The following is a 1,153,433-nucleotide window of genomic DNA, read 5'->3' as shown; positions in this document are numbered from 1 at the left end:
ATGGTCATATGAATATCGTCACCTGGAGGTAATCTACAGATCTTGAACTAAAAATTGGTTCAAACCACCATCACTCCCTTAATTCCACACTTTGTGGGCGTTCAAGCCCTCTTCCCACCCCAATCGTACTATTTGCAACTTTCTGTGACTACCTCAGATTCCAGCCTCTTCCTTTTGAAGTATATCCCATGTGCCACACCATACTGATTTAGGCAAGAAATGCAGCCCTTTCTTCAACTTACACTTACTTCTACAGAGTAGTCATGAAATTAGTGGGCTTTGTTGGCAATTTGGGGGAAAGATGCAAGAAAGGTTCACATCTGTGAAAACCATCTCCTGTGGTCAGTAGACCCAGCAATCTTTGAACTGTCATTTGACTCAATGCTGTCCTATGGAACTTTTCTGTGAAAACAGAAATGTCCTACTTCTGCACCAATGTATTAATGACAGGCTAAATGGGGCTTTTGAGTATTTGAAATGTGGCCAGTGTGACTGAGAAATTGAATTTTAGATTTATTTAATTCTAATACATTTAAATTTAAATAGCTGCATGTGACTAGTAGATACCATATTTATAACACAGCCCTAGTCCCTTCTCTCTAGCCCCATGGGCTTTTTGCCCCAGAGAGTCTCAGACTATCTTTCTCAATCTTCTCATCTTTTCAGACCTTCCCTTAATTCATGCTAAGCAGTTTGCCCTTCTATCATGATACCTTAGCACCAGCTGACAGCCATGTCTTTGGATCTCTACTTACCATGTGACTCTTGGCAAGTTACTTAACCTATTTGTGCCTCAGACTTGTTGCCTCTAAAATGGGGAAAATAATAGTAAGTATCTCATTGAGTTAAACTGGAAATTAAATAAGCTAAAGCTATAAAGTAGAATACACATCCCAAATGGGCTTAGCACAGGCCATCCCAAGGAAAGACATTTTTTCATAACTAAAAGGAATTCTGATGACAAATGTAAGAAATAAAGTTTTTACCTTATTACAAAATTGTAGGTTGCACGGTCCAATGCAATAGCCACTGGCCACATGTAGCTATTTAAATTTTAATTTTAATTAATTAAAATTAGCATTCTGTTCCTCGGTTGCACTAGTCACATTTCAAGGGCTCAAAAGCCACATGTGCCTAGTTACTATCATATTGGACATGGCAGATATACGAATGTTCTATTGGACACATAAACTCAGAGAGAAGAATTGCCATAGTAGGTCAGAAAACCAATTAAATTGGAGAAAACCAATCAATAGCAGATATGTCTCCTTTATCAATCTCACTCTCATTCTTACCAGCCAATCTGTAATCACACATTTCATTTTTTCCTCTTCCAATTTCCTCTCCCATCTCAACAGTACTAATGGAATGTATTTAATAAATATCTATAAAATATTATCGTCCTAATTTTCAGTGTTATCAAGAATACTTTCTTCAGAATTAATTTTCTTCTAATTTTCACAACAGAGAAGATTATGTCTTTCTTTTTATTAATACTATGTCATATCTGGCAAAATACCAGGAATAATCCTATTCATTTTCTGAAGCCATAGCCGAGCTAGACACAATAGACAACTTAATGAACATTTTTTTATTTAGTTATATTTGCTTATAGATTGATACGGCCTAACATGAGATGGTGAAGGGAAGAGAGGATTCAGTGTGTGTGTGAGTGTGTGTGTGTGTGTGTGTGTGTGTGTGCATGTGTGTGTTTATGGACAATGTTCTAATTCATGTGTGTCTTTTCTCATTAAGCCGACAGGAACTTGTCTGGGCAGTTAATGAAACTCTCCCATTAAGCTGCTATTCTCTTGGGCATCTGCTCCTAAGGGAAATGTTATCATTAGAACATGATGGAAACCTTCTTTCAACTTACAGAAGCTTATCCTAAGAGCACACAGTATTTCTCTGGATGTAGTTCTGAGTATTAACCGCCAGAATACTTCCATTTTAATCTTGGTGAGAGCACAAATAGAAGTATATTTGGTAGAGAAAAGGTTAATATGGTTCATCATTCTGAAGAGTATTTATTTAGTACTTGTTTTTATGTTTTGGAATAAAAACAAGTAAATAAAATAAAGTACTTTAATGTACTATTAAAATAAATAACAAAAGTAAAACAACTTACTACTGATCTCCAAAAATAAAATTTAGCCACATATTTTGGCGTTTTTATGTGCAAAGAGAAAAGGAGTCCACATTCAAACCCAGGTGGTTTCAGTCAGACTATCAACCTTTACAAGTTACGTGAGCTTGGGCAAGCCACTTCTTTAAGCCTTTGTTTACAGACATCTCTAAACATCAGAGTTCAGGTCTCCCTCCCTTCCCTCTCTGGGTTGAAGAATATCTTAGGTCAGTTCCCCCAGGAAACAGACTCTGGCTTTTGAACTCGCACATTGAACACCATGCCACAGGGCCTATCCTTTTCACTAATGGCAATTCACAGGGAAGAATGCGAGCTGCCAGGGCTCCAAAAGATGGAGAAGTGAGGGGCTAGGTCCTGAAGGAGAAATCTGGGTAGCATCCACTATGAAGAGGAAAGCCCATCTCATTTCCTGTTCCAAGTGTAGTTTCCCTTTCATTCGGATGTGTGGCTGATCTTCATGACCCAGGCAAGGCAATGGAAGGGTCCACAGTGAAACACTTGTCTTAGGAGGTTGTTCCCTAGAAACAGACCCTGAGCCGAGGACTCGTGTTAAAGTGATTTATTAGCAAATGTTCCCAGAACAAACCAGTAGAGAAATCTGACCAGGAAAGGAAGGAAACCAGCAAGGGTATCAAGCAAAGTCCTACAGCGAGTCATTTTGGCTCAATTCTACAGGGGAGCTATAGGGGCCGTATAGGTACTTCCTCAGAGTTGTCCCCATAAGGGGGCAAGGGAGCTGATGTATTTTTACTCCCACAGCCATCAACCGTTGGTTAGGGACTGCCTCTGGGAGAATTTACATTCTCAGGCACTCCCAACTCCGGAAGTGTAGGCAAAATGGATTCCAGCCACTTGGGACAACCCTTTAACACAGACATAGAGGCCGGCTTTACTGGGAATGAAGGTACACAGGTAGCCCATGTGCTTTAACATGATAAAGGGATTGGAGAGGGTATAAGTAAAGAACTCACAACTCAAAGTCTGGGCTCATCGTCTTTAACAAATCCACAGTGGTATTCCTCACACAGGAGCTGAGCCTAGTCATTCCAGTTTTTTATCACTGACTATGCCCCAAGGTGGGAAGAGGAGATAATCAAATTTGCTAATCACTCTTTTTTTTTTTAGCATGATAACACATTCTTTTATGAGTAAATGCTTATAAAAGAACATGCATATTTACACTTCTCCCAAAAACAAGCAATCATTTTTAAATCAGCACAATCTCAGCGTATGTTTGCAAAATAAAGCATCATTGCCATATCTAGAACTAATCTTGGATTCATCTACCAGTCTTTTAGAATACATCATCTTCTTATCAAGTAGATTTTTGAAATAGAGCACTTTTTTAATAGTTTTTTTTTTTTTAACTTTTATTTATTTTAAGTGTGTTTTTCTAGGACCCATCAGCGCACAGTGGCCCATGTGGGGAATCGAACCGGCAACCTTATTGTTATTGGCGCTCTAACCAACTGAGCTAACTGGCCGTCCCCTAAATAGAGCACTTTTTAAATCCATGTTTGAGGGTATTAGACAATGTATCCTAAATCAGATATGCCTGTTTGTATATTAGGAAAGTTTCTTTTTAGTTTATCCTGTAAGTGTATACTAGTGCACATAACTTTCTGAATTGCTTTAAAAGTGCTTTTAAATAGCTTTTTATAATGATACCCAATACAGGTATTTATGAGGTCATACTCCCAGTAATAATAATTCGAGCTGTGTTAAGTATCTTTGCCTCCTTTTGAAGAGTTTAACCTACTTCATCAGGTGACCTCTACCAGCCTCTAAGGCTCATGTTAAGAAGGGTCATTTCAGGCTAATACCTCGTTCCCAAACAGTACTTTGCTATTCAAAATTTAAGCATCAAGAGAGAGCCTGCTAATAGGAGAAACACTGTAAGGATTTGGATATTAGGCAACTTCCTTTTTTATGGGGGACAATTTAAGGGTACAACCTTTACTTTATAATGATGAAAAGACGGAAGAAAGAAAGGGAGCCAACGTTAACCACAGATAAGTGTGGGTGCCCGTGTGCAGGTGGGAAAAGGAGGCTATTAGGCAGGTGCACAAGCTTTATTAGATCTGCTTTAACTAGGTTTTTATTCCCCGCTTTTTTTAGGGTCTCCTATAGCATTATTGATCCTGTCTACAAGGATAATACTAAAGGCATTTCTACACAAAGGCTAGGGAAAAGTGTGTGTTCTCTTTTACCGTATGACCATTTTGAAGAAATGGTATGATATCAGCTAGCAACTTTGATGTCACACTGAAAGTTAAATATCCTGTTGATTATTTCACTTACTCCTTATAATAACTTACTTGAAAAATGTAGTATCTGTGTATGTAATAACCCTGCAATTTTCTAGTGTTTAGATGAGAGATCTATGTGCATTTTTTTTAAAAAAAACATAATTTATTTTAAAAAATCACAAACCATTTAAATTAATTAAAGGCAATTTGTAAAATAGTGTACAAAGATGGTTTTGTGAGGACATCAGGTTAGAAACTACTAATGAACTAGCTTTGTTTGTGTTGTCCAACAAATAAAGTGTGGAAAGTATAACTACGTTTATATTTGGTCAGGTACATAGAATGTAATAGAATTCAGGGATTTTAAAAGAAAGATTACAATCTAAATGGGAATTTTGTAATCAACAATTGGTAAATTGTAATTTGTGGAGAATTAAATTTTTTGTGCAATTTGCTTGACATTCTATTGTTGGAATATTTGTTTTGCTTCTAAATACCTATGATTAAGTTGATAAATTGCTATGAAACAAAAAAAACCCTCTGATCCCTACAAAAACTGAAGTGAGCTCAGACAATCCGGCCTTGTTATAACTCAAATTTCTTATCTGCAGAAAGGAGAGGCACAATGTCTTATCGCCTGTGTTTTATCTGATTTTGATTGGGAATTCAAGCTATGTTTCTTATTCTGTTGAAGACATACTGAAACCAGACAAAGGATCTCAAGGTAAAGAACAGGAAACGGGTATTGATTTCCTTTATCCACCCCAGTCTCTTCGTATCTTTTTGTATTGTGCTATGATGGATTAGGTGGACAGGCCAGCAAATGTTTCACATTTGCTACCGATTTGATGGACTTCGGGAAAAAAAGGATTTCAGGCATATGCTAGTAAAAAGAAGAATCCTTAAAACCAGGCCTGGCTCAGTGTAATAAGTAGTGAGGCATATGTTCCCTACATCAGGAGGCCCCAAACCTCCTGCCTAATATCTTATTTAGCTCTCTTACTACACACACACACACACACACACACACACACACACTCACTCACTCACTCACTCACTCACTTACTTTATTGAAATAACTACAAATGCTTTTCTTAATCTAATATTTCTTTTGGTCACTTTTATCTTTCCTTTCTCTGGAGTGAATATGGCCATCAAAATCATGCTTTCTCATTCTCCCCTATAATATTCTAGGTCAGTATTTCTCCAAGTGCATAGAGAGAGTGTATCCGAACCGGATACGATAAAATGCAGATGCCAAACCAATTGAAGCAGAGTCTTAGGGAGGAGACCTGCATTTAGCTACAAGAGCCTTGTTCATGTGGAAGTTGGAAAGTCATTGCTACGGTTTGTTATATAAGATTTAAATGCTAAATTAAATAAAGTACAGCTCTCAAGAGCTTTTTGACACCTGTAAAAAATAAACAGAAAATCACAAGATTAAATCAAAGGTGGTACACCCGCTTCTCTGGCCTCTGGAACAGCCAAGCCCCCTCCTCTTTGGTCCTTTACGGGCTTTCCCACTCTTCTTTTCTCAGCAGTAAATTATTTACAACATAATCAAGCAGTCATGGTCTGAATGTTTCCAGCCCCGGTCCTATCCCACTCCACCTTTCTATTTTCTCCTGACATTCTCCTTCTCACTCCCTTTGGCACAGTGAAGTTCAACAAATTGAAAAAATAAGACAAAATAATTAGAGTAGAAATATAACAATAGAATGAATGGCTGTCAACCAGATACCATCAGGGGCAGTTGTACAGCAGGCAGCCTGTTTTATCCTCCCTCCATTCCCACCTCCCCTTGTGTACTTGTTCCTCTCCCTGCAGCCATCAAGGCACCCAAAGGTTGTCCCCAAAATAGTCGGCCACGCAAACTTCCTTCCTGAACAATGCATCTCAAAACCATACTTTTTGTTGTTCTCTTCTTCCCATATAAACTTTTTGTTCTGGCTTCTAGGTGAACAAAACAAACAATGAATTAATCACTGAGAAAATGTTCTATTTTCTATTTCTATTTTGGTATTTTTCATTGTGAAGAAAGTTTTTAAATCAGCTTTTTGGAAATATATCCACACAATAAAATTCACCTGTCGTAAGTGCCAAGGATTTTGACAGTATACACCTGTGCAAATATCTTCACAATCAAGACACATAACATTACTCAACACCCCAAGAAGTTTCCTCCTGTCCCTTTGCCATTAATCTTGCCCCATACTTGACCTCCCAGCCCCAGGCAACCACTACTCTGCTTTTGGTCACTATAGATGAATTTCACCTGTTCTAGAGTTTCATATGATGGAATCATTTATGTGTCTGGCCTTTTCTTCTCTCCACATAATGTTTTTGACGTTCATTCATGTTGTTGCTTGTATTCTATACCGCGGTTAGTTTATCCATTCTCCTACAGATGAACGTTTATAAAAGATAAATGGGTTGTTTCCACTTTGAAACTATTGTGAACAAAGCTGTTATCACCATTATGTACAATTCTTTCTTAGACATATATTTTCATTTCTCTTGGGTAAACACTTTGGAGCAGAATTACTGTGTCGTATGGTACGTTTATAGTTAACTTTATAAGGAACTGCCAAACAGTTGTCCAAAGTGGTTGTATCATTTTACATCTCCACTAGTAACATGTGAGAGTTCCATTTGTTCCATATCTTCATTAACCCTAAGTATTGTCCACCTTTTCAGTTTTAGCCATTTGAATAATGTGTCACTGGCATCTCGTGATTTCAGTTTGCATTTCTCTGATGACTAATGATGATGAGAATCTTTTCATGTGCTTTTTATTCCCATTCACATATTTTTTTCTGAAGTACCTGTTAAAATATTTTGCCCATTTCAAATAGGTTATTTGTCTTATTACACACATAATACTTTAATACTGAACTCAAAGGATAGATTCCCATGAAAGGCAACAGACATAGTGGTAAAGTCTTTTTTGGTATATGGGAGATGGAACTTCGCTGCATATAAGCTGCAAAGTACTGGAACTTAGTATTAATAGTGCCCCAGCTTTGTTTTGGTACAACATAGTGACTATGTTGTCACTCGCAGACTGGAGTCACTCAGCCTGGGTTCCTATACTGACTCCACCACTTGTTAAATGCATGACATTAGGCAAGGCACCCAATCAGTGTCTCAGTTGCCTCTGCTGTAAAGTGGGGCAATACTTACCCCATAGGGCTGCCGTGATGTTTAATTGGGGTCATTTAAAATACCTTGGACAGTCCGAAGACAGAGTGAGCACTCAATAAATGTTTGCTGTTATCAGGATGAAGAATCTGAGTTTTGTTCATTAAAATGCTCACCCAACCACATTCTGTCCAGAATCCTTATCTATACAGCATCCTCTCTTTCCTCCAGTCCTCAATTCTATTTCTACAACTGTTTTCTAGATAAGCAATATATGAAGACTTACTTTCTTCTTGCTCTCAGGTGATTTGCAAAAGCAATGGTAGAGGTAGCATGAAGGTAGGTTTTGCATGATTAGCTTTAAATTTTGTATCAATTCAGTTGATACCCATTTGTTCCTTGGAAGTCTAATTCTTTTAAAACTATTTCAACAAAGTTCTGAGACAACTTAAAGATCTAGTGAGGGAAGAGAGACTAGACTCATCCCAGCAGGAGGCTGGGAGTAACATTTGACGATCAGATTATTTTATTTCTGCACATAAAATTAGTTGCCTCCAAGACAAACAAGAGGAAGTGGAACTTTAACAACTTTGGCTTTGAACTTCAGGAAGCCCTAAAAATTCCTGAAAGCACATATTAAATGAAAAAAGAAAGACAGTCTTAAGATGTATTCAGTTAATAGAATAAAAGAAAATCCATCTCACTAGACACAGAAAACATTTGAAAAAATCCAAACATTCATTCATAATAAAAACTCTCAAACTAAGAATAGAACTTCCTTAATCTGAAAACGGGCAGCTATAAAAAGACCACAGTTAACACCATACTTAATGCTAAAAGACTGAGTATTTTCCTTCTAAGATCAGGAACAAGGCAAGGGTGTCTGCTTTTGCCAATTTTATTCAACCTTACACTGGAGTTTCTATAGCTAGTGCAATAAATTTTTTTTCTTTTTAAATTACAGGCATCCAGATTGAAAAAAAAAAAAAAAGTAAAATTGTCTTTATTCGCAGATGACCTGATCCTATATGAAACTCCAAAGGAATCCACAAAAATTTTACCACGACTAATAAAGGACATTAGTAAGATTATAAGATCAATATACAAAAATTAGATGTATTTATGCTAGCATATGTGAAATATGCTAGCAATAGACAATCAGAAACTTAAATTAAGAAAACAATTCCTTCACAATAATAGCAAAGAGAATAAAATACTTAGGAATAAATTTAGCAGAAGGAATGTACGATTTGTACACTGAAAACTATAAACATCATTGAAAGCAATTAAAGAAGATCTAAATACACAGAAAGACATTCATGTTCATGAATTGGAAGATTAAATATTGTCAAGATGGCTATTCCTCATGTCGATCTATAAATTCAATGGAATCCCTATCAAAATCCCTCCAGAGAGGCTGGAAAAAATGAGTATCCCTGTTAGTTTTCCCTCTAACTATTGGGCATGAGGAAAAGAGTACAAATGGAAATTCCAGCCACAGCCTACTGTCTTCTCTTCGTACCCCATGGCTCTGTCTTATACCACGCAGGGGGACTCACAGTGGTGTGTGTGTGTGTGTGTGTGTGTGTGTCCCCCAGCCTCTGGGTATAACTTCCAACCTTTCCTCTGTTAGCCCCATCACAAATAACTCCCCCTTGGCCATCCCTTCAACCTAGGGCTATGCACACTAGAAAGATAGCTCACTTTCAGGAGCACAGACCAGGACAGAAGTTGAAGTAGTTGCTGAAACAAAGCTCTCTCAGAATCACCTGGGCAGGGAATTCTACAGCTCCGTTTACCAGAGGCATGGTCTAGAAGCAGAGGCATGTACTCCAGATGGGCACATCTCCTTAGCCCCACTAACCACTCATAAGGGAGGCAGAGGTGTCCTCTAAAGCAATACTTCTTGAACTTTAATATGCAGACAAATCACTGGGGATCTTGTTCCAATGTAGATTTAGTAGGTCTGAGGTAAGGCATTTCAAACAAGCTTCCAGGTGATGCTTTGCTGCTGGTCTATGGACCATACTTTGAGTAGTAAAGCTGTAAAGCAGTGGCCCAGATCAGAAGCCCCACTGAGCAGGCTCTAAGGGCTGAACTCATGTATGGAATGGGAGTGACATGTATGGGAGGGAAAGGTTGCTTTAGCACTCCCAAGCCTTCATCACCTAGGACTTAGCACATTGGTGATGGCTGATGGTGAGCCAACAGTGTGTGCTGTACTGGCTCTTGAGAAGCTTATAGTCTAATGGGCAAGTTAAACATAAACAAGTAATTGTACAACATTGTAGAAAGGGGAATAATAGATGAATGTATGAGGCACATAGGTGACACAGCAGAGGTGAGCAGTGTCTGAGCAGAGCATGGATGGATGAGCTGGGCTTCATAGAGAACAAAGAGGGAAAGGGGATTCAAGGCAAAGGGAATGACGTGTCTGTGGCAGATTGTATTTTCCAAAGATGGCCATAGCAATATCTGTAGACCCATAAAACTTTCTAGAAACTTTCCACTCTCCTACCAAATGATGAAGTCTAATTCCCCTCTCTTTGAATCTGGGTGGATTTATAATGGCTTCCATGGAGACAATGTGGAGAAGTGACACAATGTGACTGATGAAGCTAGATTAGAAAAGACTATGTAGTTTTTGTCTGGTTTTCTTGGGATGCTTGCTTCATGCTCAGAGGAAGCCAAGAAGCCCATGGAAAGTCCTGGGAGGGAGGAACTGAGGTCCCCACCCAGGAATTGCATTGAGCTCTTAGCCTACAGCCAACGCCAATTTGCCAGCCCTGTGAATAAACCATCATGAAAGCTGGTCTTCCAAACTTTAGTCAAACTGTTCCAGGTGACACTGTGTGAAGCAGAGGTAAGCCATTCCTGCCATGCCTTGACCAAATTGACCAAATTTCAGATTCATGAGGAAAGTAAATGATTACTGTTTTTTAAACTACCAACTTTTGGAGTTTTTTTGTCAGGTAGCAATAGATTCCAGGAATAAGATCTAAAGGTAAAAGGGTATGAACCAGGCTGGTGTTTTTAAATATCACACTAAGAAGGGCATGTTTATGGATAACTCATCTATTAGAAATAAAAACACAAAAATATGAAAAATGTTGGGAATGTTGAAATTGTGATGTGGAGGGAAAAAGTTTAGTAAACAAACCACTCATAGTATAAATGCAATGAAGCTGTACTATGTAGTCAACGTGCATGGATTAATTGTTATTCATGGCTCTGCCAGAAAACTTCCTAGATATCAATGTAAATGTATTTATGTAGTAACTTTTTCTTGCTGGAAAAAAGTAAATTCTTATTGAAAAGAAAATAATAATCTGCTATTGTATGTACTTTATAAATGAAGCCCAAGTTAACAGTCTCCAAAAAAAAAAAATCAATTTATAGTTTTTACCATCCAAATGGAAGCAAGATATAATTTCAAAAACAAATACAAAACTCATTTGAATTCTTCTATGGGGGATAATCCCCCAAATTCTTGAAATTAAATTACACAATTCTGACCTGCCATCATTACCTTTGTTTTTTCCCCTAGGCATATTTCTAAGAGAACAAACAAAGAATTTCTGAAAGAAGAAAAATTTATGACCATTCTTTAATGCTGACAACCTTATTTTTGGTAGGCCTGAGGAGTGGTGGGTGCATGCTAATTTGAGAGATACAGATTTAGAAGGTACTGAATTGATGTGCCAAGCCTGTTTCCTGGTCGGTGGGTCTCCTGGAAAAATGTTTTTAAAACTTCTTTTGACCCTAATCTAATGTTTAATTGAAAAAGCGGTATCCCATGCAGTATGAGAAATCATATTACATCTAGGAATTCAGAGTCAGAGATTCCTGGGATAGAGATAGTAGGTGACAAATAGCTGCCTTTTACTCTCAGGTAAGCCAACTCCTCCTGGAATATTGTGTTCCGTTCCTGACACCATATTTTAAGAGAAACAGACAACAGAGTGTGTGTGGAAGAGAGTGACTTGAATGGTGAGGGAATAAAAACACATGTCACATGAGGAACAAATGAAGGAAAGGGGAGTGTTTACTTCAGAGAGGAGACAACTCATGGGGCATGTTAGCTCTTTTTAAATAATGAAGCGCTTCCTTGTTGTAGAGCTGTTAGCATTATTCTGTGTCTCAAAAGCATAACGTGAAAAGAACTGAGAGGTAATTTAGGGATGAAATAAGTCAAAACTGTCCGAAGATAGAGTCAATTACCAGGGAAGGTAGGAGGCCCCATCACTGGAGACAGTCTAGCAAATTGTTTTGAAAGAATTCTAAATCAGAAAGTGGTTGGATTGGATATCCTGCAAAGTCCTTTCCACTACTGCCATGTGTTTTTAACTCTTTCAGATTCTCCTGTACCATCACCTATGAGAGTCACCGGTGTGTTCCTACATGTGCTCAGAATACGGCCCTCTCTTTCTGCTTCTGGCTCCTATAAGTGATGACATTTCCTGAAGCCTCTAAAGCCTATAAAATCCCAGCAGTAACTTGCTGTCTACCACTGACGGCCTCAAATAGCTCTATGCCAACGCCTGTGGAAGCAAGAGCTGCACCCCTGTGACAAGCCATTGTGCTGCTGGTCCCACTTCCACTGTCCTGTCAGCTCCATCAACACGGCAATGCCTGATTTCCTCCTTTTTGTGCGTTACACTGTACAATTGTTGTTAAGCCAGAACCCCATAATGTGAAACAGATTTTACGGGCGAATAGCTGTTAGTTCTTAGTCATAGACTTTCTTCCCCTAAGACTTAACTGAAAGTCTACAATGGCTGAGTTAGAATAATCAGGGACCAACAGATTTTATGTTTTGCTGAAAATTGCTTTTATCCAGAGTAATGTGATCATTGTCCTTAAGCAAATCTTCTAGGCCTTCCAATATCTCTTTTCCTTAGGGTCAGTTCTTCTCGGGACACTACTTGGTCCTCATTTAAATATCCCTGCTCCTCCCTAAGGGCTTGCTCTACTGCCCTCATGCATACTTGACATTCTCAATCCTAGGTTGAGACAGGTTAGATTCACCTGTGGCCCCGTCTTCCTTCCTTTCTTCTACCTGCCCCCACCCTGTATCATTGTATGACAGGGGTGAGAGCAAAGAATGACAAAGATCAAGATAACAGATGAAAAAAATGTTTCATGGAAGGGGAAGGGAAAATAACTAAGTGGTGCATAGGGCTTAATTCCAATTTTTAAGTGGAGTTTTAAAAATTCACTATGATGTTTATATGACTAAATAGTGTAACTAAAAGACGTATTCATGTCAATTAGCAGTGACAATATGACTGGTCATTCTCCATAAGATTTCACTGATGAAAATCTATTCTATATATCAGGGGAGAAAATATCCCCTGAGATGTATTCATGTCAATTAGCAGTGACAATGTGATTGGTCATTCTCCATAAGATCTCACTGATGAAAATCTATTCTATATATCAGGGGAGAAAATATACAGCAGTAACAATTTTTATTACTCACTTAATGCTACTTACAAGTTTTGAGAGCCAAATTAAGAATAAATTGTATATACGCTACATAAAGATATTTACACATTCACCATGTGTATCTATTGATACTCTCTAACTCATGAGTTAAAAAGCAGGTTTTTGTGAGTCTTTCTGGCAAATGCTGAGGATAGATGGGAGGGCGTATGTCTGCTCGCCCTCTGAACAAGCAGAGAGATAACTCGATTTAGTTCTTCCATCTAAATCTTCCTTAGAGGTGTAAGATTCTTTGGGATGTAGTTTTGGGACATGTTAGGGGATAAAGAAGCCAACTGTTTAAATTCTTATGTATTCTTCAGAGCATACTTCAGCCAGCCTCTTCTTTAAATTCCTTTAAAAGAGAAATTATAGGCATTAATAAGAAAGCTAATACTCTACTCACTCGAAGCCTCTGAAGGAGAACTCAGGCATTTATTTTGAGGCCAGTCTACTGAAAGCTAAGCACAGGCATGGGGTTGAACATTTTAACTATTAAGCACATGGAAGAATTAGGGGCAGGACACCAGGATCAAAAGCACAAAGCTTATAACCTAGGTTAAAGTGGGGGTGGTGAGCAACAGCATGAGTGAAGGGGGTCATCCAAGTCAGCAAGTCCAAGGCAGAAACAGAAGTCTAGTATCAAGCTATGTTCACGAATGTGGAATTCTGATGACAAAGGGTCAAGTGGAATGTGCAACTATGGAGACATGTGGCTTGGATCAAAGAGCTTGTCTATCAGATGTGAGGAGTTCCGTTAGCTGACAGCTTCCAACTGTAAGTGCCTTTAGGACCCATCTCAGCTTTTGAGCCACAGACATGGTCTTCCCAGGCAGTCTCAGCAAATAGCTCAGCATGATGGAAATACTGGGATTTGGGCCACTTCTGCCCAATACAAACCCCTTTGCAGGCAACCTTTGCACTGAAGCTTTTTTGTTAGGCTAGATGGGACTTCCTTAGATCTGCCTGCAGTCTGAGGCTCTGCCTACCTGGTCCTCCTTCCTTCCTCTCTACTTGCACAGGTATCAAACCTACACAATAGCCTGAAGGATTTCCCTGCCTACTCCTGCTCCCCTTTCCCTTTTTCTTTCATGGATAAATAGATAAATCTCTTGCACTTCTAACTTCATCTTGGTGTCTCCTTCCTGGAAGACTCAACTAATACAGGGGGATACCAGTGTTCCAGGATACAAGCTGAATAGGGCCAGGCTAGTAAGATAAATCACTAACTGGGGGCCTAGACACTTGGCTCCTCTGATAATGCTACCTTTTCATTGGACCTTGGTTTGCATATTAATCCCAGAGAGTCCAAACAAATTGTTTACCTACAGAGTTCTCAAAGTAAGCCTTGATCAATAGAAAATATAACAGAATAGGCAGTGAAAGAAAGCAGAAGAGTCTTTATTCTCCTCCATTCACAAAAAGTGTGCATTCCCGTGAATATGTGAATATACTAAAACCATTGAATTATACATTTTAAATTGGTGAACTGTGTGGCCTATGAATTATGTCTTGATAAAGCTGTTATTAAAAATGTGTGCATTTCCAAGTATAGAAGGGAGTACTGCGATGACTATAGAGAAAACTCGTAGCAATAAGATAAAGAAAGCAAATAGTATCTTGTTTCATTTGGGCCATATATAAAGAGATGTCACATTTTTTCTCCACGGACTCTGGCAACGGGGCCCGGGAGCTCACGAAGCATTAGAAAATATTCATTAATATACTTTCTGGATTTATAAGAAATGATAAAGAGCTTATCATTCTTTGAAATGGTTGTTGATATGAATTGACAATGTATTCTTTGAAATGGTTGTTGATATGAATTGACATGGAGCAATTACACCTACCTCCCAAAGTTCCATAATTTGAGGAAATGGCAGTTGAAAAAGCAGGTGTGTTCATTCATTCCTCCAGCCACTATGGGATGCCTGCCCTTTCTTCTAAAGGGTAGACACAGAGATAAAGAAGCATGGTCTTTGCCCTTGAGTATCTTACAGCGAAGTAGAAGACATAGGGTTTTAAACAGTAGAGGACACAGGGAGACAACCTGCTGTGACTGACCAGGGGACTATTTGCAAGAAAAGTGGCAAACTCAAGTGTGATAACAACACCCAGACTTGAGGGTGACATGACCTTCACTTATCAGGAAGACTCATAGCTCACACTTTTATGGTACTTGTTTTGTTTCAAGTTCTGCTTAAGTTGGATACATACATGAACTCATTGAATTTTCTCTCTTACCCTGTAAATGTATGAGCTATTAACGTAAGTCCTGTTTGTAGAAAAGGAATCTGAGTCAATAAGAAATTAAATAACTTGTCTATAATCACAGCAAGGAAGAAGTAGAGCCAGGATCATCAATCGAGATATCCTAGTTCTCAAGTATCTTCGTGCTACCTAAGAACGAGAGGGCAAGGCTTTTTCTCTTTCTGTTTTTACTTGTTTCTTTCTGAGCTTTCCCTAAGTTTAAGATATTATTTATTGTACTAATAACAATATAATAACCATCACAAAGAAAACCTTATCTATAATCTCATTGCTCAAATCTGACTCTTACAAGTCATTATTCTTCCTTTTATTCTGATAGTGTTTTTCAGGGCAGATTCTTCCTTTTTTACTCCTTTGGTGTCTAAAGATGGCCTCTCTGAACCACTTTTATTTTTTTCCATTCCTTGTCTGTGTTCTCTCTTCAGACCCTTCACCAGTATCTCAGCAGCTACTTAAGCCCCTTTGTTTATATTTCTGGGAAGCTGGATGCAAGAGCCCATTTCAGGAGCGAGGAGAACCCCTGGCTCCACAGGAACTACCACAGCAGGAGCGCCTTCCATGTGCAGAGGACTTGAGGAGGGAGCGTCATCATTAGAGAGCAGAGAGCACGGGTATTCATTATCTATTGCTGCATAACAAATTATCCTTCAAACTGAGTGGCTGAAAACAACAAACGTTGATTATCTCAAGGTTCACGAGTGGCTTAGCTGGGTGTTTCTGGCTCAGAGTCTTTCATGAGGTTGCACTGAAGAAGCTGAGCAGGTTTGCGTCATGGGAAGGCTTGGCTAAGGGGGAAGGATCTGTTTCCGAGGTCACTCATGTAGGTGTTGGTGGTAGACCTCTGTTCCTGGCCACATGAGCCTCTGCGTAGGGCTGCTTACAACATGGCAGCATATCTTTCTCCAGAGTGAGTGATGAGAGAGAGAGAGAGAGAGAGAGAGAGAGAGAGAGAGAGAGAGAGAGAGGAAAACCAAGATGGAATCCCTAATGTCTTTTATAAATTACACTTGGAAGTGAGGTAGTATCACTTCTCACCATTATATACCAGCCCTGGTATGACGCAGGAGGGGACTACACAAGGGTCTGAATACCAGGGGGGCAGGGAATCATTGGGGCCTTCCTAGAGACTGACTACCACACTTGGGCAAAGGCTAGGGATGGGAGAAGCAGTCAGACTTCTGTGTTTGCATCTTAATCTATGTGAATGGTGCCCCCTGATATTGTGCAGTGTGCAACACATACAATCATACATAGCAGCCCAGATAGCAGTCCATGACCAAGTGTTGGAGGTCAGGGGTACCTGTCCTCAGCATTCTTCCATTCCCTGTTAGGAATTCATTTATTCATTTATGCAACAAACATTTGTTAAGCACCTGGGGCATGCCTCCGTGTTGGTACTGTAGTAGGTAACGGGAGCCTAGGGTCTCAGCTTTAATGAAGCTTCAGTTTTTCCCACATGAATGTTGTCCTTAAGTAGCCAAGACATTCAAAGTAACCACAGGGTGCCTACAGCCCCTTTCAAGCCAGGCTGAAAGCAATTGATTATTGTCTTTCATCCCCTTCTCTCAGGGTCCTAATTTTTGGTAAACTTAAACTAATATGATATTTCCTTCAAGGGTACAATACAAATATTTAACAATCCCTGATCATTGGGTGTCCAACAAGAAAAGCTGCCTAAACAAGCAGTAGCTCTACAAGTATGAGGTGTTTTGCTGAAATCCAGCCTACTTACCCTCACAGAGGTCTTTTCTAGCACCTTTCCAGTCAAACTTGAAACCTGATTATGACTCTACCTACTCACGAAGTTGGCAGTAACAAAAGTTATAAGAAGGGCCCTACAAAAACACTGCCATCTGCCAATTCTAGGGGAAAAAGTGTAGGCTCTAAATCAAAGCTCAGAAATAAGTGCAGAAAAGGAGAGACTGAGTTCATGATGACGGATTGATGGACCAGAGCAGGAAATATAAGGATGGTGAGCTATTTGTTTTGGAGACCAAGTCTGGTCTCAGGGGAGAGGAACTGAGAAAATCAAGTCAAATGTATGTTTGCAACACCGGTCTCATGCTAACGTGTCCTGAAGTTCATAGAGTCCAGCCGTTCACAAACTGCTCTTTTCAAATCCCAGCGCTGCTATTCACTAGCAGTATGCCTGTGGACAAGAAACATAATCTCTGCCCTTCAGTGTTCTCATCTGTACAGTGGGGTTGATTGAATAAAACCAACCTTATCAGCTGTTTGTGAGCTAGTATAGACAAAGCACTAGAAAACCTGGCACAAATTAAGAACACAGTAAATGCTAATTATTATTATTGAAGAAATTAGAACAATGTCTATTATGCCATCAACTGAAAGAGGTCAATTTCATTCACTCAACAAGTAGGTATTGAATATATATGGCAATGAATGCCAGCCAAAAAAAATCCTTGTTCTCAAGGTGCTTATATGTGAAGAAGGGAAAGAGTGAGGAGTGGCAGAGAAGGGGAACAGTAAAATAAACAAGTAAAAAAATGTCAGATTTATTATGATGATCATGAATAAAAATAAATCGGAGGAGGGGGATAGGAAGTGCTGGGGGAGGGGTTGAAGGGAAAAATGTTCTGGAGATAGAAAATTGTAAGTTAGAAATCTTGAGGCAGAGAAATGTTTGGTGTGTTCCATAACAGCAAGAAGGCTAGTGTGGCTGGAGGGAGATGAGGACAGGTCGGCAGGGTCCTGGTTGGGGTGGCAGGCAAATCATATATGGCCCTGTAGCCACTGTAAGACGTTTGGGTCCTTTAGCTGTTGCTCTAGGGTGAGAAGATACCTATGTTTTAAAGGATCACACAGACTGTTCTGTGTGGGGAAGGAGGTGTGTGTGGATATGGGTGGGGAGTGGATAGGGAAAGGAGAAAAATCAGGTAGGGTGCTACTGAGAGATGACGGTGGCTTAGACCAGGGTATTAGCTGTGGGGGAGGGGGAAGGAAGTAGATACTTTTAGGATATATTTTTGAAGGTAGAGTCAACAGAATTTGCTGATGAGTTGGATGTCCTGTGTAAAACAGAGAGAAGGGTCAAAGATAGGAAAGCTCGGCAGGGAGAGATATTTTTCTCTTTTATTCAGCATCACATCTCAGCCACCTAGACAGTGCCTGGTGCTCAATAAGTATTCCTTGACTCAATGAAAAGGGTAACTCTGATTTGTAAACTCTGGAAATGGTATATAGCAGTTAAAACATCTACAGATAAATGAAGTTCTGTAGCAAGCACAGTTTCAGCATTTAAGCAGCGAAACCTTTTCCAATCCCTTCATAAAGTTGGAAGTTGACATTGCTGCATCCCTGGCCCCCAGCAGCCAATGACCAGGACTACAAAACAACTTTGATACTTTCTGTAACAGAAGAGTACTTCCTTATAAAATATTCATTGTAAACGAACAAAAACCAACAGGATATATACCTAAGAGTATATATAAGAGTAGTTTATTTGGAGAAAAGCATTGAGACCTAGGAGATGGGGATTCTGTCATCTATCCTCACCAAACAATTGCAAAACAAATTGAAACACAATCAGTAAAATTAAAATATTAATATACAAAGGTTTCATGAAATAAATTATGCATGAATTTAAGGCAATCTATGAAATGCTCTGTTGGTCATATCCAAAATATTAAAAAGCAAACTTGATGCATTACCCTACTTTCTTACTAATATATTGCACCATGTGAAAGGTATGGGGGCTATTTAATTGATGATCCCAGGATATACTAATTTCTAATCCTCCAATATATATTTTAGAGTTTACGTGTAAAGGAGCTTGTCAATATCCTTGAGTGACAACATAGTAGTGATACACAAGAATGCATCTTCTTTTTGCTCGTTGTTGATTTGTGGATGCTAGAAGCTGATATCTGTTTTTGGCAATTTTCAGGAATATTATAAAGTAATAGTCAATTCTTGAAGAAGGCATTTGATAAAAGAATTTTCAGTTCTAGACGTATGGATGGATCTTAACTTGCTCCTGTCCTCTGGGGTCTTATTGCACTGATTTCTTTAGGCTGCTTGTGTTGCAGTGAACTCTGTAGGGCTGTCTTTAGCCATCTGGGCAGTACATTTTTTTCCATAGTGTGACAGCTGCTTCTATATAGGAGAGGTTTAGTAGCATCCAAGAGCAAATCAGTTGGTAAAAAGTGCTGGGGAGGGGTAAATTTTGTGGAAGCTGAATTTGCATAGCTGGTATATAGCCAAAAAAAAATGTATGCACATTTTAAGAAAGAAAAAAACTATTAAAATTGTAATACTCAATATATACTGATAACAAAAGGTGAATACAAATCACATTTGACTTCTGCAATTACAAGAGATGCTCAAAGTGGTTACCATCAGTGTAATTTTAATAGTTTTTTCCTTTCTTAAAACGTATACTTTTTTTTTTTGGCTCTCTCTCTCTCTCTCTCTCTCTCTCTCTCTCTCTCTATATATATATATATATATATATCTCATATATAGTTAACGGTTACTTGGGGTGAACATTATAGGGAAAGCTAACGTTCCCTCGGGTCACCCACAGAACGGCTACTATTCCCATACCGTTCAACTGGGCATTAAGGCAGCTTTCCATTCTCTCTGATGGCGCTGCTCTGGCTGGCCTATCCTCACCTCTCTCCCCAACATCCCAGGTCTAAGTGGCCTGGAGCTCTGTCTGCTGTTATACATTCTGGGCCAGGGCGAGCCAAGAGGGACAAGCACTTTCGTGTTGCAGTGTAGGGCGAAGAGTCTGGCTTAGCCTGGGCGAACTTTCCAGGCCAAGGCGAAGTTTTCCCATTTTGGATGCATGTGGACACCAGGCGTCCAAGATTTGTTTAGTGTGTCAACAGGGTTAGTCTCTGCACCCACTTTGCGAACGCTCTGAGACAAGTGTGAGGCCAAGGGCTGCAATGGACTGGGGTAAAACGCCAGCCCCTGCTTCGTTTTAGGGCAACGGCCACCCCCAGCCAGCGTTTCCCTTTAATGCGCGTGCCCGTCAAGGTCCTCGTGTCCCCTCCCCTCAAACCGCCCCGTCAGCCTCTGTTTCCCTCACCTCACCGGGTCCCTGCCGTTCCTTTAACGTGGGACGCCCCTCGCCCACCCCCGCCGCCGCCCGCTCGCAGGACTCGGCTGTCACTTTACTTTTCCACGCCGCCTCCCCGCCCCCTCGCCCAGCCGGCGAGGCTGCCCGCCCGTGCGCGCGCCCGCCCCCGCCCCCTCGCGGTCGCGCGCCCGGAGGAGGAGGGACAGAGCGGGGGGGGGCGGGGGTGCAGGGAGGCGCGCGGCGCTACACAGCCAACGTGGGGCTCGCGCTCTCGCGGTCTCTCCCGGGCGGGCGCGCGGGCACGCGTACTCGCGGGCGCGCGCGCGGACGGCCGGGCGGCGGCAGCGGCTCACGGAGGCGGTGGCTTCACTTTCCAAGACCCCGGGGCGGCCACAGCAGCAGCCGCGGGCAACAGCCTCGGGAGCCGGAGCTGGAACGGCCGGGGGCGGCGGCAGCGGCAGCGCCGAGGGTGAGTCCGGGCGGGCGCGAGCGCGGCGGGGACAGGCGTGGCCGGGCGGTCCGGTGCGTGGTGCGTGGGTCCCGCTCTCGGTGACTAGACGGTCTGCGAGGACACCCGGACTTGGGGGCCTCTCCAGTCCCTCTCCTCCTCGCCTCCACAGCCCTCTCTCCCAGCGCTTGGATTCGATCCCGCGACCTGCGCGGACGCCCCTCCTTCAGGTATTCGCCCGGGCCGTGTCGGTGCCCCCCCGCACCCCCACCTCGGGCGTCCTCCCTCTCGCAGGCACCCCCCCACCTCCCCTCCACGTCGCAGGGCTCCGCTTACACCGCTTTCGCCCTAGTTCCCTCCCTCCTCGCTCCCCGGCGTGCCCCATTCCCAGCGCCCCCTCCCGCGAGCCTCCTGCCCCGGTTTCTCGCCCTTTCCACCCCTCCCCCTCTTTCCCATCCACCCCCTTCTGCCTCTTCCCTTCCTGCCCATCTTCTGCCCCCGTCTGTTCTCAGTTCCCCATCCTTCGCCACCCTCCCAGCCCCTTCTCTCTTCCAGCCGCATCCTGGAACTAAGTCTTTGCAAAAGTACAGGATAAATGTCACGGTGGAAAGTGCCCGGCTTGATCTTTTGCGATTTTCCCTAATTGCATAATTGCTGCACATGGTGTCTCTCTTGGCTAGTGCCGGCTCTGGCTCCCACGCCGCCGCCGCCGCACCCCCGTGGGCCGCCCGGGGAGGACCCTGTTCGGTGTGTTTGTGTGCATTGGTGTGGAGTGTGTGTTGTATTGGTCTTTTGTGAAGCCTAGCGCTTGTCACACTTTGGAGCCGAAGCCCATTTTTTTTCTCCGGTCTCTTCTCTGCAGCCCCCACTGGCCTGGATTGAAACTGGATCCCCCCCCTTCTCCCCCCTTCTCACATAATGTTTTTGATCCTTTTGCCCTTTACCATTTCTAATGAAGATAAAGCGTAGCTTCTTGTGGCTTCCCCCCCCCCTTACGACCAACCAGAAATGTCCAATCCATCTTCTCTTAAGGAAATTAAGGCTGCTTTAGAAAGACATCATCCCGTGCTCGATGGCTGTTAGACCTATTTGCATGTTTTCAAGATTCATCGTTTTGTATTGTGTATACTTGAGAGTCTCCTCAAATATTTTTATTTAAAAGTACAAAAGGAATTGCTAGGGTTTACCTTCAGATTAGCTTCGCGCTTCAGAAAGATTTAAAGCTCTTAGTTTTTTTAATCCCTGATTCTTTAAAAAGTATGTTTTTGAATATGTGATAATTCAGGCTGGACCTTGGAAACAAAAATATTTATGTTTACTCAGTTTGGATGCTCCTTCGTATAGGGTCTGATGCAGATCACGGAGGGTTTTCATATAATGTCATACCCCATTCCATCTCCCCCAGGACGTAGCACCTCTTCCTCAAAAATCAGGTGTTCCATTATTATTTCCTGCATAAATATCTTTACACATAAGTGAAAAGCTGGATATTGCTAGATGCTGTGCATATAATATAAATTATTTTACATTTTACAGGAGTTTAGAAACGTGAGTAGAAAGACAAATGGCAAGGTATCAAATGACAGAATTAAGCGTTTTCCTATTGTAAAAGCTCTAATGAACACTTGCTTGTGCAGTTTTATACTATGAGATACAGTTATAAGGCTTATCTGGACAGAAATCCGGATTTATGGAGTGCGTATAGTTTTTCTTTATGTTATCAGTAATATTTATAACCCAGTCATTTTATTTTTACGGAACATGTGAGTTTCATTCACTATATGTTGCTAATTTCCAGGACTGTAATTACAACATAGAATACATAGCTAATACAGGCTTAATTTGTGTGTTAAAGAAGGAAGAATATCTAAACTCTTAATATCACATGTTTGAAGAAAGTCTACCTTACTATTTCATGTATAGAAGCCAAGTTTTACTTTGAATACAAAGTAAAAATATAAATTGAAATATCTTTATATCTTTGAAACTATCATTAATGAGCAGCGCTGTTTATAACCCTGGGATTTAAATTTATCTTCCCTTCAGATTAGATGATTGAATCAAATTAGCTATTTAGGAATTAATCTTAAAGATAATTTTAAAATGCTGCTTTAGAAGATAACATTTAAAGAGTTTTAATTCAGAAGTTTTTATTCATTTGTACTTTAGAAAAATGAAACACCAACTTTATACTTATAACTAATTAAAATGCTTATGGACTATTTTTCTTTATAAAAATTAGTTGCCACCTGAGTGGCAATAATTTTTTCCCACACATTTTCCTGTAATTAGGCATTCAAAAAACAAAACCAGCAGAAATTTGCCTTACTCTTGATATTTAAAAATGATGTGAAAAGTTTGTTTCTAAAAGTTTCTGTGATGGTTATTAGTGTCCTCAGATGAATTTTATCATCCCTAGGTTAAGATTTGGATGAAATAAAATATTTTAGGTCAAACCTGGAAATAACTTTTTCTTTCTTGTGAAACTATAGAAATTATACATCTATTTGGGTATTTTAAATAGTATTTTTAATACTACTCGAGTGAGACTAATTTTAGTCCTATGATATTCTGGAGCAGTTTATGAAATTTGGGTTTCAATTTATATCTCAGATTACATCATTGAATAGTCTTTTAAGTAATTGTATACTCATGGCATTATTAGATAGTATGTAAATGCACAAATAAGAATATTAAGAATGTGTAGCTTTATGACTAATGAAATATATAACTGAAACGCTAGGCATAGTTTATTAAACTATGAAGCTCCACCTTTAATAACAAATAATTTTATTTCATTTAGGTTTCTATATATTTGTCATGTAATGGATTGCTTCTGGTTTAAGATGTATAAAATGATTTCTCACATTTCACATTTCTTAAAATATTGCTGGCAGCATTCTGCTATATCCTAGGGCTTTTTCCTTGAGAATTGTTCTTTCTCACTCCCGTGTACGTTTGGTCTATCTGAATGCTCTTATGTAGATACTTAGTAAGGTTTAAACTTCTGATGTATTTTAACTGAAAGAAATAAGCTGGAAAAAAAAATCAATGTTGAATCCAAGGATGAGAATTAAAATGAAATAAAAATTTTAAGAAAAGTAGTATGTCAGGACTGTTAGAGCTACATGTGAAATATACTGAGAAAATTTCAGTATTCTATTTATTAAGTGACTTTAGTGCTCATAAAAGGATGTCACAGCTGTGGAGTATGATGTTCTCCATTTACAGAATAGGTAGAAAAGCAGTCCGGTTTCCCTGTCAGTATGTTTCAGAGCTGCTTGGGCAGACCTCTTTTTGTTTGGCTTGGGGAAGGGGAGCTGCTGGGTTTGAGTGGGGTGGTGGGTATATTTGTGCCATACCTCATTGAAGGCGTTTGGTGTTTTCTATTGACTCTCACCTCCCTGTGCTTCCTGATTCTTCCATTTTCTTGCAGTGCTTTTTGGTTTGTCTTACCATAAAAATCTCAATCCATTGAAGGTCTGTATTATGAAATCACTTCGATTTAGAGCAAGCTACAAGTTAAATCTTTGATGATGATGAATTTTTATCATTGTCAACTACCTATACATTTGGACTAATTATAGTTATAAACAGTGCTTTATTTGAGATGTTTTTCTTTTGCGTATTATCCTTGATCATATCAAGTACAGTTTATTTCAAGTCCTAATTTAAGAGTAACACAGTATCTTTTTCAAAAGAATTTTTCCATTTATCTGTGATTTTTAAAGGTATATTTTGTTGTTAGTGTCACTTCTTAAAGGCATGTAGTTCTGTTTTTTAAAGAGGTGCCTGAGAAGATAGCTGTACTGTGCTCAAAGTGGTTATTAAGTAACAGTAACATGGTGAGCGCAAGGCCCTTCAGATTCTAGGCATCGGTTTTGTCATTTTGGTTTGGATTTGTAAGTACCCTCTAAGCTAGTTGGGCCATAAGACATGTATTCATAGTAATCAAACTCAGAAATTGATTATGATGGAATGACAGATAAAAGGGGATATCCCCTTTCACTTACTGCAATTTTTTGTGTCTGCTATCTAGGTTATAACAGCTACCTATGGTATCAAGATATTGAGGAAATTGAGTTGGTAATCAGAGCTGCTTGGGGAGCATGAACTCAGAGCAAAGGGAATTTGAAGGCCTTGAGGGATATTTCATTCGGACTGTGGGGGAAAAAAGAATCCTCAGTGTCTCAGTATAGTCTCCATCTCTTGTGAAACATGATTGCTTGGTATATTGCTGAATCAATGCTGACACCATCATTGAACCTTTTCACTTAGCATAAGGTTCAATTTTTATTTAGAATCATGTAGGCCTCTGTGTTCTTCTGTTATTTATCACAAATGTTACTGAAAACAATTGACTAGTTGGGAGGATTTTCACCTTAGCCCAGTCCTGAGGATGCGTTGTTCATTGGATTTGGATGGGAAAGTGTCCCTCATTTTTTGTTTCTGTGGCTGTTTTTAGTAACCTTTGTTATAGTATATAGCAAGTTGGCTTACCCACTATACCAAATTTCTCCTGTTTGCAGGACCAAAGGCCTAGCACAGTGCCTGGTGGAGAGCAGTCCCTCAATTTTTTTGTTTGTTTTTGGTAATAGCTTTATTGACAGGTAATTCACAAACTATAAAATTCACCCCTTTAAAATGTATAATTCAGTGGTAATTTAGAATACTTACAGTTTTGCAATATCACTATTACCTAATTTCAGAACATTTTTATCATACCAAAAGGAAACTTCGTACCTATTAGCAGTTGTTCCCCATTCTTTCCACTCTCTTAGTCCCTGGCAACCACTTACCGAGTTTCCTGTCTCTGACTCTGCCAATTCTGGACATTCATGTAAATGGAATCGTACAGTTTATGGTCCTTTGTGACTGGCATGTTTCAGTTAGCATAATGTTTTCCAAGTTCATCCATGCTGTAGTATGTAGATAGTATATTTCATTCCTTTATATGGCCTAATAATACTCATTTTGTGTACATACCACATTTGGTTTATCCATTTATCAGTTAGACATTTGAGTTATTTTCTCTTTTCGATTCTCTGAATAATGTTGCTGTGAACATTTTGTATGTATATTTTATGTGTTTGCATTTTTCTTTTCAGTACATTTTGAATGAATGAAAGAAAAGTTTTGGCAATTCCCAAAGCTGTTTTGTAAATGACCAATGTATTCATTTTGTATTATCTTTACTTGTTCCTCATTTTCTCTATTCTCCAGGTATCTTACTGTAGTCTTCCCACAACTAAATAAATGTTTTTTTCTTCTTTAATCTAGGATCTAAAATGTCCACCGAGGCACAAAGAGTTGATGACAGTCCAAGCACTAGTGGAGGAAGTTCTGATGGAGACCAACGTGAAAGTGTTCAGCAAGAACCAGAAAGAGAACAAGTTCAGCCCAAGAAAAAGGAGGGGAAAATATCCAGCAAAACAGCTGCTAAATTGTCAACTAGTGCTAAAAGGTACCTTAGTTACGGTAATCTTTTTATTTTTAGTATCAATTTATCATCTTAAATTTTGTCTTTCTGTTGCAGTTAATCGTTTTTCTATGATGAAGTTCATGGATTTTTCTCTTTGAAGATTGTTTATTTTACATGGTTTTAATTGTAGGCAACATGAACTTTTTGGTATTTAAAGTCAGTTAAACACCATGGCAAATTAATAAAGTACATATCCGTAGTATATTTGTGTATGTTTATGTATTGTCAGGTGAGCATATACAGGAAAATGCATGTAGAAGTATGATGCTTTGATTTATACTTATTTGACCATAAATATTTTATTCTGTTCAGTAACACAGAGTAGAGCGTAGGACTCTTATTCAAGTATTTACTGAATAGTGTATTTTCTACTGCTCCCTGTTAAGGAAGTGAGAAATGCTGGAGTTCACAACAAATGCATCTTGGTTTCATTATATTAGGCAGTGGGTCAGTCTGGATACAGATTTTCTTTTTCTCGATTCCCATTTTCTTTATCTCTAGAGAATAGATAGATGTGGAAGGTAGATATTTGAATGATTCTGTATGGCCCCATCAATTGCTTATGATCATTGGCATGTCAGTGGGCTCAGCAGAGGGAATCTACTTTAATATTGTTACATTATTGAATATCTGTTGGAAAATACTTTAAAGGAAAATTAAATTTAGTAGAGTCCTGATACTGTGATTTAATGTTCTTGTTTTGTTTTAATACTTTTTATATCAAGTAGGAAGTGTAAATAAAAGTGGTCTATAAATTTTAGGCATTGTGGATGTCTGAATGCTATCTAGTTTTGAGATGGTGTGTATTTGTGCCTGTTTGTCACTTAATAGAAATTGGTACTATTACATTGGTGAAAGTAAGTATCTTTTGAGTTGCTTCTTGACAGAAAGAATCCCTCCATTAGTAAATTCATTCTTGGGAATCTGTGATTTTCAAATTGTGATTCATGACCGTCCTCTAGAAAGTCTCCAGGTTGTTTATGGGTGACAGTGTCTGAAATGACTTAGTTATATACCATCTGTTTTAGATATAAAAATGCTGCTTCACTGTTAATTTTTAAATTAAAAACAGGCTTAATTCTTTCTCCTCCCCTTCCCCAAATTTAGTTGATAGTGATGTTATTATTGTTGTTATTATTTGCCTCTCTGCTTAAGTTCTAAGAACTGAGAAAATAATTGGGAATCATGAGGACAGGGACCTGCATCTTTCTGATTCACATTATGTCCACAGCGCCTAGTATAAAAGGATCACAAAATTTATTTACTGGTTGTCTTAGAATTTTGAGTTTATCGTAGGGATTGAATCGGCCATGAATATTAGTATCCAAGTACTTATGTTCAGAAGATTCAAAGTTAGAAGTAGTTTCAAAATAAAATTCTAATTTATACTTTATTGCTGATGATTGACTTTTATTCAGATGAGAAGTCTTTTCCAGGTAGTGTTATTTTATGAGAAATAGTTAATCAGAAACATGCAGAGCTTGAACTCTAGAGATAGGATCTGGGTTTGAGTCTAAGTTTTGGTATTTAGTAGCCCTGTGAGCTTAGATACGTAACTTAACATTTCTAAACCTCGGTTTCCTCTTCTGTAAAATGGACATAATAATGGTACCATTTTCACAGGGCTGTTGTGAAGAATGAATGTGATAAAGCATTTTTTGGCACATATAGTAAGTGCCCCACACTGATGCTGCCATTTACTCTTTGTGCCAGTTACGTATTTTTCAAGTCTATTTAGTAAACTTTAGGAAAATGAGGCATTTATTAACCTCTTAGGACTTAATGCTGTTGTTAAACAAGAAACACTCAGATGCTATAATTATATACATTTTATGGTAACTCAAGGAAAGTACTTTACTCCGAGGTACTCAATTTCATGAAATGTATTATAATTGTAAAACTAATAATTTGGTATAGAAATGTATTTTCTTGGGGAAAAAATCTCAGTTTTCAGGTATTACAGAAAAGTGATGTACGATATAGAAAACATTTAAGTGGATATTTTGTTTAAACAATGGTATAAATTAATTTCTGTGTTTTTTGGAGTTAAGAGGAAGATTATAGTTATATCCTTGATGCATTTTTGCTCTTTGGCAAGAATTTCTTTCTTAAAAAATTGGTATGCTTTTATCACAGTCTGTTCTCTTGATAATGTCTATGACACTCTTGTTTTATTTGTAAGTATGTAATTGGACCATGTCTGCAGTGACAAATTTTGATATTATTAAATTGACTAACCAATTCCATAAAACATCTGTTTTGAGCTCTTCATTGAGTTGCCTGTACTGCTCCTTTTATGTGTTGACACATCTGTAAATGTGAATTTTAAATTGCATTTATTCCAAATTATCTTTGTTCAGTGTAGACATTGTAATTCTATTAGACACAATATAATACTGTTGTAGGAATGGTATTTGGTTTTAGACTCTAAATTTTTGTTAAGTTGAAAGGTGGATGGATTCTAGTGTGTTCCAGTGTGAACTTTTATTATATGGGCTCATCTCAGTTTGGTTTCCACATGAGAATGAAGTAGTATTTTTTATAGATAATCTTTTGTAATTACTCTATATTCTGAAAACGTACATTTAAAAGCTTTAATGTTTCTGAAAAGGTACATCATACAATTGATGTTCACAATCATTTAATTGAGGGGGGTCTTAAAAATCAGTGCTCTCTTAGGATCACAGATACATAGTACAGTTGACCTTTGAACAGCATGGGTTTATACTGCGCGAGTCCACTTACATGCAAATTTTTTTTTTTTTTTTTTCAATAAATATCTGCAGTGTGTTTGTTCTGCAGATGGGAGTTGAGGACGTGGAAGGCCGACTGTATGCATCCACCTACGCCACTTAAATAGGAACTTGAGCAGCCACGGATTTTGATATGTGAGGGGTGGTCCTGGAACCAGTCCCCTGCAGATACCAAGGGTAGTTAAGTTTATAGGGAGTCAAAGTTATATGCACGCGGATTATTTACTGCGAGGTGGTCTGTGCCCCTCACCCCAGTGTTGTTCAAAGGTCAACTGTATATACAGTAGCTCCCCCTTATCTGCGTTTGCACTTTCCACGGTTTTAGTTACCTGCGGTCAACCTCAGCCCTCAAATGTTAAATGGAAAATTTCAGAACTAAACAATTCACAAGTTTTAAATTGTACACTGTTCCGAGTAGTATAATTAAATCTCGCTCCTGCCTGGGACGTTAATCATCCCTTTGTCCGGCATATCCATGTTGTATACGCTGCGTGCCCGTTAGCCCTCTCGGTTATCAGATGGACTGTCACTATCGCAGTGCCCGTGTTCATGTCACCCTTCCTTTATTTAATGATGCCCCCAAAGTGTAAGAGTGAAAACTTTCAACTTAAGAAAAAAAAGTCGTATGCTGAGGTTGTTAAGATCTATGGTAAGAACTAATATAACGGTGAAATTGCCTAGTTTATAAATTAAACTTTATCATAGGTATGCACGTATAGGAAAAACACTTACTGCACATGGGATTCGGAACTATCTGAGGTTTCATGCATCCACTGGGGATCTTAGACCGTATCCCCTGTGGATAAGGGGGAGTGGACCTACTGTATCACCATTCAGAATTAAATCCTAGGCTTATTATTTCCAATGGCTCTATATTATATAGGTTAAAGCAGAGACTACTATGAGATTTACAGATTTTTAATAATTAGTTGCATGGTATTTTCTCCTTGAGAATAAGTTCATTTTGTGAGGTTTGACCATTTGATTTAATTGTTAGAATAGGGGTTCTTTGGTGACTGAGGAATGCAGTCCATGGAATATAGAAGGTCATCTAGGTAGGATAAAGGGTTTTTCTTTTCTTTTTTTACGTAACTGCCAAGAAAACACTTTTGTAAATCCCCATGTCCATGTATTCATGTTCTGTTTGGCCCTGAGTGAGAGTTATTGAATTTTCTTGAACCTAAAATATATATGTGTTTTAAACATGTCACTATGTATATGCTGCTTCGTTTTTCTGAACTATTAATCCAATACGTTGATGTTAAAATGAGTGCTTCATATCATCTCCATTTTGTATAATTTTGGTACCATATTCTCCAATTAAGTCTGAATGAATAATGATTGTTGTTCCCTTGCCTCCCTTTCTTTTTGGCAAATGACAGTCACATGCTGTACTCTTACCATTTCTCAAATAGTTAAGGTATTAGTCTTAGATGCTGAAATTTAGTCTGTGTTTTGCTTCTGACTTGTTTCAGTAACTATGTGCAGTTGCCGAATTCTGTATCATAATAATCAAAGAAGTTGCACTGCCAAATGGAAATTGGAAATTTAGGCAATTGTCTAGTTGATTTACATCTAACGAAATAATTTTGTTTTAAAAGTTCTGATAAGAGAGAGATCTTTTGGCTTGTTTGATTTAGCAAGGTAATTTCCTGTCTCTCACCTTACCAGTTTATAATAACTAACCTTATTTTCTTTATCTTTGAAATGGAAACTGATAAACCAGTAATACTTAAGAGAATTCTGTGAGATTTATTTCACTTTTAATAGCCTAACATCATGTGAAAGGTACACTGTAAGTGTGAATTATTGATACTTTTTCATTTTTCCTCACCTTAAGGGACAGTGCCTGAAGTAGCTACATTCCTTACCCCACTTGTCAAGACTGAGAAACTTAATATATACCACGATCAGAACTTTTGAGACAGAATTGAATTGCTGTCATTGAAAACAGTAGGACATCTCGCAGTCGTTTAAGTAGCAGTTCTTAGTATAATCTTTTTTTTTTGTCAAGAGAGAAAAAACATTTTTAGGTAACAGTGGCTCAAAATATATTGACTCACTGCTCAGAGTTGTCAAGTTTATCAATAAATTGCTTTTTGTATTGAATAATTAGATTTGGAATTACAGACATCTGGAAGGGTTCAGGTTCCATTATAGAATTCTATGACAGAAAATTATGATATATCATTTTTTTAAAAAAAAACAAAAGGGAGAGTATAAGCACAAAGCAAGATGAGTTACTAGAAAAATCCCAAAGAGATCCTTTTATGATAAAAATAGTTTTCTTTGACAGTTTAAATATGCTCTTTTGAATGCGTATTCTTTTGGTCCTCTTAGTTTAAAAACACTTTGCAAAAGTTATTCATGCTTCTGGTGACAAACAGTACAGAGACATTTTTAATGGAAAGCCACAGTTTTCTGTCCAACACTCTCCCTATACCAATTTCAGTCCCTTGAAGCAAGCTCTTTTAGCTGTCTCTCGTTTTAGCGCTTTTATTGGTTTTCTACAGGACTCTAAATAATATGCATGTATCTATTTGTTGAATTGTTAACATAAATAATATCTTTGGATTTCGTGCTATGAAATTTGAGGATGTAGCTTGTTTACCTACTCTTCCTTCCTTTTCTTTCCTCCCAGTTGATAGTTACATTAAAAAAAAAGTTTTGTTTGTCTTTCTAAACTAAATAATATATTTAAGAAAATAATATATTTTCTTATTCCTTCAAATTTCAGCGGTATTTCTTGGTTCCCTACTTTGTAAAATAGGGATATTAATACTTTGTTCTTACTCCCATCTACTCACATGCATCCTTCATCCATTTTTAGCTGGTTAGCTACACATAACTTTACATCCTCAAGGATAGTAACATTTATATTGTGTAGTGCAACCCATATTCTCTGCTTTATTTATAAATAAAAGCAATAAATTGTGAGAACATTTACTATAATTAAATATGCAGTGCTAGACCAACCAGGATGTTAGGATTTGGTTTCCTACAAGTCCAATGTCGTGATCTCGAGGCTACCCAATGAGTCATAGCATTTAGGCAAAATATATCAAGTCTCTCCTTTTCCTCTTAATATCTGTTACTTGATTAAAATTATTTTACATTTTAGTTTCCCTCTTATTTGACCTATGATTTTCTTACTGAAGTGTTTTTCTTCTGGATTTCTGGTTGTCTTTTTCCCTCCCCCATCTTGAATAATGTCTTTATTATATCTTTATGCAATTGGCCATCTCAATCTGTTTAATTTCACCCATCCACTCTGTCTTCCAGAAATGTACTGAAATTTCTCATCCATTGGTGATATGCCCTTATCTTTGTTGGGTTATACTTTTTTGCACTTTCTGTGTCTTCTCCCACCAGGTGGGGTCCTGAATGAGTGGGAGGTGAATAGGTGTGTGTATGCTCAGTTTCCTGTCTTTAACCTGGACTTACCCACTGAGTTTTAAAGTGCCTGTTGTGTATGTTTGTGTGAAATCCATCAAGGGTGTTTTCCTATATCAGATCTTTGAGACTTCTTCATTTAATTGTGGGCCATATATACTTTATATGCATGTAAACACATCATAGAGTGCATATTAGAAGGAAATCATGTTTTAAAAATAAAAGAGATCATGGAATTTGTTCTAGTTAACCACTTCATTTTATAGGTCAGAAAACTGAGGCTGAGAGAGAAAGCAGGTTTGAGCAGTCTTCTTACCCAAGAACTCTCAATTAATGGCATAGCAGAATTAAAATGAAAGTTTTCTTGGCTTTGAATTTATTAGTCTTGCTTTACTTTATAATGCCTCCCTAACTTTGAATCACATGACTTAGAGAAGTGGAAATTATATTAGTAGCGTGTAATTCCTTTAGGAAGTTGGTGCCAGTCCTCTTGGAGGAGTCGCATCTATTCCAGTAGTTCCATTTGTTGCCTTGAAAAAGACATAGGATGAATTTGAGAGTAAATGTTTTTGTTCACATTTTTGCTTTTTAAGGTACTTTAGTCAGCTGTTGTCCATATACTATCACAGTAATTACCAGACAGCAGGCATCCAGCAGTCAGTGAATCTCACATTTAAAAACCAAGGCAAAGGAAATGAAATGCTTTTGAGAAATTTTTTTTTTGTATTTGGTTTAACAAAGCCTATGCTTAATAATGCATGAATGATAGTTAAGAGCTTGCTAAGTATTGTCTTACAAAACAGTGTAGCACTGGTAGCCTTCATTGTATGTATATAGGGCATTTGGTGCAGCTAAAAGTCCAAGGTGAAAATAACACATGAGGACAAAAGCAGGTTTTTTAAAAAAGTTCTCTTTTCTTTGCATGAAGTTCATTGCAATGACATTAAAGTGATTATTTACATATTGTTAGGATAGTTCTAGCAGAAAGAACAGTGTCAAACTTGAAGGCCTCAGTCTGCTCCAACCTGGAATCTTCAAGGAGGAATACCATACATATTTTGATAGCAGTATCACTATCCTGACAATCGTTTCTTTAATTGATTGGATCGATTAGGATGTTTGAATTCAGCTTCATATGATCATCTTTTCATCTTGTATGGGGATGTTCTAGTACAAATCAGAAGTTGGAATGATCCAGAGATAAGTGGCAAAAGTTCCCAATTTAAACTAGAAATTTTGGTTATTGTAATTAGTGGCTTAACGTTGTTTTAGTTGAAGTCACCTTGCAGCTTCCACAGGCTGCGTGCACTGACAGCGGCCAATCTTGTTATCCTTTGTAGTAGTAGGTGCATTGTCAGAATTGCAGTAGAAATTACTACTTTGTTGTTATTGTGAATGATGATGTACAAAAATAGTATTTTGTAGTATTTTGATGATTTACAGAATTAGTATTTCAAATTAAAAAACTTACAAATGGGAAATATTAGTGTAAAAGTATAACATTTTAAAGACATAAAAAGAGAGTGAAGACATTTTAACATAACTTTCTTTGTCTTTATTTTAAAGAATTCAGAAAGAACTTGCAGAAATTACATTGGACCCTCCTCCCAACTGTAGGTAAGTACTTGTGGATTTTTATTTATTTTTATCTTTTGCAGAAATTATAATTGAACTGTTGGCTTGATATGCAACTGTTGTCATACTCTGATTATTAGTAAACACATTGTTGTGATTTGGATTTAAATGACTGAAAGCCAGTGGTGGTGGTTTCTGTGCATAAAGGGAATGTTCACTGTGTAGAATGGAATTGCCAAAAACAGTAATGCAATTGTAGGGTAACATACAATTTTAGTAGAAGAGATGTTGGGGCCTTAAAGGATTTCTTTAATGATAGAATAATAGTGTGGCTGAAATATTTGCTATTTGATAATTATTCAATTGTTACCTTGTTGAAAATTGATTTTTAAAAGTGCTGGAACATTAAACTGTTCTTCCTGGTTTACATTATTTCTTCTAGTCATCAGTTGTGATTAAGTCGGAATAGGCGATTTGAGGCAATGATGTTAAATTGAAAATACTCTCTCCTTTATGACCACATGTCATCAATTTTCTGGTCAGTTTACTTGTAGGAAGTAAAAGTACTTGCCTGGAAGTGATTAATGATATGCAGGTACATAGAGGAAGAGGAGAAAAATAACCGTCAGCTTTATACTGTATGTTGGGTCTGGTGCAGAGGCTGGAAGATGGCTGTTTGGTTATTTTAAGACTTTTCTTTCTGTTTCGATCTGAGGTCACCGTTGGAACCAGGCCAATAGGGAGTTTTTATAGTTTAAATTGGTAGTTTTATGGATTGAAAGTGAGAGGGCACATTACAGGAAAATGTTTCCGGTATTGAATTCAGGTAGAATTTATTGTTTGGTATGATTTCTGATTTTGCTGATCTTATTTTTATGTGAAAGTAAAGATAGCAACTATAGATATTAATGAGAAATTTTTCAAATGGCTATATTGATAGTTGCGTAGTTGACAACTGTTTTGTGTAGGAAAAATTCTATAAGGTTTATTAGGTTGGTGGTGAATCTAATACCGTTCTTTACATGAGAGTCATACACAGTATTTAAACTTGCAATAATGTTCAAAGAATGTGTCAAATATTACACGTTTTGTTTGGTAAAACTGTTTAACAGTAAGACTTTTTGTTGCACTTAAGACTATATTACATCAAAGCTGTTTCAGATGGCCTATCATTGTTTAGACTTCGGGGGCTAATTCATGTAAGTGAATTGATATACCGAAAAACTCCAATTTGAATTAAACCTAAAATCCCTTGTTTCTTAGGATAGTATTTGCTTTAATTGTTTGAATCTTTTTTTTAATAAAGTGTGTTTTACCACATACATACTTTTGTAACCTTTTTACAAACAGTGGATTGGTGAACTTAATTTATATAGCCGCTTAACTTTTGACAACAGATTATTGGAAAAATAAACTAATTAATTTGTTTTCATTACCTTGTTTAAGGATCATTTTGGAGAAATGAAATCCATATAAAATATCATGTGATGGTTAGACTGCTGCTTTGCTATCAGATATATTCTTTTTTTTTTTGAAATTTGAAAAAATGTTTATAATATACTGTTGGATGAAAATAACAGATTGCCCAATACAGGGTGTACAGTTCGGTTTCATAGCTGTAAAAATGTGTACGTGCTCACATTTGTAGGATGTATTATTTTCTAACACATTAGTCTACTTTAACTTTGACTTATTACAGATAATTTAACTTTTGATTAAACCAATATATTGTAAACATGCATGAAAACTTAAGAGTAAGGAAAGAAATTACATAATAGTTATTTAAATAAATTAAAATAATTAAGCCATAGTTCTAGTTAAAGTAAAAAAGAAAAGTTTATGGTGTCATCTGAATTGTGGAGATTTCCTTTCACATTGAGCCTTAGTTAATGATATCATTACTGGATATGTAAGCTCTTTATGAATAAAGCATTCTAACGTGTGATGTCACACATAAAAAGCTCTTCAGACAGTTTCAGGAAAGATACCTACTTTGTTGTGTTTTCCCCCCTCCCAGTTTTACTGAGAGCTAATTGACATACAGCATTGTAGAAAGGTCCAGACATACCTTGAAGATACTGCGGGTTCAGGTCAGACCACCGTAATAAAGCAAGTGTGGCAATAAAGTGGGTGGTGATCTTTTTGCTGGTGGAGGGTCTTGCTTTCAATTTTTAAAAAACACCTCTGTGGAGCCCAGTAAAGTGAAGCACAATAAAATGAGGTGTGCCTGTTCCTATTTTGGTTAATTTGTTTGCTTATGGGAATTTGCAAGAAAATCCATTTAACGGTGTGGAGATTGGATAGCCAATGAGTTTGCTTTAAAAGTGAGGTTGCGGTCTATGGTGCAGTGGCTTTGGATCCTTTCATTGATCCCAGAGTAGTTGATTGGACTGGACCAGGCAGAGCTAAAGATGGTGTCCACCACCTTCCTGTATGTGGTGCTCGCTTTTGGCAAGCGAGGGTCCTCTGTGCTGTGGCTGATTGGAAGTGGTGATTAGTTCTGTATTCCCTGTGTGCTTGTTTGTGCTGCTTCATACACTTGTTCAGTGTGCTTGTTAGTGGATTATGTGGCTTTTGGATTGTTTGGTGTCAAATATTTGATTGTGGTTTATAGTAAATCTGCCTATCTATATATTTCAGTGAGAATGTGGTTACTATAACATCTTCGAAAAGAGAAGTTGGAGCTTAATTTTAGTTTGGCTTATTTTTGGCATGAAGTTTAATAGTGCTTTGGTGGTTGATTTTTTTTAAAGTTCTATGCTGCTTTCATGTGTGTCCTAATGGATATGGAATTAATTTATAAAAGTATAGTAAATTAAATCCATCAGCCTAATAGGAGGAGTAAAAATCCTATTCCCCTAGTACTCCCTTTATGTAGTACCTTTCCCAGTACACATGGCTCTCAAAACCCTGCCTTTTGGTGGTCTGGATAACTGTTAGCTCGCTTTCACAGGTCAAGATTATGTGGAAGGGAACTCCTGTGGGTTTACCTGTTCAGGCAATTGGTGTGGAGAAGGATTTTATCTGTTGTCTTGGTGGGATTGCGTGGGTGTTATGTTCCACTTAGACTGTGGTTTATCATTATTTTCTGGAACCTTAACGGACTCGTACAGCCCAGTTCTGTGTGTGTGTCAGGTTAGAGGTGGGACTAATGAATTTTGGTGCATCTCTTATGTGAAGTCAGCAATTCTTGCAATCATGTTGAAAGAACTAGCTTGTGTTAAAGTATTCTACAAGAGTGTCATTTGAGCTTGTTGGGAATATAAAGTCTCCCTGAATTATGTCACTTAGTGTAGCTAGATAAGTTTATGTAAGGCATTTTTAGAGGAAGCTACTGATAGTATTAATTTTTTTTTCGGGTTTTGAATGAGCCTGAATATTATTTTTAAAGAGTATCCACAATATACTTTGATAATAGGTTGAATTATTTTTTCTTATAGGAAACACATGCCTGTACATCTTTCAGTTTTCTTTTTACTTTAATTTTATCCTTGAGGTAAAAAATGCAACAATCCAGTTGGGTTAAATTAAGAGTTGTTTTAAAAAACAATTACAACATAAGAGTCAATGTTCAAAAACAAAATTATAATCCAGCTAAGAAACAATTTTCTGTTCATGAAATCATAAGTTCTGTACAGCTATAGGCATAGAGAATTATAGATAATTTGGGTGAAACTTGGTTATATACTTAAGAGTATAACCCTATAAATAGTAGACTATACTTTGCTTGGCCTCGTCTCTTATGGATAATGGATAACATAATTGACCCATAACATTTGCAAGGGCTCTATTGTGAGGTCTCTGAAGATTCATAAATGTTTTCTTACCTCCAGCTGAGTCGGACGTGCTGAGCTATTGGCTAGAATTGCTTTACTAAGTCAGTGCTTCGCACACCCGTTTAGCAGGAAGGAGTGGGTAAAACTCATGCTCTCACAGGTAGAATTCCTGCCCCTCGTAAATGACTATGTTGTAACCTGCAGGATTCTTCATAAATTGTCAAAAGCACATCTTAACTCTGTAAAGGTGCTAGTGTATTCATTTATGATTTCCTTGATGCTGGTGGAAAACTGGCAGCTTGCTAGAAAAATCTACAAATTAAAATTAAAAATTTTGTTGTCCAGAGGATAACTTGTTTTCTGTATTACGAAGCAGCTAAATTCAAATTCTAGTATGATATGATACTACCCAAGTTTGTATTAGCTTTATGAGCATGGAAATTGGACAGAGATCCTTATTGCTTTTTGAAAGTACGAGTAGCGACTACGGCAAAATGATTCATTTGGATTTTGATTTTTGATTTAGTAATTGAGAAAATAAAAGGAGGAGATACTAAAAAAAAGGATGTAGTTCAGTTATACTAGCAGTTTTCACTTTTTATTGCTGTTTCAGTAGCTCTACATTCATTGAACACTGTCTCTGCTTTACTTTAAAAAAAAAAATGTAACAGCTTTATCGAGATATAAAGCGTAAAATTCAGTGGCTTTTTATATATTCACAGGGTTGTATAACCATCACAATCAATTTTGCAACATTTATCACCCCCAGAAGATACACCGTACCTTTTAGCAGTCACCACTTCCTCATTTCCTCTCAACTTTCCCACCAACCAGCCCTCTAGGCAACCATCAGTCTACTTTCTGTCCCTATTGATGCCTATTCTGGACATTTTGTATAAATGGAATCGTACAATATGTGGTCTTTTGTGACTGGCTTCTTTCACAAAGCATGTTTTCAAGGTTCATTCATGTTGGAAGGTGCATCAGCATTTCATTTTCTTTTTGTCTCTAATATGTTATTGTATGGACATAATACATTTACTTATCTATTCATCAGTTCATGGACATTTGGGTTGTTTCCACTTTTTGGCTATTATGAATAATGCTGCTGTGAACATTTGTGTACAGGTTTTGTGTGGGCATTTGTTTTCATTTTTCCAGGAATGGAATTGCTTAGTCATATAGTTACTATGTTTAACTTTTTGGGGAACTGCCAGACTGTAATCCAAAGTAGCTGCACCATTTACCTTCCTCATAGCAATGTATGAGAGTTCCAATTTGCCACAGCCTTGGCAATTGTTATTATCTCTTTTTGATGATAGCCATCGTAGTGGGTGTGAAGCAGTATGTCACGGTGGTTTTGATTTGATTGCATGATGGATGATGATGATGATGACTACCATCTTTTCACATGCTTATTGACCATTTTTGTATTTTCTTTGGAGAAATGTCTATTTAAATCATTTGTTCATCTTTAAATTGAGTTGTGCTTTCATTGCGGAGTTGTAATTGTTCTTTATTTATTTTGGGTAAAATCCTGTATCAGATACAGGATTTGTAAATATTTTCTCCCATTCTGTGGATAGTTTTTTTTCTTTTTCTTGCTAGTGACTTTTGAAGTACAAATGTTTTAAATTTTGATGAAGCCCAGGTTATGTGTTTTTTCTTTTGTTGCTTGTGTGTTTGGTGTCATTTCTAAGAAATCATTGCCCAATCCAAGACTCTGAAGATTTCTACCTATGTTTTTCTTCTGAGAGTTTTTTAGTTTTAGCTTTTATACTTTGGTCTCTGATCCATTTTTATATTAGGTTGGTGCAAAAGTAATTGCGTTTTTTGCAATTTTTTTTTTGTTTCTTTTTTAACCTTTCAAACCGCAGTTACTATTTTGCACCAGCCTGATATGGTGTGAGGTAGAGGTCCAACTTCATGCTTTTCCTCATGGATACCCAATGATCTCAGCATCATTTGCTGAAAAGACCATTTTCCCCATTGAATTTTCTTGACATCCTTGTTGAAAAATGAATGGATCATAAATGTGATAGTTTATATCTTAACTCTTAATTATGTTCCGTTGATCTGTATGCCTCTCATTATGCCACTACCACACAGTCTTGCTTACTGGAGCTTTGTAGTAAGTTTTGAATCAGAAACTCCAAGTCCTCTGATTTACTTTTCATCGTCTTAACAAATTAGTTAAGGCATTCCCAGTACAGAGGAGGCCATGACTGGACGTATACCTACCCATTGTCTGACCTCACTCTTGATGAGAGCCATTTAATAGAGGAAAATATATTTTCCAGATTATAGTAATAGAAACAGTGTGTAGGGAAAATGTATGCATGGGTTAACATTTTTTAAAACTATATCATAGAACAGGAAGTCATTGAGATAGAAATTTGGGTGTAGTGTCTACATAGGTGTGATCTCTAGAAAGAGCCACAGTACAAAAATCTAATTATTGTCACTCATTGTTTTCCTTTTTTGGTGATTGTAGTAATATTTATGTAGAATTTTATAGCTTTTCAAGGAATTTCATACATGATGTTGTTCAGTCTTTTCAACCTCTTTGTGGGACTCCTGGAGTTCAGTGACTTGCTCAGGGTTGTACAAATAGAAATAGTTGATTTGGATTTAAACCCAGGTTTTCTGATCTTTCATTCTTTATTATGCCACATGTGTGACTAGATAGAGAAACACGTTCAGAATTACGTTTGTGGCTAACTATGTGATTCAATTAAGGGAAAAATGGGAAAAAAATCAACACGCAAGACAATCTAAAATACCATTTGTATGATGTTTGACTTGTATTTCTGAATTCCATGAGACAGTATTTAGCTGGAACCTTTTGAAAAGTTAATTTTTGAGTATAGTGATTTCTACCACACTCCCTCCTGTGTGTGTTGGTGTGCATCTATGTTAGTGTTCTTAGTACTGGCACTTGTCCACGTAAAGGATTTCTTTGCATGTGACAACTCCTGACTCACCATGGGCAGATGCTTGCCCTCTTATTGCCCAAGTGAGCCTGTTACTCACCCGATGATAGGTCACGTTCCCCTGCAGGTCCCTTTAGTCCTTATTGAGGGCTGAGTATTAGACCTTTGCTAGGACAGATGTAGGCGACAAGAAGATACCCGGGTGTAGCCCGTAATCCTTAAAGATCTGGTTATAACTAATTGAGATACAAGATATATAGATGCTTAGAGAACCAAGACTAGGAGAATGATGGTATTCATTGGTAGAAACTCCCAGTATCTATGGCCTCTGCGGATCTTAAAATTGATAATGCTTCCCCTTTTTACTTTAGTAGTCTTGAAGCTAATAGCCTTATTCACTTTATGTCTTTAGTAATTACCTGCATTTTGTGTAGAAACCTCAACTCTGGTTGTGTTTTATTTTCTTACTCAAACTCCCTTTTGTAGCCATATCTTCATTTTCTACTTTAATACTACAAAAAAATTTTAAGCTGCCTCAATGTCTTTTCGGAGCAAGGCAGATTATTAGTTAAATAAATAGTATGAATAACTGAACAGTGATGTAAATGTATGTTGGTTAGCAGAATGCTGGAATGCCTCTTCTGAGGAGTCACTAACATGATAAAATTTAAATAAATATTAAACGTCTATGATATGTAGGATCTGAATTACTCATATCCATCTCTCTTTAGTACAGATAAACTGAGGGATATTTTTTTATTCACTCCTATGAGTTTTTGACTTCACTGTTACAGTGTTGAGTGGTTTCGCATGGACTTAACAAAGACAAAAGTCTTTAAATAACATTCTAGAGGCACTGAGTGGTTAAAGCAGCTAAAGAATTGTTTGTTATATAACCTGCAGGTTGTATAGCTGAAGAGTTGGCGTATGTGTACAGTGTGACAGCAAGTGAGAAAGCATGGTCTTGCCTAATGTTCTGTTGACGTCAGTTTCAAGCTGGCTTATGTTCTCATTTTCATACCTTTCATAATGTTTAAGGCGCCCTCCTTTGCTGCTGCCAGGAATATGGCTGTTTTCTTTTTGCCTTTACCTTGAGGCTGCCTTTTCTCCTGGGGTACAACCAACATCGCGCCTTAAGGGGATATTGTGTTACATGGGGAACTTCAGGTGTAATTGTCTGCTGTCATGTACCTTTATTTCAGAACTGTATTTGGGGAAGACATAACTACCTCAATAAAATCACCAGAAAAATTCCTTGCTTTCTTATTTCAAAATGTAATTTTTTTCATCTGGCTTTAGGCACAGGTTTAAAAATGTTTATTTCATAATAAAAGAAAATGTTAAGTGATAAAGTGAGTTTAGTCCCCATTACTTGTGGTCTTTAATATGTTATTTCTTTTTTTCTATTCTTTGTTGCTTTAAAAACAGTACAAGAATGTGTCTGAAAAACATATATTAAATGATCACATTGGGATTATATTTTATAATAGCACAGAACATTTTATCACCTGTTTAAGTTTGCCTAGTTTTATAACTGGGTATTATTTCAGATTTATTACCTAAGCACTTTAGATAGAAAGTGTCATATTACTAACATGTAATATTTTAATTCCCATAGCTGTTTTATCTGTTAAGATGTCCTGAAAACTGTATTTTTTTAGCACACCCAAAGCATTTCTTTACAGTGATTATTATATTCATAGACTTAAATATCTTTTATCAACTAAACGTTATTGCAAATAAGAAGTAAAACTTTCATTAGTATGTTTATTTTGAGAACAATGCAAATTTAGATTTTTAAATTTCTGCTGTCAGTTTACTTTTTGACTCTGATTTTTGTAAATGTTTATTTAGAACTATTTATTTAGAATGTCTACATACTTTAGGGACTTACTGGGAACCTTTAAAGGCATATCTAAATCCATATTTGTGTAGAAGCAGCAAATCGTTCTAAAATGTATAATAGAATCAGGCAGAGCTATAAGCTAAAATTGATTTTCTGATGTAATGTAAAGCAGGTAGACTCTCCAATCTCACCTGTATGGAAGATGAAGCTTAGGAATAATTCAAAACGACGAAAAGCAGAGCCTTCATTCCAGAGCCAGGGTTTCTGCCTTGGCACCTACTGTTGCCTCCACCTAGAATCCGGTGCCCTCTTCTCCTATTCCCACTGTTGTCAGTTCTCCTGATGCTTCATGTGGTAACTGTTTCACCTACTGGGGGAGAACTTTTTCTTTAATCTTTATATTTCAAATCTTAGCAATCAGTTGGTTCAGTGCCCCTGTGAATGAGTACGTACGGGAGCTAATAGCTGTTGAAAGCTTCCGTGTTTGAGTCAGTGTGCTGAGTGCTTTTACCAGCATTATCTCCTTTTATCTTCATGACTATCCTTGAGGTAGATACTAACTAGTTTTAGACAGTACAGTACTTGCTAGGTGGGAAGACAGGCTTACAGAGATTAAGTAACTTGTCAAGGGCACACAGCAGGTAGGTGGCACAGCTAGGGTTTCAGCCTTGGTGTTGCAGATGTTGGAGACCAAATGCTTTGAGACGTTGCTGTGCCTTCTTCCATTTGCAAACGGGATGTGGGTGAATCAGTCTAGGACAGCCCTGGCCCCAGCAGAACTTTGTTACGATGAAAGCGTTCTGTATCTGTGTTGTCCAACACAGTAGCTCCTGCCATATGTGGTTATTCAGTGCTTGAAAGGAGGCTAGTCCAACTGAGTAAATGAATTTTTATTTCTACTTGGTTTTAATTTTAATTTAGAGAGCCATATGTGACTAGTGACTACTATGGCGCACAACAGAGACCTGGGAAAAGAATGACTTCTCAAGCTTAACTCTGTGCTTCATTTCAATTTTGGGTAAGAGTAAACTGCCTGGTCGTTTTGGCCTTTTTAAATGGTGTTTGTAGTGATGTAGATATACTACATAAGTACATACATACATACATGACTGCATACTTGTAGTTATATGTTTGTCTCCCTACTTCCTTCCCATCAACCACCATGGTAGTCTAAGAATCAGGGACTCGTAAATACTATTATTTTTTAGAGCATCACACACAGTGCCCTTAACTAAGTAAAAGACCATTATAAATATTAATATTATAAAGGTTGGTTAAATATTTATTTTTAACTTCTTAACAAAATGAAAGTGATAATTGCAAATCATTGTTTTTAGATAGACTTGAGATATTGAAACTGGAAAGCTTATGGTCGCACTCTCTCCAGCCCAGAGAAAAAAATGGTAGTTTCCCAAGACACACAGTTTAATGACAGAGCTAGGACTAGCGTTTAGTTCTGACAGTTCAGTGTGTTGCTTATTTAATTGATAGAATGGATGCATTTTATGCAGTTAGAAAATTTAGATACAATTAATGTAAACAAGGAAAATTGGGAATTGTTATTTGTGATCATGAAGTACATTTGAAAGGAATTGGAGTTACTTCGTCTGGAGAAGTGAGGGGGTCATAATAGCTGTGTTTAACTGTTTTCAGAGCCATAAAATGGAAGAAAGATTAATCTTATTCTGTGTGATTTCAGGGAGTGGAACTAGCACTGCTGTGTTAAATTAGAAGGAAACCATTTTCTTCTTGATGTAAAGGCTTCATCTTTAGTCAGAGCTGTCTGGAGAAATAATGGGGGTGACTTCAGGAGCTAATACATGTCCCATCTCTGGAGGAATTAAAAATGAACCTGTTTGCTTCTTTCAGAGGATTTTCAGATACCAGGTGTGAGGTAGTACTAGAATGGTTTTTCCCAGCTATTGGACCCTAGACAAATGATATTTTTATCAGCGTTTGTCCTCCTTACCCATAGATTGTGAAAGTTTTCCTCTCCTCTTTGCCCTTTTGGAGCCTATGGTACGTAATTTATATAGTTGATTTGGCCTATTTAAAGCATCCTGTTGTTATCAGTTCCCTATCTGATTAATACATGAGGCTTTTGTTTCCTTCTGTAGTCATAACTTAAATTTATAGGAAAAGGACAATATATGAACAACATGAGGAATAAAAGCCTGATGTGGGGTTTAGGTACATAAATAATATCCATCAATTTGATAGGTCCCAGATTATTGTTGTTTCATCAACCCCACTTATCTGACTTAGGAAATAGAAATATTACTGTTAATCAAATAACAACATGAAATTGAGTTAATAATTGAATGCGAATCCTTTGAATATTCATTTGGACAGCATTCATGCATACCTTCAAGTCTATTAAACTATGTAACAAACTGTTTGCAATACTCATGGTTTCCCTTTCCTCCCTTTGGTCCTGGAAAAAATATGATTTGCGTCCTTATGGTTTATTTGGGATGTGTTTCTTCCGACTTAAATGTTCCATGAGCCAAAAAAATCTTAGGGTTAAAAGAAAATTCAAAGTTTTGAAGAAACAACCACTGCTCTTTACACATAAGCGTACATGTGGACTGCTTATTTTATTTATGATCTTACTCATTAAGAGACAATTGTTTTAAAACTTTTCTCCAGTGTTATGAAAAGATAACTCATGTCTGTAGGCAAGGGCTAAATTCTGTGGCCTAATGCATCAGAGCAGAAAGATCGGAGGCCTACATGCCAATGGTGAACTAGAATCAGTGCAAGTACAGGAGGAAAACCCTTGCCTGAAGCTAGGGCAGTTTCTGAGGGCTGGCAAAACTGCTTACTGCTTTCAGCAGTTGCCATTTTGGTTTTAGGCTCAAGTCAGCAGGTGGATGAAGCCCAACATGTGCAGTGTTTGGATTCCAGGTGGCCTGGTAATGAGTAAGGGGGTCTGCAAGTGGCGGACTGGCACTAGCCCGAGCCTGCCAGGGCAGGGAAAGATGATCTAGAACGTGAGAAGGTAGGACTGTGTGGGTTGGGGAGTCAGACGCCCTTGACTGAGGTAGGGTGGGACTGGGTGGGAGTAGTCTCTCTCCATCCTTTCTGAGTTAACTATCATATTCTCCCTTAGCTAAGCCCTGTGCATCACCTCAGTAAATGCTCTGCAACAGCCTGGTTTATAAATGATACTTGAACTGTGTTATGACCCTACTTTGCGAACAACTGGGATTTGAGGTAGGGGAAAGGGGCAGACTAGTTTTAAGAAATGGCAAAAGAAATCACTTTTACTATCCTGTTATATTGGTGTCAAATCCTTTAGGAATTTTTAGAGTTTATATAATAGATACTTTGTCTTGGATAGTTTCTTAATACATTGAGACAAATCCTTTTGCATTATGCTCTAAATTTGAGTGGATAGACAGTACTTCTGGCACTATCCAAACGTCTTAGACTGTGTCCAAGTGGCTTTAGTTATTGAAGTACCAAAAGAACCTCATTATAACCTTTGCCTAAAAGGTTCAAATGGACCTGAAGACGACATTAGAGGGAGCCTCGAATATTTATGTAGCAGTTACTCGATTTTAATTATCTGTGTTAATGGGAAATTAATAATTCACTATATAGTGTAAGGTAAAAATACATGAAAGCCACAGCAATCTTGAGAAAGAAGAACAAAGTTGGAAGTGTCATGCTACCTGATATCAAACTATACTACAAGGCTATAGTGATCATACTGGCATAAAAACAGACACATAGACAGACCAATGGAACAGAATAGAAAGCCCAGAAATAAACCCATGGCCTACATGGTCATTTAATCTATTAGGAAGGAGGCAAGCATATACAGTGGGGTAAAGACAGTCTGGTCAATAAATGGTGTTGGGGAAAACTGGACAGATACACAAAAATGAAACTAGACCACCTTCTTATACCATATACAGAAATAAACTCAGAATGGATTAAAGACTTAAATGTAACCCCCGAAACGATAAAACTCCTGGAAGAAAACATAGACAGTAAACTCTCTGACACTGTTTTTAGTAATTTCCTTTTTTTTTTTTTTTTATATATCTCCTGGGGAAAGGGAAACAAAAGAAAAAATAAACAAATGGGACTACATTGAACTAAAAAGTTTTACACACCAAAGGAAACCCACAAAACTAAAAGACAGTTTACCCTATTGGGAGAATATATTTGCCAATGACACATCCTATAAGGGGTTAATATCCAAAGTTTATAAAGAACTTGTATAATTTAACATAAAAAAAACCAACCAATCCAATTTAAAAATGGGCAGAGGACCTGAATAGCCATTTCTCCAAAGAAGACATACAAATGGCCAATAAACATGAAAAAGTGCATCATGTCACTAATCAGCGAAACACAAATTAAAACCACAGTGATATATCACCTCACACTTGTCAGAATGGCTGTCATCAATAAATCAACAAACAAGTATTGGCGAGGATGTGGAGAAAAGGGAACCCTTGTGCATTGTTGGTGGGATTGTAAATTGGTATAGTCGCTATGGAAAATAGTATGGAGATTCTTCAAAAAATTAAAAATATTACTACGTATGACCCAGCAGTTTCATTTCTGGGTTTTTATCTGAAGAAACCAAAAGCACTAATTTGAAAAGATACATGCACCCGCTATTCACTGCAGCATTATTGACAATAGCCAAGATATGGAAGCAACCTAAGTGTCCATTGACAGACAATTGGATAACGAAGGGGTACATATATACAATGGGATATTACTCTGCCTTAAAAAAGAATGAGCTCTTACCATTTGTGACAAGATGGATGTACCTAGAGGCTATTATGCTAAGTGAAATAAGTCAGACTGAGAAAAACAAATACCATATAATTTCACATATGTGGAATCTAAACAACAATTATAAACAAACAAACAAAACAGAAATAGACTCATAGATGTAGAGAACAAACTGATGGATGCCAGATTGGAAGGTGAAAAAGGTGAAGGGAATAAGAAGTACAAATTGGTAGTTACAAAATAGTCACAGGGATGTAAATAAAGTACAGCATAGGGAATAAGTCAATAATATTGTAATAACTATGTATAGTGCTAGGTGGGTACTAGACTTAGCAGGGTGATCACTTCGTAAAATCTAGATGTCTAACCACTGTGGTGTTCACCTGAAACTAATATAAAATAATCTTGAATGTCAACTGGAACTGAAAAAAAACCCAGAAATCAGCTTTTTGAAAAACTCGTAATATTCTTAAAAAACAAACAAACCCGATGGAATAAGAATCATAGTATTCTGAATATATTATAACAAAGTAGTCTAAGTACTAAATTCAGGGTAGCCTCTTCAAATATGTAAATATAGGTGTTATAAAACATTTAATAATTATAAAATTACCATGTGGTAGTTTTCTAAAATTGATTCTCCTTCAAATTATGTATGGCTAGATGTGTCCAGTTTCAAGTGGAGAAAAGCTGTTAAACAGTTTCTCCGAATTTTGAGGTCACTAGAGATGTGGGTCAGTGGATGGCTGCTGACAGGATCTTCTTACAGAAAAAGAGTTGTGCATGATTTCTGATGTCATCAGTCTCCATACTTGAAATATTCTTTCATTCTCCTGCTTGCCATCATTTTAAGTTTAGGGGTTTGGACTGGGATATGACCAAATTGAGTGCAGCTTTGTAATCAGCCAGTTGGAGACTCCCGGCTGTGGATTTTGGAGATGGTAGCTTATGGTTGAACAGATTATCAGTATCTATTTGAAGGTAGTTAGAGATGACTGTTCAGTTCGACCCATACATGGAAATGCACCCAGTGACCTTCAGCTTCCATGGTCAGGCCTGTCATCTGGGAAGTTGTGACAAATCTATGAAGTAGAACGTGTATTTCAGTAAGCACAGTTTTCTAGGTAAGAGATTAGGCAGGCTTAAACATATTTATGTACTTAAAACGTTTAACTTTATAAGTTAGACATAGTCAGGGACTGTGGGATTGATGCTCCACAGTCTGCTGGAGGCTTGGGAAGGAGGGATCTACTGGCATACTGCCCATTAAGACTTAAGGTAAGTGTTTCCTTCTGAGTGCTTTTAGAATTAGGGTAGGATAGAGCAGAAATGCGTTTTGCCGCATTTTTAAGAGGTGGGAGTTTGTCTCAGGTATAAGATTAGCCTCCATGGTTGACAAAGCAGCTGGTCAGAGATGAATAGGGGAGTCTATGAATAGGCTCAAAATGGTACTGGGGCGTGGGACACAGCAAAATAAAATAACATTCTTGAATAAGGATGGTAAGGTGCTGGTGTCTTCAGGACATGCTTATTACAAGATTAAGTGAATAATAAAACTGGAGTGTGTTTTGAAATTAATATTCATTTAACATTAAACAAATGTTTTCCGAGGGCCTATTACATGATTAGTACTATGCGGGATACTGGGGATGCAATTATAAATAAGACAAAAGGGATATCCAGCCTTTGTGGAGCTAGCTTACATTTCAGCTGTGAAGGCAGATGGGGACTGGTATTGAAAAAATAAAACCCAAACTACCTTATGGGTCGGAGAAAGTAAACAGATATCATAATTGCTGTGAAGAAAACAAACACGGGATGAGTTTTAGGGTGGAAATAGACATTTACTTTGGATTTGAAAGGCGTTTCTAAAGGAGATGACATCTAAACTGAGAAGTAAATGAAGAAAAGGTGCTGGCTACGTAAGGTGTGGAGGGCTCGGCCTTCCAGGCTGCTTCTGCTGAGACTCCAAAGCACGTACCAGCTCTGGTGTCCAGGAGCTAGCAGACGTCTGGTGTAAATGAATTGAAGGGGAGGGTGCAGGGGACTCTGAAGGCACAAGATAAGACTGCAGAATGAGGCTGGGGCCAAATCCAGCAGAGTTTGGTGTTTATGCAGATTGCTGTGGCCGCTAGACTGGAGGTGGGGGTGTAAGACTGGAGGCTGCCCGTCATCCCGGGCAGAGAGGATGGTGGTGTGGATTAGGGTGTGGAGAAGAGGGTAATTAGAGGGGTAGGTTTTGAAAGAGAATTGGTAGGAGGCTGATGGATAGATGGCAGATTTGGGGGGAATATTAGAGAAAAGGGAGAAAACAGGTTGGATTTGAGTCTGTTGGGGAAGTGGTGGTGCCTATTATGAGGGAAAGTTTTGTGCAGGGAAGTGATTTGGTGAACAGGATGAAGAGTTTTGTTTTGGGTATGTTAATTGCAAAATGTCTGTGAAAAATCCAAATGGAAATGCCAGATAGTCAGTTGAGCATGAGTGGAGAGCTAGCAATATCAATTTGACGTTGTTATCATAAAGATATTTAAATACATAAGATTTGACGAATTTACCGTGTTTCCTCAAAAATAAGACCTAGCCGGCCCATCAGTTCTAATGTGTCTTTTGGAGCAAAAATTAATATAAGACCTGGTCTTATTTTAATATAATACAAAGCCGGGTCTAATATAATATAATATATAATATAATATAATATAATATAATATAATATAATATAATTAATATAATATAATATAAGGTATAATATAATACAGGGTATAATATAATATATTATATATTATATAAGACCAGGTCTTATATTAAGTTTTGCTCCAAAAGACGCATTAGAGCTGATGGTCCGGCTAGGTCTTATTTTCGGGGAAGCATGGTATGTATGGAAAGGGACTAGAAAAAGAAGAAACCCAAGACCGAGCCCTCTGCAACCATATATTTAGAGGTGGGAAAAGGAGGAGGAGTCGTGAAGGAGACAGAAGGAGTTGCCGTCTCCTGGAAGGGAGTGGGAGGCAGACCAGGAGTGAGGTTCCTATGAGGTCGAGAGAGGAGAGTACTCAGTCTTTGTGAGTACGTCTAAAGTTGATCATGAATGAACTTTTCAAGTGAATAAAAAAGTAGAATAAGATTGCAATTACTCACTGTCCTCAGTAATACGTGACTGAAGTAATAGTGAATAAAGACCATCAAGTTGCATTGAGATTCCAAGAGTAATTTTCCAAGATTACTCATGTCACCTATTTAACCAGACTCCATAATTGAGCTCAAGAGGGAAGGCTTTCCCCTTGGGAAGCAGGGTGCTTCCCATCTGCATGTTGGCCAACCTAATTAGGAACACATTTTAGAACTCACAGCCGGAGTGTGACTGTGGACTGAACACAGCCGGTTGTGCATGTGTCACCATTTATTGTCTTTCTGTTAATCCAGTGTATTTCTCACTAGAGAAGAAGCCGTGGTTGGTAGCATGTCAGTTTATGCCCGTCTAGCTCCCATCTCTTGCAACACACAATTAAGTGTGGTCAGCATACACTCTTCTTTCTTTTTGCCGCCGAGAATGAGCTGTCAGGATTGTTATACCTGAAGAACAGCAAAGGCTACTTGTAAAGCCAGAGTTGGCTTAAGTGTGCTGTCAAACATTTCCTGTGGATATGTGGACTGCCTGTCTCTGTCACCACTTTTGCTTATAACCTATGTGTGCCAAGGCCAAATAGAAGTTGCAGAGTTGGAAAGTCGTCCCCTACACATGTGCATGAGCATAGCCTTTGCTCCGTTTCTTCCATTTGGACTTCAAGCCTAGCTCAGATATCACCTCTGTTCTATAATTACTCAGTTCACCCACACAGCACCTGTTACTTTGCATTAGAGAGGCATTATTGCACAGTAGTTTCTTCTGGAGACTGCCCAGGTTACGTATATATAACCTCTTGGTCTAGTTATGTAACTTCTCTGTGTCTTAGTTTTCTCATTTGTAAAATTGCACAGATTTGTGAGGATTGTATGTGTTTACATATGGAAAGCATACAACAGGAGTAGTGCCTAGCACATAAGAGCTCAGTAACTGTTAGTCACTGATGCAGTTAGTATTAGTATTTATAAGGGTTGCATGCATTCTTCTTCATTTTTTTTTGAGGATGGTGAAGTCATATGACATACGAGTACAGTTCATTATTTTCTGAATGTGGTATACTGCATGTATAATAATACGGCACGCAAATATTTTTATGCAGTTAGTAAGACAGAATTTCTGAATGTTTTATTTTTCTCTAAGAAGCTAAGCATACAAGTAAGTATCTTGTGTGTGACCCTAGATTATTTGGTTGTTAATATCTCTTGGTAAAGGTTTTGCATTTTCATCTGTATGTGGAAGTCTCATCAGCTGGACTAATGTCAGTAAAAGGAAGATGATTAGAAAATTCATTAGGAGCTTGCATTGACTATTTTATCTCATTAGTTTTTCATGTTTACAAAACTCGTTAATTGGGGTAGTGTTTATTGTCAGCTAAAATATCGTTTATCCTTAAAATGTAATCTCTAGTTTTCTATATTAATTACACTCAGTATGAGGTACTCTGCTTCATTCTCACAGGTACTTGGATTGTCTTAGGTCTTATGTCTTGTAGCAGAGCCTACCACCATCAATTGTTTAGGAGAATAATTGTTTTTGAAAGGTATAAGCTCCTACTTAAGGTAAAAAATATTCTATACAATGCAATTATACACAGAATCTTAATGTATTTGTTATTTATTCAAATCATTGAGCTTAAGTTTGGTTTTAAACTCTCATATAAGTTCGGGGTATAGATTAAAATTTTATTTTTAGTGTTTTCCTGTTTAGTTTGTCTTTTCGGATGATACATCTCAACAACCGTGAATACATTCAGTGTTCATGGGTGGCTTTTCGTTTTAATCAACTCATCTAGATGTGTTCAGTGCTGTGGGGACGTGGAACAAGTGTAAGATACGGCCTCTACTTTAGGAGTTTATAATCTTAATTGTTGAAATAAGGCTGTTCCACTTGGAATAATTAGAGAAAAAATAGCACATGGTGTACAAAGGAAGCGTGGTGTAAGTGGTAAGATAATTCTTAACAGCCTTGTTCATTTATTCAAAACCTACGAGTGCCTTCTTCTCATTGGTCAAAATTCAGTCAGCATGTCTGAAGTTTAGTCCAGGATCTTCTCGAGAAATTGAACAAATTCCTTATATTTCCTGAATTTACTCCACTTACCTCATAGGATGATAAAAGGATCAAATATAATAATGTAAACGAAAGCTCCTAGAACACTAAAGCATTGTGCAAATATAAAGAGTTATATAATGTTGAATTGTTAGGAGCAGACCATCTGTATGGTAGCAGTTAAAAAAACAAAACAGACCAGTGACGGTCGGAATAGTCAGGGGATCTTGAACTGACCTTGAAGGGTGGACAGGATTTTCTCCCTGACAACATCAGGGGGAAAAGTTGTTTTTAAAAGCCAATACACAGGATTAATGAAGTAGTTGGGGAAAGAAGACGTTTTTCAGTAAGATGGAAAAATTGTCCAGTTGTGTGTTTTTGGAAAACGAAGTTTTGAGTAACTGAAATATGTCTCTTTAAGTTCCCAAATAGTTTGTATTTTATCATTTAAGATAAAATGAGTTTTGCATTTCATTCACCTCTGAAACAGAATATACTGAGTTTAACATTTTCTTGTTAGTTTAGGATCTCATTCTGAACTTCAGTTGTGATACTGTAATAGTGATTGATCGTGGAACTGCTGAGGTATTGAGTGAGGTGTGGGCTTTCACGCCCTATAAAGGACTTCAGGCTGCTTTTTAAAATGGAGATACAATTCAAATACCATAAAAATTCACCCTTTTAAACTCTGTAATTCAGTGGTTTTAGAGTATTCACAAAGTTGTGCAACTGTCACCACTATTACTTCCAGAACATCTTCATCACCCCCAAAAGAAGCCCCACACCTAGTGTTAGCAGTCACTTCCCATTCCTCCCCTACCACTGGCCCCTGGCAACCACTGATTGACTTTCTGTCTCTATGGAATTTCCTCTTCTGGACATTTCATATAAGTGGAATCATACAAGGTGTGGTCTTTGTGTCTGGATTCTTTCACTTAACATAGTGAAAACATTCAGCTGTATAATAAAAAAGCTAGTCAAATATGATATATTGAGTGGCGGTGGGGAGGTTTAAGAGATTCCATGAAAGAAGGAAGATGAAGTAAGAGGGAGAGGGATGCGATCAGAAGAAATTCAGATTTAGCAAACATTGCGTATCTATTATATAAGCCTGGCAGTGTGGAAAGTTACTGGGTGATCAAGCAAAAGAGGTTCTAAAAGGTATGCTGGTGTTCATAATCAACTTTTGACTAGAATGCTTTCAACTTTTATTCCTCTTTTAAAGTATAATTCCCATTTCTTCCCAGTTTCCGTAGGGCTTTTTCTCTTGGATGCCAGCCTTGTTCTTGGTTATAGTTTTTTATCATAGAGCAGCCTGCTGAATTTTGGAAATATTATTGACTTAGGAGAATAAGCATCTCAGTAATTTCCCTTCAGACCTTATTGGTTAATATCTAAGGTTAGGATAATTGGCCGAACATTCACATTTTATTCACAAATAATTCCCATTTTTCATTTATTCCATTGACTGTTTTACCTTCCCCCATTTCGATTGTTAGATATATTTAAGTTTTAATTATTTAGTGCAGTAGTTCTTACAGGACTTTATTAATGTTGCTTTGTTTTAAAGTTGTGTTAATGCACTAGCCCATTAAAATACTAAAAAAAAAAAAAAGATAAATAGCTAACTTGGGTAATACTTGATATATGGCAGTGTTTAGCTGTATAGCAGTGTGCTTATTACTACATTAACTATGAGTACTCGATTCCAGTTTTACCATGTTATCCTTAATAAATGGTAATGATCCAGTTGTTTTGCTCAGGGAGAAAACGTGTCATTAAATAGTTTTGTTTCTGCAGTACACAACAGCACTATTTATGATGTAATTATGAATCTATGGGGCTTACTATGTCTGCAGTAAAAGCTACAGATGAAATCTCACAGGACCTTTTGGCATTTTCATCTCTAATCATTATACATCTATTATACCGTGTTTCGCCGAAAATAAGACCTAGCCGGACCATCAGCTCTAATGCGTCTTTTGGAGCAAAAATTAATATAAGACCCGGTCTTATATTTCTTATGTTAGTTATATTAATTATATTATATATTATATGTATTATAGTAAAATAAGGCCCGGGTCTTATATTAATTTTTGCTCCAAAAGACGCTTCAGAGCTGATGGTCCAGCTAGGTCTTATTTTCGGGGAAACACCGTAGAAGCGAATTAAGCCATCTGTATCGTGGAGCTGTGAGCCCAAGTATTTAAGCCTAAATATTTTCTGTTTGCCCATAGTCACTTTTAACTGACTCTTGGATGAAATTGTAATTCTTAGAGTATCTTAGTATTCAGTGAGTTTTTGGTAGAGTTTTGTGACCTTTAATAATGGAGCATTACTAGATGTACGAAAGGAAGATTTATAATAGTGGAAATTTATATCAATTAGCTGGTCAAATAGATGTTAACAATTAAAGTTCAACTTTATTCTTTATATTTTATTTTTGTTCAGCTGCCTGTAAAATAAACCCATCATTTAAAATTTAACCTTTGTGTCTAGCTGCCTATTCAACACTCTGTGTGAATATTTAGTAGATACCTCAAAAGTAACAGGTTCAAAACTGAACTCCTGTTTCCCCTCCCAGGTCTGCTTCATCCGCAGTCTTTTTCATCTCACATAATAACAAATCCTTCTTTCCAGTTAGGCAAAAAATCTTCGCGTCGTCCTTGATGCCTGTCTTTCTCTCTATTCCAAATCCATTCTGTCAGCAAATCCTTTTTAGTTCTACCTTCAAAATATACCTAGAGTCTAACCCCTTCTCACTTCCTACATTGTTACTATTCTGGTCCAGGCCATCTTCATTTCTTACTTGAATTAATTGCTATAGCTTCCCAACAGGTCTCCCCACTTCTGTCCTTCCTTCTCTATAGTCTATTCCTAATGTGACGGATGATCCTTTTCAAATGAAAGTCAGATCGTATTACTCATTGGATTCCCATTACAATGGCCTATGAAACCCTAAGTGATCAAGTCTCTCTTTATCTCTCTGACCTCACCTCATATTTGTTGATTACAGACACACTTCATTTTATTGCGCTTCACTTATTGTACTTCACAGGTGTTGCATTTTTTTTTACAAATTGAAAGCAGGACCCTCCATCAGCAAAATGATTTAAGACTGGCTTTGTTACGACACTCGCTTTATTGCGGGGGTCTGGAACTGAACCCGCACATCTCTCAGATGTGCCTGTACTCTGCCCCTGCTACACTGGACTCTTTCCTATTCTTCAAACCTGTCAGACTTGCTTCCACCTCAGGGTCTCTGCACTAGCAGTTTCCTCTGCGTGGGTTGCTCTTCTTTTGAGTAGCTGCATGACTTATTACCTGACTTGCAGGCTTTCTTCAAATGTCACCTCAGTGAGCCAACTCTGACCACTCTACCTCAGCAAGGCCAATCTTTCTTACTCTGCTGCTTTCCAGGGGACGGAACACCTAGCATGTACTTCTGTCATTTACTTATGATTATGTGTATTGTCTATTCTCTTCCATTAGAATGTTAGTATCCTAAAGGCAAAGTATCCTTCATACAAATAAATGTCTATTGCAGAGTAGTAGTCAGTACATTGAACTTTGTTCTTCAGGTGAGGGTAGAGTAATGACATCGTTTTATTCTTCAGGTGATGTTAGAGTAATGACATCCTTTTACCTGTTTTTTCCAGTACAGTCATGAGCAGTCCACAAAGCCAGGATGTATATTGAAACAGAAAGACTATTTGTTGAGTTTATGGAAATGTGTTTTAAATCATTTCCACAATTTTCTGTGCTTCTTACAAATACAAATGTCACAGGGATGACAGCCTTCACCATTTTACTAGAATCTTTATGATTTAGATGATCATTTTATTCTGTTGACAGGATGGAGCGCTTTGCAGGTGAATATCAAGGTTAATTATCATATTGAAAAGGGAAGTAGTACATTGTAACTCTCAAGTCTTTCTGCTGAGAAAAACAGAATTATTACCGTTAAAGTGTATTAGGTTAATAAATTGGTTAATAAAAGCAATGAAAACTCCCAAATTTCTTATAATGTGCCACAGCTTCTTTGCTTGAAAATGGGTATCACTGAATAGAAAGATAAAGATAAATAACTGTTGACGTTTAAACAACGGGAACTGAAAAGAAAACCTTCAAATGACACTATGCCCGTTTGGTTTTTTGGTGAACAAAATTCTCCACCTGCACTACAGCCAGTGATATGGACAGTTTCAATAATAACATTATTACATGTTGAGCACTTACTACGTATCAGGTCTCATGCTGATTTTTAATTTTGTATTTGATATTCTGAATTTTCTCTAAAGAGCAACATATACTTTTGAAGTAATGGCTTTATTTAAGAAAATAATTTATTTAATGTTAAAGATTATACTGTTTCGTGGCTCAGCAAAAAAATTATTCTACCATAAATTCAGGCATAATCATTTTGGCAAGTTTACAGACATTTTTATAGCATTGGTTAAGCTAATTGAACTTCTGAATGTTTTTGTGGTATTTAAAATATTTTGAATCAGTTGTCTACAACTAGTATTTCTTTTTCTTGGTCTTAGGGCATTAATAATGAATTTTTAACCAACTAGTCCTCTTCTAAATATTTAAATATAAGATGCAGCAGACTTTGTTCCACCTAATGCTAATTTAGAGAATATTTTATCTTATATGAAAATTATGATGCTTCAGAATTTTTCTTTAGCCTACATACTTACTCATTTCCACTTGATATTTTAGCTGCCACTGATGATCAGTGGCACAACTTTGATGATTTTTCCCTTGTCCAACCATGGAGATGTTTGTTTTTTTTAAACCTGTACAGCCTTTAACCTCTTATTGTTATATCCACTAAGGGTGATTTTATAGATAGAAAAAGATACCCTGAATTTTCTATGGAAAAAAGGAGTAAATTATTAAATGGAAAAAATTTTAAACATGGTTTATGTTTTTTGTTTTTTTTGTAAAACATACTTAGGAGAAACTCAGAAGATCAATATGCCTTGTGCATAAATTTTAACCAAGAAAGACTAAATGATCTTTAGTAATTCTCACCATATTAACAAATTCATACTTGCATACATTATTTGTATGTAAAGATAGATTAGTGTCTAGCTTTGTGGGAATTTTATTATCTAATACACACTTTTTCCTTTTAACAAGTTACATGCCTCTTTGTGCAGTCGACTTTTCAGTATTAGTAGTCATTAGCCTCCTTAATGAAGATTTTTATAGTCAAAGGGGAAGAGAGCCAACTTTTTACTGTTAGTGCAGCAGCATAATTAACTATACAAGGTTTGTTTATTATAGCTGAATACTAGAACAATGCTTCAAAGAGGAAATCATGCACGGAAGATTAGTAAATAGCATAGCAGTGTGTGAAGCTGGGCAATTGTAATGCCTTCATTGGTGGCTCTTGAATTTGTAAGCATATGCTTACATTCTTAAGATAACAGGAACTAAAATTTGTAATTTTAATTGCCATTTCTATTGCACTGTTATAAGAAAATAATGGAAATTTTGCTTGGAGAAATGATTGTATTGGAGAAATATTGTGTGTGTACTTTGGTTCTGAAAGACTTTGAGCTCTTGTACAAATGAGTAATGTTCGAAAGGTAACAAAAATTCACTTTAAGTTACATATTTGTTTTTGACTTTGGTGCATTAGACTTAAAGAAAAAAAATGCTACATTCCAATAAATAGTAGAATTAAAAATTTGCAATAGGTTACTATACTGTGCAGAGAATTTAGGGCTTTGTTCAGCCCACATTTTCTGGGCAAGTTCTCATTTCAGATATTTTTTGTTTTCTTTTTATGTAAAGACATTTATAAATGAAAATACCCTTCGGGGCTATTTATTATGGTCTTTAGTGAATGTATTTAGCCAATTGTAGACATTGTGTGGTACATAAAAAAAGATGAGATGGTAGAAGGTATTGGGCTTACAGTCCATTTACATAAAAATGGTGGGTCATAAATGAAAAATAAAAAATAAAAACCACAGAGGATTTACTGTCTGGTAAAAGGGTATGTAAACTGAAAAATAGGTTACACATTATTTGAAAGAAGATAAAAAGGAAATAGAGTTCTCATGTGATAGACATTATGCTGAATATTGTCATATTCTCTTTTAATCTTCATAACATGTATTCTAGGTATGATCACCCTCGCTGTACAGTTGGGGAGACTTAATATCATAGACCTTACGTTGTTGAAGGCCATACAAAGCCAGAATTCAAATCCTAACTTGAAATCCAATTTTCTTTCTCCTAAATCATAAGAAATGACTAGGACCCTCCCCAGAGGATATCACTTTTTCAGACTTGACTGAATTGGCACAGAATGTTGGATATTTTTAAATAACTCTAACTGAACTTCTCAAAAATGATATTACAGGCCTTATTTGGTTTTTAAATATGCCAATTCAGTTTAGTAGGGGGACTCTTGATATTAATGTAATAGCATGAATAATTGAAGTCATCAGAATAATCAAGCAATTTTGTTTAGTAGTAATATATTACATTAGAATAGCATTTTACAGTTTTGAAGGGCACTTTCATGTCTGTTACCTGAACACCTTAAATCTTTTATTAGAGCTACCAAGTAATTGATTTTGTTCCCTCTTGACCTTTCTAAAATGAAGAAAAACCATGGCTATTGAAGTTTAGGAACTGTCTTTGCATATTTACATACATAGATTTTTTTGTTCCCTTTTCGCCCCCATTATACCAGCGGTTGGGTAATTATGGATACGTAGATGGATGAATGGATAAATAAAAGCACAGCTTTCAGAAGGAAGAGCAGGAAGCTTCAGGTGAATATCTACTGACAAGTTGCTGAAAATACGCAATAAAAATGTATTTTGAGCATAGACTACCTGGTTATAATCAATTAAAATGAATCATTTTATTAATGTTTTTCTTTTTAAACCATAGTGATGTTGTGTCTTCTCCAGTTATATATGAGAGTGCATAAGAAAGCACCTAAAGCATTGCCTGGGACTTGGTAGGCATTCAGTTACTAATTAACTGAATAAATAACCACAGTGGAGATTTTCTAGACTTTTAATTTCTTTTTTTTTTTCCCAAAAAGCCAGTTCTCAAGGAGTACAAAAAGATAATTTAGTTAAAAAAACTGGATCGGTTTTGTATTTTTATTCTGGTACTGTAGTATCTTGTTCTTGATCAGCTGAATTTTGAATCTGGAAATAACCTGGTTATGTTATATCAATGAGTATATAATTTGTTAAGCAGAGATATTTGGGCCTAAAGAAGAAGAAGAATTCCACAGAGAATTGAAAAGGCATTTCTTTTTTAGTGGGCTGAATTTAGAGGTTCATTTGCAAAGGCACTTCCCACTACACTTCTCACCCAGAAATTAGCTTATCAAATAATTCTGATGACATTTACTTCGTTCTCCCTTCCCCTGTTTACTAAAGAGAAAACAATAACTTGTAAAAAGTCACTTGCAAATTCATTTGTGCTTGTCCATCTTGTACCCAAATGGCAACTCTAAAGACTAAGTTGTACAAGTCTTAGTGTTGTGTTTTGAAAGAAGTATGTAAAAAATTGAGCTAACTTTAAAGCTTTAGAAGAATCCATTGCATACGCCAAGCAAGTGTGTTTTTGTCTCCATTTCCCAATTCTAATAAATTTTGTCCTCATTTCTCTCTACTGCAGAAGTATAGATCATGTTGCCCATTTTTCTGTTGAATACATTTTTCTTTCATCAAAAAAAATGCAGTTATTGATTGGCCTGATACACCCCAGCTTCACACATTTCTGTAGATGATTCTGTTAGGTGACTGTCTTAATGACATATGAGTATATGATTCCATTTTTGAATGTGGGAATATTCATTAGGCAACATGATCTGAATTACCCTACATCCTCAGTGGTGTTCTTCTGTTTTATAAATACAAATTTCTCTGGAATTTCCCAAAGACTGCAACTTAATTTCCCACTATAATTCCTGATTGAGGGAGGGGTTTAGGGGATCAGGTGAAATTGTTCCATAGAATCTGAGTTCTGCCAGCTAAGTGGAGTATTGAAAGTTCAGAGCATTTAGCACCAAAACATCTGACCAACTAGCATGTGGAAAACCTCAAAATATAATGTGCCACATTAGAGAATTAACATATAATATATAAACATTAAAGTTGCATGGCATCAGAACCACTTTTAGAGTTTTTAGTACAAACATTATTTCACATGCATTGCATCTTATTTAACTTATGTAAATTCAACTATGTACATGTATAATCTCCCTTACAGAAAGGAAGGAGCATGCTTGGGAGAAGCACAGTTTAAACAGTGCGGGGGAGTCATTCAGCCGTCCCTGTGTTTCTGATCAATGATTTTGTGTCTCTCAGTGAAAAATGGAAGATGTTCTTTCAGGTTTTGATTGTGTTTCTTAGTGTAAACAGCTCCCTTTCCTGAGTATGATTTCAGTCTTTCCTGAACAGGTCAGCTACTTCAGTGCTAGAGGAAAACTGGCTGTTTTGGCCTTTTTGAGGGATAATACTTTACAGGCTGATTTAAGAGGCTTTCAAAGGTAATTTTGACTGTGTGCAATTTTTGCCTTTTACAATGACTTTAGAACTTAATTCTGGAGTAAGATGTGACTTTGCCATAATTTTATATGAATTAAAGTTTAACTAGATCAATAGAGCTGAAGCCCAGTAGAAACAGTTGAGAACGGATGTGTTTGAAAAATACTGGACATTCAGTAAGATATGTATAGAGAAATAACTCTTTAATCAGTCAATTTTCCTTAAAGACCACTTAGTATATTTTCCAATTTCTTAAAATTTGGGCAAAGAGAACAAGTGGGAAGCAAGGGATTGATTCAGGATATATGTAGTTAAATTAGCCAAGATTAGGGATTCTATAGACCTTGAAAATAAATGTCTACATTAAGTAAAAATCTGGTCATTTTAATTTGATAAAGTAAAAGGCTTCTATAGTAACCGAAAGTTTTAAAAATATACATTCTTGAAGAATTTCATAATAGATGATGCTATGTATATGTCAGACCCTCTCTAATCCCATTTAATCTTCACAATTCTGTACACTGTTCTGGGAGCTTTATATAGATTAAGTCACTTAATTCTTAGCAACACTAAGGATGGTTGTTATCACAACTTTGCAGATGAGAAGCTGCAATACACAGCGGTTCCCTCTATCCACAGTTTCGCTTTCCGTGGTTTCAGTTACCTGCAGTCAACCACAGTCTGAAAATATTAAATGGAAAATTCCAGAAATAAACAATTTCTAAGTTTTAAATTATGAGCTGTTGTGGTTAGTGTGATGAAATCTCGTGCCGTCCCACTGTATCCTGCCCCGTGGGTGAAGCCTCCTTTTGTCCAGCATCTCCACACTGCATATGCTGTCCGCCTGTTAGTCACCTAGGAGCCGTCTCCGTTATCAGATGACTGTCACAGTGCCGCAGTGCTTGTGTTCAGGTCACCCTTATTTTACTTGACAATGGCCCCAAGGCCATCATGTAACTTTTATTACAGTATTTGTTATAATTGTTCTATTTTACTATCAGTTATTGATGCTAATTTCTTTCTGTGCCTAATTGATAAATTAAAGTTTATTGTAGGTTATATATGTATAGGAAGAAACATAGAATTATGTATGTAGGTTTTGGTACTATCTGCAGTTTCAAGTATCCACCAGGGACTTGGATTGTATCCCCTGCAGAGAAGGGGGGACTGTTGTAGGCACAGTGAGGTCACACAGCTATTCAGCAGATGAGCCAGGATTCAGATTCAGACTGTCTCCATTTTCTATACTCTTAACCTTTCTTCTATGCTGATTTTTGATTCTCTATTACGTTATTGTGTCATTTATAAAAGTTTCAACTGTTCACTTCAGTTTATGGAAAATGGCTGTTTAGAGGATTCTGAGATTAGGTCTGAACTCAGCGAAAATTTTATCATTTTTGTAACAGGCTGTTATGAGCATGAGAATGGAGAGCCGTGGCATAACCTCATTTCTAACCTTGTATCAAACTAGATCATCAAGAAAGCTAGTTAGTTCTATACTTAAATATCATGCCCTCGTATTTTATCAATCTTGATAAGATGCAGTTATATGAAAAATGTTTCTCATGTCCTGTAACTATATACATTTTCTCTTATGATGTTCAGTGAATTCATATGACAAATTCTTTATATGAATTCATATGCTTTATATGAATTCATATGACAAATTCTTCAAGGATTTGATTTCAGAGAAAAATTTCCTTATGATCTGGTACACTTCTATCAGTCATTGAGAATTATTTAGTCCATTGTGTTTTCTGTCTGCTTAGGTTGCACGGAAGCTTGGAGTTATATTTCATTTTAATTACAGTAACTTTATTAGCCTAGGCTTTTGATATGGATAATTTCTTCTCTCTTTCTCTATGGCAGGAGTTTTTAATCCATCCTCTGTGTATCAGCTTCAGGGAGTTCATGAACCGCTCTGAAATGATAGGTAAATCTGTTTGTGTGCATGTGAGATTCTGGGGGAGTGTCCTTTTATCAAATTTTCAGTGACCTCCACCTCCTCACCCCCTACTGAAGATAAAGAACCATTGTTCTCCGGGTTGGATGTTCATTTTATATTTCAATTGTCTAATTGTACAAAGTTTCTTACTATAAGATGCTGATGTCCTTTTTGGCACTAGTTGGGCTATAAATCATACTTCTACATTTAAATCGTCATCCTATGTCTTAGTTTTGTCAGAAAGATAAAAAGCACCTTCTCTGTAGTTTTAAACTGTCTTGGAAACATAAAGAGTAGTTGATGTTTTCATGCAAACCATGTACCTACTACATTTAATTCTATTAAAGGAATCTCTCTTAAATTTATTACCTTAAATAGGCAATAGTAAATTATTTTTAAAGTGATTATTAACTTACACTTAAAATTAACATATTCAAACCATAAAATAAATCTGTATATGAGAACAGTATTACTATGCCGCCTTCCTTTTTTTTTTTTTTTTTTTTGGTAGGTAAACAGTAAAGATTATAAAGTCCTAATCATCTCTCTGGACTATTTATGTATTAGGAGATATAGCTCTTCCAAAATGCAGGGATAGGGTTACTAGCAATTACTTGCCTTACAGATACATTTAGAGGGAAAAAGCTATAACCATCAGAGGAAAATAAAGTCTGTGCTGCCATCCTCACTACTCAGATTAATTTACACAGCTGTCATTTTAACAATGTTTTTATAGGTTTTCAAATACAAATTATATTGATAGGTACTCTATATAAATGTTGTATAATCCAAGGGGACACATGTTATGTTTTTTATAGTAGTAGGCTTTTTGACCTAATTGACTGTTCCTCTGCAACAAAATAAAATTACAGTTACTCAAACTAGAAAAGAGGAATAAAGCTGTCTGCCCTTTACTAGGTGATGTCTTGGTTATTTAAATCTATGCATTGCAGATACGTACATGTTTTTCTGTGAAAGAGTTGATAACTGACATAAAAAAACTACCAACTTGTCATTATAATAAAAGTGCTTGTGTCTGTGAATTATTATACAGCAGAAGTTATGATGTGAATTGTAATAAATTATTCAGCAGTTCTTCACTCCATAGTTATAGGACCCTGTGAGGAACAGAGATCTGAGAGCTGGGGAACTGTGATTTAGGAAGATGAATAACACACTATCATCCAGCTTGTACTCTGCAAGCTGTGTGTGTGTAAAAAGTGTATGTATGACTTAACCACAGATATTAAAATTTGCCAACAAAAACAAATTTTCTTAAACAATATGATTTATAGTCCCACAGTAGAAAGAAACGAAGCAAATCTGCAGCATTGTCTTGTCCTTCATTGTAGAGTGTATTTTACTTTTGTACCTATATTGGTTGAATAGCCTGCAAAGAGACGAGTAAGATTACAATAATGGATAGTGTTTTCTACATTTTATCTCTTAATAAAGAATATTTTAGAAACCTTAAGAATAATAAGAAATTTAAGAATATTCAAGAAGCATTATTGAATGCTTAGTATGTAAAAGGTACTGAAATACATTCTGTGGGAGCATGCAGAAATGACCTATTTCTTACCCATGGGTGAGAGGGTTAAATATAAAACAAAAATAAAACAGGAGCAAATTTGGGGGGGTGACTTCTAGAAGTCATAAAAGAAATTATAAAGAAAAAAACAACCAATTTGACTAGATAAAATTGTAAGCTACAGTGCTTAAAAAAAGTGTGTGTTAGTGGAAAAAAACTGCAAAAAGGACAAATAACCAACTGGAAAAAATATTCACAGTAAATGAGACAGGGAGAGGATAAAAAACCAGTAAGAAAACCATGGTGACTGTAATAGGTAAATGGGCATCATACACAAACAGGGTTCACAAAGGAAACATTGCTGGTAAACAGGCACGTGGAAAATGGCTAACCTTGCTAGGAATCTAGGAAATGTGATTTTAAGCAAGAGGAATCATACACAGTGCTGCTAAAACTACTGTTGCTAGAGAACCGTGAAAGATACAACTAATTGACAGCATGTTGGCACTGTGCTTCAGGAGCAATAAAAATGTTCATAACCTTTAAGTTCATAACCTAATAATTTAGCATAAGAGGCTCCAGCTTATGGGAATAATTAAAACAAAGACCATTACATGTAGCAGTGAGAATGTGAAAATAAACAATGTTATTCAAAGAGAAATAGCTAAATTATGGTTAATCCTTTCATTGGATGGTTATGTGTCCAATAAAAATAAATAGACAAGCTGTATAGTCATATGAAAAGATGTATATAAAAAGGAGTAGACTATATTAAATGTAATCTGTGATTATAAGTTTATAAAACCTAAATATAAAAATAATTTGAAAGGAAAAAAAGAAAATTTAATCTGTAATACTGCATTAGAGCAATGAGGTTATAGATAATCTTTCCTCTCTTTCGGCCTCTCTGAAATAGTGTTATACTCATTTTAAAGTTTCAGTGTAGATTTATATTTTTATGAAGATCTGGTTCTTGTTCTCAAGGAACTGCCAATCTAGTGAGGTAGAACTACAATAGAAAGAAATATGGTATTGATATGAGAGAGACATAAACAAACAATCTGGGAACGCTCTTGAAATTAAGTTTTTTACATACTGGATTCTTACAAAGTCAAGTAAACCTTAAAAGTCAATGTTTCTTAATAAAATAAACTAGATTTTTAAAGGCACTGAAAAACTGTCTCCATCTAAAAATGTCAATGAGTTGCTATTCCTTTTATTCAGTTTGACTATAGAACCATTAGTTTATACTATTATGCTACCAAATAGGCAGCTAAGTATTTATATTGAGTAAATGTATGGAGAGCTTGTAAGATCTTCCAGTGATGTACCTGGGGGTGGGAGTGAATGAAGATGAACAGCTTGCTCCTTGCACCGAGGGAGTTGGGCGTTCGTTGAGGAGACTCATTGTGGCCTATGATTAGATCCCGACACCAATCAGACTTTATGAATTAAATATTTCAACTGATGTTTACATCCAGAATGACTTTTAAATTGTGGAGAAGAGAGATAATTTTGACTGAGGGATTCTTAGAAGACTAGATAGAGGTTGTGACAGGTTTTTGAGCCTTGAAGGATGATAAAATAGAAGGTCATGAAATAAGCAGTGGTTTTTGTTTTGTTTTGTTTTGTTTCCAGTTGGGGGTTTTGAAGGCAGCAAAGGATCATGAAGTAAATAAAAGGAAGATGAAAGAAGATTCCAGATATAGAGAATAGTATGAATAAAGTCAATAGAGAGATTAATCCTGGGTTTAGGGAACATTTGGTTGCCCTGTGTTTCTGGAGATGTAAGTGGGTAGGTGTTCGGGGCAGTGATAGAGGCGTGGCCGGCGTTTGAGAAGCTGGTCAGTGCTCGTTTGTGCAAGTGACTAGGGATACAGAGACGAAAAGGCCTCTGTTTTCAAAGCTTGTGTGGGGCGGTATGGGACTAATATTTAACTAAAATTCAGTATAGTCGCAGAATTTGTATGCTAAGATTTATTTGGCTTTGTTAAAATTCCTGTTCACAAAATTCTGATTGAACTATTGTGTTTTTCTGAAGGAAACCATAGGATGTTATAGGATTACGTGGGGGTTGGGGGAGAGTGTTTGATTCTGTCTGGGAAGGAGATGGGAAGGACAGACCAAGGAGGACTTGCTGTAGGAGGTCTTATTGGAGCTGGATTTTGACGGTAAGTAGAAATTAGAAGAGAGGACGGGAGTGAGGAGAAGAGCAATCGGGAAAGGCAGGGTGTAGCGACTATTCTGAAGGTAGTTCTGCAGTCTTAAAGGGATTTAGAGACTCTGTTCATTTCTTTAAGTCAGTTTTTCCTTAAGCCTCATAAATCAGTAAGCATGACCATGTTAAAAGAAAATTGGTAATGAAAAGCATAAGCAGGCTTTCTGCTTTTTTCTGTTTTACGAAAGTATCAGCTTCTGAACATTTTGCTCTTTAGCACATACAGTGTGTTTGTCTTGATTTTCAGCAGATTTAGCTTTTTTTTAATCTAAACTATTTTACTGTTGGATAAATGTCCCAGTAGCTGGGAATGAAATACTCGAGCACAGCAGCTTCTGAGAGTATTTATTAGTAAACTTGCTTTCCCAAACCAGTCTTTGAAGTTAATTCAGGAAACCGCACTATGCTATAAAAGCCAACAGTGTTGTCCATCATCGGCCTGAGGCAGCTGTGGAGATCGTTCTGTTTGCAGGCGCTTTAGAAATAAGTTGGCATGTGAGTCACGGCCACCTGATTTTCTGTTGTTCTTATAAAGTTCTGATACAAAGTTCTTTTTTGGTATACACGTTTTCAGTGTGTATGGGAAATACTTTATTGAAATTAATAGGATTTATAGTCTCTTTATGATATTTCTAATGAAAATAATTTCTTATATTTGTAAGTAAAATGTCGATGCTGCCTTGTCATAGTGAATGTTTGGGAATTTAGGTTACTGTTTTTATTAGTCTTTTATTTTAAAGGATATTCCATAACAAGAGGTGTGTGTGTGTGTGTGTGTGTGTGTGTGTGGTTTTATTAGTAATATAAACTAAAGAAACTTTGTATTTTAATCTTTGACAAAAAACAGGTTAGTTCAAACTATATTCCTAAAGGATATGTTATTTAATTGAGAGCATTTTAATTCTAAGTTATAAATTTTAAAAATCGAGAAAAATGTGATTTGTTGAGGTTATGTCAATTTTTTTGAAAGCAATTAATAAAATCCCTACTAAATTAAAGTCAGTAATATGGCTATATTTTCTTGCTGAGTTTTTTCTACATTTCAATGCAGTGCATTAGATACTGCTTTGACATTTGCTTGTTTACCTAGAAGCTTTATCTATTTAGTTCTAAGGCCCATAGGTGTACATAGGCACACACACATACATACACACACTCTCACACACACAATCACTTTCACCTTATTGCTGTCCATTTCTATTTTATTCCCTCAGTGGTTGCTAGAGTGGCATGTGGTTTAGCTTGAGTAATGTGCAGTTTATTTCATTTCTTCCTACACTACCTGTATGTTTTGATAGAATATCAGGTACTTAAAGAGGAGTAGAAATCTATTTGGGTGTTGTGAATCAAGAAGGAAGCAGCACCAGCTTAGGAGGAGTGATCAAAAAGTACGATGAATGTTTAAATTAAAAATTTATTACAGCAAAAGACGCATTGCCATTAATCCCCCTTAAAATACTCCCCCTCACTTTGAACACATTCATCCCCTTGTTCTTGCCACTTTCTGAAGCAGTTCTGGAAGTCCTCTTTCGTGAGTGTCTTTAGTTGCGCTGTCATGGCTGCCTCGATGTCCTGAATCGATTCAAAGTGTTTACCTTTCACGGTCATTTTGACTTTGGGGAAGACCCAGAAGTCGCATGGAGCCAAATCTGGTGAATAAGGTGGGTGGGGACACACCATAATGTTTTTATTTGACAGAAATTGCCGTACCAGAAGCCATGTGTGACACAGAGCATCGTCATGATGGAGGATGATTTACAGTACACTTTAAAACACACCTTCTCTCAACTGTAGCTCACACCTGACTGACTGCACCAAACAAGTTGGAACTTGCCACACACTGTTCCTAAGGTTCGACGCGCAGCCTCCTGTATTGAAGATCCCTGCCTTTCCATTGGATGGCACTCGGAAGCAGCGTTTACCGTATTTTCCAATCAAACCTCGAAGTCATTTCTCCATTTTCCCACCTTAGGTCTTAGGAATACAGTGTTTTTATGGACCATGTATGCCTTTCCTCTAGATGGATGTGGCTTTTGGGAGAAACTGTGTTAATTCCTAAAGGAGGGCTCCTCCTTGTGGGTCTCCATCTTTGAGGTGTAGCCAAGCCAGAACTATAATAGTCTCAGCTTGTCATTTAAATGGAGTGGATATAATGACAACCACAGCACATGGCTAAGATCTTTCTTGGTGATCATCTCCCACCCAACTCTTCCCTCCATTGGTCCCGTGCGTCCGAGCCTGTTAAATCAAACCATGAGCTGAACTTTTATTCTTATATTTTTGTCTAAGTGCCGATCTCATGAATGACGATCTGCAACAGAATAATTCTTCTGGTTTAGCTTCATCTTGCTTAAGGGAAGAAAAGTTAACTATATTAAGACTTTTCTGGCTTTTTAACCTTTTTTCCCCATGGTACATTTGAAGCCAGAAAATACCCAATATGTTTTCCTACACATGTCATCCTCAATTCTCTCTCTCTCTCTCTCTTTCTCTCTCTCTCTCTTTCTTTATTTTTCATTTTGGAGAATATATCAGTATTTTGTGGAAAAATTTATAGTCTATAGACTGACATTTACCTTTCTTCATCTTCTAGGATTATAAAATTAATAAGAAATCTCCAATACTTGTTATAATTCCTTATGTTCTGTATTTTTCTTCATTTCGATCTGCCTCTTTCATCTGTTCAGCCACTGACATTAAAAAAAAAAAATCTCTTCCTAAGAGAAATCAGTGTTGGAAATGGATTTAAAAAGAACAGGTTAATGAGAAGAGATGACAGTACATATATATAACCATGCGATTGCTCTGTCAAGTATGAATTAATTATGCTGATAATTGAGGCTAAGCCCAGCACAGGGATGGGATCGGAATGCTAGCAGGATGGAATGGCAAGTGCACATCCAAGATTAGAGCATGTAATTGAACTTGCTGAAGATAAGACTAAGAATTTAACATTCGATTAGAAAGGTGAGAGGCAAAACAGTAGATACCTCACAGGGGATCAAAGATGGTGACTAGACGATGTGTTTATAGGACAGTAAGAGGGGAGACGTCACCAACAGCGTAGAGTAGAATCTGAGAAAGGGTGAGTCATGGAGTTGGAAATGATTTTGATGTAGGTGGGGGTAAGTAGTGATAGTTAAAAGTAGAAAAACAACTTAAACCTGTTTCTAGCAACTGATTCATGGGCCTATTGAAAATAGTCACAGTAATATACTGCTTTTTGAGTGAGCCGCTTTTAACCAGTTTGCCTTTCTGTATCAGTTTATTAATAACAACAGCAAAATGAACTACCAAAAATCAAATCATGATGTTGTTTATAACAAACGTATTTCTTTTGGTCGTGATCTTCTAAAAATCACTGCATCGAGAAAGTAGGAGGTATTTGTCATAATGTTTTGAGTTGAATAAAAAAAGGCTTTTCCTGAAACACAGTCCTTGGCAGTTTGTTTCTTTAAAGTGGCCATTTTTATATAAGTGAAATCTGTTTTTTATTTTTTTGTATCTGTGACTTTTTTTTTTTTTAATGCACCTGATTTTTTAGAGCATTTTTAGGTTTCAAGAAACATTGAGAAGACTTCCCATATACTCCTGGTCCCCACACATACATGGTCTCCCCATTATCGGTGTCCCCCACCAGAGGGGTACGTTTGTTACAACTGATGAACCTGCACATGCTTATTATTCAGAGTCCATACTTTACATGAGAGTTCATTCTTGGTGGTGTATATTCTGTGGGTTTGAACAAATTTATAATGACTTGTATCCACTGTTATAATAGCATAAGGAGTAATTTCAGTACCCTAAAAATCCTTTATGCTTTGCCTATTCATCTCTCCCTCTCCTTTAAATCCCTGATTTTTTTTTTAACTGTCTCCATAGTTTTGCCTTTCCCAGAATATAGACTTTTCAGACCAGCTTCTTTCACTTAGTAATATGTACTTAAAGTTCCTCCATGTCTTTCCATGGCTTGATAGCTCATTTCTTTTTAGCACTGAATACTATTCCATTGTCTGGATGTACTACAATTTGTCCATTCACCTACTGAAGGATATCTTGGTTGCTTCCATGTTTTGGAGTAAAGCTGCTATAAATACCTGTGTGCAGATTTTTATGTGCGCGTGAGCTTTCAGCTACTTTGGGTAAATGTCAAGGAGTGTGATTGCTAGATCCTATGGTAAGTGTATAGTTTTGTAAGAAACCCCCAAACTGTCTTCCATAGTGGCTGTACTGTTTTTGCATTCCTACCAGCAATGTACGAGTGTGCGAGTTCCTGTTGTTCCAAATCCTTGCCAGGATATGGTGTCTCAATTTTGGCCATTCTTATAGGGTATAGTGGTATTTCTTTGTTGTTCTCATTTACATTTCCCTGATGACATGAGATGTGGAGCATCCTTTCATGTGTTTATTTGCCATGTGTGTATCCACTTTAGTGAAGTATCTGGTCAGGTCTTTGGCTTATTTTTTAATCGAGTTGTTTATTTTCTTACTGTTGAGTTTAAAGTATTCTTTATATATTTTGGATAACAGTCCCTTATTAGATGTATCTTTTGCCAATATTCTAGCCCAGTCTGTGGCTTGTCTTTTCATTCTGTTGACTGTCTTTCGCAGAGCAGGGAGTTTTAATTGCTATGAAGTCCAGGTTATCAGTTCTTTTTTTTCATGTATCATGACTTTAGTTTTATATTTTAAAAAATTACCAAACCCAAGGTCATCTAGATTTTTTTCTATATTATCTTCTAGGAGTTTTATAGTTTTACATTTTGCATTTAGATCCATGGGTTGTTCCAGCACCATTTATTGAAAAACTATCTTTGCTTTATTTTATTGCCTGTGCTCCCTTGTCAAGGATTAGTTGACAGTATTAATGTGGGTCTGTTTCTGGGCTCTCCATTCTGTTCCATTGATCTATTTATTTTTTCACCAATATCACACTGTCTTGTTTACTGTAGCTTTATAGTAAGTCTTGAGGCTGGGTAGCTCTCCAAATTTTTTCTTGTCCTTAAGTATTATGTTAGCTAACCTGAGTCTTTTCCCTCTCCTTTTAGAGTCAGTTTGTCAATATCCACAAAATAACTTGCTGGGATTTTCATTGGGATTTTGCTGAATCTATAAAGCAAGTTGGGGAAGAATTGATATCTTGGCAACATTGAATTTTCCTGTCTATGAACATGGTATACATCTCCCTTTGTTTAGTTCTTCGATTGCTTTCATCTGATTTTTTTTAGTTTTCCTCATGTAGAGCTTGTACGTATTTTGGTAGATTTATACCTAAGTATTTCAGTTTTGGGGGTTGCTAATGTAAATGTAGTTGTTTTTCATTTCAGATTCCACTTGTTCATTACTGGTATGTAGGAAAGCAGTTAACTTTGTGTGTTAACCTTGTATTCAGCAGTCTTGCTGTAATTTCTTATTAGTTCTAGGAGTTTTTGTATTGATTCTGTTGCGTTTTCTACAAAATGATCATGGCATCTGAAATCTTTTTTTGTTTGTTTTTGAGGGAGCAAGTGAATTTTACTGAGAACAGCATAGGAGGGGCAGGGAAAAAAAAGCCTTCATTACATACTCCATGACAGTCAGTTCAGTGTCATTTCTTCCCAGTGAGGGTATCACCTCCTCCCCTCCCCACCTCTGCCAAGTGTTTTGGGCACCACGGATGGCCTGGATCTGCCCTTCTCACTTCCGCCTCCATACGGGGCTTAGGCTCCAGGTGCCTTTTCTCCGTAGCCTGCGATCTTCCAGTTCTACACACCTTTAATGCTCTCCTCTCTATGTTTATTTGTTTACTTATTTTGATTGGGGCATAATTGATATACAACATTAATTAGTTTCAGATATATAGCATAATGATTTGATAATGATATCTGTGCTTTTTAAATGAACATCACAGTGAAAAACAAATCACAAAAAAGTCACTTTAAGATTCTGGGAAATGTGTGGAACAGGGGCATGGATATTACCAACTAGGACCTCTGTGGGAGTTTTGGTGGCTGCAGAAGAGCCACTAAAGAGCCACCCACTCCTAAAAGAAACAAGGCACCCTCTGCACACCCTGGAAGCCCCCTAAATCACGGTCTACTTCCTTGCTGAGCCTTTTAAGTGTGTGTGCGCGCACGCATGTATACACGCACATGGGAGTTACCCCAAGGGGAACTCTGCTCGTTTTATAAAGTTATGTTTAAGTTATTTTGGGGCGTGGTTTTATAAGATACTAGCTTTTTTTCCTTTACATATTTGGGGGGGAAATGTTGCATTGTTTGTTATTGTATAATTTCTTCTTATGAAAAAACAGTTCAAAAAATCACTCAAATACTGTATTTTTTTCTTAGAGTAGAATTTATTGACCGAGCCTATATTCATGTGTATATGGAAAGTAAAATTACATCATATCTACCTTGTGGAATTGTTTAGATGGTTTAGCATATTTGAAGAGATTTATAGAGCTCCAGTTCCTTAAATGAAAGATTTCTGTGTAAGAATTCAGGGTAAAAGGGATCTAGAGAACTGTTCTAATTTAGAAACAGAAGCAAAATTCATGATTATGGATAGAAAATATATGGAATTAGATAAATAGTGCACAAAATTTAATTTAAGTTCCTTAAAATACTCCTTGCCTGGAATTGTTTCTCACAAATGTATATAGAGACTTCTCATTGTAGAAGCAAGTTGTAAAAAGGAGGCGAGAACCGGAACCTAGAGGACTAGAGTTGAAGGAGGATTTTCTTTAATTTCTGTATCAAAAGCAATATACATCCTCACAAAAGTAAATATCCTTAAAAAGAATTAAAATGTAATTCTTTCCTTTGTGTCATTTAAAATAGTATCTTAAAGTTAAATCTATCCTCCCTTTTTAATTAATCACAGTGGAGTCTTAGATACGTGTGTAGCATTGCTGGGTTAAAAATTACTGATCTGTGTCTTTGAAGGAATCAGACTTAGAAGAGATTCCTGATACGTTAGTCCTTTTTGTTTGTTTGATGACTCATACATATGGTAAGCATGACGGGTGTATTATACAATTTAAAAACACTGATATGTAATCCATTTATTGCATGTTTACAATGCTATTTTTATTTTTAGAATTGGAAATCAGTTGTAAATTATAATATAAGCCTGTACCAAATTGTACTTGGATTATTTTCAGTGCCAAGAATTTCATAGTATAGTATAAATTTTAAAAATATAAAAAATCAGAAAGCATCAAATATAGGATATGAAAATGATAGAGTTCTTTCATCCAATTATATATAAAAATGTACTAATGTACTTTTTTAAAAAAGTACGATAACTCACATGATAAATCCCTATAATTCAGTGAAACTAACTGGTGTTTAGTAAGCAATGTAAGAGTGTGGTAGAATCCATTAAAAACATTGAAATTATGTTTGAAAGTCCTTTTTTAAAGTATGATATTCTGTGTTAGAGATGTAAGATTGTTTAGAATCCATTGGCAATTGGAAAAGCTTTTATCTTCGTAGGGGAATTGAGGCACACCACCAGGATGGCCTTAATGTTTAAATCTTCCTATTGTCTTAAATTTTAGTATACAACGTCCCACAGCTGTTATGACTGGACCATGAATTTGACTCTGAATTTCCTATAGTAAGAGAAAAAAGGTGGGGAGGGCCAGTGGGGTATGGGAGAATACCATATAAAACTCTTTTCTTAGTATTTAATTCTCAAATATAGAATCCCCCCGTGGGAGCCTTAAAAGGAATATCACTGGGAGATGTTGGGAATGATTTCTTCAGTAACGTTTCCTATATCGTATCTGCTGATGGGTATAATAGGGCTGGTGCTTTTTGATCCCATGATGACACTTGAGGCCATAATGTCAAAGCATGATTTGGAAAGGAGAGTTCCATGAGATACCATGATGCTAGCAACTAAGCCTGCATGGGTGGTATGATCCAATATAAAATCCAAAATACTGAGAGAAATGGATGGTCTGCACATTTGCCAATCAGTCCTGGGCTTTGAATAGAGTAATTCAGAAATCAAAGGAGCAGATAGTAAACATCTTTGTTTTAAAAATTGAGAAGTATAAATAAGGAACATAGTGACAGTTGTTCATTTTATTAAGCTTACAATTGAATGAGTAAAAATCCCAGGCTATAGGAGTATCATGGAAGCTATGAAGGTAAATTTTCCGTAAAGATAGTTTTCAGTCCTGTGAAATGCAGCAGAGATGTGATGTGAGATAAAGGCTGAAACTGCATTTCACACAGGTCCTGGTGTATCTTAGCAGGAACAACATCAGTGGAGTGTTGCAGAGTAGAAACCCCATTATGTTGGGTTCAGGAGTGAATGCAAGGTGAGGAAGTCGGCCACTCTGCGTGTAGACCTCTGTCAATGCAGGTCGTAATAGGAAGGAAGAGAACTAGAAGCTCGGAGCCCCAGGGTTAAAGGAGGGTTTTTGTTTAAGGACTTGAAGAGTCTTGAGACTGTACATTACGAAGAGGAAAAAATGGCAGGTGAAAAGCAGAGTCATGATGGATATTGCAAGGTGCACGTGATTGGGCTTGGAGGGGATGGAATTCAGATCATTGAAGGTAGCAAATGGATCCGTTCTACTGAAAAGTAAGAATATCTCTCCCTCTCGACTCCTCCACCCACCCCAAGTCATACAGAGCAATCCAGACATGGATGAGGGGTTGCCTAGAAAATAGATGAAGTCAAGATGTAAATCAAGAGCGCATGACCCACCTGGAGAAGCCACTGGGACCAGCAGCCGTTCTCTCTTAAACCTTGCAGTGAGAGCAGCTGTGGGAGTTGTGAATACGGGAACTGAGGATGGACAGTGGAATAAGCTAGAGAGGGACAGAAACCAAGAATCGTAGTGAAAATAAACGTGTATTTCTTTTTGCCACTTCTTCCAGTGGACGATTTTTCTTTTGTATCTAGTAGCTCCGTCCGCCTCAGGGGTTTCCTCCTCCAGGAAGGCAGGGGGTGGAGGCGACTGGGAGCTGCTGGTACGGAAGCTGGATTTTCCCCTCAGGTAGGAAGTTGTTGTCAGTGGGTAATGCATGAGAAACCAACGTACCAGCTGGCATGTAGGTTAAAAGCTGAGACCAAAGGCCTTGGGGTCTGTGTTGCTGTTGGGGACAGATAGAAGTGAAGAAATGCAGCTGATGCTTAGAGGCTGAGGGGAAGGAGCACCGCTTGCCCAGGTCAGTTCTCACCATTCAGATGGAGAGGATTTCAGGGTGAGGGGCAGGGAGAGAGAGCAAAATGCTTTACTGTCATGCAAAGGGCTGGTTAAGAGAATATCACTTACCCTGGGCACCAAAGAACAGATTTTAGTTGATAATTCAGCAGGAGCAGCAGCTGCTGAAATAGATTGTGCAGGGACGAGATCGCACTCTACGAGGACAGAGCGCAGAAAGCCTATGGCAGTGCGAACGATAGTAGAGAGAAATAAAGGAAGGAAAATGTTGTGCAGCTTAATGCGGTGAAAGGCCTAGTCGAAAAGGGTGGTGGGCTTTTCTACCTTATTTTTAAGTGAACAACGTGTTTTCTCAGGCCCTAGCAGCCCCAAGGAGCCAAGCATCAAGAAATAAGGGTCATAGTAACACCAAGAACTAGGAATTCCTTGAAAGTCTTGATTTGGAGGCCCTCTGTGTATCTGGGGACTCCAGAAATGCCTCGTCCAGGCCAGGCCCTGAGTGCCTCATACATTTACTGTCTGCTTACGACCCTGGCAGCAGTGGGCCAGAGAGGTCCCTATGTCTGGGTCCTTGACGTTGTTTGTGTTCAAGACTCCGATCATTTGCCACTTCTCCAGCAGATGATTTTGCTCTTTGTATCTAAAGGACTTCCCCTGCCACCAGGTCTTCCTTGTCCAGGGTGAGGATCAGGAATCCTTTTCTCCGGAGGCCACCCTCAGTTCACGGTGATAGGATTGCCTTTGGGTGCAGGGCATGTGCTGGGATGGCGGATTTGTGCAGCTGCGGGTTGGCTGAGCTTGCCTGGTGCTCTCCTTGCACCCCTTTCTATAAGAGACCCGTTGGCCTGGGTCGCTCTGCACTTCAGGGAGGATCCTGGAACCAAGACTTAAGAGTCATGGGAACCACTCAGTGCGGTTTGCTCACAGACACAGTGGAGCTGAGGCTTAGCCCACCTTTCTGCAGGGCTGATTCTGCTTTCCGCCTAGCCAAGATTTTGTGTGGTTCCGGTATTCTGGCCCCTCAGGAACTGTGCAGTATATGTAGATATGCAGAGTTGATAGGCTCTGAAACAAGTACCAACCCAGTATTTATCTCTGAACTTTCCTGTCTCTATGTCTTGGCAAAAGAAATAAGGCAATGGTTTGAGTGAGTGGGTCATTACTGGCTTCTGATATCTTCAGCTCCCTCTGTCAGAAAGCTCCTTGTCATCGCTCATTTGTGAGGATATTTGTTTCTAGTTATAATGCTTAATAACATTTTCAGGAAATCATTTAATAGTTTCTCCTAGGTGTGCAATTGTTTTTCTCAAGCAAATTTGGTTTCCATTCACAAGTCCTAGGTTAAGAACAATAATTGTCTAACATTTATGAAATCATCCTGACAACTGAACTTCTACCCCACTTGCTAATGGACTGTTCCTGAATGGATCTACTTGAATTTTCTCTAACCTGAGAGCAACTTGGAGGGAACAGATTTTATCTTACTCATTTCTCTATTCCCTATTCTTAGCATGCAACAGGCACTCAGAAGTGAAGGTAATAGGAATAATGAAGAAAAACATGGGCCTTCAAAAGATACTGAATGTGAATTTGTTGGGGTGCATGTATGACAGAGGGAGAGTTTTGAAGTCGGGATATGGAATGGTGTATTTGGGTTCTCCAGGGTGTGTGTGTGTGTGTGTGTGTGTGTGTGTGTAGAGAGAGAGAGAGAGAAAGAGAGAGAGAGAGAAAGAGAGAGAGAGAGAGAGAGAGAGAGAGAGAGAGAGAGAGAGAGAGATTGATTTATTATAAGGAATTTATCACATGATTGTGGAGGCTGAGCAGTCCCAAGATCTGCAGTCAGCAAGCTGGAGACCCAGGAGAACCAGTGTATATAGTTCCAGTCTGATTTCAAAGGCCTGAGAATCAGGAGAGCTTATGACGTAAATTTCAGTCCAAAAGCTGGTAGGTTCAAGACCCAAGAAGAGCTGATGTTTCAGTTTGAGTCAAGGTAGGAAAAGACTGATGTAGTCTGTTTCAATCAAGCAATCAGACAGGAGTGCCCTCTTACTCCAGGGAGGGTCAGTCTTTTTCTTCCATTTAGGCCTTGAACTGTAAGGGTCACCCACATTAGAGAGAGCAATCTGCTTTGCTCAGACTGTGATGCAAATGTTCATCTCATCTAAAAACACCCTCCCAAGGCACACCCAGAATAATATTTGACCAAATGTTGGCCTAGTCAGTGTGACACATAAAATTAGCCATCACTGATGGTTTATACTTCTAAAACAATTTTATAGTAGAAAATGTAATATAATAATTTTAAAGCATCATGAAATAAGTGAATGAACTTCTAAAATCGTTGAATCAGGAATAATTCTCCCACTTTCACAGGCTTATTTTCATTTGAAGTTGATACAGTATGTGCTGTTAAAAAATGATTCAGATGTTAGCAAACTTGACTAGTGATTCAATCATTCTTATGTAGAAACCCTTTGATACAATGGTTAAAAAAAAGTGCTGTTGATAAGAGAAGTGGGGTTAAATATTGTACAGGGTTGCTGATATAACAAAATCTTTTTTTAAAGCACAGTAGCAACAAATTGCTGTACTACTGTATTTTTTCTCCCTCCATGTGGTGCTGATTTCTGGTCTTGGATCATGTTTGAAACCAAAGGCAGTCTCTAAATGCGCACGCGCGCGCACACACACGTATATACATATATTTTGTGATAGCCTTTTAAGTTACAAAAACTAATATTGTTGAAGGTATACCTGGATTCATTAAGAAAATGATTTTCAGGTTATCTGTTTGTTCTATAATTTATCCTTTATCATTAGAATTCTTTACTTTTTAAAATAATGATATATTGAACATTCTTGTTTATAAGTATTCTGCATAATTCTCATTATTTCTGTGCAATAAATGCTGTGGAGTTAAATAAATGGAGTGATGCTGTGTCAGAGTGTCCACTTTTGTATAGTTTTTAATAAATACTGCCTAATTGCCCTTATTTATTTACTCTTATGTAAAATAAATATTAAATAATAACATGTAATTTGTAGTGAGTGCTGGTCGACACCTGTGCTTTATATGGATTGTTTAATCCTCAGAATAACCCTTTGAGGGAAGTGTTGTTAATATAGTCTGTCCAGAAACCACGGAGTACTTACTGTGTGCAAAGCACTGTGCTAGGCTGCGTACTAGAGTAGTGAACAAAACAACCATTGTGGAGGCCCACCTTCTTACCATGTTTCCCCAAAAATAAAACCTAGTCGGACAGTCAGCTCTAATGCATCTTTTGGAGCAAAAATTAATATAAGACCCTATCTGATTTTATTGTAAGACCGGGTCTTATGTAATATAATATAATATACTTATAGTATAGTGTAATATAATATAGTATAATATAATATAATATTATATTATATTATGTAATATAATATAATAATGTAATATAATACTGGGTCTTGTATTAATTCTTGCTCCAAAAGAAGCATTAGAGCTGATTGTCCGGCTAGGTCTTATTTTCAGGGAAACATGGCATAAGAATTGGCTGAGGGTCAACAACTACTCTCCGTTTAATTGCCATTGTGAGAACGGCTATGAAAGAGAAATTTAGGCTACTTTGAAAGTATACCACGCAGGTCGTGGGGAGGGGAGGCAAGAAAGAAATTATCTTTGAAAAAACAACTTTACACCCTGAGTAGGCAAAGTGGGGGAAGGAAGTGTTTCAGGCTTAGGAGGTGTGTGAATGCTTTGAGAGGGGTGTAAAGTGGGCACGTTTTAGCACCTGAAATTAGACGAAGTGTTGGCTGGAATCCCAAGGTGTCTGGAGTAGAATGGCTCAAAAGGAGACTGGGGCTAGATCACACAGGGTCTTTTTGGCCAGGTTAAGCGTTTTATTCTTTTTTCTGAGAGCAGTGGGAAGCTTTTTAAATGTTTTTAAGTGGAGGAGTCCCAAGCAGATTTACTTTTTAAAAAGTGGGTTGGCTGCTGTGTGGACAGTGGGTTGTAATGTATGAAATTTTCTATTGCCCTATAATTTTTAGCAACCTTATTATCATCAGTTTGATAGGTAGAGGTGTTTAAATTTCTTAAAAACAAACCAAAAACCTAAAAAGAAATCCATAATAATGGGATTGGGGGGGTGGTATTGAATGGGTGCCTTGAGGGAGAAGGAAGGAATGATTCAAGGCGTAGAAGTCCGAGCACTGCCAGTCCCTTCTTTTCAGTGTCCAGAAGCCTAAGTTTGTACAGGCACACCTGAAAGGTATTGCAGATTCAGGTCCAGACCTCGGCAGCAAAGTGAATATCAGCAAATATTGCAGTAAAGCCAAGTCACACACAGTTTTTGGTTTTCTAGGGCATACAAAAGTTATGTTTACACAGTAGTATAAGTGTGCAGTAGCATTATATATTAAAAAACAATGTACATATTTTAATTAAAAATACTTTATTGTTAAACAGAAGCTAACAGTCATCTGAGCCTTCAGCGAGTCATAATCTTTTTGCTGGAGAGTCTTGTCTCCATATTGATGGCTGCTGACTGGGTGGTGGTTGCTGAATGTGCAGGAGGCTGTGGCAACTTCTTAAAATAGGACAGCAATGACGTTTGCTGCTTCACTTGACTCTTCCTTTCACAAGCGATTTCTCTGTAGCGTAAGATACTGTTTGATTGCATTTTACCCACAGTAGAACTTCCAAAATTGGAGTCAGTCCTGTCAAACCCTGCCACTGCTTTATCAACTAAGTTTATGTAAGAGTCTAAATCCTTTATTGTCATTTCAACAATTTCCCCAGCATCTTCACCAGGAGTAGAGTCTATCTCAAGAAACCACTTTCTTTGCTCATCCATAAGAAGCAGCTCCTCATCCGTTAAAGTTTTATCATGAGATTGAGGCAACTCAGTCACATCTTTAGGCTCCACCTTTAATTCTAGTTCTCATGCTCTTTCCACCACATCTGCAGTTACTTCCTCCACTGCATCTGAACCCCTCCAAGTCATCCGTGACATCTGTGAGGGTGGGAATCAGCTTCTTCTCAACGCCTGTTAATGTTGCTATTTTAACCTCTTTCCAAGAATTGCAGCTGTTCTTAATGGCATGTGGAATGGGTGAATCCTTCCCAAAAAGTTTTCAGTTTACTTTTCCAAGATCCCTATGGAATCACTATCGATGGCAGCTATCACTTTATGAAATGTCTTTCTTACATAATGAGACCTTGAAAGTTGAAGTCACTCCTGGATGCATGGGCCGCAGAACAGATGTTGTGTTAGCAGGCGTGAGGACAACATAAATCTTGTACATCTGCATCAGAGCTCTCAGGTGACGAGGTGCATTGTCAATGAACAGTAATGTATTGAAAGGACTTTTTTTTTCTGAGCAGTAGGTCTCAACAGTGAGCTTAAAATATTCACTAAAACATATTTTAAACAAATGTACTGTCATCCAGGCTTTGTTGTTCTATTTATATAGCACAGGCAGAGCAAATTTAAGAAAATTTATAAGAGCCATAGGATTTTTACAATGGTAAATGAGCATTGGTTTCAACCTAAAGTCACCAGCTGCATTAGCCCCTAACAAGAGAGTCATCCTGTCCACTGAAGCTTTGAAGCCAGACATTGACTTTTCCTGTCTAGCTATGAAGAGTCCTACGTGGCATCTTCTTCCAGTATGAGGCTGTTTTGTCTACACTGAAAATCTGTCGTTTAGTAGCCACCTTCATTAATTAGCTTAGCTGGATCTTCTGGATAACTTGCTGCAGCATCTACATCGGAACTTGCTGCTTCTCCTTGCACTTTTATGTTATGGAGACGGCTTCTCTCCTTAAACCGCATGAACCAACTTCTGCTAGCTTCAAACTTTTCTTCTGCAGCTTCCTCACCTTTCTCAGCCTTCATAGAATTAAAGAATTAGGGCCTTTCCCTGGATTAGGCTTTGGCTTAAGGGAATGTTGTGGCTTGTATGATCTTCTATCCAGACCTCTAAAACTTCCTGTCAGCAATAAGGGTTTTTGCTTTCTTATCATCTGTGTGTTCACTGGAGTAGCACTTTTAATCTCCTTCAAGAACTTTTTCTTTGCGTTCACAACTTGGTAACTGGCACAAGAAACCTAGCTTTCTGTGTACTCAGGTTTCCACCGGCCTTCCTCACTAAGCCTGATCATTTCTAGTTTTTGATCTAAAGTGAGAGACATGTGACTTTTCCTTTCACTTGAACACTTAAAGGCCATTGTAAGGTTATTAATACACCTAATTTCAGTATTGTGTCTCAGGGAATAGGGAGGCCTGAGGAGAGTGAAAGATGGTAAGGGCAAGTTGGTGGAGCAGTCAGAACACACGCAACATTTATCAAATAAGTTCGCTGTTTTATCTGGGCATGGTTTATAGTGCCCTAAAACAATTACAGTAGTAGCACCAAAGATCACAGATCACAGATCCACATAACAAATACAATAATAATGAAAAAGTTTAAAATATGGTGAGAATTACCAAAATGTGATACAGAGACATGAAGTGAGCAAATGCTGTTGGGAAAATGGCGTCGATACACTTGCTTGATGCAGGGTTGCCACAAAACCTTCAATTTGTAAAAAATGCAGTATCTGCGAAGCACAAATGATTGTATTTGAAGCAGAATATGTTGCCCAGCAGATCCAGATTCATTAAAAGTCTGAATTTGAGTTTCTTTCTGTTCGTAATAATGCTTGCCTCCATGCCATCTGACCTCCACAGACCACATCAGAGAGGAGGTCACTTAAGGGACTTACTGAAAGAAATTGAGGGCTTTGTAGATTGATAAGATACAGTGTGAGGGAGAAAAATAGAGATAAACTTCTTTTTATTTTATTCTATAATTTCTGTCCCTTTCTGCCTCATGATGCCACAGACAGCTATTTGACATGTGCCTGGGTTGGTTGTTAAAGAGGCTGCGTGCTTCTCAATTACTCATTTTGTTCCGACAGCTCCTTCAATAAGTTACCTACCTCCGACCTTTACCCCTAAGATATGGACAGTAACTTACAGTGCATGTCTTAGATTTGTAGTTCTGTGAAAGGTACACTTCATATCGTCTAAGTTTTGCTGTTAAATTTGTTTCAGTTTCAAGAAACAAACCTTTTAAAATTGAATACTAGGAAACTATTCCTCTTGAGTTAGTTAAATATAATTTTAAGTTAACATTTTAAATACAGAGGGTGCCAAAAAAACTTATACACATTTTAAGAAAGGAAAACTGTATTAAAATTATAATACTCAATATATACCGATAACAAAAGATGAATACAAGTCACATCTGACTTCTGCAATTACAAGAGGTGCTCAAAGTGGTTACCATCAGCGTCCAGACACTTCTGATTACAGTGAACTACTGCTTGAGCAACGTTGACCAAAGTGTGCACTTGTATACATTTTTTTTGGCACTCCCGGTATATAAACTGAGGAGAGATTAATTTCCATTAGCATTTTTTTCATTTACTTTTTTAAAAGGTAGGATGTTCGTAAAAAAAATAATATATTTCTGCCTTCTAAAATGTCTGAATCTTGCCTTATCGTGGTGGGATCATGACACAAACCTGTGTGTTCAAATGATCATGCTGCTTTTTCCTTTGATTGCTTTGAGGTGAGTGCAGCAAAGGTATAAAAATCACAAGTAGAGAGTCTGGATTGTGTTTTGAGGTCTTGAATTATTATGATTATGAACAAGGTAAAATAAAAATTTATCTCAAGATATTATTTTGGGATACTATTTTACATTGTGAGCATTTATACTTTTATTTGTTTTTACTTCTAATAATGATTGTAATTTTGAAATTATTATATAAACAAGGGTTGATAAAGAAAAATAGTTTATCATAGTATTAATATTTTAACAATGATTTTTAGGGGATACCTCCCTAATGAAGAGGTAAAGAGGTGTCTTTTCTTCTTTTATTCTTTAAAACAAAGCAAAATTTTGCTCCAATTTAAGCAATTGCAATTTTCTGGGAAAACAAAGGCTTTGGTGTACATGCTTTTGATAGTAGACATTGTGACCATATCATGCTTTCTTAATAATGTCTGACATTATCAGATTGATTAACTCAGCATGGGGCCTAATCAGATTTAACTGTGGTTGGCAGCTGTACTCTAGAAGAATAGTAATACAGACGAAGGATAAAATTAGTTTTTTAATAAGCTGCATTGAATACCAAACTAAAAAATATATCGAAAGTGTGCATTATTTCATGGTGACATGTAAAACTATTGTATTCCCACGGTAGCCTTCTCAAATCCATGTTGACTTATGTTTTCAGTTTGGCCACTGCCAGGAGCTAGATGTGCTGATAATAAGATTTACATTTTATAATTGATGGTGTGGCAGTCAGGCAGTTATAATTTCCTGCAGGCTTCAAAGATCAACATCTGTATCTATACATTGTGTTTACTGTGTAAACCTCATAAACCATCCAACCCATCTAAGAACTAGAACCAAAGCTACTACTTATTTTCCCTTAGATTATAACATAAATGTTTCTCTAAGAAATTAATCCTTGTAAAAGTAATTGTTTTCCTCCTTGCTTTTAAAAATGTGCGGTAACGTGCCGCTGAGTGCGCTCTGACTCTGGGCGACCCTGTGAATGCCCAGTGTGGTTTCTGCAGCAGCCCCGCCCCGCCCCTGCAGACTCCTGCCCAGGGCTGCTTCTGGAGTCAGTCCATGTCATGCTTGGTCTTCCTCTTCCTGCTGCCTTCTATTTTTCCCACCATTATTGTCTTTTCTAAAGAACCTGCTTTTTCATGATGTGCCCGAAGAAAGACAGCTTCAGTGTTGTCACTTTTGTCTCTAGTGATGTTTCAGGTTTACTTGGCTCTGGGACCCACTTGTTCATTTTTCTGGTGGTTCAGGGTACGCGTAGAGCTCTTCTGCAATACCATTTTTCAAAGGAATCCTTTTTTACCCTCGCTCAGCCTTCTCTACTGTCCAAGTTTTGCATCTGTACATAGTAATTGGGAATAGAAGGGTGTGGGTCATCTTCGCCTGGGTCTCTAAATCAGGCGGTTGTGATTGCTTCTGATTCTGCTGTTAACTATAGCTGGGCCCTAGAGATGAGTCAGATGAATTCACTGGGTGTTTAGTGAATGACTACTAACTATGGGCAGGTCGTTCAAGGCTCTGTGGTTTTGACCAAAACAGCAAAGACCTTGACCTCAATTAAAGTATGAGTATTTTGATGTGCTGAGACATTCTATTGCGGATAACAGTCATTAATTAAGCTTTGAGGACTAATTTTTGAGTTGAGAAATAGGCATGACAAAAGCAGTCTGAATTTGTAAATTGTGTTGTATAAAGTGTATGCACAGAATTTTCTGTTGCACTAGGTGTGGCACCCAGTTTTTAGTCAGTGTTCTAAAGCTACTGAGCTAATCAAACTGTAAGTGACTATTCAAATATTATCCAGTCAGATGTTGTCATTTGGAATTAAGGTAATACAGTAGCTGATAAGTGAGTGGAAAGGTATGCAAATTACATGGAGCAATTTTCACCTTCTGGGAAAAGAATAACTGCATTTCAGAGAGCAATTTTCCAAATAAACATGCATTAAAGTATGCTTAGATGCCTTGTATATTAACACATAATCATGTCATATGCATATATGCGACATATATTAAATTTCTAATGTTGTTTAAGATTTCTGAATTAGTACAGTGTCATGACTGCTTTGAATCCAGAAAATGAAATATATTTAATTTAGGAAAAAGAAGCAATTTTTGTCATTCTAAAGTAGCCCCTAATAGGTCTTCTTTGTAAGATAATATAATGTTTAAAGGTTTGATAAGTATTTGAATATATGAAATTAGATAATTTGTCCAATCTTAACTATAATCTTACAGCTGAGGATGAGAGTAAAAATATTCCAGATCCAAGAGGAGTTATTTTGAGGAATTTTAGTGCCAGTAAAAAGAAGCTTGTAATAAACATGTCTATTTAGCTGTCACTGTAGCTTTATTTTAATGTATTATATGTCTAGGACATGTTGTAGGTACACAGAAGCATTTGTTGAATTAAATGTATGCTTCCTAGATGTAGCTTTCAAAAGATATTGGGCAGTTGTTTAACAACACTAAATTATAAATAGTAATCAAATGATCAATATTAATTCATGAAATCTGAAACTAATTTAGAGTAAAAAATGTGTATCAGAATTCAGCAATATATTTTGTATAAATATACTGTTATAGCCAAAATTGCCAAACCCTAGCGGTATAGAACCAAAATTAGCAATGTTAGATATATATGATTTATCACATATTGATATTTTATTTAAACAGATAGTGACATGTTCATTTTGTGTTTTTTTTTTTTTTTTTTTTTTGGTGGGGGGTAAGATCATACAGTGGTAAACCATTCAGTATACAAAAATTGTTACTTTTGTTACTTTTTAATGTTATTAGAATGTAATGTAAGTTAGAATTTGCATACGCTTTACTGATCATACACTTGAGTCATTGTGTGAGTTTTCGGCTGTCATTTTTAATAATTGTACCATTCTTTAAATTTCTGGTAATAAATTGACAGATTTCATTTAGTCGTTGAGGTGTGAGTTCAGGAAATGCTTATTACCCTTCTCTCTTCAACACCTCTGTCACCATTCACTCACTGATGCTTGCAATCAATTAATAGTCGACAGTGCCTTTCATTCCCTTATTAGAAGAATGTAAATGCACATAAGCCTGGGACAGAAAACATGTTTGACACATGACCACATTAAGATTCAAATCACTGATACCAAATTCTTTTCTTAATAGGTTTTGGTAGAGAAGAGAACACAGTGGGATAGGATGGGGCTTGTAGCAAAGGTAGACTGTGGGTACCAAAAATAAACAACCTATCATAACCTGTTTTAAAATTTTGCCAAGGCCAATCCCTGTGATTAAGCCCCTGAAACAGTTTTAGATGTTTTTATTAGCCCTCTCATTTGCAGCTCTTTCTGGTATTCAGAATTGAACCCTTGTGTATAATTTGTTAATGGTGACAATTTTGATAGCACTAATATTTGAGAAATATAAATGTTATGCATATACCGTCGTCCCCCTTACCCCTACACTGAAGAGCTGCTATGGATCAGGATGACATTGGTGCCACTTTTAACTGGGAAGTCTCCAGGGATTATGAATGGAACTAGATATGGGCATACAGTCTCTTTGATCCTTATTTGTTTCACATTTTGCACTTTTTTTTCCCCATCTGTAGTTAGAAGTTGACAAGTGTTGAGGTTGCTGTTTGTTTGAGAAGCCTATTGACGTAACAGCAGCTCTGAAGACCCAGTTATCTGAATGGTGCCTTTTTTTTTAGTGGCACTTGCCATAATTGTCTTCATATACTACTTGATGTGTAACCCACTGGTTAGGCTCAGTAAATACTTACTGAGTAAAGGAATGAATACTGGAGGCTCAGCTTCTCTGTCTGCTTCTTACCTTCCTTTTCTGTTTTTACTGATTCTGCTTTTTTCCACTCATGTTACCTTCTCTCTTGTTTCACATTCACATTTCCCAGAGGGTCAGGTCAGTCAGTCACTGACCAATCTGGGATGCCCAGAAGGCAGAGTTCTCATACCAGCTATCACTGAGATCCCCAGTTTCTCCTGTATGTGACCTTCAGTGGGTTTCCTTTGGCTCGGGTGGAGAGGCCTATTCTAATGGACGGTGGTTTGGTTAAATGGCTTACCTGACCCAGAGCTTGAGGGACCAATCACCAATGAGTGGACAGGAATTACTGTGATTGGCTGTTAGTGGAGCTTAAATGCAAAAATGTTTTTTATCTTGCAAACATACCATTTATACATTAACTCAGAAACATTAGTTTTATGGGAGCTATATTGTATAGAATATACTTGTATCATGAAGGTTAAAATTAAAACTTCAATGAAAAAGTTGTATTTTTGTCTAAAGGAGGAATTTTTGAAGATTTCATATTTATTTAAGCTATATCTACTTACATCCACTAATATTTTAGGTATGCCTATACATCTATATTTAGGTATTCTATTTATAAGTATATATATCTACTTAATATAGTTATAAATATATTTGTTTATATCCATCATGAGATGTCTTTATGATACTAAAAAATGCAGTTGTGGTCCAATATTAATAAAGCTGAACACTTTATAAGGAAATAATATCTATTTTCTTAATTTTTCTCTAACTTATTTTTGACATTGAGAATAAATCACCAGAAAATCTTGTGAAAAGAAAACTCAGTTTCTGAAAATTCTATTAATAATAACATTGGAAATCTATTAAATCCCTAGAAACCTATGAAATACAAAATAGTTTGAATGATTTTTATTGAAGACGTAGATATAGGCCAGCTTTTCAAAAGTAGTTTTATTATTTATTAATGAAGTAAAATATCAGTTGCCATTTATTGAATACTTTGTGCCAAAATACTTTGGATGTTATTTTAATTCAGTCTTCAAAATGATCCTGAAAGATTAAGGGAATTATCTAAATTTTGCAGATGAAATTCAGGTTTTGGGATTTGGTCACTTGCTCTCTCAAAGCTTTATAACTAGCAAGGAGAAGTGCTGAGACTTGAACCTGTCTTCATATTATTCCAAAGTCCAGCCCTTTTATCTGTGCTGTGTTTAATTTCTACTGTCCTATACAAATGACTGAATTGCAGTAAATGAAATTTGAAAAATAGTACCACTGTTGGAACCTCCGAGAAATTTTTTATTGCATTGCAGTATGAGAGGGTTCATCCAGATCCTTCTGTCTTGGCAGTGGATGAATGTTTTTTGTAATGAATTAAGTATAACCATTATTACTCTAATGACACAGGCTTACTTTCTAATGTAATTTTGTTTCAGCTTCTGGCCTATTGTGAATAATTTTCTTTGCTGTTCTACCAGCTTATGATTTTAATATAAGCAACACACATACATAACATTCTCACGTGGCTAGCTGATATATTTATAGGGCCTGTTAGGAGATAATAACCCAAGTTTGAGTTCACTTTATCTAAGTTGTCAATAAAATTTGCTTTGTATGCTTTACAGTAATACTGTATTTGATTATCCCAAGCCTTGTATTTTGCAGTGTGAAATGTAGAGTTTTATCCTCCTTCAGGATAAAAATTCTATTTTTATATGCCAATAAAAATGATTTAAAAATTAAAGTGAAGTTAAAAAGTATAGTCAATATGTTGTCAAAAGTAGAAAATACACAGTTAATGGGGTTAAGCTTGTTATTCTAAACACATATTACATGATCATTTATAGAAGCCTTGATAAAAAAAAGTGACAGTGAATTAATTTGGTAATGAACTAGGTTAATGTGTAAAGAAAAGGCTCAGGTCAGGATGAGATTTGGAGCTGTAAAGTAGTGACATGAGTATATCAGAATAGGCAGAATTTGGAGAAAGCTAAAGTTCATGTTTTATCAGATTGGATGGTAGAGGCCAAGAGATTCCAGAGATAGACCTCAAACTGTTCAGGACAGTTAGAACAGGCTGATTTCTGTCATTAAAACTCTTATCCAAAGAGTAGTTAAATAAATGCCACCCTCCTACATCCACCCCTGAGTGCAGATTAATAGGTGATGTTCCAAAGTGCTCCCCAAGGCAACCAGTAAAGAGTTTGTTTGGGGTTTTTTTCTTCCTAGAAAAGTTGGAACTTAGTACCTTGCAGCTGAAAACTACGCAGGCTTTGAAAACTGGTCACTTGCTTTCAAAATTTATAACAGCAAGGGAGAACTGAAACCTGAACCCATCCCCATCTTATTCCAAAACCCATGCTCTTTCCTCTCTGTTGTGTGCGGCTTAAAGCAAATGCCAAATCATGCAAATTTGCAAGATTTTGAAAATTTAGATCAGTGGTTCTCAAGGTGTGGTCTCCAGAAGAGCGGCATTAAGTGTCACCTGAGAACATTATCAGGCCATACCCCATACCCACTGAAACAGAAACTCTGGGAGTGGGGCCAGCAGTCTGTTTTAACAGGTCCTCCTGGTGATTCGGACGCCTGCTGAAAGTTTGAGAGTCACTGCCTTAGGTATCTTTGCAATTTGAAACCTTGAACACACAGATAAGAGAGGCTCTGTACAGTGTAGGGCTTTTCCTACTTAGCGCTGTTAGGGATAAACCCATTTTGTGACTAGTTGGTTATAATTCTGGTACAGCCTGAATTAATGATACTTTACCCTAATTCCAGTAGGGAAAAAATTTAAAAAACAATCTAAATACTAAATTTTGTCAAAATTTAATTTCATCTGGTTTACTAGTTTTTAAAATAGCCATCAACTATGTCTATTCTAGACTTAGCCATGTTGACGGAATTAGAATTTGGGTAAAATCTACATAATATTTATATTATTCAAAGAAACAGACCTTTTTTTCATTAAAGAGAAGTTACAGTATTTAATTTTAATGAATTATATGTGATTTTAAAAATACAAATAGTCTCTTATTGGCCTTATTTGTGCTCATAAAATATTTGGACAGTTTATCAAGATTTTGCTAAAATAGTATAAGGGGATTTTATATTCTTTTCGAATATGTGTGTGTAGAAAAAAGGACAATACTTTGGGTATGTTTTATAGGGGGATTAGTCTTTATAATTTCATCTGTAAATATTTCAATATGTATGTGGGATTTGCTTTAAAATAATTGGAGTGGGAGTAATGAAAGTTAATTCATGAGGGTAGAATGGAAACATGCTTATTATTAAAGTTGAATGATGGGGTGCTATGAAGTTTTTGCCCCCACCCCCCAACTTCATATGTTGAAATCCTAATGCCTAATGTGAGGTATTAGGAGGGTGGGGCCCTCTTGAATGGGATTTAATGCTTCCAGGTAATAGACCCCACAGAGCTCCCTGTGCCCTGCCCTGTGTGACAGCACAGCAGCTGCCCTGTGAAGGTCTGGCTGGGAACCAAGAAGAGGGCTCTCACCAGAAGCCACCATCCTGTGGCCTTGATCTTGGACTTCCCAGCCTCCAGATCTGTTAGAAATAAATTTTATAAGCTACCCAGTCTTTGATACTTGTTACTGCAGGCTGAAGGGACTAAGATAAGGGCTATATATAAGGATACTGCTCTTCTCTAAAAGGTATGCTTTTAATCTTTTATAATGTAAAGTTGGAAAGAAAAAAAACACAATGATACCAGCTCTGCACTGTCCTCACACTATGAAGGTTTGTTACTTTGGCTGACATTCCTGGCATGCACTGTATTATGTTAAAAGAAAACTTTTCTGAACTAAAAGCAGTTTGACATATTGCCACTTCCAGGTATAATTTTTTGAATGTGAAGTATGAATAAGATTTAATAAACAAAAGCAAGTCAGGAGGAAAAAATTTTAAAATGTGACTTTAAAATATCATACTATGTTACCATAAATGATACAATAGGGTGCATTTCCAGACCTTATGTTTAAAATATCTTTTTGATTATTTTTGATTTTCCTTTGTACTTTTCAATATACCATTAGCTGTATACCAGTTAGATTGGTAGTATGAAAAGACATTTAAAATTATTATTATAGTGATAAAGTCAGCTGCTCAAATAGTACATAAGCAAAGCAAGAGATCTTCTCTCTTCATATGGTGTAATAATAGGACTTTTCTCTACAATTTTCATATACGTGCTTTTAAAAATTTATTATTGTTGCAGTTAACCTAGTAACTCAGTAGGTTAACGAAAATGCAGAGAGCATACATCAGCAACATACTGTTGACCATGTTGACTTAGAAAAGAGCCACACCGATAGACTAGCAGTCTAGGGAAGTGGCCCCAGTCCTGTGGTAGCAAGCAAAATGAGAGAAATGCAGCAATGTAGTAAGGATTTTATGTTTATAAGTCGATTCTGTTTAAGGTGCTGTTCATTATTATTTTAGGAGTAAAAGTGTTTTCTTTGTGAAACAAGATTGGTAATATATTAAAGGTGTATTTTTGTGTGTGTATGTGTTGTGTGAAGGGTGCATATCTATGCTACTTTCGTTCATGGCCGTACTTTTTACAAAAGGAAAATTAACTTCTCTCTCTGGTCTTTAAGAAAGAAGAAGAAGACCAAGGCTGAGCCTGGAAAATTTTGGAGGTAGATAAAATAGTAGCATTCTTTTACTTCTCTTCTCAGAGACCCTCTCACCTGTTTCCTGAGTGGTTCATAAATATAGTTACCAATAACTGTCTTTATTTCAATACTTCATGAAAATTCACCTCCTCCTGGGAGCAGTCCAGGCCTTCAGAATAACTTCCTGCTAGCTTGAAGAGCATGGAGTTAAGAGCTTGAACTAGGCTCTGCCACTTTAATGGCTGTGTAGCCATTCATAACCATGACAAAGCTGCATAACCTATTTGAGCCTCTTTTAAAATCCGAATAATAGTACAGTCTCTCTGCGGTGGTTGTGATTATTAAACATCTGGCAGCCTGCCAGCCACATAATAAGCAGTCGGCTGTGTTATCGTCTTCATTCTGATCTCAATAGTTGTGTGGAAAGCAACAGACTAAATTAAATAAAAATTCACACCCCTCCCACCCCAATTCTGTTTCAGTCCCTCTGTGTTTCATGAGCTTTCCAGATTCTTCTTATATTTAAGACGTTACCCTGTGTTATATTTAATAGATTATCCTAAAGATCCTCTCATAGTGAACTGCATTTCAGACCTGCCGTAGCCACTAAGGGTAGATTTATGTACTCGTGCATGTGAGAGGGCAGGGATCTTGTTCATTTTGTCTAATGAGAGCAAACACTCGTTTCAGATATGTTACCAGAAACCTTCATGGAGAATTCACTGAAGCATAAGAAATTATCCCATGGCTTATTAGAAAAAGATCGAATGAGCTATATAGAAATCATAATAGATGGCTTATCTCTAGAATAAGACTAATAACTGTCATGGCGGTCTTCTTTCCCTTTATTTTGGCTTTAGAATCATCTTTTTTATTCCTTCTATTAAGATGTTAAGTAGGAAAGGTAGTTTATTTTTCTTACCTTCCGGTATACATTTTCTTATTGAACTTTAGAAATCATACAGTATTGTTCCTTTTGAGTTAATAAACTTAGTTCTTAGGCAGTGAGGATGCTCCTAAGTGTAATCTATAAGTAGAAACACGTTTTGTTTGCCTTGAATAATTTATTAGAGCACTGAATTAAAAAGCTAAGAAACTAATAGTTTCAAAAGAATAATTGTGCAGTGATCTTATTTCTGAGTGAAGCACTTTCAACTAGGTGTTTTTAGAAGAAAAATTTAAATGTCGTTGGTAGAACTTACATTATTCACAGCATAAAGATAGATATAAAGCAGTTCTTGCTGAGCCAGAATGATAAATCAGTGTTTGGTTAAACTAGGAGAAACGCTAATATTTAGTATATGCTTTTTCCTAATGTAATTTGTGTCTGTGGTTAATTAGTTTTATAAGAGTAGATTATTTGACATAGGATTATTGATGGGAAATTCTGATTTCCGATTGGAGTGATGTTTTTCTCTACCTTCCTTGATTACCATCTTAGATTATTCTACCAGAAAATAAAAGATAATTGAGAAATGACTTACCTGATTTTTCAGTGTCTCGTTATCATCTGTGTATAAAGTTTAGAACTTAGGCGATTTGTTGCATTTTGTATTTCATTATTATTTGCTATAAAGATATTTTATTCAAATTTGTTACGACCCAAAACATAATGAGACGAGTAATGATTGTCTTAATCTAAAAAATTACTGTCTAAAGTCAGTCACTCAGCTGAATACAGAAATTTCATCGTTTCCATCTGCCTGAGACTGAGTTTAAAACCACTTCTCCCAACTTCCTCCTGTTACTCTTTTCCATTCAAACATATGTAAATATCTGCAGTAAAAAAAATCATCTTGGAAGTCTATTTACATATAATATCCATCTCTCTTGTTATTATCACTTTCCTTTCTCCAGCCCTTTTTAAATTCATCCACTGTGGAATGGATTCTGCAGATCAGCTGAATGTACTCAAAAACTGTCAGTAACAAGCCCTTGCTAAATTCTAGTGTCCTTCTTTCCTCACTGAAACTATCTTCTCCCTTGGTTTCTGCATACTGTACTTTTCTGATATTTCTTCCTTGGTCCCTTTTGCTAGTTTCATGTCTCAAAGAATTTTCTAGAGCTGAAGCCTTAATCCTCTGCTTGTATCTGTTTTAGGGTTTTAGATTCCCCTAAAGAGACTTGTAAGTGATATGAAGGAATGAATGGGCCAAGTAGGGACAAAAGTAATAAAGCAGATCCCTGTCCAAAGGGAACACCACTATTTGGCTCTAGCTTGCTTTCATGTAGGGGAAAAAAATGGTTTACTGTAATCAGATCTTTTAATTAATCAAGAGAAGTGGGAAAAGTCTAAATTTTTATGTGCAGTATTTCAGATTTTGAGTGTTGGCAGTCAACCAAAGCTTGGGAATACCCCAAATGAGAAGGGGTTGGCTTGTACTCTGGGTGGAACGGGGTTAATATAGTTTATGCATTGCATACAGTGCCTTTGGGTGTATAGTCTACGTTATTATACGCCCCACTTGTGCGACCGCCATCAGGAGTGGGCCTGGGATTGCCTTAAACCTGTAGTTTCATAGCAAGTACACATTTTGTAATTTGAGTATATACTGTTTGGGGTGCCATGGAGGAAAGGTTGATGGAAATGACTGGAGTAGATGTCCCCCAAGCGACTCTTCCTGCCAAAGCTGTTCGAAGCTGAATCTTTTTTTTAAAAAACTACAGTCCGAACAAACATGACTGTGGACCTCTAACTTGTGACCTCTGCTCTGAATCTTGGGGAGCTCATATATTCCCATAGCTTTACACATTTCTAAATAGAAGGTAGAAAACGAAATTCTGGATCCCTTTCAAGAAAGTTGTAGCTGGTATGGGAGTCACAGTTCTTGGGCTAATCTTTGAATTGGAGAAAGTACTTGTCTACCTCAAAGTGATAGTAAGGCCAGCTCAGCTCAGGGGCCTTTCCATTCTAAAATTTATGATTCTATTCTTCTAAATCTGGTGCTTGTCTGACCTCTCACACTAGTTCTCATGTTATATTTCCAATGACTTCTGGAACATTTCACTACTTTAATGTTTCTTTTCTTCACTAGCTTAAAATTAGCATGTCTCAAATCAAACTCATCTGTCTTTCCAATCTACTTCCTTACTTAGTTCCTGTGTCTTTAATCATTTTCCTGCCAATTCAGACTGGTGAAAAGTTGCTGACTCAGAAGTTGCAGGATGCCCTGAGGCCTGTCAGCCACATTTGCTCTCTGCTTATCTCCTTGATGACTCTGTGTCTCTGTGTCCTGTCCATGATATCCCGTCCAGCCATTTCCAATTTGCTGTAAACACAACTCTGACCACTCTACTGCTCTTTTTGAAAACACCCGTGGTTCTGATTAGGAACCTGCTAAATATGCTTCCTTTTCAGATTTTCTGAGACCGTACATAATCTTGCCTTTACCCTACCAACCATATTTCCTACTATGAAATAGTCATTATGCCAAATTGGGAAGACGCTTTATTATCAATTACTATGTCTCCTGTTTTTATTTCTTGCTATTTCCCACCACTGAAATATCTCTTATTCCTCTGTCAGAAACCCCACTCGTCCTTGACACGTCAGTTTCATGCCTTCCAGGCGTCTTCTCTGGTGACTCGAGCTCATACTGACTTCTTGCTTTGAATTCCTGTTATACCTAGTGAGTGCTTCATGGCTTATTATCAATTAAAATCTTCGATACTTTTAGTGTTAGGAAGTATTTTAGAGATCAGCTAATCGTCTGCGTTTTATAAATGATAGAAAATTTGTGCCTTGCCCTTGATCGTATTAGTTAATAGCAGAGCCCAAAACTAGACTTGTCACCTAACTTTCTATATAGCTCAGCAGAGGTAATGTGAAAGCAACCATAAAACAATACTTAAACTAATGAGTGTGGCTATATTCTAATAAAACTTTAACCAAAACAGACTGCAGGCTCAATTTGGCTTGTGAGCCATAGTCTGTCAACCTGTTCGTACAGTATTAACAAACAATTGTCCTAGCAAATTTTTCTTCTTTTGTGTTGGTTTTAGAATCAGAGCATCGAAACACACACACACACACACACACACACACACACATTAAAAAACTAACTTTTATTTAGAAACATCAGATAAAAAAAGGCAGTACAATTTATTTTTATTATCAGGTATAAATTTTCATGTTTAATTCAGCTTTAGAGATCATACAGGAATGTTTCTTTTCAATTATTTCTATTCAGTTGTTTGGGACTTAGGTAATAAGGAGGCTTTTAGGTATCATCCATGTATTAGGCACAAGTTTTCCATGAGCATGAGCCGATGCCTTTTTAGTGACTAGTGTAGCACTTTAAGTCTGCAGAATTATTCCTTTTCTCATACTCCAGGTACTTGGAATGAAACAAAGGTAAAGTTATTGAAGCAGGGTCACAACAAGTTGTAAGATCTAGAAGTGAACTGAGTAGCTTAACTCAAGTCTGTGGAGGTACAACAATCAGAGTCTGACCACTTGTGGCCGTTAAGATCCCCTTGGCTCTCCTCAGAGGAATTAGACTGTTAACCCTATTATCCTGGCCAGGTCCCCACCAATGTAATTATGTTTGTAGTCTTAACCTGAATTCCCTCCGTAGAATGTAATTATCTGAGCTGGATTCTAGCCACGGCACTGGGCTGAGCACACCTGCTCTGAAGGGGTCTTCTTATCTTCAGTCTTTGCCTATTGGATAATTTCATGTCTGTTATTCAGCAATTAACTACTATCCTCCATAGCAAAATTGGCATTTTATGTTCAGTGTAGTATGTGTTTCATTTCACTGTTTACTTTTATAAGAATAAAACTGACCTTGGCAGGTCAAAGATGTTAGTACGATGAAATTGTAGTAAAAGGGATAAATATTTTCAAATACAGATACTGGAATCAGCCTTAACATAGAGATCTTTTAATTTTGACAGTAAGATACCACTATTTAATGCTACAGTATTAAATCAGCAGTTCTCAAGTTTTTTGATCTTAGGACTTTCGCACTCTTAAAAATTATTGGATTATATCTATCCATATTTGATGTATTAGGAATTAAAACAAATTTAAATACATTATTAATTTGAAATAGCAACAGTAAACCCACTCTATGTTAACATAAATGTGAAAAATATATATTAGTTTAAATATATTCTGAAATACCCTTGACAAGTAGCTTCTTTTACATTTTTGCAAATCTCTTTAATATCTGACTTACTAGACCAGACCACAACTGAATCTGCTTCTGTAGTCTTTTGGGATAAATTGTTTTACTTGAAGTACGTGAAGAAAATCCTCACACATCTATGTAGTTGGGAAAAGGAAGAATAATTGTGGATATTTTTCTTTGATAATACACCAAAAGTTGACAAGTAGTACTCTTTATAGGTTAATTGCAATTTGAAATCTGAAACATTATCAGTGAACTTTTCATACTTGTTGCATTAAAATCTACTGTTTACACTTTGCGTGCATGCATCCATTCAGTTACTGATTGGGGATGTGCGCATGGGTGTGTGCACATTTAACTTCCGTTCTTTTTCCTTGTACTTTTAAATGAATCTTTTACCCATGCATGATTTTGTAACAAAGTATTGGTCATTTAGAAATTATTGGCTCTCTCAGTTGCGCAAACTTCTTCCCCACGTGAGCACCTCCACAGGTTGCTTGAGTGCCTTCAAGATACGGTGGTTGGCCTCCCCACCAAAATTAGAAGACTCTACCAAAGGGAAATACTGGGGAAAGTTCTCACTATGTTTCCAAAGTTGTTTTTTATAGGATTAAAAAATATAGTACTATAGGTAAAGAATTCTTTTAGACCTAAATGTAGCTAGATAAAAGAAATTACCAAGCTTATTGTGGAGAAGCTATTGGAGAGAAAATAGGCAACAGAGAGGCAACAGACAAGACATCTTTGGGCGAGGCAGAGGGGACGAGTAGGATTGACAGAATGAGTATGAAAGCACTTAGAAAAGTGTGGAAGAATTAGTAAGATTAAGATAGTGATGAGGCCGTTATTCAATAGACTGTAGCATGATTCTCAGCAGGAGAGTATTTCTCTGTGTGTAGCTAGGAAAGATGAAAAACAATTAGTGTAATCAGAAAGACTTGCGTTGTCATTGGCTGCTTGTGCACTCGTACTTAGTCAAGTTGCTTACATTCTCTGGACTTTGGTTTCTTAATCTGGAAAAAATAAATGAATTGGACTAGATCATTTCCCGTGCTAACATGCCTTTGGAAAGGAGCTTAGATATAATTGAAGAAATTAAATTTATCTATTTTTTTTTTTTAAAGTTTCCACTGTTTATTTTTTAATCCCATTATACATATAAAAAAAAAACTTCAGGAATATCTTGAGAATATTACTAACATCTCCCTTTGGTTGACTCTCCAATTTCCATTTATTAAATGGAAGCCAGTATCAAATCAGATGATACAATTATAACTGAATTTGCTGTTCAATTTATATATATATATATATATATATATATATATACACACACACACACACATACACACACACACACACACACACACACATATATATACTTTAAAAATACATTCTCAATGGGTTATATGTAACTTGAAAATGTTTGTTAGAGAAACACTTTCCAAAACTTACAGGAAAGAAAGAGTTAACATTGCCAGTATATCTGTATAAATAAGTAAATTAATTTTTCCTTATATAGTTTGAATATTATTTTAAGATTGCACATTTTCCAGTGTTCAGTGTTAAAAAATATTTTCATGACAAAGGAGAATGTGTGTTAATTCTAGGAAGTCAGTGAACATTAAGTGGAGAAAAATTGAGTCTTACTTTACACAGAGTAAAGGATTTACAAACCATGACTTATTTTAAACTGTAAACCAAATTTATGTTATAATTAATCTAATCTATATTGACCATGTTAACCAAAATTGATTAAAGCCTGGTTTTATAAACTTTTTAATTTTCCAAAGTAAACAGGAAGGGGTTGGGTTTATTGTTTTTTTGCTGTTTCCCTCCCTTAGCTCCGATGATCTCTTTGGTCTCAAATGGGCCTGTCTGTTCTACCAAAATTTAAGTTCTTGGTGAGAAGAGTTACAGGTGAGCTCAAGCTCTTTAAATGCTAAACTTGATCTTGCTGGAAAGGTTTATGTGTTGACCTTAGCAAATACACTGTAATTCTCTTCACTGTGTAACGAATGCTTCCATACTGCTTCCATGGGCCAGTCACTGTTCTGAGCTCTTGTGTTACTAACACATTTAATTCTCAAAACTGCCCTATGCCAAACAACTATCCTCCCTTTTTTACAGATTGTTCTTCTCCTTTGGTGGCAGGGCAGATAACTGGGTCGTAGAACATAGCTAAGGCCCCCAGGATCTGGCCAGCACTGGTGGTTTGTGCCCAGTGGTGGAATCAGAGAGCAGTCTTCTTTCAGGAAGCAGATTTGTCATATAGCCTTAGCAGCAGCCATATCTGAAAGCACCTTTCTCAGGGCAAAACCAGGTTTTAATTGGGTTGTCACAGTGCCTTAAACAAAGGTATCCAATGCAGAAAACAGAGTTGCCCTAGCCGTCCTCCCCCCTTACTTCTCACACCCAGCCCTACGTGCTCTTAGTTCTGTCAGCATAGCGCTTCCCTTTATGAGTCCTGTCTTCTCTGTGTCCGTTGCTGAGTGAAAACTGTCATTGCCTCCAGTCTGGCCTGCTTTCAGTGACAGCCCCACACTGCTCGTCATGCCTCTTCAGATATTACTCTGCTCTAATTCTTTGCAAGTTGTAGACTTTAGTAGCTTTGTTTGGTAACAGCTTTATTGAGACATAATTCACATACTGTACAATTCACCCATTTAAAGTTTACAATTCACTTAGTACTCACAGAGTTGTGCAACCATCACTCCAAAAAGAAACCCTGTACTCATTAGCAGTCACTCCCCATTCCCCCGTACCGCCAGCCCTCGCTATCTGCTAATCAGCTTTATGACTCTAGAGCTGTGTCTGTTCTGGACATTTCATACAAACGGGATCAAACAACATGTTTTTTGTGACTAACATCTTTCACTTAACATAATGTTCTCAGTTCATTGTTCAGAGAGGTTAAATGTTTGCCCCGCGTTCAGCCATGGACTTGGAGCACAGAACATGCCTCTGGTTGTTCCTCAGAAGGCACAGCCTTGGGGATGCGTATGTTGTTCAGTACCCCCAGGGATTCATGTGGTTTCAGCTCCGTTCTCTTTGACTGTCCCCCCACCCATCTCCTGTTAAGCTTCTGACTCTTCTGGGTCTACCAGTATCACACCCAGTTGTTAGCCTCCCCTAATTCATAGCTGTTCTAATTCATAGTGTTCGAAAGCTGCTGTAACAAATTACCACAAATTGGGTGGCTTACAGCACCAGAAATTTATTCTCCACAATTCTGAAGGCTAGAAGTCCACAATCAACAGTGCCATGCTCCCTCTGAAACCTGTAGGGATTAGTCTTTCCTTGCTTCTTCCTGCTTCTAGTATTTGCCAGCAATCCTTGACATTCCTTGACTTGTAGATGCATCACTCCCATCTCAGCCTCTTTCTAAACATGGCCATCTTTCCTCATGTGTCTGTGTCTTCGGATGGTAATGGTATTCTCCACTGTGTGTGTGTCCAAGTTTCTCTCTTATGAGGACACCAGTCATATTGGATGGGGCGCCACTCTGATGACCGTATCTTTAACTCGATGACATCTGCAAAGACCCTATTTCCAATTGAGGTCACATTCACAGATGGGAGTTGGTTAGGGCTTCAGCTTTTATAGGACACAATTCAACCCATAACACTAGCTGATTGCTGGTTTGTTTTCAGTAATGCTCTGGAGCATAAATTGCTCTGCATTCTGACCCATGGCTCCTTTGGTGGGTTAGGGCTGCCAGTCTTTGAGGAGCCAGTAGACCCGCTCCTAGGCTTAACTATTATCCTGTGAATCAGAAGCTAGAGGGTGATAAGAACCTTGTTCTTTACCAGGTGTCCACATGGATGAAGACCCATAGAGCAGGAGCTGTGTATTTGTGTGTGAAGAGGGCAGAAACTGATCTACCAGCTAGCATAGATCTTCCACAGCCCAGATGTAGTGGAGTCAGGAATGGCAAAATGGGTGCTGCCTGGCTGCTACCCACTCCTTGGTATAGGTCTTCTGCAGCAAAGAGCTGTGGGAAATCCCTGTCCCTGTTGATGTTCATCAGCTCTCAGATCCACTAGGAATAGCTCTTTCATTCCACGCGGGGGATCTGTGAGAGCTGGGAACTGCCTCTCTACTGATGAGCCTGCTGGAAGGGTTGTGACTGATGAGCCTGCTGGAAGGGTTGTGGGGGATGAGTGCAGGCCTTAACTGGGATGCCACAGCCTCCCACTGTTACTACCCAGTGTCTGTAGATTTTGTTGAATAAGTGAATTGCAGTTTGTTGCAAACCCTTTGATCAATCTCCAGAGACACTGAATCTTTGTGTTTGCTAGATCAGTAAATGTTGAGGGTGGTTCTCTGAGTTCCTAATACAGTCATTCTGGAATGTCTTACGCCTTGAATAGTTTTTAAAGCACCATCTTCAAGAGTTGGGTAGTCAGACAAACACAGGATTGGAATGACATATAACTTTTCAGGGAATTTAGGCCTTAGAAGAATGGTTTACATTAGTGCTGATGTTATTTTTCAACATAGTCAACTGTTGAAAAGTTTTACAACACCTTGTTAAAATGAAATTATTTCTTACTTGATTTAATAGTCTTCATTTTGCACTTACCCACAAAACACAGAACACGTTTAAAAATAAATGGTGAGAAAAGAATGTTAATAGTTCCATTTCAGTAAGTAAAGGTATTCTTGGAATATTCAATGGGCTAATTATGTAAGCTAAGTTTTCCTTTCATTGGAAGCTGGAATTTTTCATAATGAACTTACAGCACATCTCTTCGTGGGTCTTTATTTGCTGTAAATATCACCATCTGGCCTGCAAATTTTTCCTTTTATTCAGTTAGTTGAAAGAGCCAGCAAGATATCTTGAAAGCTTCTTAAAAACTCAAGATGTACTTACACAGGGTGAGCATTCTTACAGTGGTTAGTTTTAACTAGGCTGAGCTCCACCGTTAGAGAGTTCTGAAACTGGAAGCTGTTGTAAATCGGTTATTTCTCCCAAACGGAAGTGCTGCTTTTCAGATTGGGAAATCACCGTGCGACTTCTCAGTGAGGAATCATCACAGGTATTCTTTTTAGTGTTTTCTGTAAAGCTTTGTAGCCTGTGTATCTTATTTTATAGGACCGTAACTACCTTTCTCTATACGTTCATTTTTTACTGATGCTTTTTATTAGAATTTTAGAAATGGTTTGAACATCAGAGTCAATGAAGTCCTTAGAGATTATGTAACTTTCCAAACCTTAGAATTTAAGATAAAGGCAAAAACAAAACTATAACACTTCTAAAAATCCATGAAGCAATGTGTAGTCTTCTTTTTTCAGGAAGCTTTAGAAAATACCATGTCTTTTTTCCTATAATTTAGTAGTATTATGATTATTTTGTCTAGCATTAATTTGGCATCTACACCAAATAATTTGATTTGTAGGCTTAATTAAGCCACAGAGGCCTGAAAATTTTGTGTATTTTTTTATTGTAGAAAGCATTTCCTCGTCTCTGTTCTAAACATTTATGTTTCAATGAAACATAGCTGTCAATAGTATTAATATAAGTATATAAAATCTTACACACCTTAATTAAGAAAATTTTGAATCTATGAGTCAGAAATTAACATCAAAATTTATTAGGTCTTAACAAGTTATGATTTGTTGTATTTATTGATGTATAGTTGATAAAAGAAGTTTTCTTTATATGTAGTATATTCGATCTTCGTAGCCACTCTACGAAGGTAGGTTGGACAACTTTTATTATTTCCATTTTATAGATGGAGGAACTACGGTTTAGTGTGTAGGTAACTTGCCTACATTTTATGACCTTATAATTTACTCGTATAGTTACCCATTTCTTTGCGTGTCACTGGTCAGTCATGGTAGTATTTATTATCTTGTTTCTTCTAGGGAATGCAGAAGTCTTGGTGATTTTTATTCTAGAGAATTTAAGAGGAATAATTTGTGTCATTTGGCATGATCCCAAAGCTAGCCCAGGTGGAAGGAATGTAAGTTAAAAGTCCTCTAAATGCCAGGATTCCTTTCCTCTTCCTTTTAGCAAACTCCTGTCTGTCCCTCAGTTTTAGCTCAACTGTCACCGTCTCTGTAAAACCTGCCTTTTCCCACCCAGAAGAGACAAAAATCTCTTTTTTACCCTTATGTTCTCTTATAGAACTTTTATACCTGCCTCACTTGGCACAACTATTATTTTGATACTGTGATCGAGCTCTTTAAATGTAAAAATCGTGATATGCCTCTTCACTTCTCCAGGACCTTGAATGGACGATAATGGAGCCCAGTAAATGTTTAAAAAATAAATGGATGAATGAATGCTACATATTTGATAGTGTCTATAAGCTGCATGAGTCAAATAGTATGTACTCTGATTCTGGAATAACTGTGCACTATGAAATGTTTGACTACCTACTACATGATGTTTTGTTGATTTTTGCTGCATAAATATTTTGGAGTTGGTGCTGGGCCAATTTATTACTGCTTTACTTCATCACTTACAGTTGTTTGGGACCCAGATGAAACAGTTTCATTGTAATGTTGCATTAGTTGAATCTGTGATTTTATTAATATTAAAGACAAAAAGTGTTCAGGACATTTAATCTCTTACACAAATGAAGTTTTGTTGCTTGAGGCCTGTCATATTTGTCTAAATTTGTTTAACAATAAAAATGTTAGCTAAACTCTTGACTATTCCATAAGTGACTTTTAAGAAAGGCCGAATTTCCTTGTAAATTCTGAAGGGAGGTTAAAGGTGGGTACTTTCCCAAATGCCTGGTTAGGGTCTGATTAACCAGTTCCTGTGTTTCTGTGCTTTTCTCCTCTGCCTTCTGGCGGCTACCTTATTAGCTGCAATGCCAGAAAGTGGAATAGGAAATGAAGTCCACATCCTTCAGTTTTGTTGCTTGTTAGCAGATTCCTTCAATGTTAGGTATGAAGAGAATGAACATAGTTTGGTTATTTGTGCCTTATACCTATTATTTCTGTCTCCAGTTATCAGAGATGATACTTATTTATAATTGACTAAAATTGCTGGAAACTAAAGTAGTTATGAAATGCTTCCTGAAGATTTTTTTCCACACCTTGCTTTTGGAAAATGAATTAAAAAGAAAAAAGACCTAAATGGATTCTGATTGTTTTCTTTATGGTATTTTATTTTGTTAAATTGTGTGTTCTATAATGAATAATGGAGTCAAGTCCAGTTGTGAATTACAAAGTGGCACATATGATGAAGACTGTGGTTTTATGTCTGCTCAACAAACTAAGGTGGAACTGAAATGAAACTATAAATATTTTAACAACACCAATTGCTTCTGCCACTAACCAGGACTAGTCCTAATGAAAACTAGATCTGCTGATACAAAGTTAATGGGAAATATGGCAGGATAGGTCCTTATTTAGTGTCAGGCAAACTTCAGCAGTTTTGAATCTGCTAGGCACACATTCATTTTGTTCACTAAGAACAAATACTAGGATATTTTACTCCTTAAGAATTGAAGTAGCCCCCATAGAGGTATCTATGTTTTCTTTGGGACAAGGATGTACATTTGATAATAAAGTGTGTTTTACATAGAGTAAATAGTAAGAAATGAAACATGAAATTAAACAGTAATTTATTAAAAAGCAAATGAACATACTCAATTTGTATACTTTTTCTATAGTTTACATACCAATGTGATACTGTGCTGGAGGAGAGAGATAAATTCTCCTGATTATTCAGCTGCCAGGAGTATATCATACTTTAAGAAGTTTTTCTTTCAATATGTGCCTGTAGGCCCGCCTTTATCCACAGGGGATGTGTTCCAAGATCCTCAGTGGATGCCTGAAACCAAGAAAAATGCCAAACCCTATATATACTGTTTTTTCCTATACATGTATACCTATGATAAAGTTTAATTTGTAAATTAGGCACAGGAAGAGATTAACAAAAGTAATAATAAAATAGAACAATTATAACAATATACCTTAATAAAAGTTATGCAAATGTGGTTACTGGCTTCATGGAATCCCTTGCTGAAGTCTTCGTATAGATTCAATGGTTTCTGGTTCAACACATTGACATCATTCAAAACATGTTTTCCGTTCGTGTCTTTCGCCCACAAGTTTAATGCCTTTTCCACCTTAACTAAGCACTTATCATGCATTGTTGCCTTAACTTTTGTACCTTGAGGTGCGACAGCAAAAATAGCATGAATTTCTTTTTCCTTCACAATTTCATGGATAGCACATTTGTTCTTACTATAGATTTTGGCAACCTCAGCATGTGATTTTCTTCTTTCCTATTAGGTTCAGAACTTTAAGCTTTTCACTTAAGAGAAGCAAGGGCTTCTTTTAAGACAGGTTCTCTTTGGCATATCCTAATTGCCAGCATCACTACTGTTGCGCGTTGGGACCATTACATATTAAGTGAACTAAGGGCGACTTGAACACAAGCACTGCAGACAGCCGAGTGTTGATCTGATAACCTAGATGGCTACTAAGTGACTCGTATAATGGGACTGGCGTATATAGCTTGGATATGCTAGACAAAGGGAGGATTACCCGCCCTGGACAGGACAGCAGGAGATTCCAGCACACTGCTCGGAAGGGTGAGTTCCGATAAGTTTAAATTTAAAAGTTATGAATTGTTAGTTTTTTTTCTGGAATTTTCCATTGAATATTTTTGAACCACAGTTGACTGTGGATAACTGAAACTGTGGAAAGCAAAGCCGCAGATAAAGGGTGGGCTACTGTAGTGGTGACTACAGTATTAAGATTTTACTGTTAGGATTTGAACACATTTAGGTCTTTTAATATTATATAGAGAACATTAAATATATTTAATGTTATAGCCTAATTAATTTCCATTCCCTCCCCTTTTTTTTGATTTTTAAATCCAGAGCAGTAGATTTACAAATTTAGCTTTGTCCAAAGCAATCCAAATATTACACTTACTTACTTACACTTCCCTAAGAAGCTGTGGAGGTCCTCTTCAGTTTATTTGTTCGTTTACTTTTCAGCTAGTAAGACTTGAATGTTTAGTTTGTGCAAGGTAGTGTACTACTGTGAGAAATACAATGATGAATGTCCAGCTCTCCCATGTCATTGAGTTACAAGTCTAATATAGGAGAGGAATGATGAGAATAATTTAGGAGCCCTTATGTCCTATTTTGTGCCTCTCGTCCTGGCATAATTATTAATAATGTCTCCCCTTTCTCTTTAAGATGTCCTGGTTTGGACACGTTATATGATCACACTGAATAATTATATGAGACTGAATTTAATCATTAAGCTACTTCAAGTAAAGCATTATGGAAATTTAGTAAAGGGGGAAATTGGTTCCAATAGGGGTGGAAAAAGAACAGATACCTTAAATCTGATACTTTTTTTTAACTCATGTTAGGTGGCAACCACAGGGAGTGCCCTTTGGTTCTTGGGAACTCCCTAATGTGAAAGTAAGAATTTCTTGTCTCATTTCACTTCTCAGATATATGTTTTGTAAACTGTAATCTAAAAATGAAGAGAAGTATACCAATTCCAATTTTTTTGAGACTATCTCTTTGAGTAGCTGCTGATATTTTTATATTTTTAAGTTGGTTAGATTAAGAAAGAAACATTTAAGATATTTTCCTCAGATATATGTTTTGTAAACTGTAATCTAAAAATGAAGAGAGGTGTACCAATTCCAATTTTTTTTGAGACTATCTCTTTGAGTAGATGCTGATATTTTTATATTTTTAAATTAGTTAGATTAAAAAAGAAACATTTAAGATACTTTCATCCCTTGATTTTTAAAAAATACTTAATCTTACTACCCTGTTTCCCCCAAAATAAGACAAAGCTGGACAATCAGCTCTAATGTGTCTTTTGTAGCAAAAAATTAATATAAGACCCGGTATTATATCACATATCATAGCATATCATATATCATAAGACCCGTAAGACCGGGTCTTACATTAATTTTTGTTCCAAAAGACTCATTAGAGCTGATGATCCAGCTAGGTCTTATTTTCGGGGAAACACGGTAGGAATATTGATTATTAAGTGAGAGAAGTGTTACTGAAATATCATCTAAAAATCATTTGAGGTTATATATAGTTTTCTGGAAGTCTTATAAAGACACATAAAGCTTAATCTGCAATACAGAATCTAATCTACTACCCCTTTCCTCCCACCATTGTCGCGTTCATTTCACTAATGAGAAACTCTTTAAGTAGCCTTATCGTTAGGAGAAATGTTTGTGTAAGCCAATACAGATAAGATTGCTTATTGTACTTATAGCAGGTTTGTTTGTGGCTGTGATTAATGTTGAAGACTGTCAGGAAGCTGTTCTGGAATTGCTTTCTCTGTTCTTTCAGACAATGAAGGTATATGACTTCATTCTCTGTATTTTTTTCTTGTTGGCAAGGCAGTTATACGAGTGCGTATTAAAATGTTCATTGTCTTTTCTTGGCTATACAAACCAGGAAAACAACCAATACGGAATGCGTGGACCAGCAACATTTTATAGAATTCTTGGGTGGGCATCAGCTGGGAAGAATGAGTTGGGCACCGTGCTGCTGGTAGAGTCAGTCTTGCTGAAGTCATGAAAAGCCAGTGATGATCTGAAAGAAGAGGATGTACTCTGGTGAAATAAGCCAACGCTCTAGCTGTGTTTTATCTCATCAACCCTGGGAAGGCTGGACACAGTTTTATAGACTAGTGACACCTTACACAGATTTGAAAAAAAGCATCGTAAACCAGATAAAAGTTCTGTGTGCAAAATAGGAGTTGGTGTGGTCTAGGAGCTTGTGAAGATGAAGTTTTTCAGGTTCTGATTTCATGAGATGTCATTCCATATTTCTTTTAGTCTTAGTTGTAGGATCATAGGATATGTTGATTTCTTATTAACAATGATTATGCAATAATTGGCTCGTCTTATATTTATTACCATAAACATAGAACAGTGGTCATAATATAAATATTAAGATCAAATATTTTCTTTTTTTGTGATCTAATATGAAAGTTGTACAAAATTTCAGAATAATTTGGTACAATAAAAAAGAAGAAGATGAAGCATGCCAGTAATCTTGACAGGCTAATTTCCTAATTTGCAAAACAAAAGATTAGATTAGATCATCTCTAAAAGTACCTTTTACCTTTGGATCTTTGAGTCTATGAAATAGATTCCTGCCATTTCGCTAAAATGTCTTGGTCTCAGTAGCCTTTTCACACAAATGCTGTTTAAACTAAATAAGATATTCATACTTAATGCTCTGGCCCTCTTACCCCAGGATCTTATTTGCCATAGTAGATGTTGGTTTCTCTTGAGAATTTAGCAAAATAATTTTTGATGAACATTTTAATGTTTAATGATACGAAAATTAAAGTAGAAATTCATATACATATGAATATATTTGATAGTAGGAAATTGTAGTTGTTAAAAGTAAAAATTTTAGTGTTATATTGACAAATAGACAAATATTTATGGAACATCTAACATGTGCATGGCTTCACTCTCAGAATGGACATCAAGAAATACACAGTGGATCTGTTTTACCGGGGGGTTGGGGGGGTGACGTTGCATATTTTCTTTTCTTGAATGTCCTAAAAGCAATTAAAAGCAAATGCATTGCTTACATTTTGCCAATGTACAAGACAGAATAGTAGGCAGAAAATTGGTATGTAGGCGGGCAAAAGGGCAGATTTCTCTGCCAAATGGCTCTAAATGAGTTGATGGCAAGGAATTTAAATATTAGGCTTTGATGAGAGATTGTTGAATTTCCTCAATGTTGTTGTTTCTTTTGGTAGGCAAGCTAATTAGACAACAACAACTAACTGGAGCCAGTGGCTCAGACAGCTTGTCTCCATTGGCACAAATGCTGCGGGGTGGCACAGTTGGCTTTCTTGCCGGCCAGAGAGACTTCCTTCAGGCGTCGTTGTCATCACGCCTGCAGATGCCTCCCGTCCCTCTCTCGCAGAGCCTTGCCTTAAAAGGGCTGTGATAACAAGGGGGGTTCCAGGAGATCCCCACGGCTTTCACTCTTGGTGATACTGATGCAGTTTGTACTCCTCTTAATGTATTTTAGCAATCTCAGAGCTCTACCACTCTAGAAAAATGGAGAGATGTCCCCTATTGGACAAGAATCAGAATTATTACCGTGTTTCCCCGAAAATAAGACCTAGTCGGACCATCAGCTCTAATGCATGTTTTGGAGCAAAAATTAATATAAGACCCGGTCTTATTTTACTATAATATAAGACCTGGTATAATATAACATACTGTAATATATAATATAATATAATACTGGGTCTTACTTTAATTTTTGCTCCAAAAGACGCATTAGATCTGATGGTCCGGCTAAGTCTTGTTTTCGGGGAAACACGGTATGTCTTTCTGATGGAGTGATCCTTTTATCATTATGTAGTGTCTGTCCCTAACAACTTTTTTGCTTTGAAGTCTACTTTATCTGATACATATTAATATAGCTATTCTTTTTTTTAAAAAATTAATGTTTGCATGGTATATTCTTTTCCATCCTTACACTCTCAAACTATTTTTGTATTACATTGGTTTTAAAAGTAAGTTAAAGCCAAGTTTATGTTTTAAATGTTCGCATGAAGTTCTTTTGAATTATTTCAATATGGTCAGGGTAATATGTGGGTAAATGGTACAAATCACTTTTTTTTAAATTAAAGTTTATTGGGGTACAATGGTTAGTAAAGTTACATAGATTTCAGGTGTACAGTTCTGTATTACATCATCTATAAATCCCATTGTGTGTTCACCACCCAGAGTCAGTTCTCCTTTCATCACCATATATTTGCACAAATCACTTTTAAAAGCTAGAAAATGGAATATTGGTTCAAAGCAGAGTAAAGAGAGCTTTATTCATTAAGTCATTGTTTTGGTCATCAGACACATATGTGTTGAATACTTCATATGTGCCAAGAATTATTTAGATGCTGGAGACATAGTAATGAACAAAACAGAAGGAAACAGAACAAAACAAAAACACTCCTGGCCTGGAGTTTACATTCTAGCGGAGGAAGAAGAAAGTGAACAAATAAACTATATTGTATGTTAGAAGGTAGTAAATGCTTTGGAAGGGAGCAGAAAGATAAGTACTTCCAGTGGGTGGTGGTGGTTGGTGGTCGTGGTAAGGTTTTGATTTCAGATGGGAGGGGCAGAAATAAGGCCTCTAGGAAGTTGACATTTGAGCAAAAATGTGAAGCTGATGATGGAGTAAGCTGTGTTAATTTAATTTCTCTGGCAGAAAAGTATGTCAGGCAGAAAAGAGCATGCGTGGCATGATAGAGGAGCCAACAGAAGACCGATGTGACTGGAACAGAATGATTCAGGGGAGAGTGCGAGGAGGTGAGGTCAGAGCGGAAGCAGGGGTGAGGTGTGTGAATCCTGAGGCCGCTGGAAGGACTTCAGCTTGTGTGAGATGGGAAGTCACTGCAGAGTTGTCAACAGAGCAGTGATGTGATTTAGCTTTCTTTACAAAAGGAACATTTAATAATTTGCATATACTTGTTTGTTTTGTTTAATGAAAGACAGTAAAAAGGTAGGGATCAAAAGACAGTAAAAAGGTAGGAATTAAAAATATTCTTTTATAAAGAGGAAGTGGACTAGATAATTTCAAAGGATATTTTCTAAAACCTTTTTGTTTCTTTAACTTTAATGGATGAAAATATTTTTTGATTTAAAAGTGTGAGATTTGTTGTGGAATAATTCTGGTTGTGACCCTACTAGTAGCCTTAGGGAAAAGAAGTTTAATTTCTGTTGAGCAGTTTGACAGGCCTTTTTAAAGGTCTAAGGGAATTCACCAGAGTCACAGATGGTACCATATCAAGAATAACAAAGACTGGAACCTCTGCCAGAGCTGTAATTTATCTTGGTTTATTTTCAGTGGACTGTCAGGCACTTCATACCCACTACAACAGCTGAGTGCTTAAAACAATACACCTAACAGCAAGAGCAAACAAATAATTAGGAATGGTGAAGAAAGAAGAAGCATAAGCCATTGATCACAGAGACTAACTACACAATTTTCAGATTGCTAGGGCCTTGTCATAATTTTTCTGATAGGTCATTTCACGTAAAAGATTTTAGTGAAGATGAGGAAAAGAAAAACATGAGAAAATTCTCTCTTATGGATAAAGAAAGAAATAAATCACAGTATTAAAGGGTACAGGAAACGTACAAAGACTGTTTTTTTAAAACTCCATAAAAATGTAGATTTTGCAGAGGTTGAAAGTAGAAGGTTTGTCTGAAATATAATTAAAATCCAATCCAATTCACCTTTTGAAAAGAACTAAAGAATAAATCCAAAGAACGAAACAGTACCTTGTACTTTATGTGAAGATGATTTCACATCACAGCCTGTTACAATTTCTCACCTGCACCAGCGTAATCTATAACCACAATCTACTTAAACCATCATGAGTACTACATTTACATCTTCTCAGAATGAAGTCTTCTAGGGACATCTGCATATCATACACTTTGCTTCATTTTGAACCCCACCTCTACCCCAAAGCCAGAGTCTTTGCAGTCCTCGATAGGTGATTTTCACTTAGCAAGGATGCTACACATGCTTTCTGGTTCAACAACTTGTAGCTGATCAGAAGGTCAGGCAGCAGGACCATTAATAATAGGAACTGTAATTATATTTTCTGATGCATGTATCAAAATAATGGGGTCTGATAACAGTTTACAATCTTTGAAAATTGAGTGACCAGAATATCCAAGATACAAACTCTCTGTGTCTACGGAGGAAAATACTTTTATCTCAAATTTGAAATCCTACTTCCTAATATGAGTGTGTAAAATAAGTGACTAAAGTGTACTGATTAGCCTATTTCCTGAAGTATTCTATGTCAAAGCTAAATTTGACAGTGACTTTTAATATGTGAAAACTTACATAAATATGCCTGCCTCATATTAAAAATTCATAATACATTAAAATAAATTTATGAAATTAAATGTGGTAGCTGAATAGTTCTAGACTGATAAATACTTTTATTTACAGAGTAAACTTGTGCTTTTAAAGAATCAAACTATCTGTAACCATTTTTACTCCCTTATGGACAACTCTACAATTATCAAAGACAACTACTTGTACCAAATAATGTCATAGCGGTAGCTAGCTTGAACATTCATCCCTCACCCAGAGAAATAAATGTATTGGTAATTCTGTGTGATTTTAGTGAGCTAATTTTGCACCAAATGAGTGGAAAATATTTCATTTTTAAAAATTACATGCCAGACACACAAACTAATTTCCTTCTTAATTTATCCAATTCTGAAAGTAATAATTAAAAAAGTTAAATAAAAATGATGATAATGGGAGAACTACCACATATTAGTGCCAGGTTAAGCTGTTACTTGGAATGTCCTCCTTTGTCAGGAAACTTCCCAATCATCCAGTTTGTGGGTATTGGTGTAGCCAAGTGCCACAATCTTCAAGAAGTCCCCTTGGCATTGATAAGCTCAAGCTGATGATGTCTCTGAGTTACTAGGATCACTTTTACCTCTAGTACATCATCTAGCATTTCATGATGTGGGACGTAGGATGAAGTTCTCTGGCTACTTTCTGAATGTGAGTCTATTTGCCCCTAAAAATAAACTCCTTACGTGTCAATACCATGTTCTCCTTCCCATGCCTTCACTCATATAGCACAGCTCTGGAAAATATATACATTTAAAAAACAGCTACTGACTCCCCATTTTGTTATTAATGTTAATTAGGATTCTTGTTGCTTTAATTTATAAAAAATTTCCCGAATGATCATCCTCCTCATTCTTTTTTTTTTTTTTTTTTTTAATTAAATTTATTGGGGTGACAATTGTTAGTAAAATTACATAGATTTCAGGTGTACAATTCTGCATTACATCATGATCATCCTCATTCTTGATCTCAACACTTTATCAGTAAGTTCGTTAAAAAAAAAAAAAAAGCCTAGTTCAACAGACACAAAGTTGAGGCTGACCTTGAAGAAAGAACAATATCTTTAAGTGCTAATAATGCATGGTAATAAAATTCCTGATACAGTTTAACCAGGTTTTTTCAGTATAATTGTAACAAATTTTGTGTGACTTTTTAAGTAGTGAGCCTTCCTATTAGCTCCAGTAGCTCCATTACTTTGAAGGTCACGCTGACCAGAATGACACTTCTCTGAATCCAACCAGAGCTCCCAAGAGAAATCATCCTTTTATAGCCAGGAAAGATCTGGAAGAGAAACAATTTAATCCATTTTACAGATATGGTATCTAAGGTATAGAAACATTAAATGACACATAATGGGCTCTCAGTACATGTTTGATCTTGTTGTTCACCAAAGTGAAAGAAGGTTCTAGGTAAATTGATAAAAAGTCAAGATTAAAGATGGATCATCCTGACTTCTAGTTGAAAGCACCCTCATTTAAGGAAGGCTGAAATCAAACAAAACTGTGTACACCTACGTTATAAATCAAGAAAAGATGTGCTCTATTGCAGATTTTGGCACAAAAGATAGCAATCTTCTTTTAAAATTGCTTAATTCACTATTCAAGCCATTTCTTTAAAATTTAACTGTTTTGTGACTTCAGTAATAATTATGAAAATACATACCAAAACCTCATTAATAGGAAACCTAAATGATTTGGAAAAATTGGTTTGGATTGTCTACTATTAAAGAATAATTGCATATTTAACCACTGGAAAGGCAGTTTAATTTGTTTTGTTTTCCCCAAAGTAAACATTTGAGTAACAATTTTGGATTATGATTTTTAACCCAAATTCTGGAAGCAATTAATAAAATGACTGGCAGCATCTGGTAATGAGTTGCTCTAATGTATTAGACATTTACTAGTAAATGAGAAACACATAGAAACTGAATGGGTCAATTCAGCAATAGTGTTCGTGTTTACCTAAAGGTGGGAATCAAATATTTAAGGATTGAGAGTTGACTCTCAAATAGTCAGGCAAGCAGCTACAATTTGCAGATTATCAATGCCCTTGGTTTTCTCCTTATCCTCTTTGCTGACAGCCTGTGCTGTATAATCATTCATTCTGCCTCAACAAAGTACAGATAAGATGTAATAAAATTCAAATTGGATAAGTTTGCTTCAGATTAGGAGCACTTACAAAATGTTGTGTAGATTTCACTAAATAAGGCAAGACTTTTTTTGTTCAATATTTATAAGGCCAGTCCAAATATAATTGATAAGTATTGGCTAAATAGTAACCGGAATCAAGCCACAGTTCAACAGTTAAAACTATGATTGTGGTGTCTTATCTGTGTTATAGTTTGTAAATTGAAGTAACATTGATAACCCTATTTGCTTTCTTTTTAGCACTTTGAGATGTTTGCACCAGTTTCCTACAAGCAGGTCTTAATTAGCAAAGATTTTTAAGTCCTTATTCCTCTCATGACTGGTTAGGTGCCAGGCAGGATCCAGTATGAGTGACAGATAAATTGACTACAATGTTGGGAAGAATTTTTTTTAACTTTGAAAGGTCAGATCTATACATTTTTATATATAATAACAATATATGCTGATAGAACAGTTTGTGAATTAAATCATGTATCAGTTAAATTCAGTTTGTTTTGAGGGTACAGATATCACCCCAAATACAGATCAGTAAACGTATCTCAGGAATCAAAGGTATGAAAGAATGGACTGATAAATAGAAAAGATATATTAGACATTAAACAGTGATGCAGTTTTCTGATACAGTGTTAATATTTGCCCTGAAGTTGATCAAAACAGAATCTCATCCTACATATAAAAGTGAGATTTAGCTCTACTAAAGATCATACTATATGATTTCTTAAGCAGTTTCATCAGTGTCACCTGTGAGATACACTTAACATTAAATGGCAAGGCAGGATTACAGTGCAAGCCCTGGAGTCCAGCCAGTTTATCATCCTTGAAGCTATGTGGGATGCTATATAACACTGTTGAAAATAAATGACAGAAGGCTGTCCAGGCAGCTGCTACATGGTAATCTAAAATAGGGAGACCACAAACCAGGCCAACAGAAGAAATGCATTAAGGCCACACTGGATCATAGCCTCAAATGATAAAACACAGCTCAGGGTAGCCAGAGTTTTTGTGAATGCTGTAATCAGAAATGAAACGATTCTTTCACAGCAAAGCCAGTGAAAATGACACGATTCTAAAACATTTGCTTGCAAGCAGGGACAGAATGTACAAATAATAGTTTAATAGTTACAACTCAAATCAAAGGACAATTTAATACAAGCATCATGAAAAGGATTAACTAGATCCTTTCTTTAAAGCAATTCACAAACAATTAGAATTATCTCTCATCAATATGTCAACAACCATAACCATTTACCTAAAACAGAGTTTTAAATTGTTAGTTTGTTTAAAAATAATACCAAATATTAAAAGAGCTAATTTTCCAGGGTAGAAATCTTCTACTCTCCTGTCCTGTAAGACTTTTTTTTAAAATTAGTTTCAGGTGTACAAAGCAATGTAATAGTTAGACATACCCCTCACAAATGATAACCCCCCTCCCCAATCTACTATCCCTCTGACATTGTATGTAGCTGCTATAATACCATTGACTACCTTCACTGTGCTGTACTCCACATCCTGTGACTATATAATTAAGTTGACATTCACTATTATTCTCCTTCAGCTTCAGATGTATAGCGTGTTGGTCAGGAATCTACACAGTCTATTAAGTGATCCCCCTGATAAATCCAGTGCGCATCTGCCATTCTATATAATCTTTACAGCATTATTGATTATATTTCCCATACTGTATTTCATATCCCAGTGACTATATTATGACTACTAATTTACACTTTCTAATCCCTTCACTGTGTTCCCCATCCCCTCCCATCTAGCAATCATCAGTTTTTTCTCTGTATCTCGGAGTCTCTTTCTGTTTAGTTTGCTCGTTTATTCTGTTCTTTAGAGTCTGCATATAAATGAGATCATACGGTGTTTGTCTTTCTCAGTCTGACTTATTTCACTTAGCATAATATCCTCTAGGTCCATCCATGTTGTTGCAAATGGTAAGATTTCATTCTTCTTTATGGCTGAGTAATACTCCATTGTATGTATGTACCACATCTTCTTTATCCATTTGTCTGTTGATGGGCATTTCAGTTGTTTCCATATCTTGGCTACTGTAAATAGTGCTGCAGTGAACATAGGGCTGCATATATCTTTTTGAATTAGTGTTTCGGATTTCTTTGGATAAATACCCAGGAGTGGAATTGCTGGGTCATAAAGTAGTTCCATTTTCAATTTTTTGAGGTACCTCCGTACTGTTTTCCACAGTGGCTGCACCAATCTGCAATCCCACCAACAGTGCACGAGGGATTCCTTTTCTTCACATCCTCACCAACACTTGTTTGTTGATTTGTTGTTGATTGCCCTCCTGACAGGTGTGAAGGTGGTATCTCATTGTGATTTTTATTTGCATTTCTCTAATGATTAGTGATGTTGAGCATTTTTTTCATGTGTCTGTTGGCCATCTGTATGACATCATTTTGAGCACGTTAAATGTTTAGATAAACTGTGGAATTAATATATTAATAGTTTTCTATGACATGAATGAGAAATCTTTGTTTCATTAGAAATGATGTATTTTATTGATGGCAACACAGACTGTTTGCCTGTTCATTTGCCTATGAGTAAATCATATTGGTACAATGATATAGAATAATTTAAGTAATGTAACATAAGAGTATATCGTCAAACTTGAGGAAATGGGCCAAATAAGGATCCAGAGCAGAAATTTTCAGATACAGCCAAGCTTCTATTTAAAACAAGTTACAACCCCAAATTTCTTCAAAATAAGTAACAAACTCAGAATGCGCTTTCTCAAAGAAACAATAAATCACAGGTCACAGACTTGCTCAAGATGCCCCCTTAACACATGTTGTACCTAAGTATGACATATTTGCATTGAAAAAGGAAGATAGCCACTGCAAATACATACTGATAATTAAACAAAATGGAGAAAAATTGAAGAAAAAGGGGATGAAATAGTCAGAAATTAAGGGAAGGAAAGCCATCAAAAAGAATTTCGTTCTAAAACAGTAGTTTGCGAACAGGACCAGAGGGTACAAATAATGGCTACAATGAACATCAAAGGATAATTTGATAAAAACAAGAATAAGATTAGAAGAGCTAATTAGAGCAATTGAGGTATTGGTTGAAAACTTTAGAGTCTCTCTTGAAATCTACACCGGAACACGGCCGGTATTTTAGAAGTTGTGGTTAGTGTCCTTTGAAAATGCTTTTCTTTTCACTGATAAGGGAAAATTAGAAGTCCTCACTTCTTTCTCTGCTTCTCTCTCAAATCTAGCGGACTTCTCCTTCTGTATACTTGTTGGTGATTTCATCTGTTTCCATGTATTTATTCATCGGTTTGCTGGACTTCCAAACCTAAACCCCCTAGTCTAGGTCTTTCCTCTTACATTTGCTAACGTGTATGTTCAATTGTCTCTTGAACATTTCTACTTGGATGTCATCCCAAGGACACCTTAAATTCAGTATGTCCAAAGCTGAATTTATCACTGCATCTTCCTCAAAAAAACCCCGAGTGTGTGCACTGTCCACTCATGACATATGTCAAAAACTGAATCCCTAACGCCTCCCCTTTTTACGTGTATCTAATCAGTTCTCTCCCATATTAATGCAGTAACATCCTAACCGTTCTTCCTTCTTCATTCTTCAAATTCTGCCCACATTCTTCCTAAAACCCCAACCTGAAAATGTTACTGTACTTAAAACTCTTCAACTGCTCTTCTTTGCCTTCAGGTAAAGTGTAAACTCTTTAACTTGAATTACAGTGTCTTTCATGATTTATACCTGTTTATCCCAATTGCCTCTCTTCCTGGCAAAAATGGAGGGCTGACCTTCTAGCAATTCAGTGAACAACTTCATTCCTTCTCGTATCTGGTTCTTCCCACATGCTTTAAAACTGTATAAAGAAATAATGGAAAAAATACATAATAAACTTCTAACAGTTGTTTAAGTGTTATCAGTTCCTTGCATTCATAATCCTAAATGCTATACAAACCGTGGATTTCAGTTATTTGCATAAAGTGAAGTCCACAAGCAATACTGTGATTTAAAAAATATTTTAAGATGCATAATTTGGTTAGTAGTAAATGGAAAATAATAAATTATGTGTGGTAACTACAGTTCTCCTAAAATAAAAATTTAGAGTCATTTAAAAATATGAATATCACCTTCTCTCCCAGTTATACCATTGATACGCTCACAATAAAATCACTGGCTAAGATTTTTTAGGTATTAGTACTTATGAAGAATAGTGTAATTTAAATTATCTTGTTGACATTTTGTATACTATAGACAAAACTGGTAATCCTGGTGGATTACTAATAAGTAAAATTAATCTCTCAAGTTTCAACAGCAGTTTTATAAAATGGATTATGTTAGAGTAAGCTATCCTCAAGAAGGAAAAGCAGTGGGAAGGAGAAGGATCCTGGACCCTGGAACAGACCGACTAGTGTCCAGTGATGAGACCCCCGGGGGTCAGCAGCTGCCCCGCCCCCACCTCAGCCTGCATCTTCCTTCACTCTTCAGTCATAGTGGCCTGAAACACCAGGAAACTGGCATCTGAAAAATGCTAACATGGCCAACACCGTAACAAAGACAACTCCTTGATTTCCATCTATTAATAAAAGTAAATCACGTATATGAAACAGGACTGTGAAATCGTGCTCTTAAAGAGAATAAATTAACTGTGAACTTAATTCGCATTGATAGAAAAAAGTATCAGCAGGTAATTCTAAATGACACTTGTAAGGTAATATGTGGTTTCTTTTAATAAGTAATTTGTCCCTTCCTGACTGAGATTATGCTCTATCTACCAGAGTTTTGGCCAGCCTGGGTTTTGGCAGGAAGGGCCTGTGGAGCAGTCCAGGGCTCTGAAAGAATGACTGACACACACAGATCACCTTAGAGATTTTTGTCTGATTCTGTGCTTGAAAAAATACTCTTAGCATATCTTTTTTCTGAGACATTTGCATAAATAATGGTTTATAATCATTTGATGTTTTCTGTTCGTCAATAATATGATTTATAGGTTTATTGGGATATTGGATGGCTTTTCTCATTTTGCTAAAGGATATATTTCTGTACTTTTTACATTTGCCTAGAAAGAAATCATATCTGACCGTCCAATTTGAATCCTGTTCTAATTTGCACCGTACCTTACCCTGAACCTATAAAAGTACAATGAAAATACAATCTTAAGTTTGTTTTTAATGTGGGAAGATAAAAAGGAGACCAACAGGCAGATTTATGGGGATATTATCTAAGCGTTTTCATTAGAAAAGAAGAATTAAATGCTCTTTCCAGTCAGGAGAGCAGGAAACAGGAAGGCTACTCACTCACCACCAAAACAGCAGCGGTAACACTGTGGACTCTCAAAATGAGTCATAGAACGAGATTACTACGAAGGAAAATGCCGTTGAGTTCAAGCAGCTCCCAATTTCTAAACTACTTATATTTCAAAACTTGGTCTATCCACCTTAGTGCTTAGATCCTGGAATTGATTCACTTACCCAATTAAATTATTTTTAAAATCCCATGCGTGCTCATAAAAAGAGAATGCAAGCCACAATGTACCTGAAATACAGAATATCATTAGCAAATCCAATTCTGAATCAAGGAGAGGCACACTCAAAAGTGTAATAAAAGAACGATATCTACACCATTTGTATGGACTGAGAACCCCCAAATCAAAGTCATTGATAGTAGACGCCTAAGTACTCTATAACAGAGCTGAGCAGGAAACAAGCAGTGTGAAAATGCACCTGTGGAGGGTAAAGGTCAGGAAGATTTTACCTGACTATAGAGCCTGTGCATCAAATGCGGAGTGAAGGTGTAAGGCAGGGAGGCAGCCCTGTTAAAGAAGAAATGGGGGGCTCACATAGTCTCCTTCCTTTCCTTCTTCTTTATAGTGTCACCATCATGGGTCCTGTCACCACAGACTCAGTACTGTATTTCCTTCCTAGGTTCAAGGGGAAATGTGGGAGGTGTGGCACCGTGGCTCAGGCAGCAGCTGGCAAAACAGAAAAGAATTTCAGAAGCTGTGTTAAATACTGAAGGGAATTCCTGTGGTGCTTCCCAAGTGGCTATTTGCCTGTAGTATCGTCGGTGACTTCAGCAGTCAGAGAACCTGTTGACAGAAATTTCAACAAAATGATGTTTTGGTGGGGTTTTTTATTCCCAGTAGGGAATTTTAGCAATTTTATGGATTTTTTTTCATGGTCCTCAAATTCTCTTTAATATTTCTCCCTGTATATTCAAGATAATGTAACAACATTAGCTCTATTGTGGTTTCAGTCAATTTACTATAAAATGCCAGTACCTGGGCGAATCTGCAGGGACTCCTGCCTACCTTTCCCAGCTCTTGCCCTCCTTCACTAAGCTCCTGCTGCACAAGCTTCCTGTGAGTTTGTGTAATGGACCAAACTTCTCTCTGCCCCCAGGTCTCTGCGCATTTTCCTTCTGCTTGGACCTTACCGGCCCTACCTACCCTTCTGAGATTTTCAACATGTCACCTCCTCAGAGAGATGTATTTAATTGTCTAATGTCTGTCTGTCTCACTAGCTAGCTGACTGGTTCAGGAGGGGAGGAACCATGTCTGGGTTTTTTTACCAACCTGTACTCAAAGCTTAGCACCATGCCCAAGATATAATTAAAACTCAATAAGTTTACAACCTTAAGGAATGTGGGGGAATCTCTGTGGAACATTTCTTTAGGTAAGAAGAACTACTTTATGTATTTTAAAATTTCCTTTGCTTTTACTGATCCACAGACGTTCAGTCTCATAACAAGACTATCAATACACTTTTCCTCTCTCCTGAAGATGTATAAATACATAGCAGCGCAAATTTAAAAGAAAACACTTCAGTGCCTAAGAAGTATATGGACCACAGCATAGTTTGTGCAAATGTTAGCAAATCACTGCTACTAAAAATGTAATAGTTAAAGGGAGTAAGAGATTTGTCAAATAAATTTGATATTAACGCTATTCTTAAGTAAAATTTAAATCTGTCATAATAGTATTTTAAGTTAAAATAGCAACAGTTATCCACGTCTGTTTGTTTGGTTCAGTATCCACAATTTCAGTCAGTAGAGTGTAACATTTTTACTTTTTGCCCTGTCCCCATACTAGTTTTCAAATCAACACACTTTTTAAAAAAGCTAAATGTATTTCATTTACCAATTCTAAAACAAAATCCAATTCACTTGCAGTTCATAGAAGATCATGGAATTTACACATTAATTTAAAAAATTGAGAGCTACCCCCAACATTTCCCTTGAACAGCTCATGTACCAAGCTCTGAGAAACACAAGTGTGACTTGCTGACCCCTGCAGTGGATGGGGTTTGGTTACATCGCATGTGTGCTGCTGAGGTGTGGGAGGCCAGAACAGCACCTCATGTTCAGCTTTAGCTCAACGTATGTGTTGTAGAGCATAATCAATAAATACCACAGTAGAATTATTCAGGTGGGGCACACATAGCTGTGAAATTAAAAAAAACAAAACACATTTTACAATGAAATTCTTATATACACTAATGAAAGTAAGACGTGTGTAATTTTAAAATAAACTGTGGTGTTTTTTTTTTTACTCCTCATTTGTGGTTAGCTTTGAGTATACTGCATACTGACTATATTTCCTTTTTAGATAGGTATATAAACATCATGTATCTGAGCTCACTGTGTATTCTTATTTTAAGAAACTTGTGTGGTTTCCTGTTCTGCTTTTAATACACCTGTAGTTACATATCTCACATTACAGATTGAGAAAATATCATGGGAGGACACTGAAAATAGGTGTTGGGAGTGAGGAAGATTATGTGTGTCCTCATTAGCATATATGTAGTTATATATGTAGTTATATATATATAGTTGTTTCTAGGGAGAACAGTCAAATTAATTACTGGTCTTCATCTTACACAGGTGCACATATAAGAGCTGTACAAAAGTTGTTGAAAGCTTGAAATTACAGATATCATTAAGATTAAAAAACACATAATATTTATTGAGCTCTAATCGCATGCCAGGTATTGTGCTGAGCATTTTATCTGTTATTTCATTTAATTGTCTCAAAAACCCCAAAAGGAGATAAGGAACTGAGGCTTGAAAAGTTTAAAGTAACTTGCTAGAGGTCACCCAGCCAGTAAGTGGAACAGGTGGGATTCACACTCAGCTGTTGGATTCTAGAGCCTGAGCAATGTACACTTTCAACGCCAGATTCTAAAAACCATCTTTTACCAAGTCCTCCCACTATTCTGCAAAATGGTTATGATCAAATCAAGGGACGACTGTCTTATCTAGTAGATGGGGGAAACCATCATCCTTGCTCTGCCACTTGCTTTCAAATCAAGCAAGGCTTTTGCAAATCCTTCACACTCTGGTTTCTTAAAAGTATAAATAATGTTGATCTCATTGTGAAAATAAACAGGCAACAATTAGTACCATCAACAGTATTATTAATGATTACCTAAGATTATTGTTATAGTGAGCAAAGGCATTTAGTCACACATTGAGATGTAGGCTGAAACTTATGTACACAGCTATTCCTGCTTCACTGTGCTTGTAAAATAAAACTGTTTTATCATTCCAGGTCTGAGTACTGAGGCTCAGCTGATTGAGTACAGTACAAATAGCATCAAGTTCAGGTTTATGATTTTCTTGCAGGCTAGTTGCTATCCATGATAAGAGACAAGAACGTGGGCTCGATGCCAACCAGTTGCATGGACTGTTTGGGCGAATATAATAATTAGAGAACATCCAAATCTAGGAAAGAAGCCTGAGACTCAAGTTAATACCTAAGAAACCACATAAAATGTCTAAGATAAGCTGACTATAGGAAATCTCCTCAAAAGCAGCGCTGTCGATCTTGTGATTTAAAAGACAGGTGTCTCAGTATATATGGGTTACGTAGAGGCCTACCTAAAATCTCTTCAATGAAAGAAATCTATAAAATATGCATGATGCATATATTTAATTTGTATAAATTCTGTTATGTAAATACTCTTTAAAATACTTTAGTTAAAGTACTTTAAAATTGTGTTTGGATTATACATTCTTTTTTTGGATTATATACTCTTTATTATCACAGTTTACTAAACAGTATACATTTATATTGCTGAATATTGTTTTACAAAACCCCTATATACTCTAATATATAGGCTATTTATGGAATTTTTAGGGGTACTTTGACTATATATAATTTTTGCCTTTTGCATGTAACTTTTGAATCATCTTACAAATTAGCTGTGACTCTAGAGGACAGAAATAAAGATATTTATGTTTGTAATAACAATCACAGTAAGATTGAACTTTTCATGGATCTAGATACGCAGTTTGAAAAATTTTGTAGCGTGTTTAGATGTATCCTAAGAGCAGAGTTGTAATTACAGAAGCTGGTCTTGGTTCTTTATACAGAAACATGCAGAAAAAGGGAAAGATAATTTATTAACCAAGAGTCGCTTAGAAAAACATACCTTAAAATGCATCTACTGAAAATTCATCTGAAGTATGATCGGTTTCCTAACTAAGAGTCTGTCTAGGAGAAGGAAAGGGACCTCCTGTATATAATTTGACCACTACATATCACTCATCCATTTATTGTATAGTTTGACTTGTATTTTATTCAGTGTTGTCCAAGCCCTCTGACCAGATTTTGAGCTTATTGAGGATGGGGACGAGCTGTTTTCATCGTAGCATTCGTTGGAGTGCCTGCTGCACTGAACGCAGTGGAAACTCAAAGACATCAGATGAATTTTTCTGGCTCTTGGATCAGGTAGCATTCCCATGGTAAATTAAAAAGTGATTTTACTAGTTTATAAATCAATATCTTGTGAGTTTGGTTAGCACAAATTAATTTCCCAGAGTTTGAGTCCCATGGGCAAACTGATAAAATTGTATTTCAGTAGAATGGTACATATATCAGGAGGGTACAGGGGACAAAGTTTCCAATAAATTCCTGTAAATGAACTGCACATTTCTTCAGTGCTTATCAGTGGGATTTTATGATAAGCTATCTCTTATTGCACCACATTCTGTGATGTTTTGTTACATCTTATGTCCAAATAGGAATGAGTATAGATTTCTTTTTCTTTTTGTCTTTTATTATTGTAGAATAACATAACTCTACCTCTTGGACAGTTTTTAAGGTATATAAATATATTAAAGGAAGAAAATATAATATAGAGATTTAAAAATTGAATGATAAATGGACAAAAATAATTTTATTTAGCATTCCCTAAAGGCAAGAGGCAGCAAGTTTCATCTTGAAAGTCCCAGCAGATCTGTATACTGTGGGTGTAGTTAGCAGGTTGGTATTTTGAGTAGGAAGATAATGGTTTTTAATTGGCTCCTCACTGGAGTTTTATCCTGAAAGGAGAGAAATGAACTTAGAGCCAATATTAACAGGTGATAATTAAATTATAGGTTCTGCATGCTTAATGTCTTAGACTAAGGCAAGATGAAGCAACTGGAGACCATTAACTTTAATAATTGGAGTCAGTATCTCTCTTAAGTAGGATTTTATAGCACATTAGCAATGGTTGATTAGTATTAAATCAGAAAATAAACTGTTTTCTTACTGAAGCATGTTTTACTAATGCAACTTCGTACCTATCCATTTAAATGTGTAGGATAATTTACATGAATATGTCTTTTAGAAAGGTAAATGAAAAAAGAGATAAATGTAAAAAACATTTGTCAAATCCTAAATCAACCACTGTTTCTAAACATTATTTGTTTCTACATTTAACATGGGCTAAAAACAAATGTTCAAAATGAAGTTGAACGATGATTGGTTATAATATAATATTAGTTTAATTATAAAGAACTGAGAACAAGTAAAATTTAAACATTTCACTTTATTATTGAAGCTGAAAAATACATAATTGAAATGTTCAAGTATTCTGTTATAAAGCTTTTATAGTGTTATGTTTGATTTAACATTTTAAATATTAGGTGGTTATTTCACATTAATTGTATGTGGTACTATAAGCATTGTGTAGAAATTATGATAATCCTTTTCCAAAGGGTTTTTTGTTTTGTTCTGAAGAATATTTAATGAACATTTGCCTTTGTAATATTTTAAAACATCACTGCCACTACATTAACTTTGAAATACCTAATGTCTTATGTTACATTTTCGGCTTTTGTTAAATAATTTCCACCTCCCCAAGAGAAGTCTGTTTTTGTTTTGCCTAGAATGACCATATAATTTAACATCCAAACATTTGGGGAGTGAAAAGGATGCTGTTATTAAGTTAATACGCCAGGAAAACAAGTGCAAAGCAGGATGTAGAGCCCCCTAGTGTAATAATAGACTACTATATTATGTACAAAACCTGGGTGGTTGCACTCCCTAATCATCAAAGCAATGCACTTTTGGAGAAATGCTTTCAGAATCCCTGCTCCGGATAACAGGAATGTGTGTCCCCGCCCTGCTACATACATTGAGGTCTGGGTCTACCTTCACTCCAAGCCACTAGAGTTGTTTTTGTTGTTTAACCTTGGGTGTCTCTAGCACCTAGCAGGGTACCCAGCGCATGGAGATGAAGCTAGTGGAATCTTGGCCTCCAGCTAGAAGAGTGTTCTGGAGTTGTACAGACTGGTGGTCAGAAGTGAAGAGCATTGGGGGGCTGAGGAACAGGGAAACTGGGCTCTCCTTCCTGTTGAAGCTCCACAGAAGCCTGTCTAGTTATTCCTGTTCCTACAGGATTGCCAGAATTTGAGCCTGCCCTTGACCAATCTGCTGTTTTACTCTGTACCCTCTCAGAGAAAGACAAGGACTATTCATAAGAGTAGTGATTCTTTACATTTGACCAGGATTCGATGGGAATGGGGGAGGGGCAAGGGATGGATCTGGGTTCAGGCACCCCTCTTCAGTTCAACCGTCTTCCCTATCCTGCTGCTGAAGACTGTGCTTTGAAATAGAAGGTCTCAGCGTTTGTAAGACAGTAGGACCCAGAAGGGATGGGGGTAGTAGTAGTGGATGAGGTCTGGGCCATAATAGATTTTATCATTTTAATCTGGGAGAGAGCAAGAAAGTGCTTTTGTTGGCTAGCTGAAGGTGGAACAGTCACAGAGCTACCCCTCTATCTGGACATAAACCTATACCTATGTAATTAATATCTACCTATGTAACTCTTACATATTTTAAACAGGTCTATGATCTTCTCAGAAAAATAACCACATGAGTAGGTTTAGTCAGTTTTTCTCTTGTTCCAGTCGTTTTCACAGCAATGCTTCTGTGCTCCCGGAAAAAAAGATCCTTGTACCTTCACATTATCTTTAAATGTGCTTTTATTGTGTGCTTATCTGCACTACAGTCTTTCAATATACAGACCCCATGGTGCATGCATGATCTTTAAAATGGGGATTCCATGTAAGGAAGTTAAATGAGGGGAAAAAAATCAAAACAGTGCAAATAGCAAGGTTAAATCGAGCGCTGTTAACCCCCTGCTGACACCAACTAATAGCACAGAAGCAACAGCAGGAATCTGAAACAGAGGTTAGTGTTGGGAAGTTTCAGCTTGTGACAGTTACAAATGAAATATATTGGCTAGTTTTTCTTCCTAGCGTATTACTTTATAGAACATTTTAAAATGAACATCAAAGATGATACTAAGTGTGTATCTAGTAGAAATAATAAAAATTAAAGCTGTATCTTAGTCTGAAGCACCCATTAGAAGTCAAATTACTTTTTTCTTTTAAAAATTAAGATATCATTTACATACAGGAAAATGTGTAAATATTAAGTTTTATTGATACATTACACAGCTCAGTGACTTTTAATATAGGAATAAACCCACGTAATGAGCAATCTGATCAAAGTACTGAACATTATCACCACCCCAGAAAGTTCCCTCATCCTCTCAAAACCTTGTCTGTTATCATCCAGAAATTTTGGTTCTCCAGTTATCCCCAATTCACCTCCAATTCTATATGAACTACTGTTACCTGTTTCAAAATTACAGGATTGTTGAATGCTTTTCACTGCTTTCTCCTTTCAAAGAACAATTCTCCTATTTCCTCATGTCCTGTTAAGTGAAAAGCAGTTCTTATTTTATGGATAAGTAAATAAATAACAAGGACACAGTTGCAGAAAGCTTGCTTCTTTGGGGATATATATAATTGAGAAAATATAAGGAACCAATCACTGACATTGAATGAAAAATGTAAAATACCCATAATGCTGTCTGTAGGGTATAGGTATTTAACAACTCAAAAAAATCTATTAAAAATATGTTCACAACTGATTTTAGATTCCATTACGTATAAAAAAATGCTAGTCACTCACACTCTAATCACTAGTCCATCTTTAAAAACTTAAAATTTTATAAGCAACAGCCTTATTTGTTTTTTCTTTTTGCTTTCACTTCCACTCCCTTTCCTTTTTAAAAGGAAGCTGCCCTCAAGAACAGTTTTCGTTTGCCTGTTCATCTCCCTCTTGGTATCTTCCCCTGAGGTATTCTTTGATTGTCTTCATCTCCTTTTCTAGAACTTCCATCTTCCTATTTAAATGAATCCAGTAATCTACCTTCACCACTGGTGGAGCGTATGATTTCCTCCATTTACACCCAAGTCCTTAAATATTAAAATGCCATTCTCACACTTCACTGTTTTCTCACCATTTCACAGAACACATCTATCCATTCTTCCTTTCACACCATTCCTATGAAAATGTAGTAAAATTCATTTCGAAAGCCTTTGACTATCATGAATTTGATTGTACTTCCTGGAATGCTTTTATTTGGAAAGGCTATATGTGTAATACCAGGACATTCCCTTCCTGGATTCCTATTACTACAATGGTGCTTACTTTGTTTTAAGGTTAGTTAATGTTTCTTTAATTATTTAAGTTACCATTGTTATCTATAGTTAACCCATTTCAACACTTTGTTTGGACTCTAAGCTGGTAGGTAGCAGGGATCGGTGTCTACCGAACTCACGCTGAACAGTGTCTTACTAAAGTGCTACAGTAAAGTGCAGATGGTAATTCAAAACAGGGACAAATTGACGACAAGATAGAAAAGGAAATCTGATCGAAAAAGAATACAGAACTGAGAAAATACAAAAAGTCCGTAGACAGATTAAGAGAAAAAATAAAGAAACGGTCATTAGGACTACTAAAAGCAAAATTTTTAAAAACCCTGCTTTTGGTTTTTAAAAAAAGGGGGAGGGGGGACAAAACATGGAAAAGAGCGAAATGTGTTCTGGAGACTGAGCTGATAGAACTTTTGAGAAAATTTCACAGCTCATTGGGAAATTTTCCATTTCCCTCATGAGGATATTAGTATTTAAAGAGGCAACAGATATAAAATATCTAAGATTTGAGATTTTTTTTCTCATTAAACTTTGTTTTAATAGGTCTCAAAATTCTGTGACAGATTTTTGGTCAAGTCGTTTCCGTTAAAAAGTACTGATTCAAAAAACTAATAATTTAAAACACACACACACGTCCACAAAACATCACCTTTCCTTCTGAAGCTTTTATGATGTACCGTTATCATTAATCAGTCTTTTACTTTTAAACTTGGATGGCCAGTGGAGACAATTCTGAGACTGTCCTCCCACCACTGATTAAGACTGAGGTGGCAGGTATTTGGCATAATACTCGTTTGGCCTTCTGAGCTTCCTGTGCAGACACGGTGACCTTGCCAGCTCCAGCTGCCTTCTTGTCCACTGCTTTGATGACACCCACAGCAACTATCACATGTGACAAACAGCAAAATGACCCCTAGGAGGATACCCAGAGAAGCTCTCAACACACATAGGCTTGCCAGAAACCATTTAACCATGGAAGCATCACCGAATTTTAAGAATTTGGAGCCATCTTCCAGGTTATTCACCAAATAGCAGTCAGTCTTCTTCAGCTCAGCAAAACTGCAAGCAGTGTGAGCCATTTGACAGTCCAGCCCTGGTGCATCGCCAGCCCTGACTTGGCCTGGACGGCTCATGATAATCACCTGAGCCGTGGAACCAGCTGCTTCTATTGGTGGGTCATTTTTGCTCTCAGCCAGATTGTCGCGAAAACAGTTCGGACAGACTTGTTCTTGACATTGAAACCCCCATTGTCCCCAGGAAGAGCTTCACTCAAAGCTTCATGGTGCATTTCAACAGACTTTATTTCAGTTGTCACGTTGGCTGGAGCGACGGTGACTACCATACCGGGTGTGAGTACAGGGACAGTGCCAGTACCAACAATTTTGTATGCATCCTGGAGGGGGAGACACAAGGGCTTGTCGGTTAGATATGGTGGTGGTAGGATGTAAGCACCATGGCATTACCATCTTTATGGGTGACTTTTCATTCCTTGAACCCCAAGGCATGTTAGTACTTGGCTCCAGCATGGTGTCACCATTTCAACCAGGAATTGGCATAGGTGCTATGGTGTCAGGGTTGTAGCCAATTTTCTTAATGTAGGTGTTGACTTCCTTAACTGTTTCCTTGTATGTCTTCTAGCTGTAAGGTGGCTCAGCGTAATCCAGGTTGTTAACACTAATAATTAGTGGTTTCATGCTCAGTGTGTAAGCCAGAAGGGCATGCTCACTCACTGGTCTGCCCGTTCTTGGAGCTGCCTGCTTCAAATTCATCAATGCCAGCAGCAACAAGCAGGACAGCGTAGTCAGCCCGAGAGGTGCCTGCAGACATGTTTTTATAGTCTCTGTGTCCTGGGGGCTTCAACCATGGTCACGTAATACTTGCTAGACTTGAATTTCCACAGGGAGCTATCAGTGGTATTACCACACTCACATTTAGCTTTCAATTTATCCAAGACCCAGGCATGCTTGAAGGAACCCTTTCCCATCTGAGCAGCCTCCTTCTTAAATATTTCGATGCTTTGGTGGATTACATCACATTTGTAGATCAGATGGCCACGAGTGGTAGACTTGCCCAAATCTGCATGTCCAATGAAGATGCGTTGATACAAGTTTTTTCTTTTCCCATTTTGGCTTAAATTTAGTGGGGATTTTCATGACACCTGTGTTCTTCTGGCAGTAATGCTGTTGCAAAAAAGTGAGAGGATTTTTTTTTTTATAAAGATTATATAAAATTAACCTAAAATTGGTCTAAAATTCCCTGTGTAGAAGTTTTGGTTAGGGATTAGGGGCATATATAAATATGAATATACGTGCAGTTATTCTTAATAGGCTAGAAGTACAGAAGATGAGTTCTCATGCTTCGGGGCATAAAAAGATCATTTGACGCAATCAGAATGAAATTTCTCCCTCTGTACATGACTGCCCAGGTAGGCAATTCAAGGGACCTGCCCCTAATGCATGACAGCTGTGTTCAGAGCGGAAAACCAGATGTGATGGCTGGCTTCAATATGACAATTTCCATGTTCCTAACAGCATATCCAAAAAGCCTGCTTAATGCCTCAGCAGTTTGATAGTTTTGCGACATGCTGAGTCAGAAATAACAATACAGCAAGTTGCTAGGGACATGATGTACCTAAAATATGATGATACGTATGTGAAACAATAACTTGGGAGAAACTGGCAGTTTAAAGAATGTAATTCCATTATTTTTCTTAGGAGAGAATAAAAGAAGCTAAAAGATCTAAGCCTGAAAGACATCTCAGTAACACCTTGTGCTATACATAAGAAATGTATAATTATTTGATTATACATGCTAGAGGACAAGAGGGAAAAAACCCAAGGCAATAAAGGCATAACTTTGACGTTTCACTCATCTGAAGTGGCATTTTTCCAGGAAGGCCATTATTCTTGGGACCACAGAGTTCTGTTGCCTGACTAACAGGCTGCTTTTAGACTCCTTCCTCCTATGCTGTTTGATGTTGAAGAGATTTTTTTTTTAACAATAAAAACAGCGTTTTTGACCAAAGGCCATGATCAGAGCTGCTCTTTAAATGAGAAATAAAACTTTAAACAACAGAAAATTCACCATAGCATGAGTTGAGACTAGTATGTGAAATTCCAGACACTGAAATTATAAAAGACTGTAAAATACCTATATTTCTTCCATTCAACTCATGCATATATCAAAGCTGAATCCTGGTATTCTAGAAGAATGGGTTGTAGAAAAATATACATGGTAAAATAACTACAATTCCAATGGCAACCACAGTTTTCCATTAAATAGACATTAGAAAATGATGTACCATTCTCCAAAAATAGATGAATTTCATAATGTCAAGCAATTTTTAAAAACGTTAATATATTTTATGAAGTTTGTTTTTAAAATCCCATTTCATTAATTTTACGTCTTCCATTTCATTTTGACTCTTGAATCTGCTGAAACCAAGGGTATGTATATATTTGTGGAATATCCCTCAGTAACAAAAAAAGAGGAAGAAACATAATTTTTACAAGATTCTTAATACCCAATGTATAGAAAACCTAAAAATGTATTCTATTTCTAGAACAGTGGGCTAAGCAAATTTTTATGAATTTTGTATGCACAAAAAATATTTTAAATTACATGCACAAAACCCCCATATTTTAATTTATAAGGGAAAACTCTGAATGCTTCTTTACACCAAAGAAAGAAATAATGTGTCAAGAGCACAAACTTGAGAATTAGAATGGCTTGTCTTTCTTTACACATCACTTGTGTGAGTTTCCGCAGTTTCTTCATCCATGAACTCAGGATGATTAACATTGACTTGGCTAGGTTGTGGGAAGGACTACTAGATAAACTAACTTAGAGCAACTGGCACAGAGTAGGACCTTCACAAATGGCAGCCATCACCATCATCATCATCTTTATCATTTTAAAATTGGTTTCTACATTAGGATTATAATTTTTATAAAGCGAGTTCCATACATAATAATATATATAATTAAAAGAGATTAAATGAAATGTTCTGTTAATTATTAATCCATACAATTCCTACAGTTAAAAAACAATACATAGGGTAGCCATCACAAAATGAAAATATTAATGAAATGACGACTTACAAAATCAGTCTTAACTCAAATGTTATTTGTCTGTTTAATGCTAGTGTGTGTGTGCATGCACGTGTGAACACACACACGCACACACACCCTTCCTATCAAAGACATTGGTTTCTCAACAAATACAAGGTAACTAAAGTCAGTTATAAAGTGAAACTGGAGATCATTCAAAAGATTTCATGAAATGAGTTAAAGTAATGATGGAGAACCCTGAGATTACATTCCAAACCACTGATAAATGAGAAAACCAACAAGGATGATGACAGAGTAAGTTTTTTAAAATGACGTAACTATCAGAGGACTAAGAGAGGTCCTTAGAAAAACTGATGAAGCACCTAAACGTTTTTTGTAAAAATGATGTATTACCATACTGTAAGGCAGATATGCAGTGAAAAGCCTAATGTGCTATCAAGCATACAAAAATTGTGTTAATAAAGCACTCAGTTTTCACTGTCTTACTAATTAGAACACTTTCAGTTATATTACAAATTTCTTAATTGAATTAAAATTAATTCAGTTTTCTAAATTTTAGTTTAATTTTTCACAACTTATTCTGAATGTTTGGTCCTAGTTTTAAGTGATTTTACTTTAAGGAGCCTTTTTCATGGAATTATCCTCAGAGAATAAATTCCTACTGTATATGAAACAAAGTTTGTATACAAATTATTTAAAAATTTAAATTACATAAGGTGATGCAGATGGTACTCTATTATTTTCCTTAACAGTCAAATAGATGATTTTATATAAAGGGGTTCTATGGCTATATAATAAAGAATATCCAACAATATCTTGAACTTGCAAAAAATTTCTCTGAGGAGTTCAAATTACTTCATACAAAGTTTACAAATAGGCCTCTTCAGACTGAAATTAATTTTTAACGTTTTTCTCAAAGACTACTTTTCATTTGAAACAGGCTAAATTCCCAAAGGAATATACCATGGTAAATCCCAAGCTAGTAGTCTTTCCAAATATAACTATACCTCATTTACCTGATATCACTGGAAAATGAAGTATTAACTGGAAAACTCACCATGATTCTGAAGCGCTGGTGCTGGTAGGTCTTTCCCATACCTCCTCAGGAAGATTTCATTATCCTTTCCTCTTGGCTCTCAGTAGTATTTAGAACACAACCAAGAGAATACTATATTGAATTTGAATTATTTGCTTATATGTTTCTTTGAACCATTACATAGCAAAGACTTTGAGGACAAAGAACTTGTTTTATTCATCTTTGCATCCACAGCATTCAGTATAGGTCTGGCACACTGCAGAAATTCAATTAATCTTTGTCATGCGGAGGAAGGAAGGAGTTCCGGAGGAAGGACTCAGACTGTTTTTTAACATTGACAACTTTTTTTTTTTAAATCTTTCTAAAGTACGGTACTCTTTTTCTTACTGTGCAGAGTGTGTTAAGCATACTTGTTAAACTTTTGAGTAACTAAGGGTCAGACTGTGGAGCATTGATCATCACTCTGTGCTATAATATAACAAGGACGGCTTCCAGTGCTTTTCAAATGCGTAAGTTGCTCTTTCCAAGAATTCATGACTGTAGGCCTTTCCAGTTAAGGATACGTCTTCTAATCTGCAGAAAGAACTGAAGGTTGATACATACGGAAAACCAATTAAACACGCCTGTTAAACCAGCAAATACTAACACTGACGACCACCCTGGAGCCAAGTGAGGGGGCTGTTTGGCAGTTCAGAGGTCTTCTCCATATTCCTGAGCATTCAGGAATTTGTTCCTACATTCAGATTTTAGAAATCTAATTCATATTTAATTTCATTATTTATACATCATAAACTTGTAAGTGCGTTGGAATTCCAAATTTTCAAAGTGTCCTCAAGATGCAAGTATAATTTTTAAGTAATTAAAATGCTTAAATATATATATTATATATGTGTGTGTGTGTGTGTGTATATATATATATATATATATATATATATATATATATATATACAAATATATAAATAAGCATCTTAGTGCTCAGCTAAGAATTACACAAAGATAAAAACGTATCATTTTGCAATGTCCAGAGAAAGGCAAAAAGTAAATTTCTGTATCTTAAGTATTGGCTTTTAACATGCTACAAATGTTTATTTTGTAGATCAAGGTTCATTTCAAATATGCTGTCATCAAAGCTGTTTGCAGAGTCCACAGATACCAGTTTTAGAGGTCATGAGAAGTTATTCAGAAGTTACTTTTCATTTAATTCCAACGGGAGGAACAAGTAAATAGTGCCTTGTCTAGAAAAGAAACTTGCACAGTGAGCTAACACCAGCCCATTTATACATGACTCAGGCCTGAGAAACCGAGGTGATCTCTCCAGAACCTACTGCCTGGTACAAACCCGTCCATATCAGTCCACACTCTAAAATCTTGCCAGAATGATGTTTCTCGAAGTAGATGCTACGCTAGAGCTGACAGGACCACCACCCTTAGCAACACCACAATCCTAAAGGAGTGCACGAAACACGAGCAGAAACACAGAAGTAATCCTTTATATAGAGTCTGTGAAAAGCTGCAAAGAAAGATCTCTGAAAGAAATGTAAGGCCTGTGATGCTGGTTAGTTTAAAAGAGGGCTGACTGCAGAGTGGGCTCAGATCCTGGCTGCATCACAGTCAGTCCACTGGTCCTTGGCACGCCCACGCCAACCTGAAATCTCAGAAACAGCAGAGGATAGTGAAAAGGGTTTAACTTTTACTTCTAATACTTAGTGCCCTCAGCCAGTTAACTTACTGAATATGTCTGAGCCTCAGTTCTCATGGGGTTGCAATAGGAGCAAATGAAATACAATGTATTGTAAATAAGTTACCATGCCTTGACATCAGCAATACTTAATCCATGTTCATTTGCGGCACATTAATTTCAAGCATATGGTGTGCTGTTTGCTTTCTTTAGAAACAAATATTTAGGTATTTAAAGACTTTGTTTTCAGTTCCCTTGTGATATTCTGACCGCTACTTTTTAAATAAAAGAGATATAAGCAAAATGATTATCTTTAACCATACAATTTAATAACTTTGTAATTTTTTGTTTTAGAACAAATATATCCATTTGATTCTGAAGTCCTAAGATAAAAGTCTCTACTGTTAACGTCATTTTTTTTTTTTGCAGCGATACTATTGATATCTTTGATGGAACTATTCAAAACTCATTTTTCACCACTTCTTTTAAAGAGATTTGTTATGTAGAATATTTTATTGTGACAATATTAGGTGTTTCTACACCAATTTTTTTGCAGGACTTAATGAATTTTATGAGTCATCATATACAGAATATTTTTTAAAAACTTAGTTCACTGTATTTATTTTGCTCTGAGACATTTCAGCAATGCAGAGTAACTACAATATTGTATATTGTATGGGCATTTTAACAGACCTTCCCATATTGAGATATATTTCAATCGCTACTTCACTACCCTAACAGAACAACAAAAGGCTAACTGGAATAGATAAATATTTTTTTGAAGTGGTCCTGCCATCAGTTTTCTTCCTCTTTTTAAAATAGATTTCCTTTTGTCTTTGAAGATGCGAAATTTCTGCCAAAATGTAGATGATATACATTTAGGAAACATTAAGACATTAAGACAGTATCTCGAGAGTCAAATCCCCCCAAAAGGTACACCTACAATTTCTATAGTTCTTTTTAGTTATTTCTCCATTCAGTATATCTATTTTCTGAAAAAAGTATCTCCTGATTGAGAGTTCTCATGTAGAATTAATGGCTTTAATGGAAAGGTTATGCTTCCAGATTTATCAAATACTCTTCGGAATATAATTCCACGTACACAATTAAGACAGATTTTTAAAAAATCTTAAATCTGCCTGTTATATACTGGGTACTACTGGGAATTGGAAAGGAATCAGTTACTTATTAAGTATTTTCTATGAATATGCTTGAAATCTCATTTGTGTTTACATACATATACACACTCATACACATATACACTTCTCCAGGGACTGGCATTCTCAAGGCTTAGTAAGTAATAACTGGCCCTTTAGAAGAAGGACTTAAGTAAGTGATCAGATAACAAATAATAAAAAAATTAAAGTAACAGACATTACAATTTCTTGCTTTTCAGGAATCAGTAATCAGTGTGTAAACTTCATTGCCCAAGCAGGGTGTGTTGATGAATTAGTATTTCCTCCTTCTGGTTCTGTATTCCTACTGGCCCATGGAAGGATTATACTTCCATCCTCTTTACAGCTGAGCAAGACCAACAGACAATTTCTGGACAAGGGGAATTGGGCCTGTCAAAGCATTTAATTACCAATGTACAGCCCTCTATTTTCTTGTTCCCTGCTGTGACAATCATGACCATAAGATCAAAGCAGCCTGGATTACTGAACGACCCACGTGGACGTCTGTGACAATATTAGGTGTTTCGAATCACCCAGGCGAATCACCCAAGTGCACAGTGTATATGTGTAGTGAGAGACTTCCATTGTGTAAATAACTGGAATGTTGCTGTTGTTTGTTATACAGCGTGACTCCGACTACCCTGACTGACAACAGAGATGTAATGCGTGTTCTCCCACCAAGGGATAGTTCCCAACGCTCCCTGGCCTTTATATGAGGTTTTCTGAAAGGAGAACAATCCCAGGCAAAAATTTTACACACTACAGGATACTGATAAGGAGTAGAGGAAAACTTATTGGGGGCTATTTAAAACAAAGATGAAGTGAAGTCAAGGGATACACTTGGGTATGAGCAGAAATGAAATAATCAACAAAGGGAGGAATTTGTCTGTGGTTAGTGTCAGACTGTACCACCATCGGCTGATGTCAGGATGTAGCCTTGTTCTAACCTCACATCCTCTTTCACTTACCTAGCTGTGCTGAACTGCAGGTTTGGTCTGTGCAATTCTAGGATTTGTTTTTGAATGAGCATGAAAGATTTGTCTACTTTACAACCAAGTGACTCTTTTCGTGCTTTGTAGGTGCCTGTTTGGTGTGGACTCTTGATCATCTGATTACACTGGGTATAAACCATCCTGTTTCCTGATCTTCTTTCTAGTTTCTGACTCACTGCTTTCCCCTGGTCCTGAGGACAATCCAGAGCCTACCTCTGCTGCTCAGAACTGGCAGCTTCGTATGTAAAATAAATACTTTAAGAGATGGCAGAATATCTAACAATAAAATTCAGAAAATCTTAGAACATTTACATGAAAGCTAAATTTTTCTTAATGTAGTTATAGAGGGAATGTACACACTACATACGCTGTTTTATGTGGTCAGTCAACAGAGACACATGAATGATAGCATGGTAGTTTTTACCCTTTAAGGGTAATGCTGTACAAAAAGGAGGCGTTCACAGTATTATTCATGCAAAGCAGATTTTATAGATCAGGAATTTTAATTTCTATGGGGATTGTGACACTGTTACAATTTGATATTTTCTAGCATAAGAGGTATGAATTGACCCATCCCAATCGAGGGTGTGCAATAACAAAGTAACTGTTTTCTAAACTGATCTCTTGCTAGTTACAGGTTGCCATAGTATAAAATATTCATCCTTGTTTTTTAAAAAGGTATCTCACAGATCTTCCCATTTAAAACAATTTGTTTTGATTAATCACTCAGTATATGAAAATGTCTGTTCCTCTCTAGGGTCCTCCCCTCCCTTGTTAAGCAAGTTGGCAGTTGAGTGCAGGAGGAAGTACTGTTCCGCCTGCTGTCCTTCCGGCGAGGTGTTCAGGGGCTTGTCCTCAATACATGCACTTGGTCAGTAGGAAGGCTGCGTAAGGAATTGCAGAGGTGTGCAGTTCTCTCTGTTCATGAGAAATCTGCACTCAGCCGCCTGGGCCTTACTTGTGAAACCAAGTCAGTTTCAGTGCTGCAATCTCCTCAGCACTTCCAACCCCTTTGAGGCATCTGGAACTCTCGGTTGCTCCCTCTGCATCACCCTGGAGTGTGTGGAGCCCTATAAAAACTGCCCTCTGGCCTGTGAGCTGGGGAAAGCTCCCTCGTACTTCATGCATTTTTCCATTACTACTGTGCCATGGTGGACACAGCACTTTTTCCTAGACAGGAGTTGCTGAAAGTCTTCTGGTTTTTGCAGGCTCTTCCCCCAGAGATGTCAAGCAATAGCCTGTAAGATTAGGGATGAGCCTTTCGCTTTTCTGAGGGTTCTGTCACATGCCACCTCTGGTGTGAAGGCCAGGGAGAAGGAGGAAAAGGTGACCCAGCCTCAGGACCCAGGCGGCACCATCACTCTAGGCTCATCCACTCTGAATCTCTCTTAGTACCTCAGCCCTCCTGTATCCTGAAAGGAATGGAACTCCCTTTGCAAGGTTCCTGGAATTCTCATTATGATTATAATACAGTTAATCCTCTTCATTTGTTTTTCTCTTATGTAAAAACTCAGTTTTGGGAGTTCTCAGAAAACCTTTTAGCCACTTGAAAGCCTGGTTTACAAGCTTTGGACTTAAAAAAAAAAATCTGCTTTCCAACTTGAAGTGAGGCTTCCCTGTCCTGGGTCGCATCCCCAGCAACGATGTCCGCCTCATTCCTGAGTTAGGAATGGTCCTAATGGCAGGAGGGGTGCGGGGGTAGGTTGGAGTAAAGAGAGGGGAATTACATGGTTAAAAATGAAAAGGCACTGGGTAACATTTAAGGAGCTACTATACTATCCTAAGTGCTAACTGACCATCAGAGAATGGTACTCTGATTACAGCTCTCACTGCCCACACAGCACCCCGCCCTGGTCTCACGTAACTTAGTGTCCTGCTTCAGAAGGCAGGTGAATCAGAAGTTTTCAGGCATGAACCATGTTTGCCAGGATGCTAAAGGAAATAGTAGTATTTTTCTCTATAATTGTTCACGACTCTCTGATGAGTGAAAAAAAGAAACATGCTGAAAACATCAAAAAGTTCCATGTTTTTTTAGTGTTGTGAATAGAATTTTATTGATACTAAAGAAAAACACGACTAAATACAGTTTGGGGATAGTATTTACACAAGAGATCATCTTATTAATTAATACGTACTGCATTATAGTCTTTAGTGAAATAATGAATGCTTTTGTAAATGTGTATACTTGTATAGCTAAAACTTCACTAGTAATCTGACAAAATAACATCATGTCTCAACTAGTGGACAGCTTGCAGATCACTGACACCTAAATATATTTCGCTGGAAGTGTTGTGTCTTTATAGTTGGGAAAATGTCATTTTCAACCTGTATGTGATGCTGTGATGATTGTATCAAAGCTACATCTGGACCCAGTAGGTTAATTAGTGAAAGGTGAAAGGTGCTAATCTTTTACTGTGCTAGAATAGTAACTCAACTGAAGGTATTTAACAAATGTAGGACACATTTCCACATAGCTGACTATTTCATTTTAATCAAAAAATAATATTCATCTATGTCTAACAAAAGACTTCTGTTGAAACTCAACAAGCTGCCAGTTTTCTCTCACTATTAATTTTTAGCTGTAAAAGAAACAGCTTGTTAGAAACTACCTTTTAAGGAAAGGGAAACCAGGGTTAGTGAGGCTTAAAAACGACAGGCGAGTGGAATGTGTTCCAGTAGAACAGCAGGTGAGTCCTACAGAACTGCTTTCTGTCCCAGCACCATGATTGGTTAGATCAACGAGGACTGAAAACCCTTAGCTGCTTCTGGGTGCTCTTAGTGAGATGTTTTTCTTCCTCCCTGGTATTCTAATATCACTTTATTTACGACTTTCCTACCCAAACAATGCCTGAGGCTCTGCTAACTTTAAATACAGAATTGTAAAGAATGAAAGAAATTATGTTAGTAATCAAAATGGGAATATCTGTATCCTGTTTATATATTAATCAGATGTACAGCTGCAATTGCCCAAGAATGGATTGTGAAGATTATTTTATAAAGGTAATTTAAATGCTTAACCTGACAATAGGAAAACAATTGATCAATTTAGTGGTTTCTAATTTTTGAGGTTTGTATTTTAATTTTTAAAATTTCAGTGACTTATTCTTCCTATACCCATTTTCTGCCATGACAATTTTGTGAGTAGTCAATGGTATTAAGATGGAATTCAAGTTCATTTTTAGTTACACAATAACAAAATGTGTTGGTTTTATGATTACCGCAAATGTTTTACCATGTTATTTTTTAAACCACATGTTATTTTTTAAACCACATATAGTAAATGACATGTAACAAATGATAAGGACAAAAAAAATACTGTACTTACTGTGCTGAGAGCTGCTGAACTCTGTAAAATGTTGTGCTCATTTTAGTAAGCTAAATTTTAATAGCCACTAGGACTGTAATACACAAGGTATCCAGAAAATGAACAAGTCACAGTCGTCAAGAGTGAGCTGACCTAACGCTTCCCAATTATATAGCTTTAATATTCAATTTTCTGTTTGTTACAACCACACTTATATTCAGTTTACAAAGGTCAGTTCCACTTACAGGCATGTAGTTTCCAAGTTCAAATTAATCACAATTGGTTAATGTCTATTTAGAGGCAGAACTAGACCTGTGCAAACTGGTGCAGCCATACTGACAAACACCTACCTGTTCAAGGGCAAAATTTCTCTCCATTTCTTCCAGGATTTCATGAGAATGTTGTTTCCACATTCAAGATTGCAGACTTGGGCAAGGGTCTACGATTGAGTTCAGAACAATAATACCTTACATAAGCAATGTTTTTTTTTCTCCCCACAAACTGTGTTTAAAAAATTATGTTCTCATTTGATTAATTTATTCCCTAATTCATCATACATTTATTGATCACTTAAGTGCTAGATGCTAGATATACAAAATTTAATATTGTAATACCCACCCTCAAAGGAGCTTAGTCTAGAAAAAGAGACAGACAGACATGTTCAACAATTGCAGAACAATGTAAGTCTGCAAGACTGGAATAAAGATAAAACAGAAGTAGGTGTGTTTTTTAAAGAGCTATCTTTGACAAGTATTTATTTAATACACTTAAATCACATTTTAATAATTTGCTTAGGATCCTACTGTGAAGACTGTGTCCAATAAAGGGTGTATAAGCAGTCCTTACTTTGCATTTCTTGACACTTTATTACTTACCTCACCCCATGCTATCTCATTAACATCCATACTTTAATTCTCAATTCTTCATCCATTCACTCATTTCTTGCTGGGGGATCCTGCAGGAAAGCAACTCAGAGAGACAGTGGGAAATGATGATAGCTGTGGAGGTGATTATACTCACTTATATTAAGATAAACAAAAGCAGTTTTAAGGCATTAGCTTGCTTCATAAAATCTGCCCAAAATTACATTAATTACTAAGGTGCAAGGAGTTTTATGGCTCTGAGGCTTTTTATATGAGCTTTTGGTTTCTTTATTACAGACAGCAGGAGTTGCCCAATATGTGACCTCTGGGAAAGTTTTCCAGAATGTTTTTTGACAGGTTTGTAAGTGTCTCTGAGGTTGGAGAAAGGAGAGTGAGGGCTGCCTCTGTTGTGAAATGACAACCACCATGAGAGGGAGTGAATATCTCTGAACCAGATAAATCAAAGTACTTCTGTTTGAAGCAAAAGGGTTGTAAGTAAAAATAACATGGTTAGACATACCCAGATCTACAGATTCCTGATAAATCAGAACTGGGGTGAAGAAGTCGTAAGGAAGGAGAAAACTTGTGGAGAAATTAGCATAGTAAATCATTTGCTAATGTAAAGATTGTTCATTTGAAAACTAGATTTGGTTGGTATTTCTGGTTTTTAAATCCATTTTTAAGTATTACTTAAGAGTAATAAATGTTATAAGCCCAAAGTGGAAACTAGTCAAGTGCCCATAAATAGAATTGATAAAGCATCCTAACGCACTGGCATGTCTCAATCACAATTTATACTAAACACATTACTTCTTCAATGCCGGCTCTCCCCGCTGGGTTAGGAACTCCTTCAAGGAATGGATTTTGTCTGTACTGCTCATTGTTTTATTCCCAGTACCTGAAACAGTGTGTTGCATGCTAACAGGGCTCAGTTGTTCATGAATGAATGAATGCCTGAATCCTAAATCAGCAAATAAATGAACTAAAAAGTACTAGTACCAAAAAATGTTAGGTAGATGCTGGCACCGCATCATGGTAATTACCTGCAATTCTAGAAACTAACCTTTGTACCATTTTTTATGGATATGGAGCTTTCGGGTTCCTTTCTGCTGCATTATGTTTCCTTACAGTATTGAAAATACCACTACAAGATAGTAAGCAGCCCTATACTTGCCTAGAACATGGGGAAAGGTAAATATTGATTTGTACAATGAGTCTAGAGCCATAAAATAATTTTTTTAAAAAAGCCTAAAATCCAAACACGTAAAAAATCCTTGTCAACTCTTCATCTTCCAAAATTCTTGATCTAGCTGCTTCAAGATATTCAATATCAGGGTTAGCCTGCTGTGTACTTGCTGCAGTTTTACATTCAAGATAATTTATGTTGACTTAAACACTAATACAAAGACCAATCTGTTTAAATGAGGTGGTGATTGAAAATTTTGAGATGCTTTGTCACTGCCATTGATTTTGTATTCCCAGTTCAGTAGATTCTGACAGAAGTTTTATTGTGATTGAAGAAAGCTGTGACCAAGCATAAATGGGCCTTTAAATGTATTTTCCCATCAAAATAATTTAGTTTGTCTATAAGAATTTGGGAAAGATTGGCTATTATTCTTGTAGATACTTGTAAAAATCAGAATCGTATTTTATTTCCCAAGAAGTGACACGTGGGCTGTATGTAGTTCATTACGACTGCTTTTCCCCTCCATCCTTTTTTACTTTTTGATACAATTATTATTTCCCAGCACCTTGGAATGCCGAAAGCAACATATTAGCAAACTAGCGATTTCAAAAACATAATATAAGGGCTAAACAATATTAACTTTATAGAAATTTTAAAAATACAGTATTCCTTTTTCACTTTTAATAAGTGAAAATGAGACTGTCGTGCTCAAGAGCACAAGTTTCATAAGAAGATGAACCAGTCTTGCTTTAATCACTCACTGATAACTGGGAATGAGGAAGACAGTGTTTGGTATTTTGAGGCATCAAGGAGACTTACACAACCTGCTATGTCATCAATATTTTGAGCAAAGAAGAGCAAAGTCAAACTGTACCTTTTACCCTGTTCATAATAATGGGACTTTTGATAAAACAGGCGTTAAATTAATTTTACTAGATGGTAAGTGCACTTCATAAAATTAAAAATGCATTAATATATATTTTACTTTGTTAGAAGTAAACAAACTACGTGTTCACTTTTATTGCATCCAAATGTAAGACAAAGTAAAAATAATGAGCTTCAAGTGACAAAGTTTTACAATACTTGATATTATTATTGCAGATATTTACTGTGGATTAAATGTAAGTGTAAAATGTAAGTTGAAAGCAAGCCTAATGAACTGTATATATATTTTTTAAAACCTTGAAAGATTATTTTAAATGTATAAAATATATGTAAAATCACTAAAACAAGTAAAATTGAAATGAGAAGTCCAGGTACACCAAATTGTTCACATGGTTGTCTTTCTTGAGTTTTTAACTTCTAAATCTTCTATAATAAAAATTTACTTTTATAATCAGAGACTTTTAATTTGTGGTAAAATACAGAAACATAACATTTGTCATTTTAATGAATTTTAAGTATACCATTCAGTGGCATTGTGTACATTCACATTGTTGAGCAACTGTCACCACCATGCATCTCCAGAATCGGATGGGCATGATTTTCTAACATGTCTTTAGTTTTATTCAAAACTAGTTATGTTTCCTATGTAGCCTCAGAATACTTAGGGCAAACCCGACTTGACTTCTATTAATAAAATATCAAATTACAATAGTATTAAAAGTACTTAAAAAGGTCCATAAACAAAATCTAGCTTTAGTGTTTTATGAAGAACCTTTATTTCAAATATATGTGACTAGTGCATGTTTGCATTTGTTTAAAGAAAAAAATTAACTCTTCATTTCATTTAAAAGAATTCAACTCGCAAGCCAGTGTTTTGAACAGAATTATTAGCAAATCCACCTGGTTTAAAACAAAAATACTTCCTATACATTCAAAATTAAAATGATTTGTTAAATTTATAAAATTTTTCTACTTTTCCCCCACTTAAGGTATTTAATTCATTTAAAACCCAAAAACTATAAACTGAGGGGATGTTTTTCCATTTGTGCTTTTGATTAATTTTATTATAAGTCACGGACAGATGGATTAATGCATTTTTAATAAATACTAATTTTCACAAAGCATTGTATGAAATATACACACACACACACACACACACACACACAATGTTTGCTGTTTTATTTTGAGCCTCATTTTTAAACTTCATGTCAAACTTTTTTGTAATATTTAGGTACATTCTATCAATTTACCAATGAGCAGAGCTGCACTTTGGCATGTACAAACTGTTTTTTAATATACTCTTCAAAAGCAGAATTTATACATTTGAAGTTGACTCAATCAATGATTTATATTTCAAACAAATAGTTGGGATTTTATAGCATTATTGCTTTTTAAAATTGGCTTAAAAGGCAGCATTTTCCCAATCTGTGAGATGTTAATAGGTATTCCATAATAAAGGACTCCATGATGACGTGAATCTTTAAAAAATTCTTTATACCATATCCCTTTCAGTGGACGTTAGCGTATATCTTTCTAAAAAGTCCAGTAATGAAGACATCTGTTTCAATTGAACTCCTTGTATCTCAATTTTTTGAAGATGGAGCCATATTTGTGTATGACATCTGTTAACACTCCCATGAAGTGATGGTCTGTATCAGTCTACTGATCCAAGAAAGAATAGTGTAGATTATATTCAGAAATCTACTCCCCCTTCCCCCAAAAAAATACATTAACATTTCTGTGATTTGGTCAAAATAAATCTTTCTCTGTCTTGATTTAAATCAACAGAAAGAAAGGGCAGAAATAGACTAGAGAGACCACTGAAAGCCAGAGTCAGTCTCCCCCAATTTTTTTCTTTTTCTTTCTAATTGATGGCAAAATTCTTCTGTCTTCAAACTCCAAGGATTCACAAAACCTTTAAGGAAAAATATTTGAGAACCACAAAATGACCCATTCATTCAAAGCACACCAAAGGAGGAAGAACAATGCTTAGATAATTCATACAACTGGAAAACCAGTCCTTATATTTAGGAGTGATAGTCATTTATGTGCGTTATTTGCTAGAGCTTTTAAGGTCCCATAGCCTTGTTTCTCTGAAATTTTCATATAATAAAAGTCTTCATTGCATCGTATGTAGAGATCTCTGTAGAAAGTCAAAGGAGAAACTGACAAATTAGCTGACTTTTTAACAGCAGAGACAGCTAATCTGGATAATTCTTGTCTCAGCAGCAAATCTCTTGGTTTCATCATATAGCTAATTGCCTCATTCCAGAGCCTGTGGCTGAATGTGCTCCCATCCAGAAAAAGACATTACAAGGGCTACTCCAGTATGCTTTGAAAATCTGTCAGCAGAAAGAAAAACATAATATGTTTGATTTTTAATTAGCACACAAATATGCTAATGTAGCTTATTGACTGTTTGCCATTATTTTCTTGCTTGCATTCTTCTTTAAAATGTATTCCTGTTCAAAATTCATTATAGATTATTTAAGATAATTGAGAATTATAATTTCTTCAGTTACCATATTTTGTTTTGTTTTGAAATTTGGGGTCATCAGAAAAGGATGAAACAAATATTTCGGTCTGTTTTTGTACACTGAATTTTTTTCCTTTAAGTAGGTGCCACTGATACGCAAGTGGAGGATATTTATACCAGTGGCAATGCCCCACTGTGATGGAGAAAGGTGTTGAGGGCTCAAAAGACATGGCTGGATAAACACATTTCTCGAAAGTCTTCCTCGTAATCTCAAAAAACAAAAGCTATAAAAATAATCACTACATAAATACTAGCAAGTTTTACTAGAATAAAGATGAAGAAAACTTTTAAACCTATCTTTAAAAGAAAAATCACGTACTATTTTCTTACTAAAATGGCTTGTTACTAATGATTGATATTGCACACTTTAATTTAAACCTTGGATAAGGCGAGAACTTGTTTTTCCCCCCTAAATAATATGAAGAATCAAGTTAATGTTCTTTCTTAGTGGACAAAATGCACCAGCAACAGAAACTTTTAACAAATCATACAGTTGAAAGAACATGAGATTCGAAGTCATATGATCTGTGAATTTGAGTCTCAGATTCTAATATGTATATTATCTTAGGTTAGTTACTTAATCTCTATAAGCCTTGATTTATTCATCTATTAAACGGGGTGATGACAAATATATCTATATAGCTCAGTTATTTTAAGTATTAAATGGCATTATACACACACACAGTAAACTGTAAACTCTTTGTAGACTGCAAACTACTGCTAGATGCTACTGCTCCTGCCACTACTCATGACGATCACTAACAATAATAATACACAGGACTATATATAGTTCAAGTAATTTTAGTACCTGCAGTCACTACTCGTACTACTCTAATCAAGATGAATGAATGCAAGGGAAGCTTTATAGGGTCTCCTTAATTTTTTCTCTGTTAGGTGAAACAGTTAAGCAGGCAGGTAGGTGCAGTCATTTTATGCCAGAAAGCCTGTCCTAAGGTTTCCCCTCCTCATCACAGATCTGGAATTTCAGAATCTCTTTTTATTGTTTTAGCCCTAATAACTCAGTTCTCCAAGAAATGACAATATGCAATGCTGGTCATTCAGATGACCTATCACTTATTCTCTGAGGATTTTAGCCTTTTAGAGGCACAGAGATAAATACCATATTTCTTGAACATTACTAACTCAGAAAGGTAGTAAGCATGGGAGTTTTAAAATATTTAAACTGAAAAAGAACTTTCTTCAAAGCTCAAGACCTTCTGCATTTGGTATCCTTTTAAGGCCCCACCCCCACCCCCCACCCCTGGACCAGTTTGAAAACCACTAGTCTCAGAGAGTCTTCCAGGGCTGTTACCTACTTCAGAACAAGGCTGAAACCATGATCTATTCAATATTCAGAACCATCAATGCAGAAGTCGGACCTGCAGATGGAGGTGGGGAAAAATAGGAATAAATTACCAGCATCACACTTTTCCTGATTTTTTTTCCACAAACCTCTGCTTCAGAATAAATACTTTTGTCACCTGTATAACAAAATGCAGAGCTGTATTTTCCAGAGCTAACAGTATGTACACCTGTCATCACTTTTTAAAAGTGCCAAGGAGTCTTTATAAAGGATTGGTTTTCTCTAAAATTATCAGTTATTTGAGGCTTTAATTCAGTACATTTGTTTGGCACCTAGAAGTGGTCCCCTGGGTATCTAAATACTAATCCTGGACACCTAAATACTAATCCTATCTGCAAAATCTGCCAATAAAAACATTACCTGACGAGTTCTTGTGCAGAGATACCTGTTAATCTGCAAAAAACATTGGCTGCCAGAAAGCTCCAAGTTGAGTTTTGTGTCCAAATGCAACCATTTTCCTGAGCCCAGTTTTCTGTTGCAACTATTGTTCTTCCTTTCCTTACATAAGTCCTGTTTCCCGTTTTTTCTTAAAATGGTCTTATTACGTACAGTTTTTAGACTGTAATGGTCACATGATTTTTAACGTGTTTTTCATGCTTTATGTTAATGATTGTTATATATGCATTTGCTTTTCAGAAGTAACAAGATATAAATAATAAATTACAGAACAGACATTTGGACAAAAACAACCATATTTTTCCTTTAGAATAACAGCTACTGGGAGGAATAGTTAATAAAGAGGAAAAAGAATAGTTAAATTCCTGAAAAACTGAAACTGAGCTTCAAATGAATGGAATGTGACCTTATATACGCAATTATTCCAAACCACCTGGTTATCCTAAAAAATCTAAGAAAAAGTACCAGACATTTTTCAAAGCAATTAAGGCCGTACAAGTCTGTACTTTGTTATCATTCTTTGCAATCTTGACTCAATTATTTATGGAGTAAATACTGTAAAACTAAGAGTAAAAGAGACTGCTTACGCTGTTTAAACAATATTTCTCAATATTTGCCTGCTTCTGCATTTAGATTGTAATTATTTTTTATTGTTGACAGTAAAATATGTAGCATATTTTGCAGGTGGAATTCTCACTGCTGATCTATCTTAAAATATTGGTGTTTGGAGGATATTCTGTATAATAATCAACACTGTTCTCATATGTCTCTGGTCATAAGAGAGCCCTGTTAATTTTAGTACAATAGAGGAGAAAAGTACCTTACTTGCAAACCTTACGGAAGTATGAGGGTGTCTATTTACAAATGTATTTTTACTGAAATATGAGCTCATCTTTAAAGATAAATGAGGAATTTTAAAGCTTTTAATAGTACCTTAAAAATACATGTAGTACTTCTTAATTTTATTGAAAAGCTACATTTTAATACTCTAATGCTAATGGAATATTTCAGATTATTTTATATAGTAGAAAACACAGTACATTGACATTGTCAGCTCCCATTATCTTTATTTAAATACCAAGCTAGTATTTTTGAAAGAGGATGGAAATACACTAAGAATGCAAAATCGGAAGTGGTAGATTAGTTTCATCATTGGTTTTGATGTCTGTATGTTATTTTATTTCCCATTATTACATTGACTCATCATAAAACTTAAAACTTTTTAAAGATGTGTGAGGTTCCTTTGTACAGTCATTTTATTAGATTCTTGATGCCATTTAATAACACTAAACAGTTATCTTTATTAACCCAAAAAAACAAATCACTCTTTCAGGAAAGTTATTCAGGAGATAGATACCTATTGAGTTTATCTTAGTTCTTTGTTTATAAAGATATCCTTTGTAGTTAGCTTACTGTGAAAGTTTTTTGTATTTTAAACTGTGCGCCAGGGTTAGCAAAAGCAAATTTTGTTCCTTTGAGACACCTAAATATTTCTTGTTACAACTTGAGTTTTTAAATTGGAAATACACAATTTTTTAGTTACAGAACTGAAATTTTGGTATAAAATCCTTAAAAATACCGCTTGTAATTGAATTAGATGTCTAAACCGTGCTTATCACTTTCAAGTCCTCTCAAAACATTAAGATTTTTTTCCTTTTGCAACTTGAAAACAAAACTCTTAAGTTTTAGGCATGTTCCTTTGCCAGAACATGAACTGAAAAATGATTGGACATCTGAAAGAAAACAAACTCTTAGAAGCTTTTCCATGTGAAAATATGTCTGCTATTCCCCACATTCAACTAGCGATTCATTTGACTTCTCACATTACCTATTAAAATTCAGTTATTCCTAGGCAGTGATAATATTAGTATTGCAACTTCAGAATTTTTAAATGGGTAGATGGAAAAATAGATAAGCACGTTATTAGAATCTGAGACATTTAGTGTAAGAGAACTTTACAAATATAAAATGAAAGAAATTTGGGGGTAGGGAAGTACTGTAATGTCAAATTTGAATTGGTGCTATCAACATGAACTCATGATACTTTAAAAAATATATTTCCTGTTCTGTCCGTAGAAAAGGGCCGGAAGCAGTGATAGTGCCAAACCAGTGAGTATATACCTGGTGCCCAGATCCTGCTCTCTAATTACTATTCCCCATTAAAAGAAACCAGGATTCCTTGGAGAAACAACTGATTCCAGGTGTGGAGAGGGAAACTAGCAAGTGAGTCTAGGATAATCTTGTGCAAAACGCAAAGCAGCCCTGAAAGACCAACCTAACAGTGTGCTTAAAGGGCACGGGAGTCCCACCTTGTAAATCTGGGATAATTCGAAATTAAAAGGTACAATAATGATGGAATTAAAAGGGCCAATCAGATGTAATTAATTTAATATTGGGCAAACAAACAAAAATCCATGAGTTCTTTGTAATACTGAGACAGACTTGACCCAAAATTGACTTGCCAGCATTGCAGGTTACTATTAAACCAATTCCTTATTTTGAAAATTGGTATATAAAGGGGAAAAAAATTAATTTTAACCCTGCCTTTTAAGGTTGATGAGGGAAAACTACATAAGAATATCAGCTAATAAATGTGGATAGTATGATAGAGTAGAAAAACCACTGTTAAGCTAGTTCCATGCTCGTGTATGGTACATGTGTGGTGTTTTTATATCTCAGGGGTGATTTCTCCTTCTTTAGATTCCAAGCCATTCGGTGACATTTTCAAGTGCTCTCCTAAGGGACAGAGCAGCTCTTGGAGATTCTCAGCTTTCTGCAGGAGTCTCAGTTTCAGCCTCTCCACATCCTGCAGTCTGGGTGACACAATTGGATGTATATCAAGACCATTACAAGCCTCTGTCCAATAGCAGCAGTGGCGTGGGTTTGCCTTAGCTGGATCCTTTTGTGTCTTTTCCTAAGAATGTCTCTTCTTCCATTCCTTCTGCTGTGTTGACAGAAGTCCGTCTGGCAGGCAGTGCTGAGTTGTACTTTATACCATGAAGTCTGCAGGGGGCAGGTCTCTAGTGAAGTAAAACAGGTAGAAGTGATAGTAGGGAGTGGAAGGAAGTGTGGTTTCCCCGAAAATAAGACCTAGCTGGACAATCAGCCCTAATGCGTCTTTTGGAGCAAAAATTAAATATCCACTTGCTCCATACAAATACCACTGTGCCACTCAACCAGTTGTTGCTAAATAGGAACCCCGGTGTCATTTTTCCAGTCATTTTTGTTTTTTAAGAGAAGTTAGATATGCACATCTTTGTGAGAAGTCTTCTGATTTTTAACTTTTGGCCTCATACAATTGAAAAATTCCCCTGTACTGATTAGACAGACTAAGATAGTCTGTGAGCTGGATCTACCAAATTTTTACAGTTTTTATAAACCAAGACTTTTATTCATATTCCCAGTTTCTGGCACAGGATATATACAGTAAGGCCTTGATAGATGTTGAAAGAATTTATTGTGTATTATTGTATCTTTCATTTCTTTACAGACTTTTAACACATAATCAGTTCTGATGTTAGCTGCCCTTTCTAGCTTTTTAACATATGTAAATTTATTATTTTTGTTTTTTGTTGAAAATTACCTGATGAGTTTTCAAGGGAACTGGACATGGTTCAAGGGATACCATACCTTACAAGTTGGAAGTTGATCTCAACCCATTAATTGGCACTGTTTGGGTTTGAGCCTTCAATTAACTAAGAATCTATATATTTCTCTATCTTGAGTATCAAATGGCAGCTTAGCAAATGTCTTGTAAATTTTGCTATACCATGTCCTTAGAATTCCTTCAGGTGGCAGCCATAAATAAATAAATGAAATAAAAAAATTAGGATCTTTTAGTGTATATTAAAAAATATCTGGATTCTAGTCATTGATGCTTCTTAAGGGTAAGCAAAACCTATTTATTTGAAAACGGAAATATTTTGCTTAATTTGCTATTTATTGACACCCTGGTTTTTCCTACAGTTCTGTAAATAGCACATTGGTCCTCATGTAAATTTTTCAGTCTTGTGGGAATAATTTTAATTAGACTGTATCCTCAGCTACCATGCCAAAGTCAACTAACTGGCCAAGAATTGAAAATCTGTTAGCTAAAAGTAGTAGTTCTTAAACCAGTGATAGTTCAATGGGGGTGGCTTGCTTATGCATTCAGAGGCTTTGAGGACTAAGTGAGCTGTGTGAATGCCATGGGATCACTAGGAGACGTGAGAAAGTTGAATAATAGGACATGAAGTACAAGGTTCACCTGCTTTTAATTTTGATAAGAATGGCTTTGAGTGTGGGGAAATGTTTTACTAGTTTAAGTGATAGACATTTAGGCATCCTACCTGTTCCTTGAAGTAGAGTTGGGTTGGGCTGGGCAGAGCTCTAGGATCTTGAAGGCACAGTAGGCAAAGGTGAGAAACTTATCAAAAGCATCATGGAGTACATATCATGCATCAGAAATTACCTTGTTTTGAATCGTAGCAAATACTGTATCTGGCATAACAGTTTGTGGAAGCCCGCTAGGTTTTTAGCTGTGGGTGAATGGGTGCTATGGTTGGAATACTCTCAGTAATGTAGTAATCTATTTGTATCAGATAATATAGTCAGTAAGATAAATACGAGTTGTCAGAGCTCACTTAAGAGTAAGTAGAACAGTGTTAAGAGTAAGTAAAAAGGACAAATACTGTATTATTCCACTTATATGCGGAACCTAGAATAGGCAAATTCATAGACAGAAAGTATGATAAAGGTTACCAGGGACAGGGAGAGGGTGGATGGGGAGTTACAATTTAATGGGCACAGTTTCTTTTGGGGATGATTAAAAAGTTTTGGAAATATGTGGTGGTGATGGATGTACAACATTGTAAATATACTTAATGACACTGAATTGCACACTTAAAAATGGTTAAAATAATAAATTTTATGTTATGTATATTTTACCACAATAAAAAAAAAATGTAATGAATTACTCTCAATATGAAAACCAAACCAGGAAAAAAAAAAAGGAACTAGAATGCTAAGAAGGCCGTTGGCAAAGTGCCAAAACGTAGTTCACCCAGTGAGAGCAAAGCTGTTGTAGGGCCTTAGCCACATTGTAGCTGGAGTGTGCAGTCTGAAATCAGTAAGTGTTCACCCCGTGCAGGGTGAGAACTGAGCAAGCAAGAGCTGCCCAGGTCACAAAAACGTCATCTCAGGCACACCTGGAATGGCAGGCTGACATCTCCACACTTGGTGTCCAAAAGTGCCAGCTTATTGAAGCTAGGTAATGGAACTCAGAATTTCCCCAAATAATGAAGTGTGTGCACCATTACACATTTGAGTTTTTAGCTGACCCATTAAAATATATCCTTCTAAACACTTTAAAGTATTTCATAACAATTCTAAGCATAGAATTTTCCTTCTCTGAAATTGGTGAAAGCATTTAAATTATTTTCTCTAACTTTTCAGTTTTTGTTGCCGTATTGCCAACTGCTGTCAGTCCTGATACTCTCAGTCTAGAGGTTCTGTAAAATACCTCTTGTGGGAATAGCCTCCAGTGCTCTTTGTATTCATTATTGGAGAAATCATTTTTAGGAAAATGATTCAGTATTTCTTATTTTGTAAAGATAGTATTTCCTAAGAATATGGAGGGGTTTTTTTCACATGGATGTATTTTTATTTAGCTGACATAATAGTTTTGGGTTTTTTGTTTTGCTTTGTATTGTGCGATTTAGCAGACTCCCAACAAGATTATTTATTTTAAAAAAATGCTTTCAGGTGGGGGGTGGGAGATGAGGGGTAAGGGGGATCAAATATATGGTGATGGAAGGAGAACTGACTCTGGGTGGTGAACACACAATGGGATTTATAGATGATGTGATACAGAATTGTACACCTGAAATCTATGTAATTTTACTAACAGTTGTCACCCCAGTAAATTTTTTAAAAAATGCTTTCTGGTTTATCTTCGTAGATATTTTTTCTATTAGGAACAGCTACCCATTGAAAGGGTATGTAGAACTCAGATTTACTGTTATTATGGTTTTCCATTTGTTACGTATTAACAAACAACATCATTATATCTGTGCTTTTGGCATTCATGCTTTTTTATATCTAAATCACAATAGCTGTCATCCCGTTTTAATAAGTTTATAAATAATAATGTAGCTATATAAGTTTTTATATATGGCAATGGTTATATTGCAGCTAATACTTATTGGATGCTTATTTATTGTTTATGTATGGAATGCTATTTGCTTTACGTACATTGGAAGTGGTTATCGCAATAACCGTATGTGGTAAATACATTATCTCCATTTTGCAGGTGGGACATCTAAAGTGCTGGCATGTTACTTTGGGTTACTTGCCCAAAATCATAAAGCTGGCTAGTAGTTAGCTTTATCACATAGGCCGGGTTCTTAACTACCTTAACCTTAAGCTAACAAATAGGTAATTCCCAGAAATCAGCCTGAGTTGCCAGTTGTGCTGTTATTTAAGATACATATTTTTAAACCCTAGTTCCATAATACTGTTACTTAAGATATATATTTTTAAATCCTAGTTCCATAATAATAGTAAGTTTGAAATAAATTTAGAATGTCTGTGTAAACCATAGTTCAGGAATGAAGACACTGTATTGCCTATGTATTAACACGCTAAACATGAAAATTTTTATTGGATGTCTGTTATGTGCTAGGTACAAGTATGATGCAAAGATTTAGAAATATGATCACTGAACCCAGGAGGCTTAAAACCTAGTTAGATGTTTCTCACCATTTTTTTCAACCTGTTTCTCTCTTGGACAAACAAAACGCCATACACTCCTTAATTTAAAATCTCAAAGTGAATTGAATTCAGGTAGTCCTTACCATCTGATTCTGTTTGGTTCCTGAGTTTGTATAGTGAGGGATATCTCATTATCCAGACAGTTTTGGTTCCTAAGTTGTGGATAGTGAGTGGTCATGAAAGCTTGAATAGCACAGGAAAACAACTCCATCTCAAAACATTTGTCCATTCATTTCCTGAGTTTGGGTTGTGTGAATTCAGTTAGGGAGAGATTGGGTTGTGAGGGGCTATGTATATCATACCTTAAAGTAATTATAATAATAAATAGAATGAAATGGTGATTTAGGGATTGTTACCTCTCCATTATTGTTCTATTGTGTACCCTAAAATACAAAGATATTCCACAAGAATACCTAGTCTTCTAAAAATGATTTTCAAAGAAAATTAATAACTAGATTATGGTAATATTTACTGTTCTACTTGTGCTGGCTTACGTTTATATATAAGTAGATGAAATGGTTTAGATGCAGATAAAAGTATTGGGTATGAAAAGAATGAAAGAACTTGATCCACATAATAACAGTACAGTTGTTTAAAGATAGTCTGTTATGGATTATGCTAAGACTAGTAGCAGGGCTGAAAGCCCTTTTTTGAAATAGACCTTAATAATATGGCCTACTGAATAATATGTAATATTGTGCTAAGAATACTATACTCAGTCAATTCATTCCACAAATTGAGTACCTTATATGTGCCAGACTCTGCGTGAACTCTTATCTACATGGTGCTTGGCCACATGAAAATTAAAATCTAGTGAAATTCTCTACTATTCAAAAGGCAGCATTTATGGGTTGAAGGCAATGGCATGGATTTGCATTCTGGCTCTTTTGCTTACTAGCTGCTTGAACTTGGGTCAACTAATCTCTTTATGCTTCGGTTCCCTTGTGTAGTTAATAAAAGAATGAAAGAAGAGGAGGAGAAAGAATCCGAATAGCATCTACCTTATGGGGTTTTATGAAGATTAAATAAACAAATGTATGCAGGGCTTAGAACAGTACCTAGTATAATAAACGTTAGCTATTTTTATTATTTTAATGTGGAAACAGATGGTTAAAAAAAATTGTACATTAAGGGGATCTTGGCCTGGTCTGGGAAGGGATGTGTCAAGAATGACCTGACTGCGCATGTGATTTGGGCCTGAGAAGAGAAAGATGAATGGTACTGACTGACTGAAAAGGGAAAGGAATAGAGTAAGGGAATTCCAAGCAAGTCTGAAGGCCAGGACGAGCATGGCCAGGGCAGCTTCAGGACAGATAGAGGCCGGGAGAGCTGAATGAGGATGAGGCAGAAGCGAGGATAGGCAGCAAAGCTTGTAGGGTCCTGGAAAGCCTTAAAAGGGTGATTTTAAGCAAGAAAGTGAAACGATCAGATTTTCTTCTTACAGAGGTCACTCTGCATGCGTTCTGCAAAATGTTTTGAAATGAGGCAGAGTAATGGGGCAAGCAGAAGGCTGTTGAAAGGAAAAGATGATGGTAGTTTGGAGTAAAGTGGGAGATGGATAGAAGTGGATAGGTCAAAATACATTTAGGAGGTAAAGGAAACATGACTTCATTTTTTATTGGCTATGAAGGATGAGGGAGAGGAGATCTCTCTGAGGACTCCCAAGGTAGCAAATAGAAGACACCAGTACAGGGGTCAGGAGAGGGAGGGACTGTTCTGAGAGTGAGGACACACTGCACTTTGCTGATAATACTCAGGAAGTTCTAGAGCCGTGTGGTCCCTGGACCAGCAGCATCGCATCACCTGGCACTTGTTAGAAACGTAAACTATCAGCCCTCCACTACATGTACCGAGTGAGAAACCCTGCGTGCGAGGCCCTCCGATCTGTTGTGAACAAGCCCTGGGATGATTCTGATAAACATAAGATGATCCTGAGAACCACTGTCCTTACAGGCCCAGTGGGAAGAGTTTAGCAAGAGGGACAGATGAATGTAGAGTGAGAGCCGAGGACCTGAGTACTTCTGTGGAATGACAGTGCTTTCGAGCAGGGATCAGCAAAGCGCACTATAGCTGGGAGGCCAGGCCTGTCCACTGCCTGTTTTTGTAAAGCCAACAAGCAACATGGTTTTTATAAGTTCCTTAATGGTTAAAAAAATGAAAATGGTATTAAATTCAAATTTCAGTGTCCATAAATCAATTATTGTAACATAGTCACACATTCATTTGTTCTATTGTGTACCGTTCAAATATTAATACAAAGATATTCCACAAGAATATCTATTCCTCTCTAAAAATAATTTTCAAACAAAGCCAATAATTAGATTACGGTAATATCTAATGTTCTGTTTGTGCTGGCTTACATTTATATAGAAGTAGGTGAAACGGTTTAGTGGATTCTAGCAAGGTCATTACCTGACTGCATTCATTTACATAGTGTCTATGGATATACTGCAGTGCAAGAGTTGAGTAGTTGCGACAGAAACCATACAAAGCCAGAAATTCTTACTATCTGGCTCTTTACATAAAAATTTGCTGGCCCTGCCTTAGAGCATTAAAATGCACTGTATTTTGTGACTGATGAAAACAGAGAAGAGTAGGAAGGGGAGTTTACTACTCTGGCCTCCAGGCAGAGGATGGGCTCTGAGCCTAAGGGACAGAAATCTCAGATTCCTTGGTTTGGGAAGATGAGTGCAAACAACCTGGTCCTTGCTTTGTGCTTACAGGGGCCTGCAGTCCCAGCCGCAGTTTTGCCTGAGATAGTAACTTTCCTAGGCTCTTTATCATCATTTACGGAGAAATAGTTTTTATGAAAATGATTCAATGTTGTTTATTTGGTACAGTGATACATTATTTTGGTATTGAATGTACTGTGTAAAAATATTGTGTATTGTCACTTAAATGTGTAAACGGTCTTCTAAGGTCCTCAAGCCACATTCACCATGAGTATGCCTTTATGGTTTGTTTGCCTAAGATTCAGTCCTGTCACGGAAAAAATATTGAACTTTGGAAATGTTTGCTTTTGGTAATGGTGAATAAGCTTGTTGTACATCAGCAAGTTGTGTGCCTTCCTGCCAAGAACAACTAGAAAACTGGGCTAAACAAATTCTGTTTGAGGATCTTGAGGACTAATAAATCGGTAAGCACTTGAGGGGCCAGGAGCCCAGAGATTAGAAGTACAGAGAGGAGTTCTGCGTTTGCTTCTCCGACCTTCACCCTTGGTCATTTGCCTGATTCTCAGCAGTGGCTAAGAAGCTGAGCAGAACTTCTGGTCCTCTTCCGGGGCAGAGGTTAAAAACTGGAATCCAGAGATTCTAAGACGAAGTGGCCCGGGTACGTACCCCAGGCTTTCATCGGAGACGCCCAAGGGTAGAGCAGCACTCGGCAGGTCTGCAGCCCCGCCGCCAGTCACCCCAGTCCTTTACTGGGTTAAAGTGAGCCGCCACGGGATTGCTTCGCTTTTACTGTTGTCACAGTGGACTCTAAATCAGATACAGCCAATATTAGGCCCTCTGTGTGGACCCTGTGAATAATCAGAGCAGTGGGAAGGAAAGGCCCTCCACTTCTGAAATAACAGATGAGAGGAGGACCATTAAAGCGAGAAAATCTGCTGCTTCTGGTGACAGGAGGTTAAGGGTAGGAAGCCTGTAAGAAACTAAGACCTGGTCAGGAGGAAGGGCTGCTGCTTGTTTAGATGATGTATTGAGAACTACCTTGAGCCCTCAAAACTTTCTCCTTAAGGATAAACCGAACAACAGAAAATGGGGGCCCAGGTAGCAGCTAAATCTGGATTCTAGTGAGGTCATTTCGTGACAGCAGCCATATCCCTTTGAGCCAGAGTCTCAGCACCTGAAAATTTCCTGCCTTTGTTTAAGGGTAGGAAGAGAAACAGGTAATTGGTTTTATGTCTATTTTCCCCTTTTACTTCTAGCGTGGTAAAAAGTATTTGACTTGTTTAAAACATGCAAGTAGGTTATGGAACGTTAAAATAAGTTATCTCTAAAGTGTCCAAGCTATCCAAGAAGCATTTTACAAAAGTAGTCACTATGTATTCGGGTGAATAAGGGTAAAATAACTTCTCCAGCTGGTCTTATTTTCAGGGAAACGGTATGTACAGTGTCTCGTGGGTAGTAGACTTGATGGAGTTGTCACTTTGTGAGTTATGTAAATGTCTGACCACTATTGTTCTGTATGCCTGAAACTAAGAACAAAAACATACTTTAAAAAAAGCTATCTGTCGAGTGGAAGAAAAAGGGGGGTGGGGATTTTATTTGAGCCCCAATATAATGGGTTCCAAAACCTGTGCTCTCAACAACCATGCTGTAGGGAATTTATATTGTTCTTCACCTTCCTCTACTGTCCCATTTATCCCTCCAAGTAATTTCTTCTTTAGTAGTTATAGTAGTCCTAGGACATAGCCAGAGAAACCCCTTCCATTGGGACTGGCTTCCAATCGTCACATTTATTTTATTTCTCTCATTTGTCAGTCTAGGTCCCTTACTTAATTACACTATCTTTGTTTGCAAATAATATAAACTTATAACAAGACTAGGACATTATGAAATAACTTCCAAGTAATACCAGACCCTGGACAATGACTCTACCTGATAATCACTAGTACTTCAGGATAAGTTTGCCAAAAGAAGTACACCAACAAATTGCTTTAAAAATTAATTTTTATTTTTTTTTTTGTCTAGAGTCGTTTTTAAATTTTTAGTTCCACTGAAAATTAGTGGGCACTCCATGAAAAGCGAGCACTAGGTAAGTATCAGGGTTGATAATGTTTAGAAAATATTTTAAGAGCTTTAATCCAGGAACTGATATTTTGTATTTCAAAAATACATTCGTTTTTAAGCCACATTATCCTGAAAATTTTCAACCATCTTTAGGATATTGTTTGCAAACACCATATGTGACCGGCTTTCTTTAGATACAGAATAGGAGAAATAATTTTATCTGAAATTTGTGTCTAGGTATATATCTGCAGTGTCATTAGGATTACAACGAATGAAATAAAGTAAATATTATAGTGATGTGCTTTTAAATGGAGCTATATTAGCAAAGCCTCATTTTGATTTCAGTAACTATTCGAGATGTCTGCCATCCGATCCAGCATAAGATCCCTTAAGAGCTGTGACACTCAATTGAAGGTTCAGGAAGAGCCCATGGACTTAATCTGATGCATGTTTGGACACCAAACCATAGATGTGGTTGAGCTGCAACCAAAGTATAACCACAACTCCATCCACCACTAACATGTTTCAGGCTTGACGGGCTAAAGGCTACTTGAAAGAAAGGGTACCTGGTAACCTCAGGTGCAGATTAGATGCTTCTTTTAGAAAGTGAGTGGCAGACTGATTTGCCTGAAAGGTATCGGACCTTGTTATGTAAATGGTTTATACTTAAAATCAAATTAACAAAAATATATATGCTTCATAAAATTAGGCAAAGATTTTAAAAGCTTAATGAAAGTAAAATGAATTTAACTTCTTCAACAAATATAATTATTTTTGCACAATTATCACTTAATTTGTTCTTTGCAGTACTTGATCTAAGCATTCAGAGAAATACCCAAAGGCAGGATTTCATGATGTTGCACTGACTGTCAAAAACATATGAAAATTGTACACCTTTCAGACATCTTCAGTTTCACTTCTCTGGGCTCTAATAAAATGAGTCTTGTGCCATTAATTGTCAAGGCCTTATTCTTAAATCCAACCTTGTGTTTTGTTTAACTGTTCATAAATTGTCGCTTTCAAATGATACACCACTAAGAATATGTTCAGAAGTTCTTTGTGGGCTCTGAATATACATATTTGTCTATCCATGGAATAACTTTGTAGCCACGTAATAGAACTCTGTCATCAGCATATTAAACTCTCAGAGTGATTATATGTGATGAATGCCGTAGTAGGAGAGTCGACTTTTAAAATGAACAAAGAGAACAAACAAAAAGCACTTTCTACTTCCAATCAAGAGGAAGGATCAACCCTGTCAATAACAAAAAAGTGGACCATTGTTGCATCTTTCATTATTGCTTCTCTGCATCTCTTTCTCCCTGCCTTCTCTTATTGCCATGCTGTTTTCTCTGCATTCAAGAGCAGGAACTGCACTAATGACTGTACTGCAGAAATAGAATCCCCTGCCCCAATTTTCTTGATTCTGCTCCTTGACATTACTTTCTGAGAGAATCGTATTGGATCTCTCTCTCACACACACACAATAATATATTATATAGTTTATTTATAAACTCAGTAGTAATGAAATTCTGCATGTTGGAATGCACATAATGAGGAATATCTGTATTGGTATTTATCAAGCATTGGCTTTTTATATGACTGCAGTAAGGTGTGATGCCAGTATTTTGAACTATTCCTCCTGCCCTGCCCTTCCTGCTTAGCTCTGCAGCTTGACATCCATTCATCAAAAATAAATACCCAAATCAATGAAGTGTTTCTGTAACAGGTAGTAATTACCTTAGACTTATTACCCATAGCCCACAGACGCTTATCATCATTCTTTATCAGATAACCTAATTGTTCCTACATTAGTAGAGATTGAGCTGTGACTTCATTTTTCTTATTTGATGAATAGATCACTTGGGCGACTATTAGAAATACAGCATTTGGAATTGAACAAGAAATGGGTTAAGATTTTTATTGGTTTCCTTCTATTATTATTAGTAGTAGTAGTAGTAGTAGTATTTTATGAGCTTTTTTTATAGCAGCCCCAAATACCTTCTTTTGCATAGATTTTTGTTGAAATCAGCGTTTTTTGCAATTTAAAAATCATGATTTTCCTTCTTCATGTTTAAGACAGTCATGTATTAACGACAGAGATATGTGTTCTGAGAAATGCATCATGAGGTGATTTTGTCATGCGAACATCACACACAGTGCACTTACACAACCCTAGATGGTACAACATACTTACACAAGTAGGCGATCGCGTGTAGTCTATTGCTCCTAGGCTATAAATCTGTACAGCATGTTAACTGTACTGAATAACTGTAAGCAGTTTTAACACAATTGTAAATATTTGTGTTTCTACACATAGAAAATGTACAGTAGAAACGTGATACGAAAGATAAAACATGGTCCACCTGTATAGGGCACTTACCATGAATGGAGCCTGCAGGACTGGCAGTTGCTCTGGGAGAGTCAGTGAGTGAGAGGTGAGTGAGTGTGAAGGCCGAGGACGAGACTGTGCCCTACTGTGGGCTTCATACACACGGCACACTTAGGCTACACTAAATTTACCAAAAAAAAAAAAAAAGTGTTTTTCTTCAATAATGGATTAACCTTAGCGACTGCAACTTTTTTTACTTTATAATCTTTTTAGTTTTTTTAACTTTTCAATTCTTTTGTAATACCACTTAACACAACACATTGTACAGCTGTACAAAAATATTTTCTTTATATCCTTATTCTATAAGCTTTTTTCTATTTAAATTATTTTTCTTTTTTGCTTTCTAATTTTTTTGTTAAAAACTAAGGCAGAAACACACACATAAGCCTAGGCTTACACTGGGTCAGGATCATCAATGTTATGTCTTCCGCCTCTACCTCTTGTCCCACTGGAAAGTCTTCAAGGTCACTGACACACATATCACACATCTCCTGTGATAATGCCTTCTGGAACACCTTCTGAAGGACCTACCTGAGGCTCTTCTTGAGGAGGATTACTCTTTCCAGAAATATGTCCGTGGTGGTTTGCATGTTTATTTTGTTTTGTTTTGTACTTGTAAACAGATAATGCACAGTGAACATTCCTGTTTATTAATGAAAACCTTTCACTGTAGGGGTCCATGTTTTCACTTTTTTAAAATTAAATTTATTGGGGTGACAATGGTTAGTAAAATTACATAGGTCTCAAGTGTACAATTCTATAATACATCATCTATATATCACATTGTGTGCTCACCACCCAGAGCCAGTTCTCCTTCCATCATATATTTGACCCCATGTTTTCACACTTTGTAAGGAGCTTGTTGAGGTCTGTAAAAGTTTCTGCTAAGCCCTTCACTGTGAATCTCCTTGGGGGTGGTTCTTCTTATGGGATATGTATCATATACAGGGCTCGTCATTGGCTAAAACTTTCTTACGCAGCACATGACTGTAATTGCCAACTCTAGCATTCAAATATTTGCCAAACCTAATATGTCCGTTTGTGCTCAATACTGCTGTGGCAACAGGTAGAGAGAATTTGCCGAAAAATTTTCCTCACTTTTCTGCACTGCCAAATTATACTATGTAGTTATGGATATATTAAATACAGGAGAGTCTGAGATATGAGTAATTTACCACAACTTATTTCTCACTACTGTATTTATTTAGTTCAGCCACTTGTTAGTATTATGAAATCTGGTTTACATACTGTGACCCAGCTGTTTAGGTGCTGAAATAAAGTGGGGACAAAGCTGGCACTTAATCGACAGTTAATGCTGCTATAATCAGTGCATTTTTGAGACATATATTACAGCAACAGTTTCCTAAACAATATCATTGGGTATTTTTATAAAATAATTTTATAGATGGGAAGTCACACAAAACAGTATATATAACGTAGTAGACAAATTTAGGTTTGAATTCCAAATCTATCTCTTTGTGAACGTGGGCAAGACATGACATCTTAACCCTTTGAGCCTTTGTATCCTTTTTAAAAAAACTTGAATAATGTATCTGCCTTACTGACTTACAAGAGTGAAATGAAGTTATGTAAAACACTTAACACACTGTCTAGTGCCCTTCTTTATTTCTGAAGTCCCAGAGCTTGTTAGTAGAAGAGTAGCGATCAAAGGTCAGGTCTTCTGACACACACAACTGGTTTTCAGCCACACCACATTGTCTATTTTACTGGTTAGTAGGGATTCCGGGGACTGGCAAATGGTTATGAGGTCATTTATCGCCATAGAATTCCTCAAGAATTCTACAAAGTTAGTAAGAATTAGGGGAAAAGAAAATGGAGGAGTCTAGAGATGTCCAGGCTGTCAGCTGTGTGACAGGTGATAATGGGACCATCTCCTGAAATGGAAGCTGGAAGAAGAAAAGCAGGTCTGATGAGACTTAGGTGAGTTCGTTCATTGGATCTTTAACATGTTATTTAGTTTTAACCTTTAGTTAGAGACTGTTATAGTCCTTAACATTATTCATTTTAGGGCATTCATAAATTTGTGTAATTTGCATTTAGAGACACCCTTTTATTCCCAACACAAGGCCAGATTAGAATAACAAATTCCACGGCAGTGCTGTCTCTGATGTCAATCATTCAAAAGAACTGACTTTCCGACTGAGTTTTTCAAGTCAAAATTCAGCCTCTTTTAATGACACTTTTCTTCATAAAGATCATCTTAGTAAGGATCTTAGTAAAGTTTCTTTAAAAAAAGAAAAATCAAGACAGCTTGAGTATAAAACTATGTCAATTAAAAGTACTGGTTTTGTGTTGACTGCCTAGAAGGCAGAACCAAAAAGTAAAGGGCAGTGTTAGTCTTTCCAAGGTCATCCAGTTCACAAAGATTTGCTAACGTGTTTTCCATTTCCCTTCTTTCTTTCTTTTGCTACTTTCCTTTTTTGATTCCCTTTTTGTTTGTTTGTTTCTTTGTAGAAACGATGCAGCACACTGGAAAGGGCAGGACAGGCTGACCTAGGTTCAAATCCTGGCTCTGTCACTTACTAATTGTGTGACCTCAGAGTTATTTAACTCTGAGAAAACCTCCATTTCCCTCTCTGTAAAATAGTGAGGCTAATAGCTAGTTTATGAGGTTACTGGGGGGAAATGAGAAAACAGATTTAAAGAACTTGTTCAGCAAGTAGGAGTTTTTAATATTATTATTATGCAACCAGTTGAAACTACAGAGTAACAGGCTATAACAAAGTTTGAATGAATAAATTTGATGATTTATGGGTTGTTAGGTTGAAAGTTTTTGGTTAAGAAGGAGATTGAAACTAACAGTTAAAATGAGTTTTCTAAAAGTTATTCATGGGGTTATCCCTGCTAACCCTGTCTTCCGTGACCGTGATAATTGAGTTGACTGTAAGAACGATGGAATGAGGAAACAATTCTCCTGCCAACTTCAAGAAAATTTGTATGCTCAGAAGCGTCCATGTCCAGCCTTATTGGAGAAAGTGCTTTAAAATTCAGCCAGCAGTATTGAGACTTCCCTGATGATGAATTGCCTGCTAAGCTGTGCCACAGAGTATTCAATTTAATTCACTTATCTCTCTTGGCATAGCTTCTTTATAAAGTCAGTGCCCTCACAGAGGGGAAAAGGTCAGCAGGAAAGCCCATTCAAAATCTTCTAGCGACCATACTTAAGTGATATTTTGAATTTGTGGGCTCTTTTCTTCCCAAATTCTCCAACTGTTTTGGAGATTTTTTTTCTTCTTCAGTGCGAAAGACATTCTCCAAAGGATGTCATCAAGATGGTGTATTTTCTTTTCTGGGGAACCCTGCTTTCTAAAATGGCCTGAAAAAGAGACTTTGATCACTATGCAAGTGGCTGTCAAGCTTCATTCCCTCCCTCCCTCTGTCCCTCCCTCCCTTCCTCCTTTTCTCCCTTCCTCCTTCCCTTGCTTCCTACTACTTCCAAGAGCCCTTATCTAAAACAGGTCATTTTTTCCTGTTATCCTTTTGATAAGAAGTTAAAGACTCAGGTGAGAGCCAAGACAGCCTGGTCTAATGGAAATCACCCTTCCTGAGGCAGCTTCTTGTCTAGTCTGGTTCTGTGACCGTAGTCAGGGTCTCATTGTCCACAAACGCAAAACCATGTCTCCACATCTTGACATCTTGATTAGCTGTAAGGTTCTTTTTGAAAAATTTTAAACTTTTAACTGTGAAAATGTTCAAACATATACAAAAGTAGAGAGTTAAACCCCCAGGTACCCAGCAGCTTGCACTGCCATCAGCATTTGCCATATGGCGTCATCTTCTCTTCTGCTCTTTTTCTTCCACCTTTTATGGTTTTATGTTTTTGGTATAAAGTATTTTGAAGAAAATCCCAGTCTTCATGCCATTTCACTCCTAAAAGTTTCAAGCCTTTTACCTCCCCTTAACCCTCTTGGAAATAATTACAAATAATACAGAAACATTAAAAAATTCTGTTTTCCAGAGATTTCTGATTCTATAATAATCCTACCTCAGCAATACTTAATTTGAAGTTTATAGAACCTCTGGTGGGTATGGAAACATTCTGAAATTAGTGCAGATATTTGCATGCATGTGTTTTTGTGCTTTGGGGGGGGCGGGGTAGGGAGATCACATGATAATCATTAATTGAAGTTTCAAAGGAGTCCCTGGCTCAAACTGTCTGAGCCTAGGTAAAGAGTTTGTAAGGTCTTCACATGATTCTGGGCTCTGCATAAAGTAAAGGTACTGTATGTAGGAGATAATATAACCTTGATAAAAACAAAATCTAAACATATACTAGCACATCATGATAGTGTCTTTGTAGCATAACTAAGCTAATTATGCTCACAATTCTATATTTAGTGTGGTAATGCTATTTAGAAACAGACTATAAATAAATGTTTTACACACATTTGAAAAGGATTATTTAAAGCTAGATATGATATATATATGTGGCCTCACGATCAAGTTATCAGTCTATTCCAGTGTATGGAAAGAAATAAGGCTTTTTATTTTTTCTCTCTCTCTCCCCTCTCTCTTTTTTTTTTTTCCTAATAGAATGTTTTTAAAGGAAGGTCATTTAGTATTGATTTGAGTTAGATACTTTGTCAAAAAATGGATATAATTTATCTGGAAGATCATTAAATCTGGTCACCTTGGACCTCTAAATCTTTAAATTAAAACTCATGCTGCTACTTTGCTCCTGTGGGAGTTTTTCCTGAGTTAGATGTGAGTTTAAAGCTGGTAAGTGTGCCAACCCTGGGTAAGGCTTTAGATCTGTTTAACTATATATCTCTGTTGGCTGCCTCTTATAGATTATAAATCTTTATAGTAAGATATACAGGACCTGAATTAGAAATGAACTTTTTCCAATTTAACACCAAAGTTGGAAATTGGGAGCAGAGTTTTGACGACAGTGAAAGCTGCTCGCTAGAGCAGCACCCAGCTGGGCCCAATGGCCTATATCTGAGTCCCAGTTCACGAAAACTTACAGAGTTCTACCAATACTGTAGTTCGATTTTATTTTCCTTCAGGAGTACACTTGGTACTTGGAGTGTGCTTGTAAGTTTTTATTCTTTTGCTTTACCTGGATGTAATGTCATATACAGTGGTACTTCGGTTTTTTAACGTAATCTGTCCCGGAAGATCGTTTGAGTTCTGAAACGTTCGAAAATACCTGCCAGCTAGGCCTCAGGATCTTGCACTCAACGGAAGGCGTGTGACATGTTCGACTTCCGAGGCATGTTTGAAAACCAAAGCATTTACTTCTGGGTTTACAGTGTTTGTAAACTGAAATGTTCGTCAACGGAGACGTTCGAAAACCGAGATACTACTGTATTAGCAAATGCATAGTGTTGTATAATCCTCTCAGGGATTCCAAATAATGCTATCAGAAATCAGTGATGATTATTTTACTTGACTCAAAAAACATGATTTTGTATTTGGAGTAATGCGTCATTTCTACTTTTGTAGGAAGTTATTAGGTCTGAGTAGCCACAGTACCCACAGCAAATTAGTGATTATTACACCATAATGAGTGTGGTTCTCATCATACTTCATATTTAAAGAGGGTGATTCTGATGGGTTACACTTCCAACCATTGGCTTTCCTTTCTCAGGACTAATGGAAAGTAGATTGTGCTGTATCATTGCGTCTCTTTCAGCCACGTGCTGGAGGACAAGTATAGGCAGATGGCTGGGAAAGGCGCAGGTAGGTGCCCGTAACACCTCTAAACATTCAGTGCAGCATTAGTGATGACCCCATACGTAGCCAGCTTGTGTTCATGGAAGTGGCACCCCCCCCATAATGCAGAATTAATTACCAATTATTATAATCACATAATTAAATAGAATAACTTATTGTATGTAAATGTTGGCTTTAGTTGATAAAATGCATTGTAGTTGTTTGTAATTTCCATGTTCAATATCTTACATATTTACTGTGTTTTTAAGAAAAGATTGTTGTTCATGTTAAAAATCCTTTTGCCTTACAAAGGCGCTTATTTGTCCAATAGATCATTTTGGAAGGATACAGTAGTAGTGGCAGCAGCGAGACTAAATTGGTTTCAGAGAGCTTTCAAAGGCACAGCACTCTTCTCAGCTGATGTTTCTTGCTAGACTGTTTTGAAAAGCTAACACTATTTAACCACTCTGTGAAGGTAGAGGTAGGCTGTTAGAATTCCTCCTGGTTCTTAGAACAGTAAATTCAAACGGGGAGATTGGAATGTCAGTTCCTCAAGGTGTTTAGAAAATGCAGTTCAACTAAGATAAATGTGGACACCTGACCGTTATCACCACAGTTAAGAGTTCAGAGACCACTCCCCTTTTCTCAGACCTTTTATTTGAGCACATTTATCAAATGATACTCCAGGGCTGTGGTTCTCAAGGTGTGCACACTCTTGGGACCCCAGCGTCAGCATCTCTGAGAACTTGTTAGAAATAAAACTTTTCTGGCCCCACCCCACACTTAGAGAATCAGAAACTCTGGGCTGGGAGCTGAGAAATCTGTTTTAACAAGCCTTCCAGGTGATTCTTAATGCAGCTAAAGCTTGAATATCATTGGTTTTATCATATTGGCTCTTATCCAGTTTGATGGAAATTTTAAGGAAAAACTGACCAACTAGAGAAAGTATTGCATTATACGTTACTTAGGTAAAAAAATTCCCTTCAGCTTTGTACTAGAAACAAGTGTTTCAAGCTATTAATATAAAAGTTATATTGATTTCTGCACAGTATGGCTAATATCCCTTTGACCTTATCTTTTCTTAATGATATTTTAACTATAAACCTTCAGGGAAGATATTGACAGTATTAAATTGCAAATTCCAACTGTAGTCATTAAGATGAATCCAGCCACAGTCATTTCGTACTTACCCCTGGCTTGCACACCAAGACTCAGTCTAAATTACTTTATTTCCCTCAACGGCTAATACTCTTTCTTCACCTTTTGGTGAACGAGATTCCATTACTTCTGCTTGGAAATACCCCTTGACCCTGCTCATTCTTTAGGTTTTAGCATAGACATTTCTCATAGTAACCTTCCCTTACCTTCTGTGTTCCCACAGATCCGCATCCCACTAGAGAGCAATCGCTTGTGTAATGCTCTGTAGCCCCTAATACACTGTAAGCTCTCTAAGGTCAGAGATTCTCTCCAGCTACTACTAGCACAGTGCCTGGTTCACGTCAGCATTCACTATGTACCTAATGAATTGAACAAGTGAGTGATCATTCCATTTGTTAACAAGTAACTAAGCATTCAAGAAAGCAGTGTCACGCAGGGTTGCAGGTGGGGGTCCCTGGTCCCACTCCCCACATAAGAATGCAGGATATGGTGAGGCCAAAAAGGAACACCCACGGAGCCATAGATAGGGGAGTCATACCACTATAGTCTCGCTGGTAGCATCCACCTCTCTGCAATCCACACTTGTTAGCTCAGCCACCATCTTGCTAGCGCCCATTTGCTGCTGGCGTAGCCACAGCAGTTATATTAGTGGCCAGTGGCTCACTGGTTACAGCTGACGGCCAACTAGCCACAGCTGATGGCCATCCAATCACAGTTGATGGCCATTTACTACCTGAGCCAGCACCTGTCCACGTGAGGCCCAGAGCCTGGAAACTGCACTCCTGGTTCTGTCCCCACAGCAGTATGGATGCCTGCGTGCGTGCGTGCGTGCGTGTGTGTGTGTGTGTGTGTATCCTGTTATTAACCACATATTTGTGTAGATTGGTTTTTATATTTTTTCCTTATTTTATATGTTTTGAGAGTAAAAGCTTTTGTTACTCACCTTTGTATTGTAACTTCCTTGCTTAGGAACTCTTCTTACATGTGCTTCACCCCATTTATCCATGTGTTGAAAAAGAACAAACAGGACCCAAATGGTGGTTTGACCCTTTGTACAATTCAACAAGTGAAATTCCATGTTAATGAAATTTTATAGTATGAAAGAACCTTTTTAATCTGAGACTTGGTTGTATGAACTTTGTATGAACCTTGGAGAAAACCATACTGGCCCTTCTGGTTGTCAGGGGAGACCCCACTACCTAATCCCGTTTCTAGTGAATGAAAATCTCTTGCACCCGTCTGTATGAGACAGTGCACACTTGTAAAGCTCATGACAAAGTGCCTGGTCTACTACAAATGGTAAATAAACGTGAGTTGCTGCTTTTCCTTCTTTAGATCTTTCAGAAACAACATTTCTATGAAGGGGAGGCTATGGGAACATTGGAAAATGGGGTTGTGGGACAGAGCCAGGAGAGCAGTTTCCAGGCTCGTGACCTCACATGGGTAGTAGATGGGTAGTAGATGGCCATCAGCTGTGATTGGTTGGCCATCAGCTGTTACCGGTTAGCCATTAGCCACTGATATAACTGCCATGGCTACGTTGGTGGGTTGGTTGGCAGAGAAGCAGACGGCAGATTTCGGATCGTGTGGATCCTACTTCCTGAGTCTCACCCGGCTGCCAGCGAGACTGGGATGCAGGAAGACCCCTTGTTGGGGTACTGGCGGATGCTTGCTTTTGTGTCTCGATGAGTTGCCAGCGAGAATATAGTGGTATGACTCCCCTATCTATGGCTCCGTTATTGTTCCTTTTTGGCCTCACCATATCCTGCGTTCTTGTGCGGGGAGTGGGACCAGACACCCTGCATGACACGGGGTGAGGAGTCAGTATATTAACTGTCAAGGAAGGTGCTCAAGTACAACCTTATCTTCAACTTCTAAAGGTTATTAGTTAGACATTATTATTTTCCAAATTAAATTTCATAATAGGGATTTCTGTTTACCATGTTTGGCAAAAGAAAGTTACAGGCTTAGTGAATAAGTGTCAATAGCTCAAGAAATAATTCTGTCAACCATGTTTTTAAAAACCTACATCTAGGTACACTTCCCAAATTGACACGGTAATTCAGTCATTCACTTCATGTTATGGTTAAAGCTGATCTAAAGGTATCTATTCTAACAAATTATGATTATTTGATTTTGATTTTTGTAATAGCCCCTTAAGAATTTGGCATTCCGTTCTGGAAAGAGAATAATTAACCTCTGCTTCTGTTGTATCATAAACTTGGTTTCATTTGTGTTTTTCAAACCTGAAATGTTTTTAATTAACCAAAGCAAATAGTAAAACAACAGAACCAGAAAACCCAAGTGCCTGTATTTAGCCAGTCAAATTGGCAAAGATTAAAAAGATAAAATCCAGTTTGTCAAGGGTGAGGGGCTCTGGGCGGCGTCAGACACTGTGGATGAAGCTGTGAGTGGGCACAGTCTTTATCACGGGCAGTTAAGTGGTACGTATCCTGTGACCCCGAAATTAGGAGGAAAATAATTGGACAGGTGCTCAAAGGTCCATGGCTAGTCATGTAACATTTTGTGTAATAACAGCCTAAATTTCCAGCAGTGAGAACTTAGTGAGGTAAGCTATGATGTCTGTTTAACAGAATTAATAGGCAGCTGTATGTATGTATATGAACATGAAAAGATTTGCCTTATATGTTAAGAAACCGAAGGGAGGTAATAGAAATTATTTCTGGGTACCTTTACTCCCCTTCCTTTTATCTGTATTTTCTAAAGTTTCCTTTATAGATATGTATTATTAATTATTGTTATTTTATTACAATTTTTCCCAAGAAAATGAAGCCATATTAAAATAGCATCAAGTTCTGTCCAAATCTAGTAGGCAGAGAGAACTGAATTTAAAAAAGGTTTTCCACAAGAAGTTTATTGTAGCAGTATCTACAGAAGAATATTTTTGGGTATCTAGTTTAGCCATCTTGCTAATTTTACCTTTATAGTTTTGCTATATAATCCTGAATTTTCCAGAGAATAAAAGAATTTGTCTTAAGCCAAGGCTGCCCTTATGAATGCATGGAATAGGAACTCATTCATTAGGTATAATTTAAGGGATCCTGGGAGTCCGCCTCCCCACCAAATTCTTCTTACCCCCTTATCACCCATGGTACAAGAGTTGAGATGGAACCTTTAAAAGTCTATTCTTTAGGTTAAGCATTTTCTTCCTATGGTCTTTTGTGAATAGTGAGGGGTGATTCGTCAAATCACTGATTTTTGGTTGTTTTTTTTTTTTGAGGGGGCACTGAATTCGTTCATCAGCTTAATCTACTCCATGAGATGGGGTTTTTGAAGCAGAGAGCACCGCATGTGAGGGACCTAAGGGAATAGTCAGCTCACAGGGCAGCACACAGGGAAAGGTGGGGAAGAATGCAGTGTATAAGTATTTCTACTTTCTCTTCATTTCACTTTGCCTCATGTTAGGTGAAAGCCATTAACCAGATAATTAAGTGAAAGAAATAGGTAATTGTGATAGGTGATTTCCAAATGATCCGCAGAGGGAATGCCAGGTATACGTTGCTGCTTTGTTAGTTATATCCGTTGCCAGCTGATTTAGATAGGCTTCCACAAACTTGAAAACCAAATCTTTGAGATGAACTCTGTCACCTGCTTCAACATCTCAGGTCTTTCCCTCCCTCCTGGCTTTTAGTACACCTTGGAAAAATATTGTGTGATACTGCTGACCTCTGGTCACCCACAGACGTACAGTAACATTTTCAAAGCTCTTCTTCTCGTTGATCTTTCTGTGCATTTTGCACAATGGCAGACTCATTCTTTCTTTAAAGCTGTCTTTCCTTGGGTTCCATGGTGCAGTTCTTTCTTTGTCCTCCTCCTTACCAGCCACTTCCTCTTTGCCTCTTGAGTTGGTTCCTCTTTAATCTCCTAACTGGGCACTGAGCAGAGCTCAGCCTTTGGCCTTTTGCTCCTCGTTCATACGGCCTTCCCTTTCATAGTGGATGGGCTGGAATCTTTATCTCCATTTTTGTCTTTCCACCCCTGTCTCTCACAAGAACTTTCTTCTTGGGAAGAGCTCACATCTACATTGTCAGACGGAAAGTCCTATGAATTCTTCTGTCAAAGTTTATGTCCATTCACCCCTTTCTTTCCATACTCACTGGCACCAGGCTCCTTCCGGCCCCTGCACCTCACAGCCCGGTGACTGCTGACAGCGTCTTCCTTGGCCTCGCCAGCCGCTCTGTGTAAAATGTTGCCACTAACTCAGCCTTTTCTGAAACACCCTTTTCCCTGCCATTTCCAGTCTTACCTCTTACAAAACCAAAGCTTTTTACCAGTTGCTCACTTGATCTCTCCTTCTTGGCACTACTTCCTTAGGAACGATAGTATCATACATTTCATAGTATTTAGTCATACCCTGCCTTACATTTAACTATTTCAGGGATTTACTTCTATTCCCACTTAAATTTCAAGTACCTGTTTAATTGAATTGAACAACACATTGCATTTTTTTCCTTGTAAGTAACTGTGAAGTAGTGTAAAACTCAAATGTTTTGAATATGTGTGTGTGTGTTTTCCACAGACTTTAACTTAATGGTTCTCAAACTTTAGTAACTCAGTAACATCTCTTCTTTCTTGTTAAATACGTGAATTTCCAGGCCCAAACCCCAGGGAATCTAATTTAGTGTGAGTCTGAAAACCACACTTGGAGCAGTACTGCTGAGAAGTTCTTTTCCTAGTGTCTCCATTCCCATAGATAGTGTCTCCATCTATCTATATGTGGTACAACTAGAAATGTATTCTAATGGCGCTGTTGTTACATATGGTTGTGTGTGTATAACCGTTTTTAAAATTTTACACACATAAACACTATAGCAATGATATTTAAGCTTAGCCTCAGGAAATGCTAGGACTCCCTAGATGCTTTAGGAATACTACAATAAATGAACTGTTTCCTGCCAAACAGATTTAAACTGCTAGGAACTCAATCATGGTGTTTAGATTCCTTTGAATAAGGACTTCTATCCACAAAAAAAAAAAAAAAAAACGCCAAACATTTAAGCAAAAGGTAATGAGGAATGTATATTCTGTTTACATGAGAAAGTGAAACAGATTTTTAAAGTAATACCTCATTTTAATAATTTACATTTTAATGTTATAAAAAATTCATCTGTTTCATGTTACAGTACAAACATTAAACTCTGACTTGACGAATTGGAAGTTATTTAGGACTCAAATTTATTACATTTCCTATTGAGATTAGTTTTTTTCCCTTGGTAGGATGAAGCTTTTCCTGACTCTTTCAATATAATTTTCTCCCTTTCTCTTTTTTCCTCCTCTGTATGCCAAATTTTAGTTCAGTACAGCACTGGACCTCTGTAGTTTGAAAAACAAAATTTGTACTAAATTGTATTAGAATATAGTAAAATCATTCATTAAAAAGAAACAAATATTAGTTATTTGGGGACCTGAAAAAATTATTTGCTAATGATTTCTTTCTATAACTTAAAACATGTTTCAAAGAAGTTCAGTGTTTCATGAAATAATGCTGATTTGTGTATTACGTGAGAATTATATTCAGAACAAAGTAGACCTTTCTGTTGCAAATTTATCCAAGCCAACTTGGTTATTCATATTTTTCCAGATTCTTTTGTTAACTGTCACAGCCTTGCTTCAAGTGAAGTGAAATCTCAGACCAAATATTGCTCCACGTACAAACCTTTATTAGCAAACACAGAAAAATAATCATAGAACCCTATTTTATAGGCCAGTAAATTCCCTACTTTGTCCTTTTAAACATACTTGATTGGACAAGCACTAGGCAAACAAAGTAACATTTTGATAGTAGGACCAGCTAACTTTCTAGTTTGATTAGGCATCAAATTCTTCTAGTTTGGGAGAGGATGTTTTGTGCAGGAACAAGACCTGAAGGCTTTCATGATCTTGGATGCATCTCAGAAGGTGTTAGTCTGCTGGACGAGCCAGAGACTCCTGTTCCCCTCATGCGAGTGGGAAGGAGCTTATATGATCTTTCTGGCCAGTCATATATTTTGAACACTCTTTATCTTCCCAATAAAATTTATTGCTAACGTCTTTTATGCTCGTGTATGAACCCTCTGCTGGAGATGCAGGTAAAGACCCTGGATCAAGCTGCATCTGGAGTTAAAATCCTAACTAGAGTTTTTCACAAGCTAACCAGCACACTCTGAGTGGTAATTCCTGATTAGATTCTTCAAATACTGACTTGCATATAGAAATACAGCATACGGTCTGTACAGATATATTTTCACGTTTCAAATGTGATCAGTTAGTGGTTTGTGTAATCAGATCAGCAGGGCAAAATCTTCTGCTTACCGTAGTTTATGGTGGGATAGGCTAGGAGGGCAGTTGTTTGTGAAACTTTTCTTTCAGTTATATGTGTGTCTATCATTGGGTGTTTATGTAAAATGTGAGTCACTGACAAAAAGTGTTTGAAATCTGCAGCTAGTATTTTAAAGAAAATTACAGATGAGATACAACCATAAAATTCAATCAATCCTAGGTTTATAATGAAATAGAATTTACTGGCTTCTCCAGGGTCATTTTAGTACAGGCATACACCTCAGAGATGTTGTAAGTTCCATTCCAGATCTCTGTAATGAAGACAGTCTTAATTTTTCTGCTGGTGCAGGGTCTTGCCTTCCATTTGTAAAAACATACCACCTGTGAAGTGCAATAGAGTGAAGTACGAGAAATAAACAAAACCTAAGTCTTTCCTATATTTCTGAAGTTACATTATTCTTGTACAGAATTGTCATCTAAGATAGTAACTGAAAAAGAAAAAAGTGTTGTTTGTTGAAAAGCAGATCTTAAGCTAGGCATTCTGTCAACAACAGACTATTTTCTGGAGGTGTTAAAGATAACTGTTATGATAGATCTTTCATGTTAGCATGTGGCTAGACTCCCTGAATCTTCAGAACAACAGAAGAGGAAGAGGATGTGATGTGATGATTACAGCAGTAATGACTCTAAGTGCCAGATTTAGCTGTATTTAAGTTATGCTGTTACTTTGCAAATGATACTTTAATATGGTTAAAATTCCCTTGGCAGTAAGGATGTTAGATTAAAGGCCTTAGCACCTGTTCTGGTTTTCCCGATTTTCCCTTTCGCAAATGTTACTTTTCAAATGTGCCTGTCCTAACTCTTGAACTTTACTGTCTGTGGCTATGCAGATGCTTCAGATGTAGAGAAAGGGTACCACCCCTTCCCCTTCAGAATGTGCTGTTTCTGTTGTTCTACCTGTACAGCGATGCGTTGTCACCATGTGACACACTGTCTCTTATCAGATGTCCCTTAGGTCCAGTATGGCAGTGCCTAGAATGGAAGCCACTCACGACTTGAGATAACACAGGGAAGTGCCTCGCCAGAATCACCTGGGAGGTTGTGGATGTTGCTTGAGAATTTGTGTTTTGTTTTACAGTAGCTTTGAGGAGATTATCTCCATCCATCTGCTGTGCAGTCGTGAGACACATAAACTAGACTGAGCTCTGTGGTAGCAAAGACATGTCCTTTTCCTCAGCATTGTGGCCTCTGGGCTGAGTATAGCGTCTGACAGATATTTGGCACTGAATAAATAAATACTCGTTGAATGAATAAATCACTGGTTTCATTGACATTTGCTTCTCTCCAGGTACCTGCTGAGCTGATTTGAAGTGCATGGTGCCACATGCAATGCAGTGCAGGGGGTGTGGGGGGGGGAGACTCTCCCTCCCCTCCTTCTTGCTCAGGGCTGCAGAAGCTTGAGGACTTCTGCCTCACTCCTCTATTAAGAGGTTTCAAAACCACAGTCAGACTTGCGTGGGTGCTGACAAAATGCCTGACTGCTGGTAGGCTGCTAAGTCTCAGCATGTAAACACAAGAACAAATGAACAAAATACTTTTGATGCATTTAGAAGGAGGCAGATGCTTAGGAGGGAGTCCATGATGAAACATTAGAAGAAGTGGCCCTTGTCTACTATCGAACTTACAATTTTATAACCTGAATTATTATTTATGTTAGTTTCAATTTTCTGCAAAATACAGCTTTTTGAGGGCATGATCTATGTCTAGTCATATTTTTGTCATTCATTAATTTGATATTTTACTTATTGTTGAGCTATGACTGTCACAAGAATGTCAGTGACATTATAAGTAAAACTTTTACTTTGATTATAAAAATAAGTCTTATAGAGAATTTAGATATAAAAGTGCAAAAAGATGATGAAAACCACCTATAATCTCACCATGAAGAGGCAGTCAATATCATATATCTTTCCAGATTTTTATTCTTCCCATGTGTATAATTTTAATAAAAATTACATGTATTTTGCTTTCCTACCGAGCATTTTCCTATATCATTAAAAATATTTAAATATATAATTTTTAATGACTAGATATTATTCTGCTATATGAATATATTATAATTCATTTAACCATGTTTGTATTTTTAGGTATTTAAATTGTTTCTATTTAAAATACATAAATATAGATGTCTGTGTTGTAACCGCTATAGTATTTTACATAGTACATTGCACACAGTAGGAGCCCAGTAAATGTTTAATGAAGGTGTAAATGGGTCTGATTTCCCAGACAGAATTCTATAACTCCTTACTATGTTTCTTTTTTAATAAAATGAAGAAATTGGACTAGAAAGCTTATAAAAGAGGTCCTTTCTGTCTCTCAAGTTTTATTATGTGATTTGGAAAAATAATTTTAATTGAAATACCATAGTCAGAATGATATCATATTCTTAAGATTATGTATAATTTAAAGTTCTTATGAGGCTCTTTTATATGAATATTAGAAATGAAGCTTAAAGTAATTGGAAGCATTGGAGAATAATGCAAGAGATAGGTACTTCCAATGAGCAATACCATGTAATCTGCAGGTACTGCTCCTTGTGTCTGTAGTATAAGGACAAATAACGTTCGTAGTTGTAACTTCTAAGACATGTCTTTACAATATTCTTCACCATCACACCAGCCTCGTAAAGAGGCAAGAATATTCATCCACTAAGTGTTGTTGAATCATGATACATATATCTGTTGATACATATACTTGAAGTTGAGTTTAAATCCTGCTGCTTCTATGAAGTCTCCCCATACTTCCCTTCTCTCCAGAAAAGGAGTGGTCTTTACGTGTTCTTTTCTGCTTTTGTAATTAGGCCCACAAAATCCCAGACTAGATATTGTCAGGAACAGAATGAACTTGAGGAAGATAGTAAGACCTGTTTTCAGACATGTGAAAAGAGAGTCATGTGGATCATGTAGAAGAGGTAGCGTCCTTATTCCTTTTGCTTTCAAATGACTAGCAGTGAACATTATAGGAAGCACAATTTGAATTTAGTATTAGGAGGAACTTTTCTAAAAGTTAGAACTTTTCAAAGGGGCATCGTCAACCTTTTAGTGTGTGAACTAGTAGTGTTTAAACATTTCATAAGGATTGTTATGTAGGGTGTTTCTGTGTTAGCTCAGAGGTCAGGTAAATGACCTGCGACTCTGTAATTCTCACGTCATTTAGACAGAAATGCAGCAGAGAATATTTTAGTACATGTTTGCAGTAGAAACAAACTCTTATGTAATTAAGTAATGGCTGATACGTATTGGCGTCTAGTAGTACCTGGTTTAGGAAACGGTCTCATGCTTATCCAAAAGATAAAATTTTAACAGGCATAAATGGAAGACACCAATTTTGTCTTTCCCAAGTAATGGCACAGTTATTGAGTGAGAGAAATGTGGTGTATTGCTAGCAGGAAATTTGTTGACCAGTGTTGACTAAAGACCAGGATATTGGTTGGTCAGTGAGTCAAAACATTGGTGCTGCCAAAAATAAGTAATTAGATATTATGTGAAAGGAATGAATGAATGATCTTTTAAAGTTACACATATATTCCAAATCAGGGAGATAAGTAGAAGTTTGTGTTTGATGTTTGTCAGATCACACTAGAATGGTGGATTCTTTAAGAGATACTTTCTTAGTATATGTGCTGCCGAAGCGAGCACATGAGATACTTTTTTTTAAAAGAGATGATTTCCTTAGCTACATAAGGTGAACATTGACAACAGATACTGAAGAAGAGGAAGGGGGGATGAAATGGCTATTTTAGGTTGCAAGGGTAGATAGACTTTCTGCAAAATGACCCTTGGATGTGGGGAGACTGGTTTACTAGAGCAGAATGTGCCATCCTCTCTGCCACTACTCAGCAGCAGTTCACGGTCACCATCCAGTGTTGCCAGATGTACCATTTTTCAAGAGGAGACAAGATTTCATGCATCTTTATGAAATTTAAAAAATACTGAGCAGGTACACAAGCACGTCTGATGACTAGATAATTCTTCGGTTCTCTGTTTGACCCCTATAATGGGATCTACTAGGACCTCAGTTCGTTGTAGGAATAAAGAAAAAGTCTTTGAAGGAACTAGGACTGTTTGGCCTGGAGAAGGGGCGGAGAGCTACTTCAAATACTTGTTGGTTATCTGGTGTAAGAGAGATTTGGCTGCTTCTGTCTGTTTCCAGAAGGCAGAACGGGGACTGGTGAGTGAAAGCTGCAAGAAGGCAGATTTTTACTCAACAGACGGAAGCACTAACATTTAGAGCAAACTAGAAATTGTGTAAGCTGTTTGCTTGGAAAATCTTCTGTTTCTAGAAGGTGATGTTCAAGCCAGTGTTGAATGATGAGTTGTCAGGAGGTACAATGAAGATTTTAGGCAAGATGACATTTCAGGTTCCTTCCTAGCCGGAGATTCTTGAATCACTGAGTTCTGAGTCCCTGCTTAGCTGTTGTGCAAATGCTCTCCTTGATGTTCACAAGTGAGAGATTACCCTCTCGTACTGGGCAGGTCAGTACTTTATTCTTAAAGACTTGGGTTTCCTCTTTGTGTCTACTTACAATATCATGAAGATTATTTGCTTTGCAGTTCTTGTGTAAAAGGTCCCTTCTGTGTTAGAGAATCACAACATTCAAAGTCAAAGTAAAGAGTCTCTGAAGCTGTGATTGTTTTATTGTCCCAACTACATATAAAACAGTTTCATAGCCAGTTCTTTAAAGCCAATTTATTCAACTTCTAACACTACAGATATCTTGGAGGTATGGTTCATTGGCAATGAAATGTGAAAGGAACTGAAGATAATTTTTTTAAAAATCCTTACCTGGAATTGTTTATCTTAATAATAATGATATGAAAATAGAGCTCTGCTATTTCATTTTTTTCTTAATCTACATAACCTTTTCTCAAGATTTTAATATGGGAATCCAGTGGTACCTCGGTTTTCAAACATAATCTGTTCCAGAAGACCATTCGAGTCCTGAAACGTTCGAAAACCGAGGCATGGTTTCCCCATAGAAAGTAATGCAAAATGGATTAATCCATTCCAGATTTTAAAATTCAACCCCTAAAACTGCAAATTTAGCATGAATTTTACTATCTAGTGATACCTTAGATCCATAAAATTTATGGCATTCGTAAATCGAAATGTTCATCAACAGAGACATTCGAAAAACGAGGTACCACTGTCTATGTCATTTCTATCATAACTTGTTTTAATAGTTAACAATTGTTTACCTCTTATCAAGATGACATGTAATATATTGCCAGCCTAGATAAGCATTCTTGGTCTTCTTTTACTTATAACTGCTTTTAATTACTTTATAACCGGCTAAAGCTATAATCTGTATAATGCTTGCATGGCCAGTATATTTATTGATTTCTAAATCTGTTATTATAATAGGTATCAGGTACTTAAAACACCTATCTTAAACTGGAATATGGGCAATTACATTTTTGCAAAAAGTGTGAAGTCTTTATTAGTATACGCATGAATGCTGTCAGTGAGACTGTGGTCATAAACCCCACATTCCTTCTTGAATCTTAAGGTCATTAGCACACAGGACCCGGTGCTCCCTGTCTGTAAGAAGAGTGGAGACCATGCCTGAGCAGTGGGGTCCTGAAAACAGAAGCCCCACACACACTCCTTCAATTCATGATGCCCAGGGAGGCTCATTTTGCCTGGCTTAGTTACCGAGTCTGGTGGTGGACCTCTTGGAATAGTGGGATGGGACACTACTGAGAATTCTGAGTGCCGAGAGTGAGTGGGTATTTCAGGGTTTCCCTTCAAGCTTTTCTTGCCTGACTAATTTGGAAACATAAGTACTGTTTGATACTTTTACTTAATTCAGTAGCTATTTACTGTGCCAAACTCTACAGAAAATACCAAATTAAATAAGACAAATCTTTAAGGACCTCCTTTTCTATATTCAACTAGGTAACTCTGATGCAAAAAGTGAAGACTACGTAATTTGTAGCACGATATTAATGAAAAGATAGCAGAGGGTTGCAGTTACCGTATTCAGGTACAAATGATTTCCTAACAATTCATTTACCAACAATCAGGCACTGAAGAAGCAATCAGCTGAGATATCTCCTCTAATAGGGATTGGGTAGCCTTCCTCAATGGAGAGGCAATATTAACTGACTTGACTACCTTTGAATTTCCTGTATTTGCCTTAGTAAATACTGGCTTTGATGGCTTTTTCTTCTAGTTTATATGGGTAAAATAAAATTTAATCTTACTGTTTGGATTAATGAGTGTTCTTTTTATACTCTTGTGCAAATTGTACCATTAATGAAAGTTCCCCTGATGCAGGCAAAATATTTCATTTGAGAATGAAAAACCAAATTGAGTTAATATATTGTGTAAGAGGTTCATAGTCAGGTATGTTAAAATGGTGTCCGTTAGCCCTAAGCTGGAACTAAGATACTCTGATAACTATGGAATGTTAAAATAATGCAGCATTTTAGAGAAGAATGACTGTGAATTTTAAATAAATAAAGCAATTTGATTTATAATTGGTAGAGTTTTATTTTATTTTACTTCTGTGATTTGGTAGATGTACTAAGCCAGGTAACTTTTAAGTCGGTATCAACTTTCAATGCATGTTTACTTACAAGCCTTATAATAATAGCATCAATTCTTTCAGTTGTATGAATGGATAATTAAAGTCAAAATAAATACTTGTTTCATTTTTTTTCTACTTTGCCATGTTTTTACTACTTGGCTATGGAATATTTCCATCATAAACAAAGTAGGAGATTAGTATAATTAAGCCTATTTTCCTATCACTTTTATCAACACATGGCCAGTCATGTTTTAACTGTACCCCTTTCACCCCCCATCTCACTTCTGATTAGAAAGCAAATCCTAGGCATCACATCATATCATTGTTAGTATTCAGTTCAGTATGTGTCTCTGTAAGTAAGGACTTTTTTTCCCCTTTAAGCCAAATATAATACCATTAAAACAGATGTGCTTGCTAGTTGCGGGTTAGAAGTAGGGTATGCTGAGGTCTAAACAAGTTCTGATGACTTGAAGTAGTTCTGGGTACTTGAACAAGTCATTTAACTTTTCTCTCTCTAGACTTTCTTGTCTTTAAAAAAGAGATTCAACAAGATAGTCTCTAAAATGCTGTCTGTAAAATGAGACTTCCAGTTTCTGGTCCAGCGTGTAAGGAGCTTGCAAGTTATCACTCCATCCTAGCAAATAAAAAGCCGAAGAAACTGAAAAATCAACAAATCTCCTTAGGTCTGTGAGAGAGGTGCGGTCACAGGGCAAACCTCTAACGCCCACAATTGGAGAGACAGGCGAAGACAGAGAATCACAACTTACCAGAGCATAACTTCTGTAGGAACCAATACTGGTGTAGGAAAGTCTAAACTGTAATTGATGAATTGCTGGAGGTTCAGAGTGAACAAGTCTGAGAGTTAAATCCTCCAGGCGGGGGACCACTCACGGCGGGGGGCACACTTAGGTACTTTCTACCTCCAGGAGCTCAGCTAGGTTTTCATAGTGAACCCCTCGTACTTCCGGCAGGGACAAGGGAAAGGAACCATTTTGAAATACTCCAGAGCATTCTGTCCTTCATAACGAGGACTGCTCTTAAGAGAAACTATTTAACCAGAGCACACCATTCACCCAGCTCAAGCCAGAAGTCGAGAAATCAATTTTTACCTCTCATTCATTCCCCTGTGCTCTTCACCTTTGAGGCCTATCCATTATACCTACAGTCACCAGTTTGTTTTTTCTCATAGCATCTTGTTCTCCATGCTTACATTCTTGTTCCCTGCCCAGTCCAGTCTGTACTCTACGGAGTAGCCTAGGTGATCTTTATAAAATATAAGTAGGATTTTTATCTATTGATTTCTCACAATGCTTGATATTAAATCTGCCTGCTTCTTACCATGCCTTACATGACCCGGCCTCTCAACCCACTCTTCTTACTCAATTTGAAGGCCCTCTTTCTGGTCCTCAGAACAAGTCTTTCCCATCTTAGGGACCTTGCACATTCTGATTCCCTTCCTCTCTGCCTCCTACTCCTTACATGGTTCCTTCTCATTCTGTAGGTCTCACCTTAAATATCACTGTAAAGTGAGCATTTTCTTTACCACCATCTAGCTAAATAGTTCCCTCTCCAGACCCTATTTGTAACTCTTATTATAGCTTATCGGTGCTGCTCTCACTTGGTCTGCTTTTGTGATTTTTGTCTGCCATGCTAGAATGTAAGCTCCATGAGGGCAGAAACTGTGTCAGTATGCCTCGCCATGATGTCTCCAGGTCTCAGAGTGTCTGACTCATCCTTGATAGTCCAAACATGGATGGATGGATGGATGGATGGATGGATGGATGGATGGATGGATGGTAGACATGAGGTGAACAGTGAGGATCGGAAAATACAGCTAATTTCAGAGGAATGGAGACTATGGAAGAAAGAAATAGACAAGGGGAAATATTCTAGACAGGAATGTAGTATGAACAAATGTAGAAAAATGAGTGTAGTGGTCGCTCTGAAAAGGGTAGGTTTTGAGACTTAGGTCCTTGAATGACAGACTGACGCAGTCTGTATGGTGCTTAGGCACATAGTCTCTGTGCAAACTTCCCGAGTCTTCATCTTATTTCCACCACTTTCTAGCTGTGTGACCCAGGCAAGTTACTTAACCTTTCTCTGCCTTGTTCCGCATGTGTCAAGTGCTGATAGTAATAATACCTACCTCATGGGGTTGTCATGAGAATTAAATGAGTTTATCCATCTAAGGCTTGTAGAACAATGTTTAGCTCACATTAAACACTTAATATGTTGGCTACTATTATAATTAGTGGTAGGGATTTTATTTATTTTATAGTTAGTAGTTCAAAAGCTTCTGTGGACATAAGAAGCAAGTAGGAAGTTTGTGAAAGGCTGGATCCCATTGCCAGTGCGTTTTAACGGAGTGGGTATGGATTTGGCCAGTGCGTCTTGACAACTCTGAGGGTGGTTCTGCTGTAGGCAGCCCACAGACCTCACTTTGAGAAACTGCAGAAGGTAGTAAAGAGTCAGTGGTGGCTTTACAGCAGTGGAGTGAGATGGGACAAGTGGTCTGTTAGGAGAATTAATCTGTTTGGTGTCTTCTCGGGGATTTGGAGGTTTGAGAAGAGGAATGAAAAGGTTTTGAGGTGATTGCTTGAGATATGACATGAAATTTTGGCGGGCATTGGTATTAAAAAAAACACTTAGAGATTTTGAGCCTTGTTGACTCAAAGAATATTGGTACCATTGAAAGGATCAGAAACTGTCAGAAAGGTGAATCTGTTTGCTGAGAATTTGTGTAATATGATGGAGGTCCACGCAGGGGCATGCCCAGTGCGCTCTTACAAGATGCTGACCTTAAGTTTTCTCTGGAGGGTAGAGCCAGACAGGCAGCGGGCTGCCTGAGAGAACGGGTGCCACCAGCCAGCCTTCAGGTTTCTCAGCTAAACTACGAACACATCAAGAATCCTCCCTTTATGGTTTCTTAGATGTTTGAAATTTTCCATCCCTGTGGGTTTTTTCTTTAATGTTTTTATGTTTGCTGAAGTTGTGATAACTTTTCCATAGCTGTAAGTCTCTTGTTTTTCCTGCAATGTATTTATTGAAGAATCAGTTAACCAAAGACTTAATTGCATTACCTTTGCTAAGAACCTACTGCATGCACTGCAGTGGGTACTTGATACACATTATTTATAATCCTCAGTACAGCCTTGCAAGGTCAGCACATGTTTTGTATGTGAGAAAAAATAGGCTCAAAGAGGTTAAATTACTCACTTCCAAGTCATGGCTAAGCTAGAATTCAACCTGAGGTGTATCCTGGAAGTCTTTGTTCTTACTAGGTTTCCACTAAATATTCAATCATGTAACTAACACAGACTGAAATCTATGAAGGGACTTTTCATTAATGTGCTGTCATCATCTGCTTTCTCCATGTTGCATATAGCAGGTAGGTGTTATTGATGAGTAGCAAAGAACAAATAGATCCTGAGGTGCCTATTTTATCTTTCAGTGAAGAAAAGTTATTATTTGAATATTTTACTTTCCTGTTCATATATCATATCCTCACACACGAGACATTAAATTCATTTATTCTATTTTAGTAAATGACGTACTTTTTTCCTGCAGATTATGGCTATTTCGCCTTCCTCTCTCTGTCCTCAAATAAATTACCAGAGGAATAAACCTTTTCTTTGTGTCAGGATAGAAAAGGAAGATCTAGTTATTAAAACTAAAAAAATTGCCTGCCTCTCTGAAAAAAAATCTGATTTCTTGGGGGATGGCAAGAATAATCCCTGAATATACAGTTTCTGAATCATCCAGAAATTTTCTAGCTGACTCCAAGTATTTGAAAAATGTTTTAAAATGTTAGCCAACATATTTTTGTATCATTATAATAATTAAATGTATTGTCTAAACACTGTGGGGAAGGGTGTTTAATAGAGCCTTGTGCATTAATTGGAGTTTTACATGCTAATAGAGTTTTAATATATTTCCAGGAATTTGTGAGGCATTGGAAAAGCTATTTGAAAACACTGTCCACTTTTACTGCGTTAATGGAATTGGGTTTTCCTTAGTTTTTGAAAGAAAATAATTGATAAAGATGTGATACTCTCACAGCAACAATGGGTATGTGAACAGATAAGAACAGTGCCGTGCTTGGCTTTCTAGAAACCCTAGTGTCCTCACTGTCACTGTTACCACTCTGTTGATAAGCAGAGACAAAGAGTACGTGTGTTAGTGGAGCCTGGCAAGTATGGAGGTGACACTGATATTTACACGTTGCTCTTGAAAACAAGTTAATATAGAGTCATACCACTAAATCTACTCGTGCATTTCAGGGTCGGTGTAGATGCAACTTTGATAGGATGGTGACATTTCACATGAGTTTCACAGCAACTCTTTCCTCAACCCTTTCTCGCCTCCCAGCCGCAATTTTTCGTTTACTCTGTGTTGCTGTTAGGTGTCTGAAGTGGAGGGAACGCGTGTAATATCAGGGGCAATGGGTTGGGAAAAAAAAAAGAAGAAAGGAGAAAGTTTGCAAATTGCAGTGTTTTGGTTGTTTGTTTGTTTTTGTTTTTTAAAGTATGGAATCCTTTAAACAAAATTTGAACCTAAACTCCAGGTCATGTAAAACCTGGGCTGCTCTGTTTGGATTAGGAATACTCTGTTTGGAGTCCTCCTGACTGATATACCACCCCCCCTCTTCTTCCCAAAAAGGAGCAGGGGGAGTCTTAAGTAACTTACAGGAACGCTTTTTGAAAATCATGGCTCTGCGCTGAAGATGCATGCTTTGTTGTCTTTGTTGTAGTATACTGAGTCCAGTGTGGAGAAGATGGGTTTTTACTGTTTAAGAGGAAATAAGCAAATTTTGTTTGTAAACTCAATTTGTGCAAGGTATTAGATAGCATAACTTAATGTATTAAAAAATTTTAATAACTAGACTATTAGTTTACTTCTTATATTCTTGTTAAGATTGTCCCTTTTCTTAGTAAGAGATATAGTCTGCACTTTCTGTTACTCTTGGGAAATGGCATAAGTATAGTAAATAGTATTCTTAATTATGGGTAGATTCTAATCATTAAAAATTCTCTGATTTCTCTTGCACTGTGGTGTATATCAGCTGTTGATTTTCTTGTCCTTAGGTAATATATTTAATAGAGCTGTCTTATGAGTTGCATAATGGAGTTTACAGATTTATCATCACTTCTGACATATCTTTGGATCTCCTCTTAAATACAAAATAGAGCTTTGTGGTAAGAATTAAATAGTACAAACAGATTTTTAGTCTCTGAAAACCACTTTATTTGCATTAAACACTGTATATTAAAAAAGCCCCTTCCTCTTCTCTGGTAGTATCCTTTTGAATTACTAAGCCTTGCAAGCTGGAGGGTCAGGGCCTTAGTTTGGTCATTTTGTTATCATCAATGAGAATGTTACAGAAACACAGTTATGTGATACTTAGTGAAAATAAAGCCTTAGTTTCAATAAGATCGTGGCCAAGTTGGCCTGCATACTTGAGTGTAAACTGATAAATAGTAATTAGAGATTATGATATACAAATACTAATAAACTCTTGCAGAGAGTTCATAACTTGACTGGAAATGCATGTAGATAAACCCTACTAATTATGAACACATGATAATATACAACTTTTAATCAAGAAGATTTGGATAACTTTTTGCAGCTATACCCAGAAATCAGCTTTTCAGTAATTTCTGTAAAGTATTCCATATGTTTTATCAAATACAATAATTGTCACAAGCAGTTTCAAATTCCAAAATGGTATGTGTAGAGAGAAAAAAGCAATTCTGATGATCCTAATTTAGGATAAATAGTTTCTTCTTAATTAATTAATGAATGCTTTATGACTGTAGGCTGAAAAGTGCCATAAAGTGCAAATTACTGTTTATTTGAATGCACACTCTTCACGTTTAATAGTTAAAAGGCAGGGGAAAAAGCAAAAGCCAAATTGTAACTAATAGTATCAGCATTTAAAAGCAAATTTCTCAAAATGATTATTGCATTATACTTTAAACAGATTTTGTTTTACATCTGGTGAGATGATTTTTAATTTTTTTAATATATAGGAGATTTATATATATGCATATATCAATGTACAAGTAATGTCGTTTTGTTATTAAATTACTACTATAAATCTTTCCACAGCTCTAATATGTTCTCTTTTTCTCTTTACTTTCTTTTTCCAACAAGTTTAGTACTTGAGAATAAGGCTTATTATTATTTTGTCCTAATTTAGTTGTAGTTTTCACAATTTTGAATATTGTTTAATTAAAATTGACTTAAATACTTTTAAAAGTCTTCCCCCTCCTAACCTTATAGATATGCATTTACATATGGATTCGTTTCCAGATTACAGTAACATACAGACTTCTTTTCTATTTTTGCTTGCAGTTCACAATGAAATTAATTACCTTATTAATTAATTGTGATCCTATGAAAATATAGACATTGTTTGATATCATGATTTTAAAAAATTATTCATTATGCTGCGACTGAAAATATTAAGCACTACATTATTATCTTTTGATGCTTTTAACAGGGACTCTGTTCATATGTGTAATAAGATGTTAGTGGAAGCAAAAACTAAATGTACCTGTTGGCAAAGACTTGTACCCACATGCAACAGATCTTCATTGAATGGCATTTCCTATATGCCAGACACTGCTGCAGGCCCCTGGCATACTGCAGTGTACCAAACAAAAGTTTGTTCTCGTGAGTGTATCTTTCCAAACAAAATTGTTATTTTATTTACTTCTCTACAGAAAACTACTAGCTTTACGACAGTAAATAAAAACATCGTGAGTTTATAACCTTAAAAAAGAAAGAAAAACACTGTGAAAGTCAGCTGATTCAGTCATATTGTATGTGAAGCTGGAGTCCTGTTTGATGTTGGTTTTAGGTAAATGATAGTGTTTTTGAAATGTTTCAGTGCATTGAATGTTCTGAACTAATGTCAACAGTAAATGTATGATTTTTGAGCAATGTTGAGCACTATAAATTGGTTGTTTAAAAATAATTGATGCAGACTTAGTAGACTAGATTATGTCTTATCAGCTATAATTAACCAGAATATGTGATATCTGAGTGTTGAAAATACCATGCAATATCAAGGAAGCAAGAAAATGACTTGTATTTATGGCTTTTTTTTTTTTTAAGTTTTAAACACTGGCTAAGTTCTGAGGGTTTTTTTCTTCTCCTTTTTTTTTTCCTGCCTTTTTTTAAATACTCGCACACTATGCAGCTGAAGGGAAAGATAAACTTAACAAAATGAGAGTAAATGAAAAATCTGGCCCATCAGTGGTCTCCTTTTATAAATTTATATCCCTTAAGAAAAGTTAATTAGAGAAACACATCATGTCTTGCTTTTTCCCCCAAGATATAAAATATGGGAAAGATATAGAATAGAAATGGTAAATTTTTTAAGCTACCTTGTTTGTAAAGATAAAAGAAAGACTTCCTTTTTTCCTCAGTTGCACTTAAGATAAATTCTCAATGTTATATTTAGTTATAATATAGTGCAAATCGTTTTCTTTGAGCATGCAAACATAAAGATTTCCAATAGTCTGCGACTAATATGCACTGTCTGGAGCTAATAGACTGGACAGAATATTGCTGCTGTTTGAGTAAAAGTTAATGCTTTTGAGTCCAGCTAATACACTTAACAATAGTGTATAAGTAGTGGGTGCTTATTTTATTGCAAGCTTTATCACTGTGCAATTTTCTTACAGCATGTTAACAGTAATCCACTTTAAGCTCATACTTAAATATTTATTGAATGTGGTAGCCAAGGAGCTATGTTTAAAAGGTACATTAAAAAATATCTCATTATGGCATTCAGTTGCTTACTTGGTAACATAACCTGGATTATGGTTTATCTCAAACTTTGCAATAATAAGTAGTATTTTAACATCAAGCTAGACTTCTGAATAAAATAATGTTTGCATCACCAAAATGAGACAGTTCTGCCTTAGCTCTACTAAACCAACCTAAATCTAAAGTCAGAATATTCTTACTACAAAAAATGATACTCCAAAACGATTAACCCCTGTGTATCCAAAAGGATCTTCACTGTATTGTGTCTCATCCCTCTTCTTTTTTATAGTAAAATTTCATCTTAATATGAGTATATATGATATATATTTTATAATTTCTCTCCTTTCCAAACATATAACTATACAAATACATAAATTATGTAATTATGTAAAAATTGAAAGGCATAAGCATGTACAGCTGAATTCAGGAAATTCATGGGTGCATTGTGGTATGAGTTTAAACAAGTTGAGATTTGATAAAGAAGAAAAATCTGAAGAAAATTCTGCCAGAGTAAAGCTTTATGAACTTCATTTCCTCCCTTGTCTCTTATCTGGAGCAACCAGTTTATTTCATTTGTTTAAAAATAAAGCATTTGCACACAGAATGTTGGTTTATTAAAAGGCCTTCTGTCACTATAAATTACCACATTATTTGCATATCAAGATTCACACCATCAAAGTACAGTTGAGCCTATTCATTATCTTAAAAGTAGTCTTGATTTCATGTCTGCTTTCATTATTTGCCCAGAACTCTTGTAAATTCTCCTTGTATTTCTTTTTGTGGTAGCTGGAATTGAAGTGTTGTTATTTCTAATAAATAAGCCAGATTGCTTTTTAAGCCAAATCTGGGCAGTCTGTCATTTGTATCTCCACCTATTGTTTCAAACTCAATTATTATTTTAATTTCAACTTTTAGAGGTTTTAAATCAGTAGCAAGAGTCATGATGATCCAGAGGCGGTAACAGGATGTGGGTGGTATTAGACTCCACCGTGAGGCTAGCAGGCCCTGGTAGATGCATGCTCACTCTAGTAACTGCAAGACTCAGTGCTCACAATACCCTCACGGTAAATACCATTCATCCTGGTTTACAGAGTAAAAAGCTTGGAGAAGAAAGTTAAATGACTTCTCCTGAGTCACATATCCAGTGAGTGGCTCTTCACCCCTTTGATAAGGGAAAGATTCCCGCCATGGGGTGTGTAGATGGCTAAACACACAACACCCACCACTTCAGATGAGCTTGACAGCTGTTTATTAGTCTCATATACTCAGCTCCAGGGAGGAAGGCTCTGCACGCCATGCAGGGCCACTTGGGAACGGAGTGAACAACCAGAGGCTGTGGGAGGCAGACTTTGTAGTATTAAGAGGGTGAGGTAACCCCTGGTCCCCACGGAAGGATGTGATTGGCTTGTTTGAAGAATTCTGCAAGCTGGCAGGGCACTGAAGCCCGCTCCTCAGAAAGCAGGAAGCATACCTGAGCCCCTTGATTAGGAGTGTTCGGGGCCCTTATCCACGGGAGCAGAGTGGGAAGGGCAGCTTCCAGTGTGGCTGCTGGAGGCCTTCCTGCTTGTACTTGATATCAAGGTGTCACCTAATAGTGAACCTTTATTTTAGGCCTTACAGCCCAGTAGCTGAACTAGGACTCTAATTGTGGACTTTCTGACTCCAGTGCCCACATTTATTCCACGGTTCCATGGCATTTCTTGCCCTTGCTAGGTTCATATTTAACATTTTATTAGGAACAAAGTACTTTCCTTTCTCTGAGCATTTCTTAGTCTTGTTTTCTTATAAATTCATGCACTGTAGTATCACATATTATCATAAAAAAACTAATGCACTCTCATCTGGGAAGAACTTGAGCACTTTTAAAGGAAATCTGAGTGTAAATCCTAATTATATCTTGATTTGGAGTTTTTTCCCTCACAAAGAAATGTTTTTTCTTTCGACCATTCTCCCCTTCCTTCCCAAAACAAAATCTTGTGTCCCCATATTCCATGTTGTTGTTGTTGTTAGAACTTTTTAACTTTCCATCCACTGCCAAGGAAGGGGCATCCGGCTGTCTGGAAGGCCGCCTTTCTCCAATTGCATCTCCTCCATTAGACCTTTCCAAACGCATAGTGACAACCACCCTGTTCTTATCTCGATTAGGAAGTTCTTCACAGGGCACTTTGCATAATGTCATGGGCTGGGTGCTGCAAATTACGTTTAACACCATCAGAAGTGGCTTCTCCCATTGTCACACTTACTGTGGAGAACCAGAAGGAAGAGTGGCACGATGTCTCAGTGAATCAGTACACACAGAACTCCTTCCTCAGGCCCACAAGCCATCCAGCCGTAAGCTGCCTCTGCCGCCTCCTGCAGCCTCAGCTTCTGCTCTTCTTCCGCTTTCTTTCCCTTGGCTCTGGGCACATGGGTCGTCTTTCTGCTTCTCGACTATCCTAGGATTTTTTCCCATCTTGGGGCCTTTCCCCTTGCTCTTTACTTGGCCTGGAACACTCTTCCTTAGAGGGCTGGTTCTTTCTCTTGTTTCACGTGTCTTCCCAAGTCTTACCTGTAAGGAGAGTGCTTCCTTGACCACGCTATCTAACACGGACCCTTTTAACTATTCCACGCAGAGTGGTTCCCAGGTCAACCTCTTACTACCTTTCCAAGATACTTAATTTCTCTGTGCCATAGTTTGCTAATATGTAAAATGGGAAGATTTTTAATAGATTAGGTTGTTGTAAGAGTTAAGTGTTTCCATATATATAAAGTGCTAATTATAATGAGTCCCTGGCATTATAGTGAATGCTTAGTATTAGGTTGGTGCAAAAGTAATTGCGGTTTTTGCAATTATTTTTAACCTTTTAAACCGCAGTTACTTTTGCACCAACCTAATAAACAGAGTTTGTAATCATCATCATTAAGAGTAAAACAAAATAGTGTAAACCATAAATACTACAGGGTTGACAAAGGGGAGACATGTTTGAGGCCCTGAATCACCATGAAAACATTGTGAGGGCAGAATTGAGTGTCCTTGTCTCTCTGTGGGGTCTTGATGGTTCCCTTCAGACAGGCACACCTCTGCATCGTCATGGCCCTTTTAGTTCTTCTCACATGATACTCCCTTGATCTTCTTGTATCATAAACTGCAGGGATGTTCTCACAGAAGGGGTGGTCCTGCATCTCTCTCACTGGACAGGTGACCACTTACTGTAGCAATATATAAGAAAAGCTCAGATGCCACGAAATCAACAAGTCTCAAAGCTCTCGGGCAGTGGATGCAGCATGAGCACAGTGGCTCCAAAGACCAGTTACTGAAAGTGGTCTAGTTAGAGCAGTGGGGGGCCAGACTCTTCATGGGTCTTAAGTTGGTTGTGGAGTCAGTTTAATTCAACGGACATTTGAAGAGCGTCGTTTCATACCAGTCTCTGAGCTAAGATTATGGGAGCACAAACATGAATTGTTACAGGTTCCCTTAAAGCATGTAAAATTGATTCAGGTGGGACTTGAATGGAGAGAAGCAAAGAAGGTATTCCAGGCAGGCTTCAGAAAGAGCACAAACAAAGGCTGAGTTGGGAAAGTTCAGGAATTCAGGTAGTCTAGAAAAAAGATTGCCTCATTCTAGAGCAAAAGAAATCAGATTGAAGTGAGGGGCTCCAAATTACAGAGGATTTAGGGTACCAGATTTAGAACTTTATTTCAGGCTTTATTCTATAGACATTTAAGAGCCCTGGGAAGATTTGAATGGAAGATTGGCAGAAGTAGTAACAAAATTAGATAACTCATTTCTGTCTTTTCTCTGGTATAAATTCCTTGAATCTAAGTTTGAAAAGTTTTGAGTTAAAAGTGATAAATCTTCTCAACTTATGTGTCAGATACTTTTAGTAGTTGTACAACTTGGAGCTTTTATTAGTTGGTATTAAGTAAATTGTACAGCATTGTGATAAGTAGTTGGTGACAGGCAACCATTCAGCTCTTAGTCATGTACTCTTCACTTGAGTGATGTTTAAAGTATTTAAAATTTTTACTTTTCAGTATATTTTGTGCATCATGAACTCAATATATTCTTGAAATGTTTACAAAATTAGATATTGCTACATGTAACCCATCCCATAGGTAAATGGAAAAGGGAAACTTAGCCTAATTCATAAATTGAATTATTTGATTTCAGCTGTACTCAGATTGAAACCATAAAAGAATCAGAATGACTGTAGGTTTATGATTATCAGATTTCCCACCCTAGCTGCACATTTTTCTATTAATAACAACCACATTATTCTTGTAAGGTTTGTAGCTTCTTTGCAGGCATGTTTGAATATTCACCACACCACATGATGGTAGCTCCTCTTATCTTAGTTTTAAGGAAGACATGAATGTTATTAGATCTGTCCCAAAACGTCAGAGTATTTTCATCAGCAGGGTAATCTGAGTACAAGATTTGGTACAGAAACTCAGTAACACTTATAAATAGGTTGATCAAAAAATATTTTGTTTTTTGAGATTGAATTTGTGAGGTTTTGCTTTTTATGTGTGATTAAAACAACAACAAAAACACCAACATGTACTTCTGTAGAAAGCAGGAGACTGTCCTCTCATGTATGGCAGAAGGTAGCCATGTGACTGCATTCCTTCCTAATTGGTCATCACATAGTGTTACTTGGCAGATACCAGGACTCCAAACTAAAGAGATACAGAATGTATGTCATAGCACCTGTGCCAGGAGAGGCTGCCAAACACAGCGGGACCCCTCCCCCACCTCCCCTTCGGGTCTGAACCCTGAAATTGTGCTAGGGATTCTCTAGGATAAATGCTTAGATCAAGGTGGAGCTGGGAAATGGAATTGGAATTTTAAGTGACCCCTAGTGCTGGCTAGCTGTTCAAAGCCTCTGAAGCCTCAGAGATTATGAGAGGCATCTCCAGAGAGCTGGAATAAAAAATCCATATTTTTACAATAAATGTTCTCCAGCCTCTCCTCTAGTAGGTGTCTCTACTCTTCCCCTCAAGCAGTTTGGAACCCCCATCACAGGATACCAGCCTTTGGAAATAGAAAGATATGCTTTTATTTTAATGTGTTTCAATAGATTAACCACTTTCAGCCAAAATGCACTGTGCCCACCTTATCCCCCAGTCCAGACGGGTGACTCAAGTACCATAGCACTCTCAGTGACACCCCATTGGTGTGTAACCTACAGCCTGAGCTTCCATGGCCTTGAAATCTACCTGATCACAACAGTTTATATGAATGAGCGATCAATGGAGCCAGAAAAGCTTATTTATTAATTCTAGGCATTCTAATCTTGTTAAAAATAGATACCTAATAAGATGTAAAATAGTGACCTGCATTATCTCCCTGTCAACATTTCCACCTCAAAGTCTAAACAGACCAAGGTTCATACTCTGTGAACAGAAATATTTTAGCATCAAAAGAGAAAACTGTTTCTTGATAAAAAGGAGGTGGTCACAGATCATCCCAGCCAAACAGCTGTCAGGGCTTTGAAATACAGTCATTAGGTGAGATGCTGAGGTAAAGGATAAAATAAGCTCATCCTAAGTATTTCAGTCTAGTTAAGTTGATTTGTGCACTGATAAATTTCACTTTTAGGAGACTGGTTTTCAGATTTTAAATAATTATAAAGAGTTGAGTTATTAGAAGGCATTTCCCACAATTTTGTCCCTCCAGGTTCCTTTCCTGCTCTTCCTAGAACTGGCTCTGTTGCCTCCCAGCACTGCAGCTGGATATTTAAATCCTGAGAGACTTGAGTATAAGTAGGCAGGTCAGCAGCCTGCTGAAACAAGCACAGGAAATTTGAAACACCTAGAGGCGATTTTGAAAACCCCTGCTGCTGACATTTTACTTAGAATTCTAAAGAGAGAATGGGCTGTTTGGATACTGAGCTCTAGTGTAAAAACGCTGGGGTTTTTAGGCCAACTCTCAACCTATGAAGTCATTTGACCTGGTGTTGGGTATTCTTAAGCATCAGATGAAAACAATCCACTCTGGTGTTGGCAGGCAGCTGTGGTGCCTGTCAGTGGATTCGAATTGTTGGAATAACATCCATCTACCTGAGCCTGAGTCAGAAAATGGGGGAAGGAAAGCTTGCTGTGTGGAGGCTATGCCACCATCTGAAGAGGGAGGTAAATGGTTGTGTTATCGCAAAGCAGCACAGGCTTCATTAGAGGAGCCCACTCAGTTGGTTCTCATGCTCCTGTGGCCAGAACCAGCCCCCATCATTGCTCGTAGGTGTTACTGATTCTTATTTCTAAGTCGTAGGGCACTCAGTGTAGCTTTATGCTATTCGTTTTGAAAGGCAGTTGTCAATTGCACAACACATGAGGCAATATGATGAGCTAAAGATTTTAAAATATGCCATATTTTTTAATAACCAAAAGCAGTGATAGAAAATGAAACTCTCCACTTGGGTCCCTTGAAACACTTGTGTTTCCCATTGCTGTGACACTTACGTTCAAGGGCATTTCATACTTATTTATGAACCTGAAGAACGTTACTACAAAGCATTGCTTTGTGATTTAATTTTAAGTTCCCTAGTGTTCCTATTGTTAAAAATTTAGATTTTAGTTCCCTTACTTTTATATTGTTAATTATAACTTTAGTCTTCAATGCAGCCTATTGTAATACATGCTGTGAAAATCAAACCTGTCTAGAAGTTAAAAGAACAACGTAAGTGTATTTTACTAATGACCTGGAGTATTGCTAAAAGTTATTAACAATGGGACTAGGAATATTGACTGAAATAGGAAATTAGAGTGAAAACCAGGCAGATTAATTTTTTTACAATGAATCAACAAAGAGAAGTTTTAATGAACTACTAAAGAAGAATAGCAAAACATTTCTAAATTAAAAAACATTCTATAGCTGATAGATATATAGAGTTAATTTAAAAATTTTTAAGTACTATGTAGCTTCTTGCAACAGCAGATGACATTATTTTGTACTGTTTAGCCTTGTGGTAAATTCTAAGCATTAAGGAAGATGTGTTTTCTGGTCCTGAGTGTTCATAAAGACATATAAAGTATTTCTATGAACTCTTATGCCTGCTGTGTGTAAGGAAGAAAATCTCGTTATGAAATACAGTTTTAAGTACATTAACATTCCTTACTTGAGGTCCTGAGCTTTCTGTGTTTTTCCTACAATATCTCCTTGTAAAAATTTGTTTTATTAGCCTTTTTTATTTTTGACATCTAAGCTTTTTAAAATCCAAACCAATCTTTAAAAGGTAGAATTTTGTAAATTAATAACTTAGCTGCCAGATTATCCTCGCCTCAGTCTGTATCCTCCACCAGTTTGCCCTCCAGAGAGCCCCAGAGGAGAAGGGCTGGTTACTGGTTACTGATTCTTCCATTCTTGTGCAGATGGCTGGGGCTTTTCCCTCAGAGGGGTGTGGTTGGAAAATCCTTTCTCCACCATACTTTTATTGGCATATTTAGTTTTCTTTGATAATGCATCATATCAAGTATCCATAGCAGTCAGAATCTATCCAAATTTAGTAATTAAAATACAACAACCCCTTGGATATACAGTAAGTCTTCACTTTACATTGTCGGTAGGTTCTGGGAGTTTAAGCAAAACCGTGTATAATGAAATCATTTTTACCATAGGCTAATATAAGCAAGGGTTAAGTTCCTGTGGCATCTCATCAGTGTTTTAACGCAGTGATGAACAAAATGACATTATTTGAGGACTTGCTGTATGTTATCTGTGTGCCCTGCTAAACTCCTTCACAGTAGTAATGGTATTTGCCTGTTTTCTACCTGCCTCTTCGCAGTCTCCTTTCCTGGCCTTCTCCTCCTCATGGCCACTAATGGGCCAAGTGTTAGGGCTTCTTCTCTTCTCATTCTGTCTCCCTCTCCGAATGATCTCCTTTCTACCTGTGTTTTCACTAACCACCTCTGAGCACCTGATGAATACCCTCTTCGATGTCGTCAAGACACCACACTGTGAGGTCTGTCTTAGCTTAGCTTCCCAGGGAGAAGAGCCTGAAGCAGAGGGCTGTGTGTTACTTTATTGGAGGATATAATCCCAGGAAGTAGACAGAGGGACAAAGAGTGTAGCTTGGTAGGAAAGAGCCAATACATGGATAAACTATTCAGTTGCCTGCCGCCGCCCAATCCTATAGGATCATACCCTGAGAAATCATAGAAGCTGCGTCTTAGGGTTGTGCATTGTGAGAGGAAAAGGAGGAAGAATTTTTCTACTATTTCTGTCTCCCGTTGGTCAAAGATTATCGCTACAACATCGTAACTCCTCAGCACCCCCAGAGACTTAAGGGGGTGGTTGGTATGCAAGTGGCGATCCAAAGCTGTGTCAACACAGATGTTGTGGAGTGAGGCGACAGCTGCCCCTCAAGCATCAGGCAAGGTGCTGTCACATTACACCTGTGTGGCATTAGCCCCGGTGAAACAGCTGAAATACAATAGAAGTGAGATCGAGAGAATCTAAAGTGATACATAAGAGGTGTCCAATACAATAAACCCCTTTATCACTCAGATTCACTCATGCCCTACATTATACCCAGCTTCCTGGCTTCCATACGACAATATGGAGTCTGTGTTTTTGTGAAAATAAGATACCCTCACTTTTTCCCTGATAAGCTACCAGTACAATCAGTAACTGAGTTCCCTTCAAGGTGAAGTCCTGCCATAGTCTTATGACGAGACTTAAGACAATGGAGTTGGAGACACAAGCTACGGCCCCTACTGCTGCAGCTAACCCTGAGACTGTAATTGATATCATCGTCTCTTTCTTGCACCATTTCTGAATTACCCTCACTAGTGGCGAATTTTTGGCCTGATTTGAATTGCTTGTCTCCTGCCTCTTCCCTCAAATGTTTGAGCCCTCAGTTGCTTGTCTGCTGCCTCTACCTTTAAATGTCTGAGCCCTTAGTTGCCCTTGTTCTTGTTGAGCAATAGTTGCTGAAATTTCCCATCTACTGTTACTACTATGGGCTGTGGAAGCACCACAAGATACCCCTGAGTTTGGGTCACACTCCTCCCTCCCTCACTGTGTAGCCATAGTCTTTGCTTTGCACAGTAATCAGGACTGAATATCCCAGCAGTGACCTGACTCCCTTTTTTCTGCTGGTAGACTGACATGGAGAGCCCAAAGTAGTCATAGCTTCAAGTTTACTGGAACTCCTACGTGTCCCCTAGAGGAAACAGTCACCCCGCAACCCTGCCTGGAAATCAGGACTTGTAACTTGACAGAGACTAGAGCTGCATGGATGGGAAACATAGATTCTGCATGTGGGTCCCTCGGAGTGATGATGACAAAGGGCCAGTCCTACTTTCATCCTTTGGTTCCCAGACCTAAGTACTTTAGCTACTGGTAACAGACCATTTATTAGCCATTGTGGATGGAGTCATGGAGTCATGGTTAGGCCACTGGATTCTAAGGTTATGTGCCCACTGTCACGTTTCCTTTTTTATAAAATGGTGACCTTGGCCTAAGGCAATATATTGTGGGATGCTGTATTGATAGATCAGTTATCTTATAAGTCCTGGGATGGTGGTGGGAGCAGAAGTATTTGGGAGTGAGAAACCAAACTCATGTCCAGAGAGGTATTGATTCTGGTAAAAACAAATCATTGCCCTCTCCCGTGTAATCAGTCTTCCACCAAGTGATTGACTGGTCTTGAGTAATGGTGCCGTATCGAGGGTTTGACATTAGTCTCCATTGCTGGCAGGTTAGGCATTAAGCAGGTGCAATACCTTCTTCAGCACTGGTGAAAAGAAGCATCTTGGCAACTCTATGAATGGGTCCATTGTGTCAACTCTTTGGTGGCCTAAGTGAGAGGCAGTCGAACAGCCATAGAATGACTCATCCTTTCCAACTTGTTGACATTTGACAACACACGTTGACATTTTAATGGATACTTCCTGGCGGGCATTAATGTGAGACAGAAAAATGCGCTCGATTTGTGCCCAGTCCGTCTTTCTCAGACCGCCTTTCACATCATCTTTCACTGTTCTTTTCTAGGACCTTGACCAATAGGCCATTTGCCACTGCCCTGGAATCAGGCTATATCTGTAGCTCACTCCATTTCTCCCTACAGATGAAATGGATGACCAACTGTACTGCTTCAGCTGTTCTTACCGGCCAGACTTTCTTTACCAAAGTCCTGAATAAAACTAAAACTGCAGTGTAGCAGCGGTCCACTTTGGGTTACATCTGAATTCCTTTTTTCTCTGTCAGTTGGTTATGAAACAGAGAGACGGTGATATGGGAGTCTGGGTTACCTGTGGATGTCATTTACTCATGCTTTCTGAACGCATTTGAGCCTAATCTCAAATAAGCTATTTCCATTATATAATGGGTTTCTGTGTCCATCTAACTTTATGTCTCAGTTAATACTTCCAGTCACAGGGTCATTTGTTGACCCATGGTCAGACATGCAAATTCTACTGGGGCCCTGTGACATGCTGGGAGATATTGTTTAAATAAAATTGTCCTCTGCCACAGAACCCCAGGGATCTGCATTGTGACTTCTCTGTTGGCACTTGCCAGAGACTCCACAACAAGTAGAGTCTTGTCCATCAAGGATGGGTTTTATACCATCAGATCCACCGGTCACAGATGCACCACAGCTTGGACCTGATGCAAAAGTCATCTCTATTGTTCTTGGTCACTCTTGAAACTGGCAACATACTGAGTCTCCAATAAACATGTCAAACAGTATTATAAAGTATGGAATATGCTGCCTCCAGAATCCGACGATACCCACGTTTTTCTTAGCAGTCGATGTTAAGAGAAGCACCAACTTGTGCTTTATCATAGAGAGGGTGTTGTCAGCATGCCTCAGAGCCCTAGATTTCTGAAAAACTTAAGCAGCGTGCCACAGTACCTCTTAGTTTTTGTGAAGTGTCTGGTGTGTGTGTGTGTGTTTACTAAGCCGACTAGGGCACCGTCAGTGTATTGCTCTCCAGATTCAGTTAGCATGCTGTCATTGATACAGTGGATTAGAGTCACCTTCTGTGGAACGTGAAAATGATCCAGGTCCCTGCCTACTAAATGTGGAGGAAGATCAGGAGAGTTACCATTGACCTGGGGTGAGGTGGTATCCTGTGTCTACCAGGCGAAGGCAGTCTGCTTTTTTTTTCTTTTTCCTTTTTTTTTTTTTTTATTAGTTTCAGGTGCACAAGACAAAGTAATACTTAGACGTTTATCATTTATACCCCTCACACTGTGTGAAACCCCCTCCTCCCATCCACTATCCTTCTGACATCGCACAGAGCCATTACATTTCCACTGACTCTATTCCCAATGCTGTACTCCACTTCTTGTAAGTATATACATATATATATATATATAATTATAGTTGGCATTTATTATTGTTCAGCTTCAGCTTCAGGTGTACAGTGCAGTGATCAGGCATCTACATCATCCCTGAGGTGGTCTCCCAAATGGGACACGTGTCCATCGGATACCCTACAAAATCTTTACAACATTATTGATTACATTCCCCAAATTAATTTTCAAAACCCCGTGGCCATCTTGTGGTTACTGACTGTTTTCTAATCCCCTCACCTTCCCCCTTATCCCACCACCCCTCCCATCTAGCAACCCTCAGTTTTGCCTCTGTGTGTCCAAAACTGTTTCTGATTAGTTCATTCACTTATTCGTTTCTTTAGATTCCACATATAAGTGAGATCATATGGTATTTGTCTTTCTCTGTCTGACTTATTTCACTTAACATAATGTTCTCTAGGTCCATCCATGTTGTTGTAAATGGTAAGATTTCTTTCTTCTTTATGGCTGTGTAATACTCCATTGTATAAATGTATCACAGTTTCTTAATCCAGTCGTCTACCGATGGGCATTTCGGTTGTTTCCATGTCTTGGCTATTGTGTATAGTGCTGCAATAAACATAGGAGTGCATACAGTTTTTTGAATTAGAGTTTTGGATTTCTCCGAATAGATACCTAGGAGTGGGATTGCTGGATCATAAGGTAGTTCCATTTTCAGATTTTTGAGATACCTCCATACGGTTTTCCATAGTGGCTGCACCAATCTGCAATCCCACCAAGAGTGCACAAGCGTTCCCTTTTCTCCGCATCCGTGCCAGCACTTGTTGTTTGCTGATTTATTGATGATAGCCATTTTGACTGGGGTGAGGTGGTATGTCATTGTGGTTTTTATTTGCATTTCTCTGATGGTTAGTTAGGTTCAGCATTTCTTCATATGTCTGTTTGCCATCTGTATGTCCTTTTTAGAAAAATGTCTTTTCATGTCCTCTGCCTGCCCATTTTTTAATTGGGTTTTTCGCTTTTTTGGAGTTGAGTTGAGTGAGTTTTTTAATAAATTTGTGATATTAACCCCTTATGAGATATATCATTGGCAAACATCTTTTCCCATTCAGTAGGATCCCTTTTTGTTTTATTGATGGTTTCCTTTGCTGTGAAAAAACTTTTTAGTTTGATGTAATCCCACATGTTTATTTTTTCCTCTTACTTCCCTCACGCGAGGAGATATATCAGTAAAAATCTTACTCCGGGTAATGTCTGTGAAGTTTCTTCCTATATTTTCTTCTAGGAATTTATTGGTTTCAGATCTTACATTTAAGTCTTTAAGCCATTTTGAATTTATTTTTGTATATGGTGTAAGGAGGTGGTCCAGCTTCATTTTTTTGCATGTGTCTGTCCAGGTTTCCCAGCACCATTTATTGAATAGACTGTCTTTATCCCACCGTACATTCTTGCTTCCATTGTCGTAGATTAAATGGCCATGTAGTCATGGATTTATTTCTGGACTCTCTATTCTGTTTCATCGATCTATGTGTCTGTTTTTGTGCCAGTACCATGCTGTTTTGATTACTGTAGCCTTGTAGTATAATTTGATGTCAGGAATTGTTATACCTTCCACTTTGTTCTTATTTCTCAAGATTGCTGAGGCTATCCGGGGTCTTTCATGGTCCCATATAAATTTTAGGATTATATGTTCTATTTCTGTGAAAAACGTGGTTGGTAGTTTGATAGGAATTACGTTGAATATGTATATTGCCTTAGGCAGTATGGACATTTTAACTATATTAATTCTTCCTATCCATGAACATGGTATGTGTTTCCATCTATTTGTATCTTCTTTCATTTCTTTCTTCAGTGTCTTGTAAGTTTCTGAGTACAGATCTTTCACTTCTTTGGTTAAATTTATTCCCAGGTATTTTATAGTCTTTGAAGCAATTGTAAATGGGATTGTTTTTTAATTTCTCCTTCTGATGTTTTATTATTGGTATATACAAATGCAACTGATTTCTGAATATTAATTTTGTATCCTGCTACTTTACTAAATTCATCTATCAGCTCTAATAGTTTCTTGGTGGAGTCTTTAGGGTTCTCTATATATAGTATCATGTCATCTGCATATAATGACAATTTCACTTCCTCCTTACCGATTTGAATGCCTTTTATTTCTTTTTCTTGTCTGATTGCTGTGGCTAGAACTTCCAGTACTATGTTGAATAGAAGTGGAGAAAGTGGGCAACCTTACCTTGTTCCTGATCTTAAGGAGAATAGTTTTAGCTTTTCCCCATTGAGTATGATGTTAGCTGTGGGTTTATCATATATGGCCTTTATTATGCTGAGATATGATCCCTCTATTCCCACTTTCTTAAGGGTTTTTATCATGAATGGCTGCTGGATTTTATCAAATGGTTTTTCTGCGTCTATTGATATGATCATGTGATTTTTATTTTTCACTTTGTTAATGTGGTGTATCACATTAATTGATTTGCAGATGTTGAACCACGCTTGCATACCAGGGATGGATCCCACTTGATCATGGTGTATGATCTTTTTAATGTATTGCTGAATTCTGTTTGCTGATATTTTGTTGAGGATTTTTGCATCTATGTTCATTAGATATATCGGCCTGTAGTTTTCATTTTTTGTGGTGTCTTTGTCTGATTTTGGAATCAGGGTGATAGTGGCTTCATAAAAAGTGTTTGGGAGCCTTTCCTCCTTCTGGATTTTTTGGAAGAGCTTGAGGAGAATAGGTGATAATTCTTTTTTGAACGTTTTGTAAAATTCACCTGTAAAGCCATCTGGTCCAGGGCTTTTGTTTGTTAGGAGATTGTTGATTACTGATTCAATTTCCCTGGTGGTAATCAGTCTATTCAGGTTTTCTGTTTCTTCTTGAGTTAGCTTTAGAAGGTTGTATGCCTCTAGAAAATTGTCAATTTCTTCCAGATTGTCAAATTTGTTGGCATATAGTTGCTCATAGTAATTTCTTAAATTTTTTTTGTATTTCTGGGGGATCTGTTATCACTTCTCCTCTTTCATTTCTGATTTTATTAATTTGGGTCCTCTCTTTTTTTTAATGAGTCTGGCTAAAGGTTTGTTGATTTTGTTTATCTTTTTTAAGAACCAACTCTTGGATTCATTGATCTTTTGTATTGTTTTTCTGATTTCTATTTCATTTATTTCCTCTCTGATCTTTATTATCTCCTTCTTCGTACTCCCTTTGAGCTTATTTTGCTGTTCTTTTTCCAGATCCCTTAAGTGTGAAGATAAACTGTTGATTAGTGATTTTTCTTGTTTCTTTAGGTAGGCCTGCATTGCTATGTATTTCCCTCTTAGGACTGCTTTCACGGCATCCTATAGATTTTGGGTCTTCTGTTTTCATTTTCGTTTGTCTTGAGATATCTTTTGATTTCTTCCTTGATCTCCTGGTTGACCCGTTCATTATTTAGTAACATGTTATTCAGCCTCCATGAATTGGTGTGTCTTCCAGGTTTTTTTTTTCCTGTAGTTCATTTCTAATTTCATAGCACTGTGGTCAGAGAAGACAATTGGTATGATTTCAATTTTCTTAAATTTATCCAGACTTGTTTTGTGGCCTAACATGTGGTCTATCTTGGAAAATGTTCCATGTGCGCTTGAGAAGAATGTGTATTCTGCAGTTTTGGGGTGAAATGCTCTGAAAATATCGATTAAATCCAAGTGGTCCAATGTGTCATTTAAGGCTGTTGTTTCCCTATTGATTTTCTGTCTGGAAGACCTGTCCCTTGTTGTCAGAGGTGTGTTGAAGTCCCCTACTATGATAGTGTTACTGTTGATCTCTGTCTTTGTGTCAGTCAATATCTGTTTTATATATTTAGGTGCTCCTATGTTGGGTGCACAGATGTTTACTAGGGTTGTGTCCTCTTGTCGGATTGATCCCTTTATTATTATATAGTGCCCATCTTTGTCTTTTAATATGTTATTCATTTTAAAGTCTATTTTGTCAGATACAAGTATTGCAACTCCAGCTTTTTTCTCATTTCCATTTGCATGAAATATCTTACTCCAACCCTTCACTTTCAGCCTGTGTGTGTCTTTTGATCTGAGGTGAGTCTCTTGTATACAGCATATACAAGGGTCTTGCTTTCTTATCCACTCAGCCACCCTATGTCTTTTGATTGGAGCATTTAATCCGTTTACATTTAAAGTGATTATTGACAGGTACATAGTTATTGCCATTTTTAAATTTGTAGTTAGATTGTTTTCATCTTTATTTACAGAAGTCCTTTTAGTATTTCTTGCAATGCTGGCTTGGTGGTAATGAATTCCTTTAGCTTATTCTTTTCTGGGAAGCTCTTTATCTCTCCATCAACTTTAAATGATAGCCTTGCTGGATAAAGCAATCTAGGTTGTAGGCCTTTGTTTTTCATCACTTTGAGTATCTCCTGTGAAGGCAGTCTGCTTTTGATCTTGCCTAATGGCTAGAGCTCTGAGAAGAAAACATTCACCACATCAGTAGCTGAGTACCAAATGCTAGAAGCTTTATAATACCGCATAATGCCATAGGTAGCATGACAGCTGCTCTTGGGGCTTCTACCAGTTTAAGCTTACAATGGTCCATCATTCTTTTTTCCTGCAGCGTCATTTTAAGTATAGAAAGGGTCTGATAAGAGACCCCTCGACATCTTTAAGTCTTTGGTAGTGGTGCTGATATCTGCAGTTCTTCTCAGTACATGCAGTCTTGATTTTGATTTACTATCTTGACTGGGGATAAGTTTCAGGGGCTCATACTCAGCCGTTCTTACAAAAATTTCATGTTCTGCCATGTCAGAGAACCAGTGTGAAGGTTTCCCAGTTACACACGAAGTCAAGAAATAATTCCAAGCAAGGTAGGTCTGTAGATCCGTTGGACCCATCGTGAGAGACTGGGCCAACATTTCAGTAACTACCTAGCCCTTCATTCTAACCAAAGGAGCGTAATGGCATTTCAGATCCCCAGTATTGGTGTGCTGTGGACCCCTGATGGAGTCGTCCTCCAAAGTGTGGAGTTTTCCTTTCCCCAGTTTTCCTTTCCACAGTTCTTCATGCAGAAAAGTGCTTCGCGCTCTCCCACTGTGCAGGTGCTGTTTTCTCTGCCTGAAACATTTCTTCCTCCCCTCTTCTTAGGCGTTGTCTGATCTCCATCACTGGATCTGACTAGTCATACGTTACTGCACTATGTGCTGCTTCTTTGTGATACTTACAGTAATTGTAGTTTTGTGTTAATTTTCTTTGTTTTTAAATGAATGCGTTAGTGCCTGGAGGGTAGTGCTTTGTGCACTGCTCTGTCTCCAGTTTAGTATCTGTATCACATATTAGGAGATTAATAACTATTTGAGGAATGAATGCATTACTGTCTGGATGAAAGAAAGGGAAAGAAAAGCATTTAACCCTAACATCAGGAGCTCTATTACTCTAGCTCATCAATTTTAAGAAGCCTGTTTTTTCCTGTATTTTAACATTTCTAATATCAATTGCTTCTGGCCAGGTAGGTGTTATGAGTTAATTGTCATTGCCTGTGCATGCACAAAAACAAAACAAAACAAAACAAAAACTTGCAAAAAGTGGACCAGCAGTCCTGGAGCGACATTTCAAGATACCCTGCATCAACAATGCTCTTGATGGCACAAAGGACTACATGTTGTGGAAAAACAGTCATCTTTGAGCTGAAAAGTGATGCAGAAGACATGGACTCAGAATGTGAAGAAGTTTTGGTAACAAATAATTTTTTTTCACTCACATAATCTTTTATTAGTGCTCGAGTGATACCACATACATCACCATTACACTTATCATGAGAGCCAACTTAGTATAATTGTATGTGATAAGACATTAACTATAGGTTAATTTGGCAAGTTTTTTTTCTTCTTGAATTATGAAAAAATAGTGTATCATCATTTTATAATCAATGAAATACGGTATTATACCATTGTTTTCAGGACCTCCTTTAACATATATGGCCTTTGAGTGAATTAGAAAGAGGCATTCCTCTCTCCAGGTCAAAACAGCCTTGCAGCTGGATGTGAGGTGTGATGGGGAAAGCACAGGCTAGATTTCAACCCCTCCCCCCGGTGCCTTTGGGTCGGGGAAATCAACGCTACCATGTGTGGCAGCTTCAGCTATCCTGGTGGTGATGTAAGTTTAATAAAGAATCATTTGACCTTAGAATTGAGAACAGAGCATTGTATATATATATATAGTTTTAGATAGAGCTATTCCATTTTTGAACCATATAACATGGAAGAAAGGTTATAGGAAAACTATGACTCTATAGCAAAGTGAATATCAAATCAGTATTCAGAAGAGTAAGTTTCTATTCTTAAAAATCATTCTAAGGTAGTTTTTTCCTAATGGATAAGCATACTGAGAAGTTTTTATCTGTGAATATCAGGGTGTTTCTAGCAGACCGGAAGTCTAGCAGAATTTAATTTTGATTGAGTCTGTCCAGGTCATTGACCTCATAATCTTTTCAGAATGAAGCTCTGGCCATGAAGCATTCCAGTCTCACTGCTAGGATTCGTAGTCAGCTCCTGAAAGGAATGCCTGCCTTTGATGTTTGATACAGATCTTTATATTTATGTCTTTAGCAGTGTTTTTGTATGACCATATAGTCTGAAAATTCTTTTCACACTGATTGTGTAAAAATTTTAATTTTTACAACCTTACGTTGTCCAGCAGGAGCTAAACCTAATTTACCCACAATAAGTAAGATTATGAATGCAATTAAAAATAGTCTACTAAATTAATACTTCTTATGCATGACCTTTCTTAAGGAGTCTGATAAGAAACTAATCAGGAACTATATTAGTTCCTGTTGTGGAAAACATTCAAACTTACAGTAACACTAATTATTCAACATACCTTCTAATTAACTAAAATGCATTTCTATTACAAATTGGAAGATTTATAATTTATGTTTTAAGTTTATAATTTTTACTCAGACCTGTCTAATTTTGTGTAAAATATTTTTTCTTGCTTATGATTCCTTTCTCCATCTTCCATCCTCTTTGTACTATAGATCAAGAAGTGCAGTTTGTAGTAACCTAATCTCTAAATTGCTGTCTGGGAGCATAGGTAATTATAAGAGATTACAGGGAAAAGCTGCGACTCAAGAAATTAGGAGAGGAAATCAGGCGGAACTGGGATCTGTGGTACCTGGTGGGAAAAATAATGTTTTTCATTGCACACCTCTTTCTTTTTGCTTCTTCCTGCATCTTCTCAGAATTCGCCACAAACTTAAATTTTCTAATCTTTTCTTAGAAGTGTAATGTGTTATCCGTCATCCAGAAGAGTCCATGGTGTTCTATTACCTCTTACCTTACTGCCCAAATGTATGCCATTATAAGAATACACTGGCAAAAAGAGTTTGCCATTAGAGGAATTTAGGATGACTGTCACAGCGTTCCAGAATGTTAGAAATATTCCATTATAATTGTGTGTGTTGCAGCTAAAACAATGTACAAGTAGAAAACATTTTTGAATGAAAGGGTTCATTGGGGATTTTTGTTGTTAGCCACATTTTTAGATATCAACAAACTGCTTACGTGGATTTCTTAAAATTTGTTTGGGGAAAAACAGATCCTTGTTTCCTTTGACCATTTCATCATCATTAATTAGTACTAAATCACAGCATGTTCAGGAGAAGTGACTGGAGTTCAAGCATTGCTTCTCTTGTCCACTCTATTTTTGTAAAGGATTGGATGAGAATGAGGAGCTGTGGAACTTTGTGAAGTTTTTATATCTGATTATATTTGCTCTTTCAATCACTGCCCATTACTAATAATTAAAAGACAGTTATCCTTTTTAAAAAATCTTGATTGGGAAATCCGTTACCTGGCTCAATCTAATCTTTTCAATATATGACCAGATCTGAGATTCTAACAGTTCCAATAATGCTGCAGGTTATTTTTCCTGGGAGACTGAAGGGCAAGTCACACATCATGGTTAATCAGTTGTAAAAGTTTATCTCATATTAACCCTGTTTTGAATTAATTAAGTAATCCAGTAAGCAGTGTTTTCAATATCTCAAAGAGGGAAAGATTCAAAGCTGGCTAACAATGAAATTTCCCGTTTTTCACTGGCAGGAACCCCAGCCCCATAATGGGGAAGTTCCCACCAGTGCGAAGCACCCCCCCATGGGGACCCCTCCCCTAGTGAGGAAATGGACCCCTGAAGAGGAGTCCTCCTGGCCATTGGGCCCCCTGCCACCCTGCCACGTGAGTACAGCAATGGCTTTGAGGACTTCGGCAATTTTTTCATTTCTTGGTGGCCATTTGTCTGATGTGAGAGTTGGCCAGACCCCTCTCCCTTTTCACCGCCTTAAACGTGTCAGGAAAGGAGAGATTAACCTCCTTGTACCCCTTGGCTTGTTTTTTGAGAGTTTAATAAAAGATATTTGATTGGAAAAGAGGTTCGGGCTATTGTTTAATACTCAGTTAACTGTGATTAGTGAAACAATCTGTTGCTATCTAGAGCAGCACTGTTCAATAGAACTTTCTGCACTAATGGAAATGTTTTATATCTATGCTTTCCAGTACAGTAATTACTAACCTCATGTGGCTACTGAGTACTTGGAATGTAGTACAACTGAGGAATTTAATTTTATTTAATTTTAATTAATTTTAATTTAATTCTCCACATATGACTAGTAGCTACTAAATTGAACAGTGAATGCCTACATTTAATGCTGTATGCCTGAGATATCCAGCCTCTTTGAACATTTCTACAGATGTACCTTTTTACCTCTGTATCTTTAATAACCCAGAAAAAAGTCCTTATATTATTATAAATATGATTCTCTAATAGTAAGAAAATACTTAAATTAAAAAATCCTCATTTCAAAGTTTATTCACCCGTATTGCCCTTATGCCCTTTATGATATTGAGAAAATTTCTTCAATTTTAAAATTATGAAGTAATATATTTTTTAAATATCCCAGTTTTATTTTTCTTTACGTTTTAATTTGCAACTTTATATGTAGAAGTAATTACACACAGTAAAATAACTTTTCCATTTTATTATTCCTTTTTAATGAGACTATAAAATATCCTACATTAGTACAGTGTGTGCAGTGCTATTACCAAACATTAAATTTAGCATTTACTCATCATAACCCAGTACTTACAAGTTTCCAAGCTTGGTTCTGGTAAGTGGGTTACTCAAATTACAGATTAATTAAATTTATAGTTTTAACTAATAGGAGTAACTGTCCTTCTGCTATTGGGCTATGATTAAAAATTGCTTACATCATAGGATATTAATGAGGGAAATTTTATGGGGGTTATTTGGGAACTCGCTTACCTTTTAAAATTGCTTACCTCAAATTTTGTACATTTTTCTGTAAATTCTAAAACTGTTCTAAAATTTAATTTTTAAAATTGCTTACCTCAAATTTTGTCATGCTCTCCATTTATATTTCTTAATTTATCTGTGTATGCATCCAAAATAAAAATTGTTAGATCAGTAATGGGTAGTGATAAGTATCATTACATGGCATCTTCAGAATATCCCTGAGAGATACTGTTATCATAATTGTACAGATGAGGAAGCTGAGGCATGGAATAAAGAGTAATTAAACCAGGATTACTTAGCTATTCAGGGGCAGAAGCAGGATTTGAACCCAGGAAGTTAGTGTTCTACACTGTGTCACCTCTTAAGAAGTCTTGATCATGCAATACAATATTTGATCTATTTGCTATCAGTATAGTAGGACTAACTTTCCACCATAAGAAATCCAAAATAAAATAATACCCTATTAATAAATTACAACTTGAAAAATATGGAATTATTTATTTCTGTTACAGTGATTCCAGCTTTACTCTCACACAATGGGTAATTATTTTTACGAGTGAGGACATGTTTGTATTCTCTTTACAAGAAATGTCTGTTAATGGTGTTATGTATGGCTTCATTAAGATCGTGACAAAGAATGAAAAACTAAAACTAGCAATACCCAAAAGGTCGGGAAAATGGATGTGGTTGGTTATCTCATAGAAACAAAATTTTTATGAGACTTAAGTTTCTTTGTTGTATATGCTTATTACAGTGTTTTGTTTTACCGTGTGCCTCTTAATGTTGGGCATAAAATTATAGATATTTAATTGTTAAAATTTAAATATGGGAAAAGTGATGGTAAATTTTCAACACTTTTTTGAGATATTTTTGTGGGACTTGGAAAGTATTTATTTGCTTGAAAATAGGGAAGAAGAAAGATGGAGTTTGTTGCATAGTTCAAAAATTGTTGCAGATGGAATATATTGGTTCATCTTTTCATTTACTGAATACTATATGTCCATTGGTATATTGACACATTCAGCAACATGATATGTCAGTCTCCTGCGTGAATTTAAGGTCACGCATTTATTTGTCAGCCAGAGACATAATGCTAAATGCTTTAAGGGAACTTGAATTATAAACAGATGCAGTTCTTACATAATCATTCTTTTTCTTTTGGTGTATATACACTTGTGAACCAACTGGCAATCCTCTGTTGACACTTGAAAATTATTTGGATTTGGAGGATGGCACTTTCTTGCTAAGAATGTGTATTTTTAAATCTCTATTAAAATTTTTGTGAGACTGTAGGAAGTTCAGGAGAAAGGTCATATTTGTAAATACTGGAATTTTAAATTCTAGTACACACTGAACAATTGAAATTTAGGTTTAGATCTCTAATTTCAAATGACACCCTAAACTGACCTAGTTATAATCTTCATTAGGCCGGGTGACTCATGTTACCAAATGTGGTTGAGCTGCTGCTTCATAATTCTGTGTTGGGCAAAGGAGGAATAAGGCTTTATCTCTGATGGGAAAATAACATGTAATGCTGTCATTTTTAAAAGGGCAAGAGATCTGGTGTGGGTAATGAGGAGGAAAACAACCGCAAGCACCACAATGTATTCCAAAAGACCTGTAAGCCAACAGATAGCCTTAAGACGAACAAGTTATTTTTATGCCACTGAGTTCTGTTCTGTGCACATGGCACACCCCTTTGCTCAGATAGCAGCTGTATGTCCTAGATTTCCCAGAACAAGCCAACTTGCTGGTATTCCACTCTGTTTTTTTCCGTAAGTTTACTGTACTGATTAGACCCATGTGTCCCATTTTTGAAAACAGCATATTTAGAAAAATGACTACCGTACACAATAAATGATAAAGTATTTTGGAACATTTTACATTGGGAAAGTGAAGTGTACAAAGGACAAATCTAAGTTTGAATCTCCCTTCCTATAACTAGTTAAGTGCAATCTTTTGTAGAGTATCCTGATTTAATGTGTTGTGGTATTTTCTACATGTTATTAAAAGTAATGAATTTTTTTGGTTAAAATAAGCACAGATTATTTTTAATTCTTCAATTTCTATTGGCAAAAATATATTTTCAAACTCTTAACTTGCTTCTTTTTATGATGAGCAAAAGAGAAAATACTTTGTATCTTCAACCTGTTTTTAAAAAGATTATTGGTGTGAATATGGTTTGAAGGAAGTTAAGCAAAACAAATATCCAAAGAGTTAACAAAAGAAAAACCAGGACTAAAATTTCACCATATTTTCTCTTTCTACATATTCACTCATTTAAAAGTGGTACAGATATTAGAAGACTAGAACTATAGTTTGGGGATTTTAAAGATCCCTCTATATGCTTTTCTGAGTCTGGAAGGGGAATCATTGAAGATCCTAATAAAGCATATATCAAGGTGTTGCATATAAACCACTTTATAAAGCAAACAAATATATTTTTCATTATAGATTTTTCTAGTCCTCTGCAACCAGCAGAGCTTTCTTCTAGGACAAAATGTTACAGCTTTCTTTTCAGGATTTATTTGCACACTGGCCCAGGAAGCATCTCTTAAGTGTTAAGATGTTATTGTACCTTGAATGGGGAGGAATCCCTTCCTGAGCTTAAGACAGAGTTGCTGGTTATCTTTAAAAAAGATAAACATCTGAGAGTAAATAGGTAGGATGTCTGCTATAAAAATAACTTAAAAGTACTGTTTTCTGTCCTCTTTAGTTTCACAGTAGAGAGGCAGCATTTCTGATACATTTGCAAATTGTGTAAAATTATAATACTATGTTCAGGTACTTGTTCAAACTATAGGCTACTGAAGAATAAGAGAAACATGTTTTACTTTCCTTAGTTTTGTTCTGTTTGGATTTTTTTTAAGCAAATGAATTTTTTTAGATGCTCATTAGCTGCTCTTAAATTTGATTGATTTAAATACTTTCCAAACTGATTTTTTAAATTTTCATGTACTTAAATGTAATAACTTACTTCCCTCACACCGTGTTTCCTATTTATCAATTTATAGTAGAATCTCTATTAGAAAGAGCGTATTATTTTAGAAAAAACAAAAAGCTTTGAGAAAGAACGGTTTATTTTAAATGGTGCTACCCAGGAAGGGAGTCCCTGTTTCAAAAGCTGAGAGCTGGGTTAGACCTTCAAGGGCGTCTCATATCTGAGTGTTTTCCATCTGCCCCCTGAAATCTGATTTAAGTCTCGTGTTCTACCTCATGTCTTCCTTGGTCTCATGAAGACCAATTATGGAATAAATTGCCAGAAAACCTAAGACACCAGAGAAGTAGGCGAGAGGAAGTCAGCAAGCAGGTGTGATGTGAATGAACATTCTGCGTAGTGGCTTCACTTATACACTGTACGATGAGAACTGTCGCCTCTTAAACTAGAAAACAGACCGTGCCCCAGCCTGCTAACAGGGTAATCTGACAGCTCTCTTTCTTGTGTGTGTGATATGTGGGTGTGTTTACGTGAGAAATAAAGCTGTGTAAGTACACCTAGAATGACAACTCTTTTAAAGCTGTATTTGAACTATGAATCTTCAGATACCAAACTTTTTAAACTGCTTACAAATGCAGACACCAAAACACTGCCTCCCTTTAAGTTGTTGTACAGTGTACTTTCTAATTTAGCTACCATTGATTCAAACTGTGCAGAAAATGTTAGAAACTTTTTTTTTTTGGTCTGCTTGGCTTACATTTAGCAGTGTGCTTTGCTCTTTTATGAGTGTGTCAGATTCTGAGACATCACTGAGAACAAGTATGGGACTTGATTCTGAACAAGTAGAAGAACTCGTTAGGATCGTCCTGTCTTTCTGCCGTACCGGCGCCTACCTAGGCTGCCAGGAACAGCCTGATGCAGGTTTTGCTCTCTCTTCTTTCTGGGAGAAGACCAGAAAAGTTAGGTTTCCAAAGGCTTCCCAGCATGCAAAATAGATGGCGCAGAACTGCTAACAGACCTATAATTAAGCTATTCGACTACCCAGCTTAACTGTCATTACCCAACTAACTGCCAATAGGAAATGCCTTTTGTGTCTCTCAAACAAATAAAATAAATAAAGGTCAGTAAATCAAAAAGTAAGATAATCATGAGTTGCCTATGTTTTATGTATATTATGATTTCACAATTCAGATTCCATCTCACTCTTTGCAAACGGTAGTTTGATCTCCCTTTGGATTCAATTTTCCACCTTACTCATGAGTCCATACACATTGAAACTAAACACAGATCTTCTGTGCTCACAAATTACCGACCTCTGTTATGTTTTCAAAGTCTGCTATATGCTTTTTTGTTTTTTAAATAAGCAAATCTACTGGTGGGAAATTCCTTGAGCGCCACACTTGGTTCCTGAGAGTATTGTTCTTGAAATGTATTTTTCAGTGTTCAGGAGCTAATAGAACAAAATGATTTTTTTCCTTCATAGCATTCTGCTCATAAGCATTGACAAGGCAGGTGTGGCTAAGAAAAATGAGAAATCCTAAGAGCAAAACTTGTAAATGATACACATAGTTGAATTACCCCGAAATTAGTTCAGTAGTCATTAAAGACTGCTTAATTGATAAGTTTTAGTTCTTCTCCAACTTCTAATCATGAGAAAATAAGTTAGTGCTCAAACCATGACATTTTTACAAATGCAGACACGTTTATGAAACAACATTTAAACTAACCAAAATAGGAGAAAAAGCTAATGCTGGTTTACAGTAGGAGAGCTATATAAACACCCCCAGGACCTCTGCAATAACCCTTCTATTGCTCTAAGGTCTGCTACACAACCCAGTGTGTGAACAAATTACTCTTGCCTCGGGCCATTTTAAGTTGTATGGGAAGTTTCTGGAGAAACTCTACCAGCTGGTGTATAGAGCTATTTTGCCTGTTGTAATTGCATAGTCTTTGGAACTTTTGTGACCTGTGAAAAACCATGGATCAAAATGAAATCCCTTTTGTCAGAATACTTTCTACATAGTGAATTCAAATATTTGTGTTAGTTTTAAATGTTGAAAAGGAAAAGAAAAAACAAAATGTACTTGTGCTAAACAGTTTCATTAAAAATAACAAAAAGTTTGGGTTTTTTTCCCTTTTAATTCTAAATCTTGTGAGCTTGCATAGTGGTGAGGTGCTATCTGCATTTTCCAGATGAAGAACCCCTAGCAGGAAGGTGATGAAATGACTAAGCCGGTTGCCACAGTACCCGGCAGTGCTAGGCAGCAGTAACTCGGTGGCTGATATTTCTGGAGTTACCTTTATGATTTGGACCAGATGTGGCTGGTTGGCACTCTGAGCCATTGAGCTGCCTCTCAGAAATACTTTGACACACAGTTGGAGAGAGTGTGCAAGCAAGTGATACAAAGTAAAGCACTACAGAAAACGCTGGAGTTGAATTCAGAAGACCTGGGTTCAAGTGTCTCCTAAAGCACAATTACAGCCATGTGTGGTGTAACGTTGTTTTAATTAGCGATGGACCGTACATACAGTGGTGATCCCTTAAGATCCTAATGGAGCTGAGAAATTCCTGTCGCCTAGTTACGTTGTAGCCATCACGATGTCGTAGTGCAACACCTTCCTCGCATGTTCGCGATGATGCTGGTGTAAACGGCCCTGTGCTGCCATCATGTAAAAGGATAGCACTTACAATTACAGCAGTGTGCTAGGCCAGCTAGGTCTCTGTCAGTGCGCTCTGTGAGAGTCACTCACTGATACACTTCTCAGAAAGTATCCCCGTCAGGAGGTGGCCCATTACTGTACCTCAGTGACCTGCTGGAAATCGTTCCCTTTTGGCTTCCCATACAGAATGCGTATTGCAGAGGAGGTTTACCTTAATGCTCAGGCTCAAATCCTCATTCTACCACCTCTTTTCTGTTTCCTCATCTATAAAGTGGTAATGGTACCTACTTTAGGTTACATATGTTATATGTAAGGCTCTCAAAAATTCACAGCAGTCTCCCCTTAAAAATCTACAGCAGTCTCCCCTTATCCACGGGGGATATGTTGCAAGACCACAGTGGTTGCCTGAAACTGTAGATAGTACCAAACCCCATATAGCACTATGTTTTTTCCTGTACAGACGTATCTATGATAAACTTGATAAATGAGGCACAGTGAGAGATTAACAACAACTAATAGTAAAATAGAACAATTATAATTTGGTGTAATAAAAGTTGTGTGAGTGTGGTCTCTCTCTCTCTCTCTCTCTCTCTCTCTCCAAACATCTTAATTTTACTGTACTCACCCTTCTGTGTTGATGCCTACAGTGATGAGATGAAGTGAGGCGAATGACAGGCATTGTGACGTAGCATCAGGGTACTGGTGACCTTCTGACAGTATGTCAGAAGGAAGGTCATCTGCTTTGGGTGACCCTGGATCATTGAGCCATGGTGATGCCCACGGCTGGATGCCAGGAGCAGATGAAGTCGATGGTTGGGGAAATTGAATCTTGTTGACCGTAGGTAACTGAAACCGTGGAAGGTAAAACCACGGGTATGATTTTTGGTGTCTAATATGCCCTCTGTGGCTGGGAGCAGTAGCAGCCGTTCGCGCTCCTGCTGCTACTGCATAGTGTTTGACAGCATGCTAGCAACTGCATCTTGCTAATAATCAGAGGAGATAAAACATGTAAATACCTGTAATGTAAGGCAGATGAGTGTAATCTAAAGTTCTTTGGTAGTTACAGAAAAGAGATTATTTCCGTGTGGAGGGTTGTCATAGGAGTATTCTTGGAAGAATGGAAAAAGTGCTTTTTGAGTTTAACCTTAAAGTATATTTAAGATTTGGACATGCCAAGGCTAGAGAAATTGAAAGTGGTGAAGGGCATTCCAAGGAGAAGCAAAAGCATGACCAAAATTAAATGTTTTATTACTAAGTTACTATATTGATTTCAAGGAATCATTATATTTCATCATTTGGCTACATATCTACTTCTATATGAATATAGCCTAATATTTTAGGTACTGGAGATACTTACTATATTATATAATTCATAAAATATTCTTAATTTCCACAGAAAACCAGTAAGATAGGTTTTATTATTCCCATGTTATAGGTAAGGAAACTGAGGCTCTGTCAGCAGTGATTGGTAGAAGGGGAGAACTGTATAAGCACTAAATTTCGTGTATTTTCACAACAGTATACTGCCTCTGTTAGTCTAAGTAGAAACATTTTCAGGCCCATCAATCACAGTTGGCCTACGGTTTGCTTTTGCAAAATGTATGCCATATTCAGAAGAGCTGGAGAAACAGTTTAGATGACCCCATGGAGTAAACCCAACACCACTACTCTAAGTGTAACCCCAAACCTGTGCATTGCTGGTAATCGTACCTAGAAGGCTGCCCCAAAGCAAGTGTCCTTACTAACACTGTGTGCGTGGTCTTTGCTCCGTTGTGCACATAACCTGAAGTTTGTTGTCTTTAGTTTATGACATTGAAACTAACCAGTAGGTGAATATCAAGTCTTAAAGTTGGGCTGCAGTTTGATAGAGGAATCCTGTTCTTGATTCTTGACGCAAAGATGTTTGGAAAAATAAGAAATAAGAATTTTCATAATTGATATTAGGAAATTATAAATTCATAATAGTCAAATAATTAAAATAGGCATCCATTGATAGACCACCGTGCTCTGAGCGATTTTCTACTTACCATTAGTATGATTTCCTTTTTGAAGGATTTTTAATATAAACTATCATGACTTGATTTATTATTAATTTTAGTTGATGTAATAAGCCACAAAAGCTTGTTTTTAAATCAGATGTCCAAGACAGCTATTTCTGACATTAGAAGAATACAGTCTATCTACTGTGATTGGGCTATTGCATATTGGTTCCATTTTAAATGTGAAGTTAACATATTTTTGCTTGACATGTCTTGATTACACTGCATATTCTGAAGACCCACACTACTCCAATGTGACTGTTACTTCAAGAGTAATACGACTATGTGAAGTGACATTTATATTAAATGCGATTTTCATCTGCTGCATAGGGTTTTCTGAAATTATGACAAACTGTAATTCCATCCAGCTCTGGTTGCATTGTAAACTTGGGGGTGAACTGAAATAGTTTGTCATAAATATACCACCATGGGATTTATTTGGAATACATTGTAACATTTTTCATTTTTAATATTACAAGATTAGCATCATTCGGTACGAAATATTATATTGTGATATAACATAATTCAAAAATGTCTCCTTGATGCTGTTACTGTATTTTATTCATTTTAACTTGACGTCTTCATTGTCTAACACTTTCTCTGCTTTACATGCTGCTTATTCTTAATATTGCTAAGAATTGTGTGTGAATATGTGCTTTTGCTACCAGTGTGTAGCTAGCTAGTATCAAGAACATCTGTTAGCATTTTGGAAGTGACATAGTACATTCAAGCTGCCAGTCTTAGGTAGAACACAAGCTAGTATAAAAATGCTAATTCTCATTACATGGTAACAAATTCCAGAGATTCTTAAATTTACTTTAAAAGACCAATGAATCTCCACCTTGACCTCCATCTACACATGATGTGTGACAATGTATGATGTACTATGTATGATGGAATGTATGACGAAAAAATAGAGCTTCTCACAACTTCTGCTTGCTGTGTATGACCAACCCTGAGTCCTCAGGTTTCTCCACCCCAGCTCAGGAAATATTCATCTTTCCCTCCTCCTATTTGCTAGGCACACACCAGTCTAGGGAGGCAGGGGAAGTGAGTGGGATAGGAACAGGACAAGAGTTAAGTGGTACCTGGGCACGTCTAGGTTAAGGAAAGGACCAGACCAGTTCTTGGCCAAATATCAACTTGGAACAATTGCTTTTGATGCCCTCCCACCTCATCTTTTGCATCTTTCATTATCTCTCATACTCCAGGTTTTCTCGTCATAGCTAATAGAAGACTTTTTTTATAGCCTGGGGTAACTTGCAGGCAGGGACACTGGAGCAGTTTAGCAGTGTGACCTTGAGCAAGTTATTTAACCTCTCTGTGCCTCAGTTTCCTTGTTTGTAAAATTGGTGTGGTATTTTACCACAAGTCAAATGGTTATGGCTATCTATGGGGGAGACTTGATATACACTCCCAGAAGGGGCTCAATAAATGTTGCATTTACTGAGTGTTCCATCACTTGAAAGACCCGCTTTTCTTATAAGCGCCTCTTGCTCAAAACTACCTCTCAGGCTTTTTACCCCTTAAAACTTTAATCAGTGTACACCCTCAGAAGGGTGCTAAGAGAGAAAAAAATGATCGTGAACTAAACCAAGCCACACTGAGGTGGGAATGACTAGTAGCCCTAAGAATGTTTTCTGTTAAATCATAATAATTGGTAGAATTCTAGGCAAATTGGAACTAGAAAGGACAGTCTGAGCCTGTAACCTGAATGCCCGAATCAGTTTAACTTGTCACATCAAGTTGCCATACTGTAAGCCATGAGAGATCCAAGATTCGGTTTCTACCATGTTTTGACTCCTAGTAAGCAGGAGTAGTCATGGCCATCACCTCAGGTCTCATGGGACATACTGAGGCCCTCGGACCCTCTAGCCAGTGACTTGAGATGGCCTGAACTCCTGGGTCTCGAGATGCCAGGTGTCTGTAGAGAGGGCCTTGGAATAGTTTCTTCATTTGGTAAGTTGCTCTCCCCTCCTCGTTGTTTCTCTTAAATTTTGGGCTGCCTTTTTAAAAATAGTATATAAACTGCTTAACCATTGACTATATCATTATGTTTCAGATTTAACCCATTTTAAGTTTATTCTGATATAATTATAAACTCCTTCATGTGTAGTGGTTGTCATATTTTGTAACATAGCGTGGTCGTCTCCTTTCAACTCAAAAGAATCAGAGGAATTAAGGCTAGCCATTTTCATTAAGCCAATTTGAATTAATGTGTTAAAGATCATACTGTTCTTGATGAAATGTGCAGAACATACAAACTGTGATATTGGGCTTTATTTGAAATGGCATGTTTGGATACACTGTTGTGGCTGTTTCATACCTCTAGCGGTTATAAGGGCCTGGATTACGTTTAGCAGAAACAACTCCAGCAGAGGAGTTTAGCCTGGTGACAACACAAGCTCAACAATCATCTAGGACAGTCTTTGAAGGGTAAGCCAGAACCTGAACTCTAGAGTCAACAATTTTGTCAAAGTATTTTGTATCACTTATGGTAGATTGGCTGGTTAATCTATTATTTAAAAGTACTTAAGAATTTATTTCAAGAAGACAAAATAAAGCCAGTATCTTTAGGGAAAATACCTAAGTTACACTGTCATGTAATTGTAATGATCTAGAATAATTCCGCTATAGAGCAGTAAGCCAATCTAGAAAGGACTCTATTTAGCATCTGAATAACGTCAACTTACTGACAGAAATTCTTATATTTATCTTTAGAGCCTGCTAAACAAGATACTATTCTACAACCTAATAAGAATAGAGATCTACACAGATAGATAGATACATAGCTCAACTTAAAGAATTCATGTAAAAACTTTATTGTGCTGTAAAAACTGTAAGTTCTTAAATCCAAATCAAGACAAATTAATGACAACCTTAAATCAAAATTTAATTATATAATATCTATTTCTTTGTCTTAAAGTGTGAAACAAAAAAAACATGATCAGAGACTGAATTGACGTATTGAGAAAGTACTTCTCCAGCTACTCTGATTGTGGGATAAATTACCTTCTTTGAACTTCGGTTTCCTATTATACAAAATGCGAATGTTGTTTGTACTGGTTCCTTCTTAGGGTTTGTGGTGAGAATCAAATGACATAATATGTGAGAAAATGCTTTGTTATTTACCAGGTGTTTTTCAAATGTATGTGAAGTCTTAAGTACAAACAATACAATTAGCAATATAGACTCCAAGGCAACAGCTATGTCTGTATCTTAGAAAATCACTTACATCCTCTGAAAAGCAAGTATGAATAGTAACCCAAACTTTCACTGACACTCAAATTTTCATCTTAATTTTTGTCTCATTTAAAAGGATATAACTGATAGCTTACATTTGTTGACTTCTTACTATTATTTCTACATACTATTTTTAATCTTCAACTATTATTTCCACATGTCGTATCATTTAATCCTCACAACACTCGCATGACATAAGTAATAGTATTTCCATCGAAGGATCGGAAACAGAATTGCTTAAAGAATTTTGCAAAGTCACACAGCTAATGAGTAGCAAAGATAGAATTCAGATTCCAGAGCCCAGGTAGCTCTACTAGCCCCAGTAATAGGCAATTTGAATCATACTATGTATAGTATAGTTCATCTCACATTACAACCCCAAAATGCCATAAATTTCTAGAAGACCTACTGTCATGAAATAATTTTAGGACTGGTTAATTCTGCATAGAAGGACCCATTAGATTTGCTAATTAAGGGTACCTGACAAATTCATTACCTGACTTTAAGATGAAAGTGGATGCCTCTCTGGCTTCTGAGACCATCAGTGGCTATGCAGTGGCCAAACTGGAAATCCTTTAGCCAGAACAAGAAATGTGAGCAGAAGGCACCTGCTAACTCCTACCTTCATTTTTGCTCTTCGTCCTTTGCCTCTCCAAATCCCACTCACCCTTCAGCTTCCCAGCTCAAACACAAATAGCTTTTTTCTTTCTTTAACGCATGACATCATTAACTCAAGTATCATCACATAGTTAAAGAATTACTTGAGCCATTTTAATTGAATAACTACAAAACCTTCCTGAACAGTAGCTAACAAAGGGAAAATGTATTTGTTTAACTGTAACTGAGACTTATGTAGTATATTTGCCTTGCTTTTTACAAAATATCTGATTTGACTAAGTTTCTGCTCTCAGAGCAATAATGTACGTTTATGAGTATAGTTCTTTAGATTTGGGTAAGTTCTCGTAACAATTTACCCTGTTAAAGAAGAATACTTTTTAACTACTCTTATTAGGAGAGCCCCTGTAAAGGTGTTTCTCCTAAAGTATGATGCTTTACCACCAGAGGTGTGCAGAATGATTACTGGTGGTACAGAATAAACATTTTTTAAATTTATAATTACGTATATTTATTTTAATTTATGTTGGACAAATATATAACTAATACATCAAAGCCAATAATTTCATGATTTTTAATTGAGGCTAAACTAGGTATTTTATTTTTTAAAAAGATCTTCAGTGTGGGTATTTTGCTTTAAAAAAGAGTTAAAGAAAACATTAAATGAAAGATACTACAGTTAGTACCTAAATAAACAGGTACACATGTAAACAATATGTGGAAAACATTGGTGCATAATATATACGTTAGCTCACAGCTCGCGTTCTACAGTGTATGTAGTGTGCTGTGTGACAGTCCTAATGATCCCTTCCTTTATGACAGCCTGTAATGAAAACTTTGAATTGGCTATTCTTCGCATTATAATAAGCTCTTTATAGAATATTTTGTCCTATTTCAAAAACAGTTAATTTCTGAGTCTTGTTTCCTTATTTCTCTTATAACAATGTATTTATTATTTGCCAGCTCCTTCACAATGGGAGAAGCTCCATGGAGTTTACTATGATGTGTTTGCAAGATGAATGCTAAACAGCAATTATTTTTCTTACTGATTTCAGTAAGGTCCTATTATGGGAAAGTCTGAGATAAAACACAAAGCAGTTTTTCCCTGAAAGAATTAGATACTCAGTAAGCGAAGTTGGCCACAAGGAATATGTAAGTGCTCTGTTAAATATGAAGTGTATGCTCCCTTGGGATTTCAAAGTAAATACTGGTCATATAATAGACGTCATTATGTGTGTTTATGTGTGTTTTTTTAATTTGGCTGCAAGAGAAACCTCAGGCTTAAAGGTTTTCTCTTCTTGGCTTTTGATCTTTTAAGTGTGTTTTTCCCTTTGTGGTTAAGTTCGAAAATAAGTTAAAAGCCTAAGATTTGGGCTTTGATGACTTTTTTTGCTGTTTTATCAATTGGTTTTAATTGAGAAATAACTGCCTCAATTGGTGTGGTTTTTGGAATCTAGCTGACACGGTTTAGAATACTGATCCGCCACCTACTTGTGCTGTGATTTGGGGCAGGTTGCCTGACCCAGCCTCAGGCACAACCAACTGACAATGGGCGTAATAACCCTTACTTCATAGAACTGCAATCCAGGTTGATGCAGACTGCTATCAAGGGTGTGGTGCAGCATAGGGACAGAGTTAATAGATTTAGGAGCTATTAGTTTTACTTGCAGCAATCTACAATGACTCCATAAACTGCGGTCATGTTACCTGGTATTCAAAGCCTAACTGTACTTCTAGGCTGCCTTCTTTCCTCAAACTGCTACAGAGCCTCCTACCTTTTGGAAGTATTCTGTATTTTGCGTGTCACCAACTGTATATTTTCAAATCGTGCTTTCTGCCTTCCCCCAATCCTTCCTATCAGTCCTGCATGTCATTTGCCCCTTTTATTTCAGTCTTGACTACTATTTTCTCTAGACTTCCAGTTGATAGTACGTATACAACTTAGCAGGTGTTTTTTGCTCTACTTGAAGTCTTTTCCAACCAATAAATACTCAAGGCAAAGTACTCCAATTATAAGTACTCAAGGGCAAAGAAGGCTGTATGCTGTACTTTTCCCATGTTACCCATAGCTGTCTGGCATAATACCAAAAGTAAACAAAAAAAGTTGTTAAATCAGACTCGTTGAGAAAATGGGAAAGTAATAATCATAAAGTAAAATAAGAGCATGACACATTCTGATACATTTACTTGGGGATGGTTATACTACGTTGAGCATCTACCATAGTACTTTACTCATAGCAGTTGCTAGGAAATAGTCATGAAATAAGTCTACTTAATTGAGGGAGGTACCTAACTACCTAGTAATGGAAATGTGATGGAGGAGAGAAGAAATACACTGAATCCCTGAGGTCAGAAGACCTGGATTCAAATTGTATTACTCTAATTGCATGGCTGTGGTCACTTAAAATTATGTGTGAAATTAGGGGGATGGAGGGGAGTGGGGAGCCAAACAACTAACAAAAAATTAAAACAGACTTGGGTTGTGAACATTAAATCTTGGCTCTGGAACTCACTGCATATGTGCTCTTGATCAAATCATACATCTCTTGATTTCCTCATCTCTAAATTGAGCATGATGAAATTTTTCTCACAAGGCTATGAGAACATGTGTGTAGCTGCCTGGTATATTGTGGGCACATGCTAAATTGTGTGTGTTTGTGTTTAATAAACCTCTATGGATTGTATTGCTTAAGTGAGTAAAATTAGGGACTTGAGTTAGACAATCACCGAAATTGCTTTGAACTCGAACATTCTGTGTTAGTTACCTTAAAGAGAAGATAATAGGTGAAGGGTAGATATTATTGCTTTTAAGCTCATTAGGGATCCCTAACTTACCTGAAAGAAGCAGTTTGCAGCTAATAAAAAGGGGGGGAAATGGATACATCGAAATGACAAGGCACTAGTAAAATACATTTTCTCACTCACGTTAGGGCTTTACCTTTATAGCCACACCAGTGGGCATCTGTGGCATCTCCCCGCTGGGTTCCAATGTTCCATTTTGCCCAGTAAGAACTTCTGTGCATTCAGTACCTTAGGAATAACTTTAAATAGAGTTGCACCTGTCAAGTTGACAGGCAATTCACTGGCAGAAGAAGAGCTATATTTGATAAAACATATGTCAGGTGTGACTTCTTAATAGTCTACATGATTAAACAATTTCTGAGAGAATGTAACATTGATTCACTCCATTTTGTCAGTGAAAGATTCTGCCTATGGAAGAGAAAAAATGCACCCTATTGCCAATTTGTGGTCTTGTTTTGTTTTGTTTTCTTTGAAGTCCTGATTCCTGAAATAAATACAAAATCAGTTTTCTTTTCCTTCATTTTCACAATTTTTCTGGGCACACAAACCTTCAATATTGTCCCTTCTGGCAAGTTTCTGAATGAAGGTTTACAGTGCCTTGTTTGTGTGGCATGCAACCATGTTGCAAATGTTACAAGTTCAAATAGTACTAATCTGATCCTTCACGCAAAAGAAGCTGGTATGTATTGGGCAGGTTGGCAAACTTAAGAGAATTACAATAATAAGTCGTTTCCTGGGAAGGCTATGTTTACCAGCAGTCACATATGGAGGTCCCTCTAATAGATTAGAATCCACCAACAGATCTTAAAATTGGAACTTGTCGGTTGGGCCAAGAGTTATTACTGCTGTGCCTCCACCCTTGCCTTTTCTGGTTTGCAATATGGTGCTGCCCTCCTTGTTTCCTGAGGAACTCACCCTGTAGGGAATTGAAAATCTCTCTTGCTTGTAAAAAGGTTTCAGATCCTGACCCAGGGGGCTGGCAGGTAGGTCCCGACTTCCTGGGCATGTGGTATACTGGAGTATATACCAGGGTGTTCGGCCTAACCAGGAGGAATCATACCCTCCTCCACAAACACTGCCAGTTAGGGATTATTTCTCTTTTTTCTAAAAGTTATTCTTTAACCATCTCATACATAACATCTCTAAGGGAAATTGAAATTCTAAATGGATAAAACAAAGTGGAAAAATCTTAATTTGGTTAATCATATCTGAGATAACTTTAAGCATGTGTAACTTTAGTTTAAATTTTCACATTTTTTCTAAGTAGTTAGAAAACTGAAGGACGATATTTGAGACTGTACTTGATATTTTGGCAGCAGATAATAAATGGGATAAAAATAAAGCTGGTTAAAAACTGTTAACAGAAATGTAAAGGAATATAATTCAGCCATGCACCACTTAAGGACGGGGATACATTCTAAGAAATATGACCTTATGCTGTTTCATTATTATGTGAACATCATAGAGGGCACTTGCCCAAATCTAGATGGTGCAGCCTACTACACACCTGGCTGTATGGTCCATACAGCCTGTTCCTCCTAGGCCAGAAGCCTGTACAGCACGTTACTGTACAAAACAACACGAGATTAATTCAAGGACAAGAGAAAATGATGCAATCAAGAGACACAAAACACGAGATGTATGAGGCTGCTGCCAGTGTAATATGGCTTACTGTTTTACAGAAAAACGATGTTTTTCTAACTAGAAAAAGTATATTAAAATTATAAAAAAAGTATAATATAGTAAATACATAAACCGCACAACATAGCTATTTATTATCAAGAATTATGTGCTGTACATAGTTATAGGTGCTGTGCTTCTGTGCGACTGGCAGTGCAATGGGTTTGTTTACACTAGATCACAACACGTGAGGAACGCGTTGCTATGACGTCATGGTGGCTACATCATCACTAGGCAACAGGCATTTCCCACCTCCATTGTAATCTTATGGGACCACATTCCTATATGCGGTCCGTGGTTAACAGACACATTATTGTGCAGCGCATGGCTGTAAATGCATACTTTCTCTGTAAGCCTTTGAAAAACATGAGATTATTTTTATAAAGCTGTTATCTCTCTGAATACTAAATCTGTTTTATGAAACTCAGTTCACTTTGGTTTTAAATACGGACTTTAAAAGATGACCCCTGAACAGTGGTGTTCAGACAGTTTTAACCACAGAATCATTTCTTCAAACAGAATATTTAAAGGAAGTACAATATCTGTAGTGGATGCCCTCTGTTTAAAGTGGGGTGAAGAAAGGAAAACAGAAGTGCGTGTACACACAGAGACGTGCATACATAGATACATAAATTTCCCATGGTTCTAAGAACCACTGTTTGAAAATCACTGGTATTTTACTACCTTTTTGTTAGAATGACCAAGATCCCCAATTTATAGTAGACCTTAAGTAGACCTTGAGAAATAATTAATTTATACTTAAAAATGCAAATTTTAGGAAAAAGATTCCTGAAAGATAGTGGCAGTAGTGGTATTCTTCAATCTCTCTATAAAAACAGAGCAAGAAGGATATCAAAATAAAAAACCTATGGATATCAAAATAAAAATACCAAACCAGGTATTCCCACAAACTCCCAAATACTAGCAGGTGAGGACAAACTACCAACAACTACATGATTCACCTGGGATCAGTAACCATGTAGGAGGAAGCAGAGGGAAGGAAACAGGGCAGCTGATGCGGCCCTGAGGAGAGGAAACCCCTCAAATTGCCACCACGTCCTCACTGGAAGGTACAACTAGCCAATCACAGAGCAGCCGCTGAGACTGGGTGGGCATTTTTGGAGGATCTAATTCATAGGTGAACACAAGGGAACTGGGAAGTGATTCAGTTTGAGGATGCTCGAACAGTCTGGGCCTTATAACCTCTTGAAGCAAGCAAACAAAAGCTCCCTTACAAAACAAAGCCTCTCACTGAGGAAAACTGCTTGAAGTAGAATCCACGTTGAGCAAGACGAAACAATATGGGAAAAGAAAGAAAATGTCCTGATGAAAAGCCGGTGATGACAACAGAGGCAGTCCTGCAAAGTAGAAGGTCCTTTTGAAAAAATCACTTTGTGAAAATAACAGAAGGGAGAGTTGTGGAGTTGAAAAACTATCCTGGGTTATCCCTTTCAAAGTATAGAAAAACATATTTCATTAAAATTTTAAAAAGTAAAATAAAATTAAAGTTTTTATAAGAAAAAAAGTAACTCCTAGAAGAAATCATAGACAGTAAATTCTCAGACATTACATTTTAGTAATGTTTTTACTGATATTTCTCCACGGGAAAGGGAAACAAAAGAAAAAAAATAAATGGGACTACGTCGAATTAAAAAGGTTTTGCACAGCAAAGGAAACCATCAACAAAGCGAAAAGACACTCTACTGAATGGGAGAAGATATTCGCCAGTGATACATCTGATAAGGGGATAATATCCAAAATCTATAAAAAACTCATTCAGCTCAACACCCAAAAACAAAAAATCCAATTAAATAATGAACAGAAGACCTTATTAAACATTTCTCCAAAGAGGACATACCAATGGCCATTAGACATATGAAAAAATGCTCAACGTCACTAATCATAAGAGAAATACAAATTAAAACCACAATGAGATATCACCTCACACCTGTCAAGATGGCCATCATCAATAAATCAACAAACAAGTGTTGGCAAGGATATGGAGAAAAGGGAATCCTTGTGCACTGTTGGTGGGATTGCAGATTGATGCAGCCACTATGGAAAACAGTATGGAGATTCCTCAAAAAATTAAGAATAGAGCTACCCTTAAGACCCAGAAATTGCATTCCTGGGTATTCATCCAAAGAAATCCAAAAGACTAATTCAGAAAGATATATGCACCCCTATGTTCACTGCAGCACTATTTACAATAGCCAAGATATGGAAAAAACCAAAATGCCCATCAATAGACAGACGTTGGATAAAGCAATTGTGGTACATATATACATATGGAATATTACTCTGCCATAAAATAAGAATGAAATATTACCATTTGTGACAGCATGGATGGACCTAAAGAGTGTTATGCTAAGTGAAATAAGTCAGACTGAGAAAGACAAATACCGTGTGATCTCATTTATATGTGGACTCTAAACAACAAAACAGAAGCAGACCCATAGATACAGAGAGCAAACTGATGGTTACTAGATGGGAGGGGCGCTGGAGGGCTGGGTGAGAAAGGTGAAGGGATTAAGAAGTACGAGTTGGTAGTTACAGGAGGGTCACGGGGATGTAAAGTACAGTATAGGGAATATAGTCAATAGCATTGTAAAAACTATATTGTTGGTGGGTATAAATTATATAAACTGCTACTGCGCTATATACCTGAAACTAATATAAAATAATATTGAATATGACCTATTACTTAACAAATAGTCGCAGGATGTGTCCTGCAGCACAGGGGCTGTAGTCGGTAATAGTCTATTAACTATGTACAGTGTCCAGTGGGTGGTAGACTTGTTGGGTTGTCACTTTGTGAGTTATGTAAATGTCTGATCACTATGTTGTTCTGTACACCTGGAACTAATTTAAAAAATAGGAAAAAGAAGAGCAAAAATAATGCCCCTACAATGAAAACATGCAAAACAAAGTGTACAAAATAAATGAAAACTATAAATTTTTACTTCAAAACGGTACAAAAATTTTTATAAATGTTGGAGGCTGAGAAAGAAAACATGAATCACAATTAGGACTGAAAAATTAGGTGACTGGAGAAAAATCTATGGAGCAGCATGTTTAGGATGCTCAAGGAAGGAAAATATGAGCCACCAATTTTCTACCCAGGCCAGGGTACTTTTAAGTAGAACTATTATAGACAAATAGTTATGAACACTCCAGGAGTCAAAATACTGTTCTCATGCACCCTTGCTGAGGCATCGACTAGAGAATGAGCTTCAACTACCTACCAATTCACCACCCCTCTCAAGCCCCCCCCCCCCCAAAAAAAATACAAAACAATGGGAGAAACATCAGAGTAAAGTCTGCTGAAATTCTTTGTTCTAGCACTTAGGTGGTGGTCCATGTGCCTGAGTTCCAGCCTGTGACATGGAGTGACAGACATACAAGGTACTAACAGGCACCGCATTCTCTACATTCTCTTCACCAATTGGCCAGCTGGGTGCAAAGGTCCAGGAAAATATTCTTTGACACCAATAGAAATCACGTTACTGTTATTCCAGATATCTCAAAATAGTGTTTATGATTCATTGCTTCAAAATTACAGTAATTAGTGGGCTCAACAGATTAGATTAAAATTTGTCATTTAATAAGGAAGCTCATCTATAACACTAATTTTTAAAATAATTTGATAACTATATTTCAATATAAATGACTTGAGCAAGAAATAAACTTGTGTTGAAATGAAAATGATAAAAAGGAAATTAAAAAATATATATGGAAGAAAGCTCTTGATTTTATGCAAATGCTTTTGTAGAAAAAGCAGTACTTTTTCTGAATGTTTTGGTAGCTCTCTCTTACTCAGAATCAGTTTTGAATAATGTTATACCCAGGGGTCAGAAGGAGACCAGCCTGCCTTCAGTTTTAGCGGTTGGCAGACGAGGCCGGAGTGAACATTTCTGTGACGTGCCTGGCCCACAGAGTGAGTCAGTTCTCACTTTAAAATGCAATTTTGGTTCATATGCTCTTCAGCAATGGGACTGTCCCCTTTCCTTACTGCTGTCAATGATCTTCCTAAAACGAAAATACGTTCATGTTCATGTCTCTAAAACCTGTCAGTGGTTCCATTGCCCTCAGTAGAAGTCCATCTTAGCACGTGCGTAAACGATGCTTTCTTGATTTGGCCCTGCTTACGTTTTCAGCCTCACCCTTCGTCACAGCATCACACAATGCTCACTTTTCTGAAACTTCCTCTTCTGTGTTGCCTCTTGGGCTTTGCCTATGCTCTACCCTGTGCTCTTCCCCTACCTGCCCTTCTCTCCCCACCCCGTCTTACACTTTCCCCTACTCGCAGATAGCTTGTTTGAATCTTTCAGATCTCACCTCTCATGACTGGGTTGAGACGCCTTTCCTCTCTTCTTCCATCAGCACTCTGTTCTTATTCCTATCACATAGCACTTACCATAGGGCATTATAATTGCCCCTTTACTAGTTTGTGTTTACCATCCACCTCAGATGGTAAACTCCTTGAGAGGAGCCACTGTGTCTTACCGTCATGTTCCCAGGATCTAACGTGCATTTTCTTTTAATGAATGAATGAAGGTACCCTATTTAGTTTTTTAAAAGATATTTTATTTTATTTACTACAGTGGAACTAAAGCTAGGACACAACTAGTCTTTGGGATGCATACCATATCTCTACCTTATTGGTGAGATTTCAGCCCTCTGCAACACTAAATAAACTCTCTTGGAGGTAAATAGAATAATCCTTTCCCCTTGTACTGAGTTGTAATAAGGAAACACAGATTTCCCAAAGTTGTAAATGTTTGAAAACAATCTTACCTTGAGTGATTCTGCAAAAATTCCTAGGAAATTTTTCTGAGTCCTCTCACTTTGTTCCTGTAGAGCCTGGGAAAGATTTTCTTTTCCTTCTTTCTTAAGGCTATGTATGTATTTCTTTTCTTTACCTCATGCATATGGTTACAATAACTTTAAATTAATTAAAGTGAACAAATAAGAAACAAAAAAATCAAATGACCTTTATTATACAAATGCATTTATACTTAAATGTTGCCTAAGAAGAAGTGGTTAAACCTCAAAATTGCGAATGCAAAACATTATCATTTTTATTTCTAGATGTAATACCTAAAATTTCAGTTAACATTGGTAATTATCCTACCTCTGATACAGATAGCTTTTAAATCTATCTTTGTTACTTACTGGTATATGTGGAGGAACATGGAATTTTAATGTTCACAAATGCTGACAACAATTCGAAAGAAGTGGAGTTAATACACTTAACACCTCTCTAACACTACCCAGTGTATGTGTTCTTTGGATATTCTGTCACATCCTCAGTGACCAGTCGTTTTGTAGATTGAGCCTGGTACTCAGTTGTTTCCTCAGGCCTCTTTCTGGTCCAAATCAGCCGTGTGTCTCCCCTTCCCAATGTGCTGCAGCAACTGTTGCCCAGTCAATACCGCTTCTCAGGTCTCTCCCAAACTTGGTCATTCTTACCAGTTTTCATTCTATACTGATCTCCTTTATATCTTCATGGACAGACCTTTGACAGGCAGGTATACCAAAGAAAGAAGATTCGTTGGGACTGCGACATTAAAAAGTGGTTTTACTAACTGTCAGTGGTTATAGAAGGGCTATATGGCGGTGACAGTAATGCTGTCTCCACTGCTTGCTGACGGAAAGTCACAGAAATGGCCATCTGGACAGTTTGGAATGTGACTTAGCCTACAGATATGATAAGTGACCATTGACCAAATCTGAACTATTTCTAGGGTTTTTATATCATTTCTCTTGAGTATTCATTTGACATTTACTTCAAACAAAGTGTTGACCTACACGGCGCTCTATAGTCTTTAGATAAAGGGGAGATGAGTTTGGGAAGGTATATTTTGAGTTCCTGAAATATCAGTATCTAATACACTGGGAAGTAAGTAATAACCATTCATATGCAGCTAACTTTTCTTTTACTGTATATCCATTTTTATTGAGCTTAGTAAAATTATGAATAATATGCAGTGGAGAGGTTGAAGATCTGGGGAGCACAGGATCAGGAAACAGTTTGGATGCTTTAACTGGAATGTGTATCAGAACAGATTCAGCTGAAATATCCTTACCCTCACCTCTTCCCATACCTCTCCTCCCCAAAAAACAAGCAATTTAAAATTTTGGTATTTTACTAATACTGTTGGTGAGCACTATCATATTACCAGTGCCATCGATAGAACTAGGATATAGCTAATGTAAAGTAAAGCCTTTGACAGTATTTTGGGAAAACCTCTGTGTAGAGAGATGAGTAGTCATATACTTTAAAATGTAAACATATTGTGCAAACTGAACATTTGTATATATAGGAAATTTTTTAAAGGAACCCGAAGAAAAACCTCTATTAATTTTTTATTTAACTTTTTGTTTTGGAATAACTTCAGATTTACAGAAAAGTTGGAAAGATAGTACAGAGTGTTTCTATATATATGCCTCACCCAGTTTCTCAACTTAATGTTTTTATTTTATTACTTTTAAAAGAATGGAGCCTAAGGAGAGACATGACTGCTAAATAACATGGTGTCCTGGATGGAATCCTGGTACAGAAAAAGGACATTAGGTAAAAACTTAAGGAAATCTCAATAAGATACAGACTTTAGTTAATAATAGTAATGTATCAATATTGTCTCATTGATTGTGACAATACTAATATGTTAATAATCGGGAAACTGGCTGTGGGGTATATGAGAACTCTGTACTATCTTTGCAATGTTTCTATAAATCTAAAACTGTTGAAATACGTTTATTTTTTAAAATATCACCCCCCCCTAAAAAAGGTTAATCGCGTATTTATTCAATATGTACTGCCCTCAGTGTTACAAGTGTCAGTTCTTTGTGAATTCACAAAGTGGAGTCCGAAACAGAGTCCACTGCAGCTGCCTAGGATGCAAGGATGAATGAGACACCGTGCCTGCTCCCAAGGGACTGCAGTCCGCTAACGGCAGGAGACAGCATAACGTGGGATGAGTGCTGTAACAGAGACAGAGGCATGGCCTGTGGGAAACCAGGGGGAGGGATCATGTATTTTGCTGGGGTTAAAGTGAAACCAAGTGTTACAAAAATGTTTTCTAACTGAGAAAAAGGCAGTGGACTGAGCACCAAAGGAAATTTAAACAAAAATCTGACAGATGATAGCAAAGGTGTAGTGACGTTCAAAAGAAACAAGTAATGAGAACAACTGTATCCAATGGTGACTGATTACAAATAGAATTGAAAGATTTCTAGTCCCAGCAGGAAACAAGTTCAATATAAAACAGCAGTTATTAATAGTTTTCTTATATCAGAAACTGATGGGACACAGGAAAATGATAAGCACATAACCTGCAAGAACAAAAAAGTAGTATTTCTGTTCTGTGTAAGACGCTAGTCTTTACTAAAATAGCAAAATCAATTCTGTTCTCATTTAGTCACCCTTTTACCTGTTATGTGCCAGAGAATCATCTTTAAGTTAGATATACAAAAAATTAGAGAAGATTCAGAGAACCAAAAGAAACATCGAAATGGAAAGTAAAAGCCATTTTAAAAACCGTAAAGTTGCTTAGTACAGAAAAACCATTTCTACCTCCCTATTACTTTCCATAACTGAAAGGTACTGGTGTTCTTAGAAGGGCACTGACAAAATGTGGTTTTGAACAGAAGTAGAGGAAAATGCCTTAAATGTAGCAAAATGAAATAAAATTCAGCGTAAGAAAAAACTTCCTAGTTTAAGGGAAATTAAATATAATATCTTAAAGTCAGTAGTGGGGGGAACTTATCTCTTTATTTAGGAGGATGGCCTGCCCTTTGTTGGAGGTCTAGAAATAGCATTGCTTCCAACTATTCAGGTAAATAGGGTATTCTTTGATTTGAATATAATAATATATCCTAACCACGTTTTAGCAAGTATATAAAATATTATGTGTTTTGTGATCTTAACACATAAATATGACAGTTACATTTGGATTTGGGTTTCCAAAGGAAAATTAAATTCATGGAAAGCAAAGAATCCCAGCTGGCATAAGCACTTGACAGATTCGAAGATAGGGATTTCCTGTAATGTATTCTATTCTCAACCTTTTGTTTTAGCCCTAACATTTCTATCCCTTCAAATACTACTCCAGCCAGTCCACCTGCATCAAATGAATAATAGCTTTTCATAAGTAGTAGCAGTTTTCTCTGTATGTGGACAATAAGAGTGCCCATCTTTAGAAGTGATTTTTTTTCTTTAGAATCAGACTACTCTTACTGTTTTCATTTGAACTAATTACTGGGTGCTTTCAGAGCTTTGCTTTTCATATACTACATGTATTGTAGTCGCACTACGTCCTTAGCATTTGTTTCGGTTTGTAAAGAATACAATTAGCCTTTTTAATGCTTAGTTCAGTCACAATTAAAGCTCCCCTAATGGTTAGGGATTGGTCTTTTCCAAGGCTGAGAAGGTATTTTTAATTATTCATTCCTTGGTTTGTTTCTTACAGCAGCCTCAGCTGTGCTTTATTATTCAAAGGTTAATGCAAACTGAGAAGTGGGTAAATTAAATCTGCTTGGCAGCCAACAACCCTGTGTATTAGCACACTGTAAGCCCGGGATGGGCAGCGTAAGTGATTTCCACCACTGCAGCACTGCCAAAAGCAAAACCCACTAAATCCCTCAAAGGTAGCCTGCAGTGACAGGAATTACTAAAGGATACTACAAATTGGTGGTTCTTAAATGGCACATCTTCAGTCAAATCTATGTTTGTTTTGCTTACAAAGAGAGAAGACAGTGGCTGAAATCCGAAAGGTAATAATAACTTCTGTAGAAAATTGATGTAGATACCATGACTAATGAACTTTGTATAATGTTGGATCAAGATGAGTGCTCGAAGTCACTCCTATAAATGTTTTACAAGGGCAGACTGCGAAATCTCACATGAAAGCGAGGGCATAATGGACTGTTTCTCAGACTAAGCGTATGGAAGTGCCGTCCTCACTCCACCCCTGTGAGCATTGTAAGGAGCAGGATGTTTCCACATCCTTTCATTTGCTTCCCTTTTTAAAACATTTATTCTTTACAGCTATGGAACCAGGAATTTTGTAGACTCTTAAGGATGCCTGATAGATAGAAATACTGGCACAAATACTGTGAGGGTGCAGCATAACTGAGTATATTCTATGAATATACCAACAGCCGAAAGTAACTTCTTAGTCTTCTGCTTGGTTACCCATCATCTCTTTCCTACCAGGGTGTTTTGTGTGCCTGGTCTCTTAAAGGCTCCCTTCCAGGTGGGTCAGCACTTCTGCCAAGAGCCCCCAGAGCTCAGTCAGGCCTCTTCCATCCCTTCTCAGTGGAGCAGATAAGACAGACAGACCTGTGCTCCCTGCCCTGTTGTTCCTCCCTTTCTTTGACCAAAATCCCATCTATCTTATGACCTTTGCTGATGGGCTGAAGGGAAGAAAAAGGGGTAGGCGATGAAATCTGTGCCTGTCATTGAAAACCTGGAGCTTTTGAATACAAAGCCTTATTCTTTTATGAAAGCCCCTGTAAGGCATTAGGAAATCCATGTTTATGAGGTTAAATAGGGGTTTAAGGAGGGGAAAAGCAGGTGGAAATATTTCATTTGAGAATAATAATCCTATCTCTCACATTGTTGTGAAGGTTAAAGAAGATAATGCATTTGAAAGTGGTTTGTGAACTCTATAAACCTATCCAGAGATGAAATATTGTTAAATATTAACTAAATATTATATAAATATTGTGAAATAAATTGCAAAGTGTTTACATGATGTGAGGACTTACATGTGTTCTTCAGACCACGATAACTTGTATCTGCTTTTTATTGGTATTTGGCTGTAATTTTTGCCAATTCTTGTCTCTTAAACAGAACTGAAGAGAAATAATGCTGGCACCTTTTAGTTTAGTATCTGTGCTGCCATGCCTTCCATTTCTCCCACCTCTAGTCCACGCTAAGGCTTGCTGTCCGTTGTGAGGGAGGGATGAGCCTTTGAATAACACAGTCCTGGGTTTGAACTCAGCCCACCATTTACTGCTTAACCTTTGTCAAGCCATTGAACTTTGTTGCGCCTTAGTTTCAGGAAACAGTGAGTGGCAGAGTAGCAGTAATTGGAGGGAATATGTATTAACAGTCACAGTTACCATTTTAAAAACACCCATTCTTTGCCAGACTCTAGATTTGACACTTTATATATTTCTTATAACACCCCTACAATGTAAATAAATATAACACCCCTCAAATAAGAAAACTAAGGCTCAGAGAAGCATGAAAAGTGCTACCATATTGCCTGGCACGTAGGAGATGATCAATAAAGGGTGGATCTTACTATGTCATGAGGATTTCATTGTGTGATCCTATTTAGAATCTCCCATCAGTGCCTGTCCACCTTTAATGTGCATACCAATCATCTAGAGATTTTTTTTTTTAATGTAAATTCTAATTCAATAGGTCTGCATAGCACTGCTGCTTTCTGCACTGAGGCCCTCAGTGACTCGGTAGTCTGCCATTGTGGTTCTCAACCCCAAGTGCTCATTAAGTGATTGATTCTGCTGGTCGTGTGAGACCCTGGCTTTTGTTTTTTTTAAGTTCCAGAAGCGGTTCAAACTTTTTTTTAAAGCACTGGACTCCCTTTGTGGAAATAAGTCGTGTGAGAAATAAATACAAGATAGATAGATAAATAGATGATAGATAGATAGATAAATAGATCGATCAACGCACACAAACACATACATACACACACAGTGAAGTTTCTCTGATTGAATCTCAAGTACAGATTACAGAGATTAGTGATCCCAAAAGACCTCAGTGAAGACCTGCAGCTCCTAGAAGCAACAAATTTGAAAAACGCAGGTCTCCAGAATACGTTTCCAATTCCTCTCGTGGCATTTAAGGCTTTACTCTGTCTAACCTCAGTCACCTGGCATATTTGCTGCTCTCCCGACAGGGAACCCACTTTTCTCCTCCTTTCTTTTTTTCTAGTAGTGCCTTTAACCTGTTATGCCCCCATTTTCCTGTACCTGTTAAAATCAACTTCATCTTTCCAACCTAGCTTAATTGTCACCCTTTTGTGAAGCCTTTCCCTATGAAATCCATTTCCGAACCACCTGTGGGATGTATTCAAACCACATGCTTAGCTTGAGAGTCTGATGTTCTTCTCAGGTCACTGCTGAAATGCTTCCTGGTACTGCTGTGGTGTAAGAAAACCCACCCATCAGGAAATGAAATCATTCTTTTCACAGGTCTCTCTAAGAATTTTGATAATGAATCCCACAGAGCACGTACATCTTGCGATCTCTCAAGTTGCCCAGATAGGAAGCCCCTTGGGGATCAGGACAGTTTTTGTGTGTTTTTGTTTTGTTTTTTTCATTTTGCCCAGGTCACAGTGCAGTGCCTTACACGTAATAGGCACTGAGGAAAAGGTGGAGAACCATTGAAAATATGTCTCAGCACCACATAGCCAGTATTTTGGTCTTGTGGAGATCCTAATCTCCTGAAATAATCATAGGGAAGTTTTGAAGTAAGACCATTAAACACTACCTTATTGACAGTGTCTTTTAGTGCTGGCTTATTATGTACAGGGTCTATTTTAGCCACATAGCACCTTTCTTCCCCTACAGGGCTGACATTTAGTTTTTCTTCTCCTAAACTTGAAAAAATAAAAATATGTTTCTATATTAAGTTACTTGTTTTTGTTGGAGTGATAATGTGTGTATATTGTGGAGGTGAGAGGACAAATTTTAAAACTACTATTAAAGAGCACATGGGAATTTTGGCCTGCTGCTGTCTCAGATGTTATTATAGGATGGAAAGTAAGAAACTGAAGCTATTCTTTTCTGAATTATAAACCAAGAAAGGTGGGACTTACCAGTCATTTGTTATTTTTTTTCATGAGCTCAGTATTTAATGGGAGAAGATTCAGGGACAGAGAGAGACATTAGCAGGCAGATGTCACATGGTAGACAGAAAAGGGAAATTAGAGCCGCTAAAGAGAATCTCTTCCTATTTTCATGTCTTCAGTCCAGGAATAAAGGGAGAGGTGAGCTTCAGGACCCTGATTCAACCCTACTGGTTTCTCACTTACCTGATAACAATAATTAATGGACCAGGTACTGTTTTAAGCACTTTACACATATTAACTGATTTAATGGCTATACCAGTGCTATGAGGTAGCCAGTACTTCAAAGATGAAAGAACCGAGACAGCATGAGATTAAATAACTTTCTTTAAGTTACACAATAAATACATACCTCAACATACTAAAGGCCATATATGAAAAACCTACAGCTAACATCATACTCAATGGTGCAAACTTAAACACATTTTCCTTAAGATCAGGAATAAGACAAGGATACCCACTTTCACCACTTTATTCAGCACAGTACTAGAAGTCCTAGCCACAGCAGTCAGACAAGAAAAAGAAATAAAAGGCATCCAAATTGGAAAGGAAGAAGTAAAACTGTCATTATTTTCAGATAATATGATATAGAACCTTAACTATTCCACAGAAAAAAACTATTAGAACTGATAAATGAATTCAGTGAAGTAGCAGCATGCAAAATTAATATTCAGAAATTGGTTGCATTTTTTATACACCAATGAAGAACTATCAGAAAGAGAAATTAAGAAAATAATACCATTTACAATAGCATCAAAAAAACAAACAAAAAAAAATCCTAGGAATGAATTTAACCTAGCAGGTAAAAGACCTGTATTCAGAAAGTTGTAAGACACTGAAGAAAGAAATTGAAGAAGATACAAATAAATGAAAGCATATACCATGCTCATGGATAGGAAGAATTAACATCAATAAAATGTCATACTACCCAAAGCAATCTATAGATTCAATGCAATCCCTATCAAAGTACCAAAGGCATTTTTCACGTAACTAGAACAAATAATCCTAAAATTTATATCAACCACAAAAGACCCAAATAGCCACAGCAGTCTTGAGAAAGAAAAACAAAGTTGGAGGTATCATACTACCTGATATCAAAATATACTACCAGATTATAGTAATCAAAACAACATGACTGGAATAAAAACAGACACATAGATCAGTGGAACAGAATAGAGAGCCCAGAAATAAACCACACCTATCCACACCTATATGGTCAATTAATCTGTGACAAAGGAGGCAAGAGTATACAATGAGCTAAAGACAGTCAATTCAATAAATGGTACTGGGAAAACTGGACAGGTACATGTAAAAAAATGAAACTAGAATAACAATAAACTTAAAATGGATTAAGACTTAATGTAAGACCTAAAACCAAAAACTCCTAGAAGAAAATATAGGCAGTAAACTCTCTGACATTGCTCTTAGTTTTATACACACACACACACACACACACACACGTGTGTGTTATATATATGTTTTGGATGTATCTCCTTGGGCAAGGGAAACAAACGAAAAAATAATCAAATGGGACTACATCAAACTAAAAAGTTTTTTCACAGCAAAGGAAACCATCAGCAAAATGAAAAGACATCCTACTGAATGGAAGAAGATATTTGCCACTGATACATCTGATAAGGGGTCAACATCCAAAATTTATAAAGAATTGAAACAACACCAAAAAATCAAACAATCCAATTTAAAAATGGTCAGAGGACCTGAGTAGACCTTTCTCCAAAGAAGACATACAGATGGCCAATAGACATAAGAAAAGATGCTCAATGTCACTGATCATCAGAGAAATGCAATTTAAAACCACAAGGATATAACACCTCACACCTGTCAGAATGGCTGTCATCAATAAATCAACAAATAAGTGTTGGCAAGGATAACAAGGAAAGGGAACCCTCGTGCATTGTTGGTGGGATTGCAGAGTAGTGCAGCCACTATGGAAAACAGTATGGAGGTTCCTCAAAAAATTAAAAATAGCACTACCTTATGACCCAGCATTTCCACTTCTGGGTATTTATCCAACAAAATCTACTTTGGACGTATATATATACCCTTATGTTCATCGCAGCATTATTTACAATAGCCAAGATATGTAGGCAACGTAGGTGTCCACTGATAGACAGATGGGTAAGGAAGAGGTGGTACGTATATACAATGGAATATTACTTGGCTATAAAAAAGAATGAAATCTTACCATTTCAGACAACATGAGATGGACCTAGAGGGTGTTATTCTAAGTGAAGTAAGTCAGACAAAGACAAATACCATATGATCTCACATGTGAATGTAAAGAACAAAATAAACAAAACAGAAACAGACTCATAGATACAGAGAACATCAGAAAACTGATGGTTGCCAGATGGGAGGAAGGTTGGGAGTAGGGAGCTGGGTGAAAAAGGTGAAGGGATTAAGAAGTACAAATTGGTAGTTAGAAAATAGTCATGGGGCTGTAAAGTAAAGCATAGGGAATATTGTAATAACTATATATAGTGCCAGGTGAGTATTTGACTGATCAGGGGGGATCACTTTATAAATTATATAAAGGTGTAAGCACTATGATATATACCTGAAACTAATACAAAATAATGAATGTGAACTATAATTGGAAGAAAAAAAAAGTTACACCGTAAGTGGCAGAGCCAGGATTCGGACCCTGGCTTCTGGATCTGTAGTCCACTTTGTTTACCACTATGCTACACTAATAGTGTTTTACTGCTGATGCTTCTTTATTATCCTTCAACAAACCTTTTCTAAGTATCTGTGTGTACAGTTTGCTTTTGCTCTTAATCTTCTGGCTGACTTGTTTCCTCTTCCTCCTCTGTGCTAACCTTGGCCTCCAGGCGGCCTCGTGAAAGAGAACAAGGATGATGGGTCTTGGAGCCAGATAGTAGTGTCAGGGATACAGAGAAGAACCATGCAGGTTGTAGGCTATCACAGCTGACCGTTTGGGGGAATAAATAAGGCAGCTCTATGAAGAAATTTTTGTTGACCATATTCCTATCTTGGAAACAAAAGATGTTCTCAGCCAGTAAAAAGTGTGATTGAGTATATGGAAGTTATTTAACTTACTCGGAAACAAACTGCCTTTGTAGTAATTCTGTGTACAAATTAATAACTTTTAACTGACCTGTCTAAGAATAGCTAAGTGTCCCTAAGATCTGCTCCATCTTAACTTTCAAGTGAAATTTTTACTTTGATAGAGTGTAAATGTTAGGAAGTAATAAAGCTACAACTGGAATAACAGAGAACTTTACATTCTGTCCTCAGTGAGTCGTAACATTTTCGGGAACCAAAGTATTTTGAGAAGGGTTTGGTTTCCTGAAAACTGTGTAGGTGCAGCAGTGGCTCGCACTCTCGTCAGAAGCGTGTTTACTGCAGATGAGACCGGTGAGCACGTAAAGCTCCGCAGCCTTCCTGGCTGCCCCACGTGCGGGAGAACTTTTAAGTGATACAGAAACATGACTTGCTCCACTGGCTCCACTAGCTCACATGCCAGAACTGTCCTGACAGTACAGAAAAGAGACACAAATTCTGGATGCCTAGAGACCTTTCATTTCTCACACAGAGTAGAGGAAAATGCTCCAGAGTTGGGGTGGGAGGTGGACAACAAAAGCAGTGTTGCAAAAAGAAGTGGTAGGTTAGCTAAAGAAATGAAGAGAGTAGTCAAAGATCAGTATTTTTAGTTTGAAAAGCTAAAAAAAATCAAATTTGATAGCTGAAATAAAAATGGCCATTTACCGCACCTCTGAATCTAGTCCCTGAAACGTCCCCGTTATGAAAAGGTGAAAGAAAATCCAGATGTTGGTCTTGGTCTCTGGTCTCCTGTCCTAAGCAGGGCAGTTGATCATAATGGTGACCATACAGTTTTTCCTGCTGAGCCTTCATATTAATTTGCAGCAGTTGTGACGTAGTAAGAGCTTCTCCTTAGGATTACAGCGCTCAGGTTTGCTTCTGTAGGCGTGGTCTTGGCCAAAGCACTTCACTTTGTGGACCCTTAATTTTATCACTTTCGAAATGAAGGCTTTGGATAGAAGTGATTATCAATGAGGGAGAGGCTTTTTCATTTTTTCAAATTATTCCTTCCTTTTCCCTCCTCCCCCACCACATATATACATGCTGAAAATCACTGCTGAAGTGTGTCATTTTTCCTGCAAAGAGAGGGTATAGTGAAAAGGAAGAAAAAGGTTGAGAATAACTCACTTACCTTATTTCTGGGGTCCTTTCAGCTAACTAAAGAATTAAAATTCTATAATTCAGTATTTTAAGTAATTCTGATTGATACTATGCCTGTTTGTCTAACTCAATGGAATTCCAGTCCAGCTCTAGTGCTTGCTTCTGGTATGAAAAAGTTGAACTAAATGGTTTCCAAAGTGTTTATAATTATAAAATAATTCTAACCATGCACATATATAAAATAATAACGTGTTTCTTTTTGACTCTGTGACCTATCTTTGTGCTTACAAGTGAATGTGTCTTATTAAAGTGTGGCTTAGAAGGAAAAGGAAGAATGTAGTTTTTCTTTATCTGTAACTGATCTGGGCTTTGCCCTCATATTTTCTTTGAAGGGATAGAACTCCCCTTTCCTTTTGGTCTGACACTAGAGAAATACAAACATCATTATGTTGTAAGCCAGAAGCTCAAGATTCCTGCAGCTGTTTACTTCCACGGGGACTTTGGACATAGGCACAGCGTATCATTTGTGCGTGAACAGTTTGCGTCCTCTTTGGAAGCGATGAATTCAGCTACACTGAGTCTGACATATAAGCAGTCTGACATACAGAGTTCCTGAGAAGTCCCCTTGTACTATCTTCTCCTCACCCACCCTCTCCCCATAGATTTCAGGTCAGTGTTAGCTCGTCAGAGATTCTCTAAAAGGCAGGTTCCTTGTTTTCTGCAGCCAGGACCCCACCATGGCCCCCGCACCTTTCTTCTTCACCTGTCTCACAGTGTTAAATGAAAAGGCAGCAGTCGTGGCCAAAAGTCGTGGTCACAACTGTGGCACAGAACATTGAAAGTAGTCAGACAGATATAAAGCATCTTATCTTAATAAAGACAGTGAGTGCTTAGTCCTTTGCAGCATTTTTATTATAAAGGTATAATATTCTACATATACATATAGGGCTCATCCACTCTAGGTGGCAGCATGGAAAGCTGAACTCAGTTTATAATGTTGATTCTCTAACAGAATTTCTTTAAGCAGCAACTTTGGGCATTCAACCAATTTATAATTTGCCAACTGATATTTGTATTTTAATCGATTTATCTAATTACATTTTCTTTTGAAATTCAACTGTTAGCTATGTTTATTTTTCTTTAAAAAATAAAATCTGCAAATAAAAACATTAAGGGTATTGATTATTAAGAATCCAGCAAATGAGAATGCATTGCTAAATAACGTCATACCTAAAAATCCTGCTATTAAGTACACATTCTATTCAGTGAGAGATGGGATTTCCTAGGAAGGGCAGCGATGAATTCTGATGGTTTCTAAAGTTCTGCCCTGTATAAGATTAGATTGCAGGATGACGATTATTTCACCACAGGTCTTGGTAGCTGTCTTGTAGGATCTTGAAACTCTTCTTATAAAATCACGAGTTAATTAACCTTTTGCACGTGTTGGTGAACTTACGTATCATCCACAAGGCATAGCAACCAAAAAAGCAGCTGACATTTGGAGGCCTACTGTTTGGGCACTTACAGAACCCATTTTCCAAGCTCAGTGAGTATAATTAATTCTACTAAGACTTCACACTTGCTCCGTGAGGGTTGGTGCTGTCATCGCCCAGTCTTGCAGATGAGGACACTGAGTCATAGATGACATGTTTACCTAGGGTCATACAGATTTTCAGTAGCAGGGCTAGGCTTCAGATAAGCAGGTCTGGCTCAGAACCTCTTCCTGTTCTTCGCCACCACTCTACTCTGTAGGTGTCCTCTGGTACCAACTTTTATTTGATCAATTTGGAGGAGAAGCAACCATTAAAAAGTACAAAACAGTCTGCAGCGTCTCCTTCTCACTCCTTTGTCCAAAGTATACCAAAGCCCATTCTTCTGTTTTGTGTGGATCCAAATACTGACATAGTAAAAAAACATTTGGTTAACATGGGCCACTAGGGCACCTAGATCTGCACTGTCCAGTGTATGTGACCACTTGCCACAAGGAGCTATTTAAGTTTAAATTCGTTAAAATAAAACGAAATTGAAAATCCCGTTCCTCATTCTCACTCGCCTCATTTCAAGTGCATAATGGTTATCTGTACCTGGCGATTACCATATTGGATAAGGGTAAGATCTAGAAGATTTCCATTACCTCAGAAAGTTTTGTCAGACAGCACTGCTCTCGAACACTACTATCGAATAGAAGTACAATGTGAGCCACCACATGTATAATTTTTAATTTTCTAGCAGTCACATTAAAAAAAAGTAAAAAGATGATGTAATACAGAATTGTATACCTAAAATCTATGTAATTTTACTAACAATTGTCACCCCAATAAATTTTAAAAACAAAAAAGAGAAACATAGTATATATACAATGAGGTGTGATAAAAAAATACACCAAAAAAAAAAGTAAAAAGAATTTGGTGAAGTTAATTTTAATATGCTTAGCCCCATATATCCCAAATATCATTTCAACATATAATTAACGAAAAAGTAATGATATATTTTACTTTCTTTTGCATTGTCAATAAAATTTGCTATGTATTTTGCGTTTACAGCACATCTCAATTCGAACCAGCCACAATTCAAGTGTTCAGTAGCTGCATGGCTACCATATTGTACAACACAGTTCTGGACTTTTACACCAGGTTTTCCAACTGGGACATACGAAATCGGAGCAGGACAGAGGGCTATCTAGTTCACAAACCTCAGCTATAAGCTTTGGGATCGCAAGTGGTGCAGACATGCCATTTCAAAGATGATAGAGGAGGTCAGAAAATTCAGCTCAAGTATTGTATCTATCCCATCTTTCTTTAACAGATACAGTTTGGCAACATAAACCAACTCAGAGTATTAATGTTAGCTGCGTTAGTAATCCACTGTTAATAACTGCATAGGCAGCTGACTGACTTCAAATAACCAATAAAATTGAGTTCTGACCAAGAGCCAGGTATAACTTGGAACAGGCCCAAATTGAATGTAAGTTATCTACAGACATTCCCTACTTCTGGGAGGTATCTCCTACCTTCTTCTGAGTCCCTTCCGTGGTGGCACTACTGTGTTTTCCCAAAAATAAGACCGGGTCTTAAGGTTTGCTCCAAAACACGCATTAGGGCTCATGTTCAAGGGATGTCATCCTGAAAAATCATGCTAAGGCTTATTTTCCGGTTAGGTCTTATTTTCGGGGAAACACGGTATTTGGTGACTCCTTATGTAGCCTACATTATGTAACTAACTAACAACTAACTAGCTAACTACCGCGCGCGTGTGTGTATATACACACACATACATATATACACATATACATATACATATATATATATACACACATATGTATGTCACTATATATCTGAGTCACTATATATAATTACATATCTTTGTATCTGGGAAATGTGTCTGTGCACATAGTTTCATAGCTCCTGTGTGTATTTTTTAATCTAAATTTTTTCATCTACCTTGAAGTAATACTGTAACTGCAAACCTATAATTTACTTTTAAGCTCTTCCTTCTGATAAACTTATCTGTTGGTACTGGGTCTAATTATAGCTCAGGGCGTAACCATGTGTATTGTTCATCTGAATGAGTGAGCCTGTCTGGCAACAAGGGACTGCTGTTGCCAAAGCTTAATTGTCATTTGGCCTTAATATATTCTGTCTACATCTCACTGTCAGCTTCAAGAGAGATAGTGAAAGGGAGGATGGGACAGGAAGGCTGTATTCTGGCCCCTGCACCACTGCTGCTCAGTGTATTTTAACACTTTACATTAAACTTCGCTAACTATGATTTTATTGTTTTTCTTCATCTCCTTTTAAGTAAGAGAAATCAAACACTGGAGATAAAATTGAACTTTCCTTGATTCCCATCTCCAGATCTATTTCCTTCCATCACCCCACTCCACCCTGTTCCTTACACAACCGCTATCATGAATTTAGGTATATTTCCAGTTCATTTCTTAAAAGATTTTGACATAGATATGTATCTATATACAACATAAAATACTGTTTTTTTGCTTCTAGTTTATACAGTAAGATCACACTGTACATATGCTGCAACTTGCTGTTGTCACATGGCATTTTCATAGACTTTTTGGCATACTTTTTCTTAGTATGAAAATTTGATACATAATATAAGAACATATCTAACATATAAGTAAGTTATGAAAACCAGTCATAAACAGATCACTCCTGAATCCACCGTACATACTGAGAAGTCCAATATTTCCAGAACCGTTGAAGCTCCACCCTTTGATCCCACCCAGGAAACTAGTCTTTTGAACTTTGTTTTCATTCTTTTTTTTTTTTTTTTTTTTTGCCTTACCTCATCTCTATGTGTCCCTCAACAATATACTTTCTTGTTTGCTTGGTTTTAAACGTTGTAGAGATAGTACCATATCGGATATATTCCTTTTAGACTTCTTTTATTCAGTATGATGTTTTCAAGATTCATCTATGTTAATCTGTATATCTCACTGCTGTGTAGTAGTATTCCTCTGGGTGGATTTGTCAGCTTTTCTGTCAGTGAACATTCGTGTTGTTTCCAATTTTGCTATTACGAATAGTGCTTACATGAACATTCTGGTACATGAACATTCTGGTACACGTGTAAACATTTCGCCTGGGCTGGGTACCTAGAAGTGCAATTGCTGGGTTGTAATATAGGACTACATGTGTTCAACTGAAGTCCGTAAGTAAGTCCACATTCTTATCCAAAGTGACTGAGCTCACTCGTCAGCGTGTATAGGAGTTCTTGTTCTTCCCACGCTCCTCAACGCTTGGTTTTGTCAGGCACTAATTTTTGCCTGTATCTAATTGTAATTTTAAGTTTCACTTCCCTGATTTTAATGATTGAACATTTTTGTGTGATTATTGACCATTCATGTTTCTTGTTTTTGGAAATGCCTATTTATGTCTTTTCTAATGGATTAATAGTCTATTATTATTATTATTATTATTATTATTATTGATTCATAGGCATTTGTATATTCTGAACACTAGAAGTGGGTCGACTTTATATGACCCAAATACCTTGTCTCAGTTTATGGCTTGCCTTGTCACTCCCTGTAGTCAAACTCTAAATAAAACTTTGGACTTATGCATTTAAGTGTGTAAACCATCTGCAACAAGGTGTTTGCATATTTATTGAGGTAGAAAACCAATTTTCTATTTTCCAAGTACAAAAACTGTTTTCCTAGCCCCATCAGTTGTAACATATATCAGTTTTCCACATGTGTATGGAAAAGTTTGAGGAGTTCCTTTGACCTTCCAAACACGTTTTAGAATTAGCTTGTCAAGTTTCATTTTTAAGAAAAGTTGTTGGACGTTTGATTAGAATGGCATTGGATCAATTTGGAGGAAATTGACATTTGTAGTATACTGGGGTCTCCGTACCCATAAAGTTGGTATCTCTCTCTCTACTTAATTCTCTTGTGTTGTATTTCAATAAGTTTTATCATTTACTCCATAATCATTTTATGAAATTTTCCTTATATTTTAATACTATTATAACAGGTATTTTAAAATACATTTTCTAATTTTGTTGGTGTATCGCAATGCAGTTCATATTTGCATATTGATCTTATATCCAACCATTTTGCTGTACTCTTTCATTAAGTTTAGTAAATTGTGTAGAGATTTGGGGAGTTTTCTGTGTGCATAAATACTGCAAAAGTTAACTGTTCTATTTTTTCCATCCCAGTCCATCATTTGTTTTTTCCTTACGTCTTCCATCACTTGGTGAATAGGTTCTCTAGTACAGTAATGATGCAGAGTGGATCTAGTGAGCTTCTTTGCATTGTTCCTCAATTTTATAGGGTGTGCTCTTAATATTTTACCATTGAATGTTAGTTGTTGTGAGGTTTTTGATAGATGCCCTTTATCAGGCTCAAGTTTTTCCTTCTATTCCTATTTTGCTAAGAGTTTTTATCATGAATGGCTATCATTAAAGCCTACTGGGTACTTTTTCTGCATCTATTGAAATTACCTTTTATTTTCCTACTTTAATCTGTTAGTGAGCTAAATTGCATTAATAAATTTCTATTATTAAACTATCCTTGCATTCCCAGGATAATCCCAACTTGGTTAAGACGCACGCTTTTGAGCAGTGTGTTTTTGTAGATATAAGCTAATTTCAAAATGAGAGCGAATAGCAGCTAAATCTCTGTTGACAATAAAGTCCTTCCCAGGCACCTTAACAGGGATGAGGAGAATGTCTGGCTGTTAGATGGAGGTAATTAGCTTGATGTAGCACAAAGAACACTGAAAAGCCACATTTTTGCCCTTCTGTTCGCTTGAGAGAATTAATGCAAGTCAGTTGACTCCTGTGGGCCTTATTTTCCTCAGTGAGTTTCTCTAAGACTCAGGGACATATGTTTGCTGCTAGTAGCCATGTGGCTTCTCTTCAGCTATTAATCCATCATCACCCAACAAACATTTACTTACTAGACACTAAGGACAAGGCAAAATCTGTTCTTCAAGGAACTTCTAGGGAGGGACAGAAAACATAAACCGTTACAAAACACAGTTATACAACAAAGTGATACATGTTATCTTCTACAGACCACACTAGTCAGTGATTCGTGGTGGTGGAGATGGTGGGATGAAAAGAGCATTTTGGGATGGAAAGAGAGAAAAGAAGAATTAGATGGGATATGATACTTAAGCTGAGTTTTATGGACAGTGAACGTTTACTGATCGCCATGAACCATGTTTGTGTTCTCAGTTGTTAACAAAGGGATATTAGACTTCTTTTTCTCCAGCTGCCCTTTTGGCTTTGAAAATGTGTCTCTTTGACCCTATGATCATATTACCCTTCTCAGGACCTCAAAAATAATTTAATCTTTATTAAACATCTGTGCTCCTGCCTCCCATCTATGTCCTTTGAATCTTTTGTTCATTGATTTAGGGTTGTGAATGACAAAATGGAATCTTCTTTGTTCTATATTAAGTAATACCAACATACGTCGTTTATAGAATACTGATGATATTGACAAATGAGTCATCATATAGAATTAACTTATTAACTTTGTTGCGTTTTTATGAAATTGCTGAATTTATTGTTACCATAGATTTTTTAAATTCCAGGCTTTATATAATCTCTAAGCACATTTCATTTGTATGTCTTATTTCAGTGCTGGACCCAAAGGAGACAACATTTATGAATGGAGGTCAACTATATTGGGACCCCCAGGATCTGTCTATGAAGGAGGGGTGTTCTTTCTTGACATTACCTTTTCACCAGACTATCCGTTTAAACCCCCTAAGGTCAGTATGAAATATTCATCCATTTTAGCAATGTATATTGTTGTATATGTACATACATATACATATTCTTAAATATACATACCTAGGAATGCATGTCTATTCTGTTAGTATAGACACCACCACAGGGCTGATTGTATGTAAAAGGAAGCAGAATGTGAAAAATTCGAGCTTTTTCCCCCACCCCAGCCCTTTACTCATATTTCATTGCTTTTTCTCATCCTTTTTTAGTGTCTCCTTTCTGTGGTATACGTTTAAATGTGACATTAGACAGCATGTTATGGCTAGAAGTAGGGTTTTCAGTGACAAAGCTATAGTATAGCTGATACCTAACTTCTGTCTTTCCACTCTACTTTGGCCCAGCCCGTAAGTCTCTTGGAGTAGCTGTTGCACTGCTAGTGATGTGAGGACCTTTTCCTGACAGCCTCTTCAGTAAAGGAAGTTCAGAGTGGGGAAGAGGAGGGAAAACTCAGATCAGGCAACTGTGCTTCCTTTCAGTCTTGTATAGTCTCTTCTGTGAAATACACGTCTCAGAAAAAGTGTGGGCTGATCCAAGTTCTGCATGACAGAAATGTGTAAATTAAACAAAGCGGGAAGGGAAAACTAGTAAGTTAGATAAAATAACTCATCTTCCAAAAAGGCCTTGATGGACTGGAGGGATGAGCCAAAACTAACAAGATGAAATTTAACATGGCTGTGTAGTGTTTCATTAAGAGTCAGAAAAGAATCATGATACCGTATTTCCCAGTACTGCTTTATTTTCGTGTAAATAAAATTTCCAGGCTTTAAGCTGACTAAAATTCTGTGGGAACTTGAGTTCTTGAAGCCTTAAGGAGACATTTTTAGGAGTACAGTCTCCAGAACTCTGAACCAGTCTCACTGTATCTGGCATGCCTCCTTCACTTCTCAGCACCTCATTTTAAGAAGGACAAACCAAAATAAGCTGGGTAGAGAAAGAGAGCCATTAGCGGTCTTGAGTTTCTTCACTGAGTCCACTGTAGTGGTCATCAGCTGTGCCAACTCACTTCTCCAGAATACCCAAGTCAGGCTAGGATGTTCCCTTTGACCGATGATGAAGCTTCAAGAGGTTTTCCAATAATGTACAACCAAGAATCCACTGAGCTCTGACTCCAGGGACCATGTACTTTCCGCTGAATTATACACAGTTACCCTGGAGATGTTTACTAGAAAAAATAGGACATAGAAGGGATGTGATATCTGTCCTCAGATGTTTCAGGAACTGCGGTGTGGGTTGAGGTTAGACTTTATCCTGGAAGGCTGGATGGGACAAAAATAGAAGCAGGAAGGTGTCAGTTACAGGAAAGTAGATTTCAGTTCTATATAAGGAAAATGTGACCCATTGCTAGACAGTCTGCTTCTGAGTAGCTGTACTTTGGAGACACTGGGCTTCCCTATACTGGGAGTGTTATTATAAAAAAAAAAAATAGTAATAAAAGCTGAATTAGTACTTGTCAAGATTATCACCAGAAAAAATTAAATCCCTCCACTGAATGAATTTGGTTAGACAATCGCTTAGGACAAAAAGAAAACTCAAACTTTGGTAACTCAAATTGTAATTTAAATTCACACTTATTAGAAACCTCTGGGAACATTTTCAAAGCAAATTATCACCACCTAATTTATCAGTTTTAGAAATCAGATTTTGTAGACAGATATGTTACTGTAAGGGGGAAGTCTGTGTGTGTCTTGAAAGCTGTTACCTAAAGCAATACTTTTATTATTACTAGTTTCGAAGTACCATGTTCGTGCCTTTCCCATCTCCTATTACTCTAAATAGTCCCTATTTGGAGTTAAGTCTTGTTTTTTCTCTCTGTTGCCGTCATGCTATGTTCTTTTCCAACAACCTTAGCCACACGTTTGGATTCATGCAACATTTCCCAATACTCTGCAGAATGAACCAGAGTAGCAGTAGGTGTCAGGGAGAGTTGTTGGTGACAGCAAAGGCTCACAAATAAATCTAATTGGCTCTCTAATGGTTATCAAATATCCATACCATAAAATTAGTCTATAGCATGATTGGATCCATAGGTGACTTTTCCCAAACTTGCATATTTGGAATCTATAATGAGGACTCTTAAATTACCGTAGTGCTCAAATACACCACTTAAAGGTTAGCGAAGTGATTTGGATGACTCTTCTTGCCACAGGAACTTTTTGGGAGTAGGACTTCATCATTTTGAATATCCCACAGTCCAGTGCCTAAGTTTTCAAAAATCAGAGATGAATTATTCAATAATTTCTTTCAGAAATCTCCTGAATTCTAATGAGGCGAGCAAAACAATTCTTAATTCAGTATGTAATATTCATTAAACTTAGTATACTTAGTTTCAAATAGGCCGAGTACTAGTTGTACTTTCAAATGCTGTATCTCAGTACAATTTTTAGTACATTGATTTTTCTATATGTGTAATCAATACAGTTATGCATCTGTTACTAAATCTAGAGCATTTTCGTTTGTATGACATTGTCAGTTGCATCTGAAGTATCAGATGCCAAGTCTTTAGTTGAATTCTTAACCACCACTGATAATATTATTTCTCTGGGAAAATATCTGTTCAGTGAAACTTTACAAATAATACAGCCAAAAAGAAAAGTATAATAAGTTGCTGATATGTCCCAGTTTTTTAATACTGGATTTCTTTTTCAGTGTAGACATACATTTTAATGTTATAAGTCAGATAACTATTTTTTAAGTAGAAATTGCTTTATATCTTATTGGGGACTACATTTCTTATTCATTTTATAGATAATTACTCCTATGCTCAAAACCTGCACTTTTTTATTTTAAAAGTCTAATGCATATTTTACTATTTTAACTTTTCAAAATCTACATTTATAATAGAATAGAAAGTAATTGCAGATAAGTAAAAGGAAATTATCTATAATCTTAACCCAAAAAGTAATTATTCATTCTATTTTGTATATCTCTTTTGAGATTTTTTGTTCTCTGCCTGTATATGTATATACATATGAGAATGTTTTTATGCATACACACAAAAATATATGCACATAAAAATTGGTCCATATTCCCTATCGTTTCGGAATTACTTTTTTACCTAACATTAGATATTCACCCTACACTATATATTTCCAGTAAACATATAACCACATTACAATTATAGAAGCTATGTAGTATTCAGTTATATAAATACATCAAATTTAATTAATTTTCTGTGATTGGACATTTAAGCTCTTGTCAATATTTGTTATAATTAGTCATGAAATGAGCATCCTTATAATTGCATATTTTATATACTTGAATGATTATTTTGAGGCCAAATTTGTTGACATGGAACTTCTGGGTAGGTGGGTTTACACACATTTATAGAATGTTGATAAAGGTTAACAAATTGCCCTCCAGAAAAAACGATGAGTTTACATCATGGTCATCAGCATCTGATGGTATAGTACTTGCCTACACTCCTCTCAGCTCTGAGAATTCCTAGTCTTCTTTAATCTCTGCCAATCCAATAAACGAAAAGCGATATCTCATGGTTTAATTTATATTTATTCGACTATCAGTGAGATATGGAATCATTTCCATGTATTCTTTAGTCCAGTTATTTCTGTTTTTATGAATAATATGAAAGTTTTTTCTTGAAAGTCCCACACCAAATAAAATTAACAAGTGTACTTGAAAAATTCAGAAGCAAAATAACGAAATATGCTTTATTCATATATATTTTTGTTTGTTTGTTTGTTTGTTTTACTATAAACACTTTGAATGTATTGTAACAACATGTCTAATGTTTTAAGTCTCAGAGATTCTTATGACATACATCCTAACTAAGGAGTCATGTTAGATAACCGGTCAAATCTTTGTTTCTATAGTACAAATACACAAAGGTAGCTTATTCATAATTTGGCTTTTTCTATCTCCCTGTGGATCTGGATTTTTTTTTTTTTTAAAGTGGGCATTCTAAACAGATTTAAGAGTATGTAGGTGGGAGGATCAAGCATGTTTGTTATTTATTTTTAGTATCTCAGGCACCCTATGTACAAGTCAGACATGCTGTCTCAGTGTTTAATTTTATATCTATTAGTGGAAAGAATTGTTTTCTTTGCTAACGGTCAGACACTATAGTATGTGCCAGTAGATACTTTCCAAAAAGGAATAACCAAACTTGTGCCTAAGATGTTTTTCAAAAAATTACATGTATACATAGAAGTATTTGTGTGAGAAAAAAGCTCTTTAATATTAATATCTAAAACCTTTTTAATGCAGTTTGTTCTTTTGTTACGAGTTTTGTCAAATACATTTTTAAATAAATCTTAGAGGTCATTTCAGAGACTGTTGTATGTTTCATGGGGTTTTTTGGTTTGTTTTTATAAACTCTAACTGTGGATTGCTTATTAATGAAATGTCAGCTAATAGGAAAGGTCTTAACTGCTTTCAGACAATGAAATAGATCAGTTAGGTTCGTCAGATTTTCAAAATCTTCATTTTGTTTTCCTCATTAGATTTTTTTTTCCCCAAGTCAAGTTGTTGTCCTTTCAGTCTTAGTTGTGGAGGGTGCTGTTCAACTTCAAGTTGTCCTTTCAGTCTTAGTTGTGGAGGGCACAGCTCAGCTCCAGGTCCAGTTGCTGTTGCTAGTTGCAGGGGGCGCAGCCCACCATCCCTTGCGGGAGTCGAACCGGCAACCTCGTGGTTGAGAGCCCACTGGCCCATGTGGGAATCAAACCGGCAGCCCTCGGAGTTAGGAGCACGGAGCTCCAACCGCCTGAGGCACCGGGCCGGCCCTCCTCATTAGATTTTAACCTTAAATTGACAGGTCAAGGCTAATCAAAAAATAAAGTAGCTAGTTATAGTATGAAGCAATCATATCCAGCATTTAAAAGCCAGAGACAGATCTATAACTAAAGTTCAACAAAGAGTTCCACAGTTTTTTTCTAACTAGGTTATTATTATTAATATTTACTTGTTTTTGTTATTGCTGCTTCTGTTACTGCTCAAAGAAGAAATCTGACAATGCCTCCCAAGATTTGCAGAAAGAGCAGTAGCTTATGTGTGTAAACCCGACTGCCCACTCATTTGCTCTGGCCTTGGGGAGAACACACGGGTGTCATGGAGTAACATGAATTAACTTGTTTGTAACCTGAGTTCATATATTCAGATAAAGCCTTGGACATGGATCAAGTGCTTTCATGCATATTGAATTGCCTGTTTGACTTCTCAAGTTGAACATCCAGCAGTCACCTCAAACTTAACAGGTCCAAAGCCAAACTATTGATTACACAACCTTACCCAACTCCTGCCAAAGCAGTTCCTCCATCCAGCCTTCCCCATCTCGCAGAATGGGACTCTATGTCTCTAGTTGCTAAAACTAAAAACCTTGCAGTCTTCTCATCCTTGACTCCTCTCACGCAGCCAAGCCAGACCCAGTCTTACTGGCTCAAAATACATATTCACAATAAATCCAGAATCTAACCATTTCTCCTCACTTCTCCCTGGTAACACTGGCCACAGCCACCACCAACTTTTCCCCTTCCCCAGATTGTATTGGAAGTCTCCTCTCTGGTCTCTCTGCTTCTGATGTATTCCTCCTCAGTGCCTTTCCCTACACCAGATGAGCCTTTTATAACATAAGTCAGATTATGTCGTTCTTTGCCTGAAACCCTTCAGTGATTCCCAACTTACTGAATAAAAGCACACAAAACCTTAGAGAATCACCTTGTTCACAATATATTTTTCATCATCGCCAGCTATCTTGACTCAGATATTCTAAGCGTGCTCCTTCCACAGAGCCTTTACATTTGCTCTTCTGTCTGCCCGTACTGTCTTCTCCCAGAAGTTCACATGGCTCACTCCATTTCTCCTCTCAGATGTCTGCTCAAATGTCACCTTTTCAGAGGAGCTCTGTATGACAACTCCCAACCACCCATGCTCCCTACGAGCTTCCCCACCACTACTACCATACTTGATTTTGCTCATTGCACTTCGCCTTCTGGCATTATATATGTCTTTGTTTATGAGTTTACTATGTTTCCCTTTCTCCAGTTAGTATGTAGGCTCCTGGAGCCCAGAGACTTGGTCTGTTCTGATGTCCCTCCTGTATTCCCAGCACATAGAGCAATGCCTGGCGATTCAGTAGCAAAATTCTATAAAATTTTGTTAATTTAATCCGTACAACTTTGCCATAAAGACATTAACCCCCCGGCCCACTTCATAGATCAGAAAACTAAGGCCCCCAGAGGTTAAGTGGCACACAGGTCACATAGGAAGTAGGTAACAGAGCTGGAATTCAAACCCAGTTTTAAACTTAACCTTTCATTCCCCAATTGCAGAGAAGATTTAAATTGCTTATGTCTCTGGAAGAAGGAACAATTGTTCTTATATTTTACACTCTGGTATAAATTAATTATATCAGACCATTCTCTCCGCCAGGTTTATTAGGAGGAAGATGAGAGAGGTCATACAATGTTACAAAGAGATTTTGAGTGCCTGTCTTTCAGTTTTGCGAAGGGCACTCTTAGCAAAGGCACCTGGGACTTTTCTCCAGTGTTCCTAATTCACACACACTCAGGTATTAATTCTGTGTTGAACAATAAATACATATTTCTGGATTTTGCTAGACCCAAGCTAAAAGAGAAGTCATTTCACATCTTACAGGTCATTTTCACGCTTAACTAGTGTCAAGAACAGCCTTGTAGCCTCAGTATCATGACTGGGCTGCAGTATTGCCTACATCTCATGAGTCAGTCATTTCTCTTTTCAGTCTGTTCTCCTTTTTGATAAACCTTTTAAAAATGCCATGCTATACTTCAATGTTGTGTGAAATTTTTAATTGAATGTGATGAATAAAAATAGATCAGAACAGTGGTCATTGTCTTCCTGCTTTTGAAACAACACGCATTATATCCATCTGTGTGTCCAACTACCAGCCCCACCTACCACCAATTTAAGAATTACTAAGAAGTAGGGTTGGATTTTGTTCATTTTCAGGGCAAGCAGTACCAGCTTTCTTTTTTCTAAACCAAATTAAATATGCCTATAAGCTAATAGAAAAATCATCCACTAGGCTGACAGGAAGTTTAGTTTAGACATATTTGGGGAGGATCCCTCTCTCCTTTGCTTTCTATAGTCTAATGCGGTTCCAGATTTAGAAGAAAGACCTTTAGTTTATCATTGTCTCCTCAGAAATGCTCATGGCCCAAGCCAATTTTAACTGTTCAGGTTGAATCAACTCAGTGACCTGCACCTTTGCCCAGGCTCTGATGGAGTGAGTGTGCAGTCAGCCCCTCTGAGAGCTGGTCGCCACTCCCCTGTCAATGTCTTGCCATAGAAGGGAGGGGTTTCACACAAGTATTTTGTTGTGTCCCTCCATGCTCTGGAGTTCTTTTCTCTGTGGAATGTGACCTCACTCCATATGGGAGTTGGTGTTTGTTGATATTACTGCCGGCATAACTGAGGGGAGTGGACAGGCCTACATTCTTTCACAAAGGATGTTTTTTACAGGGAGGTTAAATGAACAAAGGAAACTGGAGTGAGACATTCAGATGTTTGGAAAACGAGAAGCTCTCTTCCTGTCACAGCCAGGGAAAGATGGCAACTCACTTATCAGAGACAGGTGATTTTTTTCCAAAGAAAGGTTCACAGGTCTAGACAAGTGACACTCTCCCCTCCCAGGGCCAACTTGAAGATGAACTCTTCAAGATCCCAAACATCAAAGAGTGGGGATCCTCTCACCCCAGAAAACAGTGAGCTTTGGGAACTCAGAAACACCACAAGTCACACAAAGTTCAGGCACAATAAGGTGATGTTGAAGGAATAGTCTTGTAAAGAGGAAAACCTTCTGCACAACTGAGCTGAGAAAGGCTTCAAATTTGGCATTTTTCTAATTTGTAGGAAAGAGCCCCTGATGAGACCAGATCAAGACATGGAACAGATACCCTGTATACATTAAGTGTCTGTAAATTTAAAAACAGATCATATTTTATTGCCCGCTTGAGAAATGGGTTGGAGAAGATGGTATTCTATATTTAAGAAAAAAATTGTAATCTCTATTTAAATGTCTTAACTTGTTTTATAGCTATATGTAATGTTATTTTGTTCAAGCTGAGATGCAGTAGAGAGGGCTGAATTAATTTTTTAGACTACCAGCCAAAGATCAACCCCTTTATCGTCAAGTTTCCCTGATCTTTTTCCCTTAGAGTTGGAGCTGGATCTCTTGATAAGATAGCAGCCTCTTAGAGATTTGCTCAAGTAGGTCCAAGGAAAATGAGGCAGGGAGTGTTTTCAGCTCCCAGCTGGCCAAGATCAGAGGCAGTGTGTAATCATAGCTTGTCACTGCATTATGGAAAGATAGGGTCAACTGGCCTTTGCAAATATTATGCAGGTCTTGCCCTGCAGAAAGTAAGGTGAAACAAAGTCTGAAGTTAAAGACTGTACATGAAATAGATCTAAGATTAGATAGCTACGCTGATTCATACAGGTGTAGCTGTTCTAAGCAATCAGATACATTTTCTTGCGGTATCAGTATGTTAGCAGAAACCTACCAAAAATCCTTATAAGTTGGTTGCTTTTTAAAATACATTTTAAAGCTAATTTATAAAGCAGAGAGTTATTGAGCTCTTACTACTTCAAGGACCTTGAGACATAAAGATGAATAAAACACAGCCCGGGGAGCAGGAGGCAAGGAGAACAGCTAGGAGCTAACGGCTTAGTCCAGGCAAGAAAAGTGTGAAGGCTGAGTTCTGGGGATGAAGACAGAGTAACAATATATGAATTCTTTTTTTCATTCCTTTATTCAATAAACGTGTGTACCATGCAGCAGGTCAGATACTGAACACATAGAGGTGTCTCTTCTTACATAGAGTTTATATTGCAGATATGGTAGAACAGGATTTCTCAACTTCAGCATGATTGACACTTAAGGAAAGAAGATTTTTGTCATGGAGGGCTGTCTTTCCCATTGTAGGACGCATAACAGCATCCCTGGCCTCTAGCCACTACATGCCAATAGCAGTCTGTCTCCTCTGTCCTCACCCTTCGTTTTGTAACAAAAATGTCTCCAGATACTGCCAAATGCCCCCAGGAGCACTCTTTTAGCTGGTGACTGATTGGAGACATCTATGAGGGCTCTCTGGTTTCTCATCTGAATGACCAGGTGGAGACATGTTTCTTACAAGAAACCTATAGGACATCTGGGTGGAAAATGTTCATTAGGAAGCTTACAGATCTCGAGTTTAGTGATGTGAGCTAGAAGTTGAGATTTGGTAGTTAAAATTCTAGAATAAATGACTTCACCTATAGAAATGTGCAGTTTTCAACCCAAACTGAGATTTTGGAGCTATAAATTTCCAGAATGTATTTCCCAAAGGAAAAACTGATAATTGAAAAAATTAACAGAACTCACATTTTTCTCTTTTTCATTATGTTCTCAGTGTTTTGGGATTGAAAATTTATTTTTCATATGGCGTACAGAATAATGCCTTACAAAATATCATATTCTCTTTAAAAGACTCATTTGTTGTTAATAAATCATAAAAGCATGAACAACTAAACCAGTCAAATAAATTAATCTACCCACAAGTGCCTAAATAAGGACTAAAATAAATCAATATGATTATGTGTGGTTGAAGTATGCTTCTGCAGGGGAATGAGCTGAATAACCTTCCTCAAGCTCCCCTTGAGCCTTCATTTCAGTTCCAGGTTTATGGACGTGATGGTGGTTATGATGGAGAATTGTGTGCTAGACACTAGACTGTATTTTTTAATGCCTAGTATTTTATACTAACACACTGTACTTTTACACTCTTATCTCACTTGATCCTCTCACTTTGCTAGGCAGACTTCATTATCACAAGAGACTAAAACTTACATTAAGTAGTGTGGTTAGGATCACATAGCTAGTAAGTACCAGGGCAGGATTCGAACTCCTGGCCTTCTGATTTCAAGTCCAGCAACCCCCACTGACCTGTGAAGTGATGCTAATCACACAATAATTCAACTTATTTCCAGCAGCCATACTTTAGATTACCTCTTGCATTCTTTTCTGTAGTTACTGCAAAACATCTTTTTTGCCTTTCTCTTTGTGGTGAATTAGGTTAAATGAGCTTTTTTGTTTTGGCATTTGCCAAATTACAAACTTGTGTATTACAGGATATTGTATACTTATGATTCCCCTATACTTGGCCACTAACTTATTGTAATTTCTATCCCTATAGATTATATAAAACAATATTTTACCACAAAGAACACTCCAAGTGACACTCCCAACTTAGATTACCTGCCTTTTCCCTGCATCCTCACCAGTGCTGTGTGGCACCACCAAATATTTGACCTTTACCAATTAATTAATAGAAAAGGATGTTTAATTATGACTGCATTTCTCTTATGAGTAAGAATACCTTTTCATTTGTGTGAAGGTTGGTTTTTTTCTTACTGAAAAGAAAGCTTATAGAAACCTATGCTCTTGACACTTTTCAACCATGTGACTTTTGATGACGCTAAACTCTCTGGAACTTGGTATTTTCCTCTTAAAAGAGGAAGTTTAATGATCGCTAAGATTCCTTTCATCTTTAACTGTCAGTGATTTGTCACTGCCCTGCGTAAAACTCTTTAGTGGCTTCCCATTGCGCTTAAAATAAAATCCAGGTTTCTTACATTGGCCTACAAGGTCTTCACGATCATTCCACCTGCTCATAACACTGCAGCCCTCCTCCTCCTTTCTCTTCTTCAGGATGTTAGGGTTTCCTGACCCCTTTGCCTGGGACACGTTTGATCCAGTTCTTCGTGTGAGCACCACCTTCTCATTCTTCAGGCCTCAACTTCCGTGTTATCTAATGAGAGGTGTAACCTGACCACCTTATCTAAATAGCTCCACACTGGTTATTTTCTATCACATCAACCTCATAATTTCTCATGAAACTTTTCACAGTCTGACATTTATCCTTGTTGGTTGATTGGTTTTGTTTTCTGCCTACTCACACACTAGACTCTAAGCTGAGAACAGACCTTTTCTATAGTACCTTGCAAACAGTACTTTGGATGAAGCAAATACTCATTTTACTTGTCATACTTTTAACACTTCAAAAATCTGTTTGTGCTCTGTTAGTTTGTAGTATTGAAAAGGTGTTCAGTAAGAGTGTGAGACAGAGAGAGAGACAGAGAGACAGAGAGAGAGAGTGTCTGTGTGTGTTCTCATTCTTTCCTCCAGAATTAGATCTACCTGGAAGGCAGGATCTTCCTTTTCCATGAAGATGTCTGTCTTAAGGGCATATAGTAGACCCAGTAGAAAGTAAAGCATTTTATTTTAAAACAGTGAAAACTAATACAATTTATCTTCAAATGCTCAAAATAAAGTGCTGCAGATATTGGCATGAAACTCATTGGCAATAAATTGATCCATGTTAAAGAAAAAAACTTGAGTTTTTCCATTTTGTTTGAAATACTCTTGATTTTATAAGTATATAGGCTATATTTTATGTAGACCGTCTTTTGACACAAATCATGAGCAAATAATTTATATCTTTAAATACGAATTTGAATAATACTCAGTACATGGACCAAATTTTGAAAAGCAAGAAAAAGTTAGAACTCAAGAACCAAGTACCTTTTACTGTACCTATCTACCTTCGGTAATATAGTATGAACATACTCACTCTTATGTGCCATTTTTTACAGCTTCAGAAGTCACATGAAAGACGAATCAATGCATGTGCTTGTTTTCAAAGCCAGACTTAAGCAAAGAAAATATGTAAACTTTGTCTTTCCTGCCACCTTGTCACTTTGCACAACTGTCACTTCTTAAGCTTTATTTAAACAAAACATTCCTGGGGAAATAATTCCTGTGTAGTAGAATGGATAAATAAATTATGGTGTATTCATACAGTGGAATACTATATAATAATGAAATTAATTAAAAACATTAAACAATGAGCAATGCAAATGAATCTCACAGACACAATATTGAAAGAAGAATATGTACTGTATGGTTTCATTTATATAAGTTCAAAAACATGAAAAAACAGAGGAAGGAGTCACAATAGTGGTTACATTTGGGATGGTTATGGCTGATAAGAAACACAAGGGCGGTTTCTGGGGTGCTGGCAATATTCTACATTTTATTCTAGGTGGTGGTTACTCAACTGTGTTCGCTTTGTAAAAATTCATTAACCTCTTTTATGAATTGATTTTTATGGTCAGTGAAGAATACAATTACTCCTCTCCGGGCCAAAAATATTCCATCATATTACTCATATTACTATCATATTACTATAAAGTAATAATACAGATTTTAAGTACGTACCTGAAAAGTGAATCTTACTAATTTAGAGTTTTATCATGTCTAAGAAGATAACAACCATCCATCTGTTAGAGTTGTGGGACCTCTGAATACGTACGTCTTTGAAACCCTTAGAGGTTATCAGTATGATGGTGAACATAACCACCTTGCTATGATGATATATTAGTTTTTTCTACAAACAGGAGGTTAAGTTCTTTGACCTTTAATCTATATATCACTAAATAATTCTGATCAAAAAGGAGAAAAATGATGAAAATCTGACACATACAGGCTTTTGAAAAAAGTGCATCCTTCTAATATTGTCAGATATTGTCAGGACAAAAGTACATGAATCTTATTACGAGGGGAAAAAAGGCAGTTTATTAGTCATTTTTACCTAGACATCTCAAATTTTTAAGTTTTTTGTGCTATTTGAGGTAGATGCAGTGTAGTCTGTATTATACTTCTGGAATTTATCAGTTCTATTGTCCAATTTGAAAAATTCATGAAACATTCTTAAGCCTCACTCTGCAAATTGATGTGTGAGACTGTTATAATCTCTACTGACTAAAATATTAATCACAAGACTTTGAAAGCTGCCTTAATCAAAATTTTAATAACAAATAACACATTTCCCTCTATAAACTTCACACATCTGTCAATTGATTACGCTCCCCTTCAATAAAAAAGGGTGTAAACCTAACTGTTGGGACATCAGAAGTCAGTTGTCATTTTTGATCATGGTATGTATGGCCTCTTTTCAAATGTAAATATTCTGTGTTTTTCCAGTTCATCTGTTTATTAAACAAATCCATGTTGACACCCTACTCTTCCCTACAGGGGATAAAAATCAGTATTAGATAAAATCCTTGTCCTAAAGGACTTTATATAAATTTGTTCCCTTTGTAGATAAACATTCGTTGTTAGCCTGCTTACGAAAATTTATTTCTAAAATTTTTATTTAGCTATACGTACAGCTCTCGGTTTTGTAAAGTCAAGTGGTATTATTTATATTTTTTTAAAGCCACATAAAGTGCAGTTGTTTGCTTTTAAAATGTAATATTTGTTGTTATGCAACAGCAGCCAATTTTCTACAGTAAAAACTGAATGCTGCAAATTAAAAGGAAAGGAAAAAGCAGCCTAGAGTTTTTATTTAAGATACTACTTCATATTTTTTTTTGGTGGGGGGGGGGGGGGAATAGGAGATTGAAGCAGCAGGAATAGAATATTAGAAAATGGGATTATATTTTTTCCAATTCTGAACCATGGCTATTTGACTCCCTTTTTAGAAATAGATACATTTCCACACAGCCTTAGGGAAAATTAGCCTATTGGTTTTTTAGGGCAGCAGTCTTACAGAGAATACTGGAGGGAAAAAGATAATCCCACACAGCAGGCTTCAGATGTGAATGAAGCAAGATAACCCCGAAGATGGAAATAGAGACTAGATAAATAATGTCAGGAATCACAGAGTGGTGGCAAAGGTTAAATTGTGGACAAGTAAAGAATAGGACAGGGACAAAAGAGAAGGAGAGGTTGCCTAGTATAAAAGAAAAATAGGCATGACAATTAAAAAAGAAAACAAACCGCTGTCCTTATCATTAGATAAAAATAAAATGTAAGGGACCCGTCATAATACTAAATGTTCCGTCAGTACAACTAACAAGTAATTTGTGAATCCTTGCCAGGAAGACCAAAAGAGGTATGTTAGTGATAGTCCTACAGCTCTTAATATGAGGTAAAAGCCTGCGTACCTCTATGGGTGGTTTTGTTTTTTGCTTTTTGTTTTGTTGGTGAGGAGGAAAACATACCCATCTTTATAAGGATGCAACCCAAAGAATCACTCAAGGGCCCTTCTACTGTATTATTCACAGCCTTCCATTCCCTCTCTCTTATCTTCTCAGCAGGTGGGTTCCAGAGTGTGACGAAGGCCACCATCAGAAATGGTTCTTCCACCATTTCTGGTGGTTTTTTATTTGCAGTGCCTGGTCCCTCCTTTCCTACATAACTGTGTCAGATTGTAGCTTGAGTTGCCCATCTCCTCTCCGTTTCCCCTCTTCTTTTTTCTCTTTCACCTATAATCATTTATCTCTTGGTTTGGTCAGCTGTTCAGACAATATACCAAAAAAACCTTCCATGGTGTTGATCATATAAAAGCCACTTTGTGAATTTAGGAATAAGTAAGCGTCATCAACCATAAAGGATTCATTCCATGAGGGGCTAGTTTAAGATGGAATGCTGTGTAGCAATCCTATTACAAATTTCTAAAATAACCCTTTCAGCATGGACTCCTCTGATGAAAAACTACAGAATGAGAGACCAGCTCCTTATTTTATCATTCAGCACTTTCATTCTTCCAATCAGACTTCAATCTTATTTTACTTTTCCAGTAAGCTACCTGGTTAGCTATCAGTTTCAGTGTACAATATGATGAGTATCAGGTCAGTTCATTATATCTGTTCCCCACAGATATTTAAAGAATATTCACTAGGACATTCTGAATTCCGAGATTTAAATTATTCAAAGATTAGAGAAATCTTAAGTGACATTATTTGTTCACCTTTTTTTTTTAATCACTGAGTTTTTCTTGCCTTCGGTAATCTCACAGGGATGACAGGTTATTTGCATAATAATAACAGTAATTATAATAGTCAATATCATTAAACATTTCTTCTCTTTGCTAAATACTTCACGTGAATTCTCATTTTACCAGAACTTGGTCTGAAAAACTATTGAGTCCCTGTATCATTAGCTTTTCGGTCTAAAGGCAAACTGTTGAAATCTGGAATTCACATAAATTTCTTTATTCTCTTCCTGGTTTTTTTTTCTGTAATTTTCAGAAAACTCTTTAGAGTGTGGGTTTTATTGTATGTATTTGGTTTGTTTTTATTTATTTCCTATTTTCTTCCTCCTTATAACTATTTACTACTGGAATCACCACAACTAAAGCATTTGAATTCTTCTGAACCCATGTCTCAGTTTCTTTATCTGTAAAATGGCTATAATAATAGTTCCTACCTCACAGGATGATTGTGAAAATTAAATTATGTAATAAATGCAAATCACATAGAACCATGCCTGGCACATAAATGTTACATAGTTGTTAGCCATTTTAAAGTTTTTTATTTCTTTATTTGGTTACAACTTTCTGTGATATACATGCCAGATTTTTTTTTAATTTCATGATATAATCATAGGTAACTAGTACCATTACCCTTCAAAGTTTGGAAATTTATATGGTATTTATAAACATTCGGTAACTGTCAAAGAATGTCTCTTTTGCGTATTATATAGCACTCACTGAGAGAGTGGGCATTCAGCCAACTGTATAATTGCTGTTAATTTACTGTATCATTAACAGAATTAGTCAGTTTCATTTCAAACTGTGTTAAAATATAGTTTATTTCTACACTGTTGAGGGCTATATGAAAAATCAAATTGTCATTTCTAGCTAGTTATAATGAATACTGTGTATTGTGTTGTATGATATATTGAGTTATTAATCCCTTAAGATAAATTGAACTGCCACTTCATATGTCTACAAACATAAAATGTATTCTTTCCCAAAGAATAAAAGAATTTTGTATATTAGTTCCATTTTACATTTAGCAAATCTGTAAATGTGCTATATCTTATAGAATTGCTTTGAGTAGTGTGAGACCTATCAAAAATGTAAACAAAATAAGGAGGGCATTCTCTTTGTGATGTTTGTGTCACTGTCTTTAACAGCAAGGGTCGTGTGGTCGGTCATTTATTATACACTTTACATGGAATCCATTAAGTATCTCAGCTGTTGTGTTTCATAATTAATTGTTGTTATGTATGAGACACTTTTGCAGTCATAAAGCAGAAATGAATCATCCTGTCTTAGAAATGTAGGTTCATTGGACATCTGTTATGTCTTTTCTATGCAGTGCTAATTAGTAAATAAGTGTTGTTGGATCAACATAGCTCCACATAATGGTTTTAAGGTCAGTGTGCAAGAGCAGCTGTTTTATATCTGTCTGATTTGGGGCGTGGAGAGATGATGCCTCTGGTAGGAATGTTAAACTTGGAGAGCTTTGGGTTCTGGTTTTGATGGACCACACCCCAACCTCCCAGGCATTGGAGGACTCCTGTCATGTATGTGTTCCATGAATTAAAACAGTGGGAATGTTTGAGTGATATTTTGTGCACATGTTTCAGTTTAGATACCAGTTCATCTTTATTTCCCCTTAATTGTTTGGGATTCAGCAGTTTTTGAATCCATGTATGATTATGTTACTGGAAAATTTGTCAAAACTCATATAGCCAACTTTTTTTAAAAGTCCTTAATTATTTTAAAGTACTATATTGCTGTTTTTATTTTTTATTAAATTTATTGTGGTGACACTGTTGAATAAAATTATGTGGGCTTCAAATGTACAATTCCATAATACGCCATCTATGTTTCCATTAAATGATCTTTAAAAAGCTGGTAAAATCTAAGCCTTTAAATGGTAAAGTTGTACTTCTAGGAATGTCCTACTCTTAGAGCTTTGTTAAATTTCTGTGTTTTCCTTTTTTATTTTTATTTTCTAACTGACTGAGGAAGGAAACCTGTATATGCATGCCAAGCAAGCATTGATTGAGCTGGTTTCAGGTTACTCTGTCTTTACCAAATAGTATCTTGTTCAAAATGAAGTAATTGAGACATCACCTATGATGGAAGAGACTTTTCTAGAGATTTTAATATAAGTCTACTCTTCTTAAGGGATGATTTTATTGCCTTATGTATTGGCATATATGATGTAATCTGGTCTCGAACTAATGTCGTCCTTGAGACCCATGAAAAAAGAAGCAAAAGCAAAACACTCCACAATCTGAGGCACGTGGACTTCTACAGAAAAATAAATAATGTGTCCTGAGGATGAACTCACACTCAGTGATTACCGTCCACACTATGTGATTCTGCCTGAAAGGAGAATCAGCTAGAGTACTATTTCTGAAACGTGAGGCAGTGGAACAAGTCCAAAGAGACAAAATAATCATTTAAAGAAAAAAAGATGGAATATAAAACATAATGAAAGAATAAGTTCCTAATAAAACACACACGAAAAAGAACCAAATTGAACCTTATTCAATATAGATGTGTTTTTGAAAAATTCTATATAAATTGAATTTTTATAAATTGGATAAAAAGGAATCTACTTACTGCTTCCTAACCACCTCAACCCAGGTATCCATAGGAGTTGGGAGTGGTCTGCTGCTGCCTGACAGTAAAGGGCCCTGGGAATTGAATAGGATGCTCCCATCTTCTAAGAGAGTCCAGGAAATTTTCTAGTTCCATATTTTTCAGCATCTATAGTTAAAAGGAACTGAGAAAGACTTTAAATTTAAATGTCTATGCTGTAAAGGTCTTTTATTTTTAATCATTTACATTTTAGTTGAAAGCTTTAAAAAAGTAGCTGTAGCCTGCCGTGAAATGTAGCATGCTATAAAGTCTCTTTCACAGCTGGGTGGTTATCATCTTTACACATCAACGTTTCTAGCTAACGTTTAATTTTTTTACTGCCAGTTACTCAAGGTGAAATATATGTCCAGGTTTGTTTGTGTTTTTTTGTTTGTTTGTTTGTTTTTTTACTTTGGGGAGGGTTTTTGTTTTATTAGAGTTCCTTTAAGATTTGTGATTCCCCTCATTATAATGGGTTATTCCAGTTTTTATTTTGTCACTAATACTTTAAAATAATCTTAAGATGTGTTAGTTGTTGGTACAGTGCTCTTAAGTCAGTTTTAAGAAAAGCACACTTGAAATCTCAAGAGGGTGGTAGGACTGACATTTTTGAAATGTATACTAACAGCCTGTTCAAATAAACCACAGTTTTGTAGTGAGCCTGTGGCCAAGATCTGTGAATGATATTCGCCCTGCTATTTTTGGACCTCTGTTACATGAGTCACTGATTTGTGATACGGGGGCTCCAAGTATTTCCTCTCTCGGTCCCCATGGAAAAGTATTTTTGAGAAGAATGTATTTCTCACTGATCTCATACTTCCTTGGTGAAATCACAGGGCTTTTTATCTCCTGATCACATTTTTTTCGAAACATGGAAGCAATGTGAAAACTAGAGGTATTACTGAAATGTTATTTTAAGTGATCATTTTTAATGTCATTATCAGCTATTCCAGCTTGGAGGTGTTCATTTAGAATCAGTTTGTCAAATACTTTCTTATATTCTTCTCTGTCTAGACGCATGCCCTAGGTGATCTCTCTCCCCTTACGAAACCACTTTTCTGTATATGAAATGTTGTCTATACCCTAGAGCCAAGGAGTGGTAAAGAAAACCAGGGATTTAAAATCGAGCTGATGGAATTATTACATGAACATACATTCTGAAATAATTTTGTAAAACTAAGAGAAGTGAAGAGTGGAAGGGAGGCTATCACTGCTGGAATTGCCTCTGGGTACCAGGCATGGTACTAGAACTTGTGTGATCTTCACAGCCACTGTGGGTGGCTGGTATTTCCCCCATTTTACAGATGAAGAAACTGAATCACAGAGATGCTATTTTGGTTTGTCCCAAGTGAGGATTCTAACCCAAGTCCGGCTAACTCCCAAAACCATGTATTCTTTTTACAGTGTAGCTGTTGGATCGTGAAACTAGAATGGGTCTTAGAAATAATCTAGTTTAAGTCTCTCATCTTGTCAGGAAATAAAGGCTCAGAGTAGCAAAGAAGTGACTTATCCTAGATCATTCACTACTTAGTAGCATTGTTTTTTAATGCGACAGTCAACATAAAGAATTTTGTTAACTCTTTCTAAAATTATTTTTAAGAAGTGATTCTGTAAGTACATAAATAGTACAACTTCATTTTAAGGTACCTTTTAAGATAAAGCAGTAAGGCAACTGGGAAATATATCCTGTTTCCCCGAAAACAAGACCTAGCCGGACAGTCAGCTCCAATGCGTCTTTTGGAGCAAAAATTAATATAAGACCTGGTATTACATTATATTATATTATATTATATTATATTATATTATATTATATTATATTATATTATATTATATTATATTATATTATATTAGACCCGGTCTTATAGTAAAATAAGTCCGGGTCTTATATTAATTTCTGCTCCAAAAGACTCGTTAGAGCTGATTGTCCTGCTAGGTCTTATTTTCAGGGAAACACGGTATGCGTGTTGTGTTCATTTCCTATTGGCTGTTATAAAAAATTAACACAAACTTGGTGGCTTAAAACAATATCAATTTCTTGTCTTACATTTCTGGAAACTAAAATCAAAGTGTCAGCAGTTCTGCATTTCTTCTGAAGGTTTCAGGGGAAATCCATCTCCTTGCCTTTTCCAGTTTCTAGAAGCCGCTGCATTCCTTGGCTCCCTTCCTCACTTAACTGATTCTGCCCTCACATCCCGTACTGATCCTACTGCCTCCCTCTTATGAGGCCCTTGTGAGTACTTGGATTCCAGGGTAATCACCCCTTCTCAAGACCCTTAACTTAGTGACACCTACAAAGTCCTTTTTAGTAGGTGAGGTAATATATTCACAGGTTCCAGGGATTAGGATGTGGACATCTTTGGGAGGATAGGGCATTATTCTGTCCCCCACACACATACTCTCACATGCCTGTGTGGTTGTTTATCACACAGAAATTGAAACCCCTCTCATCCAGAGTCATCTGGGAATTTGCCATTCTAGATAAATCAGTTTTCTGTATCACTATATCCAAATCATGTTTTAAGTTTTCCTTTATAAATGGAAAATGTTCTGAAATGTGCTGTCTTCCCTGCCTTTGAAAACAGTATTCTCAACATAATTTTACCTCTCTTTGAGGAATGAGAGCTATCATTGTAAGCATCGGTATTGAGCAGTGCGTCAAATACAGCGATAAGTGCAAATGCAGGTGTAGGTTGTGAAAGACACAGAACTCAGTGAGTGTTAACCCCTGTGATAGAACTAGAATTTTCTTCACAGTCATTTTTTATTATTTGTCAGGAGGGTGAAGAATGTTCTGAATAAGATATAACATGATGGGCTTTCTGGGAAATTGAGTTAGAGATCAGCGCAGTCTTCTGTAGGGTGAGAGGAGGAGGGTGGCTTTCTCAGACGCTCAAAATCTAACAACGCAGATCCCTTAATATTTGTCAATATTCAGAACGTCATTTTCTGTTTCTGCATCACTAATGTCAAAGGACTGCAGACAATTTCTCATAAATTTGCCTGTATTCTTCTCCCTCATTTCCCCTAGGTTTGTTGATAGGGTCTGGAAAAGAATGCTTGCTGTTTCCAGGGCTTTTATTAGCAAGTTTTGCCTTGCTTGTGGAACACTTTTGCTGATGTAACCAGGCCACACATTTTTTAAGTTCTCTTTAGTATTTAAATAGACAATAGCAACAATAAAAGGTTTTATGTTGGAGTGCCTGGTACATATTGAGTGCTTACTAAATGTTTTATTATTGATTTAACCTGTATGAAATTGCTTCTGAAATAATATCTTAATCTGTAGGATAATTTAGTAAAGTAGCATTATGGGATAGAAAGATATTAAAAATATGTCCAGCTCCCTCAGGATATTTCCCACAGTCTTCCAGCTTTCAGCCTAATATAAGTTGTGGTTCTAAAGTGCTCTTGTACCTAAAGAACAAGATGTTACAACCCCGCAGAGAGATATTTGTCTGTTTGAACAATAGCCTGTGATGTGTTAGCATTTGTTCAGCGAACAGTGGGCTCTTTCTGTGTGCCAAGCACTGCATTGGACATCAGTTGAAAGAAAATACTTTCATGAGTAATTCACGGTTTGGTGAGGAGCTCCTGTGGCAAGTGTGGTAATAGAAGTAGGAATGTGATGACGGAACCTGAAAGAGGTCATGGCTTACTTACATTACAGTAGGTAAATGCATGGCAATTCTTAAAAACTCCGGGATCATGAATTTTTTTCCAGCTTCAAAAGGTGGTATTGGTGGGAGTCTAAAGAATTAGAACACGTAGGATCAACCTACCCATTTAATTCAGGAGCACTTCTCAGGTCACAGGTGGACATCACCCAAGTAGATCCTTTTTATTAAAACATTCGAGTGTAAAACATTCTCTGTCCAAAAAAATTTCACAAGATGCTTTGCAAACTCATCCTTTATTTTTCATCCAACTCTACTTTTAATGAAATAACTCCACTTAAAACACCAGAGAGTCAACTGCAAAAAAAAAAAAAAATCTAATTAGAAAATGGGCAAAGGATAGGAACATTCTCTCTCATGAAAGAGGGTATCCCGATGGCAAATACGCACATGAAAAAGTGTTCAGCATCATTAGCAATTAGGGAAATGCTTTATTAAAACCACATTGAGACATAGCTACACCCTATTAGAATGTTTAAAATAAAGCATAATAATAACACTAAATGTCGACCAGGATGCAGAGAAACTGAATGACACTGCTGGTGGGGATGCAAAAGGTACAACTGCTCTAGAAAAAAATATGGCGGTTTCTTATAAAACTAAATATGAGTTTACCATACAACCCAAGAATTGCATTTGTGGGCATTTATCACAGAGAAATAAAAACTTAGGTGCACACAAAATCATTCAAATATTCATAGCAGTTTTATTTGCAATAAATAAAAGTTGAAAACGTTCCATTTGTTCTTCAGTGTGGGTAAATGGTTAAACAAACTGGTACATCCATACCATGGAACTTTACTTGGCAATAAGAAGGATGAAGCTATTGATACATGCAACAACTTAAATGGATCAAGGGAATTATGTTTAGTGAAAAGAACCATATCAAAAAGTTACATCCTGTATGATTCCATTTATATAGCATTCTTAAAATGGCAAAGTTAAGAAGGGAGGTGGATTATAACTGGCTACCCTTTAATAAAAGGGAAACACAAAGGATGTTTGCAATGTGATCAGACAAATCTACATGTGATAAAAATTGCATAGAAACGTATACATACATAAGTGCATATAAAACTGAAGATACATATATGAAAAAGGTCAAAGAACTGTATCAATGTCAATTTCCTGTGATATACTATGAGTATAGTTATGCAAGATGTTACCATTGGTGGAAACTGAGTGAAGAATATATTTGACCTGGCTGTATTATTTCTTAAAACTTCATGTGAATCTATAATTATCTCAAAATTAAAAGTTAAAAAAAAAAAGAGAGGCGTTGAGGCTTAGGAAACCATAGGCTTTTAGATCAACAAAACTGTTCAAATTATAGCTCCACCGCTTACGAACTATGGGACCGTGAGCCAGTTCTTTTAACTTCTCTGCATCAGTCATTTTTCTCACTTTTATTGTGATATAATTGACATCATACAACACTGTATTAGTTTTAGGTGTAAGACATGATTGGATACGTACATGTATTGTTGAATTGAGTACCACAATAAGTTTAGTTAACATCCATCACCTCACACATAGTTACAATATCTTTAGTGTGTACAATATACTATTTCCCTCCTTGAGTTGTTTTGAGGATTAACTGGCTCGGAGTAGCCAATTAATATCTGATAGATTTTTAAGTATCATTATTATATATAAAAGCCACTTATCATTTACATTGGATCATAATTGCCTTTTCATCTTGCACTTACAGGGATAGGTACTCTGACTTCTGCAGAATTTTAATATTGTTAGGTAGTCTCTATTTCATTAGCTTCTGCTCATGTCTTTATTTCTGTCTGCTTTCATGGGATTTACTTTATTCTTTTTCGTTCCTTGGTTGGGCACTGAACTTTTTAAATGTCTTTTTTCCTTTCTAAAATATGCTTTTAAACTAGATTTTTTTCTTTTTACAACGTTTTAGTCAAATCACAGATTTTGGTAATAGCAATCCAACATCTTCATTGTCATTCAGTTATAAATATAGCTATTTATTTTTCTTTAATCCAAGACTTATTTGAAAATGTGTTGTTCAGTTTACAAACATATGATGGGTGATCTTTGTAGTCTTAATAATTATTTGAAATATGTTAAGCTTCTTTTGTGACTTAGTGTGTGATCATTTTTATAAATGTTTCTTATATGCTTTGGAAAAAAATATGTGTTAATTGTTGAGGGTGAAGTTTTATCTTCAGTACTTTGTTACTTTGTTGTTCATATTTTCAATACTATATTTTCATTTGGTTGACCTATCAGTTACTGCAGTGAAAATGTCCCTCTTTGATTTCGTCATTTTCTCCTTATAATTCTTCCAATTTTTACTTTTTATATTTTGGCTATGTTGTTAGGTACAACAGATTCACATTGTTATATTTTCTGATGTGTTGTTTATTTCATAATAATTCAGTGATCTTCTTTATTCATTTTTGTCTTAAATGCTTTTGGACTTAAACATATATTTGATCTGATAGTAGTATAGTCATTTAAGCTATTTTTCTGTTACTGTTTACATAATATATGTGCCCAGAAATTAGAATTCTTAAGGGAAACAGTTTTCTCCCCAGGCCAGAGCCCAGGCTTTCTCTGGCAAGTGTCTTTGCCAGATCTCCATAAGGTATTATCTTTGCAAGTCCATCCATTTACTGAAAGCTGCTCAAGTGTTCTAATTTATGTAAGGGCTCTTAATTTCAACCCCTTGCCACATACAGACCTAAGGTTTTATCTTCTTTCTCCACAAAGGGTGTCAAAGTCCAAGCATCCATTTTGTTAAGACTGACTTCTTTACACACACACACACACACACACACACACACACACTCCCTCCCTCCCTCCCTCCCTCCCTCCCTCCCTCCCTCCCTCTTCTCCAAGCCTCACCTTTGGCAGCTAGACTGTCAAGTCAGGTGCTTACTGTAGTTTTTGGTTTTCAGTTCTGACCTCTTAGGATTCACCTTACAAATTCAGCATTTTAAAGAACGTTAGTTATTGTTTCTTTAACATTTCTAGGTGCTTGGGATATGTGTATGTAGGGAGGGATATTGAGATTATCTGGTCTGGCATGAAGGGCAGTTCTTATTAGGAGTACTAATCTAGCCTGAGAATTGTACTATGTTCAGCAGTTGGAGACTACTGGATCAGTATTTCTGAGACTTCACATGAGAATTAAGTAAATCCTGATGTTTGAATGTTTGAGTGGCTGCTGGATACCCTGGTGGGATGGCAACACCCACAAAGATCTGCCATCTGTGTATCTCTGGTTCAGAGACATTTTGAACTTAGGGTACCAGAAGACTGGTCTTTAGAACACCAAGATTCTTTTACATTTCAACTTCTAAATTTGAGAACATTTATAAACAGGATATTAAATGAATAGCATTAAAATCTTATTGTTGCTTACATAAGACTTTTATAAAACAGTTTTATCAGAGTTATAAAACTGATTTGGACTTTTAGTCAAAGTTCAAAAGTGTTATAAGCCTGTTTCAAAATTATACTTAAGCGTATTGTAATAGCTATCTACGATGTCAGAGGGGTAGTAGACTTGGGAGGGGAGTTATCACTTGGTGAGGGGTATAAATGTCTAATCATTATGTTGTTTTGTACACCTCAAACTAATATAAAAAAAATAAATTAAAAAAAAATGTACCTAAGCAAAGTACAGTGGTGATCTAGCTGTCAAAGGGCAGAGGTAGGCAGCACTAATATTACATTCAAAATATAAAATTTAAGGAAGAAAAGGTTTGTAAGTTACAACTATTACAGTTTTTCTTTAAACTAGATATGTTATTTACATATGTGCCTTAATTTATGTTTTTAAACTATGACCTTGAATACTTACTACCTTTTTATTGATTTCCCATGCTTTTTTGAATTTTATAAATGTGCAAAACCCTTAACTGGAATCCAACAAAAGTTTCCTTTGAAATTTTTGTTTTTGGAATTTTTTTTCTTTGAAATTTGCTTAGAGGTCAGAGTTAGTTTTCCTATTATGAACATTGCCACAGCACCAAAAGTAAATTCAGTCCCCAAAGCATTCATTAAGTGATAGTGTTTCATCCAAAGCAGAATGTCATGATTTTGCTATTTGGAGTTTACTTCTCTGTGCCCAGAATGAGAAGTTCTAAAATAGTGACTTTGTTTACTGATTCTTCACATGTGCTTAAGGAAAAAGTAAATATATGGTTGAACCAATGACCCTTATTATTTTGTATAATAAAAGGTATGTCAATATGTAACAACTGTCCATTTTCTTCTAGGTTACCTTCCGAACAAGAATCTACCACTGTAATATTAACAGCCAAGGTGTGATCTGCCTGGACATCCTAAAGGACAACTGGAGTCCGGCCCTAACCATTTCTAAAGTGCTCCTCTCCATCTGCTCGCTTCTTACAGATTGCAACCCTGGTGAGAGACTAAATCCAATCTTGAACTGGATCTATTCAAGACTTAAATGTCAGACCTCACTAAATTGTTTACTACCATCAGCACTGCTTCTACAATACTACAATTACTATTACCTTGACTTTAAAGTTTCATAGTACATACCTTAGTGCGTAACAGCTTTCTTTTTAAATTGGGTCTTGTCATTAGTCTTTCTAAGACCTGTTATTTGCCAAGAAGGAAAAAGCATAGTGTGATAAAAAGTAATAAAAAATCATTTTAGTTTAAGAATTGCATTCGAAGAATGTATTGCATTCTGCTGCCAAACAATAATAAAAATTTTAATTGAATAGCTGAATTTTTAATTAGATACCTACCAGAAGATGTTAATTTGAAAAATGTGGGCTATTTAAATCTGAAAACAACCAGGCAGCATCATACAGACGTGACCTTTTTGGCATCTTAATAACAGTCTATCCTTATGAGCTATTAGAACAAAAAAGCAGAATGGTTCTGAACTAGGAAATACCCCCAAAGTAGGAAAGACAAATACAACTTCCCAGGAAAACTAACGAGAGTTTATGGCCAAGCCTGTTTGGCTTGCTGGTGTGCTTAATGTTGAAAGTTCTTACTTTCTGTGTGCTCCCAGATGTGTGATTATGTGTCTGACCAGCTTCTTTTAACTAAAAGACAAAACACCTGCCAATTCTTTACATATTTGGATTTATTTTGGAAAAAACTAAAAATCCAAAGGTAGCTCTAGGGTTTTCATCGATGTTCTCAATAAGAAATTCTTCTTTGCGTTTTTAATTGGTAGTGTTAATATTTCATGAGATTCCATCTTCCATGTTCAGGAATAAATTCTATTCTCTAGATAAATGAAGTTTGAGACAAGAGAAATGACAAGTGGAATCGGGGTCTCTCTGAGGCTCCTAGCTGTTGTATAAAACATGAAGAAATTAAAAGCTTTTCAAGTTTTATATGTTTATTATTTTTCAGTAATAAAAGCTTTTTAATGAAGGAATATAAAAACAATTAAAGTGTTATATATTTAGAATATATATAACAAATTAAAGCTTTTAACACCAAAAAGAAAATATAATTGTTGTGCAAGATTATTTAAAATATTTTAATTAATTCATACTTTACCCCAGATAGTATAAAGTTCAATAATGCTACATCAATAATGCTGACAGACACTTCATTCTTCAATCTCGTTAATCCTGCATCAATCCCATTGTCTCTTTGACTGTGTGTATAACTTCATTTGGGGGTAATGTCATTAAAAGGCATTTATTTGGTGATATGAGGCCTAGACCAAGCAGTCCTCCGGGAAGTATTGGAACATGAACTGCATCTCTTTCCCTACTCCCCAAAATAGTCCTTCTGAGGTTTGCTGAAATACAGAGTGAGGAGTGCTTTTTTTTTTTTTTAAGAGAAAAATTTATTTTGAGATGCAACTTATTCAAGAAACTTTTGATGTCAAGTCATTATGCTGTACACCTTAAACTTATATACAGTATTGTTTGTTAGTTGTATCTCAATAAAACCAGGGAGGGAAGCAAAACTTTTGAGACCCTACTATTTATGAGGCACTTAGGAGCACTAGATGAATAAGAAGTCCTCACTTCTTACACATGGAATAAAGTGTAACTTCACACTTAAGAGAGAAAACTTGGTACTTACCGAGAAGCAGTCCTTACCCAGCGGTACCCAAGCCTGCCTCGTCTCCCCGTCAGCTGAAATGGGCCTGTCACCCTGAATCTGCTTGTCTGTGAGAGTCTGTTCTCTGTACAGATAGATAGCCCTGCGTGAAGGAACAGATTCATTCCACCAAAGTCTTCTCTCAGCAAAGAGATTTCTGTTCAGTAAATTTGTTTTCTTTTGCTGTGTCTCAGGAAATTGCATTTGCATTCTGCAAAAAAATAAAAATAAAAATTACCCCAGCTAAAGCAAAAATCCCATAAATAAAATAAACAGGTTTTGAAAATAATGCTATTGATAGTAAGAATAAATCTAAAGATAATAGTGTTCCTTGAATTTCACCAAAGATAGCCTATCTGATATAAGAATGGAATATTATTTATAAAATACATGCTAACAAACTAAATGTTTATACTCTAACACATATAAGGAAGTATCCTAATTAGCACATCATTTATATGTATGTCCACACTTCCAGAGTCTTAAAAGGAGTTGTGTATCTTAAGCAAGTAAAAATGTCCGTTCTTTTGTGTAATGGATTTATTTCAGTTTTCTGATACACTTCCAATCTCTGTAGAATGTTTCCTCCTAGATTTACGTTAAACTTCATTCTAACTTATCTTCAAATTATCACAAATATAAATTTGACAGCATATGAATAAATAAGGTTTTCCTAAACTGAGCTATTTTAACACCAGAAATACTGTGAGCTCAGAGGTAGGCCTCATAAGGATGTAGATTTAACCAACTTTAAAAGGGCTTTCTCTTTTCCCTACATACATTAATTTTTAAAATCTTTTTCATACTTTTCTCATAATTTACATTTGTCTCTTTCAAGAAATTTGGGCCTATTCAGAAGCTAATGTGATGTGTTTCAGGATGGGGCCGCACATCCTTATTGCATGATATTTATAGTCAGCAGATGGAGATTTAAAAACTAGCTCCTCTGTTCGTTAGTTGTGTGACCTTGTACTGTCTCTTAACTTTCCTCAGCCTTAGTTCCTTATATAAAACGAAGGTTATCATCAGCCCTACCTACATCACAGAATTCCTGTGAGTTTAAAATGAGATGGTATATGTGAAAACCCTTTATAACAATAATAGATTCTTATTGATGTTGTTTCCCAGAGTATTTAGGACTCCTAATGGGCATAGATCAGATGGCTGATAAATACCTGTTTGGTTGAATTTAATTGAGAGAAGATAGTATTGAGTAATCTATTAACACCACCGCCTTTGCGCTGACACTCTTGGATTTTATAATCTGAAAAAAGCCTAATTCTGAATTGGTAGTGCCTATTGTATGACCTCTTAGGAAGGATTGTCTCTCAGGAGGCAAATGTCCAACATTTATCAGCCAGTCGATGGGTACCCCAGTGATTATCATTCTGTTCCCACTGCAGTGGTTTGGTGGGTCTCACTGCTGGCCTTCATAGGGCTAGTCACACTTCCCAGCGGTGTTTATAGAGCCTGGGACAGAATTCCTGTTGGTCAGACATTACCCAGCTACCAGAGTTTGTCTGTGATATACTGATGGCGAACAGAGTGGCAGCAGAAAGGCACGGAGGAGGACATGCTCAAAAGGTTAACACCAGGCTCCCAGAGTCTGTAAATTTCGTCCTGCTTGGTAAACCAGATTTAATGTACAAGTATGAATGGCTGAAGTTTAGAGTACTAACTAAATGTCCATTTTTCATGGAATGCTCTTATTTGTAAGTATTCTCAGGCACACAAAATTTAAGCTCTGTTCCATTTGATTTCACATTTTGAAATTTGTTTTTACTGTTTTGTGGGTTTTTTAAACTCTAAGATGTTTTATCATATCCTTTAAAATGCACCTATATTATTTAAAATGCACCTATATTATGGCCTTCAGACGTATAAATGAGTATTTTCTCTCATACAAAATGAACTATCCTGAGAACACTGACAGTTGTGACATAAAACAAGGAAGTCAACATTTTTCCTGTGCCAGATGCTTTATTTTACAGAGTATGTGCAGAAATATTTCTAACCTTTTCTTCCCCTTCTTTTTCTGAAAAGTATATAAAGCTGCATATCATCTGGCATTATTTTACTAATCTTAGTTCTACTTTCCTACTCTACTACTGTTGCTTTCTAAAGTGTTACGAGCTTCTTTCATTCTAAATATAATTCTGACACTGTTACCATTAAAAACTTTCCCCAAAACATATTATTATGATAATTGGAAATTTGAAAACCAAGCGTTTGATATTGAGGAATTATTGCCAGAAATTTTTAGGCATAATAAAATGGAATTTTGATTATGAATTTTTCACATGTCCTTACCTTTTAGAGATACATACTGAACTATTTGCAAATGAAATTCTTTGATTCCAGGATTTGCTTCAAAGTAATCCAGAAGGACTAGAAGTGGGTAGGGATGTGGAAGATACCATATTGACCATTATATGAGGTGTGATCAAAAACTAAGGTGAATGTTTAAATTAAATTATATATATATATATATTACAGTAAAAGACACATTGCCATTAATCTCCCTCACTTCAAAAACAATTATCCCATCGTTCTTGCCACTTTCTGAAGCAGTTCTGGAAGTCCTCTTTCATGAGTGTCTTTAATTGCGCTGTGATGGCTGCCTCTCTGTGCTGAATTGATTTGAAACGTTTACTTTTCACGGTCCTTTTGACTTTGGGGAAGAGCCAGAAGTTACATGGTGCCAGATCCAGTGAATAAGGATGCGGACACACTGTAATGTTTTTATTTGACAGAAATTGCTGTACCAGAAGCGATGTGTGACACGGTGAATGCTGCTGCTGAGTGCCATCCAATGGAAAGGCAGGGATCTTCAATACGGAAAGTGGCGCATGGAACCTTAGGAACAGTGTGACAAGTTTCCACTTGTTTGGTGCAGTCGGTTGTGAGCTAAGGTTGAGAGAAGGTGTGCTTTAAAGGGTGCCGTAAATCACCTTCCACTCAGTGTCACACATCGCTTCTGGTATATGGCAATTTCTGTCAAATAAAAACATCTAACATAAGTTAGATGTGTCCTCATCTAACTTATTCACCAGATCTGGCACCGTGTGACTTCTGGCTCTTCCCCAAAGTCAGAATGATTCAGGACATCGAGGCAGCCACAACAGCGCAACTAAAGACATTCACCAAAAAGCACTTCCCGAAGTGCTTCAGAAAGTGGCAAGAACAGTGTGGGATTAGTGTGTTCAAAGACAGGGGGAGTATTATGAGGGGAATTAATGGCAGTGTATCTTTTACTGTAAGAATTTTATTTAAACATTTACCATATTGTTTGATCACGCCTTGTAATTGTTGAATCTTAGTGGTGAGTACATCGGGGTTCGTTATGCTATTCTGTCTACTTTTAAATATGTTCCAATTTTTCTATAATAAAGCGGGTTTTTTTAATTGCCAAAGATAAGACATACCAGCAGTGTAATCTATATAAAAGTTATGTGATTTGGTTATTTTGCTCTGTGAAGGAATTTTTTGCGCTCTGACCCTCACCCTGTGTATTTCATTCCCCTGTCATCTGCCTTCAGACTATAGGCTGCCTTGTGATGCAGCCTGGGTCTCAGGGTTCTACATTCATAAACAAACGTGGAGTCTTTGTCCTCCACTCTTTAAACAGTCAGAACTGTACAGGCCAGGTCAAACAGAAATGCTCTAGTAAGCATATCCACCAAACACCAACACTCGGAATGGACGAGCTCTTCCCTCTCTCCCTATTGCCTTCCAAATAAAAATCAAGCGTCAGTTACTCCCAGTGTTAGATTCGTGCAGAACTTTATTAGAACAACAAATAGAGCTAAGAATGGCAGCTAATTAACCTCAGCCGTACAGTGATTAAGCTGAGGGTGAGCACAGCTGCAGCTTCATTGGCAAGAGCTTTGTTCTTCTCAAATGGACGAGCAAATGGAGAGAGGAGTTTGCTCCCAGTGACACTTGCATAGTGTTAAAAGGTTGGAAAATGGCTCCTTCCTCATCCTCCAGCAGCACAGCCCTTTGTCTCAGATCTCTTATGGCCTGTTTTGTTGTTTGGTTTTTTGTGTGTGTTTTTAAACAATTAATGCAGTCCTTATCCGTAAATTGTCCTTAATTTTGATTGTCATTAGTTGCTTGTCTTTAACCTGATTATGATTAGATACTAAATTGTGTTACTAAATATTAAAATTTTATAATTGATTGTGACTACTAGGGAGTAGGGGCCATAAAATAGCGTTAATTATTTCAGCACAAGTATATTTATATAGATTATTTACGCCAAGTTTCTGAGCTGTTGGACTGATGAATGAAAGGTGCACAACTGGAATTTAAGAGGAGTGCATTGCTTCCTCCAGGAGCACAACCTTGCTTCTACATAGCCTATTCCAATACACTTGAGAGCTGGCAAAGAACAATTGCTTTAACTGAAAAGCTGTAAAAATGATAAGCCTACCTGTTTTCAAAGCAAGCTGTCTTAGCAGGAATGTAAAAAAATTTTTTTTACAAATGATGTTACAGGTGACGACACAGACATCAGGTTTCTTCTGATGCCACATAGTGAAATAAGTAAAACGGTTCCTCTCTGAGTCAGAGTTGCCAGGAAAGGATTGGTGGCTTCTGTTTGTGGGTGAGAGATGATTCCATGACAAAGCGAGTGTCCTAATCAGCCCTTGGTATTTGTGCTCTGTGTGGGCAAGTCTGTTTAACATAAGCATCAGTTTTGATATCTTTCCTGAACATCCAGTTGCCTCGTTTAAAAAGAACAGTAGCTGTTTGTTATTTTTTAATAGATCATTGACCAGAAATGCTGACTACAAAAATTTGTTACTTTCATAGATAAATATATCTCCTTGGTAGGTTTGATTCTTTCACAGATGGTAAAAACTAGACTTTATTATGTTTGCTGATACATGAGATGCATTTCAAATGTGCCTGTAAAAAAGTTCACCCTCATATCTCACCTAAAGGAAAGGGCCATTGGAGAAATTGCTCCCATTTGGTAAAGGAGAAAATATAACCTTGTGTTTGTCATCTTCATATTTCTTTTTCTCACTTCTGTTTCCTTACCTCTGACCCAGGGAATAGCTGTGAACCATGAAATAGCTGCGCTACCAGCATTCTTAAAGCAGGAGGATGAATCCCTGTGGTGGCAAGCTGTAATTCCTTTTCCATTTCTTTCTGATCATTGCAAAATTGTCTACTCATCCTTTGTAGGATTCTGATTGGTGTGTCCTCATGTACATACAGTAAGATCTCACCAATTCAATGTAATTAAGAGAAGGTCAGCCTGATTAGTAATTTTTTATTGAATTGTAGGCAATTTTAAATGTTTGAAGACCTAGTACTTTTAAGCACATATAGGATATAGTAGTGAAATGTTTAAACTAGATGGCCGGTCGACTCTGATTTACCAAAGAAATGGATATAGTGGGTTTTTTCAAATTCACAAAAATAGAGAAAATAATCATAATGAACCCTAATGTATCCCTCACCCACCTTCAAAACTTACCTTTATTTAGGGTTTAGGGATTTTGACAGATTATCAAGGACTGTTTTTAGACAGGCTCAACATTTACAGGTAATATTGCTTGATACCATTAATTTTCATAGCAACCTTTTTTTTTTTTTTTTGGTAAGACACTAGTCAATATTTTAATAAATGTGTAATTGGAATACTAGGAGTAATCAGTGCAAACAAATATTTGAAGGAAATAGTGCCTAAAAATATTCCAAGTTTGATCAAACAGAGTGTAACCTACATATTCAAGATCAGCAAACACCAAGCAAATACAAAGCAAACTGCAAATAGAAAGATCATGGTCAAATTTAAGAATATAATTAATAAAGAGAAAACTATTAAGAGCAACAGGAGAAAAATATACAATGTTAATACAGAAAGGTGAATTTTCTTTTTTTTTTTTCCTTTTTTTTAAATTTATTGGGGTGATAATTGTTAGTAAAATTACATAGATTTCAGGTGTACAATTCTGTATCACATCATCTATAAATCCCATTGTGCGTTCCACCACCCAGAGTCAGTTCTCCTTCCATCACCATATATTTGTGGTGTATTTTAACTTTAGCCATGTTGAGGGTTCCTTGCCTGCAGAGAATGTGTTCTTTCATTGGATTCACATTCAAAATATTGTGGATAGCTTAGAGTTGGGATTAATCATATCTGAGTTTAAAATTGTGTCCAATTTGTTAAGTTTTTAAGTGAAAGATTACTGTTTAAAGAGAGGTTTTTGTTTGTTTGCTTGTTTAAATCTCCGGAAGGGGGTTTAAAGTTGTAGTTATTGTAACTAGGCAAAGAAACCTTTGATTTATATGTGAAAATGGCATTTGGGGAACTCAGGCCATGTGTATATTCATAGTTTTCATGGTAGAGGGGAGGATGTCTTAAGGTGGGGGCGGGGGAAGTGTTCTAGTTCTACTCCTTGATGATGTATCTATGTTGGCTTTTCCTTTTTTTGCAAAATGGAAATAGCTTTATTGTTTTTTCTCATAAAAATAGCACATGCTTATTACATTTTTCTTAAATTAACTATCCTTTAAAAATAAGTATTTAATTTTAATTTGAGGCTCTTTGCTCTGCAAACTCATATTTAGTGGGACTCTGCAAAGTATATTTGTCACTTAAGTTTGTCTCAGTATATTCTTAGTGTAAGTTTAGACACACTGACCTCAACTTTTAGCCTGGGCTTTGATCTGTTTCTCTTTTGCATTTCCCTATGCATTGCTTCTTAATTAATATAAATCTAGACATGGATTAGCTGTTGCTACAAATTTTCTGTTATAAAATCTATTGCTGCCCTCACGATAATAACCTCTAATATATTGGTTTGGAAGTTGATCTCTTTAAAAAGCTACTGTATATATTAACTTATGATGAAAACTTTCTTCAATTTACTTTTTAGAAAATGTCATTTTGGGGTTTCTGTTTTTAGAAATCACCAATGATCTTTTGTTGTTCTTAAGAGAAACACTAAGAAGGAAAAGATAGTGGTCTAGATCAGTACTTATAAATTTCTATACTCTCCCAAAACTGAAGTCTTCCTCCACTAAAATCAATTAATACATGTCTTTCTTAGTGTTAAAATTTAGTAAATTGTATTTGAGTTGTTTTTCTCCCCCTGTATTATCTTCACATCTTTGTCATCTGGTGTTCCTTAGGGAATTGGGGAATGCTGTTGAAGCTACCCCTTCTGTCATTGTCAGTGAAAGGCTCTGTAAATACAAATAAATTTAAAAGTGAAGCAGACCCTCAATTTAAATAAGCACCATTTTTTACTGGCATGGGAATGTGTCTTTTACTCAGAACTATTTCAGCAAGAAATAACTCAAAAACTGCCTTTCCCATAGTTGAGGAATTTCTGAAGAGTCACGAACATTTAGTATAGATTTTAATAACCTTTTTATTTATTATTTCTTAAATGGAGATAATTAAAAGATAACAAAGATTACAGTGGTGAAAAAGGACTCAGATTAATTCTCCTCATGCTAAAGTAAAAAGGGCTTTCTTAAATGATAAGGAAAGAATTACATAAGAATTGTGTGTTTTTAGGTCAAGGGTCTTTCTTATTCCCCTAGATAACCTCTCCCAGTGGTTTTTTTGTTTGTTTGTTTGTTTTTCATTTTTTACGTTAAGGACCAGTAATAAGTTTGTCACTCTTTTCAATTAGTCCTCTTTCCTTCTGTAGTCACATTTTATTGTTTCATTTTGGCCATCAGGTAGCACAGCACTAATTTAATGCTTAGTCACAATAACTACCTTAATCCTTATAATTAGTATACATGCTAATGGCACATGTTTCTTTCCTAGTACCCATGCTTTTATTATGATGTAGATTATTCTATTATAATTATTTTATTAAGGATGTATATTTTATTGCAAATCATTTGACTCGTGTTTGGCAACGTGAGGCATGTAAATAAGAAATTAAATGTTTTGCCTGGGGTAGGGTCAGGGAGAAGTACCCAGCCCCTCACCATTTGGGTTTATTTACAGCTTCTGTCAGTAGAGACATAACTGTGTCAGGGTTTGCTGAACTGTTGCGTTCCAACAACAACACTTATTTTTCCTGTGTCTGTTGTCCAGCTGTTCTGTAGTCTCTTAGTCTCTACACAAACAGCAAGATTTTAGTTGTTACTCCTGGGCAGGGAGATTTGCCACGGGTGTCTTTTCTACCACATAAAATATGTAGAAATGACGAGATTATGAAGCAGCTGACTATGGTCTGTGTAATTCTCTTAGATCTTCACAACATGCCACTTTTGAAACAATAAGTGTTATTTCTTTGTTGGTTAATTTATTTTGCAATTTAGACTTCTGTCCCTATTCCATCCATATCTATAATGTGGTGGTTTGTTACTACTATAGACTTGTTATTGGTAAATAGAATCATTCTAATGATATTTATTGTCAGAAACACGTGTACCTCATTTATAAATAACATAGCGTGGATTTCATGTTATGTAAGTTTAAAAAGTGAATACATTTTTAAAGTTTGATAACAGCATAAAACACCCCTCCAGGATGTTGACTGCCCACTCTGAACTCAGAAGGATCCCTCAGCATCAGTGTAGAGACAATGGTACCTGATCTCTTTTCTGTCTCAGCACTGTTCCCTATGTGGCTGTCACATTCCCCTTTCAGATGACCTTTCAGGGAGACCACCTTGTAAGACCACTGACGCCACCCATACAGCACTGAGGAGGCCCCTCTGTGCCCACACTGGCTTTGAAAGAATCTTTTTGCCCAGAGGATTTGTTAATGGCGCTGTTCTGTGCTATGTTAGGAGTTGTCTGATGTCCTCAGGGACCAGGTGTGAAAACTGGAGAGAAGAGTGATGCTCTTAAGATGAAGTGCTGAACTCTCTCCTCTGCCTGCAAATAGAAAGAGCAAAAGCAGTGGGAACCCCTGGGTTTTTGCTTACGTTCTCACATCAGCTTGTTCATAGTTGTCTTCTAAAAACTCCCTTTTTCAGGAACCCTGTAGAAAACGCAATTAAGAGAAAGACAATGAACCACATCAGAGGTTATCAGTAAAATATTATAACCCACATCATCTTTTGAAAGAGACAGGTACTGAAAGGATCTTCTTGCAAAGATGTTCTCATCCTTTTGTGACCATGCAGTGCCTTCTTCCGCATTGTTGACCTGTCCCTCTTAGCCCAGGGACTCTGCCCTGGACTTCCTGTAGCTTATACTATAAAATCAGTTCATCTGTGGTATGTGTTTTCAGGGTACAACTCCACCTTCATCCCCGGTTCCGATTAGACTCCTCAGGCACGAAGTGTAGCCCTGTCCTCCATAAGAACCACTAAGCTGGTGCCAAAGGCAAGGTGACGTGCTCGGCACACGTGTCTGTAGGACAGAGCTTTGGGGGTGTGTATCCTTGTTATTCCTTCTCCAGTCTCCCTTTTCCTATTAGCCATTCTCTTCTGTTTTATCTATAGCTCAGCCTCTCATTTTTTCTGCTGCTGCTTTTTATTATCCTTATTGGTCACCTCCTGCTCTCCCTAGTAACTCTTATCTTCTTTTAACTTTTTCTCACCCAGCAAAATGTGTTGTTTTTTTTTTTAAAGAAGGAAATCCAAACTATCTTTTTTATTTATTTTTATTTTAAGAGAGCTTTCTTTATTATTTCTATAACCATATGATGTAGCTTCTAGCGTCTGTTGGCCTAGTATGACCTGGGAATATTCCATTTCACTTTGTGTGCCCAGTGATGACCCTTGGTCTTCCGGTGTGCCAGGGCAGGAATGGCCCCACCAACTCTCAAGGGGTGTGGTGTCAGCTCTGGACATGTGGCGGGAACTGTGAGCAATATTGAGGTGTTGCCATTCTCGGCAAATCCGTACCTTCTTAATGCCTCTTTTGTCCTGTGTCAGTAAGTAACGTTGCACATAACACAATAGTCTCGTTTTGATGTTCTGAACCTTTGTCCTGTGTATGGATGGCAGGGTTTGAAATTAAAACATTGGTGTTAGGTCCTAGTGTAAGGTGGTTTCTATTGTTTAGCTCTAAGCTGTTGTCCGGATCGTCACTGCATTTACGCCTGACTTCTCTGAGTGACGGTGACACACTTTTCATGCCTCTTTTCAGCAAACCCAGTGATTCTCCGTGCTAGACTCACCTATGTCAAATAGATGTGAGAGCAGTGAAGGTTCTACTTCGCCATGTGAAAAAGGATTAAGTCAAGGGAGTCAGATTATACTCGGTTTTGAAGATGTCAGAAAACTAGAAAGTTGCCTTGTTTTCTACTCATTAGATGAATCAGTGCCCTCAGTTGTGTATTAAAGACAGTACTTCTGACCCTGACTGTCTTGCAGCATTATTATACAGTGGTGTGAGTAGACGTCTGTAAACACTTCCAAGGCTCTGAGTATCATTATATGGAACGTATTCAACAGAAAGCCCATATTAGCTCTGTGAGGTGTGGTGACCTGACCTGTGAGATGTCTAAAAAAGCAATATAATTTCTTGCATACAATTTATAAGTGGCTTCTTCGTAGTTTTGTGAGTTTAGAGTTTCATATGCGACAAAATTTACTTTCTAGAAGGAGAAATAATCAGAAGAATGAATTGTAAGTCATACTTGACTTAATGATCTCAGTTTGCTTCAGGCTTATCTTTATTATCTAGATCACTTAAATGTTTAGCATTATCCTCTGTCATCTGTAAAATGAAGTGTAACTCTGCTTCTTTCTTCTCTGCACCCATAATGCACAAACTCTGTGCTCTCCTGCAACCCCATCTGGCCAAAGAACTCCCAGGAAACTTTGCCTTATTTTAAGCCCGAGCGTTTTTTAACGTTTGCTCCCACTGCTAGTGTTCCTCTGCTCTTTCCTGTATATGCCTCAGTCCTAAACACAAATTAAAATATGTCAGGATATTATACTAGGTGACAAACTCCTGATGATCAGAGACTGTCTAATTGCAGTAGAAGTGAAACCTAGCTATTTGTAGCAAACTTCAAGTAAATTTAATTACTATACTAGGTGTACTTTATTATCTGGATTCTTTATAATGATTTTAAATACATCAGAAGGAACTTCTGCTTCTGGCCATGAAGAAATAATAGGAGCCATATAGACACTCCTACCTTAAACAACTAGAAAACTGGACATTAGACACCAGGCAGCCCAGGACTGTGATCCCTGAGAAGAGAGAGGCAAATGAAGTGAACCCTAAGATTGCCCCAGCTTACTGCCTACCTAATGGCAATTTCCAGGCTGCCATGAAAGGAGGGAAAAACCAAACAGAATCTAGCAGTTTTATTGAGTTGTGGGGATAGAGACAGGAGTTTGGGAAGACCAAGGTGGCTTATGTTTGTGGGGCAGAGACCCAGAGAACTGCACAGAGAGAAAGTTACAGAGATCTGAAAAGGGATTCACTTGAGTCTTTGGCTAACTTTGAATCTGTACGTCAGAAGAAACCACCTGGGGCCTGGGAAAGGAAATAGAATGAATAATATTCGGAGCTCACATGAGACTCTATGAGTGGAAAGGTCTCACAATAAAAAGGAAATCATGTAGTCCTCAGATGATGCTGTTTCAATAGTAGGGGTAAATTAGCTCTGCACTAAAGGAGGTTACTCTGCACCTGTCCTAACAAAGTTTAAAGGCAAGCTTGAAGGGTCAGACTTTTCCTAAATAATACATGCTAAACCAAAGTGCAACATTCTTTAAGGAACTACAACAAATTCCAAGACCCAGCAATGTAAAATTCATAGTGTTGTACATCCACTAAAATATTACTGGGCATTTTTAAAGCAGGAAAATAGGACTCATAACCAGCAGAAAAATTAATCCATAGAACCAGAAATGACAGAGATGATGGAATTAGTAGACAGGAATGCTAACACAGCTATTATAAATAAACTTCATATGCTTAAGAAGGTAAAGGAAAACACAAACATGATGAAGAGAAAAACGAAATATTAAAAAGATGCAAACAAAAGTTCTAGAGGTATAAAAAGACAATATCAGACATGAAAGGTGCATTGGATGGGAGTAACAGCAGATTAGATAAAGTAGAAAAAAGGATCAGTGAAGTTGCACATAGTAATCAAAACTATCCATAATAAAGCAAGAGAAATGAAAGCCTAAAAAAAAAAAGCAAATGAACAGAGCTTCAGTGAGCTGTGGGACAACGTCAAGCTATCTAGCATACTTGTCACTGGAGTCCCAGAAAAGGGAGTCAGGAAAGAAAAATTATTTGAAAACAATAATAGGAAGAAGTTCCAGTAACAGGGACTGTATTTGCCCTTCCACCTGAAACAACCAAGAGACAGACAGAATATTTTAAACAATGGTTTTCAGAACACTGCACTCAGGCAGCAAAGGACAGTGATCCCTAATGCATGGGAAACAAATGAAGTGAACCCTAGATTACTGCCCTGTGATGGAGATCAACACATGTATTCAAGGAAACTACTCAAGTCTGGGGAAAGAACTGTTTTGTTCACCTCCTTTTTGCCATATTGGTAAGGGATGGAGTCCCACCCTAGGGTTATGGGAAGCAGCCAAACACACAACACCTAGCACTGGACAGATGAAATGGGTAATAGTTTATTAGTCCCATGTATTCTTAGCTGGGGGTTGGGAGGGAAGACATCACACATCAGGGCTGTGTGGGGATTATAGTCAGGAACAGAGTTAACAAGCAGGTGTCGTGGGAGGCAGGCGTTGTAGTCTTGAGAGGGTAGTGGAATACTCCCTGGTTCCTATAGGAGGATGTGATTGGCTTGTTTGATAATTCCACAGGCTGGCGTGAAACTGAAGTCCACTACTCTTTGATAAGCAGGAACTGTTTCTGGTCTCCGTGATGAGGAAGATTATTTAACAAAGGACCGATAGGAACAGAGTCAGGAGAGGAATTCATGGTTAGGCAATTTGAGGCCTTCCCAGTTTTCCCAAAATGTCAAAGCAGCACATAATATTGAACTTTAATTTTAGGTCTTGTACCACAAGAAGCATCCTAAAGGATTAAAGGGAACAGTGCCTTTTCCCACTAGCCAGACTGGAAAAATTAATAATTCATGGGACATTGGATACATAGGAAAGTGTTGCCTCAATTGTGGAAAAGAATTAGCCCTAGATTATGCGCTACTTAAGCCCACCTACTGATCATGGGGGCTGGGGTGGGGGTGGGGGGTAGGAAATGGTTATACTATAATAGAGAAGCAAAGATAATAATGACAGCAAATATCTATTCAGAAACTATGCACTTGAGAAGACAGTTGAACTACATCTTTAAAGTACTAAAGGAAAAACTGTCAACCTAGAATTCTATATGCAGTGAAAATATATTTCAAAAACAATGTGTTCAATGAAACATACCAAAGCTTATAAACATTCTAAAGTAAAATTTGGTATTGGAGAAAGGCCTTTAAAGGCAAGATAAAAACCCAAAATGCATAAAGAAAATAATACTAACAAATTTGATTACATAAAAAATCTTAAATTCTATATGGTAAAAACACCATAACATAAAACTTTAATAGGTAGCAGTCTTGCAACAAACATAATGGGCAGAGAGTTAACATCTCTAATATAGGAAGAACTATAAGTCAAGTGAAAAACCAACTCAGTTAGGGGTCAGGGGACGATGATCTCAGCAACCAATTCACAAGAATAACTAAATCTGGCCAAGAAACACAGGAAAAGATATTCAAATGCTTAATAAATCCTAAGATTTCTGTTTTTAATCACTGGATTGACAAAAATTTCCTTTTAATTGATAACATCTTTTATGGGGATCGTGCAGGGGAAGGCATGTTTATAGTTTATATACTTTGTAGGAATATAGATTGGTACATTTTTTGAGGACAGTTTGGAGGTACCTGTCAAAATGTAAAATGCACATTACCTCTGACCAGCAACCTCACTTCTGGGAATCCATCCTGTAGAAATAACTCACATGTGTTCATGGGTATACGTACAAGGACTACTCCACAGCATTATTTATAATAGCAAAAAACTGGAAAAGTTCTTAATGTGCATCACTAGGGGATGGTTAAATAGATACTATGAAAAAGTAGCTGTGAAAAAGAAAGAAAAAGGAAAATTCACAATACTATGTAGTTTGATCTATTAAAAACAAAACGGGCCATACACACACATAAACACCCTCATATGTATGTGTTTCACTATAAAGGCATAGAAAAAGTGTAGAAATTTACATACCAAACTATTAAAAAAAGCAATACCCTATGGAGAGTTAGAATTTGAAGGTGTAAGGTAGGAGAGAAGGATTTTCATGATTCACTTTTGTATTTGTTTTATTGTTTGAATTTTTAAGAGTCAGTATATAATTTAAAAACATCGAAAATTTTTAAAAATAAGTATTAATAAATGTAAATAATAAAAGCTAAAGTTAAACTTTACTTGATAAAAGGACAAGTTTTTAAGTTAGATTCTGAAGCATAATTGTAGTTTTTAATTAACATTTTGAAATTTATTCAGCTCTTCATGAAATATAAATGTTTAAGAATTTACTAAGATATCTTTTGCTTAATTAGAATGAAAATATTACATGTTAACTGGGCAGAAACTTAATTTGGCTGTAGCAGAAATGTGCAAATAGCGATACTATTCAAACTTGCTGTAAGTTGTTACCAGACTATACTTGTAAGCATTCTCTGTACCCCTTTAATTTTAAAGCATCAATCTGTTTCCATTCACATTAGTCCTCCCTAAAATTCTGAAGTTTCCCTCTTTGTCTTGAGGAATTTCATCTTTTTTATGAGTAATTAATAATGTGTATTTACTGCTTATTTGTACTATGTTAAATTTACAGAGAATTAGAACTCATTAGGAACTGAAAATAACATTTTTCAGAAATACAAGAAAATTAATTTTTACTTTTCTCAAGGGGTTTGAGTACAGAAATACTGCTTCAGCTATTCCTTGCAGTTAACAGGGTGATTTCCTAGCGCTACTCTCTTGAGAACAAGAAAGCATAGGAACAGGTGTCATCTTCCATCTAGGCATCAGGAAAAAAAAGTCACCTTCTTGTTTCTTTTGTGGTCTTCCTAATAGATCATTAGAATGCTTTTTGAGAAGTTTTAATTTTTACTTTAAAAAATGTGTGTATATGTCTATTTTAATATATCGCCCCAATGACATACATTGCCATTGTAGTAATCAACCAGAAGATAGGATGGGAAAAATTTTTTTAACATCAAGAGGTAATTCTTAAATTGCTGTGACGTTTTCTTCTTAAATGCACTCTAGTCTAATATTCTTTTTTTTATTCTAATATTCTTTAAATAGTTATAGAAGTAGTAGGTGTTATGCAACTTAAGGAGTCAAATTAGTTTTAACATAATTATCTCCATGCTGTCATCCCACCCCCTGAAAATCTGTTTACAGTGTACATTTTCTATTTGTAGCCTGGGAGATGAAAATAAGGTCTGACTTCTTGTCTTAATTATGTATCCACATGACCACAGTTGGGTTCTCACCAGCCACTAATGATTTCACTGACCCTGAAAATAAAAGTTTTTATGATGGGAAGAAACTTAGACCCAGATCTTAGTGAACCTTGGTTAGTACCAAGGTGTGGAAGCCACATGTGGTCTAGTACCTGAACCGAAGCAAGTCCTTAGGCCTCCGTCACTCAGGAGGCCCCTGGTCACTCTCAAAGTCATCACTAGACGAGGGGGAAAAGAAATGTCCTGAAAGTTGTTCCTGGGGAAGTCAAAAATCATTGCACTGCAAGAAATTACCATCCAACAACAGCTTGAATATACTTAATGCCACTGCCTTGTACACTCAAAAATGGGTAAAATGGTAAATTTTATGTTACTCGCATTTTGCTGCAGTAAAAAAAATGTAAAGAATCACCATCCACTTTCTAAATGCAGCTCCCCTAGAGACACCAAACAGCTTAACGTAAAGGTTAGCCTGTTGAGTGACAGTTGGAGCTGGGGAAGCCAGGGCAGGAATGTGAAGAAGCAAGCCCTTTCCGCCACAGCAGAATGAAGCCAGCAGCCAGGCAGCAGTGAGGGTAAGGACTCACTGAGGACTTGTCTCCTCTGATTCTGCCAGGTTTGCGGTGGTGGTGGTCGTGAATGTGGTCATACCAGCAACAGCCGGCCGATTGTGAGCCTACTGAGTACCAGGCACTGTATTCAGTGCTTCTCATTCGTTTTCTCATTTAATCCTCTCAGCCACCCTATGGGGTGGGCACTACTGCTATCTACTTATTGCCATGAGGAAAACAGGCTCAGAGAGGTGAAGTAATTTGACCGGGTCAGGGTCAGAACTAGGATTTATGTTCCAGGAGTTGGACTCCAAAGCATGAGATGTTAACATCTGGGTCACACTGCCCCAACCAGGGTCTCTGTGTGACACAGCTGGGACGTTGCTTTTGTGCACAGGCACCACCCTCATGCCTTAAGCTCAGTTTCTTGGTGGTTCAGCAGACATTTACCAAGCTCCGGTTCAGGCCCAAGGCCAGAGCAGGAAGGAGGGGGTAGTTGAAACACTTAGCTCACAGTCCTGGCTGTTGAGACTAAAGAACAAGAGTCTGACAGGAGGCGGATCCTCACTCAAAACCAGAGCTTGTGTTTGCCGTGAGGGCCAGTGACTGATGATGCAAGCCTTCTGCCTCAGGCTGCCTGCTCTGCCAGGACATCCTGCAGTTAGAAACCACTCACCACCCACACAGTCCTCGGCAGCGATGCAAGGTGCTCCCTCTTAGGGAGCCCAGAATGCTTTTATTAGCATTTCTTCAGCATCTGGCCCTTGGGCTGGGTAGGGAACTCACAACAGTTAACTCTGGAGGTAGGGGGTAGGATGGGGGCATGATACAGCAGTAACTCAGCTCTTTCTCAGCCATCAGACTCCCTCACCAGAGTGGGTTTGTAATAGCCAAGCACACATTAGACCCAAGAGGTGAAATTTTTACAGCACTCTCCACCACTTTTCCATCTGCCCCAAACAAAGGTGCCTTGTCTCCTAGATCCCCCTTTTCAGAGGACCCTAGCAATCTGTACAAAGAGAGCATGAAAAGAGGAGAGTTCTTTGTGGGCAAGATTGCAGAAGCTGATTTGAGAAAAATCACCCTCAAACATGACATTGTTATTAAGTGATTTATTCATTACCAAAGTCCATTGTAGCTCACTCACGTGCGCATTATAAAATGCATGCATCACATTCAAAATCTCCTGCAGGAACACAGTTTTAATTGTGGCTTTAGGATTGGCCAATTTGGGGTGAGGTGAAGTAAGCTACCTTTGTAGTTCTGAAGTACCTCAGAACCTTTATACAGACAGGAGTGATGTATAAATACTCCCTGCATGCATTCCGTGTTGCATCCATTGTTTTCTGTTCAGTAGTATATCTGCCGTTCTTGACATTGGTGATTCCAGGGTTCCAGTAGCTTTTCCAAGGTACCTCTAGCTATAGGATATCTTGCTTGCTCTTAGCATTTGTAACAGCACTCAGCAAGTCTCTCTGTGCACATATAACCAGGGGTAGGCAATCTTTTCAAATTATTCTTCATCTACCCCAATCTAATTTTAACAGTATTCCATTTATATACTCCCCGTCACACAAACTATTATCACAGATTTCTGAATGTAAAATAATTTTCCTGTTCACTACTAAAGTAGTCATTTAAAATTGGCCTATTAATAAATAGCCACTGCAATTATTACTAATTACTATAATTTTCGAGAATCCTCAGGCACTCAGTTCAACAGATATTTATTCTTAGTGCCAGAAGTTGGAAGGAACTGTAGTAGGCACTACAGGGGATTCTACAGGGGCTACAGGCACCACCCCCACTGCTGCTCCCTCTGCTGCTGGAAATATTCTTCTAGCCATTTGCAATCTCATAGAGGGTGAGTCAGACACAGGGGGAGTACAGAAATCGTATGTTGCCTCATTGGAGCTTGGCAAGCATGATGTGGTTAGCAAGGCCAGGTGTCTGGGAGAGGACTGTCCTGAGGGAGTAGAGGACAAAGGAATGCAGGGATGAGAATGTGAGAAGGACGACTGGAGGGCTTGCATGTTGGGAGAGGATGATGGAGATGTGAAGTATGGCTTGTTCTAAGTGGTCCTTAGGTGCAGGAAGCACAGCCTCTAAGGGTGTGCTATGTGAACTGTGTTCCCCCAAAATTCTGTGTGAAGCCCTAATCCCCCAATGTGACTATATTTGGAGATAGGGTCTATAAGGAGGTAATTAAGGTTAAATGAGGTCATAAGGGTGGGGCCCTGATCCAATAGGGCTAGTGTCCTTTAGGAAGAGACACCAGAGTTCGCGTTCTCTCGCTCTCCCTGGCACGTGACAACACAGAGAGAAGGTGTCTGTCGCAAGCCAGGAAGAGAGCCCTCACTAGAAAACAAATTGGCCTACACCTTCGTCTTCAGCTTCCCAGCCTCCAGAACTGTGAGAAATAAGTTTAAGCCACCCAGTCTGTGGTAATTTGTTTTGACAGCCCAAGCAAGCTAACACAGGGTGTATGTAGTTTCCATATGAATGTTGGTAAAAATACTCTGCATCATATACCAATTCTTAGGCACTGTGAGTGTTGACTAGACCTGTATTTCCTGAATTCATTTAGGACCCAACACTATTCACTGGCTTCAAAGGACGGTCTGGTGTTTGTTTTAGCCCAGATTTTAGACATAAGGGGAGGAATTGATCTTCTTCATCTTGCTTACTGCTGGCAAGGTGTGCAGCATTGTAACAGGCTCATGGTAAACATCTGTTTAACTGAATTAAGATGTCACTATTCTCGAGGCACTAGGTAAAGAGGGCCTAACAAGGAAAGTCACCAAGGACAAGTTTGGGGGTTTAAACATTGTGCACTTCCAAGAACTAAGAAGTTAGGAGGCGGTACAGGGAGGACAGCCATCTGTGTGCACCCCCCTCTGCAGCTCAGGGTCTGCACGGGCAGCCGTCCTGGTTCTCTTCATCATGAATACAGTCTGGTCCCTGTTTCTTATTTTATAATGATTTTTTTACAAACTGTACTTTTGAACTTTTAAGAATGTAAGGTTTTGTGGCATCAGTGTTAGTAGCTGACCTCTTCTTGCCATCAGTTTTCACCACATGAATGCAAGCACAGTCTGAAATACTCTTCAGCTACCATTCAAGGCTTTGAACATGCAGCTATGGTCATCAATCATCCAGGAAAACACTGACCTCTAGTTTGACTAAAATTCTAGAATCCTGTTTTCCTCCATTCTCCGCTATATTCAGCCAGTCTGTTAACGACCAACATATTTACATGTTGCCATAAGAGTCAGTCATTCTACAGTAAAATGAATTTTTCAAAATGTGTTAATAGCATTTTCCATACAAAAATTTAAGTATAAAGGTAAAAGTACTTATTTTCTGAATTTTAATTAACCTTTTCTTGTTTTTTATTAATAATTACCTTGATTAAATCTACCCTAAGATCTTACAGATCAAAGTGGAAGGCGATTTCAGGAGGAAAAAGTGTTCTCTTGTGTATCAATCATAAAGTTAGTCTATATATAAGAATACAAAAATTACTTGACATGTTTTTATTGTTAATATAGCCCAAAATGCTCTACATTTCCATTTTATGGAATAATAGAAACTTTTGGTCACCCTTTAGTAAAACAAAATTCGAGATCAAGAATCAATGATATTATAAACTATAACCTTTATAGGAAAAAAAGGGGGATAACTGCAAAGATACATGACTTGTGAGCATGGAGTAAAGCAGTTTCCCAGCACAGATCATTGTCTAAGTATTTTTCAGTTTCTTGTCAGAGTATTTCAGTAGTACTCTGGTAGTACTTCAGTACTCTGGTAGTACTCTGGTAGTACTTCAGTATGCTGGTAGCCACCGCCATGGGGCCTTTGTTTTGGTCAGTGGTTTTAAACCTCCCGTTTACACGAATAAACTGACAAAACTCTTAAAGTGGATTACACATTATCCAGTTAAAATGGGACATTTGTTTCTGAAGAAAATGGTTTGGTTTTCTAAATGCCTCTGTTCCATTCTTATTTTTTTCCAATCATTGACAATAGTTCTGTGGACGTTTCTAGATATGAGGCAGCTTTCTCAAAAGCTGTACCCAAAAAGACTCAAAAGTAAACATGAAAAGAAAGCAGATTAGAATTGTTGATACTGTATCAGTATTAAAAACCAGCTGATCCTAGATTTAAGATGAAACCAGTATTATATACCTTACTTAAGTTTACATGAAGTTCAAGATTCACCCTTAAAATACATCATACAAACTTAAGGTTTAGAAGCATATCCTTTATGCAACTCAGATGGCTTAAGCATGTATATTTCAGGAATCCAGCATTTGTCCTATACCATCAAAATTTGTATTTTAAATTAACTTGTAAAAGTGCTACATAATTTTAAAACAATTGCTAATATTCTATGATTCTGAAGTAGCACAAAAAGAATTGGTATGTTATGTAAAATTCTTTCTTTCTATACTTATCAGTAATGTAGTTTGTACAATTGAGATTCAGCTTCCTAATCATTCACTCAATTTTTCAAAGATAAAGAGTATAGCAGACCTTGTCCATAACTTTTTCAAATGTAAGTTCTCAGTTTTTTCTTAGCAAGTTACTCTGTCACTGTATTATTTCTCTACCCTCCTGTCCACAAGCGGGGCTTAAGTAGCCTTCCTTGGAGTTCATAGGGATCTGACAAATTCCATTAGAAAAGTCAGTCTAGCTTTTTGTTTCTCTTGACATCAACACACTAGGCCAGTCTGTGTCTGAGAGGAGCATGCCAAAATGGTTGTCTTACTGCATTTCTCATGATTATTCTCTGCAGTGATAGCCTTTGAGGTCACATTATAGATCGTTTTATCAAAAGAATGTCAACAATAGTAGCCTGGCAAGGGTTGGTTCCATCTAATCAGATATGTCCTCCAGAGCCAGTAGGCTTGATGCCCTAACAAAACCTGGTTGCTTCACCATGACTTTGAGCTAGTCTCAGCCTTACCATGGCTGATCTGCACATTCATTCTCAGACTTCAAAAGTGCATTGTTTTAGTGCCTTTCATTCTGTTAGGACCCGGTGAAAGCCCAGATAAATGCAAGTAAGCAAACAGTATTTCATTTTCTTATTGCTCCACCTGTACCTTGCAGGCACATCACACAGACACATCTGTAAGTATATACATACATGTTTTCAGTGTGAAGCTTGAGTCTCAGACTTATTTAAAGGCAGGTCTGGTAAAGGAGTCCAGATAATGTTTGGACTATCCTGAAATCAGTCTCCAAGAAAAGGAGGTTCAAGGTAACAGCTCATCAGCAGATTTTTTCCCTAAAGCGGGTTCACCTTGTGGTTAATTTATAGAATTTCATACGTAATCTAACTTGTAGTATATTGCAGTAGATGGGAGGAATGATGTGTACCAACTTTTTGAATATGACATAGTTGATTTCCTAACATCCATCTGCTGGATATTGCTCGTCCAATATGATCATGCTGGTTTCCCTGTTTCAGCTCTCGTGTTCACTAAAATCTGCTCATCTAAATGTCATTTATTGACCAGTTCAAGTGCTAAACCCAAATTTTTATAGACACCTTCATTCTCATGATAGGTTATTAAGTACCATTTCCTAATGAGATCAGTCAAATAAATCATCAGAGAACTGAAGTGTCAACACAAGCACACTAACGATTTGCTCTAGGTGTGGGCTGAAGATATTGCAACTCCATAACTTCAGTTTTGACAGATTAAAAATAACCAGCTAATGAAGTGAAGCACTAGAGCTTGATTCTTATGTTGTCCCTAGAGAAACAATTATTCATTTTTCTTTTGGTTATAATTTGATTATAAATTGAGGCTTGGCTCGGTAGTACAACCATGCACCTTTTAAGGAATCCAGTGCATTTGATTATTAAGCATTTAACATCACTCCCAGGGGCAGGCAATCCCAAAGAGCCACTGGGCATGGAAAGCATTAAAAATGTGTTTTACTGCCCTGTAATCAGCCTTAATCATGACCTATCACCCCACACTAGATTACCTGAGGGTCTTTCTGTGTCAGATATCATGTACTAGAGACTCAACTTAGTACAAATGAGAATTAGATTTAAATTACTAAGCTAATTTTCATTTCCGATTTTAAACAAAATTTAATTACCTGCCTGCAGAAATAAGAGATAGTCATGTTTAACTAATACCAGCAGCCCCATCTGTCCTGCCATGAGCAGCTTATATATGCTTTTTTTTTCGTTACCATGTTGAATTAAGGATGCAATATCTACTTGTCAGTCCAGTAAGCATTTTAAAGTCCAGTTAAAATATTTAATGAGTTGACACCACAATGGCATGTACATATAAATAACCTCTAATGAAGTTAAATGCTGATGCTTAATTCTTCTGTTATCTTTATAGGACTAGTTCTCCAAAATTATTTTGATTTATTACTGATTTTTATGATTATCCTAGACTGAACAATTTAAATATGTAAAGCCCTATGGATACCTTCTGGACCTAATTTGCAAGTGAAAATATGTCATTGCTCCTGCAAATAGTGGGTGTGGTCTCATTTAGAGGCCGGGGAGCTATTTAGTATCAGTCTTGAGATGCCCCTCCCTCTCTATCTAGTTAGTAATGAGGAGCTGCAAGTCTCTCCTGAGGTCCTGAGCAGTCATATTGTTTCCTCTGATGACTTTTTCTTTGAAACTTTGAGCTTTGTGTTTTATCTGGAAGAATAAAAATTTTTTGAAGAATTCAGTAAACTTCAAATTGGTAACTGTAAACAAGAATCATCACTAAAAGGATTCTGTTGGTGAAATGTTGGCAAGTAGATAAAATTAAGAGACATTCACTCGATTAATTTTATTTGCCACAAATCATCGAGGTGTGTGTTACCCATAGGGCTGCATTTTTAATTTGTTTTTTTTCCCTAGACCTAGTAAAACAATATAGCATGTATCAGTGCCAAAATTTGGCTCTTATGACTTCTGACAAAGTGGAACAAAACTAATGTACAGGTCTAGAGGGTTGATTTAACCTTACAGAAAAAACTGTATATTTTTTAAATCATCATACCTAAGATCAATCAGGGTGTGTATATGAAGAATGGTTATTTAAACAAGGAAAACATGATCGGTACAAACAGTACCCAATTTGCAAATAAAAATATAATCATTCATATAGATGTGAGTACATTCTCATTTAGGGGCAATCTATTCATTGCCTCTCCTCCCGCCCTTCTCCCGCCCCCCCCCCCCCAAAAAAAAACAGCTCTATATAATCACTATGCAAATCTAGTCAGCATATTTACCCTGGAAACGTAGCCAATTACAGAAAAATAGGTGGAGCTCTTTTAAGCATTCATTAAATCTTTCAAGGCAAGGGGATAAATTAAACTTTATAAGACTGCTATACAAATGACTGTTTTAGAATTTAAATATGGTTGTATAATTTAGTGCTAGTTACCATATTCAATTTTAATACCAAAATTTAGCTTCCAAACAATACTCCGAATGAGGCACGATATGTGGGAACCTATGACTGCCCACCACACAAGCATTTAAAAACCAGGACCTCAGCATGTCCCATTTCATGCTGAATCAAGAGTGGCCTTTCGGTTTCCAAAAAGAATCGCATGGTTTGACCAGCCTTGAATAAATATAGTGGTAGGTCCTAGACACTGTGGGTGAGCTTCTATCAGCATCACTCACAGGGTAGAAAGTATTGTCCCTCGCACCCTTTAATATCCTGCATGATCACAGCCAAGAAACCAGGTTTCTACAACCTATTTTCTCACTTTTAATGATGTATCTTGAAGAAAGAATTAAAATACTATAGTATGAATGTTAAAATGTCATTTGAAAAGCTAATGCATCAGTGAAGGTCAAATATCCATGAAGAATGACCAAGCAGCTAGCAACATGGAAAGTAAAAATCAAAACCAGGCGTATGAGTAGGGGACGGCAAGGATAGGGCTGTGTGTCAGACACAGTACTGGGTCCTTAGACTGGCAGAGTGGATGGTGGCTTTCAGCCATGTGATGTGAAGAACCCAAAATTCCTCCTAGTCGAAAAACAGAACTATACACATACTCTTTTGTTCCAATTATTTTGTGTTAGTTTAGTTTCTTTGTGCTAAATGCAATCCCTGCAGTTCCCTTTGAAAATGTACCTACCTCTGGAAAAGATGGCACATTAGGTGGCAGTCACATTATGATCAGATATATGAACGTTTCCTCTGGCAGAGAATGATATATGAGTGTCAAGAAGGGGAAATACACCAGGGAATTGGGCAAATGGGGAGGGAGGCAACCAAGCTGAATTTCCCCTACTTTACAAAGTTGTGCAATCAGAGAGAAGCCTAACTTTGAATTACTACACTCTTGTGAAGTGTGAAAAAGTTGGAGAGTTTTGATGTATGTTCTTGTCCCAAAGTCGGCCTGGCATTTTTTTAAAGTGAGAGAGGCTTGAAGTGTTAAGGTAAGAAAGGTCAGCAGGTCATAGAGGCAAGTGCAGCAGGGCTTGTTAGGAGGAATCAAAGCCCTACTTAGGGAAGCAGCAGGAAGCAGGGGACTGGCATTTCCACCCTAGGGAGGTCATAGGGGCCATCTGGCTAGAGAAAAGGTGGCTTACCTCTGCAAAGGCTTAAATTCCAGGTTAAAATGCTGATTAGAAAAATTCCCACAATTGTAGTTGGATCTTTATTTTCTTCCTCTCTCACTTATGGGACAGGATGATTCTGCCTAAATAATTCAGCATTATTTTAAAGGGGTTAATGAGTATGCAGATTAATTCGATAAGTGCTTCTGCCACTCTTTTCTTTCCTCCTTTCTGTGTTTTAAGAGCCCTCTTCCTAAGATCTGTGGTGTCCATTTTCTTCCTCATCTGAAATTGGTCTCCCCCCTAGGGAGGTCGAAATGACAATGTAGGCTGACCACATTGTTGGCGGTTGTTGCTCATGAGGCTGTGGAGATGGAAACCAGTTCATATCGATGCATTTTTTTCAGTACCAACACTTCACACGTAGTGAGCATAAAGGTTTTCATCAAGAATTTTTCCTTTTGAACAATGGTTTCATACTGTTCTATGTTACAGTGTTCTTTCACATTAACATGTTTGCCTCTTGAAAACAGATTCTGTTTCCTCCATGAACAGTAAGAACTGAAGAGGAGGGCAGAAGTTTAGAACAGCCTCTATTGAAGATAAAAGTGTGATTAGGATATTGAAAACTAATTTGATGGGTAAAAAGCACCTGGAACATCAGGCAGGCTATTAGCCAAAAAATGCATCTTTACACATAGTTGATCTTGCCATGGGGGGGAGGGGGGCTGTGACAGGATGGGACCAGAAATAGAAGGTTTTTAAAAAGGGACCTTGCATGACAAGGTTATGTCTTTGGAGACTAAAAAGCTTAGCTCATCTGGGAGACAGAGAGACGCCAGATAAGAGATGACAGAGGCCATGTAGAGGAAGGAAAGAGGAGAGAAAGGGCCAAGAAATATTTTGGAATCAGAATCCCCAGGGCTTGGTTTCCTAACCACTATGACAGCATCAGTAGTAGCACTGTGAAGTTGACTGTGCCTGGTCTCCCACAAATTTCCAGGCTAATCCTGGAGACCAAGAAGGATGCATTTCAAGACTAGTTGATGGTACCCAGTAGGTTAACATTCCTGTCACCCCACTAACCCATCTCCCATTCTCTGCCAGCAGAAAAATGGAACACAAGGTTCACAATGTCCACCTATGATACATTCGAATTTATTTCGACGTGGTTCTTTACCTATAACAGAAGGATACAGTAAGAGTTTGAATCCTAGAAATGGAACCTGCCCGCTGGGCTAAAGCAGAAGTGGGGGAGAAGCAGGACCTGTGGACCAAGTTGGGCCTGGTGTTAGAACATGTTACCCAAGGGGAAAACAGCAGTAGGTTGTCAAACAGAAAACTACCGAATACATACTACATATAAGAATCTTTATGAATTATAAGAATTGAAGCCTTCAGGGACTAAAGGAGATAGCAAGGTAGCTTGAAGACAAAGGAAGAGGTCAATTATAGGAAATAGATCATATTGTCTTCTTTAGACTTAAAGCAGAGATATTTAAATATTAAACCACAAGAAAATTTGAAAAGGACGCCGGGGCTGCCCAAAAGCTTAGCATCTCAAGTCAGTGACTTGGAGAGCTGCTGATCCTATAGGCATAAATGTCATTTAGGCTCAAGCATGGGAAGGAGGGAGGATGTCTAGCCAGGAGTCTGATACCTCCTACAAGACTGAAAAAGAGACACTGCCTACCCTCAAGGAAAAGGGGTAGTTAACAAGCACAGAGTGATACGTGCCCTCCTTGATAATAGCTAATGGTTGTGTTCCAGCCTTAGCAGAAGGTTCAACATCATCCCTTTGGGAAGAGAGGATCAGAGGAAGCCCTCAGCCCAAATCTCAGCCCGCGCTTTCGATGGAAAAGTCATGCCTCAGCGTGCGCAGCATGCACGTGACTCCCAGGCTGCCTCCACTGCAGACTATCAGCACGGACAGGCAAACAGAACCATCTCGTAAACTGAAACCACTGAGATTCGTGTCCAGCCTGGCCCTCAGCTGGGTTACTTGTATCTCTGGACTCAAGTCCAGATTCCCAGATGTGGGAAGACTATGGATCTGTGTGATAGGATCTAGGGCATGACTGCTGCATTCACACCCACTCTCAAAACCACCATCTGCCCCGCTTGTAGCTACTGAATAGGAGTGTGAACAAAAAAAGTATTTGAGGGGGAAATTGCTGCATTAGAATACTATTAATAATATGTAGTGAGTGATCTATATTTGAGAACTGGAATAAAAAATATTTATTTTGAAGAAAAGATGTGCGTTACAAATAATTCTTGTTAGATTATTGTCATTTTTACTTCCATCAGGCTTGGAAGTAGAGGGAAGAGAGGATCAGAATAATCTTCGGCCTCTCATAGCCAGAAACCAGAAGAAAAACACCCCAATTTAAGAGAACTTACTTTCTAGGGTTGGCAGAAACTGATGTTTGTAGAGAATGTATATTTTTTAAAAAAAAGAAAAAAGAAAACTTGGTCGACATAGGCCAATGGGCATGAACTATTTTCTCTTTAAACTCTAGCATCCTTAGATAATGACACGTGTTGGTGAAGATGTGGGGAATTGGAACCCTCACACATTGCTAGCCGGGATATAAGATGGTGCAGCCTCTTTGGACAGCACTTTGGCAGTTCCTTTAATGGTTAAGCATAGTTACCACGCGACAATTCCACTTTTAGGTATACTAGTGTACCCAAGAGAAATGAAAACCTGTCCATGCAAAACCTGTGCACAAATGTTCACAGTAGCATTATTTGTAATAGCCAAAAAAGAGGAAACAACCCCCATGTCCAACTCCTAATGAATGGATTGATATAATGTGGTGTGATCTCACATTAGACTATTACTCGGCAATAAAAAGGAGTGAAGTGTACTGAGGCCTGCTACAGAATGGCTGCACCTTAACATTACGCCAATCACAAAAGAGCACATGTTGTATGATTCTATTTACATGAAATGTCCACAATAGGCAAATATAGAAGACAGCTAGTAAATTACTGGATACCTAGTGCTTGCTGGAGGATTTGGGGGTGGGGGGAGTGATTGCTAATGGGTACAGGTTTCCTTTGGGGATGATGAAAATATTCCAAAATGGATTGTGGTGATGGTTGCATAACTCTGTGAATGCACTAAAAACCGCTGAAGGACACATACTAAATGGGTCAGTTGTACAGTATGTGAATTGTATCTCAAAGCTGCTTTTTAAAAAAATTAGCTTCAATATCTTGACATCTTTGACTCTTTCCTGCTTGCTGCAACCACAGCTTTTTGCAGTGGTATTTGAAGGAAAGTCACGTGTGAATCTCTGGTGTCTTAAACAAGTCCTCTACTGGAAGGATATTTTCTGAGAGTTCATTAGGAATTATTGCTAACTAAGCCTGGAATTGCAATCCAATAGCTTCTCAGTAGGAATGCACCATCTGTGCTTTTCTTTAGCTGAGTCTATTCTACCAGAACACTTTGTATTTCAAAGCACACATTGATTTAATGTACATAGCAGCGCTATGTAGGCTGATAGGATGAGTTTTTAAGTTTTTAAAAATATTTTATCAACAGTATACTTCAGGTTATAGTCAGTGTATTTTTACTGTTTATTGAGCAGTCTCAACTCAGGAGGCATTAATACCAAATGGTTTTAATTTTCTCCAGTCACTGCCTTAGGCCATGTTTTATTGAATCTTTCTTTTCTATCCCTTAAGAATATTTAGCAGCTCTCCTAGCATTCAGGTCACTTGCAGCTATTAGAAGATCAATATGGTCCATTTTTAAACTCCCATCTTATACCTGATTTAAATCTAATTTCCTCCTTCCACTCCATCACAGAGCATGGTCTGGTTCTCAGATACCTCCTTTCTCTCCCTTTTCAAGGCCTAACTTCTAGGTAGTTGGGGCTAGGTAACAGATGAGAACAGTGTCCCTTTGCCTAATTTCTCATAGTTGCCATCCTCCCCACTTCTTTAGTAAGCAGCATCTTCCATCCATGCCTTCTGGGTGACAGGTGTCAAAATGCAGCTTCGCATTGTGTAAATTGGAGAGCTCACTTCCCAATACCCTGATATGGAAGATCCAGCCCTGGCTTAACCTTGACTAACCCCTTCCACGGTGGTATACTAGTAAATGTTTAACAATTGGCTGCGGGCAGGAGTTAGGTCGTGGTATCTATATATGCACGTAAACATAAGTTATTACAGATTTTACTGATGTGTAGTATGGTTTACAGATAATAAAATATACAGTACTCGATAATGCAAATTCCTTATAGCCAATTAATTCTCCCAGAAGACTTTCAGTGATTTTTTTGCCAAAAGTTTATGTATATCCATTTTATGGTTGCAACTCTCAAATGAGTGTAGCTTTTAACATGAATGTCGGATGATATTTTCATTTAAGTTCAGAACTAAGGCAAAAGTGAAACAAAGACGGATGTTAGAACTTGTTAGTCGCTATCATGAGCAACTCTGCTGAATCAGATAATAGTTTGAAATACTGGAAGAATATATCCTACAGTTTTTATGCTATTCAGAATGTAAGGACTCTAGGCCTAATAACACACTTTTAAGTTTAATCTGCATTATTAGCATTTTCTCCATCACTTAACTGCAGGCGACAAAACAATAAATCAAGTCCTAATTTGTAGCATTTACCGATTTCAGGCTAATACATGACCTTACTGAATGCGTAATTGGGACAAGAGGCACAGTAGCACGCTGTTTTTCTCTATATACGAACAGAATAGACATTTAAAAAAAAAAAAACCTATGTGGATTAATAGTGGTAAAATAATTAAGAAAGTATGAGTTTTAAGTATTTATTAACTTTGTTTATAAATTATTTAGTTGTAACTTTCTATACTTAAATTTTAATAATGACTGTGTTTAAATTCCTAAAATTTAAAAAATTCGCTGGCAAGCTGGCTCCAGCCCTTCTCACACAGCATTCTCCTAAGAGCCTGTTAGCTACTGGGGTCCCTTTCCCTGGGAAGCTGCCTTCTTGACAGGACACTGAGGAGACAGCAGGATAGACGGCTTCTGTGGTGCTCCCTTCTCTACTCAGATAGTCAAGGGGCAAAGCAGGTCAGCTGCCTAAGCAGCTCGTGTCCAGTTTAAATCTCCAGTCAGGGAAGACACTCGAATCTCCTTGCAGGCACCCTCAGTCCTTACCAGCGAGTCTCTCGGTACCCTCCTGTCATAGCTGTGAGAAGAAAAAGTTGTCTTCTCCCTGTTTTTGTGGGGGTGGGAGGAGGGAAGGCAGGAAAGCTCCACTACCACACACACCACACTCCCAAGGTGGTAGCAGCTCAGTGTTCCCACAAACCTTTCTCTCCTTTTCCACACTTTATGGTAGCTTTCTGGTGCTGTCAGAGCCAGCTTATCTTCTCTCAATAAGTCTTGAGGAAGATATTAATGCCTTTTTAGAATTTAGAGTACTTAATACTCAGTACCTCTTTTAGCATTGCCAGTTCGTTATTAATTCTGGAGTAACAGCATCCGTTGCTAGGCTTGTATGCAGTTCCATTTAGCACTCTCAAATTTAAATCTAGTTTTAGAAAGTCTACCATTGGGTTTAAATCACGGACATGATCATTTTTTTCTCCCTAAATTACTATAAGCCACATACTGTGTGTGTGTGTGTGTGTGTGTGTGTGTGTGTGTGTGTGTGTGTGTGTCTTTTCAGGATACTTAACAGTCTTTCTGGTTTCAGTCAGGCCTATAATTATCAGTCTGGTTTCCCCACATTCCAAAATACAAAACCTTAGCTTTGACCTACTCACTTGATTTTTAATTAGTAGACCTAGAGGAATTCAGATTTTCTAAATCTTGATAACATTCTTCAAAGAGACATGACATTCCTATACCTCTGGGATGAAATAGCGTTAATTGCTCCAAGAGTTAACCTTACCAGGATTAGGGTTCTCCAAATAAAATTTTAGTGAATGAAAGAAATGGGGAAGGATGAGAACTTACCTTACCAGATAATCAAAACATACTATAAAACTCTAGTGAGAAAAATAGGAGGAACAAATAATGCAAAAGACAGATTAACCTATTGAAAGAATATCAAGTGCAAAAATGAGGTCCCGATATGTATAGGAAGCTTGTGTGTGATAAAGTTAGCATTGCACGTAAAAGTTACTGTTAGTAAACATAGAATATTTCTAAAATACTGGAGAGAATGGAGAGGGCCTTTGTAAATAAGCATGATATATCAAACCAGAAAATGTTAAGGGAAGATCAACTTATTTAACTACTTCAAATCTTTAAACTTATGTTTGGCAGGAGACATCATAAACTAGGTTATAGGATAAATGATACGCTGGGAGAAAATATTTCCTCCACACATAATAGATAAGTAGTTTTGTCATCGAAGGGGCACTGCATTTATTTTGGCTGAATACTGAAGAGCCAGTTTTAGAATCAGTGAACAGCCTAAGGCAAGGCTCAATGTTCCCATCTTGAGATACAAGAATAAATATGAAATTTTATTTTTAAGAATTTAAGTAATATTATAATCGTAATATTATAATCTTATTAAAAACATAGTTGTTTTTCAAGTTTGATATTATGATCTAGCAGGATAATTTCTCCGTGTTGCCAGCTGTTAGAAGGCGCCTCTGCCCATTGCAGTACTTAAGTAATGTTTCCACCTGGTGAAAAGCAGGAGTTTTTTTGGCTACCTATGCCAGTGTGGTTCGTCTTAATGGAGATTTTGCTGTCAGATCAATAAGCTTTCCTTTTTCTCTAGTGGTAACAAGAAAGGTAAAGACTGACCCTTGGGCCCCTGGTGGTCATGGTGCACTGTCACTGTAGCGCCCCCACCCCAGCAGAAACTGTGCACAGCTTCCAGCAGATCTTGGCCCTCACATTTTTATTTCTAATATTTGTATGTTAATTTGCTGCTTCACAGTCGCTGGATGTGCTGCTTTCTCAGCCAGCAGACGCTGGTTGTTACCATGTGCTTTTTCTGTCGGAATCAGTATCTGCCGTGGACAGTAGTAAGATCTGTTTGGGTCCACAGCCTTGTTCTACCTGGGATAGCTGCTCTTCCATTGCTCTTTGAACATTTGTGTGAATACCCGTGAAGGCAGTTCAAAATCTTTCCCTTGTATGTCATATTATTTGTCTTTGGCCAAAAGAGATTTTCAGTCTTAATTACATTCATAGTGCTTACCAATATTTTTAAAACCAGTATTCAGATATTAGCAGTAAATCCAAGTGATGGTGTTATGCTTATTATATATGATGGGACCCGATACAATCTTTGATCGCCACAAGTTGAGAAAAGCTGGAAATGACTTCAAGGAGGAATCGGTCAATTCTATCGTCCAAAGACTAAAGCGGGTTTTGGCTGAATACTGAGGCCAAAGCTGAACTTCAGTGCGTGTTTAATATTTATAACATATAAAGTGCTGCTTCATATTAGTAAGAAAAAATGGACAAATGACATGAACAAACAAATTGCAGAAGAAGAAATATAAATGGCAAACAAAAATGAGAAAATGCTAAACCTCAGTAGGCATCAAGTTAAATGTGGTTACAATGACAGTGGTTTGTCTGTTAGCTTGACAAAAAAAAAATTTAAGATTGGTAATGTAGTGTTGGTGAGAATGTCCTGAAACAGTAAATTATACAATCTTTTACTGAAGGGCAGTTTTGCAGTATTGACCAAAAATTTAAAATGTGTACTCACTGATCCAGCACTGACACTTAGAGGAATCTGCCCTCCAGAAGTACTCAAACACATGTTCAAGGATTTATACAAGACTGTAATACTAGCTCTAATTGCCAAAAAATCAAATCTAACCTAAATGTGCATCCGTAGGGGAACGTAAAAGTGAATGCTAAATAACTATACAAAGAAATGCCCTGTGATTATTTAAAATAATGCGCTAGATCTGTTTGTACTGTCTTAGAAACACAACTACAGTACATTATTACAGAGGAAAATGCAAGTTGCAGCACATTTTATTTAAATATAAATAAAGAACAAAATATAGAGAGACGAGCATCAAACCGTTAACAGTGGTTAGTGACCTCGAGGTGGAATGGGTCCTGGGATGGAAGAAATGAGCGGGAAGCAGCAAAAGCAGATGCAGAGCCGTGCAAGGATAGAGCGTACTGAAGACGCTGCAAGTCATTTAGATTTTATCTGAAGAGAATGTCAAGAAGACAATCAGATTTATATTCTTAAAAGGTGTATATGAATACTTACTTGCCTGTCTTCATTTAGAAAATAATAGACATTTTGTATTTGCTTCACAAAAGTTTACTCAATTCTTATAACAACCTATGGTTCTTGTCTCCATTTTGCAGTTGAGGAAACTGAGACATGGAGACGTTCACTTGCCCATGTGACTCAGTTATTGGTAGAACATAGATGTAAATCCAGGCAGTTTGGATCCAAAGTCCATGCCCCTTTCTCTTATACTGCACTATTTTTGTTTGTTTCTTTAAGAATATACATGTTTTCTTAAGAAAAGGGAATCATAAAATGTTTTTCCATGTAATTTCTCGCATACCACCTACCAATCAAGATAGGATGTTCTCTGGCCTTGCAGACAGAATCACTCAGCAGCTCAGCAGTGCGGCAGGCTTTTCTCACCTTCCCTGTTACCATTCAGACACATCCCATCCCCCTTAGTCTTACTCCCTGTCTCCTCCTTTCCTGCGCGGCTATAAACCCTTTTGGCTTCCAGGGTACCCAGTGTAACCCCAGCCGTTGGAGACACAAGGCTTGACACAGGGATGCAGGAGTTTTCTGAGCCTTTCTCTTCTGGAAATCTCCAAAAACAAAAATGGGAGAGGGTACAGAGTCCTCAGTACGAGATCACCTTTCACTCACTTCCAAATAATCCTGATTGTTGTTCAGTCCCCAAGCATTTACTGCACAGCACCGCTTTGTGCCTGGAACTGTGTAGGGAGGCTGAGGTGAGACGGAAGTGGAGATGAGGGAAGCTGTGGTGCCCATCATCAGTAATCTTTCAGTCTTACACTTTCACCCAGGCTAGTATGTCAGGTAGTATTATGTCAACAAAAATGACAGCATGAGTCTTATTTAAAAATGATGTAATGCGGTTTAGAAGTCTAGTTAATGGAGGGCATTGTATGCTCAACTCACCCCCATGATTTTCCATTGACCACTCTGGAAACCCTGTACCTCTGCCTCAGGGAACCTCTAATACGTGCCTCGCTATCATTTGGGAGAATTAAATGCTTGTAGTCTTCTAACCCTGTGCTGTAAGAGGAGCAGGGTACAGATATGCTCCTCTTTTCAAAAATTCCAATAATTGCTAAACAAAGGCAGAAATCGTAGAAGATTAAATACCCATTTCCACTAATGAACGTTGTGGTTTTTCTTTAGTAAAGAGAAGAGAGATTGATAGATGATAATCTCAAAGATTGATAAAGACTTGGGAAAGTAGTAACAACCCAGAACCCCAAAATGATGGGAAGTTTTTTTAGAAAGAAATTATTAAAGAAATATGGTCAGCCGATTTATATTTAGAGACTGTCATTTCATATAACATCTACAGCTATGAAATATGACACCCTGTAACAAGATTCTACCTTACTTAGACTCATAATTATAAACACACTACAAAAAGAGTGTCTTACTCCATTAAATTCACTGTGATAGTCATTGCCTACACGGATATTGGGTAGTTTTGATCTTTGCTGTGCGTGTATTGCAGTTTTGATCCAGCTACTTGCAGTCTTCTAAAACATTTTAGCGTTAAGAATGATTTAATTAATAACATGATTTTAAAATGCCTTCATGTTATGCTTTTATTCCTTCATTTATACTCTAAACAGATTTAAGGGTTGCATAAATTTTCAAAGATTCTTGCACAATAATGTTCTTCACAGCACTGTTTATTAAAACAAAAATATTGGAAAGAATTCAAATGCCTCTAAACAGGAAATTGATTATTAATTCAGATGAGTATTAAAAATGATGAAGTAGGTATGTAATTATCACTATAAAAAGTTATTCATTATATAGTAATTTTTTTAAAGATTACAAAAGCAGACTAAATTAATTGTTTTTCAAATTGTATATTTAGAAAAGTCTAGGAAGTTGTAAGTCAAAATGTTAACAGCGCTTCTCTCAGTGAATTTACAGATGGTCTTCACTTACAGCCTTCTGTCTCGTGTATTGTCTGAGGTAGTTTTTAAGATGATTATTAATTATTGTTTTTATAGTTAGCATGTATAATTTTACAGATGGGAAAATATTTCTCTTTAAAATCAAACTTGAAAAGGTAAAGGAACTGAAAGAAATGTACAGTTTACTTAAACACAAAATATCTTTGCAGAATGCATTAATTTTATCAGTACTCCCTCTACTTTGTTTTTGAGTTTTTTCCCCCCCTTCTGCCCTCACTGAAATAGTATTAACACTTGATGTAACCCCTTTCCCCACCCCACAGCTTCCGGTTCCCTATCCTTCATCTGTCTCCCTCTGCCTGTGAGCCGAAACGACAGACCTGGTCCCAGTATGCTCACACTGTGTGAGGATACAGTTTGAGGTAGAACATTAACATCAGAGGTCATTCTTCTGACATTAAGCGTGTCCTTCATCTCAGTCAGTACATTAGGAGTACAGATGGACCTTTAGTATGTTTCACTAATATGGAGTCTGTTTAATTAAACACCTGTCTTGAATGATGTAGACGTAAGCTATTGAGGATGCCCAGATTTCACCCTAAGGCTTTGCATTCTAGCCTGGCAGAAATTGGAACAAGATGAGTTTGTTCAACGGTAGAGAAATGTGACTCAGACCTTTCTTTGGCCCTTTTTAGACTCTAAGGTCATTACTTAGTCTGAACTGAAGGACCACATTTTTAAAACATATCTTGGCCAATTCCCAGGTATTTTGTGTCTGCATTTAGTATTGCTGGTTTAAATCTTTTTGAACTCTGGCTGGACTGGTTTAAGTGATAGTTTCGGTCTCAGCGTTTGAGCCAGGAAAGGGAAAGAATCATAAAGAGGAAGCTGAGGCAAAAGTTCTAAACAAACCCATATCCTGGGTAATCTGTTAATTGTTTGTGGTATAAGTAGATGTAAGAGACTGCCCCCTCCCTAGAGTGATAACAAGCTTAGCACACATCCAAGCAGCTGGTTTGTTAAAACTTAAGGTCTTATTGGGAAAGCTTTCAAAGACTTGGTTATCATCGGCCTCAGTAGATCATTAAAAGGTGGTGTTTCTATTGTGCCTTTAATATTGAGCAGGTATGACTATGAATATCTTACCAGGTTAGAGTCCCAGAGTCTTCCCAAGTTACAGGTAGTATTAGACTACAGTCACATTTACACTTACGTACTCTTTACCTTGATTTTCACATTTAATATTATTAATAACTTGTGCTACTTTACGCCTTTTCCCCTTCAGTTCCTTCTTATCCATTTGCTCTGATATACCCAAGTTCTCAACACCAAAAATACAGGAACTTAAAAATCAGGCAAAGAGTGAAATTAGAGAAAGGAGGGGTAGGGGGTGGATTCTGGGGTCTCCAGAAACCTTTTTTTTTTTCCCAGTTGTTTTGATTTTTTTTTTTTTTTCCCCCATCCAGTGTTGATCCTGTCTGGGTAGAGAACAATCTCCCAAAAGGCCTGTAGTTCAGAGTGTGGACTCCATTTCAGAGCCCTGCCCCACCCCTTGCTCAACCTTGGGCCAGTGACTTACCCTCCTTATGCTTCAGTGTCCTCCTATGTCAGCTCCCTCAGAGTTTTCAGTTAATATTGTAAAGTTTTAGGACGTGGTAAATCACTGAGTGGTAGCTATTAACATGTGTCAGTATTTTTGTAATAAAGAGCTGCCTGGATTTTGATAGCCCCGAATTTGGAGGAAGAAGTCCACCATCTCCCCGTGTGTCATTGGGTCTCACTGATGGCTGCAGCTTGACTGTTCAGCTGAGGCTTCCTCAGTGCAGACAGCCAGGGATGTGAGTGCGGCCACCGCCTTGGAGATACGCCCAGGGAGAGGAGCTGGCTGGCCAGGGGATTGGAACCTCCTCCCAAGAGACCTCATCAAGGACCCTGCAGGTCCCCTCCCACAGCCCCTGCATTTTCTCAGTAAAATATCTATTTGAAATCAAGGGGAGGAGGGTGAGAAGTGTGTGGTGGAGACAAAGAGAAAATAAGGCTTGTCCAGATATATAAGAAGAGGTATCAGTAAAAGCACAGGTAGATGATTCTTCAGCAGCTGGTGTGAAGTGGGGTCTGTCAGTGGCAGGTCATTGCAGGTCATTGTTAAAGTGACAGTGTTCCAGGTTGAGCAGCAGCTTCTCACCTCCTCCCCACTCACTCCTACTACCCCCCTCCCCACACACACACACCTCTGCGTCTCACCCACAGCCCGCCATGGCCAGCCTTCCAGACACTCCTTCTATTCCCTGACTTTGAAAGTGGAAGAGGTGCTGGTATTTACTGACCCTGGACTCTGCTTCCTTTCCAGCTGACCCTTTGGTGGGCAGCATTGCCACACAGTACATGACCAACAGAGCGGAGCACGATCGAATGGCCAGACAGTGGACCAAGCGGTATGCCACATAGGGGCCCGTGCCTGCCGCCCCCGCCGGACCTGTGCAAGCACATTCACCAAGTGCATCAATAGCCCTGCCCACCCCTCCGGACCTCAGTTCTTATGTTCTTATTTTTATTAAATTTTGAACAGTTTGTGATGGTATGTCATCCTTTCCCCACTCCGTTCTCCCTCTTTTCTCTTCCTCCTTTTCATTTGCTTTCCCTTCTCTCCCACCCGTTTTATTCCCTTTTTAATTTCTGTTAACTTGAAAGATTGGGTGTTTTTTTTCCCCAGCTCAAAAAAAACTGGGAACTTTTTTTTCAGTGCAAACAATGTTGGATCTGTAATAGTAAGAGCTTTCTTACAAAGCTTTGTATTACTGTGTGGTTTTGTTTTTTGTTTGTTTTGATTTTTTTTTTCTTTTATGTGGTCTTCGGGAAAACACGAATTCAGAATTATATCTCGTTTCTACTTAAATGTAGTTCTTAGGGTTAATTTTTTGTACTAAAGTCTTTATTGGTGGGTGCATGCTACTGGGAACAAGTTTTTGTACAAAAGCTTCAATCAGAATCACTGTGCATTACTGAGACTCTGTTTATCACTAGCCTTCTGTCCCCCACACAGAAGACTGTTGGATTGAACAAAATAATAAGTATTTTGATTTACTTAAAGTGCTTGTAAATTTCTTAGGGACCTGCCACTTTTGACTGTGGATCAGTTGATGTACACTTGTATTATTAAAGCACTCAATAAATCACTGTGGCTGATAAATGCACTTCTGGTAACCTGGCGTTTGCTTTGTATCCTGGTGACCAGCATAGCAGCACGGCTTGTCTAATTCAATTACAGATTCAAGTATATTTTTCATCTCAGACCTCTAATATTTCTTTGTAATTGAGTCGCTTAGCATGTGGAATTTCTCCAGCTGTCAATAAATAGCCTGATGATTTTACGGTTATTTCGGAGCACTATAATTTTACATATTGGCTGGATATGTATGACTTTCTCATAGATATCCTTTCTGTTACAACCTTCCTTACGCAACCATTAAAACATGTGCCTCCAAAAATAGCCGCCCAGTGAAAGTGAAGTCTGAGCCGATCATTGTGTTCGATCCCTTTTGAACTTATGTCTCTCCTCTTTTTTCTCCTAAAAATGTTACAGTGATTGAGTTTTGGTTTTATTTTTTTCTCCACAATTTTAGTGAAAGAAGTAAACTCAACTGTATCAGTCATGGTCAGCACATTGAGTGACCAGGGTATGTATGTCCGGCTTTGACTTCAGGCTGTTCTAGGTATGCAGCTATGGGAGGCAGAGGAACCTTGTGTGTGGTGCAGTTGGAAAGACACACGGACGTGCTGATTGGTATTCAGGGTTCTTTGTGTTATAAGGCATGTTGGAAACTCCTGCTTCCACTAATGACAGCAACAGGCCCACCATGCAGGTCGGTTTCACGTTAAGAGCATCTGTAACTGCTACATAGTAAGATTTACAAATTCAGTCGGTCACCTCTAAATAGTTCTGATTCAAATTTTAGTATCTGTACCGGAAACATTTTAAATGCCTAATTCAAAATAACACAGTTTTGTTGTTTTTTAATAATTAAAAAGAAATCCTAGGGGCGGCTGGTTAACTCAGTTGGTTATAGCACGGTGCTCTTAACAACAAGGTTGCGGGTTCAATCCCCACATGGGCCACTGTGAGATGCACCCTCCACAACTAGATTGAAACAACTACTTGACTTGAGCTGATGGGTCCTGGAAAAACACACTTAAAATAAATAAAAGTTTTTTTTCAAAGAAGAAATCCTAAAGAAAATATGTTTTCATATTGAAAATGTTACTTTTAAGCAGAGTACCTAGGGATAGTTTTTTTTATCCTTTTAATAACAATATTACTACTGATTTTATTTGAAAACATTTTCCAGCATACCAGAACACCTTATTGAACTCTGTAGTTGTAACAAAGGGAACCACAAACAATATACCTGAATTGTGTTTCAGTAAAATGCATAGCTGTGTTTCAGTAATATTTTATTTACTAAAACAGTCAATAGCCAGATTTGGCCTGTAAGTTGTAGTTTGCCAGTCCCTGATGTAGACCGCTATAGACGGGAGGAAAAAGAATCAGGTAAGTATGTGTTTAACATGTCTTTTCTTTGAAATAAAATAAATTTAATTAATATAGTACAAGACTAATTTTTAGAAAATTACCTAGACTGTTTTGTTGCTTATAGACTGTCTCACCACAAAGGTTTCTATACTTACTCTAGTACCTTAGATTTAATAATTCAATCCCAAAAGCAATGAACCATTTTAATATAGTTTTACTAAACTGTTTTATTTTTTTTTTTATTTTTTTTTTTGCTTTTTACTGATTAAACCAGACTCATGATATTAATACTGACTTTTCTACACAATGTTTAAACTCAGTTTGCCTTTCTTCTTTTAAAATGTCAATTCCATTGGATACACATTGAAAATGATATATTACATCTACATCTCATATCTGGTTGTACTTAAGATCATTTTAAAATGTGTATTATTTAGGAGCCAGAGATTCTAACAGTCTAGTAGGAAATTCTGTCACAAATCTGTTTGCATTCTTGTGATCTATTTTTAGGTTTTATGCCAATTTGATAGGGAGAGTCTATAAATTTTTTCTCCCCATGTTTATGAACTCTGAACACTTATGACAAACAAACCTCCCCTCAAAACATAGAAACTAGAGAAACTTCAAGGAGACCAACAAACTCTTAATTTAGCCTGTTCAGTCTAAATTCCAGATAACATGGTAATTTTGTTTGAAATCTATAATCACAGCAGACAATACAATTCCAGTAAGTTTTCAAAAATGTTTGTGAAATAAGGCTTGGGAGAGTTCAGCACTCAGAAAGCTAAATATAATAGTTTTGCTAATAATTATAGGAATAACATTTCTGAAATTCAGGGACGATTTTGTACCCTAATATTGTTTAACTTTTTGAACCAATTATTGCTAATTACAGTATTTTGTAGCTTTGTTAAATAAAATGTTGGCAGATCCTTGACTAAGATAGGACCACTGGTCATTGCGAAAGTAGTTTGAAATGATATTTATTGATCTTAAATAATTCAGAAAGTGGCCTTGATTTGTCATAAAACAGCAAAGAAATAGAACATTCTTCATCTGTTTTTCTACAGGAATTCATTGAAGATAGCAAAGGCAGAATTAATCGATCTTTTCTTATTCCAGTATCAGAGAGTAAACCTAGAAGTGCATCCTGGATTAATGGTTTGGGAATTAGGAAGAAAGGAAATATTTATTCAAGATGTACTGTATACCAGGCTGTAAGTTACCTAATAAAACCTTAGCCTAGCCCTTTAGGGTATAGGTCGCTGCCATAATGTGAACATTTGTATCCCCCCAAAAATTTGTATGTTGAAATCCTAATCCCTAAAGTGATGGTATTAGGCAATGGGGTCTTTGGGACGCTCTTATAAAAGAGATTCCAAAGAGCTCCCTAACCCCCTTCTGTCATATAAGGACACAATGAGAGGTCATCATTCTGCGGCCAGGCAGAGGGTCTTCACCAGAACACAACCATGCTGGCGCCCTAATCTTGGACTTGCAGCTTCCAGAACTGTGAGAAATAAATTTCTCACAGTTTATAGGCCACTCAGTCTGTGGTGCTCTATTGTAGCAGCCTGAAGGGACTGAGACAGCAGCCCCCAGTCATGCACAGCTAACAAGGTGCCAAAGTAAGGTTCCCACCCAAGTATACGACACCAGAGCCTTTGCTATCATCTACAAAACCACATACACCACACCTTTCTTCTAACGATGAGATCACAGTGTAAAAATAGATTGGCATGATTCAGTCTTCAAGTCAAGGTGCTATACAACTTCTAGGTGGTGGGCATTTTGCCATCTTCAATAAATGGGGGGGAAAATGTGGAAGAAAATGTGGAACTGGCATTAGATGGGAGACCAACCAACACTTTTAATCTGCCGCATTACCATTTGCACCCATGGGAAAACATGTCACTTAGAAGACCCCCCAACTTCTCTGCATCTCAGTGCTGCAATAAAAAGGGCCGTTCGTTATTATCGGGCATGGCAATTTTTAAATGTCTCTATAATAATTTGTGCTTTAAAAAGAGGTATGTTCATTAACACTGAGAACAGTTGAAATTGTACCAAAAACAACAAACCCTACCAGAGGATCCTGACCTACCATGTATTTTATTTCAAGGTGGCTTTATGACCTGTCAAAACGTCACTTCTGTAAGGGACTCTCTGATATGTGGGTGGGACTCTCTGATATGGGCACACCCTGTATCCTAAACTAGTCCTATAATTGTCCTCAGAAGAAGTTTGGAATGGGCCCAGTTGTATTCTGAACCACAGCACTTGAAGCTGTATCACATCTGGAATCTCTTGGAGTTGCCACCTTCCAGGGGCTCAGGGCAGCATGGCTGAGGACCTCCTGCAGTAGCCATGTGTGTCCTCACATTCTTGCTCCCCCTGGGCCCTGACTGGTGCCTTGAGCCTGGAACATTCCTTCTCCACCAGGCATCTTTCACTCACACATTCCACCGTGAGCACTGGTAAAGTGGGTGAGCATGACTGACATTCCAGTGTGGCCAAGTCTTTCCTTGTGTTAAAACAAAGTCCCGTCTCCCAGGAACCCTCTCTGTCTGGGACAGACCAAGACTGTGTAGGTCATGCGAGCTTCTGTGCTACGACTGCATTTCAGTGTAAGGTCTCAGGCATTACACAGAACAGTTTGGCCCTTAGAAATGTTTTACTTGAACAGTGTTTCACTTGATACACAGTTACCGTTTTAGAAGAGATGTGCTATCTACAGTTTGAAGACTTCCCACCACTTTCTATGGCTTTCACATCCATCCGTCTTCACCCATTCCTTGGTGCTGAAGGCATCTGAGCGATTTAAACCAACGGCATCCTTCTTTACATCTTCAAGCATGACTTGAGGTATGTATGCCTTTCTATGAATGAGCAGTCTTAAGCATCTTAGGCTTTTTGAGAGGATTTTTTGAAAGAAATTTCTGAATTTGAAAAATCTCTTCTGTCTGGGACCCACCCAGAAAACTGGAGGAGATAATGTAATCACCTATGTCTCTTACCTGGTATATAGCCACACAGTGAAAATGCGGGCCGACCCCAACTACTCAGGAACTCCCAGTGACGGGGTTTTCAGTGTTGAGGTTACAGAAAAGCCTTCCCCACTAACCTTGGCATCTGTGGGGCTGGTGTGTAACCCTTAAGGCCCGCTCGTGTCATCCCCTCCTCCCACACAAAGGCCCTCTCATCCTTCTTTTAAAAAAGTACTTGGGAGGTCAGAGTTCAAGAGGAACCACATCCTGGTTTATAGGAAATTTAGACCTGAGAAATTCTGTCAAGCTACACAAAAGGAAAGTAATAGATGCTTTACAGTTGGTGCCACGGAGCTCCTTGAGACACAGCAAGCAGGATTCTTCTACTTAATGGACAGTGTAAGAGCCATGCAAAGGGGTGGCGAGGTCGCGCTCGCCGGTACAGCCTGCCTCTGCTGAGGCTGCCTGGGAGCAACGTGATAACATTCTCATTGTCTGTTCCGTCTCCGACTTGAAACTACTGATAAATAAAGATGGCCACCACCTTGAACCTGGACAGTTTCAGTCTCCATCATTTAGACCAACAGCTGACTTGGTGTCCACCACCAGACAGCTCCCAAATACTATGACTTTAAACAGTTTATGGACACTTATTCAAAACCTCTGATGAGAAACTCCAGAAGCTATTATTAATCCCCAAGAGACCTCATTCACTTTAAGCAATAATAAGGAAATTATTTTAAATTCATGCATGACTGTGTGTTTTTATTTAAATGTAAAACATCTGTCCATATTAAAGAATCCCCAAATTCTCATGTGTTCTTAGTGATGCGTAATAAAATTTCCGGATGTCTTTGTCAGTCCAGATTTGGGCTGTTGGATTTTGGAGGAACGGTAATGTTTAGTTATTGTTTTGGATTTTTAAAATAGTTGAATAGGAGAGAAAAAATAGGTTTATATGAAAATTGTTTTTAATGTAAAAATGTATATAAAATGAGTATATGTAATAGGTTTACTTGATAAAGCTACTTTCCTGGGCATTGTAAAATAAAGCTTATACGTATTAAACTCCCAAAATGTTTGTAAGCTATTTAACTTGATTTGTTTTATGGGTTAAGAGGTCAACAAGTAAGTTGCCGAGTCTGCGGAGTCCAGGGAAATCAAAAATGTGCACTAGTTAAGAATAGAAATTTTGTCAGAATGGTATTATTACTTAGAGTAAGTGATTGAGAGTGTTACCTCTATTTAGGGAAGATGAATAGGGAACTATAATTCCTTCTGAGGCAGTCTATAAATTATCCCTAATATCCATTCTCCCTTCCTTCTATAAATAGAACTATTGGAGTTTTCTCTGGACACAGGGCCACTTAGGTAGAAACTAAATTCCTCAGTCTCCCTGTGGTAGGTTGATTACAAAAAATAGCCCCAATTCTCAATCCTTCCAATATCCACATCCTTTGCAGCCTCTTCCATGAGAAGGTAGAGTCTTTTGCCCCACCCCTTGAATCGGGGCTGGCCTCATGACTCGCTTTGGCCAGTAGACTGCGGTGGAAGTGATCTCGTGCCAGTTTCAAGCCTGGGCTTCCCGAGGCCTCATGCACTTCCCGGCTCTTTTGGAACCCTTCCAGGCCTTGAGAGGAAACCCCAGGCTAGCCTGCTAGAAGATGAGAGACCGTGTGGAGAAGAGCTGAGACAACCCTAAAAGAAACCCCACACCCAGTATCCCTGAGATAGCCCAGTCAAGATCAGCAGTCACCGGCCCTACGCACAGCTGACGGCAGATGCAGCATCAACCCAACCAAGACCAGATAAGCTGTCCACCTGATCCTCATGTTTGTGAGCAATAATAAATGGCATTGATATGTCACTAAGTTTTGAAGTGCTTTGTTACACTAATAACTAATACCATTCCTTACAGCAAAGCATAGCCGTGGAACTAAATTCTAGTCAAAGGAAGTGAACACAGTGATGGGAGCAAACTCTGGACCTCATCCTGTAAAAGGAAGCTGCTTCCCTCCACTCCCCCTTTACACTTCCCATGGTCTGGAATGTCGCTAGCTGTGACCATGTCAACCAGGGCAACGCCCAAGAGATGATGGAGACACAAGACAGAAAAAGTTCAGTTTTGAACATGTTGAGATTGACGTGCCTTGGGTACATCCAAGCAGAAATGTCTAGCCATTGGATATACTGAACTCCCATTCAGGAAAGCTCAGTCTCCAGGATTGTAACTACGAAGCTGGGCATCATGAGAACGTGGACAAGGATGTGGTTATAGGAGAGGAGACGCTCCCTTAGGGCCAGCGAGTGCAAACGGGAAGAGAGAGAAGGCCGGCACCAAGCCTGAGGATGCATCACATGGCTTACCTCCTGTCCTGCCCCAAATGTCCCGAGATGACATTTTAACACATTTAAAAATTGGTGGAGGAGATATTCTGAGGAATTATGGCAAGACAGAACAGTTGGAATTATTGACGGACCATAAGCAGGAGTGTGGACAAAGGAGAACTCACATGGGGAAAAGCTCTGCAGGGAAAGCTGTTCCAGACTTACACCTTCCTGCTGCTGAAATTCAGGAACTGCAGCTGCTGCCTTGGCCTAGGAGACACGGTTGTTACCAGATAAGGGGAGCCTAGATTCCTGGTACCCTCGAGCCCCAAAGCATGCTGGACATGCTACCCAAACGCATGTGGAGAGCAGTCTGTTTTCCCTCTTCTTTCAGCAGTTGCTATGTTGCGGTTTGTGACACTTGCAGCTGATCTGAGCCTACGAAATACACACAAGAAGCTCATGATGAAGACTCCCTGGAGGGAGGGTCAGGAAAATATTAGGGGGACACAGACAAGTGTTCAATTTTACCTGTACTGTTCTATTTTTCCTGTTGCATAGAGCTAGAAAACCAATGAGTAGGACAAATGTTAACGCGTTTTGGGTGATTCAAAACAGGGTGTTATATTATCATCTGTACTTTTCTATATGTAAATATTTTTCCAAATTAAAAAAAAAAAAATTTAATGTAAAAAAGAGATTGTAAGCAAGCCTAAGAGGGGATAAGAGTTTAGTTTCTGTGTGATATATTTTGGTAAGCTTACATTTTTTAATAATGTCTATTTTGAAATCAGAAGAAAAATAAAGAAGGAAAAGGTTGGAATGGGCGTAGGCAGCCTAGGTAGAAAACTCTTTCAATAAGAATTGTTTCAGAGGAGATAAAGAAAATGGGATGGTAGTTTGAGAGAGATGTTTGATCAAAAGGGTTTTATAAATGGAAGATACTAGAGCCTACTTAGGATGAAAATGACCTGCAAAAGAGAAGGATGAGAATCTAGTCTTGCTACTCAAAGCATTGGCATCACTGATGAGAAATGCAGGGTCTCAGGGCCAGGCCCAGACCTCCTGGATCATACTCTGCACTGAACATGCTCCCCGGGTGACTGACACGCACAGGGGACAAACCGGTGGTAGGAAGGGCACTTTCCCAGTCAAGAGGAAGGGTGGTCCTGGGGGCTGGTACAGATGCAGGAAGATGGTGGGTTTGGTCGTGGAGTGACGAGGGAGGCACCATCGGGCAGCTTCTGTTGTCTGAGTAAAGAATGAAGCAGGGTCACCTTCCAGGAGGCAGGAAGGGAATGTGGCAGGCTTGAGAAGAAAGTATGAAAGGCTCCTCTAAGAAAGGGGAGCGTGACCAATGTGGTGTGGCCAAGGGGAGGTGTGAACTCATGAGCTACGAGAGGCGGAAACTAGTCCGCCAGCTTCAATGGTTTTCTCCAGCGACGTTCCGCAGCTCAGGCACAGGCGACAGAGGGCAGGTGGCAACCGAGAGTGGCTTTGCTGGACCACGTGGGCGGGAGGCCTAGAGAAAGACGGGGGAGTGAAGGGCACTCGCAAGCAACTGATTAAATGATGGACCCTGAACTCCATCCCATCAGTGGGGAGTGGAAGACAAGGAAGGGATGGAAAGCCGTGACCACAGGTTAAATGATGGGCATTTCACTGTATGATGAGTCTTGCAGGTTAGTTATTACAATAGTCAAGTTACTGTAGCTGGAACAGGTCTTCTATTCTGAATAGAAGAGTTTATTCTGCAATTTGTATATGGCTACCCCTGTTTCTCTCTACTAGTGTTGAAAACTGAGGTAACCTGGATTCTGGATTCTGGTAAACGTAACACCAGGTTCCCTGAGAAGGGAAAGAGGAAAATTGTCAGTCTGCTGGCTCCGTGCCAGGTCCTTTACATATATGTCCTTCTCTAATCCCTTGGATAAATTTTATAGGAGAGGCGTAATCAACCCCTCCCGCCGCCCCCCGTCCCGTGTATAGGTGAGGAAACAGACTCAGAAAGGTTAAGTAACTTGCCCAAGGTTGCCCAGCCAGGAAGTGACCTTGTCAGGATTCAGACCCCTGGGGTCCTGAGCCCTTCCTCCCATGCTTTCCTGTCAGTCCCTGTAAGAAGGCTGATGTGTGATCATGTGTGTGAAGAGGTGCACTCCCGCCCCACACACCCCACCATCCTGGCTGCATTTGGTTTAACTAACAAAGTAACAATACACGCTGAGCGGCACATTCTTGGGTGGCGAAGTAACTTGCTGAAGGTGGGTGTTCTCACGCATCTGGTAGCATTTCTTACAGTTTTTGACCTTCCAATTAGGGTTAAAATTCTTTTAGAGGCACTAATGGTTTAAAAAGCTTGAGATTCTAGAAAGCTGTGAAAATTGTGTGCCTCTGGGCAACAAAAGTAGATTTCTGTGGCAGAACATAAGGCTTCTTTTTCTCCTTTGTTCATTTTCATTTTGTGTTTAATGAATAAAAAGGGTAATCTACTGGGACAAGATTCTGTATAATCATCATCATCATTATTATCCCCTCAATTACTACCCCTTCTGAATATTTACTATGTCAGTATTCAGCACCGGGCATGGAACACACATTGTGTGTGTGTGTGTGGGGGTGTGTGTGTGTGTGTGTGTACACAAGCATATAATCTCATTTACTCCTTTCTATAATTCCCTGGGATGTGTTTTATCCTCATCATGTAGATGTGTTTTAATAGATCCCAGCTCGTAACTGCTAAGTGGCAGACCTGGGTCTCAAACCCAGACCTGTGTGTCTGCAAAGCCGGTGCACTAAAGCCCTGTACAGTACCACCTTGCAGTCCAAGGAAACTTGATACAAGTAATTGTGAACTTCCCAATTGATGAAGTAGGAAATTACTGGGTTCACACAACCAAAGCCTTTGAACCTTGTGTTAAATGGACCTCAGGCAAAGTAGAGTGTTGCATGCAACTCCACTGGATTTCATAGCCCCTCAAAAGGAAAACAAGAAGAACAAAGCAGGAGGAAATGAGAGTTCCCCTTCTGCCCCTTACGGTCTTGGGAAGAAAGCGCCAATTAGCCCCACAGAGCATGGAGCCAGCTCTGCACTTCATAAGCCAGTTTTGAAAACCAGAAGTCTAAACCCACCTCCACTCTGTGGCCATTTGTTCTCTTCCTTCCAACTGTAGATTTTTTTTTTTTTTCCCTAGTCCTTTTACAGCTGAACTCAGTAGAAAAATAATGTTTATTCACTTTCAAAGCCAATTTGGGCATAACGTCTCTATTCCATAAAATAACTCATTGATACATTTATGATTCAGAATTGCAGGTATATTCCTTGCCTACAGTTGTTTCAGGCTGGATAAAATTAAAACATCACTTTCCTTTTCCTTTACTGTGGATTCACTTGAGTTGCCCTCATTACGCAGAACTTGTACTCTTGGGAGAAATGCCAGGCTTCAGAATAAAAACGCCTGGTAAATCCAACCTCATAAAGTCGCAGTAGCTCATAGCAAGACAGAGGTAGGCCTTCTCTTCCTTGTCTCTCTTCTCTCTTCTCTCTTCCTTTTCTCTCTCTCTCTCTCTCTCTCTCTCTCTCTCTCTCTCTCTCTCTCTCTCTCTCACACACACACACACACACACACACACACACTCACACAATCTGGCTGCCTTTCTGCTGCTTTACTGAGGCCACTCATTCACGTGTCACCAAAGCCCGCAGCATCTTCGAGAAGCTCATGCTCAGGCCTCAAGCTCTCTACTCTGTAAGTCTCCTTGAACTGCTTGTCTCCCGTGGCTCAGGTTTGAACCCTCCAGGCCCCACTGGCAGCTTTTCACACCCTCTGAAAGGATCTAATCTCTGATTTTCTGTCCTGTCTTCTCACCTTCTCTCGTTTGATGATCCCATCTCGTGACTTCTAAATCGCTTGCCTGGCATCTTACCGCAAACGTCAGCTCTGAATTTCCAACTTCCCACTAACACAGCAAACTGCATTTTTTTAAGTTGAACTCATGCAATCGATATGCATTTATTGCATCCCTAGACCGTGTACTGGAGAACCACAGCGATAAAAGCTCATCCTCCAAGGAACCAACTCGGCCTGGTACCATGTATATTGGCTCCCCCCAAACAGAAATCGCCACAGGACTGACCGACCACAGTTCTCCACTCCAGAAGGAAGCAGCTGAGCCAGACCTAGCTAGGCAAGTGACATAACCTCCCTCACTGGAAATAAAAACATCCACCTTCGGAGGTTATATTTTAAAGTGCCTGTCAAATAGTAGGTACTGAATAAATGTTGTTATCCACCTTCTTTCCCTTCCCAATTTAGCGTTCTGCCAAAATGTGTTCGTCACCTACTATGTGCTAGCCAGAATCTCCTTTATGAGCCAATGATAGTGACTGAAACCGCCCACCTTGTTCCTATACAATATTCTTACCCAGATATAAAAAATTTAAAAAATGGTTGAAATTTAATTAAAAGAGGAAGACAAAAGAAAAAGAATGTGAGTTAAATAGTTAATAGGGGGCAGGGTAGAGACACTGGATCAATGGAGATTGAGGGGTTTTTCTCAGTTATTAATTCTGGTGAAATTTGTTTTAGATATTTCATTGGTGCTTATATTTAAGCTACCACTCCACCTTCATATTTCTAGAAAGAGTAACACTGGTTGCTTCTAAGGAGGGGATTTGGGGTGTTATAAGCTAGAAGTAGGAAGACAAATTTTCACCACATACCTTTAGCATTGCGTGAATTTTAACCCTGTGCAACTACTGTATTTTCAAAAAATAAAAAGCTACCAACAAAACCACCACAGAATTCTCTCCAGCAAACAAACCGTTTGAGGGCAATTAAGAGAACTAACCTCACCCCAAATACACCTTTTTCTTTTAATAACAATAAACCACAATTAGCTCACAAAGATGCTTGATGGCCAAGAGTCTGAAAACTCCTGGTGTGTCCCCATCCCCCCCAAGACAGACGCCAGCTGCAGTGCAAACCTTTAGCCCCAGGCTTTGGAGACGGCAGGGTACCACGGGTTAACTAAGCTGAAGTGGGATTGGGAAGTCAGCCGTGGCCCTCGTGCTGACTTGCTTGAACCTCTCTGCGCCTCATTCTTCTCTCCTATGAAACGTGATTCGTAAGGTCGCTCTGTTCTGATCTCTGGGACTGTCAGCACAGAGGCATTAGACCTCCTACCCCTTCCCTTCAGGTGGACCACAGCCCCTGTCCGCTCCCACCCTGTCAAAGGGCCCAAACTTCTGCTGAGAGAGTCTTCTTAGCTTTCGGTGTTCTTTCTAGAAATGGTTCCCAGCCCTCAGCCAGGTGAGACGTGTGTTTTTCAAAGGGTGTTTTCAGCCAGAGGGGGATAGGAAAATGATCTGGGGTAGTACACTGACAGTTATTTTAATAGTTATGTATTTATTATGTTATCTCTATTTATGTATTTTATGTATTTTGTTGCTGTTAACTTCCTTATGCCATGTGATAACAGGGTTTCCGTTGATGATACAGAGTATTATAATCTTAGGTAAAAAATAACAGCTAAAAGCAAGTGAATATAAGTGGCATGAGAGCAGTCACAAAGGTGGTTAAAAAATGACTCAAGTTTGAGGAACGCTTACTGTTAAGGATTGAATACTGTCCTCCCAAAATTCATGTGTTAAAGTTTTAACCCCCAGTAACCTCAGATGTGACCTTGTTTAGAAATAGGGTTGTTGCAGAAGTAACTTGTTAACATGAGGTCAGATTGGATGGAATAGTGTGGGTTTCTACTCCGGTAGGACTGGTGTCCTTACAAAGGGGAAATTTAGACACACACACACACACACACACACAATGCTATGTGACGACTGGGTGACGCTGCCACAAGCCGAGGAACTGCCAGAAGCTGGGAGACAGGCCTGAAACACACTTCCCCAGCACCTTCAGAGCCACCCCGGCCTGCCAACACTTGGATTTCGGACTCCTAGCCTCTAACTCCGTGAGACAATGAATTTCTGCTTAAGCCCCTCTGTGGTGGTGTGTTAATGGCCACTTGAGGAAAGGAATGGAGCTCAGGAGACATGGGACAAAAGTCCGATGCACAGGTAGAAATAACTAAAGGATGGAGGGAGGTATTGAGGAACAGCCCCAGGCTGCCAAAGGTTCTATCAGCCTTTGCACCTGTGGCCCCAAATCAGGGCATTTCTGTCCAGGACAGTAGGACGCAGCTGACTCAAAGGGTCCAACACGATGGTGTCCTCCTCTGGGCTGGTTTGGCATCAGGACTCTGCACCCCCAGGTTTGCTCACTCCTGGCTCAAAGCAGCTTTCACGGAGTCTCCTTCCCAGTAACTGCGGTGCTGTGGTAGGCCTGAATTATTGGAGTGCTTTAGATTTTTTTTTCCCCTCATCCCTAACTGGGCCAGAACCTTACATCAAGAACTATTAGCCATTTTAAACAGCATTTTAATAGGCTAACTATGACCATCTTTGGATGTGAGTTTTGTCGCCGTGCTTTTTCTACAGCGGTACTTTTTAGGTGCCATTACCTTCCCTACTCTGAGACCACTCAACAGCAGGGATGGGATAGGTAGAAAGTTAGGAAGCCTGGCCGGTGGTCCCTGCTGACTGACTCTGCACAGTCCTCGGTTTCCTCGTCTGCCACAGCAGCTGGGGGGCCTGTAGCACCTCAGATTGTTGCTGTGGCATCTGTGGAGATTGTCTACATGAAAAGGCTTTGAAATTTTAAAAACAGTGAGAGACGGTCACCAAGTATTTGATGAAGACTTCCTGGGTGGATGACAGGGGGACACTGGTGCTCAATGTCCTTTCCTTCTTGGAACGTCCACTTGACTACGTGAAGATACCACTTGTCAAGAACCACCGAACAAAGATTACATATATATGACCAACGTAAAGTTGAATAAAGTAAAAAACGCAAGCATTTAGACCAGGGAGGAGTCATTGCAGGCTAGAGGGTCAGGAAAGGCTTCCTGGCCCGTGAGACGTGAAAGGAATGGACAAGAGTCTATTTCATGTCTAGAGACTACTGTGAATGAAGATCCACGCTGGCGTAGGACCAGGCATGAGCTGGAACCACAAGAATTCCAGGTCAACGTGAATGGGGACCAAACCCGATTGAGAAGCAGCCCGGAGACCAGCAGTAGGCTTCTATGCACAACAGATTTGGAGGCAGTTGCATTGTAGGCAACGCCCCTGCAGGCAGCAGAACCCCCTGGGAAACCACCAAAGACATTCAGGCAAGAGATGCCAGGGCCTGGCATGGGTCATGCTGAGAGATTCAGGAGGCTGGAGCGGCCTCCGTAGCAGGAATGACAGAACTGAGGGGCCAGGGTGGCAGGGAGAGCCTCTGAGGAGGATGGGACAGGCCGGAGCTGAAGTGACAGGAAAATGGTAACAACATGAAGTAGATGCGTGCCCTTGAAGTTACTCAGGAAAGAAGAGGAACATAATACTGTTCATCAGTTACTGAGAGCCTTGTGGGCATTAGCGATTTAATGTTCCCAGACGCTTATGAGCGGAGCAGTGTCTTCACCACCAGTTTGTAAGTGAGAAAGCTGAGGCCAAGGTTAATGAACTTGCATAACATCCCACAGCTGGCAGTTGTGCAGTGGGAATCAAACCCAGGCCTTCCCACCCCAAAGCGTGTAATGTTTATTTAAAGATACTTAAAACATTTTAATAGAAGGGACTCTTGAATTCTTTTCTGCATGCATTTCAATTTTTTTTTTTTTTCAAATTTTTTAAGCACACCAAAAATGGGCAGGTCTGATGAGTTTGATGAATTTTGACAATTACATACATCTGTGTAACCACCACCCAAAACAAGATACAGAACATTTCATTCATCCCAGAAAATTCCTTTATGCGTCTTTCCTGTCACTTCGCCTCCTGAACCCCAAGAAACACGTTCTAATTTCTAGCTACATGACTGGTTTGCCTGTTCTGGATTCCATACAGACGGAGTGTGCATTCTGTCATGTCTGGCTCCTCTCACTCGGCCAGAGTGAACATTCCTCCATGTTATTGCATATATCAGTAATTCAAAGCACTTGTTAACTCTGATCCCCTGAGAAGCAGGTAAGTACTGTGTTGTTAATACTTTTTGAAAGGACCAGTGGGTTGTTCTCCTTCGGCTTTCTGAGAACCTAACCTTCATTCTAGTCCACCTGCAGCGTCCGCTTGACTGAGGAAATTAGCATCGACTGCAGGAGAAACGCCAAGAGAAAGACCTACATAATAAGAGACTTTCCTCGCGTAATGACTGTTGAATTAACTTTTCAACATAATGGCTCCTAACCCACATTTTGGACAATGGCTTTTTTCTTTTTCTAGTACAGTAAACTTTTAGCCAAAAAGCACACTAAATAAATGTTACAAGCAGGGATACTTTTAGTATCCAGGCAGGCAAAGACACACTCAGCGATTCAGTCAACACAACAGTGTCTTGTCAAATAACATCACATGGAACAGGTCTGAACTGCGCCCCGTGTTTGCATGAACCCAACCTGCCTTGCCAGTGCGAACCAGGCACCCCTACAATTACCTGTAGGATGCCGTACACCTGCGCTCCCCCCACATTCCCAACAACTCTTGCGCTCAGCCTTTATTTTTCCCTAACGATGTTTATCTGTGTATTCCTTCAAGTGCAACTTGAGTGCAAAGTAAGGATAAGCCCAACGGTTGAAAACTTAGTGAAGAAAAGAGGAAGAAGAATGAACCTTCCAAGGAATGACTGTCTCCCAGTCCTCTTCCATCAACTATGCTTGCTCCTTTGGTGAGTTGAAAAAAAAGAAGAAAGAGAAAAAAAATCTTTCTTACATTACATTTTAGATACAAACTAGATTTATTTACCTTCACATTGTTGGTTGTTACTTGTATCAGTTTATTTTCATTGTTCAGTTGATGGAGACGTCTACCTGTGAAATGTTGAGATATGTTGGACTGCGAAAAAATACATAACTTTTTCCTCTCTAAAATTAATGGGGAAAATTTTTTTCTCATTAAACAACTTGTCCCTTAGCAGCAAAATTTTCAGGAATGAATTAAGTGGTTAAGTAGGGATAGGGGGTTTAGACTTCTATATTTCAAAAATGGGATTTTTTGGCATGACAATAACCTTGAGTTGTCTAAATCCCTTTGTTACTCCATGGTATATCAATGGGCAGAGATTTAAATAAAAAAAATCCCGACAGAAAGGGAAAGTAGAAGAACAGGGGGCTCCTTGACTGGCCCAAAAGTGGGCAGGAAAGGGAGAGAAGAAAGAGACTAAGATTCACAAAAATGGCAATTTCTGCTCACAGGCTTTGGCTTAGAGAAGCGATGGTAACATGGGGCAGAGGGGCCAAACTGGGCATTGGCCACGTAGAACAAAGCCAGATAAGGCCAGAATCAGGGAGGCCCTGGCGGTCAGCTTCTCCAAGTCACCCTCAGGTTCCATAGCTGGAGCCCTTGGGCCTGGCAGGACCTGAACAGTTTGCCACCCCAGTTTATGGGCGCGGAGGTGCGCTGCCCCAGGCAGGACCGCTGCTGGGCCATGAAGACTCAGGATCCACAGTCAGCAAGGCCACAGACCTCAGGACATGTCCTCAGGGACCCAGGAGGGAGAGATCTCACCCTGTGGACCCTGCCTCTCAGGCAAACCCCCAGATGCCCCTCAGAGAGCATTTAATGCGCCAGCTGGGCCCTTTCTCCGCTCCTAATTGACACCTGAGGACTCCTGCCCTCACGCAGTGACTGCTGACCAACCCCACAAGTGCCAGGGCAGAGGGAGTGTTAAGGGAAAGTGTGGGAATGCCACCAGCAAAGTGCAGACTGGGAGCTTTACAGGACAAGCCAGCCAGGCTCTCCAACGGAGAAACCAAGGGAAGGCGCGGGCTGCGCGGGAGGCAGAGGGGTTGCTATAATTAAAAGCAGCTTAGGAAACAAATCCACCATTGGCAATAGGTGGACCTTATTTGGGTTCTCATTTTAAACAACCTGTTAAAAAAAATCTTAGACAATAAGGTAAATTTAATGATCTTAAGGAGCTGTTAATTGTCTCTTTGGTGTGATAATAATAATGTGAGTATGTTTTTAAAAAGACTCCTTTGAGGTATACCCTGAAATGTTTGTGGATGAAATGATAGACTTAGTGTCCGGGATTTGCTTCATAACGATGGACAGGAAACCAGAGGAAACGTCCCTGGCCATGTGTTCATGTCATTGAACCTGGGCAACAGAAACACAAGAATTTGTTGTACTGTTTTATCTACTTTTGAATATGTTTGAGGTTTCCCATAATAAAACGTTAAGAAACGTCAGGAAAGAGTGAGGGTGAGAGGGAGTGGAACTCTAGAAGCAGGAGAGATTTCGTTATGACTGGGGGAAGGGAGGACGGCCATGAGGGAGCAGATATCCTAGCCCTGAAAGCCCATTCGGATCCTGAACACATCAGGAAGAGAGGAAAGAAGAAAGCAAGGGCTTTTAGGAGCAGGGGAGAGCAAGCTCAGCAAAGGCCTGGTGACACTCTGGAGGGCATAACACATTTGCAGGGCTGGAGGTAGAGCGGGTGAGAGCCCACATTGTAAAGAGCTCTGGGCAGTTACCATTTGGGCTCAGTCTGTGAGCCCCTGAGTGCAGGGAGAGGTTTGGAGCTGGGCAATTACCCCATGGAGCAGCTGGCACAGAAGGACAGGGACGGGCCTGTGTGGGGGGGGGGGAAGCGGGGGGGGGGGGGAGGCATCCATGCGGCAGTCTGGTCTGAACCGTCCACATTATTACCTGTACCTGCTGGCAGGTGCCACCAGGGTAAAACAGATGTAGCCAAAGAAATAAAAACAGATGAAGATTTACGAGGCCTGGAGGAAAATTAGGTACAACTACAAAGGATTCATGGTGTGAAGAGACTTGGGGGGCAGGGCAGGGCAGGACGGAGGGGAGAGGAGAGGAAAGGGGGTTAATTTAGCTCTCTGGCTGAGAAATTACAGAGGGAAGCTGGACTCAGAGCAGTGGGAGCAGTGAGCCCACAAGTTGGGTTGGATTGTTGAAATTGCCCAAGTAGAAATCAATCTTATATCTGGATTCTGTTTAAAACTGTTGGGGGGATGTCCTGTTTGGGTTTCTATTACCATGTTCCCCCGAAAATCAGACCTAGCCAGACAATCAGCTCTAATGCGTCTTTTGGAGCAAAACTTAATATAAGACCCAGTCTTATTTTACTATAAGACCAGGTCTAATATATAATATAGTATAGTATAACATAATATAATATAATATACCAGGTATAATATAATATAATACCCGGTATAATATAATATAGTGTAATATAATGCAATGCAATGTAATATAATATAATATAATGTAATATAATACCAGGTTTTATATTAATTTTTGCTCCAAAAGACGCATTAGAGCTGATTGTCCAGCTAGGTCTTATTTGGGGGGAAACACGGTACTTAGGTATTTAGGATTCATTCACTATCTGTTTCCAAAAAGAAATTTGAGGACTCTGCTAATATTAATTTGCAAATTTTGGGGGGAAATGTTTAAGTTTGGAAACCTCAGTACATGTCCGAGTCCTGGAAAAATCACTTACTGCTAATGTTGGTTAATGTTCTGATGTGGATATGTTCACGAATACCTGAATCATGTAGGTTGTAAGGGTGTTTAAAATATCAAGATGATAGAGAAAAAGAAATTAAGAGAGAAATTGTTTTCCTATTTACATTTAGCAAGGGCCTGAGAATCTCCAGCCCCAGAACCTGAGGCTGTCAGTGGACAGAAATAGGTTTGGGAAACACTTTCCCTGCAGACATCAAGAGTGTCTACTAAGCACAAAGGATGGAGTCCTAGAAAGAAGGGGTTCAAGTTCACAAAATAATTGTGAGTGTCTACCATGGGAAGGCAGGCTTTGCTTTCTTTCCTCTTATATCAATATTACTAACTGCATGAGTTTTGAAAGCGAGAGTGATGTTTCCCTTAACCTCTGACTTGCAGAGGTGGGTACATGGTTTTGCCATCTCTCTGCGCAGGACCCCACTAATGATGACAGCCCTTCAGTGACCTCAAGACCCCCAGGTTACAGCCTTTATAAGTTCAGTCCCCTGGGGATTTGAAAATGCAGCCTTTTTTTTTTTTTTTTTTAAGGTCTCAAGCCATGTAAAAGGGACAATCCTCATTGGGTTTGGGATTCAGACAGCGCTTCCTGGCTGGCATGGGTTAAGGGAAGTTATTTAACCTCTAGGAGTTTATGAGGATTAAATGAGAAAATGTAGGTTAAGCATTTGGCCAGAGCGTTGGCACATGTTAAATGCTGAGCAAATGAGATCTACTGTTGTTATTATTATTCATTGTTATTATTGCTAGCATTATTATTTTATGGGCATAACGAATGAGCTGGCAATACTAGTACAAACTCTAGCCAGAATTTGACGAAGCCAAAATAAAAGCAGACCCAGCAACCCAGTCAAGGAGCCTGCGCTCAGCCAGCCTTAGGAATTCCCTCTGCAGCTGGGGCTGGCCAGCCACCTCCCTGCTCCTCTCAGCTCTGATGAGAAATGGCATTTAGATAAAGCTCCTTTGCAGCTAGCAACTCACTGTTGTGCTCAGCCCAGGGACAGCCCCCACAGGTGGTATTTTCTAAGCTGTTGATGGACAGTCTACGATACATGTATCAGCCAAATTAGGGATTTTTCCTTTGGGGGCCTGCCCAAGGTAGGCCTGGTTAAGTCCTGCTAAGGAATTTCGGAGTGAAGAGGTGGTCTTGCATTTGAGAAAGGAGTTTGTTTCAAGGCCACGCAAGTGAGTGTGAAACTTCCTGCCAAGGCGAAGGGCGAGGGCGATATCTGTAGGTTTGTCACATGCCGAAACATATAAAGGAGTCGGAATCTGGTAGTTTTACTTCACTGAAGAAGGCAGACCAGAGCAAATGAGTTGAGGGTGGGGAGGGCGGGAGAAGGTACAGCTGCATCAATGAAAACGAACCTACGCCTGCTCACATCCCAGAGAGGGTGCAAAGCCAGTGTGGACACTACTGCTGCTGGGCCTCTCCAGACGTGGCTGGTGCAAATAACTGGGGAGTCCGAAGTCTTCAGGAAGTGTGGGGGTCTGCGTGGAGCAGGTGAAAGGACCCCGGCAAAGGGTCAACCTCACCTGGTCAGTGGAGACTCCTGAGTCCCTCGGGGAACACTGTCTCGGGGGTTTATTTCTGAGACCAGCCCCAGGGGAATCCCTTGGCAGAGCCCACTCCATGCTAGTTATTGCTCAGAGAAAAATCCCAGCGCCCTAAACCCTGAACTGGCTGGATCGCCTCAGAGCCAGAGGGAAAGGCAAGGGGGACCCCATCTTTCTGTTCTGAAGTGTTCTAAGAAAGCCATGTTTCCAATAATTAGATTCTGTTAGGAGAGAGAGAGAGGGGGGAAGAGGTAGAAAAGCCTGAACACAACTCATGTTGTGAAAATAAGCTCATACTTAGCTTGTTTAAAACTTATAAATAAAACTTCTCAAGCAGAAATTTAGAATTTAAAAAGGAAAAAAAAAGCTGCTTGCTGCAGTTTGGTGTGGTAGGTGAGGGAGCAACATCAACTATGACTATGTGGGTGTAACTATCGGTATCAACTTGCATTGCTCAAGCAACCCTTCTCCTAAGGTTTGACAGCTCATCACCTTACCGGGAAGTGAGTTCATTTCATTTCAAGCTCTCACAAATGAAAAAGAAACAGGCCTATAACTCTTTTATGGAGTGAGTGAAAAATGTTTTGTGTAGGTAATTTGATCACAAACTAGAATTCACCAGGTGATTTTATATCATTTCCATAAAGTTTTATTGAATGAAGATCATGGTGTATCAAATTTATATGTTATATTTCTTCAGAGGGAACAAAGCACATTCATATATATTTTCTTAATTTTCAAAAATCCCTGTGAAGTAAGATCTAGCAGGCACTAGCATTCCTATAAAGTAAAGTCTACCTGTAAAATGTTTTTGCTTTTCTCTTTAGTCCACAAAGATATGTTTGAGTCCTGCAAGAAATGCTTTTGGTCACAAAAGAATCCCCTTACAACTGTTGGAAACACTTTAATTTCATTATGTGATACTGCTTTATAACTTCTAGGCGGCTTTATGAATTCCAGCTTTGAAGCTGCAACTTCTGAAATCCTACTTTCTCCATTTAAACATCAGTTTCAAAAACAATATTTTTGAATATTTAAAAGATCAGAGCAATTGTTTAAACCCCTCTTTGAGATAGGACCATGATTGAGTGACAACCCCCCTCTACAACAGATGCCCCAAACGATAAAAGAAACTTCTTACCTTTTCATTATATAAAAAAGAATTCCATATACACTATTCCAGTTACTCCAGGAAGCATTTTAGAAAGGTATAGTATTTTTCTTCTTTTGCCAGGGGTGGGCCAGGGATGGCAATCATTGATCTATTTTCTGTCTCTACAGATTTGCCTCTTAGGGACATTTCACATAAGCAAATCATACAATATGTGGCCTTTTATGTCTGGCTTTCTTCATGAGTATGTGCATGTTGTAGCACATATCAGGAGCCATTCCTTTTTATGCTGAGTAATATTCCACTGTACAGATAGACCATGTTTTGTTGATCTGTTCCTCAACTGGTAGACATTTGGGTTGTTTCCACTTTGGGGCTATTATAAAGAATGCTGCTATGAATATTTCCGTACAAGTTTTTGTGTGGACATATCTTTTCAGTTCTCTTGGGTATAGACCTAGGAGTAGAATGGCAGGATCATATGGTAACTATGTTTAACTGTTTGAGGACTTCCAGACTGTTCTCCATAGTGGCTGCACCAGTTTACATGTCTACTAGCAATGTATGAAGATTCCCATTTCTCCACACCCTTGCCAACACTAGGTATTTTGATTTTAGTCATCCTCGTGAGTATGAAGAGGTATCTCATTGTGTGAAAAGGCTCCTCACTTAGATCATCAAAAAAGGTTTGCAAATGGACTGTAATTGTTTTTCCCCAGAAGACCAAACCTCTACTACTTAGTGGATAGCCTACAGCTTATTACCAAATCCTTCATTTTAGCAGAGAAAGATGTGTCTTCTATGTATGGTACATTGTAAATGATGGCTGAGTGGTGACTACTTGATCCCAAAGATGACTGTTCTCTCGGGTACCACTTTCTTTGCTCCCATCTCAACCACAACCCTAAACAGGCTCTGCTCTACCCCATGCACTGACAGCTGCGGCTGCCGGAGTGACCCAGCATTCTCCACTTGGCTGGCAAGGGCCAGAGTCACATCATAGCATTGCCCAAGCCCCTGACTCTGCTCAGCGTTGAGCCAACCTTGGCTGAGAGCTTCCTGCATCTGCTGAGGTAGAACCCAAACCCCCTGTAGCTTTCACCCACGTGAGGGTTAGGGACTGTGCTTCCTTACCTCTGGGCTTTTTCTTGTTCGGATTCCCCTTCTGATGCCCCAAAGTCCTACTGATCCTCTGAGACCTCAGCTCCTTCCTGAAGATGCACTAATCTTCAGCCCACAGCAATGTGGTCTTAATTCATGTCCAAGAGTTTGAACAACCCCGGAGTCAGCAACTCAAGTACACGAAGGTGGCGCTGTCTTGATTTGTCCCCTACTGAAATTAACAGCTCTGGTGGCCTCATTTCTGCTGAAGGCTAGTGTCGCAGGCTACACCCTGCAAGGGCAGGCAGTTACAGCTTTGCTGTCAAGCCCCCTGACCCATTTGAGGTATCCGCCCTCCCCCCACCTCTACCTGCCATTTGGCGTTTGCTCTGAGGCAGAATCAGTCACGGGACACTGGGCATTTCCAAGGGACCCCAACCTCGGTGCTCTAGTCCATCCACTGGACATCGTCCCCCTTTTCCCTTAGTTAGCACCTCTCTTTTAAGGCGGGAAATTTGTTTTCAAACTCACTTCTCCTAAACTCTAGGCCAGAGGTTCTCAAAGAGTGCTCTCTGGACCAGCAGCCGCTTCCCCTGAGCCCTTTAGGCCAATTCCGGGCTCCTCGGCAGACCTGCTGGGACAGACACCTCCTGCAGGAGGAGGGCCCCGGCGTCAGCCAGCAGCTCCCCGGCTCCAGGCTCCTGCACCCACCACATCCAGCTCTTGATACCGGCAGCTGAAAATGCCAAGGCTCTTTCCTTTCTTAATTACTAGGCTTTCCAAACTTATCTATGCTTTAAATATTCCAAGGCACACCTGAGAGGTAGCTCAAAAGCCACACTTTTTTTTTTTTTTTTAACAGCTCGATTGAGAGATAAGTAACTACACAATCAACTGCATCTACGTAAAGTGTACCATTTGGTAAGTTTGACTTGTATACACATCCGGGAAACCGTCACCACAGTCAAGATAATAAACATACCCTCATCACCACAAGAAGGTAGGTGTGTGTCCTGTCAGGATTTTGCTTCTGGTTTTGATGGCTTTCTCCTTCCCTGGCAGGACAAGTCTCAGCCCATCTCCAGGGCTCATGGTGAAGGGCTGCTGGAGGGACAGGGAGGGAGAGGGAGGAGTTGCCGGGAAAGAAAATCCACTGGTGATCTCTCAGAATGGCGTCTCACTATGAAGTCATGCTGCACGATTGTTTCAGAGGGAAGAGTAGATGCTGAGCACCGTGCTGGGAACGAGAGGTACCTCAGTGAGCACAGCAGACACCGTCCCTGGTCCCTGAGCTGCCGTCTAGGGAGGACTCGTGCATTTATTACCCCTGGGAGAAGCCAAGGCAGAGTGGGCTGAGGAGAGACCAGCAAGGGAGCCAACCTCGTTGGGAGTCTGGTCATTTATGGGTGAAAAGGTTGGGCATTTAATCCCAGACCCAGAGGATGCATTCGAATGGACGGGGAGACGTCCAGGCAGAGGAACCTGCCCATGGGTGCGTGCCAGGGCCGGGCACCTGAGGAGACCTCAGCCCATGTTCCACGTTGGGCACTTCCTCACCTGGTCATTAATTAGAGGCAGCTTCTTTGCAGCGTCTCTTGTGTCATTATTTAATCCCTACGGTGTTGACGGAAGTTTTTCGTATTTATCTCTGATCTTTTTAGTTCAGGCGGTGGGATTGTGAACACGAATTCTGCAACTTGGCGTGTCACACATATCACAGTTATTTGTTTCACTAAATTAAATTGACCCAGCTCTGAATCCCAGCCCCACGTACTGCAGAGTACAGAAATTCAATCTCAGTTTCAAGGGAAACTGTGTCTCTCCTCCCCCCTCCCCAGGGTCCTGTAAAGATGCTGAGAATCTTATAGAGTCTGGAACATTCATCAAGGCCCTGTTTGTGTCCCCCCAAAATTCATATGTGGGAATCCTAGCCCCCAGTGTGATGGTTTTAGGAGGTGGAAACCTTGGGAGGTGATTAGGTTATGAGGGCAGAGCCCTAATGACTGGGATTAGTGACCTTATAAAAGAAACCCAGAGAGATCGATCAGTCCTCTTCCTACCAGGTGAGAACACAGCGAGAAGTCAGCCATCTATAACCAGAAAGTGGGTTCTCACCAGACAGTGAATCTGCCCGCGCCTTGATCTGACTTCCCAGCCTCCAGAACTGAGAGAAAAAAAATGTTTGTTGTTTGAGCCACCCCGCTGTGCTACCTTGTTATAACTGCCCTGAGGAACTAAGAGGCTGACAATGACTCATGAACGCACTGGCAGAGTCAAGATGGTCCTTGCGTAGGGGAGGCGTCTGCCACTCCTGGGCCAAGCTTGGACTTGGGTGTCTTTGCTGAGACTGGGAGTCCCAGTGCCTTAGATCCACCCTCCCTGGCTGTACCCCAGAGCCTCTCCCTGGGGGCCCTGTGAGGGAGCAGGTATTAACTTGTGGGTTCCTCTAATACATTATCTGCTTCCCATTCTCTCCAATTCTGTCCCCAGGCTGGCCCCTTTCACCATCCCTGCATCCCCTTCTCCCTCTGAGCACATCCCTCATTGGCTCCCTATATTGGCCTCTCCTAGGCTGGCATGGGGCTGAGATGCTAAGGCTGGTCAGCATTTCCTGAGGAAGTCACTCTGCCATGCGTCCCTCAGCCAGAACATTATTCTCCGTCCTCACATGTCCTCTGGTCAGTGGGGTGGACTTGGCGTTGAACCTGGGTTCCCTGGACTCTGCCCCAGGGTGCTTCCTGAGGACAGTAACTCCCATGGTCCAGAGGGAAGCCTGGGAAGGCGTGAATCTTCCAACTCTGGGAGGTGGCCACCTCCTTGGAGTGTCTCCTTCATCCCTGCCCTGACCCTATGTCCTCTGGAGCAAGGAGGAGGGTTGTCTCCCGCTGAAAAGCGCTTGGATGAGTTGGACACAGGGAGGCCTGCATGGCAACCAGCCCCTAGCCCAGGGCTTCCCTGCCCCCCAGACGGGGGCTGTGCCTCGGCTCCTGCACACAGCACCTCCCCAAGCCAGCCTGTGCATCTGGGAACCCCACTCGAGTGTTCTTTATACCTCCAGAACCCCACATGGGGTATGAACCAGAAAACTGGCTCATGATTCATTTGAATCAGAGAATATTTGTTGAACTGAAACCAGTCGCCAACTTTTATTCAGGGCCCATTTCCATATTCCTCCAAATTGACACACTCAGGTACCTGGTTTTAGGAAATGGAAACGACCGTGCCATCCTAGGAGGCGTCTTAGAGTCCACACAGAGGAGCAGTGACAGCCAGGGTTCCTGCGGTGCCTCCCTGTGGGGCTCCTCTCACACAGGCCGCCCCCCACCCCCCTCACCTTCAGGCCCCGCACTCAGCCAGGTCAGCCTACTCCTTCTGGGTGAGTCACTGCCTCCACTCTGTGTTTTCCCTCTTTCAGAGACATCCCCTTTTATCTTTCTAACTCATCGCCTTCCTGTATGTCACCATCGCTCACACCCACCACCCACCACTCACTTTCTAAAGGTTATTTCCAAGCATCCCTTACCCAGCACAGGTTTAAATTTTCAGTAAGCAGCTACATTCCTATAAGGCGGCTCTGACAAAACCACACCTCACTCACGGACTCTTTTAATGACACCTTTCAGATAATCTGGTCACTGCCTCCCACTTTACCCAGAGAAAAAGGGGGACCAAGAAGATGAATGGCAGACCCATCCCGCCCCGAGAGCAGATAGGGCTGCTTCTGAGGGGGAGACAGATACTGAGGGCCATCTTAGGTGGGTGCCCAGCAGAACTGAGACCGGGATGGTGGACAAGGGATTCACTACACAAGCACTCCCAGGATACGCCAGGAAGCATTGGGGGCAGTGGGACAGGCAGGGGAGGAAGCCACGTGAGGGGCCATCTGATGTCACGGCCTCGGCCTGATCCCCAGGGGAACGGCAGAGTGTAAGTTACCCTGAGTCTATGTCACCCGGGGACAAGGGAACCAGCCCCCACACTCCACACCTGCCAGTTACTAGGGACAGGCCACCAGGGGACATAAGCACCCATGAAGCATGCATTGGGAGAATAGATAAGCTCACCATGGTCACTGCTGTGCAGTATGTCATGATAGGAATAGAAGAGAGGCACCTTCAGCTCCCTGTGTATTTGGTGACCTTAGGACGGTCCCCTGAAGAAGGTCACAGATGTCCCATGTTAGCAGCAAAGCACTCAGAACCTGGACGCAGGCCCGCAGCCAATTACAGGGATGGATCCCAGGGGCCTGGGCAGGGCACGCTGGGATCCCTGCTGTCACCACTATGGGCCAGCCCTGTCACGGGTCCTTCAGGCATTGGCCACGTAAGCCGCACAGCCACTCATGAGGTTGGGACTGCTACTGTTGGTCCCATCTGACCAAAAAGGACATGGGCAGAGAGGTTAAATCAGTTGCCTAACATTCATCAGTGTCAAGAAGATTTCTAACTAGGCCCTCCGGCCCGTCAGCTCCTAACCTCTCAGCAAGTCTGAGGACAGCATGTGGTGCGGGGCCCCTGGTCAAAAGAGGACAGGCCGATTCATTCACGTGTGTGTGGGTGGGTGGGGAGGAGATCACCCAAAGTGCTACCTTATGCAAAAGAGGGTGTGTGTGTGTGAAATGCCATTTAAATGAAGCTCTAGAAAAATAATCTATGGTGGAAAACTATCAGAGAAATGGTTTCCTGGGAAGGGGGACAGGCACTTCTTCCTGGGGTGATGTTTGTGTGCTTTATCTTGCATTTGTCAAAACCAGCTGTGTACACTTAAGATCTGTGCATTTCATCGGCTGTAAATTTTACATCAAAACACAAAAACTGTAAACATATATTAAACTCTAATGACGTGCACGCTGGAGTTTTGGGAAGAAGTTCTGAAATGGCTGGTGTCTGCAATTTACTCTGAAATCCATACCAAGAACAAAGAAAATGGATTGATGGGTGAGTAGAGGCTTGGAGAGACGGACAGATCTGGGATAAAGCAAGCAGGGTACAATGTTATTTGCAGACTCTAAGTTGGGTCTACAGGTGCCCACTGTAAAATTATTATTTCTGTGTATTTGGAAACTTGCACAATAATATGTTGAGGGAAGACAGGTACTTACCTCTGGAGAAGCCAGGGAGGAGATGTGGGTGGATGAAAGGGGACCTTATGTTATTCTATATGCTTCTTAATTGTTTCATTAACTTTTTACAAGCGTGTGCTATTTTTGTAACAATTTATTTTAAGAACTTAATAAGAAGTGCCATAAGATATGATCCTTCTCTTGTGAACTTTACAATGTGATGGGAAATTTAAGACACTCACACACACCTTTTATTAGTATCTTGCCGTTGCCAATAAAAGTGGCATTGTTTCACAGCGCACATGAAGTGGTGGCTCACAATGGAAGGCCAAATGTCCTTCGTCCCTGCTCTGTTGCCACCTGGCGTTGTGACCTGGGCCTCAGTTCCACACCCTGTAAAACCAGGAGGTTGATTTGGCTGTACTGGGGCCCACCAACAGTGCCATGAGACGTTCCTTGATGTTTGTCTGGATGGTGTCTGGAGTGTTTGAAGGAGTCGGAGGAGGAAAACCATTGAACACACGAGATTTATGGACCTGCACTGTATAAATAAATATAATTGTTTGGAAGCCACAACCCAGGGAGGGCTGTGCTTTGGGATTCCTGTGGGAAGGGGTTCTTCGTCTGCATCCGCGGAGGGAATCTTGCATCACTCTGTGTTGCCATGTGTGTTTGTCCCAGTGCGACTTTCTAAACAAGGGTTGACTACTAAGACCTGCTGGCTGTTTTGTAAATAACGTTTTAGTGGAACTCAACTGTGCTCCTTCGCTTCCCTGGTCTCTGTGTCTCCTGTCAGGGGACAGTGACAGCATTGCGACAGACACCCCCTGGTCTGTAAAGCCTAAAATATTTACATTCTGGCCTTTGCAGGAAAAGTTTGCCAACGGCCGCTCTAAACATGCACTTCTCTTGTAGTGTAATCAGCACTGAGTTTATATTTTCGGTGTATTTTACCAAACTTCCCTGTGGTTGGCGGTGCTGATCCCAGCCTGTCGCTGGCATGAAGGGAGGGTAGGATGCAGGGGTAGCCAGCAGCCCTGGGCTGGCCTCCTTGGTCTCTCTGCCCCTCATACTCAGCCCCTTCAGTCTCCAAGCAGACCCCTGAAGTCACCTCCAGCCCTCTCGGGAAGCAGGCTGTCACTGAACAGACATCGGACCCAGGCCCTGGTGTTTGCTTGGATGGGGCCAAACCACAACACCTCTCCAGGTGAAGGTGTTTGTCCAGTGCTGACCCCACAGTGGCCAGTGGGTCAGCGTTCAAACATGAAATGAAATATCAAGATGGGAGCAGGATGCAGCTGATTGCCTCTTCCTTAGCTGGAAGTTCTTTCCCATCCATTCTCTCCTGTCTGTCTGTCTCCATTTTAAGAGCTTTCTCCAGTTGGCTGCTTGCATGATGACCAGGGCTTTGAAAGCCATGGAAATGGACTGTGCAGCTGACAATCCCACCATGGATCTGTGATCGGGGATGTCAGCAGAGGCTGTGAGTCAGGAGAGCAGGATGAGCAGAGTGCTGCAGACACCAGGGGACCCCTGCCTTTGGGGCACCAGAGGGACCTGACAACTGTCGTCATTCCTGAATTACGCCCCACTGAGACACTGGCCTGAGACTACCTACCGTATGTCCTCAGAGAACAGACATTATGGGAAACCAATGTCCCATCTTCCAAGTTAGCCCTTTAAATAAAAATAAAGCGCAGGCATCAGTCCTGTGTGCTGCAAGGGGAAGCGAGGATCGTTACTGCTGCAGCTCCTTGGGCCACGTGTTCATTTTGTTTCCGTTTTCACTGCCCTGTTTCCTTTAAAGCTTTTTCAGAATTGACAGTACAGTCCCCAGAGTCAGTGGGAAGCCATCAGGAGGTATTTGTGTGAAGGCGCAACTTGTGATGAGAGTGGAGCTTGCAGGGGAACGTCTGTTTTCTTCAGTCCTCAGTCGTCAGAGTGTTTCCACCATGTTATCAGAATCTTCTATCAAAGGTAATAAACAAAGGAGGCTATCGACTGGACTAAACAAACAGTGCTCTTTTGTGGCTGCTTTCTGTTCTTTTTCTTTACACTTGTGACACGGAGCAATGATTTCTTATCAGAGCCTGCAAAGGCAGAATTGTGACATAAACTAACCTTAGCTACAACAAAGTTTTATTGAGTAGAGTGCAAGGCAGTAGGCACCACAGGTTATCTCTGTAGATAACCAAGTTGTAAGTCCTGTCCTCAAGCAGGGTACAGCCAGATATGGGGTGAGGGGCGGATACTAGCAGGGTTTGATCAGAGCTGTAAGAGGGGCACACGTTCTGAGGGGTGCGAGGAAGGGAGGAGTCACAATCAAGGCCGTGTGAGGGTGTGAGCAGAAAAAGCCTGGGGGGCATAGACATTCAGTGAAGCTTGGTTAGTTAGCTTGTGTCACAATAATGCTGCATCACATACCTCCACAACTCATGAATGTGTCGGCAGGTTGGCCTGAGGGTGGCTGATGTGGGCTGGCTCAGCCAGGCAGCTCTGCCAGCCTTGGCTCCCAGCTGCCTGGGGCTCAGTGGGTCCCACATTAGTTCATTCTGGGGCAGGTCTTCCCACGGTGTGGCAGAGGCATGAGAGGGCAGCACACCTGCACAAGCACGTCTCAAACCTCGACTGGGTCACTTCTGCTAACATCCGTTTCCCAAGGCAAGTCACATGGCTAAGGCCAAAGTCAGGGATGGGGACATAGACTCTACCCCTACGGGGGGAATTGCAAAATCCCATGGCAAAACAGAGCGGGGTTGAGGAGCTGGGAGCAGTAGTTCAATCTGCCATGAAAGGGCCTTCCAGGCAAAGCGAGCAATGCTCCAAGTCTCAGAGCGGCTGGAAAACATGAGTCATGTTCAGGAAATAACAAGCAGCTCTGTCTGACGACAACATTGCAGGAGTGCTGAAAGAAACATTAGTCCCCCGAGATGTTCCACATGCAAAACAAGGGGTTTTATGGTCTTTAAAAATGTAGGGAAATGTTGAGTCTCTCTTTGGAGTTTTCCAGTGTGCATCAGCATAGTAGTAAAGTCTCTGACAAGTCCTTCAGGCAATAAACCAGTTTCACTTTGTTTAACCCAATGTTTCCTCAGTTCACTTGGCCTTGGATCCTGTTCTCTCTCTGAAATTGCACAGAACTCCTTTGGAGAAATGCTGCCTCAGACCAGAAGATGCACATATGAAAATAGGACTGGAAAGCTTGTTTGAACCATATCATGTGGTCCTTGTGTAACGAGAGAGAGATTGCTCTTTATTTCTTAGTGGGAAAACTAGAGAGCTTGAAGAGGGACCTAATTGGGAGAGCTTTCTGCTTACTCCAACCCTTGCCTTACAAATATTTTTTTTTTTATAAACACACGTTTTTAATATTAATAAGGCTTCCTGAGAACTAAAATCAGTAAATAAGTCATGACCTAAAATCGTGTTTCTGAATTTTAGTAATTTGTGTATTGCAGTCTTTATTCTGTATGCCACCCATACTATTATTACTTTTTAAAAACTGACTTGGTTTTAACTGAAAAACTTTAACCCAAAGTTTTAAAGGGCACTTTGGTTTAAAACCACTACTTGTCCATAAGTTATTTGATACTGTTCCGTCTGAGACATGGAGTCTAATTGTCCTCCCCTTGGGTGGAGCCTGGGCTTAGCAGTGACTTGCTTCTGGAGAATGGAGGAAGCAAAAGTAACAACGTGAGACTTCGGAAACTAGATCAGAAAAGGCACTGCGATTTCTTCTCCCTCTCTTGAATCACTTGCTCAGGGGGAGGCCAGCTGCCATGGCATGATCAGCCCTATAAAAGGACCGTGTGGTGAAGAATTGAAGCCTCTTGCCGTTCAGTAGTCAGAGAGGAACTGAGGTCCCAGCCAACAGCCATGTAAGAGGACCCTCTGGGAGGAAGATCCTCCAGCCCCAATCAAGCCTTCAAATGACTGCAGCTCTCGCTCACATCTCACCTGCAGCCTTACGAGATCGTGCAGCTCCATCACTCCCAGATTTCTGACCCTCAGCAACGGAGGGAGTAACAAATGTCATCTTGGGTTCGAAAGGCCCCCTGCTCGTGGGCATTTGGTAGGATAAATTCTACCAATGACAAATTCCTTGAAAAAGATAACTTCTTATAGTTTCCTATGACCTTGCTAGTTTTGAAGACTTATTCCAGGAAGCATCATGTACAGTTCACATAGCTTTTTTATGGTCTTCTGGGCCTTTTGTACTAAACGAGAAATGCTCTAATGAAGGCTTAAAAGCTGCAAAATGAAATGCAACTTGTCCAGGACCTGTTGAAGTGCACAGTTGCTTTTAAATTTCTTTGGTCCACTGAGCCAACAACTATATGGTAAATGCTTTATTAGGGTCATTAGCACTAGGGAAATCATGGGGTTTTGAGTGTTCATAAAAACATTGCATTGTTTTTAACAATAATAAGTAGTCCCCCAAATTACACAAAACCTGACACAGTGCTTACACACAGCTGGCAGTCAATAATGAATACAAAAGGTATTATATAATGCCTAACAATACTCTTAGAGAATGTTTCTTTTACATGTAAAGGGGGGGGGTTGGTAGAAGAGGGTAAAGGGGGTCAAATATATGGTGATGAAAGGAGAACTGACTCTGGGTGGTGAGCACACAATGTGATATATAGATGATGTTTTACAGAATTGTACACTTGAAACCTATGTAATTTTACTAACCATTATCACCCCCAATAAATTTAATTAAAAATAAATGCTGTCAGAACATTTACATGTATTGACTTTTTTCTTCATTGCCTCATGTTACAATTAAAATGTCCAAGAAAAGCTATTCAAATTGACTTCATTGTATGAAGATATGAGTATGTGGAGGTTCCAGAAAACCTTTTGCATTGCTGATAAAAGGATTGGATGCAATGGCCCTTCTTTCTTTACCCCTTTTTCTAGTCTTGGATATGGATGGGATGGCAGAAGCTCTGGTTACCTTTTTGCAACCAGGGGAGAAAGCAAAAAAGAAATCTCAGAATTATGCATTGTGTGGGCCTAGGTCCTTCCAGAAGAAGACATCTAAATGGGATTAAATAAGCAAGGATTTGATTAGGGGAAATGCCTCTGTGAGGGAACATAAAGAGGGAGCTGAAGAAGACTGGAAGAGTTGTCAGATTATGATCAAGTCTGACCCCAAGTGAAGAAAAGAGCGAAAGAAGGTTCTACAGTATCAAGGAAGTTCACCAAAGCCATCAGGAAGTCTTCAAACCAGTTTGCTGTCAGAGAAGTCCTGGGTCTCCCAGGGGTGGGTCTGTGTTGGTGTCCCTGCTGTACCATCATTGGTTGGGAGCTGGCCGTGGAAGGTATGGCTTTGGCACAAACATTGTGATAGATTTTAAAGTACAAGAGCTGGAGCCCTTGGTCAGTTATGCTCCCATTAGCTGGAGGTATATGAGATGTATTCCCGTGGCCACACCAATATTTGCATCTTTGAGCTGTTGCCAAGAACCAACTTCCTGTGGAATACTTGCAGTCAGAGAAAAATGAGCTCCTATTTTTCTATGTATACCCTTGTTCCATTTTCTATAACTTGCTGCTGAATGCATTCCTAACAGATGCATCCTTCACCCAGTGACGGCTCAGCCTCTTGCCATTTCAGGGCTCCCTTCTTTCCTCCTTCATTTTTCTCCCTCCTGTCTCTTCTCTCCTCTTTCTTCCCTTCATTTTTTCATGCAGAGCAGCTTAGTTCTTTATCTCTTGCACTTGAACTCATGCCAGCACCCAGCCCTCAAGGTCCCACCTTCAACCCCAAGTTGAAATGGCTTATCAAGTTGTTTTGCCAAAGCAAACACTTATTTTTTTTCCCCTAAAAGGAATTCTGGAGCCAGGTAGCAAGATAAAGATTTCAACACACACACACACACACACACCACGACTATTGACTATTATTCTCTAGGCTAGATTACTTATCTTCCCCTTTAACAAGTGAACTGCTCTAGAACTAAGAGCATAGAGAACAAATCTTTTATATGTGCAATTTAATATTATTATCACTTATTTAAAAATATAGGAAAGTATCAAGAATAATAAAACACCCACACAAAAAACATCCCATGGATGTAACAAAGGTTAACACTTTACTTTGAATCTTTAATACTTCCTTTGAGTCTTATTTTAAGAAACAAATCATGACAGAAATAATGACAATAACACTGCCATTTATTTACTGCTGAATATGTGCCAGGCCCTGTGCGAAATACTTCATATGTATTCACCCCCTAATACCTCATAAAAGGTCGGTGGAGTAGATATTAATATTGTCCCTATTTGCAGACAAGGCACCTGGGGCACAGAGATGGTAAGTAGTTTGCAAGTAAATGTAAGAGCAAAAATTGGAACCCGGGTAGACTAGACCGGATGCAGTTTGGGATCGTATTTGATTTATTCTATGGTTAGAATATAATAATTACCCAACAGATGTTTGTTGAAAGAATACATAAATATACCTGGATATCCACCCATAGTTTCCTCAGTAAACTGCTATCACTCTGAGCAGATCTGACAAAGGTCAGGGATATTCCATCAGTCCTGCCCCCGTGTGGAAAGCATTACTGTCTGGCTGGTTTACATTCCTGGGATGAAGCAGATGTCACTCAGACCTTGAAGAGACTAAAAGCCACCATCCTTTTTGACAGTTCAAAAGACTTATTCTCCTTGTCCTGGTAGAAAATATCTACTTCCAGAACTGAGCAAGAAAACATAATAAAGGGGAAAAGCCGCTAGAAGAGGTTATGGCATCTTTGCTCTGAAAGAGAATGGCAGATCTCTTTGAACGGTCACATCACACACATGGCATACTTCTGCGAGTGGCGATACATCAAGGAAACCCTTAATGTTTTTTTCAACTGTAACCTGAGAAAGTGCTAAGTGCGCTGTGTTGGAGCTCACCTGCTAAGGTTTTCTGTGTGTGTACAAAGCACCAAGACTCTTGGCAATTTCAACTTTATCTGGAACCATTTCTAGAGTGAGAGGGGACATGTGGTGTCTCAAGAAAATCATCTCTGTTTCTTCTCTGTTATTAAAGAAAATGAGCCTTTTTCCCATCCTCTGACCACTCAATTTCCACTGTCACACATAAATAGCTTTGTGATTTTGACCATATTTTTTGTAAGGAATGAGTTATTTAAGTTCTTTAATTTAATCATCCTCAGATTATCTTCCTACATTGACTTAATAAAGGAAATTAAAATGTGTTTTCTTTTTGTTAGTATCCTCAACCGCCATCTGCTTAAAAATGTGGATATAATCAGCCACTGGAAAATATGAGAAACAGATCATATTTACAAAGAAGTTTCGCTCTTTTTAAAAAGCGTGTGAATAAAATTTTTAAATCCCCACAAGGAAAAAAAATCTGCCAGAATTTTTAGTTGAAAGAGATTTCATTTCATGGTAAAAGCTGGTAATGTAAAATGATCCCTCCAAGTATAAACCCGTGGCCTCCTGGTAATTGTGTTATTTTTAAGACAAATAGGGTATTTTCTTCTAATTTATTGTTTTCCAGAAACCCTTTGTGCTGTCTGCATGGTAGCACTCGATGGGACTAAATTTGAGCCACCTGTTCCCATTGGTTTTTAATGTTACGTATCTGGAAAATCTCTCTAATCATCCTTCCCCAATGAGGATTATTCTGGAACAATAAGTACTGTTTTTACATTAGTATGAATGATTTTTGAGTAAAGGATATTAAAATTTTTTTAACTGCTTGGGTGATTGACAATTAGTTCTTCATCAAGGAAAACATAACGCTGATTTTAAAAGTAGCATTATTGAGATATAATTAATATGCCATGCAATTCACTCATTTAATGTATACAGTGAATTTTTTTTAGTATATTCGCAGGGTTGTGCGTCCATCACCACAATCTACTTTTAGAACATTTTTGTCCCTCAGACAAAAACTATACCCTTTAGCAGTCATTTCCCATTCCTTACCCCCAAGCCCCAGGCATCCATTAATCTACTTTCTGTCTCTATTGATTCCCTTTTCTGGACATTTCACATAAAGGGACTCATACAACATGTAGTCTTTTGTGACTGGCTTCTTTTACTTAGCATAAGTTTTCAAGGTTCATCCAAGTTGCTGTACATATCAGTACTTCATTCCTTTTTATTGCCAAATAATATTCCATTGTTCAGATATATACCACATCTTATTTATGCATTCATCAATTGACAGACATTTGTGTTGTTACCTCTTTTTAGTTATTATGAATAATGCTGCCATGAGTATTCATGTACAAGTTTTTGTGTGCACATATGTTTTCAATTTTTTTTTTTTTTTTTTTTTTTTGGCTCTCTATCTAGGAGTGGAATTCCTGTGTCATGTGGTAATTCTATATTTAACATTTTGAGGAACTGCCAAACTGTTTTCCACAGTGGCTGCACCATTTTACACTTCCACTAGGAATACAGGAGGGCTCCAATTTATCCATAAACCCACTAACACTTGCGTGCATTCTTCTCTCATCATCCTAGTGCCTCTGAGGTGGTATCTCCTTGTGGTTTTGATCGGCATTTCCCTAATGACTAATGATATTGATCAGGTTTTCATGAGCTTATGGGCCATTCATATATCTTCTTTGGAAAAATTTCTACCCAAATACTTTGTTCAAATACTTTGTAACTGGGTTATGGTCTTTTCATTATTGAGTTGCGAGCGTTCTTTATGTATTCTGAAATAAGTTCCTTACCGTATATATGATTTGCAAATATTTTCTCCTATACATTGTCATTTCACTTTCATGATAATGTCCTTCCATGCACAAGTTTTTAAATGTGCCATAATCCAAATGTATCTATTTTTTCTTTTGTTGCTGGTGCTTTTGGTGTCACATCTAAGGAATCATTACCTAACCCAAGATCACAAAAATTACTTCTATGGTTTCTTCTAAGAGTTTCATAATTTTAGCTCTTACATTTAGGTCTTTGACCTATTTTGAGTTAATTGTTGTGTATGGTGTGCAGTTGGGTTCCAAATTCATTTCTTGGCATGAAGATCCACAGTAATCTCAGTGCCATTTATTGAAAAGACTCTGCTTTCCCCCACTATACCAGCACTATTGTTGAAAATCAATTGCTGATAAACCTAAGGGTTTGTTTATAGATTCTCACATCTTTCCCATTGATCTATATGACTATCCTTATGTTTGTACCACACTCTATCGATTACTGTAGCTTTATGGCAACTTTTTAGATCTAGAAATATGAGTCCTCCAACTTTGACCTTCTCTCCCAAGATCATTTTGTCTATTTTGGGTCCCGTGCATCTTCATATGAATTTTAGGTTCAGTTTATCACCTTCTCCAAAAATAACAACTGGGATTTTGGTAGGGATTGCATTGAGTCTGTAAGTCAATTTGGGGACTATTGCCATCTTATTGATATTGAATCTTCCAATACATGATTTAGACCATTCTGATCCATTAACTTAGATCTTTTAATTTCTTTCAACAATGTTTTATAGTTTTCAGTGTGGAAGTTGTACATTATTTTTGTTAAATTTATGCCTAAGTATTTTATTCTTTCTGATGCTATTGTAAACAGAATTGTTTTCTTAATTTGGGTTTTTAGAATATTCGTTCTTAGTATATGGAAATAACATTGACTTTTGTACAAGTATAATCCTATAACTTTGTATCCTATAACTTTGCTGAGCTTATTTATTATTTCTAATAGTTCTTTAAGTGAATTCCTTAAGATTTTCTATATACAATATCATGTCATCTGCAAATAGAGATGGTTTCAATTCTTCCTTTCTAATATGAATGTTTTATTCTATTCGTAGTGTGTATTATAATAATAGCTTTAAACCAAGCTTGTGTTGTATTCCTGGTATAAATCCCACTTACTCATGGTGTGTAATCCTCTTTATTGTTGCTGTATTCAGTTGCTAGTATTTTGTTGAGAATTTTTGTGTCTATATTTAAAAAGGATATTGGTCTTTAATTTTCTTTTCTTGTAATGTCTTTGTCTGGTTTGGGCATCAGGGTAATAGTGGCCTGAGGGAATGAGTTGGAAAGAGTTCCCTCCTCTTCTATTTTTTGGAAGAGTTTGTGAAGAACTAGTATTGTCTCTTCTTTGAATGTTCGGTAGAATTTATTAATGAAGCCAATTGGACTTGGGTTTTCCTTTATGTAAAGTTTAAAAATTACTAATTTGATCTCTTTGCTTGATATATGTCTATCTATATTTTCTACTTCTTTAATTAGATTCTGTAGTTTGTGTCTTCTTAGGAATTTATCCATTTCATCTAAGTTACCTAATTTTTCACATACAATTTTCATAGTATTCTCTTATAATTCTTCGTGAGATCAGTAGTGACATCCCCTCTTTCATTTCTAATTCTAGTAATTTGAGTCTTCTCTCTTTCTTTCTTGGTCTATTTAGCTGAGTTTGTCAATTTTGTTAATCTTTTCGAATAATCAGCTTTTAGATTCATTGATTTTCTCTGTTGTTTTTCCTGCTCTCTATTTTACAAATTCCCACTCTAATCTTTATTCTTTTCTTCCTTCTGTGTGCTTTAGGTTTAGTTTGTTTTTCTTTTTCCAGTGCCTTCAGGTAGATGCTGAGGTTATTGATATTTCTTCTTTCTTAATATAGGCATTTACAGCTATAAAAATTCCTCTAAGCTCTGCTTTTGCTGCATCCCATAAGTTTTGTGTCTTCATTTTCATTTATTGCAAAGTATTTTCTGATTTTCCTTTTTGTTTCTCTGCCAGCTCAATTTTATTGTTAAACTCCTCTGTGAATTTTTCATTCTGGTTTTTACTTTTTACTCCAGGATTTTTATTTGGTTCTTTATAATAGTTTCTATCTCTTTGTTGATATTTTCTTTTGATGAGACATTGGTATCATATTTTTCTTTAGTGCTGTAAGTATGATTTGCTTTACTTCTTTGAACATATTCATAACAGCTGTTTTGTAGTCTTTATCTATCAGGTCACTAACTGGACCCCTTCAAACACAGTCTATTGTTTGCTTTTTTTCTTGTGTATGGATCGCATGTTCCTGTTTCTTTACATGTCTTACAATTTTTTGTAGAAAACTAAACATTTTAGATAATATTTTGTAGCACCTGGGATACTGACACCACCCTCATGAGTGGTAGTTACAGTTGTTATTTGCTGGATTGTTTCGTTTGTTTAGTGACTTGACTGAAATAATCCTGGGAAGTCTAGTCCCCTGCAGTGTGCAGCCTCTGAGATCCCTGCTCAGATTTCTCTCACCTTGTTTTTTTTTGTCTTTTAGTCTGGCCACCTAGGAATCACTTTTGGCAGGTATAAGCCACTTATTGGTCAAAGGTTGTGCTTAAGCCCCCTTACCCAGTTAGGTTTTAACCCTTCATGGTGGTATATGTGTGTGTGTTGGGGGGTGCTGTCACAGTTCAGGCGGGTCATATTTTTGTCCCATGTTCTAATATCTAACGACTCCTCTGACTGCTCCTCTCTGACCACTCCTTGGGGGGGCAGGGGGTGCAGGGAAGGTGTGCAGCTTCGGACATGCACACAGGCTTCCAGACCACCAGAGGTGACTATGATATTCTTTTAAAGCCTGGCTTCCTACGAGTTCCCCTTGTCAGAGTGACTTAGTTTTCAATCAGTGTTTGTGTTTAAGTCCCTTGAGTCAGTGAGGCCTCCCTGTAGAGCTGAGTCTGTGTGAAACTTGGGGGTATGCTTTCAAGTCAGCTCCACCTCCTGCCCTGATTGCTGGGAGAGTGTGGTGGCGACCAGCAGTTCCACTTAGATTTCTTGACCCCCGGAGTTGACTGTGATCCCAGGAGGGCTCTCCTTGGTGGTCTGTTTCCTGCTTGTCACTATTATACTCCTGGCTGCTCTGCTGCTTTTCTCGTATCAGAGTTACCTGCCTCTTAATTTCAACCAAGGCCTCCACTGTGTTTGACAACACTCTTAGGCATGGAGTTCTCTGTTCCAAGTAGTCAGTCTCCTCGGCAGATGGGCTGAATTTTTTGTCCTGTGGCCTGCACGTCCCACATGCAGAATGCCTGCACTACTGCACGGTGCTGGGGTCAGGGAGCCACTTTTCCAGCGTGAAAACACCCTCTCTCTCCAGATGTGTGCTAAGGGTGGGAGCTGCGGCAGCCACTGTTCTCCTTGGCTCATCCCTTGCAGCACGGAACCTCCACTCTACCAGCCAGTGCACTGGGCCCGGTGGGAGTGACTGGGACCCCAGTCTTCTCATCTGGGTTAGAGGTCCTACCCTACAAGCAAGGGGGGCATGGGGGGAGGGAGGCTAGTCCTCTTGGTTGTACTGTCCAGAAAAGAGCATCTGCAACATGGGACTGAGAGGGGTAAGCCTTCCCCTCCACAGGTGAAACCAGACTGGGGGGTGAGGCAAGAGGGAGCCCCCATCTTCTTGGCTGTGCCTGCCCAGAGCAGAGGGCCCAGTGTAGCACTTCTGTAATTCAGAGCTGGGGGTTAAGGAGTCAGGATGTGGCTCAAATACCACAGACTCGCCATTCTTACTAAGGTTTAACAGACTTTCTTATGACTTTTCTCCATTTGCTGTATGTCCTTCAAACAATTTCCAGAGACTTTAAAGTATTATTGGTTTGTTTGTTTTTTAAAAATAATTTTCACCAGTTAAATTGTTGTTTTGCTGGAGAGAGGGTCTGCTGAGTTCCTTAATACACCATTCTGGAAGTCCTGCGCTATGGTGACTTTTTTTTTTAGCCACTATACTTAATTCCATAGAGGAACTCTTGACCACTCCATATAGGAGGATTGAGAGCTAAGAAAGTCATTAAGGAATAAGAGGATGGGAAATCATGACTTGTGGGTGATACCTGACAACAGCGGTTGCTTAATGCAAACTCTGAGTGACCCTTAAAATTTCAATTGATGTCATATATTTCCGCCTCCTCCCCTGCAAAGTTATCAAAACAGCATGCTGGTAGCTCACTTTCATTTTATATCACGAATAAGTGACATACAGCATTTTCACATTGGAAGGAGACATCAAACAAATGAGGATGTAAGTCCCAAGAGAACAGACTTGCAATTCTAGTTTTCCAATTTTTGTGTGAAATAGGAAATGGTAGTCAAACAACAAATGATGTCTTTAAAATGGCATTTTCAAATTGAGCACTGTTTTTGGATAGCACAAATTATTCATAACTCAGCAGGGTCATAGCAAGCTTTATATTCTCAAAAGAATGCATTTTCTTCCCCAAGACACAAGGCCCAACAGACAAAGAGCTGAATTAAGACATTCTCTCATATCAGCAACAATTTTGAAGTTTCAGTTTGAGGAAGAATAGTTTGAAATCTAAAGGCACTCAAACTAACATTTTAAAATGGAAAGATAATTCTCTACTTAAACAGTTATCGTATCAGATGTTTGTTTTTTAAAAAGAACTAATCATATTTAGGAAACATTTATTTGGAACAAACAAAACCACAATATGTAATAATTTGTACCATACTTGTTCCACTGGGATAGTAGTGCCTGAGTCTAAATTGTGGATTAATTATTTAAAATATCGATATAACGCTAATGGTGTGCATTAATAAATTTCCATTCACAGAGCTTCTAATATTTTTTACCTATATAAGATTGTGGAGTGTAGCTATGACTGTAGTTAATGAAGATAATTTTAATAATTTTGTCTCCTTTCCATGGCCATTTGCATCTCAGGTGATTGCACAGCTGTTCCTAATACCTAGCAGCTATTCTGTAAAACATTTTCTACAGCATTGTAGGAAATCATAGAATGCTAATTATAACCTCTGGGGAAACTGAGACAAATGAAAATTAAGTGATCTTCCCAAGGCCCAGAGTCAATAACTACTAGAGATGAACTAAAACCCAAGTCTCTCAACTTCCTGTGGATGCCCCTTCCCCTGTGTTAAGTAAGAAATATTGCTAGATCCTGAAATAATAAGGAGACTCCAAAATGGGCAAAAGGACATTTAATAATAATAATAATCATGTCATTTTTCAACTTTTCAGTTTATAGTGTTTTCTCATTCCTTTTCTAAATTATATTTTAACACAATCCTTTGAAGTAGAAAGTAGTTGTAATTATTATTGATATTAGTAGTAGTAGTTGTTGTTGTATTAGGTTGGTGCAAAAGTAACTGCAGTTTAAAAGGTTAAATAATTGCAAAAACCGCAATTCCTTTTGCACCAACCTGATAATAGTGAGAGTATCGATGGTCCCATTTTGAGGATGAGAACACTGAAGCTTCCTTTACTGGTTTGACCAGCATCACACAGGCAGGGAGTGGGAGACCCAGGTCTCTCCACCCAAGTTAGTATTTTAGACACAGAGTGAAAATCGGTGGGACTTAACACACACATCGATTACCAAGGTGTTGCAGGAGCTGTAAAGATGAGCTTCACTCCTGCTGCATCCTCTCGGTCAAAACAAGCCGCAAGAGGCACGTGCTCATTTGGGACTGGAAGGGATGGTTGGCGGCCATCTTTAGAGGCAAGTACCACAGAGGGTGTTACGAAATAGGAGCCTTATGACTTCCATTTGGAAATTTGAGACCTGCAGAGAAGGTTGGGTGGTGGAGTTGTCTGAGGGTTTGAGACAGTTCTGAAGAGATCAGTTCAGTCATCCAAATTTAATGAGGGAGTGATCTGGTTTTAGGTCTGGAAACATTCTTCTCTGGGAATTCAACGGCTAAGCCATGCCCATATTCCTAATCCCCTCACTTTGGGGGTAGAAATTGAGAATTGCGGCAGGGCTAACTGAGGTGGAAGGAGTTATGGACCGAATCGTGTCTCTCCTCAACCCCCAAGAGTCATATGTTGAAGCCCTATCCCCCGGTACCTCGGAGTGGGACTGTGTTTGGAGCTAGAGCCTTTAAAGAGATGATTCGCTAAAATGAGGCTGTGAGGGTGGGCCCTCATCCCGCCTGACTGCTATCCTTCTAGGAAGAGGGATGAGGACACACAGACAGACACCCATGCTCAGAGGGACGACCCTGGAAAGAGGCAGCAAGAAGAATCTGGACGCCAAGGAGAAACCCACTCTGTGGATACCTTGATCTTGGAATTCCAGCCTCCAGAACTGCAAGAAAATGCATTTCTCTCGTTCAAACCACCAGGTGTGTGGTGTTTTGTAATGGCAGCCTGAGCAAATGAATCAGAAGGGGGAAAACCTGAGACCTGTGGGGCCCGTGAAACCCATACCGCAGAAGGGACGTGAAGGCTTCCAGCATCAGGAGAGGCCCTGGGAGGCTCACCAGGTGCCAGAGCGGGGTTTGGACGCGGGGCTCTGTCCCCAGGGCTCTGGGAAGAGGAAGGCGGAAGTACCCAAGAGCCAGAAGTTCCAGAGGTCACACACTGGACCCAGGTATGTCTTGTGGATCCCATTATTTTTTTTATAGAAATTGTAATTAGTTGCCAACATTTAAAAATCAGGAGATTTTACTCCTTAAAAAACTTAGGAATTCAGCTTCTCTTCAAAAATTGGAAGAGACGAGCAGGCTGCCCTGCCCTGGTACGGCTCCAGGGCTACAGGGCAGGGACTTGCTTTTTCATTGGAATCCCCGTTGCCAAAGCGTGTGCGTTTCTAAAACAGTTTTGTGAATAACAGGTGGGAAAGAGGACGAGCTCATGCTATCAAATTGCAGCCCTTTGAAATTTGGGGATTGAAAGTCTTTACGGTAATTTATGTTTTGTCATTACTGTTAAGAGAGTGCGGTTCATCTGCTCGACTCTGTTCATTATGATTTACGGTAGAGGGAGTTATATAGAGGGCCACATCCAAAGGAGGTGGGAGCCTCTAATATCCCAGGTAGGGCTTTTAAAGGGTTTTTGTGATCTTAAACTGAGTTTTTATAGGTGTTTCTATTTCCGGAAGACATTGGAAATAGCTTTAAGTGTACGTATGTGCTGAAATTGCTTCTCACTTGACACTCTTAGATACGCATTGGCAGCTTGTAAATTCCTACTTCACTGTAATGAAAAATCTTGTTATAATGTGCACATCAAACAAGAGGGGCCGGGTACTCTAGCTGGGGGAGCTTAAATTGAATTTCTAGGCTTTGGAGAAACTTGCAACACTCCTGGTTTTTCATGTTCTCTACACATAATACCTGAGACAGAATTAGCAACAGAATTACCGCTGAGATCTGGGCTGCTGTTCTTTCTTCCAAGGCACTTTGCATATTTTAAAGAGGATTCTCCCTGTTCCCTGGGTTAAATTAGGCACTCAGAGAGGCAGTCTCTCTTGCTGGGTGCTGGGTACTTCATCTCCACTTGGGGCAGCTGGTTTTAGAAAAGGGATATGATGGCTGGCTTTTCACTCCTGAACTTCATTAGTGCATGAAGGCTCAGCCTCCTTACTGGGATGCATGGGAGAACACCCCAGTGTCTTTTTCCCCCCTCAATCCTTCTATTAATGACCTCCCATTGCATCCGCACCACCTCCATAGGACCCTTCACCCCCAGGGGACACTCTCCTGCCTCTCTGAAAAAATACCCTTAACTCAAACTTTCCCTGAGTGCCTGCAATCATTCTCTCAAGATTGGCTTTTTCCCTCTGGCCAGTCTAATCCAACATCTATCAAAGACATTCCAGTGACCCATCATTAATTGTTGTCCATGTGCCACCTTGTGGAAATCCTGCCTTACTCCCTGCAGACAGAAATCCGTGGGGGCGGGGAGAGACACCAGGTGTGCCTACTAAAAAGAAAACCATAACTAGCATCTGTAGAGGGCTCACTGCTAAGGGCGTTCCCTGGACGAGCTCCCTGAACCTGTACCTCTGCACCCTGGGGTACTATTTTATGATGTCCCTTTTACAAATGAAGAAACTGAGGCACAGACTTGCGCACGGTCACACAGTGGGGACTTACAAAGCTGGTTGTTGAACCCAAGTAGCCTGACCCTAAAGCCATACTCGTATTAACATGAATAGCTTATATATTTAGTGATACAACCCCATACTTTGTTCCAGAAAGGATTTGAAATCCATAAAGACAAAATAAAATTTAAAATCAATAGAGGGGAAAATCAGGACAATGGGAAAATGTGGACAGGAAAGAGCCAGCAGAGCCTGTGGCCCTGAGCCTGCATCACACATGGAGTCAGGACTTGTCTGTCGTCAGAGTCATATCGGAGCACGTCTTACCTGCACTGAACTGGTGGCTACCCTAGGGCAGAAGGGCCATGGCCATTTTTGTCTCTTCCATATTTCATAGCTAACAAATATTGGTTGCATGAATACAGTTACAAAGACAGGTGCATCCTCTCCCTCATGAAACAGGCATTTCTGCCTCTCCGAGGACCTGGAGAAGTTTCTGCTGTGTGCCAACCCCCTGGATCCACCTGGGGAAGAGGAGTGGGAGTGGTTCCACTGACCAGAGAGGTGACAAATAGGCACCCCTTGCATCAACGCTTCAAAGGGTCACTGCTCCCGTGCATTGTCTTGCCCTGTTGGGCACTTTCTCTTGGTGTTGACTGACTTGCAAGGCTCTCCTCCCTGCAGGGCAGGCCCAGTCCTGGAAAGTGAGGCTGGGGGTTGGGAGTAGTAGGGGTTGGAGGCAGATAGGAATGTGACAGGGCTGGAGTGTGAGGGGAGGCGTAGGAGCCTGAAGTCCCCCAGCTGTTCTGCGTGAGTGTCAGTGATAGCAATTCAGTGGAAAGTTATGGGACAACCGTTTTGGCTTCAGGTCCAGCTTTTGCACTAAAGGTGGATGTTTTGATCCCCAACTGACTTACATGTCTGTTTCTCACATGCTTCAGAGTCTGGAAGGAAAGGGTGTGAGATATATATATATATATATCTCAACTAGTGATTTACTTTCTAACCAACAATTCTTAAAATAGGGGGTCTTCTAGAGTCAGTTAGGAAAGCTTGTGATAGCAAGTGACCGAAAAACAGATGATAGTGGGTCTTCTGAGAGGCAGCTGCTAGGACAGAAGTCAGTGTACGGAGAGTTGGTTCAGCAGTGCTGGTGAACCATGAAGAGGGGAGGCCGAGAAGGCAGAGAGAAACCCTGATGCGACGCAAGTCTGATCTCTTGAAGAAACGAGGGGGAAAGAAGGAGGATGAGCAGTGCGGGTACAAAAAGTTTGGTAGGTTGGTGGAGATGTGTTTGTTCCAGTGTTACCCCTGGGGGATGGCCAGTCTTCCAGGAATGAGCCTGCACCAGCTCACTAGAGTTGCTCAGTCACTGGCCAGGAACAGCCTGTGGGAGGCATGGCCTCGCATGACTGCTAGTGGATCCCGCAGAGAAGCTCCGGAGCCTTCCATCGTGTTCCCTGCCGCAGGAGATCTGAGTGGTGTGATTTCATGGCCATCACTGTGGCCTACCCCAGGAAGGATTTGAATTAGGTGGGCCTCTGCTGGCATTAGGGCTGGTGTCACTGTTGTATGCTAGGTATGCATCATGGCCCAGAGATCACTGCAACCATCATATCTGCAGTCAGCAGGAGTGGCGGCGTCTCTGTCAAGAAAGCAAAAACCTTCCCAGGCGCCTCACAGCAGCCTCCTGTTATGTCTCACTGACCAGGGCTGGGGCACGTGGCCACTGCTGCAAGGTGATTTGGGTCGGCCACCACTATTGTGTGCCTACCAAACATGAGTCTCAGGGGAAGACCCTAACGCGGGCATTTCGGTTCCAGGCAGACTCTGTGTTGGGCAGTTCGACCTGGACCTTACGATGCCTCTACCAGCAGCTTCCCAGCACTCTGGACAGTCAAGTCTCAGTGTCTCCACTGAGGTTACTGGGATGCTTCCTAATAGCTCAGCCTGGTGAGACATACCATACGAATGATATAGTTCACTTTGTCCCTCCCAGCAAAGTACTTAATTCTTTGGAGGACTAAAACTATAATCAGAAGGGTAATGACTTCTGTTGTTCATCCACCATACCAGGTGCTTTTACATGTGTTCTCTGGGTTAGTCATCCCGGTGACCTTGTATGTGACGTGGATGTTACAGGCATTGAGGCTTCTCTCCCTCGGGCTACTCCACTCCCCTCTGTTGTATGGCAGCTGTAGTGTTTGAGATGTGGATGCCAGATCCACAGGGCGGTCCTGATTATTCTCAACCAATCAGAGTAACCTTGTCCTCTTGGTTCAGAAATGGGCTTTCACCAGTGTGCCTCCATGAGATTCAGGGGAAGGTTACTGGGGCTTCTGGATTTCCCCCCATCCCTTGGGCTAGAGAGAAAGCCACAGGTAAACTTAGTTCCTATCGTCAGCTTGGTGTAAACACGAACCCCAGAATCGCTTCTGGCTGTCATCCTGTGACGCTGAGGGATGAAGTCAACACTGTAGACAGCAGTGTAGAGTCAGAAAGGACCTGGATCCTTGACAACATCGCTGAGAAGCTGAACCAGATTGTGTGGTCTGAACACCCCACAGTCATAGACTCCCAGGTAGATGAGCCCATGAATTTCCGTATTGTTGATGCCTGTGTGGTTGGATTTTCTGTTGCACTGAAAGCGTCCTAACTACTGCAATAATGTACCCATTTTATAGATGAGGAAGCTGATATCCAGAGGGATTAAATAACTTGCCTAAGGTTGCACAGCTAGTGTGGCAGAGCTGGGCTTGGAACCAAAGTCTGACTCTTGGTTCCACACCCTGCAATTAATCTTGGCTTTTCACTGGGATAGCTGATTCATGTATTTCAAAGGTTAGAAGAACAGCTCAGACATGCTGTACTTACTCAAAAACTTGTCTTTGACTTCATGCTTCCTCAGTGAGTTCAGAGCTGGGCTATTTCCTGTGTAACAAGGATCTCCAGAACTTCAAAAGACGTTTACAAATCAAGCAGATTTATGACCGGGTTTTCAGGGTGACATCAGTACTTTTCTTTTGTTTTTTAACATAAGCAGTAATGATGGCAGAGTATAAAACAAATATATACTGGATAGTGGCTTCCAATTTTCTCTTATCATAGTTGACAAATGACCCATGCCTGTGGCAAGGGTATGGGTGGGGAGCAGGCACTGAGTGGTCAGTGAGTTTTCAGACTGTGGATAAAAGGATTGTGAATGCAGCAGTATAATCAATAAAATGTTTTTCTAGAGCGACTTGAAATCTTAGAATTGGACAGAACTGGGAGGGCATCTGGTCTAGTCTCTACCTATGGCAGGTAGGTAATCCCTTGTAGAACCATGACGGGTTTTCCCTTGAAAATGATCCGGGGGGCCGGGGGGCTAGGAGAGGGGTTGCTTTTCTCCGTTTTCCTTGCTAGGAAGTTCCTAATTTTGCACTGACTTCATACTGATATTTTGTTATAAACACAATCACTGTTTGTTGGGTCGTAATGCATATCGGCTCGCAAGACAAGTGGTAACAAGTTATCTTGGTCGCTGTGTTTTACTCCTAAGAAGATGTTGTAATGCGCCACCAGTAGTACATAACCCCCAACAGGATGAATGAACCCAGTTGTCCCTTCACCCTCTAACCCGCGTTGAGTAGAAATAGAGCACACATCCTGTCTGTGAGTTTGATGTAGCCCCAAGAGAAAGACAAGGGGTAATTTTAAGGTTTTGTGTAGCGAAAAGGTGACCTTTGAGAGGGAAAGATGGCTTTGTTTTTAATTTTTGTTTCAAAAGTGCATATTTGTTTAGTTTTGAGTACTACAAATAGTACTACCAAACTAATAATGAAACACAGCAGTCTCCTATCACACCCTCCCTAGCTTTACATATTGCTCTCCAGAGGCAAACCCTTTCAAATCGCCTAGCTAGTTCTCCTGGTGTTTATACTTATGTTTCTAATAATGTGTTAATGCTGTTTCTTGATTTTTCTTAAATTTTAGATATCATTTAGTTCTTTTCTATCGCAGAAAATGAGGATTTAGTGTGGTTATGCCTTCTCTTCCTCCCCCACCCCATGCAGCCCCCATCACCACTTACAAGCAACCTCTCCCTCTTCCTTCTCCCCAGTAGCGTTAGGTCACAATTGCTGGTTGAGTCAACATTTACTATTTACATTTTTATGATGATGTAAATATTGTTCACAGCTGAGCCATGCAATGCAATCCAAAAAGAAGAAAGAGGCATGCCTTGAGCTCACAGAGAGGACCTGGGGGTGCCAAAGCACTCCTCTGCGTGTTCCAGACCTCAGAACTCAGACTGTGGGAAAAGTTTCGCTGGGGGTTATTTGTCCTGTGTCTACACAGGTTGAGGCAAGACCAGCTCTTGAGGTAGCAGATGAGGTTTTTCCTTCCTAAGAAGGGTGCAAGTGTGCAGATTTTGTAAAGAGGCCAAGTATAGACATGAAAAGAAGAGGGAACCCAAGGCAGTAGAACAAAGCCATAAATTAGCCTCTACGCGTGTGGGAACTTTTCTGAAGAGTTTGAGTTTTTTCTTGTTCCTTTTCCCTTGGACTCTGGAAACATTTATATTAAGCATCCTGTTTAAATGCTGTTCTCCTTCGGGGCAATTCTCTCCAGTTATTCATATTTGCATTCATATTTATTCATATTCTCTTCAGTGATTCACAAACCACCTTGTGTTTATTATGACTTCATGTTGCTTATAGGGTGAGCAAGGGACAAGGCAGTAAGTGAAGCCCCACATCACCAGTTTTCTCCAGAGTAGTCTCTGAGTGGCCATTCAATCACTTCACGTGGTGAGGGTCATTTTGCGTGCTTCCCCTACCCTGGCAAGGCTGGGCCCCCGGTGTTGACTCCAGCTGGTCACAGGAGCTCCTGAGGGGGCGGATGGGAATGTGGGGGGCTGTGTGGGGGGGTGTCAGTCATTGCCTAAGGGCAAAAGGAGGCTTATGTTTGTCCTCATTCAGAAAAAGAAAGTAAAGCTGATTTTGTTTCTAAAAATCAGTGTTTCTACTCTTCCAAAGATTAGAAATTAAAATTCAAAGAAGCTTATCAAATTTTATTCTTTAAGAAGCTCCCACTTCTTAAATTTCCACATATGTATTTGTATAATCAGATACAGTCTATGCTTCTATCATTTTTATTTCTGACCTAAGAAATCCTCTTTATTGTTACTGAGTTTTTAGTTCATGGTTCCTTGATGGGAACTATAAATCTATAGGGATTTAATTATAAATTCTATTCCAAGGGTTATTTTTCAAGAACTATACAGACGAGCTGGGTGCAGGAAAACCTCACTGCCTCTTTTTCCCCTATTAATGGAAATGTTAAAATTACCTAAAACAAAACAAAACAAAGCAAAAAACAACACCAAAAAAAAAACAAAAAAACACCCAGCCCCTGAGTGTCCCTTCACATTTTCAAATGTTCAGCTTCAGTTTCTAATCAACGTTAAGTCCTCCACCTCAAAAACTCTCACAGTTACTTTTCTGAGCAGTTTCATTTGAATGGTTCCCTTTCAGCTACTGTCTTTTAGGTGTCTATAAATTTTGGAAGATTCAGTTATGCAAAGGAGGTTGCAAGTGCTGTCTTCAAAGGAGGGGAAAGCCAGAAATGGATGTGAAAACAGTCAGATGCACCATTGGGGCTGTTTCTTGAGCAAGCTGACCTTCCCCTTCTCTTCACTAGAGATTAATATACCTCCATTTAGTCATAAAATCTGTCAGATGGTGAGCTTGTCCTTTGCAATTCATTGGGCTCAGCCAGTGGGAGAGGGGACCAAAGAATCCATTTTAGATGCAATTTAAGGCCATGAGATAATAATAGCTCACAGTAGGATTTTGCAGCCTGCAAAGGGGCTTTTACGAGCATTGAACATTTTTATCCTTAAAACAACTGTGTAGTGATAAGAACGTTTACTGGGTGCTTGCTCTGTGTCAGGTCTTGGTTACGAGCCTTACTTGTGGTTGACTTACCTGATTCACACAATTCATCCTCTGAAGTTGGTATCATTGGTGTCCACTCTTATTCCCTCAAGATAAGAAAACTGAGGTCACACGGCTAATAAGTGGCTGGGCTGGGATTTGAACCCAGGGACAAGGTAACAGGGTTTATACACTTAACCACGGCACGACTGTCCTAGTTCGTCCCCACCCTAAGAGGTGGTCATTCTGCCCATTTTACAATTGGGAAAAAGTGGCCACAGCCTGTCTCATAGAAGAGTGAGGAGACAGAAAAAAAAAGTTAAAACGCAGGTATCTACTTCCAAGTGCAAGCACCCCTACACGTTAATGTTACAGCACCTCCCTTTGCTTCCCTCTCACCCAGGCCAAACAGATGAACAGTCTGTCTGACAGGCCAGGACTAAAGAGCACCTCAGGCACAAAAATGAAGGCGTCTCCAAAACCTCAGTAGTCAAAATAAATACTAGCTATGACATATTATTTTAAATAAAAAGTAATTCAAAAACCTATGATGATTAAGATATCAAAAATTTAAATAGAGACAGGCTCAGTCCCATCCTGGTTCCTTTTCAAGGCCTTTTCCCCAATTCTGGCAATTCTTTCATACCTTGCTCTTGAAGAAATACTTGAAAGTCTTAAGATGTAACTTGTGTATCCCAGGGGTATTTACGTTTACTACCTCAGCTGTGAAGGAATTCGATTCAATAAAAATTGCTAGAATTGGGGAAAGGGCTTGCAATGGGATTGGGCTGGGACTGAGCCTGTCTTTATTTAAGTTTTTGGTATCTTGTTCATCGTGGATGTTTATATTCATTTTTATTTGAAAACTATTCTTTATTTTCATTACTGAGTCTTTTGGCAACCCCTTAAATTTTGTTTACATTTAATACAGGGCCTGGAAACCAATGAAGAGGAACCATTTCCAAAACTAGAGGAACACCCCTAATGTGAAGTTTCAAGTGGGATGGCAGAAAGGGAGCAAGACATCTGGGGCAGGTGCCTACGGTGGGAATGCCTGCTCTGGCAGGCTCCTGGAAGGGGCTTGACACACGCTTGCATGGCAATTCTGTGAGGTCATGTGTTAGTGTCTCAGAGAAGTTCATTAAGTTGCCCCAGGTGAAACAGCTAGCAAGTGGTGAGACAGGAATTGAATGTGATTTTTCTCTTCGTTGCAAAGCCCTGGACGATGGTCTGTTTAGGAGAGAGCATGGAGGGATGAACAGAATATCAATATGTGTCCTGAAATTCCATTTTATGGCTTTTAAATACAGAGAAAACATAAAATATACAATAAGTGCTTCAGGAGTAAATAATACATAACATAATTTTGAATCAGTGCCTTAGTTTTTTTATTGAAGTATCATTGAAGGATATAAACGGCACACATTCAGGGGAACAATTCGGTCAGTTTTCATTAGGTTAGGCATATGTGTACACCTATGAAGTCACTCCTACATCCAGACAGCATTTCATCACACCCAAAAGTTTCCCTGTGCCGTTTTGTAATCTATCCCTCCATCCACTCATCTCTAGGAGACTACTGATCTGCTTTCTATCACTGTGGATTTGTTTACATTTTCTAGTATTTTATGTAAGTGGATTCATACAGTCAGACCCCGTTTTGTTTGCCTTTTTTCACTCAGCATAGTATTTTGACATTTATCCATGCTGTTGTGTGAACCAACAGTTCATTGCATTTTACTGTAATATAGTATTCCATTATATGGATATATGACAATTTATACATTCATCTGCTAATGTGGTTTTCAGTATCATAATTATTATGTACATAAATAGATTTTTAGGTACTTGAACCTGCTTAAAAATTGTTCTTCCTAAACTCCTATTTCCCTTGATATGGCAGGGGCAACGATGTATTCACCTAACTCTGCTTCATACTATTCCTTCCTGGGAACACAGAAAATACACTTCTCAGTCCCTTTGCACATAGGTAGGGTCACATGGCTAGTTGTGGCCAATAGAGGATGAGCAGAAGAGGTGAGCATTATTTCCCAGTGGAGGCAGCAAGGAGCCTCTGTGCAATTCTGCACTTTCTCGTCCCTTTGGGCAGGGAGAGTGGAGGCCATGATTAGCTGGTAGAACTACTGGATGGAAACAAGTGGGGCCACTCAGATGGAAGCAGCTGTCTTGGAGAGACACTTGACCTCCAGTGGACTTCATGTCCATGGGAAATAACCTCTTGTATGATCTGGGCTTGTTTGTTACCGCAGCATAAGCCTAGACTGTCCTGACGGACATATTTTAGCGTAACAAACCCTCTCTTTGTACATACAACAAGGAGATTGTCTTGTTGTCCTGCCTAAGTTTCTACCAAGGCTGAACGGAGTCCAAATTAATGAGGTTTTTACTTTATAGAGTCATCTAAGAAATCAACTAGTATTGTGCCACTATAGACCATCGTCCCCTTCAGTGCATGAGAAAGAAATATAACTATTCAGAAGAGGAACATGGGAGGAGGCAGTCAAGCAAGGAAAAGGGGGAAAAAATGCTTATTACTCTTTATCATGTACCAGCAAAAACCTACATTAGATTATTTAATTGTCACAGCTCTAGAGATATTTGTAGTCTCATTTTTACAAAAGAAACACACACACACGTTTCCAACGATACACAGCTGGTAGGTAGCAGTTTAGGAATTAAAATGTAGGTCAGCCGAACTCCCAGCTGCCTGCCTGTCCCATCAGATTGGGAAATGCAGAAAGATGTGACAAAGAGCGACTGCCCAGTGCCCCCGCCACCTCTTGCTACATGCTAAGGCTAGTTAGCAACGGATAAAAGGTGGGTGGCTGAGGTGGAATCTATCCACAATGCAGGTACACGACCCTAGGGATGGACAGTTGGCCTGGGCACATAGCCAAAGCCCATCCAGCCTTGGCCACACTAACACAGCCTGGTGAGGGTGGGTGGCACACAGAGCAGGGCCTGGAGTCAGAATTTGGGGTCTGAAACCTACTTCTGTCCCTGGGGGTTTCTGTGACCTAAGGCAAAGTCACTGAAGCTGTTCAAACCTCGATTCCTCAAGTAAAATAGGGATGAGCTATAGAAAGCAGATGGAAAACCTTGACATGCTATAACTGCAGGCTGGTCCCAGGCTCTCCTGACACACACCCCTGGGTAACATTTCAGGCACAATCACGCAAGCCCTGTGGTATGGATCAGACAGGCATGAGACATGGTCTCCTAGCTCCCCTCAAAAAGCCATATTGGCACGATGCTGTAATTACAGGAGACCTCTCTGTTCTGATCACTTTTTAAGGACACCTTGTGCAAACCTCAGGTCTCCAACAGTTATTAGTAAGAAAACACTGTGAGAAACCCACTGGCTCGAGACTCTGAGACGAAGAAGTACTTCATTCTAACTCTCGTCCTCTGAAGAGTTTTTGTCTTCTGGTTAAACTTTTCCCCCAGGATGATGGGAGTGGTTGTTGGGCCAGGTGTAGAAGGCCTTCACATCCCATGAGGATTTGCTCGTGTCTGCAGATGAGGCATCCTTAGAAGTCGAGGGAGCATTCTTTCTGTCAGCCATCAAAAGGCCCCAACGCTTCTGCTCTGGAAGGGTCCCCAGCCCCGGATAGAGGAGCTGAGCTAAATGTTACAATTAGTAGTTAAATAGTTCGCATTTATAGGCATTAAGCCATGGCCATATTATATAATAAATATATGAAATGTCTGCCTTAGTAGGTTAAAACAGTTCAACCTACTATATTTTATCACTTGACAGATTCCAGGAAGGAGAGTGTTCTCTCTGTAACTTAATATTTCTTCCCTGTTTCTTTTTCTTTAAAAGCACTGGGTATGAGCAAAAAGAAATGCAATGAAAATACACACTTTAAGTAAAGTTTCATCTTCTTAAGCAATAAATAAAATGCAACTTTTTGCAGATTAGATCTTTTGAACTCTGCTAAGAGCTGAGAGTAGGAAAAGACAATACATCCATAGCACTTATCCTTTTCTTAGGATGGAAAGATATAATAAGAAGACTGTTAGGTTGCCTATATTAAATAATCTGAAAAAAATAATGAAAAACTAAAATTACGCATTGCCTTCGCCCCCAAAAACAAACTCCACTCTGAACTATAATAGAACTAAAGGTATGTAATTGTGTGACAAAGGTCCTCGTCTTTGGATTTGATTATCGGATGTTATACCTGATAGAAACAATCACTGGTCAATTATAAGTGTATTGAAGCATAAAATACTTTATTAAGGCTGTGATTATTTAAGTGTGGCTTCTAAAGATGCCTGTACCTTGATGGGTGCATTTTCACTGCCTTTAGCTCCATTCTCCACGGGGCTTCTAAACTATGCAAGTAGTTAGTACATCTGTGTACTTCATAACAAATTATTGGATCTATTATCTACTTTAAGTCCTTGGCTATGACGATGTAATTAGATCCCTGGGTCCTTTAAAGGAAAGGCGCTTCATATCAATAGAGACAAAGCAATAAAAGTATATGAGGTGGCCTGCGGGTGTGTTTTATATTCACAGTACCCAGCCCTGGTTCCCGTAGGCAATGGAGGGACCCTGGGACTTCCTGGGTTCACCCTACCTTGCTGCAAGTCAGCATTAAAGGAGTTTAAGTATAAATTGATGACTTTTTAAAAAAAAGACTCTGAGGTAAAATAAATAACAGGACAGTTTTATATGAGCTGTTATAAAAACCCTGTTCGTAAACTCCTAGGGATAAGGAAAAGCAAGTTTAGGTCTATACTCAGTTACCAAATGGACAAGAAGAAAGAAAGAGAAACTAGGTGAGACCTTGAGCTGACGACAGCCTGTAGAAGTGAAGCTTTCGGTTACCTGGTATAAAGGAACATTAATTCGGGGGCTGGCCCCGTGGCTCAGGCGGTTAGAGCTCCATGCTCCTAACTCTGAAGGCTACCGGTTCGATTCCCACATGGGCCAGTGGGCTCTCAACCATAAGGTTGCCAGTTCAACTCCTCAAGTCCCGCAAGGGATGGTGGGGTCCACCCCCTGCAACTAAGATTGAACACAGCACCTTGAGCTGAGCTGCAGCTGAGCTCCCCAATGGCTCAGTTGGTTGGAGTGCATCCTCTCAACCACAGGTTTGCCAGTTCGATCCTTCGCGTTCCGCAAGGGAGGGTGGGCAGCGCCCCCTACAACTATCAATGACAACTGGACCTGGAGCTGAGCTGCGCCCTCCACAACTAAGATTGAAAGGACAACAACTTGACTTGGAAAAAAATCCTGGAAGTACACACTGTTCCCCAATAAAAGTCCTGTTCCCCTTTCCCAATAAAATCTTAAGAAAGGAAGAGAGAGAGAGAGAGAGAGAGAGAGAGAGAGAGAGAGAGAGAGAGAGAGAAAGGAAGAAAGAAACATTAATTCAATACGTGAGCTTGCAGATGGTCACATGCCTGTTTGGCATAGAACCAAGAAGTGGCCTTTGGGCTCTGGGCCGCCAGCTCTGGTGTTGTCACTTCATGCCACTTCTGATCTTCTTATCCCTTTCCCTTCTCTTTCCTTCCCCCCCCCCAAGTAATTTTTTAATAATTCAAAAATCCCAGAACTAGTGTAAATTAAATTCTGCCAGGCAAACCTCAAATGTGATCTTCGTTGTTCCTTTTCAAAGTCCCATAACTCTAAGCAACACTTTCTATTAAATATTTTACACAAACGGGAAAAACACCTGCATGCCCACCACCTAGAATGAACAAACAAAAATGTTAACGTTTTTGTCACTTTAAGAAAAAAATTATTAAATAAAGCAACAACCAATACTACAGGTAAAATGAGAGCCTTCTTCCCCACCCCACAAATCATGCACGATCAGGAACTTCAAGTGTGTTCTTCTGCTTCTTGTTTTATGCTTTGATGGCATGGCTACGTATCACAAACAGTGAACCGTATTGCTGTGTCATCATTTTGCAGGCACGTACCTTCTCCTCTAAGTTGCTGCTGGCACGCAGCACTGAGCTTCCGCAAGGTGAGCGCAGACTTCCTTCTTTCCTGGAATGGCCCTACAGTGTTTCACCGCGTGCGCATTCCTCAGCCTATTGAGTCACTACCTGCTGGCCATTCAGGTTGTTTTCGATGTGTTGGTATTTCCAACAATGCTGAGACTTCACAGAGTGCACGTGGGTTCAGCTTTCCTAGGTATTGCCAAGTTGCTCTGCAAAGTGGCCATACAGGGTCACACCCCCACTTAGCAGTGCTTCGGTACTCCCCACGAGGACCACATCCTCTCCCTTGGTTTTGTCAGACCTTTTGATTTCTGCTAATCCAGGAGCCCTTGGGGGCTTTTAACTTTCATGAGACAGGTTGAGCACAGGCTCAACTGGGGATGTTGAACATCCAGATGTCCTTTTACAGGCACTGTTTGTCCCTGTCCTTTCATATTTTTCCATTGGGTGGTCTGTCTTTTTCTTATTAACGTATAGTTCTTTGCATATTCTGAATATAATCCTTCATCTGTTTTATTTGTTGCAAATATGTTCTCCTAGCCTGCCACTAGTCTTCTAACACTTTTATGGTGTCTGCTATGGTACAGATGTTCTTCGTTTTGATGAGCTCAGAGGTATCCACTGTTTGAGGTCTGCTTTTTTTTGTGTCATCTCTAAGAAATCCTTGCCTATTCCTAAGGTTATAAAAGTACTTTAAAGTTTTGTTTTTCACGTGTAGGTGTTCAGTCCCATCAGGATATGAGAAGTGAAGATCTAATTTTATTCTATTTTTTCCATTTTCATTTTTTCTGTTGGGCTAACCAGCTGTCCCAATATTCCTGATTTGCAGGGCCACCGCTATCACACCCTAAGCCCCCAATTTATCTAGGATGGTTTCTGGGCTCTTTATTCAAAATCATTTTTGTATCTTCTACCTATCTTTTCTACCCAGTTAATCTACACAGTTACCAGGCGAGAGTCAATGAAGTGGTTATTTGATTTAATTAAAATTTGCATGGACAGTTGCAAATAATTTTTTTGGCTTAAGGAAAGAGCACTGATGAAGGCGGGGACTGCCTTTCTTTTTGGATGGAGTTTGATAAATGTTAAAGAATTCGATTAGGACAGGTTAGAGGGTAGGAAAAACGAACTCAAGCTTATGGAGCACATAGTTCTGGGCTTAGCTTATTAACTCATTCCATCTTCTCAATAGCGCTTTGAAATAAGTTTTATTTTATAGATGAGGGAAATAGGAAACCCAGAGGAGTTCTATGACTTGCTCCAAGTCACAGAGTGAATGAGTGAGCAGCAGAATTGGGACTTTGGCTGGTCTGTCTCCAAAGAGCTTGATCTCTCTACTTAGCCACAAAGATGAAAGAATGTGCAATTGGACCAGGCGATCTCAGCTTGGAGAAGACACTTCACCCCAGTACACACAACCATTTGAGCTCAGGGCTCGGCCTACACCATAACCTTTTCCTGAGCATCTGTCACTGTGTTCCAGGATATTTACACACACAATCTCATTACCTTTGTTGGCCTTTACTATTTCTCCAGGAAAATGGGTATATTTGGGACCAACAAATAAGTGCAATTCGGGACATGTGGTCTAATGGTGAACCAAGTCCAGTGACACAAAGGAGAAGGGATGCTGTTATGGACTTGGGAGGAGCTGTTGTAAACAAAGAGTCCATTGGGGGAAACTGAAAGTTTGGAGTATTGTGACTTTTCACTGGTTGAGTTACGGCTGTCTCCCATTGGCTGAGCTGTTACTGGCCAAGGAGGAATCTTTTCTTCCTTGCAGTGAGGTAGTTATGTAGTCTCACTTCCTGTTGGAGATGCAAGGTACATGTCTTCCTATTGGGGCAGTAGTGTGCAGTGAGTAACAGGAGTGTGAGAGTTTTCACTTCTAGCCTCCCTACTCCATTTTAAATGAGATTTCTGTGTATTAATTTTCACACCTTATACCCATCTTGCAAGGTAGAAACTATTGTTCAATTGGAGACAAGAAGCTTAGCTGCAGAGAGGGTAAGCGTTTTCTTAAAGTCACTCTGCTACTAAATGTAGCACCATGACTGCAGGTGGCCTATATGTCTTCATGTACATTCGCTTAAAAAAACAGTTCCTACCCCTTCCCCCACCCCTGAGGGGGACACAGCCTGCTGTAAGGAGCTTGGCTGACAGAGTGCAAGCTGGATCTCAGCCCCCGGAGCCCCTTCACCAGATACCTTTGTGCAGCCACAGCCTGCATTGTGGAACATGGAGGCCCTGACCTCCACTGGAACGTAAGGGCTTGACCTTATGTTGGTCTGACTCCAGAAACTTGTTCTATTTCTCCCACATCCCATTGTTTTAGACAAAGTACCTCACAAACTTTTCTGGTTCCAGACAATTTGGCTGAGACAAAAGAGTCCAAAGGCCCACCCAGTTCAGCCTCCCAGTGGAGAAACAACTAGGTAAAAGCAAGGAATTATTTAGGTGTTTTATTTAGCTGTAGCTGTGGTTAATTCATATTCGAACCATAATGCATACTAGGTCATAAAATCTATTCATTAAGAAAAAAAAAAAGTAAGGTAAAGTAGTGATACCAGATGTTGTCTTATCCAGACCTCTTAGGAGAGGACGAAGTGGAGTTCTTTGTGTACCTGAGTATGGTGCTAATTTTAAGATTATAAATTATTACCAAGTGGGTCTGAAGAGTACATAAAAATACAAGTCAATGAAAGGAGTTACATTTTTGCATTAGCTCACAGCCACTAGAGAACTCACTTGGAGAACAATTTCCTTAAAAGAAAAGTCAGACTACACTGGGTTTCTCCAAATTCCCGATAGAAATTGTAGTTTGGGAATATTCAGAAGCGTTTATTACCGACTGTGTACCTGAGTGATTCCCCATTCTTTCTGGATGTTGACAATTCTTGGAACTGTGTCCATATGACAATAGCATATCTAGGCTCACAAATTGAAGACCCAGCCAAAATGACAGCAGCCCCCTCACATATCTAGAAAGAGATAGTGCAAATGTAGAACTGAGAAGGGCTATGAGGACCAGATTTGAATTATCCTAGAAGGAAAAATAAAAGTTGTTATAACTGGGACAGAAATATGATAAGCTACAAGGAGTGGAGACAAATGACTTTATTGAAGCTCTAGAAAAAAAAAAAAAAAAGAATGGATTCCACGTGTTCTAAATCCAGATATTGTTCTCAAAAGACCATGCTTAATAGCTGAATGAAGCAAAGAACAAAATAATGCCCTTCAGGGAGAAATAGAGACTCTGAAACCAATAACTTCCTACTCTACATTTATAACTTTGCCTGACCAAGCAGCTATTGGCTCAAACATAATTGAGTTAAGACTTTTGTTACCACGTGTCAGCCTCCTGTCAGCCTCCTTAGCTAATTTCTTCAGTTCAGTACCTGTCCTTCAGGCAATCCTTTAATGAAAACGGCAGCAAAATGACAAACTTTGCTTTACCCTTCTGGGCAAAGAAGTGACAACTTTATTTGCTTTTGGAGAGGGCATCCTCTTCTGCTTTTTCTATCGTCTTCGCTGTGGCCAAGAGGAAAGCATGCCGCTTTCCTTTTTTTGTTAGGTTTGGGGACTCAGGTGTTCTGGGACCCCAAATTCAGTCCTCAAGGATTCCTTGCTATTTGACCTAAGTGCCGCTGTTTCTCAGGAACAAATGGCCCCTTTTCCGGTTCCCTGTTTGCTGCTGCTGGTTTTTCTCTGGTTGCCTTTTCCAACTCAGTCTATGTCCCGGCTATGTTCCCAACAATACCTCGACTTGATGGGACTTGGCACTTGCCTCTTTTAGTCACTAGTGTGTTATGAATCGAGCTTCCTTGGAAATTGTGTCTCATTCCACAGGCAAAAGCTTGCAGCCCTTTGCTAGTCTCATCTGTAGTAAAGCCACCCAATGTTCCAAACTGGCTTTTTGAAAAAAGCCTGGAATTGGTTCCCCACGAGGAGTGCTAAAATTTGGTACTTTTGTTATCCAAAAGAGATGAGGACATGTTTCTCCTTGTACCTTGCCTGTTGCCCTGAACCTCTGACTCGCTAAAGGTAAAAAAGAAATAGAATCTAATTCATCTCGATTAATGTGGTCAACAAGCAGTTTCACTGTTTTGGCCAGAAAAATCCTCCCATTAAATGGGAAGCAGGACAAGTAAGGAAATGATTTATCTTGCCAAGCTCACTCACCATACTTTTGGCAAGGCTTATCCGACATGAAATAATAGAATTGCAACATTGGAAGAGATTTGAAAAGTCTTCTGGTGCAACCATCTAACAGATACTCAAGTGTCCCCTATGTACCAGTGGCTCTGAAACCTGACTGCACGCCACAATACCTGAAGGCACTTGTTCAAAATAAAAATCGTTTGGCTTCCTCCCTGTGAGATGTTGGTTTGGTGGGCCTGGGGTGGAGATGTTTATTTTGCATAACACCCAGGTGATCCTTTTGCAGCCGCTCCATAGAACAATGTTCCAGAACCATCACACAGTGTCAAAGTGTTTGGGGACTCAGCCAAGCGGCAAAAGCCTTTGCTTGGTCTTCTCCAGCACCTGGCCACCCCTGCCTTCCAAAGTAGCCGAAGGGGGGAAGCTCTGACATTTGCAAGAATTCTTCCTCAGGCTCAGTGGAAATATTTCTCCTTAGAGCATCTGACTCTACTCCTATCCCGTGGAGCTCCACAGAACCTGTCTACCCACCGGTGAGCCTTCTTCAGGTATTTGAAGAGGGCACTCATGGGTCTGTCCTGAGATCTCACCTCCAAACTAAACCCCCCACACACTCCTGTAACAGTTCCTCTGCTGCTCGGCTCCGCCCTTCTCCCCAGTGCATTTCCTCTCCTGAGGGTGGACCTACCGTGGGACTTTAGAATTCAATAAACCCACATTCTAAGACCAGCTCCTCCTCTCACTAGCTGAGTGGTCTGGGCATTGTTGGTCTCGGCACACCTTCACTTAGTCACCTGTGAAGTGGAGACGATAGAACCGATTGCACAGGGTGGCTTGTGGAGCCAGCACAGAGCCCATCACACGGCAGGTCTCAGGCGGTCCCCTTCCACCTCCTAGTTTGACCATCTTCCTCTTGGAGAACAGTGTTTAAAGCAGTACCATTAAATAGAAATGTAATGTGAGCCACATATGTAATTTTTCACAATTTTCTGGTTATCATATGAAAAGAGTAAACAGACACAGATGACATTCTTTTTAATAATGTCCTATTTAACCCAACTAAAAATACTATTTCAACATGCCATCAATAATGGTTTACAACTTTTTTCACCCTAAATCTTCAGAATCTAGTGTGCATTGCACTCTTGCTGCATGCCTCAATTCGAGCCAGCTTCATTTCAAGTGCTCAAAAGCAACGTGTGACGGAGAGCACAAATTTAAAGATACATCAGTTCCTAAGCTATGCTTGTAGCCCTTCCACTATCAGCAACCTTACTTCTTCTCCCTCCCTTGGAAAGTTCTTCTGTCTCTGAAGATTAATCTCAGGTCAAAAGCACAGTTCCTCTCACCCCTCTATATTTTGAAATCCTGAACTATCTATTCCATTACTCAGTAGTCATTTTTTTGAGCACAGGGAGGCTAAGAACTGGGGGGACCCTGGTTCCTGCCACCAGGGAGTCTGAATCTAGTTACGATATGTACCCATAGAACTAGAAAACCAAGGAAGAATCATTATGTACATAAAAACATACATTGAGACATTTTATTGCCTTCACCACTGACAATAGAATTCCTCTTGGAGGTAGTTTGCACCTCTGTGTAACTCTAGCCCTGCTTCCCCCACATTCCCAGATCTTAAGACATCTTAATGAGAATCGATTTTTACCTTTGGCTAGGTTGGGGATAGGGGGCCTCAAAGAAGTGGTTGGGCTGATACAGTGCCAGGAAAGCCATCACATGCGGGAGGGAGATTTGTACACATCCCAGATCCCTACCCCTGCCCAAGACAGGCTCAGAGCAGAAATCTCATAGATCAGAATTTGGGCGTAGGGAAATGGGACAAGGGCTGAGCTGATCAGGGTAGGCCAGTGGTTCTCAACCTTTCCTGTACATTAGAATCACTTGGGAAGTTTCTAGAAATCCCAATGTCCAGATGGCACCCCACATTAACTAAATCAATATCTCTAGGGGTGGGACCCAGGCGTCAATATGTTTTAAAATTCCCCAAGGGACTCTGGTGCAGCTGAAGTTGAGGACCAGTGATCTGAAGAATCAAACTTGAACATCTTGTACAAATCATCTGGGAATCTTGCTAAAACACAGATTCTGATTTTACGGGTCAGGTCGAGGGTGGGGCTAACAATCTGCATTGCTTAGCAGCTCTCAGGTGATTGATGCCGGTCTAGAAAGTAGGAAGGTCTAGCTTCCAAGGGGCCAGGAGACCCTGTTTATCTCTGGTTATGTGACATTCTCTGAGACCCAGTTTGCTTCCAGCAGGGATGCCCAGAGCAGCTGGGACGACAAGGCAGAGGAAACAATAAAGCTGGAGCATGAGGGACAAGGGGGCCTTCCAAGGATGAGAAGGGCAGGAGTGCATTTCAACAGGAAAACAATCATTTCTTTTCCCCATAGAGAGTCCAAAAGGAAAAAACAAAAAGCAAAACAAAACAAAAAAAATAAAACAAACAAACAAACAAAAACAAAAAAACAGGCATATGTTTGGGAAAAGTAGTTCCCCTGGGAAGGGTAGGCCCTTGGAAAGGCAACCAGAAAAAAACACTGAGCTAGGACACTACGTTTGGGGCTCGAGCTTAAGGTGCCCTGGAAAACCTAGGAGGTTTTTGACTTGAAGTGCAGCTTTCTGGAAACATCTAGCGACTTAGTATGCAGCTAAACAGTTAAAGATAGACGTACACCCAAGCGGTTATGCACTGAGGACTTTGCAAACAAGGAACATTTGGATGTGAACATAGATTGAATAAGTAGAGCCAGATGGGTTTTTAAACAAAATACTAAAATCCTGACTTCAGCTAACACTCCTGGCGTGGGGTGGGGTGGAGGAGAAATTGACAAACTCAAAGGAGCAAGAACACTGAACACCTACTTTTCTTGGAAAGAAAATGTAAGTTGCTGTCTCTTATCTCCCCTGTTACACTGTCACCATATAGCGGAGTATGTCTAAGATCCTTAGTTAATGTGTCCGAGCAATTTGGCAGGCCCCTGAGTTAAAGCCAAATAGCTCATTTTATTTGCCCCAAGTCCCTTGAATGTCAAAGTGGTCGCCTTTGCGCGCCTTAGATTTAGAACATGTCGTCTTGTTCCTGATCCTGTCTGTTACCAGCCCTCCCTGTGGGTTGCCTTCTCAGGTCCTGAGCACACAACACACATGCACGTCCCCCTCCAGGGCCCTCCTGAAATTCTAAGAAGGTGTTGGCTCTCTGTGAAGCTGCTCTGGCTAACCTCGACCCACAGTTGTTTATCCTTGGTTCATATGTAACATAAACTCTTCATCTTTGACTTTGCAGTTCCCTTGGGTAACAATCATCTGAACCCCATTCCCAAGTTTGGGGAATTCCCCACTTATTGTCCAGGCTTCACCTCCCATCACAGCCAAAAATGGGCAGCATTCCTGCCCCCACCATGAGTTCGTTGGCAGGTGGTATGGTTTGGCAAATCAGATGTTCCCACCGAAAGCTTTGCATCTCAAGGTGGGAGACAAAGCAGAGAGGGGAACATATCCTTTCAAAAATTTCTTTGCTGTGTAAGTCAGAGCTGGTTTCCAACTGCTTTCAAGGTTGAAATTGTTCAAGGCTGTGCAGAGAAGGCAGGCAGGAATGCAATCCCAAAGTCTGTGTGGTTGGGAAATCGATCCTGCTCTGTGCCTCCCCTGAGAGCCCACACCAGTGTCATCAGCCATCCTGGTTTTCCTGGGACTGGGGGTGTTTCTCGGACGTGGGACTTTCAGAGCTAAAACGGGGCCGTCGGTCCACCTAGTCTGACCCCTGTGGACTTCCTTAGAAGAGTTTTGGTGTTCCACTTAGTTGCAAGTCGCTGAGGATTCATTACCATGTCCTGGAGAAAAGAAGGATCTCAGGAATGCCCTCCCCAGAGAGAGCCTTCAGAATCAAAGGCTCCCTAGGGGAAATGCTCAGTGATTTTATAGAGTGACTCATTCAAAATATTTTGTTGCAGGCAGAGGTGGACTTACCAGGAAGCTGCTGAAGCCTGAGCTTCAGAAGCCTTCATTTGCCCTGGGAGGGGCCTGATGAATATTCACAGGCCATTTTTAATTTTACAAAAGTATGGGGTTTTTCGTTTTAGTTTTTGTTTTACTGCAGTAGGTTAAGATGCCTTCCTCTTTCCTTTCTGACTTCCCCTCCTGTCAAGCAGTGGGCGCTGGAGTGTCCAGGGGCATTTTTGGAATTTCTGCTAAGGGCATGTTAAGTTTGGGAGACATGTAATTTGGGTTTAACAGGATTGATTTATGTAATCACAGTCACTCCTTGTCTCGTGAAGCTGTCGCTGGCTGAGCTGGTGTGGAAAGTGCACGTACCCAACGGGGAGTGTTTTATCTGATGCCCCACACAACGTGCTTCTTAGACACACAGGGAGGAAGTGTTGAATTATCTGTAACTTCAAAGCCTGAGAGTGGGTGTGTGGGAGTGTGGGTGGGGGGGGCGGGGCGGGGGGAATTTAATGGAAAACTAAAAAGGGAGGGAACTACTTTGAAAAGACAAGTGAGGATCTCTCATGAAAGAGAGAGCTGGAGCAGTAAACCACTTCTGTCTACACAAAGAGGAGCTTTTAGGAGCAGATGTATTCCGGTCTTGGATACTTTACTTTGGACTCACACTGGTAGTACTTGAAACTGCCTTTTACTTGGGAGAAACAGCAAGTGTGGGCGCTTGAGAGTATAAAATAGTCACTAGTTGCATGTGAGCTAAAAGTTGAAGGAGTGTACATCATGAGACGCTGGATGTCTGATGTCAGGTCACATTAGAAGGGAGCGCATGTTGCGATGAGGAAGGCGGGTGCCCTCCCCCAGGTCAGATCAGCTGCGAAGCACCAGTGCACCCAGACACTGCGAGTGAAAACAGCACTTACCATATTTTTGCTTTTTGCTGCCTGGAAACTCCTCAAAGGCAAGGTCTCACTGATAGTGTTTGCAGCACCTGGCAGAGTGCCTGGACTCAAAGCAGGCTCTCAAGAAATATTTGCTGAGTTTAATTAAAATATCATGAGGGATCTATGACCAGTACGACCCCCGGTGCCCTGCTGCTTAACTAAGATTAATAACAGTCAGGTTCTCTCGTAATAGAAGCTCACGTAGAAAATGAGCTGAGGGGGTTCTGGGACTACCGATCCTTTCCCCTCCACTCCCAGGAAATGTGACCGGCTGCGTGGCTGAGGCTGGAGGCTCTGTGTCGTCACAGTAGAGGTGATGGTAGCAGGACTTTCTGCTCCCCTGTGGAGAAGCCAAAAGAAAAGCATTGTAGGGAGGGCAAGCAAAAGAAGGAAAAGAAAACAACTGCACTGAAATGAAACCCATGTATATCATCACATTTGTGCATTTAAGCAAAATGATACCTAACGATGTAAACACAAACCAGTTTTTAAAAGCTTGTAGAGCAGTGATACTTCGATGGGTAGGTGGTGACACCCCAGTGGCAAGAACCCACCCCCCCAGGCACACTGCCCAGTTTTAATCAATGTGTAGAAACAATGTGGGCTACAACTGAGGATGGATAGTGTTAAGACAGCTCTCTTCCAGGTAGGGCATTGATCAGTGAGGGTCAGAGGACGGGGTCCAGAGCCGGGCATACCTTACTTTGAGCAAGAAGAGGTGTAGCATAGTGTCAACCTGGAAACAGAATGGAGGCACCTGGAACTAGGGACACTTTGCCCCATGAGTATGTAAGAAGGCAGCACAAGGGAAGTGAAAAGTTCTGACGGTAATAGTGAGACACCTATGTGGGCACCAGACCCACCGAAGTGTGCCGGGGGGTGGGACCCACTGCCAACAGCTGAGGGCCACCCCTTGGCATATGTCCTTGGTGGTTCACTAAAGCCGACTTTACAACTTTCTTGGCTTCTCTGGAGATTTTTTATTATTTTTTTTCTTTTCTTTTTTTTACTTTTTTTAACTCTTATTTTTTGAAATAATTTCAAATTTACAGAAAAATTGCAAGAATAGTACCCAAGTTCACCAATAGTTAGCCTTTTGTCCCATTTTTGTTATCATTCTATATACATATGAGTACGTATTTTTTTCTGAATTATTTGAAAGTTGCAGACATCATGTTCCCTTTACCCCTAAATACTTCCACAGGTTCCTCCTGAGAACAAGAATAGTCTTTTACATAACTACGTTACAATGATCAAAATTAGGAAATTTACTATAGATACATAGTAGTATCAAACACATACTTTATACTCAGATTTTGCCAATCGTCTCAATATAGCCTTCATACTTAGCAGCACCGTCCAATGGAACGTTCCACAATGATGGAAAAGGCTGGTGAGCACTTAAAATGTACATAGGGTGACCGAGGAAGTCCATTTTTAATTTTATTTAAATTAATTTTTATTTAAATAGTCACATTCCCCGTATGGTCAACGTAGTAGACAGCTCAGCTTTCTATCAAACTCCCATCCCACCTTCATCCCATCGTCCGGTTTTAAATAAATAATTTTGAAACTCAGGGGTGCTGCCAAGAGAGTTTCTCTTTCTCAGAGGTCAGATACTGGGGGCCCACCAGCTGAGGAAGGCTGGCAGGTGTGTTTTCTTTCGCCAGCATGATGTTCTCTTAAAAAGAAGTTCCCTGAGGTACCTACATTTAGAAGCTGTGCAATTGCACGTGACGTTTGGAATGTGTGATGTTTCAAGAAAAATCAGAAGGCCTGGCATCACTGTGGCCTCCTTCCCACAGGCCGCCCCTCCCACATGAGCCAGGGGGCTTCCAGGCCCTTTCCAGCCCCATCCCCCGGCCTCCATTCACCTCGGCTGAAGTCTGATCCACGGGAGACTTCACTGGGGCCTCATTACCTCTCCAGAGTCTCACCTCAGAGACAAGAAGCCTCTGCCAACCTGACGGAAATGCTTCCTAGTTGGTGGTGCCAGTTTCCCTTGGGAACCATGAGAGGAGAACTGCATGGTGGGGACTATACCTGATTCCATGGGAATTAACAAGTCTTTTTTCCAAGGGGTTTCTTCCACTCACTCAGGATACATTCCACAAATTCCCTACTGTGTGGACTTCTCCCCCTTGGAAATAGGTGAGAAGTCGTGGTTTAATTCCTTGGGCAGGTAAGAGCAGCGCCTCTTTGAACTGCCATGAGGTGGTCTGAGTTCTCCAGAAATGCTCTTCAGCATACTAGCTACTCCAAGTATTTCTCTGACGGGCTTGGAAGATGCTCCTCTGAAACGCAGGCCCATGCTCTGGAGGGGTGTGTGTGTGTGTGTGTGTGTGTGTGTGTGTGTGTGTAAATGAACTTTTTATTTTAAATCAGTTTTAGATTTATAGAATTATTCTGATGATAGTACAGAGAATTCCCATGTATCTAGCACCAGTAACGTCTCTCAACATTTTATATTACGAAGATGTATTTGTTACAATCAATGATTCAATATGGATACATTATTATTAACCAAAGTCTATGCTTTATTCAGATGTCCTTCATTTTTACCGAATGTCCTTTTTCAGTCCCAGGATTCCATCCGGAATATCACATTACACGTATTCATCTTGTCTCCTCAGGCTCTTCTTTGCTGTGACAGTTTCTCAGAATTTCTTTGGTTTTGATGACCTTGACAGTTTTGAGGGGCGCTAACCAGGTATTCTGTAGACTGTCTCTCGATGAGGATGTGAGGATGGTTTTTTCCAGAGTGGGGTTATGTGTTTGGGGGATGAAGACCACAGAAGTAAAGTGCCATTTTCATCACATCATATCAAGGGACATCACTTGTCATAGTGACACCGGGCTTGAGGTAGTGTTTGTCAGGATTTTTCCCTGCAGGGTGACTTTCCCCTCTTTCCATACTGTGTTTTTTGGAAGGATATACTTATATGCCACCCAAGCTTAAGGAGTAGGGAGATAAGCTCTATGCCTTGAGGGCAGAGTATTTACATAAAATATATGAAACTCTTCCTCATGAGAGATTTGTTTATTCTCCCTAATTTACTTATTTATACCAGCATAGACTCATGGGTATTTATTTTTTATTTGGGGTTATAATCCAGTGCTACTTTGTTTTGTTGCTCACATTATTCCAGCTTTGGCTACTGGCAGCTCTTTCAGTTGGCATTTGTGTCTTTTTGACGTACCTCTCTGTCATCGTGTAGTTGATTTTGGGTTTTATCACGTCCTTGTTTTCTGGCACTACAAGAGGCTCCACGCTCATTGTGTGTATTTCCTGCCCCAGTCCTGGAATCAGCCAATCTCCAAGGAGGTCTTGTTCCTTTTATTCAAGAGTGGTACGGTATTAGAAACCAATATTTTGGGCAGCAGGTGTGCTTGTTGCAACTGGGGTGTCTTTGCTTCTAGGCTCTCTTAGCTGCCATAGCAAGAAAATATGTATAGCTCTAAATATTTCTATATGTAACTAACTGTACACACACAGACACACACACACACAGACACACACACACACACACACACACACACGGGGTGGCAAAAAAATGTAAACACATGACTTGTATTCATCTTTTGTTATTGGTATATGTATATTGAGTATTACAATTTTAATACAGGTTTTTCCTTTCTTAAAATGTGTATACATTGTTTTGGCACCGTGTGTGTGTGTGTGTGTGTGTGTGTGTACACACATATATGTATATTAGGCTAAATATGAGTTCACACTGATATTTCCAACTCTAATCCATCACCACATGGAATATGCTAACCTCCCAGGCCCACAGTGGCTCCCTCCTCTCATCCATTTACTTGATTGTTCAATTCCAGTATGTAAGTATAGCAATGTCAGAATTGCTAACCCATACCCCCATAGAATCAACTTTATTAACTATAGGACAGTGATTATGTGCAGTTTCTTTTGCCTTTTAGTCTTAGAGACTCCACTCATTTTCAAATGAGTCAGCACTTTTTACTTGGGTCTGCACTTTTCCCTCCCCTTCAGTGAAGTTGCTCATATCTTTTATTTATTTTTTTGTGGTTTAATTAACTTTCCAGTTACAATTGACAAACAATATTGTATTAGTTTCAAGTGTGCAACATAGCAATTAGATATTTACAAGTATATACCTTATGAAGTGGACACCCCAGTAAGCCTAGTACCCATCTGACACTCTACATAGTCATTGCAATATTATCAACTGTGTTCTTTCTGCTGTACTTTACATCCTCGTGACTATGTTTATAACTGGCAATTTGTATTTCTTTATCACTGTCACCTTTTTTGTCTATCCCCCCCACCCTTCCCCTATCTGACAAACATCAATTTGTTCTTTGTATCTATGAATTTGTTTCTGTTTTCTTTGTTCATTTATTTTGTTTTTTAGATTCCACATATAAGTGAATTCATATGGTATTTGTCTTTCTCTGTCTAACTTATTTCACCTAGCATAATACCCTCTATCCATGTTGTCAGAAATGGAAATATTTCATTCTATTTTATGGCCAAGTAATATTCCATTGTATATATGCACTACATCTTCTTTATCTATTTGTCTATTAATAGACGCTTAGGTTGCTTCCATATCTTGGCTATTGTAAATAGTGCTGCAATGAACATAGGGGTGCATATATATCTTCTTGAATTAATGTTTTGCGTTTCTTCGAATAAACGCCTAGAAGTGGAATTGCTGGGTCAAAGGTAGCTCTGTTTTTAGTTTTTTGAGGAACATCCATACTGTTTTCTATAGTGGTTGTACCAATTTAAAATGCCACCAACAGTGCACAAGGCTTTCCTTTTCTCCACATCCCCACCAACACTTGTTGTTTGTTGATTTATTGATGAAGGCCATTCTGACAAGTGTGAGGTGATATCTCCCTGTGGTTTTTATTTGCATTTCTCTGATGAGTAGTGACATTGAGCATCTTTTCATATATCTATTGGCCATCTGTATGTCCTCTTTGGAAAAATGTCTATTAAGGTCCTCTGCCCATTTTTGAATTGGACTGCTTGTTTTGTTTTTTGTTGTTGTTGTTGTTATTGTTGGGTTTTTTTGCTTTTTTGGTTTTTTTGGTGTTAAGTTGTATGAATTTCTTATATGTTTTAGATATTAACCCCTTGTTAGATATATCACTGGTGAATATCTTCTCCCATTCAGTAGGTTGTCTTTTCATTTTGTTGATGGTTTCCTTTGCTGTGCAGAACTTTTTTGGTTTGATGTAGTCCCATATGTTTATTGTTTCTTTTGTTTCCCTTGCCCAAGAAGACATATCCCAAAAAACATTGCTAAGAGCAATGCCAAAGAGTTTACTGTCTGTTTTCTTCTAGGAGTTTTATGGTTTCACATCTTATACTTATTCCATTTTGAATTTATTCTTGTACATGGTGTAAGAAGGTGATCTGGTTTCTTTCTTTTCTTTTTTATGTATCTGTGCAGTTTTACCAATACCATTTATTGAAGAGACTCTTTTTGCCACATGGTATATTCTTGCCTCCTTTGTCATAGAGTAATTAACCATATCATTGTGGGTTTATTTCTGGGCTCTCTATTCTGTTCCATTGCTCTACGTGTCTGTTTCTATGCCAGTACCATGCTGTTTTGATTACTATAGCCTTGTAGTATAGTTTGATATCAAGTAGTGTGATAGATCCAACTTGTTCTTCTTTCTCAAGATTGCTTTGGCTCTTCATGGTCTTTTGTGGTACCATATAAATTCTAGGATTATTCTATTTCTTTGAAAAATGGTATTGGTATTTTGATAGGAATCCCATTGAATCTGTAGATTGCGTTGGGAAGGATGGACATTTTAATGATGTTGATTCTTCCTATCCATGAGCATGGTATATCCTTCCATTTATTTGTATCTTCTTCAATTTCTTTCTTCAGTGTCTTACCGTTTTCTGAGTACAGGTCTTTTACCTCCTTGGTTAAATTTATGTCCAGGAATTTTATTCTTTTTGATGCAGTTGTAAATGGGATTATTTTCTTAATTTCTCTTTCCGATAGTTTGGTACGTAAAAACTTGACAGACTGTATGAAGGTGGGGCAGACTCCATCCTACTCAGTGATGTGGGGTTGGCGTTTCAGGTGTCCCCTCATGGTTCCAAAATCTGTGCTGATTCTCTCTTAGTGATCAATACGAGAATAAAAACTGTATCCACTCTGACCTCAGCAGATTTCTTGGCATTCTAGCTCTAATTTGGAATTTCTTACTTTTCATTTTGCTGTTTTTTGGAGAAGTGTCTGATTTTAATGCGTTTTCTTAAAGTGTAGCAGTGTGCCTCTGGTAGATGGAGACTCTAGGATTTGAAGGAATCTCTGAAATGAGATCTACTCACTCTGGTTTGCTTTGTGATGGCTATGTGTGCAGAAGTTACTGCTGAGCAATTACTGTTCACCTAACAGCTATGGAATGGAGCCAGGTGTTTGGAATGAATAAGCACAATGAGCCGTAACTTCTTTACCAGGAATTAAAAGGAGCAAAAAGGGTCTTGAAAATATTTCAAGTTAATTTCCCACAGTACTACTTGAAGACAGAGCAGTGAAAGGAAATACAGTGGTTGGACAACTTATTTGCCCGTCTCAGCCATGAGGTGAACTAATACCACTGCATGCCCTCTTTTTAAGAGGGCACTAGGCAGAGTACACAGTCAAAAAAAAAAAAAAAAAAAGTATAAAGAGTGTCAGTAACTATTTAGCCAGAAAGACAATAATGCTCTTTTTAGAGTGTCCATTTACATCAATTTGCTGTGAAACTTTCCAAAGTTAATGAGATTCTAAATGTGTTTTGTTGAGGGAAGAAGCTGATTATTCTTTGGTTTGGTTTTTAATGTAATTGGCATGGAAAAGTATGTGGCGTAAATTTGGGTAGTAACTTTCATTTAGAGCCCTAGGACACATGATTGGATTCGTGAAGGATGCAAAAACCTGTGCCCGCTGGCTGGGACCTTCACAGCAGTTGTGAAGCATAACTTCTCTTCTGGAGTGAGTTCCCCAAATGACTTTGCCTGGTGTTTATAGGGAGCCCCTCACCCCTCATTTAGGTGCCTGAATGTTTTGTTTTCCACATGTGACTGCCATGGCTTTCAACAGTGGTTCTCATTCTGGGAAGCATTTTAGAACTTGGGGCTTTGCAGATAGAGGTTTACAGATGATTTAAGCCAGTAATCAATAGCTAACCTACATCAAACCTGTAGATAGCCAGTATAGAACTATAAGTTATATAATGCACAGATCTTTCATATATGTTATGGCCTGCTTCATAAAGGGCATTTTGTCTTACAGAACCAAAGGGTCTTTGATATGGGTTGTTTATTTACAAGCAGCAGCAAATCCTTTGTTCCCCTTGGTGGGGGAGGGTTTGAAGAGTCCAAGCTTGGTTCCACCTGGGTGGGCTTGAAAAGACAACTGTACAAGCTTACAAAGTAGTTTCACACCAGTTTCCCAATATCCTCAAGCTATATCTCGAAGATTATTGTAGTATAAAGTTACATATTTTTATATATAAAATTCCCACTTGTCTGTGATACTAGCTACTTATCCAAAATTAGGGGGCTTGGATATTCCCTAAGTTCCTGTCATATCCTTTAAAATAAAGCTAGATATTTAGATTGTTCTGTGACAGATTAACCACGTAAAAATAAAAGCAAACAATGCATCTGTGGGAAAATGAAAATGCCTTCTAATTAGCGAACATATCTACACATCAGAAGGAGTGATTGTTTGTAACTACAGTGATGATACCTTGTCGCAAAGAATGAAATTCAAGTGGAAACTTGTAGTGCTTCACAACCAAATCTTGAAATGGCACAACAAAGGGGAGACAAACAGGAAAGAAATGTTGAACTCCTGCATTAGAATGCAGGAGTAGATAAAGGCAAATTCTGATGCACCCCAACCCCCTCTGCCAAGCACAAATGTGTGAAGGAACACAGTATAAGAAAATAGGAATTAGATGGAGCGAGAAAGTAAAAGCTTGCCAAAAAGTATTCACATTTTTAAAAATCTGCTGCCTCAGACTTCCTTCCTAGATGGATTTGGCCACCAGGTGAGACGTGGGGAATAGGAATAGGGAGTGAGTCCAATGGTTAGGGCTGTGTTCATATCCTGGTTCTACTGGTTAGGGCTGTGTTCATATCCTGGTTCTACTTCTCCCTGGCTGACTGACCCACAGCAAATTCCTCCTGTAAGTCTCAGTGGCCATCTTGTAAATCGGAGCTCATACTGATAGGACCTCGCAGAGGCACTGTGAAGACTACATGAGATAATAGATGTAAAGTATTTAGATTAAGAAATGTCAACAACAAACAAACCAAGTATGTTTGTTTTGGGAAAGTTAATTTTGCTCCCCAGTAAAATTCTTCAAGCAGATTGAAACTGAATTTTTTTTTCTTTTTCTTTTTTTTTTTTTTTAACTATATTGGAAAATCTCCTCGTCAGACAGATGACTTTGAGGCCACCAGGGAGAGTGGGGAGCAAGCGTATGTGCTGATCAGGAGTAAATAGGCAAAACTTTCCTTTCTGGCTCTCGAAGGGAAGGGAACTCAGAGGTGTTTCTCATCTGTGTTGTTCACTTCAAACCAAAGCCTAGGCTCTCACCCTGAAGAGACCCAGACCTAGTGGTGCGGCACCAAAGCCCTTGCAATGCTGACGGTCCCAAAACAAAAGGACACTTTGCTCAGCGACAGACCAAAGTTGGGAAGCCTTTGTTCTAATATTCATTAAAGTGAAGTTCAGCTAAAACAGACATCAATAATAGCGATGTTATCTAAAGTAGACCTTGTAGACAAAAGTTCCTGAGGCAGATGACAGGTTTGGAGTCCCTTCGAAATGTGTTTTTTTTGTTTTTCAACAATGATTTCTGGGGAGTGGTGACTGTGCCCTGAAACATAGGATACAATTTCACCTGAAAAGTTGATACACTGTGTAGTGAGTTAAATTGTGTGCCCCAAAAAGATACGTTCCCATCTGAATCCCCGGTACTTGTGAATGAGACCTTATTTGGAAGTACAGTCTTTGCAGATGTAATCAAATTAAGATGCTAGAGTGGCCCTAACCTAATATGACTGGTGTCCTAATAAGTAGAGAAGAGACAGACACACACAGGGAGAATGCCATATGACCACAGAGGCAGAGATTGAAGTGACACACGTACAAGCCAAGAGACGCCAAGGATTACCAGCAATTCCAGAAACTAAGAGAAAGGCATGGATGGATCAAATTCTCCTCTAGAGCCTTCAAAGCAATCGTGGCCCTGCCAACACCTTGCTTTTAGACTCTAGCCTCTAGAACAGTGAGTAAATGAATGTTGTTCCAACCCTCCCAGCTTGTGGTTCTTTGGTCTAGCAGCCCTAGGAAACTAGCACGCACTGTATTAAGATAATTTTTAAGAGAGAGATTTTAAGGAATTTGTTCACATGACTGTGGGGCCTAGAAAGTCCAAAATCTGTAGGGCAGGCCCGTAAGCTGGAAACTCTGGCAGGATTTCTCTGTTACGGTCTTCAAGCAGGATTCCTTCTTCTCTGGGAAATCTCAGTTTTTGCTCCAAAGGCCTTCAACTGATTGGATGAGGCCCACCCACATTATGTAGCATCATGTGCTTTACTCAAAGCCTACTAACTGTAAATGTTAGTCACGCTACAAATTCCCTCACAGCAACACCGAGACTATCTCTCTCTCTCTCTCTTTCTCTCTCTCTCTCTCTCTCTCTCTCTCTCTCTCTCTCTCTCTCTCACATACACACACACACACACACACACACACACACACACATTCACACTTACTTCCTGTGTCTCTGGCACCTCAAGGCTTTTATTCATTCTACTCCCTTTGCCTGCAAGGCTTTCCCCCTATTTATTCACCTGGTGTTTCAGTTTAAGAATCATACCCCCAGAAAAGCCCTCTCTGATTCTTCCAACTTAGCCAGGACCCCAAGGTATGTACCCGATCCAACTTTCTGTATTTTTCTTTCCCATCCTTTGTACAATTTTCTTTTTTTTTTTAATGAACCTGTGTAATTAATCGCTACATGTCTACCCTGTTAGGCTGGAAGCTGCTTATGGGATCTCCAATATTCCCACGGTGCCAGGTACATAGTAGGTGTTCATGAAAACCTTGTGGACTCTAACTGATCTAGAGAACGGGAAGGGTTCCCAGAAAGCTTTATGTACAAGTGAGGAATCTGAGACCAAGAGAGGTTAAGAAACCTCACTAGTATCAAACAGCAGAATGTAGACCCAGGTCTTCTAATACCAAGTCAGATATTCTTCTCCGTGTACCTGTGGCTTCCAGTTTCAAGGCAGTACCCCACGTGTCTCATTCTGAGCTGGCTCACTTATTCAGTCTAAGAAAGTTAGAGAGCCTCTCTCACCTTTAGTCTCCGAATTTGCAAATAAAATGTATGTGAAGAGGGAGCGTCTCTTCATTAGTTAGTAAGGAGGGACCAGTGGGTTGAAGGTGGCTACCAAGAGCAATAATCTCAGGCCTCCACTCCTCCCTGTCTGTTTTATGAGAAACTTTTAAGAACAGATAATAACAAAGGCAACTATGTATTAAATGCTTACTGTGTGCCAAGCACTGGTCTATGTGCTTTGGAAACGTCTTCTCATTTAAACTTCACTTACTATGTTCTAGTACTAGTCCCACTGTAGACATGGGGAAACGGAAACATGGAAGTTGAAGTAACTTGACCGAATCTTACAGAGAGAGATCGGCAGATCCAGGATTGCTACCTAAACAGTCAGGACCAGAGCCTGTGTTCTTAGTCTCCCTGCCTTAGGAGAGATGAGATTCGAGTGGATCTAAAGCAGTGTTGTCCAACACAAGTAAATGTGAGCCACGAAAATGTGAACCCCATGTCATTTTAACTTTTCTAGTAGCCACATGTAAAAAAGGGAAGAAAAGGGAAAATATTCTTTAAGAAGCATATTAAAAAATACATTTAAACCAGTGTACTCAAAATGTTATCATTTCAACATGTATCAATACAGTTATGACACAGTTTACAGTTTTTGTACTAAGTCTTTGAAATAGGATAAGTAGGTCTTTATACATCTCAATTTGGACTACCCATAGGTGAAGTGCTCAGTGGTACTTGTGGCTCGTGCCTACCACATTAGCACAGGTCTAAAGCAGCTCTCCCTGTCACCCGTAGTCACCCAAATAGCTCTTATTTCCTACCCACAATAGACTCCCCACTGTCCCCATCAAGAGCAATCAAGCCGCACCCCCTGTAGGATGCCCATAAGTTATTGGGATGCCTGGGCCTCCCTCTGAACTCAGCTTCAGGGTCAGGGGGTTATCACTAACCTCTTTCACAGTCCCTGTCATCTCGATTGGGATCTTGGTTTGCCACTGGCTGGGCAGCCAGTTCTGTGGGCTTCCCCTGTGCCTCTCGCTCCCTCTGCCTGGAGTGAGTCCAGGTTGATGAGTCAGGGCATGACTTATGAGTAACCCAGAGGCCCTGGAACAATTGTCTTTCTGACTAGCTTTTGAATCACCCGATTCTCTCTGGGATCAGATCAAGTTGGGGAAATTGGTTCTGCCCAACCAACCAGGGCTCCCTGCCAAGGTTTCTCATCTGGTCCTTCGTTTCCTTCTTGGCTCCCAGACGGTCCAGGCATTTGGCAGAAGGAGCTTGAATTTTCTGGAATTGCTTTCACAGGGAATTTGGCATAAGCTAATCAGCTTCTTCACGTGGCTTCCATTCTTTCAAGGTTTATTTCATTGGTTTGTTGCTTTTTCCCCCCTGTTTCATTTAAAAAAAAAAAAAAAAAAAAAGCCCTACCAACTAAAACATAAGATAACTCAGGAAGCTTGAGGGTCATTTCAATAGAATGAAAAATCAAAGAAGATTCTACTTATGGTGCGTTGGCAACTTACCACTTGACCGAAACCAGTCCCTCTAACTGAATCTTCACCCAGAAAATGCTGCAGGTTCTACTTCCAGGCCCCTCTGCCCAAGGTATTGGCAGAGATTTTTATACACTGGGGCAAGATTTAAAATTCTTGCAAGAGAAAGAAGTGCTTCAATGCTAGAGGGACTCTGATGTTGAAAACAGACTGTAACAGTGGAGCTAATTAGCATTGCATGGCTCACAAACCCCCCTCCAGAGGCTCCTCCTCAGATTTAAATCAGGGCTGTGCTCGAGATGGAACAGCTCCCACAGAGAGACCCCTTCTACCAACAGCTTTGCCCGCTGTTTTTCATCCTTCTCCTTGGGCTCCGGGAGGAGGAACAGCTGAGCCTGGATCAGTGGGCAGCATTTACCAGCTGCATGCTAATAGTGCCCAGCCCAAGCCCAGCCGGCCCACCTCCCGCCTCCCCTTCCCCTCAGCCCTTGGCTTCTGAATCCAGACCTTCTTAACCCTTTAGGCTCACACTTGGTCCAGGGCCAAGAGTGGCTGCAGGCGTTTCCCAGAAGCCTTCAGGTGAGCCTTGCCCTTTTGGCCCAAGCTCTCCTCCCACCTGGGCCCAAGGAAGGGCATTCCCTCACTAACCCTGCCATTATGTCACTCTGGATGTCATTCTGGCCTTGGATGCTTACAACAACCCTGCCTGGTAAATTTTATAATCCCTATTTTTATAAATGAGGCAACAGAGATTCTGAATAATGTTTCTATGGCTGAGCCAGTACAAGTGGTCGTCCCAACCTGACATCCCAGATCCGTACTGTTCCAAGGCCCCATGTCAGGCACACTGTTCCTCCTCCCTCCCCAGGCCCAAGAGCAGGAGGCACAGCTGCCACTAATGACAGTAATGATAGTAATGATAATATGGGCAGCCATATTTGGTGACTGATTGTATTTTGCAGAGGTGGATAACTATATAAATATAACACAGAAGGCCTTGCTCAGGGCTGTTCAGTGTTGGTGGAACGGGTCTGCTCAGGGGGAGCTGTTTCTTCTCACACACAAACCGAGATTTTAATCTGAGGAGTTCCTCAAGGGGGGTTTATTAACCATGCATGTGGACACACACATACACACATACACACACACACGCTTCTACACATATAAGTGTGGCTGACACTCCTCTAACTGAGAGGTGGTCCATTTCCCCGCCCCTTGAACCTGGGTGGGCTTATGACCACTCCAAGCAGTAGAACCTGGTGGAAATCATCCGTTTGAGTTGAGGTCACACAAAGGTCTCAGGCTCTCGCACAAGGCTGCAGACACCTCAGGGCTTGAGTCTCTTATGTGACTCAGCACTCTGCTGTTGGTCAGACACATCAGTTCCTGGCCACATGGGCCTCTCCACAGGGCCACTCATGACATGGAAGCTTGCTTTCTTCACAACAAGGGCTCCAAGACACAGGAAGAGAGAGAAGGAAGTTGCAGTCTTTTTGTAACCTAATCTCAGAAGTGACATCCCATCACTTTTGCCATGTTCTGTTTGTTAGTAGCCTGTCACCAGCTCCAGCTAACACACAAAAGGAGGATACAAGGGCCTGAACTTCAGGAGCAAGACCCCTGCGGCCCATTTTGGAGGCTGCCTGCACTACAGCCTGCTTTGTTGATCCTCTCGACCAAGCATTGCTGTGCCCATTGCACAGATGCACACGCTGAGGCATATAAGGCTGAGCACCTCAGATGGGGTTAGTTAGGATGGCCAGCAGCTAGTGGAACACATTTCAAAGTGAATGTCCTGGTTGCTTGGCTTCCTCAGGTATTTCAGTTCCAGGAATGATTTGCTACAGAGGACACAGATTTCATTTCAAGTATTTTAAACTCTTCACTTTTCCAAATTAACTTTTCATTCCATTGTAAGATTCTAGGTTTATATAGTCATAAGCCCACCCTCCTCTCTTCATTCTGAGGCTGCAGGGTCATGAAGAATGTGGACAGAGCGCCTGGGTTTTATACCACTTCTCCGCCTTGGCTGCCCTTGGGGATCACCTGAGAGGTCTAAAAAGTCCAGTTGCCCAGGCCACACCCCAAACCGATCACATAAGAATTTTTGGAGGTGACCAGATACCGAGATTTCTTTCCTTTTTTTTTTTGAAAGCTCTCCAAGTTGTTCCGATGTGCAGTCAATATGGCAGCAATCACCAGGGGAGCCTGCTAAAATGGAGATTCTGGTTCAGCAGGTCTGGGTGGGGCCTGAGAATCTGCATTTCTCACAAGCTCCCAGGGGATGTTGATGCTGCCGGTCCACAGATCGTACTGTGAAGACTGTCATTTCAGGGCCGGGGTTCTCCATCTTGGCTGCACATTGGAATCCTTGGGGAAGCTTGAAAAATGCTGATGTCAGGGCCCCATCCTAGACGGTTTTATTCAGTTGATCTGGGCTGAGGCCTGGGCATCAGGAGTTCCCCCAAGTAATCCCCATGTCCCGCCCAGGTTGTGCAGCCCTGCTCCAGCTGCTCCCAGGGTCGCCCTTCACACTTCTCTACATCCCCAGCCTCCTGAGCTAAGGCCTCTCACGCCCTTTCCTCACCACTGCTCTTTTCTCCGTGAAGGTAGCTGTCTTCGTGTGGTGTGAGGGCACCAGGGATGGGGTCCAGCCTCCCTCCAGGTGCAGAAATTAGTGATACATCTCTCTGCTGGGTGTCACTTGCTCCTTGGGGGACTTTAAAAATATAACATTCCTGAGGTTGGCCACATGTTACATCTCTAATAAATCTCTCACAGCCTCTCCTGGCCTCTCTACTTCCACAAGGTCACTCTCCCATCCAGTCTCCAAAATGCAACCAGAAGGCTCTTTCTAAATTGCAAAATCCAATTACACCTTTGCTGAAAACCTCTATTCTTCCCATTGCTTTCTCTAGGACACTGAAGCCCATCCCTCCTCTCTGCAGCCCTCCATCCCCATAACCTTGACCTCCACATTTCAGCCACTGCTTTCCCTGCTGCTCTACAACCTGCCCAGCTCCCCTGGCCTGCGTACCTGCTCCTCCAGCTGCCGTGCAGCCCAGCTTCTCTGGCAGGAATCAGGCATCTGGCCCCTCCCAACCCCATAGTCAAAGGGAGGAGAACACCCTCCAGTGACTGGTCTGTATACCGTACCCTCCCCCGCCAACCTGACCCAAGGCCTCCACAGCACTTAGCACTGTGACTATTCACAGAATGCTTGTGGAGGAAGGGAGGAAGGAAATACACTGAGCACTTGAAAGGGCAGGGGGAGGAATTACTAAAGAAAGAGAAAAGGAGGGAAGGGGAGTAAGCTGCCCACCTTGTAACTATCTTAGGGCAAAGGATCAGAGCTCTGTAGGGTCGTTCCATTCTGAGTCTTCATGATGGCAATTCTTTCTTTGCAAAGCATCCTACCATAGGCAGAGGCTCTGGTCAAGGCTCCACATGTTCTTGGAGGGTCACGGGAAATGGAACGGATGATTCAGCAAACTCTCTTAACCAAACACATCCTTTCTGGTGACTCTCAAAAGACCTCAGTGCTAATTAAAAAATAATGACTCAGCGTCATAAGTAAAGCGTGGAAGCATTTCTCCTTGCAAATGAAAATGCAAAATACCCCACTGTGATGGGAAAACCACTGAACCCCAACCTTCGAGAGACCGTATCTCTAGAAGGCAGCCTTGCCCACCAATGAGGAGTTGAATCCCAACAGAAGATGAAGCCAACGTTATTTGGGTTGTGACCTTTCTCTCTCCCCTGCTGTCCACTCTCCCTTTTCTCGCCTCATCTACTCCCCCTCTGTCTCCATTCTGGTGACCACTTCTCAGTGTGTCTGGGTGTGACTTGACTAAATTAGAGCCCTCATCCTGCTTTTACACATGGCACAAGTCCAGCTTCAAGAACCTCTGCCTGGAACACACCCTTGTGCCATCTAGGTTAGCTGCCCTTGGCCTGTTTTTCTTTTTTGGTGTGTTTTTTTTGCCCCAAGAAAATAGGTTGCAGGCCGGCCCGGTGGCTCAGGCGGTTAGAGCTCCATGCTCCTAACTCCTAAGGTTGCCGGTTCGATTCCCACATGGGCCAGTGGGCTCTCAACCACAAGGTTGCTGGTTCAACTCCTGGACCTGAGCTGAGCTGAGCTGTGCCCTCCACAGCTAAGATTGAAAGGACAACGACTTGACTTGGAAAAAAAAAAAGGCCTGGAAGTACACACTGTTCCCCCAATAAAGTCCTGTTCTCCTTCCCCAATAAAAAAAAAAAAAAACTTAAAAAAAACAAACAAAAAAACCCTTTGAACAAAAAAAGAAAGAAAATAGGTTGCTCATGATGGATGAATGTACTTAGGGCTGTCACCTGTTCCCAGTGAGCACATAGTAATGCAAGTGAATAAAAGTGACTTTGAATCCCCTCGAAACATACATATATATATGTATTTATATACACATATATATGTATATATACATATGTGTATATACGTATATATGTACATATACATATACATGTATATATATACACACATATATATATGCAATCATTTGACAATGACCATGTTTTAACTCTCATTGGTAATAAACTATTCGCTACTTTCCTTAAACGTGAATCCAAATGCATCCATGTGTTCTAAACCAGAGGCATCTTAAATAATGTGCACCTGAAACGTATTTGAAAATGTACTTGAATGCTGTGCTGCTTTGGGTGAAGATGATGTTCAGAGACTTGCCAGGGAGAGACATGCCTTTAAAAATACCACATTTTCCCCGAGTTTAGTATACGTTGAGTAGAGATGTGCTTCCTTACCAGAGAGCACAGTGCGCTTAGTCACAATTCATTTTAGAAAGTAATTCATGAATTCAGAATAGAAGGGGGATTTTCCCAGCTGTCACACATCAGTGTCATCTGTGCGGTTCCTGTCTCACCTGTGAGCTCCTTAGACTGCAGGATAGCGCATGGCACACAGTAGGACCTCAGTGCACATTTATTGAACTGACTGGTTTGTCTGATGGCTGAGTCAGTGAAGCAGATGTAGAAAGAAATTGTCCCCACTCGGAAAACTCCCCTTGGATTTCAGCCAAAACTCTATTTCAGCAAATACTATTAGGATTAAAGACACACTTATTCACAGGAAAAAATAAAATGGAAAGATACTCCCTTTTATTTCCATCATGTTAAAAAAAAAAGATCTTTTGAAATCATCCTCTGCCATTTCTTATCCATCAGCATTACATTAACATGATATGTTGCTGTGGAAGTGCTTCCCTTAAACATATCAAATGGATTAATGCTGGCACTTTATCAGGTACAATTTCTGTTTCCATAAAACATCTTTAGACACATAAAAACTACTTAAATGAGAAGGAGAAAATCTTTCCCTTCTCCCATCATCCAGTTGACTCTGTGGGAAAAGCTGACATTTCTAGAGGCCCCCGGCTTTGTTCCCTCCTGCAGGAGCTGTTTCTTTGTGAAGGGGCCAACTCACTCCCTGAGAATCCCCTGTCTCCTTAAGCGCTGTCACAGCCTGGGGAGCACAGCCAGCTGACTAAGAGGCATCAGCCAGCTAGGACCAGGTGGAGGAGGAGAGGGAGGCCGCAAAGGGGGTGGGGGTCGGGGGGTGCACAGGAGCTAAGCAGGGTTAACTCCTTGCAAATTGCTTGGGAAAGCTCCCTCACTCCTATCTTAGGGGACAGTGGAGACACAGGGCAAATGCAAATTGGGGTCATCACGCTGGACCCCAGATATGTAGCCCAGCACACCTATGGAAGCCATTATTTCCTGGAGCACTCCATTCCCTCCCTCTCTCTCCCCCCACTCCCTGTTCTTATTTATTCTCAACCTTTGAGACACAAGGAATGCACTAGGCTTGTGGTTCTCAAAGTGCAGCATCACTTGCTAGAAATGCCGGTTCTGGTGGGGGTGTGTGTGTCTAAGACCTACTAACTCAGCAATCTGGGTATTAACAAGCCCTTCAGGGGATTCAGATGCATGTTCAAGTTTGAGGACCACGGCACTCGGCGGCAGGCTCACGGGAGGAAGATTTCTCCTTCCTCCTCTTAGCTGTCGATGATTCCCATTAATTCTCCAAATTCCCTTCTCACGGTCCCCATCAGCTGAGGACTAAGATCATATTTTTGTTACAACTCAAAGGATTTTCAAGATGTGGGAAAGAAAATATTTATTGAGCACCTGCTATGAACAAACACTATCGCAAACCTGCCATGTGCCTTGTTTCTTTAACCTTCGAAATAATCCTTTCAAGTTGATGTTACACCATTGTTCTGGGCTGACTTGTGTCCCTCAAAATTTGTATGTTGGAACACTAAACCCCAGTCCCTGAGAAGGTGACTGTGTTTGGAGATGGAGCGTTTCAAGGGGTGATTAGTTAAAATGAGGCTGTGAGGGTGGGCCCTAATTCAATCTGACTGGTAGTCCTTATAAGAAGAGGAAATTTGGATACACACAGAGCCATCAGGGATGCACAAGCACAGAGGAAAGACCATGTGAGGAAAAGGCAGCCATCTGCAAGCCAAGGAGAGAGGCCTCAGAAGAAACCAAACCTGCCTACGTCCTGATCTTAGATTTCTAGCCTCCAGGCTGTGACAACTAAATTTAAGCCCCCCAGTCTGTAGTATGTTATGGCAGCCCTAGCAAGCTAGTACAATGGACAGTAAAGTGTTTCTCTGGAGAACTCTGGCTAATAAAACCATTAGAAACAAGACCCAGACAATAAGGATAGCTGTCTGTAACCCTTATCCAATACTCATTGTTAGGTACGTTGCAGGTGTATCTCATTTAACCATTGCAATAATGACATTATGTGGGTCCCATCAAAAGGCCCCATTTTACAGATGAGGCACTGAGGCTTAGAGAGAAGTGGTTTCCTTAGCTTGGCCCAGCGTGTAAGTGGTAGAGGCAGGTTTTGAAACCAAGCCGTTAGACCCCACAGTTTTTGTGTTAACCACAATTCACAGCCTCCCTGTTTCAAGCCCTGTGCTGAGGGCTTCAATTTCATTATTTAATGTCCACAGCAATTCATGAGGCCCCAACAGCACCCTTGTTATCCCACTTTCTCAGTGAGAATACTGAGGCTTAGCGAAGATTAGAATTGCCTAAGACCAGCCACACAGCTAACAGGTTGCAGAACTGAGAATTCAGCCCAGAGCCCCTTTCCTTCCACTGAACTGAATCCTATCAAGGAGGCTTTCTTTTTACCCAGGTATGTTGTGTTTTCATAAAATATTCCCCAAACCCTTCAAGACTAAAGAGAGTACATCTTTGATTGGAGAATTTAACAAGAAGCAAGAGGATTTATCAGGAATAATATGAGAATAATGACTATAATATATATCACATGCCTTCTATGTGCCCAGTGTTGTCCCAGGGCCTGGATTCTCTTACCTGATGTTACTGAGACACAAAACAACCTGCTCTTGCAGTCTCTACAGCAGTAGAAAGGAGCTGGGCTACCCAGCAAATCCTGGCTTCCCAACTCACTAGCAGGAAGACCTTAGATGACATACAGAGTCTCTGTAGGCCTCAATTTTCTCATCTGTAAAATGGGGTGGTTGTGATAATCACAGCTTCTAGGGTTGTCGTAGGAGCAACTGAGTTACCACATGTAAAATGCTTAGAATTATGCCTGATGCGTGGTAAAACCTTTTGTAAGTATTTCCTGCTATTATTATGAGACAGGCTGAAGAATGTCTCTGGTCTCTTGTCAGACAAGTTTTCAGGAGTCTTGACTTTAGCCTGGGGTTGTCAAGAACTATTCCAGTAACTAAGGATGAGCTGTATGCAAGCCTGCGCACACGCCTTTCTAAGTGCAGCAGGGACGGGGACGGGAAGTTGAGAGAAATTGGCTTTACAATTTGCATGATGTGTCCATGACTAGCTCTTGCCAAACCCAGCCTTGCCAAATAGTAAATAGAGTTCTATCAACATTAAACCGTAAATATCTCCCAATTCTTCCCTGTTGCTTGCCTGCCAAGCCCGTCATAATGCTCAGTCTCATTAATGATAGTAGTAACAATAATTAATCATGGTAATGGAAGCTGCCCAGTCTATATGAAAGCCAAAGACAACAACAGAACAAGGTGGAGGTGTATTTTGCAAGCATCATGTGCCTGCAGGTTGGTTAGAGAGGTTGTTATTGATGATGACAAAGGAGCAGATCTTACTCCCAGGAAAGGGATAGAGACAGGAAGAAAAACTTCAGAACCGTACGTGGGCATGCACAAAGATGAATGTCCAAGGTTATTTGTTATCGTTGCAGCACTGGCATCAACCTAAATGTCTAGCAATATAGGACTGACTACAAAACCCATGGTATATCTATGCAGTGGCATGAGAGGCAGCCGTAGAAAAGATTGGGATGGAATCATGCTGATCGGGAACTGAGATAAATGATACAGAAAAAGTAAGGCACAGGTGTGAATTATATGGTAGGTGAACTGTATCTCAAAAAGTTGGTATATACTTTTTGAAAAGGCATAGTAATGTGTTGTGGGTTACTATTTGTCATTTTAAAAGTGCACATATATAAACACAAATGTGTGCCTCTATTGACCATCTGGATGAATGCACAAGAAATGGACAGCATTCTGAGAGGAATGAGGGTTAGGAATAGGAGGGAGAGTTTCTTCTCACTGTAATCCATGTGTAAGTTTGATTTTTAAAAGTCCGGTTCCTGTATTTCCTACTCAGTCAATGAAGATAGTCCTTAGCAAAATGGGGGAAGGGAAGAGGGAGAGAGAGAGAGAAATATTTATTAAAAGATACTGCGTGCCAAGCACTGTGCAAAGTCATTCATTCCCCATTATACACCCCTGAGATGTGTAGTATTGTTATTTCCATTTATGGAGGGACTAAGTAGCTTCCCCCAGGGTCTCACAGGCAGGAGGTTTGGGCAGGAAAAACTGCTGAAAATTACCAGTCCCCCCCCTACTTCCTTGGGTTTCTGAAACCTTGGAATTTGAGACTCCCCAATAGAGTCCTGCGGGAGGTTTCTCAAGATAAAACAGGCTGAAGTATTTGAAAAGGTAAAAACACCTTGAGTAATTCTAAAGCCTCTGGCTGAAAGGGGGACCTGCTGTGTCTTAGTCGTCATAGTTGTTTTTGCTCAGGAGACGGATGGAGCTCCTGGGCCCGGTGGGCTGTAGAGCAGCAGCTGGTCCTGGCAGGCAAGTGTCAGATAGGACAATGGGTGGGTGGGGGGCCGGTGCACTCTGACTGTTCAGGGGCGTCTTCTAGCCAGGTCCACAAAGGAATTTGCTTAGAAACTTACCTCACCTTCCTGCAGCTTACCCGTCCTTCCCTCAGGGCCATAAATGGGTGTTTAATTACAAAGCAGGTCGAAAAACTTCAGGATCAGGGGTCAGGCTTTCCATTGTTTGTTTAACTTCTTTACAAGAGAACCACTAGATTACACCACAGATTGGCTGCTCCCTGAGCAATTTACATTTCTTCTGCTGGAGCTGAGTTGCCACATCGTTGATAAAGAAGGGGCCCGGGTTTTCTTTTTCTTTTTTCTTTTTTTTTAACTTGAGAAAGAGGAAATGCCAGGGGCCAAAACTGGCAGTAATTCTGGGAAAGTACAGTTTATCACTTAGCGACAGTGTTTAGTAATTTCTGAAGGAAAAACATGTACTGGGCCGGCATTATGGGGTCTTAACCTAACTTCTAGAAGAACGTTCATGTAGGACCTACTATGTGCCAGGTGCTTTCTATACACTTGGTCATTTAATCTTCATACCTATAAGGCGATGTGAAGGAAATTGTGGCTTTTTCAAATAAACTACCTGGGAGCTCCCAGGTTGATTCAAAACAGAGGGGGCACCTCCATCAGGATTCCTGACTCATTAGCTTTTGTCACCAGTGTCCTGGCATCTTCAGAGGTGTGGGTCCCTCTGACCCTCAACCTTTCTCTTATTACTCTGTGGCACTGCTGAGACATGATTGGAATGTTTAAACAACAGTGACTAAAGCCATGGGATGACAGCAGGAAAATAAACAGAAGAACGTAAATGTAGAAAATGTGGCTTTCGGATGCAGACTATTTGCTGGAGCTTGTAAGTCACTTCCATCCATTTTCAAGACCTCAGAAAAAGACCATCCCCATGTATTCCCTTCTGTTTCCCTCTTGGGTCCCCATGTATTCGTTCATTGTGCGTTCGTGTATTCAACAAGTATTTATTAAGCAGCTATGATGTGCCAGGCACCAAAACATAGCCTTGAACAAGTCAGATAAGCCCCTGCCCTCCTAGAACTTTTATTTTGGTGGGGAGACAGATAAACAAATACATAAACACATGCATGTCATAATTTCTTATGGTATAGGTGGCATGCAGAAAATAAAGTGATATGGTACAAAGGAACCCATGAAAGGCTTTATTAGCCAGCCATTTAATATATACATATATATATAATATATATATAATTTTACTCATTCTATAGATGAAGAAATTGAGGCTCGGACAGGCTGACTTGGCCAAAGTCACAGTGGTAAGGCTGGATTCAAACTCAAGTTTCTCTCTGGAGCCCCAGTTTTCCTCACAACATCCTGCCACCCAGATTGTCTTAGAGGTGTGTTTGGACCCCTCCAGCTCTGTGCAACACAACCAGCCAGAATTGCCGATGGCACCTGGTTCATCCAGTGTCTTAGAACATTTTGTGTCTTAATCTGTTAATCTTCATCTATAATAAATATAGACTAGTCTTTACAAATATTCTGTAGCGTTCTGCTCTGGATCCCCAAATTCATATCCTTTTGGCATATGACACACTTGTATTCCATTCTAACAGCCCCAAAAGCCTTAATCATTCCAACATCGACTCAAAAGTCGAAGTCCAAAGTCTCATCTAAATTAGTTGTGGGTGAGACTGAAGGTACGATTTATCCTGAAGCAAGTTTCTCCCCAGCAATGAACCTGTGAAATCAAACACGTTCTGTGCTTCCAAACTCCCACTGTGGAACAGGCCTAGGGTGGACACTCCCATTCCAAAGGGGAGGGGTACGGTAGTAAAGAAGAAAGGAATGACAGGTCCTGAACGACTCCAAAACCCAATGGGGCAAAGCACAGTAAACCTGAGTAATGTTCTTTGGCTCGATGCTCTAACCCCCAGGCCTATGGGGCAGAAGTTCTGCCTTCTGGACCCAATGGGGTGGAGGTCCTGATTGCACGCACTCACCAGGCAGGGCTGTAGGCCCCCAAGGCTTGAGTCCCTTTCCCAATGGCTTGACCAGGATCACCTCCCTAGCTCTGTGCCTGGGCATCCTTTGAAATCTGGGTAGAGGCAGCCAAAGCCCCATCGCTCATGCACTCTGCAGAGACAGTGCCAGAGGGACCCAGCCAAAGTGTGCCTGTTCCCTCCAGAGAGGTGGCCACCTCAACCTGTGTCAGTGAGGCCATGGGAGCGACTTCTAAGGCAACTGAGGTGCACAGCACCCACTGCAGTGTGGGGAGCAGATCCTGTGATGTAAGGCAGGCTCACCCCCTCCTCTGTGGTTTGCACAGAGGTCCTGCAGAAACCGGAAGTCTTTCCTTTGAAACCCACAACTCTGATGATCTCTGAGTTAGCTTCAGGGTCTTTCTTCCATTGTCTTGGCACCAGCTTTGCCTTCTGTTGAGATGGCTGTTGATAATCTCCGTATGAAACGCTGGTTTGGCCACACCCTTAGTGTTTTACGCTGAACAATAGAATAAACTGAGAATTTTCCAAATCTTTATGTTCTGCTTCGTTTTTGAAGAACAAGTGCATCTTCCAGTCATTTCTCTCTTCTCGAATTTTACCATAAACAGTCAAGAGAAACCAGACCACTCCTTCAATGCTTTGCTTAGAAATAGCTTCAGCTGAATATCTAGTTTCATCCCTCGCAAAATCTAGCTTCTACAGAACACTAGAACGTTAACACAATTCGGTCTAGTTCTTTGCCACTTTATAGCAAGCCTGGCCTTTCCCCCATTGTCCAATAACACATTCCTCATGTCCCTCTGAGACCTCATCAGACTGGCCCTTAGCATCGATACTTCAACCAACATTCTGCTCAGGATGACACAGGTGTTCTCTAAGAAGACAGAACAGGCTGTCTCTCGAGGGCTCATCTTTTCTTTCTGGACTTTCACCTGAGTCACCACCCCTCAGGGTTCGTTCATGGCAGTGTAGGCTTTTTCTAGCATGCACCTCAAACCTCTTCCAGCCTCTGCTCATTACCCAGTGCCAAAACCACTTCCACATTTTAGGTATTTTTTGCAGCAGCAACCCCCCTTCTTGGTATCAATTTCGGTCATAGTCCTTTTGGGCCATTATAACAAAAATATCACACACTGGGTGACTCATAAACAACGGAAAATTATTTCTCACAGTTCTGGAGGCTGGGAAGCCTAAGATCAAGGAGCTGGCAGATTCAGTGTCTGTTGAAAACCTGCTTTCTGGTTTGTAGAAAGGCCATGTTTTCACTGTGTCTTCGTGGAGTGGAAGGAGCTTCACGAGGGAGCCTCTTGAATCCCATTCAAGGGGGCTTCACCCCATGACCTAATCACTTCACAAAGGCCTCCTAATACCACTGCACTGGGATTAGGTCTCAATGTATGAATTTTGGGGGAAACATAAATATTCGGTCTGTCGTACCTAAGCACGATGACATAAAGCTTCTTGATGGTGGCAACACCTGCTGGAGATTTGTACCATCCAAAGGCTGAAAGACTTGCAGGGAGACTGGAAACGTCAAAGACACTTAGATATAGTACATGACTTACTCCTGAGCCTTACACACAATCCATATTCAATAAAAGTGGTGATGCTCATATGTTCCCAGCTCAGAATCACCCACCTTCCCCCTCTCCTCTCTTCTAATAACAAAAGAACAGATTGTGTTTTCTTGGTCTCACCCTACTGGGCCCATGAAAGGAACTCAGTGATAACCAAGTGCAGAAACTCATCCTAAACAGACTATCTGATTTTTTTTTTCTCCCAGGAATTTGAAATGTGAATGGAATCACCCTAACTTCTAAAGTTGAGAGAAGGACTGAAAAGTCCTACCGTATATTCATTATCCATGTCCTGGTGGAGACTTTGGGGTACAGCATTTTCTTTGAATCAGACAAGCTACCCCTCTTACATATTTAAGCAAGCCAGAGAGGATTTCTGTTGCATGCCACCAAAAGAATACTGAATAATATATAAAGCTTTACTCTAGTAATCAAACAAGCAGACAAAGAAATCAATATATTATGACAAAATGTGATAAAGTACCATGACCGAAAAGAACAGAAACTTGGAGGGACCGACAATGGAGACCAATTTCAGATTGGGCGATCGGGGAAAAGAGTCTTTGGGGAGATTATATTTAAGCTCAAATCTTAAAGATGATGAGTCAGCCATTTGAAGAATGGAAGAAAGAATATTTCAGGCAGAGGAGAAAGCATGTGAAAATGCCCTAGAGCAGGGATCAGGGACTTAAAGGAAATTAGTGGGGCTGGAGTGAGTGGAGAGAGATGAGATTTATGCTCTGAGTTGCGTCCAATGAAGTCTTCTTCCTCTTGGTTAGAGTGGTAAATGCCTGTAATTTTTTTTCCTCTTGAAAATGGACAAAATATGCCTTAACATGTAGGTGTACCATTGTGCCTGTGTGTTTGTGGGGGTGTGTGTGTGTGTCTGTCTGTCTGTGTGTGTGTGTGTGTCTGTGTTGTACAGTGATATGGACCCATTTGGAAATGGACAAGTTTATTTTCCATATAGTATGATTTTAAAGAACCTGCCTACAGGAACCTCTGCTAGACTAAGAACTTGATTTCTTCAGGATTAATTTGGATTAATCAGAGCATAGAAATGTATCCTGGGCATTGGTAGGTCCTGTGCAGATCAGGCGTGTAGTGGTGTGTGTGGTGAGCGATAGAGGAAGGTGGGGAAGGAGTAAATGTCTGACACTGAAGAGAACGCTGTCCTACCTGCAGTCTCCCTGCCCATTCCAGGTCGGTTCAGGAACTGAGGATGTGTATCTGTTATCTATTGCCAGATGACAAATTACCACAAACTTCGCAGCTTAGAACAACACCCACTTGTTAGCTTACAGATCTATAGATCAGAAGTCATGCACAATGTGGCTGGGTTCTAGCCCAGGGTATCACAGGATCAAGTCAAGTTATTGGCTGAGGCTGTGGTTCTCATCTGGGCCTCACGGTCCTTGTCTAAGTTCACGGGTTATTGTCAGAATCCTTTTCCTTATGGCTGTAGGACTAAGGTCCCCATTTTCCATAGCTGTCAGACAGGAACCACTGTCAGCTGCTAGAGCCCACGCTTCTCCACCCGCAGTTCACAGAATGGATGTTTGCTTTCATCCAGACCCCTGGAGCACATCTCTTCTGCAACCACCTGGAGAGAACTCTCTGCATTTAAAGGGCTTGTGTGATTAGATTAGGGCCGTGGGGATAATCTCTATCGTACAGTCTACTGTTTAGGAACCTTAATTACTTCTGCAGACTCCCTATGCCGTGTAAACTAACTTAACCACAGGAGAACTATCGGGTGGTGAAGGTCAGGGCTACCCTAGAATTATTCCTGCCTCAGGATGTCATTGTCGTTTGCTATGTCCTGGAGTCTGCTCAGGGACTTATCAGGTTCCAGCCTCCCTGAATATGCAGCTAAAAAATCATAATTGCTTTCCTTCTAGCTCTCCTCACACCTATTACCCATTCATTAGTTTCCTAAAGTTGCTGTAACAAATATCCACAAACTCAGTAGCTTAAAACAACAGAAATTTGTTTTCTCACAGTTCTAGAGGCCAGAAGACTGAAATCAAGGTGTCACTAGGGCCACACTTCCTACAGAGGCTCGAGGGAGGCCCCTTGCCTCATCTGGTGGTGGCAGGTGTGCCTTGGCTTGTGGCTGCATCCCTTTACTCTCTGTCTCTGTCTTCATATTGCTTCACAGAAATCACTTCGTATCACTTCACATCTCTCTGGGGGTCTGTGTCAAAACTCTTTTATCCTCTCTGTCATATAGACACATATTGTTGCATTTAGGGCCCATGGGATAATCCAGCGTCAATTGCTCCTCCCCAGATCCTTAACTTAATCGAATCTCCTGCCATATAAGGTAATATTCACAGGTCCTGGGGATTCACACGTGGACATATCTTTGGGAGGCCATTTACACCCAGTTACACCCATTGTTCCCATTCCCTGTTCCCATGACCTGGATACCAAGTATCCAATCATCAGGTGAGAGGTGTTTGTGACATTTTTTCTCACCCATTGCTCACTCTGAAATGCTAAAGGTGTTTGTTCTTCTCTGTGACATGAAAACAACAAAACATTTGCTTAGTATCAAATGTAATGCCTATACTCATATCTGCAACCGCCAGGTCTTATTGGCAATTCTGAAAACAAGTCAGCTTAGGTTCTAAATCTCTCTCCTACTTGAGGCTTCATGAATCTCCATCACATCTCTCTAGTTTTGAACCTGGAGAGCAAAAATCTGCATGAACCATGCAAGGTCTTCACCAGGATCCTATTAGGTTGGTGCAAAAGTAATTGCAGTTTTTGCAATTGTTTTTAACCTTTTAAACCGCAATTAATTTTTGCATCAACCTACCCCAGGGGGACTGGGGGCTGGACCCTTCTGCTTTTGAGGGTTTCTTTCTTTCTTTCTTTCTTTTTTTTTAAACTTTTATTTATTTAATTGTATTTTTTCAGGACCCATCAGGAGCAAGTCAAGTAGTTGTTTCAATCTAGTTGTGGAGGGCGGAGCTCACAGTGGCCCATGTGGGGATCGAGCCAGCAACCTTGCGCTCTAACCAACTGAGCTAACCTGCTGCCCTGTGGGTCTCTTTTGAAATGCAAAACCAGAGCTAGCTACAGGTCTCTCCTGCCTTTTTAAATTTCTTTTGATACTTTTCTGTCTAAAATATCTATTGGTTTAATTTAAAAGCTATTTCATAAGAATCAAAAAGCCCTAAAATTCAAATGATGCATACACATTACTTTTCAACTCATTTTACAATATGTGATTTGTAAGTACTCTTAAAATGTGATGATTTCAAGTTAAATTTGGGATCTGATTGTTCTTACCTACCACCTGGAATTTCCGTATAAAGAAGAGCTGTAAGAATAATGAGAGAAATGAGTCCACATTGATTAATCATCGTGTTCCACAGAAGCAACAAACTCCCTTGGTAAAAGTGATCATTGCAAGGAATTCTACAAGGATGGGGCATGACATGACGTGAAGGCAGGGTGATGTTTAGAAAGAACATTCTGTCAGTAGCTACCGCCTGTTAGTTCACCTGACATGGTATCATTTTCAATGCTCAAGACATTTATTTTTATTACAGACTGTAAAATACTGTTTGAGAAACATGAAAAGAGTGCATATAATGTATATGTACAGCTTAACATTAATAATAAAATGAGCATAAAACATGTTTTCAAAGAAAGTAGCAGTAAGCATAGAAACGCTGTGTATCACCGGGGCATGAAATATTTGACATTCTATTGTGGAAATGCCAACATACAAATTATCCTTGTTCATTTCTCACTGCTATAGCTCTGTATTTTGCCCTCATAATGCTGTGCAAACATTTTATCAGAAATGGTGGAGGAAAGAAACCCCATTGTTAACCACGCCCGTTAAAGTAATTTGGTTGCTGGATGGTTATGTTTTCTATATTCAACAAGGGGCAAGAATAACATTGGGGGAGGTTATAAAGAAGCAAATTGGAAGTTTAAGAGGCAATATGCCATAATATTTTCACCTCCCTGATTTTTCCCATTTGAAGCCCATTATGAAAATATTACAGGGGCACAGCCCACTGATAATCTGTGACTTTGACACAGTCCACAAGGCACTGGGATCTGATAGGTCTGCAGAGGGTGAGTCACACAGGGAGGCCGCAAAGAGGGTTTGGCCCCAGTAGAAATCAGATCCTGGTGCCCCTCTGCTTAAAACCCCAGGCAGTGTGGGGAAGAGTTTCAGGGACGGCCGCTGGAGCCAGACCACCTGGGCTTGCAGGCTAACTTTCTGCCATCAGTGGCTGTGAACGTAGGAGAGTTCTCGCTCCTCTTTGTGTCTCAGTTTCTTCATCTGTAATGAAGGGAGGATAATGATATAGACCCACCTTTGTTCTGAGGATAAAATGAGCTAACATATGTAAGTCCCCTAAAAGAGTATCTGAGCCATAATAAATCCTAGTTTCCTGGATTCATATGGTTATAGAACCCCAGTTCCTTACCGTTGCCCCAGCTGGCCTCCCTGACTTCATCTCCTCCCGTCTCACTCCATCCCTTCATTTGTTCATCCTGGTGCCAAGAAGCCCTTCCTTTCTTACCTTACACTTGCTGGTTTGGTCTCTGTGCTGCCTCCGTGCCTCTAGCCCCTGGTATGGCACCACCTCACATTACTTCATTGCATTTATCACTAGTGGAACTTACTGTATTTATTTGTGAACTTGTTAATCATCTGTCCCTCTGGTAGGGTGACCAACGGACTTGTCCCCATTTGCCCAGGAATTTCCCTGTGTTAGCTTGGAAGTCCCACATCCTGGGAAGCTCTGTGAAGGCAGGGCCTCTGCCTTCTTCACCTCCACCTCTGTGCGTGCACAGTGCCTCACACATAGCAGACCCTCGGGTCATATTTGCAGAACGAATGAATAACTGAGCAACTGGATGCAAAGGAGGCAGAGCGCAGGAGCATCAGTATGAGGCTACTGTCATCCCGCTCGATAAAAGGGAGGCCTGGGAATCCTGCTTTCATCATTCACAGCGCGTACCGACATTGTCAAGTCAGGCCTGCGGACGCTTTCACGCCAAAAACCCGCCACCTGCTTCCTGACAATCCTCACTGATGTTTATGTTCCTGTCTCCATAGCTACTGAGATGCCTCAGAGGCCAGCAGCTGTTTCGCATCCCAAGATCAACACACACAAGTGTCTGGAGACCCTGGGTGATCAAGGCCAGGTGGAAATTTTGGAAGCTGACACGGTTGCACATGTCATTTCCTCATGGACCTACTGCCTGGAGCCAGGTTGTCACAGAATCAAACTTAGCTTATCAGGGCTCTGAGCTCTCCCTCAGCCTGCAAACTGTAGGCACAGAAAGGACTGACAAAGAATTATTCTGAACATGAACAAGAGAGGTCAGAAGGAACTGTCATGAACGGAAGAAAACAGAGACCACCAGATATTTGGGAATGAGCTGGGGAGGAACTGCTAAATTAGATTTCTCTTACCCCATGATAATAAGGGAGCCCTAGCCTTTGGCATTTTGGTTAAGGAAAATACGTACAAAGAGATGCAAAGGAAGTCTGGAATTCATCCCATACCTACGGAAACTGTGTTAGAATGATCCTATGTTAGGATGATCTGGTGAACACATTAGGCTAGAAGTGAGTCTCTCTTGAATGACTGTGAAATTTGTACTTCATTTTATCCATTTATTAAGTGGGAATGGTCTTTGCTACCCTGACTTTCTCATGAAGATGTTACGTTATTATGTGATAATCAGCCTGATCCTATGGGTTGAATGAAGTAAACTGCTCCCTCTCAGGGGATGTGTTAAGTGGGTTGGGTCATTCCAGTTGAGTGAATAAATCAATTTCAGTTGGCAGGTTGGTTTCCTGCTGCTCCCAAAGTTTTTGCAACAGGGAGAATTTACTTTCTCTTTATCAACAGAGACAGCTGGAGTTCAGAACTACTTGAAGTCTTCTAAAGAAACAGCCTGAGGAATCATGGTTATGACTTAACATTGGTACACTTCAGATTCACCCTTTGAGCTATCAGGGCAAACTATTTTAGAATCTAGCCCTCTAAATAAGAGGGGGAAGGATGGGGATTGGACTGTGCACTATGGGATGGAGACCCCACCAGCCTCTGGGGTCCAGCTGGGGACACAAACCAAAGTCTGGGTACTCCTCCCAGGAAGTGCTTCTGAAGCTCCAACTCCTGTCTCACACTAACACCTGACTTTTCTCTCCTCTCTCTACAAACCCTCCCTCCACACTGCTCATCATGATGCCTAAACATCCCTGACCTCCTGGAGGCCATTACTGAAGTCCTTTATGGCCCAACTCAAAGGGTCTCCTCCATGAGACCCTCCCCCAGGCCTTTCCTGCCAAGGGGCATCCCTCCATATTACCTCCTCCTGTGGCCCCTACTATCATGTGGGTCCTTGTTTGGTCTCTTCTCACATTGTAGCAATTTGTAGGTCTCCTTTCCTTCTACACAGCAAACTTCCTAAAGCTGGATCCCGTGCATTATTAAGTTGTGTGTGTTCCCCTGCAGTTAGTACGGTGTGATGAGCGCCATAGGGGTTGAAGATGTAGTCATTGAATTGAATCTAAGTGGGAGAGAGTCTGTGAAATCTACAAGCAGCATGTAAGCAGGAGCCTGGGTCTGGAGAAGGCTGAGTTCGAGTGCTGTCGGCAGTGAGGGGCAAGGTTATTAGTGGTTAGATAAATCTTTGTCCTCAGATGAGCAGTCTGTGGTTTATGTCAAAGCTGTTCTGCACTGCTGATGATAGCATGCACATTTGGTTTTTATGGGGTTGTAATGCAGGGACTCTGGTCCCGCTCCCCACACAAGAATGTAGGATATGGTGAGGCCAAAAAGGAACAACGGAGCCATAGATAAGGGAGTTCATACCACTATATTCTCTATGGCAGCTGGTCAAGACACAAAAGTAAATATCTGTCAGTACCCCAACGAGGGGTCTTCCTACACCCCAGTCTCGCTGGCAGCAGGGCAAGACACAGGAAGTAGGATCCACATGATCCGCAATCTGCCATCCAAGCTTGCTAACCCCACTTGCTAGCCGTAATCCGTCATCTGCTTCTCTGCCAACCAACCAATCCCACTTGCTAGCTGCAATCCACACTTCTCTGCCAGCCAACCAACAACAACCAACCTCCCAACGCAGCCTTGGCAGTTATGTTAGTGGCTAATGGCTGACCGGTAACAGCTGATAGCCACCCAGCCGCAGCAGATGGCCATCCGACCACAGCCTACGGCCATCCCATAACCGAGCCAGCACCTCTCCACGCAAGGCTGAGAATCCGGAAACCATCCCCTGGGACTCTGTCCCCACAAGTGTCATTTATCTAGAGGTGCAGAATTTTAGCTGGCCAGTATTTCTTCCAGGAATTCTTTGTACCAAGGCCATGCGTAGGAGAGCTTGGTGCCTGAGTCCTGAGAAGTACCCAGGAGCAGGGCCTACCCAGGTTCTATCTTAATGTTGGGAAAGGGAACCAGGGATGAAAGTACGTAAAGAGCCAGAGGGATTTGTTTGATCATGAGAAATCGCATGGAGGAAAAATCTGTCTCCGTGGAAAAACTGACAGACACCCTTCTTTAGCCAGCTGTGTGAGTGGAGGAGAGATGGGGAAATTTGTAATAATTTGCAAGTTTGCCCAGAGGATGGAGTAGTGTCATTTTTCCTACAACAATCTGTGCTGCTGGCTGACAGCATGGAATTTCTTCCTGGATTGAGTTGGCGATTATTCACAAAAATAGCCAGCTAGACTGTGCAAAGCCAAAAACAGTGGCTGGCCTGAATCTGCAAAATAGAGAGACGAAGGTGGAGGGTGGACCCAGTTTTCTCGTCATGACTTTTCTGCGCTCTCCCCTCTGCAGCGTTGGATTTCTTCCCTTTGATTTTATCCAGCCCCTGGCTCCACCAGTTGCTTGCTAGCTGGCCTGACCCCTTGACGAACTGTCCTTGGACAGTCCCTTCTCATGGCAGGCTGCAGCCCTTCTCTCGCCGCCCCTACGGTGCCTTTCCCTTGCAGGTACCTCAGAGACAGATGGTGCAGTAACCCAGGAAACACTTCCTGAATCCAGCAAAAGGGATGCAGGTTTCAGATGGTTGGGAGGGATGCACTGTGTGGTACCACAGGCTGCTGAAACAAGAAAAGCCAGGGCCTTCCCGATGCACCCCTAATTTTAGAGTGGTTGAATAATAAAACTGAAAGAGACTTCCCCCAACCATTAGCAAGCCTGCCCTTCCTTAACATTTCAGGGAGATTTTGCTCAGACTCAGTTCCTCTACGGACCTCAAAAACACTTAAAGCCTGCCCTATACATGTACTATTGCTTGAGGGAGAGTAGAGGAGTGACTTCCTGTTTTCATCTCTCTTATTCTCCAGTTCAGGCCCACTTTTACATACAGGTGCTTTCTGTGCAGTGCGACTCTTGCAAATCTGCCACAGTAGGGCTGCCAAATAAAACAAAGGATGTCCAGTTAAATGGGCAATTGAAATAAACAATAAATTTTTAGTATAAGTATTTCCCAAATATTGCATGGGACATATCTGTACTGAAAATTATTTGATGCTTATCTGAAATTTAAATTTATCTGTGTCTTCTATTTTTATTTGCTAAATCTGGCAACCCTAGCTAGGCAGACTCTGAACCTTCTCATTACTCTCAACCATTAGTCATCTGTTTATTTATCTTGATGGTAGGCGTTTTCATGGCAGGGTGTATCAGTTAGCTAACACCACAAGAATGACACATAACCAATACTTCAAAAGTCAGTGGCTTAAAATAATCATATATTCTTGTGAATGTGTGGGTCAACTAGGAGTCAGCTGATCTAGGCTGGCTTGGCTGGGACATCTCTATTTGATGTGTCTCTTGTCCTTTTTCTGAGACCTGTGGACTGGCCAAGATGTCCTTGTCAGGGTGATAGCAAAGTTATGAAAGAGCAAGACCCAAAGCACAAGTACCTTCAAGCCTTTGGCCCCATCACACACACTGACACCCCATTTGACCAAACAACCTCTCATGCTGAAAAAAGGCACAGCTGAAAGCCAAGTAAGCCTAGGGTCTGACCCCACTTTACCACCCACTAGCTATGAGACCTTGGAAAAGTCTCTCTCAGCCGCTGTTTCCTGATCCATAAAACGGGGCTCTGGTGAAGGTTAGAGTGATTTGATTGAGTGAGCACTAAACGGTAGCTATCATTATGTTCAAGAACAGATGTAATTAGGCATAGCCATGACTTCCTGTTTTCAGTCCCTCACCCCTGAACTTCTGATCTGCTCCCAGAGTTTCCTTAAAAGCTGTGGCCGGGGGGGGGGGGCTACACCGAGAAACTGTGGGACATGGATACACAGTGTGGTGGGCAGGGCACTGGGCTCGTTCTGTGCTGCCTGTCTCTGCCTGTGCAGCCACCTCTCCGTTAAGGCAGGTACTACGGACCGGCTCATCCTATACCATGAGTTGTGCCCTGTTTGCTACCAAGGCCCAGCTGAGCTTTTCACAGTTTGATCTGCTTCTGAAATCAGTGTTCTCTCCTTCTCTGGAAAGGGATCTGTTTGCAGGATCTGAAGACTTTTTTTCAAAGTGTGCCGGCTCTGGCATCACCTTTACACTTTTCCATGTACTAGCTGTGCCTTGGGGAAGTTACTTAATGCCTCTATAAAAATAAACATAGTAATAGGACTTACCTTCTGTTGTTTTGAAGATTAAATGAGTTAATACATGTACCGGCCTGTTTAGAATAAGGGCTGTCACATAGTATGGACTCCCTGAATGTTGTGGGGTGGGGAAACGTTATATAGTTTTTGCTTTTTTTTTTTCGTTATCATTATTATTACATCCTGGTCTTGTTTCATATCTTAGCTTTGCTCTCTGAGGACTTAGTTCCTTTTTTATGTTTTTAAGTTTTCTTCTGCTTCCTACCTATTCTGTCTTCTCTAAATTTCTTCGTTTTGGTCTCTTTTTCATGTTAGAAACTTTCCTGGTAATCTTTGTCTCTGTGTTCAGATTAAAGAGTGAGACAAAGAGATGAGGGACATTTAGTAGCCAGCCTTCAAGATGGCACCCAGTCATTCTCACCTCCTCGTATTTTACCTCCTATGTAGTCCCCTTCTGTATTGACCAGGGCAGCCTGTATCACCAGCATAAAATGGCAGAAATGATGGGATGTGACTTCCAAGGCTAGAAAATAAAAGACATTACATCTTCTACCTGCTGTCTTGGACGACTTACTCTGGGTGAGTATCCTCACGACCAGCTGCCACGTCATGAGGATACGCAAGCAGCCCTGTGGAGAAGTCCATGTGGTGAAAACTGAGGCCTCTGACCAACAAACACTAACTGGCCAGGGATGGGACTGAACCGTCTTAGAGGTGGACCCTTCAGCCCCAGTCCAGTCTTTACATGATTACAGTTCCAGCCAACATCTTGACAGCAACCTCACGAGAAACCCTAAGGCAGAACCACCCAGCTAACCCTTTCCAGAATGCTTGACCTCACAAAAACCGTGAGGTAATAAATGTTTATTTTTGTGTTAGGTCACTAAGTCATGAGGTAATTTACAGTGCAGCGCTAGATAACTAATCCATGAAGGGTGGTGGCTGGTGGGACTGGAAGAGGACAGCAGGATGTCTAACTACTTGTCAATTAAACTTTCACTCAACCCTGGGTTTAGCCCCACCCTACACCCCAGTGTTTAAAAGTACTTGTTCCTCCAAATCCTGAGAATTTCTAGAGTTCTGCCAAGAAAATATGCCCCCAGTTTGTGGGAAGTGGGTTTCAATTTCTCTGTTCTGCAAAGTCAGTTATCATTTTTCCATCTGTTTTCACGTTTCCAAAAGTTTATTGACATTGCTCATCGGCTGCCAACTCGTCTCTTGTTCTCTTTGTCCTTGTGGGTTTATATGTATCGTAGTTTTTAATTTACCATCCTTTAGTACGGTGTGGGGACATGGCGCAGTTAATGTGTATATTCAATCGGGCACATTTAGTCAGAAGTCAGAGGTGATCTTTCACCATTTGGAAAAACTCCATGGCTGCTGGAGACCACAGCTATGGCCACTCCATTTTTAGAAGGTTGGTTGTTTGGGTGAACAGAACTGAGAAAGTGTTTGAAGGACCTAGCAGACCCCAGGAAACTGTCTGTATGCCCTTTGTGCTACAGTACAGGTAGTGGCTTGAGGAAGGGAGAAGAGGAAACACATAAGAAGGCTGAAAGGAGAGGCCTTGGCAGAGGCTAAGAACAACAACCACATAATAAGAAAGGGGTTGACACTTAAAGTGTAGGGAGGGCATATGCAGTGAGGGTTGCATATGATAAAACTCAGACCAATTCCACCCTCAGGATACCTGTTGTTAAAGACAGACACATGGCCTCAGACAGCGTCATCCTTGACTTCTACAGAAGATGAGAAAGAAAAATCAACTATATCTGAGACAGTTTAAGAGTACGATATTGAAAAGGAATGATGAGAGGAAACATCCTTGCCTTGTTTTTTATCTTAGCAGGAAAGCTTCTAGTTTCTCATCACTAAGTATGATGTTGGCTATAGATTTTTTGTAGATATTCTTTATGAAGTTGAGGAAGTTACCTTCTAGTTCTAGTTCACTGAGAGTTTTTATCATGAGAGGTTTTTTTTCTACCATGAATTTGATTTTGTCAAATGCTTTTTCTGCATCTATTGGTATGATCGTGGGTTTCGTTGTTTTCTTTTTTGTTTTGTTTTGTTTTGTTTTTAGCCTGTTGATTGTTGATGTGATGGATTACATTAATTGATTTCCTAATGTTGAACCAGCCTTGCATACCTGAGATAAATCCCACTTGGTCATGGTGTATAATTCTTTGTATGCATTATTGGATATGCTTTGCTAATATTTTGAGAAAGATTATTTGTATCTATGGTCATAAAAGATACTGAGCTGTATTTTCTTCTCTTGTAATGTTATTGTCTGTTGTTGGTATTATGGTAATACTGGCCTCCTAGAATGATTGGGAAGTTTTTCTTCTGCTTCTATCTTCTGGAAGAGATCATAGAGAATTAGTATAATTTCTTCTTTAAATGTTTGGTAGAACTCAGTGAACCCATCCAGGCCTGATGCTTTCTGTTTTAGAAGGTTATTAATTGTTGATTTAATTTCTTTAATAGATACAGGCCTATTCAGATTGTCTGTTTCTTCTTGTGTGAGTTTTGGTAGATTGTGTCTCTCAAGAAATTGATCTATTTCATCGAAGTTATCAAATTTGTGGGCACAGAGTTGTTCATACTATTCTTTGATTGTCCTTTTAATGTCTATAAGATCTGTAGTGATGATGCATTCTTTCATCTCTGATACTAGTAATTTGTGTCCTCTCTTTTTCTTAGCCTGGCTAGAATCTTATTGATTTAATCGATCTTTTCAAAGAAGCAGTTTTTGGCTTTATTGATTTTCTCTATTGATTATCTGTTTTTAATTTAATTGCTTTCTGCTCTAATTTTTCTTTTCGTCTGCTTGTTTCTGATTTGATTTGCTCTTTTTTTCTAGTTTCCTAAGGTAGAAGCTTAGATAATTGATTTTAGATCTTTCTTCTTTTCTAATATATGCATTCAATATTATAAATTTCCCTCTAAGCACTGCTGAAGCACAAATTTTGATAAATTGTATTTTCATTTTCATTTAGTTCAAAATATGTTTAAATTTTTCTTAAGTTTTCTTCTTTGACCCATGTGTTATTTGGAACTATGTTATTTAATCTCCAAGTATTTGGGGATTTTTCAGCTATCTTTTGGTTACTGATTTCTAGTTTAATTCCACTGTGGTCTGAAATCATATGTTGTATGATTTCCACCTTTTAAAATTTCTTGAGGTGTGTTTTATAGCCCAGAATGTGATCTGTCTTGGTATGTGTTCCGTGTGAGCTTGAGAAGAATGTGCATGCTGCCATCGTTGGAAGAGTAATCTATAGATGTTAATTATTTGCAGTTAATTTATGGTGTTATTGAGTTCAGACGTTTTAAATTTTTACAAAGAGAATATATTCATACATTGCATGTATTATTTCTCTAAAATAACTGTGCAACAAAATAAAAACAGTGCATACATTTTTTAAAAAGTTATCATGGGCCAGGACAGAAGGTGCTTGTGGGGAGCAACCTTGCGATCATTGCCACGGGCTCATCCACTCACTGCCAGACTTGCCATACTGATGAGGGTATGGCAGCCATGGCAACCCAAGGCTTTGGACCCACTGCACAGACCACAGTCAGTGGAGGAAAAGTGCCAAGGGATGGGCTTGAGATGGGAAGAGGAGGGTGTATCTATGAACCCCTCCCAAATGCAAGCACACATTTCTGGTAATAAATGACTGAAGGCCAGCCAAGCCTATTCAACTGTGACTATAATAAAAGGCATGAACTCTATGTTCAGGCTCTAGGCTTGTTAATTGATTAAGCAATTGAAGGCTTACATATCGTATTTGCCTTGTTGTTTTTAGCTGGGCACTAAGCATGCCAAATCATAGAACCAATGGAAAAAAAGACATCACAGATGAAATTACATTTCCAGTCTTCTCTTAGGTAATTGTCATTGAACATATAACAATTTGGGGATATTTAACTTGTTATACCTCTCGTTTCCTAATGGAGATGGACTATAACAAATCTCAAGTTCAAGAGGAAATCATATCATCCAAAAAATATCTAGTAAATGAATTTAGAGTGTTGAATGTAAATAACCTAATGTTGCTGTAAGTGGTTCTGCCCGGTTAACTTTAAACAAACAAGTGTCCAGGGGCAAGGGCATGGGCATATGTGTTTGCATACATATCTAAAGAATCATGACAAAATTTCCATTGTCTTACTCAGAGGTTAGAGTACAGTAAATTAGACAGTATTTCTTGATAATTAAAGTTAGAATAATCTAGAATACTCTAAAGCCTTTTTTTTCCAACATTAGGCTCACTCTGTGAGAGGGGTGAGTGATTGCATGCATGTGTGTGTCTTTTTGGAAGCATATTAGTTTAGTATGGAGATAATTATGTCATTGGTAAGGACAAAGCTACGAAAAAGTCCAATTTACATACTTGTTTGTAATAAACTCATGGTGCGTAGGGGAAAAACGATTTAATCAATCAGTCACTATGCCCACATGTTGCGTACAAATTACAGTATTTAAAGGAATGAGGACTTTTATTATAGTATGATGCTTCTCGGTGAATAAATTTCTCTAATCATTTGTAAATCTTAGAACTTTCAACTTTATATTCAAAAGCAATGTTTTACTAATTCTGTAAAATACTTAATTGTTTTAAGAATTTGAACTTATACGTAATTATTCTGAAGAAGATGGACATTTAAAAAAATATTTGACATAAGAAATAGTTGTTTTGTGAACCTGCGTATAAGTTAGGGAATATACTTTCCCTTTCCAAAGCCTATGGAAAATTAACTTGCAGAATGTCTCCTTCCAACAAGCCATTGAATTAGTCTTTCCAAACACGTTTGACTGGATCTTAAAAGTAACTAGTTAACTTTTATTTCTCCTCTCATAACTGTGGCCAAGTGCCTACACGTGGCTGCCAAAGGCCAGAAGATCACTTGATACGTTCATTACACAGAGTTCCTACATGTGTCTGGATCTGCACACAAAATTTACAAGATTGGACTTCAGCTTGGTACCATGATGCTTCTTTTGGCTGAAACATTGTCCTCTTTTAAGTGCAAATATGCCTGAGACAGCACGTAATCAAACTGCTGTCCTATCAACTTGCTTTCCTCATTGACCTCCAGGATGAAGGGTGGATAGGCCAAGGCTGCTTCGTGGATAATTCTCAGTGAAAGAGGAGAAAAGGGTCACTTTTGTTTATGTGTCAATTAGTATAAGATTTAGCTGCATGAAACAGAAAAATCAGAGATAAAAATGGCTTAAACATAATAGAAACCTATTTTTTCCTTCTATAGAGGAAGTCCAGTGGCAGGCATCCAAGGATGGTGGGATCTAGACTCTATCTATATTTCTGGGGCTCCATCCTCGTGTATGGATTCTATCCCCAGGGTTGCCTCATGGTCCAGACAGGTGGCTGGAGTTTACAAGCCAGAAGAAGTAAAGACAAAAAGAGGCTCCACCCTGCTGAGTCAGCTCCCTTTAGACTGCCACCTGGAAGTCTCACAGAATTCATCTTACTGGCCAGAAGCAAGTCACATGGATGCATCTGGCAGCAATGGAGTCTGGGAAATCATATTTTCTTCTTGATCACAATGTGCCCAGTTCAAAATAGGTGGCAAAGATATTTGGCTGGGAAGGCATTCTGCATCAATTGATGAAAAGAAATATATCACAATTTTAAAACATTTTTAACTGAGGTGTAATTTACATATACTAACATGCACAGCTTTCAAATGTATATTTTGGTGAGTTTTAACAGATGCCTACACTTGAGTAACCACCTCCTTAATCAAGATTATAGAACATTCCACCACCCCAGAAAGTGCCCTCATGTCCCTTTCCAGTCAGTCCTGAACCCTGTGTCCCTGATCCAGAGGCGATCACTGCTCTTGATTCCATCGCCACAACTCAGATTATTTTCTGGAACTCCTAGGACTTCTCTAAAACTTCATATAAGTGGAAATATGTAGGTCCTCTTTTGGTTTTGGTTTCTTTTGTTCAACCTAATGTCTTGAGAAACATCCCTGTTATCAATAGTTGATTCCTTTTGATTGCTGAATAGAATTCCATGGTATGGATACAGCCTAATGTATTAATCCATCAATAGCAACTTTTATTTGTTAAGCATTCATTATTGCCAAACACTATGCTAAGTGCATCTCAGACCACGTCTCATAACCAGAGAAGAGGAGGTGTGCTGGCCATTTGTGGGGAATTTTCATTTGTGATTCTGTCTTTTGCTGTCCAGCATCAGCCCTGGTCTGTCTGTCATCCTGTGTGGTCTTGGTAGGAGGGTGAGGTGCAGGGATTCAGAGTCTCTTTCTTGATGAAGTTGCAGCCCAGTAAAGGAGGGTGGGTGGCCTTGGCCTGGCCAGTTCCATGCTCTCTTCAGGGACGCTGGGGGACTGCCTGAGTGACTAAGGATCAAGGCAGAGGGAACTGCAGGATGCAGTGATTCTTCCTGCTGTGTGGCCTCTGCCGTGGCTCCCGCCTGGCCTTTTGCATATCCTCGCTTCTGCCCATTTACCCTTCTTCCAAAATCACATCAATCCCAAAAACTTCCCCTCTTATTTAATTCACACAGACTTGGTTTCTGTACTTACAAACAAAGCCATTACTGGCACACTGGGTAATGTCCCCACTGTACAGATAAGGAAACCAACGCCCAAGTTCAGTGACTCCTCTGGAGTCATACAGGCTATATTATGGTTGGATGCGTATTAGAACCCAGTCAGTCTCAATCCATGCAAAGGGAGAGGCAACCTCAACCCTAACCTTGACCTCACTTGGTCCCTGACTTTATCTCTATCCTTGCACACAGAGGACAATGTGGGCATGCTGTCATGAGGAGAAATGCACAGATCCCTTTCATAGCTCTCTGCTTCTCTTGACAAAGCCAACCAGAGCGCTTGAAATTGTTCCAACATCTGCCCTCTCCGGACCCACTGAATCCTACTTTTAACCCCCTCACTTAACCATTTCTCTCATCTTCTAAGCAGAAATGAAAACCCACCCCAGAACACGGTACAATCTTCCATGCCTTTCTGTGGCTTAGTTGAGCATTACTTTTAAACCCTTATTCTGATCTTTGTTTCATGTTTACAGAAGTGGATTCCTTTTATTCCTTTCCTCTGACAGGAATAATCCCTTTGGAATTTAAGCTTTTAAAGAGTAGCTCCTTGGGTTATTTGAAAGGCAGCCCTCCTCCTGCAGAGAAGGGGGGTCTGAGGCTGGCCCAGGGCTGGGTGGGGACACACATCTTGCTGAATTGTGAGGGGGCTAGCTCTCAGCTCAGATCTGGCCTCTTTCTTCCCCCGGCTTCCCCTCGTTTTATACTAGTGAGCACTACGAGCAACCTTGAAAAAGAAGAGGGAGGGGCTGGGGGGAGGCTGTCAGCAGGAAAGAGGAGATGAAAGGAGAGGCAAGAAGCACGGGTGGGTGGAAGATGATGACACTGAAATGTCACTTGCAGCCAGGAAGGGAAAGGATGACGCCACATTCAGCCCACCCTGGGGCAGGGCGTCTCATTTTTCAAGATTCCCTGGATAGTGAAACATGAAGACATTCTAGAGCAGGATTACAGAGTGTGGTGGACACCGTGATTCACCATCCAGATCGCTCTTCAGCTGCGAGGAGAAGGACCATCGGTGGACAGCCTCAGCGACCAGCCCCACCGGAGATGGTCTCAGCTGCTGAGAGCCACCTCGCCCCGCGTAGCGCCCACATCCAGTGACTGAGGGCAGCATGGGTGTAAATGCCTGGCCGTTTGGCTCCACTTGGGACAAAGCCGGAAGGCATGAGTTTCAGTGAAGGCTGCTGCCGGGCTGCCTCTCAGGGCCACTTCTCGCTGCCTTTTTCTCCTGCCATAGTTGTTGGTCTCAAGGGTGCATCCTGCTCACAAACTGTCTCAGAGTCCCACCTGGGAAACAGAGATTGCTGACATACAAGCTAACACTTCTTTTTCTTTTCTTTTCTTTTTTTTTTCAGTGGTTACCAGAGGATAAGGGGGGAGAGGGGTGGTAGATAAGGGTAAAGGGGATCAAATATATGGTGATAGAAGGGGAACTGACTCTGGGTGGAGAACACACAAGTTAACACTTTTAACACATAACAATACAACACACTATAGTTGTACTTTCACAGGACAGTAATTTTTAATGTTGATTCACTGCATATGACATCGATGAATTCCTTCAGTCCTCAGTGCGTATCTTATGTGTATCATATGGAGACAAAAAGTCCCATGAGGCAGCTCCTATTACTATCCCATTTTACAGATGAGGCAACCAAGGATTAGTGAGGACAAATAACTTGCCCCAAGTGGCACAACTTACGGCACAGCCAGGAGGCTGGTTCCAGAATCTGTGCTCTCAGGCATTTACACTCACCTTCCTGTCAGTGCTTTGTGCCTGTCTGGACTATTTCTTCCTACAGGTCTGGGGCATGAGGTCAAGGACTGTGTCTCAATCTCAAACACTGTCCGGGTCAGGAAGATAAAACGTTACGTGTAAGAATATGAGAGGAAAGAATAGCACGGACTTGACTATATAAATGACAAATTTCATAGTAAATTTTTTAAAGTTAAGAACATGACTGTCATAGAAATATAAAATAAGCATATGCCAAACATTTGTTTAACTGATTATATTTCTTTCCTAGTGCTGCTATAACATACTACCACAAGCCAAATGGCTTAAACCAGCAGAAATTTATTCTCTCACAGTTCTGGGGGCCAGAAGCTCCAAAGCAAGATGTCAACAGGGCTGTACTCCCTCCAAAGACTCTAAGGGAGAATCCTTCCTTGCCTCTAAGCTTCTGTGACTGCCAGCATTCCGTAACCTCCTTGGCTTGTGGACACATCTCTCTGCCCCCATCTTCATATCAGCCCCTTTGTGGCTTCTCCTCTTCTGTCTCTTATAAGGACACTTATCACTTGATTTAAGGCCCATACAGGTTATCCAGGATGATCTCATGTCAAGAGCCTTAATTACATCTGCAAAGACCCTTTTGCCTAGTAAGGTGACATTTTCAGTTCCAAGGATTTAGACATGGCAGTATCTTTTGGGGAGCCACCATTGAACCCACTACACTCTGAAGGAGGGAAGCAGCAGGAATGTAAAGTTAATTCAAAGGAAAATTTGAGAAACAGGTTTATCTAGTCAGTCAACAAAGGCATGCCGAAATAACTTTGCTAAGATAGAGACAAATTGAATGGTTAATGTCTCACAGGGCAATCACACTGTGACCTTGGGGGTTATCTTTTCCCGAAGACAGAAATCTATTTAGACAAACATCTTTAAGTTAGCACATGACTTCACAGATTCACCCTAATCAATAGTAAAGGGCAAATTCAACAAAGTACATCTCTTAGACCAGCCTTGTCGTATAGACCTTACTGCAATGATAGAATATTCTATACCTGTACTAGCCAATCCAGTAACCACCAGCTCATAGCTCAAGGCTAATGAGCACTTGAAGTGTGGCTACTATGACTAAAAAACTGAATTTTTCTTTTTATTTAATTATAACTGAAGTTTAAGTATAAAAAGCCACAGGTGGTTAGTGGCTGCAGTGCCGGCCACACCCAGAGAATTAATCCCCAGCAGGACCTGAGAGTCAATGTTCTAATGTGACATTGAAGGAATATACTGTTGCCTTATTTCCAAATTTTCATAATTTTTCTGAAAACATTAACCGCAGACCTCAGACTGGGCACACTGGGGGAGTGACGGGAACTGTGAAGAATTAACAGTGATATATGTCCAGGTAACCTGGTAAGCACTTCTGTTTAGTTCCAATCAGTTATTGCCCTGTTGCCAGAACTATTCATTTTTCAGAAGAAGCCAGGCATGTGGATTTTTATGCAAAATCTTTTACTATTTAGAGCATAGCTAATTGGTGATCTCTGCTCTAGGGGAAATTGGCACTAGTTGACCTCTCATAATCTGTGTTCTCTAGTTACTTTTGCTCATATGCCACACCATCCAGCACTATGCCTAGCACATATTTGACACCCCCTAGTAGTGCAATTCATTTCAGTTCGACATTTTTTGAGCACCTACTATGTGCCCGGAAGCAAGTCATTCTAAGGATGAATAAGACTGCCCTTACTCTCACAGGCTCCCAGCCTGACAGGGACACAACACAAAGTGCTTTGTAAAGTGTGGTGATGGAGGTGAGCACCAGGTGTCCTGAGCGTCAGGGCACACCTGACTCCCGCCGGGCAGTTAAGGAAGGAGAAAATGAAAACTGAGATGAATCTTGAGCAACAGTTGGCCTGGTGAAGTGAAATGGAAAGGGCATCCTGGGCAGAGGTGCCAGCAAGGTGAGAGGAGAGAAAATGTGGCTATGGGCACAGCATGGTTTAGGAGGGAAACTTGGAACAGTTAACATCACTAGAGCTTAAAATCTGAGGTCAGAAGTGCCAGGAAGTGAAGGGAGAGAGGAAGCAAGGGTCAGATCACAGAAGGTGTTCTAGTCTGTGATATGAAGTGTATCTTATCACTGGCTTATCAAGACAATGGAATGAATGAGTACATGAATACATTCATTCAGATAGTCTCCAGCATTTGGCACTAAAGACACTGGGGATACATGCAACTAAAACAGTGGGGTCTTTAATCTCATGAGGTTTTCAATCTACTTGGGTGAAACAAATGGTAAACAAGTGAACAAATGCATAAATAAGATCAGATAAAATTCTAGATAGAATTCTTCAGCCTTGAAGAAGAGCAAACCAGCATGTGGGGCAGAATGACTAGGAGTTAGGTCTGGGGGGTAATCAGGTAGCTGCTCTGGGAAAGTGGTATTTGATCTGGGAGCTGAAAGTCAAGAAGGAGACAACCATATCATAACCTAGATTCTAGAAGAACAGCATTCCAGGTTCTTAACTCTAAGAATCATTTGGTAACAATTTTTTATAGCCAAAGTTTAAAAAAAAAAAAATCTACTTAAGGAAACAAAGAGCATTTGAGAACAGAAGAGAGAAAAATCACCCGTAATCTTACTACCTTAACATGACTTCTATTTTCAATTAGAGTGCATTCCCCTCAATCTGGGCCTACAGGCACAGGTATTTTATGTAATTGATTATAATCAACCATATACACAAGTTTGTAGTCAACTCTTTTCACTTAGCATTAAAAGCATTTTTTGTGATAACCATAGACCTGCACATTATAATTTCAACATCTGCATTATTGTCCATTCAGTGGGCCTCACATACAGTATTTATCCTTTCTCCTGTTACACATTTAGGTTGTTTTATAAATGTCATGCTTTTGAGCATAAACATCTTTACACATACATAGTTTTTCCTCTTCTAATTTAAGATAACTTCCTTAAGATAAATTTCCTGAAGTGAGAGATTCCTGTGTCAAAGGGAATGTTTAATGTTAGAGCTTTTGATACAAGGTGCCAAATTGTTTTCCCAAAGGGATAGTGATAGAGAGCATGTGCGTACGTGTGTGAGTACATGTGTGCAAGAATATGAGCGGGCAAGAAAACAAGCCATCCTTCTCCGTGCGTATACTGTGCGTGGGGTCTGCTTTGCTCCCTGTTATATACGCAGTGCCAGGCACACAAGAAGAGCTCAATAGTAGAATGAGTGACTGGCTTCCAAGCTCAGGTTTTGCAGCTGAAGAGTTGCAGCTGAATTTGTTGTTGTGCTCCAAAGGATAGAGATTTGCCCATCAGGAACACATAGCTTGCATCACTCTGCTTTTGTGGTGTTGGCTTTTGATTTAAAAAAAAAAAAAAAAAAGGCTAAATAGATGTTTATGGAGATTGGGCCAAGAAGGCAGGCTGAGCCTCTCCCTCCAGATCTCTAGAAAAGACTTCAAAGATGCACATGTCTTATGTTATGTATCTATTTATATATGTGCATTTATGCATCCCTCCAGCTCCTCCCCCACTCACTGGACTCAGGCCATGGTAAACAAATACAGTATTCACAGACAGCCTGCAGGGCTCAACTGAAAGATAGGAACAGTCTGGGTTCTTATAAACAGCCTCTGAGAGGAAGATTTGTGGCAAGCTGATTTATTAGGAAATATTCCCGGGAAAAATGGGTAGGAGAGTGGGGTAGTGAGACCAGAAAGGGAGGAGGCCACCCAAGGGTAGGATAGCAAATGGGGTCCCTCAAAAGGTAACTTTGGCTTAATGCAGGGAGCTCTGGAGAGTACAGTTCACATCTCAGAGGTGTCCCTATCAAGGGGTGAGGGACCTGGAGGGTTTAGATCCCCTGCACCCATCTGTGCATAAACTGTCCCCAGGGACATTACCTCCCAGGCACCTCTGGGTCTCACTGTGCAATGGCAAAGTATGGTCCAGCAGCCTGCGGCCTAACCTGTGGCAGAGACACAGATGCTGGCCTTTGGGAGTAATCGTACAAGGGAGCCTGTTTAGATGAAAATGGTAAAGGGATTTGAGGGCAGGTGGACGGAGCCCTGCCAGTTCCTGCTTCAAGCTCATCACAGTAATTGCCATGCAAACTAACCCCATGAAAGATGTCAACTTTAACAAATGAAAGAACAAACATCTGAGAAAGTGAAGTTAATTGAAAAAGAGAAAAACTCAAGAATAAGTTTAATCGTTAGCCTCATGGACATAGAAGCAGATATTACATCTGCCAAATCAAATGGAGGTCTTGAAAATTAAGTTTTTGATCACTGCCATTAAAAAAAAAGTGGATGGATAAAAGAACAGAATGGAAACAGCTGAGGAACAAATTAGTGAGCTCGAGGATTCAACTGAAGAAGTGTCTGAAAAGAGATGGAAAGCATGAAAGAAAAGTTGAGAACATGGAAAATAATTTTATAAGTTCCCACATTTGCCTAATAACATTTTCAGAATGAGAGGACAACGAGGATAGATGGGAGGAAAATACCTTAAAAGATAATGGAAGAATTCCTGAAGTTAATTAAATACATGAGTACTTAGAACAGAAATGCCCAAAAAGACCCAAGCAGGAAAAATGAAAAGTGCTGCATACACAGTAGTCACATCATTGTGAAATTTTAGAATGCTGAGGACAAAGAGAAAGTTCTAAGTCCTCCCAAGAAAAAAGCAAATTATACACAAGAAAAAAAAAAAAAAAAGCATTATCACACCGAGCTCATACCTCTCATGAGCAATGGTTGATGGGAGCAGAGAGGAAAGCTAGATCTTTAGAAAATTCTGGTGGAAAAAGGTTGTGGACATAGACTTGAAGTGAAAATATTCATGTGGGAAACAAATATAGGCACTTCAGACAAGCAAGAATTCAGAAAATGTACCATTCACAACCCCTGTTTGAGAGGATTGCTAGAGAATGTACTCTACAAAATAACAAAAATTGATTTAAGAAGAGCAGCAGCATAGAGAAGCAATAAGAAACTAAGGAGAAAATAAACTAGTAAAATGTGAAGAAAAACAAGTATTAATCAGGATTCCCATTTATTGAACATTTATAACTTGCGCAACACATAGTAACCTTCCTTAACACCATCTTCAAAAAAGGTGCCAAACCAAAGAACATTTCCAAGTGGATAACCTCGCTAACATCTAAATGAATGTCACTGAAAATTGGGAACTGGTTGGACAGGTCCACCACCGTCATGACATGATGGCTCCGTTTATATGGAGGTGTGAAATTGGGGTCTGGGCGGATCCACATACCTGGGTGTCTGTCAACTGAACCACCAATGTTTGTCCGTGGAAAGGACATGCTGGATAGCACATTCTCAGTGGTCTGTATTCTCTCCTCAAATCGTAGGTTTCTCTCTAATTTTGTAAAGCCTTGGTTGACTCACAATGAATTTGTATAATTTGCCCTTCTGCTCTTTCTATTAGAGCACAAATTATTCCATTGAAGCCTGCCAAATGCTTTCAAACCTTTAGCACTGACTGGGAGGTAAAATTGAATAACAAATGAGCTCAAGTCATTGGGGGGAAGTCTTGTTTGAAAAGGAAGGACCGAGCCGCTTTTGAAGGGCTGTGCTTCCCACCTCCTTATTTATAATAACACCTCTTAGAAGTTTTAAACTATTTGCTTTTCTCTGAATGATTTGATCCTTTTGAAATGAGCTGCCTCTTCCAGGGCAGGTGGTGGCGGGAGGGTGGCTACCTTTGTTTCAGGAGTTGTGTCCACTGGTTAGAATGGCGGGCACATTTTTGTTTCCATATCAGGAACTTCAGTGATAGCCTTCTCCTAAGGGATTAGAGATTGTTAATTATTTTCTGTGAAAGAGGGAGCCTGCAGCCCTACAGCTTGGCAGGTTCGCTAAAAATAGAGGCTATAGGTTATTTTTAAAAACCCTCATCCAGGGATCATGACCATGAGTCACATTTATCTCCAGAGTGTGCCTGCTGAAGGAAAACCGCATGGCTCTGTGGACGCTTTAAAGCCTCCCTGAAACTGTGCCACTTCTGCGGGACAGTCACACCAATCCACCCAGGAGGAAGTGGAGAAGATTTGTGCACGTGGAATTTTAAGACTCAATTCAGATGAAAATAGATACTCCGTATCCCAAGGACAGGCAGTGTTTTCTCAGCATTAGCTCTTAACTAACGTTTGTCATGCTGCTGTACGCTCTGTCTACTTATTGTTAGCTTCATTCTTCTCCTTGTCCTAGGAATGTTCATAATCTAATGAAGACATATTCGCTGAGGAGGACTTCCATGGCATGGGAGGTATCTGTCTTCTCTGAGACATCAATTTCACTTGCTTACAGAACATTAAAAAGAAATTTTAAGTGATAAATGCATTAATCTACAGCTACTTATGATTAGGCTGTTCTGGATAAAACAGAACGCATTATATGTGAGACATATTTCATACTCCCAAGGCACTTTAAAATAATGAAAACATATAAAATAATATATAAGTAATTAAAGTAATGGCAAATAAAAACTTAGCTTTATACGGCATTGCCTATTGGAGTAATATATCTCTTTTTATAAGCCCTTTGTGATACTGCTATTAATTTTTAAGTAACAAAATATTGCTCTTGAACCAAAAATGGGGTATTAACTAACACATACACTATTAATTGCTTTGCAAATGCAAAGCGCTAAATTCTAGTTTACAAAAATAAACCTTTGAGGTTATCTAATAAAATCTTTACACAGTGCCCACTTCTGAGTCATCCAGGCAATGGAGGAGACTCCCCCTACTGAGTCCATAAAAATAGCCTCATAAGACCCTAGATCTCTCCTACACTGATTTGTGTGCATCAGGAAGCCTGGTGTTATCCACCCTTTGTCCCCACCTCACATAGTCATTCTTTCCATTATCCCCTCCCCTTCCCTCATGACTCAAGTATTTAATTTCCCATCCTCTTTCAGCAGATGAGTTTCCTGAGCCACAAGTAGGACACTTCTTAAAAGGATGTCCCCTTCTTATAGATGATATTCTGTCACCAGACCATTCTATTATCTGGGCAACCTAGTGCTATCTTGATGTCTCTAGTCCCATGGAATTGGCCTCGTGGCCTGACTTTTCTTTATTCACCAGAGCGTGATTGACTCAGCACATCCTGAGTTACCCCATCCCAGTGAACCCATTTCCCTAGGGCCCACACTCAGAGCCCCACTTTACACACCACACTTCCTACAGACTAGGGTGAGAAGCCTCAGGTGCATCACATAAGGAGGCACTCACTCTTGGATTCAGGTCAGTGCAGGGTTGGCATTTGACATCTCAGAGAGTGAGTGCCTCCTTAAATCTTGCACCTAGCACCTCACTCACTTACCCTACCCCAGTCGAGGGACTACTCAGTCCAGCTTTTCCTGTCCCATGTTACGAGTGAAAATAGCAAGGCAGAGAGGGGAGTTGAAGTGAAAGATTACTAAAAAGTGGGTGCAAGGCCCCCTTTTCCTCAATTTCCCATTCTATCAGCTATGTGCAAGCATTTCATGAAAACTGTATCCCTGGAACTGACAGAATGAGCTTCTCAGCTTGTGAAAATAAATTGTGCTTAACATAATGAACTGTTTCTTACAAGCTCTTCCATAAACTAGAGGGAACTCATGCTATATGTATAAAATAATGAAATTTTCTAACTTTTTTAAGGTTACTTATTTTTCCTCTCAAATATTTTCAATGTATATTAATATTCTACATTGATAATGAAAGGTTCTGAGCATACTTGTAGGAGCAAAAAAAAGGCAGGCTCTTTAAATTTGTTTCAACCAGGTTTTGACCACAGAACTTTTGGTGGTGGTGGTGGTGGAGGAAGGGTAATATCATACACAACTGGTGTTGGGAGGAACTGGGTTTAGGAAACCATGATGGAGTAGAATGAGTTTTAAATTTACCTCAGAAGGCACAGACTTGAAGCCTGCTCAGGGGTAATGGGCCTCTGCACTCTATTCTCCCTGTTCCCGGATCTGTAAATTAAGGGGGTTGGATGACCTCAAGGCGAGGACCCTTCCAGCTGTGAGATGCTGGAGCCCTATGGCTCATAGATTCCTTCCCTCTCTGGTGACCACCCTCCCTCGGTGAGTCCCAGGCGGAAAGGATCTTTATATAAAAATGCACTGGCCCCAAACTGCTGCACTGATTCCGCCGCCATCCAGAACAAACTTTGAAGTGGTTTTTCAAGAGAATTGAGGGAGACAGTCTCAGTCTGGAAATTTGCTCTCCTTAATTACGTCAGAAACCCAATAGGTAAAATCAAACAGTGGGGTAACAGAGTCGTGCCATCTGCTCAGCTAGCTCAGAGGCTGAGAAGAAACCCAGTGCCAGGAGGACCTACCGGTACTGCAGCCCCTGAACCTTCAGTACTGCTGCTGAGGCTCGGGTTTGATTCTGAGTCAAAGTTTAGAGGCTTCAGTCAATTCCAGCTTCAAGCAAACTTTGGATGTTAACCCTGATTAATTGTCAGCCTAATCTTACTCAAGTCTATCAATACTTTTAAGGCCAACATAAAACGGCAAATATTTGCTCCTTGTGCTAAAGTAGCTAACTTAAATAATAGACTTTTCTTAACTCACTAATAACCATCCTCTATCATTTTTCTCCCACGTTTTGAGAGACCTTGTCTAGCAGGCAATGTTTACTAAGTCATTAATTTGTTTTCCCTTTTTAAAAAAATTCATCCTAAACGCATATCACTTGGCTGTCTTCCCAGCCGAAAGCAAAGACACTTGCTATCTGAATTACATTTATTTGTTCAGTTTGAAATTTTTGTTTATTTTGTCTTGCTGTCGTTTCTCTGTAAGTAAATGTACGGAACTTGGGCGATGCGGTTTAGCAAGATACCTAATGAATAGCAGTGAATGCTCGCGCCGCAGCTGCTGCTGACGGGCTTTAAGGAATGGGATTCGAGCACGTTTTAATTCATTCGCGCACTGGGTTTTCAGTGGACAACCGTGCGGACTTTTCCTCGGGAGAGCTCGTGTCCCAACTGAAATTTCCTATTCTCGATGTAATAAACCTGTCACCAAGATCGTAAAAAATTTGTAGGGAGCGCTTATTAAATACAGATCCCTGATGTTCCGTGGCCCCACCCCTACCACTCCAGTGTGGCGGTGCGGGGAGGGGGGGGAGAGGCGGGGGCGAGGAGAGCTCCGCAGTGCCGGCTCCACCCCTGCCTTTCAACTTGGGCCTGAGAGTGGCAGTTGGCTTTGGCAGCTCCCCAGAATTGAGAGACTTCCCCTCCGGTTCCCTAAGGCAGTAGGCTCCAGTTATGAACTCTGTGGGATTCAGGGTTTCCATTATGAAGAATGAGACCCTAATAGTTCTGGTTTATTTTGTCCTGGAGTTCACTAAATGTAGATTCCGAGATAAAGACGTAGTTCCCAGTTTCCTAGGTGCCCTGCCCTTTGTTGAAAAAAGGAATCAACCAAGTGAATTTCAGTAGGTTGGAGTGGGTTAATATTTCTGAGATAGCAATCTTTACCCGGCTCTTCGTTGTTGCTTTTCCCACCCCATCCCTCACCGCCAATTCAGGCCTGTTAGCTCATTGCCCCCAGGAAAGGATGTGCCTGGGCAGAGCAGAAACAAAGGTATCTCCCCTGTGGAAGCTTTAGGAGCTGACTAAATGTTTGCCTAAGCAAATGTTAATGAGAGTTGATGTTTGAGAGAAGATTTATTCCTGGGCTGGAGAGAGGAGGGCTGAGGTGAGTCTGGGGAGAGAAACCATATGCTCTGCTTCCTAGCAGAACCTCAGGAAGGCAGCGAAACCCTGAAGAAGTTTGTGAAACCTGAGGACTGGGGGCACCTGTGCCCTGCTTCCACTTGACCTCCCTCAAAGACGGCAAAGCCCCACAGAAGAGCTGGCTTTGGTGTGTCCAGACGGAGCAGTCTTAGTATCTCCAAGATTTCTACCCCTGACAAGGCACAGAACCAGTCGCATGAACCCTCCACCCAGCACAGGACCCAGTGGGACAATTTGGTGTGTCGGTGACCAGAGTAGAGTGATGAGCCAGGACCAAATGAGCCCTTCCAATGCCTTGACAATACCTGGGCTCTATGAGGAGAGGCAAAAACTTGATTTAGATTGAGCTCTCACCACTCTAGGAAGAAGGGAAACTTAAAAATGTGTTGTTTTTAAAATTAAGTTGTGTTTATTTTCTATCAAGAGATATTGCTGAGATGTCTATCCACAAACCTGCACTATAGACATAAGGGGAAATGGCATAGCCCTTGGAGTCTAGGTCACAGGGTCCAGAGGTCCCTTCCCCCTTCCCACCACCTCCTCTTACCACCTCCTCACCAGTTTTCCCAAATGGTGAAACCTTGCCTTCTGAGAAGTCAAGTTCTTCTTTCCTCAAAAGCCAGGAGCCTCCCTCTCAAGTGGTCAATATGAATCTAAACCTGGAGCTTAGGACAAAGGCGGGTCTGATGCCAAGAAATTCGTTCCAAAGACATTTGGTAATTGACCATGAAGAGAACTAGAAGGGAGACCGAGTCTCTGAGCAAGAACCATGCTGTTTGAATGTGAATATGTGCAGGGATAGCTGAAGGTGAAGACAGGCGAATGGGGGAAATCTGCCTTTGGCTGTTTATCCAGATTCCTAGTTTTTTTTTTGTTTTTTTTTCTTCAATTTTTTTGTGGCAACAAGTTGCGGGTGAGAAGAAAGGTTTAACTTGTCCTGTCTTTGAACACATTGCCCCCCTTTACCTTACAGAGGTAATAAAAATTATACACACACCTCCACATCCTAACAAAACATCAGCATTAAAGAGGCCAAGCTCATCTTTCTACAAAACTTGGAAATTGGATCTCAGAATGAATACTATAGTTTCACGAAACTCCAGGGCAGGTATATTCCCTGCTTTTCAGAAGTTCGCATTACCACTTTGCTTTTACAAAAGACTTACATTAGTACCTGTTTTCGCTGCGAATCCAGAGAAATCTGAAGAGGATTTTCACTTTTAGAAGAAAAGTGAAAAGTGAAAATAGCATTCATCATCGTGTGTTTGCAGCAAGCTGTCACAGAGCTGCGGGTGCCTCCAGCAGGGAGAGTGGCCCTGCCGCGCTCCTTCCCCAGGACCTACACTCAGCAGCTCAGCATCAAGCCCCATAATTTTGAACTGTGTCTGTGAGCATCTGTGCTTTTTCCCCATTTATTTTGTGCATCTGAGAGCAAGTGTCCTAAGGTATCAGAAAAGCCTAAGAGAGCTCCTAAGGGTGTTACGCTTAGCATGAAACTGAATGTAATTAAGCATATTTGGTATGACTTGGTAGGTTATTTTTTGGATCTGTGGACACTCAAAAAAATGTTCCATTAATTTAAATTGCTCCTTTGCTTTATACCATTTCAACTTACGAAAGGTTTTGTAAGAACACTTTACTTTCTGGTAGCGAGGGAAACTGTATAGAAAAGATACATTTTGATAGACTGCTCTTTTCGTTGGAAAAGAGGAAAAAATGCTTTAAAACCCAAAGGTCTTAAATTTAAGATTTTGCCTGGGTCACTCTCCATTAGTGAGAGAGCCCCTCATCACCCATCTGTGTCTGTGATAGGCAATTGTTAAGAGACTAAAGCCAAGATGTGAAGAAAAATGGGGTGAAATTTGATAGTTTGGGAGCAAATCAGCCATGAATTGTTGTCAAATTGACCCATCTCCAGTAATGCAAGTTGACTAGAAGTTCCTAACATCAGTTCTTGTTCTCTGTCATTGCCATTCCTACCCCAGCCTTCTCTTGTCATAACCAGGTTCCACTTCCCTCAAGTGGAAATAGGGAAACTTTCTTCCTAAGATCTCACTCTCAATAGCCACCCAACCAATCAAAAAATGTGTATGTGCAAACCTGAGCTAATCCAAATAGCTAATTCTAGACATTCGTTTTAGCCTTCTCTCTCACTGGGAGAGTCAAGAGCTGCTAAAACACCAAGAAATAAATTCCTGGATTGAGTTTCCCTTCTCGTGGCCTCCCATCTGGTGAAGGTACTAATGAGCAATGATGTGCCCCATAGGAAGGAAGAAATTAGGGGAAGTGGGAGTGGGACATGAGTACCACATGAGCGGGTAATTAACCCCTGGTGACTCAAAGTTGCCTGGACTTTCAACCAAATCTGGTTTGGGTTTTACTTCCTTAGGTTCCTTTCATTAGCCATTACAAATAAAAATGACTTAGGCTCTTCCAGAAAATATTTCCTTTCTTCTTTCCTCTCCAGCAGCATTGTTGAGCATTTATAAAGTGACTGTCACACCATCAGTTTTACTTTGGGAGGCTAGGGGCCTCAAAGTCAGTGTGGAACTGCCAGTGTTCTTGCCAAGTTGCCACCAAGTAATAGACCTCTTGGCTCTAACTGAATTCCAGGAGGAAAAGACAACTCAAAGGTGGCATCATTTGTCTTTATTGGTAACTGTTATTAATATGTATTTTTGAACAGCCAGAATGCCTATATTGACTCCATTTGAAAGCTTGACCTGTCTCTTTCAATAGAGTCATTGAAGAATGAGGAAAGTGGAACTGCTTTTTCAATAAGTATTTTCTTAAAAACAAAGCTCAATAAGCAAGAGAGAGAACATTGTATAGATTTCTTCCGGTGACATAAGTTGAGGGGTCCCAAAACCCGAGTTAAGTTAGAAAGTATAGAACTATATAATGCACATGGTATGAGAGGCATCTGGTAGTTTTGTTGCTGACTTAACATGTGGAATAATGAGAATTTTCCTTGCTGTAGAAAAACCCTTATTTTGTATTTCTAGATACCTGTTTTGATTTTCACCCTAGCATTTTATTATCAGCATCTGTAACTCTGAAAATGTATGAGTGATTTTTTGCTTAATTAGAATAAAATAATTGCTTCACCAGAGCATGACTATAAGAAAAAAATAAGTAATTCTTTCCAGTTTTATAAGCTACAGTTGTACTAAAATGATTAATACTTTGCAAGTCCTTTTCTGGACCTCCTGTAACCCTAATAACATTTAAATCATCAACCATAAAATAACCGTCTTCTGAAAGGAAAGGAAAATGTGGGTAGTGTTTGCCTCTCTTCTTCAATTCAGTACCAAATCAAAGTATGGGAACTAGGTGCTGGGAAATGCAGCCCTACCATGTAGGGCCAGCATTAGGCAAAACCAGAAAATGTGTCCCTTCATCTCTCATTTTCAGCTCATTCCATTTGGTTCTCTACCTTTCCTCCCAGCCCTCATTTATTATGAAGTACTAAAGCTGATAAATACAGAAAATATTTGCAAGCTGGGTAAACATATTAAAATTAGTTAAGGAAGAAAAGAAAGAAAGGATGAAAGGACACGAAACAGCAGAGCAGAAAAGACTCAGTGTCAGCATCAATGAACCTGCATGAGAATCCTAGCTCTGCTCTTCAGGGGCTGTATGGACTTGCGGCAGGTCACTTAATCTGTTGGAGTCCTAGTTTCCTCGTGTGAAAAATGGAATAGTAATATTAACCTTCGTGGGTTTGTTGTAAGAATTAAATGAGACAATGTCTATAAAACACATGGTTAGTGCTCAGTGAATGGTTTTCCAGGAAAGCCCTTGTAAGTTAAGGTTTAATAGCTCTATGTGTTGTCACTTTTCATGGCTGCTATTTTTGCTTTCACATTTTTATAAGACTTCCTGATGCATTCACTCAAAAGAGGAAGCCCTGTGGGAATCTCCCACATGTGGCAGATCAATTGGGAAAGACGAGCTTGAGACATCAGGGCCTTCGGGGAGTTTGTCCAATTACGCCACCAAGGTTTTTTCTGGTGTTTTAAATAAGAGCCACTCTGCATCCGGGGCTGTATGTGTCACCAAAGAACTCCTGGCTTCTCTGTTTCTGCGGGTGATATCATTTGAGCTGTCATTAGGGCAGATGGTGGCCTAGGGCATGGCACTCAGAGAGAAATCTGAGGATGAGGTGACCTCCGAGATGAATGACATGCCCTTCACTTGCTCACATGGGTTAGAGGGTTACGAGATGTCCATATATCTAGGGCAGTGCCAGTTTATCCCTGCTGTCCCTGAGTGATTATTAATAGCACCTCTTCCCTTTTCAGTCTTAAAATTACCCCAGTTTGGATGATAAATTATATAGTTACCTTAATCAAAGTGAAGGACAATAAGTCACAAAAGGGAAAATGATGAAATGCTTTAATTCAATAGACTCTCAGATGCTTAGATTGTATCCATTTTAAGAGACACCACTAGGCCACGTACAATTAAGAAAGGGATAAACCCAGTGTGTTGGTGTGCTAGGGCTGCCATCACATGGTACCACAGACTGGGTGGTTTAAACAACAAAGATTTGTTGTCTCACAGTCCTGAGGCTGGAAGTTCAGGATCAAGGTGTCAGCTGTATTGTTTTCTTCCGGAGGCCTCTCCTTGGTTTGTAGATGGCTGCCTTCTCCCTGTGTCTTTACAAGCTCTTCCCTTCCTGTGTGTCCATGTCCTAACCTCCTCTTCCTATAAAGATACCTACCAATCACGTCGAATTAGGGCCCACTCTGAAGACCTCCTTTAACTTCGTGACCTCTTTGAAGGCCTCTCCAAATACAGACAAATCCTGAAGGACTGGGGGTTAGGACTTCAACATGTGAACTTTGTAGGGACATAATTCAGGCCATAACACCTACCAATTAAACTCTGGCGTGCCATGAATTGTTACATGTATCCTGATGTCAGAGATACTAAAATGTGAACAACTGTGCATGTCAGAACCGCAGTTCTAAAATAGGGTCGATTTGGAAGGTGCAAACTAGTTCCAGTCTACATGCTTTGGGGATGGTGAGCGTGGAAATTTATACACCTCTTCATTGGAAACCGTCACTTTCTCCCCTTGCCCCTCCTGAGGGACCTGGGAGAGGAAAAGAGAGAGAAGTTGCCCAGATTGTGATCTCCCTGGTGTCTCACTTCCTGCCAATTCTTCTTTTGTAACAGTGCCCGTGACTGCCCCTTCCTTTCTTCCTACCCACACCCAAATCAGCCCTTAGCTCATACCTGGACGGTTTCCATAGCGTCTGACCCGGTCCTCCCACATCCATCCCCTTCTTTTCCCTTCTAATCCACGAGCACTGATCTGTAAAGATGACTCTCAAAACTGCAGCCTTGGTCATGCCACAGCCCTGATCAAAAGCCTTATTTGGCCCTTCATTTCTAAAGAATAAAATCCAAATGTGTTTCAGCCTAACACTGCAGTCAGGTCCTCTGTGCTCAGTCTGACCTCCAGCACCCCATCCAGCTGCCTCCGTGACCCTCCTGCACCACCAGCATTCCCAGCTCAGGGTGTTTGTATGCTCCATGCCCTCTCGCTGGCTTGCTCGTGCACTGGGCCTGTCTGAATGCTGCCATGCACCTACTACACACAGTTCCTTATGTCTGCCTCTCCAACTAATAGCCATCCAAATTATCAAGATGGTAATGCACTCCATTACACATCGGCCGAGAAAGGAGTGCTTCTCCTTGGCTCCTCCAAAAAGAATGAAAAATATTTCCCCACCCGCTCCTATCTCCCTCCTCTGAGAGAAGGTGGCCTTTGTATCCTGGAAGTCTGACTTCCCTTCGCCCCAGAGAGAGTTAACAGCCTATTGCGTGTTTTCTGTGGGAAAGAGGGAAGCTTCCTGGTGGGATGGCCTCCCCCTTTGTTTTCTGAGGTATAGGCCACAGTAACCTAGTGGCTTGGGATATCTTTTATTTGGCCCGGAAGTATTTTGTATGAATTTTAAATATTGGTTGCAATTTTCAGAAAGTGGGCGATTTCTCATGAAAACCTAAATATTTTGGTTCTCTTGAAAAACTCAAAGATTTAGCATCTCTGGGCCCCTATTTTCACATGGCAAAAATTGGCAGGATCCGAGTCATGTTGGTCTCCTTTGGGTGCATCATGTACTTCCCAGTTTACCACTGTCCCCACCACTCACCAAAGTCCTACACCACTTGATCGCTCATGTATGTACCTGCCTGCTCTTGTAAGCATCTGGGTTCTCAACCTGTGCTTAGACGCACCATGTGAGGGAAAGAAGGTGTTGGCCATAAGCTTCAAGAGTGGAAGAGAAGCATGGACACTCTATAGAGTCTATTCTAACATACCTTCCTGAGGGAGCAGGACCAGGGATAGAGAGAGCTGGGTAGGTGCCTGTGAGGACTGAGCAGTAAGGGTTTTTCACCTTGAGAATATCAGGGGAAGTCCTGAAGGCTTAGCTGGGCCCAGAGAACCTGAAGCTACCCTCACAACTGCCCACAGAAGTACCCACCTTCAATGGACGTGAGCAAGGAGCAACAGACAGCATCAGGAACCACACCAGCCAAAGACCTGGCATACCTCCATTTTCCTGCCTAGCGTAAAGCCCATGGTTTTTTACAACCTAAGTGGAGTGGGGGTAAAGGGCATTGTATTGCATTACAACATCTCCAGAAGGGCCCATTCATATCGTAGCCTATAGTATAACTCCCCCTGCCTTTGTTCAGTGGGCCACCTGAGTGCCATATACATACATGGTAGCCCGGACTGGGGACACTGTGTGTGTGTGTGTGTGTGTGTGTGTGTGTGTGTGTGTATGTGTAGCTTCTCAAACTGAGTGATTTGGACTTTTCACCAACCCTGACAGTGGAGGCTCAGAACTTCAATTTAATTTTTAAAAATAAATGTAATATGTCTTACTCCCTGGTGTGGTTTAGTAATTAAATTCTGTGACAAAAAATAAATAGTTCTCCAACACAGAAAGCATGTTTTATTCTATTCTTCTCCATAGTCTTTTTGCAAAGTAAATATGTGTTGACTCTAAGTACAGTTTTCAGCACAGAATTTCTCTCCCCAGTAAAAGTTGAATTTTTCATTTTCCTGGGTGATTCGTTCTAGGCACACTGACTTATGCCACCTAAACACACCTGAGGCTAATAGCCACTTTCATGTTTGGCAGTGAAGTGTTTAATTAGCATATGAGTTTCTGTTTATATAGACCAGTCAGTGTGTAATCTTTCCAGGAGGGAGTTCAAACAACACTCTCTGCCATACAACATTCTTTGCCATTAGTACTCTGTCCACAGCCTTAATTTTTTTTTTAAAGATTTTTTGGGGAAGGGGAATAGGACTTTATTGGGGAACAGTGTGTACTTCCAGGATTTTTTTTTTTTCAAGTCAAATTATTGTCCTTTCAATCTTAGTTGTGGAGGGAGCCGTTCAGCTTCAAGTTGTTGTCCTTTCAGTCTTAGTTGTGGAGGGCGCAGCTCAGCTCCAGGTCCAGTTGCCGTTGCTAGTTGCAGGGGGCGCAGCTCACCATCCCTAGCAAGACTCAAGGAGTTGAATTGGCAACCTTGTGGTTGAGAGTCCTCTGGCCCATGTGGGAATCGAACCGGCAGCCTTCGGAGTTAGGAGCTCGGAGCTCCAACCGCCTGAGCCACCGGGTCGGCCCCTCAGCCTTAAATTTTTGAGTACCTTTCATCAAAAACTCCACTTCTAAGACTTTATTATAAGAAAATAATCAGGAAATGTCAGCCAAGACTTATGTTCATAGATGTGTATTGTAATGTATTAATTACAGCAGCAAAAATAGGAAGCAACCTAAATGTTCAATCACTGGGGAGCAATGAAATATCTTCTGACACATGGATACAACCAAGTACCATGCAGCCTTTGAAAAGAATGTGTTCAGAGGATTAAATGGAATGAGGAAATGGTTACTGTATATTTAGAAGAGGTAATAAATACCTCTAGCTATGTTGTTAACAATATTTAAACGGGGTGACCATTGTTAAAAATATTCACTCTCTCCCCAGCTCCTGACTCTGGATCCAGCCATGGGGTTTGTTTTCATCAGTGGGATATAAGCAAATATAATACTGGGGGAGGACTGAAGTGCATTTGTATGATTTGATTAGCTTGATCTCTTGAGCCTTTGCCAGTGCCATGAGAACCTACTTAGGCTAGCCCACTGGTTCTAGAGAAGGACGACGGACACGTGCCGTCAAACCAAACCACCCCGGCAGCACGCAATGAGGTTCATCCAACCCCCAATGAAGTCACAGTTCCATGAGAACAAAATATTGCAAATCCACTGATGGGGAGTTTGTTACACAGCAATCATTGACTGATATAAGAAGCAGGTACACTCCAATTCTAAAAAGCTCTTCTCCAATGATAAAGCAAACACAAGATGGTGCCAATAGTCTTTTGCTTTTCTCTTCAAGTGCCCATTTGATCCATACTGGGTCCCCCCAGGATCAAGGGGAGGGGACATAACCACACTGCTCAATGAGAGGAATATCAAAGTCACATTCTAAGAAGAACATGCAAGATGGGCAATATTTTATGGCCTGCTTTGGAAAACATAATCCATCATATCAAATTCTCTTTATAAACACTATATATGTGTTAGCTATTTTCATTCAACAGACATTTGTTGAACACCTACTACGTACCAGTTACTGTTCTAGGACCTAGAGATAATCAGTGAACATCGCAGAGGTGGGCCCTGTGGTCATTGGCAAATCAAAGAAAAGCTGTAGGCTAAAACCCATTGTAAGAACCCCCTACTAACTGACCAAATGGAGTTATGGGGCTGGAGAGAATTTTCTAGTGAGTAGGCCAGCCTCAAAGGATCAAAAGATAATTTTGGCTGTAGAAGTATTTTGCTGTGATTGTGTCTGTTGTGATGGAGGCTTTCTTGGCAGCTTCTCTGAGTGTAGAATGAGGAGGCCAGAATTGTCAACGGGCGTAGAGTCCAATTCCACTTCATTCGAATAGTTACTATAGCTTTAATGCAAAGCAGGTGCTGGGCTTGTTAAAAAGGAACTAAAGGAACCTGGCTCTGCTGTGTAGTAGCTTGCAACTCAAAGTGTGATCCAAAGTGTGATATACAAGGTGTGGTCCCATTGCATCAGCCTCACCTGGGAGTTTTCTAGAAATGCAGAATCTCAGACCCCACCCCTGAACTACTAAATCAGAATCTGCATTTTTGTTTTTTATTGTGAAATACACATATACAAGTTACCATCTTAGCCATTTCTAAGAGTACAGTACAGTGGCACTGAGTACTTTTACATTGTTGTGCAACTATCACCACAGAACTTTTCATCTTACAAAACTGAAACTCTGCACCCACAAAACAATAACTTCCCACCCCTTCTCCCCCCAGCCCCTGGGAGCCAACATTCTATTTCTGTCTCTCTGAATTTGAATACACTAGGTACCTCGTATAAGCAGAACCATAAATTTGTTCTTATGTGACTGGCTGATTTCCCTAAGCACAGTGGCCTCAAAGTTGCAGCAGAATCTGCAGTTTAACGAGATGTTTAGGTCGCGTGTATGCCCGTTCTAGCCTGAGAAGCACTGCCCTACTAGATTACTGGGAGCTGAGACAGGGGAGTGAAGAAAGTCTAAGAGGACAGTCCTGGCAGGGATTCATCTTCACGGTCATGTGTGAGGGACAATTTTGGATTTTGGAGATCAATCACGTTGGCTCCAATCTGTCAACAATAGATGGCTAAACTGGCCTCTGGGCATCAAAAGTTTCAGGCCTACAGGAAATATGCTTGTGAAAGTATAACATGTGTATTCAGTTACTTAAAAGCAATGGCAATTAGATGTCTGTGGCTGGACCACATAGAGTTAGCAGCCCAGGTAAGGTCACATCGATTTAACAACACACACACTTGTGTAGTGTCGGCCACTATTCCAAGTAGTTATCAAATGTTAACACCTTTGACCCTTATAACAATCCCAGGAATAGGAACTATTATTATCCCCCATTTTACAGATGGGAAACTGAGGCACAGACTGGTTAAATAACTCTCCCAAGGTCATATGGCTGGTAAATGATGGTACTGGGGTTTGAACCAGGGACCTTAATGACTACACCATGCCTCCTCTCTGGTAATTGCTTGACCAAGTCTTCCATCAAAACTGAAAAAAGGGGATGCAGATTGTGGGTGTGTTGTGGTCTAGTTTTAACCATAGGGGTTAGTTTATATATGAGAAAAATAACAGCAGAAGCTGGAGTGCCAGAAAGTAAGTAGGAAGCCCACATGATCTAGTGAACTTTTTCTCAGTAGGGCAGAAGAGAATTTGGGGTTCTTGTTCTATTACTAAATAGTCAGAAAGACCGGTCTTCTTCCTCCCTTCATAGCCACACTTTCTCTGCCTCCCTCGCAGGCTCCTTCCCCTCAGCCTTTTCTAAAGCTTTCCTTCCCCTCCCTGCCACATACTCTCCCTCACTGATCTCAGTTGTTCTCTTGGCTTCCAAGCAAATAACCCCCAAATTCATATTGCCTGCTGTGATCTTCCTGGTTCCAGATCATACTTCATTGGGTGTCTCAGTGAAAATGTCATAAATATCGCAAATCCACCTCTGGGAAGGGGAGCCATACTGATTGATACCTTGGAGGTCAGTGGGAGCCAAACGGCACAGCCAGACTGCACTCACATTCACGATGCCCAAGCAGCATCCATCATCTCCTTGCCCAAGCCCACACCCCAGGCCCCCTACTCATTGCCAATCCCACATCATCCTCTCTGTGAGGTTTGAAATCTTCATCTTCTCCTCCTCCCCTTCTCCAAATCTTAAGAAGTCTTCCCTCTTTAAAAGGTCTCAAGTCTGTTGAAGTGTGTTGTCACTGTTCATACTCAAGCCCTTATCATCTGCCTCCAGTCTTCCTAGACCCCCCTCTAACTTCCACCCCAATGCCCACCCTACACACAGCGGGCGGGCATCTTCCCAAAACACAGATCAGCGTACGCCACTTCTTGGCACTGCCCTTCAATTCCATCCCTGCATCCTGGGGGAATTTGCCAACTGCTCAGAGAAGATGACCTCCTTCCTTGCTCTTTTCTAAACCGCAATCTCAAACTTACAGAAAAGTTGCAAGTACAGTACAAATAGCATTTTGGTTCCTGAGCCATTTGAGAGGATATTGGAGAGCCGATACCCAAAAAGTTTTAGTATGCATTTCCCACAAAAAAAAGGGGGACATCCTCCTACACATAGAATCCACCCCTTTTAAAAGTTAGGAAATTAACACTGATACGTTGCTACCATCTAATTTTGCCATTCAAGTGTTGCCAGCTATCGCCATAACATCATTTTCGTAGCAAAAGGATCCAGTTCAGAATCACATGTGCGACAGTCATCATGGCTCTTTTGGCTCCTTCAATCTGCAGCAGCTCCTCATTCTTTCCTTGATTTTCATGTCGTTGGCATTTTTGAAGACTACGGTCCAGATGTGCGTAGAACGCCCTCAATGTTGGTTTGACTTGATGTTTCCTTTTGATTAGATTTAGGCAGGAATAGTGCATCTTTGTCAGGAATATTGTAGAAGTGATGCTGGACTCCTCATTGCATCTCATTGTGAGTTGCACGATTTCAGTTTGTCCCCAGACCTGGCGATATTCAAGTGGATCCCTTGAGCAGAGTGGATGGAGTCTGCTAAGTTCCTCATCAACAGTGACTCTGTTCCCTTGCATAAGTATTTTGTGGAAACCACTGAAACTCTGTAGATATTTCATTCCTCATCAGACTTTCAATTGAGTCATTTATTTATTTGTTTCAGAATGGGCTAATGTTTTCCTATTTTATTCAATGTGTTAAATACAATCTGTTACTCTCATTACTGTCTTGCCTTCCCTCCTCCTTGCACTTCCCTCTAATTGCCTATTTGAAGAGGGTTTTAGACACTTTTTGGTCACAGGGCCCTGTGTTTATCAAAATTGCATGCTTTTTTTCCTGTACAGGGAATAATTATTATCTGAGTTTTTGTTACCCAAGTGCATACAGTTATGACTTGCTTATGAAGCAAAACTTGTCATAACATGAAACTATGTGCTAATGGACCGTAACACAGTCTACACTGAGTCTCTCCCAGGTTCACACTAGCAGCCATTTTTACCAATCACATCAACACTTTTGTGGTTTGTAGCAACATCCAAAATTACAATTCAAATTCCATGCAAATCAGTTCACAAGGTGAAATTGCAAATCTTGCAAAGTCTCAGGGTTTCATGAAGTCCATGAAAGTAATTTAGGAGAACTGCTCAAAGTCTTTAGTGAGGCCAGGTAAGAACTACCAAAGAGAAAATAGGGAAGGAGTACGAGACGATGTGAAGAAGAAGGATTCAGAAAAGGCCTTAAAAATCAGTAAGGTCATCACATAGTTTTTGAGGAGTAAAGAAAGACCCTCTTTATGAATGTGACACAAAAATCAAAATGAAGTAAAGAATAGCATATAATTTAATCAGGAAAAAAAGTTTTGACTTTTTTTTCCACCCCGCTCAGAATTAGCACATAGCTGAAACCATCATCTAAATTTCGTTAGAGGGTAAAGTTATTTTCATAATTTTGGTGTCTTTTTTTTTTTTTTAGAATAAAATGCAATCAAATATTTTCTTCTCTATTTACTGTAAAGTTTCAGTCCCTTCTGTAAGTGGGTCCCCTTTAAATGACATTGTCTCGGTGCCAGTTATGTACAGTGGGTCACGGTGCTCACACAGCAGGAAACGCAAAGCTGCTGTGGCAGGAGCCAGCCTCTGTCCGTTTAGATGCCCCTTGTGTGTGTAACCCCTCTCCCAGTCCCAACATCTCCTCTTTCTCCCCCACCTCTTACGTCCCCTGCCCCCATGCTCGGTTTTTACTTTCTGATCTCACTTTCCTCATTTAACAAAAGAAGAAAATATCCCAGCCCGACTGACTTCACAAAGGGTTGTTCCTATAGTCAAATGAGTTCATGGATAATAATAGTAGTCGCCAACATGTACTGAACCTTTATTCTATGTCTGACCGTGTGCTATGAGAGCCTAACATGGATTATTGCAATGAACTCTCCCAAACTTATAAAGGTGGAAGCCATTATTTTCTTGCATTTTACAGGTAAGCAAACTGAGACTCCAGGAAGTTAAGTGAGTTACTGAAGTTTCTTCAGTCATTGCAGAAGTGAAGGTTTAAGTCTAGTAGTTCAAGCTCTTAACTGCTAGCCTGTCCTGTACGTATGCGTACAAGAGCTTTGAGAACCGAATGGCACGGGGTGAATACAGGCATCGTCATTATTATGCTTCCCCGTGTATACTCCCAACTCCAGAAGACATCGAATGAAAAGAGGAGACATTCCTAGAACTCACTCCTTGTGTGTGAGACTGATTGTTTGGACTCCAAACTACTTCACTACTGGCACCCAGTGGCACCCATAGGCATTGCCTAACCCTGATCTAACCAATGACCCTAATCTGTAGACCTTGGAAGACCAATTTGGCTCTGAGTGGTAATATGCAAGGAGACCGACTCACCCCAAAGGACATTTCACACGGTCCCCAAATCCTCCCCTCAGCAGCTCTGGCAGGGGCTAACCTCAGTCATTCTGCTCTAGCTTTCCCAGGCCTGGGTGGGTGGGACAAGGCACAAGACGTAAAAGGAAGTTTGGTTTCTGTTAGATAACAGAGGAGTCAAGATATGTGTGGGGCTCTGTGCTGGGCACTAGAATTTACTGTTGGAAAATGCAAACAAGCAAGTTAAATGCCCGCCTATAAGATGAGTAAAAGGCCATCCACACTGCAGTCTGTTCTCAGAACCTCCAGGGGCTACCTGGGACAGTAGGGTTTACAAAGCAGGGTCCCTTTCTCCCTTTCAGATATCCCTGTTTCATGGTCCTCTCTCTGCTCAGGCTGTGATGCTGGACCCCATGGGATAGGAGTCCCACTGCTCTGCTTTGCATTTTCACTCTTTCAGACACCACATTTGCTCACAGAAGCCTCTGCAGGAGCCCAGCTTAGTGAGTGGGTGCTAATTTGCCTAACAGGCATGAAGGGGGGGGCAGTTGGGTTGTGTGTCACCAGTACCTGTAGGGGAGGGAAATTACCCTGGAGGTATTGGATCAGACTAAGTAGGTAGAACTGATTTCTCCTAATCTCAGGAGACCTGGCTGTGGGGTATGGGGAAGAGGGAGGAAAGAATTGTATTTGTTGACACAAAGACCTCTAAACCACCAGACCTCTTCCCAATTGAGGCTTTTGGTTAGAGAAAAGGGGACTTGGGAAGATCCTCTTGTCCTACGCATGAGGCAGTTGAGACCCCACAAAGCCTCAGGACTAGAGCAAGCATGCCCAGATGGGAGAGGACAGAGCTGCAATCAAACCATGTCTACACCCTCCACGCCAGCACTCCCTCTACGGGTTAACATCACACACCCAAGTTTGAACAAACACTAAGTTATCAAACAGCTAGTGCACATGTCCTTATGCAGAAGCCATAGCTTAAGCATGCCAGGCAAGAAACCTTGGGGCGAGGGATCTCTTTCAAGATGGTTTGGGGTGGGTGTTGAGGACATCTGCTGGTTTTGCCTGCTCCCCCGCCCCACCCAGTGCTACTACCACTTAACTGTCATTCAGGTGTCACTCTGCACAAGAGTATCCTACTAAAGAGGCAAGTGGGTTAATATCCAGCTTGAGCTCTGCTCATTCAACCATGTGTCCTGGGTGTGGGGCTGCTTCTGCCCAGAGGAAGGTGGGTACCATCCACCCTGCAAGTGCTGGTAGTACAAGGCTGCATCAGCCTGGAGGAGGTGCCTAGCTCCAAATTACAAGGGTCCCATAGGGGCTAGCAATGGCCTCCTGCATCCATTCCCCCTTCTTATGAAGCTGAAACATAATTTTTTGGGGGGGAACAAACGCTAACCCAATCTCAGTCCTCTGGTTTCATGGAGCTGACCCCACTCCCTTCTCCAGGAATGGACCAGTGACTCAAGCCTGTAATCAATTTATGGATAGACACCTGACTCAATGAGCCTTAACTCCAGAATTATTGCTGGGAACTATTTATTGGTCCTAAGGCAACCTTTGCCCTGGAGTTGCTAATCTTGGGAGAGGAAAAGTAGAAAGTAGATGGTATTGTTTGAAACCTTGGAATTGTGTCTGACCAGATGCATCCCCTTAAATGTTCCAGGTATGTGAACCAGTTCTCTTGTATGCTTAGGCTGAGTTGTGTTGAGTTCTGTCCCATGCAACGAAAAGAGTTGTGTCCACTGAAGTGAGAGAGGTCCCGTCTCACCTTACATGAAATCTCCTGTAGTCTCCTCTACCAGATTGCCCAAGTGATCTTTTCAAATCCCCACCAATTCTAACCACACATCCTCATGCCCCAGGGCATGTTAAAAAGATTGGGTCATGCAGGACCTATGAGCACACACCTGTGATGTCTATCATCTCTCTGCTCCCTGTTCTGGAAAAAACTGAAGCTCTTATCCCTCAGGTCACTATCAGTACTGTCAAGTAAAGACCTGCGTTTTAAATGCCGTTTAAGCTTTCAGCAGAGCGGGGTAACCAAATGAGACAGCCATGGAAAATATATGATTTTCATTATTATGACATGGAAAGCAGAGCTGTCTAATTGCTTTTGTCCACTGGTGTATAAAGATTGAGACCAGATGTGTTTTAAAAAAAAAGGAAAAGAGAAAAAAAAAGGCTTGTGTTGGCTGTTGCTTTGAACAAAGCAGTCTGATTCCCCCCTCTTCTCTCTTTCTCTCTCTCTCTCTCTCTCTCTCTCTCTCTCTCTCTCTCTCTCACACTCTCACTCTCACTCTCACTCTCTCTGTCTCAGGGGAAGATGACATGAAAGTGTTTTAACTGCTTGTAAGTTTTCATAGCCTTGTTGATTTTGCTTTTCACAGAAGATAAAATTGTGCAATTGGCCTTGAAAACTTTATTTTCACTTTCCTCAATTCAAAGGGACAGTTGCGGAACTAAAGAACCGAGCTGCTGGTCAGACCTGGCACACGCCTTTCTCTCTGGACAGCTGCTGCTTTGCAGAGTGTAGGAGGGGGAGTGAGTCCAAAAGCACATCAGACCTTCCTTCCTTCACCCAGTTTGGGGAATAAAAAGTCTTCACGTGTAAATCCACAGGAAGGGATGAGGTGACGATCATCTTTAAATAGAACCACCCAGGGCCCAGCTTCTGTGTTTCATTTTCCAGAAGAGCCCCTAAATCTGCTTCAACATTTTTTTTTTTAACCTCTCCAGTTATTTTTAGCACACTCAGCCAACAGAGCCCAGCAGGCTTGCGGAGGCCCTAATGACGTCCTGGGTTGGGAGGTGGAGTTCACATCTCCCTCAGGCAAAGGTGCATTTGAAGCTTGCAAAACAAAACAAAATTAGGTGCAGCCCCAATAAAGGTGCAGCCCCAAAGAGGGTGACGATTTAGAGGCCAGGCTGCATGCTCCTGATGCTTCTATATCAAGCCAGGGCTACCTACTGGAAACATGATTCATTTAAAGATGACCTCATTATTTTCAAAATTAATTTTTCCCCTCCCTGCAAATTCAGAGAGCACGTATGGTGGATTGGGGAAAGAAAAGGCTCCCAGAGTGGCCATTTCCTGGGGGTATCGCTAACTGTGGATCATGGTATTCAGCTAAGCCTGCAAAATGGGAAGGAATGGAAGGCCAACTCCTCCACAAAACCTCAAGGGGGCCTCTTCAGTCCCGGTTTCTGGTAGCCAGACAGTCACTTTCTCATCTACTGGGGAAGACAAGATTGCTAGTTCACTGCTCCCTGAATGATGGGACCTCCTTTCCATTCCTGGGTTTAAAGCTGTGTAGTTGCATCTCCTAATATTTACAGGATCTCATAGCTCCATGTGTGTCCTTTCTGCTCTCTGCTAGAGCCCCCCCACAGGTAGCACCTGATTTGGGGAAGATAAATAACTTTAATTAACTTCCTTCACCTATTTTATAGGCAGCAAGCCCTCAGTGATAGTACCAGATGAGAGAGAAAAAGATTGCGTGAAAGAATATGAGATTTTAAATACTTTTGCTGGAGTGGGCAACATTCCGCAGCACTTATACTCACACATCCATCTCTCCATCCTTACGTGTATTATCATTCCAAATCCGAGTCCAATAAAATCCAGGCCTCTGTTTTCTGATATGGTGCCCTTGGCTTCAAATTAATTCCAACCTGATTTCCAGAGGGAGTGACTAATGTGTGGCGCTAATGAGAACAGCCATTACAGAGAAATTGCAGTGGAGAAAGCTGTGGACTCATTCTGGTGCTGTACTTAGCAGCCAGGTGACCTTGGGCATGTCAGTTAGCTGCTATGAGCCTCGGTTTCCTCCTCCATGGGACGGTGCAGCGCTCAGGACTCCTTTACAGCATCGTTAACAGAGAGTAAATGAGAAAAGAAAGTGGTGCTCAATAAATGGGACTGCTATCATGATTCCATCAGTACCAGGGCCTCCCTTATCACACAACCCCAGGATTCATGCTGTATGTCTCCCCAAAAGTGTGACTGCCTCATAAAAAGGAGTTTGGCTCTTGGATAAATGGAGCACAGTCTCAGGTGCAATGTGGAACCCAGGATTCCACCACATTCTCCTCCAAGGGCCTGTGCAGGAGATGTCTGCTCCCATTTGTTTCTTCTACGGGAGCCTTGCTCCACCAGCCCCACTAGAGCGGCCTAAAGTGGCAGACCTGGAGCGCTATGGTCTGAATCATGTGGAAATACTGCAGCTCCCAGCCCCACCTCCTCAAGACCCCAAGTGACTGGACCAGGGACAAACACCTGACCTAAGATCAGCCTGTCCCCAGGCTGGCCAGCAACCTTTCAGTACTTGGGAATTTGAGTTGGGAAACCTGGAAGGACCTAGGCCAAAGCCGTGGGACCCAAAGCTGAAGGTCTGAAGTTGGGAGAAAGGGGAAACTGTCAGAAGCAGGCGCTGCTCGGGGAAGAACCGTGGAGCTGACCTGTTCTCCACTTTCATTTCCTGTCTGTGTCTCTCCTTGCCACAAACCACCTTTCTCCTGGGGCATGAGAACTGAGAGATACTCCATGCCTTGTAGAGGGCTGAATTGTGGCTCAACAAAGATATCCACATCGTAACCCCTGGAACCTGTGAATGCAACCTTACTTGGAAAAAGGGTCTTTGCAGATGTGATTAAATGAAGGGTGTTGATTTGACATTATCTTGGCTTATCTGGGTGAACCCTAAATCCAATGACAAATATCCTTATAAGAGACAGAAAAGGAGAAGGCACAGAGAGACACAGGGAGCAAGGCATGTGAGGATGGAGACGGAGATTACACTTCTGCCACCACAAACCAAGGCATACCAGAAGCTGGAAGAGGCAAGAAGGAATCTCCCCTACAGCCGTCAGATGGAACTCAAACCTGCCAGCATTTCCATTTCCTACTTCTGGCCTCTAGAACTATGAGAGAATACATTTCTGTTGTTTTAAGCCTCCAAGTTTGTGGCAATTTGTAACAGAAGCCACAGGAAAAGAATACATCTTGCAAACCAAAGTTGACTGACTACAACAGACACATCAAAGTTAAAGGAAAGTTACCTTTTCAGGAATTATGCCTACTCTAAGCAAGGAGGTACATACCACAAGCTAACCTCTGCTGAGTTGTCATCTCTAAGTTGTATTTACTGCTGCAACTACAATAAAATCATAAGAGAAATCACTACCTACCGTTAATGGAGCACATGTTAGGTACCAGGAAATTTGATATTTTGTACTGAATCCTCACAGCCTTTACTTTAATTCACAGAAAATCCTTTTCTTTAATCCTGCCCTCATGTCATCCCCATATTACAGTAACGGAGACTGAGGTTTAGAGAAATGGGGTAACCAGGGCTAAGCCAGACCAAGCCCTCCAGCCCAGAAGAAAGGGAACAGTCTCTGTGTGGCTCTTGGGAACCACACTCTGAGCAGCAAGAATAACTAACAAACGTGATGTAAACTGAATTGAGAGGACGTAGTTATAATCCTCAAGGTCCGTCAGTGCTTTACAGTTTTTGCAAGACTTTCACTTTCATGTTCTTTAACCAGCAGATGAATCATAGGAGGTGGACATTACTTTCTTTTTACAGATGAGGGTACCAGCAACATGGCAGGCAAGCAGACTTCTGTAAGGGAAGTTGCAGTTACCGTGGGGGCCCATTTGTGAGACCCAAATTCCCAGCGCATGCTCACTCATGCATTCAGTCAATGAAGAGCTCATGCCCTCAGAGAGTTGCTAAGGACACCCCACCCCCTCAAAGGAGAAAAGAAAGTCTGGGTGTACCAAGGTTGTCTCCACCTGCGTGGGGCTGGGTTTCTGTCATGGAAGTGCTTGGGTAGCACTTTCAAACTGTGTCATCCCTTACAGAAATTTCCACTCTGGGATCCCCCCTTCAGCTGCCCCTGACTGTCACTCTCACCATCTCAGTTCCTAGTCTGCCCTACTGTACGAAGCTCTGTCATCACTTTTCCACTTTTGTGAACTTAGGTTTTCTTTATCTTCTGCCTGGGTGCACACTCATTTTTTTTTTTAACTTTTAACTTTGAAATAACTTCAAACTTTGAGAAGAATTGTAAGACCTGTACAAATAGTAAAATAATGCATCCACTTTGAAAAACAATTGGGCAGTTTCTTGAACAGTGAAACATAAGTTTACCACGTTACATAGCAATTCCACTCCTAGGTATATACACCCAAAGAATTGAAAACAGGGACTAGAACACACAGCAGTGCTATTCACAATAGTTGAAAGTGGAAACAAACCAAATGCACATCAATGAATAAATGGATAAAATGTGGGATGTCCATACAGTGGAATACTATTCAGCCATAAAAAGAAACCAACTCCTGATATATACTGCAATGCGGATGAACTTCAAAAACACTGTGGTAAATAAAAGAAGCCAACATAAAATGCCATGTATTATATGATTCCATTTGCATGAAATGTCCAGAATAGGGAAATCCATAGATATAGAAAGTAAACTGGTGGTTGCCAGGGACATAGGGGAGGATGGAAATGGGAACTGATTGCTTCATGGGTATGAGATTTTCTCTTGGGATGATGAAAATGTTTTGGAACTAGATAGAGATGGTGGTTGTACAACAATATGAATGCCACTGAATTGTACACTTTTAAATGGTTAAATTAATGTTCTATGATATTTGACCTCAGTTATTAAAAACTGCACTATGACTTATGGGACTGTATATATATTTTTTTTCTTTTTCTGAACCATTTATGCCAACAAATATTTCAGCATGTATCCCCTAAGAACAAATGCATCTTACATAGCTCCAGTATAATTATTGAATTCAGAAAATTTAACATGAATGCAATACTATTATCTGAGCTAGAGTCCACATTCAAATTTTGCCTGTTTCCTACCGATGTCATTTATAGCAATTTTCCTCCTGATTCAGGATCCAGGATTATACAATGCATTTAGTTGTCAAGTCTTTTTACTCTCCTTTAATCTGGAACTGTCTCTCAGCCTTTAAAACAGTATTTTTTTTTTCTTTTCTGTTTCCTTTTGGTCTTTCCTGACATTGCCATTTTTGAAGCGTTGTTTTGTAGACTGTCTCTCAATTTGGGTCTGTCTGCCGTTTTCTCTTAATACGATTCAGGTTGTGCATCTTTGGCAGGAATACCCCAGAAGTGATGCTGTCCTTCTCGATGCATTGCATCAGTTTTTCCCATTACTGATGCTGTCCATTTTAATCGCTTGGCTCTGGCAATGCCTGCCAGGGCTCTCCACTGTAAAGCTAGTGTTTTTTTCTCTTTGTATTTAATAACAGAGTATGCTGCTTTTAAGGTCTAATAAAACTAATTCATAAAACCATTTTTTTGGTGCCACCTGCTATTTGTGTCACTCATTCATTCAATGTCTATTTAGTCCAGGGGGAATGTAAAGCTTTATATACATAAAGTTCAAGATAGTCCCTGCCCTCACAGAGATCATTGCTTTGTTGGGGTGACAGTTTCCAAAGTCCCCCAATTCTGGAGTACTGACTCTATCCATTGTATTAGCCACTTCTGTTGTTCTGTTGTCAATTTTATAAGCTGAACACACAAGAGAGCTGTATGAGAATCAATAACAGAATAGGACCATTTTGGCCATGAAAACTAAGCAGTTGTTAAACTCTCTTGCAAACAGTAGTACTGAGTCTAGAATATTCAACTAGATCAAGAAAAAAACTGAAATAATAATTTACAAGTCAATGCACTGATTTTTGTTGTAAAATCTGTTTCAATATTTTGTGCTTTAAAAATAATACTTGCTTTTTCTTTGAGTTTAATATTTTTAATGGACTGATTTTTTTGAATTGTTGGAATAAAACTCGATTTAAAAGGAACTGAGAGAATGATGACAAGTAAGTACCCGACATGGAGGCATGGTGAACCTGCTGTTCTGGGACTATGCATGTGCTGGGTTTCACTTATTCGTTTTTCCTTATGTGATTAATCTTTATTGTCCCCAATGTGAATTGTCAAAAGGAGGGGGACAAAAGCATACTGACAAAAATGGATTTCTTGTGCAACTTCCAACTATTTATCATACTGCTTCACTTTCTTCATTTTGAGTGCTAGAAAAATGATAAAAATGTAACGTAGAAATAAAGAACAACATATATATGGCTTGGATATTTGAAAGATAGTTCCCATTCTATCATTTGCTTGATTTGCATAATCTCAGATTGATTTTACTCTTAAAATTATTTTGCTGCAAAAAAAAATTTTTTTTTTTTAATCAACTAACAGGAATGTAGGCTCATTTTCCAACAATTTCACAGCAGCTTGGAATAAATGTACTTCCGGTTATGTTTTCACTACCTTTATCTAGAAAGGACCTACATCGTGGCGACCATGTACCTGACAAAATACACATGAGTAAGCAGCCCAAGTACCATGGTCAATGCATGTTTTAAGTCATTGTGTTTTAAATTAAAAATAAAAAATTCTTATTTGCTCTGAACCTGCCTTCTCATAGGTCTGGTTACATTTCTAAATCTGTCAGCTGTGATGTGGTCTTAAAAACAATTATTATTTTGTACTATTTAAGTCACACATGCTCACCATAGAAAAGGCCAGATACAGCACTGTAAAAGAAATATTACTCATAATTCCCAACCAGAAATAATTATATATAAATAATTGTATATATGAAACATTTAAAGCATGCTGTATTCCCTTTCATATGGTGAAATATCTATCTATATATCTCTATCTCTATCATATATATGTGTGTGTGTATATATATATATATATATATATATATATATATATATATATATATATTACATACACACAATTGCTAATTAAGCCAAAGTTTTGTGACTGTGTTATGAAGAAATTAGCAATATCTGTAACAAAAGTAAAGCCCCCTCTACCCCGCTTCCATCCTTCCCCCAGCCAAAGCTCCCTGGAGGTTCTCTGAGACTCAACCAGTGATGAAGTCTTTTCCACCCTTTGATTTCCCAGTGTATAAAGGGCTGTTCACACTGCCCGGTGAGCACCACCCTCCTCTAATTCAACAACTAGGCAGGTGGAAGACGTACCAGGCAGAAGCCTCAGCTTGCTGATTGCTACTCTGCACTTTCAACTTGCTACATCTCAACTCAACCAGGGGACAGTGATATCGTCAAAACTTGGGGACAAACAAAAACAAGTCCCTCTCTTTAGACCTGCATGTTTGTGCTCAGGCACAAAGGCTCAGGGACTCCCAAGGAAATAAAAGAAATGATGGAACTGCAAACAAAATCCTAGGGCAAAAACTCCTTAGGCTGAGTGGTCCCAATAAAAATGGCCAACATTTAACAAGCCCTTCTACAGGCTGCTCATTATGCTAAGGACCTAACATTTTATTTCATTCTTCCTGCAAGATAAGAGTTATGATTACTCTTGCTTTTCAAAATAGAACAGGAGGCTTAGAGGGGGTCGCAGAGACTGTCGTTGCACCCATCACCCCTTCCTATTTTGGTGCCCCCCAGCTGGGCTCCCAGTGGTCAGTCCTGTAGCTTTGTGAGAGCTGCTTTTGGGTTGCAAAAATCTACTTTGCCCATGAACATGACAGGCCAGAAGTGCCTGGGAATTAACTGCCCCCTTGGGAGACCTTTAACATATGCCTGACATTTGGGGGGTATAAATGCCCCAACTGCCTTGGCCAGCTTGATAGTGAACTGTGTGTTCTCTACCAATTTCTGGAGTTACTCTGCAGGCTGAAGCTTCAGTTTCCCACTGCAATAGCTGGCTTACTAATGTGCCCTTCTTGGCTGCTGCCATAGACTGAATGTTTGTGTCACACCCCTAAGTTCATGTGTTGAAACCTCATCTCCAATGTGATGATATTTGGAGGTGGGACGTTTGAGAGGTGATTAGGTCTTGAGGGTGGAACCCCCATGACTGGGACTAGTCCCCTTATAAAAGACGCCCTAGATACAAACTTTGAGTTATAAAATAAATAAGTCATGGGGATGTAATGTACAGCATGGTGACTAATAGTTAATAATACTGTTTGGTAAATTTGAGAGTTGCTAAGAGAGTGGATCTTAAAAGTTCTCATCACAAGAAAAAAAATAATTTGCTACTCTTTGTAGCGATGGGTGTTAACTTATTGTGGTAATCATTTCACAATATATACATATATCAAATCATTTTGTTGTACTCCTAAAACGAATGCAATGTGATATGTCAATTATATCTCAATTTAAAAAGAGACAGGAAGACCCCAGAGAGCTCCCTTGTCCCTTCTGTCCTGTGAGGACACAGTGAGAAGACAGACATCCATGAACAGAGAGCAGGTTTTCACCAGATGCTGAATCTATGCGTGCCTTGATTGTGGACTTCCCAGCTTCTAGAACTGTGAGAAATAAGTTTCTGTTGTTTATCAATCACACAGTAAATGGTATTCTGTTATAGCAGCCAAAAGGACTAAGACAGCTGCCTTTCCTACCTCTTCTCTGGCCTGTCCCTACACCTCCCAGATAACTACCTGTCCTGATTCCCCATCTTAGAATAGGCTTCTTTGGGGGGTTCAGCTAAAAGAAAGGCCAAACAACTTGCTAGATGCTGCACAGGTAGCAAATAACAGAGCCAAGACTGGAGCTGTGAGGTCTCTCCAGAGCCAACTCTTAGAACTTCTGAAATGAATTGCTTCCACATCTTGGGAACCCCCTTGGGGATCCTGAGCTTTGGGCTAGCAGAGATCAAAGAGGTGAGGTGGGGGGAGGTAGCTCTTTCAAGTGCTGGTACAAAGGCCCCCACTGCTCAGCCCACAAAACTCACCACCACCTTCCAGGCCACCCCCACAAACGAGAGGTGCCTCATCAGTCCAACTTCACACACTTGTCAGACCACATGTTGTCCTTTTGTCTATCAAATGAAGCTCCTGCACTGGCCTTTCTAACCTCACTCCACTGTCCACAAATGCCCAGAGTCAGGCAGCCAGAAGGCGTGTGGTAGCCTGAGCTTCATGCCTAGGCAGTGTGCCCGCTGCTTGGGGCAGAGGCAATGGCTCTTTGTTCCTGAACCGCGTTCCTGTTGCCTTGGCCTGGCAGAAGCTGGGGCTTTGCCCTCCTTGTGGCAGATGGGCAGAAGTTTGCGTAGTCTGCATGCCTGGTACAAAGCCCCAGAGGACACACAATGTCTTTGTGGATGATGCCAGGGCTGAATCGTGCCACAGAGAGCTATGTGGTGTCCTTTAAAAAGGACGAGGCATCTTTCCTTTCAAAGGAAAAGCCATGTTTCAGAACCACTAGGGAGTAAGTAGCCAGACAACATGAAATCATTATCCTCTGTCCCTCTGAGACTGAGTGTGAGGTTGCAAATTTCCCAAGGAAAGCATGTGATTCCTTTCTGTAAGGCATGATTTATTCCAGAAAAGTCTACTTTGTTCTCCTAGTGATGGGGAATTAGAATCAGTTTCTTGAACATATAAACAGAATCAATGTTCCCTATTATCACCTTATAAAAAAAGAAAAAAAAAGAAAAATCCAAATCTGTAAGACTCCATGAAGTCAGTATTCAGAGTTTTCTTCACATCACTGATGGTGGGAAGACCCACAATCTGTATTTTACATTAAAATTTATTTTAGCTCTCATCCTGAAACTGTGGGTCATTCCCTGCAACCTGCGGTGAGCCTGATGCGAGCAGGAGGTAACCATGTCTTTTTCACAGGGGCTCACCTGGATTTACAGGAAGGAGGCAGGTCTGCATGCGGCAGAAGGCTGCCCTGCACTCAGAGGCCAGAATGCCACCTGGCAGTTCTAAGACCATCCCTCTTCAGGATAACCTTTAGCTGAAGGGTACCCAGACCTTCGTCCTGGGAAGAGACCATCTCTCTTTTACTTTGTCCCAGGTCCCAGCAACTAGACACTTTCCTTTCTTCTCTCCCCTCGGTACCACCTTCTCCAGCTCTCGACGGCTCCTCACCTCTCAAGGGGAGCACTGTCTTCCCAGCTTCCCTTTCCTTATTGCCCTTGCAGGGAAGCCCATGAGCTCTTTTCATGGACTATTTTACCACTAATTGCAGGGAGACTGTCTAGGAGAAAAAAATATCAATACATATAGGAAAGAAGGTTTTGTTAAAAAAAAAAATCATAAAATTGCAGCATGGCTATTGTGAGGGTTAAATGAGGACATACAGAAAAAAAATGTGTGACCCAAAGAAGTGCAAGAAATGGTAGAACTGCAAAGTCCTGATATGGGACATGCAGAGCTGGGCTGTCTCCGTAATAAAGACCACTTTTTCACGATCACACACTAAGGATCTCACTCAGAGCTGTCCCATAGAAATACAGTGCAAACTCCATACGTAATAAAAGTTCTAGCTGCCACATTTTTAGAAAGTAAAAACGAACAGGTGAAATTCATTTGAACAGTATGTTTTAACCCAATATTATCACTTCAACATGTAATCACTATAAGTAGTTGAGGAGATAGTTTGCAGTCTATTTTTCATATGAAGTCTAGGAAACCTGCTTTGTATTTTACACTTAGAGTATGTCTCCACTCGGACCAGCCACCTTCCAAGGGGACATGTGGACAGTGGCTGTCATGGTGGGCAGCACAGCTCTACCAGGTCTTGTTTTAGTTCCTTCTCCTTGCAACATGGAGGACCACGACTCTGCCTTTTTTATAAATGGGAAACTGAGGCTGAGGGGTTAGGTAACCTGTCAAAGTGATCGGCAATGAAGCGAGGTTTTATTATGACACAGAATTGTTTGAATACTGGTTTTGCCACTTCCGATTTTCATGACCTCTGGCAGGCTACTCAAAGTCTCCCGGCCTCAATTTCCCCATCCCGGGAGTAAAAGAGATAAAATAATGCCTACTATTAGAGTGGTTGCAAGGATGAGAGATCATGGATGTGGAGGCCCATCAAGTCGCTAGCACATTTTTAAAAACGTAATAAATGTCGGCTGTTCTGATAGAAATGACAGGGCTGGACGTCTCTGCTCTGGGCGAGTGAATAGCTGCTTCCCAGGGTCTGTGAGCCAAAACTGGGCACCTCCTCCTCTTGTCAATCTTTCCAGTGTGCCCACCGCCCTCATGCACCCCCTGAGCTGTCCAGCTCATCAGTTCCTGACTCCCAGAGCAACCCCACATTCCTCCCCTTGAACCCAGGAATCTCCCCCCATCCCTGTCTTTTCCTCTGTGAGATTTGCTTTCTACTGGGTGACTGTTAAGCTAATGGAATCGCGATATGTCTATTCTAGTGATCTATTACTGTATAAAAATGACCATAAAACTTAGTGGCTTAAAACAACATTTACGTTGCTCACAAATCTGCAACAGGGGCATAGCTTCAACTGCTCAGTTTGACAGGTATTTTGTATACCTACTCAATGCCAGACACGATGTAGATTCTGCAGATGTAGAAATGAATCTGATTGAGTCTCTGCCTCTCAGGGAGCCAAGACTCTGGTAGAAATCCCCCCACAGAGGTGCTTACCTCCTCACCCTATATCAGCTGTTCTACTCCTCAGGGAGGTAATGCCCCAGGAATTCCTTGTTGATTGTGGAGTTTTTAATCTTGGTCACATCAGTGCCTGCCCTTCCAGGGACTTTTGAACCTGTGGTGAGACAGGACTATAATGTAGATAAGGTTTGGGGTGGGGCGTCCATTTGGAGCAAAAAGGATTCACACTAAGTAATCTAATTTTAATCCTGAATCAGGACTATTTTTTTCCTTAAAAAACAAAAACAAAAAAACTTCACTGTGGTTAGGCTTCTCCATAATTGTACTTTTAAATATTCCCTATTCTGCTTTAAGTAAAAATGGTCCACTTTAAAAGTTGAACATTTTCTAATTTTAAAAATTCAACATCAACAAGTTTGGGTTTATGATGGTCGACTAAACACATATGTCTATATTTCTTCCCCACCTAAATCCCACTGATGTTGCAGAAGAAATATAACAATCACATAAACTTGTTGCAACATTTTACAACCTGGGTGGGATGTCACCAAGAGATGAGAGCAATGAGGAATTTTGAGTTGAGATGAACAGCAAAATCTCATGAAACTAAAGGACTCAGCCCTATATGACCCAGAGATAGGATCTCCCCCAAAAAGCAAAAAGTCCCAGAAGAATCATGGAAAAACCCCAAGGAAAGAGGCAGCAAGAGCTGGGGAAAGGAGGTGAGCAACAAGATAATTAAAGGGCAGCAAAGAACTAGGCCCTGCTTCTAAGAGGCTGCCTCTGGAGTTTGCTCCTCAGGAAAACCTGTGAGAATCTGGTTATTAAAAGGTAGGTTCCCTGCAGGAAACTCCCTGAGTGGGTACTGAGCCCACCACTCCTTGGGTAGTGCCCCAGGTAACCTTTGTTGCCATGAGCAACAGGGAGGTCCTTATCTAGAGGACACCGGAAAGGAAAGAAGGCTATATGCACTACCTCCTGTCCCTCTCACAATTACTGGAGCTAGAGCTCACCTCGTCAGATGAGACATATTTTTTCTTATCAAACTGTTAAATTCGAAGGATTGATAAAATACAGTGTTTGATGAGGACATGGGTAAGGAGGAATTCTCATATGCTATTGTTGGTACAAGGCAGTACAGCTCTTTTTGGGAAGCAATTTGGCAATACCTATCAAAGTTGTAAATATGACAAGAGATGACGTTTTTAGGAGACACAAGGATGAGAATAATCCTCCTAAGTAGGGAGCTGTAAGAAGACCTTCTTGGGCAGAGGGAAAATAAGTGCAAAGACCTGGAAGAGGGAAAGGGTTTAGTACGTTCACGTAAGAGAAAGAAGCAACAGCATGAAAGGAAGCATGGTGTGAGAGAGGCCGGGGAAGACGGAAGTTGCTGTCAGAGTAGAATGTTGGAAATACACATTTAGTGCAATGATTGGTGCTGTAAGCCTGGAAGTGGGTAATGGGGTAGGGGGACAAGTTACTGACAGACTGGGGTACCAAGAGACACCTAACGTGAGTGTTGATATTACCAAGAATGAGGCAGGAGTCAAATGTACAGGAAGACAGTAAGCTGGGAGATGAAAGACTGAGTGACTAAAGCACAGCAAGAAGGAGCCTCGTTGATGGGTGCATGGAGTGATGCCAGGGGCTCTCAAGACTGTCCAAAATCATTGAGGTCTTTGAGAGAGAACGGGGGTGAGATAGTTTGGCAGTAGCTCTGGGGAGCAAACTGGACATGATTCCCCTTCGTGGCCCTAATGCACATTTGCTTTTTTTTTTTTAATGCATAGAATATTGTCTGGAATGATACACACCAGCTTGGAAACCTTGGCTATTTTGGGTGTGAAACTAGAATTGGCAACAAATTGAAGGAGATTTTCTTCGTAACTGGTATGTTTCTGTTTGGTCAGTTTGTTGTTTTGAACAATGAGTATCGTTGATGTAAGCATGTCCAAACCTGGGGGTGGCCAAACGGTTCAGTTGGTTAGAGCGCAAGCTCTTAACAAAAACATTACCTGTTCAATTCCCACATGGGCCAGTGAACTGTGCCCTCCACAACTAGATTGAAGACAGTGGCTTGAGCTTGTTGCTGAGCCCCTGGTGGAGGGTCCAGTTGGCTCAGTGGTTAGAGCACAGAGCTCATAACACCAAGGTCACTGGTTTGAGTCCCACATGGGCCAGTGAGCAGTGAGCTGTGCCCTCCACAACTGTGCCCTCCACAACTAGATAGTAAAAAATGACTTGACTTGGAGCTGAGCTGTGCCCTCCACAGCTAGACTGGAAAACAACAACTTGACATCCTGGGAAAACACAGTTTCCCAATATTCCCCAACACAAAAAAGAAAGAAAGAAAGAAAGAAAGAAAGAAAGAGAGAGAGAGAGAGAGAGAGAGAGAGAGAGAGAGAGAGAGAGAGAGAGAGAAAAGAAAGAAAGAAAGAAAAGAAAAGAAAAAAGAAAAAAGAAAGAACGTCCAAACCTACAGAGATTTTTTTATGAGAGTTCATTTGAACCAAACTGATGATATACCAGGGAGGAAGATCTCAAATGCTCCTGAGAATGACAGCTGTGCAGTTCCTTTTATTTATTTCGAATTAAGGAGGAATGGTAAGGAAGATTACACAAAGGTGGGAGAAAGCAAGGCAGGGAAATCTCTTTGATTTGATTACAGATATTTAACAAGATTATGTGCTCCCTTGAGGGTGGTTATGCCTCCGAGGGGTCTAAAAATATTACCCTGGCATTCATCTAGGTTAACACACCTATGAACAAGAACAGTGGCCAGGGCTTGCTTAAGGCAAAGATCAATCTTTTACTAAAAAAGTTATATGCCTGGGGCATGACTACCCCCCCCCCCCTCCATGACCTCCCCAGTTAGGAATTCATGTTCAGATCACCCTGTCAGGTTACTTTCAGTCACTTGAACTTGTCAGATTTATTACAGAGACCTGTTTTCATTCATAGTGTATACGCATGATTTGGGCATTTTTAAAACAATGAAAATGGAGAATAGGATTAATGGGAGGGGGGAGCAACATAAACACTGTACCACCTTCATCGCAACTATTAATAGAATGATTTTCACTGACAATAACACTCCTGGGGTATATGGATTGGCATTACAGGTTTCCCCCAGCTCCTGTAAAATAAGCCACTCCACTTCTCTGACAGAGGAACCATGCTCATCTTCCTAGTCACTGTTCTAATACCAGAAATGAGCAGTAAGAAACCATAATGGGTCCAGAGGGGCCATTCTAATTGATTGGGTAGTCCCAGATACTCTCAAATTTTAAAAGGAGGTGTCATTATGAATCTATCATCCTAAAACTTATCTTGATGAGACTAAAAAGAATTATCTTTTGAAGCTGATAATTTAAAAAGGAGAACTTGTGAAACTGGGTGCTCCAGAGTCAGTCTCTATCAAAGTACAATATCTTTGGGAGTCTGCTTCTCCTTATCTGTCCTCCTTTCTGGGGAGATTCCTTTATCAGTTCCCAGGCAAACATTCCAGGAAAAAGAACTGTCTTGATGCCAAAATCTTTAAGGAACCATCTCCTTCTGTAGGGCAGCCTCATGTTTGTGATTTGGGGTGGGTGTGGTTTGCCTGCGGGTGGCTTATGATCTAGCAGTCAGTGTTTCTCAAGTGGCGTTGTCACACAGTCCCAGGGTACTGGCTTTACAAGGCAGCTCTTGGACCCTCCTCAACTGTAATGAATCAGGATCTTTGCAGGTGGGGCCTGGGAGTCTACACTTTTAACCAGATTCCCCAGATGATTCTTCTGCACAGTAAAGTTTGAGAAATATTGAAGTAGGGGCTTGACTGAGGTTGTGAAGGGTCATTTCAGAGGAATAACCATCAGCATGTGTGCAGTTCATGAAATGCCCTCCCTCCATCTTAGCATGTAGCTTAACAGATGTCATTCATTCAGTTAAATTATGTACTTAATAAATACCATAAAGATGTAAAGGACATTGTTGCGTTGTCATTGACATTGAACAATTTTTAAAGTAAGCTAAACTGAAAACTCTTATGTTGAGTTTTACATGAAATTATAGAGTTTCAAATACTTCTTAAGTCAAGAAAAGTCATTTCTCAAGTCCCTGAATGTTTTGAGCCCTGGCGTTTAACCTTTAGATTCTTGTAACCTGTTCCAAGGTCTAGTGGCTAAACCTGAAAAAACAAATGCCAAATGTTCTCCCATAGACACACACTTATGATGTTTGACCCTCCTTAAAATAAACCAGGAAATTCGGGGACAAGAGGCAAAATCAGATTCCAGCTATTGCATAGCCTTGTTTGTGGAGCAAATGAAAAAATCATTACATGTTTTATTACACTTCAGAATCTATTTACAACTGCCTAGTCATTCTGAGTTTGGATTTTCCTTTGAAATGAAAGCCCTGTAATAATAAAATACATTATAATAGAGAGGGATACTGTATTGCAAGAATAGTAATGGAACTGTAAAAAAAATCAAAATAGATTATACCACTGTTGTTCTTTAAGATTCACTCAATATTCACTTTTTCAAGAATAAATTAGGATGTAGGCAACATTCTAGGGACTTGACAACACCTGTGAATGGAACTAAATAAGCATCCTTGTTCTCATGGAACTTTTACTCTAGTTGGGAAGGAAATAAACAAATCTATGGAATACTGTGTGATAAGAGATGCTATGAAGAAAATAAAGGGAGAGTTAGAGGATAAAGTGGGGGCATGGTTTTGTTTTGCTTTGGGGTGAGGGAGAGTGTTACTATTTTAGATAGACCAGTCAGGGGTGGCCAAGGTGACATCTGAGCAGAGACCAGAAGGAAGGAAGTAGGGAGGGAGGCAAGCAGCTAGATTGGGGGCCAGGGCGGTGGAGGGGGGTTGCTGGGGGAGCAGCAAACGGTATTCTGACAGAGGGATCAGCAAAGGGAAAGGCCCTGAGGCAGAAGTGTCCTTGGTGCATTTCTGGAACAGCTGGGATGTCAGTGTGGCTGGAGTAGAGTGAGCAAAGGGAAAGGTAACAGGGGACGAAATCAGAAAGGTACCAGGGAATGCCCAGTTCACATAGGACTTCAGATTTGCATTTTGCTCAGAGCAAGAAAGCCACTGGAGGGTTTTGAGCAGAGAAGTGACCTCATCTGACATGATTTGTAGGCTCAGAGCAGTAGGAAGCCACAGGTGGAAGAAGAGGAGCCAGTTAGGAGGCCACTTCAGGAATCCAGGTGACAGGTAATGACAGGTGGACTCGGAGGGTCCCGCTGAAGGTCGTGACAAATGTTGGACCCCTCTCTTCTTTCCTCTTGGTTTGCAACTAAACAGCTAAAGAAGAAAAGATTTCTCTATAAAGATCTGACCTGACGCAAGCCCAAATTTACTGAGCCCCTTTTCTGTTCAGGGGTGCCCTTTGCCCTCCCCAATTCTGCTCCAAGAGAAGTTTCCAAATTGTGGGCATCACATGCTTTCCCATTCTAGATTATTCCATTGGTGCCAGGCGTAACAATGTCAGCAAAGACCTTCCACTGGGAAGAGTCCATTGACTTGTCTGCTTTCTATTCCTTGAGCATTCAGAGGCAAGTCTCCTTGCTCCTAGGGAAAACACCCTCAATGGGAACATGATTTATGAATATTCAAGACAGAGAACTCAACTCATGAAGCTGGTTTACCTAGAGTGTTATTAACTGTAGTAAATTGTAGGAAAATCATTTTCTAAAATCCCAGTCTCAGCATATCTACAAAGGCTATTAAATGAAATAGGTAGCCCTCCCAGGGAGGCTTGTTTTAGAAAAGCGGCCCTCTAGAGACTGCTGCAAAGAAATCATCTCAAGGTAGAACTTGAGGCAGGAGAGGAGATGACTGGGGCCCAGGTGGGAGTAGGAGGAGATGTCTCATTTATATTAGTCAGCTGTCCCCCTTCTTCACAGCACTCATTCATTCATTCACTCATTTATTGATGAATGCATTCACCCATTAGAAGTATTGCATACCTACTGTGTGCCATGCACAGTTCTGAGCACTGAGGTACAGAGACTTCAAAACAAAAGCAAAAATGAAAACCAGACAACTCCTGCTTCGAAGGAGCTTGCACAGTTGGAATACTACCTTTAAGTCTATGTCCCATAGGTGAAAGTTTTCATTCTGTATCCCCAAAAGTGAACGGGACTGTGATGCCGAGAACAAACATGGACCCTCTGCAGAGCCCTAAAACCACTGAACCCCCAGAGTCTCTTGGGCCTGCCTTCAGTCCCCCAGGAGGTTCTCTCACCAAACACACAGAATCTACCACTGCAATACTCAAGTACAAGGCAGTTCTGATCTGAATTCTTAAATTGCCGCTGAAGGAATTAAAACTAGATGATGAAAAGAACTTTCTGATCCAGAGACTGAGTCCTGGGAAGCAGCTTGTGTATTCACTGGTTTAAAGTGTTTAAAAAATGCTCATCATGTAAATGTGAAGAAGGAAAAAAAAATTCAGGATGCAAATGTATACATACAGAATGATCCCTATTTGGTAAAAAAAAATAATATATTTATACACACGCACATATGTGTGGAGAAAATACTGGATGGAAATGCAACTAAATGTTTCCGCAGTTATCTTAGGAGAGTGGATTTATGGGAGCGTTCTTGTGTTTTCTTTATCTTTTCTTCATTTTCCAAATGTCCTACACTGAGTGTATGTTACTTCTAATTATCACTCAGTAATAACTTTTTGAAAACTGATTTTTAATCATTGCTGCCATTTATGTAGTGCCACTTACTCAACTTCAAAAAAGCCCCATAGAGACATTTACAAAGCTGCTGCTAAGTTCCATGCAATTCTCAGCGACGTTCTTGAGCCATTTTCATTTTATAAAGCAACTGAGCCGCCAAAACATAAAAAACAGGGTCCCATGAGAATCAGAAGAACATGCGGCTAGGGCTGCAGTAATCTTAGAGATAAAGAGAAGCAGTAGGATGGGTCCACCGACCACTCGGGTGTCTTGTTAAACCGCAGATTCTAAGTAGCAGCCATGTGAGGTCGATTCTGCTGGTCCACAGACTTCACAGGAGTAGCAGGGGTCTGGACTCAGAGGCCTGGGTGAGGATGCCGCTCTAGGACTGATTGGCTGGTTGACTTTTGATCCCCTACCTCTCTGTGTGTCTTGGTTTCGTCATCTGTAAATCAGGAATGTTAGTTTCTACCATGTGGTTGGTGATGAAGATAAAATGAGACGATGATATCTGTAAAGCATGGAACACAATGCCTGGTCCACGTGAGTGCTCGATGACTGCTAGACGTTTTTCGCAAACCCAGTGCTTGCTCTCCGGGTTATACCATACTTACTCTTCAGTGCGCGCCAGCCTTACTGGAATCCGTCAATGCCTCTCTTATTCCAGCTGCCCCAAGCACAGTCTCAACTCACCCACATGTAGATGTAAATATTGTCTGAGGGGCCTCTGTTTGCAAGAAGGCCCAGGAAAATACTAGGTCTTTCTTTACTGGCGAAATTTACTTTGCACTCTTTTAAAAAAGTAAGGGAGCTTTGGTTGAAATGTTTGCGTAGGAGCTGAGAATTAAAATTTATGTTCCTTGAACCCACCAAAACAATTTTCTATGAAGATTTCAGTTTTAAAAATTAGTGCAAAGAACCTCGGAGGAAGAAAAGAAGAAAGTGGTTTTCTGTTTGTTTCACAGGCACTTCAAGGGTTTCCTCTTACACAGATGGAAGGAGAGGGTGGTGTCTGGGAGCAAAGGGGGAGGAGAGAGAAGGGGAAGTTAAGAAGACCCCAAGAGAGTTCCCGTTTATTGACAAACTTTCTGGCTCACTGTATCAATTCTCTAAGACCTGAATGTTGGAGATATAAGGCTTCCTGAGCTAATTGTCCTACTTTCCCGGGGAAATCCCGACAAAGAGGAGAAACAAGTTAGGATGGATCAAAGACAATTCACCTGAGTTTTGTTTTGCCCATTTTTGACCCAGTTGAGGATGGATGGGGAAGGACAGATTGGACACTGCCTCCTGGTGAATACTGGAACATGCCTACCTAGGCAGGTGCGAGGGCTCAAGCCCAGCATTTTTCTCAGTGACAACTGTCTCCAGCGTGATTGTGTAGCTTAATTATACAACCTGGTTGTTGGCTGTCAGTCTAGACAGACTGTTGACTTGAAGAGAGGTTATGGCTGAGATCGAGACAAGAAAGGGCGAGGAGAGTCCAGATGTTTCTGGAGCTTACAGGGGCCTTTTCTCAGATTCCCTCAAGGTGCGGCCTGGCTGTGGGCTTTTCTTGTTCTCCAGGTCCACCCATGAAGCCTGTCTTCATGAAAGTCCTTCTCTGGAAGAAGTGTGTTTTGTTCCAGTGCGTGGCATTGGGAACCCCTGAATGTTTTCCGAAACACCACCTTTCTTGAACAATGTGCTTAGGTGCCCCCCAAATAGATGCAGAAAGCTACAAATAGCAGGGAGCCAATAAATGCATGATGATGACAGCATCAGAGGGCACTGTACAGTTTACAGAGCACCACCCCACATGACCTGATTTGACCTTTAGGGCAACCTGTGAGGGATGACTTAATAGCATCATTTCATAACTGTGAAAACAAGGATTGGAGAGTAAGTGACTGAACCTAATCACACAGAAAGTGAAGTGTTGAATAATATTGAGGCAATCAAGTATGAAATGTGAAGTAAATAATATGCTATCTAATACAGAATAAATAAATATTCCCCAACTTAACATGAAGTTTGATGAAATTTGTACTCTGGTTAAGCTGAGGCTATTTTAGGCAAACTGCTTACTATTTATGCACCTCTGTGTACTTTTCCATCTGTGGCTGGTTTGACAGCTGTTTGTTCATTCAGTCATTCATTCATTTATTCAATCAACAAATATTTATTGATTGGCTGCTGGGGGAAACCCAAGAGGATGGGAAAGAAGACACACTGCATGCCAGAGATTTGAGGGGAAGGTGAAAAAAGGGAGGGATGCCAGAGAAGATGTAGAGGTCAGGGGGGCTGTGAGAGTTCTTGTAAAGAACCCCACAGGCTGCTGGGGAGGGGGGGGCGGAGAGGGGTCCCCTCCACCCTGGGGAATTGTGAGAATGTTGCTCCTGGTGCAGGAAATGTGAGTGTGGGTCCCAGTTTCTGAAGCTGCATTTTGCAACTCGATTCCTTGTGTTGAGTTGCTCTAGGTTTAGCACAAGTCGTCCTACTAAGTTATGAGTTTGCGTATTCTTACGGTTTGAAATTGGAAATTCAGGTGATGAAAATTGTAGTCATTATTTATTGTCATCCAGGGGCAACTGGAAGGTTGGGCTCTGGAGTCAGTCCTGGGTTTGAATTCTGGTTCTGCCACCTACGTCACACAGCTGTCTGACTCTGGTCAAGTTACTTAACCTCTCTCTAAGCCTAAATTTTCTCAACTGTAAATTGGGGATAATAAATGCAGCTAAAAGGGCTGTTGTAAAGATTATGTGAAATAAAGCAAGTAAAGTACTTCGGATATGGAAAGCAATCAATATATTTCAGCTAGTAATATTTAACACTGTATAACCACCCCCATCATCTTTAGAAGCTTTACAGTATGAATAGGCTATGGGAAATTTTCAAGAAACCATTTTTTTCCTTTATAACCATCCAGGCATGATAAAAGATAATTATAATTTTTCAATTTTACTGTATAGTTACCTTACCACAGCTTGCTGAGATTTTGGTGTCTCTCCCCCACTTTGGATTGAAGAATATATTTTTAAATCTATTTCAAAGATCTTATTGGCTTTTATATAAGTTACAATAAATATTTCCAGGGTTAGGATTATTGCAATTAGCAAATTAAACATTTTCTATTTCTTATATTTGAAGCAGAGTGGAAAGGCAGGGGAGAATGTCTCCTGGTGACTTCAGTGGCAAAGATCTTCTGAGGAATTATACAGTGTTCTCAGCTCTCTTGGCTGTGTGGACATAAAATGTGATGGCTCTGGCTGAGGGGACTGGGGGTTTAGGTGCCGTTTGCCAAGTATGATTTCACACCTTGGAGGGGACAGATGCTCATCTGAAAGGTTTAACCCAGAGGACCCACTGACAGCCACACTATTTGCCTTAACCAACACCTTTGAAAAGAAATTGCATGGTAATCATGTTTAGATATAATTGACCAACTAACTTTCTTGATTCAACAATCCTGGAAAAAAAGACATATATATATATATATATATATATATATATCAAAAACAGCAGAACAGATCCTTCCAGAAATCACATGGTCTGTTAATATTGTTTTAGGACCAAGTGAAGCTATTTGGAAATCAATATTTAAACATTTTTATGAAGTGAGCCATATGTCAAATAAAACAGGACAAAAGGAGTACAATTGTGAAAAGGAAAATACCAACTATCTGTTTATCATGTCACTTCGTATGTCTATTTCCCTCTAGGCAAAGTCTTTTATGATTGTTGATGTGATTCCTTTTATTCAGTTGTCAGTACCACTAAAGCAGGTAAGTAATAAATGATTCTGATTGTTATTTTATATCCATATTGTATGTCTTCCTCTGTAAATGCCTATTCATTTTGTGGTTATTAAAGTAATGGAATAACATCAGTGAAAGTCTGAAAAATAGAAAGGAAAAAATAAAAACAGAAAACCATCCTCTCAATCACCTAAAACAACAACTGATATTTCTGTGTAGCTACTTCACTTTTGTACAGTACTTAACGCTGATTTCCTGTATAGGCTCTGCAGTCAGGCTGGTTGAGTTTACATCCCACCTCCCCCTCTTAACCAGCTGTTAGACTTGGGCCAAATTGCTTAAACTCTGTGTTTCCCTTTCCTCACCTGTGCAATGGACAGGATAATATTAGTACCTATTTCTCACGGTTAGTGTGAGGATTAACTAGAATAGTGAATGGAAAGCTCTTGCAGAGGGCTTGACATAGTGATTGACCAATAAAGTGGTAGTTCTTGGTGATGTTACTATTTTTTCCTCCTGTGGTCCTTACCACAACCCTGTGAAGTTACAGAGTTAGTACTGGTTTTGTCTCACAAGAAAACTGAGGATCAGAGAAGTTCAATGACATTCAGAGTTCTAGCTTTAGGCCCAGCGGTATTTTTAAGACAGATGAGAAATGGTACCTGTTTTTGCTTCTCAAGAGATGCCTTTTAAGGGACAAGAACTCATTGCCTCCTGATGTGATGCAACGGGAAGTACAGTGTGTCACCTATGATTTGACTGTCTTGCCAAAAATGTTTAACTGGAATGAATCACACCTTTCTATGAAACCTCAAATTTACAGGACATAGAAGAGACGGAAGGGTCATGTCAAATTGTACCATGAGGAAAAACAATCAAGCAAATCCAGAGTGTGGGACATTCTGCGATACAAATTGGCATGTTTTTTGAACAAGCCAGTGCCACAGTAAAAAAAAAAAAAAGAAAAAAAAAGTGGGAGCAGTGGAATGGTTAGGGGATTGTTCTAGATTTAAAAAGACAAAACAAACAAAAGCAATGTACAGGTTCTTAAACAGAATATTAATTTGAACCTAAAAGAAGATTAGAGAATTGAATACGTACAGAATATTTTGACAAGACTAGAGAAATGCTGCTAGTTTTGTGGGGTGTGATAAAGGCATGTAGTTATTTTTTTAAGAAGCATATTGAAGAATTTAGGGGTAAACTGTCTTGATGTCTATGATTTTAAATGATTTAGTGAAAAATATAGATAAAACAAATATGATCAATTCTTGAATATTGGTGTGTGTAGGGGGTATATCGGGGTCCTTGTACTATTCTTTCTACTGTTATGAATGTAGGAAATTTTTCGCAATAAAATGTAAACAAATAAACAACCAAACAAAAAGGGGCCTTTTTAGAAAACAAAAGCTGTGTATTAAGAGGGGGGAGGTGGGATGTAAACTTGTTCCAGAGACAGCATAGTACCATGTCCAAGTGTCCACTTAACGATAGTGACACACAGCACAGATTTTCCTTCTACATCTTGCACACGTGGGAGTTTCATGTATAGTTCGTAAAGAGAGGACACAAAAATCCTATATAAGAAAACAACAACAAAAACACCCTAACTTCTAAGGTAAACCTCTCTCGCCACTCCTATAAAGAGCCAAATCTAAATTTTCTAGTTTGGGGACTGTATAGCGTTTAGATGTGCAATAAATAAATGATGGGATGGTATCAATAACAATATGTGTTTATAGTGTAAACACACTGGAGCTCTAAGCAAGTTGGGTTTTTTTGTTTTGTTTTGTTTTTAAGAAGAGGACGGTTGATAATTTTGGTAAAGATTGATCTATAAGCAGGGACAGAGCTAAGAAAAATCTATAGAATTTGAATTCGCTATTCTGGGCTCTGCTCTAAACCACTCATTTCTAACTGAGAAAGTTTGGGAAGAGTAAATGTATTCACCTCCAAATATTTTACTTTCATGCCAAGTTCAAGGAAAATCGCAAGTTTTCATTTCATTCTCTAGCAGTTTCCAAAAATAACATCTTAAATATATACCTCTTAGGCCAACATACTACCCCCCAAAAGATTTATTTTAAGACACAACTGGAGCTAAATAAATTCTAAATATTGGAATGTAAAACCCAGTGTTAGAAGAACCGTTCTAATCTCCCTAGTTATATCACTCAAGGACACAGAAATGCCAAGAAGTAACACAGATTTGTAGATAAGTGGCTTTTTCACTATTTGAGCTTTTCTGAATATAAATCTTTACTTTAGATAATTATACCCAAAAAAATCTGTTTTCAAAGAAAAGTTATGTCTCTCAACCCCTGAATACAGTCAAAATTTAGAACTCTAAACACGAGGACAAATGTTCCCCCAAATTATCCAGTTCTAAGTCTCTCCCTTAGATTGGCCATAAGAACCTGAGCAGATGTTGCAGAAAATGACTTTTTCAAACAATAAGTGCTGATTATAATAGTTCTATTGCTTCTGGGAATCCAATGTGCAAATCTTATGGGGGAAATTAATCATGTTAAGGAACCTAAACATTTCCACCAACATTTTCCACACTTGCCCATATTGTGATTGACAAATTTCCCAGAGAAGATCCTTGTGTTTCAAACTTCGTTGAAAATCCTAACTTGCCCACTGCCAGTTTCCTTTTGGACCTCTTGATTTAACACTTTTAAGAGGTTGGACTAACGTTCCATTTAGAGAGAAAGAGAATTAATTCCATGTAAGAGACACAAACCCTCTGAAACAATCCTTCACCTGACAGTTTTCCAAACAATTTAAGTGGAAGCATCACATACTCGGGCCCTTCTGACTCACTCATTTAGAGAGGAACATTTCTGGGCAAAACCCAGGTGTTTTCTGACTTACCTGTTTGTTCATGCTCTTTCAGAGGCTCTTGTCACTGTAACAATCAATCAACAGATGGGTTACTCAGTGCCATGAGCTGGGCACTGGCCTGGAGCTGGAATAGAGCAGTGGTCCTCTCCTCCCTTTGCTTACAATTTCTCACCCGACAGCAAGCAATGCAAAACAGTATATAAGTGAGGTCTGGCTGCATGCACTCTTCAGTTCATTAACTCTGGAATAGCCCAAGAAAGTCTGAGGTTGCTGAATTAAGTCTTGAAAATTACATTAGGCCAGGATAACGTGTTAAGTTCCACTGATGATAGCTACCATTTATTGGGCACTTAGGCCATGCCAGGCACCGGACGAAGCACTTTACAGACGTTTCTCATTTAACCTTCAAAAATTTTATGAAGTGAATTTTATTATCCCAGTTTTACCTATGCAGCAACAAAGATTCAGCAGGTTGACGAACTCTTGAGAGGTCACTGATAGTAAGAGGCAGTGCAGCTATGGAAACAGGTCTGTTCATTGTCTTAATTGTTCTGAACTATGCTCCTCCCTAAGATGGAGAAAGGGAGAAAGAGTCAGTGGGAAAGGGGGCAAGAATACTGCCCAACTTTCAGCCCCCACAGCCTGTGGGGACCCAATGATGATGTGTGTGACCTCAGCCACAAAGTCTGAGTGCTCCACCTGTTTCTCTACTTCATTTTCCTATTTTTCCACTTCACCGAGCTCTAAAAAGACCTCTCAAGGTGACTAAAGTCAGGAGTGAAGAAGGGGACATTGGACTCTTTGCTTCTGTCTTTACAGTCACATTGGGCAAATATCTGCCCCACCTCATTGTGAGGTTTAGGATTGTTTTCAATTCAGTAAATGTAATTCGGGAAGCAAGGAACGTGCGCGCTGTGAATCTGTGCCCAGCCTAATGCCCCCTGCTGAGGGGATAGCAAAGACTGTGGCAGAGTCCAGCCCCATGGAAAGCAGGGCTGTGTAGACAGGATAGGAACATGCTTGCCTTCACGGAGGTTACCCCTGGCTTCTGTAGTCCCTGGCTGCTGCTCTGTGTTTGAGGTGTAAAGATATGGATTCCATAGCTCCCCTTGGTCTACTTTGATTCTTCCAAGGGAAAGGTCTTAATTCTGCTGCTAAAGAGGCCTGACCTCAGAACATTCATCTTGCTTCTCTGGACGTCAGCTTCCACTTCTGTCAATAGAACAGGGTACCTTTGATGATCTCTAGAGCTATCCCAATTCGGCATTCTGATGTCAAGTCTGGGATCCCTTTCCACGCTGGGGGGTTGGGCATCACTTCAGGCCTCATCCTGGGGTCACTCATGCTTCCCTGGGAATAGCAACACAGACCACACACGTCCCTTGTCAACCACCTGATGGTGTCATCATGCATACGTGAATGATGGAACATCAGAGGAGGTGGGAAAAGCAAACTAGGACTATTAAAGACAAGGATGGTTTTCATTCCCTACCTTCATTAATTAATTTTTAAACTGTGTCCTTACTAAGTGCCAAGCATTGTTCTAAACTAATTCTAAGCAGACATATTCTCTGCTATGACGGGACTTAAATTCCCAGAGCTTTAGCATTAAGCAGTGATTAATTAAAATAAGCATGGAGAATTAGGAATTAGGAGCTGCTTCCCTAAACCTAAACTCTTCAATGGCTTCTTCATGGTTTTCTTGACTTCTTTCTCTCCTTTCTGGCTTTTCTATCAAACTAATCTTCTTAAAATACCCCTTAGGCCAAAATGCCTTTAATGTCATTCCCTGGTACCTTTTATCCTCTAATGAAATCCAGGCTTCTTAGCTCATGTGGAAGCCCCCTTGCAAACTCTAGATCCCCATTTCTATCCATCCACTCACTTTTCTGAGTCCTTCAACCAAATTAATCTATTCATGGTCTCCCCAATCATACTTCCTGAGTTTTTCTGCTTCTATATGTATTTTTGTTCTTTAAAGATTTAGTAGTTAGAATTTTTTAAACGTATATACTAAAGTAATGCACACTGATTTTAGGAAGCGAAACAACACAGAGGTATATAATCAGTTAGCAATCTCTCCTTTATTCCATTTCATTTCTTCTGAGGTAACTACCTTTTTTTCCTCCAAATTTACAGGAAAGTCACAAGAATAATGCAGAGAATGTCCATATACTCTTCACCAATTTTGGCACATTAGTTCATTCTCTCTCTCTTTCTCTCTCTCTCTCTCTCTCTCTCTCTCTCTCTCTCTCTCTCTCTCTCTCTCTCTCACACACACACAACATATTGTCATTTATTTTTCTGAGCTATTTAAGCCATTTCCAGACATCATGCCTCTTTACGCTGTAATGTTTCAGTGTGTATTTCCTAAAAACAAGAATATCCTCAGTACAGTTAATCAACTTTAAGAAATTTAGCATTGATATAATATTTCTATCTAACCTAACTTCCATACTCCAGTATTTTCAGTTGACCTAATTATATTCTTTATGATTTTCTTCTCCATCCAGTAGAGGATCTGGTCCAGGATCATATATTATTACCTTTAGTCCTCATGCTTCTTTAGTCTCCTCTAATCTGGAATCTGTTTTTCTTTGTCTTTCATGCCAGTGACATTTTTTGAAGAATAAAGGCCAGTTTCTTTCTTTTAGTTTTGAATATAAAATGTTTTATAATTTATATAGATTTATATTTTAGTAGCAAAATATTTTGAGTGTGATGTTTCCCTATATCTTTTTAAACTTTATTTTATTTTTCTTTTTAAAAGTGAATTTAAAAACTACCCCAAATTTTCTTTTTAAAAATTTTTTATTATGTCTCAGTATAGCTGACATTCAATATTATTTTATGTTAGTGTCAAGTGTATAGAGTAGTGGCTAGACATTTATATAATTTATGATGTGATCCTTCCGATTAGTCTAGTACTCACCTGTCACTATACGTAGTTTTTTCCCCATATCTTTTTAAATGTCGTTTTGATACCTGGGAATGCCTCTCCATCCTCCCAAGTCCTGCTTGTCCTCCTAGCCCTTGCTAGAGGCCAGAGAGTATCTCTTAGACTTCTTTACACCTGCCATCGCACCTAGCATTGTGTTTAGCACACACAGGGCAATTAATAAATATTTGCTGGTTAATTGATTTGGGGCTAAGACGTAAGTACAGTCTGCTGCGAAGAGAGAACTCATCTTGTAGGCTCCAAAGTCAAGATTGGTATCTTTGCTGCCAATTGCTTCTGGGGTTTGCAATTGTTGAGATAAATTTTGGATTCAAAACTGGATCCTTGACTATAGATTTGCCATACCATGGACCTGTGGGGAAGTTGATGTTTAAAAAAAAAAAAGATTCTCGTCATTGATAATTAAGAGTTTGGAATTAAAGCAATTTTTCCCTACTATTTCATTCCTCCAAATTTCAGTAAACTGAAAAAGTATGAAGTTCAAAGAAGGTTTCAGAGACTAATAAACCAAACTGCTCACATTGCAATCCAGTGTATTCCAATATAGTCTGTCCATGTGTTATCAGTGTATAAGTGGTCGAAGAAGGCTAGTTTGTTTAGAGAATGGAGGAGATGCTAAATTATAAATTGAGAAGCACGTTTTCATACGAAGCATTATCCATTTGTCGTCGTCAAACAAAGTTTTTTGCCCATGCCTGAGAAAGCATTAGACTTTTATCTAGTCTTGGTAAATTTTGAAAATCACATGGTTGTTCAATGCCTCCATGTGGTAGAAAAAATAATTTAGCTCTGTCCTAGCTTCCTGTGATAGCAACACTCAGGACCAATAAAGTCTGACAATGCTTAGGGTCCTTCAAAGTTATCAGTGTTTTTCTTTTTTTTAAAGCCTATGGAAAAATGACCTGAATCGAAGATAAAAGCCCCAGACCTCATTAGGCTTCATGGAATTGACCCTTGTTTGGGAACCTTCCTTATCTTTCAGTATAAGGAACGGACTTTTCAGGCAAAGTAGCATCATAAAATAAAACAAGTGGCCTGAAATCCACAGTGAGTCCATCTTTTCAGAAAGACTTTATAGAAATTCTTTTTAAATTCCAAATGTAAGAGTTTTTTTTCTTTTGACAGAAAAAGGAAATCCTTTCTATGCAGTCATAAAGTTAAAAAATAAAACAAACAAAAAAACCATATTAACAAATGTTAATTTGCCTGACAATTCTTTAGGTGTGAAATTGGCCAAAGAAAATGGCCACCTTTATGAAATATTTGAAATACAGTATAAGCAACAAGCTCAAACGCCAGACCAGGTCTCTTTCTTTCGGATCAACTGTATCATTTCACCTCCCAGAGATCAGTCAGCATCTTGATCTTCAAGTGCTTCTACTTATAAGTGCTTGATACTCCAAAGGCTTGAAGAAGAGAGTTGGATCATTCTGAGAATCAGCACTAGGTATTAGTAAAAATGGAAGCCCACTTTCTCAAAGCCCACGGTTATCACAGTGTTGCACCACTTGGGCTTCTGTGACCGGATGCATCTTTTAAATGTAAATTGAGCAAGCCTATCAAAGTATCCCATGTATCTGTATGCATTTGCTCCCTCATGGATAGACTACCACAGAGTTGGGGGAGAGACAGAGGGATATTTTCGTGTCCTACCCTTTGATTTCTTTAGGAGAACACAACATGGGAATGTATATTTAAAATATATCCTTAAATATGAAATAAATGCATGATGATTATTCTCAGAATGGAGAGTAGGAACTTCAATAAGGGTCATTAATTGGTTCAAGTAAATGGTATAAAATCAGTGATTCCTTTAACTTGCTTCAATTTTTCCACTTTCCCAACTATCTTGTTTGTTAATGTTTTAGAAAAATGTAAGAGTATTTTTATATCTATCTTTTTTTTAAGGTAATTGAGGCTCCACGCCACCCATCCTACCCACCTCAATATTGCCAGAATTGACAAAATCATCTGTGGGCAGCATGAGTCATAGCCACAATTTTGCCACTGATTTACTGCATGACCTAGGACAAGACATATTGGTTTTCTTTGCCTTAATTTCTTCATCTGTAACATGAAGAGTTTGAACTCAGATATCTTAGGCCCCTTTGAGTAAATAAAATCCTACGATTCCTTGATTCTGTCTTTCTCCTAGGAGGTTTCTTATACTTGTCATTCATTCTAAGTCATGAAGACCCCGTGTCCTAACAAAATTCCTGAGAATTAGGATCAGAGTGGGATTATTCATAATTTACTTTGCATAACAGTTAATAAACCATATTCATTCTAGATACACATTTGAACCTCTAACAACTCTGCCAGTCAGTACAGCACAGGTATTCTTGCCCTTTATAGATGAGGAAACTGAAACTCAGAGAGGTCAATTTAGCTCCTTAGGCCTTGCAGTTCATAAATAGAAGAGCTAGAAGGTTGCAAATGAATTTTTACTTTTTAATGACGGAGACAACTGTGTATTTAAAATAATCTAACATAAAGATTAGTCTTTTGACAATAGTGGATCCTTTTCTAAACATTTTAAGGTTTTTTATTCCCCCTCAATAGCTCATTCCCAAACCATAAAGCACTAACGAGGGTGAGAGATAAGAAAGACTAGTATACAAAAGAGGGCTAGTGTCCTGCCAGACTGGTGGCTGGGAAAGCACTTCCCTATAGAGGAGGGGCCCTTCCATTACATGATTTATTTCCCCAGGGACCAGTCTAGTCCAAGCATCAACAACAAAACACAAAATACCATATTCAGTTTTTTAAAAAATATTATAGTTGGTATCCATGTATACAATTTAGGTAAACCAAAATAAACCATTTACCCTCTCCCCCCCATCCTAGTCACATCAGCTAATCAAACTTTATTTTCCTGTGTTCTCTGCCAGTTGTCATGTTTATACATGCATGAGTTTTTACTGGTTGTACTCATAGTGTAGACACATATTTTAAAGTATCAGAAACCTAAATTTTCGTGAGAAGAGGAAGCCTCAGTTTTAATCAGTGTCTTTAGATTTTTTTCTTCATCCCAACTGAGTTTATTTCATACTTATCATTTTCTCTTGAATTTATCTTTTTTATCAGAAGTACAAAAAGTATACACCCTTGTTTTAAGGCGGTTCGGTTTTGTTTTCAAATAACATACAGTAGGGAATGTCATTATTTTTATATGCTCTACCAGGACTCCTAAAACCAAACACTGTATCTAGGGATCTTTTCACAATTTCTATGTTTCTGAGTGACTGAAGGGTAGCTCTGTCTGCAGGTAGGAAGCTGGAGGCTGAAATGACGACCTACCGGTATAGGATTTTTCTAGCTATTGGACTCCTTGATTCTATGACAATTCCTGGTATACAAGTTTCCTGGTAAGTATTGAGCAAGCAGCGTGTACAATTATTTTATGAGACTTGATAAAGTTGGGAGTTTCATGTTGAGAGCTAGAAGAGGTTTAGGGGGGTGGTAAGAATGCTTTTCTCTTGGTTAGTGGCTATGCCATGAGCTTTATATCTTGTGTTGTCCTGTGGTAACTGAAGCCACTGTTGCCATGGAAAAGGATGGCAATTCGAATGAGATAATTTAGAGTGGCCCGTTGAAATCTGACTGGGCGGTCTCCTTCATGTACCAGAACTTGTATGTATGACATTGCAGGTATCTCTTCAGTTTCCTTCAACTGAAATGACAAATAAGTGAGAAACTAAATTGTTATTTGATGGCTTAATCTTTTTTTTTTTTTTTGGATGGCTTAATGTTAAAAAAATTAATCTTGGTAAAAAAAATACTAAATAAGGAACAATTCAGAATTACTGAGTGATTATTTTAAAAGTGATTATTTGAATAGCATTTATATCGTAGCTGAAGAATGTACAGGAATCTCAAAAACTTTTAATACACTTTCTAAACATCAAAATTTCAGTCTAAACTCTGACACCCAAAATTCTAAATCCAGTCTAATTCAGTCGTATGGGGTCTATTTCCAGTGATTTCTCACATTTGTAAACCTGTTACACATTGGTTTTACCTGCAATGAAACCCTTTCTATCACATTTATAAAACACCACTTTCTATAGAAAGTGACTGGAAGAATCTAAAATTGTAAAATTGCACGTGCCTGAGCAGAAAACTCCAGTTTGGGGTTTTCTCCTAGGCGTGCCTAAACCAACCGACCTCTGCACCTAGGAGCAGGTAAATTGCCAGGAGAAGCCCAAAGGAAAACCTTGCTGTGGGATTTGGATTTCTTTTTTCTCCTTCAACTGATCACTTTTTAGGAGGAGTTCCCGCTGCATTCTCTAGTCCAAACTACTTGCCAAGACGTTACCATCTTTTTCACCAATTTGCCCCCAGCCCCTTTCCAAAAGCCCTTATTGGGAAGAACTTCCTCTCGTGACCCCTCCATTCCGTACAGTTCCAATCGCTCCCAGCGCCCCCATCTCGGAACGGCTTCCCCTCTCCAGCCCAGGATCTAGGTCCCCTAACCACTTGAGAGAAAATTCACACCCCTCGCCCCCTTTCCTGCCGTCCCGAGAAGGCGCTGGGTGGAGGAGTGGGTGGGGAGGGGGCAAGGTTTCCCCGGGTCCCCAGTGTCCTCCTCGCGCCCCCCTCCCCCCAGAGGTGTGCAGGGGGAGGGGAGCACTGGTGGGTGGGACCGGGCTGAGTGGGGGAGGGGTGAGGGAGAGGGGGGAGGAGGAGGAGGAGGAGTGTGTGTGCGAGCGTGTGCGGCTGGGGGAAGCCATTGCCTGTTTAATAGTTGCTGTTGCTGCACTTCCGCTTCTCTCCCAGCGAGAGAGAGACACGAGTGGCCAGGCCCAGCCGCAGCCGCAGCAGCAGCCGCCGCGGCGGCACGGAGCAGCCAGACACAAAGAGAGGTACGGGGATCCCCCCCGCTGCCCGCCGCCCCCCGGCCGCGTCGCCGGGCCTCGGGGACACCCCTCGCCGCCTCCCCGGACCCGCGCCGCCCGGGCCGCCCGGCACCGGGCTGGGGAGTGCTGAGAGGAACCCGGGAGCCACAGGGGTCCGGGGCCCGCCCGCGGGGGATGGGCGGAGACCCCAGGCCGCGTGGGGTACGAGGGCCGCCCGCTTCGGGGGCCGGGGGCTGGCATCGTGCCTCGAACTGTCAGCGCTGCCCCGGGAGCCCCCCACTGGCCGCCTAGGGGGCCGGGAGCGGGGGAGGGGGAGTTGGGGGAGCCCCGTTTGCCCCTGGGGTGGGGGCCCACGGGGATTTACCCCTTAGGGGCTGACTGGCTCATTGTTATTTCTTCAATGAGGAGGCCGATCCCCCCCGCACACCCCCACCCCCACCAGGGGTGGCCATCGGGCGTGTGCTCAGGACCCCCGCCGCGGCCGCGCAGCCGGGAGTCCGGCGGCGGAGGGGCAGGCCCGCGGGGAGGGGCGTCGGGGCGCGGCGCTGGGGGACCTCAGGCCTGGTCGCCCCTGCCCCCCCCCCCGCCGGCCTTTCCCTTCCCCCACACGGGCACCCTCTCCCCGCCTCCGTACCCCCGTTTCGGCTTCCTCTGTTACTCCTCTTCGCCTCTCCTCTCTTCCCGTCCTCGCCAAACTCTGCTCCCGGTCCCCGCATTTTCGCCCTGGCCACCCGTCCCCCGTGACCCCCGGAAAACAGACAAAAACTCCCCCCGAAGCCGGCCGACCTCCGGGACCTTCCCTCCTTGCCCCGCGGAGGCTCCCGCGCCCCCGCCCTGCCCTTCTCAGCCTGCCAGGCTTCTCCTCTCCCAGCCCCGAGGGGAGCCCCTGGGGGGCGAGGGAGGGGCCGCTTGCTTTGCTTTTGACGGTTTTCCCATCGCATCCCCCCACTTGGGGCCAAAAATAAACAAACAAGCCGCGTCCAATTTGCACAAGATTTAATGGGCCTGAAGACTTTGAAAAGCGAGTGGAGGGCTTTGGGCGACCGGGTGCACCCCTGACCCAAGCCCTCCTGACAGCACCCGAGTTCCTTATTTACACTGGCTGCAGGGTTGTGTTTGTTTTGTTTCCCTCACCCTGCAGGGGCTGTTTGCGGGGTGGGGTGGGGGGTTCGCTATGTCGGATGACGATTCGAGGGCCAGCACCAGCTCCTCCTCATCTTCGTCCTCCAACCAGCAAACCGAGAAAGAAACAAACACCCCCAAGAAGAAGGAGAGTAAAGTCAGCATGAGCAAAAACTCCAAACTCCTCTCCACCAGCGCCAAGAGGTACCGTACTTCCTACCCCCCGTCTCCCCGCAGGCTTCCTATTTCCCGAACTGCCTCTTGCTGCATTTGGTCTGCCTTCCAATGAAGAGGGTAGCTTAAATGCTCCTCATGATCTGTGTTCTTAAAAATGAAAGGGCCTTGGAAACCCTAATTATTTTTTTTTTCTATTGCTTCTTTTTTTTTCTTTTAATCATTGTCCACCTGCAGCTGTTGTGGCTTGCTTCTCTTCTTGTCGAAGTTTGTAAGACTCCTCATTACTTGTATTACTTATCCCCCCAATCTGATTTCAAATTATTTGTCCTGTTAATCACTAATCTGTGACCCTCCCCAAGGCTGTCATCGCATTTAATTACTAATAACTGCCCAGGCAACTCGATGGAAACGAATTCTGTTACCATCTTAACGTCCTCCTCACCTGTTGCACATATGATATTTTTTGAATAGAGCTTTCTTCCACAAATTGCATAAGGAATAATAACTCATGTTAGCAAGGTAAAAAATTTAATAGGTAGAGACAGAAGTTTTCGGATGGAGTTTAAATAGATTTTTCTGATTTGGAGAGTTGAGGCAAATGAATCAATACTTGATGTAAAATGATAATTCTCTTCTGTTTAAGAAATTCAATTTACCAAATTTCAGGGAGACTTAAAATTTTTTCATGCTATTTCCTCTTGTGCTGTAAATTTTTGTTTGAAGTTGAAGTGGTGGCACTTGTTTTTACTCTTTTTCTCTTGTCTGTGGAAGAAGCTACTTTTCACCTCCATCATCCTTCAGTAATATCGTCTGATCCCCATGATCTTTAATCTACAGCAGATTCCTGGGAACCCCCATATCCTTCATCAATTCGTCTGCTCTCAGGAGGAGAGTCCTTAAACTTTAACCTGGCAAACCAGAAAGATAGTGAGGAATCCAAATGATGGGTTAGATAGGGATATCTTTCTTTAAAAGAATGTAAAGTAAAATGGAACATGAGGCTTTAGATCTTTCCACTGAGTAGTGAACCTGGAACTTGGAATTTGAAAGTTTGTTCTGTCATTTTCCCTGATATGAAAACTGAAAAGTTGATAAAGTGCTTTGGTGACTTAGCCATGGGCAGATGAAGGAGTGACTTGAGCTTATTTTAAATAGTGTAGAAGTCTAGACTATTAAGTGGCAAGATGCCTTGGCAAGATTGTTCTCATTTTCAGAGGGTTGGTTTGATTGCATCTCAGCTTCCCAGGAGTCCTAACCCGCACTTATTGATTAGCTGAGTGCTGGTTCTCCCAGAATCTGGCATCTACCCTGCCCACTTTGGATGGGATCTTTCTTAATCTGCTCCCCTCCGCCCCCATACACACACCTCCCTTCCAAGGTCTGGGCTCCTTGCTCCACACGGGGGCAGCTTTTGGCCTGACCTGACTAAGGCAGGATATTTGCTTTAGGTCATTAGTGTTTTTATATTTTGCTGGATATTCCTGGTGTATATATTTGGGGGTAAAGGCACATGTTTCAGACAGAAAATAATCTGCTTTGTGTCAGCAAATTACAGAGGGAGATTTGTCACTAGACAAAATTTATCTGTTTATGCCAAGGAAATTAAAAACTTATTTGGAAATGCCTGGGAAAGATGGTAGGTGTAAAATAATGAAAGGTAGAAAGCTACAAACAGTAATTTTACCTATGAAGTTAACATCAGTTTTAGTTCCTTGGATATCTAGCTGAAACAGTGGCTGTTACTGTTAAAGCAGAGCTAAGGTTAATAATAGTAAAGGTAAAAAACGGAGAGGGACAGTGTATCCAGGCCAGAATAAGGGGAAATTGATGTTAGTGGGGTACTATAGAAGCGACTCTGAAATATATTGATTTGGAAGGCAGGTGTTGTCCGTACAATTGGAAGGAACCTATATACCAGGAGATAGCATTAAAAAGACAGATTGGCAGACAGATTCCATTAATAAACTGCATATTGGAAAGTGGTTTCTAGTCCACAGGTAGAGGAAAGCCCCCATTGAGAGTGATCTGGACAAGAATTACTCTGTGGAACATATGTATGAGTTACTCTTATAAATCTTTTGCCAGTATTCTGGAAATGGTGCAAATGTTTGTTATAGAGATGAAGTGCATAAAGCTGTCTGGTATCAACACTTTTTAGGTATTAAAGAAGCAACTACCTTTTCGCGACCAGTTTGTAGTAGAGGTTGGGTTGGCAAGAAGTGAAGTCACTGTCTATTTTTATACAGTATCCTTGGGGAAGATATTTTTGCCTATGTACATAGGTCTTAACATGCAATTATTCTAATATACGTGGGGGGGGGGTGCACAAAAAAAAAGTATACTTTGGTCAATGTTGCTCAGACAGTAGTTTGCCATAATCAGAAGTGTCTGGATGCTGATGGTAACCACTTTGGGCACCTCTTGTAATAGCAGAAGTCAAACATGACTTGTATTCATCTTTTATTGGTATATATTGAGTATTATAATTATAATAGTTTTCCTTTCTTGGAATGTGTATACATGTTTTTGGCACCCTCTGTATATGCAGGTAAAGAATCAGGAAACCAGGGTTCCAAACTTTTTTAGTCTAACATACGATAATGAATCAAACAGCAGGGATCTGAGTATCTCAAAGCTGAAATGCTTATTGGTAGCAGTAGAATTTAGCAGGACACAGATGAGTAGACCTCCGTAGAGATTGTGAGCAAACCCCTTTCTAAAGTTGACCAGATTTGTAGGGGACAGAAAATGTTCTCCAATAGGAAGGTTTAAAAAACTTCCCCAATCACCATGCTTAAATTCTCTTTACCTACACCTGGAAAAAACAGTGCCTTCTAAAATCTATTTCCCTTCGCATCCAGCCAGCTTATCTTTCTACCCTCAGAAAACCTTTGGAAAGAGAAAAGTATCCATAGTGATTAAGATCGCCTTGGGGAGGAGGGGGGAATTTTTTGTTTTTGGTTTTGGTTTTTTTACTGTGCTGCCTCCGCGAGATGAAGTTAAAACATAGCCCTTTAGGGCTTTATTTGAGAGGAGCTGGAAAGGTAGAAATAGAAGGCACTGTTTCGAAGGTGGAAGAGGCGTAAAGGCCTCAAACTTTGTCTTAATTGATTAATTGATGCTCTAAGCGCTTAGGTAAGTAGAAGACAAAGGCCAGGGCTTGGTGTGAACGGCCTGGTGGCGTCGGCTTAGGAGTGGGAGATGGAGCTCTTTGTGAGTCGTGGGTTGGTGTCGAGATGGAGAACTGGGGAGTCCCGGGTGCTGTGTTCAGAGTGGGATGGAGGAGGAGAGGGCAGACCCAAAGGAAGTTAGAGGATGTCCGGCAAAAGCAGGTCCGGAAAGGAGGGCCAAGAGTCCGAGCGAGCGTACGGGACGCAGGCCGGGGCCGGGTACACCTGTGCGGGCCGCGGGCTGGCTACTGGAGGCCGGCCTCCCTGCAGGGCGGACGGGGGTGTTCGTGCCAGAGCCCCGCGCGCGGCGTCGGGGCTGGAGGTTCCGGGGCGCGGTGGAGTCGTCCGGGGCAGTCGCCCGGGGCCCCGGCGCGGCTCTCCCCACCCCTGGCCCTCAACTTCACCCCCGCGGTCGGTATGCACGACCCGAGCCGTCGGGCGCGGGCAGGTGGGGGTGGGGAGCCCGGGCGGCAAACTGGAGGGGTCCACCCTGCGGCCTGTGCCGCCCCGGCACCCGGCGACAGCGGGCAGGTCATTTAGGGCCCGAGGGGCCTCGCAGGGAGCGGCCATGTTGGCATCGTCACCCAGAACCTGGGGCGGCTAGGGGGGCGCCCTGCCGGGGGTGGGCGTGAGGACGTCCCAGGTGCGAGGGGTGACCCAGGCGGGCCCCGAAGGGCGGGGGGGGGGGGGGGCGGAGTTTGTGGGGCGCGTCCTTCCCACCCACGCGATGGCTCTGATTTCTCTGTCCAGGGACGGGAGGTGCAGGGAAGGATGAATGTACCCTGACACAATCTAGTACAATTCAGAAAACTAGTCTGCAAGTGAGAAGCTTTAAATTGTTTCCTAAGTGGAAAACATCAAGAAATAGAACTGCCTTAGTGTGCGAGGCCAGATTCGAACCCAAATGTTGTAGATGATAACAGGAGACCCCAGCCCACCAACACGCTGTCTGTGGGAAAAAAGTCTTTTCCTAAATGACACACCTGAAGTTTTTGGTGTTAGTTTCCTCCTCCCATAGTAGAATCCAGTTATCATGGCAGGAGGTTAGGTTTATCTGGCAGACCTATGCATTACAGATGGGAGGCTACCAGCACCTAAATGTTTCTTGTGTTTTCTCTCTTACTTCCCTGACTCCAGGATTCAGAAGGAACTGGCAGATATCACTTTAGACCCTCCACCTAACTGCAGGTGAGCTTCTTTTCAGATTTGTTTCTTTTTAAAATTCTTCTATGGTTTTTTCCTTATAAACTTGCTTTTATTCTTTAGTTAATGCTTGCTTGGTGCTAACATCAAGTAACAGCTGAAATTTATTAACCTGAGTGGAATGTTTTCATGAGCCTCTGACAATCTCAGTTAAATGTTGAAGAGAGGTAATAGATTTATTTGGAGTGGGCACTTTTACATATATGAAAACCTGTCAAGTGAATTTAAAGATGTACGTTTGCCTAATTCTGGATCATTCATATGTCATTAAGGATGATGTAAAACCTTTTAGATGCTCAGGTACATTTCGGCTTAGGAAATTGTTTTGCTATATAATGTTATTCACACTCTTTACTAGGAGAACATAGAGTTAAACACTGGATCCTTGAACTTTTTCCATAATGTATAAGTTTAGTGTTGGGCTTTTGGCAGACCAATTTAGGAAATAATTTGTGGCTTTGATAAAAAGGTTTTAAGTTTTATAGATTTAAACTCTTCCGTTGGGGTGTTTTCCTCTAAATTGCTTTACTTGGATTGTATACAGTACATATGTGTGTTTCACTTTCAAAACAGTGTGATACCAGTTTTCAAAGGATTGTTGTTGAGTACTTGATTTTATTTAGAATAGCCATTTTGCTACTATTGATTCAGGGTGGAAAATGACTTTACTAAGTCAACAGTGAAGTGAGGAAGGAGTTGTTATGTTATAACAGCCAATAATTTAAGGGAAAGTAATTGTTTGGTTCTTCTACTCCCATTAAAATTAAGAATAACATTTAACTTAATTCTCAGTTCTCAGGATTGACATTGGAATGAGATGTGAGATTTCAGAAGTGTGCTAAACATATAGTAGGTAGGGGTAGAAGAAGTTGCCGACAAGAAAATATTCAGTGGCCATGCTCAGAATATAAAACGAACTTGTGAAATATTCAGGTTGAAAAGCAAAGTGACACTGAACTTTCTAAACTATGAAACTTATTAACACTGAACTTTCCAAACTACGGTTAATGGATTAAGTGGAAACTTTAATATTGCCATTTTGGTTATTACATATGTTCTTAATGTTGGTCAGGTGTGGAGCATTCTTTGGTAAAATTTTGTCCTGTTTTGTAAGGAAATTGATTTTGAATTTGAAATTCTTTACAGTTTGTAACTGAACCACTCATTCTTGAGAATTTCTTTCCTGGCTGTTAAGAAGCTTTTCAGACTTTGGAGAAAGGGGAGAAGTGAGTAAGGCTTAGGGCTGTGATATTTTCCTTTTTTATTTTAGTGGAATCATTTAGGTAGAAGCCTGGAGCTTCCCTTGGTTGGTTGTGTTGAATCCATGGGCATTCCCCGTGCTAGATCTGTAGTTACTGCCTGTTTGGTATTGTGTCTCTTCCATTTGTCTTGTGAGTTCAGGCAGCTTTAGCTGATAATTATAAAGTTTTCATAGCATGGTTTAGAACTGATAATATTTATCAAAACACTCAATGACTTTCTTGCAAATAAGGGCAATCAAATTTAAAAATTGTAAATAACTTGAAGGTTTTTATGGGATTAATTACTTTTTAAAAATAGGAAAAGTACACTTTAATTTCATACCATTTTAACTGAGTTCAGGTTTGAGAGATTTGTGCTGCTGAACATGTACCGTGTTTCCCCGAAAATAAGACCGGGTCTTGTATTAATTTTTGCTCCAAAAGACACATTAGGGTTTATGTTCAGGGGATGTCATCCTGAAAAATCATGCTAGGGCTTATTTTCTGGTTAGGTCTTATTTTCGGGGAAACATGGTAGAAGCAAAACACTCCTAATTATCTCTTCAAGGTGAAACCTTTAAACATTACCTGTGATCAGGTGAAGTACCAAACCTGGGTGGTTATTGGGTGGTTGGTGGTGAGGTGACAAACTTCAACATACTTACATTTTGAGAAAACACACGGCATCTTTCTTTTACAAGAGAATGTACCTTGTGTTGACTTTTAAAAGTGAAGACTGCTCTATTTTCTGAAGACATTTTCTAGTAGAGCTGTTTAACATGAATTACAGTTTCTACTTTTGGTTGGGTTAGTAGTGTTACTGACTTAATGTTATACAGTAGTCTCAATATTCAGCTTATAAAATGATTGTGGTTTTATGTTTTAGTTGGTACCTTCTGAGATTGAACTATTTAATATTTTAATGTACATTATTGTTGGAGATAGAAATGGACAATTTAGTGTGGGGATACTTTTTGAAGTTAGCTTCCAAATAAAAATGATATGAATTAAATGACATATTGGGTGCATGCATGTTTGTTTTTTTAATAATTTTTTAAATCAAGCTCATTGTGAGAGCGTGATAGCCTGGTTTTTAATGAAATTGTAAATTCATCAACTGTAAATTATTTTGAATGTGTTAAATAATTGGATTTCAATTAATGTAGCTTGTGTATTAACCCTTTGTAGGACTGCCTTTTTTCAACCAGTATTCAGTGTGTAGTTTTAAATTTAAACACATTTCTTTATTAAAATATAGCAGTTGCCATATAGTAACCTCTCAAACAGTCGATTATTGCAAATCATTGTGAGAATTGCTTCTCTTAAAGGTGCACTGCTTTTCACTAATTTTAGCACTATACTTGGCAAAAATATTTGGCTTTGAAGTTACTGAACTTCAAAACTTGTGTGAAATGCAACTGCTAAATATGTTATAATGTAAAGTTAAAGCCTCAATGTTGTATATTGAGTAGATTTTATGTGAATATTTAAAAACTGCTCTATATTGCTATATAATTCAAATTCTTTGGTATCTCTGAGCTATTTGGTTATATGTGCATATACAGATAAAATAGTCTCCCAATTCACGTACTATGCATTTGGTTAGGCTATATTTCCTGCATTTTGGCTCTATTCGTTTAGGAAAAACATATTTTCTTAACTACTATAATGATTTCCTAAAGCATGCCCTATCTTGGATTGTAAAATCATGCCTTTAAGATAGCTGGTGAACTCGGGGCCATTAGAGTCAGTTTTGCAGCTGTTATTTATAGCTTAGGGCTCAAGCTGTGCTAAATTGACTAGTTATAGCTGTATAACTAATCTGTAGACATAAATGTTTGTAGACAGTATGTCTGTACATAATAAATGATATATTTTGCTCAAGTCCTTTAAACTTCAGATTTTACTTAATGGATATGTTTGTGTTATGAGCGAACAAGTCATATAGCAACTTGAAACATAAAAATTCAGATGTGGGGCTGCTATTTTAGGATAAAATGTCTTTCAGAAGTCATGAAACATTTCAAGCATGGTAGAGAATAATAAATAAATTTTCCTTCTATATGACTTCGTTACATTTTGACCGTTATTTTTCTGTTTCCTAAGTATGTAAACCTAAGTCAATGCTTTTTATTTTTCTGGGAGAACTTATGGAATCAGACACAGTTGTTTTTACATTTTTACAGCTAAGTCATACCTTCTTGAAGATGACTTAAAGGCTAAAGTGAAGAGCATTTTTAAAACATGTAATGCATTTGAGCAGTTAAATTTTCTCGACCTTCTTTTCCTCATTTACTAAAAGGGCCTAGCTTTTGCCTGGCTTGCCTACCTCATAGCGTTGTAAAGTTCAAATGAGATTAGAGTTTTCTGTCTGTTAGCCTGTGATAGTGTTAGAATTGCCCATTTAGCTCCTTTTGATTAGCTCATCTTTTTCTTTCTTTTTTTTTTTAAACCAGCATTGCCTTTTATCACTTGTATTTTAAATACAATTTTAAGCCATTGCACAAGAATTAAGAATGTATGTTTCGGAAAAGTTGAAAGGCAGAAGTTGTGGAATAAAGAGTGAAAGATCCATGACGTCTCATCCTGTCCTTTGCAGAGATGCGTTGGGTTAGCACTGTGTGTGTCCTCCCAGCTTCTGTGAATTTCCATTGTTGTATTTTTCTGGTTTTACAAATCCTCCTGGAATCAGTGGTAATAGTACTGCGATGTCAGTTTAGAAGTCCCAGGCTGCTAACCTGGAGTGAAAAGAGAGCCTTTCCTTGCAACAGTAATGGTGTCTCATCCCAGTTTAGCATGTTTTAAATGTTTTGGGGTATAAGAAATAGGTTCTACAGAAGTCGTCTTTTACAGAATCCTGTGTCATCTCACTTGGTGACAAATATCCTTCCTTTTATGTATCTTTAATTCATCTGATGTTACTATGTGCATTAAGGATATAATGTGACTTCCCCATCTGCATCTTAAGTTGCATTATAATTTCCACGTGGAGAGCAACCACTTAGTGTGCTTGCCTTTGTGTGCACACAGGCAGTGTTGAAAAATAGTGAGAACCAGAAGACTGGACTGTCCACACAATCAAAATAGCACCCCAGCCAGGGTCAGGTGGCTGGAAATTAGATCATCAGCTGGGGCCTGAGTTGGTAGGAAGGAAGGAAGGAAATCTATCCAGAAGTGAAATCCTTACTAAATGAGTAGGAACTCTCGTGGCCTTTGTGTTTACCCAAAGACCATGTTTCTGGGTTATAAAACCATCATAGTGTTTGTTCCTCAAAAGGCTAAACTGAATTACCATATGACCCAGCAGTTCTACTCCTAGGTATATACCTGAAAGGATTGAAAACAGACTCAAACACGTGTTTGTCAGTGTTCACAGAGGCATTATTCATAATAGCCAAAACCAGGAAACAAGTGTCTATCAACAGATGAGTGCATAAACAAAATGTAGTATAGACATGAAATGGAATAGTACTCAGCCACAAAAAGAAATGAAGTTCTGGTACATGCTACAACATGGATGAACCTTGAAAATGTTACACTAAGTGAAACAAGCCGGACACAAAAGGACAGATAACTGTATGGACTACACTTACATGAAATATCTAGAATAGTCGTGTTCATAGAGTCAGAAGATGAGAGGTTTTCAGCAGCTTGGGAAATGGGGAGAATGGGCATTAATTTCTTACTGGGTATAGTTTCTCCTTTGGGGTGATGAAAATTTTGGAAACAAATAGCGGTGATGGTTGCACAATATTGTGAATGTAATTAATGGCACTGAATTTTACACTTAAAAATGATTAAAATGGCAAACTTTGTTAACATATTTTACCAAAATAAAAAAAGATACCATTTTAACAGTGGTATTTTATTTTTATCAGTATATTGAGGGAAAAATGCTTATAGCTTAGGAGGCAACACTTTACAGTATTTAGGGATTCTTATAAAGGATACTAATGTTAAATTCCTGTCACAAACTAAGAGTGCCTGTTACATATGAAGCATCACTGCCTTCAAGGAGTTTATAATCTATAAGGGTGGTAAGAAATGCATGCACTGATTTCGAAATAGTACATGGAAACTTGGAATTGTACTTGAAATAGTATTTGGAAAGTAATGCACGCGACATGTTTTAAGGTTCAAAGGAGTGAGAAATCACTTTGACGTAGGTGTGAAGAGCATCTGTCCCCAGTTTTATTCGGTTGATTCTTTCCCAGTAGACTTTAAGTTCCTCGAGAGCAGGGATTGTGTTTTTGCATCCCTACAGTGTCCAAGAAAGAATAGATAAACAGTACATATTTGTTAAAACACCAACTCAAAAACCTAATTTGGGTCTGATGGTTTAATGGAATGTCTTCATTACTCTCTTCAGAAAATAATGGAAAGAGCTGGGGAAATTGCTGTCACATTTTACAGCTGCCCGTTGCTGGCAGTCTTTCTGAGTTGGCACCCAAGCAGTTTTGGCAATTTTCACCTTTCCGGAATCATAGAGCAGCTCTCCACTACAGTGTGATATAAAAGACGTGATCATGCTGCAGGCTAGAGTGAAAAGATGTATAAAGAAAATACCAATACCTTTGTTTGCATGTTTTGACGTTATAAGATTACTGTTGGCCAACAAGTGAGTGTGGGTTTAGGGGTGCTAAGTAAATTGGGATTCCTAGAGACGTTCCCTAAAATCCTAAAGCTATTCCAGATAGTTGGTTATGTTAGGATGCTGGCACTAGCCTGAGACATCTGACACATTCCCCATCATCAGTGGAGTGAAACAGGGTTTCATAATAAGCCCATTCTTATTCAGCCTCTCGTTTGCAGCCATGCTCTGAAGTGAAACAAAAGACCTAGTAAATGGTGTCAGAATATGCTTCTAATCCTCTGGGAAACTTCCTACTCTGTAGGCTAAGAAGCTCATCAAAGCTCCTTGCTTGAGAACTGTAATCCAGGAACTATTGTACGTCAATGGCTCTTTTCTTAAAACATATATGTGAGTGATTATGGATTGTTTAGTAGAGTCCATGCCACACTGCGTAGAGATAAACCTGTAAAAGGCCTAGGTGATGTCTCACTCCAGTCAGGAAAGTCCTGACGCCAGCATTTTCAAATGCAGAACATAGTTGAAAGTTGTCACTGGGTTACGCTATCTGGGGCAGCATACTGTTCACTGATACTTTTAACAAAGTAGTCAAAAACTGAATTCTGTCTGCTTTTTAAAGAATCTGAACAAGACAGTGAAATGCCAGGGCAAAATAAAGGGACTGGTATTGGCATTGTCCAGCTCTTACATAGAATTCAGCAGTGCATTTGCTACAGGTGTCACGTCTGACTTGTCTATAGTGACTTGTGTCGGTACTAAATTTTACATAGTAATCAATGGAGAGGTCCTGTAGGGTCTACCAGCATTGAAATGATGATCATTATGTGTAATGCCAGGACACTGGGTGTTTGTATCTGTTTAAATTGATAGATGGAAAATCGATGTGTGATGGACCCTAGTAAGTTCGATAGGAAAAGATTTGAAGCACATTTTCAAACAGCAATAGGTAGAGCTCAGCTTGGAATGGTCTTAGAGAAAAGTTTTAGATAGGATACAGCTCAAAAAGTCAGGGTTATAATCAGAAAGCAGTGTTGTACAAGAGTGACAGCAGCATGAATAAATCAAGTCATATTTAAAAAAAAATATTAGCGTGTCTCCTGTGTGCTAACCACTGCTCTGTCTGTGGGTGAGTAAAACAGACATGGCCTCTGGCTTGTGGAGCTTGAATTTGAGTGGGCAGTACAGACAACAACCAAGCAAAAAGGATTAGTAACTACAGATTGTGTTGGCTAGGAGGAGAGAAATTAACTGCAGTGACGGAGAATAATTGGGGGAGGAGGTGTTACTTAGAGAAGGCTTAACAAGACATGAAGGCAAAGACAGATGAGAAGAACGGAGCTAGCTTTGCGAAAAGGACAGGAAGAACAGCCCAGACCGAGGGAAGCACAAACACAGAGCCCTGAGGTGCAGAGGGTCCCATGATGCGGGACCATGTAAATCATGGTAGAGAGTTTGGATTTCATTCTAAGAACAATGGGAAGCCATTCAAGGTTTTAAAGCAAGGAAGTGCCATTATTCAGTGATGACTTAAAAGTCTTTTCCCATCCTACGTGCTAAGTAGAAAGTAGCTGGGAGAAAGGCACAAGTAGACAAAAGGAGACCAGAAAGGAGGGGAGAGTATTGGTCTGTTCCAGTGGTAGCTAGGATTGAGGTGGTGGCAGTGGACATGAGGTTAGAACACATGGAGCTGTTATGAATTGCCTGTGGGAGATGAGAGACAGGACTCAAACTTCTGTGGTTCTAGCAGTTAGGTAGATGATAGTGATATTTTACTGATAGAAGACTGGAAATAGGGTGTGTGTTTGTGTGTTGGGATGAGAACAGCGTAAGTCCTTTTGGATATGTTAGGTCCTTCTTGGATATGTTAGGTTTGAGATATGCTAATGAGGCATCCAAGTAAAGGTGTTAAATAGAGGTCAGATATAGGTAGTTGGAGCTCAGCGGATATGTTTTGAACTCGAGATAAATAAAAGTTTGAGATACATATACATGTGGGACACGTCAATATACAGAGGCTTTTGAATGTCTGGGGAATGGCTCTAGCTCACCTCAGAAGGAAACGCGTGGGGAGAAGACGGCCCAGGTTGGAGACTTGGACCTCTAGCATTTAGAGGTTGTGTAATCTAAAGGAGACTGAGAGAAGGGAAACCAAGCGAGTTGGTGTCAGAAAGCGGTGAGTGGCAAGTATTTTGAGTTGAGTTGTCATTAACTCTGGAATAATGCTGTGCGGTGGGAAAAGATGAAGACCAGTAAGTAACCATTGGATTTCACACCTTCAAATTTGCTGACATCACAAGACAGATCCAGTGTAGAGATGATGCACAAGAGGGGATGATTTTCAAGAAAGAAAAGTCGTTTATTTGTGTTCCTCTTCCTAACTAGAAGATTTCATTGTGTTTATCCAGAGAAGGGATTTAATATCATCTGATTTTTACACTTTAGGGCAGAATTTCATTGTCTGTATAATTTTTCTTGGGAGAGGGTCTGTAATTTTTAATGGATTCTCTTTTTTTTTTTCTTCTCTACGTCTAGAAAAAGTTAACTTCTGCTTTACTAGATTCAATCCCTTGTGATCTTACGGCTAACACTGTAGTGTGGGTACCTCTACTAAATAGTGCCAGGTTCATATATTACGTCTTGATGAATCCCTTTTGCAGGGCTTAGTTTAAAAAATACTAGGGAGTGGGAAGATTGGAAAATCAGTAAATTGCTGTTGCTGTCTTTAAAATTTTTTACATGCTTGGATTTACATTGACCTTCGTACTCTGTTCATACTCGTGAATGCACTAGAATGAATGGGTACACGTGTTTACTTGTAACAGCTTAAGTTATTCATCATATTCAATTTTTTTTCATCCTTTCAAGATTGGCTGTTATGTTAATACTTTACATTGATTAAATGTACCTGGAATTCTTAAAGCATCATCTTTCCAATCTATGAATCACATTTTATTAATTTGTTTCAGATTATCCCAGGTACTCTGGTCTTGCTTAATTTGATAATTCAGTTTCTCCCTTTGAGATTGGTTTGGTCAAGACGTAAATGTGTAAGTTACACACAGTAAGTTGGGGGGGTAATAAGATACCTAGACTCATTGCTGGATGTGGTTAACAGTTTCATACAAGAAAATGTCCCACGATGTTTCTCTTAGTACTGCCCACCTGAGCAGTTATGCGTGCATAGCAGCTTTTGCATAAAAATTCAGACACCAGATTCCATTCAAATTCTGAGTGTAGGGGATTTGGGTGAAAGAGTTGCACAAACATCCTGTGTGATTTAGCTGGTATCTTTTTATTCACATCACAAAAGTTATCAGTCAAGACACTACATTTTCAGTCTCAAAAATATAGTATATTTTATTGACATTAACTTTCTTTAAAAGTGCGTTCTTTGGGCTATTGAATTTTTTTTTGACATTTTCCAACAACTAGAGTTTATCTTCCAGTATGCCTTTACAATAAATAAATACTTGGAGGAGAAATTATGTATGATATCTTACTCGAATAACTTTGACAAATTTCTAAATTCAAATTGATGACACAGAGAAGTCATTTTTATTGTGTAACCTGAAGTTTCAGACTGGTGCTGTGGGTCACTGGGTGAGATGAAGACAGCCAGGAAATTGTGTCTCTTGGGCAAGTCAGTGAACCAGACTGGTGAAGGGACAGCAGAGCTCTGTGAGCATTAAGGGTAGAATTAACAAATTTTCGGGATTGGGAGACACTCTTATAATTCAGAGAGTATTAGTTGGAATCACAAAAGTGTTAGGTACTGCCAGAGGGAATCGAATGATAACATGTGGAACCACAAATGTTTTGGCTACATAGGAACTTTGCTTCCCAAATAACTTAAACGTCTCCTGCCACCAGTCGTAACCCTTCCTCCTCTAATAGCGGTACATCTCAAGTTTTTTAAGGTAATTTATTGGAATTGGCGTTATAAAATTTTATTTCTTTGCAGACTTTGCTAGAACACATTTATCCTAAAGACAAGGAGATTGTTGAATTGGTGTATGTCAGAAATTCTAAAAGAAAACACTTGTTTTATAACAAGCAACCAGGAGGATTTCTTATAAACATAATGGATAACTTTCCTCTAACCTAAGTAAATATTTCAAAACAAATGTGTGTTAAGTGATTATAGTAACGTGTGAGCAGAGACTGGTAGTAAAAATAGCAGTATCATATTAATGGTATAGGATTCTGCTTTGGCCTTGGTCTTTTTTCTGAGTAGCTCTCTCAGTGAAAGTCCTCAGAATATATAGTTTCATTCTTTAGCTAGACTGGTAGCCCGTGCCCCCCCCCCCCCCATGTTTCTTCTTCATAGCTTAGTATCATGAGATGTTTTCACATCCAAAGTACGCGTATTACATAGTAAACATTGTCAAGTGATAGGAACCAGTCATAAAATAAATCATGTCCAGGACACAATTCTTATTAGAACTGAAATTTGAAATTGGTTTCTGTGCTGTCTTGCCACACTGCTGGACAGTGTAGATACAGAGATTTCTAGTGTCACTACATTTTACTCTAACTATTCACATTTATACTTGTATATTGGGAGGAAATTCTCTACTGTAGTACCTGCAAGTTAAACACATGATTGTGAAAAAAGTAAAAAGCTATTAAGGTCTTGGAGGCTAAATTAATTTTTATGATGGAAATTTTGTAGCTGGGAAGGACTGGATGCCCCTCCTCTGTCTCTGGGTCCCGTTTATTATGAGGTGTGTATTGATAAGTGAATTTTTATCAATTGTTTCCATTCTGTCTCCAAAGAGTGGTGTGCTGTTTCTCTGTTTCTTTTTCCAGAGCCTTTCCTAAAACCTTTCTACATTTAGTGGTTTGTTATGCTCCAGCTTGCATTTAAATCCAGAGATTTAAACTTCCCAACCTTGTAGTAGGCCCCTCCAGAGCAGTCATCTTCCAGTTCTGAAGCTTCTCTGATACATGACAAACCCCTAATGTGGAGCAAGGTTTGGGGAGGATAACATTTACTAATTGTCATTTGATCTGGAGGGGCACAAAAAGAAATGCTGCCTCGTTTAGTGGGCTAGTAAGTCAACTCTCAGGATACCTAATGATGTTACTGCAGGCTTAATTTGCATTTTCCTTTATGGTTGAAATCAGTCAGTTCATTCTGGCATTTCTGGCTTTCTCTCACCCTGGTTTGCTCCCTCTCCTTCCTTTTTCTTAAGGAAAAAAAGCTTAGCCACTTAAGTGAAGTTTTCTCAGAAATTTCTTCTGGACATGCTCACTAGAGACAGAAGACAGTTTGTGGCACTTGACATGTCTGGAAAAGATATGATTGCATGTACCTAGGCTGTCTATATGAATTATTATGACTTAAACTTTGAAGGTATGATTCATTGCTCAACAGGTATTTACCAAGCCTAGTAGATTAGTAATTATCTTCTTTGAACGAGTTTTTAAAATATATAACATTTGCATCATGAGAATGTCTGTATTAATAACAGATTTTTGTTTGTTCCAGTTAAATCTTATTACTAGTTTTGCAAGTGTATTTGTTGAGGCCTAGCAGGGTTATCAGTGACTCAGCTTGGGTGGGCGGGGCAGTCTCCTACCTGCCCCACCTGTGTTCTCTGCCTGTTCTCACTGTCACCCAGGCTGAGCAATCCAAGTCACTGACTGACAACACTGCCAATACTTTGATCAGTGCCTGCCCTGGCTTACTCCATTGTGTGGCCCTTTGACTTAAGATACGGCTCCAGTTGTCCCTCACCATGTTCAGTCGCTCATTCTAACATTGATTGGGCATTTCCTGTTGTGCCAGGTACTGAAGCTAGAGCTGTGAAAAAGACAATATCCCTGCTGTCATGGAGCTTACATTCATATGGAGGGAGGGACAATAGAACAAAAATGTACAAAAGTAATTTCAGATAACAATACTAAGAAATTAAAACAGGGAAATGGCATAGCAAGTGACTGGGCAGGTTGGGGCATTAGGAGGTGCCATTCTGAGGAGACGGCCATGAATGATGACAAGGACCCTGCCATAAGAAGGGCATTTTAGGGGCCGACCCGGTGGCTCAGGCGGTTAGAGCACCATGTTCCTAACTCTGAAGGCTGTGGGTTCGATTCCCACATGGTCCAGTGGGCTCTCAACCACAAGGTTGCCAGTTCAATTCCTCGAGTCCCACAAGGGATGGTGGGCTGCGCCCCCTGCAACTAAGATTGAACATGTCACCTTGAGCTGAGCTGCCGCTGAGCTCCCGGATGGCTCAGTTGGTTGGAGTGCGTCCTCTCAACCACAAGGTTGCCAGTTCGATTCCTCGACTCCCGCAAGGGATGGTGATGGTGGGCAGCACCCCCTGCAACTAGCAATGGCAACTGGACCTGGAGCTGAGCTGCGCCCTCCACAACTAAGATTGAAAGGACAACAACTTGAAGCTGAACGGCACCCTCCACAACTAAGATTGAAAGGACAACAACTTGACTTGGAAAAAAATCCTGGAAGTACACACTGTTCCCCAATAACAATAAAGTCCTGTTACCCTTCCCCAATAAAATAAAATAAATAAATAAAAAAGTTCTTAAAAAAAAAGGGGGGGGCATTTTAGGCGGAAAGACTGCAAGTAGGTGCTATGTGGGGAAGGCCAGCACGACTGAACATTGTGTGTGAGGATGAGAGTGGTAGGAGATGAGGCAGGCAGAGGTCAGATTTTATTTATTTCAGTGGAAAGCCATTGGAGAGCTTTAAGCAGAATACCACCACAGTTGGTCAGTACTTGAACAATATCTAAAATCTCCAATTTAATACAAATAGAGGTTATGGAGATACTCTTTGTAAGCATCTTTTTTTTTTGCCTTACAGATTCACTGACGTTTCTTTTATATAACATTTCTGTTATAACTGGATACAAGCAGTACTTTATCATACCTATTATACATGTATCTACAAATCTATGTCTATTATATCTAGCAATTAAAAAAAATTAAAGACATGCTACCCAAAATTTGTGTCTGAACAGATGAAGGGAAGTATAACAGCCTCAATTTGTCTTGATATGATGGGTAGGTGAAAGTATGAATACTTTGTAAAGCATATGGAGCATTCAAAGCCAACAAAAATGACCTCTTAGTTGTCTTCGTAGTCTGCTTGCCTGGCCTCTGGACTATGTACCTGAAGTGTGAGGATGGCCTGTGTCTGCCAAGGTGGAAGCGGCAAGAGTTTGGCCTTCTACATCTTCAGACCAGGGACAGTAAATGAGAGCTCAAGGGAACAATCGGTGACCCTCAGTGGTCTGGGGGGCAGGTTGCTAGTCTCCTCCCAGTCCCCACTGGGTACCTGTGATGTTTACCTTATGCTTATCTATATAGTATGAAGACCCAAATCTGTGTGATGTGACTATATAGAAAGCATGCTTTCCAGTGTCCTTGATTTGGTAGATGCTTTGGTGGAGTAATACCTTTGCCACAATTTTTAATTTTGATAGCTGAAATATTTGGACCAAACGGGGCATGTAGGCTAAACACAGGTGATCAGGCTAATAAACAGATTGGAGAAGTGATATAATCATTCTTAGGTGTGTATTGAAACTTCAGTTACTAAAACTTTTTTGATTTGTTATGCTGTAGAAGTAACATAAACTTAAATGTAATTCCAGCATATTTTAATAAACTATTATAGGAGGTTTGGGGTTGCATTGATAAGAAATTACATTTGTGGGGTGGCCGGATGGCTCAGTTGGTTAGAGCGCGAGCTCTCAAGAACAAGGTTACCGGTTCAATTCCCACATGGGATGGTGGGCTGCATCCCCTACAACTAAAGATTGAAAACGGCAACTGGACTTGGAGCTGATGGGCCCTGGAGAAACACACTGTTCTCCAATAGTCCACAATTAAAAAAAAAGAAAGAAATTACGTTTGTTACAGAAGGGTAATTTTTCTTAGTGAAGGACCAGTTTCTCATGATTTTTGTTTCCCCCTGGGCCAATAATAAACAGCTTAGAAAGAAACCCTTAGGAAACTTTTTATTCACTTACATTCTAGAAAAACTTACACGTTATTCGAAATTCTTAAGGGGACAAAACTTCAGTGCAGACATAACGGGTATTCAGAGGGAAACAACAACAATAATACAAAATAATATACAAAATAACTTCAAGTAATTTGTATTTGACTTGGAAATGAATTTTAGTAATTATATGGTAAAATGATACGAATGTGTTCAATTTTCTGAGTATTCCCTTTATACAAAATAATGAATCAACAGTAGAAAGCCTGATGTACGGTATTCTGGACAACTCTTTAGACTTACCATGCAAATCGTAGCTTTTTTAAGTAGCTTGTCCAAGGTCACGAGGCTCTTAAATGATGCAGCTGGCATTTAGGCCCTGGCCTTCAAAGCCTGTGTGCCTAACCATTACACTCTGTGCCTCGTATAGTAGCTCTAGGAATTGTAGACCTGGCTTCAAGTTATTGCCTATTAAATTTTACTCCACCAAACTATATTTAAAATTTAACAGACAGGCTTATTTCATTAGCTACTTACATTGTTTCGTCAGGTGGGCCATCTGTCTCTATATTCTCCAACATAGGCTTGATCATCAAGACATTCCTCTGTTAAACACCTAAGGCCTCCAGTTGCCCTTAAAATTAAGTGTTCAAAATTCTTTATATGATATATAAATCCCTTACAACCTGATCCAGTCTACTATATCCACATCTTGTTACGTCTCCTCACTATAACTTATTATATTCAGTCTACTTCCTATAATCTTCCCTCTCCCAGTTTCTATTCTTACTGTTCTTCAAAGCTCAGATAAAAATGATTCACCCCACACAGCTCTCTCATCTGTGCCATGGCACTTTGTACATACACCTCTGGACAACATTTATCACATACAGTTACGGTCGTTTGTGGTTGTCACTTCAACAAAGGTCTTTAAAATCTGATTGTTTTATTTTTATTCTTGTGCCTAACAGCAGGAGATGCCTGAAAAGTTTGAGTGATTACTGAAACAAATACTGTATTTGATTAGTCGTAGTTGTGTAAATATTACCAGTCAATTTCTTCAGATGTTAATAGACGTCACCGAGAAATTATTGTAAAGTTGCAGTGATTAAACCACAAATAATCAAATATATGGTGATGGAAGAAGGACTGACTCTGGGTGGTGCACACACAGTGGGATTTACACATGATGTAATACAGAATTGTACGCCTGAAATCTATGTAACTTTACTAACAATTGTCACCCCAATAAACTTTAAAAACACACACAAATAAAGTCAGTTTTAATCTTTCATTGGTAAAAAGAAACAAAGCAATTCGTTATTTTATGTAAATGTAATACTTATCCTTAAGATTTTCAACATAGGTTTAATCTTAAGAAAATATACAATATACTTAGTGATAAAAAATTTAGATCAGTTTTATAATATGAAACAGTGGCATCACTATGGGATCAGTATTTGGATACTTCCCAGTGCTAGTTGAAGCATTTGCTGGGAAAGGCATGGAGTTGCATTATAGACAGATGTAAGTTACTTTTGCAATAAAATATTAAGAGTACAGCCACCATCAGAAAAGACTTGACAGATTTTATTCTACTACAGTTACAAACTGAGCATTTTTGTGCCTGTGTGTGCATAGTACTTAGATTGTGTGGAGATACAGAAGTGTGACAGGTGCTGTCAACATCAAATGAACATAAAACAGCTAGTGAACAAGACGCTGTATATTAAGATTCGTGACCTAAGATACAAGTTTACTGATAATTTTTATCATAATTTCTATGTCATGTGATGGCAGTGATTTCCAGTCCTGTGCGTCTCCCACCCAGCACACCTGAGGAAGAGAAAAGCCCACCTGTAACTGGGGTTCACTTTCAGTGATGGGGTGAGGAGCAGAGTAGCAAATTTGCCTTGAGTGGGGGGATAAAAGCCCTCCAATTACTGTGACTAGCTGTAAATAAACAGGTTGGTAGTAACCTCAGTGAGGGGCAGTCCCTCCCTGTTTTCTTGAGGTGAAATGAGGAAAGAAATGCTGAAGTGGAAATGTTTGCAGATTTAGGGAGTAGTAGGGAAAGGTTAGAGGCCTTTGAAAGATCTGAGCTGAGCTAATGCCCTGAGAAGGTGAAGGAAAAAGAACTTAGAAGGGAAAATGGTCTAGAAGAGATTACATATTTCTTGAGGTTAGAAATGGGGTCTTGTTTTTCCCCACCGGCTTACTTTGCTACTTGGAACAAGTAAGAAACATCTGAAAGAGAAGCAAAAAAAAGAAAAGGAGAAACCTCTCCTCCAGAGTTTGAGACCATTAGCGTGGATCTGTTGGCTCTGCTGGACTTGGGGTCCTAGGAAGAGGAGCCCCCAGAGTTTGCCATTGTAGAAATTCTGTAGAGAAGCCCTGGCGTTGTGAGAATATGGACATGCTACATACATGTTTCTCTCCCTCCTCTTCTCCAGCTAGCTGTAGAATAATTGAAAAATACTTTTGCCAAGAAAATACTTTGGAAAAAATCATTCTTTAAAGCTACTCCTGGCTCTTTAGAACCCTCTACAGTCATGCTGATGTTTCGGTCAATGATGGACCGTGTATACGATGGTGGTCCCATAAGGTTATAATGGACCGGAAAATTTCCCATGGCCTAGTGATGTCATACGGAGGAGCCGTCTTAACATCTAGTGCAATGGGTTCCTCACGTGTTGTGATCTGGTGTAAACAAACCCACTGCACTGCCAGTCGCACAGAAGCACAGCACATACAACTATGTACAGCACATAATACTTGATAACTGTTACTGGTTTACGTATATACTATACTTTTTTTGGTTATTTTAAGGTGTACTCTTTCTACTTATAGAAGACGTTGGCTGTAAATCAATATGCCATTTTACCACATCCCTCAATTGCATCATTTTCTCTTGTGCTTGATGTAATCTTGTGTTGTTTTGTACAGTAACGTGCTGTACAGGCTTGCAGCCTAGGAACAATGGCAACAGCATACAGCCTGGGTGTGTAGTGGGTTGTACCATCTAGGACTGTAAGTGCACTCTGTGATGTTTGCACAACGACGAAATCACCTAATGACGCATTTCTCAAAATGAATCTCTGTCGTTAAGCAGAGCATGACTATTTCTTAAATGCAGGTGCATGATCTCGGTGCCATTCTTAGTCCTTTCAGGGTGGTGTTCAGATTGATTCTAAACCCTTTACGTGAAGTCTTCTAATATGCCCTTGATAGGACCATTAGTGGGTATAGAGCCTCAGTCGTTACATAATACAAGTAGATTCAGGGTTCACAAATGTCAGGAGCCTTCTTTTCCAGTCCCCCCACACACAAAAATAAAAATCACAATAATGAAGAATTGTAAGGTTTGTACCAGTCAGGAGTATTTTTATTTATTTTTTTTGCCAAGCTGAAGTCATCTATTGAATCTAAAAATCTCAAAAGGTTTAGGTTTAGAAAACCAGCAGAACAGAAGGAAGAGCAGTGTGACTGAAAGTGGAGTGGAGGCAAGTTTGGGGTTTGGTTGTGTGAAAGCTTCTTAAGGGAGAACAGTGTGTGATGCCTGAAACTATGGATGACCTGCATTGCTTTTTCTCCTGCCCCTATTTACTCTCCATTTACCTAGACGTGGAACCTGTCCCTGCCTGAGAGGGGCCTTCCCGTGACTCTCCCTGTGTCATGTAGTAGGGAATGTGTGGCGCCAGATGACGGGTCACAGTTGGAACATCAGCAAAGCACAGCATTAGATCCCCCACGGAGTGGGTGGTAATGGAACAGTGAGAGCAGTAATCGCTAACTCCTGTTAGGTGGTTACTATGGGTCAAGCTTTGTTCTAAGGGCTTTAAGGTAGAAACTCATGTAACATTTAAACCATCCCTATTGGTGGGTACTGTTATCCTCCTTTTACAGATGGTGACATCAAAGCATAGGTTATATATAACTAGTAAGTGGAAGGAGCCCGGGGAGGAACCCAGGCAGTCTGGTTCCAGGGCCTGTGTCCTCAGCCCCTCCTCCCCTGTGGGGAGAGTTAGGGATTTCAGTCTGATACCACTTTCGTTATTAGTTAAGACTCTGTGTTGCAAATAACAGAAGTTTAATTCTAACTCATTTAAATAAAAAGATGAGATTACTGTAAGGATATAGAGTGTGTAACTGATAACTCAAGAATTGAAATGTTTTGGGTACCAGAAACAACAGAACCCAGGAGTCTCTGCTTCTTTCTCTGCAAGTTGCTTTATTTTTTCTCACATTGCTGACTTGCTACTTGCCTGGGGGAACATGACCACAGACATCCAGAGAGAAACTGACTTCTTACCACCCCACTCCCACCCCTACCCCCCAAAACTTCTGGGTGAGGAGCCAGTTAGTGCAGCTTGATTAACTTTTAAACCATCTAGTTTGATAGTTAACGTAAAAGGGATCAAATGATCATTGTAAATGTAAGAAAATGGAAACTGATTCCTAAAGGAAAAAACCTCATTCATTTAGCTTTCAATAAGCTGGCCGTTTGCATTTCTTCGGTAGTCTAAGCTCTGTGAGGATAGGGACCAGGGTAGCCACCTAGCACAGTGCCTGAAATGTTTGCTGCTCATATGTTTACTGAATGAATGAAGGGATGAATGAATAATTTTCCTGGAAAAGGCACTTACAGAAATAGAATTCAGTTTTGTGATTATTGTCCAGGGAATGGCATAGATACAAATACTGTGCTGGAACAGAACATACATTTTTAGCAAGGGAGAAAGGACTGTATTTTTCCTGTGGTATAGAGACATAAAAAGGAAAAAAGTATTAGAATTTATTTTAACTGTATGGCACCACATCGCCTTTTGTCTCTTTTTTTACTGTTTCTTTTTCGCCCCCTTTTCTTCAATGTCTGTATGTTTGTCTCTTAGCATTTTCTTTTATTCTCTAACTCCTTTATCTCAGCAGAGTATAAAATGGAGATATTTCTTTTTTATTTTGTATATGTTAGCTACAAGGTTTGTGCCGCTTGTTCCTAACCTAAAAAATGAGTGGTGTATGGTCTGCGTCTCCCTTGAAAGTGAACCATTTGACAGTCATATATTAAATACACTTTAATAAACTGTTCCACTGGGGAAGATTTATTTCCTAGACACCTTTGGAGCAGCTACATTAATGAATTTTATTTGGTTTATTATTTTAGATAATACGTGTTTCCCCCCATTTTTAGAATATTAATACAGAGTTAGGTTAGAAGATACAAGTGAACAGTGATTCAGAAAGTCTCACGAGCTCTGAAAGCCATCCTGAACCAGTAGTTAAACAAAGTATTAATCTAATACCGTACAGAAGGATGTTGGAAAACAATGGCAACGTTAGCAAAGCTAGAGGGCGGGTAACTTCTTGAATCTTACTGTCTATGTAAAAATTATAGGCATGACTATGAAGAAAGGTTGATTTGAGATGCCAAAAGTTTTATACCAGAAAACTTTTAACTTCGAATAGATGACTTAACGGGTTAACTTTTAGTCCATGTGTAGACATTTTTTGAAATGTCTTTGGGCAAGGCCTTTATAGTGCACGTATGAGTCCCACACGGCTTCACTGTCCTACAGTCATGCAATTATCTTTGCTATAATAAAAGCTTGGTTTTGAGTCACAAATGTGAATTCAGATCTTACCTCTGCTTCTTACTAGTGCTGTAACCTTGGGCAGATGACTTAATCTGTCCCAACTTTATTTTCCCAGATGTAAATTGGGGATAATAACCCCTATCAAATTCTCCTTTAGAGGATAAATATTTGTCAGCATTTCGGATGATTTTTCTAGAACATGTCAAATTATTTTACTTCCTCACTTAGTATCCTTCTGATCAACTTCAGGAACCTCTATAGCCTGTCTCATCACCCTGTAGCTTTTCTGTATTCACTGCCAACCGCCCTTCTTCCCAGTCTGCTGTTCCCTTTAAGATGGGATAATTTTTTTCAAATGCAGTTTTATTTTATAAATGTATTAACTTAAAATGTTTATACAATGGGAGAACTCACTTTGGGGGAAATTTATTTAAATATGATAATATCTGGATGTTCATTAAATATAACACCCATAGCTTTTTAGTTGCGAGTCAGTGTGTCTTAACCTAATATGTAAGAAGAAAAACAGGCCAGGGAGACTGTTTCTTTTCTAACTCTGTAGTGTATGAAGAGGACATACATCAAGAACTTGATTTTGAGGGGTAACTGTAGCCAGGTAATACGTTGGCTTTGGGTTTCCTAAAGGCTTTGTCTTTTTTTTTTTTCCTTTCTTCAATGTAAATTTCTTGGTTTTTACATTTATTTGTTTAATTTTATTTTATTGGGGGAACAGTGTGCTCGTCCAGGATGCCAAGTCGTTGTTTTCAATCCAGCTGTAGGAGATGCAGCTCAGCTCCCAGTCAAGTTGTCCTCAATGTAGTTGTGGAGGGGGCAGCTCCCTGGCCTATGTGGGACTCGAACAGGCAGCCTTGGTGCCATGAGTACCTCGCTCCAATCACTGAGCCAACCGGCTGCCCAAGCCTTTGACTTCTGCCCAGTCTCTTAGAAGCTTTAAAAAGGAGATACACCATCCCCTGTCACTTCCCTTAGGTTATGGAATTACTTTTTAGAATTAAGTGAAGTTATATTGATTTTTGTTTTGAGACTTGTGGTATCCCCTGGAATGCTCTCAAATCAATGTAAGCAATCACTGCTCCAATTGATAATAATTGAAGTTTAGAAAACAAACAGAAAAAGATACCGGACTACTTGTACAATGTTTTAACGTTTTTAGGTTTTGCATATTGAGTTAATCACTTCCTTGAAGTACTCACTTAAAGCAATCTGGCATTAAGTGTTGTATGTTTAGTGCAGTGGTTCTCAACCATGGCTGATGTCTCAGTTCTATGTAGTATTTTTTTTAAATATAGGTGCCCAGGGCACCCCACTGAATCATCGTCTCCAGGGGAAGGCTCAGGCATCTGCATTAAAACAAACTGCAGAAACCTGGGGGTAAGAACCAAGGAAGTAATGCGTATTTTGTGTGTAGTATATATATCTGGTCCTGATTTCTGTTTTTATGACATAATCATAAATTATTAAAACAAAATGAAAAGATAGTCATTCAATTTTAGAAACTTTTTTCCCCCCATTTTTCAGACTTCTAGAAGGAAAACCTTAGGGTAAAGCTGAGTATAGCTGTATCAATTCATATATTATTGTTTGAAGAACCCTGGTGAATTGAGGCTGCATTAAATTTCAGTGTGTTCTGTGCATAATATACAGAAAAAAAATCTTTAAAATAAAAGGTTCATTTCAACATATAATAGCTTTATACTTACAGGCATTGGGGAAATGGGGGAAGGGTTCAGCATAGGTTTCCTCTGAGTTTTAAGCTATTTCTAATAACCTCTATTGAGTTGCTGCTTTTTTAAATCTGGTTGTAGCACAAACAAGGTAATATATTTCAGAAAAAAGTTTTGAGCTTTTACTACTGATGTTAAGATTACTTTTTATCTTACATGGACCTTTGAGAACGTAGGCTGTTTAGGATGTAGGTAAAATAGGTTGAAACAGCAGGAACTGAAGCATTTTAAAGTCTTGTGAATGTCTTTAAAGCAGTTTTTGTAACTAAAGTTAATAGGAATATCTAAAATCCAGTTAGTAAAATTAGCCATGCATTCATGGAATTGTATATTTTCTCATTTCTCTTACTGCTCACAAGTTTTCGTCATAATGTAGTCACTCATTACACGTCGGGTATCTTTTGTGTGTCAGGTACTGTATTGGGGGGACACATGTAAGCAAGGAAGACCAGGTCCAGGCCCTCTTGGAACTCTCTGGGGGAACAAGGGGTTTTAAATAAGAAAAGAGCTGTAAATGTTACACTGAAAGCTGCAAGGTGTGTCTATTCTTCTGGTCAGAGGCAACTCTTTTTTTGTTCTTTCCCCAAAAGAGTGATATTTGGCTTTTCTTGGAAATGTTAGAACTGAAGGGTAACTTCGATCTAGTTCAGTACGTCGTTTTACAAATGAGAACACTCCGCTCTAGGGCAGTGATGTGACTTTTGTAAAATGGCACAGCTGAGGACTGATGTGGTTGGGGATAGAACACCAGTCTTCTGATTGCTACTCTTGTACGAGTAAGGAACACAAACTTCATTCAGCAAACTTCCATTGATCTGCCTCGTGCTGTCTTTGTGCGAGATGCTGCAATAATCAAACTGAGGAAGATAAAGCTCCTGTCATTAAGTAGTTCACAGTCTAGAATGGGCAATTAAAAAAAAAAAAACCCTATAAAGGAGTTGCTTGTTTAGCATGTTGACAGGTTCTGCAATCAGATTGAGTTAAAATCCTAGCTCCCCACCTAATAGGTATATAAATTTAGGAGTAACATAAAAGTTTCCTTACCTGTAAAGTGGGGATAAGAATACTTATTTCATAGGTTTTCAGTATTTAAAAATATATTATTGTATGTAAAGCACTTGGAACAGTGCGCTGCTCTTAATAAGCACTTAATAAGCACATGATAGCTATTATTACTATTATATAAAAAGCATTCTTTAAAAAAAAAGCTATCCTATTCCTTTCCCCCCACTTTACAGATGAGGAAGTTGAAGCATAAAGAAGTAAAGTAACTTGCCCATGGTCACACAGCTGGAAAGTCTGGGAGCCAGGACTTAAAGACAGGGAATCTAACCAAGTGCTCTGTTTAGATGTAGGGAACTGAGCCAGAGTGTGTTCCAGACCTACCTAAGCATCCCAGGATGTTAGTAATGTGTTAACTGAAATATTTGGTGATACATTTGCTTTCTTCTGAAGAGAAGAGGAACTAAATTTTGGGAATGTTGTCCGCTTTATCCAAGTCCAACTTGCCATTTATTTTTATTTTAAGCCATCGGCTGATCCCAACTTAAAATTCAAAGGATTTGTGATATGTTAAAAATCACAAATGTCTTGTTGCATTTTATAAAGCATTGGACATACTGTGTTTCCCTGAAAATAAGACCTAGCCGGACAATCAGCTCTAATGCGCCTTTTGCAGACCCGGTCTTATTTTACTATAATATAAGACCGGGTCTTATTTTTTGCTGCAAAAGACGTATTAGAGCTGATTGTCCGTCTGGGTCTTATTTTTGGGGAAACATGGTAGTGTTTGGTTGGTTGGTTGGTTGGTTTTGAATTTCATTTTTGTTTTGCTTTTGAATTAGGGGAATAGCCTGCATCTGATTTGAGTTGATAAGTAGCATTTTTACCAACCTCAATCTTTTGACATATAGAGAATTAAATAATATATGGTATATACTTTCAATAGAAGACACATTCTGGTAATATGGAGAATTGAGAATTATAAATCTTTGTCATTCTTTTGAAAATTTCCCTTTTTTCCCACCTGCCCATTAATCTGTGTTGCTTTATACTTCAAGTTGATACTTTTAAGTCCCTGCAGGAGAAGCTTTTCATATTGATTAATAAGTGTCTAATATGTTGTAGTTGGTACATGACTTTTTAAATACAGGCATACCTCAGAGATACTGTGGGTTTGGTTCCAGACCGCCGCAAGCAATAAAGCCAGTCGTAATCTTTTTGCTGGTGGTGGGGGTGGGGGGAAGCTTGCTTTCAATTTATAAAAAATGCAACATCTGTGAAGTGCAGTAAAGCAAAGCATAGTAAAACAAGGTATGCCTGTATTTACGGGTTTCTTTTAAGCAGTTTATAGTAGGGACTTGCTTTTCCAATCTGACAATCTTTGCCTTTGAATTGGAATGCTTATTAGACTATTTACATTTAATGTTATTGTTCATGTGACTGGGCTTAAATCTTACAATTTGTCCAATCTGTTCTTTATTCTGTTTCCTTTTATCATGCTTTATTTTGGGCTGTGTGTGGTTTTTTTAAAATCGTGCTTTGTTGGATCACTAGCTATAACTTTTTGTTATTTAGTGGTTGCTAATTTAGAGTTTATAGAATACATCTTTCTCATAACACAGTCTACCTTTAAGTGATGCTATGCCCCTTCCTTGTAGTATACATAGGATCCTTCAACCTTTCTTCCTCCCAGCCGATGTGCTACTGTTGTCATAAATTTTATTTCTACATGTTAGAAACCTCACAGTACTTTATTATTTTAGCTTTAAACAATATCTTTTAAAGAGATTTAAGAAATAAAAATTTATACTGTCTACAAATTTTATTACCTTTTCTGGTGTTCTTTATTTCTTTGTGTAGTTCTAGATATACACCTGTTATCATTTCCTTTCACCTGAGGGACTGCCTTTAACAGTCAGGTCTGCTGGTGATGAATTCCTTCCATTGTTGTATGTCTAAAAAAATCTTTACTTTGCCCTTGTTTTTGAAACATTTTTGCCGGGTATAGAATACTAGAGTGACAGTTTTTCTCTTTTAGTACGTAAGGATGTTGTTCAGCTGTCTTCTGGCTTGGCCTCCTATCATCCTTATCTTTGTCCCAGATGTCTTTTTTCATTTTTGCTGCTTTTCAGGTTTAGTCTTTATCACTGGTTTTGCACAGTTTGATTATGATCTGCCTTGGTGTGGTTTTCTTCGTGTTTTTTTGTTCTTGGGGATTGTTGAGCTTTTTGGATCTAATAAGTTTATAGTTTTCATCAGATTTGGAAAATTTCTGGCCATTGATTTTTTTCAAATATTTTTTCTGCCCCTTTTCCCTTTGTATATTAGGCTGTTTGAAGTTCGATGGTTCACTGATGCTCTCTGCGTTCAAAGTGTTTTTTAATTTTCTTTTTGGTCAGTTTCATTTTGAATAATTTCTGTTGTGGTGTTTTCAAGTTTTTTCATCTTCTGCAGTGTCTAACATGCTGTTAATTTCATCCAGTGTATTTTTTTTGTCTCAGATGTCATATTTTTTAATTTCCATGACTCCATCTAATATACTCAGGCATTTGTTTATCATTATGAACTTACAGAATAGTTGTAACAATAGTTTAATGCCTTTATCCATTAATTTTATTATGTCTATCACTTCTGGATATATTTCTCTTAATTGGATTTTCTCCTCACATTTTCAAACTTTCTCCCATATCTTCTAATTTTTTATGAATACCAGACAGTTTGAATTTTACCTTTTCAGGTGCTGGATATTTTTGTATTCTTAAATATTCTTGAGCTCTGCAGTTAAGTTGAGATGCAGTTCAAGTTACTTGGAAATAGTCTAATCTTTTCGAGACCTGCTTTTAAACTTTGTTAAGAGTGATCAGAACGGGGGCAGCTGGATGGCTCAGTTGGTTAGATCACGAGCTCTTAACAACAAGGTAGCTGGTTCAATTCCCACATGGGATGGTGGGCTGCGCCCCCTGCAACTGAAGACTGAAAATGGCAACTGTACTTGGAACTGAGCTGTGCCCTCCACAACTACATTGAAGGACAACTGATGGGTCCTTGAAAAACACACTGTTCCCCAATATTCTGCAATTTAAAAAAAATTTTTTAAAAAGTGAGCAGAACAGTTACTAAAACTAACTTCCCCCTCTGCGAAGACAGTACCATTTAAAGTATGTTACACATTGCCCTGGGAATTATAAGATTTCTCCTCCGTAACTAGTGGGAACACAGACCTTTCTTAACCCTCGGGTAGCCCGAGGATTGTTCCCTCTGTTCCTTCGGGTGCTCTTTCCCTGGCATTGGGTAGTGTTGTGTCCTCGTATGCATAGGCAGATCAGTACTCAGCCAGATACTTGAGGGGACCCTCTGCAGATGTCTGGTGCTCTCTCCCTGTACTGCGCTCTCTGTTCTGGTATTTGTGGGTTCTAGCCACTTGGGTTCTCTCTCCCTGCACCACAGAGGCAAGTGTGGGTCTCCCTGTGTTTATTTTTTCTTCCTCAGGAATCACTTCCCTGAGCTTGCCTGATGCCCAGTGTCTGGAAACTATTGTTCATATTATTTTGTTCTTTTTTTTTTCTTTCCCCAGTTGTTTAAGGTAGTAGGATAAATTTGGTCCCAGTTATTCCATCTTGGCCAGAAGCTGAAGTGACTTTAAAGGCCCATGACACTTTTTGTAAATAAAAATGAGTCATTAGAAAAACAGCACTTTTATGCTATTCCAACTTTTATACATTTTTAGTGATAATATTTATTTTTGGAAATGTGGTTGAACCATTTGAAAAGATTGGAAAAAGATAAAAAGATACTGGATCCTGCCATAATGAGTGGGGGGCAAATTTAGCTCATCTAAAATGGCTTATGTTTTACATTTTATCTGCTATAAATGAATAAGAGATTTCATTTAAAATTTATCTTGACATTTGGAGACTACTATTGTTTTTGATTATATCAACTGCACTTTGCAATTCGAAAATTGTTTTAGACTTTTTTTTTAATCCCTCTATTGATTTAGGATTAGGTGTGCTTTGGGTACATATTAATTTCTTTTTTAAATTTCTTTTTTATTGAGGTAACATTGGTTTATAACATTGTGTAAGTTTCATGCAGCATTGTAAATTGGCATCTGTATGTACTGCATCACGCTTATCACCAAAAGTCTAATTTACATGCATAACCATACAGTTGAGCCCCTGACTTGTTTCACCCTCCCTCCACCTCCAAATATGTATTAATTCTAATATGATTACAGGTCAGTCCACATCAGAAGAATGTTATATGTGTTTGTCGTAGTAGGATTTTAATGGCTACATTGTTACAGATTACATTTCTACTTGCCACAAATTTCTGTTGAATTTGCAAATGAAATATTTTGTGTCGAATAGGGAGAAAATGTAAATGTCATATTCATCTCATACTTTTTTTAAACCAATGCCATTCAATTCTGGGCTGCTGGAGCCACATTTGTAGTCACCATTAACCAAAAAAACCACATGACTCTACCTTTGAACACAGTATTGTTCTGTGCTATTCTGATACAAATTTGAAATCCTATGGCTTGGTGAGTGAAAGAGCCACGTACAGCTGAGAGTCCCAGTTTTATATCATTGTCCTAGATCTTGTTTTGTGGAAGTGTGTTTGGGGGGTAGTGGTTTGGAGTTCCGGTAGGAGAGGGGTGAAGGCATTCTGGGTGGGTGGTGAGGGGATAACTGCTGTTGGGGGGCAATAAAAGGTCTTTTTAAAAAAGACTTGAAGCTCACGATTTAGTACTTCGATTATTACCCTAGATCAGAAAATTCATTTACCTTAGAACATTTATTGTAACTAGATAAAAGTAAATATGGTATAACTTTTAGTTAGACTGTAACGCCTGGTGAGTCATAGATTTAATAAGCTTTATGTTAGGATCAGGCAATAAGGTAGGGTTGAACTATTTCATGGCCCATGAGGTGTTTTTTGGTTTGGGGGTGTTTTTAGAATAAACCTCTTCATTTCAGTACCTTGCATATGCTTTAAATATCACTAAACTGTCTCATCTTAACTAGATAGTGAGGCCAAAGATGTTTTGGGCCTCCTTTTGTTATATAACTTGAATTCAAAGCTTGGGGAGATAAATAATGAAATCTCATTTACCATAAGTTACAAGTGTATTTTTAGATTTTTTAATAATTTTGATCTTTGAAGTCATAAGATTTTATACTTCTTGAGGGAATGAAGATTCCTTATTGTAGAGCACTAAATGGAATAGACATTTATTTACAACATAGTTGGTCTGTTCTGGAATAGATACTCAAAAGCTCAATTTTTCCTTGCTTGACATCTGTGACTTCTGAGGAGAGCAGTAGCTTATTTTATTTAAACAAAAAACCCTATAATAGTATGGTTATGGTATAACTACCATAAAGTATACCATGTAATAGTATAATACAGTATATATACTATATATAAAATATTTATGAAAGTATATATAACACTACTACATATACTGTTTACTACTGTAATGCACCATAGTATATATTCTGCATATTATATGTATTAATATACCATAGTATATATACTATATATTATATACAGTATATATACACATATATAAAAGTGTGGTAACACTTTCTGGCAAGAGCATAATTTGAGGAACTTCCTTCTTCTAAGATTAAAATTAGCTTTCTTTGGGAAGCCATCTATCACCCCAGACTAGGTTTTGTTGGGGGTGGAGAGGGGACAGAGGGGAGACTGTTAGGCTACCAGAATATCTTGACTTAGTCTGTGTAATTATGAGGTTAATGCCAGTCTTGTTAACCACAGGATATGCAATTCCCAACATACTATATAGCACATAATAGATGTTAAATATTTGTCGATGGACATTCTCAACTGTGTACAGTATTTTGCTATTAATAAAAAGTCAAGGCCACTGAATTGCACAATTCTGTGGAGCACCATTTGCATCATGACACTCTAGATTTTCTCAGTTCTATGCTTGCTTGAAGAAATTTGTCTTAAAGCGTTAGTGTCTACTGCTATTAGAGTAGAATATATGTGAGTGGTATTTGAACACAAAATTCTGTATTTTATTTTGTTACACATAGTCATTTTTCAGTAAATGAGAACTATAATAATTTACTCTCTACCTTCTCTCACTTTCCACAGTCATTTCCCCCTCTGCTTCCTACTAGTTTGTTTTGTCTTAAACCAGCACGTTTCTGCTTTCCCCATAGCATCCATATCATTAGCACTGTCCACGCCACGGTCATCTGTAATAACTATGTGGCAGGTAGAACAATGGACAGTCCCAAGGATGCTCAAATCTATCTCCAGCCACCCTTGACTGGCTGCTGGTGTCAGTGTTTTCAACCAAATACTGGCACTTAAAAACAAAACAATGGCTAAAACCAAATGCTTTTTTCCCCGAAATGCTTTTCTCGTGTTCCTTTGATTCTTTAATGGTATCATAGTTTTTACCCAAGTTACAGATACTGCCGTCTTTATCCTGCATTCTGGTTGTACCAATTCAAAATGTCTTTTTGATATTTCTTTCACCATTTACAATTTTTCCTGATTAGGCTCCTTTAAGAAAGGTCTGTAATAACTGGAGTATGTAAAAATAGTGGTAGAGCTATGTGTCTGTGGGGGCTGTTGGGGGTGGTCTCGCCAAAGTGAAGGGGACAGTAGCTAGCATGGTATTGGTTACGTAGTGCTCTCTCCACCAAAAGAAGAAAGAAAAGTTGGTACTTTGTGGAAACCAGCTTCCTTTTTCTTTTTCTCCTCTTTCCACTAGCTTATTTATTTCATTTTATCCTTATTTGCCATTCCTGTTAACCCCCAAAGCTTCTAATGTTTCAGTACATTATTTGTATGTGTTCTTGCCAGTGTATTTAGTCTGTTTATATTTTTAACATACAAAAATGATGTTATCTCATTTTGTTTCCTACTTTTTTCCTCAGCACGAGGTTTTAAGCTCTCCCCCGTTTCTGTGCAAAGGTCTAATTCATTGCTTTGAGCTGCTGCTATGTGCTATTCCATGGGCATATCCATTCTATCTGCAATAGCCCAGGTTGCTTCCAGCTCTAAATCACCACTGGCAGAGCAACAGCGAGCGTTCTAGTATCTGTTTTTTTACAGATCTCTGTAAGAATTTAGCCAAATTAGGGATCAGAGGGTTCGCTTACATTTAATTTGCCTTAAGCTGTGCCAGATAGCTCTCCAGAATGTCTGTACCCATTTCCATGCCCAGCAGTAGACAGGCATGAGAGTTCTTATATCTCTCCATCCGCTTGGCATGTCCTGATTTTCTAATTTTTGCCAACCTGTAGGTATAAAGTGGCATCTTGTAATTTGATTTGCATTTCTTAGATCATACCACGTGTTAGCCTCTTGTCATTATGCTTGTTAGAGTTTTGTGTATCCTCTTCTGTATGATGCCTAATCACATCACTTGCCCATTTTTCTATTGAAATTGTTTGGGTACATTACATATTAAACCTTTGTTCTAGATTTTGCAAATATCTTCTCCCACTCTGACCACTGTTTGTCATTAATAATTCTATAGTGGAAAGATGTTAATTCTCCCTGCTATGAATTTAGTTCGATCCCAATCTGAAACTCCAATTAGATTTTTTTTTTTTGAGGCAACACTATATAAACTTACCTCTAAACTTAGATGTGGAGAATATGTCCATGAACAGCTAGTTCAGTCTTAAAAAAAGAAGAAATTGGGGGAGGGGAGTTGCTTTACCAGATACAAAGACTTATCCCAATGCTACACTGTTTTTATTGCCTGGTTTTGTGTTAAGATAAACAGAACAATGACGTAGATTTAGAGTGCTCAGAGATAGACACGTGTGTATAGGATTTTAATATATGATTACAGTGGCACCAGAAAAACAGTGGGAGAAAGGATAGATTGTTCAGTAAGTGGTGTAGGGAAAACTGACTCATCATGGAAGCAAATAAAGCTGGATTCCTACCTAATACCACATAGGAAGAGAGATCTAGATGGATTAAAGGCTAGCTTACATGTGAAAGGTAAAACTGTAAAGATAAAAAACAAAACGTGAACCATAGGCTAGAAACAACTTTTTAAGCATACCTTCAAAATTACAAATCTTAAGGTAAAATGAATACATGAAATTAAAATGTTCTGCTTAATGGACTTTTTATTTTTCCCCCCTCAGGATCTAAATATCTAGCACTGTGCATTTTGTGCCCTTTAGGGGAGGGTTGCAGAGTTGGCTGTGTATGTATGTACTGTGTTGGCAGAAGGAAGCCTCCCGTGTTAAATCGCTCCTGTTTTAGCTATGAAACGAGAAGCCTCCACATGACAATTGCCCCTTTTCTCGAGCATCTGTAGAGGAACAGCATCTAGACCAGTGTTTTCTGAGTATATTGTCTAAAACAGAGTTACTTGGCATGGTTGTTAAAAGTGGAGAAATCCCTCTTTTCTCCATCTTTCTATCTCCCATTATTTCAATATACAGCAGATCTTCAAATAATGTTGTTTCATTGTAATGATGAAATACTGTAGGAACTTAATTCTTGTTTATATCAATTAGCCTGTGGTAAAAGTGGTTTCATTATACTCGGATATCGTTTCACTTCAAGTCACAGAACCTATCGGCGACATTGTGTGAGGACTTACCGTACACAGTGGAGAGGACTCTACCTTTTTCTGGAAGCCTCTAGAGCAGGGGTTGGAAAACTTCTTTAGAAAAGGTCCAAATGGTAAATATTTTAGGCTTTGCAGGCCATGTGGTTCTATTACAACTATTCAACCTTACCCATAGCATAAAAGCAGGCATAAACACAGACATAAATGGGGAAGGTGGTAGTGTTCTGACAAAACTTTATTTATAGAAACTGATAAAATATTAGTGCTACAAAATACTGTTTCCTTCAGATTTTTTCAGTTGTTTTAAAATAATTGAATGGTCCATCCATGTTGCAAATGGCGAGATTTTGTTCTGTTTTATGGCTAAGTAGTATTTGTGTGTGTGAGAGAGAGATCCTCTTTATCCATTTATCAGTGGACGCTTAGGGGGTTTCTATCTTGGCTATTGTAAGTAACGCTTCAATGAGTGTAGGAGTGCATATATCTTCTCAAATTAATGTTTCTGTATTCTTTGGTTAATACTCAGAAGTAGAATAGCTGGATCACATGGTAGTTCTCTTAATTTTTTGAGGCATCTCCATATTGTTTTTTGTAGTGACTGCACCGGTTTACCTTCTCACCAACAGCATCTGAGAGAGCACTTTTCTTCAACACTTTTTTTTTCTTGTCTTTTTGGTACTAGCCATCTGATGGGTGTGAGGTGACATCTCATTGTGGTTTTGATGTGCATTTTCCTCTTAATTCGTGATGTTGAACATCTTTTCATGTGTCTGTTAGTGATCTGTATTTCTTTGGGAAAATGTCTATTCAGATTCTCTGCCTATTTTTTAATTGGGTTGTTTGTTTTTTTGTTGTTGAGTTGTATGAGTTTGAGTTCTTTATTTTAGATAGAAATTCCTTATTGGATATATGATTTCAAATATCTTTTCCCATTCAGTAGGTTGCCTTTTTGCTCTGTTGATGGTTTCCTTTGCTGTGAGGAAGATTTTTAGTTTCATGTAGTCCCATTTGTTTATTTTTGCTTTTGTTTACCTTGCCTTTGAAGTCAAATACAAAAAACATAACTGAAACCAGTGTTAAGGAGCTATGTTTTCTTCTAGGAATTTTATGGTTTCAGGGCTTACATTCAAGTCTTGAATCCATTTTGAGTTAATTTTTGTGTATTGTCCAAGATACTGGTCTAATTTCATTCTTTTGCATATGGCTGTCCAGTTTTCCCAGTACCACTTATTAAAGAGACTGTCCTTTCCCCACTGTGTATTATTGGCCCCTTTGTTGTAAATTAGTTGACCATATCTGTGTGGGTTTATTTCTGGATTCTCAATTCTGTTCCATTGATCTGTGTGTCTCTTTTTATGCCAGTACCATACTGTTTTGATTACTGTAGCTTTATAGTATAGTTTGAAATCAGGGAGCGTGGTAACTCTAGCTTTGTTGTTCTTTCTCAAGATCACTTTGGTTATTCAAGGTGTTTTAGTTCCATATAAATTTTAGGATTATTCTACTTCCATGAAAAATGCCATTGGGATTTTGATGAGGATTGCATTGAATCCATTGCTTTGGGTAGTATGGACCTTTTTAATGATGTTAATTCTTCCTGTCCATGAGCACGGGATATCCTTCCATGTATTTGTGTCTTCTTCAGTTTCTTTTATCAGCGTCTTGCAGTTTTCAGTGTATAGGACTTTTGCTTATTTGTTTAAATTTATTTCCAGGTGTTTTATTCTTTTTGATGCAGTTGTAAATGGGATTTTTCTTAACTTAAAGTTTATTGGGGTGACAATTGTTAGTAAAGTTACATAGATTTGAGGTGTACAATTCTGTATACATTATTTATATCTCACATTGTGTGTTCACCACCCAGAGTCAGTTCTCTTTCCATCACCATATATTAAAGGGATTGTTTTCTTAATTTCTCTTTTTGATCTTTCGGTACAGCATATAGCATACAGAAATGCAAGATTTCTGTATATTGATTTTGTATCCTGCAAATTTACTGAATTCCTTTATTCAAATAGTTTTTTGGTGGCTTCTGTAGGGTTTTCTATGTATAGTATCTTGTCATCTTCAAATAGTGAGTTTTACTACTTCCTTTCCAATTTGGGTGCCTTTTCTTTCTTTTTCTTGCCTAATTGCTGTGGCTAGGACTTCCAATACTACGCTGAATAGAAGTGGCCAAAGGGGGCATCCTTGTCTTGTTCCTGTTCTTAAAGAAAAAGCTTTCAACTTTTCACCATTAAGTATGTTAGCTGTGGGTTTGTTATATATGGTCTTTATTATATTGAGGTACATTTCCTCTATACCCGCTTTTTTGAGATTTTTTATCATAAGTGAATATTGAATTTTGTCAAAAGCTTTTTCTGCATCTATTCAGATGATCATATGATTTTTGTTCTTCATTTTGTTAATTTGGTGTATTATGTTTATTGGTTTGCAGATGTTAAATCATCCTTGCATTCCTGGAATAAATCCCACTGATAATGGTGTATGATCCTTTTAATGAACTTTTGAATTTGGCTTTCTAGTATTTTGTTGGTTTTCACTTGTATATTTATCAGGCATGTTGACCTCTGAGTTTTTTGTGTGTTTGTTTGTTTGTTTTTTGTGGTGTTCTTGACTGAATTTGGTGTCAGGTTAATGCTGACCTTATAAATGAGTCAATCTCCTTGCTAGTAATTGGTCTACTCAGATTTTCTATTTCTTCATCGTTCCGTCTTGTGTGTTTCTAGCACTGTATACATTTCTTCTAGATTGTCTGATTTGTTGGCATATAATTGTTCGTAGTAGTCTCTTATGATCCTTTGTATTTCTGAGGTATCTATTGTAATGTGGAAAACTAAATTTAAGTTCTATGGTTAAATGAGAATTAACTGAGAGGTACATCTTTAAATGTCTACTTTTAATGAATGTCTGGATTAATTATTCATTTGACCAACTTCTTGATGGCATTTTATGGGATAATTATATGCGTAATAGAGGCTTCACATTTATGAAGGCATATTATTCCCTGAACAGGTTTGGATTTTCAAGTGTAATTTTTATTACTTTAGAGTAATAAAAAATAAATAATATTTTGTGAGACTATAGATTTGAAATTAAAATGAGGAATATATTTCAATGCAGAGATTCACAGAGCAGTTATTTCCGGTATGTATCTAATGTAAAACTATAGAGTTCATTGTGTAGTGGTAAAATTAAAGCATCCAAAAAGCAATCTTTGGGCTTAGACATTTTGGAGACCTACCTTTTTCTTTTTCCTTATTTGGTTAACTAAGGGATACAAATATGGAACCTTCTATAGGAAGCATCTCTACCATTTGTACTAGTTTGTGTTTTTAATTTTACATTTGATTAAATTAGTACATATCTTAATTGACATGGTATAAGTTAATTTTTGTGTTGTTTGCTTTCAGTATAATAATGCCTGCATTAATTATGTGGAATTTTACTGTATTGATTTTGACCTTTAAAGTGAAAAGATTAACTTGATTATTGGAAAGAGATATATTTACTGTAAAATTCTGAGGTAAAGCCAGATTTGAATCTTGGAAGGGTGTATGTAGGTAGAAGCAGAAAGTTGGCACTTAAAGGGCAGGAGAAAGCTGGACTAGTAGCTTGAAGGGGTAGAGGTGTTAGGAATGTTTTAGGGTTTGTTTAGTTGTGTTTCCTTTTTGCATGGCATAGTTTGAACTTTTTGTAGCCAATTGTTAGATTCAATGATAAAGTAAGAAAGAGGAATTTGATAAAGACCACGTTTGTCTTGGAAAGACGCACATACATTCCAGAAATGAAAGGGAAAAAGAAAAGGAATAAAGGTAGAAATTTTCATATGGGAGAATTGAAGTTTGAGGAAGCAAGAGATAACTAAGTCATCATAAATTACACATTCAATACTTTCAGATGTTCTTTCTAAAATGTATACCTTGGGGTTGCCTATCAGACGGAGATGTATACCAGCCAAGACAAAATTACACTGAATTTATTTAGGGAATAGTTTGGCACACAGGCTTCACTTCGCCCGCCACTTGTGAGGGACTTGTTTCTCGTCGGTGTGGTGTCAGCCTGGTGAGAGACACAGGACTTGCTTGTGGTTTGGAAGCTCTTTGTGCGCCTTCTGTATACATGGAAGCTGCTTCTAGTGTCTGTTCCTCTCAGGAATGAGTCTGATGATAGAGGTGCCATGGGCTATAAGAGAGGGGCAGTGGCCTCACCTGGCTCTCTAGAGGCTGGGAGCCTTGCAGACCGTTGGGAGGTGCTGGGCCAGCTGAGCCCCAGACTTGGGACCAATCCTCTCCTCCTGGAAACTGCTGTGGCAGATACCACCCAGAGTAACAGAAGCTGTTACTACAGTAGTACATTTGGAATTTCAACACCCAGAGGGCTGATAGAGGGCGGCTAATTCTATTTTATCTCACAAGGACATTGAAAACAAAATCACCATCTAGTATCAGCATTTCATAAGAGGGGGGGATATTTTTTTTATTACAAAATATAAAGAACTTGATGTGAGAGTGAAGGATAAAGTTTTATATTGAATAAATTAAAATTTATGAAAAACAAATACTTTATCCCTTTTCCCTTATTTTTTACTATTTGGTGAAAACTTCGCCTTGGGCTTGTGTGTAAAAACCACCGACCTACATCACTGAGGCTGTTCATTTTGGGGAACTTGTTCTAAATGCTTGTCTTCCTTTTCCCCACTTCACCTCACAAGTAAAAGAAAGGGAGCTCTTGTGGTTGAAAGCTGACATGTTGTGGGGTTGGGGTGTGTGGGGGTTACCCATACGAAATGTTTATGTTGGGCCCATTTCCAAGCTATCCTCACTTGGGCTTACATCCATTCCACTTTTACCAATCTTCTAATAATTTACCATGTATTTTAATCATTCCTTGTTGCCCTTTCTCTTAGCTGCGAGTTTTATGAGACTAGGCACTAGTTTTTACCATTTTTGTGACACTTGTACCTAACATAATATTGAAGAAATATTAAGGTCTAGATAGGTATTTTTAATTGGTTTATTATACTGAAAATAAGAAAACACATTAGGATTTATTTTATACTCTCACTGTTCCATGCCTAGCAGCCCCAACTGCCAGAGCCCCTGAAATTTTCCTTCATTTCCTTTTGAGGCAATTCTTCTGTAGAGCCATGTCCTGTGTGTAGGTTTCGCACAGAGCAGATGTGCAAGGGGCTCTGACTACCTCTGTTGCGGAAGGTGACAGGCGTTTTGCTCTACCAGACTGAAACTCAGGCACATTCCTTCGCCAGCCAGCCTGTTCCAGCAGCTGTCTGCTCCTTGGCTTCTGGGTGCTTTCACCTTGGCTGAGTACAGATGAACGTTCTGTCCCCTGCTCGGGTTTCTGTGGGGCTGGGGCTGGTGCTGCAGCTGCTTCTCCGGTGCCGTTGACTGCACCTCAGTAACTTCGTTGTTTTGCTCAACAAATCTTGACAGCTCTGATTTTTATCTTTTTAGCAATGTCTTAGTTGGTATGCCTCCTCATGGCTTTGTGTGGTGCTCATGGTTAGTAATGTTAAGTGCTCATTAGCAAAATACTGAAACAGCTCAATATGGACAATGCCTTTGGTTAAGAAAATCTAGAGAGATAATTAATGGTCAGAAATGCACTGGATTTTAGTGGCTATCCCAACATTTATGTTGATATTCATTTTACTTCATGCTTATGTGGTGTTGAATGTGCCTGTCTGTGCGTCTTTAAACTTGTGAGCCCCTGGTTCTTAGAAGAAGCATTAATCACCCAGCCAAACTGTCAGATAAACGATTAAAAGTATTCATTTTGTGTTTCCTTCTAATCTACTTCCACCTTTATTTGCTGTAAAGCATAAACCCATTTAAATAAAGCCATAAACCCATTTAAATAGTGTTTTTAAAAGAATATTCAACTTGATATTTTTTAACTTCTTGAAATAAACCTAGACATTACCTAAAATAGGATGTACACTGTATTTTTAAACTATTTGCATTTAACAGCAAACAAACCAGTTAAGCTTATAACTGATGATCAATATTTTCTGAACTGATTGCAGGATACATGGTTTGATAGTTTTCTGAAATGTTAATACATTAAACATACAAGATTATATACATAAATTCACATTTTGTTTATTTAGCAAATAATGGCTCACCTAAGTGTACCATGGTAGTGCTTGGATGTCTGCTTAACTGTACTGCTGAGACTGGGCAGGCCGAGGAGGGACCACGTGGGCTCCTTTCTGCTCCTTGAGGCCTGAATGTAGTTGTCTTAGTTGTGTGTGTGTGGATGCAGTCAGGGGCTCTCTGTCTTATGGGTAAGTTAACTCTTTAGGGTTGTTGCCATGGAGTACTTACGATTTCCCCCCACACAATGTTGTTCTTACTCACTGCTCTAGTCCAGGTTGTTAGATCTCCACAGCCTCTTCATTAGGCTCTGCTTCATTCACTGAAGGGTGAATGTGTAGCTTCCTATTTCTGAAAAGGTTGATATTTTTTGTCAGCGTTTGGGGTTTTCCACTTCTTAAACCGTGACTTTTTTCACTTCACTCTTGTAGGCAGTGCAATTAAAATCTAAGTTGCTTGGTAGGCATTTAAGGTCTCTGTGATCTGTTCTCATTTAGTCTTTCTAGTTCCATTTTCAACTACACTCCTGTAGGAGACACACATCTCTGTACCAAAAGGTCTTCGTTTTGGTCACCCATTCCCTCGAAAAAAGCCTCTTTGGCTCTCTAAGCATAACAGGTACCATTACACTATGAACCTTCCCAGTTCTCCGTACCGTAAATGTCTACCATATCTGTTCCTGGTTTATATTTTTGTTAACATTTTAGTTTGTATTATATTACAGTGGGCATTAAACTATATGTAGTGAATCCATAATATTAAGCCAGTATTTTGTGCTGGGTTTCTGGGAATCAAACGGATGATCATTTGGAAAAACAGCTAACACACATACTATTGTACTTGGAGGAACTTGAGTTGGTTATAAAAAAAAACAACAACAAAAACCTGCCACATGGTTTGAAGATATGATCTTTGTTTTTCCTTTCCATCTTTTCTTTTAGTTTTCAATTTTAGTAAAAGTATACACCAACATAGTTTAAAGAATCTAATATTTAAAGTTTGTTACAAAGAAACAACTGTTCTCACCAGGACTTGCCCACATTTTGCTCTAGAGGAAACAATCTTTGGATTATTTTGCTATTTACCTCCCTGTTTTTAGGTAGTATATCCATCTTGTTTGCTGTTTCAATTTTTGGTAATAACTCTGGATTCACAACAATGAATGGTGAAGATTTAGTGCCCCTGCGTACTTCCCCCCATACTATTTGTTTATATTACTGTTATAGCATTGTTTATATTACCTGAACACTATTTGCAGCTATACATAGTCCTATGGTACTGTGTACCACGGTAGCCAACTGTGATTACTTTCCTGCATAACTTTTTTGTCCTTTGGAGTTAATTTTTCTCTCTCATTTTCTTCCTCTCTCCCTACTTGTTTCCCTCCTCCCCAACCCATAGTTTTCCATACTTACCACTAATTCAACCTCAGATGCTCTCACAGTTGTCTAAACCTTCTCAAAAGACACCCGAATGCAGATTTGTACACAGCTGTCATACTCGGCTCTCTTCACCCTGTCTCTTTGGGCGTTCTCTATTATCTAATTCTCGCTACTCTCCATTGACTCTTTGTTCCTTTATCTTTCTTTTTCTTTATTTTATTCCCTTGTGTTGTAGCGTGCACCCCCCAGTAACTTTCTGAAAAAGAATTCTTGGAAGATAAACTTTTAGAGACCTCAAATGTCTGAAAAGATCTCTGTTTTCCCCTCATACTTGTTTTTGTTCGTCTGGGTGCGGGGTTTGTGTTGGACACCATTCTGAAGACATTGCTCCAGTGCCAGCTCACTCCCACTGTTGCTGTTAAATCTAAAGCCAAGCCAATTGATTTCTTGTACATTATCTCTTTCTTTCTCCCTGGAAACTTGATGTGCCTCTTTTCCTCCAATGTACTGTGCCCTCTCAATCTGGAAGTTTATGTCCTGGGAAGTTTTCTTAAATTACTTTTTGACCTCCTCTTTGTTTATCTCTGTAAGATTACTATTACGGTTCAAATCTTGGACCGTCTTATGGTCCTTTAATTTTTGTATATTTTCTCTCCTATTTTTTAAAAAACTTTTATTTATTTTAAGTGTGTTTTTCCAGGACCTATCAGCTCCAAGCTAAGTAGTTGTTTCAAGTCAGTCTAGTTGTGGAGGGCGCAGCTCACAGAGGCCCATGTAGGGATCGAACTTTTTTCAAGAGCACCGTGCTCTCACCAACTAAGCTAACCAGCCGTCTCTTCTCTCCTATTTTTTACCTTTTTTCTGTTTTGTTGGGAGATTTCAACTTTTTCCTTCATTGAATTTTTGAAAAACTTTTTGTTTGCTTTCATTTTTAATTTCCAAATGCTTTTTCTTTACCCCTCCAGTTTTATTGCGATATAATTGACATATAGCATTCTGTTAGTTTAAGGTGTAAATACAATGATTTGATATTTGTGTATATTGCATAATGATGACCACAGTAAGTTTAATTTACATCGATCACCTAGTATAGTTACAATATTTTTTTCTTGTCATGAGAACTTTTAAGATCTTCTTCTTGGCAACTTACAAATATATAATACAGTATTTTTCACGGTAGTCACCATGCTGTACATTAGATCCCCAGAACTTAATTTATCTTATAACTGGGAGTTTGTGCCTTTTGACTGTCTTCAACCAGTACCTCTACTCCCAGCTCCCTTTTTTCCCCTAAGTTCTGTTTTAGCCGTATTCTTGTTTCATCAGTGCAATATATTCTGTTTCTGTGGACATTAATGATGACTTTATTTTGAAATTTTGTTTATAATTTATTTTCTCAGATGGGTCATCTTCTACTTGGTTTTGAGTTTTGTTTGCCATGTTAGAGAGGAGCCCTGTTCCTTGGTTATTGGTTACTTAGCACTTAGGGAGCTTCTAGTGCCATGATATTGAGGTCATTGCTCTGGGCTGTTCATAGTCCCCACAGGAGACTGCTGGGGGTGAAGGCCAGGCTGTGTCTGGGAACTGAAGGAGAAAACTGGGGATCTTATTGTCTGGCATACATACGCTCATTTTCAGTACAGCACCTCTGCCCTCATCCATATTAATGTCTCCTGGTTCAGAGACCCTCAGCTTTAACCTCTGCAGAAAATAAACCTCGGTCTGGCAGGATTTCTATTGCTGTGGAACAACTTCAGCAGCTCAAAAACAATACCCATACTTAGTATCTATAGTTAATGTGGGTCAGGAGTCAGGGCTTCGCTCAGTAGTCAGGGAACCCACTGGCCTGTGTGCTCATCTGTCACTCAGGGTTCATTCCCAACCAAGCTCACCTAGTTGTTAACACAGAGTTCAGTTCCTGGAAGCTGTAGTATCGAAGTCAGCAGCTCCTAGAGGCTGCCTGCAGTTTACGTCATCGCAGCTTGCTCCTGCAGGGCTCGCAGAAGAGTCTTTTTCTCCAGTCAGCGAAAGACTTGAGTCTTATACAACATAACCTTTAATAGAAACATAACCTGATCTAGTGATGACAATGTCGTATTCTGTTGGTGAGAAGCAAGTGACACTTCTGCCCACACTCACGTGGAGGAGCTCAAACAGGGTGTAACGTTCGGGGGGAGGAGATCGTGTTGCCCAGCTCAGAATTCTGCGGATCGCAGGGGATCTTGGAATTGGCTGCTTATATACCTTTTAAATCAATCTTTATTTTAGACCCTTTCCCTGCCTCATTCTCAACTTCTGCAAGTGCCACAGGTTCCAAAGTATTTTGGGGGATGATGTGGTGTTCCTGGACTCGGGCTTGGTTTTCTTTACAGCCAGTTTAGGATTCAGTTTCTTGGATATGATAAGTCCTTTACCACTTGTCCATTTGCCTTCTAGCGTCCAAACTTCTGGTGACACAGTCTCCTTTCCTGTTCTTCCCATCTTTATAGGTTTATGCCTTTTTGAAAAATCCCCTACTGTCATGTCTGTGGAGTTTCGAGAAAGAATAAAAGTTGGTACACGTATTATTCAAATCTGCCATTTTCATGCATGTGTTCTGAGATAACTTTTCCTTCCTCTAATCCAATACTTAAATTTGGGTTTGTTGTTTTCCTTTTAAGAAAGAAAAATAAGGGATTAAAAATTTCCCACTTAATTCATTTTTCATATCCTTTTTTTCTTTATCCTTATTTTCCAGTCATGTATGTGGGCCCTTAGCCATATTTTGTAACTTCTGCGCCAAACTCCACTTTGGCTTAGAGCAACTGCCTCCTTCTCTCTTAATCAGAACTTTTCTTGCCTCTTGTCTTAGCCTTTTCCATAAATCTTATCCTCAGTAGGCATATACCTTAACAGTTCTCTTGAGAGTGTATTTCATATAAAATTGAAAATTACTAGCTGACATTTTTATTATTCAGGACCCTTTTCTGTTTGGGGATAATGCTTTGCACTCCCTTTGGCATTAAATGACATTTAGAATCGTTTTAAGGAAGCACCTGATAGCAACATGAGGTAGTTTCTGCATTGCATGTGTTGATTTGCAAGCCAGAATGGTAGCTGGCCAGTGGCCACTGGTGAAAGTCCTGTGTATCTGCTAACCAGTCTCTGTACTAGACTTGTTAAACTTGGACAGCTGTGAAATATCACATGTGAATGTTCCAACTTGGGTCTCTTTAGCGGCTACTGCAATGCCTAGCTTTGTCAAAGCTGTTGTCTACTTCTCCGCTGGAAGGCTGTGCGTAGACAGCAGGACAGAGATTTGCCGATGTGATTTAGCAGTGAGAAAGAATCCAGGCCCTCCCCTCCAAGCCCAGCCCTGTATTTGACATACAGGGCATAGCCTCACTCATTCAAGTCTCTCAGCCCTTTGCAAATATAAACAGCCTTCCCCTTTTCTCTCCTGGCCAGCTGGGGCCAAGAAAGAAGCCAGTGACTCTCCAAGTGCAGTAAATAGCTCTCCTCACCTCCTGACCTTGTGATTTCCTGGTGGTTCCGAGTTGCAGATCCTGCAATGGAGAGGGAAGGAACAAAGAGGTTGTAGAGGCCGCAGCTTCACAGAGCATTGAGCAGTGGGTGATATTGTATCCTCAGGCAGGGGTCGACCTCCATTTCAGTGCAGGTCATTCCAATGATTGCTGGACCTCCCAGTGCCACTGTGAGCTAGAATGGAATGGAGTGCAGTGGATCTGAATTCCTGGACTATGTCTCTGACCAAACTTCTGAGCTGGGGAAGTAGGTGTCATGTTCTATACCTACTTTTTAGCTTTTTTTTCCCTCCTGGGGAAAAAAAAAAGGAATTGTGTTTATTTCTTGTTCTCTTTGCAATTTAGGAGCATGACATTTGGACTTTTGTTCAATCGAATTGAGCTTGTTTCCCAAACCATCTTTGTTTTCATTAAGCAAGGGATTCTCATCATTTTTGTAGTTGTCACATTATTGTCAAAATCCCCTCTTCCTCCACAATAAGTACTCTGTGTGGTGTGTATTTATCTTCAGTTAATTCATTTCTACAAATTGAATCAGTTTTCATTTTAATAAATTTTGATAGCAGATCCCAAGATTTTCTTGTTCCTGTTTAATTTCAGCTTCCATCCAAATGTGAAAGAGAAATGATAATGAGGTAGGAGAGGCAGACTTGTAAATGTGATTAAACAAAATTGGTGGTGAAGCCAAAGGCAGGGAATTTTATTGGAAGCTTCATGGATGTAGTGGAATTAGACTATGACTGTAGGAAAGCCGCGATTGCATTGGCCAGAACCGTGACTTCCTAGCTTTACGACTTTGTACAAACACATCACTTAACCACCTGAATCTGTTTCCCCATCTTTAAAGTGGGGATAATGTTACCTTTCCTGATACAAAGGATTTGAGTAAAGATCAAAAAAGTCAAAAATTACAAAAGAATTTTGAAAATGATGTTTCTCTGCAAATGTTATTTTTCTGCTTTTGATTTGTATTGATGCCTGGAATGATATTTTAAATGTACACATATTAGGCCAGAACAAACTGATACCTAATAAACTTTGGAGAATTGAATTCAAACTTTATTTTGCTTATACTTTGGTAAATTTTTATTTACTTTACCTCAATATAATATACATACAATTAAATTCATCCACTTCAAGTCTTTCATGTTTTGACTATTCAGATACGCGCGCTCATACATTATTTAGATAAATTGATTATCTAACAGTTAGTATTTGGTAGATGTGTTTGCAAAGTAGGCTATCAGATCCCCTTGCCTTTTCTTGAAAAGTATTTGCATCCTGCTTTTGGAGTAAACGTGAGCCCCTTTGATTTACACTGTTGGAGGGTTTGCAGTCTCTCCATGGATTCAGTCTGTCTCAGCTCAATGGTAGAAAGACAGGGTTAGGAAAGAGTGCCTGAATTGAAGAGAGTAGGGAGGAGGAAGCAAGACGGCTATAGTTTTCAAATTAAACGTCAGTGGAAGCTTTTATCATAGGGCCAGTCCGCCCTTCAATGCCACCACTGGAGGAGACCATAACCCCTTGAAACCACTGATGGCTTTCATGGCTGTCAGTAAGTTGGGGATGGGAGCAGCCATATTCATTTCCTACATATGAATGACTGTTTCAGATCTTCACCCGAATATGGAGTAAATCAGTGGAAAACATATTTGGGCCCTGAGAAGCAGCAATGAACTCCTCAGAAGTCTCCCTTCCCATACTTAGCAACTCTGTTCTAAGCCACAGTCTATGAAAACAGGGTTTAAGGAGCTCAGGTTAATTACCCCCACCCCCAAGCCCTTAAAGCGCTGGCCTTCTAACCAGAAACCCTGCTTCCCCCAAGATAATCAGTTACTTTTTTTTTACTTTTTCTGTTACTTTGTCTATTACTAGGTGGATTCTATTCCCTTTCTTTTACCCTTTGTTACATTTTCCAGAATGAAAATACTTTATTATAAAAGTTAAACATGATCATTATTTTTAAAATTCCTAGTAATTTAGATCTGTCTAAAGGAGAAAATAAATGCCCTGCATTTCATCCTGTAGGTATAACCACTATTAAGAGTTTGGTTATATGGTATGTCTTATAAAAATGAGGTTGTTTTGCATACTATTCTGGAACCTGCTTTTTTCAGTTAACAGTACATTATGGATTTCTTTAAACCCTGTTCAGGATGCATACCTCATCTCATTTAAGAGCTGTGTAGTATATGATTGTGTGATTGTACCACGATTTGTAAGATTGAAAATGTGTTTTTTGACCATATGGGTTTCTTTTGAGAAATACCTGCGTACTTTATCCATTGTTAGTTTGTTTAAAGATTTTTTTCATAGTCAAGATCTTAATCCTTAATGGACTGGCATACCTCATTTTACTGCACTTCGTTTCACTGCTCTTCACAGATGTTGCGTTTTTTACAAATTGAGGGCAAGGCCCTCCACCAGCAAGAGGATCGCGACTCTATTGCTATACTTCCTTTGTTGCAGTGACATGATAAGTGACCAAAAAAATCACTGCGGCGAGGTAGCTGGGCAACTCTGCTCTATGCCCAGATGTGGAACCAGCTTCCCGAGCACTTACACGTCCCTTCCCACTTCTCCCACTGACCGGCGCCCCCTGCCTGCCCCCCTGCAGTCCCGATGAGTGGCAGTTGCAGTGTGGAGGCTGCACAGGAGATTGAGTGTGAGTGAATGGGAAACCTTTAACTATGATAATTTCATAGTCAGAGATGTGTTTTAGAATCTTTTCTTAGAATTGAGTAAAACCTGGTAAGTTACTTTTTGAGAATTTTGGTATCCTTTAAATAGCTGTCCTTGTGACACTACTTTTGGGGATCAGCACTAAATGTGTGAAGGGTACAAGTGTTAACCCCGCCTTATCTCCTCAAAAAAATCTGAAGATACTCTACTTTCCCCCAACTGCCTCTCACCCGCAATACAATTGTCCCGGTAGAAGAGCTGGTGGTTGTGCTTATTTGGCCCTGGGGACTGATTACTGCAAGAACCAGAGACCTATAACTGATTTCTATTTACTTACATAGGTGGCAGTTTTATATATGTTAATCTAAGCATCGCTACTAAAACAATCAGGACCTGACCATTGGACTCTAAGGCAGACATCCTGGCTCTGGATTGTTTTACTGGGAGCACAGGAGTAATCACCACAGTCTTAGAACTTCATTCTCCTCTGACCCTGTTTTTTCTCTTCTCTGGGGAAGGAGCAAATTAGAATTGTTCTAAGTCAGGCTTGTTTAGAAAAGAGCTATTGTCTGATCCACCTTTATCCTGAATACCTACCTGTTTAATCTTGCATAGGAAAACAGCTTTTGAGACACAAGGGATGCTGATCTTTTATTTATTTCTCTGTAATGGTTCCTGTGTCATTCCTCCCTGCTGCCACCCCAATTTCTTTTAGGCCCTTGACATAGGACTAGTTTGTCATTTCACTTGCTTGCGACCTACCCCCACTTCTATACCAATACTCCAGAAGTGAAAGCATGATTTTTAGCTCAGCTTATTAAACGCCCGTTACTCAGCCATCCCTAGTTAAGAGCAGGGACCCCCTGATGTCCATGATTTTTTTAGGTCTGCTCTTACTTTACCATCCCTACTGGAGTCTGTTTCAGATTACCTTGAAAATAGTTTTCTGTTAAAATTGTGTTCTTACTCTATGTGCATCTGATTTTTTTCAGTATTCGAATGTAAATTTCCAGTAGGGCTGGATTATTGCTTTTTTCTAAAACTACAATTGAATGGGTAGCTGAGCAAGATTGAGCTTTTAGTGGTATTGTTATTTCACCTAATTTGGAAAAATTGTCATGTAATTCTAAACAGCGGTACATATTTTGACCAGCGCATTAACTATTCTTAATTACTATTATGCCAACCCCTGTAGTATGTGTGGGAATTGACTATACTCTCTAGAAACTTAAAATCTCCTGTAAGAGATTGTGCACCCACATAGCTATAGCATTCTATGTAAATATGTATAGACAAATCTGTTCTCTTTCTTGTTTGGAACAAATTTCACAAAAGCTCTACAGCTTCCATAGGTCTCAAATCAGCCTTGTGCTTCATGAAAAGTCATTATCAAAGCCCTTTGAAGGTTTCTGTACTTTCTGCTGGAGGAAACTCAGTTTGGTATAACAGGATCTGCGGGGCTTTTTGGGAAGGACGTTCTTGGTGGATCACGCTGTTGATCCTGAGTGTCTGAGCTCGTTTCCCTCCCATATGTAGGAAAATGGAGTCCCTATTTGGCCCACTCAGTTTCAGCGTAACTGCTTAGATACGCTGGACACTACTCATGCGAATTCGTTAAGTGGGCACCAGTTTTTCCAGGGAGCCCTGTAGGTTGGCCCTTGGTCTAAAAGTTCTTTCCAAGGGGCAGTAACCTGAATAGTACATCCCTGGACATATCACCTTGTATGAGGAGGCCTCTTTAACTTGGTTGTTAGTCCTAATAACTAAGTGACTGCTCCCCTTTTTAACACGTTGCGTATGGCGGGGTTTAAATCCCTCGTGAAGATTCTCGTGATCCGTACGCAACGTGTTAATAGCACCTACCATAAGCCATGCATGTCACTAGCCTGGTTAGTCACCTTGATGAGGTTTTCTGATTTTCCAAGTTTCTTCTGCCACTCACTTCTAGGTTATAAATGGCTACTGTTTTATGAAGGGGTGCTGAGGACAAGAAATGTTTTTATTTTTTATAAAATTCCACTGGATGTGCTAAGTAGATCTCATGGAGAGGCAGCTTTCATTCCCTAGAGAGTTTGTGGGGAGAGCCTTGTGGGGGTTGTGGTAGACTACTTACATTCATATTATTTTATCATATTCCTTTTGAATTTCTTAGCAAAAGTAGAATAAATTAAGAAGGGATTTTGAGTAGTATGTTTGTTGTAGGGAACATAGATCTGATTGTGGATTTTTTTTTTCCTATATACATTTTCTTCTAAGTTCTGTGTATGGTGTTGATTTTAGTCTTCGCAGAGTCAAGCATTACCAGGATTGATACTTTTCTTACTGCAAAGAATTATAAACTGTAAAAGAGAGCGCTAGATAACGCACATGGTAATTTAAGTCTAGAAGATTAGAAAGTAGAGCTGGTATTCATGACCACTTAATGTCCCCTGTAGTTGGCTTCTCAAACTTTAATGTGCATAGGAATCATTTGGGGATCTTGCAGATTTCTGACACATTAGGTCTGGGGTGGAGTCTGAGAAACTCCCAGGGGAGTTGCTCTATTCAGGGACCACATTTTGAGTAGCAAAGGGTCTACAGGAGTTTAGGACATAATGTAAATCTAACTTTTAACAATACCAACCATGCATATGAATATTATTTTTCCGTACTAGGCACAGAGCAGTAAAGCGAAGAGGACAGGCACTGGAGCCTGACAACACGGATTCAAACTGAAGCTTCTCCCTTTACTAGCTTAACCTTGAGTACATTTTCTCTAAGGCAGGAGTCTCAGCCGTGGCACTGTTGACGTTTTGGGCCGAGAGAATTCTTGGTTGTGGGAGACTGTCCAGTGCATCGTGGGATGTTTAGCAGCGAGCCTGGCCTCTGCCCACTGAGTGCCACTAGTAGCAGGCCTTCCTAGATGTGACATCCAGTACGTCTCCAGGCATTGCCACATGTCTCCTGGGAGACAAAGTCACCTCCAGTTGGGAACCACTGCTCGAAGGCTACTGTTGAAATGTGGGAGTTCAGGGCAATTTGTGATGCATGGCCTTTATATAAGCAACTATATACCGTGTTTCCCTGAAAATAAGACCTAGCCGGACAATCAGCTCGCATGCATGTTTTGGAGCAAACATTAATGTAAGACCCGATCTTATATAAGACCCGGTGTTATTTTAATATAAGATCGGGTCTTATATTAATGTTTGCTCCAAAACATGCATGCAAGCTGATTGTCCGGCTAGGTCTTATTTTCAGGGAAACACGGTAGTTTGCTTTATCATGAAGCGTCTACAAATTAGAGAATAAACATGTACTAGCCAATCAACAGTTTTTGCCACATCTGCATTTTGGAAATGATGATAAAGTCTGCTGTTTTTAAGCAAAGGTCTTCTCTCCCAATAAAAAATGTAAAAGTTAATCAGAAAGAAATAGATTTTTTACAAAAATTACGATTTTCATCTTGCTTCCAGGATGTTCTTTGTAAGAAAGCTGTGCTACCGTTTGAAAATTGAAATTCAGCTTTGGTTTCTAATTGTTGAAATGGAAGAACAAGTAGAGTAGTCTGTAATAAGTTAGTGTTGAGGATGGGACTGAGGGAGTTCTCACAGAAACAATTTTAAAACAAAACAAAATGAAGCTTAAACATTAGCTTATGTGGTTATCTTGGAAATTTTTAAGTCAACCCAGAGATCCTATTAAATTCTAGTAAGACTGCTCTAATTACCATTTTAAAAATTGGTTTTATTAATTTCTTGGGATTATGCCTTAAATGACTTGTATTGATTATATTTTATGCTGTTCAAATTCTGTTTAAAACCACTGTTACTAATTATTATGTGTGTCTGTTGCTCTAAGAGGTATTGTTTCTCTCCCCGCCCCCATTTTAATTCTCAAAACACTCCTGTGAGGTAGGCGGCGTATGGGCCCTACTCTTCCCACTGGCCCCTGTTCCTTTGTCCATATTTTCTCCCTTCTTTTTTTGCCATATTTTTGATTGCCCAGCTTTTGATTCTTTCTGGTTTTCTTTCATATGCTTGTTCCCCTATGTTTCTGTTACTTCTTCCTCTCCAAAATTTCAGACTGAAAGAAAAAAAAAATCTGTGGTGGGTTTGAAGGAAGTGCAGGAAAGGGGCACAGGTAGCTAGGTGTTTTTTCTTTTTTCTTTTTTTCCCTCTCCCTTTCTCTTCATCTCCTCTTTCTCTTAAATGAAGGAATCTTACCTTATCTCTAACCAGTTAGCAGAGGGCATCTTGAAGACAAGATGTTTTTGTCTTATTCATAATCAGAACCCCTGACATGGAGCACTCTAATTACATGGGCATTCAGGAAGCGTTTGAGTGAAGGAATCCAGTTCCCACCATACATTTATTTAAAGGAGCAGTTTTGCCTGTTCTGTAGAAAGTATTGTGTGTATTGACTGGGATATACAAGTCTCTCCAAGTCAAGACCTTTTGGTTATTTGACTGACACACATCATTATCCTTGAAATAGCTGTTACTAGTTAGATTTGAGAAATCTAAGATGAAAACATGTGAGTTAACCACTGCATACCGTTACCCATGTTACTGCCATTCTGTGAGAAGGTCTTTTAAATAAATAACCAAGACCATTCCCCAAACTTAGTGTATTTTTCTCTCTTTTCAATACCAGAGTACTACACTCACTTGTTTGGGCAGCTATATTAAGCTCTTCATTGGTCTTGGGATTGGAGGGCAAATATCTTTATATTTTTGTTTATTAATATACTTTTGAATATTAAAGTTATGACCAAATCGTGGTGTAAGTTAGGGTCGATAACAGTGATTTAACAGATAAGGGATAAATTAACTTCCCAACTGAAATATTTAGAGCGTGGTTATGGAATCTAATATATATTGAAACGAAAATTCAGTAACTTGTAATTGGATGCATTCTCCTCCCACCCAACATGGTTTATAACGTAAAAAGTACTGCAATCTGTTGTGCTCCTTTTAGGGTACGATTATAGAGATACAAGAGCAAGGAAGAAGAGGCCCAGTCAGTAGGTCAGAAATGAAACTTCTGTGCTTAAATGGTTATCAGAAATGATGTAGCTGTGAGCAAACTGCTGTGATTATTCATCAATCTAATATAATTCTGTGTGCTGAGAAGTGTGTCTGTTTTTTGAAGTATTGTTTACATTTTCTTTTGATGTGTGAAGGAGGGAGTTGAGATTTGAGGAGTTTCTTACTTATTCACAGCTAAGTAGGATAAGAATGGGTTCAGCGTTCTTTTATCATTCAGTTTACTTGACCTAAGTCGGGTGGGTTTGTTGCAGTATTGGATCATGTCTGAAAGATGCTTGTGTTTTGTGGCAAGAATCTACACATTGAACAGAACGCGAGAGGAGAGAGGATCTTTTCTTCTTTTTTGGTACACTGTGAAAATTGGGATGGTGCTACCATCTGCTTACCTTTTGATATATTATTTAACAGTGCTGGTCCCAAAGGTGATAACATCTATGAATGGAGGTCAACCATCCTGGGGCCGCCAGGATCTGTATATGAGGGTGGCGTGTTCTTCCTCGATATCACATTTACACCAGAATATCCCTTCAAGCCTCCAAAGGTAAGAAATCCCCCTGATTTATACTAAAATTTACATATTTCCATGAGAAATTATGGAAGTTTTTAATCACAAAAAGTAGATTTATATTACATCTTAATGAATGTCTAAGTACATTTGAACGTACATGCACCACTTCTTTGGGTTGACTTTGTCTCATTTGGCAGAGACTGTTTTTAGAAATAAGTGCTTTGATGCTGCTACAGTAAGTAGTCCTCCCTTACGCACGGAAGTTAACATTTACATTTTTTTATTATGGAAACATAGATATAATCTTGATACTCTAGAGTCTGCACTTTACTATTAAAGATACATAGATTCTGGTTTGGAGAAAATGGAATGGGTGAATGTGTTTTTCTAAATTTAAATAAATTATTATACCTGACTGTTTCCAAGAATACATCCTCATTTTAAAATTTTCTTGCCCCAGTAATTTGGCGTTTACTTTCTCTATAAATATTCTTGCTATTTCACTAGTCTGATTTTCTTCAGTTTCTCTACTGTTCCTCCACTATTGGAGACAATGTTATAAGAAAACTGAAACGATAGATCTTAAGACATAACAATCTTTCTTTGCATTTCTTTAAATAGACCTTATGAAAGGTTACTAGTAAAAACCACCTGAATTGATTCTCTTTGATACTTTGTATTTCACTTAATGAAGTTATTCCATCAGGCATATTTGCACTTTCTATTTGTGTATTGATTATCTTTATTAAGTATATGGAATTAACAGCAATTATAATAGATACATGCTGTATTTTTAATAATGTATCTTCACTCGTGCTTAGTAATATTAGTGTTACTAGAGCAGTAGGACTTTTTAGAAAACGCTGTGTGCATCCTTGGATGTATATGTCGTTGCCAGTCATCTTTTAATTCTGTTCTTTTTCTGCCTCAAGAAACTTTCTAACCACCAGTGATTGCTCCCCTCAGTGGAAGTTGCAGCAAGGAAATCTTCAAGTAATCTCCACATAGAACTTTTGACTCCCCCAAAACTTAACCACTAATAGTCTACAGCTCACCAGAACCCTTACCAATAACATAGTCAATTAACATATTATTTATGTGTGTATTATATACTGTATTCTTATAATAAAGCTAGAGAAAAGAAAATGTTAAGAAAATTGTAAGGAAGAGAAAATACATTTACAGTATTTATGGAAAAAATCCACATAGAAGTGAATTCACGCAGTTCAAACACGTTTAAGAGTCAACTATTTTTTCCCTATAAAACATGCCTGTGATAAAATTTATAAATTAGGCATAGAGATTAAGAACAATAATAGTAAACTAGAACAATTATAACAATAAAAGTTACGTGATAAAAATTATGTAATAAAAATTATGTAGTAAAAGTTACGTGAATGGCATTACTGAGTAAAATAAGGGTTACTTGGACACAAGCGCTACCACCGTCTGATAACCGGGCGGGTGGAGTGTACGGTGTGAATATGCTGGACAAAGGGATGATTCACATCCCAGGCAGGACAGTGCGAGATTTCGTCATGTTATTCAGAGCGGCACATAATTTAAAACATGAATTGTTTATTTCGGAATTCTTTTAATATTCTTGGACTGCAGTGAGTTAACCGCAGGGTTACTTGAAATCATGAAAAGCAAAACTGCGGATAAGGAGGGACCACTGTATTTATAGTAACCCAGAATTATTCCCCTATTTTCCACTCAACAGAAAATTTCTAAACAGTTAAAAATGGTGTCAAATTATCCATGCACTCAGATAATTTGAGAATCAGAAACTCCTACCAAAGCCATGGATTCTGCTCCTTGTCATCTTTTGGTCTTGTCCAAACCCTTAGCCCTAGGCTTTAGGTTTCTCACCAGGACAGGTGGGATTGCCCAAATCATGCATTTCCTGTGACACTCATCCATCTGTGATTCTCATTCACACTGTCAGAAGGAAGACCTCCTCTTGGGATGGAGTAGGCTACTACTGTGCTTCCCCGAAAATAAGACCGGGTCTTACATTAATTGTTGCTCCAACAGATGCATTAGGGCTTATTTTCAGGGGATGTCATCCTGAAAAATCATGCTAGGGCTTATGTTCTATTTTCAGGGAAACACGGTAGATACATGTACAATTGTAGCAGCAAGAAGTGATTGAAAGTTTGTCATTTAAAAAAAATGGTAAAGTTATTTTTACTTTGGAATGATTTAGGGTATTTCACAAATAAAAATCAGACCAAACAAAACCACCCAGGGGTATGTTTATTTGTCTCCTGCTGTGTCCTTACCCATCTCTGGCTCCTCCCCTGTGGAGACTCCATTATAGTGAATTCTGTGATTTAAGTAGAAAGCTATCTGCAGGATATGATGTAAAGGTCAGAAAAAGCAGAAACAAATCTCATCTTCAGATTCTTTTTTCCACCGCTTTTTGCGTGTGTGATTATTGTTTGCGAAGCATTTTGTTTAATTGTCCTTTGTGTACCCACTGTCGTACCTCAGATTGAATTTGTTTCTAACGCTTACTTTGAGGCCATGTAGTACTACCAACTAACACAAGAGGTCAGCAAACAGCTATTCAAACTTGGAAATATAGGAAAATATTTAAAACATTAAAACTGCCAAAGATGAATTCAAGAAATATTTAAATTACCTTGCTTTCTGTTGATGGATATTACTTTTTAAATGAAATTGACAGTCCCTGAGATTGTACTGATGAACACGTTTTAATCTCAAATTTATTAAAGTCTCTTAACCTATTTCGTACCAGCTTTAAACTGTTACTTTTTTCACCTTTTTAAAAACTGTTTCTTTAAAAGTTTTTAATTAGGATCACTCAATGGGAAAGGTAATTTAGTAAAAAGCTTCATTGTTTGATGTTTTTGTTTAACTGTCTTATTTTTTAGGTTACATTTCGGACAAGAATCTATCACTGTAATATTAACAGTCAAGGAGTTATTTGCTTGGACATATTGAAAGATAATTGGAGTCCAGCACTAACCATTTCTAAAGTCCTCCTTTCTATCTGCTCACTTCTTACAGACTGTAATCCTGGTAAGGTTAATAATTTTTTACCTTATTTTATTCTTCCTCACCTGAAAAATCTTTGTTTTCCACACAAACTTACAGATTTTCTACAGACAAAGTACAGATTTTATTTTTCTAACAGCTTTAAAGGACAAAAACTAATTGCTTTTCAAAGAAATTTTTTATGACAACTTCAATCAACTAGTTGAAAAATGCAGCAACTTCACCATTAATTGATACATGTTCCAGGAACAAGGTGTTTTAAACTAAAGACTTACAGTTTGCCATGGGTTTTATTTTTTTCCTTTTGCGTATTTCTTATATGGTTCTCTTAAACCACACACTTAAATGTTGAGTCATCTGCCTCTCTAACCTCATCTATGTCTGCGGGTTTACTGAGCTCCCCCTAGAGCTGGTTACTGAGGCGGTGTTCACTTTTGAAAGCGATGTTTCTTTGCTAAAATACTTAGTGATTACCAGACTGATGTTGGGCAGGGAGGACTTAGTTTCCTTTATTAAAAAAAAAACACACAAGTTTTCTAAAGATTCTGTTTAGGATTCAGAGAAACGCTATAGAGTGAGGTCCAGCTTTTGACCTGGCCAATCTGGAAGTCCAGACTCTTTCTAGGTAAACAGGATAGAGGTAAACAGTGTTACACTGCAACAGGTTCCAGAACTTCACAGTATTCGGTCATAACTGCTGCCACTGAGTGGGTGAAAGGTCATGTGAACACAGCTAGGTGTTCATTCTAGTCTGGAGCCTTGAACATTCTATTGAGTTTACCCTAACACAGGTGTTTGGGAGAGGAATGGAATAAACTAAGGAGATAAAGTCTGAGAAAAATTCTTAAGTACCCACAATGGTGGAGTGATAGTTCAAAGATGGGTTTGATTACAAACACTTGGTACATTTCTTCCCAAGCTGTCACTGATTTATTTGCTGAAACTTAAAATGTCCTTTTCCCAAAGTAATCTACGTTCTTTTCTTCCAGCCGACCCCTTGGTGGGAAGTATTGCCACTCAGTATATGACCAACAGAGCAGAACATGACAGAATGGCCAGACAGTGGACCAAGAGATACGCTACATAAATTGGGTTTTCACAATTCTTACATTATTTGTCTGTCACAGAGAGAGCTGCTTATGATTTTGAAGGGGTGGGGGAGGGTGGGAGTTGGTAAAGAGTAGGGTATTTCTATAACAGATATTATTCAGTCTTATTTCCTAAGATTTTGTTGTAACTTAAGGTATCTTGCTACAGTAGACAGAATTGGTAATAGCAACATTTTAAATTGTCATTAGTTCTACAATGTTAGCTGAAATGTAGTACTCAGAAGAATAGACATTTGGGTTCAGTTGCTTGTAGTCTGTAAATTTAAAACAGCTTAATTTTGTACAGGTTACACACATGGCCATTTATGTGAAGTCCTTCCAAGACTACATACTTTTATGTTTAAAAAATTGGAACTTGTTTTCCCTTCTTGGACGGGAACATTGATATTTAACAGTTTTTAGAGATTGTCATCTCATATATATAAAATGGGCACGTGGCTATAAGATACCATATAGGAAATTAGTAGTTACGTATTTTATTTTATATGCCAATCTACTTTATTGGGAAAAGATTAGAGGTTTGAATCAGGACTCGTGAAAACCTGTAGTGAAATACCTTAAGCAGTTAACTGTAAGGCGTGGCTAGGAGTTGCTCAGTGGATTGGTTATATGTTGTGGACTACTTAAGTCTGCATTTGTTACTGTGCTAATAAACAATATTAAAACAACCACCTAACACTGCTGTATTCATTTACTTTCTTTCTGTCTTTGTTAATTAGTACTATGCAGATTCTTTCTTTTAAACTTGAATGATCTTTGTTACTGAAGAAGCAACCTAGAAGTAATTGCAGACAATAAATGGGTATTATGTATCACCTATGTTAGGAGTGGTACATCATTACTAATTTACACAACAGCCTTGTGGGATAGATTTTTTAAGTGTCTTAGAAAAGGTTAAATAATTTAATGCATCATCTTTGAAAGATGAAGCCGACTGCATCTTTTTAAAAGCATTTCTAAAGTACAGATGCTATGGTGGCAAGTACCTGAGCAATGGGTAGATAAATCGGGTACTGCCAATTACCCTCTAACATGGCTGTACTAAGTGTTCATATCTCTAGGGTGCAGCAATTCTACTTCTTTGTATCTATAGCAGACAAACTCACCCAGGCACACAGGGTGAAGGTACATAACTAATTCATTAGCATTTAAAAAGAATATGCAGCAACATAGATCTAAGTTCAGCAGAAAAAACAAACTGCAGAACGATCTAGTGTATTTACAAATAATTGTAAAAGTATTTATCAATCTACATAAAATACAAAAGAAAAAAACCTAGAAGATCAAACACTCAGTAACTGGAAGAGAAGGCAGGGAATGACTTACAGTAACCATATCTGAGTGATAATTTTTGACCAAAAAAATGTATTGTGATGAGAAGTTTTTTTAATGAATTATACCGTAGCAACACTAGCTGATTTATAAGTTTTGTATCTTTTATATGTAGTTCTTGGCTGGAACTCACTGAACTGAGCCAACTGAGCTTAAATTCACTGAACCTAGCCTTAAAAGTATTCAATTTAAGATGTTAAAATTTACTGGATGTTTTTAGATTTCTTTGCTGAACAGCTACTTCTTATTTTACATTTAAATAGTTAAATATAATCAAGTAACTGCTTTCACATTGAAACCACTCTAACTAACTTGCTTCCTACTTACACAATTAGTTAAAATATTGTCAATTTGCTAAATACAATGAGCCCCACTACTCAGATCTTGCCAAAATTCAGAGAAGCTTAGCACAAACTCAAGGTATCTAACTTGAAGACTACTGTACTCCAATATTTATATGAAACATTTTATTCTACAAGACTACATAAGCAGAAAACTATTCCAGAAGGTATAGGATTCTGTCCTTACGAGCCTAGCAGTTTTCTAAAGAAGGGAGAAACAGTTTGAACGTATTTACACTACCTACTAAAGTCATGCTAAACATAATTTGAACAAAGCTAAATCATAGGTTTTGTTCTATGTACCCTGTTTCCCCGAAAATAGGACCTAGCCGGACAATCAGCTCGAATGCGTACACAGGGTAGCAAGATGTCAACCAGATAAAATATAGATCACTTAGTACCCAAATTGTTTACTGTTTGTGATTCAATTTGGACACACTAAAATGCCACTTTGTAATCCTAGGCATTAGATGACTAGTGAATATTTTAAAAACAAATTTATGTTTGAACTAAGAATGTTTCAAGTTACACAGAATGATGTCTTCTGAAACAGGTTGTGGGGGGCGCTACTCATAGGTACAAATATATCTAACAAAGGTGCTATATCAAGGACACATTTTAAGCAACCAGAATGCAAATATTTTACATCAGGCAATAATAAACTTAGCCCAAATAATTTAATTAAGACCTAAAGTGCATTAAATTACTTCCTTTGGGTTTCCAAAGGACCAAAGGTAGCTACAAATGGTGTATTTTAAATATGTTCACAGACATTTAAAAGCAATCACTAGTCAGCAAACAATTGTGGTACTGATTTTTAGTTCTCAGAGCTAGAGTTCCCTTTGTTTTTCCTCCCAGGCAGAGGAAAGCTTGATTTGCTCGGGGGCTGGGAAAGTTTGCTGGCTAACAGAGTGAAGGGTTCGATCAGAGTTTTCCGATCTGTAACCGTTACCTCCCACAGTCGCACTTTCTCACTTTTTGCCCATTGCTGTGCCACTTCAGCGTCCACTTGTCTCTGCTCAGAAAGGTCGATTTTGTTTCCTAGGACAACAATTGCTACCTGAAAGAGAAACAGATAAAAAGATCACACTTTGCCAACATCAATTCCTAGGCAAAATGGAGAAATAAAGGAAACTGTCCCATTTAACAAATTGATTCAACAAAACTGATTCTCAGATGTGACCTGAATGATAAAATACTAGGATATAATATCACTCCTTCCTTAATGCATTTTTGGTAGAAATGCAGATGATCTACAGGCTGCTATGATACATGAAACATTTTAAATTAACAGGTGAAGTTATTCAACTCAGGTATGAATGGAAGCTGGACTTGGGGAAATGAATATCTAGGACACAGTAGTTTGACTGAAATGTGTCTGCGTTTCAGTTTCACTAGACGGTTTGCTGTTTTGCTCTACATACTTCACAGTGTAAGAGGACGCCCAGGCTGTGAGTTCTGTACCCCTAGAACCTAAGTTCTATGACAGTGGGAAGTTTTGTTCTGTTCACATTATTCCTAATCATAGAAAAGTGCCTGGTGCAAGCACTAAATATTTGTTCCCTGTATGGACCAACAGGAACATTTTACACTCAAGGCAAAGCAGTCAATGTTTCCCTTAAACTTGACTGCTTAACCACACTAGGCACTGTTTCAGGCAACCAGAACACAGCGGTCACAGCCCTAGCCCAGGGGGGTGCGGAGGGGAGGAGAAATAACCAGATTTTCAGATGGTGACTGTAAAGAAGACAATAAAAAGTGGAGAAAGGGCAGCAACAGTTGTCAGAGAAGGCACCTCTGAGGAGCAGCTTTGAACTAGGACCTCTGAGCTGTGCTGTGTTCCTGCCTGGAAGTTGAGCTCCCTGTGCTCCAGCTGAGGCCACGCCTTCTGGTGGCATGAAAGAACAGGCCCCAGAACTCGGGTTTTCTTGGCAAATCTCATACTCCATTTCTCAGCAGGAACTGTCCCTTTAAGCCCTCCTGTCGCTCATCACCCTCACTGTCTGGAATTTTCATGCTTCTGTGAATTCTCCATGTGCATGTTACTTAAAATTTTATTTTATATTAATCTGTGTTAATTCAATTATTGGCCAAGCTAGAAGAACTTAGCAGGTGAGAGGGAAAGTATTTTAGGCCCTCCCCCCCCCAGTTTTGACGAGCCATCCAGGAAAATTCACAGGCTGGGCCACTACAAGCAAACTGGACTGCGCAGCTGAGAGATCGTGGACGTCTGACCACAGCCAGCAGAGGTGGTGAGCGCTTGACCCCATCGGCCTCTGATGTCTTGTCCGTGGGTTTTGGTATAAGTCAGAAGTGAGACGAGTCCATTTTCTCTCTTCTAAATTTAGATTAGCAGGAGAAGACATTTGTGGAACTAGTTTCTTGGGCAAACACGACTCTGGTAAAAACTTGGTGTGAGTGCTCCTGTTTTCTACTGATGCGTTCCTTCCAGAGACAGACTAGGATCTCCTCCAGCTGGATGACATATACATGAAGTGGTGAGCAGCCGAGTAGGCTGTGGGCCCAAGCTTAGGGAATCAAACCATATGCTGTTCAAAAGGGGGGGGACGGGGTATGTGATTCCCTGTGTTTTGGAACAGCTATTGAGACAGGGCTCCCCACCGTTTTCAGGCTAACTGAATGAACTGTTGTATCCATGAGGGCTACACCCTTTGCACTCTTTATGGAAGCCTTTTGCTTCCTTGGTGAGGCATAAAAGGTTTATGATTTGAGTCGCTTTTAAAATCCTATCATCACTGGCTAAACAATAGATGCCTTCAACCGGAAAAATTTCTAAATTGAAAATAATGTTACAGAGTTCTCATATTGCTATAATAACTAACTATTAAGACTCGCTTAATAAGATGGAAGGTCAGCAATTACTACAAAAATCAAAGTCCACTTAGACCCTTCCTATTTACCTTCAGATATTTGCAAATACTATAAAAGAATCAGGACACTGAAATACAGTTGCCTGGCACTTAAGAAGAAAAAGAAGGAAGAAAATAGATACAAAGAAATACAACTAGTCTTAAGCTTTGAATTTGCTATTTTAGTTACTTGGGGGCTTACAGATGCTAATACAAACACGGTTAATTAACGAGAATTGGGGGGGGGGGAGAAGGGAAAATCACAAAATTTCCCAAAAAGGTGGAGATATTTAAAAGGTTATTGAGATATAAGATTATGAGAATTGGTGTATTTGAACAGGTTTTAAAGGATTTAATAATTTTAATCCGAAATTTGGCAAAATTGGAAGCTGTTTTCAGTCTGATAGGAGTTTTTTTTAAAAAGTCTCAGTGTCTTCCCAAGCCCTCCTACTAGGTAAATCAGAAACACAAACACAACCTACAACTAGCTGAGGCTGAGGAAACTTAAGAAGAGAAACTGTAAAGGGGCACTTTTAAAAACAAGCAGCTGAAGTCTCCCATGCCTGATCACCCCCCGCCCCCTTTCCCCAACGTCCTTAAAAACTGTCAAGGGCAAATGAAAAATCTTGTATCTTCTCTACAATTATTAGCAATTCTGTTTATGTTTGGTCTATTTGTGATACCTGTTTGTGTTTTATATATGGTATGGTGTTTTTTGCTTCTGGATGGTTTTACTATTAAATAGTTTGTACTATTTGATTGGCTTAAGGGAATTAAGTGGTTACATAAATTAAAAAATATAATAGAAACTAACCCAAATGCTTCTCAGGATCATGTGATCTGAGGAAATATCTGATATGAAGTAGGTTTAAATTGGTTTGACTAAATACACATGTCTTTTAGAGTCATTAACATTTATATATATTTGGTTTTACCTGGATTTTCAAAAATGAGTTCATGCTATCTCTGATACAAAATTTTTCAAGAAAATAGCTTGGGTAATAATTGACTTTGAAATTTCATGGAGTTGTTAAGAACTAACAGATATGAATAAAAGATTTTTTTAGATAAAACTTTTGGTCCCCTTTCAACTACAAGATGTTGAAAGAAAGACGACACAAAGAAATGGAAAAATATTGTGTGCTGATGGATTGGAAGAATTAACATTGTTAAAACTTTTATATTACCTAAACCAATCTACAGATTAAATGTAATCCCTGTCAAAATCCCAGTGGCTTTTTTCACAGAAATAGAACCAAAAAAATCCTGAAATTTGTATGGAACTATACAAAAGATCCCAAATTGCCAAAAGGAATCCTGAGAAAAGAGAACAAGGCCAGAGGTATCACACTCCTGAATTTCAAACTATATTACAAAGCTACAGTAATCAAAATAGTACAGTACTGGCAGAAACCAGACACACTGAACAATGGAACAGAATTTCTCTGAAAGCCCAGAAATTTAGGACAAAGGAGCCAAGAATATAACAACAGAGAAAATCTATTCAATGGTGTTGCAAAAACTGGACAGCTACATGCTAAAGAATGAAAATGGACCACTATCTTACACCAAATGTAAAAATTAAAATGGATTAAAGACTTGAACGTAAGACCTGAAACCATAAAATACATAGAGGGGGAAAAAACATAGGCAGTCAGCTTCTGGACATGAGTCTTAGCGATGTTTTTGTGGATTTGACTCCCAATGGCAAGGATAAAAAGCAATAATAAAGAATGGGAGTACATCAAACTAAAAAGCTGCACAGCCAAAAGAAACCATCAACAAAACAAAAACGGCAGCCAACCAAATGATTTGCAAATGATACTTCTGATAAGGGGTTAATAATCCAAAATATATGACGTATGAGTGTACAATTCAACAAAAAATAAACTTGATTTAAGAATGGGCAGATGATCTTAATAGACATTTTTTTCACAGAAAACATACATATGGCCAACAGGCACATGAAAAGATGTTTGACATCAGTAATTATTAGGGAAATGCAAATCAAAATCATAAAATACCACCTCACACCTGTTAGAACAGCTATTATCAAAAAAGCAAAGTATTGGGCCAGCCCGGTGGCTCAGGCGGTTGGAGCTCCATGCTCCTAACTCCGAAGGCTGCCTGTTCAATTCCCACATGGGCCAGTGGGCTCTCAACCACAACATTGCCGGTTTGATTCCTCGAGTCCCACAAGGGATGGTGGGCTCCGCCCCCTGCAACTAAGATTGAACATGGCACCTTGAGCTGAGCTGCCTCCCGGATGGCTCAGTTGGTTGGAGCGCAGGCTCTCAACCACAAGGTTGCCAGTTTGATTCCACAAGTTCAGCAAGGAATGGTGGGCAGCGCCCCCTGCAACTAAGATTGAACACGGCACCTTGAGCTGAGCGGTCGCTGAGCTCCCAGATGGGAGTTGGTTGGAGAGCGTCCTCAACCACAAGGTTGCTGGTTTGACTCCCGCAAGGGATGGTGGGCTGCGCCCCCTGCAACTAGCAACGGCAACTGGACCTGGAGCTGAGCTGCACCCTCCACAACTAAGACTGAAAGGACAACTTGAAGCTGAACGACACCCTCCACAACTAAGATTGAAAGGACAACAACTTGACTTGGAAAAAAGTTCTGGAAGTACACACTGTTCTCCAATAAAGTCCTGTTTCCCCTTCCCCCCGCAAAAAAAAAAAAATCTTAAAAAAAGCAAAGTATTAGGATGTGGAGAAAGGGAATCTTTATACACTATTGGTAGGATTGTAAATTGGTGCAGCCACTGTGGAGAACAGTATGAAGGTTCCTCAAAAAATTAAGAAGTTCCATATTGTCTAGCAATCCTCGTCTGCGCATTTATCTGAAGAATATAAAAATAGTAATTTGAAAAGGTATATGCACCCCTATGTTCACTGCAGCATTATTTACAATAGCCAGTGGAAACAGCAAATGACTGGAAATAACCCTATTGTCCATTAATTTTGGACTGGTTAAATAAGTATGATACATTTACATCCACACAATGAATATTGTGCATCGGTTATAAAAAAGGAATATGAGGACATACGGAAAGGACTCCAAGATACATTGCATGGGAAATACAAGGTGCACATATATTTTTTTCCTTATGTTTCTTGGTGTAGGAAAGAAAAATAAGGAAAAAAAATATGTGTATCCCTATTTACTTGTATTTACATAACTTTGGAAGGATACCCCAAAACTAGTAAAGTGGTAAAATACAAGAAGAACATAACTTGAGGTACAGGAACTCAGTGGTTAAGGATGGGGTGGGAATTAAGAGTTCACTGTAGTCATTTTTGTGTATAATTTTTATTTTTGAACCATGTGCAAACATTACCTATTAAATTTTTTTAAATGACCATGAAAATAAATAAAGGCAACCTAAGCCAGATCACGTCATTCCTTAGCTTAAAACCAATGGTTTCCAACCCAAAGTGTTGCCCTCATCTCCTGCCGCACTCATCATAGCCCACTTTGGCCTCACTGCGGTTCCTGAAGATGACAAGTGAACTCCTGCCTCAGACCCTTGCACTCTCCACCTGGAGCACTCCTCCTCCAGACAGCAGCTTGGTTCCCTCCCTCTCTTCTTTCAAATCTCTGCTAATTGTCACCTAACAGGGAGGCCTTGCTAGATCACCCTACAGAAAATAGTACCCTCACTCCCCACTCTGCTTTCCTTTTCTACATAGCATCACTTCATATATTTGTTCATTGGCTCTCCCCTCCCATCCCCAAAAGAAGCTTTAGGGGAACAGGGACTCTGTTGTCTGTTATATTCCTTGAATGAATGTGCTTATGGGGTCTTAAGCACATTCATTCAGCAAATGCTCATTGAGCAACTACTACATATAGTAGTTGCTCAATGAGTATTTGCTGAATGAATGTGCTTAAGTCCCCATAACAACCATATGAAGAAGGTACTATTATCATTTTATAGATAAGGAAACTGAGGCAGAAACATTGAGGCACAGAGCAAGATTCAAGTATATATGAGTGTTCATTGAACTAGCCTTTCAACTTTGTGGGGGACAGGCAGGGGAACCTAGAGGATACTCCAGAAAATAACAGCATTTATCTGTTTTGATAGGAAAAATAGAAAACAGGTTGGAGGGGAGCCTTCCACTTGCCTTTTTGTATCTTTTGAAGATTGAACCTTGTGAATCTTTGAGGGATCCTTGCAGTGATGGAAATGTTCTGTATCTTAACTGTATAAACGTCAATATCCTGGTTGTAATATTGTACTACAGTTTTGTACGAAGTTGGCATTGGGGAAAACTAGGTAAGGATCTCATTTCTTAAAATTGCTTGTGAATCTACAATCACCTCAAAAAGTTTAACATAAAAATAAAATAAAAATCTAGGTTAAGAACATTTAGCCAGTGCTGTTAACCAGTTTATTATATGAGGTATTCCTAGATGCTGAGTCAGCCACGTGACGATCTGGAAAAAGATCTATGATAAGGGAGTTCCAGGCAGGAGAAGGAGCAATTGAAAAGGACTTCATAGGGGAACAAAATTACCATGTTGAAAACAACGGAAAGCAGACCAGTGTCAGTGCAGTACAGTGACGGGAACAGAATGATAAAGCTAAGATGAGAAGGACAGGCGTGGGCCAAGTCATGTAAGACTCTATAGACCATTATAAGTATCTTATTTTTAAGTGGTAAATGGGTAGAATCCAATAATTATTAAGTTTCTTTTTTTTTTTTTTCCCCGGTAAGGCTGAAGCCAAGAATCCTATTTAACCCAGGAGACAGTAAAGAGCCGTAAGAAACAGTGATGCCAAACACAATATAACGTGAACTTGAGATATGGAATCATTAAAATTCAACTTATACGTGGTAATAAGCAAAGGCAGAAAGTCACGTGCTGGTCCTGATTGAACTCTGTCAGTCCTGCTTCCTGGGCTACGAAAAAAAAAAAGAAGACTACAGATATACTATGAATACACACTGATGCTTTAAAAATATTTTTAAAATGTCCGTGCCACAATTTTAATAGTATTATAATTCATAGTTGGCATTTTTAACATACCTACTTACCTCTTTTTTGTCTTTAAACTTATCAATTTCTTTCTTCAGAAGCTCTACTCTTTGAAAGGATTCAAGATTGTTCACACTGTATACAAGAACAAAGCCATCAGCAAATGAAAAATAATGCTTTGGCAGTTCCACACCTTCCTGCAGGCCTCTGGTGTCATAAAGGTGTAACTGTTCTTTCACTCCCCGATCCGTTTCCACTGAAGCCATATATACATCTTCCATTGTTTCACAATCTTCTATTCCTGGCATTAAAAAGAAATTACTCTTATATATACAAATATCACATCATTACGTTGTACACCTGAAACTAATATGTTAATTTACCTCAGTTTAAAAATATTACTCTTCCTGGACAACTCAGTACCAACTGTTGAGTATTTTTTTGTCCTGCAGAAGTTGGCTTTCTAGGTTCCCTATTTACTACATGTAAGTATGATATTTTCATTTACTAATGTCTTTAAAATGAAAGATACTTGTAGTAAATGAACAAAGTGCATTTTAAAAATATTTCTTTATAGACATAAAAGTAGAAATAAAAATTTAGCAATGAGATTTACTAGTACGTATTTTTAAAAAGTAACTATAGCAAGAGTCAAAGAACTTTATACCTAAATTGGAGAATTAAGGGCTGATTTTAAAAGTAACTTCAACAACTACGAGGCCTCATTTTCTTCTCCATCAGAGTCAAAGAGAAGATGGGGGTAAATGTGCTGTTTTTCTGTGCAACTTCCACTCTTTCCAGGGCCTGTTGAGGGACTCAAAATTTATGTCCCTTCTGGGCCTGAGCACCAGACCTTAACTCCCCAGTACCTACCAGGCACTTTATTGAATATCCTGCAAGAACTTCAAACTAACAAAACTTGTTACTAGAGTTCTCTCTGAACAAGGAAAGTTACCAACCATAAATCAGCCAGCCACTCTACTGCTGAAACATCTGCTCAATCCTTTGCCTCCTTCCATTCCCATTGGTGTGTTATCTTACCTGAACTACTGCAATAACTCAGTAAACACCTGGTAAATACCTTGTATCCTTTCCAGACTGTGCTCAAATGTCAACTCTGTGGATCCTCTCCTGAGTATCCCCTTCCCTCCTTTCTGCTCCTACTGTGCCTTGTAGATAACACTATTTTATACTGAAATCTTGCCATATCAGTCTCCTCCACAACTGGAGTGTAAACACCTTGAGAGCCAGGACTGGCTAACCTATCTTGATAGTTCGGAGGAGTAACAAGTTGACTTACTTACACAGTCCTTAGCAAATGTTTGCTGAATGAGTGAATGGATTCATAATTGATGCCCCAATTTCAGTTCCTTTCTTGCCTGCATGATCCTTTAAAAATGCATTTTACTTTGTTTCGTTTGTGAGGTTTGTGTCTTCAACTAGTCTATAATTTTTTGAAAGGAAACATCCTGTGTTCACAGCAAGTATTCAATGATCATTTATTGATAAGGGGATTAGGGGAGAAGATGAACACTTAGAATTGTAATGAGTAGTGGAGAGGCATATGATAAGACAGGTATGGTACTGTCCCAGTAGTCGCCTTCATATTTACATATAGCCAAAGGTAAAGTCATATGGATAACATCTTACACCAATAAAACATACTATATTATAGGTTTTTGAAACCTCTTGTTCTAATTAGGTTTCCCTAATTAACCTAAATACTGTAGAATGATTTGTTACAGGTACTTTACGTGAAATGTCTGTATTAAAATCTCCATAAAGTATTAGATTAAAAGGAATCATCATGTAATGATAAATAGGTTGCATCATGAGAAACCAAAAATTTACTTTCATCAGCATAATTCTTTATGGAATGTGTTCAGTGTTTAGAAAGGGAAAATTATTCACAGGTTTGCGTATGTGTATCCTGTGATAAATTAAGCTACCTTAGGAAATTAAAGGTTACTCTGTTAAGACACAAACTTACTGGGCTTTGACTACAAAAAAATTTAAAGGCAAAAACTACCAAGACTTTTGGTGGATGTTTTATCTACCAGAAGCCAGTCTAGCTCCCCTTCTACCCTCATTGAGCTTAGACCTTTTGTGATGTTGTTACTGTATAAGTCAACTGAAGTCGTGAGTCTTCCATCAGCTCTCTAGATCTCTCCCACTCCATGCTGCTGGGCAACTACCTCTACCCTGTACAGAAGACTAAGGGTACAATTTATGAAGAGAGTAAAACAAGATGCTTAGACTGAGGGATAGAGGGTATGAGTTCCATAGTGAAAACCAGGGGCAATTAACTGACATGCTCCCTCTGCTCCCAAAACTTTGGCAGCCAGGTCTTTATCCACTAGGCAGAGGAATCTGGCCAGTGAAAAAGATAAAATCCTAAATATGATAACATCTAGGGTTCCTCAACAAATGCCCCACCCAGATGGCCTTCCAGTGAAGCTCAAAGTCATAAATCCTATTCACATGCTTACAGTTTTCAATTAACTTTTTAGTTCTTCATTCTTAACTGTGAGCAGACAACCTAGGATTACCAAATATCTGAGGAAAAGAGAGAGCGAAAATCAGAAAAGAGCACCTTAGGGAAAAAGACTATGCAAAACAAAACAAAACAAAACAAACCCCGCAATATTATACTCAAAGAGATACGATAGTGAATCCATGAAATAAGAACAGGATGCTAAGAAACGAGAACTCAACAGAAAGGCTGGAAAGTGAAAATGAGGAAAATTCCCAAAAAGGGGAACAAAATACTGAGAAATGAAAAACCGGAGAGGAGAAAAATTAGATGATTATTCCAGAAGGTCCAGCATCCAGAGAGAGAGAGAACAAAAAACATAAGAGTACGGAAAGCATCAACAAAATAATTTAGAGCTGAAGAACACGCATTTGCATGTTGAAAGGGCCTGCTGAATGCCCAGTACCACGATGAAAGCAGACTAATTACATGATACACCACTGAAATTTCAGAACACGTGGGACAAAGAAGAGAGCCTACAAAGCATCCAAAGCATCAAGAATATTAATGGTTCTTAGCTTCTCAAAAGCAACAGTAGAAGTAAGAAGATAATAGAATCTGATAAAATTGAAGATACACATCTTCTATGAACCAGCAATTTCACTCCCAGATACATACCCCAAAACTTGTCCACATAATAGCTGGAATACATGTACAAGACTGTTCACCACAGCATTATTCTAATAGCCCCAAACTGGAAACAACTCAAATGTTCATCAAGATAGAAGAGATAAATAAGTTGAGGTATACTATAAGGCAATGAAAATTAAACCACAGCTACCTACAACAATATGAATGAATCTTACAAATAAAATGTTAAATGAAAGAAGCCAGACACTGAAAAAGTTATACAGTATGATTCCATTGATATAAAGTCAGTAACAGGCTAAAATAGACTATACCATTTAGCAACGAGGCAAAACTAAAGAAAAGGAAATGACTAACCAAAAGTCAGGGAAGAGATAAGCTGTGATTGGAGAGAGGAACATGCCCTTAATGTTCTACTTTTTGACCTGCGTGGAGATTATGCAAAGGTTTGTTTTACAATGATTCATTAAACCATATATGTGTTTTATGCACTTTTTTATATGGATGGTGCATTTTACAAAAAAGGAAAACAGATAATGGGAAAAAGCTTTCAAAATTCTTAAAGGAAATTATTCTCAATCTGGAATTCTCTACCTATAAAAATTATAACTCAATTGTGAGTGTAAAATAAAGAAAATTTTCAAATATGTGAAGCCTCAAAAAAATGTATTACATACATTTTCTCAGGAACCTATTTGAAGAGGCTGGCCATCAAAATTAGCACATAATCACAGAAGAGGAAGATATCAGATCCAGAAAACAGAACCCAACACGAGTAAAGAGAATCACAGGGGCAACAGTAAATACAAAAGCCTCAAGACCCAGAAACCCCAAGATTCCTACTATGCACCAGGCACAGAAGGCATCTTAAGGGTGGTCATCACCCAATGCCCCATTCATTGTACAACATTTTCAAACCCCCAAAAGTACTGAAAATGTGCTTCACCAAAAGAAGGGCATAAACCAAAAGAAGATGCCAAGAGATCTAGGGAACAGGAAATCAAACCTAGGAGGAAAGAAAGGTAAAGAGAAGTTCCGTTACCATGGAATAGGTCTAGATAGCTAGCGAGCTCTTGGGAGTATACTTCGAAGGGGAAAAAAAGGAGTATCTCTGATATAGTTGACCTAGGAAATGCAGAAATATCTGGACATGTGGAAGAATTAGCAAAAGGTATAAACAAAACTAAAGAAATGACTAAATAAAGCAAATACTAGCCTCCATAAAAACAAAAAGAAAAGAAACAATCATAGTACACAATGTAGCTCAGCTGAGAATATTTACACCCCCCAGCAGCTCACAGAGTGTGGTCTGCAGATCCCTTGAGTTCTCTTTTCAGGGAGTCCATGTGGGCAAAACCATTTTCATCATAATACTAAGACATTTGTCTTTTCCGCTGTGTTGACATTTGCACCGATGACGCAAAAGCAATGGTGGGTAAAACTGCTGGTGCCTTAGAACAAATCAAGGCAGCGGCACCAACTGTATTAGTTGTATTCTTTACCACCTCCTACCTACAGTTAAAAACATAAAAAGCCAGTTTCACTTCCTCATTGCCTTATAGTATTCTATTGTACGAATATACCTCAATTTATTTATCTCTTCTACTTTAATGAACATTTGGGCTATTTCCAGTTTGAGGCTGTTCACTTAAGAATGTCCTTGATGAAGCAGTAAAAATTACTAATTTTATGAAATCTCAATCCTTGAGTATACATCTTTTTAATATTCTATGTGATTAATGGGAAGTAAGCACAAAGTATTTCTGTATAATGAATTATGGTAATTGTCTAGAGGAAAAGCTCTCATGTTTGAGTCGCAAACTGAACCAGAACTTATTTTTAAAGACAGAATAACAGAAAAATCATTTAGTTTATTGATATGGTTATTCAGGGTATTTGACATTTTCTCAAAAATGAATAAAAGGAGCCTATCATGTGAAGGAAAATAATTGATAGTGTTTGTTGTCAGTGATACAATTTGACCTTTCAAGCAAAAATTAGAATTGTATCCATCACCATGAACTTCATAGCTTCCCAATACTGATGAGATTAGTGATGATATTAATAAGTGTTATTTGGAAGATCTGCTTATCTCAGTGAACCAGTATTTTCCAAATGACCAATGCATGGTGTTAAAAAAAACCATAGTTGGGTAAAAAAAAAAAAAAACAACCCAAAAAAAAACCCACTTAAAGTGCAAGACAGATCAATGAGAGTTAATGTGTTATAATAGAGTAGGAAAAGTTCACTTATGTGGTTTCAGATTCCACATTATAATAACTTTTAAATAACCATTACTTGTTGAATTTTAGTGAAATACCAAAGAAGAAAATCACAATTATCTGGAAAGTCTATTAAAATACTACTCTTTCCAAATACATATCTGCGAAAGGCCAGATTTTCTTCATATATTGCAACTAAAACAACATATCACAACAGATTGAATACAAAAGCAAGTAGATATAATAATACAGCTGCCTTCTATTAAGTTAGACATTAGATTTTCAAAAATGTAAATCAATGCTCTTTTCACTGTTTCCTGAAAACAATTATTTTCCATAAAATGTTATCTAAGCATATGATAAGCTTATTATTATTTTAAGTAATAAATATATTTTGAATTTCTCAGTTTTAATTTCTAATACAGTAAAAATATCAAAAGATACACCCTACATAAACAAAAGTTGTTTGGGGTTCTAAGAGGGTAAAGGGATCTTCCCCCAACCCCCAGGAATAATTTATTTTTTACATAGGCATAAATTAGAATCAGTAGGTAAAAAAATTAAGAACAATGCAGCATTTATGACAGGAGGAATTAAGAAACGAAAACGCTTGAGAACTGCTGGCATATGCACCATAATAAAAACCAAATATGGGTTTAACCAAAATTGTTAAATATTATTTTGGGAAGGTGGAAGAGAAGCAGAGCTCATCAAAATAGTTATAAAAGATAAAAAGGTGCTCTAAGCCACTTGCCAGAGATATATACTTCGAAGATCTATGATTCTTTTCTCTCCAACAAAAACATCATTGCATTCTACCTTGTAACATCTGTCTTCCTTACTAAACCATGACCTCCTTAAAGCCAAAGATGCTGTCTTCTTCACCTCTGCATTCTCATAAGGCCTCATCACAGCCTGGATTCACATAGCAAGTATTATATAAAACATACACACATGCACACACACACATACATTTGTTTTCTTATCTGTTATAACTTACAGCAAGTACTCTTGAATATCAGTATCATAAAAGATGGTTTTTTTTCTCCCCCATTTCTTCCTCCCTCAATCTCTGTTGACTTCTATGACCTTTTTGGTCCCCCTGGATTACACCTCACTTTTGTCACCCATCTTTAGATTAGCAGGACCAATAAAAGACCCCTGCAATTCCCACAACCTACAGAGAAAAATAATCTTACCAATAGTATGATTCCCATAAAGGAGCTGCTCCAAAATTGCTGTTTTCCCCACAGACAAGAAGCCACACACCACAACCTTGCAGCCCTTTCCCATCTTCTTTCAGGATATCACTGTAAAGAGAATAGAGATTTTTAAAATTGTATGCTGTTGAAATCAACCTTCTCTTTTCCTTTCTATATTTAAATTTAATAAGTACATACATGGGGGGAATGTCAAATATAAAAGGGGATATATAGAGTAAGGTCGATCCTTCCAAACCCCATTCCCAGTCTCCCATCTGCTCCCTTATACAATCAGTGTTACCAGTTTCTCATGTATTTTTGCAAAGATAATGTAGATAAACATAAGAATACATGTATAGTTATGAATGCCCATTTTCAAAAATAATAAACATTTTACACAAAAAATATTTCAATACTAATTAAGTTTATAGGAATCCAAATCGAATTCTAGATAAAGCCAATCCTTGAAAGAGACTGCCTGCTCAGCAATAGTTACCTGGAAAAATAAACATGTAAGTAAAAATTTAAGGAAACGTGTAGATAAAAATTTGGATAGAGAAGGGACACGATTTTTTAAAGAAACACTAATGTTATTAATGCTCATTTCTCAGGATTTCGGTATCTACATGGGTTCTCTTAGTCATACATCTTTTTGAGTCATACTTCTTGATCCTAGAAAAATTGCTCAGGCACTTTAAACTAGAAAGAAAAGGAAAACTCATCTCTCCTAGCTTTCTACTGTATCCAAGGAAGAGCAAAACGAGGTAACATTTTCTTCAATTTTCCTCAAAGCTTTTCTTTCCCAGAAGGCAAGGTACCAGAAGCCAAAGCAGAAAGGAAAACAAGGCTCATTAAATACAAAACAGTAAGTTGATAGAACTTAAAAAGGCATTTTGCCATCTCCCCCAATTTTCCTCTTACCTACAAGTGTACAACATGAAATAACTGATCAAAAGGGATAACAGAACTACTTGCAAGTCAAAAAACAACTACATCAAGAAAGTTCAAATAAGCATTCAGATAAAAGGTATCTTTTATGCTGGGTATCGTTCCATGCATGCATGTGTGTTGTACATCACTACTGATTTTTTTTTTTTTTTCTTTTACCAACACCAAAAACATTAAGTAACAAATGAACTTCCCTACTTTATCTTCTCCAAGTCTGTAATGTTTTGTGACCCAAATCCGCTACAACACTAATCTGCTGACTGGAACATTTTTAATGCTACCATTATTGTTGCAGTAATAATATAGCACTCATTGCCAGAGCAGTACACTACATTTTGTCAGTAGAGAAGTAATCATCAGTTTATTTCCTTTATATTTTCAACATAACTGCAATAGAAGACTTCTCAGTATTTATAAGGGCAGAGCTTTGTGTAATTGATTACCTATGGTATGCTATCTCCTATATCAGCAACCATGGCCCATTTTGAAAGGTTTTCTACACATACTTCTGAATTTATGACTAATTTAATGTCATCTCATTTATCATAGGATTCTACTCTGTTCTGCATATTGTGGTCTCTAAGTTATGATACCACTGAATCTTTCAAAGGGTTTTTCATGATAGCTAAAATTTAAAGGAAGTTGCCACCTAACCACATGAGATGAGGATAAAAATCTTCCAAGGGATAAGAAAAATGATGGCTGCACAGAACAATTCTGTTCTCAGAAAAGGTTGCTGTCAGGATATAAATTGATTTTATTGTTATTTTCTATTTGCCATCCTCTGAAAATGTCTTAGCCCCAGTAGAATTTCTAAATACCAGTGCTTACCTCCTCTTTCCTTCTTGTTCAATAAAAAAAAAAGTCCCTTTACCACGTATTATACAAATCTTTAAAAAAAAAACAAAAAAAAACCCAAGTGTTTAAAAGGGCAGGTACATACTGTAGTTGACTGAAGCAGGCATTTTTAAGAAAATTACACCTAATAACAGCAATAGACCCTCTGTAAAAGGGAGACAAACTGGAAAAATGCTGAAACCAATAGAATCCCGAGACATTCAGAAATCAAATGTGCCAAAGTGTCTTTGGAAGTGGGCTTAATACATCTGCTTCAAAAGTGGTATACTGCAATTGTACTTTGATCACTCACTGATATTAGGGTTAGCAGATCAAGTTTGTTAAAAAATACGTACTATTTTGTGTGTGTAAATGAATAAATTGAGGGATTTGTTTCAGTGTTATCGGAGAAATCTCCAATGGCAAACAGTAAAAATAACAATAGAGGTAACTCAAACACTAGGTAAGGACTTTAAGTTTCTTTAGGAAAGAAAGACAAGGAAAGCGGTAAGACAGAATAGACCATGTTGAATATTCTATAGCATCAAGATGAAAACAAAGATGGAAGGACAAGCGATTAATCAAAGCACAGTTGGGACATTCTAAGTACTTAGTTGTCTTCAACTGGGAAACAATAATACATAAAGCTGAAGCTATGTGAACTGCTACTATCAATTAAAAAGTATGATTTCTTTAAAAATTATGTAAGATAATGAATAAATACACATACAAAAATACTTTATTTTCTATATATGATAACGATGGTGGGGACTCATAAGGAAGTGGTTGTTACACTTATAAATACTCAGATTTACAAATAAAAACTAAAAGCTTGGTTCTAGAGACATAATATTTCATAGTTCCCAAACACAATAAATATGCACCATTTCCTCCCAAATACAAAAGGGAGGTCATCTGCAGAAGCCTGAATAGGCACTGAATCACACGAACAGATCCTGGGGGTGGTCAAGTCTCATGTAAATCTAGGTTTCAAGAGTGTGAAAGGCTCCAGAGTAGATGGATTATAACCTTTGAGGTTCCTTCCAACACTGTGATGCTATGAGGACAGAAAGTGCTTACACAGAAACTGCATCAACACAGGTTACAAAACGTAGGAGTTAGAGCTACTTGTTACAGTCCCTACCCTAAGAAACAGTAAAATTCAACATTTTACCTATTAATCCTGATCTGATGTTAAAAGACTGAGAGAGTGTGCTTAACAGGCAAAATCCAGTGCAGCCTTAAATACATATTGCTTTGCTTTCCAGGCTAATCACCAATGCTGCGCGAGAATAAAACGACCTGGTCCATCCCTGTGGAAAGCACTGAGATTGGTCAATATTCTCTTTTAAGAGCCACCAGAAACAGCTTCCCAAATTGTCAGTACTTCTGTTCTTCTAAGGAAATCATTCTACTTTTATAAGTAAAACATAATCTTTTTATACAATCAGAAAGATACTAATACTGAAACATGGTTAAAATCATAGATGGATCTTATGTAAGTATCACATAGGGAAAACTACACTATAAAATTTTTATGTAAACATCATGTACTGTGTGCAATACTTTTACTATCCAGATATGAATATATTTTACATACATAAACATACATTAAGAGTTTTGCATACAATATTGCACATAAAATAAGCAGATTCCGTCTTACAATTCTTTTATTCACTTAGAAAAATATTTACGGAGGGCTTATCATAATGCCAGGCATTAGGGACAAATTATGGGGCAAAATGGAAAATGATCCTTGCCCTCAGAAATCTGAAAATCAATTAGAAATACCAATCCAAATCTTGCAAAACAGAGAAACGAGATTAAGAAGCAAAACTGCAAAATCTCAGATATTAGCAGTGATCATTCACATTGCCAGACTCTTCTTTCCAAATGATTCCTCCAACTCTGCAGTCAATCAGTCTTGACTCATTTTTCTCATATCCCACTTCTGCTCCATCAGCAAATCCTCTACCTTTGAAACACATCCAAGCTGGACCATTTACCACCTCCGTCACTAACGAAGGGGTTCAAGACACCAACTTCTCTTGCCTGGTGTCTTACAGATGTCCCTGGCATAAACCCCGAACCCAGTATTTTACTTCACATAAGAAAGGGGATTCTGCAGCTGTGATTAAATTAACAACCTTGAGATGGGGAGATTATCCTGGAATATCTGGGTGGACCCAATGTAATTATAAATGTCTTTATAAAAGGGAGACAAGAGTGTCAGAAAGTGAGAGAGAGAGATTTGTAAATGCTATACTTCTGTCTTTGAAGGTGGAGGAAGGGGTCAGGAGTCAAGGAATGCAGGTGGCCCTGGAAGCTGGAATAGGCAAGGAAACATATTCTCCCCTAGTGCCTCTAAAAGAACCCAGCCCTGCTGACAACTTGATTTTAGCCTAGTGAGATTTCTGACCTACAGAACTAGAAGACAATAAATTTGTGTTGTTTTAAGCCAGTAAATTTGCTGTAATTTTGTACAATAGCACAAGGAAACTAATACAACCTCCTAACTAGTCTCTCTGCTTTCACTTTTCCCTTTCTTCCTTTTAGCCTCAAAGCTACAATCCAAATGAACCTTTAAAAATGTAAGCCGCATGAAGTTTTCCTTCTGCTCAATCTTCCAGTGGTTTCCACTCTTTGGCAGTTTGGAAACCCAAAGTCCTCATAAGAACATTCACCTCTCTCATGTCATCTGCTAGTTTCCCTATGGTTGATTCTAGCCACACTGCCTCCTTGCTGTTCCTGTATTAATCCAGGCATACTCTAGCATTGCCACTTGTCCCTCTGACTGAAATCAGTCCCCACGTCTCCACTACTCACATCCTTTAGGTCTTTTCTCAAACGTTACTTTAGGTCTTTTCTCAAGACTTACCCTAAACATTCCATCCAAAATTTCGACCCAATCCAAACATTCCCTATCTCTTCCCTCCCCTGACTGAACATTTGTCCCAACATATATATATGATGTTGACTGCCCCATTTCCAAGGAAACAAGAAGTTCTGCATTGACCACTGCAGCGTCCCCAGCAGTTGGGACATTACCTGGCACATACAAGGTCTGACAATTAAGTTTGCAAACTCATCCTAGATAAAAGTGCTGCATACCTCATTGCTGAATATCAACTATGGTCACCTTCAAAGTACATCCCTTGGGGAGTTATGCACCAATGCCAGTGCCTAGTCCACCCTTCAAAGCAATTTTGGAACTCTCTCTGGAATGGCCATCAGAGCTGTCATCCTCTTACCCTTGATGTCCTGAATGTCATTAAAATGTCTTCCTGTCAATAGTCACTTTATCTTCAAATAAAGGAAAAAGTCATTGGGGGCCAGATCAGGTGAGTAGGGAGGGTTTTTCCATGCAGTTATTTGTTTACTGGCTAAAAATTCCCTCACAGACAGTGCCGTGTGAGTTCGTGCATTGTCATGATGCAAGAGCTCCTTCGGGGTCTTGCACACCTTCCTCATGCCAAGATTTTCAGTTAAGATATTCTGTATCGATGTTTACTTGGTCTGTTATGCTTCTCACAGTCAGCTGGTGATTTTGATGCACAACTCAACAATTTTTGCAATGTTTTTGTCAGTTCTGCTGGTTACTGGCCGACCGCTCGTTACTGACCTCTCTTCATCAGTGACATTTTCTCTCCATTTAGAAAAACGTTTAACCCATTTGTACACTGCCTTTTTCTTCATGGCATTATCCCCATAAACCTCGACTAACATGTTCCCAATTTCACTTCCACTCTTGTCAAGTTTAACAAGAAATTTGATGTTTGTTCATTGTTCTAATTCAAGCTCAAACATTCTCACCACAGCACACAAAAACACGCAACAGTAATAATGAACGCCACTCAGCAAGACACTGCCACACGTGGACACGAGCACAGCTGTGAGACACTGATACACCAGGGTTATGAAACCTTACCGAGCTGTTTGTACAGAGCTGCCACGCACACGGTGGCAAGTTCGCAAATTAATGGTCAGAACTTAGGCACTTTATAAGTATTTAATTGAATCAATCAACCATGTAAGAACTCTTAAAATGTTAGAGCTGCGATTTAAAAACAAAAACAAAAACAGGAAAGATAGAAAATAGGGGAGAAATAACCTAACCGCTAATGAATTAGAATATAAATGTGATTCTCTTAAACCCTGGCCACACTTAAACTTAGAACTTGTAGAATTAAACCACACGACTATCGAAAATGAAAATATTCTGGAGACGCAAAAAAGCTATCATTTTCTTATAAAGAATGCAGCACAAAATGCCAGCATTTTCTCCGCATTTCTTCCTGAAACACTCGCACCTGCCAAGCAGGTCTTGGCAAATAAACATTTCGCTATTCTAAAAAACTGGTTCTGACGTAGCAATACTGCAACCAAATTTGTACGCATGAAAGATACAAATGGAAAAGCACGGAGCCGCCCCTGCTCCCCCCACCCCGGATCATTATTAGGACAAAATCCCTCGGAGCTGGGCCCACGGGGCTAAAGCACGAATTGACCCAGAGGTGGGTGGAGGAAGGTGCGGTGCGCGGGCCGCCACCCGCGAAGCCGGGGCCACAGACGTCTTATTTGGCGGCTGGAGCAGCGTCGCAGGGGTCCGAGCCGTTTAGGATGCCAGATTTCTGCACCCGTCCTGGGGGTGCAAGATGACAGCGTTCCCCGCAGCAACACCTCAAGTGCGGAGCCTGCTGTGCGTAAAGCCGCCCCGCACAACTCATGACACAGACCTGTACACTCCGCAGATCCGGAAGATAGCGGCGCGCTGGCTGCACGGCTCCACAGCGGGATTTAGCCACTGAAGCCCCGCCCCCAACTTGCCTTCCCCCGGCGGCGGGACTGTCCTGAACACTCGCCCACAGAGATCTCGCCAGGGACTGTCGCCTGGAGGACCAGAGGGAGGGACAATAGGGAAGGTGGTGCCTAATCCCGGCGGAACTCCGCCCACTAGGCTCTCTGCCAGAACTACATGTCCCATGAGGCTCTGGGCAGCCGCAGCCTTTCCACCGGAAAGACTTTCGCTGAATTGGGGGAGGAGCCCAAAAGGGATTCTGGGAGAAAGGCTCTTTCCTTTCCGTCTGGCCTCAGCCATCAGGTAGGCAGTGAAAGGGATATTCACAGTTCCATCCGCCGCTGATCTCCCTTCGCCTGGGCCATCCAGGCTCGGGGACCCTGCGTCCTGGGACCTTCTTCTTCCTCCTGTACGGCTCGAGTTTGATTAGGATGCGGGGCAGCGCGGTTGTGTAGAGGTGGCCCCGGAGGCAAGCTGGGGGATGATGTGATGGCGGCGCGAATTCGCGCTGGGCCCGGAGCGGGAAGGAAAGGATGGCGTGGGACTGAGGGATGGGAAGCTGGGCCTAGGGTTTCCTAAAGCGAGCGCGGTAGGTTGGTGGAAGTAAGTACTTTGTCCTAGAGTTAACCAACGTCGGAGGGCAACATCTTCCCCTGTGGTGTCGGCGAGGTTTCTTTGCAGGCCAGGCTCTTGGAGACTCCGCCTGCCGCAGTCCTCCGCCCCCTCAGGGCCCAAGTCTAGCTCCAGTCATTGTCCAGCAAAAATGTGCTTTGTGCTTCCCTGTGGGGGTCGCAGAGGTGATTGAGCGCTGCTTCCCATGGGCACAGAAGCGAAGGTTGGGCTGGCTATCCCTTGCGAACTGTGCAGAGCCATTTTCCTCTTCAGTGGTTTCCTCGTAGGTGGTGGGGAACTAAGATGGGCGGAGTCTCATTATACTTGAAATGGATGATATTTCTTAATGCCTGGTTTTATCTGAAAGGTAAGCCAAGATGGGCGCTTACAAGTACATCCAGGAGCTATGGAGGAAGAAGCAGTCCGACGTCATGCGGTTCCTTCTCCGGGTGCGCTGCTGGCAGTACCGCCAGCTCTCGGCGCTCCACCGGGCCCCCCGCCCCACCCGGCCGGATAAAGCGCGCAGGCTGGGGTACAAAGCTAAACAAGGTGAGTGGTCTCTGCGTGGGTGCTTGGATGAAATTATATTCTCCGGGGAAAGTTAGGAACCAGTGATGAGGAAAAGCTATCGCCCGATGTCTTCCTTCACATGAGGCTTTGGCAGCAATTGTCTTAAACTAGCAACACACAGAAGTTGTTGACCAATCTCCCTGTGTGGTTAACAAAGTACTTCGAAAGATACTGGATTGTGTTCTTTATTTTTAAAGCAAGTCTCAAACTGGTATTAGTTTTACCTCCATCGTATAGGTAGTATTTGATTTGTGGTCTGAAATATACATTTGATGTAGGAGCAATAATGACAAGTCATTGAGTCTTCCACTCTTAAGACCACTGTAATTTTTGTTTGTAGGATATGTCATATATCGGATTCGTGTGCGTCGTGGTGGCCGCAAACGCCCAGTTCCTAAGGGTGCCACCTATGGCAAGCCTGTCCATCACGGTGTTAACCAGCTAAAGTTTGCTCGAAGCCTTCAGTCTGTTGCCGAGGTAAGTCGTTTTTGAGAAGCATTTGACTTGTGCCTAAGTGAGTGCTATTGTGTTTAAAATGGGGTTTGTGGTTTTTACTAATCTTGGAGAACAGTTGCTGGCAAAGATTTTGTCGGTCTTTGTTACTAATATGCTTTAAGTTGTTAATATGTGGAAATATAATTCCTATATATAGATGTCTATATATCTCTGTATATAGATATATATAGCAGAAAGTGTTTTATGATTATCGTGAACCCCTGGAATCTAAGCTTTTGAAGGGCGGTAAACTGTCTTGAGCACATCCAGGTGTATAGAAGCTGCATTTTTTTCCATGTCACTAATTTTCTGTGGTCAGTTGTGAGTTGTCTTTATAGGTTAGTAAATTAAGCTATGCTCTGTTGTAGAGGCTTGTGAACAAGGGACTTGATTTCTATGATCTAAAAATGTGTTTTTGTTATTAAAGCGCAAAGAAGACTGCAAAAGAGACCATTGTGGCCCGCAAAACTTAAAATATGATAAATGTTAACGTTTTCTATAAAAGTTTGCTGACCTCCATTGTATGAGAAAAAGACAAGGTTCCAGAATCCTAAATTTTGTTAGCCAGATATTCTCAATATTCATGCCTTAGGGAGGGGGTAATAATAGGGAATAGTAAGTAGACCTTATCACACTGAATGGTCACAGCCTCAGTCTCTTGTTTATTGGTGAACTAAAGAGAATTCTTGCTTCCTTAACTTGCTACCATGGGAAATGTGGGGGGCTGACTTCAGGCCTTTTTTCCTCTTCTAGGAGCGAGCTGGACGCCACTGTGGGGCTCTGAGAGTCCTGAATTCTTACTGGGTTGGTGAAGATTCCACATACAAATTCTTTGAGGTTATCCTCATTGATCCATTCCATAAGGCTATCAGACGGAATCCTGACACCCAATGGATCACCAAACCAGTCCACAAGCACAGGGAGATGCGCGGGCTGACATCTGCAGGCCGCAAGAGCCGTGGCCTTGGAAAGGGCCACAAGTTCCACCATACTATTGGTGGTTCTCGCCGTGCAGCTTGGAGAAGGCGCAATACTCTCCAGCTCCACCGTTACCGCTAATATGAGTAATGTTTGTAAAATTCTTTCCTAATAAACAGTTTAGGACAGTCATGTTTGCTTAAAAGTGTTCTTTAATTTGTCTGTTAAAACTAGTTGTCTGCAGATTGTTTTCATGAATGCATTGTCAAATTATGAAAGTTAAAGTGCAATAATGTTTGAAGACTAAATGATGGTGTATCTTGTTTCTCATAAGATAAATACTTTTGTCTTTGCTTTATCTTAGGGAGTTGATATGTCAGTGTTTAAAATGCTGTGTGGTTATAACAGGTGTAAAATAAATTCTGTGAAAGGAGTCCAGAACTAGCCATGTAGGTTTGTTGGTGCATGTGATGAAACCTACAGCTTTATTGAGGGAATGCAGTGCTCTGTTGGTTTATTCTCAAGGGGTTGTTTTTTGAAGTTTGGCAAGGACAAACATTGTAAAGTTGAATTTTGCTTGGAAATTGCGAAGGATATCCTAATCCATTCTCAGAATCATGCAGAAAAATGAAAGTTGACTATGGGGCTCACATTTTTAGATATAATCCAACATTCTGTTTACATAACTGCTGGTTCTGAAAGGAGAAAAGTTTAAAAGAATGCCACCATTGTTAGGAAAATTGAACAATCATGTTGCAAGGGGGTTCTCTTACAAATGAAACAAATCCTGCTTAACCTGTACAAAGTTGGCTTGGTCTCCGCAATAGTAGTGAAGTTCAGTTCACTAAAGGTGGAGGCTTCCTGGTTCAATCCCATGTCTCCGTGGGCTGTGGAATACTGAATTCCGTGCAAAGTAGTAATGGTAATAACAATGGTCTATGATGAAACTGAAGGAAATTGAATATAAAGTAAATGAGAATTATTAGCCTTAAGGTCGTAATGTTAATTTGTGACCATTATGAACCCTGTTTAAAAGCACTTCATTGGCTTAGTTCAATCAGTCTTAAAAGTCATCTTGGGTCAACCTACGTTATTTATTCTAATCATAAGGGTACTGAGAAAAGTTACGTAGTTGATGTCAATACAAGTTCATGGTTTCCAATCTAACCTTATGCATTGTCTAGTTATTTTTTTCATCCCTACTCAAAACTACCCTCAAAATACTTCCACAAAATTTCCAGGCCGTCAGTTGTGTTCACCTTAATGTTAAAGCATAGACTAGGCTTCTGTTTCCCAGAGTGAATTAGAGTGTGTAGGAAATCTTAAAGAAGAGGAATTGCCCCGATTTCCAATTCTGGGTTTGCTAACTTAAAGAATTGGTAGGTAGTTTGATTCCAAAATCTAATTGCTGTTTCCTTGAACCAATTTTTCTATTTTCTTCAGGGGTCTTAAAAGTCTCAGTTAAATAATTTCCAGAAAACATGTAGCAGACTCATAAAACCTTTGAGACCTAAATTCCTTTCCACTCAAAGATCTTAAACCATCTATTTTGTGTGTAGAGGTTGTTCAACTAAAGGAATAAAGTCTATTAAACTAAAACTGGATCTGTTATCTTTTGTCATCTAATACTAAATGCTTTCGAGGAAGCCAAATACCCTTACCTGCAAAAAGGTATCAAAACATGATGGCAGTCAACAATTTGAGGGAAAGAGAAGTGTGTAAGTACTTCAGTTTTCTCTTTTGGTTCTTTGGTTCCTTGCACAAATTAGAAAAATTCATTGAAGTCTTTTTCAGACTATTGTGGATGCTAACGGGAAGGGGAGGGAGGGTTCAGGCCAAAGGTCAGACAACCTGTCTCCAGGAAGGGCTTGCTCCTATCATTGTGACCCTACAGTTTTGTCTCCAGCAGCTAGAGGGATCCTATTAAGTTTTAACATGTCATTTCTGTGCTTAATACTCAAGTCCTTATATAAATAGCTAACATTTTAGCTTCCATGATCTTGCTACTCCCACCATGTGACCTCGTGTCCTACTACTGTCATTCCTTTTCATCCCAGCCTTTTTACTGTTCCTCAAACACTAAGCACTTTTCCTAATGCATTTACCATGTTAACCCCGAAAACAAGACTTAGCCGGATAATCAGCTCTATTGCGTCTTTCGGATCAAAAATTAATGTAAGACCCCGTCTTATTTTACTTTAATATAATTTTTATTATACTATAATAAAACATTTTACTATAAGACCGGGTCTTAATTTTTGTTCCAAAAGATGCATTAGAGCTGATTGGCTAAGTTTTATTTTCAGGGAAACACGGTGTGATGGGAAAATGCCCGGTAATTAAATTGCACTTCAGAGGCTGTCCCTGACCACCCCACAAGCTGTTCTGTTTAATATTTCTAAGTGGGTATGTGATTTGAACATACCCAAACTGATTATTAGAATTTTATTTATTTTTAAATATTAGCTGGTTTTTATTTTTTCATTTTATTGCAGAATATTGGGAAACTCTCCAGAGCCCATCAGCTCCAAGTCATTGTCCTTCAATCTAGTGGAGGGCGCAGCTCGGCTCCAAGTTCAGTCGCCGTTTTCAATCTAGTTGCACGGGCCACAGCCCACCATCCCATGTGGAAATTGAACCGGCAACCTTGTTGAGAGCTCGTGCTCCAACAGAGCCATCTAGCCGTCTCCTAGAATTTTCTTTAGAAATAGAGCAATTGGTTTCTTACAACCCCACAAGATAACAGGTACTAATTTTAACTCCCTTTTTGCCAGTAAGCTAACTGAGCCAAAGATGAAGCAACTTGCTCAAGGTCACACAGTAGTGGCAGTCTGGATTCATATCCTCCATATAGACTTAATGTAAATTTTTGATTAGGTAATAACACTGACATGGCTAAAAATTCAAAAGATACAGTAGGGTCTACAGTAGAAGTCCCTGCCTCCCAGTTCTGGAGGCAATCGATGTGAATATATTTTTCTTAAGTGTACAAAGTACATAGGTATTTTCTTTTTTACCCAATGATAGGATATCCTACACCTTGTTGATTTTTTTCATTTAGTTACATGTCTTTGATCTTATTCTACATCAGTTCATGAAGAGCTTCCTCATTTTTTCCCATTATACAGGTGTACTATAACTTGCTTAATGTGGCCCCTACTGATGAACATTTAAAAATTCTTTCCAATCTGTTGCTTTATAAAACTTTTGCAATAAGTTTATCTAGGATAAATTCCTAGAAGTAGAATGGCAGGGTTAGAAATTATGTGTATTGGCAAAGAATCTGTTCTGCCAGCCTGATCAGAAAAATGGTATCTAGTTTAATTTTTGCACTTTTGAGTATGGCAGCAGCAAAGCCATAGCTTTTTTTCCCTCTGGACATACAGCTAAACTATGTTTTTCCGGTACCTTATACATTTAGGTAGTGGTCTTCTGACTTAACACTTGCCAATGGAATGGGAGAAGTAGTGATGCATTACTTTGCTCCAAGGCAGTCAAGAGTTGGTATGCCAGTGGAGGCCAGTGCTCCAAATAGCATAGCTACAAGATGGTAAAAAGCTTAACCACTATGAGATTGCACAAATGAGAAATAAACTTTTATTGTGTTAAGCTACTGTGTTGTGTTTATTATGGCAGTATAAGCTGGGCTCAGCTTAACCCTGACTAAATAAGTACAGTTGAGCATTTATATATTTGAGTCTTAGGTTTGCTTTACAATGACCTTGCATTATATTCTTGTCCATTTTTCTATCAGAATCCATGTACTCTTAAGCCCCATGTTATATTAAATAAATTGTAGGCTGTCTGCTAGCTCATTGCTGCTATGCTTCATTTCTCTGCTCTCAAGATTCTTAAAGGTGATTTTATGTAGAGTAGTAAGTTGAAATTTCAACTGTTCATCTTATCCTTTGAATTCTAAGTTCTGAAATACCTAAGGAGAATTAGAAGGTATATATTGTATTAGGCAGACTAGCTCCTACAGTGACAACCCCCAAATCTCGGTGGCTTAAAATAATAAAGGTTTGTTTCTTACACATATTACATGTTTACTGAGGGTCATGGTCCTCACTCCAGAAACAGTCACCACTATCTGGAACATGACAAAGGGCAAAGAAAGCATGGTATAGCATGCCCTGGATTTTAGAGCTCATGCTCAGAAGGTTGTCCAAAGCAAGTCCCATGACTATACTTGAATTCAAAGGGTGAGGAAATGAAATATTACCGTGTGACTAGAAGGAGCGGGAAAACCAATTATTTGGTTAGCTCTACCACATATACTAATCCATTTGATTTTCTTTTGACCTTGTACACACTTGTGGGATTATAGAGAACAGTTGGTATACCAAGGGCGGGGAGGGGCAACAGGAACCAGTGCAGTCCACACTGGCAGACAGGATTATTTTATTACTGAACATGGCTTAGACTTGTCAACGTATAATCATAAAGACAGACTTCTAGTCAGCTTTTGCTGTTTTTAAATTACTACAGACAATGCAACCCCCCACTGAATTGATTCATTTGGCAAAATAGGGTTATTCGTACACAACTGTACAACCAATTTTCCCGCTACTTTATTATGTGACATGGCTTCTTTCCTGTAAACCACACAAATGTTTACTGAAAAAGACTTCAAAATTGCACTATCCAATATGGTAGTCACTAGTCTCCTGTAACTAAATTTAAACACTCGTATAATTTAAAAGTCAATTCTTCAGTCACACTGGCCGCATTTCAAGTGCTCAATGGCTCCATTGGCTACCATATTGGATAGCACAGAAAACATTTTGACCATCACTGAAAGTTCTATTGACAGTGCAGCTTTAGATCCTGACGTTCTTTTTCCCTTTCTGTGGTATTTCCCATCTGAGGTCTGGTTTTCCCACGCAAAATGTGTTTGATGTGTACATTTCATATCAAAATAGTGTTTGACTACAGATTTTTATGGTGTGTAGTTACCTCTTCCTTTGTTGGGTTAATATTGGGTTTCTAGAAGTTTTTGACAAGAATTTTATCCCAACAGTGCTATCTTCGAGTACAAAAGAAGGAAGTGCTACTACACCTTTTCTAACAATAAAGGTTTTGTTCTAAAAAGACCTTTAGTTTTCCACTGCCTTCAATTTGGCCTGCATCTTTTGCCAGAGTGCTGGAATATCCAAGTTTTATAAACATTATTTGGAGAAAAAATAATTCCTTGGATTTTTCCTGAAGGATCAAGCTGGCCTGACATAACCAGTAGTGAGGTGACCTGCAGCCACCTGTTGCATCTTGACAGTTTTTACCCAGCAACCCTTTCCCCACAGCCTGATCATCACCCTTCAGTTCAGTGTTAGGAATGTTGGCTGGACATTCAGCTTGTTCATAGATTTTAGTTATTGTTACTAATGCTGCAGTGAACATCATCACTATACATACAGTTTTCAACCTATTTTTTATAGGAAAAAACAAAATAGAAGCTCTTAGGAAACACTGATCAAGTTTCCTTTAAGAAATCGGCTGCAAAGGTGGCATAGTTGGCCTGTACTTTTAAAACTCACAATCAAAGCATTCAAATGTCATAAAGCAGCTGAAACGCACACTTTGCAACTCACTCTCAAATCCTGGTAAAGGGCAACTCACCCCCCTCCCAAAATTGATTAAATCGTTTAATTGGTATGCTATGAACACTTGAACTCCTTTACTTGCAATTCTCACTGTCACTTAAAAAGAGGTTCATTATTTGGCAGTCCTAGTTACCAGTTTAGAGATAGTAATTGATGGATAATGTACTTATTAGTCATTTAATCACTAAACTGCTTTCTATGAGACTGTAAACATACTATCCAGGTTCCAGAGGGTGATTATTAACTGAGCTAGGAAGTTTCACTTATCAGAAAGGAAAATTCCAAAATGATCATCCATATTAAAGAATTCTGTATGTTGGCCCCCAGTTGGATTCTGTGGGTAGAGTCTGTTAGAATCTATTGCTGTCAACATTTCCAGCATTGTACTTTGATCCGAACGAAAAAATTTGTTAATGCTCCACCCCCTGCCAATTCAGTAGCTCTCGAATTCATTCTTATTTCGTTTTGTATGATATATGTTGGTATAATAACTGCTGATAGATTTTTCTCCTCTATGTCCTTTTTTTACTCTAGTTCTTCCCTCTTCTTATAGTCAGTCAGTGATGAGAGATTTGCAGATCCCCAAAGTAAGATCAATAACAAAACCTAGGGACATGACCACTAAGTGCCAACCACAAAGATAGAATCCTCCATTGAAGATATTAGCTGTCAACTGAAAAGTTTTCCTAATGTAACCCGTCTTACAACAGTAGGAATTAATACGTCTAAGGCCACAGTGTAATTGATTGTTTTTATGTGATTTGTAAAAGACTTCTGAAGTTCTGAATAATGCTTTGAGCAACAACAGCATTACCATTGTTTGAAAATAGTGTTCTTTCTCTCATTTCATGAATGTCACCAACTGATAGAAAAGCCACTGCCTTTTTTAATAAAATAAAACTTTCAAGTTCTTATAGATTTGGAACCAGCTCCAAGTGGGGTTGGGCATCTGGACTATACAAGATTCCCTTCACCTTCTAGAACTCTTAGTGGTCACCACTGCCACCCCCGTGACACCCACTTAATACTCTGTAGTGGAGCTGGGTCTGGGAGAAATTAGTTAAAGAGGACTTGAGTAGAATCTATTATAGAAGGTAACAAGAAGGAAAGAATTAGGCATGCATCCAATTAGATAATCTAGTTTTACAAGATAAGGAATGTTCTCTGGGACTCCTGATGCCTCAGGCAAGCTTCTTTCTCTTGTGCCCGTATCTCACATGATAAATAGGAGAGAGAATGCTGTGCATTGGCAAGGGAGTAGTGAAAGGCAAGGACGCTAGAGCCCCAGTGCTTGGGTTCAAACTCCTGCTCTCCCATTTTCTGGCAGGAATCATCTTGGGCAACTGGTTGCAAGTCTAGTCTAAATCCTCTCATTTGTAAAATAGGTAAAGCAGTAAACTCTAAGTTTGTCAGTACTTTTCCAGTCCTATCTGGGGAGGAGCATTCTGAGAGCCTGGATGTGTAGGTCAGACTTTTTAGAGAGAAATATGTCTCTAGTGGAACAGAGGGAACTATTGGGTCATGATGGCTTGAATAAAATTTCTCTTAAGAACCAATTCCCTTCCCTCTAATTCTGCACTTCCCCCAGCAACCATTTAATCCATAATTTGGTATTCCAACTGGACCAGGAATAGCTTTTTCTGCAGACCATAGGTCTGGATTGTTCCTTTATATATCACTAACATAAAATGGTCTTATCTGAATACTATTAGTGCTCATTAACCTTCCAATCCCTGACAATTCCTTAGTGAACTGATAGCATTAAGTTTCTAATTATGTAAAGTGTATTTAATTCTGGTGTACGTCATATTTGATTCATATGTAAAAATGAATCCTGTTACACCTTGACATGATCTAGAAAAATAATTTTAGGCTAATATTTTTTCCCTAGAGAAGTTGTGGTTTGAGATAATGCCATATATAAAAGCTGATTCCAAATCAGGAATTCCTGTGCTAGTGGTTCATCACAAAAGTGCTCTCAGGAGAAATGACAAGGAAAGAGAAGCCACGTCAGAGTGTGATTTTAGCCTCACAGTGGGGTTGCTTCTGCCTGATCCCACAGGGGTTCTCAGGGGTGTTCAACTATGCCTCAGAATTTCTCCCAACTCATGGCAAGGAAACGGGGCTTGCACCAGTCAGCCATGGGTTCAGGGCCGCCCTTGGGAGAATGTAAACTCTAGGCACTGGAATGTAAGCTAGCAGACCAAGTGGCACCCGTAGGTCAAAAGCAGGCCTCCCATGGGAGTCACAGGTGCAGAAACAAAAGCACACAGATGCTGAGGATAGCAACACAGAAGCAGTCAAGGATCCAAAGGAACCTGACTTGAGCACCAACAACCTGTCTCACAAAATCACAACCAGTTCATTATCCTCTCTCTGGTTGAGGTTTTATTACGAAAGCACTTTCATTATCAATAATTTCTTTGGCCAACATTTCAAGTACAATAAAACCAGTGAATAATTTTGCATGAATTACCTAGTGTGGGGACAGAGCCAGGAGTGCAGTTTCCAGGCTCTCGGCCTCACGTAGAAAGGTGGCTCAGGTAGTAAATGGCCATCAACTGTGATCGGGTGGCCATCAGCTGTGGCTAGTTGGCCGTCAGCTGTAACCAGTGAGCCATTGGCCACTAACATAACTGCCGTGGCTATGCTGGCAGCGGATGTTGGCTGAACTAGCAAGCGCGGATTGCAGTTAGCAAGTGGGGTTGGTTGGTTGGCAGAGAAGCGGATGGCAGGTTGCAGATCGTGTGGATCCTGCTTCCTGTGTCTCCAACCCAGCTGCCAGTGAGACTATACTGGTATGACTCCCCTATCTAGGGCTCCGTGGGTGTTCCTTTTTGGCCTCACCATATCCTGCATTATGCGGGGAGCGGGACCAGAGACCCTGCATGACACTCTGCATGACACCTAGCCTTGGATGTTTTGGAACTGTTCTTAAAACTGAAACAATTTTAGGTAAATATTTAAATGTGGTGTTTCAAAATACATTTATGCCTCTAGTGGGGGCATAATTATTTAATTACATGTTGTCTGTTCTACGTGCAATGATTTTCTAATAGGCATCTAAATATTATAATTTCTAGGTCAAGGATGTTCCAAAAATGTCACATATTTTAAAATAAATGAGAGTATTCTTAACAAGCTTACCTTAAATCATGTTTAGTTTTGAATAAGTAGTAAATATATGTTTGACTTACTGGCTAATCAAGTGTGGAGAGTATTCCAAGGAATAGTAAATTGCTTCACATTTTTCACATTACTAAAGGGAATATTTGAAAATTAACTCTAAAAACCCTTGTTTTATATTACCTGTAAAATTATTTCTGTGCTTACAATTTGTGGGACTCTCAAAATTCTTAAACATAGCACTAATAAATAAGAACTTTTTTTTTAATTGTACAAAACTTGGAAAATACACAACATAAAAAATTACCTGAATTACACCACCCAGAGAGAACCACGTTATTATTTTAGTTTCTTTTTTTCCCGTTTTTTTTTTTTAACGTTTATTTATTTATTTTTAAGTGTGTTTTTCCAGGACCCGTCAGCTCCAAGTCAAGTAGTTGTTTCAATCTAGTTGTGGAGGGTGTAGCTCACAGTGGCCCATGTGGGGATCGAACTGGCAACCTTGTTGTTAAGAGCACCACACTCTAACCAACTGAGCTAACCGGCTGCCCCATCTTTTTTTTTTTTTTAATTAACAAATTACAGAATTTCCACTTTTCATAATGGTGGAATCAATAATTGGTAGAGTAGCTAATCTGGGCAAGCTCTCCCTCCAAACATAACTGGAAAGGTAAAATACATTACACATATAATATAAAATTCTATCTATCTATCTATCATCTATTTATCATCTGTCATCTATCATCTATGTATAAATCGTCTATCATCAATCATCTATCTATCCTCTATCATCATCTATCTATCATCTACCTACCTACCTCAAGGCAAGCAGTGAAGCATTGCAGAACCCAGATCCAGGAGAACATGTGGAATCCAGAGAAGGTATAGCATTCAGGGCTATGGTATAGCAGACACCTATGGGGTGTTTGCTGATTCTGGAAGAGGTAGCTGAGACTCAGAGAGGCAGAACAACACTCCAACACCCTGATGAACTAGCGGGATAAAAACGGATACAGGTCCACCTGATAAACCCTCTACATGTTGGGTTGGGATTGCTCAAAACCTACTTTCCAGCAAGAATGATATTTCTGAAAGTACTCAGCTCACAGCACTCTTGCTCAGAATTCTCCAGTGACTTTTAATCTGAGATTAAAAAATAAGAAAAAAAGCAAAAAAGGACAAAAAGCCCACCAGACTCCTACACTAGCACTTTCAATTCTATTTTTGCGTTGAAAGAACCCAGCACCCTCTTTTTATAATAGGGATTTATAATGCTCTCTTTACTACCATAATATGAAATTTATAGAAAACAACTAATCTACAAATATAATTTCAGATAAATCAGTATGCTCAAACTGTATATAAAGGAAAAATAAAAGTAATCTATAATAAAACAATATGTATTTCAATGTGTAAATTTCTGGATACAGCTTTATCAGAGGACACAGTGAAGTCATAAGATGGTATTTATACCTGTATGCAGAATTGCTGTGAATACAGCCTGATACTACAGGTGTATATACTATCAGTGTACATACCATAAAAAGTATTGCCATCAGTGATCTGATTTCTGAATGGTTTAAAAACTCTTGGTAAAGTTCCAGTAAAAATAAACAATAACCTTCCCTTCATTCACAGATAGTTGTACTCCTAGGAAATACAGTATATATTAGAACTGTGCAAAAAGTAGTTTGTGTTTATATGTGAAATGAAGTTAAGTTCTAGGTTCATGTAATAGATTTCTAAATGTGGGAAGACATTTGCAAGTTGTGTTAAACACAGGACAATTCCCCATTGAGTGGGATTGTCCCACACTTTTGCAGGATTTCTGGCATCCTTGGTCCCCACCCAAGAAATGCCAGTAGCACTCCTGCCATCGTTGTGACAATCAAAAACACCTCACAAATTTTCAAAATGCCCCTGAGACCAAGGAACCATTGCCTTTGAGAACCACTCTTACAGTGACCTGGGGCCTATTTCCCACTGTGACCTCATCTCAGTTTCTACTACATTTTTCCTTGTTCATGTCCCTGCAGCCACACTGGCCTCCTTGCTGTTCTTCAAATTTGATTATGCATGCTCCAGCTTTAGGTTTTTTTTTGCAGGGGCTGTTCTCCCTACCTGGAATACTATTGCCTCAAATACAGACTTGGCTCACTCCCTCACCTCCTTCAGACCTTTGCTCAAACATCACCTTCTCAGTGAGACATTCATTCCTGGACCCTTTATTTAAAAGTTAAAATTCCCTTATCCTCACTCTTGTCATTCTCTCTTCTCTCTTCCTCTATTTTCCCCATCGCATCACCATTTGACATTCTCTCTATTTTGCTTCTTTATTATCTGGCCACCCTCTACCTCCAGAGGTTTTAAGCCTCGTGCAGTCAGTTGCCTTGTCTGTGTTGTCACTGTAATGTTCAATAAATATTACTGCAAAGGAGGTAAGGGCAAGGGAAAAGGAAAGGAAATGGAGGAAGGAAGGGAAAGCTGAGAAGAGTGTGTTTCAGGAAATAGCAAAGAATCATGGGAACCAGGTTTGTCTTCTCGCCCTCGGTCAACCAAAGTTCAGAAACCCATTGGCTGTTGGTTTCTTGCCCCAAAGACTGTCCCAGTTTTCCCTCTTCTGGGAACTGGGCAGAGACAGGGTGTTCTATCTAGACTTTCCTGGCTGTGACGTTTATTATTAGTGAGGCCTGCTGTTGGTTTTTGAAGTTTTTGTGAATGCACAGGTTAATTTTGCGGGGAAATATAGGTAAGAACCTCTATAAGTTACTTATATTACCCCAAAGCCAATGGACTACAGTTGGTTAGAAAGGAGCAAGGCTTAGAGCCCTTGATTCTTGTTATAATGTGATGCAATTTTGGACCCTAAAACTCACAACTAAATGGAAGAATCAGAAGCGATTGTAGATATGGCCGAGTTTTCAAGGGGTGTTTTGAGTTAGTCACAGAAGGCAGCCTTTAAGTAATAGCTGTTGTGAGAGTGCGTATAAAACAGGGCTCAAAAGAGGGTATTCAATAAACCAAGAAACTCCACAATGAAATTCCAGTTATTTGCATAAACTGTTACGCTATACTAAATGATATCTGGAGGTCCCTGTGTTAACCTTCGATTTCATGAACTGAAGTGCACAGACTTTACTAAACAATCCCACATGAGGACTATATACTATCACCTGCCACAAAATAACATCTATTGCTAAAGAAACAGGCGGAAAAAATTGCAAGTGTCTCTCATTGGAAACAGCAGGAACTAGCAGTGTATTGTACTTTCACTTCTTCCTCCAAAACGGAATGTCTTCTCTATGCTGGGAGTCAGTAATGTCATCATTAATGGGATTGTTCCATATTTATTTGTGGTAGGCAGAATAATGTCCTCCCACCCCCGCAAAGATGTCCGTAGCCTAAGACCTGAAACCTGTGAATATGTTAAGTAACAAAGCAAAGGAGAATTAAGGCTGCAGATGGAATTAAGATTGCTAGCTAATCAGCTGACCTCAAGATGGGGGGTTTATCTGGTTGGGTCCAATATAAAATCATAAAGGTCCTTTATATATCAGAGGGATGCAGAAGAGCATGAGTCTTAGAGAGATGGCAATGTGAGTAGGACTTGGTCTGACATTGCTGGCTTTGAATATGGAAGGGGAGGACAAGCCAAGGAATGTGAGCAGTTGCTAGAAGCTGGAAAAGGCAAGAAAACATTTTCCCCTGGAGTCTCCAGAAAGGTACACAGCCCTGCTGACACCTTGATTTTAGCCTAGTGAGACCCATTTGGATTTCTGACCCACAGAACTGTAAGATAATAAATTTGTATTGTTGTAAGCCACTAAGCTGGTGGGAATTTGTTACTGCAGCCATAGGAAATGAATACAGTAGTTCTGCTGTCTGCATTCATCTTTCGATCCTACACACAGAAGTTATTCTGTCTCCTACCCCACACCTGTAGAACTCTGGTAGCCACTGTTAGTTTCTTGTGAATCATTCTGACAGTGGTTCTCAATATGCGCAGTTTTGCCCTCTAGAGGACATTTGGCAATATTTAGAGACATTTTTGGTTGTCACAATTGGTGATTGGTGGTTTGGTATTGACATCTAGAGGTAGAAGTCAGGGATGCTGCTAAATGTCCTATAATGAACAGGACAGCCACCCACAACAAAGAATTATCCAGCCCCAAATGTTAATAGCATCACTCTTGGGGAACCCTACTCTAGACACATATCACCAGCTTGTATAACACATAAGGCTGGGGGATAAGTGCCTTCAAAGACTTCCTGTATCTTCCCTTCTCTCATGGCTCTCTCTGCTTTTTGTTTGTTTGTTTGTTTGTTTGTTTTGCTTTATTTGTACCATGCCTTTTCAAAAGAGTAGGTAATATTGCCCCCAAGGGGGGGACAATTGGTTCTTGAGGAGAAAAAAAAAGCAGATATTATAATGGTTCGTGACCCTTCAAAACTCACTCCCACCTGACAAAAAAACGTATTCCTTAGTACAAGCATACCTTGGAGATATTTTGGTTTCGGTTCCAGGCCACTGCAATAAAGTGAGTCATAATCTTTTTGTTGGTGCTCCACCTGGCGCCTTCAATGTGTAAAAAACTCAACATCTGTGAAACGCAATAAATCGAAGCACAATAAAACGAGGTATGCCTGCACTTCATTCCATGCATTACAGAGAACTTAATTGATATTTCATTTTTCCCCTAGGTAGGTGACAATGAAAAAAAATTGAGAAACATTGCTTTACACTAAAGTGTGTCATTAATGGCTTCCAAAGACGGGCTTTTCTTCTGATCTTGTTAGGTTTCAGGGGAACTTACCCATAAGCTGTTAGAGTAGTTGTGTCATGTAGCAAAGAACATTAATTAAAAAATGTGTTTGCAAGCTAGCAAATTCATTTTTAAATTTGCATGCTTATGAATATTTTAAATGTACATAAATATGATGTACAAAATTACTGTTCAACTGCAAACATTTTCTTTAAGATGTTTTGCTCTATTTTTACCTCTTTCTTCATTTCTCCCAGAACAGATCATTAATTTGAAGATGGAGAATCTAGTATGCCACAGTCATGAATATATAACGTATCTATAACAGATACGTACTAGAAATGCTAAAATAGATTTTTAGTTTCACATCACATTATTTTGTTTTCCGTTAAGCAATGCTTCAAAATGGTTTATATGGTGTATAATAGCAGCCTAATAAATATTTCTATGAGAATGCAATTTTTGGCCTTTTAAAATTTATATATTATATTTAAATATTAACAGTGCTTAAGAGAGGTTTTTAAATTATCTCAGAGAATGACAAAGTAATGATGTGAACTTTACATTAGTCGAAAATGAGGAGAGTTTATATGTGTGGGTTTACCATTTGCCCTTTCCTTCCATCATTTACGTGTAGAAACTTTTTTTCCACAATGAAAAACTTAACATCTTCTCACCTTTCCTCACCCTCAAACAAAGCACTCCAACAAACCAAAACCAAACACCAAACGTAATTGTATCCTTGTGTTTTGTCACGGGTATAAAGTAAGAAGGAAGCATGCATCTTAGACAGCTGTGGGCCATGCTGTCATAATGACATGTCTCTTGTGATATTGGTTCTTTGACTGATTAAACGGTTGTTCAGTTGTTTGAATGATGTCATTCTGTTACAGTTCCTCTGGCTATTTTGCTTTCATACAGCAAATGTGTTAAAAATTTAAGTCCCAGTTTGAACTTTTATTTATGCTGAGATCAGCCCTGTGGATTGCCTCATTATACCATGGCTGCAGGGGTGGCACTTCTGGGCAGGCAGCCAGCACTTTCTGGTCAGCAGGAACTATTTCAGTTCCATTTATAAAGCAAAAGAAAGGGATCTGGTTGACCTATAAGGACCAACTCTGCAAGAATTAATGCTAACCACAGTGATGATTAGTCACAGCTTGCCCATCTTCCTGAGAAAATAAAACATTCTTCAGAGATGTTTTTTCCTCTCCTTTAAATGAAAGCATCCATTCTTGCTCTCTTGTGAAAAAAAATAAAATTCCAGAGACTGTCATTAGACTTATTATCTAATAGAAATCTATAAAAGATGGCTTAAGGGATCCATGTGATACATGGTTTCTAAATCTTGAAAGAAAAGCAAGGTAAAAAAGGGGGGACTGCCGGCCCCACTCCAGTCTAATTCACCCAGTGTTTTCCTTTATATGCTGAAGGTGATCTTAAAGATGTCTCAGTTCTCCAGGTAGTTCTCACATGTCATGCAAACAAAGATGAACTGTGTGAAGTCAGCATTCCAAGACTGACAGTCAACCTTTGTACCGCTTACCAAGCCTCCTCCATCCCCCAGTCCATAAACTCAAACTAGTGAGCTTTGCCTTTTCTTTCCTCATTTCATTTGTGTTTTTGTTGTCTTTATTTGTTCTCTATTTCTTCTAGAACAAGATACTGCAAATTTAGTGTCATAATACAACACAAACATATTATCTTACAGTTCTGGAGGTCAGAAGTCCAAAATGGGTCTGACTGGGTTAACATCCTGGTATTGCCAGTGCTGCGTTCCTTTCTGGAGGATCTAGGTCTTGTTTTGTATTTCCCGGTTGTAGAGGTTACCCACATTCCTTGTCTTGTGGCCCCCTTTCATCTTCAAAGCCAGCAATGGCTGGTAGAGCCTTTCTCAGCCTGCATCATGCTGACACTGACTTTTTCTCTCCCTCTCCCACATTTAAGGGACTCTTGTGATTACACTGTGCCCACATGGATAATCCAAGATAATCTGTTTATTTGAAGGTCAAGTGATTCACAACCTTAATTCCATCTGCAACCTTAATTCCCCCTTGTCATGTAACATAAGGTTGTCTCAGGCTCTGGGGAATCACTATCACAGAATGTGGACCTCTTGGGGGGCATTATCCTGATTACCACAGTGTCTTTGACTGTCAGGCAGTAATGAAACAACTTGGGTTTCAACCATATCGATCTCCTCCTTGCTCAGTAAACTTGTTCCTTTTTTTACATTTAGGCAACTTTGCACAGACTCTATCTTCCAGGATCTCCTGTATCTTCCTCTCATCTCTATTCTCCTACTTGGCCACCTTTTCAACTGCCTGCCCCCCCACCATCAAAATTTTTATTTATCATCAATCACTTCTTTAGAGATGGCATTTCTGATTCTTCTACGCCGTTTGTTACATTCCTCTTATCCTACCCAGAGCACCCAAGTTCCATGTTGTTTCTGTCTCTTTTTACACATCATTCATTTATTCACCCATTCCACAAATATTTATTGAGGAATAACTATGTGTCAGGGGAACGGTGTATACTAGGAAACAAGATGGATAGGATCCCTGCCCCCATATTCCCCATATTTTACTAGAGGAGACAATAAATAATTAAGTGAATAAAATAACTTCAGATAGTGCAAGGATTGTGGAGCAAGAATGGATCAACATTAAATAGGAATCAGGAAGTCTCTAGAAGGAAACAGAGATAAAACATGGAGGATAAAAAGGAGGCCATGTGATGATCTGAGGGAAAAGCATTCCAGGCTGAAGGAACAGCAAATGTAAAGGCCTTGAGCTGGGAATGAGCTTGGGAGGTTGGAGGAAAGGATAGAAGACCAGTGAAGCTGTAGTGGAAGGACAGGGAGAAGGGAAGGGGATGAGGTTGGAGACAGAGTCAGGGGCCAGGTCATGTAGAACCTCTAAGCCATGGAAAAGACTTTGTATTTTATGCTATATGAAATGAAGAGCTATTGGAGGGTTTTAAAGCAGGGAGTTAACATAATTTGATTTAGATTTTAAAAAGATCACTCAGAATGGATTATTGGGTGGCAAGTTTGGAGGCAGAGAAACCAATTAGAAGGCTGGATGTCAGGATGGAGAAAACCACGAGGTGGACCAGGGAAGTGGTTAGAGGTGATGGGACATTGTAATTATCTCTTATCGGCAAAATAAAAAAATACCTACTGTATTTGTATTAAATGTATGCAATTTAGCCATTAACAAGAATGTTATGAGGACTGTGTAATAGTCTTTCTCCCTCTCTAGAAGCCTTGCAGTTCCTTGAGGATCGAGACTGGCATCTTTTCATCCCAAGGACTTAACTATGGTACCTGGTATAAATGAAGTATCTAAAAATGCTGAATGACATACATAAACTTGTCATCTGTAGTTATTTGGCTTTCATGAAGTAGGACATTTTAATCTGGCATTTACCTCTTTGCTCCATCAGCAGCTTGGATACTTGGTACAAAGTTGAAAAAAAAAACAATGGAGTAGCCCAGTCATAAACTTTGTACCAATCCTGAAATTTCTGAGGGGTATTTATCACTTTTGGGTTTTTTTTATGAATTAGATAAAAACGAAGCAGAAACCGACAGGCTTTTTTTTTTTTTTTTTAAATCAAATTTATAATAATATTACAGTAAAAACAAAACTGACAATGGTTAAAAACTCGACATGGTAAAATTTGTTGCTGACTCAAAAATAATAGAATAAATCTCAGCAAAATGAAAATCTGCAAAATTTGATAAGGCAGATGGACTTGGAAGAAATAAGTCCTTGAAAAAAACCTTAATGGTTGAAGCTCCGATTGGCCAAAAAATTTTTTTTAATTAAAAAATAAAATTATTCAATGATTCAACTCTTTTTAAATAAGATTTTGAGGAAGAAGTTTGATTTTTTATGAAAACAATTCCAGGAAATGAAAATGAAAATAGGAACTACTTGAAATAGTTTAACTTCACCATATATAAAGTTGATCATTTATTGATTTGGTCAGCAATAAATTATGCAAGTCAAATAGGCCTGATAGACTTCTCTAGTTAATACTTTTTTGCTGAAAATTTATCGATGTTAAGATAATTATGATAAGAATGTTTGTATTCACAAACTTGTCAAAGAGTCACTAACCTATGGGTTTGAAATGGCTGCTATTAAAAAAATCCACTGGGTGAAAATATGAAGGCCAAATTGTCAGAATCAAAATGGTAAGCCTCAAAAAAGTTTTTAACATAAAAATGAATTTTAATTCGTATTTTCAAGTATATTTATTATACTATTAAAATAAAAATTTTAAAGTGCTTCTGAAGATGCACAAAGTAAAAACAAAAAAATCATCTATAATATTACCATCAAAACAATACCATTGTAAACCTTTAGTGTATTCCTTTTTTTAATGCATAGAATTTTAAAACATAGTTGTAATAATTTTTCATACTGATTTTTTCACTTAACATTAGATTATTAATATTTTTACATTATTACTTCATCTTTATAAATATGCTTTTTAAAGGCTGAGGGTAATTTACTCATGTTTGCTTTTGGTTGGCAGTTAAGGAGTTGCCAATTTTGTAGTAATATGTAAACAGTACTATATATTGTTTCCCATAAATATTTTTCTGTATTTATGATTATTTTGTTAGGCTAGATTCCAAGAAATGGAATTATAGGATCAAAGGACTCATTTTCTTTTAATTTAGAATAGAGAAAGAGATGGATTTTCATCAGTAATATCCTGACCAGAAATGAGACCAATGGAAAAGCAACTCAAACATCTAATAACAGTTGTAATTCAGCTATCTTGGAAGATTGTGGTCTTTAAAGGGAATCGGACAGTTTTTGTTCTAAAACTAATTTTTATTTTCATCAAACTAATAAATTCACGTAGTTTAAGAAATCAAATAGTGCTACAAGGCTAATGATGCATAACAGTGGTATCCAGCCCTATCGTTCCCCATCCTTCAGTCCCCAGGTTTAATTCTTTCACTATTTCCTTCTTGTTTCTAAATGATATCGTTAAAATGCGATTTCTTTTATTCATAAACTTTAGGCATTATCTATTAACTTTCTATTATGGAAGATAAGAATTTAAATAACACTTCCCTGTCACACATAAGCCTTCTTCTCATACCTCTCACATGTGTGGTTATATTGGCACATCCACATGCCTGTACACACACACACACACACACACACACACACACACAAACACAGACACACATCGCTCACATTTCTCTTACCTCTCTCCTCCTAACATATGTTACATCACCTTAATAACTTTCTAAGAAAAGATGTCTACAAGGGGAGTTTTTTAAAAACTTAACCTGTCTGAAAATACCTTTTTCCTACTCTTGCACTTGACTGATGGTTTGGCTGAGTTTTGACACTTAGGGTAAAGTATTTTTATCTTAGAATTTTGAAGACATTCCTCAGGTGTTCAGTGCTGCTGTTGAGAAGTCTGATGATATTCTGATTTCTATTGTTTTGTATGTGATCTGATCTTTCTTTCTGGGTGTTTTTATAATCTTCTCTTTATCCCTGATGTTTTGATATTTCACCAAGACATGGTTTGAAGATAATTTTTTCATTAGTTGTGCAAGAAATCTGTGAATATTCTATCTGGCAACCCTTTCATTTAATTCCATGAAAATTCTCTTGAATTATTATTTTTGGATCATTTTATTTCTGGAAGTCCTACTACATCTCCTGGATTAATCTTTAAGTTAAAAAGAAATTGCTTCTAATGTCTTTTTGTTCTGCCCAAATGGTGATTTCCTTGACTTCTAACTGTTCTAATACATTTTTTATTTATTGTCTCTAATTTTCAAGAACTCTTACTTGTTCTGTGTTCCTTTTTCATAGCATTCTGTTTTCGTGGATGCTCCATCTTCTCTCCCAAATAATAAAATTTTCTTGCTCTTTGTATTGTTTCTTCGTTCAAATTTTCTTTCCATCATGATAGAATCTTCCCTTAAAAGTCTAGTGTTCCATTGCTGTTTATATTAGACTGAAGCATAAAAAGCTGGTTAGACATTGTGTGTGTGTGTGTGTGTGTGTGTGTGTGTACACGCGCGTGCTCATGTGAGCATGTGTTGGGCACCTCTTTATATAAAGCTTCACTATAAAGTGCTGGGTAGAAACTGCTGCTTCATTTATGCTAACTTTCAACCAATCCCACTGTTTTCGGTCTCACTAGTCACCTTGGACTCAAAGAAAATCTTTTCCCCGGATATTGATCCTTGCCTAGGTGGTGTTTCTTTATTTATCTACCTGTTTGTTAGGTCCCTGTGACTTCCGGGGAGTCTGGACTTTCAATGTGCTTGATCTGCTGATTGCCCTTTATATCAGTCGTCTATTGCTGACTAACAAATTACCCTAAAACGAAATGGCTTAAAACAACACTTATTATCTTACAGTTAGTTCTGTGGGTCAGAAATCTGCATGCAGCTTTGCTGAGTTCACTGTTTCAGGGTCTTTCAAATGCTGCAATCAAAGTGTTGGGTGTGGCTGAAGTTATGTCTAGGCTCGACTAGGGAAAGATCCACTTTCAAGTGCTTGTTCGTAGGATCCAGTAGGGCAGGCAGCTCACAGCATTGCAACTTGCAGAGTGAGCAGGTGAGAAGAACCAGAAAGAGAGAGTATGAGCAAGATATACCTGTCTTTTATAACGTAATCTCAAAGTGACATCCCATCACTCTTGCCATATTCTATTTTTAGAAGCAGTTCACAGGTCCAGTTCACATTCAAGGAAAGGAGATTTCACAAGGGAGTGAATACCAGGAGACGAGGGTCATTGGGAGACATCTTAGAAGGCTGCCTACCACATCCCTCCAGAGACACTCCTACTGCAAAGCCTCTGTCTCCTTGGTATAGTGAAGCTGGGCTTCTCAGACTCCACTGTGCACACAAATCACCTGGAGCCATGGTGAGCATACAGATTGGAATTTAGTATAGGGTGAGGCTTGAGATTCTGTAGTTCTCACTGGCTCCTGGTTGATGCCCATGGATGGTTGATGCTGCTGGTCCAGGATGACTCTTTGAATAGTGAGATAGTAGAAGACCAATGTGCACCTTGGTTTGATCTGAAGAAATAACGTTTGGTCTCCTAAGAGGGGAGACCCATACATAAAAGATCATTGCTAGTCCGAAAACTTAACTATGTTAGTCACAAGTTCTAAAGTTTTTGGACCTCCCAATGCATTGCCCGAAAAGTATGGAATCCAGACATACCAAAAATCAGTATGCAGTCTGTTGGGTATAATACAAGTGCTAAGGAATTTCTTCTCCGAATTTCTTTTATAGAACTGCATCACCATGAGGAGGAGGAATGAATTTTTATGTGAATTTGGAAACGAAAATTTCAGGAATTGTTTGCTGAAAAGGGGGAGACACCCAAGTCTCTAAGGCCCCTCTGAGTGGTGGTGATAATTTGAGATAGAGAACTTAGGAGAATGGTCACTTAAAGGAGGTCACACTAGGACAGATTCCACTGCTAGTAGGGATTCTCAACTAGATGAGTTTTCAAAAGAAAATGTAGGAAGATTAGATAGAAAATTAGTGAGAGTCAGCAATATGAAGTGTTCCTTTGGTGAGATAGAATGTCCTCTTGTTAGAACTAGCTTTTTTGTATTTGGTGTTTTTGTCTTCTTCCTGCCTTCCCGACCCCACCCCTGGAAGTAGTAGTACGGAGAGATTTATTTTTTTTCAAACTGTGGTAGAGAATATTGAAGATAATCAGGCATTTCTTACAGCATTTTATTTATTGTACTGACGCACACTCATTTTTCTTTATTTCCGTTCTTTTTTTTTTTTTCAAATTTCTGTTTAGTATGTGATTAGATCAATGGAGCACTTTAAAAAATTCAACTAGGGTTTTCAAATTACATTAGTTATTTTCCTACTCTGTATCTTGGCCAGATGATTTCTGTTGTAGATTGTCTTGGGTTTTTAAGTCATGTTGTGTAGATTCCACTCATGCCATGTAGACTCAACCCTTTTTCTTACTAGATTCTTCTCTGACAGAGCAGTCACTTCCCAATGCCATAAAGTGTTATTGATGTTGGACAATAAAAGACTCAGAATAGATAAGAGACTGAGGCTATATTTGCAATGTCATTCTATTGACCTTCAGTTGCACAGAGAATAAACTAAACAATGGAATGGAACCATCATGTAGTTTTTCTAATTTCTGTATTCCACTTGTTATCTGACTCCCTCCTTTCTCTGAAGCATCCTTTATCCTTATACCAACACTTAGAAAGTGCTGCCAAAAACTTAAAAGTGTCAAAAACTTAAAGCTTTGACACTGTAAGGTGGTCCTCAAGTCAAGGCAGACTGTATATGTGTTGTTCTTTAAAATTGTTCCCTGTTTGAACAATGGTAACTGCAACAATATGTTCCATCTCATATGCTATTCAAAATATGACCTTGATGCTCCTCTAACGAAGAAATGAGGTCTATGTGCCCACCCTCCAAGCTGGGTGTGCTTCTAACTCCTTTACAACCAATAATGGAGCAAAATTGATATTACATGACTCAGATCTGAGGCTTGGTCAGAAAAAGTGACGTAACTCCTGCCTTGTACTAGAGCCCTGACCTGCCCTGACCTGAGCTCACCATGCTGTGAGGGAGCCCTACGTAGCCCATATGTAGAGACCATGTGGAGAAACCTTAAAACTACCTGAAGAGAGAGAAAGTCCAGACTAGCCTCTGGTTGCTCCAGCCCCCTGCTGTTCTGGCTCCACCTACCGTCTGATTGCCATTGATGAGAAGAAACTGAGCCAGAAATGCCCAGCCAGCAGCTCTGTAAATTCCTGACCCATAGAAACCATCAGAGATAGTACAATGATTGCTGTTATTTTGAACTCTAAGTTACGGGGAGATTTGTTATACCGTAGTAGTAACTGGAATATTCCCTATAATAGGTGAGAATGAGTTAAAGCAGTTCTATCAGTGAAGTTTTCTTAGTTAAGAGAGAAACTGACTCTGGGCAACTGAAGCAAAATTGATAAGATAAATGTCCAAATTAAGAAATTAGAAAAATCAGATTAAAAGAAAATGAAAGGAGGGAGATCAAGATAAAGAGCAGAAATCAGTGAAATTGAAAACAAATATAGTGACTCATAAAGCCAAAAACGGAGCCTTTGAGAAAGCTAATAGGTACATCTCTAGTAGGACTGATTAAGAAAAAGAAGAAAAAACACCAATAAACAAAATTAAGAATGAGGAACGCTAGAACCCCCAGAGATTAAAGAGATAATAATATAAACAACTTTATTTCAATAAATTTGTAAACTTATACAACATGAGTAATTTTCTAGAATAATAATTTATCATGCTAACTCAGGAAGAGTAAGAAAGGCTCTAAATCTGTAATGACCAATGTGGTTACTGCTAGTCACATGTGACTTTTGACGCTTGAAAAATGGCTAGTGCAACTCAGGGACTAAATTTTAAATTTAATTTTAAATAATTTAAATTTAAAAATCAGAACAGTATAAAATATTTTTCTGTTAAACACAACTTGACTCTTTTGGTAGGACTATACTTATATTTCACTTTAGCCACTGCATCTTCTAAGATGTTATTGCATTGTACTGCGCTGTATTTCTAGTATTGCACATAAACATATCACTGATTTGTTGGTATCAATGGTTTCATTCAGTTTGAATGACTGATTTCTATACACAGCTATCATGGTGTTTATTTGAATATTTTATGAAGACATACAATGAGAAGATGACTTACCTAATGATACCTATGTAAGTCATAATTGGTAATTAAGTTGAAATGCTTCTTGTTTACTTATAATGTAATTATTTTTCTAGTTAAAAAATAAGTATAGACAATTTTTGGAATTTACAATAAAGGCAAACTTTGATGCAGAATTGGGGGATGATATAGAAGCTAGTACTACAGCCAGAACAGTAAAGAAAAAAAGAGCCTGGAAGAAGGTACATCATAAATATCATGATGAATAACAATTGCAATTTGCTGTGGCAGAGGGAACTGACAAAGCTGTTTGTTGACATGTGATGATGTCACTTCTCTGTGACATATATGCTGTGTATTCTTGTGTTTTAAATATTTCTGTTTTCATTTCTAATAGGTGAGTATCAGTAAATATAGCCCATAAAAAAGCACTCTGGTAAAGTTTAAGTGGAATGTTATTGTGGTATTTGGAACTAGCAATATTCATTAGAACATTTTAAAATGAGGAATGATCTTACATGTTTTTAATTAGCCTTAACTTTAAGGAAACTCCATCTTTTTTTCCTTTCTCATTTTTCACAATACCTCTCCTTCAGCCAGGTCCTTATATACTGCAGTGCCTCACTTGGCCTATTTTACTTGATCTTGGGATTAGAAGACTCTAATATTTAGGCTCTTTCTTCCTTTATTCACATTGAGATTGACCTATCCTGTGTTCGGTTTCCCAGGGCCCTGGTGTTAGTGGAAGATAAGGGTTAATGAGGTAGCTTTCCCAGGAAATAATTTGCTTTTTTTAACACATGACTTTTGAAGACACAGTCACTTCATTCAATAGAATTATTATTTTGGTCAGCGGAATGAGGAAGGTGGAATAGGTAGAAATCCTCTGAGTCTGAGAATTTTTACAGACTGAGCCATAAATTCCACAGGGTTAACAAATAAGGCTCCTTGGAATGACAGCAGCAAAAGGCAATTTCCACTGCTGCTACAGCACTCAGGGACCGTCCAACAGATGCCTCTCAGCATCCTCCTCTGGCACTGATGAGACCAACACACTTCCAGGGACCAGTGGTGCGGCTGGGGATTGACCTGCATTAGCGCTTCATAGTCTATGATAGTTACCCACAAAGCCTTACGGGAAGGAAGTGGCCTTTAAAATACATCAGGCTGGGCTGGCCCGGTGGCTCAGGTGGTTAGCGCTCCATGCTCCTAACTCCGAAAGTTGTCGGTTCGATTCCCACATGGGCCAGTGGGCTCTCAACCACAAGGTTGCCAGTTCAATTCCTCAAGTCCCGCAAGGGATGGTGGGCAGTGCCCCCTGCAACTAGTAACACAAGACTGAACTAAGTAACACAACTAAGACTGAAAGGACAACAACTTGAAGCTGAATGGCACCCTCCACAACTAAGATTGAAAGGACAACAACTTGACTTGGAAAAAAGTCCTGGAAGTACACACTGTTCCCCAATAAAGTCCTGTTCCCTTTCCCCAATAAAATCTAAAAAAAAGAAAGTACATCAGGTTTATGACACAGGTTATTTTATTCCGACATAAGCATTATCATGGAAGAGAGGGTCTTATTTTCTTTGCAATGGTTTATTTCCGCTTCCACTCTTCTCCTTTTCAGATTTAAATGGTAGTCTCCTCTCTCTGTGCGTGTCTTTTTAAAACACACTTTACTTTTTTAGAGCAGTTTTAGGTTCACAGCAAAATTGAACAGAAAGTAGAGTTCCCACATATCTTAGATCCCCATAAACACACATAGCCTCCCCCACCACCATGGTAGATTTGTTACTATTGATGAACCTATATTGATACATCATAATCACAGTCCATAGTTTCTATTAGGGTTCACTCTTGGTGTTGTACATTTGACATGTATTCACAGTAGTAGTATACTGAACATTTTCACTGCCGTAAAAAGCCTCTGTGCTTTGCCTTTACATCCCTCCCTCCCCCTAGCCCCTGGCAAATGATATTTATACTGTCTCCACAATTTTACCTTTTCCAGAATGTCATATAGTTAAACCATAGAATATAGCCTTTTCAGAGTGGTATTCTCTTTTATGATTTTTCTGCCTTATAGACTGTTCATATTGGCCTTATTTCACCCATGCAGAAGCAGATGGTGGTGGTTGATACATAAAATTAAAAAGCAAGCAACAGAGTGTAGCTTGGGGAATTCTTTCATCAGTATCACAAAGGGTGATAAAACCCTGAAAGAGGAAAGAAAAGAGGACCACTGTGGTTAGAGAACTGTGTTTAGAGGGTGGCAAGAGAGCCTTGGAAAGAGAAGCGGGGCCTGTGGTTGGTGTAGGGCTTTGCAGGTCAGGGTAAAGCATTAGATATTTTTCAAAGCGCAATAAGAAGGTATTTGAAGATTTGAGCAGAGTGATCAGATCTCATTTGCATTAAAAAAAAAAAGAACAGGACCGCCTGGTGGCTCAGGTGGTTAGAGCTCCGTGCTCCTAACTCCGAAGGCTGCTGGTTCGATTCCCACATGGGCCAGTGGGCTCGCAACCACAAGGTTGCCGGTTCAACTCCTCGAGTCCCACAAGGGATGGTGGGCTGCGCCCCCTGCAACTAGCAACGGCACCTGGACCTGGAGCTGAGCTACGTCCTCCACAACTAAGACTGAAAGGACAACTTGAAGTTGAACAGCACCCTCCACAACTAAGACTGAAAGGACAACAACTTGACTTGGGGAAAAAGGCCTAGAAGTATACACTGTTCCCCAATAAAGTCCTGTTCCCCTTCCCCAATAAAATCTTTAAAAAAAAAGAACACTGACTTCTGGGAGAAGCAACTGTAGGTGGATACAAGGAGCAGTCCTTCTGTTAGGGAACTATTATAGTAGCCCAGACCACCTTTTGGTCTAGAGTACCTAATAGCAATGCTGATGGTGAGAAGCATATAGGCTAAAGGCATATTATAAAGGTAGAATAGCTCAGCTTTGTTAATGGATTGAATGGGGGTATACAAGACAGAGAGGAGGAAGGGAGGGTGGGAGAGAACACACCTAATTCTAATTTGCTGTTTTCTGGAACTGGCAGATTTACCAACAGTAAGGATCGAAATGGGGAAGGTGTGTGTGTGAGTGAGACGGAATGGGGGAGTGTTGCACATATAAACTAGTCTTACATATTACATTTCTCCCAACATTTTATACTGAACATATTCAAACAGCAAATTGGAAATAATTTTACAGTGAATGCCCTTATACAACACCTACAACTAACATTTTACTATACTTCTATCCATTTGTCCATGACTCCATCCATCAGCCTAACTTACTTTAGTAATGCATTTTAATTGCAGACATTAGTGCACTTTCTTCTGCATAACTCAGCACATGTCATTTGCTTCGTTTTTTCTTTTGATGTAAAATTTACATACAAGGTGAAACGCACCAACCTTAAGTGTGCATTCACTGAGTTTTGACACATGCATACATCTGTCTACATCTTAAATCTGAGATGCCTAAATGACATCAAAGGGGCATCATCAAAAGGGTTGCTAGATGTAGGAATCTGAAATGTAAATTTGGCAATCTTCAGAAAACAGGTCTACTTAAACTATAGGATTGGACGAAATCACCCAGGGGGAGCAGAGGGAAGAAACATGGGCTGTGTCCTCCAAGCGTCCATCGTTTATAGAGTTCTGCCGAGTGGGAGAGCGGGACCGTGGGAAGGTGAGGGGTTGTGCTAACCGAAGCCAAGTTGGCCTAGCCTGGGGTCCTGAAGAGCCGGTACGTTCCGCGCCGTGGGGCGGTTCTCGGTAACCATCAAAGGTGACTTGAGGTGTCACTAGGTGCGGGGGAGCAGGCCTGGCGAGGGGGGCGTGGAGGGTGCTCCCGGTCGGAGGCGGGAAGGTCAGCTGGGGAGACGGGAAGGGGAAAAGGGAAGAGGTGTGTCGAGGAGGTTTCGAAATAGGGGAAAGGGGATGAAGGGACGAAGCGAGCAGCGGAGGAAAGGAAGGGGCGCGGGGAGGGGAGGGGCGGGGCAGGGAGACGCGGGAGCGGGGAGGGGGCGGAGTCGCCGCTGCGGCCGGCGGAGGGGCGGGCGGAGGAAGGGGGGTGTGTGCGCGGGTCACATGGTCGCGGCTGCCCTCCCCGTCAGCCGCCTTCTCCGCCGCGGTGCGCTGGCTGCAGGAAGCCGCCGCGCCACCGCTTTTGTTGTCAGGGACTCCGCGAGGAGCGCCGCTCGCCGGCTGCCGCTGCCTCTTACTGCAGCCCGCTCTCCGGCCGCGGGTCCCGGGCGCTCCGCCCGCCCTGCCCATGAGGGGGCCCCGCGACCACCGCTGCCTCCAGTCCGGGGCGGCGCAGCGCTGAGGCGGAGGCGGCGCTGCCCTCTCTGCGGGAAGCGGGCGGCCTCGGCCCCCCCTCCCCCCGAGGGCACCATGGAGGTGAATGCAGGTAAGAGTCGGACTGCGGTGGGTCCGGGACGGCGGAGAGGGCGCTCGGAGCCCGCTGGGGCACTTCGGGGGGCGGCGGTCGGGGGTTGTCCCTAGGGCGGACGGGGTGGGCTGCTGCGCTCTTCCTGTCCACCACGGGCTCGGCTCCCGCCGCTCCCCGGGTCGCCCTACCGGATCCCTGCAACGCCGCAGCGCGGCCCGGCGGTGCCGGCCCGGCCCCCCCCTCACATGGCCGGGCCGCGCGAGCCACGTGCGCGCTGTGTTTACGTTCGGCGGCGCACGGGCGCCGGTTGGCTGGGCGGGCGCGTGACGCGGCATTACATAATGGGCACTGAGGCGGCGGCGGCGGGCGGGGACACGTGAGGCCGCTCGGCTCCGTGACCCACATTCCCCGGGGCCGCAGGGACACGTGGGGGCGGGTACGCGCGCGCGCGCGCCGGCGGGAAGCGCCGCAGCCTCTCGGGAGGCCCCGCCCCTTTGGAACTCTCCGAGCTGTGACGTGGGCGCGATTCCCTCCTCCCCCGCGGGGTTGCACACTGCGGAGGAGGCGGCGCGTGCGCGGGCGGTGAACCCAGCCGCTCGGCGGCCTTGGGGCGGCCGCGGATGCCGCAGTGCACCCGCAGAGGATCGCGCGGCCGGGAGGTTACCCGATGGTCGGAGCCGGGGCAATGCGGACAGACTGGCCGCAGACCCTGCGGATACCGGGGAAGAAGTGCGGGGCCAAGGCGCGCCCCGGGCGGGAGGGGGTGCTTGGGGCAGGCGTGGGGCTTCCGCGACGCGAGATCCTTGGAGGAGTCTGAAGTGCTAAAATCCCGAGCAACACCAAGCAGATGGAATTACACTCGCCTTTGTTATGATGCTGCTTACTGTTTCAAAAAGTAAAAATGGTTTCCACTAGGACGTGATCTATCCTACATACCTTCAGTCATAAAAACCGGCCTGAAAATCCCCTTGGGCTGGGAGCCGTACAGTAAACGGGTTACACCCATAGCTAATCATTCAGCTCACGTGTGGTCCAGATGACTCAGGTTGCCTGAGTGACTCTGAGACCTTATTATGTAAGACTGGCCATTGTTCATTTCAGTTAAGTTTTTTTAAACCCATGGGTTGCTGACCTTGCCTGAACCTGATCAACGGAATTTGGCTTTATAAATCTTTTTCTTGTTAGATTTCCTGTTACAATGCCACAGAACAATACTTTGCTCCCTTCTCCCATTTTGTCTGCCCACAAACAACTGATGTCCTTTATACCTGAAGCCAATGACGTTACAGAAGAAATCAGTTTTTATTTTTTAAATTATATGCTGTAAACACCATGCCTTGATAACAAATGTGGATTTTCCACCAACAGTAAAAATAAAGTCATTTTCTAACTGTTTCAACTGCCTATGGGCCTACTTACTTAGCCTTTGAGAATATTTTTAAAAATTGGGTAACTCATGGAATTAAACGTTTACTTCTTTGGAGATTATCAGATTTAACCTCTTCTAATCTAGGCTTTAGCATGAACAGATTCTTTCAGCTTTGCAACCTCATATATAGACAGACACAGGTGATTAGAAAGTTTTTCTCTGGTTTGAACCTTTCTGGAACAATATCACTGATCTTAATCTTGTCTTTTGGAGCTACAAATTGTAAAACGTTTGGAGGACGGTTACCCCTTCTCCCTACCTCTGTTCTTCCATTTCCAGTTCTCATCCCTTGGTCTTTACACTTTTAAAAAAAAATCATCATCCTTGTTGTCCTTGGGGCTGTTGCACTCAGAAGTGAACAGGCTCCTGCAGAAATGGTTGGACGCTTACCAAGTTCTAAGTTTTGGATTCTGCTGCAAATGAATTCTCTGGCAGGCTTAGCTTTTGTGGTATATTGCTTTGCTGACTCACAGTAACCTTGCAATCAGTTAGGACCTATTCATATGAACTGTTCTGAAGTTAGGTTTCAATTGTGAGGACAATTGACCTGAAGTGTAGGACTTTTCAGTTATTTTTCTTAAATTTTCTCTTGTTCCTTTAGGTTCCAAATTCAAGCTGTCACAGGCTGTGAGTCAGTATATTAACAATTTATTTCTGCCATGTATGTGTCAGAGGGAGCTTTGACAAACATGCCCTTTAACTTCAAATTGTTGTAAATATTGACTCGGGTGGGGCCACATTCAGTGTTGCATGGCATACCTTTGACCCTTCCCTTTGGTTTGATATCATTGTATTAGTCAGTACACATTCAACTAGTGACCGTTTTATCTTAACTGCCCTATAATTCAAGACATATTGTCTTTGCCCTCTCTATGACTAATACACATGTGAAATACAAGTGGTAGAAATTGGTGCATGCATTTTTGTCACAGATAGCTTTTGATTGAGTATACGAGGTCCTTTAACCCATTGCATAAACTTATTAACCATGGTTGTAATTCATGTTTTAAAAATTAGGACAATATTCCCACATAGTTCATTCATATCTTTACAAATCTGCATTCTATGTTTCTCCAAACTTGGAAAGAAAAGAGAGGGAGGGAGGTAAGGGTAAAAAAATCTTTATTTGGGGAGAGAAACAGCATGATAATGGGTCAGAGTGAAGTAAGAAGTCAGTGGAATTAAGGGATTCAGAAGGTAGTGTGGAAATAACCTATAGAGAAACGAATGAGTCCATATGACACTTCAAAATTGAGGGAAAGAAGAAAGGATGGGGGGGATTAGTTTTGTTTGAACTCTTCTGATTGAACTTTCCCAGTAAAATGATGGCAAGATAATATTAATAATCACCGGTATCTGTTGAGCATTTACTGTGTGTGAGGCCCTTTGCATGTGTTACTACTTTGATACCTCACATTAATTCTGTGAAGGAAGGTGCCGTCATCACCATTTGAAGATGAGGGGCTCAGTAAATTGAAGTTAAGTAACTTACGCAGGCAGGTGGTAGAGCCAGATTTTGAACCCGCAGAGTCCATTTGGAGAGCACACGCTAACTACTGTGCTCTAATAAGTTTAAGCCTACATAATGCGTGAAGGTATATGCACAAGTTGGTAGTCCTGTCTTCTTGGGGGTGAAGGAAATACAATGTGGACCGACTCAGTTTACAGTGGTATAGTATTGGGTCATAGCTGGTGGAAAAGGGCGGGTGTCAGCAGAGCCTCCCGATTTCATCATTCCACTTTTTAAAATCTTGTTGCTGGTCAGTCTGTTTTTTCCCCAGACACAAGATTACACTTGTCCCCCACCCCCAACTAGGAGACAAACACTGTTTTACAAAATAAGACCTTTTTGTTTTTTGTCACCTCGTTGTTTTCCGAAATAACCTCTTACATGGTACATCATTTAATAATTTACATATTCTTCAAGACCCCACTTACTGTCACCTTAGCTTTGTTTGCCTCTCTTGATCTCTGCCCTATATAGTGGGCTCTTGTGTGATCCTTAGCAGTTCACAACAATATGTATGAAAATTGCTCACATTGCACTGAAATGAATGGTTAACACAGCTGTTTCCCCAGTTGGCCTATAAAGCTTTTCAGGTAAGGGACCAGGCTGTTCTCTGGAGCCCTGACACTCAGGACACAGTTGGAAGTTTAGTGTTTCAATCAGTATTTCTACATTACCATCCTGTGAGTAGAAATTATTAATAACATTTAGAAATGAGAAAACTAAAGGTTTTTGATGGTAAAATGTTTTGCTCTTAAGTCACAGGCAAAAGAATACAAGTCATGACTTGAATTCAAGTGTGTTTTCTAGGATGGTGGACCGTGGGAGTGGGAGCATTTTGATGATAGGCAACCCTAGAATTGGGGTAAGAAAGCTCCAATATACACAGGGACAGTAAGTACTTCCCAGTAGGACACAATTGGATATTGACTTTTGGCTTGTCTGAAGTTGACCACTGGGTAAGCCCTAGCCTGGGAATCTGGCGGATCTCCAGGGTCCTTTTCAACTAAAAATAGAGAAGACTCGGCCTCCGCTAATTTTAGCTTGAGGTATCTAACAAGTACATTCTGCCTGTTTCTGGAGGTGTTGGGACTTGCTGGTTCCGGGGATTTTTACCTTTTTTGCTTTATCATCAAAAATTGTGCGTGTAAGAAGCACTCTGATAAGCCCTTTTTATGAATGCCATTTTGTTTTAGTCTTGTAATAACTCTGGCAGATATTCCCATTTTATAGAAGATGACTCAGGTGTAGAGATATTGAAAGTGACTTGCTTGCCCAGGTCTTCTCAGTAAGACATAATAGTCTGTCCTCAGGAATTAGACAGCCTTAACTTTCAACCGTGGCCCTGCCACTCAGTAGCTGTGTTACTTAACCTCTCTGAGCTCTGAGTTCCTCAGCTATAAAATGGGATACTGGCAATTCACAGGATTCTTGTGAGGAGGAAATGTGATGTGAAATTGTGTTATATTCTTGACATTCATTAAGTACTTGGTGTTTTGTAGTTTTCACTTTCTTTATTGGGTTGAGGAACTACTAGGTGTACTCTGTACTTTCTAGGAAATTAAAGTTTAACCCATTTGGGTTGCTAATCATCAGGTCGGTAGACTGGTGTTTAGTAGCAAGAGTAGATGGCTGACAACCAAGTCAGTGTAGAAGGTCTTGCTAGGAGAATGTAGCTGCTAGTAAATGGGTCATCTTTGACTCCATGGAGCCTGGCACAAATTTTTGTTATAAATGATGCCTGAAAGATAGGAATAGGATGTTAACCGGATTGATGATAGCCCAGTAATTTTTCTTAGGTTTGATTTTGGAGCTTCTGTAAAGGAAGGTGGGTGTGTATGGGGTAATAACAATACCTTCCATTGCCTAGTCAGTGCTTTAAACTAGTTCTTAAGCCATCGGGATAGCGCTGAAGTTTTTTTCTAAGTTGAGGTAGTCTGAAGACCTTGTAAACATAAATGGCTGACTCCGATCCTGGCCCTAGGAAAGTCTTCTAAAAACCATCACTTTCTCATCTTTTTATCCTCTTGAGCTCTTAGGAACTGAATTTGCTACCTAACCTTGTACTTTAGAAAAGACAAATAGCTGTGAGACCTTCCTTTGGGAGTTTATTCAGGACTAAGGATAATATTTTCCTTTGTGTCCTATTCTGAGTGGAGACGTGTGAAAAAAGTAGCAGTTTGCTAATACCTGGAATTTCTATTCTTTTTTTTTTTAATTTTATTTTATTAAATTTATTGGGGTGACAATTGTTAGTAAAATTACATAGATTTCAGGTGTACAATTCTGTATTACATCATCTATAAATCCCATTGTGTGTTCATCACCCAGAGTCAGTTTGGAATTTCTAATATGAAAGTTTTATAAAAACAGATGGCACCATGGTTTTTATCTGGTAACATAACATTTGATAGACTTCCAGGTTAAAATTGTTTCTCATTGAATTCACGGCATATTAAGGGTAGTCAGGCAGTTATATCAATGAAAACATCAACCTTTAAAACTATGGGCCAATTTGTGCTTGCATTCACTGATTGTAGCCCTTCTTTAACTTCATTGTGTAAAGAATTACCTGGGAAACTTGTTAAAAATCCCTATTCCTAGGGTACCTTTTCTCTTCTGGGCAGAACCTTGGAAATGTGTATTTTGGAAAAGTACCAGGTGGTTCTGATATGTTTTTTACATAATCTCTCTGGATGATGAGAATAAACTCAAAGTTAGGACGTTTTCTCTCCTTGTGTTTGGAGTTTTAGAAGCTTTTAGATTTTAAAATTAGTGGTAGATGAAATTTCTGTTATTACCACTAGCCTTAGTTGTGTTTCCTTCCACTGAGCACAGATGAAGGGGGTGACTGTGGCCGTGCTGCCTAAACTTCACTGTGCATGAGAATCACCAAGAGTCTGATGGACGCTCTGAGTCTGTAGACCTGGAGTGCGGCCTGAGAACTTCATTTCTAACAGATGTCCAGGTGATGCTGAAGCCTCTGGTCCAGGGACCACACTTTGAGAATGACTGGTTTGTAGGTAGGGTCCACATTGCAGGTCAAATATTAATCATAGAGCTCAAGCTTCAATCTGGGCAGGTGATAAGCCCATGCTAAGCATTTGGGAAGTGGGTGCGACTATAGAAATAGAAAGAGCAGATGCACACCCCCAACCTCAAGACTGACGCTAGGCGTGTGCTTAATGGATGGAAAAGTGAATGGAGTTGTCCACATTACTTAAAACTCAAGTGCATTCATGCATATTATATAAATTTGTGTCTGAGGAACACTGTTGTGCTTTTCTTGGCCTCGTAGGCACCTGTTTTAACTTCTGGATTGTAATCAAACTCCTTGAGAGTTGTGGTTGTGCTTTACTTCTTGGGCTTCCCAGCCTGAATATATACCGTGTATAATTGGTACTTAAATACATTTCTGGTACCTAATTTCAACATGACAGACTGAGAGTGACTAAGACTGAAATTCCTCAGCTTGTGTTTTTCTTCTCTGTAAATGGAAATGTTCTGTTTTTTGAAATTGTTTTGGCCTCAGCATTTTGCTGAGTATGTGTATGTCTGTGTGTGTATTTGTGTTTTAAAAGACTTATAAAGTATGGCTCTTATCTAAAAAAAGATAGGGGAGTCATTTCCCTTTAGCAGAGAAAGTTTTATTTCAGAGTGAATACTTAATTTGCAGTTACTACTTTGGGAATGTTCGAAATTCTCCACCTACTACTCAGTCCAGTCATCTAGGTTCTTGTCAGAAATGCCCTGTTTTACTCGCGACTTCCTGGTAATGTTTTGTAGTGTTTGGGATCTGTCCTTGTTATTAGATGTGGGCTTCACAAAGGCAGATAAGTGGGTCTTACAAATACTTACGGCAGATTTATTTCCTGTAAAGCATGTAAGAGAGACGCGCTGTGCACCTAGGTACTTAGGATCTCGTTGAGAAATAGGTGGAAACAGGTAAACAGTAGGTTTAAATAAGAGCTCAGGACAGTGGTGGAAGAGAGATAATGGACCTTTGTGTCTGATACACACTGAAAAAGCTAATAAATGTTTGTTCATGATGGAGGGAAGAGGAAAAGAAACCACACTAAACCTTGGCAAAGAAGATGAAAATAACTTGTTTGGCTTGGGATTTGGAAAAATAATATATTTGGCCGTGAGGTTACTCTTGCAACATTTTATCTCTTTGAGGGGAGACGTTTGTAATTATACCCTAAGAATAATTTTAAGTGCTGTTTCTTAACCTGAGAGGTTTACAGTCTCTCAGAGGTCAAGGCCAGTTTTCAGAGGGGCTGTGGTTATATTGATGAGGTTGTGAATAGTTTTTTGCGAGTAGCTCTGTGAAGGGGCATTAACTTCAGCCTTGATGTTGTTCTCTGATAGCCTGTATTCTTCCTTCCAGCCTCTTTAACATTTACTGTAAATTGTGAGTCAGAAGAACAAGTAGTGAGTCTGAATTCCTTAAGAGCTGCTTAGAGTTAAGTGTGTCTGCAAGTCCAGCAGCAGAAGTGGGAGAGAGCGGGACTGGGGTTTAGTGGATAGTCACAGACGTCTTCGGGGAGCATCAAAACAGAAAGGATTCTGGGAGCAACAGCTGTGGAAGGTTCCCCATTTTGAGGTAAATTACTTTATCCGGAGTTCCAAATGTAAGCATCAGTTCTTGATTAACCTGTGTTTTAGCCAAGTGATGGGGGAGGCAGATGATGAACTCATTGTTTTGAAGATTGTGTCACACAAAGGTATAATGAAGGAGGCAAAGAGAGGCCTAGAACGAGATTTCTTCATGGCCAACACAGTCTGTTTACTCTAAGCTATATAGTCACACAGGAAGGGTTTTCATTTCTTTTAGGAGAAGATTGGAAACGGAAAAGATTTAGGTTTGGATCTGCATGTGCTCAGAATAACGAAGCCAGTGAGAACCTTCTCGCTTTTTAAATCAGTAGAAATTATATGGGCTTTGAACTTCTGGAAGCAGGAGGAATAGCAGGAAATAAGTTATTTTTCCTTTTGGGATAAGCAGATACTTAATTAGTAACCAAATTCTAAAGTTAGTGACTTTACTGTTCAGATTTGCAAAAAAATAGAAAATATGTATTATCAAGCTTGCAAGCCGCATTCTGGGACTGGAGCCAGCCACGTGCTCTTGGGAAAACACTCAGGTAAGGGCAGGCGGCCGAGTGGAGTAGGGCTGCAGCGGGGCCGGCCAATTCTGGGAGGGCCAGCACCCTCCTCACACACCCCTGCGCCACTGAGTCTTGGAGCCAGGACAGCTGTTCGCAAGTATTGCCTGGGTCCCAGAGGGTCGCCCCAGGGTTTGGGAGGCTGGTAGGGCGTCGCCCTTCGCTCCCTTTCACAGCCCTCTTCGTCTATGGGAGTTACTAACCAGATGACTGCACTTACGTTATGGTTATCATATGTGCACTTGACGGGTAAAACAGCTGCCCCAGGGAATTTTGGGGTGTGTGTGAGGGCTTTTCTTTAGGAGGGAGTGTTGCCTAGGCTGGTTGGATATGAACTCAAGAAGTTCAACATGCTGTGAAATAACTGGAAATGGGTAAGGGCTACAAATCTGAGGTGTCAGTTCCACAAGCCGAGGCCCCTTTGCCCAGAACGAAGTGCCTGGGACCAGCAGTGGGGAACTGGAGGTTCCTCTGGCCTCAGAGAGCAGGGGGCATCGGATGAGTTTCTGGTGTACTTGTTCTGTAGCCTGGTGTGTGCAGGACCACGTATGAGGAGGGCTCCCACATGCTGACTCCCCACTTGTTGTCTCTGCACCTCCTGTGTCAACCGTCAGCCTAGCCCCACGCACTTCATGTTGGCAAATAGCAGGACCATCTGGGAGCCTAAGCCCCCACCCCTCTAAGGCTCGGACGCTGCCACACAGCGATCGTGTGCAGCTACCGGAGCATGGTCATGGCCGCCCTGCACCGCTCTGCCTGGATGCGCTGGTACCCACGACCCAAGTCCACCCGCAGCCAGCGGGTCTGGAATCAGTGCCAAGTCACCCACATCCACTGGAAGCGCTGGGTATTGATCCGAGCCCTGCCCACCATACCACCCGGCTGGTACTACACCACAGCCTGGAGGGCAATGGTACTTGAGGCTTTGAGATGCTTTCTCAGCAGGCCACCCCGTTAGTACTTTATGTGGCTGGATTTTTCTGGCAATCAGGAGTTTCGTGAAGCGGTGTCTTTGGAATGCCTACAACTCCTGACAGATCTGGAGCCTGGTGACTATAAAAATCGCTCCTCCTGAGCACAGAGGGAGCTTATATGGTGTCCACCCACCCAGGAGCTCCCGGACCTCTGTGCCAAGGAGACCGTGCTGAGGGCCCTCAGCGGATGCAAGAAAGGCAGAAGGAAGTTTGATGTATGGCTTGAGACCCCCAACACCAAGAGAAGGAGGCAGAGCCGGGAGTGCGGGCCATCTGCCTCAAGCCCATATGGAGAACTGGAGTGATCCTTTCGCTTGTGCCCAGGCCTGGGCCTCTGAGGAGATGACACTGTCCCCGGGACTGACCACCAGCCTCTCTGAGCCTTCCCTGCTCAGGCCACAGTCGCAGCCTTAGCTGGAGAGTTGGGAGGGGAGCAGCACTCCTCCCGGCCTGATGACCCCTTTCTGTCCTAAGAGTCAAGGCCTTGCCACCACCACCTCCTGAGACTCAAACCCACAGTTCTTTTACCCTAGTGAGTCCTGCTCTATCCTATATGATTCAATGACACCACCAGGTCACCTTCTACCCCAGCTAGCAGGTCTGCCGAGCACCAGACCTCCCTCTCCTTAGCCTGTGGAGCCCACATGCAGAAACACTGCTGAGATCAAAGCTCTGCTGTCCTCCTGCCCACCCACTCTGGCCTTTTCCCCAGGACACGCTCACAGGAAGGAGTCTTTCTCCTGTATGCCTAGTTTTCATAAGTAAAAGTTTGTACTAATTTTAAATAATAGGTAGCATTATTTGAAAAAAAAGAAAGTACACATTATCTTGTATCTAATTATCTGATTTCCCCCTCTTTTCTAGGAGGTGTGATTGCCTATATCAGTTCTTCCAGCTCAGCCTCGAGCCCTGCCTCTTGTCACAGTGAGGGTTCTGAGAATAGTTTCCAGTCCTCCTTCTCTTCTGTTCCATCTTCTCCAAATAGCTCTAATTCAGATAACAATGGTAATCCCAAGAATGGTGAGCTCTCCAATATTGAAGGCATCCTGAAGAGTGATCGAGTAGATTGTTCTATGAAAACAAGCAAATCCAGTGCACCTGGGATGACAAAGAGTCATAGTGGAGTGACAAGTAAGTTAGTTTTCTAAACGTTGGTGCCATTAATTGTAGGTGAGGCTCACTTTATCAGCTTTTCATTTGGGAGACCATTATATTTTTCGGAGTATAATTTTCACTCCTTTCTGGGTAATCATAGTTCAAGTAGTTGGGTAAGAAATCAGTGATGATTTGAAAGTTACAGCCTCTAGGGGCTGTCATAACTGATTCTTGCCGCAGAGCAAGATACGTGGTTATGTACTGTGCCTTACCGTGTTTCCTCTAGGGTACCCCCTTTGCCACATTTTCATCGTTATCTTTTTTCTGGACTGGTACTGAATCTGTTTCTAGAACAGAGTACTTACAGTGGGAAGGGATTTGCTTTCATGAAGCTGGAGCTAGGGAGGGACATTTGGGATTCGGAAGTAAAGCAGGATTGGGATAACCAGATGAGTAGTGGCATTTGGATCCCTGAGTGAGTGTGGAGGTAAGATGGACAGGTGTAGGGAAGGATCAGGAAGGAACAGGACCTAGCTGCTGCCTGTAGGTTAAGTGAACAGCCTGTGGAGATACAGTTAGCACTTTTTATTGATCAACTTCTCTGCCTCACTTCTTAATTCTTGTATAGAAGAATTGTTTGCTTAGTTCTGGTTGCATATCTGGTTTTAGATTTACAGAATTTCAGGGTATGTTTAAAATCACCCGGAAAGGACAAAAACCAACTCTCTGAGATATTTTTGGCAGGCCCATAAACTGTGTTTAAAGGAAAACTATGATGGCTTTTGTTAATTTGGTGTAAAGATTTTTCTTTTATATGATGAAAGTAGATTTGTATCTTTTTAAAGTACTTAACAAGTTGAACAAAAATATGCAATTGGAAAGAAAGTAAACAGTTGACAGTTTTCTTCCATCTTTTCCCTTTTGTGTCTCTTTGTACCTTAGAATTTAGTGGCATGGTTCTGCTGTGTAAAGTCTGTGGGGATGTGGCGTCAGGATTCCACTATGGAGTTCATGCTTGTGAAGGCTGTAAGGTAATGCATGCTTTTGTTTCTTTAAAGTACTCATTCTGGGATTAAAGAAATTGATTAGGTTTGCTAGTTTCCATAGTGGATAATCTGGGAGGAGGAGAGACGTCAGCTGCTCCCCTTAAAGTCTTAAGCATTTTATGTAGTGTATAAACAACTTGTTTTGAAAAAGATATTTTTAATTCAATGTATTTCTTTTTTCTTAACATTTTGATCAAAATAAATTTTCTATCTCAAACTTAATTATGGTATGAAACTAAGTGTACAAATGCTTATTCATTCATGTGTCAGGTGCTGTTGTAGGTGGTGGAGAAACAGCAGGGAACAAAACAGACGGGGCTTTCCTGCCTTGTTGGAACTTAGTTTAAACCAAACTTTGAACGGTCTCATCAGGTGCCGTGTCATTATGACATGTCAGATACTAGGAGTTGGGAATAATTCCTCGATACTTACAAAAAATGTGGTAGCTTTGGAAGTAATGCCAAGTGAGTAAAAGAAACTTGAGTATAAACTGAGTGTTTGGTAAAGCTCATTATATTTGTAAGTTTAGTTGAATATATCTTAGAGTGCCTGTCACATCATTCCAGATGAGATATTTTGTTCCTCCTACTTATATCCAGAGACTCTCTCTCTCTTTTTAAATCTGGCACATTCCTTTTTCCTGAGTATCAAAATTAACATGATCAAGACACTTGCTCTTGCTGTTCTCTGACTGAAGGCCAGAAGCAGGAATCCAGTTTGGCAGGATATGGTGGGCGAGCAAGATAATGAATATACATGATGAAAGAGGAAATATTTTCTGGGGTAGCTCTCAGTGAATTGTGATTTTGGTAACTCTTAATGGCTGGGTCACTTAACAAGACTAGTCAGTATTTTATATAGATATAGCGCTTTTCCCACCATTTAAATTCTGGAGTGGCTGGTTAGCTCAGTTGGTTAGAGCGTGGTGCTGGTACTGTGTTCCCCCCAAAATAAGACCTAACTGGACCATCAGCTTTAATGTGTCTTTGGAGTAAAAATTAATATAAGACCCGGTCTTATTTTACTACAATATAAGATCAGGTCTAATATAATACAGTATAGTATAGTATAATATAATATAATGTAATATAATACTGGGTCTTATATTAATTTTTGCTCCAAAAGACGCCTTAGAGCTGATGGTCCGGCTAGTTCTTATTTTCAGGGAAACACGGTAGCACCAAGATTACTGGTTCGATCCCCACATGGGCCACTATGAGCTGCGCCCTCCTTTAAAAAAAAAATAAAAAAATTCTGTAAATACTTTGGTTTTTTTTCCTCAGAAATGTGAAGTAATTGTAAAGCAGACATCATTCTCACTTTATAGCTAGAGAAATCAAAGTACAGGCAAAATGAGCCTAATTATGTATTCTTGATAAATGCACATAATTGTTCTATACCCTCTTAAAGGTGTGTCTGACTCAGATATTATAGTGTCCCAAGTATAGTATTGCAGTAATAAAGTGTAAAAATGTTGTATCTCACAATTACTAATATAGATTCATGAAATGTGTGGTTAGTTATGATATTCAAGGAAACGACAGTTCAGAATAATTCTGGTAATTGTGTTCTTGACTTTTCTGTTCTCTTTGGAACTATTAAGCTGGAGATCTTTGAATACCTATCACAGAGCATGTACTCAAATTGTGTAGTGAAGGCAGTTATGTGTAGCTATCTAGCAGGTAACTGCCTTTTCTTGGATCATTATTTGGCCTGTGGGTGTGTGGTGTGACACTTACCTGTCGCTGACAAGCAGCCAGGAACATCTGGCACATATAAGTAGGCCTTGCTGGTGTCAGCAGGTAATGATCCAGGAAGGACCAGGCTGTATTAATGTAATCCTTAGCTCTAGCGAGGGAATTATAGCTATGGAACACATTTTTCTGTCAACTCTTTAAAAATCAGTCATATTTCAAGAGTTTTGGAATTTGTATGTGATTAAAGTGTGAGCTGGAAAATGAGGCAGGGGCTGGGAACGGGGTAAAGTGTACCTAGGGCTCTTTGGCAAGCACCAAGGTTCTCCAAGGGGAAGAAAGGGAAGAAGAGTTTTGTTTGGCTAGTAGGTGTACGTGCTTACTGATACTGGTAAGAATGCAGTTACATTCTATGTGTCAAGATTATATTTCTCTCTGTTCTAAGCCAAAATTATTTCCCAGGTGTGCTAGTAACGTATTGGATAGTTAGGCGTGGGGGGTGGGTGCTTACAAGAAGTTCATCTGGATGTTTTTAAATGAATGGGTACGTCTTCCTTTGTTCTTAGGGTTTCTTTCGGAGAAGCATTCAGCAAAACATCCAGTACAAGAAGTGCCTGAAGAATGAAAACTGTTCTATAATGAGAATGAACAGGAACAGATGTCAGCAGTGTCGCTTCAAAAAGTGTCTGTCTGTTGGAATGTCGAGAGATGGTATGTTCCCAGTTTAAAGAGTGTTCTTTCTTAAAGCACATGGAGCTTGGCTTTTCTTCCTCAGCATAAACCAGAGCAATAAACCAGTTATCAATGGCCCTGTCATGCTTGTGGTGAAGCAGATTTTAGAAAACATGTTTGATGCCTTGCAGGATGCCAGATTCATTAGTCAAATTTTAGCAGCATCACCCCAGAAACAGCTTTTGGCTCACTTCTTTTTTTGTTGATTTTTGTAAAAAAAAAAAAAAAAAAAAAAAGATCCATTTTTTTCCCCTACACAATTTGAAAGGTTTTTTTGTTTGTTTGTTTGTTTGTTTTTCCCATAAAAAGGATTTAATTTTTCTTGTGGTTCTTTCTCCATAATTTCTTAGCATTCCTGATGAACCCATTTCTCCTTATGTGAATTATCTTTAGCACTTTCTCAGCCCTGAGATGATAATGTGTTTTAGGGCACAGATTCTGAGTCCATTGAAAGATGCAAAATTGAAAGAAACATTAGGGGCTGGAGTGGAGGAGGTTGCTCAATTCTGGTGTCATCCATTCCCATGGGAAATAAAAGTTGTAATTTGCCGGACTGTTAGTATTATCTGTGGATGACATCACTGGAAGATTTGACTCTTCTGTTATGCTTAGGGAAATCATTTTTGGATAGTCTCATTTTGTTTTAAGCAACATAACAGAGTAGTAAGGTTTTCAGAGGGTTAGTTTAGTAGGGCTCATTAAGAATGGCTAAGAATGAACCTCATATTTATCTAGGAAAGGGTCATTGAAGCAATCCCTTAGGTTACTCTAACTGATATCTTACTGACATAGAAATACAGTGTTGCAATAAGGAGCTTCTTGAATAACAGATTTCAGAGATGGATGGTTGAATTTTTAATTGCCTGAAAAATTTTCTAGAGCACTGTAAATAGTAATCCAAAGTTGATGGGTATTGTGATCGCCCCACAAGAATGAAAACGGCAATCATTTGTGGAGGAGCGGCAATAGAGGTAGAATGAAACCCGATGGAATTGCTTGTCTGATAATGTTGGAGATACAGCTAGATTAGTAAGGCTTTCTTGCTGGGTGGGTATATTGAACTTTTATTATCTCTGTATAAAAAAGACTAGAAAGAGGTTATTTTTTTCTTTCTCTCAGGGATAGGAATGTTGGAGACAGACACATTTTAAGACTAGCCTCTAAAATAATGGAGGCCAAACGATTTCATCTTTATTCATTGATTTTAATTAAAATCCAGCAAGTTTGTGTTTCAGTAACTCCCATTTCTATTGACCGTGGGTTTTTTTTGTTTTTGTTTTGTTTTTAAGATTTTCTTTTTGAAGAAGCTTGTAGAGCAGATCATTTAATGTTAGGTTTTGAGAATGAGGTTATGGAAATGCATTGACAAAGGTCAGATGTTAAGGGAGTGATTGTACCTACTACATTCTGTTAATGTTGATGGATGTGGGCAGCTGAATCCCACGTGCCTTCTTAAGAACCGAGCCTTTGGCCTTGTTAACAAGGTGCTGTGTAGTCATGCTGGTTTGCATCAAGCTGTGATTTTCATTAGTGAATTTTGTATTTCTTTTTTAGATTTTGCTTATAAAATACCCAAGAGATAGATCTCCTTAGCTTTGTTTTGGTAGAGAAATGGAAAATCCCTCCTACCCCCACTTCCTGTGATACATCAAAAACAACCTGTAAGTAAGTTGAGCGTAATTTGGCCAGAGACATTTAGATACTCTTTACTTGTGTGAATAGAAGCCATAGCTATTAGATATCATTTTGTGTTATTCTTTTGTACATATTGGTCTTATTTAGAATATAGATGTTAAATATCTTTTTCTTCAATAGCTGTTCGGTTCGGTCGTATTCCGAAGCGTGAAAAACAGAGAATGCTAATTGAAATGCAAAGTGCGATGAAGACCATGATGAACAGCCAATTCAGTGGTCATTTGCAGAATGACACATTAGTAGAACATCATGAACAAACAGCCTTACCAGCCCAGGAACAGCTGCGACCCAAGCCCCAGCTGGAGCAAGAAAACATCAAAAGCTCTTCTCCTCCCTCTTCTGACTTTGCAAAAGAAGAAGTGATTGGCCTGGTGACCAGAGCCCACAAGGATACCTTTATGTATAATCAAGAGCAGCGAGAAAACTCAGCAGAGACCATGCAGCCCCAGAGAGAACGGATTTCCAAGAACATGGAGCAGTATAATTTAAATCACGACCATTGTGGCAGTGGGCTTAGCAGCCATTTTCCTTGTAATGAGAGCCAGCAGAATCTCAATGGACAGTATAAAGGGAGGAACATACTGCATTACCCGAACGGGCATGGCATTTGTATTGCAAATGGACACTGTATGAACTTCTCCAATGCTTATACTCAAAGAGTATGTGATAGAGTTTCGATAGATGGATTTTCTCAGAATGAGAACAAGAATACTTACCTGTGCAACAATGGAGGGAGAATGCATCTGGTATATAGTGAAATTAAATTTTTTTTGCTCACCTTGTATCACAGAAAGCTTTGAAGGTTTTCTTTTATGTGGGGAATATTCCAACTTCAAGGGTGGAAGTAAGGGTGTCAGGAAACCTAAGGGATTTATAGAATCAGGTTTGTGCAATATTTTAGGTCAAATACTTAATAAACATCATTTGTTGAATGACCTAATTCCACACCGAGTTAGGTACAAACATGTGATTTGATTGATACTATGCTTGGGATTAGGATTTTATGTAAAATAGGGATCATGCAGAATTGGTCCTTTAATTCTCAGAAATACCTTTCCAAATTTAAGTATTACGATTAATCATTACCTTACTAGCTTTGGGATTGTCTCTTAGGGCTGATCTTTTAGCCTGTCACAGTCAGTAATTCTTTCGTTTCTTTGTAAGGAGTTTTCTTTAACCGTTGTACTGCAAAAAGGTCTTTGGATATAGAACGTGGATGTTTCATTGTGTGAGAATTTAGTAATATTTTAATTTAATAGGCTGGCTTCTAAGGATTTCGTCCTGTGAGATGAGTTATGTTATTCATATCATTCAGGTTATTTTTTTTTCATCAAAGACACCAGTCTGCATGAAAATACAGTGTTTATGCTCAGCTGAAATTTCACCAAAAACATCAGTACAGCACCATTTCCAGTTTAAATCATGAGGTCCTTTGATAGTGTTTGGTATTTTCTACAGCCACGTATTTAAAATAGTCTTTTTTTATTTTTCAAAATAGTTGACAGTATCCCAATCCTTATGTTAGATTTTTTTGGTCACTGGCAAGTATTTGATCTCATGGATCTGAAAGGTGACCTTATCTTTTATTAGACTTAGTGACTGCCTTAAGTAGGGAAGACTCTGTAAGACTTTAGGTTCTAATTTTGTGATATTCTTCATAGTTATAAAATCACTCCATTCCTGGATCTCCTATGGATTAAGTGAAAATTTAAAGGCTGATTTTACTAATAGAGTTCACGGTGCATGTTTCATAATCATTTTAGTGTTTTTATACCTTCCTGCTTTCTATTTTTCCCTCTCCAACCTCACTTAGAAGGTACACCTTGTAGCTCCAGTCAGTGTTTCCTAATTGAACAAGTGGAGGTCAGTGGTCAGTGTTTATGAAATAAATGGTTAGGACCGTTTTAAAAAAGTGAGGCATCTCACTGTTTTTCCTCTTTGAAATTACAACATTGTGATTGTGCCCAATTAGAAAAAAATGAGTTTTGAAATATAAACAATGGGGCAGCTGGTTAGCTCAGTTGGTTAGAGTGCAGTGCTCTTAACAACAATGTTGCCGGTTCGATCCCCACATGGGCCACTGTGAGCTGTGCCCTCCACAACTAGATTGAAACAACTACTTGAGATGGAGCTGATGGGTCCCGGAAAAACACACTTTAAAAAAAAAAAAAAAAATTAACTGAATGTGGCCCGGGGATCTAGGTCTGTGACTTCTAGCTGAATTTGAATAAGTCACTAAACCTGTTAGAGTCTCATTTTCAAACCTAAGAAATGGTAATTGTAATACCTGCCCTTAACTAACTAATAGAGTTGAGAATCAAGTAAATATGTATGAATTTGTTTGAAAACCTAAAACCAGCATAAGGTGGCAGCAGTGTTACAAAATAAACTCTTAAACCTGTGCAACAGGTTTTTAAAATAGCTTGTTAGGGATCTCAGTTTTGCTCAGGCTGCCTCTGTCAGGATAACAAGTTAATTTCTATTTAAATTAGGTTGCTGTGAGGCTTTCTGTCAAAAGGCTAGTAGCAAAGAGAAAGTGCTATTATCAGTAGCATCTGAGGGTTATTTTCATGGTGGCATTTCCAATGATTCAGAGATGCCACTTTTGAAATTTCTTTACCACCTCTCACAATTTAAGAGTTTTTTTGTTTTGTTTTTTGTACACTAGGTTTGTCCAATGAGTAAGTCTCCATATGTGGATCCTCAAAAATCAGGGCATGAAATCTGGGAAGAATTTTCAATGAGCTTTACCCCAGCAGTGAAAGAAGTGGTAGAATTTGCAAAGCGTATTCCTGGATTCAGAGACCTCTCTCAGCACGACCAGGTCAACCTGTTAAAAGCTGGGACTTTTGAGGTAGGTTTTGTTTATTCTGAATGTGAATGCAGGGCATGTAGTATTTTATTTTCATGCACCATTTCATTCTTTTCTACACAAATATTTATAGTCCAGAGGCTGAAACTACCAACAAAAGCCTGATCATTTCAGGATCTTGGGAAGAGACTAGAGTTATGTAGGACTTGAAATATAAATACTCTGCATGCCCAGCATACAAGCTCAAGGCGCCAGGACTGCTTTCAGGGGTGGACACTTGCTGAACGCCTCGCCTGGCATTCACTAATTTCAGTGCAGAATATGAAGGGTAACTAGAATGTGGTTTTGTCTTTTTGGAGAATGTAGACTATTTTGGGGACATATCAGATGTCTCTTATGTGCTCCCTCAGATTTTCTTGGCCTCGCATCACTCCAGAATCCATGGCGACTTTTTCGGCACCAGCTTCTCTTGCTGTGATGCCTTCTGCCGGGGCCTGGGGCAGCCACTGTTGCCAGCTTGAGTAGGACACAGTGCCTCTCCTTGGGCTTCCGTAGGTGCCTCTCCCCTGTCTGCTCCAGGGCTTCCTGTTGCTGCTGAGGTGTGAGAAGCTCGGACTCGCTGGGAGCTCGCTTGTACTTTATTCTGCAGTGCAGGGTGGTCGGTGGGAATTTTCTGTCTGGTGGGCCAGATCTGTGATCAGTGGGGGAACGGAGCCAGGGGATGTATTTTCATTTCTCCCTAGATGGTGCCACAGGACTGATGTCTCAATTGTCCTTGATAATAAGTGGTGGACAGCTCAGTAAATATTGCTAATGTTTGCTCTCCTTCCCTGTCTCATTTCCTTTTTCCTCCCTCCTGTTTTCACATGTGCCAGTACATAAACTTTTGCCTTAGGTTCTGTTGTCTGGGGTGCCTGGACTAGAACAGAGAAGCCATATTTATTCATAAGTGAAATAGCTATGGTGTAATTCAAAAGTAACACCTCTAGGTTAGGATTTTCGGTTCAAAGGAAAACATTAGACTTAAGATTTAAAGCCATGTCAGTGATTAAGTTCGGTTCACCCATTTTTGAGGTTAGGTAACTACAGCCCAGAGTTGTGAAGAGACGGTTTTTGGATTACCAGTAAATTCCTAACACAGTCAGGATTGGAACGTAAATCCCAGACTCCAGAACTTGGGTTTTTCTTCCTTGTGGTTTGTCTTGGGATTGCCGTGTTCTAGGCCAGCACCATCTTCATTGAGGCCTCGCCCTGTTTTGGATTGTCTTTGGCAAAACAAGGCTTTGCTGGGGAGCATTGCAAAGGGAAGGCGTTTTGTGCCATGTTCCACTGATTATGAGAGAAATATATGGCAGATGTCACCATTTACTGTAGTGGAGGGAGGGCTGTAGGTAAGCAGCTGTTGACTGGTTTGGTTTGGATTTCAATTATAACTTGGTGTGTGGAACACTTTTACTGTAATAGTTTTGTATGTATTGTGTCTTTGGGTTATGGTTTCTTGAAATAGTCTAATTAGAGTTCATCTGCTGTGTTTGCCTTGGCTCCATTTGGTGTTTTGATGTTTCTAAGTGTTAGTGCATTGAATTATTGCTCTTTTTACTGGAGCTTAGAGACTATGTGCTATACTTGGTAGCGTAAAGAGTGCCTGCAATGCCTTTGGCCAAGGCCCAGTTTCACATTTCTTGGCATTATTGCCTGCTTTAATTTTGTATTTGCATTTCAGAATCTTTATTAAGAGAGTTTCAGAGTATCACAGGACTTACATATTCTGCCAGGGGTGGCTAGAATTTTTTGATGTTCTTCTTGGAATATTTATTGCTTTGGTAGAGAATTTGCCTTAAGGAAATGATTCTGGGTGAAAATAAACTCAGTTTTTCCTTTACAGCTTTCGTGTATATGTAGAATGTTTCTTAACTGACTTGAATACTGAGTTATTTCTTAGCATTGCTATTGAACTTCTCCAGATACATTGAAGTCTTTTTCTTTTTCCAGGTTTTAATGGTACGGTTTGCGTCATTGTTTGATGCAAAGGAGCGTACGGTCACCTTTTTAAGTGGAAAGAAGTATAGTGTGGATGATTTACACTCAATGGGAGCAGGGGATCTGCTAAACTCTATGTTTGAGTTTAGTGAGAAGCTGAACGCCCTCCAACTTAGTGATGAAGAGATGAGTTTGTTTACAGCAGTTGTCCTGGTATCTGCAGGTAAGCCAGCTGGTTCAAAATTGTGCCACAGCTAGAATATAGTGACCAACTGGGGAGAAGGTGGCAGTGAATTAGGTTCCAGCAAGCTATATGGAGGGAAGAAGGCCTTAAGGAAGATGGTAAACTATGTTAATCAGTTATTTTTACATAAGTAATTTATTTTTAATCATGACAGTAAAAGTCAGAAATGCTATATAGTAATAAAACGATGTTTAGATCTGGGCCTTATATTTACCACTCTTAGTCTTTAGCACTTGTTAATAATTTTTTATGAGTCTAAATCATTATTTCATGGATTTAATTTTTGGAACATTGTGTTTCTCCAGGTAGGTGGTTCTAATATCAATCTAAGTTTTAATTAAAATAGTATGTGGGTTACTTGGAGATGTTCAAAGTATCTGTGGTTTGTTACAGCAGTAGGTGAATTGCGAGTTGTAGGCTTTCACCCAGCTTTGCCACTGAATTTTATGTGTGGCTCAGATGTAAGTAATTGGATCCTTCTGGGTCTCGGTTTCCTCATTCTTAGAAAGGTAGGGATTGTATCATGTGAGCCTGGCATGGGGTCAGTCACATTGAGTGACTAAGACTTTGGGGTCCTAACATTTAATAATTACTTATGAGAGTCATTGATGGCGTTTCTCAATTTCCCTACCACCTTGCATTTATATCACAGTTACTTCTGACCAAAGTATGTCAATTCAGACTATTAAGGCAGAGATTACTCCCAATAACAAATTAGAAATTAGGATACAGTGACTTTCCTGGGGACACATAAGTAAGTGCCAGCCACTTTTAGGTATCTCTGACTTTATTTTAAAACATTTGTTGAGAACTTTACAGTATTTCGAAAGGATATACTTCAAGCTTCCCATTTGCTTCCTGCTGTGTAAATGTGCTTGACACTGTGAAAGTATAAGTTCTGGCCCTGGATTATGCAACTGAACTATAAATCAGTAACTCTTAAAGAGAGTAAGTTCTTTGTGTATCATAAAGGGCCTGTACATCAGTGGTATAAAGACTTACGCCATTTGGAAGCATAATTTGGCTACCTTTTCTGATCCGCTTTCCCTGGGGAGCTAAAAATGCATGTATGATATGGGAATAGTATGGGAGGAATGTGTCAGTAAGGGATTCCTGTTATCTCAGGTACCTTGTAATGCCTCTTGTACTTGACCATTTCACAGAGTTTCTTGATAAGTGATTGATTAGTAATGGTTTGAGTTGACATCAGATTAATAAATCTATTACTGTGAAACTAAAGGTAATCCATACTTGTTCATGCTTTATCTGATGAATATGCTTTATGTGCTAGGTGCTCAGGGGGAGACAGAATAAGCATTAAGACACAAGTTTGCTCTCAAAGTATTTTATGTTCTATTTGGAGAGACAACTAACACAACAAGCTTTATATACTAACTCATGGCTCTGACTGAGGTAAATGGGAGTTATGGGAAGGAGATAAAATCACCTGAGGAAGCTTTGTGGGGAAGATGGACGTGGAACTGGAATTGGAAGGGTGGATTATTAGGTTTTCTAGCAAAAACTGGTGGAACCTTGTGGGAGAACACGAGATGGGGCAGGGGAAGGGGCCAGAGCCTGATGTGTACATCGGGGAAGGGGACAGAAGGCTTGCACGTTAGGGGTACCAGGTTATGGAATGACAGCTGTGGGAACTGAGCAGAGAAGTTTTAACTTAAAATATGGGGCAGTAAAAGACAGTGCAACTTCTTAAGTGGAGGAATGACCAGGTTTTAGCAAAGTGATGCTTTAACATTGGTCCAGCATTTTAGACAGGTGGGTCATTAGAGCCGGACAGTCAGGTTGAGAGGCTGTTGGAATAACTTTAGGTATGAGATAGTGGAATGAACTCTTCTGAAATGAGTTATGGCAGAGGAGGTGGAGAAGGAAGGGGCTGTGTCCCACAGATAGTTCACAGGAAGTGACGAAGGCCAGCGAGTTGAACGGGAACTCTCTGCTGGGAACTGTGCTACTTCATTTGTTTTTCCCACCAGGAACATTATTTTTATTTTGTTTTAATCTTTTGAAAAAGCCTTATTTTCCGAACATAAGAATAATATGGGTTCTTTGAAAAATTAGAAAATATTAAGATGATAATATCATTACCAAAAAGCATCACTATTAGCATTAGGGGTCTTTCTCTATCCATTTACTTATCCATCCACTTACCCATTTGCCTGCTTATTGATACATGGTGTATAAGACATGTTTGACATACTAAGCGGAAAACACATTATAAAGGAGTACATGCATTCTTATTTTTGTTATGTTTATATATGAAGATATACAAGCAACACATATATACATGCACAGTTCCATGCATTTTAAAATAATAGGTTGTTTTAACTTAAATATATGATAGGGTTCATGTCAAATTTAAATCTTTACCACTTAAAAAGGACTCTTGTTATTTGTAAAGCAGTATTTAGTTAGGAAAATAAAATACAACAACTACAGAAGAGTATTAAAAGAAAATTCTCTCTTTCCTTCTTTTACTTCCAGACTATTCTTCAGAAAACTATATTTCTCACCATCTTCCTTTTTGATTGTTCTGATGTTTGGCCACCCAGCTCTAAATACTGTGCTTAGGTGTTAGCATTTTTTATTTAGTAGATACAATTGATAAATAAAACTACCCTCGTAGTTTTCCCTCTCAATTTTTATGTTTTACTTTTTCAGTTACTTTATTGGTTTTTATAATTTTAATATGCTCACATTTTTTGATTCTTCACTTTAACATAATCTCTCAGATAGTTTAGATAGAGAATCTCTCATTATTCAGGGGGGCAGTAATTTAGTTTCCTCCTTTCTCCATATCCTGGCTGCTTCTGCCATACCATTTCTTTTATATAGTCAAGAATTAAAACATTCACATTCTGTTACATAGCTGTGATTACTTTCCATGCTTTATTTATCAATTGATTCTAAAAATTGAAAAGGAAAAAGATCCGCATTTACAGTATTATGATGATGTAAGTAGTGCTCGTAGTGTTCCCGCAGTGGGGATGCAACGGTAGCCAAGGCGATACAAAGCTCTGCCCCAAACCTGCGCCACCCACACGGGAATGTCCCAAGTATCAGACAACAAATGGACTGTTCCTTTATATTCTCTGTTAATTGCTTAGAATTCAACATTGCAGTTTGTTTCATATTTAAAATAGCTTTTTGTTTTTCTTGGAATCTACAGTTGCCTTCTGGTTTTTGTTTTGTTTTGGTTGTTGTCAGAAGAAAGGCTAGTTAACTTCTGGATCTCGTTATGTAATTTTATCCTCAGAACAGACCTGTGATATGAGCTAGGACTTGTTATCTTCAGTTATACAGAAAGGAATTTGAGGAACAGAAGGGTTCAATAATTTGCCCAAAGCCACATTTTTAGTAACTAGCTGAACAGGCATTTGAACTCGTATTAGTCAAGTTTCAAAGCCTTTCCATTATATTGCTTGTAACAGAGTAGCTCTAGCTGAAGAGAGAGAGAAATCTCAAGCATGATCTTTTCCTGGAAGACTTCCTCCGTTTTCCTGTGAGACGGGAAGGATCTTGATACCATGGAAAGTAGGGGAATTATACAGGAAAGGTAAATTCTTTTCAGATTGTGTGAAATGGTAGTAGTCACTTCCAGTGGAAGATTAGGGACTGGCATATAGTTGTGAGACCAAGGCTCATCTAGACATGGATTTAGTTGTCCTCATCGAACTTTTTGTTGAAAAACTGTAGGACGTGAATATCCATAAAGAGGATATTTTGTAAGGAGTACACGCTCGGGAGAGGGATAAAGAACCAGCAAAGGAAGCAGAAGTATCATGACTTAACCTGTATAGTGTAGCATTTAGTGCATCATTTATAAGATGAATTTCCAGTTCAGTTTGTGTATTCTATTGCTACAATTTCAAGAGGATTGTTTTTTCACAGTCAAGCTAGATTTGTAGTTAGGTTCTTTGGTCTTGAAATCGTGAAACCCTGGTTTTAGAAAAATTAATAACAATTTATATTTTTAGGTGTAGATGTCCATTTCTCTGAAGTTCTGAGTTGCATAAAGAAGCGTAGGTCGTCCAAACACAAAAGAGTCTCTGGAAGATCAACCACTAATAATACTGCTAGTTCTAACTCAGATATCCTTCCCCACTTATTGTTTCTTTCTTTGCCCGTCTAGATTATTTGTTTATGGGGATCACTGTCATTCTTTCCCAGTCTGGTATTATAAATTACTGGTGATATGATGCAAACCAATTATTCTGCCCAAATATGAACTCTCTAAAGGAAGGAATTTTGGTTTGCTATGTTCACTGCTAATTCCTTAGCACCTATCACAATTACCACCTACATTCAATAAGTGTTTGGTGAATGAATTAATAAATTGCAAGGATGTTAAAGAAAACAATTACTTGAATATTAAACGCAGGGGAAGCTCTTAGAAGCATTACTGAAGGCTTTAATTAATTTTGCAAAGATGACTCTTATGATTATGTGGCTAAAGTCAAATGTCAAGAGAAGAGGTCTTTTGTCCATTTAACAATTTTATCTGAAAAATTATGACCCCCCAAACTAATTAGTAACATTCATTTGTTTCTTTTTCCATAGGAATTAGCACATAGTTGTAATAATAATCCAAATTTATTAAATGTAAGGTAAACCTATTTTCATCATTTTTCTGCAATTAGAGTTAAACTATTTCCCTTTACTGTTTTTTTTCTTTTAATTTTTTTTTATTGGGGAATATTGGGGAACAGTGTGTTTCTCCAGGGCCCATCAGCTCCAAGTCGTTGTCCTTCAATCTAGTTGTGGAGGGCGCAGCTCAGCTCCAAGTCCAGTTGCCGTTTTCAGTCTTTAGTTGCAGGGGGCGCAGCGCACCATCCCATGCAGGAATCGAACCCGCAACCTGTTGAGAGCCCCTGCTCTAACCAACGGAGCCATCCGGCCACCCCTCTGGCAGCTCAGCTGCAGCTTGTTGTCTTCAATGTAGTTGTGGAGGGCGCAGCTCACTGGCCCATGTGGGAATCAAACCGGTAACTCTGTTGTTCAGAGCTCACACTAACCAACCGAGCTATCTGGCTGCCCCTATTTCCCTTTACTATTAAATTTTAGTCCTTGTTCTAAGTATTTGCATTGCAAGTGAACTTTTTCAGCTACTAGTTACAATGGAAGACTTCCTCAATCTCCTTGTAAAAAAAAATTAAAAAAGGGCATAAATGGCCAGAGAATTTTGCTTCCTTGTAGAATTCTTTTTCTTCAACGGTTCCCCATATTCAATGGGAGCTATTGAATATTTCTTGCACACTACTGCCTCCTATTGTAAAGGGAAGAAATAGCCCTTGTTGATGAAAATAATCAATGGGCAAACAACCTAGGTTTGGCATGTTTTAAGATACTTTCTTTCATTGCTGGTTTATACTAAATCACTAATTTATTGACATCTGTATGATGAGCTTAATAAATACAGTATACTAAATGAAAGTGCATGCAGGTTAATATAACTAGGTATTAAAGTTGCATAGTATATTAGCTATCTGTCACTGCCTAACAAATTACCCTAAAACTTAGTAGCTTAAAAATGCATATATTTATTTCTCTAAATTTCTGAGGGTTAGAAATATGGGTGTGGCTTAGATGTGTGCCACTGGCTCAAGGTTTCTTAGGAGGCTGTTGTCAAGTTGTGGGCAGGACCGTGTTCTAGTAAGAAGGCTCTGCTAGAGATCTGCTTCCAGGCTGATTTATGTGGTTGTTGGCAGGATTTAGTTCCTTGCAAGTTGTTGGACTGAGTGATTCAGTTCCTTGCTGGCTATTGGCTGGAGAACACCCTCATTTCCTTAACATGTGGTCCACTCCATAGGGCAGCTTACAGCATGGCACCTGGCTTTATGAATGAGTGAGTGCCTAAGATGGAAGCTACAGGGTTTTTTGTAATATAATATTTTGCTCATTAGTAGTGAGTCAGTAGGTCTAGCACACTCAAGGGGAGGCAGATATGCGAGGACAAGGATGCCGGGCTGAAGGGATCACGGGAGGCTGTTTTAGAGGCTGCCTGCTACACATGGTAATACACAAATGTGGATATATTCCATATGAGTTAAAAATACATTTCTAAAGTACAATATTTATTTTGCTATTTAGAAGCAGTTGAAATTAGCAGATGGCATTTAATTAAAAAAATCAGAACCTCTAGTTTTTTGTTTACAAAAATACTTACGCACTAAAGAATTTTGATTTATCAAGTGTAGTATGTGATGTATATCTTTATAATACAATAAATAGCTACAAACATTTGCCATTGGGATTTCTAAAACTTTGTCAGTTATCTATTGTATTTGTTCCAATGTATAAAACCTTGTGTTGAATTCACTGATATTGATGAAGAAGAATTGTATTTATATTTAATATTAATAATATGTCCTCTCCTTCATATCTCCCTATTTCTTACTCTGCATTAGATCGGTCTGGAATAGAAAATGTCAACTCTGTGGAGGCTTTGCAGGAAACCCTCATCCGTGCACTAAGGACCTTAACAATGAAAAACCATCCAAATGAGGCCTCTATTTTTACAAAACTTCTTCTAAAGTTGCCAGATCTTCGATCTTTAAACAACATGCACTCTGAGGAACTCTTGGCCTTTAAAGTTCACCCCTAAGGCCTTTGTTTATTTAAATATGAACTGATCATGCTAACTGTACATTTTGTGCTCAAATGCTTATTTATATGTGTATACCATACGTGGAGATAGAAAAGACCTTTAAGACAATACAGGATTGTAGGCTCTCTCTGTAATCATGCAGTAGCTGTTTGGAATGAGGTTTCTTCAGCCATGATTAGACATTGACCGCCTTTCCCTGATAGACCAGTCAGCTGTGTTGCACATAAACTGGAGAAGTTACACTGAATTATACTTACACTGAATGTTAGACTTTTTAATCTGCCAAAACCAAAATATTTTGATCTCCTTGTGGTATAGGTGTAACGCACAATCACAAGTATATGAGGACTTCAAAATTAATCTTTTGTGGTAGAAGTTCTGTTGTGTGGTGGAAACTCAATTTCACCATAAGACTATTTGATCTGGTAACTGGAGACTTTCTAAGTGAGGAGAGTTCCATGTCTGTATTTCACTCTGCCGCTGTTCAAGTGTATGATCCTGGGCAGGTTGTTGGCTGTGGAAAATGAGAATTGATAATGTTCCCAATACCCCACCTCACAGAGATACTAGAAAATGTCTATATAGCATATTTACCTCTTGGGAGATAGGCACTATGTAAATAAGGTAAAATTTTTGTTATTGTAATTATTCATTATAATAATCTTTTCTTATTTGTAAGCATTTCTGAGAAATCATTTCATAGTCCACACCAATCTATTCTTCAGGGTTCCTGCATATGTGTGGGATATTGTCCTGGCACACATATTCAAAATTTATGGGTACATCAGATACATAGTATGTGTACATAATACGTATGTGAATATAGTTATACATAAATATATTTCTTCACAATATTTTAAACTGTGAAGAACTTTATCATACAATAAACTTAAATCAAGAGGTTTCAGAAGACCCAGATTAGGTGCATTTTACCTGTTGATGACATAATCATTGCTTTAAATGTTTAGATAGTACAATATTGAATTTATGCTCTATTTTTGTTTAAGCAACACTTAATGTAAAAGTGCAACAGGCAGTCGAGTCCAGATTTCAAAAACTATGTATTTTAGAGTTCATCTTTGGTAAAATCTTTGGTTCAAGGTACTGGTTGTTAGAAAGTTCATTCAGATTCTTACCTTGTGCTAAAAAAAAAGTTGCATTGCTGCCCCCTATACACATGCTGCAGCTTGATGACAAATATTTTTATTCTTTCTGGAGAACCAGTCAGTGTTGGTGCATGTGTACTTTGTATGTGTGTATGTGAGGGAGGGGGGGAGAGAGAGCGAGCACAAGTGTGTTCTGAGTCCACTTTTTTTTTTCCTAAATGACACTACAGGGATTTTGTCAAATTAGATTTAATCTGTAATTTGGAAAATCATTTAGTGTGTGAGCTACAGGTTTAGAAGTGGTATAATCAAAGACATTTCATCCAAATTTTTAATATTGGGCTTTATTAAATAGATAAAATAAACCTCGTTTATGGCAGTAGGAGAAATAGCCAAAGTTGAGGATTTTATGTATGCTTTTCTGTTTCCCTAAAAAATAGCAATTTTTTTTTTTGTAAAGATTGCCTTCTATATAATTTTTGGATTATATAAAATTGCAAAAGTGAAAAGAGCCCACTTTACTATATTCAGCCTGTTACTTTAATGACATGTGAGCAGAATGCCTTATTTTGTAATCTTGTTTAACTTGTTGCTATGGGGACTTGAATTTCTGTGGCACTAGTTAAGTAAGTTAAAATCAAAGTTAAACCCTCTCATTATTAAAGAGGAAAGGTGATGGTGATGTCTGTAATATGATATAAACCATAATTGAGATTTACCTTAAATAGGTATAACTTTTATGGGATATACGGTATAGTTTTTGTGAATTCTTTACATGAATTATCTAATTCTTTACAGCATTATCTTTTTGTAATTTTTTTTTTTTCCCTAGGATAAATGCATAGTTTTCTTCTATGGGGGATAGAAACAGCTTTTTGAAGTAATACTAAAAACCTCAAAGATCATGTTGATTCTTAATTTTTGCCTTTTGCATAAGCCTCTTTATAACATGTATCTTTAAAACAATTACTAAGTCTTTAGGAATGTATAACCAGAACTATGTTAGTATTGCTTATAAAACCTTACTTAGGTTCAATATGTACATGTATACATCTGTGTATAGGTATATAGATTTGCATTTTGTCTTGTAAAATTTTATTTGAATGAATTCTTCCTGTAGGTAATGGGAAACAAAATTAATGGTTCATATGCCACTCGTAGCATTTCTATATTTGAAAATAGCCCAATATTGAAACTTCTAATTCTAAAATTAAACCAGCAGCCTATTACAAGCACATTCTTTGATTGAGTCATTGGTTATAAACTTACTAAATGTGGAGAAGACAACCAGTTTAGGGAACTTCTGAGTGGGTGGGACACTGTTGATTAATTAATAACGTGTGCTGTATTAAGTGATGCTTTAACTCTGATTTTAAAGTTAAAATACGGGCATTATGTCAGCAAACTTAAGGGCATTATGTCAGCAAGCTACAACTTTTTTTCCTGTGCTTTTAATGTAGCTCTACATGATCTGAGAGAGGATTCAAGCTTTTAGAGAGAAATAGCTGAGGGAAGGGGGGAAACATCTTGTGATGAAGTTTTTCCTTATGATGGTGGTTTAATTACAGATGAAAAAACTAGAAAGAAATTTCAGTGGATTAAGTGTATAGCTGTCGTATCTACATTTGTAACTTGAGAGATGATTTATTTTACGTAAACATCATTGCAAAGCAGGGTGTAGAAGCTCAGCTAGATTTTTTACTGTGCACGAAAGTAAGTAACTATGTCGATTACTCTTTTTCTTTTCCAATATAAAGTTTGCTGAATGTACAAGAAGAGTTTATCACTTAGGATATAGCATTTTTTTTAGGGGTTGGGGGGAGGGGCTCTGCCAGGAAATGACTTGTAAACAAAGATTGTCTGGATTTGGTCTGAAATAAAACTTGAAGCTATTCTTGAACTAACATGGAAAAATAAACTGGCTGTTTTTTAAAAAAAGATGGAAATATATGGTTGACAAGATATGAATTCAATTTATTTTCTACAGACTGTTATTGATGAGGACGTGGATAATACCTTCATGTTTCTGAAAAGTAATCTGTACATGGGGGGAGGGGATAATAAATATTATTTCTAACCAAGTGTGGTTTTTGGTATCTTTATCTCAGCGTTTTGTAAGACTGTTTATAAGTTAACTTACCACTTTCCCCTGAGCATAACAGGATCTCTTATGTACATTTCTAATTCAGCATAGGAGAATTCAGCGTAGGGGAGTGTCTATAGGCAGAGCTTTTTGTGAAAGAAAATTTTAGAGTTTAGAGATTGCAGCAAGGATTGTTGCTATTTTCTGTAATGCCAGCGGATACTGCTTCACTGTGTTTGATAAAGTAATCTTTCTGGAAAGGAGAGAGTGAGAGAGAAAGGGGGTACTTGATCCAGTCAAGAATCGGCCTGGGCCATGAATGGGATAAGGTGCCTCAGCAAGACCTCCTTCCCCCTCCATTTTCCCTTTCCTAGCGCTTGTGGCCACGCTGCCAATGTTAAGGCAGTTAGCGACATCAGCATTCCCTGCACTTGTTTCCTGGACCGCTAAAATCCACCATTTTTCTGTGGATATTAATTGATTAAATAAATTTGGAAATGCTGGGATAAACAAAGTTCCTGAGATGTCTTTAGGTCAGTCCTGTTCTCTAGTGAGCGAATGTGAATTGTGAACCCTTTAAGGAAGGCTTGAGTGGGATGCAGTTGTTCCCAAACTTCCTCCACCAAGTAACCCCCTCTTTTTTCTGTACTGAGCACTTCTTGGGGTTTCTTGAAAGGGTACTTTCAGGAGAAAACTTGTAATCCACTTTGGGTTTTGATCAGGATGTTGATCATATCCTGTGGATTATTGTACAGATTTGCATTGTATTTTTCACTGGTTTTGCACAGTATAATAGGAAATAGCTCAAAATAAATATGTGCTTGATGGAAAACAAAATAGATTAAATTCCTTCCGAATGTTGGAAATGATGCATGTGAGTAAGACAGCCAATTCACAGATCTGGTTTTAGTTTGTACACTCAGTTGGGCCTGTTAAAATGTATTACATTGCTTAATTCTTAGTCTGTCTAAAAGTTTAGGAAGAACTATGGCTTGTGTCCTGTGGCCATGTCAGAGTTGCTCTTCACAATGTGAAAATCGGTTGTTCTGGGGTGATTTTCAGATACCAGATTATCAGGTCCACTTAGAACAGCAATTTGGATCGAATGGGTGTAGGAACCATAAGCTTGAAGGAAGCTCAGAACCTGTCCAGAATGCTTTCAGGGGCGGCATGTTCCCCACAGAACTCCATGAGGGGCTCCAGTGGTTAATCACTAATCATAGACCCTAATGGGCACTCTCCACCCATCCCTGGGAAGAAGAGAAATCAAAAACCCATTCGTAGCATTTTTGCCACCATCACCTCTTTCAGTTGCCGCTTTCTCTTGAATTTGAACTCTGGAGTTAACTGTTCTATGTTTTGGTGGGGGTGGGAGGTCCATTAGGATTCTCTGATCTGATGTTTGTCGTGAACACAAAGTACTATAACCTCTTGCTGACTTCTGGCAAATGGGATGGGGAAGATATAGCAGTTCTTGGTCAAGTCCTTTATAGTAAAGGTTGGATTTTTTTTTTTGGAGGATCCTTTTTTCCAGTGTATGCTTTTTTCCTTTTTGCCCAGGTTCTCAAAATTAGCATTTCCCTTACATTTTAATATTAATTATTGAAGAGGGTAAGATCGATGTTTAAAAAAAGAAAACTCAAATACAAAACACCTGAGGTGAATATGGTGTTCCTAAATTTTTTCCCTTCATTTTCTTACTGGTGTCCATAGAATTGAATATGATCTTATAAAGTCTCTAAATTACCTTTTTCCTCTTCTGTTTTTTCTTTTCTATTGTTTTTTTCTCTGAACTCTCCTTATCCTTAACCCCAGCAGTTTTTCCCCCTATTGCTTTGTTGCTTTGCTTGTAAATTTTCATCTATTTTTCCCCCTACAATAGCTGTTCTGTTTCCTGTTCAGTTAAACCCAAGTAAGGTAGTTTCCAAAGTGGAAAGCACCTATACTTTCATTCTTTCTTGATCACCTATTTGCTCCTTACAATGGCTGCTCTTTTTTCTAAGCTATTTTATCTGACAATATTTTTGAGCAATAAACTGATGGTTTGGTTGTTCATTACTTACACACACATACTGAACATCTGTATCTCAGGGTTATTATTTTTTTAGTGCAAAATGAGGTTCCATGAAAATCCAGGACACTAATCCAGACTGTTTTGGAAGTTGTGTGTATATGGAGAAAATGGCCACCAATTACATCTTGACTAGTAATTACCAGCAACTGCTGTCCTAGCCATGGTGTGCCAGAGCCCGCTTCTCAGGGCTTCTGAGGTCTGATTGTTAACATTTCCAGGAATTCAGGGAGCTGGTTATTAGAAACACAACTATTACTAAAAATTATATAAGCTTACAGTTGAATTATATTTGAAAACATACTCAGAACTCATTGCTTCTTAATTATTTTACATTTTACTGTTATTTATGCTCTTGAGGTTCACTACCTTCATTTTTATGTGTATGGTGGAAATACTTCACACTGGTGTGTTCCTACCCCTCTCTTCCCAACTCCCTGCTAAGTGACGGCACATTGGTGGCTCAAACTTGGCCGTGGTGGGATTCTTTGTACCGTGAAAAGCTGCAAATACTATGAATCAGGGCTTAATTCATTCTTTTGTTGATTGTCTAGACTTAAGAAAGTGATGGACAACATGTGAATAATGCAGATTAAACTTAAAAGTGTCTCATATCTCTAGCTGTTAAACATTGTGAATAGCACAGAACATTGAAGAAATAGTCCAGTATTTGAAAACTATTACCTAATTCAGCAGTTATTGACATCATTGATAAACAAGTCCAGTTCTGACATAGTTTTTATTGTTTCATTTTTTATTTTTTAATGTACTTAAAATATCAGTCAACACTCACGTCAGAACTATACTTGTTTGTCAATTGCAACTTTGGCAAAAATAAAGGAATTCTGTGAAAATTAATTGGTTATGTAGTGTAATTTACAGTAAAGATGATAGATATTTTATAAATTGTGTGCTGTATATCCATTCAGTGAAAATAATAAATACGTACATACACACATACATACATACTTTTTTCCTCCCCAGAGAGCTAGTTGTTAAATATTTACCAGCATACAACTATTAACCCTAAGATGTAATTCTGTTCTCTAGATAAAGGAAACTAAGGCTCAGAGAGTTTAAGTAACGTAAACTCATGGTCACATAGCTACTGAGTGGAGGCTTGGGCTACAAACCCAGACGTATGGGCCCCAGTCTGTTCTCAACTGTTGTACATCATAGAGACACTGGGCTTGGGGTTTGCTTGGCAGAGTGGTTTTTAGTAAGTACTTTGATCTGTTCTTACGTGGAGCTAATACTTATGAAATTGTTTAGGAATGGGTAAAGGGGAAACTCTTCATCAAGGATTCAATACATAATAGGAGTTTAATGTTATCCCCTAACTCCTAAATGAAATTCTCTTTCTTCTATAAAAAAGAATAAAAAACTCTTTGCAAACTATAAAGCCCTATACAGACATTAGGAATTGTTTTTCCTTCGGAAATGCCGTAAGTAGAAGAGAAAAGTAGTAGGTGGGAAACTGAGCACAGGCCCTGGAGGAGGGTCTCTCTCCCTGTGGTCAGCCTGTGTGGCTTGGGCCCTTACGAGCACCTCAGGGCTGATGAAGAGACTTGCCACACGAGGTGGTGGTTCCCGACTTAGGTCTTTCTCAGCTGGGAACTGCACTGACAGTTAAGACTGACTGTGATCTTTATAAATTTTAAATATTAACCCCTTATCCAATGCATTGTTGGCAAATATCTTTTCCCATTTATTAGGCTGTCTTTTTATTTGGTTGGTCTCACTTCTATGTGGAATGTAAAGAATAGATTAAATGAGCAAACTAATCAGAAACAGTCTCAGACATACAGAGGGAAAACTGAGGGTTGCTAGATTGGAGGGGGGTGGGGATGAGGGAGAAGGTGAGGGGATTAGAAAGCACAAGTTGGTAACCACAAGATTGGCACAGGGATATAAAAGACAGTTTGGGGAATATAGTCAATAATGTAAAGATTTTGTAGAGTTTCAGGTGGGCACTTGTCTTATTAGGCAGACCACTTCAGAGACGGTGTAGATGGCTGACCACTGTAGTGTACACCTGAAGCTGAAGCTGAATAACACTGAATGTCAACTATAATTTTATACGTGTGTGTGTGCGTGTGTGTGTGTGTGTGTATATATATATATATATGTGTGTGTGTGTGTGTGTGTGTATATGTATATATGTGTGTGTGTGTGTGTATATATATATATATATATATATATATATATATATATATATATAACAATATATATACACACACATATATATCTCTTTTTTCCCCCCCACAGAATGTGGAGTACAGCATAGAGAATAGAGTCAGTGGAATTGTAACAGCTGTATATGATGTCAGAGGGGTAGTAGATTGGGGGAGAAGGGTTATCACTTTGTAATGGGTGTAAATGTCTAACTATTACATTGTTTTGTACAGCTGAAACTGAAAAACAAACAAACAAACAAATGAATGAAAAAACCCCACCAGATTCGTAGATACAGAGAACAAACTGATGGTTGCCAAAGGGAGGGAGTTTGGGGGGGGCTGGATGAAAAAGATGAAGGGATTAAGAAATACAAATTGGTTGTTAACAAAATAGTCATGGGGATGTAAAGTACAGTTTAGGGAACACGAGTATAGTCAATAATGTTGCAACAACTATGTATAGCTTTCAGCACAGCAGCACTTTTCCAGTTTTTGATCCTAACAAAAATGTACATTTTCGTAGTAAAAATGTAAAAGAGTGTAACATTTTTTCATCTCTTCCCATAGATTTTAAAAATTTTACTCCAACCCTCAAGGAAGTCAGGAAAATTTTTTTCATATACAATGAAAACTTTCAATATTCTTAGCTGGCAATGTTGAAAGAATTTTGTAGTGCATATCCAGATATATTCCCACGGATATTTTACTATTAACATTTTATTGTACTTGTTTACTACATATCTATCCATCCTTCCATCTATCAACCTATCTTGGTTTTCAAAAAAAATACATTTCAGGCAGGAGGGGATGGTAGAAGATGGTAAAGGGGGTCAAATATATGGTGATGGAAGGAGAAATGACTGGGTGGTGAGCACACAATGTGATATATAGATGATGTATTACAGAATTGTACACTTGAAACCTATGTACTTTTACTAACTATTGTCACCCCAATAAATTTAATTAAGAAAACATTTCAGAGTTAAGTTTCAGTCATCCGTAGACTGCCCTGTAAAATTTTCAGCTTGCATATAATTTACTAGAGTTGAATATTAATTTATAATTTGTTCTTTTGATGTAAAATTTATAGACAATTAAATGCAAAAATCTTTGGGGTACATTTGCCACTTGATTTTTGGCAAATACACTTTCCCTGTGTAACCTAAAACCTAAATGAGATACAGAACATTACCAACACCCCCAGAAAAATGTCTTATGACCCTTTCCAAGCAATCCCCACCCCTTCAGAGACAATAACTATTGTTCTGATTTTTTCCACCATAATTCAATTAACCTATTTTAGAACTTCATGTAAATGGAATCATTGCAGTATGTACTTTTGTGTATGACTTCTTCACTCAGCGTAGTATTTTTGAGATGCATTTATGTCATTCATGTAGCAGTAGTTTTGTTCCTTTTTATTGGTGAATACTATTCCGTTGTATGGATTCATCCAGTGTATGGATGGGTCATGGTTTATTGTATTGATGGATATCTGGGCTGTTTCCTTTTTTTTTTTGGTTATTATGGATAAAGCTGTTATGAACATTTTGTATTTGCAGTTGCATTGTATGAGACTTGACCCTGGGGTAGAATTTGCGATAGGTTCTGAGTGCAGGAAATAGTGTGTAATGGAGAGCATGCGACACAGATTGGAAGAGACATGAAGAGAATCAATCTGTTCTGTTTGGGGTCTGATAGAAAGAGCAGTACGTCAATTAGAAAATGTTTTAGACCTAAACATTAGATCTAAAAGGGATTTTAACATTAAGGATATTTATTACTTATTTCTTGCATAAGACCTCTGGAGGCAGGGCAATTCCAGGCTGGTTAGCGGCTCCAAATGCCATCAAGAACCCAGGAGCCCACCTCACTTCCATTAGATTGGCTGTTATCAAAAACACACACAAAAAAGAAAAGAAAATAACAAGTGTTGTGGAGAAATTGCAACCATTGTGCACTATTGGTAGGAAAGTAAAATGGTACAGCTACTGTGGAAAACAGTATGGCGGTTCTTTAAAATTTTTTAAATAGAATTACCATATTATCCAACAATTCCACATCTGGGTACATACCCAGAAGAATTGAAGGCAGGGTCTTGAAGAGATTGCTACATCCACATTGTAGCAGCATTGTTCACAGTAGCCAAATGGTGGAAGCAACGTAAGTGTCCACTGATGGATGAATGGCTACACAACATGTGGTTGACAATGGAACATTATTTAGCCTTAAAAAGGAAGGAAATTCTGATATGTTTTACAACATGGATGAACCCTGTGCTAAGTGAAATGAATCAGTCACAAACGGACGAATACGGTATGATTCCATGTACATGAAGTGCCTAGAATATCTCATTCACAGACAGAGAGTGGAATGGTGGTTGCCTGGTCATGGGTGGGGTAATGGGGAGGTGTTTTAGAGTTTCATTTTGCAAGATGACAAAACTTCTGGAAATCGGTTGTACAACAGTGTGATTGTATTTACCACTACTGAACCAACTGTACATTTAGAAATGGTCAAGGTGGTAAATTTTATGTTGTGTGTATTTTACCAAAATTAATTAAAAAAAAACTGCCCAGGAGTTTCTGATCCTTCTTTGTCTTCTTGTGCATATTTGTAATGTTTTCTCTCATGGTTGCAAGACGGCACCACCATCAGGCATCACAGCAGAAGCACTATATCCAGAGAAGAAGAGAGTCCTTCCTCTTATTTATTAGGGGGAAACCTTTCTCAGGAGGCCCCAATAGACTTCACCTCTCAGCTCCCATTGGCCAGATTGTGTCTCATGCGGCAAGGGAACCTGGAAAGGAAGTCTATTGCATTTTTCAGTCTTTGTAGGGAGCAGCAAGCTCTCCCAGAAAGAGCAAGGGGTTGGAGAATGGCTACTGGGTAGGCAGCCAAGAATATTGTCTTCTGCGTGGAATACTGTGAGGAAGGAAGGGGCCTCCTTCGTGAGCTCAGTGTTCATGGCCGCCATCAGTGGTGACCACAGCAGCATCCTGCTTGATACAGGAGTGATGACATTGGCTTACCTCTCATACATGCAGGGCCAGGGCAAGACTACACGTGGAGGCCACCAGCCTGCCTTTGTTCTTGTCCCACTCCTGCCTTCGTCGCATAGCTTGAGAGGCTATTTTTTTTAAAAGGGATTTTGTGAGCCAGTTGACTTCACATTGGTATCTTGAAATTAGCCATGGAGGGAGTATTGCTACCAGGGAAATCAGTAAATGCTACAGATTAGGGCTCCTTTCACCCCAGTATCATTGCACTCCTGAGCTTTTCACACATGAACACCCCAGATCTTAGTTCCAAGCTTTGTTCATCCCTTTTCCCAACAACAGTCATCTTCTGTCCCATCCCTAGGACTTAGCGCTGTGTACTGACAGTGTGGACCTGCTGAAGGAGGGCCAAAGAAAGGCGTGTGCAGGCCCTGGAAGCAGGCCCAGGGCCATTTGGGCAGGGAGTTCAGGTACTGGAACTAGAAGGGGATATAGGTTCTGGGAAGACTTGGACTGAGGAGAGGAGCACAGCCAGGGGAGGGCCAGACTTGTGACTTCTAAAGTGTGACTTTAGAGCAGGAGCCCAGTAGCCTGGCTTTTGGGAGGGCAAGCGGGGGAAATGCTTCTGACCCCTCTCCTCAGTCCTGTGCCTTGGACTGGATGGGAGAGAACACTTCCATCCCTCATCTACCTGCCTAACTTCTCAGTGAGGGGAGGATTGCCGTTCTCATTCATTAGAACACAGGACTCGTTCACTGGCCATGTTTTAGGAGTAGCCAGAGTTACTCTGTCTTAAAGTTTGGGATCTTTGCAAGATGCAGCCTTTGTGATTGCATTCTTTGGTGGGGCAAACACATGTGGGCAGCTTAGCGTCTGTGACTGTACCTGTGTGTGAAGCTCAGGTTGGAATTCTTTCCACTTTAGGTTCAGGAAGAAGGGTGCAAAAGGCCTCCTGACTTGAGTCTGCCAGGACTAGATGCAGCTTCTATCTAATTTGTACCTTTTAGAACAGTGATTCTCAAGGGGTAGTGCTCAGACGAGTAGCACCATCAACTGAGAACTTGTTAGACAAGCACATGCTGGAGTTTGACCCCACACCTCCTGGATCAGAGACTCTGGGAGTGGGGCTCAATAGTTCGTGTTTGAATGAGTTCTCCCTGTGACTCTGATGCAGCTAAAAGATTGAGAACCACTTCTGCAAAACAATGTAGCTTGGCGTATTAGTTTGCTAGGGCTGCTGTAACAAAATACTACAGACTCGGTAGTAACCAATAGAAATTTATTTCTCACAGTTCTGGAGGCTAGAGTTCTGAGACAAAATTGGCAAGGTTGGTTGACATGTCAACAAAAGGTCACTGCCACCAATCCAATGACAACAGGAGTCCCCAATTTGGGGTGCAGTGAGGAGGGAAATGTTATTCAAGTGAAACAGCCTTGAGTGAAACAGTTCAAGTGAAACAGTTTGCAAACTCGGCAAAAGCAGTCTTGGGTAAAAAACAACAACAGTGTGCTCCGTGGAGACAAAAGGGCGACTGACTTATACTGAGAAAACAACCTGCCCCTGGTTTCTGATTGGCCTAATTTCATGCAAAGGAGGACTCCAAATTTGCACAGTTTGGTTCTAATTGGTCATTATGGAGCTGCTCTGATGGGTCAATAAAGATGCAGATGAGGATATAACTGCGCAGCTCCGAATGGATGGGGAAGGTCTCAGTCCCATTGATGGAAATATCACAATACCAGGAGCTTCTTTATAAGGGTCAGCTCAGAAGGCAGGTCCGAAGTGCAGGAAGCTTGGTGGCTCTGTCTGTGGCTTTTCTCTGAGATGCAGGGTGCAGGAGAGGCCTCTGTAAACAATGGCTTCTAGGCTCTGGTTATGAATTTGGGTCCAGTTAACCACAAGGAGTCTTGCTTGGTAGGTATATTCTTTCTTAGGGTTGACAGTCTTGAGGTAGTTCCGTGTTTCCCCCAAAATGAGACCTAGCCGGGCCATCAGCTCTAATGTGTCTTTTGGAGCAAAACTTAATACAAGACCTGGTTTTATTTTAATATAATATAGGACCGGATCTAATATAATATAATATAATATAATATAATATAATATAATATAATATAATATAATATAATATAATATAATATAATATAATATAATATAATATAATATAATATAATATAATATAATATAATATAATATAATATAATATAATATAATATAATATAATATAATATAATATAATATAATATAATATAATATAATATAATATAATATAATATAATAAATATAATTAATATAATATAATATAATATAATATAATATAATATAATATAATATAATATAATATAATATAATATAATATAATATAATATAATATAATATAATATGATACTGGGTCTTATATTACTTTTTGCTCCAAAAGACACATTAGAGCTGATGGTCCGGCTAGGTCTTATTTTCGGGGAAACACGTATCTGTTCCAGATCTCTCTCTTTGACTTGTAGATGGCCGTCTTCTCCCGGTGCCTTCACATTATCTTCCCGCTGTACGTGTCTGTGTCCAAGTTTCCTCTTCTTATAAGGACACCAGTCAAACTAGATTAGAACTCACCCTAAATGACCTCCTTGTAATTTAATTACCCCTTTAAAGACCCCATCTCCAAATATAGTTATATTCTGAGGTCCTGGGGGTTAGGGCTTCAACATGCAGATTTTTGGGGAGCAAATGTAGCCCATAACACTTGGGAAGGCTGGTCATATAATTTATGTGTTTGTCTTTTCCCCCATCCCCTAATTGTGAGCTTATAGAGTTCAGAGACTGGGTCTTCCTTGTTTTTATAGCTCTAATCTAGTGTCTTACAAAGTACCCAACAGTCTTCCAATAAATTATTTAAATTGATTGACTATTGATGGAAGTTTGATGGAAGTGCTTTTTGATGTTTTATTGGGGTTATAATCTTAAAAAACTTTGTGTGAGTGTGTGTGTGTGTGCACGTGTGTGTGTAAAGCATACGAATATATCTCAAAGCTTAGTGTGGTCCTAGGCCTTTTTTCAGGGAAGTCTGAGGTGGGACGCTTATTAGCTGAGGTCTTACTACTGCATGTTGCTATAGATTTCTGTATTCCTTAATCCTGCTAGCTTCTTTTGTGCAGTGTGTGTGTACAGTGGGGGCATTCTTCTGGGATCATAAAAGAGGCTTAGCACCTAAATTCTCTCAGAAACTTATTTGTTTGTTTGTTTTCTTCCTTTCTGTCTGAGAGTGTTTGAAAAGAAAAGGAAAAAAAAAATAGCCCTGCTTCATTCAAACACAGCAGAGGATTCTAGGTGTTTGTATTTTCAAGCACTCAAAGCCAGACGGTAATACACAGATAATTGTCACTGAGAGGTATCGTACTTTATTTGCTAGGAATTTTCTATTGTTGCTTTTCAATTTAGTAGACAGTAGAATTACAAGTTGCCATGACAACCTATCCATTGCCCAGGCTGCCTGAGCCTTAAAGACACAGAAACCACATTTGGTTTTATTCTGTAGAGCTGACATTGTTATAAAACAGAGCAGAGTAGAGTGAATATGGAATTAGAGCAGACATCCTGCTCCAGCCTCTTTTCCCTTTTCTCCCCTCTTTGTGGTTTCTGTGTTTACCAGGCCCCTGAATAGACCAGTGTGGAAATTGCATAATTTGGTCCCTGGAGTTCTTTCAAGAAAACACCGATGTTGCTCTCTCCCATGCAGTTTTGTTATCTTTGTTGGCAGTGTACTGTGGGACTTTAAGAAGCTTTGGGGGTGGTTGGCATATATGTAGTTAAACTCCCCCTCCAACTCAAGGTTTGACAAATGATGAACTTCTGTCATTTCTGTGACCACACTTCTTTCATTCAGGTGGGACATCAAGAGATGGCTCCAGAGAAACAGAACAGTAGTTCTTGAGACATTTCCAACATAAGGGGAGCCAGAAAGGCCTAGCAGATCTGGGGACCCATTCTTGGTTATGCCAAGAAATGGAATTATCCAGCTATGCTTGAGAAAACAGTGAAACTTCTGGCAACTCTTCTAAGTGGATTTTCTCATTCCTCTGAGCTTTGTCCATAGCCACTGAATGCATTATGTTACATAGCTAATTATAAAAGATCTCGAGGGCCAAGGGATGGCTAATTTCTTCTGGTAAGCTAATTTCAGAGCATACCGTGAGCCTGGATAACCGTATACTTCCAGGAGGCACAGTTGAAAAGTTAAAGAATAAAACAAAACCCATCAATAAAATAAAGCCCACCCTTAGCTGCAGAAATTGCGATCCCCTGAAGTTTGCTGCCTATAAAAGTTTTGATTTTACTGAGGTATATTTATTTTTCAGTCTCAATTTTTTATTCAGACCTTAGACCTTCATTCAGTGCTGATTTTTATGGCTGCTTTAAGGAGGAAATCTGTTTTTTGCTGTAACTTTATTTCGTTTGGAAAGTGGGATCTACTAATGAACCGTTGGTTGTTCATCCTGACTTTGGGGTGATTTTGGCTTTACCCTCTGACTTGTTTGAGAACTCAGGGTAATCCCAGATCTTCTCAGTTAGCCACGTTTATGAAACAGATAACAGTAACAAGCATTTAGACGGGGGAAGGATCTTAGAGATTATCTGTTGCAACTCTGCTCAGACTTTTCTCTCACCAAGATACATGCAACATGTCTTTAGTTTGGGCCCTCCCAAAAGCAGACTCAGGGACTGGTGTTGGGTGCTGGGAAGTGATACCAGGAAGGAGAAGTGAGGGAGGGAGCACTACCGAGGGAAGGGAGGAAAGCCAATTCAAGGTGTGCTAATGAGCTGGCTGCCACTAAGGCCAACGGGGGCTCAGTCATGTTGGGGACCACCTGAATATGCCTCAGAATTGTCCTGCCAAGGGACAGGGAAGTCGGGTATTTGTCTACTGACTTGGTCTCATTGGTTGAGGGCTGCCTGTGCGGGCTGAGCTACTTCCCAGGGAAAGCCCTTAGTCTGAGAAACAGTGAGACCTGGGCTCTGAGATGGGACACTGTCAGCAATCATAAGAACTGTCCCCTGTAGTTGTAGGTGAGCTCAGACATGGGTCGGGGCAGCAAGAGTGTCTGCCTTAGTGGGTCACTTCCAGTTACATGACAGACGTCTGTGGGAGTATCCATGGTTACCGTGCTGGTTTTAAAGTCTCATCTGCAAATTCTTGACACACTTCCCATGAAGAGCTTGTGGTTTCTTTCCCTTGACTCTGGGCAAGCTTGTGACTGCTTTGACCAATAGAATATGATAAAAGTGATCTATGTGACTTCCAAGGTTAGAGCTTAAAAAGTCAAGCAACTTCCACCCTGGCTGCTGGGATACTTGCATTTGGAGCTTTGATCTGCTTGGTAAGAAGTCCAACTACCCTGAGGCTGCCATGTGTAGGCTCTCCGGTCAACAGCCCTAGCTGAGCTCCCAACCAATGGTTAGTGTCAGCTGCCAGCCGTGTGAATGAACCATCTCGCTGTCTCATTCATTTGAACCTTCAGATAATCTGCAGCCTCAGCCAACCTCTGACTGCAACCTCTAGAATGACCCCCAGTGCGAATTGCCCAGTCAAGCTCTGCCTGAATTCCTGACCCACAGAATCTGTGAGCAAAACATAATGATTGTTGTTTTACACTTTTAACTTTGGAGTGCTTTGTTATGCAATAATAGTAACTCATCCAGGAACCTGGTGCTATTGAGGAAGTGCCAGGAGAAGAGTAGCCTATCATTTTTCAGAGGAGGCCATGGAGGGCAGGGAGTTGAAGACACTTGCCCGAACTCACATTACTAGATTTTTCCAGCTGTGCCATTAACAACCCCCCACCTGCTTTCTGGGGATGCCTTAATAATGGGAGGAAATGATTTGAAAAAGGCTTTGTGAGGAGCTTGGTAGCACCTTGCACTCACACTGTGCCTTTTCTTTCCTTACTATGGAATCCTCCAGGTTATCTCGTTCCATTCGATTGCTGAGAGGGTTGCAAGGTTGTACCAACTGCCGCTTCATAAAGAAACCATTTCATTCTCTTTGTCCAATACGGTACAATCAAGGACATAGAAGAGACATGAAGAACTTATTTCACTCATCTGGAAATCTTTCCATCATGTGAATATTAAATTTGGACAAAAACTTTTAAGAATCTGATGTTCCAGTCAAGAGTATAGTTTATAAATTCTGGTACTCTGTGAGGGGCTGGGAGAAAAAATTTTAAAAAATTTTAGCCTCAAAATCATATGAGCCTTGAAACAACTCCTATAAAGAGAATGTCAGTGTTTTACGGTGTAATGCACTGATAATACACTTGAGTTTAGAAATGAAGGAGAAAAGCCTTAAGAAGGCTTTTGGGTTTTTAAAATGTATAATATTAGTTAAAAAGAATTTTAAAACTCCAAACCATTCCTGATACCAGATGAACCCAAACTCCTGTCGTATTTATCTATTTCTAGTTCAAACCCCTAAGGCTGATTTATTACCTGCGTCTTGCAGAAGTTGATAATAAATTCTTGATTATGTCAATGAGAATAAAAATACTGAGATGAAAAATGGTCAGCCTGATGGTTTTCTCTGACTCTGTGTGAGTCATAGACACGACTGGTGGGCTTCATAGACACTTAAAGTGGTCTTAAAAAAGATTTAACTGAGAAGTGATCAATTCAGAGACCGCATATAGATACATCTTCATTACAGAGTCTAAAGTGGCTAGACTTCAACATTCTTCAGGATCCCTGAAATGCAACTTCATGTCTTCTGTTTACGGAACACTGTAAACAGTGCTGGGACACTGGTTTGATTTTGTTGTTTTTTTAAAGACTAACTTAGGTTTTAGGAACAGGTAAGGAGTGCTGGGAAAAGGGCCACCAAAAATTCTCATGGTGTTCTCTAACTTGAAACATTAAAAAGTAAGAGTGTAAATTGGTGTGTGTGTAGAATGTGCATATGTGTGTGTATTTATGTATACCTGCCTCATTCCAAAATGGAAGTTAGCTCGTTCCTCTATCCCATATATTTCCTGTAAACCGAAAGTTAGCTCTAAAGACTTGATTATATCCAAGTTAATTGTTTATGGCTACAACACACTGTAGGAGATGTTGCAGCTTCACGTAGCATCATAGCTATTTAGCTTATGATTCTGGAGGTTACTCTTCAGCTTGGGCTGGACTCAGCTGGGAAGATCTGTTCTAGGCTGGGTTTGGTTGACCTTGGCTGGGTTCACTTACGTAACTCTGGTCAGGTGGTTGTCTGGCTGGGTTGACTGGCTTATAATGGGTTCAACTTGGGTGGCTCAGATGACTGAGACCTTTCTCCATGCGATTACTTGGACTTCAGCATGCTACTTTGGGCTCATTCACATGGCAGCTCAGGGCTCCAAGAGCAAAAGCAGAAGTATGCAAGGCCTCTTGAGGCATAGGTTATGACCTCGTACAATATCACTTCTGTCAAAGAATACCTCAGGGCCAACCCAGAAGTGAAGAAAAAGACTCTACGTTTTGATGGAAGGAGCTATAATGTCGCATTGCTGCCGTGTTTACCCCAAAATAAGACCTAGCCTGACCATCAGCTCTAATACGTTTTTTGGAGCAAAAACTAATATAAGACCCAGTATTATATTATATTATATTATATTATATTATATTATATTATATTATATTATATTATATTATATTATATTACATTATATCCAGTCTTCTATTATAGTAAAATAAGACCAGGTCTTATATTAATTTTTGCACTAAAAGATGCATTACTGCTGACTGACCGGCTAGATATTTTCGGGGAAAAACGGGAGGGTATAGGTACAAGAAAGGAAAGAGTCTGTGGCCATTGTTTTCAATGTACCACAGTGGGTTTGTAATCCCTGTCGGTGCATGCATTGCTCACCTTGCTTATGGGCCACTAGCAGAAAAATGTTCCACACTACTGCTGAAAATGTTTCTGAGAAACCAGGTGCTACGAATGTGTTGTAGTAACCGAGAAACGCTGAAAATGAAGATTTTGAGTTAGTTGAGATGGTAAGTGAGCAGTTGATGAGTAGCTTTTTCCAAAAACTGTGTGGCATTTGCCTTTGTGAAGAATATATATATATATTGGCTTCAGTAAATCAGCTATAGAATAAGGACATCCAGTTAGCTCACTTGAAAATGTAAGTAGTACTCTAAAATCTGTATAGAATATACTATGGACTATGGCAAGATAAAAGGTGCCATGCAGAATCAGAACACTTCATAACAAAACGTCACAGACTAGATTGCTTAAACAACAAGAATTTATTTCTCCCAGTTGTGGGGGCTGGGAAGTCTGAGATCAGCGTGCTAGTATGTTCAGGGTCTGGTGAGAACCCCTCCTTCTGGCTTCTAGATGCTGATTTCTGGCTATAGTCTCACATGATGGGAAGGGGGCATGATTGGGAGAGCTCGAGAGAGCTCTTCGATCTCTTCTTGTAAGGGCATTGATCTCATCATGAGGACCCATCCATATGATCGCATGTAAACCATACCTCCTAAAGGCCCCACCTCCAAATACCACCACATTGGGGGTCCTGGGTTCAGCATATGAATTGTAGGGGGACACAAACATTCAGTTCATAACAAGTTACACACAAAATCAGATTTTCTGGTTTACATTTTTGGGGGAGTGAGCAGTATTTTGAATGTTTAGGGGGATATGGTAACACATTTCCTATATTTGAAGGGCTCACAGGTGGAAAAGTAATTAAACCTCATAGTGTCTCAGAAGAAGAATTGGGAATTATAGATGAAAGCTATGACAACTGTAGAAAACTGGCCTCAGTTTATTGTAAGAAACTCCTGTGGAATCAACTAGGCTCTCTGTAATGGGGGAAATAGACTGCCATATATGGTCACAGGTTCTGTATCCTTAGCTGGTTCAGAGAAAGGCTCCACTGCACTTGTTGGCAACTGTGTGTTTGTAAACTTGTGTGTGGGTGTGTCACTATATTTATTGGGAGGGAAAGTAGATGTATGTGTGTGATGGGGGTTGGAGAGTTGCACTAGGTGCCTTAAGGGTAATAATTTCTAATTCTAGTCTTGGCTTCAGATTTATGAAAGGTAGCTGGTATAGTAGAAGGGGCATGGGTTTCAGACTCAGACTGATTTGGATGATTCCTGGGTTCATGATCCTGGGCAAGATATTTAACCTCACAGCTTGTTTCCACATCTGTAAAATGGGCAGGTTTTAAGGATTAGAGAAAGTGTTTGTCGAATACTGAGAACAGTTCTTAGGTGCCAAAAATGATGCCTATTATATATTTAGAATCACATTATCAGTATTAATTCTTCAAATATATTTTGAAAACCTATTTATGCAAACCTAGCTAAGTGCTAGGGTCCAGTGGTGAAATATATACTTTTTTTTCCTTCAGTTTTTTTTCCTTACAGTTATTGAAAGGAATAAACAATTAAAATACAGTTTTATAAATGCTTTCACACAATATTATCTACAATTTATAAGTATTTATTGAACATCTATTCTGTGTGGGGCATTTTGCTAACTATTTGGTAGACGGTTGGAAAATACAGTTTTATTGTACTATTAAATAATGTACAGTGACTTCTGCAAGATAGTTAGGGGAGGCACTATATCAAGAATATTATACCGGTTGACTGTACCTAGCATGAGAAAATGGCCACCCAAATCCATTTCTTTCATTTTGAGCCAAACCAAAGGCCTATGATCGGCTAATTCTCATTTACTCAGCAGGGGGCGCTCTAGCACCAGGGATCACAAAGACAGTAAACAATTTAGCAAAACAAGGACTTTTTTGGTTAATGTTTGTTTTTCAGGCAAAAAAGGAAAGCTGTTAGGAAAAATAAACAGTTTATCAGGCATTGCAACAAAGACACTTGAGGGGAAAGACAAGCTGTCGCTTCAAGGACAGGAAGAAAATTCCCTGTATTTGTTGAAGCATCAGACGCCGCGTGAATGCCTTGTAAGAAAAAAAAAATCATGAAATGAGGAAGGAAAGAAAAACAGCAGAGATAAAAGAAAAAATTAAGAAAATAGAAAACAATTGAAATCATTTGCAAACAAAGATGGAGTACAGCTTTGGAGAGGGATATGGAGGGGTATTGTAGCAACTGGAAAAAATGAAAACTACTGAAATATAATTGAGAATCAGTCTAAGTATTCAGATGTGCGATTTACTTTAGATGCCAAATTTCCTGCGTAATTTGGTTGAGCTGCCCATCCCACATCCAGTTTTCATTTTGTAGCTTTCAATAATAGTTTGAGGTCTTCAACACATAAGAGTTTTGCACCTAAGAACAAGCACCTGATTTCTGGATCTAAATGACTTCATTGTTTTCCAAATTTTTGAGTTAGAAAAACAGACCAGGTGAATTAGGAACTAAGTTTTAGTTAAAGGGATTGGGGCAGGAATAGCTAAACTAAAAGAAAAAAGTATTCACTGTGAAATTGGTTGGATTTTTGAAGCGTCCTGTGTGCTAACTTATTAGGATTAGGGAAGATGCTCCCAATTTAATCTTCACTTCCTCCACTTGGCCATTAAAATGGCATTAAAAAAAAACACTTCTCCTTGGAGTGGAGGGTGGATGGGTGAGGGGAGGGAAGAAGGATTAAACAACTAAATAAATAAAGATGATTTTTGAATAGTGAAAAAAGAAGAGCTTTTCTACTTTCTGTTTCAAATCAATAGCTTAGAGTCTTTTTGTAAGGTTTTTAATGCATCGTCGTTCAACTTGGTTCACTCTTTCTTGTAGAGAGGTTTAATCAGCACAATAATTAATGTGAAAACAATCCATAAAACAGAAGGACAAGCAATTGTTAGATTGGTTATTAGGATCTAGCCACAGTCTATGCACTACTTGAATTAAATTAATGCAATAGAAAAACGATTTTACGTGTGGTTCTGAAACTTTAGCATTCATCAGTATCACCCGAGAGGCTCCTTAAAACACCGATTGCTGAGTCCCACTCCTGGTGTTTTTGATTCTGTTGGTCTGGGGTGGGGTCAGAAGGTGCATTTCTAGCAAATTCCAGCTGATGGTGATGCTCTTTGTCCCGGAACCTCACTTTGATAACCACTGACTTACACATTTGCTTAAAAAATTTCCATTTGATTTAGTTATGACTTTGATATTCCCCCTCCTACCATGATGCGAGGTCAGATCAAATAATTAACAGAGGAGGAGGACGGAGTATGCAGATATTTACTGAACACCTGGTATGTACTTGGTTCTATTCTGGGTTCTTTACATTCTTAATCTTCTCACTTAATCTTCCTTGTGACTTTATGAGTAAAGAGCTGTAAGACCAGATGAGTAAAGAATAAAGAATGATTTACTCTTCCCCCTCAACATATGTAGATCCTGAGTCTTGAAGAGCTGGGGAATGTTCCAAAGGCAAACAGCTAGCAGGTGGCTGACCTGGAATTTGAGCCCAGGTGTGCATGACTGCAAAGACTGCATTACAGAAGACTTCAAAACATTCATCACAGTTTGATTTACTGAATTTTCACAGATTTCAGCTCGTATGAACCTTATAGGACTGACCACAAGCAAACTCCTTAATTTCTGAACCTAAGTGTCTAAGGAGATAAGTACCTGTCTATCAGGGCTAATATAAGGAGGAAGTGAAATAATGTATGTCAGAGCGCCCAGGATGGTGTCTGGCACATAATAAGTGCTAATTAAAGCTGAGCTCCCTTTCCTTTCTTTGAAAATGCAAGTATTTTATCCAAGTTCATTTTAGAAATAAGTGAGAAAGCTGTGACTAGGGTAGAAACACTCAGATTCTGGCTTGTCCCAGGGACTTTGAAGTACCTTAGTGTGAAGGAAGGCAGCCATTCAGTTTGTCAGTCAACAAGACCTATGTCACTCTTTTAGATTTCTCCAGATGGAGCCTACCACTATATTTGCCTCACGTCACCCAACCCCTCTGATGACAGTGGGTGTCTGTCCTGAATAAGCTCTTCTCACCAGTGTAACCAAACGGAACTGGACACTCTCCAGGTGAGTTGTCCAGAAGCCTGTGTCTTCCAACTACTCTCTTGGTTTGGAATTCCATCAACTTTCCACACACCTTCCACACTTGGTAATTCCATTATCTTTGTTATTTCTGAGTCTGTTTCTTTTGACTAATTTTGCTCCTGGATGTGAGTCACATTTTCCTGCTTCTTTGCATGTCTACTAATTTTAAAATTAGATTTTGACATTATAAATGACATTTCATTGGGTGTTTGGATTTTGCTGTCTAAACAGAATGTTGAGTTTTGTTTTGATAGACAGTAAACTTACTTGCAGATCAACCTGATCCTTTGGAGGCTTGTTTTTAAGCTGTTAGGTCTGGTCTACAGTAGCCTTTACTACTGAGGTGTGACACTTCTGGGGTTGCTCTGAATGGCCTTGTACTCAGTGAGTCCTGTCCACTCTGATTGTGGGGAGCTCAAAACATCTTTCAGCCCTGAATGTGTTCTGGGAATTGTTTAGCTAATAGCTACTGGACAGGTGTCCTCTTTTGGCTCTTTGGAGCTTTATCTAAGTGTGTGCAGGTTAGTATTCAGTCAAAGGCTTGAGGAGACCTCCCTTCAGATTTCTGGAAAATTCTCTCTGCATAGCTCCCACCTCTCTGGTACTCTGCCCCGTACATTTCAGTTACCTCAGCTTCCCCAAGCACCTCTACTTGTCTCCTCAACTCAGTGAGTCTCCCAGTTTCTGCTTGGCTGCCTTTCCCAGTGCCAAAGTCCAGAAATTTCCTCTAGGCAGAAAACCAGGACAATTATAGGGGGAAGGCTCACCTTGTTTATTTCCCTTCTCTCAGAGATTACAGTCCTGCTCTGCCTGCTGTTAATTGTTTCATATATTTTGTCCAGTTTTCTAGTTATTTCCAGTGGGAGGGTATGTCCTGTACCACTTACGGATCCACAGTTGGATGTAACAATCTGCACACTTTCATTTGGTGGATTCCTACTTGTCCCCCTTGTGAGGCTCAGTTCAGCCACCATCTCCCTGGGAAACCTTTGGGATTTCCACAGTTTTGACTTAAGTACTCCTTCATTTGCTTATTTATGCACCCCCGGCCCCGCCACCCCCAATTACCCCAGGACTGTGAGCATCTTAGGACATGGATTGCAGTAACTCAGTATCCTCAGCCCCTAGCATGGCACTCAGAACATAGTAGTGCTCAATACATGCTCATTGACTAAGTGGAAAAATTATTAGGTTGGTGCAAAAATTATTGTGGTTTAAAGGTTAAAAATAATTGCAAAGACTGCAATTACTTTTCCACCAACCTAATACATGAAATTGTGATTTTTGCTTAAAGGTCTGTCAAGAGTGCTCCTCATTCATCCTCTTGTACGTCTCCTCTTTCTTGGTCTCTTGAACTGAAGAACAAGTTACTCTATCCCTCCCCCTTCCCTCCAACCTGTATAGGAAACACGGGGGAAGTCTGCTCTATGTCATTTGTATCCTGTGTCAGAAGGTACTGACTGTCCATCAAAGTGTGTGATCCCGCCATAGATAGCGTTGCCAGATTTAGCAAGAAAGTAAACATAACAAACACACAACCACAAAGCACAAGACTCCCAGTTAAATTTGAATTTCAGATATAATATTTAGGACATGCTTTTACTAGAAAATGATTCTTTTTCTTTCCCCCCCAAAATTCAAATTTAACGAAGTGTCCTGTGTTTTGTCTGGCAGCACTACACTGGGAAGCAGCCGCTCAGCCAGGACTGTATTCTCACCAGTAGAACATGGTGCGACATGATGTGTAAGGCATGATTTGTGTCACTCCCTGGCGAAGGTGGTGCAGCTGTGTGGTTTCCACCTTCTCTTTCCGCTTTTCCCTGAATGCAGAGGCCTCAGAGGCCCTAGGGAAGGAACAGGCCACAGGAAGAAAAACCCTGAGTCCTTGCATAGCACATAGATGAGAATGGCTCACAGCCTGCTTTGGATTGCTCCATGAGTGAGAACTCAACTTCAGTTGGGTTAAGTCAGCAAAGCGGTGTGGTTTATTTCTAAAAGCTGTGAATATTCCTCTATTTCCTATTCTGCTGAAAGAGTGAAATGTGGATATTTTCCCTAAGGTTCTACGTGGCCTACTTGATAGCTTCAGTTGTATATCTCAAGATGCCTCCAACTCTACGTGTCCAAACCTGAATTTGTGATTTCCCCAGTGCCAAACTGGTCCTGTGCTCTTTATTTATCTCAGTGAACGATATAACCATCCACACATTCTCTACTGGTATACCTCCTTTTCTCTCACTCTCAGTATCCAATCCACTATCAACTCATGTTCATTTTACCTCTTAAATGTCTTTAATTAGTCCATCTCTTTGTATTTTCATTGCTACCATCAAGTAGGCCAAGCTATTAATATCTTTCGTATGGACTGCTGCTACTGCCCATATCCTGTCATCCCCTGACTCTCTATAGCCTGTCAGCCTATCCATTTTTCTACATTGCAGCCAGAGTTGATCTTTTCTTTTTTTTTTTTTTTTTTTTTGTCCTTTTTTATGCTTGCTATCTCTCTATTGAAGTTCTCACTAAAGTCCTTGGGCATCCTTCTAACCATTGTTTTTTTTTTTTTTTTTCATTTTCTATTTCCTCATCTTTTTTTTTTTTTATTAATTAGTTTCAGGTGCACAAGACAAAGCAAAACTTAGACATTTATCATTTATATCCCTCACACTGTGTGAACCCCCCTCCCCCCATCCACTATCCCTCTGTACGTTCCCAAAACCTCTCACCTTCCCCTTGTCCCCACCCCCCTGCCCATCTAGCAACCCTCAGTTTTTCCTCCATTTCAAAAGCACAATCTCCTCTTGTCACTCCCCTGGCTAAAACTCTCAGTGGATCACCATTGCTTTTAGGATGGGGACGGGAATGTTTAGTGTGACCTCCAAGGCATGATCTGGCTTCTGCCTGCATTTCCAGGCTCATTTAGGAACCTGATTCCTCCTCTTTTCTAAGTTCCAGCCATACTGGCTCACCTCTATTTCCTGAATGCTGCACACATTCTCCCGTCTACCAGTCAGGTCTTTTGCTAGGCAGGTTGCTTTCCAACTCTTAGTGGAGCAAATCTTTATTCTCCTTTGAGATCTCAGGACTCAGTTCAATCAGTTCCTCTGAAACCTTTCCTGACTTTCCTAAACCAATTTCTACTCTTATGAAATCTCACAGTAGAAAGTAGCACTTTTTAGTAGGCCTTGCCACACCAATAATTTTTATATATCTGTGTGGTTCTTTGATTTAATATTTGTTTTCTCACCTGTTAGCTCTATGAGGATAGAAAATGTCTCTTTCTTTTTGTGCTTATGACTAGATCTTTATAAGTATTTGTGTCATATAGGGTTCCAACTTAAATATTTTCTGAACAAGTTCCCAATTGTCCCCAAAACATTCTTTGAATGATCCTTCTTCCCCTATTGGTTTTAAATACTATTTTTATCTGAATGTATTCTTTTTTTTTTTTTTGATGTTATAGTATTTTTTATTCCATTGATGATGATTAGTTTCTCTTAGAAGTCAGATCAGGATATCTCTTGGCACAGTATTTCTGCTTCTCAAAGAATTAGTTGAGCTTCTAAATTCCTACCCCCCCAGCCCTGTCTTTCTTCTTCTTTTGTTTTTTCTTCAGTCAATTGTAATGTCATCAAACGGAGAAGTGAAAAGAACACTTAACTGATAGATATTTCTTGATTCACACAAGGTTCTTCCAATTGCAGTGTATGACCTCAATCAAATAGCTTAGTCTTTTGAACCTCAGTTTCTACATCTGTAAAATAGGGGTCATAATATCCTACTGAGGATTGAATAACAGAATATATATGGAGTATTTGAGCAGCTTCTAGATGTATAATAATAAGCAGTCAAGAATTTTTTAAAAATTATTTGTTTATTTATTTATTTATTTATTTATTTATTTATTTTATTGGGGTGACAATTGTTAGTAAAATTACATGGATTTCAGGTGTATAATTCTGTATTACATCATTTGTAAATCCCATTGTGTGTTCACCACGCAGAGTCAGTTCTCTTTCCATCACCATATATTTGCCAAGAATTTTTTTATATCTGCCAAAGTATCAGTGAGTTTCTTTAAAATTTCTTTTGTTTTCTTAAATATATTAAACATTTTTTTCAATTACAGTTGACAAACATTATTATATTAGTTTCAGGTGTGCAACATAATGATTTTATATATATATATATTTATATATATAATATATGTATAATATATATGTGTGTGTATATATATATATATATATATATATATATATATATATATATATATCTTATGAAGTGGTCACCCAACAAGTTTATCTGAATGTATTCTGACTCATAATGAGTCTCTTAAAATTCCTAGTCTCTTTTATCTCTCTCTGTCTATTTGTGTCATAATAGGGTTCCAGTGACATACCTTAAAAATCTTTTGATATCTGGTAGATCAAGTCTCATGTAGTCTTATTATTATTATTATTATTTAAATTTTTATTGGGCAATATTGGGTAACAGTGTGCTTTTCCTGAAAAAAAAAGTCAAGTTTTCTTTTTTTTTTTTTTTCAATCTAATTGTGGAGGGCGCAGCTCACTGAACCAGCGACCTGGGTGTTATGAGCACTGTGCTCTAACCAACTGAGCCAACCATCCGCACCACGTAGTCTTATTTTTAAAACATTATTTTACTATCCTTGAACATTTTCTAATTTAGAGGATTTTATAATCATCCTGTCAGATTTCATTAAGGAATCATATTGGGATTTTGAATGGGCTTTTATTGAGAATTTATGGATTAATTTTGGAAGGAAATAACATCTTTATAACTGTGAGCTTTCTCATCCAGGGGCATGAAATGTCTCTTTCTTAATTCAGGCCACCTTTTATATTCCAGAATAAATTTTTATAGTTTTATATGTATAACTCTCATACATTTCTTTGTTTCTTTTCAAGTGTATTCTTAGACATTTTATAATTTTTCTTTCTATAGTGAATAGAATTTTTTAAAATTATAATTTTTAACTGCTTATTACTGGTAAATAAGAAAGTGCTTATGTTTTTAAATGTTGTTTTTCTAACTGGCTAAAGTAGTGAATTCTATTATTCTCACTTTTTTTTTTTTTTTAGTTGCTGTGTTTGGATTTTCTAGGTTGCTTTCCAGAGTGTTTGCTAGATTTCTAGGCATTGCCTCTTTATTACCATTATTTATACATTTTGTGTTTTTTCTTGTCTTATTAAATTGGTGACTATCTCCATCCACATAATATTTAATAATAGTGGGGATAGGAAGAGCCAACTGCAGCATGGCAGACATTCCCTGATATAGTGAGGCTTATAGTATATACAATGGAGAGACACTATACCCTCCTCTTTACACCCTTTCCTGTTTTCAACATCTTTTCTGGTATCTCATCCATTTTATTGTCTTACTAGTGTGAATTCATCCTGGTTTGTCGGGGAATTTCCCTGTTTTAGCACTACAAGTTCCATATCCTGGGAAATCCCTCAGTTCCAGGCAAACTGGGACATTTGATCTTCCTAGCTCTTAGCTGGTATAATCTCTAAAGCTACTTAACCTGAGACAAAGACTTGATGCAGGTAGTTTGGGAGGCACTGCCCAAGAACAGAGGTGAGGGGCAGGGAGAGCAAGGGAAGAAGGAAAGGGGCACATTAATGAGGTCAACACTGAGGGAAACTGGGCCTTGGTTCTGCCTGGAGCATTTTGACGAGTGCTTCAGATGCCCTTCAGAATGGTCTATGTTGTGCGGGGCGGCCTGTGGGGTCTCTGCTCCCGCTCCCTGCACAAGAACACAGGTGTCGTGCGGGTTGGCCTGCGGGGTCTCTGCTCCTGCTCCCCACATAAGAATGCAGGATATGGTGAGGCCAAAAAGGAACACCCACGGAGCGATAGGCAGGGAAGTCAGACCTCTATGGTCTCACTGGAGGCTGGGTTCACACAACGTACGACTTGCTGTCCGCTTTGCTGCCAACCGACAGACTCTCCTCGACTCTCCTTGACTCTCCTCTCTCCTCAACTCTCCTTAACTCTCCTCTGTAGTCACGGCAGTTATATTAGTGGCCAATGGCTCAATGGTTACAGCTGATGGCCAACCAGCCACAGCTGACGGCCATCCACTACCCGAGCCAGCACCCCTCCACATGAGGCTGAGAGCCTGGAAACTGCTCTCTGGGGCTCTGTCCCCACAGTCTACCTGAGGATTCACTCCTGTCCCCATTGGCTCCTGTGTCTCTTTAGTTGAGGCTTGCTGGGAGTTGATAACTATTCCCACGTGTGAGTGCTTGATAAAACCTTTTGGGTCTGGAATGTTGGAGAAGTCCCAGCGCTTGCTTGAGGCCAGACACTTTCAGTGTGAGGTGAGTTATCCACAAAGATCTGAAATGAAAGGTAAGGCTGAGTGATGTGAGTTGGCTCACCAGAGGTATCTGATAGAGGCACTAACCTTCGGATTTGTCTTGAATCGACTTCTATGATTCTCTCTCTAATATCAGTTCTTCTTGTATATGTTATGTATGTGTGTGATATGCTGTGAGATTTTCTCTGAAAAGTGGAGCACAGAAAAACAGCCAGCTGACTTGCCGATTCCAGTCTGTCAGCTTCCTCTTAATCAGGTGTGATTTTGATAGATGAGATCTTTACCTGGAGGCTTCTCATGAGCTGATAGGTGGCTCCCTTTCCTCTTGTTGGAAGGGTGGAAGTACATTTGTACAAGTATATTGAGAGCCAAAGAGTAAATGTTTTTTCCGGAGAAGGCAAACTAAATGATTGTGAGCGATGAGACACATGAAATTCAAGTGCAATAGGGGGTATTATTAATTAATTTGAGATTGAATCTGAAGGAACCACTTGAATGCAAGTGTGTGCCAGTGCCGCCGTTAATTAATCTGAGGCTGGGCTTTGCTTAAAAGGGAAGGTATTGATTTTTAAGCCAGCCTAGAAAAAGAACTTCGTAGTTGGTTGAATTGATGCTACCCTCTACGCCCTTGCATAAACTGTGGCAGTGGTGCCGTTTTTCCTTATAAAGAACCCTCTCTTTATCCTATTCATTATTAAAAATCAAATTTATTACCAAAGTTAAAAAGGTCAAATAGGACACAAAGACTTAAATAACAATTCCCTGTAGGTTGGCTGGGCTTGTTGATTGGTGGCCTCCGCTGAAGGATGATTGGGTGAGCTGGTTTTTTGACTGGGAGAACTTGAGATTTTAGTATCCGTGTGTCTTTTCTCTGGAGCTCTCGGATCCTACTCCTAGAAGGGAGCCACTTTCTGTTTGTGCATTTGTTGCTTCTGGGATTCCTAAAGGCTCTCTTGATTCATTTGTCTCTGGAGCAATCAGTTTTTGACATTAATTTATTGATTTTCTGACTTTCTTTTATGGTATATGAGCATTTAGCTCTAGGAGCTAATTACAACTATCCCTTCCTGTCATCCAACTATTTTTCTTTTCCCATTCTTCCAACAAAGCCTAGTCAGTGTTTTGGGTTATAGTACTATTCACTGTTTACATGATTATGCCTATGTAAATATTGTTTACACATGCACATTGCTTACTGTTAAATCAAGTGTCCTGCGGGAGACCCTGCTCGCTGCGCCATTTGTCGCGCAGGGCGGCCTGCGGCGTCTCTGCTCCCTGTCCCCACACAAGAACGCAGGATGTGATGAGGCCAAAAAGGAACACCCACGGAGCCATAGGTAGGGGAGTCATACCAACGATAGTCTCTCTGGTGGCTGGATTCACATGACGTGCGACCTGTTGTCTGCTTTTCTGCCAACCGACTGACTCCCCTCAACTCCGCCGTGAAATCCGCGCTTGCCAGCCCAGCCACCATCTTCTTGCTAGCCCCCATTTGCTGTGAGTGTAGCCACAGCAGTTATATTAGTGGCCAATGGCTCACTGGGTAGAGGTGACAGCCAACTAGCCACCGCTGATGGCTATCCAATCACAGTTGATGGCCATTTACTACCTGAGCCAGCACCTTTCCATTTGACTCCCAGAGCCTGGAAACTGCACTCCTGGCTCTGTTGCCACATCAAGTACTGCACTAAGGTTGCAATTCCTTTCGTTTTACTTTTTTCAGAGTTGTTAATTGCATCAATTTGTTTTGTTTAATTTTCTTTGTACTTATTGCTACCCTATTTCACACCCTCCAGCAGATAACCCATGAACCTCCCTCCTTCTTCTCCCTAAACCTGCTTCCTGGAGTCCTCTACCTTTCTGCTCACATCTGGACTTTGTGTTCCTGGGAATTCTTTTCATCCTGGAAGTTTTCACTCCTGTCTTCTCTGTTGAATCTCATTTCCTACATTCTGCATCTTCCTCTGCTATGACTATTTTACTCCATTTTTCTCTGGAAACTTTTATAATCTTTTCTTTATTCTTGGTTTTTTGAAATTCCACAATGATGTATTGCAAAGTTTGTCTTTTTTCATTTATTTTTCTGGGTTATAAATGGTGGTTTTCTACCCAAAGATTCATGTGTTCCAGTTCTGGAAGTTTTCTTCTTCTCCTCCTCTTCCTCTCTATCTGCCTTATTCTTCCTCTTTTTAAATTTCTTTCTCCTGTTTTTTTTTTTTTGGTTGTTGTTGTTTGTTTGTTTTCAGTCTTCATTTCTGGAATGCACATATTTGGGTAGTGAACCTCATACCTCATAGATAGAGCCTCCAATTCTCTTACTCTTTTCTATCCTCTTTGCTTATTTTATTTCCTTTCCTTTTGTTTATCACCTGGGAGATCCGTTTGGTTTACTCTTCTAACTTTTCTATTGAATTTTCAGTTGTGACTAGCATAGTTTTAATTTCTAAGGGCACCTTCTCTTTCTTGTTCCTTGTTGCTTTTTAAAAATAGCATCCTGCCTTTGGTACAGGGACATGACAATGTCTCTTATGACTCTGTGTATTTATTTCAAGGGTGTGTGTGTGTGTGTGTGTGTGTGCTTCTTTTAATGTCCTACATAGCTCAACTTGTTCCAGTTCCTTTTTCTTGTTGTTTGCTTTCTGTGTTTTATGTTCAAGGCTTTCTTTAACACGTCGCATACGGCGGGGTTTAAATCCCTCATACCCCTCTGTTCCGGCAGGTTTTTAAAAGAAACTACTTTAAAATGCACTCTTCTCTTTAAAGCGTAAATGCTTCTATGTCATTTATTATTTTTCTATGGAATTTTTTAGGATTTACTGACCTATGATGTTAGTAATCCCTCCTGGTGTGATACTGCAGAAAGCAGCTTCCTTTGTTATTAACGAAACACAAATAATTCAATAACATGTGCAAAGTAAAAAGAGTCAACCGTAAAAACGAGAATTCTTGTTATCCGTCCTTAACACATGGCTCAGAAAAAACGAAGATTCTCGTGATCTGTATGCAACGTGTTAAATGTCTGGTACTGCTGAGGCAGGGATCTGTTAGAATGAACAGTGAAACACTGATTGGGAGACCTGTGTGTGTTGGTGGCCTCCATTGTAGGGTGATTAGGAGAACTTTTCAGGAGAGTTTGGGATTTTAGTATCTATATGTCTTTATCTGGGGGTTTTCAGGTTCTCCTGAGAAAAATCTTTCTACCCCCTGCTTTGCGGTTCTCTACCTTGGCTGTGGGAGTCCTGGGAGCTTGTCTGGGAAAAGGAGCTGGGAGGCGCTCTCATTCAGGAGGCAGACTTTCATGAAACACACCACTTTTAATCCAGAACCTCACCCCTACTTTCCACTATTCCTGGTCTTCCAGAGTCTGGAACCTCCTTGGTACCTTTCTCCAGAGGGTAGAACATTCTTCCCCTGAAGGAGTCAGGGAGATGTAGGACCTGAGATCTAACTGTCCCTTATGCAGACTTGCAATCAAAACCTATCTGTCACTCTGTGATGGGCCATCCAAATCCCCGTCTCAGCTGCTGTTGGCAGTCTTCAGCTATCATTTCCTTCTGGATTGCCTCAGCTCAAGGTCATGCCCTTCTCTGCTGGCCCACATTCATGATGGATGGAGGTGAGATATAAGGCCTGGTTATGTTAACTTCACCTGGGACAACTCTGATGGGCCATCTTAGTTCCACAGTTCACTGTGGGGTTGACCAAAGCTTTCATTGGGCCTGCATCTCAGCCTTTACTTCTCCCTCTCCGATCTCTTCTATAGCTGTCAATCCCAAAGGTGCTCCCTAATGTACAGCCTGCCTTCTGAACTCGACCTCTGGTTCCTGGGAGGCAAACAGGTGACATCAGCTTAGGCTTAATCTCCTTCTCCATCACTCTGCACCCCTGCAGCTATGGTAAGTCCTGCAGAAGCTGATAGCTGGAAGCACTCTCAGGTCCAGGCCGCAAGTCCTTCCTCAAAGGGGCATCTAGAAGTCACATAACCATATCCCTGCAGACATGTTTGAATCTCCTTATTCAATTCACTGGGCTGGGGGTGCATCTTAACTGAGGATCTTCATTCTCAGTGGTGGGGCAGGAAGTAGCCTATTATAAGAGTTGTAGAACAGGCTTTGGAAATCAAAGAGCTGGATTTGAATAATCCCTGGTGGGCCCCTTAAAAATTGTTTTCATTTTCTCACATGTAAAATGTAAAAAAATAATGCCTATCTTTTAGAGCTGTTGTGAGGGTTAGAGTTAATCACTTTCAAAACGTTCCTAGAACAGCACCTGGTACAGAACGAAAGGTTCTTTTCCCACCTGAATGGTCTCCTTTTGCTAGTCTATGATACTAGAGTCTTCCTGAGAAACGTATGAAGACTAATAGAATGGTGACATATGTGGCTCAAAGTAAGTATCATCAAATAAAAAATGTTTATGGGCCAATCTATAGGAAGGTTCCTGACAACGTGTAACAGAGTGCTATCTTTGTCCTTAAAATGTTTTTATTAGTTTTTCTTTTTAAATTATGCAAATATAGAAGAATATATTCTCATTTAACGTATTCAAGCAGGTAAAGAATACTCTTGACCATCTCCCCAGAGGTGATGACTGTTACCAGTTAGTTTGGTGTGGCTATTTTTAAAATTTAGATATTTTTACCTCAAAATTTCTTTCTTATGGTCATGTTTCACTGGTGGTGTGGGAGGTATATCAATCCAACAAATAATAATTTTGAATCGGGGGTAAGAAAGTTATTCCCCCTTTTTAAAAAATCTTTTCTTATTTTTTTTTGGTGTGAGAACATTTGAGTTCTACTGTCTTAGCAAATTTCAAACATGCAATACAGTGCTATCAATTATAATTACCATGTTATACATTAGATCCTCAGGCCTTATTCACTTTATCACTGAAAGATTGCACCCTTTTACCGACTTTTTCCTGTTTTTTCCAACCCCAGTCCCTGGCAACCACTTTTCTACTCTCTGTTTCTATGAGTTTGCCTTTTTTTGTTTTGTTTTTCAGATTCTACATGTAAGTGATACCATGCAGTATTTGTCTTTCTCAGTCTGATTTATTTCATTTAGCATAATACCCTCAAGTTCCATCCAGGTTGTTGTAAATGTCAGGATTTCCTTCTTTCTCTTGGCTGAATAATATTCCATTATATATGGTGTGTCTCCTTATGGCTTTTTAAAAAATACATTTACATTGTATATGGACATATAGAAATACATAGTTTTTGGTTTTACAAATACCATATTATATTTTATATATGTTCTGAAAATTATTTTATGCTCTTAAGTCAACCTCATTTCTCAAAAAAACCCAACCTACCTATCTTTCTGCCTTACTTCCCTCCTTCCCTCCCTTCCTTCTTTCTTTCACTATTTAACTATTTCCCCCATTGGTTCCATTAGAAGAAGCAATGGGAGAATAATACCCAGTGTTTCCTCTATCACAAATGGTGCTCTCGTGATTATCTTTATTCTTGTCTTCTTGTGAGCATGTGTCAGTCCTTCGCTGGTGTAGATACTGAGTAATGAAATTACTGGATGAAAAGATAAACACATCTAAAATTTCAATATATTTTGCAAAATAGCCTTACCAAAAGTTCATATCATCTCACCAAAGTGGTGAGAGTTTTGCCATCCTTGTCAAAATTTGATAATATAAAACTTTTCAAATTTTGCTAATCAAATGGACCTCATATATTTTCTCATTATTATTTAATTTTAATTTTACTGACTCCTAGTGAAATTCAATGCATTTTCAAATGTTTATTACTCATTTGTTTTTCTACTTCTATGAATTGTTTGTTCATTTGTCATTTTCTTATTTCTTATTAGGTTGTTCATTTTATTTACCTGAAGAAGTCCTTAGTATATTCCGGATATTACTCCTTTGTTATAAACATAACAAACAGTTTCTATAATCTATCTCCTTTTAAACTAAATTATGGTATTTTTGTGGTATAGAAATTAAAAATTTTGATGTTGTCAGATTTATTACTATTTTACTTTCCAGATTTTATTATTTATCTAAATTTTTTTTTAAAGGTTTTGTTTTTCAATTCAAGGTATAAACACAGTCTAGATTTTCTTCTAAATTTCTCATGGCTTTGTTTGTTTAACTTTAAATCTTTAATCCATGTGGAATTTATTTTTGTGAATGGCAGGAAATCTACTACCTTTCTTCCAAACTGATAGTTGTCAAAAATTTTTATATTGCATACTTCATTTTTTTCCCAATGATTTAATATGCTACATTTAAAAAATCATACGCTAAATTCCTGTTACATATGTAGGTTTGTTTAGGGTTTTTATTTTTGTACCATTGATCTATTTGTCTATTACTACTCCAATGCCACATTTTAAAAATGTACTAAAAGCTTTGTAATATATATTCGACAATTAGTATGGCAAATCCCCTTTCAATACCTTTTTTCCAAAATTGTTTATTCTTGAAATTTTTATTATCTAGATAAATTTTAGAATCAGTGTGCCTTCTGTTTGACAATCTTTTGGGATTTTGATTAATTTGGGGAAACATATTGAGGACTGCTTTTATGCAGTAAATTCAATAAATTTTTATAGGTTTCTTTATGTAGGTATTATATATTTCTTGTTTATTTATGGTGCTAATAGTTTTGCTGCTATTGTAAATGAAATTTCTTTATTTCTTTCACAATTGATTATTACTAGTTTATAGTGGAGCTGTGGATTTTTGCATATTGGTCTTGTACCTGGCTACCTTGTTGTGACTTTCTGTCAGTTGATTCTCTTGGTTTTTCATGTTATACACTTATATTACCTATAGAGCTTTTTTCTTTTACTTATTGAATTGTCTAGGTCCTCCAGTACAATTTTAAATGGTTATAGTGATACCAGGCACCCTTGAATTGTATCTGGTTTGAATGGGAAAACTTCTAATTTTCACCATTAAATTTGAAGTTCACTTTAATTTTTGTTGTTTCTTCAGGTTGCTGAGTTTTTTGTTTTTTGTTTGTTTAAGAAATAGGTATTAACTTTGACCACCTACTTTTGCACCACCTATCGAAATATTTTCTTCTTTGAGATCTTAGTGTCATTCACCATACAGTAGATTTAAAAAATGTGATCTGACATTGAATTCCTGGAATCAGTCATATTTTTCCATTATTGAAATATTCTTCTAAATAAACATTCTGCATATATGTTCATATATGAGATTGGCTTATTTTTTCTTGTATATATATTTTTTATGGTTTTGATATCAGTATTATGCTAACTTCATAATATTAGTTAAAAATATTTTCATCTTTGCCTGTGATGTGGACTTATTTATATAACATGGACATTATAACCTTAAAGGTTTGACAGAACCCACCTGTAAAATCATATGGACTTGGTGCAATTTCAGGGAAGAAACATTTGATTTTTTTTTTTTTTTTTTTGGTGGTTAGTGTTGTATTTAGGTTTATAATTTTATAATTTCTATTTTATTTCTCTTTTGCCCAGGCATTTTAAAAGGAGTTTTCATTTTTATGTGGATAGATTCTTTGGCCAGCAGGAGGGGGAGGGGATATCAATTTTTTTCTTTTTTGTAAAGTTTGAGTTGTGTTACAATATGACTTGCATAATTTTTGCTTTATGGAGGTTTGAGATTTTCTTTGTGGCTTGATGCATAGTTTTTGTAAATGTGCCATGTGTGTTTGCTCACAGGTTGTTGACTGCAAAGTTCTCTCTTTTTTCTTTAGCTCAAGTTTGATGGTTATGTTATTTAAATCTGCCATATTATTAATTATGTTTTATTTACTTTATTTTTAGATTTCTGAGTGAGGTATATCAAAAGCTTTTGTTGAATTCATTATGTTTTCCTTGTCCCCTTCTCCCTAATGTCTTGGAGGTTACATGTTCTCCTTCAATTCTTTTGGAAGTTACTTTTACATTGAAAACAATTATTTAATTTAATTGAAAACTACAGCCAAGATGGTCCAATACTATCTTTAGAGCCAGGTACCCTGACTCTATGTACTCTGGATGACTGCAACAGGAGTAATTTAATTCCATAAACATTTAGTGAGCACCTGCTATATGCTAGACAGTGAGCCAGCCACGTTAGTTTTGGAAGATGAGTGAGATAGTTCTTGCCCTCATGAGACTCATTGGCTAGTGAGGAAACTGAGAAGTAAACAAATTATAGCATTATGTGGAAATTGATAATAGACGGACATACAGAGTGATGGGAGAGTATGGAGGGTCGATGTATGGTTGTCTGTTACAAAGGTGGTCACAATGAGCCATCCCTCCCAGTCTTGTATAGTCCCCTCTCTTGAATCTGGCCTAGTTAACTAACCTGTGACTCATTTCTTACCAACAAAATGCAACAGCTATTACACCAAGTTTTCTTTCACATTTTAAATCCCTTTGAAAATTTGGGCTACCTTCTGAGAGAATGTCCTGCCTTACTAATTGCTCCTCAGTTTTATCCATTGTGTTGTTCATTTTATTTTTGTTTTTCCAAGACCTCTAATTGGTTCTTTTCACAATACTTCTTTTAAAGTTTCTACTTATTTGTTTCATTAACTTTGTTTCCTTGGGTGTGCTTTCTGTTTGTGGAGTTTAGTGCCTCTTTTTCCTGTTGTTAACAAATATTAGACCGTTACTGATTCTGTACGCATTTGGATATTTGAGATTTCCTGTTTTATGTCATACTGCCTCTAATGGAGAGTGAGATGTGATGCTGGTGGGATGTTAGTACATGGTGAGATTCCATGTTACTTCTCGGTCTCTCTAGTGACTTCAGGCACTATGTGGTCTCTTTTATCCACGCATCTCATTCCTTTGCTCACTCTACTTAGCACAGGTGGTGTGCGGTGAACTACCTGGCTGCCTTACCTGTTAACTTTACCAGTCATGTGGTCAGTTACTCACCCAATCCTCCCCCTACCCCAACTCTCATCATTTTTTTTTTTTTTTTGTTGCCACCTCCAAGTCTGGACATTCCTGGGGCAGCTCCCACCTTCATGGAAGCCATCTCTCATGCGTGAAGTGTGTGGAGGTTTCCTCATTTGAACTGATTGCATCTGCTTCCTGTCTTTGTTCGTGAGATGTTCATCTTTAAGAAAAATGATTTGGGATAAAAATATAACCTGGAATTGAGAGCTGGCATGACAGATAGGAAATTTTGATTGTTCATTTCAGACCTAGAATTCAAACCTGTTAAGATCATTTTGAAATTTGAGTATAATAGAAATAAATGTAGGACTTGGAATTTAGCTTTAAAAGAGCAATCACCTCAGCATAGAATGGAGAAAATGCAGTTTGGTAGTAATTTATGAAAAAAAAATTATAGAGCATTTGGTTTATTACAAGCTTTGAAAGGTTTGATATAAGTCTGTGAATGTGATTCCTCTAAAAGTTAATGCAGGATGTCACCAAGATGGTGAAATAGGAGACCTCAGCCTCTGTCCCCCCACAGAATTATGATCAACAATTAGACAGTTATCCATGAAAGAAAATGGCTCTGGGAGAGTGCAGGAGTCCACTTAAGAAACTTAGTGAACAGAGTGGACCAAAAAACCCCACAAAACAAACAATCAAACAAACGAAAAACAGGAAAACCGCACAAAAAGGGAAGGAAGAGCAACTCCATTGTGCCTGCAACATCCCATCCCCCAGGCTGGCACTGCTGAGTGTCAAAGGGAACTTCCCAACTAGAAAGAGTTCCCCTCACTGGGGAAGGGAGCACAGAGTGAGCAACCAGCTTCCCTAGCCTTCTGGGATATGCATAAAGGTCCAACTTTGGTTTCTCCTCACCCAGAGACCAGCAAAGCTGCGATGTATAGGGATGGCAGGAACAAGGAAGAAGGGTAGGGGCTACCAGTATCCACCATGTAGCTGGCGACTGTGGTTCCCAGTGCCCTGCTCTGCAAAGGACCCCAGTAGCTCCCACCATTGAATAAACCAGTAGTCAACACAGCCACCGTGGACCTCCTGCAGCTTTCACTGTTGTTCTCCCCACAGGTATGTGCAGATAGCAGCCACCTCTGTCCTCCCCTGCCCTCCCCCCTGCTCCCTGTTGCTGTTGGCATCCAAGATCCACACCAGCAGCCAGCCCAGGCCTCTGGCTGCATGCGTGCGGGACACCAGCCCAGATCTCTGCAGCTGACTTTGGTCCCAGGTCAAATGCTTAGAGTTAACCCCTCCAGATAGGTACCTGCATGTTGCTAAGACTGACTTTTGTCCCCAGGCTCCACTGCTGTGTGTGCATCTGTGGTGAGATCCTGCAGCCACAGGAAAGCACTACCAAAAGCCAAGGCCCCCACAGGTGCGGTAGACCTAGATTTGGCTCTTTGTCCAGTCACTGACAGGCACCACTGGGCTCACCAGCCAGCCAGGGCCCCTGCAGCTGCCAGTGTGCCTGAAGTTGGCCCTGGCCCTTGATGCTGACACTGGCCCTCGCCTTTATGTGTGTCTGTAACTGGCCCCTGCTACTGCACAAGTGCCTGGATCTGGCCTTCACAGCCAAGTGTTTGCACACCACTGGCTCTGGTCACCACTGCTGCCAACTCTGGTCCTAGTCATGGGTCCTGGAAGTGCCACTGAGCACCCCAACAGCCTTTGCAGCTACTGAAGACCCCCCCTGCCCCCACAGCACTTGCCAAGGACCATGCAGTTGTTGATGCTGTGGACCTCAGTGGTCTATAACTGGAGATAGTTCATGAAGTTAATAGATTACACCATAATTTCAATCTAAAATGATCTTCTCCAAGACACATGACAATAAGAAATCAAAGACAAAGAGAATTTTAAAAGCAGCAAGAGAAAAAAAAATCTCTCATAAAAGAGAAGCCCCATAAGGCTATTAGTGCATTTCTCAGCAGAAACCTTGCAGGCCAGGAGAGAGTGGGATGAGATATTCAAAGAAAAAAGAAAAGACAACCAGGAATACCCAGCAAAGCTGTCATTCAGAAATGAGTGAGAGATAAAGACTCAAAAACTGAGGGAGTTCACCACTAGGCCTTCCTTACAAGAAGTGCTGAAAGAAGTTTTTCAAGCTTAAATGAAAGGATGCAAATTAATAACATGAAAATATACCTTTTTTTTGTGTGTATTTGACACCAAAAGTTCAGGCAACAAAAGCAAAAACCAACAAGTAGGACTACATTAAACTAAAAAAAATTTATGCACAACAAATGAAAAAAAAGTCAACAAAATTAAAAGCAACCTATGTAATGGGGAAAATATTTGTAAACCAAATATCTGATAAGGGGTTAATATCCAAAATATATAAGGAACTCATGTATAACACAATAGCAAAAAACCCCAAACAATCCAAGTAATAAATGGGCAGAAGACTTGAATAGACATTTCTCCAAAAAAGACATACAAATGGCCAAGAAGTACATGAACAGGTACTCAGTATCATTAATGATCAGAGAAATGCAAATCAAAGCCACAATGAGCTATTACCTCATACCTGATAGAATGGCTATTATCAAAAAGACAAGAGACAAATTCTGGTGAGGATGGGGAGAAAAGGGACCCCTGTTGGTGGGAATGTAAATTGATGCAGACAATATGGAAAACAGTATGGAGGTTCCTCAAAAAATTAAAAATAGAACTACCATAGATATATATCTATGATATATATATATATATATATATATATATATATATATATATATATATATATATATATATCCAAAGGAAATGATATTACTGTCTGGAAGAGATATCTGCACTCCCATATTTATTGAAGCATTATGCACAATAGTCAAGACATGGAAATAAACTAAATGTCCTTCAAAGGATGAATGGATAAAGAAAATGGGGTATATATGCAATGGAATATTACTCAGCCATAAAAAGAAAGAAATCTTACTATTATGACACATGGATGGACCTTGAGGGCACCATGCTAAGTGAAATAAGTCAGACAGAGAATGACAAATATTGTATGATCTCATATATGGAATCTAAAACCATTGAAGTCATAGAAACATAGTAGAATGGTCATTGCTAGAGGCTTAGGGGTTGGGGAAATGGGGAGATGTTGGTCAAAGGGAATACACTTTCAGTTATAAGATGAATAAATTCCAGGGATCTAAGGTACAGCATGGGGACTATAGTTAATAAACTGGATTGTGTACTTGAAAGTTACTATGATAACAGAGCTTTAATGTTCTTACCATAACAAAAACAAAATGGTAGTCATGTGAGGTGAAGGATGTGTGGTAAGTATTTTATAATATATATGTGTATCAAATCATCACATTGTATACCTTAAACTTACACAATGTTATATGTCAAATATATCTCAATAAACAAACAAAGCTGGGAAATACGAAAATAAAAAAGGTAATATAATTTTAGGTTCTATTTTTAAAGGTGAAACATCTTTTTTAATGCTTAATAACATTGATTTGTATGTCTTTTACTGAGAAATGCTTGTTCATCTCCTTTGCTCTTATTTTATTGGAGTGTGACATTAACCTTTTTCATGTTGATTTGTGAGAGCTTTCCAAGTATTGCCCCTTTGCTGCCACATATATTGTATGTTTTCCTAGTTTGTGCTCTGAATATTTGGGCATGGTCAGGTTTGCCTCTTGGATGCTTAAAATTATGACTAGTAGTGAAATCTATACATTGTTGGGCAGTGATAAGTTATACAGTTATGTTTTAAATTTTACATCTTTCCCTTAAGGTCAGACTATCAGGCTTTTCCTGCCTTGAAAAACACTTGCCATTCTCTTCCTATGAGAAAACCAAGACAATTTACTGAGCACTTTTGAAACACTATAATTTCCAAAGCACTTCCACATATGTTATCTCATTTGATCCTCAAAACAGCCCTGTGACAGAGAGAGGAAGGCCATAACGTATTGTCCATCCATCTGCCTATGCATTCAATAAATACTTATCGAGCACTGTGGATGTGTCAACTCCTATGCTATATGTTGGGATTAGAGAAGTAAAAGGTAAAGTCCTTGCCCTCCAGGAATGTGCAGCCTAAGAGGAAAATAGACAGATAAGTATGACATGGTAAGTGGCGATCTGTATTCTGGAAGCCTATAGAACAAAGAGACTAACTGTGTTTCCTTCTTCAACTATAAAGAAACATTTGTAATATGATGGAAGGTCTGTATTTTAGTGCTGATGTCTTAATTTTTCTCATGGGTGTTCTTAGTCCCCCTCTCAAGTAAATTTTCGGTGGTGTTCATAGAGCCTGACTTAGGCAAAGTTGAGCTTAGAGGAAATTGAGCACTATTTGTAAAACTTTTTGGTTGGTTTAAAAAAGAAAAGGCAGGATATGTCATGTAACTCTCACAATCACTCTCTTACCTGGGCATTGTGAACCCATTTTGTATTTGGAGAAACTGAGGCTCTAGAGAGATGAAATTTGCTCAGTGACCCATGCTCGGACTAAATGGCAAGTCCTGGGTTAGAATCTGGCCTGTTTCTAACAGCTTTGAAGACATGTTGTATAATGCCACAGTATCTCTTAGATGCTGCAAAGTGCAAAGCTTTTTTTTTTTTTTTTTTTTCTTTTCTGAGAAAGGAAATTTGAAAGTTAGTTTAGGCAAAGAAGTGACAGGTGACTTTGGTTTTCTGTTTTTAGTTTTTGGTCTCACATTGTTTCTCTTTTTCTATTGTTGGCATGGTTGCCTGTGCTTGGTTTCTCATCTGATGGCACCACGATAGTGGAGGAGAGGTTATCCCGTTCTTCAGATCTGACTCAGTTGAGCTGAGGGGCTTCTTTGTTAGGCTGTGGAGCCTGAATACCTTTCTTCCTAGGATCCTCCCTACTGCAGACTTTACAAAGGTCTGAACTTGCCTTGAGATATATACGTATGGAAATGTAGAGTGCATGGAGATACTTGCTATGAGTGTGAAAAGGAATTGGACATTAATGAGCCTTTGTAGGACTTTGAGAACAGGAAACAATTGAGAACAGAACAAACTGTTGTTAATCTAGTGAACAAAGTACTTAGGCTTTCTGAACTAGGCTTTTCCCTTGGTGCCAAGTAGATACCGAATGCATTCCTTTTGAAAAGTCGCTAAGGAAAGACAAGAAGTCTTCGTTTTGCTCACTACTCAATGAATATAAAATCTGCAGAATGGGATTTTGCCCAATCAGCCTTGTTTTCTAAGCTTTCATACAATCAGTAATGTTGGCTTATTGTGAGGCCTCATTTTAATCTTCACAGACTTCTGAAAACTGAAGTTTTACCCAGACTGAGACAAGTGACTTTACCCTTTCAAACACTAATTTATTTCTTATTTTGGGTTGACTATTTCCAAACATAGACCATTTTCTGTACTACTTGTCTTTGTACAAAAGGTTATAAATCTCAGAGAGGGTTTTACATGAAAATGTCCATATTGCATAGCTTTAGAAAAAAATATTTTGCGCCAGTGAGATGAGAATGGGTTATATCCAAGTCCTTTTGCAGTCTGAGAATTCCACTTATACATGAGAGTGGTTAAAAGAGTGGGTTCTGTTGTAAAGTGGTAGTTTGAATCTCACTTTGTTAATTATTTTTTATTAATCTTTACTAACTTACTTTTCCTCCTTGAGATTCAGTTTCATTATCTGAAAAAAAGGATGTAATGGGTATCGCCTGTTGATTTTGTTGATCCATGTGTTATTATGAGGTCAAAATTATTTTACAAGTTAAAGGCATTGGAGCAGTTCCCCCCCCCCCCCCCCCCCCCCGGAAAAGTATCCTTGGCCAGTTTCTGTTTGCCTTTCTAGATCAGCTCTTCATTCTTCTCCTCCTTGCTCTGCCCTGCGAGGCTGACCTGTGTGGATCCAGGGTTTTGGTTGGGTTCAGCCAACGGGAAGCACCTGGGAGATTTTCAGGGTAGAGAGAAACGACATCAGGGTATTTTTTGTTGTTGTTGTTCTCTCCGGATTCTGATAATTACTTTCTTCCCTTGCCCCTTTAGGGGTGGTAAAGATAGATGTCCCCAGCTAATCTAGGCTCCTTAACCTTTCTTAGTTTTCCTTAAACCTACTTCCATCTTTGTAAGTAGTGCCTTTATTAAATTCTCCTCCATTATCCCATTTGAGGTGCCATCAGTTTCATGCTGGGAGCCTGATGGTATAAGCCTCTCTTCCTGAAGTTCCTTAAGGACTCCTGGGAATATACCTTCTCAATTGCAGATGTCTGTTCTGCTTGGTGTTGCTTGCTCCCTTAGACAGTTTTGATTGGTTGTTGCTGCTGAAATAGGGATAATCTGGTAGCCCTTCCTTCTGCTTTACACCCCAGTGATCTGGAATGAATTTCACCCAATCCGTCCCTGGTGCCTGTTTATCTAGAGCCTGGTGGGATCCCAGTCCTTGACTGTGTGTGCAGCGACTTCCATGCAGACCTTTAGCCATGGGAGGGAGAGCACAATGCCGCCGAGTGACAAGGCTAACAGTAGGCATTCTACCTGCCTTGTCTGTGTCCCTGGGATGTCCAATGTGCATCAGTAACACAGGCTTGATCCCATTCTAGCTACTCAACTTGTGGAGTTCGCTCTCTCTCTCACACACACAGCCATTTTCCTCAGCATATGCCTACAGGGCCCAGGGGACTATGTAGCAAATGGCCTTTTTAGTTTTAGAAACATGCTTGGTGTGGAACTCTACCAGGAATTCTTTATATGTTTCATGAAGCCCATGGATAGAACTGTGATTTAGTACAATGGTTTCTTTTATTTTATGCATTTAAAAACGTAATTCAAAGAAGGTGTTTGTAGACATCACAAGACTGCCAAAAGGGGCCATGGCACGAAAAAGTCTACCTGCAATCTAGCAGACTGCATTCCCACCTGATGAACAACACATTTTTCTGGGCGTATGTCATGGGCATATTAATATGCACTTTGCAGGGGTGTTCAATGAAGTGATAAACGGAAAGCACTTAGTTTCCACTTGCTTGCCATGGCAGGTACTGCGCTATAATCACCTAGTATCATCAAAATAATAAATACCGTAGGTTCCCCACTTTATTGAAAGCAATAATCTTCAAATGTCAGAAAATGGGAAAGAAGATCCTTCCACCTCTCCAACCTCCCCCCCCCCCCCCCGCCCCACTGATGTACAATAGTTAGGGCATTCCTCTATTTCCAGGAGCAGGGTGGTATTTAGGTTGTTGGTTCTCTCCTTTCTCAATCCCAACGTAGCATCCCTGCCCCTCTATCCAGGCCTCGAGCACATGTCTGCCAGAAACCAAATTAATAAGACACCTGCCCATGTAGTGTATGTACAGATTAATCTTGCTGTCATTTGTGGGTGCCTGCTTTGTCCTAGGCACTCTGCTTATATGAAACGAAACGCTTGATCTAGGTTTTATTATTGCACTATTTAGTCCATCTGAATTAAGCTGCCATCGACTGTACTGTATTTCTAGCTTGTTAACTCAAGCTAGAATGGTATTCTAAAACGTTGATGAAGTATACTCAGAAGAAAATTAATCAGTAATTTAGGAGAGATCATGATGAGTTAATAAAAGAGGGAAACAAAGGAGGGGAGAGAAAATTGATTGCAACTTGAGTTAGAGAAGGGATAGAGAAAACACATTTTGAACCTTGACTGAGTTCATTTTGGTCTGGTTAGAATTTGTAATGTTGTTTTTATAGTAATTATTTTGTTGAGCTTTATTTCCTAGAAGTTAAACAGATTGCATGATGTATTATGAATCAAGAAAATGTAAACTGAGTATTGTTTGGACAGTTGATACTTAAGAAGCTGATTTTTGTTGTTTTAAACTTTGTCTGAAGTACATTTTTACAATTGAATTAGATACCTGTGGGGATTGATGGAAAATATTTGCAAAATATTCCTTAGAGCAAAGACTTCTTATTGGTGGAGGGATTAGCATTTAATGTTCCTTTGTGTGAAACTTTAGTTTGGGCATATTACCTTAATATTGACCTCAGAATCCATCATGATAGAATCTCTAGTAGCTTTTGCATTAGGAATATTAGACTTAATGAACTTTTCATAAACTAGGCAGCAGAGATGAGGAAGTACTTCTAGGCCCTTTAAAATTTTCCCCAGAGGTTGCCGGTTTGACTCCCGCAAGGGATGGTGGGCTGCACTCCCTGCAACTAAAAGAAAAAAAAATTCTTCCCCAGAAATCCTGGGCAGCACTGAGTCCATCCATTCCTTGCCATGCAAAGCATTTCCAGCTTGCAGGACAACTTTTAGTGCTTTACTTTGAGCTCCAAGGTACAGTAGTCCATGTGTGGAATTACCAAACTTGGGTTCAAGTGCTGGTTCTGCCATTTTCTAGCTGTGTGATCCTGAGAGGTTCACTTCACCTCCTTGAACCTTGGTTTACTCACTTGCAATAAGGGGATAATAATGGTGACCTTGAAGCCTCGTTTTAAGGATCAAAATGAGTGAAGGTCAAGCTCCTTGTATGATGCCTGGTACAGAGTTAGCACTAAATTTATGGTAGAAGTTGTTAGGATTATCTTTGTTTGCTGTTTCTCGACAGTTCTTTTTCAATGTTTAAATATCATGTCTCAAAAAGAACAAACACTATAATGACCAGAATCTGGGCATACAGTTGGCACAGAATGAATAATTTGAATTAAATTGGATGAGCTTATTTTATTACTAAGTTTTGCAGATACCAGACTTCAGGGAGTGGAGGAATGAACATGGAGACTGTGTTCCTAAAGTACTTTTTCAAGAAAAACAAAATCAGTAGCTGAGGGGCCCAAGGTCAAGGGAAGGTTGTCTTGTAATGGAGGGGGAATATCTCAAGGCTGGAAAGAAGTCATTGGAAATAGAACCTGAAGATAAGAATTGGAGGGAGGTAACTTAAGAAATGGACTTTCCATGCTGCTGGAAAAGCCAGCCTTGGAAAGCATTAGAGACATTTATAGTGTGTGGGGACATTGTCCTTAGTGCTATGGAGAATTTGGAGGGAAGCAATGCAAATCCCAAACACAGAAATTCCTAATTTTTATGTAGTAAAGATTATCAAAATTTTCCTATATATTTAGCATATATATGTATATATCTGGAAAGATGTCTTAAATGAGACACAAAATCTGCTATATATGGAAGAGAGAGTGAGAGAATATTTTGTTCCATATATTTCATGGGTACAAAAGTGGAAAAAGTACACTTTTCCTCATTTCATTTCCCCCCTCTATTTAGAAATCCTATTGTTGATGTAAGAAACGTCCAAACCTGTAGAGAACTTTAATGAGTTTTTTTGAGCCAAACTGACGATAATTGCTGGGAAGCAAAATCTCAATGGATTAAGAAAATTCTCTGGAGAATGGCAGCTGTTCAGCTTATTTTATACATTAGAGTCAAAGGAGGCGATGTAAGGAGGGTTACATGAAATCCACTGGTGGTAGATTAAGGGAATGGGAGAAAACAAAGCGGGGAAAACTCTGGGATTGGATAAAAAGTAAAATGGAGACACATACTGCGTTCACATTGATGGGTACAGGATAGTTAGTAATTGGCATTTATAGCACATAGAGATGGTCTGTGGGAACAACATAACAATTAGGCGTTGTGTAATCTCATGCTTTAGTGCAGTAGGTGTGCCTGAGGAGTCTGGAAAAAGGGGATTACTCTGACATTTCAAAGATGTGTTATTTTAGATGCAAAAAGACAATAGACAGGCTCACTTAAGGTAAAGACTGACCTTTGCCAAGGAAGCTACAGGCCAAGGATGTGACTACCTGCCATGACCCACTTCTGGTTAGGAATTTTAATGTTCATACCATCCTATGTGGTTAATTTCAGTCTCTGAGTTTGTAGGGCCCGTCATGCTGGCCTCCCCTGGGCTTGTCAGGTTTAGTATGTGACCACTTTTTTTGTCCACACTATGTTTTATGTTTATTATTTTGGTGGATAGTGTTTATATTTTAACATGCCTATTAACAAAGTTTAAAGTTTATGCATATTTTTCCCTTCTTTCCTAACAGTACATTGGCTATAGAATATTACAATTATGATCACTCTGTCTCATATGCTATATGACTGTTTTTCAGTATTTTAGTTCTGTTCTGCCTTCCCTCCCTTTATTCATTATTATTGCTTTAAGCAGTTAATATTTGTTCATATTTTCTCATGTATTTATTAAAAATATCTTTGACCACTATCTTTCTTGAATCTCAGATCTTTTATTAGGGATATGTTTCCTTAAGCCTAAAGTACATCCTTTGAAATTTTCTTTATCAAATATGTATTGGTGATAAACTTATTCTGTTTTTGACTTTAATTCTTTCAAGAAATTGATTTTAATTCTTCCTTGTTCTTGAAAGAAGTTTCTTTGCCATTCAAATGTAGGTGATCTTTTTTCTCTCTTTTTATGATTTTTCCTTTATCTTTGGTTCTGAAACTTCACTGATTTGTCTCAGGGAAAATTTCTAAAAGGACCCACCTTGATGTGAGGATTGCTATCTTTCACCAATTCTGGAAAATTCTCAGCTATGGTTTCCTTGAATAGTGCCTCCTCTTCATTCTATTAGTTTTCCTGGAACTCCAACTGAACACAAGTTGGACCATCTTATATGATGCTCTATGCCTTACAGTCTCTATTTTATGTTTTTATCTCTTTGCCTCACTGGGATGCATTCTGGCTCATATTTTCATAGTTGTCTTTTTCCTTAAACACATAAAACATTGTTATTTTTATTTTGTACTGTACAGTTCCAATATCTCAAGTATTTGTGGGATTGACTATATGGTCTATTGTTTTTCCTGGCTCTCCACTCATGGTCCATTATTTCTCTGTTTTGTGCGTGTATACTGTGAGCTGTTTGTTGTCCTTGGAACTTCATCTATGAGAAATTTTTGAGGCCTGAGATGATGGTGTTTCTCAGAGAGAATTTCTGTTTGCTTCTGCCATTTGTCTTGGCACATTGCTAGCCCAGGCCTAACTTTAAATTGAATTTTGTACTTGAGGTGTGTGTGTTTGTATGTGTGTGTGTGTGTGTGTGTGTGTGTGTGTGTGTCTGTATATGTGTGTAATACGTAGTTAGCATGAATTTGGACCACGAACTTATGTGAGAGCTGGTTTGTGGTAGTGAATTTAAAAAATTAAAATTTTTTTTTCCCCTTCAGGCAGTGCTAAGGATGAAACAAGCAAGTTTACTTTATTCTCTTTATTTCTCATTTGCCCTTCCACTGCAGGCTGTAGTTAGACTCTTCATCTTGGGTGGCCTTGGACTTTTCCTCTCTTGTCTGCGTCTCTATAGCCTTGAGTGCCAAGACTTCCTGTCCATTTAGGCCATTGCTTGAATTCAAATATTTATTACCTTTTCCAGATACTACTGTAATTGCTACTTTATTTTTTGGTCCCCAAGTCTTCCATTCTCACTTTCGTTTTTACATTGCCATCAGAGTGATCTTTCTAAAAAATTAAATGGGTAATATAATTATCATACAAAGAAGAAACATTTGGCATGCAAGGAACTTCACCAACTGTCTGTTGATGAAGTCTCACCTCATTCACACACACACACACACACACATCTCTAGCCACTTCCCTTACCCTGTGTATTCTATACTTGTCGTACTACATTATTCATTATTTTCTGAATAATCTTTAGCATCTTCTTGCCTTTGCACACGCTGTGATCCCATTTAGGACATTTATGAACCTCATGATGGGGACTAGGCTAAGACAAGTGAGGTGTCGAGGGTGCAGAATTTAAGGAGATACTTACTCTCAGGTTCATGCAAGTGCTGTACTGCTTCTGCCTAATGAACAGCCTAATGCAATTATCAAAGTCAAACTCATATGTTACCTGATTACCTTTCTGAAAGAGAAATGTAGATTGTGCTAAATACCACATCCCACAAGGACAAGACAGTGTCTGTTCAGCGTGGTATTGCCAGTGTCTAGAACAGAACTTGTCACATAGCAGGTGCTCAATAAATATTTGATGAATGAGTAGATTCTTAGTTTCTTTTTGGCAGAGAATAAGTCATATTTTTCTGTTCCTTGCCATTTTATAATTCATTCACACTCAATTCTTAAAAGATGTTTGTTTGTTTGTTAGTTGAGTAAGTGGAAGGAAGGTCTGTTTAGTCCTATCCAAGCCTGGGAAGAGTCTGAGTGAGGCTTATTCCTATTACCTGCTGCCGGTGTGCTTACCGTGCCTTTCTCTTGGTGTTTTATAGCAGGGTGTGGATACAGTTAGGTTGAGACTATTGAAACCGGGTGGCTTCACCTGGAAGATTCTAACATACACATGAATTCTTGAACCCCTTTCCCTGAGACTATGATTCCATTTTTCTGAGGGAAAATCCAGGAATCTGCACTTTTATAACATCCCTAACGTGGTTCTGGGAATGAGTCAGATTTGGAGATCAAAACACCACAGCACCAACAATCGAATTTTTAGATAGTTGCATGAATTTTAAAAGAATAGTGATTGCCATAAAGACTTTAGAATCCTGAATGTTTTAAACATACTTACACATCTGCAAATGTTTCTTCAACATGCTGCCAGCCATCCTGAGAGTATGACTTAGGAGAAGACACAGCCATGAATATATTTGTACAGTTCAAAATGTGATCTCTATTTATTTTCCATCTTCAGGAAAATTCTCATGCCCTCCCCGATGATCTCATCCTAAATGGATGGACTGGAAAGGGTAGACCAGGGAAGAAAGCAGAAAGGAGGAAAAAAGTAGAACTGACAATAATTCCAGTCTCTACAGAAATAATGTCCTCATGAGAGAATGAGTTACACAAATACTCGAGATAAAGATGGAACAGTTTAAATACCTGAAGGAAAAACATACACATTCAGTGGGAACCTCAAGTTGTTGTTCAGTCCTTTAGTGACGTTTACATCTGAGAAGTACATTGCAGGCATTTGGAAATAATGGATGTCACGGGGGCATTATGTTCAAAGACATTAAGAAGAATCCACTCCCTTAGAAATAAACATCTAACCTAAGCCATTAGGAATTCGAAATGAGAGACAGAAATAGCTTCTGCAGTCCCCCTTTGCTCTTTCATTTCTATTTCTACCATTTCATTATTCATCATTTCAGTGCAGTGCAGTTCGCCTATTTATTTGAAGTGTGATTCCAGACGACAGGCAACAGGCCCAATGTTCTCTGTCTTGTACAGCCCTTTCCGCCCCGAAACAGAAATTATATAACTTGTTTTCAATTGTGCAGACTGGGGAGGATTCACATGTTCGGTTTGGTGAGCTTCCAGGAAATAATTTTAAAGTGTTTATCTGAAGTTTATCCAGACTTTCTTGATCTAGAAGTTAGACAGGAAACCTGGCAGAGAATTGAAAGAAACTAGGATCTGAAGAGAGGGAAATGTAACCAGAGGATTCTGAGCTGTGATACTCCTTGGTGTTCACACCTTGGAAAGTAGGAGGCCCGATTCTAGAGCTTATGTGATTTACATTAATATATTTGCTACCATTTGCTATTGTTCATTGTTCTAGTTACTACTGCAGTGTAACAAAGTACACTGATATGTCATGGTATAAACCATTTTATTTTGCTCATAATTTTGTGGGTCAGGAATCTGGAAAGGGCTCAGCTGGGTGGCTCTTTTGTGGGCTGCAGTCAGATGTTTGTCATCTGAAGGTTTTACTGGGCTAGATGTCCAAGCTGGCTCACTTGTGTGGTTGGCAGTTTGTTAGTATGATCTCCCAGAGCAAACATCCCAAGAGAACAGGCAGAACCTGTATGGCTTTTTCTGACCTAGCCATGGAGATCCCTACTACTGTACTGTATTGCTCAAAGCAGTCACAAGTCTCACCAGACTCAGTGGGAGAAGACACAGGCTTCACTTCTCAATGGGAGTAGGGGGAAGGAATTTGTGGCCATTGAGAAACCAAAACAAAACCCATCACACTCACATAATACTCAACATTAAGTTACATATACATATAATCTTACTTAATCCTCACAAAAACCCTATGAGGTAAGTACTATAATTATTGTTTTACAGATAAGGAAGTCTGCGTCAGGGAGGTTAAATAATTTGTCCTAGGTCACACAGCTTGTAAGTGAGAGATGGCACATGAACCTACAACTGTCTGTCTCCAAATATCTACCATCTCTGTTAAGTACTGCAGGGTACTTTAAAGTCTCAAACTTTGTCTCAAATCTCACATATTATAGCTGTTCTAGGCAACTGGATAATTCCACCCAGTATAGAATGTTAGCACATGAAGTGCCAATTTGGGTATCCTGTTTGTCCATGTGAAGCAAAGAACATTCATTTGAAGATGTGGTCCTTTGCCGTTAGTTAGGGAAGTGTTGTTTGGTGAGGGTTCAGCCCCTTCTCTAGAGATGGAATCTGGGCTGTATTACTCAGGTAGCCCAAGAAAAAATTAGCATGATACTGTGCAGGGGTGCAGGGTATACGTTATTAGCAACTCCTCTGAGGGTGAATAAATGTGAAACAGATGTGACAATTGTAGGAGCAAAGCCCTACAGCAAAGGTGTAAACTGGTTATTGGCTTGTCCAGTGTGAACTATGCCAACTACCCATGTGGACAGATGGAACCACAGAAAGCGTTTATGAGCTTACATGACTGAGAGCAGATGCTGTTCTGCAGGACCCAGAGACAGGCAGGCCCAAGCAGAGAGGAGAGGAGAGCAGAGCTGTATCCTTAGAGGAAGGCAGTGAGCAGATACCAGGGGGTGGTCCCACAGAGCTCCTTATTGGGGGAGGCACAGAAGCTGTAGGGCAAAGACCTCAGGGGAGTAAGTCCTCTTCGTCACTCTTTTCCTCTCTTCTTTCCACAAATATTTATGAAATATTGGTAGATATTGTCCTGGACCCTGGAGATTGAGTGAGGAATTAGCTAGACATCTTTGCCCTCATGGAGCTTACAGTTTAAATGGGGGAGGGAGGCAGAGCCATTAAATGAATAATTTCACAAATAATTACCTAATTTCCATAGTGATACGTTTTATCAAAGACTTCTAATTGCCCCCCCCCCCCCCCCCCCCCGCCATCCACCTCCTCTTCTTTTTAGTAATGGAGTCTGCTGGAGTAGCAGCAGGGCATGTGGCTATAAACTACATCTCCCAGCCTCCCTTGCAGCAAGGAGTGGCCCTGTGAGTCAGTTTAGGCTAATAAAAGTGATGGGTGTCACTTCCATGATCCGTCCTTAAAATGAAAATCAGTTGCCTTATATCTTCCTCACCCCTCCTTTCCTGATGGCAACTAAATGGTAACAATTTGAGCAGATACCTTGGACCTAGAGGTGGAATTTATCCATTAAAGATGACTTGGCCAGTTGTTTTCCCCTATTGTTATTATGACAGATTAGCTTTTATCCTGACAGTGCTAATATGAAAAATTATAGTGTGAGACAAGATACCACTATTCTATACCTATTAGAATGGCCAAAATCCAGAATATTGACAATACCAAATGTTGGTCAGGATGTGGAGCAACAGGAACTCTCATCCATTGCTGGTGAGAATGCAAAATGATACAGCCACTTTGGAAGACAGTTTGGTGGTTTCTTAAAAAATTAAATATACTCTTAGGATACGATCAGGTAATTGTGCTCCTCTGTGTTTATGAAAAAGAATTGTAAACTTATGTTCACACAGATGTTTATAGCAGCTTTACTTATAATTTCTAAAAATTGGAAGCAGCCAATATGTCTTCAGTGGGTAAATGGATAAATAAACTGTGGTACATCTGGGCAATAGAATATTATTCAGCACTAAAAGTAAACGAGCTATCAAGCCATGGAAAGACATGGAGGAAACTTAAATACACGTTCCTAAGTGATAGGAATTAATCTGAAAAGGCTACATATTATATGATTCCAACTATATGACATTTTGGAAAAGGCAAAACTATATAAAAAGGCAAACTATGTAGAAAGATCAGTGGTTGCCAGGGGCTAGGGAACAGGAAGGGATTAATAGATGGAGTACAGAGGATTTTTAGGGTAGTGACACTATTCTGTATGATACTATAATGATGGATTTATGTTACCACACATTTGTCCAAACTCCTAGAATGTATAACACCAAGAATGAACCCTAATGCAAACTATGGGCTTTGGGTGATTATCATGTGTCAGTGTAGGTTCATCAGTTGTAACAAATACCCCTCTGGGGGGGATGTTGGTAATGCTGGAGGCAATGCATGGGCTGGGGCAGAACATACATATATGGGAAATCTCTGTATCTTCTGCTCAATTTTGCTGTGAACCTACAACTGCTCTAAAAAATAAAGTACATTAAAAGTATAGTGTGCTACAACAGACATGACTACTGTGTTTCCCTGAAAATAAGACCAGGTCTTATATTAAGTTTTGCTCCAAAAGTTGCATTAGGGCTTATGTTCAGGGGAGGTCATCCTGAAAAATCATGCTAGGGCTTATTTTCCGGTTAGGTCTTATTTTGGGGGAAACACGGTAGGAAAGCTATCGGATTAAGGGTTAGTTAGCACTAGCAGGTTCTATCATCTGCAGGAGACAAATAAAATGAGTTGACAAAATAAGCAGAACATAGTTTGTAATTGTTGCTTTTACTTCTTGCTTTAAAGATGTTCTCTGGCTAAAGCCCCTTTCTTGCAGACCAAAAAGCCTGGATTAGAGTTGCCAGATAAAATACAGGATGCCCAGTTAAATTTGAATTTCAGACAAACAATGAATACTTTTTAAATATAAATGTTCCATATGCAATATTTGGGACATACTTATACGATTCTTTTCTTTTTGTTTATCTGAGTCAAATTTAACTGGGCATCCTGTATTTTCATTCATGAAGTCTGGCAACCCCAGCTTGGACTTAAGTTCCTGTGGGATTTGAGGAGCTAAACTCTTACTTCTTAAGATTTATTCCTGTTTATTTCCACAATGACTGGCACATAATAGGAGCTTAATAAATAATTTAAGCCTCTGAGATGAACAATGATAAATCACCAAAGTTCATCGGAAATGTGAAACTTATAAAGGATCAAAATTGTGTATTCTTTCAATTTTAATTTGCCATGATCAAAGATGCTTAGTTTTGATTTGGCCACACTTTGTCTGAGACTATCTGTCAATTCAGATGATCTTAAAAAATGGATTAAAACTTCAATAATGCTTATATCTTCCAATTTTATCTGGGGAACAGAGGATTACACAAACATTAGTTTTATAGATGATGGGAGTATAATTTTTTAATGCTTTCAATTTAAAAGTTGTATACATTGAAAAAAATGGAAATCTTTATAAAAAATATACCCCTTGATTTTCTGCCTTCTTAAGCAGAATGAATGAAGCATCAGGCAAATTGGTTGAGTTTAGATCAAAGTTCATGATTATTGGAGGGAGGTCATTGAGAGGACATGCCTGATAGTTGACCCTGGAGCTGAATTGGGGCAATCTGAGCCTTCTCACCCACTCTCCTGTCCTTGGAATGTACATTCTGCCCATTGTTTCCATAGTGGGAGCCATTTTCAAGGATGCGGCCTGAGAGAGTAATGTGTTGTGAGACCATCTGGACTGTATACGTGACTGAACCCAGGTAAGGCCTCTATATAAACTCTTAAGATGCTCTTGGGAGGTGTAGCCATCTACTCGTTTTGCTGCTGCTAAAGACAAGCCTCGTAATATGTTTCCTTGCTTAGTAAAACTACCATCTACTAATCTGGAGTGGTCTGCTGCTTTCTCGGGTCTCCTTGATTTCCATGTATGAAGGCCAGTTTACAAACCAGCAATGATGTTTTTCCTCATCCAACCTCCTACCATAACCTTTGGTGACTTTGGCATTCTTCTTCTTTTTTTTTTTTTTTAAAGATTTTATTGGGGAAGGGGAACAGGGCTTTATAGGGGAACAGTGTGTACTACCAGGACTTTTTTTTCCAAGTCAAGTTGTTGTCCTTTCAGTCTTTGTTGTGGAGGGTGCCGTTCAGCTTCAAGTTGTTGTCCTTTCAGTCTTAGTTATGGAGGGTGCAGCTCAGCTCCAGGTCCAGTTGCCGTTGTTAGTTGCAGGGGGCGGAGCCCACCATCCCTTGCGGGAGTTGAACCAGCAACTTTGTGGTTGAGGGGAGGCGCTCCAACCAACTGAGCCAACTGGGAGCTCAGAGTCAGCTCAGCTCAAGGTGACGTTCAGCGTCAACTCAGCGTCAGCTCAGCTCAACCTTAGTTGTAGGGGGCGCAGCCCACTATCCCTTGCAGGAGTCGGGGAATTGAACTGGCAACCTTGTTGTTGAGAGCCCACTGGCCCACGTGGGAATTGAACCAGCAGCCTTCGGAGTTAGGAGCACAGAGCTTCAACCACCTGAGCCACCGGGCCAGCCCCAGGCATTCTTTTTGAAGGCTCTTTTTTCACCCATCAACCCTGTATGTACTTTGTCCCTATACTCTCAAATCCAATCTTATCATCACTTGAAATGGATTCACTCCCAGGATCTAAAACCGATCTTTACTGTGGTCTATTTTTCACTTCTCTCATGTCCTCACTTCTGCTGGCTTTTGTTTGCACCCTCATTGTGACTCCTTCAGCTTTGGCCCTTTCCTGCTTTACTAGCTTTACTACGTCAGCCTTCATTACCTTTGCTACCACTGTACCTAGTTAGCCATTGCACTGATGGCACAATGCCCAGGCCTGGTCACCTCCATTGCTGGCTTTGCTGGAAAGAGACATGAGACCACACAGGTTGGTCACACCACAAATGGCAGGTTCCTGTGCTCTGGGGAGCTTGCTGGTCCAGCAGTCTTTCATCATCGTCTTCTTGATGTCATAGTGCATTATCCCCAGTGGCTTTCCCAAACCATTTCTAATTTATGTAGTCAGCAAAATTTTGTCCTGATCCTCTTCTCTTTACCTTCTTCCAATACCTATGCATCAGCTACCATGTCTGAGCAGATGACCCCTACATCTTCTGTCATTGGCCTCAATCTGTCTTTCTAAGATGAAAACTCACTTCCACCATCCTTTTTTACATGCTGCTCCCCGCCAATCAGCTACTTCTCTTTATTTCTGTTAACTGCTGTGTTGAATGGGCAGCATTTGCGGAGTATAAACCTAAGACTTGTTTTATCACTTACTGTTCCTTTGACCCCTCCTGAAGGCGTGGTTCATCTTCTGCCCGGGGATAAAGGAGGTGGATAACTCCTCTATTCATTCTTAGATAAGAGGAAGCCTTAAGTTACAAAACATAGTTTGATACAGAAATTAGAATATTTAGTTATTAACACATTGTTTTCATTCAAGCATTTCTTCCCCAGTGAGGGCAGCTATAGGTGGGCCACATGCTCTGGGGTAGAAGTTATGATCAGCTTCTCCTTTTCTCAGGTACCTCTTCCTAGACTCCCCGGCTGCAATTCCTGAATCCACCGGAATTGAAGGAGACTGGAAAGGAGCAGTAAGAGGATGGGTGCATTTTTACTTACTAGGCACTGCCATGGGACGGCTCCATGCTTTCTGGGTGAACAGTTATTTAAACTTGGTTCTTTTTCTTGTGGGCACATGTATGGGCTTTTGCAAATCCTATTCTGGGCCCCTCTGTTACCTTGTGATGTGAACGCATCAATTGGCAGCTGCTGATCCCTTCTTGACTTGTGCTTCCTTGGTACATTCTCCAGCCTAGCACTGCTGGGCTCCTTAGACGGAAAGGCATCCTCTAGGGCAAGATCCCTTTTATAATGACCCCAGCTCATGTTCCTGCTGTGGGTTCCACATCTGGTCCCCAGCAATCATGTATCTTTGATCTGAGGAAGTTCAACTACTATCCAGCTACAACTCTCCTCTGTAGCTACATGATGCTCTCGTTTTCTCAGGCAGAATCTGAAAGCTGTGCCAGGAACACATGTCAAATTCTCTGAGTGATGCCCGTGAAGCTTCTCTCACTGGGTTTAGCATGAAGAAGAGGAATTACCTCCTGTATCGTCCGTCCCCTAGATGGATGTCTGCGTTACTTACGGCAGAGTTTTTTCCCCCAAATAAATCCTCACAAATTCTTCTCAGATTTCCCCTCTCTTGAGTCTTTTATATTCTTCATCTAAATGAGGATCACCATGAGTTGTATAACTGATTCTTCGGTCTTGGCCTTGAGAATTTGTATCTAGCTGGTCTGTCTCACACATCTCCCTTCAGCATCTGATGTCTCTCATATAGCTCAGGACCTCAGTCAAAAGTTCTAATTTAACATCCAGTTTCACATGTTTCCCCTGCCATGCTGGTTTGAAGTCTGAGTCATCTTTGAGTCACACGTTTTTCTTAACTCCCACATCCAATTAGTGAGTAAGTTCCACTGATTTTTCCTCTCAATCATTTCCCCTCTCTTTCCTGCCAACACTCTACTTCAGCCTTCATTATCTCTTGCACATTGGCTACTGCAGAGGTGGCAGTGTGGTCTGGTGGGGAAGTGTTTCTCCTCTGGGCCCAGGTTAATTGGGTTTGAATTCCAGCTCTACCACTTCTTAGCTGAGTAACCTTGGCTAAAGTTACTACATTCCTCTAAGCCTCAGTTTTGTCATCTGAAAAATGGAGATAATAACTACTTCATAGGGATGCATGAGAATTACATGTGATAATAAATGTAGAGTGTCTTGAACATAACAAAGGCTCAGTAAATGTTAGGGAATGTGATATTTATCAAAATTGTCATCTTCTTGTTTAGTTTTACTCCTTCAGTTCTACGTAGACACTCTTATCTGTGGTAGAATGTTTGTAAAACTGCCAACAAAACCCCCTTCTAAGCTGTGAGTGGTCCACTCCCTGGGTTTGGCTATGTGACCTGCTTTGGCTATGTGACGTGCTTTGACCAATGAGACAATACCAAATGTGCCACAAGCAGAGACTTGAAAAGTGTTTGCTTATTTTGGCTTGTCCTCTTTGCTGCTGGGACCCCTTTTGCTACCATGGGAAAAAGGTTGGCTAGCCCTTTAGAGACACATAGTTCAGTGGATATTCACTTCATCTGATTACCAGCACCAAGCACCAGATTAATCAGCATATACAGCTAATTGTAGCCACAGGAGTGAGCCTCGGCAAAAAGAGCAGAATTGCCCAACTCAGGGCAGCTCAAATTGCCACCTCACTGAATTTAGAACTAATAAATTATTGCTGTGTTAAGCCACTAAATTTTGGAATAGTTTGTTACTATTCAGCAACAGTTAACTGACACCTTATCACATTAATTATGTTAAGAACAGATCTAATTTTTTTGTCTTTCTGCTTTGGATGGGATAGTCTTGGTTTATTTCTCTTGTCCTGGCATAGTAATTAATAATACCCTTTTTAACTCTCAAAATAGTTTGGATGACAAATTAAATGGTCACCCTACATCTGCTCAAAATCATTCCTGTTGCCTGTTCTTTTAAATAAACTCTTTTTTGGATATAATCTTTCTCTAATTTTTCTCTCTTTCTTTTATTTTTAACATTTTCTCTGCAATATTTATTTACATTTTTTTTCAATTACAGTTGACATTCAGTATTATTTTATATTAGTTTCAGGTGTATACAGCATAGTGGTTAGACATTTATATAATTTAAGAACTACCCACCTGGCACTATACATAGTTATTAAATATTATTAACTATGTTTCCTATAATGTACTTTACATCCCCATGACTATTTTGTAACTACCAATTTGTACTACTTAATCCCTTCACTTCTGTCACCCAGCCCCCCAACACCCCCTCCCATCTGGCAACCATTAGTTTGTTCTCTGTATCTATGAGTCTGTTTCTGTTTTGTCTGTTTATTTTGTTCTTTAGATTCCATATATAAGTGAGATCACGTGGTGTTTTTCTTTTTCTGTCTGACTTATTTCACTTAGCATAATGCCCTCTAGGTCCATCCATGTTGTTACAAATGGTAAGATTTTACACTTTTATGGCTGAGTAATATTCAGTTGTATACATGTACAACTTCTTTATTCAGTCGTCTATTGGTGGCCACTTAGGTTGCTTCTGTATCTTGGCTATTGTAAATAATGCTGCAGTAAACATAGGGATACATATACTTTTTCGAATTAGTGCTTTGGATTTCTTAGGATAAATACACAGAAGAGGAATTGCTGGGTCATAAGGTAGTTCTATTTTTAATTTTTTGAGGAACCTCCAAACTGTTTTCCATAGTGGCTGCACCAATTTGCAATCCCACCAACAGTGCATCAGGGTTCCCTTTTCTTCACATCCTCACCAATACTTGTTGTTGATTTACTGACGATGGCCATTTTGGCAGGTGTGAGGTGCTTTCTCCTTGTGGTTTTAGTTTGCATTTCTCTGATGATTAGTGATGTTGAGCATTTTTATTATGTCTATTGGTCATCTGTATGTCCTTGTTGGAGAAATGTCTATTCAGGTCCTCTGTAAAATTTTAAATTGGGTTGTTTGTTTTATTGGTGTTGAGTTGGATGAGTTCTTTATAAATTTTGGACGTTAACTCCTTATCAGATGTATCACTGGTGAATAACTTCGCCCATTCAGTACATTGTCTTTTCATTTTGTTGATGGTTTCTTTTGCTGTGCAAAAACTTTTTAGTTTGAGGTAGTCCCATTTGTTTATTTTTTTCTTTTGGTTCCCTTGTCTGAGGAACATATCACTAAGAGCAATGTCTGAGAGTTTACTGCCTATGTTTTCTTCTAGGAGTTTTATGATTTCAGTTCTTACATTTAAGTCTTTAATCCACTTTGAGTTTATTCTTGTATATGGTGTAAAAAGGTAGTCTAGTTTCATTTTTTGTGTGTGTATATGTCCAGTTTTCCCAACATCATTTATTGAGTAGACTGTATTTACCTGATTGTATATTCTTGCTTCCTTTTTCATAGATTAATTGACCATATAGGCATGCATTTATTTCTGGGCTCTCTATTCTGTCCCATTGATCTATGGGTCTGTTTTTATGCCAGAACCATGCTGTTTTGATTATTATAAGCTTTTAGTATAGTTTGATATCAGGCAGTGTGATACCTCCAACTTTGTTCTTCTTTCTTAAATAAACTCTTTGGCTTAGTGTTCAGGAACCTCCATTAGCTTGTCTCAACCTATGTTTCAAAATTTCCCTCCCTGTTCCATGCTTCAGACAAATTGGGCTAAAGATGAATCTCTAAAACATAACCCGTACTTCTCATACCTACATCTAGTCCTTTCCTTATATTGTTTCCCATGTTGTTTTCTTCACCCATCTTAAACTCCTGCTCCATCTTTGAAGCTCCTTGGCAAACATTACTTCTATGACACCATATTCATTTCTCTTAATTGGATTTTGGGCTGCTGTCCCAATCTGTATTCCTACTTCCCTCAACTAAGCCATTTATAGTGGTGGTAACAAAAACGACATCTTATAACACCTTGGCAGTTTATCCTCTCCTTAGGTAGTTTTCATTACTGTGGGTAGCACAATAGCAGACATAGACAATATGTAAATTGTCAGATCTGTGAGGGCAGGGACTGTATGAGGTCTGACAATTAAGTTCATGAACTTGTTCCAATGACATTGCTAACCTTTTTTTTTAATATCAGAAGGGTTATTCATTATGAATTTGTACCAACTGGACAAACAATTAACCAAGTTTACTATTTGGAAGTGTTGAAAAGTCTGCGTGAAAAAGTTAGGACTACCTAAATTTTTTGCCAACAATTCATGACTCCTGCATCACGACAATGCATCAGCTCACACGGCACTGTCTGTGAGGGAGCTTTTAGCCAGTAAACAAATAACTGCATTGGAACACCTTCCCTACTCACTTGATCTGGCCCCCAATGACTTCTTTCTTTACCTGAAGATAAAGGAAATATTGAAAGGAAGACGATGACATTCAGGACATCAAGAGTAATCTGACGACAGCTCTGATGGCCATTCCGGAAAAAGAATTCCAAAATTGCTTTGAAGAGTGGACTAGGCACTGTCATCAGTGCACACCTTCCCAAGGGGAGTACTTCTAAGGTGATCGTAGTGATATTCAGCAATGAGTTATGTAGCACTTTTTCCAAGTTGAGTTTGCAAACTTAATTGTCCGACTTTGTATCTTACTGAATTTTTGTCTCAAATTCTGCCTCTGGGATAACCCAAGCTAAGACAACCTCTATTAATAAAGCAATATTATTAATTAAAATAAAAATAAAGTAGAAACAATGGCAGACAAAAGTAAGTGTCTAGTGTAGTGCCAGGAATCTAGGTGGTGATCAATAAATGTTTATTGAGTTGATTGCAGTTTTGCTTAAAGACTGAGTCCAACGCAGATCTCCATGTCTCTCTATACAGAGTCTTAGATTGAAATCCTGCATGCACGATTGCTTTTGGGAGATACTCCTCAAAGGAAGTGAAAAAGACAGGATTGAGTAGAGGGAGAAACCAACCTAAACATGGTGGCAGCCAGGCTTTAGCCAATCCCATGGGAGGTGTAGAGCAGGGTTGGCCCTTCAGAGTTATCTGCCACTGAGGCAAGGGGACTTCCTAAGCTCAATTCTTTGATGGTTCAATTTAAGGGTTCCATTTAGAGCCCATTGGTCTTTTTCCTTGAAATCAGGCCAACAGTGGCTAGTGCCTACTAGGTCAGAGTAGCTGAACTTTAGGATATCTTCCCCATAACCTTTCGCTGTTTCCAATCTGCTGTGGGCTGAAAAACATAATTTTTCATTCTCTTAGAATTTTTTTAAAATTAGGGTTGGCAAACTTTTATGTAAAGGCTAGGTAGTAAGTCTTTAAGGCTTTGTGGGCCATATAGTTTCTGTTACAATGACTCAATTCTGCTGTTGTGCAACAGCAGCCATAGACAATATGTGAACAAGTGAGCATAGCTGTGTTTCAATAAAACTTTATTTATAAAAACAGGTAGCAGGCTGGATTTGTCCATAGGTTCTTGTTTGTTGTCTACTGGTCTAAATTAAGACTAAATCAATTTTATGTAATTTTCAGACATGTAGAGTCTCAAGCATTTTATTTTATTTTATATATTTATTTTTATTGGGGAATGTTGGGGAACAGTGTGTTTCTCCAGGGCCCATCAGCTCCAAGTCATTCTCCTTCAATCTAGTTGTGGAGGCGCAGCTCAGCTCCAGGTCCAGTCGCTGTTTTCAATCTTAGTTGCAGGCGCGCAGCCCACCATCCCATACAGGAATTGAACCAGCAATCTTGTTGTTAAGAGTTCGTGTTCTAACCAACTGAGCCATCCAGCCACCCCATCAACAACTCAGGGCAGCTCGTTGTCTTCAATCTAGTTGTGGAAGGTGCAGCTCACTGGCCCATGTGGGAATCAAACCAGCAACCCTGTTGTTAAGAGTTCGCTCTCTAACCAACTGAGCCATCCAGCCTCCCCTCAAGCATTTTATTTTTAATGTATGATTTCTTAGGAAGTTATACCCAAACAAGGAACTAAATCATGAAATGAGATCCAGGAACTGTGGGGCTTAATATATCAGATAAAGAAAGGAATTCCTAGTTTTACAAATATGGAGGTTCTGAGACATCTATGCACTAGGCTTAGAGAGCAACCAGCATAAGAGGAAAGTTTCTAGAAAAAATAAAATGGAGCAGATAGGCATCTGACCATGTAGAAAATAGTATTGATATGGGTTTTATAAATTTATTGGGGAGCTTGAGAGAGAATTAATGATAGGTATACCGAAAATGTAAAAATGAAAAATAAGCCAGTTATTAACTCCTGGAAAATTATAGGTTGTACCTGAAAGGAACTGTATAGTATAATAAATGACTCAGTCAAAATCAATATTTATATAACTCTAATAAAATAAACTCTGAATATTAATTTAATCACATATTGGTTGTAATTATTGTATGGGAGGAGGGAAAGGAACAAGGTATGTAAGAGAGATTTGTAAGTCAGGATAGTTGTAAGAGAGCTAAAATCTTATCATCCATACTAGCAAGTCAATAGATAATAACTGAAATGTATGAATTCAGAGATAGCAACATGAGCACATCATTTGAGAAAATGGAGGGAAATACCAGAAGAAATTACTGCAAGTGCTTAAAGTATTTCTTTGGAATGCAGGAGTAAAAATTAAATGGGGTGGGACCGAAATCTTCTGCTTTATTTTTATTTTAAAGTCCATGTCTGATAACTCTGATATCTGAATTATCTGTTGGTCTGTTTCTACTACCTGTTTTTTTTCTCTTGGGCCTGTCTGTTGGCACAAATGGACATTTTTTATTAACTGCCACACATTATGTATGAAAAACTATAGCTGCTTGGGTGATATTACCTTTGCCAAAATGTTTTTTAAATTTTTGTCAGGCAGTTAAGTAGGAATACATTGCTTTAATTCAGTTATTAGTTGATTTGAGATTGGGTTTCAGTTTTGTAAGGCCTGGTCTATTTCAGTTTAACTTTACTCTTAGAGTGTAATCCTTTAGAGGTCCTAATTAAGTCTGGGGCTGTTTAGTTGAACCCCTCCACTTTGACAGTTGTGAATTCCAGGTTTTATCTCACCAGTTTTGTGAGACTGTGGATAGCTTGTTTTCCCCACACTCTTACAGGTTATTTTTTTTCTGGGAGGATTTACTTAATAAATAACTTGCTCCTGAATTCTTGGTTAAGGTTCTGCCTCTGTCGTAACCCAAGATACGACAGCATCTATTAATAAAGCAAAATTAGATGGGCAGACAAAAGTAAGTCTTAGGGATAAGTTAATCCATCTCTCAATTATATGCAGGTCAAAACAGCCCACACAGGTCTGTGTTCCATCCTGAGGACCACGGAAAACTAACCTTTATTTTACTTTACTTTTATGATTGATTTCATAGCTGCTCATTTATTTCTGGTTAAGCAGAGGTTGAGAAAGAAATAAAGGGAGGCTGACTTAGAGTCTCTGTCAGATATTTTGGTTTCTGTGTGGCTCAGCTTAACCCCGTTATGAGAAAGCCACAGTTAGGGACTTCCCTCTCAGAATTCTTCTAAAGAGATTGATTCCAAAACATTGGAACTTCTTACTCACAATTTCTTAACCTGCTGTGCACATCTGGCATTTGCTTGTACATCAGAGAAATTTTTTCTTCCTCATTTGAACCTAGCTTATCTGCCGGTAGGTTTCCTGTAGGGTGTAGGACTAGCTGAGCATGACCTTGAAACACCCCTGGGAATCCTTTAAATTCTGGAATACTTTACATATTACCCTTAGAGATAAAATAATTTTAGTGACAGTTTTACCCCTTATGTCCATTTTTGAGTTCAAGAAAAGCAAAATAATTGCCCTGAGGATCTCCTAATTGACATTCAAAGAGATTTAGTACAGGATATCAATAAAAGAGATTTAAAATAGATTTTGCAGAGAAAAATACAGACGAGTTTACTGTGCAAAAATCTTAAATTTCATTGGGCTTTTACAGAATCAATACTTCACAGTTCATAGTGACTGCTCATTCATAGTCTTGAGATGAGTTATTTTTGTAACCATTTTACAGATGAGGAAACTTGGTTCAGAGAGTTCCCCACACATTTGCATGTGGAAAAGCCAAGTATAGAGCCCAGTGTTAATTGATATTTAACCCAGCTCTTTCTACCACTTGTTAAGCTAATGTGGAGGTGGTGATGCAGTTGTGGTTGCTTAAAATCAGTCTGTATGGCCTTAAATGCCACCTCCACTCTCTACTAACCATGGGACCATGGGGAAATGACTTAGACTTTCTAAACCTTAGTTTCCTAACCTGAAAATTGGGATTTATGTAAAATTCATATGGACAAGAAAGGATAAAGACTCGGCAAGAGATTTCAAAGATGTTGGAGACTGGGGGTGGGTTGGCGGAAATGTATCTTACCTGATAGTAAGATTATGGATGAAACTATTGCATTAACGTGGTCAAGTATTGGTTTAGGGATAGATAACCAGACTGAAGAAAGAATTTTTTAAGACCACGAGGGAAATTGGATCATGACCTGAGTTAATATCAAAGAGTTATTGATAATTTTGTTAGGTGTGGTAACATAATTGTATTTATGTAAAGAATTGCTAAAGAAATGCCTATATTGCATTAGATGTGTAGCAGTGAAATGATACAATGTGTGCAATTTACTTTAAAACACTTCCACCAAAAAAAAAAAAAAAAAAAAGCTAGTTAAGCAAATGTGGCAAAATCTTGATAATTACTAAATCTTGGTGATGGATTTATGGAGTTTGCTTTATTTACTCTCCCTGCTTTTATAATGTTAGAAACCATTTATAATAGAAAGGGTCTATCCAGAATTTGACCACTTCCTCACTCCTTGCACTACCATTATCCTGGTCCAAGCCACCACCCTTTCTCTTGCAATCATCTGCAACATGTCTTTGCTCATCCCTTACCTCCCTAGAGTCTAATCTCAGTACGGTAGCTAGAACGATCCTTTAAAATGTTAGTCATACCATGACATTCCTCTGCACAAAACCCTCCAGTGGCTCACATCTCAAAGTAAGTAGCAGCCAGAGTCCTTTTGAAATCCTGTCTGCCCATCACCTTCTGGCCACCAGAGTGCCCCTGCATTACTTCTCTGCCCTCACCCCATAGTCCTTTCTTCCTGTCTCACACTGTTTGGACACATCCAGTATGCTCTCGCTTCAGGGCCTTTGCATTTCCTGTTTCCTTTTTCAGGACAGCTTTCCCACAGGATGTTAGTGTAACTCCTTCTCTCCTCTCCCCCAGATCTTTACTCAAGTGTCACCTTTTCAATGAAGTCAACACAGCTCATGACATCTACAACTGGACTCTGTCCTCTACTCCTGGCCACACCCCTTCCTCTTTTCCCGAGTGAATTTTCTTCCTAGTACTCCCCTTCATTCCACATGCTGTGTATTTTATCTATTTATTCTTTTATTGACTGTCTTCACTCTCGAGAATGAGAACAGAGATTTTTGTCTATTTTGTTCTTGGATCTCGCTTTCGTGCTTACAACAGTGCCTGACAATGCTGAGGTGCTCATATTTTAAAATCTCATTTATTTTATTTTTTTTATCTATTTTTTCATCATTAATGCAAGGTAGCATTGCATAGGGCAGGAGAAGGGATCTTGATCTAGAGTGGTTTGGTTTGAATTTCAGGTCTGTCATTAGCTAGCTGGAAATGTGACCTTGGCCAAACCATTTATTCTCTCTGAGCCTCAATTTGTTCATGTCTGAAATGGGGAGAATACTCATTGCTTCTACAGTCCATGATTATTATTAGCATCAGAATGAAAATTAGTATCCAAGTGTTAGGAATCATTACTAACAATTACATAGTAATGCTTATCATTTATTGAACACGTAGTATGCTCCAGGCACTGTGCTTAGAATTTAATATAGAGAGTATACATATAAAATTTCATTTAATCATCACAACTATCATATGACCTGAGATTTTTTTATTTTTTTATTTTACAGATGAGGAAACTGAGACTCAGGGGAGTTAAATGGGGTTTGTCCAAGGTCACCGATATACTAAGTGGCAGATCAGATATTTTACTTATGGAGGCTCTAACTTTTAATCTGCTTTATGTTATGTGGATAGGATTATTAAATCCAGGCTTTATGCTTCTGAAAGACAAGTATTTACTTTCTAGCTAGGATGTTACTGCTATTTGTTTTCACTTTTACTGAAAAACAATTCGAGGATCTTAGCATCAAAGTGACAAGGCCTTTCTCTTAGAGTCACATAACTAGCTCTTATATATGAAGATTTGAAGAGAAGAAGAGGTCAAAGATGGAATGGTGACAAAGCGTCTCCAGAGCAATTCTTTTTAGACTCTATTTAAACACAGCCTAGTGGCAGGGACAGAGAAAAGTTCAGGGCCATTGCTGCTTCTCTGAAAATAAATGTTCTCTTCTAGAAAATGCCACGATGGTCTTCATTTTGCAAGAACCAGAGTTTAGTTTCAAGTGCAGGTACATTTTGAAGTTTGGAAAATATCAATGGCTTTGTTTTTTGCTGCAGCTGAAGATTATCATTAATAGAAATCAGGTTCCCACACCATCTTCACCCTTCCCATCATGTGGCTAAGAGTCAGGTTATTGAAGATAATCAGGGAGGTCTCATGTTTTCCCTGTCCAAATACTCTATCTTGGAGTACATGCGTGGTTATCCTGCTAAGATAAAGAAAGAAAATCAAAGTCATTCTTCCACCACCAACAACCTTTTGTTTCCTGACAGGTGGGTAGGAAAGGAGGAAATGACAGTGCAAAGAGAAGAATCATCCTGTAGGTCGAAATGGCAAGAGTTTGCAGAAATGGAATTACGGTTATCTTTACTGAACTCAAACTATTTGGGCAAGGGAAGAATATGAGTCTATTAGAAGGCACACATGCCCTGAGGAGGACGCCTCAGGGGGAGGCTGTGGCTCAGAAACCAGAACTAGGCCTTTAATGCCATTAGGACATGCATTTCTGTGTCTCAGATTGACTTCTCCCACATAGTTGGACATGGCAACCAGCAGGCCCTCACCACCTTTCATTTCATAGCTTCAGCTGCAGAGAGGGAAACATTTCCTGTCCTTTGCTTTATGACAATATAATTGACATATAATATCGTGTAAGTTTAAAGTGTGCAATGTGTTGATTTGATACACACTTATAGTGAAATGATTATCACAGGAAGGTTAGTTAACACATCCATCGCCTCACATAATCACAGTTTTTCTTCTTTTGTGGTGAGCACATTTAAGATCTACTCTTTTAGCAGCTTTCAAGTATGTAATACAGTATTGTTAACTATAGTCCTTATGTGGTACCTTAGATCTCTGGTATTTATTCATCTTATAACTGGAAGTTTGTACCCTTTGACTAACATCTCCCATTTCCCTCATTCCCTAGCCCTTGGCAATCACCATTCTACTCTCTGTTTTTGTGTTTGGTTTTCTTTTTCTTTTTTTTTTTTAAATTCCATATAAGTAAGATCATACGGTATTTGTCTTTTATTTCACTTAGCATAAGGCCCTCAAAGTCCATCCATGTGGTTGCAAACGGCAGGATTTCTTTTTTTCCCCCTCCCCTTTCTTGCACCTCCTCCCCTACTCCGGTTCAAGCTTGTTGTTTCTCAGTCTAGTTATAGAAAGTATACATAGGACACAGCTCCCTGGCCCATGCTGGTATTATGAGCCTTGTGTTCCCCGCCCCCCCAGCTAAGGCAGTTGGTCTCTGGTCATCGGTCGGCTACTCACTGCAGCTCTCACCAGCTGCTGGCTGTTCACACTGGCTGCCGGCCACTCACGCTGGCCACTGGCCACTCATGGCAACACACGGTAACCCACAGCAGCCCACGCAGACCTCTGGCTGCTCACAGCAGCCCAACTCCAGGGAGAGCTGTTGTTCACAATCTTAGCTGTAGAGGGCGCGGCTCACTGGCCCATGTGGGAATTTAACTGGTGATCTCAGCGTTAGAAGCACTGTGCTCCAACCACCTGAGCCACTGGGCCGGCCCGATATCTTTTTTTTTAATGGATGAATAATGTTCCGTTGTGTACATATATATGCATATACGAGGTCTGACAATTAAGGTTGCGAACTTGTTGCAACGATATTGCTAAACTTTTTTGATGTCAGAGGGATTATTCTGTATGCATTTGTACCAACTAGACAGTTAACCAAGTTTACTATTTGGAAATATTGAAAAGTCTGTATGAAAAAGTTAGATGACCTGAACTTTTCACTAACAATCCATGGCATCATGACAATGCACCAGCTCACAGGGCACTTTCTGTGAGGAAGTTTTTAGCCAGTAAACAAATAACTGTATTGGAACACTCTCCCTACTCACCTGATCTGGCCCCCAGTGACTTCTTTCTTTACCCAACGATGAAGGAAATGTTGAAAGGAAAACATTTTGATGACATTCAGGACATCAAGGGTAATACGATGACAGCTGTGATGGCCATTCCAGAAAAAGAGTTCCCAAATTGCTTTGAAGGGTGGTCTAAGCACTGGCATTGGTGCATAGCTTCCCAAGAGGAGTACTTAGAAGGTGACTGTAGTGATATTCAACAATGAGGTATGCAGCACTTTTTCTAGCATGAGTTCACGAACTTAATTTTCTCACCCCATATACTTTACACTATACATAGTGGCTGACCTTAATCAGGGAAGTAAGAAGGGAAGGAAATTTGGAAGTCCTTCATATTTTACTCTGTGTGGTTGCCAGAATCTTTTACAAGGGTGTATCCATGTACCACATACATAATAAAATCAAACAGAATACAATCCAAAGCATCCTCCAAGGGATCCATTGATCTGGGATGAAATGTTTTTAGGTCTCTGACTGTTTCATTTAAAACTTTGTGTGTCCCTTATAGGTTGGATTTAATCCCATTCAGTTTAGAGCAAAGGTTCTTGAATGGAAGGTCCTATAGAACATACATGCTCCTATCCCTTCTAAATGTCTGCTACATACATAGAGATATGTAGCAAATGGGGTATAAAATGAAGTTTAAGTTGGGGTTTTTGTTCTCAATGAGTGTACAATTAAGAAGGCAAAATATATAATACAAAGTCAATATTAATATACTTGCTAGAGGTCTTAGCACTGGAACTTCACCAGCCTGCTTTCCCATGGTGTAAAATGTAGAAGTTGGGCTAGATGATCTCTAAGGGGTCTTTAGTTGGATAGTATAGAATTTTGTGACTTTGTTGTAGGCTGTTCAAAATTAAAAAAAAAAAAAAGTCATGAGGGGTCAGGGCTGGTATTAGATGCGAGCTTTAGCAACCCAGGAAAGAATTCAACATCCCTTTGGATCACTTGGAAAATATTTCTTTTTTTTTGGAAAATATTTCTGACACATGTATTCTCTTTGAATATAAGAGTAGGGAAGGTAGCTAGAAAATTACATTTTTACGCAATCCTTAGCTTAAAAGCAGGAAGTACCAATGGAGAAAGAAAAGGAGCAGAAAACCAATCAGTGATCTCAGGAAAGCTTGTACACAGTCAAAGCAAATGGACTGTCTGTTCACAATGGACTCTCAATCCTTGGCTAAATAGTCAGACAAACATTTAAGAGAAACTCAGAACCAGTTTCAAGGTGAGTGGTGGAGAAAGCTTTTTGCCCACTCAGTGGGGCTAAAAGCTTTTGGACAAGTGCTCAGGGCTTGCAAATGAGAGAGAGGCAACAGAAGGAATTGTGTTGGGGAGTAGTTAAAAGCAGTCTGGAATAAACAGCTTTTCAACAAGACACTGTTTGTTGTTGAAAAGCCACTCTGCGCAAGCCCTGCTTTTCACTTCCAAGTCACGGCAGCAGGAAGATTTAGGAAATGGACAGGACCAGTAAATGTAAACAATGAACCACAGTACTCTTCACATACATTGCACTCCTGTTCCCTGCTTGCCATGATGTTTTAATCTACAAGGGATATGTTAAAAAACGAAAACAATGTACCCCTCCCCCATTATAAAGTAGCACAGATTTGAAGACATAGCTTTGGAAGAGGCTGGATAGCAAAGGAGTTAAGGTCTGATACCAGGCAGGCCTATTGTGTACCCTTGGGAATATAGCTTAACCTCTCTGAGCGTCAGTTTTCTCATCTGTAAAATAGAGATAATAATGGTAATTACCTTGTAGGATTGTCATGAGGATTAAAGGTAATTCACTTCAAGTATTTAGTATCAGACATGGAACATTGTAAATAAACTCTGAGTCAATAGTAGATATTATTACCATTATTATTTTTATTAAAATTTTTTTTTCTTATTGGGGAACAGTGTGTTTCTCCAGGGCCCATCAGTGCCAAGTCGTTGTCCTTCAGTCTAGTTGTGGAGGGCGCAGCTCACTGGCCCTGTGGGAATCGAGCTCATGCTTTAACCAACTGAGCCATCCGGCCACCCCTACTATTTTTATTTTGAAGACTGCTTTGGTATAGAAATACAACTCTGCTTCAGCAATTGTAGAGAATAATTTTGGTTACTTTCTTCTGTGACTTTGGGAGTCTTTAGATGTAGTTAGAAAATCACCCTAGGAAGGACTAACTCCTGGAGGGCTCTGCCCCGGCCCCATGTCTCCTGTAAGTGTAACCAGTCTCCAGGCTTGGTTAAGCACCATTTCTTTCAGGACCTCACAGGCCAGAATAGGTCTTTTCCTTGTCTTTCATATCCCTTTCCACAATTGTAATTAGGGAGTAATTTGTGTCATTATTTGTTGAATGTATAAACAGTATAATTAACAAAAAATTAAAAACATAACTTTTGTCAAAAATATATAGTGAGTACACATCAAAAATTTATCTAATTCAGGAAACTAGCAGGATAACTGAGCTGGTTCATAGAACATTTGTCAATTGGGAAAGTCATGCTGAAGCGAGTTTGTTGCATTACATACAAAATAGGTTAATACCATACAGGGCAATAAAACGATATTTGTACAAGGCCCAAATCATTTTCATCTCCACTAGACAGATGTCTAAGTGTACAAGTTAACAAATAACTTCACAGATGCTCAGCCTTAATCAGTGTGAAATAATAAATAAAGGAACATCCTGCTAGAGAATGAAATAATCCCTGGGGTGGGGGCAGGGGCTAAGTAAAGTTTTAATATGACTTTGAAATGCCATGATTTGGATTATTTTACTTAACAAATGTCTGTCTCGTCCTGTAGAAGGTAAGCTCCTTGGTGTTGGGGACCCTCGTATTCTTGTATGTCCAGCCTTGCACAGTGCCTGCTTGGCAGGTAAATCAAGACTTCTGGGTTTGGGGTGAGGCCTGTGATGTCTTTGTTGCAATATCTTGTTGGCTATGCCCTCTGGGATGTGCCTTAGCCCCGTTTCGTGAAGCCAATCCCCATGGTAGAGGCAGTCGGTCTCTATACTCACATTCTGTGTCCTCGATTTTATTTTAGATTTTTGTATTTAAGTTCAAAAGCAAGATTGAGCTATCATTTAGTCTTTTCTCTTGGTGCCTTCAGGTTTTATGATCAAAACCACATTTACTTCATAAAAATGAGTACATACTGTTTTCTATATTTTGGAATAGTTTTGGTAACAACAAGGGAGTAAACTGTGTTTTGGAAATTTAAGAAAATACTTTAGTGATCCCATTAGTGCCATTTGTTTTTGGGGAACATAAACTTTTTATAGCTGTTTCTACTTCTTCTGTGATTAGCTCTCAATTTTGTGACAGCTCAGTTTATTATTTCGTACTTTAACAGCTGTCCATAGAACAATGATAATGGTAATTGTTAATATGTAGGTTAGAATATCATTCCTATTTTAAAACAGTTGTTTCTATTTATTCCCTTAATTTTTTTTCCTCACCCCACATTTTACTACTTTTAATAAATTTGCTAATTCTCCCTTTTTTGTTTAATTGGGATTTTCTTTTCTTTTTTTCTTTTTCTTTTTTTAAAATTAAAGTTTATTGGGGTGACAATTGTTAGTAAAGCTACATAGATTTCAGGTGTACAATTCTGTAATACATCATTTATATATCACATTATGTGTTCACCACCCAGAGTCAGTTCTCCTTCCATCACCATATATTTGATCCCTCTTACCCTCTTTTACCACCTTCCTCCCCTCTTACCCTTTGGTAACTACTAAACTATTGTCTGTGCTTTTTTGTGTCTTTATTTGTTTGTCTTGTTCCTTTGTTGTTTTCAGTTTTATATACCACATATTAGTGAAATCGTATGGTTCTTGACTTTTTTGACTGACTTATTTAGCTTAGCATAATAATCTCAAGATCCATCCATGTTGTCACATTGTTTTTTTCTTTCTTATTAATACAGAAATATAAGTGTTTTAAATAACACTTTGGTAGCACTCTATCAATTTTAATATGGCAATATCATTCCAAAATATTCTATTAGGGAATTATTTTTCTTGATGTAGGAAGTATTTTTTTTAATGATACAAAATAAATTTATTTTGTATTAAACAGTGAAACAAGTACTTTTTAAGTCACAGAATAATCTTTCATATTTGACCGTTCCACATGTTTAGAATGTGCAATGCACAGCTATATGAGAATACGTACTTTGCATGAATATTTACATGCTGATGTGATATGAATTAGTTGTTGCTATGAAATAGATCGTATGCATACATTTAAAAATACTACTAATAATTCTTAAAAGAATACATATGGGCTCATACTCTTGTCTACAAAATTAAACATGACAGTTTGATGTGGGAAGTATTTAAACACTTAAATTTTTTTATATGATGTGGGGCTTTAAATTCTGCATGTATTTAAAACCTCTGGTTCATTGATCTATGATTTATATACAATCGAATTTACCCCTTTTAACCACGAGTTTAATGAGCTTTGAAAAATGTATACAGTTGTGTGACAACCTACCACAGTCAAGATTTAGAACATTTCTATCACTGCAGAAAATTTCCCATGCTCCTTTGTGGCCAATTCCTTACCCTACCCATGGTTTCTGGCAACTACTGATCTGTTTTCTGTCTGTATAGTTTTGCCTTTCATAGAATGTCATATAAATGCAATCAGGAAGTATTAGTCATTTGTGTCTGGCTTCTTTTGTTCAGAATAATGATTTTTAGTTTCACGTATCAGTAGAATGCTCTTTTTTGTTGGTGAGCACACTGCATTGTGTGGATACACCACAGTTTGCTCATCCATTTATTTCTTGAACACTGGGGTGTTTTCACTTTTGGCTATTGTATATAAAGCTGATATGAATTTTGCTTTCACATTTAATTTCTAGTTTTATTGTTTTTAATGTTGTGGAATATTAGGTGTTCTGGTTTCTTTTTGTCTTCCTTCATCAATAATATGATAAATTTTATGAGATCTTTGTATTCTTACAAATAAAGTGTATTCTCTTCTGTCTTTTACATCTCTCCATTGTCTATCTGATTAATGCTATTGATCACCTCTGCAATTTCTTTTATTAATTTATTTATTGATTATTCACATTCTGATTATTTTACAGTGAGAGGCAACATAAGTAGTGATTGCGAGCATTGGCTCTGGAGCTAGATGGACTTCAATGTGAGTTACAGTTTCACCTCTTATTAGCCAGGGTGTCTTGGTGAGTCACCTAACCTCTTTAAGTCTCAGTTTCCTCATCTGTAAAATAGGGAGAACAATAGTAACACCTACCTCAGGTGATGATAAAGTGGGAAAATGTATGTAAAGTGCTTAGTACAGTCCCAGACATTTAGAAAAATCTCAGCAAATGGTAGATTTTGCTATTTTTACAGTGGAATAATTAGGTCTTTAATTTCAATTTATTTCTTATTTTTTTCTTGAATTTCTGGTATTTTTAAAATTGTGTGCGTTATGTTTAGCTGTTGTATGTGACATGTACATTCAGTGTTGTTGGCTTTTTATTCTTTAATTTATAGTTTACTACTTTCATTTAATGACTACTTCATCCTTCAATGCTTTTTACCATGATACTGGTGTTAACTGTTCAGTACTTTTTGTGATTATGATAATTATTTTTATGACTGTTACCATTATGCTTTTGTAACTCTCCTTTTATAAAGTTTTCACAGGGATAGGGGTCCTCCATATCAAATGCTTACAAGGGCCATGCAGACAGTATAATTGTGAGAAGTAGACTAAGGGTAAGACTACAAGTGCTCAGCTGCTGGCCCTGGTTCCAAATCACTTCGCTTGACTTGTTGCATTGCCTTTACAACAACATGCCTGCAGCCTGCAGGCTGCATTTGTCACAACCTGCCTAATCCCTCCACCTGCCTTAGATTTCCCCCTAAGTTTTGTCAGTCAATTAAAAAAATTATTTTGATTGTGTCTATTTTAGCCAGCCAATTGTTGGATTTATTATTTCATACAGACCATATTTTATGTGGAAGTTATGCTTGCTCATATTTATTACAATTGACTCATTTGTAGCATCTACCAGCTGTAACTAAGTTTCGCTTAACTGTTGTTAGCATCTAGATTTACTTCTACTTATATGTTTTCTACAGTGTATTAAAAAATATCTACCTCTGCCTTGACATTTAAAAAATTACACAAATAATACAAGAATATATTGTCATTGTAAAAGATTCTGTACAGAAACTGTACAGAAGCGTAGAATATGAAACATAAAAGAATCTTTTTCATATTCTTCCGTCTACCCATTCTCATTCGCTTCCCAAGGGAAAATCACTGTCAACAGTCTAGTACTTTCTCTATATAATTATACCCACTATATAAATATATTTTAAAAATAAATTATATATCTATATGCTGTGCCATGAAATTCTTTTTTAAAACTACTTAAAACTACGTCTTAAGTTGATATATGGCTCATTCTTTTTAAAAGGTGTGCAGTACTTTATAATAGGAATGTTCCAAAATTCATTTTGTTTGGATAAGAATTTGCATTGTTTTCAATGTTCTGGAATCACAAATGACACAGTAGACAGCCTTGCACGTGCCTCTTTACATAGGAAGAATAGGTACCCACAGTGGAAATTCTTGGTCAAATGGTATGTACACTTAAACATGTTAGGAGATACTGCCAGGTTACTCTTCAAGAAGGCTGAGCCCATTGGTGTAATCACCAATATGTACATAAGAGTATTTTTTAAAAATCTCTTTTGCAAAATGACTTTATTATTTGCATTCCTATCATCGATATCAGCGTTCCAGTTGGTCTGCATCTGCTCAGCATTTGATATTCTATTTTTCATTTTATTCACTCTAATAAGTATGTCATGGTACCTTGTTCTGATTTTAATTTACATTCTCCTAATGCCTAATGATATAGACTATCTTTGCATGTGCCTATTTGCCTTCCTCATTTTCTTTTTGGTAACGTGTCTCTAAAGTAATTTGGTAACGTGTCTTTAAAGTAATTTAAAAAATTGGGTTGTTTTGTTTCTTACTGTTGATTTTTGAGAGTTCTTTATATATTCTGGATACAAATCCTTTGTTGGACATGTGATTTACAAACATTTTCTCCCAGTATAAAGCTTGTTTATTCCTTGCCATTTTAACACTGTTCATAGTTTCTTTGGCCCACAGGAATTTAAAATTTGTATATAAACAAATTTGTTAGTCTGTTTTTTACAGCTTCTGTGGTTAGTGTATTGCTTAAGAAGGATTACTAAAGTTATATGCACTTCATTTTCACGGTTTAAAAATAACATTAAAACCATCAATATACATATTAAACTGTACATTTTTCCAATATCTGCTCCTTCCTTTCTTCCCTCACAATTTCTCATGTTATTAGGTAATTCCAGATTTCTATAATTCTGCATCATCTTTTAGATTAATTTTTTTGTTCTTGTTTTTGTTTTCCCTCTATGCATTGTGTCTAGACTTTTTTTCAGAGTTCATGGGTGACAAACTTTGTGAGTTCTTGAATATTAGAAAATATTAAGTTTTCTTTCATTCTTAAAATACTAGGTAATAATTGCAAGTGAAAAATAATTTTAAGATACTGTTGCATTGTCTTCCTGCCCCCACCATTACAGTGAGAAATGCAGTACTATCAGCTGTATTAATCTATTTTCTTTGGAAGTTTTAGAATTTTTTTTTTATCCTTGGTTGTCTGAAAGGTCACTACCTTGTTCTAGGTATTAGTCCTTAAAATATATTTTTTAAAAATTTATCCTTCCTGTGCCCTTTCAATTTGAAAACCATGCGTTTTTAAAAACCTTGTTCTATTTATTTCTTTGAGTTACTTCCCATTCTAATTCAATCTTTTTTCTATCTGCAGCTCCTCTTAGATGGATATCGGTTTTTATGTTCTACCCAGAGGTTCTCTGTGTGGGCCAAGGCTTTGGTTTTATCTGCTCTCAAATAAAGTAACATGCTTCTCGGAATTTCCATCATCACACTTACAGGCACTGAGTGCTTCCCTTAGAATCACAGGAGCATTCCTCTGGTCATATTTTTTTAAATGATAATGTGTAGAAATTGAAACAAATATAAAGGTACCTTGTCCCTTGCTGGTATTCATTCTCCACACCATGGTGGAGATTTTTCACCTTTAGAAAAATTTAACCCTTCTGGGAAATGGTCAAGTTGAACAACTTGGAGAATTAACAAATCTTGGGAGGCTTCTAGAAGTAGTGTGGTAGGCAGAATAATGCCCCTCCCCCAAAGTCCTAATTTGTCTAGGTCCTAATTCCCACCCTCCCCAAATATGTGAATATGTTACTTTACATGGCAAAGGGTCTTCACAGATGTCATTAGGGACCTTGACATGGAAAGATGACCCTGGAGTATCCCAGTGGATCCAATGTGATTCCATAGTCCTTAAAAGCAGACAACACTTCTGGTTACAGAAAAACGGTGAGAAAAACTTGACTGTCTAAGAATGAGGAAAAGGAGCCATGAACCAAGAATTACAGGTGGTCTCTAGAAGCTAGAAAAGGCAAGGAAACAATTTCTCTCCTAGAGCTTTGAGAAAGGAATACAGCCCTGCTGACACCTTGGTTTTAGCCCGAGAAGACCTGTGTTGGAATTTTGACTTATAGAACTGTAAAGTAAGAAATGTGTATTGTTTGAGACACCACATTTATAATAATTTTTATAGCAGAAATCGGAAACTAACAGAGAGTAATACACTGTTTTGTTTCTGGGTATGTTGGGAAGTAAAAAACAGCTTGCAAGTATCCAATGAGTCTGTTTTGTTTCATTCATTTGCATCATCTGAATCTTCCCAGTTACCAGAAAATACTTTTATCTTTTGGCATATGGTCTGTTTCTGAAATTTCCTTCCTTCCTTTTGTCTGATGTAAAGTTCAGAGGATCCAGTGTTGAGATGGAAGGGTGAGAAATATGGCAAGTAGTGTGAGGAACTGGAGTATACACGTGGCCCCATGCCCCAAACACTTAGCCCCACCCCAGCTCGGAAGTTCCATTATTAGAGAACCATGACTTGCATCTTCTTCAATTTTCAAGAGTTTTCCACTATTACAGGCACTTACATCTCCCTGTGGTAGGAATGGATGGAGCGCATGAAGAGACAGGAGGAGGAGATTAAGGGAACAGAATACGCTGGTAAGTGGAAAGCATCAGTGTCACTTAGCACAACAGTGTTTTAAACTTCCGAACTCAAAACTTGAGAATCTGTCAGGCATTGACATCCAGAAAGGCTGCTTTTCCTGAACCCGTAATCACTTTAAATTGAAAGTCACCTCAGTGACTTTCTTGTGACATCTCTGGATCTTTTGTTTCGTTGAAGTTCAACATGGGCAGCTTCGTGGAAATTTATCATTGCATGGAGAAGATACATTTTGATTCAGAAAAAAAAAACCCCTCAATCTCTTTTTTAATGCCCCAAAGTTAAAAGACACTTGGAATACATTTTAATGTGGTTCATTGAAAGGATTCTTTTTATTTAAACTCTCTACTCATACAAAAGAACAAACTCATTAAATTCTATAATGTCTCCAAGCAAGATGGTGCTACTTAATTGCTAAACTGTGGCACTTTCATGTTTCTAATAAAAGCTGAGAATGAAAAAGAAATTTGACCCTTTTGACATAACTTATCTAAACACATTACTTATCAAAAACAATTATGGTTGTAGACCTTGGAGCAGAGAAATTCTCAGCTTCCAGAAAGCCTAGGAAAAATATTAAGCACACGTCTCTTCTACTTTCCTCATTCCTGTCTCTTTTATTGATCTAATCTTATGATTGTATATTCCTTTTGGATTACCTCCTAGAGATCTTTGTCTAGAATCGAGTCTTCATTGAAAGTTGAAAAAGTGATTAGTATGCTTGTATATCCTTGCATATAAAAATGTCTGGAAGGATGTTTATCTACCTGAATGTTAACCATGGTTGTCCCCTGGGCCATGGATCATAGGTCATTTTTCCAGTAACCTCACCTTAGGTTGGGTTACCTGAAGTAGAGAAGGAATGCTCTCCTTGCCCCTGGTTTCCTTTTGCCTCACTCTTGAGTTGTTGCCTCCTATATGCTTGTGAACAGCACATGCATAGTCCTTCCTTAGTGTTGGTGGGTGGATGTGTGGGGATGAGAGAAGATGGGGAAGGTGGGCAAGCAAAAGCAACAGGATGGGGGATGCCATCTTGGGCAGAATACTTTACTCCAGACAGTGGGTTCCAACACTTAATGACCTTTTTTCATGAAGTGTTGAAAAAAAAAAATCACGGGTATGTTATTGAGCATAATTAAGAATTATATTCAATGCTGCAAAAGAATAAGAAATGATGTCTTCCAGAGGAGAAAACAGCAAATAGAGATTTAGGAAGCCATTTACCCCATCTCCATCTTGGGTGCAAATCTTAGTTCCTGTGTGCAGGTGTATGAAATACGTAAATCTTTATTCTCCCATAAATATACTCCTAGTGTGAGCTCCATTATGCTGGGAGTTCCTGCTTATATGTGGGTTTCACATAACTTAGGATGCATCCTAGCAGTGATTCTTCAAATGTGGTTCTCAGAGCAGCAATATCAGCATCACCTGAGAACTTGTTAGAAAAGCAGATTACCAGCGCCAAACCCAGACCTGCTATATCAAGAACTCGGTGGGCGGGGCCCAGAAATTTGTATGTTAGCAATCACTCTAGGTAATTCTAATGTATGTTACATTTGAAAATAATCCTGTTACGGTGTCAAGTCATGGGGCGGGGGGCAGGAGGGCAGCTGGTTGTGTTGTTATCAGTCCACAGTGGCACTAGCTGAGACCTCTAGTGTTCCGTTGTTGTTCCATGCAGGGTCCAGCTTCTGACTGCAGCACTTTCCAATCAAGTGCCCTCTCTCTCAGCTAATTTCTGTGCCAATTTTAGGTATACTGTGCACACAGATTCTACTGCTCTTGTTTCATATTGGGCTATGGGAAATTTTGTGGCATTATCTAAACTCAGGCCACTTTAGGGCCTCTCTCAGCATCACAAAGTTATCCTATCACTTCCTTGTTACTCTGATGCCTGAGGAACTTGTCCCCACGTGTCTGTTTCTCTTATGGGGTCTTACTGCCTTCGTAGCCTCAGCCTAAGAAGGGGAGCTCAAGTCGTCTCTGCTCTCAGATTGTCCCAAATTTAACTGAGATTTCTATTCCTACATTGGGCTCCTAAATGGGGTAGGTTCAGGATTTCTTCTTAGGATTCACTAGAGTCTGAGCTCATTTCACTTCCCCTGTCCCCTGAATAATCAAGGAAATGTTTTCTAGTCTCAGCCTAGAAAATGTGTCTTATTTTAGAATACTTCACCTATAGCACAAGCTATGCATCAACCAGGTAGATAAAAACACTTTGGGGGAAAGATTGCAAACAATATCTTCCACTTGCTGACAAAACAACCAGCTGTTTTTAATTAGTAATGAAAAAAATATTATTTCAATTTACTTGTAAATGTGCCAAATGCCTCTTGATTTGTTCGTGGATGCCTGAAATTTGGGAAGCCTTGGACTATACCCTCAATTGTGCTAACTCAAGTTGCTCACCACTTTTGTCCTGTTAACTACTCCAAAACCCCTCATGGGCCCAGTGAGCCATGATGCTGCAGGTTTTGTAGTGGCTGAATCATTTATATAGTAAGTCTGCTTTTTTGGTTCTAAGTAGCATGTAATTATTAAAGTATATTACTCGACAGCAAAGGCATTGTAAACATGGAAGCAAATGAATGATTGAAATTTTTATATTTTGTTTTCAGCTGATTTGGATGATCAAAAATATGCTTTATGGCATGTTTTTAAATTACCCTTGGAATGAAATTGAATATTAAAAAAAATTTATAAAAATGTTGTTGACTTCTGAGAATAAGTCCTCAGAACCACAATGGATACTTGGGTTCACGTTAAGAGATACTTGGTTCAAGACATTCTTTGAATCTCTGGGGTCAGTAGTTTTATTTTTATATGCTATTGACACCATGTTTTTCTGGATTATGATGCTGCTTCCCTGTCTGCATGCGATACATTTGTGCACCTTTTCAGGGAGAGAGTATCATCTCATTTCTGGAGAGAAAGAAGCCTGAACTTAGATGTGAAATGAAGGGATTCCTATGGAGGATGAGGTTGATTGCAATTGAAATGTTCTTATGAAAAGCTGGATGTCATCAATCCTTGTAAATATGTGACTTGTAATCACCATTTTGGAGAAGAAGTTAGATCAGCATATTTTTAGTCTTGCTTGTAACCCACAGTAAGTTAGAGTGGTCAGAATCTAATCATGCCCACTTTTGACAGATGTTCAAAATAAGCCATCTTCTTGCTCTAAAGCCTCACGAGACACCCACGCAGAAGGAGCTGAGAGTTGACAGCAGAACTTTAAAATACATCCTCCTTGCCCTATTTTAAGGCACAGTCCGTCCATAGTGCATATCTTAGTCCCCAGGTTACTTTCCTCAGCGGATAACCATGGCTTTCGCTAACACCAATTAAACTGAATAATGCAGGAGAGGGATTGATTCCTTACCAAATATTTTTTTTTAAAGTTCTGTTCTTTTCTAATCTATGAATTGTTGGAGAAGCCTCTCAAACTGCCTTCTGGCTGTTTTTTGGCTACATGATTACTCAAGCCAAGTTGCTTAAGACTAATTTTGGTCAAAATAAATTCGTGCCTGGGCAAACAACCAATGTGCAGAGTCTCGACCAGAGGCAATTAAATCAAATCTCATGTGATAAGACTGTTAATAATGGCTGCAGTATTCAGCATAATTCTGACGAACCGATGACAACGTACCATTCCCAGTGTGTCAGACTATCCTGGAATTTATTTGCTATATTTTTTCTCACTTTAGAGTTGCTCTTTGATTCTGGCACATCATTCTCTCTGGTAATGGTTTCAAATCAGCCTGTCTGATTCATGGCTGCACAGAGAAGGTTTTCTCAGGAGCTAGTAGGGTGATTGTTGAAAAAAACATGGAGAGACAGATGGTAGATTTATTTTACTGGCTCATCTGCTTTTGCAGGGACTGATTATACATTCAAAGTAAGTGGCACCAGAAGTCACATTTAGCTGAAGTTCATCTCACATATTCCCTCATGGAAAACCTAAAATACACCAGGAGGAACCTAAAACCTAAGCAAGTATAGGGAGCACAGCCCTCTGGGCATGGCCATGTGTGACCTGGGGCGGGAACAGATCTACAAGGTCATTTGCCTTGATACTACTAGTCTTCTGAGTGATGGGGAACTCTCTGTTTCCACTTTAGACAGTTTAACTGTGACATAATTCTCCCTTCTTTTGAGGTGATATTGATTTCAGAGTAATTCCCGTTCATTAATCTTGGCTGTGTTCTTTGTCAGCAATACAGAACAAATTGATTGTCTCTTCTACCTGGCAGTATTTTGGATGCAAGCTAGAATGCCATCTCAAGTCTTCTAGAGCCTAAATGTTCTCAATTTCTTGAATCATTCCCCATGTGAAATGGATTGGGTCCTGGTTCATAAGCCCTCTGAATTAGAGGAACTCGGAAGAGACAGAAGTAGTTTAATTTAACCTGGCTTAACCTGCTTATGCGGCACCAACACATCGAATGTGCAATACCAGGCTCATTACAACAAAAAAGACTTGTTAATTTGGTTTTAAGGGATAGAGCAGGAGTAGCAGCAGCAAAACACCATCTCTCAGGTTTCCTGTTCTTGTCCCAGGCAGCCTAGCCTTAGGTCCAGGCCCTGTCTTTTTGTAGACTGCTGACGGATGTTAGGAGACATAATGGTTCTACCCTGGGCTTTTAAATAAAGTCGACCCACCCATTTATCACTCCAGACTTGGCTTCTAAATACAAGGGTTTCTAGATCAGAAGTTTCCAGAATGCTGATGGAGATTCAGGGATCCCTAGAGACAATTTGCTGTGGGGTTCTCAATGGACGGATGTATTTAACCAGAGCCTTTTCTCTCCTTTCTTACTTGTTGGAGTTACACATTAGATATTATTGACTAAAACAATAGGTTCTGCAGCTGCGAGACCATTTATCAGCCAGGAACTGTTTAGCACTTTCTCTCTTTTTTCTCCTAGTCATCTCGCAGCCACCTTTGATTTCGTCTCCCTGGATCTAAAGCCACAGGTTTTATGTCTCAGCAGGATTCTGCTATTGAATCACTGCCCATTGTCATACAGGAAATACGGTATAGTAGGGGTGACTCAGGGAACAGATAATAAAGAGATGAAAATGATTAAAAGCTGGCAGTTTCTTGGGGTGGAGGGAACCTCAAATGCAGGGACTTGAGATAATCATGCTCCTGATGGTTTAAATCATCATCCTGTCATTACCCTTTTCTTCTTCTATTTCATTTTTTTCTCTTCATCTCTCCCACATGGGCAGTTTGATGTCCTTTGTTACGTGTGGTTCCATGTAAAATAGATGGTGTTCCTTTGTATATGTTTGTAGTTTACATATATGGGGTTATAGGTCTTGTTTTGTTATGTGTTTCTATGGGCAGGTCTAGTTCAATGTTTCCGATGCTGCAGTGATTTTCGTGGTAGGTAGCTCTCCACCCAGTACTTTTCTCCTCTTCTCTAGTCTACTCAACTCCCTGATACTGCAAAGTCTGTGATGCTAGGGTGACCATGCCTATCGATCTGAGTGAGTTGAGGCTGTTCCCAGAAACAGAATCCTGGTTATGTAGAGTCATTGGCTATAGGAAAGATGGATTGAACCAGTTTAAACTCTCATTAGCAGAAGATGAAGATCTCATCTTCTAACGATCTCGTTAACATTTGGTATTTTCTGTCTGCCTGATGTTTGAATGTTAAGTAGTGTCAGTTTTCCTATTCTGATTGCTAGTGAGGTGGGGGATGTCTTTATATACTTGTTAGCCATTTGGACTTCTCCTTCTGTGAATACTCTGTTTTTCTATTACATTTTATGTCATTTTCTTGTTGATTTGGAAAACCTACCTATATATTCATGATAGTAATCCTGTGACATTTCAGACATTGCAAATATTGTAAAAAAATTTCCCTCTAATATACCTGGGTTTGGTTGCTAATATTTGGTGTAAGACTTTGTTGTCTTCTTTTAATTGTGGGTGAGAGTGACAGTTGGATAAGAGAGGCTCTCATTGCTTCTCTGTGGAAAATTCCACAAGGACCTTCAATTTATTAATTTATTTCCATGTCTATGTATAGTCTTAAGTGTATCTACTAGATGTCAGCTGGAGCCCTGTCTTTAGAGCTAGGTGAAATTGCTTTGAAAAAAACTTTTGTCTCAATTTTTTTGAAACCAGATAAAGTAACCCCCAGAATTCCATGAATTCTCAATACTTATATTATCAAGACCCCCTTTACTTTGGGCCTCTTCTGTTCCATATCAACCTGATAGCCAAATGTCAAATGTCTCTTTTGATTGGTTCAACAAGAAGTTAATCTGCATCATACATTTGCCAATGTTAAGTTGATTTCTAAAGTTGAAAGAGTTAGAGTATGGTTCACATCTTGAAATTTAAGTGCTTCTGTCATCCCCATCTCCTCAACATCCATTGCTGTAAATTATTTTCCTTCATTATGTAGAGAACTTGACCCTCCAAAATTTAACTACTCAGACCCCCAAATGCTTAGCGAAACAAAGAGTCCTCCTGTTAGATTGACACCTCTGGAAGCCAGTTGGGTTATTAACAGATCCTGCAAAGAGTCTTTAATATTGCAACACTAATGAGTGGTTTTGCAATAGACACAACTCAATGAGAGGTAAGGTACCCTTTTTTGTTGGATGCACATGCCTTTTGCATTCTGCTAAGTGAGAAGGGGGATGGTAAACATTTCCAGAGCAGAGTTGCCTTTTCTCCTTTTGCCTTTTCTCTTTCTTCAGGGGCTAAGGCCTTATGCTGGTCTTATTAGTACAGGTTGTAAAAAGAATGCAGATCTTGTAACCCTATGTGCTGTAATACTTGTCACCTGTGCAATGTTGGATAAGTTACTCAGTCACACTTATTCTCTATTTCCTCATTTCTAAATGAAGATACTAACGTCTACTTTATAGGTTTGGAGGATTAGATGTAATATAGAGGGCCTTCCTGGCATAGAGCAGGTATTCATTACATTATATACCCCACTATGGAAAACTCTGGAAGGCAGCACAAACCCCTGACACTCCCTTTGTGATGGCTTCTGGGACTCTTGAATATCACGTGTCTGATGAGTGGTAGTTTTGTCAAAGTGCTGGAGAAAATGAAAGTGAATTTTCCGAAATGTTCAATTGGATTCTCACAAAGCAAATAACTCACAAACCAATGATCCTTGATGACTTGGGTTCTTCATCTTTTGATATAATTTATTGTGACAAAAACTATTTGGCTTTGACTTTAGGTAGTGGAAAAAAATCCTACACTCTCTCTTCAAGGCTAAAATCACATATCAGAAAAATCATAGAATCCTTAGAATTCAAATACACTTGAACATCTGTGACAAATAAGACTGTAGCACCTTTCTAGGACTCAGGGTACAACTAAGGAGTGTTTTTCATATCTCTGTATCTATTAGGATCTGTGGACAAAGGAGTTTTCAAGTTTGCTAACTTGAAGATGGTTTATTCTATATGCATCTGCCTCCCTTTTTGCAATTGGAATTACGTGCAAGAAAGTGAAGAGAAAATAAAGAGGATGCTGTCAGTCTGTCCTGAAAGGAGATTGTTCATTACAACTTCATCTGACTTAACTTTTCATATACATTGTTTCTAAAAATGTTTGCACCGAAGTGAAATTTTGTATGGAAAAACAAATTTGTATTGGTATCTACAAAATTTTCAGCTAGCTATTTGTATAGAAAGAAATCTGCCCTTGAAATGGGCCAGGTGTAAGAAAAACTAACACAATGTAATTGGATGAATAGTCTATTTAGTTTTTTCAGCTACTGCAAGAAAATGTAGCCAAGTGGACAACTTACATGACTAGTTTGTATGAAATTAAAAGCCCCGTACACAAATTCATGATACAGTGAAATATAGCTTTGGTTCTTTGTTGAGCTTTGTGATTCTCTTGGCACTTGAGAGCCTGTACCCTTTCTCTCAATAATCAGAGGAACTCGTTGGCCGAAGGAACTCCTGTATCAGATCACTGCAGATCCTCTAAGCTTCACTCATGGACCCAGGGCCCAGGGTCACTTGTTTCACCCCAGTTTCCCATCTGGTCTGCAGCCAGTCTAGACTGGGCCCTTCCCAGCTGTGGGAGTGGAGACTGACTTTCCCCACTTGGGGAATTGCTTTTGGTACTGAAGCAGGAGACCCCACAGGACATGCTCTGTGGCCAGGCGTGTACAACTTAGAAGTGGAGGGGAGTCAATCCCAGGTTTGATAATGGGAAATGAGAGCCAGTAGATAAATTCTTATGAATTATCCTGAGGTGCAGAAATTCATCTGGTCCCTTAAAAATGGGTACTCAATTGTGCTCAGGGTGGCCAGGTCAGCAATGCATCCTCGTGTTTTCTCTGTCCTCCTCTGCCTCATTCTCTTTCTCCTCCACTCTTGTTTCCTTGGGGGCTACTATCACTAATGAAACGGTAGCACACAAGTTCTGTTTTGTGGGGGAAGCCAGGCTAAGACAGCTCTCTTCTCATTTTAATATAACATATAAGCAATGGCATTTTACTGAAACAGACTTCATTTATAATCTCATCAGTATATGGTGTAAATGGAGTCTCTCTTTCAGAGTATAACATGGAACATTTTTGTCAAGCAGCCCATGAATCCTAGAGATACACACTCTAAGGGTATCTGTAACACTCTTCCTTTCGGTAGTTCTAGTAATAGTTTTTATTTGGGTTGAACAAGATTTAATGTGTCAGAACGTGTGTACATGAACCTAAGGACAATTCCATTATTTATAAAGCTTCAGTGTCCTGAGTAGCTAAATATGAAACCAACGTGAGGTGTCATCTGGAGGTGGGAAAGTCAACTAACTTTGTCTGCTCGCTCTTCTTCATTCTAGATTATTAGAATTGTTCAGGCTTGTGACATGACACCAGCTCCATGACCCAAATCAAGCCATGAGATATGACATTAGTATCAGGGTTGGCTTTGCCTGCGTAAAGGGGTTAAGCACTATACCTAGCTGGAATACATATGTAAAAACCTCTCCAGTAGAAAATGAATAATTTCGTGGGGGAGGGAAATGTGTTCATTAGGGCAGAGTTGAAAGGTACATAATGTAGAAAAGAGATAAATATAGAAGTTATACAGTCTTTTGAACAGGGATGGGAGGACTCAGAAAATAGTACTTGGAACTGATCTAGTCCAAGGAAATAAAGGCTTGCTCCATCTTACCTGGATTGGTCTCTTTCATGAGCCAGGTAGGATGTAATCAGACACTCTCTTTGGAAGGTGTTTATTTGGTTCATGTCCTGGCCAAATAAATCGTGCTGAGCTTCCTGTGTAAAGGAGACTCCGTTGCTGTGCTGAAAATGGATGTGCTTTCAGACTTAACTTTTGGCGTGAACATATGTTGGTTTTGCTTGCTTGCTGTTCCTCACCACTTCCTATAGTAGCAAGACTTAGAATTTTCTTTGAAGGATCATTCGTGTCCTAACTCTTAGTCCTTAGCTTAGATGGGGCTGATTATCCCTCTTTTCCCACCCAGTTCCAGGATCTCAGAGGATTAATTTCAAAGCTAAATTAGAATATCTGCCCTCCTCAGTTCAGTGATTGGCTCAGGAATGGGCACATGACTCAATTTGGGACAATGAGGATTAGGCCCATGATTTTTACTAGAACTGTTGGGGAAAAGAAACTTTCTTTCCACTGGCTTCTAGCTGTAATGCTAAACTTAAGAGCTATCGAGGGCCACCATAAGGTAAAAGGCTGTATGAGCATGAAGTCTACATGAAGGAAATTTCAACAGAGGAAAATCTACAAAGAAAGATAAAAATAGGCACATCCTAACAATACTGAGTGAACATTTGATCTAGCCATGCCTGAAACTACCATACCCTTGGACTTTCCCGATGTTACAGTCAATAAAATCCCTTTATGCTTACGCCAGTTTTACTTACCTTTTTGTCAATCATTGTAGAAAGAGTACTAAAAATGTGTTCAGGGCAATGGAAATTGAGATGTATATTGATAACTGATATTCGTAAAATTCCATTAATAATATTCTGAAACATTTTAAGATAGTAAGATGAATATAATCTTTAAGCTGCAAAAACTGAACTCTTCCCTCCTCACTCTTATGTCTGTGGCCCCTTCCAAAAAGACAAACCACCATCAGCCTTTTACTTCTCTTTCCCCTCCCCGCATGCCTTGCTCCCAAGAAAATTTGCTTATTACACTAGATGTTTATGAAATAAACACCGTTACATCCCTGTTTCCTTCTCTGTGGAAGCAGCTGAGATAAGAAGAGCAGGCAATCCGGTGCCTATTTAGAAAATAATAATATTTAAAGAAAGACAGGAAAGAATATCCGTTATAAGCTTTTTCTTTTTTTTTCTTTTTTAGAATTGAAGCTTATGAGTTTATCTATGCCCACTATATTCATAATTACAATTTAATATCTGCATACAAAAGCTATGTAAAAATCCGTTTTTCCCAAATATACAAATTTTCTTTTTGGATAGTTTAAAACATTTTGATCACAGATTTCAACAGAGTTTTAGGCTGAAAAAAAATATTATCAATCTAGCAATATCACAACACTGTTTGCAAAACACAGGTCTTCTGATGACTGTAAATCTTTTCCTATTCTGTAGTATTTTTCTGATTCTCAGGGCATGAAAACATTGTTCGGGGTGGGGAAAGTGTTTTCTCTGAAGAAAGCATAGAGATCTAATTTGGCTCTATAATAAAATGAAAATGCCAAATTAATTAGGAAAACCAAAAGAACAGCGGAGTCATGTCAACTCATTCATGCCCTGGTATCTTTCCTATCAACAATACATGCGTAATTAAATAAAGTTTTCTTTTGTCTTACATTGTGCTCCTTAACTTACTTGAGTATTATCTGCATCCTGAGGAGGACAGATTGATATTTGATTGTCTTGTGCATAAGGTGGGTCAGCTTTAACTGCAACAGAAAGCCACAAGCAGTGTTTTACCTGCATGATATTGCTCTTGAAGGTGGCATTAATTAATGTGGAAACACACTAGAAATGCACACTTTTTGCATTTGCAAACATTTATACAGCACAGTAAAAATTCTGTGATAAGGCCAAACCTTTTTCCCCTTAGTCTGTGTTTTATTTATTTATTTTTTTGTGTATGTTTTTAATGTATTTTTTTTAAAGATTAAAGTAAAACGTTTCAATTGTAAAAAATACACACCGGGCAAATCCTTACCTGGATAATAAATATCTACATCACAGTACAATAAAATTTCTTCTCTATAAAATTTAAATATGGATTAAAGTCTATCACTATCAAAAGAAACACTATGCTACTATTTCCATATTATTAAAATAACAGGAAAAATTATGAGCTTATTTTAGAACCTGATGCCATAGCCGTTGGAGAGGGCAAAGAGAGTCAAATGTCTGTAAGCACTCTGCTTTTGGAGAGGAACTGTGGCTTGGTTATTCACTTAAATTCCATTTATGAAAAAGGTTTAGCCTTACAAATGCTGGCTACATTTCAAAAACCATAAGACTGATTTCATAATTTATGACTCATGCAGCAAAAGGTCAGTATGACACGAACAGGTTAGAGTTCCATAGAATAAAAATGTGTCACTGACAATGACATGCTTTGAGGGTGCTCAGCAGTTCCATGGAGGCTGAGTCTGGGGGGTGCTTAGTGTTGAGGAGGGGCCAAGGCTTGCACACCTGTTCACGGAAGAGCCACAAGAATGGTGCTGCTGGAGCAGAGCCGAGCCTGGTGGTCCACCCTGATGACAGCACTGCAGGTGGAAGAGGTATCACTTGGGCACAGGTGAGGGGACATCACTGGGCTGAGGCATCAACACGGCAAAGCACGTCAGTGAGGACAGAAGCTCATTTGACTAGAAAAAGCTCTGAGGTGGCACACGGTGTTTTGAGCAGAATCATAAAGAAGAAAAGATCTTACTTTTCTCACTATTTCTGGAAATACTGCATGTCTAAATTGAAGAGCAAAGTACACTTGAGGGTTATAGGCGGAGACACACACACACACCTACACATACACACACACACACACACACCACTCATCCCTAAAAGTTAAGTGATTTATAAATAAGAATCCCAGTTGTATAGGTGTGTTCTCCTCTACTGGGATATCTCCCCACTGTGAGGGGTTTCAATCAGGTCCATACTTGATTCGACATTCTAGACAATATAAGGAAAACAATGTTAAAAAAAAATCCAGAGCAAATCCCTCCTAATCAAGTTTTATGAGATGGAGTCTTGAGATGCATTAAGTATTTCAATCAGTTACAGAAGAAATGAGTCACTTTGACTACCAGGGTCGTGATCCTTTGTGTCCTTATAGCTTTTTCTTTCAACCTGAAGTACTTTAAGGCGTGTCCTCCTCAGCATAAAGTATTCACCCTTCAACAAAATTTTTAGATCAATGGTTTGCCTGCTAAAGGCAGCCATTTAAGGAGCTGAGGATAAAACATAAATTTACTTGGAGCTGGCTGGATTACTGTAGATACAGTGTACCATTTGGCCAATGCCCAATCATATTTAATCCCAAAAGCATTCTGATTTCACTTTACATTAGGCTTTGTACTAATATTTGAATCTGTGTGTGTCTAATGTACTGGGGAATCTCTGTCAAACAAATTAAGACCTTCTGGGGAAGGCTTGATGTCCAAGGAGTCTGTGAACCTTCTAGCACCCTGCTTGCTTGCTTGCTTCCCTCCCATTTCCTTCTGAGGGGAAACTTGCCCCACACCATAAAGCTTCTGAGTTACCCTGGAGCTAGAAGGTGACTAAGTGGTTATGTTCAAACAGTAGTTCTCCAACGAGAGTCAACAGAGGGAGCTCAGATGTTAACAAAGCAAGGACTCAGGGAGACTGGCTAGAGGCTGCCTAGAGAGAAAACAAAACCCCAAAACAAAATCAAAACAACAACAAAAACAAAAAACCAAAACCCCCCAAACCCCAAAACCTCTCTGTAAAGTCAAAAAACATGATCTGCCCAGGAACTTCATGTTTATAATTTTAATCTCTTCACCTACTTCTTTTCTATGGTTAGCAAGTTCCATAGCGATGTTCTTGTTTCCTTTTCCCCAGAAGCCAGTATAATTGCTTTAGTGCATTAAACATATACTTTTCCTGTCCGATTATTTCCAGTCACACTTGGGATTTTCAATGCTGTTCCTCTCCTTTTTCCGAGGCCATCCTGCCTTTCTCTAAATAGGTGATGAGTCGCGTGTCAAATTCTTAGTTTGAATCAATACCAAATATACTTCCCATTACTGTTAAAGGGTCATAATTTTTGTCCAATAAAGCTAGATATTTGAATATGAAAGAAATCATCGAAAGAATCAGACCCCCCTCCCCCCAAAATTAGTACAATAATAAGGATTTTAGAGCTCATGACTTATTCACCAAGACCCAAGGTGTGAAAACCAAGACCTAAGGTCACAAAGCTACCAGTTCACAGAGCACAAACGAGAACTCAGGCACTCTGACTTCTGGGCCAGTTAAAAAACTTAGCCCACTTGGTTTTCACAGTGACTTTCATTCTTTTGTTTTTAGGTAAATCTCACTGATATGGCTTATTTTCCCCAGTATTTCCAGGATAAGGCAGCACAAGGCAGGCAAAGGAATAGTATATATCTACTATGCCAGTGAAGAATGAGATACATTCAATTGCATGGGTACATTCTTGGCCCATTTTCTGACATTGAAGCCATGAGGCATCACTATTTGTTTTCTGGGTACACGCAACTCCAGCGCTTGTCATCAGGGAGGTGGGTTGGGCAGGGAAGGTGAGTGAGGGTTCATGTACATGGTCTGTATATATTTTCCGTTGACTATCTGTGAGGGCAATGCTATAAGAAGGACAGAGAGGGTCAGAGGCTGGACCAGTCTTTGCTTAGTGATAGTCAAGCCTAGAGTCAGAGGGAAAAGGGGTCTAGGAAACATTTGTGAGTAGAGCAAAGAGCTCGAGGATCCAAGACCAGAAGAAAGCATCCCAAAACCATCAGTATATGAAAGGGATTCTCAGATCACTGCGTTTCTTTCAACTCGGAATGTAACTGCACTAATCACTCCTTAGAATTCCGCTGGAACAAGACCCAAATTTCAGCTTGTTATCTCTCCGTGATTAGTTTTAATCCATAGGGAAATCTGCTGTCAGCTCAGCAAAGATGCAATCAGGATAAATAACTTCAGGAGTTCGGGAGATGATGGATCAGATATCATTGAAAAGTAACAACACTCTGTAAATAGTTTTAATTTCTGTGGAAATTTTTTCTGAACCTAAAACATAAAGAAGCCTTCCTATACTGAGGTAATACTACGTGAATTTCTGGAAACTTTTGAGTCACTGACATTGATGAAGATTTCTAATTTCTTTGGGCTCACTGAAGAAAATGGTTGGCCTCAACCAGTTCCTGGTATTGAGATATTTGGCCTCAGTCAGTCAAATATCTGCACATCTTTGAGTCACACCCTTATATAACGAATTAAATCATAAAATTATAAAAATTACAGTAAAAGGATAGCTGATTTTCTTGGGAACAAATATGCCTGTACATTCCAAGTTATGCTGCTAGGAGAGAATGAAGGGTGCTGAAAACAGCATGTTCTAGAATAAACAAAAATTTGTTCAGATCTTTCTTTAGAAAGGAGAAAGCTACATCTAACCAAAGACGGTCTGTGCCCTGTTAACTGGAGCCCTGCAAAAATCAGGATTGTCTCAAGATGACCCTATTATCTTGGTTTTGAGGCTTCTTTAGTCTTCTGCTGTGCCATTGTGCTTGCTCGAGTCTCTGACCAGGGACAGATGGGAGCTGGTGATGGCTTGGTGCTGGTGAAATAATGATAGTCCCCACCCCACCTCCATAGCTGTAAAACCTTCAAAGCATTCACATCAAAGGACTGGAGAACAAAATCCAATAGTTACAAGTACCCGCATTCAAGGGGCAATTTCATCCATGTCTATGCCAAGGACTGCCTCCCTTTACCCCCAAACAATCCCTCCTAACACAAAGAAACAAAGGAACAAACAAAAATGAGCTAGGCAATGGAATGAAATGACACCCAGTAGTGCTGTAGGAATTATGAGAATGAAGTCAGTCAGTCTAATCCTCAAACACTTCCAAGAACAATGGGGGGAAGAGTTCCGTGGGGCATTCCACCTTCATGTGCAGGAAGCGGCTGGCATGACAGGCTCCAATCATCCGCAGGTCTGTCACCTTCATCAGGAGTTTTGGCCAAAAGTGTGTCACGTGGTGTTTTCGGTAATTGATATAGTGTTCAAAGGCCAGCAGGAAACTATCTTGATATTTTTCTATTCTCTCAACACAGGCGAGCCCTGGGCGATCTGAGGAAAAGAAAGAAGATGGATGTTACTTCATAGGTGAAAGGAGAAGGCCTGCCTTGTCCAACTTAAGCCCTTTAGTGTGCAAGTGGGCAGATCGGAGGACATTTCAACTCCTAGGAAAGAGCATGGATGCCACATGAACTCAGGGGTATCTGGGACCACATCCCAGGGTGTGTCATAATTTATATGAATGGAGCCAATGCTTCATTCAGATAAATATTGCTGGTGTAGACAATCACCTCCATGGGTGTGAATGGCAATACCTTCCTCGTAAGGTCCAGAAGGAGAAGCCTCACCTAAAGAGCTGAAATACTCTGTATAATGAGGGAACGATTTTGAGTTTCCACTGGCCCCCTGGGATAAAGGGGAGGACAGGCATGGACATGCACAGAAAGGGGGAGCTGTGGAAAGAAATTTGGGAACATCACGGGATGCCTGGATGTCAAAGGAGGAATGTTGGACAAAGATTTCCTGTGAAGACGAAGCACAATATCCAGTCTTAGTTGTTTGTCAGGCTGTAATGAACCACTCCTTCCCTACTGTTATGCTTTAGTAGAATTGCTACCTGTAGCAGCCGTGTGTAGGTGGTGCTGTGGGGAATCAAAACGAAAGAAAAGGACATGTGAACCCTGCTCGAGTCACTGTGTACAGAGAAGAGAAGAAGCATAGTGGGAAGTTGGAGTGAGAGGAGGCCATGGTCATGTCAGGCCCGGGAACTCCCCCTAAATCTTGGGAGGACCACAGGTCTTCCTACTCTATGTGGGAGGGGACTGAAGGCAGTTTCCAAACAATGATAAAGGGATGTCACAAGAAGGCTGGATGACTGTGGAATATCCAGGCTGCAAACATTTGGGTTACAAAAGTAATTTATAAACCTGGATGAATTCCTCAGATCGCTCCTGGAAACCCAGGTCTCCTCAGCTTGCTCTTTGTAGCTCTGATCAATTAAATTCACACTCCAACTGTTAGTGTTTGAAGTCTATGTATTAGTAAAAATCTAAATAACGTTCTGCTTAATCTGAAAGGAAACGTCAGGGCTAATTTCTCAATCCACCCTTCTGAGTCTAAAAATATATTGGCTTTCGGAATCCCCTATTCAGCTCAAATTGCAATTCGTGCATTTTTATTTTGTGTTTTCCTTCATATTTGGTGATGCTACTCTGTGGATCTACTCATTTCCTCTCTCTCCCTCTCCCCGTCTTCTCTCTTCTCCTTTGAGTGCACCAGAAAAATTCTCCATAGGAGCCTTTAATTTTTGATCCAAATAGAAAATCAACATAATATTGCTCTGGAAGTACTCCTTTAAAGGGAAAAAATAATCTGGGTTTTGTGGCAGCAAAACTCTGTTCTTTGATGAGAGATAAAGATAAGGTGGTCATATAAATGATATAGAGAAAAATCAGAGGACATTTTAGTGACACTCAAGTTGTACTAAACATGTTTATGAACAATAAAACATTTTTAAAGGTCAAAGACATTTTTAACTCCCTAAAGACAAAATTTCTCAGATATGTCTTTCAGATCATTTGCATTTTAGCTCTCTGCATATTACTGTAGGACTAAGGAACTTAGCAGTAGTAGCTCCTAGAAAAGTCTTTAAAGAAGAGACCTAAGGTATTGTGTAACTGAAATGCCAAACACAACAAAGAGGCTTAAAAGACAACGCCCAAGAGAAATTGGAGCCTCGGAGCACTGATATGTAGCTGTGATTTGCCAAATGTAAAGTGTTTGGTAATATTTTTCTGGTCCTAGCAGTGTTAATGAAAAGTGCCCAGATCATTCAGGTGGAGAAGATTTTAAAAAGTTATTATGTCACATGGCTGTCAAGCAGGCAGAATTGGGAGGAATCATTCAGTTATGTGTTTGACAGAGTTTGGAGTCACGTTCACAAATTTTGCCATCCCCACATACTCCCTTTATTTACCTTACTGAGATTATTTACTTAATCTGTTAAATTGATTCTAAACAGAGGAAATTTCATATTACTCACTAAATAAAAATCCATTTGATTCACTACAGAGGAAATTTCATGTTATTCACTAAACAAAAATCCATTTGCTAGAAATGGATGATAACCATAACAACGGATGCATGGTAAAAAAAACTTTATTATATTTTAGATAAAGGTTCTTGCTGAAACTCTCCCCAAAAGGAAGGCTAGCAAGTATTAGGGGGTTGTTAAAGACAGGCTAGCATCAAACTGAATCTCTCTTTGTGCCTTGTTTAGAAGGAGCTATAACCAGAATAAAAATTATAAAAGAAAAAGCTTCCTCACTATATGAATGCATGTTATTTAAAACTTTCTTTGTACCACTAAAATCTCAGCTAAAAAGTTACATTGAATCCTACCTCCAGAAATATAATTCGCACTTATGTAGTTCAATTTCTTTATTTTAAAGGACACTGAAGCCCAGAGAAGATAGGCGGTTCACTCCAGGTCACATAGGGAGGTCCTAGAAAAGCTACAAGTTTTATTTCTACTGAAGGACTGAAGGCCCCAGTTCCTTGCTGGCTGTTGACTGACTGGAGACTGCCCTCAGCTCCTAGAGGCCGCCTGCAGTTCCCCAACATGGCCACATGCTTCATCAAGCCCGCAAGGAGAGTCTCTAGAGCAAGTCTGCTAGCAAGAGGGAAACTTATCTAATGTAATGTAATGTAATTGCATGGGAGTGGCATCAAATTTGCCATATTCTATTGAAGAAGCAAGACACAGGTTCTGCATACACTCACCAGGAGGGGTTGGTATAAGGGTGTGCACCTCAGAAGGTAGGGAACATGGGGGTTAACTTCTCAAATTCTACTGAACATTGGCCTGGGTGCTGGGTGCACAATTAGACATCTCTCTGTCCTCAAAAAGCAAATAGTTCAGAAGGAGAGATGGACAAGTTAAGGAGAGAGCTGTAGTGCAGAATGACAATTGCTGAGGCACAGCTAAATTTAGGGTGTTCTGAAAATGCTGATGATGACTTTGAAACCACCTTGTATTTAAAGACTACTTTTGCTTAAAGAGTATTTTGCATTTCTTATTTATTATGACATGATCTCTGAAGAAAAAAGGGTCAGCATTATTAACCCACTCTTCATCAATGGGAATGAAAAATCTTGATAATGAGCTATGGCTGCAAATGAAAGATGGCTGCAAATTCTTTGCCATTCCTCCCATCATAAAGTGGACTCTTAAATCTGGATTGGTGCTGGGACTTGTTTGGAAAGACTGTGGCAGAAGTGATGCTATGTGACTTAGGACTGGGCCTTAAGACATCTGTAACTTCTGCTTTGGTGTCCTTGGAACTCTCCTTTTTGGAATCCACCAGTCATGTAAGAATTCCAACTACCCTGCCAGAGGAGAGACTGCATGAAGATAGGCCTGGAGCTGTGTTTGATGTCTCAGCCCCAACCCCAGCCATCTTGGATGTTTTAAGCCACTAAGTTTTGGGTGGTGTGCTATATACAGCAATAACTAACTGAAAATTAAGTTGTAGCTAAGCTATGGACAAACTCTAGCTGTAGCTCATGGTTTCTTCACCCAGAACTTAACACAGAATGGCGTGGTCACGCATTCCCATACCGTGCACACAAAACCAGAATGCGGCAGGGCTGGGGAACTACTGTGAGGCAGGCTGAGCAGTATCCACTGAAGGTGGACCATTTAATAGAGTCTTGTAAATGGCTCCTTTGGTTCATTCCCACTATACTGGGAGACTGCAAAAAGCATCAGATACCTGACACCCTCCTTTAGTTCCCAGTACATTGGCAAACCTACAATTGTTCCGTGGAGAGTGAGCTCTGATTCTAAAGCTAAAGAGGGGTTAAAAACTCAAGTGATTTGAATTACCATCAGACAAGCAAAGGCTCTTTTGATGCCCAGTAATGAGTCTGGACACACTCACCTGAAGACATCAGCAGGACAGCCTGAAGGAGAGCGACTTCAGTGTCATCCAGGTTGAAAGAAGACAGCGACATGCCCAGGTCAAAGATGGCGTCCGACACCACCCCAAGACCCCCGTTTTTCAGCTGGCCCCGCGTCACTGCCATTTCCCCATTCAGGGTTAAAGTCTCACTTTCTGGGTCATAGCGCACAGCAGCGCGAAGGGACATGATCTCCATGCAGCAGCCTTTGAGGAGGATGATCTGGTCTTCACATGGCAGCTGAAAAGAACCAGCCCACATCAGCAAAGAACAAGCAGACAAACGTCCTTCAGGAACAGGCAGTATCTTAAGGGCAGCAGGAACAACATCCTGTGAAGGACATTCATCCCGCACTCGGAGCCTACACGCTGTGGCTTTTCCTTTCCTACTTGGTTGCAGACTTCGAACAACCATTTTTCATACTTCAAGTTGGTCCTAATCTTCACCTGATTTAATTTCAGTAGTTTGCATTTCTTTTGTAACAGATAAAGATCTCCAGCTGATACTACAGTCACATGTGAAACTGCAATAGCCCCTTATTCTGGGGTTTTGTATTATAGCCCAACTGATAACTGCTTGAGAGCAGGGTTTAGGTTAAATCTGCCAACACTTTTGTCTAATAGCTCCAGTAATCAACAGATAACTCTACTGTTTAGCTGGCAGCTGTGCTTCTCTTTGCTTTTTGAAGCAAGTGTGCTCCTTCAGTCTCTTAAAAGGCATAGAACTAGAGAGTTGCTTACAAATGCATATTACCTAAGAGGCCCAGAGATATAAAAGCTTTGCCCAAGGTCACCCAGTAAGTTAGGGGCAGAGGTGAGACCAGTATTTAGACTTCTGGCTCCTAGAGTTTTGTTCTTAGTACCTCACGCAACAGAATAACTACACACACTGGATCTTTCTGCCAGTCTCATGTTAAGTTCATTTGGTTGCCCTATTAATTAGGATTTGTGATAATGTGATAACATTAATAACAAATTAAAAAAAATAAACTTTGCTAAGCAAAATGAAAAAAAGAGTTGTATGAATGGGAAGAATGTTTAATTAAATGTCATTAGCAAAACAGTTCAAAAGGCTATTAGTTACCAGGTGTTTCTGATGAATTGGGCACTGTGCCAAGATTTATGTGCATCACCTTATTTAATCTTCACAGCGATGCAGTGAGGTTAATGTTTTAATTCTACTTTCATTTACAGATGTGGAAACCCAGGCACTGACAGGTTGAGTAAAAGGCTGGGCGGGGGCGCACATGAATATTTTGTGAGTGAGGCTAGGATTTGAAGCTAGATCTGTCAGAGTCCAAAGCTAAGAGAAGAAGAGAACACTGTCATGCAGGCACTCTAGTCCTGCTCCCACACAAGAACGCAGGACACGGTGAGGCCAAAAAGGAACAGCAACGGAGCCATAGATAGGGGAGTCATACCACTATATTCTCGTTGGCGGCTGGGTTGGAGACACAGGAAGCAGGAGCCACACGATCCGCAATCTGCCGTCCACTTCTCTGCCAACTAACCCCACTTGCTAGCCACAATCCACCGTCTGCTTCTCTGCCAACCAACCAACCTCCCTAGCATAGCCATGGCAGTTATATTAGTGGCTAATGGCTAACTGGTTACAGCTGATGGCCATCTACTACCCAAGCCAGCTCATTTCCATGTGAGGCTGAAAGCCTGGAAACTGCTCTCTGGGACTCTGTCCCCACAAACACACTCTTTGAAGTACTTTGAATGGGGCTAAGTTTCCATAAACAATGAATATGTAAATTACACATAATTTCTATCTCTTCATGAAACATGTACAAATTCTTTTTGGGAAATACTTTTGGCAACACTCAACCAGTTCATTTTAGGTTATTGTATAAAACTGAAAGTAATACTACTTTATTACATTTAAAACACTGGGTATTTCCTATTTTTCACGCACTCTACCTAGCCACTTTACCATTTAATTTCAAATTGCTTAGCCTTTTCTATAGAATAACAGTCATCTTGTGTTTGGTTCTGGAATCTGTACATGTGAATTCTCGTCTTCCACGCATTAAAAAAAAAATGACGTTGATTTGCTTTTATTAGGTACTAATTTGTACTCCTCAATGACATCCTTGGAGTCCTGGAAAGAGGAAACTTGAGTATGGACACGTCCTCCACAGATAAGATGGAGCACTGGCTGCAGTGGGGGACGCTGGCTTTGACGCCTAGGGCAGTGGTGACTTCAGCCCCATCGGGGTCACCTGAGGACTTGTTAACCACCCATGACTGGCCCGACCCTTCGTGCTTTTGCTTTTCTCCAAGTTCCCAGGTGATACTCAGGCTGCTGGTTCAGGGACACCACTCTTGAGAACCACTGGCATTGAACAGCAAAGAGAAATTACTAATCAAAGCAAACAATTCATTTAAAAAAAAAAATCTGTCATGAACTATACAAACTTGGGCAGACCCCATAGTTGTCACCACGTCTGATTCTAGATGGAATAGAAGTTTTCTTTTTTTAACTTACTGTTGATTAGTTCAAACTTCAATAAAGCTTTAATAAGTATTTGTCAAGGATCACCAAAGGTTTAAAAACTAGGCCAGATTACTTTTCCTCTAAGAGGGGTTTGTAGGATGCTGGTGAGATTTGTTTCAGCCTATGGGTAAATAATCTGTCAGTCACTTGCCAAAATACTTTCATTGAGAGAATGTTCTACCAAAGCCATGACAAGCAGAGAGGCAGGGATCCTCCCATAGACTGTTCCTGTCTCCTTAGGAGCGTTATCACTCAGGTTGATTGGAATAGATGACAGTGCCCTCTACTCTAGAAGTGGTTCTGATGTATGTTTTTGGTAGCTCTGCCAGCCATGATTTTAGATCTTTAGAAGCCCAGGGTGTCCTTGCTTGGTGCGGTAACATGGATCTTAGCAGAACATTACCATGAGCACAATTTCAGCAGCAGATGCATCAAACTGCCTCTGGGAAGAAACCTCTGTCTCTCGAGACCACCTGGGATCTCCATCCCACTCCATAGGTACCTAAGGGGCTTACACAGTCATTTTCCCTCTTTGGGGTTCCAAAGATAGTGTGAAAGTCTAGATGTCCTGAGGAGGCCACAAACACCAGAAACATCCTCGTCTCTGCTGTACAAGTGAACGTTCTTCTTTTTGGTAATTTGGAGACTACAAAATATCAGGATTGAAAGCGAGATGGAATCAGAACTTTGAAACAGGCTTAAGCTTCTGAGGGAAACTTGAAACGTACCATGTTGATCCCTCACCTTTGTCACAGACATAAGTGCACTGTGTGTTTGTTACTGGTGGTGGAGATGGCTTTCTTTCTTTCTTTCTTTAACTGAAATACCTCTGCAGCGGTTGGTTTACAAGAGCTTTGCATTTTCTAAAAAATATTTTTGATGGGTATTTGAAGGGCAGCCTAGTTCAAGTTGTAGGGGTAGCAAGTTTCTCTTCAGACACCAAGGACTGGGCGACGAGAGACACAGCCCAGAGAGAGAGGACCAAGAAAGGTCCGGGAAAACAAACCCAACCCAATGAAAACAGCGAAAGAAGATGCCCAGAGGGAGGGCAAACAAGCACAAACATATATTGAAAGCCTTAAAAGGTGTATGTGCCTTGGTCCTTAAATTCCACTGTTAGGTTTGCCCCGAGGAAACAGTACTATGAGCAGGGCCTTGGCATCCGAACGCTCATGGCAGAATATTTACTCGTATAGTAGTGAAAAATTGGAAATGAACTGAAGATCCAGTAAAAGTACATAACCTAAATTATGGTACGTCTATTCTTTGGAATGCTATGTGGTCATTAAAAATTCTTTTGTGAAAGAATACTTAAATAATATATTTTACAGTTGGGTGTAAAAAGTTAGGCACAACGGGGGGCTGGTAACATTCTGTTTATCTTGGAGCTGATTGTAGGGGTGTGTTAAGTCTGTGAATATCCACTGAGTTGCACCCTTATGATATATGCTCCTTACTCTTTAATAAAAAGTTTAAGAAAGTGGTTTCATAAGTAAAAAGTATAGCATAAACTACATTAATATATTTCATATTTCATATATATGTGTGTGTGTGTGTGTGTGTGTGTGTGTGTGTGTGTATGTGTGTGTATGTGAGTTTGTATATACACACAAATTTATTTGAAAAAAAGACTCAAATAGGCTCCCAGTGGCAGCAGTCTATCTCTTGGTGATATTACCATGAATCATTACCTTTATTATGCGGCATAAATCACCAATGAATATGTATGATTTTTGTAATATCCTCTAAAACGTTAATAAATGTTAATAAAAGAAAGGATGGTGTGGAACGCTGCACACCAAATGCAGACACAAGTCAGAGACTCCCGAGCTCCTCTGAGGGTGGAATATAAGTGGTTCCCACTGCAGGCTGCTAGCTGGCACATCAGGTACCCTGGCCTCTATCACAGTGAAGCTGGGGGGCAAAAGGGAGGCACACTCTCTCCCAGCTGGGTCTGAGGGTCAGATACCTGTGTCCTGAAGCCCACTGCTCTGTCCTTTCGGGTATGGCTTTTGTGGAGGCTCAGAGACATAGGCAACGAGAAGTGTCCTCCCCATCAATGTCTGAGGTCTCTCAGACTCCAGCTGGGCTCCCATTATTGCAAACTCAAAGACACAAATGGGCTGGCAGCCAAGGTAGGACAGGATCATTCCAGTGAGAAAACTCAGCTTCTTTCTAGGTGAGACTAGATTCACTTATCACTTGGGTGGCTTAAGTAAAAGGCTTATAGCTGTATGTGGTTCTCTCTATCTGGTAACTTTCTAGGTCCCCTTGGAGATGTGAAGAGCAATAGATTGGCACCTGATGGGGTTTTTCCAAGGGAACAAGTCTCTAGAAAACATAATCAATCCCACTTAAATAAAAAAAGGAAGGTAGAGGCCAGATGGTAATGTAATGAATAAAATAGCAGTATTAACAGCTAAAATTTATGCAATACTTATGACCCTATTAAGACCTATCCAAGTACTTATTATGACATTTAAACCTCCCAACAGCTCTACAAGGTAGACTCTCTTATGATTCCCATTTTAAAGATGAGATAACCAACGTTTGAAGACATTTAATAACTTATCTAGGATTCTTGCCCATACAACAGACTGCAGAGCCCATGCTCTCAGCTACCACATAGTAGGACTGTTAAAATTAGGGATGAAGTGTCCCAAAGGGAAAGGCTATGACCTCTGGTGGGTGAGCACTTCCGGGCAGCCTGAAGATGGGACAAGACAAGGTGAACTGATAAGAAAAGAGGGAAGATTTAAGGAGATATTAAGATCCTTGCTCTGTGAAGGTCATTTAACTTATTCTTGAAGATTAAGAAACAACCATCTTGCTGGGATATATAGTTAAAAGAATATAGACTTAGACTCAAACCCGGGCCCCATGTTTGGATAAGTTAATCACACTGACCTCAATGTCCTACATCTGTAAAATGGGGTTCATTAAAGCTACTCTGCAAATCTGTTATAAGTATGTGCTTTAATCTGGGCAAACTTGAGCATGGTAACCAGAACATCGCGGGTGCCGATTAATTTAAGGATTGCTGTCATATTTCCCTGTGCCTGGAGTCAGATGGAAGAATAGGACCTTTATCGACCTCATATGGACAAGCTAATGAATGATAACTGAATAGAAGAGGTGGGGAAATGAAAATGAAACAACGTGCATTTTCATTTTGTACTGACATTGCTTTCATAGGACTAAGTTGCTACTTGTTAATATTAAATTATATATAGTACTCAGTATTCCTGGAAATTGATGGAACCTATAAGGACAAATAATGCAGAAAGAAAAATAATTTCCTCACCTCACAAAACATAGGTAACTTTTTGGCAAAATCCACCACTCTGGTAATTGCTGGTGTGATGATTTTTGTAAAATGGCTGAAGGCTTCCAAGTCAACCTTTCCACCTTCTGGGGCATTTACTATTGGTGCTTGTCCAATATCTTCTGGCTAAGGAAAAGAAACAAAAAAGATTTAAATGAAACAGTTTAAGGGATCTTTACTTATTCTAGTTCTCACGTGGCAAAGTCTCTTCTGAACTGTCAACCTGTACAGTTTCCAGTTTTTCACATAGTTTATTAACAAACTGTCCAGTTTTCACATTGTTCTCTGAGCAAAGATATGTGTCTTGGCTATTGCTGTAATAACAGTCACAGGATTGTGACAAAAGGATGGAAGGAAAGGAGGGAGGGAGGGAGGGGAAGGGAGACAGAGAGAGAGAGAGAGAGAGAGAGAGAGAGAGAGAGAGAGAGAGAAAGAAAAGAGGGGGGAGGGAGGGAGAAACAAGAGGAATTTGGAGTTTGCTTCTGAATGCACAAAGGGCATACACTTACGCCAGGTGACATAAAATCTAGGGCACTTTCAGAGCATTGCACATTCTTTTTTTTTTAAACAACCATTTTTTTTTTTTCTTGAAAGGCAAAGTAACTTTATTTTTTTATTGGGGAATAATGTGTTTTTCCAGGGCCCATCAGCTCCAAGGCATTGTCCTTCAATCTAGTTGTGGAGGGCGCAGCTCAGCTCTAAGTCCAGTAGCTGTTTTCAATCTTAGTTGCAGGGGGCGCAGCCCACCATCCCATGCGGGAATTGAACCGGCAACCTTGTTGAGAGCTCCCGCTCTAACCAACTGAGTCATCCAGCCACACTTCTAGAAGCTCAGCTGCAGCTTGTTGTCTTCAATCTACCGTATTTTGCCGAAAATAAGACTGGATCTTACATTAATTTTTGCTCCAAAAGACGCATTAGGGCATATTTTCAGGAGCTGTCTTATTTTTTCATGTACAACAATCTACATTTATTCAAATACAGTCATGTCATCTTTTTCTGGAACATCATCATAATGTACTAAATGCATCCGTCTGATTGACGATCTTAATTGGGGCTTATTTTCAGGGAAACATGGTAGTTGTGGAGGGCGCAGCTCCCTGGCCCATGTGGGAATCAAACCGGCAACCCTGTTGTTCAGAGCTCGTGCTCTAACCAACTGAGCCAGCCGGCTGCCCCCGGAGCACTGCACATTCTGATGCCTATCTTTGTGTGTGAGGTGGGCACAGTGCGGGCAGTGAGGGAGAGTGTGGTGGGCAGCCCCAGCAAACAGTACTCTGTGGATTCATTCTTGCTTCTGACCCAGCAGCAGGGCTTGATGTCCTGTCTGCCCTATAGACTCCAGTTGGAGGAAGTCTCCGCTGGCTGAGGGAGACCATCTCGAGGCTGCCTACAGGAACTGAGCTGCGCAAACTTAGCAAACCTTTGGGCAGAGTGGGAGTTTTACTAGTATTTAATAGCACTTCTCTGCCATTCGTTAACCCAAGAACAATCCATGGCCTTGCTGTTTGAAGGGTGGTGGAACAGCCCAGGTGTCACCTGGGGACTTATTAGTAATGCAGACTCTCAGCCACTCCCCTCCACCATCTAACGGTGCAGAATCAGCATTTCAGCAAAGCCGCAGGTGGCTGTGCTGACATTAGGCTCCCAATGGCCACTGAAGCTGTCTAGCTCTAGCTCCTTAGCTGGGCATTAGTGACGACCATGGTGTGGCCTCTCATATATCTCCTGTTGTCAGCAGTGCTTCTTGATAGGAACAGGATTCTCCATTGCCGTTTCCTGTCACTGTGATAACAGTAACCGCCATTTATCTGTGGCCTACCAGCTAGCCAGCCGCTTAGGCGCTCACACAATCCCTGATTGGCAGATGAGAGCAAACAAGGGTTCAGGGAGGTTAAGACCAATCCTCTGAGGCCACGACTGGCATCTTAGCAGCTCAGACTCCACACAGCAATCTGCCAGGAGTCTCATTTCTGCCCACTCGGAGGCTTTGACACCTTGCTCACTTTCCCACTAGGGGACATAAATTCTGCTCCTCTTCATAAGGCCCTTGTCAGCCTCTCCCACTGTCTTCCAGGAAGTTGTGACTCTGATCAGAGATGAGAGACAAAGACCCTGACTGATGGTGAAAACCTTTGCCTAGAGCCACAGTGAACAGACAAGAGCAAGCATCCAGGGGTAGGAGGTTAGGGGGTGGGGGTGGGCAGAGATAAGCAGGAGCACCTGGGGCTGTGAGCGAGTTGAGCAAGGCTGGATCCCTCACTTGCAGGGAGGTGAGGGCACTGCCAGCGACAAGACTGTCGCCTTGGGGCTCAACTTCACTGTGCATCAGAATCACCGGCTTGCTGGGCCCACCCCCAGAGTTTTATCAGTAAGTCAGGGGCAGCGCCTGGGCATCTGCATTTCTAACAGGTTCCCAGGACATGCTGATGCTGCCGGCCTGGGACCACACTTAGAGATCCGCTGGGTTAGCAGTAACCACATCCAGCTCAGCGGAAACCAGTTACCATATTTCTTCCCACATCTTCCCTATTACTGCTCACATCTCATTTTTAGCAGGAAGCAAAGCAAAGAATGATGCTTTTCTTGTTGCCAGGACATGAGGGTCAACAGGAGCAGCCCATGCCCTCCCAGGGTGGTAGGAATCATGATTACAGGGGCAGATTGTTAAACATATTACATAACAAACTCTGGCAGCATTGACCTTTTTCTGACTATCCAGCAGGTTCTTCTGTTTATTTTATTTTACTTTTTAATTGTTTGTTTTGGGGGCAGTGAGTAGACCAGAAAGACGTCTGGTTTCTGTCATGTTTTCATAACCAGTGGCGATCGTTTTGGGTAGCTGTTGGCATAGCAGCTCATGGAAGGCTTCTGTTCTGTTGGCTTTCGGGATGCAGATGGAATTGATGGAATAATCACATGTACAGCTTCCTTCTCTTTCTTTTTCACATAGACTGAACTAAGGGAAAAGGTACATCAGTTCCTCCTTTGGCATTGCTGCTTCTTGAATCCTTCAGACCTCCCTGGTGGTCTTTATAATTACTCTCACCCTGAAAATGAGGCTCATCTCACCTGCCGTGTCTACTTTAAAACTCTGTTATGATGATAAACTGATAAAAGGAACATGGACACACATTAAAAAAGGTAGGGAGTTACACACACACACACACACACTTTTGGCCTGTTTGAACCCAAACATCTTCCTACTGAACACTGACAGATCTAATCTAATTGTATTTACATGGTATTCAGTGTCCTTTGAAACGTCAGTGGGTTAATACTAATGTTAATTTCCATTCAATCTGTGGGTTTGTGGTGTATTTGAATCACCACCTGTGACACCCCTAAAGATGTGAAAAAAGGAGACACAAATAGGTCCCAGAGCCTCAGGACACTACTACAGGCACTCCCTTTTCCTGGGACAATCAGGCACAGGATGGTGAGGGTGGTGGTAGAAATGATGGATGGATATAGTAACCCCTTATGTGGTTGCTAATGATATGACAAGTGCTTATACCTATTACTTTTACATCATTTGGTAAAGGCATAAAGCCTCCTGAGCCTTAGAGAGACGAAGTAACATGCCGAAAGTCACATAATTAAAACGCATCAGAGGCAAACATTGAACTCAGGCTATCTGATTCCAATCTCCATGTGCGTAACTACTCAACTACCCAGCCTTCTTCTGATGTAGTTATAACAATTTTGGGTGATAGAATTTCCTGACTTGATTGCACGTGCCTTACGACCTGTCTACACAGTGCACATATGGCCGAATCACTCATCCTGTATCATCCCATGTTTCTTTTCTGAGGCTATCCCAATGGAGAGAACGTGTAAAATCAGACAGTTGCTCTGCCAGGTCAAACCACCAGTCTCTATTTCTGACTTAAGTCCTGGTCTTAGAGTAAAAAATGATGGAGAAGCTCCTTTTGAGGAATAAGTTACTTACCCATTCCAGATAAATGAACACTTCTAGCTTTTACGATAACATATCATTTTAATCCCTTATGATATATTACTATATTATTATTAACAGAATAGGCCTCCTCAAATTCTGTTTCAGAGCAAGATGGGCCATCATCACACAAAAATAAATAAAATAATCTGCATAGCAGTGCTGTAAGCAAAAAAACAAAGGGTATCAGCTACTCAAGAGACACATATCCTAATGTGTACAAGCCTGTTCAGGACACAGATACCATTTAGCAAAGCTGTCTTCAATGAAGGATTCCTAAGTCCTTGCAGGAAAATTCACCACTCAGGAGAGTGCAATTTTCATCATGAACATAAATAGTCAATTGAGGTCATCCTTTTGCAAGGAGTATTTGTAAATATGTAACCTGGCTGAGACACAGGGCTTAACTGTACTGTCTCTGAGGATGGGCTGGTGGAACTGTATGTTCTACTTAATACATATTTATTAAGTTCTGTTCTGGTTATCTATTGCTGTGTAACAAACTACCCCCAAATTTAACGGCTTAAAAACAATACATTTTTACTTTCTCTCAGAGTTCTGGGGATGGATGGGCTCAGCTGGGTGGTTCTCACTTGGGGTCCCTGCTACATCTGTCATCAAATGGCAGCAAAGGCTGGTGTCACCTGAAGGCTTCTTCACTCACATTTCTGGTGCCTGGGCTGATTGAGAATCTCTCCATGTGGTCTCTCCACATAGATAGCTTGCACTTCCTCACAGCATGGTGGTCTTAGGGTAGTTGAGTTGGACCTTTTTTTTTTTTTTTACGTGGCAGGTGGCTGTTCTCAGGGAGACCAGGAGGCTTCCGCCTTCAAGATAACCAAGTAGGAACTGCAAGCCTTCTTATGACTCAGGCTTAGAAGTCACTCTTCCCAAATCCATTGTTTAAAGGAATCATAGACCAGCCCATTTCAAGGGGGGGGGGAGAGGAAGAGACTTTTCCTCTCCATGGGACACAATGGGCTGTGTATATAGGGAGGAAAGACTCTAATAGCAGCCATCTTGGAGAAAAGCTACCACAAATTTCAACCACACATGTGATAGACACTGGTGAAAAAACTGAATGGAACATGGTCCTTCCGCTGAGGAGATGTGAGGTGATCCCAGGCACAGAAGGGGAATGGCTGACAGAAATGAAGTTCACTGTAGTGACAAATGGGACAGTGGAGGCATTCTGAAAACAGGAGTCTTGGAGTTCAAAGTTGCTGCTTTTAATTACCAGAAATTGTGCTATATGCTCTCAAGAGACCACCCTATTTAAAGTGAAGTCTCTCCCCAGTTCCAAATCACAATTTCCCTCATTGCATTTACCTCTGCCTGCATCTGTCTTGTTTGTCTAACCCTTACTGTCTGTCTTCTTCCACTGGAATATGGCTGAGCTTTTCCACTACCTGGCACGTAGTAGCTGCTCAATAATAAATGTTTCCTAAATAAAAGAACAAATCTTTAAGTCTGGAAAAAAGCACTATAGTGACCACTGAATTGGTTTAGTTATACTAGTACCCATTCTCTTTTGGGGGGTAAAGAAAATAGAAATGTAGGCTTTCCTAGGAGAAGTACAGGATGTGCCCCAAACCTTCCACTTTACTTGGGATTCAGCTTGGTCACTGCTCTGAATGGCAGTGCCAGGCCTGGAAGTGGTTTCCTCAATGTCCATTTAAGGCTGACACATTCAGGGAAAGGACCGATTTAGGCTTGGGGTTAGGCAGGACTCTATCTTGCTATGCCCAAAATATACTGTGTTAGAACTAATCTATCTATCCATCCATCCATCCATCCATCCATCCATCCATCCATCCATCCATCCATCCAGAATTAATGTTTTCTGGCTGATATACCAGGGTGGGTGGTGCGCCTGAGGGTGCAGATCAAGGCACTAAGAGGCAGCCCCTCCAAAGACCTGTCTTTCGAAGGCCCTCTGGGTTTGCACAGGTGGCGAAACTGCATGGTGTAGTGGTTTAGAGCATGGCTCCTGGAACTGGGCTGCGTCTATCACCACCGCTTACTAGCTGCAGGAGCTTAGGTAAGTTTCCTTAACTTTTCTGCCTCAGTTCCTTCCTCTGTGAAATGGAGATATTAACCACATCTACCTACAGGGTTGGGATAGGAAGGTAATGTATGAAAAGCACTTCAAATAGTACCTGGCATTTGGTAAGGGCCATGCTGCATGTTTGCTAACACTGCTGTTGGTGCACGCCATCTAGACTGTGTTAGAACCCACTCATTACAACAACGAAAGTGTTTGAAGGCAGGTGGATTATAGGTAAGCTTTTTCTTTCTAAAAATTTCCTTTAAGGTTGTACTGTTTTCATGAAAAAAACCTATTCCATTATAATGGTGATGGTGAGGTACAGGACAATCATACCACTAAATCTTGTTCCAACGGGAAGGTACTCTGTGTACCCGGGAGATACAAATAAACCCACAGATCTGATGCTGAGGCTCCGTGAGATGCTCATAAAAGGTTCTTGTCATAAACCAAGAGCAGGCTCAGTATCTGTGATGGTCCAATCCAGCTGGTGGTGGGGTGGGTAGTCCATCTAGTGAGCTGGGTGGAGGGCTTGGACTTGGAACCCCAAGACCTGAGTTGGCTTTTGGGCCTGGCTCAGCCACTTTCTAGTAGTTTGATCTTGGGTGAGCCCCTTAAGGCCTTGGGCTTGGTTTTCATATTTGTAAAATGGGGAGAGTAATCCCAGAGACCTCAAAGCATTGTAAGGTCCAAAGGACCATCCCAAATACATGGGAAGGACTTTCACAATGGTTACTTTTTATAAAAACATCAAACATTGATATTCCAAGGGTCTTGAAAGTCCTGTTTTCTTGACACAGCCCCTGCCCCGATCCCTACTACCTGTTCCCATTGTCTTCCTAGACTTGAGGTCATTTATTTTAAGCTAAACATTTTGAATTCTATGGACATAAAAATGCATTTGAGATATGGGACACTTCATTCTAGGGGTTATTCTAAAGGAAATATTTTGGAGCGAATTTAGCAGACTAAGTATGTATATATCTGAGGGAAGAAATGAGTATAAAAAGGGGAAGCTGGCTGGCAGGCAAATAATTTTACTAATAGATGCAGGGCTGGCCTTACTAACAGCAAAAGCAAACAGATCATGTGGCCTTAGAAACTGCAATGGGATGCAGTGACCTGTAAATAGTAGATGGTAGGAGTGACCTTTGTTCTCAGACAGACTTGGATTCAGATCCTGGCTCTGCAAGTCATCTCCCTCCTCAGAGCTGCAGTTTCCCTATCAATAAAATGGGGTGGGAACCCCAGCATCCAAGGGTGTGAGGACTAAATGAACCGAGGTAGAAAGCATGCAGCAATATTCAGCTGTGCTGGAGAGCCTCACCAGGAATTTCCGTTTCTGCTTCCAGTGGCTGCCTTGGGCATTGGTGGCCACGTGGGCTTCGGTGACGGTTTTGATGAGCTCCCACTCCTCATCGGTGGGCTCTGGCTTGTGCCCGATGGATTTCTGCAGCTCTTCCCGCCGTCTCTTCTCCCGGTTCTCCTCAATCAGCTTCCGCTTTGCTAGCCGCTTGCTGTCATCCAGTACCACTGGGAGAGGGAGAGAGTGAGACAAAGCACACAGATACTCCCTAGACACATGGCAGACTGCACTTCCCAGGGCCTCAGGGGTGGGGACCACTGATGCATAGATGGCTCGGTGGGGCCTACAGGGTGGGGTCACACTGGGGTACTTTCTACCCTTGGTGGCAAGCACCCCTGACTAGCCGTGGTCCAACATGAGCCCGAGTGCCAAACTCCCAATGTCTAGCCAGCTTTTCAAAACAAAGGCCTGGGGGTGGGTGGACACTGGGCATCCCAATTCCATAGAAGGTGGCCATAAATAAGAATGAACCCACGGGTTCACAGAGGAGCAGTGTTTAGCCAAAGATGTGAATTCACTCTTAGGGTTTTCTGTAACTTCCTTCCTGCTCCAAAATAGCTCCTACGGTAGTATGGAGAACTTTCTTACTAAGAGAAATCAGTTAGGGAGGTTCAAGAAAAGTTCTGAAGCAACAAATAGGAGACTGATGATCCTTTCCTCAGAGGAAAAAGGACTCTAACTCTTCATTAGTTCCCTTAAGGCATATTGGAATGTGGCTGGGCCTATCTTGGGTTTCATAGGTATTCATTTTGCACTACTCTCTACCTGGTAAACCCTTCCTGGTGGTTAAGGAGCCCAGGCTTTGTAATCTAGAAAGACCTGGGTTTGAATCCTGACCCTACCACATTCTAGCTGTGTGACCTCTGGCAAATTACTGAGGCTCTCTGAGCTTACATTTCTTCCTACATAAAATGGGATCAATAACATCCACTTCACAGGGTATTCAATGAGATAGTGCACTACAAGTGCTCAGTAAATGTAGCCATGATTTTAACATTTATGCAAAAGGGAAATAAGAAGCGCAGGTAACAAGAAACCTATACTTCTGTGGTAATTTCCAAAACAAAACCATTTCACCAGACTCTTAGTAGTTGTCAATGGAATGGAAAGACCGAGGTTTTACATTACTGAGTCACAGTCTTTTAGAACTGGAAGGGATCTTAGATATTATCTAGTCCAACTCCTTCCTTTCACAGAGGAGGAAGCTGATCCAGAGAGATCACGACTTGCCTAAGGTCACACAGCAAGTTCATGGCAGAGCCCAGGCAAGACCCAGGACTCCTGACTCCAGTTCTATAACATCATTGTCCTAGGGCCATTTCTTGATGAAGGTTTGACCTGGTAGGAAAGAAGAAAAGCAAACATAGCAGGAGGCAGAGAACCAAAGGTGCTCAGCTAGTCCATAGAGTAAGGAAACCCCAGTTCATCTCTATTTGACTGAATCACCAAAGCCAGGTGAGGACAAATGTGGGAAATATGAATGAGCCTTGTTCAGTCATTTCAGTTCACTCTTTAAAGGAAGAAGAGAAAGGCAGCTATACTCATAGGCCCATTTCCCAAACTCTGCCAGGGATGGTGGCATCTGACATGCATTATCTAATTTAATCCTGAAAACAACCTGCAAAGTAGATGATAATTTCACAGAAGGGAAACCAGATGTTAAATCGGATGGTCACACAGCTAGTAAGGAGATCTGAACTCCAACAGTTTTTCTGATTATAATGCCTGAGCTCTTATAATACCTCACAAGCAAGTCAAGGGCACTCACAATTAATTTCCACCCAGTCTAGAGTAACACTAAGTTTTTAACCTCATAAATATTCATATCTTTAACTTCTCAATAAAATAATGAAATGGATACTGAATAATAACAGTTCATAATAGTGGGACATTTAAGTATTTGGTTCTAGGTCATTTTTACATATCCTTATCAGGCATATTGTTGGCAAGGGCTCAAAAGCCTTTAAAAGATAAAGACAGAGAACACACTTAGTCAGAGGTGGGATTAACCCAGGATTTCCAGCCTAATGCCTAACACAACCCTCCTTCTTTTTTAAAGACTTCCCATTCTGTCTGTTTAAATGGGCAAACCAGGACATTCCACAGATATTTTTGTTCTAGCTGAGAGAACCCTGTTTGTCACATAAATGTAAGCCATGATTATTTCATTTTTCATGAGGAAAAACCTCAATGCATTCTTTTTTTTCTTTCCTTTATTCTTCTTTTTAACTAAAAGTTGGAATCCTTCATGGATGTGCAAAATGTTTATGCCAGTAGAAATCATTAACCCTGATGCCTGGTAAAAGGGAGTCCACACATTCAGAATGACACGATTCTTACTTTATTGTTAGATTAACTGACGGGACTGGTGTAAATCCCTTGCACAGTGTGGGGAGAAGAGACGCCAACAGTGGCTAATTTCACCACCATATGCTGTGGCACTTTGAAAACTGGGTAGGACGACTTCAGCTTGGAATGTTTTTTACGGCTAAAAATATAACAAACAACCAACTGCAGGATGACTCATGCAATAGCACTCAACTTCACATTCTTCAGAAATTTCTGAACATGATGTTTTCTGCCAGTGCCCCGTCTCCAAAAATAGCCACAAAATAAATTCCTGTCTCTGCTTCTGAAATAATATTAGGACTTGTCCATGAGGCTCAGGCCATGTGAATGTTGTGTGTAAAATTACACCTTATCAACATGGATGGAGAAGACCTCTCATTTGGACTCCCTGTGGCAATCAGAGTATTGCTAACAGCCTTGCAAATATGATCAGGCTAATTTAACCTCACTCATCACCTGGATACCTTGAGGGTTAGGAGTTGATAAGGGAGAGGTAGGATAGAAACCACCGAGCTATGGCTGCAGGAATGCTAGGTGTCTTCCCTTTGTCCACATGGGTTCCTGATTGCTTTTCTCCCTGCTTGATCTCCTTGAACCAAATCTTTCCCCAACCAACACCCCTTGAATATAAAGCAAAGGAAATTACTTACAATCTGTTGCCATGCCAACATAGATGCATTTTTTAAAGCGACATTCCTGGCACTGATTTCGTGTAACTTTGTCTATGACACATTTTCCTTCATATTTACAGGAATAGGATGGATGGAGATTTTTCTGAATGGTTCTTCTAAAGAAACCCTAAATGAAAAAAGAAAGACCCAAGACAACAGTTTCATATTTTCTAGAAATAAATGAATCCAGAATTTTGTGTCCACATAGCTGTGATGGAATTGTTTTGGACCTGAACCTGTGTATGGACCTGTAACTCTAATTAATCAAATATAGGACAACTAGCCCAAAGTGAATCTAAAGAATTCTAAAGCAGAGCTGAAGGAGATGTCACAGGACTACAGACGAAACAATTTTTTGGCACTTTTTTTTTAAGGAAAAGAGACTAATGGGGAAAATCTAGTGTTTGTTTATGTTTTTTCTAAACATTGAGTAATAGAAATAAATTACATTATTTCATTTCATAGAGTGCCATAATTGTGTGGCGACATTATTCTATGAAGAGGCTTGCTATACTTTAAACTGGAGAATAAAAGAACTAGATACTTGCACTACTTTATTAATCCATAATTTAATCATTTAGTAATTAAATGGGTGTAACAGTTTAGAGACTTCATTTGATTCTTGTTTGTGACTCTTGAGATTGCCTAGACTAGTTCAGATAGCCCTTGAAATAATTGTACTTCAGGTTCTTTCTCTCCCAAATTTTTTCCCACAGCTCATTGCATTGGGGTTTTACCTTTCATAGCACTGTTTTTCTCCAGTATTCAGAGATATTACCCCTAAAGTTCCATATGTTTCTTCCTTTCTTAAGGCATGGGAGAGTGCCACTGTAAAGATTTCTGAGGATACCATAGGCTTGTAGAACATTCTCAAGGGTGTGTTACACTAGAACCTTTCTGGACATGATGTTTAAGTCTTGGCAATTATACTTCTGTATGGTAGGTATTAATAATGGTAGAGAGCACTTACTGTGAGCGGTACATTGCAGAGTGCTGTAGGCACATTCCATATCTTTCTATCTCTTCTACAAGCCTATGAAGTAGGTACTCTTAACATCTCCATTGTAGGGTTTAAAAAACTAAGCCTCAGCCAGGTTAAATCACTTGCCCCAAATCACATGGTAGGTACATGCTGGAACTTGCCTGGAACCCAAATCTTATTTACGTAACTGCTTATATGATATAAATTGAATTGTATTATTGAAATATTGTAGATGAACAAATTATAAATAGTCCCCTCCCACTCCTCAAAAAGAAAAATAAATAAACCCCCAGGTTTTAGTAGACTAGCAAGGCAAAACAAATTTGAAGGATGTTCTGTACTAAAGTTTAAAGGGGACCTCTAACTTTGTTTTGTACATGGGGGCACCGAAATGCCAGTTGACCTAGATTAAGCCCAAATTTTAGTTATCCCGTTTAAGTTTCCTTGGCTTTGATTATGTACATGTACCACTAGCATATTCCTTACTCAGACATAAGAGCTCTTCCTTATAATGAAAAAGTCAAAGCTAGGATTTTATATTGGGCACAGAGGAATAAAATGGAAAAATAACAGCAATAACTGAAACTAATGGATTTGGGGGCATGTGTACAAAACCCTTATTATCATTTCTGTTGTTCAAGTTCGCACAGAAAAACTGTCATATTATATTGGGTTTTGCATCCTTAAACACTTGAGTCCACTATTTTGAATGATGTTGATATACTGTTATAAGATTCACTAAATCACACACCGGGCAACTGTTTGACAGGTTGACAGTGTTTCCCTGGGTATTCAAGGTACGCAAATCCTGCCAAAGCACGAATGCCAGGGCATGCCACAGAGTGTAAAATAAGCTTCCCTGTGAATCTCCTTCCTTTACCTCTGTCACTCTCTGTCCAATCCACCCTTCAAGGGTTACGTCTGTCTGCAGGGCAAAAGAAGCCTGGAGATTCCAGGCAAGAAGGGTATGTCATTGACAGGGAAGTGAGGGGCTGGGTAGCCTACCTCCTTCTGGAGGAGGCAAAACTTCCCCCGAGGTGGAAACCCCAAAGCCCAGGGCACCCAGTGAGAATGCTGACTGCTGCTATGAGGATGGGACAGTTGTTTAGCTGAAGCTGGGGAGACCCTTTTCTCACCCACACTCTGACATTGACTCGTACTGGCAGGTGGGGTGCACACTGAAGACTCAGCCGACACTGAGCAGAGAATGAGGTGTGATGTACCAGCCACAGGGGCACCATTCATTTCTCCCAAAAGGCTACTCTGGGAATTTTTAAATGGAATGAATGAAATAATTTATACTTGGCTTATTTTGCAAAAAGTATTGAGGTAGCAGGCACAGCTGTTCATTTTGCCATCTTTTCTGTGGCATAGCTCTGATGACGTTTCTTGGGCACTTCGTGGACCAAGGCCCTTTTAGGATGCTGGCCTTCCTTAAGCTATAATAAAAGCGTATTTTGACATGTGATGAGGGACCACCTTATTTGAGTAAATGTAAAGATGCTAGGTCCCTTAATTTTAAAAAGTGACAAAATTAAGTTCTGGAAGTGAATTTGGATAGAAAATATTTAACACAGTCTATTTATAAAAAACCTTTTTTGAGGTGATGTGACAAAAGGGATGTCCCCGGGACTGATTAAGGACATATATTCATATATTCCATTGATGATTTATTGGTGAATAGAAGTTTTGATTTATAAATCAATATCAGAAATGTTTCCCTGCATTTTGAGAAGAACTGGATCCCTTTCTTAGTGGTGTGAGATGAGGCACTAATCAGTGTGATAAGGAGATAAGTGTCACCCTCCTACTTCAATATTTGGGCAACTGTTCAAAAACCTTTCAGTCTTTCTTAAAAAAAAAAAAAGATTAGTTGTGGAGCAGTATCAACATTCTTTCTACAAAGGATGCACAAAAACTGGCTTATCACAACAGACAAAACACCTCTAAAAGATTTCCACAGTCTTCGGGGTGAAATGGGCAAAGAAGATTCTCCCTACATACATTGCAAGTATGGGGTAGAAATATTTTTAAATTACAGGTTTGAATAAATAATACATGAAGCATAACCTTTCTCATCTTTGGCCACACTTAAAAACTGTGTTTCATTTGAAAAATGTCTTTTGTCTTTTTCCAAGATACTTTGTCCTCAGTTAAACGATCTGCATAACCACAGAGAGAAGGCTTCTTTCTTATTTTACGACTGAGGCAGTCCTAGAAACAGGGTTCTGATCTGAGATGAAGATACAGAGGCTGAGGAATCTAGTTTTATGCTACACGAGTTCTTCTTTTAAGTAAACCTCAGTGGAAACTGTCCCCAACATCCTACGATTTGGGGAAAAGAGGCTATGGATTTCTTGATCACCAATGAAGACATGTAAAGCAGGGACAGGGGTTAATATGCTTGATTCTCCTTTTGTTTATGTCAATTGCTAGTAAGCATTAAGTCCTCTCTGCAGGGCACTTTCAGTCTTTAGAGTCATTTTGGGAGTTGAGTATTGAATGGAATATACATTATAGTTTTTCCCAGAATTCAAAATTTACCAGTAGAAATTGATTTGAAAGAATCTCAATGCTGCATAACCAGGTTGGTAAAGCCTTATAAATTGGGGTTAATTTAGAAAAAAGGCCCACTTTGAATTACTGAGTTTTTGGAATGAGAGAATGTATCTAAAGCAACGCAGTTTTATTACTTTCAAATCAAGCCAATAAAACTATGCTCTAAAGAGAGAGTCTGCAAGTGCCCCAATTAATAGGTAGTGAGTACTTATTTGTAATTAGTTCCATTAAACTCCTAAAGACATTATTTTCATAGATGTAATAGCAATTTTCAGTCCAATCTTTGTTAAAAGGTTACAAATTCCAGATCAAAAGGGTCTGAATGAATGAGAACACATTATATCACGTTTCCAAAAATCAGTCTTGTAGCTATAAGGCCTTGGGACCTTAGAAATGACTTCTTTCCAATGGATGTATCATCTTTTAGCAGGCTTTTAGCAGGCTTTTAAGAAGCTTCTGCTTTTAGTGGGGTTCTGCTAAGTGTTTCTTAATTTCATGCACAAAAAGTAGGGAATTTGCATGGAAAATAATTCCACTAGAAACATGGGGCACTTTAATTTGAAACTGAGCTAACATGTTGATTTTTGGGGCATAGTTTAAAAGGTTAGGAGGAGGGAAGGAAAGGAGAGGAAGTAAGTTGGGTGATGAAGGAGAGAAGACTGAATTGATTTTATAAATTTTAATACAATTTTTTGCTTTAGGGCTTACATCTTGTGATAATTTAGTTTTAAATGTAAAAGGTAAATAAACCGTTTACCAGGGAAAAATTTAAAAAGTCCTTTCCTGACTTATATACTTTTTCATTTATAAAATGTTAGTTGAATGCTGGATATAACACTGGGTTAAGCTTTATTTACCTTCGTAGTAGACTTTATTTTCTAGGCTAGGTTGTTGGACCAAAAGCTATTTGCCAGAAAGCTCGTCCTAATTTTGATGACGAAGGTTGCAAGTAGGCAAATTTAGGCTCACTTTCAGGAAGTGAACTGACTGCTGCTCACTGGTGTATTCTCCCCAAGTATCTCCTGAAGATGGGTCTGTAGAGCATAAAATTAGCTGATGGATGACCAGAATTTACTTACTGACTGCAGGCTGTGCACAAAGCCATTTGGATAATCTCAGAGCATAATTAAATCTAAGTAGTCTCAAAGATATTCCCTAACGAACCCCTTAAAAGGGAACATATTCACTCAGATTATCAGTGGCGGGCAGCCTAGGGTAGAGTGAACTCTGTCTCATCAAATACTGGAGATAAAACAGGAGGAGAAATAGTTATTTCTTGGGATGATAACATATTATAAAATATCTATTTATTTTAAAATGCAAAGTGAGAATTCTATTAATTTCTTTTTATTTTATTAATTATCTCCCGGTTTAAGAAAACAGACATCACATTCTCCCCAAACTTCATTTAGTTATTTTTAATTTGGAAAATAAAAATTTAGTTCTTGAACATGCCCAAAAATGAAGAGGATAAGCAGACAGCTGGAGGATCACAGGCCATGAATGTCGGAATTGGGTTTTAATTTGAACTTAAACTTAATGTTGCTTTCTGGTGGAATCGTGGGAGGGGACTGGAGCTGGGCTGAGGTCTGAGCTCAGCCCAGGGCAATTACCTTGCAGCCTTCACACGTGATGCAGCGGTAGTGATACCCGGTAGCTTTGTCACCACACACCACACATAGCTCGTCCTTGTCTAAGTAACTGGGGATATACCCTGTGAAGGAGGAAAAAAGAGGAAGGTGAGATACCATGTTAAACTCAAAGACACCATAGCTAGGAGGAGGATAAGGAGAGGGCAGGAGGTAAGGTGGGTGAGGGAGGAGGCAAGACTGAATTGTTTTATACATTCTCATACAATTTTTGCTTTAGGGTTCACATCTCATGAGCATTTAGTTTTAAATATAAAAGGTAAAGAAAACATTTAACAAGAAAAAATTTAAAAAATCTTTCCCTGACGGAATATACTTCCCCTGATACTTATTTAGTATCTTATCTCACATGTGCAGGGCTAAGAGTAGAACCAGGGTTTCAGAAAGCCTTAGAAATAGGTATGATGCCTTTTGCTGTGCAGGTGGGAACAGACCCCAAGGCTGTTGGAGCCAAGGAACCATGCAGACAAGCCAGGAGGGCTCTGGGTACTGAACAACACAATTTCTCTCCTAAGGCTCATTTCAGACCTTGTTCTCAGGAGACTTGATCTACTTTGGGATTGAGCCACCATGCAGGTAAATTCAGAAAACTCTAGCCAGAAAGGTCCTGGGATATCATCACGTACTCATGAGGTGAACAGGCCTTCAGGAATTTGGCCTTCCCAGGGTCACCCTCGAACTCAACAGCAGAGACTAAAACCTAGATCTCCTGAAGTCTAGTCCTCCAGTATAAGTTATGTGGGTCTTTTTAAAAAAATACAGTTAAGTCCAAGTAGAATGAATAAGGCCACCTAAAAATAAATCCAGTAAGCTTGTGATATTATGATATACAACCCTACAATTCCAGGTAGTGTGAAATAATAGAGGTTCTATTTATTAAGAAAGAAAGAAAATCCAACCATGGGCGACTCTCTTGTTAGGGTACTATTAGTTAAAATTCCTTGATCCAGGAAGCTAAAGTTTAAAAACAAAAACAGAGCAGACTACTTCCCACCTGTCTTTGCCTCTTTCCCTTCACTTGTTCACAATATCCAAACACAAGAAACTGACTCAGAAGGGTAAATTCAGTTTCATATGTATCATCGGTTTACCACAGAAGCACATAGCTTTAATAAGACCAAAAAATCAAAACAAGGTCTGATTTGTTGGGATGTGGAGAATGGAGGAGCTGAGAAAACAAAGTCATTCTTATTTCTGGTCATGGTTCCTTATTAAGTTCTTTGACTCAATAAACTCTTATTGGTTTCAATAAAGATTAGCCAGGTTGAGATGACAGATGATTTACTATATATATTACCATGACATTTTCATAGATCTTTTGTTAAACTAGGTCACTGAAGTCTTACTTTTCAGAAAAAAAAAAAGCCACAAAGAAAACAGAAGAAAATGAACCCTTTTCACAATTTCTTAGAAATTGCTTTGCTCAGACTTTATTTCAGAAAAATGTCCCTCCTTGGGAGAGAGATAAATGGCTTCAAAGTGAGATTTGGTCATGCACAGGATTATCTTTTTAAATATCACAGCTTTTCTTGGTTTACTTCTGCATCATGGAAACCATGAGTCACCTGTTGAGTTTGCTTCAGTGGTTTTAAAACTCTAATCAGACATTAGAAAACAAACAAATAAAACCAGAATTCTGGGAGGTATCTGGGCAGAAAAAAAGGGTCCTGGAATGATTTGTGTGCTCATTCAAAAATTCATTTATTGATGAATTCAGAAAACTTTTATTTAGCATCTACTACGTGTTCAGCACCACGCTTGGTGCTGAGACTATCAAGACAAATAATACGCAGTTTCTTCTTTTGGGAAACGTGTGTAAGCAACCGAGTCTTGTATTTCCAGTCCCGGTCATTTCTCAAAGAGAGAATAAAAGGTGAAAATGAAGGAAAGAACACGAAAGATGCTCAACACCATTGCACGGAAATGCGAACCCAAACCATAATGAGATACCACTTAACATCCTCTAGGGTAGTTATAATTAAAAATGACAGAAAATAATAAATGATAGTGAGAATATGGAAAAATTGGAATGCTCATATATTGCTGGTAGGAATGTAAAATGTGCTTTGGAAAACAGCTGTCAGTTCCTCAAAAGGTTAAACATAAAGTTACACATATGACCCAGCAATTCCAGTCTGCGGTCTCTACCCAATAGAATGGAAAACATATGTTCATACAAAAACTTGTACATGAATGCTCAAAGCAACAATATTCATAATATCCAAAAGGTGAAAACAACCCAAATGTCCAGCCAATGATGAACGGATAAACAAAATGTGGTGTAGCTATACAACAGAATATTATTCAGCCATAATACTCTTACATGCTATAACACGGATGAATCCTGAAAACATTATGTTAAACGAAATAAGCCAGACATGAAAGGCCATAAATTGTGTGATTCCATTTATATAAAATGTCTATAATAGGCAAATTCATAGACACAGAAATTAGATTAGTGTTTGCTAAGGCTTAGAGAGAGGGGAGGATGGGGAGTGACTGCTGAAGAGTACAATGTTTCTTTTCAGGGTAATGAAAATGTTCTGGAATTGTATCGTATTGATGGTTGCACAACTCTGTGAATATACGAAAAGCTATTGAATGAAAAATCATTGTTTTGTATGGACATATTTTGTATGCTTTGAATGTGTGAATTTTATGGCATGTGAAATATGTCTCAATAAAGCTGTTATTAAAAAACAAAAGATGAAAGAAATAAAAGACGTTCCCTTTGACAAACATTTATATAGGTATACGATTTGCCAAGCAATATGCCAAGAATCTTAAGATGACTAAGGTTTAATTTTTGTGGAAGATTTCAGTGTAGTGGGGAAAACAGACAATACGAGATCATCTGTGTATCATGGGCTAGGCACTGGGATTGGGCTATGTCCAGTGTCACAAACGGGAAATCTTTGAGAAGCCTTCCTTCCTAAAGCCCAGCCCAAGTTCAGGTTGGGTGTTCCGGTACTTCCTCATGCTTCTCCAATAAGAGCCCTTTATTATCTGCATTACAACCACCTACGAACTGTTTCTTCTTTTAGACCATAATCTCTAACTCACTATAAGTTTGTATAGTTCCAGCTAGAGGGCAGGGATCCTATTGTTCCTGCTGAACCCCTGATGTCCAGCACTTGGTCCCTTTGATGGATGGTGTCACAGTTTTTCAAGATCCGTGCTATCGGCCAATGGCAAAGAACACAAGGGAGGCGGGTTATATCTGGAACCTACACATTGGAAGGCCTGAAGGCTGGAGGTGTGCCTGAGATGGTCTCGGCAAGGGGTGATAATGCAGATATGTGGTCCAAACTTCTGGTCTAATGAAAATTGCATTAGAAAGTTTGATTTTTGGTGAAGAAACCAAGCTTCCACTCAAATTAAAACGAAGAGATCCAGATTCAAGCTCATCCAGGACCTAGAGATCTGGGGAGGTGCAAACTCCCTAGTCAACTAGATTTGGTCCTGATTTTTTTTGACTCCGCTCTGATCACTAGGTTTAATACAGTGAGACAGGACTAAGGAGAGCTTAAGGGCAACACAATTTTCCCACACTATAGAAATGAAAATCACTATGTCTAGGCCACTTTGATTAAGATGCCATCACCAAAAGTGGGAATTTGAAGTCTGAATTTTATACAACTCGCTCAATGTTTTACATTGGGCTATGTAAGTTACTCTCCATTACACTCAGAAGAGTCTTTGCATGCTGGTTAGGATTCCCCTTTACATGATCATAAACCCCACATCCCAAGGTTGCATACCACTGTCTTCCAGGTAACTGATGGTACTGTGGCTCAAAATTAATAAGAAATAATAACAAAACTTACAGAAAAACTCATTAGGCATTGATGCATTCCAAACACAGTTCTGGGGAGTCCATCCATATGAAGAAATGGCATAAAAATTTCCAACAAGGCTCTGTGTCCAGAGAACTAACTAGTTATTAAATGTGTAGAACTGGGGGCAGGTTATAGTGAAAATGGTCAGATACTCCGGACTTAACTAACATTTACCAATAGACTTCAGCAGTCAGTCTTTATGAATCAAAAACGATGTGTTTATTAGATTCTTACAAAGTCCAGTTCATTTTAGAAAAATTGAAAGATGTAAATTAACAAAACGCAAATTAACCTATCAATTCTCCACCACAGAAATAACCACTGTAGCACTTTGGTGTTTCTTCATTTTAGATTAGTATGTGTGACTGTGTGTGTACAGGGCTTTGAAACATATACAACACAAAGTAACCTTTAAATGACAAAGTAATCCAATTATTAAAACACACACCTACTTGGTAAAGGCAGATGGAATATACATATTAATGTATATTAATGTTGTCAGGAAGGCTAGATCTTAACCTCTTATACAAAGAGGTTATGCACAGTTGATCAGAGTAAGGACTTTTGAGTTCTTGGTGTCAAGTACAGATGGCAGAGATAAAAGAGAAAGAGGTATAAGTCATTTACTTGTAATCTTTTGTTGGGGAGGCAATTATAATACGGTTGGACTCTGTGTTGCTTGTGTGACATACCCTGGGAGGGCCAGAGAACACTAACCAGAGTTAGAAAAATGCAGGTTCCCACATCATATCTCACCCTTCTTCACCATGACCTGCCTGCTTTATCCTTTGGTGTTGGCAGTAGGACACTGAAGATTTTCCTCCTCCCTGTAGCTCAACAATTTATGTAGATGGTTGAACTGTTTGACCTTTAAGGTTCTTGTGAAACTGGGATCCTGTGATAACTCACAAGTGGAATGGGCTCCTTCTGTTTTCTGACTACTGGTGTGATGGATACTTTGTTTTGCTTTCTTATTTCTCTTAAATTATCTTGGAGGGTGGATGAATAAGTGATTAAATATATCTTTAGTTAAATCATTGAAACTCCTACAGAAACATCCGTTTAAATTGGTAGCAGTTACTCACTTACATGATCATACTTGTACACCCCATCCATCTTTTTCTTTTCTCTAAAATATGAACGTTGGAACCATCTTATTTACCCAAAAAAGTCATCACAGGCAATGGCACATCAATAATTATGCCCAGGTCCATTATTCATCGTTAAATAATTTCCAACAGGGAGTAATAGCCCACATATAATAAATAGATAGGTGGGGATTCTCTTAAGGTTACTGAATATACTTGACAACGTCACGTGCTGACCAATTCTCCTAGAGAACTTAACCATTTCTTGCTCTCCTAACTCAGTGTCTCCATCTTTTTTCCTTTCTCATGATCACCAAATGAATCACATGCTGGCAATATGCCCAGCTAAGGAAAATGCACATGGAGTGCTAGTTCAATTGACAGGAGTGGACACTAAATGGATGTCAGTATTGGGTTCTGTCTTGAAACAAATATGAGAAACACAACCCTGGAAGTCACAACGCTCATCGGAGAATTGTATCTGCAAGTTGTATCAGGTGACTGTTAAAGAAGCATGGTTAATAACACCCCAGAAAACAATTAAGACCCATAATGATATGTGATAGTCCAAGGACGATATATTTTCCTCAGCTCTTGTATACTTCAAATGTATCACCTTTTAGACTAATATAAACTATGCTGCCATTTATCAAGGATATTATTATGAAAGGAAACTCCATCTGTTTGTTCAACAAAGGACTTGGAGATTTTTATTTAGCTGACACTTGGCAATGTCTGATTAACTGATAAGTATTATCCTGCATATAAAACAGGTTGACATGGTAAAATGTTACCAACATTTTTTTAACCATTTTTGTTAGCAGCTAAATTAATGTATAGTTCACTTACCATACAGTCAATGACTTTTAATATTTTCACAGAATTTTGAAATCATTACCATAATCGGTTTTAGAAGATTTTCATCATAGCCAAATGAAACCTTCTACCTTTACAAGTCACCTCCCATTCCTCCTATCCCCTCTACCCGCTCTGCCCTAAGCAACCACTAATTTATGTTTCTCTATAGATTTACCTATCCTGGAAATTTCATATAAATTAAATCACAAAAATGTGGTCTTTTGAGACTGGCTTTCCCCTTAGCATAATATTTTCAAAGTTTATGCATGTTTCAGCTAACCTTAATTTTAAAACCTTGATTCTCAAAGGGACTTAGTATGTGGGAGGAGAAAGTTGTGTACATTTGCACTAGAAATCATGCAACAACTAGTAAGCTTAGCTTTTTAGTTTGCACTAGATTCAAGGCTTTCCTGTGTACGTGTAAAATCAGAAGTCTGGCTAGTTTAATTCTTTTGAGTGAATCATAACAGCATTTCAGATCCCAGGAGAAAAAACACTGGCACCTCTTGTCACCTTGGCAGACATAGCCCTTAGGGAATAGATTAGAACATAAGGCAGATTAATCTTGATGGTAGATGAAAAGTGAAAGGTGCTGCTTAGATCTAACAGAAGGGGAGAGGAACTGAGCTCAGAGACCATTTCCAATCTGGCTGATCTGACCTTCTGTATAAGACCACTTGCTAGCAGAAACAGTCCTGGCATATAAAAGGAGCAGTGGGATTTCCAGTCAAGATGGCAGAGTAGGTAAACTGTGTGCTTACCGCCTCTCATGATCACATAAAAATTACAACTAAATTACAGAATAACCATCATTGAGAATCACCTGACATCTAGCTGAACTCAAGCCCTACAACTAAGGACATATAGAAGAAGCTACCTCGAGACTAATAGGAGGGGCAGAGATGCAAAATGCGCTGATCTCACACCCATGTGTAACCATTAAAAATCAGGAGGGATATCTAGGCATCAGAGGTCCCCCTGGAGGACTGAGTGGTCCTACTGTCACACCAGGCTCCCTAGCCCAGGGTTTCAGTGCCAGGGAGAGAAGTCTCCATAACTTCTGGTTGTGCAAACTAGTGGAGATTGTGGCTGAGGGAGACAAGGGTGGCTGCAGTCCCAGATCCACACATGGACTTACTAATGGACTCACCTGCTCTGAGCTCCAGTAGTAGGGCAGCAGCTGAAAAGGTGCCAGGAACATACAGGGAGGAAGTGAAGTGTTTGGCTTCAGCATGAGGGCAGGAGGGGCAGCTGTCTCCCAGACAGAGGAGCTGACAGAAGCCATTGTTTCTTTTTTGAGCCCTCCCCCATCCCAGGGTGGAGATTCAGTCAGCCACCACATCTGAGTCTCCATCAACTTGGCTAACACCAGTTATTAGACCCTCCCTGGAGATATTGAGACCCTGCCCCACCCAACTTTTTGGCACTCCCAAGCTGCTTCCAGTGTTTTTTTTTTTTTTTTTTTTTCCATACAAACCACCTGCCTTGGCTCATGCTGCAGACTTTCTTAAAGTCTCTCAAAGGCTCACAAAACCCAAACAAGCAGCACCTGGCTTTGGTGTGTCCCATATCTCTGTCTGAGCAGCCCTAAGCCTAGTGACACCTGGCCTTTGCTCATGACTTGGCATCTCAAGGCATCTCCAAGTACAGCACAGGTGGTGGCCATCTGCAGAGTGCTTTGTGGCTCATGCTAGGCAGGGCACAGGATGTGGCTGAACTTCACCAGCAATGGGTCCCCTCCCAGGAGGCCCTGGGGCTGGCATGCCCCGTGGCCAACTTTAGACTGAGCTGGAGCATCACCTGTCAACCTCCAAGGATGACACACCTAAAGGGCAGACTGGGCAGGCACCAGAGCCCTGCTAAAGCAAATTTTGCTCTGTAGGGTCAGTCCCTGTACCACAAACTCTCCACTATAGTCACAGCCAGACCTCACAACTAATGAGCCTGAGGGTCAATCCCTCCCACTGACATACAAACAGCAATCAAGGCTCAACTACAACAGGATGGTGCACACAACCTACACAAGGGATAAACCTGGAGTATCTGGCTCTAGTGACCAGGGAGACTGCCACTGGGCCACACAGGACACCTAATACATAAGGCCACTCTACTAACACCAGGAGGCATAGCAGCCCTGCCTAATACATAGAAACAAATACAAGGAGGCAGCCAAAATGGGGAGACAAAGAAACATGTCCCATAGAAAAGAACAGAGCGAAGCTCCAAAAAAAGAACTAAACAAAATGGAGACAAGCAATCTACCAGATGCAGATTTCAAAACACTGGTTATAAGGATGCTCAATGATAAGGGAGAACTACAGCAAAGAGAGGAAACATAAAAATGGAGATACCGTGTTTTCCCGAAAATAAGACATAGCTGGACCATCAGCTCTAATGTGTCTTTTGGAGCAAAAATTAATATACTAAATATTATATTGTATATTATATTATAAAAATTATAATATAATAAAAATTAATATTATATTAAAATAAGACCGGGTCTTATATTAATTTTTGCTCCAAAAGATGCATTACAGCTGATGGTCCGGCTAGGTCTTATTTTTGGGGAAACATGGTAGAAAACATAAAAAAAAGTCAGAAATAAAGAATACAATAACTGAAATGAAGAATATGTTAGAGGGAATCAATAGCAGATTAGATGAAGCACAGGATCAAACCAGCAATTTAGAAGATAGGGTAGCAGAAAACACCCAATCAGAACAGTAAAAAGAAAAAAGAACCCAAAAACATGAGGAGAGTTTAAGGGGCCTCTCGGACAATATCAAGCATACCAACATTCACATCATAGGGGTACCAGAAGGAGAAGAGAGAGAGCAAGGAATTAAAAAACAATTTAAAGAAATAATGATGGAAAAGTTCTCTAACCTAAAGAAGGAAATAGACATACAAGCCCAGGAAGCACAGAAAGTTCCAAACAAGATGAACCCAAAAAGGCCCTCATCGAGACACATGATAATTAAAATGCTGAAAGTTAAAGACAAAGAGAGAATCTTAAAAGCAGCAAGAGTAAAGCAGTTAGTTACATAAAAAGCAACTCCCATGAGACTGGCAGCTTATTTCTCAACAGAAACTTTGCATGCCAGAAGGGATTGGCACGAAATATTCAAAATGATGAAAAACAAGGACCTACAACCAAGCCTATCCAGGAAAGCTATCATTTAGAATTGAAGGACAGATAAAGAGCTTCCCAGACAAGAAAAAGCAAAAGGAGTTCATTACCAAAAAACCAGTATTACAAGAAATCTTAGAGGGATTGCTTTAAGATGAAAAAAACAAAAAAGATAAAAAAATATGAATAATAAAATAGCAATAATTACTTATCTATCAACATTTATTTTCAATGTAAATGGATTAAATGCTCCAACCAAAAGACATGGGGTGGCTGAATGGATAAGAAAACAAGACCCTTACATATGCTGCCTACAAGAGGCTCACTTCAGATCAAAAGACACACACAGACTGAAGCAAGGGGATGGAAAAAGATATTTGATGAAAATGGAAACAAACAAACAGAAAAAATGAGGTACTAATACTTATACAGATAAAATAGATTTTAAAACAAAGGCTGTAATAAGAGACAAAGAAGGACCTAGTAATCCCATTTCTAGGTATTTATCCAAATAAACCCAAAACACTACTTCGAGGGGATGTGTGCATCCATATGTTCACAGCAGCATTATTTATAATAGCCAAGATATGAAGGCAATCCGGGTGTCCCTGAATGGATGAATGGATAAAGAAGAGGTGGTACATATATACAATGGAATATTACACAGCCATAAAAAGGAAGGAAATCTTGCCATCTGTGACAACATATATGGACCTAGATTGTACTGTGCTGAATGTAGTAAGTCACACAGAGAAAGACAAATGTCATATGATTTCACTTATAAGTGGAATCTAAAAAACAAAATAAACAAACAAAACAGAAACAAATCATAGGTGCAAAGAACATTTTGATGGTGGGTGAAAGGGGAAGTGATTAAGAAGTACAAATTGGTTGTTACATAGTCATCATGGGGATGTAGGGAATAGCATACGGAATATAGTCAATAATATTGTAATATCTATGTATAGTGTCAGATGGGTACTAGATTTATTGGGGTCATCGATGGGAAGGGGGTGGGGAGAAGGGTGAGAAAAGTGAAGGGATTAAGAAATACAAATTGGTAATTACAAAATAGTCATGGGGATGTAAAGTAAAGCACAGGGAATATAATCAATAATGTAGTAATAACTATGTATAATGCCAGGTGGTACTAGACTAGTCAGGAGGATCACTTCTTAAATTATATAAATGTGTAATCACTATGCTGTACACTGAAATTAATATAAAATAACATTGAATGTCAACTGTAATTGAAAAGTTAAAAAAGAAGGGAAATGTAAAAGGGAATAAGAGGTTCAAATTTTAGGTATAAAACAAATAAGTCATGGGGATGTAATGTACAGCACAGGAAATATAGTCAATAATACTGTGATAACGTGGTACGACGTCACATGGTTGTTGGATTTATCATGGTGATCACTTCTTTAGGTATATAAATCTTGATTAGCTATGGAGTACACCTGAAACTGATATAACATTTTATATTAGCTATATTTAATAAAACTCTAAAAAAATTAAAAAAAAAAAAAGGAGCAGTGGTTATCATTGGTCGTGGCAAATACTTTGGACAGTTCAGAGAGGTGAAGAAGGTCCATATTGCTGACTCATCAACTTAGAGCCAGCAAAGAACCCTGAATAATTTGAGTCAGGATATTAGATGAAACTATATTTTAGCCCCTTTAAGGAAGCTAAGTCATTAGGATGTTTAGCCATTCTTCCAGTTTTACAATGAACCTCCTCAATGTATCCCACAGCTCAGACCCTTCTTAATTTAGTTTTTTCCCCACTGGCACGCTCCTCCCTGTGTCCTCTATATACTTAAAAAAATCTTGAATGGGTCATCTCTTAGCTTCTTCCCATTATACTAATCCTCATTCCTTTTACATTTAATTCTTGGTATTACGCACCAAGTTTTGCATCCTATTAATCTTTAGCCATTTGATAAACACTATATCCATGCATCCATCCATCATCCGTCCGTCCGTCCATCCATCCATCCATCCATCCATCCATCCATCGTCCTTTATTTATTTGTTTAACAAACACATATGGGCCTAGTGTGTAAGACAACAGGTAAAAACTTGAAACAGCATTAACTTGAAAGGTATTCTTTCATTGCTGTCCACAAATTCCCAGCAGGGCTGCCCCAGAGGTTCCCTCTTCACAAAACCTTTCCTCAGAAGAGCAACCATCTTTCTGTCCTTGTCTATGACCCTCGTGGAATCACTGAGCATCTTTACTTTGCACTTTGCTCTTTGGCTGGCTGGGCACTCGAGGCTGGGGGAAAGAAAACACTGCGCGTCTCAAATTTTCAAACGCTAGAGGACTGAGGGCTAGGAGGAAAAGGGAAGCAGAATGAGGGCCAGGTTGGAGGTGTTAATCGAGCAAAGGGTAGAGGACATGATGACAAAAGACTCTGGATTTCCAACATCTAGAAGTCTTAGGCTAGAAAAGGGGGCAAAGCAAGTTTCAGATGATTTCTTTTGACTCGAGACTTCCTGATACTGAAATATTTTAATTTTTAGGGCCAGACTTGGGCATAATATAGTTTTGTGCACAAGAAGAAGTCCCCCACTCAATTTCCTTCTTCTATCCCTGTAGACTCAATTTCTTAGTAGCTGACATAACCTTTCAATTCACAATTAGAGCTAAAACACTTGCAGATGCAAATTACTAGGTTGGTGCAAAAGTAATTGCTGTTTAAAAAATGGCAAAAACTGCAATTATTTTTGCACCAACCTAATACTAGGAAAGGAAATAGATTGGTATCAGTCCAAATCTTAATCAAAAGGGGGTAGACACACTGGCAGTCTACAATGCTTGGTTTGCCAAGTGTTTAAAAAAAAAATCTCAGCCAAATTTTTTAAGACTAGGAGATATATAAAATCCAGATTTCTTGCTTCGTATGAAAAATTGGAAGATCTGGCAACACTGAGCCCACATTCCCACAAGGCAACAACCAACTGAACAGAGAAGGGCAGCTCACATCCTAAGAAAGAGTTACACTTCCGGGTTCTCCACAGTCAGCTCCACTCCCTGTTCGTGCCCCACTCTGAGGCTAAATGTCACTTGCCGTGTATGTTAATTCTTGCATTATGTCTTCTTAAAGAAATGTTTCATACAATTTTTATCTTTGTCAAAAGTGGGAAGGCAAAAGTAATTCAAGAACAATGAAGGAGAATATAATTCTTTACGGAAATGAAAAACATGTTTTAAAACATACGAACGATGTATGTGCTGCTTGAAAAATTTAAATTAAGCAGTCCTTCTGAAACCACCGTGCATCGCTCTCATTACTATCAGCTCTCTAGTGCTTGTAGGCATGAGAATTTCAGAATTCTGGGACTCATGAGATCATTTCTTGTTTTAAAAGAGGGGATGGGTTAGAAAGCAAGAAGGTAAACTATATTAGAAGAGTTTGGGAAGGGGAGGAGAGGGGAAAAGTCACCAGAAATTGGCACTAGCTGCCTTGGATTTTGCGTTAAGCGTCAATTTATGGCATTGGGCTTACACAGAAGCACCCACAGTTACTTCATGTTTTGTATGTTTGAGAAAAACGTTTGCCTTTTCCTTTATCAGAATGAGATTCAAGGTTATAGCTCTAAAAATGTGGGCTATCAGCTCTTCAGCCTGATGTTATAGGAAGGGGAAAGGGCAGCTGCATTTGTCATCAGGATAACGTCACGGCTGTTATAAGCTGTACTGGGCTCCCTGCAGGTACAGCCTACAGTCATGGTAGGTGTGAATTTCAGAGTGTGAAGTAAACGAGGTTGTTATTAACTTCCTGGTGCTTATGTTCTAGGCAGAGTTGTCATAAACAAGCATATATGTTGAACAGCACCCGTATTCAGACCATGAGAATGATCTACAACACACATATGTAAGTAGCATGTTGCAAGCATATATGTACAGAGGGTGTCAAAAAATGTATACACATTTTAAGGAAGGAAAAAACTGTATTAAGACTGTAATACTCAATATATACCAATAACAAAAGATGACTACAAGTCACGTTTGACATCTGCAATTACAAGAGGGTCTCAAAGTGGTTACCATCAGCGTAATTTTAATATAGTATTTTCCTTTCTTAAAATATGTGTACTTTTTTTTGGCACCCTCCGTATATGTATGTTCAAGTGGTCTCCATTTTGAAACAGCTCAATATGCAAAAATCTAAGATTTTCAAGATAAAAACTGAGGAAGGATTTTCATGTTACAAAAAGATTCTTTACAAAAGATCCATTACTTAAGATGGTCTCTAAATGTAAGTTCTTTTAATGCAGTGGTTCTCAACCAGGGCTGATTTTGCCCCCAATGGGACATCTGACAATATCTGGAGACACTGTTGGTTGTCACATGGGGAAGGGGGTGCTGTGTGCTACTGGCATCCAGGGCATAGAGGCAAGGGACACGGCTAAACACCCTACAAGGCACAGGACAGCACCCACAACAAGGAATTATCTGCCCCTAAATGTCAATAGTATCAAGGTTGAGAATCTGTGGCTTCATACACCGTAAATATAACTTATTTTCTTTTAAAACAGGTGATTTAAGCAAATAATTCAGTGCTGTTTTATAAAACAAGGGGTACCTGCCTTTGAAGCCAGAGCAGGTTGAAAGCGGGGGGTGGAGAATGTGGTGCTGATTAAATAGAAGAGGCCCATGGGCTGTGAATGGTTAGTGACCTGAAGTGATGCAGGCTGGGATGGCAGCGTGCACACTGGGGTGTGGCTGGCAGTGGGTGGTAGCAGGAAAAAAAGCATCATTGGTTCAGGGAAGGGGAGCAGCATGGCAGGGAGAGGAACACATGGGGAAACTGGCCAAGATATCTGGAACAGAGGATGTGGGCCGGAAGCACACAGCCAGAACCAAAATGGAACTCTTTAGGGAAGGGAAGAGTTGTTGGAGTTAGTGTTTGATCTAACAGGTCATGGAAAAGGGTCTAAACCTTTGAGGAGGAGCCTTGTGGTGGGTGCAGGGGCCAGGGAAGAACTGCCACTGAGTGGCTGCAAGCAGAAGGCTTTGAGGGAGAAGAGGGGTTGACATGGAGAGAAGAGGATAGGACAGTATGGCGGGAAATATCTGCAGAAAAGGAAAGGGGGCCGGTTGGGGTGACTACTTGAAAGCACATTCTGGGAGTCTCCAGGAGAACTGAGGAAATTCTTAAAGCAGCTAGTAAAGAAGGATCTGAGATGTGAGTGGTACCAAGGACAGCGCACGGAAGCTCAGCCGTCATGAGATCTGGAAACGGAAGAGTACAGACACTAAGTGGTCACTGATACTTAGTACCAGTACAAGAAGATGGGGTCAGAAAAGCTGGACCAGAGGAGATGGGAGAGCGAGAAGCAACCGGACCTCAGGCTGAAAGCACTTGAATGCTGAGAGCTGAGAGAAAAACTTTGAGTTTGTGGGAACATATTCATACGAGGTCATGGGTGTGAACCCTTTATGCCAGAAATAAGCAGCACCCACAGTCTTTCTCAAGGCTGCCAGGTATCTGACTTCAGTTTCTTATAATGCCTTGGACTCCGGCTATTAGCTTTTATTGTGAGGAACGGCAATGGATGTTTTAGGATGAGGTTTGGGCATCGGATGAAATCTCTGAAGATGTGCAGTTGACAAGACAGATGCCTAATTCTCAAGAAAGAAAAGAAAGAAGAGGCATGCTTTTGTCCACATTTGGACGAGGTTTGGAAACTACTACTGTTCCTGACTTTGTTTCCATTTCTGGGTGCTGAGAGGCACTTTCATTTAACCTTTTGACAGCAAATGTGTTCTGCATTTAAAGAAATGGTTCTGTTTTCTGGCGTGGTCTTGTCTTTTAATAGCATATGGGTTGTAGTGCCTAATTGGGATTCCTAACTGTACATCAGCATGCTTACAATTACATAAGCATTGGAGGAAAATCTGCAGTCATAGTAACCTCTTAAGTATTACATTTTAAAGACATGATGTCTGCAACACTTAATACATTGGGTGGACTGATCATATACGTGTTTAAATTAAACAAATTCAACTAGAGAGGAGGAGTGGAGATGGGAGAGAGAAGGGGAGAAAAAGGAAGACTGAGGGAGAGAGAAGTGGAGGGCAGGTAAGAGGGAGGAAGACAAAGAGAAGGAGAAGAGGAGAAGGAAGAGAAGGGGAGGGAAAGGTTGAGAAACAGAAATTGAAAATCACTTCAGATTCAAGTTCGTGGTTGGCAGGGATTATCCAGTGGGACTCATACATCTTCCCTTTTGAAAAATTTCCTCTCCTGCCTGCCTGCCTCTCAGGAGACCAAGGATGATTCTAGCATTTAAGGGTACCTATTTCTCATGCACCAATTTTTTTTTTTTCTAGGAAGACTCTGAAACCTCCCTACCCCCAAGTATACTGTACAGCAATCCTTCTCTATCTTTAAATGAGGCCAAGGAAATTCTAATTAGAGGTCTTATTTCTTTGGGCTTAGCTCCTCTTTTTAATCCAATCCTCTTGATGTGGGTCACTTCAAACACCCCCCACCTTACCATTTAATTTCCATTTCTAATGTCTACACAATTATTCACATGAAGTCAACAGAGCTGCAGAACATGAAAAAAGATTTAGATTCCTGTCCTCGAGACCCAGGAGCAATGAAAGCAGATGCAGAGACTGGTTTTAAGTGGCGTTCCTGCTTCAGTTATTATTTTTTTCTCTCTGCAACACACAAAAAAAATGTTGCTGTAGAACGAGAACATGTGTAATCAAAACCAAACCCAAACTGAACAGCAAACACGCACAGCCCATCTCCTTGATCCCGTTTCCAAAGCAGGAAATGCTTTTTCTCTTGGACACGATAACCCACTCAGATGCAAACACACTAGCCACTTTTTGGACATGCAATCCCTATAAAGATGGCACATACAATGTCAAGCAAAGAATCCAGTGGAGAAGGGTACCACAGGATAGATACTCCAGGGAAGGATTCTGTGTAAACAGACCCAGAGGCTGACTGGCAAAGCTGCCCACAGAGCAGCCAGACTCAAGCTGTTTGGGGACTTTGGAATGTAACTGGAATTTCCGGTGGAAACAACCAGCCACTGCCCCCTCCCACCCCGCCCCCCAAATAAAAAGATATCAATTTTAACTATGCCGAAACCATGGCCGCAAAGAAGACACAATACCCTGGCTGCCAGTTCTCCTCCCCTTTGTCTGATTTCCACACTTACTCCCTTTCCTCCTGAGCCGGGGGAATCACCACTGGCTGTGATGACTGGCTTTTAACACCACAAATCATGGCTATGTTACTTGAAAGACAGAAAATTAGGAGCTTGTATCTCCTGAGTGGTAGTTACAGTGCTTTTAATTTGTCTTCTAACTTTTAAACATTAAAAATGTGTTTTCTCATGTTCTATATGAAAACTAAGACAGATATTATCTTCTGCATTTCACCCCTCCTCAATGTGAAAATCATATTGGTTGCCCCACCAATTCTGGAAGTTTAATTTTAGATTTGACTCAAGGAACTTGATTCAGACCTTTCCTTAGTTCATGTTCTCACTGCTTCAGGAACTTGATAACTTTCTTTCCTCTTGTTTATACATACAAAAACAGAAAAACAACACAGAGAGAACTAAAGTCATTCTAGTCTACCGTTAAGATAACCAGTCTTAACAGTGGGTTCACTAGCCTTCCTTTATTTCATTTACATGTACTTATATAATACACTTTTTGAAAACAAAATTATGATCCTTCTCTATATACTAGAAAACTCCAATTAAAGGCTAGAGAATAAGCTTTCCTTAAAAAAATCAGGCAAAAGTTAAGACAGTTGCCTTATTGAAGAGTTTATAGAGCTGTAGTGACAGCAACAAACACAGATGAAGCAATTATGAAATTCATGAAAATAGATAAAAATCCAATTGGAATAATGAGGCCTGCTCCACTGAACACCTGTTTATAGTCTTAATTTTGCCTTAAGGAGATACTACTGATGTCCTCCAACAACAACAAAAATCAATAATGGATCAATATGGATAAACGTGTTGGGTACGACCTTTTGTCCTAAGAGGCAGCTAACAGCTGGGTTTAGTTTTACTGGGATTTACTTAAAGACTTGTAACAATAAATAATGGCGCATTTAAGAATATTTGCTTGTTTTGATTTAGTGAGTTTGGCAGGTGGCAGTGGCTTTTCAATGGCATATGGCTTTGAGAAATTACATCAATATATGCATACAATGTGTCTTAGCTTCTAGCTCATGCATCAAATTAATTAGTAAAGAATCCCTAGTTTAACATTTTATAAGCAAATATTCTCCAGCACTGATTGAAGAAAATATAGTGAAAAGACAAAAGGAAAAAGAGTAAAAGAGCATGAAAAGTTTTGCAGGAATTTTTAAGAAGAGTGAAATGCTCAAATAGAGAGACAGACAGCAATATTTTCTTATGATCCTACAGCATTAAGAACCACATACCCAGGCATGTCTAATGAGGCAACGTTAACATACTCTTTTCAAAGATAAATTACTTACAAGTATAATATTAAATGAAATAGAAAGCACTTACTCAATCTACCTCAAGTGTTCCCATTAGGGGACATGACGTGCCCCTTGGCAAGAAACGAGAAATTCTGATGCCCTTCAAGGGGATGTAAAACTAAATGAAAACACAGGTGAATGCGTCTGAATATGTTTTATGCTATAATGTAATCCCCTCCATATTTCATTTATGGAAGCTAATAGAATAGCACAGAAAAATACAAACACGGTATATGGCAAAAACTGCACAGGGATTCTAGTTTTAGCTTGTTTTTTTTTTTCCAGATTTTTGTCTGTTTGCAAAACAGGCTACTTTTAAGTATAGTCACATTGAAAAAAAGCAAATGACAATTTTTATAGGAGCCGCAATGAAATAAACCACATTCTGTTTTAAGATAATTTTACAGAGAAATTGACCTTTGAAGATCAATGAGCATCATATTCTTGCAAATTATAGAAACTTGTAAATTTGGTTTCCTATGCAATATCCTGTAGATCGTACACAGAAAAAATGGGTTTCTGGCATATTTGCATTAGCATTTAAGTTACGGATATTTGAAAGCATTTTCTATCCAGTAGCTGCTACTAAGTTCCCTGAATACTACCTGTTTGCTTCTTTTGTTTTACTTTTTGGTAATACAAGAAATGTTCAATGGATAGAAAATTAAACCGTACTGTAAAGCCCAGTGTCTATTAAAATAAATGGATATCACACTTGTTTCAACATTGGATATTTTGAAGGCTATTTCACTTACTTTCATAGAGAGAGTTCATTTGACATGATTCCAGACATGTCAAAATTTAGGGAGACAATGGCAATATAAAATGTACCAGTTTCTTTTTGAGTTTTATAGTCCTACAGTTTGGTTTGATTACAAGTAAATTGTTTACAGTTTATATGGATAAGTAAATACATTAAAATGAACATTTACAAATCCTAACATATCAACATTATAGTACCATCAAATATCCCTAAACTACTTTACTAGTTAACTAAAATAAAAACTTTTAATATGAAGTGCCAAGAAAAAGTCAAATGAGTTTTTAATCTGAATCTGAACCGGGGAGAATTACCCCCCCCTTCAAATGCCACAGTGCCAATCTGTCCAGGGGAAGCCTTTTACACATTTTTTTTTAGCAAAGAAGGGGACAATATTCACTCCAGGCAATATATAATGTCGTGTAATATTACATATATACTATATATAATACTATGTTATATATATTTTTTCTTTCTACATATATGTGTGTGTATACACACACACACACACACACACACACACACACACACACACACACACAGTCTAAAAATATAACTCAACCCAGCTTTCATATATGAAGAAAAAGTGCTTGGAAATCTTTGTTGTTCACAGACCCTTTTCAATCCCCTAGCAACCTCTCTTTACTGCTGTTTTTAATTTTGAACATTCAGTGTTCAGAGTCAAAGATTTAACTAAGCTGATGCAAACTGTAACTTTAAAACACAACGGAAAGAAACACGGAAACTTTTAACAAATGTAAGCAGAATGGTCCCTACCTTTTTTTTGAGAGTACGATGGTGACTGCCCTTGAGAAAAAGTAGGCTTTTCTTCAGTGAAATATTCAGGTTGGCTGTATTGATTCAGGGCCATGTCCAAGTCAGAGTTCTTGCTTTTCAGCATGTTTCCAGGGTAACTACAGGTATAAGGCTGATTCACTGCCCAGGCCTGTTCCATATATATGTTGTTACTGGGCACAGCCTGAGCGTTGCAACCACTGTAACCCGGGCTATCTTCAAAATACGCGTAATAATCAGTGGCCTGCATGTAGCAATTGCTGCCAGCAGCTGGGTGCACTTCATATAGTTCTTGCATACAGTAGCTCATTTTGTTACCCTGGCTCAGTTTCTACTTTACATATACACACACTCTATGCATGCATTCACCAGCCCCATACACCCTGCGAGCCGGGCATATATGCCAAGAAGCGTACATCCATACACATGAAACAAGAAGGGAAGATGAATAAACACCACCACGAACACAGCAACCCAGCCTGCTTTACTTTGGAAGAGCACTTGATGTGCTAAAATCCTATTTAGTTTGAGGTGTCTTTTGAGCGCTCCTGCCATTCAAACATACTGGAAAGCAGATTTCTGACTCTCAGCGGTCTTAAGCTGTGAATGCAGCTAATTCCTGGGGAAGATGGCAGGTAGGAAGGGATGACCTCCACCCAGCCGGAGGAGTGACGAGAAGGTTCCTGCTGCTCCCAAATTGGGGAGATTCCTTTTCTATGCTGTTTCAATCTCTTTCAACATGATTAGAAAATGATTACTCATTCTGTCATCTTGGTTGACAACTTAAGCATGAAACATTATCAAGACATCTTAAAGAATAGCCTCGGATACACAGAAAATCCTAAAATCAATAATCTAGTTTATTAGCATGAACCAGAGAAAATCCAGTGGTAACGAGCCCGATGACTGACTCCAAAGCATTAATCCAGTTGTGCAAATGTTAGTGGTTAAATCTGCTGTTGAATGCTACTGATTGGCTTTTAATAGCAGGATCTAACCATCTTCCCCACGACGCACAGGTCCCGCAGGTGTTTGAAACGTGCCAAGGAAAACCACATTTGAAAATGCCGCTGGTGTCTGTGAAGAAGTTCTATTTTGTTCCTTGCAAGTGAGAATTTTCTACATCATTAGCACTAATCTACACGCGACCTAAAGCTTAAATTAACTTTGCTCATTCTGTCTTTATGTGTTGTTTATAAGTGCATGAGGGAGCGCTGTGCCAATACCCTCACACGAAGAACACCCCCTATTAGAGCATTTTCCCCGTCTATTGGTACTTCACAGCACTCTCAAAAGTAATATGTGGAAAACTGTGTACATCCCTCATTTTATTCCCATTCAAATCGGCTTCTGAGATGATTTTGAAGCTTAATTGGGATTTAAGTAGTATTCACGCACTTGACATTTAAAGATAGTGATCCCAACGAGCAAAGCATTTTCTATGAGAATCACCACATCTTTTAACTACGACGCTAACAAATACCAAGTTAGACCATAAATGTTTGTTGAGATGATTACTAAGGGTATTTTCTCCACGTGGATGGTGGTTAGCCTATGTATGTCTATATATACACGTGCGTTCTAGGTGATGATTCAGTAAGAGAGGAAGCTGCTTTCTTTGAAGCTATGGGTTTTTCCTCTGTCTTCTGGGCTTCAGGTGGTTATATTTACATTTGGGTTCCCGCTGGCCCACAAATGTGTGGCCCCGTTGGTATTTCCCTCCTAAAGAACCAAGACAATGTAATGTAATATTCAACAGTGAGACCTCTGCTTTTGGAATTCAGGGGCAGGGACATAAGATAGGAGAAATGAGGGTATTACGATCACTATTACGATCACTCAGTAAACATCTATCTATGGGGTGTCTGTTAAGTACAAAGCAGGAGGTGGCAGGAGCAGAAATAGCTGTTCAAAAAGTCAATCGTGGCCCCTGCCACTAAGTAGCTGAATAGCACATATATTCAATATACAGAGTCAAGTAGACCAGTATCATGCAAGGGAGTCTTTAAGTGTTGACAATTTTACAAATGTAGTAAAGCAGCCATCGGTTCAAGGGAAGAAGGTGAAGAATTGGAGAACAATCAACAGATGAGACAAAATGAGGGAAGAAGCCCATGGAAATTTAGTAATAAGACTCCTCGAAAAACTGCAACAATAAAACAAGTAGAAAAACTATTAAAATGAAAACAACTATAAAAATGAAAAACTGAACTATAAAACAAGTAAAGGGTTTTTCTTCCCCCCCCCCCCCCAAATTGGTACATTTGAACCTGGAAAATGAACCGCATCATCCTAGAAAGCATGAAAGTTACCATAAGGAATGAAGAACATAGCTAACAGTTAAATAGTGTTTTTATGAGGACTCTCTGATTACTTTTAAAACAAATAAAAGATTTAGTCACAAGTGTTTTTTAAGAACACATACACATAACATTACAATTAATGTGTTCTCCCTACCGAAAATGTCAAAACATTTCATTGGAAGCAATGACTATTTTCTGAAAACCTCAGGAAAAAGGATCCAGGCCTTATGTTTTTTGTCTGATTTCACTTATTTATCTCAAATTTCCCAAAACTAATCTGAAAATTAACCTTTCAATAAAGCAGTTTTCTTTCCTGGCAAACACAGTTGTTCCGAGCCCTCTTTTTCTGGTTAGAAATCGCATGTCAAATTCATCCACTTTTGCAGTTTTGCCCAGTGCATTTCCTGGCTCCCTGTCTATTTCACTGAAGGCAGAAATCCAAGCAATTTCTTGCTTTTCACCAGTAACAATATCAACTAAAGCCAGAGCCTCAACTTCCATTCCAAAGGAACACTTAAAAACTATTTTTCAAAATTGCTAAATGTGCTTGAAAAATCAGTTATTGTGCCCCAGAACGGGATATTAATACTGCAGCGAAAAAGGAAAGAATGGCTCCTGAAAAACTTTTTTTCTCTCAACTTTTACTAAACGTTTGGAAGACCCCTGAGAATCAACAACATTTTTATTGAATTAAAACCATCCCGAATTCCCTCAGAAGTCTTTGAATAGGAAAAAAGCTTCAAAACATATTTAAGAGAACCCACTGCCTCACTAATTTTTATCTTTTGGAGAAAACAGAACAAAACTTTCTGAAACGCACTCTTTGTACCAAGTGGGGCAATTCTTTACTTTTAGTAAATGCATGAAACTCTTATTACTGTCAGTTGGAAATGGAGTTCACCACTCAACATTGAATTTGAAATATGGCCCCTCACACCTGGATAGAAGCAATCACAGTGCTGTCACTTGTGGTCCATCTGGCAGACTTCTTCGTAAAGTCGATAAAGCAATTTAAACATATTATGTGTCACCAATGAGGTGAGCTTCAGTAAGAGTGTTTTCTTATTTCCCTGGCTGACGAGTCTAATTTACTTACTTAGAGAGAAGCTTGTTACTTGACTCCCAGTGCATCAGACTGCCTGAAATAAATTTGGGAGGGCTTTAATAATTCTCATTAGAAATGTTTCAATCAATAATAGTATATTGTATAAATACACCTTAGCTCATGGCTGGAAAGAAATAACAGAAGGATAAGACTAACAATATTCTTGGAAAACCTCCTAGGTAAACAACAAACTCTCAATGTCTCTGAGGCAGGACAGGGTTTCTCTCTTCCCATCTATTGTCCCTCTATTTTCAACTGTGTTGATTCTCAAATAAAGCTGGAATAACTCATAAACTTTAATGAACCTAGGTGTCACTCTCAGAAATTCTGATTTAATTGATATGGGGTGAAACCTTAGCATCAGGATTTTTTTTTTTTTAAGATTTTATTGGGGAAGGGGAACAGGACTTTATTGGGGAACAGTGTGTACTTCCAGGCCTTTTTTCCAAGTCAAATTGTTATCCTTTCAATCTCAGTTGTGGAGGGTGCCGTTCAGCCACAAGTTGTTGTCCTTTCAGTCTTAGTTGCGGAGGGCGCAGCTCAGCTCCAGGTCCAGTTGCCATTGCTAGTTGCAGGGGGCACAGCCCACCATCCCTTGCGGGAGTCGAGGAATCGAACTGGCAATCTTGTGGTTGAGAGCCAACTGGCCCATGGGGGAATCGAACCGGCAGCCTTCGGAGTTAGGAGCTCCGAGCTCTAACTGCCTGAGCCACTGGGCTGGCCAGGATTTTTTTTTAAAGTTCCCCAGGTTATTTTCATAGGTGGCAAAATGTGAGAACTGCTATTTTACTGGTGCCTCTTCACCCTCCGCCAGGGCATCCTGCATCCTTACTTCTTTTTCATCATTTGCAGTTTCACTACACATTTCCCCTAGTTCTTAGAAATTTACTCTCCATACCTCTATTTGGCTTCACTTGACCTTGAGTTACCTAGTCAAGTAGAGGAGACAGGTCAAGGAGACATGCTAGGAAAGAATTAAATCCAAGGGAGTGTGATAATGGTGACATGGGAATACAAGAAAAATCTGCCTAGGGTCTCAGGGGACAGCTCCGCAGAAAAAGTGACCGGTGAGCTGGCTTTTGAAGAATATGTAGGCCTTCAACAGTGGAAGCCAGAGATAGAAGACAGCTGAGCAGAAATGTCTTAGGGAGAGTGTTATCAACTATACTTGCAAAAAGGCACACAAAGAAAGATAATTAATAAACATTAAGGCAATGATAATGCTAGCTTCTATGCTAACAGTTGTTCTTACTTTCTGCTTTAGTAATAGAATCTCCAAATTTTAGTGGGCAATGGCCCTTGGGGAAAAAAAAACCTTTTGTTTCCCAGTCTCCCTTGTGCTTAGATGTGTCTGTATAAATAACTCCTGGCCAATGAGATATAGCAGAAGAAATGTTGTAAGGCAGTTTCTAGGAAACTTAAAAGACAACTTAAAAAAGACTACTGGTGCATACCATTTGCTGTTTTATTCCTTCTTTCCGCTACCTGGAATATGAATATGATGGCTGGATATCCAGATACCATTTTGGTCCATGAGGACAAATGCCATACTCTAGAGATGGTAGAAAAACAAGTTGGAGGAAATGTAGGTGCTGAACCTAAAACTGCCACAGAACTGCCATACTAACCTAGATTGTAAATCTCTGGATATATTTCCTCCTCAATATAGAGAAATAAACTTTTCACTTAGGTCATAGTTTTCTCCTTACTAAAACAGTGATAACAGTTACCCACCCCATCAGTTATTGTGAAGATTGAGTTATTATAAGTAAAGCACTTAGAATACTGACTGACATAGTAAGTGGTATAATTATATATACATAATAATAATACATACATATACATAATAATATGTACACATATACATAATACAATGTACATATATACATAACAATGTATACATATAGATACATAATAATATATACATAATAATTTATACATAATATTAATTACAATTATTATTGAAATGCCTTAGACTCTGTCTTAGACTTTCTCTTCTCAGTCTACATTTTCAGTCTAGGGCAGGAGTCAGCAACTTTTGGCCTGCAGGCCAAATATGGCCCACTACCTCCTTTGTCAATAAAGGTTTGTTGGAATATAGCCACACTTATTTGTTTCCATATTGTCTATGGCTACTTTTGTACCTACTCTGTGCTACAATGGCAGAGTTGAGTAGTCGTGACAGAAACCACATGGCCAACTAAAAATATGTCACTTAAGCGAAAAGTTTGCCATCCCTGCAGTAGGTGATCTCATTCTGTCTCAGAGCTTTAAATAACAGTTAAATGACATCCAAATGCATATCTCCATCTCAGACACCTCCTCTAAAACCAGAATCGTATGTCCAACTGTCAACTTGACATCTCCATTTGCATAACCAGTAAACATCCCCAAATGAGTTCTTTCTGAAACCTATTCCTCCTGCAGTCTTCCCGTCTCAGCACCACCATCCACCTGAGCATTTCAGCAAAAAACCTTGGAGCCCTCTTTGACTCCTCACTTTCCCTCACTAGCTACATCTAACCCAGCAGCAAGTTCACTGGTTCTTACTCAAAATATATTTTTAATGCAATCACTTCTTTGTTTCCGCTGCCATCACCCTAGCCCAAACTGTTACCAACTCCTCACTGCATTGCCAAAATGGCTTCCTAACTTGCCTTGCTTCACTTTAATTCTTTTTGCTACAGCAAACAAAGAGTCATGTTTAAGAAAACTGAACATCAGAACATGCCAATTCCCTGCTTAAAAACTTCAGTGGCTTTTCACTGCATTTAGGACAAAACTCAAATTGTTTACCAAAAGGTGGCCCTTCCCCACCTCATGTCAACACTTGCCCTACCCATCATATACTTGACTGCAGCCAAACCATGTACTGACTGTTCCGTAAACACCCCCAGATCTTACCTGCTTCGGGGACACTGCACATGTTCTCTGTCTGAGGTGCCCACCCTTTTGGCTTTTCACAGGACAGAGCCTTTCTCATCCTTCAGGATTTAGTGTGAATGTCACTGTCTCTGCTTTGAGAAACGCAGAATTCTGCTCTGTTGAATATATGCTGGAGGTAAGGTCATTGGTAGGGATATATCACTTGGAAGAATAATTTTTTTTTTTTTTTTTTTTGGTCAGATCACACATCAAGGACAGGGAGGCGGAGCTTGGGAAGCTGCTGAGATGGGTGCTCTTTTTATGATCTTTAGCAAGGAGGAAAGCTACTAGCCAGAAGAAGCAGGCAGAACATGTGGAAATGCAAATCCCCAGGTGGCTGCAGAACACAGCCCAGGGCTTTGGGTTCTGAGATTACGTCTGGTTTGGCAGAAATAGAAACTCAAAGTCCTCCTCTTTTGAAACATCTATACTCTGAATTTGTTCCTAATTTTTTTTTCTCATTCAGTATTCAATAAAACCTTTTCGATAGTTCTAGCCTGTCACATCTATACTAAAGGATACTAAAGGGAGGCTTTTGTTCACAACCTATCACCAAGTAGAATTTGCTTTTACAAAAATATGCCTGAAAAAGTGACAATGTGGTTTACGAGCATAAAGGGAACGGATTCTGATTTGGTGCAATAGGCTCTGATGAGAAGTGGGCATAAGACCAAGCTGATGGGAGCAGCCCCAATAATTGAACTGAGAGATTGCCAAGGAGAAGGAGGTTCTCATTAAGGAGTTCTGGTGGCTTCCTCAGCTTGGACACTCTTTACAGGTCGAAGGTTTGGAGGCTGTACGTTTTATTTCATTAAAGTGGAACGGTTGCCGTAGCACATTCATGCAAAAGATAACCACAAACCCAGTTCCAGCAGACTTCTACGAGATGAAATATGTCAATTTACAGAACGAGTGGCTTAAAGAAAATAGCCTTTTGCAGTTCCAAAAAGATTATAGACTCCCAAATCCTTAGGTCAGTGGTTCTTAAAATGTGGTTCCTGAATCAGCAGCATGAGTATCTCCTGGAACTTCTTAGAAATGCAAATTCTCCAGCCCCACCTCAGACCCACTGGATCAGAAATTCTGGGGAGTGAGGCCTCTTGGGGATTCTGATGCCTCTGCCTTAGAGGAAAGCTCAAGTGGTTCCATAAGCTGGTCTCTGCCAACTTTTACAGCCTCACTAGCTGTCACCTTGAGCCCAGGATTCTCAGAGCTCCTTCCTGTCTTCTGGTTCCTCTTTGTCCTGGAGGGTGTATTGGCTTTGTCCTTGATTTGAAACCTTTCAGGCCAGTTTCGCCTACGAGACGTCAAGAAGTCGTGTGCTCCATGTAGCCAGCCCAGCTCAACTATTGCAGCCCCTACTTTGGGTTTTGGTGACTAAGCGTAGCCAATACAATAGTACTTAGCATACTTTGTCATTGTAACTCAGGGCTCTCATAAGGAGCAATGACTTCCGATTATCTGTGGGTCTCTGGACAAAACAGGAATCATCAAAGCAGGAGCACTCTGCTTCCAGCCAACCCCCACAGCCACAGCCTATGGATGGTATACCAGAGACCCTCATGTCACGAAGCCTTTCCTCAGATGGCCCCCCATCTCTGATTGTTTTTCTTTCAGTCTTCTTCAAGAGATGATCTCCTCTGCTTGCCTTTAAATTGAGCCTCCCCTTTGGTTCTATCCTCAACCTACATCTAACCGCATGTATTCTCACCAGGTGATCTATCAATGCCCACAGCTCAACTACTGCCCAGGGTGCTGACGACGCTTAATCTTCTTGTGCCCGCCAGACCTGCCACCTACCAAGCAGCTCTCTGTGAATGCTTCCATGGTACCACACACACCAAGACGAAACTTATCTATGTGCAGATTCTGTGCTAGGTGTTTAAAACTTCATCTTATTTAATCCTCCTGATGGCCCTTCAGGGCAGCTATGGCTATCCACATTAAAAAAAAAAAAAATGTATATATATATATATATATATATATATATATATATATATATATATATATATATATATATATATATAAACATCTATTTGTCCAAAGTGGCATTGTTGGTCATTTGAAGAGTCAGGATTCAAAACTAGATCTTTTCAAGTGGAAATTACATGCTTAGACTTTGCCTTGTAGCTTATTTCTCTCTTGCTAGCTTAGCCACAACATTGGTTGCAAAGGGCTGACTGCTTTATGCTGTCACTATCTTCATTAAACCCCGTATCACTTCTCTTTAAAAGCTGGTAAACCCAACAGGTTTCTATGCCTCGGATCTTACCTTGATATTTCAATTCATCTTCTACCTAGTAGCTTGGGGATTCATTTTAAACAAGAATAAAAAACATGTCATCTATTCCCTCCCTCACAACCCCCCATCCCAGTTTGAAATCACCCTTGGCTTTCAAGATAAAGTTCAAAAACTTACAGGTCCTTCACAATGTGGCCCTGGACTGTTTTTATTCCTATCTCTTGCCCCTTATGGAACCTGAACTCAGGCCATTTGCTGTTCTGCTGAGCAGTGTCTCTATGCCTTGGTCACACATTGTTCCCTCTTCCCTACCTTACCTCTATTCCATATGGGGATCTAAGCGCCGTGAAACCAATTTCAGTTAGATTATATTATTTAAGCACCACAACAATCTTATAGGTAGATATTGTTGTTCCTGTTTTAGAGATGACGAAACTGAGACCTGGAGAGGTGAAGTAACTTGTCCAAGGGCATACGACTGAGCAGTAGTGATCTGAATGCAGGTTTATTCGGCTGCAAACCCAAAGCTTAGTTCCAAAATACTGTGCTCCCACTAAGAATATCAGCTTTCCATGTAGTAAAGCTGAAATGGTTATTTATATTTATATCTAGTTCTCTTAAAATCAATGCATAAATTACAGAGAAAAATATAGTGCTCATCTTCTGGTTATTTAAGTTAATTCAGGGGTTCATAATAAGCATATAATAGTTGCTGAATGAATGAACGAATAAGTGAACAGTGGCTGAACGACCTGAAGTTATAATCTTCCAGATTGTGAGTTAACATGTATTTTCTTCATGTAAAAAGGATGGTAAGTTAGAAAACAGAATGTGGCTATAAAATATGCTTTCAGTTTGCTTCCCTTATTCCATTAGTTTAATTGGGATCCAGGCTACTGTCGGGCTCTGATGACTTGATATATAGTGATTCTTCATGGTTTGCCAATCGTCTTCCCCTAGGAGTCCAGAAACCATGTCTGACAAGGGAATTTATATCCTCAAAATATTTCTAAACATCTTTGCTGGCTGTTTAGGCCATGCAATTCTCTCTCGCATATTGAAAAATAATACATAGTCTGAATTCACCCTAAAATTTGTTCCACGTAAGTTTTCAAGTAATGGATTATAGGTCCCCAAATTCCAATTCCAACAGCACAGATCCATTTGTGCTATTTCAAAGCCTCTCTTCCATAGCATTTCTAGTGGATGGAAGCGTGTCGGATGATGAGTGGAAGTCTAGCAAAGTGCCTTGCATATAAGAGCCCCCGGGATGAAGATCAAGGGTTTATTCTAACTAATATTTCTCAAGACCAAAGGCAATCATAAAGTCTCCTTGTGCTTTGAAAGAATGAGAAAATATTCAAAAATTGCTCAGGATCTAGACAAAACAAAAAAACGTACATACACAAAAGTGAATACAGAATAGCACATTTAAGGCCGGGGATTGAAATAAAAGGTAAGGCTCTTGAAATATATTGTAGACTCCTCTTATCAGCATTGAAGTCTTCTTTTTTCTAAGCCATCAGTGGCATAGATACGCTTTTTCATGAATGAACATTTGATTCAAAAGCGAACCTCTAATGACTCTCATATAGTCTGATGAACCTTGGGCATCACAATCTAGAAAACGCCCAATAAAATTTCAGTTTGGTGAAACTTTAATTAGAATACTGGCTACAGAATAATGATGCATATCTACTGTATGTTTATTTTCATAAGCAAACAATATGTCTGGTGGGGGAGGTTATTCCCACTCATTTTACAGAGTGGAAAACTCATCTTTACGTAGCTACTAAGGGAAGATGATAGTATCGAAATTTTGGTCCTTGAATTGTTATTCTAGAACTTGCTGCCCACTTCCCCATACTACTGTTTTAAATAGAAAATTATGTTAATGGTTTGAAAATTCTGGTCAATTATGCATTTTAACACAACTTCTAAGGTCATGATAATGATTTATCTGTTTTTCCAAAGATATGCCTAATTTAATGCCACTTCATATAGCTACTATGATCAGTATGTTTCCCTTCATTTCTAGAAAAAAACAACCACATGATCTTCAATACTTTATACTTGTTTTATAAATGTGATTTATGCTCTGCATGCATATCACATAGCCACTCATTTTATGTGTTCTTTAAATTAATCACCTAAAGCAAGTAGATCCATTTTCCCTTAGTTTAACATGTTAAGATGATTATTTCATTGTAATTCACACTGATGGACTTGATTTGAAAAGTTGCGTGGTTGTTTGAGTGGAATGGTTTTGACATTTAACAGCTATAGTATACTTTCTTTATTCCAGAATAATATGTCAGAGATTAATTTTAAAACAAATTTCCCTAATAATAGAAATAACGAAAGAGTGATTGAATCATCTGCATTTACTTTGATTTTTCACCTTTAAAGAACAACTAGTGCAAAATCTAGACTCTGACACAATTGATGCAGATTTTGAAAGATTTATTCTTTGTTCATTAATGGCTCCAGTCCTACACTTATACCTGAAAATGTTATGAAGAATAATTAAAGGTAAAAAGTTCAAATAAAGTATTGATATGTGCTACAAAATACTGACACATGATACAATGTAGATGAATCTCAAAAGCAATATGCTAAGTGACATTTTTGTGCAATGTCCAGTTGAAGGGACAAATCTGTAGGGATAGGAAGTAGATGAGGGGTTGCCAGGGGCTGAGTACAGGAATGAAGAGTAATTGTAAATCAGATCAAAGTTTCTTTGGGGTGATGGGAATGTTCTAAAATAAGACTGTAGTGATGACTGCACAACTCTGTAAATATGCTAACAATTATGGAACTGTACACTTAAAACAGGAATTTATAGTATGTAGATCATATCTCAATAAAGCTTTACAATAATAGATGTGGATTACAAATAGCTTTAGCCAATTAAAACTGATTATCAAAACAAAAAAATTAAAAAGTTCACATCATCTATGTATCAATGCCACGTATGTTATTTTCTAGAGCTAATGAAAGATACACCACAGGAGGACGACATGGCCTTCCTCTGAAATTTGCAACCCAACTAAAAAGACATATCAACTGAATACTTCAAGTGTTACATGAACACGAAGTAACATGGAATTATTATTCCTGAAACAAAGTAGGTTGCACTCTTCATAATTATTCTCTAAGACAAATGCCAGCCAGCCACTAGAATTTTCATCATTGCTGGGTCATCAACAACATTGCTGCTCATTTCAAGTCTAGACTCAAAGCTCTTCTAACATGTCTATTTGGAAATACCATGCAGGAAGCAGTGTCACAGGTGACAGAGAAACAAGTAACTTTACCCTTTAGACATTCATCCTTACAATTTTGAATGGACGCTTAATAAGAGAACTTTTAGAAAATACACTTTCTTCCAACCCAGTGAGATAATCAACAAGCGCATCAATAAAGATATAAACCTCCTCAGGTGAAGAAATGTAGGTGTTCAGAAGACTAAAAACTTTCTGAATCAGATACCTAAATTCAAATTGTTGTATCTTGTGATACAACAAGATTTTAGTATTTTTGCCCAAAATGCATACTCTGATTCTAATTATGAGGAAACATGAGGCAAACCCAAACAGGGATAGTTTACAAAATAACAGACCTGCATTCTTCAAACATGTCAACGCCATGAAAGACAAAGAAAGGTAGTTAAATTGTTCCTGATTAAAGCAGACTGAAAAGACACAGAAACAAAATGAAATGCATTTTGGCCTGGATCCTGAACCAGAAAACAAAACTGGTATAAAGAATAATTGATGGTGGCCTGGCCTAGTGCTGTCAGGAGGAAAGAGGCGCATGAAAACCTCCCAGAGACAAATCCTTTCTCCAGCACTGCTTTCCACCTCAGCCTTCCTTTAGGTGGAAGAAGAGGGAGCGGGGAGGAATTCTGTGAAATTCAAATAAAGTCTGTAGAGTGGGTAATAGTATGCATCAATGTTAAATTTCCGGATTTTGATAATTGTACCATGGTTTTCCAAGAGAATTTCTTTGATTTTCGGAGATACACTGACGTATTTAGAGTTAAAGGGGCATGATGTCTGCAACTTACTATCAAACAGTTCTGGAAACTAATAATACACACACACACACACACACACACACACACAGACATTCACATACACAGAATGATAAAGCATATGTGGCAACATGTTAACAACTAGTGAATCCAGGTGAAGGGTATATGGAAGTTCTCGGCAATATTTCAAATTTTTGGTTAAGCTGAGATTACTTTAAAATCAAATATAAAAAAGAATTTATAGGTTTGCCTTAGCAGATCTTCCAAGAAGACACACAACTCACTCAAAATTGAAGACTGGATGGTCTTTTGTCACCAATTTTGTTTTTCCAATTCAACTTTTAAAAACAGAAACCTACTCAAAAAGTAAGCAGATTAGCAATAAAGCAACAAGCAAAATCAAACAGCCTTCAATTCATCTAAGAAAGGTACATCAGATTGATTAGTGTTATTTTCTTTTTCGTGGTGATTACCAGTTTTATAATCCTGATATTACAAAACTCCCTTAAAAAATATCATAAAATGGGCATATGTTTTCTTTGGGGAAGAAATAAGACTCAAATATAGAATGATCACTTCAAAGGAAAGTTAAGAATGGCAATATCATGTGTAACCAGAAACGGATAAGAAGAAAGCACTATTCTCTATGTCTGGCCATAAATATTAAATGGGATGAACCCATTGCAGATACCTGTTTCCTTGGAAACCCATTCAATTGAAACCCCTGCAAAAATTAACATGTATTTTTTTTCCCTTAAAGGGCAGGAGCTTCTTTTATTTACACAGTTTTGACCTTTAGTTTTATATCTTAGGCTTATTATAAGAAGTTCTTTCCAGAGCTAGGCAAAGAGTCAAATAAATTATCTTTTCATTATTTCTGAGGTTTCGCTTATAATTGTATGGCCTTTATAGCTGCACATTATGGGGCAACTATGGATAGTTGGGGTAAAATCTGCCACTCACTGAATATTGCCACCTAAATGAATAAACCATCAATCCACACAAAATATTTTAACTCAAATGCCGAGTGACTTCACAGTATAGATAATTGAGTTAAACAGTCATATTTGCAGTACAGTTCCATATTTTAAGATGCAGTCAAGTTTAATAAAGTCAAGTCTCTTGCATAAGTCAATACTGACAAATGTCACGGGGATAGGGTTCATCAAAGATAATAATTCTGTTTTCAGGTCAATACCATGGAGAATGGCTCTGGACCATGGAGGATTTCTGACTCTCATTTCCAAAGCTCAGCTGGTTCTGGATTTCTGGCATCCTTGCAGAAACAGGGTCATAGTTATTCCAGTTCAAGTCAAGGAGGCTAAATTGATCCAGAATCTGAAAGACTGGCCTATAAATATAGCGCATCATTAGCATCAGCCACAGAATAGACTAACTAGAGAGAGAACCCATCCCTGTGTCAATATAGGTCCTAAGTGTAGACGAAATGATTCGCAATCAATGTACTTGCCTACTTTTTCTGCAATGGCACAATTAGAGGCTATCCTTGGTGTGAAACCTGCATCTCCAGGGGCTTTCAAAACCCAAAGCCTCTGCCCTGGAGAGATAAGGATATAAGAAGTACTGGTTACCAACATTCAGGGGAATAGGTTTATTATGGAGCATGACACGTTTGCAGAAACTGAAAGGGGAAGAAGCCGACTTACTGGGTATCTTACTGGGAATGGGTGTCTAGGTAGGCCGAACATTCCTGTGTTCCTGGAGGATGCTGCCCCAGAGAGAAGTAAGGACACTGAAAGAGACAGTGTAAGGCAACTGATTTCCCAATTTATCCTGGATGGAGCTGGTCTTATGTTTTCATGATGCTCATAGCTCAGGTTTTGGGGGCCGTATTGATTTCATGTAATTTGCTCATTTTTCCCCATAAAGGGAAATATGGTTATCATATTGGAGCGCTACTTTAAAATGGAGTGTAGATTAATGTCCTTAGTTTTTTTGTGGTCAATTAATCTCTGATTACATTCTTTGTTGGAGAGAATTAGTGATTTATCCGAGGTTAAATAGCTGGCAAGTGTCAGAACAAAGAGGCAAACCGTGGTCTTTTGTGTATTCAGAACTTTTTCTATGTACGTTTGTGCACACACAGCTATATAAAGTTTTAAAACTGTAAATAGCATTGCACTGTACTTAGTGTATGGTTGTTTCTCCATGACGTATTCCTAGAGTCACCTCTTAAAAATTCTGTTTATTTTTCTAGTGGATGCTTTAGATATACTATAATTTATTTGAACATTCCCCTATGGATGGACATTTGGATTGTTTCTAAATTTTCAGGAAGAAAAACGAAGATGCAAAGAAAACTTTTGAACACAGGTCTTTGTGACTTTCTGTGAATATTTCGATGGGACAGAATATTATCAAAGGGCCAGCTGAGTGAAAGCATATCTGCCTTTAATGCTGTGACAGACACTGCTAAATTGGCCTTGCAAAACCTGGGGTCCATTTGTTCAATGAAAATTGAAGTTGGATGCAATAGAGCCTTGAATTTCTGAAGTTCGCCTTTCTCTGACATTGCCCCTTTTCAAAGTTTTCCCTCCCCTCCTCTCTAGCTGATCACTTTTCTTTCTTTCTATTTCTCTCTGCCGTGGTCTACTTCCGAGGTGCTCTTCCCTGCCTTGGAAATACCACACAGGGCTCTCTCGCATATGCCAGAGCTGGTGGAGAGCACTTATTCTCAGGTTGATGGCCAAGGCTGCTGAGTGCCCTTGAGGTATATGAATCACACTGCTGCTCTCAGCCTGGACTGCACACCCTGATGGTGAGTAGGAGCAGAGTGGAGAGCGGAGACAGATGGAGCAGATGGCTGCACTGGTGGAAGGGTTCAAGCTTTTTAATTCTCCATTTTCTAAACTACTCATTTACCTGAAGATGTCCTTGCATTTTACTTAAGGACAAAGATAGCGATCCCCTGCTGAAAATGCGAATGTCTAACTTGAAGGATTATAATGCCTGCAATGACTTGGCTTTGTGTCTCTCATTTTTAGAACACTTTGTTATTTTGGTAAATGAGAATTATACATCATTTATAATTGTCATCATTGATTTGATTCATTTTTTTCTCCTTATGAAGAGCATGAGTTAATAGTCTGCCCCTTTGCTGACATAAGACATGGTTTTAAAAATTAACTTGTCTAAATCTTGGGGACTAGTTTAATAAATTATAGCATTTTATAAATGCTATAAATTATAGATTATAAGCAAGAATAATCTATAGATTATAAGCAAGAATAATCTATAGCCAATAAACATCAGGATTCAAAGAATATTTAATGATGTGGGAAAATAGTCATGATATATTGTTAAGCATTAAAAGCTGGTTAAAAATGGTATGGCTAATATAATTTCAAGTTTGTGAAAAATAGATATGCAGAGAAAAATGAACTATAATAAAGATTTTAACACTGTAATTCCTTGGATTTACCTATGATTTTGTACATGGAATTACAAATGATTTAAAAAAATTATTTATATTGATCTTTTGGGAAATTTCCACCTTTTTGTACAATGAACATGAAAGGCTTTTATAATTAGAGAAAATAACTTGTTAGTAAAATTATTTTGACTATTTTTTCTTGTCTTCCTGGGGACGTGAGACTCAATTCTCTTGATATTAAACACAGAGCAGACCTACAGAGAAAACTCAGTGAAATCACCAGATTGCTGCTATCCTTGTTCCAATACAAACTGGGAGCTGGCTCAGTCTTGCCTTGTTTCTCCTACCAGGTTCTAGTGTTTCAGGAAGGTCCCTGATTGACACCAAGGTCAAACATCAAAGTACAGAGGTCTGACTATCGGGGTTCAGCAGGGTTGGCTAGATTCAGCTACAGGGGTGCATGCATCTTCTAGGATCTATCCGTGCGGGACTCGTGAGACCCTGTAGTTTCCAGAGAGTTCAGGAGGGCATGAGAGGGCTGAGTGGAGAAGGCTTGTATAGAGTAATAACTTAGAGGAGGATCAGGGCCCCAGTCAAATAGAGTGGGACTCTCAGAAGGGATCAAGTTGTTACCAGGCAGAGTGATTAAGCAAAACATCCAGTTTGTAATTAAGATAATAAGACAGGACTAAAAGAAGGCCCAATCAAGAACGGATAGATTCAGGTAGCTCCTCCGGTGAGTCCAAGACTGGAAGAAAAATGTACATTCTCTGGGTGTCCACTAGGTGGCAGACCCTTTCCTATACTAAGAGCTTAAGAGTACAGTCTTCTCAGGCACTTCCTGACACGCAGCTTTTAAGACTCACCCAGAGGGATAAACACAGGTTCTTGGGCCCTTTTCCAAAGCTTCCAATTTGGTAGTCTGGGGTGGGGCCTGAGATTTTGCATTGCTAACAAGCTCCAGGTGCTGCTAATACCACTAGTTGTGATCTCCACCAAATACATTACCTCTGGGAACAGAGCAGGTGGGAAGGAGGAGGATGTGGTCCTGGAGGCCGAGCAATCAGTTCAAATTGACACAAAAACTCCAGGGAGGTGTAGTGTGGAGGCAGAGAGTGGCTCGTGGAAGGGAATGGAGTCACTTGCTTCTGGATGGAAATAGCCTCTGGGACTAAAGCAGACTTGAATTGTGGGCTCTGCAGCAGAATGTAATGTCTCCAGAGCTCTCATTCTAGTGAAATGTGTTACCAATGAATTTCCTTAGAATGACGGTAGCAGAGAGGAACATAAGTATATGCAGATAAAAATGAAAGCAGCATTTGGACCAAAATGAAAACCAAAATATTAGATACACACCAAAAATAAGCCTAAAGGTGAACATTAAGGATACTATAAAGTATAACACAGTGAGTCTCAAATTATTTGAAGTGAAGAACTGTGGGGACAGACCCCCAAAGTGCAGTTTCCAGGCTCTCAGCCTCACATAGAAAGGTGTTGGCTCAGGTAGTAAATGGCCATCAACTGTGATTGGATGGCCATCAGCTGTGGCTAGTTGGCCGTCAGCTGTAACCAGTGAGCCATTGGCCACTAATATAACTGCTGTGGCTATGCTAGCAGAAAATGGGGGCTAACAAGAAGATGGTGGCTGAGCCTGCAAGCGGTGCAGTGAGGGTTGCGAACAGTGTGGCTCCTGCTTCCTGTGTCTCCAACCCAGCCGCCAGTGAGAATATAGTAGTATGACTCCCATATCTATGGCTCCGTGGGTGTTCCTTTTTGGCCTCACCGTGTCCTGCGTTCTTATGTGGGGAGCGGGAGCAGAGACCCCACTGGATGCCCTGCACGACAAGGACCATTTGAAAAAATACCTGGTCCATTATGGCTCAATACATGGTTCTACAAGACTTTTACGTAGCTCTGGCCGTGCATGACTGACAGGCAAGTTTAACAATACACAACTGGCCTATACCCTGTTCAGTGAGGGAAATCCACTGATCATGCATTTGAATGTCAGTGGCAATGTCAAATTGCTACAAAAGTTTCTAACGCTTACTCTTAATTTCTGTATTTGAATCAATAGAGTGAGGGAAAAGTAATAGTTTGCATACGGAGACCTGTCTACAAACCACACTTACAGGTGCACTGGTCTCGACTGGCCGGATTATTGATTTGGGAGACGGCTTTATTACACTATTTCAAGCAATTTGTTTTTTGGCTCCTACACTGCAGTTCCTTAACTTTTTGTATCCCCAAAGGCCACTTAGTTCTTATCAATTCCATTTGGGGTCCTTGAAATGGGACTACTTGGATGTCCTTTTAGCCCTGAGGCTATTTCTTCATGCTCGGACGTCAAGGACAATGTCCTGTACATAGTAGGCACTCAATAAACATGGATGGGATGAATGCAATGAATGATAGCCCAGGACTGTGTATCAAGCAAGCTTGGGGGCTAGACAGAGATATCCTGGAAATAAATGCCCAGCATCGATGGCCATCAAAATAGAACTCTCCTCACAGTGACTTATAGAGAGGTCGCTGGCGAGCTGAGCTGATGGAGAAGAACCAACTCCAAAAAGAACAGAATGACTAATTGCACTGGTTTCCTGGACTCATTAAAAACAGGTGTCCGTTGCTAATGAGTGAAATTCAGTTCATAAGGTTCTTGGGCCATGACAACGTAGATTTCCTGAGGGCATTTTCATGTTGAACCAAGGCATTGGCTCACATCCATGCCAAGGGGAAGCCTTGGTACTCTAAAAACTACAGGAGAGTTTACGTTAGTTGCTCTCCTTCTAATACTAGAATCTTGAGGAAGAATTTAAATAATTTAATTATATTTTCTTATTACATAATTCTCTGACTTTCAGCAGAAGAGAGCTGAATGAATGCAAAATAGATTATCAACTCTAACCTTCCTAAAATATCATGTCCCATCCCACACTCATCTGTCCTGCTCCCCTTCTCCCTTCCTTACTTACCAGGCGCACAGCAAAGCCCAAGGAATTAATGTAATTTAATGATGCACAGCTAATAATCATGATCACAATAATAATGATAGTTGCTATTTCGAGAACACTATACGTGAAGTACTATGCTAAATGCTTAAAAACATTACCTTATTTAATTTTCTCAACAATCACATAAGTTTGATCAAGGACATAAATTTGGGAGGGTTAGGATTCTAGCCAAAATATGTCAGACTCAAAAATTTGTGGTCTTAACCACTATATTATACTTAGGGTTTTGGATCCGACTCAAGACTCTTTCCTTTTGCTTAAGGTGTACCAACAAACTGAAAAGTGTACAGTGCAGGGAACTCTAGATACTCAAAGCCAATATTTCTCATAAATGATTGACACAAAGAGGGTCCCTATGATTAAATGAATTAATGAATGAGTATGGGTATCATTTGTGAATAAATCAAATTAGTTTGTGAGGGCCTCAGATTATAAGGACACTGTATTTCCTGTTGACATTTCACGGTAAACCAAGGACTGACATGATTTTGATGCCAGCTATAAAATTTGAAGATACAATCTGGTTACAAATTCTGACTAAATCTCAGTTGTATTTCAAACAAATGTGAACATGCACATACAGACACACTCCTCCTGTATCCTGACTCCTTTGAAAAAACGTATTTTGCTCTTTTTATAAATATCCCTTCCAATTTCTCCAATCTCCTAAATAATAAAGATGAGAGACAAACACACATCTTCCCAAAGAGAACATGTGTAGTTTTGACTGCATTCCAGAGTATATACCACTATTTTATTATTATTTTTTTAGATAATCCTATTTTCATCTAAAATAATCTGCATACTCAACTTCCCAGGTCAACTGGTAGTTCCAAGGATCTTTTGAAGTGTTTTCAGAAAAGCTAAAGAACTAGCAGGTTTTTTTTTGAGAGGGATACATATAATTATATGCTTATGTTCAAGTTAGAACAGTTTGCAAAAGTCCGTCATATATAGGAGTCTTTACAAACATTCTTTACTATACCTTGGTTATGTGATTGCCAGATTTTCAAATACACAATTTAAAGTTTTATCATGAGTCAAAATCCTTAAAGAAAAAAGCAAAAGCCCCCCCCCCCCGCCCCTTTAAAATGCTAAATTGAAAAAGAATGGTGAGTTATATGAACTTGGACATTTAAAGACACAAATTGATTTCTTGGACATTTAAAGACTAACTTAAGAAGCAAAGGTTTTTGGAAGCCCTAAGACAATAAAGCGATCAGCACAAAGACATCTGTCAGGGTAGAGGCGACCTGAGGTAAAGACCAGTTAAATCTAATGCCATCAGGAACTTAGGCCAGTTTAGCATATTTTTTATGAGGTGACAACCTCATAAAACCATAATCTTGCCTTTCAGGATGATGACACAAGGATTTAATGAGTTAAAACAACAACAACAACTTAAAAACCTCTCTTTGGTACATGAATTGACTATTTAGGTTAAAGGCAGACTTTGAGATCCCATTAGCACTACGCACAGTTGGGAAAGGAAACATAAGTGCACCCCCCCCCACACACACACACACTCTTCAAAGCAAGTAGTTATATAATGATAGCAATGTCTGTCTCTACTCAGATTCAAAAGTAGAATTAAAACCCAGACTAACAACTCTTCTGCTAATTGCAGAAAAAAACTGTCTCCTCCCCAAGTGACCTAACACAACATGAAACTGAAATTACCTGCTTTGCTCTGGAACCCACTTATTTATGTTTAAGAGAAAATTTAGGAATAAAGAAACTTTCTAACAGAGCAGTTGGGTAAACACATGGCCACTATACGTTGGAATAAATGAAGACTGAGCACACAGCTACAACAGAGAATTATTTTTGCTGGTTGAAACACATGATACGGTCTCTAAAAAGTCAGGTTACCTTTACATTTCTTCTCTTCTGTTTGGAAGGTCTGGGCACTTGGGACACTCTGATCGCTCACATCGTCATGGTCCAGGTGGAATATTGAGCTAGTCCAAGTGGCCTGGATGAGATGTGGTGATGACTGTTCATTTTTCAATGTGCTGCGCCTCTCCGAATGGCTCTTCCTATGTAGGCAGGCTTCAGACATTCCTACTAGCTTCCAGTCGTGTTCTCGGTCTGGACAGTGCTTCGGTTTGTCCCAGGCTGGAAGGCCATTTTCTGGAGGGTTGAAAAACAGGAGCTGATGAGCTGTTGGCATTGTCAAGGTCTTGTTGAGATGCGGCTTTGGAAGGCAAGTTGTTTCTCAATTTTGGGGGGGCTGACAGTCTTCACATGCATCTCCACTTCAATGCAGTGATAAGGTGCAGAATTTGTCAGCCTTGGGCACAGAGCCACCACAGTCAGATTGCCTGGCAGAGTAATCAACACATTCCCCCTGATTTTTAGTGCCTAGAAAGACATCACTTCTTCCACGGGAAGGCTGTACTTTCTCCAGTCCTGCTTCCACAGCAATGGCCCAAGAGCAAGTGTACACCAATTTATGTTACTGCTTAGATGACCATTTGAGGTCTTGAGGGACAGGGCTGGCTGTAAACACTTTTCAGATCCTTAGGACATCAAACATCTAGGATTCAGCCTTGTTTGACTTGGGTTTTATCACAGGCTGACCTGAGGGGCACCCTGTTACTTAAGTGGGACATGTTCACATGGCTACACTGAGAGTGACAACTCTGTTCTCTTTACCACCTTCTACCCCTGATGGCCTTGAAAAAGGAGGCTGGGTCTTCAAATAGAAATTTTGTAAATGGTTTCAATGTAGTCTCAAATTGGCAATGAGATCCGATGACGGAAAGCAGATAATGCTTTAGTTGTGGGGTGAATTAAGAGCTCTCATGATAGACTGATAAGTCCCAACTCTCTTTGGTTGAGGTACAGGCAGATATATATATATATATATATATATATATATATATATATATATATATATATATATATATATCTAATGCTATTTTTCCATTCAATTTATAGGGACTTGAAGGTCTGCCCTTTAGAAAAATAGGAAATATATAACCTTCCTTGGTGGCAAATTTTACCTCCTTGAATATCTTTACTGTACATGGATATAAAGCAAAAATGAGCAAGCTGATACATTTTGTATTTTTGTATTTGTATATACATCCATGTTAAAAAACACAATCCATCTGGTCATCCATATTTCCAGACATTCTTAGACTACTGTAAAATGAGAAAAAATATAATATTGAGTTCTACTTTTAAAGTGATCATATACACTGATTGAAAGACTATAATTTATAAGTGAATTTTAAAGCTGAATTTACCAAAGAATCACAGATATCCATATTAGGTAGGGAAGTCCATCCTGATCTGTGCATCGTACTGGGAATGTTATGCTGTCTTTCAAATGTTTAAAATGAATTTTAAATTGTTTAACACAGGGTTAAAAACAGTTTAGGTTTCCATAAGCACCTTCTCTAAAGCTATCAGATGTCTTCAGCTGATGTTGGTTAGTGTGGTTTCTCTAAAAGTGTAATCTACTCTCAGTCACTTTTAAAAGTTACATTTACCCTTCTGGGTCTTCAGGTTACTATGTGAAAATTCTGGTACCCATACAACCATTTCTATTCCAGGAGAAGACTGAACAACTACAACAATAAAGTTGTAACACATGATTTCTTTGTCACAGTAAATGGAAATGCTGTGGCTTTAAATATTCTAACTTGGCCAGTAAGCAATAATCCCTTTTAAAAAACTGTATAATGTGATAGCTTTTGGATGTAACATTTGATCTTATTCAGAGAAGAGCCCTAAAAATTCACTCTATGCAAAGAGCTGTGCTAGCTAGGCATTGTATGAGGTCAGTTTAAAAACATGGGTTCTTTTGCCTAAGAGTTTATTTGGCATTTTTCAATGCATGGTGAATCAAAAAAGGTCTGGACTCAACCATGCCAGCTACAGGTGCAATTACAGGCACTTATTCTCACTATCCATTAAAAGAAAACAACAGATTAAGATCTTGGGAGACAGTATTGCATTTCAGACTAGACATATCTACGTAGAATTCATTCAAGTACCTATTATCCATGAGGGTTTGAGGTTTTCATAAGTTGAATATAAAGTTACCGAATGCAAGAGTTAATTCTGGGCCTAAAGAGATTCATTTTACCTCTACAGACATGAAAAGCCTTCTCACCCATGCATGTTTCTGTGATGTCTCCTTTATTTTCAGGGACTCTAAGTCCTCAGCAAATTGTATCCTATAAAGCACCATTTCAAGCAATGTTAAAGTTATCAAACTATTTTGTAAAGCCTCTAACATTTTACTTTTCTGAAGAAATTCTTAAAAATGTATTTGGTATTAATTCCTCTGCCTGAACAGAGATTAAGAAACACAGCCAAACGTGGTAGTCACCGCTCCCTAGTGAAGGGAGCTAGTGAAGAATCTTGGATGAGCGATGCTGAAAGGGACCCCACCCAAGGGGCCATTCCTCCTTAGAGCACAGCCTATTAAAGCTTGCTCAGCATTTCCCCTGGGCCAGCAGGAGCTAGGTTTTTTCTAAGTAAGGGAGGTTATGTTTGGGGTGAGGCAGGGGATAGGATTGCCTTCCATTTTCCTAAGAAAAGAAGCTGAGATGGTTTGGGAAAAAGGTTTCATTCATGGGAGGCATTTACAAGCTCATAATTTTTGTCTGTAATTACATTCATGATAATGATATTCAGTTGCTTCATTGGGAGTTTTATTGGTTGGGGGCACTACTGGGAAATCTGGAGACTGAGAAGTCCTGGTTGGGTCATGGGAAAACTCAAAAGGGATTTACTTAAGGCAGATTCTTGATTCTCATCCTCCCCCAAATGGAGAGGAGGCACATACAATATCCTATAGATACCTACTATACCAGTCTCCTTAAAATCTGCCTACTGGGGAATGTTGTCGTTGGGATTCACATAGGTTTGCTTGGTGATAATGATTTTGAGGAATTTCCTGTTATGTCTATGTCTAATGCTTATATTCTTTGGTTCCCCTGAAATGCAAACCAATGAGATATATATTTTAGAGGGACTAAAATCTCAAAAAGCTAAGGCAGTGATTCTCTAACTTTCGTGAGTATCAGAATCCCCTGTACTATTAAAGAACACAGAAGAAGACTAGGCTTATTGAAGTAGGATGGGGCCTGGGCATTTGTATATTTACAAAGTTCTCCAGATAATTCTGATATCTAACAGAGTTTGAGATCCACAGGGTTAAGAAAATCTAACGTAAGAAAACAAATTATCAGCAGGTTTTGGATAGGGTGCAATCTCCTTCTCAGACTCTAACATTTTACACAGTCTTGGAGTAAATATGTATTATATTTAAAAATCCATCAATTGTTTTGGGATCTACTGTGTAAAGCTCTAAAAGACAGCTGTTAGTTGGATGTTATCTTGTAGATTGCAGGTACGGATGTAAATAAATGCTCACTTAAAATGCCTGTTTTGAGCATTATCTAGGCTATAATGTGCTCAGTAGAAATACAGTTTTTAAAAAGGGGATTCTATAAATGATCTATCTTGTTAGTCACATGAAGTATAAATCCTTTGCTCTTTAATGGATCCCAGATAACATCTGGCTTTTTAATACATCATATTCTAGACATCAAGACAATTAACCCATTTCATTAATCAGTTATGACAGAAATTAATAAATACGTAGAATCAAAGAAAATAACTAGATAGGGATAAGTGAACTACTACTAAAATAACTAGATACACATTAGCCTGTTTGTCTCCAGGGAGTTTAGATGGGAATGATTGAGTTTACATTAACTAACCATAAGTCTAGTGGCTTTGAATGACATAGCAGTGATCCAAAGGGTTCTTTTGCAAAAGAGAAACAAATGAAAATCTCATTAACATAACTACCTACAGCCTATCTCTGGAAATTTCATTAAAGATGATAGAAAATAAATCTGTCCATCAAAAAAGGTAAATTATATCAAAATATTCAAGTATTTCAGGACACAAAAGCCAACTGATACCTTAGAAAAGCGCCAAGGCAAAGGAAGTAGGATTATGACAAAGGGGTCAGAGAGGGTCAGCTGAGTAGGCAGGGATTTCATGGTACTCATTATAAGAGGGTTCAATTTGCATTAAAAGGCCATCAATATTAGGTATTGAGACCCCAAACCATATTCTGTATTAGGGGGATGTGTGTATAAAACGCTTTGCAAACTGCCGGAGTATGTAGAATTATCGCTGCATAGCATCAGGCTATTAAATATGATGTCTCTAATTTCCATTTTAATATTTTACTTTAGCGCATACGTTTTAGCCTTGTTGAAATCTCAGACTATGTCCATATTAACTGATTTTTATTTGTGGAGTCATGTAGAACAGGAGACTACTATTTGGAGGAGCATTTACTATGGGCCAGGTACTGAGCTAGACACCTACTCATTTTTGTTGACCATCCCAGGAAGTACGTAGTGGTATATACTGCTTGATTGAAAAGAAACTTAAAAATTCAGAGAAGCTCTTCATCTGCTCTTTCATATCTTTTGTACTGTTAACAGATATGTTCTCATTATTTGACTTAATTCAATGAGTAGCCATTGGCCTATTAATAGCTGTCACTTGATTAGTACTTTGGAAGTTCTTTATTAACTATATTTATTGTCTCATTCGAAGTTTTCAGTTATTGTCTTATTCAAATTTTTCATTTGTGTTGCAACTGGTCTCCATGCTTTCACTCTCAGCCACCTGTAATCCATTGTCCGCAGAGCAGCCAGAGTGAGCTTTTAAAAATATACTTCAGAGCATATTTCTCTGCTGCTAATCTTCTGATGACTTCCCATCAATGTTGGAATAAAGTCCTAAGGCCCACAGGACTTACCCTTCCTGTCCAGCTGAGGCACCCTCCATGGTTCTGCCCTTGCTCTCTGTTCTCTGGCAACATGGGTGTCTTCTAACTTGTAAGGCTTACTCCCAGCACAGTGTCTTTGCAGAAGCTCTTCCCTATACCTGGAGTGCCCCATTCCCAGCCCTTATATAACCACCTCCGGATGGACCAAGAGCAGTTACCAGGATTCAGGGCCTTTTCCCCTTTTACATGAAGGTTGATTTCCCCTTTGAAAGAACATATCACGGTTACATTTCTCAATGAAGATAATTGAAAATGAAAAACGTAATGGGCTGGATATGGATATAGCCCTAGAGGAGGCTCTGTTTTAGTGAAGGGAAGAGAGGAGCGAGTTGGAAAATCTAAGCCCCAGCTCTTCCATGTAGTGGTTGAAGGGTTTGAGCTTGGGAAAATCAATTCCTCTAAGCCCCAGTTTTTTCATTTGTAAAAAGTACAGTATAATACTGCTCATGGGATTTTAATAAGGATCAAGTAAAATAAAGTAAGTGAAAGTATTTAGTAATTAAGTGCTATTCAGGCGTAGATAGAGCTGTAACTAATCTGTATCATATATGTGACCATATATATCTCTTTCTATCCAAAGGGGAAATACTATTAATAAAACAATGTTACTTTTATTAATACAAAAATCTACGTTTAGTGGCTATAGCTACCTTCCCCTCACCATCACCACCACCACCACCACCACCATCACCACCATCACCACCTCTACTACCATGACCGCCTGGTCCTAAACAAAATATGAGGTTGTTGTCGATGACCTCCCACTTCCTTTTGATTCCCTGCCTATTCCCTCTCTTCACCCTCCCAAGTACTAGCTACTACTCTCCTGTTGTCCTCTGGGTGCTCAGTCCCCACTGTGGGCAGACCACCTACTCACAAATCTCTTTGTGACCTTGGGCAAGTTACTTCACTTCTCTGTACTTCAGTTTCCTCATCTGTAAGATAAGAACATACTATTGTTGTGATGATTAAATAGGTTAGTACCTACAAAGGTCTTGGAACAAAGGTGCCTGCCACATTGTAAGCACTCACCCAGCCTTAACTCTTTATTCATGCACCCAAATTGCCTCTTTCCTTTGACCCATCCTCCAAACCCAAGTCTCCTTTTAAACAGGATTTCCAAAGAACATCTCCAAAGAAAGGAATTTTATAAATGACTTCACACTACCAGGTTAAGGCTGAGAATATGGGAGGAGTCACCCCTCTCAGCAGAAGTTGTGTTTTAAAGAAGATGCCTGGAAACTATAGGGCCCTGGCCCAAGAAATGAATGTCTGAAACTGGATTCCTGGCTGCTGGGCAAGGCACGGGGAGAGGCATTTTGGTAAAGTGGCCATTTCCTTTAATGCTGGCCTGACCATCATCATACCTGGCTTGTTTAGCTTGATGAGCCAAATAACATAATAAGGAAGACACAGGTTTGATCCCCACTCAACCTTCAAGGTCTAGTTCATTGTTTAAGCTTTCTGGAAGCATCCACTCACCCTCCAAACTTCCATAATACTTTCCATGTATCTCCCTTCCTCCACCTGCTACTTTTTACCTCATTATATAATCATTTACATACATGTATAATTTCCTTATTTTTTTGGGGAAACAGGGTACCTAGCACAATGTCCTAATTAATATTTATTGTCCCCCTAATAATCTGGTATCTTTGTCAAGAGAAAATGACACACTAGGCACAGAGTCTACGTCCATTTTCTTACCCAAAAGCCAGTGGTAAGTAACATGGCGGACTCATTACTACTAAAATCAATTCAATGCAGTTTCTCTACTACTAAAAGCATTACCTCCCCCAAACTGCTGGTGAAAATGAAAACTGTTTTGCTTCTGAGAGGCAGGATAGGACAGTGGGTAAGAAAATGGGCTCACTAGTCATGGTTCAGAGTCTGGCTTTGTGGTTTAGTAGCTGTGTGACTTTGGGCAAATTGTTCTCCCTCTTTGGAACTCTCTCCTGATTATTTATAGTATTTGTCTCTGTCTCTTCTGTTAAGGCAACAATGTACCATGTCCTCCTTGTATTGTGTCAATGGTATCCACCATTTTTCTCTTTACTGGACTCTCAATACCCACAGTTATAAGCACTTGCATAAGAATACCAAGAAATAGGCATTGTGTCTGTCATTTTAACCAATGAGAAAATAAGGGTGGAGGGAAGTTAACTGATTCCTGTGTTTCTATTTAGAATGTGCTACCAGGTACTGTAATTATTAATTCACGCTTTAGATGTGTGAGTGCCATAATAGCTGGGACCATGGCTTGTTTACCTTGGTGCCCCAGCATGTAGCGTGGGGCCTGGCCCATTAATGAATGCTCACTGCCTTGAGCAGAATTGAATTAAACTCGGCAGCTCTCTGCATCTCCCTCCCTCTCCTTCACAGCCCAGTGGGAAATAGAAATCGCTGAGCGAATCCTTCTCCCCTTTGTGCCTGTTCTGTTCTCCTGCTGCTCAGCTAAATGCTCTTTCTCATGATCTCTTGGTCCCCACACTGTTCCCCCCCAAACTTCTCTTCCTTTACTTCCTCCTCTTTCCAAGTGCTATGTGTCTGTGGCTATTCCAAGATCTGGAGCAGAGGTCCAAAGAAAGTGGATACTGGAGTTGGAGAAGAAAACAATCACCTCTTATTTATATTTTATGTGAAAATTTAAAAAGAAATTAGAATTCATTAACATTATATTTATGCATGTACAGAAAGAATGGAACACTGAGGAGTAGGTACTGTGCTCAGATAGTCCAATCAGGGTGTACTCATCTGGAGCACGACTCTGCTGCTTCACTCCTGAGACTTTATAAATTAGGATCTGCTGCGGCCCTTGCTCAGCCTTTGTCTAGTTATATGAAATACGTCCTCAGAAATATTTTCTTGTAGTTGAAGTCTTGCAAAATTAGCTTCTTTGTTCAAGTAGTCTGCTTTCCATTGCTATATAGTTTTGTCTTTCTTTTACTGGGCACCTGCCTATTAATTTTCCCTCTTGCTGAGACTAGCCTTCTCTGCCCCTGTGTGCAGATGAATCTAAGTTTGCTATCACAGAGGGTTTCTCTTGTTTCATTGGCAGGGATTCTCAGTCCATTAAGTGAGTGAGATCTGGGAGCTGCTAAGAGAGAAACAAATCTTTTCCTTATCTGGCTGCTCCCACTTCTCCAGTTTTCCTGTCTATTCCATTAGGCAATCACCATCCAAATGAAAAACAATCATCATAGCTATAGAAACTTCAAATAATTACTCTGAAACTAGAAACTACAATGATAATCTCTTGATAATAAGTTAGAACCATTAAAATTTTTTATAAGTGCATGTTTAGAACCTTTAGATGGGATGCATGTTAATCTATTTTAAAGTTTAGCCTGAAACACAGTTAACAAAACAACGAAACAATGTGTGTTCAAAGACCATGGTGGAAACTCCACTGAGAATTTCACTGCATTAAAACATGGCAGTGACCAGGTTCGTGAGCAACATCTTATAATTACTTAAGCACATGCGAACAAGTTGACTGTTGGAACACTGAAGAGAGGTCCCAAAGACTGGGAAAGTACTTTCCAGAAGACACAATGGAATCCTCCCCTAGGAACGGTCATTTGGTTTTCCATAATTCATACAGATTTAATCAGAGAATCCTCAGGTCAGATGACTCAAACTTTGAGGTAATTACTCTAAAGGCCACAGAGATTCCATTTAGGATATTAGAAAAGCTACAGCTGTTGCAGAAAACTTCATATTAAAGAGCCACAAATGCACATAAAAGGGAACAGATGTTTACAGCCAGGATTAGATTTCTCCTATATGGAAGTTCAGGTCATAATGTTTATCCTTGTTGCCAGTCAGAACCCATATTTTTGAAAAAACAACAACAACAACAACACAACAAAAAAACCATGTTAGTCTGTAAGATCGGCCCCATTTTATGTTCCCAAACTCAAAATACCCCTTACAAAAGTAGGAAACGCATGTGAATCTTTTCTAACTATGGAAACTAGAACTGGGGCACAACAAATAAATTTTGAGATTCACAATTACTCAAATAAAAAGACACAATGTGACTCTTAGGTGATTAGATCAACTTTATACGTCACACTATGAAAGGAATCTCATTACCTGGCAGCAAAGCACACATATTCTTTCCATAAATTACATGAAGCGTTTAACAAAATGAACAAAAATATATGCCAATAAAGTAGAGTAACATATAGGCCTACAGATTCCCCCTCCTCTGGGTTTTCATAGGCTCTCACTACCATTTTCCATGTGTGTGTGTGTGTGTGTGTGTGTGCGCGCAAATAAGTAACTAGGACCAAGATCAATGCAGAATTAATTTAGGGAAGAAATTTCAATCTGGAAAAGTTTGGTTTTTCCTTTTGTTCAGGAATAGACATTATACACATCATCCTTACTCTTGGTTACGCAGCATGTAAGTTTTTCTAGATAGGTGTGGAGTCCTTGAGAGCAGGCACTCCGGGGATATTTTCAGGTCCTCAGGACACTACAGAATACATCAAAAACACATTTTTTAAGTGGGTCCAGTGGTACGACACAACTCCTGCAGGGTATGTAATGTACCCCTAGTAGGGTCTGGCTTAGCATCTGCACCTCACAGGTCCTGTCCCAACAGCAGAAATAGAGGAGAGAATTAAATGGTTTCCTACCTGCTCATCTTGTGGAAGATAATTCAGCATTGCAGATGGGTCAAACTGTTTGGTGCAATCTGTCCTACGATGTTTTTACAGTTCAGGAGAATTGAGAGAAGTAGGTGCGATTTCTACTGTCCTTTTCACATCTTTTTGTTTCTTTCTTAAACTTTTCAGTTACTAGAAATAGAGCTGGTGAGGTTGGGGCTGGAGACGAGGGGTCTGGCAATGATTCCCTGCAACTCTGCCCTCTCCGACCTACTTGCCCCCAAGGAGAGCCAAGTGTGCCCACAGGCACCATCCATCCTGAAAAGGCTTGTGAATCTCTAAGGCCTGCTTACCGTAAGTGTAGTCCGAGGGCCCACAGCATCTGTATCACCTCGGAGTTTGTTAGAAATTTGGGATTCTGGCCCCAGAACTGATGACTCAGAACCTGCATTTTAGCAAGATCCTCACATGAGTCACATACGCATTGATGTCTGAGACACTATCCTCCATATAAAGTAGACAGAATTTGTTAAACGTGTGGTTACCCAATTAAAACTTGGGTGGGATTTAATATTTACTCTACAGAGATAAGATTTTCCTCTTCAGGAATCAGAGGGGAAAGTAATGTTTGATGGACTGCAGGTTAGGGAAAGGGATGGGCATTTAATGTCTTTATTTCCTAAACGGTTAGTTGATAAACTTGGTTCAGGAAAGAGAAAGATCCCAAACAGTAAGATTTCATATTATAATTTCATCTTCAGGGTTTCCCCTCTAGAGACAGCCAACAAAATAATAAAAGTAATCGCTAATATTCAATGTATCCTTACTATATGCCAGGGACCCATTCTGAACACTTTACATTTGAGCTTCACAATAACTCTATGAGGTAGAAACATTAATCTTCACTTTTTAGATGAGGTAACTGGCACAGAGAGGTTAAACAACTTGCCCAGGTCACACAGTGACTCAATGATAAAGTCAGGATCCAAACTCAAGTAGGTTTAGCTGACCATGTCACGCCTCTACCTGTTTATGGGAAGTCAACAGCAAATGAATGAGATAATCCTCACAGGCAAAAGAATTAAATTCAGTGGACTAAAATACATAGTGAGAGGGTCAAAATAAAGAAACTAAAGTTCAATGAGGTCCCTTTCTTACCGAAAGTCACCCAGATAGGGGTAGAGCTCAGATGTTCTTGAGTCTTCATCCAACAATCTTTTAATTGAAAACATTTGTTTTTTTACAATGAGAATTTATTATTGCTCAATCTCAACGGTGTTTCAAATTCTGACATTTTCACTCTATACCTCAAACAGTAACAGCTGGTTTTCTAATTAAAACTTTTTATCTTCCAGTAAATTTATCAAATAAGAGACTTCTCTGCATAGAGTGATTCTGTTTCCCACACTGGTTGCTGCTGCTGATTTCTCAAAAAGTTAAGTGTTTATGGTAGTACGGGCTCTGACTCCAAGCAGCCAAAAAACTTAGAAAAAAGCCACGAACAAACAAGCAACAGAACAACAAAGCTAAGAAAGAACTGATTTGTTTTCTAGCTGCCCATCGGAAAGGTTAAAAGCTCACCAAATATTTGAGAACTGACAAAAGATTAATTTCATCTCGAGTTTATGATATTCAGAGCTAACCCTTACAAGGGCTCTATGTGCCAGGCATGCTGCATACTGTGTTTTATTTACTCATTACAACAGTGGCTGTGAAGCAGATGCTGTTATTAGCCAATTTCACAGGTGAGGAAACATCGGCTGAGAGAGTTAAAGATGCTGCCCCAAGTTACAGATAGTGAATGGGAAGGTGTCCTCATAGCCACTATAGTACGTTCTACAGATGAGACAACTGCAGCATAGAGAAGAATTTAACCACTGTCACGAAGCTAGTTAAAGGGCAGTGCTGTGTCTGAAATCTTCCTCAAGATAGGCCAAGCTGGCCTGATGGCAAATGGGAAATCCTATGGAATTACAATGGGTCATCTCTTAGCACATATATTGCTTTGAAAGAAGTTCATCTATTTCCTCAGGAAACATGGCTTCTGGAAGGAAAATCTATTCTCAAAAAGAATGGAGTCAAAGGGCATATTTATTAAGAAATGTAGGAAGGATATTATGTCCAAATGATTTGTTTCATTTCGACAATGGAACAATAGTGTCTGAGAACACTGATGCTTGGGAACTTAAAAGACAAACACATACGCTGGCCCATTTTATTCTTGTCCTCTTGGTCAGTGCACGTGGTGATCAAAGGCCTTTCTTCAAGTAATTTGTGGTTCTTGTGATGTGTTGGGGCTTGACAGGGTCAGAAAGCATAGCATATTCTTAATCTTGGAAATTTGGAATCTTAAGCAGGTCTCTATTAATTAAACATGCTATGGACTATGGAGTTTGAAAGGAGAGGAAATCTACCATGGCTACAACTGCCCCTGCCTGAAGGCAGAGATTCGGCTAAGCACAGGCCCGGTCAATATATCCCAAGGTTTTCTACATATCCTGAGGTTTTCTAACAGCAGGACTGGGTAAGAATCACACACGAAAGGCTCTTTAGGAAATCCTTGTCTAGAATTATGGGAACAATATAGTCAGATGTATTGTGGAGGAATGCCAGCAGCAAAAGGATTCTAGAAACTTTAGTAATAGAATTTCACTTATATTGTGGTGTTTTCTTCCACACATATCCTAAAGGAATCTTTACAATGAATGGACAGTTCTCAAGGATCAGGCCTGGAAAGTGGGATTGGAAGACCCATTCCTGAGTCACACCTATGACTCTTTACTTCTTGGACTATGGAATGGGTTGTTCAGGAAAGCTGGATGGTATTTGGTTATGGGATATATCAAATCCATCCTCTAATGTGTTTGAAGCAAGATAACAGGACAGCTGTATTTGTTCCCTTAAGCTTTCCTGGCTGGGGTGCTGCATTTGGCCTGGAGATATTTAGGTGGTGGTCGTGGTGATGATGGTATCTATCATTTATACAACTTCCAATGTTGCAGCCATGGTGTTAAACACATTACATTATATCTTTTGGCCCTTGCGCTAATCTTGAGATAAATAATGATCATTTCCATTTCACAGATGAAGAAACTGAGTATTAAGAAAGGGAAAGCAACTCGCCCAAGGTCACAGCTGACAGGGTAGAGGCACACTGGACCCCAGGTGAATCTGACTATAGGCCTGGGCCCTTGGCCTCTGTGGCGTTTTAAGGGGTTCGCAATGCAGATATGGTTTGGGGCATTAAAAGTGGTTGGCGCAGAGCTAACTAGAATCTAGATGGCATATACTTTCCTGGTTCAGAGACAATACTGTCCTCATTATTTGCCTGGGACCCCCACCCCCGCCATCCTATTCTACACTTAAAAGAAAAAGATAAAAGCAAATACAGAGAAATAAAACAGAGCTTCATGGGAAGGATGAAACAAGAGAGTAAAAAACTAGGCAAGCTTTCAAACAAAACAAATATAAAGCTCCTCTGTCCTATTTGGAAATCATAGGAAGCAATAAAACAAGAGCCGAGAGACAAGGAGTCAAGGAGGGTTCTCCCAGGTGGCATCTCTGGAGAGAGCCTCAGCGAGAAGAGCACGGCCTCAGCAGTGGCGGGGATGCACATACTCTCCTCTCTCTTCTCCTGGGGAGCCTTTGCGCTCTTCCTGACCTGTCAGCAAGCCGGAGAGGCCACTGCAGCCTTACCGCCCTCTGGCCCTCAGGGACCCACTCACTACCTCTGAAGACCCTCCTTCTCTGATTTGGAAAGGATGCTTTGCAATGTAAAGGCCACCAGTCTTGAAGAGGGCTCTCCGCTTTGATATTTCTGTTTACTCCTGTTGGAACTGAACGAGTATTTGTTTGTAGCTCAAATCATGACTTAAGCCCTTGCATATTAAACAAGCCTCACAAAATTCTCACCCTGTCAGTTCAATCCCAAACAACAGAAACAACTAAAACATTTTCCACTTGACCTCTCCATCTCTCAGGTACATCATTATTCACTAAATTATTCTATCTGGAATTTCTGGAGAGAAACTTGTCTTCACAGCTTAGATGCATAGGGAAAACAAATCCTATCAAATCTGCAGAGCATGCAGTGGAAGGGAGTCAGGGGAAGTACGAGCACTCACGCTTATTGAGTGCCTGCTAGCGACAATGACTGTACACATATTATCTATTGATCCAGACTCTGTCTTTTAAAAAAGTCTCTACTGTTTCCCTAGAGTGTACCACAGGACGTGTCACGCAGGAGGCTCTCAATAACTGATTTAATGAGATTCTCACCACAACTCTAGAATGCTTTCTGTCCCCATTTTACAATAAGACAATTAAGACTCCGAGATCTTAAGCAACTTGCTCAAATTCACAGCATTAATAAGCGGCTAACTGGGGATTTGAACCTAAGGACACAGGACTCTGAAGTCTATGTTCTTTTCCAGAAGCAACTAAAAAAGGTGGGCAAAATAGATAATCCTAATCCCGTCTAGAGATGCTGATGCTCCCCAAAGAAGGTTGAGAGGACTGTAACAGACATTTTTTTAAACAAAAAGGTAACTTCAGTATGAAGACCAAGCCCTTCCTGACTTCACTTACTTCCGTATTATCTTGCATTTGTATAGCCATTTGTGACACAGACTCATCAGCAAAATCTGTGCCCTCCCTACTTCCTGGGCACACAGCTAGACTGCATTTCCCAGCCTCCCTTGCAGTGAGACATGACCATATGACTGGGTTCTAGCCAATGGCATGAATGAAAGCATTGGGCACCACTTCCAGGCCTGGCCCATCAAGCAACTCCATATATCCTTTCATGTTCTTTTCTCCTTTCTGTTGTTAAATGGACAAAATTCTGATGTCCTAGAGGTGAATGAGAATGTAAGAAGGGAGGCGCCTGAGTCCCCAAGTGACCACAGGGAAAGTTGCCCACCAACCAAGAACATGTGACACTGGACTTAACAAGAGTCAGAAAATCCTTTTGTATGATGAGTCACTGAGATTTTGGGGTTCACCTTGTTGCAGCAGAGAACAATGTTTTACTAATAGGCCCTTTATGATTCAAAATAGCTTTCTTATTTATTATATCATTAAATCCTTTACAAATGCAATCAGAGTCAATGGAAGCTTAAGGAATGAGAGGTGTGAAGAGTCATTGAGAATCAAAATATCTGCATGGTGCACTGCTGCATGTCCAATAAGCACATTCATTAAGTTCATGGGCATAGTGTTTCCACCTGTAACTTTAGGGTGTTAGAACAGATGGTCTCTAAGGTTCCTCCTAATTCTAAACCTCTGTCTTTTTAGATGTTTAAAAATGTGTGTTGATGTGTTCAGAAACTGTGATCTCTTGACTATGAGCTCCTCAAAGATAAGAAGTGTTTCTTAGTTATGTGTATAAGCCTAGAATCCAATATCTTAGATGCTCTAATGTTACATTCAATTAGAATTTTCTGTTGAAAAAACTCAAAGAATTCACTAATGTTCTGATTTATGCCAATGATTTCTTGATCTAATTTGGTGCACAGTATCAAAGGATTGACATTCTCATTAATGTTTTCATTATGCATTACGAAGTATGAGAGGCTATTTTGTATTCATTTGCATAGATATAATCTTTGAAGAATGATTTTATAATAGTATTGAAAGACTTTTTTTGATTAAAGGTTGTGCCAGCAGTAATTGATATTCTGATGGCTTCATTTATAGTTCTATTTAGCTAAATATTATAGGCACATATTCCTACTTAGAGTTGAGAAAATTAAGAGTCCAGACTATTCAGAATTTGTCTCATTCAAATGGCATTTAACTTGAGGTCCATAAAAGTAATATTGGGGAAAACTATAAGCAATTTAAAAAGTTTGAAAAAGCCCAAGGGAAATTATACAATGATATAAGGCAGCATAACACCACATTCAGGAAAAATCTTACGCCTTCTGGTTTTTGAAAAATATACAGCAATTTTTCTATGTCTCTGTGTAGTGTGGGGATATTGGTTATTTCACCCTGCTCATTGAAAATATCAGATTATATATGTTTTTGATTACTAAAAATAGACAATGAATTCTATTATTAAATGCAGTTTGGCAGGTAAAATATTTGAAAGCACAGGGTTCAAGGGAGGTGGGGGGGATAACAAGAGGTTCTTGGCAGAAAAATGGGAACCACAATTTGATACTATATGAGTAGAATGAAATCTAATGATGGGAAACCAGTAGTATTTATTTATTTATTTTTTTATAGGCAGGTGCAGGGGGAGCTGATGGTCCAAACACTCAACAGTCTGCTGTGGGCAAGTCACTTCACCACACTGGCCTTTGCCTGCTGATGTGTGAAACGTGAGGACTGGAGAACATGACTCTTCGCTCAGCATCAGCACCATCAGCACCAAAACAGGACTGCATCTGCACTCTGCTGGCTCGGGGACTTGGACTTCCACTCTAGCATCCCTTCTATATAACAGCCACATTCTAGAGTGAGAATGTCATTATGGCCCAGACTGGAAAGAAAAGCCAAGATGGATAAAACAGGAGTCTGGGACTTTTCAGTTGGGGGTGGGAGCAGGTGGTAGTGGCAGAGAAAAATAACTCTTGGCTCATTGCAAACAAAATGACATCACGTACTTATTAGGGACTACATTTTAGTTGGGAAAAGTTATTTTCAATTCTTTTAAAGGACCTTGCACCTACATATGTGCAACTGCTGTGGACGTCAGGGACATCTGGGAGAGTAGAGAGGAAGACACATCCTGACATAACAGAGCCCGGGTAGGTTAGGATTGTTATTTGTAATTGTTAGCAGAAGTTGAGAAGGGATGTGTTGGGCAAATCTCGGTTACAGCAGGCTTGAAGGAGGTAGAGATGAGTTTGTCAGAATGGTGATGGTGTGATAATGGCGGTTGATGACAATAGAGGAAATGATGATGGTGGTGAAGGTGGTGACAACTGAGGTGGGGTGGGGGCAGGGACAATGGGGCTATGGTTAGGCGGTTAGGAGAAGTTGAACATTGTAAAGGGCGGCTCTGGGAAGAATACAGGGGTTGTTGGTAAAGAAATAATTTTTTTCCTACTCTTGTGCTCCCATCTTTCACTCTATAAAGCCTTGTCTTTTTTACATTTCAACTTCCTGGTCACCCGCTGCACCTCAAATTTGGAAAGTGAAGTTGTTCTACAAGCAATTGTCTTAGAGGCCCCAGGAGTTTTGAGAGAAGATTTTCACTAATCTGGCTAGATTTGGTGTGATATCATTAATTTGTTCTTTGTTTAGAAAGTTTCATACTTTTCAGTAGGAAAATTTCTCTCCCAGAAAAAATTCAGGAAGTTAAAGAAGTGAGGGATGGGAGAAAGACAGAGACAATCGGGGATGGGGGGCAATTTTTCTTTAGCTAGACCGACTATATGGTAACGTCCACATCCTTTACTCATTCTTATCATATAAAGCAGGGGTGTCCAAACTGCGGCCCGCAGGCCAACTGCGGCCCATGATCCATTGTTAATTGGCCCCCAGCAAATTCCAAAAATATATTTAGTTTACTTAAATAAACCAGGTGAGGCAATACGTACTTCACCTCGAGTGAGTGGCCCGGCTGTTTGTGTATTTTACTGCATATGGCCCTTGGTGAAAAACGTTGAAAAAATTTTGGACACCCCTGGTATAAAGGGTCACTGTTCCTTCTGTTTTCTGAGGAAAAAAGAAATATTTGCTTGTGTGTATGTGTGTGTGTGTGTGTGTGTGTGTGTGTTTCTTGTTTTTGTTTCTTTTTTAAGGTTATATGTTAGCTACACAAAGATTCCGTTTTTTTGTGGTTTTTTTGATTCCCTCCTTGTTATGGTGGAAACTGGAGAAAATTTTGAACTGAGGTGCTCCTGATTCTTCCTAAGACTGGACACCGTGGAGTGACTTTCACTCTCTTCTACGAATTTGTGTGAGATAGGAGGAAAAAAATGTAAAATCACAAGCATTTATGGTTTTCCCTTCCCTTGCTTTCTAAGGTTTGTTCCTTAGGAAGATCTGTTTATGTTGTTGAGTGGGGTCTTAAAGCGGGATGCAAGTGGGAGAGGTGGAGAGAAGGGGCTGTGATCTTCAAGGAAATGAACAGGTGGAGTTAGGAGTGGGAATAGGGAGAAGAAGGGAAGGAGGAGCGTGATGTGAGGGGAGCCTGAGGCAGGAGGGGAGCTTGTGCACAGCAGCGACAGACCAGGATTTTTAGCCTTTGGAGAGGGAAGAACAGGACAGGAGGTTTTAGCAGGTACCCCGAGGAGTGATCTGTGGGAGAGATGTTTAAGGAGGAGTTTGAAGATTTTCTGTGAGATGTGTCTAGCAACTTCCCTTCTGCCCGCAAGGCATTTCGCAGAAGACTGATGTTTCCTTTCTAGTCTACTTGCAGTGAGATTTTTGTTTCTTTTAGAAGTGACACCACGCTGAGGAGGGAGTAAAAGGCCCATTACTTCACGTGGTTGAATATACAAGAAATAAAATCAAAGATCCTTTTTGTAGTTGGCTTTACTAACATACCCGTAGAGCTAGTTTTGGGCAAGTTGGTTGTTTTCTTTCTCCAAAACTATTTGTGGCAACATTTGTACTGTGCATAGGTGGCTATATGGAATCCAAAGCCACATTTTATTTTTGGACACAACTGGGGAAATAGGAATTCGGAAGAAAGTGAAACAAGCCTTCAGATGCCCTTTCAGAATAATTATGCCAGGAGTGTATAGTAAATCAGTAGAAGGCTTCTCAGCTCCTGGAGGAACGTGGGAAAAGAAGCAGAGCACCACGTCTGGCTTCTGTGGTTACTGGCAGGGGTAACCAGTACAAAGACCCGGGGTTTGGCTGTCCTGACTTTGGGAGGAGGGACAGAAGGACCTCAAGCGCTGTCAGGGATTGCCCTGCCTGCCCCCAAAGGTTAGGACTAAGGTACTTTGGAAGGATGGTTGGTGATTAAAGGGTGAATATGAGCGGGTATTTGTTGAGATCTTTGACTTTAACCAGTCATTCCTGGATTTAATTAAAAAAGAACTACATGTTGAAATTGAAGTGTTAACTCATCGTAAAGGGCCTGTTGAACTCTGTCCCTCAGTACTTACAAGATCACATTTCTAAGCTTGACAACAAAGACATAAATCATGAAATGGCACCACAGTCGAGCTCACTATATATAAACTAAAAACTTTCGTATGTCAAAAAATGACATACCATCATGTTTACAACTTATTAGTAAATGGAACAAAGTAAAAATTATATAGGTGAGACAGAAAGAGAGACGGAAAGAATTAAACAAATGTGATAAAATGTTAACATTTGAAGACTCTGGGTAAAGGGTAACTGGGAATTCTTTGAACTAATCTTGCAACTTTTCTCTTGTATCATTATTCTCTTGTATCATTTCTCTTGTGTCATTATTTCAAGAGAAGAAAAAATTTAAAGGTTAAATATTGCCCTAAACAAAAATAAGAGACATACTAAAATGGAAAAAATATTTGTAACATTTATGACAGACAATGAATTAATTCCTTAATATATAAATCATAAGACATATGACATAATCAAAAAGTAAGTTTTGAAAAGCTGTGATAGTTTGCCTAATAAATAGCCTCTTCAAAGATAAACTACCAAAAAAATCCAAAGTTGAAGTTAGATAATTCAATGGCCATTGCACTGCTGATGGGTATCTCAATTGGTCCAATAATCTGGTTACAATTTGGAAACAGGAAAGGCTTTTAAAGATGTTCAGTCCTTCTGACCTAGTATTTCCTTTTACTTAGAATTTTATCCCGAGGAAATAACCAGAGGTCCAAAATTATGTAAATGCAGATCATTATAACATTACTTAAATAACATTATATTAAAAGTCTATCAACTACGATCTGTGTCACTGTATGATGAATTACTACGTAGACATGAATAAAATTCTATTTTAGAAGAAAAGTTATTGACAACGGGAAACGTTAACAATATGTACCCTGTTAACATTAGTTATCTTTGAGTGGTATCATTATTTTGCTGTTTACAACTTTCTGATCCCGTAAAAAGACATTCTATTTAGGTTGTAGGATGTAAGCACAATGGTGATTCTCTTTCTGAAGGAACGAGAGGTCATTGAGGAGCAGTTGAAAAGCCTAAGGACACCTGCAGAGCCACTTTTGAAAAATAGCATGGGCTTTACAATAAAATACTGAGTTTTCCCAACTTAATTCTTTTGTCAGATTCTGAAAAACCTGGACATTAGGATAGTCTCAAAACACAAACTACATTGCTCCAGGGTGCCCTTTTTCTTTACACCCAACCATCAATGTACTCTGTCTTTTTAGGAAAATACAATTTATAAATCTTCAAATTATAAGTGTGATAATCTAATCTTAAAAGTGGAAGAGGAAATAGAGATGAACTTGTCTCACTTTCTCATTGATAAGGAATTCAAGATCCAGAGAGATTGGGTAACTTGCTTAATATTTAATAAATATTTAATAAATGGCTTAATATTTAATAAATGGCTCCTACAAATAATGACAATAATATAAAATCCACAAAGGGAAGTGGACAATAAATATATATGAACAAATGAGTTGAAGAAAGGCAAGTGGGCAATAAACATGTAAAAATATTTGACCTTGGGAATAATGGGAAATGTAAAAACAAAACAAAACAAAACAAAACAAAACAAAACAAAACACACCTATATAATTATTCATTTTGCTTAACAAATGAACCCATCCCAAATAAGCAAACACTCTGATATCAAACAGTGAAAACACTGGGGCAACAACAGAGAAAGCTCCTGTTATATCCTTGCCAACATCCCTCCCCTGGTACCTGGGATGCACGCAATAATAATGCCTTGAGAAAACAAAGACAGACATCACAACAGGACTAACTTTACGTGATATATTTATTTCACAAAGCCACGTTCAATGCCAACATCATAAATAGATCCTTGTTTCTGGCTCTTCAGGAACATTTTAGAGGAGTCTGAGTTCTTAGTTTCCTTTTCAACCAAGGCCAAGAGCCTCTACCTTTGCTATTCAACATTTTAGGTATTCATATCTTCGAACAAACTCCTTTATGCTGTGAATCATGATTTCATGCAAAGTAGAACTCATTATAATGTCATAAATGTTAGCAGAATTCCCCTCCGATTACATAGGAAGCAGCACTTAACTCCAGACTAATAAAATATAATTTTAAGGCACTTTCTTACTTTTCTCTTTAAGAGTCAGTATTTTTCAGTGAGTGATTTCATATAGTCCTAATTTCAAATTAGGTGGAAGAAAGCAATGAGAAAATTTTGGCATTATCTGACTCCATTGTAGCTAATATTAAATACCTCCCCACAAAAAACCCCCAATTTTCCACTTGAATTAATGCAAAATATATAACTTTAATAAGTACTGTAGCTGAAAGAGCCTACTTATCAATAAGGTGGCTCTTTTATTTGAAAATGCTGGTTTACTCAGTTTTAGGAAAATAGATTCAATATTCATTGAAAAAATGGTTTTCTTTTCATAACGGTTAATTGATTTCCTGTATTGCATAACAATATTACCTGGTATGTTTTTCAAAGAACAAAATATGCATATTTTCCCTTTAAATTATGCTCCTAAAGCAAACACTTAGTTCCTATGTCTTATAACTTTATTATGGCCTCCTGTTAGGTTTCTTCAAATAAACACGTAGCCCAAGACCATAGCAAAAGAGAGAGGAAAAAGGATACTGTTTTATTTCATCACAAACAAGGGAGCCTAAAGTGATGATTTTCTCAGCTGAGCCTATTAACATATTACTAAGCATATGTGTGTATGGAGTAGATTTCTTTGGAAACTAGAACTACTGTTAGTTTCTACGCTATGAAGCAAATGCTGGGGAGCACAAGCTCCCCCTCCACTGGGAGGCAGCTGGGGTTCCAGCTCAGCCTTCAAGGAAAGCATGCGGCTTCCACAAGATCGGCTGAAAGCTGTTTTAGTCCCGAATTATTCTAGAGTGAGCCCAGATTCCCAGCTCAGTCCTAAAGATGAGCTGACTTGATGTTGGAGGTTCTGCTCAACAATAAGATGGTCTGAACTATCCTGGACTCTAGAACAGGGGTCAACAAACTGTAGTCCTTGGGCCACAGCTGGCTTGCTACCTGTTTTGTAATAATGTTTTATTAAAACACAGACAAGCCTATTTGTTTATATACAGTCCATGGCTTTTTATGCCACAATGGCAGAATTGAGTAGTATGCAAAGCCAGAGATATTTATATTTTGGCCCTTTACCAAAAAATAAAAAAATTGCTGACCCCTGCTCCATAAGAACCTTAGATGGGTGGTCACCATTACATTCTATCTAGAACCAACCTCAAAGCAAGCAAAACCATTGAAAAACCATTGTATCACCCACTTTCATGCCAAGTTTTACCATTTTTATATGTCTCAGGTGGGTACGTTCTTTGAGCGTCTATCTTTGGAGGCTTTTCCAGGGGGGCAAATTATCATGGAGTGGAGAGCCATCATTGTGCAGCACTTGATCCCACCCTGTCCTTTATCAGAGGGGGACACTTTCCCTAGGTTTTGCAGTACTGCTGTCTGACTCCTGCGTGCTCATGCATACCTGTGCCATCACTCCTGGTTGGGATTGCCACTCATAGCAGCATAAACATGGAGGCTTAGCAACGCTTGATCTATACAAATTTTCCATGGAATGAGTAGGTTTCTGACATAGAAGGAGTAAGATTGAAGTGGGGAAGAATATTGGCCAGGTTGGCAGTGGAATAGAAGCGGGGATGGATGGGTACATTATGAGGCCTGTGAGTAAGAAATAAGATGAAAAGATGAGCTGTGATTCTGAGGCCCTCACTTTTTATGGGTGTGAATCATTCTGGTTTGCCCAGGCGCTCTATTTGTTGTACCAGGAACTCAGGTGTAGGTGGGTAAAGAGGCAGGGCAGTGGTGCCGGGAGATGTAATGTTACTGTCATTACATGCGGCTTGTAAACTTCCAGAAGGTAGAATGGCAACCCTTGGTTGCATCAATTTCTCAAGTTTACTGGGGAATGGATTCTGGGCGGAATTTTCCTGCATATTTAGTTTGTTTCTGGGTGGAGCGGTGACACGAATAGATTATCAAAGGTCAGGTTGTACCCATGACACTCAGAAGTCCATTCGTTATCTTCCCTGCTGTCATAGTAACCCAAAGGACAGCCATGGGCTTGGTACTAGGTTGGAAGATGGATAGCAGAGGCTGTAAGCTGACGGTACGTGGGTTGATTCTAGTCAGCAGACATTTTGACTGTTGCATGAGTTCTTGATACTTTTATATGTTAATTGCTTACATTTACCAATGGGGATATTGTATTTTATTTAAAACCTGGATTTCCAACTTCTTTTGAAAATTTGAAATCTCTGGACAGACTGGGCTTCATTTCTGCTTGTCAGTGAATGCCTAGAGTGGAGGAATGGCTTCTCTTCAGAGAGAACATGCGTTCTCCAGTTTTGTTTGTACACCCAGTCTGTTTCAGGCATTGGTGTATCTGCCTGGCTCCTGGAGCCTCTGAATTTGCAACCTCTGCTCTATGTGTTCACTAAGAATTTGTGCTAGTGCAACCTTATGTTCCTCAGGGTCATTCTGTGTCGCTTTGTCCCTTGCTAAGAGTTTCTAGCTAACTTTATCTTATCCCATTCCATTTGATTCTACTGTTGAATGGAATAAACAGCCCACTTTGGGGAAGATGCCTGGATCCCGTGGTTTGTAAGTATGTAGAGCCATTTATTATATTGATCTGAATGAATGTAAAGAGTGAACGTATTTAGGGTGCGAGGGTGATCTTAGGATGGCTAAAAACTAGCCTTTACTGTGAATGATCATTTATTCCCTGCCATGTCTGCAGGGATGACACATCTCATGTGTTCCGAAGAAGACAAAAAGCACATTTGTAGGGACATATTTGCAGGATGTATTTGCATTTAATAACACTTGCTGGTTTGGAAATAACTGGTGCTAAGACTCTCAGGTTGGTCTTTTAGAAACCTTATGTTTCTCTTTGAGTGGAACAACAATGGAGACACACAAAGAACATTTAAAAATTATAGATACCTGTCATACTGTTGGGAGTCATAGGTTAGTAATCATTCTGGACCCTTTTTGTCACTGACATCTCCTACAAAGAAAAAGACAAGAAAAACAAAAAACACCACAGGTTATAACCTGCATTTTTCACAATGGTTTTGTTCCAAACAATATTACAAGCATTAATTAGCGTGGGGCAATATTTTACTCCCAAGTCAGAACTGGGGAAATTGAACTGGGGAGCTGTGCTAATGAAGGATTGGCAACCAGCTCTCTCTCCAGGAAGGGCAAGTCCCATGTCTGCATGTCATTCATTAAAACAGGTCCCCTTGCTCACTGGACAGAGAAGTCTTCAGCTAGATCCAGTGAGGGTCTTCATACCGGCACTTTAACAGCTGCAACATTTCAACACCAATTGATGGGGAGAATGACATTCAGTTTGGTCTCCAAGGCAAGTGCCACTGAAGTGGAGAATATTCCTTTTACATGAGTCATTCCTTTATTTGGGTGGTCAGTAAAGAGGCCTGGATTGAGGACCTACTCTGTTCCGACACTGCCCCACACTCTGTCCGGAGACAACACTCCAGCCTGTCCACAGGGGGCTTCCAATCTAACAGGAGAGAATCACACTAAAAAAAAAAAAATGCAAAAATGTATACAGGCCTCCCCTTCAGTGTCTCTTCAGAACAGCCGGGGACACAGAGGAGGGAGAATTTCTACCTAGGGCTACCTGGAAAGGCTTCTTAGTGGAGATGACCCTGGACTCAAAGGTTCTTCTTTTCAACAGGCTTCTCTCTGCATCATGATTTAATGCTTTATACTCAAGACTGTGCTCCTGGGGCACATGGGCTACTCTGCAAGAAATAAGCCTTTTACAGAAAAACTGGGCAACTCATTTAAATCATGCAGGGGATTTCATCGCGCAGGGGAGCCAGCCACATGATCTGAGTTTTTAAAGCTTCGCAGAGGCTGCTGAGTGAAAGCAGACCAGTCAGGGGGCTATGGCAGGTCTGAGGGAGAGACGAAGGTGACTAGAACTCCGGAGGTGGCAGTGGAGGTGGTGAGAGGGTGAGGGACTCAAATGACATTCAGGAGGTAGAAAGACAGTAATGAATGTGATATGAGCATTTAATACTGGGATAAACACCAGGGATGCAAATAGGTTAAGACCAGAGGCTCTTAGCTCTCGAAGGATTTACAATCCATTTTACAAGCTGTCTGAGAAGGCAGAGCTTCTTGGCAAGGAGCAGCTAAAAATACAAGCCACAGATTCCCGGGAGCCAAGGGGACGGTGCTGACAAAATCAGGGCTGAGCCTTCCTCAGGGATGAAAGGTGAGGCTCATAAACAACAGAAGAGCAAAAGGGACAGCAGCTTGGCACAGAGTATATAATTTGGGGTGGGGTGGGGGCAGGAAGTGGTCAAGAATGAAGCTGCAAATGCAGGTGGGGGCCAGATGGTGAAGGGTCTTGAAAGGTTTGCTATAAAATTTGGACTTTCTCCTGTGGGCAATGGGGAGCCATGGACCCTACTTGAGAAAGATAACTCTGCTACAGTGTGGCTAACCCTTAGGAGGCTAACCCTTTGGTGGCACCTCTTCATGGGATCATTACTGTTTTCCTGTCTTAGTGCTCAAGGTCACAAAGCTAGACTAAGGCCAGAGAGAACACCCCTAACTCCGTCTTGTAAAGCTCCAGTGCCCTTGTCTCGACTGCAAGCCCTTCGCACCCATGTGTTTCCTTTTCTCCCAATATAAACTATGACATTAAAGGGACAGCTATAAAAATTACCCCTTGAAAAATCTTTTCATATGGACCTAGTGAGTCATTGCTTATACAATCGGCACATAATTAAAATGAAACACTGCATCCCCCTCACGTCTCTCCTTCTACTTTTTCTGAAGAAGACGTTTGTGGTCTTTTTAAGGCCACCTTCCTTAGTTTGCTTCTCTTTGGCTCTCTCAGTAGAAAGGGTACCAGAGTATCATGCGGCCTGATGCACCAGAACAGAGAGATATACAGGGTCTATCTGTTAACACTTCAGCAGGTGTTTGCTTCATGGGCAGCCCAAGGAAGCCATGTGGGGGCAGGGGGTTGGTGCAGTGGGGGTAACTCTCATAGGCAAATCTCTTGGTTCAGTTGAAAGGGTCAGATACTCAAGTGTTAGGCTATTATAGACTCTAAGCTGAGACCATTAACACTGGGAAGGCTCTCAGAGGAGGTCAGACCCATCCTCTTACCTGGCATTGAGCAAACATAGACTATACTTCTAAATAGGATTTTAGAGGTCATGGCGGGTGGGGAGCATAGCTTTGGGATGTGTCTTGAAATTGTGTTTCCACAGCAACTGTTTTTACAAAGTTTATTGGGTATTGTGGGACACTGGGCACTGGTGAGTTTATCGCCTCATTCTGCCCCCACTTTGGCCTGGACATTGCTCTGTCTGTGGCATCTGGAAACACAGCTGGGTGAAGGCAGATGGCTGTCCTCTCAGTGTGGGCTGCACCCCACCCTAGGAGGGCAGTGGTGCTGTGGGTCCCTATTTACTGCCTTTTGTCTCCACTTTGAAAAGCACTCCTTTTCCTCTTGGAGTTTCCCTTCTATTCCCTTCCCCTCAGAAGGAAGAGCCCCTTTACATCAAACTTTTCATCCTGACATTCAGGAAACATTTTTAAGAACAACTTCAATCCCAGGTATGGAGGAAAGACTCCTGGACTGGGAGTCCTTCCAGATGGTTTTGAGTCTCAATTCAGCAGTTTGACCATCTTGGACAGGTTCCTTAACTCTCTGGGCCTCCTTTGTAAAGTGAAATCACAGTTCCCACCCTTCAGGGTATGATAACGACCAAGGGAATTTGAAAATATTTGGAAATTTAAAAGTAGGACCCCAGTGTAAGTTATTGGAAAATTTCTTCATTATTGTAGTCACTATTATTATGATCTACTCATCTCCTGGCCAGCCTCAATCATCATCAAGGTGTGGAAAACTGGAGCTAGTATATGGCCTCCACTTTGAGGTGCCCTGAGGTGATTTAAAAACTCATGCTACCGTGTTTCCCCCCAAATAAGACTGGGTGTTATATTAATTTTTGCTCCAAAAGACGCATTAGGGCTTATGTTCAAAGGATTGTCATCCTGAAAAATCATGCTAGGGCTTATTTTCTGGTTAGGTCTTATTTTCGGGGAAACACCATAGCACAGAAGCCCACTTCCCTAGACCCCATCATTACCGAGGTAAAATGGAAATGAAATTGCTTCTCTCTCCTCTTTCCAGACTGAATTTTACCTTTTGTGAATATTTTTCCCTTTCAAGGTTACCGTTCAGGTTCATTTAAATTTGTTATGAGGGGCAAGGAAGGTTGGGTACACAGATGAATTTGTACCCAATTCTATAGCATCCTAAATACAGCCTGAGTTGTTCTTCTCTGAGGTCTTTGCATTTTAATAGTAAATCTAGGATCCAATGAAGTGAATCTATAATGGTTGACTGTCTGATGATAGTAAAAACTTTAGAACTCAAATAGCAGAGAACAGAGGCAAGGTGTGTTCAAATCATACCACACTATGATCCACCTTTTCCATTAAACTGGAAAAGTTTCCATAAAACTACCCTATTTGGGAGTGTAGTATAAAAGAATAGTAAGAAAAAAATTAAAAGACAGCACAGTTAGTTATATGATTTGGGGTGGGGCGGGGGCTGGTTAAAAAGGCACATAAGACTCTGAGTTAATAAAAATGTGGGAAAATAGCAGTAGCTCTGCCTTTGCTGTGGCCTAGGTGTTAGTCCTAGCGGATCACCTCTTAGCGCAGAAGGCATGGTTGGAATTCCTCTGCTGGGTATGATGGGAAACTGGGGCCCACAGAAGAAACACCAGCAAATGACTAGTGAATGGCAAAGCTCTAATTTTCATTTCAGATTTTCGGCAGTCACGGTAAGTGTTTTGCCTTCAGGGAGTGAGACAAGACAACCAGGATCTGTGGTTGAATTTGAGCTTAATTTGCTGCGGCTCATTATTTTGCTCTTGGCAAAATGATTAATTTTTCTTTCCAACTCACCCACCCCTTTTAATTCAAGTTCAACAATCTCATTCTGGGGCTCATCTCTACTCTTCATTTTAATCTATGTCTGTGCCAAATCATTGTCCCCTTCTCTCCCTCTTCCCTTCTCTTTTCCTTTCTCTTTCCCAGATAGAGTCACCATGGCATGGAAAGAGTATGGGCCCGGCCACTTACCAACAGAATGACACAGGGGATGTTAAGAGGCCAGGGTTGGCTTCCCAAAGTGGATATAAGGTCATTCACCCCCAAAAGGAATGTAAAAAATTGAGTAGGATAAGAGCACTTGACACATGGTAGAATTCTTTCGTCATCGTGTGCTAGGTTCTGGGGCTACTGGGTGAGTAAAATTCTGTTTCTGCTTTGAGAACTAGATCAGTAGGGCTGGGAATGGGGCTTTTGGGGGGTCAGAGTGGGCTTTAAAACAAATAGCCCCCATTTGAATCTAAAACTATGTGCTGCTTTTTAATTTATTGTCACATTGAGTAAAACTTGGAGTAATTTCTAGCCACATAATGTAGTGATAGAAACGTCAAGAAAAAAACAGCGAGTAAAGGTTTTATGGGGCCAATTCTAAAAAAAAACCAACCAACTTGACTGCCTGCTATGTTTATTGTGCATTTTCCTCATAGCTCTCCAAACGAACTATCTTTCTCTACAGGTGGACTATCATCTCCGAGGAATGTTTCTAAGAAATGGAAGCTAGTTTCTTTTGAAGCATCAGACCGGTGGTTTGAGGAAATGTCTTAACACAGCAGGAGAAACGACTTCAACAGGTGCCCCGCTGGCCAAAGCAAGCGGTTAAAACTGACTCTACTGACACCTGGTGGAGAGTAGGGTAGCTTTCCTGTGCCAAAGAAAGTGAGTGAGTGTGTGTGTGTGTGTGTGTGTGTGTGTGTGTGTGTGCGCGTGCGCGCGCGTGAAGGGACTGGAAACGCATTCATTATGTCAGGGAGTTAAATAACTCCCAAGGAATGAGGGTACAACGCAGAACCACCAGATGCCCGAATACATAATTATGGTTAGGTGACTCACTGAGACAAGGGCATGAAAAACAACAAATGAGAATGTGAAAATAAAACATTAGGAATAGAGCAAATAATTTATTATTGATTTCTTAAAAGTGTTTGATGATGACTAAGATGACAGCAGCAACAAAAAACAAGCACCCACACCTGCCGCCAACCTTGGACAGCTTCGTAAGGAAAGATGCTACTTCTTGACCACTTGACAGAGCTATCGACATCAGAGAGATGATATTGCCCAGACTGAGCTAGTGCTTTGCTGCATCTGGAATCTGCAGTCAACTCCTTGCGAAGTTTTAACTCAGGGATAAAAAGAACAATCTCCCTAAGGAGGTGTTATGAAGACTGCTTTGTCCCTAAAATTCCTTAAAGATGAAAAAAAAAAATTCTCCTGATAAATGTAATTGTTTACTACTTCCTAAATGCCAACTGGTGGGTGGGGGAGGGGGACTACATTACAAAGTTCCTACAGAAATATACTTCATAAACTTTACACAGATTCCATTTTCCCTTCACTGCTTTCTTGTCTGATACTGCTTGGTGATGGTCCCTGTGGCTGACTTCATTGGCCAATTTTTACGGTTTCCTGGGAGGTGTCATGTACATACTATACAGCACATACAGAATCTGGATTCTGTCTTTCAATAATCTGTTTTAAAGGGGATTTTCAGGAATGCACCAGAGCAATTATTAGCTCAATTTTAAAGAATTAGTCTATTATGTTTAAGTTATGAAGAAAGGACTGGGGCACTAAATGACAATTTAAGTTGCTATTTAAAAAAAATCATAGGACACACAGTTCAGGGTTCAGTCAGGGAGCCGAGAAGGGTAGATTTATGTAGGGAGGTAAAAAAGAAAAGAAGCCCCTAAGAGATTCATGTAGTTACAATTTTCTTATAGTTTTCTCCCCTGACATTTAAGTTAAATTTAGAATGTGTATCTCCTTAAATATGCTGGCTCACATCATGATACTGACCAGAAACTATACAGTAAAAATATACTTCGTCCTGGGGTCAGTGATTTTAGAAGATAGAGAGAGTCCCAAATTTCTCAGTTCATGGCACCCATAGTATTTCAGTAATTTTTTTTTGCAGTGACCCCAGGTCAAAAGAAATACTTAAATGTTCTATTTATTAAGTAGTAGTAATATTTGTGTGTTATCAGTTGTTGCTGAGTTTCCCTCAAAAAATTAAAGACATTCCATTGTATTCCTATAGGTTTGCTGAGGCACCCCCATGGTGCCTTGGTACAGAGTTTGGGAACCGTGCCTGTAACAGTTTTGGAAAGCAGTGAAAAGTTCAAGGGTACGGTTTACATGATCTTGTTTCACCTCTCACTCTTTATGAGACCATGGCCACATACTTTGACTTTTCAGCTACATACAGCTAAGTGAGTCTGCCTGGCTTACTATTGTGGAGCAGAGAATAAGATAATGAGACACAGCGGAGCCTTTGCAGGATATAAGCCAGTCTTTTGAATAAGTAAGATTTGACCATCATTCAGCTTCCTGTGCCCCTATCACATGGGGAAGTCGTGATGAAGTCTCTAGGCAGGAAAAGAACACAGCCCTTGCATTGTCTAAGGAGGGGATGCAATAAGTCAGGTTATCACCAGGAATTTACAGGGATGCCAAAGGTAGCTGAGAAGTTGGCCTGATACTAATTTCTTAGGTGACAAGCTGACAAATGAGCACGAGATGTTAAACATGCCAGAATATTTGTATGGATAGATTTATAAATGGCAGGCTGCCTGCTTTTCCATCCTGTTCTGTTTCCTACTTATATGCATCCATGAAGCTACATACCAACTAATCCACTAGTTCTCAAACTTTGACAAGCTCCTGGAGGGCTTGTTAGAACAGAATGCTGAGCTCCACCCCCAGAGTGTCTGATTTAGCCAGTCTGGGGTGGGGGAGAGTGGGTCTGAGAGTCTGTATTTCTACCAAGTTCCCAAGTGATCTGACTATAATTTCCAGGAATCATACGTTGGGAGCCACCAGCCTAGCATTTGGGACACGTTAGAGGAGTTGACGCGCCATCTTGGTAGGTTACATTTGATGCTAGGCAGGCATTCCTACTTCTCCATTCCTGACCAGCATGTCAGCCTTCTCTGAATGCTCCCAGGGAAAAGGCACTTCCCAAGACATCCAGCTCTGTTGGTGAAGAGTTTCCTTCTCTGAAGGACACTTCCATTTTAAGGGGGCACCCTTGACTTTGAGACACTCGAGTCCTACAGTAATAAAGTGACAAGACACGCTATGTTCAGTAGTTTTACATTTTCGAAGAGGTTGGCTTTGCACTTTGCTAATTTACAAGCTTGGGGCACAGTCATGGATGTTGAGATTAAGTTTCTTAATCTCAAGGAGGGGGTTCACGGCAGAATCAGCAGCGGAGACTTGCTCAGCATCTGCAGGACTGGGCCCAGGCATGTGCACCTGGCGGAGGCTTTTCGGCTGATTCTGTTGAGAACTGCTCATGAGAGAAGCACTTTAGTCTGAGCATGAGTGTGGGGATAGGTCCCCCTATGGTCACCCTCCTACCCCTGATGACATTGCCCTGCTGCGATGAGTCTATATGCGTGCTCCCTGGTTTGGATTCACTGGACACATCCCTGCTGTATTATGGCCTGTTTGACTTCCACAGATCTGCAGAGAACTTTCTTTCCTGTCTTTTGCCACCCCTCCTTGGGTGGTGGCAAAGTCATGGCCAGTGTGATTTAATGCAAAGTACATTGCTAATTAAAAACCATTAGCTATGCACTGCAGAACACATTTTAAAAGTGGTACCTGTTATAGTACCAACAGGTCACTTGCACTCACTCTCTGCACGCAATCCGCACTCATTCTCCTCTCCTGTCTCATGTCCTTATTTTCTTAGGGCAGGGTTCTCCAAGGGTGGTCCCCAGATCAGTAGCATCAGCGTCACCTGGGAACGCTTTAGAAATGCAGATGCCCAGGCGCACCCCAGGCCCACTGAGTCAGAAACTCTGCAGGTGGGGCACAGCAGTCTGTGTTAATAAATCCTGCAGGTCATGACCATGATGCATACTGAGGTTTGGGAACTACTGCTTTATCGCGTCTCTGCACTTCCCCGCTTATTGTCACAGATTAAAAGGTCTTCCAAAGGTAGGGACCTTTGACCTTCCTCTCCCCACCAGCTGGCCCAGCCATCAGCACATTGCAGATACTCAAGAAACCCTTGTTAGTTACCAAAGTGAGGGCAGCTCTACCTCCTGATCATGGGAGTGAATAAACACTCCCTCAGTGTGCCACTTCTGAGAGGCTGCGTCTAAATCAGCTCTCTTCTTATGGGTTGTATTTTCCATATTTACAAATCAGCTTTCCTTAAGTTCTTTCCAAGTTTTTTACATTCTTTTGAGCCTAGGAAGCCAAAACCAAGATGTGATGTTTTAGCCAATGTCTGTTTCCTGCTGGGGGGAAGGGCTTTTCTGCATGATTCTTAAATTCCATACTCCCAGCATCGTGATTATTTTCCGAACAATAGAATGAGATTGCTGATTCATGCTCGGCTCACGGCTCCAAGCATCTTTTTTCCTGCTGTACTTGTGCCCATGGAACACAATAATGTTCTATTCATCACTCTGAATTAGAAATGCCAACAGCTCAGATATGCAACTGAAGGGTCCCCCCTCCCTTTTGGCTTATTTAAAGGCTTCCCACAAATAACACATTTTGAAATATTATACGGCGCTCACTTTGAGCCATTTCACTGGGGCAAGGATGGTTAGACCTTATCTTTTTTTATTGGCAGCTCCTTGCACAATGCCTGGCACATTGTAACTACAATTCCCCCAAAATGCTTGTTTGAGTGAATCGCATTCCCACTTCCTGAAGTACAAGCCTTATCCTTCTATTCTGCCCTGACATAGCACAACCAACCCTCTGCCAGGTGCAGGGAGAAAGCCTGCTCTCACATTCAGAGGCTCATGTTTGGATTCAGCCAAAGAATGGGATTGAGCACCTCAAGATCTGTTGGTCCAGGAGGGCTCCATCCATCCCCATCCCAGTTGGCATACTGTCTGCAATGCCAATTCTGGCTTTGCTATAGCATTGAGATCTCTGGTCATCTTGAAACAGCCTTGCCAATAAGCTTTGCCAGTCAGCCACCAGGGCCAGCTGTGGGGTTTTGTTTCCCAGCTGCAGAGTCAAACTTGTGGGACTGCTGAGTGCTCCTAAATTTCTAATGGTCAACCTGAGCTGCACAATGAATCACCTGGGCAGCTTTGCAAAGTCTCAGTGCCCAGGCGGCACCCAAACCAATTCGTGTTTTGCAGCTCAGGCCTCCATTTTGTAAAGCTGCCCAGGTGACTGAGATGTGCGGCCAAGGGAGAACCACTGCCCTAAAGTGGCCTCTAAGATAGTACCTGGGATGTCTCCCTACTCTGCTCTTGCTCCCTTCTGATCTCTTTTCTACACGGCAGTCGGAGCGGTCCTTTGAGAATATAATTCAGCCCGTGGCAGCCGCTGGTCAAAACCCTGCTCTGGTTCCCATGATCTGCCTCACTGGCCTCTCTGTCGTGGTTTCCTGCTTCTTTCCCCGTTTCAGCTTCACCAGCCTCCTTCTTGTTCCTCGAATGTGTCCTCTGGGCCCTCACTAGATGGCCTTTGTCCTGGGGTTGCTCCTGAAATGCTCATCCCCAGACATCTGCTCCTGTCCCTTTCTCCTCTCCACTAAGTCTTGCAAACCTTCACTTCTCAGGGATGCACACCTTGACCACCCCAGTCCCTGCTGGACCTGCCTATCCCTGCACCGGCTTTCCCAGTGTCCCTGACCCTGCTCCACTCTCTCGCTCCCACAGTGTGGAGCATCTTCTAACATGGTGCACAGTCCTACTTCCGGTTTTGCTATTGCGATTGTGGCCTATTGCTTTGTCTCCCACTGCTAGGAGGTCAGCTCCTTGAGGTCGGGGTCTGCTTTGCTCACTGTCTACCCCGAGAACTCAGACAGTGTGTGCCACACAGCAGGCCCTCAGTGAATACTTGTTAAATGAAGAATGATGGTCACCTCTATAGGTTGTGGTGAAAGACACACACTTCCTTCCTGAATGGAGGAAGGAAGGCTCAGTGATGCATGTAGAAAATACATTTTCTCAAAAAACGACAGATTTTGAGGAAACACTGATCATTTGATTCTAATTATATGTCAAAAGATGGTATTGCCAGGCAATGTCTAGGTTAAAAAAAAAAATCTCCCTTGTAGAGACCAAGTGAATTAGTGGTTATCCAGGGCTGGGCAGTAGGGTGGGGGTGGGAGGCAGATAGTACAGGAACAGGGAGTGACTGCTAATGGGTATAGAGTTCTTTTGGGGGTGATGAAAATGTCCCCAAATGAGATTATGGTGATAGCTGCACAACTCTGTAAATATACTAAATCCACTCAATTGTGTACTTCATTGCATGAACTTTGTTATGTAAATGATGTCTCAATAAAACTTTAGAAATGTACATTTAACTGAAGCATCACATAGAGTGCTAAATCTAAAGCTGAAAAAGACACAGGCTATTATTTCTTATCAGGTATGTGAATTTTCTCTGGCTTGGGTTTGGAATTGGAGGCAAGAGTGCCTTCCTTAGGCCTTCTTTGCCGTCAGGAAGATCCATTAGTGAATAAAGAAATGTGACTTAAAATTTATGATCAGAGCTTAACTAAAGAGTAACTTATTTGGACTATATGGCTTTCCCTTAGTAACTTCCACACCTCCTGAGAGTCTGGTCTTTTTCAGGACTAGCAGCTTTGGAAAGCAGGCAGCCACTTTCGGTGAGTCCACGCTTTGTATAGATTGGACACTTCTGAGTGTATAATGCCAAGAAAAACTCTAGCTGTGCTGATATTAGCCATCTACTGATGACCAACTGTCCCACACATCATAGAGTTTAATTTGTCTGAACTGTGAACTAAGATGCTGCTTGGCTAGCTGCCCAGTGAAGCTTCCTTCAACTGTCTGACGCTGTGGTTGGCTAGTAACACATGATGGACAGCAACAACCCAATGAGGACCATTCTCCCTCCCCTGGGAGCTCAACCACACACCCTGTTAGGCTGTGAAGGGGGAACGCCTCCCTACTGCTCTTCTGCCCATTTCTCTGCACAGTCTTGACATGGGCTTGGCTGAATGAAGGTCAGGAGGCTACCAAGACTCCTGGTTTCAACATTCTCACTAGGGAATCCCTCAGATATGAGCAATGCTGTGATACAGAAAGAGTGTTGGGCCTGTCACTATGAGGAGGACACAGGAGGACACTATGTCACTGATAACCACACCATTTGAAGGAAGAGACACTCAGAGGTGTTTGCTGCTCATTGATGAAACAAGGTGAGGGGGACAGAGAAACTTGCCCTTTGTCCTCCAGCTGGTGAGAGGAGTTAGAATGCCAACCCAGTGTGCTCAACTGCTGAGCCATTCTGCTTCCCACCCACCAAGTGCACGTCACTCAGGTGGGTGCCACGATGGGCACTAAGATCTCCTCCCTCCCCTCTGGCAAGCACTGCCTGGTAGAGATGATGGAACATACGCAAAAACTTCTAATCAGAGGAGGTTGCATTTGGTAATCTATCAGAAGTGCAGAGGGCCATAGAAGTGTGGGGGAGGGGAAGAATCACTAAAGATATAGCAACTGTACAAAACACAGATGCTCTGCAAATCATCACGCCATCCCTGCACAGAGGTCACGCCAGTCTTCCCGGTCAAGACCAGCTGTGAACTGAGGGTCTTTCAGAATGCGGGTCGTATGAAGTGTAGGTGACTGGGCTGAAATCATTCTGACCATGCAATATGGATGCTTGGACAGAACATCTACATCAGTGTGCTTTAATATCGTCTGTACATTTGTCCTAAAAGAATAAGTATGTCCCTTACAGAGATGTTATAAAGACTTAATGAGTTCATACTAGAAAAGTGCTCAGGACAGTGCCTTGAGCATAGTAAGTGCTCAATAAACATAAGTTGTTATTGTTATGTGGATTCTGGAGAATTGAGTCATTTTGTTGCACAGTGAGAGAAGAGCTGGCATGTGTTCTCTTCATGGGGTAGTTGAGATGGGGCAGCAAGTGGGTAAAGGAGTGGAGTGTTCACCAAGTGTCACTGCTATCTGTTGAGAATTTGATTTACGTCATGCACAGCTGTAGTTTATAAAAAGGGCACAGCATCAGACATGCTATTTGTCAGGGTACAACAATTTTTTTTTTACAAAATAATTGGTAACATTAGGAAAGCATATTTCCAACGTCTAGCAGGATACTGTACAAAAGAGATTTAATAAGAGGATAACCCATTCACTGGGGACAGCAGCCTTTGTAAAACTGACTCTTTCAAGCAGTGTTGCAATAATTAATGGGTACTATTTGTGTGGCCTCTGTTGGGACTTCAACTAATGTTTTCTCAGTGAGAGAACGTTTAAATCAGTATTTTTCACAACATGCACTTCCTTCAAAGAATATAGTTTTGGTCCCAAAATGATAGTTTTTATGGATGTGATTTGAAACACTTCAGTTATACATCTCCAGAGTCATAAAAAATTTATTTTAAAACAAGACTCACTTGCGTAACCCATTGTCTTATATAAAAAGGAAAGACAGTGGGCCTTGGTCATCAACTTGTATTATTGATTTTACCTGCCATAGCTAAAAGTGAATCATGTAATTTTCAGGAAAAACAAATTCATCTGATCTGAAAACAAAGATTTCCAAAGAAAGGAAGATCATCCAGGTTCTAAAACACCAGAGAAATAATGAGGATCCCACAGGAAATAAATGTGTGCAGGGAGCTCTCTCTTCTCAGCTCCAAGGCAAAGGCCAACTAGATCAAACATGGCCCTTGGCTTTGTAGCAAAATCTACAACAAATCTAAAGAGTTTCTTTTTGTGTGTTCAATGAAATTGAGTAGAGAGAAAAGATATTTGTTAACACGTTAACACCATACATCTTACACATGTGTATCCAGTGCCCTAAAAAGGATGATAATAATAAGAATGAAGAAAACAACAGTAATGGCATGTAACATTTTTTGAGTGCTTCCTATAGGTTTACCACTCTCCTAAGTGTCCTCATATACCACTTCTTTTATTTACAGTTTCTCCTTTACAGTTGGGAGACCTAAGTTAAGAGGTATGAGATTTTTAAGTGGGAGAGCCAAGAATTGAACCCAGGTCTCACGAATCCAGACTTTATGCTCTAAACCACTACACTTGACTGCTTCTTGCAAGAATAAGAATAGCGACATGCATTTGTAATGCCTCTTTACATTGATTATTTCATCTGAGGCTCACAACCTCATTTTAAAAAATCTCTTTTACAAATGAGGACACAGGCTCAGATGTTAAAATGTCTAAAGATAAACACTGGTATAATGGAAAAATCAGGATTAAAAATCATGCCTCCTGACTCCTCAGCTTGTTCTTGAAGAATCTGAGCTTAAATCTTTTCTGAATGGAAGGTCCTGACAACTAACTATTGATGTCATGATCTTAATGAGACAAATCTAACCAACAAGTGCACCTACAGGAAATTTCTAGCTCAGAGTATCAGGCAACGGAAATTTTAATGTATAGAACACAGAGTTTGGTCAGGTTGACACAAATTATTTGCAAAGTTCAGTTTTGATGAATTGGAACTCTCTTATACGCCCAGCCCACTATTAGCGAGAAACATATTAACCTAAGTAGCAGGCAAAAAATTTCTTGTTAGAGATGAAACATTTTCTGAGTTCAGTAAAAGTTACCTAGTTGTTCAGAAAAGGAGAAGTTCTATTAATAATTGGTGATCCATTTGATTGAGGATATTATTCTTATTATTTTGCAGTTGAGTTCATGAGAATAAACCTTCCAAGTATACCAACTGGGGAGGAGGGTGTGAAAATAAACTTCCCTTGAGTACCGACCCCTCACATGCTACCAGGCTCAATCTTACATTGGTGCAGCCAGAAAAGTTTATAAAGGGATTACCAATGAAAACTCCCCTAATAAAGGAAAAGTGCTTTTCTTGAAAAGCCAAGAGATATTTGGAAATTGAGGACATCGGTAGTTGTGCAAAGGAAAGATTTAGAATAGTACAATGGATAAAGCTGGCTGGCTGTCACTTACAAAACCACAGACGTTCCAACCCAAAAGCTCAGTGCCAGATTGTCACTCACTGCACATCGGCTCCAAATCCACCCTGCTATTCTGCGCTCGGTGATCCTGGGGCTGGAACCTTGCAAACTCTGTCCTAGAGTCCCATGTCATAGGGCTTTCTATTTGATTCTTCCAACAGGAGGCACGAGCAGGAGACTGAAAGGTGAGAAGGGAAAAAAGCATTTCTTCCTTCCCTCTCTTTTCATGCCCCTGGGAACATCTGCCAGCAGGGGCTGTTGGTTGGAGCCTCTTGCCTCTTTGCATCTCTCAGAGGTTCCAGTATTAACTGGCTGGCCCCCGTTCTTTGTGCTCGGAGTGCCAGCTCCGTAGGACTGCCTGTCCAAACTCCTGCATCCTAGTAACCCCATCTGTAAGGGTGACAGCTACTTCTTCTTCACTAAATCTTTGGGCGCTCCAACACCCGTGTGACAATCAGTTCCCGGTACTAAATCCTTCTGTTTGAATTACCTAGTGTCATTTTGTTTTCCTGCCTGGACCCTGACTGTTGCATGCTGGTGGCATGCTTGCAGCACATATCAATTCTTAACAACAGTGCAGCACCAGAAACAACTCAGCACTGCCTGAGTTCAAACCTGCTTCTGCGAAGTGTCAGAAGTTATTATTTCTAGCCAAGCACTGAGCATGGGTGAGTAATTATGACTCCAAACTGAAGGGTAATAGACTAGAAGGATTCAAAGGGTCAAATTTTTTATAATTATTTTCTAGCATAAAAATTACACCTATTCACATGGGAATGTTTGCAAACACAGAAAATATACAAGAAAAAAATTACAACCTGTCCTAGAGTTAACCACTGATATTTTGACATATTCTTTCTGGTCTCCCCCCTCCCCCACCCACCCCATACTTCCACATATTTTAAAATAATTATTATTTTTAACCAACACGTGATCTCTAGTATTTTCACATGACAAAATGAGGAACTCGGCTCTAAGAGGGGTGTGACCTGGCTTCATCACAAGGACAACTTGTCTTTTCTGCTTTGGCAACTGAATCTCTCCTTCAGGGGCTGCTTACCTCTGACTCAGAAACTAGACAATGGCCAGAGCTCCAGGCTCCCATCTCTGGTATGTCTGTTATGCCTTCTCAGTTGGGATCGTCAAGTAAATAAGAAACGTGTGTACATTCAGGAGGAGTGCTTAGTATCATGAGCTGGGTCTTAGGGTGAGTCAATGAAAATGTGTGAAGGAATCTGGAACACAATAGTCTGCCCTGTAAGGAGTGGCATGTTTGGACGAGAGACAGCACAAATGCTAGTGCTAATTTCCCTGGTCTGCAACACATATTCCGTATTTTGTTACTTCATTCACTCATTCATTCATTCATCCATTCACAACCACTATCAAGTATCTATCAAAGCACAAAGAAGGAAGAAACATTCTCAATGACTTTTGTGAAACCAGCATAATTATGATACCCAAAATATGAGTAAGACAGCATAAGAAAGAAATCTTCCCAGAGCACTTATTTATATTGGTGCAAAAAAATCTTGAATAAAATATCATAAATAACCCTTGGGAAAAATTAAAAGGACAATATACCCAACAAAATGGAAATATTTCCTGGAAAACAAGGATAGGTCAATATGAGGAACAATAAAATTGCTAATTATAGTAATGAATCCACTGAGCAAAAGTATTTGATCTTGAAGGATGTTAAAATGGCTTGTGATAATATTCACTGCTTGCTTTTGACGATATTTTTAGGAAGACTAAACAAATATTTTCTTGACATAATATTAAACATATGAAAAAAGAAAAAAATATATGGAAAGAAAGATAGAAAAAAGAAAAATAAATATATGGAAAAGTTTGAAAAAGAAAAGTAATGAGAAGGAGTTAACCCTATCAGATATTAAAATATAGTATAATGTCTTAATGATTAAAGCAGTGCAGTGTTGGTACATGAATAGATAGATCAACGGTGCAGGATAGACGTTCAGAAATAGATTTCAATATGTATAGAAATTGAGAATATGATAAAAACTGGCTTATTCAATTCAAGGAGATAGGACAAACAGTAAACCATCTAGGAAAAAAAAGCGAAAGTTGAATCCATAACGCATACGTTACACCTTATAACTTGGTTAAATACCAAGTGGATGAAATATTTAAATGTAACACATGAACATCCTAAAAGAAACTATGGGAGAATCCTTGCTTTAAAATAGGGAAGACTTTCTTACTATAGCACAAAATATAGAAACTACCCACAATCTCACTTCTTCAACACCTATAACACCCGTATCTTGAACACCTGTAAAAGGAGATAGGTAAAACGTCAACGCCTATCCGTAGGGACTAGGTGAATAAACCATCTGGCAGTCCTCCAATGGAATGCTAAGTGCATGTGAAAAAAAGAATGATGAAACTCTTTATGAGTTTACATAAAACAATCTTTAAGAACTATTGTTAAGTGAGAAAAGCAAAGTGTACATGACATGTGACAACGATGAAAACAAAGAGAAAGAGGAATATGTAACTGTGTACGCAGAGAATATCTATGGATGGGCATACAGGAAACTAACAACACTGCTGGCCTACGAGCGGGGAACCTTATGGTTAAGGGATGGGGGTTGGAGGAAGACTTTTTACAGCAGACTTTCAAATACATTTTACGTTGTTAACCATGTACAGAATTTAGTATCTGTTCAAAAGAAAGAAATGAAAACAGTACAATATAGTGAATACAATATAAAAGGCAGAAAAAATTGAGGGAAAGTTCAGGGAAGTACACACTTTACAGAATCATTGTAAAGACTACATGCAAAAATGTTGTGATAATGGCATAAAATAATATAAAAAAGAAAATGAAAATTATAGATGGTAGAAAATGTTCTTGATCTATAGAAAGGTAAAAATTGGTCTTCTCTCCCACTCAGTATGACTCTAGAGCAAGGCTTGTCAACTTAGCTGCCCGCAGGGGCTAGACATCCATGCACCTTACGGGTATGAGTATGCATCAGTGCACGGGACATAGCAGTGGATAAATACAGGAAAAAACATCCCTGTCCTCATAAGCTTTCAGTCTAGAGGGAGATGGCACAAGTTATTAAACAAATATCGCACAGAACAACAAACATCTAAAGGGGGAGAGTGTGCAATCAGACATAGTGAGGTCAGGATAGTTGATAATGGCAGTGACGGACGCCAGCCTGTTTCCTTTAAAAAGAAGGCGACAGGTACAGGGTTCCAGGAGGGGACTGTCATGCAGGGTTGTGGGAACAATTTTTCCAGATCTTCAGATTTCCCAGAGGACACCAGAAATCCAAGTATGTACTTGAAATCTCCTGATTTTAGAATCTTGACTCAGTTTTTAAATAAAACCACCATGTGGGTCAAATAACACACATTTTGCTGGTCAAGGCTGGCCTGGGTGTGGGGGGGCGGGGAGGGGTGGCCAGTTCAAATCTCTAAAGAAATGAGATTGAATTTTAAAACAAACACATCGGAATTTGTAAGCCCTGTCATCTGATGAAGCTACGCACATTTTCCATTTCTTCGAACATTTATGTAACTCCTCACTGAAAACTAGGTGGCTCTTTAGAGCCTTTTTCTTTCTTCTTCTTCTTTTTTTTTTTTTGCTTTCCACATTAGAAAGTCTATATCATTTTGGACTTAAATCTTGTTTGGACCAAATGAAGGCTGAGGATGTGTTTAATGACATACTCTTGGCCTTGAAGGCAGTCCCAACAGAGTTGCAAATATTTAGAGAAAGGACAGTATCGCTAGAAGAAATATCCTTCCTTCTAAAATAACTGTTGAAGAAGACTGCACTTAAATGTGCAGGAGTCGACACAATTGTCCTAGCCTTGTTGACATTTAGTAAAAGGTTCAATACACTGGATTCAGTTAATTGCTCTAGGGTGTGTTTTTGTTGTTGCTGTTGTTTTGTTTTTTTAAGGGCTCAATTCTTTGGAACTGATTGAATCCTATGACACAGTTTATTCTAGGGATCCTTGGCATACATATCTGCCCAAACAAAGGCTTTGTGCCAAACACAACAGGCACATACACCATTTTTATTTTCCTACGACCAACGGCTTAGTTTCTGTGGTCAGCTAATGACATTAGTCAGTAGAATCACAGTGAGGAAGAATGCAGAGCTATTTACGAGCCTGTGACAGCTTGGATTTTCCTCCTTAACATGTATGAATCAGAAGCCACAAGTTTGCATTTTAGAAATATCTGTGGTAGTTAAGAAAGACAAACTGCACTTGTCATTATTATTATATTCTCATAAAAATAGTGTCCCTGGGAAGAGTATTAACAGTGGCATGGAGCTGTCCATCAAGATACCGACTTCAGGGCGGCCAGTTAGCTCAGTTGGTTAGAGCTCAGAGCTCTTAACAACAAGGTTGCTGGTTCGATCCCCGCATGGGCCACTCTGAGCTGCAGCCTCCACAACTAGATTGAAACAACTACTTGACTTGGAGCTGATGGGTTCTGGAAAAACACACTTAAAATAAATACAAGTTAAAAAAAAAGATATCTACTTCAACAACCCCACTGCTGTCAAATGCTTATGCTTCCCTTGCTCTTAGTAAATGGAAAATCTGCTCAGTATTCAAACCTATGCGAAAGCACAATATTTTATTTATATTTTCATTTCAATTTTTAAAAATTAATTTATTTTTATTAACTTCAGTTGTACAACACAATGTTTTGTAATAGTTAGACATTTTTCATTTATATCTCTCACAAAGTGATAACCCCCCTCCCCCAATCTACTACCCTTCTGATATCACATACAGCTGTTACATGAAAGCACAATGTTTTAGATCAAATAGGTCATAACTGTCTGTCTGTCCACCTGTCTTTCCACCCTTCCACTTACCCCTCCCTCCCTCCCTCCTTTTCTACCTTCCCCCTCTTTCCCTCTATCTATCTATTCTTTCATGAAATATTTATTGAGTACCTACTACTGGCCAATAACTGCTAGGCACACAGTATAAAACAAAAATAATCTATAGTATCTGTCCTTTTGCAGTTTACTGCCTTTTGGGAGAAGACAGATATTAATCAAGTGAATTATGAAATTCAAAGTAAAATTATAGCTATTTTAAGTGTTATAAGGGAAAGACTAAAAAGCAGGATTTGACTTAGTCAGGGAAGTCTTCTTAGTACAGGTGATGAGTGGGATGAGATTCCTAGACACGCGGACTGTGATGTAATCAAAGGATGAGTAGGAGATGACCAAGTTGCAATGGAGAGAAGGACCATCCCAAGCATAGGGATAGAATGTGCATAAGTTCATTCAATGAGAGGGGAGGAAGCCAGATCCACAAGGGTGGTAGAAGGTTGGTGCAGGCAGAGAAGTGAGGGTAGGGAGCAGAAGGTAAGATAAGGCTGGAAGGCAGACAGGAGGTTGTCCAGGCAGGGCCATTCAATCCAGAGACAGGATGCTATACTTATCGTAAATTAGAATTGGTGAAGACTCTTAAGTTAGAATTGGTGAAGACTCTTAAGTAAAGGAAGTAGAAACAATTAGATTTGCCTTTCAAAAATCACTGTGGCCATTTATGTTCAGTCAGAGGAGGTCTGCATTTGCATAGAGATACATAGTAACTGGAGGTGTTGGAGATGAGATTAGGATTGCAAATAAAGCAGGAAGAGGAGTCCCTGAAACCAACATTTGAGGAGCTTTAATATGGAAAAGTCAGGAGGAAAAGGTGAGCTAACAAGGGAAGCTGAGCAGCAAGTGAGCTAGCAAGAGAGCCTGTGAGGTACAAAGTAATCCTGGAGCATTTTATATCTTGGAATCTAAGGGAACATTGTGTCGAGAGAGAGAGTGATCAGTGGTATCAAAGGGTGTTGAGAGGTCAAATAAGATGAGCTCTGGAAAACGTTCACTGGATTTAATAAGACGAAGATCATCAACGACCTCAACAAGTGTTATCTGGTTGGTGAGAGGAGACCTGAAGCCAGACAGATTATACTGAAGAAAACTGGGAGATGAGGACACAGAGATGGTACACACTGATGACACTTTAGGAAAGTTTGGCTGTGAAGGGGAGAAGAAATAATTGGGAGTTAGTTGCAGATGTGTGGATGATAGGCTTTAAAAAAAAATGGAGATGTGAACATGTTTAAAAACTGATGAGAGAGAGAGAGAGAGAGAGAGAGGGAGGGAGGGAGGGAGAGAGAGAGAGAGAGAGAGAGAGAGAGAGAGAGAGAGAGAGAGAGAGAGAGAGAGAGAAACTTGATATTGATAAAATTCCTGGGAAGGGATCTCATCCAGAGAAGGGACAACTCTCCCACTGGAAGGGAGGAGAAAGTACGATGGGCACAGATATAGATGGCACGTTTGGTGTCAGGAAGATTAGAGTTCCTGTAGGATAGGTTTCATTTTCTCTAAAGCAGGAAGTGAGCTTATCTGATGAGAGTAAGGGAGGAGAAGGGGATGTCAGAGGTTTATGAAAGGTTAAGAAGTCTGAAACAGTTATTACTGAAAGTGAGAGTATACTGAACAGAGACTCTTAGTAGGACTTCAGGGCAATGTTGATGGCCCACTTCAGCCTGGTCATCTGAATTCATAGCAGCACGAATCAGGTCTGCTCAGTGACATTTTTTTTAAAGGGCTGGCAAAAGCCCTGCGCAGGAAATTAGGAGCCCTGGGTTATCGATCATGACAGCCATGACTTGTCTTGTGACTCTGGGTACTTCCATCATCAGTTCCCAGTTTCTTCAACTTGTGAAATGATGAGGTCAGATTAGACGCTACTCTTTCCAGTCCTAAACATCCATGAATGGCCTCAACATTCATAGAAATACTCTCTTAGCTTATCAAGATTTTTCTATTAATATTTCTAGTCTTAATTTAAAAATGAAATGGAGCTTTATAAGATCTATAGAAAAATACATGCTTCATAGGAAAGAAGAAATCTAGATAAATTATATGGCTATACTCAATGAACCTATCATATCTGATGTTTCTACATCTGAATCAGGGATTGGCATACTTTATCTGCACAGGGCCAGATAGTAAATATTTCAGGCTTTAGGGGCCATATAGTTTATTTTGCAATGATTCCATCATGCTGTATGAAAGCAGCCATAGACAATGCATGAGTGCATGAGTACAGCCCAATAAAACTTCATGAAAATAGGCAGTGGGCTGGATTTGGCCCTCCGGCTATGGTTTGCTGGCCCCTGATCTACATAGTGGGATACTCCAGTTTCTTTAATTGGGGGATATTCTTAATTGGCTCCACGCGGGAAGCATTTTCCACAATTTACATGCAATGAATCATATGATGCATGAAACACACTGTCAAAGTAAGTGAATATACACTGGTCTACACACATGGGGCAATCTGCCGAAGTCATGATGAAGCCTTGAGAATGACAGCAGAGCCCAGCTGTGCGCCGCCGTTTCAGCTCGGAGAACTCCTCCAGTCAGGAGCTCAGTTCTGTGGTTTGGCAAACCCAGAGCAGCACTTCCAATCCAGCGAGTGCGCCGACAAGAAACTGACTGCTTGAAGAACCACTTCTGTAGCTTTTTAACAACATCCAATTGGTGTAATAAATCAAAACCCTTTCTTTGTATTAATTTATTTACCACAGGGTTGGAGAGGTGTTCCTTTGAACAGAGCAGAGACGGAGGAAAAGAAGGTGAAAGGCAGCATGCTGGGGAGCAGGATTAGGCACCAAGACGGGGGCCTAGAAATCATTTGGGGGAAGATGGGAAACTTAAAAAGGGCACCCAGCAATGCAGGCGACGCCTGAGAGCCAACGGGGTGGGAGGGTCCCGCCAGTCTGAGGCTGGGAGACAGGAAAAGGCTGAAGGGTCTGTTGCTTGGTTAGCTCCCCTGGGTGGGCCTGGTTTCAAAACCAAAATAAACTTGGGAGAGCCAGAGGGGAGGAAGGAAAGAAACAAACAAACAAGTCGAGCTTCAGCTTACGTTTTCTCCCAACCAACAGTCCCAGCCCTGAACTAAGCTGCCTGAAACTTCAGCTCTCGTGTGTGTTGTTGTCTAACCCTTTCCTGGACTGTTGCTTTGTACTAGATGGTTGATAATCTCACATATGCTAGCTTTGCTCCCCAGCTAGACCTAAAGCGTGTGCGGGGTCATCTCTTTAGCTTTTCTGTTGAGTACAGGCACATCATTCCCTTAAATACCAATTGCTATTACTCCATCACAAGCGCCGTGATCAGTACCTTACAGGCTGTACCTAGACAGTAGGTATGATTCTTATTCTCTTTTTTGACGGGAAGTAACTGAGGCATAGAGAGGCTGAAGAATTAGAATGAGGTTACTAGTAAGTAGCAAACCCAGAATTCTAACCAGGTCATTCTTACTCCAGGGCCCCAGTTCTTCACCTCTCAGCAGTTCAATGCCTTTTCTAGAAGTTAGAGTCAGAAAGAACCCCAGAGATTGCTTGATCCGGCTCCTTATTTTTAGATAAGGAAATGGAAAATTCAATGGCTTGCCCAAGGTCACAGAGCCACTGGCTGAAAAGCTCACTTGGCCTCTTGATGCTTCCTTCATGCTCTGACTGCAAAGGCCCATGCTGCTCAACGCGTATCCGATAACCCTTCCATAAATATCTATCAAGAATAGAGGGTGAATGATCAGTCACCTTCAGAATTTAGTTTTGGATGCTGGAGGACAAGACTATGTGGTCTTGGGACTCCTTCTACACAAAGACAAATTGGCCAAGACGAACAATTGAGGCGTCACTTAAATCACCAGAAACACGAAGTAAGTAAGTGCCAGCATGTTTTAAAAGAGGGACAAGTTGCACATTTCAATGATGGTATGAAAAGGAGTGTGCTTCCCTAAACTCAGAGCAAACAAGTTAATGCAACAGTGAAACAAAGGACACTATTAGTGCTCAGTCATGAAGCTGATGGAAGCAGAAATGCATTTGTGCTTCGCAGCCTCTGCCACTTTGACAAAAGAGGAACATATCACCTTAAGACTCCTGGGAGCATTTGTTTTGATGGGTCAGAGAGGATCTAGCTTTGAAAAGTAGAATTAACAGCAGCTTTTCGTCCAAGTTTTTCACAACAAAGCACTACAGAACTAGAATTGGCTTTCCTTCTTACTTTCCTTTTTTTTTTTTTTTTGATTTTTGAAAGGAAAAAAAAAAAAAAAAGCTTAACTCCTGCAAGTTATTTTTCATATCAGAGACTAGAAATTTTTTGTTTTGTTGTTTTGTTTTTTACATATAGCAGAGAGTTCTCAGCATTTGAAGTAAGCGCTTCTATTTAAAGATAGGTGTAAAAGAATTCTATTATAGGTTAAAATGATTTGGTTTATTTTCATTAATAAGTCCTTGATGTTCTTCTATACAAATACGTAAATAAATGTGTGGGTATGCAAGATTTTTTAAACAGCCTTGTGATATAATTCACGTACCCTCCAATTTACCCATATAAAGTATACACATCAATAGATTACAGTATATTCATAGATAAATGTAATCATCACCATAGTCAACTTTAGAACATTTTCATCATCTCAAAAAGAAACTCCATACGCTTTAGCTATCACTCCCCTCTCCCTCATTCCCTCCTCCCCCAATCAACCAGTAATCTATTTTCTTCTCTATAGATCTACCTATTTTGGACATTTCACATAAATAGAATCATATAATATGCGGTCTTTTCTGAATGCCAAGTTTTTGTTTAAATAATGGTTTTGTCCCCAAAGGAGAATATGGCGGGCATGGGAGGAAATGAAGAAACAGTTGTTTCTGGGCACTCTGGGTGCACACTTTTGCTCTAATTTGCCATCTGACCAGCTGGGCAGCCCTTGTTGTATGTAACACCTAGGACTCATGAACTGCATGATGGTGGCAAAATTGCAGACATGACTCTTTCACCAAGAAGCAAACAGGTCAGGCCTCCAGGCTGGACTTTGGACCTTAAGAATAAAAAGTAAGGGGGTGTCTTCCGGAAATGTATAATTTCCATGCCGGAAAGCAATGTTTACCTACAAAGCTCGTATTTATAAGGTATTAATCATTTAATTCATTTATTCCTCCTCTGCATTTCTCTTTTACCTTGTTAACTCCAACTGGACTTGGAGGGAGAAAAATACACAATGAAATGGACTGTGTCAGTGTAGACATGTCAACCTCAGGTGAGCACTTAATGTTTCCAGGCACTCACACTATATTCTCTAGATCTCACTCTCCCATTCTCCTAGATAACCTTTCTTGTCTTCTCAAATCTCCAACGGCTTCTCCTTAATACTCACTCTCAGCTTAACATCCTTCCTTCCTATTTCCCTGAGAAATCAGATGCAATCAGAGAGAATTTCCCACATCCACACCTCATCAGCATCTGTACCGATGCTACTGTCTGGGACCACACTTTTAGAACCTCTGCAATAGGTGATGTGGCCATAGTCCTACCAAAGGTCAACCTCCTATGTGTGTACTTGACCCCTAGCCCTCCTACTCAGGGACATTGTTCCAGTGATTCTCCCCATTCCTTCCTGCCTCATCACTCGCCTCAATATTGGGAAAAACTATTGACTAACAAACATGTTTCTTGGATCAGACACTTTCCTCACAAATCACTGGTCACTCCTTTTTTCAGTTTTTTTTTTTTTTTTTTTATGGTTCTTTTACATTTTATCCATTAAGTTGCTTCAAGACTCACTCCTTGGATATCTTGTATTTTATTCTTTATCTGTCTGACTTCCTTGGCAATCTCATTCTGTCTCATGGCTTTAAAAACCATCCACATGATAATATTCCCCAAACGTGCATCTACACTCTCCTTGTAAATCTTATTGTCCACAATAATAGACATCTTAAATTTGGATTACAGAGACCTTCCCTGTGTCCCCCTAAAAACCCACAAACTTATTCCTCCCTCTGTCTTCCTTATAACTATGAAGGATGATTCTAAATGATTAAGAATCTCACCTTCATCACTGCTGTCATCATCTGTCTCCTGGATTATTACAATAGCCCGCTCTTCCTGCTTTCATCCCTGTCCCCATTTTATTCTCAACATGAAGCCAGAAGTGATCCTTTCAAAACATAAATTACGTCACATGGCTCCAGTGGTTGAATTATATATCAGTTCATTTCATCCCTCTGCTCAAACCCTGCAATGGTTTCCTATCACACTCAGAATAAAAACCAAAGCCCCCCATGACCCATGATTTCATCTCTTGCTGTTCTTCCTCATTCACTCCACTCCTGTCCAGCTGACCTCCTAGCTGTTTCTCAAACACACCAGCTTGCTTCAACCTCAGGGCCTTTGAACATGCTTTCTCTGAAAAGCTCCTCCCCCAGATATTGTTAAAAATCTTACTCCCACCTTTTTCAAGTCTTTGCTCAAATGTTACCTTTTCAATAATATTCAACCTAATCACCTATTTAAAATTACTCCCTCCCCCTTTCCTACCTTCTCTCCATAGTTTGTCACCTAATATACCACATGATTTACTTTTTAATATTCTTTATTGCCTATTTTAATATTATTATTTATCTTCTAATATTATTTATTTTCTACTAGATTGTAAACACTATGAGGACAGGATTTTCTTTTTCCTGTTTTGTTCATTCCTCTATCTCTAGCAGCTATAACAGTGCTGGGCACATAGCAATTACTCGCTATATTTATTTATAGAATTTATTTCTTGCAAGACTTCTTTCACCCAATTTAGATGGTGGGTTTAAACTGAACATGTCTTCTATAGAGTATCTGGGCCCAGAACTGAAAGTCAATGAATACCAATACGACATAGAGGCACAAATAATTCCATTATTGGGTTCAAACATAATAGAAGAAGATATTACTCTTCAGGTTTTTTTTTTTTTTTTTTTATGACTTCCAGCCATTTATGTACAACAACATTAAGTAATTTTGTCATTTTTGGCATTCTTCCAATTCAACTTGCCTGCTGGACTGTTTTCAATTTTCTTTTTTTCTCTTTTCCTGTTCTTTTTCACTCAACAGCTGCATGTATTGAGTATGTATGCCAGACTCTTTGTATATGTTATCTTATTTAATCGTTACAAAACCACTGCAAATTATGGAGCATTATCTCTGTTTATCAAGTGAGGGAAAAGATGTGTGGAGAGGTAAGGAGGCTTGCTCAAGATTACATGGCTAATAAAAGACTGAAAGGAAATTTGTCAACCACCCCCTCCAAGCAGATACTTTAAAAATGATTTTATGATGCCACAAACATACATAATAGAATTAACATATACAATTTCCCAGCATTTGAGTTTTGGCATTTAACATCCAATTGTTTTTGAAGATGATACCAGGAATGACTTCATGACATACTAGATAATAGATTTCATGAGGATTGAGGTTACTGTCATCTCTTTTGCTAATATTCCCTCCATTCCAGCAGGAAGGCAGAGTGGGCACTCAATAATATTTACAGAATATGAAATATAGACGTAGATAATTATATTAAAACAGTAAATTACATTTAGAACATACCTATCACTAATAAGTTAAGGATTATTTCTAGAGCCTTAAAGAAGTAACTTTGTTTTAAAATAAGAGTTGCTCAAGTGTTAACTGACAGTTAACACTACATGTAATTAATACACAAGTCCTATGTCAGCCTCCAAAATGATCTTACAATAATACTGTACTACAATCATGCGATGTGATAAATCTCACTACAACTGCAATATTATAATATATAAATATATCAAAGTAACACATTGTACACCTTAAATGTATACAATGTTACACATCAAATTTATTCAATTATAAAAAAAGCATCAGAAGACCTAAGTTTTAGTATATCATCCATCAATTTTTTTTTTTCCAATGGCATTTTTAAAAAAAATTTATTGGGGTGACAATTGTTAGTGAAATTACATAGATTTCAGGTATACAATTCTGTATTACATCATCTATAAATCCCATTGTATGTTCACCACCCAGAGTCAGTTCTCCTTCCATCACCATATATTTGATCCCCCTTACCCTCATCTACCACCCCACTCCCCCCTTACCCTCTGGTAACCACTAAACTACTGTCTGTGTCTATGAGTTTTTGTTTCTCATTTGTTTGTCTTGTTCTTCTGTTGTTTTTGGTTTATATACCACATATCACTGAAATCATATGGTTCTCTGCTTTTTCTGTCTGACTTATTTCACATAGCATCATACTCTCAAGATCCATCCATGTTGTCACAAATGTTCCTATATCATTTCTTACCACCGAATAGTATTCCATTGTGTATATATACCACAACTTCTTTATCCATTCATCTATCGAAGGACATTTTGGTTGTTTCCATGTCTTGGCCACCGTAAACAAAGCTGCAGTGAACATTGGGGCACACACGTCTTTATATATAAATGTTTTCAGATTTTTTGGGTAGATACCCAGGAGAGGGATTGCTGGGTCATATGGTAATTCTATTCATAATTTTTTGAGGAACCTCCACACTGCCTTCCATAATGGCTGCACCAGTCTGCATTCCCACCAACAGTGTATGAGGGTTCCTTTTTCTCCACAGCCTCTCCAACACTTGTTACTATTTGTCTTGTTGATGATAGCCATTCTGACTGGGGTGAGGTGATATCTCATTGTGGTTTTTATTTGCATTTCTCTGATGATTAGTGATGTTGAGCATTTTTTCATATGTCTATTTGCCATTTGTATGTCCTCTTTGGAGAAATGTCTCTTCAAGTCCTCTGCCCATTTTTCAATTGGGTTGTTTGTTTTTTTGTTGTTGAGTTGCATGAGTTCCTTGTATATTTTGCATATTAGCCCCTTGTCGGAGGCACTGTTTACAAAAATCTTCTCCCATTCAGTTGGTGACCTCTTTATTTTGTCGATGGTTTCTTTTGCTGTGCAGAAGCTTTTAAGTTTCATATAGTCCCATTCGTTTATTTTAGCTTTTACTTCTATTGCCTTTGGAGTCAAATTCATAAAATGCTCTTTGAACTGAAGGTCCATAAGTTTAGTACCTATGTTTTCTTCTATGCAGTTTATTGTGTCAGGTCTTATGCTTAAGTCTTTGATCCATTTTGAATTAATTTTGGTACATGGTGACAGATAGCAGTCCAGTTTCATTCTTTTGCACGTGGCTATCCAATTCTCCCAGCACCATTTATTGAAGAGGCTGTCTTTCCTCCATTGTATGTTTTTAGCTTCTTTGTCAAAAATTATCTGTCCATATTTATGTGGTTTTATTTCTGGGTTCTCAATTCTATCCCATTGGCCTATGTGTCTGTTTTCCTGCCAATAACATGCTGTTTTGATTATTGTAGCCCTGTAGTACAAGCTAAAGTCAGGGAGTGTGATACCTCCAATATTGTTCTTTTTTCTTAAGATTGCTTTGGCTATTCGTGGTCTTTTGTGGTTCCAAACAAATCTGATGATTTTTTGTTCTATTTCTTTAAAAAATGCCATTGGGATTTTGATGGGGTTTGCATTAAATCTGTATATTGCTTTGGGTAATACGGCCATTTAAACTATGTTGATTCTTCCAATCCATGAGCACGGAATGTCTTTCCATTTCTTTGTGTCTTCTTCAATTTCTTTCAAAAATGTCTTATAGTTTTCAGCATATCGGTCTTTCACATCCTTGGTTAAGTTTATTCCTAGGTATTTTATTCTTTTTGCTGCAATTACAAAAGGAATTGTTTTTTGTATTTCTTTTTCTGAGATTTCATTGTTAGTATATAGGAATGCAATGGACTTTTGTACATTGATTTTGTAGCCAGCAACTTTACTGTATTCATTGATTGTTTCTAATAGCTTTTTGGTGGAGTCTTTAGGGTTTTGTATATATAGCATCATGTCATCTGCAAAGAGTGATAATTTAACTTCTTCATTCCCAATTTGGATGCCTTTTATTTCTTTCTCTTGCCTGATTGCTCTGGCAAGGACTTCCAACATTATGTTGAAAAGCAAAGGTGATAGGGGACAGCCCTGTCGTGTTCCTGAACGTAGAGCAAAGGGCTTCAGTTTTCCACTGTTAATTATGAGATTAGCTGAGGGCTTGTCATATATGACCTTTATTATGTTAAGGTATTTTCCTTCTGCACCTATTTTATTAAGTGTTTTAATCATAAATGAATGTTGTATCTTGTCAAATGCTTTTTCTGCATCAATTGATATAATCATATGATTTTTGTCCTTTATTTTGTTTATGTGATGTATCACATTGATGGATTTGCGGATGTGGAACCATCTTTGTGCCCCAGGGATGAACCCCACTTGGTCGTGATGAATAATCTTTTTAATGTATTTTTGTATTCGATTTGCTAGAATTTTGTTTAGGATTTTTGCACCTATATTCATCAGAGATATTGGTCTGTAGTTTTCTTTTTTTGTGTTGTCCTTACCAGGTTTTGGTATCAGGGTAATGTTGGCCTCATAAAATGAATTAGGGTGTACTGTCTCTTCTTCAATTTTTGGGAAGAGTTTGAGCAGGATTGGTACTAGATCCTCTTTGAAGGTTTGGTAGAATTCACTAGTGAAGCCATCTGGTCCCGGACTTTTGCTTTTGGGAAGGTTTTGGATGACTGATTCGATTTCATTTCTGGTGATTGGTCTGTTTAGATTTTCCAGTTCTTCATGTTTCAGCCTTGGAAGGCTATATGTTTCTAAGAACTTGTCCATTTCTTCCAGGTTATTGAATTTGGTGGCATATAGTCCTTCATAGTATTCTTGGATGATCCTTTGTATTTCTGTGGCGTCCGTGATAACTTCCCCTTTTTCATTTCTGATTTTGTTTAGTGTCTTCTCTCTTTTTATCTTAGTGAGTCTAGCCAAGGGTGTGTCAATTTTGTTAATCTTTTCAAAGAACCAGCTCTGTTACATTAGTTTTTTCTATTGTCTTTTTGTTCTCTATTTCATTTAGTTCTGCTCTAATTTTTGTTATTTCCTTTCTTCTGCTGACCTTGGGTTTCACTTGTTCTTTTTCTAGTTCTTTAAGGTGTAACATGAGGTTATTTATTTGTGATTTTTCTTGTTTCTTGAGATAGGCCTGTAATGATATAAATTTCCCTCTTAAAACTGCTTTCGCTGCATCCCAAAAATTTTGGTAGGATGTATTTTCATTGTCATTTGTTTCTATGTATCTTTTCATCTCTCCTCTAATTTCTTCTTTGACCCAGTCGTTCTTTAAAAGTATGTTGTTTAATATCCATGTATTTGTGTTTTTTCCTGCTTTCTTTTTGCAGTTGATATCCAATTTCAAAGCCATGTGATCAGAGAATATGCTTGGTATGATTTCAATCTTCTTAAATTTGCTGAGGCTGATTTTATGTCTCAATATATGGTCTATCATTGAGAATGTTCCATGTACACTAGAAAAGAACGTACAGTCTGATGTTTTAGGATGAAGTGCTCTATGTATGTCAATTATGTCCATTTCATCTAATGTGTCATTTAGGGCTGCTATTTCGTTATTTATTTTCTGTTTGGATGATCTATCCATAGCTGTCAATGATGTATTTAAGTCCCCTAGTATAATTGTGTTTTGGTCAATTTCTCCCTTTAGTTCTGTTAGTAGTTGCTTGGTATATTTCGGTGCTCCCTGATTGGGGGCATAAATATTGATGACTGTTATGTCTTCTTGTTGTATAGTCCCCTTTACCATTATGAAATGTCCATCTTTGTCTCTTGTTATCTTTTTCACCTTGAAGTCTGTTTCATCTGATATCATTATGGCTACACTTGATTTTCTCTGGGTACCATTTGCTTGGAGTGTCAATTTCCACCCTTTCACTTTGAGTCTATGCTTGTCCTTGTAGCTGAGACGTGTCTCTTGGAGACAGCATATGGTTGGGTTTAGTTTTTTGATCCAATCTGCTAATTTGTGCCTTTTTATTGGTGAGTTCTGTCCATTTACATTTATGGTGATTATTGATATGTGAGGATTTCCTGTCATTCTATCTTTAGTTTTCTGGTAAGACTGTGTCTCCATTGTTTCTTTGCCTTTTTGTTGTTGTCTATTATTTCTGTGTGGTGGTATTCTATGATGTTTCCCTCTGTTTCTTCTTTTATTGCAGTATATATTTCAGTTCTGGATTTTTTTTGAGTGGTTACCCTTAAGTTTATATAAAAGAAAGTTTGATATTTAGAGTATTCCATTTTCTTCAGCACACTTACTTTCTCCATTCCCATATTCCGGTTCAGGCCTTTACTCTCCAGGCCCTTTTTATGTTTTGGTCGCCACAAATTGTCCCTGTTGATGGTGGTCAAATAGACTCCTTTAGTATTTCTTGTAGTGCAGGTCGTGTATTAGAAAATTCCCTCAGCTTCTGTATGTCTGGAAAGGTCTTTATTCCTCCTTCATATCTAAAGGATATCTTTGCTGGATATATTATTCTTGGCTCACAATTTCTCTTTTTCAATACTTTGAATATTTGGTTCTACTCTCTCCTGGCTTGGAGAGTTTCTGCTGGAAAATCTGATGATAATCTAATGGGCTTCCCTTTGTAGGTTACCGTCTTCTTTTCCCTGGCTGCCTTGAGGATTCTTTCTTTGTCGTTGATTTTAGACAGCTTCAATACAATGTGCTTTGGAGAAGGCCTGTTGGGATTGAGGTAATTAGGTGTTCTATTTGCTTCTTGGATTCGAAGATCCAGTTCTGTCCACTAGTTTGGGAAGTTCTCATCGACAATTTGTTTGAATACATTCTCTGTTCCCTTCTCTTTCTTCTTCTTCTGGTATGCCCTTTATTCTTATATTGCTCTTTCTGATGGAGTCAGACAGTTCTTGTAGAGTTCTTTAATTTCTTTTAATTCTCAAGTCTCTTTCTTCTTCCATCTGTGTAATTTCCAGATTTCTATCTTCGATGTCACTGATTCTTTCCTCCCTCTGGTCAACTCTACTACCTTAGCTGGTTATTTCATTCTTAATTTCTTCTATTGAGTTCTTAATCTCCAGAAATTCTATTTGGTTCTTTTTCAAAATTTCAATCTCTTTCGTAAAATGCTCATCTTGTTCTTTGATTGTGTTTCTGAGTTCATTAAACTGCCTTTCTGTGTTTTCTTGCATCTCGTTGAGTTTTTTCAGAACTGCAATCTTGAATTCTCTGTCATTTAAGTCACATATTTCCATATCTTTAAGTTCCTTTTCTGGAGACTTTTCACTTTCTTTCTGAGCTGTCTTATTGCCTTGGTTATTCATGGCAATTACTGATTTATTATTTCTTTTCCTAGACATCTACAGGAGTGGCTTCCGCAACAGGTTGATATGAAATGGTCTTTCTTTTGTTTTCCAGTACTTGTTGGTAGAATGTTTTATTTTCTCTCTGACTGCAGCCTTTTTTTTCTCTCTCACATGGTAGTGCTATATTTTCTCTGCACTATTCCAGGAATGGGGGGATTCCCTGGGAGACGGGCATCTCCTCTGTTAATTGTTCACCTGGGTCACAGGGCGCAGTGTCCGTGTGGGTATGCGGAGAGCTTTTGAAGTTCCAAAGCTCTTCCTGCACCAGATTCAGAGCCCATGTGTTTCAGTAGTTCTGTTTACTCCTGCAGGGATCCACCCAGATAGGTGGGGCCAGGGGTGGCGTGAGTTGTGAGAGGTGGCCCAGAGCAATGGCAGCAACCACCACCATAGCTGGTCCTGCTTCCACAGCTCCCTCCCCTTTGCTGGAACTAGTTGGGCTGTGAATCTGTGTCTGTGGTCCACAGTTCTCAGAACAGCAAATACTCTGTTCTTCTGATATGACACTGCTACTGTTCCGCTTCTAGCACCTGGCAGGTGGGGGCAGGGCAAGCTCTAGGAGGGTAGGGAGGGGGGCTAGTCTCAGTGCCTAAGGCTTCCATTCTCTGCTCGGCAGTGAGGGTTTAAACCACCGTTTTCAGCCTTATTCCCTCAGTCTTTTCTCCAAGGTCTCTGCCGTGAGCGTTGGGTTCAGCTGTGTTATATGCTGCCCCCTCAGCCCTGTGGGCCATAAGCGGAGCCCTAGCAGTCCGAGTTCTTCCCTCTCCCCCAGCTGTGGTAGTTCCGGGATGCAGCAAGCTCGGCGCACTGAGCCAGGTCTGCGTCCTGCGCCTGCGCGGCTCTGTCTCCACACTTCTCCCTTCCCTCCTCCCCCACTCATGTGATTAGCCCACCTTTAGGTGAATTCAGTAGTGGGCCTCTTCGTCTTGCCTGTCTGCTGTGCAGGGAGTCCTTTGTGGAGTTATTGTTGTTCGATTAGTTGTAAATTCCAGGGGAGCTTTACAGAGGCTCACCTCATGCTGCCATTTTGATGATGTCTATCCTCGTCCATCAATTTTACCAAGAATGTTTTATTTGTAAGCTTTTAAATTTTGTCTGTAAAATGATCATTGCATGTGCCTTATATGAGTCATAGGGTTGTTTGTGAAGAACAAGTGAAATAATTAAATTATGTGATAAATTATAAAAAGATAGACAAACATAAAACCAAAGTAATGCCTTAGTTCTTAGAATTTTTGAGCCACTGTACCTGGAAAGAATGAACAAATGACTTTTTTTCTCCCCCTGGCTTTGGCTGAGCAAAATTATCTAACTCCTGGGTCTAACTGAATCATTTCACGGCTGAAAGGGCTCTCAGCCTCATTTTACATTTGAGGTAACTAAGGTCTAGAAAAGACACAGTAAATCTCTAAATGACACACGATAATTAGAGTCAGAGTTGAGTCAAGAACTCAGGCCTCTTTAGTGCTTAAAAATTTTTTATTCCATTTCTTCATTTTTCTTTTTCCAAAATGCGCAGACAAAGCTTTGGCATAGAGAATCGGCTTTATTCTGAGGTTTGGGAAAGCTTTATACTGTACTACGTCTCAAGTTTATTGCCTTGTTTTCCCAGGTGACAATGCTTAAGGTAAATGAGATAATATATGAAAACCCCTTAGCACAGTGGTTGGTACTAAGACAACACTCAATTGAACAGTAATTATCATTATTATACCAAGGTCATTTCATATTTTAAACCATTCCTGATTCATATTCATGTAGATTAAAACATACGAATCTGCTACCCGAAAGTCAGTAAGTCTCAAGTATTTGACACTTGGAGAACACTCCTGCCTCTGTCCCCAAACAATAAACCTGTGGTTGCAAAATGTGAAACCAGACTTAGTGCCTGTAGTATCAATATTCTAAAAGTCCAGCAGAGGGCAGTACCCCTCACAGTAGAAGGGCACCATAGCTGTAGGTGGGTAGAAAGGAATTATGGGTGCTGAGGTAAGCTAATAATACCATCAATCAGGGCCATTAAGTTATTATTATTATTAGAGCCATTATTAAGATACCTTGAAGTGATGTGAAGTACTATGAAAAAAACAAGAGTAATGGAATAGAGAATAACTGGAGGAAAAAGTTAATGGCAACATTAGCTAAGCAGAGAACTAACCCTTGAATGAGAAAGGGTCAGCCATGAGTAGATTGGGGGAGAGTGTTACATTAGAAGGAATAGCAGGGGTCAAGAGGAATATGATCTTTGTCTGCTGGAGGGACAGAAAGAAGGTGTCATTAGAACATAATTAAAGAAGGAGGTGAAGAGGGAAATGTGGAAGGGCCATGATGTCATGCAAGTGACACAGTTGGGATTAGATCCCAGGTCTTTCTGACCCCAGAGTTTGTGCAGTGAATCACGATGCTACTCTGAATTCTGTAGAAAAAGCCAAAGGGAACTAATCAAGGCAGTAAAAGTGGTACTTTTTGAAAACAATTTAGGAAATGCCTCGGTGGCTTTCATGAAATAATTTATCAGAATTCACATAATTTTAGACCTTGAATTTATGGGAGGAAAGCAGTAAACTACATATACTTAAATTTATTTAACATTTTATGTCTCAAAAACTAATCTGGTACAGGATTTCTTTTCTCTCCCTCTCATATAACACTATATAATAATCAAGGTTTATAATGATTATTATGGACATATTTTAAAGGAAATACATCCAAAGATTTATATAGAAAGGTGTTCATTCTAGCATTAATGTTGATAAAAATTATAAATAACATAAATGTACAACAATAGGGGATTATTTGAATACATTAGCATCCTTCCAAATGATTAAAATATTTTTTCAAAGCATATTTAAGGCTATGGTAAATGCTCCAAGTGTACTGTTAGAGGTAAAATAAGCAACAAAATAAAAACCATATATGAAGTGTGAACCCAATTTCTAAAAACTATACAGAGAAGCAAAATGCTAAAAGAATACACACACCGAAATGATATGAGAATGAATGTCTCATGTGTTCTTTATACTGCTTTTCTGTATTTTTTTCAAAGAATGCATTCTTTTATAGTCATAAAATCAATAATGAAACTACATACTTGGCATGGAAATTTTAATCTTCATTTAAACTTTTCAAAATCTGTATAGTGTTATTGTTTTTTAAACGTAGAAACTAATGTGGTTTTTGAGATGAGAGGGAGAAAATCACTGTGTGGAGTTGGACCATGGGGTCTCCCTCCTTTAATACCTAATGAATGAATAAAAACATATATTAAAATAAAACACATTAAAACAAAATATTGCCAGCAGCCACAAAACAAAGAAAGGAATATAGCGCCATATCCTCATCTTAAAAAGTGATGGCCAAAGGATTAGGAGTAGCTGGACTAGAGAACTGTAACTTTAACCCCTTCACCTCTGAGACTGAGGAAAGAAGGTGAATGAACTGAATCCAGAGACTCTAATAATATCTTTAAACTTGAAAAGCAGTGATATGAGGGAGGTGAAGAGGTAGCCCTGGGAAAAATCAAGAAAAACACTTTAGAAAAGAGTAGCTCTTGTGCATAACCATGGAGCATTGGCAAATTGGGGCAGAGCTGAAGACGATAGCCATAGGATCCACTGCAGTTGGTGAGATCCTGATTTGGGACATCTAATGGTCCCAGGTCCCAGGTCCTCTACAAAGGTAACCTGCTGTACTGGTGCTTCCTCACTTGCATTTTCTTGTTTTAGAAAAGAGGTTGGAAGCCAATACTCAACCCACAAACTGTACTTGGAAAGAAAGACAATAGATTTTGGGACGATTGGGAAAATGTCAAGAAAAATTAACCTACACTCTAGTACAGTAAAAAGGTCTGGGCAGAGCTTTCCCATTAAGAATGAACAAAATGAAAAGATATACTATGTACTTATGGAGGGAGGGAGGGAGAGAGATAGAGATAGATAAATAGGTCGAGAGAGAGAGAGAGAGAGAGAGAGAGAGAGAGAGAGAGAAATAGTTCAACTCATTAAGAAAATATAACCCAAGAAAAATAAGAAAATTTTCTCTGAGAATTCAATTTACAAGAGATTAAAACAAATTTATAAAAGAATAGAGTAATAAAAAGGGATATGGCAGAACTAAGAAAATTTGAAGTGAAATGCCACCATTATAGAAATAAAATAATTGAAACAGCAAAGAATATAAAATTAATGATAAGAAGAAAGACTTCATAAAACAGTCAGTGGAGGGTGGGAGAGACAGTGTTTACAGCAGTTGGATAACTGGATAGAGGCAGAGAACAAATACAATAGACCCTAAGAATAATTGGTGTTTCCAGAGAAGAGAAATGTCACAGAAAGGAATGCAAAGGTATAATATTCGAAACTTTTCTGAAATGAAAGAAGACTTACATCTGCAGATAAAAATGGTATGCAATGTTCCAGGAAAAAAAGTGTTAAAGAATGACCACTTGCCATATCCTAGCATCAAAGCTAAAAATTAATTTTTTAGTCAACTAGGCAGAAAAAGAAAGTTTTCTATAATGGCAATAATTTTGGTCAGCTCAAGATTTCTCCACAATGACATTCAACCTCAAAGACAATGAGGCAACTATTTTCAAAGTACTGAGGAAAAGTGAGATGTAAAAGACATGTATTCTGAAAGATGAAGGAATTCGGGAAATTAAAGCACCCCTGAGTGATTCTTGAAAACAACAACAAACCAAAACAACAACAACAAAAACCAGGTGACAATGAAATCCAGCCAAGCAGAGATTAGAATAGAGAAGCCAGGGTGAAAGGGCTGTTGGTGAGCATCACCGGTTTATAGATAGAATATGACTAAACAACTGGCAAAAGCAGAATGTATTATAAACCTTGACAAAGTAAAAATAATATAACTAACAAAAGCTGGAAGAATGGGAGGGGTTGAGGTGGGAAAAAATGCAAATTAAAAAAAATTAGGTATAGTTAATTAATATTATTTAAAATGGAAACAATAAAAAAGGAATGATGTCATTTAAAAAAGTCTTTCAGTATTTTTTTTTTTTTTTTTCTAGTTCATGTCAGACGGGTAATGTGCCGATGTCGTAACAAGGTTTGTGGGAGGCACATCTCACGCAAAAGCGTGGACACCCAATCATCACACTTATGAACTACAAAAGGACCTTTCAGTATTTTAAGAATCTTTTGAAATCGAGTATCCTTGGGGTGAGGAAACATTTAGCCAAAATTCAGCAATTTCTTCAGTTGCCCTTCAGATAAATTCAAGTAAAATTAAATTTAACACTTATTTTAATGTAGCATTTATAATGTGATGACATATTTATAAATTTATTTCTATGGACCCATCCTTCCTGTTTCCTTTCTTCCTATTTTGTCCATGTTCATGCAGAAATAATCTAGAAAGCACTTTCTTCAAATGTTAGTACTGGCTATTTCTGGAAGGTAGAACATGGGGTTATATTTTGCTTTATTTCTTACATTTTTTCTATTATATTTAAATTTTTATAGTAAATGCTATATTCCAGTACATAAATGAACTATTCACAAATATGCATTGATGTATTTTATAAAAGCAACATTCTAAGAAGAAAAAGAGAGTAATTTCTTATACACTCTACCACTGGCATGGTTACGTGACTCCAGTTGTGAGCAGGCCCTGTTGGGCAGACACAGCACATGTTCCCAGGAAATTATTTAGTGTGTGGCCGTGACTTAGGCCATGGACTTAAGACAATATTGACATTTTGCTTCATCCCCAATGTACTGTCTTATTTCTCCGCAAATACGAGATACTGCCTTCTTCTAATGAATGTTGTCGATGTGAACTAAAGAAATGAAAACATGTAGTGCAAGTGTGGAGAGATTAAAGTCTTGATGATTTACTAATGGTATCTCCAGGAAAGAGTCACCATTGCCCCTTAACAAGGGCAGAAGTTCCCATAGTTTATTAAACTGGATGTATATATATGAATTTAAATATAAGAAATAAAGCAAAAATATCAGAAATATATAAAAATAAGAAAAATACAAGAAATGAAGGCAAAATGTATGCACATACATGCAAATTATTTTTGATTCAGGGTAACAACATCAGCTTTTGTGTTCCATCTCTAGTTTATTCACCTTGACAAGTAATTCGAGCAGACATGCCCATTTTATTAGCAAGAAATTAAGTGTAATTTTTTATTTTTTATGTATACGTTAATGATTTATACAAGAATAATTTTGGTCCTTTCTTATTTGGATTTCTTTTTTCTGAATTATTTCGTCCTAAAACTTTCGATTTTGTTTTTTGCAACATCAAATGTATTTGAAATGGGTGGTATTTACTCAGATTGGGAAACGGAAAAGAAATATTTTTAAAAATGTGATCATATTGATCACAATTTTATATTTTAGAAACATAAACAGTAACAGATGGTTCTATTGAAAATGGCAAAAAGTTTAAAATTGCAAGTCTAAGGCAGTATTGTAGCTTTCTGTTTCAGAATTTGTCTTGCTTCACATCTTTGAAAAACAAACAGGCCGTTAAAAGCATGCATGATGTCCTAGACACTTAGTCAGGTTTACTACTGGATGGGGTACAATTTTATTAAACTTTAAACACATTTTAATGAGCTACAGGTACAGTTTGTTCTGCAAAACTATAATACAAGGCATTACTCACTCCTTGACTCACTTTAAAAATGAAATACAAGTGTCAGGTCAGGGATGAGCTGGACATCCCATCTAATCATCAAAATAACAAGAATGTAAAGGGATCCACAGTGCCATTTAATCAAGTAAGGCTGAAGTCTTGGGTGCTAACGTATGAGCATCTATCTATAATGCTATTACTCAGGCTGGCTAGAAATTAGATACTTCCTGAGCCTTCCAGCTGGGGCTCAGTAGAAGCATTGCTAGCATCCATGCAATTCTTGCATGGATCTGAAAAGGAACTGAAGTAGCAACTAATGATGGGTCAATACATCAGGACATGGAGATTTAAGTCACATGGTGTCCTGGAAATTGCACTGGCCTGGGTTTTGGCTGACGTGAATTCTAGCCTCACCTCTGACCCCCGTCAGTTAGGAGCTCTTGGGCAAGACTTTTCTGCTCTCTGAATTGCTTTGTAAATGTAGAGGCTTGACTAGTTTATTTCTAAAGTTCTTTCCTTCTCTAACATCCTTTGATTATTAGAAGCATGAGTTTTTATCTAATCTTGCATAGAAATGTTTAGAATTCTTACCTATTTGGGACCCCAGACAAGGTTCGTTTGTATGACTCAAGAGAACCAGGAAGGCTCTTTTTTTCCAAAATACCTTTCCCCTGGATGTTGTGGTCTAAGAATTTTTTCTCTTAGAGATACATATTCAAAACATAGCCCTCCTTAGGCATGTGTGAATAATAACTTGTTACTATTTCCTCTGAGTAAAACTTTTATTGGATATTTTCATTTATTAGTATACTTGAGTGCAGGTTATGACCTGAGTCAGTAGAAAGTTCTATGTACCAAGAGGATATTCAATCCTGGAGCCAAAGTGCTATTCTCTCTTTAGCAAAATCAAACCATCATTTTTTTTTCTTTTTTTTAAACACCCCAGGGCATTTTATACCTGAATTTGTAAGCATGGCGATTATGAAACTACCAAAGAAATCAAAACTTGTTCTTTTTTCCCTATTCCACCTCCAAAGATTTGCAGCTCTAGAAAAGGAGGGCCAAAATAGTAATGAAGACAAGACTTGGACTTTTCTAGAATATCCGTTGCTGAGTTTGGCTAAATTTGGAAAGCAGATGGTTGTGGTGTGAGGTTATTAAAGGGCTTTCACCAGGGCAAAGGGAGGGCTTCTTTTATCCTTTAAGAAGCAGTACGCTGAGCTCCACTGGGGAGAAACAGAATCCTTCCCCAATTTTTTCCCAGGCAGAGGTTTTCAGAAGAGAAGACAGCTCAAGTGGGCCTTTGAATTCCTAGAAGCTCCCAATGTTACCAGAATTGGTTAAAAAAAAAAAAAAATTAAGAACTTTTGAGTGCAAAAGGGTGTCCTGCATATTCCCCACAGCCCAATTTCTCAATCAAATACACACTGTGTGTCTCAGTATGTGTGCTATGACAACAGCACTTTTTTCCTTGAGAAAAAAGCTAAGTTATTAGCCAGACTACAGGCGTGTGGGCTCCAGGGGATTTTGTTTCTCAATATAAAAGGTGAAGGGGAAAACATTTGTCACATGGTAAATGATGCAGGGAGAAGAATAAAGGTCTCAAGTTAATGTTTGTAGTTTAGCTTAAGATCCTTAAATATATACATTCAAATACACAGAAAAATTATAGAGCACTTATGTTCAAAGTACAGCTAATACAAATATTTACTTTTATATTTCTAGTGTTTTGTAAATATTAGTCTCATGCATGCCGGAGAAAATTTCCTTTTGGTAACGTCCTGCTCACAGATAGAGAGTGAGCAATTACTTGAGATTAAAGTCTTCAATATTTAGTAGATATCCTCCAATAATAACTAAATCAAGGGGTCAGACGGACCATCATAAAGATGCCCAGCATTCAATACTAACATTCTTTCTTTGCTGTCTTTTCCATGTGATCCTAAGTTTGTTGCTTAAAGCTGTTTTCTTTATTCCAAATGAAAACTATGGGAAGCCCAAGAAGTAAAGCACATTCACCCAGAGAAGCATTTATTAAAGATGAAGGGCTGCACGGAGGGAGGGAGGCTGGAACCTCACCTTTTCCCCCTTCTGCCTACCTGTGTCAGCAGGTGGGACGTGCTAGGACCTCCTGGGGTTCTCTGCAACATGCCTTTGCTCTAGAACTGGCCAGAGGCATGAGCACCACCTGGGAGCTTGTTAGAAATGCAGAATCTCAGGGGTCACTCAAGACCTGCTGAATCAGAATCTGTGTTTTTCACAAGAGCCAGTGATTTGCATGCATCTTGAAGTTTGATAGGCACTGGCATAGAAGAGTGAAAAGAGATTTCAGAAAGGAAATGAGACAGATCGAGGTCTATACCATTGATTCTCAAATGTAGTTGCCAAGTTTCCAGGTGATGCTGATGCTACTGGTCCAGGTACCACCCTCTGAGAACCACTGGTATGCGTATATGCTATTTTAGCTCTACTTCCTTACCTCTCACCTTCTCCCTTCTCCCTTCTCCACTTCATTTGCCTGCCTGCCCCTCTGTTCCTCCCCTCCTCTCTACTCCCTTTTTCTCCTCTCCCCTCCTCTCCTTTTTCTCATGAGTTGCAGGGAACAACAGGGTGAATATGTAGTTCATTTGTTGTAGTTCCTCATCTCTCACCTCATTTAAGGCTCTGAAGGTTACAGAAATGATGCTGCTCAAGCTTGCCCTCCGGTGCTGTCAGTTCTTTAGCGCAGCTAAAACCAGTACCCAGATATCTATAATAAAAGGTAGAAGAAGATGAATGCCCTAGAGGAGACCCACATACAGTGCTAAGCAAGTAACAGGAGAGGGTTGAAAAATCTCAATTCCTTCATTTAGTAGAATAAATTTAGTCTTTTTGAGATGGTTCAGGATCCTGGGCATTTGATACGGATTTACTGAACTAAACTTTTTGAACATCAGAATAACAAATGAGACGTAACCATTATCACTGCACTTCTGAGTTCTCTAGAATAAATCCGGATTTTGTATGCTTGTTCTACATGTATAACTATAGATAGTACAGAATAGTGGGATGAATTTTAGTTCTTGGATTTGTCATTTCCTTTTTATAAAAATTTAATAAGGGAATTTACGGTTCCATGAGGGAACTAGCTATTTTAATTCTAGGTGACTGAGATTTTACTCTATATCGATTGTGTCTTCTCTATGACAGTCTGAATTATATTAAAAAGTGGGTTAAAAAAGTCAGGCACATGATTTGTTATACCATTAGAAGGAGGGGAATAGCTATTATTTGTAAATTCTTAATTTTTTAAATCGGATATATTTTGCATTATATCTCTGAATATATTTTTCACAAACTGCAGTACAATCTACATGTAATACAATGTAGGGAGGAACATAGCCCACAGCTGGTTCAGATGGAGGGGGTCCTCGGCAGAAGGAAGCACACACGCAGGCCTCCTTGGTTAGAGGACACATATTCATGCTCAACTGGGGAAGCACTGACTTTTATTTTCCTTCTCCCACTGGGTGCCAATGTTCCAGCTCAACCCATGGTCACACACCAGACCCAACACAACCTCCTAGAATAAAGTGCAAATTACAAGACTGGCCAGGTGTATCTTTGTCTTGCACAGTTAAAAGGGTGTAGAGTCAATGCCTTTAGCAAAATGGTAAAAGGCACAGTTAGAAGCAAACTTCTTGCTGGGCTGTAATCTGCTGGTTAGATTGCTCTGTCCCTGCCAGAATGAGTGTTCGCCTCTGAGAGATATCCAAGAAGATATGCTTCCACTAAGCCAGTGCTCAAACAGGCCTGAGTCTAGGGAGGCTCAGAATAGCAAGGTTTGAGCTCCGCCCAGCAGGGAAATAAAGGGGCACCAGCAAAATGAAAGATGATCCCAAGAGATAACTCAGGAGCACAAACAAAATGCAAATGGCAGAGGAGCAGCTACTAAGGAGGGTCCATGGGACCCAAGCTAAATCAGCAAGAGAGAGAAAGGAGAGGGAAGGAAGCTGGAACCACAGGAAGAAGGTGCTTTGACTTCCCACTCTTTACACAGCCCATGTCAATGCTGAAGATGCCAGAGAATTCCACTGGCCAAAGGACAACCCTCTAAGTCAAAAGAGAAAATGGAAATTATTTTTAAGTGGGGTGTGGCTGAGTTACAGTTTAGAGGAAGGCATGGCATAACAAAACCTGTTTATATTTTATTAGCTAAAATTAACATTGAGCAGATATCATTGTTGAAGATATCTTTTCAAAATGTTATGAAAAGAAACGAGGGATATCCAACATACAGATACAGCACAGGGCCCTGGGTACCTTTTATTTTCCACCTTGAAGCACTGGAGAGAACTGACCTATACTTAAAATCATTGCTGGTCACAAAATAGCAGGCGACACAGCTCAGGCAGACTTAGGGTATGGACTCTTGTGATAAACTTACTGGTTATTTTTCCTTAAAAAGAAGTCTATTATTTTATTGTCTTTGGAATTGAGGCCAGGAGCCTGAGGCCTCATCTCTGTTGCAAAGAGATGGTGGGCGTCAAGAGCTGGTAAGGGTGATTAGCAGGATGCCGCTGCTGTGGCCTGGATCTAATCAGACTGGCAGTGCGTGGAGAGGGCGTGGGCATGCCAATGCCTCATCCTCTTCTGCCTACAATCATCCTGGGCCCAACTAAACTCACTTCCGAGACCACCAAGAGTGCAGGGTGCCCCTCTGGGGAATAGGGCAACAAGATTCGATGCTGCACAGCTTTTGTGACTGAAGGAACAATCTCTAGCTTTTATGATTTTATTTCAAACACCAGCTTTATTTTAAAGGCTCTTTTCACTTAAAAGACTCAGCATCTTCTTATTAAATTTTAAATACCCCAAAGCACCTCTACCAGTTTCTAACACATACCAGGGTGTTCAATGCATTTGTTAAAGGAATGAATTGATGATTTATAGTTTTAATTACACTTGACTTCCATGACAATAATTTCTTTCTTTGATTTATTCTTAGGGAGAGTCTTTGCTTAAAGGTTGCGTTATAGAAATTCCGTAATTCTTCTCTGGAGGTGCTTGGCAAAACTGTCAGTAAAAGTTTCATTATTTAAGATATGGTACAAGGAAACAACTAATTATACAATTAAAATCCCACAAATCTAGTTTAGAACAAACCATTTCAGTAACTAGGTAAGAAAATAATGGCAAGTTGAAGAGACTATTAGCTGAGATGAATTTCTTGTGACTTCAATGGGTACAATTATTATCATAAGCAGTGGCAGAGGATGAAAAGACTCAACACAAAAAAAGGAATTATAATAATTGGAATTGCTTATTGTTGGATGTCAGTTACTTTATACCAGGCAGTCACAGATTTTAAAAGTGTTTCATGCTACGAACGTGGCTAGAGGTCAGCAGTGTGGTACAGTGGACAATATAGGATCAGACAGATTTGGATTACAATCCCTGCTTTGCCAACTAACTGTGGTATAAACTTAGACAGTTATTTAACCTTTTTGAATTCCAATTTCCTCAATTAAAGTGGGAGTGGGGGCAGTCCTAAGAACCTGGAAAGTTTGTAAGATGGGTAACATTTATTGTATAGTGCCTTGCAAATAATAAACGCTTGCTAAGGGAGAGCTGTTATGATTTTGGTGCTCAAGGAATGGTTGTGTTTAGAAAGTAATGACTACTTACCAATAATTGAGCGCTATAATGTTTGGATAGATAGGATTGTGGGCCATTTCAAACTTCACTATACACTGTGGTTGTTAAGTGCCTGCCGGATTTTGTCTTGTGTTCTGAAAAAGATTGCCAATAATTTGATGTACTGATATGTTGCTTTCAATTAAAAGATAATGATGCTGCCTTACTCTTAGTTGGGGATAAATTTTTTCCCTGGTGAAGAATGTTTCCTCATTTAATCACACTTTTATCAAAACCAAACCCATATGAGTCAATGGAAGAGAAGAACACTTTCTTTCTGGAAGAATTAGGCCACGATTACACTCATGTCTGTTTGCCATTGCATTTCGTCCAGCTGTAGTCATATTTTGTTGTGACCATAAATATCAATCTAGATCCTTGGTGGCTAAGAAGTTTCTTTTTAAAATCTCACTGAATTATTTTACTGTGTTCATGTTGTTGTTGTTTTGTTTTTTTCCTGTGAAAGTTCATTGACCTCGCTCTTATTTTTGACCATCTGGATCCAAAATAGCAAAGAAAATTAAATATTCTGTCTTTAAAAAATAACCATCAGTACCAAATACTTATTTGTGTTGACTCAGTTTCAGATGATTCAATATATTTCATCATCAGCTGGAACTCCCTTATCCAAATTCTGTTTACAACTGAAGAATTAGTGGGAAGCACTCACATATACATGTATTTTTTTTCAAAGAAAGAATGTAACAGGTTGCTCTGAATTGAACACACACACACACACACATACACACACACACACACACACACCCCATAACTCAACTCTCTATATTCATGAGCTGTCAACGATAATTTTAGTGTTTGTTTGTATGGATTGTTAACTTGCCAATCTTTTAGTTTTAAACAAATACTGAGCACCTACAATGTGTCAGACACTCTTAAGTATTTAGGATACATCAGTGAACAAAACACACATCCCTGTCTCATGCAGCTTACATTCTAGCAGGGGATCATTTGGAAATCTCTTCAATAATACTCAAATAGAATATGACATGGATTCATATATCTCATCACCACAGGTCAATGGTTATAATTGGAGAATTAGAAGAAATTATATGATCAGAGGCCAAACATACACTCCAGGTGTGATCATTCTCAGCTCTGTGCCGGTCAGTGATGCAATGCTCCCTGCTTCACAGCAAAATGAAAAGAAAAAGAGCAACACTATATAATATAGGTATATGTGCAAATGCCTTACTTGTAATTTCAAAGTAAAAAAAATCTGAAAACTGGGAAGTGTTTTCATAACTTATTTGGTGGCAAAAGCTGACCTGATTTCATATGGGTGTTCTATAAATCTTTCCTGACTCAATTCGTGTGAATATTTGTATGTTTCACTGCAGAAATATTGATGGATTTGAATGACACTGGATGTTCCCTCAGATGCCACAATACTATCTTCATACCTTTGTAGAACCCCCTTCACCCCCTTCCCCCCCAAAAAAAAAAACAATCTAAATTCTGAGACATGTATGGTAAGGGTTTTGGATAAGGGATTGTAGTAGACCTGTGTGTATGTATCTTTGTAAGTTTGCCAAACATATTTTCTTGAAAAGATCTATCTTTTCTTTCTGATATTGTCTTTCTGCTTTGGGGGTATTAAAATATTCTTTCTTTTATGTGATGATAGCAGATAGCAAATGTTAGTTTGTTCTGTCTTCAAATATCTTTATTTGGCAAAATAGAAAGGTTGGCAGGTCTCTATTTCTTTTTAAACAAGATGTTCATTTGTGTGAAATTCAGAGTGACGCTGACCCAGTCTTGCAAGTCTGCTCTCTAGTTACTCATATTCCACCCTCCACCCATCTGCCCTATTATTTAATTATTATAGTTCTTTAAATTGACCCACTTAAAAAAGCTGAAATAAACTTCTTTACAAAGGAAATATTATATCACCACTGTAAATGGAAAACCAGTATCATCTGCCATAAACAGGAGGTCACCGAAAAATGAATATTGTAGAAACAAAAGAATATCTCTTGGTCCACCTAAAACCACCTGGGGATCCAGCACATTCTACTGAAATGGGTCACATATAAAGCATTTTATGTTTCTATGTGACTGTTAACCTTCATCTCTCCCGAGACAGTTTGATTTCCTTTTGCTCTAACTTGTAAGGGTAAATCGCCAAACTCCTTCCAAGTATTTCCTACATCCCACAATGATAATCAAAACACATCTTGGTTTTTTGTTCTCCACTTGGGTGGTTGTGGCTATACTTTGATCTCAACTGCTCCAGTGCAGCCTTGGATTTCTTTCCCGTTACAAGGGTATATAGCCCAATGCTTCTCAAACTGTAACATGTACTTGACTCCCCTGATCACCTTGTTAAAATGCAGACTTCGATTCCGCAGGTCTGGGGTGGAATGTGCGATTCACATTTCATTTCTTACAAGCTCCCAGGTGGTGTTGATGCTGCTCACCTCAGGACCACACTTTGAGTAGCCATGGTGTCTGGCAATGAGAGTGTCAGGACTGACTGCAGGGGTGGGATGGATCAGATTATCTTTGGAGCTTTTCTCTGTTCTTCTTTGCCCTGTAATTTCAAAGAGTGCTTTCCTAAGAGTGACTGGGAGAGCACAGCCTTAAGTTATTTTTATTTCCATTCAGTAATTGAGTCTGTGGCAAGTTGACTTTTCCTAATCTCTAATTCTCTGCATCTGATGGTACTTACACAAGCCTAATGGTATATACTATATTGAAATACTGTTTATAATGGACTTAAATTATAGAACATTTAGTGCAAAAAACAAAGGACTAAGCAATGAACATTAACTGGAAAAGCAAGTTAGTGTTAACTATTTTTAAGTTTCTATAGATTTATTTGTGTTCTCTTTCTTTGTGGGTGACATTCAAGAATAATATTATCTAACTTTAAAAAAACTATGCAAGAAATCAGGAGTGAATGTATGCATAAATAATTTGTAAAGCCTTTGTAATGACCAGTTTTGATGGTCAGTTTTGCCATTCTTTCTCCCCATTTTCCTTTCCACCTTTTCCAACTTGTCTATTTCTTTTTCATTATTATTATAATTAAAAGCATTTATATAGCCTAGTTGTGACATATAAAGCAGTTGAAATTCACAGGGTACTTGCCTAGAGAACAAAGATTCATCATATTTACCTTACTGAAAAAATACCACATTGCTGCTTTCCCAGTTAGTGCTTACTGGTTAATTAAATTTTAAGAATCACTGAGCGTAACAGAAAATTTTACTGTCAGCAAAGGTTTCACTCAAATATCTTATATTGTTTGATTTTCTATTTGTTTTTCTCTGAGAGGTTTGCATACTCTCTGTTTGATCAGGTTTATAGTTGTAAAATGTATAATATCTAAACTCTAAATATATGTGTATATATTAGAATTTGGGCAACAATCTATTTTTCTTCCTCTGTCCATAAATTTATCAACTGAAAAGGAAATGAGAAAGAGCAACCAAGCAAGAAAGCTTAGGCTCTGGATTCACAATGCAACTCTTCCACTTGGTAGTGGAGTAACTACAGTCTCTTTGAGCCTCCCTTTACTCATCTGTAAAAGGGGATAACTCGAGTACAAACCTTACTGTGGCGAATTAAATGATGTAATTCTTACAAAGCACTTAACACAGAGTTCAGTTCACTGAGCTCAATAAAACTATTCTTCTTCTAATGTCCCATGGGAACAGATACTATTGTTCTTCCAATATGCTCTGGGGTTTTCTTCTAAGGAAAATTTGTGTCATTGTTTGTAGAATCATTGCTTAGATTTGGGGAACAACTGGGTTTTTAAGCGACAGAGTTGATCTTTAAAAATGTATTTTCTCAACTTGTAGCAAATAATAGTGCAACTTTAGGCAATTCACTTAACCTCTTTTGGTCTAATTTATTTTTCCTTCTATAAAGTAAGGTTTGGACTAGATGATCTATCATGAGAAATATATTTTGCATTGTGACCCCCCCGCCCACATCCCTGAAAACAAAAGTTTCATGAAATAATATTTAACCTTTCTATGAGAGACCTATTATAATAGCTTCTATTCTAAACTATTATTTTTCATTCAAAAAGGCTGGACGTGACCCACTTAATTCATTTTATGCTCACTTTTGTCACCATTTGCAGTTTGAAAACCCTGGACCCGATGATCTCTATGCTTCTGCTTTTGCCAGCAGGAACAATCTCCAATTCCAGAAGGTTGTATATAGAACTCTTTCGAGGACTAAAGTAGCTTTCAACTCTCATATTCTCTAACCTGAATTTCAGTACCAGCTTTATTTTCAGCTCAGCTCACTCTGTTTTTCTGCTCTCACATAATGTCCTGTTTATTGATTTGTAAACCGAGACTCAGGGAGTCTAAGTGATACGCTCTTATCAGAGAATGTGAAATCTTCCCAGGTCTCGTCCTTTCCTTTCCCCAGCAAACCCCTTGGTTCTTGGCTGGTACTCTATTCCTCCAAATATTTTTGAAACAGGAAGTTTGCATCTTGGGTTTCCACAAACATAAATGTTTGTTTGGGAAAGGAATATATAAAGCAACACGTAGCAGTCATTTTAAATTCACACAAGGATAAATAAAATACTATAGTCTTGAACAACTGAAAAGTCACTCAAACATTATGTTTAAAAAATGTGCTGGCAGTTTGCCCAAAGCATTAATAATCACTTCTAAATTTATGAAACTTTTAAAGTTGAACACTAACTGGTCTCACTTTAATCTATTAATGAAGATGCCGAAATGAGTAATCTCTGAGGACATTCCTCACTCTTTTTAAGAATGTTCCATTTTGAAAGACCAACCTAGAGTACCTTTGCTGCTCTTCTATCTGTTGCAGAAGACTACTGTCTGATAGTTTCTCTTATGAAGGGAAAGAGGTCAAGGGAAAAGAAATTGCCAATGATTTTAAGAGTTTTATTTTAGTGACGTCATCATGTTAAAATTCCTTTTGGTCACATTTCTATTTCTTGTTTGGCTTTCACCTGAGCAGGAGAGAAATGCATATTTTTATTTGGGTTTCTGAGAGCAACCTAACTCTGTGATTGACTATTGTGGGCTTCTTTTGTGCCATCTTCTTTGGACTTTAGGAACTGCCTTGGGAGAAGACAATCAAAGGCAGTGGTCTCCTCAGCTGAATCACCTGGGGACTTTAAAACACAATTCCAAAGACCAGGTCCTTTGAGATTCTGATTCAGTAGGTCCCACTGCATGCCCTGCAACCCTCCACATTTGGAAAATGCTCTCTCCAGGGGATCTGATGTACACCAGAGGCTGAATAACTACTGAACTTAGACGCATAATGGACTTTGTACTCACCCCTAGACTGCCACTTCCCCCAAAACTGAAATGTCTAGTAACTGCAAGAGAATAAAGGAGTCTGGGAATCCTGCCTATATTCTTCTATGTCTTTTATTTACCTCCTTTTCAAGCTCTTGTAGACCGCCTTCTGAATTAAGCCACTATCATACTTAAGGACAAATTCAACTATCTTTGTTGTACAGGGATACCTCGGTTTTCAAACTTAATCCATTCCGGAAGACTGTTCAAGTTCTGAAACATTTGAAAACAGCCAACAGCTAGGCCTCAGGATCTTGCACTCAGTGGAAGCCGCGTGACATGTTCGACTTCTGACGCGTGTTTGAAAACTGAAGCATTTACTTTCAGGTTTACGGCGTTCATAAACCGAAATGTTCATCAACTGAGACGTTCGAAAACTGAGGTACTACTGTATATGACTTCATTAAGAAGTACTGTTTTTGGCAGTGTGTAAACCATTTTCCCAAATGTTGCCAGTTACTGTATAATAATTGATATTCACATTGTACAATTGGTTGATGAATGAACTTTCAGGTAATTCATCTGAAAGCTTTTATCATTAGCTCTAAATAATAAAGTCATTCATTTATTCATTCACTTATTTATTCATTCATCCTTCATTAAAGAGTGAATGCATTCACCAGACATTAAGCATTTATTATACAATAGTGCAGTGACTGAGAGACTGAGTTCCACTCAAGATGGCGGACTTGTATTTGTTACTAAAGATAACATTTTCATAAGAGAGGACTCCCCAAATTGTAGAAGCCTTAAGCCCTACAAAACCTGAATACCCCTTCATCCTCTAGCAATAAAACAGTGATTACCTTAAAAAATAGTACAGTGATTAACAGCATGAGATTAAGGATCGCCTTGGGTTCAAAGCTGGCTCTATAATTTCTCAGCTTTTTGACCTTGAACAAACTAACTCAGTTTCCTTATCTATATACAGGAATAATAATGGAACCAACTACATTGACGGTGGTAGGAGAAAATGAACTTTAAAACACCTAGCCTAGTGCCTAGCACATGTTAACTATGCAGTAAATGTTAGCCATTATCATTATCATAATGTGTAAGGCACTGGGCTAGGTCCTGAGGATACCAAGATGTGTAAGATTAGATGATTTAGAGTATAGAGGGAAGGAGTCAAACACCAATTAATACATGGAATAAATGTGCTGGGAGTAACTGGGTGGATCCAATGTCTGTTGTAGGTGGGCTAGGGAGGGAGAGTAACATGTGCTTAGGGAAGCCTGAACGATGCAATGTTGAAGTTCTGAAGAAAGGTTAGTCGTGAATGACATGAGATAATTTATTTAGAGTAAAGGTATTTTACATTGCATTGACCATTGAGGTTACAAGCTTTTAAGCACTTTTTTAATGTCCATCAAGTTATGCCTTGTTATGGGCTGAAGGTTTGTTCCCCTCCAAAATTCATATCTTGAAGCTCTAACCCTGGGAACTTCCTGATGGGATTAGCATCCTTATAAGAAGAGGAAGACAGAGAAATCTCACTCTCTCAGAGTGTAGGCACCAAGGAAAGGCCAGGTGAGGACAAAATGAGAAGACTGCCATCTGTAAACCCAAAAAAGGGCCCTCACTGGACATTGAACTTCCCAGCTTCCATAACTATGGGAAGTAAACTTTGATTGTTTAAGCCTCCCAATCCATGGTATTTTGTTACAGCAACCCGAGCTTACTAAGACGTGCCTCTTTTCATTTACCAGCCTTTATCAGCCATGCAGGGTTTATCAATATGCTTTTATAAAATATTAATATCTAAATAAAGCATTATTTTTTAAATACTCTTTTTCAGTGGGGTTCAAGAAGATACCTACAGATGCAAAGAGTGAAAGAAATCCCAGACTTCTCCAATTTTTCACTGCTCAATCCTGCTGCCATCACTAGCTGAGAGGCAAGAAAGGAATTTTGTGGGCAGCCGACTTAATGCATATGGTTTAATATTTCAGCCTCAACTATTAGGTTCCTCTCCTCTAAACATCTCAAAAATCTGTATTTGGACAAATGGCTAGATCTTTTGTGGATATAGCCAAAGAATGTACTCTTAGGCTGAGGTCACTCACTTCAAGCTCCGTGTATTTTACTAGCAGCTTTGTTTACTCGTGTTGAAACCTGATGGTGTGACTAGAAGAAAAAGAAATTTCATATGGAAATGAAATTTCCTTATCACAACATCTGTCTTTCCATGAAAACACCATTCTTTACCTCTTTCTTTACCTTTATTTCTTTGGTAAACAATCATATTTGTATGAGGGGGGCACATTCTACATTTCCCACCACCAGCCAGGGTAGGATGGGGTGCAGAACCAGGAAGAAGACAAGAATGGGGTTTAAATGACCCTTCTTATTTTCTACCTCGGTGTGCTCCTGTCATTTAAGAAGTTGAAGATCAAGTTTGACAGAAGTTGAAGCTGGGTAAATTCCTATGAATAATAGTCAACATTCATGAGATGTAGGTACTCAAGCAACTCTTTCAAGGTCCTGAAGCTTTGGTGGAAATCCAGGCTCTTCTTCAGAGTTTCTGGAATATCCAGTATAACCTCAGACACATTGCGGGGTGGCAGGGTGTTATACAGCCACCATAGACAGGTTTTCTTTTCATGTTCTTTTCTTTTCCAGTGAATACCTCTGCTTGGCTTTCCCTCATCCGGTACCCTTGGTTTAACCCCTTCTCCTTTATTCAGAACTAAGTCCTGCATATTCGTCATAAAAATCAGACCAACAGGGCTATAAGGATTTAAAAACTCCCTATAAACCCAACGCTTTCCTCTGCATTGGGTCTGGACTGGTTGAAAACAGAGAAGAACCTAGAAATTGAACGCTATGTCACAGCTTTTTCATGTGTGTTATTTTACTTGATGCTCATATCTATTCTATGAGCAACTTAGGCCAACAGTGGTTTTCCTAGTATAGAGAAGTAGAAAATCAGTGATTTATAGGTCAAATAAGTCATCCTCAAGGGTACTGCTACCCTGTTGAATACTCTTCCAGCTCTGCCTGGTCATTTGCAGGAGGTAAGAAAACTAACTTTCAGTGGGAGAGATGTCCCAGTTTTCTTCTGCAGTCCTCCAGAATGCCCATCTTTATCTTCAGGAACTTCTCCTGATGGCCTTTAAATGTTTTCTGGTTAGTATGGGGAACATGAATGTATGAAGGCAGAACATCTGCCGTGGCCCCTTTGAAGTTAAACTTGATGTTGCTTTGTAGGAAAACAATTAAAATCTAGTCTCCTGGACTGATTACATCCTGTCCACTTTCTGCTGTCACCTGATAAATCCCCATCCTACTTTGGCATGAGCTTAAAAAGGAAACATCAGCAGCCAAAGACCAAGAAGAGAAAGGAACAGTTACTCATACAACTAATGAAAACTGCCAAGCACAGAATTTCCTGTGCACTTATATTGGATTTTCTCTTACATTTCTAGCTTTCACAAAAACTGCAGCTCTGAAGTTGTACTGATGGGGATTCGGATTTGGTACATTAATACCTCATGGTATCAGGAAACTGATGCACCATTTCCTTCAGGTTTGAAGATCATCTTTGAGTTTGTCGCACATCTAGAAAACAAGTTTTCACCCAAGTGGCCAAAGCAGAATGAGTTGTGGCCCTAGGTAATAAAGGAAGGCTAGGTGAAGACCAGGAGATAGGTGGAGGAAGTCAGGGGCTTGAAGCCCAGAGTAGACTCAGTTCCTGGTCCCAACAAGAAATGAGGCATGATTGGCAGTTGCGGAGGCAGGCTTTCTAAATCAACATCATGAGTTTTCTTTTTCACTGCCTGCATCTGAAATATCTACATTCCTTACTACCTGGAAAACAGGCCAACCAACCCTCTTTTGTTATCAGCTGAGAGCTGGACTTGAAAGCAGAGTTCAAAAACTAGAATCTCTGGGATTCCATCTACCTTTTGAGTGTGTGGCAGCAATTACTTTTTTTAACCCCTTGTTATTTTTTGGCCGAGGCATTCTTCCATTAATAGACTTAATACCTGTTTATTCTACTGCTATTAAAAAGTCTTCTGAAAACTGCCAAAGGACACTTTTACTGTGTTCCTAGCAATGAATAGTCCTGCCTTTTCCTACCGATATAAGCAAGCCTGTGATTGACTGCCAAACTTACAATCCCCGGGCTGAATCAAGTACACTAAAGCAGTGTTTTTCAAACTATGGGTCCCAACCCATTAGTGGGTTGTGAAATCAATTTAGTGGGTCACAAAAAGCACCTTTTAAGAAATGAAATAAAAGAGACTGCAAAGCATCAGAGTTCATTGCATTTCCTAAGAATAAGGATTGTTTTGTGGTACTTTTGAGTTTGTAGACACACACCACTTGTAGGCTCAATAGTTATGTAAAATGTATTTCTTACTGTGGACTGTGGTCATCAATTTGAAAGCCACTGCACCAAAGCCATGCCAGAAACGCTGAAAGAAGGGACTTGCTTAAGGAAATAGAGCCCTTCTGATTTCTGACTGTCGTCCAGAGTGCTGGCTAAGAAAAGGGAGGGGAATTGGAGGCTCACAGAAAATGGACGAGAGCCCGGTATGGGGTTTCAAGCCAGAGGCTTGCTGGCCAAATGGGAGGGTTGGCAAGTGGACAAACAAGGGCTTTATTACTGCTGCTTATTCGTTGCATGTAGACTAAGGAGTTTTTAAAGAAATCAGGCACATAGGATTGAAAGCCCCAACAAGATCTCCTGGTATGCAGCCTCACTTTGAGAGAGATAGTTCATAAACTGCATGGTTGACAATTTGCACAAAGTTCTAAATGCTCAATAAATGCAAACAAAAGTTTAAGTGTGCTTGAGATGCATATTCTATTAGGTTGCAACAAAAAACATTGCCACAGTCTGGTTGTTTTAACCTACAAAAATTGCAATTTTACATGGTTCTGCCTTCAAAGAAACTATTCTCCAATTCTTCTTCAGGTTAAACAGCCAGTGTGGATACACCAATATCCATCTTTCTAGGTATCCACCTACCAATCTTGGGGTGTGAGGCAGGGAGTATTAAAATAGAGGTGCACCTTTCAGAAATGAAGCAAAACTTAAAATATCACTTGGCTATTTATTACAGCTGCACTTAAAGGAAACTTAATTATCTTGAGGAGCTTATTTCTTGGTTGGTGGATATTAAATGCAGCCTAGGCTAAAACATATAAAAAGGCTGTCAAATTTTTTATTCATGAAATCCCTCTAAAATATTTTTAAATACCCTGAGACTGAAATCAATTTCCTTACTTATTGACACGACTGAAATCCTTTTCTCCTAAAGATACATATATATATATATATATATATATATATATATATATATATACACATACATACATATATATGTGTGTATATATATATATGTATGTGTGTGTGTGTATATATATATATTTATCTCAAAAATTTGGAGTATTGGGCTTTTCCCTACCAGGCTGACAAATCTGAAATCTCTGCAGCTTTATCTACTGATTTCCCGTCCCCAGCAAGGGCCTCGGATTCTGATGTCTTTCATAAACAACTTCCTTGTTTTCCAAGGCAATGTTTAACTTCTCCCTTCCTGATTTTTCACTGTGGCAGACAGCATTTATTCTTGCAGATATTATTTCCTAGTAGAAAAGAAATGAACTAAGTTGTGCTTCCTTTTTATTCCCTCAGCCGCCCAGAAACGTGTCTGCAAGGCAACAGTTTTCCATAATGTCTGAGCTGAAAAAAAGCGAGCCAAGAAAAACCCCAAAACACTGGCAGAAAGAAAAATATCTGATGCTTAGTTATGGTTTCTTTTCTTATTTTCTTTTTTAAGATATGAAGGAGGAAAAAGAAATCTTCCAGAAAGTTTACTAAGTTACTTTAATTAAATGCAATGCATGTGTCTCTCTTGAGGGGCCATGCAATTCTCAGAGTGCTGTTTGTCATGTTCTGGACCCTTCTGAAATGTCTGAATTGACACAAGAGACATCTTGTAAACAAAATGTTCTTTCAAGTCAGCGTCATATTCTAGGCATGTTCACTGTAAATATAAAAAACTATATTCAAAAACATTTTGAAACAAAAAGATTACAGATCAAAACTCCTCCTTACATACACTCAAAGGATTTTAGGCATTAAAAGTGTGATTTTCTGACAACTTAATTCAATTCCTGCTCCAAGAGACAAGATGCACAATTAAGTGATTAAAATACCCTAATTAATCAGAAATTGAGAAAAAATTCTCTCTGACAAGCGGAGTCTGATTTTTCTAGCAATTGTTGATCCTGGGCTGGCGTTCAAATCAGTGACAGAAGCAGAATTGCATAGTAATGACTAACCTTGTGACCTTTTATTTGGACATCCCAGAGCAGTTGTCTGACTCTAGAGGCTAATATTTTTCTATGCTCTCAGGCATGAAATAAAAGATCCTAAAATGGTTCTTGAAATTTTTCTGACTGTAGAGAAGTGGCATAAGTTACCTGACATGTCACAAATTTCCATATTGAAGAAGGGTGGTTCGGGCAGATCACGTTTAAACTATACCTAGTCTTTAGTGCTCAGCAGGGCTGTGTAAGAACAGGGGAATGTATGTGGAATACACAGAAAAGTATGGAAGACAATGTAACAAAACCCAAGGACATGCTGTCTCAGTTGATCAAATCTTATCATTTTCCCATATTGTTGAATTTAGTGTTTATGTCTCATGAACATTTTTGAAATTCTTTTTACTGTAAAGGTATGGTAATCTGTGCTTTTACTTATTCAACTTTAGAGAAAAGAAGGCCAGATTAATTCAGTCCTCTCAAGTTGAATTTAGGTGCAGGGTATCATTTCCTGAGCATGGCAATGCGGGTACTGTAGTCCCAAAGGCCATCTGGAAAGCTGAACTGAAATTAGCTGTGTCCGGGCTACGACCAGTGCAGCAGATGCTACTGTGAAGATTGAAGCACCAAGTTCAGTGCGGACTAACTACTGGTTTCCCACCTTATTCAGACTTCCTACCCCTGCTGTACTCTGAAAATGCCAGATATTTGCTTTCTCAGTGTGGGAGATTGTTTTCACAACAGGCTACAAGAAGTCCTCCCAGCTTGCACATCTCTGGTGATGAGACTTTACCACTCTTTTCATCAAGAGATGGAGTTGATTTCTCACTCTCTGAATTGAGGTGACTCTGTGGCTTGCTTTGATCAATAGAGTGCATAAGTGACAGTGTGTGGCTTCTGAGAGTACACTTTCAGAGGCCTTGCAGCTTCTACTTTCACATTCTTTTGGAAGCCAGCCACCACGTAGGAAGTCATACTACCCTGAGGTGGCCATATGGTGAGGGAACCGAAGCTGGCCACATGGATTGGCCATGTGAAGGAAGATAGATGTCTGGGCAGCCACCAGGTAGTCTGGGCATTTGAGCTGAGGTAAAAGACATGTGGGTGAGCAGTTTTCCTGGATGTTGCAGCCCCAGTAGATACCATGTGGAACAGAAATAGCTGAGCCCAATCCAGACTGCAGAATTAAGAGAACTTGTTTAATGCCACTAAGTCTGTGGGTGGTTTATTATATATATCACTGGATAACTGAAACACCCAGTGTAATGCAGGGACTCAGCTCCCAGTGTAATGCACAGTCTCACTGGCGGCCGGGAGAGACACAAGAAGCAAACATCCGCCAGTTCCACTACATGGTGGTACGTTCCCAAGCAAACAGTCAAGCGGTCCATCAAATCAGGGATGGAAGGCAATTCCCCATAGTCCAGTCATTTGCCAGGGCTGTGTGTTGGTCTCACAATGTGAGCCCTCTCCACAGGGTGAGGGCTCCAAGTCCTCCCCAACCTGGGGGTGAGGGATGACCTTGACCTCACCTGCATCTTCCTCCGAGGACTCAGCAAGTGTTTTGTCTTGGGACCACAAGTCCTGCATTTGGGCTTTGCTTTCTCCGGCCTATGCTGGTTAGAGAACTGTCCATGTCTTCCCACCCCTCCACGGGGGTCCAGCTCTCTGGCAGCTGCTCCTCATGAGCTTCCTGAGACTGAGTGTTCATACGCACAAACTGCTCCACTGCCCTTCAGAGAGCTTAGGCCAGCACCATACCCTGCTTGCTGCACCACGTGTAATGCAGGGACTCAGCTCCCATCTCCCACACAAGAACGCAGGATATGGTGAGGTCAAATAGGAACAACAACGGAGCCATAGATAGGGGAGTCATACCACTATATTCTCGATGGCGGCTCGTCGAGACACAAAAGCAAACATCCGCCAGTACCCCAATGAGGGATCTTCCCGTACCCCAGTCTCGCTGGCAGCCAGGCGAGGCACAGGAAGTAGGATCAACACAATCCGCAATATAATCCATTTGCTAAGCGCACTTGCTAGCCACAGTCCGCACTTGCTAGCATAGCCATGGCAGTTATATTAGTGGCCAGTGGCTCATTGGTTACAGCTGATGGCCATCCAATCACAGTTGATGGCCATCTACTACCCGAGCCAGCACCTTTCCATGTGAGGTCGAGAGCCTGGAAACTGCTCTCTGGGACTCTGTCCCCACACCCAGCCTCTCTCACAGCTGAGGTATAAGCATGTTTGGCCACTGAGATGTAAGAGGAAGTTTGCTAGGAGTAGCACGAGAGAGGGTTTCTGGAAGAGGTGTGTCTTCCTGTAATGAAGACACATGTGAGGAAAAACTGCTTCTCCTACAGGCTTTGGATGCAGTTGTGCAAGCATATGATGCCTAGAAATGTGACACCTTGTGACTCTGAAGGGACAAGCCTGGGGATGACAGGCAACATGGGGAGAGTGGCAGAGCAAGATGGAGGGCATCTTGATCTTGCTGTGCCACAATATTGATAAATTCTAAAAGCAACTACCTCTGGAGTTCTTCCTTTGTGAGATAACACACCTTCAAATCATTTTTGGTCTGGAGTTCTGTAACTTTCAAATAATGCAAATGCTATAGATAAGTCACCCCAGTGAATAGAGAGGAAACTTCTCCTTAACACTAGCTGTATGTAGCTTTCGAATAACAAACTGGCTCTCAGCAGGTCACCCAAGGTGCTAAAAGAAACAGGATAGAGATGTCCACACTCAGATGGAAGAAGATAAATTACCTGTGAATTCAATAAAATCCCTGTTGGCTTTCTGAAATGCCATGTCTAAAAAATGTCCCTGTAACTATGACACCAACTCAAATTTCTCACATAATCTTATTTTAAATGTCACTTCAGGTCTGAAAACTTATCACCTTGGGTTCTGGAAACCCAATTTAAATGTATAAAAAAAGGTGATATTTTTTATAGGAGGTCAAACATGGGCACATCATTTTATTACTGAAACCAGCTCAAGATATGAGAAAAAATTTGGACATATATGAGAAAAAATTTTAAAAGCAAAATAATTCACATCAATAGATGATGTGTGGCCTTAACCACAATTATGTATGTTAGAAAATGCAAATATAAATTTAGGGGGGAGAATATTTTATTACACTATATATAATTACTATACATGAGCAGGCAGTTAAATAGCTACAAGCGTGTGCACTAAGGTTATCGATTAGCATGCAACTTCCTCACCTGATAATAAATTGAATGATTAGATGGTGCTTTTTATGGCTACATAGCATTTTGACTGAAGTATAAAGAAAAGCTGTGTTCAGAAGTTAAGTTTTCCATTTAAGATAATTCCTATGCCATGAATTTTGTACTTACAAATTTTATTTCGGTAAGTTTGCTTAGTGTAACAGCACTGAATGGCTACTTCGTACTTATGAATTTAACTGAAACTTGCTAGCCTTCCTCATTTTCTTTGACCCACACAGATGAATTATATAATGACGTGGGCAAATATCACAGCATGAAGTGGTATAAGGCCAGCCTAGGGTTCCTGAGGTCGGAGCCCACGCGTAGACCTACTGTGTGTCTTTGGGCCAGCCACTGAACTCCAGCTGTCAGGTTTCCCATCTGCAAAAGGACTCATTGTGGTGATGGCAGTATTCTATGTGTGCACTGTCCAGTATGGTAGCCATTAACCACATGTGGCTAATTGAACACTTGAAACATGGCTAGTATGACCGAAGAACAGAATATTTCATTGTCTTTTATTGTACTAATTTGTATTTAAATTAAATAGCTTCCTATGGCTTGTGGTTGCAGTATCAGTGCAGATAGATGATCTAAGTTCCCTTCTTATCTAACTGTTATTTACTCCTACCCCAACTATCTACTTAGTATTCTTTTTTCTACATTCACCTCTCCAACTCCACTGTCTTTGTTTTACTTAGAAATAAAGACCCGATATGCCTCCATTGCCATTCCAGCTTACAGTCAAGAGCTTAGAATTAACCTGCAGCATTAACTCAATTCTTGAAATGGAGAAAAGAACCAGATCTTAAGAGACTCTTTGCTATTCCATGAGAGCCCAGTTGGAGAGTCAGGAGTTATTTGGATGGAATGAGATCTGACATGTATCGCGTCAAAGGCAGTGTTGATATGGCTTCCTATTTTAGGATTATGTCAGCTTCAGTTACTGTGTTTCCCGGAAAATAAGACTTAGCCGGACCATCAGCTCTAATGCATCTTTTGGAGCAAAAATATAAGACCCGGTCTTATTTTAATATGAGACCGGGTCTTATATTAATTTAAAGTGGTAAGGACAGAGGAGGGCATTTCTGACCGGAGCATGGCTCCTTCAGGAATGTCAGTTAAATAGAGCTATCCACAAGCTTTATGTTTAAGTTTCAGAGGAAAAAGCAAGAAGATATTAGAGCTGATTTTGCCACCACTAAAGAGTCTATTAGCTAAAGGAGTTCTCAAATGGGTAAAATGATTGAAATTTCAGATTCTGACTCTTTGTTTTTCCAAGGAGTCCCTTGCACTACCTTGATAAATGAGGAGAGACCCTTTCCCTTCCAATCCCACTCAGCTCCCCCTTTTGGACATAGTAAAGGAAATTCTAAGGCATATCACAGAGAAGTCTTTTGAAGGTACTGAGTGTGAGGTAGAATCCATGGATTAGAGAGGAGGCAAAGCAGTAGGAAGTTGTATAAACAGAGAGTATTGTCACCTGGAGTGTTGATTTTCCCATCAAAATAGAACCATTTTGCATCACCAGAGTGACTGAGTCTTGGAATATGAATCTTACTTCTGAGAGTCCAGTGCTAACCTTTGTGACACACAGACATTCCATCTTCAAGAAGAATTTGTTTTCCTGCCTTTCCTTTTTCTACAGTGAAGTCATTGGGCTGGTGGGATATTGGAGGTTGCCTCTCTGGTGAGTTGGAAAGGAATTTCTACATTATTGGGATCATGCATTTAATTTCAGCACTTAATTGCTTAGAGGGGCAGTTATCCCCGCCCCGTCCCTCCTATTTAGAAATTTATAGGCTAAAAGGAGAATGATGACACAGACAGGGTATTAGGCCTACATAAACAAATACATACTCATTATAGCAATATATAATAAATATTTGCTTTACGTGAAAACCACAGACCAGGGTAAATGTGGGTGGAGTGCTGGCAAATTTGGCTTGAGGCAGTTAAACGATGCTGCAGTGCCCTCGCTCTTCTCATCTGCTGTTGATATCAATACCTTTACGAGATCTCCAAGCTCCTTCCCTCTGTTCTAGACAGTTGATCACAGACGTTGCTGCATATTAGAATCATCTGGGGAGCTTTAAAAAAATCTGGGTGCCCAGGGCACGAGCTCTGAGGATAGAACCAGCCTTCAACAGTTTTTCAAACTCCTCAAGTGATTCTAATATCAGAAAAGTTTAAGGACCTCTGCTTTAGACTTCAGAGCAGCGGTTGCTAATTTTGGAGTTAAAAATACAGATTCCTGGGCCCCACCCCAGACCCATTGGGTCACTACCATCTCTAGGAGCGGATATTCACCATTACTTATAAAAAACTTCAGAGCCAGTCTGATGCCCACCCTTAATTGAAAACTTCTGTTCTAAAGCACTGAATTCTTCTCTCATGTGCACATCGCATGTGAGATGGACTCAAATAAAAAAAAAAATGAGGTCCAGTAAAAGACTATTTTTACTTTCTTTCAAGGACATCTCTTTACCTACTTTTTTTTTTTTTTTGGTTTCAACTTTTTACCAAAGTGTAACACACTTACACACACACACACAGAATGTAAGTGTACAAACTGTATAATGAGCACCCAGATCTAAAAACTGAAGCTTAGCAGTCACTCAGGAACCTTCCTTTGCAGGTATTACCCAGGCCTGATAGGAACCACAGACCTGACTTCTAACATCTCTTCTTCTTTTAAAAGTTTTATTTGTTCCCATAATCAAATTGCAATAAAGTTTGCCTACTTAGATGTAAATAATTATTGAGAGATAATTAAGAAGCCAATAGTATTTTGAAGACAAATGGCCTAATATACCTTGTATTACTCTTGTTCATGGTTATTTAAAACAAGGAAGAAGAAAATGGGATAGAAATATTATCCTGGATTTTCATCGATTTTTAGTTATCGCGTATAGTTTTCTACCACTTTATAACATTAACCCCAAACTCTGTAACAACTCTGCAAAGGTAAGAATTATCATCATCTCTACTTAACAGATGAAAAAATGGAGTCTTAGAGAGAAAGTGAGTTGCCATGACTTGGCTTTCAGTCCTTGTTACACCGAACGCCTTTCCCTCCACACTGCACACTGTCTCACCTTTGTAACCACCCGAGAGTTTAATCTCCTATAAACATCAACATGAAAAAAAGGTCTCTAGGAATTCACACTATGAAATTCTGATTATGGATTGTCACTAATTTGGTTGTTTCTTTAAAACTCTGTTCCAAAAATACTTTATGAACGGTAATTCTCAAATCACACAGATGAGTTTTCAGTTAATGTGTTGTTGTTTTTTTCTGATTCAAAAGTAATTCATGTTCATTGTAGAATAAGACAAACACAGGAGAAGAAACTAAGAATCATACATTTCACCTAAGGGCTCTTTAAAAATAAGAAGGACCTTCAAAGAGCTCAGCTTTCCTGGAGGAAGGAAGGGTTGGTTACTTGATCTTTGGACGGTTGTTAAGAGATTTGATGTGAATAACTTATTTCTAAGTATTTCTAAGTGTTCTGGAGTTGGTACAGACCTCGTGCTCCATTCCATATAGTATGCAAACAATTTGAAAGGACCAATAACTATATCATCTCAGGTTTTCACAGATGACCAGATGGAACTACATTTCCCCACAATTAAAAAAAAAGTTCTTATGCTCAAAGAAACTCTTTCCTCTTTTTTCTATTTGTTAATCGTGTTGGCTGAAATCATGGTATTTAGAAATTTATCATCAGTACATCTAAATTCTTAACCGAGATTCCAGGAAGTCTTGAGGTTTTAGGGCAAGTGTGCCTTTTCTTTCTTCTTTCTCTCTTTCTTTCTTTTTTAAAGCAAACATACCAGGTTTTATATCTTAAATGCATGTAGTTTTCACCTGGAGGAGAAAGCTGTGTACCTTTTTCAATGTGCTCCACTGCTCAAAATATTCTGGGGGAATTCAGGAACCAAGGGCATGACATCTGTGAATGGCACATCCCAGCACTGCTTCTCAGTTCCTGGACTTCATGGCACAGGGATTTTCTCACTCAGCAATGACTCTGTCAAAAGCCACTAATTACATCTCTAGATCTGTCCACTCAAATCACAAGACAATATTCTCACCAACCCTCAAGGAGGGAAGAGCCAAAACACTTTGCTACTGCTGAATTCAGCACATACTCATTGGACCAAGGAACTTGAGAAATGAGCGAGGGCTCCCTCCTACCTGCAGGTAACTAGAGACTCCGGGTGGCTGGGTACACAGGACTTGGATCAGTTGCACCATGAATTAGGGAATCAGGAAGTTTATACAGGATCCCAGGCATTGTGACTCAAAAAAAAAAGTAATTTTTTCCACTGAAACCCTCAAACAGTATTCCTGCATAATCTATCAATCACTCTGCCCATAATAAAAGCTGATACTTACACTTCCATATATTACTCAAATCTTTTATGTACACAGACACACACACAATATAGGTATATTAGTTTTTTTCAACCTTTCCCCAATTACTGAGCATTAGTTTAGTTTCCAGATTCTTCTTTCCCTCACCACAACAATGATGCAATAACATCCTTGCATACAGAATTTGCATACTGGTGCTTTTATTTTTATGGGCTAGTTTCCCAAAAGCTGAGACAGGTAATATACGATATGTATGCGTGTTTGCATTCATCGAGTTTGCTAGGTTGCTTTTCAAAAATTCACAAGACGACAGCAGTGTATGAGAATCCCTCCTCCCCCATCTCTCCATATACCACAGTTGTGGGTATTATCACTCTTAAAATATTTGCCAATTTGATGAGAGGGATAATATTTCATTGTAGTAGCTGAATGGTAGCCACCCCCTGCTCCCGCCCAAATATGTCCATTTCCCAATCCCCAGAATCTATAAATAATATCTTATTTAGACAAAGGGTCTTTGACAACATAACTAAGGATCTCTAGATGAGCTCATCCTGGATTATCTGGTGGACACTAAATCCAATGACAAGGATCCTTATGAGAGGCACACAGGGAGAAGGGAGGGGATCATGTGAAGAAAGCGGCAGAGATTGGAGTTGTGCTGTTACAAACCAAGGAACACCTGGAACCACCAGACACTGGAAATTGCAAGGAGGGATTCTCCCCTAGAGCCTTCAGAAGGAGCATGACCCTGCCTTTGATTTCGGACTTCTTGCCTCCCTAACTAGGAGAATAAATTTTGTTGTTTTAAGCCACCAAGTCTGTGGTACTTTGTTATGGCAGCCCTAGGAAATGAATATATGTACTCATTGTTACCATAAACTTGCGTTTTTCTGAAAACTACTGAGGTTGAGCACATTTTCATGTGTTTTGATTGGCCATTTGGATTGGCTTTTCTGCCTGCGAGTTGACTATTCAGATATTTTCCCAATTTTTCAATTTTTTAAAATCAATTTTTGTGAATACTGTAAAAAAATGCAGACATGAACACTTTGCCACATGTTATAAGACATTTAGTTTATGTCTTTTGAGTTAGTTTATGGTATGTTAGATTGTACAGTTAAAAAAAAAACCAAACTACATGGTACAGCATGCTCGTCTTTTCCTTTATCCCTTATAAGTCAGTTCCCTGTTGATTACAAACATTTCCCTGACATCTGAGTTATAAAAATATTCTCCAACATGTTCTCTAACATGTTTGTAGGGCACAAAAATGGTCCCCAAAGATTTTCATCCATGCCCTCATCCTTGGAACCTGTGAAGATGGTACCTTCCACGGCAAAAGGGACTTTGCAGAAGTGATTAAGAATACAGAATTTGAGATGGGGAGATTATCCTGGATTGTTCAGGTGGGGCCAAGCCAGTCACAAGAGCCCTTATGATGGAGAACCTTTCCTAGGTATGGACAGAGAGAGATGCGACTATGGAAGAATGGCCAGCGAGCTGCTACACCACTAGCTTTAAAGATGAAGGAAAGGGGCCACAAACAAGGAATGTGGACAACCTCTGGGAACGGCCAGAAAAGGGATTCTCTCTCAGAGCCTACAGAACGGAGTGCAGCCCTGCTGACACCTTAGCCCTGAGAGATCTATGTCGACCTATCTACAGAACTGTAAGACAATACATTTGTGTTGTTTACACCACTGGGTTAGTGATAATTCGTTATGGCAACTATAGAAAATGAATGCATATTTATTCAAAAATGGGTACCTTTAGCCATGTATAATTTGCTTTTGTATATATTAGCATGTAAGGTTGGAGCTTTAGTTCTAGATGGCCTCTCCAATCTGTTGCACTGATCAGTTTGTTTACTCCTTTGCCAAATCATGTTAGTTTGATACAGTTGCTTCAGTATGTTCAAGTATCTCGTATGCAAGTTAGCCTCCTTTATTTGTTTTTTAATAGCTTTCTTGGACTTCTACAGATATTATTTTACATTCTTCAAATTATTAGTTATTGTTAAATTTAGCCTTAAGTATTTTATAATTTGTGTTGTTATGGTGACAATTCCATCTCCATTTGTAACTGGTAACTTTTATAAATAAAGTATACCGTGTATCAAGGCCTTTGAACTCACTGTTCCCGCTGATAAAATGTGTGCTTGTCTCAGTTATCTACCGGGTGGGCTTCCTCACAGCCCTCAATTTTCTGCTCAGATGCTAACTTATTTCCATCTGTGAGCCCTTCCCTGGTCACCCCATAGAAAACAGCGCACCACTGCCTACTGCCTACTGCCCCGGCTAAGCATTTACTGTACTCCTTTTCTGCTTTATATTTTTCTCCATCGTACTTGTCATCATCTGATTTTTTACTTACTTGTGGTTTATTTTCCATTTCCCTTAACTGAAATGTCAGCCCCACAAGGAAAAGGATTTTGTCTCTTTTGTTCACTACAGTATCTCCAGAGACGAGATGAGTGCTCAGTGTTCATTCAGTCAGTGTTCAATAAGTATTTGTTGAGTGAATGACTATCAAGAAGGCCGACTGATTTTTCCACATTTCGATTTTACTGTAACCACCTTATCAAATACCCTTACTAATTATAGCAGTGTTTCTCTCGTGTTCCTGGGCTTTTGTAGGTATACAATAATGTCATCAACGAAAAAGAGATGCTATCACTTTTTTGGTTGTGTGAATTATGCTCATTATTTCATGTCCCACTAAATTCACTAGAAATTCTGAAACAATGATGAGTAATAGTAGTGGAAGCAGGGATTCCTATCTGTAGAAGACTGCAAAGATGGTCTCGATTTTCCCTGTATGCATGCCCTTTGCCATGAAACCCTGCAGTGCCCTCACACTCTGAATGTAGGCTGAGCCATGGGAGTGCTTTGGCCGTGGGATGTTAGCAAATACGATGCAAGTAGAGGCCTGAAAAGTGCTTCTGACATTGGGCTTGCTTTTGCTCTTGCTCCTCTGTCACTACGATGAGAGCACGCCTGGGCTAGCCTACTGGAAGATGAGAACACGTTGTATAGAGTAAAATTCCCCCAATTATTCTAACAGAGGCTATTGTAGGTCAGTCCACAGCCAGCTAGCCCCAAACACGTGAGCAACCACAGCCCAAATCCCTGGATCCCCCGCATTGTGAGCTACTTGCATGTTTATACTTAGAAGCCCCTGAAGTTTGGTAGCTGTTCTGTAGCATTATTGTGACAACAGATTATCGATACACTATCTTATGTCTGATTTTAATATAATGAGCCTTAGACTTTGCATTCTTTTTGGTTCTTTTTGGTCATAGTGTATTATTCTTTTGAGGTTCCTCTGGATTTTACTTGGTCAAATTTTATTTAGAAGTTTGCACTGATGTGTGTAAGTGAAATTAGTCCATTTTTTGTCTGTATTTTATTTATCAGGTTTGGAGTAAAGGTTATATTGGCTTTAGGAAATGTTTTGGGAACTTCAGAATTGATCAAGGAACCCAAATACAAGAAAGGACATAAAGATTTGCAAAACATAGGCCATGCAATCTGATAGATTTGTGTACAGAACTTGCATCATAATGAAACATTAATGAAGTCTAAATTATAAGGAGAAAAGAAAAGAAAACTTTAACTTACCTTAAAAAGTAGATGCTTTTATAGACCATAATCTTAGATTGCAAGAAAATAAAATTGATATTAAATAATAAAGAATAGCTAGTCAATCTTAACTACCTGAAAAATATAAAAACATCCTTCAAAATAACTCTAGGATTAATGAGAAAAGCAGAATTTAAATTATAAACTATGTAGAACAAATGAAAAAGAGAATAAACTTCTGAACCACAGCTAAAGCTAGACTCTATAGTCAGAGGAAAATGTATAGCTTTATAGCTACAATAGCTTTGTTATTAAAAGACTTATAATAAATGAACATAATACTCATACTAAGAAATTCCATGAAGAATTAAAGAATAAACTTAAATAAAGTATGAAGAAGAAATTAATAAAGTACTGAAATAAATGAAGTAGAGAATAAAAATTGTAAAATGAACAAATAAATTCAAAAGCTGGTCCTTTTATAAAATACTCATGTAACCATATCAAGAACATGATTAAGGAAAGAAGAGGAAAATATGATGATCAACAAAAGAGAGAAACACAAAAAGATTACAATAATTATAGAAATTACTACATTAAGTCCTATTGCAATGGATATGAAAATATAAAGGGAATGGATTATTTCTTAACAAAATAATCCAAGAAGAAGTAGAAAATTTTAATAAAAGGAGATTGAAACAGTGATTAAAATTCTATCAATTAAAAGGGAGGGAAAAGTATCAGGACTAAATAATTTCACACCTGGATTCCAACTTTTCAAGATGATTCCAGTGCTATTTAAACTATTCTAGACTGCAGAAAGAGATGAAAAGCTCCTATATTCATTTTATGAAATACATAGACCAGTGGTTCTCATAGTGTGTTTCCTGGACCAGCAGCATCAGCATGGTCTGGAAACTTGTTAGAAATGCAAATTTTATCTGGCCCCACCCCAGAACTACTGAGTCAGAAACTCTGGGGATGAGGGTCCAGAAATCTGAGGCCCTCCTGGGACCCAAGTGTAGCTCAAGTTTGAGAACCACTGCTGTAGATGTAGCTGGCATACATTAATAAACAAAAGGCTACAAGTTCCTTCATCTTCAAGAATATGTCTCCTAAATTTACCTGCTTTCCTTTCTTTTTCTCAACATCATAATCTCATAATCTCTCTTCCAAACATATTACATGAACTTTCTCATACCATTTTTCCCTCCCACCATATATATATATATACCAAATCTCTTCCATGTATAGATACATCCAGGCATTTATTTACTTTTACAATTACCTGGAAAATCATTTCTGTGGAGTGGAAGGGGTGTAAGAAGTAAGGATTAGCAGATGCTCCGTGGATTGTGTACGGTAGTGTTGGGTGGGAATGTGCAGGTGGCATCAACACCCTTGTGTTGGCGTTTCTGCTGGCAGCAGAAGTTGCAGGTATGAGGGACAGTCAAGGGTGATGGTACAGACATCCATATTCATATCTGTTTATATATCAGCAGAAATAATAGGTGGTAATTGATCCCACGCTAAGTGAGACATGACCATTTGCACGTTGCATTATCTAACTACCAAATGAGAAGAAGTACATTTTCCCTGTAAGGGCAAACTAGTTACAAAGGATTGGAAGCATTTTAATATGTTTTAATCATGAGATAAAGAGGTATGCGAAACGCACACCACAAAAGCCAGGCATTTCACATCCATTATACCATTTCCCCTGATACCCACTATGAAAAGTATGTATTATAAGCTCCACTTTTAAATGAGGAAAGAAAGGGTCAAAAAAATGCAGGAACTTGCCCAAGGACACCCAATTTTATGTGGGATTCAGAATCAGGTTTGCCAGGCTCTAATCCTGCTTTGGCTCCTTCTACTAAACCTCTTAGAACATTTTTCTAAGAACAAGTTGGCTCCCAAGAAATCCGAGTCTATCTCTTTCTCTGATGGACTAACTCCTTCAGAAAGAGTCTTTTCCACCAGATAACATACTTCCTTCCCTTGTTCATTTAGATGTGCGCAAAGTCAAAGGCTTTCAATGATGTTTTTATTCTGTTTGTCCAGAGACTAACAAATCATTACACATGCTATATAAAAGAAATCATTTTAATATTAATAGCCCACTCATTTGGGGATTAAGGATTTGGAGTTTGCTTTGGCATGCAGAAGGAATATTAGTTACCTGTAATTCTGGTTTTTGGGAGGCTCATGGCTGTAATAGATAACAGCTCCCCGAATCTAAATTTCCTGGCACATGACAGGCCTGTGCTGGAAAGCTCCGATTTCCCTGACTCCGACCACCCACCGGGAGGAGGCATGAATCTGTCAACAGTGTGGTCTCCTCTGCAAAGCTCACACAGAAGACTCTGGTTCCTCACACTGAGACGTACGTAGTGCACAGGCCAAGACGATTGGCTTGTCATAAATACAGACTCCCTGAGAGCAGAAATTATAAGCTGGCTGAGCAACAGGAAAAAATTCTCCAAAACAGAAGAGTGTAAGTTTTCTTAGTATTTGCCTGTTCATGGCCGACTAACTTGGCCTCTAAGGATGAAGGTGGTTATATCACCAAATTCTCAGGGTAGCTGGGCTCGTTTTTGTTTTTTTGTTTTTTGTTTTCCCTCAGGTATAGCAAATGGTTTTATAACTGGGTGAGGAAAGAGTTAGAGGCTTATACCCTCTGCTACCAGTCCACTGCTCAAAATCCTTGAATAAGCACATTACTCTAACTTTGTAGACCATAATATATAACCTTGTAACTTGTAACTGTGAAGGGCTTTGGGGGCTGAGGAAACTTCTAAAGAGATCTAAAATCTGCCTGCATGCAAATAGTTTTCACTTTACTTTCCTACAACTAATTGACAAAGTTTAATAATTGATTAGGGAGGTACATTGTTTATTATGAGCCAATTCATTTCTCTATTATATGTGGTTCTAAAAAAAGTCACATTTTAAAAAACAAACCATGATTATACATCATTCTCTTTTTCCTCATAATAAAGAATGTTAATCTCCTATGAGAGTTCTTGATTGTTTTTGTAAATACGACTAACCACAAATGATAAAATATTAATGTTGCTTTATTACTTGGCAATAATTGTGATTAAAGTAGACAAGTGTATACTATTTGATGTTGGCAAGCAAATTTGATATCATGCACAGTGCCAAATGTATGCTGAATATTATCTATTATCTGAAACCATGAATTACTTTTAAATTCACTAAAGAGAAATAACATGATGTCTGAGCTAAAGTTTATTTGTTTAGAACATAAAAGGAATATATGTTCACTGTAGAAAAAAATTAAAAATGCAGAGAAATATAAGAAAAAAATTGACTAGTAATGTAACTATCCAGATCTTTCAAGTCTTATTTCCTTTCTAGTTTTTCTATGTATCTGTTTTCTTTACAGTTGAATTTATATCATAAATTGCAATTTTTATCATTTTACACCTAACATTATAATTAACCATTTTGCTATGTTATAATCTCTTCATTAATAGCACTTTTAATTATTTAAAATAGTCTACTATATAGCTATAACAACATATACTTAACAACATATACTCCTATTGAAAGATATTTGGTTGATTTTTCATTACAAATAATGCCGCAAATCACATTTCTGTGCCAAAATCTATTTCTGAGTTCTGGATTATTTCTTCAGAAAAAAATTTTCAGAAGTATTCCAGAAGATACTTAAATTACTCCTTCAAAAAATATGAACATTTGGTGGGCTCTTGGTCATCTGCAAATTACTGCATCCAAATCATTGGCTTAAAGGATTTTATGCTGAGCAAAATAAGTCACACAGAAAAAGTCGAGTATCATATGATTTCACTGATATGTGGGATATATAACTGAAAGCAACAAAGGAACAAGACAAACAAATAAAGAAGCAAAAACTCATAGACATAGACAACAGTTTAGTGGTTACCAGAGGGTAAAGGGGGAGGGGGTGGTAGATGAGGGTAAACAGGGTCAAATATACGGTAATGGAAGGAACACTGACTGGGTGGTGAGCACACAATGTGATATATAGATGATGTATTACAGAATTGTACACTTGAAACCTATGTAATTTTACCAACAATTGTCACCCTAATAAATATTAAATAAAAGAAAAAAAAAAAGAATTTCCCTATGACTTTGCTGTCTATACTCAAAGTTTTTTTACTGGATTCCGGTTACCTTGAGCTAAGTATAAAATATTGTCTCCAGAGTTTCCAGACCACTTGCCAATGACCTGAGATTCCAGTCCATTGTAGTCAAGTTAGGACTATGACTATATGTTGGAGATCACTGAAATAGCTTTTGTTGTCATTGCTGAAGCTTCTGTGAATTCTGCCCATCTGGCCAAAAAAAGGGGGCGGGGGGACAGTTGAGTTTTTAAGTAGTAGGCTGCAAGTTTTCAGAAAGGCAGGGGAAGGAGGGTTGCTGGGTAGGACTATTAAAGTTTAAGCAGTTGAACTGAGTGAGACAGCAAGGAGAGAGAGTGCATTAAAATAATAATAGTAAATAATAATACTAGTAAATTTGTTACAAATAGACATAACTACTATCAAAGTGCTGGTTTCAGAATTTGGGTTTTATGAAAGAATTAGGGAGACGTAGGGTGCAGGGCGAGGGTATTACAGAGGATGTAAGTCTCTTGGCAAAGCTGTGTTTGAAGTCCTAGAATATAAAATCACCATTGGATACAGAACATGCCTATCTTTTGAAATATAGATCAGAGCAGACAATTTAATTGGGCAGAAACCATTCTGGATTGAATGAAATCTTTGTTATAAAGCCTGATAGAGATAAATAAACTTGAAGCATATGGAATAGGCCTTCTCAAAAAGGAGAATGGCCAGCTGTTCTTAATAAGTAAATTATAATCCTTCGTCTTTTGTGTACTCATATATGTGTACTTGAAATCCACACCTCCATCTTTCCCTCCCCCCCTACACTTACATCTTAAAACTCTTGTTCATCTTTGAATTCACCATAGTGTAATTATTTGTCCATGGTAGAAAGTCAATAAATATTTGCCGAATTTCAATTGAATATATGGTTTATTTCTGAATTACTGGAATTGGGAATTTTCCATGTCTTCGAAGTGAAATGTATCTGTGTTTATGGAATAGATCATGCTTCTCTTTTTTGTGCCTCCATCAACCAAAAGTTCTAGAATTTTCCTTCATAAGGAGGAAGGAAATGAACTGTCCATTTTCTTTGCCATTTAGTTGCCACTTTGCCACACCTCAGATATTCAGGCCGTAAACAGAAGCTTTGCACTTGCTTTGTCTGGAAGACATGTCTCCTCTTTCCTGCTTGCTCCCTCTCCTCAGCCAGGCACAGCTGTAATTCTATTTCATCAGATAGGCCATCTTTGACCATACAACTAATGGTGGGTCTGCCTCCCTACACTTGACACTTTTGGTTATTTTCTCTTAGCACCTTAGCCTTTTCATAGCATGCATTCCAATTTGAAATCATTTCATTTATTTCTGTATTTTAAAAATTTTAGTATTTTTCCAACTAAAACTCACAATGAGAAATGTTTTGCATTGATTCATGCCCTCACATGTACATACACCTGAAACAACAGTTTGATGAAATAACACACTTAAGCACAGCAGAATGAAGTCTAGTGTCTTCACTCTATTGTAGTTTGTTCATTAAATAAATAGTTACGAAAATGGTTTGTGACCTACTAGATTGATCTCATAACCCATTAACAGGGTACCGCCCAAAATTTGAAATATTGGGCTCTTTGTTTTCTGTCTGTTTCCCCTGCCTCCAAAAGAAATGTAAGGCTCCATTAGGTCAGAGAATATATATTTGTCTTATTCACTGGTATAATGTAGGCACTCAATATTTTTGAACAAATCAATACATGAAAAAAATGAATACATGAATGAATGACGTCTTATTAAATTTATCTTCCTTATTTTGGCAGACATGCTCTTAATTAAAAATAATTATTTAATGGATCATCATTTCCTTTTCTGATAGAATGATTTTCATAATCCAATCTAAGGTTTAGGGACTCCATAGGCAGTTCATGGAAGACATGGACATCACTGAATTGTTTAGCAACTCACAGAATTTGAAAATACACTTGAAGAACAGAACTTCTTTCTGGACTTTTATAATTTGTAGGATGCATTATAAAACCACTGTTTAAATAAACCAGAAAACTCCACTCCCTTATTTAGTGTTGCTTGGGGTGGCAAAGGGGTGAATGAACAAACAAATAAAAAAGGAAGCTAAGAAAGAAAACAAAGGAAAGGTTTCTCTTACACAGACATCTGTCTTTGCTTTCCAAATGCTATTGAGTGCTGGGTCTGGCTACCCTAAATGGAAACTCTCTATCACATTTCTATTCTACTTAGAGAAAAAGTTTTTCCATGTGCTTATTTAAAATCTGTCTTGGTCAGTCTGATACCCAATCATGCTATTACTGTTTAATCTTTATGAACTAAGAGGAAAAATTCTGTTCAGAGTAACAAACTTTTCACGTGATATAAAAATTGACCATAAGAATTTCCATCATAATTGAAATTTCCAGAAAATTACTTATTAATAATCTTTGCCTTTTAGAAATAAAATGATGTGCTTTCATTTCTGTCCTTAAAAGGGAAAGAGGAAAGGAAAAGAGAGAAGACCTTCTTGTATACAACATCTTTTTTATATAAATAACAATTTCTTGGGAAACGTGAGTGTCCATTCCTTTGTCCTAGAGCAGTGCGTCTCCAACTTTAATGTGCATCCCAATCACTGGGTGGGCTTCTTAAACACAGATTGCTGGGTCCTACCCGGAGTTTTTTTCTCATTAGGCGTGGGCCACAAAATTTGCATTTTTAATAAGTTTTCAGGTGATGCTGATGCTCCTGTTTCTCCATTTTGAGAACCACTGCTCTGAAGTAATGATTCTCAAATGGGAGCGGTTCTGTCCCCCAAGCAGACATTTGGCAATGTCTGGAGACATGTTTGATTGTCACAAATGGGTGTGTGTCGGGGGGTTTCTGCTGGCATCTAGTGTGTAGAGGCTAGGGATGCTGCTAATAGCCTACAATGCACAGGACTGGTGCCCACAACAAAGAATTACTCAGCTCAGAATATAAGTACTGCCGACCTTGAGAAAGCTTGCTCCAAAGGAACTCTCTCATGGAAGTGCATTGTTTAATAAGAGTTTAAATTACAGGTAAAACAAGAGCTACTCATTGCACAGGTCTTCAACTAAAGTGGGATGATGTCACAGAAATTAAATTAATTGGGTGGTGTTTCAAACACATATCTACTGTCATCTTTTTCTGTGTCAGTCTGATTCTCCCACATTCACATGTCCATTAAGCTTATAAAACACCACACAGTCCAGACATTTACTCATCCAAAATGTAAATGAGGACTTGTGTATGGCTTAAGAGAGCTGTGAAGCTGGCTGGGATAAAGAAACACTTTTATTCTTCAAGGGGCTGCCATCACCTTGTTCAAAGCAGATAAAAGCATACACCTTGAGTGTGGAAAATGTAAATACTACCACAAAATAATGGAGTTGGAAAGGAAGGACCTTGCTATTACCTACTAGACTCAATATTTCTCTTTAGTATTGTTTCCTAATGGCAGAAAAACTTGGTTGGCCCCTTGCCTGGGCGTAAGCAAAACTGAGTTCATGATTGTCTTAGGTACCTTCTGGTCTCCTCTCCATTTTTCAGACTCTCCAACCATTTATTTTCAGAATTTCCAGAGCCCATACCACAGAGAAAACCTGCCCTCAGATAAAAAAGAAGGGTATGTCACACTCAGGTGTGACTTTTCCCCATCTTCACCCAACTCTCCTTTATAGCTGCACACCTGTCTTAGCAAATGGCAGCCTGGAAGAGGTTGCTCATGGTGGAAACGTATGAATCACTGTTTTTGCTCTTTTTTTTCATTCACCTCTGTAATATCCAGTCCAACTCCAAGTCTTGTGGCTGATTCTTTCTAAGTCTCTTCTGGACTTTTCTCAATAATTTCTACCTCTATGTTAGTTTATACTAACATCCTTTCTATTCTGGATTATAGAACAGCCTTTCAATTGGCCTGGCCACCTCTGGCCTTGCCTCCTCTTCATACTTTATCTAGAGTGAGCGCTCTAAAACACATATCAGAAAACGTCATCCCACTGCTTAAAACCTTTCATGTGCTACTAATAGGTCCAAAGACCTTATGATGACTTATAAGGCTCTCTATACACAGGCCACTGCTGACTTGATATTGTGGTCCTCTTCTCTGTACTCCCCCGACCTCCCCATTTGGTTGCACCCATTCTGAACTTTTCTGGTTTCCATGAAAGTGTCATGCTCTGCCATATAACATCCCTTTGCATATGTTATTTCCCCGCCAAGAATACCTGACTACTTGTCCCTGCCTTCTGCCCACATCCCACTATTATTTCAGTTCCCCTGGAAAGTTTTCCTTGATCACCCAAGTCCAAGTTATGTGCCATACCCTTGGGTTCCTATGGCATCTTGTAAAACTCCTCTTTGTGATTATCTTGTAATTGTTAGCATCCCACAACAGTCTGAAAACACTGAGAAGGTGGGATTTCTGTGTGTTTTTTTTTTTTTTTTTTTTTTTAATCTCGTCATAGATGCTGTATCTAGCACAGTTCTTGACATCCAGTAAATATTGGCTGTACTTCTGGGTGGGAATTTAATAAAATATACTAACCTGGGAGAGAACTTAATGAAGCTGACGGAGGAGATAAATTTTGAGATACAAAAGGATTCTCCCCCAGGGGTCCTTGAAATTGAACCAGGCTGCTAACATTTTCTATTTAATATGCCCACATCTGTGTGGCAGAATCATTGTTAAGACCAAGCTCTCTTGCTCATTCTGAGAGCTGGTCTCCTGATATAGCCTTCAGTCCTTTTCATGTTCCTTCTTCTCTAGTGTACATCTAACCAGATGAAAGCATCATAGGAAGGCAGTGTGGCTGGGCCATGGCAAACTAAGGAGAGAAGAATGGGGGTGAGATCAGTTAGGCTGGGCTATGTCCTACAGGGCCAGGTAGGTCATGGTGAAGACCGAAGACCTTATTTTTATCTCAATGGGAAATATTTAAAGAGTTTAAATCACAGTAGTGACTTCATCACTCCAGCTGCTTTGTGGAAAATGTATTCAAGGACCAGCCAAAACTGGAAAGAGAGAGACCAGTTAATAGACTATTGAAACATTTCAGAGGGCTGATCGTGGCTCGACCCAGAATGATGGCCAAGGAAATGGTGGGAATGTGCAGACTCAAGATAGACTTTGGAGGTAGAAGACATTCAAGTTCCTGAGAGTTTGGTTGGACTGGGGGTGAGGGAAAGAGGAAGCAAGTATGATTGCTGGGGTTTTGATTGAACAGCACCCAGATGAACGGTGCTGCCATTTACTTGAGATGAGAAGATAGAAACTCCTACTAATTTTCAAGGCCCAGTTCTCACCTCCTCCAGGAAGGCTGTCATCAATTTCAACACAACCTTCTTGCTCTCAACAACTTAGGAAGTCATTGCCCCACCACTCATCCTTTTAGGACTATGTCTTGAACTCCCCTGGCTTATGTTCTTCGCAGGTGAGGGTCCCCCCTCCTGTCCCATCCACATCCAGCAATGCCTGCGACAGAGCTTTGGCTATAGCAAGTGCTTCACACACATCTGCTGCTTGGTGGATTAAATACGATTCATTGCAGCAAATGCTCTGGAGTTGCTCGCTGGAGCTGTCAGCTGCTAAGAATATCCTGCCACCCACAGGACTAAATATTCGTATCCTCCAATTCATACTCAAATTGGGCATTTTAAAAAGCCCATTACCAAAAGCCTTTGAAAACTATGTTCCTTTCTAGAATCTTAAAGACAGGCACTTAACTTCTATTATAGACTCTATGATTATTTAGTATTACCCCTTTTCACTTGACATATAGTTACTGTTCTTTCCCACTAGTAAGTATTACCTTAAAATGCAACCTCATTTCCTCTTCTATTAAATAGAAATTCAGGCTAAGTTTCTTCTCATTGAAAACACTTTGAACTATTTCAAGTACATTTCAATTTCTACAATGTTCGCTCATACTTTGGTTGGAATGCTTAAAAAAAAAAAACCCTTCAAGATATCATAATATTACCTTTCAATTCATTTTAAAAGGTTTTTTAAAACTATAAATCTGATGCATATCTGGAGTTAGGCATTTACTGTGACTTCCCACACAAAGCTTGAAGACTGTGTATAATATTCTTAACAGTAAAAAAGGAACACAATTATGAAGAATTTATGTAGAGGCAGGAACGAGGCTGTCCTTGTTTTTGCTTTCAACCTGTGATCTTTGAGAATTACTTAGAAAAGTTAATTTTGTTCATCATCTACTCTAGTACTGGGATAGGCATTTTAGACATGCTTTATCACTGAATTCTCCCAACCATCTTGTGACAGACTTTACCTCCACCGCAGCGGATCACAACAAATATTTAGCAGGAATTAAATAACAGTCTGAGCATACACAGCTAGAAGCCGTGTATCTTGGTGAGACTCTTGCTGAGTCTCAAGCCCACATGACCACTCATTCAGCCTCTAGTGATGGGAGAGTGAATCCCCTTATGAAAACATCCAGTTCTACTGTAGCACTTACCAAACTATTTGAGAACTCTTTCTTAAACCAAGCCAAATCCTGAAATTTCCATTGACTGTCAGTCTTACCATCTAAAACAGGAGTTCTTTACATGGACTTCATAAAGGTCCATGAAATCCCTGATATGTGCCAATTTTGTGTTTATATATGCATTTTTCTGGGGAATAAATCTGTTTCTTTTTTTTTTTGTCAGGTTGTCAAAGGGGTCTGTTATCCACCCTCCTCAAAGGATAAAACCTTTTTCCCTATGGAAGTCTCCTTACTCCATACTTCAATCCTCTTACTTGAAAACAGCTGTAATCACTTCGGCAGTCTTTTCTTCTCCAGACTGAACACTCTCGGTTCTCTCCATCTTTCTCGTGTAACATGGATCATCTCCACGGAACACATTCTGGTTGTTTCCTCAAGTCTGGCACTTGAAGGAACTCAATGTCCCTCAAGGTATGGCACTAGGAACTGATTACAATTTTCTATTCATATATCCATTCAGTATTTTACTTAAGGATAGAAAGATAATTTATTTTCCTTTTCCAATCTCCTTAAAAATTTTAAAGTTTAAAAAACACAGCATTCTACTCTATATCCCTTTATTATCCTCTTCCTCCACCCTGCCCCCACCCCCAACCCCCGAAAGCCTGAAATTCAGGAGTTATATTTTCTTTGCCTTGTTGTTTAACTCCAATTCAAGATATATGAGAAACACTGGAAAAGTATTAATAAGTTTGTGTAATCTCACCCTCAGCAATGATATATTGGAATTTTAAGAAAAGTTGGTGATTGGAAGCCCATGCCCTGAATATGGACAGGTCTTGACCCCCATGTTAATTGTGACAAAATCTCCCTGAACATTCATGCAGAGAGCATCACAGGGGTGGTTTGGCACTTACCCTGCTGTCCTACAGGCTTTCAGGATCTGCTGACATCTCCACACCCTCAGCAGGAGCTTCTCCTACTCTACTTCCAAGTCAGGTAGAATGAAGACTTTCTAAGCAAATAAACTGCTGGGAACCCAAAGCCACGGCCTGCGCTTGCGTGGCTGAGCTATCCCAATCATACGCTCTTGAAATGCATCTCACATGCCTGTGTTGACTGATGCTGGACTGACGTCATGACTGTATGGATTTGGCCACATAACACACTCCCCAGACAAACAGCTCACAACTCCAGTCTGCTCGCTGGAGCTGGGATTCCACAGCATGCCTCCCGGTCGGCTACCAGAAGCCAGTCTTGCAGCAGGAAGATGAGCAAAGCGTGTGGTAACCTAAACCCCTAGTGAAATGAGACTCCTCTAACACCAGGAGGCTGCCGGACAGCTAACACCTGACATGCTACCTTATCCACGTCTACAGGCTCTGTGACGATTAGAACTTTTACTCCTCTCCCAACTCCAATTCGCTCCCACCCAGTCTGATCGTTGTAACGGCAGAGAGAAACAAAATAGTTCACCCCACTAATTATGCTACTTATAACTAGCAACGAGGACAGGAATAATTTGCCTTGACATAGGGTTATGGTTCCCATACATTTGAAGTTTCCTTGGGTTTGAAGCCATGAAGCTTTAAGCTTGTGAAGCTGAATTTCAAATGTTGTTCTCTTTTTCTTTTTTTTTTCAAGAAAGGCATTATTCTGAAAATGCCTCATATAGCAGTACTTGTTTGCTGTCACGGTGCCTAGCAATGAATTTAATTTGCTTTATTGCACTCTTCAGATAGCATGTTTCTGCTGGTGTGTAAGGTCTGGAAGCTGTATGCATGCCAAGGCAATATCCCCTAAATGAAGTCTTACATAAGCCTGACAAATTATCTTGAAATAGAAATAATCTTAATGGGCTATTACAGAGCCATGAAAATAACTGCTGGTGAACCACCAAAACAAAAGCTGGCTGAGCAAAACCTTCAAAAAGCCTCAGTCATATGGGGATTTTGCTACTAACATTTTACCATGAGGTTTTTTTTTAAGGTACTGGCATATTTTTTCTTTCCTCCTCCCATCCTGTCCTCTGTCATTGCCTCCTTCCCTCCGCGTTTCCCTCCTTTCCTTACAGCAGTCACCATTCTCTCTCTCTCCTCTTTCTTCCCATTTCTTCCTCCTTCGCTCCCTTTCGCTCTTACCTATCTGGCCCTGCCCCCGCCTGTGCCCTCCCACATGCTATGCTTCACACTCTATATTTTATTGTCAATCCACCTGGTACTCCTAGATTCCAAACACCCGGTACTGCCAACTTTCATCCTCTCTTGGATTATAGCAATCAAGACGGTTTATCACCTCTCCTCTCTATTTAACAATTTGATGGCTTCCCCCTGGGTATAAGATAAAGACTTAATGTCAGCCTGCATACAAGACCCTCCAATTCAGCCATCCTGTCTCCCACATTCACATTCTCCTCAGCACACCTAAACACTTCCCACCCCCAAGCACACTTGACAGCTCCCAAACGAGCTCTGCCTCCTCACAACTCTGAAAGCTGTTCACTCCTTTTCTCAAAAGGCTGAGCCTGTCTTTAATAAGGCGAAGCCCTTCCCTTACTTCCTCAGGCAGTTAGTTACTTTCCTCCTCTGGTTAACACTGCATTACAAACATATTTTTCTGTCTCCACAAATAGGTGAAGAGTTCCTGGGGCAAAGGTGTTGCTGACTCATCCACCAGGCAGTTGCTCAATAAATGTGTGCTGGATGAACTTTGTTTCTCGGAGTTTCTGATGGATATTTCACAAGTGTGAAGAAGCAGCACAGGATACTGTTTACAAGAATGAATGTGTGGGTTCAAATCCCATCTGTGACTTGAGCAAGTTACTTATTCTCTGAGTGCCTCAGTTTCCCTATCTGTAAAATGGAAATAATACCATCCAACTCTAGGGTGGTTGTGAGAATTAAATGAGTTGCTGTGTGTAATGTAGTTAGAATACTGCCTGGAAAATGGAAAGCCATACATGTTACCTGAGTGTTTGTTAAATATACACCATGGCTGCCTCAGCTGTGCTTGAGGGAGAAGGTTTCAGACATTATCAGGACTGACTTGACTTAGACGAGTAGCGATCAGGTAAGGGTTAACATAGGTAAGCAGCAGCTGTTAGTAGATCCTTTATTAGGAAGGAAAATGTCTGCTGTGGACACTCACAGGAAGTTGGTTTTCAAAAGGCAGAAACTGCCAGGACCCTATTTACTAAAAAGGAACATACTTATATGTGTGAATCTCTCAGATGCTATATTGAGCAAAAAGTATCAAATACAATTGAGTACATATTAGGTAATTTCACATATAATAAGTTCAAGAACAGGCAAAAAACTATATCAATGCTGATGGAAGTCAGAATAGTGGTAACTCTTGGAGTAAGGGTCAAATTCTGACGGGGAGGCAGGGGGCCTGAGAGAATCTTCTAGAATGCTGGAAATGTTTTATTGCTCCTTCTGAGCAGTGGTTATATGGGTGTTCACCGATATAAAAAACTCATCAAGTCTTACACATTTAACATATGCATGTTATATCAGATAAAAAGTTATGAATATATTGCTCAGTCAATCGACAACTAGAAGTCTAGGTGTGGGGACGGCACAAAACACTCCATCAATCATAGGAAATTCAGACAACGGATCATATAGATCCTCTGTAGTTCAAGGAAAGAGATCATCACTGAACAAAACTCAGTAAACATCTCAGCTGCCCTGGCATGGTTGTAGAACAGAGCATTATGGGAAACTCAATTTGTTCAAACAAGTAGAGCAAGGATGTGCCCTTCCCAGGAGGTCATACCTGTAGCATGACTCCTGTTGGGGATGGGTGAACAAAGAGATCAGCTGAACTCCCTATTATGGGATTTTTGCAACACGGACTTTTTCTCAGTCGTAAACCTTGACTCAATTCATCTCCTTGGGGGTCACTCTGTTTGAAAGTCATTTCAAAAAAATAAAGTTATAAATTTATTTTTCATAATAAAGTTAAAACCCTCTGAAGAGTGTAAGCTTACTAAAGCCAGAAAAGGGGAAACGAAGTCTTTCTCTAAGTCTTTTTGCAAAGCTTTGCAGATATGATGTGAGATATGCCAAAGACGATCGGAAACCTCAAAACCTTGAAACCTATGGTGTCTGCCACACCTGCCCACCCAAAAGGAAAGAGATGCTCTAGGAAAATGCATTTTCTCCTCAATACCCAACAGGGCTTTAGTCCCAAACCTGAGTTTAAACTGACAACACCACATGGGGACCTGGAGAACTCCCATTATTCTTTCAGTGTTTCTCAACTGGGTGTTACAGCATTTGGGACAGGACAAATCTTGGGAGCAGGACTGTCCCTTGTAGTGAATCAGGTCCTAAAGGCTAGTAGCATCCCAGCCCTCCCATCACTGTGATATCAACAAAATGCCTGGACACAGTTCCTGATTGAGAACCACCATTGATATTTTGACTGAAGACCTAATTATCATCTTGTTGGTCTAATCCACCCTGCATCACTGTTCTGACTGGTGTATCTAATGTTAAATAAAACAGTAACAATAATAATAATAATAACAAAAAGAGAGTCAACGTTCGAGAAAACAAGGATTTCACTGAAAAATCTAAATGTTTAATTCTGTAAGAAGTGACTCACTTAAGTTACCTGCCCAGCGTTTGTTGGCATTTGAATTTGCAACCTGGTCTTGAGGTCTATGCTGCAGGAAAGTCAAGTGGCCAGTTACCGGTTTCCTTTCCCCTCTGTACATTGGGTCTCACCAAATGGACTGCAACAGGAAGACGCTAGCAAAGATAAGAGAAAAAGCCCGTCTCTTTAAGGCCTGGAGCAGAGCTTGTCTAAGCCACCAGCCTGGGTCTCCTTCTCTCACCCCAACCTTCTTGGTCCCACTTCTGCCAAGAGGTCAGAGTTTGAGGTCTGTCTTCTGGCAAATGGGGCCAGGGGGAGAATCATCAGTAGAAGAAAAGAAACAACTTTATAGTCCATCAATCATGACAAGTGAATGAATGACTACCCAGTTTCATGCCCCAACCCCATTCCATATTATAGGCTGAATAGCTCAACCGGTTATGTTACCATGATGATCTAATAGCATGTTCCCAGAGATTCCATTTATTCCCACGCCCTATCAGAGCAAAGAACAGGGCTTCTTCATCTGATTCCTACAGACCTAGGTAGAGTGCACCAAAGAGTGATATGAAAGATGAGTTTAGGAGGTAGGTCCATCTATGAACAATTAAACAGTTTTAATAGCTAAATATATTTTTTACAGATATCTTTCAGTTTTGGCAAATGACACTTATTTGTCATTTATAGAAATGATATAAAGTTTCCTTTTCAAATAATTTATGTATCCCCTAAAGGTCAACATTAAGAAAAATTGTGAGACTTGTGATAGAATTACGGCAGTTTGGGATTATTATACACCAGGAGGTTCAAGATGGCGTTTAGGAGTTCACGAATCCCCTGAAATTTTATGTAGCATTGTGTGCTAACGTGAATCTTTTTGGGAAGAAGGTCTATAGTTTTCATCAGATTCTTCTAAGCCAATAGCCACATGTGGCTATTCAGCACTTGACATGTAGCTAGTTTGAAGTGAGATATACTCTAAGTATACAATACACACAGGATTTTGAAGACTTAGCATGAAAAAGAATGTAAAATATCTCAATAATTTTTATATTGGTATTTGTTGGAATAATATTTTGGATGTTAAGTTAAACAAAATGCAATCATAAAATAAATTTCATCTGTTGGTTTTTCTTTTTAATATGGTTACTAGAAAATTTTAAATTATATATGTGACTTGCATTTTGACTCACTTTATATTTTTAGTGTAAAGGCAGGAAAAATAAAAGTTTCAAAAGTCTATGACAGATTACAACTGAATATACTTTAAAACATATTTATAAAATAAGAAACTAGAGGTGAATTTGGAGAAAAAAAAATGGACTTTTGTAAAGTAATCGATTTGGAGAGAAACAATGATAAAAATATATATTTCACTTTGTTCTCTTAATTACTTAGCCAGGAAAAAAAACAGTGTTAGAAACTTAAACCTTTTTACCTTTTCAAATTAAAACAATAGTTTCCATAGATGCAAACAGAGATTTAAAAAAGTTCCTGGGAAAGTAGATAAATGGGTTAAGTTTTATTTTATCTTATTTTATTTATTTTGTCTTAATCTAATCTATATGCATCAAATAACAAAGAGTTTATTGCATTTACCTTGGGCCTGATCCAGCTCTCACTTTCTTATGACCCCTTGTAGGGGTAATTAAAGTATATAAAGTCTTTTCCAGAGCAACTCTTGAAATTCCTTCCTTTACCTGGAGCTCCAGGAAGGCCTCAGATCTTGGGAGCATCAGAATCTCTCTTCCGCTTTACATTTTGAACCTGAAAGCTATTATAATTGCTTCAGGGTACAGTTACCCAGGTGCAAAGGAATAGTATTGTGATTATTTTTCTCTTCCATTGTCATTATCAAGGTTTTGACTCACCTAGAACATTCTACTGAAAGATATTTCTTGTTATAGGAGCTTGTATCTTCTGTGCTGAACAATACGTGGGTATAGACGTGGGTATAGACTCACGTTCATTTGTCCTGCATCTAATCTGTTACAGAAAAGATCAAAGGCCTCATCTCCATCACCTTTTCCTAATATCCCAGAGGTGCTGTATTTAATGAGGCAGTCCCAGATTGGTACCGATATGGAACTCTAGCGTGAACTTAGCCATTAAGTGCATTTTTCTCACGAGTGTTTCATTCATGCCCACCGTCTCCCATTCACTGCATTTCCTACTCCACCAAAAAGTTTTAGAAGTAGTCCTATCGGTGTCCAAGATTTTGTGGCCCACAACAAAGTTATCATCATGTTTCCCTCAACAAGTTGACTTGTTCTAACAAACTCAGGCCCCAGGCAACCACAGTTCCTAATCATATATTTTTGGATCGTCTTCTATCTTTGCTTCTTGGGAACAGCATTTCTGCCCTTTAAAATGGCAACTGCTCCCCAAGCCAAGACAGTTGTTGTTAATGGTTCTGTTTTGTTTTCAAATGTCCTTAGGCTGGCAACGACAACAAGCATACACTATAGCTAGCCACTTGGAGAGCAAGGGTACTGAGCATGGGTTCAGCCTTCTTCCATTTTATCATAAAATCACCTGGGGGGACCTTGTTAAAGTGCAGAGTCTGACTCACTAGATCGAGAGAGGACCCTGAGATTCCACATTTATAATAAAATCCCAGGTGGTGCCAATACTACTGGCTATAATCCACACATTGAGTAGGAAAGAAGATCATATCTAGGATATCTTCTATCTCCAGGATTCCATAATTCTGTGACCAGAAACCAATAGCTGACACAAGCAAGGGCAGACACACCTTTAGGACCTTTGCTAGAATACTCCAGAAGTCAGTACCAGTTGTAGAAATTTATCTAAATAGGAAGATTTAGAAATTAAGTCTGAGAGTCTATCACCAAATGAGTTTAGAATTTTACAGTGGATTAAAGTTACTATCTACTGGTTCTTTCAAGTGTATATTTAGCTACTTTTTCCTAAAATATCTCTACAAATGAGCCCCCTTCACCCCCCAGATGGGTCTCTGATAAAGCTGGGTTCAAAACACATCTAAGTTTACTCAGTGACTTGTTACTTAAAGCAGAATCCTTATGCAAAGAAGGATTTTGCTAAATAAATATTTGCTATTCAATTTATCTGTTCTGTAAATACAAATGCTCCCATGTAAGATTTACTTAAAGTGGAACATATCTCTCTCATTCCATATATGACAAGTATAAAAATAATTTACATTTATAGCAAAGACAAAAATTCACAGATTCTTTCATCATATCAATTGTTTTTCAATTTCAACTATGTCTGCTGCTATATATTTGGTGCTGATATTAAATTCCTTGGTATAGGTAATTTCCAAAAAAAAACACAAAAAAAGTAGACTAAGTAGAAATAAAAATGAAGCTTATATATGATCTTTTTTATGTATGATTTTTCTGTCTCTCTTTATAGGCAGATGATTTTTCACCAGATGAATTGAGTGCTACGCACATACCAGGTGTCAAATACTTTGCTAATTGCTGGCAGTTGGGCGAGGGGGATGAGGGGTGAGAAGATGAATAATTGCAGCCTTTGGCTCAGCCAGGCTCAGTTGAGTGGGGAGAAATAGGCACCTAAGTATTTACAACATAATAAGCCTATAATAAAGATATCTATAAAATACAATGCTGAACAGAGGCATTACTCGCACGCTAATAGTGGCCTCTGAGTCGGAAAGAACTGCACTCTTGTGCCATGTGTATCTTTGTTAGATTTTTCTTATTGATTAATTTCAACTTCAAAGATATGTTAGTGTATCACATGTTTAAAGTAGAAATAAAATAAAAAAACTGTTCAGACATTTATTAAACCTTAACACAGCAACTATCCAGAAATGAAACCATTCATTGCCTACAACGACAATAAAAACACGGAAAAAAAAAATCTACTCAATGTTGAGAAAGGTTTCAGGACTATTAAAATTCCCTCTCCCTTTCTCCTCTTCTATAAAAGTCAAATTCTGCTTATTTTTCTAGAACTGATTCAAATTCTAATCCCTTCAGTAAAAGTTTCATAGGTCACTGCAACCACCTTCATCTCTTCCTCTTCTTAATATCTTGAATATATACTCTGCCCCATTAATTTTACCAAAAACATAAATAATAATGAATAATTAAAATTATTGTTTACCTTTTCCTGTATATGTATCTTGACTCCCGTTAATTTTAAGTTTCTTTGGGGAAGTATAGTTGGCTGTATTTTTGGACCTCCCATTGGTATAGCATGGTGTTTTACACAGAGAAAAGCTTAAAAAAATACTTATTTGACAACATATTTGCATAAAGGGAGCTGGTAACTAGGTATTCCATCTATTATTAACAAGAAGGAGAATCCCAAACCAGAAATTATTATGCCTTGGTATGATCTCCTCACACTTTAAGAAAAAGCTGTCTCATAAATGTGGTCTTCTCAAATGGTTGCCAAAAAGGGTATTCATGAAATAAGTCAACACAATACAGAAATCAACAATTGCAAAAATTTGTATTTAAAATAACCTAGGTAATTTTCCATTTCGTGAAGGAGATATTTTTTGATGAACTATTCTGTTCACCCAAGTAAATGCTAAAGGAGTCCCCTCATTCTCCTACATCTGATGGATGTATTTAGGAATTAAGAAATTTGAATTTTGACTCTACGTCAACAAACGGCTTGCTATAAATCTGTTGGCAAATCCTAATGTCGAGTATTTAAAACTTTTAGCAGTGGATAATGGGACATTCTAGTTTCCATTGAATTATTCTAGGTTCTAATCAGTCCCCATTGAATGAATTTAATATAGGATTTTAAAAGGTAGACTTATAAACTAATGACAGAGGAATGAAACTGAAAAATGAGATAAAGTTGACAATTTTGGGTGAAATAGCTGGTTAGAACCTCATTTCACAGTGGTTTAAAAAGTAACTCTTTTAAGAAAACTGAAAAAAAAAAAAGCCTCAAGAAGATACAGCTGAATATTTAATTGATCTCTACATGGGGAATATATATATATAAGCATGACAATAATGGAAAAAATGGAAAAGGAAAGACTGATACATTTATGTGTATTCACTTTTGAAACTCTAGGACAATCGACAAAAATGTAAAAGCAATCAATACTCATTTAACAGATACTTATTAAGCATCATCTCAGTGCCAGGCATTATTCTAGGTTTTTGGTTTATATATGAAACAGACAAAGGTCCTTACATACTTGCTATCAAGCAGCTTACATTCTAGTAGACAGGGACAAACAATTAACAAAATAAATAAGTTATATTGTATGTGACAAGGTGAAGTGTGCTATGGAAAAAAGAAAAGTAAAGCCAAGAGGGAGGGTCAGAAGTGCCAAGGGCTGTGCTTGCTGGGAAGTTAGACATCAATGAGAAGATAAGATTTGAAAAAGACTTGCAGGAGGTCAGGGAATGAGCCCAGTAGGTGTTTTCACAGTGTTTCAGGCAGAGGGAACAGCCACTTACTGCTACATCAAAGATCAATGAGAAACTGGAAAAACATATTTGTAACATGAGATGGGCAAAGAGAGAATACTAATCTTAATAGAGAAAAGGAGTTCTTGAAAACCAGTTAAAAAAAATCAATATCCTATAGAAAATAGTCCAATGACATGAACGAATAATCTTTGGATAAAGGTCAACATAAAGTGAAATATGTCCAACCTTACAAATAATCAGGAAAGTATACATTAAAGCAAAGTCACTACTGGAATAATCAATTCGTGAAGAGTAAATAATATGGGTGATTAAATAATATTAATGGAAGCATAAATTGACATATCCATTTGTAAAATTATTTGGCTATACTGATCTTTATCTAGAAATATCTCCCATGGAAATAATCAGATATAAACACAAAATTTACGTATATTTACTGCAGAATTGTTTATAATGATATATGAACGATTAATGCTTAGATATCACCCAAACTGAAGTTTTCAGCCCAGGATATAATTGTAAGAATTTGATGCCTCCATATAAATGTTCCATAAACTCCTCCAACTCCAAATGAACAAATCAAACTCACCTTATGCAGATCCTATCCCAGTCCCCAAATCTCTTCCCCTTACTGTCTTTCTTAGTTCAGTGAATGAAACCAATGTACATCCACTGCCTAAGACATAAACCTGAGCATCGTCTTTGATGAGTTCTCTCCTGCTTCCTGAATTCTATAAATTCCTGTGTTCCATCAATTCTACTTTTGTAATACATCTTGAATCCATCCCATCCTCTCCATTCCCACTGGAAGTGCCTTAGTGCCTTAGTTCAGCTCTCATCATTTTATACCTAGACTGATTAATAGCTGCTTACTTGGCCCACGGTGGCCAATCTCTCCTCCATCCCATCTGTCACATTCTTGCCATAGGACTCTTTCTAAAATACAAAACTGGATCAAATCACTATTTTGTTTACATTTTTAAAATGGCTTCCTACTGCTGTCAGGTCAAAATCCAAACACCTTAGGCAGATTTCCCTGATCTGACTCCTGATTATAAACTCTTCTTTCCTGCCGGCCTGAATTCTTTACTCCATCCATAAAAATCTACTTACAAATTACATATCATGCTTCTAAGTGTTCGCATATGCTACCTTCTCTGTCTGCCCCTCTCTACCCTAACTGTTCCCTAGATTACCACTCTTCACCTTTCCAGACTCAACCGAAGTCGGTGAAATCGTTGCTTTTAGTTTTGATTAGTTTAAGTTAGTGTATTGTAAAGTTAAGTATGCATCAGAATCATCTGGGGGGCTTGTTAAACAGTTTCCTGGGTTCCACCTCGAGTTTCTGATTTAGTAGGCGTGGGGTGGGGCCTGAGAATCTGCATCTTAACAAGTTCCCAAGTAATGCAGATGCTGCTGGTCCAGGGACCACACTTTGAGAACCACTTGTCTAGAGAATTCTTCATCAAGGAAACTAGGGTTTGGTTGAGTGCTCACTTTTTCATTTATTAAACAAGTGTTTGTTAATGTAAATATGTGCCAATTCCAGCACTTGAACTAGGATAAATATTCTACATTGAGGTATAAAAATGGTCTCTCTGGTGGGAAGGAGGCAGGACTGCCTGTATAAGTGCAGGTTGGACGGTGTTTAAATGGTGCCCACTGGTGTACTGCAGACCAGGTAGACGTGATAGTCCTGGAAGTCAGAGAAACCAACCAATATTTATACAACAGTGATACCTGCCATGATACGCAAATGCCCGATGTTCTTTGAGAGATGAGCAGGGCCTCCAAATCCAAATATGAATTTGGGGCAGGGAATTAGGCAAGTCTTTCTAGAGGATGTGATACCTCCATTGAGTCTGGAAAGGTGAAGAGGTTATCTGGGGAACAGTAAAGACATCTGGGGGGCAGGGAGAGGAAGTAGCATATGCAAAGACACAGAAGGATGATATGTAATTTGTAAGTAGATTATTACGGATGAAGTAAAGAATTTCAATGACTCAAATCACTTTGCCTATATGAAGGGCATTTGCTAACTTAAAAATTAAATTATGAAAATTTACACCCATTCAAAGGACATACAAAACAAAATCACAGCACCCACGTATCTACCATTCAGATTTGATCTATTTGCTTCATTTCTCTTTATAAGAAATAAAGCAACAACACTAATGACCTATCTCCCTACCTCTATGCTTTCCCTCTTCTCTCGCCAAGCTAGCCACTATTTAACAGTTGGTGTATGTTTTTCTCATGCATGTTTTTACACTTTTACTATGTAAGTATATAGGCATTTACTTTTTAATGAGAGACTTTGTCTAGGATGTTATAGCAGAAATTATAGTGCTTGCCTCAGCAAGCTTTCTGAGAAGACACCTGGAGCAGCAAGCAGCCAATGCAAATCAAACCTGCCCTTTCCAACATTTGGAGAGAAAAACTAGGACCTGCATTAGATTTCAAAATGCAACCAGAGGGGGTTAAAAATCATAAACTCAAGTTATGCTTATTTAACATGATCTGATTTTCAAAGCTAAAGTGAAAAAATTGATTTTGCCTTGTAGCCAAGGGTGTGAAACACATAGTACCAAGAGAATTGTACTGACAAACTTGGCCATTTTTGCCCAGCCCTGTGGATTACACATACAAGGGGTGAGTACATAGGTGGGTGTATGGTATACCATGGATGCAAGGAGTTCTAAAACAGCTGGGCCAGGCACCTCTGGCTCCATCCCACTAGCACCACAGATGAGCTGTGATTTTGTCATCTGCAAAATAGCAAGACATTATCTACTGCCCTGTAACTGAACAAAAGGGATGTGATGACTTGAGGACTGAATTCTTTCTCATTTAGGAGTTCATAATGAAAAGTCTATGAAAATATGATTACCAAACTCATAATTCTACTTCTAAAATTAAAGAAAGAAGGAATGGGGGGGGGGGGGAGAGATGGAGAAAGAGGGAGGGAGGGAGGATGGGAGAGAGGAAGGGAGAGATGAAGAGAGAGAAAGAGAGGGGGGGGGAAGGAAAGTAAAAAAGAAAGAAAAAGAGAGAAAGAGAGAGACAGAGAAAGAAAGAAAGAAACAGAGAAAGAAAGAAAGGGACAAAGAAAGGAAGGAAAAAAGAGGGCAGGGAAGGAAGAAAGAACAGAAGAAAGAAAAACTGGTTCTTCCCCCATCCTGACTTTCCAACTTCCTCTAGCTTGGCTTCTTATGATAATGTCTTAGTTATTTTTACAACTCTTTTTCCTTTCATTCCCTTTAAAAGTCTATAATTTAGCTTAGCTCCTTCTGTTTTCCTCTTTTCAAGGGATGCTAAAGTTTGAAAATCATTGCTGTTGAGAGTATGGAGCCCTAGAAAAGTTTTATGTTGTTTGTGGTGTGTATATGCATGCATGTATTTATCTATGTATTATGTATTGCCAATAGACTGCATCATGAAATTCCCAGTCAATTTTCTGTGTGAAAAAAAAAAAGTAACTTTTTAATTTATCTAGATCTTCTTTACTAGAAGTGTAGCTAAATGTCTTTCCGGAATACACAAATATACATATGCATATATATGAGTTGTCTAGTTTTGAACTGCACAGCTAACGAACGCATACGTTTTCCTTCGTCAATTCAGTCTTCACAAAGCTCTATCACACTCATCTCTTCTCTCCTGTCCCTGACGCCACCTCACTAATACAAATCTCCCCATCACAAACTGGAGTCCTCAGGTCTACCTCAGTTGCCTATAACAGCAGGTGCTCTAAAGCACCCCCTGATCGTTCACCTCCAGGACTGAAGAGTCTCTAATAACTGCCTGATTGTGACCAGATATGCCAGGTGCCTCCACAAAATTTCTGTATAACCACATCTCCCTTTGTCTGGATGCAAGGGTACCCAGCTACATTTTCCAGCTTCTTTTGCAACTAGGAGTTGGTGGAAGATTATAGGTAGAATTTGTTGGGTGGGAATTCTGGTAAGATCTTCTAAAGAGGAAAAACATAGCTGGTAATGGGTGCTTTTTACCCTCCTTTACCCAGCCCTTTCCAGCTTCCCTATGCCTAGAATTTATATGTGAGGGCTCGAGCTCCAGCAGTCATCTTGAACCAAGAGATAACCTTGAGGATAAAGTCACATGTTAAGAATAGAAATGCAGAAACATAGAAGGTATTTGAGTCCCTGATGATCACAGAACCACCCCATCCACTGCCCTGGAGAGAAAAATGAACCTTTGTAAGCTTGTTACTATTACTTATGGTTTTCTGAAATGGGCCCCAAATACTAGTTTATTCTCTCCACAAATTTAGCTATTTCTCCAATCCAGCAAATGTAATATATCGATTAGTTTGGATCCATTGTTTCTCTTCTTAAGGCAGAGACTTATAGATAGAGAGATCTGCCTCTGTGACAGGGATACTGTCATTTAGGCATTGCTCCTGACTATTTTACTGTTTCCTTACCTGGAAACCGAGACGAAGAAGAATTTCCACATTTAAATGTTCGTTATTTTTCTTTCGTCTTACCTATTTATTTTGTTATTTATTTCATTATTTAGTAGTTGTTATGAGTGCAGTAGCACCAATGGGGGAATAGTTGCAGCAAGGAAAAGGAGATAAAACTCAAATCAGGGTATTTCCCAACTTATTAACAGCCCTTATAGCAGTTTAGTGGTTGAAAAGATTCAGGTTGCTGATTTAAAAAAAAAATCAAGGGGAAAAAAAATAGATTGGGCTTCAATTATTGACATTTTACTCTCACTGTCATTCTCGTGAATAACGGAATTATGACTACACATGCTGCATTTTCATAAGATCACTTATGACCTATAAGTAAAAAAACAAATACATATATACATGCATGTATACATATGTATATACATACATTTCAAGAGCGTTGGCTCCAGGAAAATCACTTGCCCCAAGTCACCAAAATGGAGAAGACATACAATTTCTGTTTTGGTGCTTTCTGTTTGGACAGGTTGCCTCATAATGACTCGAAGAAACAGTTCCTTTCAGATGCACACAGAATTGCAAAAAAGCGGATTTTGCAGAAAAGTAAATTCTGCTCAAACTCTTACATTGTGTACTTTCATTTCTGCTCTTAGGAACATTAAACTGCATTGGCTGGATAAAAATCTCTAGCTAAATTGAATTTAATTTGATTAAGAAATTTGTATGTACATGCAGGCAAAGCATGCTATGTGTGAATTAAAAAATGTCCTGGTTATTGAAAATGTTCTTTCTTTGCGGAAGTTTTGTCATAGCTTCATTAGTGAACTAAATTTTTGTCAATGTGGATCCATGTGGTAAATTAAATAGGCCTTGGCCGTTTGTTTGGAAATCACTCAATTAGTAGACAATTTGTCCTTTCTGAAGCAAACTAACAGCTTCAGAAACGAGAACACTTGAGCAGCTTTAAATCCTTCCTGCTCTAGCTCTCCGGGACCCTCTCTTGACTTTTTCTTACACGGTCATTATTTCCTTTAAAAAACATTTTCTTTGCTCTTCTCAGCCCCAGTTTCCTCACCAGGCTCTAAAAAGCAGAATTGGCTGCTGGGTCCTACTGCCCAGTCTATGTCCTTAGCTGAGCTGCATTTCAACCAAAATAATTACCTTCCATGTTACTGCCTGATTTCTAAAATGCACAAATAGAAAAATTTAAATAGGGTTGGTTCCAAGTCTTTCAGGGGGGTAGAAAGTGCTTTTCAGAGGGTCAAAATGCCTTATTGCAAGGATATGGGTACACAGCCAATCATTTGCTTGACACAAGTACTTGACACAGCCAAAAGCAAAAAGTCTGGATCCGTCAGTAGCTTATTTTACAGAGGTCACTTAAGCCCGTTTTCCCACCTCAGTCACCAGAAGGTCCACTCTGCTAAGATATATAATAAGGAATCTTGCATTTTATAGGTCATGGAAAAGCATTCAGATGAGGTAGCAGAGGATTACAAAATTATAAAGAATTTCCCGAGCATTATCAACAGTACATGTCCAAGTAATGCGTGAGATTTTCACTCCCAGAACTCCTAGGTATTATCTTTTAGCCACATTACAGGCGAGAAGACCCCAAAATGTATTCAGTGGTTCTAGTGTCTAGAATTCTCTGATAATTTTTTTTTTTTCTGGTTTTGGTGATTATTGAACAAAGAACACCATGTCAGGTGATTATTGAACAAAGAGCACCATGGTCTCCTATTTTCTGAAACTCTGCAGACGGACCTTAGACCCCACTTAATAGTCCACAAAGCTTTAAGGAAGTTCATCAGTTTTTTCAGTATTTAAGGAAGTTCATCAGTAGTTTCATTCGTTAAATGCCTAGATTTTTCTTTTGCTTTACTTCCCTCATTGTTTTTATTTTTTAATGGAGGTATAATTTATATCTAGTAAAAAGCACAGATGAATCTTAACAAATGCCATGTAGCCCACACTTCTATAAAGATACACATTTTCATCACTCCAGAAAATTCCCTTGTGCCCCCTTTTCCAGTCAATCCAGTAATCACTATTTTGATTACTATCACCACAGATTAGTTGTGCCTTTTCTAGAACTATATACAAATGTATTATTGAAGTGAGAACTCTAGTGTCTAATGCCTGGTGTTTCAAGCATCTCTAAAAATCACCTCTTAGTTTCTTTATCTGTAAATCGAGGGAACTGCCCTGCAAGAATAACGTGCAAGTATTTTGAGGAGTGGTAGGTTTCCTGGGAGAGGTGAGCGACCTGAGATGTCACCTTGTTTGGGGGTGTGTGAGGAGGAGGCTGAAGAGTGGGGTTTACGGCACCCTTCTCATCTTCAAACAGAACAGCTGTACTTTTCCATGTCTTACAAATTGGGGTTCACTGAAAGATTTCATTTTGGAAAAGGGTGCTTTGTAAAAAACAACAACAAAAGTTAGAGAACCACAGGTCCAGACAATCTTTACTGATACTTTTCCCTTGAACACTCTATAAATTACAAATAGGGTTTTCTAATATGAGAGCTGTGACTGGTCCCCTGGAGAGAAGGCTGGGCGACAGAGGCAGCCAGACTGGGGGCCCCCAGGGAGGGCCTGGGCACTGAGCGCTGTAATATTAGTACTGGTTACAATCAGATAGCGCCACCCCTAACTGAGGCACCTAGACAATAGGCCAGAGGCCCTGGGCAAAGCGAGGCACAAAGACAGCATTCAAAAGACCCGACTCCCCCAGCCAGGGAGCATTTCTATAGACTCCACCAGACTCTGGCCCAGCCGGAATGTCACCTTACAGCCAGAAAGCCATTTTTTTCACGGGTAGCTTTTAAACTGCTAAAAATAATAAACATAGAAAGGAAAGTGCTGACACAACCTGAACTGCACAGACAAACTGAAACTGTTGTTATAATAATGTAAACAAACTGAGTTCCGAATTATAACCTCGTGTTCCAAACCGGCTGCTTGATATTGCCAAACCTCTGGTGACGACAGGGAGAATGCAAGAGGCTTGTCAGTAAAAAAAGGGAGTCTTCAACACACAGGTGCTTATATGTCCTGCCCGACTTGCTCTAACCCATGGGTGATCTAATTCTTAGGCCTTTTGCTTTTTTTTTTAACACTCCAGGAAAAGAGAATGGAGAGGACTGTTGGATCTTCAGCGAGCACAGTTTCCCCACAAAACAAATGAAAAATGGGCTGGCTCCTTTCTCTCCCTGTCCTATTTTTACTCTTCTTCTCCCAAGTGAATTTGCAGCATTCCTTTTCTCCATCATGCTTTTTTTTATTTATTTATTTTAAGCCCACTTACTGTTTTATATTTCTCTGAATACCTAGCATTCAACACTACGTAAAAGAACAATAGCAGCAACGCCACAAATGAGAAGATAATTCCCATAACGTCAAAAAGTGACAATTAATCATAGAGACCACAAGTCTGCCAACAGCCAAGTCAAGCCTGACATCTGACCTTCTGATCCATTAAATCACCTGTGGAACTTGGCAGCCGCTGGAAGGCCAATGGGAGGGAAACCGCAGATCTGGAAAAAAAAAAAAAAAGAAAGAAACACAAGAAGATAAATAGATGTGTTTTGTTTTGTTTTTTTAAGTTCCCCAACATTTGCTTAATCTGTTCTTCTTTCTATGTGTAAATAGGGTCTGGTTTCAGAGCTGTCTCTGATTTTGAATAAATGCAAATAGTCTTAGATAAAATCTCACTCCAAAGGGGAGATGGTTTCAGAGAAAGGGACTTTAGCAAAGGGATCATAGTAACACATTATAGGCATGGGACAACACTCGTGCATCCCAGAGACCTCCTTTTCTGTTGACAGAACTCAGGAGTTTTGGATTCTCAGCCTGGGAAAGCGACAAAAAGGCAAATGCGAATCCTAAACAATTTAGAAAATTTATGCTAAAGAGGGTCCAGTTGGGTCTCAGAGGACATTTTCTGGGCTAGGTTTTAACAAATAAAAGCTTTGGCCGTGCCCTCCGGTGAAGTGACAGGATATGCATCGGAGCATGAAGCTATGGTGCTGTCTGGACGGCATTACGTGTGATCATAGAGGGGACACTTCGCACAGGTATAAACAGATGAAAAAGACAGCCCACCAGACCGTGGCATCTGCTTGTCCAGCAATCTCTAAGTGTCTGCACAAGTGAGAAGCTGCTTTTCAACTACACAGTGGCCCCCAAATTTTTGTTGTTGTGTGGAACTTAGAAATCATAGAAAAACAGAGGTCAGTATAACAAATGTCTGGGTTTCTGCTACCCAGGATGGACCATTGATAACATTTTTTGACATCTCCTCTGTTTTTTTTTTTTTTTTTTAAAAAAAAGAAAGAAAATGGAGCATAGGTATAATCGCCTTGACAACCCCACACCAAGGCCTGACCATGCAGCTGTATATTTCCAGTCCAGTTTTTTACATTTACATATGTGTATCCAGGATAATGAACAGTGTTGTGTGTTTTTATGATATGAACCTGTGTATGTGTCTCTATCCCTCCGCATTTTTGACTCAGCATTGGGTATGTGAGAGCCAACCGTGTGGATCTCTAACAGCTCATTCCCCTTAACTGCCACATTGAATAAATACATGCTCAGTCATCGTCTTTTCACCCAACATCCAACGTTTATGGCACCGTAAAAGCACTTGTTATATCATTAAAGTGATTGTTGGTTATGTGTGGGTGTGCATATGTATGTGTGTAGGTGTGAATTTTCTCTGCCAGTTGACTCTGGCCTTCTCAAGATGTTGCCTTGTCTTGTTTTAACAGCACGATGACTCCATGAAGAATCAACACTCAATGTGTTGAAAGGCAACACATATTTGTTAAAAATTGATCTGCTTATTATTAATCTTCCTCCCTTTTGAAACAACATTAAGAAAGACTTTGGGGCTGTGTTTATCCATTTTCATCAAAGTCTCGCTCTATTACACTTGTCATAAATCTTCAAATCCAAGCCATCAATTATCACCTCCCTGTTTGCTAGACAGTCAAAAACTCTGATAGCATGAGGTCAAAGACCAAAACATTTAAGACACCAATTCTGAAAGCATTTTTAAAGACTGAATTGACAAGGCAAGGAAGAAGCTTGTGTTTGTAATTATTGTCGTGGCTTTCTGGCGAATATGAGTAAATATATACCACTACCCCTGACACTAATATTTTAAAACAAACAGTGCCTTTTGTATGAAAATGATATTGAACCTCGATTTATTTTTCTTGGGGTATAACTGACTTAGACTTTGAAGAATATATGTGAGCCTGACTCAGCATAAACAACCTAAAAATTGTCCCATGATGATGAATAGTCACAAGGATTTCTATAGATAGCTGGGGTATGCTGTATCCTTTACCTAATTTCACTTAATTTAATCCTCACAATGATCACACGAGGTAGATATTATTAATAACATCATTTTTTCAGGTTAGGAAAGGAGAGGCAGACAAAGGTTTAAAATCTTGCCCACAGTTAAACAGTGAAGAAGCGGGTAGCCAGGAATCTCACCCAGGCAGAAAGATGTGATGGGCCTCGCTCTGAATTACTGAGAACAGGCTTAGGTTCTAATGACAAAACTGCAGAGAAGGAAACTGAAAAAACATTGTCATTGAGGTGGCTTTCAAATTTGCTATAATACAAACAGACAGCATCTTTTTTCATTATGTGCCTCAAACCAAGAACAAGCCAAATTAAGGTACTCCAAGAAGACAAAGTCAAAGTGATTTCTCAGTGATGAAGGAAATTTAAAGTAGCAAGGTCAAGCCCCAGACCCTTGCAATTTAAACAAACTCATTTTTAACTCTTCTCTTAAGAAAATGAGGAGCTATGAATGGCTCAGAGGAGGCTGCCCAGTTTGCTTACACAAGATTTTTGAAAGCAAAAATGTGAATCACTCTTTGGAACAACTTTAGCCCAGAATATATGCTCTTTACACAGTTTTAATTGGGGCACAACTATATTAATAGTGTGGTTACATTGTACTTTCAAAAGAATCTGTTTTGTAACTGATTCATATTTATATTTGGAATACATTTATTTCTGGGCATGAAACAGTTCATTTTGCTATACCATCTGACCTGAGGTGAGGTTGGTACAATTTCCCAGGACAACTCCCAATTAATGCAAATTGAAGATTAAAGAATAAATAAACTCCCTTTAACTCGGTTTACTAATATGTTATTTATAAATGGCTTTTTATTTGGTCTATTTTTTTCTCAGTAACTATGTACAAAGGAACTATATGGAACAAATCAGCAAATACATAATATGTATTTTATTGTAAAGTTTTCATTTTAAAAGGGTTAATATGGCAAAAAGTTAATGTCATCTATCTGTCTGTCTTTTGGTATATCCATCTACCTACCTACCTACCTACCTCTGTTGTCTCAGGTCTCCTCAAATCTTTTGGAGACCGAGATAGATGGACTGTGAAGAATTAATAGCCTACATTCTTCACCCCTCCCTATGTCTAATCTTTTGGCATGTAATTTTGCAGTTCCTCTCACTATTTGAGTCTATTTTCCTGCCCCTTTGATTCTGATTTTGGCCATGTGACTTGCTTTGGCCAATGGGATGTTAGCAGGTACGCTGCATGTAGAAGTTTGAGAAAGTCCTTTTTATGTTTGTGTGTTTCCTCGTGTTCCTCTGTGATTGCCTGGGCTAGCCTGTCATGGTTGAGAAACATGGAGTGAAATTGACTCATGTCAGCTGCCTTGCCAAGGCCATCCTAGATCAGCCTCCACCAGGCAAGCCCCATACATATAAGAATCCCCAGATGAGGAGAGCCACCTAGCTGACTTAAAGCTGACCACAGATGCAGGAGTGGGCCCAGCTAGAACTCGAAGAACCACCCAACCAAACCTCAGACTTATGAACTTATAAAGGCTAAGTGTTTCAAACCATTGGGTTTTGAGGTAATTTATTACTACCCCGATAAACCCATGTAATGCTATTGTGACTTAGATAACTAATATAGGACCTATACCTGATTCACTCAAATAAGAGTGATAGAAGATAGTATAAAATTAGGCAATAAAACTCAGCAAATATCCATCAAATGCTAGCTGTTTCAGTCAAGGTTCAACCAGGAATGTAAAACTAGTCTAAGTATTTAAACAGAAGGACTATAATGCAGGAAATTGATAACCCAGGAAAAGATATAAAGGCAAACAGGAGAAAATGAGGCATCAGGAACTCAGCCATTGTAGGAAATCCCTGAGCTATAGAGACAAAGAATGGAAGAATTAATACTGGAGCCCTGGGGCCCGGGTCACCCAGCAGAAGCTGAAAACTCAAAGGGCCCCTCTAGTAGGAGCTGAAGCCTAGAGGAGATGCAGCTGCCATCAGAGATACTGTCTGAGGCACAGAGTGGGGAAGACACAGCCGGCTTCTCCCATCTGTCAGTCTTCCATTCTCCCTCCAGGGCTTTCCAATGGCTGAAACCAGATGGAGGCCAAATGACTCCGGAACCTGGACTGTACAACCCTCAGGGGTTAGACTCTCAATAATACAAGGGAAGGGCAAAGAAAGGATCTGGGAGTCAACAGGCAAACATACCATGATGGGCAAGACACTATACAAGGTATTACTCAGTGCTGAGAGCTACGTCCACAAAAATCACAGAATCAGAACAAACACTCAGCTTGAAGGGTAGGAAGGGCCCAAAGAGGTGGAAGTAAAGGAGAATATGATTGGGTAGTGGCAACTGTGGGAGCAAAGTGAAGCAAATATTGGGGACATAGCAATAGTCTTGTTTGGCTTAGAAGGTTGTGTGTTGGGGAGGTGGAACCTAGGACATAAAAGGGAACAATCAGGCTACAAAGGTGAGAGCTTGAAAGAGTTTAGATTCCAATCCAAGCAGATTAGACTTCTGTTCTGAAGGCAACAGAAAATGAAATGGTTCTGAGCAGAAAGTAATCTGATCTAAATGATATGTTAGGAAAATTAGTCCGAAAGAAATTTGAGGGATAGATTGGTGGGAGACAACTAGACTAGGGGTTTCTAATCAAGTGTAGGCCTCAGGGAATTTACAATTCTCCTGAATAAACTGGCAGAAGTGTGTGTAAGTACTCAGTTTTCTGAGTGACTTTCAGTGGAGCCCATGACCCCTGACCCTATGAAAAATTATAAGCACCAGAAGCAGGGAAGTGGTCTAGAAAGCTACTATAAAAATTCTTTTAATGAGGATCAAAAGTGTAACAGTGGCAGTGGGAATGGAAAGGAGTAAACAGACAAACATTTATAAGGTACAGTAGTCATAAACAAATAATCTAGATGAAGGTGGACAAATAAAATAAGAGCAAGATATATTCAAAGGTTTAGCTTTGGGCTACATTTACCTGCTATTCCTTTACCTCACCCTATAAAATGAAGGAATCAAAGCATGTTTGCAAGATACCATAAAGATTTACTAAATGGAAAAGTTCTAAGATAAACACATGGCATATATATCACCACTGTCTCCCTCCCACGTTCATCACAGATATTACTAATCAAACACAATTTTTCCTTACTGCTGAATCCAAACACAATCCTCAAATAGCATACCAGGCAGCCACTACCTTTTTTTAGAATGACTATTTTTATTTATCGCATTGACTAGTCTTTAGTTTTATAAAGATGAAGTACCAATGCATAAATATATTTGGTGAAATGTGTTACATGCTAAGATGATCGGTATACATGTATTTATATATATAGTTCCCATAAATGAAAAACTTACTCATACACACAATTGAGCCACTAGCTAGATCTTACCCACGTTCATGTATCCACTTAATGTTAACTCAAAACAATTAACACATATTTGAATTAAACTGAATTGGGGGGAAAACATCGCATACATGAAACTTTATTCTATTATGGAATTGTCATAGTAACGTTTAAAAATCAGCACATGTCATCACAATCGACTAGTGACTTCACTGTTTGGTAAATTCTTAACTCCAATCACAGGCAAGTAGGAATACAGTTACCATGAGCCCTTCTCCTGTTAAAGTATGGTGACTCTTGGGGTTGGTATTTGAATGCCACTAGGTGGTTTTCTAACCTGGGGGTGTTTTTCATCTGACATTTGAAAAGAACTGTCATTACCAGAGTTGCTTTTTAATAGGACCACAATAAAGACAGATTCAGATAAGCCATTTTTTTTCTACTTAGAATTTGATCAGCAAGAAGATAATTACTGTCCATATCAATGTGCAGACTTTCCTTGCTCACCTCAACGTCAAACCCAAAAAATTTGATCTGTTTAATTCCAAACAAACAACTTTTGGAAAATTGTCTATATTTAAAAATATTCCCAGAGAAATGAAAACCTCTAATGTCAAAAATTCCCAGCAGTAATTGTTTGACCATGACCCACAATAAAAAGTATGTTTTAATCTGTAACACATGTACATATATGCAGATGTGTGTATGTATATCTAACTAAAACAAAAGTTCCACAAAATAATATTCTTATTTATGTGATGCATTTTGATATTTTCTATTCCATTCAACTCTACCCTATTGTCTTTTAAATACTATTTCATTAAAGAAAAATTAGAAATGACCTGCTAAATTGATTTCATTATCCACTAATAGGGCCCAACCCATAGTCTGAAGACACTACTGTGGCAAAATGACTAAAGTACTCTGACTTTATTCACCAATGTAAACATATCCACAAAAGACCAATCCAGAGCAACTTCGCAGGGGAAAAAAAAAAAAATCTCTTGGCTCTCTCCCTAGTATCCTGGATGAAGCCAAGGTTTGCCAAGCCAACTTTTGTACTTGGTGGTTGACAATGACAGAAACTGAAAGGCAGAGATCAAATCCTCACTCTCCTTCTCAACACATCTCTTCCGCTGGGTAATTTATACCGTGCAAGTATCAAGCTATTCAATTTTGCTGTCATTTACTGTTCTTTTTCCAACAGCAATGGAAACAGAGGATCGGTTTACTGTCTTCTCTCTTTGGTAGAATTAGATTATTTTCCCTCCTGCCCCTTTACACAAAGATGGCATTCATCACTCCGGAGAGCCACCCCCGGAGGATCTTCAAACAAAGTGTGGCAGGGAAACCACTACCCATGAAGGCGCAATGGCAGAATCTGGGCGCTGAGGCTGTCCGTCCAGGTCATATACCAGAACGAACTTGGTAATGATTCTTTTGACCAAGTGAATACAATTGGAATCGGAGCAACATAATTAACAGTAAAAACAAACAAACAATAAAAGTAAACAATAAAAGGCTCTCTATCTCCAAATTCAGTGGTATCTACCAAAAGAAAGCTATTTATTATAAAAATGAAAATCCACTTTCTCTTTCTATGAGGAAAAAAATAAACAGACACTACAGAATCATCGTATCAGAGATCCTTTGGAGGGTTTCTTGCCAGTATGCAAGTACTGGGGTAGTTTTTCTTCTATGTGACTACTTTAACACTTATCTGCTTACTCTGCACCCTGCCCCCACCCCTACCCACCCAGCTAGTAAAACATTAGCGAGTGCATCAAATGCCTGAAGTTTTTCACGTTCTTTTATTCAGCATTTCTACTTCTCAGAATTTATCCTAAGTAAATGATTATGATTACATACAATGCTTTAGTGACAAAGACATTTGTGTAGTGTTACCTAGAATGGCAGGAGGCTCAAAGGATATACAATGATTTGCTTTGGGTGGTTGGATTATTGATTTAAATTTTATTCTGCATATTTATCTATATTTTTCCAAATTTTCTAAAATAAATATAAGACCAAGGGATTGAAAATAACATACCGTGCTTGATACTGAGACACCAGTGAACCTTCAGGTAGAACATTTTCACCAGGCCACAGGACGCACATGTATGATCATGCTTTTAGGGAGACACACGTTTAGGGAGCTCTAGTGCCCACCTCAGGTTCCTCGATGGTAAAAGAGGGACAATAATACCTAATTCATAGAGTTGTGATGATATTAATCAAGTATTAAAATGTATAATGTGCTTAGAACAGTGCCTGGCACATAGAAACATAATATAAGTATTAGCTGGTATTGTTATTATTACGCTGGCCCAGGAAATTGGAAGATATTTATCTAGTTCCCTACTGAACCCAATGCAAAGGCCCAGGAAAAGATGGGTTTGTTCTAAGTGCTCCCAAAGTTTTGCTCTGCATTTGGAGAATCAAAATGGGACACACAGAAAGTTTAGGGATAATAGATATGTTCATTATATTGAAAATGGTGGTGTTTTAACAGAGTATACATGTCAAAACTTACCAAACTGTATATATAAGTATAAACACTGTTTATTTTGTATCAATTAGACCTCAATAAGGCTATTTTAAAATGAAGATGAAATAGAGACTTTTTTAGACAAATAATGCTAAGAGAATTTTCTATCAGCAAACCAACACTAAAGAATATTAAAGAGTGTACTTTAGGTAGAAGGAAAAAGATCCAGATGAGAGCTTGAAAATACAGAAAAGAATAATGAGCAACAAAAATGGTAAGTATGCAGCAAATCTAAATGAATATTAACTGTTTAAAACAATAATTGTAATGTTTTATAGTTTTAAAATGTATGTAAAATTGAAATATAAGTAATAATAAGATGATATATGAACACTTTATGGCAATATTTGAAAATGTTGATGAATGGAAACACTACTAAAAAAATTTTACCAAAACAGGGAAAAAAGATACAAATGTGACTAATTCTATTTCCATTACAGAAATTGACTTTGTACTTAAAAACTTCATCACAAAATATTCTGCAGTCTTAAACCTCTTTATTGGTGAATTTTTCTAAACACATAAGGGAAAACCATACCAATCTTACATAGTTCATTCTTTCATACAGAAAAAGATAAATCATGTCTCAACTCATTACTATATGAAACTCATTTATGAGGACACCATAGCCTTCAGGCCATACATGAACAAGAATATTACAAGAGAAGAAAATTAGAAACTAATATCCCTTTGAAATTAAAGAGAAACATACTAAACAAAATATTAGCAAACTGAGTCCTAAGATATTGTTAAAAGGATAACACATTATCAGCAAGAGGGCTTTACTCTAGAAATAGAAGGTTGGTTTAACATTGGAAAATCAATAAATGTAAAGCATCCTATTAACAGAAAAATGTGAAAAGCATATGATTATTTCAGTGGATGCAGAAAATGCATTTATATAAAAGCATTTATATCATTCAAATCTATTTATGATAAAAACTCCAACAAAGTAGGATTGAAAGGAAATTTTCTCAATCTGATAAAACCCTACACCAAACATCTTAGTTAACGATGAATATTGAAATCTTCGCTCTCAGACTAGGAAAAATTCAAGGATATCTTCTATTATATAACCAAATTTGTGCATACTGTAGGTAGGTGGTTACAAATTTTCTCTTACTATGAATGGCTACAGTTAAGAAATACACTATATATCATGACCACAATACACAAGCACACATATAAATTTTGAAACATACATTTTACTGAATAATACCCTTACTTTATGCAATGCCCTCTGATATTTTCTATTTGTTCTGTTCTAGCCTTCACATCCTATTCCATTAAAACTGGTGCTCACTCACTAAGATGGTTTCATGGATCATTAATGTTGCAACTAAGTTTGAAAAACATGTTCTAACACAGGGTTCCTGAAAATATTAGGCACTCAATAAAAAGCGATTGAATGAATATTGATAGACATTTTGCACATTAACCTCACCTCCAGCTCCTTATTAGTGTCTATGCTTGTCTTTCCTTTGTCTTTTTGCTTTTTTTCCTTCATTTTCTAATTTATGTTAACTTATTATCATGTATGTATCTTTATACATTGTCATAATCTTTCCCAGAATGAGTCCTTAAAAAACGCTTTCAAAGTCACATAGTAGATCAGTCAGGGCAGAGCCAGGAGAGAAAAGCTCCTCCCAAGGCACTGAGTCACACTTCTTTAGGAACAAGACGCCCAATACCTGTAAGAGAGACACTTCCTGTCACACCATGTTAACAATGTCTGCTGCACCCGTGAACCTGGAACAGATGGCGACTGTGACTAAGTGACGGGAGCTCACCTTTAACCTTACAGGGAACCATACATACACTTGCTTTCCATGAAGTTCTCTTGCATTTCCGACAGCTGGGATAGAGAGAGAGCCAGCTCATTCTGAGAAACACAAAGACACGTTTTGAAAGAGGAACAAAGGGTCCTGCAATTGACAATGAAGAATGGTGTGAGCATCTATGTGCATCGCTGTGATAAAGGAGTTCATGGTCTTGAGTTTCCTTTATCTCTCTTTTCAGGGTGTAAAGTCTTTCTTAGGTCATTGAAATTGTGTGTCTACAGAAGAGCTAGCAAACATGTGGCAAGGAACCAGTCCAGGCATGTGAGAACAAACCTTATCTTTCTAGCACAGGAACAAATTTCACCTCAATAAAACTTTTATTTTAAAACATTCGCTCTGGTCCTACTGAACAAAACTTTCCCTACAAAAGGGTCTTGGAGCAATTTGGGGCAAGTTGCCATCTGGCTTATCTTCCACCCCCAAAGAAAGGAAAACACACTTTGAGCCAAACACCATGGTCCAATTTGGGAAAGCTGTCCTTGTGAGGACACGTTTGTGGGCTAAGAGGGATGTGAATGAATGTGCCTGGTCATTCTTTTAGCAAAAAAAGGGTCATGAATGATGAGGAATTTAACACGGCTGAAATGAATAATTTCTTCCCTAGGTAATCGATCTTAAGCTTTGTTTCTGCTTTAGCTCAGACAGCATGGATGCTCCCAAGGAAATCACCAAAAATGCAAACTAAGGCTCAAATGCACAGATGTCTACAGAAGTGTTCACTTTAGTATGCAATCAGAAGCGGCCTATAAGTTCCAAACTGGGGGGAATGCTTTTAGAAAGTAATTGTGCAGCCATTAAAACTAATACTTACAAATTCATAATGTGAAAAATCACCACAATAAAACATTAAATGTAAAAAGCAGGATGAAAACTATATAGGCAAAATATGAAATATATATATATATATATATATATATATATATATATATATATCTCGTATACATAGAAAAGGATTTGGAAAAAACACTCCAAAATGTTAAGAGGAGCTATTAATACTGGCTAGTGAACTTAAGAGTGAATATTAAATGTCCCCCTCCCCCCCAAAAAAAAAACCTAGATAAATAAAAGCTATTGTAAAAAAATGTAGTAAAGCGTTTCTTAACAAATTCTAGTTTTTCTTCATATATATCTGGAAACTTTGTTCATTTTTTCTTTAATGACACATCAGGAGATAAACTTCTAACTTAATACAGAGAACGGGAACTGGATGCATCAGTAAAAGTAAAGTAAAAGTGAGTTCTTACCCTCTGGACATATCTGAATGAAGAACACCAATTAAAAAAACATTTTCATATATATATATACATATACATATATGTATATGTATATATATATATACTTTTTTTTTTTCATCTGAGTTGTGTGGACTAATTTAAAACTGTACGTTACAAACAGCATTAAAGGTTTAGACGGCCTAGCTGAACGTCCATACAGTTAATATAAATGTCACACCCACTCATGAATTCTTTCAACAGAATTCCCTAGTCCTACAGCAACAACTGTCACCCAGTTGGGTAGAGGCCAAAGTGAGCAAAATAGCAATCTCTATAGCTATTTGAAAAGGAAATGAAGGCAGTACAAAGAAATCAGGCTTCCATATACAAGTGGGGACCAGAGGATGTCTCAGTCAGTTGAGCAGACACTCCAGCACATATGCTAAAGCATCTTCATTTTTCATGGGGGTTCTAGTTACTTTGTCACTTTCCTGAACCGTGCTGGTCAGTATGGTGAACAACTACAGGCTCACTGGTGCACTGGCAGAGGCAGGGAGAAAAAAAAACAGGTTAATCTGTTTTATCATTTATTTCTCTGACTTTATGTATTAGATAACATGGTAAAAAAGAAAAGAAAAACTATAAAACCTGTGCTTTGAATTGAGTGGCTTGCTAGTAACAAGCCACTCAATCAATTAAGAAGTTTGCTTTATCCTTTAATTTAAATGAAACAAAACCTAATAAAGCAAGTCCATACAGCAAATTGTAAACACTGAGATTTTGGCAACAAAGCTACCTCAATCCCTTGTTTAACTTAAATTTTTCAAAACACAATTTCTCAAAAATTGTGTACACCACCTACAATATGGCAATCTTATTCCCTGCTCTCAATTAAAGTTTCTAAGTAAAGAGTTTTAAAGGAATTTCAGATGCTATCACAAATTGGTCAGAAACACGCTTACTTTGGAAAAACACATTAGGCATAAAGAGTCACTGGGACCTACCCATTGGGTTTTCAGGTCTTTAATGGAAAGGCAAACATTGTCCACATCTTAGAACATCTTCCGGTCCTTAGGCTAAGTCATTGACTACTGAATTTGGAACTGAAATTTGGGTCATTGAGAGTACACACAGGAGGGGAGAGAAGGGAGCTTGAATGGAAGGGGAGAGATGATCAAGATTGTGTTCTATACGGGTTTCTGCTCTTTAAAGAAAGGATCCTGGTGTCAACTTGTGAATAAAAGAGAAGAAAGCCAAACTTCCAGGTTAAGTAAAGACTTCGGTTTGGAAACAAGATTATGAATCCCCTATGGCTGTGAAGCCTGTTGTACGCATTCCCTCCTCCCCTCCATGACCCCACTCCAGGCAGCACCTAGCCCGCTATATGGAAGCTCCGACAGCTCCTCAGAGATTCTTGGGGAAGGAGATCACAAAAGGCTGAAGATCTAAGGGTGAAAGGTTTCTCCATAAATAGTTACTGACATAAATAAATGCACGAGTAAATAATAGGAGAAAAGTGAAAGCTCTTATTGAGAGTAGAATGACAGATAAGTACAGAAGGAATGACGAAGGTACAAAAAAAAAAAAAAAAAAAAAGAGTCATCAATGAATGTTAAATCCCGTGGGTAAAAATTTGAGGAGGAAAAGTGTTTGTATAGTCTCAGGGCATTTCCTCCCAAATGACACACTAACTGCAAAGAGGAAACTGTATAGTGGGAAAACCTCGCAGACAGCATCTTAACTCAATGTTCAAACTAACATCACCAATAGTAGAATAAATTTGAACATGTGTTTCCTGATGTGACGCACCGAGAAGGACACAAGATCACCACTGGGGTATTCCTTCCAAAAAGTCATCACCTGAATCTAATATTGAGGAAACATCAGAAATACAAACTGAGAGACAAACTACCAAAGAATTGGCCTGTACCCTCCAAAAATATCAAAGTCAAGAAACACAAAGAAAGACTGAGTAGCTGTTTCAGAATAAAGGAGACTAAAGAGACATGACAACCAACTGTAACATGATATCGTGGAATGGACCCTGACTGGAAAACCATTTTTATCAAGAATATTATTGGACAATTGACAGAACGTGAATACAGAATGTAAATTAGATAATAGCATCATTGCATCAATGTTGAATTTCCTGGATTTGGTAACTAAACTGTGGTGATGTAGAAGACTGTCCTTGTTCTTAAGAAGTACATGCTGAAGAATTTAGGAGTGATGGCAAAAAAGACAGCAAGGGGAACTGAGATTAAATGGTACAGAAACACCATTTTCTCCACCCTGGAATTCCTCCCCAGCCCTATCAGAGAGTAGGGCCAATTGGGGTAGGTCAACTCTGGTGACATCTGTCCCAGGAGTCTATGACCACAGTGAAGGGCATCACAAATCTGTCTCTCAGACCCTCTCACACTATAGGACCACTCTAGGTCTCTCAAACACACTGCAAGGTAAATATAATCTGCCACCTTTGGCAGGCTTGTTTAGAGGATTGGTATAGATAAGGTCGCATTTGTTAGTATGTTCTATATGTGAATCATTCTCTAAACGGGGCCTTATGGAAATAAAAGGCTCTTCTTGATGATGGTCACGTTACCAGTAAGCCGAGAAATGGGGACGTGGCAGAGATGAAAATCAGGTCTTGAAAGTTGTTAATTCATTTTGAAATCCAGACACATGCTGAAAGCCTTATTTGAATTGATAATGTAAATATCAGCTAATCTAGATGACGTGGGGAAATCTTACGAACATGCAGATTCTGACTCAATAGGTCTAAGTGGAGCCTGACACTCTGCATTTCTAACAAGGAGATGTCAATGCTGCTGGCCTGCTTTTCAAAGCCCATGGTCTTAGTAGCACTTTTTAGCTCCTTCAACCAGAGGAGTGAGGTATTATTAGGTCCATTTTTAAGATGAGAAAACTAAGGCTCAGTGTGACCAAATAAGTTTCCCAAGGTAACACAGCAAGTAGGGGACAGGTAGAATTTAAGCTCAGCCCTCTTGTATGAGATCACTCTACCCCAGAGTCAAAATCCCCCTGCCTTCCTCAGGTGCTGACAGGTCATCAGCACGGCACTGTGGTGGGATACTTGAGATGACAAGCAGTTGTTCTGCAACATTGAAAGCAAGTGGGTCTCTCATCTTTTTTGGGACATGCATCCCTTTGAGAGTCTAATGTGGGCATCTCTGGGGGTGCTGTTGCTTTATTTCCAGAAAGGTGCTTTTGTATATTTTCACCATTCTACATACAGTCCTAGGAGGTTTATGGACCCCTTGAAATCTAGTTGTGGGCTCCATTGATAGGAATAGCTGACGTACAGGCCACAGGAGGATGCCTAACATCTCACAAGGCTTCAGTAGCCCAGAAATGTTGGCCATTTGTCCACCAAACGCCCTGCAGTGCCCTTGCCCTTATGGAGGGACAATCTTTTCTTGTTTCCCATTTAAGCACCTATGAACTATGCCTGCTGCTGAGGTAAATTCTTAAAAGGAGTTTTTTTACAACTCAGTCAACAACTTGAATCATTGTGCAATAAATACTAGCTCTGACTCCACCACTTTAAGATAATAGTATTAATAAAAATTCAACCTGATGTAAATTCATGATCAAAGTCATTAGAACGCCTGAGGCAGATATGATGGTATAAATTGAATATGCAAATAGGAAGAAACAAACAGACTCGCTCTGATTGACACTGTTCTAAAAAGTTTCTTCTTGGGAGATGAGGTGTAGGAAGATAAGGACACAGAATAAATGATCCTTTGTGGCAATATATTTATACTTTAAAATGTCAGCACCTACCTACTATTCTCAGTGACCTATTGCCAATGATTAATTGACAACCAAAATATAAGGTTCTTATTTACTTTGGGGCACTTGGACTAAAGACTGAAATAAAAGAAAGTGGGTTGGTAGCCCTGAACTGATTTCATAGTTTGTTTTTCTTCTAGTTGCTTTTGTGCATTTTTAAAAAATCTAAGTAGAAAGCAGTATGCAAAAGAACACTAATACTTCAGGCTTGAAATCTCAAAGTTTAAAGGAACATTGAGAGATAATTTCATTCAAATTCCTCTTTCCACAGTTGGGGGAAAATCAGGAGCAAAAGATGAATTGACTTTCTCAGTCTTAAACTTGTGCCAGGACTGGAATTCCTGTCTCTTTTATTGTTAGAATAGACATAAAACATATGTGTGGCTAAAAACATTTTTCTTTTAAGTTCAAGAGTATGTTTTGGAAAGTGAGTCTCTCTAGAGCTGACCACTATCAGTAAAGTATGATTTATTCTCCCAGAAATGTTTCTGCACACACATGCATATATGTCAGTATGTCCTTTTCTTTTCATAAAATATTCATATGATATATCTATCTTGCTCATTTTGTTAGGATCTTAATTTGAACTCTTTTTCCTATTGATATATTCAAATGTACTTCCTTCTTCTAAATGGGTTACATAGCACTCCCTTGTGTAGTTGAACCTTGAATAATGGGGCAGGGGTTAAAATGGGGCAGGGGTTAAGGGCACCGATTCCCCATACAGTCAAAAATCCATGTATAACTTTTGACTCCCCCAAAATTTAACTACTAATAGCCTACGATTGACCGAAACTTACTGATAACATAAACTGTTGATTAACACATATTTTGTATATTATATGTATTATATACTATATTCGTACAATAAAGTAAGCTAGAGAAAAGAAAACAATGTTATTAAAAATCACATGGGAAATGCATTTATAGTACTGTATGTATTTATTGAAAAAAATCTACTTTTAAGTGAACCAGCGCAGTTCAAACTTGTGTTGTTCAAGGATCAACTGCATTTATTCCATTTATAATTTACAAACCACTCTCCTAATGACGTGCTAGTCTTTGGTCCCACAAGCAATCCTGTGCTATTTGAATATATTTTAACTGTGTGCATCTTTTCATACACTTCTCTCTCTTGTTTCTGTCACTTGCTTTTTTTTCTGAAAACTTCCTGCATTAGCAACCACTTCCCACCATTCTTTATTCTCTTGCCTTGCAGCATTTATCACTCCCTGAAATGGGATGCATTTTTGTCATTTGTCTGTGCCTACTGGAATGGGAGCGCCATAGGATCAGGAACTGAGTTTTATTTACTGCTGCATCAGATTGGCTCTGGGTCGGTGCTCAATACATTCTTGAAGAATAAATAAATGCTTTGCACATTTTACTCTTGGATTATTGGTTTTTTAAAAATTGATTCATAAGAGTTCTTTATATAGTAATTAAACGAGCCTTCATTTGTCATTTGTGTTACTAATGTATTTTCCAGTGTGGTGTTTGTTACTTGACTTTTTGGGTTTTTGTTTTGTTTGTTTGTTTTTTAAGGAAGGTGCAGCTCACAGTGGCCCATGTGGGGATCAAACTGGCAATTTTGGTGTTATTAGCACCACACTCTAACCAACTGAGCTATCCGGCCACCCCCTTGACTTTGTTGATGGTGTATTTTTTTACCATAAAGAAATGTTTAATTATTACATACTCAAACATAACATATCTGTCCCTTATAGCTTATTAGTTTTATGTCTTGTTTAGAAAGGCCTTATGCACTCCAGAGTTATTTTTAAAAACTTGTCTAGCACTTTCCTAGTTTGCTTTTATGTTGGAGTCTGATTCATTTGGAATTTACTTTGGCATAAGTAGTGGCTATATATTTAGCTTTGTTATTTTTTCCCCCAAATAGTTAACTGTTGACCCAACATTAATTAAATAATAATCCATCCTTTTCTCATTGTTCTGAAAGCCATCTTTATCGCATACCAAATTCCCATATTTACATTATATCTGATCTCTATTCTGCTCTGCTAATTTGCCTGTCTATTCCTACATTAGTCCTGATCTTTCTTAATTCCCTTTGCTTCATAATGTATTTTAACATCTGAGTCACACTGGGCCCTCCTCTTTCCACCACAATAGTCCTGTCAATTCTCACATGGTTGTTTTTCCATAAGAAGATGAGCAGCCACAGAACCAGTCCACCCCATCGCCAAAAAATGATCTTACTATTTTACTGAGATCAGATTATTTTATAGATTTAGGAAGACATGACATCAAGACAAGAATCCCAACCTTCTGACTCTTGAAACGTTCTTTATGTTCTTCTGACTTCCTTGACATACACAAATAAAATTTAATATTCTTCAGTGGGGAGAATTAAGATGATTTTCATACCAAAATGAAAACTAAGCCTTGCTTTTCCTACTATCGACTGGAACTATTGTGAAGCAACCACCCCAAAATGTAATGGCTTAAAACAACAATCAAGTTATTACATCTCTTGATTTTATGGGCAAGGAATTCAAGCAGGACTCAATTGGGTGATTCTTCTGCTTTCATGGAGCGTTAACCAAGGATATTCAGAGACATTCAGCTGGTGGCTGGGCTGGTGTAGAGGTACTCACATATGTGACACCTTGGCAGGGATGACAGCAAGGCTGAGCTCAGCTGGGAGTATTTCCAAGAGTACACAGATATGGCCTCTCCAGCACAGTAGATTCAGGCTAATTGGAATTAGTTAGTGGATGGTGGCTCAGGACCCAGAGCACATGTTTCAGAGAACAAAAGGGAATCTGAGCTTTTTTATGACCCAGCCTCAGAAGTATCTCTCCCACAATATATTATTGGTCAAAGTGATCACAAGCCCACGCAAATTCAAGGGGAGGGGACATATACCCCCCCCTTTTGCTGGGACAGGGTAAAAACAATTTGTGGCCATGTTATACAACCACCATACCTTCTGTTAGTAGAAACCTGGACAATTTTCTCATTACTTTAATTACTCATGACTTTTCTGCAATTTTCCTTCCAGTTCTCTCATTCTGCCTCTGGAAACACTGGCATAATGCAGAACTGGAAAGTATTCCATTTTTGAAATGAAATTTTCAGTTGAGTTGCATTCTTTGCTCATGTAACAAGGGGACAGCCACACCCTCAGCAGGACTTTGGCTTTTTCTGTCCATTCTTTCTGCTACCTCCTCCTGACCACCTTATAATCTATTGATATCTCTACCAGGGGTTAGCAGGAGTAGAGAAAATCAATTCTAATTGATCAATTAAAAAAAAACTTTTTATTTGGCAGCAATTTTGCATAAATATGGAAAGAAAATTAAAATGAAAAGTACGTGTTTTGAGGCTTACTTGTGAAACTCAACCACTCATTACAGAGAACACCAGAGCTATGGTAGCTGTTCTTTCTACTGATCCACAGCCTTATTCCAAAGACCCCTAAAGACATGCCCCAGTAATCCCCAGACTGAGTGCACCTTCTGTCATGCAGGGTCTCAGCTTCTGCTCCCTGCACAAAAACACAGGATATGGTGAGGCCAGTAAAGAACAACAATGGAGCCATAGATAGGGGGTTCATACCACTGTAGTCTTGCTGGCGGCTGGGTTGGAGATACAGGAAGCAGGATCCACACGATCTGACATCTGTTTCTCTGCCAATCAACCCCCCTTGCTAGCCACAATCCTCACTTGCTAGCGCATCCACGGCAGTTATATTAGTGGCTAAAGGCTCACTGGTTACAGCTGATGGCCACTAGTCACAGCTGATGGCCATCTACTACCCGAGCCAACACCTTTCCACGTGAGGTCGAGAGCCTGGAAATTGTTCTCCTGGCTTTGTCCCCACACCTTTCTAAGTAATTCTTGTCTCTTCTAAATTCCAGTGATAACAACAATATTTATTGAACATCTACTGTACCAGGTACTTTACACATGTCTATTATTCCATTTAACCCTAACAGCACTTCAAGGGTGGGAATTGATAAGCCCATTTTATAGCCCTGTGGGGACAGAGCCCCAGAGAGCAGTTTCTAGGCTCTCGGCCTCACGTGTAGGGGTGCTGGCTCAGGTAGTAGATGGCTATCAGCTGTGGCTAGCTGGCCGTCAGCTGTAACCAGTGAGCCATTGGCCACTGATATAACTGCCATGCCTTTGATAGCAGAAAAATGGGGGCTAGCAAGAAGATGGTGGCCGAGCCTGCAAGCGGTGCAGTGAGGGTTGCGAACAGTGTGGCTCCTGCTTCCTATGTCTCCAACCCAGCCGCCAGCGAGAATATAGTGGTATGACTCCCCTACCTATGGCTCCGTGGGTGTTCCTTTTTGGCTTCACCGTGTCCTGCGTTCTTATGTGGGGAGCGGGAGCAGAGACCCTGCAGGCCACCCTGCATGACAAGCCCAAAACACTGCTGCTCAGAGTGATGAACTGAATTGTCCCAGTGTCACAGAGCTAAGATGTAGCAGAGCTTATTCCCACATCCTTGCCACATAAAATGCGGTCCCCTTACCAACGGCATCGGCACCACCCGGGAACTTGTCAGACAAGCAGAACCTCATGCCCCAGCCCAGACCTGCTGCATCAAGGGCTGCATTTTAACAAGATCCCCAGGTGCTGCATATTCATCTTAAAGTTTGAGAGGGGCTGCTTTGTATTCCTGGTTCTGCCATGTTCCCAGATACTAGACTCCCCTGGGGAGCTTTAAAAAATACTGATGCCTCAGTTCCTTTCTCCCCTCTCAATTCCAATTTAATTGGTCTGGGGCAACCTGGGCGTCAGGATTTTTCAAAGCTCCCCAGGTGGTTCTAACAGGGATCAAAGTTAGGACCACTGCTTTATATAGTTCACTTGGTACTACGCTTACTTTGTATCTTCTGTGTTTGTTGATTGTCACTTTTATACATGTTCTATGTCCCCGACACAAATATATTTTTATACATCAGCTCTCTTTCCAAGGTACTTTCTTGCACAAAATAAGTACTCAGTAAACATGTGCTGCTGCTGCTGTTGTTGAAAATGGTGGTTTAATTGGTCTGGCTCAGGAAGGCATCGGTATTTTTTAAAAAGTGCTTCATGTGATTCTATTGTGCCAAGTTGAACACCACTGGGCTGGCTCCTACAGCTCCAGCTGATGGTTGCTATGGAGAAATTTGGGTGGAGAAGTGCCAAACGCTTTCATTTTTCAAGAGACTTAAAACTCAGGATTTTTATAATATGTTGTCAACAAACTTAGATTTCTGAAAAAACTGTATGCAAGTAAAATAAACCACGTCTTCAGGATGCTTGTGTGTGTCTGTGTGTGTGTGTAAGAGAGAGAGAGAGAAAGAGAGAAAGGACACGGAGAGAGGGAGGGAGGAAGGGAGGAAGGGAGGGAAGGAAGGAAAGAGAGAGAGAGAGAGAGAGAGAGAGAGAGAGAGAGAGAGAGAGAGAGAGAATGTGTTTATATGTATGTGCGTGCCTGTTAAGAGATATAGGAAACTCAATAGATTTAAGGTCATTCACTTGGGGTTCCATGACCTCCTCAAAGTCTGATTATTATAAATGCCACCACTACTGCTGCCTTGGAAAAAACACACCACAATCACTGCATAACTATGCTAGCTTTAAAGAGTCATTATATCATATCTGTCAATGTACCCGTATAGAATACATAGCCCAAACTGGAGACTGTCAAAGCGTGAAGGGTAATAATCTCTGCCTAATGGTCAATGCAATGCCTAGATGTCCCAACAGAACCAGGAGACAAGAAGGAGGGGCAAGAGGCAGTCTGAGGTTCTGAAAAGAAAGGCACTGTGTAAGAAAAAGACGCTATTGTCATGATTTTCACCCACTGCCTGAGCATTGTTTAGTGATGAGGTAAAACCAAGGAAAAGAGACACAAGAAGAAAAGCTAGGACTAGAAATAAAGGTGTCCAAAAGAAACATCATGGCTAGGAGAATAGTTTCCCATCTGGTCTCTGCACCACTGGCAGCTCCTTATATCTGTACTTGTTTGCCTGAACTATATAATAAACAGTGAGGGCTTCTACTGAAGCTATGGCAGGGGGTTGAAGTACTGGGGCTTGAGCCACACGGGTGATGATGTTTTGAGCAAAATGCTCCAGTTGTTGAATTTGCTGGTGGCAGTACCTCTTGTTGGTTTCATTGGAAGGCTCAAGGTGATAAAGGACCCTGAATCTAATAATAAAAGCCCAAGTCCTTGCATTTGTTTCATGATGATTAAGGAACCAGAGGCAGTATCAACATCAAAATAAATAATAATGATGACGATGGTGGTGGTGATGATGACACTGTTACTGAATATAATACAGATAATTACCAAATGCTATGATGAGCTGTGAGCTACGCTTAGTGTCTTACATGTTATATCTCATTGATTTTCAACACAATGGTCACACTGATTCTTTTAACACAGAAGTTAGATCTTGCTCTCCTCTCAAAACATTTCAGTATCACTTTACTCAGTTTAAAAGGCAAAGTCCCTTCCACAACCTGCAAAGCTCTACGTCCACCAACTGACCATCTCCCTTCTCTACTCACTATCTCTCTGACCTCACCTCTACTCTTCTCTTCTCCCCACCGTCCCATCTAGCCTCCAGAAACTTCTGCTATTCTCAAACATGAAGTCTTTGCACTGTGTGTCCCTTAGTTGGGAAACTCTCTTGTCCTAGATAAAACAAGCATCATTCCTTTCACCTTCTCAGACCAATCTGTTTAAAATTGTATCTCCGGAGGTGGGAGATTTCCAGTCAAGATGGTGGAGTAGGCAAATGCTGTGCTCACCTCCTCTCAGGACCACAACAATTATAACTAAACTACAGAACAATCATCATTGAGAATCACCTGAAGCCTAGCTGAACTGAAGCCTTACAACCACGAACATACAAAAGAAGCCATCTCGAGATTGGTAGGAGGGGCAGAGACACAGAATGAGCCGGTCCCATACCTGCCTGTGACCATTAAAAATCGAGAGGGGGCGGCCAGTTAGCTCAGTTGGTTAGAGCGTGTCGCTCTTAACAAGGTTGCTGGTTCGATCCCCATATGGGCCACTGTGAGCTGCGCCCTGCACAACTAGACTGAAACAACTACTTGACTTGGAGCTGATGGGTCCTGGAAAAACATAATTAAATAAAGAAATCTTAAAAAAAAATTCAGGAGGGATATCTCAGCTGCGGGACCCAGGCTGCTGGAGTCCCAGGAGCTCCTCTTAAAGGGCCCATGCATGGATTTACTCACTGACAGATTCACTGGCTCTGAGCTCCAGCACTGGGGCAGCAGCTCAAAAGGTGCCAGGGACATATGGGGAGTAACTGAATTGTCTGGCCTCGAGGTGAGGGCTGGAGGAGCAGCTTTCTCCAGGATGGAGGAGATGGAAGAAGCCACTATTTTTTTGTTGAGCCCTCCTACTTCTTGCATGCAGACACAGATGGTTGCCATATCTCATTCTTCATCAAACTGGTTATCAGCTTTCAGCTGCCCTGACCCAGTGATTCCCTTAGATCCTGACCCACCCAACTTTCAAGCTCACTCAAACCACTTCCAGTTGCTTTTCCACACAAATAACCTGTCTGAGCTCATGCTGTGGAATTTCTTAAAACCCAAACAAGCAGCATCTAGCTTCAGCATGTCCTGAGTAGCCCTAAGTTCGGCAGTAGCAACAGCAAGCCTCCGTTCACAGATTGGCCTCTTGTGGGACCTCTAAGCACAGTGCGAGTGGTAGCCATCTGCTAATTGCTGTGTGCCTCATACCAGGTGGCCCCAGGCAGATGACTGGCTGTGGCTAAACTTGGCCTGCAGTGGGTCCCCTCCCAGGAGGTCCCAGGGCTGGAACACCTGGTGGCCACCTTCAGACCAAGGTGGAGCATTATCTGGCCACCTGCAAAGATGACACAAGCAAAGGGAAGACTGGGCAGGTACCAGAGCCCAGCTAAAATGAACCCTGCTCTATAGGTCAGCCCTGCACCACAGCTCCTCCACTGTAGTTATGTCCAGTCCTCAAAGCCAATCAGCCTGAGGTCAATCCCTCCCATTGACATGCAAACAGCAACCAAGTCTCAACTACAACAGGAGGGTACACACAATCTATACAAGGGATACATCTGGTATATCTGGCTCTGGTGACCAGGGAGAATGCACCACTGGGTCCCCTAGACAGCTACTACATGAGAGGTGAGCACTCTATTAAGACCGGGAGACACAGCAGCCCTACCTAATACATAGAGACAAACACAGGGAGGCAGACAAAATGGGGAGACAAAGAAACATGTCTCAAATGAAAGAACAGAACAAAGCTCTAGAAAAAGAACTAAACAAAATGGGGACAAGCAGAGTTCCAAACACTGGTTATTAGGATGCTCAATGATCTCAGAGAGAACTTCAGCAAAGGATAGAAAACATAAAAATGGAGAAAGAAAACATACAAAGGAAGCAGTCAGAAATAAAGAATAAAAGAAATGAAGAATATATTACAGGAAATCAACAGTAGATTAGATGAAGCAGAGGACTGAATCAGCGATTTAGAAGATAAGGTAGTAGAAAACACCCAATCAGAATAGCAAATAGAATCCAAAATAAAATAAAATAAAATAATAATAATAATAAAATAAATAAGGACAGTTTAAGGGGCCTCTGGGACAACATGAAGTGTATGAACATTAGCATTATAGGGGTACCAGAAAGAGAAGAGAGAGAGAGCAACAAATTGAAGACCCATTTGAAGAAATAATGACTGAAAACTTCTCTGACCTGGTGAAGGAAATAGATATACAAGCCCAGGAAGCACAGACAGTCCCAAAAAAGATGAACCCAAAGAAGCCCACACCAAGACACATCATAAGTAAATGCCAAAAGTCAAAGACAAAGAGAGAATCTTAAACGTAGCAAGAGAAAAGAATCTATTTACCTACAGGGGTGCTTCCATGAGACTGTCAGCTGGTTTCTCAACAGAAATTTTACAGGCCAGAAGGGCCTGGCAGGAAATATTCAAAATGATGAAAAGCAAGGACCTAAAACTAAGATTACTCTACCCAGCAAAGCTATTTAGAATCGAAGGACAGATAAACAGCTTCCCAGACAAGAAAGAAAAAGCTAAAGGAGCTCATCACCACCAAACCAGAATTACAAGAAATGTTAGAGGGTCTTCTTTAAGAAATAGGAGAAAACAAAGAAGATAAAAAATATGAATAATACAATGGCAATAACTACATATCTATCAACAATTATGTTAAGTGTAAATGGATTAAATGCTCCAATCAAAAGACAGAGTGGCTGAATGGATAAGAAAACAAGACCCTTACATATGCTGCTTACAAGAGACTCACTTCAGATCGAAAGACACATACAGACTGAAAGTAAAGGGATGGAAAAAGATATTTCATGAAAATGGCAAAAACTGATGTAGCAATACTTAGGTCAGACAAAACAGACTTGAAACAAAGGCTGTAACAAGAGACAAAGAAGGACCTAGTAATCCCACTTCTGGGTCATTATCTGAAGAAATCCAAAATGCTACTTTTCGAGGGGATATGTGCATCCATATGTTCACTGCAGCATTGTTTACAATGGCCAAGATGTGGAAGCAGCCTGGGTGTCTGTCAATGGTTGAATGGATAAAGAGTAAGTAGTACATATATACAATGGAATATTGCTTGGCCCTGGATGGGAATGGGTTCTTGCCATCTGTGGTGGCATGGATGAACCTAGAGGGTATTATGCTGAGTGGAGTCTATCAGAGAAAGACAAATGCAATGTGATTTCACTTATATGTGAATCTAAAGAACAAAATAAACAAACAAATAAAGCAGAAACAAACTCATAGATACAGAGAACATTTTGATGGTTGTCACATGGGAGGGGGTTTGGGGTGAGTGAGAAAGGGGAAGGGATTAAGAAATACAAATTGGTTGTTACACAGTAGTCATGGGATGTAGGGATTTGCGTAAGGAATATAGTCAATAATATTGTAACAACAGTGTATGGTCTCAGAAGGGTGGTGTGAAAGTAATTGTGGTTTTTTCAAATTTAACCTTTTAAACTGCAATTACTTTTGCACCAACCTAATAGATTTATCGGGGTGATAGATGGGAGGGAGTTTGCGGGACAGGGTGAAAAAGGTGAAGGGATTAAGAAGTACAAATTGGGAGTTACAAAATAGTCATGGGGATGTAAAGTGTAGAGAATACAGTCAATAATATGGTAATAACTATGCGCCAGGTGGGTACTAGACTACTTAGGGGGATCACTTCTTATATAAATATCTAACCACTATGCTGTACACCTGAAATTAATATAAAGTCATATTGAATGTCAAAATAAATAAAGTGTAAAAAAAATGAAATAAATAAATAAAATTGCATCTCCCCACTCCCACCTCCACCCCCCCCCCTTTTTCTTTTATTCTCTCCCTAGCACTTACTACCTTCTAACATCCAATATTTTACTTATGGACTTTTTATTGTCTCTCATCCACTAGACTGTAAGCTTCCTGAAAGCAGACATCTTCGTCTATTTTGTTCACTGCTGTACTCCCAGTGCTGTGTACACAGCTGGCACACAATACATATTTTTAGAATGAATTGAAGAATGAACCCTCTCAAAGATGGGTGCTATAATTATCCTGCTTTAACAAATGCTGACTATGAAGTTTAAAGACATTGCATTTGCCCAAGATCACAAATGAGCAATTGGTAGAAAGAGACATGACCCCAGGACCAACCACTTGACACCTAAGCTTATAACAGTTCATGACCCACTCTGTTGTTATTTGAACACTTTTGGGCCTTTCTTGGGAAATGATAAATGCAATAGTTAAAATCTAGAAGTGGAACTATATTGGATGTTGTTGGGACTACGGCAGCCAGTGAGAAAATGAAGGAAAAACTCCAAAGTGAACTATTTTTGTTTCCTATGGTATGGTACTTCTTAATTTGTAAAGCAGTTGGTACCATTTCTTGAATGATCATTTGTTGAAGAGATGGACTTTCTGAAGTATTATGGTGATGGGAAATGAATCAAGGTTTAGCAAGTCATATTTCCTTTGGTAAGTCAAGGGCCACTTTGAACATTAAGTTGCTTAAGAATTTCATCCAGTGAGAGCCAGATACAAGAATTAGGGTCCAAAATCACTGTAGGACATTACCCCACAGAAGGCAAACATGTCCCCAGGACCTTAAAGACTTCTGCAGAGAATGCATTAGCTCAGTTTTTCAAGATCACTCCCACATTCCCTCATCAAAGAATAAATTGGACAGAATTCAACTCATGTCACACAGGATGCATGAGCTGACTGAATGTGCCTGAAGCTTTGGGGGCACTTGGTGAATATTAAGCAATCTACTTGAATCTGAGCTTTCAGTGAGTCAAAGGGCATAGCCTGGAAGGCATTCATTTGGATGGTGTTTGGCTAAACCAAAAAGTGAAGTTCAAGGAAGAGGATTGAAACGTCTTCTTTGAAAAAAAGAAAGAAAAGTTTTCAAACACCTTTTGAAAATTGTCTGAAAAAAGATACACAAGCAGAAAATATCTTTTGGCAACTAAGTGATGAGCTTACTGGGTGAAATGTTTCTTAAATCCTTAATACAATTTAAACCCAAGAAATAAATTGGTTCCTTGACATTTTAAGCTCACTAATTTCAAATAATAAATTTTAGAATTTCCAGAAAAATCATGTTCATGTATTTTGCTAACGGAAAAGTCTGAACTTCTATGCTAAGAACAAAGAAATTAGGAAAATGTGGCATCATTCTGCCTTCTGAAATACATAAAAACCCTTAAAAAATTTGAGAATATTTTTCCTTCCTTGTAAATCCCTAATTGTCTATTTTGTTACTAAAAATGGGTGGAGCCTTGGAAGTAACACAAAGTTCAATTCGTGTATCCAAAATAACTGCTTGAATTGCAAACATGAAAATTCCACCTCCATTTCTCAGTAAGATAGCCATTATCTTCCTGAGACAAAAAGATGGTGGGTTCAGTTATAAAGGCCTTGAACTCTTAATGCAAATGTTTATTTCTTTAGGACAAACCAATATTTGAAAAGCATATGTTGGTAGAAAAAATAAGCCAGGGAGATAGAAAGAAGATTTGGAAATGGTAACAGAGGAGCATGAATAAAATGTGAAGAGACACGTTATCAGAGATCAGTTACAGTGAAGGGTTTCCACCAGTATCCTCAGCCGTCTGATGTGTTATTGATATTGGCGTGATAACTTGATGATGCCAACCTAAGTGACATAATATAATGGTTCAGGATGGAAGGAAATCACCTTTTCTAAATGTCTCCTGGTGTGTCAGGCTCTTCATATTTCAACAATAGCTACTATTCAGTGAGGGCCTTCAAGATATCATGCCCCGCCAATTATTTCTAACCCTTACAAGGACCCTATGAATTAGATGTTATCCTTACTTTAAGAATTAGGAAACTGAGATTTGAAAAGGTGAATTAACTAGTTCCCTATCACCCAGCTGGGAAGCAAACCAGAACTCAAACCTAGTCCTGATTCTAGAGCCCAAATCTGTCTGCTTTGGCACTAGCCTTAAAACAAAATATAATAATCAGATGGACTTACACTGCTCCCCAGGGAAAAGGCTGAGAGTGTTCACATGAGAAGTTACAAAGATGAAAATAAGCAAATAAGAGAATTCAGCCACTGCAGGTTATACCTTTTATAACAAACACTTGATAACAGTTGGCCTCGGAAAAGCTCTCTATGGAGATATTTTAAACGTTTTAAAAAATTTATTGGTTTTGCTGCAGAGAAATAACAAATTAGCAACTTATATCACTTTGCTGTGAGACAATAGCTAATACATATATATGTGTATGTATAAACACGCAGATTTTCCATATCAAAATATCCATGTTTTCTAATTTTATTCACTCTAATATCTTATTTCCACATATGTATAGAATATGCCAGAAGTGTAGGATTCTCCATTTCTAGCTAACTAGAGGTGAATCCCCTAATTTACAAACATATATCTAAGCTCCGTGTTTATAAGAAATCATTTACTTCTCACATTTATTAGCCTGACTAGGTTTTACCCAGACCAGTATTACCTAAATTTTTCACTTGAAAGAGTGCACCAGTCCCTCAAATAGCCATCACATCAAGTTCATTCCCTGTGAACTTGGATGTACTCAGGATTGTGCAGGAACAGGCAGAGGGCAGAACGGGCACTCTCTCTGCCCATGTTTGGAAACTGACACAAGGTACAGAGGAAATGATGAATGCCACAGAGTCTCCAGCCAACTTTGTGTCACTGGACTTTATAAAAACAAATAAACTAAAGCTTTGCAACCGACTGGAACTGCTTAAACAACTCTAATAAGGTGGCTGCTTTATAAGGTCCCTGGACAGTTTCATCTTTGGGCTGTAGATAAGATACTTTGTAAAGAGCAAATCCATTAATAATCATCATTATAAAGGGATTGTTACTTTGTGCATCATAAAGAAATGTGGCAATTGTAAACAAGATGATCAATTATTATATGGCTAGCCTTTATGAGCTAGAAACATTAATTTTCTTAAAAATATTAATTTTATTTTTAAGAGTTTAAAATTTAAAAGCTTAAATATTACATGGTACAATTTCTCTACAGAAATCTCATTTACTAAAATACCTTATACTTCTTATGCCTTATATTTTCTCCTTAGTGATGACTTATTTTTATATGGCTCCTGGAAGCTCATGAGAAATAAAAATTCATTTAGGTGTATTTTTCTCCTCATCAGTAATCTCAGCGTATTGGCAAAGCAATATAAGGAAACTTCAAGTACTTTTGTCATACTTGGTAAACTCAGAAAGAGGAGAAGGAAGTAAGAAGTTCTGATGAGAGGTATTTTGACCTCAATCACATTTATAGGCTAAAAACCTGTGTAATGCATTGGGAAGGTCAGAATAATTTGTTACCTTGGCTACTTCCAATATTAATCAGTTGGGCTAGCTACATATTATTTGCATATTGAAACCTATTATTGCCTTTTACAAACTAAAAAGCAAAATGTGACTGACAAGTATAGGTATACTTAAAATAAAGTGGAATGAAATATTTGAAATTGGAAATGTTCTTGGAAAACCAGATCACGAAATTATACCTACAGAGCCTCACTCTAATCCAGAGGTGTCAGTCAATGCAGTGATTAGCCCCTAAGGACAACAATATCTAGTTCCAGTTTTTGGCAGTAGCGATATCCACAATGTGTCAGTGGGACATACAGCTACCAATGATACACGAGTCAGAGCTAACTGAATCCATATAGAAGCAGCATCATGTACTTGTCCTAGTGGTAGCCATTATCTTACCCACTGGTGAGCTGGACAGAAGTGCCAATCTAGACCAAGGCTGGGTGAATTGGGGTAAGCCAGAGTTCCTCTTCCATTTCACCTTTACCCCCATGCTCGGGGAAAGTCATGGCCAGGTGGTGGCAATAGTGGGAGTGAAAGGCCAAGGGCCAACTTCTGCTGCTTGCTTCCTTCACCTATGTCTTTGCCCATCAATCCTAATGCCTGCAAGCATGTGTACTCTGATCTCTTTAAGGACCTAGAAGTTATTTGTACCGCCATTCATCAGGTCTTTGGGTGCATATCCATTTTGCCTGTGACTACACCACAGCTTCCCATTTTTAAATACGCTAGTCAACATTTACAGACCTGATGACACATTCATAATTCATTCAACAAACATGTACCGAGCACCAACTGTCTGTCAGGAGCTGAGCTGGGGGCTGAGGACATGAAGCTGACTCATAGCTAGAGTCCTCACCTTCAAAGAGCTTTCAGCTTCTTGGGAGGAAGGACGGGGAACTATTCCAGAACAATTAGAAGTGGGAAGGGCAGAGCTCAATGAAGACACTGAAGAGGGAGTGAGAATTCACACATGGGAAAAGATCAGGAGAGCCTTCCAAGTCAGAATGGTAGCTACACATTTGGTCAACTGAGAGGAATCAATGGTAAAAACCCTTTCCTATGTTAAAGATGATTGCACTTTAGCTTGGAAACTGCAGCCAGGGAGAAGACCCTGTGATTTTTATCAACCACATTGGGAAGAACAGGGACACGAAACGAGCATCCCTTGGCCTTATTTCCTCCCAGGGTACATCCCACTACTCAGGCTTGATAACTCAGGTTAGTGTATAGTACAGAAGCCTAACTTTTGGGTTGGACTCAGACTAACCAGGTGTTCAAGAGGTGCTGTGCCATTTAGAGCTGAGAGACAGTGAACAAATTACTGGAGTTCCTGTTTTCTCATCTGCAATAGGAAGATGAGGGCCCATAACATGCTTGGAAGATTTCTACTTCTGTCAAATATTCTGAAGGACTTCCTGCAGCAATACAACTAGATTACAAGCAAAGTGTCTGAGGTTCTGCTTGGCTTGCAGAAAATCTGGAAGGGGTGTGATGAACAAGAAGACTGAGTGGTAAGAAAATGAATAAACTGTAATTGCCATGGGACCAAATGTTGAACTAGCACTGGGATCAGAGGCATAAGCCTGGGGCTCAACACAAGGGGGAGTTATACACACGACCTACTTTAAGCCAAATTTCTTCAAGGGACTAGAATAGCCCCAGGTTAGCACAAAAAAATGGCTGGGGAGCTAGATTTGTGGGTCACAGTTGACTGATCTCTGATACAAGATAATAATGTTTAACACACGTAATTGCTTAGTGATTTGTAAAATCTTTCCTATATATTATTTAATTTGATCCTCATACAAATCCTGTAAGGTAAGTAAAAGGCAAAATAGCTTTTACCCTGTTGGATACGGTGTACCTCTAATAACATATGATATATCAGAAAAATTAATGCTCGGTATAAACCAAAGAAGATTAGACACAATGCTATAACTTCATAGAAGGAGGGGATTGAAAGATTGAGGAAAAGAGTTCCTCTTCCACCTCTCCTTTACCTTAAAAATGTTCTTTTGGGTGCCACTACTAGCATCAATTGAACCATCCACAAAAAATGAATAAACCGTTTCAGCCTAGTTGTGTCCTCTTTCCTTTGTTCTACATAGGTCTGACAATTAAGTTCGCGAACTTGTTGCTCACCTTTTTTTTTTAATATCAGAGGGATTATTCATTATGAATTTGTACCAACTGGACAAACAGTTAACGAATTTTACTATTTGGAAATAATGAAAAGGCTGAGTGAAAAAGTTAGATGACCTGAACTTTTCACCAACAATTCATGGCTCTTGCATCACGACAATGCACCAGCTCACACAGCACTGTCTGTGAGGGAGTTTTTAGCCAGTAAACAAATAACTGCATTGGAAAACCCTCCCTACTCACCTTATCTGGCCCCCAATGACTTCTTTCTTTACCTGAAGATAAAGGAAATACTGAAAGGCAGACATTTTGATGACATTCAGGACATCAAGGGTAATACGACAACAGCTCTGATGGCCATTCCAGAAAAAGAGTTCCCAAATTGCTGGACACTGGCATCGGTGCATAGCTTCCCAAAGTGAGTACTTCGAAGGAGACCGTAGTGATGTTTAGCAGTGAGATATGTAGCAGTTTCTCTAAGATGAGTTCGCGAACTTAATTGTCAGACCTCGTATGTCCTTTACTGCAGAAGCTGTGATTCAACACGTTGCTGACAGCTACCGTGATTACACTGTTTGCCTGGCAATGGCTAAGAAGGAGAGAAATGCTTGTACACCTGAACTCACAACATACAAGCACTTTCCACAAGAACGACTGTACCCATCCAGGCAGGACTTACACAGCATTTTATACCTGGACTGCGGCTCAGGAATTCCCTTATTCAACCCTGGCATTTTAAAGTGGAGTTTGGAAGGTTAGGAGGGAGAGATCAGACTATAAACAGTGATCATATATTCGTTGTTGAGTATACAACGCGTTATAAGTATCATGTAGATTTCCTTCAACTAATCAGAATCCTATCAAGACAAGAGCCCTGGCAGACACAGACAAATGCTAATGCAGGAAGGAGGAGAAAGGTGGAGAGGGAGGAGGAAACTAACATCCTATCTACCATGTGAGACATGACAGTGGACACCTTCCATGCTACATCTGATTTCATTAGCACAACTCTGACAGGAGCTTTTCTTCTCCTTTTGCAAAAGAGGAAATGGAGATTAAGCAGCTCAGCCTAGGCCTGCTAGCTGGTGAGTAGCAGAGCTGAGGTTTGAATTCAGGTCTCTAATGACCTCAAAGTGCCTCTTATTGCACACACTGCTTCCACAGCAGGGAGTTCTGTGTTTTGGGAGCAACTGCAGAAAAGAAGGATGAGAGGGAAACAGCAAAGTCAACTTCCGCTGTAACAGGTAGGAAGATAGAATTCTATCCATTTTTTCTGAACCCAACACTGGAGCAGTATTTTAACCCCAGGCTGGGTCATTTTTATTTTTTTTTAACACTCGCTTCCTCTTAAACAACCTTTTTTTCAATAACAATCAGAAAACAAAACATATATTTCACATGTAATTAAAGTTTACACTTACCAAACAAAAACATTTCCCCTCATAGTTGATACCTTCTTTTATTGTTTTACTGACTCTGGGTGGTGAACACACAATGTGATATATAGGGGATGATTTACAGAATTGTACACCTGAAACCAGTGTAACTTTATTAACAACTGTCACTCCAATAAACTTTAATGAAAAACAAAAAACACTCAAATAAAAATCCCAGGAGGTCACAGTATGACAGAAACAAAGTAACTCAAGCTCTGCTTCATTGACTGCACAACCATTAAGTAGCATGGTTTGTTCTGAATCTATCTGAATGCTACCTATTTAGTATCTTAAGTGTTGGAGACACAATCTGTACTGATCATCATTCAAACCTTAGGAACTAACTCTGAAAAATCACATGTGCAGCTGAGTCCTATGTGCTGGGTCTGACTGGATAGCTGGGAATTCTCTAATTCACTTTCATGTGAGTTTATGTTCATTAAAAGATAAGTGATAAAATGTGCTAATTTGAAGCTGAAATGTATTTCACTAAAACTCAACAGTCATTGCAGCAGGTCTAGGTTCTAAACAACCTAAACCAACAAAATATGTTTTTCAGGGGGAGTATTCCATTACTGAGGGTGTTTAGAACAGGGCAGGGTGATAATAAAAAGCCAACTGACTTTTTGTAGGTTTTATTATTGTTTTTGAATTCTCTAGACAATGTGGTCCCTCATTGCCTGCAGTACCGAAGACAGACCATTCCCACTGTCTCACCCTTGGTAGGCCTCTGCCCTGGACTCGTTATTTTCTTTGGAAAAAAAAAAAATGGATGCGTCTTCTTTCTGGTATGCTCCATTACTCCTCAATGACCTAGGCTCAGCTTCGAGCTCCGCTGGCCTCATGGTGGCGTGGTGACAAGAGAATCAGGGCAGGGTGTGTGCGATGTGTGCACGTGAGAGTGCACAAAGGAGCAAGAGGAGAAGAGTCTCCAACATGGATGTACCACTTAACAAAGCTAATAATCCACAGAGTGACTACCTGGGAGAAACAATGCTCCATTGTTCCAGAATATTCTTTAGTGGCCCCGACAGTCTGGGGAAAGCCCCCTGAACCAAAATGGATAATAAGAGGAAATGCTAGGGTATCTCACCAGACATAATGCCAAGCTTAAGACACCATGTCACCGTATTTTATCAATGACAGCTTTACTTCTGACAAATTCATGCTGGCCCCAAAGCCTCCCCAAGCTGGGAGGTAGATTTTAGTTTTGGCCACTCTGGCTTCAGCTTCACTATAGGGCATTGCTGGTCAAGATCCTAAATGAAATCATTCCTTCAATTTAGGCCATTACCATTTGGCTTATTCTTCAAAGAGATTCTTGACTTTACATTAACTGAGCTCTGTTTGCTTGTGATTTTCAAAAGAGCTCCAGGAAAGAAAGACTATTATTAGTCCCATTTGATGGATGAAGAAACAGAGGCTTAGGGAGGATTAAAAACTCGCACAAGATCAGGGAAACAGTAGGTGATACCGTGTTTCCCCAAAAATAAGACCTAGCCATACAATCAGTTCTAATGCATCTTTTGGAGCAAAAATTAATATAAGACCTGGCTTTATATTATATTATGTTAGATAATGCTTAAAACATGATTCCTGTCGTGTCTTCAATTGAAACATGATTCCTATTGTCTCTTATTTTACTATAAGACCGGTTTTATATTAATTTTTGCTCCAAAAGACACATTAGAGCTGATGGGCCAGCTAGGTCTTATTTTCGGGGAAACAGCGTAGAGATGGAGCTCCAAGACAGTTCTAAGCCTGAAGTCCATTCTCTTAACCTGTACAGTGTAATTCTGAGCAATAGGGAGATTAAAAATCCTATGTAAGACAGGTACAATTCCAACGCGATAAATTTAGCTTAAGATTAAAGTGCAAAATAAAAGGGACAGGTTTGTCTCTTCATACCACTCATGAAAATATTTTTACCCAAAAACCCTAGAGGCCCCAGGGTAACATAACCCAGAGTCTCGGTCCACAAAAAAGAAAGGTTATAACTGAATGTACAACTACTGAGCATAAGATAATGCGTAAAACATGATTCCTATTGTGTCTTCAATTGAAAGGTGAAGAAGATCACATTCTTTGAGGTATACTTGGTAATGATTTTATGTTTTTATCTTACTAATAATCATTTGTCTGTAAATTGTTTTATTTGGGGATTTTCTTTTAGGTTTAATGTGAAAGCTGGTGTAGAAATTGCCAGCAGTGCTAGAAAGACCTATGGCCACGCGTTCGTCCAGAGCCTAGTGTGGATGGATGAGTGTTTCTCACAAAGTCAGAGACTGTCTAGCTTCTTGCACCGTCTTTAAGGAGAAAGCTGTTCCCAGTTCCTCACCTGTGTTGGGTCACAGCGATATCAGCAGAGCGTCCTCAGGCCTGGAATCAGGGCACTTTGGAAGCTGGTGCCCAACAGAACCCCTGCAGTACCCAGGGGTCCTCAGCCTCGGATGTGTGAAGGCATTTGTCCTTTGTTAGTCTACAGTTCCATTTTAAAGAATGGCTTTAAATATATTTCAAGGTAGTTCAACCTATGTTGGATATTTATGATTCTTTAAAAGCATGCATATAGAGTTTTCTGTTTCTAAGGTCTGGTCTGAGTGACACTCATTCTATCTGTTTATTGAAGGAAAACAGAAGTTCAGTTCATGATCATCATCTTCTTTCTCCTTCTTCCCAATGAACATTGGAAAGAGTGCTGCCATTTCCATTGGCATCTGCTTTTGTTTTCAAAGTTCTTTCACATGTATTTAAACTTCCTCAAGAAATCTGTGAGACAGATAGAGCAGGTATTGTCACCCATATTTAGCAGATGAGAAAATTGAGGATTAAAAGGTTTAGTAGGAATACTGGGACTATAATTTAATCACTTCTACTCCACAGTGTGTTGGTAAAATAGCTCTCAAGAAAAAAAAAAATGTCCCAATTTATAGCATTTGCTGATTTTCAGGTATAAACAATCCCCCTGCAGCCATTTTCAAGCTACCAACATGATTCTACTTCCCGCGGGGTTGGGAAGATGTGCCAAGTTGGCTCTCTTGAGGCAACAAACTAGCTCCAGCACAACACGGATCCACCAAGTCTTACTCCAGCCTTCTTCATATGCCATCAGATTAAGGGATTATGGTGCTAAATTAAAACAAGTATCTGGTGGAATGTACCAGAGAGGAAATCTCAAGTCTATAAGCGCATGTGATGCAGAGTTCCCTGAGAGGAAAATCAGCCACAGCCATTTCTTCTGCGTTTGCTGACATGCTCCCGTTTTGATGATTCTACCTGAGCTACAACTGAATGGACCAGAGAAGCTGCCCCTGAGATGACCCAGGGATCACAATGTATGCTAGGATGAGTCAGAGATCAACAGCTCCTTTCAGTGCAATCCCATTGATATAACATCTTTTACTCAAAGATCTGTAGGCATGAGCCATGCCTCTCTGATCATCCCCATGTTACGGGTAGGGGAGGCCAAAGTCCCGAATTCAAATGACATGCTCAAAGTCACATAGTTCGACTGAATCATGACTGGGGAGCTTCAAGACTGCACCAGGATGCCTCATCCAACACTGTGAAAAACAAAGATTTCTGAAAAAGGTGACAGGAAGTGCAGGACGCTTGTCAAAAGCACTATAGGGCCAGCCCGGTGGCTCAGGCGGTTAGAGCTCCATGCTCCTAACTCCAAAGGCTGCCGGTTCGATTCCCACATGGGCCAGTGGGCTCTCAACCACAAGTTGTCGGTTCAACTCCTCGAGTCCCACAAGGGATGGTGGGCAGCGCCCCCTGCAACTAAGATGGAACACGGCACCTTGAGCTGAGCTGCTGCTGAGCTCCCGAATGGCTCAGTTGGTTGGAGTGCATCCTCTCAACCACAAGGTTGCCAGTTCGATTCCTCAACTCCTGCAAGGGATGGTGGGCTGTGCCCCTTGCAACTAGCAACGGCAACTGGACCTGGAGCTGAGCTGTGCCCTCCACAACTAAGACTGAAAGGACAACAACTTGAAGCTGAACAGCACCCTCCACAACTAAGATTGAAAGGACAACAACTTGACTTGGAAAAAAGTCCTGGAAGTGCACACTGTTCCCCAATAAAGTCCTGTTCCCCTTCCCCATTAAAAACAAAATATCTTAAACAAAAAAAGCACTATAGGATATGAGACGTGGGCCAACAGACATCCTGGGTCTGTTTTTGCTGTGGTTTTCAGACTATGCTCCCTGGAGCCTCAAGAGACAAAGGGGCCTCCTCAGGGACATAGAAGGAGATAAGCTGAAGAGGGAAGGACTTTGGACCCTCCTATCCAAATGTGAATTACAGCACTCACCTGTTTTACATATTGGGTGTCAGATTAATATTTCTTTAAAGAAAGGATTCTATGGCTTAAAAATAGTTGGAAAACCCAAGCAAAGATCAAAGTCTAGATTGTTAATTTTCAAACAAGGCTCCTTGGTATGAGCTATCTATTGACTCTCATAAAACAAAGGGAGCCTTCTGGCTGCTGTTTTCCCATGATCTGGTGAGATAATACATGTGCAAACACACTGAAAAGAATGAAGGTGTATGTAAACTGAAGTCAACACAGCTCCCTTAGCCCCAGTCTGATCTGCTCCGAAAGCAAGTGGATGCCACGTACAGCAACCTCCCTGGTGATTTTTCTATCATATGACCTCCCAAACAGCCCAGGCACTCCAAGTCCTCAGCTGACATCCTGGAGGCCAGCCATGACCCCCTCCTGGCTGCCTGAATGAGCACACAAAGGTAGCTGCTCTTCCCACACTTGCTGGGAAGACTCTAGCAGAGGCCACCCTGACCTCCGACAAGCCCTCTACGAACACAGACAAGGCAGGTGGGAGTAACAACAGACACACACCAGGCTTTCAGATCTACAAACACGCAGTCACCTTACACATTTCAGATGGAAAACTGAAGAAACAAAGCAAAATGTCCTCTGAATTAGCCAAAGTGATTCAACTATTTTAAGTAGAAAAAAGAGACCCAGGGGATATACCCAATCAAATGGTATAGCTTTAATTTGCACTGCACTGTATTACTTTAGGGTACACTCAGAACAAATATTAAATGCTAAATATTTTCTGCAACATTATAAGCTAATAGGTAAAGACAGACCTATACTGAAGCACACAATTTTTTTAAAACAAATATTCATCCTGAAGCTACAATGAAAAAGTACATAAGAAGAGAATACATATATATTGTTTGATCCTGTGATGCCTTAAAGTATTTAAGTACAGTGTATGCATGTGTAAAGTATTTAAAAATATGTTTGTTTATATGTGTATATATTTATAATGTCCTTTTTAAGACTAATAAAATGTTGTATAATTTTTTTTCTGGAGTAAAAAGTCTCTAAGATTGATACTATTATTTAAAAGCAATTAAACAGTTATAAAACTTTCAAATCATATAAAATGACTGTGAACTTAAAGCAATTGTGGAATCCAGATCAGAATGCTATGTATATTGGGATAAGGGTTCTTAACTATTTTATATTTCCCTAGATTTTAATGAGAATATACAATGAACACAAACAGAAATGAAAAGTAAAATGAGTCTAATATTAAGTTTTAGCTTATCAAGGCCTACTATTTCACTTTCTTTTACAAGTATATGCACTAAGATAAAATGTTTGAGTCACGTTGGTTACAAATGAACATAACACACTGAGGATAGGTGTTAGTGTATTACTAAAAATCCAGAACACAGGCAGTGATGGAAAGTATTTCTCTCTTACCCTCAAAGCTTAAATTTCACAGTACTTGCCAGGCATGTGAAAAGTTAATCTTTAGCAAAGCGAATGTGCTTAGAATAGTTAGTCTATTGTTCTCAACAAGTTATAGACCTGTACTACGAAACTGTTAAACAGTAGAGATACAAAACTCAAATACATGAATTCTTTGGCACATATTTCCCCCCTCTGCTTTACTGTTCTTCTAGAAAAGCTCAGATTTTATGACTGAGGGATTAACATAAAAATAAGAAAAGAAATGCAAACTTTTGTAAGGAGAAGCCAAGGGCGAACACATATATTTTAAAGTAGCATACACTGTCTTTCTTTCCAGCAATAATTTCAGTTTTGGTTGCTTTGTAATATTGAAACACTTCACATTCAAACATTATAATATTATATTTAGCTTTACAAAAGAAAGGGGAAAAAAGCTACTTCAAGGATTGCTTAAATGTCACCTAACTCTAAATTTGCCTAGTCTCTTGTACAACTGATAGAAAAAAAAGTCTGGAAAATATTCTCAACATTATAAGAATGCTGAAAAGTTGTTATTTTTACCCCACTTTACAGACAGTCTCAAACCCAGGAATTCTAGGTCTGTTGGGAATTGAACACAGATCTCCTCAATTCAAGTCTATTTCTCTTCCCCTTACCACAAAACCATTTCAACAGATGACCATACCCTCATTTAAAAGAAAATGAGATTAATAAATATTAGACTGTACAGAGATATAGACAAATCAGAAAGGGATTATTAATTTCCACAAAGGATTCACCCTGGATTAAGTTTACAGCTCTCATAACTCACTTTAAAGAGGCTTAAACTTGTCCTCAGAATTTTTAGGAATGTTTCTGTGAACATGAAGTAGACTTGCCTATAGCACCAAGCTTCAAACTTGGTAAGCGATCAAGTTGTGCTTCAGTTGCAGTATCACAAAAAAGGTTTTACATCCAGCTCTAATGGATAAATGGTCATAAGCAACTATAAACCAGGACACAATTTTGAAGCAACAGTTTCAGGCACTGGACAACAGACAGTACATGATTGTGAGCCTCGAGAGAAGGGAAACACAGGGGACAAGCTCCCCATTTCCCTTGGCTTTTTGTTTAGGCACACTTTTAAAACGGCAGTTCAGGAAAGCGGAGTCCAAACAGAGAGTAGCTGAGATCGGCAGGACAGATACGACAGGAATTTGTGAAACGGTTCTGAAGAAGAAGCTGCACAAAGGAAAAACTCCAGAAATATGCATAGGAGTTCCCTCGAGTCTTTAGCTGAATATTTAATTTTTAAAGATTTTTATTAAAATATAGCTAACATACATTATATTAGTGTCAAGTGCACACCATAGTTAGTCAACATTTATGTAACTAAAAAAGTGATCACCGTAAGTCCAGCAACCATGTGACACCCCTACCGTGCTATCACATTATTATTGACTATATTCCCCACACTGTACCTTACATCCCCATGACTTATTTAATACCTGGAAATCTGAACCTCTTATTCCCTTTCAACTCCCCCTCCCCTTTTTAATTTTTCAATTACAGCTGACATTCAATATTATTTTATATTAATTTCAGGTGTACAGCATAGTTATTAGATATTCATATAATTTAAGAAGTGATCCCCCTGAATAGTCTAGTACCCACCTCGCACTATACACAGTTATTACCATATTATTGACTATATTACCTATACTTTACATCCCCATGACTATTTTGTAACTACCAATTTGTATTTCTTAATCCCTTCACCTTTTTCACCCTGACCCCCAGTTCCCCTTCCATCTATCACCCCAATAAATCTAGTACCCATCTGACACCATACACAGATATTACCATATTATTGACGACATTAGTTATGCTATATCTTACATACCCATGACTACTGTATAAAAACTAATTTGTACTTTTTAATCCCTTCCCCTTTTCATCCACTCCCAAATCCTCTTCCATCTGGCAACCATCAAAATGTTCTCGGTATCTATGAGCTTGTCTGTTTCGTTTGTTTATCTTGTTCTTTAGATTCAACTTATAAATGAAATCATGACATTTGTCTTTTTCTGTCTGACTTACTACACTTTGCAAATTACCTTCTAGGTCCATCCAGGTTGTTGCAGATGGCAAGATTTCCTTCTTTTTTATGATGTTATATTTCATTATTTATATGTACCACCTCCTCTTTATCCATTCAGCCACTGATGGAGGCTGCCTCCACATCTTGGCTATTGTAAACAATGCTGCAATGAACATAATGCACACATACTCTCGAAATAGTGTTTTGGGTTTTTTGGGGTAAATACCCAGAAGTGGGATTACTGCGTCCTTCTTTGTCTCTTATTACAGCCTCGGTTTTAAAGTCTATTTTGTCTGGTATAAGTATTACTACCCCAGCGTTTTGTTTGTTTCCATTTTCATGAAATATCTTTTTCCATCCCTTTACTTTCAGTCTGTGTCTGAAGTGAGTCTCTTGTAAGCAGCATATGTAAGGGTCTTGTTTTCTTATCCATTCAGCCATCCTATGTCTTTTGATTGGAGCATTTAATCCATTTATATTGAAGGTAAATGTGATAGATACGTAGTTACTGCTATTTATTTATTTATTTATTTATTTATTTATTTATTTATTTATTTATTTACTTTTCATCTTAAAGCAGTCCCTCTAAGATTCTTTGTAATACTGGTTTGGTAGTGAGGAACTCCTTTAGCTTTTTCTTGTTTGGGAAGATCTTTATCTGCCCTTCAATTCTAAATTAAAGCTTTGCTGGGTAGAGTAATCTTGGTTCTAAGTCCTTGCTTTCCATCACTTTGAATATTTTGTTGTAGTCCCTTCTGACCTGCAACGTTTCTGTTGAGAAATCAGCTGACAGTCTTATGGAAGCTCCCTTGGAGGTACATAACTGCTTTCCTCTTGCTGCTTTTAAGATTCTTTCTTTCTCCTTAGCTTTTGGCATCCACCATCCTGGAGAAAGCCGCCCCTCCTGCCCTTGCCCATTTTTGTTCCTCCCCATATGTCCCTGGCACTTTTTGAGCTGCTGCCTCAGTGCTGGAGCTCCAAGCAAGTGAGTCTGTCACCAAGTCATTCTGTGCGTAGGCCCTTTAAGAAAATCACCAAGGACTAGAGCTGCCTTGGTTTCACTCAACCACAGTCTCTGCTGGATTTCACAGCCAGAAGTTACGGGGAACTCTGTCCCCAGCACTGAAACCCTGGGCTGGGGAGCCTGGTGTAGGGCTGAGACCCCTCACTGCCCCACCCCCGAGGTGGGGGCAACGTCGCAGCTGAGTATCTCTCTCTACTTTTAATGGGCACACACAGAGGTGAGACCAGCCCATTCCAAGTCTCTGGTCCTCTTACCAGTCTCGAGGTGGCTTTTTCTGTATGTCCTTAGTTGTAGGGCTTCAGTTCCGCTAGACTTCAGGCAATTCTCAATGATGGCTGTTCTGTAGTTTAGTTGTAATTTTGATGCAGTTGTGAGAGGAGGTAAGCACAGCGCTTGCCTGCTCCGCCATCTTGACCAGACATTTTTAGCTGAATATTAAGCACAGCATACACAAGGCCTACCCATAAGAGCTATCTTGTCAGCAGAAACATTTTTCTGAAGGTTGCATACTGCCAGGAGATGATGGAGTTCCAACCAGCCAGAGAAAAGAGATCTACCTGAACACTCCCAAGATTCAGTTGAGACCCTCAAAATGCAATGGTTTACATGGAGTCCTGTAGCCTTAGAGTAAGGACCATTCTAGATTTGTCCTATCAGAGCCTAAAGCCAAGCCTCAACTAGCTCATCTTCCAGAAAATCAAATGCCTACTATATCAAAATTAATCCTTTTCTAAAGGCAGACAATGACACCCAAAGTTTTAACATTGTCACATCCACAATGTCCACCATCAAATAAAACATTACTATACATGTGGTCTGGTTGACATCTGAAATGGATAGTTGTTTCTGCCTGCCCAGTATGTACTTCTCCTATTTCAAGGAACACAAACTTATTACAAGAGAATATTTCTTTCCTATGGGGAACAGATTCTATTTAGTTTAGCCAGAGCCCTCCATTCTCACTGGCAGCCAAATGGCCAGAAGTAATGACCAGAGATTGGCACATGATCCAAGTTGAACCAGTGAGAGTCTTCTTTGGTGCATGCCCCTAAAGATATGGTCACCAAATTAGTGTGATTTCAAAGCAGAGGTGCTGATGACATCACACCTGTTAGATGAAGTGAGCCTTTGCAAGAGATGAGGAAGTAGAACTACAGCCATGATGACATCATTTGTGCTTTACAATTTCGTTATGTCAAAAGGACTTTGCAAACCTGGCAGGGTAGGATTCAGAAGTGTCCTAGTACTAGATTATTAGGCAATAACCATTCTGACAGGGCCTTAGATGGTCAGGGTAGCGTGTATGCTAGACTGTGTAGACTGTAACTCAGAATGTAACTTCCCAGTGAGAGAATCAACATTTGATAGCTGAAAATGGATAGTCCTGGCTTCTTGTTAAAGAGCTGTGTTATCTTGGGCAAATCTCTTACCTTCCCCTCACCCATCCCCTGTAAACTGAGCAGAGAGACCTTCTAGGGCTCTTTCTAGCTACAAAATTTCATGAGTCTATGAAATAAGCAACTTTCCAAAGTCAGCAAGATAACAGGTTAATGCTAATTTATAATAGTGACTTGTTCAAGCCAACAAAGGAAGGGTGTAAGATGAGAGATATAGGAATCCAGTGACCAAGCTTGAAGAAAAAGCTCATATGGCCTCCCAATGCCCCAATTTGCTGATGTTTAGACCAATTTTTCTCCTCTTGTTTACAAGGTTGAATTAAACCAATTCTATCATCCAGTAACACGGGCTCAAGAGAAACTCAGTGTGAATGAGGTGCAGACTGAATTGAGAAGGGGATTATTGTTTTCCCTCAGTCCAGCTGTCTCTTGAAGATTTTGAATAAATCCCCTAATATCTCCTCTGCTTTGTAATATATAACTCTGCACACAGTTATTTAGAACTGATGTTAAAGGAGAAAAGATTGTGCAAATATTTGGATAAACGTAGTATAATTATGTTTGTTTGTCATGTATTCATTTGTTAGGACTACCGGCAATCTCATAGCAAATAAGAACTTGCTGTAGATCTGAAGGTAGCCTCTAATTTGTTTTAATGAAAATGTATGCTAGTGGGATATTCCAATTGTATTTGAAAAGGGACAATGCCACTTATCTTTTAGTCTTGTGATCAGGGAAGGGCTACTTCTTAGAAGAAATGAGAGATGAAAATGAAGACAAAGCCAAGCGATCTATAAAAATAGTGGGTATTTATTTTCTGATCTGATGGCTTGTCAGTTCTTCAAGACTGAGTGACAACAGTCATAGTATAATGGGCCATTGAGCCTTTTCTGTTTAAAAGGAGAAAAAGTTGAGAAAGGGCCTCAAGGAGAATGAGGGAGGTACTACAGCTAGGAAATACATGAACTGAGAATTTTGAACTCAAAAACTCAATAAACATGTATGAATTTTTTCCCTAATGATAAATACTAATGTAGGAAACACATTTTATTAATAAAAACATTTACTGTATCAGTTTTATTTTCATTTTTCTTTTTACAAAGGATAACAGAGAAAATTTAGCAAAAAAAGAGATAACTATAAAAAAGAAAACAAAATTTTCTAAAATCCCACCACCCAAACAGAACTATTTTAAAAATTGGGTATATTTTTTTCCAGTCTTTTTTGTTTGTTTGTTTTTAACGCCAGAATCATTTGAAAGCATTTTATAATCATCATCTCATTTAACACTTATAATAACTCTATGAGGCAGATAAGTATTATTCCCACTTTATAGATGAAAGTTCCACAGCCCTGCCTAATTCCAAAGCCTGTACGTTTAAGCACTACACTGTCTTGGATGCATACGTGCGTGTGTGTATATATGTGTGTATGTATACATACATAATCATTTATATATGCACTTATGTGTTCACTTCTACATTCAGATATGCACAAATTTTCATAATTGTAGGCTAAATATTATAACTATATATAGTATTTTGATTTATACTTTTTCACTTACAATATAGCAAGCAAAGTTTCCCAATTAAGACACAGAAAGCGACAAGAGATAAGAAAGGTCAATTGCTATTTTTCAGGTGTTGGGCCCCAAGAAGGGAGAACCAAGGGTACAAAAATCTTGAGAATGTTTTCTGACAAGAAGGAACCATGTCTAAAGCCAAGAGAAACACCTGACTCAGGATCCTTGAAATGGAAAAGTTTTTGAGCTATAATAGAATGCATTTGGGATGTTTGATTATTATTTGTTTTGTCTGAAATATTTTCCCCATTCTAGGAGTGGAAAGTACCATAAGGTAATTTTTATTCAGCCTGAAGATTGTGTGACAAGTCTCCATAATTCAGAAAGGTGACTCAGCAAGTAGACTTGACATCTCCACTCTGCTCCACAGTGCTGAGCAGTCAATGAATGTTTTATAAATGTGATGTATAACTGCTAAATTTCATCATACAACTCTATGAATGACAAATCAGTGTGGATCCTCATTGACTCTTACAACTCTATAATCCACAACAAATTAATTCTTGTTCTCCTTAAACCACGTTATTTCTCATACCCCCCCGCCCCCATACCTCTTCTTTAAAATCAGTGTCACCGCCATTATCCCAGTTTCTCTTGCAGATAATTTGGACTCACCTTATACTCTCCCCTCTTCATTCCTCCCTCCTACTTTAATGCATCAAATTCTATCAGTTCCTCCTCTTTAATATCCTGGCATTGGTGCCTTCATTTACCTGTCCATTGCTTCAGCCCTGTTCAAGGTCCTTATGATTATCACCATGATTTCATCATAAGCAGCATTAAGAGGGAAAGGAGTCTCTAATTAGTAAATACTCTGGTACAATTTTAAACCTGACTGTTTTGGGCACATCAGATATCTGTTTACCTAGTTATGAAACTCCCTCATCCACTTTCTCCTTGTTTTCATTTTTCCTGCATACCACTGCCCCATAATCATCCCTAATCATAAAATATAATCTTCCTGCTAAGGTTTTTAAGATCAAATCCAAACTTCACGCTGTATTCAGAATAGCTTTCAGATTCCTTAGTCAGATCTTTATAATTTGACATCTCCCTAACTACATCAGTTTGTCCCCTCCTATTCTTTCCCATGACCCTATTTCAATGAAATTGTGATAAATTGATGGTCTCTAAAAACACAAGGTATACTCCATCCACCATTTTTGTTTGTTTGTACCCTCTCTACTACTCTCCATCACAGAATACCTATTCCTTTGAAGTCCATTTTATATTATATACCAGCCCTAAGCTCTTAATCGTATCTTCCTATGAAGCTATTCTATCATTTTAGTGCTCAAAATATATCATCCTATTCTTTACTTTTGTCTCTGTGTGTCCCATCTAGACAAATAACAGTAATAATTTGCACCTTTAAAGAACTTTACAGCTCACAAAACATCTTTTTTTTGTTTTTTGCTATTTTCCAGCTTTGTTGAGATATAATTGACATAATATTGTATAAGGTTAAGATGTTCAACATGATTTGTATGTATATGTATATATTGTAAAATGATTACCACAAAAGGTTAGTTAATACATGCACCACTTCACATAGTTGCCTTTTTTTTGCATGTGGAGAGAACTTTTAAGATCTACTTTCTTAGCAACTTTGAAGTATGTAATACAGTATTGTTAACTATAGTCACCATGCTGTATGTTAGCTCCCCAGGACTTATTCATCTTACAACTGGAAGTTTGTAACCTTTGATCACCTTAACCATTTCCTACAATCCCTGTCCATGGTAACCACCAATCTTCTCTGTTTCTGAGTTTAGTTTCTTTTTTTTTTAATGATTCCACATATAAGTGAGATCATACAGTATTTATCGTTCTCTGTCTGACTTATTTCACTTAGCATCATGCCCTCAAGTTTCACTCATGTCATCACAAATGGCAGGATTTCCTTCTTTCTCATGAATGAATAACATTCCATTGTGTGTGTGTGTGTGTAAGTGTAAAATCACATTTTCTTTACCCATTCTCCCATTGATAGACACTTAGGTTGTTTTCATGTCTTGGCTATCGTAAATAATGATGCAGTGAATCTGGGGGTGTAGATATCTCTTCAAGATTGTGATTTCATTTCCTCCAGATATAAAACCAGAAGTGGGATTGCTGGATCATATGGTAGTTCTATCTTTAATTTTTTGAGGCATCTCTGTACTGTTTTCCATAGTGGTTGCGCCAACTTACATTCTCACCAACAGTGCACCAGGGTTCGTTTTTCTCTACATCCTTATCAGCACTTGTTATTTCTTGTCTTTTTTATAACAGTCATTCTAACAAGTGTGGAATGATATGTTATTGTGGTTTTAATATGCATTTCCCTGGTGATTAGTGATGTTGAATACCTTTTCATGTACCTGTTGCCATTTGTACGCAAACAGGTAAATAGACATCTTTGGGAAAATGTCAAAGTTCTTTGCCCATTTTTAAACCAGATTATTTGTCCTTTTTGCTTTTAAGTTGTATGAATTCCTTATATATATATTTGGATATTAACCCTATATCTGATACACAATTTACAAATACATTCTCCAACTCCATAAGTTGCCTTTTCATTTTGTTGATCATTTCTTTTGCTGTGCAGAAGCTTTTCAGTTTGATGTACTCACACACTGATTTGTTTTTGTTCTTTGTGCTTTTGCTTCCATATCAAAAAACAATTATGATGACCAATGTCAAGGAGACTTTTCCCTATGTTTTATTTGAGAAGTTTTACAGTTTTGGGTCTTACATTTAAGTTTTTAATCCATTTCAATTTAATATTTATGTATGGTGTAAGATAGGGTCCAGTTTCATTCTTTTGCATGTGGATATCCAATTTTCCCAACCCCATTTATTGAAGGGACTACCTTTACCCCCTTCAGTATTATTGGATCCTTTGTCAAATGTTAGTTGACCATATGTGTGGATTTATTTCTGGGTTCTTAATTCTGTTCCATTGATCTGCATGTCTGTTTTTATGCCAGTATCGTACTGTTCTGATTACTATAGATTTGTAGTATAGTTTGAAATCAGGAAGTGTTATGCCACCAGCTTTTTTCTCTTTCTCAAGACTGCTTTCACTATTTGGGGTCTTTGATGGTTCCATATACATTTTAGAATTATTTATTCTATTTCTGTGAAAAACACCATTGGAATTTTGATAGGGATTACACTGAATCTGGAGATTACGTTTGATAGGATATTTTAACAATATTAATTTTTCTGAACCATGAACACAAGATATATTTCCATTTATTTGTGTCTTCTTCAATTTCTTTTATCATTGTCTTATAGTTTTCAGTGTACAGAACTTTCACCTCACTGGTTAAATTTATTCCTAAGTATTTTATTATTTTTGATGCTATTGCGAATGGGGTTATCTTCTTTATTTCTTCTTCAGGTAGTTTATTGACAGTTTGTATCTGGTTTTTGCATGTTGATTTTATATCCCACAACTTTACTTAATTTGTTTGTTAATTCTAACAGTTTTTTTGGGGGTAGAGTCTTTAGGACTTATTTATGTGTAAGATCATGTTATCTGCAAACAGAGACAATTTTCTGCTTTTATTTGGATGCTTTTTAATTTCTTTTTCTTGCCTGATTGCTCTGATTAGGACTTCCAGTATTATGCTGAATAGGAATGATGAAAGTGGGCACACTTGTCTTGTTCTTGATCTTAGAGGAAAAGCGCTCAGCCTTTCACCATTGAGTATGATGTTAGCTGTGGGCTTCTCATAGATAGCCTTTATTATGTTGATGTACATTTCTTCCATACCAATTTGTTGAGAATTTGTATCATGAAAGAATGCTGAATTTTGTCAAATGCTTTTTCGGCACCTATTGAGATGATCACATGATCTTTATAAATCTTCTATTAATGTGATGTATCATGTTTATTGATTTGCCTATGTTAACCCATCCTTGCATTCCAGAGATGATTCCCAGTTGTCATGGTGTATGGTCCTTTTAATGTGCTGTTGAACTCAGTTTCCTAGTATTTCGTTGATAATTTTTCATCTATATTAGTCAGGGATATTGGCTTGCAGTTTTCGTTTCTTGTAGTGTCTTTATCCGGCTTTGGTATTAGGGTAATGCAGGCCTTGTACAATGAGTTTGGGAATGTTCCTCCCTTCAGTTTTTTGGAAGAGTATGCAAAGGATTGGCATTAATTCTTCTTTTAATGTTTGGTAAAACCTCTTACTCATTATTGGTCTGTTCAGATTTTCTGTTTCTTCATAATTCATCCTTGGTCATATGTTTCCAGGAATTTATTCATTTCTTCTAGGTGCCTAATGTGTTAATATATAATTGCTCATAGTAGTCTCTTATGATCTTTTGTATTTGTGTGGTACTCTTGTAATGTCTCCACTTTCATTTATAATTTTACTTAGTTAAGTCCTCTCTCTTTTTTTCTTGATTAGTCTGGACAAAGATTTGTCAGTTTTGTTTATCTTTTCAAAGAACCACCTCTTAAATTTGTTAATATTTTTCTGTTCTCTATTAAGTTTATTTCTGCTCTAATTTATTATTTCCTTCCTTCTGCTAACTTTGGGCTTAGTTTATTCTTCGTCTAGTTCCTTGAGGCATAATGTTAGGTTATTTATCACAAAGCACTTTCTAATACGTTATGTGATTTAATCCTAAAAAACAGAAAGGGTAGCAATTATTTGTTTCCATTTTGCAGATGAGAAAATTTGATCCAAAAAGGCTAAAAGATGTAGCCAAGGTCACGCAGCCAAAATTCCCCTCTTCCAAATTCAGTAAGATGAATAAAAATTCCAAATATTAAATAACAACATTCAAACAAAGAGATACAATCTAGTAAAAAAAAAAATTGAAAGAATGTGATCAGAGAAAGAGAGATATAACAGTGTCGTGATCAAAGAGTAATTACTCTCTATCTCCAAAGCCATTTTAGGAGAGGAAAGTAGTTCTGGGAGAGTTGAACAAATTTTGGAGGGAATCACAAATGCCATATAATGAAGAGAGCAGCTTTCTGAGGGGTCCATAGGCAACGTAGGCTGCAAAAAGTTTACATAATGAGCTTTTAGAGTAGACGTTTTGACCCACCATGACACCAACTCACCTAAGGTGAGAATGACTCTTTGGAAGGAAGTGCTGAAGCTGGGGAAGTAAGTACATAGAACTGTCACTGTCAAAAACAAAAGCTCCAAAAACTCTCTTTAAATTATAGCACGATCTGCACCCTAGGATTCCCACTGATAGGACTAGAATATATCCCTATCTAAAACAATAAACACCAGTATGAAACGCTAAATAAAACTAGAGAACAAAGCATACAGCCTAAATTTATCAACTATTATTGTTCATGTTTCCAAGCTGAATCCCCTTCTCTACTCTCAAGCAAATGTAAAATCCCAGTCATATCCAGTCCTCAAATTTAAGTTCTAAAAGAAAATAAACACATCTCAGAGAAGATAGGATGGCAAGCATGCTTCATGAATACAATATTTATGAAAAAAATGGTCTAGCTAGCACTTTCGACACTAAATATGAGAAAGATGAAAACAAACAGCACAGTAATTATGCAAAATGGAAAAAACCATAGAGGAAATACAGGGGAGAAGAGGGAGAGAGAGAGAAAGGTATCAAAAAAAGACTGATGAAAAATATATTCTAGAAAAAAATGCCTCAAGAAACAGAAAAAAGAATTGCATAACATATTTTGCATCATAGAGGATACTAAAAAGGATAAATTTGATAAAAGAATAAAGCAAAGACAAGATAAAAAGATAGTACAATAAACGGAAGAGACAGTAGAGCTCAGGATACAACCCTAGGACCAGAACACCACTTCTGAAGAACTAATAAATAAATTGGGGGTGGGGGGGGGAAGGTTGATAAATTTTGTTAAATGCCTTTTTGTATCTATGACATCTATGGTGGTGATTATATATTTTTATCCTTTTGCTAACCAAAGGACTGATATCCTTAATAAGCAAAAATCTTTTACAATTTAAGAAAAAAGATCATTAGACAAGCTGGTCACACAAAAATAAGTACCAATGGCCAATACACACACACATGCACACATGTGCACACACTCAAACTTATTTTAAAGGAAGGCAAATCACAAAAAGATTTAGTACCTATCAGACTAGCAAAAATTAACTTTGTTAAAGTTGTTGATGGAATGGGAAACCAAGCAAGCTCACAAATTATTAGTGTTAGTGTTAAATACTGTCACCTTGTTTAAGGCCAATTTTAAAAATCTATCAAATATAAAGTGTAGCATTTTTTTTTAACCAGGTAATTACTGGTGGGAATTTATCACATCACATTTGCCCAAATCTACAAATTAAAATGTACAGAATGTTATTTTTAAAAAAGATTTTTATTAAAATATAGCTAACATATAATATTATATTAGTTTCAAGTGTATACCACAGTTATTCAACATTTATATACCTAAAGAAGTGATCACCACGGTAAGACCAGCAACCATTTGATACTGTACAATGTTATCACAACATTATTGACTATATTCCCTAATGCTGTACATTACATCCCCTTGACTTATTTGTTTTATACCTAGAAATTTGAATTTCTTATTCCCTCTCACCTTTCCCTCCCCTTTTAAAATTGTTAATTACATTTGACATTCAATATTATTTTATACTAATTTCAAGTGCACAGCATAGTGGTTAGACGTTTATATAAGAAGTGATCTCCTTGACAAGTCTAGTACTCACCTGGCACTATATATAGTTATTACCGTATTATTGACTACATTTCCTATACTTTACATCTCCATGACTATTTTGTAACTACCGATTTGTACTTCTTAACCCTGTCACCTTTTTCACCCTGTCCCTCAATCCCCTCCCATCTATCACCCCAATAAATCTAGTGCCCATCTGACACCATAGTTAATACAATATTATGCTATTTTAAATTGTACTATTGTTTGAAATACCAATCCTCCAAATTAAAAAACAAAAATGAACAGAAGGAATCGCTACATGTCCATCAATGGGGTACTGTGAAAAGAATTATCATGAAATACAGTGAGCTTATTAAAAAACATTATTGAAAGAGGGTCTCTAAAACATATTATTAAGAGAAAAATGCAGGGTCAGAGCAATGAGTATAGGACAATTCTGTATATTATAAACAAACCAACACAGAGAATCAGAGTATCTGTTTCTTTCTTCCTTCCCATGTACATCCAATCCAAATTAGATTGGACGTTATTTTCCAAAAGACCGTGAAATGCTTCCATTTTTCTTCAACCATATGCGAACCCAAGCTGCCTTCATTCTTTCCCTTGTAACCCCTGCAACAGCCTCGGAACTGGATTCTACGTAGGCCCTTCTCCCCACTTTAGTTCAGTCTACACTCTAGCCACTCTGATCATCTTTAGCTCCTTGGGCAAGCTATGGCCCTCTTGGCACATGTTTATTTTCCTCTATGTAGAACACTTTGCTCCAATCCAACCCAGTTTTCCATTCTTCCTGAAGATCTTGGCACAACTGCGTTTTTCCTCAGAGAAAACTCACATGCTCTCTTTTCTCACATTTATAATTATACATTAACTTGTGTGTGATTAGTATCTATTTTCCTCTGCTCGACTATAATCTCTAGGAAAGTTGGTGATATATTTATTTTTGATCATCACTGAATTCTCATGATAACTGACTCAGAAATTAAAAGATAAATATTTCAGTCTACCATCCATCCATCCATCCATCCATCCATCCATCCATCCATCCATCCATCCTGTAACTGCATTAAAACTATCTGACAGGAGCCAGCCCCGTGGCTCAGGTGGTTGGAGCGCCGTGCTCCTAATGCCGATGTCACTGGTTCCATTCCCACATGGGCCAGTGAGCTGCGCCCTCCACAGCTAAGGTTGTGACAACAGCTCTCCCTGGAGCTGGGCTGCCATGTGCTGCCGTGGGCTACTCTGTGCCACAGCCAGTGGGAGCGCAAGGCTCATAATACCAGCATGGGCCAGGGAGCTGTGTCCTGCACAACTAGATTGAGAAACAATAGCTTGAACCGGAGTGGGTGGGGGGAGGAGGAAGAAAGCGGAAAAAAATATTTATCTGACAGAAACTATTAACCATGGTTATTATCTAGGGATTGGAGTTAAGGGAAGGGATGGGAGAGAAAAGTAAAAAGACTCATATTTTATTTTAAGTATTTACATTTGTTTACATTTTTACTAAGTGCATTGAATGATTAAAAATAATTTATCATAAACTATTACTTTCTTATTGATGACATGAGATCAAGTGTATCTGAAAAATTTCTCCTTTAGGCTACAAAGGTGTTTAAATAGTTTCTTAATATCCTGTCACTAGGGCTATTATATAATTGTAACTGAGAAATCTGCATATTAACACAATTCTCTTTCCTTGCCAATTCAATTGAGTTCTATTTCAAGTGTAGAGTAAATAGATCTTATCACAAGCATTCTTATGGGTGTTGTATACTCACTCATGCAAACACACATTTTTTTTTCTCATTAAAGGTGCTAGAAAATTCCCACAGGAAATTCAGTTCCTTTTCATAGAAAGGAACAATGTGTAGCAAACAAGATTCTCTTGATTTTGATTAATGAACAAAGGAATCTCTTTAACCCAATTCACCTTAGAGAATCTTCCCTTGGGAACTACCAGCTCCTACAACAATTTGAGAGGGAAAACTCTGAACAACTGGGGAAGAATTTTTAAAATTAAAAATCTAAGAGATTTTTCTTGGTCTCTATTTCTACTTAATCTACTAAAGTCTCTCTTGGACGCCTTTTTAATCTGGAGAACTATCTCCGCAACAGCAGCTGCTGCAGCAATATGGGGCACACCAAGTCTTGTCACCTTTACATGTGATCACCAATATCCTTTCATTCATCAGATTTGGTGGAAGAAATGAGCCTCAGACTTACATAATTTTGGTTTCTAAATTGGGGCAAGTTTGGAGTTAGAATACAATCAGAGAACAACTGTATAGAAGAAGTCCTATAGGTCAGAAAGAAAACAAAGCCATTTGGTGTTGTTTTCAGGTTTCCGGAACTGTTAAATAAAAGGTATGATCTGTTTGGTCATTTATCAAATTCTGCATTCTTATGTGTTGGAAACTATCACAACTCTGAGAATTTATGGAGTTGGAGGTAAGCCGTATAGCATTATAAGACATTATTCATAACATAACATAACATAACATCACATCACATCACATCACATCACAACACAACACAACACAACACAACACAACACAACACAACACAACACAACATAACATAAATGATTTTTAGAAATCTCATTCAGTACTCACTAGACTACTTGGGGATGGGGGAATGGTAAAAGAAGGGGAAAATTTAGTAGAGCTTCGATTCTGTGTAAATGATGAAAACCTATGACCTCCTTTAGAGGACAGAAATCCATAAAATCATTCACCCTTAGTATAATTTCCACCCTTGGCTTAATTCACCCTTAGTATAATTAGAGTGTGACACTTCTGATTGCAAAAGCCCAAGGATTAGTCACTTTAATAGGAGTTCCTCTTATACCAGTGACCTGTGGAAAGAAGTCAACAGCACTTCCTAGTACTCTAGCACATGCCAAAAAACACGTTCCAGAATTTATTGATATGCAAGCATTGCACTTAAAAATCCATGCATCCCTGACCAATGTCCTAGCAGTCAGAATAGAGACTACCATTGGGGAGTGACAATGACAGTGAGGAGACATGAGGGATTTGCACATTGCATGAACGTAATACCTTAATTAAAACAAAATTTAAGTAAAGATGCAATTGTTTTCTGGAAGGCTAGGGGACGCTTCATTGGGGAGGGAAATCTTTAACAAGAAAAATGTCATGACCTAATTGACATTTCTGAGGTTTAATGAGAATTTCATGGTACAATGAGAATTCTACTACAAATGATGTTTTGCAGATGTCCTAAAGATGGGGCTCCATTAATAACTTCTGGAGAATGAGAATGTAATTCGAAATACTGAATTTTTATTAATAACCAGAAAAACACAGCTGGCTACCATCCTGCTACTTGAGAGAATGGACTATGTTGGACATTTCTGTAACAGAATTCCTTTCTAATCGTGGCTTTGACATTCCCACTTATATCGAGAGCAGCACCCAAATTATTGAATAATTCTCAGAAAAAATTAAACACACTACAATTTACATAAACATACAGCATTTCTATGCACTGGAAGAGCAGGGAGAGGCTGGATGTATTGTCACACTCTTTAAATACTGCTGCTCCTTCCTTTTACATCCAGCACAATCTGCTTTTAAATCCTTGGTATTTTAAACTATATATCGTAAAAGTGGATCCTGAAATTATATTGTCATTAGAATAAAAGTAATAATCTACACTTACTCTAAACAAATCAGAACGAAGTAGCGTAACATATGATGGTTTAATAGAAAAATGTATGTACCAAGTAGCCAACTAACAACTGAGAAAATTGGAACTACCCGGGTTCACCACCATCCTTGGAAAGTCAGGACTGTGTTCCCATGTGAAGCTGGCCTTCTGAGCTTCTACAAAATTTTGAGATAAATCATCATATGTTAATCATCATGTGTTTCTCCTTAAATATTAATTCTTACCCTAAAACTAAAAGTTCACATACTACTTTCATAGTCTGTGGCCACAGCAGCAGCTCATTTTCTATTAAATAATATAATGTATAACTTTTTAGACATTAGCTTCCTTTATCTTCTCTTTAAAAGTACATCTTCAGACTACTCAGCTTAGATGCCCTTTCAATAACCTCAACCCCACCTCATCCAAACTCCAATGTCTATTGAAACCTCAAAGTGGAGGTTCCCAAGACTTCTGGACACAGCCTCTCTCCTGAGGCCCCAAAATTCCATTTTCACAACCTGAAACTGAGCTCATGTTCTCTCTGCACCCCAACGTTATCTTTATCCTGTGTTCCCAATATCACAAACTCAAAACCTGAGCCAATACAATGACCAAATCCTTTCTCACCTCCAGTCAGTCTCTTCCTTCCATTCCTTCTACTTTCCCTGTCCTTTCATGCTTACAAGTTGCCCCGCCAATATTTAGGGGCCTTCTCATTTAAATCTACCCAATTCCAGTGTCTTCATATATCTATGCACCCTTCACAGTCAGAGTTATTGTTCTAAAATACAGATCCTACCACCTCCTTGCTCACAACCTTTTTTGTCTCCCCATTTAACATGGAAGAAAACCCTAAAGCCATCTTATAAGGAGACTATGATCTAATTTTCCAAACTTAACCTTCTAACCATGCTCCTATTCCTGTACTTACATTGAGTTATACCTTCAGTATTTCCTCCCAAACTCAAAATAGCATCGTGCCTTTGAAAAATGGTTCCCTTCAGTTCAAATGTTCCCCTTTCCTATGTTTATTTCCTGGCCAATTCAAAGGGGAGATAGTATCGTTTTGTGATAAGACACCAGACTCAGGCTTTAAACAACCTGGTTCATATCCCAGGGCCACCACTTTCTTGTCATTCAATCTGGAGCAAACTGCTTACGGTTCCTGAAAACCTCAGTTTCCTTATCTCTGTACAAAGAGGATGGTAACAGTATCTACATCACAGGATTGTGGAGAGGACTAAATAAAAGCATAGAAAGCACTTAGCACAGCCCTCAGTACTTAATAAGCATTCATATTAGCTATTATTTCCATTGATATTATTATCCTCATCATTATTATCTTCTTCAAGAAGATTCCCCTATCTCATCAGTTGGAATCAATGCCTTCCTCTTATTTGTCCTTCCTTAGGACACTGCCCATAGTTCTAATCACATTTGTGAATTATTAATGACTATCTGCCTTACTCCATAGGGAGACATAAATTCCATAAACAGCTATTAAGCACAAAACTACAGCTTAAGGCTTGTCAGTAGTATATACCTAGTGCTTTTCATTTTCCTCCTCATTTATTCCACAATTCATTCATTTACATCTTCTCAATTTCTAATCACGCAAGCCTGCGACCTGGACACCACGCTAGGGTCCTCACTTCCCCACTCTTCACATACACGAATACTCACTGAATCTTGCCCAGCCCCGAGGACATTTGAGTTTGATGGATCATGACTGATTCCAATATTCCAGTTTCTAACCTCAAGGCAGGCTACTTCTTTGGTCAGTCTGCTCTCCTCAGTCACTCATACCTCTCATTTGACTTCTCCCACAGAATGTAAGCCTCTTTCCAGGTTGGGTATGCACTTAACAGTCATCTTGAGGGCTCTCCCCCAGCAGATGCCCCAGGTTGGTGAACACAGCAGTTGTTCAGAGCATACTTGTTAAGCAAAGATAATTAAATCAAAGACCCCCTTTACCATCTTCTGGTAACCACGAGCAGTGTTACTCTTCGTAGAGGGTAAGTCTACAAAGTTTTGGACGTATGAAGATGGTTTCTTGACAGCCAGCAAAGAAGTTGGGCTCTACTGGTCAGAAAACATGACCATTCGTGGGTTTCCAAGGCTTACAGAAGAATGCAGGTTACTGCAGTGCTTTAAAAACCAGAGGCAGTAAGTCGTCCCTATCACAGGACTCATTTGCTTGGCAGAAGTCATCAAGAGCAACCCCCCGGAGAACTTGGCAATGGAGAGGAGGTCCTGGCTGTGCTGCCCACGTGCAGGTAAATGGCACAAAGTTACTGCTGTCCATGGGCACTCAGTCAAAATGCAGAGTTGAAATTATAAAATGGCAAGTGCTCCCACAGAGGAAAAATGATCAACTATTGTTAGACAGAATGATATGTGACTGCTGACATTTCACCTTTTATTATTATAGCAATATTTTAAGAGGGAAGTGTAGTTAAGGTTGTCAGAATTTCATTTTAACCCCCTCTTTGAGGCTGTTAAAAATTCACTCATGCTGAAACTTGTCTTTCAGGTTCTCAGCCAGATTTGTGCTTTGTTTTTAATCCGTTGTTCTCTAATGGAATGCAAAATGTAATGCAGGGGAAAAGATTTTTCCAAGGATCATTCTACAAACTGTTTCCTACCTCAATTCCCTTTTCCTTGCTCACTCTACTCTTTGCTGAAAGGTTAATTTTAACAAAAACAACAACCCGAAAGATATACTCAACTGAGAGGCTTAAGGGCTTTTGGCAGTGCTTATAAAAATAGTTACACCGCTAAGCAGCTCTCCACAAGTGGGATTCTGTTCAGTGGCATTCACCATAGGGAAGCACAATCCTGGAATGCTGTAAATGTTGTAGCACTCGCTGAATAAAAGGTAACCAAGGACAGTTCACAAATATCTTCACAGGCAAGACAGAGAGGTGAAGTCTGGTAGGAAGGAGGAACTGGAGATATCGATTGTCTCAAAGATTATATTTGTAGAGCAAATCCACTGATTTTGTTTAGCCTCTGGGCTCTTGGCACTCAAACCTCCTCAAGCCCTTCTCCCTCAAGCTATCTCCCGCTGATGACAAAAAGGTAGGGGAAGGGGAACGGATCGATGATTTATTGGTCAGTCCACTATGAACCAGACTAAACTTTAGGCATTTTATAATCATAAGATACTGTGAAGATACCAGGAGGCATGAGATGCCCCTCATGCCTACTCTGCAGCTGAAACACACTTCAGGTGTATCGACCTGTGTGCATAAATGGCTTTAAAACACACCCTTGCTTATCTTAAACTAGAGCAGCTGTCCAGCTAGACTCATGTTGATCAGCATATGAGATACTGTGGGGACAGAGCCCCAAAGAGCAGTTTCCAGACTCTCGGCCTCACATAGAAAGGTGCTGGCTCAGGTAGTAAATGGCCATCAACTGTGATTGGATGGCCATCAGCTGTGGCTAGTTGGCCGTCAGCTGTAACCAGTGAGCCACTGGCCACTAATATAACTGCCGTGGCTATGCTAGCAGGAAATGGGGGCTAGCAAGAAGATGGTGGCTGGCAAGCGCCGATTGCAGTTAGCACAGTGGAGTGCGGGTTGCAGATTGCAGAGAAGTGGACAGCAGGTTGCAGACATTGTGGCTCCTGTTTCTTGTTTCTCCAACACAGCTGCCAGCAAGACTATCGTGGTATGACTCCCCTACCTATGGCTCCGTGGGTGTTCCTTTTTGGCCTCACCATATCCTGCGTTCTTATTTGGGAGCAGGAGCAGAGACCCCTCAGGCCGCCCCGCACGACAGATACCATCATATATAATAGAATATTGACTTTTTTTAGACATCCCGCCAGCTCTTTAATAGACACGTTAGAAAGGATGTGCCATCTTTCCCATTACAGTGGTCCCAGAACCTGGGAAAGTGCTATAATTAACCTTTTATTATTATAAGCATTTCTGCAATACTTTCCATTTGCAGACTGCTTGGCAATCAACTCAACTCTTTATGTCTCACAAGAAATCAGATAGCTCAACACTTGTTACTATATTTTATGGCCCTGAATCCTCAGGCCCGGAGTTAAAAGAAGTCAAGGGTTATGCAGCCAGCTCAGGCTTAAGACCAACGCAGCTGCTTTATTTTATTTTATTTTATTTTATTTTATTTTATTTTATTTTATTTTATTTTATTTTATTTTAGTGGCAGTATAATGATTCTTATTTTATTTAACAAATCCCTTAGTTTTAGAAATTTTGATTGTTTTTAGTGAGTCTGCAATTATACAAAATACTATGATGAGTCTCTTCTTACTACATAAATCTATTTGCCCATTTCTAATTGTTTCATGACAAAAGCTCTTGAATTCTTTTCCTAGTGCTCCATGTATGTGTCTTTGTTTTTAGTTTCAGGTGTACAAATCAATGTAATAGACATTTACAACCCTCACAAAGTGGCAACCCCCCTCCTCCTATTTACTATCCCTCTGACATTGTATAGAGCTGTTGGAATACATATATTCAATTATAGTTGACATTCAGTATTATTCAGTTTCAGCTTCAGATGTACAGCACAGTGGTCAGGCACCTATACAGTCCATGAAGTGGCCTCCCTAATAAGACAAGTGCCCATCTGACACGCTACAAAATCTTTACATTATTGATTATATTCCCCAAACTGTCTTTCATATCCCCAAGGCAATATTGTGGCTACAAATTTGTAGCTACTCCGCTTTTATCCAGCCTCTCAGCCAGGCTGCCCAGCTGCTCCCAAATCCTTTTCCTGAATACATATACTTATTTATTTTTGGAATAAAAATAAAGCTCTGGGAATTAAGAAAATTATAGTAAGAATAGTGGCCCCAAGTCTCCATTTTCAGCATGAAGAACTCATAGCCTGGGCTTTTGCCAAGTGTTGCTGGACTAATTTTGGCCGATTTGAGACAGCCCAGCAGACAATTTCCCTCAGCTGGTGGAGAGGCAAAGCTGAATCTCTTCAGGGGTGATTTTGCCCAGTCTGGGTCTGTGACAGCCAAGAGGGAAGGGGCATCGCAGGCAGAGTTCAGGTGTGTTGCCCAGTCGGGCAGAGGAGCAGTGGAGCAGTTGGGGCAGGTGAGTGAGCACAGCTAGGGGAGCTGCTCTGGAGAGCAATGAGGCTGCTCAGGAGACATGCGTCATAGCGACAAGAAGGTAAGGCCCTGGTGTCTCTGGCTTCCCAGCATGGAATACTTAGCCATTGGCTTAGAAAACTGGTGACAAAATATGGTCAAAGGCATAAAGAACACCTATGGTTCAGCTTTGGAAAAGGTCTTGTGGAGAGCTGTCCCTCTCTCCTTGGAGTCAGGCTATTTTGTCTACCATTCTTGACTTATGCCTTCATTCCATATTTGTGGCAGTAAAAATGTTTGTTATCCCCTATTATCTTTTCATAATCTCTATTATACTTGCTATTAAATCCAGAGACAGTAGTGATTTCTTGTTAAACTTTGCTTTTAAATTGTATCTTCATGACTTCATAGTTGTGGGGGCAGAGCCCCAGAAAGTAGTTTCCAGGTTCTCAGCCTCACATAAACAGGTGCTGGCTCAGGTAGTAAATGGCCAACTGTGATTGCATGGCCATCAGCTGTGGCTAGTTGGCCGTCAGCTGTAACCAGTGAGCCATTGGCCACTAATATAACTGCTGTGGCTACGCTAGAAGAAGAAAAAGAATGGGGGCTAGCAAGAAGATGGCAGCTGGGCTGGCAAGTGTGGATGGCGGTTTGCGGACAGTGTGGATCCAGCCTCCAGTGAGAGTATAGTGCTGCCAGAGAGAATATAGTGGTGTGACTCCCCTACCTATGGCTCCGTGGGTGTTCCTTTTTGGCCTCACCATATCCTGCGTTCTTGTATGGGGAGTGGGAGCAGAGACCCCGCAGGTCGCCTGGCATGACAAATGGCGCAGCGAGCAGGGTCCCCCGGCACGACAATAGTGTATGTACAAAAATTGCTCAAAATATTTCATTTTTAAACTATGTTGAGTGCTGATAATATTTCTATCAGTATCAAGAAAGAAATTTGTCTCCATTTAAAATATATTTATGAACTGGATATCCCTTTCCATGCTAATTCTGAACCTAATTTGTTTCTAATATTCTGTTTACTCCTCTTTAAACAGATTGGGTCAGCTGGTCCATGTCCCATTTTCAAAAACAAATACTTCTTCCTCTTGTACTCTCATTTCCTCAAATACGCTATCATCACCATCATCATCATCACCAGTTGAGCCCTTGTGTATGCCAGGCATTATCCTGAGAATTTAACATGTGCTAACTGAATTATTCTTCATAGTAATAATAGGAATTATTGTAATCCCTTTTACAGATGTAGATACTGGGACACAGACAGGTTAAATAAGTCACACAAGAGTAGTCATATTGGAGTTAGGACACACGCAATCTGGCTCCAAACCAGGCTTTTTACCACTAGGCTCTGTAGCCCCGCCTGGTGCCCTCCTAACTATACTGCTATTTCCAAAGCACTGTCATGTGCCTCTTCTCATTTGATTCTTAAAACCACGCATAAGGTTTTATTTAAACTGGAAACTCCATTTTATTTCTTCCTAGTCTGGAGAAAATATGTAGTATTTTATCTTGCTGAATTATTGAGAATTTGCTTTTTTTTTTCTCCAGATGAAAATTCTAGATTTAACAGAGAATTATTTATAGATTTAATCTAAAGTAACACTATGGACTTTTCCACCTAAAAAAAGTTAAAATTATATTCAACTATAAATCATCCTCAAATTACTTTCCATGGATTCTTTTCTTTTTTTCTTACTATAAAAGTCTTACATTTTCAAGCGGGTATGTTGAACTCCAGCAGAAACGAGGTGTATTTAAATCATCTTAAATGATAACAGCATTTTAAAATGAAATCGTTTAGGTTTTACATATTTATAGTTATATGAGTAACATTTGTATTTATATGTCTAGATTTATATATTCCAGGCCAAATTCTAGAAAGGATTTTCAGAGGTTTGGAACATATGCTGCTTGGAATTTATATATACCTCTGTTCTCCTTCCTTGATATAAAGAATAAGTAGTTTATTCTACTTTTTAATATCTCTACTTACATCCACAAAGTTTAAAAAGGAATATAGATGATAATGTCACCTAATAAAAATAAATGTTAAATTCCTTATTGAATTAATGTTTCTTTTTATGCTTCTTCATTTATAGTTCTCACATCCACAGTTCCCAATTTTTGAAACCTCATTAAGGAGACTTCTGAGCTTTTTGTAGGAAAGGAATACAAATAATACAGATGCCACTACTTAAATGTATACTACTTTGTTCTTGGAGAGATATCCTTCTATGCTTGGTATCTTACTGATGACCTTCAGGACTTGACCGGGAGGCTCATGAAGAAAAGATCAGTATTTCCATATCATGCTGAGGCAATGGAAGTCCTTCAAAGGATTAAACACCTAAGGTCATGTGAAGAACCAAGCCAGATCTCAGGCCTCTTTGCAGTAACTTCCTCTGTACAGGGCTTCACACAATTGTCATGGTAAATGTTTCCTCCTACTAACAGTCAGACAAATATTCCTGCTGAACAATTAACCCCTCACAAAAGCATATTAGGGAAACTTGGGCTTTGTGTCAGTTTCATGGCCAATAAATATCTGCATGAACAAGCTCTAAGTGCACCTGGTAGAGGTCAGTGCATAGACCAAGGTCATAAGACATTCCAGTGCTAAACCTAACCAAATGACATAGACCAAAAAAGCTTTTCCAAAAACAGGCAGTTGCATTTTATCTTTTCATATTCAGACCAAAGAAAATAAATACCTGCTGTTTCAAACAGCTGGGTAGTTTGATGGAATGCTGATGGATCACCAAAGTCATGGACAGTAGGGATATTTTCCTTAGGGTGGCAGGAAGACCTCATGAAGTGAGGTCCTAGAGCCTGCCAAGACCCAAGGGCTAAGGCCACTGAAGGAACAGAATGATATCGGGGAGGGATCTGACGAGTCCAATTATAAATCCATCCTCCATTTTACTCGTGGTCCTTTAATTTTTTGGATGTAAGTCTCAAAAATGAGTTTTGAAACTAGGGGTCTACCATATCTTTAGTATTCAAAAGAATAGTGGAATGAAATATAACTCCCAACTTGGGCCAGAGATTTTATATTTATTATCCAAGTCTATCCAACAATGACTTAATATTTTTATATTCTCATACTATATGAGAGGAAGATGATGATCAAAGAAGTTAAGTATATCACTAAAAATTACCCAATACAGCCAGGATTTGGACCTAGGTTTAAGATAACTCTATGCCGATCTTCCTTGTTGCCTTCTTCAGATAAAATGGTATTTGTTTGGGGGATTTATAGAGAAGTGATGGAAGTTTCAATATAGGCCCCCAAAACATACATTAAGGTGCCTTCCTGAAGCTCAAGGGTATAAAAAGACACTTGTCATGCACATTCCCTTCCTAGAGAAGCACACAGAAGCTGTTTGTGGGAAATGAACCTGGGTGCTTGAGAATCAGCACTTTTAGAGCTGAGGAGAGGGAAGGAATTTGACTTGTCCCTAAACTTCGGCTCTCAGACTGGTAACTTGACAAATGGGGGTTTCCCTTCTTGCTGGTTGAATTGTTCATCATCCTATCTGTCATCACCACAGCAACATTAAACTTGAGATACGTTAGGATGACATTTCACTCAAGGGCATTCTGAGGAGTGGTTTATCTGCTCTTTTCTTAAGCATTTTCAGATAAGACCTTTTCATAACCTTCCTGAAAGTAATTTCTAATTTTCAGGGAGGGGCCTTCTTTCATTAAACAGGAAAGAGCACAAAACAATGAAAAATCATCAAATAGCACCATAGCATTAAACCAAGCGTTTCCTGACTTACAAGTCACATACTGTACTTTAATGTGTTTGTGTGGATCTGTGCAGAAAAGTGATCTCAGCACCTTTAGAAGCTTTTAGTGATTGATATCACTCTTTAATTAATTACTAGGTGCCCCTCAAGTAAGGAGACCTCAGACTAGAGGCTGTGTAAATACCGTGTTTCCCCAAAAATAAGACCTAGCCGGACAATCAGCTCTTTTGGAATGTGTCTTTTGGAGCAAAAATTAATATAAGACCTGGTGTTATTTTAATATAATATAATATAATATAATATAATATAATATAATATAATATAATATAATATAATATAATATAATATAATATAATATATAATACCCAATCTAATATGATATGATATGATATAATATAACATAATATAATATAATATACTGGGTCTTATATAATATAATATGAGACTGGATATAATATAATATAATATAATACCGGGTCTTATAATATAATACTGGTCTTATATTAATTTTTGCTCCAAAAGACACATTAGAGCTGATTGTCCAGCTAGGTCTTACTTTTGGGGAAACACGGTATGTTATTTGGTATTTCCAGGTGTTTAGACTTTCGGCCAGTGTGTGGGCTTCCTGGGGGAGAGCAGAAAGAAGCTGAAATTCTCTGGCAATTCATTTCTGGTACAGATGCCCCAAGTGCCAAGTCCCATGAAGTTTATTTTATCGCACAGCTGATTTTCAGTAAGACATTCACTAATCACCACTTTGGTAGCTATTTAAAACACTCGAGGCTCTTCACATATAAAAGAATGAAGGTGGACCCCTTCATCACACTGTACAGTAAAATTAATTTGAAGTGGATTATAGAACTAAATGTAAGCTAAAACTATTAGAAGAAAATATAGGAGAAAATTTTCATTACCTTGAGTTATGCAAAGCCATTTTGGATAGAACACCAAAGCACAAGCAACAAATACATAAATTGGACTTCATCAAAATTAAAAAGTTTTGTGCTCCATAAGAAACCTTCAAGAATGTGTAAAGACAATGTGCAGAGTGGAAGAAAATATTTGCAAATCATATTTCTTATATGGAACTTGTATCTATAATATATAAAGAAGTTTTACAACTCAAAAATGAAAAAAAACAAGGAACAATTAGAAGATAGGCAAAGGATCTAAATAGACATATCTCCAATGATATATAAATGGACAATAAACATGTGAAAAGATGGTCAACATCATTATCCATGAAGGAAATGTAAATCAAAACCACAAAGAGATGCCATTTCATACCCACTAAGATGGCTATCATCAAAAAGAACAAGTGTTGGCAAGGATGTGTAGAAATTGGAACTTTCATGCATTGCTGGGGGTTTAGCTACTTTGGAAAACAGTATGATAGTTCCTTAAAAGTTGAACATAAAGTTACCCTATCACCCAGTAATTCTATTCCTAGATATATACCCAAGAGATATGAAAATAGGTGTACATACAAAAACTTGTACACAAATATTTAAAGCATCATTATTCATAATAGCGAAAATGTAGAACAACCCGAATATCTACCAACTTAAGAATGGATGAACAAGCTGTGGTATATCTATGCAATGGAATACTATTTGGCAATGAAAAGGAATGAAGTATTGATACATGGTATAATACGTATGAACCCTGAACACATTAGCTAAGTGAAAGCAGTCACAAAAGGCCACATATTATGTATGATTCCATTTACGTGAAATATCCAGGATAGACAAATCTATACAGACAGAAAGTAGATTAGTGGTTGCCTAGGGTTGGGGTGGAGGTGGGAGGAAAATGGGGAGTGACTGCTAATGAATTTTTTGGGGGGTGATGGAAATGTTGTAAAATTGATTGTAGTGATGATGGCACACTGTGAATATATTAAAAACCACTGAATTGTACATTTTAAATAGGTGAAAAGTATGGTATGCAATTATATCTCAATAAGGCTGTTATATATTAAAAAACAAATAAAAAAAAAAAAAACCCTCACTCTAGACCTTGGTTCTCAGCCCTGGCTGCCCCTTAAAATTACCTGAGGGGACTTCTCAAATCCCAATGACCAGGCCACACCCTAGACCAATTATATCAGAATCTCTGTGGACAGGACTCAGACATCAATAGTTTTTACTTTCTTTGCCCAGGTGATTCCAAAGGGCAACCAGAGGTGCAAACACTGAGTTGTCCATTGAGGGCAAAATGCCACAGTACTCATGTCACCCTAGAGATATTTCTGCTGCATGTCCCATTGGATGGCATCTGTGAGGTGAGGCGTCACCTCAGACACTTGCCATGAGTTATCACTGCGATGGCATCTTTAAGGTCACTCTTTATGAGAAGCTGAGTGGGTGGTCTCATCTCCCGGAGGTCATCAAGGAGGGACATTATGCTCCCTGGGTGGATACTTGAATTTGTGATTTCTTCTCTCTTTACAGGTAACCTTATGTTTAGGCTTCTGTGGCTCTTATTTTGGAATCTTTGTAAAACAGTGCTCAAAAGGTTTATTTATTTTGAAATAACATGCATGGAACCAAACCAAGTGGAACCAAACCTAATTACTTGAGGAGTTTCACTTTGGTTCATTTCATCTAAAATCCCACAGTTTCAAAACTAATAATTTACCACTGGAATGAATCAATGCGTTGGATACGAGGAAGCCATAAATGGAAGCTAGGACTACTGCTTTGCTGGCTATCAATACCAGATATAAAATGTTGTTGAATGATCAATTGCATTCCTTTTCAAAATTTATCCATTCTTTCTTTCCTGGTTTGAAGCACAACTGTGGATCAAAACACAAGTTTATGTGACTTAAAAAATAAAAATGACACGTTTCCCTATCTACAAGTCAGGAATCAGGGCAGCAATTAGAAGTCAACATAGACACTGTCACTTAAATTCAGTTTTATGAAGGAAAAGACTAGTTAAATACTTTACAACATTCCGATATTGTTAATATCATTAAAAGTCTGCTACTATCAAGTTTTAAGTAAATAGAATAAAACTTTATGAACGAGGGCAAAAAGACCGGATTTTGGAAGACTATGATAAGAAAGTGTTTGAGGATTGGTTTGGCATTTTCAGCGCTTTGAAAACAAATAGTCTGGAGTGATCCATCAATGCAATTTATTGTCATGGATGTGATATGTAGATTGGCCATTTAGTTGCTTAGAGATTTTCTCCAAGTTTCTGAAAGCAGACTCATAACTAACATAAAACCACATCCAGCCATCCATGGAGATACTTTCGTCTGTCTCTTCTCTTTCATTGTTTGGCATGCAATAATGCCAATAATAACGCAATAATAAACCAGGAAAGCATATGTTCCTTGCAATCCCAGACTAACTTCTATCAATGTTAATGTGCATGGTCCACAGCAGGAATGTGCTAAAATGCTTAAAAGCAAGTCCATTTTAAATCCAGAAATGACCTCTCTCTCACAGTCCTGGGTAGCTATTCTATGCTCAAAGGGGAAGAGGAACTCACTTGGTCAGAATCAGCTGCTGGTGGAAAAGAAGTCACCTCTCTAGTCTGTCAACCTGTGGTAATTGTAACTTCTCCAGAAAAATGACAACATACAACAAAGGGATAATTCAAAGCCAAAAGCATCCTCTGTGTTATACTATGACTGATTACATGGTGATGGTAAAAATGATGTTGGGTGGAGAGACTGAAAATACTTTGTAGTAAATACCAGTAATTAACTCTTATTTAAAAAACAAATGGGATTGAGGTGGGGCAGGGAGGCACAGACAAAAGAAAATTGAAACAATCAAAAATTCAAATCGTTGAAAATAACCAAAAAAACTCCATCCACATATTATAATTTTGTCAACTTTTTGCTCTCCTCAGTCTACCCAAAAGATACAATGGTGGCAAAAGTGACCAATTTGAGGTACGCCTCCTTTTTTTAGCTGGTAGACATACTGGCAAGAAATGTACTACCAAAAGGCAAGACCAGCGACATAACCTGTCTGATCCAGAGCAAAATGAAAATGCAGGACCTTTGTTCAAAATTTATTAAGAATTTCAAAGTCGTGACAGCAACACCCTAAACCAGGCACAGAGCTCTGTAGAGCACAGGGTCCTGTGTGACTGCACAGGTCGCAGTCCACAAAGCCAGCCCTGCCTAAAGGTAAGAAACAAGGGAGGCAGGGATCTGCCTAACCCGCACGTGGATCTGTTGTCTTCCAGCTAATTTGGCTTCTTTTGGCAGAATGTGCACATTTACAGACTCTACAGCTTATGAATGACCTTGGATCACTTTCTCACTTACAGAAACCAACACCCAGAGAAACGAAATGAATTGTCTAAGGTCATGAGTTGAATGATGGAGCCAGAACGAAATCCCAGGTATCCTGGGCACCAGCACCCACTTTCTTTCCCCTACACCATGTTCCTGGTCTCAGTTTAAATGTAAATAATCAGGAAGTAGTAACTACAAAAACAAGGGGGGAAAGGGTTAGGAAGGACATTACCTTATTAGAACTTCTTTTTCAACTCTTCTGTACAAAGAATAAAATGCAGTTTTAAAAACCAGTTTTCAAATTCTTTTCTGAGTCAACACTTCCAAATCCTAGGGTAAAGACGTCATATCACAGCTTCACACACTGAAGCAAATTACCTTTGCCAAGAGCTCACTTGAGCCCTTGGAGTTAATGATCATAGGCCAAGGTGGTTATTAGTGCATGGTTATGAGGTAACACGTTAGTAAACTAATCAGTGTTCTTGTACAAATATTTAAAATGCTTCCGAGATAATTTGAACTTTAACACTGAGCAAGCCAAAGACATTCGTAATCTGAACCCAAAGTTCTAATAAGTTTCTGCCTTTTGGATGTCCTTCAATGTGTAGGACATTTTTAGAAAGATTAGCCCTTGAGTAGAAACAAAGACTGACATTTTCAACGTAAATATGAGACCTGAACTTTTTTATACAAAACAAAATGTATTTATCTTCTTCATTCAGGTATATGTGCAAGTTTAGTCCATCAAAATATCTGCAAGGACGTCATTATTGAAAGACGCTATACAAATCAAATATAAATGAAGCTTTAAAAGCTTATGAAAAACATTCAACCAGGTGAAGAAAGAGTTCAAGGTAGTCTGGCAATAGCCTGATGCAAAAAAAACAAAACAATACAAAAAAACCCAAACACTGTTCAGAGAGGCAAAAGACTGCTGCCAACCCCCCTTGACAAGAAACAGGCTTTAGGGCCAGACAGATCTCCAGTTCAAATCCCAGTTTCATGTATATTTTATTTTTGTGAGCCTTCATCTGAAAAATGGAGCCAATACTAAAGCCAAACGGCCAGATCAGATGCTGTCTAAATGTCTCAGTGATTTTTCAAATCTGAATAATGCACCTTTAATTATATCTAACTGAGTTGCCCCTCAGAATTTTCACTGGGGGCTAAAATTAGTTTTGCATGTCGAATGCTTTCCATAACTCTATGGTCTATAGGTAGCAACAAAGAAAAACAAAATATTCTCTGGCTTGGGTACTATTGGCATAATTATAGGTCTGCTGTTTGGAAAATGAGGGCCAGATGAAAATGGTGCAGAGACATGAGCAACCCAAAGTGTCTGAGGCTACAGCACTTACATATCATTAACCACCAATTACCGTATTCATAATTTAACACAAAAAGGAAAAACATAAATGAGGTTTTTAAAAAAAATCCCTTTTATCTAGACTTCAGTTTATACTTGGCTTCTAAAGGCAGCATTAATGCAATAGGTTGAGAAAGGGAGTAGTTAGATTGAGCAATAAAAACACTTTTTGATAACATGTGAGGCTATAAAAATGGCTTGGCTGAGTCTATTAGCCAAAAATAAATAATACCCTGCAGGAGAAAAAGGAACAGCTTTTTCTGGATCATAAGCTCTGGTATGTTTTTAAAGACCTGCTTTCACTGAAAATGTAACACATCCATTTAAAGAGACATGTTTGAAATTCGTGATTTCATAATGTTTTCGCATCCGAAATCTTTGCTCTGGCAAAACCACATTCAAGTTTTTCGTCAAAACATGGGAAGAAAAATGATCCTTAGTTATTTATTTGTTGTTATTTCATTCTTACAATCCTTACTATTTCTATTGTTAATATTGCTAGAGTTCTTATCTCTACTACTGGTAACCACTGCATCCACATCTGCATTTCTCAATGGCATCTGATAGAGTTCTAGTGAACAACGTTTTATTGCTCAGCCCCTTGAATCCCTGGCTGGCTCTCTCTAGTGAGTCTGTTGGCTCTACCTCCGTGTATATATAGTCCACGGGCCAGCAGCTTCAGTATCACTTGGAAGCTTATTACAAATGCAAATTCTGGCCCCACCCCAGACCTCTGGAATCTGAAGCACTAGGGTAGGAGGCCAGGGATATGTGTCTCAACAAGCTCACCCCAAGATTCTGGTGCTCAAATTGGCACAGCTCTGCTCAACAGAGGAAGTGACCACGGTGCCAAGGAACAGAGAGGAAGGAGGGATGGGAGAGAGCGGAGGAAGAACACCTAGAGCCACCACCTGCAGGCTTCACCTTGTCTGCTTCAGGGCAGGCTCCCAGTGCCCAGGAGAAGAAAGCAAAGTCTAGGGCATGTTTTCAGGAAAGTGAGCTCCTTCCTGCCCTCAGGAAGTGGTCACAGGGCTCCTGCCTGTCACTTCAAGTCTCCTCAGGGACAGGCACCACCTGAACTTTCCCCCAGCCATTGCATGCCTCCTTCGACTGCTGAATATTGAAAATGACAAGACACCTTATTTTTCATCAATGCAAGCATGTCAGATCAAATGAGCTACTGTTTCTAAATTAGTATATTTTTTATTATTAGTTTCAGGTGTACAAAACAACACCCCTTACAAAAGTGATAACCGCCCCCCAAGTCTACTACCCATCTCACACTGTACATAGCTATTACAATACCATTGACTATATTTGCTACGCTGTACGTTGCATCTCGTATCTAAATAATATATATCTAAATATATATCTAAATAATATATATCTAAAATAATATAAATATCTAATGTATTAATTATAGCTAACATTCAATATTATTTTAATTAGTTTCAGGTGTACAGTGCACTGGTTAGGCATTTCTATAATTTAAGAAGTGATCCCCCCAATAAGTCTAGTACCCATCTGACATGCTACATAGTCTTTACAACATTATTGATTATATTCCCCACACTGTATTTCACATCCCACTGACTATTCAGGTGTGAGGTCTATGCATTTCAAGGTCTCGTTCATCCCCAGTCCCACCAAATCAAAATCTCTAGAGCTTGCAACAAACTCTCAAATGACTATTATGCAGTGTCAAATTTGGGAACTGTGATTCTACCTTTTTGGCTTGACCTGACAGTTTGTGTTGAGTTCTCAAAATATATCATTTAACTCACTGTCTGCCATTTTTGCCTGTCTCCATTCCTTCCTCCCTCTTTTTTAAATTTCCTTTCTTTCCTCCTTCCTTCCTATAATGTTTCCTCAATAATACAAGAAAAAGAAAAAAATGAACCACAAAAAGAACAAAAAATTACTGAATTCCTATCACCCATTTTGATAAATATAATTATCTAAAATAAAATGTATTGATTAAAGAACATTAGGATATAAAATGACTACATATACCACAAATTATTTAATCACCTATTATTAAACATCTAGAAGATGTTTTCCGGATTTTCTGCTTTATATATAATAATACAATAAGCAACTTTGTAAAATAAAAATCTTCGTATTCATTCCTGATGGTCAAATGACCTTTATCATCAGTTCTTACAAATTGGAATTTCTAGTTCAATATTATGTCTTCTTTTGAAGTGTTCAATACACGTCGTTAAACTGTCCCCAGAAAGAGTATCAATTGAGGACATACTAGGTTGTAAATTGGTAAAACCATGTTGGAGACAGTTAGGCAATACAGATATGGAAAACTGACCATATGCATGCTTTTAAACCTGGAAATTGCACTTCATGGTCTACAACCTAAGTGACTCTTGGTTAAGGAGATATTCACAATAGTAAAAAGTTGGAAATAATCAAAATATCCATCAATGTAGGAACAAAGAGATGACTATAACACAGCAGTTAAAATACATGAACTAGTTCCAAATGTATCAACATAGGTCTATCTCAGAAACATAATGGCATAATTTTGAATGAAAAAGAAATCTCAGTAAAAGCATACATACATAAGGAATTATTTATGTAAAAACTGTAAAAACCGTAAGAATATGTTGTTGTGTTTACATACATAGGGGAAGTATAAAATCATGTACAGTAAGGATACACTAACTTCAATATAGTAGTTAATATCTGGAAAAGGACACTGGGGGGCATAGGGGCTTTAGCTGGATCCATAAAATTTTATTAATAAACAGTTTTGAAGCAAACATGTTAAACAGGTAAAATGTTCACATTTGTCAAATCTAAGGTACAGTTCTCAAAATATATCTAAGGTCCTCTCGGGGGCTCGGAGTTTCCTGCTGGATGTCCATGAGGTCAAAATAATCTTCATAATAATACTTTATTTGTCCTTTTGACAAATAAGACATGATTTGCCCTTTCCACTATTGTTGACATTTGCACTGATGGTGCAAAATCAGTGGAGGGTAAAAGTGTGGCGACTTAGCACAAATCAAGGCAGTGGCAACCACTGTACGAGTAATTGTATTCTTCACACCACGCACTTGCAGTAAAACAAAACAAAACAAGCCAGTCTGCCTCAACGATGCTCTTGATGAAGCAATAAAAATTATTTTAATTAAATCTCAATGCTTGAGCACTTTAAAAGAAAATTCTAAGTGACAAAATGGCAAGTATGCACATAAAACTTCTGCTGCAAATTGAAGTATGATGATTGTCTTGAGGAAAAACTCTTGTGTGATTGAATCGTGAACTAAACTACCTGCTTGCCTCACAGAACATCATTTTTCTTGAAAGAGTGAGTAAGAGACAAATTACGGTTATTCAGACTCGAGGTTTGGCCAACTTTTTCTCAGAAGTGAAGGGTTTGTCACTTCAAAGAAAACCACGGACAGCGTGTATTGTCAAGCCACTGTGGGCTTGATAAATTCCTAAAAAGACTTCACTGAGCTCAACGGAGATGTAATAAATAGAATCTTGACTATTGTATAATGAAATGTATCTACATCTGGAAGATCTACACATTACTTAGGGAACCAATATTTTCCAAATGGCCAATGCATGATGTTACAAAATCATACACGCATATAAGATGCACTCAAAGCACAAGGTAAATAAATGGATTTTCATGTAATGAAGCATGAAAAGTTCAGTGATATGGTCTTAGATTTCACATTACAACTACCCGTTTAGAAACTATCACTTGTTGAATTTGGGTGTAGTATCAAAGCAGAATTTTCAGTGATCAGAAAAGACTCTTAAGATTACTTTTTAAAACATAACTCTTAGAGGATTTTCTTCATATACTTCAATAAAAACGCATAATCACAACAGAACGAATTCAGAAGCAAATATGAGAATTTGGTCAACTTCTCTCAGGACAGACATTAAAGAAATACACAAAAATGTAAAACAATGCCACTCTTTGGAAGATGTAGTTATTGTCATAAAAATGTTATTTATGTTAATACGTAAAGAGTTTATTATTGCTATGTTAAATGAATTAAGGAACATTTTACATGTTTGTTTTAATTTCTAATGTGATAATTATTATACACATTAATAAACACAAGTTCTTTGATGTTCTTAATATTTTTTATGAATGAGTCCAAACAATTTGAGAACTGCTGACCTAGGGAAAGGATGTACTTTCTTATACAATTTCCTACACTTTTCTCTATAACTGAAGATAAAAGAATGAAAAGTCTACCAGCAGCATATAAAGACATGTGTGAGCCTATATCCTTACCAAACCGAAAAACAACCATTAAACGAACACACCAATCTTGTGAATGTGAGAGAAAAAAAAAATTTGTCATGATTTTAATTTGCCTCTCAATTTTATGTTTGAGCTTGAACAATTTTATGTTTTTCTGTTGATTTTAATTTCTTTTTTGTGGTTGTCCTCTTTCACTTCATTTATTTACTGGTTCTTCAACATATAATTGTTGAGCATCTTGTACATACCCATCTTGTTTCTAGGTGTATCTGGAATACAACAGTGAACAGGTCATGCAAGGTATATGGCAGAAGTTGGCACTCTATGTTCTGTGGGCCAACTTGGATCCCACTTCCTATTTTTGTAAACAAAGTTTTATCGGAACACAGTTGTGCCTATTTATTTACAGATGGTCTATGGCTGCTTTTGTGCAACAAGGGCAGAGTTGAGTAGCTGTAATAGAGACTCTGTTGCCGGCAAAGCCAAAAGGATTTATTATCTGCCATTTATAGAAAAAGTTTGCTGGCCTTTGGTCTTGTGAATTCTATAAGAATACTTGTCTCTTTCATATTTGTAAGACTGCTTTATATATCAAAGAAATCTGTCTTGCAGATGTTTTCCCATCACATTTATAGTCTTTTAATTTTGTTTGTGGTTATTTTTCATTGTATAGAGAGTCTTAAATTTTATGTAGAAAGTTGATCAAATCTTTTCTTTTACTATGATTGTTCTTAACCTTTTTGGAGCACTGAGTTTTTAAATAATTTACTAGCTATTTTTGCTTTTCAATTGATTTCACATGAATTTTTAAATTATTTTGTCACACTACTGAAAGAAACCCTCAGGGATTCTGATTTCAGTTACATTAAATTGTTGGATTACTTTGGAAAGAATTTAATATTTAAAATATTGATTCGTTTTGTCAAGGAATATAGAATGTTTCCCTGTTAAATCTCATTTTCTTCCAAATTATTTTATACCTTTTTCAAGGTTGTCTTATAAATTTCTTTTTATGTTTATTCCTAGTTATTTTCTATTTTGGGGTTGCTATTGTGATATGTGGGTTTTTTCCTGTTTATTTTTAAATTGATTACGGCTCATAACTATACTTTATTTTTGTGTATTTGTTTTATAAGTGGACACCAAACTCCTAACAGTTCTAATAAGTGTTTATTTTTTCCCGTTGATTCTCTTAAATTTTCAATATAGATAAATGGGGATTTGTTTGACTTCCCCTTTTTAATCACTTTACCTATTTTTCACCCTTATCATTCAATTTGCTAGATTTTTGAGAAAAAGTTCAATAAATTTGTAATCTTTTCTTGTTTTTCAATTTAATAAAAATTCATAAAAAATTTTACAACTAAAGAATATTTTTAATCTTGTTTCAAATAAGTAACCATTATCATTTTACGTAATTAGTTTTCTGTGTCTGTTTCATTAGAGTTTTCATCAGGAATGTATATAAAATCAAGTACTTTATGAGAATCTGTAGAGAGAAAAATTTTCTCATTTAACCTATTGATGAGATGAAGTACAACAACATATTTCTCTAATAGAAAAATTTCTTATATTCTTAAGAACCAACTCTTGTGGTTTTGGTTTGTTATTGTTTATAAGGTTTGCTAAATTGAATTTGCTGGTATTTTACTTGGAATTTTTCAACCTATGAGGTTGATTTATAAAGTTTTGATGTCATCTTTTTTAGGATTGTCCTGCACTGTAAAAGCAAAAGAAATTGGAATAATCTAGTAATGTGAATAGTCTAGAGAGACATCATAATCATGCAGTTAAAAACAGCAACAACAATTAAGAGTCAGCTTTAGATTTTAGTGTTTTGTTAAATAGGGGCAATTGTAAGGAGCCCCTATCCCTTCAAATAAATTGTAGATAAAGGAATAAGGTTCTCCCTGCAAGCATAGAACTAATTAATTTAAAACTTCTCCTAGGTGGATGGGAATAGCCACTGGACTGAGACCAACTATGGAGCTTAATCCATGATATTAGCACATCCAAAGAAAGAAAAGGTCAACCTCTGGAGCATGGCCACTTAGATAAACTGAGCTTAGAGAAAACAAACTTTGGCAGTGGGTGTCAGGCACTGACTTCAGGAAGGAGACTTAGAATCCAAGAACTCTAAGCAACTAGTTATGAAAAATCTGTTGTCTAGTGGTGGCACTGGCATTTCCTCAGGCCTCACCATGCCCTGGAGAAAAGTCCCTCAAGACTCTGACCCTTTGCTGATTCCAGGCAACCATTGGCTTTCTGCTTATGAATTCAGCAATATCTATCGATCCTGGAAAAGTCTGCAGGAGGTGCCTAGATCTGCAGATTACAAATTTTTCTCTGCTAGGAAATATCACTCCTATGTTTCCATGTGAGATTCGTTCACATGGGTATCAACAAAGGACATGTATGTAATACTAGACCCAACAGCTGAAACTGTATTCCTTTCTTTCTGATTTAAAATGCTATTAAGTTAGTGTGACATTTTTAGAAGGATAATTTCAAATATATTCTAAGAGTAAAATAATTTGCTTACTTTGAACATTAGAAACAAGCCAGATACAACATACCTCATTGCTCATGGGAACTTATCCATGTGGGCCCAGACCCTCTTACTGGATAGCTGAGAACTGTTGGCCTGGATAATTCCAATGGCAATTCCATTCCATGAATCTATAGGCCATTTCATCTAGCCATAATTTTCTAACAAGGTATATAGGAAGATTTCTTCAAGGAGTTATGATTTGGTCCCCATTTACTTTTCCATCATTACCTTTTGCCCATTAGCTAAAGGTATCACAGGATTCTGAAAGAATTCTAATTTTCCTTCTTGGTGAAATTTGCTAGTTTTGGACAACCATTCTCTCCTTGGCTCTCATAAGGAAATTCATGGATACTAATATATTGAAAACATTTGAACGACACAGAAGTTATTTGAATTGGTAAGGTCCATCTTTAAAGTTATGCCTTTTTGGGGAATGTGAGGGGTTTAGAAAGCACAATCGGTAACCACAAGATTGCCACGGGGATACAAAAGTCAATTTGGGGAATGTAATCAATAATGTTGTAAAGATTTTGTAGGGCATCCGATGGACACTTGTCTCATTAGGGAGACCACCTCAGGGATGATGTAGACGACTGATCACTGCACTGTACACCTGAAGCTGAAGCTGAACAATAATGAATGTCAACTACAATTATTTATATATATAAATATAAACATATATATATATATTTACAAGAAGTGGAGTACAGCATTAGGAATAGAGACAGTGGAAATGTAATGGCTATATGCGATGTCAGAGGGCTAGTAGATGGAGGGGGGTTATCACTATGTGAGGGATATAAATGACAAATGTCTAACTATTAAATTGTTTTGTGTACCGGAAACTAATAAAAAAATAAAAAATAAAATTGTGCTTTTTATATGATTAGAAATATGCCATTTTAAAAAAACTACAGATAGAAAGAGCTTAAAAGGACAAAAATGAATACAGTAAATATTATTCTGTTAGGTTGAACCAGATACATTTGCTGATACTATTTTTTTAATGAGTAATAGATATATTTTGACTTAAAGAATTCAAATATCAAATTTCAGCAATTTTACCTAACATTTCTCAACCATTTAAAGGTTCATCAGCCTACTTCCTCTTATAGAACAGAAATGTATCAATTTAGCAATGACAAGTAAGTCACATTGAAACAAATTGGTTTTATTTTTTCCTCAATTACTCAAGCATAAGGCTTCTGAGAAGGGAATGACATTCATTTTATGATTTCCTGTCATTTGGCATCTCTTCCTATATAAGACAGAATGAAACAATATTGTACCATTCTGCTGTTGTGATCACACCAAATTTTGACATATGCTTAGTGTTGGGCTCTGTGTTACCAGGTTCACACTTGGATCCAAACTTGGATGCATGTGTGAGCACATGCGTGAGCATGTGTGTGAGCTTGTATGCAATCACATTTGGACATTTGTTTCTTGCTGACAGAAACCCAAGCATATGTTTGAGAACAAGTTTCTCTTTTCTTTTGACACATTTTATGTGATCATATTCATTAAGAAATACAACAACAGCATTAAAAATTAGGCGGGGTGTGTTTGTAAATATCAACTATGGTTATGGCAAATACCTTCACATCAACTAAAATGTATCTCCTGGAGCCATAATCCAACCTACAAGACACATTTTCATTTATTTTATAGCACAGTTCAAATCATTGCAGAAGAAAAAGACCTTTTCTAAAAGAAAATAAAGATGGTAAAATAACACAGCTTATTTGAACATTAAACTATCCTCTATAAAAATGTCAACCTAACTGGATTACTTCCATCAATGCTGCAAAAATAGAATCAACAAATGAGACTTTGATGCTAGCAGCCGAAAAAACATTTTTTTTGGTTTTTCATTCTTGTGCTTTATGAGGTTACTAAAACCCTCGATGTAATTATGGTTTGACACTTCCTATCATTTTTTAATTTATAGTCTTCTAAAGGAAGTGGTGTAAATTGCATTCTTTCAAACATCATTGAACATGTTTTAAGTACCCCAAATGTCATAGGGAATGAAATATGGTTACTCAAAACATGAACAAGTCTCTAGCTATAAATTTAAGACCCATGAAAAGCAGAGTGATGAAGGCACAACTCTAATTAAATTTGCACAGACAGGGTATATTCTGTAGGAATTCAGGTTTGGGTGACATGAAAGGTATTTGGGTATCATTTTTATTTATTTGTTTTAAATCAAGTGTGATAGAAATAAAATCATATTGCTATTCTTGAAAATAAAAAGTAATACAAATCTTTGTGATAAATGACTTCTGGGAGGCAATGTAGTATAGCCATTATGTATATGGACTCTGGATTCATACAGCCTAAATTCAAGTTCTGATTTTGTCCTGTGTTAGCGTTAGCTGTATGATCTTGGGTGATTGACTAACATTTACCCTCAGTTCCCCTAGCTGTATAATGTCGATAATAATATCTAGTGTATGCCCTAAGGCCACTGTAAAAAAATTAAATGAAATAGTCCATGAAAGTACTTTGCACAGTGCCTGACAATACAAATGCTCAACAAATATTACAATTCTTAGAAAGAGGAGAACATCATGCATTTTGAAACAAGATATTCTGAATACAACACTAATGTTAACAGAAAGGCAGGTGAGAGAATGCGGTACCCATGCAATTTCTAAATTGTAGAATTCAATTAAAAAAACCACACATATGTTCCTGATTTCATTGGTTAAAAAGCAATCCATGGAAACTTCTGTAGATATCCTTGCACTCAAGGCTCAGTTTGTTTGAGACTCGATATATTTAGCAAACATTTGATGAAGTGAGGTAAATATCACTTTCTAAAAGCTATTTTTCCATAGGCTACTAAAATTAATTGCATTTTGATGAATGCATTTTGAATGGAAGAACTTGAAAAGGAATACCTGTTCATCGTCAGACTATCTACTTACATTGTTGAAAATTCCTATGGCTCTCTTGATAGGCCAGAAGAAAAATTAGGCATCGATTAGAAAAGAAAACTGTCATACAAATGATATTAAGTTCCAGAAGCTCCCTACTGGGAAATGTGGCCTGGGATTGGATGAGTATGATCAGAATTCAAAGACCAGAAGAAAATGAAAAGAAACAAATGTATTTTAATGCTGGAACTGAGACTATAAACCAAACTGGCCAAGCTTCACTTGTATTCGTTACTATATAAGCATTGTAGTGAGAACAATGCAAATATTCCAAAAGCAGAATTGAGTCCAATCTTTGGAATAAAGGGCAGATGCACAGGGCCATGTTTCTATGAAGGTTACATTTTATATAACACATAAATTAATATTAGGGAAATTGGTGTTAGGGATCCTTGTTAATATTCCTTTGCAAAACGATGTTAAATACAAATAAAATTCAATCACCATTTCAATACTTATAAAAGTCTTCCTGTTCCAACAAAAAATTGCCTGAGTTAGCCATTATATTTACATAGTGGCAGGCAAATTTATGTTTAGAATGACTTATCCCTCTAAGTGAATTATTAGAAAATAATTTCATGAGTAGATAAAATGTACTTGAAATACATGGTTGAAATCTCAAATTGGGAAACAAAAATAAAAATCATTTAAATACCTTCCAAAACTGCAGCTTTTTGTTTGCCTTTTTGTTAATTCCAAAAAATTAAAATAAGAAAGTCTTTGCCTTAATGATCTACACTGGTGATAAAGGCAGTTCTGATTTAGAGAGTACTCTTCATTTTGTGTTTTCACAGTGAACAGGGGTAAGGAATATACTACGGATGGCCCGTCATCATCAATGAGAGGTGACCTTTGCTTGTCCAGGCTAAATGGTCCTGGGAGTGCTGCGTCGGCAACATTCTCCGTTCTCATCCTCGTTTTGGCTATTGGCTGAGAGTGGTGGCAGGGGTTAGCAGTTCCGTCTGCTCCTGGGAAGCTGGGTGTTTCTTCTGTGAAGCTAATTGGAACTGCAACATTGGCCTCATTATCGTGTTGTAAAACCCCTCTGAGCTAACTAGCCCAGACAGCCATGGTTATAGGCTAAAATCAAAGGCAAGATGACTCAAAGAATGATGGATGCAGAGGTCGGGACATTTTCTAAGTATCAAACAATATAAGATTAAAACTCAGGGCATAATTCATTTACATACACCAATATGGTTATCAAATTGACAACTTTTCAAATTTAACAACAACATAGGCTAACTAGGGAGAAATGAGCCAAGCGAGATCTGTGAGAAGTTTTACTTTGAGCAATCCTAGTGTCATTCTTCTTACGATGGTCATGCTTAAGTCACATGTCCAAACAAAATGCCCTGGGGTTGATTTTTTTCCAAGCCCAATGACAGTGAACTATTGTACAGTTAATTGGATTGCTCTTGGCTCAACCTGATTGTATTGCTAAGATTACAAATAATAATAATAATAAATGAATAAAAGTTAAATACATGTATTATGCTGCATGCCAACTGACTACTTTGATTTAAATCAATAATTCTCAATGGGGTGATTTTATTCTGGAGGGGACATCTCGCAGTATCTGGAGATATTTCTGATTGTCACAACAGGATGGGGGAGAGGACAGTGCTACTGGCAACTAGTGGGGGAATGCTGGTAAACATCCTAGTCTACAGGATACAACAAAGAATTTTTTAACCCAAAATGTCAACAGTGCCCAGGTTGAGAAACCCTGATCTACGAGTAAATAACCAAATCAGAAGGCAGGGATGTAGGATTTGATCAACTGAGTAGCATCTGGTCATTACTGTGGCCAAGAGACTATTTGTCAAATAGTTTAAAAGTTTCAAGGGTGCTTCCAAATACAACATATCATCTGGCAATGAATTTAGTAACAGGATAGGAGTGGGAGAGGGAAAATGTAATTATCTATGTATTAAAATGTAATTATGTAATTAAAATGTGTTATATATATATATATATATATATATAGTGCCCCAGTATGAGTCAAAAAAACATTAGAGCTAATTTATGGTTGTAAAGGCTGATATAAATTATTGGCAAGATAATTCATATGTTTGCCAGTTTGCTTTTATGACATGCAATCATGGCGTTGTATTTAAGCCAAAGACTTCTCTGATTAGAAACAAATGATAACTCCATGACCTGATTTGCTTATATATTAAAAATATATCTTACAATTTCAATATAAATCTCTCTTATTGGCTAAAAATATATAAATAAAATAAATAAATGTTCTCCAAACAGACTCTAGTTTATACGAGAACCTTAAAAAAGTGATAAAGAAGCCATCACAAATTAACAATAAAGGGGTGGCATACTCAATAAAAATGATTTTGAGATAGTTATTTAATTATTTAGGAGTATGGAAAAACTTACTTATGATCTCAACTTTTTCCCATATATGAAACAAAATATACAGATGGATTAAAGGATTAGAAAAAAAAACTAGAAGAAAATGAGACAAATAATTATCTGCTCTCTGAATGTGGGACAAATTTCTCCAATTCTCCTATTGTGGCAGTGGGAGAAATACAAAGGGAAACCTCAACAGAATGTTCCTATGAGAAAGAATGTTACACTTCTGTTTGTTAAAACCCAAAATTATCAAACTTGTCAAAATTCAAAAGCAAACCACAGATTCAGAAAATCATTTGCAACACAAACTTTAAAGTGTCAGTAGTTTGGACTATATAGGGTTCATATAAGATCATTTAGCATTACCCAATCGATAATTGGGTAGAGGACACAGAATAATTTAAAAAGAAAAAATACCCCAATTAAAACATACAGGAAAACATCTCATTTCATTAAAAATACAAAATAAAATAAGATACCATTTTCTACTTATAATTTCCCAAAAAAAATTAAATAGAAAGGAGCAGTTAAAGAGGCTTTCTTATATTACAGGTAGAATGTAAGTTGGTACTACCCTTTGGAAGATATGCAAATAAGTTCATATTCATAGTTTTTGGACCAATGAAGTCACTGAGGAAAATTAAGGGGTAGGAAATGTCAAAAGATGGAATAAAGAGCTTTATACACAAAGATGTTTACTACAGTTTTACTTTAAGTAATTTCTTCTGAATCTCTTTAATGTTCAATAGTTGAAGTGATGGCTAATTGTGAGACATCCATTTATCAGTGGCAAGTATTTGAAAAGCTATATACAAAAAATGTTAATAAAATGGAAACATACTTGTGTTATGAGTTTAAAAAGTTGTTTATAATAGGTGTCGTGGGCTGAATGGTGCCCATCCAAAAGATATGTCCATATCCTAACCCTCAGAACCTGTGAATATTACCATGTTTCCCTGAAAATAAGACCTAGCCGGACCATCAGCTCTAATGCGTCTTTTGGAGCAAAAATTAATATAAGACCCGGTATAATATTATACCTGATATTATATCTGATATTATATTATATTATATTATACCTGGTCTTATACTAAAATAAGACTAGGACTTATATTAATTTTTTCTCCAAAAGACGTATTAGAGCCGATGGTCCGGCTAGGTCTTATTTTTGGGGAAACACGGTATAATATATGGCCAAAGAGTGAATGTCACCTTCCATGGCAAAAGATGCCTTAAATTAAGGCTCTTGAGGACGAGCTGATCCTGGATTATACAGGTGAACCCTGAATATAATCACATGTCCCTGTAAGAAGAGGCAGAGAGAGCTCAGACACAGACACCTAGAAAAGAAGGTGCTATGAAGATGGAGGCAGAAATTGGAATGATGCAGCCTCAAGCCAAGGGATGCTGGCATCACCAGAAGCGGACAGAGGCAAAGACCTCTTTGCTAGAGGCTCTGGGGGGGCACAGCCCTGCTGACACCTTGATTTTGAATTTCTGGCCTCCAGAACTGAAAGAAAAAAAACAAAAAACTTTTGTTTTAATTCACCAAGTTTACCATAATTTGTTACAGCAGTCACAGGAAACTTATATAGCAGGTTTACGTTTAAACTTTCAAGAAACTACCAGTTTTCTAAAGTGGTTGTACCACTGTACATTCCCACCAGCAGAGTGTGAGAGACACATGCTCACCCGGTATGGTCAGTCTGTTTAGTTTTAGACATTCTGATGAGAGTGTAGTGGTATCGCCCTCTGGACTTAATTTGTTATTGCTCTAATGACTAAAACTATTGAGTTTGTTTTCATGTACTTATTTGCCATCTCCATATCTTCCTTGATAAAGTGCATGTTTCAGTCTTTTGTTTATTCTTAATTTGGGTTGCTTGTTTTCTTATTATTGAGTTTTGAGTGTTCTTTATGTACTCTGAATACACCTACTATGTAACCCAGCCATTCCATTTCTAGGTATTTACCCAAGAAAAATGAAGGCATATAGCCATACAAAGATTTGTATTCTAATGCTCATAGATGTTTTACTTGTAAAGGTGAAAAACTGGAAACAATCCAAATGTTCATCAATAGGTCAATGGGTAAACTAATTGTGGTAGCCATACAATGGAATACTACTCAGCCATAAAAATGAATGAACTATTGGTACACACAACAAGGATTATTCTCAAATAATTACACTGAGTGAAAGAAGCCAGACAACAAACATAATACATACTATAGAGTCCACAATTCTAGAAAAGGCAAACTAGTCGACAGTGACAGAAAGCAGATGTGTGGTTGCCTAGGGATGGGGGCAGTGGGGCGAAGGGATAAAAATGGACAAAAGAAAACTTTGGGGTGACAATAAGTTCATCATCCTGACTATGGTGAAAATTTCCACGTATATACATATGTCAAAAGTTATCATACTGTATACTTTAAATATGTACAGTTCATTGGTATGTCAATTCCACCTCAATAAAACTGTTAAAAAGTTGCTTCATCTTTCTATGCCTTATTTTCCGTTCCTCATCTATAAAAGGGAATAATAACAGATCCTAACTCATAGGGTTGTTTTGAGGATAAACTGGGATAACATTCACAAAGCACTCTGTTTGAAGTCTCTCAATAAGCACTCTAAACTGCTAATAATATTTTTGTAAAAATGGTATCTAAAGTTTTCATACTGGTGAGATCCCAATAGATTAAAATACACTTAGGGGAAAAAAAAAGAAGACTAGAAAGAAATAGTCCAAAATTAGAAAAAGCTATTTGATTTGAATTGTGGAATTTGGGGTGATTTTGTTTTTCTAAGTTTCCTCTATTTTCCAGATTTTCTACAATGAGTATGTATAATATTGTTTTTACCCAGTAAAGACGTTTATTTTAAGAAATAACAATTATCCCCTAACAAACCAAAGCCCTGCTAAACAAATCAAATGGTATGAAGTATATTTTTGCATACTTTTACATACATGTTTTTATATACTGCCTACTCTTCCACCCTAGCACCACTGTAATCCTCTAAATGGTGAATCCAAGGGAGCATTGGCAGCACATGACTTCTGGGACAATGAAACAGACCTGGCTTTGCTCAGCTGCAGGGTGACCACATGCAACAGTAAGACCCTGACTGATTCTGAGTTGAGTCAAGTTCTAACTTAGGGGAGCCATAGCTGGAAGAGTCAAGGATGGGGTGGTTGTCAGAAGGAGAACAGGAAGATTTCTCGCAGCAAGCCTGCCAGGAAGTAGCTAGGGTAGCCTGTCTTGTCTGGATGCTTCACATGAAAGTTACCCCTTTATGTGTAGAAAGCACCACTCTAAATGACACCACTACAGGTCTTGCGACCGTCATTTGTTTGAAAGACTTGGGTAGCATCTGAGCTGCTCTACCTCTTTCCAACCACATCCCTCTCCACTCTCAGTCAGCGTCCCTACATGCAGAATGCATGCATTTGCCTCTTGTTTAAAACCCTGTTTAAAATCCTTCGATGACTCTCCATAACCCTTTAGATAAAGTTCCTATTCTCAACACGACCCATGTGGCCCAGGGTGAGGCTGGAGATGAGGCTACCTCTCCGGCCTCATCCTGCAACACTCTTTCCCTCTCTCTTTATGCTGCTGCCCCACTGGCTTTTCAGGATTTCCAAGTTCCTGTGGTCTCTCCCATCTTAGAAATGTCATACCTTGCTTGCTTTCTACCATTAAATCTTCCCTCCGCACTGCTTCTTACTGACCAATTTCCTTTGCATTTAAGGCTCAGCTTTAATAGGAAAGTCTTCCTTGACATACCTTTCCTATCCTCTCCATAGTACTCTTTCTAAAATTCAGTTAATTGATCAATGGGTCTTCCTAGCTGGTGAGAAATCTGAGAGCAGAATCTTCAAAGCAGTGTCCCCTAAATATAGCAGACTTATAAGCATGCATTGCTGGTGAGTAAGAAAGGGCTATTCCGGATTCCCTGACAAAAGTATTATGATAGAAGAGAAAGAACATCAAATCACTAGAACACCCACCTGCTAGTGTGTTGCCTTGGGCAAGTCATTTCCTTCTGGTTTAATATTAAGTATTTATAAAATGGGCCTAAATTATCTCCTAGGTCTCCTCTAGATCTAAAATGTAATTGGGTGAGATTGAGGTCATGTCTTGAGTTAGAATAATTTCTTGAGCAAATTAGTGCCCCCTAGTGTTCTGATTGCAGCCAGAAAATAATTTGCCAGCAGAGAAAACTAGTAACAGTATCACCAACAATTTGTCACTTATTACTTAGAAGCTAAAAAGTCAAAATGATGGGCTTCAGTTATGAGCTCCTCCTTAAGTTTTGTTCTACCTACAAATATCCTAACACATGGCCCACACTATTTTTCTATAGACAATAATCAACAGGAAACCCTAAAAAGCATGGGTAGCCTTCATTTTGGTCATTCTTCAATTGACTATGCACACTCAAGCAGCAGAGGGTCAACTGGGACTAAAAAGGATGGAAAAGGGACATTTCTGGCCATCTCTGGACCAACCAGAGAACAGAAAGATATCACCAGCTGCTTTTTTAATATCTCTATGCTTCACAGCTACATATGATTTACCCTAACCGGGGACCCAGAATGACCTCAAGTAGAAGAAACACAGGAAGCCACACTTGCCCTGGACCTCAATGGTATATTTGCATTTTAAGGTACATCTTTAATGATAGGAAGCAGTAACGAACTCGTATAAGTGCAAACAGAAACACTGAATTTAACCAATGCTACCCTGATAACAATGGTATTGGTGCTGAAAAGGAATTCAAGGAAAATATTGCATACAGAAAGCCAAATACGCAGCCATGAAAATGCATCTTTATAAAGAGAAAAAAATCTATGTTTCTAGGAACAAAAAGCTGACTGTTGACTGAAAATCCTTTATCTTAATTCAAGCGACAGTAAATAATCATTCCAGTGTAAGTATATCACGGTGACAATTAGACAGGAAACCCAAAGTTAATAGTAAGAACCTTTTTTGGTATTCTTCTTCCTCTCTTCTTCCAGGAATGCTAAATAAAAAGCACATAGGTATGTCTTAAAAGCTCTACACCACAAATAAGGGAAAATAGGTAGAACAATTGTGTGATAATTCATACCAAGGAAAAGCTAAATCAACAAAGCCTTTTTCTTGGCATTCTAGACAAATCCATATTACATGATATTAAAATAAATGAATGAATGAATGAATGAATAAATAATAAGCAAACAGAAACCTTGCTGCTTCACAGTATGTTTCCATGTTCCCAGAGAATTCAGTTTTGAATTTTGTCTTTGAGAATACCTTATCATGTAAGTCACATAATCTTTGATACTAAACGATCACTGAAAGGGGGCAAATATGAAACAGTCAGCCCCTTCAGCTGTATTCTGGATACAGATGCATTATATTAGGAATAACATAAATAAAAACAAATATTTCCATTAGTATTACATTATCAAAGACCTTTATAAATGGTATCCAGCTTAGGAGAAACAGTGACTTCCTACAAACTGTTAGCCTGTAAGCACGTCTACAAGGAAATGGCATCTGCTGAAACCCATCCCTAAAAGGCCCAAATAAATGTGTTCAGGAGCAAAGTATTTTTCACACTGTTGTGGGGGGCGGGGATCATTCTCCATGAATCTTTCAAGTTTCTGTGCACCTTGTGAACAGTGATACTGCCTTTGTTCCAAACTAAATTTGCAAAGATTTTTGTTTCAACAGACTTGGAGGACAGAGATAGTCTCTTGCTACATTAAAAGCCAGGCATGCTTACAGCCTATTATAAAAGGTCTAGGTTCCCTAAACTCAGGATTCTTTCTATGTAGTAATGCAACTCGCTGCACATACAGGTGTCACCTGGACCTTTTTGCATCACCTTGTTGAAATTGGGAGTGAGGGAACAAGCACAAGAAAATGCTGACATTCTGTGTGTTGCTAGTGCTGTCGGTATAAACTCTTCTTCATCTCCGATCCAGAATATCATGTTTTCTGTCCTCATTGATGAAACGGTGGCAGGCTAAGTTTTTAACTTGTAACAGGGTAAAAAAAATCTCAGACCATTCACCGTTCTTGTCAGGCAAAACTCTTACAAGGGATCTATCTCCTGATTTTGAAGAATTGACTCTAACATTTAGTGCTCTCTAATCACGTTAACTATTTTTGTTTAGTTTTGACACATATTTATTTATGTCAATTAGCCTATGATAAAATTGGTGTCATAATATGTCATTTTGCTTAAAGTCACAGTTTCCAAGAATCTATTGACAACATTCAGTGAGGACTTCCTACTATAGTTGAGAGAGAGAAAAAAAAATCGGTCCACGAAATCTAAACTACAAGGTATTAAGAAACTGCCATTCTTATATCACAAGTTAAGATTTGTTTCACATAAGGGATTCCAGAAGCCCAGAACAATGGGTATAGAATTATAAAATGCAAACATTTTTCAAGTATTCTTGTCTTTGCTACGGACATGTCAAACGGGTAAAATGGATTTTTAGCATAATCCTACCTTACTTAACAATAAGTGAACTCCACTGGATTTTGTATAAGAAAGTTGATACTTAATGACTCTAGTTTCTGAACCAATAATCTAGACTCTTGTTACAACAAGTATGCATACATATTTATAGTGGTCATAAAATGGAATATTTGAAATCAAAATTGTTTCAGAAAAAATGTTTCAGACATAATGTAATTATGCTGGATATTCCAGGGCACAATTTCAAAATTCCAGGTCAAATATCTTGGGGCATATAAGAAGTATGTTAATTATACTGCCTTATATAAACATAATTCTTTCCCTCACGCATTTTCATATGCACTAAAAGGGTATAAGGATACAAGTTTAGAACACACCAGATAGCTGAAGGCAGAGAGGCCAGAGTCCACTACTAGGAAGTCACATAGAGTAAAGTAGCCAGAAGAAGCCTTCCCCAGAATGGTATGTGTAAAGGATTGCTGATGAGAGGAAGATGTCTTCAATGCCTCCGAGTGCCTCACAAATTTCATTGGGAACTGCCTTTCAGGAACTGTATTTGTAGGGTGAATTGCTAATAAGCAGTGAAAAGGATTAAAAAGAAGAAAGCAAGAACCACAATCTGTGAACCTCATAGGGGGGCCTGTTCTATGTATAAAGTGCTCTGTTTACAAGAGACTAATCCAGCTGTTTAATGGGTGGTTTTTTAACCTCGTGTAGGTCTCTCCTTTAAGAAGAGGGTGCTTCTTTGCTCTAATTCTATATTCATCAAGCAGCCTATTAATCTAGTCTGACCTCTAAGGGAACCACCCCGTCAGGAAGGGATAGAGTGTTTCAAATTCTGATACTTAAACCATTTTGCTCAGTCACTGGGATGATAAAAATGCAGATTCCTGGGCCCTGCTCCAGACCTACTGAATCAATTTTCTTAGGTGACCCAGGGACTCTGCATTCTAAGAAGTCCCCCAGTTGAACTGGATAATGGGCTGAATTTTGAGACTCGGTGGGTTAGATGGAGTTCATTTCTATAGAGAAGTTTACACTGGACAGAGACTACTTGGTCTAAATTTAATGTTTTTGAATATGAACCCAATTTGACCGACAATTCCTTTTAAATATGAAAGCAGATAACATTTTTTTAGTCTCAGAAAGGAAAAGTAGTTTCACAAAGTCAAAGGGCACTTTTTAAATCTAGTTTTTATGCATATTAACCCCATTGATTCATTTTGTATGCCAAACACACACACACACACACACACACACACACACACGCAATTATGACTGATTTGTCCTGTTGGTTGCCCCCCAAGCTGAAGTGGCCTATTAATAAAGCACATTTTCTATAACTGTTTAGGAATGAATTCATGAAATAGGTATCATAGTGTGTTCATGTAAGTAGCCTTGAGGGAGCACTGGTGATATAAAATAAGAAAACAGAATATCAATGTCACTATACATTGTCCCTGTCTGATCTCTGATTCTAGAACTTCAGGAAACAGTACTTAAGTTTTTGACTTCTTGACTTGAAAAGACAGTTAAAGATAAGAAACTTAGGGGAAGGTTTCCCATCACTGTGTTGGGCTGGATTTGCAAAGTATGTCACCAGGAATTTAGCTATTTCCCCCTCTGAAGCCAAGCTGTTCTCCCATCCACTCCATTAGCCTGTCATAATTAAACTGAAATCCTTAAGTCTTGGCTGGAAAACTCTCCAAGGACCAAATTTGCCCATTGTCCACAGATATGGATGAACAATAGGGAGGGAAATTTACCTATTTGTTCTTACTGAGCCCTCAATTGTTTGTAGTCCACCCAAGTGAAAAGACTCTTTCCTTTGCCTGACATGGCTTCCCTACTTGGAACCTGTCTGGAAAACTTGTATTCATCCTTCAAAACCAAACTCAAATATCTTCTCATCAGCAATTTCCCTCACCCTGTTTCCGGAGACACCATTAGTTGGTACTTTCTCTGTGTTCCTATGGCATCTGGTTCAGGCCACAAGCTTTTGAACAACTGGAGGGCAAGGACCATGAGCTGACAAGTAAGGACAGGTTCAGGCTCAAAATAGTTTTACAGGATCAATTAACTGATTAATTAAGGCATACTTTGGGATCAACTAACATTAGGGAAACAAAAAAGTGGCTCCTCCTCAGGAGGATCTCTGGACTTCAAGCAAATTCTAGAAGCTGGTGAGGCTAGTTATTGAGTCCTCTCGTCTCTCTGATAAGGCTTTCCTCATGTCTGAGCAACTGAGCCTCAGTGAAATTAACACATGCCCACACAGAAAAATGATTCCATATTAAAATGATAATATTGATTCGCCACATTTCAAAAGAGAAAGTCATGTTAAGCTTTGGCCCCTCTCCAGTGTCATTGAGTGCTTTTTACATGCCAGCCTTTCATATTTATTTTCCTTAACTCTTACTGCTACTTGTGCCACTGGTTGTTTTGGTTCTATCATTATCCAGTTTCACAAATGAGGAAACAGAAATCTGGAGGAATTAAGTAATTACCCATAATCACAGGACTGGTTAGTGGCAGAGTTAGACTCAAGCTCAGATTGCCTGGCCCAAGGCCTGTGTCCTTTCAATAATACTGTCCTGTTGTCATGTGACTGTCTGAGTTGGAGTACTTTTTCTAAAGGCCTTCTAAACACTTGTCCTATTCTTTCCCTTTTCTTCTCTGCTCTCACCCATCAACTTGTTATCTAATTATCTCCCAAACATTGCTTAGACTCCACCCTTCAACCTTTGTTGTAATCTTCTGCAAGCTTGTCCCCTTCCATGGTTTGCACATTTATATGTATACACACACACACACACACACACACACACACACACACACACTAAAGGCTTGGGGATGAAAAAAACATCTATTTGTGACTTCATCTACTGTTATTTAGTTGAGTAAGCTACAACTATGAGGTTTTCTCAAAAAGACTTTATTTGCCCTTAAATTTTATTTATCTAGATCCCCCACACCTAACCTGAAGAATTTACTTAATCCAACTGTGTATTTATAATCCTCTACTGAATTCCAGCACCATTGGCAAAGGGGCTTCTTAGTTGAGATTATGATGTGCTAAATAAAAATATTGCCAGTTTTAAAAATATTATTTTTCTTATCCAGTTTTATAAGGCAATGATTCTCCAACTTCAATACACACACACACACACACACACACACACACACACACACACACACCAATCACTGCAGACACTCATGGAAATGCTGATTCCTGGGTCTTATCCTCCAAACATTTTGATTTAGTAGGTCTAGGATGGGGCCCAGGAATCTGTACTTTAAATAAGCTCACTAGCTGATTCTGATGCACATATTTTGTGATCCACAGTGACAAAGCAAGAGAAAATCCGTGTTTTTTCACTTAGATAAGCCAATGCCCTAAATTTTCTAAAATCTTCATAGACTACTTCTTGGATGACAGTTTCCTCACAGTTAAAACAAACTAAACACTGACAGAAATGGCTGTTCAGTCATCCAACAAATGTTTCTGCAAAGTCTATCTTGAACTAGGGATGGCAAATATCAAATAGATGGGATACGAGCCACATCTATCACCCTCTATATAATCAAAGCTTGTGGCAGACATCATTTATCAATCATTCTTGTCATTTGAGCCTGGACCTATAACTGTGAAGTCACTCCCAGTCAATCCTAGAGCAGCAGCTAGGATGTGGCTATTGGTCCTCGGCCACAGAGCAATGAAATAGAAAGAAAGCAAATGAACTTCATGACTGAGAAATACTGGACAAATTTAGATCTCCTTTTATTCCTCCTCAATAAGCGCCTTGCACCACCTCTCCCAGCTTGTTGGCAGGCTCACTGCTATCCCAGGCAAGCAGGCTACTGGAAGCAGACAGAACCAAGGGTCCAGAGGTAGGGTGAGGAAGCCAGCTCGCTCAAGGAACCTCTGATGTACTGGAATAGAGAGTACTTTCTTCTCTTTCCTCCCCTCCCTCTCACCTAAGGATACCCTTCAAAATGTAAAGCCACTTTGGGCTTCCTTCCCGGGGCCTTAAAACGAATTCTACTTAGTATCCTAATCGTAACGAAACCTTTTGTACCATAGCTATAAGAGCCTCCTCCTTTCAACTAATAGTTGAGACTCAGAGAAGTCAAATGACTTATCCAAGGTTATTTAAAGTCAAAAGTAGAATTCAGGTCTCTGGACTCCTAGTTTATTGCTATGCATAGATTTAAGAACCTTGATGCAATTAGCTTATAAAAATAACACGGCACAGTCCTTTGTCCAGTAATTCCAATATTATATCTTGATCATATTTATAAAGCACAATTTCTGTCTTTGAGAACCTTTCATTAAGTCAGGCTCAACTAAGAATAAGTTAATAACCTTTGCTGATAGCAACTCGTATTATTGTAAAGTATACACTTTTAATCAGTTCAATCTATTTCTGCAGAGGTGGAAAAATCACCTCATAATAACACACCCATGAGGAGTAGGTATTCTTTAAATCTCTACCATGGAGCAGCCTGGAGGGGTTAAAAGAATAACAGCTTTGAAGTCAGAAACACTTGGCCTTGACCCAGCTCCACCTCTTCTCAGCTGTGTAACCTTATGCGAATTACTTAACCTCTCTGAGAATCTTTCCTTATCTCTAAAATGATGAACTTATTTACCCCAAAGAGTTGTTCTGGAGGTAGAATTAATTAATGGCATGAATACACACCTGGCATATAATAGGTGCTCAACAAATGTTAGCTGCCTCTCCCATTTCCTCTGTTTTACACATTACCTTGTAGAAATAAGGCAGGCTATTCTCTTTTATCCTTTCTCTCACCTTAGTGTCTCCCAGGACTGGCTATATTTACAAGGCCCAGTGGGAAATGAAATGAGGAACCACTTGTTTAAAAATTGTGAGGAATTTTGAAATGGCGCCAGCAAAACAGTAAATCGAGCATGGCCCCTTCTGAGCACGGGGTCCCTGTGCAACTGGCCAGGTCACATGTCTAAGCAGCCAGCCCTAGCTGTCAGACCATCTCTCTGCAGAACCTTCTCTGGTCTTCTCTGGGCCTCGGTTAGCCAGTGCTGAAGTTCATGGTGAGCATGGGAAGTAACTACACTGGCTCAGGAGTTTGTTAGATTCAAACCCTGGCTCCACTGCTTATTGTCTAAGGAACTTCTGGCATGTCAACAATCTCGCTAAGGTGCGTTCCTGTCTTGTGAATGGGTCTCATAATAGCATTTGCCTCTTGGGGCTCAATGCAGGTTCATGAGAGAAAAGCAGGCAAAGGCCTAGCCCTGAGGACGCAAATGTTGTTAAAATAGCTTTCTTTCCATGCACATCTCCTGAATCTTCAGGCTTGACTAATGCACTAACGTTACATTTATGATAATTTTACCAGAAGTGCCACTCAGAGCCCTGCCACAGAACAAAGAGGCTGCAAAATAGGCAGAATATGCATTCTCAACAATTTTAATGGACAATTCAGAATGAAGCATAGTGGACTGCACTGATTACAACATTAAATGATGATGATGTTACTAATAAAATTAATGAAAGTGAAATAGCTAAAGTTTGTAGAGGTAGTTTGTTTTCCTGTACTTTTCCATCATTACCATGTTTCCCCGAAAATAAGACCTAGCCGGACAATCAGCTCTAATGCGTGTTTTGGAGCAAAAATTAATATAAGACACAGTCTCATAGTATAGTAAAATAAGACCGGGTCTTATATTAATTTTTGCTTCAAAAGACGCATTAGAACTGATTCTCGGGCTAGGTCTTATTTTCTGGGAAACACGGTATTTCATTGGATGCTTCCTTTCCTATACTGTCTACAGACTATGTGTCACCATTTCCATTGTGCAGGTTCCTGGAACTAAGCCTGCAGATATTTAATGATTTGCCTGAAGACTCATACTTAGCTGATTCCTAGTCTAGTGATCTTTCTATCCCATCAACAAAATATATGACTAACGTAGCTTTTGTGTCTCTCTTCTATCCTGAGTATAATTGTTTTAGTATTTCAACTGACAATAAAAATAATTTCATGTGGTTTTCATTAAAAAAATGGAAATGGAACAAGGTAGTAAATAACCCATTTTACATTTAAGTAGCTTTGGGGAGCTTGGCAGATGTGCAAAGCTTGAAATTCTTTCTATCTGTAATTGTTCATAAAGACGGCTATCATCATTTCCATGAAAAGTGAACATTAGGAAACTTGGTGGCATGGTTGGGGCCCACAGCAAAAGCACAGGGAATCATGATTATCTGAATTTGGAATAGGATACGGATTTGATCTGTGCAATAATTATGGAAGAGTTGCCTCTTTCCAATCCTTTTCTGGAGGTAGAGCAGTGAGCAGAAAGAATCTACTCCAGCCCTACACTGTCTGCCTCTGAACTTTACATGAGAAATAAACTTTTACTTCACTGTTATTTTGGGTTTCTGATGCAGCTGAAACTAATCCTGATACAGCCACTCTCCTCAATTTCCTCCCCAAATGCAAACGTAGGTCCTGACTTTTGCTTTTATTGACAAAACGGGAGTTAAAAGAGGGATGTGTATGAATTCACCATTCTTTTAGCTGCTGCTAATAATTTTCACATCTCTGGCCTCCACTGAACTTTTGGAACATGACCATACTGGGGATCCTACTGTGAAGAGTTACGACCTGATATCTCAGCCTTCTCCGGAATCCAACAGCGAAGGGATGACATAGAAGACAGTCTCCAAAGATCGTCACCTTCCATTTCTTTCTCCCCTATATGCACATGCCACTCCCCCTTTTGAAGAGGTAGAGTCTCCCCATTTCTCCTCCCTTTTAAATTTGGGGTAGCTTTGGAACTTGCTTTGACCAATAGAATGTGGAAGAAGTGATGTACTGGGTCCTGACACTTCTTAGCCCAAGACTTAGAAGGACCAGAAGCTTTACCTTCTTTCCTCTTGGAAACCAGCTTCCACAGTGAGAAAGCCTAAAAGAGCTATGTGGTGAGGCCTCATGAGAAACACTTGAATGAAACCGTTTGGGAGCTTCCAGCACAGCACAGATGAATCAGGCTGAATGAGTGACCCCCCCCACCCCCCCAACCAATGCCAAATGGAGCAAAAGAACTGCCCAGCCAACCCTACCTGAAGTCCTAACCCACAAAATTGTGAGAAAGAGGAAATTGTTGTTATTAAAAGCCACTAGGTTATAGGGTGGTTTGTTACACAATGAGAAATAACTGAAATAGCTGGGGAGGGGCAATCTACAGTAGAAAGGAGAACACTCACGAGGTAAAGCCAGGGAGGATTGATGAGAATCACCTACTCTGCCCCCAGTTTCACCTGGCTCCTGCTGCCCCAGCTTTGGAATTTTTTAAAGGAGGACCTAACCAGCATTATGTGCATAGGGCAAGTAAATTCTGCATTCCCAAGAATTAATCTGCAATGCACATTTGGAACACAGCTTGTTCAGAGGTTGGCAGCTCATTCGATACATGTTAGCACTCATTCCTGACCTTCACGGGACATAAGTATCAATGTTCATTTATGTGTCAGACTATTGCTTTGTATGTGAAGCAGACATGTAACACCAGGTTAGTTCTATGCAATTCCAAGGGGGTGAATCATAGTGCTATATAATTGTCTGTGACTATATCTAGGGTAGTGTATCAAGTATGATTATGGGTCCTTTTATATTCATCAGTGTTTTTTATGGCAATCTGTTTATTGAATCTGGTTCATGCTAAAAGGAAAAACGAATACCCAGGTACATATGATGTACTCAAAGAAAGCTTTTATTTACTTTATAACAAAAGGTTTTCAGAAGAAAATCCCTGTGCCTTAGTTTCCCATTCAGAAAGCAGAAATAACAAGAATGACATCTGTATCATATGGTTACCAAGAGAAACAGTATCCATAGCGGTTAAGCACACAGATTTTGGAGCTTAACTATCTGAATCTGAATCCCCACATTACCATTTAATAACTATGGGACTTGGGCAAGTTCTTAACCCCTCTGTGCTTCAGTTTCCTTGCCTGTAAAATGAGGATAATAACAGAATTTATCTATTAGAGTGGTTGTAAGGATTAAATGAGTGAAGATATATATATATATATATATATATATATATATATATACCGTGTTTCCCAGAAAATAAGACCTAGCCGGACAATCAGCTCTAATGCATCTTTTGGAGCAAAAATTAATATAAGACCCGGTATTATTTTACTATAAGACTGGGTATAATACAATATAATACCGGGTCTTATATTAATTTTTGCTCCAAAAGACGCATTAGAGCTGATTGTCCGGCTAGGTGTTGTTTTCGGGGAAACAGGGTAGCACTTGCAGCAATACCTGGCAGGGAGTAAGCGCCATGTATTAACACAGTAGTCATTATAATTAAATAAAGGAACTTGCATGTTATGTGCTCTCTTTTTTAACTAGAGCCCTGCACCAATGTCAGAGGTGGGCCTATCACTGCTGTACAGGCCACCAGTCTGGTGGGTGTGCACAGTTGGGCTGAGTCTCTGCAAGTACTCTGGAGACGAATTTCAGAATAAGGCTCATCGACTTGTTTTTTGTGATTCACCTTTTTCTAGCACATGTGGGGTGCCAGAAAACCAACCTGTTTTTTGTTAGCTGAATTATGACTATCCAAGCTCACCATGTGAATCAATCACTTTGCTTCCATCCAGGAACTGACCTTCAGCAGACAGACAAACCCTAAAAGTGTTATAACCAAGATGCTCTTAGACACGTCTGCTCCAAGTTTCCTCTCACAACGCAGACAGAGTGCTGCACTGATTTTTAGATTCATTGTCTATAGTTGGGTTAACTCAATTCTCTGTTCTCTGATTTACGCTCTGTACCAGCTAACAAGGACATTTTTTGGTCTGAAATCTTAATATAATTAATACAGAAGATGACTTAAAGAAACTTAGCATTTTGGTCATTTTTATCAGCTAAAACTCCCGCGTTTTTCCCCATGATTTATACTATGTAAAATAAAATATACCCATATGGAATACGCTTGTGAATCAAAAAACAAAGCCAATGCCCAAAATACAAATCAAAAACACTGCCTAGAACAACAGGCTTCAACTAATGAATTAAAATGATTGCTGGTTTCTTTAAAATATTAAGTCCATCAATGCTTGCCAAAAACCCTTTGGCTAGCTGAGGGATTCAAACTGCATTGTTCAGCTAGAGATTGAAATCTTTCCATTCATCATTGACATGTGAGAGACAAGACAAGGTTTTTGACAAAAAGGGGATGAGGCTCCAGATGGTTTCCATCTGTATCTCATTGATTGTACAATGAGAACCCACCTTCCCTGATCAGAAGGCTATGAGATACATGGAAAATGAATACCCAGTGTTATTAAAGAAGCATAATCGCCCCTTCCCAACTATAGATGTATAAATATTAATGAACACAATCTGGTTCTAAGCAAATTTAGCATGAACTTTTAGCAACCCTCCCTTGACAACTTCCTCCCTTTTTAACGGAATGAAGTTTCTAAGTTCGGGGATTAAAAATAGCAAATCCTGCACTGCAGTTGGATCTGTGACTGAGGAAAACCTCTCCCCTTCCAGCCAGTTAACACAGCTCACATCACTACGTGCTTTGTATAAGCAAAACAGGGTCTCAATTTGAATGAATGTTTAGCAAGTGTGAATGGTGACATGTAGAATCAACACAAATAAGTAGGGAATTGATTATTAATCTATCATTTGTGCCATTATGCCTAGTTCCAAAAGGATTTGAGCAAATTTAGAGATTATTACCCTCAATACAAGGAGTTGTTAAACAACTTCTGCCAACGCCCTGTACTACATCATATATTGAACCATTGAACTCTAGAGGGTAAAAAAAGGATTCTCTTTCTCTCTGTCTCTGTCTCTCTCTCTGTCTCTCTGTCTCTCTGTCTCTCTGTCTCTCTGTCTCTCTCTCTCTCTCTCTCTCTCTCTCTCTCTCTCTCTCATCTATCTATCTATCTATCTATCTATCTATCTATCTATCTATCTATCTATCTACAAAATTTTTAACTCCTCTGCAAACTTAACAGAGAGTGTTACTGTGTTTCCCTCAAAAGAAGAGCTAACCAGAAAATAAGCCCTAGCATGATTTTTCAGGATGACATCCCTTGAACATAAGCCATAATGCATCTTTTGGAGCAAACCTTAATATAAGATCCGGTCTTATTTTCGGGAAACATAGTAACTGCGAGTATTAAAAGTTTTAATTAGTAATTTCAAAAGAAAATATTAAATGCTTTCTGGGATGTTTGAACTTGCATCATTAGTATTAAAATATCTCTAACCAAGAAGACTTGGTCAGTCCTCTTCCTTCTTGACTCACACCCAGAGGCTTTTATCAAACATATCAGAAAGAAACTAAGACATTAAAGGTAAGGGAAGTAAAAGCAAAAAACAAATGAATGGGACTAAATCAAACTAAAAAGCTTCTGCACAGCAAAAGAAACTATACACAAAAACAAAAAGGCAACCAACTGAACAGGAGAAGACATTTGCAAATAACACCTCTGATAAAGGGCTATTATTATCCAAAATATATAAAGAATTCATACACCTCAACAACAAGTAAACAAACAATCCAATTAAAAATAGACAGAGGACCTGAATAGACACTTCTCCCAAAAAGACATACATACGGCCAACAGATATATGAAAACATGCTTAACTTCACTATTAAGAAAATACAAATCCAAACCACAATGAGATACCACCTCATACCTGTTAGAATGGCTACTATCAACAAGCCAAGCGATACAAGTGTTTGAGAAGCTGTGAAGAAAAAGGAACTCTCACACACTGCTGGTGGGAATATAAATTGGTAGAGCCATTATGGAAAACAGCATGGAGGTTCCTCAAAAAATTAAGAATAGAGTTAAAATATGACCCATCAATCCCTCTTCTGGGTATCTATCGAAAACATTTGAAAACATTTATTTAGAAAGATATATGTACCTCTATGTTCACTGCAGCATTATTCACAGTGGCCAAGACGTGGACACAACTGAAGTATCCTATGATAGATGACTGAATAAAGAAGATGTTGCACATATATACAACAGAATATTACTCAGTCAAAAGAAAAGATGAAATACAGCCCTTTGTGAAAACATGGATGGATTGTGAGAATATCATAAGAAGTGAAATAAGTCAGATGGAAAAAGTCAAGAACCATGATTCCACTCATATGTGGGATATAAAACTGAAAGCAATGAACAAAGAAGACAAACAAAACCTCATAGACACAGACAATAGTATGGTAGTTACCAGAGGGAAAGATGGTTGAGGGGGAGGTAGAAAAGGGTAAAGGATCAAATACATGGTGATGGAAAGAGATGTGACTTTGGGTGGTGAACACACAATGCAATAGATAGAAGACATAGTATAGAATTGTACACTTGAAACCTATATAATTTTATTAACCAGTCACCCCAATAAATTTAATAAAATTAAAAACAAATACAAAACGTTTGAAAATTTCCATGAATTTCTTCCTTTGCTTCCTTTCCTTTTAGTTCAAACAAAGATTTGCGTACTTGCTCTAGCTTATGTCTTTAATCTGTTGAGGCAATACATTTTCCAAGAAGCATATTTCATATTTTTACCACTAATGTTTCCCTGTGGATCAAGTGGTCAGAATCTTAAAAAGAAAATGTCAAATCAGCCCAAAGATAATATAAAAAATTAAATCCATATTCTCAACTTTAGTCTTTCATGTGACTGGTAGGAAACAATATTTTGTCTCTCCTACAATGTATTGTTCTCCTTCTGCCAATAAATAAATTTTTATTGAGTACCTACTATGTGCCTGTTATTGGGTTAGGAACTGAAGTTATTGCTGTTCTCGGGCACAGATGTTATTTCAGAGCCATGCTTCAGACATTGTAAAGAATGTTCTTTGCCAAATGGTAGCAGCATCACATACAGAGTTCATGGGTGCCTCCATCACAAGTGATCAAACCCATCTCTTTGCCCCCAATTTCCTTTTGGGAATAAGCTCTCAGCAGGCTTACTTGCCACTGTCATCAGCAATATTAATGTTTGTTCAAGCTTCAGCTTCACCAGGTCTTGACAAGCTTTCTTTCATTTTCCCTAGCCCACTTGGGTTGTCAACAGCATGATCAGATGTCAGGGTAACAGCCATAAAGCTGGAGGCAAGGATGAGCTGAAATTTGCAAAGAAAATGCCGAGTACGTCAAAATGCATTTTTGGTTATGTTCAGGGCAAGAAGAGCAGGAAGGGCTAGACCCATGGCTCGAGACAGATGGTGCAATGTCAGTGCACGACAAAGAGGAAGGGAAACAATCCTTCTCCCTGTGGCTTTTGTAATTTTCATCAAGAGGAATGATCTTCAAAAATGTAAAGGAGAGACCGTAAATGGTTAACTTTAGTAGTAAACTGAAACAGTGAGGTTGAAAGTGAATACCTCATTGTGTTTAAGTGTCTGGGCTCAGGGGCATTAGATTTTTAGAAGTAATGGAAACAAATAAGCAAGCAACAAATCTACCTTTTTTTTTTTTTTTTTTTTTTTGTATATGAGAAAAATAAATATTGTCCTGATTATCAAAAGAGGAAGCTGAGGGCAGCCAGGGGGGTGGGGGGATGGAGTTGGGAGAAAGGTGGATATGGGAGACAATATCATACCCATAAAAACCACAATTCTAGAAATTATATTTAAATACAGGTTTATGAATACTATCAAAAGGAAATGATGAGGTAATCAATAAAAAATAGCATGGGGTTGGGGAAGAGACACAAATATGCATGTGATATGTGACAAATAACATTTATTATATATTAAATTATATTGTGTTCACATACATATTAAGGCATAACAATGACATTACAAGCTTATTTCAGCAAGGTGCCTGACAAAATCTTGCAAGATATACTGGGGTAAGATGGTAGAATATGACCTGAGTGACAAAGAATGAACAGATGAGTTGAACAACTGTTAATTAATTCACCAACATCAATTGAGAAGATGGTATGCAAAGTATGCTATTGAGGTCTCCCCTGTCAAAATTTGTACTGATTTGGATGAAGATAGAGAAGATGATCATCCCAGTTGAATGGCTGTGGATTGTTAATATAATCATATTTCAACACTAATCTGAACAAGTGGGTCAAAATGAATCAGATAAAATATAGAGAGCAAAATATAAAGTGCAAGCCTGGAGGAAACCTGAATGACAGCAATTTAGGAGAAAAGTTGAGTCAACAGTGTGATATGGTGGCAACCGTGCAAAAAAATTTTTCATCACAACTTAGAGAAAGAGTAACAAAACATACTCATTGTCCCCTTCACTCCCATTATCCATGGTGGTCCTGGTGGTCCTGGGGACTTTAGACCATAATGGCGGGTGCTATGAGAGGAAATCACCATGATCAAGAGATAGCTCTGCTTGTTTTGTTGCTGATCCACCATGGAGTCTATGAGGATGTTCCTATGAAACTGGCTGACCTCGGACATAAAGTAAATTATGGAATGAAAGATCCAGGATCCTTAAAGAAAGTCAAAGGAATAGAAAATGAAAAAGGGAAAGGAAAGAAAACATGAGGTATTGACATAGAAACAGACACATTGTCCCATGAAATAGAATAGAAAGACCAAAGGCTGTCTCACATAAATGAAAATGTAATTTATGAAAGCTTTGGCATTGACGATCAAAAGGGAAATTATGGACTACTCAAGGAATGATGCTAGTGCCATTGTTTTTCATATGAGAAAAAATGAAATTGCATCCCTATTTCATGTCGTAGAACATAAAGATACCATAAAGTGAAATGGAAAGTCATAAATTGAGAGAAAAACTTTGCAACATCTAAGACTGATGAAGGGTTAGTATTCTCTCTGCTTCTCTCTTTACACACACACACACACCTATAACTTCCGTGAATTAAGAGGGCAATGGGGGAAAATATGAACAGTACAAAAAAGCAAGTATCAGTGGTAAATAAACATATGAAAATATGTTCAACCTCATTAGAAATCAAGGCAATGCTTGTTCAGACCACAGTAAGAGACATTTTAGGTGGGTGAAATTTAAGAACCCAACATTACCAAATGTCACGGATGTGAAGCAGCAAGAACTGGGAGTGTTAACTGGTTCAACCACTTTGAAAAATAATTTTGAATTACTCGTAAAGAATGTATTTACTCTCCGACCTGGCAATCCCACTCCTAGGGAACTCTTACTCACGTGCACAAAGAGATACGTGCAAGAAAATTCATAGCAGCATGGTTTGCAACAGTAAATCACTGGAAATAAATTCCCTAAACAGGAAGTAACCCAAAAGTCCATCCACGTACGAGCAAATAAATAAAGTGGTATGTTCACACAATAGAATATTATACAGCTGGGATAAACAAATAAATTTTAGCTTTATATACTAGATGGAGAAATCTTAAAAATACAACTATGAATGAAAAAGCAAGCTGCAGGACAGTATATGTGGCATGCTATTATTTTTATAAAGCCCATAGACAAGCAAAAAGTTTAAAAATATACTATCTAGGGAGATATACACACACATAACAAAATTTTAAAAATCCTAATAATAAATACAAAATTCATAACAGTGTATCACAGTGGAGGAAGGCAAGAGATAGGCTCAGTGAGGAACACTGTATATTCAATGTCACCAGCAACTGTAACATCTTACTTCCAAATTCGGCATTGGTTTAATGGAAGATTTATTTCATTAAGTTTCATAGCCTACATATATGTTATAACGTGTAAATCTATTCATAAGAGAGAGAGAGAGAGAGAGAGAGAGAGAGAGAGAGAGAGAGAGAGAGAGAGAGAGGAGGCAGACCTTTTTAACCCCATCAAGGATGCCTATGCAGCACTGACATGCGATCGAGGTTTAAAGGAATGTTTTGCTTCTTTCTCTGGACTTCAAGTAAGTTATCAGTCAAGATGCAGCTTAAAATTTTTTCTTCTAGAAATGGGCTGCTCTGTCCAACTTTCCATTAATTTCATGTCAATAGGACAAAATTACTTTCCAATTAAGGGAGGGGAACATCTCCACTGTAGTCAGTATTATTAAACTATAACTGCAATATCATGTTCCATCCTTGAAACCATACTTTATGAGACATATTTGACAAACTAGAGAGTTTCCAGGAGAAGCGAATGTAGACACCAGGATGTCAAACATCCATTTCATGTAAACGGCTAACTGAATTTGAGCTTGAGATATTCAACTGAGAGAACAGAGTTTAGGAGAAATGTGATAGCTGACTTCAAAAATTAAAAAGAAATTCTGTCGAGTTTAAACATTTTTAGCTTTATTCCGCATATAGAGTGGCCACCCACTACCAATGGATAGAAATGTATTGAAGCTGATGTAAGCTTTGAAAATTAAAATATCAGCTCACAGCAGCTAACAGGATGACTAACTCTGAATGGTGGCCTATTGTAGTCCAAGAATTACCTTTTTAATTTTTTCAAATATGTTTAAGAATGTTGTCCTTTAAAAAAAAGGTTTAAACCTCTGTTTTCCTTATTGATGGATTGCATTTTATAATTTAGACCACAGACTTAGTATATTTTTGGTCAAAAAAATCTAATAATACTATACTATAATTATCTTGAGATCAGTTATATCATTTATTTTTTTAATCCTTCTAACTCAGTTCCAGAGATAGTGGTAAAGAATGAATGACTCTGCTCCTCAATAACTATCTAATTCTATGGAAGTTACTTTATTTCTTTGAGCCTGAGTTTCCTGAGCTGTAGAAAAGGACTTTTCTGTGGTAGGCGGAATAACACCCCAGCCAGACACACCAATATGTCCATGTCCTAGTTCTTGGAACCTGTGAATATGTTACCTTATATGACAAAAGGGACCTTGCAAATGTGATTAAGTTAAGGAGTTCATGATAAGGAGATTATCCTGGATTACTGGGTGGGTCCAGTATAACCACAAAGGTCCTTATGAAAGGGATACAGGAGGAATCAGAGGCAGAGGAGGTTAGGCAATGCTAGAGTTTGAAGTGATGTGATTTAAAGATGGAGGAAGGAGCCATAAACCAAGAAAGCAGGCCACTAGAAGCTGAAAAAAGGAAACAGACTCTCCCCTTCGGGGCACCAGAAGGAACCAAGCATGCAGACATTTTGACTTCAAATCCTGTGGAACTTATGTCTGAGTTCTGACCTCCAGAACTGTAAGATCATAGATTTGTGTTGCTTTAAGCCACCAAGCTTGTGGTAATTTGTGACACCAGCAATAGTTAATGAATACAGCGTCTCACAAGGTTCTTCTGGGGATAAACTGAGATAAAGCAGTAAAAAGTTCTTGGCTTCTATTCCTGTTATCATCCACCTAATTTACCCAACATGAAGTCTCTGACTCACAATCAACTGTATTAGTATGGCCTTCGTTATTTTTCCCCATATGCCATTTTTAATACCTTCATGTATATTAATAAGAAGGGGGAAAGGATTCTGGATAGGAGTTAGGAGTTCACAGTAATGAATGGTGAAGGTCCTGACTGATGTGTGACTTTTCCAGGCCTCATTCCTCAGCTATAATTAGAGGCTGTATCCTTCCAAGCTCTAAAATTCAATGATTATATGCTTATTTAGGTAGTCCAAGAAATGCTTTCTGAGTCCACCTTCTTTCCCTCTCTTCTGGTTTAACCTGCAGCTAGTGTCTAAATTGTCTAGTGCCAACTTCTCCCAGGTTATCTTTGCTTTGGGCACTGATTAGCCGGGCAGGTCTAATTCCATTATTAAAACACTAGGGAAGACAAAAAGAAGCCAAGCACTTCCTAAGTTTATGTGTAAAAAAAGGTATTCATGTTTTACAAAGAATGTTTTCAGCAAAAAAATCTTAGCTCTAAGAGTCCATATAGATTTGCCCTGAGTCCTCTGTCTTTAATTCAAGGCTATCACTTTCAAGAACAGGTTTGGCTGGCCATCTTCACGAAGTGTTCTGCCCAGACGCTTATCCTTCTAAGTGGCAGGACGTTTGACACACTTTCCTTGTTGCTAAAGGTGTAGATAACAGTACATGGGGATCAAAAATAACCAAAATAGAACTGACACCAAAGTGAATTTGAACACAACCTGCCTTTCATATCTGCTTTTTCCAACTCACCATGGAGCAAAAGTCTGTGAAAAAAATTTGCCATTGATAAATTATTCTGCAAATGCCAAGCTGTCTTTTTAAACAACAAACAAAAATAAAAACAAGAAAAACAACTCAGTGCAGGGTTAAATGTCATGATAGAGACTAGCACAACACTCAGTTGACACATGGAGGAACAGTTTCTTCAACAGAAGACAATCCAGAAAACTCCACAAGGTAGTTTTGAAAGAATAGATCTTTGCCAGCTAGAGAAAATGAGAAGGAAACTTCGGGGAGGAAAATATAAGTGCACAGGCAGAAAAGCATCTTCTAAGAATAGTAAGACATTGGTGCGTCTGGCATGTAGTGGGGAGGGACACACAATAGCAGGAGAGAAAGCCAAGGTCAGCTGCTGCCAGGCTGTGTTTGTCATTCTGGGCATCTGAATTTTATTGTGTAGTGTTCAGCAGTCAAAGAGATACCTATCCTCTAGGATGTGGCATGTTCAGATTTGTTTTTTAGAAAACAAAAAACTGGTAGAAGTATCCAGGATATTGGAATAGTCTAGGTCTGGGAATAGGAGATATGGGATGGGGATGGAGGTAAGGTGTTGGACAGGAGCAACCTTTCATTGACAACCAACTGGATGTTGAGGTGAAGAGGTCTATAATGACCTGGTGGTTTCCAGCTTGGCTGATTAGGTGCATGGTGACATCACTGGCCAAGACATTGAAAACAAGGGGGAAGGGAGAGAGAACAAAGTCTAGAACCACAGAAACTATACTCAGAACACTGGGTAGACGGAAGGTGAAGAAAAGATGAGAACACTGGCGAACAGAGCCACTCAGACAAAGTGAGGCTAAGGAGAAAGGAACTGTGGGCAGAGGGACACAGAGGGAGATTAAAAAAAAAAAGGTTGGTCAAAGGAAACCAATTTAGAGAGATGAGCAGGGTGGGGTTCTGGTTGGCTATGCCAATACAGTAATGAGCGCCAGTCGATCCAGAACAGAAATAGGTAGCACATAGCCACACCAAAACCCCAAGACTTCTGAGCATGCCCATGTAGTGATGAACATGGCTTCTCTCCCCAATTTGGTAACTCTCACAACACTTAGTATATATCTTGGTCTTGCACAAGATACGAGCTCAAGGAGCCCAGGGGAATGGGCAGTGTTTGCTACAAGCAGCCAAGGGGAATGAGGCTTTCCCATATTCTCAGGATGCCAGAAGGCAGAGCCCAGCTCTAGCCACAGCTACTCAAAAACTGAAAACCAAATCAGTCCCCAAAGTATTGAAAAAGCAAGATTGGAAACAATGAGTAATGTGGGCCCAGGAATGAAACCAAGGCACGCAGTAATGTGCACACACGCAGATGCTCCGCTGGCTTCCTCCTCCTCAGCCCCTCCCAATTATTCAGGAAGAATAGACTATTAAGTCTCAGTAATTAATTCTCTTTCACAGAAGCAGAAATTAATTGCGGCTTAAGTGAGTAGAGAAATCAAAGAACTACATAAATGCTTATACACACAATAATCATTAAACGTGCCCTTAAGAGCAGTGGTGGGAGAAAGCAAGGATGGAAAGAGAATAAAAAATGACAGTTATGTATTGAGAAGGGGATTAGATAGACCCTAGGGTGAGTCAGAAAACAATAGAATCCCTATTTGAGGAAAAAGAAGAGAAAGAAATAATATTGGAATAACATGTTAGTGTATATCTGGGAGTAAGTACAGGGGACTATGCTTTTCTTGTAATAGGAATATGCAAAGGAGATCAAAAGAGCTACACAGCTTTTCTAAGAAAAAAAAAGAACAGAAGAAAGAATAATGGCAGGAGACTGAGTCACAGAGAGGAAAGCCCAACAATGGGAGGGAGCGTAAGAATTGCAGGCACTGTTCTAGGTTATTTGTCTGGGCCTCCGGGACTGGAGGGCACCCTTTCTAAACACACAGCAGCCAACAATACAAGCTTTGATCCATGACTCGACTAAGAAAGACAGAGTCAGAACTCACAAGTCAGGTTTCTTAAAAAAAATACACACACACACACACACACACACACACACACACACACACTCATTTGTGTTTTTTAAAAGTATACCTGCTTGAGTAAATTAGAAGATTAATGAGAGCAGTCAGCGTCTTTGAGCTGCACCCTGAGCCTGGCTGTCAAAAGTAATTAATTCCAATTATCAGGAAGTGTTCTACGTCTCAGACATTCTGGCACTGCCCCGGAACATGATTTTGAGGTTGCAGTTCTATGCGTAGAACAGCCATTATTGTGGGTTGGGTGGCGTGGAAGATCAGGTACTTCTCACTATCTCTGTCCTATCTCTGTCCAGCTTCTGTGAGGTGCTATGGGTACTTTACGTATAATAATAATAATAATAATAATAATAATGTGAACCTGCTCACGTTATGATCAAAGAACCAGCTAATCAAGGGTAAAAGTGGATACATATAGAAACATTTCTATATGGCTGGTGTCATAAAATCCACTGGAAAATGGACAACCTTACATCTCATTGCAAAAGTTGATTCTAAAGAGATTATTCAGTCCCAACATCAATCCTATGGACTGAGCCCTTTTCTCCATTAAGCATTAAAAAAGAGGTCACAGATCTGTTATTTCTCTGGATTTATGCAAGGGTCCTGCTGTCTACATGCCCCAAGCCAGAAAGGAAATACAGAGAAAAAGATGAACATACTTTTGGGACCAGAGAACAAATGTTCCCAGCAGGAAATGGGTTTACCCTTCTCTGAACTCCCAAAGAGCTCTGTCCCCCCCACCCCCTCGCCCCCCGATGACATGGATCATCTTCACCTTAAATAGTTTTTATTTGTTTTCATAACTCACTTCTACTATTTTGCAAACTCTTCACAAGCAGGACTGCATTTTAATACAGTATCTGAATAATATCTCATGTAAGTCAAGGGCTTTATACTTTCATAAGATGCCCTTATATGCACTATCTCGCTTGGTCTTTATGAGCCTGTCAGCACATTCTATTTATTTTCTACACGAGGAAATTGAAATTAAGAAAGGTTAAATGACTTGAAGGTCACATGGCTGTCCAGCTTAAATCCAGAGTCAGGAATTAAGCACATCAATCTCCTCCCAAACCAGGCTCTCTTTTCCTCCACACCAAGCTATTCCTTCCCCTCCCCCACATGCCACCTTATACGCTGGTGATCAGCCAGGTGCCCATTATGAGAAGGATGTCTGGAGAGATGAACAAAGGAGCAGAAACATAAGGCCATTAAAAAGAGAAAAGGAGATGGATGCCAACTGATCTTCATGTTTCTCTAATCTGACAACCCCTGAAACACTGTTGCTAGATATGCAAAGCCTCCAATCTTTTCATCTCCATAAGAGAGTCAGGTAGCATTGTCATTGTCTGAGAGGGAACAAAAAGTAGTGTGTGTGTGTGTGTGTGTGTGTGTGTGCACACATGTTGTACACTTGAAGAGATAAAGTGACATTTATGAGAACTATAGAATCATTGATGTTGGAATGGGGAGAACTCTGGGAAGGCACCTCTTCCAGTAGTGCTGGAGAGGTCGTCAGATGCAGAAAGCCTGAGCCTGCTGGGGATGCTTCTGGCAAAATGACCTTCTCTTTACTCAGTCCCAGAATATAAACATAGAGGAGTGATATTTGGCTCAGTTATTAGCACTGGGTAAGAGGGTACATAAAAAGGCAGAAGCTCTTGTATTCAGAGGGGCAGGAGGTTATAAATCCCCAAAAGAGAGGCAAATGCAGTATCTTAGGTAAGGATCCTTAGAAGCAAAGCCTAAGATGACAATTCCTGTGCAAGTCAGGGCTCTTAGGAAAAAATGTATGAGGGAGTAAGGGAAACATAACGGGGCGGGGAAAAGGCAACAAAGACCTATATTAGGAGAAGTCTAGACTGATCCCAGCAGGAGCTCTGGAGTGTAAACAACACCTCAGAGGTTGTCCTGCACAGAGCTGTTATACCTCTGCACTGGCCAGTCACTGGCCAATGGCTGCCCCACGGGATGGGGGCTGTGACCTCCCAGGCTTCTTTGGATGAGGCAGATGTCATCAGTCAAGTGCAATTCTACAGGGCAGGGTGTAGATGTGAGAAGCTGGCAGCTGGAGGATGGGTGCTCAGTCGGGTTAAGGGGATCTGAGTGGAGCACTAACAGCTTCTCACATCTAGAGGAATCTGCATTCCACAGAGGTGGCCTAATTTAGGAGTAGATGCCCTTCTGTGGGGAACTCTGGGCAACCAACCCGGGGCAGTTCATCCTGTCTGGAATCATGCTGTATTTCCTCCTACTTTATGAAACCATATACATAAGTCTCTGTGGTCTTTACCTTGGATAAAACTTTCTCGCCTCTAACTACCTGTGCTGGTGTCTTTTGGTCCATCATTATGTCATTGTGACAATGCATGTGAAAGACTTCTTCACAAATCTGCTTTCCTCCACCCAAACCTCTATTTGTGTATCTCAGGGATAGTGGGCTCAATAACTCCCAAAGGCAGTCAAGTTTATTTTGCTTTTTAGTACAAGTTAGCAATTACTTCTTTAATATAAGCAAAAATCTATTTCCCTATAATTTCCATTTACCAAAGTCATGGAAAGGAAGGTTAATCCTTAGATACATTGTCTTCCAAGGGCAAAATATCCACAGTTCAGCTTATTCCACAATATTGTACATGATCTCAGATCTGTTCACCCATCTGATCCCTACCCAATGGAGAAATCCCAATTTGTCCATGACCCTATTAAAGGAGGTAGCCAACCCTCCAGCAGTGGTATGACCTACATGGAACAGAGGAAGACTATTCTTGTTCTAGACGCAACAGACTAAAATGAACTTCATGATTCAAATAAGCTCTACTACAAGCCCCAACATACCACTGATTTATATTAACTTGTAAACAACTAATTAAATATTTTTGCATCTGTTGTCTGTCTCACCTCATCCTTAGTTTCTAGATTGATTTTTTTTAACTTAACTATAGGCTTTTACATCTATTCAATTATAGTTAATCTTGTTAGAGGTGACCCATCATTCCAACCTGAAGTGATCTCTTTGGATCCTAATTCTTTTGCTCAAAGTCTATGCTATGCTTCCAAGCTTCATGTCAACCACAATATTGATAAATATGCAATCTATATCCTCCCCAAAATTATTGATAAAAACAATATCTTGACAGGGCCAACGGGTGATCGTCATACCCTACCATTAGAGACCACTCTCCCAGGAGCCACTGTAGCTCTCACACAGCTTAATTAATGCTAGTTCCAAGACCCCGTCTAAATTTGACAATGAATTCACTCTTTCAGATGTGTATTCCGATATATTGAGTTCTGAAGAATGCAAAATAATTAATTTATATAAGATTTGCAGTTATTCATTTAACGGAATATAAAGCTGATAATAGTTTTATGGATAGAAATAATCCAAGGTGGGCAGCCGGTTTGCTCAATGGTTAGAGTGCAGTGCTCATAACACCAAGGTCGTCAGTTCGATTCCCACATGGGCCAGTGAGCTGCGCCTTCCACAACTAGATTGAAAACAAGGCCTTGACTTTGAGCTGAGCTGCATCCCCCACAACTAGATTGAAAACGACGACTTGACATGGAGCTGATGGGTCCTGGAAAAACACACTGTTCCCCAATATTCCCCAATAAAAAAATACACAATTCATAAATTATAATATAAAATAATAATAATAATCCAAGGAAACGGAGGCCAAATATAGAGTATGACTTAAGAACAAAAAAATCATTTTCTTTCACGTAAAACAGGATGATAAGTCAGGGGAGGTCAAAGGGATGATAACAGAGCCCTGAATGGGCACACATGGAATGCAATAGTACTAAGGAAAACAGGTGAACGGTGATAAGAGAATAGAAGACCAACTGACTGCAGTATTTCTCTATTGCTGCATACCGGTAAATATTTACCACAAACTTCGCAGCTTAAAACAACCAAATTTATTATCCAACAGTTTCTATGGGTCAATCCCATGGGTCAGGTTAGTTTGGTTCTCTGCTCAGGATCTCACCAGGCTAAAATCAAGGGGTTTGCTGGAGCTGCAAACTCATGTGAAGCTTGTGGTCCCCCTCCAAGATCACACATTGTTGGTGGAATTCAGTTCTTTGCATTGCAAGACTGAGGTCCACATTTTCCTGCTGGTTACCAGCAGGAAAGTCCTGTTTCTCAGCTCCTAACGACCCCCTGCCATCCTCTGACATGTGGCCCTCTCCACAATATGACAGTTTGCTTCTTCAAGGTCAACAGGAGCAGCTCTCTTTTCATTCTGCTAAGATGGAGTCTTAGGTAAAGCAGTCAAGAGAATGAGAAATCCCATTATAGTTGTAGGTCCTGTCCACAGCAAAGAGAGGGGATTATACAGGGCATGCAGCATGGGGTGGGAAAGTTGGGGGCCATCTTAGACTTCCACCTCCCACACTGACTAACATGGCGTTGCGCAGTGAAGAACGGTAGTAGGGGAAGGACCTGGAGAGGACCTCTGTGCATTGCTGTGGAGTTTGAACTTTATCCTGAAAGCAATGGAGGCACACTGACAGATGGCTCTCCCTTTGGGGAGGTACAGGAAAATGTTGCAAGTAGCAGAGGTTGACAAAGCATTCTAGGAAGCATAGCACTCCGAGAGAATGTCACTGCAAAAACGGAGGCAATAAACGTAAAGCGCAGTCTGATCCACATCTACACTTGAATCACTTGTTTATAATTTTTCACTTCACTTGGCTACATGACAACTGTGAAAAAGCAAAACTACACCTTGCCTGCTACCTTTACGGTTAGGTATGCCCTCTACATACCAGACAGAAGGAAAAAAAAACAAACAAAATGCTTTGCATCGTTAGAAAAACCTCTCCAAACAGAAACATCCTATCTAACACTAAACCCTCAAATAAAAAAAAGTATTGAGCCCCATTCCAGTAAGTTGCTGGCTCCCTCAAGAAAACGCTTTATCTTGCACTTTAGGAATATAGATATCAGCAGACATGTGAGGGGCTGCTGGTTTTCCACCAGTGAGAATTTTGAACAGATTAACTATAACTTCGTGGTCTGGGTTTTTTCTTTCTTTCTCTCTCTCTCTCTCTCTCTCTCTCTCTCTCTCTCTCTCTCTCTCTCTCTCTCTCTCTCAATACCTGCTGTATCCTTTATTCAGAATGTTTGTTTTATTTTGTTGTGTTTTGTTTTCCAAAGGCTGGATGCCCCTCCAAACATTCCAAATAAAAATACACTACTGTTCAATTTGTCTTTGAGTTTTCCACTCACAACTGTCTCTACACGGTAACCTTGAGAACAACCATAGTGTCTATTCTTAAATATAATAATGACAATAGCTAAAAGTGCCTTCCTGCATGCCAGGCACTGTTCTCAGAGTTTCATATCCTCACACTCAGAGGAGGAAACTACGGCATAGAAGGTTTAAGTAAACTTAGTGGAGATTACACAGGTTGTCAGTGGTGGAGCTGGGATGTGAATCCAGGCAGAAGAGTCTGTGATAGTTCACAGCCTCGGTATAAAAATAGACACCAACTACTCTCTTAAGGGTGTGCTTTGAGGTACTCAATAAATGATCGTCGACTACCAATGATTACTTTTGAGGTGGCAGAGACAAAAGTGTAAAAAAACTAAGATCTAAACACTAGGAGATTATGTTACAGAAGTAAGGGGCACAAAAACAGGATAAATACAAGACGTAGTTATTAAAAATAAGTCAAATAAACCTCAGAATTATAAAATAAACCAAGAAGAGAGAAGCATGTATATAAATATCTTAGAAATTATAAGAGAATACTGTGTTCAACTCCATGCTTAGTATTTTAAAATATTAACAAAAGGATAATTTTTAGCTATAACATGAATTACCAAAATTGACACAAGTAGAAATAGACACACTGAATAGATGAAATGATTGAGAAAAACAAACATCATCATCATCAACAACAAAATCTTAAAAAGTTGTAAAAGCATTATCTGGTTCAAAAAAAAAAAAAATCCAAGAATAGAAAATTCCACAGGAACTTATTTCAAATTCTCTAGGAAAATATATTTCCCATAGGCCCAAAGTGCAGAAAAAAACATAAAAACGTCCCAATCTTTATACGAAGTTAACATTATTTGGATGTCAACACTAACAAGACAGCATAAAAATTCAACTGAGACCAAATCATTATGAAAATTGATGCAATAATCTGAAACAAATATTGAAGACAGCAGTGAGTTAAGAAAACATTTCATCATGACCAAATAGGCTTTAGTCCAAGAATAAAAAGATGATTAAATATTAGGAAATCTGTGATTATGGTATCAAAGGCAAAAATTACACAACACTTTTTTTTTAAAAAAAATATGATACTCTATTGTATCAAATCTGGTAAATTGCGAACAATTTTCATTGGGTACTCACAATATCCTTAAAAGATATTTATATTATCGTCCTCATATTACAGTGTAAGAAACTGAAATTGGAAGATGACAACTCATTCAATGTTATACAATTCTAAGAGGAAGAGTAGTAATTTGAGCCCAGGTCTTTCTGGCCATAAATCCTATACTCTGGCTTCCATTTTACGTTCTCATAGTTGATAATTTACCAAGATAATCAAAAGTCATTTTATAACATTTCAAAACTCTTCTTTGATTAAAAAAACACTCGCAGTGTATTAGGAATGCAACAAAATTTAACATGGTTGGAAAAACCTAGCATAGCTGTTAAAATCAGAAAGAACGTAAGAATAAAATATCACTAAGTAAATACAACATTGCTGTCGAAATTCTGGCTAATGCTATAAGACATAATTCTGACATAAGAAGTATGCTCTTTAGACAAGTAATAGAATCGTTATTTGCTATAATATGATTGTTTACTAAGAAAATTCAGGAGAACTAGGTGAAAAAGTTCATTAATAAACAGAATTAAAAACAAAATATAAAAATCAATAGTGTTCATATAACAGTAACCACCAATTGAAAAAAAACAGAAAAAAGTCCCAAGTATAATTAAATAAATAATATCTAGGAATAACTTTAAAAACCCCCAGGACTTGGAAGAAGAAATAATCTTTCTATCACATCAAATAAGACTTCAAAAAACAGAGGCATATTATGAAATGATTGAAAATTATAAAGATGCAAACTCTTCCAAAAGAATTTATAGTTTATACATAATTCCATGCAGAATATACATCAGGATTTTTTAATGTAAAAATTAATTCCAACATTCATCTTGAAGAATGCTCAGATGATAATTGGTAAAGTACATTTAAAACACAGAATAATAAGGGTTGCCATATCAGAAATGAAAATGTGCTATTCAAAATATAGTTCTGTGGCAATAATCAACAAACGGTTAAAGAAATAGAATAGAGATTTCCAGACAGAGAAACATATGTGTATAGACTTGTATAACTAAAAACAGATTTAGTCACAACTAAATGAAGATAAAAGGGATTGTTCAATAAATAGTGTTGGAGTAACTACTTGAATAGTTAAAAATTATATGTCTACCCCCTACAATATGTCAAACTAAAGTACAGATGGATTACATATCAAATTAAGAAATAAAATTATAAAGGATTATGAAAAATATAGGTGGTTATTCATCAGACATTGGGCCAAGCAAAGAATTTCTGAACATAAAAGTAGTGGAATATATTAGAAAGTAATCATAGATTTGACTGCAGCGATAAACAGGAAAAAATTCACATATCAGATAGCACAATATTCAAAAGGCCAACACCAAACGAGGAAAATAATTTCCAGGGATATGAAATAAAGAATTTTTAATAGATAGTTCATAAGCAAAATATTAACACCTCAATGAATAAATGGGCAATGAACATGGATCAACAAGTTGCAAAGGAGTTACTATAAATGTCCAATGAGCATTCAAAAAATTTCTTTAAATGATTAATGCTTAATGCTGCTGAGTGTGAGGAGAGACAGATACTCTCATATACTGCCAGTAGGAGTGTAAATTAATACCTCTGGCCATGTCTAAGAAGAACTATAAAAATGTTCATGCCCTTTTGATTGCACCTACTATCACACAGAAGCAATTAAGAAGATGGCCAAAGACGAAACGCAAGCCTATTTAAGGCTGCATCATTCATTCTAGGAGGAAGCATGAACATTCAACTACAGCTGTACATCCCAAAGTACAACATGACACAATCAGTACACAACAATGTTTTAAGAATACTTAATGTTATGAGAAAACGTTCCCAGTAGAGGGAACATAAGTAAGATGTAAAAGTATATCTAGACCATATTCCTGACTCAATAATGTAATAATATAAACAGACAAAACAAATTTGGAAGAAAATACACCAAAATGTTACAGTGACTATCTCTGTGTATCAGAGTAGGTAATTTTTATTTTCTATAGTAAATATCAAAATAAATTTTTTTTATATAAAGAATAAAAACAAAGCAAAGATTGGTAAGAAAAACAAGAAGCCAGACACATTGGACATGACCTTCTAAGGAAATGAAGAAGTCTGCCTTTTGCATCTAATTTTACTTACTCTTCTATCTCAGGGAAATGGTGGAGTGGGTATCTCATAAGTCACCTCAGCTTCTAAAGGGAATCATCTCAAAAGCCATCGCTCCATCAGCTCTGGTTAATTCCTTCTTTGCTCCTTCCACTCTGGCCTTTTCCCACTCAGCTCTGCCAACCTCCACTTCCCTCCCACTCAAAGTCTGGTCACAACAAAACAATCCCAACACAGGTCTGGAAGGAGGTCAGCATGCAGAGTGATTATCGAGGGAATGATGTGTTTCTGCAGAAATGCATTCTGCCTCTGCTAAACTATCATTTCGTAACACTATTCACATTGGAAAGATCTTTCTAAAGAAACCTATATACTCTTGAAAATTCCTGCAAAGCCCACTGCAATGATAATATCAGAAGTCCATTTCTCCTTCACCAGTATAATTCAAGAAGCTTTACCAAATCCATTTAATTCAATCTCTCAACAATATTCAGCAAATATTTACTGGGTGCCCTAATTTAGGGTTCTGGAAAATACAATCTGGGTGTGGGAGGCTGAACAATAGTCCCAGAGATGTCCACATCCTAATCCTGGAAACTGTGAATATGTTACATTACATGGCAAAAGGGACTTGACAGATGTGATTAAGGTTAAGGATCTTGAGATGGACAGCTTGTCCTCCGTCACCTGGGTGAACCTCACGTAATCACAGGAGTGCATATAGGGAAAGAGGTAGAAGAGTCAAGAGAAGGAGACGTGGTGACAGAAGCAGAGGTCAGAGTGATACAGGGCCACAAGCCAAGGAATTTGGGCAGCCTCTCAGAGCTCCAAAAGGCAAGGGAACAGATTGTCCCCTACAATCTCCAGAAGGAACAAAACCTGGCCGACCTATTTTGAACTTTCAATTTCTAGAACTATAATATAATAAATTTGTATTGTTTTAAACTAAATTGTGGTAATTTGTTACAGCAGCAATAGCAAATAAATACAGTGGGATTCAGTGAACTCTAGAGCCTCCCTCCAGGTGGCCTTACTAAACATTTATCACCATTAAAACATTTCTTGTTTTTGCCAGAAGTTCCCAAAGTGTGTTACACTGAATGCAAGTCCTATGAGCTATGTGCTACAATTTTAAAGGGTTCTCTAATTAAATATACTGTATCACCCTCTTGGAAATTCATAATTACTTGAGCATATTAAAGACTGAGTAGTCTTCTTCACTTTGTTAAATCTGGAATTTCCCAAATTTATTTGTCCACAGACGCTTTTAAACATCTATTTACCTCAATACCATTAACAGAAAGAAATATTCATTGCTTTGCATATCTGCTATGTGTCCAGCTCTAGGCTGCGCTCAGGATAGAGATGAACTCACTCTTTAAACTGCTTAAACAAGTCGAAATAAAGTTTGCTTAACTCCATCAATCCCTATACACTTGAAACATACTGTGTTTTTAGTTATCCTCATAGGTGATTTTTTATTTTTATCTTACCCAACAGGGAGCTAAGTTCCCAGAAGGCAAGTATATTTCTTTACAAGCAAATCTTCTGTAGTACCTTCCCTCAGGAACTACTATTCTAGTTGACGAGACATGCATACATTTAAAAGAAAGAAGATATTTTGGGAAGGAAGATGGGGGATTTTTGTTATCTAATTTGACAAATATTAGGTTGGTGCAAAAGTAATTGTGGCTTTTGCAATTATTTTTTAACCTTTTACACTGCAATTACTTTTGCATCAACCTAATAGATAAATACTGAGAGATTAAATTGGTTGTCCCAGACTGTTTTACTGATGTGAAGAGTCCCTTGATTATACCACCGAAAAGAGCTTCCTGAACAGCATGAACTTTTAAAGCTGTGAAGAAAGAAACAGCCACACTTCAGCTAACCCAGTGGACACAGCTTCTCCTTCGTCATTACCATGGCTTCTTCCTCCCCTCCGCCATGTCCCTTTCCTTCTGAGCTTAATCAAAGTCCGAGGTCTTGATGGTGCTGTTTCTTTGACTTATCGTGTAGTGGTACAGTTTGATCTTTAGGGTCATCACTGCATCCAGTAATAATATTGTGGAGCATTAATTATACCCCTACTTTCCCAAAGGGAAAACATAACACTTCAACATACATCTAGCCGGATGGCAATTGGCTAATACCTTTGGTCTCCTTACAAAGTATTTTTATTTTGCAACTTTCCAGTCTTCCATGATCACAGGGAACACAATTATGCAAATATTGCCTCTGTTTTTACAAGAAATCAAGTAATTTTAAGACAAAGGTAGATGAAAACTTTTTAGCAACATATGTTTTACTTATAAAACTGACAAGCTAGCCCTCCTTTCCAGTTGCTTTTCAACTCAAATCAATGAAACTTCAAAGAACTACATGTTTATTTTTAATTCAATTAGGAAAATTTCAAAGTATTTAATAAATGTTATAAATTTTAATACATTACCATGAGAAAAACCTATCAACTCTTTTTATGGGATATTGAATAATCTATACAATTCATTATTCTCTAACAATTAACTAGGTTTAGCCACTGAAAAAAATTTCAAATCCTGAACTTAAAACAATCTTAACTCAGACAGGTCTACACGAACCTGTAGTCAACACAGGGGATTCTTTCTCATGCCACACCCTTCTTTGCAGTAATGGGGAGGGTTTGATCCCAGAGGGAATGCATTTTGTTTTATCTTGTCCTGTTAATATATTAATTCTAAGTTCAATTACCAGCTGTCAGTTTTTAATTATATAATCATTATAACATAGAGATAGCTTTATTTCTTCTACTTTACTCCTATTTATGCTGGGTATTATCAGGGACAGTAGGACACTTTTCTTTAGAATGAATGTTGGTAGTCATCTTTAATGAAAATTTAAAGTACTATATATACCAAAACTCTAAGGAATGACCCCCAGAAGGGAACAGATGGGTATGGATTAGATGGTAAACAGCCAATGAAAATTAAGAGAACTCGAGAGTCTGATCATTTCTGTGCTTAGAATTTGTCAGTGATCAGTTCTCTGCAAATGGGAGGGGATATGGAAAGAAGGATTCATATTTAAGTGGTCATCTAAATGGCATCACAGGATACTGAACTAAGAAAAGGCAAGTAATTACTTCTTGCTGCTCAACAAGATTGCTCCAGGTTTCAAGGAGAGAGCATCTGTCATCAAGACGACTTCATTCAGTAAGCATTTATTAAGGAACTACTAGATCAAAGTCACAGGGGAAATTACACCTGCCTGCTTGTTGGGTGAAATTTCACTGAAGAGTAGTAGTATCAGCTAGAAGCGTGTCAAGCTAGTAAATCATTCAGACCATTCAAACACAACAGAAATAGGTGAAAGGCAAGGTGGATTAGTGAGGTACCTTTCAGTGACAAGAAACCAACCCCCACTTTTAAAAGCTAATCTGAAAAGGAGCCTTAATGGAAGGACACTAAGCCATCCTCAGACTCTGAGGAAGAGCTGCAGAAACCAGGGAGTTCAGCATTGCCAAGATGCTCACAGGGTTTCCATCCTTCTGCTTGTCTCTGTCATCACTTTTCTTTCCAGAGGCAGATGTGTTCCAGAAATATGGCCAATTATGGCGTGGCTCCCACCAGCTCTGGTGGAGTCACTGGGGAATGCCCGCTGCCCATCCAGTCATCCCTTATCACATGGAACAGCAGAACCGTCATGTCGAAACTTTACATGTTAATTGTGCTTTTCTCACAGTGCCTTCCAAGGTGCTTTGCAGTTCAGTCAAACAAGTGGTCATAGTCTTTGTAAAGTTATCTTGGTTTCTATTGGGCAGCTTTTCTGTGTTAGTGTTGAAGACATTTATAATAGACCATGATTAAAACCATGTAATAAAAACATTTAAGCAAAGAAGACTAGCGGGAAAGACACTAAAGTTTTAAATTATATTTGGGAAATGGAATTATGAATGATTTTTCTAGTGTCCATTCTCCAAATGTTTTGTGATAGAGTTTAATCATGAAAAATTTTATTTATACATTTAAAAATTAATTTTAGTTTTTATAAATGCCTAAAATGTGTCTATTTCTGAGACGTGACTAATGTAACCTATATTTTGGTGATGAAAAAATAGCAATTTTTAAACAAAATCTTTTCTTTCTTAATATAAGAAAATAAAAAATATATATATATCATTTCCTATGTATTATAAAATATGAAACTGCTATTAATTTTGAATGCTTTAATACCTTGAGAATTTAAGGCAAATCAAGTGAAAACTATTATAATCTAATTTCAGCGATTATCAACAAAATAAGGGTATAATCTAGTAACTATAAAAAAAGACTTGCATATATGAAATAACCAGCACAATCACATGTGAACACAAGTCAGGGGTCAAAATGCTGTTGCAAAATTCTTTAAAAATAATGCATTAGTTGAATGTCATTCAGCCTTAAAAAGGAAATTCTGACATACGCAACAACATGGGTGAACTTGAAGACATGCTAAGTGAAATAAGCCAGTCGCAAAAAACAAATACTGTATGATTCCACTTATATGAGGTACTTAGAGTAGTCAAATCATAGAAACAGAAAGTAGAATGTTGGTTTTCAGGGGCTGGCAGGAGGGGAAATGGGAGTTATTGTTTAATGTGCATAGACTTTCAGTATTACAAGATGAAGAGCTCTGAAGATAAATGGTGGTGATGGTTGCACAATATAAATACCACTGAACTGTATATCTAAAAATGGTTACGAGAGCAAAAACAGAGCCGCTATTAGAAAAACTGTTATAGCTTAACTCTGAGAAAGGCAATATTGCCAAAAGAGATTACACAATGAAATGAACAATGTTTATAATATTAATGATCCCCTTAGATAACTATATAAACAATTTTTCAGAGACAATTGCTATTAATTAAGAAAATTAAAATACATATATAAGGAAGACTTTCCTGGTTTGTTCCATCAGATAGAGAAGCAACCTTAATATATGGGGGTCTTTATTAAAATAGACTTGCTCATTACCCCATCTTGCGAGGGTCACAGCCGGAAGTTCATTTCCTGGACTGAGACACACCCCATTAAGCACCTGTCATGAGATTACAAAACATAAAAAATAAAAATCTTAGTCTTTGAAAGTTTACAACAAATTCAGGTTGTTTGACTAAATGTACATTAAAATGGTCAAGGGTTAGCAAGCTCTGGGTACAAAAATCTAATATTCAAATATAGAAAGGTCCTTTCAGAGAAGAAAAGACCTGCAGCTGGCTTGGAGGGGATGGAGAATGCAAACCAGTGGATGACAGTGAAGGAAGATGTGCCACCAGTTAAAAATAAATCACAGAGGAGCCCACAGAAAGATAGGCCAGGGAGGTGTGAATTGAGAGAATGGCAAATAAACCAGCTAAAATCAGGTCAAGAACAAAGGTAAGACAGAAGGAAGTGAAAGCAGGAAGGCTTAAATTTAAAGGCAAGGGCAAATTCTGAATTTGGTAGAGGGGAGGGGAGGCTGGGAAGGCACATGGCTGTTAGAAGAGTAATGGTTGCACAGTTGGCAAATGAAAAACAAAGAAAGGACACAAGGGAATCAAAAGTTGTTTCAAAACAACGACTCAAATTCTTGAACGCAAGCTACTTACAGGCATGTTTCAGAAGCATGGTGAATACTGTAACTAGTAATAATGAATTTTCCTTCCTTTAAACTTGCTCCCAATTGTTTTCATTGGTTCACATATGCATGACCCATTTCTGAAATCGGGGCAGGCTACTTTCCTATTAAAATTCAGTATGCCACACTAATCATTCCCAAGAATATGTGATGGATGATTGAAAGGAAATTCCCAAAACCAACATTGGGGATTGCTGTGACACGCTGGAGAACACCACTGGAGAAAAGATAGTAGTACTATATTTTAGCTCAGCAGGGAAAGTAACTAAATTGTTCTCCCTGCTTATTAATAAACCAATGTTTAGTCCAATAGCTCTAATTTACAGTGGAATTTTTTACTTTCTGTCCTGAAAACTGAAAGTCAGTTTAGTGGTTTTCTGCATGGTGCTTGTCTACAAATTTAGTGACTATTCAAAGGTAGGTGAAGATTTTTCAAAACAGTGTAGCCAGTTTAAAGAATATTAGCCTTATCTTTATATAGATATAGATATAGATATAGATATAGATATAGATATAGATATAGATATAGATATAGATATAGATATAGATACAGATATAGATGTAGATATATATGTAGACATAGATATACCTATACATCTATATATATCTTAAAGAAGGCAATATATGGTGAGACTTTCTGCATAAATGTTAGTTTTAGCAATTACTATAATAATGGGGAAAAGGAGAAGATTAAGTTTGGATGAATAATAGGAGCTTAAAAAAGATACTAACTTGGCTTTTAGGTTCTTAGTGGGACTAACTGCTTTGATTTAAAACCAATGATTATAGAGGTAGAAATAAGATAATCTAAGCACTCAAATGGACTTTATAAGAATGAAAGCGCAAAGAAGGGAGACGGAGGGAGGGAGGAAAGAAGGGTGCAGGAAGAATCAGCTAGCTAGGCCGTTAGCTAGGAAGGACAGAGGTAGGGAGTGAAGGAAGGGAGGGAGAGAGGGAACTAGACCCCTTTGAATGAAGTATCACAACTGAATTATTTAATACTTTTACTTACACAATTGAAAATCTTGTTAATTCTTTAATAAATAAAACTCCCATGGGTATCCTGTAGCTCAGGGACCACCAATATTTATTCATTGTCTGAAAAGTCTTTGTATTAATTCTTGAGAAATAAAGACTGTATATTCAAAAAGTGCTTCCTGCAGAGTGACCCCATATTGACACATTGGCAACTGTCACAAAAGCTGATTTGTCCCGACATTTATTCTGCTTCTGAACTTCTAGTTTAAAGTTCCAAAGTCTGAAAGATACTTTATTACCAAAAAAATGGCATTTCCTTCCCATTTGTGTGCACTGTTCTAACCTTATTCCGAAGCATTCTTTATTTTTTTACTCCTGACAGTGTACCACCTGGTTTATCTGGGAGGTCTTGCAGTCTCAATTCATGACAACCCTTGCACTTATTTTACCTAAAAACTCAAAGATGGATTTCTGAGTTATATAGCAACGAACTTCATCCTTTTGTACAAATTAAACCAGGCTTTATAAAGTAGTAAGTAAATGAAAAACTGGGCTTCAAAACACAATCAACAACTGACCAATCGAGAGCAGGCTCAGCTTTTTTTGAGAGACAGATTAAGGTACATGCAGTCAAGTGGTATGAAGTTCACCAAACAACATGTTGCAATCTTAAAGGGCCACTTACATGTAGACCGTTCAGCAGCAGCTTCACAGTAATTTATGTGACTCCTTATTCATTCTCGTTTCACCCCAAATCATTACTAAATGGACTTTAGGGTGGTATGTAACATTTGCCGTAAAATGTTCCAAACTTAGGAGAATTTTTTTCTTTAAATTAAAAATACCTAATATAACTTTTTAACATTTGGTTTCCCATACCCAGCTTTCATAAGAGGAAGGGTGACCCGAAAGCTCAAAATTTCACAATTGGTGTCTACACGATATGAGCTTTCACAAATCTGTCCTTTAATTACTCATTATCCACCTGCGGACGATGTTTACATCACCAAATGGTTTCAGTGAGAAACTTTCTGATTTTCATGGAAAAAGGCAGAAAGCGACCAGCCACCACATGTACCACATGTACCTTCAGCTTTTTAGGTCAAAATCAGAAGGAAGTGTTCCTTGTACTAGGACAACGCATTTATCTTCTGCCTGCTCCTAACCCGCTGTTTTCCTGTTGGCAATGACAGCTTCTTGCAAAGCAAACAGCTCCTGGCTCTGAATGGAAATGCTCATCTTCTCAGTCCATATTGCAAGTACGAAACTCCATGAGAGCCATTTAGGGAGCGAATAGACTTGCAGCCGATAAGCACAAAGCTGACCTTTAAACCCCAGCCTTTAATAGAGCATTGGGTTATTTCACTCTGTGTTTGCTCAACAGTTCCAGGGTCACAAGGGTCTGCATTTACTGAGGTGGGGCAACCCGGAGAACCTTGCTCCAACTCCCACATTGCAACTGATGGAAGAGGGTTGGGGGCTGCCCTAGGAGAGGCCTCAAACCCCAATCTTAAGTGTACCCAGTATCACAAGCTGTTAGAACCCCTTCCTTAGCATCTGGAGATTACTGGAGAACACAAATCTGCTGACTGGCTCTTAGTTACCAACTTTGCAAGAAATAAGAGTCCTGGGGAGCTGGGAGTGGAAGCAATTTTTTTCTTTGCTTTTACCTTGTCACACTGCCATACTGAGTGCTATAACTTGAGGCAAAAGGAGAAATTAGTAATACTTGTTCGGTCTTCATTAAAAATATAATATTTTATTTCTCAGTTATTTTGCATTAATTTTGGTATTTCAAAGTATTGCATCAAAATAATATTTATTTTGATTATTTAGTATTTTAGTACCTCACTCACCTCACCCTAGTCCTGGCTCTGCTCTGTCACCTCCCTATTCCCATTTTACACCTTAATCTAACAATGGAAGCAGATCTAGGCAGAGGGGTGGAGATACTTATAGCCGAGGTAAGAAGGAGGGAAGAACCCAGAGTACATAAGAAAAACATTATTGAGTATATGCCATGCGCCAGGTACTATGCTATGCATTTTATGCACATTCTTTCTGGTCCTCACCTATGAGGAAGGTATGCTAATCTCCAGCAGAGGAAGCTGAGGTTTCTAGAAATGTGTTTTTTCTACTTTCCTCCATCCCAGGAACTGACCCTACAAACTATCTGGCCCCAAGGACAGAAACTGGGAGTAGACCATGATTCCTCCTCTGCAACCCAGTGAATTTATCCCTAACACTTGTAACTGGACACCCAAATAGTATAATAAATGGGGGAGTAAAGTTCAAAAGACGGTCGGTTTGATGAAAATTCTGCACTCTTTTTGCCATATCTGCCACGCCTGCAAGGAAAGTCAGGGTCATGGAATTATTTGATATCCCATTGGCCAGTCAGCACGGGGTTGAGTTATTCCAAGTGCTGGCTGTTCTGCAAATTTATCCAGTACATGTTAGTTTGATCTTGAACGCAAGCTCAATCTCTGGCCCAGGACACTACTCTGAGCACCAGATTCCAGCTGCCTAACGTCTCTACTGGGATATATCACGCACATCTCAAACTAACATGTGCAAAACAAGATTCTTGATCTTCCCCTCAAATCCTCCTTCTCCCCAGTTTCCTCCTGGGAGGTCTCAGGACCTGGCACCGTCCATCACCTGGTGCTCAAGCCAGAAACCTGGTAGTTGCCGTTGACACATCCCTCCTCTTCTGTATCTAAACCATCACCAACACATGCCCACTTGCACAGTAAAAACAATACCAACAACAACACTTATTAAAACATTCGCTATGTACCAGGTACTGTTATGATGCATATAGAGCATTATTAACTCATTCAATTTTCATAACTCTATGAGATGATTCCCATTATTATTTCCACTTTACTACTAAGAAAATGGTGGCATACAGAACCTAATTTGCCAGTGGTCATACAACTAATAAGAGGAAGAATTAGTATTGTAACCTAGAGCATATACGTTTAACCATTATATGTCTCCAAAATAGTTTCAAATCCACTCACTTTATTGGTTTTCTACTACTTCATCTTAGTCCGAGCTACCATCGTTGCTCACTCAGACAATGGCAAAAGGCTTCCTAAATGTTCATTTTGGTTCTGTTTCTATCTTACTTCCACACACCAATCTTCATGAAGCAGCCAGCACGATCTTTTTAAAGTTTATATCAGATCATGTCATTTCCTCTGCTAAAACCCTCAAAACAGTTCAACTGTTTCCTGAATAAAATCCAAACTCCTTAAGGTGGCCCACAACCTCCTATATGAACTGGCTCTTGCTTTTTTCTTAGAATTTGTCTACTGTCCTTCTCTACCTCATTTACCGCCTTTCTATCCCATTGGCCTTCTTGCTCTTCCTTGGACCTCGCACACTCTTTCTTGCCTCATGGCCTTTGCACATGCTGTTCCCACCACCTGGATGCTCTCTTCCTACTCTGGCTGGCTCCACCTAATTGTTCATATGTCTCAGGGTACTTCCTCTAACCCTTCAGCCTAAAATAGGTGTATTAATCCTTCTTAGCAACCTCTTCTTTTCCTTGATAGCAATTTAAAAAATTGTAACTCTACATTTATTGGTATTTTTACTTATTTATTGCCTATTAGCTCCATGAGGCGAGGCACAATCAAGGTCTGTTTTATCCACCACCTTACTCCCAGCCTGGAATATGGACAGCATATTATTTTTTCAGTGAATGAATTAACCCTGGGATAGCGCTTTTAAAATCTTCTATGAATTAATGGAAGAAGGCACTTAAATAATCAACATTATTGATTTCTAGGGAGAAAGATCCTTAAAAAGAAAAAATACATATACATATAGATACATATACATGTATGTACATATGTATATTACTTTATTTCCAACTTGTGAAAATTATTAAACCTGATATTCAATATTTGGAAAATACATAGAAGGAAACAATAAAAGATCTATAGAGAATGATTTTTTAAAAATTTACAGTATATATAACTTTTCTAAAACAGTCCTCGTGTTGTTATCATGCCTACCAATCCCAAGAAGTAGACTCAAATCTTAAATGTTCTTGTTTAATACTAATACATAGTGATGTTCCACAAATGTCTATTAATAATAAATTATGAACAATTTCAATGGCATATATTTTGACTACTTATTTCTCTTTATAACTTAAAGAGACTGATTTTTCTCATTGGTGCCAAATCTCTCATCAGGAAACAGCTGAACCATCTATTGTACATGATTTTCTATGGCCCTTCTGTATCACTGATGTTTTATAAATAAAGACAGATTGTTTATGTCGCATATAAGGTAATTATTTGGCTTGAGATCGTCTTTAGAATTCTAATACCTCTAAAAAAAAGAGAATGAACTGCATTCAAGAATGGAATATAAAATGGGAGAAAAATTTTGCAAATCGTGCATCCCATAAAGGGACTTGAATCTATAGAATATAAAGAATTCAATAACAAAAACGCAACACAATTTAAAAATCAGCAAAGGATATGAGAGGACATTTATTCAAAATAGGTCATAAAGAAAATGCAAATCAAAACAAAAGATACTACTTTATACCCACTAGAATATTAACAAAATATGGAAAATATTAATTATTGGCGAGGATGTGGACAAATTAGAACCTTTATATACTACTGATGGAAATGGTAAAATGGTATAGCCCTTTGGAAAACAGTCTGACAGTTCCTCGAAAACAGTGTGGTAAATATAAAGTTACTATATGACCCAGAAATTTTACTCCTAGGTATATACTTAAGAGCAATGAAAACAAATGCCCACACAAAACTTGTACACAAACGTTCATAGCAGCATTATTCATAATAGCCAAAGGGTGGAACAACCCAAATGTTCATCAATTGGTGAATGGAAAATAAAATATGGTATACCCATACAATGGAATATTTTTCAGCAATAAAAAAGAAATGAAGTCCTGATACATGCTACAGCATGAATAAACCTTGAAAATGTTAAGTGAACAAAAGCCAGTCACAAAAAATCACATATTGTTTGATTCCATATACATGAAATGCTCAGAACAGGCAAATTCAGAGACAGAAAGTAGATTAGTGGTTGCCTAGGACTAGGAGTGGGGTGAGAACCATGTGCTAATGAGTCTGGGGTTTCTTTTGGGGGTGATATACAAATGATCCTAAATTAGACAGTGGTGACAGTTGCACAACTCTGAATATAATAAAAAAGACACTGAATTGTACACACTTTAAATAAATAAAGTGTATGGTAAGTGAATTGTATCGCAATAAAGCTGCTATTAAAAAGTAACAGCATATAGTTTTTACTACACTTTAAAACTAGACATACGCTTGGCATTTACAAGAGTAGGTATGGCTTAAGCAAAGAGTATCTATAGTTTCCTTCCAACTATAAGTTGCTTTCAAGCACAGAAGATGAGTTTCAGATGAAACTTCCTCATAAAGAATTTATGATCATTCTCTCTTCTTACAATTTTTAGTCTCTTATCTCCATCATTATTTAGAGGCACGCTTGAAATCCTGGGGCCATACTTACAGATGTTTAGAGTGGGATAAGATTTAAGTGATCATTTTAGAGTAAGGAAATTAAGACCCAGAGAGAATAAACATCTTTTCCAAGATCATAAAGGTAACGAGAATCAGAGCTTTCCAGACCAAAACTTTATATTTAATGTTTCAACAGCCCCATACAAAAAGTAAAGTAGTGACTGGCATTTTCTAAAATGGCCCCAGGCCAAAGTTCTACACACTAAGTCTCATGTGTGGGTAAGAAATTCCACTCAAAGTATGAAAAGAGCAAGGATGAAGTCCACAGAGCGACTGCTGCTTCTTGAATGCATTCCTTCAGTAAGCCTTGCTGAAGGCTACTTGGCCATGTGCTAGCCACTACGGGAACAAGGACTTAACATTTTCTTCGAACAGCAGAGACTAGGAAGTTTAGACTTGGGTCTCTAACATCACGGGTTAGGTCTTCACCGGTTCTGAAAACTTGGACTGGTCACCTCCATTATTCAGTTCCTACGTAGTGATGGAAGGTATTGCAAAGGGGATGTTCGCTTTGATTTTGAATTCTCTCTTTAACCTTCCCAGCAAAACCTTTCTCTTCCTACCTTCCCTTCTTTATCAAGTAGTTGCTCTTAAGATCCTGAGAGATCTCCCCCAATTTGGGGGCTTCAAGTATCCTACGTGTTCTTCCGTCGGCAACAGTGAGAAGTGTCAACGAAAAGGTGATTTTGTTTCTCAGTGTTGCTGAGAGTCGAGGATGCAGCATAACTTCCACTCACGGTTCAATTGAAAACACTGGTATCGATACAATACTTAAAACAATCAAACTAGTCAACCTGTTCAGATAAGAATTTTGACCCCTGAAGTTAATTTTTTACTTCCATATTCCTTTGCTACCTCCCTTTCCTATTGTCCTCTATTTCAGAAAGTCTAAACTGCCTAAGAGAACTCTGGATTCCTTGCAAGGGTATATGTTTTTAATAAGCAGACAACTGTATTACAAAATTCAATGAAATAGAGGATTGGCATTTACTACTCCATTTGTCTGGCTGAGGAGGAGAGCTGGATGTGCCGGGCCCAGTGCTGGTATAAGTGGGATGGAGAATGTGGGGATACTGTTTTGACACCACTATGATTGTTCTACTCTCTGAAAGGTATTTTTAAAGCATTTTATCAGCCGCTTCACTGAATTTCTCTGCAAACTATTATCTTCTCACGTAAGTCAGTAAAAAGAAAGCATACAGTCTTTTTAGATTCTCAGAGCAAGGCATTTAAAAATAAGTTGAATGTGTTTATGAAATTTACAGGAATGGATTCATTCAATCTGTTTGGGTGGTTACCAGATAGAAACGGCCTTAAAAGGAAGCCAGACTCCTCTCCGTTTTATGGGACTATGAAATCGAGTTTTGTACATGGTAGTGATAAATGTGTTTCACTGTCTTCCTCCCATTCAGTAACCCGTTTGTCTTCTGTCCAGATTGATTACTAATTCTCTCTCAGAGGCTGCATTCATTTGGGTGTTAGTTAGCATCCATCCTAGGTAGACAGTAAAGGGGTACAGACAGTGAATTGTGAATCCCTCTGATTTCTGATTTGTTTGTCATTCCAGAAACAGTTTTGAGGGAACTAGTGCAAAGTGTGGGGTTTGGGTTTTTGGTGTCACAAATAGGCAAATCTCACTTAACTGTCTTACTAGTTAGACTTTACTGGACTACACACTATTTGGAAGAAAGCAAGTGAGGGCAGGGAGGAAATCTCAATAGAAAAGAGCTGCAAACACTTTCTAGTCCTATACTTCTCTAAAATAGCAGATCCGATTTCCCAGCAAGGATATCTGCTTTTAGAAAAAGGTTAAGCATATTTGGAAGCGACATGAATTTTTCGGGGTCAACACGGTGACATTTATTCAGTCACTGTTTCAGTGTTTTAAAGCATACCCTTTCAGACATTGATGAATCCACTGGGCATCTTGTTAAATGCAGAGTCTGGCCCAGCAGGTCTGGGGTGAGGTTTATGACTCTGCATTTGTAACAAGCTCCCAGGGGCTGTGTGTGGGACTGGCCAGGAGCCCACATCTGAATACCAAGGTTCCAAAAAACACAGCAAGGTAAAAGAAAAGGAAAACACTTTGAAGCTAAATGACAGTCATTGTGGGCTGATAATACCTGCCAGATAAATTATTTCAGCATCATTTTTCGTTCCTAAAAGATGAAGCAGCTGAATATGGTTGACTTCTTTCAAGCTCTCCTCGAGCAAAGCCTAGCAGGCTCAAGACCCTATTACTTTTACAGAAGACTGAAATTATGGTCTGGAGTCTATATTCAATTTCCTTTGTGTATTAAAAAGAAAAAAAAAAAAGGAGCTTTCTTCTCCCCAATTGCAATCTCATTGCCTCTCAGTGAGTTAAAACATTTTCAACCTTTTCAAGCCACTCAGTAGGGTACTAGTTAATGCATCCACCGATAATAATTCAGCTATTAGTTTCAATTTCTTCCATCAAATCTTTCACAAATGGTAAAATTGACCTAGTCAAGCATCTTCCCCTCCCCCCACAGTGCAGTTGTATCAATAGCTGAAAGAATGAATGTTCCTCTATGAACACCCAACTTACTACTGAGGAGTGATTTAAGCCCTGGGAGAATTAGACTGATATTGTTCAAACAGAAAGAACAAACTCCAAACTAATAGTAAAGTAACAGGAAATATGATGTTTACATAGAGCCTCAGATGTCCATGCAGTATGGCCTTTAATCCTCAAATATATTACATATTATAAGTATTCTAAAAGGAAAAAAAATAAATATCCCTAGTTTTTATATAAGTATGTATCATGTAAATATTGAGAATGTATTTATTTGTATTTGGGGGGGCACAATCCCACATTTTTACTTTCAAAATACATTTCAGTAAATAGAATAAAAGGGTTAAATTGTAGCCATTCAATTCTAAGAAATCATTTAAACCAGTTAGATCGGACAGTGCCTCACATCTTATCCATTGTCCACATTACTTTGCTGCCAGTTCCCCGAAAAAGAATATTATTCTATGTACTTTGAGCAAAATTCATTTAGCACATTTTCTTAATGGAATTTTAGAGTGTATTATCTGGTGAACTCTGTCATTGGAACAGCAATATAGAAAAGTGAAAATAACAGGCTTATCAATGTGATCTATCTATATAAAATTAAGCAGAGTTATTATTTCTTTTCTTGTTTCATATCACATTGGGAAAATTAATCCACTAGTTTAAATTATAAAACTAACATCAGCAGGTACATCATAGAATTCAGAGATGATCAAAAAAATTGCACTGAAAAAATTTATTCTCAATTATATGCATTAATGATGAAAGATACCGTGTTTCCCTGAAAATAAGACCCAGCCGGACAATCAGCTCTAATGCGTCTTTTGGAGCAAAAATTAATATAAGACTCGGTCTTACATTATTATAAGACCAGATATTATATTATATTATATATTATATTATATTATATTATATTATATTATATTATATTATATTATATTATATTATATTATATTATAATTATATTATTATATTAACCCGGTCTTATGGTAAAATAAGACCAGGTCTTGTATTAATTTTTGCTCCAAAAGACGCATTAGAGCTGATTGTCGGGCTAGGTCTTATTTTCAGGGAAACACGGTAAATTTTAAACCACTGTGTTAGGTTTGTAACATCCAGGATTTTTTTTTTTTTGCACCACATTTCTTTTTTTTTTTAACATGTACTAATATTAACATAGTACTTAAAGACTAACAGTTTGCTCCCCCACATAAATGGCACAATTTTAGTTGATAAACACTCCATTTGTTCCTCTTATAGGACTACTTGTATTTTAACAAAAGAGTCCAGAAGATTGAGAAATTGTAAAGACCGAAAAGGATACTGCTCAAGTCTAGGGTTTTTGGACTAGAGACTCTATTATTGAAATCGGATTTTATATTGTGCACATATATTTTCAAATATACCATTTTTTCTAGGCAACAGTGCAGATCCTCAAATAGTTCCACAATCCCCAAAAGGTTAAGAACCCTGCTAATAAAACAATTTAAATCAGTAAGAAAAAAAAATCAATTCATCAGAATCACTTTGGAGACGTGGGCCCCAGTCTTGGATTTTGGATTGAGGGCAGGCCTGGGTTCAAGTCTGCACTCTGCCATTCATTTACTGTGCCACCTTAGGCAAGTTACTTAACCTCTCTGAGCTATACTTTCTTTTTCTAGAAAGTAGGGCTAAAACTATACCTATCTCACTGGATTGGTGTGGAGATTAAGCATAATGTTTGTCAAGAGCTAGACACATAGCTGGCACACTATACTCTCAATAAATAGTAGCTGCTACTATTACCACTATTACTATTATTTGCTTTACTTGCATTATAAAATACACTGTGAAGACGGAGGCTTTATCTATCAAGTAATTGGGCAGGTTATTCTAATACTTCCTCAGTTGGTTAATAAAATAGAGATGTGGCTAATTAACAATGATTAAGTCATCTTTGACCAAGTCAGAGCTAAATAGATTTGTTCTCTCAAGTGATCTGATTTTATTTACTTTAACTATAGGATATCTAATCTAGTGACATGAAATAACTTTAGGTTTTAAAGATTCACTGGCCTTCGAAGAATTCCCTAAATTATAGAACAAGTAGGCTTTCTGTGTGCATGGGTTTTCATACAGCCTGCAAAATATGCAAAGATTTATATTCAGCTATGGTTAAGACAACATATTTGTGTTTAAAAACTGGTGCTTTCTCAAATGGCCATTAATGGGATTTATTAGAATCTATAGGTGCATTTATAGCACAGACTGCCATACAACTATTAAAAATAATTTTAAGGAATAATGCTCAATGCCATAAAATAATGTTCATCCTACATTAAACATAAAAGGCAGTGCATAAAATTATGTGAGGTCTGATCCCATTTTTGTACAACAATGGCACAGAAGAATGCCTGGAAGGAAATACATCAACATTGCAACGGTAAGTGGAGAGATGATGGGTGAGTTTCTGCAATGAACATTTATGACTTTTGTCATCAGAATAACAAAAGGTATTAAAAATGAATACCGTAGTTAACAATTAAAAACTTGCCAGCCGTGTGATACCCTGGAAAAGGTCCTGCAAGTCAGGACTTGAGTTCAAAGACCACGACACAGATACTGCAATGATTACCTCAGACAAGTTCCCTCCCTCTTTTGAACAAAATATTGCTCCTTGCAATAGAGAAGATGTGAATAAATGATCTCTGTGTCTCTTTATAGTCTGACATTCTAAAATTCCAGATGTATGGTCACATGTTGCAGAAAAACACTTTTGTTTTCCAAGCTAGCTCACGAATGGTAAGTAGTGCCACAGAGTGACACTGGGATGGCATCTTTTTATTTGCAACATTTCCTGTACTGTTGATTTTTAAAGAATAATAATGGTGTCATTCATTTGACAATTAAAAAATAAAAGGAAAAAAGTCATTTGAAATGGGTAAGGGACTCAACACAAACATGGGCTCACAAACAAATTGAACAATTTGGTACATACTGTACCTTTAAAATGGGTTAACATTTTATTTGACTGAAACAAATCCATCCAAAAAAGTCACACAATTGATAGCCCTGATTGTGGAATAAACATCTCAAGTTAAACAGAACAGACTCTTGTTAGAAGTACGTAGATGGTTTTCTTTAGAAAATTCTCTGACTGAATTAAACACAACTGTCACTCAGCATTTTGGGAGTGAAGTATCACTAAGATTGTACCTTGGTCAAATCTATTAAATATCAGGAAAATATCTATGTGACTAAAATTGTTTTACCGAAATGAGCAAGGAAACCTCAAATCTAAATGGAACATGTTTTAAACTGCTACCTTGTGGCCCTGTGTCTTCAAGTAATGTGCTAAATCCCACTTTCCACGAGCCCTACAAAATAAAGAGGGGAGAAAATTCTTCTTTGCTGCCCAGATTCTTCCCCTGGAACTAGTGGGTTCTTCAGCTGCCAATGAGAAGTTTCCTCGAGGTGCTTTTTAAAGGGCATTGAAAGGCTGCAGCAGTGACCCAGAAGCCTGGGAAAAATACCCAGTTTCTCAGGCTACCAGCCCCACCTCCTTCTGGGCAAGGCACCCAGCAGAGTGAAGCTAGTACCCAAAGCAGATCTGCTTCTATGCATGAGCAAGACCAACTTTCCGCCCACACCATGTAACCCCGCTCCTGTCACTGCTGTAGGGTTACACAACTTGGCTTCCCTCCTGGACAGAGGGGGACACTCAGCCCACAGTATCTACTTGGGTCCTACTATTGACAAAGAGATTGGTTTGGCCTGATTAGTAAGAACACAGGCTGTTTTCTGTAGCAAGGGCCAGTTAAGAAGGGAGAAAGAAGTATCCGAAACCTTAACAGAATGTTAAATGGATTAAGATTTCTACTAACTTTGTTAGTAGAAAACATGTTTGAAGGAGAGTAGGGACGGTATCTCTTCACACTATCTCATTTCTAAATTTGATAATAATCTTTAAGGACCATGTGATACGACATTTTAAAGGGCATAGGGAATTATGTTACTGCTACATGAAGCAAGTTTAGAAATACACTGCTAGGGCAATTTTCACTGTGATTTGAAATTGCTTCGAAAGTATACTTGATGTGGGCCTGGAGTCTCATGGTGGACAAAATTCCCGGGAATTAGAAAGACAGACTGGGAAGCTGTCAGTAAGCTTTGCCAACTATTCTCTAAGTATTAATGAATTCCCATGGGTACAAAACCACTCATTTAGGTCACATTACCATCACTTAGGACACTGATGCAGTATCCTGTTAAATGCTATCCTTCTCGAAAGAGTTATCGACACTTTAAAAGTGCCTAAGAACACACTTAAGAAATGGTTGCATTAACTTGGTAAATATGGTACATCTCAACACAAATGCCCAGATAAAGATAAATTTAGGTCATTAAATTTTGACCCAAATATCAATGGGATAAGTTTTTTTTTTTAAGTCTCACCTTACATCTTATTTAACCTAACATGAATAGTGTTCCTTTAGTTAATTCATATTTACCTGATGTATCTACTTCCATTCCATTACATTCAAATATTTTGAGTCACTATGTTTTATGTATGATGTTTGTAAATAGTATGTAGCTGGAGCTCATGTTTTTATGCAATCTGGCAACCTTTGTCTTTAAATTGGAAAGTTTAGTTCATTTACTTTTATTGGGGTTAAATATATATGTAGACTTATTTCAATTGTCTTATTTTGCTGTTGTTTTCCATTGCCCACACGTTTTTCTTGGTATTCTTTCCCCTTTTTTCCGGCTATCTATTGAATTGATTGAATATTCTTTATTTCCTTCCATTGTTTGGAAATCATTCTATTTCTAGGGCAGTTATCCCTCAATTTGTATATCAACCCAAATCTAAAGAATATCATTATCTCTATCCTTTTCTAGAATAATACAAAGACTGGAGGATATTACTTCCATCTCCTCCTCACCCCATGCTATTACGGTATAGTAGTTAAGTTGTGTATTATTTTTAGCACTCATCAAAAATAGTTACTATTACTATTGTTGATTTTACCAATAGTACTTATTTAATTTCCTATTATACTGATTTCTTTGCTCACTAATTTTTCCTGCAACCTCCACCTTTTTTTCTTGGTTCAATTATCTTCTCATTCCAGTATATCTTTTAGGACTTCCTTCCTCAAGGTTAATTAGTCCAGCTTTATTTATACGAATAGATTTTTAATTTATGCTCAGTTTTTAATTATACTTTAACCAGTACAGAATTTTGGGTGAACAACTTTGCTCAGCATTTTGAAAATCATGTTCTGCTAATATCTAGCATCTACTGTTGCTGAGAAGTTAGCTTGCTGTTTGTGATTTCTTTGCAAGTAATGTTATCCCTGCCCCCTTTATATTTGATTGGCTGCATTCTCAACAGGATGAGTCAGTGTGAATTTGTTTTTATTTATCTTGCCTAGGACTTAAGAGTTTTCCTTTAGTTTGAACTTTCATGTCCTCGCTGTATGCTAGGTGATTTCATCAGCACTATCTTCAAGTTCATTTTTTTTCCCTCCTCTATATCTAGACTGCTCTTTCTCCAGACTTAAAAAAAAAAATTCTTTTTGGTTTTTGTTTTTGTCAAATTTATCCTTACACATGGTTTAAAGTATCAAATAGTTTTATAAGATGTGTTATGAAAAACTACTCTCCCCTTTCCCCTTCCCATCTCTTCCTCCCTAGAGAGAACCACTCTAAGCGCTTTCATTTATTTATGGGAAAGAAGCCTTTACCTCCATGTTTATAGTAACATTACTGTATTACGTAGCATTTCAGTTTGGGGCATTATCTATTTACCCCCCACTATGGAGGATGAGCATCAGCTCATTTCTCTCCCTGCCCACCACACATGTGCAATCTTCTGAGTTAGTTTAATGGGTTCCTTCTGTACATTTTCTCTGTTCTCTCTTTCTGATATTTCTGTTACTAAAATGTGGGCTGACAAAACTGATCCTTTACTTATCCTGTTTTTTTGTGTGTGTGTTTTTTTTCTTCTCTTATTTATCATCGCCATCTTTTTCTCCTCCTTTCTGGGAGATTTTCTCAATTTTACTTCTTTGTAGATTGATGTGGTTGGGTATAATTCAGGGTACCCCTTATTCAATATTATTAAGTCTTTCTTCTTGGGGAGCCCAGGTTTCCCAGAAAAGACTTTTTCAAACTATTGCCTTATAGAGTAAAAGGCCTGAATGCTAGGGTTCTGGAAACCCAGTAGGGGAGGAGATCTGAGAGATATATATCTAGCATGCCACATTTATCTAATTTGCGCGCACACACACACACACACACACACACACACACACACACACACACCTGAATTTGCTAGGTTACTTCTATTCTTGAAAGCAGATCAAGCATCAATTTCTCTGCAAAGTTCTCCATCATCTCCCCATCACACACCCAACTGAACCATCTCAAAGAACCCAGGGATTCTCTCTCTCTTAGCAGGTATCCCCCTGCCTCTGTATTTGCCTAGTTAGACATCTATCCCCCTCCAGAACCAGCTCTATGAATTTTGGATTTATGGGCTCTTGGCACAGTTACTAGCATATCATAAGCTCAATAGATTCATGAGTTATTAATTCTCAAGGCAGACAGGTAAAGGAGCTGCTTGTACATACAGGAGCCACACAGGAGCTGGGAAAGCACTTCAAATAAACTCCACAGTCAGGGGCCTTCGGCATCACTTTAGTCCTCTCCCTGGCTGTGCAAATTCACCACAAACCAGGGTATCCTAGACAAGCTTTTCCCCTCATATGTCTGCTTATTATCATATTTCTAAATGTAAATCAGGGAAAGTATTCAACCTACTTCTTAGGGGTGTAATGAAATAGTGCTGAGAATAATCACTATTGTTTTAAAATATGAAGGTTTCATATACACGCAAATATCACAATACATCATTACGAAGGAAAACTGAGGTGTAAGGAAACCAGCTGAGAAATAGCTATTGGATGTCAGAATACATTTTGTTACCTTATTTAGAGGAAAATGCTGAAGAGCGGCGAACTATGAACAGGTGTCTGTGCGGGAAGAGTTAGGTACGAGCGAAGACTAGAGAACAGTCTGGGTAACTTATTTTTATAAACTGCCTTATCTGTGGCAGGCACAATCTTTTAGAATCTGCATAAAACTTCAAGTGAGCAAGGGGGAAGCAATCTGATGAAGATGGACACGGTAATGAATGACGTCAATGTTGTACACAGTTGTAAAATTTTAAAGTCAGAATGTCAGCAAGTCCAGACTCCCCCTGGCAGGAGTGGTGGACTCTGTCCATGTCCTTCTAGAGGCCATTTAGATTCCAAGAAACACGCCCAAAGCTGAAACCCTGGCACTGTTCCTGGACCCCAGAACTGACAGGGAGGTTTTAGACTCGAGTCACAGTGTGACCCACACTAACTTTACCCACTGCTCCGAGTTTTGAGCATCCCAGAAGTCTACACACCAGACACAAGCTAGGCGCTTTACAAATGCTCTGTCTTTTGACTCTTCAGTACAATGCTATGAGAAAACGACTGCCTCTATTTCAAAGGTGAAGGAACTGAGTCACAGGGAAGCAGTTGGGAATGCAATTAAGGACCCACAACCAATAAGTAGAGAGGTGCCAGCAGTGCAGAGGCAGTGTCATGTACTATTGAAGGACAAAGATTCCAATCCCAGTTCCACCACTTACTAGCTCTGTGACCTTAGGAAAGTTGTTCAACCTCTCTGAACTTACTTACAAGGTCGTTTGTTATGAGGATTAAATGAGTTTATAAGTGTAAAGCATTTAGAACAGTGCCTGGTATTTAGTAAGCACCACAGAAGTATTTGTTCAATACATAAAAGGGTGGCAGAATTATAAACCAAATCCAGGTTCCAATATATACACTCTTAACCAAGACTCTTTAACATGTTGATTTCTCAAGTGTTTGAAGGCAGCTACTACCTCTCTGAAGTGTTTCTCTTCTCCATATGCCCCTCTTTCCTTAATGGTCCTTAATATTGCCTGGTTGCCAGAATTCTTCCCATCCCTCTGGCTTTTGTCTTAACTGAAAGACTGGGACCCCGATCTGCTTCAATACTTCAGGAGATTACAGGGATCTCTCTACCTTTGAGCAAAAGTTGTTCTTCTAATGCAGTAGTTTCCATGTAGGATGCCCAGAGCAGGGGCATCAGCATCATCTGGGAACTTGCTCAGATGTCAATTCTCCAGCTCCAATTCAGACCTACGGAGTCAGAAACTCGAGGGATGGGGCCCAGCCAACTGTACGGCAACAAGCCCCCCAGGTGATTCTGATATAGCTCACGTTTAAGAACCAGTGTTTTAATGGAACTTGTGGCCACGGTAAGGGTCGAGGTACCACATCACTTCTCAGCTCATACTAAATTGATGATTGGTGGTCTCCTAAAATTTGGGCCTCCAACATGTATCTGATGTAATGTTATGGTTTTAAATCCTCTTTTAGGCTTTTTTGCTTGGAACCCACTGTTCCAGCCCCTCAAGAGCTCACTACATCCACACAGTTGTTGGGCATTGTGGCTCTCCCCTCCAGCTTGGAGACCTCCGAACGTTTGATAAATATGTCATTCATGTCTTCATAGTGGCGCCCAGAGCATCCGCACAGAGCTGGGCAGGAGGCCAGAGCTCCTTGGCAGAGCCTCCTCATCCAGCCTGATGTGAATCAATGAACATCCCGTGCATATGGCTGTTCAACTTGTGAAATTTCCAGACTATTATCAGTGTGCAAGTCTCCATCTTATCATGGAGGATGCGATGAGAGACTTGCTTTGCCCTAAAACATAAACTATAAACATAAAAAAATTCTCATGAGCAGAGAAGCTATGGCTTTTCTTCTTCAGTTTCCCATTCTTCCTACTTTTTTCCTACTTCTCCTTCTCTCCCAACCAGGAAAAAACGACCTGGAAGCCAGTCATACCTTCAAAAGTTTCATACGAAAGACATAGCCCTGCTTAGACCAGTTCCTTTTAATTTTACACTACTAACTTCTTTTCTGGGTATTCCCACTCTTCACCATAGGCATTTTTTTAAAACATTTTTAAAGAATTGGAAATTGAAAGTCAAAGAAGTTTAAACAACTTTTCCAAATGCCCTAGTCAGCTAGTTAGTGATATCACCCATATTTATATCAGGTCTGTCTACCACGGCTCATGTTTCACCTGCTATGTTACGTTAATATTAGTGTGGCTGTAAGTGGCAGGACAAATAAAGAAGATACTCAGATTTCTGAGACCCTGACCCTCTTAACCCACCCTTTATTTCAGAGAATACTAAGTTATTGATGATCAAAACAATACTTATGCCAGCTACCAGAATGATAACATCTTGAAACAGCTACAGGGATCTAGCACTTGGTACCCCTAGTAGAAGAATCCCCTAAAGTATGTAAACATATCTGGCCACAGTTCATTTTGTCCTGAAGATAAACAGCCCCGACCGAGAAAGGTCAACTGTGCAAGAGGCTGGGACACAAAGCCAATTGTCTCCTGCTCTGCCAGTCTTCACAAAGTCAAGTCCTGGACTTGCTGAAGAGTGATTCATCTCTCCACGGAAAGACTGCCAAAACCAACTGTACAAAAGACTTCTTTCTTCACACCCTTAATTCCTGAGGACCTTATAGTCACTTAATGTAATATAAGCAATTATGAACTTCCAGGTTTGGCAGACAGTTGAGAAATAGTGGAAGGGCATACTACTTCAGGTCTTCTTACAGGCAGATTTCAAGGGAATCCAGTCAAATTTATTGACAGAAAATTCAGTTTTACTTGGTGAAATAAGTAACACAGGCTTTACTGAACTTCACACTGCAATTCTGCACTTTTGTGCCTTCTTTGCCAAATTCTTCTATCTTGCCAGCTTGAGAGACCCATGAGGAGCTTGCCTATGACTCCCCCATCTGCCTTATCTTCTCATATACAATCTGTTTTCTTCCTGTTGTCAATGTCAAGGGGCTGGCCAAAGCTTCCTGGAAGGATGAGTATTGCAATTGGGAAATAAAGTAGACCATGAGGTCCACATGATAAATGACACAAATGAATACAATTTTGCCATTTTGGAATATAATCAAAAATACATATTGTCATCAATTTTATTTTGAGAACCTAGCATTTTCTTGAAAGAGTTCCACCTGTTTTGACATTTCAATTTTTAAAGTACTATTAATAATATATTTAGATATAGAGTCTCAGAACTCAGACAACCAGAGACAATGAAAAAGTTCACTGTGGACTTCGTTTTATGTGATATTACACTAATCTTGCCAATCAGGAAATACTCTTACATAGTCTCCCTGATTTACAAATGAATTTTCTGATTTACTATTGAATAGAAAATGAACAAGTCTTCAGAATATGTACAGTACCTCTTCAAAAGCACAAAACTAAAGTCAAAGGCAACATAAAGGGACAATTATTTTGAAGATTCAATCCTCCTTGGGTATGGACACAGGATAAGGAAGTATATGACACTCAGGCCATCTCTCTGTTATTCCATTACTAATTGTTAGTAATAACTGATTGTCCTTACTAATCAAACACAACACTCTTTGCTACTAAGCCCAGAGAATCTGCCTTACAATGCTTCTCAAAGACATCAGCTACCAAAACCTACTTGAATTTGCACAAAACTATTTACCATCCTAAATTGTGCAATGGATCGACCAGAATTTGTAGGATTCATAGCTACAAATAGTTCAGGTTTCTTATGTGTGTGTTGGGTGGGGGCAGAGAGGAGCTACAATAATCCAAATATCCAATACCTCCATCAGGGATTCTGTCTTTGATACTTCATTTAAAAAAAAATCTCCAATTTTTTGATGCATCAGAAGACTGTTGCAAACCACGCATGCTATGTATAGGTAACTATGGAACTGGAGGTACAGGGAAATGTTCAAGCCTCAAACATTTAAGGATGGGCACAGTTGAGTCAACTGTGCAGATATGAATCAGATTGTTGCATTTTGAAACATTTACTTTTCTTACTAATTTTTTAAGTGTATATATGAAATCTGTCCAATATGCTGTAGATAGACGAATGACTTAATACATTGAACTGGACTTTTTTAATTGAAAGAATAACATCTATGATAAGTCACAAAGAATAACTACTACACTAACATCCAATTTTCTATAGCTAATGTTCTAAAAACAAAATGTTCTAGTTGGCACGAACCTCAAAATTTGTCATGTTCTTATTAGTCTTGAGGACAACAGTGCTTCTTTATACAACTGTAACCATCATGCAACAGGAAGAAAAAGCCTGAAATATGAAGTTAGGATTTTTTTTCAAACCAGCAAAAACAATTGTTAAAAGTACATTATGGCAAATAAGAATAACTACGAGTTGATATTCAAATTAATATTTTATTTGATAAAATAAAAACAATTTATAAAAATTCAAACCACAATATTGAGGAATTGTAATTTATTACATTTAGAAATAAATGTAAGAAATTGTTATATAAAGTGCTACTATTTTAATGTCTCCAATATTTTTTCTCATATTGATTTCGAACTATATGTAATATGTACTCTATATGTTCAAATTATATTTTCACATATACTCAAATCAGGCAATTTGAACATATATGTATACATATTCTCAATGGGCTGTACACTAGCAAAAAGATTAATTTTGAAACAAAGAAACAGGACAGTTAAAACAAAATGAGCAAAACCACATATTTAACACTTACACCTGAGAGGGAATACTAGTTTTCTCACCTTTTAGAGCATATAAAATTATTTTACAATTCTCCCAAAACACAGCATTCTTAAATGGACACCATTATTTTTTTAAATTAATAAAGCTAAAATTCTAGGTGTAACAGTTGACATACTTAGAACAGAAGAAAATAACCATGTTTACTGTTCCTTAAAAACAGATTTGAAATCATGGTTCATAAAACATTGCTTTAAACAACTCACTGGCATCTAAGTATACACGCCAGTAAACAGTAATTTCATCAGAATCAGAGGCCCCACAAATCGGGGGTAGTTCAGAAGGAACCTGAAAGAACAGTAAGGAAGTTCAGAAAGAGCCCTTAGGTTGGCTCAGCTGCCACTCTTGCAGGGCAAAGGCACTTTTCAAAGACAGCTCCTTGTCTGGCACAAATCCTGCCTGTGAGATTGAAAACACTTCCCTGTAACCGTCCCATCCTGGCATTAGCATCCTCCTTCACAAAAGGCCTCGGTTTCAGCCTCGCGGACTAGTTCTTTCCCACACGTGGTGAAACCTGACTCTCCAAGGTCTCTGCGCCTGGGCTTCACACAGACCAGCGCTTGAAGAGTGACATGGTTTTCTTCCCTTCTACAGGCTGCTTAGTATCTTCCAAAGGATGAGTGCTACGAACTTAGACAACAACACCTTTGAAAGTTCCATTAGCTAAACTTCTTCAACATTCATTCAGCTTTCCCGATTTTGAAAAGTTTTTCATTTTAATTGATTGTTTCAGAGGTTGCCATCTTCAACCGGAGAGACCGAAACAAAATACTAAAGTGAAAAATGTATTTTTCAAAATCCACACACCTAAATGAAGGTTGAAAAAAATGTAAATGATTAAACTTCCAAATAAGTTTTCTAAGTTTGTAGCATTTATGCTTCTGAAGATACGAAATTTTAAAACTGCACCGCCATTTTTGGGACACCCTGTAGCTCCCATAACTTGGGGAATTTCTTCTGGGTTCAAAATTATTACCCTTTTCAAGTTAACGTTAAGCAGGTCCTTTGGTCAGCCTACAGTTTCTTTCTTCTTCTTCTTCTTCTTTTTTTTTTTCCTTAAGATAAGCTTTTCTTTAAAGGTGTCTTTTTCAAGATTTTTAGATATGCACTGATAGAGCCTTTTCTGAAATTGAGTAAAAAATTAAAATTCTTATTGTCATTAACTTGCGATTCAGATCATTTTAACATTCATATCTGCTATTTAAATATTTTTCTTGCTCAGGAATCTGAATTGGAGAATTATAATCTCATGATCTCCAATGAAAGTCAAGTGGTCAAACTGTATCAACTGCATATGTTCCACCTTTAAAAAAAACCCTGATCAATATATATATATAAAAATCAAGTCTTTATGACAGTGGCTTTCAAGGTTCCTTTTTTTTCTTTTTAAACAGTAATCCCAGCCAGAATTCTACTTTGCAGTCATGACCCAGGATATACATATGAAGGTGTGTCATGTGTTTTTTTTGTGTGTGTGTGTCTATGAGTGTTTGCATTTCTTTAATGAAACAAATGTGTCAAAACCATGTAGTTTACTCTAATACTTTCTTTTCTAGTCTTTTTTCCTTAAATCTTTTGTTGACTGTGTGTGTGAATTTTTTTAATGAAACCAATGTACTTTATACATTCTTTTCCAGTCTTTTTTTACTTAAATCTTTTGTTGATTGTGTCTCATTATGTTGATTCAAGGTCCACTAATGTCCTGATAACCAAGTTTAAAAAACAATAAGCCAGGTATAATGGGATTAGTGAATACACACTAGGATTACCCTATTAACTCTTTTATATGTTGGGCTTCTGCATATTTTTACTTAGTGAGAAATAGAAAGGTGGAAGTAGAACACAAGCATGTCTCAAACTCCAATGAGCTTGAGAATTGAATGAATCCCCTGGGGATCTTGTTAAGATGCAGATTCTGGTTGGGCAGGTCTGGGGCGGGCTGAGATTCTGCCTTTCTCAGCAGTTTGTGGTGGTGTGGGTGGGCGGGTCTGGGGACAGTACACCTTGACAAGTGGGGATGCAGGTCAGTCTGAGGGAAGGGAGAGAAACAGAAGTAACTTCCGGGACACACCACACCACCTTACAGCTAACACTGTCCAAACCAAGGCCTAACCCATCCACTGGCACTGAAGACACACACACCTCAAGCATTTCCAGCACACAGCACACTCAGTGTGACAAAAGAAGGCGACATCAGTGCCTCCATAATCCTCTCCTCTGTCATCTTTATTGTTTCCGATCTCCTTAACCAAACTCCAGTGGGGCGGGGGGGGGGGGGGGGGGGGAAGCAGAGGCAAGGCAACTGTTTCTGAGGGTTTAGCCCCTTTGGAGGGATAGCCTAGAAATGTGGACAACTGCTAAATTAGGCAACCCAGCACAGGACAAGAGGATGCTGGCAAACCATTTCATTTCAGGAACTTGTTACACCGGGATACCTGCTTATCAAGGTGGACTGCACTCATAAAATACTTCTGAATGTGACAGAAGTTAAATCTTATAGTTCAACGCCTGCTTTCATAATTCTGAACTAGAGAGTCAGAATTTCCAAGCTAGTAATTGTAGCTGTTTCTAGTATAATACTGGCTTGTTGTATTTCCAGCCTCCAGAATTTGGGGTATACATGTTGATAAAGTAAAAATATTCTTAGTTCTGATAGGGCTCTCTTCTTCCCAATCATTCTGTGGACCTACTGGAGATCCGGAAGGACAAGAGAGTGTGCTCACCACTGTACCTAAGCTTGTACCTGGCACATACGAGTATTTGGTGCTGGGTCGATGTTTGATGAAGGAATGAATGGATGAACTTTAAAAATAATGCATTAATAAAGATGCATTAGAGCTGATGTTACATTTTACTATATGCTATATTAGATGATTTGCCATTACAGTATTTGAGCCTGTAAAAAAGTAGGCAGAAAATGTAAAGTGGCATCTTCCAAACTGCAGTTGTCCACAGTGCAGATGGAGAGAAGAGAGAGGAACAGAGGAAAAAAAGACAGAGGGACAGACCAGGGCAGTGATTCCTGTTTGGAGAAGGACATGGGCAGGTGGAGCAGCAGGTGTATCAGAATCAACAGGGGAGAATGTTCAAATATCCCAGAGTTTGGAATGCCTCTCCACCCCCAGGAGGACGGGGATCATAATGAATAAGTAACCCTAATGGATGAGACGCTTGGGGGAGGAAGAGATTAAGACCTTGTTTCCCCCAAAATAAGACCTAGTCGGACAATCAGCTCTAGTGTGTCTTTTGGAGTAAAAATTAATATAAGACCCGGTATCATGTTATATTATATTATATTATAATATATTATATTATATTATATTATATTATATTATATTATATTATACCCGGTCTTATATTTGTAAAATAAGACTGGGTCTTATATTATTTTTTGCTCCAAAAGATGCATTAGAGCTGATTGTACGGCTAGCTCTTATTTTCAGGGAAACACGGGATTTGGAATGAAGGTTTTCAATGGGGACTATTATGCCTCCCAGGGGCCAGTTGGCAATGTCTGGAGAAATTTTTGATTGTCACAGCTTAGGGGTTGAGTGCTAATGGCATCTAGTGGGTAGAGGCCAGGGATGCTACTAAACACCCTACAATGCACAAGGCAGCCCCCCATAACAACGAATTATCTACTACAAAATATTAATAGTGTTGAGGGTAAGAAACCCTGCTCCGGGGGTAAAAGGGGCATGCTAGAGGCTAGAACAGAAGCTACTAAGAACGAGAATGCAAACACCAGGACCACTAGGCTTCACTTCACTTTACCTCAGGTGAAGAGTAAGGTCTTAGAAGGTATGAAGGCAGCGATGATGGGGCTGAGGAAGTGGGTAGAAGATCGGGCTGTGCTCCTGTCAGTGGCTTTCTCTCTAGCAGTGGGTATGATCCCATACCAACTGCTGGTGGGGTCAGCTCCACCGCTCCAGCTAAAGGCATTCTGTACCTTGTGAGAACCAAGCAAAAGTCCAAAGGAGGCCAGAGCTCCTCAGGTGGAAATGGGTGTTAGAGCCTTTCCTTCATGGTCATATGCCAACGACAAGAAAGGAGAAAATGTAGGAGATGCCCTCACCCTATCCCCACGAGCACCACTTCAGTGCCTACCAGCTTGTCTTCCAGCTGCCAAAACCTGCATTCCTTTGCCTGAAGGCATGCTCTTGGCTGCCCAAGGCGTAGTCCTGAAATGCCAGGAAATCAGTGGCCTCTGGAGGCAGTCCTCAACTAATCCCTGACAGGTTTCCGTGAATAAATACATACTTCCTTGCCTCTTGGGTGGGGTAACTTGAGACATGTGTCCCACACTGTCTCCCCATGTGACTATGCTCCAGGTGCCCACAGTTGTAACTGGTTTAATTAGGCCCTCCTATTGGCTGCTGTCCTGGCTCCCTTCCCCACTCTCCTATTGGTGTTTTCTTTACCTCCCCCCTAAAATAACTCACACTTGAATTTTCATCTCAGCATCTAATGGTAAGTCTTTCAAAGGAAGCGTAGGCTGGCAGCCACTTAATCCTCAGGTTTCTCTGATGTAAGAGCTCTCTGGGACCACAGGATCCCTCTCTTAGAGGCAGCTGATTTTCCATCCCCAAGGCCTGAGCACAGAATCATTAGTTTCTTCTGAGTCCAACTTCTTTCAGATCATCAGAAACACAACTTTTGGCACATTTCTGTCTCTCCCATTGAGAGAATAAGCAAAACCACATCTTTTGCTCAAGAATGGCAGGAAGTGCAATATAATCCTTTAGTTTCAAATGCCCCTACAGTCAAACTTCTGCAAGAACGCAAGTAAGTCACCACTCTTGACTCTGAGAAGGGGGGGGGGGGTTTACTCTAGCGCTAGAAGGACGCAACGATGAAGAGGAATGACCACCTTGGTTCAAATGGAACTTTAGCGAATCACCGGTGGGGATTTAAAACAAAACAGCAACAATGAAAGCATCGTTTCAAAATACTGCTAGACAAAGAAGAGAAATGAAATGTAACCACCCTCAGGGTGACGTTAAATGTAATGGGGATTCTGAGATGCTAAAAATCTTAAGGAAAATACCAAGTCCACAAAAACACTGGGAATTGCGAAAGATGTTATGGCAGCAATGTGTCCAAGAGGGTCCTCACATCAGCAAAAGGGACATTTAAAAAGCGATGCAGCACGACACTTTCCAAACAGTCTCAAAATGTTGTCCCTTCTGAAATTTGAACCCATCACCTAAGGAAGTCGTTGTTGTCATACAAGTTGAGAAATCGGGCCGCCAAGCTTGGAGGTCTATTCACAGTAAGGCACGCTTAAGGATCTTCCTTCAACAACCCTCAGAAGCCACTCTTCTTGGATTGTGGATTTTTGCTGGGTTCCATCTTTGCAGAGAACATCCCCTTTGAGGCCCTGATTTCTTGCCAATTTAGTTGAGGAAATGGAGAGATCTTCTATCTCAGTTCTTATGTGTGGATAGTTTTGTTGTTGTTGTTTGTTTAAGCGAAAAGAACAGTGTTGCTTTTCTGCCAGACAACCTAGTCCCTTATTTATAATGCAGGACAGCAGGGCCTTGTAAGTGTATATTCTGGTTCATCTGAGGACACACGGTTGTTCATTTTAAAATTAGATTCATCCTAATTATACGAAAACAGCCTATGTGTGGTTCGTCCAAACAGCAGGAAAGCATTACTCAGCACCTACCTGCTGGGTCTGTGCTACTAGACTCCACTAAACTTGTTTAACACACAGTCCCTGCCCTCTTGGAACTTTAAATCTAGCAAAGAAATACCCATCTCATTGACAAATATGAGCCTTGGACACTGAACAGTGAAGAAATATATATAGTAAGTGACTAAACATGTAATATTACCTTTGGACAAGGGGTGGGTGGGGGGGTGAAGGAAACTCACTGAGGTGGCATGTTGCAGCCGGGCAGAAGCAGAAAGAATTTGGATCTCGATCCTAATTAACCAGAACAGGATTTGGGGAGCTCCCTGAGTGAAGGACATTGGAAGCTGGGTTGAAAGAAGTAAAGGAAAATATATATTGGACTTTGAAGGGTAGAAGTTTGAATGTGGGGATGTGGACAGAACAAGGGAGGGGAGCAGCTGCTATAAAAAAGGAAGTAAGGTAGTCAGTTTAAATCCCACATTTCAATACAAGTGAGAGAGCCACATTTGAATTCAAGAGGCTGGGATCCTGGGCAGGTAATATAACATCTATTATTCTCATTTCCCCCTAACCCTAAGAGTTCACTAACTTCAATGATTGACCATGGAACATAACTCTTAAAGCTGAAAAACACTAGGTCATCTATAAAAAGGATATTGTTAGCAATAAACACAAAATCACAATTCAAAACTACATAAAGAACAACTAAAGACACACAATGATCAAGGAAATCTAGACTGACTTCCAGGTCTCTCTCTTTGATTTCCTGTCTTTGAGACAATAATGCCCCTTACCTCTAAGGTGCAGGTTTACTTAGCACAATCAATTTGACAAGTTTTGTAATAATAAAATGATAATGAAGTAGTTTTCCATGTACTGAGCACTCACCAGTCACTATATATGCCAAGCAGTTTACAACCGTTATCTCACTTCATTGCCTCCACAATGCTGTGAAGTAAGTACCAATGTTATTTCCACTGCACAGACTGGGTAAATGAAATTCCAAGTGGTTAAGTAACTTGCTGGAGAGACCATAGATAGAAAGTGGCAAAGCCAGGCATCCAACTTAGCTCCTATGGATGTCTACCCCCTCCTCTCTGTACCCTTATCTCTCCAATGTCCCAGCTGTCAACCAATCCAGGACCCAGGATCCCAGGCTTCTACCCTCCCCACAACACACCTGGCAAATATGGGAAGGGAGGGGGGTCTCTCTCCTCCCTGCCTTGTGACAGGACTTTGAAAGAGGACATTACTGGCACCCATGCTGTGTGTAACCCGAAGACCGAAGACCCCAGTGATAGGCCAGTAACAAGTTGGGGATTATTGAGAAAAGTATTTCCCTCTCCCCTATTATGGAATATCAAGAATTAGCTAAATTCTGTACCTGAGAGGTATTTATCCAGATTAAATTCTTAATATTGCAAATTTTCGTTTTCAAAAATATTGCATAATAGTCGTATTTCACAAAAATAGACTTGCAGAGTGGAAGACAGCCCTAGCTAGGCTAAGATACAGGCATACAATTCTTTTTTTTTTCTTTTATGTGTTCTCAGCATGATAATTCTTATCAACGGTTAGTCTTATTTCTTAATAATCCCAAATGCATGTGACCTTTGTGTTTTCTCACTTCTTAGAATAAGACATTTTAACAATAAGCAAATGGTAAGGTTTTCAGAAAGATAAAATATGCATAGTTAGAAGGAAAGAGCGTCTTTGTTCTTTTCCCTTACCTCAGTTTTATTATTCATGCCCCTCTTACATTTCCTTCACGGGAGGCACTTCTATAGACCCAGTTGAATATTTGATAAAGCATGTTTATAATTTGGGAAGAAAACAAAAAAAAATCCTTTTGACTAAAAAAAGAGGGTTCCCCATTGTAGTAAACAGTTAAGTAGGATAAATATGAGGAAAATTGTTTTTTAGTCAAGATATTACGTAAAGAGTCATTTATTTAAGTAGTCTAAAGCTCTGAAAAATGATCCCAGGAAAATGGCTTCCGCATCTCTGTCAACACACCAAATATCAGCTCTGGACTCTGATCCCTAATAACTCTACTTTAAATTTTAGCTCCCTTTAAAAAAACTGAATCAGCACATTAATGAAGTGCCAGCGACATCAGGATTGATCATAAGCTCCCAATACTCTGTGCATATTATGACCTAGCAAGGAAATCAAAATAATAGTAAAAGGCGAAAATGAAAACCAGGTCCAGGAAGATTAAAGACAATTCCCTAAGAGTGAGAAAGAAGTGAGGAAACAGAATTAGACCAGATAGGAGGGTGGTACTGCACCAAAAAATAGAACTGGGTTACCTCATTGCTATAAAGATGGAGTTTCCACCCCTTGCCAATGCCTTCAAAAGTAACAAGACAGTGATGTGATAAGAGCCACATAAGAATTAAAAAACAGAGTAGCACAGGGTGGCAAAGACAGTTCACCAGATAATTCCTCCTCCTCCTTCTACAGGACAGAGTCAACACTGAAACGCTGCTGTGCAGGGGGAACTAGCTTTCCCATCCTACTTTGTTTGGGGGGGACATGTGATCTGTTCTCACCAGCAGAATTTGAGCAAAATGAGTTTGGTGTAACTTCCAAGCCAAGGTGGTTAGGAAGCTCGTGTGTTTCTTCACTCTCATTCCCCCTTCAGTGGTCTGATGCAATGAACACGTGACCTTGGAAGCCATGAGCTGAAGATGGGGGAGCCCAAGACCAAAGGAACTGACTTCCCTGACTCACTGTGGAACATACCCACCAATCAATCAGAACTAGCAATTTTTAACTTCACGAGTGAAAAACAAACCTCTATGTTTTGGAGCTACTGTGCATTCTTTTATTTTATTTCAAAGTATAGAGTTTTCCTAACCAGTGTAAGAGGCAAGAAAAAGAAAGTGTCTCAATCACTTGAAATAATGCATATAAGTTCTTTTCCTATGGAATTGACAGAATTATAGATTTTTAAGGCTGAAGTCGTGTTGCCACAACTACTAGTAGCTACTAGCTACCAATGACTATTGGGCACTTGAAATGTGGCTAGTGGAAGCTGAGATGCTGCAAGTGTAAAATACATACCAGAAACTGAAGAGTTAATCAAAAGGTAAAATATCCCAATACTTTTATATCGATTACATATTAATATTTTGACTATATTGGGTAGAATAAAATATTTTACTGCAATTAAACCCACTGGTTATTTCTGAATTATTTATAATGTGGCTACTGAAAAATTTTACACTATATATGTGGCTCACATCATATTTCTATTGGCCTCCTGCTGGGCTAGCAGTGTTTAGCAAACTACAACCCACTGCCTGTTTTTGTAAATAAAGTTTCATTGGTACAGAGACATGCTCATTTATTTACATAGTATCTACAGCTGCTTTCACACTACAACAGCAGAGTTAAGTAGTCTCAACAGAGACTGTGTGTCCTGAAATGCTGAAAATATATATTATATGGCCTATTACAGAAAATGTTTGCCAAATCCTAGGCTAGGACAACTTAGATATTATCTAATTTATCTAGTCTTACTGTTTTATGACTAAAGAAATTAAAGCTTATATAAGTTAACAGACTTGTCCGAAATATTTTTATTCTTAATTAGGTGATATTTCCATAATATCATATTCATTAATTCATCCATCCATTCATATTCTCTACCATCTGTAATTTTGATCATTAAAGAAATAAAAACTCCCTATCAGTTAGAAAACCAACACTTAATACTAATAAATTTAAATGTCACAATGCTAATTCAATGTGGTTGTGTAGAAGTATGTTTCCATCAGATACAAGCACTGTAGGCATATATATACAACAGCAGAGAAACCCTTGAGTAATGTTCAGCTACGAACAGACTGTGAGATGGTCTTTAAAGCACCATTTGAAAACATTTTAAAGAGAATCTATCATGTAATCTGCTTTCAAATTAAACTTCAAATCTCCCCAAATGTAGAGCCAACTTGCTAAAAATATTCATTGTAAGAATTAAATTAGAAAAATTTTGCCACATCTTGGAGAAAGTCAAATCTGTTCCCAGAGACTTCACAGTAACATATAATTGCCTCAGTTCTGGCAGACATCGTCTCTCTGGATTATTCTCAGAGTCTCTAACCGGGTTCATCATTTCCAGTCTCTCTCCCACTCAAGCCCTATCCCAAAGAACTCTTCTAAAATAAAAATCTGATTTGCTGAACATTCGGTCTCTTCCTGCTATCAAAACAAAGTCCACCTTCCTTATTGTGGTCAGCATGTGACTTCACCATGTGACTTCTACCTGCTCCAACAGCCTCATTTGTTATCCTCTGCATATCAGTTAGATTGGGCTCCTTGCATTCCCTGGGGTCCTTGCAATTCCTCAAACACTTTGTACTTTGACTCCATTTTGTACATTTGCATTTGGTGTTCTTACTGCCTAGAATTCTCCTCAGTTCTGACTATGGGTTATCACTATACATTGTACTTACTCTATCATAGAACTTACCAGTATTGCAATTGCCTGTCGAAGGATTAATTCTACCACCAGTACAAATTGCGAATATTTAGGAATACTTAACTGTGGGTCAAGTGCTACATTATTTCATTTAATCTGTACATGTCATAGGAGAGGAAACTGAGCAGATACAAAAGAAGCCAGGTGAAGCCAGGATATGAATCCACACATTTCCACTCCACAGCCCAGGTTCTTAACTCTACAGCAGTAGTTTTCAATGGGGGTGATTTTGCTTCCCACAAGACATTTAGCAATACCTGGAGACATTTTTGATTATTGAAACTGGAGTGTGAGGTAGATTGGCATCTATTGGGTAGAGGCCAGTGACGCAGCTGCACACCCTACAACACACAGGACAGCCCCCCGCCCCCAACCCCCAGCACAGAATTATCTGGCCCCAAATGCCAACAGTTCAGAGGCTGAGAAACATGCTACACTAAATGTTTCTACACTAAATCGATCCCTGTAGATTGTCCCAGGATACTTTGAGCATCGCCATAGGAAGGGTTTTCAAATGCTCAGCATGGTGTCATGGCATCTACCATAGAGCCTGGCACCCAGCAGATAGCTGATGCATATGCGATGGATGGACGAATGCAGGGAGGGTAGGATGGGTAGAGACAGACTCCAGAAGAAAACAAAAGTAAGTGTATAAATTGTAAGGCTTGTTTTTTTGTGGCAACTTCAATAAAGATAAATCTAAACACATATTCTTAATTAGCAATAAGTGAATACATGTAGAGTACATTTCAGAAGATGTCTTCACCTTAGTAACAACACCTTACGTTTATGTACCTTAGGATGGGAGACCAAATTTAAAAAGCTAAATGCCTTGAATTTTTGTTTCTAGGACACCTCAGAGGGACAAAACGTTTATCGAATCCCTTACACCTACTACAATACAGGATAAATTTGTTTATCATCCACATAGACCATCACTTAAATTGATTTTTAAAAGATTTGTGTGTGTGTGTGTGTGTGTGTGTGTGTGTATGTAAGATTCTCCTGGTCCCTTTTTTTAAATTAAAAAACAAATAATACAAAAATATGCAACGTGATCTTTTTCCCTGTTGTAGCTATCACTCAAATATAAATACATTATTCTAGATTTCCAGGTGCTAGAAGTAGAATAGAAATTACAGAGAAGCTTAGGTGAAATTCAAAAAAGTAAACAAAAACACATATAGCAGAAACGAACCATTCTGTGGCTTATATAAATTAACATAGTTAACCATTAGAAATGAAGTTAAGCAGAGATATATTTTGTGATTGTAATATTTTAAAAGTAACAACAATTTAGCATCCTTTTTACATCATCACAAAACACTTTAATGATATGGCAGCATTGATCAGTGCTGCATATAAACCGATAGATTTTTTTTGGTGAAAAAGCAAAACATGTTCTGCTGTGGGGCTAGATATTGCTCCTTTGGGATATTGCTTATTATGAAATGTAGACAGAGGTTATAACAAATGAGACTAATTTTTTTAAATGTAATAGTACGGATTGTTCTTCACAACATCTTGCATTGAACTTTAGCTATTTGAAGTTTTACACACACACACACACACACACACATGTGCACACACATACAAATAAATATGTGACTAAATAACTTTTACTAGCTACTCTCCCCCTTGGATGTTCATAATACACACGAGCATAAAAATAGGCTCTGAAAACTCTTGAATTGTTAAACTCAGGTTTCCCAAACATAATTGGCCATAGAGCAACATAAATAAATAGTAAAATAAGTAAAACGTCAAGTAATATCAGAATCTGCCAAAATATTCAGGATTATGGAGGACTAAAAGTGATGACAAGATTTGTGGCTTGGGATATAGGTGTGACTGTGGAATTCTCACTGTGATTTGGAAGCTGGGCATGGGAACCACAGCTGAAGCCAGAGACAAGCAGTGCCTTTTTCACTGTATATCAAAATATGACACACATTTGTTTGTCACAGTGGCAGATTCTGCATGTGTGGACACGCGAATTGGTAATACATTTATGCTTATGGAAGAGAAATATGAAAAATTGACCCAAACTCAGGGATGCCATGATTGTTATTAATAATTATTGTTTTTTGAGCACCCATTCTGTGTAACTATTGATGAAATGTGGGAAAAGAGAGTCTTCTAAAGAAACAAAGAGGGGAAAAGTATATCTGAACCACCCTGGGAACCACAGAACAACATCTATCACAGGAGTCAGAACATTCAGTGGATTCCTGAATGTCATGATCATACATTATGCCACTAAAACCATGACTATCTTCTCCACTCTCCTCATCTCAAACATTCCTGAGCCACCAGAGGAGTCACACAAGTATATATCCCAAATTAAGAAGGCATACTTGCTCTCAATTTGCATTCCTTTGTCCAAGTTTTTGCTTTAATCAGTTTATCACTCATGACTTTCTGAATAAACCCCTAAATTCTTGATCACAGATGAGAAGCCATGATCTTTGAAAGCTCACTTTTGGAACTAGGAAGTAAAATGAATAACTTAGTCCAGATTAATCCGTTCCTAATTGTTGTATATGCCCCATCTACAGTCCACTCTCAGCACGTGTGCACATACATACATATGTATGTTATCATAAACATTATCATATTGTTACATACATATTACATATTATAATATACACATATGTGTCATATGTGTATACGTACATAATATACATATATGTGTTGTATATGTACGAGTATATGTGAGTCTAGCTGTCATGACGTAAAGGCTACAATATGCCTCCTCTGACAGAGAGTCAAGGTTCCTGGGTCCTAATTCCAGGCTCTCCTGACTTACCATTTGGAAAAGATACTAAGTTCACAGCAGAGCTCAGTTTCTCACTCAATAAAAATAGTACTGCCCAAGAAGAACTGCCAGTACATAAAGTCTCCAAAGTCCTTTGAAATTAGGACAGTGTGGACAAAACAACATTAGCATTGAACATAGATCATTATTCTAGTGGTCAGTTGGCCAGACTCCTGAGAGGAGGATACGGAGATATATTACTTGCCACTCAGTGATTTGACTATTCCCTCCCCCACCCCTTGCTTAAATGCCATTTGACTAATAAGTTAGGGAACTTAAAGTGGAGCGTGAACATCCTTAATCAAGAGACTCACTGGCCTAAACATATTCAATCCCACACCACGTGCCTGACAAGAGACTCCTGGGTGAATCCCACTGCAATTTACACTAATACACATGGGCTGCAGAAACCACAAAACAATCCTCAGATGAAAATAATTATTTCATATAAAAGACCCAATAGGCAGAGTCATTCCATCACAGTGTAAACTATTTTAGAATCCCTGTGTATTAATATATGCATATTGTCTCAAATGACTAACAGGGCCAGGCATGTAGTAGGTACACAAATTGTTATAGACTGAATGAGGAACCCAATCAAGTAATCAAAATGACCTTAAATAAAGCAAGGAATTAACTTGCCATCCATTGCTCAACCAGGTCAGACACTAGACTAAGGCCTTCGAGCAAAATATTCAGCTGTGGTATGGACAGATGATGCAATCCAGGCAGCAAACATTCACTTTGGGCAAAACCAAGTCAGAAGATGACACTTAATACCAACATCAGAAGAGAAAGAGAAGCACCCTCCTCCCCTCCTCATCCTCGATTAATTCTTTCAACAAGTATTTCTTTGTGCCCAGGTGTCAAGTCCTTTGCTGGGGAGTCAATGATGAATCAACCCATAGCCCCCTCATGACAATTTAGTGGGGGAGACAGAAATCGTCACTAAAGACAAACTACCCTGCAGGGTGATGTGAAGGATAGAGACTACAGCACAAATCATTAAGGACACCTGTTCAGAGAGGTTTATGGCCATAGTGTCATTTTCAAGTACCTGGCTGTCCTGTCCTCTCAGATTGCTCTAGTCAAAAGCTTGGCTGAGACTGTGGATATTTGAGAAAGTCAGCCTAAAGAACATGTTAACCATTCATCCCTCTAGGTTTTCTGAGCTCTATTTCTGCTTTGGGGACAATCTCTAGAATCTCTACTGCTGGACCATGGCAGATCAGGCTCCAAAGATTAACTCTCACTGGGTTACTTTTCATCATTATGCTTTCCCCATTTTTTCCCCTCTAAGGTTGGTAAAAGACATGATCATATAAAGAACCCTACTTCATTTTCTATAGAATTGAAGTTCAAGTATTGGCCATTATATGATTTGATCTTTCATAGGAGTATATACTAGTTGGCAGGTACCATAATAAGCACTCTACAAATGTTATGATTTATCCTTACTACTTGAATACATACTTGCCACCTCCAGTTCTCCTTTTTTTCTATTAACTTGGCTACTGAGAAGCTCAGAACTAAATTAAATACTTAAAAAGCAATACGCACTTAGGATTTCAATTTAATTATCTTTGCTCCTCTGTAAGATTTTAACCTTTTCTTCTCTTATCATTTTTACCAGTCTCATCATTTTGTGGAGTTTTTTACTATGCATTTATTCAGACACGTTTCTGAAAGTTGATACCCTATAAACAAAAACAAATTACCATAATTATCAATTGTAATTTCCTGTTAGTCTTAACTGTCAAAAGAATTTACATGAATAGTTAATTTGAAGATAACCCCTTGGGTATCACACCTCTGTCACTTGAAAACTCAGATAATCCAGTATTTCCCATAGTCATCTGGTCAAAATCCGTTTATGGAAGTGGGAAAAGGGGGAAAGGGAGAGGATGACTGACCTAACTTACAACACAGGAGAACCACCAGGTTATTTCCAAATTGACCCTCAAGGGCTATTTCTACTGTGTGTGGGATCCTGACCGTCCCATTTGTCCCTTCCCCAACCACCATTTTTGCAGACCAGCTATACTACCAAGCCTCCTTGGTCACCTTAGGGCTGCCAAAGACACTGCCAGAACCTGCTAAGTGAGAAGGCATTCCTATCACCCAGTGATGTCTGTTCCCTGGAATTTCACTCTTAGCGCTGACAATACCTCTGGAACTCATAAAAATTCTGCTGAAACCCATGGTGTTGAAGGTCAAAGTCTCAGAGAATCAAAGTAAGACAAACTGCTGCTGAGGATTTCTGTGTACTCAAGGCAAATGCCCCCAGGAAAAAACTTGCAGAAATAACTCTCTGTATTGTCACTATACAAAATAGGGCTAGCTTTGAGAGAGAGAGAGACAGAGACAGAGACAGAGAGAGAGAGAGAAAGAGAGAGAGAGAGAGAGAGAGACAGAGAGAGAGACAGAGAGAGAGAGACAGAGAGACAGAGAGAGAGACAGAGAGAGACAGAGAGAGAGAGACAGAGAGAGAGACAGAGAGAAAGAGACAGAGAGAGACTGAGATTGAACCATATATACATGGCACAAACACATATACAGGCACAGATCTTGGCATACCCAACTGGTACCCACTTAGGAAGCTTAGTCAGGTATTTTGGGAAACAATGTTTGGGCACAACCATTCATTTATTCAAAAAAGAATTATTCAGAACCCACTGTGTGTCAAACACTATTCAAGATGCTGGAGAAGCAATCAAAACTCTTTTTCTCATGGATTCTATATTCTAGACACAGGAGACAGGTAATCAGTAAGTACCAACTGAAATGAACAATTCAGATTGCAAACAAGATGAAGGAAAAGGAAAAAGGAAAACAACAACAACGGTGTGATGGTTCTGAGAAGGAGTGGGTGACTAACTTTGCTCAAATGGTCAAGGAAAGGTTTTTAAAGAAGTTGACAAGTAATCTTACACTAGAATGACAAAAGGAGGTAAAGAAACCAATGTTTTTATTCTGATTTCCATAAAAAAGATGAGCTTACTAAAAAAAGAAACGTGAAATCCTATTTGTGGCTCCACACACCCGGTGCTTCAAACAACTGCAAAAACCTCAGGAAAGCAAAGGAATCCACCACTTTCTCAAGGAAATTTTCCGAAACCACCTTTTCCCAAAGACATAGATTAAAAGGAATTGTCTTAATTCATCTCTATAGCAGAATTTGGTACAAAGAATATATAGGGGAGAAATGGAATGCTTATTCCTCTTGTAAATTCAGTACTTTATAAAACAATATTCCAATATCAATAAAATTATGTCTTTGAATTATAATGCCAACAGGAATTGCTTCAAAAAAGAATAGTTCTGTGGCTATATTCAGTAGCATTTACTTTCACTCACCGAAAAATAAAAGCAAATCAAATTTACTAGCAGATGGTCCCACTTCCAATGTATAACAAAACTTTGAAATTCATTACAAATAAAATTCTGATAGTATCTGTTTAACAATCACAGACTTCCCATGTAAAACCCCAAACAAATCAGTTACTATTGAATTGCTGTTCGAGTCAAAACACTTAGCCAAGTGGCATGAAAACTCCTAAAATCATCCATTACTCAAACTACTTTTCATCAAAACACCTTTAAAAAAAAAATGTTTCCTACTCCCTGACTTGTTTCAGAATAAGAGAGGTAAATAGAAGTGAATTAGGGAGCAGTCATGGTGAATATTCAGAATGAATCATGGAATATTTTGACTAAAAAGCAATTTTTACTTTGTAAACCAGTGCATGCTATATATTATTACACTGTAACTAAGCATACTAAACTAAATAAGGCAAAATAATGTAAAGATATTGACCAAAAGGTCTGCATTACCCAATACATTGATCATTATAAGAACTGCTGTACTCTGATATTAATACTGTCCAAGGAATGCTTTATGTTTTTGAACTTCAAAACAGGTCTTTAAAACTGAATCTCACTAGCACCTGAGACCAGTAACATGCTAAGAGGTTACATGCTAATTTGAAACACGCTAAATGTTTCCAATTTATTTACTGATTGGGGTAGTGTTTGAATCTTCACAAATTCTAAATGTCTGTGGAGCAGGGAGGATGGAGAATCTAAACTTCTCTGTTCAGGTAAGTGCTTTTCTCTTGCTTTGACTCACTTTTACAAATTGTTATGCGTCTAGACCTTTTAAAATTTCCCCTTTGGAGAAAATTATACATTTAACCTTTAATAAATAAAAAACTCACCCCACGCTCCCCAGCTCTACCCCTCCCCCCAACAAATCGGAAGGCTTAAGAATTAGCACTAATAATAATCCTACAATGATCACTGGGAAATCCTCCTCCAAAATGACAACTGCAGTTAAGAAGGTCAAAATCCACCAGGAGTAAAAAAACTCCCCCAAATTAGTCCTTGTCCGAAGGATGGCGCGGGGGTGGGGGGAGCGCACAGCTGGCACAACTCCTGCTAATCAGACCAACTTCAAGCGACTCAGAGGAAGATGCTGCGTCAAGAGAAGCAAAGAAGTGCGACCCAGGAGGCTAACGAAATCGCCACCGACTCCCCAAGGAGGCGGGGAGAAGCCAAGTCGCCAGGCACCGGCAACAGCGCACGCCAACATTCAGGATTATTCTTTCCAAACCCGGCAGTTCCGGGGCAGGAGAAAAAAGGGGGTGGGGGGCCCACAGCCCCTTAAACCGCTCCCCCCGCCGTGTTTGCCAACCTTTTCCGAACCCCCGTGTCACAGAACTTCTTCATCATGGAAACTTCCACTCGGTTCGGCGCTGAGGATGCCAAACTCCATTTCACAAGGAGCCTGTCAACAGCCGGGTTGGGGTTTGAGGAACACAGCCACCGCGACTGGAGCGGCCCCCGGCCACCCGGCTCTACCACTGCCCACGCTCTGGTTCTCTGAGAGCTGCCGCACGGTGCCCTAACACGAGAGGGCACCTCTTTCCCGATCCGGGGCGCAAAAACCCCGCGGAGGCAGGTAATAGGGCGGCTGACACCCCCACCCACCCACGCCCGCCCGCGCACGCTCAGGTTCCCGCGACACCCTGGTTACCATCCTGCCCACCCTTCTGGACATTTGGATCTGTCGCCCCCTCCTTCCCTTTCACCCCCGCCCCGCACCTCCGCCTCTGCTTGGTCCTCTCCCCAAATTACCAGTGCCCTGGAGCCAGATGGGTTGGGCGCCCCTGCCCGGGGGAAGGCAGCCGGCGGGCGCTTGCCCCGAGCCCGGGGAGCAGAAGGTCTCCTTTCTAAGCGCACTCACATTATTCATGCAAAGTTAATCCCCGCCGCGTCACGGCCGCTTGCCCGAGGATGTGCGCCTTCCTTGGCCAAACCCCACAGTCTCCACCCTCCTCCGCCCCCTCCTCCGGGCGGCCGGGTCCCGCGGAGCGCGGCGACGGGACGTCGCGCGAGTCCTGCAAAATGTCAACTCCTTGGGCGAAGAGAGGCGGCCGCCGCCAGGGCCGCGTCAGCCCTCCCCTGCCACTCCACTTTTATAGGCGTAGGAAGCGAGTGTGGCCCGGGCACCGGAGTCCCCGCCTCTCCCGGCCCCCCGCGCGTCCAGCCCGCCCCGGCCCGCTCCCCGGGCGCTGCCTTACTCTGATCCCGGGACACCCGTTCTGCGACGCTTCTGCGAACCGGTGACCTGGTTTCCCCTCCAGCCCTCCCGGCGGTCGACTCGCGCGGCGGCGGCGGCGGCGGCGGCAGCGGCCAAGAGCAGGCAAACCCGGCTCCGCCAGGGGCGCAGCGAGGAAATGGCCTCCCGGCCACACGCCCCGCCGCCGCCGCCCGGCTGGCACCCGACGCGCCCCTCCCGGATCCCGCCCGGATCCCGCCGGGCTCCCTGACTTGTCCAGCCCTCCGGGCTCGCGTACCCCTGCCTCTCGTCTACGCACACACCATTCGGGCTGCCCGCCTCCACACCTGCCTCCCCAGGTTCGGCTGCTCTCCCTCCTCCCAGTCCCAGCCGTGCCTTCCACCCAGGGTGCCCTTCCCGGTGTGGGATGTTGCGGTGGTTTTGGTGGCCGCGCGTCCACCCACCCAGCTGCGCGCGCGCGGAGGTTCAGGTTTGGGCGTCATTCCTCTAGCAGGCAAAGAGGAAGGAATGGGGGACAAGTGACCGGGGGTGGGGGTGGGGTGGGGGTGGGGCGGAAAGGAGGTGACTTCCAGAAGTATGGGCTTTAGTTTTGCCCCGTCGGGCTGCGCTCCTCCCTTTTTCTCCAAACCACTTGTGGCGCGTGTGGGGCCGACACAGCGCCCTGGCCCCTCCTGGGGGTCTCCCACTGGCCGCGCTGTCTGGCGTCCTCGTACCATCACCACCTCTCGGGACTGGAAGTTTGGAAAATACCTGGCTTGCTCTTGAGGGAGACATCCTCACACCATTATGCATATCCTGGGAGATGTGTGCCGTGGTTGACACTCCACCGGTTCCAGAAGGGCTATCCTATTACTTTGTCTTTACCCTGGACATGTACAAATAAAACTGAAGACAAAAATAATGTATACTCTTGAAAAGTTCTGTCCAGGCAAATAGGAATTTCTAAGTGCCCTCCACCCCCCAAAAAACACACTGAAGGCCCTGGATTGATAGAAAATGAAATAGGCAGCTACGTTCTGGGCCAGAAGAATGCTTGTAAAAACACTGAGTACCCCCAAACAGCTAAAATGCAGTCGTAGAGAAGCTATAGTTGCAACAAAACTATTTTGACCAGAGTACAGTTATTTTCTTATAGATAATATTAAAAGAATTCTGACTTCATTATTCACTGTACACATTTATTCATATAGCAATGTGACAGATTTGTATGTATCATCGACTTCCCGAACAGTGTATGAATGATTTATTGGAGAGTTTTCTAGATTGCCAGCCAGTGACGTGTGTTTTATTCCAGCTTCTGGTGAGTATCCCACGGAAAGGGGCGAGAAGCCACCACCCCTGCATACAGCATCAGCCATCACAGCTGTCAGGAATTCGGAAACTGTTCCCGGCGCCTGATGCATAGTTTCAGCGCGCTTCCAGAGAAAGTCGCAGACCCTAAGGCTCCCTAGCTAGAGAAAGGAGCCTCTCCCTTTAGACTCCACGGACCCTATTTCTCCTCGGTCTTTGGCAATAAATCCTTGTTTCATTCTTTACTCATCGTAGGGCTACACCATAGGACTTGAAGATTTTGTAGCTGGAGAGAAATTGTTCTCCTTTGCAAGGAAGTTCCTGAACTTTCTGCCAAAGCTGCCCCGGGATGTTTTGGTTGGTTTGGAGGAACACTGTGTAGTCTGCACCATTTGTTCCAAACAGGGGGCCCCCTGGTGGCTAAGTGTGAATGAAAAAGTTGGCCACTGAGGAAAAAGCCTGGCTCGGATAGGCCACAACAGTTGACAGCCGGATTTTCACAGGGGCCGCTGGAGTAGGTAAACAACTTTGTAATAATGGGAGGAAGAGGTGGTGGTGGTGGTGGTGGTGCTGGTGGTGCTGGTGGTGGTGCTGGTGGTGCTGGTGGTGGTGCTGGTGGTGTGATGGTGCTGGTAGTGGTGGTGGTGTGTGAGGGGTGATGCTAATCTTCCTTTACAAAAGTGGATGATAGGCCTTAAAGGCTGCTGCACCTTTTTATTTTTTCTCTTCCTGAATATATCTTGGAGCTAAATTCTATCTTAATTAGGTAACACCAGAGAAATACAGAGAATGAAGTATAACAAATTCTTTTGTTGTCCTTTGTTCAAATGGTTTTGTCTTTCTAATCTCATTTTGCCTGGAAACTTCTGAAATATAGAGTAAATTAAGCATTAAATAAATAATGTGGTATTATTCAAACAATTCATGAGACCATGATTGCAGTAATGTTTTATAACAATGGAGGAGGAAAATTTTAATGCACCATTATTGAAACAACATGAACTACTAGGATTCCATTTGAATTGGCCCTCTGATGGTAAAGAAGGGTTGCGAACAGAACATGCAATTTTTTTTCCTGATTTAACTCTAGGGGGTACAATGGGTGATGTGGGTGTGAGGTGAGAGTGAAAATCAGAGATTTCACAGAACTAGGTAGCACTTGAAACAGTCCATCAAGAATAGACCAGATTTTAGCAGGGAGTGTTAGAACAAGAGGAATGACCATTCCAGGTTCTGGAACAATTGGTATTCTTTCATTCATTCAACAACTCAGTTCAACTTCTCAAGCTAGCTGGGCAGCCAAATGACCCAGCCCTGGAGATTCTGATTCTATCTGTTCATTGTTAGTTCTTGGAATATATTTTGTGAAGGTCCCAATGATTCTGGTCCATGGCCAGACAGATAAAAATGCCAAGTCTGTCCCTTCCCTTCAGGAAAGACAGACTATTAGGGGAGATGACATGTTCAAAATTAACTCTAAATGTGAAGGTGTACTGAGATATATAGAAACATTAATTGCTAGATGATTCCTGGTGAGGAGGCTGCAATAATCCACGAAGAATGAGGGGCTCAGGTAAGACTTCCTGCAGAAGGCAGCTGGTTGAAAATTTGGGGAGAAGTCAGAGAGAGGGAAAGATGCAGCTGTCTATCTTATTTTCAGGGCCTGGTGCAAAATGAAAATGTGGGGCCCTTGATTCAAAAACCAGGAAAAAAGTGCCATTAAAGGTACAATATATAAAGCTATCTCCTTTCTTCCATGTTCCCTCTTTGGCATCATCGTGGCATTTTTTATTTGCTATTTAATATTGTAAGTAAAGAAAAATAAACACTTAAAATTATTAGCATCAATTTTACTGTTAATCTTTACATCATGCAACGTTAGTTTTAAATGCAAATATAAGAGCATTCAACTCGTGTGAAATCAACAAAATTACACAACTTGTATTTTGTAGCTAGTATGTAATATGTATTCTGTAGTTTATATATGCACATATGTTTTGTTCTTATCAGAACAGGGGAAACACAGCACAAAACTAATGGAACTGTTTTTATTTTACTTCTTGATATGTGCTCATTCTACCAACACTCTGTCTTTGACTTACTGACGAGTAAGGAAGAACTATGGGAAAAGGAAAAGGAACTATGGGTTGCCTTTTCGTTCAATGTCATCATTTTCATAGTAAAAGGTTAGCTAATACAGGGAAGTAACACTAGTAAGAAAGCACATGATAGAGTTCCTTGGTTGTTGCCTTCTTTTTGCATTCAAAGCAAGTTCTGGTTGGAATGGAAAGCGTGGCCTCTTGGGGTTGTCAATGCTCCCATTTACTGAGTCATAGATGTAACATGCTTACCGTGTACTCGGTTTGCGTTTTGCTGACCTCTCACGCATCATGAGGCCACTGGAATTCTGTGCTCATGGGACATCAAGAATGCTATATATGAGTGCAGCAGCAAAGAACAGCTGTGAGCATATATATTGAGTGTATCGCCTTTGCTCATGCACGTGTTCCATTGTCCCATCAAATGTCACTTACAAAACACAAGTTCAAAGACAAAATTAGAATGAATTTTATGATGGTGAAAACAGAGCATTAAACTAAGTGCCAGGCCTGGAGCACAGGACCCTTCTGAGCATGGGGCCCTGTGCATCTGCACAGATTGCATGCCCACGCAGCTGGCCCTGGAGAAAGAACTAAGTCCTTTGTCATGGTAGAAGCCTAGCGCATGTTGGAGGTGCAGCAGACATTCTGGCATGGCCAGTTATAGCAAGCAGTATATAATATAGCTAATATTTATTAAACATGCATGATATTCCAGGTATTATCCTAAATACTTCACACATTTTTTAAAAAAATTGCCGAAGAACTCGGTGAAGCAGTATTTTTATGCACTCCATTTTCCAGATGGGGAAGCAAAGACATAGAAAGGTCAAATAATTTGTTCAAGCTCAGGCTCAGTCACTGTGTTGGCAGAGGCAGTACACTCAACCCACCCATCATGCTACCTGTGTGCAGGAAAAGGAGTGATGGGGCAGGCACATGGGGCTGGAAAATGTGAGCATGTTCTGGGAAGCACGACACATCTCCCTAGTTCCTTGCTTAAGGGGCTGCTGTGCATTGAGACAATCAGAAAAGGCCTAAATGAAACATACATGTCACTAACTAGAAACCTAGAAAATTCCTTAATTACATTCTCTTCCCTTGTTTTCCAACTAGAGGTAGAAGATTCAGAGGCCCGTGGGCAGGAACTAGTAAGCCATAAGCTGGAAGGAACCTGGGTCCCTTAGTCACCATGTGGAAGAGAATGAGAAGATTCACCTTGAACTGTTGCAGTCATTGAGTAATCAATTTCTTTTGTGGTAAGCCACTGAAATATGAAAGTTTATTTGTTCCAGTAGTTAGTGTTATGCCAACATACCCATCAACCAAGCCAAACTCCATCACAGCATAAATCATCTTTTCTTTAAATAGATACTGTTAAAATAATTTGCTAGGCCTAGGCACACCAATGTGGACATAGCTCCAGAACAAAATGTGGTTTAAAAATGTTCAGGGTAATAATTTTTTAATTGAAGTGTAATTTATGTATAGTAAAATAGATAAATCCTAAGTGTTCAGTTGGATAAATGTTTATATTCTTATACTCCTGTGTAATCACCACACAGAACAAGATAGAAAACATTTCCAGCAATCCAGAAAGTTTCTCTGTACCTTTCCTCTGTTCATAACCACTTCTTTTCTAGAAGTAAATACTATTTTGATTCCTATCATCATTTATTAGCTTTGCTAATATCATTTATTTCATTGAGCCTCCTATAAATGGAATCACACAATGTATTCCCTCATGTAGCTGGTTTCTTTCACTCCATGTAATGTTTTTGAGATAGGTCCACGTTATTGTATGGATTAGATAGTTCTATTTTCAATTTCTATTTGATATTCAATCATATACCACCTCAATTTATTCATTCTCCAATTAATGGACATTTCAGTTGTTTCCAGTTTGGGGCTATTACAAATAAAGCAGCTATAAAAATCCTTAAACAAATAGTTTCGTGGATACATGCACTCATATTTCTTGGGAATATGCTTAGCCGTGGAATTGCTGGTCATATGTCATCTCTTAATCATTCTATTAAAGCTCTCTGAGATGCAAGCACAATTATGAACAAGTAGAACATGGGCAATTAGCACTTACTAACTTTTGTTCATTCTTACAGTTATCACAAATAAAATACCAAACAAAGTCTAACTTGAGTGAATATTATCCAGTATCACAAGGACGAAAATTATAAAAATAATCAGTGTTCAAAACTACTATGGTAGTAATTACAATCTCTGCTTGCAGCCACAAATCATCACCCATGAACTAAGCCACATACTCAACACCTATGCAAAAACGAAAATGTTGATGAATTAAAGTGCATTGAGAAAAAGGTGAATGGGGGAAAGGAAGGTAAAAATATGAAAACATCTCTAAATTAAATCTTAATTGTCAGCCATTAGAAAGATAGATTTAAAGTGAATTGAGTAATTGCTAATTGGACTGTAATAACCTATGTTCATTGTGAGCACACAAAAGTATAGTATGTTGTTAAATTCTTTGTCAATCACAGAAGAAATTTAGTGGTTGAAGACATTTTCCCAAAACATGCCAGTTAAGTGTACTTCTTTTTATTTTTTTAGTTATGTTTATATGTATCAAAAATGGAAATATAATTTTAAAAATTCTATGAAGATATCCTTTCTGTTTAGGAAGGGAATAAAGTAAGTCTTAGTCATTTTCATGGAATAAATTCTAATTCGTCTAGATGCAATAACACATATAATATGCTTATGATTACAGGCTATTTTCAGATCCTCAAATTCCCGAATGAGTCATATTTGGAGTGACAATCATAATTTTGAATTTCTTGCTTTTGTCAGTTTAAATGGGATTTTCAATTTGAGGGCAATACAGGTCTTATTGACACTTCCTATCTTCATGTATAATAGCTCTCTTTTACAATAAACTTGCCTCATTGCAAATTTACAAAGCATTGCATAAATTATTAGTCACAGAACTCCTACAGACACAACTGCAGAGCATATTTTGAACATCTATAAATGATACAGTAGGGGCTAACAAACAAATCTAGAACTGGCAGAGAAAACAAAAGAGTTTTCCATTTATGCAGATTTAGAGCAAAGCCCTCCACTGTGGTTCATACCAGATAAAGGGCTGGCTAAGGATTTGAGCTCTATGTTTGTAGCTTTTCTAATCATTTTGGGCATGTTACTTAGCTTCTCCACACCTCATCTGTAAAAATTGAGAAAATAATCATGCCTGCTTGACAGGGATGCTGTGAGGAATAACTATAATAATAGATGAATAATGCTGAGTACAGTGTTTGGCATCTACAAGTGGTCAATGAATAGGATCTGCTGTTACTGTGTAAAAAATTAACTTATGATATTTGAAAACTTAGAAAAATGGCAAAGGCTAAAATCTTATCTTGAAAAATACTTTTTTTCATAAATTAATTGACACAACAGATATTTGTAATAATATTTGCAAACTGCCTACTCCTGGGCTGGGACTATGGTAGGCTCTGGAGAGAGAACAGTAAGCAGGACAGTCAAAATCGCTCCCCTTGTGGGACTTACATGTTATTAAACAGGATGTAAATTCTCTGAAGGAGGAAGAACACTCCTATCTTTGGCAAAGATTGGGCACGAATGCAGATACGTGGCTGAATTTAGATGTGCAGAAATAATATATTCTGGAGACAGACTCCTTTGCTGATCTATGATTTCTAGCCTTTCATGATTGTCTTTTGAAGGAAATGGCTCCGTTCTTAGAAAAAAATCTTTTTGTGAATATTATTTTTTTTCTGTAGCACTTCCTAACAGCTACTAAACTCTTAAGTCAGAATACCTTTCTCTAACATCCAGTTTCTAGAATGCTTGGAATTCTTTTCCAATACAGGTGAGAGTACAGTCTTCCAGAAATCTCTGAATGCTGAGTTTGGAGCTGATCTGATCTGATCTGAGCCATGCTCGTAATTATTTATATTCCCTTGGCCTAGTCAGATCTTCCCTGGTCCTCCCATTCAGATGAATAAATGTAAGGGATTGAACTATATAATTCCGAAAATCCCTCTCAGCGTTTATATTTTAAAAGTATATGCAAGTTTATCCTCATTCAATGACCAAAGAAGGACATTTGTTTTTTGGAGTGCTCCTTATTTTTTCTAACAATATTTTTGCATTTATCAACTAAACTAAGAACTTGGGAAATGTAATTTTTTAAAGCAGGCTGTGGTAGTATTCTCCATTTTGGGGTAAAAATGAAATGGGCTAATTTCCATCCATGATAGCATCTCCTTTTGGGAAGACAGGAAAGCAGCTTCATTGTTTTCCTGACCATTTCAATAGCATTTCCCATTAGATATGCAAGTGAAATGACAGAAAGCTTTAATTTGCTTATTTGGATAAACTACAGATTGAATTTGCCATCACATTTGGATTTGATTGATTAATAGCAAAAGACTCTATAAGCTATAAATTTAGGTTATCAAATTATATTTTCTGGTATTTCTTTTAATACTTCCTAGTCATTCTTGCACTCATTCATGATATTAAAAATAATGATGATGAACGAAATTAAAGAAGAACTAAATAAACAGAGATACATTTCAAGCTCATGGATAAGAAGACTCAATATCGTCAATATGTCAGGTCTTTCCACGTTGATGTGTAGATTCAATGTAATCCTAATCAAAATCCCTGCAAGTTATTTTGGGGGATATGGATAAACTGATTCTAAAGTTTATATGGAGAGACAAAAGACCTAGGATAGCCAATACAGTATTGAAAAAGAAAAAATTTGGAGAACTGATACTACCCAATATCAAGATTTACTATAAAGCTACAGTAATCAAGACAGTGTGCTATTGGCAAAATAATAGACAAATAGATCAACTGAATAGAATAGAGAGCCCAGAAATAGATCCCCATAAATATAGTCAAGTGACATTTTACAAAGGAGCAAAGTCAATACAGTAGAGCAAAGACAGTCTTTCCACAAATGGTGCTGGAACAACTGGACCTGCACATGCAAATACAATAAACTTAGACACAGACCTTACACCATTCTCAAAAATTAACTTGAAATGGATCATAGACCTAAATATAGAATGCAAAACTAAAAAATTCCTAAAGGATAACATAGGAGAAACTCTAGATGACCTTGGGTACAGCCCTAACATTTTAGATGTAACACCAAAACAACAATTCATGAAAGAAATAATTGATAAGATGGACTTCATTAAAATTAAAAACTTTTGCTTTGTGAAAGACAATGTCAAGAGAACAAAAAGACAAGCCACAGACTGGGAGATAATATTTGCAAAAAGATATATCTGATAAAAGACTGTTATTAAAAATATACAAAGAACTCTTAAAAGTCAATAACAAAACAAACAATTTCATTAAAAAATGGGCCAAAGACCTTAACAGACACCTCACCAAAGAAGATATACAGGTGGCAAATAAGCATTTTCTCCACATCTTATGTCATCAGGGAAATGAAAATTTAAACGAGACATCTACACCCTGATTAGAATGGCCAAAATCCAGAACATTGAAAGCACCAAGTACTGGTGAGGATGTGGAGCAACAGGAACTCTGATTCATTGCAGGTGGGAATGCAAAATGATACAGCAACGTTGGAAGACAGTTTGGCAGGTGCTTACAAAACTAAACATACTCTTACCATAGAATCCAGCAATTGCACTCCTTGGTATTTACCCAAAGGAGTGGAAAACTTATGTCCACACAAAAACCTGTACACAGATGTTTATTGCAGCTTTATTCAACACAGCCAAAACTTGGAAGCAATCTGGATGTACTTCAGTAGGTAAATGAATAAATAAACGGTGGTATATCCAGACAATAGAATATTGTTCAGTGCTAAAAAGAAATGAGCTATCAGGCCATGAAAAGACATGAAGGAAACTTAAATGAGTATTCTTATCTGAAAAGGCTACAGACAAACTGTATGATTTCAAGTATATGACATTCTGGACAGGGCAAAACTGTGGGCACAGTAAAAAGATCAGTAGCCGGGGGTTTGGGGTGGGGGAGGGATGCATAGGTGGAGCGTAGAGGATATTTAGGGCAGTGAAAATACTCTGTATGATATAATAGTGATGGATACATGTCATTATACATTTATCCAAACCATAGAATGTGCAACAGTGAGAGTGAATTGTATTGTAGACTATGAACTTTGGGTGATAATGAGGCATCAACGTAGATTCCTCAGTTGTAACAAATGTACCACCATCGTGGAGGGTATTAATAATGAGGGAGGAGGTTATGAGGGTGTGGGAGGCAAGAGGCATATGGGAAATCTCTGCACCTTCCCTCAATTTTGCTATGAACTTAAAACTGCTCTAAAAAATAAAATCTTAATAAACAAATAATGATAGTTATGATGAAAAGTTGGTCCTTCATATGAGGACATTTGAGTTTTGGAAAGGCGATGATGGACATTTCCTCTAGGTTAATTTTTTTAAACCCCTTTATTTCTCAGCATAAAAAAAAAGTGTTATTGATTAAAACTGTTGGATTGACTGACATGAAACTGTCCCTACCAGGAAGTGTCTTATTCCTATCGTGTGTACTTGGTTCTTCCTTCAGGCTTCAATGTAGTAAAGAAGGCTTTATGGCTACTGAGGTTAAAGGAAACACTGGTAGTGAGAAGTGGTTGAGTCGCTCACATTATTTTCCTCGGACTCATTAGTTAACTTCCCTGGGCCCCAGTTCTTTCATCCTCAAAATGGACAAAATCTTCACTGCTGGGGGAACTAATTAAAGTTACACTTTTTAAAAAGATTTTTATTAAAATATTGCTAACATACAATATTATGTTAGTTTCAGGTGTACACCATAATTGTTCAACATTTATAGACCCAAAGAAGTGATCACCGTGATAAGTCTAGCAACCATCTGACACCATACTATGCTGTCACAGTATTATTGACTATATTCCCCATGCTGTACATTACATCCCCATGACTTATTTGTTTTATACCTGGAAATTTTAAACTCTTATTTCTCTTCACCTTTTCCTCCCTTTTTTAATTTATCAATTACAGTTGACATTCAATATTATTTTACATTAGTTTCAGGTGTGTACAGCACAGTGGTTAGATATTTATATAATTTCAGAAGTATTCCCTCTGACTAGTCTAGTACCTACCTAGCACTATATTTAGTTGTTACCATACTATTGACCATATTCCCAATGCTTTACAGACCCATGACTATTTTGTAACTACCAGTTTGGACTTCTTAATCCCTTCCCCCTTTCACCCCTAAAGTCACACTTTAAAAATGGTGAACTAAGTACCTGGATTTGGGTGCTCAGCTTTCCTTTTCTTCTCATAAATGGTCTTCCTTCTGAGTGAGGTCACACATTCTCATGATTGATGGTGGTGATAAAATTTGCATGAGTGGTAAGCAGAGACCTGAGACCAAATTTCCTCAAAGAGGCAGTGGCGGGAAGATCGTGGGCTTGGCCTACAGTGCCCTCCTCCACTATTTACTGCAAGGCTTGTCACAACTTGGACAGTCTGCCTATCAGTAAAAAAAGACCATATGAAGAGAAAAGAAAGAAATGGTCCTGAGCGTTAGTTTCTCTCAGCCTCAGTTTTCTCATCTGTAGCACGGGGATAAAAATGTCTGCCTTTTCTGCATCATGAAATTAAATTGTGAGGATCTAATGAGATAAGGAATGTGAAAAATGTCTGCCAGGTGAAGAATATTCTATGAAACATAACACATAATTTCCGGGGTAAAACCCACAAATACAAAAGTAGCCATGTTGAAATGACATGCCTTGACCTGAGAAGCGACCCTTCTGTAAGCCAGAGGCAAGAACGGGGGACTTTGTGAATCTAAGTAACACCTAGTTCTGGTGTCAGAACCGCAATCCAGTGGACCTTTACAAGTGAAACATGACACATGACAGTTTCCTCTTGTCTTGGCATATAACTTAACCCAAACTCCTCAACTCCTACAGTTTCTGTTTTTTTTCTATTAATTCTTTCTAAATGTGAGTCTTATCAGGAAATAATTTGGTGGAAAGCTCTACCCAGTTGGAACTCTACCGGCCATAACCCTGAAGATTGCCACCCATAATTCATGCTGTGATAGGTGGGAAGGACACTGGTTTACTACCATATTAGTGGTTGTTAGGAAAGTTAGTCTTTGTTATTCCTGCAGCATACGCTCAATGCTGCCTTAGGGTCTTTGCACATGCTGTGCTGTGCCCTCTACCTCAAGTTCTCTGTCCAGATCTTCCCATGGCTTCCTCCCTCACTTCAGTGAGCTCTCTGGTGGTCAGAGAGCCCTTCACTGGCCTTCAGCATGATGCATGGTGCTCTCATCAGCCACATCAGTAGCATCTGGGAATTGGTGAAAAATGAAAGTGCTCAGTTCCTGTGTGAGACCTACTGAACCTCTGGGGGATGGAGCCATTTTGTTAAAATGTGGATTTGAACAAATCCTCCAGGTGATGCTGGTGGAAGCTGAAGGTTAAGAACCACTACTCCAGCCCTTTACTCTGTTTTGCTTCACAGTCCTTATTTCCATCTGACGTTATATTTGCTATTTCCTTCCAGGTTTATTGTGTACCTCCTCTATTAGAATACAAGGTCTCATGGAGAGACTTGGTCACTAATAAAGCCCCAGCACTCAGAATAGCACCTGACATACAGCAGACTCTCAAAAAAGATTTTGAGACAAATGAATGATTTGCCACTTCAGGGTTGGCACTGACCCATCAAAAACAGAATACAATACAGAGAACAAGGTGTCAATGCATCATTTAAATTTTAATCCCACAAAAACTCATAGACACAGACAACAGTTTCGTGGTTACCAGAGGGTAATGGAGAGTGGGGGGTGGTAGAAGAGGGAAAAGGGGATCAAATATATGGTGATGGAAAGAGAACTGACTCTGGGTGGTGAACACACAATGCAATATATAGATGATGTATGATAGAAATGTACACTTGAAACCAGTATAATTTTACTAACCAATGTCACCCCAATACATTTAATTAAAAAATAACATATAAATAAGAGGAAAAAGAAAAAATTCAATCCCAGGTGACATGAACACATTGATGATGACTAAGAAGGGACTCAGGACAGGAATTGTCTCTCATTTCACCTGATTTTACCAAATGAGATTTATGAAAGGCCCTAGAGTTTGTAAATGTTACACCTGGGACCAGAATCAAAATCTCACAGTTCTTGTCCAGTCCGCTTACCATTACATTCAGAGTAATATTTTAGCAGCGATGATAATGCCAAGACTGTGAGGCCAAGAGTTCTTAAAAGTTTGAAAATGAGGGGGCGGCGGGGTGTTTAAAATGTTTTAGCAGGTGTGTTTTCTTTTACTGCGTGGCTCTTCGGAATCTTTAATGTACAATTCGTTTTGCAAATCTCTACGTGGAAAATGCTTTAGAATACAGTGAGTCCCAAACTTTGGATCAGGAAGTCCCTTTTCATACCTTGGACAATCTTAGGGTCCTAGTGAGTTTGACACTGTCAAACACTGTCAAACTTACAATTTCTGGGCTCTCGGACCAGTCACATAGTAATATGCTACCTGTCACTATACCAGTTAGCTTTTGCTGCCTAACAAACCACTCCCCAAATTAATGGCTTAAAGCACAAATAATTTATTTTTTTATGATTCTGTGGTTAGCTGGACAGTTCCTTAATTTGAGGTTGGATAATTTATAATCATTTCACTCACATGTCTGGTAGTTGGCAGTCTGGTTGGCCGGGGAGGCCCTCAGCGGTGATGGATCAGCTTTGTGCCTTATGGCCTTTTACGTTCCAGCAGGCTAGCCTGGTATTCGTCACGTGATGGTCTCAGGGCCCAAAGACCATCAAGAGAGCAAGCCCCAAATCACAAGCACTTTTAAAGTCTCCGCTTATGTCATGTTTGCTAAAGTTCTATTGGTCAAAGCAAGTCATGTGTTCAATCCAGACTGCAGGGAAGGAAAAATAGGCTCCACTGGTGGAGGGGAAATCAGCAAAGTGATGTTGCTAGGATGTCATTGAGTCAAATGGCTGAGGTTTAGAGGGATAAGCCAAACATCTAGCTTGAGAAATTTTAAATGAGAACAATCATATGTCCCTCTCACTCTTCTCTTGTAATTGAACAACAGCTTCAAAGAAGCCTTACTAATTCCTTGTTCTTTCCTTGGCTAGGCGACTCATCACCACACCAGGAATTTTTCTGTGTCAAGACTAACTTCTGTATCAAGCTTTTCCACAGTGCTTCAGAGATTGATACCAAAAGCTCAGAGCAAAGCTTATGATGGAATGTGAACTGGTATGTGGAGTGTGGACTGGTCTTGGCATAACCATGTCACATACTGACAGGGTAGACCTCACCCTCATTTTATGCCACATACGCAGGGTAAAAATAGACAGAGATAAAATAATGCAATGTATTTGCACAAAGAACAATGGTACTGTGTATTCATTCATCTTATCACAGAAAACTAAAGGAAGCGTGCTTTGATTATTTCAGGGCTCTTGGCAGTTAATACACCTTTAGTAGGTAGCTTTTCTCTCATCCATACGTTGAAGGCAAAGTAGGGATTAGGTGCTAAGCTCTGGAAATACCATGGTGGACAATGTAAAGTGGTCTCTCCCTTTGTAGAATTTTGAGTCAAGTGGTGTAGAAATACATTAAAAATGTATGTAGATGATAGACAGATAGATGATAGATAGATAGATAGATAGATAGACAGACAGACAGACAGACAGACAGACAGACAGATAGATAGATAGATAGATAGATAGATAGACCAACAAAGAGAAGGATGTACAAGAGAGGGTGATGGGTGAAGGCACCTAATTTAGATGGGGTTGTAAGGGAAGGTCTCTCTGAAAGGACATTTCAGCTAAATGCTGAAAGATGAGTAGCAGCCAGCCAAGTGAAGAGAGGCAAGGAAGTCATTTTTGGTAAAAGGACAGCAAAGCTCTGAGGCAGAAAAAGAATTCCTACCAACAACTCGTGGAAAGCTCATGTATTTTTTAATGAGGTTTTATTCCCTTTTCATATATATTTTAGCAATTGTGTTGCACTATAATTCACTTGGTGTGTTTGCAGTGTATGAATTGTTTATTTTCATGTTCAAGAGCAATAAGTAAATCTTCTGTGGATATATTTCTTTTTCAGTGACTCTTGACAGCTATTAAAAGTGTCTAAAATGTCTGAATAGCCAGTTTCCTCCTTCCCCATGGTTTTGTACATAGTTCCATTTCATGTGATTTTCTTCTTAAGAGAGACCATCTTCATATTTTTTGAAATATACTTTTATTTTTCTTAAAACCCCAAATAAATGGTATTTGAAAGAAAAGAATTCCTTCAGAATTCTATTAATTGTTTGTCACCATTCCATTTTGGCCAACTGGAGGAGGAGTGCCTACTCTCATTTAAGTTCTAGAATAAGGGAAGAGTCACAAAATGATTATATTATCATTGTGTGTGCATGTGTTTTTACCTGTGTGTATGTGTCTGCCTTTCCAAGCACATAGAATGGTACCAAACACATAGAAGGTGCTTAATAAATGTTTGATGAGGATATAATTCCAAAAGCTTACTCTAATTGTTTCCAAAAGAAATAATAGCTATTATTTAATGAGCATCTATTATGTGCCAGACACCTTCTATGCTCCCACACTTTCCCACTTATACACAGCAATCCTCTCAGAGATAGTAGTTGTTTTCCCATTTACAGACGAGGAAACTGAGACTTGTAAGAAATTAAGTGAATTACCCAAGATAATTTGCTTAACCTCTAAGCTATAAGAAAGGGTTTTATGATATACAGTTGTCAAAACACACACACACACACACACACACACACACACACACACACACACATAAGGAGCAAGTCAGGAGTAAAGCAATGGGTAAGACAGAATGAAATGGCAAGAGAATACACCAGAATGTGTCCTGAAAAAGAAGAGAACACTCAAATCATTTTGAAATATATAAAACCCTTTATCCTGAAGCCCTGTCAAGGTTTTCCAGTTTTTTTTCTCTTTTGTCATATTGCTGGGTTTGAACAAAAAACAGTTTCGAAGAACATCTGCTTTAAATTATCATTCTGTTTTAAAGGCTGTGTTCTATAAGCAGAATAAAAAACAGAAGGATAGCATATATTTTCACAGTTCAAGACCACATTTAACCATCAGCTTCTGCACCATTAGAAAAGGGAAGAAAACATTTTATGGTGTGTGGTGATGCCATACCCCGATTTTATGGCACATTAAAATGAGGAATAACAAATAAGACAAGTTGTAGGAACTAATGAACAAGTGGTCACGATTCGCTGTAATGGAATGATTCGTGCGCTTGTGTTTCTTAATGAGATGTGGAACACAAAGGAAAAAGGTTTGCTTTCTTTTTGTGTGCCAGGTTGAGTTCCTCTTTTTAGGGTTGCTGTATTTTCACCTTTGAAAAGAATCATGATCCAGTATGTAAAGTTCAATTTGCCTCAAGAGTTTTCCTCTGCATCTGTGTTAAAAAAAAATCTAGACCAGAGTTTCTCAATCTTAGCACTACTGACATTCTTGGATAAATCTGTGCTGCATTTTGCATTGTAGGGAGTTGAGCGGCATCCCTGTGCTCTACCCACTAGATGCCAGTAGCACATCCATCCATGCACCTCATCCTCCCCCTTTGCCACCCCATCAAAAATGTCTCCAGACTTTGCCAAATGTCCCCTAGGGGGCAAACTCATTCCCAGTTGAGAACCACTGTTTCTGCCTTTCATTGTCAGAAAATTTGAACTTTGCTGCTGAAATGATTTTCTAGATTAAGAAAATGCTTATTGGCATGAGCCCCTTACAGATAATGTAGAAAAATATAGAGCTTATTAATAACATATTATTTAATCCATGTTTATTCTAAAACAATTGAATTTAATTAAAAATAGTGTTTTCCTCAAAATACAGGAAAAGAAAAAAATTCTGCAAGCATGACATTTCAAGTAATACACGTCTTACAAACTGCCCAATAGAAATGAATGTACCAAGAAATCAGATGATTTTTACAAATGTTGCAGCAAAGGAAAAAAAAAAAGCACATTCGCTAATTATGAATTCTTTTGTTTGGTAGTAGTCCCCCAAATGTAGCAAAGGAAATTAATAACCTAGGCAATACACAGCACAACCAGAATGTATATGAATATCTTATAATATCACCTCAGTCCCTTTTCTAAGTGTTTCTGAATACAGAGACATTGTATTTAAATTTGTGATTCTCTACTTTCTCCTGCCTCACCCACTGATACTCTACTACTCAGTGGAAATATTGCAACATAAAACAATTGATCTTTTCAGAATATATCAGCAGTTAAATAACCTAATCAGGTTGAAAAGACTCTAAAGAGCATGTTCATTTTTCCAGGTTGTGGCTGAGAGAAAGTAATACATACTTACTGCTATTGCCAACACCAGGAAAGCATGAGAGTAGGAAGGATCTGGTTTACCCGATGAAGGTTAGCTGCCCAATAATGATAAATAGCAGCGAGTTGTTAATGTGTTTACATAACACATGGCTAATTAGCAAAATGTTTACCTTAGAAATAAAAGCCTAAGTCAGTGGAATATTTACATGTCATTAGGAATGATGAATGGAAAATCTGTCTGACTCCAAACCTACCTTGATTGACACTCATTGACTCTAGGAGAGAAGTGTAAATCAGACAGTCTATTAAATAAAACTGATGTATTGTTAAGAAAGTCCTCACTAATTTGGCATCACCCAGGGAAAGAAGCTGTAGAACAAAGTCGTGATGTAAAATGAGAATTATTTATTAAATTTCCTCTGAACTTCTTTCTATTTAAAACATTTTTCCTCTATCTATCATTAGCAAATGAGAGATTAGGGATTGTAGGATATGTACACATATATGTGTATAGGACAGTTTGCTTAACCAGATTTAACTGAACAACAAATATATTCAGGCAGAAAATATAGTATTATGCTAGTTCACCTTCATTTGTAGAAACCTTTTTAAAACTCACTTTTTAATAAAACGAACACAGTTTGCTCTGAAATGTGCATAATAACTAGATAGATGGTTGAGTCTTATTATAGTTATATATATATATATATATATATATATATATATATATATATATATATATATATATATATATATATGACATCTCTAGAGGCCACAGGTTGGATAATTTCATTCCTTTGGAACATACATATAAGAGAAAAACACCCTCTGCGACCCTAAAGCCAAACCCCACAAACAGTTGCTTTATGTTCTCCATTGGTCTGTGCACTCATTTAAATTTCTCATCAAGTTTGGTTATCTGGTCTCATACACCTTTGTAAAGTTGAAAGAACAATCTAAGAACAGTTGAAGGAAGAAGACATATGTGAAGGGGTAAAAGTTGGGTGGGCAGCAAGGACTGTGTTAGGAATTAGAATTAATTTGCTGTCATCCTGGCAACAAAGACCAAAAATACTTAAGACAGTCACCTACCTATGTTGGCTATTATGCTGCAGTAGCATAAAAAGTGATCATAACTGTCCGAGAGTCACAGAATTTTGGGGGGAGGGTACTCAAATTCTACCCTGGCCTCCCTTCCTGTCTTCCAAACCCTTTCTCTATTATTCCTGTCAAGTGGTCTTCTTGGCTACTTTTAACACCCATGGGGCATGGTAATCTGTCATATTCTGGCTCAGATTGCCATCTATGTTTTCATCCAAAGTGAGAAAGGGGAAGAAAAGGCTGAGGATAGACTCTGCTGGCATGCTGCCGATAAACACCTACTCAGGATGATACTCACCAACTCAACACACATTGAAATTGCCTTGTATTCCTGGCTAGTCCAATATGTATGCCTGCAACATTTCTCCAATTTACCAACCTAGCAATCATAACAATAAAAACATAAAGTTAACCCGAGATACTTATTCTCAGGGAACTCATGCTGACTCCCAAGTTTCACCATTATCTCTTTCACAGATCTATGACTGTCTCTTCAGAAATACATTCTGGAAATGTTCAGGTTGGTTTTAAGTTCATGTATCAAAGGCCGTGCTTTCTGATCCCTTCTGAAATCGAAATGAACTACTTGATGACTTCAGTTCAAAATAAAATTTAGGTTGTATTTAAGAGCACCTGCTCCCGGGAACATGAACAACAAATGATACATTTTAGAAAAGTTTTCATCAAAAATGGATTGAAATAAGAAAGTGTCCCACCTGAGGTCAGCTTCACTTCTGTGGAACATTCAGTAACCAGAGATTCCTCACCCCCTAATCATGCCAGTTATAAGAATTAATTTTCCAGATTTGTGGTTTTCAAAGCATGGTCTCTAGATCCATTAGAAATGTAGAATCTTGAGCCTCACCCAAGAGCTCCTTACTGAATCAGTTTCAGCAGGGGGGCGGGGCCTAGCAATCTGTGTTGTAACAATGCCCTCCGGTGCACACTAAAGTTGGAGAACCACTGCAGTAGGCTCTAAAATAGAATTGGGGTTATAATGCTCAGCCTTCCAGTGCTCCTAACTTAATGATAATAGTGAGTATGATGGTGATCATTTTAATGAATAATCTTTTGTGAACCCTTAGTGTTCACTGAAACCTTGTACTAGTATGTACTTTAGACACCGTCTCATTTAATTCTTTCTCACAAGAGCCTGAAAAAGTACTGTTTTTCCCATTTTATAGATGAGAGAATGAAGTTAAGAAAGATTAAGCATTTTGCCCAAGATCAGCCATTAAATTGCAGAGACGGGATAATGGTCCATGTCTAGTTGAACACACACAACTCACACACTCACACACACACACACACACACACACAAACAAAACCTCTTACTCCTCACGCTCATTCCATGCTGCCTCCCAGAATCAAGAAAAAAGAAATCTCTCAGCTGAAAGTCTCTCAAGCCTCCCCTCCCTCTTTACCTCCACTTCTTAAAATTGCCTCTGTCCTGAGGATCACATCAGGAAAATCCTCCTTGGCCCACCTTCTCAGTGGGCAGCCATCTTTTGACTCCTGGCTTTTGCTTCTAGGATCCATTGGAGCTCTAGAGACATAATACCCTGGATGATTTGAAACTGGTCTTCCTATCAGGTGAGCCTGAATCCTTTATCCCTTCTTTATGTACAAAACTGGGCCACTCCATAATTATGAACTATAGTTTTGAAGCTGGAAGAGACTCTTGTTGGACACCTCAAAATCTGCATTTTAACAAGATCCTCAGGTAATTCTATGCACATTGAAATTTGAGAAACACTGGTTTATCTAGACCGATCCCCTCATTTTACCTGAGGAAACTGAGACCCAAGGAAATTGAATGACATATTCAAGGTCATAAATCTGGTTAAATTGAAACTGATCCCTTGTTGAGTATACTCTGTATATCTCTTGCAGCCTTCAACTGTCGGTCATAAAAATGCTGCTGCTGCCATTGTTGATTGCAATTATTGAGAGCTTCTATGTACAGGACTTGTGCTAATTACTTTACATGAATTATCTCAATTACTTCTCTACAACATCCTATGACTTATGTACTAGTATTATCTCCATTTTTATTTTTTTTCTGATAGGAACCTGAAACCTAGAGAGGTTTAAGTACGTGCCCCATTTCATGCAACTTCTAAGGAGTGAAATCAGAGATTCCAACCCATGTAGCTTGACATTGAATCAAGCTTGGAGCTATGGGCTATACATTGCATGTATACCTTTATCTTTTCCTATGACTCTAAAAGCGTCTATCTATCTGTCTATCTATCTATCTCTCTGTCTATTTATCTATCTATCTATCTATCTATCTATCTATCTATCTATCTATTTATTTTTCGAGATAAAGGGGTGTATAAAATGGAGTCATTTTGCTTGATGTCTCTTTTCCTTTCATTAATCTCAGTGATAGAGTCTTTTCTATAGCTGCTTAGAAAAGAAAGCAAAAGGTTCCTTACCGTTTACCCCACCATCTCATCCTTCACAGCTCAGGCCCTGTGGGTCTTCCTTCCGAATCACCTCTCCCATCACCTCAGGAGCTCTAGCTTAGCCGTCACTGTGAGTCTGAGGTTGTGCGGGATCTGATGATTCAGGCGGAGGAATAAGAAGGCTTCTGACATCCCTCCCCTGAAGCACTCAAATGTTAAAGAAAAAAAAATGTTTAAGAACAATTACTACAGAGCCATACCTTAGATAAATGAATTGCTTTTGTGTTCTTTCTCAAAAACCCAGCATGTAAGAGGTTGTTTCCTGGCGAAACTTTTGCGTTCCAATCAACTGAACATCTGAAATGCAACCCAAGAGTAAATTGGAAACAGCCTTTGTTATGTTCCAATATAATTGTAAAAGATTCACTTCTCTATGGCACTTTGAAAAAAGTGTTTGAATGTTTCAGAATAAAATTTTTCTTGCAATAAACCAGTGCATTCTCCTCATCCTATGCACACACATTTGATAAGTCAAAGTAATATGAAAAGAGCTCATATTTATAAAAACTCCTAAATTAGAATACGATTTTTTTAACATTTAAATTTGAGTTAATTATTAAATATTATTAAAACAGTGTCCCATTTACACACAAAAAAAGTTATACAACTTTTCCAAATCTGGCTATTATATGTAGTGAAATGAACTGCATATACTTTTGCTAGGGTCACTGTGGATTTAGACAGTAAACATATACTTTAGAAATTGTTGCTTTGTGAATCACAAGTAATATAATTTCATTGATCTGTAATATCCCCAAAACTCAGTCTGTTTATTAGTGTTCTTGATAAAGAATATTACCTACACACACACACACGATTTGATTCCAGATATCTCCTGTTAGGCTCCAAGATCCTCAGGGTAAGAGGCTTGTCTTATTCATGCTTTAATTTCTCTTATTTTGATAACATGTGGGTTTTTTTTTTTTTGCGTTAATAAATGTTTGTTGAGCTGAATGCCACACCTTAACTACATATATCTGAAATTTCTGTTGTGAACTTTATTTAATGGGGAATGGGAAAGATTCGTGGTTTTTTTTGTGGTACTATAATTTTCAATCTCCTGATTTTTGTAATTTTAAAAAGCTGGCCATAATGCTATATAGTTCTCTGATTTTATTTCTTCAGTACAAAAAAAAGCAAAATGAATGAATTGTGATTGAGCTATGGAGCCTAGTTGCTTGCATATGAAATAGGGGTTCTAAATTACCACATAAACACAGCTGCAGTTTTTCGGTCTGAAGCTTTGAGAAACATGTGGACTGATAAGTCGGGTATTTGGAGCTCTAAATTTAAGAGCATTATTATGAGCTGCAATAGGCGATCATTCTGATTTATTTAAATCTCTGGGCTACTGTAAAACTAGTGTGTCCTGCTTAAATATTCAGGTTTCTTATCTCTGCCCAAATCTGAATGAGCACGTTTAGCTCATATCTTAAAAGTTGATAAATTGTACTTTATTGTAAGTCATTGGCTGTTACATTTATGAAGTTACCAGAAGGTTAATAGTTCTTAAATCACTTATATTTAAATTATCTTATTGTAAAAATTAATTCAATGGTTATTCAAATTGATATAAAACATGCTTTATTTTCAAGACAAATAGACCCGTGCGGGAAAATAGATGAAAATATTTACATCTTTGTCGATTTACATATACACACACATAAACACAAGTACAGAAATTCATACTAAACACTTTGTGCCTGAATTTTAGGTTGAAAACAATGAGGCAACATAAATTTGAAAATATATCTTCTTGCTAATTTTTGAGTCACCTTTATTTGAAGAGAAAATATACTTCAAAAGAACAGGCACCTTGTTTGCTAAATTTGTTATTTAAATTAATTTAACAAGAAATATGTTTCCTGATTTTAACAGTGCTTTCATAAAATTTATATATTCAATGCCTTCTTTTTAACATTCCTTAAGAAGTCTTTCACAGAATTAACTACTAATTGGTGGAAAACAAGTAGAATCCTATTTCATGCCAGCAGTTCTTTAAACTAGTCAATTGCAGCAAATCAAATCAGGCAAGTTTTGCATACGAAATAAAATGGAGAATATCACTTCACTCTAATACTAATTCAACAGCAAATTGGAATTGGAGTGAAAGTTACCATTTGGCCATTTTTCTATGGCTAGCTGGATTTATGGTCTAGAGACTAAACTCAGGACTGAATAACCTTCATTATAAATAACCTACGTTGTGATGTGGCCTTGGCAAATTATAAATCCAAGTTCTTTTCAATACTTTTATGGATTATATTTTATTGTCACTTCAGGAAATTCAGTCTAAACACTGGAATTAACCTGAACAACATCGAACAATAAACACTATTACAACAAACAGACAAAACTAGAATAGGTGACCTGACTCTTTGCCCCAACTGTCTAAAATCAGATAGTCTTTTTTTTTTTTTTTTTGGGGGGGGGGATTGTTAATAATGTTGAATAATTCCTGGTTGTTCTACTCACCATTAAAAATGTTTATAAAATGGGATGGCTGGTTAGCTCAGTTGGTTAGAGCGTGGTGCTGGTAGCATCAAGGTTGCCGGTTCAATCCCCTCATGGGCCACTGTGAGCTGCATCATCCTTTAAAAAAAAAAAAAAGGGAAAATAAATAATAAGAATGTTTGTAATTAAGGAATTTTTTAATTGAAGAAGTGTTTGGGTTTTTTTCCTTAAAAGAAGTGATACTTATTCCTAATGTTTTTCAGACCACATGGTTAATTCAAACAACCATAAAAAGTTTACATTTTTCCCACTGTTTGAATATTTTATTTTCCACAAAACAAATGCATCAAATACATGAAGAGCCAGCAAAACATCATGTTTGATTCTAGTTAATGCAATTTTAGCAAAGAGAATCATTGTAGAAATGAGTCATATATGTCTTCAGCAAAATCTGTTTGTAGCAAATCAAATATAATCAATATTTGTGACAAATGAATTCTTATAAAGGCTCTCATTGTAAGGGAAAGAATCATAGTACTCTAGAGCTGGAAGAAATTATAAAGGTCACTTGGTAGGAACCCTCATCTTAACAGATGAGGAACACTGAGATTCAAAAGATGGAAACCATTGAACATGAATTGTTGGAAGGCCTTAAAAGTGCAACACCTGTGTCTAATTCCATGTTTGTATAAAATGTGGGTTGTCCCTACATATCCTTCTCCACTTATTCCAAGTAATAGAATGTCTAGCTGCACACACAGCTGTCCAGAGTGAAGGCTGTTTCCTACCATGGCTTGCAGCTTCTCTGGGTTAGGTGCATAAACCTGGGCAATGGATTTAAACAGAAGTGTTACATTGTTGCTTTTGGGAATTTTCTTATGTTTTCTCCCTTATTTTTCATTCTTCTCCTCTTCCTGATGGCTACAACTCTAATGCCAGTGCAGTATCATTGCCAGAGCTAGAGCAGCCATCTTGGTGACCTTGGGAATGGAGGAACAATAAGGTAGAAGGATCTTGAATCCTGAGGATTTTGTGGAGGAGCATCCTGACCCTGACGCTTCTAGACTTTTCAATGAGAGAAGATGAAAAAGAAAAACAAACAAACAAAAACCAAAAAAGCATCCTTCTGTCTTGTCTGAGCAATGTTTAGGTTTTATTTTTCTGTTCTGCCTAGTCGAGTACAATCCTAATACCTGTTCTGATGTGACCTCAGAGCAGAGAATACAGTGGCTGGCAGGTAGGAGGTATCCAATAGATGTTTGCAGCAATGTGGGAGCCTTCCCTTTCTTCACCATTTAACCCAGGACTGGGTCCTTTCACTTTCACCTCCTGACATCTCTGAAATCCGTGCACTTGTCTCTATCTCCCCCAACCATGTGAGCTATAGCTCCTGCCTTGTCTTGCCTAAACTACACAAAACTACATTAAACTCTTCTGAATGGTCTCACCCACATCAAAGCCTTTTCACTTAAAACTTGGCTTTTTGTTTCTTTTAGGAGAATGACCCAAGTTGTTGCTATGGCCTCATTTCTGGCCTGATTTAATACATTTTCAGCCTTGCTGTCTGAGCTCCCTATTCCCATCCCACTTTTACTGAGTCAGCATCTAGCACTCCTTCAGCACCCCCCTCCCCCAGCACTTCCCCAGGAAAGACTTCCCTGACTCTGTAGGAAATCTCCCAGGATCCTCTATGGCACCACCTATTTCTCTATCCCTGTGTTTAGCACATCCTGTGTCTTCCACTGAATTGTAAGTCCAATGAAGGCAGTGAATTGAATATTTTGTATGATGTGATATTTCCAGTATCTAGCACGGTGTCTGTTATATAGTAGATGTTTAATAAATATTCGCTGAATGAATAAATAGCATTGAAAAATCCATTTTTGGGATTTGGAAAATCAGTGGGCTGGCAGTGACTGAGGTTTAAAAGAGCAGGGGTGGGGATTTCAAATGCCACAATATGGTTTTTATGTTTACTTTATAGAAGGAGCATTTAGTTCATTGGATTAATCAAATTCTAAAATATTCTTACTTATACAATTGGATGGGCTAAGGATTTGAAGCTCATTGTTTCTTCATCTGTGTTCTAAGCCTGAAATTTAACAATTAGATCAGCAGTACTCAAAAGTGATTTAAAGACTCCTGGGGGGTGGTATCCAAGACCATCTCCTGGGTCCATGAGGTCTTCCTGTTTTTGATGTGGGTGAGGCAAGATTTTCTTTATATTACCCAACCCTAACAAAATAATGGGGCAGATTGGATGAAGAAGCAGTTATGCGACTCCCGCTTTCTTCTATTAAACTAGACATTTAAAACTGTGCAAAAATGTAAAATAATGACATTCTTTTCACAAAATACATTCTTATTTTGGAAAATATAGTTATTTTTAATAAAAATGTGTTACTTACATTAACATGTAACAGTTTACCACTATTTTTAAATGGGCTATGTTTTTTAAATCTTAAACATTTCTCAGTTTCCATTTTAATGCAAAAATATTGATAGACATAACCCACAGAAGCAAAGCTCTTTGGGTTCCTCAATACTATTTGAGAGTGTTAAGAGATACTGAGACCAAAACATTTAAGAACTATTGCATTAAAGAATCATTTCCTTGGTTTAAGACTTGATCTTCTCTCATAGTGTTCTTAGATGTCCCCTTCTCTGAACAAGTGGCAAGGACTGGATGACAGTGGGTACGAAAGTCTCCCCTTTGCTTCAAAGTGAGACTAACTCTGTGATGCAATTCATATTCTTCGCTAGACTGACTAAAGCCAGTCTCCAGGTGAGATCACATTCTTGCTCAATTTTCCCACCTGTTCTATCCTGCTTCCCTTCTCTTCTCCTGAAAGCACTTTGCACAAAAATCACTTCAGTAAGAGTTTTGGTCATATATTCTGCGTCTAGGGAACCTGACTTGAGATACTGGATTTCAAAGTCAGATATTTCTGGGTTTGTACCTAGATTCCCCTAGTTAACTTTGTGACTTTAAGTGAATTAGGTAAATTTTTCAGTGCCTGGAACTGGCTAGAGCCGCCTTTGATCTTTTCCTGACTTACCTGTTGGCCTTGGGCATGTTAATGTTTTCATGCTGTCTGTTTCCTTTGTGGGAACGCTGTGTGTGTCTAATACCAGGGTACCTCATCAATGTCTTGAAGTCAGAAATCTTTTTTAGAGTGGTTAAGTACTTGGCAAAATGTGCAGGCATAAAGCATAGTGATCACTAATTATACAATCAAGGATGGAAATACCCTGGGAGGGAAGTGTCTGGGAATTCACAGGCCAGGAGAGATGAGTAGTGCAGCCAGGTGCTTTCCTGAGACATTCCCACTCAAGCAGCTGCGCAGTGAATGTGAAGACCTTGGAAACTAGAACCTGGTCTCCCCAAATCGGGAAGCCCAGTAAACTGGGAGGCAGAAAAAAGTGAGAGAGAGTTGGAACACCTTGATGACATAGCCCGTTTTCATGCTTTGAAGTCTAGGCTCAGTTGTCACCTCCTCTTAGAGGCCTTCTCTGACCAGCCCATTTTAAGTGTCCCCTCCCATGGCCCAGTTTTATTGCTTTCTCAGGAATTGCCATCACCAGGCATTATCAAGCTAATACAATGTAATTTTTATTGCAGGGTATATAAGAGGTGCACAGTGCACAGCTGGACGGATGTCTAAGCATTAGCTTGTCTAGGCGTCTGTGAGTGTGCATGCTGTCTGTCTCTGCTAGAACTCCTTGAGTATAGGGCCTCAGTGTATTCTGTTCACTGCACAGAGTAGGTCCTCAGTAAATCTTTGGTCTTGGAGCCATGGGAATCCTTATACTTTGCTGTTGAGGGGTAAATGGGTACTGTACTTTGGGAATCTCTTTGGCCATGTTTAATAAAACTGAACATATGTCTTTCTATTATCCAGTAATTCCAGTCCTAAGTATTTAGCCACAGAAATGAGATGTCCACCAGAAAACATGTACTAGAATTCTCACATCAGCATTTTCTGTAACAACCACAGAACTGGAAGCTACCCAAATTTCCATGAAAATATACAAATAAACAAATTGTGGCATATACATACAAGGAAATACTATACAGAAATGAGACTCTTTCAGCAGAAGCAAAAACCACTGATGAATCTCACTAATATGATGACATGATGAGTGAAAAGAAACCAGACACAAAAGAGTACATTCTCTATACTGACGTTTATATAAAGTATAGAAACAGGCAAAAGGAATCTAGTGTTGGAATCAGGAGCATGGTCGCCTTGGGTGGGTGGATTGAGGTGAGTGGTTTGCAGGAGTTGGGGTGTCAGCCACGGTGCTGGTCATGTTCTGTGTCTGGGTCCCGCTGCTGGTTACATGGCTTGTGCAGCGTGTGAACATTCATCCAGCTGTGCACTGTGCACCTCTTACGGACACTGCAATAAAATTTACGTTAAAACAACTGCATGGGGTTCTGCCCAGGACAGTGTGGGAACTCTCAATAGTATTTGCCTTAAAAAGGAAAAGTGCTTTGGGGCTTGGGACCCTGGAGTTGGGCGCTCACTTATGGGGGGAGATGGGTCGCACCTGGAGGGTTTGCCCTGCGTAATGCGGGACAGACCGCTGCCTGACGCTCAGCAGGAGAGGGTCCAGTCGAAGAACCGGGAGGGGCCGGCCAGCTCCTGCGGGGCCGAACGACCGGGCCCCGGGAGCTTCAGGGCAGGAAACACCTGCGGGCAAGTCCCGGGACCCATGGGATTCTCTGTCCTCCAGTCCTAACGACATCCCTCGCCGTCCGCTGGCACCGATCGTCTTTCTCTGCCTCCGCCTCAGTCCCCTGCGTCACGGCCGGCGAAGTTCACAGCGCTACCTCCCCGCGGTGGTCGCGGTCCCCTGGGTCCGCTGTCGCCGGTGGCCGGGGCCCGGGGCCGGTATGCGGGGATTGTGCGTGCGTGCGTGTATGTGTGTGTGTGTGTGGGGGGGGAGGGAGTTCCAATATTGCCCGGTAGTTCAATGCTCGGCACTGGCACTGTCTTCGCTGCGGCCGCCGCCGGAGGCTTGGGCTCCAGCCGCGGGAGGGCGGGGGAGGCGCCTGTCCCCGAGTGACCCCGCGGCGGAGGAAGGGCGGGCCGCCGGCAGCAGCCCTGGGGACAACGAGGGGAGGGAGAGGAGCAGGTGCGACACGCTAGAGAAGAGTGGGGGCCCTGTAAGTCCGGCGCCTGCAGAGGGAAGAGGGTGGAAGATTCCCTCAAGAGTCAGAATCCAGGCCAGGGAGAAAGGGTCGGGGTCCCCTGAGATCCGGAGCTTAGCAGAAGGCTATAGGGATCTCCCAGAGCCCAGCAAAACTGGAGGAGAGAGCTCCTCCTCCCCCGGCCCGGAAACTAGGGAGATGAGGGAACTGGGGACCCCGGGGGCTCAGGGAGAGAGAGGTAGCCCTGTGAGTTCTGGACCCAGGGGAGCTAAGGGGGAGAGGAAAGAGGCGGGAGTCCAGGAGTGGGGGGATGGGTATTAGAAAGGAGCCGGCGACAGTCACGCGGAGGCTTTCCGAGTCGCTAGATTTTGCTTTAATGCCACTGGGCTTTAAAAACCAGAGGCTGCTTGCGCGTGAGTGGCCTCTATACCCGCGCAGGCGATTTGATACTTTGCACAGGCCTGACAACTGCGCAGCCGGGCTGGCTGGTTGGCAACTCCGATGCCCTGTACCCCTATTTACCTGGTCACCAGGCCTTTGCACTGACCAGTGCTGGAAGGGGCGCCCATCGTCACGACGAGAGCCTTCCAGGCTCCTCAAATGCAGGGCCGTCACCTTCTGTTTGAGCCCCATCTCTGCCCAGGCTGAGGACCGACGTCCTGGGTCAGGAGTGGGGAAGTGATAGCCCGGAGAGAGTTGCCTGAATGACTGGCTGGAACACTAGTACATCCCAACGTTCTTTCTGGAAACATAAGTTTCTCCTACCGTGGCCTAACTCCACCGCACTGCTCCTCTTTCCCCGCAAATTTCCCCTCTCCTGGAGTCAGTGGGAGGGGAGAGTACAAAGGCAGAATTGTCCATGATGGTAGCTGATTCTGCTCGGAACTTTAATTATGAAAGCGTCATCGGATGGCCACTTAATTTTCCAGTCATCACAAAGGAGGGAATCCTGTCTTGGGTTTTTTGAGTGATTTTAATTCTCACCTGGGCAGCCAGTGATAACTCCTGAAAACACCAAGGACTAAAAACAAAGGAGACTGCAGAAACTGGAGGACTGCAGAAAAAGCAGCTCACGGGCTTTTTTCTCAGGAGCTTGTCTAGTCTAGTTTTCAAACACCAATAACCTATAAGTTTGTTTGCTCCAGAAAACAAAACAAAACAAAACAAAAACAATACATCTCTCCTCTATTTTTACACATTTCTTTTACTTGGTCCTATTTTTACTCTGCCAAAGAAAGTAATCATCTGCCTGTATTATATACTCAGATTTTCTCCTTAATTATAAGTTTCAAAAAAAAAGACAAACTGGAAATTGTTGGAACATTGTCTAGAAACTATTATAATAACAGTGTAAAAGAAGGGTATTGGACTGACGTTTGTGACACCTGGGACCTTTCTCTGCCACTAATTTGCTAGTCAGGTGACCTCAATTTTCTGCCTCTTTTTTCAGTAAAATGTGGGTATTCTCATAGGTGACCTCACATGTCAAAGTCTGCTGAATTCTACGTTTCTGGGGTGGGGAAGATTAAAAAAATTGACTCGAATAAATTTCCATTAGGTGTAAAGTTTAATATTTAATTCCCTCCTCACTTTAAGCTGAGGAGTAGATGTCTGAACACACATTTGCTCATCCTAAATCCCCTTTATCGTCTCATAATGCTCAAAGTACACTGTGATGTCTGGCAAGCTTTGTGTTCAGTTTGTACCATTTGCAAACAGAGTGAGGATTACCCTGGAATGGAAGGAAGAATGGCAGCAGGGTTTCTTGGACTTGAGAATCTCACACCAGCTCTTTCCATTTTCACTCTAATTAGCACACAACTTTTAAAAAGTTGGCCTGGGCACAGCAACACTTTCACACATCATACTAAAATCCATGCTAATCTTTCCCATGGGATGTAATTCAATTGAATTGACATTCTAATAAAATACTGGCAAGACACAATCACAGTTAGTTTGCCTGCAATGCATAATTAAAATAGTGCTATGCAGTTGCTTAAACCTCAGATAATGGCTTCCTACATATTGTTGGTTATGAGATTTCAGGTTTTCATTTCTGAATGTTATTAACATTGTAAAGCTACTCTTTTTTAGCAAAGCTGGTTGTGATCTTGCCATTACTAGGAATGTCTTAAGTCTTCTTTCAGATTGGACTTAATGCATTGAAACCTGCCTTCAAATTTGTATTTTCTTGTGATACAGCTGATGGAGTCCCCTCCGTATCTTCAAATCATTGACTCAGATATACATTGGCTTTCAATCTACCACATATGGCATTTGGGAAATCTTGGCTGTTTTCTAAAAGACTAAAGACAAGAGGACTTGCTTTGGATAAGGAAACTCAGATTTTGTTGTTGCTTTTGTTCCAAGTGTTTTATACTGATAAAGCAACCCTGATTTAGCACTGTCACTGATAACACCCTACAGGAACACTACACGGGTTGGGTTCCTACATTTCATTTAAATCTTCTGGTTGCTAAATGGTTGATACTCTTTAGGTTATTAGTTAATCTGTATTCAAACTGAACAGTTGCACTACTGGTAGTTTTCATTTTATGGCTAGGAAGTTCTGAATTTTTAATGAAGGAGCTGGAGAAAAACAGTAGACCCCTTTGTGGATCCCTGCATGTTTTAGGTGATGTGCTTCACCTATAGTGTGAGGTCACTTTTACCAGTGCCCTGAGTCAGAGGGATTCATTCCTGAGGCACAACCTCTTTAACACCATACATCTGTGATATTAACAACCTCTGATTTCAGGGATAGAACACCTCAGAAAATGGGTAACACGTGTTATTGGAGCCAGGAATGGCTATGTCATGTATTGGGGCTCAAGGCATTTAATCACTATTGACTCACACTCTCACACGAACCCTAAACTACATCTATCCTCTGAAGAGGAGACAGAGCCCGGGTGCTCAGACCAGTGTGGTGGAGGAAGATTGAACCAGGAAATGTGTTCCCCTGGAAACTGGAAGCTCATTTTTGTCTTTGAAAAATACTGCATATTTAGGTAACCTGCTTTCAGGAAGATAAAACAAGACAGTTCCCACTCGTCAAGACCAGGAACCAAAGAAGAAAGAATACAAGTGCAGTGTCTGCAGGGCTTTTGTGCTCAGTAAAATTCATACACACGTTTATTGGGATTCTTAGGATTAGAAAACGATACTCCTTATTTTTGCTTCCTTTTCCCCTGGAATGTCAATAAAGCACAGAAAGATGGGACCCTGTTTTGGCGGTGTTAAGGGAAATTAGGTCCAGGAGACAGAAAGGTAGCACATATATCTGGGAGCTGTGCAGCGTAAACAATATTGGAAGAAAATTCAGCTCAAGAGAGAAACTATGCGGCCATCTGAAGGTGCAAGGCTAAGCAAGACCTTTAATTAATTGAAAATTTCTCATATGATTTATAGTGAGAACTCCTGACCCACCAGACCAAGAATATTTTAAATGTGAATCCTGGCTCTCTGTTAGCCGTTTTCGTTTGTCAAGGTAGGTTGCAGTAACAAATAGACCTCCAAATAAATCATGGCACAAAGAAAAATCCAGGGAAGTTGTTCTTGGCTGGAGTTTGGTGGTGGTTATATTCCTTCAGGCAGTTATTTTGGGACCCTGGCTTCTCCCATCTGTGGCTTCTCCATCCCCTAAGAGGCTTGTAATCCTTTGCATGTAGGTGGAAGGGGAAAAACAAGGTGAAGGGGGCATTAATTTCTTAAAAGCTTTGAGCCCAAAGTGGGACACATACCTTTTGTTTATATTTTGTTGGCTAGAACTCAGCCATGTGACTCCACCTTTCTTGAGAATCCTGGGGTTGCAGCCTAGCTGAATGGCAGAGAAGAAAGGAAATGGATATGCAGTGGACACTAGTAGCCTGGATCACACCATCCTGTTGCTCCAAATATTCTAGTCATATAGCTAGTATTTACTAGTGCTTTCAATGTGCTAAGGGTTTTGCATACATTTTCCCCCCACTTAATCTTCACACCAATCTTGCAAGGTAAGAAAAATCATTCCCATTTTACAGATGATGAAACTGTGGCTTGGAGAGGTTAAAGCATTTGCACAAAGCTGAACAGCAAACGGAAAGACAGGATTCACACTTTAAGATCTTTCTCCAAGCTAGAGAAATGGCATGGACAAGGAAGCAGAGGAAACAGCTTCCAAGTACCTTTACCACGTTTGCAAAGAATTGCCACCTCTTCCTCCTTCACCAAGCCTGCCTTTGGACAGGCTGAGAGGAGAGGCCTGTGGAAGAATTGGAGGAGAGAGGTGATTAAATCACCTTAAATCTGTTTTAAAATCTCCATTTTCAAAAGCTTTCTGTTTCTAACAATGCTTGACTCTGTGAGAGACACTAGCCCCCTTTCAGAGCCAGCAGAGTAACAGAATGCAACTTGTAACAGCCTGGCTGGCCTGCTAAGGTAGCAATTATATTTAAATTTGAGTATCAGTAATGCTAGCTGGAACCACCTAAAGCAAAAGGAAGGAAAGGGTATCAGAGCACATTTTCACTCCTTCAGCTGCCCTAGGGGCTAGAAATGGAAAGTTTTATGTGACAGAGGGTTTTTTTTTAACTTGAAATTTTCCTCTCCTTTGAAAATTAAAGCAGCCTAATAGAGCCTGTATTTGGGCCAATACAGCAGTAAATTTATGAAGTGAAAAAGTGGAGGTTTTCATGGTGTCATAAACTCACCCACGCTGAACTTAAATTTATTACCTAGACTATTCCAGATTTAAGTTCTATTATAGATCAAAAGTGCTATGAACAAATTCACTTGAGATTTTAGAGTTTTTGAAATGAAATCACAGCTTGTAGCGTCCGTGTAATTTATTTCTCTTTTATAGCAATGGTATGTCCTGAAAACAAAAATATGGTCTGAAAATCAGCTTCACTTTTGGATGTACCTGGATGCAGAAGGTTAGAAAACATCCATTTTTAATGAAGCCAACATTTTGAAATTTAGAAATCCTTTTAAACAAAGTCAATGTTTTGGATTATTATTTTTAATATATAATGATGCTTAGGTATCCATAAACTATGAAATTCAATTGGTAAGGATGTAGAAACGGGACCAAAAGTGTTCTTTAGCAAGATTTTCTAAACTTCCCCACAGAGCTGTTTATCCTGACCTGGCAAAGCTGCTGCATTTCAATTCAGTGCTTCTTTTGCATACAGAAGTACAGACTTGCTGAACTGAGCCAAATCTGTCGATCCAATTACTGGGTAAGAGAGCTGACTGTCGCTCTAGGCAAAACCTGTAATCTGTAAAACTCTATAGTATCAGTGACAGCCTAATGAAAGGGAAGGACCAACAGAGTGTATATGTTACTTGTGTGATACTTGTACACAGATGCATAGTTCTCTCTACAAACGACCTGCTTCAAATCAAACACCAAAGTGCAATGAAGTACACAGAGCCTTGAAAAAATATCATTGGGTATGTCTGCAATAATTTTTAGATAGAATGGGTTACTATCGGAAACAAACTCTCAGCAGCAAATTGCAGATCACTTAGCTAAGGATTAATGTGAATGCTTTAATTACCTTTAATAAAATCTGATTTAGCTATTCTTGTTCTCAATACTAACCATTTTAGCGACTTTGGAATGTGTGGTAAAACTTTATTTTGCTAAAGCTCATGCTATTTGTAAAGAGAAGGTAATATTTGATTATATTTTATCACACAAAATTCGATAATGATTTCAATTTAAGATAAAAAGTTAATCTCTATAAAAGCTTAATGTTAAGTGAAAGAGGCCAGATATCAAAAATGTGCATGCTGCATCATGCCATTTATATAAAATACAAACAGAGGCAAAAATTTATCTAGCATGTTGGAGGTCAGGAGAGGGAATATTTTGGGATCGAGAGGAAGGCATAATGGTCTTTTGAGGTGCTAATAATGTTCTGTTTCTCGACCTGGTTTCTGGTTATACAGCTGTGTTCATTGTTCATTTTGTGATAATTCATTGGGCCACACATTTACAGTTTGTGTACTTTCAGTATGTGTGTGATAAACCAATTTAAAACATGAAAAAGGTTAATCTCTACAATATTACATTAGTGTTTAGAAGGGGTTAATAAATATAAGCATAGGTGTGGAGTTTTTGAGCCAAATATTAATTTTGTAGTCACAAAATACAGAACTAGTAAAAAAAAAGGTTTTTTTCAAGAAATTGAGATTACTTCCATTTTAGTTTCAAAAAATAATTCCATTTTTTATGCAAAAAGGAAATTGATTTAATCTATATTGGATTGCAATGGGAAAGTGGATTCTTTTTCCTCATGCATGGAAATACAGGCAAGAATAAAATCAGGGCAGGGTATACTTAGGATATTTTAATTCATGTTATCAGTATATCTTATAAGAAACCTAAAACCTGTGTAAGCAAGGTTTTGCTGGGCCCAGCATTTTTAGTGGTAATGAAGTTTCATGGCCATTATCACGACCATCTGGTAATCAATACCTGGGATATCTACTCCAGTAGAAATAAAAACCCTGTTAAAATGTTTCCATTTATAGTCCCCCCTCACCCCCTGTTTTTTTTTTATAAAGGTGGGAGCAGATAATAGATAACTCAGTAAATGTATGTCTCTATGGTCCAACAGCCATACAATTTATAATAGATAATGGCTTAATTTAATTTTTTTACTTGTTTTAATTTCTTATAAAATAATAGCAAGAAATTCCATGTGAATTTAGCCTCATTCTATACTGGCAAAGCAAATGACTTAATTCTTAATTCTTTTATTCCTTCCACCAATGTTGAATGAGGGTTTTCTATCTGCCAGGCCATGTGGAAACAGTGATACAGGAAGCATGGGCTTTGTCCTCCAGCTTACAATCTAAAAGGGTACTTAATTATTCACTCAACAAACATTTTTAAAGTGGCTATGCCAAACTCTGTTCTAGGTTCTGAGGATCTTGAGAAAGAAAGGGGAACATTACAAAAATCCCTGTTTTTGTGGGATTTACATTTCACTGGGGGAAGACAAACAATGAACATAATGTTTGAAGAAGTTTTCTATATTTAAAGTGTGTTTCTGGTAGACAGTGGCTAGTAGGCTCCTCAATCTCTGTCTTTCAATTGGAGTGTTTACTTCAGTTACACTTTTCATTAGTGTACATTTCCTACAAACCAGGACATTCTCCACACTCACATACCAATACCATCAAAATCAGGACATAAACATTTGTTTATCACTGCCACCTAATCACCAAACCTCAATCAAGCTCTGCCAGTTGTCCCAGTAGTAGCCTTTACATAGAGCAAAAGGTCCACTTCAGTATTACCTGTTGTGTTTAGTTTTTATGTCTCTTCAGTCTGGAAGAGTTCTTCAGTTTTTCCTGGATTTCCATGACCTTGACATTTTTGAAAACCAAAGGCTGTTATTTTGTAGAATTGTCCTTCGATTTTTTTCATGATGTTTTCTCATATGGTTCCAATTATGCATCTTTGGCAGGAATACTACAGAGGCGATACTTTGTTCTTCTTCTTGTATTATAGCAGGTGGTATGCAATTTCAATTTGTCCCACTACTGATGACTTGATGCATTGGTTACTTGATCAAGACGGTGTCTGCCAAGCTACTATAAAGTTACTTTTTTCTCCCTCATAATTAATAAGTATTTTATGGAGGGTGTACTTTGAAACTAAGCAAACATCCAGTTTCTCATAAACTTTGAATTCATTCATTCATTTATTTATATCACTATGGTCTCACGGTTTCCCATTTTAATTAATAGGTTATAGTCAATGGTTGTCATTATTCATTTTGATGCTCGAAATTATTTTGCTGTCTTTCAAGTTGGCTTCTGAGTCCTTTTGACATGTCCTCATCTTTCTTTGACCATTTCCTTGCTTTCTGGTACAACAAAAGTTCCACACTATTGTTTTTCTTGAGTCCAGTTCTGGAATCAGTCATTTCTCTCTTTTCTTGTGGTGGGTGACTTCTTTACTCCTCTCCGATTTCACTTGCTGGGCCCTTGTCCTCTGTGGACTCCTCCTCAGTTCACTTTTATAGTTACTCACTTATTTTCAATTTCCACTGCTCTTTATTCCTTTATGCGTTTCCACACAGTATCATTTTCCTACATCCTGAAACTCTTCTTTTAACATTTCTTGTAGAGCAAATCTGATGGTGGTAAATTCTCTCAGCATTTGTTTATCTTGAAATATCTTTAGTCTGCTTTTATTTTTCAAGGATATTTTTGCTAGATATGTAATTCATAGGTGACAGCTTTTCCTTTCAGCATTTTCCAGATGTTGTAGCATTGTCTTCTTGCTTGTACTGTTTCTGGTGAGAAGTCACTGGTAATTTGTACCATTGTTCTCCTGGAATGTGTCTTTTTTTTTTTTTTTTTTTAACTCCTGGCTTCTTTTAGATTTTTTTTTTTTTGCATCGGTTTTAACATTGGATTAGAATGTGCCTACATGTAGTCTTTCTTCCATGTTTCTTCTTATTTTTAAAAATATTGCTTAGGGTCAGTTGAGATTTTTGGATCAGTGATTTTGTATTTTTTCTCAGATACTATTTTTTCAGAACAATATTTTTTCTGTCCCTCTTTCTGCAATCCTATTTTCAGGTAGACTAGCCTGCTTGATATTATCCCACAAGTTACTGGCTGGTCAGAATTGCAGTGACTGCCAATCCCGTACCGCTCTAGAATCTGTGTTCAGCTCATTGCTCTCAGGTACTTGTTTTCTTCCAGGCTTTGTGGAGTCTTGTCCTCACATGCACACCTTGGTCTTCAGTGAATGACTAATGGGAACCCCTGGGAACATTTCTGGAGCTTCCCTGTGCAACTCCCTCCTGCCCAATACTCTGTCCTGCAAACTCTAGGCACTTCAGCAGCCCCGAAGTCTAACCTCTCTCCTCAGTTCGGCAAGGCCATCATGCCCTGCTTGAACTGCACCTCCCCTCACTGCAGTCTGCAAAGTGGCTCTAGGCAGACAGGTAGGGCTATTGTACAGCTCACCTTGTAATTTCCCTTCTCTCAGGGGCCATAACCCTGTGCTGCTGGTTGTCTAATATCTGAAAATATATCCCGCCCCCCACCCTTGTTTTATGTGTTTATGTTAGTAGTGCTGATTTTATACCAGTTACTGTCATCGTCAGGAGTGAATATTGAGTAAATTCTATGGTATGTTAGAAAGTGATAAATGCTTTGATAAAAAACAATAGAACAGAGTAAGGAGGATGGCTAATGCTGGGTGAGGGAGGTATGATTTCAAATTACAGATCAGGAAACAGGCATTACAATTCAGCATGGTAAGTACAAGTAGAGTAATTTAGACATTTGAAGAAGAAGGGGACACCTAAATGATCCAGGATTGTCCGGGAAGATTGAGAAGAGAAAGTTATATCTAGTCTAAAACCTGAAGGATTAGTAGGAGCTAATTGGGCAATGGTACGAGAGCGCTGGTATGTTTTCCAAGATACTGGAAACAGTATTTTAAAGACTCAGGGAGAGGCATCAGAGCACACTGAGTTTGGCAGAATATAGGTAGTTTTCAATGGCTGGAATAATATTGTGTGATAAAGCAGAAACCAAGTTATTGGGGGTCTTCAAACCATATCGAGAGGTTTGCACTTTGTCCTACAAGCCTTGAAAAAGCCATTAAAGTATTTTAAGCAAATATGAAACTTGATCATAACCTCTGAATTTCCATATCCCCTCCTATAGAATGAGCATGTTGGAAATAATGGCATCAATTATTTCTTTTATAAATGAGCCTACTTACATGGAAGGTTCAAGTTTTGCATCCATATCAAAAGCCAGTGTGAAATGCCTGATATAAGAGGTCCTCGAAAAGATAATGTCTTTGTGGACCACATATTTCCCGAGAGGTCAAGTGATCTCCACATAATAAAGGAAATTGATGGTGAAACTCTAAAAACAGAGCACAAAACCTTTAATTTCTCAATTATCACCATTAAAAGATGTAAAAGATTGAGTTATAATAGAGGGTAGTTAATTGAATTATGATATTTGGTAGTACATGAAAGAATCTGGATAGAGTGAATAAAATGTTTATACTGAAGGGTTAGTAGTGTTCCAAAAGAGGGAAGAGGAATACAATAAAAAGAAAACCAGCAAACAGAAATCAGTCTCTTTATTTCCATGCCAGATGAGCAAGACAGAAAAAAGGTTGCTCTTTGTTTTTTGATATTATGCTTGATTCAATTTGATTCAACAAACGTGTATTGGGTTTCATGCTACGTACTAAAGGAATGAAAAAAGGTGACTCAGACTCTGTTTTCACACCAAAGGCACTTATAAACTTTTGAGGAAGCAGATGCTTCTAATTATTATAAACAGCAGAATGAAATGAATGGCGTCCACTTTGACTTGGGAGAAAAAAAATAATGTGAACATTTAACTTCATTAAAAAACACAAAAAAATAAATGCTACAAGAGAGGTACAAAGCGAAGACCCACGGGAGACAGAAGAGAGGGTTAATACATTCTGAATTGAGGAGACAGGGAACTCTCAAAGAAGAGAAAAGGTTTGGGCTGCATCAAAGGTTGAGTGGGTCTTAGAGAGCTAGACAAGGTAGAAAGTTTATTCCAGGAAAGGCCTGGAACAGTGGATGTGCTGGGCATGTTTAGAAAATATCAAGTGTTCTTGAGTGGTTGGATCTGAGGGCAACAAGGTGAAATATGTTTGGAAATGGCAGGAGATGCTGTTGCTGCCATGCCTGGATCCCCTTTAGTAAGGTACCCCTCTTCCAGCTGCAATGAGTGTTGGCTGCTAATGAGACCAGAGCAGAAAAAGGTTTCAGATAACTGCCCTCAGGTGAGCAGGAGCCATCTCAACAGAAAGCTTGCCCACCTGTCATCTTCAGCCCTTACCAGTGACTGACTGCCAGGAAGTATAAAAGAGCAAACCCCCTTTGCCTCATGGTAGGTCTAACTCTGTGGTGTAATACATGGTCCAGAGCAAGCTGTGAGATCAGGCTGAAGCTGGACTCCAGGTGAGGCCACATCCTGGTTTAGTTCCTTCCCTTCCCTTATCCTTACCAACAGTTCAAAAATATAAACGGTCAATAAACACATGGGAAGAAGCTGAACTTCATAATTACAGAACTGAAAATTAAAACAAGGATACCGTTTTTTTTCTATTAGATTGGCACTTTGTCAAATATATTGCATATTTGGAATTAGCACTTTGTCAAATTTTACTCGTTTGTCATTTGACTGTTTAGTGCATTTTTTGCCTGAAAAAATGATAAAATGCATTATTTTATCAAATAGAACAAACTTTGCCTATGTGGCTTGTGGGTTTTCACCCGCTTTCTTTTAGTCATTTTAAAAAATTAAATTTTTCATTGTTCTGGAATTAACTTTGTTGTAATTAAGTAATAATCAGCTAAGTGTCCAATCATTAGTCTATTTTCAAATATCTTTTATTAAATAATACAGCTTTACTCCATTAGCGAAAAATTCCATCTTTATTATAGACAAACTCCCCATATGTCTTTGGTTCTATTTCTGGATTCTGGTTCATTGCTATGTCTGTTCAGTCCTCCACCAGTATGATACTATTTTAAATATTTTAAAATGCCTACAGTGCTTGTTACTTCTCTTTTTCCTGGTTTTGCTTAGCTATTTTCACACATTCATTTTTCCAGATGAACTTTGAAGTCATCCAGTATTTATTTATTTTAATTAAAAAAATTTTTCTTCATTTTTTCCAACTTTTTAAAGGTATATTGACAAATAAAATTATATATTTAAAGTGTGCCATGTGATGATTTGATATACATATACAGTATGAAATATTTACCACAATTAGTTAATTAACATATCCATCACCTCACATAGTTACCTTTTTCTTTGTGGTGAGAATGCATAAAGTGTAACCTCTTAGCAAATTTCAAATATACAATATAGCATTATTATCTACAGTCCTCATGTTGTATATTAAATCCCCAGAATTTATTAGTCTTGTAACTGAAAGTTTGTTCTTTGACCAACATCTCACTACTTCCCTTATACCAGCCCCTGTTATCCACCATTCTACTCTGTTTCTTTTTTTCTTTTTAATTAAAGTTTATTGGGGTGTCCATTGTTAGTAAAGTTACACAGGTTTCAGGTGTACAATTCTGTAATACATCATCTATATATCACATTGTGTGTTCACCATCTACTCTTTATTTCTATGAGTTAGACTCCCCCCACCCCCACATATAAGTGAGACCAGTATAAGTGAGACCATATATAAGTGAGACAGTATTTGTCTTTCTGTGTCTGGCTTATTTCACTTAGCATAATGCCCTCCAGGTTCATCCATGTTGTCACAAAAGGCAGAATTTCCTTCCTTTTAAAGGTTGAATAATATTCCATTGTGTGTGTGTGTGTGTGTGTGTGTGTGTGTGTGTGTGTGTGTTTGTGTGTATGTATGTGTGTAGATATATATATATATATCCCATTATCTTTATTCATTCTTCAGTGGACACTTCGGTTGTTTCTGTGTCTTGACTATTGTGAACAATGCTATAATGAACATGCGGCTGCAGATACCTCTTCGAGACACTGTTTTGTTTCGTTTGGATACATACCTAAAAGTGGGATTGCAGAATCATATGGTAGTTCTATTTTTAATTTTTTCAGGAACCTCCATACTGTTTTCCATAGTGGTTGTACCAATTTACATGCCCACCGACAGTGCAGAAGGGTCCCCTTTTCTCCACATGGTCACCGACATTCATTATCTCCAGTCTTATTGATCACAGCCACCCTAACAAATGTCAGGTGATTTTTCATTGTGGTTTTGATTTGTATTTCCCTGATGATTAGTGATGTTGAGCATCTTTTTTTAAATATATTTTTTGGCTGTCTATGTCTTTTTTGGAATGATGTCTATTCAGGTCCTTTGCCAACTTTTAAATTGGATTATTTGCCTTTTGCTATTGAGTTGTATGATATACATATGTGTGTGTGTGTGTGTGTGTGTGTGTGTATGTGTGTGTGTATATATATGTATATGTATATACTTATCATACATATATACATATATACACATATATTTAAAGTGTGCCATGTGATATATATATACATATATATATATAATTCCTTATATATTTTAGATATTAATCCTTTGTCAGATATATGATTTGCATATCGAATATTTTTAAAGCCCTCTTGCCTTAATCCTAAAATTTTTAGTGTTTTTTGTTGGGACCTCATTAAATTTAGAAATTCAATTATTAAGATTCTTTTACATTTTTGACATTCCCTACCCAGTATGACCACATATCTTTCTATTTATTCTTCATCTTTATAGCCCTTAGCAGAAGCTTAACATTTTCTTTTCTTCTCTTTTTCTGGGATGTGCATATATTCTGCATATGTCTTTTGAAATTTATTTATGGAATTTTGTTATTATAGATAGTACTTTTAAATCCATTATATTATCTACTTTGTATAAAAAAGATATCAACTATGTATAATTAATTTGTAACTATACGTATGTAGCTAGGTTCCTACCAGGGTTTTTTCAGGCGTAGGTTTTTGCTTTTTTGTTTGTTTGCTTTTTAACATGTGAATTGTTCAACCTTCAAAGATCAGGTAAATTTAGTCTGTGTAAGTGGTACGAAAACAAAAACAAACATTTCCAAATTCGATTTGCAAAGCCAGCAAACTATATTTCATAGATAGTTCCTCCAAAGGAAACCATATATCAGTCTTATTTTGGTAAATTATGCAAAAATGCTGAATAAAATCTTATTTCTAGGTTTTTTTTCCTTCTGCTGATAATCTTCTGTTTTCCATGAATGCTGGCATATCATCTGCAAATAACTATAAGTGTACCATATTTCTTATGTTGACACCTTATATTTCTCTTGTGTAAATGCATTGTTTGGTAATTTGTAAACAGTAGTAAACTCAAATTTCTTTTCTTGTTCCTGATATCAAGGGAAATTTTTCTCATTTTTCACTATTAAGCATGATACTGAGATGAATATTAATATCATGTCAAGAAAATATCATTTACGCCTATTTTTGCTCAGAGTTTTTATTTTTTAGGTAGGAATGTAATTTAAATTGTATCAAAGGTCTTATGTGGTATTGTTTGAAGTAATAATTAGAATGTCTCCTTGTCCTATTAATGTGCTATTTTTAATCAATAAAGTTCTTAATATTAAGTAATCCTTGCACTTTTTTGCTCTTTTTAGTTTTCTACTATATTTGTTCATGTTTTATTTAGTATTTTTGCATAGTTTCCACAAAAGAAAATGATCTATTGTTTTTGTTTTTTTTAGGGATATCCATGTCAGATTTCTTGTTGGAAGTTTGTCAACTTCAGAAAAGGTATTTGATGCTTTGGACCAGTTCAAATAGCCAGGATTTATCTATTTTTTAAGGTTGAAAAGTTAACTTCATCTGAATCCCTTTTTAAAACCCTATAACCGGAAAAATTCTGGAAGAAACCCACTAAGAGTAAAATGGTTGACTTTGGGTGTGGGCTTATGAGACGTTCTTCTTTTTCAGTTTTCTAAATTGGGGGAAGTTTTGAATCACATTTTATAGTACATGTAAGAGAGATAAAGTAAGTGAGAGAGAGGGAAGAAGTGAGGGAGGGGGAAGATGCTTACCATAAAATGAACTGTAGTTAGTAAAACTGTCAGCAGGAAGATTATTTAGGAAGCTATTATAAAAGTCCAGGAAAGCAATGATAAGGATACATATTGAAGCAGTGGCCAAAAGGAGGGGATAAATAGAGTTGATAATTAAAGCCTTGAGGGTGGATAAAATAGCAGAGGGAGAAATTGTAGAGATAAGAGAGAAAGTAGAGCTGAAGTCCGAATCTTAGGACAGTGCCAAGCATTCATAAAGCACTCAGTAGTTATGTGTGGAATGTATAAGGGAATACACCTAAGTAATATGTGTCTAGAAGCCCAGGTCTCAGCAGACACATTGAGGAGAAATTATCAGAAAAGTTGGAAGAAAAGTGAGAGGAACACTGACCTATGCCAAGAATGAGGAAACTTCCAGAAAAAGGTTATGGTTATTAGGGTGAAATGCTGCATGGAGATCTTGTAGAAGCAGTAGATCATTGGCATCTTTCAAGAGAGCCATTTTTGAGAGAGCAGAAGGGAACCAAACTGTGAGGATATGGGAGAGAGGAAAATATTTTCAAAATAAATTAAGTGAAGGGAACAAGAGGCTTACATGATAAATTAAGTAGTGCTGAAGTGGAGGGAAGGTTTTTCACAAAGGGAAGGAATTATAGGACAAGGAAACTATGACCTTATATTCTTGGCTAAGTAAACTAGTTTCTTGTTGCTTTGGAGTTTTTTGGCCACCATGATTGCTGATCAGAGAATAATTTATTTCACTAGTTTACTAGATCCAGCTGAATTAGTAAGTGGACCAGAATAACTCAGGAATACATTTTTTTTTAATGACCTAAGAAAAGGCCTCCGTATTGGTTTGAAATATTGGGGAAAGAGTTGTTTCTGGGCTTTATAGAATTCCGACGGTAGGCAGTCTATTTACCGGTGAACTCTTTATTTCTGTTTTTCTGTTTCTTCTTAGCAGTACCAAACAGGAAAAGTTTACATTAACTATTCCAAAACAAATAGAACATTATCCACATACCTTGAAGTTGAGCGTTCACTTTCTTTTATTGAGGAGAAAAAAAAAAGGAGGCATGGCTGTTTTGTTCCTGGAGAGTCAAGTTCCCCAACAACTGCGCCAAGGTTTATTTCTGCCATTTCTTGCAAAGTGGTAGACTATATCTTGGCCTTTCATTCTGAAAGTGCCCTATCTTTGGAAGTGGCAGGGATGTCGCTTGGGAAAGTACAGCCGTGGTGTCTGACCTTGTATTTTTTGTAATGTTTTTCCAGTGAAAGTGATTCTGTTGTTTTGAAATAGAAAATACTACAAATATCATATATGTTTCATATCTGGGGCTTCCTAGAAATAAGTTAGGATATGTAATACAATCATAACATGCTCACAGTGATTATACAGGGCGATGGGATAACTTTATTACTTTGGAAAAATAGTAACGTAAAGCTATAGGATATAATCATCTACAAAACGTAATTAGCATTGTCCAGAAAACAGCCGGTGGTGTTTATGCAGCTCTGAAAATACTCCACTGCAGGGTCATCTTTTTCACAGTTGTCAACGCAAGCCAAGGGCTTCCTGGAAGACAGTTTGGAGGGTTCTAACAAAACTAAAGACACTATCACCACACAATCCAGCAATCATGCTCCTTGGTGTTTACCCCGAGGAGTTGAGAACTTACATCCACACAAAAACCTGCACACAGATGTTTATAGTAACTTTATTCATAATTGTCAAAACTTGGAAGCAAGCAAATATCCTTTAGTAATTGCATGGATAAACTGGTACATCCAGACAATAGAATAGTATTCAGTGCTAAAAAGAAATGAGCTATCAAGCCACGAAAAGACGTGGAGGAAACTTAAATGCATATTCCTACATGAAAGAAGCTGATCTGAAGAGGCTACACACTGCCAACTATATACCACTCTGGAAATGGCAAAATTATGGAGACAGTAAAAAGATCAGGGTTTGCCAGGGGTTAGAGGGGGAGTGCAGGGATGAATAAGCAGAGGACGGAGGATTTTCAGAGGTGGAAAATAGCCTGTATGATGCCATAATCATGGACATATGTCATTATACATTGGTCCAAAGCCATAGAATGTACGACACCAAGAGTGAACCATAATGTAAGCTGCGGACTTTGGGTGATTATGATGTGTTAGTGTAGATTCATCAATTGTAACAAATGTGCCACTGTGATGGGAAATATTGATAAGGGGGTATGCACACAATGTGTGGTGAAAGGCGTATAGGAACTCTCTGTACTTTCCCCTTAAATTTTCTGTGACCTTAAACTGCTCTAAAAATATAAAGTCTTGATAATAAAATGACAAATTGTAATATTTTATCAGTGACCTCAGTCTTCAAAATAAATATGGCATCATTCTTTCTTTCCCCTCATGCAGGGTCCTGTGCTATTTCAAAACCCTTGAAAACATGTTCGGATGTGTTGCTAATAGATGAGTTGAGGAGAAAGGGAAGAGGCTGTTTGGTGTCTACCCCTTTTTGAAAAGACTGTAAATGTCAGATTCCCCTCTCGCATGTGATGTGTGCAAAGCACATGCTCTTTGGCGCTTTGACTTTTCAAAGTCTCTGCCTTGAAGAGAAAGGCCTCTTTTACATTTTGGATGTTCCTTTTTCTGGCAAGAGTGCAATAGGATTTCCTAAAGATCAATCAATATTTGTTGAATGATGGTGAAAGGTGAAGTGCAAATGCTAATTTTTTTTTCTGTTTATAAGCCTTCCCTCTCTTCTGGGATGAGGGATTTCCTTTATAGACTTTGAAGAATAGAAACTATGTATCTCCTTACAAACCCTTTTCAAAGAGAAGAACCTGTGGAAAAATTTGTTGTCTCTGGCAAGAAAGAGCATTGATTAGATGATATGAAAGTAAATTCATGATTGCTATGAAACTCTTTATTTCCTCAAATATATAGATAGTAGTTAGATTTTATGTCTGTGAGATAATAAAGATTGTAAAAATAATATGAGAAGCAGAATTATTTTTCTCACAGAAATTACAGAGGGCAGAAAATAGTCTATGTGATACTATAATCATGGATATATGTCATTACACATTTGTCCAACAAATAACACACATCTATGTTTTTGGAAATAATGTATTTTGAAAATGTGAGTACATTTTATTTTTCTGTCCTTTAAAAACTGAAAATATTAGCATATTATTATTTAATGGTCCAGGATACATGCACTGGGATAGAAAATGTCCCCCCAAATTTCATGTCCTTCCAGGAACCTTACAATATGACATTATTTGGAAATAGGGTTGTTACAGACAAAATTAGTTGTGTTGGAGATTATAGTGAAGTAGAATGGGCCCTTTGTTCACTTAATTGGTGTCCTCATAAAAAAATAGAAGAGACATAGAGGGACGCTGGCCACGTAAAAAAAATAAACTGAGGTGGAGATTAGAGTTAAGCTGCTGCAAGTTAAAGAACGCCTGGGGACACCAGAAGCTGAGAGAGGCAAGAAAAGATTCTCCCCTCCAGGAATCAGAGGGAACGCAGACATGCCAATAACTTGATTTCAGACTGCTAGTTTCCAGGACTGTGAGAGAATACATTTCTGTTGTCAAAAGCCATCCCACTTTGTGGTGCTTTGTTATGGCAGCCCTAGGAAACTACTACGTGAACATTATCATAATGTATATATTTTAAGTTATGACAAATGTACAAATATTGAGTTAGTTAATTGTGGTATGTCAATATCATATTTTATTGCCTATAAATTTGACAAACATGTGGACTTTAGAGATACAGAGAAAACTCTTTGCTAAATTATAAACAGCAATCATGCGTTATGCACACAATGATTACAATCATATAAGAACCAAACATGTACTATAACCAAAAAGATTTGAAAAAGATCTTTATTCTTTTGTAATTGGTGGAATATGGCAAAAGGTTTCTTGTTTACTCTTTATTGTAATACAAGGAGTACATATTTGATATAAGAATGTAAAAGCAATGAGTCACAAAAATAGTTTGACATAAAAGTCACCTTTACCTGACTTAAATTGAGATTTGAGCCAAATTTGGTTCATGCATATGGCCTAAAGAGTTTTTCTCCTTTGTTGTTGTTTTTAAATAGCATGTATTATAAAATGAAACAAGTGGCCCTTTAAGGAATTAGGATTGGTGGAAAATTTCAAGATCTATAGATTACATTGACTCTAAAATGCTGCATTGCCTGCTAATGGGCTAAAATAGATCTAAACACAATTAGTCATGGCCAAGCAATTTAGGAAGCAACAGACATGGAAGCACACAGCTCTTCTACTTGTTTTTGTGGAATCTAAACTATAATTAATACTCCAAGCCCACAAAATGAGCAGGATTGGAGGGACTGGCTTCTGGAGAAATATTTGCAGTGAAAGTTAAGAAGCTGGTGAAACAGCTTATTAAACTAGCCCATCCCATATAAATACCATAGTCTGGGGAGTGATGAAATCTTGTTGGAAGCCTCCAAGTGAGCTTGCAGAGCCTGGGTCAGTTTTCATTACACAACTGCAGTTGGCTTTTTTTTTTAGGCCCGCTGACCTCTTACTTTGAGCAGGAGTATGACCCTCTGGCTTCTCTAAAAACAATAATGCTGCTCTCTCTCCAAGGCTGTTTTGGAAATCAATTCCTCTTATTGGTGAATCTCAGAGGTATCAATGAGTGGCAAGTGTGGAAGAATTAAAATATGATCCAATGCAATAAGGAATCCTTGCTGTATTGACCGTACCTATGTGAAATGCAGTTGCTGTTTATTTGAAGAGCAAAACAAGAAGTCATTCTCTAAGTGAACCACCCATTAAGAGTCAGCTTACCTGATGATTTACATTCCCTTCACAAAACCACTGGTATTTAAAGCAACAAATGCCTTCTGAATTTTCTAATAAGATTTTTCTTTCTAACAGACAACTGAAAGAACATGGATGTTTGGAACATCTGCAATACAAATAGTCAAATCATCTACTTAATGATTTTCTAAGAAAAATGCTATCAATGAGAGAAGTAACACAAGCATAGGGTATTGTTACTGTTGTATATTTGATCTTCTTTCCCCACTTGGGAGGCAGTCTTCCAAATGGCAGTGTACTTATGATTGTAAGTACAACCATCTCATGGATTAATCTTGGTGAAACCTCTCTTAGAGATTGTCTTAGAAAATGAACCACCAGATAGAATAAATAAAGCACCATAGGAGTAGAAGGGAAAAAAATATTCATCCATGTCTGAAAAAATATTCATACATTTTCTAACCTGTGGGTGAAACAGGTGGTTCCTCAGTTTCCAGTATGAAGGTCCCAACTGAATACTAGTTGTACTTTGGGTGATTTAGACCCTGGACAATTCTTGGTGAGCCTATACCTTCTGGTACCTCTTGCAGAAACTTTTTGGCCCCACAGGCATTGGAAGGAGGTCCCTAAAAGGGAAGTTTTGGATCCCTTTGTATTAAGAGGAATCTGAGTCATCAAGAAGACATTTTCTAGATAGAAATGCAATCTCAAAATTAGGGTTCCTGATATGACAATGCACAATTTCATTTTTCATTCAAAAAGCCCTAAGAAGAAACAGTTTCAGGCCTTTTACCTGATGTTAAGATTATTGTTATATCCCTGGTGTTGTTCCTTTTTTTTTTTTTAAATAGGCTAGATGTTCCTAAGAATACAAAAATAAAGAAAATTGCCTACATTTGCCCAGATGCCTATTGCATAACAACCTCATTTCACCGAATTTTTTTCCCATTTGAAGATGCTACTGCTAAAGGGGTGCCACCTTCTGCAAGTGACACTAAACAAGACTTTGAGAAAATGCCTTTTTTTTTTCATGCTCGCTTCGGCAGCACATATACTAAAATTGGATCGATACAGAGAAGATTAGCGAGAAAATGCCTTTTTTATGGGGGATGACTTTACTTGGTTGCCAGTAGAGTATATTTGGAACAATTTCTTGACTTTACATATTCTCCCAAGTTGGAACATGAAAAGTGGGCCATTTCCTGTCAGTCTTTTGTAACCAGAGGAATTTTACTATTTTCCTTCGTTGGCAATTTCTGGGAAAGATGATCCTGAAACACATTTTGTTGATTATTGAAGCACTATTCATTTCAGGTCTGAAAACTCCAAATTAAGTGCTTTGACAGCTAAGACACATGTAATTTTTAGGCCCTGTCTGAGGTTTATAGAGTTTTATTGATGTCTGCCTTGTCTAACAGCCCATGAGGGGCTAAAAGACAATAATACATATATTCCTGACAAAGAAATAAATTGAAATGAGATGACACTACTGATGGCCCTTGTGCCTACCTCAGAGAATTTATTTCTCCTCACCTCCAAAGTTCAAACAGATAAAAATTTCCCTGGGAAAGGCATCTTGCTATTTAAGTCAAACGTAAGGATCTTCTTGTTCTTAGTCTAAAATACCTCTTGAACAACAAGTTATTTTCACAGTTTTGACTTGGTCTACAATGCAAAATATTGTAATGAATAGGGACTGACTAGGTGGTTCTGGACCCAAACTCTGTACATCTTTGGTACTGAACACTATACATCTGTAGTGAACACTACAGATAGTCTACAAACAGATTATATCCGAAAATAAACAACTGTCAAATCCCAAGCATTTATTCTACGTGGACGTTTTGAGGTGAGGGGATACAGAGCTGTTCCAGGCTTTCTCACATTGTAGGTGAGGAATTTCAAGTTTATCATTAGCTAGTTCTAACCTTGAATCATAATGATGATGATGTCAGTTGACATTTATTGAGGTTATATACCGAACAATGTGCTTTCCAGGCAGTATTTTCTTTAATCCTCCCTTTAGTCTTGAGAAGTCTGAGTAATCTGCAGCAGAAGTAGAGAATTTTATTCTAAAATTTAAATATTATTGAATTAGGGAATCCTGAAAATGAAACTATGTTAAAACTTAAGAAAATATATAAAGAATGATCACCAACATAGCTGCTTTTCTAATTTGGTCTATGATTTCCTGCACAGATGCTGTTGAGTGTCCAGGGTTCTGGACCAAATGCCGAGGAAATGTGAGTGAGCAACTTCCAAGCTAATTCTTATAAATGAGGACACATTTTAGAAAGGAATAATCACTATATTAAACAAATTTTAATTTACATCCCTTCCTCTTGTTCCATCCTTCTCCACTGACTAATACATTGTTTGCTTCTTAGATTTGGATAGTAATTTCACTAGATTGCATATTTAATTTAAGCTGCCAAGGGCATTTTTCCCACTTGACTCAATAAAAGAGGTAACAATAAAAGGAATTTCAACCAGAGTGACTGCTAATACTAATCGATACATTGTGGCAGGCACTCTTCTGACTACTTTACAAATATTATCTCATTTAATATTCACACCAACCCATGAGGTAGTTGCTCTTGTTATCATTGCTGTTCTATATATGAAGAAACAGAGTCTAGAAAAACTTAGGTAAATAGCTCAAGATCACAAATTCATTAAAATGTGGAGATCCACTGCTTAACTTTTGAGTAGTAACATCCTCTTTTTTTTTTTCATGGTCTTACTGTCTTCTCTGATGTCTTTGATCATATCAGTAATAATTTCTTTAGAGTTGTCATTTCTGTGCAGTTTCTGTTTCTTCCAGTTTGCTCTCTTTGGTTGCTTTTTGTCTCTAGCTTTCATGTTACAGTAAAGGATCTCAACCCTGGATATAATCAAAATCACCTAGGAGGTGTTAAAAAAAATACTGATGCTTAGGACCACCACAGACCCTTAATTCCAAATCTCTGCTGGTGGCACATATTTCTTCAAAGCTTACTAGTTGATTCTCTGTTCAGATCAGGGACAATCCTTGGATGTCTGGATGTCTGGTTTAAGAGTAGAAGACTAAAAAGCTGACTGGAAAACGCAGGGCCAGGTTGTTCAGTTGGTGAATTCTATTGAACATTTAGGAAGGAAATAATAGCAATATGACACAAAATCTTTCAGAAAATAGAGGATGATAGCCCTATTTACCTCATTTTATGAGGTCAATATTACCCTAATGCCAAAACCAGACAAAAGCATTAAAAATGCATACATACAAACATGCATGCATACATACAAAAAGAAAGAAAATATACATGCATACATACATACCAATATGCCTCATAACATAGACACAAGGATTCTTAACAAAATGTGAGCAAATAAGTTCAGTAATGCAAAGTAGATTTAACATTTGAAAATCAATCAATATCATTTATTTAATAAATGAGAAAAACATCATTTCAATAGACGTAGAAAAGTATTTTAAAAATTCAATATTCGTTCATGGTGAATGAATTTAATCAAATTAGAAACAAAGGGAACTTCCTCAATCTGATAAAGGGCCTATATTAAATACCTATTGCTAATATCATATTTCACGTTGAAAGATTGAATACTCGTTCCCTAAGATTAGGAAGATGGTGAGGATGCTGACTCTCACCCCTTACAGTCAACAGTGGACTGGAAAGCCTCACCTTCACAGTTGGGCAGGAAAGGAAATAAAAGGCAAAAAGATCTGAAAAGCAGGAAACCTCTCTCTATTCACAGAGGACACGATTGATTATGTAGAATAGTCTAAAGAATCTACAAACAACTACTATCTACAACTATTAAACTAATTTAGGGAGGTTACAGGACAAAAAGTCAACATACAAAAGTCAGTTGCTTTCTTAGGTATATATTAAAGTTAACTGTAAGCTCTTAACGTGAGAATGGGGCTGACTGACATTTAGTTTCTGTATAGAGTGGTCTGCTTGGTTGTTTGTGGGGGCACCCCAAATATAAATATATCTTTATTGATCTTTACTGCTGGGCTGGATAGATTCCCAAGAGAAGACTTTTACAATCTGTCTGGAGGGTAACGGTCAGGCTGTCAGTGTTTTGAAATTTTGAAAATTTCAGCATTCAGTAGGCATATTTTTCCTTACTCCCCATTTTTTGGTTCAAAGGTTATACTCTTAACTATGCCTGGCATCCCGGCACAAAGGCCTTTCATTTACCCTCTCCTAAGAATAACTTTATAGTCTTCTGCTATAGCGAGGGAAGAGTTTCCACTTAGGGGCATGGAGTGGTGGGGTCCCTGAGAGAGTAACTGCTTCTAACAGTGCTTTACCCAGTCATCTTTATTGTAATCTTCTCCTTCTCCGTATTCCAGAAGTGCCTGTTGCTGCCGGTTTCTGAGCCCTTTGAGACTTCTGTGGTGTAGATTAGGTTGGTTCTCAGCGTTCCCTGCTGCTAGCTCAGGCTTCAGTCCTGCTAAATTGGTTATTGCTCATCCAGATGCTTTCTAGCTTATAATATTTTCATTGCTCATCTTTCTTCTGTTCTCCCCATCCCTTTATGTCTTTTTAAGAAGTCCCTTAAGCATTTTTTTCCATAAAGTACAACATGGATACTTCATACAAAATTGAAATATCAAGATCACTGCCTGAATTAAAGGAATGACATTTAATAAAAAGTTAAGTTGTATCTTTATAGTACTATTTTATACTTATATAAGAGCAGAATCCTTGAGCATCTTATTTGTACAATTTAGAGTAACAGGTGTCTTACAGGGGAAAGTCCATATTAAATCAGTTTTATTATCTCCGTTAAAAAACAAAACAAACTCCATTTAAAAAACAACTGAAAGAATATCTGGCTTGCCTACTATCAGAGAGGTACTTTTCATTTCATTCGGCCTCTCACATAAACTATGCATGTATACCTTACATTTGCATGGTAGTTTGAAAGAAATTTGGTTTATTTGTTTTTTGGGTTTTTTTAATTAAAGTTTATTGGGGTGACAATTGTTAGTAAAGTTACATAGATTTCAGGTGTACAATTCTGTATTACATCATCTATAAATCCTACTGTATGTTCACCACCCAGAGTCAGTTCTTCCATCACCATATATTTGATCTCCTTTACCCTCATCTACCACTCCCCTCCCCCCTTACCCTCTGGTAACCACTAAACTATTGTCTGTGTCTATGAGTTTTTGGTTCTCCTTTGTTTGTCTTGTTCTTTTGTTGTTTTGGTTTATATACCACATATCAGTGAAATCATATGGTTCTCTGCTTTTTCTGTCTGACTTATTTCGCTTAGCATTATAATCTCAAGATCCATCCGTGTTGTCACAAATGGTCCTATTTCATCTTTTCTTACTGCCGAAATTTTGATTTATTTATAGCCATGGCCCTGAGGAAGTAAAAAGTTACATTTTATAGGCAGGACTAATTAATTCAACAAGGCTTAATTAAGTACTTACCATGAAGCAGGCACTGTTCCTGTTGCTGGGGTTACAGAAATAAACAAAATAGACCCCAACCCCTAGGCCTCTGAATATTTGACTCCAGTCAGCAGACTTTTGGTATTAAAATGAGCATAAATGGCACCAAAAAATCTCCTTCAGCAAGTTCTGTGAAATAGGGAAAATGTGTTTATCTATGGCTATTTCTTATGGTACTATCTATGATTTTGACTTCTGTAGTGGAGATGATTAACAAATTGGATTCTGATTTATAACTAAGTTGTTTGGTTGTTATTAATTGCTTATTATAACATCCTCCTCTAAAGATGACTTGAAACAGATTTCCAAGATATATACAATGTAATAAAACAAGTTAAAGTACATCAGAGAACTGAAGCAGAAGCAGGGAGAGAATACTGAGAAGGGAAATAGAATAAAGCTAAGAGTGAAAACAATGTATAAAATGCATGTAGAAAAGTTCCATTCCTTGTTTGCTAGGCTTAGGCCACACATTTCTGTTTATGATTCTTTATTTTTTTTAATTTTTTCGCAGGCATCTTAAATATAAAAACATCGTCAGTTTCCATAAGTCAAAGCATAAATTAGTGATCAGGTTATATAAATATATAGACATTTCTCCTATGGGTCTTCAGGAAGGGATCTTCCCTGGCAAATGGAGCAAAAAAACATTCTTAGAAAACTATTCAACAATGACTCCCTCTGTACTCTTTCTTTTATATCTTTGCTATAGTCCAATCATATTAGTACAAAGCATAATTTAGTAAGAGTTATTATACTAGGAATCTAAATTTAGAAAATTCCATGAATTCATAATAAATCTACTAACATTTGTAGTTTGCAATATAGTTTCATATGCATTCTCTACCAAGGCAAGTTTTAGCCAGATATTATCATCACCTTCATTTCAACACTGGGAGAATCATACATATTAAACAACTTACACAAGATCTTCTAGCCAGGGAATGAAGAACCAGTATTAGAATAAATGATTTTCAACTCTAAATCTTGTCTTCTTAACAATGCATAGATCTACTGTTTTGCTACAGCTAGTTGACCAAGAAGTGCTAACATATGCAGTTGTTTTTTATTTCTTTCAACTTTTAAAAAATTGTGAAGAGCATAAAATGCATTAATATTAAGCATAGAGTGATAAATATTCATATGTACATGCCTGTGTAACAACCATCCAAATGAAGATATAGAACATTCCCAGAAGCCTAAAAGGTTCTCTTGTACTCTTTCTTGGTCAACTTTTATTCTCCCAGAGCTAACCAACGTTCTGGTTCATATTATTATTGATTAGTTTTATCAGTTCTTGAACTTCACGTAAATGGATTCATATTGTATATACTCTTTTGTGTCTGGCTTCTTTTGCTCACTATTATGTCTATGAGATTTATTTGTGATGTTGTGTATATCACAGTTGGGTCTTGTTCTTTTTTTCACAGCAGCTTTATTGACATCTATTTCACATAAGATAAAATCCACCCATTCAGCAGTTTCTAGTACGTTCAAAGAGTTATGCAACTATCACCAAAATCTAATTTTAAAACATTTAACACCCTAAAATGAAATCCTATACGCATTGACAGTCATTCACCATTCCTGCCTAACACTCTTCCCCTCCCAAACCTGCACAGCCCCAAGCAACCACTAATCTGCTTTCCATCTCTATAGATTTGCCTATTCTATACATTGCATGTAAATGGATTCACATACTATGTGATCCTTTGTGATTAGTTTTTTTTTTTTACTTAGCATAATGCTTCCAAGGTCATACTCATAGCATATATATTATAGCATACAGTATTCCTTTTTTATTGATGAATAATAAATTTTATGAATATACCACATTTTGTTTATCCATCTATCAGTTGATGGACGTTTGGGTTGTTTCCACTTTTTTACTATTATGAATAATGCTGCTTTGAAAATTCTTGTACAAGCTTTTGTATGGACATATGTTCTCATTTCTTAGGGTCTACATCTAAGAGTGCAATTGCTGGGTCATTATCCATTAACATTTGGAGGCAATGCCAAACTGTTTTCCACGGTGGCTGCACCATTGTACATTCTCACCAGGAATGTATGAAGGTTTCAGCTTCTCCACGTCCTCACCAACACTAGCTATTGTTCATCTTTTTTATTATAACAGTCCTAGTGGCTGTGAGGTGGTATCTCATTGTGGTTCTGATTTACATTTTTCTAATGACTAATGATGCTGAGCACTTTCCATATGCTCATTGGCCATTTGTATATCTTCTTTGGAGAAATGTTTATTCATATCATATACCTATTTAAAAATTTTAGTTATTTGTCTTTTTATTGTTGAGTTATAAGTCACTTTATGTGTTATAAATAAAAGTCCCTTGTGGGTATACCATTTGTAAATACTATCTTTCATTCTGTGGGTTGTCTTTCTCCTTTTTTGATAATGTTTTTGATGCATAATAATTCCTAATTTTAATGAACTCCAGTTCACTTATATTTTTCTTTTGTTACTGTGCTTTTGGTATCATATCTAAGAAATAATTGCTTAATTCAAGATCACAAAGATATGTTCTGATGTTTTCTCCTAGGAATTTTATAGTTTTAGTGATTACGTTAAGATGGATTTAATCCATTTTGAGTTAATTTTGGTGAATGGTATGAAGTATAGCTCCAAAATTTGTTTTGCATGGAGATATCAAAATTTCCAGGCAACCTTTGTTGGAAGGACAGTTCTTTCTCCATTGAAATGTCTTGGCATCCTTATCAATAATCAATTGACTACAAATGTGAGGGTTTATTTCTGAAATCTCAAATCTGTTCCATTGATGTTTATGTCTTTTTAAATGTCAGTACCACACTGTCTTGATTGCTATGGCTTTGTAGTGGTTTGAAATCAGAAAATGTGAGTCTTTCAACTTTTTTGTTCTTTCCAAGATTGTTTTGGCTATTCTAGGTCCGGATTGTCAATTTTTTCCAAAAAGGCAGCTGGGATTTTGATAAGGTTGACATTGAATCTGCAGGTCAGTTTTAGGAATATTTCTGTTAAAATGTTAAGTCTGATCCATGAATAATGGAGTATCTTACCATTTATTTGAATCTTCTTTCATTATTTTCAACAACTTTTTATAGTTTTGACTGTATGTGTCTTGTATTTCTTCTGTTGAATTTTATTCCAGGTATTTTATTCTTTTTGTTGTTGTTGTTATTGTTATTTCAAATGAGTTTCTTTCTTAATTTTGTTATTGGGTTGTTTACTGCTATTGTGTGGAAGCACTATTGATTTTTAAAAATACTTTTCTTATATCTTGCCACATTGCTGAACTTGTTTATTATTGGCCATACTTACCACAACATATTATTCCATTGTTATCCTTTATCCTGTTGAGGTACATTTGGATATTCTGGATATTCAGTTTTTGGATATTCTGAATAACACTGCCATGACCATTTTTGAACATGTTTTTGGTAGACATAGACATTCATTTATCTCAGATACATATCTCTAGGTGGAATTTATGGGTCAGACAGTAGGCATAGGTGTAGCTTTAGTAAACACTACAAGTTAGTTTAGATGATTTGCTTTTGTTTCCAAACTTTGACTATAACAACAGCCAGTTTGAATTCGTTCACAATGTCTTCTATTTATCAGTAATTAATTAGTATTTATCAAAATCAGATAAATAGAAAAGACTCCAAATGACTAGAGTTAATGTGATGAGTGTTAAGGAGTGAGTTTGATAGGAAGATAAGAGGAAGATTCAGAATAAGGGGAGGAGAATGTATAGCTCTAAAATGCATACTCAATAGATTTTGTTTTTCTAATATAAACTGTAGAAATTGAAAATTGAAAATATGTTTTAAGGGTGAGGAAGACAGATTTAGTGGTCATTTAGAGACATGGTTTAAACAGAAATAACATGCCAGACTACTTTGTACCTGTCTGGTTTTAGAAGTCAGTTATTTCCTCTATAGTTAGGTCTTCTCTGAATTCTAGTCTTTAATGTGGCATTCAAAGTTGTTAAAAGACAAAGTAAATTAACTTAAATGTAAAGAAATAAGTTTAAGGAAGTAATTTAAAGACTATATTCCCACACTGCTCTCCTTTGATGAAAGAGATAAAAAAAATGTAAAAAAAAATTTTTTTTTCCTGGAAAAATTAACCAAAGAATGGTGGTAAGGTTAAAATTTTCATGCTTCAACAAAATCCTAGCCTATCTGAAGGAACCTTGGACAGGTTATCCAGAATCTTTTAGCATGGGTAAATAATGAAAAAACTCATGAAAATGTCTTTTAAACTTGAACTGAAAATATGTGAAGCTTTTTAGTTCACAAATAGGCAAGATTTCAGCTCCTAATGAGAAATAAAAAGGAAACCAAATTAAAAAGAAAATGGTTTGATATATTTAAAGTTTGAGTAAATTATTTTGTGAGGACTTTATAGAACATTCTGATGTAGTATTTTTGGATACAGATGATGGATTAGAGTTTTTTTTAAGTCAACAGAGTTAATGATATGAAAGTTTAAAGGTTCTAGAGTTTGAGAGCATTGTTTTTCTTAACATCATTTATGTTCCTGTTTTCCAGCTGTATTTTTCCACTTTTCTTTCCCTAACCTTTTCTCTACTTATTTTAGTATCTATATTTATAATTTTTCCAATATATTGACTACCAATTTTATTACCCCCCTCATTTTCCAACAGCTTCTCTGGCTCTTCATTCACGTGAAACTGGTAAAGATCCTAGCTCTGAAATTCTGCTTTTGGACTACAACTTCCATTCATCTCACTTGCTGTTACTCTTATAGAGCCTGTTTTTCTGTCTCCCTGATAAACCACTTCTCTTTATGTCCCACTCCTCTAATACCTGCCCAAGCCTTTCTGCTTCTTTCATGTATCATTATAATTAATGCTCTTGATAGTTACACAGAAATACTTCCTCCTTTGACTTTCTGTCTTGTGGGCTTTGGTAATTCCCAATTGTTGGCAAATAACAAAATCAATTCCTTCAGCTGTCATTTCTGGAAACTGAGTTTTCCGGGAGAAGGTGCCATGACAAATATTGGCTGAGTATTCTAGGAGGAAGTCAATTGATTTTTAAAAATGATTTCTTATTTTTCAAAGACAGTTGACATATAATATATTAGTTTCTGGTGTACAGCATAGAGATTAGACATTTATATAACTTATGAAGTGGTCACCCCACTAAATGTAGTACCCATCTGGTACCATACATAGTTATTAAAAATATTATTGATTATATTCGTTATGCTATACTTTACATACGTACAGTATGACTATTTTGTAACTGCCAGTTTGTACTTCTTAATCCCCTCTCCTTTTTCACCCATCCCTCAATCCCTTCCTATCTGAGGACCATCAAAATGTTCTCTGTATCTGTGAGTTTGTTACTGTTTTGTTTACTTTATTTATTAGATTCAACATATAAGTGAAATCATATGGTATTTGTCTTTCTCTGTCTGATTTACTTCACTTAGCATAATATACTTTAGGTACATGTTGTGGCAAATGGCAAGATTTCATTCCTTTTTATGGCTGAGTAATATTCCATTGTATATATGTACTTCTTTATCCATTCATCTTATGATGGACACTTAGGTTGCTTCCATATCTTGACTATTGTAAATAATGCTACAATGAACATATGGCTGCATATGTCTTTTTGAATTAGTGTTTTGGATTTTTTTTTTTTATAAATACCCAGAAGTGGAATTACTGCATCCTTCTTTTCTCTTGTTATAGCCTTTGTTTTAAAGTCCATTTTGTTTGGTATAAGTATTGCTACTCTAGCTTTTTTTTCTTATTTCCATTTTTATGAAATATCTTTTCCATTCCTTTACTTTCAGTCTATGTGTGTCTTTCAATCTGAAGTGAGTCTCTTGTAGGCAGCATATGTAAGGGTCTTTTTAAAAAAGTCCTTTCAGCCATTCTATGTTGTTTGATTGGAGCATTTAATCCATTTACATTTAAAGTAATTGTTGATAGATATGTAGTTATTGCCATTTTATTATTCATAGTTTTTTCATAGTTTTTATCTTTTTTTCCCCTTCTTCTTCTTGAAGAAGTCCCTTTAGAATTTCTTGTAATACTGGTTTGGTGGTGATAAACTCTTTTAGCTTTTTCTTGTCTGAGAAGCTCTTTATCTGTCCTTCAATTCTAAATAATAGCTTTGCTCAATAAAACAATCTTGGTTACAGGTCTCCGTTTTCCATCACTTTGAATATTTCATGCCAGTCCCTTCTGGCTTGCAAAGTATCTGTTGATAAATCAGCTGACAGTCTTATGGGAGCCCCTTTGTAGGTAACTAACTTCTTTTCTCTTGCTGCTTTTAAGATTTTCTCTTTATCTTTAATCTTTGGCATTTTAATTATGATGTGTCTTGGTGCGGCCTCTTTGGGCTCATCTTGTTTGGGACTCTCTATGCTTCCTGGGTTTGTATGCCTGTTTCCTTCACCAGGTTAGGGAAGTTTTCCTTCATTATTTCTTCAACTAGGTTTTCAGTTCCTTGCTCTCTCTCTTCTCCTTCTGGTTTCCCTGTGATGCGAATGTTGGTGTGCTCGATGTGTCTCAGAGGCCCCTTATCTGCATTTTTTTGGATTGCTTTTTTTTCTTTTTGCTATTCTGACTGGGTGTTTTCTGCTACCTTAACTTGCAAATCACTGGTTCAATCCTCTGCTTCATCTAATTTACTGTTGATTCCCTGTAATATGTTCTTTATTCCAGTTATTGTATTCATTTCTGACCTGTTCTTTTTCATGTTTTCTATCTCCATTTTCATGTTTCCTATCTCTGTGTTGAAGTTCTCACTGAGATCATTCAGCATCCTTATAACCAGTGTTTTGAACTCTGAATCTGGTAGATTGCTTGTTTCCATTTTGTTTAGTTCTTTCTTTCTTTCTTTTTTGGTGCTTTGTTCTGTTCTTTTACTTGGGACATGTTTATTTGTCTTTTCATTTTTCCTTCCTCTTTGTGTGTGTTTCTATGTATTAGGTAGGGCTGCTATGTCTCCTGATCTTGGTAGAGTGGCCTTATGTAATAGGTCTTATGTAATAAGGCCTTATGTAATAGGTCTCCCTGGCATACTCTCTCTGGTCACCTGAGCTGGGTGCCCCAGGTGTGTCCTTTGAGTGGGTTGTGTGTACCCTCCTATTGTAGTTGAGCCTTGATTGCTAATGGCACATCAATGAGAGGGATTGACCCTCAGTCTGATTGGTTGTGAGGACTGATCATGACTATCATTTAGAAGATGCTGTGCAAGGGCTGACCCTTCAAAGCAGATTTCACTTTAGCAGGACTCTGGTTTCTGTCAGTGTGCTCTTTGTACGTGTCATTGGTGGAGGTGGTTGGGTGGTGCTCTGGTGTGGTTTGAAGCTGGTCATGGGGTGTGTTAGTTTTGGGGCCTCTTGGCAGGGTCTTTGGTGCAAGACAAGGTCAGCTGCTTGGTATGAGCTACAAAGTGATCTGTGGATAGTTGCCACTTTTGCTGGACTTGCAGGTGCCTGGGAGATGATAAGCTGTGAAATGTGAATTGGCTGCCACTAGTGCCAATCTTGGGGCTGCTTACCAAGAGGTATGGGGCACACCGAGGCCAGAGGATACTTCTTTGGGGTTTGAGAAACTTTGAGAGATTTTTAGGAAAGTCTGCAGTAAGAGATAAGACAGGCCATTTTTTTTTTTTTTTTTTAAACCACTGGAAGCTATGTGGATGTGCCCACAGCTTGGGTGGGATAGGGTGTCAGGGAATCGCTAGGGCAGGGTGAAAGGTGTTAGCTAGGTTGGTGGAGATTCAGATATGGCACCTGCCTGCACCTGCGGGCTGGATGGAGGGAGGGCTCAACAAAGGAACAATGCCTTCTGCCAGCACTTCTGTCTGGGAGAAAGCTGCCCCTGCAGCTCTCATCCTGAAGCCAGACTATTCAATTCCTCCCCATGTGTTCCTAGCACCTTTTGAGCTGCTGCTCCAGTGCTGGAGCTCAGACCAAGTGAGTAAGTCTGTGTGTGTGCCTTTTAAAAGGAATACCTAGAACTCTAGCAGCCTTCTGTCTCATTGTCACAATCTTTGTGCTTTTCACAGCCAGAAATTATGGTTACTTCTCCTCTCAGCACTTGGAGCTGGGGAGACTAGTGTGGGACTAGGACCCCTTGCTTCTCAGGGGGAACAACCACAGCCAAGACATCCCTCCCAATTTTTAATCGCCACACATGAGGGTGGGACCAGCTTGTTTCACCTCTCTGCCCCTCCAACCATTCTCCACACGGCTTCTTCTGTATATCCATAGTTATAAGACTTCTGTTCAGTGAGACTGTAGGTGATTCTCAATGATGGTTGTTCTGTAGTTTAGTTGTAATTTTGATATAGTCATGGGAGGAGGTGACCACAGCATTTTCCCACTCCACCATCTTGACTGGAATATAATTTTTTATGGTTACAGATGCTAACTAGATTTATTGTGATTATTTTGCAAGGTATACAAATATCAAATCACTATGATGTACATCTGAAACTAATAGGCTATCATATGCTGATTGTACTTCAATAATAAAAAATTCAATTGAGTAAAATAATTTTCTACAGTACATGAGCATTTTTCAGCAAAAATAGAATCAATTAAAACAAAAGTCAGCTTGTTTATACAGATGGCGATAAATCTGTAAGTCTCTACTGTGGGTGTGATTCCCCCCAATGAGGCCATTGTACCTCTTGAAAATATTACAAGACACTACACCATTAAGGTGCCCCAAATATTTGCTTGTTTCTTCTCAGTGTTTAATAGTATATTTTTAACTTATGAAAAAACAACACATTTCTAATAAAATGGGAGGTAACCCTAAATTTTTCCTCTACCCTGTAACTAGCAGAGGCAGTTAAAGGAGTTGCTTGGGATCTCTAAAGTCAGAATTGAATTCTTATTTTCTTTCTTGGAGGAAAAATCATGGCACATCATAGGGCAAAATCCTGGATAAAGTTCTTCATCCTAATGATAAAGTGTCGCTTGTGATGCTGAATTATTTCTACACCGATTTTTTTTTCTTAATTTTTAGCTCTATCCAGTAATTACTCTCATACAAATCAAACTCTGCAATGAATATAGAGCTTGTGATGAAAGGAGTGGCTCTGAGTTTAGATATTTTAAAACATGCAATGAAGAATGCTATGTTCGTTTTTTTTTTCACTGAAATAAAACCCCACCACCAACAAAACCTGTGAGTATTCCCTTAAAAAAATAGAGACTTACCAGGAATCCAGAGACATTTCTGTCCATTTTATTACACAAGTGATATACTGAAATTTCTACCCAAAGCAGCCTGAACATATACTCCTAAATTCTATGAAATTAATTTCACTTATTCTAAAGTGGCAGTCAATATAACAGCATTTTATTTATTAGCCAATAATACAGGTAGGAAAACATTTTGTAGACAAGGGGCCTGATGAGGTCTTGAGGGTAAAGGTGGAAGTATTTCAAGAATAGGAGTTAAACCCTAATTCTTAAATGTTATTTGCCATTAGTATTGGTAGATTTGGACTTTCTCCTGCACATGTGAATGATTTAGTTCACAATATATTCCCCTAAGAAATTGACACATAAACCTTTTTACTCTTTTCAAAGAATTTATTCAGAAATTGAGACTATCTCTAATGAATGAGAATATCTACTATGAATTCCTTTAAGCCATATACCATTGCTATCTAAAGAAGGAATGATAAAATTTATAGATGACACATTCAGCTCTTTCTAAATTATTCGTTTTTAAAAATTCAAAATCAAGAAGATAAAAAAGAGGAAAACAGCTAAGGAAATTAAACAGAATTCTTGTTTGACAGTAATTGAAAATCTGTGATTGGAAGCACTTGGTACAATGTGTTCTACAAAGGAGTTTTTAAATTTTATGTTTTTGATTGCCTTTAAGGCTCTTCATCCTTTCAGTGCTGCTTAAGAAAATACAAGTGTCAAATTGGCGTTGAAGTACTTTCCTAACTGGAGGAATAAATTTTGAAAAGAGTTGCATTTTTCATGGAGTAAATTATATCTTATTTGAAATTTTAGTCAAGACTCCTCTCATTGTTAATCTGCAGTCTAAATTTTTTTTTTTTTTTCTGACAGTGGAGGATGGCTGCAGAATTGAAAACAGTTTGTGAGTAGAGTTTAAGGAATTTCTGGTTTGTTCCTATAGTACAGTGTTTCCTTGAAAATAAGACCTAGCCGGACAATCAGCTCTAACACGTCTTTTGGAGCAAAAATTAATGTTAAGACCCAGTCTTATTTTACTGTCAGACTGGGTATAATAATATAATGTAATATAATATAATATAATATAATATAATATAATATAATATAATATAATATAATATACCAGGTCTTATATACTGTAATATAAGACCAGGTCTTATATTAATTTTTGCTTCAAAAGACGCATTAGAGCTGATTGTCCGGCTAGGTCTTAGTTTCGGGGAAACACAATATGTGTTAACACTTCCTACTTGGTATTTCTAAGTCAGGAAACAAATGGCAGCTACAGAGGATTTAATTGAAAAGCGTAATGAAGGGACCATTTATACACTTGTGGGCAGGGTTAAGGGAAGCAAAACCAGAGGTATGAAATACCAGGATACTAGCAGCGACTGGAAGCCCATACTGGCCCTAGGCCTGATGAGCCCATCAGTGAATGTGGAGGCAAGAGCTGTGGAAGTGGGCTCACATGATAGGAGCTGCAATCCTAAGTAGATCAACTGTGCTTTCCAGGCTCCTGTGTCAGCTGGTTGGGGTGAGTGGAAGCAGTGGTGGGAGACTGGAGGGCAAGAGGAAGGGAGAAGCCACAGTGTTTTTCCTCTCTGTCTCCTTCACAGTTCCAGTTCCTGTGGACAGTCTCACGACAGTTCCAGCTAGTGCTGGGTGAGCCCGGCCCCTGGGCTCCAGCCATATCACCTTTTCCTACTTAGCAGGGGCAGTGGGTTCTTTCTGTTGCCAATCTCTGGGTTGGCTCTCTGTCTCATCTGGCTTTTTAGCTTTTTAATCATTTTTGAAACCAATTCACAGTTTTAATTCCCTCAATTTTAAAAACGAAAAATAGTTTATACCGGGGATGTCAAAAACATGTATACAAATGGAGACTTTGGTCAACGTTGCTCAAGCAGTAGTTCACCATAATCAGAAGCGTCTGGAAGCTGATGGTAACCAGTTGGAGCAGCTCTTGTAATTGCAGAAGTCAATCGTGACATATTCATCTTTTGTTATTGGTATATATTGGGTATTACAATTTTAATACAGTTTTCCTTTCTTAAAATATGTATACATTTTTTTTGTACCCTCTGTATTTCCCTGTTTGATTCTGATACATATTTTATATTTTTAATTGCTACTTTGGCATTTTATTTTTCCTTATATTATCTACAATCTATATCTTATTATCTGTTTGGTTATTGCTGATATAGAGTAATAACTTTATATCTGCCAACCTAGCTGTACTCTGTTATTAATTTAAATGTTTATTGATTCTTTTGCGTTTTCAATGGAGATCGTCAAATCTGGGAATAATGCTTACACCTCTTATTTCTTTTGCTTTGAATATATAATTGGTAGTTCTGTGTTTTATGGTTGTGGTGATAGCAGCATTCTTTTCTTGATTGTAATATTAATTGTAATATAATTGATAGTTCTGTGTTTTATGGTTGTGGTGATAGCAACATTCTTTTCTTGATTGTAATATTAATTGGAATGTGTCTATAGTTTTTCCATTTTGGTACAATGTTTGTTACAGTTTTTTAAATATATAGGTGTTTACAAATTTAGGAAGTTTCTCTCTATTTCTAGTTTTCAGTGTCTTAGTAAAAATTGATGGTGAACCCTTACCATTACTTTTTCAGCATCCATTTAATCATACAATTTTTCTACTTTAAATCCTTAGTATGGTGTATTGCATGGATAGATTTCTTGACGTCAAAACTTTCTTCCATTGCTGGGATGAATCCTGCTTAGTCATGTCTTTTTTTTTTTTTTTTTTTTTTAATAACTTTGTTAATTCCATTAGCTAGTAGGTTTTGCTCTGTCTACACATCTATCAGTTATTTAACTAAGTTTGGTCCATAAGTGAATGGAGTATTTAATTATCTTTTGTTAGCATTCTGTCTTATTAGGGTTTACAAAATTCCAGCTTTTTAGTTTATTACTATTCTATATGGTTTCTGTGTGTTTTATTTCTTTAATTACTTCACTTTCCTTATTATTGCCTTTCTTCTAGTTTCATGGATCTGCTTTATTGCTATTTTTCCAATCTCCTTCAGTATTCATTTTTTCAATATTTTTTCGTTTTCTGTGGAATGTATTTAAAGCTATAAATTTCCTACTGAACAACTGCTTTAGCTGTGGCCTAAAATTTTTTATGAAATATTTACACACTTTTCCACCTCTTAGTGATTTTAAATTTCCCTCATGATTTTTTTTCCTTTGGTGTAGAGGTTACTTAGTAACATTATTTAGTTTCTATGCATATGCAGCTTTTAAATTTATCATTTTGATATCAATATCGAACATTTTTAATGGCCAGATAATATAGTAGGTATGATAATTGTTTTTTAAAATTTTATTGAGGTTTTCTTATGGAACGCTACATAATTAATTTTTGTGAGTGCTCTCTATTCCAAGAAATAAGTGTTCTCTGTTACATGTCAACTTCCATGTAAACCTATGTGTTAGTTTTAATGTTTAATTTTTTTCTATTTTTATTATGCTTTGTTTGGTTCTGAGAGGGACATGTTGAAATCTTCAATTCCAATTGTCGATATATCTATTTTTTGCTTTGTTTCTCTCAGTTGTTGCTCTAGATTCTTTGAGTCTATATTCTCAGGTGCATGTGTTTGTGACCTTATATTCTTTGGAGATGATTTTCCTTTTCCCACCATATATTGGTGCTCTTCATTTTTTATGTCTTGATTTTTATTTTGTCTGATATTAACATTGCTACTGAGGCTTACATTTGACTTTCTTTAGGGTTTATTAATCTTGATGTCATAAAGATACTCTCCTATATTGATTCTAAATGTTTTGAAATTTTGGTTTTTACACATAGTGAATCATTAATCCATTTAGAATGCATACAGAATGAGATAGGGCTCTAATTTTATTTTTTTTCTCCATAGAGGCAACATCTGTTCTTTTCCCACTGATCTGAAATATCATTTCTGTTATATAACAAGTTTCCCCAGACATGTTGTCCTGGTTTTGGGCTCCCTACTCATGTCTATTTGCCTATCTTTGTACCAAATACCTTGGTCCTATTTATTAGTTTCATACCAAGGCTTACATCATGTAGAGCAAGTTCTCCTAAGTGTTTTTTTTATTTTTTCCTCCTAAATGTTTTTTTTGTATCTTGGTCCTTTGCTCTGCCATACAAGTTTTAGAAAAAGCATGTTGAACTATAGAAAAATGTTTTGCCCTTTTATTTAGAATCACTTGAACTAACATCTTGACAATTATTGCATCTTGTATTCATGAACATGGCTGTTCTATTTACTATAGTACTATTTAATGTTATTCATTACATTTTTGTAATTCTTGATATAACAAGGATTCACATAGAGCACTGAGCTGGAGTTTGTTTCTGCCATAAATTGCTTAATTCTTTGTAGGGATAAAGTAATAAACACACTGACAAAAGACAATCCACTGTATTTAGTATCTTAGTCTGCTTGAGCAGCCATAACCAATACCATAGACTGGGTGGCTTCAACAACAAAAACTTATTTTCTTACAGTTCTGGAGTCTGCAAGTCCAAGATCAAGGTGCCAAATGACTTCTGTTGAAAGCTTTCTTCCTGGCTTACAAACAGCCACATTCTCACTCCACATGGTGGATGGATACGGAAGAAGGGAGGAAGGGGAGAGAGAGAGAGAGAGAGGAGAGAGAGAGAGAGAGAGAGAGAGCAAACTCCTGAGAACATGCACCAGCACACGCATGAGCTTCTGATGTTTCTTCTTATGAGAACACTAATTCCATGGGATCATGGCTTAACTCATAACCTCATTTAACCTTAATTACCTCCATAAATGCCCTATCTCCAAATATAGTCACATTAGAGGTTAGGGTTTCAACATATGAATTTTGGGGCTACAATTCAGTTCATAGCATAGTGCCACCAGGCTCTTCCTCTTGTAGCCCTTTATTTCTGGGGACTAGAGGTAAATGACACCATTGCCAGCCTAGCCACAACCTTCCACCATGTTGAACAACTTCCAACTCATTCTGCTATGTTCTGGCAGTTACAGTTTCAATATGATTGTGAAGATGCTTGAGACATATTCCTTTGGAAGCCCAGAAAGGCAGAATCATGCTGGAGAATGTTGCTCATTTTTCTTATTGCCCTAGGTCCAGTTGGGGAAAGTGGAAAAGGGCTGAAGGATTTACTCTGTTCTTTAAAGCAGGAAGGGATGTTCTACCTCATGGGCAAAGTATCAACTGGTTACACATTGGCTTTTCTCCATCCAGTTCCAACAGCCTTATAGTTAGAAACGCCTTCCAGATGCTGGCCTTAAATCAATTGTATTAATTTTCAGCATTGTTGTAAGCTTTTCTAACTTCAAAGATATTTTAGTTGGAAGGCAAAGAGGCAAGCTCTACACCCTTTTAATCAGAAACACCCAAATTTACATTTAATAAATTTGTTTTCTGGCCACCAAAAAATAAAAACAAAACACCCAGAATACTGGGTATTGAAATTGGAATTTTTATGAGTGTTTAAATAAGACCCAAATTTTCATCATAATTATTTTCCCTTTCTTATGGGCATATTATCAATACTGTGAAAATCCTGGAGGCCAAATAAATGAAGAGAAGCCTGCCAGAATCACATACGATATTGAAATGTGTTTGGATGTTTTTCAGGGTTTTACTATTTTTATTTCTCATATTTATCCCAAGAGTATAATAGTTCAGTTAGATGCTTTCCTGAGGGTCAACTATTTTGTAATTTTGATCAATAACAATTCTTTTTCAATTATATATGATCATATGCAATGGTAATCTAATGCCAAATTAGTATTTCCATAGTTTTCCAGTGTCAATAATAAGCAATTCTTACAAACGTGTTCTATCTTTTATATTTTGAAGACCGAGATGGAGTTCTAAACTGACGAAACATTCATTCTTTTAGGGGCCACAGTTAAACTCTTGTAGCCAGGACTTGCATGGTTATAACCACATATAATATGGTTTTTTAAGAACACAAATTTAGAAGTCAGCCACTTCTACTTAACCTTGAGTGAATAATTAAACTTTCTAAGCCTTAGCTTTCTAATACATAAAATGTAAATTATAAGACTTATTTAGCATAGTGCTTGCCATGAATTAACATTCTTTAAAAGGTAACTATTGTTAAGTATTATTGTCCTCATAAGGACATTATGCCAAAAATTAAATGAAGTTTTCTTTTAGTTATATGTCTTCTAAAACAGTATTTTCCAAACCAGATAACACTACATACTAATAAGCTGTCTACACACTAAATCCCATCAGTGAGAAGAAAAAGCTAAGCTTAACCAGTTTTGCTGGGGTTTGGGATCATAAAATACGCCTACTTCTGGAAATCTTAGAAGATAATGGCCAAATCTCATCAAGGTTATTTGTCCTATGTTAAAAATGAAAGTACATACAGCTTTTGGAAACACGGCAATCAATAGTGATGGCATAGTAATTTTTCTTCCTAAACCAATTAGTAAAACACAATATAAGCTCTTGGAGAAGTTGGAATTTTGTCTTCCCAGGAATGTCAATCATCTAGTTTGCGTCTCAAATGACAAAGTGGAAGAATTACTCCGAAACTATATCTGCTCTCTAATGTGTGCTAATCCATTGTTCCAAGAGCAGCATTCTAATGTATGATTTTTTTTCCCTGCTGATTCTGTTGGATGCTGCTCATTATTGAAATAGCCTTCATACTATTCTCCTTGCTTCAATCCTTCCTCCCAGCAGTCTGATCTATTGTAACTCCAGTGTTCCTTTAAAAATCCGAGACAGAATATGACACTTCCAGGTTCAGAGACTCTCAATGGCTACTCTTCCTACTTAGTAAAATCCAAAGTTCTTACAGTGACTTATGAGGGCCTATGTGATCTACACACCCTTCTTTCTCTTCATTCTTATGCATTTGTTCCTGTATCCATTCAGCAAATATTTATTTAGTAGCTGTTATGTGCTAGGCAGTCTCTCATGTGCAGAGAATACAACAGTAAACTAAGTATAGGAAAATACCTGTCCCTATAGAGCGGCCCTCTTAGTCTTCTCCATCCACATCGGCCTTGCTGTTCCTGGAGCATTCCAACACAGACCCATCTCTGGGCCTTTGTGTTTGTTATTCTCTGCTTAGAAGTGCTCTTCTTCCAGGTATCCACGTGGCTTGCTCCTTCACTTCATTGAATCCTTTGTGATCAGATGTCACCTCCACAGAGTCTATTTCTTGACCACTTTATAGAAAATAATAGCTATCCCCATGCCATAGTCCCTTCCTCTTATTATCTTATTAATATTTATCACCATATGGAAAACTGTATATTTAATTGCTAGCTTGTTTATTACCTGGCACTTTCCACTAGAATGGTAGGTCTGCGAGAGCAGGGCTTATATATGTTATTTAGTGTTATAAGCCCAGTTTGAATCGTAGTAAGCTTTCAATAAGTGCTTATTCAATACATTTTTGCATTTACTAAAATGAATTCTGTTCACAGAAAACCAAATAGCTCCTCAATAATTGTAAGTCCACTGCTTATCTGTATTTTTAACTTATCTAGACCATTCGACTACAGATTAGATTGCATTTGGTGATTTGAGTCCTTTCTCTCAAGGCTAAATACATTATAACCTATATTTACCTACAGTAGCGTAGAGAGAGAGGCAGCAGAAGCCCCACTCTGTGTTTCTACAATTAAAGGCCTCATTTGTACTTTTCTTCTTTTTAAATTTTATTGTATTTGTTTATTTTTATTGTTAGTTTCAGGAGTACAAAACCGCATAACGATTACACATTTACACCACTCACAAAGTGATGACCTCAATAAGTCTACTAACCATCTCATACTGTATATAGCTATTACAATACCATTAACTATATTCCCTGTGCTGTACTTTACATCTCGTGACTATATACATATATATATATATATATATATATATATATATATATATATTAATTATAGTTGATTCAATGTTATAATAGTTTCAGGTATACAGTGCAGTGGTTAGGCATTTATATAATTTATGAAATGATCTCCTGATAAATCTTGTACCCAGCTGACACTTTATTAAGAGAAAATATATGGGAGAGTGATCTTGAGTCATCATCTTTTAGATTATTCATGTTTCCATGTTCATACATTATGCTCACTTCCAATTTATTCTGTTAGGCAATGAAGCAGAAAATGTTGGTTTACATTAATTAAAAAGCTACTCAAATTAAACCAACACCATTTAAAGTTACATTACGTTAAATGGACCATCATATATTTTGTAGAACTACAATTATACAAATGAAATGGAGAACTGGACAGAATTTTTTTAAAAAAAATTGTCACTGATGATTTTCAAATTGATCAACATAGGCACAAAACACCACTTATTTGTCACTCAGGGAATTTAGCTAATGCTTTGATATGCCATGCTGCTTATGTAGACAGATTCATTCAATCTTTTTTATCCTCAGCTCTCAACTTACATAGTATTTTGAGCTATTTAAACAATATTAACCGAGAGGAAAAAAGTAATAATTGATGCTGATTTCTTCCATTAGATTTGAAGCAGTAGCACATAAATCGTAATCATTGCTCATGAAGGAAATGTTAATATCATTGATAATTTCATACAAGGTTCAGAAAATCAAGGCTGCAGGACAAGTTCTGCCTGCCACCCATTTTTGTTCAGCCTGAGACCCAACACTGGCTTTTATATTTTTAAATAGCTGAAAAAAAATCAAATGAAGACTATTTTATGACAGATGATAAGTATTTGAAATTCAACTTTCATTGTCTATAAATAAAGTTTCACTGGAACACAGCCACAATTGTTTTACAAATTGTCTGTGGCTGCTTTCACTTGAAAGTAGAGTTGAACAGTTAAGTTTCAAGAGATCATTTGGTTCCCAAAGCCTAAAATATGCACTACCTGGACCTTTTCAGAAAAAGTTTGCTGACTGTGATTTAGTACATCAATGTCCCCAAATTTTGTCAGTAGACCACGTGCACCAGAATTAACTGAAGAAAAAAGTAAGTGTAGATTCACCATCTCTCCCTTGGACATTCTTGTTCAGTGGCTCTAGAGCAGTTTCAGGGCTGCAGCCTATGGGCCTGTACGGCTGTCAAGAGTACACAGAGTCAGAAGGGTTGGTGCTCCCTGACACAAGGAGTGTTGCCATTTGTCCCTCTAGTATGTCCGCTGTGGCATTATTTCCTTGTTCATTATGTCTCATTCATTCTGCATATTATTGTAAATAATGTTTTCAGAAGGCAGACTCTTTTGTTAGTAATGATATCACACATTTTTCTCAGGGTTTATTTTGTTTACACCCTTAGAGTATCTTTAGTTATATGCTTATGTTAATATGGTCATTTAAATAGGGTAGCATAATTTAAAGGGACAAAATCCACAAAATGAAATTCCAGATTAAACTACTTGTCATGTAGAACAGATTAAGCACCGATATTCATAAGCAAAACCATCACCAGTTTCTCATTAATTTAGATTTGAAGTGAGGATGCTCAATCATGAATTATGCCTGGAGCAATAAGGAGATTAGGCTCATTTGTTGAACACAACATGGAAATCTATATTCCATTGCATTACACAGAAGTAAGGATATTAACCACATGTTCTGCATCTATCACTCTATATTGAATCTAGGTAAGGACTTTTGACCTGAATCCTTTAAAACAGAATTAGAGATTCAGCTAGAAATTTGAGAGACCCTCATAAACTGAGCTCTTTTTCAATCTTTCTTTTGGCCTTTTAAAATATTCCTCTGACTCAATTTATCATATGAAAGTATTTAGACTTCATAATGTCATTGTTATTTTCTTCAGGAGTTAATTATCAAAAGGCTTAATTTTAAGATAAAAGTGTTTTCTTACAGATGGGTCATATAGACAAAAAATAAATGTTAAATAACTCAATATGATTTGTGTAATTTTTTAATTATACAATTAAAAAATTAATTAGCGGGGAAGAAAGTGAATATTAACTTTCTTCTTGCTATCTTGTTCTAAAATTGAACTAGAAGCATACTCAGTACAGTTCTGTAGATTCGTTTGTTTTTTAGGTAGAAATGTTTCATTGAGATAATTGTAGATTCACATGTGACAGTATGAAATAACAGACTGATCTCATGCACCCTTTACCTAGTTTCCCCTAGTGGAAATATTTTGCAAAATTATAGTACTATAATATCGCAGCTAGGATATTGACATAGATACATTTCACCTGTCTTACCTATTCCCCAAGTTGTACTGTGTGTGTGTGTGTTTTCAGTTCTATACAATTATATCACATACATAACGTCACTTCTGCTCTTTTATTATTTTTTAAATTGATGCTTCCCTGATATATTTTTCTCCATTTTTAAAATGTCAACCTACCTATGTTGAATTTGACGTGAGTTCTTATAAGCAGCATACAGTTCGGTCTTTTTAAAGTCCATTCTTCAACCTTAGTTTTTCGATTGATGTATTAGGTTGGTGCAAAAGTAGTTGCGGCTTAAAAGGTTAACAACAATTGTGAAAACCGCAATTACTTTCGCATTAACCTAATATTTAAATAATTTACATTTCAGGTAAATATTGATATAACACAATTGTCTGCCATTTTATTAATTTTTTAATGTTGTTTCCTCTGGTTCTCATTCCCATGTTTCCTTTTCTTACCTTCCTGTGGGTTACTTGAGTTTCATTTTAGTTTACTGATAATGTTTTTGAGTGTATCTGTTTGTGTAGTTTTCAGAGTGATTTCTCTGGGTATTAATATAATAATACATGTGACTGAAAACTGGCATCAACATTTTACCACTTTGAGTGAAGTACGGAAACCTCACTTTCATTTAGGCTCCTTTACCTTCCTCACTTATAAATATCATTATATTGAATATCAGATAATTTATACATTTTTGTTTCAGTCATCAAATATGATTCATAAAACTCATGAGGAAAATGATAGCTTATTGTCTGTACCTGTATTTCTGTTTTTTTTTCTTTCTGTGATTCTTTCTTCCTGATACTTTAAGATTCTTTATTTTCTCATTTCTGTTTGAAGTGCTTCCTCTCTAGCCAATCTTTAAAGCTAGGTCTGCTAGTCACAAAATGTAATTTCCCTGCAACTGAGAATGTCTTTATTTCTCCTCTATTCCTGAAGGATAGTTTTATCAATGTAATGGGTTAAATGATGGACCCCAAAATATATGTCTACATCTTAATCCCCAGAACCTGTGAATGAGACCTAATTTGGGAAAAAGGGCTTTACAGATGTTATTACATTAAGCATCCTGAGATGAAACCAATCTGGATTATTTGGGTAAGGCCTAAATTCAAGGATGATTATCCTTATAAGAGACAGAATGATGGGGGAAGGAAAAGAGGAGAGGGAGAAAGGGGGAGAGGGAGAGGGGGAGAAAAAAGACAGTGTGTTCATGGAGGAAGAGATTACAGTCATGTGCCCCAAGTGAAGGAATGCCTGGAGCACCAGAAATTGAGAGAAGCAAAGAATGAATTCTCACCTGAAGCCCAGAGGAAATACAGTTCCACTGATGTCTTGATTTTGGCCTACTGCCCTCCACAACTGAGAGAATGTATTTCTCTTGTTGTAAGCCATTCAGTTTGTGGTAATTTGTTGCAGCTGCCCTAGTAAACTAATATAGCTAAATATAAAATTTGTGGTTGACAGTTCTTTTTCCAGTATTTGAAAATTGTTGTGGCACTTTCTTCTGGCCTCCGTAGATTCAGATGAGAAACCTGTTGTCAATTCAAATTGGCATTTCCCTGTAGATAATATGTTGTTTCCTTTGACTGCTTTTAAGATTTTTCTTGCTTTGTCTTTAGTTTTCAGAAGTTCCATTATGATGTGCCTTGGCATGGAGTTCTTTAGGTTTATCTTCCTTGTAATTCACTCAGCTTCTGGAATCTATAGGTTTGTGTCTTTCACCAAATTAGGGAAGATTTCAGCCATTATTTTGTTCAGATTCTTTCAACTTCACGGTCTTTCTCTTTTTCTTCTGGAACTCTGATGCTGCATAAAAATGTTGGATATTTAGTCATTGCCCCACAGATTCTCTGGTTTTATTCATTTTTTTTCAGTTTCTTTCTGTTGTCAGATTTCAAAAATTCCATTTTTATGGCATTAAATACACTGATTCTACCTCATGTCAACTCCACTCTACTATGAAGCCCATGCCCTGATTTTATTAATTTTTGTTAATTGTATTTTTCAATTCTATAATTCCTACTTGGTATTTTAAAAATAACTTGCATTTCTTTGCTGAAATTTTCTATTTTTGAAACTGATTTCAAGAAAAGTTGTACTTGATTGTGGAAGCATTTTTATGACAGCTGCTTTAAAATCCTCACCAGATAATTCCAACATCTAATTCATCTCAGTATTAGCATCGGTTGATTATCTTTTTTTATTCAAGTTGTAATTTTCTTGGTTCTTGGTATGGCAGCTGATTGTGTGTGTGTGTGTGTGTGTGTGTGTGTGTGTGTGTGTGTATCCTGGGCATTTTTTTCTATTAAAATGTATTAAAAGACTCTAGGTCCTATTTAAATCTCTTCTTTCAGCGTGTAGTCACTCGGTGTAGCTTTGTCCTGCAGGTCCTGGCTTACATCTGTGGACTGTGGTCCCAATGACAATTTGATGTTTGAAGTGTTTGTGGTGTTTTTGGTCTGTTTGATGTATCTAGTGTTGCTGGGACCCCGCTGGTCCCTACTGATGCTGCCTAAGGCTGGGAAGGGTCTCTCCATCCTGGGCCACCAGGTTTCTCTCCACAGGGGAAGGGAGTCTCAGGTTCATGCGGTCAGAGGTTTTCCTGTTCAGGCTCCTGTAGTGATGGTTCCTGCTGGGGAGATGCAGAGCATTTCTTAGCCCAGGAGCTCGTTGTGCAGGAGCTTCCCTGTTGCTGCCCACTGGCCCTCCCTGTGTCTCTGGGTGGGTGGGGGGGGGGTGTGCCTCATTCTTGGGATACCATGAGACTTCTGGCCAGGCTTGTGGTGGTGAGAACCTACTTAGTGCTGCTGGCCCACCTCCTTATCTTTTGGTAGGGAGGGGAGTCTCAAACCCATCCGAAAAGGAGAGCCCTTCTCCTGGCCATTTGTGCTTAGTGGAGCTCCCAACCAAGTCCCCTTTTTAAAAGTATTAGGGGTTTACCTGGTCAGAGATTGGATTTGATCTGCAGAAGTGCTAGGTGTTTACCTGGTCAGAGGGTGTATTTGACCTGCAGGAAGAATGAGCCTTTCTAGACTGTCTTCCTTTGCTAGTTTGGGGTCAGAACATGTTAGGTCTGAGTCATCATTTTTGTTGGGTAGAGGAATGTAAGACATCCTGTTGCTGTGTTTTTCCTTGAAGTTCTGGGGTCCCAAACCAGTTTGCCGTCCTCTTACCACCTTTTTGAGCTCCCTTTTGGTTGCCTCTTTTGTTATTTCCAGGGTTTAGAGTTTCACTAGATAGTGAGGAACAGGGAGAAATTGGTTTAGGGCATCTTGTTTGGACCCAAACTCTTAGGTAAACTTTTTGTTCAAATATAAGGCATGTACAGAGAAGGAGCACCCTATGTTATGGTTGAATTATACCATAATTCAAAAAAAAAAAAAAAATATATATATATATATATATATATATATATATATATATATATATATATATGCTGAAGTCCTAACTACCAGTTGTAATTATTTAAGATGAGCTCCCACTGGGATAAGATAAGCCCTTAATCCAATATGACTGGTGTCATTATTAGAAGAAAAGAAGAGACACAGAAAGAAGGGAGAATGTGACAACAGAGGCAGATGTTGAAGTGTTGCAGCTGAAAGTCAAAGCATGCCAAGGATTGCCAGTAAACCATGAGAACCTAGGAGGAAGAGGCAAGGAAAGAGTCTTTTCTACAGGTTTCAGAGGGAACATGATCCTGCCGACACCTTGAGTTCAGATTTCTCGCCTCCAGAATTGCGAGACAATAAATTTATGTTGTTTTCAGTTTGTAGTACTTTGTTACAGCAGCCCTAGGAAACTAATACACCCCACAGTTCGAAAGTCCCTTCCAGCCAGCGGAAGTAGGGTCTGATTATGATTTTTTTCCCCTAGCCTATAATGAAATTAAGTACTATTAGCCATCATCAATTATTTCTAAAGGAAAGAACACCAGACAGTCAGTCTCCTCCATGTTTCTTTTTATAACACTTTTTATTTGAACACCTACGTACTATGATGCACGGTTAAAAGACAAGGTCCTTACTGCTGCTTACAAAACTTTTATTCATCTTTTTTTGACTGCTTGTCTATTTTCCTACATTTCTCCCCTAAATCTCTCCAACAGTCTACAAATTATTAGTTTCTCCTCTTCTAAGCAAACTCTCTCCAGATGATCTGCCCTCCTACTCATCTTTTGAAATAATAGCTATATAAAATGAGTCACCTCAACTCCTCTCCTATCATCTCCAAAGAGGTGCTCAAATCAGCATTGTATCGCCTCCCACATCTCTGTGCAAACATTTGTCTTTGAAGATAAAACTCTGCTTTAGGTCAACTGAGCCCATGTAGGGGTAAAGTGTTGAGTAGTGGAAAAAACATACTTTAGGTGTACTTACCGGCACTTTGGGACTTCTAGATTTTTCACCCATAAATGAAGGGTATGGGGTTCAATTATTACTTATGATGACAGACAAATCAAGAGACAAGCTGTACTGGAAGATGGAAGAAGATCCGTCCAAGAGAATTTGGTAAATCATAGACCATCTCCTTCTATTACTGAGGCTACTTTCTGGTGGTAAGAAATGCACAAAGAAGGGAATCAAGATGGAACTGGAAATCTTTGGAGAGCCAGTCCAAGTGACAGGGGAAATGTGTGCAAAATGAGATGCAAGAATCAAGGGCCTCAGTAACAATCAGTTCATAGCCATGCTTGGTTCCAGCACTCTTGCATAGAAATGTAATGTAAGACACAAAGGTGAGCCAGCCACACACATTGAAAAGCAACTGGTGAAATTGGTGTTGCTAATAGTTAACAGTAATATGTTACATTCTTTCCTATACTAAGTCTTTGGATTCCTGTGTGTATTTTTCACTTACATCACTTACAAGTGCTCAATAGCCCTACATGGCAGGTTGCTACCATACTGAACATGTAGGTCTCTACTACATGCCATCAGTGACTTCTGGTTGTGTACACATGACTTCCTTCAGTCAGCACTAAAACAACCATTTACTCTTCCCCATCTTCTAGGTTTCTTACTTCCTGCCTTTATCACTGGTTTTTTAGCTTATGTCTGCTGTTAGACTCCAAATCAGTGTTTTACAAGGACCCTAATTATGCCGGTTAATCATTTCTTGCCTTACTAAAATCAGAATAGAAAAGAAAATGCAGAGGAACAAAGCCTCCAAGTTGTTTAGAATACCATGTATATTTGTATCGTGTTTTAGGATTTACTGTTTCTTTTTGCTACAATGTCTTATTTAATTCTCTCAATGATGCTGTGAAGTTTTCCAACGGTGTTTCCATTTGCTTCCGAGCACGCCTGAGGTGTCAACATTTCCAAAGCTAAAATGGTGAGTCTTCCTTTCTGTACTCGGATTTTTCTATATTCTTGAGTTTAAAGAGCGTTTAGCACCATTTGCCACATTAGCCTGCGTGGATAACCTTTTTACCTTACTTACCTTCTCCCTTCTCTCATCTCCAAACCCCAGATCTAATTCATTAACAAGTCCTGCTGATTCTCCATTTTAATTATGTCTTAATTCTGGATGTTTCTTCTTCTTCTTCTTCTTTTTAAAAAATCTTTAACTGATGGTTGAGCCTATATCATTTCCTGCCTAAACTATTGTAATGTTCTTGTAATTGGCCTCGGCCTCCACACAAGTCCCCTAATCCATCCTCTATAATCCCCTTTCTAAAGCACAAATGTGTTTATAATGCTTCCCAATATGAAATTTTAATGACTCCATATTTCTTAGACTAGTGCGTCTCTAAGTTTAATGCAAATTCAAATAATCAGAGCATCTTGTTAAAGTGCAGATTCTGATTTAATAGGTCCTAGAAACCAAATTCTGTGTTTTGAAAGGTGATGATGATGCAGCTTACCCATAGCCCACATTTTGAGTAGGAGGGGCCTAGATAAAGTATGCACTCCTTGGAATGGCATTCACTCAGCTCTTAAGATCTGGCCTCTATCTACTCTCAGCCTTAAAAAATATTTTCCTTCATCTTCAGTCAACCTAAGCTGTTTATCTACTCTCTAGGCTCCCCAGTGTAAGCCATTCATTTTTGGCATGCGAAAAAATTTCATTTAAGCTGAAACCCCAAATTAAAAAATTTCAGCGACTTTTTTGTCTAACCTCTCAACCCCACCCCTAAGAGGCAACTGGGATGGGCTAGGCAACTGATTCCAACCTCAGCATCCACTCTGCCCTCTTGTGGCTTTTGCTTTCAAATGAATCCAAAGGAAATGTTGGGAAAGGCTTCACAATTCTGTTTATTGCCTGGTCCTCTTAGCATGTGGTGGGTTGGAGTTGGAAGTTGAGGGAAGACCTACGCAGGCTCTCCAAGGCTAGCACTGTGGGGCTTATTGAAGCAGTGTGATGGCCTGGATCCTTTTGAGGCTGTTTCCAGGCAGTGTTGTAAAGGAGGTGCTATCTTTCGGGAAACACTCTCATCTCTGTTTAGGACCACTGTCCTTTGGTCAGGCAGACAATATTGTCATGTTGTCTGAAACTTCGGAAACTTTCCTCCGTTTTGCTCAGTGCTTCCTTTCCGTTTCCAATTAAGGTACTTGGGTCAAGTCGCTTGTTCAGTTCCCACTCCTTCCCCGTCTGCATACCATGTTCCTCATACTTTTGTTTGTTCATGTGTTTACTAGTTTCCATTCTAGAAATATTTACTGAGCAACTGTCCTGTGCCCAACGCTGTGTGAGGTACTGGGGATAGAGTGATGAAGGGAATAGAGTGCCTGTACTTAAGTTGCTCAAAGGTTATGAGAGAGACAGACAGTTAAACAATGAGGCTGAAGTGTTATAAAAAAAAGAAAAAGAAAGAAAGAAAGAAAGAAAGAAAGAAAGAAAGAAAGAAAGAAAGAAAGAAAGAAAGAAAGGAAAGAAAGGAAGGAAGGAAGTAAAAAAGAAAGAAAGAAAGAAAATAAAAAAGAAAAAGGAAGAAAGAAAGAAAAAGAAAAGAAAAAGGCAGGGTGCTTTGGGAGTCTGTAGCTTACCTTACTAGCCTAAAGTTCTGTTAATTTAATTGACCCCAAGATGTTAATATTTGGTGTTACTGTGTCACAGCTCCCACTGGCATTGCCATTTTATAAATCACTCTTATTATTATTGTTAGTTATTATTATTTTTTATTTTGAGAGAGCAAATATTTCAAGTATATTATAGTTAAATAAGTTCACCCTGTGCATTAATTTGGTTGTATAAAACAGAACCCAGCCTAAACAACTCAAGCAAAGAGGGAAAACCATGAGTAGCTGTGGGCAAAGGAAAGACAGAGGTGTAAGTGGGTCCATGTACTATAAGAACTTGATACTTGAATATCCTCCTCCTTTCCTTTTCTCTCCATATTTCTCATCTATGTTTCTCTGTATTGCTTATATCTCATAGCTTTTCCATCAGGCAGTTATAGACTATTTTTCCCAGTTCCAATATGAAAAGGCTCAGAGAAGAACTCAGAGTTCATTTCGGGATTAGTTGCACGTGGGAAAGTGCAGACAGCTTACACTGTGGCCGTATGATACGGGAGGTGAGAAGGGCGCAGTTCCCAGGAGAAGGCAGGAGTGATGGCTACATACAAAAATAAATGTTTATTTGCTATACCTGGCAAGCAAACCACTCCTGCTTCCAAGTTCCATATACGCACGTGTGCGATTCAGGAATAAGATATCAGAATTTTTAGAAATTCTCAAAATTGTAAGTCATTCTTAAAATACATGCAGTGTTCTTCATACTCTTAAAACACATTATTGTGGATATCTAGAAATATTTGATTAATAAATAAGAAATTTTAAGCTTGGAAGTTATTTACTAAGGACCATAGTCTACAGGGGATATTTAAACACTGGAAGATACTAAAAGAACAAAATTAGGCAGTATTCAAATAATGTAACACTTAGATCTTGTAGTGAGGTTAGCAACACCACACCAAAACACATGTCTCAATTGCAAATTTAAGGTCTCATTCTGTTTCTCAAATTTGTTGTTCATTGCAACACCTTCCATGGGATTTGTGTAAAATATGCAGTGTGTATAGGTTATGAACACACAATATGGCAACAGTTACAAGTCAGAGTGACTGATTAGACTGATTGTTTCTCTTATGTGGTCCTGTGCAGGTTCCTGCAAAAGTCCACCTTAACTTCACTTTCGAGTATCACCTTTTATTTCTCTTGCTTTAGATTTGAACAACTGTGAATTTCTTAGAACCAGTAAGGTCTCTGTTGATTGTGAAGTTTTAATTCTTGCAGGAGAATTATAATTATTTCCCCTGACTTTTCAACTGATTTTTCTTGCAATTTGGAATTTGGAAAATCATCTCTCTGGGAAGGAATTCCTACCTAAAGATACTGCTATTTAAACCTAATTTCTATAGGGAAATGTGTTTCAGGTTCCAAATGACTGATTTGCCATTGTGAAAACTCTTGAAAATACCATTTATGGGCAAAGGGGTTTAGCAATACAGCCCATGCGATTGTTCTTCCTTTCCCTGGAGCAGAGATGGAATTATTAATATTATTACCAAGCAGATTGCTCACAGGATCTGAATGCCCCTCCTAAAAATAATTTTATACATAATTCAGCAAAGTAAAGGCGGCTACTCTCCTTTGTGAGTATCCCAGGTAAGATTCATCCAGGTGTTACGTTTGTTCATAGTTTTAATGCTGGTATTAGAGCAGGACGGATAAATGAAGCCTTTTTCAAATGAATTAATAAAGTTTGACTCAATATTAGTACATCCCATCTATACGCCAGGGAAAGTTACAAAAGGGGTCAACCCATCTCTGTCTTTTGAAGAATTGACTCCCTGTCTCACAGGGCTTGTCTGTGGGCAGTGGACAGATTCTTCTGGGGCTGGCCGTTAATCCTGGGAGTCTGTGATATCGGAAAGAAGGAAACAATAATCTCTCTAACAGAGGGCTGAAAAGCGGTCTGGGCAATAATTGGACTTTGGGCGATTTTCATGAGAACTGCAAATAAAAGAGAAAATGACAAGTCACTGACACCACAGGATAGTTTTAGTATTCCCTTGTGTGTCTGCCAAACACATGTACTATGTGATCGCCAAAGGATTATACACTGGAAGATGGGAAGGCAGAAAGGGAATCGAAGTGAGGTGCCTGGCATGCGGACATCCAGTAGACCTTTGCCACACTGAATTAAATTCAGGCCTTGCCTTTGAGGTGGCTTACGGTATATTCTGATCAATAAACCAAAGCAAAATTGAAAAAACTCTTAAAATCACATCCAAAGAAATTCATAAGCAAGGACAAATGAGCATAAGGTAAATTTATCATAGAAAAACCTCACTTCACCATAACCTTACTAATCACAAAACTTAATTACCCAGAGGTTTAAAGAAAGAGCAAAACATCAGAGAAACTGACATCAGTGTCCGCTAAGAATCCAACATTCTACTGACTTCTCTAATCTCATCAAAATAGTATGTGGTGAAAAGTATGTTCAGAATAATCCGTTTTAAACACTGAAATGACTCAAATCATGAGTAAAATGTGTCTGTTCTTTAGATTTTTTTTTTAAAGGTAAGCATATAAAAAAAGTAAAAGTTTGGAAATATAAATGAAGATTTTGTAACTAGAAAAATTAATTGAAGCAGAATAAGCAAGTCCCTATACATTCTGGTTAATTGAAGCTGCTTTATACATGGGTACTCTGGGGGAATGGGGAGTCATAATATCACAGCAGCTTTTAAACCTTCTGGATTTGTAGGCAGTTATGCGGATTGCTAAGATCTGTCTTTTGTGACACGGATAACCATCCCTCTAAAATTCAACCCTCCAAATGATATGGCTCTCTACCAAGCCCTTTAGGGTCTTGGGGAATTTCCATTTGAACCAAGCAGTTAGTGGTAAATGGAGTCCTTTGGGAAATTTCCACTTAGGGGGATCTGATATCTGATTTCTTCCCTCCAGTGCATCCTCTGGGGGACTCTCATGTGTAGCTTAGTGTTATTTGAGCCGTCTCCTCAGATTTATCTCCCCATTCTATCTGTCTCAGCCCCAAGCTGCCTTGGCAAGTAGTTTGGTAACCAAGAGAGACTGCAGAGTAGCCAACCTCCCTTCCCTCAGCGCCTTACACACACCTATTGGAAATGAGTAATATTACAGCCATCGGGCAACTCAACTGCAATCAGTAAGAAGCCTTCAGCAAAGGCTGGAAACCTGGAATAATCTCTATTCTAAACCTAAATTGAAACCAGAAACCCAGAGAAACTCAAGGATGATTTTCAATTCCCCAACTCCTTCAACCTAAAAAAAAAAAAAAAAAAAAAAAGAACAACAACAACAACAGAAACCCCTCCAACTAACATAAATGCATAAATAAGGGAATCAGGGAAAGAAGGAAGAAGCCGAAATAATTTATTTCCCAAGCTACAATTACAAAGCTCATTGTGAAGGAAACAATCTAAAAATGGTAACTAGACAGCAATTAGGGGAGGAAGCAATGCCTCTCTTCTAGGAAACCACCCAGATGAATATCCTGAGCTATTTAAAAAAGATGTTCTAAATAACAGTTTAATTTGTTATTAGGTATTACAGTATCAACATAACTTTTAAAATTATGGTTTTAGTGAAGGAGCTGTGTTAGTCAAACAAAAACTTGTGGCTTCCATTTTCTACCATGGCAGCTTATGTTATATTATATTATATTATATTATATTATATTATATTATATTATATTATATTATGTTATATATTAACATTATACAGATGACTACAGGGTTTTTCCATGGGAAAGCCATGGAGACAGATTGATACAGAAAAAATATTTCTAAAATAGAAAAAAAATGAATTTAATTCAAATACTTATTCTCCCCAGAAGACATTCTCTGACCCATTCCATGCAAATGAATATCCTGTCTGAATATCTCAATCTTTGACTCACTTTTAATCCATCCTATGTCTTCCGCTGGACCAGTTACTATTGGAACCCCACCATATTGCCTCAGCTTTCACATTCTGGGCACCCCCACCTCTAAGCTCCTTATGACCCTTTCCTTGAATGTTTTCTCTGGTCATGGGAGTCCCTAATCCATGCATGGAACAGACCAGAAATGCTTAGAAGGTAACATTTTCTGGGTCTTATCCTTAACCAACTGCTGAGGAAAGTTGGTGGAGAATAATCCAGCTGCCTCAACCCCTCACTCAGAGCAATGCTAAAGGGTATTTTACAGAGTTGGTCAGCATTCCCCAAAGGAACTGGTCCTTAGTTCTCTACAATGGTAACCGGGGATCACCTTCTAAATCAACTCTGTGCCACATCCCTGTCTTGCCATGATTTGGGGGAACCCAAAGATATCCATCAAAGGCCCAATTTCACCCATTCCATCACCTTTCTCCCTACTACTCTCACCTCTAATCACCTAGGGAGCAACAAGTCTCAGCCTGAGGTAAAAATAGGAACATTTCACTGCCTTCTCCCTTCTGGCTTGGACTCACTCACTATAGACCCACCTGTCCCCATTTCTACCTCTACTCCCTCTCTGATCCAGACTCAACTCCTAACCTCCCACCGGTAAGCCACCACTCCTCCTGAAAATGATAACCTTCTAATTCTTGTCCTACAAAATGAAGCTGCATTGATAAAACAGTAGATGGAAAAGATAGATACATATGAACTTCCTGCATACACCCTTTCTCAATTTACAAAGACCAGAATTGCTGAGGAACATCCGGAAATCCAGAAATTTCCTTTGATTGTCCTAGCTGTGACAAAAGTAAGCAGGGCAAATGTCTGGTTCTATCCCCACCACTCCTCTTCCCTACTCCAAGATAATAAATTGTTTAAAATACTTTGCTTTCAGGCTTATGATATATTGCTTCTGTTATTGCGTTCTATTTATACCTCTAGTCCAACAGTTCCTGGAACTGTTGGTGCATTAAGCTTAAACCAACTGCTACAATTCCGAACAAAACTGACAGCTCTCTTTGGGTTCTCTAATTAGGAAAGTCTTTAAGGCAAAGAACTGGGTAAAAAGAGTGTATTATTTATTTCTAAGCAGGCATGTTTTGATTAAATCAGTTAGTGCTATTTCCTCCCTGATATATAGTCTATATGTTGTTTGTACTCCAAGGCAATCATTCTCTAAACTTTTTGTTCAGTGGGGATGGTAGCTTTGCCAAGAGCTACATTTACTCTCTTCCCTAGTCATTTGTGTCCCCAACACATGTAATTTGGGACTTCACTGAGATTTCCAAAGCCAGGTTTTGGACCACCTGCCTCAGTACCATATGGGGTGGTGGTTAAAAAGACAGATTCGTTATCACCCTCAACTGACTCAATGAAATTTTGTGGAGAAGCCCAGTGATTCTCATGCACAGTTTAGTTTGAGAATGACAGGTTTGGGTGTTCAAATTTGACAAGAGTATTTAGACTATAAAGCTTGAATCTAAGTATTCTTTGTGCCTCCCAGGACTGAATTCATGGAATGAACTTCATTCGTTGGCTGTAGCTAACTGAGCTAATAAGCTTTTACACTAACACCTATTCCTAGGAGTAACAAAGACTCATGCTAATCCCTTCTGCTGAAAAGTGAAAAAAGAAAGAAAGAAAGAAAGAAAGAAAGAAAGAAAGAAAGAAAGAAAGAAAGAAAGAAAGAAAGGAAGAAAGAAAGAAAGAAACAATGAAAGAAATTGTTTCCAAAGAGTGACATGCACCCATGTTTTCTAATGGGAAAAATATGACACATGTAAGTATAACACTTCAGCAAACAGGGGCATGGTGCGTATTTTCACAATTTCAGTAGACTCTTCCTCTGGGAGCAGAGCTTCGAGGAAAGAAGTTCTAGTTTCCTGACTTAGATAATGGTGACAAATCAAGATTTGTTCTGATTTTCACTGTGTCCCCCCCCCCCCACCGCCCCCTAAAATCAGTGTTGTTGGTGATAGCTGCAGTTCCAATCTCTCCTGTGGTCTTATGTAAATGCTCTTGGTTTTAACATCTGTCAAGATGCTATTAAGTAAATTTGGTCTCTTTAGAAGCCATCATTGTTTCCTGGCCCTAAGTTTAGAGGGATTTCCAAAGAACATGACAGAAGTTTGGAACAGAATCTCACTTGGCATTGTCTGACAGGATTCATTATGAGCATATAGAGTATAGCTCGGCTCAAGGAGGAAGGGGTTTAACTTTGGAATCCGATAATGAATGTGTTTGTGGTTGTCAATAAATCATTGAGAAAAAACATACATGACTCTGGTGAGTAAACAAATGCCTTTTTCCTGGAGTAGAGAACTGGTTGTGAGATCAGTGGGTCTGTGTAAGAACAGAACCATAGTAATGTGTTTTAAAAGCTCTCCACTTTCAGAGCAATGTGCAAAAAACACGTCTTTTGAAGAGTTTCATACTTGTTACTGGGGAGAGATGGCAGCATGTGGCATTTTTCCCATAAAAGTTTGTATTGTTCTTTGGATATTGCAGTCTGTCCTGATATCCATGTAAGGACATCACAAGATGATAATGTTTGTGGCTCAATATTGCTGACTAAAGTGTTAATGTCAGCACTGGTTCTATTTGAGAGATGTTTAGTACATGAGTTTATTACTAGAAATGCAACTGATGAAAGGAGGGTGGGCTCTTGCACTTTAATTGGTTTTAGTAACTCCACTGTCTGTCCAGCCTGTTAAGTTATATACTCCTTACCCTCCAGCTTTTTATCTCTTTCTACCTAGCCAAGAATTTCCTAAGAAAAAAGATCTGGAAATTCTTCTTTATCACTTGACTCCCTGGCACCATGAATGAATAATATTTTGCTCAGTTTTTCTGTTTATGAGTCATTGACTGGAGGAACATAAACCAATTTTTCAGTTTTTAAATCATTGAACCTTTTGTTACTGTCCTCCTAATTAGTGTTCATTGTGTTTCAAAACCATTTTTTGAATTTTGTTACTTTGTATTTTGTTATTTATTAATAACAAAAGCATTAAATGAAACCATAGAAACTTCTGGAGTAGAAGTAGTTCTACTTCTTTTTTAAAAGCAAGCAATTCACTTAGCTTCTAGTCAAATCAAAGGCTTTAACTTTAATGGTTGGAAATGATCATGTAGTAACTTAGTTTTTTCATCTTTTTAGTAGCTTTGCATTTCCACCTCTACACAGAGTCTGCCAAGTCCTTGAAAAGAATTATTGCAATCTACCAATCGAGAGTGCTTTTTACCGTGTTTATAGATCATATACCTGTTTTAAATCGTCTGCCTTACTCAATATTTGGGTTTCTGAAATGTTACATTAAAATACCATTTTTGGAAAGCGGTTTCCACTTCTCCATCGTGGATATCATAATTGAACTGATTTTTTTTTTGGGGGGGGACTTGGATTTTTAAAACATTGACTTTTAGGTTTTCTGGTTTAAATTTATCCTAAACCCAACCTTCACACCCCAAGTGAATTTGGTAATCTATAGATCCTTGCCATGTAAGATGCATTAGCCTCACCAGAGAGCTTCTTGAAAATGCAGAATCTCAGCTCCCTCCTCTCCCCGTCCCAGACCTTCTGAATCAGAACTGGCATTTTAGCAAGATTTCCTAAGTGATTCTTGGGCATCATAAATTTGAGGAGCTCTGTTCTGGCCTAATCCTTTCACTCTATGGTAGCATTTCCAAGTGAAAGGAACTCAGTAGCTCGGTTTTAAAGACACCATACTACGGTATACCATAATAATCTGCAGGTTGTAACTTCTCAAGGTACAAGGCATCTGGATGGTTGCATTTACTGCTAAGCATCCTGCTGGCAGCTCAACCTGTGCTGAAGGTTTGAAGTGCTATGGTGTGGACACGGTGACCTCTGGCGCTGTCCTGGGACTGGAGAAAGGGTTAGTGTGTGCGGTGAGGAAGCTCACAGTCCAGAGGAGAGACACACACCTAAATGTATTAATATGACACATTATTGAAGTAGGACAGAGGAGTGATTAATTCTGTGGGTGGAAGGTGGGGCCAAGGACAGAACAAGAAAACTTCTCAGAGAAGATGACTTGATTTTAAGCATTTCACCCCAGGGGCAAGTTGGAGTTTGTTCCAGGCAAACAGGCAGAAGACAATGAGACAGATAAGCATCTCTAAGGAAATTCACATGGTTTGGTTTTGGTAAACACAAGGTAGGTGTACCTGTGGGGGAGCAGGAGGTGGGAGGGAACCCATGGAAGGATGGGAAATGAGGCTGAGTAACAGACATGAAATGTCCTCAGGTGCTAAGAAGCTTGGCTTTTGCCAAAGGGGGCCTGAAGAATTTTAAACAGAAGCAGAGCATAGACTAGCTTGATGCTTTAAAAACGTCACTGGATGCGGCGTGAAGAATGGAACGGAAGCAGATGGGGAAAGAGTGGAGTCAGGGAGACCAGCATGGAGGTGGCGGCAGTGCCCCAGGTGAGAGATGACGATTACTTGGCAGGAAGTGGTAGCAGTGGGGATGGACAGCTCATGATAGAATCCAGAAATAAAGAGGAGGAATTACTTTTCTCTCTGCCACCAACCTCTCCTTCAAACCTTTGAAGACCGTAGTTCTTTGCTGGGTCTTAGCTTATGCAGAGTAAACATCTCCAGGTCTTTGAATTGCTGCTCGTATGCCATGGTTTGTCATCCCTCCATAAATACTTCAATTTATTTATATCTTGCATGCACTGTAGTGCCAAGAGTTGTACAAAAAGTAAAATTGAGGGGGGAAAGGGATCTAAAAATTACTGGGTGCCTAGACGTGCTGGGTACACCCTAAACATTGGCTCACTTAGTTCCCACAACCCTGCAAAGTAAGAATTATTACCTCTGTTTTAGAGGTGAAAAGAAAAAAGCTCTGGAGGCTAAGGATCTCTCCTATGATTATTAGCTGCTACTAGTAGAATCTGAATTTGCACCCAGAGATCTGAATCTGACATATTAACCTACCTACAGTGCAAGGATGCTTCTCCACGGTTTGCTGAATGTACACGGTTACAATCAATTGCCTTCTTTGGGTGCCTTCCTTACTTATTAAACAAATTCACTAGAAGCAGAGGATAAGTAGAGAAGACCTCCGAGTGACCAGGTAGATGACACAATGTCCAAATTCTCTATTGATAAGAAAAGATCTCACAGGAAGAATTTTTTTATTTTCTTTGTATACAATCTTGCAATCTGGGCCGCTTTTCAGTAGGTACGCTTTTGCTGCCTGTGGATGATTAGCAAATTAAGAATGAGTGGGAAGCAAGTGGTATCTAATAACTGACAAGCTGACATCAAGGGAAGAGATGGAAAAATGTACAGAGTCATAGATGTAAGAAGTCAAGAAGCCTAGGTAATAGGTTAGTCACTAACATAGAGGAGGACAGTCCCACACTTTCCTAATCCCTGGGGGCATGACTACATCTAGGTACAAATTACAGACCCGAAGAATCAATATAAACTTTATTTCCAACCCAAAGGAGAAAGTCTCCATGTAACATCCCTGGCTAGAGGGTCTTTTGTCCCTGAGACATTCCAGTACAACTCTTGTGGTTAGAAGTTGTTAGCAATTATAGAAGATTCTTATAGCCTGCTAAGCAAAATCTCCCTCTTAGTAATTGTCCGCTAGTCTGCTAATTGGCTAGTGTTTGGTACCTTTTTACATGACAATTATCTGAGTATTAGGAGACAAGTGTTACCAGTGTGAAATGGTAACCAGAAACTCCAGGACTCAGTATTGTCAAAGAGCTTTTACTTTGTCTCCTACTACCTGTCCAGCCTGCTCTGAGGAGATGCTCCTCACCTGCCAAGGCAATCCCATGGCAGTTCTGGTCAATCTCAGGAAATAAAGTAATTCTATAGTTACTTTAAGTTGTAAACACAGATGCAATCCTGTGATTTAAAGTGTCCAATCAAATATATTAATTGATCCTTCAGTGTTCATTGAAGAAAGTACGTCTCCTTCCTGTCCTCCACCCTCCTGCCTCCTGCCTTTGAATGGCAGGCTTAACCACTCTCTTCATTGCTCATCTCCCCAATTCTATAACTGCTGTTTCCAAACATGGAGATCTAAGCAGGGAGGGGAAGGAATGCTAAGGGGCACAGGAAAGTTCCTACTTGACTGGCACCCCCTACATTGGCTCCTAAGTTTCAAAAGTTAGTGTGCATATGAATTACATGGAGTTCTCCTTAAAATGAAGATTCTGATTCAGTAGGTCTGGCTGAGATCTGAGACTCTGCATTTCTAATGAGTTCCCAGGTGATACAGATGGTGCTAGGCCATGGATTATACTTTGAGTAACATCGATTTTGTTATTCCCCTTTGGATACACCCAACCACTGCAATTCCTTTAATGCAGCTAATTCTGTCAACTATAGCCCCGGGTGGTACATATAGCCCCGGGTGGTACCTTTTACTACAGGGGACCCTCACCATGATGGGCCACCCCCTTGGTCAGAATACCTTTCAATATATCTTCAGGGTCAGTTTCCACAGGTAATTCATGTGGTCTCTGGGTTTCACATAACTTTGACCTTCATTTTAACATGCACACACTTACTGCCTTATTAGCCATTTGCTGGGTAGCCATAGAATAGAACACTGTAATTTTCCAAATAATGAATCAGGCACCAGTCCCTCTGTCCTCCACGTGGGAAATACATATAAGCTTTCCCCACAAAGCTATGAAAACCACACACTAGACTTGGGATTGGAAAGAGGGGATTGTAACCAATGGTACAACTCTTTCCAAAGAAATTGCTTCACAAATCTTCTCTCCTTATGGAACAATCTAGCTGGGTGAAGGGACATGTATCCTATTGCCATTTCTAGACCTTTCTTTCTTTCTTTCTTTCTTTCTTTCTTTCTTTCTTTCTTTCTTTCTTTCTTTCTTTTCTTTCTTTCATTCAAAAATGTGCATCTTGGTTATTGTTCTCACAGCTAAATTTATTATCACATAAACTATAGTATACCCCTTATATTTTCTTCTCTGTGACAACCATCTTGTTTCCACCTAATATGATTTCTAAAGATTCACCGTTTTCTAGATACCTTTCCATGTGTTAATATTCTATGTAAAATAAGGTACCTAGAATCAGATATAGTACATAGAGTACATACTACATAATATGCAGACAAGGTACCTGAAATTAGACTCCATATAAAGTCTGACCAATCCAGAGTTTATTAGGGTGGTGTGTTTCTGTCCTCTAGATGTTTGACTTCATTAACGCTCTTGGAAGTTGAATGTGTATGGAAGAGAAAAGGAAAAAAGGGAGGAATCAATAAGTGTATAATCTTGAGTTTAAGTACCTGGAAACTTGAGATACCATTAAAAGAAAACAAAGAAATTAAGATAAGGAGATGGGGGGGTAGTTCCACACAAACTGAGTTTGAGGTGCCAGCAGGACACCTTTGTGGAATTTTTCAGTAGGTATCAAGAAATTGGATGCTGGAACATACATACTGGAAGCTAAACCTATAGAGATTTGGGGTTCATCCTTACTAAGACAATATCTGAAGTCTAGAGAATAGAGAATATATGCAGGTTAAACTTAGGGGAGGGAATTCAGGCCAAAAATAAAGAAAGCTCCTACAGATTCCACGAGAAGACAGCATTGTCCCCAGAACTGGATAGTTACTTATGTGACCCAAAATATTGCTGCCACTGGCCTCCACATTGTCTGAAAGTTACGTCAGCTTCATTTCTTAGAAGTCTCCTGACAAAGACGTGTGTATGATACCACCTAGGAGAGGGTCACTTATTCGTTGGCTGATGTATCATAAGGAACACATTTACTTGGTTAATAACCACTGTCACACACTACCTCCCAGGCCTTATGAGAATGGGACATGGGGTTTTTGATGCCTATGAGCAATTAGAGGTGAGGTCTGGATCACTTGGGAAAAACTAGGCCTGGGCAGCCAGGGGTTGGGTGGACAAGCTGTAGGAAAGAGCATGTGCGCAGACATGACAGGGAGACTCCAGAATTTATTGCTTCATGGACAAAGCATATATTCACAATGAATTGATTATTTTGCTGAGTAATCTTCACCTAGCCAATGATTTTATTTAAAAAAATATGTATTCCAGTTAAAAAATCACTTTAGAGTTACTTTTTTTTCACTTTTAAAAATTGAATTAACATCTATTCCTTATTGTATTATCTATTTGTCATCCACAGTCAAAGGAGTGGGAATGGCTGTTTTACAGTAAAGCATGAAGAAATGACAATAGAAACTTGTTTTAAAGGATATCCACAAATCTTTGCCTATTTTCCTACTTCAAAATATACATATATATTATTTGAATCTGGTATCAAACATGTACCCTGTTTCCCCAAAAATAAGACCTAGCCGGGCAATCAGCTCTGATGCGTCTTTTGGAGCAAAAATTAATATAAGACCTGGTATTATATTATATTATATTATATTATATTATATTATATTATATTATATTATAAAGACCCAGCCTTATATTATAGTAAAATAAGACCGGGTCGTACATTAATTTTTTTCTCCAAAAGACGTATTAGAGCTGATTGTTCAGCTAGGGCTTATTTTTGGGGAAACACAGTAAACATCAAAATATAAATACCCAACGTAAGTTTTGATTATTTTAATTTCTATAAATTGAGTACACAAGTAATCATAATTTAATAATTGTATAAGTCAATCAGTTTAATAATTGCATAGCTGAAGAGATATTTTGTTAAACATACATACACAGGGTATACTTTGGCCCATTGGCTTAAACTTTTATAAGCTGTCATCTTAGCTATATAAGCAGACTAATCATATATGAATCATATATACGTACATGATCTTTCCATTAGATACAGTAATAAGTTCTGAAAAATCTTTGTTCAGACCTGTTACATCTTTTAAGAAGAACACGTTCAGTAGCATGATTTCCAGTGGGAACATTTTTAACATTACACAAGCTCCATAAATTGGTAATGTTTAGTAGCTTTTGACATTGTCTAAAAATGCAAAGATGGAAATCAGGATTCTAAGGATTCTTTAGGAGGGTGTGGAGATGTACCAGAGATCTCAATAATGTACCTGAAACTTGACTTTAAATAGCCAAGTTTCTAATTTCCTGAAGTTAGTCATTCCTGAATACCAGTCAGTGTTAAAAACACATATGGTAAAGGCTGGGTGACCCAGCATTTAGTCAACGGGAACTCTCAGCCAGCCCAAACAATTATAACAATAATTAATGTTCACAATAATGGCTCTCAGGATAAAAGTCATAGCTTTTATACTGTTTCTTTTATACTTACTATATGGCAGAAGCTTGAATATGGTTTCTAATGTATTATTTTATTTAAATAACATAAGGATTCTATGAAGTTAGTTGATTATCCCCATGTTACAGATGTAACAAATGATGTTCAGAGAGGTTAAAAGTAATTTTTGAAAGGTCACATGGTGAAAAATAGGTGTCATTGGGTTCTGCTACACCCCAGGAACACTTAAGTTCCAACATTTTGTCAGGTGCTCATTTTTTGAAAGCTAGTTATCCAGATTTGATATGTCTTTTATAAAATAGAGTCTTTTCAATCACATTTATATATACTGGTTGCGCCTTCTCTATGACTATAATGCCACTATGGTCAATAGAGTATACGCTGTAAGTTATTTTTTTTCCAGTGTTAATACTTGGGATTGGTTGTAGTTATCCATTCACTGTCTAACTGTCTCCTCATTAGAGTCCTTTAGTGACCAATAGACTTCTAAAGATGGAAATCTAGAGGTGATATTGGAGCTATCAGCAATGACTTACAGCAAAATTAAGTAATGACCTCATTGAGTCCATGTTTTCAATCTCTCTCTTTGTCTCTGTGTGTGTCTCTCTCTCACATGCACACACACACACACACACACACACACACATACACACACATACATGCTAATGAGATAATTTAAGGTTTATATATAATATAGATTTGGTATATATTTACGAAGTGGAATCAATAAAATATTTACCATTTGCTTCTGGTGATTTCCTTTCCTAATTATATCCTGAATTCTTCTATTTCTTCTCTCTGTTTCCACAGTTACCACCGTGGTCTAATTCATCATTAGCTCCTTCCTGGACTGCAATAATATGTTAACTGGTCTCACTGTTTCTACTCATGTCTCAGCGCCCCCCACCCCCACCCCGCCCTAGTCCATACTCCCCAGTGTAACAGAATGCTCCTAAAATGCAAATCTTACCATCTTGCTTCTATGCCTAATGTCTTGCATTGGCTTCCCACTTAGAACCTGTCAGATTTAACCCCTGCCTGTCTCCACAGTTTGCCTTGTCTCGAGCTTTCTTTACTCAAGTTACTCTCACTTTCTTGTGCTCTCGTTTATTAAGCTCCATCCAGCCTCAGGATCTTGCGGCTTGCTATTCCCTTAATTTGGAATATTCTTTCCTCCATTTTTACTTGGCTAACCATCCTTCAGGACTCAATCTAAATGTCAATTCCTTAGAGCAACTTTCTATGATACCCAGAGTTAGCTAGGCCTTCCAATTATGCATTTTCACAGCACTCTGTCACTTTCATAGCATTCCCTAGATTTAATTAAACAATAATATGTTATTTCTTATTAAAGTCTGCCTCCTATACTTAGTTGTTAACTTCATGAGAGTCGGGTCTGCGTCTTTCTTATTCAACACTATTGCACTACTCTCTAAGCACAGTGCCTGATCTTTGTAAGTACAAAATATATTTTCTTAAAAATTTTTGCATATGCTTGCAGATGTTAAACTTTTTATCCTTTAATCATACAAGATGACTTTTGGCCTATGTCTTAGAAATGGCTGCAAGCCATTGTGGCATTAAATATTTTAAACATCAAGAATTTGCGCAGATGAACTCAGAAATTCATTGCTCAGGCTGATACACCATTGTCAATTGGACTTCCTTGACTTTGTTTGATTGTCTATTTATTATGACACTTATTGATAGTTATGGAGCTAAGAGGAGTTAGTCATAGAAGGTGTTGAATAAAAGTCAGGGAAACAGCTAATACCCATGAATGTAAGATGGAAGTAGTATAAAACACTGCGGGATGATATCAGGCAGGAGCTAAAGAGAAACAAAATACATAGAGAGATGTAAAAATGAAAGATGTTTTCTGAAAAGAAGTACATTGAATAGACTAAAAGGTTAGAGGTAAATTGGCAAATTTCGAAGAGGTTAGTGAAAAAGTTCAGCAATTTTTCTTTCACTTCCTTCCTTCCGCTCTTTCTTTCTTCCTCCTTCCCTTCCTCTCTTCTTTCTTTCCTTCCTTTAGAAATTAATATACTGCTCATGAGATTGCAATCATTTTACAAGCACTGGCATAAAGGTCAAGGCATAGGTAGTGTTTATAAAGAAACGGGTTTCAATTAGGTAATTTGGTGGTAATACCTTCAGTAACTCAATGTAAGAATAATATGGAGTATTTATCCCAACAGTGAGTTTTAATCAAATCCATTCATTAAGAAAGCTGTAAAATAATTTGCAAAGTACTTTGAGATGAACAACTGTATAAACACAGTCTTATCCTAGCAACTGAAATTATAAAACTATTTGTTTTAGAAAAGTCTAACTGTGGCTTTTTATTTTCCTTCAGTAGTGACAATAGATTGATTTATGAAACTGAATGTTTTTTCAGTTGAATTAAGATATTCTGTATGTATTTATACTGACTAGCTGTTACTAGGGGATGCATACTGCTAGCAATAACCTCATTTTTCTTTTGAATGACATATAAAAATGGTCAAGATCCAAAAAATAGCATTTTGTGAACCGCATCTGGTGTTCAGGACATGGGTAAGTTTAAGCCTGTGCTTTGCTGTTGGAATCACGCCTGGGCCCAAGCACAAGCAGAAACTCGACTTTCTTGAAGACAGTGACTGGGCTTTTTTCCCCCCCAAGAGTGTTAAAAAGAAAGAGCTACTGGCTTGGTAAAAATGAGGGAGAGAGAATACAAACAAAAGCCTCAGAAACAGTTCACACCTGATAATCTCAGTACAGGGCACGTTACTGGAGATGAGCCGAGGTTTCTAACAAACTGGATGTAATTGTAATTTCTTTATGTAATCAGAGGAAGCTCTTCTTCATCCAAACTCACCGTTCAGTTCCCTTTAGAGTAATTTATTTACTAGGGGCACGTTGCTAAACTGAACGTCTTCCAGGTTCAGAGAAACTACAAACCCAGACTGCAGGTCGGGCTATGAGTTGGACTCTCAAAGCCCATGGATAGCCTATCTCAGGCCCACGAGGAGTATGTCTCCTGGTTTACAGTATGCTGAAGATGACGTGGGCAAGGGGAAGACAACACCAAACTTTGATTTGATGTCTATCTAACCTCAGGCCTCCAACTATTTTCAGCGTATTCCACAGAAATTGTAAAACTGTTTGTTCACAGTCCACCAAAACCCACCTCTGCTCAAGCTGCATGAGGTTTTAAACTGATCATCATGGATCCCACATGCAGCAAAGAAATATGCCCCATGACCTAATGGGAATGAAGAATCCATAGAGATGTAGCCCTACCTGTTGTCCTTTAATGAGGAATGTGTCATAATGTCCCAGTTTCCTATGCAATTTTAGGGGACTTAAACTGGAACAATTAGAACTTACATCATTAGTAGTATATTCAGTGTCAATTGAAATTTGTATTTGGCACAATCCTGCTAACAGAACACATGGATGGCATAAGCTACTCACAGCTTGCTTGGTCGTTGGTAGGCCATAGAAGCCTACTCCTTCACTATAGGTTAGCTAATTAGGAAACAACACACACACACACACACACACACACACACACACACACACACACACACTCTTACACACTTTCTTTTCCTTCTAAATGTTTCAGGTTAACAGTGCTTTTTAAAGACTGTGCCCTTGTTTTTGCTCTGGGCTGAGTGCTTACGTGTTCTAAAATCTGAAGCTTTTGAAAAATATCGATGCCCAGGCCCCACTCTCACAGAGTATGAGTCAACAGGGCTAGAACAAGGCCTAGGCATGCCTATATTTTAAAAGGTTACCAAGTGATTGTAGTGAAAGCCCCAAGTTGAGAACCATAGTAAAATTATATTTCATTTTACCTGTTCCCCAGGTAAGTAGGCTTTGCCATTATAATTTTGCATATCAAGAAATTCACATTTCTTAAGACTTTCAGTGAGATCAAAGAATTTTTACAGCAAGATGCTCATAACTATTGAGACGGAAAATGAAATTTAATTATATTGGTTAAGCTAAAAA

General features: G+C 38.9%; 6 protein-coding genes, 1 long non-coding RNA gene, 1 other non-coding gene and 1 pseudogene across 50 annotated transcripts; 5 read left to right on the top strand and 4 right to left on the bottom strand.

Moving 5' to 3' along the window:
• Positions 1–20,633: 20,633 nt before the first annotated feature.
• LOC109458844 (ubiquitin-conjugating enzyme E2 E2) lies at positions 20,634–313,534 on the top strand. 2 transcript variants are annotated; one of them, XM_074312784.2, is made up of 6 exons: positions 20,634–20,807; positions 26,067–26,250; positions 33,981–34,031; positions 248,384–248,516; positions 273,877–274,024; positions 312,691–313,534. In XM_074312784.2, exons 2-6 carry the CDS (start codon positions 26,075–26,077, stop codon positions 312,786–312,788), a joined length of 606 nt encoding a protein of 201 aa, XP_074168885.1. In that variant the 5' UTR covers positions 20,634–20,807; positions 26,067–26,074; the 3' UTR covers positions 312,789–313,534. The 2 variants fall into 2 exon arrangements, with proteins under 2 accessions (XP_074168885.1, XP_074168886.1); XM_074312785.2 differs by lacking the exon at positions 20,634–20,807 and adding an exon at positions 20,859–21,016.
• On the bottom strand, positions 117,300–119,962 carry LOC141567098 (uncharacterized). Its single transcript, XR_012489493.2, has 3 exons — positions 119,818–119,962; positions 119,535–119,598; positions 117,300–117,922 (listed from the first exon to the last, which is right to left on the bottom strand). It is a non-coding gene; the product is annotated as an uncharacterized LOC141567098 (long non-coding RNA).
• A 165,082-nt stretch (positions 313,535–478,616) lies between the features above and the next one.
• UBE2E1 (ubiquitin conjugating enzyme E2 E1) lies at positions 478,617–539,230 on the top strand. 2 transcript variants are annotated; one of them, XM_074312781.2, is made up of 6 exons: positions 478,617–478,783; positions 479,919–480,103; positions 484,384–484,434; positions 534,330–534,462; positions 537,330–537,477; positions 538,443–539,230. In XM_074312781.2, the coding sequence occupies exons 2-6, from the start codon at positions 479,952–479,954 to the stop codon at positions 538,538–538,540; spliced, it is 582 nt and encodes a 193-aa protein (XP_074168882.1). In that variant the 5' UTR covers positions 478,617–478,783; positions 479,919–479,951; the 3' UTR covers positions 538,541–539,230. The 2 variants fall into 2 exon arrangements, with proteins under 2 accessions (XP_074168882.1, XP_074168883.1); XM_074312782.2 differs by having other exon boundaries at positions 478,649–478,783; positions 480,012–480,103.
• Positions 538,597–561,355, bottom strand: NKIRAS1 (NFKB inhibitor interacting Ras like 1). Its single transcript, XM_019745278.3, has 4 exons — positions 561,161–561,355; positions 554,637–554,747; positions 548,154–548,395; positions 538,597–541,295 (listed from the first exon to the last, which is right to left on the bottom strand). Exons 2-4 carry the CDS (start codon positions 554,728–554,730, stop codon positions 541,053–541,055), a joined length of 579 nt encoding a protein of 192 aa, XP_019600837.1. The 5' UTR covers positions 554,731–554,747; positions 561,161–561,355; the 3' UTR covers positions 538,597–541,052.
• A 37-nt stretch (positions 561,356–561,392) lies between these two features.
• On the top strand, positions 561,393–564,009 carry RPL15 (ribosomal protein L15). 2 transcript variants are annotated; one of them, XM_074312783.2, is made up of 4 exons: positions 561,393–561,525; positions 562,202–562,383; positions 562,745–562,881; positions 563,653–564,009. In XM_074312783.2, the coding sequence occupies exons 2-4, from the start codon at positions 562,212–562,214 to the stop codon at positions 563,956–563,958; spliced, it is 615 nt and encodes a 204-aa protein (XP_074168884.1). In that variant the 5' UTR covers positions 561,393–561,525; positions 562,202–562,211; the 3' UTR covers positions 563,959–564,009. The 2 variants fall into 2 exon arrangements, with proteins under 2 accessions (XP_074168884.1, XP_019600785.2); XM_019745226.3 differs by having other exon boundaries at positions 561,495–561,631.
• A 27,099-nt stretch (positions 564,010–591,108) lies between these two features.
• On the top strand, positions 591,109–713,384 carry NR1D2 (nuclear receptor subfamily 1 group D member 2). 12 transcript variants are annotated; one of them, XR_012489644.2, is made up of 12 exons: positions 591,109–591,430; positions 601,355–601,621; positions 602,528–602,616; positions 604,892–605,036; positions 606,873–607,498; positions 609,421–609,606; positions 611,557–611,767; positions 640,713–640,838; positions 660,018–660,209; positions 673,583–673,662; positions 696,896–696,976; positions 712,274–713,384. XR_012489644.2 is itself a non-coding variant. In XM_074312749.2 (8 exons), the coding sequence occupies exons 1-8, from the start codon at positions 591,109–591,111 to the stop codon at positions 712,291–712,293; spliced, it is 1,866 nt and encodes a 621-aa protein (XP_074168850.1). In that variant the 3' UTR covers positions 712,294–713,384. The 12 variants fall into 12 exon arrangements, 2 of the variants coding, with proteins under 2 accessions (XP_074168850.1, XP_019600791.3); XR_012489652.2 differs by lacking the exon at positions 640,713–640,838; XR_012489643.2 differs by lacking the exon at positions 660,018–660,209.
• On the bottom strand, positions 707,283–1,057,195 carry THRB (thyroid hormone receptor beta). Of its 28 annotated transcripts, none has more exons than XM_074312764.2 (11): positions 1,056,547–1,056,894; positions 897,084–897,133; positions 801,097–801,160; positions 783,305–783,362; positions 777,465–777,725; positions 737,571–737,671; positions 732,396–732,543; positions 729,358–729,563; positions 722,005–722,151; positions 716,180–716,438; positions 707,283–712,289 (listed from the first exon to the last, which is right to left on the bottom strand). In XM_074312764.2, exons 5-11 carry the CDS (start codon positions 777,652–777,654, stop codon positions 712,048–712,050), a joined length of 1,293 nt encoding a protein of 430 aa, XP_074168865.1. In that variant the 5' UTR covers positions 777,655–777,725; positions 783,305–783,362; positions 801,097–801,160; positions 897,084–897,133; positions 1,056,547–1,056,894; the 3' UTR covers positions 707,283–712,047. The 28 variants fall into 28 exon arrangements, with proteins under 28 accessions (XP_074168865.1, XP_074168864.1, XP_074168867.1 ...); XM_074312763.2 differs by having other exon boundaries at positions 897,064–897,133; positions 1,056,656–1,056,894; XM_074312766.2 differs by having other exon boundaries at positions 1,056,656–1,056,894.
• LOC141567378 (small nucleolar RNA U13) lies at positions 838,464–838,567 on the bottom strand. The gene has a single exon (XR_012489972.2). It is a non-coding gene; the product is annotated as a small nucleolar RNA U13 (small nucleolar RNA).
• Positions 1,055,676–1,071,743, top strand: LOC141567203 (uncharacterized; annotated as a pseudogene). The gene is made up of 4 exons (XR_012489653.2): positions 1,055,676–1,056,370; positions 1,058,286–1,058,799; positions 1,061,497–1,061,639; positions 1,070,557–1,071,743. The product of XR_012489653.2 is annotated as an uncharacterized LOC141567203 (transcript).
• Positions 1,071,744–1,153,433: the final 81,690 nt, after the last annotated feature.

Source organism: Rhinolophus sinicus, chromosome 5 (genome assembly GCF_057876585.1).
Source record: "Rhinolophus sinicus isolate RSI-liver-muscle chromosome 5, RSI-T2T, whole genome shotgun sequence".
Classification (NCBI taxonomy): Eukaryota; Metazoa; Chordata; class Mammalia; order Chiroptera; family Rhinolophidae; genus Rhinolophus; species Rhinolophus sinicus.
This window is presented reverse-complemented; position numbering and strand designations above follow the sequence as displayed.

Excerpts from the sequence above, each read along its gene's own strand:
- UBE2E1 (XM_074312781.2), top strand. The coding sequence starts at position 479,952 with ATGTCGGATGACGATTCGAGGGCCAGCACCAGCTCCTCCTCATCTTCG. Across the intron at positions 480,104-484,383 it reads CTCTCCACCAGCGCCAAGAG|GATTCAGAAGGAACTGGCAG; the intron begins GTACCGTACTTC and ends CCCTGACTCCAG. Across the intron at positions 534,463-537,329 it reads ATCCCTTCAAGCCTCCAAAG|GTTACATTTCGGACAAGAAT; the intron begins GTAAGAAATCCC and ends CTTATTTTTTAG.
- LOC109458844 (XM_074312784.2), top strand. The coding sequence starts at position 26,075 with ATGTCCACCGAGGCACAAAGAGTTGATGACAGTCCAAGCACTAGTGGA. Across the intron at positions 26,251-33,980 it reads TTGTCAACTAGTGCTAAAAG|AATTCAGAAAGAACTTGCAG; the intron begins GTACCTTAGTTA and ends TTTATTTTAAAG. Across the intron at positions 248,517-273,876 it reads ATCCGTTTAAACCCCCTAAG|GTTACCTTCCGAACAAGAAT; the intron begins GTCAGTATGAAA and ends ATTTTCTTCTAG.
- NR1D2 (XM_074312749.2), top strand. The coding sequence starts at position 591,109 with ATGGTCGCGGCTGCCCTCCCCGTCAGCCGCCTTCTCCGCCGCGGTGCG. Across the intron at positions 601,622-602,527 it reads GAGTCATAGTGGAGTGACAA|AATTTAGTGGCATGGTTCTG; the intron begins GTAAGTTAGTTT and ends TTTGTACCTTAG. Across the intron at positions 611,768-712,273 it reads AGTTGTCCTGGTATCTGCAG|GCGAGCCCTGGGCGATCTGA; the intron begins GTAAGCCAGCTG and ends CTCTCAACACAG.
- NKIRAS1 (XM_019745278.3), bottom strand. The coding sequence starts at position 554,730 with ATGGGAAAGGGCTGCAAGGTTGTGGTGTGTGGCTTCTTGTCTGTGGGG. Across the intron at positions 548,396-554,636 it reads TTATGGGAATCATACTATTG|GAATAGAAGATTGTGAAACA; the intron begins GTAAGATTATTT and ends TTTTAATGCCAG. Across the intron at positions 541,296-548,153 it reads AGTTTAAAGACAAAAAAGAG|GTAGCAATTGTTGTCCTAGG; the intron begins GTAAGTAGGTAT and ends TTTCTCTTTCAG.
- THRB (XM_074312753.2), bottom strand. The coding sequence starts at position 1,056,141 with ATGATGAAGAAGTTCTGTGACACGGGGGTTCGGAAAAG. Across the intron at positions 777,726-897,083 it reads GCGGCTGCCAAGTTCCACAG|AAAATGGCCTTCCAGCCTGG; the intron begins GTGATTTAATGG and ends TCAACCCTCCAG. Across the intron at positions 732,544-737,570 it reads TCACGTGTGAAGGCTGCAAG|GGTTTCTTTAGAAGAACCAT; the intron begins GTAATTGCCCTG and ends TTTTTCATTTAG.
- RPL15 (XM_074312783.2), top strand. The coding sequence starts at position 562,212 with ATGGGCGCTTACAAGTACATCCAGGAGCTATGGAGGAAGAAGCAGTCC. Across the intron at positions 562,384-562,744 it reads GGGGTACAAAGCTAAACAAG|GATATGTCATATATCGGATT; the intron begins GTGAGTGGTCTC and ends TTTTGTTTGTAG. Across the intron at positions 562,882-563,652 it reads GCCTTCAGTCTGTTGCCGAG|GAGCGAGCTGGACGCCACTG; the intron begins GTAAGTCGTTTT and ends TTCCTCTTCTAG.